The 1,090,161-nt window shown below is 38.0% G+C and overlaps 11 protein-coding genes, 2 non-coding genes and 6 pseudogenes across 45 annotated transcripts; 10 read left to right on the forward strand and 9 right to left on the reverse strand.

Moving 5' to 3' along the window:
• The first annotated feature begins 8,490 nt into the window (after nucleotides 1–8,490).
• On the forward strand, nucleotides 8,491–8,883 carry LOC113919534 (40S ribosomal protein S24-like). Its single transcript, XM_035726608.1, has one exon. It carries the CDS (start codon nucleotides 8,491–8,493, stop codon nucleotides 8,881–8,883), a length of 393 nt encoding a protein of 130 aa, XP_035582501.1.
• Nucleotides 8,884–37,514: 28,631 nt separating this feature from the next.
• On the forward strand, nucleotides 37,515–108,633 carry ACMSD (aminocarboxymuconate semialdehyde decarboxylase). 6 transcript variants are annotated; one of them, XM_027588889.2, is made up of 10 exons: nucleotides 37,515–37,696; nucleotides 45,405–45,449; nucleotides 57,436–57,532; nucleotides 69,948–69,997; nucleotides 71,837–72,073; nucleotides 75,106–75,199; nucleotides 78,206–78,301; nucleotides 79,478–79,650; nucleotides 103,837–103,935; nucleotides 107,725–108,633. In XM_027588889.2, exons 1-10 carry the CDS (start codon nucleotides 37,640–37,642, stop codon nucleotides 107,785–107,787), a joined length of 1,011 nt encoding a protein of 336 aa, XP_027444690.1. In that variant the 5' UTR covers nucleotides 37,515–37,639; the 3' UTR covers nucleotides 107,788–108,633. The 6 variants fall into 6 exon arrangements, with proteins under 6 accessions (XP_027444690.1, XP_027444692.1, XP_027444691.1 ...); XM_027588891.2 differs by lacking the exon at nucleotides 107,725–108,633 and adding an exon at nucleotides 104,759–105,137; XM_027588890.2 differs by lacking the exon at nucleotides 45,405–45,449.
• On the forward strand, nucleotides 59,617–60,581 carry LOC113919552 (annotated as a pseudogene).
• Nucleotides 108,634–127,807: 19,174 nt separating the features above from the next.
• CCNT2 (cyclin T2) lies at nucleotides 127,808–168,598 on the forward strand. Of its 8 annotated transcripts, XM_027588885.2 has the most exons (11): nucleotides 128,041–128,226; nucleotides 129,061–129,142; nucleotides 131,006–131,032; nucleotides 148,424–148,552; nucleotides 150,307–150,367; nucleotides 152,212–152,274; nucleotides 155,429–155,474; nucleotides 157,056–157,219; nucleotides 161,201–161,271; nucleotides 161,788–162,946; nucleotides 163,048–168,591. In XM_027588885.2, the coding sequence occupies exons 1-11, from the start codon at nucleotides 128,069–128,071 to the stop codon at nucleotides 163,113–163,115; spliced, it is 2,028 nt and encodes a 675-aa protein (XP_027444686.1). In that variant the 5' UTR covers nucleotides 128,041–128,068; the 3' UTR covers nucleotides 163,116–168,591. The 8 variants fall into 8 exon arrangements, 7 of the variants coding, with proteins under 7 accessions (XP_027444685.1, XP_027444686.1, XP_027444682.1 ...); XM_027588881.2 differs by having other exon boundaries at nucleotides 161,788–168,597; XM_027588886.2 differs by lacking the exon at nucleotides 131,006–131,032 and having other exon boundaries at nucleotides 163,048–168,586.
• Nucleotides 168,599–168,841: 243 nt separating this feature from the next.
• MAP3K19 (mitogen-activated protein kinase kinase kinase 19) lies at nucleotides 168,842–231,131 on the reverse strand. The gene is made up of 14 exons (XM_027588880.2): nucleotides 230,908–231,131; nucleotides 224,851–225,046; nucleotides 220,872–221,060; nucleotides 218,628–218,782; nucleotides 216,865–216,980; nucleotides 207,198–207,313; nucleotides 198,380–198,476; nucleotides 192,669–192,747; nucleotides 191,478–191,737; nucleotides 187,161–187,204; nucleotides 182,115–184,568; nucleotides 178,756–178,905; nucleotides 176,973–177,670; nucleotides 168,842–172,035 (listed from the first exon to the last, which is right to left on the reverse strand). Exons 2-14 carry the CDS (start codon nucleotides 225,022–225,024, stop codon nucleotides 171,969–171,971), a joined length of 4,599 nt encoding a protein of 1,532 aa, XP_027444681.2. The 5' UTR covers nucleotides 225,025–225,046; nucleotides 230,908–231,131; the 3' UTR covers nucleotides 168,842–171,968.
• Nucleotides 231,132–240,255: 9,124 nt separating this feature from the next.
• Nucleotides 240,256–357,701, forward strand: RAB3GAP1 (RAB3 GTPase activating protein catalytic subunit 1). Of its 3 annotated transcripts, none has more exons than XM_027589529.2 (25): nucleotides 240,256–240,334; nucleotides 240,434–240,489; nucleotides 246,094–246,169; nucleotides 277,271–277,403; nucleotides 279,349–279,427; nucleotides 300,108–300,227; nucleotides 301,668–301,833; nucleotides 305,968–306,067; nucleotides 308,902–308,983; nucleotides 313,123–313,191; nucleotides 314,748–314,821; nucleotides 317,742–317,834; nucleotides 318,290–318,459; nucleotides 319,927–320,124; nucleotides 320,401–320,490; nucleotides 322,044–322,216; nucleotides 323,449–323,503; nucleotides 323,748–324,107; nucleotides 333,448–333,585; nucleotides 336,877–337,104; nucleotides 349,446–349,542; nucleotides 349,640–349,743; nucleotides 349,887–350,002; nucleotides 351,915–352,017; nucleotides 355,932–357,701. In XM_027589529.2, the coding sequence occupies exons 1-25, from the start codon at nucleotides 240,317–240,319 to the stop codon at nucleotides 356,166–356,168; spliced, it is 3,135 nt and encodes a 1,044-aa protein (XP_027445330.1). In that variant the 5' UTR covers nucleotides 240,256–240,316; the 3' UTR covers nucleotides 356,169–357,701. The 3 variants fall into 3 exon arrangements, with proteins under 3 accessions (XP_027445330.1, XP_027445332.1, XP_027445333.1); XM_027589531.2 differs by lacking the exon at nucleotides 319,927–320,124 and adding an exon at nucleotides 355,049–355,069; XM_027589532.2 differs by lacking the exon at nucleotides 319,927–320,124.
• LOC113919803 lies at nucleotides 309,837–310,085 on the reverse strand (annotated as a pseudogene).
• Nucleotides 316,845–317,301, reverse strand: LOC113919802 (annotated as a pseudogene).
• Nucleotides 357,702–370,196: 12,495 nt separating the features above from the next.
• LOC113920393 (NADH dehydrogenase [ubiquinone] flavoprotein 2, mitochondrial-like) lies at nucleotides 370,197–391,532 on the forward strand. The gene is made up of 4 exons (XM_027590674.2): nucleotides 370,197–370,306; nucleotides 373,210–373,390; nucleotides 374,289–374,445; nucleotides 390,737–391,532. The coding sequence occupies exons 1-4, from the start codon at nucleotides 370,197–370,199 to the stop codon at nucleotides 391,468–391,470; spliced, it is 1,182 nt and encodes a 393-aa protein (XP_027446475.2). The 3' UTR covers nucleotides 391,471–391,532.
• A 6,967-nt stretch (nucleotides 391,533–398,499) lies between these two features.
• Nucleotides 398,500–694,103, reverse strand: ZRANB3 (zinc finger RANBP2-type containing 3). 8 transcript variants are annotated; one of them, XM_027590262.1, is made up of 22 exons: nucleotides 693,789–694,101; nucleotides 692,928–693,035; nucleotides 667,228–667,398; nucleotides 587,334–587,352; nucleotides 532,372–532,550; nucleotides 520,348–520,579; nucleotides 516,778–516,863; nucleotides 477,003–477,174; nucleotides 475,538–475,654; nucleotides 449,766–449,885; nucleotides 447,480–447,599; nucleotides 444,417–444,596; nucleotides 443,592–443,744; nucleotides 423,941–424,325; nucleotides 420,524–420,721; nucleotides 417,012–417,103; nucleotides 413,479–413,580; nucleotides 412,156–412,298; nucleotides 405,886–405,996; nucleotides 404,474–404,876; nucleotides 401,327–401,458; nucleotides 398,500–399,485 (listed from the first exon to the last, which is right to left on the reverse strand). In XM_027590262.1, the coding sequence occupies exons 3-22, from the start codon at nucleotides 667,389–667,391 to the stop codon at nucleotides 399,387–399,389; spliced, it is 3,207 nt and encodes a 1,068-aa protein (XP_027446063.1). In that variant the 5' UTR covers nucleotides 667,392–667,398; nucleotides 692,928–693,035; nucleotides 693,789–694,101; the 3' UTR covers nucleotides 398,500–399,386. The 8 variants fall into 8 exon arrangements, with proteins under 8 accessions (XP_027446063.1, XP_027446062.1, XP_027446064.1 ...); XM_027590261.1 differs by lacking the exon at nucleotides 692,928–693,035; XM_027590263.1 differs by lacking the exons at nucleotides 692,928–693,035; nucleotides 693,789–694,101 and adding an exon at nucleotides 676,315–676,333.
• LOC113920086 lies at nucleotides 480,865–481,381 on the reverse strand (annotated as a pseudogene).
• On the forward strand, nucleotides 668,901–669,171 carry LOC113920087 (annotated as a pseudogene).
• LOC113921098 lies at nucleotides 686,260–686,361 on the forward strand. Its single transcript, XR_003519506.1, has one exon. It is a non-coding gene; the product is annotated as a U6 spliceosomal RNA (small nuclear RNA).
• A 648-nt stretch (nucleotides 694,104–694,751) lies between the features above and the next one.
• R3HDM1 (R3H domain containing 1) lies at nucleotides 694,752–893,450 on the forward strand. Of its 11 annotated transcripts, none has more exons than XM_027588758.1 (27): nucleotides 694,752–694,906; nucleotides 703,022–703,190; nucleotides 761,961–762,166; nucleotides 763,599–763,809; nucleotides 778,706–778,747; nucleotides 779,214–779,303; nucleotides 783,429–783,543; nucleotides 784,617–784,695; nucleotides 793,826–793,885; nucleotides 793,969–794,109; nucleotides 797,810–797,918; nucleotides 798,009–798,104; nucleotides 800,573–800,610; nucleotides 800,693–800,743; nucleotides 800,853–801,079; nucleotides 803,186–803,440; nucleotides 806,336–806,487; nucleotides 812,258–812,545; nucleotides 819,225–819,348; nucleotides 840,176–840,330; nucleotides 843,572–843,723; nucleotides 876,314–876,417; nucleotides 878,829–879,001; nucleotides 885,600–885,744; nucleotides 890,756–890,838; nucleotides 891,282–891,366; nucleotides 892,099–893,450. In XM_027588758.1, exons 4-27 carry the CDS (start codon nucleotides 763,639–763,641, stop codon nucleotides 892,458–892,460), a joined length of 3,297 nt encoding a protein of 1,098 aa, XP_027444559.1. In that variant the 5' UTR covers nucleotides 694,752–694,906; nucleotides 703,022–703,190; nucleotides 761,961–762,166; nucleotides 763,599–763,638; the 3' UTR covers nucleotides 892,461–893,450. The 11 variants fall into 11 exon arrangements, with proteins under 11 accessions (XP_027444559.1, XP_027444560.1, XP_027444558.1 ...); XM_027588759.1 differs by lacking the exon at nucleotides 703,022–703,190 and adding an exon at nucleotides 731,396–731,495; XM_027588757.1 differs by lacking the exon at nucleotides 703,022–703,190.
• Nucleotides 893,451–906,638: 13,188 nt separating this feature from the next.
• UBXN4 (UBX domain protein 4) lies at nucleotides 906,639–966,285 on the forward strand. The gene is made up of 13 exons (XM_027590892.2): nucleotides 906,639–906,973; nucleotides 915,080–915,182; nucleotides 918,365–918,393; nucleotides 918,913–919,031; nucleotides 919,664–919,838; nucleotides 937,692–937,785; nucleotides 944,133–944,187; nucleotides 944,924–945,088; nucleotides 947,699–947,826; nucleotides 952,307–952,409; nucleotides 955,068–955,199; nucleotides 956,145–956,344; nucleotides 965,623–966,285. The coding sequence occupies exons 1-13, from the start codon at nucleotides 906,892–906,894 to the stop codon at nucleotides 965,759–965,761; spliced, it is 1,524 nt and encodes a 507-aa protein (XP_027446693.2). The 5' UTR covers nucleotides 906,639–906,891; the 3' UTR covers nucleotides 965,762–966,285.
• LOC113920628 lies at nucleotides 922,636–923,116 on the reverse strand (annotated as a pseudogene).
• Nucleotides 966,286–969,323: 3,038 nt separating the features above from the next.
• LCT (lactase) lies at nucleotides 969,324–1,017,824 on the reverse strand. The gene is made up of 17 exons (XM_027590891.1): nucleotides 1,017,185–1,017,824; nucleotides 1,009,440–1,009,519; nucleotides 1,006,811–1,006,894; nucleotides 1,003,064–1,003,166; nucleotides 1,001,012–1,001,090; nucleotides 996,303–997,014; nucleotides 992,395–993,040; nucleotides 988,034–989,584; nucleotides 987,126–987,394; nucleotides 982,734–983,024; nucleotides 980,828–981,026; nucleotides 979,376–979,578; nucleotides 977,322–977,431; nucleotides 974,833–974,967; nucleotides 972,746–972,969; nucleotides 971,720–971,947; nucleotides 969,324–971,091 (listed from the first exon to the last, which is right to left on the reverse strand). The coding sequence occupies exons 1-17, from the start codon at nucleotides 1,017,822–1,017,824 to the stop codon at nucleotides 970,871–970,873; spliced, it is 5,775 nt and encodes a 1,924-aa protein (XP_027446692.1). The 3' UTR covers nucleotides 969,324–970,870.
• Nucleotides 1,017,825–1,022,112: 4,288 nt separating this feature from the next.
• On the reverse strand, nucleotides 1,022,113–1,055,496 carry MCM6 (minichromosome maintenance complex component 6). 2 transcript variants are annotated; one of them, XM_027590643.2, is made up of 17 exons: nucleotides 1,055,287–1,055,494; nucleotides 1,051,069–1,051,215; nucleotides 1,049,211–1,049,321; nucleotides 1,047,452–1,047,701; nucleotides 1,046,867–1,047,032; nucleotides 1,046,447–1,046,592; nucleotides 1,045,334–1,045,484; nucleotides 1,042,758–1,042,899; nucleotides 1,037,585–1,037,726; nucleotides 1,036,781–1,036,888; nucleotides 1,035,607–1,035,762; nucleotides 1,033,341–1,033,469; nucleotides 1,031,173–1,031,334; nucleotides 1,029,387–1,029,522; nucleotides 1,028,468–1,028,623; nucleotides 1,026,116–1,026,255; nucleotides 1,022,113–1,022,583 (listed from the first exon to the last, which is right to left on the reverse strand). In XM_027590643.2, the coding sequence occupies exons 1-17, from the start codon at nucleotides 1,055,391–1,055,393 to the stop codon at nucleotides 1,022,467–1,022,469; spliced, it is 2,466 nt and encodes an 821-aa protein (XP_027446444.1). In that variant the 5' UTR covers nucleotides 1,055,394–1,055,494; the 3' UTR covers nucleotides 1,022,113–1,022,466. The 2 variants fall into 2 exon arrangements, with proteins under 2 accessions (XP_027446444.1, XP_027446445.1); XM_027590644.2 differs by lacking the exon at nucleotides 1,028,468–1,028,623 and having other exon boundaries at nucleotides 1,055,287–1,055,496.
• A 22,454-nt stretch (nucleotides 1,055,497–1,077,950) lies between these two features.
• LOC113921201 lies at nucleotides 1,077,951–1,078,044 on the reverse strand. Its single transcript, XR_003519597.1, has one exon. It is a non-coding gene; the product is annotated as a small nucleolar SNORD12/SNORD106 (small nucleolar RNA).
• Nucleotides 1,078,045–1,090,161: the final 12,117 nt, after the last annotated feature.

The following is a 1,090,161-nucleotide window of genomic DNA, read 5'->3' on the forward strand; positions in this document are numbered from 1 at the left end:
CATGCTCATGGATCGGAAGAACAAACATTGCTAAAATGTCTATGCTACCCAGAGCAATCTATACCTTCAATGCCATCCCGATCAAAATTCCAATGACATTTTTCAAAGTGCTGGAACAAACAATCCCAAAATTTGTATGGAATCAGAAAAGACCCTGAATCGCCAAGGAAATGTTGAAAAAGAAAAACAAAGCTGGGGGCATCACGTTGCCCGATTTCAAGCTATATTACAAAGCTGTGATCACCAAGACAGCATGGTACTGGCACAAAAACAGACATATAGACCAGAATAGAATAGAATTCTGTTCCATAGAATTCTTTGGAACAGAATAGAGAACCCAGATATGGACCCTCAACTCTATGGTCAAATAATCTTTGACAAAGCAGGAAAAAACATGCAATAGAAAAAAGACAGTCTCTTCAATAAATGGTGCTGGGGAAATTGGACAGCCACATGCAGAAGAATGAAAGTCGACCATTCTCTAACACCATTCACAAAGATAAACTCAAAGTGGATGAAAGACCTCAATGTGAGACAGGAATCCATCAAAATCCTAGAGGAGAACATAGGCAGTAACCTCTTTGACATTGCTCACAGCAACTTCTTTCAAGATACATCTCCAAAAGCTAATGAAACAAAAGCAAAAATGAACTTTTGGGACTTCATCAAGATAAAATCTTCTGCACAGCAAAGGAAACAGTCAACAAAACAAAGAGGCAACCCACAGAATGGGAGAAGATATTTGCAAATGACACTACAGATAAAGGGCTGGTATCCAAGATCTATAAAGAACTTCTCAAACTCAACACCCAAAAAACAAATAATCAAGTCAAAAAGTGGGCAGAAGATATGAAAAGACACTTCTCTGAAGAAGACAGACAAATGGCTAACAGACACATGAAAAAATGTTCATCATCATTAGCCATCAGGGAAATTCAAATCAAAACCACATTGAGATACCACCTTACACCAGTTAGAATGGCAAAAATGGATAGGGAAAGAAACAACAAATGTTGGAGAGGTTGTGGAGAAAGGGGAACCCTCTTACACTGTTGGCAGGAATGCAAGTTGGTACAGCCACTTTGGAAAACAGTGTGGAGGTTCCTCAAAAATTTAAAAATAGAGCTACCCTATGACCCAGCCATTGCACTCCTGGGTATTTACCCCAAAGACACAGATGTAGTGAAAAGAAGGGCCATATGCACCCCAATGTTCATAGCAGCAACGTCCACAATGGCCAAACTGTGGAAAGAGCTGAGATGCCCTTCAACAGATGAATGGATAAAGAAGATGTGGTCCATATATACAATGGAATATTACTCAGCCATCAGAAAGGATGAATACCCGACTTTTACATCAACATGGATGGGATTGGAGGAGATGATGCTAAGTGAAATAAGTCAAGCAGAGAAAGTCAATTACCATATGGTTTCACTTCTTTGTGGAACATAAGGCATAGCATGGAGGACATTAGGAGAAGGAAGGGAAAAATGAAGGGGGGGAATCGGAGGGAGAGATGAACCGTGAGAGACTATGGACTCTGAGAAACAAACTGAGGGTTCTAGAGGGGAGGGGGGTGGGGGGATGGGTTAGCCTGGTGATGGGTATTAAGGAGGGCACGTACTGCATGGAGCACTGGGTGTTATATGAAAACAATGGATCGTGGATCACCACATCAAAAACTAATGATGTATTGTATGGTGACTAACATAATATAATAAAATTTAAATAAATAAATAAATAAAGTATATATTAGTATATGTCAAAAAAGAGAAAAGGAGTTTTGTTTTTTTAACTCAAGCAATGCTAGTATCTATCAGTTTCACCCTGGAAAAGATAAGCTTTCATAGAATAATTCCATCAAACACGAACTTAAGGTCTTTAGCTCCAGTGATTTTTATTTTATATGCAAGCAGTTAACTGTCCCTTTGAGTTTTAGTCAAAGTAGACAGAGTCTGTGGGAAATTCAAAAGAGAAACTAACATCTGTATCCTCTCTACTCTAAGAAATCTGAAGATGGGGAAGGTGGGTCACCCATGGGTGACCAACTGTCCCTCTTTGCCTGGTGTTATGGATTGAATGTTTGTGTACCCCTGAAATGCATATGTTGAAGCCCTAACCTGTGAGACGTAATTAGGTTTAGAAGAGGTCATGAGGGTGTGGTCTTTGTGAAGGGATTAGTGCCATTATAAGAGATAGAAATCTTTGCTCTTTCACGCATGCGTGCTCTCTCTCTCTCCGTCCAGTGAGGACTCGGCAAGAAGGTAGCTGTCTAATAATCCAGGAAGAGGGTGCTCACTGCAACCCAACCCTGCTGGCAATTTGATCTTTGACGCCTCAGCCTCCAGAACTGTGAGAAATAAATGTCTATGGTTTATGCCACTCAGTCTATGGCATTTTGCTACAGCAGCCTGAACTGCTTAAGACAGGTACCCAGGATGCAGGACTTTCACTTTTAAAACAAGGACAGTCTTGGGGCACCTCGGTGGCTCAGTCAGTTAAGCATCTGCCTTCAGCTCAGGTCGTGATTCCAGGGTTCTAGGACCAAGTCCTGCACAGGGCTTCCTACTCAGCAGGGAGCCTGCTTCTCCCTCTCCCTCTGCCCCTCCACCCTGCCTGTGCTCTCTCTCATGCTCTCTGTCTCTCTCTCTCTCAAATAAATAAATAAAATCTTTAAAAAAAATAAAACAAGGGCAGTTCTGGCCAACCATTCCAGATTGCTTGGGACTGAGAGGTTTCCTGGAACTTGCACTTTCAGTGCCCAACACCAGAAAAGTCCAAGTAAGCCAGGAAAAGTCGGTCACTTCAGTCACCACATCCGATTGGTGACATATGCATTTCAGGGGTACACATTCAATCCACTCCTCTTTCCAAATGAAGCTTTTCTCCCTTTATGGGAGAAGGGCAGAATTGTTGGCAACTCTGCTCCAGAAGGGATCCCAGATTCCATCACCCCCATTTTTTTGGCCCCTGGGTAGAGGAACCTGCAAACAAAAATGAATCCTCCTTTGACATGGGACATGAGTAAAACCTCCATCACTTTCAGGACTCGTCTGAGGAAATGGTCTACTGAGGTATATGTTAGGGGCGCCTGACATTATATTTATTTTCTATTAATAAATCTGGGCTTCTCTCAGGGCACCAATGTAAGCTTGATTAAAGTTCCCTTTCAAGGGGCACCTGGGTGGCTCAGTAGATTAAGCATCTGCCTTCAGCTCAGGTCATGATCCCAGGGTTCTGGGATCAAGTCCTGCATTAGGCTTCCTGCTCCGAGGGGAGCCTGCTTCTCCCTCTGCCTGCTGCTTCCCCTGCTTGTGCTCTCTCTCTCTCTAATAAATTAAATCTTAAAAAAAAAAAAAGTTCCCTTTGAAATGGTCCCAGAGTGGTAGCTTCTTTGCCTGTTATTCAAAGTCAAGTGTAGCTCCTTGTCAAATGGTTGCCAGGAGATAGCATAAGAGCCAACTCCCCACCTCCTCTGCCATGGCAACACACCCTTATTTCCTAATCTAGCTTCTTTCTGCGGGAGTCTAGCTTTCTGAGAGTAGTATGCTACCCTTGATGATGGAGTTAATCTTGCAGACAGAAACCAGCCCTTCTAACCTTCCTTCTGCACAGAGACCGCCTCATGTGGTAGCAGCCTACTGCTGACTTTTCCTTTGTGATCGTGTGCTGTAGTTGCCTTCAGTCTTTCTTATTCTCTCAAGGCCTCAATGAGACACTTCTGGAAGCAGAAATACACTTTGAGCCCTTAAAAATACAATAGTTCACTTAAATGGTGACTTCACAAATAGGAGGCAAGGTCTTCGTAATTTCTTAAGAGCAGAAAGTGCACTGAACACAAAATTGATGGAAATGAGGCTTATTAAGTGCCTCAGTTTACCCATCTGTAAAATAGGGATATATTCCCTTACAGGTTACTGTGAGGATGAAACAAGTGAGTGTATGTAAAGCTCTTAGAACAGTGCCTGGCACACAGTAAGTGCTCAATAAACGTTAGCTATTATATCATTGTAAGATTTGTTCCCATCTGTTTTTACAGGGATCTTTAACCAAATATATAGATAAAAGAACTAAATGTCAATTGTTAGTCAGGACTGTTTTGTTTGTAAGTGATTACTCAAGTTAGCCTATGTAGAAAAGGCATCACAGTAATGTGGTTTAAAGTGGTGGGGTTTGGAGCTGACAGCCAAGAAAGAGGTGGTTTTATTAAAGCACAGGGATAGCACCTATGGGCAGAAAGAGCTCCACTGGGGTTGTGAGGAGTGACTAATTACATAAGATTTTCTATCCTATGGAGGGGAGGGTGCTGTTAGGGCTCCAGGAAATGGAGTCTATAGGTTTCTGGAGATTGCTTTTCTCTTGTAAGTCATGAAGACTATTGCAAACTGATGGAGACTTACGTCCTGTATGACTGTGATCTGTATCAGTTAACGATTTGTTTTTCCTTTCCCTTTGTTCCAGGGCAGCCAGGAGTGCCTGTGGAATGTCTCACAGATCCCACCCAGGGTGTCAACTTGTGCTTTGCCCTCAGCTTGCCTTCTGCTCCCTCATCAGCACTGGCTCCAAGTGCATGCATGCATTCATTTATTCCTCTCTTACTCTCTGCTTGGTGTGAGGGGTACAGTGATCAAAGACACCACTTCCTGCCCCCAAGAAGTTCCTAGACTACTGGAGAGAGACAAAAAAGAGCCCAGACATTGACAAGATAATACAATAAGGGCTATAATACATAATTCTTGCATGGGATGGTATGGGACACAGCAGAGCTTTGTGTGGGGTCTGTGGGAGGCTGCCAGTATTTACCTGTCTGTATCTCCCCACTAGACTGTAAGTCCCTTGAGGGCAGGGACTGTGTATTTGCATCTTCAATTTCCTCAGGTCCAAGGCAGGATGCAGGGAGAGTAACAATGAAGCAAATTCAGGTTTAGTGGAGCCTAAAGCTTACATCATTTGGAGGCTCTCCTTAAGAAAATACAGAATTACAAATGCATAATTAGATATAAGGATGAATATGTATTTAGAATGAGAAAAGAAATCAGAACAAACTACTTTCCCTTTAATATGAGGTCTCTTTAGACAATTTATCAAAAATGCTTATAGAGAAATACTTCCATTTGCTTGCTGGTTCTGCTTCCCTACACTGCATACTTTATGACTCCCAGCAGCAATCAGCACCCTGGGGCCCTTGTGAATGCGGGGCCTTCAGGCTTCAATTTCAAGAGCTTCAGGATAAATCCATTTTCTTATTTATTTATTTATTTGAGAGAGAGAGAGAGCACAAGCCGGGATGAGGGACAGAGGGAGAGGGAGAAGCAGACTCCCTGCTGTGCAGGGAGCCCAGTGCGAGGCTTGATCCCAGGATCCTGGGATCACGACCTCAGCCAAAGGCAGACGATTAACCGACTGAACCACCCAGATGCCCCGAAAAGTCCATTTTCGATGGAACATTTCTTCCCCTGCTCTGTCCATTGAAGGTCACAGCTCCACACAGCTCCCTCTGCCTCTGGGTTCTGGGAACTACTCCCTCCCCTACCTCTTCAGGCCTAAGAAAAGTAGCTACACTCCACTGTTTCCAGCCTTGGGGTATTGCACTATCCCAGTAGCTTCCCTACTCTCTGCTCACTACTTTGTAAACAGTCCCTTAATTAAAGACTCTCAAATTTTCTAATTTGAATGTGCCATCCATTTCTGCCAGGACCCTTGATTGATACAGAAGATAAAATGTAGTTCCTGTTTATGGCCCATGGGTAAAAGCTCTCTAAGTATTATTACATTATGTGCACCACATATTATGTATTCTACGCCCCATATTCTACACGAGTGTCATTATTATGAGTATATACACCATTCCTAGATCCTTCTAATTCAATAGCATGAGAGCTCATCATTCCTATTCCTCTACTGACAGGGATGCTAGTAACAATAGAGACCTAAAACCTAAACCAGAAAAGAAGCAAGTCAGGCCTTCTCATTGAAGCAAATCTATTTGCCATGAGGAGTGAGCCATCACTTTTGCGGATGTGAGGAGTGAGCCATCCCTCTTCAGTCCCTAGAGGTGAGCCCCAAAGTCAAATAGGGACTCAATGGCAATCGACATCACCTATAGTTCAGGGGCTTAGGCTGCTCAGCGGGCAAAAGAGTGAGACCTTTGCTTCAAGCAGACATAATTCATCAACAGGTTCCAGCTGGATGCCCTACAGACTAAATCGCCCCCAGCCAACTAGCACGTTTTAAATATGCCAAAAGAGGTAGCAAGTGGAATGAATAGGAAAGTCATCCTGGAGCTCCCAACCTTACCCAGTAAGCAGGATTTTAGCATACCAAGGAAACCAAGTTTCAATAGCAAGTGATACATATCAACTTAAAGTGCCTTAAGACAAAAAGCAATGTATCATCTCCTATCACATAAAAAATCCAGGGATGGATCTTGCTTCAAATGCAGTGGGATTCAGGTGCTCAAAGGGTGTCACCAGAAATCTCAATCTCTCCCTCTCTCCCTCTCCTCTCCCTGTCTCCTCTCTCAGTTTTTCTCTCACTCTCTTCCTCAGCTCTGCTTTTCTCAGAGTTGGTTTGCTTCTTAGTCAGGCTTTTCCCAAGTGGTGGTAAAATGAACATAAATTCTTCCAATTTTACATCCTACCAAATAATCACCATCCTTCTCCATAGCAACAAAGACCAGAGACTGAATCTGACTGGCCAGATTTGGGTCACATGTTCATAGTTCTACCAAACGTCTTGACCACTACTGTCCAGGCTGGAACCAAGGGGTGTGGTTAGTCCCACTGAAACCAGATGGACAGAGTGGGGAAAGAGGAGTAGGTGCTATTAAGTAGAGGAAAAAAATCCTAAGGAGGAAAATCACACCATGGCTGCAGTGGCACCAGCCTGCAGCCAAATGACCCAAATCTAGGAACTAGAGACAGTTACTGGATCTAGGTCTTTGAGGCTCCCGCAGTTGTAAGGCAGTAGAAAGAAAAGAAACTGAGCATCCCAGCTTGAACACTGTCTGATCCCAGGCTCTCAATTCACTTTCCTTCTTTTGCTTCGATGTTCTCAGCAGCAAGTGATGGTGTGGAATCTCTGAGCGTCCTCCTGGATCTAAAAAAATTGATGCCTGTTTATATTGAACAGATATTTAAAAATCCCCAGATCTCAGAAGAGAACAAAGCAAAATCCAACACTATAAGTCAGAAATATAAATTCTTTTTCCCTTTCTTCTGCAGCTGCAGTAGCAGATAAGCATCCTCAGGTAACCACCATATCCACTCTCCTGAGGTCTCATCAAGGCAGCTTCTGGACAGGCATTAGTGAGACCAACACCTATGTTTTTGTCACATGCTACCTTAGCAGTGCAACCACAGACATTTTCAATGAAGGATCTGATTTGGGGTTGGCAAAACTGGAGGCAAAAACAAACTCATGCAGGAAAATGAAGGAAACTTTGTAGAATATAAATAGGGTGAGATAGTCTGACTTTTTTATTACATTTGGTAATATAAATTACAGACCAGATTTTCAGATAGTCTGAAACCCATATTTGATATTAACTACCAAAAATGCGGGAAAGAAAAGTGACCAAATGAAGACTACTTGCAAACAGTAGTGTATCGATCTTGACATGATGTTGACTTCAATTTTGCTGGGCCTGCCATCCTTGGATCACTGTCTTTGGTTTTGAGGGCCAGATTACCACTGACAGTGCCAAATCAGGTTTATAATGGGAAGCTGCACAGCAATATCAGTGATGGGCAGAAGTTGGAGTTTCAGTCTGTCAAGAGTATGTAAAGACCTGATACCCCGTTGAACCCTTCAGGAACCAACTGAATTCCATTTGCTACTGAAGCTAAATACCTATCAGTTTCACTGTTTCCTTCCCTATAGAAGTCAACAATGTCCTTTAATTGGAAGACCCCACTGAGACCCTGAGGTTTTGCTGGATGATCTGGAGTTGGAGCCTAGGCATGGAGAGCAGAAGATTTGGCCTTATTATATTTCCATTTTGGTTTTTCCCAAGAGGGTAATATAATCGAGGGATGATTAGAACAAGAATATTTAGGCAATTACTTGCCTGCTGGTTTCTGGTTAAATTGATTATCTACTTAGTTACCAATGCAGTTAACTACATGTTATTTAAATGCATTTATCTCCGAAATGCTGCCCACCAGTACGGAAAATGACCTTTATTACAACTGCTCTTCATTGCTTAACTCTGCTTTTTCTGGATAAGGTTTAGACCATCTGTCTTACATTATATTAGTGGTTCTCAAACTTTTTTGTCTCAGCACCTCTTTTCATACTTAAAAATTGCTAAGGGCCCCCAAAGAGCTTTCGTTTATGTGCATTATATCTATGAATATTCACTATGTTAGAAATTGAAACTAAGATTTTTAAATTTTAATTACAGTATAAATAATATACAGTGCTATATTAGTTTCAGGTGTAGAAACTAAGATGTTATAAAAATATTTAATAATGAGCCTCGCCACCATCATGAACAACACAGTAACTATCCAGACCAGGAAGTTCATGACTAACCGACTACTTCAGCGGAAACAGATGGTCATTGATGTTCTTCACCCTGGAAAGGCAACGGTACCTAAGACAGAAATTCGGGAAAAACTAGCCAAAATGTACAAGACCACACCAGATGTCATATTTGTGTTTGGATTCAGAACCCATTTTGGTGGTGGCAAGACAACCAGCTTTGGCATGATTTATGATTCTTTGGATTATGCAAAGAAAAATGAACCCAAATACAGACTTGCAAGACATGGCCTGTATGAGAAGAAAAAGACATCAAGAAAACAGCGAAAGGAATGTAAGAACAGAATGAAGAAAGTCAGGGGGACTGCAAAAGCCAACGTTGGTGCTGGCAAAAAGTGAGCTAGAGATTGGACAACAGAAGGAGTAAAGATGCTGCAGTGGCTTTATCTGTGGTGGTTGTACAGATTTTTCATGAGAAGATCAATAAACTAAGAATGTTAATAAAAAATATTTAATATTTTATTATTTTAACTTTTTTTTGAGAGAGAGAGCATGTGCACAACTCAAGCAGCGGGCAGAGGCAGAGGGGGAGAGAGAGAGAATCTTCAGCAGGATCCACACCCCTTGTGGAGCCTGATGCAGGGCTCAATCTCAGGACCCTGAGACCATGACCTGAGCCAAAATCAAGAGTTGGATGCTTAATTGAATGAGCCACCCAGGTGCCCCGACTTTAACTCTTATTTTATATATCTTATATATTCTATTATTATATGGTATATATTATTAATATATTATTAATTTAAATATTTAACTCACATTTAAAAATTCCATTTCATGTTAACATAACATTTTATGAAAAATAACCATTAAAAAGGGGTGGGGAGGGAGGCCTGGGTGGCTCAGTCAGTTAAATGTCTGCCTTTGGCTCAGGTCATGATCCCAGTGTCCTGGGATCAAGTCCCACATCAGACTCCTTCCTCAGTAAGGAGCCTGCTTCTCCCTCTGCCTGCCACTCCCCCTGCTTGTGCTCTCTCTCTGACAAATAAATAAATAAAATCTTTTTTAAAAAAAGGGGGGGTGGGGAAAGAAGTGTGGCAGTGTCTTTAATTTTTCAATGTGACAGAGTAAAACACTGCTGGATTCTTACATCTGTTTGTACACTCGATTTGTTGTAATATGTAGTTTTGGTTAGAGGATGTGAAGATTATCAGGGCTCACGTAGTGGGAAAAGAGAAGACTATTACAATAGGCTTTTCAGATAATTTTAGATATTCTTCTTTGATAGTATACTGAAACTTGACATATGGTAGTTTCTTAAAAGTTAGTGGCAACATGGAATCTGAAACCATGTCAATGAATTTTTTGTACTGTTACATTAAAATTCACTGGTCTGTCTTGTATTCCGAATGATTTTATAATGCAGGTATTCCAACACCTGGAAAATACTGTTTCTCTGAATTTTGCAGATCTCCCAAATGCTGACCCATTTCATTATATAGCATTTTAAAAGTCACATTCATTTATATCACTACCAATATCATCAGAAAAGTCTTTAAGTATTAGGAAGCTATTAAATTCAAGGATGTGGATGCAAATTTTCCAAAATTCTAATTTTGGAAAGCTTATTAGAATTGGTAAGAAACATTGCTGGCTGTTTTCTTTAAAACAACATTTTGTTAATTTTCAGGAAAATGTCAGCTATCCAAGTCCTAATAGCTACAGTTTATCTGCCACTCATTCTTTTAAGTAAAAATGGTAATTCATGAAAAACATGGCTAACTCAGCTCTAACTCAAATAATCACTCAAGTACTTTCCTTGAGATATGAATTCTTCAGTATGCAGCATAAGTTTTTTATGCAAACATCCTATTTTACCACACAGGGTATAAAAAGACATGTAATTAAGACTTGAGAATTAATGAAATCAATAATTTCTGCTGCCTCATCAAGGACATTCTAAGTTAAACTGGCTTTTTCTTTAAACTGCTAGTGTGTGATGGTGAAAATACAATCTAGTGCAGTTCCATGCTGTTGCCTTGATTCCTGCAAAGGCATCTGCAGTCTTATCCATCATTACTTTGGCAATATCAATGAAAATGTCAACACAGTGAATAAAGCAAATAACATTTTGGTATGATTATTTAAATAGCCTTGATGTGCACTGCTGTGTGATATTTCTGTTTTTTTGTCAGCTGCTGGGCAGACAAGGAGTTGGGTATATGCAAGGCTAGGGTTCTGCCAGGCAAGAACAAGAGAGACAGAGAGGACCAAATTAAGTTAAGGATGTTTTAAAGGAAAGGTGTGTAGTATGTATTTGGAATCTGATTTGAGGAAAAGTAGCTGAGAACCAAGAGGGTGATGGAAAGTAAGAAAGTGGTATGGTCAATGGAAGGATGGAGGTTATAGCCCAGGTGGGATGGTTTCCATCGAGATGCCTCAGGTACTATAGTTACTGATGATTTCAAGCCTCAGTTTTGACCCTATGACAGAAAATAAGAATGACTCATAATAAGAACAGTAGCTTATGGAGGCACTTATGAGGTACTATGCAAACTACTTAATAAATGTTATATCATTTAATCTTTATGTCAGTTCCATAAAAGAGGTACTATCATGATCCACATTTTGCTGGACAAAAAAATGGTGGGATTAGGGAGGTTAAATTCTCTACTCAAGATCATTTTGTATTGGAATTGGGTTTCAAACCCAGGTCTGCTGACCCCAGAGCCCATCTTTTTCATCAGTATGCAATAATTTCCAATTCCCAACAAAATTCAGGCATTTGGAAGTCAGGCTTAGTCAGCTTCTTCCTTTATAATGAAAAAATGTTTGTATTTGTGAGGTGATGAGAAGAAAACACCATGGTGAAGACCTAGACAGACAAAGAAGAAGTGGGCACACACGGTGTGTTTCCTGGAGGTGACGTCACCTCCAATTTCTTCTACAATAGTTACTTCCATTCAACGCACAGAAACTGAATTCTTCCCTGTTTGTATATTCTAACCTTTATGATAGTCTGTTCCTTAGTCCATGGGCATGTGACTCAGAACATGAGTGTAGAAAAAGTGGGACAGACTATTTGCATGTTAATTTGAAATTGAAAATCTTTTTTTATATGTGGGCAGATGCATTTTCTTACATTGAGATATACAACATATGTTTTGAATAAGAACAGATTGTATTACTGATTTGCAAAAGTTGACAAAATAATGGCTCAAGAGTTCACAGTTGTCTTTACCACAATTCTCTATCTAATGAGACAAGCTTTCTTTCCAACTGGGATACAGATCCCCTTTAAAAATTATAATAATAATGGCTTTTTTGCGTAATGCTTTATATTTTTTCTAAAAAATTCATTCTTTCGTATGTTAAAACTTAAATATAAAATATATAAAATATAAAATAATTATATAGAAGGTCTACACTGTGACCAAATGATATCAGGCTTAAACAGAAACTAAAGAGCTGAACTGAACATGCACCTCTATTCTTATAGTCTAGTTGGGGGGATGGTCAAGGAAACAGCAAACTGTATAACTTTCCATACGTAATTTCTCTATCTTAACTCTCCCAACATCCTGCGCAGGGGGTAGTTGTGATAGGCAGAATAATGGCTCTCCGCAGAAGTCCACATCCTCATCCCCATAATCTGTGAATATGTTACTTTACATGGCAAAAGCAATTTTACAGATGTGATCCGCAAATGGGGAAACCACCCTGGATTACATGGGTGAACCCAAAGTAACCACAAAGTCCATCTAAGAGGGAGACAGGAGAGTCAGAAGGAGGAGATGTGATAATGGAAGCAGAGGCTGGAGTAATGCAGGGCCACAGACCAAGAAATTTGGGAACCTCAAGATGCTGATAAAGGCAGGGGAGCAAACTATCTCCCATACCTCCAGAAAGAATGCTCATAATACCTCCATTTTAGCCCATTGAGACCCGTCTTGGACTTCTGACCTCTAGATAATAAATTTGTGTTGTTTACAGTTGCCAGAGGGAAGGGGGTGGTGGGGTAGGGCAAAATGGGTAAACGGGAATAGGAGGTATAGGCTTCCAGGTATGGAATGGATAAGTCACAGGGATGAAAGGTACAGCATAGGAAATAGAGTCAATGGTATTATAAAAGCATTGTAAGGGCCCAGATGATGGTAGCTGCACTTGTGGTGAGCATAGCAAAATGCACAGATTTGTCAAACCACTATGTTGTACAAATGAAACTAATGTGTAACATTGTATGTCAACAATACTTCAATTTCAAAAAAAAAAAAGTAAGCTTGTGATAATTTATTACACCAGCAACAAGAAACTAATACAGCTGGTATCATTACTGGTCCTATTTAAAATGAACAAATGAATGAAAAGTTCACATGACTTAAAACTCATACATTTTGGAGGGCATGCAAAATGGTGTAACATCCATGGAGGACACTTTGACATTATGTATCAAAATTACCAGGGTATTTACTCCACTTACCCCAATGCTATACAGATATACCTGCTTGCATGAAATGGTACGTGTTCAACTTGTTCACAGCAGCATTGTTCATTACAACAAAATACTGTAAACAATCTGATTGTTTATCTCCAGGTAAGTAATGAAATAAGCTTCACGGTGAGATACTATGCAACTGTGAAAAAGAATAAGGAAGCTCTCTATATACTGATATGGAAAGATCCCCAAGATTTATTGTTGAGTGAAAAAAGCATATAGTATGCTACCTTTTGTGTAAGAAAAGGGAGAATATAAGAATATATACCCATAGCTACTTACATCTGAATAAAGAAATATTGGAAGGATACACCAAAAGCTAACAAAAGTGATTACCTATAGAAGACAGAACTGTGTGGGCTGAGATGAATGGAAATAGGGGTGGGAGAAAGATTTTTCAATGTACATCTTTTCATGTCTCATTTTTTAAAAGATTTTATTTATTTATTTGAGTGAGAGAGAGCACATGCGCACACACGAGCAGGGAGGAGGGGCAGAGGGAGAAGGAGAAACAGCATCCCCAAGGAGTAAGGAGCCCGATGCGGGGCTCCATCCCAGGACCCTGGGATCACGATCTGAGCTGAAGGCAGATGCTTAACTGACTGAGCCACCCAGGTGCCCCCTCCATGTCTGATTTTTTTTAACTATGTGAATGTACTATACTATTTTTTTTCTAATTAATCTTAAAATGAGTAACTTAAGTAACTTACTGGTCTTAGATTGCACAATCAATTATAACAGTAGCAATAAGAGTAAAAAGAGCAGTAATGGCAGCAGCTACCCCTTATTGCATGTTGTGTGCCAGGCTCTTTCATGTCTTTCTCATTAAATCCTTATAATACCTCAGTAAGGCAGAGATCATTATCCTATTTACTACAAACGGAGAAACTGATGCTCAGAGAAGGTAAGACTTGCCTGAGGTCACCCAGCTTATGACCAGAGGAGTTGACCTCCTACCTTAGGTCTCTCTGATTGCAAAGCTTATGCTTCTGGCCACCAAGTTATAGTGCCTAGAAGCCACATCTTTGACTTTGAGTGTTAGTGATTTCAGTCTCACAACTCAGCTTCTCACATGTAAGTTTTTGGCAGGCTAAAGTGAGAACCAAGTTGGCTAAGTGAAGCATGAGGGTTTTGGGGGGGGAGGGAGAGGGTTGGCCAGGCTCTCCCATGAGGCTTTGGAGAGCTTGATTTGGGAACAATCCATTGTAAATCCATAAAATTAGATAGTCAAAGTGGTATCATCAGTGGTTACTTCATGAAATTAAATTGACAGGTTCTTCTTTATTCTTCCAGGCCAGTATCTCAGCACCAGCCTTTTGTGTTCTCCACCTGCCCCACACCCCCACCGCAGGCCAGACTCTAACATTTATAAGGTCTGGGGCAAGGATATAAATGGAAATCTGTGTGCCATATTTATGACTATTATAAGCCAAGCTAGGAAATGGCCAAATAGAATATATTCTATCCACACACCTTAACAAACACACTGCAGAACCATGTGAACAGCCATGTTTGAAGTTAAAATTATTGGGCTTCTAAAAGTTCTGTGCCCAATGCTATTGCAGAGAGCTCCAGTCCCTAGCCCATGAACTATGAACCCTCTCTTCCCACTCTTAGATACCCCTCCATGCCACAATCACTCTCAATATCCCAGCCTACATGTCCAAACTCCATTTATACACCCACAAATAGCCACCCTTTGGCCATCCTTTGGGCCTAGAGGTATGTATTCGGTGGTACATTCTGTCTTTAGGAAAATGGACCCAGAGACAAAGCCCACACAGACTCTAGAAACAGGCTCAGGGCCACGGGGAATTCCAATTCCAGGACCATGGTCTATATGGTTAGAAGGAGGGCTACATGTGGGCATGGGTTCTTGGCCCCTGGGACCGCCCACCCTATGGGGAGAGTGAGGCCAAAGGAAAGGCAGCCAAAGTCCACCAGATCATGGGTCCCAGAGAAGGCAGCCATCTTTCTCAAGTCCAAAAGAAATACTGCCTGCCCCTAGAAGTGTTTGTAAAAGTGATCCTACAAGATGGACAAAATTCAGGGCTCAAGCTCAATTACTTACTGAACAGGAGAAAATAGTGATGAGGAAAAAAAAATCACATGGTTCACAGTAAATTCATGTGTTATACAGGCAAATAGTGGGGAAAAAGCAACTAGAGTAGACCCAAAATTCTGGTGCAGTGATGATGTTTTGGACTTGTTTAAGCTAGATTTTAAAAGAGGAGCATTTTTGGGACGCCTGGGTGGCACAGTCAGTTAAGTGTCTGCCTTCGGCTCAGGTCATGATGCCAGGGTCCTGGGATTGAGGCCCGCATCGGGCTCCTTGCTCAGCTGGGAGCCAGTTTCTCTCTCTGCCTGCCACTCCCCCTGCTTGTGCTTTCTCTCTCTCTCTAATAAATAAATAAAATCTTTAAAAAAAAATAAAGAGGAGCAGTTTCCCTCCTTAATACCCATCACTGGGCTCACCCGTCCCCCCACCCCCCCTTCCCTCTAAAATCCTCGCTTTGTTTCTGAGAGTCCATTGTCTCTTGTGGTTCATCTCCCCCACACTGGGTGTTATACGAAAATAATGAATCATGGAACACTACATCAAAAAATAATGATGTACTGGGACGCCTGGGTGGCTCAGTCGTTAAGCATCTGCCTTTGGCTCAGGTCATGATCCCAGGATCCTGAGATCGATTGGGCTCCCTGCTCAGTGAGGAGCCTGCTTCTCCCTCTCCCTCTACTGGTCCCCCTGCTTGTGCTCTCTCTCTCTCCCTCTGACAAATAAATAATAATAATAATAATAATAATGAAAAAAATAATGATGATGTACTGTATGGTGACTAACATAACATAATAAAATTAAATTAAAAAAAGTAAAAGAGGAGCAGTTTCTAAAAAAAAAAAGGAAAGAAAAAATAAGGAAAGGAAGAAAGAAAAGGAAAGACCAATGAAACCAAGACTTGGTTTTTGAAGAGATAGACAAAACTGATAAACCTTTAGCCAAACTCATCAAGAAAAAAAAGAAATAGGGCTCAAATAAATAAAATCAGAAATAAAAGAGAAGTAATAACCAACACCACAGAAACACAAAGGGTTATAAGAGATTACTATGAAAAATTATATGCCAACAAACTGGACAACCTAGGAGAAATGGATAAACCCCTAGAAACACATAACCTTCCAAAACTGAATCAGGAAGAAATAGAAAATCTGAACAGTCCCAAATACTAGTAACAAAATTAAGTGGTAATAAAAAACCCTCCAACAAACAAAGGTCCAGGACCAGACGGATTCACAGATGGAATTGTACCAAAGAATTAGTACCTATTTTCAAACTATTCCAAAAAACAGAAAGGGGGGGAGCAAGATGGCGGAGGGAGTAGGAGACCTAAAATTTTGTCTGGTCCCAGGAATTCAGCTAGATAGGGATCAAACCATTCTGAACACCTACGAACTCAACAGGAGACCAAAGAGAAGAATAGCAGCAACTCTCTGAACAGAAAAGGACCACTTACTGGAAGATAGGACGTCCGGAGAAGTGAATCCGAGGCGATATTCAGGAGGATAGACGGCGGGGAGGGGGCCTGCATCAGCCACTTCTGGCAAGTGATAGAGCCAGAGCACAAAATTGGAACTTTTAGAAGTCGGCTCCGCTGAGGGACGTCACTCCAGTGGCTAAGCTGGGGGTGGAACCCTCACGGGACAGTGCGGTCTCAGGACCCTCAGGGTCACAGAAAGACCGGGGGTGCCTGAGTGCGGCAGAGCTCCCAGGTATCGGAGCAGGGAAGCCGGCTGCAGAGTCGGAGCCGAGGCAGGGGCTCTCAGCTCGGGGTTGCCATAAACTGTGATCTGCGGCCCAGTCGGGCCACTGCTCCTCCAGCAGGGACCCAACAAGTGGCAGATCCGGGGAGACTCCCCTTCATCCCCCGGAAGGAACGGGGCAGGAGCGCACCGCAGGGATCTGCTGGGTTTGGCAACTCCGCACCGGATCAGGTGCCAGGGATAGAAACGCTCGGTCACAGGCCAGGTGAGCGCGGAGTGCGGCCGGAGACCAGGGAGACGGGAGTGACTGACTGCTTTTCTCTGGGGGCGCACTGAGGAGCGGGGCCCCGAGTTCTCGGCTCCTCTGGGGCAGAGATTGGAAGGCCTCCATTTTCACTCTCGTCCTCCAAAGCTGGAGGGAAAGCTTGCAGGGAACAAAAGCTCTCGAGAGCAAACCTGAGCAGATTACTTAGCCCAGCCCCGCAAGGGCAGGGCAATTCCGCCTCCGGCAAAGACATTTGGGAACCACGGCAACAGGCCCCTCCCCCGAAAGATCAGCACGAACAGCCAGCCAAGACCAAGTTTACTGATCAATGAGAACGGCAGAACGCCAGCCCTAGGGGAATACTGCACATAGAATCCATGGCTTTTTTACCATGATTCTTTAGTCTTTCAAAGTTAATTTTTTTAATTTTCTTTTTCTTCTTTTTTTTTGAATTTTTCTTTTTCCCTTTTCCAACCAACATCTTATCAATTCTTTTTTTAAAAATCTTTATTTTTCATTTTTAGAGTCATATTCTAGCCCTTCATTGTAGTTAACCTTATTTTTGGTATATATGTAAATTTTTCTCTCTTTAAAATTTTGGGATACAGTTTCTTCTAACAGGCCAAAATATACCCCAAATCTCTAGTGTGTGGCTTTGTTCTAGTCTCCTGCCTGATCACATTCTCTCCTGTTTTTTCTTTTTCTTTAAATTTCTCTTCTTTCTTTTTTCAACCAACTTCTTATCAATTCCTTTTATAAAATCTTTTATAATTTTCATCTTTTTTTTTAAAGATTTTATTTATTTATTTGAGAGAGAGAGAATGAGAGATAGAGAGCACGAGAGGGAGGAGGGTCAGAGGGAGAAGCAGACTCCCTGTTCAGCAGGAAGCCTGATGTGGGACTCGATCCCGGGACTCCAGGATCATGACCCGAGCCAAAGGCAGTCGCTTAACCAGGTGAGCCACCCAGGCGCCCTATAATTTTCATCTTTACAGTCATAGTCCATCCCTTCATTGTATTTACCCTTATTTTTGTACATATATAAGTTTTTCTTTCTTTAAAATTTTGGGAGGCAGCTTCTTTTAACAGACCAAAATATGCCCAAAATCTAGTGTGCCGCCACTGATCTCTTCACCACCCTGACCATATTTGATCATATTCTTTTTTTTCTTTTTCTTTTTTCTTTTTTTCCCTTTCTTTTCCCCCAGTTTCAGGTCTCTTCTGATTTCTTTAGTGTATATTTTTCTGGGGTTGTTGTTACCCTGTTAGCATTTTGTTCTTTCGTTCATCTATTCTCCTCTGGACAAAATGACAAGATGGAAAAAATCACCTCAAAAAAAAAGAACAAGAGGCAGTACCGACTGCCAGGGACCTAATCGATACAGACATTAGTAACATGTCAGAACTGGACTTCAGAATGATGATTTTAAAGATACTAGCTGGGCTTGAAAAAAGCATAGAAGAAATAGAGAAACCCTTTCTGGAGAAATAAAAGAACTAAAATCTAACCAAGTCGAAATCAAAAAGGCTATTAATGAGGTGCAATAAAAAATGGAGGTTCTAACTGCTAGGACAAATGAGGCAGAAGAGAGAATTAGTGATAGAGAAGACCAAATGATGGAAAATAAAGAACCTGAGAAAAAGAGAGATAAACAACTACTGGATCACGAGGGCAGAATATGAGAGATAAGTGATACCATAAGATGAAACAATATTAGGGGGCGCCTGGGTGGCTCAGTTGGTTAAGCGACTGCCTTCGGCTCAGGTCATGATCCCGGAGTCCCGGGATCGAGTCCCGCATCGGGCTCCCGGCTCAGCGGGGAGCCTGCTTCTCCCTCTGACCTTCTCCCCTCTCATGCTGTTTCTCTCCCTCTCTCTCTCTCTCTCTCTCAAATAAATAAATAAAATCTTTAAAAAAAAAAGATGAAACAATATTAGAATAATTGGGATCCCAGAAGAAGAAGAAAGAGAGAGGGGCAGAAGGTATATTGGCAGAGAACTTCCCTAATTTGGGGAAGGAAACAGGCATCAAAATCCAGGAGGCACAGAGAACCCCTCTCAAAATCAGTAAAAATACGTCAACACCCCGACATCTAGTAGTAAAACTTACAAGTCTCAGAGACAAAGAGAAAATCCTGAAAGCAGCTCGGGAGAAGAGATCTGTAACCTACAATGGTAGAAACATTAGATTGGCAACAGACCTATTCACAGAGACCTGACAGGCCAGAAAGGACTGGCATGATATATTCAGAGCACTAAATGAGAAAAATATGCAGCCAAGAATACTATAACCAGCTAGGCTTTCATTGAAAATAGAAGGAGAGATAAAAAGCTTCCAGGACAAACAAAAACTAAAAGAATTTGCGAACAGGAAACCAGCCCTACAAGATATATTGAAAGGGGTCCTCTAAGCAAAGAGAGAGCCTAAAAGTAACATAGACCAGAAAGGAACAGAAACAATATACAGTAACAGTCACCTTACAGGCAATACAATGGCACTAAATTCATATCTTTCAATAGTTACCCTGAATGTAAATAGGCTAAATGCCCCAATCAAAACACACAGGGTATCAGATTGGATAAAAAAACAAGACCCATTGACATGCTGTCTGCAAGTGACTCATTTTAGACCCAAAGACATCTCCAGATTGAAAGTGAGGGGGTGGAAAACCATTTACCATGCTAATGTACATCAAAAGAAAGCTGGGGTGGCAATTCTTATATCAGATAAATTAGATTTTAAACCAAAGACTATAATAAGAGATGAGGAAGGGCACTATATCCTACTTAAAGGGTCTATCCAACAAGAAGATCTAACAATTGTAAATATCTATGCCCCTAACATGGGAGCAGCCAATTATATAAGCCAATTAATAACAAAATCAAAGAAACACATTGACAACAATATAATAATAGTAGGGAACTTTAAAACCCCCCTCACTGAAATGGACAGATCATCTAAGCAAAAGATCAACAAGGAAATAAAGACTTTAAATGACACACTGGACCAAATGGACTTCACAGATATATTCAGAACATTCCACCCCCAAGCAACGGAATACACATTCTTCTCTAGTGCCCATGGAACATTCTCCAGAATAGATCACATCCTAGGTCACAAGTCAGGTCTCAACTGGTACCAAAAGACTGGGATCATCCCCTGCATATTTTCAGACCACAATGCTTTGAAACTAGAGGTCAATCACAAGAGGAAAGTCGGAATGAACTCAAATACATGGAGGCTAAAGAGCATCCTACTAAAGAATGAATGGGTCAACCTGGAAATTAAAGAAGAATTTAAAAAATTCACGGAAGCAAATGAAAATGAAAACACAACTGTTCAAAATCTGTGGGATGCAGCAAAGGCAGTCCTAAGAGGAAAATATGTAGCAATACAAGCCTTTCTCAAGAAACAAGAAAGGTCTCAAATACACAACTTAATGCTACACCTAAAGGAGCTGGAGAAAGAACAGCAAATAAAGCCTAAGCCCAGCAATAGAAGAGAAATAGTAAAGATCAGAGCAGAAATCAATGAAATAGAAACCAAAAGAACAGTAGAACAGATCAACAAAACTAGGAGCTGGTTCTTTAAAAGAATTAATAATAAATAAATCCTAGAGGAGAACACAGGCAGCAACCTCTTAACCTCAGCTGCATCACCTTCTTCCTAGAAACCGCCAACGGCAAGGGAAGCAAGGGCAAAAATGAACTACTGGGACTTCATCAGGATAAAAAAGCTTTTGCACAGCAAAAGAAACAGTCAACAAAACCAAAAGACAACTGACAGAATGGGAGAAGATATTTGCAAATGGCATATCAGATAAAGGGTTAGTATCCAAAATCTATAAAGAACTTATCAAACTCAACACCCAAAGAACAAATAATCCAATCAAGAAATGGGCAAAAGACATGAACAGACATTTCTGCAAAGAAGACATCCAAATGGACAACAGACACATGAAAAAGTGCTCAACATCGCTCGGCATCAGGGAAATCCAAATCAAAACCTCAATGAGATACCACCTCTCACCAGTCAGAATGGCTAAACTTAACAAGTCAGGAAACGACAGATGTTGGTGGGGATGTGGAGAAAGGGGAATCCTCCTACACTGTTGGTGGGAATGCAAGCTGGTGCAGCCACTCTGGAAAACAGTATGGAGGTTCCTCAAAAAGTTGAAAATAGAGCTACCCTATGACCCAGCAATTGCACTACTGGGTATTTACCCCAAAGATACAAATGTAGTGATCCAAAGGGGTACATGCACCCAATGTTTATAGCAGCACTATCCACAATAGCCAAACTATGGAAAGAGCCAAGATGTACATCAGATGAATGGATAAAGAAGAGGTGGTATATATATATACAATGGAATATTATGCAGCCATCAAAAAAACCCGAAATCTTGCCTTTTGCAACAATGTGGATGGAACTAGAGGGTATGCTAAGTGAAATAAGTCAATCAGAGAAAGACATGTATCATATGATCTCACTGATATGAGGAATTCTTAATCTCAGGAAATAAACTGAGGGTTGCTGGAGTGGTGGGGGGTGGGAGGGATGGGGTGGCTGGGTGATAGACATTGGGGAGGGTAGGTGCTATGATGACCACTGTGAACTGTGGAAGACTGATGAATCACAGACCTGTACCTCTGAAACAAATAATACATTAAAAGGTAAAAAAAAGTAGGAAGGGAAAAGTGAAGGGGGGGAAATCAGAGGGGGAGATGAACCATGAGAGACTATGGACTCTGAGAAACAAACTGAGGGTTCTAGAGGGGAGGGGGGTGTGGGAATGGGTTAGCCTGGTGATGGGTATTAAAGAGGGCACGTATTGCATGGAGCACTGGGTGTTATATGCAAACAATGAATCATGGAACACTATATCAAAAACTAATGATGTAATGTATGGTGATTAACATAACATAATTAAATTAAATTTAAAAAAAAACAGAAAGGAGAAGAAAGCTTCCAAATACATTCTATGAAGCCAGAATACTCAGATACCAAAACCAGACAAAGACACTACAAAAAAAGAAAACTACAGGCCAATTTCCTCAATAAACATACATACAAAAATCCCCCACAAAATACTAGCAAATCACACTCAAAAATACACCAAAGGGATAATTCACCACAATCAAGTAGGATTTAATCCAGGGATGTACAGATAGTTCAATATTTGCAAATCAATCATATGATAAACCACACTAACAAAACAAAGAATAAAAATCATATGGTCATCTGAATAGATGCAGAAAAAGGCATTTGACAAAATTCAACACCTATTCATCTTAAAAACTTTCCACAAAGTGTGTGTAGAGGAAACATATCTCAACAAAATAAAGGCCATATATGAAAAACCCACACCTAACATCATAGTCAATTTGAAAAACTGAAAGCATTTTCTCTAAGATCAGGAACAAGACAAGAATGTCCACTCTCGGGTGCCTGGGTGGCTCAGTCATTAAGCGTCTGCCTTCAGCTCGAGTCATGATCCCAGGGTTCTGGGATCAAGCCCCGTGTCAGGCTCCCTGCTCCGTGGGAAGCCTGCTTCTCCCCCTCTCACTCCCCCTGCTTGTGTTCCCTCTCTCGCTGTCTCTCTCTCTCTCTGTCAAAATAAATAAATAAAATCTTTAAAAAAAAAAAAAGAATGTCCACTCTCGCCACTTTTATGCAAGATAGTACTGGAAGTCCTAGCCACAGCAATCAGACAAGAAAAAGAAATAAAAGGCACCCAAATTGGTAAGAAAGAAATTAACTGTCACTATTTGTAGATGACATGATACCATACATAGAAAACCGTAAAGACTCCACCAAAAAACTATTAGAAGTAATGAATTCAACAAAGTTGCAAAATACAAAGTTAATACACAGAAATCAGTTGTGGTTCATATACTAATAACGAAGCAGCAGAAAGAGAAATTAAGAAAACAACTCCATTTACAATTACACCAAAAATAATAAAATACCAAGATTAAACTTAACCAAGGAGGTGAAAGACCTGTACTCTAAAAACTATAAAATACTGATAAATAAATTAAATATGACACCAAAAAAACCCGGAAAGATATTCCATGCTGATGGACTGGAAGAATCTATATTGTTAAAATATGAGCACTGGGTGTTATATGCAACTGATGAATTACTAAACTCTCCATCTGAAATTGACTACCTACCTACCATCAGCTAGTAACAAATCCCCATTACTTATCATACCTGAGGGACATTCAGTTCTTCATAATCAACAGAGTCCAAACTTGGATATAGACTTTCATACCAAGAGTGAATGATTTCTAGTAACCTACACATATCTTTAGACTTTCCTCATCCCACCACCATAAAGGAGTCTGCTGGAGCTGCTCAGGTTGGTCCTACTACTGTTTTGCTAAATCAGACCTTTGGGATTTTGTGATGCACAAATGGTAGTAAAGGGAAAGGATAAAAACTAGAAGTTCATAGGCCCGGGCTACAGAAGAATTGGGAGCATGGAGCTTTCTCTGGAAAATAACAAATCTAAAGAAATTTTTAGATGTTTTATTTTGGTCTATGTATCCCCTTCATAATATCTGAGAAACACAAACTGGAGACTTGAGTTACTTTGCAATTACATTTAATTTCTGGGATACATTCTGTTGGTGGTGACTTGGTAATGTGATGAGATCCCATAGGTGAATGCTTTAGGAGCTTACAGGTGGATTCGGGAATAAGGATCTTGGGAATCTCATAGGGATGTGGGAGCAACCATATTAACACATTTTATTGTGACCAGAATAATGTAACAACCTTAAATGAGGGTCAGGACCAAAAGCAGCTTTGGCCACTGTCAGCCATTACATCAGTCTGTTCATCTTTGCCTCTACCTCTAATTACTCCTGCCACTACCAAAGAACCAGCCAGGGTTTTCCTCAGTTCATGGCTGTGATGGTCTCATGCCCTGTGCATGCTGTTCTCTGTGTGTCATTTTTAGCTGCAGCCTTCTATGTGGTCATTAGAAAGCAGTCTGCAAATCTTCTGGCTCTCTCTCCTCCTAAGCAAATGCTCAGATTGTATTTATCTGTTCTACTAGAAGTTATGTGTGGCTATTTAACTGTCTTTAGCCGGTGAAACTAAGTAGAAGTGACACATGTCACTTTCAGGAGGAAACTTTAAGAGCCAGGGCATGTTTCACTATGGCCAGAATGGTCCAGGCAGTGGCTGCTCCATCAGTCTGGGTCTCTGATGAGGAAGCTGACATTGCAGAGCAGAGCACCCAGCAAACTCATGACAAACATGTGGCCCAAACAAGAAATAAACCTTTGTTTCCTTCATCCACTGAGATTTGGAACTTGTTTGTTGCTACCACACAAGCTAACCCACTAATTCTCAAAATGTGGTCCCTGAATCTAAAGCAGCACTATCACCTAGAAATTCATTAGAAATGCATATTTGGGGGCTGCAGCCCAGACCTACTGAATCAGAAACACTGGGGTGGGGCCCAGAATTCTGTTTTTTAATAAGCCTTGCAGATTATTCTAATGCTCATTAAAGTTTGAAAGCCACGGATCTGAGCTATCCTGAATGATTCTGCTTCCATTACCAATAAACTGACATGCTGTACCCCAAAAATAAAATGCCCAAAGAAAGAATCTGGTCTAATTTAATCATCAACTCATTGGACAGAACTCTTGTATCATGCCACCTCATAGGCCATTGTCCAGACTATAAACTAGCAATCTCAGTTCATGTACCTTCCTCAAGTTCAGTCAACCCTGGCCCCAGTAGCCAAAGTTCAGAAGGGGGCGGGAAGGGTCACTGATACAGAGCATGGCTACATATGCCTGCGTAACTACCTAGATACCCACTCAGCAGCAGCAAAGGGTATAGTAGTTCAGAAGGGGCTGCGGATGCAATAGGCACCATGACCGTTTTCCTCAATAAGTTATAAAAAATACAGAATAATACACAGAATATAGGATGACAAAATAGAACACTCTAAAGGAGTTGCAATAGATTCTACTGATCTTTTAAGAATCATTTCCATCCTTCTTTCCTGTCTGTTTCTGCCAACATTAGTCTACAGAGGGGGGCCTTTGAAGCTTTAGCCAGTGTTTCTGAATCTTGATGCATATTAGGGTCACCTGAGGAACATTTAAAAATACCAGACCTGTTAATTCTGAATCTGGATGGGATGCAGTGGCAGGGAGCTGTCAGATTTAGCAACTAAAAAATATAGGACGCATGGATGGGGCGCCTGGGTGGCTCAGTCATTAAGTGTCTGTCTTCGGCTAGGGTTATGATCCCAGAGTCCAGGGATCAAGTCCCACATCGGGCTCCCTGCCCAGCGGGAGGCCTGCTTCTCCCTCTCCCACTGCCCCTGCTTGTGTTCCCTCTCTCGCTGTCTCTCTCTCTCTCTGTCAAGTAAATAAATAATCTTTAAAAAAATAATAAAATAAAAATATAGGACACATGGTTGAATTTGAATTTTAGATAAATAATGATTTTTTAAAGGTGTCCCATGCAATAGTTTATATATACTAAAAATATTATTCATTGCTTATGAGTTTAAATTTAATCAGGCCTCCCCAGACAGGGGGAGCAGGGGCAACGGCAGGAGGAGGGGGAAGGTGGATCAGTCTTTTTAAAGCTCCTCAAGTGCTTACCATTTGAGGTTTAAGATTGAGAATCTCTGGTTTTGCTCAACCCATCCTTAACCCCACAGGATAAAAGTTATTATTATTTCCTATCATCAGAGCTTTGAGTAAGTCTAGAGTGGAATTCATTCTTTTCTAAACACACTTCAGGTGATGGATTTCACATTCATTTATTTCCGCTTCTCCCCTGCATGGCACTGTAAAAGTGTACAATGATTGACAACCCTATCATTGCTATTATGAGTGAACAGCACATAATCCCCCATTATGTAAATGCCTACAACCTCATTTCTGAATTAGGCATCAATTATGGCAACAGCGAGTGAAGAAGCTTAGTCAGAGAGCAGAGCTGATCTCTGACTCAAAGTGTCAGGGAAAAAGATGAATAAAATTCAAGTGTGCCAATAGCTTTTAGGCTGATGCTCATAAATCTCATTTAGAGTGAGCCAATCATTTTTCCTGAGTTCCAGTAGCCATAGTTCTTTCTATGAGTATAGAATTTTATTAGGTTATTCTGATCTGGTGAAAGCTAATATAATCAGAGGAGATCCTGGATTGAACTATAATTCATGGTTCCTGCAGTTGATTTTAAAAATATTTCATGGGGAGGGGCGCCTGTGTGGCTCAGTTGGTTAAGCGACTGCCTTCGGCTCAGGTCATGATCCTGGAGTCCCGGGATCGAGTCCCACATCGGGCTCCCTGCTCGGCGGGGAGTCTGCTTCTCCTTCTCACCCTCCTCCCTCTCATGCTCTCTGTCTCTCATTCTCTCTCTCAACTAAATAAATAAAATCTTTAAAAAAATATTTCATGGGGAAACTGGAGTAGAATATATATTGCTGTGGGGTTATTGACTCAATCATTGAAGCAAACAAGTAGGCCATATCATATCTAGGTTATCATAGTGAAACAAGAATAATGGATTAATCTATGATAAAATAGATAAAAGGGATTAAGAGATACAAACTTCCAGTTAGAAATAAGTCACAGGGATGAAAAGCACAGTGTAGTCAATACTATTGTATAATAACATGTATATTATATATTGATTATTACTGAATATAGTCAATAGCATTGTAATAACTTGGTTTGGTGACCAATGGTAATTACATTTATTGTGGTGAGCATTGTGTAATGTATAGAATTGCCAAATCACTATGTTGCACACCTGAAAATAATATAATATTGTATGTCAACCATATTTCATTAGAAAAGAAAATTGCTTAGAGAAGGCAAACCATTATGATTCATGGCCAAAGATGACATTAGTCATGGTGACTTTTGAGAACTGACAATGTGACACATCATACATTCTTTTTTAACCTTTTAATCTTTTATACACATTTCCAATGATCAGAAATTATAACTTCATTACAAAATATTTGAAAATATAAAGATAAGTCATTCAGAGTATCACTACTCTAATTGAACCATTATGTGCATTAGGATGCATTTTCTTCTAGTCTAGAAATTCCTTTGTGTGTTTTTAAGTGGTTGTCCATCAAACATTCTTAAAGTCCAACTACACTGCAGATCCAATGCTGCTCTTAATCACCTAGCAAAGAACTCAAATGCCATTTTATAACTATTCTTTTCTTTCCTTTCTTTTTAAGTCTCTAACCCTATCTTGGTGGATGACCTCACTTCCTACCTCAAAAAGACCATAAATACTAGCAACTCTTGAGGGTTGATTACCTTTGGTTCAATACATCATGATCCCCTCACATCTTTCCCTTCACCCTCAAAAGAGAGACAATCCCTCCTCTCCTAAGCTAACATTCTACCTGGTCCCCATCACTTCCTATCCCCCTGAGTTAACCCTCCACCTGTTCCCCAGACGCCAACACTCCATGCTCCCTTTCCCCCAGTAAGCTAACCCTCCACCTATACTCTGGTCTCCATCGCTATATGTTTCCTCAAGTGGCTCACATCTATTGATAATATGACTTATACATGGTAGGATTATCAATCTCACCTCCCCACCATTAATAATACCTGGAATTCCTAGTTGAGTTGCAAAAATTTCAGGTGTGTAACTGTACAAATGTAAAAATTACAAAATGTAATTGTCCCCACTTTTCTGTAATACCTCTCAAATGTTAATAATACAAGCCCTTATGCCATCAGATGGCAGAAATAATCTCAATTACATCAGGATTTCTCTTACACACTTTCTTTGAGGTTTTGTCTAAATTCTGGCAGGCCTGTATGACAACAATAATATGAAAAACAACGACTGACCCTTACATGCCACTTACTCTATACTAGGCATTGTTTTGCATGCCTTCCATGTCTTAACTCATTTGATTCTTTTTTTAAATTTTTTTATTTAAATTCAATTTTATTAACATATACTGCATTTTTAGTTTCAGAGGCAGAATTTAGTGATTCATCAGTTGCATAGAACGTCCTGTGCTCATTACTTCAAGTGTCCTCCTTAATGTCCATCACTCAATTACGCCTTCTTCCCACCCACCACCCCTCCAGCAACCCTCAGTTTGTTTCCTAGAGTTCAGTGTCTCTTATGGTTTGCCTCTCTCTATTTTCATCTTATTTTATTTTTCCTTCCTTTCCCCAATATTCACCTGTTTTGTTTCTTAAACTCCACATGTGAGTGAAATCATATGATTATTGTCTTTCTCTGACTGGCTTATTTCACTTAGCATAATACCCTCTAGTTCCATCCACATTGTTGCAAATGGCAAGATTTCATTCTTTTTGATGGCTGAGTAATATTCCATTGTGTATACATACCACATCTTCTTTATCCACTCATCTGTCGATGAATATCTGGGCTCTTTCCATAGTCTGGCTATTGTGGACATTGCTGCTATAAGCACTGGGGTGCATGTGCCCCTCTGAATCACTATGTTTGTATCCTTTGGATAAATACCTAGTAGTGCAATTGCTTTGATAGAATTAATAATATCAATAAACCCTAGCCAGACTTATCAAAAAGAGAAGAGAAAGGACCAAAATAAATAAAATCATGAATGAAAGAGGAGGGATCACAAATAACACTGAAGAAATACAATTATAAGAGAATATTATGAGCAATTATATGCCAACAAATTAGGCAATCTGGAAGAAATGGATGCATTCCTAGAAACATATAAACTACCAAAAATGAAACAGGAAGAAATAGAAAACTTGAACAGACCCATAACCAGCAAAGAAATTAACTCATTTGATTCTTACAACAGCCCAAGGTAGAATCTATTATTCTCTCATTTTACATATAGAGGGATGAGTATATAGAAAATTAGTTATTGGCTCAAGGAAACAAAGTTTTATAAGTCATGCTATAGTCCATGCTCTAAACCATTACCCCAGACCCCCCCTTAGTTTCTTTTGTAGCCCAAGGCATTAGCAGGCAGAGGTAGTATGTGACTTGGACCATTGTCTATGTTGGCATCCGCTGAAACATCTTCCTTCCGTCACAAACTCATGCAGGTGCCTGCTGATTCATCCTCATCCCTCATTCCAAGGCTCCCTCATGACTGACTTACTTTCAGCTACTTCTATTTTCTCTTTGGGATCACTCTGTATCTCTCTTGCCTTACTAAGCTTCAGGCACTCTGCTTACCTACCTGAAGCCTTCTGTTTGGGTATAACATTCAACCACGTTTCCTTGCCACCTTCCCAGGCACTGTTTGGGAATGAAGACACAGGTCCCTTCTACTACCAGATCAAGATTTCATGACCCATCTAGAGTTTCTTCTCGCATTCAACCCCCAGGATTGGCCATAAGGATGTCCTCCTCAGGGACCCGGAGTATCTAACACACTCACCTCTCTTTCTTTGACTCCCCTCTGCCTGGTCTAGGTGGCTTTTATTTAGTTAGGGTGAGTGAAAATTTGATCTCAACCCTGTATCCTACAAAGTTTATGGCTCAGTCTTTCCATCAGTCACTCAGGCTAAGGTTTTTAAAACTCAAAATCCAGGGTGCTTGGATGGCTCAGTTGATTGAGCATCCAACTCTTGATTTCAGCTCAGGTCATGATCTCAGGTCACAGGATCAAGCCCCTTGTCCATCTGGCTCCACACTCGTAAGGAGTCTGCTTCTCTTTCTCTCTCTGCCCCTCCCCCCCCACTCTCTCTCTCAAATAAATAAATAAACCTTTAAAAAAAACCCTGAAAACCCAACAGCTGGCTTCTGTTTTTACTCTTGAACACCTAATCTTCCAAATACAAAAAGGGCCACAGGGTTCACAGAAATACTAAGAATGGCACCTGTTGCTGTATGACATTGAGTAAAGGCTAAATCTTTCACATAACAGTTTCACATGAGGCTTAGATAGAAATGTTCCTGAAAAAGACATTTTATCCACTTATTCATTTTTATTTACATATTTATTAGTTTGTTGAGTATTTATGAAACACTTATAAAGCACTGTATTAGTCAAAGTTTCCAGACAAATAGAACCAATACGATGTGTATATATAGAGAGACTTATTTTAAGGAATTAGTTCATGCAATTGGAAGGATGACAAGCCCAAAATCTTCGAGATAGGCTGAGAAGTTGGAGACCCAGAGTAGAGTGGACGCTGCAGTCAGAATCTGAAGGCTGACTGAATTCCCTCTTCATGTGCAGAGGTCAGCCTTTTTATATTAAGGCCTTCAAATGAGTAAAGGAGCCCCACCCATGTTATGGAGGATAATCTGCTTTTCTTAAAGTCCATTCATTCAAATCTTAATCCCTTCTTCCTGAAAAACCTTCACAGAAACATCTAGAATAGCGTTTAACCAAATATCTGGATACTGTGGCCTAGCCAAATCCACAGATAAAATTAACCAGCACAAGCACCTACTCAGTTGTTTTTCACTAGGGATGTAACAGACAACAAAGCAAACATAGTCCATGGCCCTATGGTGTTTACTCAAAAATTCGCTAATTCAACAGTGACTGGATGTAAACAAATTCAAATTCAAGTGCAAAAGATTGAAACTAGCTCTCTTCCAAGTAGCAAGAATTGAAAAGGAATAGAAAGAGATAAAGAGGTCTCTGGGTGCCAAACCTAGAAGCCTGGGAAAAGGTAGTAGAAAGGGATTCTGGTATCTTTGAAGATGAACTTGAAATCATTCACAGCTTTGTTGGGGCCATTCCTAGTCATTTCCCCAGCTAACTCTTGCAGGAGGGGGTAGTCCCCTTTTGCCATTTGGAGATGGGTATTGGCAGAAGAGGCTTCATAGAGGAGGTGATGTTTAAGCTAAATGTTCAGTGATGGATAGAGATGTACACTTGGCAGAAAGGACAGGGAAAAATTATTCCAAGCATTAGAGGTCAAAGAAGCCATATATAAAGCCTAAAAGGGAAACATATCATATTTGGGGAGGCACAAATATTCCCTGTGACTAGGGCACAGGGCACAGTAGCAAAGCACAGAGACAAAAGAGGTGGAGAAATACCCATGGGGCCTTGTTTCCCATGCATGCTTGGACTTAGCAGTGAGAAACCATAAAAAGTGTTACATTGAAGATGTGATTGTCTTGTGTTTTAGAAAGATCATGCTGATCAAGAGTCCTGGGGATGGATTACAGTGGACCAAGATGCCACTAGTGGGCAATTAAACAATCCTGGAGAAAGATGGTGAGGGCCTCAAAGAAAGACTGGAGAGAAGGGAACAAGGTTGGAAGATGCAATGGGCTTAGAATAAAAAGATTTGGCGAGGGGTGCCTGGGTGGTGCAGCTGATTAAGCGGCTGACTCTTGGTTTTGGCTCAGGTCATGATCTTGATCTCAGGGTATTGGGATCAAGGGCTGCATCAGGCTCTGTGCTCAGTGCAGAGTCTGCTTGAGATTCTCCCTCTCCCTCTGCTCCTCCCACTCATGCTCTCTTTCTCTCTCTCTCTCAAATAAATGGATAAATCTTTTAAAAAAAAAAAAGAACTTGGCAATTTATTGATTATGCGGGTGGGGGGAAATTGGGGAAGAGAAGTGGTCCTTTCAACCAGTGGAGCTGCCAACCTTCAAGAGGAACACACAGGCCTGGCCAAGGAGAAACACAAGTGTAGTCACTTCAACAGAGGGCACACCCCTACCCCATAGTCCTGGATCACAAAAGCCCAGGGTTCTTATATAATCTAAGAAAGGGGAAGCAAGGTCCCTCAAACTGACTAATATCAGACTTCCTACCAGTCTTTGCATATGGCAGACTAAGAAGTAATTGGGTTAGGTGTCACGGTATACTTCATAGCTGATAGTTTCATTTTACTCAAGTTAATACTTATAGTAACTCTCTATGAGATCAATTCCATTATCATCCCTATTTGACAGAGACCATGAAACTTTCTCAAGACCATCCAACTAATAAGCAGTAGTCAGGAGTCAAAGCCTGGTATTTAAGCTGACTCATAGCCATCAGATGAGGGCCAGGAGAAAGGAGCTACTCAGACTTAGTCTAAACCATTTTTTTATTTTTATACAATCCAGTACTGAATAATTTAAGGATCTCTTGCCTTTTTCCACAAAGGAATGCCAGTATAAATGAGAATAAAGCTCTTCTGATTTATAATTCATTTTCTTAAATGTGGAGATGAGATCTTATATAATTTCCCTTTTTTGTTGTCACTTCCCTCATTCCTGTAGTGGGAAATGAAAGGGTCAAGGACCCTATAACCTCCTGCCCATTTAGCCAAAAAGTTTGCTGTATTTATAAGCAAAAATAAAAGCATTGCTCTCTTCTCCTGTTATAGGTACACTGAATACACAGAACTCATCAGATGTTGTTACATATGCATCATTTTAAATCTCCCACTTTCCCTTTAATACTGCTTGGTGAAGGCGGTCCTCCTCCTCCCTCTGGATGAAAACCTGTGCAGCCTCCATGACATTTCTACTCACTTTTACATAATAAAAATTCCTAAGCTCATTTTAAATTACAAACCCAGTCTCAACTGAAAAACTATCAAATACCCATTGAAATATACTAATAATCTCTTCAATCCTCATTGAAAGGTGAGGCTTCTCCCCCTGAAGGTGGGCACACAGGTTCTTTCTTCTCCTTTCCCCACTGGCAATTCTCCTCCTTCCTGAGCTTGATCTCCTTCCATGGGAGGGCCAAAGCAGGGAGAGAGAAGAAATGTTAGGGCTTTAGGACAACTGCTAATTAAATGACCCTGTGGTAAAATGGCTTAGAGCTCTGTGGGCAGGCTGGAGCTTAAAATGCTCTTTCTCTTTCTCTTGTGAAATGTTTTTGAGATTCTTTAGTGGCTCCCCAGCATTGGGGCCTTCCTCTGTAGCTCCCTGTAGATAATTTTTATCTGACTTATCAATAATTGAGAGACATATGTTGGAAAATTTTTCAAATTTTCATATATATATATATATTTGGAATATGTGTTGTGTGCATTACATATTTTGAGGCAATCTGGTATACCAAATTTAGAATTATTGTGGCTTTGTACTTAGCTGAACCATTTTATTATTAAAGTGATCCTCCTTTGCCTTAACAATGTTTTTTGTATTGTGGTCTCTTATTTGGACTAATGTGAAGTGTTTACAACAGACGTGGCTATCATTGCTTTCTTTTGGTTAGAATTTCCTTCCTCTATTTTCTCTTCCCTTTTTACTGTCAAACTGTCTCTATCCTTAGAGTTTAAATATGTTTCTAATAAACAACATTTAGCTGGTGTAGTTATTTCTATCATTTTACTGTGTGCTTTCTATTTGCCTACTTTTTCCATGTTTCTTTTTTCCTCTCTATTGTCTTCTTTTAGATTGATTTTTTTTTCTTTTTCCAGTTTCCACTTAACAGGGTTGAAAGTTATATACTCTTTGTGTATTCTTTTAGTAGTTACTCTGAACATTCTACCATGCCCAATTGTGGTAGGCTGCGTAATGCTCCCCACTCAAGGATTTCCATGTCCTATTCTCAGAACCTGTGAAAATGTTACTTCACATGGTTAAAGGGACTTTGAAAATGTGATGATGTTAAGGATTTTGAGATGGGAAAATTATCGTGGGTTATCTGGGTGGGTCCAATATAATAACATGAATCTTTACGAGAGAGATGGAAGGGTTAGAGTCAAAAAAAAGGTGATGTGATGACAGAACAGAAAGAAATACTGAAAGATACCACACTGCTGGCTTTGGGGATGGAGGATGGAGTCTGAGCCAAGGATGCAGACAGTCTCTAGAAGGCAGAAAAAGCAAGGAAACAGATTCTTTTCCAGAACCTTAAGCAGGAACACAGATCTGCTGACACATTTTAGACTTCTGACTTCTGAAATAGTAAGAGAATAAACTTGTATTGGCTTAAACCACAACGGATGTAGTCTGTTATAGCAGCAATTGAAAACAAATACAGATTTTGGTACCCAGAAGTGGGGTGCTGCTGTAACAAATACAAAAAAATGTGAAAGTGGCTTTGGAATTGAGTAATAGGTAGAGGGTAGAAGAACTTTGAGGTGTATGATAGAAAAAATCCTAGATTCCCTTGAATAGACTGTTAATAGACATATGGATGCAAATGATTCTGCCAGTGAGGTCTCAGAAGGAAATGAGGAACATGACAGAAAGTAGAGGAAGGGGGGGTCCTTGTTATATAGTGGCAGAAAACTTAGTTTAATTGTGTGTCCTACAGTTATGTAGAAATAAGAATTTATAAGTGATGAAACTGGATATTTGGCTGAGGAGATTTCCAAGAAAAGTGTTAAAGGTTCATCCTGATCCCTTCTTGGTGATTATAGTAAAATGCAAGAAGAAAAAGACAGATTGAAAAACTAGTAAGAAAAAAGGAATCAGGACTTGGTGATTTAGGGAACTCTCAGCTTATCCAGATAGCAAAAGATATGAAAATTAGATTTGTTGTCAGGAGAGCATACCTTGGAGAGAAAGCCAAAAGTATGGTTGGACAACCTTTTGCAAGTAATTTATCTCTTTAATGAAGGCATTATCGTTGTTATTACTGGTATTATTTTAAATACTTAATATGATTTAGAATTACTTATATGATTACCAGTTTCTTTCCTTCCCATGCATTCTTATATTTCAGACCTTCTTTCTGGAGTCTTCTTCCTCCTTTCTGGAGTACATCATTAGGAATTCCTTAAGTGAAGGTTTTTTTGGTAGCAAACTCAGTTTTCATCTGAAGATATCTTTACTTCTCCCTCATTGTTAAAATTAAGTTTTACAAAGTATATGACTCCAGGCTGACAGTTCATGTGTATCATCCCTTTGAGCATATTTTCTTGTGTCCTATGTCTCCTTTCATTGCTGTGAGAAGTTGGCTGTCAGTCTAATTGCTGATTTTTGAAGGCATTCTTTCTCTTTCTAGCAGTTCATAGGATCTGATCTTTATTACTGGTGTTCTGTAGTTTCACTACAAGGTTTCTAGAAATGAAGTTCTTTTTGTTAATCTTTCTTGATATAGTTTTCGATTCTTAGATATGTTGGCTCATCAGGTCTAGAAAATTCTCAGCTATTATCTCTTGGGATATCTCTCCTCTAACTTCTCTCTCCTCTCTTTTAGCACTTCTGTTAGACTCCTTTTAGACTTTCTTATTTTATCCTTTGTACTCTGTGACACTCTTAAATATGCTCAATCCCCTCATCTCTCTGGGCAAGTAAGTCTCTCTTCCAGTTCATTAATTCTCCACTCAACCATGTCTATTCTGCTGTTTAATCCACCAACTGCATTTTTTATTTAAATTATTATGTTTTCATTTATAAAAGTTTTGTCCCTTTTCAAACTTGGTCAATCATTTGATAGTCCATTAATTCTTAAATTTTTATTTCTTTAAACATTCCATGTAAAATAAATTTATATTCTATGCTTAATAATTCCAATATTTATGCCCTTGGAGGTTTAAATCTACTATTTATTATTTCTATAGGCATTCCCTCATGGTGGTTTTTTTTCCTAATGTGTGTAGAATTTTTTATTATAAGCCCATATTTTCTTGACCTTAATCTGTGGCAATATTGAGAGGACTAAGTTGGGATGCTCTTCTCCAGGAAAGATTTCTATTTTCTCTTTCTGGGCATGGGTGGAAATGGAGTAGTCAAGGATTACTAACCTGGTACCACTTTAATTAAAACCTTCAGTAACTGTCTTTGGATAATACTTCTCAAAGAATTCTCAAAAAAATTGTTATTCTTTTCTTTTTCTTCCTTTTTTTCTCATCATGGAGACAGATGTCCTAATAGACTCCCTTTGTTGACCAGTGGATTTTTTTCTTCTAGTTTACTTATTTGCTAGTTCTAGCCCCTTCAAAAATTCTAGTTAAATGAAGGGGTCTCAGTTTTATACAAGCCCATGATATGATTTCCTACTCCTCTGTGAGATATAAATCCTTAAAGCTCTAGAATTCTGAGTCTACACTGCCTGGGTTCAAATTCTGTCTCCATCACTTTTTCTGTGACCATGGACAAGTTATCTAACTTCTCTGTGCTTCAGTTTCCTCTTCTATAAAATGGATATTAGTGATAATTCCTCTCTCATAGGATTGTTATAAGGAATAAATGAATTGATACGAGTAAAATGCTTGGAACAGTGCCTGGGCCACAGAAAGTGCTCACACTTACTTTGGGTATTGGCATATGCCCCCATGTTGATTTAAGGCTCACTTATTCAGTTTTAGCTCACTGAACTTTTTAAAAAATGATCTTGAGGATTTATTTTCTTTCAAGCTGAGCAATATTAAAAGAATGTTTGTTATAATTTACTCAGAATCTAGTTTAACTTATTATAATTTACCCAGAATCTAGTTGAAAAGAATGTTGGTTACAGTTTTTCCAGAATCTAGTTGAATAGCCTAGTAGGAAGGCTTTTTGGATGACTTAGTCCCTGTGCTGTGGAGACTGAGATGAAGGAATCATCCCAAAGCAGTTGCAAGGCTGTGCCAGGGACCTCAGGTCCTTGAACATTTTAAGCTTTCCAGGAATAGGAAAGGGTTAACATAGAATAATAAAGGGCTGCTTTGTTCTAGGCTCTCTTTAGAGGCATGACCAATAGCCCCACTTTATGCTCCAGTGGAAGACCTCTCCAAAGTACTCTGACAACTCTCAGTGGAATGGTTACTTTCTTTTTTCCCCTGCACTTAAGCTGTGTACAATTATTATTACAACATATGCATTATTTTACCTCATTCAACCTCAATAAATAGTAAATGCATGAATGAACAAATGAAAGAAAAAGGCAATGGAAAAAATAACATGTATGAAGAATGGGCTCTTTCTCTGATTCAAAAGTAAAGGTGAAACTTCCCCCACAACTTTTCAACATGCTAAATTTTCAGGAACAAGCCAATTGATCAATATTGTTTAAAGACATCAAGGTAAATAACTGAACAAAAAGCAAAAGCATTAAAATTGGTTGCTTCTGGGGAATGAAACCAACGATAAGGTGAATCAGTGATCTACTGTTCCTTAAAAACCCTCTGTACTATTTGATTTTTTACTATGTATATCTTTTTTTAAAGATTTATTTATTTATTTATTTTAGAGAGTGAGAGAGCATGAGCAGGAGGGGCAGGGGAAAGGGGAGAGAGAATCCCAAGCAGACCCCATGCTGAGCTCAGAGCCCCACGCGGGGCTCGATCCCACGACCATGAGATCACTACCTGAGCCGAATCCAAGAGTTGGACACTCAACCAACTGCGCCACCCAGGCGCCCCAGATTTTTTTATGTATATCTTGAAAAAAAAAAGAAATATTTAAAAACAAAGATTAGCCAATTTTGGACCTGCTGTAATTCAAAAGCACCCAGTAGTACATCTGACCTCCTGAGGTTTAGTACAGTCTTTTTTTAAAATTTTTTTATTTTTTAATTTAGTGCCCAAAGTCCCAATTACCAAAGAGTGGCTGACCCAAAGCCAAGTTGACAAATAAACAGAATTTTGAACTTTAATAAGGCAACTCCAGTGAACCTAGACGGAGCTGAGTAAGCCTACTGACTGGTGCCGGAAAATAGCTGTAAAGGAACTATGTAAATCAATTAACTCCATGGTTTTTATGGAGATCTCTTGATACCAAATCTTTCTTTTCATGTTTCTCTGATCCTGCGGAGATGAAAATTGACATCCATAGTCATATTCTACCAAAAGAATGGCCAGATCTAAAAAAGGTAATGGTGATTAATTTGCTGAATTATTTCTGGACCTTCTCCAGGGTTTCTCACTGCTTCTATTACAAATCTATCTCTTCTTTGGGGAATTAGATGTTAAGTTTCTCTGTTCTAGGGGTGATTTAAAATTATTTGGTAGCTCTGATTTCCCAGTTTTTTTAAATTACTTTTATATTTATTTTGAAAGAACATTGATCAAAGAAGTAAGTGCCTTCTCAAAATCCCCTTTTCTCCTCAAATGAAGCATTCCCTAAAATTTCTGGACAATTTAAGTCAGGCAGTTTTACTTCCATTTAAATCACATATTCAGCTGCTGGGAAGATACGTGCCAACTACAGAATTTAAAGTTACAGTTTCAAGTAAAAGACTATTAAAAAAATGGAATGTGATAGGCTTCCAGTACTTCTAAAACACATCTCCTTTCCAAAATGTTTAAAATAAGTTTTAGAAACACCAAGAGATAGCTTGTGGAGTTTTTTTAAAGTCTATTTTAGGACACTGTCTGAAACCTTTCCTTTTGATGTTCTTTAAGCTGTAAATTCTTGTTATGAACTAGAGAGTAGGAACATCAAAAAAAAACCTAGAGAAAATGACATGAAGCCTTTGTACAATGAGTGTCTCTTTCTCTGTGTTTCTCAAAAGAGGAAAATTTCCTTTTGTCATTAAGAACTTTTGAATGAATACTAAAAGAAGGAGATGGGGAACATGAAGAAATTTATAATTGGTTTGAGCTTTATTCAGGCTAAGTATCAGGTTTTACCCAATCTTCAGCCTTCTCTAGTATTTTCATGCCACTAATAATGTTTCATCTTTTTTATCCCAAGTGAGGAAAAATGAATTAACACAAACTCTAATTAAAATATAGTTTATTGTGCAAGTAAGTGAAACTATTTTCTTCTCATAATTGTCTCCTGGAAGAATGTTAATCTTGTTTCTTTATCCATTGGTACTTCAGGTAAGGTGGATAGTAGACATTGTAGACAGAAAAATACATATGATGCTGAACCATCTATAGTACCTGCTCTAACAGGAAGAGGCTTTCCTGTTAGAGCAGGTACTAAAAACTAACTGCACCAACTGACCCCTCCAGGAATCTAACTGCCTACATAGGAACTTGCTGTTCTGAATGCTATTGTCCTCATCATGTTTTATTAAAGTGTAAACACCACTTCACAAGGTTAGTGATGAAGACCCAGAGCAGCCTAAAAAGGTGCCTCCTCTTTGCTAAAGGGAGAAAACTTTCTACCTAGTATCATGTGTCACAACTCCACCTCCCATTAACTGCCTCCCACCTGGAAGCCTGCCTCCAGTTTGAGCAGAGTAGTTGTCACCAAGAGCTGACAATTTCTAGGTGTTCCCACCCAATGCAGGGTCCTAAAGGCATTGTTAAAACTGCTTAGGAAGCTGAAAGATGCAGAGCTTAGGGAGGCTATAACCATAAATGTGTTCCCTGGAGACTTCCCAAGCACATGCTCTGCTGGCTCTTTATTCCCCCTTCTCCTTCTTAATTATTTTAAGATTTATTTATTTATTTATTTGAGGCTGGGGAGGGGCAGTGGGAGAGGGAGAGAGAGCCTCAGGCAGACTCCACACTGAGCGTGGAGCCTGACAAGGGGCTCGATCTCACAACCCTGAGATCACAACCTGAGCTGAAACCAAGAGTCAGACACCTAACTGAATGAGCCACCCCCCTCCAGACATCCCCCTCCCTTCTCCTTCTTAACTTCTAGCTTGCCTCATAAGAGGGGAGGGGCATTTTGTCCCAATAAACCAGGGTTCTATCTAGTAGTCTCATGTGCTGCAAACAGATAACTGATGCACTTAATTATGTTGATGATATGATAATAGTAATAATAACCATTATACTCTTAGATTTCCAGGGAGCAATATATACATATGTTTGATTCACATAAAAATTGTGTAAATTGCAGATAGGATTTATATTATTAACCTTGCTGGACCAATGAGTGCCTAAGACTCAGAAATGAGCCCCTAATCCCGGAGCTATGTGGGACCATGGTGGCCCCTCTACAGCATTACCACTGCAACCACCTTGATAGGGCTGGCTCAGGAGAATATCAGTGCTGTGAGGGATGTCCCTGCTTCCCTCCATCCCCCAGTGCCTCCCTCGACACCAGCCAGTTCCCCAATCCCCCACACTCATGTAAACCCACTGAGGGCCTCATCACAGGGTCACTGGAACCTGACTTCAACCCACAGGTCAAGCAAGTGGATCTGTTATGTGGTAAAGTTTTCATTTGATTGCAGGCAAGCCAGTGATGAAAAAACCAGCTGAAAAACAGTTGTGTGTTTTCAAACTGGGAGTGAGATAAATAAACATACATATAAATAGTGCCGGGATTCTTCTTCCTCTCTCCCCATTTCCAGTCCATATAGTCAGAGTAAAGTGAGCATTAAAGTGACATGAATCCTTGGCGTTCATATAGTTCAGTAATTACAGCAGATTTTCCTTTATCTTCAAATTGTTTCTTAAGGGGTAAAATATTATTTCAAAACATCAATCTCTGATCTTTTCTAACCATTTTTTCAAACTTTCCAATAAAAGAATGAAAAGGAGAAGCCAGTACTAGTTTTGTTTGAAAAACTAGTATCTATTTTCCAACCTGCTTTTCTTTATTAAACATTAATGGACACACCTCAATAACCTTGACCTCCTAATGCACTGAGGAAACAAACAAGCAGAATCAACATCCTGGGTTGGATAATTAACTAATGACTACAAAGGACTGGGATTTGAGAAATCTTTTCATTTTTACTTGCTAATAATGATTTTACTCGGACTTACAGTTAAAATCCTTAGGGGGAAAAATCTATCTCATGTGGAAAGAGAGCAGATGCAGGGGGCACTTGATTAAATTGTGTTTCTGATGCATCAGGACCCCCACACTCTGCTACCAGAAAGAGGAGGATGGTGGCCCAAGGAACCATGGTGAACAATGTTTCAGACTGATCCACTATGAGACTGTTCATAACAACTATAATGATAATAAGGTCTTGGCTCTTTCCTTCAGTAAGAATTTATGGATCACCTACTATGTCCCCAATAGTAAGATTTGCAAAGATTCTTCTAGTTTTAAATGGGGTCAAAAAAGTCTGGCCTTTAATAAATATATATTTATATCTTTTTTCGTTAGCAATGATTTAATTGCACTTGATCACTGTCAGGTTTTAGGGGACCAAATCCCAGACATAATCTGACTTTTAAGCAACCCCTCTGAGGAAATAGATATCTGGTTTCATCACACAGGAAGTTCCTTATTCACCTCATGAAGTGTGAGGGCCCCAAGACACTAAAAATGCCACTCAGTTCATCTACCTCTGATTCATATAAATCCATCTCAGAAACATATCTCTTGTATATAAAACTGAATTCCCTTGGATTTTTTAGTTTGTTTTTTATTGTCATGCCCTTAAATGCCTATGGGACCCTGGTCGTTGTCAGTCAAACATTTTCAGACTGTAAATGCCTCTTGGCATACGCTCTCACCAAAACTACTTTCAAGGTCATAAATTTCAGACCCCAGGCTTGGTTCAACCTAGGATGATGGCTGCAGAACTATGTAGAGCCCAGACTTGCAACAGTTGCCCTAAATAGGTTAGGCCTTTGCAGGGAGCTTAGAAGAAACACAAAGTGGTCAAATTTTGTGCTTTCCAAGAAAGAGGAAGGAGGAAAAAAGGGTGACAAGAGCTCCTTCTTTCAGAGCACTCTTTAGTCTGGCGCTAGGGTATGCCTTCTTCCACCACCTGAGGATAGAACAGGCTGCCACCTCTATGCTACATCCAATGCCATCCCTGTCTGCCACCACCACCGCCATGAAGCTCACTAACACAACCATCATCGCTACCACCTCACAACCTCTACCATTGCCACCGCCACTGCCAACCCTACAAACACCACAACCATCACTCTCGCCACCTTTGTCACCACCTCCACCACCACCAATGCCACTGTCACCATCATCATAATCATCATTAGCATTGATAAGGTTCTTTCTATACGCCAGGTCTGGTATCAGTGGCTTTCTATGAATTTTATCTCAATTAATTCCTGTAAAACCCTATGCCACAGTTACATATGAAGCACAAAATGTAGCCTCATTTTACACTTAAGTGTAAAATGCTAAGTTACTCCAACAAAGTCAAGGATCTTGTAAGTGGTTTGTCATGTGTGACAGGATCCCTTTGTTCTGCCTCTCTCTGCCTCTCTACCCTTCCTCCAACGGAACACATCTTTAACCTGCTAACTTATGGGTTAAAGTTCCTTAGCAAATTCAGAAAAAGTAAGAAAGACAGAGAGGAAAGAAGGAAGAAAGGAAGAAAGAAGAAAAGAAGGAAACAAGGAAACAAAACCTTTTCTTCTACACTAAAGTTTCAATGGCAATTTTCCAATTCAAGAGAAAGTTAATTTACTCTAAAATGTAACTGGTTGAGGCCATATGCCACCTCCTGCACCAATACAGATCTCTCAGCAGCTTTATCCAGGAGAAGGTGGAGGGGGTGGCACAAGGGTATTAAATGCCTGTAAGGAGGAGAGTGGGATAGAGGAGTGCAAAGGAAGAGGCTCGTACAAAGAAGAGAAGCTTGGCCCCCTGGTGGACAGTTTCCTCTGCATGCCCAGCCTGCTACTTCAGGTCCTGTGATACCACTTAGGAAGGGGGCCGGTAGATTTCCAGAGCTAATATGATTCTTTGGAGCTAGAACTCAAGAACAGACCTTATGCCAAGGTGGAATAAGGCTGATACAGAATTTACCAAATCTTAAATCTCCTGGGGCAGGCCCCACTCACAGATACAGAAACATACAAACACCTCTGTGCAGTTGGCCCAGACCTCCCCTCAGTCTGGAGGTGAGAGGGTAGCTAGGAAGAGGAACCTTCCATCACCTGACTCACTCAAGACAACTGCCTTGTAACAGGACATGGAAACCAGCCACTGTTAGCTGGTTTCATCCAACTACAACAAGCAAGAAGTTGAGCTGATGGTCAGCTTCCCTACTCATCACTACTGACAAAAGCTGTTGATGAGCTCTTCACATCTGTTTCCGGGCCCCACACCTTCCCTTCTTCATCACACTGTGAGAATAACTGTTCTAAAGCCTGAAAATGGTGAACACTGGTAGTTTCTCTCCAATCTGATCCCAGACTATCATTTCAACCTCCCTCCCTAGATACCACCTGATTCAAGTTGGTGGTCAGTACCCTCCTCCAGGCTCCCAGGGAGCTTATGTTACTCTACCACAGCACGTGTCATACACCATCACCCTCCAGTACTTGCCATCCCAGCCCCACACGTTCAAGACTGTGCTCCACACAGGCTGGAAGTGTCCTTCACTTTTATTTTCTCTGCCCTAGTAAGGCTGGTCAGGGGTGGGATTCCCTGAGGGTGTGGAGAATGAATGAACAAAATGAGATTTTAAAACCTATGGTTACATGAGTTATATATACCTATGTTCTTAGGCAGCCTTTGAAAATTTTTTATTCATGACCTCAAGAAGAAATATATTTTATACTGTGACTCAGTACATTCATATATATGATGGAAAGGTCTAATGAACTAATACCACATGGGAAACATTCTAATATATTATTCTATTCTATTCTGTTCTATTCTACTCCATTCCATTCCATCCCTATTTTAGCTTGGGTTTTCCAAGAAGCAGACCCTGAAACAAAGATTCAAATGCAAGTAGTTTACTTTGGAGATGATCCTGGAAATACCAGGAAAGAGGAGAAATGAGACAGGGAAAGCAAGGCAGCCAATGAAAGTGTAGAATGTGTGCCTCAACTCAGACTCATGATGCCCAAGTGGTGGGGAAACCAGTGTATTCAGTGTACTTACATACAGACACCCTCAGTCACTGGTTGAGGGCTTTGGAGGCAGGGAGCCAGGAACAGGGACACTAATTTCCTGAGATTTCTGACCCTCTAGAAGGACCGATCAAAGCTGGCTTCAGTAGCAACAGGGAAGCCCTTGTCAAAGAAATGCAGGGGCTGACAGGTGAAGGAGGGCTGGTGTGCACAGGAGTGTTAAGGGGAGGGAAGTTGGGTTGGACGCTGGCAGCATCCATTACACAAACTATTTTGGTTTTTAGAATGTCTGGGTCACTATCCACTAAACAGATTTCATGATCTACTAATGGACTGCAACCCATGGTTTGAAGAGCAGTGTTAGCATTCTAAGATGGTATTTCCTAAAGAGTAGTCCTTACAGTCCATGTACTCCTGGTGGTCCATGAAATGATTGTAGGTGGTACATGGACAAGTATTTTTTAATGTTAATCCTCATTTAAAAATTGCAAGCTAGTGTCTGATATCTGATCCAGAACACATAAACAACTCTCGAAACTCAGTCATTAGAAGACAAATAACCCGATTTAAAAAAAACTAGGCAAAGAATGTTCACAGGTACTTCACCAAAGAAAATATGTCAAATAAGTACTTGAAAAGCTGTTCTCGTTGTTAGAGAAATACAAATTAAGACCACAATGGTATACCACTACACACCTACTGAAATGGCTAAATTAAGAAAACTGACAATACTACGTGCAGATGAGGGTATGGAGCAACTGGAATTCTCATACTTTGTTGCTGGGCATGCAGACTTCTACAGCCACTTTAGCCACAGTTTCTTTTCTTTTTTTTTTTTAGCCACAGTTTCTAAGTGGCAGTTTCTCATGAGGCAATTCTGCTCCTGGATATTTACCTAAGAAAAAATAAAACATATTTCTACACAAAGAACTGTCTTCAAATGTTTATAGCAACTTTATTCATAATAGCAGATAAGTAGAAAAACAAAATGTCCACCAAGTGATGAATGAGTAAATAAATTGTGGTATATCCCTAGAATGGAATACTACTCATCAGTAAAAAAGGAGTAAACTACTAACACAAGCAACAACATGGATGGATCTCAAACGCATTACTAAATGAAAACAAATCCACTCACAAAGGATGCATAATGTATGATTTAACTTAAACGACATTCTGGAAAAGTCAAACTTATAAACAGAGAAATCAGACCAGTGGCTCTAAGGGGCTGAGGACAAGGGTGAGTCAAGCGTCGACTGTAAAGGAGCATAAGATTGTATTTCAGGGTGATGAAAGACTCTATTTTCATTTTGATTGCAACGTGGGATTGCATAGAATATACACTTACAAAGATCTAATGTTACTGTGTAAATTATACCTCAATAAACCAAACTTAAAAAAAATTGTAACCGGGGCACCTGGGTGGTTCAGTCGGTTGAGCATCTGCCTTTGGCTCAGGTCATGATCCCAGGGTCCTGGGTTCGAGCCCCACATTGGGCTCCCTGCTCAGCAGAGTCCACTTCTATCTCTTCCTCTGCTGCTCCCCCTGCTCACAAGAGAGTGCGTGCTCACTCTCTTCCTCTTCCTCTCTGTCAAATAAATAAAATAAAATCTTAAAAAAAAATTGTAACCTAGGTAAAATGAGCACTTCTATGATATAGAATTTTCCTCTTTATATTTCAAATAAATATACTTGAGGGGAAAAAAAGTAAATTGATTTAAATATCAATATTGGGTATGTGATACATGGGTGTTGGGGGCAGAAAATGGGAAGGTGCTGCCTGGTAGGATGGAGCTCAGGATCCTTTGCCCCAGGGATGCCCCTTTATTGCAGTCCTCCCTGTTTTGTTCCTCCAGTCTAACTGTGCTTCTCCCCCACAGAGATTCGGCTATGGAGGCTGGGTGCAGCTCCAACACCACAGCAAGGTGAGCTTCTCACAAAGGGTGAATGTCCCTTAGACCAGGGACATCCTGAGCCTGAGATGTTCTTGCAGGTGGGCCTCCAGGCTCAACTCACGTCCTCTTTTTGACTTTGTAATAGGCAAGGGAGCAGCATTGAGTTTCTCAAAATTACCAGAAAAATGAAGGTGACTTCAAAGAGCAGTATTTAAGAAGATAAAACTGCAATTTGAGAAGCCATTAAGAAATTTTTTTTCTATTTTTTTTTCTTCCCTAGAGCCAAATTTAGCATTTATTGCTCTGCCTCAAGAAAGCAACCTGGGCTCTTTCCACAGGTTATTACAGTATATTAATGCCAACCAAATAAATGGCACAGTTTAGGTTTGCGCTAAGCTGGAGAAATTAAACGTTGGAGACAAAGAGGAGAAAAAGCCACTTTTATTAAAGGTTGAGTCTGGTAAGAGGAAAAGCAAGAGGAGGAAGGCCTGGGGCAAAGCATTCTGCAAGTAAGGAGGCCTGAGAGTGAGCTGAAGTCTAGTGTTACGCAGCCGTCATATCTGACTTCACTTGCATAGGCATCTCATGCTCTCCTGGAGTTCAGATCACATTCCTGAGCTTCCAGCTAAATGCAGATGGACCCTGGAGGACTCAGAGTCTGGGAAGGCGGAGTTACCATGTGCAGGGGTAACTTGGGAGAAATGCAAACTTGGAGGTCTCACCCCAGACCTACCAACTCGGGAATTTGGAGGGTCAGGCCAGCAATCTGTTTTGACAACCCTCTGGTGATTCTGACACTCAAGTCTGAGAACCACTGGCTCATACATTCATTCACTCACTCACTGGTTTATATTGATGCCTATTTTGTATCAGGCCAACCAATCTCAATACCGGGAACAGGCTGGTGAACCAGACAGAGATATTCGCTGCCCTCATGGTGCTCAAATTCCAGGGAGAGACAAACAAACATGATCACAACAGAGAATGGAATGAAAAACAGTGCTGTGGTAGCGAGTGATTGGGGAAGATTCACTGCGCTGGCTGCTCAGGGAGCCAGCTAAAACTCAGAGGATGGGAAGGAAAAGCCTGGACAAGTGTCCCTGGATGAGGAACAGCAATTGCAAAGCCCACCAAGGAAAAAAGAACTGTGTTTGAGGAACAGAAAGGAAGGGAATGTGGCTGAGATGTAGTGAAAGGGGGAGATGGTAGGAAATAAGGCTGGGGAGGTACACAGGGGCCAGATCATGGAGGGACTCTGGGGACACTTGGAGTGTCCCCAGCTGTGGAGTCTGGATTTTATTCTCAGTGCAATGTAAATTCTCTGGAGGGTCTTAATGGCTTAAAAAGACTGCTCTGTGGAATATGAACAGAGACAGGTAGAGTTTAGGGAGCCAAGATAAGAGCTGGAGAGATGAGCAGAAGCCTCATTAGACAGGGCCATAGAGGATAGATTTAGGCCTTTGTACTTGATCCTAAAGGCAATGGAGAATAAATAGTTTTGGGAATCAGAATCCCTGGGGCAGCTTGCTTTCACCTTCATTAAAGAGTGCCCACTAAGTGCTGGTTTAGACACTGTGCTGCACTCTTCCCATTAAAAGTGCTAGTTCCTAGCCTGGGAGTTGGTGATGTCAGTTGGCCTTAAATCTCCCCAAGGTAGAGAACATTCTGAGTGGAGCTGATTACAACGCTATCAGGAAGTCCACAGGAGTGGGCAGCCTATGACTGGTTTTTAGGTCTTATTTGTAACCTCGATACTGGATTTGAATGGCTTTCATTTCATTTTGTTTTCATGTCAAAAAATTGCATAAAGAGTAAATCTCCAAAAGAAAACAGGAATGAAAATATTTCATATCGGCTACCTACATATTTCCAGCAAAATTGGACAGAATTTAATAGAACAAAACAGTGACACTCTCCTTCCCTCTCTCTCAAAAACAAAACAAATGAAAATACAACAGAAGCGGATCTGTATTTTTCATAATTATAGTGGTCAGGGATTACAGTCAGGAAAAACAACATGCAAATATGTATAAATATGGAAATTAGGCTAAGCAATGAGAAAATCCAGTATTTGGGGGCTGAAATTTCTTTTTGTTCTCCTACATTCCTTTGAACAAATATTTTGTGGCTCCCAAGACTGATTTACCTTGGAGATTCCTGTCCTCTGAAAAATCTTTCCAAAACATTCCTCTGGTCTGCCCATTTGTTTCTCTTTTTAACTTTGGTTTTTCAATGCTCTTGGAATGAATTGAGGGGTATTTGTTTGCCACAGGAAAGCTTTGTTCAGAACTAAAAAAAAAGAAACACCATTTGTCCTTGGTTGAGTATTGATAAAAGTATAAGTAGTAAGCCAGTTTGTATAACTTCCTTTCAGGAGCTGTTTGGGGTGAGGAAAAAATACCTAGGAGCATTTCAGAGGGTAGACATAGGGTCCTTCTCAAATCCATGGGTCAGAAGCATCTAGAAACATCCACTGAGTGTTTTTCAGGAGCTTGGGAATACAAATGCAGACACGCACACACGTGCACATAAACACATGTCTGTGTATGCATACACATATACACATCGTTTCTATCCGATTAGCATTTTGCACACAATGTTCTGTGTGAGCTCATCAGGGTGCTGCTCTCAAAATGATTTCCCCCATAAAGAAAAACCTACCCAGTTTTTCACCTGTGTCCCAAGCACAGGACCTTCCATCCCCATGGAGTTGGGGTGCATCATCCTCCCAGTGTGGATGTGTTCTCCATCCTGGAAGCTCCCAGAACCCCATGCTATTGGGATTTTTATGGAGGCTTTATCATGTAGGCATGTTCAATTATTAACTCCATTTCTAGCCCTCCTCTACTCCCTGGAGAAGTGGGGGGGAGGGACTGAAAATTCCAAGCTTCTAATCATGGCATGGTCTTTCTGATGACCAGCCCCCACCCAGGAGCCATCCAGGGGTCTATTCGGGAGTCATGTCAATAGAACAAAAGATGCTCCTAGTCTCTTACCCACTTAGGAATTTACAAGGTTTTAGCAGTCCTATGTCAGAGGATTAAAGACCAAATGTTAAAATAAGAGATGCTCCTAGTAACCCTCAACAAAGTAGGTAAAGATGGAACATACTTCAACATCATAAAAGCCATATACAAAAGACCCACAGCTAATACCATCCTCAATGGGGAAAAACTGAGAGCTTTTCCTCTATGGTCAGGAACAAGACAGGGATGTTCACTCTCACCATTACTGTTTAACATAGTACTAGAAGTCTTAGCCACAGCAATCAGACAACAAAAAGAAATAAAAGGTTTCTAAATAGGCAAGGAAGAAGTCAAAATTTCACTATCTGCAGACAACAAGATACTCCACGTAGAAAATCCAAAAACGCCACCAAAAATTTGCGAGAATACATGAATTCAGCAAAGTCCCAGGATATGAAATCAATTTGCAGAAATTTGTTGCATTTCTATACACCAATAATGAAGCACCAGAAAAAGAAATCAAGGAATCGATTCCATTTACAATTGCACCAATAACAATAAGATACCTAGGAATAAACCTAAACAAAGAGGTAAAAGATATGTATGCTGAAAACTACAGAACACCTATGAAAGAAATTGAAGAGGACACAAAGAAATGGGAAAAAATTCCATACTCATGAATTGGAATAACAAACACTGTTAAAACGTCTATACTACCCAAAGCAATCTACACATTTAACGCAATCCCTATCAAAATACCACCAACATTTTTCACAGAGCTAGACCAAACAATCCTCAAATTTGTATGGAACCACAAAAGACCCCAAATAGTCAAAGCAATCCTGAAAAGGAAAAGCAAGGCAGGAGGCATCACAATTCCAGACTTCAAGCTATATTACAAAGCCGTAGTCATCAAGACAGTATGGCACTGGCACAAAAACAGCCACACAGATCAATGGAACAGAACAGAAAACCCAGAAGTAAAGCCATAACTATATGGTCAACTAATCTTCAACAAAGTAGGAAAGAATATCCAATGGAAAAAAAGACAGTCTCTTCAACAAATGGTATTGGAAAACTGGACAGCCACATGCAGAAGAATGAAACTGGACCACTTTTTCACACCATACACAAAAATAAATTCAAAATGGATGAAAGGCCTAAATGTCAGACAGGAATTACTAGATACATCACCAGAGGAAAGGGAAACAAAAGCAAAAATGAACTACTGGGGCTTCATCAAGATAAAAAGCTTTTGCACAGTGAAGGAAACAAACAAAAAAACTAAAAGGCAGCCTATGGAATGGGAGGAGATATTTGCAAATGACATATCTGATAAATGTTTAGTATCCAAAATCTATAAATATCTTATCAAAATCAACACCCCAAAAAACAAATAATCCAGTTAAGAAATGGGCAGAAGACATGAACAGACATTTTTCCAAAGACATCCAGATGACTAATAGACACATGAAAAGATGCTCATCACTCATCATCAGGGAAATGCAAATCAAAACCACAATGAGATATCATCTCACACCTGTCAGAATGGCTAAAATTAACAACACAGGAAACAAGAGATGTTGGAGAGGATGCAGAGAAAGGGTAACCCTCTTACACTGCTGGTGGGAATGCAAACTGGAACAGCCACTATGGAAGACAGTATGAAGCTTCCTCAAAAAGTTAAAAATAGAACTACCCTACAATTCAGCAATTGCGCTACTGGATATCTACCCAAAGGACACAAAAATACAGATTTGAAGGGGTACATGAACCACGATGTTTATAGCAGCATTACCAACAATAGCCAAACTGTGGAGAGAGCCCAAATGTCCATTGGCTGATGAATGGATAAAGAAGATGTGTTATATATACACAATGGAACATGACTCAGCCATCAAAAATAATGAAATCTTGCCATTTGCAATGACATGGATGGAGCTAAACTGTATTATGCTAAGCAAAATAAGTCAGTCAGAGAAAGACAAATACTATATGGTTTCACTCATAGTGGAATTTAGGAAACAAAACAGATGAACATGTGGGAAGGGAAAAAAAAGAGAGAGAGAGAAGAGAGGGGAGGCAAACCATAAGAGATTTAAAAACAGAGAACAAACTGAGGGTTGACGGAGGGAGGTGGGTGGAGGACGGACTAAATGAGTGATGGGTATTAAGGAGGGCACTTGTTATGATGAGCACTGGTATTGTATGTAAGTGATAAATCACTAAATTCTACTCCAAAAACCGATATTACACTCTATGTTAACTAACTAGAATTTAAATAAAAATTTGGAAGAAAAAAGAGAGATTCCCCTAGTTTTCTTATCACTTAGGAAATTACAAGGGTTTTAGAAGCAGTGTGCCAGGAATCAGGGGCAGAGACCAATATATATATTTTCTTTTATTTCACACTCCATCACTGGGCAGCCAGGAAAACACCCAACTGGATAAAGAACACATAGATAGTGATAATTTTGTACTAACTGAGCAAAAGAGACAAAAAATAGTAAGGGACTTTAGGAGAGGTGGAGGGGCAGGGGGCAATTTTCATAAAAGAATCTCTGAACTGTAGAACTAGTGATTATCTAGTCAGTGTTTGAAAATATGGGCTGCAATGCAACAGTGAGTCATGATATCAATACAGTGGGTTAGAGCAGCTTAAAAAATAAAATAGATTACAAAAGAGAATAGCAGAACGCATTCATGGTAAGAGTAAATATTGTTTCATGGAAATTTTATTTCAGTCTGTATCTGTATAAATAGATATATTGGGGTGCAATGCGTCACAATGGAAAATACATTTCTTAATGTGGTATCATGGCCAATACTGATTAAAGCCCTCATCCAATGCCCTCATTTCATGTTTTTATTTTTAAGGTTAATTTTTCATTACATAAGTAATATTTGAATAAATTTTCCTTTTTAAATTTAGGCTTTTGGAGATTAAGCTATAGTTAATTCCCTTGGATCAGCACTCCCTATCCTCAAAAGTAATTCCTATCAGGGATTACTATCGGGGTGCCTGGCTGGCTCAGTTGGTACAGCACGCAACTTTTGATCTGAGGGTCATGAGTTTGAGGCCCCACATTGGGTATAGAGATTACTAAAACTAGAATCTTGTTTTTAAAAAAAGTAATTTCTATTAACAGTTTGGTGGGTATCTTTCCAGACTGTTTCCCATTATTTTATTTATATATACATGTACCTATAGAAACACATAGTATTATGTAAAATGTTTATGTATATTTTTAGTTAAATCAATCAACCTCCAAACAGAAAACAAATGGCACACTAATTTAAGCGTGAGTAGTCAATTAAGACTACTCAGAAAAGAGCTAACAAAGAGCCTATTTATAAAGGTGTAGGTATGTATGTGATGAAGTTGTAGAAGCCGGCAGGGATTAGAGCACGAAGGGTCTTGCAGGCTGGGTTAAGGAGTCTGGATTGTGCCTTCAGGGCAATGGGATTCCATTCAAGAGCTTTAAGTGGGGCTGTGGCCAAATCTGATTTAAGGTTTTTAAAAGTTGACTGGGAATACAGAGCTGGGTGACTCAGTGGCTCAGTCTGTTAAGTATCTGACTCTTGATCTCAGCTCAGGTCTTGATCTCAGGGCTGTGAATTCAAGCCCCACATTGGGCACCACCCTGGGAGTGGAGCCTACTTAAAAAAAAAAACAATTAAAAATTTTAATTTTAATTTTAAAAAGCTGACTCTGGCTCTTTTGTAAAGACTGGGTTGGAAGGGAACAAAAGTGAAAGCAGATCAAGCTAGAGGCTGATGCAGTCATTCAGGCAAGAGAGGAGGGGGCTTAGGCCAGACTGGGGCGGCAAGCTGTGGAGGAGGAGACCACTTCTGGATCTACTCTGGAGACAGAATTCAGGGCACTGGGAAATGAACTGGATAAATGACATGGTAGGCAGAGGGAAGTGAAAAAGTGAAGTTGTCTCAGAGAGATGAGAAAGATAATGCAGGCATCAAGGCCAAAAGCAGCAAGCCAGGAGGACCAGCAGGTCTGGGAGAGAAATGGTTGTAGCAGGGCCTCCAATGGAGCTCCCTTCAGAACCTTTAAATGTGAGCATTGGAGTGATAATAGAAAGATCTTCCTGATGACAGCATCTGGGCCATTTCTAACAACTCTGCACTTCACACCCAACCAGCTCAGAAGCTTGCACCGTCTAGAGGGATAGCCTGAGTAGGCACTGCAGTTAAGGAGCAGAGAATGGGAATCTGATAGTGAAACACTGAGTTTGAAAGTACATTTTAAGTGATGCATGAAGTACCCATCATTTGAAATACCAGCCATATTCGAACTTACCTGTGGACAATATTAGAATTAGAATGTGAGAACCAGAAGTACACCAGGTTAGGGTCCCTGGGAATCAGACTCTGAGACAGAAATTAGCACGCAGGAGGTTTATCAGGAAGTGCTGTGACAATGGGCACCAGTGGAAGGAGGAGAACAAAGCTGGATAGAACAGAGGGCAATGCTGAGCTGTGATGTTTCAATGGAGGCCTCAGCTGACCCTACCAGGAGATCTAAAACTAAACCTTCAGAATTGTCCCAAGTTGGGGTGCAGGAGGACAAGAGAGACGGTTCTTTATACCTCCATGTCAATCAGTCATTGGAAGTGGGCTGCCCTGGAAATGAAGCAGGACCTGGAGGGAGGTGGCTCTTCAGCTGAGGCAGTCTTCCTATCTCCCCATAGGGACTGATAGCTCAGGGACGTTTGTAGGCAACACCCTCAGAAGCTAGAAGAAAAGGCCCTTTATTCCTGAAAGAGGATTTGAGCAGCACATCACACCATCCTGGGAAGGGAATTTAGACATCTCTTACTCTAAGCGCTTATTTTATAGTTAGAATCTGAGGTTCTGGGAGGTTGTTTACACACAGGGTCCTGGTCTCTTGACTCCTGCAGTATCATGATTTCTATTATGTCATGCTATTCTGGCTTTAAAAATATTAGAGGTGTATTTGAAATGGTTTACCCAGGTGGTGATTGTTGGTTGGGGAACTTTTTTTTTTTTTAAGTTTTATTTATTTAAGTAATCTCTACACCCCACGTGGGGCTTGAACTCAGGACCCCAAGATCAAGAGTCACATGCTCTTGGGCTGCCTGGGTGGCTCAGTTGGTTAAACATCTGCCTTCAGCTCAGGTCATGATCCTAGGGTCCTGGGATGGAGCCCCGTGTCGGGCTCCCTGCTCAGTGGGGAGCCTGCTTCTCCCTCTCCCTCTCCCTGCCGCTCCCCCTGCTTGTGCACTCTCTCTCTGTCAAATAAATAAATAAAATCTTGAAAGAAAGAAAGAAAGAAAGAAAGAAAGAAAGAAAGAAAGAAAGAAAGAAAGAAAGAAAGAAAGAAAGAAAGAAAGAAAGGCAGGAAGGAAGGGAGGAAGAAAGAAGTCGCATGCTCTTCTGACTGAGCCAGCCAGGCACCCCAGTTGGGGGAATCTTTAAAAAAAAACAACAACAACTTGGTTTTCTTTTGAGAGTTTAGAAAAACAGGATTTGTTTGTGGGTTGAATAAATTAGAGCAGCTTACTCCAATTACTTGGTTATTAGTTTGGTTTAAGATCTTGGTTGATATTGAGGTCAGCTTAAGAACCTAAGAAACCCTTTTGTCCCTCCCCCAGCAACACGTACTGCCTTCTGAGGCACATTTACAGCCCTGCAGGGATACTGGGTTCCCAAATGTAAAGTGAGAGGTATCAGGAATTGATTCTCCCAAAATTCTGGCTTAAGAAACAACGCAAATTGGGAGCCTACTATAGGGCACAGCTGCTCTGTGGTACTTTTCACTCAGAAAAAGTTCGACTGAGAGTTGCTGTCATTCATTAACTTTACCATGGATCCTGCATGAAGGATGTGGAGAGAGAAGTTCAGTGAGTCCAATTCTCCTGCCATGTAATGAGGGCCATCCCCTCAAAAGATCAGAATCTGTAGGAAATTATAGTAATTAACCTTTGCTTACTAAATAGACACCAATTAACAATATCAGCATGGTGGTATGGAAAATGGATCTATAACCTTGGACAAGTCATTGAATTTTATAGACTTACTGCTAAATGCAAGGGGTGAACTAAATGATCCATTTCTGCTTAATGTGCCCTGCTTTATCTGAAACCAAAACTTACTCATGCATCGTCCAGAGAAATCCAAGTTCCTCCATTACCATTGATAATATATGGTAAAATCTGGCCTGAAATGATGGAGCATGTTCTCTGACCTGGTTCTTTACAAATATTCTATTTCTATTGAATCTTCTGTTTTATCCAGTGTTCTTAGTTGCAAACAAAAGAACCCACTCTAGCTTGCTTTAGTAGAAAGGCAGTTCATAAAACTCCTGGGAAGACAAGAGATCAAAACCAGAGGCTGTGCTAACATTCACAATGCCCAATCATACCTGGGGGACTGCTCCAGCAAAGAGCCAAGTGCCGCCCTTCCTGGCCACAGACAGGAAGCTCATACTCATGCTGATGCTGCTGAGACTGGAGACCAGAGTACTGACATTTCTGCTCCAGCCATGTCTGATACCTCAGACAACACCCATACCAGAAGGTAGCTTCTGCATGCATGTTCGTACCCTCACTACAAGGGAGGCTGGGAAAGTGAAGTCTGGATTCTCCTTCATAACATTTATTCACACACAAAAGTGTTCCAAAGATGCTGGGTGGCCACAAGCATGACAAATATAATTGTCCACATTTTGCAGATAGAAAAAGTGAGGCTTCAACTCAGAAATCCCCTAACTTTAGCCTCTTCTACTGGTAGTAACTTCAGGAGATTTAAACCCAGGTCTCTTGGAATGCAAGCTCTTTCAGCACTCTGCTATCCTGGGTGCTTTATGGTGCCTAAGCTTTCCTATTTAGGAGCAAAAGAAAAAATAAAGCCTCTAATTTGCCAAATAAAAGTTTATTTCTTCACTTTTTCTTTTACCATCATTCCTCTCCCCTCCCTTCTTCACCAAATGGAAAGACATGTGTTCCTATATTCTATTTGGGCAATCAGTATCATTCTGGACTCTTCGTTGCAAACAATGGAAAACAACAATGGTCAGTTTAAGCGGAAAAGGAATTGGTTGCAAGTGTTTTAAGCCCCTCCAGAATTACACATGCCTAGGGAACCACTCATAAGATGTGCAGGTGATTGAAGCCACAGCCAAGACCACACCACAGGACTAGCCTCACTAGAGAGCTGCTGCCTCCCAGCTGGACACTGGACACTGCCACCAGCACCACTGCCAATGGACCCAGCACGTGACCACTGCTGGAATCACTGGCAGAATAAATTCACCAATCCTGTCTTTTTGCATCACTTCCTCTTGATTAAAAACCAAGCATTGCTGGTCAAGCTTGGGGCAAGGAGAGCAAGCACTGGGGCTTTGGGGCTTTATGAGAGGGTATCTGGGACCTGCCTCCACCAATACTCTCGTAGGAAATTTCCCAAGCTGGAAAGGAGGTTCAGATGCTGCCAAGGTCAGCAAAGGATGGGAACTGAGGCAAATAAATTCTGATGTCCTGATGTCAAGAGACTCAGCTATGCCTAGGTATGGACATCTGTCTCAGGATGTACAAGTCATTGTTAACTGACCTTTTCCCCAGCCATGAGAAATGGAAACTTAGATGTGAGGTCTTATGTATGCAGACCAGACATGAATGGGCTGCCACACTTGAAGGTGAAAAGTGGTCAACTTTCTCCATGCATGAGACGGAGAAGGTCTTGTCCAAGGACTAGAAGGATGGAGAAGAAAGCTGTGGCAGGGCCTGCGTACCACTCAAAATCAAGTCAAGAGGTGGGCGCCTGGGTGGCTCAGTCATTTAAGCGACTGCCTTCGGCTCAGGTCATGGTCCTGGAGTCCCTGGATCGAGTCCCGCATCGGGCTCCCTGCTTGGCAGGGAGTCTGCTTCTCCCTCTGACCCTCCCCCCTCTCATGTGCTCTCTCTCTCTCTCTCAAATAAATAAATAAAATCTTAAAAAAAAAATCAAGTCAAGAGGAAGAGGAGGAAGGTGAAGGACTCCACCAAGCAGAGCTCAAGGCCTTTGATCACCACATGCCCATTCAGCCATCACGTAGGGCCCAAGGGCAATCCTGAGGCCCTGAAGCACCACCAAAGGTGATGTGCCCTCAAAGCAGGGAAATACCAGGAGATAGTCTCGTCCCTAATTAGCCATACATCATTAATAACTAATACTTAGAATAACTAGCACTTAACACGTGTCAGAAACTCCACTGAGTGCATTACAGGGATTATCCCATTTCATGCTTACAAGATCCCTTTAAGGTAAGGGATTACTATTATTATACCACAGTAAGTGGTAGAATGGGGATTTGATCCCCATTGATCACTATGATTTCAAGGACCTGGATCAGACCTTTCCCTTTTCTTTAGGGATCACAAATTCAAAGTCCACTTTAGAGGACTCCTTGCACTGAGTATTAAATGCAGTGTACACAGGCAGGCATGAGCCTGGTGGAAGCTAACAACTCAGCACCAAATTTCATACATGCTACTAGACTGATTCACTTCATTGCCCGCATCCTCCTGCAGTTGTTGACATCAGTGTGATGTGACATCATCACTGCTCCGTTAGACAAATCATTTACTGTCACTAACCATCTGTTGCTTTTCTATAAAACAAGAGGGTTGGACTAGATGGTCTATCTCAGAGGCCCTTTCCAAATCTAAAATGTTATGGATCTGGAGTTTTCCAGACACTGGGCCATGCTCTTGGGTCCTATAGCCAGCAGTTGAGATCAGCAAGATGAACAGCCATCCTCAGTATACTGCCCCAAAAGGCCATGACCATGACCTTGTTCTCTCTGTGTCCAGCCACTGACACTCACAGAGCACACCCCTTCAATTCCAGGCCAACATTATGGCATAAGGATGAAAAGCTGAGTCCCGTTAAATGAACAGACTTCTACTTCTCTGAAGATTAAGTAAAAGCCCCTAAAAATGTTAGGGGAGGACCATGTTCCAAAGCATACACGGAAGAATAAATCTAAGTAAGCCTAGGTCACACCTCTTGCTGATGTCAGTTTTCTGCCCTAGGGAGAAGCAAAGATGCTGAAAGATGGGAAGGTCTTCAGAGTGGTCCAAGAGAACTGCTGGGATCCAGAAGTCCGTATTAGAGAAATGGACCAAACAGGTACTTAGGACGAGAAATGCTACCAATGTCTGTATCTGATATAAAAGCAACATCTGCCTCTAAAAGTCTGTTGACCACTTTATGTGATTAACGTGATGGCAACTTCTGATTGCCTTTTCTCCACAGGACAGGCTATTTCAGCTTCGCTTCTACTACAATGCTTTTAAGAATATGGATTTAAACTTTTTAAAATTACGTATACCTTGTTTTAAAGTAGCATGCTACATCATCAGAAAAATAAAAGTAGTATTTTATTATTTTAAACTTTTAAGTTCAAATGTAGAGTACTTACTGTGAAGTCAACTAAAACCGTAAAAACAAGAATTCACAATTAAGGATGCCAACTGCTTGCTTAATCAGATTCAGGATCCATATTCTTTCTATAGTTTGTCTCAATGCACAGTACAGAATGTCCCCACTGACATACAAGGAGTGGAAATGGGAGTAGTTAAAAAGAAAGTTAATCATATAATAATCTCAGGATACTCTACAATGTAACCAGTCCAGAAATTTGAAAAGTGAAAATTGGGAAATTCTTGTTTCAAAGCTGAATCACTAACAATTTCTAAGAACTGCTTGATTTTCCTTATCTTACATCTAAAAAGCAAACAAGTCTCCCCAATTTAAAAGAATTTCAAAGACTATCTAAAATATGGTATGATGGCCACATCGTGCTTTCACTTATTACTACCTGGTCGACTGTGCGACCTGAGGAGTATTTGCTCCAAGAAGATGCACTGAGCCTTCTAGACACATGTGAGCCATGACTATGGACCATGATGGGGAACTCACCACTACAACACTGTCAGGCCTAAATTTTGACATGGGTTGTCTAGATTCAAACAAGAAAACAAACAATGCATATACACAAATGAAAGAGCAGCTTGGAATTATCACCTTCTTAATCGAAGACAAATGTATAAGAACTTCAAATACATATAGAGATAGCAGAAGCCATTTTATTCCAAAGTCTGCACAAAATGAGTTAATCTGCCAGCCCTAAATAAGGAGGTAGTCTCTGGCATAGTAGAACTTGGTCTAGGATACTTCTGGCCAGGTACTTCTTCATAGGTTTCTTTAACAATTATAAGTATATTTAAATAGCATTCAAATTGAATTTTACAGAAAGTCTAAAGCACCTCTGTAGACCACACCAGAGAACACAGAGTATATGCCCCTGTTCTACAAGTATATGGGAGTGGGAGGAGAGTGAGAGAGAAAAAGCATCCCAGGCCTAGAGCAAAGAGCAAGGTTTTGATCTAAATGTGAAGTTTAGAGTGAAGATGGTGGAGGCATAGGGGACCCTAATTTCGTCTGGTCCCCAGAATTCAGCTAGATAGTAATCAAATCATTCTGAACACCTGCAAAATTAGCCAGAGATCTGAGAAAAGAATTGCTGCAATTCTACAAATAGAAAAGCAACCACTTCTTGCAAGGTAGTAGGTGCAGAGATGTGAATCCAAGGCAATATATGGGAAGATAAACCTTTGGGGGAAGAAGCCTCCTTAAGCTGGGTACCAGAGGTGTTATAATCAGCAGAATGCAAAATCAGAACTTTTAGAAGTCTGCCTGAAAGGCGATCAGGTGGCAAAGTGGGGCAGAATCCTAGGTGGGACAGCGTGGTCTCAGGAGCCCCGGGGTCACAAAAAGAACAGGGATGCCTGAGTGCAGCTGAGTTCCCAATCGTCAGAGCAGGGAAGCCAGCTGCAAACAGAGAGCTCAGGAGTGGGCTTTCTGCTCCGTGTTGCCATAAACCCCAAATGCCAGCACAGTCGGGCAACTGCTCTCGGAGCAGCGACCCAGCAAGCAGCAGAACCCCGGTGAAACCCGTTACTCCCCCAGGAGAAACAGCATGGGTCCCTGCCTTAGGAGGCCATAAAGTTTGGAGACTCAAAATTGGGTCATGCCTGAGATAAAAACGCTCAGTCGTGGGCTGGGTGAACACAGAGAGCAGGTAGAAACCAGGGAGACATTCCCTCCCGCCCGCACGGCTGTTGGTGCTCTGTCACCGCCCACTGTGACCATGGCCCCAGACCGTGGCCTGTAAATTGGCGACCAGAGTTCCTGAGGGGGCCCTGGTCCTGATGGTGGTGGCAGCGGCCAACCCCCCTCCCGCAATGCCCGCAGGTGGCAGGAGCTGGAGGGTCCACTGCCCATCGGGATTTCTACTGGCTGCGCTACTTTCTGGCCGGAATGTGTGCCAAAACAACAGTTGCTCCTTTGGATCAAGTAAAAGTTTTATTACAAGCTCACAATCACCATTACAAACATTGAGGAGTATTTGCTGCATTGGGTGCTGTTCCCCAAAAGAAGGGATACCTTGGATTATATGAAGGTATATATAATGATGATCCGAACCTCTCCCTATCGTGCAATCCAGTTTTTGGCACTTGAGCATTATAAAACGTTAACTACTACAAAGCTGGGGGTTTCCAGTCATGTGCACAGGTTAATGGCTGGATCCATGGCAGCTGTGACAGCAGTTATCTGTCCTTACCCTCTTGACATGGTGCGAGTATGCCTAGCACTCCAGGTGAAAGGGGAACACACTTAGACAGGAATTATTCATGCATTTAAGACAATTTATGCAAAGGAAGGTGGTTTCCTTGGATTTTACAGAGGTCTAATGCCCACTATATTAGGAATGGCTCCCTAAGCAGGTATTTCATTTTTTACTCTTGGTACCTTAAAGAGTATTGGGCTTTCCCATGCTCCCACCCTTCTTGACAGACCTTCATCAGACAATCCTAACATCTTAGTTTTGAAAACCCACATAAACTTATTTTGTGGCAGTGTTGCTGGAGCCATAGCACAGACAATATCCTACCCATTTGATGTAACTCATCGGCAAATGCAATTAGGAACAGTTCTTCCACAATCTGAAAAATGCCTTGCCATGTGGGAGACTATGAAGTACATCTACGGACACCATGGAATTCAAAGAGGATTATATCGTGGTTTATCTCTTAATTACATTTGCTGTGTTCCCTCTCAAGCAGTGGCTTGTACAACATATGAACTTATGAAGCAGTCTTTTCACCTCAACTAAAGAAAATCATGATTTCTTTTCCTTAATAAAATCTCAGAGGGAGAAAGGAAGGAAGGAAGGAAGGAAGGAAGGAAGGAAGGAAGGAAGGAAGGAAGGAAGGAAGGAAAGAAAGAAGAAAGGGAAGGGAAGGGAAGGAAAGGAAAAAGAAATGAAACCAGGGAGACAAGAGTGATTCACTGCTTTTCTGTGAGGGCTCACTGAAGAGTAGGGGGGCACAAACTTTCAGCTCTGGAACTAGAGATCGGGGTATTGCCATTTTCATGCCCCCATCATGCTGAAAGCCTTCAGGGAGCAAAACAGCACTACATAGTGCAGTCTGGAGCTGCTTACACTGAGCCCGGCCCCCTGGCAAGGGGGGTGCAATTCTGCTCAGGCAAAGACACCTGAGAATGAGCACAACAGGCTCCTCCCCCAGAAGACCAGAACAAACAACCAGCTAATACCAAGTTTACCAATTACAGAGAACTGCAAAACTTCAGCTCTTGGGGAAAACAGTATATAGCTTTTTTGTTTTTTTTCTTATTATTCTTCAGTCTTTCAGTTGTATATTTTTTTCTTTTCAGCTTGTTTCTTATTTTATCAATTCTTTTTTTAAGTCTTTTTTGATTTTTACTTTTACATTTATGTTTTATATATATATTTCATTTTTGGTTTCCTTTTATTGTATTCAATTTTATTTTTGTATATATGTAAGTTTTTCTTTCTTTCCTATTTTGGGACCTAGTTTCTTCTAAAAAACAGACCAAAATACACTCAGGATCTAGTTTATTGTTGTGTTCTCTTCTACGTCTTGTTTGATTTCTCTCTCTCTCTCCCTCTTTTTTTGTTTGTTTGTTTGTTTTCTGTTATCTTCTGATTTGTTTAATGTGTATTTTTCTGGTGTTGTTGCTATTTTTGTATTTTCTCTCCCTTTCATCTATTCTTTTCTGGACATAATGATGAGATGGAAAAACTCATCCCAAAAGAAAGAACAGGAGGCAGTGCTCCCTGCCAGGGATTTAATCAATATGGATATAAGTAAGATGTCAGAACTACAATTCAAAACAATAATTATAAAGGCACTAGCTGGGCTTGAAAAAAGCACAGAAGACACTAGAGAATCTCTTACTGGAGAAATAAAAGAACTAAAATCTAATCAGGCTGATATCAAAAGGCTATCGTTGAGATGCAATAAAAAAAATGGAGGCTCTAACTGCTAGGATTAATGAGGCAGAAGAGTCAGTGATATAGAACACAAAATGATGGAGAATAAAAAAGCTGAGAAAAAGAGAGATAAACAATTACTGGATCACAAAGGGAGGATGTGAAAGATCAGTGATACCATAAAGCAAAACAATATTAGAATAATCGGGGTCCCAGAGGAAGAGGAAAGAGAGGGGTCAGAAGGTTTATTTGAACAAATTATAGTTGAGAACTTCCCTAATCTGGGGAAGGAAACAGGCATTCAAGTCCAGGAGGCACAGAGAACTCCCCTCAAAATCAATAAAAATAGGTCAACCCCTCAACACATAATAGTGAAGCCTGCAAATTTCAGAGCTAAAGAGAAAACCCTGAAAGTAGCTTGGGACAAGAGGTCCTTAACCTACAAGGGTAGAAACATAAGGTTGGAAGCAGACCTGTCCACAGAGAGCTGGCAGGCCAGAAAGGACTAGCATGATATACTCAAGGTACTAAATGAAAAAATATGCAGCCAAGAATACTTATCCAGCAAGGCTCTCATTCAGAATAGAAGGAGAGATAAAGAGCTTCCTGGACAAACAGAAACTAAAAGAATTTGTGATCACTAAACCAGCACTGCAAGAAATATTAAAGGGGCTCCTTTGAGTGAAGAGACAGCCCAAAAGTAACAAAGACCAGAAAGGAACAGAGACAATATACAGAAACAGGGACTTTACAGGTAATACAACGGTACTAAATTCATATCTTTCAATAATTACTCTTAATGTAAATGGACTAAATGCTCCCATCAAAAGACACACGGCATCAGATTGGATTAAAAAACAAGAACCATTGATATGTTGTCTACAAGAGACTCATTTTAGACCCAAAGACACCTCCAGATTGAAAGTGAGGAGGTGGAGAACAATTTATCATGCTAATGGACATCAAAAGAAAGCTTGGGTAATTTACATTAGACAAACTAGACTTTAAACCAAAGACTGTAATAGGAGATGGAGAAGGGCACTATATCAGAATAAAAGGGTCTAACCAACAAGAAGATCTAACAATTTTAAGTACTTATTCCCCTAACTTGGGAGCAGCCAATTATATAAACCAACTAATAACCAAAATAAAGAAATATATTGATAATAATATATTAATGGTAGGAGACTTCAATACTCCTCTCACAGCAATGGACAGATCATCTATGCAGAATATCAACAAGTAAACAAGGGCTTTGAATGACACACTGGACCAGATGGGCTTCACAGATATATTCAGAGAATTTCATCCTAAAGCAGCAGAATACACATTCTTCTTGAGTGCACATGGAACATTCTCCAGAATACATCACATACTGGGTCACTAATCAGGTCTCAAACAGTACCAAAAGATTGGGATTATTCCCTGCATATTATCAGGCCACAATGCTTTAAAATTTGAACTCAATCAAGAGAAAATTTGGAAGGAATACAAATACATGGAGGTTAAAGAGCATCCTACTAAAGAATGAATGGGTCAACTGGGAAATTAAAAAAGAATTTTAAAAATTCATGGAAACAAATGAAAATGAAAACACAACTGTTCAGGACCTTTGGGATGCAGCAAAGGCTGTATATAGCAATACAGGCCTTTCTCAAGACACAAGAAAGTTCTCAAATACACAACCTAACCTTACACCAAAAGGAGCTGGAGAAAGAAGAGCAAACAAAGCCTAAACCCAGGAGGAGAAGAGAAATAATAAAGATTAGAGCAGAAATCAATGAAATAGAAATCAAAAGAACAGTAGAATAGATCAATGAAACTAGGAGCTGGTTCTTTGAATTAACAAGATCAATAAACCCCTAGCCAGACTCATCAAAAAGAAAAGAGAAAGGACCCAAATAAATAAAATCATAAATGAAAGAGGTGATCACAACCAACAATGAAGAAATACAATTATAAGAGCATATTATGAGCAACTATATGCCAACCAATTAGGCAATCTGGAAGAAATGGATGCATTCCTAGAAACATATAAAGTATCAAAACAAAAACAGGAAGAAACAGAAAACCTGACCAGAGCCATAACTAGCAAAGAAATTGAAGCAGTAATCAAAGATCTCCCAACAAACACTACTCCAGGGTTGGATGGCCTCCCAGTGGAATTCTACCAAACATTTAAAAAAGAATTAATACCTATTCTTCTGAAGCTGTTTAAAAAAAAATAGAAATGGAAGGAAAAACTTCCAAATTCATTCTTTGAGGCCAGCATTACCTTGATCCCAAAACCAGACAAAGATCCTGCCAAAAAGGAGAATCACAGACCAATATCCCTGATGAACATGGATGCAAAAATTCTCACCAAGATACTAGTTAATAGGATCCAACAGTACTTTAAAGGATTATTCACCACGACCATGTGGGATTTATTCTTGGGCTGCAAGGGTGGTTCAACATCCACAAATCAATCAACATGATACACTACATTAAAAAAAGAAAGGACAAGAACCATATGATCCTCTCAATAGATGCAGAAAAAGTATTTGACAAAATACAGCATCCTTTCTTGATAAAAAAAAAAAAAAAACTCCCTGCAGTGTAGGGATAGAGAAAACATACCTCAATATCATAAAAGCCATATACAAAAAACCCACAGAGAAAATCAATCTCAATGGGGAAAAACTGAGAGCCCTAAGGTCAGGAACATGACAGAGGTGTCCACTCTCACCACTGTTTCAATATAGTACTAGAAGTCCTAGTCTCCACAATCAGACAACAGAAAGAAATAAAATGCACCCAAACTGGCAAAGAAAAGTCAAGCTTTCACTCTTCACAAAGATGACATGATACTCTATGTTGAAAACCCAAAAGACTCCACCAAAAACTTGCTAGTACTCATACAGGAATTCAGCAATGTGGCAGGATATAAAATCAATGCACAGAAGTCACCTACATGTCTATCCACTAACAATGAGACAGAAGAAAGAGAAATTAAGGAATCCATCCCATTTACAATTGCACCAAAAACCATAAGATACCTAGGAATAAACCTAACCAAAGAGGCAAAGGATCTGTACTCAGAAAACTATAGAACACTTATGAACGAAATTGAGGAAGAGACAATGAAGTAGAAAAACATTCCATGCTCATGGATTGGAAGAACAAATATTGTTAAAATGTCATGATACCCAAAGCAATCTACACATTCAGTGCAATCCCTATCAAAATACCATCAACATTTTTCAGAGCTGGAACAAATAATCCTAAAATTTGTAAGGAACCCGAAAAGACCCCGAATAGCCAGAGGAATGTTGAAAAAGAAAAGCAAAGCTGGTGGCATCACAATTCCAGACTTCAAGCTCTATTACAAAGTGTAATCATCAAGACAGTATGGTACTGTCACAAAAAACAGACACAGATCAATGTAATAGAGAACAGAATAGAGAACCCAGAAATGGCCCCTCAACTCTATGGTTAACTAATCTTCAACAAAGCAGGAAAGAGGGCACCTGGGTGGCTCAGTTGGTTAAGCGACTGCCTTCAGCTCAGGTCATGATCCTGGAGTCCCAGGATCGAGTCCCACATCGGGCTCCCTGCTCAGCAGGGAGTCTGCTTCTCCCTCTGACCCTCCCCCCTCTCATGCTCTCTATCTCATTCTATCTGTGAAATAAATAAAATCTTAAAAAAAAAAGCAGGAAAGAATGTCCAATGGAAAAAAGACAGACTCTTCAACAAATGGCGTGGGGAAAATTGGACAGCCTCATGCAGAAGAGTGAAACTGGACCATTTTTTTACACCATACACAAAAATAAACTCAAAATGGATGAAAGACCTAAATGTGAAATAGGAATCCATCAAAATCCTAGAGGAGAACACAGGCAGCAACCTCTGTGACCTTGGCCACAGCAACTTCATGCTAGACAGGTCTTCAAAGGCAAGGGAAACAAAAGCAGAAATGAATTATTGGGATTTCATCAAGATAAAAGGCCTTTGCACAGCAAAGGAAACAGACAACAAAACCAAAAGACAACCGACAGAATGGGAGAAGATATTTGCAAATGACATATCAGATAAAGGGCTAGTATCCAAGATCTATAAATAACTTATCAAACTCAACACCCAAAAAAACAAAAAATCAGTCAAGAGATGGGCAGAAGTCAGGGTGCCTGGGTGGCTCAGTCTGTTAGGCATCTGCCTTCAGGTCAGGTCATTATCATCAGGGTCCTGGGATTGAGCCCTGCATCAGGCTCCCTACTCAGCTGGGAGTCTGCTTCTCCCTCTCCCTCTGCCCCTCCCCCCACTTGTGCTCTCTCTCACCCTCTCTCGAATAGATAAATAAAATCTTTAAAAAAAGAAATGGGCAGGGAGCCTGGGTGGCTCAGTTGGTTGGGCGGCTGCCTTCGGCTCAGGTCATGATCCTGGAGTCCCGGGATCGAGTCCCACATCAGGCTCCCTGCTCAGCAGGGACTCTGCTTCTCCCTCTGACCCTCTTCCCTCTCATGCTCTCTATCTCTCATTCTCTCTCTCTCAAATAAATAAATAAAATATTAAAAAAAAAGAAAAGAAATGGGCAGAAGACATGAACAGACATTTCTCCAAAGAAGACATATAAATGGCCAACAGACACATGAAAAAGTGCTCAACATCACTCGGCGTCAGGGAAATACAAATCGAAACCACAAAGACATATCACCCCACACCAGTCAGAATGGCTAAAGTTAACAAATCAGGAAATGACAGATGTTGGTGAGGATGTGGAGAAAGGGGAACCCTCCTACACTGCTGGTGGGAATGCAAGCTGGTGCAGCCACTCTGGAAAACAGTATGGAGGTTCCTCAAAAAGTTGAAAATGGAGCTACCTTATGACCTAGCAATTGCACTACTAGGTATTTGTCCAAAGGATATAAACATAATGATTTTAAGAGGCACCTGCACCCCAATGTTTATAGCAGCAATGTCCACAACAGCCAAAATATGGAAAGAACCCAGCTGTCCATCCACTGATGAATCGATAAAGAAGATGTGGTATATATATATACAATGGAATATTACTCAGCCATCAAAAAAATGAAATCTTACCATTTGCAGCAACATGGATGGAACTAAAGGCTATTATGTTAACTGAAATAAGTCAATCGGAGAAAAACAATGATCATCTGAGCTCACTCATATGTGGAATTTAAGTAACAAAACAGAGGATCAGGGAAGGGAGGGAAAAATTAAATAAGATGAAATCAGAGAGGGAGACAAATTTAAGAGACTCTTATCTATAGGAAACAAACTGAGGGTTGCTAGAGGAGAGGTGGGTGGGGGATGGGGTAACTGGGTGATGGGCATTAAGGAGGGCACTTGATATAATGAGCACTGGGTGTTATATGCAACTGATGAATCACTAAACTACCTCTGAAACTAATAATACACTATATGTTAATTAATTGAATTTAAATGAAATAAAATTAAAATTTAAAAGAAAGAAATGTGAAGCTCAAGCAAGGACCCATTGTTTCAAGGAGAAAACTAGTAGAAATGAGACACAGATGGCTGTTGTCAGAACCAATGCTTATACCTGCAGTTTAGATGAAGGGTGTCTCCTTTGGATTTTGTTTTGTGTTTTATTCCACGGCTATCCTTGAGAGAACTGTCATGACTAACCCTGGCTGAGCACTTTTGTGCCAGGCACTGTTCTCAGCACCTACCATGTATTCACTCACTTAATCCCCATAACAACCCTAGGAGATAGTATCTATTATTATGCCCTTTTTATAGATGAAGAAAGTGAGGTACAGAGGTTAAGCAATTTGCCCAAGATCACACAGCTTACAGAGGGCAGAAACAGGATTCCAATCCAGGCAGTCTGACCCCCCAGGGGCGTAACAACTAACTATATCCTACCACCTATGTGGAGGTAAGAAAATAAAATGATGAAATGCCCAGCACAGAAGATTCCAGCAATCCATGCCATCTTCATGGGGAGGAAAATGTAACCAGCAGACCCTGGGTCATTTCACCACAAGATCCAACACAGAGCTGAGAAAGACCAAAGTAGTAAGATAACGAGATGATGTATCTGTGTCTCCCAAGTCCTCAACTAGGTTGAGTTCCTCTTGAAGCTGGTTCTGGGGTTGACCCAGGAAGGTCAGAATCGGTGAGGGATCCAGGCCTGATAAGGGCTGGAGTGGGAGCTCAGTCTTCTCTGCATGGAGGAGGCTAAGAGGTCCCAGTGGAGTCTGAGGAATGTGAGCACATACCTGCTCATATCTCATCCTTTCTCAACATCTCTAGAAGGCAGGTATTGTACCTATTGCTACCTAAGGGAGGAAAGGAGGTTAGGTGATTTGCTCAGGATCACACAGCTAGAAGATGGCAGAGCTAGGATTGTTCCTAGGGCTGTTTCTCTCATTCTACCACAAAAGCTCTCCCCAAACTTTTCTCAGCATAAGGATCGGCTGGGATGCGTGCTAAAAAATTTTTGGGGGCCCCCTCCGCTGAATCAGAATGTCCAAAGGAGGGCCTAGGCATTTGTTTCTATAACAACTCCCCTCGCCATTTTAATCAACAGGTAAGTCTGGGGAATGTTGTGCTATGCTATAGGGTCAAAACCCTGTTTGAAAAAACATAAGCTCCAAATGGATTAGGCTTGTTTTTTCCCTTTCAGTTCTCAGAGACCAAAGAATATGTATCCAAACCAAATGACGCACAAATAGTGCAATTTTAATCTGAACTATGTGACGTGCAATGGCCCCTGGGGTATATAGGGAAGGAGCAAGGCTGGACAGGAGCCTCACCCCACCACTTTCAAGCCATGTGACCTTACATCTAATCTACGAAATGCAGAAACAAAATAGAGTAATGTAAGCAAAAGCATTTAGGTAAAATGTAAAGACTTTACAATTGAAAGGAGCTCATCTGTTTTATACTAATCAATGAACATAAACATTATCGTGACAGTGTTTTAACAATGCTTTCTAATCAAACACTGCAGTCTCTAGTCCTCACTAAATAATGATTTATTCTTTCATTTATTGGGTCTGTTCCACATGCCGGGCACAGTTCTGGACACTAGAAATATGGCATGGATGGTCAGGCTCATGCGGTGTTTACTTTCATAGGGGAAGCCACAGAGTAAACCACTAAACACAGTAATGACAGACTGCATAGAAAAGGGAAGGAACAGAACAATGGGACAGGGAGCGAGTGGCTGGAGCTAGGAAAGGCCTCCCTGAGGAGGTGACATCTCAACCAAACCTAAGGGTGAAAATGAGTCCACCCTGTGGTGAGCCAAAAGAACATTCCAGGCAGGTGGAACAGCAGTGCAAAGTCCTGGGGCAGGAAAGCATGCAAATAACAGGCAGAAGGCCAACAAAGCACAGAGTGAGCCCTGGGAGAGACTGCATGGGCCTTATAGACCACGTTCAAGTCTAGATTTTACTCCAAGTGTGATGAAAAGCCCTTGGAAGTCTGAAGCAAGGAAGTGACTTGATCTGAGTTTTAAGCCTTACTCTGACTTCCGAGGACAGGACTCTAAGAGGACAAGAATGATAGTAGGAGACCAGTTCCGAGGCTTCTGCAGTGGTCCATGTATGCTGGTGGTTTGGACCAGGTAGTAGCAGGGGGTGGGAGAGGTGGGCAATGAAAGGAATCAGAGTAGAGCTAACAGGACTTGCTGGTGGGTTGAATGTGACTACAAGAGAAAGAGGAGTCGGCTCAGTCTGGCAGCATCTCTCCTGATACCCCAGCTCCCGGAGCTTGAAGACAAGAGATTTTAGGCATCCTGGTTGCTGGATTCTAGGGCCTACCCAGAGACTCATTCTGCGCATCCTACAGTGGGACTCCACCCAGGTGCACTTAGGAGATGAATTAAAAGGGAAGGTGGCTAAGAAACACTCTGGGACACATGACCTAAGATGAAGAGCTCTGAAAGAAGATGGAAAAATGTCTTGCTTAAATAAAACTTCACAGGAAGGAGGGTAGAAATAGCCCTTTACAAAAGGGGCCACTTGGCTTTTCTTGAATGAGCTCATTTTTGTCCAGCTTTCACCCCTCCCCCGGCCTGGGGCTGAGGGATAAGGGGGGCCTGGGACAAAGAGCCTGAGAGAAGGGGGATGGGGGGAGCAGCGGGGGAGGGGAGAGTGGGATGGAGATGTGCTGGGCTCTGGGAAATGCAAGAGGAGTGCCTGGACTATTCTTCTCATCACCTTTGCCTTTCTTTGGGTCTGTGTCTAGGAGTGACCGTGCAAGCCCTTTCCACAGTTCCTGTCATGTTTAGTTACTGGGTGAGTGTGAAAACTCAAACCGTCTCCTTGGTGGGCGAAGGCTCACGTCCAACTCAGTAGCGAGTAGACAGATGCCTCAAGTCTTGACACTGCCCCCCAACTCTCCTCCCCTTTAGGGATCACCAGGGACCCCCAGCTTCTCATACTGCAGTGTCCCCTTCCAGGCCTTCCTCCTAGTCATGTTCTTGCTCTAGACCCACATGGTCTAGAATGGTAGCCCAGGAGCCACATGTCAACATGTGGCTCACATTACATTTCCATTGAACAGAGCAGTTCTAGACTCAACCTGAATTCCATCAGAGTTTACCTGTCTCATGATTCATTCCTGCAGTGCCTTGTTCAGTCATTGACAAGCCATTGACAGGTTTATTCTGAGATGATAATGACTGGAGAATGAGAACAATAATAAAGGCCTAATATGTTGCCTCTCTGGGAGAAATACACAATTCAAAATGGGATTCCTGCAGTTGGATGCCTCTCCCTGAGAAATTAAGTATCAAGCGCTGAGTTTCAGGCATGATCACAGTCTGTGGGAGGTCATTTTTGTACATAGCTAGGGATGCACTAAGTATCTACTCAACCAAGTGAATATTCATTTGTGTTGTGATTTAAAGAGCAATGGAAATATCACCTGCTCACACACTTTCCCCATCCATGCTCATATTCCAGTATTAGTGTTTCAGTCTTTATCTGTTCCTGGGATTAGACTCATTTTTTATTTTGTTTTATTTTTTATTTTTGAGAGAGAGAAAGAGAGAGTGCAAAGAGGGGGGAGGGGCAGGGGGAGAGGGAGAAAGAATCCCAAGCAGACTCCCCACTGAGCGCGGAGGCCAACGAGGGGCTCCATCTCAAGACCCTGAGATCATGACCTGAGCTGAAATCAAGAGTTGGGCACTTAACCAACTGAGCCACCCAGACACCTCTAGACTCATTTTTTTTTTAAATAAAAATGCTCTAAGATTTCAGTATGTGCAGATTTATCAGAGTGTCTACTATTTTGACTAAACAACTGGAATTTCAGGAGAGTACCAAACGCCTGCCAGTGGGGTGGGGTGAAGTTAAAAGGAAAGAAAACAGTAAAGAAGGGAGAGTTAAGGAACAGAAAGCAAACCATCTGCATCAGCATTTTGCTGAGGTAACTCTTGAGTGTCACTGCCAACAGGAAGAACAGGGAGGAACACAGACAGGGACAGGAGGGGCCCGTGAGCAGCGTGGCATCCCAGGAGGAGGCATGACAAGGAGGAGTGGTGGTGTGTGGGACACTCATCAGGCCCAGCTCCGGCGTGGGGGAGCTGCCTTGTCGCCCCCTGTGTGCCCTGGGGTGGGTGGGAGGGCGTGGCCCATTCACGTTCCATCTCTTCTTTGGATGACTGGCCCAGAAGTTGTGTCCATCCCTTCTGATTATAACTTCCATTTTTTTAATTAATTGGCAATATACTAGCAGTTTCCTTTACTTCTGCAGTGATTGGGTTTGGGTCTCCTACAGCCAGTGCCTATTTCAATCTGTGCCCCAACTGGCTGAAGAGTAAAAGCCATGGACAGTGACAAATGATTCAGCTCAGGAAAGGTGTTGTTCAGAGTAAATATATAAAGAAGTAGGTTGTGGGGTGCCTGGGTGGCTCAGTTGGTTAAGCGACTGCCTTCGGCTCAGGTCATGATCCTGGAGTCCCAGGATCGAGTCCTGCATCGGGCTCCCTGCTCAGCGGTGAGTCTGCTTCTCCCTTGGACCCTCCCCCATCTCATGCTCTCTCTATCTCATTCTCTCGCTCATAAAATCTTTAAAAAAAAAAAAAAAGTAGGTTGTGAATGATATGATCTTCCCTTACCTGTCTCCGCCAGGCCAAACCTCAGGACACTTTAGACCTGTGCCAGCTTTTAAACAATGACTTGGCTGCCACTGTTGCAAACCACCCCAGGAGGTTTATAGGTCTGGGGACGTTGCCCATGCAGGCCCCTGAGCTTGCCGTGAAGGAGATGGAGCGCTGCGTGAAGGAGCTGGGCTTTCCTGGGGTCCAGATTGGCTCCCACATCAATGAGTGGAATCTGAATGCGCCGGAACTCTTCCCTGTCTACGCAGTGAGTACACGGGGATCCCTCAGCCAGCATGTGGTGGGCCAGGCACTGCGCTGGGTGCAGGAGGGCAGAACATGAATGCACCACCTCCCTGGCAGAGGGAAAGAAAGATGCCTGATGACATGCTGCATATAGCAGGAAATATGTAAAGAGTTCTCCAAGAGGAGTGGGCCATTCCACTAGAAGAGGGACAGGTGGAAATGCTTCACAGGTCAGACCCAAGTAAGCTCAGGGAAATCTCTCTTACTTTCCATCCCCCATGCTCTCTTTCTACTGTTTCATTTGGGAGCTGAAATAATACCCTCATCACAGCCCTGGTGCAAAAGGCCATGTTAGTGACATTCCAAAAAAAAAAAAAAAAATTTATTTTGCTTTAGAAAAAAATACTTATCTTTTAAAATTATGAAATTTGTTTCCAGGTGCCTGAGTGGCTCAGTCCATTAAGTGTCTGCCTTCAACTCAGGTCATGATCCCAGGAGTTGCCATGAACCAAGTTGGGTTTGTCATTTCAAGGGGAGCCTGGAGTTCCAATGTGTCTAGCCATCTCCTTACCTCCTAGACCTCCCTTGTTAGTGAGTGAACCCAATCCTACATGCTCAGGTCAGTTTTCAGGCACGAAAATGACCTCATTACAAGTATGAGGCATACAGCCTGCCTCTACCATGTATCAGCCACAAGACCTGAGTAAGTTACCTAGCCTCTGCCTTAGTTTCTTTCTCTGTAAAATAAGAGTAATAAAAATGCTCATCTCAGAAGGTATTATGCTAAGTGAAATAAGCCAGAAACAGACAAATAAATACCACATGATATCACTTATATGTGGAATCTAAAGAAAAATAAACAGGCAAAAACAGTAATAGATCCAATAAACACAGAGAACAAACTAGTGGCTGCCAGGAGGAAAGGGGTGGGGGATGGGCAAAATGGGTAAAGCAGAGTGGGAGATAGTTGGCTTCCGGTTATGGAACACATAAGGCACGAAGATGAAAGGTCCGGCATAGGGAATAAAATGCATATTATAATAGTGTTGTATGGTGACGGATGGTAGCTACCCTTGTGTGAGCACAGCATAGTATAGACTTGTCAAATCACCATGTTGTACACCTGAAAGTAGTGTAACATTGTGTGTCAACCATACTTCAGTTTTAAAAAGTGCTCATCTTATAAAGGATTAAACTAGTCAGCAATTGTAAAATTCTTATAACAGCTTTGGCATATGGTAAGTTCTCAGTTAATGTGAGTTATGGCGATTTTGAGAGTTTAAGTGACTTCTTTTTGTGTTCTCTACAATGCCTCACATACCAAAAGGATCTCTGCACCATCACAGGTGCATAGAATAAAGTTTTATCCTAATAAGGAGTCAAATCCCACTGAGATACCATGATTTTGTGCTTTTGTCAAGCTCAGCCCATCCCAAGAAGTTGACCCAGCCTGTATCCATTATCAGAAACTAATTAGCTCCTCTCCCTTCTGCTCCCAGAACCTGATGAAATTAGAAGTCCATTCTCCAATCTACTCTTTGTCTGCCACTTCCAGAACCCCTGTTGTCCAAGAATTGCATCTCCATTTTAAAAATGCTTATGTCCAGGGGCGCCTGGGTGCCTCAGTCAGTTAAGCGTCAGGGTCTTGATTTCAGCTCAGATCATGATCTCAGGGTTGTGAGATCAAATCCTGTATCGGGCTCAGTGCTGGGCATGGAGCCTGCTTAGGATTCTCTCTCTTCTTCTACCCCTCCCCCTCCCCTCCTCACTCCCCACTAGCGCATGCTCTCTCTCTTCTTAAAAAAAAAATTAAAGTGCTTTCGTCCAGAACTCACATTGCATCAGCCTATTTAGCCCATGTATTTATATGTAAAGGTAGGATGAATCACTCCAGCCCCTCAATGTATTTGGAAAAGCAATGAGCTAAGGAAAATCTGTTTTGAACCTTGTTAAGCACTCATACTCAATGCCTGCTGAGGGAACTTTTTTAAATTAAACATTTTGTTGAATAAAAGTCATTCCATCCAGATAGGATTTCCATTTCCCAGCAGGCCCTGGAATAGGTGTGCCCATGACACTCGTCTCAGTACCTGCCTGGCTGAGGCACTGAGAGCTCTTGACTTTCTAAAGTCATCTCATTCACAACAGACTGTCCAGGGACTCAGATGGGCTCCTGAGGCTTTGTGAGTACCCGCAGACCTCCAGCAATTCTTAGTTGGTGTCGGGCTCTGTGTGGCCGATGGCTTGAGTCAGGCCAGCCTGCCCCAGTCCAGTCACGAGCCCCTGACCCCAGCCATCACTTCATTTTCACATCCTCAGGTTTCCAAGTGGGGGAAGCAAGGGAACACTCTAGCCCTAACTCTAAAAATCCTCCTGAAAGAATGGATCAAGTAGCAACCAGCAGGGGAAACTTCCCTTGCATTTGAGGCATGAGATCAGTCCTTGAGCATTTTGCTCTCAGCTAAAACATGTGAACAATGGATGTTTCCTGTGACTTGTATTAAATTCATCGACCTCCATGGTGAATCCACCAACCCCCTTGTTAATTCTAAATGGCCTTCTTATTTTCTAAGCAGGAGCAGAATTTCTCAATGCCTTTTTTTTTTTTTCTTTAGGAAAGTCACCGAGTTTTTTTTTAGTTTGTCTAGCGTTTTCTTGTTATAAGGATGGGAGTGGTGACTTCTAAGCTCTTTATTTTATTTTTTTCAAAGATTTTATTTATTTATTTGAGAGAGAGAGAATGAGAGACAGCACTAGAGGGAAGAGGGTCAGAGGGAGAAGCAGACCCCCCGCTGAGCAGGGAGCCCGATGTGGGACTCGATCCCGGGACTCCAGGATCATGACCTGAGCCAAAGGCAGTCACTTAACCATCTGAGCCACCCAGGCGCCCTCTCAATGCCTCTTTTATATAGATTAAGAAACAGCTTCAAAAATATTTTAGCTTATTTATTCAGATCAATATAGACCCAGAGAAAAAGTTTCCTTAAAATAGTACCCTATGTTTGCTGGCTCATCCAAATAACACACACTCTCTCTCTCATTGCTTCTTTAAAGGTGGCTGAAAAGCTGAACTGTTCCCTATTTGTGCACCCCTGGGACATGCAGATGGATGGACGGATGGCCAAATACTGGCTCCCTTGGCTTGTAGGTTTGTGTCAGCTTGGCATCTGGAAAAGAGGATTAAGATTAAGCCTTTGGTTTTCTTCCCAATTATTTCTGGAACCCTACTATGTCAAAAAGAGAAAGTATGAATAATTAACAGGATTGTGAGTTACTGAGCTCTTGGATAAATGCTATATATATTACCTTAATTTTAATCATATCCACACAAAACTCTATGAGGTTGACATTATAATAACCATTTTATAGGGAAGAAACTGAGTCTCTGAGTGGTTAGGTAAGCTGTCCAAGTCACACAGTTAATAAGTGAAAATGGAATTTGCACAAATCTGTCTGACTCCAAAGCTACCTCACTACAAAGACTCCCAAAAAGGCTCCAAAAATAAGTAATCATGCCTGCCTAATAGATTTTTTTAAAGAACCAACAAGAGTATCAGCTCTAGGGCACCTGGGTGGCTCAGTCGGTTAAGCGTCTGCCTTCAGCTCAGGTCATGATCCCAGCGTCCTGGGATTGAGCCCCGAGTCAGGCTCTCTGCTGAGGTTGACCGAGGAGGAGATTGCTTCTCCCTTTCCCTCTCCCTCTGCCTGCCATTCCCCCTGCTTGTGCTCTCTGTCAAATAAATAAATAAAATCTTTAATAAAAAAAAAAAAGGAGTATCAGCTCTTACAATGAGAACGCTGGAGTTACAAGTGTAAGGTCAACTTCCAGCACCCTAGATTATAGATGACCCAGGCTTTCAATTTTCCTGTTATCTGCTCCTTTCTGCTGCTCTTTGTTCCTGCACTATTCATTCATGGTTCCACATGAAGGTAAGGGAGAGGGCAAGAGGAGCCCTCTGCTTGGCCTATCCAATCTCCTTATTATCCCTGATAACAAGAAATGGAGACAGGCAGCAATTCTGTGGCCACAAGTAAAAAGTGTGGCTCATCTACAAACCCAGTAAATAGTGGGTTTCCCAGATGTACAGGTTTGGATTTTCTTTAGAGAGGCCATTATCCATTCTCTCCTCAGCCCAATTAGTACAAGTAATGATAAAGTAACCAACATGAAGAATTAAATGGAGCAGTATATTGGAAGTGAGAAAACTGAATTTCAGTTCCAGCTAGTCTCTAGTTCTCTGTATAACCTGTGGCAAATCACTTCACCATCTCAGGCCCATTTCTCATGTGTAAAACGGGAGAGCTGGTCTGCACTATCTTTCTGCTCTGACATTTTGTGGCTCTCTTGATTGCTTTTGGAGACCAATGTATTTAGTAAGGCAGCTTCTTACCCATCCTCCACCAAATTTTGAGCAACAATTAGCAGGAAGAGACGACCTAAGAGGCACCAATGCTGTCCAGCTCCAAAGGAAATCTCATCTTAATTCAGACAACACTTTGATTAGTCCCACAAACTTCTTTATAATTTCCCACATGAAAAACAGAGAAGAACATGTGCATAAAGAGCCATTTCATTATTCATTTATGCAACACACATATACTGATGCTCTCCAGCATGCCAGGCCCTATACCAGGCACTGAGGATACTGACATGGACAAAACCTCTGCCCTCCTGAAGCCAATGTTCTGGTTAGAAGAAAGAAATGACAAACAGATACACAGCTCATAAACAAACAAACAGGCTAATTTCAGAATTCTATTCTGGACACAAAAGTGGTCATCAGCAGACTGGAGGATTCCCAGCAAGGGAAGGACATGATGCAACGGACACTGTAAATATCCCACTTTGGCTCCTGTGTGGAGAATGGATTATGTAACTATGGTCCAAGTAACTAATGGAGAGCAGAATGACAGGACCAAAAGGAAGTGAGGCTGTTCATCCCCGTGCCTTCAGGAAGCTCTGCCCACAAACCACTCCCAGATAGATAGGAATCTATCGTGCTTCCAGAATTCCCAAAAGGCCAGGGAGCCAGAAGCATCTCTGTCCATAGAGCAATGACAGGCTTGGGAAAGGATGAGCATCTGGTAAAACCCCATTTGGTAGCCAGGAAGTAAGTCTTCCCCTGAAGGTACAGGCTTGCCTGTGGAGCCCCCAAAGATTTCTTGATCACAGTCTGAAAAGCAGTTGCCAGGAAATGTAACCCAGACTAACTCCGTGGGGGTGAAGGCATCAGGCATGAAACAGCCGCTTCTTCTAGGGGCACAAAGCACTCGAAACAACTCATCTTAATCCAGTTTTTTTCGACCTCATCTCTAAGAGCACAAAGGTTTGGCAGGAATCATAATTTTTTGTTAAGATTTTTATTTATTTATTTGACAGAGAGAGAGACAGCGAGAGAGGGAACACAAGCAGGGGGAGGGGGGGAGGGAGAAGCAGGCTTCCCGCCGAGCAGGGAGCCCGATGCAGGGCTCGATCCCAGGACCCTGGGATCATGACCTGAGCCGAAGGCAGACGCTTAACAACAACTGAGCCACCCAGGTGCCCCAGGAATTATAATTTTTGTTAATATTTACTGAGTCCTAAGTGGCAAGAACAAACGCATCTTACAGATGAGGAAGCCGAGGCACAGGGAAGCAACTAATATTTGTTGAGCACCTCCAATGTGAGGTTCTGGCCAGGACCTTTCCCAACATCATCATTTTCAAGGCTCCACAATAGTCTTGGAAGATGGGCAACAGGATCCCCATTTTACAGGTGAAGAAGCACAGACTCAGGAACATTAAATAATTTGTTGAAGGCCAGGAAGCAGAAAATTAGAAGAGTTAGGGTTCAACCCAGATTCACTGTACTCTGCTTGCCCCACCACATCCAAACTGAAGTGGAGGAATTGGGACAAAAGCTAGGTCCTCTGGCTCCTTGATTCTGTTGTCCACTAGATGACTCCACCTGCAAGTGGCAAATATGAAGCTTCCAATGGTCTGTTTGCCAAAGTAATGGCTTGTAGACAACCAAGCCATGCTGGGACAGAGGGACCTCACATTTCTCAGCATTGACAACCACAGCAAGCTGCCATTCCCCCAACCACTAGTATCACTGAGCTTCTTCCTGCTTGAGATGACAAGCCCTGCACCCTGTGACTGTTTCCTCTTTTAGGAATGCCAGCAGAGACCACCACCGCCATCTGCTCCATGATCATGGGAGGAGTGTTTGAGAAATTTCCCAAACTGAAAGTGTGTTTTGCACATGGAGGTAAGGCCCTATCTGCATTACTCAGCTCAGTCTACCATAACAAAATACCATAGACTCAGTGGCTTAAACAACAGAACTTAATTTTCACACAGTTCTGGAAGCTAGAAGTACAAGATCAAAGTGCCTGCAGGGTTGGTTTCTGGTGAGACTGGTCTTCCTGGATCGTAGAAGGCCACTTTCTCACTATGCATGTGATGTGCCATTTTGGATGGGTACAGAAATGACCCAAAGGAACAGGAGCTGATCTAAGGGAATTAGCCAGCCATGTGGATTATCTGGGATTTCCCTGGTGTATATACTGGTTCTCTGGCAATACACACTCTGTGTTGAAGGAGGCTCTGGGGAGGATCTTCTGTGCAAGCAAATCTAATCCTAAATCTCACTGTCCCTCTCCTTTTTCCTATCAGATTAAAGTCCCATCTTATAACCTCATTTAACCTTAAATTACCTCCTTAATTACCCTGTCTCCAAATACAGTTAGATTGGGGGTTGGGGCTTCAACATAGGAATTTTGGAGGGACCCCATAATTCAGTCCATAACATGCCTACAGCTATCATTCTAGTCATAAAGTATATGATGGTTGGGGACCAAATTCCATTTTTGTGGACAAGGTTAGTTTGCTTGGCGTAGTTTTTGTTTAATTTTGTTTTGTTTTGTTTTTGTTTAAATTCCTCTAGTCAGACTACAAGCTCTCCAATTTGCAATAGTCCCTACCATTCTCTATTATTTACAAATAGGTCTATTTCATTCATTTACATTTCCTGCTTGGTCCCTGCAAGTAATTGAGTTTCTGACTCTTGGGCACACACACATACCACCATTACCACTACTTTTGATGGTTGCATGCATGGCAAAACATTTTATGGATATGCCATCATTATGTAGATATTTCCCAGTTGATAGGTTGCCTCTGCCTTTGCTATTATAAGCACACTACATTTGAAAACCTTGACCACATATCTTTACACACTTGTATTCTTTCTTTAGGATAAATTCCTCAAACATGAATTTATAGATGAGTTCATATCACTTGTTCTGAGTCATCTCCCAGCATTTGGGACACAATAAATCCTTTGTAAATACTGGACTAGTAACACCTCTTTGCATACAACATGAGGATTGAAAAATATCCTTTTCAATTGACATTAGCCCTCACTAACGAGTTTTACTTGCAGGTGGTGCCTTCCCTTTTACAGTTGGAAGAATCTCCCATGGATTCAACATGCGCCCAGATCTGTGTGCCCAGGACAATCCAACCAACCCAAAGAAATACCTTGGTTCCTTTTATACAGACTCCTTGGTTCATGATCCTCTGGCACTCAAGCTGTTAACAGATGTCATAGGAAAGGTAAATTGGGTCTGCCATGTGGATGGCTTATGGGGAGCGAAGTATAGGATCAGCAACCAGTTACATGGCCTCTCTCCAAAAAGGGGATGGAAGAAAAGGCATTAGAAGAAAGGAGAGGGACAGTGAGATTTAGGATTAGATTTGCTTGCACAAGAGATCCTCTCCAGACCTCCTTCAACACCATGTGTACTGTCAGGGAACCATTATATACACCAGGGAAATCCCAGAAAAACCACATGGCTGGGTAATTCCCTTAGGTCAGCTCTGTTCCTTAGGGTCATTTCTGTAGTCACCCAAAATGACACAATGCAATATGGTAAGCACGAAAAGAGATACCAGTTTTTTGGGGCGCCTGGGTGGCTCAGATGGTTAGGCATCTGCCTTCAGCTCAGGTCATGATCCCGGGGTCCTGGGATCGGGCCCCGCATCGGGCTCCCTGCTGGGTGGGGAGCCTGCTTCTCCCTCTGCCTCTGCCTCTCTCTCTCTCTCTGACTCTCATGAATAAATAAATAAAACATTAAAAAAAAAAAAGAAAAGAGATACCAGTTTTGAAGTCAAATTGACCTGTGTTAAAATCTTGGCTCTACCTCTTACTGATTGGGTAAATTATGAACCCAACTGTCCTCATCCATTAAATGAAAATTGGAACATTAAAGAAGGAGGAAATGACACTTGACAGGAGGCAGGGGAAGATGATGAAGGGTCTGTATACCACTGAAATTTTTTTCTGGAATACGGTACAGCCTTCATTTTGAAAACAATTCTCTCATTTAGTCCAAAAAGACCAACATAGTATTACTTTAAACTTCACAAGATAGAGTCTTTCCTTTGTTGTCATCTGTTCGCAGATCTCATTGGTGGCATTTCTACCTTTAAGTCCTTTTTGAAAATGCTAACTCTGCAAGTTACACCATTTTTAGGGCAAAGTCCAGTTTGAATCAGTGAAAAGTCTGAAATATATACTATTTCAATTCCCTCATATTATTTACAAATATCTATAGGTTTCCAAATTTTCAAAGAAAAAAAAAACCTTGAGGATTTCTTTAAAAATGCGGATATTTAAAGATTTGCAACGTGGTACTTGGATTGAGAGTAGACGCTAAGGTATTTAAAATCTTGTCCAGCAGAAAAAGAAGTCCATCATTTCAAAGCTGCAAGTTCTCCATCTCCAGAATGGAGATTTCATCTTACTTTAAAGCTGTTTCTCTGGCTTAAGAAACTGACTAGAATATAAATGTTAAACATTCTGGTTTGGTAATAAATTATATAGTTGAGCTGTGCTTCTGAGCCTTCTAGCTTTTATGTTGTTCCTGCCAAAATGGGTGTTTAGCAGTGGGTTGTGAATGTTGATGATTATTGGTTTGGATACAGGGGTAATGGGGAAGAAATTACAAAAAGGAGAAACTGGAAGAGACTGTGGGTGACTGTGACTTTGAGTAATGGAGGAGGGGATGTGGGGAAGTGGTGTGGAATTGGGGAAAGAGTCATCCTGATGACCTCCCATCAAACCTAGTACTCCTGGTACCCTTAGAAATGGTAAAATCAGGAGAAAATGCCCCTGGCAAATACAACACACCTCTTTTGAGGGATACCTACCATTAGCAGTGAGGGAGCCTATCAGCATCAAACAGCACTCAGGACAATACATATTGCCAGGGGGTCAGAGCAAAAGAGGAAGAACATGGTAAATGGCTTGTGGTAATTAGCAGACAGACTAGTTAGTGAGCACATGTGAGCACCACCCCTTTTAGCTACCCCCAGAAAAACTGAAGAGGGCACTTTGCAAAGTCAGTGGTGCTTAGAATTTACATTCAAACTATGAAGGCTTGAGCCATTATAATTTGGGCATCAAAAGCAAATGCAACCTCATTTTATGTGACCTCACTGTCTGGTGAATCCAGGACACAGAAGCAATATATATTAATAATTTGGATTCTCTCTAAAACATTAATGCTTCTTCATTCTGGTTATATTCACATTAACAAATCCTCTCAAAAACAACCCCCAAACTAAAATGGCTGAGGAAAGTCCTAGCATGACAGCCAGACAAGAGAGAATCATTAGAGCTTTAACGGGAGGTCTCCGGGAGAGAAAAAAATGGAACTGATGGATTATTTCACGGGTTTGTGAGTTTGAAATGTTGATTACCAGGCATTCAACAGATCTGTTGATGTATTAGGAGCAAATAAGCAATATGTACATAGAAAATTAAGCAAATGAAAGAAAAGGAAATAATTAACTCTAAGAAAACAAACACCCATATGAGGACAGATAATCATTGTACATTACTTGACTCAGCAGTGAACAATATTTACAGTCGTAATAGTGTAAATACTAAGTACTAGTTTAAGTGAAAATTCTAATTCTATTGGGAAAATGGAGGAGAGAAGCTGGGGTAACAAAGAAATTCTCAAGGATCATAATGAGAAGTCAGTAACTCTCTAAAGCTAATAAATCAAGAATGGAATAAGGTAATTATATAGAACAAGGAAGGTAACTATCAGAAGATGCAAGGTAAAATGGTAAAAGTGGCTGCCTCGAAAGATAAGAGTTAGGAAAGATATTTTAGTGATATTTGATTATTTAACTATGTAGAGGCATTACTTTGATAAATAAAAATTTACATAATACCCTAGGAGTAAATGAATATATAGAAAGAATATACAGAGAAAAATAAATAGAATAATAAACATTTAGAGAAGAAAGTATATATACCAAAACTATTTATTGAGCCCCTACTATTTCTAAAACACTGTGCTAAATGAAGGACTTAAATTACATAATCTCTGACAGGTCTGAGTTGATATCTCATTGTAATTTTGATTTGAATTTCCCTGATGATCAGTGATATTGAGCATCTTTTCATGTGTCTGTTGGCCATATGGATGTCTTCTTTGGAAAAATGTCTATTCATGTCTTCTGCCCAATTTTTTAAAGTGGATTATTCATTTTTGGGGTGTTGAGTTTTATAAGTTCTTTATATATTTTGGATAACCTTTATCAGATATGTCATTTGCAAATACCTTCTCCCAGTCCATAAGTTACCTTTTAGTTTTGCTGATTGTTTCTTTTGCTGTGCAGGAGAAGCTTTTATTTTGATATAGTCCCAGTAGTTTATTTTTACTTTCGTTTCCCTTGCCTCAGGAGACATATCTAGAAAAAAGTTAGTACAGAGGGTGAGGGCACCTGGCTAGCTCAGTTGATAAAGCATGTGACTCTTGATCTCGGGGTCATGAGCTCAATCCCACATTGGGCATGGAACCTACTTTAAAATTTTAATTTAATTTAATTTAATTTAATTTAATTTAATTTAAAAGTTGCTACAGCCAATATCAAAGAAGTTACTGCCTATGCTCTCCTCTAGGATTTCTATGGTTTCAGGTCTCACATTTAGGTCTTTAATCCATTCTGAGTTCACTTTTGTGTATGGTGTAAGAAAGTGGTCTAGTTTCATTCTTTTGCATCTTGCTGTCCAGTTTTCCCAACACCATTTGTTGAAGACTGTCTTTTCCCCACTGGACATTCTTTCCTGCTTTTTAATTGACCATATAGTTGTGAGTTCATTTCTGGGTTTTCTATTTTGTTCTGTTGATCTATGTGTCTACTTTTGTGCCAGCACCATACTGTTCTGATCACTACAGCTTTATAATATATCTTGAAGTCCAGAAATTGTGATGCCTCCAGCTTTGCTTTTCTTTTTCAAGGTTGCTTTGGCTATTCAGGATCTTTTGTGGTTCCATACAAATTTTAAGATTGTTTATTCTAGTTCTTTGAAAAATGCTATTGGTAGTCTGATAGGGATTGCATTAAATGTGTAGATTGCTTTGGGCAGTATAGACATTTTAACAATATTTATTCTTCCCAACCCATGAACATGGAAAGACACTGTTGGGTCATCTTCAGTTTCTCTGATCATTGTTCTATAGTTTTCAGAGTACAGATCTTTCAGCTTTTTGGTTAGGTTTATTCCTAGGTATCTTATTGTTTCTAGTACAATTGTAAAGGAGATTGATTCCTTAATTTCTCTTTCTGCTGCTTCATTATTAGTGTAATTTAATTTAAAATCTGCTACAGCCAATATCATAGAAATGCAACAGATTTCTATACATTGATTTTGTATCCTGTGACTTTACTGAATTTGTGTATCAGTTCGGTGGAGTCTCTCAGGTTCTCTATATAGAGTATCATGTCATCTGCAAAAAGTAAAAGTCTTACTTCTCCCTTGCTGATTTGGATGCCTTTTATTTCTTTGTGTTGTCTGATTGCTGTGACTAGAACTTCCAGTACTATGTTAAATAACTGTTGAGATTAGACACCCCCGTCTTGTTTCTAACCATAGAGGAAAAGCTCTAAGTTTTTCCCCAATGAGGATGATATTACCTGTGGGTTTTTCATATATGGCCTTTATTATGTTGAGATATGTTTCCTCTAAACCTACTTTGTTGATGAGGGTTTTTATCATGAATGGATGTTGTACTTTATCAAATGCTTTTTCTACATCTATTGAAATGATCATACAGTTTTTATCCTTCCTCTAACTGATATGATGTATCACATTGATTGATTTGTGAATATTGAATCACATTTGCATGCCAGGAACAAATCCCACTTGATCATGGTGAATGATTTTTTTAATGTATTTTTGGATTCAGTTTGCTAGTATTTTATTGACAATTTTTACACCCATGTTCATCAGGGATACTGGCTTGTAGTTCTCTTCTAGCGGAGTCTTTATCTGGTTTTGGTATCAGGATAATGCTTGCTTCATAAAATGAATTTGGAAGTTTTCCTTCCTTTTCTATTTTTTGGAATAGTTTGAGAAGAATAGGTATTAACTCTTCTTTAAATGTTTGGTAGAATTCACCTGTGAAGCCATCTGGCCCTGGACTTTTGTTTTTTGGGAATTTTTTGATTATTGATTCCATTTCTTTGCTGGTTATCAGTCTGTTCGAGTTTTCTGTTTCTTTCTGTTTCAGCTTTGGTAGGTATGTTTCTAGGAATTTATCCATTTCTTCTAGGTTGTCCAATTTGTTGGCAAATAGTTTTTCATAAAATTCTCTTATAATTATTTGTATTTCTGTGATACTGGTTGTTATTTCTCCTCTCATTTGTGATTTTATTTATTTGGGTCCTTTCTCTGTTCTTTTTGATAAGTCTGGTTAGGGGTTTATTAATTTTACTGATTTTTTTCGAAGAACCAGCTCCTGGTTTCACTGATCTGTTTTTTTTTTTTGGTTTTTTTTTTTTAGGTTTCTATTTCATTTATTTCTGCTCTAATCTTTATTATTTCCTTCCTTCTACTGGCTTTAGGCTTTATTTGTTGTTCTTTTTCTAGCCCCTCTAGGTGTAAGGTTAAGTAGTTTGAGATTTTTCTTGCTTCTTGAGGTAGGCCTGTATTGCTGTATACTTCCCTCTTAGGACAGCTTTTACTGCATCCCAGGGGTTTTGGACTGTTGTGTTTTCATTTTCATTTGTTTCCATGTATTTTTTTTATTTCTTCTTTGATTTCCTGTTTGGCCCATTAATTGTTTAGTAGCATGTTATTTAACCTCCATGTATTTGTGGTCTTTCCAGATTTCTTCTTGTGGTTGACCTCTCATTTCACGGCATTATAGTGAGAAAAGGTGCATGGTATGACTTCAATCTTTTTGTATTTGTTGAGGTCTGATCTGTGACCTAGTATGTGATCTATTCTAGAGAATGTTCCATGTACTTGAAAATAGTGTGTGTTCCACTGTTTTAGGATGGAATATTCTGAATATATGCTAAGTTCATCTGATCCAGTGTGGTTCAAAGCCATTGTTTGTCGATTTTGTTTAGATGATCTGTTCTTTGATATAAGTGGAGTGTTAAAATCCCCTGCTATTATTGTGTTATTATCAGTTAGTTCCCTTATGTTTCTTATTAATTGTTTTATAACTTGGGTGGTCCCATGTTGGGTGCATAAATATTTACAACTGTTATATCTTCTTGTTGGATTGTCCCCTTTATTATTTTATAGTGCCCTTCTTTGTCTCCTGTTACAGTCTTTATTTTGTAGTCTAGTTTCTCTGATATATTACTACTCTGGCTTTCTTTTGACATCCATTTGCATGATAAATGTTTCTCCATCCCCTCACTTTCAATCTGCAGGTGTCTTAAGGACCAAAATGAGTCTCACAGTCAGTTTGTAGATGGGTCTGGTTTCTTTATTCATTCTGACACCCTATGTGTATTGATGGGAGCATTTAGTCCTTTTATATTCAAAATAATTATTGACAGACATATATTTATTGCCATTTTATTACTTGTTTTGTGGTTGTTGCTAAATATTTTCTCTGATCTTTTGTTGTCTTTCTCTCTTTCATGGTTTGCTGATTTTCTTTAGTGATGTATTTGGATTTGTTTCTGTTTATTCTTTCCATGTTTATTAGTGGTTTTAATATATGGTTACCATTAGTGTGTATATAACCTCTTCTGCAAATAGCAGTCTGTATTAAGTTGATAGTTACTTAAGTTTGAACCCATTCTCTTCTTGTTATTATATTTTATGTATTTTTTGTGTGTGTGAGTTCCTTGACTGATTTTTATATAAATATTCATTTTACTGCTTTCGTGTTTCCTGCCTTTATACTGCTACTTTTGGTCTCTCCTTTCCACTCAGAGTCCCCTTTAATCTTTCTTTCAGGGCTGGTTTGTGGTCATGAAATCCTTGTATTTGTTTTTCTGGGAAACTCTTTCTCTCTCCTTCTATTCTGAATGATAGCTTTGCTGGATAGAGTACCCTTAGCTGCAAATTTTTCCCATTCAGCACTTTGAATATATCATGCCACTCCCTCTGGCTTCCAAAGTTTCTTTTGAAAAATATCCAGCTGGCCTTATGGGTTTTCCCTTGTAAGTTAATGATTTCTTTTGTCTCACTGCTTTTAAGATCTTTTTTATCACTATATTTTGCAAATTTAATTACAATACATCTTGGTATTGGCCTGCTTTTGTTGATTTTGATGGGAGTTCTCTGTACTTCCTGGATCTGGATGTCTGTTTCCTTCCCCAAAGTTTTCAGGTATTATTTCTTCAAATAAATTTTCTGCCCCATTTTCTCTCTTCTTCTTCTTCTGGGACTCCTATAAGATAAATGTTATTATATTTGAATGACTTACTGAGTTCCCTAAGTCTATTCTCATTTTGCATAGTTCTTCTTTCTCTCTTTTGTTCAGCTTCACTGCTTTCCATTATCTTGTCTTGTAGGTCATTAACTTGTTCCTCTGCTTCTTCCGGCCCCCTGTTCATTGCATCTAGCATGTTTCTAATCTCCTTAGAGATTATTATTAAGTCACTTATCCCTCTCACCCTCAGGTTCCTCAACTGTAAAATGGAAATGATAACCATGCAGAATTGATGTGAGGAGTTGGCATAATACTATGTCAAAGTACTATACAAATGTCAGCAATTTATATCACCTATTCTAGTGCTTTACAAATAGTAGGTATTGAGTTAATGTTTGTTTAACTGAGTTTGTGTAATGGTTTTATGAGTATAAGGCTAATCTTACTGTGCATTGATTGAATTAAACCAGGCTCCTTCTCTAGGAAATTATGTCTCAGGGAACAAACTGAATTTTTGGTAAGTTAGAATTTTTGTAGTAAGCTACATTATAATAGAGTTATGTTGTATTTACTGCATATGCTACTAATGAAATTGGCTAATGAGAAGATAGCTAATTGTTCCTTTTCTAGAAGACAAATGAACTCTCTCTCTTCTACTATGTGAATTTATTTAGTAAGCCACATCTTTCAGTGTTCACAGCATTTCCTGAAAATGTGAAAAAGTTAATACATCCCAGCAGGTGAGCAGTTTATTTCTTTTCCTTGGCAGGACTATTAATCACTATTATTATCATCTCAGTAAGTCTTTGACCTCATAGGGAATGTGTGTTGCCAGCTTTGGGGAGGGAAACATATGTTGGGGGAGAGTGCTGGTGCTGAGAAATAAATCAGGATTATCCACTGTCTAACAAAGAAAGCCATTGTCTGGGTAGATGGTATAACTTCAGGATCCCAGAAGAAGCAGCCATGGTAACTAAAAGGCCCACCATTAGAATTATTCCTTTGGGTTTACAGAGTCTTTAGAAAAGCCCTACTAAAATGTAGATGTTGTCAAATGTTACATTAGCACAGATATCCTTAAAAATTGGTTCATGATTATGGTGGATCTTAAGGGAATAGAATCCTACGTCACAGACAAGAAGACAGAAGAAAGTTCTAGCTTTTGGAAGGCCAGAATCAGGTACGCTATTTGGGAACCTGAGATATCACAAGAGCTTAGGTTTCCCTGAGAGCTTCAAAATAGGGCAGCAATCATCCACATCCATATCCTATGCCTCCTGAACTAGGATTCTCTATGTAATCCCTTTAAAATACAATCAATTTGCAGTTATGAAACAAAAGGTGGTAAAAATGGCAATACAAAAAGTATTTTTAACTCAGGAAATATTTATTAAGCTTCTATCAAGTGGAGACTGTTATTAAGCAATGGAGAATGCAACCTTCATCATACAGGACCCTACTTGGAGGAATCTCATCTCCCCACCTCTTCCCTACTACTATCTCTTCTCCCTCTGAACAAGAAATCTCATTAACAAGAACTTCACTTCCAGTTCTTTTATGCCTACTTCATTCTCCCTTATGAAATTCCTAACAAGTGCGAAATGGTCAGAAACTTAGCAGAAAGTATCAATAAAAGGTATACAGATAAATATAGGGTATGAAAAATTAACAAACCGGAGATTATCACAAGCAGATAATTAACCTCCTGTAGAGAGGAACTGTGAACAATAGCTACTAAATAATAATTGAATATTGCCAAACCATGACTTTGGAGTTTGGCAAAAGGCATCCACAATCAAGTTAGCAAGGAGAACGAGGAAGTATCTTAACCAGGAAGGATAAAATGCCGAGGAATGGTTTTCATTTCTGTTTTAAAATCCTTTGCTCTCTTCATATTAAAATGGAACAGACACATTCCCCCCTTAAAATGTATTTATATCCAAGAAGGCCATAATACTGAGAATGGAAGAATTCCTGACTAGAAAGCAAAATAAATTTCTAAATCTCAATTTCATGTTAATGTAGTTAACAAATGTAATATAGCAGGGGACTTTTTTAAAATTATGTTGTGTTTTGGAACTGTAAACAGCTTTAGCAAGAGGAGCAGAAATAAGAACAAATGAAGCTCCAGTGAATGCAAAGCAGGCATTCAGAACAAGATCAGCTGTTGGCACAGATGTGAGTAGACATAAGTTTGGGCCTTTAGGGCTTCTATAAGCAGGTGTATTTGCTTGGTTTTTTACAGTAATGAATATAAGAACTTAGAAATAGAGTTGTTAGTCCATCATGGCCTTCCTCTAAATTTATTATACATTCTCCCATATCATTTCATGTGAATGTATTCATAAAACCCAGGAAAATTATTTTTTTTTTCTGGTAGAAATCAAAGTGTCATTTATTCTTACAGGAGCTCAAATTTAGCATATTTAAAATATATTTAGGCAGTAGCTCTTTCTGCCCACAGGTCCTGTCCCTGTGCTTTAATAAACCACCATTTTGCACCAAAAAATAAAAATAAAATAAAATATTTTAATATTTCAGGACTAGTAACAATCAGACGACTTCCCTCTTTCATATATTCAAGTATTCATTCCTTCAAAATATAAAGCCACTCTCAGATACATTATAAGCATATGTCAGAGTTTTATTTCAAATTTGTTTTAAAAAAAGAGGCTTTCTGAAAAGTCCAACTCAAAGAATCTATCTTGGCAGAGATATTTTATAGGGAAAAAGATGGTCAGACAGTTATTGTTGACTGGATGTAAAAAAGAAGACAACTATCCAGTTAAGGACAATTAGCCTCTTTGTATTATTGGTTAAAAGTCCTAGACTAGTTTGAAAACTAATAGTCAATGAAGGGGGTGCCCTAGAAACTCTTAAGCTCAATAAGTCTATCCAAAAAATTAGGCAAATATTTTATCAAGAATGCTAAACTATGTTTGGTGACAAATGTTAACTAAATTCATTGTGGTGATTATTTTGTAATATATGCAAGTATCAAACCATTACATCGTATACCTGAAACTAACATAATGCTATATATCAATTATACCTCAATTTAAAAAGAAAAAATGCTCATTATTCCCCAGGAAGAGCAGATAGTCATATTAGACCACAAAGTTCTGCCCCAGTTCAGATTTAGGACAACTTTTTTTTTCACATTTACTGGAGGCATTTTATTCCACACTAAGAAATTTGGGTTTCACCTCCTGGACAACAGGAAATTATTAAAGGATTTTAAGCAGGGATGTGGCATGATCAGATTTTTATTTAAAACAGCATTCTCTCCAGTGTTAGATATTGATTAAAATGGATGAGACTGAAATCAGTTAGAAAACTATAGTAGCAGTCCAATTTAATTCAATAAACATCCACTCTGTACCAAGCTTTTGCTCAGTGCTGGAGACAGTTTTTGTCCCACTTCTTAGCTGAGTTGAGGAAATGGAGACACAAGTCTGGCTCCACCACATACTAGTTGTACAACTCTAAGCAAGTTAGTTATCATCTTTGCTTCCTTGTCTGTTGAATGGGGATAATGATAGGACCCATCTCATAGAAAGGCTGTGAGAATGAGTTAACGAATGCAAATGGCTTAAAACAGCATCTCACACATGGTAAGCAATCAATAAATGTTAGATATTATTATTATAAGGGGTTATCTCACAGCAATGTAAGAAGTGCTGTGAATAAAAGTATCTGTAGGGTGCTTTAGGGATACAGAGTTCGCACTTGGCTGAGTGAAGGGCTGGTAAGAGCCTGAGTTGAGGGAAGAACTGGGGAAGTAGAGAGGAAGTGATGGGTGCAAGAAATGATACAGTGATAGAATCCAAAGGGCTCAGTGACCCCTGAAATGCTGGGGTGACAGAGCAGAAGGAGTCCAACGTGATTCCCAGGTTTCCAGTTTGGGCAGCTGGGTGGAAAGTAATGCCATCAACCTAAAGGAAAAACAGGTTTGGGTTCATGCTCTATCGAGTAATCTTTCACAAGTCATTAGAATTTGTGAAATAACCTAATTAATACCCAAGATACAATTCCCAGTTAACAGTGGCAAAAAGGTCATACAAATCTTATCAGAGTTGTTATTTAACATTCTCAACTGGAAATAGTCATTATTATGGAAGGCACATTAAAATCCTAAACTCAGTTACAGTATAAATCTAATTAATTGCTCAAGTTTAAGTATTTTCCAAACGTCCCCATACTGTTGGCCCAATATCTACGACTTATTAACTCAGATGAATATAATGTAGGTTAATTGAGGCCAAGAATATGAGTTAGTTCAGTGGTTCTCAACCTTGCTTGTGCATTAGAATCATCTGGGAGCTTTATTTTTTTTTTAAAGATTTTATTCATTTGTCAGAGAGAGCACAAGTGGGGGGGGCAGTGGCAGGCAGAGCCGGCAGAGGGAAGAGCAGGCTTCCTGCTGAGCAAGGAGCCCGATGCAGGACTCGATCCCAGGACCCTGGGATCATGACCTGAGCTGAAGGCAGACACTTAACCGACTGAGCCACCCAGGCATCCCAGCATCTGGGGAGCTTTAAAAAAATGCTAATGTTACTAGTATTTTTAGGCCCCACGCCCAGATATGATGATTTAATTGATTTGGGGTAGGTTCTGGGGTATTTTTTTAAAGCTCCCCAGGTAATATTAATATACAAGTAGCATGAAAAAACTGGGTTAGCATCAGTATGAATTTATAATTTATGGTCACAAGGAACCTTAGAAATACTCTAGTTTTGGAACTTTGCTTTTAATCCATGGAAACTATGGTCAACAAAGTCTTGTGTAAACAAGTAAAATAGAAGCAGAGTTGTTCTAATTAGGCAGTAGAGGTTGGGAGGGAAGCTTTGTCTGATAGGCCTCCGCCTCGCCCTTGTCCCATCTCTCTTATATAACCTTCATTGATGCTGCTTCCCATCCTCCAGTCCCCAAGAATTCTCTATATAATAGTTTAAAAAAATCCTGACAACTAAAAAAAAAAAAAATGTCATTCTCTCATTCATGATATATTTTTAAGCTCTAACAACATGACTGGGGCTGATATATGGGAACACTTCATATTTTAGAGTAGAAAACAAATGACAAATGTATATAGAAGAAAATATGAGGAAATTCATCTTGCACTCTCTCTGTAAAATAAATAAAAATAAAATCTTAAAAAAAAAAAAAAAGCAGAGGGTGCCTGGGTGGCTTGGGCATTAAGCGTCTGCCTTCGGCTCAGGTCATGATCCCAGGGTCCTGGGATCGAGCCCCGCATCGGGCTCCCTGCTCAGTGGGAAGCCTGCTTCTCCCTCTCCCACCCCCGCGCTTGTGTTCCCTCTCTCACTGTGTCTCTCTTTCTCAAATAAATAAATAAAATCTTAAAAAAAAAAAGTAGATAGAAAGAAATGACAAAGAGCCAAAATCAAAGAACAGAACCAACATAAACAATAAAGAAAATTGATAAATCAAAATTTGGGTGTTTGGTGGTGCCTGGCTGGCTCTGTTGGTTAAGTGTACAACTCTTGATTTCAGCTCAGTTCGTGATCTCAGGGTCATGCGATCAAGCCCCGTGCATCATGCTCCGCGCTGGGCACAGAGCCTACTTAAGATTCTCTCTCCCTCTCTTCCTCCACCCTTCCCCCCTCTCTAAAATACATATATGTATATATATATATATACACACACACACACACATATATATGTAAATCAAATTCAGCAATAATTTAAAAATACTACATCATGAACAAGCAAGGTTTATTTTAAGAATGCAAGATTGGCTTAACTTTTTAAAATCAATGTATTTCACCATATTCATGGAATAAACAGTATGATTATTTCATAGATGAAGAAAAAATATGACAAAATTAATTACTCATTCTTGATTTAGAAAAAAACTCACAATATAAGGAATAGGAATGAATGTCCTCAATTTGATAAAGAGCATCATCAAAAAACTTATAGCTATCACCATACATAATGGTAAAATAAACACTTTCTCCCTAAGATAGGGAAAGAGGAAAAGATGTCCACGCTCACCCCTTCTAATTAACATTGTACTAGAGATCCTAGCCAGTACAAGAAGATGAAAAAAGAAATAAAACGCATACAGATTGGTGAAAGAAGTAAACTCTCTTTGTTAGCAAATGACATGATTGTCTATGTGGAAATTTTTAAAGACCCTACAAAGTAACTACTAGAACTAATAAGTGAATTTAGCAAGACTGAGGACATGTGGGCAATTTTTTTTTTTAAGTAGGCTCCATGCCCAGCATGAAGCCCAATGTGGGGCTTGAACTCACAACCCTAAGATCAAGACCTGAACTGAGATCAAGAGTTGGATGCTTCACCGACCGAACCACACAGGCACCCCCATTAGGGCAATTTTTAAAAAATCAATTGTTTTTCTGTATACTAAGAGCAAACAACTGTAAAATAAAACTTCAATACAAATCAATTTGCAATAGTGTTAAAAAACACAAAATATACAGAAATAAACTTAACAAATGATATGCTAGACCTTTACGTTGAATGCTATAAAATATGACTGAGAGCAATTTTTTAAAACCTAAATAGGGCACCTGGGTGGCTCAGTTGGTTAAGCGACCGCCTTGGGCTCAAGTAATGATTCTGGAGTCCCTGGATCGAGTCCCGCATCGGGCTCCCTGCTCGGCAGGGAGTCTGCTTCTCCCTCTGACCCTCCCCCCTCTCATGCTCTCTGTCTCATTCTCTCTCTCTCAAATAAATAAATAAAATCTTAAAAATAAGTAAATAAAACCTAAATAAATGGAAAGATATACAGTGTTTAAGAATCCAAGAACTCAATATTAAGATGCCAATTCTCTCAAAATTAATCTATACATTCAGTGTAATCCAAGCTGAGTCCAAAATGTATAGGGATATACAAAGGACCAGAGAGCCAAAATAATTTAGAAAAAGAAAAGTAAAATTGGAGACTTGCACTAACTGACTTAAGAGCTACTATAAAGCTATAGCAGTCAACACAATGTGGTATTGACATAAGGACAGGCAGATAGATCGATGTAATAGATGAGAAGAGTGCAGAAATAGTCTCACTTTTACATGATCAATTCATTTCTGATAAACGTACAAAAACAACTAAATGGGGAAAGGAAAGCTATCTCACAAATGGGACTGGCACAAGTAGATATTCATATGGGGGGAGAAAAATGAAATGTGACTTTACCTCATACCATAAACAAAACTTAATTTGAGAAGGATCATACACCTAAGCATAAAGCTGAAACTATAAGGCTCCAAGAAAAAAATATAGAAGAGTATCTCTTTAACATGGTAGCCAAAAAAAAAAAGGACACAGAAAACAGTAAACATTTTTTAAAAAGACAAGTTAAACTTCATCAAATTACTTTATCTCATCATAAGAAAAATTAAGTGAAAAGGCAAGCCACGGAATGGTGGAAATATTCACAAAATATATGTATGACAATGCACTTACATCCAAAATAAAGAACTACTACAACTCAATAATAAAAAAACAAATGATCCAATTTAAAATGGACAAAAGACTTCAATAGCCATTCTGCAAAAGATTTACAACTAGCCAATAAACATGTTTAAAGATACCAAGGGAAACGGGTGAAAGTGGTCAAAAGATTCAAACAACCAGTTGTAAGATAAGTTCTGGGGACGTAATGTACAGCATGGTGACTATAGCTAACAATACTGTGCCATGTATTTGAAAGTTGTTAAGAGAGTGGGGCGCCTGGGTGGCTCAGTCGTTAAGCGTCTGCCTTCGGCTCAGGTCATGATCCTAGGATTCTGGGATCGAGCCGCAGGCCAGGCTCCCTGCTCAGTGGGGAGCCTGCTTCTCCCTCTCCCTCTGTCTGCTGGGTCCCCCTGCTTGTGCTCTCTCACTCTCTGTCAAATGAATAAATAAAATCTTTAAAAAAAAAAAAAAGAAAGAAAGAAAGCTGCTAAGAGAGTAGATCTTAAAAGTTCTCATCATAGGAAAAAATATTTGTAACTATGTGAGGTGATACACGTTAAGTAAACTTACAGTGGTAATCATTTTGCAATACATACATATGTCAAATTATTATGTTGTACTTCTTAAACTAATACAATGTTCCATGTTAATCGATCTCAGTAAGACTTGAAAGAAAAGAACAAACTAAAAGGAAATATGCTCTTTAAAATGGTAAAAATAAGTAAATAAATAAAGACACTCTACATCATTAGTTCACCAGGGAAATGCAGTATGAGAAACCACCACACACCACTAGAGTGCTAAAAAGAAAGAGACTGAAAACTGCCTGGCAAAAGATATGGCACAACAAAACTTCAGTATACTGCTAACAGAACACACTCCTACATACTCCTACGATCATTTACTCCTAGGTATTGATCCAAGAGAAATGAACACATATATCCACAAAAAGACTTTATAAGAATGCTCATTGCAGCTTTATTCAAAATAGCCAAAAACCAGAAACAATCTTAAATGAAGGGACATGCGAGAACTTTCTGGGGTGATGGAAATATTCTGCATCTTGATAGGGGTATGAGTAACACAGGTATATGCATTTGTCAAAACTTACCAAATTGAGAAAAAAACTTATCAAATTGAACACTTAAGAATTTTACATTTTACTCTACGTAATTATCACCTTAAAAATATATTGCATTATAGCTAACTTTGTTTTTTGCAGTAGTATGTATTAGCAATTCTGAAAATACTTTCTGTGCATTCTAAGACTTGCATAAAATGAGTAGATAAATTTAGTAAGATGCAGGTATCTCCCTATTGAAGACAGTTACAAATATAGATAAATACAGAAATATACATATACACAAACATATATATATATATATATATACATATATATATATATATATATATAGTTCCACATCAGCAATAATTATCCCATCTAGTGCCCAGATCTTGGTTTATACATACCATTTTTCACAATAGGGAAACTGGGCTGCTTGGAGAAATGGCTGATTCCAGGACAGAGAAAGTACAAAATTAGCTAGAAAAATTTCTTGTGCCTGAGAGTACTTTAAAAATAGTGGGGAAATAGCATGAGGACACAGGAAACAACTTGAAGGTATTCACACTGATCAAACTTATGATCTGTTCATCAAAATAAACAATGACAGAAATGGATTATAACCCAGTAAATAAAATAAAGTCCAGGATGATATAAATATATAAATGAATGCAGAATATATGTGAATAAACAAATGAACATATATATTTATATAAACATGTATATATAATAAAATCTCTTCCTAAGGATTAATGAGTATAGAAAAAATTATAGAGCTAGAAAATCATTATTGATAAAATATGATAAAGCCAGTGGGCAAAAGTTTCATGAGGAACAAGATATTGATGTGATCCTAAAATGTTTCCCCACAAATTACTTATTAATCATGAAGGGAAAAAACTAACTTTATATTAGAGAAACTAGGCGGGCACCAATTGAACTAAATGATTAAACATCACCAATACTAGGACATACTGATATCGTGCACCCCTGATAATGATGTACTGAAAAAGACAATTTGCTTCTGCAAGCTTCCTACCAAAACTAGATAATCTATATATAATCATGAGGAACAATCAGACAAACACAAACTTAAGGACATTTTATAAAATAGGTAGGCTGTACTCTTCAAAAAAATCCAGGACAAGAGTAAAAAAATAAAAAGTGTTCCAAATTAAGAGAAACTTCAGAGCAACTAAATTTAATGTGATTATCAATTGGATCCTGGACTAGGAAAAAAAAATATTGGGACAGCTGACAAAATCTGAGTATGGACTAGGAATAATATAATAGCATTATATCAATTTTAAATGTCCTGATTTTGAGAACTGTACTGTGATTATACTTTTCAAATGTCCTTTTTCTTAGGTAATAAACTAATTCGTTTAGATGTAAGGAGCCATGATGTCTCCACCTTACCTATAGTTCAGAAAAATATGCATATATACATAATTATCTATAAAGACGAAATGATAAAGCAAAGGGGGCAAAACGTAAAGAATTGGTGAATTTGGGTGAAGGTTAAATAGCAGATCCCTAAATTATCCTGCAACATTTCTATCAGTTTAAAATTTTGGCAAAACAAAGAGGTATCCACCACATCAATCAATCAGTCAATCAATCAAAAATAGGAGTTCAGGGCTGGATACAGCATTTCAACCAGAAAAATCAACCCAGTAAATTCAGGAAACTATAAAGTTTGGTATAACTGGTACATACCGTGACTTATTCAGGGTTCCAGCAAAAAATAAGATGGTATACTTAAATTGGGAAAACTACAGGAAAATTAGTAAATGGAATATTTACAAAGATATGGAAAGCTCCATTTCCATTCCAGGCCAAAACTTCAAGACAGGACTCTGTGAATAGGTCTGCATGACACGAGCTGAGACTTTTGGGTGGAGCTAAGCTGGATAATTCCAGAGGGAAGGACCTGAGATAAACACTTTCCTTCCATTCTCTAGTCTCCCGCCTGTGTTACCTGTTAGCTAAACCTAACTAGAAGCCTAAGGTCAAGGGAGTATTTGCATAGTTCATACAGGTCAGTCTCCAAGGGACAAATAGTGAAGAAGGATGGAGAGTGGATCTGGAGAAGCAAACAGAAGCTATCCAGGATGCAAGTGGACAGGGATGAGAAAGAGAGCAAGAGGGTGGGAAAGAGAACAAGAGAGAGAATGAGAATGAACACGATGTGGAATAAATATTAAGATCAGGACTTCAATATTAGGTAACATGTTGAGTTTTAATTGCCTTTGAGGTAGTTGAGGAGTGATGTCCAGCAGGAAGCCCTATTCTCAAGACTCGAGGCTTAGAGCTAGATCTTTGTTTATCCACAAGGCTGTCTAAGCAGCACAAAGAGAGTAGCAATGAAAGAGAAGAGGTGCACCAAGCTAAGAGACACTTGCCATTTTTTCACTATTCATTTACTTTTCCATCCAATTCATCTGTTTTACTCCCTATCACTCTGCTGGACGTACACTTAATAAGGATGCCATAACCAATAGATACTTTTCAGTCCTTATCTTTTTTATCCTCTTCTAAAGCATTACTTATTAAAAACTTTTCAAATATCTCTCTTTGCATTTTTTTCTAATACCACTTTTTTCTGGCTTTCCTTCCACCTCACTAGTTTTCTCTGCCTCTCTTGTGGGTCTCTGTCCTCCATTTCTGCAACCACTCCACCAGCAGTGTTGATGTTCTCTATGGCTCTCTCCTTAGCTCTCATCAGAAAACATGAAGGCAGTGGAAAACATATTTAAAGCACTGAAAGAAAAAAAAAACTGTAAATCAAGAACTCTATATCCAGCAAAAGTATCCTTCAAGAATGAAGAGAGATGAAGACATTTCAGAATAAACAAAAATGAAGAGAATTCATCATTAGTAGACATGCCATACAAGAAATGCTAAAGGGTGTACCTGCAGGTTGAAATGAAATGACACTAGACAAAGGAGAAATCACAGGGAAAATTAGAAAATATTTAAGACAAATACAATACAAAACACAACATTCCAAAATTCATGAAGTTAGCTAAAGCAGTACTTAGTGGGGAATTTGTAGCTGTAAAATGCCTATAGTAAACAAGAAAAATCTCAACTCAATACCCTAGCTTTGCACCTTAAGAAACTAGAAAAAGGAAAGCAAACTAAACCCAAAGCAAGCATATGGAAGGAAATAATGAATATTAGAGCAGATATGAAAAAAAATAGAGAATAGAAAAATAGAGAAAATCACAAAATCAAAACTTGGTTGAGATCAGCAAACATGGCAAACCTTTAGCTAAACTGACCAAGAAAGAAAGAAAGAAGAATCAAATTATTAAAATTGGAAATGAAAGAGGAGGCCATTACTATAGACCTCACAGAAATAAAAGAATTACAAGAAAAAAAAATAGGTAATTGTACACTAACAAATTAGATAAACTAAATAAAATGAAGAAATTCCTAGAAAGATGATAGAAACTGATTCAAGGGAAAAAGAACATCTGAATAGACCTAGAACAAGTAAAGAGGTTAAGTTAGTAATGTTATTTTCTTTAAAGATTTCATTTATTTATTTGAGAGAGAGAGAAAGTATGAGAGAGAGAGAGAGCATGAGGGGGGGAAGGGGCAGAGGGAGAGGGAGAAGCAGACTCCCCACTGAGCAGGGAGCCCAACTTGGGACTCGATCCCAGGACCCCAAGATCATGACCTGAGCTAAAGGTAGACACTTAACCAACTGAGCCACCCAGGCACCCTCCCCCAATGATATTTACTAAACTCAATCCAGCACCATATAAAAAGAATTACACATCATGACTTACTGAGATTTATCCCAGGAATGCAAGGTTTTTCAACATACACAAAAAAAATCAATATAATACACCATATTAATAGAATAAAGGACAAAAACTACATAATCATCTCAATAGGTACAGAAAAAGTACTCAACAAGATCCAACAGCCTTTCATGATAAAAAACACTCAACAACTAGTAGAAGGGAGCTTCCTCAACCTGATAAAGAGCATCTGTGAAAAATCCACAACTAACCTTAACACAATGGTGAACTGAAAGGTTTTGCTCTCACCACTTCTGTTCAGTATTGCACTGGAGATTCTAGCTAGGGCAATTAGGGAAGAAAAATAAAAGCCATCCAGACTGGAAAGGAAGAAGCACAATTATTTCAGATGATACAAATTTATATATAGAAAATCCCAAAGAATCCACAAATAAACTAATAATTAAACAGATTCAGCAAGGTTGTAGGTAACAGATAAATATATAAAAATTAATTGTATTTCAGGGGCATGTGAGTGGCACAGTTAAAGCTTCCAACTCTTGGTTTTGGCTCAGGTCTGATCTCGGAGTCGTGGGATCGAGCCCTGCATTGGGTTCTGCACTCAGCAGAGTCTCTGCTGAGTGCAGAAAAGGGGAGTTTCTCTCTCCCTTTCCCTCTGTCCTTCCCCCACTCTCTCAAATAAATAAATGTTTTTTAAAAACTGTATATCAATACACTACTAATGAATAATTCATAAATGAAATTGAGGAAACAATTCCATTTACAATAGTATCAAAAAGAATGAAATACTTAGGAATAAATCCAACTGAAGAAGTGCCAGACTTGGGCACTAAACTATAAAACATTGCTGAAGAAAACTAAAGAAGACCTAAATAAATGAAGACATCCCATGTTCATTAAGGAGTGCACTTGTGATGAGCACCAGGTGATATATGGAAGTGCTGAATCACTATACTGTACACCTGAAACTAATATTATACTATAAGATAACTAACTGGAATTTAAATAAAAACTTAAAAAAAAAAAGACATCCCATGTTCATTGATTGGAAAACTCAATAATGTTAAATGGCAATAGCCCCCACATTGACCTACAGATTCAATGCAATCCCTACCAAAAATCCAGGGGCCTTTTTTTTTTTTTTTTTTGCAGGAATTGACAAGCTGATCCTAAAATTCATATATAAAAGCAATGGACCCAGAATAACCAAAACAATGTGAAAAAGAGGGACAAAGTTGAAGGGCTCACACTTCCAATTTCCAAAACATTCTACACAGCTACAGTAGTCAAAACTGTGTAGTACAGTCCTATAAGGAGAGACATTTTGAACAGAGGTGCCAATACAATTAAGTGAGGAAAGAATAGTCTTTTGAACATATAACAGTGAAACAACTGGATATCCACATGCAAAAAAATTAAGTTGTACCCCTTACTTACACCCCACATAAAAATAAACTCCAACAGATCAAATACCTAAATGGAAAAGCTAAAACTACAAACCCTTAGAAGAAAATATAGTTGTAAATCTTTGTGACCTTGGACTAGGCAATAATTTCTTTTTTTTAAAGATTTTATTTATTCATTTGAGAGACAGACAGACAGAGATAGCAACAGAAAGCACGAGTGGGGAGGAGAGGGAGAAGCAGGCTCCCCGCCAAGCAGGGCTCGATCCCAGGACCCTGGGAGCATGACCTGAGCCAAAGGCAGACAGATGCTCAACCAGCTGAGCCACCCAGGTGCCTCTAGGCAATAATTTCTTAAATGTGACACCAAAACTATAAGCAACCAAAGGAAAAAATTAGATAAATTAGACTTCATCAAAATTAAAAACTTTTGTACTTCAAATATATGTCTAGTAAAGTGAAAAGACAACCCACACAATGAAAAAAATATTTATAAATATATATCTGATAAATCTCTAATATTCAGAAAATATTGAAAAATTCTTATAACTCAACTATAAAAAGAAAATATAGGGGCTTGAATCGACACATAGGATCAGAATAGATATTTCTCCAAAGACATAAAAATGGCCAATGAACACATGAAAAGACGTTCAGCATAATTAGTCATTAGAGAAGTGCAAATCAAAACCACAGAGAGATACTACTTTATCCCTACTATGATGGCTTTAATCAAAAAGATGGACAATAACAAGTATTGATGAGGATTTGGAGAAACTAGAACCCTCACGCATTTCTGGTGGGAATGATGCAACCACTGTGAAAACTAGCTCCTCAAAATGTTAAATGTGGACTTACCATATGACCCAGCAATTCCACTCCTAAGTGTATATCCAGGAGAAGTGAAAATACGCTCAGGTAAAAACTTATACAAAAATGTTCGAGCACTAGAGGGTGTTATGCTAAGCGAAATAAGTCAACCAGAGAAAAACAATTATCATGATTTCACTCATGTAGAATTTAAGAAACAAAACAGAGGATCATAGGGGAAGGGAGGGAAAAATAAAATAAGCCAAAATCAGAGAGGAAGACAAACCATAAGAGCCTCTTAACTATAGAAAACAAACTGAGGGTTGCTGGAGGGGATACGTGTGGGGGGATGAGGTAACTGGATGGTGGGCGTTAAGGAGGGCACTTGATGTAATGAGCACTGGATGTTATACACAACTGATGAATCACTGAACTCTACCCCTGAAACTAATAACACACTATATGTCAATTTAAAAAAATGTTCTGAGTAACATTATCATAATAGCCAGAGGGTAGAAACAACCCAAGTGTCCATCATCTGATAAGCGGATAAACAAAATGTGGTACATCTATACAATGGAATATTATCCCACCTAAAAAGGAAAGAAGTACTGATTTAGACTACAACATGGATGGACCTTGAAAACAGTACACTAAACAAAAGATAGGACATATGACATAATTCCATTTACATGAAATGTCCAGAATAGGCAATTCCATAGACAGAGAGGATAAATTAGTTTACACTAGGAAGGGGGGAAGGAGGAAATGCAGAATGCCTGCTAATGGGTATGGGATTAACTTTGCAGTGATAAAAATGTTCTGGAATAAGATGGTGGGAATGATTACACAAATTCATAAATACACTAAAACTCACTGCATTATATACTTCTAAAGGCTAAATTTTAAGTTATGTGAATTACGTTTCTTTTCTTTTAAGATTTTATTTATTTATTTGAGAGAGAGAGAGATAGAGCATGAGCATGGGGAGGGGCAGAGAGAGCGAGGGAGAGGCTGATTCTATCCGCTGAGCAGGGAGCCTGATTGGGGACTCGATCCCAGGACCCTGGAATCACAACCTGAGCCAAAGGCAGATGCGCAACCAACTGAGTCACGCAGGTGCCCTGTGAATTACATTTCAAAAAGGGAGACAGGGATCTCCTCCATCCCCAATTCCTAATCTTCTTTTCCACAGGCAAATAATCTTGTTTCTTGAGTACCATTCCTGAAATAGAGTGTATATACAAATGTATTATTTGTGTGTCTATAGGTCCCTTGTTAAAAACAGAAATATGAGCATAGCAGATACATTGTCCTAGGTTTTTTCTCCTTACAATATAACTTCAACATCATTCCTCTCTATAACTTAGTGATTATTCCATTTCAACATATGTTAAGTATTCCTCAATCCTCTTTATTTTTTAGATATGCTATAATTTAGTTTGCTAGTCTTTTGCCACTACAAATAATGTTGCAATTAATTTCCTTGTATATATTTCCATTACATGTGTATTAGTGGAACACATTTCTAGAAGTAAAATTTCTGGTTGAAAATGTGTTTTTCTTATTTTATTTTGATAGACTGCCATTATTAATTTAATGTCTCTCTTTCTTACTAGATTATGAGTTCCCTGAGGACAGGGCCCATTTCTGTTTGGTTGGCCAGGGTAATCTAGATTCTAACACATTGCTTGACATACTGCTTTATATATTTGTAGATGGACAAGCCTGTGTGCTTTGTTGTACAAAGTGTCAAATGGAGATTTGAAGCAACATCATTAAAAAAAAAAAAAGACAACTATTCAGTTTATAGAGATAAGAATTCTTTGGGGATTGGTTTTTGTTTGTTTGTCTTTACTTTTCATCCAGTTGTTTGTTATTTTTTTCCTTTTCAACTCCAGTATGTTTTCAAAAATTATGGGATCAGGGGTGCCTGGCTGGCTCAGTCCGTGGAGTGTGCAATGCTTGATCTCAGGGTCATTAATTTGAGCCCCACATTGAGTGTAGAGATTACTTAAAAATAAAATCTTTAAAAAAAAAAAATTATGGGAGGGGCACCTAGGTGGCTCAGTCAGTTAAGGGTCTGCCTTCAGCCCAGATCATGATCCCCAAGTCCTGGGAACAAGCCCCGCATTGGGCTCCCCGCTCAGCGGGGAGTCTGCCTCTCCTCTCTCTGCTCCTCCCCACTGCTCATTCTCTATCTCTCTCTCTCTCTCAAATAAATAAATAAAATAAAATTATGGGATGAATTGCAATGTGTCATTCTAAGAAATATAGAATCCTTAATTTCATCTGAAGATATCAACATGTTTTATTAAATAAATTCTTGCTTCTTATATATATATATGTTTCAGTTATTCAAAAAAGGAAGGATGGGGGGTTGATTTGCAACTTTAAGAAACCCAATAGCGACACCTGCTGGAGAAAATGTCAGAATATGTTTTGAATCCATTAAATCAAACATTTTAGATCAGTTTGTTTCTATTAACTGGAAGGAATTTGTTATTTTATCATAGGAGTGCTTGTAATAAGTAAATATAATTATATTTACAGAAGATTCTTTCATGCTCTGTAAAGTTACAGTTAAAAAATTTTTTTTCAGGATCAAGTCATTTTGGGAACTGATTACCCCTTTCCACTAGGGGAGCTGGAACCTGGGAAACTGATAGAGTCCATAGAAGAATTTGATGCAGAAACAAAGGTACATGCTTTTTACTTCATGGTCTTCCTGAGTTTTCCTGCTCTAATTCTTTGGTTTCAGAGAACTTTGATATGCGACAACAAAGAACAAGGGAAACATTATGCTTAATATTCCTAGAATTGTTACTAGAAATAGTGGAACTACTAAAGGGCAAAGGAAGATGTGGTATATATATGGAATATTACTCAGCCATAAAAAAGAATGAAATCTTGCCATTTGCAACGATGCAGTTGGAGCTAGAGCATATAATGCTAAGTGAAATAAGTCGGTCAGAGAAAAACAAATACTATGTGATTTCACAATGTGAAATTTAAGAAACAAAACAAAGGGAAAAAAGGAGACAAACCACAAAACACACTCTTAACTATAGAGAACAAACAGATGGTTCCCAGAAGGGAGGTAGGTGGGGGGGAGGGGTGAAACAGGTGATGGGGATTAAGAGTACATTTATCTTGAGAGCACTCAGTGGAACTAGTGAATCACTACATTGTACACCTGAAACTAACTTTATGTTAACTACACTGGAATTAAATTTTTTAAATTATTTTTTTAAAAAGCTGAAAGTCAACCTAATACAACTAAATTCATAAAGCCAAGAACAAAAACTGTAAAGAAGCATATCATAATCATATATTTATGCTTGTATGTTTGAACAAGAAAAATGTGTTTTTCCTTTAACATTTCTGTAACAAATCCACCAATCTCAAAAATTATAATGATCCTGGTTATTCGGATACTGAGACTAAAGTTTTGATTAACAAGGACTCAAAGAACCAGAACTCTCAAGTAACTGGATTTTTTTCTTTTGGCATTTGATTTTTAGGGTGGATAAATGATACTAAAATGTACTATAATCCTGCCACTGCCTATTCTGCCTCTTCGGCTTATGAACCAAGATGAGTTCAAAATGAGAATCTGTCCTCAGATCCCCCTCCTTTGTCATCCCCCTCCCATCCCACCCCTACCCCACAACAAAACAAGTTCTTCCTATGGGATTCATTGCCAATCACAACCGTAGTCAAGCTCGGCCAAAGATGAAGACATAGGAACATATAAACTCTTAAGAAATCTTACAAATTCTCAGTCATGGGGCGCCTGGGTGGCTCAACCAGTTAAGCGTCTGCCTTCTGCTCAGGTTGTGACCCAAGGATCCTGAGATTGAGCTCCTGTCATCGGGCTCCCTATTCATCAGGGAGTCTGCTTCTCCCTCTCCCTCTGCTTCTCCTCCCATTCATGCTTTCTCATTCTCTCTCTCAAATAAATAAGCTTTAAAAAAAAGTCTCAGTCATAATCCTTTTGCATAATTCCTGGCTTTCTTCTAAACTAGAATCCAAGTTCCCTTAGCCAAAATTAAACTTAAACCAAATTACCCTAAGTATCCTGATTAAACCTTTAACAGAATAATAATAATAATTACTATTATTATTTTTGCCTCTAGTTATTTATTGTATGTGCTTATAACTTTTAAGGTCAAAGTTTTAAAAAAAATCTTACATGAAAATGTTATACTCACAAATTCATGACATTCTGTACAAGGTTACTATAAAATTGTTTATAATAAGAGACTGAAAACAATCCAGTTTTCAGAGAGAAATAGTTAAATAAATAATATATCCGTACAATGGAATGTATGTAGCCATAAAAAAATTAAAAATCAATTTCCAAAGTATCTTAAGTTTACAAAGCAAGGTACAAAACAACGCATACAGTGTACTTCCATTTGTGTATAATACACTATCCATTTGTGAAAAATGTCCATATACCTATATAAGCAAATACTTATATATGCATAAAATATTCTGGGAAAACAGACAAGAAACTGATAACTCTGGGAAGAAAAAGTACTGGTTGGGTGGCAGTAGTGAAAGGAGGCATCCATTTTATACCCTTTGAATTTTGAGCCACATAAAGGTAAATTTCACTAAAAAATTTTTAGACACAATAAACCCATTTGATGACCACAACAACACTGGGAGGTGGACAGGCAGATGCATTCCACCATGTAGATGCAGAGGAGAAAAACAAGATTTGGGTGCTGGGTGATTTGCCAAAGGCAATATTAACTGTTAGATTATATAGCACATGGACCCAACCCGAAATCTGACATGCCAAAATGTATCTTCTTCAAACGATAGTTGGTACTAATCTATTTTTAAAAGTAAAGCAAACGGTTTTCTCAGAGCAACAATAGTCTCTTCTAAATCCTCCTTTAAGACAGGTATGGCCCAAGTGTGTATCAGGGAAGAACCCTGAGTAAGAGGTCCCTGCCTCAAATTCCCCACTGTCCAAGGCTGTGTAAGAACCCTGAAGTGATCAAAATATATAGAGACACATTAATATCCAGAGATGTTACACAACCCCATACATGTTTCCTTCTACTCTCAGCTACATGGTGCCCTTTGCAAGCTGGACATATATCAAGTAAGTTACCCCCTTAACTCACAGGATTTTTTTTTAAGATTTTATTCATTTATTTGAGAGAGAGAGAGAGAGAAAGGGAGGAAGGGAGCATGCACACATGAGCCCGGGAGGGGCAGAGGGAGCTGCAGACTCCCCACTGCACAGGGAGCCTGATGCAGGGCTCCAGGATCATGACCTGAGCTGAAGGCGCATGCTCAACCGACTGAGCCACCCAGGTACCCCAGCTCACAGGAGTTCTTGCTGTGGGGTTGACCTAGTCTATAACTGGGAAGAAAGTGAGGAAAAATTTGGCAGTCCTTTTTTTCATCTGAAATCTATAAATTTACATATTTGTACCATATTCTGAGGTGCTTCATCTATCACTTCTCTTGTGCCAAAAGAGCTTACCTTTTATTCATGGCCATGTGAAGGGACAACACATATGTCTAAAAACTGGAGGATGTCTAGATGACTTCTGGGTACTATCTCCAGCTCACCTGTTCCACAGACCTAACCTGTACCTTTTCTTTATGAAGTTGACCTTTGAACAACACAAGAGTTAGGGGCGTTGACCCCTACATCAAAATCCACATATAACCTTTGGCTTCCCAAAAACTTAACTACTAATAGCCTGCTGTTGACCAAAAGCCTTACCAATAACATAGATGATTAACACATATTTTGTATCTTACTTGTATTATACACTGTATTCTTACAATATCTAACTTTTTACAATTTTTTTTACTTCTAGGCTACACAGTTTGTGAGTTTTTTTCAAATTGTCACAAATCTCCAAAGAATTTTCCAATATATTTACTGAAAAAACTCCTCATGTATGTGGACTTCCACAGTTCAAACTCATGTTGTTCAAGGTCAACTGTATTTGTCTCTAAATAGTCCTTGAAACCCACTAGAGGGTCCTATATAGGTTTCGAAAGAAGGGCATTTTTTCCTAAGAGGGCTTTCCCCCTTATAATTCTCCTTTCTTCCCATGACCAAGTTTCAAACTTAGATTTTAAATAGTGGGGCAGACAGGGGTCAAGAGATACATCGTTTAACCTGCTAATATTTTTCTCTCACATTGGGAAATTCATCTTTTAAAAACCTGATAAAGGGGCGCCTGGGTGGCTCAGTCATTAGGTGTCTGCCTTCAGCTCAGGTCATGATCCCAGGGTCCTGGAATCGAGCCCTGCATCGGGCTCCCTGCTCAGTGGGAAGCCTGTTCTCCCTCTCCTACTCCCCCTGCTTGTGTTCCTCTCTCGCTGTGTCTCTCTCTATCAAACCAATAAAATCTTTAAAAAAAAAAAAACCTGATAAGGACACTCAGTAAAGTATTTTGAAATAACCATTAAATAATACTTTAAATAGAACCTTTCTTTTCTGTTGCAGGATAAACTCAAAGCTGGCAATGCCCTAGCATTTTTGGGCCTCGAAAGAAAACAATTTGAATGACTGGATTTACTACAAAGGCAAACATTCAAGAAGTTATCTTATTTTTGTTTTTAAATATGTATCACACATGCATTACTAAAATCTTATTTGGAACTATTTTACCCAGAAATAGAATATCCACAAATGTTCTAAATTATTCATAACAAAAATGACTCACAGAATATGTTTTCATTCTGAAAAACAGCACATTGTTTTATGTACGAATCAAAAATAATTTTCCCAACACTTTTTAAATTAATGTCAGAAATAAAAAGCAAAATGTCATTAATGATTTACATGTAGAAAGACCAACCACCAGACTCATCCTGGAGGGCTGAGGTAGGTTCCCCACTTGGAGCAAGTCTATGTGAATAGGGCCCAAATAACCCGTTTTTATCCACTTTTAACACCCTCCATTAGTCCACAACTGGGCCGGGAATGCTTTACAATCCAAAAAATAAGTGATACATATATTGCATCATCTCTAGAGGGCTTACAGTCCAATTAAAGAGGCAAGACACATGTTCATGGAATAATTATTAAGCAATACAATCGGAAGCACAGAAGTTTCAGTAAGAAAAACTCATCTGGATTCAAACTTGCGCAGATCTTCACAGAACTCGGGCTGAGTCTCTAAGGATAGACAAGCCTAGTTGGAAGATGGGAAATAGACAAAGAGGCAAAAATCTACAAGAACAGGGATTTCAGACAGAATGAGAACTTACCTATTCTGAAGAAAAGCTCCAGTCTATAATTTACTTTTACCAGAAGCTCTTTTAATTTAAAATACTGAGCAAAATGTGTAAAGCTAGTTATGGAGATCGAGCAAGGAAATACCAGGGTAGCTTTGTTCTACTTACTTCATTTATGGTTGTCCCATCTGGGCTGCTGAAAATGAACTTGTCCTGGGAGGGGTGATGAACATCTGTGGTTCAGTACCTCTGGCTGAATTCTAAAACCAAATACAATTTTTCAAAATGACCCTCTTGGGGCGCCTGGGTGGCTCAGTCGTTAAACGTCTGCCTTCAGCTCAGGTCATGGTCCCAGGGTCCTGGGATCGAGCCTCGCATTGGGCTCCCTGCTCAGTGGGAAGCCTGCTTCTCCCTCTCCCACTCCCTCTGCTTATGTTCCCTCTCTTGCTGTGTCTCTCTCTGTCAAATAAATAAATAAAACCTTTAAAAAAAAAATGACCCCTCTTGCTTTGGATTCATTCATAGTTCTCTTCCATCCTATTAGTCCAGAAAACCAAGAGTTGAGTACTGGCATGTAATGTGAGGTGATCTAACTTTTGCTAAACTATACCTATCCCATTATCTTCACCTTATTTAGTTCAGTACTCCCTTTTTCCTGTTCCTCCTGTTGCTTTCAGGGACTTTACCCACCCACCATTCTGCTTACTACTACAATCTGCCTAAAAAGAAAAACAAAGTTGAGCAAAATGGCAACATGAAGCATATGTCATTACTTTTTCCTTCGCCATTCTTTGGGGAAAACATCTGTTATTTTTCATATATTCTATATTTGAACACTTTTAATGTAGTGTTTAATCACTGTTTTATTATGAACAGTAACCTGATCACCTTATTCAATATCATAGACAGATAAAGACAGATTAAATAGATAGAGACAAAGATATTCATACTCAAAGAGTGTTTGTGTGATCTAAGGGGAGTAGGAGTGCGGCTACGAAAGTAAACACAAAGCACAAAATTCCTTCTCTGATTACACTTACAATCTGGAGAATAAGAACACAAGTAAACAAAGGAGAGAAAACAGAAAAAGGAGGAATGGAGACAGGGAGGGAAGGAAGAAGGAGGGAGGGAGGGAGGGAAATTTTTTTCTTACACTGACAAACACTATAAAGAAATTAAAACAGAGAAATGTATAGAGTGACTAGAGGAAGCAGGGGGGATAAAACATTAAATTGTGGAGCCAGAAAAAGCCTCTTTAGAGAGGACTTTAACTAAGATTTAAATGGTAGAATGCAATAGCCATGGAGAAGAGCCTTCCAGGCAAAGTGAAAAACCTCTGAGGCAGGAAAGAGCTTATGGCAGTTTGTGAGCCAGGAGGAGAGAGGTAGGAGGTGAAGCTGAAAAGACAGCCAGATAACTAGGCCACAGACAAGAATTTAGATTTTATATTAAGTTTCACAGGAAGCCATTGGAGTTTTTGAAATAGGTCTGTGATATGCTCTGACTTATGTGTTAAAAAACAAAAACAAAAACATTAGGAGCTGTGTAGACAATTATTTAAGGGGGTAAAGAAGGGTAGTAGGGAGACAAGGCAAGAAATGGTGACTTGGGCAAGAGTAATAGAATGGGGATGGTGAGATGTGGTTGTAGACAGAACCAACAGCACTTGATAAATGTGAGGAAGAGGGAAGAAGGGAAGGAAAGAAATCAAGGTTGATTCTCAGGTATCTATATGTGTGTGTGTGTACCATACTTTGTTCCATCAATCTCCTATATTTGGGCATTACATATAATTTCCAATATTTGCCATTACAAATAATCCTACAAGGGGGAGGAGCAAGATGGAGGAGTAGGAGACGTAAATTTTGTCTGGTCCCACGAATTCAGCTACATAGTTATCAAACCATTCAGAACACCTACGAACTCAACAGGAGATCAAAGAAAAGAATAGCAGCAACTCTCTGAACAGAAAAGCGACCACTTACTGGAAGGTAGGACGTGCGGAGAAGTGAATCCGAGGCGATATTCGGGAGGATAGATGGTGGGGAGGGGGCCTCCGTCAGCCGCTACCGGCAAGTGATAGAGCCGCAGGAGCACAAAATCGGAACTTTTAGAAGTCGGCTCCGCTGAGGGACATTGGTCCAGTGGGGCTAAGCGGGGGGTGGAACCCTCGTGGGACAGTGTGCTCTCAGGACCCTCGGGGTCACACGAAGACCGGGGGTGCCTGAGTGCAGCAGAGCTCCTAGGTATCGGGGCAGGGAAGCTGGCTGCAGAACAGAGACAAGGCGCGGGCTCTCAGCTCGGGGTTGCCATAAACTGTGATCCACTCACAGTCAGGCCACTGCTCTTCCAGCAGGGACCCAACAAGCTGCAGATCCGGGGAGACTCCCCTTCCTCCCCCGGGAGGAGTGGCACAAGAGCGCACGGCAGAGAACTGCTGGGTTTGGAGACTCCACACAGGGTCAGGTGCCAGAGAGAGAAACGCTCAGTCACAGGCCAGGTGAGCACGGAGTACAGCCGGAGACCAGGGAGACGGGAGTGACTGCTTTTCTCTGGGGGCACACTGAGGAGTGGAGCCCCCGAGTTCTCGGCCCCTCCGGGGCGGAGATCGGGAGGCCGCCATTTTCACTCTCGTCCTCCAAAGCTGGACGGAAAGCTTGCAGGGAACAAAAGCTCCCGAGAGCAAACCCGAGCAGATTACTTAGCCTGGACCTGGCAAGGACGGGGCAATTCCGCCTCCGGCAAAGACATTTGGGAACCACGGCAACAGGGCCCTCCCCCAGAAGATCAGCAAGAACAGCCAGCCAAGACCAAGTTTACTGATCAATGAGAACAGCAGAACGCCAGCGCTAGGGGAATACTGCACATAGAATTCATGGCTTTTTCCCCATGATTCTTTAGTCTTTCAAAGTTAATTTTTTAATTTTCTTTATTTTTTTCTATTTTTCTAGTTAAATTTTTCTTATGTCCTTTTTCAACCAACTTATCAATTCCTTTTTTAGGATCTTTTTTAATTTTCATTTTTACAGTCATATTCCATCGCTTCATTGTATTTAACCTTATTTTGTGTATATATATATATATATATATTTTCTTTCTTTAAAATTTTGGGATACAGTTTCTTCTAACAGACGAAAATATACCCTAACTCTACTGTATGACGTTGTCCTAGTATCCTGCCTGATCACATTCTCTCTTTTTTATTTTTTTTATTCTTTTTCCAGCCAACTTCTTATTGTAATAATTCCTTTCTTAAAATCTTTTATAATTTTCATCTTTACATTCATATTCCATCCCTTCATCGTACTTACCCTTATTTTTGTATATATATAAGTTTTTCTTTCTTTAAAATTTTGGAAGGCAATTTCTTCTAACGGACCAAAATACACCCAAATCTAGTGTGTAGCTCTATCTATTCTATTAACAGCCTGATCATATTCTTTTTTTTTCCCCTTTCTTTTCCCCCTGGTTTTGGCTCTCTTCTTATTTGTTTAGTGTATATATTTCTGCAGTCGTTTTTACCCTCTTATAATTTGGTTCTCTCATTCATCTACTCTCCTCTCGACAAAGTGACAAGATGGGAAAACCTCAAAAAAAAAAAAAAAAACAAGAGGCAGTACCGACTGCCAGGGACCTAATCAATACAGACATTAGTAAGATGTCAGAACTAGAGTTCAGAATGACCATTATAAAGATACTAGCTGGGCTTGAAAAAAGCATAGACCTAAAATCTAACCAAGTCGAAATCAAAAAGGCTATTAATGAGTTGCAATAAAAAATGGAGGCTCTAACTGCTAGGATAAATGAGGCAGAAGACAGAATTAGTGATAGACAAGACCAAACAATGGAGATAAAGAAGCTGAGAAAAAGAGAGATAAACAACTACTGGATCATGAGGGGAGAATTTTCAAAGGATAAGTGATACCATAAAGCAAAGCAACACTAGAATAATTGGGATCCCAGAAGAAGAAGAAAGAGAGAGGGGCAGAAGGTATATTGGAGCAAATTATAGCAGAGAACTTCCCTAACTTGGGGAAGTAAATAGGTATCAAAATCCAGGAGGCACAGAGAACCCCCCTCAAAATCAATAAAAATAGGTCAACACCCCGACATCTAATAGTAAAACTCACAAGTCTCATATACAAAGAGAAAATCCTGAAAGCAGCTTGGGACAAGAGGTCTGTAACCTACAATGGTAGAAACATTAGATTGGCAGCAGACCTATCCACAGAGACCTGGCAGGCCAGAAAGGACTGGCATGATATATTCAGAGCACTAAATGAGAAAAATATGCAGCCAAGAATACTATATCCAGCTAGGCTGTCATTGAAAATAGGAGAGATAAAAAGCTTCCAGGACAAACAAACAAACAAAAAAGAATTTGCAAACATGAAACCAGCCCTACAAGAAATATTGAAAGGGGTCCTCTAAGCAAAGAGAGAGCCTAAAAGTATCATAGACCAGAAAGGAACACAGACAATATACAGTAACAGTCACCTTATGGGTAATACAATGGCACTAAATTCATATCTTTCAATAGTTACCCTGAATGTAAATGGGCTAAATGCCCCACTCAAAAGACACAGGGTATCAGATTGGATAAAAAAACGAGACCCACTGATATGCTGTGTGCAAGAGACTCATTTTAGACCCAAAGACACCTCCAGATTGAAACCAAGGGGGTCGAAAACCATTTACCATGCTAATGGGCATCAAAAGAAATTGGGGCAGCAACCCTTATAACAGACAAATTAGATTTTAACACAAAGACTGTAATAAGAGATGAGGATGGACATTATATCATACTTAAAGGGTCTATCCAACAAGAAGATCTAACAATTGTAATATCTATGCCCCTACCATGGGAGCAGCCAATTACATAAGCCAATTAATAACAAAATCAAAGAAACACATTGACAACAATACAATAGTAGGGGACTTTAACACCCCCCTCACTGAAATGGACAGATCATCTAAGCAAAAGATCAACAAGGAAATACTTTAAATGACACACTGGACCAAATGGACTTCACAGATATATTCAGAACATTCCATCCCAAAGCAACGGAATACACATTCTTCTCTAGTGCCCATGGAACATTCTCCAGAATAGATCACATCCTAGGTTACAAATCAGGTCTCAACCAGTACCAAAAGATTGGGATCATTCCCTGCATATTTTCGGACCACAGTGCTTTGAAACTAGAACTCAGTCACAAGAGGAAAGTTGGAAAGAACTCAGATACATGGAGGCTAAAGAGCATCCTACTAAAGAATGAAGTGGTCAACCAGGAAATTAAAGAAGAATTAAAAAAAATTCATGGAAACAAAAGAAAATGAAACCACAACTGTTCAAAATCTTTGGGATGCAGCAAAGGCGGTCCTGAGAGGAAAGTATATAGCAGTACAAGCCTTCCTCAAGAAACAAGAAAGGTCTCAAATATGCAACCTAATGCTACACCTAAAGGAGCTGGAGAAAGAACAGCAAATAAAGCCTAAACACAGCAGGAGAAGAGAAATAATAAAGATCAGAGAGAAATCAATGAAATAGAAACCAAAAGAACAGTAGAACAGATAAACAAAACTAGGAGTTGGTTCTATAATAAGATAATACCAATCTAATAAGATTGATTAAACCCCTGGACAGACTTATCAAAAAGAGAAATGATCCAAATAAACAAAACCATGAATGAAAGAGGAGAGATCACAACCAACACCAAAGAAATACAAACAATTATAAGAATATACTATGAGCAACTATATGCCAGCAAATTAGACAATCTGGAAGTAATGGATGCATTCCTAGAGATGTATAAGCTACTAAAACTGAACCAGGAAGAAATAGAAAACCTGAACAGACCCATAACCAGTAAGGAAATTGAAGCAGAAATCAAAAATCTCCCAACAAACAAGAGCCCAGGGCAAGATGGTGTCCCAAACACTTAAAGAAGAATTAATGCCTTATTCTTTTGATACTGTTCCAAAAAATAGAAATGGAAGGAAAACTTCCAATCTCATTTTATGAGGCCAGCATTACCTTGATCCTAAAACCAAAGACCCCATTGAAAAGGAGAACTACAGACCAATATCCCTGATGAACATGGATGCAAAAACTCGCACCAAAATACTAGCCAATAGATCCAACAGTACATTAAAGAGTTATTCACCACAACCAAGAGGGATTTATTCCTGCGCTGCAAGGTTGGTTCAACATCTGGAAATCAAAGTGTAACAATACATTAATGAAAGAAAGAACAAGAACCATATGATCCTCTCAATAGATGCAGAAAAAGCATTTGACAAAGTACAGCATCCTTTCTTGATTAAAACTCTTCACAGTGTAGGGATAGAAGTACATACTTCAATGTCATAAAATCCATCTATGAATATCCTACAGCAAGTATCATACTCAATGGGGAAAAACTGAGAGCTTTTCCCCTAAGACGAGGAACACAGCAGGGATGTCCAATATCACCACTGCTACTCAACATAGTACTACAAGTCCTAGCCTCAGCAATCAGACAACAAAAAGAAATAAAAGGCATCCGAAACAACAAAGAAGAAGTGAAACTCTCACTTTCTGCAGATGATACGATACTTTATGTGGAAAACCCAAAAGACTCCACCCCAAAACTGCTAGAACTCATACAGGAATTCAGTAAAGTGGCAGGATACAAAATCAATGCACAGAAATCGGTTGCATTTCTATACACCAACAAGACAGAAGAAAGAGAAATTAAGGAGTTGATCCCATTTACAATTGCACCCAAAACCATAAGATACCTAGGAATAAATCTAACCAAAGAGGCAAAGAATCTGTACTCAGAAAACTATAGAATACTCATGAAACAAATTGAGGAAGACACAAAGAAATGGAAAAACATTCCATGCTCATGGATTGGAAGAAGAAATATTGTGAAAATGTCAATGCCACCTACAGCAATCTACACATTCAATGCAATCCCTGTCAAAATACCATCCACTTTACTCAAAGAAATGGAACAAATAATCCTAAAATTTGTATGGAACCAGAAGAGACCCCGAATAGCCAGAGGAATGTTGAAAAAGAAAAGCAAAGCTGGCGGCATCACAATTCCGGACTTCCAGCTCTATTACAAAGCTGTAATCATCAAGACAGTATGGTACTGGCACAAAAACAGACACATAGATCAATGGAACAGAATTGAGAGCCCAGAAGTGGACCCTCAACTCTATGGTCAACTAATCTTTGACAAAGCAGGGAAGAATGTCCAATGGAAAGACAGTCTCTTCAACAAATAGCATTGGGAAAATTGGACAGCCACATGCAGAAGAACGAAACTGGACCATTTCCTTACACCACACACAAAAATAGACTCAAAATGGATGAAAGACCTAAATGTGAGACAGGAATCCATCAAAACCCTTGAGGAGAACACAGGCTGCAACCTCTTCGACCTCAGCCACAGCAACTTCTTCCTAGACACATCGCCAAAGGCAAGGGAAGCAAGGGCAAAAATGAACTATTGGGACTTCATCAAGATAAAAAGCTTTTACACAGCAAAAGAAACAGTCCACAAAACCAAAAGACAACCAACAGAATGGGAGAAGATATTTGCAAATGACATATCAGATAAAGGGCTAGTATCCAAAATCTATAAAGAACTTATCAAACTCAACACCCAAAGAACAAATAATCCAATCAAGAAATGGGCAGAAGACATGAACAGACATTTCTGCAAAGAAGACATCCAAATGGCCAACAGACACATGAAAACGTGCTCAACATCACTTGGCATCATGGAAATACAAATCAAAACCTCATTGAGATACCACCTCACACCAGTCAGAATGGCTAGAATGAACAAGTCAGGAAATGAAAGATGTTGGCAAGGATGTGGAGAAAGGGGAACCCTCCTACACTGTTGGTGGGAATGCAAGCTGGTGCGGCCACTCTGGAAAACAGTATGGAGGTTCCTCAAAAAGTTGAAAATAGAGCTACCCTATGACCCAGCAATTCCACTACTGGGTATTTACCCCAAAGATACAAATGTAGTGATCTGAAGGGGCACATGCACCCCAATGTTTATAGCAGCAATGTCCACAATAGCCAAACTATGAAAAGAGCCTAGATGTCCACCGACAGATGAATGGATAAAGAAGATGCGGTATACACACACACACACACACACACACACACACACACACACACACACACACACAATGGAATACTATGCAGCCATCAAAAAATATGAAATCTTGACATTTGCAACGTCATGGATGGAACTAGAGGGTATTATGCTAAGCGAAACAAGTCAATCAGAGAAAGACAAGTATCATATGATCTCACTGATATGAGGAATTTGAGAAACAAGACAGAGGATCATAGGGGAAGGGAGGGAAAAATGAAACAAGACGAAACCAGAGAGGGAGACAAACCATAAGAGACTCTTACTCCCAGGAAACAAATTGAGGGTTGCTGGAGTGGTGGGGGGTGGGAGGGATGGGATGGCTGGGTAATGGACATTGGGGAAAGTATGTGCTATGGTGAGTGCTGTCAATTGTGTAAGACTGATGAATCACAGACCTGTACTCCTGAAACAAATAATACATTTTATGTTAATAAAAAATTTAAAAAAATAATGCTACAAGATTAGATTCATTTCCCACATCATACATAGGAATAACTCCAACAGCAATTGGATAAAAGATTTAACTATAAGAAAAGGAAATTATGTCAACACACACACAAAAATACAATCTGATATAGGGGCACCTGGATAGCTCAGTCGGTTAAATGGCAGATTCTTGGTTCTGGCTTAGGTCATGATCTTAGGGTCCACATGACTGGCTCCAAACTCAGCATAGCCTGCTTGTCCCTCTCCCTTTGCTCCTCCCCAACTCGCTCACTCTCTCTGTCTCAAATAAATGTGTGTGTGTGTGTGTGTGTGTGTGTGTGTGTGTGTGTATAGGCAGAAGACCTGAATAGACATTTTTCAAAATAAAAAGACATACAGGTGGCCAATGACACATGATCAACATCACTAATTACCAGAGAAATGCATATCCAAACCAAAATGAAATATCACCTCACACCAGTCAGAATGACTGAAATCAAAAAAACAAGAAATAACACGTGTTGGTGAGGGTGTAGAGAAAAGGAAACCCTCATGCACTATTGTTGGGAATGTAAATTGGTGAGCCACTCTGGAAAACAGTATGGAAGTTCCTCAAAATACTAAAAATAAAAATACCATATGATCCAGTAATCCCACTTCTGCATATTTACCTGAAGAAAATGGAAACACTAATTCAGAAAGATATATGCACCTCTGTATTCACTGCAGCCTTATTTACAATGACCAAGATATGGAAGTAACCCATGTTTTCACTGATAAATAAATGGATAAAGTAGTGAGATGTGTGTGTGTGTATGTGTGTATAAACACATTACATATTATATATTCAATTACATATATAACATACATAATATTCCATTGTGTGTATATGCATAATATATATAACAGTATATATAATGTATATTACACACACGCATGCACATGCACACACACCATGGCATAGAATATTACTCAGCCATTAAAAAGAATGAAATCTTGCCATTCATGACAACATGGATGAATCAAGAGGGTGTTATGCTAAATGAAATAAGTCAGAGAAAAACAAATGCCACATGATTTCACTCATATGTAGAATAAAACACACTCACACACACACACAAAATCAGAAACAGACTCATAAATACAGAGAACAAACTGGTGATTGCCAGTGGAGAGGGGAGTGGGCAATAGGAAAAATAGCTGAAGGGCATTAAGAGGTACAAACTTCCAGTTATAAAATAAATAAGTCATGAGAATGAAAAGTACAGCATAGGGAATATAGCAATAATATTGTAATAACTCTGTATGGTAATAAATGGTTACTACACTTATCATGGTGAGCATTTTGCATAGAATTGTTGAATCACTGTGCTGCACACATGAAACTAATATAATATTGTATGCCAACTATATTTCAATTAAAAAAAAGAAAAGGGTCACAGGAATAAACAGTACAGCATAGGGAATATAGTCAATGGTACTGTATTACTGCTGCATGGTGACAGTTGGTGGCTACACTTGTGATGAGCAGCGCAAATTGTACAGACTTGTTGAGTCACTGTGTTGTACACCTGAAACTAATGTAACATTGTGTGTCAACTATATTTCAATAAAAAATTAAATTTAAAAAATTTTTAAAGAAAAGCAAACTATGCAGGCACTAGAAGAAAAGATAAGTGAATTCCTCATTAATCTAGATATAAAGAAGGGCTTTCTAACTATGACTCTTCTCTGCAATAATTCTGGGGACATTTAGCTTCGGAGATGTAGTTGATGGTATTAAACTCATCCATATTTTAGACATGGAGTCCTAGGTTGGTTTTTTGGTTTTTTTTTTTTTTTTTTTACTTGAGCATCTGAGAGATTTATTACCATTTACCATGACGGGAAGACTATGGGAGAAATAGGTTTGGGATGGAAGAGAATCAATAGTTCTGTTGTTGGATTTGTTATATTTCAGATGCTTCCTAGGCATTTAAGTAGGAATGTTCAGTAAACAGTTGGGTATACTAGTCTGGAGAGATCAGGAGAGAGGCTAGGGAGAGGTCATCAGTGTATAAAAGGTATTTAAAGAAATGAGACTGGCTTATATCACTGGGAGAAAAAGTAGAGCACATAATCAAAAGAACCCAGGACTAATTCTTGGAATTACCAACACTTGGAGGTCAGATGGAGGAGCTAGCATTGGGAACTGAGTAACGCCCAGGGGGGTAGGAGGAAAACCAGGGAAATGTGGAAGTCAAGGGAAGACAAAGTTTCAAGAAGTCCTAAGAGCTTTAAGCATAAAAAAAAACCAAAGCTACAATGCTATGCTATTTTACAGAATCATATGCCCCAAGTGTAACTCAATCACTTTATCCACAAATTTAATTCCACTTCCTACAGTCCCAACTCTGATTAATAGCATCACCCAGTCACCTAAATTCTCTCCTTCATCCATATTAAATCTGCCATTAAATCCAATAGTTTCTACCACTTTTACATCTTCCACTTCTTATCTCTTTTTTCTTCCCCATATCTTCCAACTAAATTCAGGTTCGCATCTCTCACCAGGACTAGTGAAATTATCTCTTATATATCTCTGCCTCCGGGCTTAGTCTTGCCACAGGAAAATTTCCAAATTACGTTTCTGATCACCTTATCCTCTCTCTCAAAATTCCTCAGGACCTAAAGTGGTGGTTCCTAGGCTTTTGGATTTCATTAATCTGTATCTTCCCCTGATATCTGTAAAGAACAAACCTCTCATTTTGAATTGCAATTGCTATCTTCCCATTAGACTGGGACTGCCTTGAGAGAAGGCTCTATGCCTTCACCCACTTATTTACTCACTCACATGTGTTCAACAGTATTTACTGAGGGCTTATTTAGTGCCAAGAATCATTATAGGTGCTGGGATCATGTTTGTTTTTACATGCAAGAACCCTCAATTGTGCGTATAATCTAGTGAGGGAGACAGGTATCAGTTAAGCAAAGAACAGATATAAAATTGCTACCAAAACAAGAGCTGGGAAGGAGAGGCACATAGGGGGTAGAAAGCTTATAAAAAGAAACTTGGCCTAATCACAATTGAGAAGAGCCTATTCAGAAGAAATGTTGCTTGAGCTGTGATCGGAACCAAGAGGTGAGAGGTAAAGGTAAAGAGGTGAACAGGAGAGAGAGAAGAGTATTCAAGACAGAGGGAACAGCATAAATGAAAACCTTATGGCAGGAAAGAAAACACAGCAAGAAATAAGACCACTGAGGCTGGAGGTGAGAAAGCAAGACATTTTTGGCAAATGTGGTAAGTGGCAAGATCATGTGGCACCACAGGTCAGTTAAAGAATTTTGTCTGTCGGGGCGCCTGGGTGGTTCAGTTGGTTAAGAGACTGCCTTCAGCTAAGATCATGATCCTGGAGTCCCCGGATCGAGTCCCGCATCGGGCTCCCTGCTCAGCGGGGAGTCTGCTTCTCTCTCTGACTCTCCCCCCTCTCATGTGCTCTCTCTCTCTCATTCTCTCTCTCTCAAATAAATAAATAAAATCTTAAAAAAAAGAATTTTGTCTGTCAAAAAGCAATGAAGTCTTTAAGTAAGGGATGACATGACTGGAGCCTTGAAAAGAACCTTCTGGCCCTAAAACAACACTGCTCACATCCAGAATCTCAAAATTCTCTCAGGAAAATCACTTTTTTAGCCTTTTCTCTCCCTTGTTATCTAACATACATACTTCCCCAAAGTATATCCCTGAAAAAAAAAAAATCCCACCACCATCAGATTCCAAAGGACATCTATTCACAGCCATCCAAGCATTTCTCTTCCTTGTACAGCACCCTTCCCCATCTTTTTGATCTCTCCTAAGAAGTAAACCAGATCTGACTCAACCCAACTTTTATTACCCAACCAGAAAACACCAACCTATATATTCCAGGAAATTACTTAAGATTAACTTAAGGAAAATAAATACCCACTTTGTATTTGCTTAAGAGAAGATTCTGAGGCTCTTTTCCAATCAAACTGAACAAAAGTGAAGTTTCCATTTCTAAATATAAAATACTGTTCACTTTTTTTAAATTTTATTTATTTTGACAGAGAGAGACACAGTGAGAGAGGAAACACAAGCAGGGGGAGTGGGAGAGGGAGAAGCAGGCTTCCCACTGAGCAGGGAGCCCGATGAGGGGCTCGATCCCAGGACGCTGGGATCATGACCTGAGCCGAAGGCAGATGCTTAACAACTGAGCCACCCAAAAAAGTGTCTAACTGTTCACTTTTATTAGGTACCTAAAATTTTAAGTTTTTTTGAAAAGTCAATACATGAATATGTTAGAAGAGTTCAAAAAGATCAAATTCAACCTATCCCAGAAGGAACCATTTTTACGTATTCTTTTGGGTATTCTTGCAAAGATCGTCGATGATTATACAAGTACTTACATGTGCAGATTCCTTTGCTTATTTTACCCAGACAGTGGCATCTTGCTTTTTTTTTTTCTACTTAATAACTTGGTGGTCATTCCACATATAAGCTGCCTTCCAACAGTCTATCTTAAGTTGATAACTTTAGTTTGGATGCATTCTAAAGCTCTACAATTTTAAAACCAGTTCCCAGATTTTACATCTTTGATGTCACAATTTACATCTTTTTATCTTCTTCATCCATTAACAAATTATTATAGTTACAGTTAATATTGCTTTTGTCTTTTAACCTTCACACAAGCTTTATAAGTCATTAACCCAACACCTTTGCAACGTTATTCTGTTTACCTCATGTTTACCTCTACATGTTTACCTTTACCAGTGAGATTTACATTTTCCTGTGTTTTCCTATTACTAATTAGTGGCCCTTTCATTTCAGCTTAAAGAAGTCCCTTTAACATTTCTTGTAAGGCCAGTCTAGTGGTGATGAACTCCTTTAGTTTTCTTTATCTGGAAAACTCTATCTCTCCTTCAATTCTCAAAGACAACTTTGCCAGTTATTCTTGGTTGGCAGTTTTCTTTCTTCCAGCACTTTGATGCCTTGTTTTTAATACCTGAACGGTGTTACGTTGCATAGAGGTACCAAATCATCCAAGCCTCAATTCAAGGACAACTTACACTCTTTTGCAGTGATAAACTATAACTAAGAACACCCTCATGACATAAAATGTTGAATATCTTTTAATATGCTTAAGTGCCACCTGTATATCTTCCTTGTGAGGTGTGGGTTCAGATCTTTTACCCAGTTTAAAATTGGGATGTTTTCCTCTCAACAAAGTGGGTTTAGAGGAAACATACCTCAACATAGTTTAAGAGCCATATATGAAAAGGCCACAGCTAACATCATACTCAATGGTGAAAAACTGAAATTACTTCCTCTAAGGTCAGGAACAAGACAAGGACATCCACTCTCACCACTTCTATTCAGCACAGTAGTGGAGGTCCTAGCCACAGCTCAGGCAACAAAAAGTAAAAGGCACGCAAATTGGTAAGGAAGAAGTAAAACTGTCACTATTTGTTGATACTATATATAGAAAACCCTGAAGACTCCACCAAGGAGCACCTGAATGGCTCAGTTGATTAAGTGTCTAACTCCTGATTTTAGCTTAGGTCATGATCGCAGGGCGGTGAAATTGCACCCCTAGTCTGGCTCCACACTCAGCGGGGAGTCTGCTTCCTCCTTCTCCCTCTCCCTCTTCCCCTCCCCCAGCTCACACTCTCCCTCCCTCCTCTTAAATAAATAAATAAATCTTTAAAAAAAAAAAAAGACTCACCAAAAAAACTATTGGAACTGATAAATGAATTCAGTAAAGTTGCAGGATACAAAATCAACATACAGAAATCTGCTGCATTCTACACAATAACGAAGTAACAGAAAGAGAAATTAAGACAATTCCATTTATAATTGCACCAAATAGAATAAAATACTTAGGAATAAACTTCACCAAGAAGTGAAAGACCTGTACTCTAGAAACTATAAAACATGACACACACAAATGGAAAGATATCCCATGCTGACTGGAAGAATCAACATTGTTAAAATGTCCATACTACCCAAAGCAATCTACAAATTTAATGCAATCCCTATCAAAATGTAACAGCATTCCAGCTGATCATAAGGGTTAACTTGCTTCAAGTTGACACACTCCTCATTTGCTGGCCTAAGACCCTTGATTTGTGACAGAACTAATTTACTTTCTTTGAGATTTGCAAACGACTGGCCTTGAGGAGTGAAGGATCAGAACTTTCCCAAGCCACAGAAGCCAAAAATTCTGTTTGAAGCCAACGCAGCTTTCTGATTAGCCTAAAAGTTTTTTAGCAAAACATTTTTAGCAAAATGTTTTTTTCTTTTTTTAGGTCACACAAATGATTTTACTGACCTCCCTTTGTGTATCTGTAAACCTGGCCCTCATCTGCAAAGGAACAGAGTACTCCTACACATGATGAAACAAGAACCAGACCCCATCACATAGTCCCCAAACACTGAGATAACTTTTAGAGCTGGCATCATCAAGTCTTCATGTAATCAAGAAATGTTGCAGGTCACTGCACTCCCTTTGCTGATTAACCACTCTAAATCCCTTTAAAAACCCCTGGGCCAGGCAGAAACCTTGGCATTAGCTTTTGGACAAGAGTCTGTTTTCTCCTCAGGTTGCCCGTCTTCTGAATAAAGCTCAAATTCCTTTGCAATCAAAGTTTGTCTCTTCAGTAATGGCCTTTAAAGCAGCCAAACGTGGATACAGTAACAAAAATACCAATGGTGTTTTCCACAGAACTAAAACAAATAATACTACAATTTGCATAAAACCACAAAATACCTGGAACAATCAAAGCAAGCTTGAGAAAGAACAAAGCTGGAAGCATCACAGTCCCAGATTTCAAGATATAATATAAAGCTGTAATAATCAGAACAGTATAAAAAATAGACACATGGATCAATGGAACAGAATACCCATGCTTACATGGTCAATTAACATATAATAAAGGAGGCAAGAATATACAATGAGGAAGACAGTCTCTTCACTAAATGGTGCTGGGGAAACTGGACAGCTACATGCCAAATAGTGAAACTGCACCACTGGCTCACACCATACACAAAAGTAAACTCAAAATGGATTAAAGATCTGAAGCCATAAAACTCCTAGAAGAAAACATAGGCAGTAATTTCTTTGACACTGACCTTAGCAATATCTTTCTAGAGATGTCTTCTCAGGCAAACAAAAGCAAAAACAAACTATTGGGACTATATCAAAATAAAAGGCTTTTGCATGGTGAAGGAAACCATCAATAAAACAAAATGGCAACCTAGTGAATGAGAGAAGATATTTGCAAATGATATATCCAATAAGGGGTTAATATCCAAAACATATAAAGAACTTATACAAGTCAACACCAATATAATAATCATCATCATCATCCAATTAAAAATGGGCAGAGGACCTGAAGAGACATTTTTCCAAAGACGGCTTACAGATGGCAAACAGACACACGAAAAGATGCTCAACATCACTCATCATCAGGGAAATGCAAATCAAAACCACAATGAGATGTTATCTCACACCTGTCAGAATGGCTAAAATCAACACAAGAAATAACAAGCGTTGGTGAGGATGTGAAGAAAAAAGAACTCTCATGCAGTATCAGTGGGAAGGTAAATTGGTACAGCCACTGTGGAAAACAGTATGACGGTTCCTCAAAAAAGTTAAAAATAAAAATACCACATCATCCAGTAACTCCACTACTGGGTATTTACCCAAAGAAAATGAAAACATTAATTTGAAAAGATATATGCACCCCTATGTTAATTGCGACATTATTTATAATAGCCAAGATATGGAAGCAACCCAAGTGTCCATAGATAGACGAGTGGATAAATAAGATGTCACACACATGCATGTGTGTGCACGCACAACACACACACACACACGATCAAATATTACTTGGCCATAAAAAAGAGTGAGATCTTGCCATTTGTAACAACATAGATGGATATAAAGGACATTATGCCAAGTGAAATACACTGAGAAAGACAAATACAGTATGATTTCACTTATATGTGGAATCTAAAAACAAACAAACAAACAAGACTCTTACAGAGAAAAAACTGGTGGTTGCCAGAGGAGAGGCTTGTGGGAGAGATGAGTGAAATATATAAAGGGGATTAAGAGGTACAAACTTTCCATTATGAAATAAGTAAGTCACTGAGATAAAAAGTACATCATAGGGAATATAGTGAATAATACTGTAATAATGTTGTACCGTAACAGATGATAACTACACTTATTGTGGTGAGCACTGAGTAATGTATAGAATTGTTGAACTTACATGTTCTACACCTGAAACTAATATAAGATTGTATGTTAATTTTGCTTCAGTTTTTAAGAATTGGGATGTTTTCTTCCTGTTGAATTCTAAGACTTCTTTTATATTTTGGATACAAGTCCTTTATCAGATGTGTGTTTTGCAAAGATTTTCTCGTCTGCTCACTCTCTTTACAGTGTCTTTCACAGAGCAAAGGTCCTTAATTCTAATGAAATCCAACTTAATCTTTTCTTTAACGGATCATGCTTTTGCTGTTGTATGTAAAAATAATTGCCAAACAAAAGGTTGTCTAGATTTTCTCCTGTGCCATCTTCTAGAAGCTTTATAGCTTTGCATTTTACATTTAGGGACATGATCCATTTAGTTAGTTTTTGTGAATGGTGTGAGGTCTGTGTCTAGATTTTTTTTTTTTTTTTGCATATGGATATCCAATTGTTCTAGCATCACTTGTTGAAAAGACTATCCTTTCTCTATTAAATTGCCTTTGCTCCTTTGTCAAAGATCACTTGACTATTTTTGTGGGTCTATTTCTGGGGTCTCTATTCTGTTCCATTGATCTATTCTTTTGCCAATATATGCTCTCTTTATTACTGTAGCTTTGTGGTCAGGCAGTATCAGTCCAACTTCTTTGGATTGTGCTGGCTATTTGGGGGTCTTTTGCTTTTCTATATAAACTTTAGAATCAATTTGTTGATATTTACAAAATAACTTGCTAAAACTTTGGGATCGCATTGAATTCACAGGTCAAGTTGGAAAGAACTGATTCCAAATGATAATGTCTTCCAATCCATAAACCCAGAATATTCTTCCATTTATATCTTCTCTGATTGCCTTAGAGTTTTGTAGTTTTCTACACATAGATGCTGTACATATTTAGAGTCATTTCTAAGTATTACTTTTTGTAAATATTATACTTTAAATTTCAAACTTCAATTGGATTCCTGTGTATTAACCTTGTATCTTAAGATCTTGCCATAATCACCGGTTCTACATTTTAAGTACGGTCCATGCCCAGCGCGGAGCCAACTCACCACCCCAAGATCAAACCTGAGACGGCATCAGGAATTGGACACTTAACGGACAAAGCTAACCAGGCACCCCTCCACATTTTTAATACTTTGAGATTTTCTACAAAAACAATTATGTCATCCCTGAACAAATCATTTTTTTTTACCTTCTCAATCTGTTCATTCTTTATTCACTTTTCTTACTGTATTAGCTAGGATTTCCAGTACAATGTTGAAAAGTGTGGTGAGAGGGGACATCCTTGTTAGCAGGAAAGCTTCTAGTTTCTCACCATTAAGTATGATGCTAACTGGAGGTTTTTTATAAATTTTCTCTATCAAGTTGAGTAAGTTCTATTCCTAGTTTTTTAGAGTTTTTAATCATAAATGAGTGTGTTGGAGTAAGCACCTATAAATGTTGCTTTAAATCAGTCTATCCTATTAATTCTCTAAGCAGGAACAGATGGGAAGCAAGCAAGGGAGGTAAAAAAGGCAGTCACGCAGACAACTATTCCAAACTGCCTACTGCAACCAAATCAATAGCTCTATATAGAATACGTAACAGAGGCAAGCAAAGCAAAGGGACAGCGGTACACTGGGCATAGGAGCCCAAAAACAAGGACAAATGCCTGGAGTATTAACCAGGAACTCACTTAAAAGCATTATCAGTTGCCTTTTAGAAAAATGTCTGCCTGTATTCTGTCTCTGGCAAACAGTTAAAATTTTACTTTGTTTTTTTTTAAATAGTTAAAATTTTAAAAGGCAGATTTTATTCACACACAATAGGCATTGGCTCAGAGCCAGAGACCTACCTACTCCCAGAACTGAGCTCTGCGGTACTCTCTTACAAGGACAGAAGGGGTTAATCAGTTGATACGTGCGGTGTTACAGTTTTAACTGTAACACAACATGTTTATCTCTTCCTCCTTAACCTTGTTTTAAATCAGAGCTTGGTTTAAAAACACACTACCCATATGGCCTAGAAATCTAGTTTAAAAATTCAGCTCCTCTTTCTAACTTGATAACCTTTGGCCAGACATCTAAAAATTAAGTTCCACAGCCTAACTGGCTGGGGAATTCAAGTCCAACACAACCGCGGAGCGCTGTTTTTTCTGCGCTCTTCCAGGTGCGTCCCTCCCAGAGCCGCCACTAGGCGGGGGCTTTCCATCGTGGACAACGCCCAAGAAAGCCTACGAGACTGCGCAGATTACAGCTGGAGGAAAATGGAGGCTACGCCGTGCGCGTGCGACAGAGCAGAGATTTTCTTAAAGCGCCACCAGACTCCCGGCCCAAGAACCCGCCCCGACTTCAAAGTCCACGCCCAGGTCGCACTGCGCAGCCGCCTGCCCGCCTTCCCTCTCCACGCGACCTAGGGCCAGCCCCTTCGCTCCTCTCCTGCCCAACCCTTCGCCCCGCCAATCCTAGACCCGGCATGCATCGCGCCGGCCTTTTCCTTCCCAGCCGACCCCCCACCTTCGGGCGCCTCCAAATGACAAGCGGCGCGGGGCATTGTGGTCCCGAGCGTGAGAGCGAGACCGGGGACAGGAAAAAGAAAGCAAAAGACTGGGGCGAGCCGGTAGGGCGGCCCCTGCGCACGCGCACGGGCGGCGGCGGGGGTGAAAAGGGGCGGTGCGTGGTCTACGGCGAGCGGAGTGGGGCGGGGTCGCACGGCCTTGGCGGGGAGTCCGCGAGCCGGGAGGGGAGGGGGGTGGGTGAGGGAGCGGGCGGAGGAGGAAGTGTCATGGCGTCGGGCCGTGGAGCTTCTTCTCGCTGGTTCTTTACTCGGGAACAGCTGGAGAATACGCCGAGCCGCCGCTGCGGAGTGGAGGCGGATAAAGAGCTCTCATACCGCCAGCAGGCGGCCAACCTTATCCAGGACATGGGACAGCGTCTCAATGTGTATCCTTTCCTATTCTTGGCCCTCCGCCGCTCACGCCCTGTCCCCCCTTACTATTCGCCTGGTCGCCTGGTCGCCGGGCCTGCTGCCCCGCGAACATGGCGCCGCCGCCTCGGCCTTCTCTGGGCCTCGGCTGCGCTGTAAGGGAAGGCAGGCTCGGGCTCGGGAGGCCGCAAGCGGCCAATGAAAGAGGGAAGGAGAGGAGTCCGGGAATGCGGGCTGGGAAGCTGCGTTGTGTAATCTGTTTGGGGCCGCGTGTGGTGGCGGCGGGGGATGGGAGTGGCGCGGAGGCCAGAAGGGAATTTTAGGGATTATCGCAGAAAAGAGGTGGCTACTTCGACTTCTAGTCGGAGAAGGGGGTCGAGAGGTAGGAGGGTTACCGATGCTGAAAGGCGTAAGTGTTCTCCGCAGCCTCTCCCCGTGCTCCTCGCTGGTTTGATGGCGGGTCTCCTACCTTGGGAGCTCACTGGAGGTCTTTATGTTCTTGGCGTGGTTTTGTATGGGTGTGCGCGCGCGCGTTTCAACTGTCTGATGTTGAGCTTAGTCAGTCCTAGCCATTGATAAATCCTTCCCGGGCTTGCTTAATAGCAACATTGGAGTGAAATGCTCAGCACTTATTTTTACTGTTGGCGTCGAGCCTACCACCACCTTGCAGCGTTTTATTTTATACACACACACACACACACACACACACACACACACACACAGTTGTTGAGGTTGGTTTTGAGTGAACGGTGAGCATTGGAAAAACACCGTAGATCAGGAATTTTCCATCAAAATTGTTTTGGAAATTAGATCTTGTTTTTCTCGGATATTTCCTAAATGTTACGTTCCAGCTCTCAGCTTACAATAAACACTGCGATTGTTTATATGCACAGGTTTTATATGCATCATTCTTTCACCAAATTCAATAGAAATGTAAGTACTATTTTATTGTTTTTACCATAACCAAATTTTGAGGTAAATGGATACACAAAAAAAAGTCGCGGATTTTACTTTTGGATTTAGTGTTGTAAATTAATTGTGAAGGTAAACCGCGTGATAAACGTTTCGCTTGAAATGCAGAATGTTTCTGGTTTGTTTTTTAATTTGTGATGACAAGCTGCCGGGCGCTGTGTTAAGGCTTTTGCCAGATTTTTGAGCTAAAAAGTAGTAAGAAGCGTTTATTTACTCAGAGTTATTACATCGGTATTCGTTTAAATTTTATACTTAACTTGTGAATAATTTCAGATTGTAATGTACAGTGTAATTTGGCCTAGTCATTCTGTTGTACATCTTAAATGTGTTGGACTCCTTCTGTTTGCAATACTGTGAATTGGGCTTAATTTAATTGTGACATTCTTTTTAAAGGACACTTTGAAAGTTAAATGGTTAGCAGAAATATTTCATTTACTAACAATTTCTTAAGGTATCAACGTTCCTCTTTATCACATCATTAGTTAAGTCTAAATTTTTGGTGACTAAGACATCAAATTTGCCTGAATTCACACATATATTGTCAGAGGTGTGTATATGTATAACCAGTTTTGAAGTAAAACTTATTCTCCAGGACTAAAGAACATAACTTGTAAATCTTGAAGAATTGAGTTCATACTGTTGAGTTGAAATTTTTATTTTATTTTACCTTGTGAAAGGTGTGAGTTTGGGGTCTGTTCTTTTTAGAGTAATATGCATACTGTGTTGCATCCATTAACAGAATTGCCCATTAGAAATATTTAACTGTCTTAATTGTCACTATATTTTTTGCTCTTTTTATCACAGCTGTTTTTAGAACGCTATTCTGAAAGGTGTGTGTAGAAAAAAATGGACCGTGGAAGACTTTATGTTTTTTGTAGATTGTCATTAAGACCTTTTTGCTAAGAAAACAATCTTTGAAAGGTCCTTAAAATACTTTTTTTCTAATTGGAAGGAACAGCTTCATAGCTTAGATTGATACCTGTTTTAATCTCTTCGGATCATAAGGCGTTTTGGTCTCCTGCAGGCTCCTTTTCTTCTCTTTCTCTTTTAAATCTACCTGATTCTTGTTCTGTTTCCGTTTTCCTAGTTATTTCTTGGCGCACAGAACTTAGGTCAGTGATAGTGTTATGGAAGAGAGAGGAAGCCTTTTTGGCAATAACATTTAGATTGAGAGAATGACATTTTTATTTAAATTGGCTCCGAAGGCAGTGGTAAACTAATGAATGCTAATACAAATGTGACTTTCCTTAAGTAGTCCTGGAAAATGCCGGTAGAAGTCACAAGTCAAAATAGTTGTGGAAATTCTTGATGTGGCTACAGATGTCCCATTTGCTGAAACAGGCCTACTTTCTACTTCCAGTAAATGAACTCACCACAAGACTATACTTCTCTTTTTGAACCCTCACTCTTTCATAATTTGTCTCTATGGCCTGGTTGGTGTGCTTTAAAACAGATATCTTGCTTACAGCCAAAATTCACAGCTTTAACTTTAAATTGACTGGTGAAGCCCAGGTCATTTGCATTCTTTAACTAATTTACTTAAATGCCATCATTCAATAAAAAGCCAAAGTATTTTTATTACACCACTTAGTGTCTTATATATGTACAAAGGTAAACTTCAGCATTTTACATTAAATTGTTATTAGCAATTGAAATCTGATGTTAATTTCTATTTGAAAAAGTAACATTGCACCCTTCATATCTAATTGTTGTCTTTTTTACCTTTGCTATTGTATCAAAAGTGGTTTTAATATTTGTACTGGTGCACTTGCATCAATTGCACAGCCTCACTCTTTTATCTTTTTTTTTCCCCTATTCTTTTAGGGTGAAGGGGGTGGTCTCAAATTGAATGTGAGTCACTTTTAAATTCATACTCCCCGACATCATTGGGAAAATTTTTCTTGTAGGGTTATAATGGAATGTCATAGTAAACTACAAAAAGCATGAGTTTCACCGCAAAATAAACTGAACACCATTCAGTAAATTAAACCCTAACAAGCTTAAATTTAAGATGCTAGGGACAAACTGTATCTAGTTTTTTAATAAACACCATGCATTAATTATATTAAAATGTTTAATGTTCATGTGGATTCATTGTGTTTTCCCACATTGACTAATTTAAAAGTAAAATATCCCCTAAATCTTAAGTGCTATTGTTTAAGAATAAAATCAGCATCAACATGTGTTAGTGACCCAGAAACTGTCTTTTATCATTGAGTTTTATTGTCAGTATCTCTTGGAGGGTTGGATCACTGTCCGCAGTAAATGAGTGTTATATGTAACCTAATTAGATAAGTCTATCCTTTGCTCACTGAATGCAGTGAGGTTTATGTAATTGGGGTTAGTAATTAAAGAATGGCCTTGCAGCATCAAGCTCAAGATAAATCTAATAAAGTATGAAAGCCCTGGCGCCAACAGCGCCTCCAAGTTCTATACTGTGGGATAACATCCTCTACAGTGTCAATCTTAGAATAAATATTGACCCAGTTTCTCTTAGAAACTCTGTTCATTAATTTGGTTAGTCAAGTTCATGATGGATTTGTTTCTTATATTAATTCCAAGTCTAATGAATTCTCTTAAGATCAGATCTTAAATAGCATACTGTTTTCTCAGTGTTTTTAGTGGTCATAGTCTATTCTCATAGCGTCTCTCCAAATCACATGGTCATTTTCATCCTCTCTTAACTTTCCTTAGTTCCATTGCCTCTTATTTTGAGCTGCAGCATTCAGAACTGTGTATAATCTGCCAGATTTAAGTGTATTGTAGTTTTTATTTAATGTACTGTACTTCTGCTAAGGTTCCAAGAGTACACAGTTAAGGACAGTATTCAGGACTGATGATTTTAAGGAATAACTATAATGACTTCGAAGAATACATCATCTAGATTATATCTACGTTTCATTTTACACATTTGAGTTAGATTAGTCAGCTGCTACACATAAGCAAACTTGTATTTTTTGCTTGTGCTAAAATTTGTTTACCTTTTTTTGCTTACAATCTTTATAATTTTTCTCAGTTGACCTGACTAGTGACTAGTAGATGTCATTTGAAAATTTTCAGATGTTCTTTTTGCATTCCTTTCCTCCCCCTGTAAAGGCTTAAATAAGAAAAGCTATTCTTGTATCCATCTACAGAAATGCCCATAGTCCCTGTTCTTTAAGACAGCATTCTGCCATTGTAATTTTTAAGAAGAGTCTTTGCAATAGAAATTTGTTCAAGACTTTTTTTAAAAGTAGATTTTATCCAGTTTACACTGTGCTTATTTATACTCAGATTGCTTATAAAGTCGTCATACATGATTGCCTTTTGTGAAAGAAAACCAGCATTTTGGGGAACTTGGTTAGCTAAACGGTTTTGTTTATATTTTTATTGTGAAAGCCCGAAATTTCTCTCAAATGTAGTAATGTAGATGAAGTTAAATGTAAAAATGTCCCCTGACACACACATTCAGACTAGAAGGTAAACAATTTAAGGACAGGGTTTTGTTTGTTTCTTTTTTGGTTTTACTCACGGTTGTGTCAACAGTACTTCACATAAAGTAGATAATTTAGCAGCTGTCAATAAGATGGATCAAATCTTGTTGCTCACAAGTCTGTTGAATGAATCCCTACACATTTTTCCCTGTATACATCCTCTCCACAGAGACAAGCTTTAAATGTTTTATTTTTGAAAACTAATATAAACACATAGTAAATGAAAATGGTAGAAAGGGGGATATGATAAACCTCCCTCCAATTTGAATGTGTAAGCCCACTGCCCTAGAACATGTGCTGTTAACAGTTTTTGTGTGCCCTTTCAGAAATACTTTTTGTTTGTGCAAGCTAATATGTATGTATATCTTTTTCAGCCCCCCCCAAAAAAGGATTGGGTTTGGTTTCACAGTTGTTAGAAGTCCTCTTTTGAATTAATTCCCCTGTTAGCCATATATCAGTCTTATCATTTATGCATTGTGCATCCCTCTTTTTCCAGATGGTGCAGTCTCTTCCCTTTTCATGTGACAGTGATCTGTCAGGTTTTAAGACAGGTGAAGTTTCAGCTCTTCATGAAGCATTCCCAAGATAATTCCACTCTTTGACTTCTGAATTTCTCGCTCTCTCTCTTATTCTTTGGGTCCTGTTCACATCCTATTGTATTCCATCTATTTGGTATCCTTTATTGCCTCAGCATAACTGTGCATTTATGAGGTGAAGTGGGTTTTTTTAATATAAAGGTTTTTTTTTAAAGATTTTATTTATTTGAGAGAGAGAATGAGATAGAGAGAGAGAGCATGAGAGGGGGGAGGGTCCAAGGGAGAAGCAGACTCCCCGCTGAGCAGGGAGCCCCGAGTGGGACTCGATCCTGGGACTCCAGGATCATGACCTGAGCCGAAGGCAGTCGCTTAACCAACTGAGCCACCCAGGCGCCCAGTATAAAGTTTTTTTTTTTTAATTTATTTATTTGAGAGAGAGAAAGGGAGAAGCAGGCTCCCCACTGAGCAGGGAGCCTGACACGGGGCTTGATCCCAGGACTCTGGGATCATGACCTGAGCCAAAGGCAGACACTTAACTGACCGAGCCACCCAGGCGCCCCAGGGTTTTTTGTTTTGTTTTGTTTTTACTCTAAAGTACAACACAAACATAAAACCACCAAACAAATTTATAGCTTAGTGAATTACGGTAAGGCAAGCAACCTTGTAACCATCACTCAAGAAAGAGAACTTTGCTTAACTATCCCAGAAGTGTTTCCATGTGCCCCATCCCTATGTCAACCTCTTTCCTCCTTCCACAAAATAACCAGTATTCTGGTTATAGTAATCACTTTCTTCTGTTTCTGTATAGTTTTACCACCCAATCCTGCATTCCTGAATGCCACAGTTTAGTCTTGCCCATTATTAAAAATTTGATTAGTTTTTTAAGTCTCTGAATATATGTTTCCCCTCCATCCCTTTCTTTCATTTAAATTTTACCTGTTGAAGAATCTAAAGCATTAGACCTGCAGAGTCTGGATTTTTGCTGATTGTATACTCATGGTACAGTTTATTATGTTCTTTTGTTCTTGAAGTTCCTGCAAATTGCCAGGTGGATCTAGAAATTTCATCAAACTCAGGTTAGATGAATAAGTCTTTAGACCTAATTAGGAGCTACCTGATGTCTTTCTATGTTAGCAGCTGTTGATTGATATTCAATGCCTAGATCCTTTCGCTCATTGTGATACTCTCATTTCTTCATTATTAATTGGAATATTTTTATAATGAAATGCTGTAATTCATTTACTACTTAGACACCCAGTTGTACAGTTCATAAAGGAAAGGCAGGATAAATACATGATTCTCACCCTACATGTACCACCTTTGTTGAAATATAATTCATATACTGTACATTTCATCAGTTGAAAGTGTACAGTTTGGTGGGGTTTTTAATTATATTCACAGTTTTATGTCAATTTTAGAAATTTTCATTACCCTAGGAAGAAACCCTACACCCGTTGGCCATCTCTTTCCATTCTTCCCTCACCCTATTCTGGACTTTTCCTGTAAGTGGAATCCTACAATATGTGGTACTTTGTGACTGGCCTCTTTCCCTTACTGCATAATGTTAACGTTTTTCTGTGTTGTAGCTTGTATCAGTACTTACTTTTCTTGCAGACTACCATTATACCACATTTTATATATCCATTTATCAGTTGATGGACATTTGAGTTGTTTCCACTTTTTGGCTATCATATGCTCCTGTGAACATTTATGTATAAGTTTCTGGGTGGACATATGTTTTGGTTTCTTGGGTGCAGGAGTAGAATTTCTAGACCCTGTGGTAACTCTGTACCCCAATAATTTTGGATAGCTTCCTCACTATCTGTGACAGCAGGGTATTCCAGGCTCATCTTGTACATTTTCTTTTCCACAGTTGGAATGGCCATTTCTTTAAGAAATCCTCCTTTGTTTTAGTAGGAAGTGGTTATTTCAAAACCATGAGCTGGACACAAGGGATACTCATTATTACTGTGTTCATCTTGTTTCTAGGGATCTGCAATGAAGAGAGTAGGGAAATATATAGTACTGTAAATTTATATTTACTATGCATATTGTTATATTAAATGTTTATTACTCATTTACACATTAAATATATGAAGCATACATTAACCAGGTTTTTTTTAATAGGTATTCATTTTAAATGTATAATACCTCAGGAGTTCACTGATTCAAGATAGCGGCAGTATTTTTTACTTAACCTCTCTTTTATGGTACATTTCTATGACCTTTCACACCAAAGTCGTAGTTCTTAAGAAGGTGGGATTAGTGGGCGCCTCGGTGGCTCATTCGATTAAGCGTCTGCCTTTGGCTCAGGTCATGATCAGGGTCCTGGGATCGGGGCCCACTTTGGGCTCCCTGCTCAGCCAGGAGCTGCTTCTCCCTCTGCCTGCCACTCCCCCTGCTTGTGCTCTGTCAAGTAAATAAATAAAAACTTAAAAAAAAAAAAAGGTGGGATTAGAGAATTCATCCCGTCATCACTCATTAACTTAACCCCACATTACAAAAAATAAGTCTTGGAATAGCAGTACTGTCACCACCAGTATAATTACTGAGGACAATAAAATGTTTTTGTTTTGCTTTCCCTCTCATCCTTGGTTTTTAAAGTCGTATTATGGCTACATTACCTTAAGTAGCTATTACAAAACTCTTCCTTTTAATCCTTATTTAATCTTAGTTCTACAGGTAACTGTTTTTGTTTACTGCCAGTGCTTCTGTTCAAGTCTCTGTAGTCATTTTGATTGTTTGAAGTTCTCTTGAACATCATGGAAACAAAATCCTCTGAATCTTTGCATGTTGATAATCGTTCATCTGTGATGTTTATACTCAAGGTCAGTTTTACTGTGTATAAAATTCTTGACTCACGCTTTCTTTTCTTAGATATCTTAAATATATAACACCTTTTTTTCCTGGCATAAAGCACTACTACTGGTGGTGATCTAGTTTTCTTATGGGCAAAGGACTTTTTTTTTTCTTTATAATCCAGTAATTTTATTACAGTATGTCTTAATGTTGGTTGTTCTGGGTTTATATACTCAGGTGATCTTTCAGTGTGTGACTTCATATCTTTTTTTTTTTTTTTTTTTGGTGGGCAGCAAAGCAGAGTTTATTAAAGCTCCCAAAGAGGGAGGAGGGACCTGAGAGGTTTGCCCACTTCATATCATTTTTACTTACGTTTTGTGTTTTGAATCCTTAGTATCTATTAGTTTGGAGGTGTGTTACTGTTTTAATTTTTCTGTTTTTTTTTATTGTGGTAAAATATACAAAGCATGAAATTTATCATTTTAACCATTTTTTTAAAGATTTTATTTTTAAAGATTTACTTAGTTTGACAGAGCAAGAGAGTGCAAGCAGGGGGGAGCAGTAGAAGGAGAGGGAGGAGCAGGCTCCCCACTGAGCTGGGAGCCCAATGGGGGCTTGATCCCAGGACCCTGGGATCATGATCTGAGCCACCGAGGCGCCCCTCAAGATTTTATTTATTTGTCAGAGAGAGAGAGAGACACTGAGCAAGCAGGGGGTTAGCAGGCAGAGGGAGAAGTAGGCTTCCTGCTGAGCCGCTGAGCAAGGAGCCTGATGCGGGACTCGATCCTAGGATCCTGGGGTCCCATGACCTGAGCCAGAGGCAGATGCTCAACTGACTGAGCCACCCAGGCGTCCCCTTTTCTTTTTTTTTTTTTAAAGATCATTTTAACCATTTTTAAGTGTACATTTCAGTGATATGTACATTCACAGTGTTGTGCAAACATCGCCACCATCCATTTCTAGTACTTTTTTATCTTTTCAAACTGAAATTCTGCTCATTGAGCAAACTCCACATTCTCTCTTCCCCCAGCCCTTGGCAGCCACCATTCTATTTAGTCTATGAATTTCACTATTGTTTACCTCATATAAGTGGAATCAGACAGTATTTGTCCTTTTTTGTGTCTGTTTTATTTCACTTAGCATAATGTTTTCAAGATTCATCCATGTTGTAGCATGTGTCAGAATTTCCTTCCTTTTTAGGGCTGAATGTTACTCTATTGTATGTATGAACCACAGTTGGATTCCTTTTACCTTTTGGTTATTGTGAATAATGCTGCTATGAATGTGGGTTTACAAAAATCTGCTTAAGTCTTGCTTTCAACTCTTTTGAGCATATACCCAGAAGTGAAATTACTGTATCACATTTTGACTTCATGTTTAATTTTTTGAGGAACTGCCATATTATTTTCCACAGCAGTAGCACTGTCTTAAATTCCCATTAGCAATGCATAAGGGTTCCAAGTTCTCCATGTCCTCACCAACACTTGTTCTTTTCTAGTTTTCTGATAATAACATAACCATCCTAATGAATGTGAAATGGTATCTTGTTGTAGTTTTAATTTGCATTTCTCTGGTGGCTACTAGTGTTTAGCATCTTTTCATGTGGTTACTGGCCATTTATATATTTTCTTTGGAGAAATGTCTAGTCTTTCATCCATTTTTTAATTGGGGTTTTTCTTAAGTTATAGGAGTTCCTTATATATTCTGGATATTACTTTCTTACCAAATATGTGATTTGCAGATATTTTTTTTCATTCTGTGAGCTCTTTTCACTTTTTTGATGCACAAAAGTTTCTAATTTTGATGAAGCCCAGTCTACCTATTTTTTCTTGTGTTGCTTATGCATTTGGTGTCATTTCTAAGAAATCATTGCCAAACACATCATGGAACTTTTTTTGTTTTCTTCTAACAGTTTTAAAGGTTTAGTTCTTACATTTAGGTCACCGATCCATTGTGAGTTAATTTTTGTATGTGGTGTGAAGTAGGGTTTGATTTCATTCTTTTGCAGGTGGATATCCAGTTTCCCCAGTACCATTTGTTGATTTTTTTTTTTTTTTGAGCAGTTCTTTCTGTGTGATTTTTGTAGCTTAGGGTTAATTCTTCTAATTTTTTCTTATAGTATCTTTGTATGGCCTAAATACTTTCCAGTTACATATACAGAAATATAGCATCTTGCTTTCTGAGGTTCCCTGGCTGTGTTCCCCTCCCTCATTTTTATGTTCTCTTTACCTTCCCCCTATCCTGCCAGTTCTGCTTTGGTTCTCAAAAGTTTCTCCTCAGTATGAAGTCCTGGAAAAGAGCCTTGGGAGATCGATTTGAAAAGTACATAAAAAGTTAGTTTCAACCCTTTAAGCCCTGCTCTAGGCCTCTGGCATCTACTCATTTATTAAACTTGACAGAATTCCTCCCAAGATCAGCTGCTGTTCCTCAGTTGGCCCACCATGATTTCCAGTTAAATGTCTGTGGGCTATTTTGAGGTTCTTTTATCAAGTCCAGTAAATGCCCCATTACTTTGCATTGCTTCTTGTTGCATAGATGCTGATACTGGGTAGGTATTATGACTACATATTTGCCAGTTTTGTCCTTAACCCATTTGTATTTTGGAATTTCCTAGGAATGCCTTGCCAGGTAGTTTTGTTATAAATATCTATGGGGATATTTGTTGATATTTATTTGATATTTCTTGTTATTCTGTTTTTCTATGGGGATTTGGTTACCACTTCTGCCACTATCTTCTCAGAATTCTTCAGATAAAACATTAAAAGGTAATTGTCGGTCACTTTAAGAGATGATACACTAATTTCCAAACACAGAAATAGACAATCATCTAAATGTACAGTTGACCCTGGGTCCACTTATACACAGATTTTTTTCAATAAGTATATTGGAGGATTTTTAGAGATTTACAACAATTTGAAAAAAACTGAATGACAAACTGCATAGCCTAGAAATACTAAAAATTTGAGGAAAATGAGGTATTGTGAGAATACGGTATATAATACATATAACATACTAAATGTGTTAATTGACTATGTTATCTGTAAGGCTTCCAGTCAACAGTAGGCTAATTGTCAAGTTTTGGGGGAGTCAGAGTTACACATGTATTGGGGAGTAACACTACTAACCCCGATGTTGTTGAGGGGACAACTTTAATAGGTTTAAGAACTTCTAAGAAGATAAGGATAATTTTTTAGGAATAATTAAGTCACTTGAACTTCATCCTGTTAAAGAGGGAACATACGATCCATCTGGGATAGTTTATCAAGAGACATAAAAAGCATATGTGATATTCTTGACTGATTTTTTTTTTTTTTTTTTGCAAATGAATTCTGGAAAGAACTCTAGAATGTTCTCCCACAAAACTTTAATGTTATTTTGAAACATGGAAATCTGCCTGCCTAATTACAGAGATGTTGACTGATGTAGTGTATTGGGCTCTATATTATACAGGTCTTTATAAAGTCTTCATAAGGCAGCTTTTTTCCCCCCAAAATTAGATGATTGTAAAAGGTTCAAGTCAAATCTTTTCTATACAAACACACACACACACTTAAGTGTCTGTTAGTCTTTTTTTCTTTTAAAGATTTTATTTATTTATTTGACAGAGAGAGACATAGCGAGAGAGGGAGCACAAGCAGAGGGACTGGTAGAGGGAGAAGAAGGCTTCCCACGGAGCAGGGAGCCCAATGTGGGGCTCGATGGGGGATCATGACCTGAGCCGAAGGCAGAGGCTTAACAACTGAGCCACCCAGGCTCCCCTGTCTGTTAGTCTTGATAGTTCCTATGTTTCTATGGTAGCTTTAGTTCATTTGTCTCAGAAATAAGAAAGCATTTTATACAGTTTGCTAATGTAGTATTTCTAAACTAACTGATGTATAGAAGAGAGCAGATTTTTACATCAAATGTACGTTGAGTATTTTTCTTAGCCAAGACAAACAAAGGTCTCTGTGTAAAGACTGTGTAATTTATAAATTGACTTTGAAGGCAGTTAACAACGGGAATTCTGAAGATGTTTTCAGTGCATAAAATTGGGTAAAATAAATTTTTTAAGGGAAAATCAAATTAGATTGCTGTATACTCTACAGTGGGAGAAATGATGGAAATCTAAAATTTTATTCTTAACTAAGTTATGGTTCTAGATATAAAGGTGGTGTATTAAGTACTCCTGATATCATAAGTTATGGAAAAACATATAAAATGAAATTTTTCTTTAAATTATTTGAATCTGATACAGAAAAAGAATGTAGAAGTTCACCTACTTGTTCAGCGTTAAAATTTTTAAATATTACAGGTTTAATGGTTTGTACTTTGTTATGTGATACTGTGTTTACATAACAGTAGTTACTCCACAAACATTGAGTGCATGTTATGTGACAAGCAGTGTGCAAAGAGTTATGATTTTTTTAAAATAAATAAGAAATAGTGTTTTTCCTAAGGGACTTATATTTTAGTGAGAGAAGGAAAAAAGTTTGTCTTTTTCTACTGTGGGAATGACTAGGAACAGTAATCAATTTAAGCTGTTTTGTAATGCCTATGAACATTTAATACATTTCAGTCTGTTTCATATCATTTTAATGAATTTTTTCTTTAGAATGCCAGTTGTCAGTTGAAACCTGTGCTGATAATATAGCCACTAACTGGAAGTGGTTTAATTTCACATTTCTTTACTATTTTAACATGGTTACTAGGAAAATTTTAATTACAATTGTGGCTCACATTTCTATTTGATGGTGCTGGTTTGGGCTATAAACTCTTAAAAAGTAATACCAGTTAACTAATGGAAAGTATAGACATTTGTATTTGTCAGCAAGATTACTGTTGGATCTCACTGTAGTAATTTGTTCTTAGAGAAGCTTGCACATTCAAGCTAATTTTAAATAGAGGGCTCATTTAGAAGTTGAAAAAGTAATGATAATGTTTCTTTTCTGGTGAAAAATCTTGAGATCATGAAAACTGTCATAGTTTCATGCTTAGAAAAAAAATAGCTTTGAGGAGGGAAAGGAAATTCTGAGGATTTGAGGGCAGTCTGTAGAAGGTACGTTGATTCCGAGAAGATAACCAAATTTTTACACACTCCCCACATCCTTAGGTAGAAGTTTTAGTTTGTATTGCTCTAATTCAGTGACTCGTAGGAGTAGCTACTTGAATTAATAATATGGTTCACTTTATGTAGACTTAAACATCTGTTCATATTATTTTTGTTAACCAAACAAAATGTTTTCTGAAATAATTACATAATTTAAATGTCAAAATTAAATGTTGGTTAAGAAATGGTATATATTATACCATTTTACTTTTAAATTAACAGACGTGCTATAAAGTTAGTTATACAGGGTTAACATGAATGTTGTTTACCAGTGTTTATTGTACTGTGGTTAGGTTTTTGGTTTCCTAGAAATTTTTTTTTTTTTTAAGATTTTATTTATTTATTTGACAGAGAGAGACACAGGGAGAGACGGAACACAAGCAGGGGGAATGGGAGAGGGAGAAGCAGGCTTCCTGCTGAGCAGGAATCCCGATGCGGGGCTCTATCCCAAGACCCTGGGATCATGACCTGAGCCAAAGGCAGACGCTTAACTGAGCCACCCAGGTGCCCCTAGAAATGTCCTTTGTTGGAAGTAATTTAAAAGGGATGTCTTTAAAAAAAGGGGGGGGATGTCTTTGACATAAGCTTCTTTAAAAAAAAAAACTTGATTGAGATAATTCACAGACCATAAAATTCACCTATTTATAATGTACAGTTTAATGGATGTACTTATAGAGTTGTACAGCCATCATCACAATCTAAGTTTATAATACTTTCATCACCCCAAAAAGAAACCCTGTACCCATTAGCAGTTGTTCACTGATTCCTCCCTCCGTTTAAGACCTGGCAACCATTCTCTGTCTCTCAATAGATTTGCCTTTTTTGTACATTGTATGTAAATGAAATTATATAATAACGTAGTCTTTCACTTATTATAATGTTTGCAAGATCCATCCATCGTGTAGCATGTATCAGTGCTTCGTTTCTTTTTGCTGCTGAGTAACATTCCATCCATCATGTAGATAATACCTCATGTTACTAATCAGTTGATGGACATTTGGGTTATTTCTGCTTTTTAGCTATTGTGAATAATGCTGCTGTGATTAATCCTGTACAATTTTTTGTGTGGACATACGTTTTCGTTTCTCTTGGGTATATACCTAGGAGTGGAATTGCTCTGTTGTATAGTAACTTTAGACCTCAGTAATCTTGGAAAGTAGCCATATATATACCATTTTACCTTCCACAAGCAATGTGTAATGGGTTCCAATTTCTCCGCATCCCTGCCAACATTTGTAATTGTTATTGTCTGTCTTTTTTTAATCATTATTATTATTACTATAGGCATCTTATAGGCATCCTAGTGAGTATAAAGCATCTCATTGTGGTTTTGATTTGCATTTCCATAATGACTAGTGTTATTGAGCATCTTTTCATGTGTTTATTGGCCATTTGTAGTATTATTTTGGGGGAAATATCTACTTATCCCTTCCCCCTCTTTTTTTTTTTTTTAAAGTAGGCTCCACGCCAGGCAGAGCTTGAACTCATGACCCTGAGATCAAGAGTTGGACACTTAACCCACTGAGCCATCCAGGCGCCCTCCCCTTCCCATTTTTTTAAATTGCATGGTCTCTCTCTTAAATTGTAAGAGTTCTTCATATATTCTGGATATGAATCCCTTATTAGATACAGGATTTGCAAATATTTTCTCCCATCTTATGGGTTATCTTGTTCACTTTGCTGATGGTTTCATCTGTAATACATGCGTTTATTAGGATTTTTCTTTTGTCACTTGTGCTTTGATGTCATATCAAAGAAAACATTGCTTGATCCATGGTCATGAAGATTTATTCCTGTTTTCCTCTAAGAGTTTTATAGTTTTAGCTCTTACATTTAGGTCTGTGATCCATTTTTAGTTAGTTTTGTTTATGGTGTATTGAAAAGACTTTTTTTTCTCCATTGAATTAAATGTTTATTTCTGGAAACTATTGTATTCTATAAATACAATAAAATTTTATGAATACATAAGGTCTTTCCTTATACTATTACCACATGGTCTTAATTACTATAGCTTTGTAGTAAGTTTTGAATTCAGGAAGTATGAGTCTGCTGACTTTGTTTTTCTTTTTCAAGATTGCTTTTGCTGTTCTGGGCCCCTTGCATTTCCATAGAAATTCTAGGATCAGCTGGTCAGTTTCTGCAGAAAAGTTGAGATATTGACAGGGAATGTGTGAATCTGTAGATCAGTTTAGGGAATACTATCCAAAACAATATTAAGTCTTAAATAATATTAGTTCTTATTTGTTTAGCCATCTGAAGGAAAGTGGACTTTTAAAGATTTATGTGGGATATTTGAATACCTATGCAACTTGTTTCCCAATAATCTCTATTTATTGTTGGCTGGTAGGAGCTGAGTGTATAAGGAGCTGAGAGTAGAGACAACTATGAAATGCTACATGTTCTTTGTAGGTTGAATTTTTTTGTTTGTTTTTGTAACAGATTCATAATGGTAACATAGGCTCCATAAATAAGTTTTTAAATGCCAAGTTACATTAAGCATTTAAATACTTTTAAATATCATGTAATTAGTCTATGGAAATCAGGCCTTGTTCTTTTAATTATTACTGCTTTTCAGCAGTACTTGAATACCAGTCAGCCTTTATTAAACCAGCTCTCTTTTAGATATAATTAGAAATCCCAAATAACATCCAACCTGAAGACTTTTTTATTTCTCAGTATAAATTTTGTTATGTTGACAGTATTACACTCATGCATAATTATACAGGTAGGAAAACAATGAAAATACCAGACTGAGTTAATGACATTTTCTATCATACTGGGATGTCAGTCTTTTCAGTGCATCAAAATTAAGGAAATGAACCACTTAACTTTGTACTGGAATTTTTGTCTAATTGGTCAAGCTTAGTGATTTTTGTTTTAAACAAATGGACATTTTGACTTACTCTGTTTTTTTTCTTTGTTGAGGGGCTATTACCCCCTTATTATATCTAAGTTTCCACCTCCTTTTTCCTATTCTAGGACCTTTCTGGGAGTCTTCTAAAGTTATGCCATTACCATTTTTCTTTAACTATAGCCTTAGGTGTGTGGTTTCCCAATTTTGAGCTGTGATACCTAGAACTAACTGTGTATTCATTAATGAAGCCTTTTGAAGGCACAGGAAAATAGTTATCCTAGTCTTGGGGGAGGGGGGAGTTTGGGGGCAGTTAAGGAACAGGGCAGAAGTGGCTTCACTGGCCTATAGGGCCTAAAGATGAAACCTAAGAACAGATTAGAACAAGCCTATTGATGACGTATTAGCAAATAGAAGGTGGACTTGGAAGTCTTTTCTTTGCTTCTGTTAGGACTCTTTTGGATTAGGAAATTTAAAGTTGAGTAATAAAACAGCTATGGCTAGTTTTTAAATACAGATGTACACACAAGGTGTATGCACAAAATTCATTACTAAAAGAATAAAGACCAGAATGATTCATTTGAAACCGACTAGTATAGCCATCATCAGTGATACAGAAATTACCCAGGCTTTTGTTAATTCAAACTGACCTTGCCTCTAAATATCAAGGTTGAAGCCAGCAGTGGAGAGTTAAGAATGTCAGCAGTGAGGGCATCATGAGCAGAAAGGGGACACAGTGGCCAGGAATGGGCAGGGGGAGAAAAGATGGAGAAGGAAGGGAGTCAGATCAAGTGGTAGGAATGGAAACATATAAAGGACTAGAAAAAGAGAAGGGGGTGACAACAGCTGTAGGGAGAAGGGACAAAAGAAATACTGGTGTATTGAAGCGATTGAAGTAATGTTGTGTGTCATCACTTTAGTGTGTCTGAATCTGCTTAGTCAGGGCTACCATGGAAACTTTAAAGAATTCAGTTTAACTGTGAAAGGAAGATGAGCAAGAAAGAAAGGAATTTTTAAAAGCATGCTCAATCACTTTTTAATTTTAAGATCAGCAGTAGCAATACACAGTTTAATTTTACAACATAGTAATGATAGTATTTGAGTCCTGTTACTCTGGGGCACTATTCTAAGTGCTTTACATATATTGATTCATTCAATCCTCACCACAGTTTTATAAGCAGACACTATTTCTCCTATTTTACAGATGCGGAAACTGAGCCACAAAGAGAATAAGTAATTTGCCTAGGCTAGTCAGATAACAGAGCCAGGATTCCACTGAGGCAGCCTGACTACTGTGCTACAGCTGGCTTCATCACCTCCACCTCCCCCTCTCCATGATTTGTATAGTATATTTCTGTAGAAATTTGTCTTGTTTTGAGAACGTAATATCCCTTTGAGGTAGTTGTACATCTGCTAGGCTGGCAAACTCTGGACACTATTTAAAAATCAGTTTTTATTTCCTTTAATTATAGTAATTCAAGAAGGTTTATTAAATTAGATAACACAAGGATGGATAGTGCGTGGTCCCTGTCCCCAGTGAACTAAATCTCAGTTTGTAGTTGTTTGCTCACTCAAACCAAGTATCTGCTCCAATACTGGTGTGAATTCTTTGACTTTGAACCAAGTTTACGTGCATTAATGAATGTTTGTTGCCTTCAAAAAGGACACTCACCTTTAAAAGCCGCAGACCAACTAATAATATAGCCATTACTTAAAACTTTTGGAATTCTTTTCCTTTCAATAAGCCACACAACAAAATCAGCTTTCTGCACAAAAAAGCAGAAGTACCTAACTTGATTACCTTCTTTAGTCATCCTTAAAATTAAAGCCTCACATGGATATTCACAAAGTATTATCTAAAATGGTGTTTTGTTTTGTTTTGTTACAGCCCTGATGGAGTAAAATGTTTGCAGGCTATAGAGGAAATGTGAATGGAGTTAGTGGATTTCACCAGAACTTTGGAAGAGTGTTGGGTATTAGTGTTGCACTGGAGGAGGATGAGAATTGAGCCCTATTTAGAGGGAACAGAAAGACTTCTGTGAGGAGTGTGGGTAAATAAACCAGGAATCTACCCTGAAGATCATTGCTTAGCTCTCTGAACATTTAATTTTTTTAATTATTTGTAGAACTTTAGAACAATTCACTAGTACACATACTTTGTTTCCATTGAGACTATCTTGTAAGGAGAAAAGTTGTGTGGTTTGAAAGTACTTCTTGGTATTGAGGCTTACAAGAAGTCTGAAGAGAATGAAGCGGTGACTGGGAATCCTAAGAGATTTTACCAAGAAGAACTCTTTGGAGACTTTTAGAGGTACCTTTTAGGCAAGTAAGAGAAATCCTGGATCATCTGGCGTTAAGGACGTTTATGTATTAAGTTCAGTGTAATTTGACATTGGACTTGAGTCTGTATTGCTTCACTCTTTTGTAAATAGTTCTGGCATTTGATGGCTGGCTTAGCCATTCCCCTCTTAGACATGACTTAGATAAAAAGTGAGAGATTGTGGGAAACTGAGAATATCTTTATTGTCTCTTGCATTTCTTACCCCATGCTTTTGGCTCTTAGATTTTACTGTGGGATTTGGAATACTTCGAATTTAACATCGGTGCCCTTACAATTATATGTGGATTTATCCACATATCATTCATTTGGCAAATACATTGAACAGCAGCTGCACAATGGGAGACAATGGGAACATGAATGAATAATTCAGTCTCTATATTTAAGCTGCTTCTAGACCGGTAGGGCAGACGACATTAATAAGCCAGAAGTTAGAATACATTGAAAGTACAGTAATAGAGGTATGCAGCTTCCTGTTGAATAAAGAAGGGCACTTCACTCTGACTCAGGAATTTTCCTTAGGATGAGGTAAGCCTTTAAATAGAAAAGGAATTAATCAAACAAAGCAGGTAGCAGTGTAGGAAATTTTCAGCATGTGGAAGAAATAACTGAGCTAGGAAATGATTATCCACTCTCTTGTACTTTCTACATTTCAGAAAATCCCCTGCCTGCATGACTGCTGTTTAGCTGGTATTTCAAGAATATTAACTAATTTTGGTGTTGCTTAATTAAATCTGTTGTAAAGAAAACTGAGAATAAGTTGCTTTTTTGAGCGTTCTCAATTTTTACATCTTCCTTGTAATTTTAATTCTAAAGGATGGAAGTAAGTTGAAAGTCCAAGTTGAAATTACTCAGTCCTTCTAAGGTAACATTACTGGTTGTTTGGAGCCAAGCTCACTTAATTTAGGTCTGTTTTAAACATGTATACATCAGGAAGTGAATTTCTTGAAGTCATTTTTACTCCATTTACTCATGGGCAAATGCAGTTGGACTAGTGAAGGTCCCTTTCAGATCAAAATCCAGTGATTAAATTTCATGGCTCAGCATTATTTATAAGTTGTTTTAAAAGCTCAGAGGAAAGAGTCCTCCTTCTTGTAGCAGAAACTTTCTCCTCATGTTAACTACCCAAATCATGTAGCATGCTTTATGTTCTTTCTCTCCTCCCCTCCCTCTTTTGGCATTGTTTCTATTTGGTGATTGATGACCCCCAAGATACAGTGACTCAGTGTTCGTCTCTTGAAAAATAATGAATCTGAATCTTATCATTTAGAAATCATCTTCCCATGAGAAATTTCTTCTGTGTAATCTTAGATTATTTGAATTTAGAATGTGCCTATTTTCTGAGTCAGCAATTAATTTGGTTTATTACTACCTTTTTGGGTAAATATTGCTCAAAATTGATGTTTCTCTGTCTTAGTCAATGTCTTTGTAGTGCTATGTTCTTATACTTCAATCCCAAGAACATATAACTTACTGAAGCCGAAAAAAATTGCATATTTCTTGATCTCCTGTTGGCAGTGTTTCTACTCTCTTGGTTTATCTTACATGTTTATTCCCTGGGTTTGTTTTTGTTTTTGTTTTTTTAACTACTTTTAATATACTGTAGTGAAGTAATACAGATACTAGGTAGTAATCACGTTCAGAATCTTCTCATTTTGCCTTATAGACCCTATTTCTGTCCTGAAAGCGGTATTATGTAGCTCTTAGCCACACAATGAATTTTTGATTAATTTAAAAGAACCCTAGAAAGTAGTGGTTGTACCTAAAAAGAAGGAAAATTTGGGTATATTTTACTACTTTTTTTTTTTTTTTTAAGCTATGGCTTTATTATTTTGCTTGAGGTTTTTTTTTTCCCCCCTTTACCTCCACAGTATGCATTAATAAGATTTAAAGTTTCTTTTAGTTAGCCCAAATAGAAGTCTTTTTCCTTTTTCCCTTTGGTGTTCTATTTGCAAAACAAGTAAAGCAGGTTTTATAGACTAGGGTAACTAGTTTTATTTAATGAATCACTTTATTAAAACTCTTATATCAATCTTAGCCCAACTCACAGTTCATACTTTTAATACTCCATTCCTTCTTTGCACGCCCCTCCCTTAGAAAGTAGAAGGTTTTTCCAAAATTTTTTACTTTTAAATCACCAGTGTTTATCTTTTCTGCAGATAATATCACCTACCGCATTATTTTTGGCTGCAAAAGTGGAAGAACAGGCTCGAAAACTTGAACATGTTATCAAAGTAGCACATGCTTGTCTTCATCCCTTAGAGCCACTGCTGGATACTAAATGTGATGTATGTAATAATAATTCAATTGATGTTGCCTTCCAACTGCTGCTTATTTCTTTTACCATTTAGGATGTAATGCCAGGGAGTGATCTAACAGAAACATATTGTATGTATGAACATGAGTTTCAGTGTCGTTCAGAATCATGTTAAGGCTGTGATTCAAAGGTGATTATAAGTGTTTCACATTTTGTTGTTCACAGCAAACTTAAGCTATATGTAGAGGGTAAGTCATATCATCTCCATTGTTTGGGTCCATTTGAGACCAGAGATAAGTAACTCTTAAATTGTCAACAATGAAAAAAAAATAGAAAAAAACCTCTGGACTTGCCTCTAGAACAGTAAATAGTAATTTTACAGAATTGCTCCTTTGTTAATGCATATATACTAATAGTTACCTCTCTGATACTGATCCATAAAGATGCTGTTTTACCATACTTTCATGAGAGGGTTTTTTTCATATTTTAATTTTCCTCCAGAGTAATGCTAACTTCTAAACAGCTTGTTCATCATCAACATTTTAATAGACCATTTGAAAGTGCCATTTTAAAATGTTATGACGTCTTAAAACAGAAGCTAGAATTCTAGGCCTTTAAATTCACTTTCCCAGCACTTGTATTATAGGTGAGTTCCTTTATCGGGAACTTTTAACTACTAAAATGACTGCCAGATTATATTAGTTTACTTTCATTTAGTTAATCCTAAAGTCCAGATTAAGTATATCTGATATAAAAAAAAAAGTGTATCTGATTTTTTTTAAAGTATATCTGAGTTTATTAATGACAAGTTTTATCTTAGATGTTGGCTTTAAGGGAGTGAGATACTAACGTAACCATTCAATAATAAAAAATGTGTGATTATTCAGAGATTGTTCTTGTAATTTCTGTTAACTTTACAAATTCAGAATTAATTTTGGTGAATAGGGTATTGTTCGAAAAAAGAAATCTGTGTTTTCAAAAAATCATCTGGTGACCTTTTTAAATGGGATATAAATAAAGGTGCTTTTCAGTCTGAGTTTAGAGTTTAGCAACATGTCCTTACATGAATATTTATGTATGCTGTATTGTTTATCACCTTACACTCAGTTGTCATAATTTAAGAAATTTGATAATGGTAGAAATTTTTCATACTCTTTATTCCCAGAGTAATTACAGTAGGGGAATGATTTGTTGAAGTTAAAAGAGAAGGCCCTCTATTTCCCCATGGGTGTATGATACATTCTTTTGGTATTTTATATCTAAAATGTTTTAACCTAGACATTTGAGGGTTTGCTTTGATTTTATTTTGTCTTTTTGAAGAGAGGAAGTTCTAAAAAAATAACACACTGACTTACTCATCATCAAGGAATTACCACATGAAATATCTTAGAGTGAGTTGATGCATCTTTTCTTTACAGGCAGGTTTGAATTTGATGTTCTTGAGTTGGTGCTTCCTATCTTAGTATGTCTTGAAGCACCAGTGCCTACGTGAAGTTTTATATTACAGGCTGGAGGGTTTGTTGTTTTCAGTTAAGTTCTACCTCCTTTCATGTTATTGTTGTCTTTTTAGGGGGGGTTTTTGTTGTTTTTTTTACCTTGTTTACATATTCTGTATTAGAAGTAATTCAATTTAGATTGGTTGTAGAAAATAGGATTTGTCTGTTGCCCTCAAATTATTTCCTTTGTGTTTCCAAACTACTCTGATTCTTCTGTAATGATTTAATGGTCCCATAGTCTAATAGTGTTTATCTTAAGCATTTTAATGTTATTATTTTTACCTGGCAGGCTTACCTTCAACAGACTCAAGAACTGGTTTTACTTGAAACCATAATGCTACAAACCCTAGGTATGTACTTATGTCAGATATTATTTTTGTGTTCTGTTCTTCAGTGCGGTGTCCTAAAGATGGAATAATTTTATCATTGAACAAAGTTTCATTTTAAAACAATGTTTGGGGCCAGAATAGTATTACCTGGTTATAAGGAAACCATTTTTTAAAAAATTTCATTTACCATTAATTGAATGGTAAACATAGTTTTCATTGTGAAAGACTGCATATGATTGTAATGTGTACAAATATTCTGACTTATAGTCAGTATTTAATAAATTTATCACAGTTTTAATGTGACACAGTGTAGTTTATTTAAACGATCGTCTTTTTCTAAAAGTTACATTGTCTGCAAGTTTTTTGCAATTTAAGTGATCTCTAAAGATTATTTATTCAAATCTTTCACTTTATTGTTGAGGAAATTGAGACCTAACAAGGTCTGTCTTGTGTGAAGTCATATATTACTTCTGGAAGAATTTAGCAGTGTATGATGGGAATAACATGGGCTTTATGGAGCTCTTGGTTTAAAATCCATATGCCTTTGACTTGCTTTTTAAGCTTGGGCAAAGTTGTTTTACCTTTCATATCTCCATTCTATATATGCGAGGTGGAGAAATAATGTCTGCCTTAACATTGTGAATTTGAAGATGAGAGAGAGTATATAAAAAACATGTACCACATAGTGTGTGTGTCATAAGTAGCCATTATTCATTATGGTAGTTATTTATTTATTACTCCATTCCCAAACATTGAAAAGAAGTGAAGAAGTGTGATAATCATAGCCTCCCATCATGACAGACTTTTTTTTTTTTAAGAAAAGTAGCTTGTTTGTAATAGATATAACTTGATGTTTTTATAATATAAAAAGATATAAAAATAAAAGTGAGAATCTTATTATCTCCAAATCCAATGATTTAGCATGTTAGTGCCTTATTATATGACATTATATAAATATGAAATTTACAAAGATTTGTGTAATAAAGGTTAAAAGGAAAATTACGTTATTTTAAGGGGAATGTTAGAATTTATAAGATACATTTCTGTGGCTTTGATTAAAGTATGATTTGCAGTTTTAATTACAGTAGATACAGATCACACAGCAGTTTTAGAAATCTAGATTACCTGTTTGTCAGGATGTTATTCGTTTACTGCTTCTGAAGACACTAGATGTGACCTCCACTTTTTAAAAAAAGGAAAAACCATGCCCTGCCTAAGGCTTGTTTAGACATTGAAAGCTCTTTCAGCATTTTATCTTTGGTTTTAGAAACAGTGATTTAAAGAATTTTGAGCCTACAAGGTTCACTTGTCTTAATTAACTTTATTATCAGTGAAATGTAATTATAAGCTAACTGGTTGAAACCCTCTCATCTAAGGCATACTAAGAAAATAAGAGGACTATAAATCATTTAAAAGGTCTTTTTTATCCCACTATGGCCGAGGGATTATATTTATGAAAAATACTCTTTTTACATCTTCAGAAAGAGTTGTAATACATTTAAAAATATGTTACATAGTTGAATTCTTTGCTTAATAGTTACATTTTCCATAATTTTAATTTGTGTTTAACCTGAGGGTAATCTCAAACTAATCATAATTCAGAATTTTTAATAAATATCACTCCAATCTACGAATAGCTTTGTTAACCAGTTTTCATTAAGTGGAACATTGTTTTTGAGAAGAAATTATTTCTCGTCATTGAAGATATAATGAGCATGTCAGTGATAGAAAATAACTTTGTCTTTGGATCTTTTTAATAATGAACGATGTATTATACACATTTATGGTTGTGCTGACACATGGCATTTCTCAAGCAAGTATTGTAGTGTGGTAAGTGATTGGGAAAAAAGTGCTTTTCATTTCAGGTTTTGAGATCACCATTGAACATCCACACACAGATGTGGTGAAATGTACCCAGTTAGTAAGAGGTAAGTGATCTTTGAAACTTCTAAATTAAGTATTAATGCTTTTTATTGTCTGTAATTGATTTGAATGAGTTTTATCAAAATGGGGAGATGTCGTTTTGAAGCAACATCTTTTGGTGTCGTACATCTACCTATTCATCTACTTCTGTGTGTGGTTCTACCTGGTGAATTAGTTTCCTTTAAACTTACAGGAGAATCACCTTTCACTAAAAAATTGGAGGGCTTCCAAATATTAAGACTCTCTCCACCTCCCCATTAGGCTAAGACAGTCCCATTTCATTTAATATTTAAGAAGTTGGCCATTGACACATACACACTAAATTTCTGGTCTATCTCAAGCTTTCGTTGACTTCTAGAAAAATGATTACAATTTAAGAATTTGGAGGCCATCCTCAGATCTTTCAGATAAAAATTGTCTTAGCAGGTTTGCCATTTTGGAAATATTTTCCCCATGTTCATTTGAACAAAATTGGCTTAATACATTTTTCAGAGTTCTTTAGCATTATTGAAAATAATTTCTTGTTTGTGTGTTTTGGGGAAATACATAGTATGCTACAGACAGCAAGCAATGTGCCTATTAAACCTTTTGAAACAGGAGTAGGAACTTTTTGTATTATTTGCTTTACTGCTTATAAAGCATGTGGTATACATTTTTCTACTCTTGTTAATGAATCCTATGTATCTGTTCTTGTATCCCTAGATATATTCTTTACACAGTTGCATGTTGTTACACTACTTCTTACTTCTACTTTCCTGTTTCCCATTTGAAGTGTTAATGTACTAAGAGCAACCACTTGGAACTTTCATTATGCCTTTTTCTGTTACTTTTTGAAAATGAAATTTTGCAGTTTCATTCTTTTACCCCCAGATTCTTTTCTTTAGGTTTATTCTAAACAAAATGGGTAAGACTTTTAAAGGCTCTGCTTTGTTTTTTAGTGTTTACCTGAATATTCTTATATTTTATTCCTTCTAAATTTAATTCATATACCTGGTAGCATTTTATTATGTTAATGGCTACATTTAAAACAAACCTGTTACCACAGTCTCATTGTTAAGACATGGACTTCTGAAAGTCCCATTTATATTTTTTTAATTCTAATAGCTAGTACATGTTATGACTTGTAGAACATACTTAATTATGGTTCCTGTACTTCATGGTTATTGGAATATAATTTAGAGCACATTTTCATCCCAGAATTACAGTGTAGTATAGAATTATATTAGATAACTAGTGTATATGTTTGAATTAAGAAAAAAAAGTTTTAGAGTAGTTTTCCTAAAAACTTGAAAGAATAAGCTGTTTTGTCAGAATAATGGGGAGCCATGTAACTGCTTTAAACTAAGCCTAATGAAAAAAGATATTTATATAGGTTAAAACATATATATATGTACTTAGTAGGAGATGAAACTTGATTTTCAGCTTAGTATCATTGTGAAATTTGAGTCCTCTTTAAAAATCCATAATCAGAGTTCAGTAGCTTTTGTACGTGTTCCCCTATATCTAAAGCTAGAGACATCAAGTCCATTCATTTGCGAAGTTGAATAGTAAGTTTTTAAAAATTCACAAAAACTACAAATTTGATGTTTTATCCAAAGCAGAATATTTAAATCTAATTTATTTGCTGTTGTTAACACTTAAAATGTGACCAATTCTTAAATTTTAGTACAAATCTTACATATGTTTAACTTCCATTTTGTCTGACTAACATTTCAGGTAACTATAGTTTACATTTCACTCCATTTAAAAACATTCTTTCATGTTTGGTGTCTGTTTTTCTTTGCTCTGTTAAAATTTTCAGCTAATGAACATTTTTCCTGCATTCTTCCTCTGTTGCACACTGTTAATAGGTTATTGAATTTAGATATATTCTGAGGTAAAAACTGCTATGGCAATTTAAAATTATTTTTACTTCCTTCTCTACATATTTTGATTCTTTGGGGGGCAGGGGGGTGGTAAATGGTTTGGTTTCTTTAAAGTTCTTCGCGCGACCCCCCCCCGCCCCCCCTGACATGAGAAAGTTGATATTATGCTACTTTGCTGCAGAATTGGCTAATGTCATTTTACAGGGACCTTTCATTTCTGTGATTTCTCCTTCCCTCCCCACCAGGAAAGAATGCCATACATAAGTCACACTGCCTCCAAGACATCTGATGCTTTGACACTCTTCCTTAGCACAACTCTGCTAAGCCCAAATCCCTTTTGTATACCTTATGTTGGTGATCCACATGGGGCAGCAGGGATTACAGGTGCCATGAAAAACATAGAGGGCAAATTTGAGGCCTGTTAGAGAGGGGTGAGTTGAGGTGAACTGATCCTAGGTGAGCAGAGGGGAAAGGTACATCGATGATTATGAATGTAATTGGGGGAAAAGGGAAATTATAGCAAAAGAATCTCTCTTGGGAAGAATAAGAAATCAGATAAAGTGAGCGGGGGACTGTTTTCAATTACAATGTCTTAAAAGCTAGTTGGTAAAAATTGCTTTTCCTTTGGGGACCAGTGTTGAAGCATCCTGATTCCCCGGAGTACTTATATCTTTTAAAGTTGACCATTGGATTCTGTAAGAAAAATATATGCAGTGGAGTTTTCTATATCTATGCCCTTAGGATGTGTCTAGGTTGTTTATTCCTTGTTGATGCTTAGTAGCATGAAAAACTGAGCAGTTTGTGCTCTCTTGAGTTTGGGGGGGTGGGGGTTTTGTTTTCTTTTCTTTGGATGGAAGTACTTAAGCCAACTTAAATATGATGACTGAGGATTAAGTCTGGCAGGCAACTCTTTGTATTTTGTATTAGACTTCAAAATCTTTTCTTCTTCTTCTTCTTCTTTTTTTTTTTTAAATCCAGGAGAATGCTTTATTGCAACTTTTAGCTGACTAGATGCTTAACTTAGTAACAAGTTTAGCCCTTGTAACTGGCTAGCTAAAAGCAAATCGGCTTGTTTCTCAGATCTTTGGGGGATAGCAAGAAACATTTGAGTGAATGTTGTTGAAGATTTTCAGTAGTATAGAAAATGATGGCGCTCTTGTGATATTTGTAAGTAGTAAGTAAAATTTACTTTTTGTGTACAAAACTTTGAAGTTTTTGTTGTGTTGAGAACTTTTTGATGGTAGCACATTAAAGCTGATAGTATTGTCTTCGTTTTTTTTTTCTTTTCTTACAGCAAGCAAGGATTTGGCACAGACATCCTATTTCATGGCTACCAACAGGTTGTTATCCTGACCCTCTTTGTTGCACTGTTGTAGCACACTATAGCTTCCTTTAATGCAGGGCCCCCTCAATGTGTCTCTTACCCTTGTTGCAACAGGAGACTGGACCATCTACTGTGGTGGTACCTTCCTGTCTGCTTTGCGGTGTATTGTACAAGGGACTTTTGGCACAGAGGGGTTAAATGCACATTGTGAAGTGTAGTGGTGCTTTCTGATGACATATTCTCGATTTGTGAGTGCATAAGTCTAAAATTGGTAGCCTGAATAGCAGCTAAAGATTACAAAGAGCTAAACTTAACGTAGAAATTCGAGCAACTTGGTAAGTATAAAGCTATTTCTAGTTTACAATTATAGTTAAATGACAATTTTTTTAAATTTCACATTGATCCAGTTTTAACTTTAAAATAATCATAAAAGTTTTTTTTAATAAAATTTATATAACTTGGGTTTTTTTTCCAGATAATACCCACTAGTTGTAAATCAGAAGTAGCCACGTCCTGTCAGTGCCTAGATTTGACTAAGTACAATTTTTACTTTAAAAAAACTTACTTCCTTTTCAGTTTACATAAAGAAAAAAGTGTTGTGGGTTTGCTCTTGATAAACTTTTCATCAATTCTGAACTGAACTGGAAGAATAATTTTTTAAAGCCTTTAATATCTAATAGATAATTCTGTTCTGGGTTGGTTATATTAATGCCTTAAATTTGTTTTTTAAATGGGTCATTCGGGAGGAGGGGACCAAACTAGCATTGTGTGGTCCTTAATTTCTTGTGACACTGTTAAGTTTTATGTAAAGCTTTGGATTGGCAAATACCAATATATTTTCTTAGGTATATGTTGTTGGGATTTAATCTCTATCCCTAGGAATTTTGAAAAACAAAGTACTAAATATAAAACTTTCATTAGAAAAAGCTAGCTGTAACATGTTACATGCCCAGTTTGGGGCATATAGTAGAAGGAGAAAGGTAGCATTTTTCTAGTACTTAGCAGCATTGGGCCTTGAAGCTGTTCACCAAAAGGTAAGTTTTCTCTGTGGCTTTGCTGAAAAGAAGACAGAGGTTTACATAGATAAGTGTTATATTCTCTGAGAATTATGTTTGTTAACCCACATCAAATGGTAGAATTCCTGATTCTATAATGTGATGTTGAAATTACTTTGTCAATTTTACAGTCTTCTGCTTTTTCTTTACTTTTTTGCCATGACATTACAAAAGAAACAAAAATACTACAAAAAAATTAAAATGTTATATGCTGATTATTGGAAATATAGTGTCTTCTCCTTTTATGAAGAAGTAAAAATACTTCAAAATTTAGAAATAGTAATATATTAGTAGTCTTAATAAAATAATAGTATAATGATCTGGGGAGTCAGAATGTAGAGAATACTCATAATCTATGTAGGTTTTTTAGTATTAGAATTTTATAACTATAGTGCTAGTTTTTAATTTAATAAGGTTTTGTACTGTAGACTTAAAAAAGAAAATCTTTATGTTTTTGCTCTAATCTTATTGGTAAATATTTTTCTTTGTTTTACATATTTGAATTACTATGGTTCTTCGTTTTCAAACCTGCTCTACAACAGTCTCCACCTTACCACCTTCTGTCTTCAGTACAAACCAACAGTGATAGCATGTGTGTGTATTCATTTGGCTTGCAAATGGTCCAATTGGGAGATTCCTGTGTCAACTGATGGAAAACATTGGTGGGAATATGTGGATCCTACAGTTACTCTAGAATTACTAGATGGTAAGTAGAGAAAAATAAATCCTTTTCTACATTGAAAACATTTTTTTGTATGGAAAAAGTCTGCCTACTTTTTGTATAGGTTTGAAAAAAAGCGAATCCCTGTGACTCATACTTAAGTGAACAGTTACCAGTTCTGGCCGCTCCAACATTTCCCCCTCCCTCTGCAGTTATTTTGATATTAAACCCAAATATCTCTTCAGCTATTAATATTTCAGTTTGTGTTTCAAGAGATAAGAGACTCCTTAAAAACGTAACTACAATTTCATATTAACAATTTGGTAATAGATTTTTAAAAAGTATAATCACATGGTCAGGTGAATGTGATGAAAATAAGGATTCATTAGCCTAAAAGAAAAAAAACAAAAAAAAAGAAAGAAAAAACCTTGAAAATGTTTTAACCACCAATGAATATCTAAAACCTTCAGGACTTCTCAAAAAATATATATATGATTTGTAATGCTATATATAGGTTGGTATTCGGTTATAACTTACTATAGAACATGTGAAGCAGTGAGCTAAAGGTATTTCAGGGTAACATTCCTTGCTCTGTAGTTCCACTGATAGTGACGTGTGTCGATATTGCCTTGCATTACTAAATATGAATTGACAAAGAAAATCGGGGTACAAAATCTATAAATCATGAACCTGTAATTGGGTGTCCTGATAAGAAATTTCTCTGGTAAGAGAAAAGAGAGGCTGACCAGAGGTAGGAGAGATTCTTGGGGATTAAGACATTTTAACCAAGTATTGTAGATTTCAGAAAGGAAATAGATTACATTTCTTACCGAAGATATGCCTAAATTGGTATGTTAGGTTTTCAGTTTATTCTTTTTGTGGGCTTTCCCTAACTTCTGTTGCAAAATTGAAGCTAATGGGAAAATAGGATTTATATCTGTTGCTACTGAGGACATCTGTTACATAGAGACCCCTTTGGGTTTTGAATGTGATCTTCCAATAAAATCTCAACATGTTTCTATAACCTAGATGTTCATTTTCTGTGAAGGGCCAAAAGTAACTCTTTTAGGGTTTATGGGCCCTTCTGTCTATGCCAACTACACAACTCTGCCACTGGGGCTGCAAAGCAGCCCTGGGCAATCTGTAAATGAATGGGTGTGGCTGTGTTCATTTACAAACACATGGTACCGATCATAATTGTAATATTGCCTACCTTTCTGGTAAAATATGCTTCCTTTTTAGATTTTTTGATTTGGGGTTGGTTGGTTTGTTTCCCTGAAAAATTTCTCGCAGAGTATATATTTCATGCCACATGATTATGCTCTTTTCCTTACGTCGCCAGAGGGGTTTTTTTGTTTTGTTTTGTTTTGTTTTTAAATTTTAACAAGAGAGAAGGGAGGGGCCCCTGGGTGGCTTAGTCAGTTAAGCGGCTGCCTTCGGCTCAGGTCACGATCTCAGGGTCCTGGGATTGAGCCCCAGGTCAGGCTCTCTGCTCAGCGGGGAATCTGCTTCTCTCTCTCACTCTCCTTCTGTGTTCTCCCCACCCTCCCTCAAATTAAAATCTTTTTAAAAAAATGAGAGAAGGAAATCTTAAATAAGTTGAAATGGCATCTTCTAAAAGTGGGGGCTTTTTTCATCTACGACTTGAAAATTAGTTTATCGATGCCACCATCTTACTTCAGCAGTTAACAGATAAGATAAAGTTTATATACATGATCCTAAAACAAAAGTTCACAAAAAGCAAGTAATCTGCCTCTTAACACTGCTCTTAAGTTATAGTTAAAGTTGGGTTTTTTGACACAGCAAGGGCCACCTAAATAATCTCTCTGCTTTCATTCTGAAAAGGCTCAAGTCTGTTACTCATTTGGAGAGCCACTGAGTAGGAATCTGGGACATTTAAGACATTGACAATTTCACCATTTCATATAGCAGTCTTTCTCTGTCTTTTAATCACAAAAAAAAAGAAAAGTAACAGTTTAAGATATTAAGATATATCTCAATTTTAGCCTGGTGTTTAAGCATCAGTGTTCACTAAAATAATTCATTTAAATACTTGGAAAAACACCATTGGCTTGGACTTGGCCTACCTGTAACATTTGTTGCTTGGCAGAGTTTTTATTTTCTGATTAATAACAAACCCTCATGTGTTTTTTGCATTTTGAATTTTTTTCTGTATAGTAGCTTTGAAGGGAAAAGCTCTATTTTAAGCATCATCTGTGATTTTTGTGCACATAACTAATAGATTAGCAGTGATTATTTGACAGATTCTTAAGTGTCCAAGTAGAAAAAGGTGGGGGTTTTTTCAGATTAGGAAGAATGGTAGTCCAGGCATTAGATTGTTTTCATTCAAATTGGATCAAAAAGTTCATGAATCTTGAGCAGGTTTAAGTTGTCACAGCTTATGAACATATAAGTGCCGAGGTTTTGCATATTTTTTGCTTCAAGAAAAATTTCGTATTGTCTGAATTTTCAGTATCAGTCTTGGCATATTTGCCTAGAATCATTTATAGAGAAGCTTACTGTGTATGCTAAAAAATAATAAATGAATCTGTAGTCTCTGCTGAATTGGCATTATTGATATTACATTTTGTAATTCATTTGGTATGAATATTTGTCTTGAGTGGTCAATAGCTTTATTAATGGCACTATTTTGGGGTTAGGAAAGTAGAATTCATCACTGCACTGCCTTGGAAAAGTGAGTCATCTCACTGTAATCCCAAATTTAAGAAAAAAGTGAGGTAAAAATATATGACCAGGGTGGTTTTACTAATATGTTAATAGTAATAATTACTAGGAATCTTGAGTATAGATGGAGGAATTTTTTTCATTTAACACTGAAATAATTTTAAACTTAAACTACGGAATAGTACAGTTTCTATATACCCTTTACCTGGTTTCTCTAATGTTAACATCTTATATACATGATTATCAAAACCAAGAGATTAACATTATTACAATATTATTACCTAACTATAGGTTTTATCTGATGTCCTCAGTTTTTCTCTTCTAGGATCCTGTGTTCCATTTGCTTGAAATGCTCCTTAAATTTCTTCTAAATTATATCAGTTTTTCTGTCATTCATTTTCTTTTGTGACCTTGACACTTTGAAAAATAACAGTCGGGGGCGCCAAGGTGGCTCAGTCGGTTAAGCGTCTGTCTTCGGCTCAGGTCATGATCCCAGGATTCTGGGATCAAGCCCCATATCAGGCTCCCTGCTCAGTGGAGAGTCTGCTTCTCCCTCTCCCTCTGCCACTCCCCCTGCTTGTGCACACACGTGCTCTCTTCTCTTTCAAATAAATAAAATCTTAAAAAAAAAAATAATAATGGTCAGTTATAGTATAGAATGTTCCTCAATTGGGGTTTAATGTTTTTCAATATTAGATTGAAATTATGTATTTTTGGCAAGAATACCACAGAAATGGGAAATGGGTTGTACTTTACCCTGTGCATCTTATCAAGGACTACATCATATATCAAGGGTTGTTTGTTTTGTTTTGTTTTTCTCAAAGGGTATACCTTATTACTGGTAATAATAACTCTGATCACTTGGTTAAGGTGATATCTGCTGAGTTTCTCCATTGTAAAGTTACTGGTCTTCTCTTTGTAATTAAATATCTTGAGGAAGGTATTTTAGGATTACACACAGATACCTTCTTTTTCCTCAAACTTTTGTCCATTAATTTTAAAGAATCTATTGATAGATCTTGCCTGCAATAATTGTTACTATGATGTTTGCCTAATGAAGACTTTCTATTTGGGGGGAATTTCAATGCTACAAAATTTTCCAGAGATCCTGAGTAAGCATGAGTGTGGGGGGAGAGTGATTTTTTTTTTTTTTTTTTAAGAATTCATCTTTGAAAAGAGCAGTTCAGATCTGTGTCTACTTCTATATTTGCTGAAGGTTGAATAGAAGGGTGACAGTGAAGTAGATGAACTCGTGAGGCCCCTTTTTAAATATTGCCCACTTGAGAGAAATATAAATCCTAAAGACACCTTCTAAGTTTTAAATTTAAATTTTATTTTTAGAGCTAACACATGAGTTTCTACAAATATTGGAGAAAACACCTAGTAGGTTGAAGAGGATTCGAAACTGGAGGGTAAGAGAATTGGCAGGGTTTAATAGAATATCAGTTTGTCGCTTATCTAACAATTACATAGCTAACCAGTTTGAATTTTTTGGTTAAATATCCTTATTTCCAGTATTCCTAGATAATTACAGTGTATTGTAAGCTGCATACACTCATAGATTATTCAACTGCTGTGTCCAGTGGACTTTGTTAAGTACTTTATAAATTGTGTGTTTAATTCTCACGATGATTATAATGGAAATATTCTCCTTATTTTACAAATGGGCAAATTAAAGCCTAGACAAGTTAAATTACTTTCAAATGCTGGGCTAGGATTTAACCTGTATCTAACTCTGAAACCAGTGGTTTCCACTTTTTATAGCCTTCTTTTGGGCCTCTAAATAAGACATTTATTTACTGGCAACATAAAGCCTTAAACCCCAGGTGATTTTATTTGCATATATTTAATATGGGTTTTTATAAAGCAAGGAAATTTGTATTAAATTCCTTTGCTGTCATTGCTTCTTTTGTGTTTTATTTAAATAGGCTAATCAGGCGGCTAAGAAACCAAAAGTAGATGGACAAGTTTCAGAAACACCACTTCTTGGTTCATCTTTGGTCCAGAATTCCATTTTAGTAGATAGTGTTACTGGTGTGCCTACAAACCCAAGTTTTCAGAAACCATCTACATCGGCATTCCCTGCACCAGTACCTCTAAATTCAGGAAATATTTCTGTTCAAGACAGCCATACATCTGATAATTTGTCAATGCTGGCAACAGGAATGCCAAGTACCTCCTATGGTTTGTCATCACACCAAGAATGGCCTCAACATCAAGAATCAGCAAGGACAGAACAGATGTATTCACAGAAACAAGAGACATCTTTGTCTGGTACCCAGTACAACATCAACTTCCAGCAGGGACCTTCTATATCACTCCATTCAGGATTACATCACAGACCGGACAAAATTTCCGATCATCCATCCATGAAGCAAGAATATGCTCATAAAGCAGGGAGCAGTAAACACCACGGGCCAATTTCTGCTACTCCTGGAGTAATTCCTCAGAAAATGTCTTTAGATAAATATAGAGAAAAGCGTAAGCTAGAAACCCTTGATCTGGATGTAAGAGATCATTATGTAGCTGCCCAAGTAGAACAGCAACACAAACACGTGCAGTCACAGCCAGCCAGCAGCAGTTCTGTCACTTCTCCCATTAAAATGAAAATTCCCATCACAAATACAGAAAAACCTGAAAAATACATGGCGGAAAAGAAGGAAAAGAGCGGATCACTGAAATTACGGATTCCAATACCACCCACTGATAAGAGTGCTAGTAAAGAAGAACTGAAAATGAAAATCAAAGTGTCTTCCTCAGAAAGACACAGCTCTTCCGATGAGGGCAGTGGGAAGAGCAAGCATTCGAGCCCACATATTAGCAGAGACCATAAGGAGAAGCACAAGGACCACCCCTCAAACCGCCACCACCCTAGCAGTCACAAGCATTCCCATTCACATAGTGGCGGCAGCAGTGGTGGCAGTAAACACAGTGCTGATGGAATACCACCCACTGTTCTGAGGAGTCCCGTCGGCCTGAGCAGTGATGGCATTTCCTCTAGTTCCAGCTCTTCAAGGAAGAAGCTGCATGTCAATGATGCATCTCACAACCACCACTCCAAAATGAGCAAAAGTTCCAAAAGTTCAGGTAGTTCATCTAGTTCTTCCTCCTCTGTTAAGCAGTATATATCCTCTCACAACTCTGTTTTTAACCATCCCTTACCCCCTCCTCCCCCTGTCACATACCAGGTGGGCTACGGACATCTCAGCACCCTCGTGAAACTGGACAAGAAGCCAGTGGAGACCCACGGTCCTGATGTCAATCACGAGTACAGTGCAAACAGCCAGCATATGGACTACAAAGACACATTCGACATGCTGGACTCGCTGTTAAGTGCCCAAGGGATGAACATGTGATCATTTGGTTAGGTCCATTTTTCCTTTACTTTTCTAATTTAAAAATGGTTAGAATGGAAAACTTTCTCCTGATCTAGCAGTGGTAACACCTGCTCTTGCTGCCACTGTATCAATATTTGTAAGTGCTGCTTTATTCTTCATTCTGAAAAGAAGAGATGATAGTAAACAAGTCTTTATCTCCACATATGATAGTGTTAAAAATACTGTAAAAGCATGGAAGGTGCAAAACTCAGTATTTCCACAATTGCAGCTAAGAACATTAGGATGAATGGCTGGCTGCTTCTAGGAATATAAGATGCCTCAAGCATTCATTATTTATAATTTGAATACTGTAGCTGTTTTTGTTGTTGTTGTTGCTTGGCTTTTGAATGAGTGTAAATTGGTTTCTTTTGTGTATTTATACTTGTATGTATGATTTGCATGTTTCAATGATAAAGGGATAAAACAGTGTACTGACAACTGTTTACAAGAAAGTGGAGAAAAATGTACATACATTTTTGTATGTTTAGATATTACCATAAATACTCAGGATTGGAGCTGCTTGTAAGTATAACGATATAACTTTATTTTATCTTGTCAGAGTCCATCACTAATCTAAAACAAAGGTGGCACTTTTTCATGTTAACCTTAAACTCTAGGCCTTACTGGAAGCCACTGAAGGGGGACACTTCACTACCAGATGGGTATGCAGTGCCACAGATGGTCATGTATTTACACTGTGAGGCGCTGAACTTTTGCCTTCAGAGCTTCTGACCAGGTTGGCTGCTGAAATAGCCCCTAATTTTCTGAAGGCTTGAAGAGGAAAAAATAAAGTTTACATACTCTTGATGTGAAGTGCATTTGAAATGTTTGTCGGCTTGTTGCAGTACAATAAACACAGAGCTGTTAATAATGGTTATGTAGATTACTGTGATTTGAAAACTTAATCCACAAAACTTATATAGTGAAGAACTAGTAAGTTTTTTTCCTAAATAAAGAACTTTAACACTACATATTTTAACAGTAAACAGGGATTGCTTTTCCTTTAGTGTTCAGAATGACACCATATTCTTAAACATACTCCTCCCATGAAGTGTGTTTGTGTGTGATGCCATATTTCTTTTTCAGGTAAATGCAGTCTTCCTTATAGAAACGAAATTACCTGTTGCTCTCTCAGTTGTTTTATATTCTAACAATAAATAAAAAGAAAAGATCACTGACTGTGCATTGTACCTGTATTTATAGCTTATGGTTGTTATCAGGAAGCTCTGTGAGAAAAAAGGGTTAGCCTCCAGGTAAACAAGCTAGTGGAGGTTTTACATTTGTTTGCACATCTCAGTATATTCCTGTTGAGGTCAAGTTTGCACAGTCATCTAACTTCTGAACAAACAGTAGACTTTAACTTGTTTAAAATCTGTCTTAAACACCAGTAATGTGGCTCCGGTTTATCATCTAATCTTGAATTTATTCTGTGGTAAATCTTTGAGCTGTTGAGTGTCTTTAGATGGGGTGAATTTTCAACTTTTCGTTGAACTGAAAACTGTCTTAATTTTTTCTTCTATGTATATGAATTATTTTTGTTACAAAGCCACTGATATGTGCACAATTGTAATTTTACTCAAGTATGTTGCAGTTGTAAATATTAGAGCATTTAATCTCGTGCTCTACCTTTATTTAGCGATTACCTAATTTGCCAGTAGCTTTATAATTTTTTTAAGATAATTGTTCATTATTTTGTCAATGTTATTTGAATTTAGGATACTAGGAGCCTCTTTCTAGGGACTTTGCCTAGCTAGCATGTCCTAACATTTGTTCTTTGTCTTGCATAACTTTAGTATCTTTGTCATTACATGTAACTTTGTTGCTCTGTATGGCATATTATTGTATCCATAAACATGGTAATTTTGATACAGTTATACTTTTACAGTGGTACATAATCCGAGGACTAGTATAGAATTAAACTGAGTGCAAGATGAGGGCGGGGAAGGGTTTTGTTCTTGGTAATTTAGATGTGAAACCTCTAAGGAGCTATCATGTGAAACGACATAGGGTGGTCGTGCTACTGTATAATGGGGGATGATAATACCAGGAATTTTAATAAGATTTTGTAAAGAATATCCAAAAAAGTAGTGAACTTATTTTCAGTATGACATAGAAAACAATGTGAATATTTAAGGTCTGTGACTACACTTAAACTTCACTAAGAATTTGCAGAATTGTTTTGAGATGTGGGAATAAAGGTAATTTTGTTGAATCTTTATTGGTGCTAATGATGGACAGTTTAAAAGGTAGCTAGTATATATTGTTATGGGTCAGTACTTATTAGTACTTCCAAAATTGAATTTGAAATGCTATGTATTCACTTTTCACTCTGTAAATGTAATTCTTTACAATGACTTTATTTATTAAAGGGCAGCCAGTTGTAATTTGTACAGGATTGTGTGAGCTATTCAAACTCTTTAACCTCTGAAGAGGATTATAGGTTCTAAAACCACCATGGGGATGAATATGAAAATCCTTTTAAGTTTCATTTCCATTAAATGAAAACCCCTATTACTCATACTACCATTAATTTGCTTTCCCCATCTCATTTGCATAAAATAGTTCATCAGCCTGGTCCCAATAGGCTCAACCAAAGAAAAAGACTCCAATGAATGGACATTATTATTGAGTCTTCTTGTAAGTAGCCATAAATAAACCAAAATATTATCATCAAATTTAGGTATGAAATTCCACATGTGCAAAGTACTGTTAAGGTGATTTACATTTTTGATGAGATTTTTTTTAATATTTGAAATATTAAAAAGCATTATCTTTAAACATCCTTTAAAAGAGTGATTCATTTTTCAGTTGTCTTTTCCCTAGATCATAGTTTTACCTTTATGCAGAAGCACATTGCTTAGTAAGGCTTAACTTCTACCTCTTTAAGTAGTTTTCCAGTATTGAGCTGTGCCCCCTAAATATATGCCTTAGCTACTTTAAAATATGTTTTCAGAACCAAAAAGCAGAGTGTTTTTTCACTGAAACATTCTTGGAAGGCCTGCTGTACCAAACTTTAGCGGTATCCTTTAGCGGTAAGACCTTGCAAAATGTCCCAATTCCCTTTTGTTGTTGAACCTGAAGTTTGTTTCTTAGGTTTGTCTTTGAAAGCAGTTACGGATGCATGTTGATCTTCCTCTGTGTGTGCAGGTGCATTGTGGTTAGAGTTGTTGAGTCCAGATTTCTACCATGATATATCCGTGGTTTCATGTGGAATATCATGAGAGGTGCTTGCATGACTTTGTACCAACAGATTATAATTAGGTAGAATACCTTTCTTTTTTTCTTTGGTCTGTCTTCCTTGACCTAAAGAAATGACTGGTCTTCTTCAGAGAACCAAATTTTAAATGTTTTTGTTAGTTACCAATTGCCTTTCCTAGCATTTTAAGCACATTTTTTGGTTATATTTGAGAATTTAAATTGCTGGGTTTTATTCCATAACCAACCTTAGAAATAAACCAGTGCATACTTATGCATGACTTGTGTACTGTAGAAGTATCTTGGGTCGATTAGATGTTAGGGTATTTTGCATTTACTGTGGAAATAAGTAAGGAGGATTTGTTGTTTTTTTTTTTTTAACATGGTAGTAGCTCTGAAGGAAGACAGTTATATTCTCAAATATCTCACCATTATTTTATCTAAACAGTAAGCAATTGTTTCTTTAGCTACTTCTGTGCTTAAATTGCTAGGTGACTTTTAAGATCTCTGCTGAGAAAAATTTGAGAGCTCTTGTGAAGAATCTTTGATTTAGCAATCTTTTGCTCAAGAGGCTTTCTTGGGAGGCAGTAGGGTTAACTAACTGCATTTACCCAGATGAAGGATCAGTGAATCCCACACCCAGGAAACGCGTTAACTGAGCTCACAGAATGATACTTGCTAATCTTGTGTGCCCGTGTATTTATGGTAGGCTGATTTAGATGGGGATCTTTGCATTGGAAAACAGCACATTCTGTCTCTGCCCTCCTAGGGTACCAAGTTATGATACCAATGTATTAATTTGAGAATTCACAATTCCTCTAATATCTGAAATTTGATTGCTGTAAGCCAAATTAGAAGTGCACTTATTTTGTAAGGGAAGTTTGCCTTTATAGTAGAGATGATCTTGCCAGTGGGTCTGGAATGCCCAGTGTTTTAGGTCTGATTGGCCATGCATCCATTTTTTATTCTACAGTGTCGATTTGGGCACAGCGAACTTTTGCTTCTGTGACTCCTCTTTTTCTGTTCTTTATAATTTACTAGTATCTATTTTCGGCTGACAGGTTCTTTAGAATAGGTCGATAAGCAAGATACATTGAAGGTTGTTGTATGGCTAGGAGTAATTCTGTTTTCATAAAGGTGAGTTCACCCATTCACTGTGATCCTTTAACCCCAAAGGAAATTCTGAGAGCTAATTCCCTTATTTCCAACTTTTGGGAGGAAACCTCGCTTAAAACCTGTTTAGTAGTTGGTTTGATTTGCCTATTGTTAAGTAATGAATACATTCTTTCTTTTAAGGTGTATTTTTCAAGCAGCTTCACTTGGTTTGAAAAACTTCACCTGTACTCGTTTGTTGTCTGCAATGATTGGGATTTTGTTTTCTGAATATGCTCAAAACCCCCAAGGACTGTTGAATAGGATGTTTGCTGATAGAAAATCCAAAACAGGAATGTGTGTGTGTGGCATGAATTTAATTAGTTACAGAATTTTAGGACAGTATCTATTACAAGGAATTATTAATAAAATTTGTTTATTGAAAATGTAAATCCAAGGCTCTAACATGTCTTGTTAATGTGAATCAGAAATAACTTTCAGTCCCTGGGAAATAAGGTCTTAATGTAAGTTTCTCTTTATCTGAGTAACTTAATAAGTCTTCAAGGAGTGTGGCCTTTGAGTTCATTAAGATTGTCTGTATTCTAGTCTCAGACACACCACTTGGTAGCTGATGTCCTCGCGGTGAATTATTGACTTTGCCTTGATTTCCTTACCTACAAAATCTACCTATTCGTAGGGTTGTGAGGTTTAAGGTTTGGGCGATCAGGGAAGGCTAAATAGATGGCATTGAGGAGATTCTTGATAGAGGTATATTTTAGCTATTGGAATGATGAAATCCAGTCCAGGTGCATTAAAGTTGGGTGTGTATTAAACTGCATGCTTACTGTTTCCAGAATTTAAGTTGTTCATTCTAATTCATACTTCGGGATTTTCTTGGTTAAACTGTTGAATCACCTCCCCAAAAAGAGAGAGGAATTGCAGTCATTTGGAAGGGGCGTTATCCATGAAAAAATACTTAATCATAAACTGCTTTATTATTGCTGCTCTCTCCAACCCCTTGCCTTCCCCACCGATTTACCCGCACCTTCTCCTTTAAAGAAAATTGAAGCCATGCAGTGGCTTTAATAAAACTAGGATAGAAAAGTTACTTTCTCTAAAATGCATCTTAAGCCTAAATGTAAAATAAATGTTTTGAAATCAATTGAAAGAGAGTTGTCTTAATCTTCTGTTGATAACACCAGTAAGGGCTTGTTGTATTAGCATATGATAAATTGCATGAGTTTTATTTCGGAACATAACAAAGTCTGTCAATTCCACCTTACTGAAGTTAGTAATTCCGTTTTGTAATACATCCTACTCCATTGTTTCTTCCCTCTTTTTTTGCCCTGCTGTTCTCAATATAATGAAAACAGTTGTACGTTTTTGTTTGAGCTCTGCTGTATGAACTGCCTTCTTCGCCCTCCCCAGTACCACCCTCCAAAGCAGTGAAGAGCCTCACGGATGAAAGGGTTCTTCTTTTATTGCCATGAAATTAAGAGCTTTTAGACCTTACAAGTGTCAGGGCATATACCCCAGGTCAGTCTTAGGTTTGAGTTTTGTTTTAGCCTTTCAAGTTATAATCCATAAGAGCAATTACTCTACGGATGAATCCAGCCCTAGTTTTGCACAAGTGTGAGAAGTGATGTCAGTAGGACAAAGTACTTGAGCTTTTCCTCAGAATTGTTTGCCATTCCAGTTGTGCACTCTGTTAATTGTAGTGATCACCAGTGAACATACAGACTGCCTCCATTGGGTACTTTAATGTTGACAGAATCTCCTGGGAAGCTTTTTTAAAATGCAGGTTTCTACCTTACATACCTTTAAGCTGAATTAATACTTGCAAGTGCAGCACGGATGAGGAATAAAGATGACCTGGTAGGTGATGGAGTCTTTTGACTGCTCATTGAGCAGATGAAGTGGTTTGTATCCAGTGTAGAAGGCCTCAGACTGCTGTAGCGGTTGTGCTGGAGGAAGTGGATGATGGAGTCCTGTATACCCCAGTCCCATACTCCAGAGCTTGCTCTTTTCCACTCTGGCAGCTCTCCTCACTCCGCCACTGAGAAATGTCTCCTGTGCAAGGACTAAGGTAGGTTCAAGTTAGGGAAGTGCTGTAGAGTTGGAACTACTCTGGGGAGTTAGATTTCCTTTGGTGGAGTAGACAGGAAGATTCAGTACATAATGAAGTGTACTTGGGAATATAATTAAAAACAAGCATTGTGAGTGGTGAAAAGGGCTGTGGCTGAGTGAAAAAGGTGAAGCTTTTCACACCATTAAAGTAACCAAAGTCATTAACTGGACTGGTGGAATTTGTTAATCAGCATCACAGTGGGGTTTTGTTTGGGTAAAACTTAACGATGTAACTGTATTTGTAAACCACACATCTGAGAGGCAGTGGGCTGTAAAGTCACACAAATGACTGAGTGACTGTCCTGACTTCCACCTACCGGTAGATGGCCTTGAGAAAGTCACTTAGCTCTCAACCCTAGCATTCTTTAACAAAATGAGATATCCAACCCAAACAACAGAATTAAATGAGGTGCTTTTTTATATTAAGAGTTCAGGAAATACTAGTCCTTCCAGTGACCACTTAACTGTACTCCCTATCTCCTCTCAGACCCTCCTCCTCCCAAAGGAAGTTAAAAAGGGAGCAAACATCTGGGCAATAATAAAAGAATTCCAGCCTGTTATGTCTTAAACACAAGGAATGACAAAACAACAGAAAATTCTTAGGACCAAGGGTCACCTATTGAAAACAAAATTTTGAAGGTTCTGTTCCAAAGTTGTGTTCAGTATTCTATGAAGAGGGTTAGGGTTGTCACCAACTTCATGTGTCCATTGCTATGATACACATGTACAGAATATGCTTTGCTCCCTAGCCTTTCCCATATGTAGTCTATTTGCTCCTAAATCAGATAAAACCATCCAGAATTTAAAGAATGCTTAAGATCCCAACTAAAATTTTTTAAAAACCACTTTAACAAAATACTTCATTTTGTCAGGTTATGCTGATATACAGGTAAATGAGGGACGTATGTCTTAAATTATCAAATATGAGAAAACTGTACAAATTACAGACAAGGTATACCCAGAAAGACGTATCTAAACATGTTGGCCAAAGTAAAATCTTTTATCTCAGCTTGACCGCATTTCAGTTGCTTCTCAAAAACTTCTGAAGAACCAGCTTGATCTTGACAAAGCCTGACAACTGGTGTTAGAATACACCTGAAGTTAGTTTGTAATTGTGCCACTTTGAAATGATAGCAGCCAGTAAAAAGATTCTATAGAAATAGCTCAAAACAATAGGTGTCAATGAAATTTAGTAGATGAGTGGAATCACAGCAGTAGAAACCTTAATCAACAATGCTTCTTCCACCAACTTAAAACAAGGCCTTGTAATAATTCTGACAACTTGTCCACTTTTTCTGGTGAGGTTTATCAATGTTCTAGAAGTGAAGAGTGACCTCAGGGGGTACCTGGGTGACTCAGTCGGTTGGGCGTCTGACTCTCGATTTAGGCTCAGGTTATGATCTCAGGATCCTGGTGTCGGGCTTTGCACTCAGCCGGGAGTCCGCTTGAGGATTCTTTCTCTCCCTCTGCCCCTCCCCCTGCTTGCTCAATTGCTCTTTCTCTCAAATAAATAAATCCTTAAAAAAAAAGTGACCTCACTGGGGATGTCCTTCATTCCAGCGAAATGAGCCCTGAAAAAATTTGTATGCTGACCCACTCCCCTTGATCAGATCTAGCTTTTGTCCTACTAGCAAGCTTAGGTTTAGCTAGTTATAGATGTGCCATGACCTAATGCACCCGGCAGATAGGTGAAGTCTTCAAGTCATACTATCAGTTACAGGGAAAGCAGCCTGAGGTGTGCGAAGCCACCTCGAACAGTACAGCTTCCTGTAGGTGGGAACTCGGGACCCTCTGGTAATGAGACGCCAAGGCCCTTAGCTCTTCCTGTTAACTTTGAGGCTCCTGTAGTCTGCAAAGTTAAGATTGCTGCCAAAGTGAACAGAATCTAGCATCTCTCTAGTTTTTAATTTCTCACCTTTAGTTTCCTTTCCAAGAAATAAATGTCTGTATACACCAAGCCAAAACAATTTTCTTTTGTTTTTACAATTTAAGTTGACATTAAAATTGATAGACCAAAACTAAAAGGTAGAATCCTACAAAGGAATAGAGACTGTAATTCCTGGACAGTCCAAAGGTGTAAACACTGGAATAGGTTTTTTGTTGTTACTGTTGAAGAAAATGTTCTCATATACATGTGTAACCATGCCTGAAGCTTGAGGACGCTAATACATAGCAAACTTTTTAGTTAGCGACAGTGCGGGATCTGGTTAAATTGGGTTGAGCTGACTCAATAGTAGGAAAATAAGGTCCCTTAACCATCATTCCCACAATGAAGCAATCACAGAGTGCCTATAAAGGAGAGAAAAGTGGATGTACATTCAGTGACTTCTCATCAAGAAGGAGTGCTTCAGGAGCTGGGCGGCAGAAGGTCGCTCATGCTGGTCCCTAAGAAGGGAAAAACAATTTAGAAACAGCACCCCATTAGTGCCTCCCAACTGGATCTACTTGACTCAAAATGCCAACTTTAAAAATGGAAGTACAGGGGCGCCTGGGTGGCTCAGTCGGTTAAGCGTCTGCCTTCGGCTCAGGTCATGATCCCAGGGTCCTGGGATCAAGCCCCACATCGGGCTCCCTGCTCAGCGGGGAGCCTGCTTCTCCCTCTGCCTCTGCCTGCCTGCCTGCCTACTTGTGCTCTCTCTCTCTCTCTGTCAAATAAATAAATAAAATCTTAAAAAAAAAAAAATGGAAGTACAGGGGCACCTGGGGCCGTTCAGTCGGTTAAGCGACCGACTTGATTTCGGCTCAGGTCATGATTTTGGTCCTGGGATCAAGCCCTGCATCAGACTTGGCACTTAGTGGGAAGTCTGCTTAAGGATTCTCTTTCCCTCTCCCTCTGCCCCTCCCCCACCCCCGCTTATGTGCGTGCACTCTCTCTAAAATAAATAAATCTTTAAAAAATTTTAAAAATGGTTGTACAATCTTGGCCAAACAGATTTGAGTCCACACTTTAAGCCTTTAGCCGTGTGAGCTTAGGTCAGTGACCTAAACTCTTCTCATCAGTAAAATGGGGATAACAATAACACTTAACTCCCTGAGAGAAATAATGTATATACAAGTTTTGAACAGTGTCTGGCACATAGTGATAGTTCAAAAAGTAGTCAATATTATTAAAAACTAGGCCCTACTTTCCCATTGTACTTTTGCTCAGTTTGGGGTGTGATTTATACACAGTAAAACCCACACTTGTAGATGTACAATTTAATGCACTTTTAACTAGCATTAAGTTTACTTTTAAAATTTAGAGGCACTGGAATTCAGAACTGAAAAGCCTTTAAGGGGGCACCTGGGTAGCTGGCTCAGTTGGTTAAGCATCCGACTCTTGATTTTGGCTCAGGTTATGTTCTCAGGGTCTGTTCCAGCCCTGTGTTGGGCTCTGTGCTGAGTGAGGAGTCTGGTTGAGATTCTCTCTCTCCCTCTGCCCCTTCCCCCACTCTTTCTCCACCTCTCTCTCTTTCTCTTTCTCAAAATAAATAAAATCTAAGATCTTTTTTTAAAAAAGCCTTTAAGAAGGGGTGCCTGGGTGGTTCATTTGGTTAAGTGACCGCTTTCAGCTCAGGTCATGATCTCGGGATCAGGGGACCGAGCCCCACGTTGGGCCCTGCGCTCAGCAGGGAACCTGCTTCTCCCTTGTCCTCTGCCCCTCCCCCCCACTTGTGCACTCACTCTCTCTCTCAAATAAAATCTTATAAAAAATAAAAGATGTAGACAATTTAAATGTGTTTTGGTGATTAATTGAAATAATCCCATTTGGGGCACTTGTGGGTGAGCATAAAGTAATGGGAGACAGTTATACACTTAGTACTATTTTGGTTTAGGTTATTTTTCCTCAAATTAAAATTTTGCCAATGAACAGTGAACAACGAAGCCGTGAACCAGTCAACAGTTATCTGCAATGACCTATTCCAAAGACATTATTTTGCCTAAGTTGGCTATCTTTTGATAATTTGGGTGGCAGGGAGTGGAGGCAGTGGGGGGGTGGGGAGAGGTGCAGGGGGTAACTACCAGGATAGCCCAGATGAAAATGGACATAAAGATAAAGTGACCATAAATTATTTGGAAATAAAACCTCCCCTTTTGGAAGTCCTTTCTCCTGTCTTCAAAATACGCAGAAATCTCTCCTCTCCAAAAATCCTTTCCTTAACATAGCCAAACCCAGTGACTTTTTTTTTTTTTTCAACATTCATTATCCCAAAACCTTACCCTTTGGTCCATTCACCTCTATAGAAATTGCCCTCGTAAAATTAACCACGATCCTCTCGTTACCAAGTGTAATGAGTTCACCCTCCTTGTCATCTGTACAATAGCATTTGAAGCATTCACTACCCCCTCCTTTCCAAACGATCTCTGCATAGGCTGGGAGGAAACTTTTCTTGGTTCTTCCGCCGTGGGACAGTTCCCCTCCCTCCCTTTCTTCAGCCACGTGCTAGATTTGATGCTGTGTCTGTCGTTACTTCTCCCCTGAGCATTTTCAATAACGTTTTCCTCAGCCCTCTTAAGTTGTTCATGACTCTAGCTACCGACCTTCGGATTTCTAAAGATGGACCTCCAATCTCATTTGCTTTCCTGAGCTCCAATCCCACAGCTTCGAAAATGTCCTTAAGTGGTGGGCTCTCTTCAATTCCCTCCCCTGCTCCTCTTTCACAACTTTCTATTATTTCTTAGATTATCCATACTCAAAACCATGCAGTCCCGTCATGCCCCGTCACCACGTCCTGATTCACCTTCCTCTGGAGCCCTTCTCTTTATAGCCCCACTGCTTCCACCGCCATCCAAGTCCAAGCTCTGGATTCCTGCTTGGACTTCTAGTCTCAAGCAGCCTCCGTGTGAAGTCCTTCGATGCACTGCCATCCGACTTGCTTCCCCAAAGGCCAGTTTCTTTACGGCATGATCTGCCCCAAATTCTTTACAGTCCCCTGCTCTTCGCTGCCTATTGCAACAAAGCTAACTGCCTTGGCTTGACCTCCCAGAACTTTACTTTCGTTTTGTTTTAAGATTTTATTTATTTATTTGACAGAGAGAGCACAAGCAGGGGGAGCCACAGGCAGAGGGAGAAGCAGGCTCCCCACTGAGCAGGGAGCCCGACGTGGGGCTCGATCCCGGGACCCTGGGATCATGACCTGAGCCGAAGGCAGATGCTTAACCCACTGAGCCACCCAGGCGCCCCTTCCCAGATTTTCAACCTGCCCATAGGAGTACCCCATCACACATCCTATTGCTCGCCAAAGTTCATTTCTGATCTATTCAGTCCTTGTTCTGGTCAACACCTAGTCCTCTGTACTTCTGAATCTTTAGCAGTGCCTCCGCCCCACTTTATTTCTGACTATTCACACCTCCAAGGAATATCGTCATAAGGCAAGATTCTAGAGTCCTAGGGTCTTTGCCATAGAATTTCAAGAGGTAACTTTATGCTTGTAATGACGCTAATTAGGTAAGATGTATTAGTATTCTCCCAAACATTTAATAACTATGGAGCCCTAATTACGTGCCCCATACTCTGCTAAGCAATTTACATTAACTCTCACAACAACCCTATTAATTTATCATTAGTGGTATGAGTTGTGTGTTGCTTAGTTCATGAAGCAATGTTTCAAAAGGAGAGCCATAAAAAAGATTTCACCCTTTCTCTTTAAAGCTGTGTGTGTGTGTGTGTGTGTGTGTGTGTGTGTGTGTGTGTGTATGAATGATGACAACTCGAAAGAAAAATGAAAATAGCATGTAGTTTCTGTGGATCAATAATAGATAATTGTTCATTTCAGACCAGAGCAACTATAGTAGTCTTAAGAGCTAAGACCAATTCCAAAACTAGTACTGGTTCCTGTGATATTTCTAACACCTTTATGTCTCTTGTGTGAGGTTTTTTGTGGGGAACAAGGGGCAGCTCTGTGCCTGGGGCTCTGCCCACAAAATCCACACTGGAACACCTATGGTGTCTACATCTGGGGATGCTCACAACTGGAGTATGGAGTATGTGTTCCTGCCTCGTCCTGAGCAATCCCCTGAAATCAACCAGGACACTGGTACACATGATGGCAAAGAGAGACAGAGTCTGAAAGAGAGAGGCACATTTGCCAGCAGGTAGGGAGAACTGTGGGTTTTGAGATTCATTAAGAAAGAAAAAAATGAACCCATTCCAGGAGTTGGAGTTTGCCTTGTATGCTTGCTTAAAGCTGGAGCACTAGAATTTTTCCTCTAGGAAAAAGAACGCACACTTCTTTGAAAGCAAGACAGCCTTCCTCATCCTGCATGTACAACTAAATGTTGAGCCTCACTAGGTGTGGATAGAGGCCAGGCGGGTGGGCTCTGGCACCCCACCCTACACTTTAGCTCTCCCTCACCATACACATACACACATACACACATACTTTAACCAGAGCCATCTCTCTGCTCTTATGTTATATTCTTTGAGTTAAAATTTCATATGAGGGGTGCCTGGTTACTCAGTTAAGATTCTGACTCTTGATCTCAGCTCAGGTCTTGATCTCAGGGTTGTGAGTTCAAACCCCACACTGGGCTCCATGCTAGGCATGAAGTCTATTTAAAAAAAAAAAAGAAAGAAAGAAAAGAAAAGAAATTCATATGAGCAGAGAGTGCCTGGCTAAGAAAAATTTGAAAACCACACAAGTGGGTAATCTCTAAGGTCCCTTCTAACATTTTACCCAACATTTTATTCCATAGATACTAGGGAGCATCAGAACAGGAAAAAACAGACAACTTTCTGCTACTTTTCTGCTTCCCCAATTATTCCCCACACTTGATGCATGAAATGCTTCAATTAGAGATTTGTTCCTTTGGCTCAAAGGTTCAAGTGTTTGCCCTCATTTTGGATGCTAGCGTTTCTGGGGGGACAGATACATTAAATCTGTCAGTCATCAATCAGTCAATTCATATCAATCCCTCAATATGAATGACTTTCTCACATACTTTTCTGAGAGCCGGTTTTGGGAAGGAGGTGAGAACACTGGTTCCTTGAGAGGAAAGGCAGCTCAGGAAAGGGGAACCTAAGCACAGGTGATGTCATTGCACCATGACCAGTCCCTCAGAAGATGTCCCACTCATAAATAAGTAGATCTTTAGCAATGTTCACACACCCATTGATTTGTCTGTCCCTGATAAGACATTTAATTGAGACACTTGCTACTTGAGGTATTACCCCCCCTACCCTGATGCAATGAGGAGCACAATCACCCAATGTGGCTAATTATGATTCCTTTCAGTACAAAATCACTCTCTGCTTGATTTTTCTGTGGGCCATAAACTGCAGGGGAAATGTCAGCAATCTTGGACTCTCTAGGGATTTCTCCTCCTCCTGTTCAGTTTCTTACCTGGTTAGGCACACACGCACAAAGTCCACTGCGTTTTCCGAAAAGTGTTCTGGTAACGGAGGCATCAGCCCTCGGTGTGCTCCAATGTAAAACATGGCTGCCATCCTGTCCATTGAAGCCAGTGGAGGCTTCCCTGTGGCCATCTCAAACACGGTGCAGCCAATGCTCCAGATGTCCGACTTCCTTCCATAGCCAGACTCATTGATGACTTCCGGGGCCATCCAATATGGAGTCCCATGCATGGACTTAAGCATGTCACTGTGGGTGCCATTTAAACCAGCCCAGGCCAAACGCTTGGCACAGCCAAAGTCAATTAGCTTTATTATTCCGGTTGGCATGAGCATGACATTATTTCCTTTGATATCTCGATGCACCACACAGTTCTCATGGAGATAAGCAACACCTTGCAGAATTTGTCTTGTATATTTACAGAACACCATCTCAGGCAATGGCCCAAAACGGTTTATAATACTAGAGATTGAGCCACCAGGGACAAACTCCATGAAAATGCTTACAGTGTTCTCTTCCAAGCATGTCCCCAAATAGGCCACAATGTTGACATGTTTCAGTGCTTTGAGCAAATCTACTTCTTCGTGCAGTTTCCGGTATTCTTTTTCGGTAGCTAATTTATCAGAAGTATCCAGAGCCACCTGTTTTACAGCTATTAGCTGTCCTTGGCTAGTAAGACCACAATATACCTAGAAGCAAACCTTATTATTAAATTTAGATGATATAACCTGTTCACAAAATGCCTCAGGTGACGCTTGTCTTTCCCTTCTCCTCCCAAACCCTTGTCTTTTTCTAAGTTGACGCATCCCTACCTAAATGCACAGAACCTAAGCAAATTCAATGTTTCAGGGGGGCCAAGATGGGGATGGGTAGCATGGTGAATGGATATCGTATTGGCTTGGAGTCCAGTGGCCTGGATTGGTTAGAATCCTGGCTTCACCATTCCGCAGGTATGTAACTTTGGGTAAGTCGTATAATCTTTTTGACTTCAGTTTTTCTCATCTATAAAACGGAGGTGATAATTCTTACCTCACAGATATCTACATGACTACAATGGGAAAACTCCTCACCAAATAAGTGAAACGCCTATTTCAGTGCTAAAGCTCTAAGGAGCGAGAGGAACGCAGGTCCTGGGGTAATCTGGCAGTGACCCTATCATGTGTCTTCAGTGGTTTCATGTCTTTCCAGCTTCTTGCTGATATGGCCCCAGCTAGAAAATAGCCTGTCTTATCTGGGCATCGGTCTTCTTTTTACCCATCTATGTAAAAACTATCTAATGTGCTAGGACTTTAGAGGGTCTTTTGATGCAATTCAAAAACTGTAAGGAACATTTTTTTGTTTTTGCCACTCAACAATGATTCTCCCAACTTCTGACAGCATCCTGAGCTGTTGAACCATGAGCCATCTCTCCCACTGGACTTGAACCCAGGAGAATGAGAGGTTAGAAATACATTGGCCATTGCCCCACCACATAGACCCTGAGAATGAGACCCGTTAGGAGACATACAGAGAGGCCAGACCCTAGTGACATTGTTTGACCCCTGAAATCAGCTATGTCCAGAGCCACACCTATTCCAGACCCTTCAGTTACATAAACCAGTGAACATCCTTTCCCCCAGGCCAGTTTGGGTTGGGTTTCCTATTACTTCCAACTGAAAAAGTTCCAAGTCAAAAAGTTTACAGAGTGGGGAGGGCACAAGAGGATTAGGAAAGAAAGGGTGGGTCAAGGAGGAGTGGGGATTTGGGGTTTCATCATGTTTCCCATTTAACTTACTGTACCATAGGCTCCCTTCCCAAGGATCTCGCCCTTTGTCCACAGGATACATTCTTCATACTTAGAACTATTTTCAGAAAATGTCTTCTTTTCATTTGAGTTGAGAAATTTCTCCTCCTTGTTGAATATCCTGAACCCACTACTACATCTCTGGGACAATGAGACAAAGAGAAAAGTCACCATTAAACTCTGAGTCACTGGGATGGAGGGGAGGGCTGGAAAGTAAAGTCTTCCTTTCTTCTAACTCGGGACCAACTAGAGAAAGCCAAATATGCACCCGTAATTAGTCATATAGGATGCTTCTTGTTAGCCCACCTACAGTTTCCCCCTGCCAAGAGCCTCCAATCAGAGCATACTGAAAGCTGCCCTTTTTTCCCTATAAGAAGGTTTCCCACTCCTCTGCCTGCCTTTGAGTCTCTGCCAAACACAAGTGTTAGTGGCTGACTCTTTCGCTAGAGCAAGCTCTGAATAGCTTTTGTCTATTCTTCAGTTATTTCCACAACACAAACATACACTCAAACACACACATATATACATAAGCCTATATACATACACACATTCATTCACAAATACACACACAGACACTCTCTCTTCCTCACGCACAGCCACAACACTTAAGTGTGGTCAAGACCAGCTGCAATAGAATGACGATCCTTGGTCCTCTAGACCTTTGCTCCTCAAAGGAGAATCTGCAGACAGGTGAATCAACATCACATGGGAGCTTGTTAGACATGCAGAATCTCGGGCCCCAGACATACTGAATCAGTGTCTACATTTTAACATGATCCCCAAGTGATTTGCATTCACAGTAAGCTATAAGAGGCCCTGCCCTAGAAGTCAGGGAACAAGAATCTCTGTAGAACTTAGACCATGTTTTCCAACTGGTTGATCGGGGCCAAAAATACTTTGTTTTGATCTCCTCCACAAGTTCTTAAAAATAAATGATGGTGACGCAGATGCATGGTGAAGGCCATTATGATCAAGACTGCCTTGCAAGCATATTTTCCTCAGCAATGAAAAGGCCATCTGTGTACCTCCTCCCCATCCTTTTATGTTTCTATCCAAACTAAACTTAAGGACTGCTTGGGAAGCAAAAGGCTACAAAAAGTCAGTTTTGACTCCATCATTACAGGGTGGGGTTACGGGCTGCTGATATCTACTAGCTTGTTAGCTTTGCTTAAATTTAAAATGGCAGGGCAGTGGGACGCCTTGGTGGCTTAATCAGTGGAGCAATCGACTCTTGGTTTTGGCTCAGGTTATGATCTCATGGGTCATGATCTCTTGACATCAAGCCCCAAGTCAGACTCCAGGCTCAGCAGGGAGTCTGCTTAAAGGTTCTCTCCCTCTGCCCCACCCCGTGCACACATGTGCATGCACATGTGCGCTCTCTCTCTTGATCTCAAATAAACAAATCTTTAAAAAAAATTAAAATGGCAGAATGGTAGACTCATCTCAGACACACAGGTGTGCACACACATATCCCCGTTTCTTACCCAGGCCTGGAGGCCTCCCTGAATCACTACCTACCCCCGACAGAAACCAAATTCACCATGAGGGCAGAGCTGGTGTTCCAGGACAAGGAATAATCTCACTGTGTAGTGATAAGAGTGTGGGCTGGAAGCAGAATGCCTGGTCCCACCACTCACTGACTATGTTAACTTTCTAAGCCTCAATTTTCTCATCTTTCCAGATGGGGACTCATTATGTCATAGAATGTTATGAAGCATATAAAGAAGACAATGTAACATATCTCACTCCTACATGGTAAGTTCTCGATAAACCTAGCTATGATATAACTATTTGCCTTGTGTATCCTTTGATCAACTGACTAAAACAATTGTTCCTGATCCTGAGATAGTGTGATATAGCCTGAGTCAGTGCTCAATAAATATTTCAGCTAAACCTACCATTTCTGTCTTTAAAATTTGAGTAGAACACGAGGCTCATGTAATTTGGTGAGAATTGAAACAGACAAAACAAAACCCAATGATCTGTTGATATTCTTCTTCCCCACTCCTACTCCCATGCCAAATAATTTTTTTTTAATTTTTCAGGATTGTTGCTTATTTTCCTTGAGAGCAATGGCTAAGTCTTCTATCCCATCATGTCTCTAGTTCTTAGCCCAGCGCCAGGAACACAGTAGGCACCGATAATATTTGTGTGTTAAAGTTTTCATATTTCATGTCTTCAAAGCTATTTTGGAATTAGCTGGTGAGCTACTTGTGCATTTCTTTCTATCTCACATACCACCTAGAGCAATGTTTTACCCATAATTATCTCTCTGCTATTTGTTGATGGAAAACATTTTCACTGAATAAAATATTGACCTACTTCAAATAAATAGTTTTGCTATATTAATGTACCCAAATTGATGCCACTGCAGTGTCGGGCTAGCTGAATTCCAGAAGTAAGGCGGTGTAATGAAAACATCTTAGCCTGTTGGCGAGGATGTGGAGGAAGGGGAACCCTCCTACACTGTTGGTGGGAATGCAAGCTGGTGCACCACTCTGGAAAACAGTATGGAGGTTCCTCAAAAAGTTGAAAATAGAGCTACCCTATGACCCAGGAATTTCACTACTGGGTATTTACCCCAGGGATACAAATGTAGTGATCTGAAGGGGCACGTGCACCCCGATGTTTATAGCAGCAAAGTCCACGATAGCCAAACTATGGAAAGAGCCAAGATGTCCATCGACAGATGAATGGATAAAGAAGATGTGGTATACACACACACACACACACACACACACACTGGAATATTATGCAGCCATCAGAAATATGAAATCTTGCCATTTGCAATGATGTGGATGGAACTAGAGGGTATTATGCTAAGAGAAGTCAATCAGAGAAAGACAAGTATACAATCTCACTGATATGAGGAATTTGAGAAACGAGACAAAGGATCATAGGGGGAGGGAGGGAAAAATGAAAAAAGATGAAACCAGAGAGGGAGACAAACCATAAGAGACTCTTAATCTCAGGAAACAAACTGAGGGTTGCTGGAGGGGAGGGGGGTGGGAGGGATGGGGTGGCTGAGTGATGGACATTGGGGAGGGTACGTACTATGGTGAGTGCTGTGAATTGTGTAAGACTGATGAATCACAGACCTGTACCCCTGAAACAAATAATACATTATATGTTAATTTAAAAATTAATTAATTAAAAAAGAAAAAGAAAACATCTTAGCCTGACAGTCAGGGCATCTGGATTCCAAACTTGCAACCGAACAGTGAGACCTTGACAAAACTATTGAGTTGTTTAGGGTTTCTGATTCCTTGTTTGAAAATAAGGAGTTTGAACCAGACTGTCTCTGAGGACCCTTCCTGCCTCAATGAATCACTGATTCTAATTATACCGACCTGTATTTTAACATTTGTTGTCTCTCCGCCCAATTCTGGCGTGGTTTTTCCTCTCCTACTGAGGACAAGATTTAGGTTTTCAGGATCTGTTTCATCTGGCATTATTTGGCAAGAGGTGTTATCTCTCTCATCAAGAGCTAATAGTTCTGCAGCTAGGCATCCTAATAGTTCATCTGTCAATTCTTCATTCTTCACAGAATCTAGAATTTCTTGCGAAATTGAATTTGCATCATTTAAAGTTTGTCCAAATGTGTGATATGTAATTGACTCATTAGCTAAACTATCATGATCCAAAGAATGTCCCCAATGTTGATATGCTTGGGAAGATGCACTCTGTTGTTTCTCTTGGAAAGAGAAACTCGTAAGTGTTTCAGACTTATCTAAAACACTTTCGAACCCTATATTGTTAGTCAAAATTTGGTTGGCATTTATTTTACCAAGAGATGCTGTATTCTGCTTTTCTTGCAGTACATGCTTATTGGAACCCTTCTCACTGGGCACTGCCCAGCTATTTTCTGAAAGGACAAATGGGGTCTGGTGATGTAGTTCTTCAAGTTTATGCAGATCTCTGAGGCTCGTGGCAAGTATTTGATTGTTAGAAATGTCTCCTTCATCAGCAGACTCTTCCATAGAGACTTCTTCAACAGTGGACAAATCTGTAACAGGAAGGAATCCATTCGGTGCAGTGGACCGCTTGTGAGGCAGAGCCAAGTTCATGGGCTGACCTTCATCACTGGAAGAGAGAAAGTCATTTCCTGAAGACTTTATCTGCCACTCTGGATCTGAAATATCATCACCATTTTCAATGTCTTGTAAGTTGCTACCTACGGCTTTGTAACTCTTTTCTTTAGAAATTAAACTTTTGCTCTTTTGTTTAATGCCAAGCGAAGTCTTTGCAGGTTTAATGTGTGGTCTTTTCTGAGAAAATCTTGTTCTGCTATTGCTGCTTCTCTCACTGCGTGAAGATCGACATTTATGGGCAACACATCTGCCAGACGGAGCTGAGCATATCTCTCGGTAATATTCGTGCTCATGACGTTCAGCCTCTCTCATGTGACAATAAACAGGAGTCCCAAACATTTCATAGATTCCAGGCCCATTAGCAGTTGAATTGATTTCTTTGAACATGTCACTATACTTAAGATCTAGGTAATTTAGTCTTGGTTCTGTTGGTTTAGCGGAGAGAGGAACAGGAGACTTCTTCATTCCTGGATTCTTACAAATGCAAGGAAAAGATTGCTTTTTAGGTTTCAGAGCCCGGTAAGTTGATTGCTTCTTTTCTACCTGTGGCATTCTCCTTTGAAACTTGGGTGACTGCCAGGGTCTGGGGTCAACAAGCCCCAAAGCAGGGAAAACTTGAGTTTTTATGCTGGTTTTATGCATGGTAGGCTTAATGGAAACTTCAGTGGAAATCATGAAATTCTGGGGTGTCCTGTTACTGGTCTTGGTCTTTGACTCCAACTTATTTCTGTGGGTTTTCATCTTCTGCCTGTCATTTTCTTGGTGTGCAAGTATGTTGAAGCTATTGTTGTTTTGAAGAGTGCCCTTTCTTTTTTGGAGGCTCGGTTTGGCTATTGCCGGTTCCTTGGGAGGTCCATGTCCAGGGAAAGTGATGTGGATAAGAGGCACCGTTCCATTCATTTCTGGTTTGGTGGCCTTTGCTACTGATATTTTTATGTTTCTCTCCATGCCTCTCTGACCTTGTGGGAGCTCTTCAGTGGAGCCATCAGGGACTCCATTGGACAAACTTTTAAGTACAGTACACTCTTCTAAAATATGATTTGGCTCAACTGCTTCACCTTTCTGTGCTGAAGAACTTTTGGAATCAGCCTGATCATTTCCAGTCTCTTCATCCTGCCTTAGAATTATTTCTGAATGCTGGGCTTCTTGGAACTTGATTGGCACGGTATATCCAACTTCACAGTCTTGTTTACAGTTTCTGGCTACTGAACCCTCTTTCTTTCCTGATGAAACATGTTGAGAATTCTCTTCTTCTGCTTTTCGAATTTCACGACCAATGCAGTCAAGATCCACTTCCTGATCTGTAGGAAAATTGCTCTCCTCACAATTTCCAAAGAATCCCAAAGATTGTCCCTTTTCAAAGTCAGAGATTGAAATGTTGTCGCTTCCTTCTGTTTGCTTGGATTTCCTGTTCTCCTCCCTCTCCATGTGTTGTCTCTGATGGCTAGCCTTCCAAAACGAGCACATGTTTCTGGACCAAATGGAGCTGTCAGAGGACATGAGAGTCTGATCCACAAACACCTTAAACGGAGCTTCCTGGTGCTTGTGTGATGGTCTAAACTCCTCAGATCGACTTCCGGGCTCTGAGAGCTTAGGTACAAAGGATATGAAGTTCAGAATATTTCTTTCTCTCTCTTTTAGATCCTTGCAATTTGGGGGGATCGTATGAAGACCAGGTTTCATGGACAAAAGTGACAATGGTGGCAGAGGGAACTAAAAGGAAAGAGAAAAGGCTAATGAATGCAGAAACGTACATGCATATCATATCAAGTGGTTTAAGGTAATCCAGAGAGATTATCTTTTTTTATTTACATTCAATTAGTCAGCACATAGTACCTCATTAGTTTCAGATGTAGTGGTCAACAATTTATCAGCTGTGTATAACACTCAGTGCTCATCACCACCTGCCCTCCTTAATGCCCATCACCCAGTTACCCAATCTCCCCATCCATTCCAGATAGATTCTAAGATTTGCTTTAGGGAGGCCTTTACAAGGCTATCCTAGAGATCCCAATTTTATTTATCTATTTTTTTAAGATTTTATTTATTTATTTGTCAGAGAGAGAGAGAGAGCACAAGCAGGGAGAGTGACAGGCAGAGGGAGAAGCAGACTCCCCGCTGAGCAAGGAGCCTGATGCGGGACTCGATCCCAGGACCCTGGGATCATGACCTGAGCCAAAGGCAGACACTTAACCAACTGAGCCACCCAGGTGTCCACTAGAGATCCCAATTTTAAAAACTAAAAGCTCATGCCTGGGATTTTTGGTAAAACAATACTTCTAAAAACCAAGATTGTTGGGGGGTGCCTGGCTGGTTCAGTCAGTAGAGTATGTGACTCCTGATCTCGGGGCAGTGAGTTCAAACCCCATGTTGGGTATACAGATTACTTAAAAATAAAATCTTTTAAAAAAACTAAATAAATAAAAAATAAAAACCAAGATTAGTATAGCTATAAAGATTCATGTTTATGTATTTATAATAAAATAAGGGCCCTATAATGTAAACATTAAATTGTTTAAAAATATTTATTTATTTTAGGGAGGGAGAGAGAGTGTGTGAGCGGGGAGAGAGGCAAAGAGAGAGAGGGGGAGAGAAATAGATGCCTTGCTGATTGCGGAGCCCGATGGGCAGCTCGATCCAAGGAGCCTGAGATCATGACCTGAGCAGAAATCAAGAGTCCAACACTTAACCAACTGAGCCACTCAGGCGCCCCAGGTAAACATTAAAATTTTAAGATGAGAAATTTTATTTCTCTTCTCTTTTCCTTTTCCTTTCCATAGAATCGATATAAGATTTTTTTAAATACCCACTTAGAACAGCTTAAAATTTCTGTTACAGAGGCACCTGGGCATCTCAGTCTTAAGGTTAATTAAGTGTACGACTCTTGATTTCGGCTCAGGTCATGATCTTAGGGTTGTGAAATCAAGCCCTGTGTTGGGCTCTACATTGGGCAAGGAGCCTGCTTGGGATTCTCTCTCTCCCTCTTCCTCTGCCCCTCCCCGCCCCTGCTCATGCTCTCTTGCTCTCTCTCTTAAAAAAAAAAAAAAAAAAAAAAAAAAAAAAATCCGTTACACTTACTTTAACAATGATCATTAGGTTAAAGACTAACTCAGAATTTGTATCTGGAGCACAACTACTCCTTAATATTGTGCTGAATTGTTTTGTTGGGTGGGGCTTATAAAGGTGCCACACTATACACTTGAAAGCTAGCAACCCTGAATGGTTTTTACTTCTTTGCCCTCTCAACTGTTTTCAAATGAAGTTAGTTTTTATTAACGGCAACCTCTAGAGGTCAGTGTAACCCAATATATAAAATTCAGCTTTATGGTCATTAAGCTGTAAACTAACTTTCCATCGTGGTTCTTCCCAGATTTGGTACCTAATTATATTAGAATACTTATAGGCCTGGATCATGCAGGGCAACTGAGAGCTGTATGTTTGTCATCGTATTGCCAGCCGTGTGTAAGAAGAAACGGAAAGGAAGCTGATACTAGAGACTCAGGCATTAGAAGTAGTGAAATGCAGTGTAATCCCCCACTTTTATTGTAGAGATGATTTTCTTCAATCACTTAAACGTAACGTCAGAAATAAAGACGGATTCTGCCAGGGCTTAAACATCTCCCTAGTAGCAGCTTTTGTTTGTTTTTAAGGCCAATAAGCTTTTTACAGCACTAAGCAGTACCTATGCACTTTCTCATAGGCTCATGGGACAGAGCAGGGGCCGACAGTTGAGAGGGTCACAAGAATCTTTCCAAAAACTGTACTTACACACTAGACAACTAGGAAAATCTTTCTACCACTGGGGGAAAAGTTTACCTAATTTCTAGACATGTTAAAAGAAGACAAATTAAAATATGTCTAAAAGAGTTACTTACCTCATTATGTAGTGAACAGAAAACCCCTCAGAAAAGAAATGTACATGGCAAAGTATAACTCTCCCAGTAGTATTTGTGACTCTATAAACTATCTGTGAGCTGTTGTTTCCCAAGCTATAGTTGCTGAGGATTTTGATTCTGAGTTCTTTGATAGAGTTTGTCTCTAACAAGAGGTTCTTTGGTTTTAAATCTTAAGTCAAAAAGGCTAAAACTGGGGCGCCTGAGTGGTTCAGTCGTTAAGCGTCTGCCTTCGGCTCAGGTCATGATCCCAGAGTCCTGGGATCAAGCCCCGCATCGGGCTCCCTCCTCGGCAGGAAGCCTGCTTCTCCCTCTCCCGCTCCCCCTGCGTGTGTTCCCTCTCTCGCCGCGTCTCTCTCTGTCAGATAAATAAATAAAATCTTAAAAAAAAAAAGGCTAAAACTCATCTTACCTCGATTCTTCGGTTACTGTACTTCATATCAGAAATAGAAAACTCTATAACAAGAAAAAATAAAATAATTAGATATTCTTAATAATAGAGTGAACGCAGTAGGTCTTAAGCCAGAGTTGGAGATGGAGTGATCTTGGTGCTAACGTTTGAGGAAAAGTTAAAACTAAGAGTTTTTCGAGTTGTAATCCACATGGAATGATTATAGAAACCTTAAGGCTTTAAAAAAAAAAAAAAGAAAAAAGGGGCCCCTGGGTGGCTCAGTCGGTTAAGCAACTGCCTTTGGCTCAGGTCATGATCCTGGAGTCCCAGAATTGAGTCACATATCAGGCTCTCTGCTCAGTGGGGGGTCTGCTTCTCCCTCTGCCCCTCCCCGCATCAAATAAATAAATAAAAATCTTTAAAAAAAAACCACTTAAGGTTACCACCACTGAAGGGGGATGCTGTTTTATGTATAATGTTGTTTTTTATATACAGTTGACCCTTGAACAACATGGGTTTGAACTGCGTGTGTCCATTTATATGTGAATTTTTTTCAATAAATACAATAGGGTACTGTAAATGTATTTTCTTTATGATTTTTAAAAATATTTTATTGATTTATTTGAGAGAAAGAGAGAGGAGAGGGAGGAGTAGAGAGGGAGGGAGAAGGAGAGGGAAAGAATCTCAAGCAGACTCTGTGCTGAGCACGGAGCCCGACATGGGGCTCAATCCCATGACCCCTAGATCATGACCTGAGCTGAAACCAATAGTCAGACCCTTAACTGACTGAGCACCCAGGTGCCCCCTTATGATTTTCTTAATAACATTTTCTTTTCTCTAGCTCACTTTATTGTAAGACTACAGTATATAATACACATACAAAATATGTGTTACTTGACTGTTTATGTTATTGATTAGGCTTCCAGTTAACAGTAGGCTATGAGTAGTGAAGTTTTGGGGGAGTCAAAAGTTATACATGGATTTTCTATGTCAGTGTCCCCAACCCCCACATTGTTCAAGGGCCAACTGTAAATGTATATTATATTTTAATATACATATTATATATATACACACATAACATTTGTATATATGTTTGTATATTTACATTTACATTCATATTCATAATGATACTTATATTTATGTTTATGTTTATATTCTGGTAGGAAATACAAGCTTTCTGGATCAGAGAACAGAGCATTCATTACGCACAAAGCATCACAGCACCAGCTTCCCACACTCCAGTTCCCCACAGGGCAACACAGGGAGCACCAAATGTTTACCTGTGGGGAAGCACCACAGAAGTGAACCCTGAAATTATGAGACTCAGATTGATTGGTACTTTGACCCGCCTTTCTCTCCCAAAAAAGAGAGACCTTTACTATGAAATGTAAGCAAATGTCTCCAGGAGAAAGGGGAAATGTATCTCTGGGTTTTATTATCCTAGAATGTAAGCAAACAGGTCCTGAGGAAATAAATGTCTGAATCTCTCTGGAGCAGTACACTAATTCTAATTTCCAAGACATGTTTATCATTCAATCATCTCTTAACCTTATTTCCTAGTGCTTTTTGTTCATAAAGCCTGGACCATACAGAAATGTGGAAATAAATATTCATGTATAATAGGAGACAGTTGTTTGAACTTAAACACGGGATAGATCATAGATGGGATTTACTAGGTAGTGTGAACCTAGTTGTCCTCTTACCAAAAAGTCAGAATCGTCCCTAAAGCCCCGCCCACCACTGCAGCTTAAAGTTGAAGCCAAAAGTTCCGACGTGTCCCGAGTCAAAGCAGGTCACATAAATGGATGAAGTGGGAAATTTGGGGTAGGAGTGAGCTGAAATTGTGTGCCCCAACTAACAAGACAGCCACTACACAGTTCCAAGTGATGCTGTCCACTCCAGATCGATAATCTAGTATGCTAGATTCTCCAGCTGTCAAGAGAAGCCAGAGAGCTGGAGACATTATGTGAAATTTCCCTCTTACCCCCTTAGTGCTTTGAAAGTTGAACAAAATATATTGCAGGTCCATTTTAGCCACAGGCTGCCATTTTGAAATTTGACTTAGAAACAGACCTCTCGGGGCGCCTGGGTGGCTCAGTCAGTTAAGTGTCTGCCTTTGGCTCAGGTCACGATCCCAGGGTCCTGGGATCGAGCCCTGCATCGGGCTCCCTCCCACTCCCCCTGCTTGTGTTCCCTCTCTCGCTGTGTCTCTCTCTGTCACATAAATAAATAAAATCTTAAAAAAGAAAAGAAAAGAAACAGACCTCTCTAAGATGCAACACAGGTAAAGAAGACTTTGGCAGGTGAAAACTGGTACCTAAGAAGAGGATACCAGTAGGAGGGGTTCAAGCATTCCCCTTAGCCACAGCTACAAAACCACCCTCCAATTCTTTATGCATTTATTCAACAAATATTTATTTGTTTATTTAAAGATTTTATTTATTTATTTGACAGAGAAAGACACAGTGAGAGAGGGAACACAAGCAGGGGGAGTAGGAGAGGGAGAAGCAGGCTTTCCGCTGAGAGGAGAGTCCAATGCAGGGCTCGATCCCAGGACCCTGGGATCATGACCTGAGCCGAAGGCAGACACCCAACGACTGAGCCACCCAGTCGCCCCTTGACAAATATTTATTGAGGTGCCTGATGAGTGACTGATACTATCCTAGAAGATGGCAATATAGTTGTGAACAACAAAGACAAAATCCTTGCCCTCTAACAGGTCATATTCTAGAGGCTGAGGTGTCCCTGTAAGAAGATGCTACAGGTTAATACCAGAAATACAACAGAATATAATGTATAATTGGGTGCATATGTATAACCTCCTGATTTAAAAAAAAGAAAAAAACCTTTCTAAACCTATTTTAAATATGTGCATAAATATTATCCAGTGTTGGGAAGGCACGACATGAGGTAGAAAAACACTCAAGCACTCCTGGTGAGAAGGTAGAGGTGAGATCTTGCTGGTCGGTACCTTGGCAATATATGTCGAAGGCCTTTTGCATGTGTATAGAATTCCAGTTAAAAGATCAAATGTGCCCACTTTTCTCCATTCCACAAATTTCTCACTATAATGGTAGTAAAGGAAATTAAAAAGGAGTAAACAAGCACAGCAACAACAAAAGCTCAGAGGACAAGACAGCAGATGAGCCAAGTCAACAAAATTTTACATGGTGAAAACTTAATGGATGAATAATAATTGACTGGTTGTCTGTTCTGCTCAGTGCCTGCAGGGGGAAAACTCAATACGGACTAAGAACTCCAGAAAGGAGCAGGAATTGAAGACCCTGGGTACCTCCGAAGGTGAGGATGAAACAAGGGGTTGCTTGTAAGTCTGTGGAAGAAGTAGTTTCCAGATTCCCTGTCCTGCCCCACTCATCAGGAGTTGCTCTTCTCTGTTCCTGGCAGAAGGCTGGAAGTTTACTTTCTGGAGAGTCTGGAACAAAGATACTAAGGAGCTAGGTATAGCTGAGAGCAGAAACAGGGTGCTGGAGTGAAAATGAAAGGATTAAGGGAAAGCCTACACACTGACAGGTCACTCCCAGCCTTTCAACCCATAGTCAGGGGCTTGGGTTATCCCTGTCTAAGAAAAACTGACCGAGACCAAAGGCTATCTGTGCACACTGACACTTGGGGAATCCCTCGCTCAACCATCTAGGTCTCTCTCTGCCCATTCAACACACTCCCTGGAGCGCACAGCACTTTTAGTGCCAAGAAATACAAACAGACAGCCAAGGAACAACGGATATGTGAGAAAAGCCGCTAATGTGAAAATACAGAGAACAAAACAAATGGAAAGAACAGAGTTCAAAAGAAACAGGGACAGTGAAAAACTATCATTAATACACTTTACGCATCTTTTCTCAGGAAGCTATTGGAAATGCACACTATGAAAAACCCTACCCTAACAGTTTCTCTGCTATGCGATCTCTCTTACTGCAGTAAGCCAGTAAATGCACCTTGTTGGACTACAGGTTTGTCCCCGGAGGTTTAGGCCAATTGGTTTAGGACAGTGGCAAGCAAATATCAAAGACAGCATTGCCCTAAGGGAAAATACTGGCACCAGTGTGCTCTCTGGTAAATAAGTCTTGGGCTAGACAGAGTGGCAAACTCAAATCCTAGAGGAAGGCATCCTCCGTGTAAGCCCCCAAGATTCCCACAGGTAAACATCAACTAAATATGAGTTCATGGTAAAGATTTTTCATACTTTCAAGAAAAAGATGATAGATAGATAGATAGATAGATAGATAGATAGATAGATAGATAGATATATGATTAATAGATAGATAGGTAATTTGTTGGCAGAAGAATAAAGGGATCACTGTAATTAAATGAACTCACCTTCAGATTTTCTTTGTTGCCCCTTCAGAAAGTGAGGGACATCTTCTCTGGCTACAGATGTGGAAATGTTTGGTTCTAAGCAAGGTCTTGGTAAGAAAATGCCCACATTCTCATCACAGAGTTCCTTGGAACTTTCCTCTTCCTTCAGAAGTAAAGGCTCCATGGTCAGCGTCTTTGTCCGGAAGTCCATCATCTCGATTTCATTTGGGAGAGAAACGGCATGTCCTCGTGCCCATTCTTGATGCACTGGCGTTATCTGACTGAAAGGGAGGAGGACACAGTTTCATTCAAAACTCATTCCCCGTGTCTTCTGGATCTCTGCTTCACAGTCCAGCCTGACATCACCAGAAAGTTGGAGAACTATTTCCAAGTGGTGCTGCTGAGTGGAAGAGCTGTATTCTTGAAAGGACAAGACCTCTCCACCTTCTGACTCACACCCCACGTCGTCTGCCTTCTGCACCCCACACTGTAGTTTCCCCAGTCCCTATTTCCTTGAGCAGAGAAATCAGAGGGGCAAAGTGCAGGCATAGGGGATGCCCTCTTTTCCTTCTCTAAAGGCATTAACCAGCCCAGGACTCCTCAAACTATCTTTGGGAAAGGACCGGTTTTTAAATTTTCCAATTCATTGTGGAATGAAACTTTTGTAGCACTTTTATAATAAAAGTGAATTACTATCAGAATAAAACAAAAAATCAAAACCATGAAAACAAATCCCAGGTTTTTCATTATCAAATCAGTGAACCTAAAATTACTTGGTCAAATTGTAATACAACTTTCTAAGTATTTACATTTTCACGTTCTGTCCTGACTTCATCGTGGACTGGGAACAGAAGGACCACAGAATCACATATTAAGTGGCACTGCTGTAGGGTCAGCAAACTCTGACCTAGGGGCCAAAGCCAGCCTTCAGTCTCTTTTTGCAATTTTATTGGATCATGGGCATACCTATTTGTTTTCATGTTGTCTATGACTGCATTGAAGCTACTACTGCAGAGCTGAATCATTGCAACAGAAACCATATGACCCCTAAAGCCTAAAATGTGTATTATCCTGCTCCTGCCACAGTAATATTTATTCCAACCCCTGCTTTAGAGTGTTTTTTGGAGGGTGAATTACTAAAAATGTAGGTTACCACACAAGTATCACTTCATACTTAAATTTCAGTCTAATCTTTCAAAGAAAATTCCTTACTTGTTTTCTTGTAAATCTTCTTGGCTCATTTCTTGGGGATAACTGACATCTCTTGGAAAAGTAACAATAATCTCAACATCTATAGAAACACATGACGGTAATGAAAAGAAGAAAGTAATTAATTCCAGTGGCAACCGGGAACTGAGTATTTTATTTCTGGTTATTTAGCTGATCTGTTTTTAATAATTACAGAATGTGGAATAGACTAGAAAGCCCAGAAATAAACCTACGATTATATGGTCAATTAACTTATGACAAAGGAGTCCAGAGCGTGCAATGGGGAAAAGACAGTCTCTTCAACAAATGGTGTTGGGAAAACTCAACAGCTACATGCAAAAGAATGAAAAGTGGACCACTTTCTTACACCATACATAAAAATAAACTCAAAATGGATTAAGGACCTAAATATGAAACCTAAAACGATAAAAAAACCTAGAAGAGAGCACAGGTGGTAATATCATGTTGCCATAACAACGTTTTTCTAGATAGGTCTCCTGAGGAAAAGGAAACAAAAGCAAAAATAAACGATTGGGATTACACCAAAACAAAAAGCTCTGCATAGCAAAGGTAACTTACAATTAACAAAACTAAAAGACAACCTAGTGAATGAAAAAATTTGCAAATGATATATCTGATAAAGAACTAGTATCCGAAACATATAAAGAACTTACACAACTCAACACCAAAAAGCAAATAATCCAATTAAAAAATGGGCAGAATGGGCGCCTGGGTGGCTCAGTCGTTAAGCATCTGCCTTAGGCTCAGGTCCTGGGATCAAGCCCTGCATCGGGCTCCCTGCTCCACAGGAAGTCTGCTTCTCCCTCTCCCACTCCCCCTGCTTGTGTTCCCTCTCTCGCTGTGTCTCTCTCTGTCAAATAAATAAATAAAATCTTTAAAAAATATAAAAATAAATAAAAAATAGGCAGAAGAATGAGCAGACATTTCTCCAAAGAAGACATAAAAATGACAGATGCATGAGCAAAAAAAGTACGTAACAAAACTTTCCAGGTATAAAATGAAGTTTTATGATGAGCAATGCTTTCTCCCTGGATGGAGAAAACAAGGCCTCCTTTTGTAAAGTGCAACTAATAACACCTACTTCACACAACCATTGTGAACTTTAAATGAGATAATTTTTCTTGCCCCCTAGGAACGCACTTGTATATGAATTTTGGTCAAATCCTATCTGATTCCATGGGATGATTTCCAGTATAACCCTTAAGACAGAAAGTTCCAACTTGTAGAATCAATGCTTGCTTACAATATAACATGTTAAATTTACATTAAAACACCAGTGTGAACCATGTTACTTTAAGGTTTGTTCATGTATTCATGTTTTTCCATTCAACAAACTTTTGTTAAGTAAATGCCGAGCCTAACTTTTTATGCTGAAGATACAGAAATAAACAAGGTGCAACTGTGACCTTAGTAAAGACAGCAAATAAGAAAGCAAAGAGTATTATCAAGTTAAACACTGTGATAGAAGTGTACAAATGGTGTTGTGGGAACACAGAGGCGTATCCTTCTAGAACAACCCAGTCCTTGTCCCAGTATTCAGTCCTATCCGTGTATTTCTCAGGACCATTTAGTGAGTCTCCCTATGCCTAGAGGAGCTATAGTTTTAATCAGCCCCACTGATGGAATGCTAGGAAAGAAGTAGAGCAGAGAAGATTAAAGGGAGGTATGAATCAGACAGATCTGGACCTACATCCCTCCTCTGTTCTTCATGGGTGACCTTGGGAAAGTTACTGAATAATCTACCTTTAGTTTTCCTGATGTTTTCCAAATATGACGACATGACTACATGTTTTCTAATAAAATAGCAAGGAGCACTTCTCTAAAAATGAGGTTTTCCCTGGGATGGTCAATATATTCTTAAAAATTTTTCAAAGATCCTACCACCACACTATCTATTAGCACAAAATGAGAGGCTTGGAATTACAGAGCCAGAAGGAACTTAGAGCTCATTGGATGCAAGCCCTTCATGTTATAGACAAAGAAACTGGTAACCATGAAGTTGTGTGACATGCTCAGGGCCACTCTCATACTTGGAAGGGAGATGGATGTCTTTCATAACATTTTTGTCATCATCTCTGAGTGCAAAACCTAGCTGACACGTTAAAGTAAGAAAAACCATACAGCATGCATTCCTAATAACTAAACCATCCATGAAAAGGCTATTCTCTACAAAGGCTAAGTGCAGTTAGTGCTTTGCTGTGGAAGTTAGAAAACTGCCCAGAGTGTATTCAGGTGAACATGTTCTCAAGAATGACTCGCTTTTACAGTTATTGAGAACTCATAAACCCAGAATATTTTTAAGCAAATTTAGTGTGTTCACTAGTTTGTTAATTGGTTGATTTCTTTTTTCAAACCAAGAAACAAAGATAGAATAAGCAAGAATAAGAAATACCTACCGTGGTGGAAATTGTTAAGAGCTAATGGCCCCATCCTAATTGTTGATCCCAAATAGGGGGGGGAAGATTATAGAACGTACTGACTCTGAAATCAGCTGGGAGCATACAAATGTTCTCCGTTTTGTCTCTCGAATAGCGTGAATGGTCGTGGGAGCCTCTGAACCTACCCAGTGGGCCAGAAAAGACGCATTATCACATGTAGAAGTAAAACGCTTGCTCCTAAGTGTATCCTTCCACTTAAGAAGAGGTAAGGTAACCCCACCAGAAAATGTTACTGCAGAGAGAAAGTAAGAGGCAACATTTAAATATAGCCAGAAATGTAATTTCACAAAAGAAGTGAAAATGATATTCAAAGTGGGGAAATGATCATTAAATTGCTAATGTTCAGCCATTATTAAAATGAAAACTGAAAATTGGCCGAGTCTACTTCATTTAGTGATGAAAAATTATTGTCTCCAGAAGCGTCTTTCTTTCCTGTATTTTCTGCTTGTTCTGTTTAAATTGATGGGCATTAAAGTTCAAAATATTTTGACACCTTTTCCACATTTTTATAATTTCCTAAATCATGAATCTCAACACAGATTTTTTTTTAAAACTACATTTTCCTGTCTCCTTTGCCACTAGAGCTCAGAAAGCCAACTTGAGAGAGAGATTCACGTGAGTTACATGAAAAAAGATAAGATGCCGTCATTGTTTTTGCTGATGTGCTTGTTAGCAGATGGATGAGTTTCCAAGAATGATATGGGAGCAACTTCCTGGTTGTGGCAGAGCAGCGTGATATGGGGGTGAGTAGCCAGTTTTGAGATGTGGTTACAAGAATTCTTCCTGACAATCGAACCTAGAGTTTGTTCTCTTTTGGCTTTTCAATGGTCTGCGAACTTTCTAATATTGTTTTAAAACTTCCTTCATTTCTAACTCAATTAAAAGTAGATTCTGTTATCTGCAACTAAGAATCCTGATGGATACACTGCATTAAAAAAATTTTAAGTCCAGGGGCGCCTGGGTGGCTCAGTCATTAAGCCTCTGCCTTTGGCTCAGGTCATGATCCCAGCGTCCCGGGATCGAGCCCCACATCGGGCTCCCTGGTCCACGGGAAGCCTGCTTCTCCCTCTCCCACTCTCCCTGCTTGTGTTCTCTCTCTTGCTGTGTCTTTCTGTCAAATAAATAAATAAAATCTTAAAAAAAAATTTTAAGCCCAGTAATTTTAGGAAATAAGTTCTTATTCCATTTATGAAGAGTAATTTTCCATGCTCAATGTAGTCTTCAAGGTTTGCATCTGATAATCATTCTAGGAATGTAGCTGATTGATGAATGCAGGAAGATTTTTATACTAAGGAAAAGGATGAGGGATTTTTTTAGGGGGGCCATAAATTGTATTTTGTAAATTACCATCTATAAAAGCCTTATAATTAAGCCAATGCATGCTGCAGGAATATTTAGCTGTTAAAGTCTGTGGGTGTGATCTAAACATTATAGAGTTTATATATATTTTAGTGATGCTGACTTTTGAATAGAATACAGTGAACAAGCAGAGATAAACTAAATGATTAAATGTATATATCTACTATCCTGATGTAGATCAGGATATTAAATACACATTTAATCATTTACTCATATGGCATATGCATAAAGTATAAAGTGTTCCAGCACTTTTTTTATTTGTATTTTTTAAAGATTTTATTTTTTCATTTGAGACACAGAGATACAGAGAGAGAGAGAGCATGAGCAGTGGGAGAAGCAGACTCCCCGCCGAGCCAGGAGCCTGATGTGGGGCTCGATCCCCGGACCCTGGGATCATGACCTGAGCTGAAGGCAGATGCTCAACCATCTGAGCCACCCAGGCGCCCCGTGTTCCAGCACTTAAACATCAACAGCTTCAAGTATGTTAGAAACACATAAATGGGGGTTAAAGAGATATATTGATACTTAAGATGAATATAATGCACAGTAGTGCCCCAAACGTGTTTATTTCAGACTTGTGACTTAAAAGAGTAACTACTATAGACTAATAACTATGAGAAGAAAATTTATCAGAAATATAATTGCTTCTTTCAAATTTGGAACCCCTTATAAAATCTCAAATTTTAAGCAAGAGCTTAGTGGGGATGGTACCTACCTATGTGCTACGGCTCCTATATGAAAATTCTGTATATTTTAAAATTATAAAAATTATAAATTATTTTAAAAGAATTAATTGCACCTCAAATGGCAAGTCATCTCCAAATTGAGTAGAATAAGCAAGTTATTTAACCTCCTGGAGGGTACTTGGGACACAATTGCTCTGAGAACTCTGCTTTGAAGTGTCCGAAAGTCAAAGTCAGACCACAAGGGGTGTTTGGAAGAGGGCCAGGATTTTTTCCTTTTAATTAGGTTTTTGAGGTTTCATGGTGTTCATTATTTCAAATGTTACTAAATTATTCTCCGCCCTCAGCCTGGAGAAAGGCGATTCCAAGCGAGTTTGAGACAGGCAGGAGCTCCCCAGGAGAGGGCAGCATCGCACAATAGGCCAATGGAGATAGTGGTTGGGACAGCGCTGCAGTGTTTGGGGAGGTTCACGGGGTTGCGGAGAAAAGAATCCTAGAGGACAGCCTCCCTGGAGAGTTAGAAATGGAAGCCAGAAAATTGCCGAAGAGAAACAGTAGCAGTGTGAATAAACATTTGACTTAATAAACTTGTAGGTGAGCAGATCACTGTAATCGCTGTGGAGACTATTTTCTGAAAGTGAGAATCTGCAAATAACTTGTGGTCTATTAAATGCAAAGACACTCAGGCAAATGACAGGATAACATATTTGGAATGGGTGTGTTCTGGAAAATTCCAGACTTATGTCCTCATGGAACAAAAGACTGAGACTTGGGGCTTTAGTGCCTTGTTCAGGCCCCCATCTTTTCCTGAAGAGAGAAGCTCTGGGATAACAGCTGATGGAGAAATGCTTGGTTCTGGAAGAAAAACAGATCCCTGGAGCTGATGGAAGATTCTGAGAGGAGAGAAATGGGGGGAAAGATGTTATCAGACAAAAAGGAAAGGGGGAGAGGATGGCCGGCTGAGCTGGAGTGGGGTGAGTCAGAGAGAGAGAGAGAGACAGAAGAGAGATGGCCATTTTGGCCGGCAAGTGGCCAAGACTGTCTGACTGAGATAAGGACCAAAGGATAGGACTGTGAGCGTGTTTTCTTGACCTTTGTGCTTTTCTGTGTTTTCAAAGTTCTCTACTGAGCACTATTGAAATGGGGTGGTGGGGGACGGGGAGCCAAATAATCAGTTACCTTTGTGAATACATCAAGGATATAAGCCAGATACCTTCTGTCCTGGGTTGCCAATCTTGTCCATCACCACTTGGATCTCCTCCTTCACTAACCAATATGGAATGACTGCAGTCCTCATCTTGGTCAAACTCCTGCAATATCATGAAATAGCAACTCAGTTATTCAATGTACTACTTTGTTGACAGAATGAATATTGATTTTTCTAAGCTAAAGTTTCACACTGTGGATTCCTTTTAAATTGGAGAATGTATTTAGGACTAAAATAATGGGAGGAGTATCTCCTCCTGGAGCACCCGGCTCAGACAGACATGGACATGATTAATTGCACAATCAAAAATGAAGATCAAAGCTGAAATCACATAGACACATAGAAATTCAATATCTTATACTTTTTATCACATCAGCATCCAGGCTGCTAAAGCTGCCACAAATTCCATCTGGGTGGGAAACTGGAAAGAATCCTTTGGCCACAGCAGTGAACAGCCCCAAAGGAACATGATTTTTTCCATAATGCCTCCCTGGGGCATCATTTACAGTTGGTGAGGATGGAAATCCCTGCCCCATATGGAAGCTACAGATATAACTCTAGACTGAAAGGAGGCAGCAAAGCTGATTAAAGTTTTCACTGTGAAAGCTTTCTGATCTAATCATGGCATGCAACCTCTCAAGGAAGGAAAAACCTCCTTTCTAGAAAGTAATCATTATGCTAAGAACCATGGTTGAAAGCCAGCTTGATTTATGAAAAGTAATCCTAACTCCCTAAATAAGAAGTGTTTTCTTATTAGAATTCATTGTTGTCGATAGGGTCCTTCCTCAGGAGTTGTTGCTGCCAGTGATTTTGCCCTATTTAATGTCTAGAACAGTGACAGATGCAAGTAGTATTTAAAATATCTCCTCATAACCGGTAAGTTACAATTAGCTCTCTGGTTTCTATTATCTGGGTGAGCTAGCTATTTAAGGGAACTGTTGGATAAAAAGTCTTTGCCCTAAACGCAGATGCCTGTCACACAGGTGGGCAGGCTATCACAAAGCCTCTGATATGTCATTCATTCATTCCCAGTCGAGCTTGGGAATCTTTCCCACTTTGTTCACTTTAACTACCACAGAAAATACTAAAAGTAAAGTCCTTTATTTACACTGCCATTAAAATGTTTTAGGTATTCAATCATAATAACTTCATAGTCATACCTATTACACAGCAGTACCTGCTTTTTTTTCTTTTTTTTTTAAGGTTTTATTTATTTATTTGACAGAGACACAGCAAGAGAGGGAACACAAGCAGGGGGAGTGGGAGAGGGAGAAGCAGACTCCCGCTGAGCAGGGAGTCCGATGCGGGGCTCGATCCCAGGACCCTGGGATCATGACCTGAGCCAAAGGCAGACACTTAATGCCTGAGCCACCCAGGCACCCCAGCAGTACTTGTTTTTTAAAGCATTTTCTATCTCCTGGCAAAGGTTAGGTACCCTGTCTCAGACCATCCTGGTTGTCAATGGCAAATAAGAGACCTGGGCTGGTTCACCCTGATACTAGACTGTAGTGAATTTCACTGCTTGCTCTTCTCTGCATTTCAAAAATTCTACCACTATGTGGCAAATTTCTTCTCCTTCCTATTCATTTACAAAGGGGGAGCAGGGAACTCTTTTTAGAATATATAGAAATAAAAAAAAAATCTTTAAAAATGCAGTAGAAAAAAAAATCTCCTATCATCGTACAAATAAAAAGCAAACACTGTTAACGTAGAAATAATATTTCCTTAGTTTTTTTCCAAAGTATTTATAAAATATAGTTGCATCACACATTGTTTTATTCAGCTTTTTCACTGAAGACAAGTACAAATTACATAGCAATTTAGTAAGTAAACATTATTTTAATGTAATTGTAAATTCTTTCCGTCAACAAATATCAGAGGGTCATAACAACATTTAGTTAACCCCATGAGTCTTACAATATAAGCCCATAATGCTTATTAGGCAGTTTTTACTTCTTCATTATTACACATAGTGCTATGAACATCCTTGCAATGAATACCCCAATTTTGTATTATTTCTTCAGAGTAAATTTCTAGATATGGAATTATTGATCAAAAGAGTATGAACATTTTTAATTTGTTTTACACACATTACTTTATTTTAAAAATTTTTTTTAAAGATTTTCTTTATTTATTTGACAGAGAGAGAGACAGCAAGAGCAGGAATACAAGCAGGGGGAGTGGGAGAGGGAGAAGCAGGCTTCCCTCTGAGCAGGGAGCCTAATGGGGGACTCGATCCCAGGACCCTGGGATCATGACCTGAGCCGAAGGCAGATGCTTAACCGACTGAGACATCTAGGTGCCCCCACACATTACTTTGGAAGCAAAGTTTAAGTTACTACTTACACTCTACCAGTGCATGAGGGGGTTTTGCTACATCTTCTCCATTACCATTATCATCACTTTTCATTTTTAGTGATGTAATATATGGAATGGGTCATCTTATTGTTCTTTGAATGTACATACTTTGATTAGTAAAAAAGTTTAGAGATAGTTTCACATGTTTATTAACCACTGAATTTTTCCTTTATATATAGTTTTTTTGGATCCTTAGTCTGGAACACTCTATGAGACCTCAAAATATATTTCTATGATTTCATATAATTACAGTGATTCAGTGAAATTTTTATGCTAAGCTTTGGAAAATAGCAGTCTTCATATGGAAGTCTTAATATGCAACTGGTTCTCACATCAGGTGTCTATGTTAATTAATGAGCTGTGATCAGTCTCAGCTGCTCAGTTCATTTATTAGTTGGTCCTCTTGGAAAAGCTGAAAGACGCAGAGTGTGCACACCTACCTACAAAAATCCATGATGATGACTAGCATTTACATATATAGGGTTAGACACTCCTCTATACAACTTACACATACTAACCAATTTAATTCTCACACCAACTCTAAAGGTAAGAACTTTTGTTTTCTTTTTACACACAGGCCCAGAGAGGTTAATCGAGGTCATGTAGCTACCCTATGGTAGAGCCAGGAATCACACTCAGACTCTGAAGTCTGATTCCAAAGCTCTTAAACCCTCTGCTTTCTTGCTACCATGAAACATTTGAAATAAAGAATCTCAAAAAGAACCAGAAGGCTCAGTTGGTCTGCCTTTGGCTCAGGTCATGATCTCAGGATCCTGGGATTGAGCCGCCCATAAGGCTCCCTGCTCAGTGGGGAGTCTGCTTGTCCCTCTCCCCCTGCCCCTCTTCCCTGCTCATTCTCTTTCTCTCTCAAATAAATAAATAAAATCTTTTAAAAAAGGACCATAAAGAAAAGAATCAACAACAGTAAGCAAAATTAAGAGAAAGGATACTAAAACCCATTTGTAAGTTTTGCACAGGAAAAAAATAAAAGACGTGATAACTGTAAGTACCTGACAACAATTTCTTCGATAGAATAAACTGAAAAACCATAAACATCACACATACACAAAAAAGATATAGGGAATAATATACACTTTGAAGTTTATGGAAATGAAGACTCTAAAACAGAAACAGCTCCGGATTTTCTAATTGCCTTTAGAATGCTAAATATGAAAGACTTTAAGATGTACTTAGGTGCCACAAGGAGGACAATTGAAATAATGACACTCAGTCATGAGTGAAGGAGAGAAAATATTAGAACAGCACAGCCCCAACATAAATGGATTTCATAAACCACTGACAATGATGCAGGAGATAACACTAGACTAGAAAAAGAGTGTAGCATTCTAATCTGCAAACAACAGAATCCCAAACTTACAGAAGAGAAAAGAGGCAGAGAAATCATACGTAATTAAATTGTGAAGGAAGATTCTCCTTCGATGAAAGGACATTGGGAGAGGCTGGAAAGTCTCCCAGAGGGCAATCCCAGAAGCAAGGCAGCTGCCTATTATTTGTAAACTAGAAAAACCTATTGCAGACAGCCATAAAGAAAAACAAGCTTTCATTCAAAGAACAGAAGTGAAGGATGAACTTGGGTTTTACCATTTAAACCCGAGAGAAAGCATGAGAGAGAAAAGCCAAGTTCAATAGTCAGAGTCTATTTCTCCCTCAGGAATGAGTTCAAAGTTATTTCAATCATAATAAGAAAAATATAGAGTGAAGGCTCAATAAACATTTTTAAATTGCATGGGGAAAGAATGTACTGCTGTAAAGGGGTGTTTAGTCCTTTTACAAAAGAAAATTACTTAAACATACCATAAAAAATGAAAAGTAAGTGTTTTTGTGTATCAATTTCTAATGTATGACCGTCGCTTTAAAGATTGGTCTCTAGGTATTTTATTTCAATTACTATGTAATATTAGTAACCAAAACCAAGACAACCTTCAGTGTTGTGATAAAACCTGCTGCTTGGCAGGGTCGCTTGGCCTCACCACTACTGACATTTGGGGCTGGATAACTCGCCGTTGCGGGTGCAATCCTATGCACTTAGCAGCCCCTACCGCTACCCACTAGATGCCAGTTGCACCTCCACCTGTTGTGACACCAAAAAATGTCTCCAAATGTTGCCAAATGCAAGATCACCCACTGTGGAGGACCACTGTACCAAAGCACCTTTGGTTTGGTTTTTGGTTTTTAACCTGTTCTAAAAAGTTATAAATGCACAAAGGAAAATATTCCAATAGTATTAAATAAGCTGGGTTTTTTTTTTTTTTGAAGATTTTAAGTACACCCACTGTGGGGCTTGAACTCACAACCCCGAGATCAAGAGTCACGTGCTCTACCAACTGAGCCAGCCAGACACCCCTATGCTGTTTTTTAATATTAAAAAATAGTAATAATAGTATTAAAAAATACACATTTCCATTCTACCTCATCCCATCCCATGCCCCAAAGGAATCCTGATTTAACCATTTCTATACATATATTTTTAAAGATTTTATTTTTTTTAAGATTTTACTTATTTATTTGAGAGACAGAGTGAGCGAGCGAGAGAGAGAGAGAGAGAGAGAGCACAAGCAGGGGGAGGAGCAGAGGGGGAGGGAGAAGCAGACTCCCTCCTGAGCAGGGAGCTCGATGTGGGGCTCGATTCCAGGACCATGACCTGAGCTGAAAGCAGAGGCTTAACCACCTGAGGCAGCCAGGCACCCCTAAAGATTTTATTTTTAAGTAATCTCTACACCCAATGTGGGGCTTGAACTCATGACCTTAAGATCAAGAGTTGCATGCTCTACTAACTGAGCCAGCCAGATGCCCTAACCATTTCTATATTTTAATTTTTAATTAATTTCAATGTTTATCAAACTTGCATATTTTTAAAAAGTCAAATAATGGTAAAAAACTTATAACAAAAAGGTCATCAGTTTCCTTCCCCACACTTTCTCTCGGAGATAACCACTTCCAGGCTTTTAATTGTTTCTTTTGGTATTTTCTTCCAGATCTCTAGATAATACTATTGTTCTATCTTCGAAGTCATGAAAATGAAATATTACCTACTTATTTTTTATTATAGTAGACAATTTATATTCTTATACCCCATTTTTATTTCTGTTTTGTTTTACTCATTTTGTTATATATTTTTTAATGCCTAAATATTTCCAACCTCCAGTGATTTCTCCACTTGGTTAAATATATCAGATAATATATTAGTTCCATTTCCTTCCTGGAAATCTCCATTATCCTGCTCTTCTCCCCTCCCCCACCCCAAATTATCTCAGCTCTTTGTTCCCTAGACCGGATACATGGCTGATGCCCTGGAACTTGCCTTCTCCATTATACCAATGATTCTCTCTCTTGTGTTAGATTCCAGATTGCCTGCATCATGGGTCCAATTTTCCTTCTTTATTTTTATCTATTCCCTTAATTTTTTAAAAAGATTTCATGTATTAGGTAATCTCTATACCCAACATGGGGCTTGAGCTTACAACCCCAGTTTCCAGAGTCACATGCTCTACTGACTGAGCCAGCCAGCTGCCCCTCTATTCCTTTAATAGGGCACATAGTAGCTTCCTTAAAAGGTATTTGAGAAGTAAAGTGCTTGAGTGTTCATATGTCTGAAAAAGGTCTTTATTCAACTCTAATACTTGATTTATAGTTTGGACATAGAATCCAAGGTTGAAAACAATTCTTTTCTCAGATATTTGAAAGCATACCCTCTTCTTGGCATTACTTTCAATTTAAGTGTAGCATGCATTCAGAAAAGTGCATAGACTCGTAAATTTTTATAAACTGAACACATTTGTGTAACCAGGACCCAGATCAAGTAAAAGAGTTCTTAGATATAACATGGGAATTAAGATCCATAAGAAAAAGATAAATTGGTTTTCATCAAAATGAGAAACTTTTGTTCGATGAAAGCTGTGTTACAAAGGTGAAAATAACAAGCCAGTTCTTCCTATTGACTAGTAGAAAATATTTGCAAATCACATATCCAGAATATATAAGGAATTCTCTAAACCCAACAGTAAGAAAACAAACAATCCAATCAGAAAATGGATAAAAGTTTGAATAATTTATGCTGATGGGGAATAATAAACCCATGAAAAAATGTTCAACATCAGTCATTAGGGAAATGGAAATTAAAACCACAATGAGAGCCCACCATACATCTATTAAGACAGTTAAAAAAAAAATACTGATAGTGCTAAATGCTGGCCAGGGTACAGAAAAACTGGACATCTCATTCATTGCTGGTGAGAATATAAAATGATAAAGCCACTCTGAAAAATTGACAGTTTTTTAAAAAGTTACACATACATTTGCCATGTGACCCAGTAAATGGATTCCTGGACATGTATCCCAGAGAAATGAAAATTTATGTTTGTACAGAAATCTATACACAATTGCTCAAAGTTGCTTTATATATAATAGCCCCAAACTGGAAACAACCTAAATGTCTCTCAACAGGTGAATGGTTAACTAAACTGTGAATGTCTGTGCCATAGAATACTACTTAGCAATGTAAAGAAACTTGATACAACTTGGGTCTATCTCAAGAGCATTATGCTGAGTAGAAAAAGCCAATCTCAAAAGTTTTTATGTATGATAATCCCATTTATATGACATTCTCAAAATGACAAAGTTATGGAGATGGTGTACAGATCAGTGGTTGCCAGGGGTTAGGGAAAGGGTGTGGCTATAAAGAGCATACTAGGAGAGGGATTCCCTTGTGGTGACAGTTTCATATTTTGATTCTGGTGATTCAAGGGATGAAATGTCACAGAACCAAGGGTGCCTCGGTGGTTCAATTGGTTGGGTGACCGAGTCTTGGTTTCACCTCGGGTCATGGTCTCAGGGTTATGGGATCAGCCCCCGTGGGGCTCCCCACTCAGCATGGGGACTCTTTCTCCAAAATAAATAAATAAATAAATAAATAAATAAATAAAATCTTTAAAAAAAGTCACAGAATTGTACATTCAGACACACACAGAGAAAGAAAGAAAAAGGAATGTATGCGAATTCTAGTGAAATCCAAGCAAGGTCTATAGTTTAGTTAATTGTAATGTGTCAATGTCAACTTCCCAGTTTTGACAATCTGCTATAGTTATGATAATAGTTCCCATTGGGGGAAGCTGAGGAAGTTTACACAGGATGTCTTTGTACTATTTTTATAAGTTCCTTTGAATCTATAATTATTTCAAAACAACGTTTGTTCTTTTTTTTTAAGATTTTATTTATTTATTTGAGAGAGAGAGAAAGAACAAGCGGGGCGGGGGCAGAGGAGGAGGGAGAAGCAAACTCCCCACTGGGCAGGGAGCCCTACACAGGGCTCAATCCCAGGACCCTGGGATCATGACCTGAACTATAGGCAGACACTTAACCAACTGAGCCACCCAGGCACCCCAAGAAATTTTTTCAAATTAAATTTTTGGTTTTTGTTTTCTTTGTTGTTTTGGGATGATTTTTCGAAGGAGAAAGGGACTGAAAAGTCTTTACTCCACAATCTCCAAAAGTCTTTGTCGATAAATATTATAGTCCATACCTCATTAACTTATTTTAGAAAAAGATTTTATTTATTTATTTGGCAGAGAGAGCGAGAGAGCACAAGCAGGGGGAGCAGCAGAGGGAGAAGGAGAAGCAGGCTCCCTGCTGAGCAGGGAACCCAACACGGGGGTCCATCCCAGGACCCTGGGATCATGACCTGAGCTGAAGGCAGATGCTTAACCAACTGAGCCACCCAGGCGCCCCCTTCATTAACTTTTAAAAATAAACAATTTGTGGCCATATTTTTTCTTATCAAAAAATATAGGGTAGCAATATTCTTAACTGTCTGGGCTATGTTAATTTTTATAAAAATTGAAAAGGTACAAATCAGTACACAGTGCATAGTTCGTCTCCAATTCTCTCCCAGTAGGCAACCACTGTTACCAGTTCGATGTATATACTGTGTATCAGTCCACAGTTTTCTATGGATTACACTGTTACCAGTACTATTACTGAACTGTGAGGGACTTTTTCTGGAGTCATTCATCATGACGGGGCGGGGGAGGGCGCGGTGGTGGTGGTGGTGACTGGGGCCAAGAAGAGGCACCTTCTTTATGGTACCCTCTGATGGATTTGAAATGATCAGATTAATGGTCTTCTTTTTCCACATTAACACACATAAACACAAGCTGTATTTTATTATTTAGTACGGGTTCAATATTCTGTTGTATTAGATGTACACACACACACACACACACACACACACACACAATGTTCACGACTCTGAGTTGATTAGTTAATTACTGCTCTGAGATTAAACTTGTGGAACACTGTCTTATTAATTGTGCTTTCAATTACTTTGTGATTACATTAAAAATATAATTGTAATATGTGATTGTTATAAAATATTCAAGCAATACAAATGAAGTTGTAGATGGAGTAGGTTATCCATTTTTTGTTAGTTTCTTTAAAGAGAACATCTTACCTCACTGCTGCTGATGCTTCGCAAGATTATATTGTGGTTTGTAGTAACTGTCATCATATCAGTTGGAGAAGAGTTTGTATCATGACAAATGTCAAGCAATGATTCAGCATGTCTTTCTGCCAAAAGAAACAGAATAATGTGTTGTGATAAGACTCATCTCTATCAATTTCATAGGAAGATCTAGCTCTTGGTTCTAAAACCAGTTCCATTTTGTCCAAGATTTTCCTAGAATAGTGGTCTGGGATCCTGATGAAACTTCAGGCAATGATTTTCACAGGAAGGTTGTGAGTACAAGAGTCCACAAAATGGATGGGTTTTTGTTTGTTTAAAAAACAAAAGTTAGGCAAAGTTGCCAAGTGAAACCCCTAACAATGGGTTTGGAAATTACATTTGTTCTATAGTTATCAAGACCAGGCACATTTTCTGTCTAGCACTTGAAGCCACATTAAATTGGCAGAGTTCTGAACACCAAAAGGTGAATTCCCCGTTAGTTCCTGGGACCGCTCTCATATGCATCCCCTCCTGCTATCGTGGCTTCTTCAAATAAGGGCAGGCTCTTCGATGAAAACTTCTTCCTCTAAACCTCTAAATGGCTCTTCCATTTATTTTGTAACTGATACAAAATTGCACAAGTTTTGTCTCTGCTCAGATCCTCCATTTCTTTACCAGATTTTCCTTCCTGACTCCTTGCAATCTATCTTCTGCCTCTATCCTGTCATTGAAACTTCACACTTCCTTACCACATCTGCTTTGCAACCTCTTTTCCAAGTTGGCATTTTCTCATTCCTTGCTTCTAGCAACTGTCTCCCAGTTCCCTCTTCTCTCTCTCACTGCCCTGGGTCCCTATGTGCACACCACTCTCTAACTGTGGGTATGCCTCCTGGGCTCAGCCCCTTGCAATTCTCCAGTGATCTTACCCACTTCCAGATCCTCACAATCTCCTTTTTGTAGTGAACTCCCAAATGAACATACCAACTCATCCCTTCCCACAGCCCTGTCCTACAGAACATCGCTACTTGGAAGTCCCAAGGTTCCAACAAATGCAATGCTTTGGAACCCAATACCTTCAATATCCTCACCAAGCCAGAGTGGTCTTCTCTTTTGCCGATTGTCTTTCCATCTCCCCCCTTCCCAGGGCTGAAACTTTGGAATCATATTTGATTGAACTCTCTCGACTTTTGTCTCTGTCGGCTTTACATCACTAAGTTCTGTCAATTCTTCTTTTGCAATAGCTCTTGGGAGCACCGCACCCAGCACCTGTCAGGCACAGTCCCACACCAAGCCCAGGACTCTTTTCTGGTCCTTGTCACCACACACAGACACTTCCATAGTCTCTTAATAGAGCTCCCTGCTATGAGTCTCTTCCTTCGAATCCATTCTACACAATAACAACAGCTTAATTTTCCTAAAACATGGCTTTCATCGTTCCCTGACTTAAAATTCTTTAGTGACTCTATATTATCGAAAAAAAATCTGCATTCAATCAGTCTTCAACGGACACAGTTTCTTTAGGTATCTGATCTGACTATGTATTCCTGTTCCCCAACACAAAATTTCTAGTCTCTTGTTTGGCCCTGGGATAAGCGAGGCTCACTTACACCATGATGCCTCTGCTCCACCAAATCAAATCCCATCATTTCTCAATGACGGACCAGATTGGGTCTCACCTCTATCATGAAACCTTACTAGGGATAGCCTTGTTCCCCGACCAGAAGCTTCAAATAAAAGCCAATCAGACAAGAAAGCCAAGCAGCTTTCACAAGGTCACATGTTGCTCAGTGGAACTTTTTCATTTTACTTTTCTCTGTGACTATTTCTGTGTCTTTGCGCAGACTCTTTCTCCCCACCTATATCAAACCTGGTCTCTTTTTCTCTTCCTTCCAAATCCTTTTTCTTAAGGATTTATTTATTTACTTTGAGAGAGAGAGAGAGAATCCAAGCAAGCAGGGGAAGGGGGAGAGACTCTTGCAAGCAGACTCCCACCAAGCAAGGAGCCCAAGATGGGGTTCGATCCCACAGCCCATAAGATCAGGACCTGAGCAGAAACCCAAGAGTTGGATGCCCAACCAACTGAGCCACCCAGGTGCCCCTCTCTTTCTTCCAAAGCCTATCTAGCACTTAAGGACCATGGTATGTCCCTTCTCCCCTTTCAAGCTCACCACAAGCTCTTTCTCTCCTGACTTACATGATGTGTCCCTGACCATACTGAACACTTTCAGGAATTTGGACCATGGAGGAGCAAGATGGAGGAGGAGTAGGAGACCTAAATTTTGTCTGGTCTCAGGAATTCAGCTGGATAGGGATCAAACCATTCTCAACACCTACGAACTCAACAGGAGATCAAAGAACAGAATAGCAACAACTCTCTGAACAGAAAAGCGACCGCTTTCTGGAAGGTAGGACGTGTGGAGAAGCGAATCCAAGGCGATATTCGGGAGGATAGACGGTGGGGGAGGGCCCTCTGTCAGCCGCTTCTGGCAAGTGATAGAGCAGCGGAGCACAAAATTGGAACTTTTAGAAGTCGGCTTTGCTGAGGGACGTCGCTCCAGTGGCTAAGCTGGGGGGTGGAATCCTCGCGGGACAGTGTGGTCTCAGGACCCTCGGGGTCAGAGAAAGACCGGGGGTGCCTGAGTGTGCCAGAGCTCCCAGGTATCGGAGCAGGGAAGCCGGCTGCAGAGATGGAGCCGAGGCGCGGGCTCTCAGCTCGGGGTTGCCATAAACCGTGACCCGCGGCACAGTCGGGCCACTGCTCTTCCAACGGGGACCCAACAAGCGGCAGATCCGGGGAGATTCCCCTTCCTCCCCTGGGGAGGAGCAGCGTGGGAGCATACTGCAGGGATCTGCTGGGTTTGGAGACTCCACACGGGGTCGGGTGCCAGAGATAGAAACGCTCGGTCACAGGCCGGGTGAGCACGGAGTGCGGCCGGAGACTGGGGAGACGGGAGTGATTGAATGCTTTTCTCTGGGGGTGCACTGAGGAGCGGGGCCCAGAGTTCTCGGCTCCTCCTGGGCAGACATTGGGAGGCTGTCATTTTCACTCTCATCCTCCAAAGCTGGACGGAAAGCTTGCAGGGAACAAAAGCTCCCAAAAGCAAACCGGAGCAGATTACTTAGCCCAGACCAGCAAGGGTGGGGCAATTCCGCCTCCAACAAAGACACTTGGGAACCATGGCAACAGGCCCCTCCCCCAGAAGATCAGCAAGAACAGCCAGCCAAGACCAAGTTTACTGATCAATGAGAACGGCAGAATGCCAGCGCTAGGGGAATACTGCACATAGAATTTATGGCTTTTTTCCTATGATTCTTTAGTCTTTCAAAGTTAATTTCTTTTAACTGTTTTTTAATTTTTCTTTTTCCCTTTTTCAACCAACATCTTATCAATCCCTTTTTTAAAAAATCTTTTTTATTTTTCATTTTTGGAGTCATATTCTAACCCTTCATAGTAGTTAACCTTATTTTTGGTATATATATGTTGTTCTCTCTTTAAAATTTTGGGATACAGTTTCTTCTAACAGACCAAAATATACCCTAAATCTCTAGTGTATGATTTTGTTCTAGTCTCCTGCCTGATCACATTCTCTTCCTTTTTTTTTTAAATCCTCTTCTTTCTTTTTTCAACCAACTTCTTCTCTTATCAATTTCTTTTATAACATCTTTTATAATTTTCATCTTTACAGTCATATTCCATCCCTTCATCATATTTACCCTTATTTTTGTACATATATAAATTTTTCTTTCTTTAAAATTTTGGAAGGCACTTTCTTCTAAAAGACCAAAATACACCCAAAATCTAGCATGTGGCACTGATCTATGCACCAGCCTGATCGTATTTGATCATATTCTGGTTTTGTTTTTGTTTGTTTGTTCGTTTTTATAATTTTTTCTTTTTTTTTTCTTTTTTCTTTCTTTCCCTTTCTTTTCCCCCAGTTTCCAGTCTCTTCTGATTTGTTTAGTGTATATTTTTCTGGGGACGTTGTTACCCTGTTAGCATTTTGTTCTCTCATTCATCTATTCTCCTCTGGACAAAATGACAAGAAGGAAACAATCACCTCAAAAAACAAAACAAGAGGCAGTACCAACTGCCAGGGACCTAATCAATACAGACATTAGTAACATGTCAGAACTGGAGTTCAGAATTATGATTTTAAAGATACTAGCTGGGCTTGAGAAAAGCATGAAAGATACTAGAGAAACCCTCTCTGGAGAAATAAAAGAACTAAAATCTAACCAAATTGAAATCAAAAAGGCTATTAATGAGGTGCAATAAAAAATGGAGGCTCTAGGGGCACCTGGGTGGCTCAGTTGGTTAGGCAACTGCCTTCGGCTCAGGTCATGATCCTGGAGTCCCTGGATCAAGTCCCACATCGGGCTCCCTGCTCGGCAGGGAGTCGGCTTCTCCCTCTGACCCTCCCCCCTCTCATGTGCTCTCTCTCTCGTTCTCTCTCTCTCAAATAAATAAAATCTTTAAAAAAAAAAAAGCAAAAAGAACAAAAATGGAGGCTCTAACTGCTAGGATAAATGAGGCAGAAGAGAGAATTAGTGATATAGAAGACCAAATGATGGAAAATAAAGAAGCTGAGAAAAAGAGAGATAAACAACTAGTGGATCACGAGGGCAGAATTCAAGAGAAGGGATACCGTAAGACGAAACAGTATTAGAATAATTGGGATCCCAGAAGAAGAAGAAAGAGTGAGGGGCAGAAGGTATATTGGAGCAATATAGCAGAGAACTTCCCTAATATGGGGAAGGAAACAGGCATCAAAATCCAGGAGGCACAGAGAATCCCCTTCAAAATCAATAAAAATAGGTCAACACCCTGACATCTAATAGTAAAACTTATGAGTCTCAGAGACAAAGAGAAAATCTTGAAAGCAGCTCGGGACAAGAGATCTGTAACCTACAATGGTAGAAACATTAGATTGGCAACAGACCTATCCACAGAAATCCGGCAGGCCAGAAAGGACTGGCATGATATCTTCAGAGCACTAAATGAGAAAAATATGCAGCCAAGAATACTATATCCAGCTACGCTGTCATTGAAAATAGGAGAGATAAAAAGCTTCCAGGACAAACAAAAACTAAAGGAATTTGCAAACACGAAACCAGCCCTCCAAGAAATATTGAAAGAGGTCTTCTAAGCAAAGAGAGAGCCTAAAAGTATCACAGACCAGAAAGGAACACAGACAATATACAGTAACAGTTACCTTACAGGCAATACGATGGTACTAAATTTATATCTTTCAATAGTTACCCTCAATGTAAATGGGCTAAATGCCCCAATCAAAACACACAGGCTATCAGATTGGATAAAAAAACAAGACCCATCGATATGCTGTCTGCAAGAGACTCATGTTAGACCCAAAGACACCCCCAGATTGAAAGTGAGGGGGTGGAAAACCATTTACCATGCTAATGGACACCAAAAGAAAGCTGGGGTGGCAATCCTTATATCAGACAAATTAGATTTCAAACCAAAGACTATAATAAGAGATGAGGAAGGACACTATATCCTACTTAAAGGGTCTATCCAACAAGAAGATCTAACAATTGTAAATATCTATGCCCCTAACATGGGAGCAGCCAATTACATAAGCCAATTAATAACAAAAGCAAAGAAACACATCGACAACAATACAATAATAGTGGGGGACTTTAACACCCCCTCACTGAAATGGACAGATCATCTAAGCAAAAGATCAACAAGGAAATAAAGACTTTAAATGACACACTGGACCAAATGGACTTCACAGATCTATTCAGAACATTCCATCCCAAAGCAACAGAATACACATTCTTCTCTAGTGCCCATGGAACAGTCTCCAGAATAGATCACATCCTAGGTCACAAATCAGGTCTCAACTGGTACCAAAAGATTGGGATCATTCATGCATATTTTCAGACCACAATGCTTTGAAACTAGAACTCAATCACAAGAGGAAAGTTGGAAAGAACTCAGAATCATGGAGGCTAAAGAGCTTCCTACTAAAGAATGAATGGGTCAACCAGGAAATTAAAGAAGAATTAAAAAAAATTCATGGAAACAAATAAAAATGAAACACAACTGTTCAAAATCTTTGGGATGTAGCAAAGGCAGTCCTAAGAGGAAAGTATATAGCAATACCAGCCTTTCTCAAGAAACAAGAAAGGTCTCAAATACACAAACTAACCCTACACCTAAAGGAGCTGGAGAAAGAACAGCAAATAAAGCCAAAACCCAGCAGGAGAAGAGAAATAATAAAGATCAGAGCAGAAATCAATGAAATAGAAACCAAAAGAACAGTAGAACAGTCAACAAAACTAGGAGCTCGTTCTTTGAAAGAATTAACAAGATTGATAAACCCCTGGCCAGACTTATCAAAAAGAAAAAGAAATGACCCAAATAAATAAAATCATGAATGAAAGAGGAGAGATCACAACCAACACCAAAGAAATACAAACAATTATAAGAACATATTATGAGCAACTCTATGCCAGCAAATGAGATAATCTGGAAGAAATGGATACATTCCTAGAGATGTATCAACTACTAAAACTGAACCAGGAAGAAATAGAAAACCTGAACAGACCTATAACCACTAAGGAAATTGAAGCAGTCATCAAAAATCTCCCAACAAACAAAAGCCCAGGGCCAGATGGCTTCCCAGGGGAATTCTACCAAACATTTAAAGAAGAATTCACACCTATTCTTCTGAAACTGTTCCAAAAAATAGAAATGGAAGGAAAACTTCCAACCTCATTTTATGAGGCCACCATTACCTTGATCCCAAAACCAGACAAAGACCCCATCAAAAAAGGAGAATTACAGACCAATATCCCTGATGAACATGGATGCAAAAATTCTCACCAAAATACTAGCCAACAGGATCCAACAGTACATTAAAAGGATTATTCACCACGACCAAGTGGGATTTATCCCTGGGCTGCAAGGTTGGTTCAATATCCACAAATCAATCAATGTGTAACAATACATTAATGAAAGAAAGAACAAGAACCATAGGATCCTCTCAATAGATGCAGAAAAAGCATTTCACAGTACAGTATCCTTTCTTGATCAAAACTCTTCAGAGTATAGGGATAGAGGGTACATACCTCAATATCATAAAAGCCATCTATGAAAAACCCACAGCGAATATCATTCTCAATGGGGAAAACCTGAGAGCTTTCCCCCTAAGGTCAGGAACGCAGCAGGGATGTCCACTATCACCACTGCTATTCAACATAGTATTAGAAGTCCTAGCCACAGCAATCAGACAACAAAAAGAAATAAAAGGCTTCCAAATTGGCAAAGAAGCAGTCAAACTCTCACTCTTCGCAGATGATATGATACTTTATGTGGAAAACCCAAAAGACTCCACCCCAAAACTGCTAGAACTCATACAGGAATTCAGTAAAGTGGCAGGATATAAAATCAATGCACAGAAATCAGTGGCATTCCTATACACCAACAAGACAGAAGAAAGAGAAATTAAGGAGTCAATCCCATTTACAATTGCACCCAAAACCATAAGATACCTAGGAAAAAAATCTAACCAAAGAGGCAAAGAATCTGTACTCAGAAAACTATAAAATACTCATGAAACAAATTGAGGAAGACACAAAGAAATGGAAAAACATTCCATGCTCATGGATTGGAAGAACAAATATTGTGAAGATGTCAATGCTACCTAGAACCATCTACACATTCAATGCAATCCCTATTAAAATACCATTCACTTTACTCCAAGAAATGGTGCAAATAATCCTAAAATTTATATGGAACCAGAAAAGACCCCGAATAGCCAGAGGAATGTTGAAAAAGAAAAGCAAAGCTGGTGGCATCACAATTCCGGACTTCAAGCTCTATTACAAAGCTGTTATCATCAAGACAGTATGGTACTGGCACAAAAACAGACACATAGATCAACAGAACAGAATAGAGAGCCCAGAAATGGACCTCAACTCTATGGTCAACTAATCTTCGACAAAGCAGGGAAGAATGTCCAATGGAAAAAAGACAGTCCTTTCAACAAATGGTGTTCGGAAAATTGGACAGCCACATGCAAAAGAATGAACCTGGACCATTTCCTTACACCACACACAAAAATAGACTCAAAATGGTTGAAAGACCTAAATGTGAGACAGGAGTCCATCAAAATCCTAAATGAGAACACAGGCAGCAACCTCTTAGACCTCAGCCATAGCAACTTCTTCTTAGAAACATTGCCAATGGCAAGGGAAGCAAGCGCAAAAATGAACTATTGGGACTTCATCAAGATAAAAAGCTTTTGCACAGCAAAAGAAACATTCAACAAAACCAAAAGATAACTGACAGAATGGGAGAAGATATTTGCAAATGACATATTAGATAAAGGGCTAATATCCAAAAATCTATAAAGAACTTATTAAACTCAACACCCAAAGAACAAATGATCCAATCAAGAAATGGGCAGAAGACATGAACAGACATTTTACCAAAGAAGACATCCAAATAGCCAACAGACACATGAAAAAGTGCTCAACATCGCTCGGCATCAGGGAAATCCAAATCAAAACCTCAGTGAGATACCACCTCACACCAATCAGAATGGCTAAAATGAACAAGTCAGGAAAGGACAGATACTGGCGGTGATGCAGAGAAAGGGGAACCCTCCTATACTGTTGGTGGGAATGCAAGCTGGTGCACCACTCTGGAAGACAGTATGGAGATTCCTTAAAAAGTTGAAAATAGAGCTACCATATGACCCAGCAATTGCACTACTGGGTATTTACCCCAAAGATACAAATGTAGAGATCCGAAGGGGTATGTGCACCCCGATGTTTATAGCAGCAATGTGCACAATAGCCAAACTGTGGAAAGAGCCAAGATGTCCATCAACAGATGAATGGATAAAGAAGAGGTGGTATATATATATAATGGAATATTATGTAGCCATCAAAAGGAATGAAATCTTGCCATTTGCAATGACATGGAGGGTATTATTTCGCTGAGCGAAATAAGTCAATCAGAGAAAGACATGTATCATATGACCTCACTGATAATGAGGAATTCTTAATCTCAGGAAACAAACTGAGGGTTGTTGGAGTGGTGGGGGGGTGGGAGGGATGGGGTGGCTGGGTGATAGACATTGGGGAGGGTATGTGTTATGGTGAGTGCTGTGAATTGTGTAAGACTGTTGAATCACAGACCTGTACCTCTGAAACAGATAATACATTATATGTTAAAAAAAAAAAAGAGAGAGAGAGAAGATAGCAGGAAGGGAAGAATAAAGGGGGGGAATCGGAGGGGGGACGAACGATGAGAGACTATGGACTCTGAGAAACAAACTGAGCGTTCTGGAGGGGGAGGGAGTGGGGAGATGGGTTAGTCTTGTGATGGGTATTAAAGAGGGTAAGTACTGCATGGAGCACTGGGTGTTATACGCAATGAATCATGGAACACTACATCAAAAACTAATGATGCAATGTATGGTCATTAACATAACATAATAAAAAAAAAAAAGAATTTGGACCATGTCTTAGATTTCTTTGCATCCCCCAGAATACCTAGTCATGGGCCTTGTATATAGTCACTGCTCAAAAAATTGTTGTTTCCTTGATATCTTTAAATGAATCCATCAAATACATGTAGAAAAAGAAAGATTTCTAATAAGGCTTTTCAATAAGGGAAAAGTGGGATAGAAGTATTTACCTGGTTTTGGCATAGAATTCATTAGAATGTCCAATAACTGCTGTTTCCTAAAACTTTGTATTTGTGACACATAATGTATTGCTGATTTTCCACTAAAATCACAGAGTTTAGGATCTCTAGGAAGAATAGAATCAACATCAAAGATAATTTATTAAATCTATTAAAAAAACAATATGAGGGAAAAACATTGACATCAAATAAATAAAAGTAATATCGTAGTTTGGAGCCGACAATAATAACTTCAGAGAGAGTGACAATTTTTCAAGATTTTTAAGTAAAAGGATTATGCTGTATATCTTATTCCCACTCCCATCCTAAAAACATTACAATATTTGCAGAAAATGTCCAACTTTGGGCAAAAGTTTCCATAATTCTTTAATGAGTAAATCAAGTAAAGATTGAAACATCCTGATAAATTGTTGTCTTACCATTCCAAATAGCTGATTGATTGGTTTTTTCTTTCCAGTGATTTAGCTAACTGCTTACTTTCTGGATAATTCTTTTTTTTCTAATGCTACCAGCTAGCTTTTTATCATTCAAAATTGTAGAACGGCATAGAATCTCTCTTTAAAATTAAGCTGACATGTTTTTTCACAGGCTCTGGTTGAGTGGAGTGATCTTGTCATAAAATCCCTCTACATGATCTTCTCATTTCTCTTTGATGTTTTATCATCTGCAACAATAATCTCTTACGGATTTTTCTCCATCAAAGGTCATGATTCAAGAAAATAGCATAGCACCAAGAATCAGGGGACAGCCACTGCCTTGATATGTGGCAGTAAGTAAGTCACTTAACTCATTGGCACTTGAGTTTGCCCATTTGCCTTGATTAGTGTTTCTCAATGTGGCATTTTTTGATTTCCTATATTCTGGACCCCACTCCAGGCCTATTGAACACCATCTCCAGAGTGGTGTCCAGTAATCTCCATGTTAATCAATCTCCTCAGTTGTTTCTTAACTCTGAAGTCTAAGGTAGCTTCAAACTTTCATCTTCATCCCATTATACTAACTGATCCTTTTACAATAGCTCATGTTCTTAACTATACTTTTGTTCTTGTAGCTCCCTTTTCTTCTTTTATTCCCAAAACAATATTCGAATGAAATACTGAGAAAGAATTTGGGCCATCTGTTCTTATTTGATGATAAGATATCTAGGTAACACCATTAGGAAACTGCAATTCCAACATGAAAAACTGTTTATTAATCTTGATTTTTTTTAAAAAAAAAGCTAATTGTTTACTTACCCTCCTCCAAAAGAGCATTTTGGCATATAGTAATTTTTAGATAACTGGAAATCACTACTATAAATTGCTTTTGATAATTGACAATGTTTTCTGAAATAATTAGTAACAACCTGGGGGTAAGGAGCTGCATACTCAAGAAATATTTGACACTCCTCATAACTACCAAAATAATATTTAAACAAAAAAATAGTCAACATCATAAGAATAATAGATAGCAACATCTAACATCTGTACATCACTTTGCAACTGCTAAGTCTCTTTTATGAACATGCACATGCATTCAATTCAATATAAATTTTTTTTAAGATTTTATTTTTAAGCAATGTCTACATCCAATGCAGAGCTTGAACTTATAACCCCGAGATCAAGAGTCACATGCTGTACCGACTGAGCCAGCCAGGCACCCCAATATGTAGAATTTTAAAAAGCAATCTATATGTTTAGGTTTACAAGTGACTTCTAAACATAACAGTGACATAGAACCTCTTCCACTGATGCTCACTGGCCACTCTTACTCACGCGTGATGCCTGAGGAGCTCAGACAGAACCTCCACAGGTCTGTAGACTGTTGACATATCAAGACCCTCAAACAGATCCACATCCCTCACAGCCAGCATCAGAGGGGTCAAGCCATGTTGGTTTGGGAAATTTATATCCAGGAACTCTTCAGATGCCTTTAAAAACAAGAAGCTTAATTTCTGTTATGTTTCTACTGTGTGACTATTTATACTAATCTTTGCATTTTCCTTGTTTAGCCAAATTTTCATTTTTACCTCAGTGCATTCTTTCTCAGTATCTATATTGAGGAGGAGCTGATGAATTGAAAGAACACAGGCCTGAGAGACAGACAGACTTGGGTTTGAATTTTACTTCCTTAAGCTCATTCTTTAACCTCGCTGATAGGGTTACATCAAGGACACTTGACAAAATCAAGGGACATCCAGTTAAGAAATGAATAATTCTCACTGGGGGCATAATTATATTAAAAGATTTATTTATTTGGTATTTATCTGAAATTCAAATTTAATTGAATGTCCTGTATTTTTTGTTTGCAAAATCTGGCAATCCTACTCTCTGACCTTCAGAGTCCTCAGTTGTCAGTAGGAAAAACAATGTCTTCTCTGTAGGTTTTTTTTTTAAGATTTTGTTTGTTTATTTGAGAGAGAGATTGAGCAAGAGAGAGAGAGCATGAGCTGAGCCAGGGGAGAGGCCAAGGGAGAAGGAAAAGCAGACTCCCAGCCTCTGCGGCAGGGAGAAAATTGATGATTGGAGATAGAATATGAAAAGCACTGAGTAGAGTTTGACACATGCTCAATAAACATTTGTGGAATGAATGAATGATCCACAATAATAAGGTAGCTCATTTAACTGTATATATACAGTCAAATGTAGGTGGGTATATAGATGATATTTGCTGCTTTAATGAAAGTAAAACTTAATTTGGATAATTCAGAACTGAAAAACCACTGTAAGGCCAAATTATCCAAATTCCTTATTTTGTAGACCAAAGTAACTCACTAATTTCCATCCCTATTTCACTTTATGCCATATCAGTATAGTCAATGTCTCTACCTCAGTTTCTCTAGGGACAAACTAAAGATAATGATATTACCTCAGAGGGGTGCTGTGGGAATTAATTAGTTAATATTTTTTTCAGTCTCTGAAAAGAAACTACCTCTTATATCAATGTTTATTATTAGTTAGAACCAACACGAAAGGTTTGAGCTGAGAGTAGCTTTGCAATAGCACATTAATTTAGCATATCTGCTTATTAAGTTCTGGATTCAGTTATAGGCACCAGTTTCTTAAAAAGTGGCTGCTAATATTTAGGGTGAAAAAATGTGGTTATGAAAACATATTGGATTATAACAACTGTTACAAATACCATTGAAATAAAATTACTGTCTTTCAAAAGTGTTCTAAGCTTCAGTTATGACATATGGCAATTTTAGACTATGGTTTAATACAACAAAAGAATTTAAAGAATCCTTTGGATTTTGTTTTAGATTTCTTTGAACTCTAGGTGACCAGAATTCTGTTCACTTTCTCTTTATCTGTTTGTGTCTTTACCATAGGGACTAGAAGAAACTGTTTCCTAGCAGCAATTGATTTTCTTTCAGTTGGAAGATCATGTGATCTGACAGTATCTCTGAAGGTAAATAGCAAGAATAGACAGTTGCCAGTCACCGATAATTAAAGTCCTTGGTTATGCATATGGTTTTGTAAGTTACTTTGGGAAAGCATATCTGTGGCTAGAAGATCTAAACAAGAAGACCAATACCTTTAGAAGAAAGCACTTAAAAAACATATACTCTTAACTTCTCTAGTTACAACTAAATATTATGCAAAGCATAGGCTCTCTGATTCCCTTTTCAGGGTAAAGATAATAAGTGCAGCTGGTCCAAAGGGATCTAAACAGCAATTGTACAAATGGCAATGATGTCAAGGGAACTCCTCTGAGCAAGTTGACAGCAGTTCTCTAGGGGCATCCTGGGAGCATATCATTTCCTATGGGTGCTGCGTGATTCTAGCATCCAGCTGGAGGAAGGTGGAAATAGGCTGCTGCTGTGTTCTTTTAGTATCCTGTTTTCCACCCTAGTATCCTCTTTGATCCTGTTTCTTTCTCCTATTTTCTTCCTGAAACTTTCTGGGACTGCATTTGCAAAGAACTTATTTTTCTTTAAAAGGAGTCCTATGTAGTCCTTCCTTACCATTCACCTACCCACCTATCCAAAGGCAGAAACAAACATCAATTTAACTTACCAGCAAGTGTTGAAGTTGTTCAAGATTGCCTTGCCATGAACTTTGTAGAAGTTGCATTTGGGGAGCCTGGATTCCATTGATGGCCAAGAGTTGTCTTTGCACATCGCAATTAGCCACATGAACTGCGGTTTGATTGCTGTAATTACAAAGGGTGATATCTGCTCCCTTTTCCAGAAGAAATTCAACAACCTGCAACACCACAACATTCTTATTCACATTTTTTAGTGCAAATAGTATCTTCAGGGCTACTCAGAAAACTTAGTTAGACATGGCTTTGATTCATGATGTAGGAAAGGAGAATAAGGGGCATAAAAATGAAGAATTGATTTGAATGCCAATGACTGCTATTTGCCTTTTTTAAGTTAGGAAAACAAAAATCTCCATGACATGGATGATTTGGGGATACTATTCTTTTTTTTTTAAGATTTTATTTTTTTTAATTTTTTAATTTTTTAAAGATTTTATTTATTTATTTGACAGAGAGAGACACAGTGAGAGAGGGAACACAAGCAGGGGGAGTGGGAGAGGGAGAAGCAGGCTTCCCGCGGAGCAGGGAGCCCGATGCGGGGCCCGATCCCAGGACCCTGGGATCATGACCTGAGTCGAAGGCAGATGCTTAACGACTGAGCCACCCAGGCGCCCAAGAAATAAAATCTTTAAAAAAACAAAACAAAACAAAACTGAATGCCTAATCCAAAGAGATCTTGTGGGTCTCATGTCCAGTATTTCCATTTGGGGGAAACCAGAACCCAATGACTAACAAGGTAGGAAAGGCCTAACATTATTTGTCCAATGGAAATGGTGTATTTAAGAATGTAACTAGCCTGGACACATTGGCATCTTTGCTTCACATGAAAAAATGGTATCTTTTCCTTTGCTGGAAATTCTACCCCCCCACTCCACCACCTGAAGCAAAACTTCTGGCTTAAGGGTACTTCGATTCATAGGGATTCCCCTAAGTGCCTGGGCCTGGGTCAGTTATGGTTCAGTCAAGATGAAACCTGATGTGTGCACTGGGCTATTGCAGCTGGTTGGCCTCAGTGCCAGCTATGCAGAACTGGCAAGGGACATGGTTGTTCCACTCAGTGGGTAAAACTCAAGGCTGTTCCCATAGCTCTGGCCAATACTCCCCTTGATGAGCCTTGTTATATTTTTACTGATTTTTGAGCTGTTGCCAATGGTCTGGCTGTTGGGTCTGCCACTTAGAAAATTACAGACTGGCAGACTAAAAACACTTCTCTTTAGGGCCATAAACTGGAAGCAAACTGTCTGGGTCAACTCATGTAGAAGCCCATGGCAAGCGTCCATTCTCTGATGAGATAGACTGGAATAAAACTATTGATTGATGCTATACAACCCAGATTTCCTCCACTGCTGCTTGAATCCATCATCATATTAGACATGGCAATACAGCCACCAACACAGACTGGGCACAAAGTAGAGAACTGTTATCGGGGTGAAGCTGAGCCACTGAAATGGGATACACAGATTTTGTGGTGGTTGAGGGTACCTAAAGAGAGAGCATTTTCAACCATATGAAGTACAGGGAAGGTAGAGACATTGATGACCTTTGTTCTTTAGAACCACCCAGGACATTTTCTTCATGAAAGAAAATGTCCTGGAGAGTCTCTCCCAAACTGTTCAAGGCACCTTATACGTGACTGACTACTGGGTCTTCTATTCCTTGCCAGACAGCCCTAATCATGACTTGATTGCCAGTTCCCTTAGCTTTACAAAAAAGTCTATTACTAACTGCAGTCAACAACCCCACCTCTTGCACCTTCCATGTAAAACACCTGTCTACACCTCCAGATTTCTTCCCACTCGCATTCCCGCAGCCATCACTTCTCATTCTGTGGGGGTTATGAATACTGTTTGGCTGTTGGCAGGGACAAACAGGACTGATAATCCTCCCAAATCAAGGACCAGACTCAGTTACTCAGATTAAATTGAGAATTCTAAGACCAACCAGCCAGCTGAGAGGTCACATGGAGACATTGTCAACCTGTGCCCCCTGACTAATGTAGGTCCCACTCAAAGGAGCCCAACAATTGAGAACACCACATTTTTGTCCCCAAGGGGTACCCCCAAGATTATACCTCTTGTAGAGAAACCTGGCATTAACTTGTATGGCTTCTGAAAACATAATGACTTATGCTTCAGGGGTGGTCAAAAGAGATCTTCAAATCTTTAAGTAAATACCATGAGTAGATGATGTACCTTCAGATGACTTCAGAGCTTTCCCAAAATGAAGCTACCATTGGTTACTGGAGGGAGCTTCACTGGGGGATAGCTGACTTGTCATTTATGTGCCCCTTGTGGACAATTATCCCTAAGACAGATGTCCAATTAGAAAAAGTAGAACAAAATTTGTTTCTGCCTTTAGCTAAAGTCATCAATGATACCACCTCATCCCTTCAAGATATTCAGGTCAGCAGTCAAGTCACTGGCCAGGGTTGTTAGGAATGATAGAACTGTCCTAGACTTCCTCCTTGTGGGTCAAGGTGAAGTCTGTGCAATGGCTAATACAGACTGCTTCACCTGGGTTGATGCCTTGGACCAAGACAGAAGATCAACAGAGAAACTTAAGGAGAAAGCCATCTGGTTGATGGGATTTGTTCAGCTGGAGGGGTTCAGGACCATTGATGGCATGGTTGACACTAGTTTACAATATGGCCTCATTCTACTGCTTGGAGTTCTATTGATAGTAGCTTTGACTGAATATTGTATGAGACAAATTAATGGATGTGGTTCCAGCCGCTGTTGGTCAGATTAATCAGAGTGGTATGCGCATGGGAAAATTCACCAGGAGCCAAGACAGTGTAGAAGTGAAAGGTAAATATTTTTAGGAAACAAGTCTCTCTGGGTTTCTCACATTTCTACAAGTCGTATGAGCAGAGGCACTGACTGCCTTTGCCTCAGACATTCTTTTCAAGCTTGTTTGTAGAGTGAACAGCCTTCGAAGCAAGGAGTAGGTTTGCTTACTACCCATTATAAAAGATTTGGGCTCCCTAAATTTAGAGTTCCTCTCCTGCTGCAATCTAACCTACTGTCTAAACAGGGGTCATCTGGTCCTCTTCCTACTGTCCTGTGGGAATTAGGATGAGGGAAATAATACAAAACTGGTAATACTCTGGTAATCCTATTGTTATGAGTAATAAAGTGCCCTTTGTCTCTGACCCAGTTTTGTTTCTTATGCCAAGGATCTAAGAAATTGGGGCAGGCTAACTTATTAGCTTATAAGCAGAGTAAAATCTTAGATCTTTCATAGTTCTTGACATAGATCTGCAGATGAAGAAGTCTGAGAGAGGAAAGGATGTGGTTGGAAGAGGATGTGGGATCAGTGGAGGTGTTTGTTTATTTATGTGTCGTCAGAAAGGAGATATCTAAGCATATTAAATTCTAATGGAAAGTAGCGTTGTTGTCTGTAATCACATAAATATGGAAAGCACCCGTGGCAAAACAGAGGAAGTGATTAACCCCAAATTCAGAGTAATGATTATGAAGGGTGGGGGACACAATTCAGGAGGAGAATATAAAAGGCTTTTGAGTCATGGAAATATTCTAATTTTTGGCTTGGATGGTAGGTACATGGGTGCTAATGTCATTATTTTTCTTTAGGTTGTATATACATTTTTTAACATATATGCTACATTTTATAATTTGTTTAAAAAGTGTTAATAGAAAGGAGTCAAAAGAGAAAAAAGCTAAGAATATAGTCAAGAGGGAGGCTATTGAGATGGCTAGGCCGCTTGCATTTAGACTCTCAAGAACTTATAGAGGCATCGACCTGCTCAGTTGAGTGCAATTTGTCTTTTTCATCCTCATGTCCCCATTCGAAGCCCTTTCCTATTCCCTTTGAAGCCTGCCTTCAGGCATTCTTTTATAGAGGTAAGTGATGATGCTATTTGTAAGGAGCTCATTCCTGGAATCCTTAGCTTAGAAGATTACCCATGGGCCCCAGGACATCACACAGTACCTCTGCTAGATTTTCTTCTGCTGCAGTAATGAGAGGTGTATTCCCAGTCTTTGGATGCTGAAAGTTAAGGTTTCCAAGGATGGAATGGACTTTGGTAATATAGTCACAGATGAGTTCCACATTACCCCTTGAAACTATTTCCAGGAAATCAGGAATCAGTTTATTTTTATTCATCTTGCTAATTCCATATAATTGCCTGCCAAAGAAGAGAAACAATTTAATTAAATGAGAGCCAACAAAACATGGGTGGTTCAAACGTAATGTATTCTATCTTTAGCGTCACCTCTTTCCCTCTTTTATGTATAAAATATTATAACAGTTTTAAAGACAATTTTGAAAAAGAGGAAAACCTAGTAATCCCATCAGTCTTGATTCTGTGCACATGTTTTAAATTATAAATAACAATTTTTACCATCACTTTGTGAGTTCTGCTGTGGTACAGTAGAAGAAAGGATGGATCAACACCAGCATGGGAGGAACAGAGGCTCTGGAGCGTGAAAGAATGTGGTTTTGAATCCCTCCTCCACAGATTACCAACTGTGTAAACTTGAGCACATCATTCAACTTTTCCAAGCTTAACTTCCTCATCTCTAAAATGGAAATAACAATCCCCTCTTCAAATGGTTGGTGAGGATCTGAAATACTATATAGAAAGCTTTGGCACTCCTTCAACAGATGAATGGATAGAGCAGATGTAGTTCATATATACAATGGAATATTACTCAGTCATCAGAAAGGATGAATAGTTACCATTTACATCAACATGGATGGAACTGGAGGATATTATGCTAAGCGAAATAAGTCAATCAGAGAAAGACAATTATATGGTTTCACTCATATGTGGAATATAAGAAATAGTGCAGAGGATCATAGGGGAAGGGAGGGAAAACTGAAGGGGAAGAAATCAGAGAGATAAACCATGAGAGAGTCTTGACTCTGGGAAACAAACTGAGGGTTGAGGAAGGGGAGGTAGGAGAGGGGATGGGGTAACCTGGTGATGGGCATTAAGGAGGGCACCTGATGTGATGAGCACTGGGTGTTACATGCAACCGATAAATCATTGAACACTACGTCAGAAACTAGTGATGTATTATATGTTGGCTAATCGAATTTAAATAAATAATAATAATTTAAAAAAACAAAGCTTTGGTACATTCTATTGGTGAAAATTCTTGTAGGATTTTATTTTCTTTAGTGTTGTTTATTAAAATCCCTGTAACTATTTTCTTTATGGAAGTTCTATTTTCCTAACAACACCATAAACTCCTCAGTAGCAGGAACATTCCATGCCTTACATTTTGTATCCTCAATAACTCTAGTACAATGTGAGTCACTGAAGAGCATGGTGGCCACCATTCCAGATTTTCCAGGAAAATCCTGGTTTTATATATGTCATCTCAGTTTTCCAAATCACTGAAATACCTCTTAAAGTGCAATTTTTGAAGTCACCAGATTATCTCTCCCATGGAGCCTCTTGCTGTTGGAAACAGCACAAAATCATTTGTCAGACTCTATATTCCACCTTCAGCTTCTAAAACCATAGTCACTGCATGTAGGCATATGCTATTTCATTGAACTGGCAATTTACTTGCAATGCACTGGCATTATGTTGAAAGCAAGAAAACAAAAAGCCCATTTCATAGTACAACTTTGTGGATAAAAGTTAACAAAAATAAACAAGAAAATGTCTAGAATTGGTCTTTCATGTTCTACACACACAAATGCCTTAGAATTCATAGGCCAGATTATATAGGGCCTTCTTTTTCAAAGAGAACATGTATTTCACCCCAGAAATAGTACTACTTGATAAATTCATTCATTCATTTAAGAGGCTACTGTATGTCCTTCAGTTGTTTTCATTGACCTGTCACAATCGAAAATAATATAAAATAGCTAAGACAAAATGGAAGGAAAAAAATTATAATTGTCAAAGCAAGCAACAAATAATGAATCTTACAATGTCAGAGAAATGGGATAGTCATGTGACTGGAGCACTCTGTGGGAAAAAGGGTATCAAAAATATTTGGAGAGCTGGAGTGGAAAGGAAAGGATAGTTTTGACAAGGGGAAAGGCATGAACGAGGCCCATACTCAGGGTCAACGAGAAGAGAGTGGACCAGATGGGAATCTACACTTTACTTCTGAACAGGTTGGGAAGACCACGGAGAGTTTTGAGTAGTGCCTTTTAGGAACAGTGGTACTTTGAGAAGATTATTATGATAGACAATAGAAAGGCAAAAATAGAAATTGAAAGTAAAGCTTAAAGGATTTGTGACCGATTGGCCATAGAAAATGAGAAACGGGTCCAAGAGGATGTGTTTGGGCACCCAGCGAAGACCTGATGCTGGGGTAGGCAGCCACTTGCTTTTACAGAATGATAATCAATGAGGTCAGCAACAAAGCCGGCATGTAAGTAGGGTGTCTTGTTTCCTTGGCTCTCCAAGAAATGCAGCCTTGGGCGAGTGCAGTTTCCTAAACTAGCCTGAGCATAAGAATTTTGGCATTCCCTTGTTATGAATAAAGATTCCCAAGTTCCTTTTGATTTAGCCTGTATGGAATGAGGCTGGGGATTCCCCCCATTTTTTGTTTTAATTAAAAAAAATTTTAATAGACTCATTTTAGTTAGTTATTTTTAATAGACTTGCTTTAAATAGACTTTATTTTTTTTTAGAGTAGTTTTAGGTTCACAACAAAATCGAATGGAAAGCACAGAGGTTCCCATATACCCCTTGACACCACATATACACAGCCTCCCCATTATCAACATCCAGCACCACACTGGTACATTTGTTACAACTGATGAACCTACATTGACACATCATTATTGTCCAAAGTTTAGAATTTACTCTTAGGGCTCATTCTTGGTGTTCTACACTCTAGGACTTTGGACAAATGTATAATGATAGGTACCCACCTTTATACTATTAGCGTAGTTTCCCCTAAAAATCCTTTGTGCTCCACCTATTCAACTGCCTGACCCTCAATCCCTGGCAACCACTTATCTTTTTACTGTCTCTAGGACATACCTTTTTTTTGCTCAAGCTTTCAGGTCATTTCTATCATTAAACAACTTCTAGAAACATTGACCTAGTGGTTAGAATCCAATCCACAATCTTTCTTGCAATTCATTTTCTTTTCTTCCCCCACCCCCAAGATTTATTTATTTAATTGAGCTAGAGGGAGAGAAAGAGAGAGAGAGTGCGAGCATGGGGGAAAGAGCAGAGGGAGAGAATCTCTAAGTGGACTACCCACTGAGTGCAGAGTCTGACACAGGGCTAATCCCGTGACCCATGAGATCACGACCTGAGCCGAAACCCAGAGTCAGACACTTAACTGACTGAGCCACCCAGGCGCTCCTCGTTTTATTTTCTAATTGACATTTAACATTACCACTTATTCCTTTTGATTTAAATTTCTTAGAATAAATACCATTTGCCCCTAAATTTCTGATAGAGAATAAACTGAAATAGAGAATCAATTCCTCGAGTCTCTCCCTAGTTTTGTTCAAAATGCTGTTACATAATAATAATATTAATAATAATATAATCATAACAGCAGTAATGTTTAACATTTATTGAATGCTTACTACATGCCATATGCTATTCTAAATGCTTTACATATATTTTATCTATTTAATTCCAAACAACACCATCCGGAGAATAGTATTATTATCCATATTTTACAGATGAGGAGATTTAGGCACAGGTGTTGGCAAAATGGGCTCTCATCCAGGAGACATGTCGGTGCTAGCCCCCAAAAAGACTTAATGCAACTGGTATTTAAAGGAACATTCGTAAAGTAGGCCTATTTTCATTTCTTTGGATCCTGGGTAGAGAGGGGTGGGTTGATCATACCCATTAGCAGTACTGGGCTGGGTCTAGTTTTGCTGTTGTTTTATTTTATTTTTTCTTTCTTCAACTCTGATCTCTCCCACTCCCCTGTGCGTGTTTTAAATTTGCCCAAATGGTATTATTACTTAGTTTTTAACTTAATACTTTGTTTTAAAGCTTTAACCTTGTACTTATGTGTACCTCTGTTTGTCTGCTTCTAATGGCTGCATAGCATGTCTCCACCACACTTTATTATCCGTGCCTTGGTTATGGACATCTAAGTTGCCTCCAACTTGCCACTCCATAAACAACACTGCAAATAATATCCCTGTTCAGGCCTTGTTATGCACTGTGCAGAAGTTTCTCTAAGGTGAATGAATCGAGGGTGGGAGGATGGGTTAGCCTGGTGATGGGTATTAAAGAGGGCACGTACTGCATGGAGCACTGGGTGTTATGCACAAACAATGAATCATGGAACACTACATCAAAAACTAATGATGTAATGTATGGTGATTGACATAACAATAAAAAATTTAAAAAAATAAGGTGGATGAGTCGAATGTATTTAATTTCGCGAAATACCGCCAGGTTATTCCCCATGATGGCTGCACCAATTTATACTCCCACGAGTAGTGCCTGTTTTTTTTAAGCTCTTCTGAGGGAAGCAGACATTTGGTTGACTGCTGTCACTTAATCATCATTATCATTATCATCAACATTGAATAAGCAGTGTACTTGGAACACTGCTAGGGGCTGAAGGATCAAATGATACACTCGACATTAGGCCATAGAAAAAATTTTAAAATCAGCATACATATTTGTCCCAGCAAATGGCTTTGAAACTTGGATTTATATACTTCTTTTTGAAAATGCAAAAGTATTTGCGATATCATAGGTAAAAGAAACACTTTCAGAAACAAAGTAAAGCTGAAAATCAGGTATTCAAATAATGACTAGGCAAGGAATATATACTTAAAATCATTCATAAAGTGGAAATAAAACCCCAAAGATATTTCTTTGGAAGGTTATTACCCTTAGCAATGAAATGACAATGGATGTTCAGGAGTTGTGGCTTAATTCTTTAATGTTACCTTTAAGTGAGAGCATTTCACAAGTAGTACCTGCCATTTAATAAAAAATACACCAGATTTAAACCAAACTATTATAAGGCTATAATGCTCACTCTACTGGAATTAATTTTTTTTTTTTAAGTAGGCTCTATACCCAACGTGGGGCTTGAACTCACGACCCTGAGGTTAAGAGTCACATGTTCTACCAACAGCCAGCCAGGCACCCCTGGAATTAAAAATTTTTTAAAAAAGAGCTAAACCAAATAGCAACCTGCAAGTTATCAAATCAAACCACTACAGTACTGGGCAATGTGGTCATTATTTGGTCATTCATTGTCTCACGCTGAGTCGTGGCTAGAGGAAGACAATGAAAATTGGATCAGCATATAGCAGTATTCCTATACACAGGTAAGCTCTTTCGATTAACATGGACAGACCCACATTGCTTTTTATTAGTGAGTTCCATTTCCTCTTCTGATCTTCAGCCTGCACGTTTCCAAGTTGTTGTTTTTTTTAATAAGAAAATGTTTCTCAGTTTTCCTTTCAGGATTGTTTTGATCAATGATTTTTAAGCAATAATATTTTATTCCACAGGGATTTCTGGTTTAGCATCCAGTAAAACCCAGTGTCTTTTATCTTTTACTGTGTGCATGGTTAGTCTACTTGTAAAACAAAGCATTTTATTACACTGTACATTTCATTTGGAATCTTACGTAATTGAGACTTAAAGTAATGGGATCCCTTTTCATGTTGAGAAAATATGGCCAGGTCACATATATACAGTACTGAGTGTTTACAAGAAGACTTGTATCATTTAAAGTTAACACATACTTAAGTGACTAAACTAAAATAAAAGATGTCCCTGGGTATAATTAAATCAAAGCAAGTATTTTTGTATACTTTTCTTGCCCTTACCAGTTTAGCCTGTGATCTAGAGGCATTTGCATAAAGTATTAGAAAGGATTTGTCTTGATATTTGAAAACTCAAAGATAGTTTATTACAGCAACTCTAAGGATATAATTATTTGAGATTAGGACATAGTTTCCTCTATCAGTTTACCTGATGTTCCTCCTCTGGGACATCCTTTGGGGAGAAGAAAAAAAGTTGCAACATAGGGCAATACCTAAAATGTGCCAAAAAGTGGAGATTTGGCTTACCTATGTTGCGTTTTGCCCAGGGAGCTGATACACAGTTGAAGAAAGACCAAGAAAAACAGCAGTCGATGTCATCCTAATTTATTGTGGCACTGATTTCTGGGACAGCTGTCAACCCACGCTTCAGTAAAGGATCCATTCAAAAGCAGCATAGATACAGATTTTTTCTTTGATTATTTTCCAATGTTGCACAGCTCAAAGTACTTAAAAAAATAATTAAAGCTGGTTCTGTGTGCACAAACCCTTCAGTTAGCTGCAAAGAGCCTGCTTAGTTTACGGGTTGTCACCCAGGCAACCATCCACTGTGCATTTAGCTTTGAGAATTGAAGGCAGGACAATCTCATCCAGGAAGGAAAACAAGCATTGTACACTCTTCAAAGTTGCTGTTTAAGTGCTTGAAGGAGTTGGACCGTAGTGTAATTCCATGCTTGGCACAATTGCCATTATCATCTTACCCACTGAGACTTTCTCCAGGAAAGCCATACCTTTGTTATTGCTATAATGTGCTAGAAGGATCCCTTTCCAAATCTAAATATAAGTTACAGAGCAGGAGAATCCAGTAGATTACCCCCAGACTGGTTGTACTCTTAGAGTCATGTTTGAAAAAGCACCAGTGAATGGAAGTTCTTCCATCAGAACGTATTTCTTGTCTAGACTTGTGATATTCCCAAGCAAAGTCTTTAGGAAATGGACTGTATTTTTGTCTGATTCATAAAAGCTAATAAACCCAGCTGTAAGAGACTTTAAGTTGTGGACTACACGAACACTCATGAGGAGGTAGACCCAAGGCACTCTAAAACATAGGGTCGTCTGCCATTTGTATAGCTGCTAGTTTTTTTTTTTTTAATGCCATTTACTGGAGGATGCAGGGGGTTTTCTTCAGAAGATGTACTTGTTATATATACTCAACTGCAAAGGGTGCAGATATTTTATTGTAACAACAGGTGGCATTTATTAAATTCTTACTAGGTTAGTCCTTTACGTTAATGATGTCATTTAACCCCCACAACAGCTTTAAGGAGTTGATTCTATAATAACCATCATTCCCCGTGTTATAGATGAGAACACTGAGGCTTAGAAGAAATTTTTAAGCTAGTAAATGGTAGAGCTAGGGACTGAACCAAAGCAGCCTAACTGCAAGGTTGAAGTATTAACCACTTTTACGATGCTAACACACAACACACGCACACACACACACACACACACACACACACACACACACACACACACACACACACACACACACACACACCTCGAGTCAGTGGAAGCTGCGGGGTAAAAGACCACTCAGAGATTGCTAGGTTTCTGTACACTCTTTCATCACCTCATTCAGCCTAAAGCGCTTTAATGCTAATCCAAGCACATGCAGGCTGTTACTCAATTTTACTTTCTACATCCTTCCGTGTTTCTGCTGCCAGGAGGAGCAGTACTCTTTATTAGCTTTTTTGTCAAGAGAAAGTTATAAGTACTGTACTTTCTGATGTGTAGGATTTCTGCAGGGTTACCCTTGGGCTCAGCCTGGTCTCCGGTCCATGAATTTTTCTATTGGTTCCTCAAAGAGCAGTCCTCCCCTTGTCTCTCATTTTGAGAAACAGTCATTCACTCAAATCATGTTTTTTTCAAGAAACACAAATTTTCAGAAGCAGTGGCAAGATAAGCATGCAAAACAAGGAGAATCCAGTATTCGCCCCTTATCCTCAGGGAATATGCTTCAAGACCTGCAGTGAATGCCTGAAACCTCAGATAGTACCGGACCCTCTATACACTGGTTTTTCCTATACATACATAGCTAGAATAAAGTTTAATTTATCAATTAGGCATACTAAGAGATTAGCAACAATAATTACTCATGGAATAGAACAATTATGACCTTATACTGTAATAAAAGTTCTGTGAACATGTCTTTCTCTCTCTCAAAATAACTTATTGTACTGTGCTCACCCTTCTTCTTGTGATGATGTGAGGTAAAAAAATGCCTACGTGATGAGATGAAGTGAGGGGAACGATGCAGGTGCTGTGACGGATGTAGCCTCACACTACTGCTTCCCGAGGGTGGTTGACCATGGGGAACTAAACCTACGGTAACCGCGGATAAGGGGGGGGGGGGCTCCTGTATCAGCTGATAAGGCCACCACAGAGCTATGTAGAAGGCTCTAGGGAAGCCTGGAACTTTCTCAGTTGGAAGGGCTGGGGTATATTAGTTTGCTAGGGCTTCTATAACAAAATACCACAGCCTGGGTGGCTTTGGCAACCGAAGTTGGTTTCCTCACAATTCTGCAGGCTGAGAATTCAAGATCAACATGTTGGCAGGTTTGGTGTCTCCCGAGGCTCCTCTCCTCAGCTTGCAGGTGGCTGATTCTCACTGTTCTCATAGGGTCTTTTCTCTGTGCACAAGCCCTTGATGTCTCTCCCTATGGCCTAATCTCCTTTTTTAAATAAGAACACCAATATGATTGGATTAGGGGCCACCCTAATGGCCTCATTAATTTATTCACCTCTGTGAAAGTCTTACCTCCAAATATAATCACATGCTGAGGTACTAGGGATTAGGGCTTCAACATATGAATTTGGGGGGAACACAGTTCAGCCTATAACAGCATAGGGAGTCTTCAGAGAAGAGATAATTACCTGAGCTGAAATTTGAAGGACAGATAGTTCACCAGGTAAACCACAGACAGAAGGATATTGCAGATAAACTAAACGACAGCATGTCCAGAGGAAAGAGAAAGCATAAAATGTTGAAAATATTGTGCTTGGCATGTACATGTGTGGTTGGACCACAGAATACATGGTGGGGGCGTAGGGGGGTGGAGGGGAAGTGAGGCTATTTCCAGCTGAATTGGGAGACGTTAGAAGATTTTATTCATCACGGGGTGCCTGGGTGGCTCAGTTGCTAAGCGTCTGCCTTTGGCTCAGGTCATGATCCCTGGGTCCTGGGATTGAGCCCCTCATGGAGCCCCGCATTGGACTTCCTGCTCAACGGGAAGCCTGCTTCTCCCTCTCCCACCCCCCCCCCCCCCGCTTGTGTTCCCTCGCTCACTGTCTCTCTCTGTCAAATAAATAAATAAAATCTTAAAAAAAAGATTTTATTCATCGGGAGACATGATCAAATCTGTATTTTAGGAAGATCCTCCTGACAGCAGGAATAACAATTAATTGAAGGAGAGGGGCAGATAGAAATGTTAAAAGATTATTGTAGTGGGCCAGGAAACAAATGATGGAGACATAACCTGAATCCGTAACAGAAAAGATAAATGACCACAGAAAAACAAGTGAAAGATTTGAAATCACTCTTTTTTTTTTTTTTTTTTAAGATTTTATTTGTGGGGCTCGATCCCAGGACTTTGGGATCATGATCCGAGCCACAAGCAGATGCTTAACGACTGAGCCACCCAGGCGCCCCTGAAATCACTCTTAATAGGAGAGGAATACAAATGGCTGGGAAACACATTTAAATCACACATTAACCTCACTAGGGACCAGGAAAATGTAAATCAAACCATGTTTTGTTTAGCATACGGACAAAAATTTAAAAGACTTGTAATATTAACTGTGTGGGAAAATAGCAACTCTTATACACTATTAGAGTGTATATAAATTTGTAACACTCATTTTGGACATTGCAATCTGGTGCTATCTATTGCTTTTTAAAATGCACACATTCTTTAACTTGGTATTCCCATTTCTCAGTATTCACCCTAGAGTAATTCTGACAGATGATCACAAAGATGCAGGTATAATAAAATTTTACCTTAGAATTTTTTTATTTTTTAAGTTGTTTTTATTTTTATTTTTAAATTTTATTTATTCGTTTGTTTGTTTAGAGGGGGAGGGTCAGAGGGAGAAGGAGAGAGAGAACCTTAAGCAGGCTCCACTCTCAATGCAGAGCCGGATGTAGGGCTCCACACGGGGCTCACCCTCACAACCCTGAGATCATGACCCGTGCCAAAATCAAGAGCAAGACACTTAACCAACTGAGACACCCAGGTACCCTTAGAAGGATATGATTACTCCATAAACTTGTACACATTTCTCAAGACTCTTCAATTAATTCTTTTGTTTCCTCCATTCTGAGTTCAAGACCCACTAAAATATTTTAAAAATGGAAACACAATCTTGGACAAACTAGATCAACCTGTCAACAGCACTGTTCTTAACTGAATCTACCAGACATGTGCCACACTTAAGAACTGGAACTGGAACTGGTTGTTCTTGACTTATTATTATCATCTTGAAGGACTTCAATTACTTTATACTTGAAACTTCCTGAGGGTAGGCATCTTGTTTTTATGTTTTTGTTTCCTAGTTTCTACAAAGTGCCAGGCACATAGCAGCTGCTTTTAATAAATCTTTAGCAAATGAAGAAATGAGAGAATGAGTGGTAAGTGACTAAAGACTGTGAAGGAGTGAATAAATCACTTCTCTTAAAATTCTCTGGAGACTCAAAACTAGTGATGTAATGTATGGTGATTAACATAACATAATAAAAAAAAAATTCTCTGGAGACTCCCTGCCTTGGTGATTGTACCTTTTTCTAGTTCAAGAAATACTGGAGTACTTTTTTTTTTTAATTTATTAAAAAAAATTTTTTTAAAAGATTTTATTTATTTATTTGACAGAGAGAGACACAGCGAGAGAGGGAACACAAGCAGGGGGAGTGGGAGAGGGAGAAGCAGGCTTCCCGCCAAGCAGGGAGCCCAATGCGGGGCTCGATCCCAGGATCCTGGGATAATGACCTGAGCCGAAGGCAGATACTTAACTGACTGAGCCACCCAGGTGCCCCTATTTTTTAAAAAAATTTTTTAAAAAGATTTTATTTATTTATTTGGCAGAGAGAGAGAGAGCGCACAAGCAGGGGGAGCAGCAGAAGGAGAGGGAGAAGCAGGCTCCTAGCTGAGACTGGGATCATGACTTGAGCTGAAGAACACACACACAATATTTAATATTCTAAAAAAGTACTCCACTATTGGGATGCCTGGGTGGTTCAGTCAGTTAAGCATCCAACTCTTGATTTCTGTTCAGGTCATGATCTCAGGGTTGTGAGATGGAGCCCTGTGTCAGGCTCTGTGCTCAGCCAGGAGTCTGCTTGAGATTCTCTCTCCCTCTTCCTGTGCCCCTCCCCCCCACCAAATAAATAAATAATTAAAAAAAATATTGTGTGTGTTCTGAAAGGTCACTTGGATATTTTCCTACCACTGATTTTGGAAAGAGTTTGAAGAAGTCGGATTAACCATCATGCATCCCTTTCTAAATCATATGTCTTATCTCAGACTGTGAGCAAGGATGATTCTTTGAATCCCTCCATAGGATTGACCACAATGCTATGACTTGATAAATATTACTGAGTGAATGAAAAAATGCTGCCTGAGGATTTTGCTTTAGAGATTTCTCTTTAAAGAGTTTCTTATTTTCACAGCACGTGTTTGTCTTCCGGCTCTACTTCTATTGTAGTTGCTCTCCCTGCACAGAGGCATCCAGGTAGGTGAGGATGGTGTAGTCTCACTGCTGTTGCCCCTCTCACAATGTTTGCTGTTTCACTAAGACCTAATTAAATTGTTATGTCCCCACATTCCTCTGAGGACTAAGCCAAGGGTGACTTTTTTTTCCCAGGCATCTAACCTCTTAAATTGCCTAAGCGTCAAAATTCTCCCCATGGCTATTATTGGTTAACACCTTGAAATAACCGAAAATTATGCCAGTGAGGAAACGTGCTTGCAACAGAAAAACCCTTGCCTTTGGACGTGTAGCCAAAGAGCTCTTAATACTAAAGAAACAAAATCTTTTCTGCCTTGTGAACCAGTGAAAATCTAATAAAAGTGTGTCTCCCCCGGGTACTTTACATCATTAGCATCCTGGCTTCACACTTCGCTTTAACAAATAACTTATTTTAAAAATTTCTCCAGGGAGGAGACAAGAAGCCAAAAATATCTTGGAAGAAAACTTTACCTAGCAAACCGGTAAGGCTGTTTCATCCAGTTTCTAAAATTTAACTTCCTGCAGCAAAGTCTTTGTGATTTTTTAGTTTCTCATTTTGGTATGTACTGAAACATGGATAAGCGGGGAGGAGGAAAAAGTAATGCCTTTCATGTGAGTAGCACTTCCTGGTTTTCATACTAAATTCATGATAAATGCTCCTACTACAGTTGATCACCTACTACGTGCCAGGACATTGCACTAAACAATTTACATACGTTCATAGAACTTAATCTTTGCCACAATCTTTTGCAATACGAGGTCCTAGAAGTCCTATTTTACTAATAAAGATGATGGGTTTGGAAGAGTTAAGTAATTTGCCCCAAGTCATATACTGTAGTTAGTAAATGGTTGAACCTGGGTTTGTCTGACCTTAAGAGCTACAGACTTGGGACACCTGGGTGACTCAGTCAGTTAAGTGTCTGCCTTCAGCTCAGGTTATGATCCCAGACTCCTGGGATTGAGTCCCTCATCAGGCTCCTTGCTCACTCCAGGGAGTGCTACTTGAAAGGTGATCTTCAGGGGTTCACCTCCTGAAGCAAGTCTTCTGAATGCAATGTGAATGGTGCCCTCTGGGGTTGTGTGACCAACAGCTCTGGATTTCCTCCTCTCTCACCTTATCAGGAACTTCAACTCTCCCAGCTCCCGTTCATCATCAGTCTCTCTTAGATTATCATCCACACGCAAACATATCTGTTCTCCTCTACCTTAAAGACAAAGGAAAACCCCAGAAACAACATCAATCACCCTTGATCCAATATTCCTCTATCACTCGCTTTTAAGCAGCGGTCAATATTTACCATCGTGAAACATTTTCCTCTCTCGGGTTCTGTGCCATCACTCTTTCTTTGCTTTCCTATTTCTCAAGCCATTTCTTTCCTCCTTCTTTCACTGAATACTTTTCCTTTATCCATTCTCTAAATATAAAATGTTTTCAGGTCTTCAGATGAGGCTCTTTTCTTAAATTGCCTCATCTGTTCTTGTGATTTAAGATCCACCCAAAAATCTTCACCACCAGGTCTTGCCTCTGATTCCTAGTCTTATACCCAATTTTCTCCTTGACACCACTCCTTGAGTATCTTTGGGTACAAACCTGTCAAACTTCACACTACCCAAACCAAACACGAATTTCCTTGCTCCTTCCAGTCTTGCTCATCTCAGGAAATGGCATCATTTCCCACATATTTGCTCAGACCAGAAACCTGAAAATTATCTTGATTCCTTCCTTTCCCTTATCTCTACTTTCAATCCAGCATCAAGTCCCATCTATTGTTATCTCCCAAATGCATATCAAATAAGTTCACCATGTCAGCTGACTGCCCCAGTCCAAGACCCCACACCATCATCTATCACTGGATGCTTTAATAGTCACCAGCTGTCCCTACTTCTTTTACAATGCCTGCACCCCCAATCTGTTCATATAGTAGCCAGACTTTTGCAAAATGTAAATTGGATCATATTGCTCTCTTGCTGAATATATTTCAGTGACTTTTGTTGTGCTTCAAATACAGTCCAACTCTGGCCAGATGCTCTATTTGGTCTGGCCCATTCATACCTCTCCAACTTCATCACAAACACTGTGCTCTAAGTGCCCCCTTTTTGTTCATTGGATGGATCAGACTTTCCCACCTTCGAGCCTCTAGACATGCTTAGAAGCCTTCCACACTCTCAACCTGGTTGCCCCATCTTATCCTTCAGCTCTCCTTCAAGATTCTTCTTGTCAAGGGCCACCTGGGTGGCTCAGTCGTTAAGCATCCGCCTTTGGCTCAGGTCATGATCCCAGGGTCCTGGGATCAAGCCCCACACTGGGCTCCCTCCTAGGCGGCAAGCCTGCTTCTCCCTCTCCCACTCCCCCTGCCTGTGTTCCCTCTATCAATGTGTCTCTCTCTGTCAAATAAATAAATAAAATCTTAAAAAAAAAGATTCTTCTTGTCATGATTACCATTGACCACTACATTGCTGATACTAATGCTGATACATGCAGCACCTCTTCATTCTGTTGTGCAATGAATTTCCAGTTTCCCTACTAGACTTTGAATTCCTTGAAGTAAGGGTCTATATTTACAATACATCTTAATATCCTCACACAGTGATTGGCTTATAGTTAGCTGTTTATAAATGCTTATAAATGAATGGAGGATGCAAGTTGAGACCTCTTGGGAAAGACTGAGCCATAGTAACTCACAATCCCCCACTGGTATAGTAGATAGAAACTAGAAGGAACATCAGAAGATAGGGGTGCAAGGTTTGGCACTAGAAATAACTATCTGTTGTCAAAATTCTTCTGACTTTAGTTTCCTCATCTGCCCTATCTATATCACTGAATTTTTGATATCTCTAACCTTTTAAGATAAAAAAATTTTTTAAAAAGATTTTATTTATTTATTTACTTGAGAGAGAGAGAGAGAAAACGAGTGGGGGTCGGGTGGGGGGGGCGGAGGGGAAGGGAGAGGGAGGGGAAAGAATCTTCAGTAGACTCTATGCTGAGTGTGGAACCCCTAGCAGGGCTCAATCCCACAACCCTGAGATCATGACCTGAGCCAAAATCAAGAGTTGGCCATTTAACTGATTGAACCACAAGATGAAAAAAATTTTTTTAATCACTGAAGCTGAATTTCTTAGTCCTCTACCAAATTCCTTCTTGTGGGTTGCAAAACTCATTAAATGAGATTTAATCTTTTTCCGCTTTTAATTATGAAAAATTTCAGACCTAACAGAAGTAGAATAGTATAAACAGCCATGTACCCATCTCTAGCTTAAGCTATTACCCACACATAGCTAATCTGGTTTTATTCCTAGCCCTACCCACTTTCCCGTCCCATTATTTTCATGCAAATCCTGGACATGGTATCATTTCATGATATACATTTCAGTATGTATGAGATATAATTATCTAGCTGCTACCCCTTCTGTTCCTCAGTGGCTTAAAAAGTGAAATATTCACTGAACAGTATGTTGCTCTTCCCAGAAACCAGATAACTAGCACAATGATTTTATTTCACGCTCCTCAAACTGGTGTAAATTATTTGAGGGGGTGGAGGAGGGTGGATATTACAGCATCTAGGCTTGGGCCTTGCAGTCAATAAATAGAGGTTGAATGAAAACAAATTCAATGTGGTTTAGGTTTTTTAATACAACTTTATCCACAGGACTCTAGGGCCTTGTCTTACCTCCTTGCTTCTGTTCTCTTCAGGAATTCATTACTTTAAAGGAAAATTTCAAATTCAAAGTTTTTCTTTTTTGTTTGTTTTTAAATCAAATGATTTCAGCCTTTGAGGACTTTTCTAGGCAGGACTCACTACTAGGGGGAGGTGCCTCCGGGGGCGGGTCTGCGCCGAGGCCCCGCCCCCGCTCGTTCCCCGCCCTCCTTATCCTCCTTCCCTTCGTCGTCCTGCTCTTCTTCCCGGCAGCCCTAGCGCCTTTCTCGGCGCTCCTCAAGATGGCGGCCGACAGTGAGGTGAGGTGTTTCCTCCTTACCTATTCCTGTCTGTAAGTTCGCTCCTCCGTGTCAGGGCCCGGGGGCTCAATCTCTTTTTCTGTCTTTTCTTTACCGTAGCCCGAGTCCGAGGTATTTGAGATCACGGACTTCACTACTGCTTCGGAATGGGAAAGGTGAGTGAGTCGTATCAGTGGTTATCAGTACCGTGGGCCCCAGCGTCCCCCTGCCGCTTCCCCAACGTAGACCACATGTGATGCTACTTATGCGGGAAAAGTAAGACCGGCGAAGCCCCGGCTCTGCGTCTTCTCCTGTCCCCTGTGTGCTGCAAGGCTCTTATGCGTCTAGCGTCTGACAAGCCCCGGCCCGCCCCCGTCAGCCAAACCCTTGAGATACGGCTCTCAGAAAAAGTTTTGTTTACTCGGAGGCCACTTTCCTCAGACCTTGGTTGTTGCCCACCCGCAGAAACAATTTCCGTAGCTACCACTTTCGTTCCTGGTTTCATTTCCGTTTAACTCATTTTGTTATCATAAGCAGTAAACTTGGCAGTTGCTTTTTCCCTCTCGTGTGCATTGGTATACCCTTTTTTCCTTTTTTGGAGGGGGCCTTCATAGTACAGGTGGTTGTCCATCTGTCACACTCCCACCATCTCCATTCTGTCCTTTAGAATAACCTTTTAGGATAGGCTGCAGATGGCTTTGGAACTCTGATTCAAGTTGTTACATTCCAGTGGGTAATATGCCCAGCCTTCCTGTGACTTTCAAACCTCACTGAACAGCTGAGTGAAATTGTTGTATCTATCACTGAAATTAGTTGGAAGCCAACTTTGTGAAGGCGTGATAGCTTAGATTGAGAGATTTTCTGGTCCGTGTCACAGAGACCCTTATGGGTGTGGAGGTCAGTATTTAGCTTGTTGCAGTGTTTTATAATCTTTCTGGTTGGGAGAGGAAATTTGTGCATGTTGTCATGAGATGACAGAGGAAAATATAAAAGATCCCTGCTGGAGGGGCGCCTGGGTGGTTCAGTTGGTTAAGTGGCCAACTCTTGATCTCAGCTCAGGTCTTGATCTCAGGGTCATGAGTTCAAGCTCTGTGTTGGGCTCCATGCTGGGTGTGGAGCCTACTTAAAAAAAAAAAAAAATCCCTGCTGGAATACTAGTTTGACTTACGGTATCCTCCAAAACAGAAAAGTCAGTAAGACATAACCATACTGGCAAGGCTTTATTGAGCAGGTATTCTGTGTCCAGAGTTAAACTAGTGGAAAAGAACAAAGGATAAAACAAAACCTTTGATCCATGTGTTAAACAAAACAACAAATGGTTAAATTGTAAGCCAGCTTGTATTAACTATAAAAAAATAATTTAGGGATGCCTGGGTGGCTCAGTCGTTAAGCATCTGCCTTTGGCTCAAGTCATGATCCCCGCATCCTGGGATCAAGCCCCTCGTCGGGCTCTGTGCTTGGCGGAGAGCCTGCTTCTCCCTCTCCCCCTGCTTGTGTTCTCTCTCTCGCTGTGTCTCTCTCTGTCAAATAAATAAATAAAATCTTTAAAAAATAATAATTTAAAGAAGGATAATTGTGGATCACAATTAAGGGAGATAATTTCATAGAAAAGATAGGAAATGAGCTGGGCCTTGAAAGTGGGAAGTGGTTGGTTAGACATGAGAAGGTATTCACATGAGCAGAGACGGGTGAAAATGAGCCTTTGGGACTTCATGAAGATGTCTTTACTGGAGTGAAGGCTATCTATTAAAGGGAAATACATAAGATTAATAAAATGGGACAGGTTATGGACAGCCTCCAAAGGTCAGTAAAGGAATCTCTAGACTTCGTGCTTTAAGACCAGGAATTCTCAAACTTCAGTGTTCCTGATCATGTCTGAGGTGGACCTAAAAATGTGCATTTCTAGCAAGTTCCCAGGTGAGGCTGATGTTGCTGGTCAAGAGACCGCACTTAGAACCATTAAAGAGACCCTTGATTTTAGAGTGGCAAAGTGATCGGATGAGAGTTGTTACAGGAGATTAGGTAAAATGAAGCCAAGTGACTTACTTTGATCATTAGTTAGGTTGGTGATTTGGAGACTGGAGAGAAAGCCTAGGCGGGAGGATTGTAAGACATTTCAAAGATTTTTAGATACACTTGATGGACTGTTAGAGTAGAAAGAAACATGCAACTGGAATTTCTTGCCTGAAAGAATGAAGATAAAGTGGCAAAGTGGGAAGATTGCAGTTTTAGACCTATTGAATTTGAAATAATAACTTGATGTCTTGAAGGTAGATAGAAAAATGTTGTAACCTGAATCTTAGAGGGTGGGGTGAGGAAGCAACAAAGGTATGGAATGGAAACATGATTTTTTTCCCCTTAGGTAAATATTTAAAATATCCTGAAGTGCAATATTAAGTCCTTCAGCTCCTGATACGGAAATAATTGTTAATACAGGTATGAGAACTACCACAAAGTAGGAAATTTGGTTTTTGGCTTTTATCCTCTTGTTTCTAGAGCTAAAGTAGTGTTTTACAGCTCATGGGAAAATGTTAAGACTTTGGAGTCTCTTAAACCTTGAGTTCAATGTGTGAATGAAAGTTCTTGTTAATATGTTAGGAGCCATACAATTTATTGAGAGGACTGAATAGAACCCCCTCTTTTTAATCTTTTGTCCTTTGCAGAAATGTTCGTTGAGTGCCCATGTGTCAAATACAGTGGAGGACATATGGGTGTGTTAAATAAAAATTGACAATTCCTGCTCTTAACATATAGTCTAGTGGAAGAGACGGACATGAATCAAATAATAATACAAATGAGTCTGTAATTACAATTGAAATAAGACCTGAGAAGGGAAAGACACCTGGTCTTACAAAGGCAAATAAAAAAGGAATCTAATACAGAGAAGAGTCAGAGGAAATGACCCTTCGACTGTGATCTTGAGATTTTTCTGGGATAGTTATTAATTTTTTATAGTCAAATTCTCAATATTTTAGACTAACTTTTTTAGCTAGTACCAATAGAAATCATAAAATAAGTATTTTGATACGTTCCTTTTACTGTGAAAGCAATATTATTTTAAATGATTTTTCTTTTTTTTTTTTAAGATATTTATTTATTTCACAGAGAGCGCGAGCGGGAACACAAGCAGGCCCGATGCGGGGCTCGATCCCAGGACCCTGGGATCATGACCTGAGCCGAAGGCAGACGCTTAATGACTGAGCTACCCAGGCGACTCTAAATTATTTTTTTTAAAGATTTTTTATTATAATACCTCACAGTAGAATTAAAAAGGAAAAAAAAATCTAAGAAACCTATAATTGTACCACTAGGAGATAGCTACTATTAATATTTTGAGAAAATTTCTTCTAATCTGTGTGTTGTAAACATTTTGTATCAAGACATATTAACACTTACTTCTATAGCTTCCATTTTTCATTTCATATATGAAATATATATATATTTCATTTTCTTATTTCCTCAAATGGCCTTCAAAAATGATTTTTAATGGATGCATACTAATCCATTCAGTGGATATACCATAAATTTACAACTGCTTGCTGCAATTGGACAGTTAGGTGGCTTCCAGTTTTTTACCTTTATAAATGCAATGTACATTTCACACGCACATTTTTTAAAAAGATTTTATTTTAGAGAGAGTGGGGGAGGGGCAGAGAGAGAGTCTTAAACAGACACACTTCCCGTTGCCTGGTATAGGGCTTGATCTCACGATGCTGAGATAACAATCTGAGCTGAAACCAAGAGTTGGCAGTTTAACCAACTGTGCCACCCAGGCGCCCCTCACATGCACATTTTTGCTCACGTGGATACATTTAAAATTTTTATTTCCTTTTTTTCGTGAACATGTTGACTTATTTCTAGAGTATTCATCTTCATCACCAATAATTGCCTTTTGACTGAACTACCCAGAAGTGAATTAGTGTATTTATTAATACTGCCTTTAATTTTAAAGAGGCATTAATTAGAAGGTTCATTTAAATCATAAAAACTCCGATTTATCATTACTATCGTTACTGTCTTACAACAGATGTAAATATTAACTTATAATTATGTCACTGAAGGAAAAAACCTGATGCCTGTGAATATATTTTGACTAGAATTAACTTTACTACTCTAGCAATATGTTGTAGGTGTTTCAGGAGAGCAATTTTGCTATTAGATTGCATCATACTTATATAAGAAGTTAGCTTCTTAGAGTAATAAAAGTCTTCTGAAAGAGTCTTTTAATGCTATTCCTGAGCTTTGACAGTTTTAATTTGCTGATATTGAGCATGTCACTAGTCAAAATTCATTCTCTCTCTTTTTTTAAAGATTTTATTTTTTTATTTGACAGAGAGAGGTAGAGAGAGAGAGCACACAAGCAGGGGGAGAGGGAGAAGCAGGCTTCCCACCAAGCAGGGAGCCCGATGCGGGACTTGATTCCAGGACCCTGGGATCATGACCTGAGCCGAAGGCAGTCGATTAAACAACTAAGCCACCCAGGCGCCCCAAAATTCATTCTCTTTTTAATAGGTCTGCTTCATCAGAAGATTTAAAGATTAGATAGTGATTAGTTTTAAAATCTATCAGTTATTCCTTGTAGCTGACAAATCTACTTGTAGTTTCTTGTCAGCTGTCCCTTAAAACACAGTTTATTTTATTTTTTAAGATTTTATTTGAGAGAGAGACAGAGAGAACAAGCAGGGGGAACGGCAGGTAGAGGGAGAGGGAGAAACTGGCTCCCCATGGAGCAGGGAGCCAGATGCAGGGCTAGATCCCAGGACCCTGGGATCATGACCTTGAGTCTACGGCAGCCACTGAACCTACTGAGCCACCCAGGTGCCCCAAAACATGGTTTATTTTAATGAGCAAAGTTCCTGAATGTTTTCTTTTTGGGGGGAGGGGGAGATAAATCAGTTCCTAAGTATATTCAAAGGAAAATTTAATTTAAATAGCTTAGTTATTTTGAAGGTAGGGAAAAGATTATTGGTTTCGTAGGTATCTTTTTTTTTTTTTTAGATTTTATTTATTTATTTATTTGTCAGAGAGATCCCAGGACCCTGGGATCATGACCTGAGCTTAAGGCAGACTCTTAACCGACTGAGCCACCCAGGTGTCCCGCTTTCATAGTTATCTTTACTAGTATCCTTTTAGCCTGTCAGTTTTTACTTCTGTTCCAAATTTATATTCATTTTAATATAGAGAGATTTATTCTTAATTTATATTTTATAGAAGCAGAATGCTTTAATTGGATAAGAAGTAGACTAAAAAAGTCAAAATTTGGGGTGCCTGGCTGGCTCAGTCGATAGAGCTTGGAACTCTTGATTTGGGGTTCTGTGTTCGAGTCCTATGTTGAGGGTAGAGTTTACTAAAAATTTACTTCAAGAAATCAAAATTTAAGAATTCTTGGATTAGAGAAGATTATTTCCACATTTATTCTATATTCATAAAATAGACTGATAATACTGAACTTACTGAGCCTTCTCTGATAAAAATGTTAAAATATAAAAAATACTGTTTTTTTTTTAAGATTTATTTATTTATTTGAGAGAGCGAGAATGAGAGTACATGGAGGGGAGGGTCAGAGGGAGAAGCAGGCTCCTCACTGAGCAGGGAGCCCGATGTGGGGCTCGATCCCTGGACTCCGGGATCATGACCTGAGCTGAAGGCAGTCGCCTAACCAACTGAGCCACCCAGGCGCCCTAAAAAATACTGTTTTAAAGAAATTGTGTAACAATAGTAAAAAAGCTGTTACATGTTCAGAAAGGTTTTTTTGTTGTTGTTTTTTTACTCCTCCCTAGGTTTATTTCCAAAGTTGAAGAAGTCTTAAATGATTGGAAGCTGATTGGAAACTCTTTGGGAAAGCCACTTGAAAAGGTCAGATCTATTTGCTGGTGTCTCTAAATAAGTATTTACTTTGAAACTTCTATTTTTAAGCCCTTTGCTGCATTTGGTACATTTGAATTAAATGTTTTTTTAAAGTTATGTATGATCTATGAACATAAAGTGGCATCTGAAAGAACTTGGATTTGAATCTGGCAAAAAACATATGTAAGACATTTGTGAATTGTTTTTAAATAAAATTTTACATGTATAATGTCATTCTTTGTGAGTGATTTTGTTTCTTCTGATGTTTACTTCTCTCTTGCTTTCTCCCTTAGAATGTTAGAAAATCTTTTTAGAAGTTTTTTAGTCAGAGAAACATTGCAATTACCAGCTTCATGACATTTTGCTTAACTATTGAGGAGAAATCTTGGTCTTAACTGACTTGCTGTTATTAGCAGCTGTTTCACTCAAGTTTTGTATTTTACAGTACCACTAATAGATTTGTTCCCCCCACACCCTCTTTTTTCACTTTATGGAAGTTTTGAGGATATTTAAGAATGAAGAAATTATTCAAAATTGAGGTGGAACTTTAATTCTAATCTAAGATACTGCTGGATATTAAGATACTTAATTCTAATCTAAGGTAAACCATGCCCCAAATGATTACTAAAGAATGTACTCTGAGAACAAACCTAGATTTTCTGTTTTGCACTAAAGGAAACTAATGATTTGATTTTAGGCTTATGTAGATGCTTCGTTTTGTTAGATAATTTTTTTGAAGTAAAATTGGTCATTTTTATTATAAATCTATTATTAACTACAGTTTATCCTCCTGTAAGGAGCTCTGAATTATTGCAAGGGTTTTTAAGCTTAATGGTGATGGTAACAATTTGAGATTATAAAAGCAAACGGATTTTCTTCTTTATTCATATGAATAAGAGCAGAAAAAGTAACACTACATACAGAAATCGCACATCATTAAAAAAATCATTTAAAGATACGCTGAAATATAAATTGATTTTTAAAATATTTTTTTGATTACATTTTTTAATAAAGAGAAAATATGAAGTTTTCAAACACAGATCATTCTATTCTACTTGAAACAAATGCATAACAATTGGTATAGATGACAGTAAAATTAAGGGCAAAACAAGGTGGCTATAACTGGAATGGGAAATGATTTGCAGCACCAAAAAGAGAGCTAAACTGAGTATTTGTGATCTCTGATGTTATTTATTTTCCTTAATACTTTGATTTATGCATATTTACTGAGTATCTGTTGTGTGCCATATATGAAGAAATAATGAACAAGACAGGATCCATGTTGTCATTGAACATAAATTCTGATGAGGGAGAGAAGTAATAAGTAAATAAGATTAAAGTTTTAGATGCTAAATTCAATTTTGGGATAAAAATTCAGTAATGTATTCAAAGTATGTAGCATACTGCCTGGCATGGGCTAAAGGAAGGTTAACTCTCTCCAACCCTTTTCTCCCTGTAGAAAGTGGTAAATAAGTGAGTTAGGGAAAACATGAATAGATTGCAAGGTGAGCTGTTAATTATGACGAATAAGATTAAGTGTAAAGGACGGATTATTGAGCATATAAAAGAAAGTTTAGTGACTGAAGAGATTTTAATTCATGTGGAGGACAGTGATTACCAACTCTCTTCCTCCACTAATGAGGAATTAAGAGAAATTAAAAAACCTTTAATTATGAAAAATGTCAAACATTTGTAAAGTAGACGAAATAGTATGATTAACCCCCATGTGCCCATCACTCGGTTTTAACAGTGTTCTACTATTTTCTTGTTTCAGTAGTACCTCTATCAATTCTCCACTCCCCACTAGATTTTTTAAATAGTTTTTTAAAATAAAATTTACATATATTTTAATGCACAAAACTGCTTAATTTTGACAAATGTTTATATCACTGTAACAACACTCCTCACTCAAGAAACTGAACATTGCTGTCCCCCCCCAGAAAGGTCCCTAGCAACCCTTTCCAGTTAATCTCAGTGCTCCTCACTCATGTTCCCCAGGCATCCTGCTGTTCTCTTTTTTTCATTCATTCATTCATTCATCCATTTATTTATTTATTTATTTATTTATTTATAAAAAGGTTTTATATATTTAACTGACAGAGAGAGACAGAGAAACAACACAAGCAGGGGGAGTGGGAGAGGGAGAAACAGGCTTCCCGCCAAGCAGGGAGCCCAATGCGGGGCTTGATCCCAGGACCCTGGGATCATGACCTGAGCTGAAGGCAGCCTCTTACCAGGTGCCCCTCTTTTTTTCTTTTCTTTTTTTTTTTCTTTTTTATTTTTTTTAAGATTTTATTTATTTGAGAGAGAGAATGAGAGAGAGCACGAGAGGGAAGAGGGTCAGAGGGAGAAGCAGACTCCCTGCTGAGCAGGGAGCCCGATGTGGGACTCGATCCCGGAACTCCAGGATCATGACCTGAGCCGAAGGCAGTCGCCTAACCAACTGAGCCACCCAGGCGCCCCTCTTTTTTTCTTTTAAATTAGAGATTACTTTTGCCTGGATCTTGAATTTTGTGATATGGCATCCTACAGTATATACACTCTTTGTGCCTGGTTTCTTTGTGGCTGCAAGAATCACTATTTCTTTTTATTGCTGAGTAGTACTCTGTTGTATGATATACTGCAGTTTGTTTCACTTGTTGACGGACATACTGGCTATGAATAAAGCAGAATATTCTTTTTTTTTTTTCTTAAAGATTTTATTTATTTGACAGACACAGCGAGAGGGAACACAAGCAGGGGGAGTGGGAGAGGGAGAAGCAGGCTTCCTGCGGAACAGGGAGCCTGATGCGGGGCTCGATCCCAGGACTCTGGAATCATGACCTGAGCCGAAAGCAGACACTTAATGACTAAGCCACCCAGGCACCCCTAAAGCAGAATATTCTTGTATGAGGCCTTTGGAGACTTGTGTTTTTGTTTCTCTTAGATAAATACCCAGGAGTGAAATTACTGGATCATAGGATAGGTATATGCTTAACTTTAAGGAACTGCTAAAGCTTTTTATATCATTTTATTCACCTACCAGCAATACATACATGAGCGTTTGGGTGGCTTTACATTCTCACCAATTGCTTGTTTTCAGTCTTAAAAATTTTAGTCGTTCGAATGGGTATGTAGTTTGTGGAATTATTTGTATTTCTCATTCTGGTTTTCATTTTGTATTTCTGTGATGAATGTTAATATTAACCACTTTTCATGTGCTTATGAGCCATTTGTCTTTGTGGAATGTCTGTTCAAATTTTTTGTCCATGTTTTAAATTGGTTTGAATTTTTATTGAGTTTTAGGAGTCATTTAGTTCTTTTATGTATTCTGCCTTTAAGTCTTTTCAGATAGTAGTTTTGTAGGTCATGAAGATATTCTTTTTATGTTTTCTTCTACAGGCTTTATCATTTTAGCCTTTAGGTCTGTGATCCATCTTGAACTAATATTTGTATATGGTTTGAATTGAGTTCAATGTTTACATAGGGATATCCTGTTCTAGAACCCTCTGTTCAAAACGCTTTTCTCCATTAAATTTGTCAGACAGTTGACATAGGGGATTACCTTCTGGAATCTGTATTGTTCCATTAATCTATTTGACTATACTATGTCAGTACCACATTGTATTGATTACTGTAGTTTAGGGTTTCCCAGCCTTGGCGTTATTAAAATTTTGGGCCAGATTGTTACGGGGCTGCCCCATGCAGTATAGAATATTTAGTAGTATCCCTAGCCTCTAACTACTAGATGCCAATAGCACTCTCCCAGTGATGACAACCAAAAATGTATCTAGACATTGCCACATGTCCTCTGAGGCAAAACTGCCCTCAGTTGAGAACTACTGAATAACTTTATACTAAGTCCTGAGGTTAATGTAAATTCTTTAGCTTTTGTTGTTTTCCCAAGATTGTTTTGTCTATTCTAGGTCCTTTATGTTTCCATTATGAATTTTAGAGTGAGCTTCTCAGTTTCTATAGAAAGGATTATGGTTATGCTGGAACTGATTGGGTTTGTGTTCAATTTATAGGATACTTTGGGGGAGAAGTGACATTTGGACAGTCTTGAAGCTTCCAATGATGAAAATGGCACATTGCTCCATTTATTTAAGTCTCAGTTTTTCTTGGCAGTGCTTTAAAGTTTTTGGTGGAGGTCTTGCATATCTTTTGTTAAATTTATTACTATTTTATATTGTATGTAGTTGTAAATGGAATTGTTTTTTAGTTTCGTTTTTCATTTGTTTATTGCTAGCACATAGACATGCAATAAAATTTTGTATGTTGACTTTAAAAAGATTATTTGAGTATAGTTGACACACAATGTTATATTAGTTTTAGGTGTACACCATAATGATTTGATGAGTTTATACATTATACTATGCTCACACATGTAGCTATCATCTGTCATCATACAACCTATTACAGCTTGATTGACTATATTCCTTATGCTGTGCCTTTTATTCCCATGGCTTATTCATTCCGTACCTGGAAACCTGTGTCTCCCCTTCACCCATTTTGCCCATCTCCCCATCCACCTCCCCTCTGGCAACCATTAGTTTGTTCTCTGTATTTATAGGTTATATGTTGACTTTGTATCTTCAGACCTGGCTAAAGTAAAGATTCATAATCTTATTGTTAATTCTTTTGCATTTTCTACATTCATAATCACGTTGCCTGCAAATAGGGACAGTTTTACTTCTTTTTCAATTTTTGTCCTTTTCTTATTGTTACCACACTAACCAGGCCTTTTTTTTTTTATTTTTTTAAATTAAACAGCTAGTGACCCCTGTCAGTTATGCACAGTTATGCACAGTGTTATCAGGGCAGTCTTTTTTGTTTGTTTGTTTGTTTTTCTAAGTAAGCTCTGTGCCAGACGTGGGCCTTGAATTCACGACCCTGAGATGAAGAGGCACGTCCTCTACTGACAAAGCCAGCCAGGCGCCTCTAACCAGGACTTTTAGTAACATGTTGAGAGCTGTTGAGAGTAGACATTCTTGCCTTCTCATTGTAAGGGGGGAAATGTTCAGTGGTTCAACATTGAGAACATTATAGGTTCTTCATAGGTGTCCTTTATAAGTTTGAGGGAGTTCTTTTTATTTTTATTTATTTTTATTATGTTAGTCACCATACAGTACATCATTAGTTTTGATGTAGTGTTCCATGATTCATTGTTTGCATGTAACACCCATTGCTCCATGCAATATGTGCCCTCCTTAATACCCATCACTGGGCTAACCCATCCCCTCTAAAACCCTCAGTTTGTTTCTCGGAGTCCATGGTCTCTCATGGTTTGTCTCTCCCTCCGATTCCCCCCCTTCATTTTTCCCTTCCTTCTCCTAATGTGCTCCATGCTATTCCTTATGTTCCACAAATAAGTGAAACCATATGATAATTGACTTTCTCTGCTTGACTTATTTCACTTAGCATAATCTCCTCCAGTGCCATCCATGTTGATGTAGAAGTTGGGTATGCATCCTTTCTGATGGCTGAGTAATATTCCATTGTATATATGGACCACATCTTCTTTATCCATTTGTCTATTGAAGGGCATCTCAGCTCTTTCCACTGTTTGGCTATTGTGGACATTGCTGCTATGAACATTGGGGCGCATATGGCCCTTCTTTTCACTGCATCTGTTTCTTTGGGGCAACTACCCAGTAGTGCAATTGCTGGGTCATAGGGTAGCTCTATTTTTAAATTTTTGAGGAACCTCCACACTGTTTTCCAAAGTGGCTGTACCAACTTGCATTCCCACCAACAGTGTAAGAGGGTTGCCCTTTCTCCATGACCTCTCCAACATTTGTTGTTTCTTGCCTTGTCAATTTTTGCCATTCTAACTAGTATAAGGTGGTATCTCAGTGTGGTTTTGATTTGAGTTTCCCTGATGGCTAATGATGATGAACATTTTTTCATGTGTATGTTAGCCATTTGTATGTCTTCTTTTGAGAAGTATCTCTTCATGTCTTCTGCCCATTTTTTGACTTAATTGTTTTTTGGGTATTGAGTTTGAGAAGTTCTTTATAGATCTTGGATAACAGCCCTTTGTGTGTCATTGCAAATATCTTCTCCTATTCCGTGGGTTGCCTCTTTGTTTTGTTGACTGTTTCCTTTGCTGTGCAGAGCTTTTTATCTTGATGAAGTCCCAAAAGTTTATTTTCGCTTTTGTTTCCCTTGCCTTTGGAGACGTGTCTTGAAAGAAATTGCTGTGGCCAATGTCAAAGAGGTGATTTTGATGGATTCCTCTCTCACATTGAAGTCTTTCATGCATTTTGAGTTTATCTTTGTGTATGGTGTAAGAGAATGGTCGAGTTTCATTCTCTGTATAGCTGTCCAATTTTCGCAGCACCATTTATTGAAGAGATTGTCTTTTTTCCATTGCATATTTTTTCCTGCTTTGTCAAAGATTATTTGACCATAAGAGTTGAGGGTCCATATCTGGGCTCTCTGTTCTCTTCCATTGGTCTACGTATCTGTTTTTGTGCCAGTACCATGCTGTCTTGGTGACGCAGCTTTGAAATATAGCTTGAAATCGGTCAACATGGTGCCCCCATCTTTGGTTTTCTTTTTCAACATTTCCTTGGCGATTCAGGGTCTTTTCTGATTCCATAAAATTTTAGGATTGTTTGTTCCAGCACTTTGAAAAATGCTGTTGGTATTTTGATCAGGATAGCGTTGAAAGTATAGATTGCTCTGGGCAGCATAGGCATTTTAACAATGTTTATTCTTCTAATCCATGAGCATGGAATATTTTTCCATCTTTTTGTGTCTTCTTCAATTTCTTTCATGAATGTTGTGTAGTTCCTAGAGTATAGATCCTTTACCTCTTTGGTTAGGTTTATTCCGAGGTATCTTACGGTTTTTGGTGCTATTGTAAATGGAATCCATTCTCTAATTTCTCTTTCTACAGTTACATTGTTAATGTATAAGAAAGCAACTGATTTCTGTGCATTGATTTTGTATCCTGCGACATTACTGAATTGCTGTATGAATTCTTTGGGGTGGAGTCTTTTGGGTTTTCCACATAAAGTATCATGTCATCTGCAAAGAGAGAGAGTTTGACTTCTTTGCCAGTTTGAATAGCTTTTGTTTCTTTTTGTTGTCTGATTGCTGTTGCTAGGACTTCTAGTACTATGTTGAACAGTAGTGGTAAGAGTAGGCATCCTTGTCGTGTTCCATCAAGGAAATAGAAACAATTATCAGAAATTATTATCAACAACTATATCTTAATTAAGCAACTTGGAAGAAATGGATGCGTTCCTGGAAACCTATAAACTGCCAAGACTGAAACAGGAAGAAATTGATAACCTGTATAGACCAGTAATGAGATTGAAGCAGTGATCAAAAACCTCCCCAAAAACAAGAGTCCAGGACCTGATGAATTCCCTGGGGAATTCTACCAAACATTCAAAGAAGAAATAATACCTATTCTCCTGAAGCTGTTTCAAAAAGGAGAAATAGAAGGAAAGCTTCCAGACTCATTCTGTGAGGCCAGCATTACCTTGATCCCTAAACTAGACAAAGACCCCATCAAAATGAGAATTTCAGACCAATATCCCTGATGAATATGGATGCCAAAATTCTCAACAAGATCCTGGCTAATAGGATCCAATAATACATTGAAAGGATCATCCACTATGACCAAGTGGGATTTATCCCTGGGATGCAAGGGTGGTTCAACATTTGCAAATCAATCACTGTGATAGAACACATTAATAAGAGGAGAGGGAAGAACCATATGTTCCTCTCAATTGATGCAGAAAAAGCATTTGACAAAATACAGCATCCTTTCCTGATTAAAACCCTTCAGAGTATAGGGATAGAGGGAACATTCCTCAATTTCATAAAATTCATCTATGAGAAACCCACTGAATATCATTCTCAATGGGGAAAAGCTGAGGGAATTCTTTTCTTAGTTTGCTGAGTTTTTTTTTTAATCATAAATGAGTGTTTAATTTTTTGAAATCTTACTCTTTGTTGAAATAATCATGTGGCTTTTCCTTTCTGTTTTCTGAATGTGGTAAATCATGTTGACTCAAAATTTTTTTTTTTATCGTGGCAAAATATATATAGGATTTACCATTAGGTGTAAAACTCAGTGGCATTAAGTACTTTGACGTTGTTGAAGTTTTCATCATCCCAAACTGAAAACTTCATTCTCCTTAAGCAGTAACTTCCTCTTTCCTCCTCTAAGCCCCTGGTAACCACTGTCCTATTTCTTTACTTTTTATTTTTTTAAAGATTTTATTTATTTGAGAGAGAGAGCACATGAGTAGAGGGGAGGGGGAGAGGGAGAAGTAGACTCCCTGTTGAGCAGGGGGCCCAATGCAGGAGCTGATTCCAGGACCCCGGGATCATGACCTGAACCAAATGCAGACGCTTAACCAGCTGAGTCACCCAGGGGCCCACCACAATTCTATTTCTGTTTCTATGAATTTGAGTAGTCTAGGGATCGCATATAAGTGGGATCATAGAGTATTTGTCCTTTTGTGTCTGGCTTGTTTCACTAAGCATAATTTCTTCAAGGTTCATCCATGTTGTAGAATGTGTCAAAAAATATTTTTATGATGGAATAATATTCCATTGTATGTATATATGACATTTTGTCAGTCCATTCATTCATCAATTGGTGGACACTTGGGTTGTTTCTCCTTTTTGGCTATTATGAATTATATTATGAATATTGCTGCTATGAATGTGGTTGTATGTATATCTTTTCAAGTCTCTGCTTGATAGTTTTTTAAATTTTTTGAGGAATTGCTGTACTCTTGGCTGTGTGCAAATTCTTTTTTGTTTGTTTGAAGATACCTTTATTTTACATTGTTTCTGAAGGATAGTTTTGCTGAAGAATTCTGCCTTGACATTCATTCATTCATTTGTTCATTCCATTTCTTTAAAAATGTAGTTCTGTTTTTTCTTCTCTCAATAGTTTCTGATTAGAAGTTAGGTGTCATTCATATTTTTTTTTTCTATTTTGATGTTTTACTCACTGGTTGGTTTTAAGCTTTTTTTTCTTCAGTTTTCTTTTTCAGTCATTTAACTATTATGTGCTTAGATGTATTTACTTGTCATTTTTCTTGCTTAGGTTTGTTAATATTGGATATGTAAACTTTTGTTTTTCACCAAACTAGGGAAATTTTGGCTGTTATTTCTTCAATACCTTTGCCCCATTCTCTACTCTTTTTCTGTGACTTAAGTTATATTTGAACTCTTAGTACTTTTCCACAGGTCTCTGAGGTTCTGCTGTCCTCATTTTTTTTCCCCCCTCTCTCCTAATTTCTCTTGGTTTTTTTTTTTTAGTTCATTTACTTTCTTCTGCTGTCTCTGATTTGCTCTTAAGCTCATTTGATATATTTCGCAATTTAGTTATTGTGCTTTTTAGGTCTAGAATTTCCATTTGGTTCTTTTCATAATTTCCAATTCTCTGAGGTTCCTCATCTCTAAATTTATTTTGAAAATATTTCCCTTTAGTCTTTGAGCATATTTATTATAGCTAATCTAAAGTCAGTTGCTACATACAGGCCTTTTTGGGGTTGGTTTCTATTGACTGTATTCTTTTGAGTATAGGTCATATTTTCCTGTTTCTTTTTTTTTCTTCTTTTTTTCTTTTAGTTTGTCTCATGCATGTGCATATCTAGTAATTTCTTAATTATATGCTTGAATTTTGCATGAAATGTAGAAGACTATATTCTGTCGTGTTCCTCTGAAGAGCGATTTTTTTGTTTTAGCAAGCAGTTCATTTGCACTGAAACTCCACTCTCTTCTCATTGGTGACAGCACTGAAAAAAAAATTTTTTTTTTGGAGCCCTGTGCGGGGCCCAAACCCATGACCCCAAGGTCAACCCCTGAGCTGAAATCAAGAGTTGGACGCTTAACCGACTGAGCCACCCAGGCACTCCTGAAATCTTTTCTTTTCGTTTCTTTCTTTGTCACTGTACTGTGGAGTCTCCACTGTTCATGCCAGGTTTAACAGTAACCAAAAATTTGGGGCAGAGTTTATATATAGATTGAGAGCTACCTCCTATGGGTTTCTTCCCTTCCATAATTTATCTTTGAAGTTTGTCCTCTGTTGCCTGAATTCAGTAAAGCTCCATCATTCTGCAATCCTGAGTTAAGCACAGGATAGAGTGCCCTTGGACCAGCAATTCTTATGGTGTGTGGCCTGAGGACCCCTGTTGGTCTCAGAGACCCTTTCATGGTTTGAGAAGGCCCGGCCTTTTCTAACTACATTATGTATTTGAGGCCAGTTTTTTTCATATACTTCAGTCAGAGCAATGGATTGCAAAGATTGAAGGTAACGAGAATCTAAATGTCTTTTTTAAACTATACAATAGAGATTTACAAAATGTAAAACAGTGCCACCCCCCTCATTCATATTTTTGGTTGTTCCTGAAAATATTGGTAGAACATTAACATGTAATAAGTTATCATTTTTATTTTATTATTTATTTTTTAAAGATTTTATTTATTGGGTGCCTGAGCGGCTCAGTTAGTTAAGTGGCTGCCTTCGGCTCAGGTCATGATCCCGGGGTCCTGGGATCGAGCGCCGCATTGGGCTCCCTACTCAGTAGGGAGCCTGCTTCTTCCTCTCCCTCTGCTACTACTCCTGCTTGTATTCTCTCTCTGGCAAATAGATAAATAAAATCTTTTAAAAAAGAAGATTTTATTTATCTATTTGCCAGAGAGAGAGGGTGGGGGAGTGGCAGGCAGAGGGAGAAGCAGGCTCCCCAGTAAGCAAGGAGCCTGATGCAGAACTCGATACCAGGACCCTGAGATCTTGAACCGAGCCGAAGGCAGACACTTAACCATCTGAACTGCCCAGGTGCCCCAAATTATCATTTTTAAATGAATTTAAAAATTTATAATTTTTTCTTTTTATTTTCTAGTATGGGTTCCTCAGTAATTTTTAAAAGTAAAGAGCAAAGGAGTCCTGAGGCAAAAAATTTTGAGAACTGCTATCTTAGACAAAAAGATACAGACATGCAAATCTCATCAGATAAAATTCCTTTTCTTCATGGACACCCTGGTTTTTGCCTCCATTTGGTTACTCCTCAGAGCCTTGAAAAATTGAATTGTTTTTGCCCAGATTTTATAATTTTTATCTGAAGGATGGTTAATCTGACCAAGCTACTTTACCATAACAGACCCTGAAGTGCTGGGAAATGATTTTAAGAGAGGAGGAAATGGCAGTTACTGAGCATCAGTTAGGGTGCCATGTAATATAATAGGGATTGTGTCTGTTAATTTACTTAATCTTAATTCTTAGGCAGATTTTAATGGGTAAGTGTTACCCATTTTATGGACAAGAAATAAGACTTTCATGTTGTTTCTATTTTACTCTGCCTTTTTTGGTTTAGAGATTTAAGTAAATGTAAACTTGGGCAGAGGAAGTATTAGAAAAAGTTTTTAAAGTAGATTTTGGAATTTTAGTGTCTTGGGCTTAATAAAATAGTTAAAAGTCTTGGTGGTATGAGTGTGATCTTGCTTGAAGGCAGGGGATTGATAGAAATGACCTTTTAAATTCTTTTTAGCCTTGTAATTTTATGATTCTATGTAGCCAGCAGAAATTATAAGTACTTATTTTGAGATGTTAAGTTTTAAGTGTAGCATGATCTGGTAATTGAACTGTTAGTAACTGATTCTTACCTCACTAAAAATTTATGGAAGAAGAATCATTACTTTAGAATATTAAAAGAAGAATAGTGAATATAATAGTATTGAAATGAGTTCAGATTTTTCATACCCACTTAGTAGATTGGAATGACACTTCAGTACTTAAAGTTCACATAGCAAATATAAAATAAATTTGAATTATAGGTCTTCTCTTGTGTGAGAAACTTCCCAAACTAAGTTATAACAATAGATCAAACTTGAGGCTGATAGAAACATTATGAACAGTTTAGATTCCTTTATTTGCATTCTTGCAGAACATTTAAATGTTTTATGGATTAGAGTGGAGACTTTTTTAAAGACAAAGTTTTTGGAAATTAGACAGTGGAGGGTCAATGATGAGAATAGTGTTTCTGAAATGAAGTAAATCAAAATGAAAGCAACATATAGCCTATAAGCATGCCTGTAATGTTTTTAGGAATAGGATTATTTAAGGTAAGGTTTATAGTCCTTTTTCCCCCTCCATTTTTGTTTTTCCTTTCAATAATAACCATAGTATATGTAACTTTTCTGAAATTATGCACAAGGAAAAAATGAGCATTTTATCATATTTCCTGTTCTTTCAAATTGAAAGTTTTTGGAGTTCTTTGTTTTGTTAAAGTTTTTATTGTAATATAAAATGTCTAACTGAGTGATGAAGAGTCTGGGCTCTGTACTGTGGTGTTGAAAATCTAGTTTTCTTTTTCTTTCAAGATTTTATTTATTTATTTGAGAGAGAGAGAGAGAGAAACAGCATGAGAGGGAAGAGGGTCAGAGGGAGAAGCAGGCTCCCCGCTGAGCTGGGAGCCGGATGTGGGACTTGATCCCGGGACTCCGGGATCATGACCTGACCTGAAATCAGTCACTTAACCAACTGAGCCACTTAGGCACCCCGAAAATCTAGTTCTGTTGCTTACTGTAACCCCGTGTGGCACTGTGCCATCTCAGTTAGCATTAGCTGCCCCTGCTGCTGTTGCTGCTGCACCTCTCTCAGAAGTATGCACCAGAGGCTTTCAAATGGTAGTTGCTTAAGCAGAGTAGAATATAAACACATAGAATTACTTAACACTTTTTTGCAGTAAAATTGATTCATTGATTCCTTAGAGCTCCTAGAAGTTAAAAATTTATCATCCAGCTGGGGAGAAGTTTTATGTAATATATTCTGGCTGAAAAAACTCAGGTTTAATCTGAGAGACATTAGAGGTGTCTTCAGATGTTTTTAGTTCTATTATTTCCTAATTCTTTCTTTTGTAGATTTTAAAAAGATTTTTTGCTTGCCATTGAGTTATAGCACAACATTCTTGCAGTGTGAAGTAAAATTTTCAGTGTACATCATGAATTACATTTTGAACTTTAGTTTGGTGTAGGGCCTATGTCACTGTTTAAACAAGTACTGTGTAAACAAATGAGAAGCTCATCTCTACAGATGGAGAGGTCAGATCAAGAGATAAAATGCTTGGGCTTAAATTACAAGCCACGCTGATTTAGAAGAGTTTTAAGTTCTGACTGTGGAGGTAGGCCCAAACTCCTATTAGAGCTGAGTGCCCGAGGTGGCGGTAAAGAGTACTTGTTGCCTGTAAAGCAGACTTATTTGTGTCAACCAATATGTCTTATGCATACTTAAATCTACTGGGTAGTTCTTTTCTCTAAGGATTAGCCTGTTGTATTTGTTATGATTCACTTGTAGTTGGCTGTGTCCCCTTTTCTTAGGATCTCTTACTGTTAGAGTTCTTAGGTAGTTGAATGTTCTCTGGATGAATTGTGGCTCTTTATTGATTCAAGAGGGACTCATGTCAAATTCCCCTTTGTTTCTGAATTTCTTTTGTTAGGGTTTTTAATAATCCTCTGGAACTAAAGTCAAAGTTCCATGTAGAAGAGCTTCTGGACTGAGCCTTAGTGCTTTTAGTGGAATGATCCTGATCCAGGCTGAGGGCCAGCCAGGCTACCTGTGAAGAGTGGAAGGTTATAGATTGTGTTTGTGTGAGATTAGATGTCATTTTTTTTTATTAATTTCAAGTTGTCATGGCCAGTATCCATGACTGTATAATAAATACACTGAACTGGAAACTTTGCCATGGAACATTCATTACTATTGCAAACCGTATCACATACTTCTATCCATTTCACAACAAATTCCTCAAATGTAAGTTAATCTCCTTTTTACAAAATACATGGAGAATGCAATGTCAGCTTTCTAGATTAAATATGTTCTTTCATGTTTTTGCTGTCTTTTAGTTATTGTTTGGAATCATCAGCTATCTGTTGGAATTGAGTTCTCTAGTAGTTCCCCCTTATCCATGGGGGATATGTTACAAAAATGCCTCTGGATGCGTGAAACCACAGATACTGCTGAATCCTATAGATATTTTTTTGTATATGTACATATGTATGATAAAGTTTAATTTGTGAAGTAGGCACAGTAAGAGATTAACAACTGATAATAAAACAGAATAATTATAACAATATGCTGTAATAAAAGTTATGTAAATGTCTCTCATTGTATTGTGCTCATCTGTTTTTTTTCCTCCTTGTGATGATGTGAGATGATAAAATGCCTACATGATGAGATGAAGTGAAGTGAATGACATAGGCATCGTGATACAGTGTTAGTCTACTACTGATTTTCTGACCATATGTCAGAAGGAGGATCATCCACTTCTGGATTGACATTGACTGTGGTTTTCTGAAACTGTTGAAAGCGAAATTGCGGGTGAGGGTTGACTACTGTTCTAGGTGTTTATTTGCGTGCTACTTTGCCAGCATACTGGCATATTTGTTTTGTTTTAGGAAAACAACTTGTTTTAGAGTCACCTTTGACTAGAGAAACACTTGATTTGTTTTATTCCATAAATGGATGAAGTATTCACTGAGTTTTATTTTTCAAAGATTTATTTATTTTAGAGAGAGAGAGCTAGCACATGCATGAGCGAGAACAGGGGAAGGGGCAGAGGGAGAGGGAGAGAAGCCCCAGGCAGACTCCCTGCCAAGCGCGGAGCTGGCCGTGGGGCTCCATCACAGGACCCTGAGATTGTGACCTGAGCGGAAACCAAGAGCCAGCCGCTTAATCAACTGATCCACCCATGCACCCCCTCTTTATTTATTTATTTTTAATTTTATTATGTTAGTCACCATAAAATACATCATTAGTTTTTGATGTGGTGATCCACAATCCATTGTTTTCATATAACACCCAGTGCTCCATGCAGTACGTGCCCTCCTTAATACCCATCACCAGGCTAACCAATCCCCCCTCCCCCCGGCCCTCTAAAATCTTATTTGTTTCTCAGAGTCCATAGTCTCTCATGGTTCATCTCTCCCTCTGATTCCACCCCCCTCATTTTTCCCTTCTAATGTCCTCCATGCTATTCCTTATGTTCCACAAAGAAGTGAAACCATATGATAATTGACTTTCTCTGCTTGACTTATTTCACTTAGCATAATCTCCTCCAGTCCCATCCATGTTGATGTAGAAGTTGGGTATTCATCCTTTCTGATGGCTGAGTAATATTCCATTGTATATATGGACCACATCTTCTTTATGCCATTCATCTGTTGAAGGGCATCTCAGCTCTTTCCACAGTTTGGCTATTGCGGACATTGCTGCTATGAACATTGGGGCGCATATGGCCCTTCTTTTCACTACATCTGTGTCTTTGGGGTAAATACCCAGGAGTGCAATTGCTGGGTCATAGGGTAGCTCTATTTTTAAATTTTTGAGGAACCTCCACACTGTTTTCCAAAGTGGCTGTACCAACTTGCTTTCCTACCAACAGTGTAAGAGGGTTGCCCTTTCTCCACAACCTCTCCAATTCCCTGTCCATTTTTGCCATTCTAACTGGTGTAAGGTGGTATCTCAATGTGGTTTTGATTTGAATTTCCCTGATGGCTAATGATGATGAACATTTTTTCATGTGTCTGTTAGCCATTTGTATGTCTTCTTCAGAGAAGTGTCTTTTCATATCATCTGCCCACTTTTTGACTTGATTATTTGTTTTTGGGTGTTGAGTTTGAGAAGTTCTTTATAGATCTTGGATACCAGCCCTTTATCTGTAGTGTCATTTGCAAATATCTTCTCCCATTCTGTGGGTTTTCTCTTTGTTTTGTTGACTGTTTCCTTTGCTGTGTAGAAGCTTTTTATCTTGATGAAGTCTCAAAAGTTCATTTTTGCTTTTGTTTCATTAGCTTTTGGAGATGTATCTTGAAAGAAGTTGCTGTGGGCAATGTCAAAGAGGTTACTGCCTATGTTCTCCTCTAGGATTTTGATGGATTCCTGTCTCACATTGAGGTCTTTCATCCACTTTGAGTTTATCTTTGTGAATGGTGTTAGAGAATGGTCGAGTTTCATTCTTCTGCATGTGGCTGTCCAATTTTCCCAGCACCACTGATTGAAGAGACTTTGTTCCATTGCATGTTTTTTCCTGCTTTGTCAAAGATTATTTGACCATAGAGTTGAGGGTCCATATCTGGGTTCTCTGTTCTCTTCCATTGGTCTATATGTCTGTTTTTGTGCCAGTACCATGCTGTCTTGGTGATCACAGCTTTGTAATATAGCTTGAAATCAGGCAACGTGATACCCCCAGCTTTGTTTTTCTTTTTCAACATTTCCTTGGCGATTCGGGGACTTTTCTGATTCTATATAAATTTTAAGATTGTTTGTTCCAGCACTTTGAAAAATGTCATTGGAATTTTGATCGGGATGGCATTGAAGGTATAGATTGCTCTGGGTAGCATAGACATTTTAACAGTGTTTATTCTTCCGATCCACGAGCATGGAATATTTTTCCATCTTTTTGTGTCTTCTTCAATTTCTTTCATGAGTGTTCTGTAGTTCCTAGAGTATAGATCCTTTACCTCTTTCGTTAGGTTTATTCCGAGGTATCTTACGGTTTTTGGTGCTATTATAAATGGAATCGTTTCTCTAATTTCTCTTTCTACAGTTGCGTTGTTAGCATATAAGAAAGCAGCTGATTTCTGTGCATTGATTTTGTATCCTGCCACATTACTGAATTGCTAAGTTTTAGTAATTTGGGGGTGGAGTCTTTTCGGTTTTCCACATGAAGTATCATGTCATCTGTGAAAAGAGAGTTTGACTTATTCTTTGCCAGTTTGAATAGCTTTTTTTTCTTTTTGTTGTCTGATTGCTGTTGCTAGGACTTCTAGTACTATGTTGAACAATAGTGGCGAGAGTGGGCATCCTTGACATGTTCCTGATCTTAAGGGAAAGGCTCTCAGCTTTTCCCCATTGAGGAGGATATTCGCTGTGGGTTTTTCATAGATGGATTTTATGAACTTGAAGAATATTCCCTCTATCCCTATACTCTGAAGAGTTTTAATCAGGAAAGGATGCTGTATTTTGTCAAATGCTTTTTCTGCATCAATTGTCCCTCCTCTTATTAATGTGTTCTATCACATTGATTTGCGAATGTTGAACCACCCTTGCATCCCGGGGATAAATCCCACTTGGTCATGGTGGATGATCCTTTTAATGTATTGCTGGATCCTATTAGCTAGGATTTTGTTGAGGATTTTGGAATCCATATTCATCAGGGATATTGGTCTGAAATTCTCCTTTTTGATGGGGTCTTTGCCTGGTTTGGGGATTAAGGTAATGCTGGCCTCATAGAATGAGTTTGGAAGTTTTCCTTCTGTTTCTATTTTTTGAAACAGCTTCAGGAGAATAGGTATTATTTCTTCTTTGAATGTTTGGTAGAATTCCCCAGGGAATCCATCAGGCCCTGGACTCTTTTTTGGGAGGTTTTTGATCACTGCTTCAATCTAGTTACTGGTTATTGGCCTATTCAGGTTGTCAGTTTCTTCCTGTTTCAGTCTTGGCAGCTTATAGGTTTCCAGGAGGGCTTCCATTTCATCTAGATTGTTCAGTTTATTGGCATATAGTTGTTGATAGTAATTTCTAATGTTTCTATTTCTTTGGTGTTAGTTGTGATCTCTCCCCTTTCATTCATAATTTTATTAATTTGAGTCCTTTCTCTTTTCTTTTGGATAAGTGTGGCCAGTGGTTTATCGATCTTATTAATTCTTTCAAAGAACCAACTTCTAGTTTCATTGATCTGATCTGTGTTTCTGGTTTCTAATTCATCGATCTCTGCTTTAATTTTAATTATTTTCTAATGCGTGGCTTTGGCATCGTTTGTTGCTTTTTCTCTAGTTCTTTAAGGTGTAGAGTTGGTGAATTCGGGATTTTTCAGTTTTTTTGAGTGAGGCTTGGATAGCTATGTATTTCCCCCTTAGGACCGCCTTTGCAGTATCCCATAGGTTTTGGACCAATGTGTTTTCGTTCTCATTGATTTCCATGAATTGTTTAAGTTCTTCTTTGATTTCCTGGTTGACCCAAACATTCTTGAGCAGAGTGGTCTTTAGCTTCCAAGTGTTTGAATTTCTGCCAAGTTTTTTCTTGTGATTGAGTTCCAGTTTTAAAGCATTGTGGTCTGAGAATATGCAGGAAATAATCTCAGTCTTTTGGTATTGGTTGAGACCTGATTTGTGACCCAGTATGTGGTCTACTCTGGAGAAAGTTCCATGTGTGCTCGAGAAGAATGAGTATTCTGTTGTTTTAGGGTGGAATGTTCTGTAAATATCTATGAGGTCCATCTGGTCCAATGTATCATTCAAAGCTCTTGTTTCCTTGTTGATTTTCTGCTGAGATGATCTGTCCATTGCTGAAAGTGAAGTATTGAGGTCTCCTACAATTAACGTATTGTTATCAATATGACTCTTTATTTTGGTTAACAGTTGGCTTATGTAGATGGCTGCTCCCATGTTGGGGGCATAGATATTTACGATTGTTAGATCTTCTTGTTGGATAGACCCTTTAAGAATGATATAGTGTCCTTCTGTGTCTCTAATTACAGACTTTAGTTTAAAATCTAATTTGTCTGATATAAGAATTGCTACACCAGCTTTCTTTTGGGGTCCGCTGGCATGGAAGATGGATCTCTATCCCTTCACTTTCAGTCTGGATGTATCTTTAGGTCAAAATGAGTTTCTTGTAGGCAGCATATGGATGGGTCCTGTCTTTTTATCCAGTCTGCAGCCCTGTGCCGTTTTGTGGGAGCATTTAGGCCATTCACATTGAGAGTGATTATTGAAAGATATGAATTAATTGTCATCATGTTGCCTGTGAAGACGTTGTTTTTATAGATTGTCCCTGTAAATTTCTGTTGTATATCACTCTTGGGGTCTTTCTCGTTTTATAGAACCCCCCCGCTTATTATTTCTTGCAGGGCCGTCTTAGTGGTCACATATTCTTTCAGTTTCTGCCGGTCGTGGAAGCTCTGCATCTCTCCATCCATTCTAAATGAAAGTCTTGCCGGATAAAGTATTCTTGGCTGCATGTTCTTCTCATTTAGTACCCTGAATATGTCTTGCCAGGCCTTTCTGGCTTGCCAGGTCTCTGTGGATAGGTCTGACGTTATTCTGATGTTCCTCCCTCTGTACGTAAGGAATCTCTTCCCCCTAACTGCCCTTAAGATGGTTTCCTTGGTTCAAAGATTTGCAAGTTTTACTATTACATGCCGGGGTGTTGGCCTGTTTTCCGTGATCTTGGGAGGGGTCCTCTCTCCCTCTAGGACGCGAATGTTTGTTTCATTCCCCAGATTAGGGAAGTTCTCAGCTACGATTTGCTCAAATGCATCTTCTAGTCCTCTCTCTCTCTCCACTCCCTCCGGGATTCCAATTATTCTGACATTGGAACGCTTCATGGTGTCGCTTATTTCTCTGATTCTATTTTCATGGATTCTGAGTTGTTTTTCCCTGGCCTCCTCTTTTCCCTTTTTATCTATTATATTGTCTTCCAGGTCGCTTATTTGTTCTTCTGCCTCAGTTACCCTAGCTGTTAGATTATCTAGATTGGATTGGATCTCATTGATAGCATTTTTAAGTTCTGCCAATTCAGCTTTCATTTCTGCCCTTAGAGACTCTATGTTGCCATTAATCGATTTCTCCATTCTAGCCATTGTCTTCACAATGGCTAGCCTGATTTCCATCTCCGACATCTTGGTTATATCTGCATCCATTTGTAAATCTGTGACATAAGTCATAATCTCTGAGTCTTTTCTATTTTGGGGGTTCCTCCTCCTAGTCATTCTGTTGATGGGTGGTTGAGGGAATGTATAGAGTCCAAATTATTGACCAGAACCCAAGCAAGATGCACCTGTTTTCTAGGGACCTTAGGGTTGCTGGCCTCTTGTTTTCCCAGCCTGTCTTCTGGGGGAGGGGCTTGCCGCGCTGTTACTCAGGCCACCCTGTTTGGGCGGAGTTGCCCTGCCCCCTGTGGTGGGGGATGGGCTCAGCAGGAATCAGTTTTTGGGGCTTTTGTTCTCTGGCGGCTTTCCCTGGGGGCTTTCCCATCTCTTCCGTGAGTCAGAGCAGAAGAGACCGTTTCCCACCCTCTGCCTCAGAGCAGAGAGATCACAGTCTTTTCTTCAGTGAGCTCTCCAGGCCACACTGTCTCTGTTTCTGTCTGTGCTGCTATAAACTACAGAGTCCTGGGTTGTGCGCCCCTCCGCAGCACCCCAGTCCTGCCTCCAGGTCGCAGCACGTCTCTGCTCTTTGTGTTCTAAAACCGCTGGCCGCCCCCAGTTCGCAGGCGCAACCCCTCTGCTCTGTTTCCGTCCGGGGGGCTGCCCTAAAGTCCTTTCCCCGCCGCTACCGGTCTGCGAATTTGTGGCCCGTCCCCAGCGCGCGAGGCTGTTGCTTACCAGCGATGCAGGATCCCCAAGGCCAAGCTCCCTCCCGCTGCCATTTATCCTCCAATATCTGCCCGTGGAATCAGGGCTCCCCGCTTTGTACCTCCAAACCAACCGCCTGCGATCTTCTGTTTGTAGAGATCCAGATCTTCTTACATCTCAGGCTGGTTTCATGGGTGCTCAGAGTGGTCTGGTAGCTATCCAGCTCAGTTCCGGGGACCAGTTGAAATTGGGTCCCCTACTCCTCCGCCATCTTTCCTTCTCCCCTATTTCTAAAGAAGGTTCTTGTTCATTCAGATTTGAAACTGCCTGGACTGTTTTTCAGGTAGAGTAGATAGATGTAAGATACTGTGATTAAAAGAAAATCTTCTCAGTCTAAATTTTTTATTGAAATATAATTTATATACCATACAGTTAACCAATAAGGTGTATAATTCAGTGGTTTTTTAGTATATTGACCAAGCTGTACAACCATTAGTACAATCTATTTTAGAACAATTCCTTCACTCCCAAAAAAAACCTTATACCTGTTAGTCACAGTTTTCTCCTCTCCCGAGGCAACAACTGACTTACTGTTTGTCTCTGCAGATTTATCTAATTTGAACATTTTGTGTGAATGGAATCGTACAGTATGTAGCCTTTGGTATATTGGATTTTTTCGCTTAGCCTAAAGTTTTCAAGATTGGTCCATATTGTAACATTTATTAGTCTTTGATTACTATTGCATCATAAGGATTCATCACATTTTATTCCTTTATCAGTTGATTGACATTTACATTGTTTCTGCTTCTTGGTTATTACAAGTAATGCTGAACCTTCATGTGTAAGTTTCTTGTGTGGATGTATATTTTCATTTCTTTTGAGTATAATTGTTGGTTCATATGGTAACTTTATTTTTAACCCTTTGGGGAATTGCCTGGCTGTTTTCCAAAGTGGTTGCATCATTTTAGATTTTTATCAGCAATGTATTTGTCCTGATCTCCCCACTTTCTCACCAACACTTGTTATCTTTTTTATTGTAGCCATCCTACTGGATTTGAAGTGATATCTGGTTGTTTTGATTTGCATTTGTGTAATGGCTTTTGATATAAACATCTTTTCATATTCTTTTTTTTAATGTTTTATTTATTTATTTGTGAAAGAGAGAGAGAGAGAGGCAGAGGGAGAAGCAGTCTCCCCGCCTAGCAGGGAGCCCGATGCGGGACTCTATCCCAGGACCCTGGGATCATGACCTGAGCCAAAGGCAGACGCTTAACCATCTGAGCCACCCAGGCGCCCCATCTTTTCATATTCTTATTCGCCATTTGTATATCTTCTTCAGGGAAATGTCTATTCAGATCCTTTGCCCATTTTTAAATCGGATTATTTGTATTTTTATTCTGTATAAGAGTTGCTTATACATTTGGATACGAGTCCCTTAGGAGCTATATAATGTGCAAATATTTTCCTCTATTTTTCATGTTGTAGCATGCATCATTGGGGGTTATCTTTTAACTTTCTTGATGGTATCTATAGTTTTTGCTCTTACATTTAGATCTGTGATCCATTTTGAGTTACTTTTCATGTCAAGTCTGAGGAAAGGATCAAGTTTCATTTTTTTTGCATGTGGATATCCAGTTGTCCCAGCACAGATGATTTTTTAATGCTTATATTTTAATACTGTCTGTGGTCAAAGGATTTCTTATACCCATGGATGAAAACTTTAATTTTAGCTCCATACCAGGTGGTTGTCTACCTTAGCTGCACATTGGAATTATTTGAGGAGCTTCTGAAAAATTCTAGTGTTTAGGTTGCAACCTCAGTTATCTTGATTTAATTGGCCTATTGTGGAATCTAGTAATTTAAAAAAAATTTTAAGTACATTTTTTAAGCCTTTTCAGTGATTTTAAAATCTAATTAGGTTGAGAACCATAACAATATCCTCCTCAAAAAAAGAAATGGAAAAAAATTCACTTTTTTTAATGCTTTACTATGTTTTTCTCCCTTTCAATAATGTATTGCATTTGGTAGTAGAAGAAACAGTTTTTAATTTGCTAAACAATTAATTGTTAAATTTATATTTCTTAATAGAAGGTGGATTATATTTTACATGATAGGCCATTTAAGATGAAATTAAATTCTGGTAAAAAGTAAGTCCTAAAGATGACTTGTGTTTAGGTGTTAGAGAAAATCTCTTCATCCAGAAAGGCAGTGAGTTTACTCATCTGTGTTTAACCCATGCAATGAGGAAATAAATTTCACAAAAAACATTGCACAAGGACTCTGATGTACACGTGTCAGTTCAAGTCAGAGAGAATACCTTTTGGATTGGGTTGTGTGCCATTTCAGGTTGTTAGAATAGATCACAGTGTATATATTATCCAAATATATTACATATTTCTGATACATTCACAAATATTTATAAGTATATTTAAATGTTTAAATATATTCACATACTTAAAATGCATTACATATTTACTAGCATCTTTGGGACATGTGGGGGTTTATTATAAATATTAAAAAAAGGTAATTCCTTAGATACTTATTAAGTATGTAGGAACTGCTGAGTTCTGGGATGCAAAGCAGAATAGAACATACATAGTCTTTGCTTTTTACAGTCTAGCAGAGAAACAAATATATAAAAAATGATTAGTGGGGCACCTGGGTGGCTCAGTCGGTTAAGTGTCTGCTTTCAGCTTGGGTCATGATCCCAGCACCTGGGATCGAGCCCCGCATCGAGCTCCCTGCTTAGCTGGGAATCTCTTTCCTCTCTCCCTCTGCTGCTCCCCTTGCGTGTGCTCTCTCTCCGTCAAATAAATAAATAAAATCTTAAAAAAAAAAAATTGCCAAACCATTTTTCTAAACTGGTTGTACCATTTTCTGTTCTTAGCAACGTATAAGATTTGTTATTCCATTCTTTCTGACAGGTGGCATTGTCATATTTCTATTTTTAGTCATTCCGTTGGGTGTGAGGTGGTATCTCAATGTAGTTTTTTAATTTGGATTTCAGTGATGACTACTAATATGTGGTAGTATCTATTAATTCATAATAGTTAACTGTGTTCTTGGTCATTTATTTTTATTTTAAAAGATTTTTTTTATTTATTTGAGAGAGTGTGTGTGAGAGAGAGAGGGATCATGAGCAGGGGGAGGGCCAGAGGGAGAAGCAGACTCCCCACTGAGCAGGGAGCTGGATGCAGGACTTAATCCCAGGATCCTGGGATCATGACCTGAGCCAAAAGCAGACGCTTAACTGACCGAGCCCCCCAGGCACCCTCATTGGTCATTTATATCTTCTTTGCTAAGTGTTTTGCTCCTTTTTTTTTTTTTAAATGAGATTGTTTAGTTTTTTAAATTATCCTTATATTCTGGTTGTGAGTCCTTTGTTAGATACATGTATTTTGAGTCTTTGCTCCAGTCATGGCTTCCCAATCATTTTCTTCTTGTCTTTTGATAAACATGTTTACTTTAGTGAAGTTCATTTTCTGAAACTTTTTTAAAGTTTTAATTACATTTAGTTAATATACAGTGTTACATTAGTTTCAGGTGTACACTTACAGTGATTCAGCAATTCCCTACATCACCTGGTGCTCATCACAAGTGCACTCCTTAATCCCCCTCACCTCTTTGACCCATCCCTGCAATCACCTCTCCTCTGGTAACCATCAGTTTGTTCTCTATAATTAAGAGTCTTTTTCATTAATTAAGAGTATGTCACATTTTCTTCATTCATTCATCTATTGATGGATGCACTTGAGGTGCTTTCATATCTTGGGTATTGTAAATAATGTTGCTATATAAACATAAGGGTGTATGTTGCCTTGAATTAGTGTTTTTGTATTTTTTGGGTAAATATCTAGTAGTACCATTACTGGATCATAGGGTAATTCTATTTTTAACTTTTTGAGGAACCTCCATACTATTCTCCTCAGTGGCTGCACCAGTTTGCATTCCCACCAGCAGCGCAAGAGGGATCCTTTTTCTTCACATCTTTGTCAACACTTACTATTTCTTGTGTTTTTGACATTAGCCATTCTGATAGGGGTGAGGTGGTATCTCATTGTGGTTTTGATTTGCATTTCCCCATAATGAGTGATGTTGAGCATCTTTCCATGTGTCTGTTGGCCATCTGGATGTCTTTTTTGGAGAATTGTCTGTTCATGTCTGCCCAGTTTTAATTGGGTTATTTGTTTTTTGGGTGTTGAGTTGTATTGGTTCTTTATATAGTTTGGATATTAACCCTTTATGGGATATGTCATTTGCAAATATCTTTTCCCTTTCAGTAGGTTGCCTTTTAGTTCTGTTGACTGTTTGCTTCATTATGTAGAAGCTTTTTATTTTGACCACAACACAAGCCTCTGTAATGTCCGTGACCCAGCCACCCCATCTCTCCCACCCCCTCCACTCCAGCAACCCTAAGTTTGTTTCCTGAGATTAAGAGTCTCTTATGGTTTGTCTCCCTCTCTGGTTTCGTCTTGTTTCATTTTTCCCTCCCTTCCCCTGTGACCCTCTGTCTTGTTTCTCAAATTCCTCGTATCAGTGAGATCATATGGTACTTGTCTTTGCGTCTAAAATGAGTCTCTTGCAGACAGCATATCGATGGGTCTCGTTTTTTTTTTTAATCCAGTCTGATACCTTGTGTCTTTTGATTGGGGCATTTAGCCCATTTATATTCAGGGTAACTATTGAAAGATAAGAATGTAGTGCCATTGTATTGCCTGTAAGGTGACTGTTACGGTATATTGTTTCTGTTCTTTTTGGTCTCTCTTACTTTTAGGCTCTCTCTTTGCTTAGAGGACCCCTTTCAATGGGTCTCAGCGAAGGGTCCATCCCCCACTTAGCCACTGGAGTGACGTCCATCACCGGAGCCGACTTCTAAAAGTTCCGATTTTATGCTCTGCTGCTCTGTCACTTTCCGGTAGCTGGCTGTTGGAGGCTCCCTCCTCCACTGCATTCTATCTTCCCGTATATTGCCTCAGATCTGCTTCTCTGTATGTCCTACCTTCCAGAAAGTAGTCCCTTTTCTGTTCCTAGAGTTGCTGCTGTTCTTTTCTTCAGTCTCCTGTTGAGTTCGTAAGGTGTTGAGAATGGTTTGATAACTATCTAGCTGAATTCCTGGGACCAGATGAAATTTAGGTCTCCTATTGCTCTGCTATCTTGGACTCCTCTGTTTAATCCATTTTAAATTTATTTTTGTGTTTGTGTAAGAAAGTGGTCCAGTTTCATTCTTCTGCATGTTGATGTCCACTTTTCCCAAATACCATTTGTTGAAGAGACAATCTTTTATTATTGGATATTCTTTCCTGCTTTGTTGAAGATTAATTGGGCCTACGGTTGTGGGTTAATTTCTGGGTTTTCTATTCTGTTCTGTTGGTTTATGTGTCGGTTTTTGTGCCAGTACCATACTGTTTTGATCAAAGCTGTAAGCTTTGTAATGTAACATGAAGTCTGGAATCGTGATGTCTCCAGCTTTGTTTTTCTTTTTCAAGATTGCTTTGGCTAGGGGCTCCTGGATGGCTCAGTCGGTTAAGCCTCTGACTTGATTTAGGCTCAGGTCATAATCTCAGGGTCGTGGAATTGAGCTCCATGTTGGGCTCCACACTCAGTGGGGAATCTGCTTCAGATTCTCTTTCCCTCTGCCCCCTCCCTTGCTTGCATGCACACACTCTCTAAAATAAATAAATAAATCTTTGAAAAAAAAAAAAAGATTGCTTTGGCTAGTCCGGGTCTTTTGTGGTTCCATACAAATTTAAGGATTATTTGTTTTAGTTCTGTGAAAAATGCTGTTGGTATTTTGATAGGGATTGCATTAAATGAGTAGATTGCTTTGGGTAATGTAGACATTGTAACAGTATTCTTCCAGTCCATGAAAAATGGAATGTTTTCCCATTTCTTTGTATCATCTTCAATTTTTTTTATCGGTGTTTTAGAGTTTTAGAGTACAAGTCTTTCACCTCTTTGGTTAGGTTTCTTCCTAGGTGTCTTACTATTTTTGGTGCAATTGTAAGTGGGGTTTTCTCAGTTTTTTCTGATGCTTCATTATTGGTATATAGAAATGCAACAGATTTCTGTATCTTGATTTTGCATCCTGAAACTTTACTGAATTCATTAAACAGTTATAAGCAGTTTTTTTGTGGAGTCTTTTGGGTGCCCTCTATATAGTATCATGTCATCTGCAAATAGTGAAAGTTTGACTTGTTCCTTAACAATTTGGAAACCTTTGATTTCTTTTTGTTGTCTGATTGCTGTGGCTGGCACTTCCAGTACTGTGTTGAGTAAAAGTGGTGAGAGTGGCCCTCCTTGTCTTGTTTCTGACCTTAGGGAAAAAGCTCTGTTTTTCCCATTAAGGATGATTTTAGTTGTGGGTTTTTCATATATGGCCTTTATTATGTTGATGTAGTTCCTTCTAAACCTAGTTTTTTTTTTTTTTTTTTTTAAAGATTTTATTTATTTATTTGAGAGAGAGAGAATGAGAGATAGAGAGCACGAGAGGGAAGAGGGTCAGAGGGAGAAGCAGACTCCCTGCCGAGCAGGGAGCCCGATGCGGGACTCGATCCCGGGACTCCAGGACCATGACCTGAGCCGAAGGCAGTCGCTTAACCAACTGAGCCACCCAGGCGCCCAACCTAGTTTGTTGAGGGTTTTTATCATGAGTTGATGTGGTACTTTGTCAGATTCTTTTTCTCCACTATTGAAATGATCACATGGGTCTTATACTTCCTTTTATTGCTGTGATGTTATCACTTTGATTTGCGAATATTTAATCACCCTTGCATCCTGGGAATAAATCCCACTTGCTCAGCGTGAATGATTTTTTTAATGTATTTCTGTATTCAGTTTGCTAGTATTCTCTTTAGTATTTTTGCATTTGTGTTCTTCAAGGATATTTGCCTGTATTTCTCTTTTTTTGTGGTGTCTGTCTGGTTTTGGTATCAGGATAAGGCTGGCCTGATGGAATGAATTTGGAAGTTTTCCTTTTCTATATTTTGGAATAGTTTGAGAAGAACAGATTTTTTTTTAAAGATTTTTTTTTTTTTTAATTCATTTGGGAGAGCGAGCAGAGCAAGTGAGAAAGAATACAAGTGTGGGGGGAGGGCCAAAAGGAGAGGGAGAAGCAGACTCCCTGCTGTCCAGGGAGCCTGGTATGGGACTGCAGCCCAGGACTGTGGGATCATGACATGAGCTGAAGGCAGACACTAAACTGACTGAGCCACCCAGGTGCCTGAGAAAAATAGAAATTAACTCTTCTTTATTTATATTTAATTTTTAATTTTTAAATTTTTTTATTTTTTAAAGATTTTTATTTATTTATTTGACAGAGAGAGATATAGTGAGAGAGGGAACACAAGCAGGGGGAGTGGGAGAGGATGAAGCAGGCTTCCTGCTGAGCAAGGAGACCGATGCGGGGCTCGATCCCAGGACCCTGGGATCATAACCTGAGCCAAAGGCAGACGCTTATCCGACCGAGCTACCCAGGCTTCCCAACTCTTTAAACGTTTGGTAGAATTTGCCTGTGAAACCATCTGGTCTTGGACATTTGTTTGTTGGGAGGGTTTTGATTACAGATTTAATTTCTTTGCAGGTTACTGATCTGTTCAAATTTTCTGTTTATTCCTGTTTCAGTTTTGATGTTTCTAGGAATTTATCCATTTCTTCTACGTTGTCCAATTTGTTGTCATATAGTTTTTCATAATATTCTCATAATTGTTTGTATTTCTCTGATGTTTGTTGTTATTTTTCCTCATTTGTGATTTTTATTTGAGTCTTCTTTTAGTCTGGCTAGAAGTTTATCAATTTTAATGATTTTTTTTTTTTTTCAAACAAACCAGCTCCTGGTTTTATTGATCTGTTCCAATGTTTTTTTAAGTTTCTATTTCATTTATTTCTGCTTTAATCTTTATTATTTCCTGCCCTCTGTTGGTTTTAGGTTTTGTTAATTGTTATTTTTACAGAAGTTCCCTTACATACAAGGTTAGATTGTTTGAGATTTTTCTTGCTTCTTGAGGTAGACCTGTTGCTATAAAGTTTCCTTTTAAAACTTTTGGTATATCCCAAAGGTTTTGAACCGTTATGTTTTCATTTTCTTTTTTTCCCCATGTATTTTATTATTTCTTCTTTTATTTCCTGGTTGACTCATTCATTGCTTATTGGCATGTTAGTTAACGTACATGTATTTGTGGTCTTTCCAGATTTTTTCTTGTGCTTGACTCCTAGTTTCAGAGTGTTGTCAGAAAAGGTACATGGTGGTCTTTTTGAATTTGTTGAGGCTTGTTTTGTGGCCTAACGTGATTGTTCAGGAGAATGTTGCATGTGCACTTAAAAGAAGGTGTATTCTGCTGTCATATGATGGAATATCCTGAATATATCTGTTAAATCAATTGTGTCATTCAAAGCCATTGTTTCTTTGTTGATTTTCTGTTTAGATAGATGATCTGTCCATTGATGTGAATGGGGTGTTAAGTCCCCTACTATTATTGATTAGTTCCTTTTTGTTTGTTATTAGCTACTTTATGTATTTGGGTGTTCCTCATTTTCTTAATTTTTAATTCTATTGTTAGTGCCTTTTGTGTCCTGTCGGAAAGAGTCTTTGCCTATCTCAAGGTTGTAAAGACAGTTGTCCTCCGTTTTCCTCCATATGAATATCTTATTATTCCAGGACCGTTTGTTGAAAAGACCATCCTTTCCCCTTTCCCTACTGAATTGCAGTAGCTCCTCTGTTGTAAAATGGAGTATAAGTGTAAATGTATTTCTGGACTATTCTGTCTTACTGATCTATTTGTCTTTATACCAGTACTATACTGTCTTAATTACTATAGCAAAATAAACCTTAAAATGAGGTAGTATATTTTTCATCAGAATTATTTTAAGTATTTTAGGTCCTTTGGATTTCATATTAGTTTTAGAATCAGCTTGCCAATTTCTGCAGAATGCCTGTTGGGATTTTGATTAGGATGGTGTTGAATTTATAGATCTGTTTGAGGAGAATGACATCTTAATGCTGTTGTATCTTCCAATCCATGTACATTTAGCTCTTTTTAGGTCTCTAATAATCGCTCATCAATGTTTTGAAGCATTCGTAGGTGGAATTCTTGCTCATCTTTTTTTACATCTATTTCTAATTAATTTATTTTTGATGTAAGAGTGGTATATAAAAAAATCATTTTCCAAGTGTTTGCTGCCTGTATATAAAAATACAGATGGTTTTTGTATATTGATCTTGAATTCCACAACTTCATAAGCTCATCAGTTAGTTTTAGTAGTTTGTAGGTTGCTTTGGCTATTCTAGGTACATATCAGATCATTGTGAAGGCAGATAGTTTTATTTCTTTCCATTCTTTTTTATTGTCTGATTGGAGCCCTTAGAGGTTATTTTTGACGAATCACTAGATTAGTTTTGAACCACAGTTGTCATTTCTGATTCTAATTGTAAATATACACCATACTGAAATTTGGTGTCAGAGGACTGCATCATAATGGAATTGAAGGAAAGCAGATTAGAATGTTGTTTTCTGTTGAACTAATTATCTTAGAAAGATTGTCTGGGAGAGAGAACCTGGATACCTCCTGTTTATTGAATACAACCAAATCCTCCTTGATGGCTGTTGGTAAGGTTAACAGTAGTTCTCAGAATTCAAAATTAGGGTCAGGTAATGTTTCTTTATATCACTTAAATAGAGTATTTCAGCTTTTCTGCATGCTTGACAAATGAGGTTTTTTCTCATTTTCTGGGCTTCTCCCTTGTCCTTAGTTTTAGCCTTAACTGCTTTATAGTGGGCATTCCTTGTAGCATACCAAGCTCTTGTGTATATCATTATAATGCTTATTACAATTTGAGAATTTTGTATGGGCCGTATATGTCTTAATTCAATATAGGTTAACCTCACTTTAGAGACACCCAACATATAAAATTATAGGTTTTGATATGTATCATACATGGTTTTTCTCTTAATAAAAAGATTGCTGTTTGATATATTAACTTAATAAGATACCCTTAACTTTGCCAGCAACACACATAAAAAATTTGAGTGTTCTACATTAGGTATGGTCATGAAAACACTTTTTATAAAGACCCAGCAACTCACAGACTCATTCCTTACGTATTTTCTGTGTAGTTTGAAACTGGACTGTGCTTGCCAAGTTGCTGGGTTGGTATTTCCTGCCTCATAGTGGTGCTATATGCTGTAATGACGATATACCTCCTCTCCAGTGGAAGGAATAGCTATGGGAGATTGGAGGCCCATGGGAAAAATCCTTTTTTTAGGATTATGTTGTATAAGTGAGGGGGCTCTTTGGAACTTTTAATTAAAATCTTTTCCAGTCAAGGAGTTGCTATTTAAATGAAAATATTTGAATACCAAAGCTTGATAAAGATGGTTGCAGAACATATTAAGCAAATAAGTGCTACAAATGTCATGTCACTCAAGTTGATTCTACAAACTGCTTTTTCATTAAGCAATTTCTGATATCCAGTAATGCTCTGTACTATATAGTGATGTTATCAGATTTGAGATTTTTATAAAAGTACATTTTATTGCCATATGTTTTTTTCTAAATTATAAAATTTATAATATTTTATCATTTTCAGCTAAAAGTAACTCAGAGATTCTGCTAATGGTAGAGAGGTTTTTTGTGTGTGTGTGTGTGTAAGAGGCATGGGACTTACTGTATTTTCTTGATTTTATATATTGATCTCACAAAATTATTCAGAAATTATAATTTTGTATGTCACTTGATAGTTAATATTTTAAGGGAATTTTCTTTTTAAATATTTGAGGATGTTTTTCCATTTTGTTGTTAAATATAGGGTATATTTACTTCTGGCACATGGGAAGAGAAATCAGATGAAATTTCCTTTGCCGACTTCAAGTTCTCAGTCACTCATCATTATCTTGTACAAGACTCCACTGATAAAGAAGGAAAGGATGAAGTATTGGAAGGTAAGTTGTTAACTACATATTTTGAAACTCTTGAGTGTAAGAGTGATTATAATTTTGAATTATGAATTTAGTTCTCTTAATTAGGTTATGTCCTCTGGAGATGTTTTACATTTGCCAAGTTGTTTCCCTACATCTGAAACAGAATATGATCTTTTTAGAGAACAGTCATAGCATTCATTTCAAAACTAATTAGATTAACAAATATTTATTGAGTGCACTTTTAATCCACAGTTAAAAGAAATTTACAGTCCAGTAAGGGAGATACGGTCTATAAAGGATGAAAGGGGCAAAAGGTACACATTTACAGTTATAAAATAAATAAGTCATGGGGATGTAATTAATGTACAGCATGGTAACGATAGTTAATAGTACTGTATTGTGTACTTGAAAGTTGCTCAGAGAGCAAATTGTAAAAGTTCTTATGACAAGGAAAGTTGTTTTGTTAACTGGTGACAGATATTGACTAGACTTACGGTGATCATTTTGTAGTGTATACAATTAATGAGTTGTTATGTAGTATACCTGACAGTAATATACTGTTAAATGTCAGTTATATTTCAATTGAAAAAATAAATTAAAAAAAGTTTTTCTCATCAAAACAGATTATCATTTGTAAGTGTAGGCCTGAAATATTTGTACTTTTTCTTGTATAGGAATAAAATTATATTACCTTTTGTATTCTGTGCATTCTTTTTAGAAACAATAGTTAGCATCTGTATTCAGATTCATAAACTAGGACAGATAATACTGACCATCTATACACATATATAGTGACAATTATACACTAAATAAAATAATTACACCAGAATATGAATGTATGTACTTTAGGAGTAAGGGGATGAGGGAAATATGTGCAACTGGTGGGAAGTCTGATAATAGCCCAGAGATTTCCAGGTCCTACATTCTGCTGACTAATGAAGGAACTGTTAAAGGTAGAGAAATCTTGAATGCTGTTATTTGAGGAAAGATCAAGGAGAAGCTCTTATAATGATGAGGCTTAGAATCAGTGTTTCTGAGATGAACTCATATAGGAGACTATGATATGAGAGAAGATGAATGGATTTAAGTTAGTTAAGTCGTTATTATTGTATATGTATATGTATTGTGCAGTTTCAGTTTGGTTGTGATTAAAGCTGTGCCTAATGATAGAAGTTACAAGTAAATCATCAACTCATTTAATTTGGAGATACACATTTAAAACTATACTATCGGAGATCAGAAGATTTGAGCACTGATCTTTTATTTTGTTGGGGTTGTTCATTGCTTCGCAGTTAAAGCATCAAGTCTTTAGTGTTCTCCTATTCATTTTGAAAATGAACAAAATATAAATTTGCTAAGGAATGATGGCTGTACAGCAAAAGGAAATATTTTTATCAACAAATATTCTTTATACTTTGAATTTATTATGCATTTATGAATAAATAAGAATCATTTATGTCAGTATCTTACTATAAATGGCAATACAAGTACTTAAAGATGCATGGATAATAAGTGGGAAGCTGGTTAGTGGTTTTATAAGAACACTTAAGATGGCCAGAGGCCAGCAAAGACTAGCCATAGGAGGTGATAAGATGTTGACAAGATTCTAAGTAGAATTTTGAAGAAAGGTAAGGACAAGGGCAGACCAAGAAGAACAGATAAAACATGGCTTTCTAGGAAGGATGAGAAAACGTTTGAGTCATGACTTAGAAGAAAGGAAATACTACACATGTAAGAATAATACTTTTGTTTTTAGAGGCTGGCTTTTTAAAAATAAAGGACAGTGGGAGAGAGACATCTGTCATCCCAAATCTTAGAGCCAGTCCTAGATACAAATCCTTAAGCAATTGCAAAACTACACGGACTAGCAGGACATGTTACATAATGTGATTTTTTTTCAGACATGTTATAAAATTTTGCCTTAAAATGAACATACTAATTTTTTCACTATTAAATGTTTTTGTAGATGTTATTCCACAATCTATGCAAGATTTGTTGTGTATGAATAATGATTTTCCTCCAAGAGCACATTGCCTGGTAAGATGGTAGGTATACGTTTTACTCAGGTAACTTTTAGTGTGTGTGTTGGGGAAACTCCAACATCTCCCCCAGGTTCAGTGATTTGCTAGGAAGATGCACAAAATTCAGCATATGGTTGCACTTACTACGATTTATTACAGCGACAGTCTGCAAACAAAATCAACACAGGGAAAAGGTGCCTGAGGCAAAGTTTGGAGGAACTCGTGTTTGAGTGCTTTGCTAATGGAGTCGCACAGAACATACTTAATTTCCTTGCAATTAGTTGTGATAACACGTATGAAACGTTTTCTGCCAGGGAAGCTTGTTAGAGGCTCAGCTCTTGGGTTTATATTTGGGGGCTGGCACCCTGTGACTGGTACATAACAAAATTTCAGACTCCCAGAAGGAGAGCAGGTTTTTAGCGTAAACCACATTGTTTGTACAAACAGTTTAAGCACAGTAACTTTTTTTTTCTTTTTAAGATTTTATTTATTTATTTGACAGAGAGACACAGAGAGGGAACACAAGCAGGGGGAGTGGGAGAGGGAGAAACAGGCTTCCTGCGGAGCAGGGAGCCCGATGCGGGACTCGATCCCAGGACCCTGGGATCATGACCTGAGCCGAAGGCAGATGCTTAACGACTGAACCACCCAGGCACCCAAGCAGAGTAACTCCTATTGGAGGGTTTTTTTTGAGAACCCTCTCCAAATCCAGATTCCTAGAAGCCTGCCAAAGGTCAGCCTTACATGCAGGCCATTCTAAGGATAGTAGTCACAGGCCTGCTGTTAACTCTTTCTGCACAATATATTTCAGAATCTAGGGTAGTGCCTAACTATAATTCTGATGACTAGCATAGAACATTTACATATCATAGAAAACTTAGTATTTATTGTTGGAAATTGACTTGAGATAAAATGTTGATCTCAGTTACGTGGTAACATCATGATTCACTTATATCTAAATTATAAATGTGATAAATTAATATAAGAGGTACATCACACTTAAAAGGTCTTTATCTTATTTTGGTAGGGGTGGTGTTGAAGCATATCACCACCAAAATGTCTCAAGTGTGAGTATATGGTCAAGAAAGGAGACCTAGTTAAAATAAATTTTTTTACTGGTTTTACATTAGTGTGTTGGTGTGAGTTGGTCTCTTGAGTTTTTTTTTTAGATTGAGAGAGAACGTGTGTGCAGATGGGGGGAGGGGCAGAAGGCGAGGGAGAGAGAGAATCCTCAGACTCCATGCTAAGCAAGGAACCCGACGCCCCTGAGATCATGACCTGAGCTGAAATCAAGAGTCGGATGCTTAACCAACCGAGCCACCCACGCACCCCTTGATTTTTTATTAAAGAATTTCTAAGAAAGGAAAAAAGGATACCTTTGCTTCTTTTTTCTTCATTCTAGTGTGATTGCTATAACAAGTAGACCGTAGTACACTAAAACTAATTGCAAATGCAAATAAACTGGGTATGCCTGTCATTTTAGTGTGATCTTTTAAAAACTGTGAACTTAAACAAATATAAGAGAATTTAGTACATTGCCATTTAATTTAATCCATCCAGATTCTCTTCTGATCTTTTAAAATGTGAATATATACATTTAAAATGACAGAATACATCAGAAAGCAGCACGATATCATAGAGCATGACTTTGCATGTATTCATTCATTCAACATTAATTGAATATCTACTGTTTGGCCAGACACTGAATTAGACACACTTATGTTTAATTTCTAGCTCAAATACTTATTGTCAACTTTTGGAAAATTACTTAATTTCTCTGAGTTGATTTCTATGTTGATAAAGACAGAATAATAAATAATATGCACCTGTAAGAGTAATTGTGAGGGTTTAGTAAGATAATGTTACATAGTATGTTTATCAAACTCTGAATGCTGTTATATAATTTCTGTTCAGCTTTTTTTTTTGAAGCTTCTAGATAGACATGAATTTTGAGGGAACACTGTGTAACCCACTACAGTCTGATATCTAGTCTCCCCCAATTCATGTCCGTTCCACAGACAAAACATATTCATTCTGTTCAGCTTTTTAATATTTATTTCCTAAAACTGGGTTTGACACATAGTCCATAGTTTAAAAATATTTGCTGAATAAATAAGCAAAACCGTTCTATGTATTAATGAAGTACTTGTTAGTGATATATTTCTTTATATTAATGAAAATCACTTGTTAGTAGTTTTTTTAACCTTTACATTTACTTAAAAATTTTTTTTATTTTAAAAATTAGCGTATAGTAAAATTGACTTTTTTTTTAATGAATAGTTCACTGAACTTCAACACATATATATAGGTTTTTTAAAACTCCTACCATAATCAGGATATACAACAATTGTGTAGCCTACCAAAAAACTTCTTGTCCATTATTATTTCTGGCAATTACTGATATATTTTTAGTTTTGATAGCTTTGTCTTTTTAAGAATGTCATAGAGATAGAATCATATAGTAACTGTTTGAGACTAGCTTCTTTCAGTGTAATGCTTTCAAGATCCTTTGAAGTATTCTGTATCAGTAGCTTGTTCCTTTTTATTGCTGAGTAGTATTCTTTTGTGAGGGTATGTCACAGTTTGTTTATTCATTCACTTGTTGAAGGATATTAAGGTTGTTTCTAGGTTGGACATTTATGAATAGAGCTGTTATAAATATATGTGAACAGATTTTTGTGTGAAAGTACATTTTTAGTTCACTGGACTAAATACCTAGGTTGAGATTGCTAGTCATACGGTAAGTATTTTTAACTTTATAAAAAATGGCCAAAACATATTATTGTGACTGCATCAGAATATTAGGCTTCTGCACAATGAAGGAAACAGTCAACAAAACTAAAAGGCAGCCTACTGATTGGGAAAAGATATTTGCAACTGACCTATCCCATAAAGGGTTAGTATCCAAAATATATAAAGAACTGATACAACTCAACACCCAAAAAACAAATAACACAATTAAAAAATGGGCAAGCCTGAACAGACATTTCTTCAAAAAATACATCCAGATGGCCAAACAGACATGTGAAAAGATGCTGAACATTGCTCATCATCAAGGAAATGCAAATCAAAATTACAGTGAGGTACCAGCTCACACCTGTCAGAATGACTGAAGTAAAAAACACAAGAAACAGTAAGTGTTGGTGAGAATGTGGAGAAAAAGGATCCCTTTTGCACTGTTGGTGGGAATGCAAACTGGTGCAGCCATTGGGGAGAATAGTATGGAGGCTCCTCAAAAAGTTAAAAGTAGAAATACCCTATGATCCAGTAATCGCACTCCTGGGTATTTACCCCAAAAATATGAAAACACTTACTCAAAGGGATACATGGATCCCTATGTTTATAGCAGCATTATTTACAATAACCAAGATAGGGAAGCAGCCCAAGTGTGTTCAATGATAGATGAATGGATAAAGAAGTGTGTGTGTGTGTGTGTGTGTGTGTGTGTGTGTGTGTGTGTGCGTGCGCGTGCGCACATGCACACAGACACAGAGGAATATTATTCAGCCATAAAAAAAAATGAAATCTTGCCATTTGCAACATCATGGATGGAGCTAGAGGTTATAGTGCTAAGTGAAATAAGTCAGAAAGACAAATACCACATGACTTCATTCATGTAAAATTTAAGAAACAAGCAAAAGGAAAAAAAAGACAAACTAAGAAACAAACTTAATTGTAGAGAACAAACTGATGATTATCAGAGGGGAGGTGGGTGGGGGGATTGGATGAAATAGGTGATGGGGATTCAGGAGTGCATTTGTCATGATGAGCCCTGGGTGATGTATGGAATTGTTGAGTCACTGTATTGTACACCTGAAACTCGTGTAACATTGTATGTTAACTATACTGGAATTAAAAACTTAATTAAAAAAAAAAGAAATGGCCAAACTGATTTCTTGAGTGACTGAACCATTTTACATTTCACCAGCAATGTATGAGAGTTCCAGTTGCTCTTTGTACTCATCAGCACTTGGTGCTAGTATTTTTTATTTTAGCCATTATAATAGGTGTGTTGTCCTGTCAGTTTATTAATTTTTTACTTTATGGGTCATGTTTCGGTGGCATGTCTAAGAACTCTTTGCACCAGGTCCCAGAGCTTTCTCATATGTTTTAAAAATAAACTTAAAAAAATTTTTGGTTTATTTTACATTTATAGAAAGTTGCAAAGATAGTCCAGTACGTTCTAGTATATCCTCACCCAGCTCTCCCTACTGTTAGCAGCTTATATTACCATGATATATGTGTCAAAACTGCAAAACCAACATTGGTCCCTTGTTATTAGCTTAACTTTTAACTAGTTTTTCCACTAAAGTCTCTTTTCTGTTTTAGGATCCAAGCATTTAGTCATCATGTCTTTTTGGTTTGTTTAGTCTCTGGTCTTTGAAAGTTTCTCAGTCTTCCTTATTTTTCATCTCCTTAACAGTTTTGAGGAGGTTGAATCAGGTATTTTGTAGAATGTCGTTCAATTTGGGTTTGTCTCTGTTTTGCTTTTGAAAACAGTTGAGTTGTGGGATTTTGGAAAGAATACCATTGAGGTGAATTTATTGCCTTTTTCATCGCATATCAGAAGGCCATGTTATCAACATGACTTAATCACTAGTTAACTTTGATCATATGGCCAATTCTATGTTTTATTTTAAAAGTTTTACATTTTGTATGTAGATCTGTTATCTATTTCAAGTTAATTTTTTGTATAAGGTAAGAGTTTTGGGTCATGGTTCTTTTTTGCAAATGAATGTTCAGTTGTTCCAGTATCATTTGTTGAAAAGAACTTCCTTTCTCCATTGACTGACTTTTATGCCTTTGTCAAAAACATTTGGCCATATTTGTGTGGGTATATGTCTAGATGCTCTTGGTTTCTGTAGTTTTTTAAGTGTTTAATTTAGGTGGTGTGATTGCTCCAACTCTGTTTCTCCTTTGCACAGTTGTTTTGACTTTTCTAGCTTCTTTGCTTTTCCATTTACATTTTAGAATTGTTTTATTTATATCTACCAAAAGTTCTGCTGGAATTTTCATTGTAATTACCTTAAATCTCTAGATAGTTTAGGGAGAATTGGTATGTTTGCTATGCAGAATCTTTCATTTTATGAACATGGTCTCTCCAGGTTACATCTTCTTTGATTTCTTTTATCAGTGTCTTACTGTTTTCAGCATGTAAATCCTGTATATGTTTTGTCAGATTTTTTTTCCTCCAAGTTTTTGTTTAAATTCCAGTTGGTTAATACATAGTGTAATATTAGTTTCAGGAGGAGAACTTAGGATTCATCACTTAGATCGAGCACCCAGTGCTCATCACAAGTGCCCTCCTTAATACCCATCACCCTTTTAACCTATACCCTTGCCCACCTCCCCTCCAGCAACCCTCAGTTTGTTCTCTATGGTTGAATCTGTTCTCTGGTTTTCCTCTCTCTTTTTCCCCTCTCCCCCATGTTCATCTTTTTCCTTTATTAAATTCCATATGTGAGTGAAATCATATGGTATTTGCCTTTCTCTGACTGACTTTGCTTAGCATAATACACTCTAGCTCCATCTAAGGCATCGCAAATGTCAAGATCTCATTCCTTTTTATGGCTGACTAATATTCCATTGTGTGTGTGTGTGTGTGTGTGTGTGTGTGTGTGTGTGTGTGTACCACCCCACAACTTTTTTTTTTTTTAAGTTACTGTACTACAACTTCTTTATCCATTCATCAATCAATGGACATTTGGGTTCTGTCCATAATTTGGCTGTTGTTATTGATAATGCTGTTATAAACACATGGGTGCATGTGTCCCTTCGAATTGGGTAAATACCTAGTAGTGCAGTTGCTGGACTGTAGTGTAGTTCTGTTTTTAGCTTTTTGAGGAACCTCCACACTTTTCCAGAGTGACTGTATCAGTTTGCATTCCTGCCAACAGTGTAAGTGGGTTCTTTCTCCACATCCTTGCCAACATCTGTTATTTTGTGTGCTGTTAATTTTAGCCATTTGGACAAGTGTGAGGTGATATCTCATTGTAGTTTTGATTTGTATTTCTCTGATGATGAGTGATGTTGAGCATCCTTTCATGTGTCTGTTAGACATTTGTATGTCCTCTTTGGAGAAATGTCTATTCATGTCCTTTGCCCTTTCCTTTTTTTTTTAATGTAGGAATTGGGATGTCAGGTTTTTTTTTTTTAAGATTTTATTTGTTTATTTGAGAGACAGCGAGAGAGAGAGCACAAGCAGGGGGAGCAGCAGAGGGAGAAGCAGGCTCCCTCATGAGCAGGGAACCCAGATACGGGGCTCGATTCCAGGACCCTGGGATCATGACTTGAGCCTAAGGCAGACACTTAACCGACTGAGCCACCCAGGTGCCCCTCCTCTGCGCTATCTTAAGAAGAAGATTATTTGTTTTTTGGATGTTGAGTTTGGTAAGTTCTTTATAGATTTTGGATACCAACCCTTTATCTGATATGTTATTTGCAATTATCTTCTCCCATTCTGAAGGTTGCCTTTTAGTTTTGTTAATTGTTTCCTTAACTGTGCAGAATCTTTCACTTGGTGAAGTCCCTTTTTGCTTTTGTTTCATTTTTGCTTTTGTTTCCCGTCCCTCAGGAATCATAGTTTCCAGATCTCACTTTATTTATATTTACTGTGAAGCTGGGATAATTCTGGACATAGCCTTGTCTGGATACATGCCAGAGACCACCTCCCCTGGGCTGGGTATACCTTATCAGTCTCAGAGTTAAATAATTCACATTATCACTGCTAGGCTAAAATACATGGTATTTGCAGACATAAACAGACTTTTCTTTTACAATTCTTAGTTTCTTGAATCTATCAGAGCATGGCCAATTTGCACACATCTCTGTGAGTCACATTAGCAGGCTTTTAGCAGCTAAAAGGCTTATCCTATAAAATCCCAATCCCCAATTCCTAGCTATTAGGGCCTATAATCCAGAGTTGATAATCCCCTGGGTTTCTTCAGAGTCACCTTGTGTGCTTGCTTTTGCCTTTCAGTTCCCTCTTTGTTTCTCTCACCCTTTTTATCTCCTTTTTTTTCTTTGAAGTTCAGCTATGTATTTTAAAACATTGTCATATTTTATAAAGTGTTTTGGTTTGTTTTGGGGGGGGGGTCTGTGTCATGCCAGTCTGCCACTTTGCTTTCATTTTTTACATTTGGTCTTTCTTAAAGATTAGAAGGCCAGCAATCAAACTTTTGATAATTAACCATATTAAAGGTATATGTGTTTTCTTTTATCCAACAAACATTATTTTTAAACATTTACTGTGTGTGAGATACTGAGATACCAAGGATAAAATTTGATCCCTGGCTCAGTAAACTTTGGGATTAGTAGGGGGCTACATAAGGGAATAGTGGCAGCACTATTGATAAAGGCTCCCACGGAAGACAGCACAGGGCTTGATGCAAACTCACAGGAGGTGTCTCTTTTTAATAGAGATCAAGCCAGGAAATTGTTTTCAAAGGAGGCATTGCCTCACTTCAATCTTGAGAGACAAGTGAGAATAAGCCAGGTGAAGTTAGGTAAAAAGATTAATTCAAGGCAGAACAAGAGCATTAGTAGCGATGTAAATGCTTAACGTTAAGAATTTTAAACATGCAAGTAGTTTGGTAAGCGTGGAGTATAGCAGCAGAGGGTTGAGAATGACAGAAAATGAGAGGGTATCTGTGTATTTTGGGCCTTATGTGAACTGGGCATCTTAAGAAGATTTCATAATGTTCTTTTTTTTTAATAATTTTTTTTAAAGATTTTATTTATTTGACAGAGAGAGAGAGTACAAACAGAAGTGGGAGAGGGAGAGGCAGCCGATGTGGGGCTTGATCCATGACCCTGGGATTATGACCTGAGCTGAAGGCAGACACTTAAATGACTGAGCCACCCAGGTGCTGCCATAAAGTTCTTATACCTGTTTTTTAAAAGAATTTTTAAATTATAATTGTTACAAACTTAAATTTTACATTTTCAAAGTTATAAATTACTTGTCATGCCTCTTAGCACTTGAAGAATAACATACACAAGTGTTCATCTATAAACATTTACTTTTCTAAAAATTAAATACTAAAACAATGACATTGAACATTTGATAACTTATGTAAAATATTCATTTATGCCATACATACACAATTAGCATAGGTTGACCTTTCGGAATGAGATAAAATTAATGTATGATTAACTTATATTTTCGGGGCACCTGGGTGGCTTAGTTGGTTAAGTGGTTGCCTTTGGCTCAGGTCATGATCCCGGGGTCCTGGGATCAAGCCTCCCATTGGGCTTCCCTGCTCAGCGGGGAGTCTGCTCCTCCTTTTCCCTCTGACCCTCCCCCCAACTCGTGCTCTTGATTGCTCTTTCTTTCTCTCTCTCTCAAATGAATAAATAAAAAATCTTTTAAAAAAACAAAACATTTTCAAATCAAACTTTAGGAAATAGAATTTTGGCATTTATGGCAATGTTCAGTTTTGATAGTTCTTTTATTTACATCTATTTTGAAATCTTGTAGTTTCACTTTTTATATTAAGCACCTGCCAGATAAGCTCTAAGCCTGTTTAACTTTTTTAAGGGTATTTTATAAAACTGGTCTTTAAAAGATATGTGGGCAAAAAAAAAAAAATGTAGGCATGATCAGTTTTTATAGTCTAGGCAAGGTAATTGACGTTAACGATGTGATTTGTTGGATACTTCTCTCTACCTCCTCATATACCTATCCTTTATCTTCTAATGGCAGATTCCCAAAACCATAAGTAGAGATTTATTCCCTTGATTGTTACTCCTTATAAAATAAGTAGCCCTGGAAATGATACAGACATTAACCTAGGAGACATTTATGCCCAAATGTAAATTTGTGAGATCTTTACTGAGCAGAGGTTTTATTTTTATTTATTTATTTATTTATTTATTTATTTATTTATTTATTTATTTATTTATGTTATCACTGTACAATACATCATTAGGTTTTCATGTAGTGTTCCATGATTCATTGTTTGCATATAACACCCATTGGTCCCTGCAATATGTGCCCTCCTTAATACCCATCACTGTGCTAACCCGTCCCTCCCCCCACTAAAACCCTCAGTTTGTTTCTTGGAGTCCATAGTCTCTCATGGTTCATCTCTCCCTCCGATTTCCCTCCCTTCATTTTTCCCTCCCTTCTCCTAATGTCCTCCATGCTATTCCTTATGTTCCACAAATGAGTGAAACCATATGGTAATTGACTTTCTCAAGCAGAGGTTTTAATAAGAATGAATGGTAGGCAGGCTAATGAACCTGTCTACAACTTAAACGTGTCCACATCCTAAAACCTGTGAATTTAGGTTACATGGCCAGCAGGGATCAAGGGAGCAGATGGAATTAGGGTTGCTAATTAACTGACTTTAAGATTGGGAGATTTATCCTGGATTATCTGGGTGGGCCTAGTGTAATCACAAGGGTTCTTTTTTTTGTTTGTTTGTTTTAGAGAGAGACTGTGTATGCTGGTTCTTGGGCAGGGGGATAGCGGCAGAGGGAGAGAGAGAGAATCTTAAGCAGGCTCCATGTGGAACCCAACACAGGGCTCTCATGACTCTGAGCTCAAGACCTGAGCCAAAATCAAGAATCTGACTCAAGAGTTGGACGCCCAATTGACTTGAGGCAGCCAGGCGCTCCGTAAGAATTTTTAAAGTGGAGAAAAGGCAGAAGAGAGTCAGTGTCTGAGTGGTGTAATATGAGAACTTGGCCTACTATTGTTGGATTTGAAGAAGGTAGCCAGGAACTAAGGAATGAGGGGAGCCTCTAGAAACTGGGAAAAGGAAGGAATGAATTCCCGCTTGTGTAACTTCCAAAAGGAGCATAACCTTGCTGACAAGTTGATTTTAGCATGGTAAGACTTTTGTTAGACTTCTGACCTATAGCATTGTAAGATAATAAATTTGTTTTAAGCTACCAATTTTGTGGTAATTTGTTACAGCAGCAGTATGAAAACAACACAAAAAATAAGGGCATAAATGCTATATACCTGGGAGGGAGGCTCTACAGAGATTGGAAAAATACACTGAAAGTACAGCTGGATTTAACTCATGATTTTTGTCTCTGTGGTTTTGCCCTTGTTCAGCCTAGTCTCTGGACCTTCAGCTCAACCACACTTTAAGGGAATAGCAGCAACAACATAAAGAAATGGCCCACAATCTTGTAAATTGTGTAGCTGAATAATTATGATGGCTTTTAAAATATATTTTTTTGTGATTTTAGTGCATTTTTTAGATAGTAGAAAGAGATATGTGCAAAAGGACCTGATAGTTTTGATAGAATGGTATTTTAGAATAGCTCTAAGGACTTGTAAGATGTTCTTACTCTTTCAAAAGCAGAAATGTTCAGAAGACTTCTAGTGATGGTGACATAACACAGTTGGCAGTTCCTCCTCTGCAAAAAAAAAAAAAAAGGTATGACACTGGAAAAAATTGCAAAACAACTATGTTAGGGTACTGGAAATTACCAAAAGCAGACAACAAATTAAGAAGCATTTATTTTTTAAAAATTACTGGTGTTTCATTTAAGATAGATGGATTCTCTGGCCCTTTTGCCTGTGACTGTTACTACTGCCCTTCTCCTCCCCAATCTATGTTGGTGAGAACTGTGGCTTTCCAGTCTAAGCTGGTCATGAAAACCACCAGTTCTGTTGGCAGATGAGCAGACTTGATCTGGGTGGAGGGCAAAAACCTGTAGCTCTACCATCTAAGAGTAGTGGACTTGATTGAGAATGGATGAGGAAAAGCTGTATCTGAACTAGGCCAAGATTGTAGTTCTAGGGCGCTTGGGTGGCTCAGTTGGTTAAGCGACTGCCTTCGGCTCAGGTCATGATCCTGGAGTCCCGGGATCAAGTCCCACATTGGGCTCCCTGCTCAGTGGAGAGTCTGCTTCTCCCTCTGACCCTCTTCCCTCTCGTGCTCTCTATCTCTCATTCTCTCTCTCTCAAATAAATAAAATCTTTAAAAAAAAAAAAAGATTGTAGTTCTAGTTCAAGGCAATTGGTGGGTTAGTCAAAAATTTAATAGGGACATACTATATGTATGAGAGCCATAGAAGAATTGTATACACCTTTTACGCATCCCTGTATCATTGGGAAACTACATGTGTGCAGGGAAGATGTAAGAGAGCCCAAACTTCAGAACTGGTTGCAACTTTAAATGCACCTGCACCCCCTCCCAGCAGATCAGTCAGCAGGTCTCATGGGCTCAGGTGTTTGAGCATATTCTTTACCCCAATTACTGGCTTATCACAAAGCTATATTGATAGTGGGTAGCCCCTAGGAAGCAGGCTAAGAAGAATAAAATGGTTGAATAAAGACTTCAATAGTTGAATGTCTTGGGAAAGACACATTGTACAGTTTAAATCTGGACAAGTTACTAAATATAAGCAAAGAACCCTCAGAAAAGTTAAACTTGGTTTTATTATTATCTAAATGTAGTTTTCTTGTTTTTTTATTAACATATAATATTTGTTTCAGGGGTACAGGTCTGTGATTCATCAGTCTTACGCAATTCACAGCACTCACCAGAGTACATACTCTCCCCAATGTCCATAACCTCCCCAATGTCCATCACCCGGCCACCCCATCCCTCCCACCCCCCTCCACTCCAGCAACCCTCATTTTGTTCCCTGAAATTAAGAGTCGCTTGTGGTTTGTCTCCCTCTCTGGTTTTGTCTTGTTTCATTTTTCCGTCCCTTCTCCTATGATCCTCTGTCTTACTTCTCAAATTCCTCATATCAGTGAGATCATATGATACTTGTCTTTCTCTGACTGACTTGTTTCACTTAGCATAATGCCCTCTAGTTCCATCCACCTCATTGCAAATGGTAAGATTTCATTTTTTTGATGGCTGCATAATATTCCTATATATATATATATATATATATATATATATATATATCTCCACATCTTCTTTATCTATTCATCTGTCAATGAACATCTAGGCTTTTTCCATAATTTGGGTGTTGTGGACATTGCTGCTATAAACATTGGGGTGCATGTGCCCCTTTGGATTACTACCTTTGTATCTTTGGGATAATTACCCAGTAGTGCAATTGCTGGGTTGTAGGGTAGCTCTATTTTCAACTTTCTGAGGAACCTCCATACTGTTTTCCAGAGTGGCTGCACCAGCTTGCATTCCCACCAACAGCGTAGGAGGGTTCCCCTTTCTCCACATTCTCGCCAACATCTTTTGTTTCCTGACTTGTTAATTTTAGCCATTCTGACTGGTGTGAGGTGGTGTCTCATTGAGATTTTGATTTGGATTTCCCTGATGCCGAGTGATGTTGAGCACTTTTTCATGTGTCTGTTGGCCATTTGGATGTCTTCTTTGGAGAAATGTCTGTTCATGTCTCCTGCCCATTTCTTGACTGGATTATTTGTTCCTTGGGTGTTGAGTTTAATAAGTTCTTTATAGATTTTGGATACTAGCCCTTTATCTGATAATGTCATTTGCAAATATCTTCTCCATTCTGTTGGTTGTCTTTTGGTTTTGTCGACTGTTTCCTTTGCTGTGCAAAAGGTTTTTATCTTGATGAAGTCCCAGTAGTTCATTTTTGCCCTTGCTTCCCTGGCCTTCGGCATGTTTCTAGGAAAAAGTTGCTGTGGCTGAGGTCAAAGAGGTTGCAGCCTGTGTTCTCCTCAAGGATTTTGTTGGGATTCCTGTCTCACATTTAGGTCTTTCATCCATTTTGAGTCTGGTTTATGTGTGGTGTAAGGAAATGGTCCAGTTTCATTCTTCTGCATGTGGCTGTCCAATTTTCCCAACACCATTTGTTGAAGAGACTCTCTTTTTTTCCATTGGATATTCTTTCCTGCTTTGTCAAAGATTAGTTGGCCATAGAGTTGAGAGTCCATTTCTGAGTTCTCCATTCTGTTCCATTGATCTGTGTGTCTGTTTTTGTGCCAGTGCCATACTGTCTTGATTATAGCTTTGTAATAGAGCTTGAAGTCCGGAATTGTGATGCCACCAGCTTTGCTTTTCTTTTTCAACATTCCTCTGGCTATTTGGGGTCTTTTCTGGTTCCATACAAATTTTAGGATTATTTGTTCCATTTTTGTGAAAAAAGTGGATGGTATTTTGATAGGGATTGCATTGAATGTGTAGATTGCTCTAGATAGCATAGGCATTTTCACAATATTTGTTCTTCCAATCCATGAGCATGGAATGTTTTTCCATTTCTTTGTGTCTTCCTCAATTTGTTTCATTGGTATTCTATAGTTTTCTGAGTACAGATCCTTTGCCTCTTCAGTTTGATTTATTCCTAGGTATCTTACACTTTTTGGTGCAATTGTAAATGGGATTGACTCCTTAATTTCTCTTTCTTCTGTCTTGTTGTTGGTGTATAGAAATGCGTCAGATTTCTGTGCATTGATTTTTGTATCCTGCCACTTTACTGAATCCTGTATGAGTTCTAGCAGTTTTGGGGTGGAGTCTTTTGGGTTTTCCACATAAAGTATCATATCATCTGCGAAGAGTGAGAGTTTGACTTCTTCTTTGCTGATTCGGATGCCTTTTATTTCTTTTTGTTGTCTGATTGCTGAGGCTAGGACTTGTAGTACTAAGTTGAGTAGCAGTGGTGATATTGGACATCCTTGCTGTGTTCCTCATCTTAGGGGAAAAGCTCTCAGTTTTTCCCCATTGAGTATGATATTTGCTGTGGGTTTTTCATAGATGGCTTTTATGATATCGAGGTATGTACCCTCTATCCCTACACTCTGAAGAGTTTTATTCAAGAAAGGATGCTATGCTTTGTCACATGGCTTTTTCTTTATCAATTGAGAGGACCATATGGTTCTTCTCTCTCCTCTTAATGTGTTCTATCACTCTGATTGATTTGTGAATGTTGAACCACTCTTGCATCCTGGGGATAAATCCCACTTGGTCGTGGTGGATGACCCTTTTAATGTGTTGTTGGATCCTGTTAGCTAGGATTTTGTTGGGTGTTTTGGAATCCATATTCTTTAGGGATATCAGTCTGAAATTCTTCTTTTTGATGCGGTCTTTGCCTGCTTTGGGGATTAAGGTAATGCTGGCATCGTAAAATGAGTTTGGAAGTTTTCCTTCCATTTCTATTCTTTGAAACAGCTTCAGAAGAATAGATACTAATTATTCTTTAAATGTTTGATAGAATTCCCCTGGGAAGCCATCTGGCCCTGGACTCTTGTTTATTGGGAGATTTTTGATTACTCTTTCAATTTCCCTGCTGGTATGGGTCTGTTCAGGTTTTCTCTTTTTCCTGGTTCAGTTTTGGTAGTTTATACATCTCTAGGAATGCATCCATTTCTTCCAGATTATGTAATTTGTTGGCATATAGTTGCTCATAATATGTTCTTATAATTTTTTTTATTTCTTCAGTGTTGGTTGTGATCTCTCCTCTTTCATTCATGATTTTATGTATTTGGGTCCTTTCTCTTTTCTTTTTGATAAGTCTGGCCAGGGGTTTATAATCTTACTAATTCTTTCAAAGAACCAGCTCCTAGTTTCTACTGTTCTTTTGGTTTCTATTTCATTGATTTCTGCTCTGATCTTTATTATTTCTGTTCTCCTGTTGGTTTGAGGCTTTATTTGCTATTCTTTCTCCAGCTCCTTAAATGTAGTTTTCAACAATAAATTCCTAGATATACAGGGTCACACTGGAAAGTGTGATCCATATGGAAGTGGAAAAAAAGTTCGTAGAAATTGACTCTTAGTGGGATTGAGCAATAACTTCAAAGCAGTTATAAGTATGTTAAAAAAAACTGAAGTATATTCAGAGAATTAAAAATATGCTACCAATGCATCAAATAGGCAGTCTCAAGAAACAGAAATTATAATGAAGAACCAGATGGAAGCCTTAGAGTTTAAAAGTATAACTGAAATAAACTTTCACCAGATGAGCTCAAAAGCAGATCTGAGATGTCAGAAGAAAGAGTTGGTGGATTTGAAACATTCATAGAAATTATCCAATCCAAAGAACAGAAAGAAAAAAGAACAGAGAAAAATGAACAGCACTTAGGAGATCTGTGGTTCAGTGTCAGGTGTTACAAAGCATACATGTAATAATGGGTGTCCCAGATAAAGAGAAGGAAAGGGCAGGGGGAGGAAATACTCGAAGAAATAATGGCTGAGAACTTCTTAGATTCAATGAAAAAATATTTATGGACCCAGGACTCTCAACCAAATCTAGACACATTATCATCAAGTTGCTGAAACCCAAAGCAAAGAGAATTTTGAAAGCAGCAAGAGAAAAATGATTTGTCATGTACAAAAGAATAATACTATTTGCTGACAAAAACATTGGAGGCCAGAGGGCAGTGCAATGAGATATTGAGTGTTGAAAGGAAAAAAAAAACCTGCCAGCCAAGAGTTCTATATCCAGCACAAGTATCTTTCAAAAAATAAAGATGAAATAACACCATTACATAAACAAAGAGAATTCATTGCCGGGAGACCTACCTTATAGGCAGTGTTAAAAGAAAGAGATGATAATTGGATCCATAGGAGGAATGAAGAGCATTGGAAATACTCTAGTACATACAAAAGGGATATTCTTTTAATTAAAAAAGCCCCTAATATTGCTTAAGCAATAATTATAATGCTGTACTGTTGAGTTTATAACATAGGTAAATGTAGTGTATGTGACAGTATTGTACAGAAGAATAGGGGAGGAAATGGAACTACACTGTGTAAAGTTGCTGGATTTTACCAGAATTAATCCAAATAGATTATAAATTAAAGGTACAGTTTGCAATATCCAAAGATGTCTGGGAGGATGAAATTGAAAAAAGAAATTGCTTATTGAACACTTCCATTTTCTCAGGTATATTGTACATGGTAGGTATAAATATGTCCAAGAAATTTTTTTATTTATCATTACTGTTTTTGGTGCTCCAGTATTTTATGCATATATTCTTTATACTATTCAAGGAGGCTCTGAATATATTCTTTCTTTCTTTTTGGAGGGGGGAGGGGCAGAGGGGGAGAGAGAATCTTAAGCAGGCTCCACACCCAGCGCAGAGCCTCACATGAGTCTCAATCTCACAACCCTGAGATCATGACCTGACCCAAAAGTAAGAGTTGGATGCCAGGCACCCCTGAATATATTTCTAAATTAAGAAAGAAACTCTACATGTACGAGATGTAAAATGGTAGCATTCAAAGTTGGTGTGTGTTTTTATGATTTTTCTATGCAAGATAAAGAACAGGTATAGCACATATTTGTTATTTGTTGTTGCTTTCAGTCTTTATTGGAGCAAGAAAGAAAAATGTATCTTAGAACAAAGTAGACAAAAATGAATGATTGTCCTACCTTTCTCAGTTGGAGAATGTGATGCTAAGGCACATTTGTATTTAAATTTAGTATTTAGCATGTACATAATGTAATCTAACAGATTATCTAACAGAAAAAACAGTTCTATTATTAAAAATTGCCATGGCGGGATTTTTATTTGTGTTGTTATGTTTGAACACCTAATAAATTTAAATTACTAGACTAGATATTGTAGGATACATAAAGATTTATTAATGAAACTTACCGTACCATTATACTCCCCCTTCACTTTTCCTATTCTTTCCTCCCCATCCCTCCCTTTCTACACACATATAAAAAGGGGGTTTAAACATCTCATACTTATTAATTTTGGACAACCAAGCAGGAAATCATAGGAAATATGGGATATGTCCATCTGGATATTTTAAGAGTATGTTAGTTATATGTTTATGTATTTTCGTGCTTTTGACTTGTGACTTTTTTTCATAAATTAGATTTTACTGTGCGTCTTCTGATATACATTTGTCTTAGCATTTCATGATTGCCTTTATGTCAGTAAACCTTTTTTTTAAAACCTTATTTTTTTTTTTAGTGACAAGTATCCTGTAGTATGAGAGGGTTCTGTAATTATTTACCCATTTTTTTTTCCATTGAAGGATATTTAGGTTGTTTTTAGTTTTCACAATGAAACTATTACAATGAACATCATTATGCATAAAGGCATACCTCATTTTTGTGCTTTCCTTTATTGTATTTTGCAGATACTGATCTTTTACAAATTGAAGGTTTGTAGCACCCTATGTTGAGCAAGTCTATCTGCAAGTCGGTTTTTCTAGTAGCATTTATTCACTTCTGGTCTCTGTCATATTTTTATAATTCCTGCAGTATTTCAAACTTTTTCATTATTTTTCTATTTATTGTTGTAATCTGTGATTGCTGACAGAAGATTGTTAGCATTTATTAGTAATAAAGTATTTTTTATTTAAGGTATTTACATTTTTTTTGACAAGATGCTATTGGCACACTTAATAGACTACAGTATAGTATAAAAATAACTTTTATGTGCATTGGGAAACCAAAAAAATCATTTATACGTGCTTGATTTGATATCTGCTTTATTGTGGTGGTCTGGAACTGAACCCACGGTATCTTCAAGATACACATTTGTATGAATGTTTTTGTAAAATAGATAAAAAGAAATATAATTAGTACAAAGTTTGTGAATTTTAAATATTGATATATCCTGCCTTTTTGTTCTCCAAAAATGTTTTAAAAGTTCATACCACCACCTGTGGCATGTCCCAAACTCTTGCCAATACTGGCTCTTACCAATATTTTATATTTTTTGCCAATTTAATTGGTAAATAGTGATTATCTTCTTTTAATTTTATTTTCTTAATCACTAATAAGGTTGAACATCTTTGAATAGAATGCTTAGCTGTTAATATTTCTTATTCTTTAAAATATGTATCCGTTTTGCTCATATATTTGTTTAAATTTTTTTGTTGTGGTAAAACATAACAAAATTTACTATTTTAACCATTTTTTAAGTATACACTGGTGTTGAGTACATTCATATTTTTGTGCAACCATCACCAGAACTTTTCATCATCCCATATTGAAACTCTGTACCCATTAAATGATAGCTCCTCAATCCTTCACCCACCAGGCCCTGTAGCCACCATTCTATATTCTGTCTCTGTAAGTTTGACTACTCTATGTACCTCATATAAATGTAATCATATGGTATTCATCCTTTTGTTACTGGCTTATTTCACTTAGCATTAAGTCTTCAAGGTTCATCTCTGTTGTAGCATGTATCAATTTCTTTTCCTTTTAATGCTGAATAATATTTCACTGTGTACATATATCACATTTGTGTATCCATTCATCTATTGATAGGCATTTGGGTTGTTTCCACCTTTTGGCTGTGTGGATAAGGTGCTGTGAGCACGCATGTTCAAGTATCTCTTTGTGTCCCTGCTTTCAATTTTTCTGGGTATATACCCAGATATGAAACTGCTGGTCATTCTATGTTTCAGTTTTTGATGAATCACTGTACTGTTTTTCCATAGTGGCTGTACTGTTTTAAATCGCACCATTCATGCTCAGTGGTTCTCACTTCCCCATGTCCTTGCCAACATTTGTTATGTATTTTGTTTTGCTTGTTACAATAGCCATCGTAGTGGGTGTGAAGTCATATTTCACTGTGGGTTTGATTTACATTTTCCTAATTAGCGATGTTGACCACATCTTTTCATGTGCTTGTTTTCCTATTGTATATGTTTTTTGGACTAATGTCTATTCAGGTTCTTTGTTCACTTTTTAATCAGGTTGCTTGTTTTTGTTGTTGATTTTTCTCATTTTTTAAGGCCTCCACTTAATGTTTGCTTAGTTGAAGGCATTGTCTCAGGCCTCAAATAGGTCTAATACAGGATGTGCCTGGGTGACTCAGTTGGTTGAACGACTGCCTTCGGCTCAGGTCATTGATCCCTGGGGTCCCGGGATCGAGTCCCGCATCGGGCCACCTGCTCGGCGGGGAGTCTGCTTCTCCCTCTGACCGTCTTCCCTCTTGTGCTCTCTATCTCTCATTCTCTCTCTCTCAAATAAATAAAATCTTTAAAAAAAAGAATGGCATAACCCTGGAGACAGAGTGCTGATCAGTAGGGGATTACCCTTTGAAAAGGAGGTACAGAAAGCATAAATATTATAATCTTATTTGAGGGTACGATGAGTACATGGGTAGATTATTTCTGGAAGAATAACCAAGAACTGTTTTTTTTTAAGATTTTATTTATTTATTTGAGAGAGAGAATAAGATAGAGCATGAGAGGGGGGAGGGTCAGAGGGAGAAGCAGACTCCCTGCTGAGCAGGGAGCCCAATGCGGGACTCGATCCTGGGACTCCAGGATCATGACCTGAGCTGAAGGCAGTCGCTTAACCAACTGAGCCACCCAGGCGCCCCAGAATAACCAAGAACTGTTGACTGTGGTTTCACTCTAGTGTGGGCGATGGCATGAGGAAAAATGTTCACTTGTTTTGTTTTCTTTCTTCCAAGGGCGTTAAAAAAAGAGAAAAGTGTTTTTAAAACCTTTAGAGCTTAAAATTCATAGCTCTGGATTCTTTCCAGTATTTAATGCCATTTCTGTATAACTAATTTTTGATTTCAGGGGTAGGAGGATAGAGGCAAGGTGAGAAGATGAACTAAATTTTTGTCATCTAAACAATAAACAGATTATGGGTTGGACTGTTTTTATTTTTTGATCTTTATCACTGTGGGATTTCTTGAGAATGTTCATAAATATAAGCCTTCACAACTCTACATATCCAGCGTTAAAATAAATTAGGCAAATGGGTAATGCCTTTCATAATTAATTTTAAAAATATTAAATAAAAATACATTTAGGAGTGACTAGAGCAGGAATTTTCAATAGGCAAAATCACTAACTTGATCTTATATATATGTATATATATATTTTTAAAGATTTTATTTATTTGACAGAGATAGAGCGAGAGAGGGAACACAATCAGAGGGAGTGGGAGAGGGAGAAACAGGCTCCTGGCTAAGCAGGGAGCCTGATGTGGGGTTTGATTCCAGGACCCTGGGACCATGACCTGAGCCGAAGGCAGATGCTTAATGACTGAGCCACCCAGGTGCCCTTGATCTTATATTTTTGTAAAGTTTGGCCACAAATTTGTGTTATTTAAAGGACTTGACAACTAAATGAGAAGTTTTCATTTTTGTAAGATATCGTAGCAAGAGTAAGCCATTCTCTGATAATTTTGTGACTCCTATCTGATGTGTTATTGAGTAAAAGAATATAAGAATTCGTTGGAGCACCAGCGTGGCTCAGTCAGTTAAGCATCTGACCCTTGATTTGGGCTCAGGTCATGATCTCGAGGTTGTGAGTGAGCCCTGCTTCAGGCTTTGTGCTGGGGGTGCAGCCTGCTTAAGATTCTCTTCTCTCCCACTCTCTCTGCTGGCCCCCCACCCTCTCTCTCTCTTAAAACAACAACAACAACAATAGAATAATTCCTTAGTTGAGTAAACCACGTTTTCACATTTAGACAGCACAAATACATGATGGATGATAATTATTTTCCTCCCATTTAGGGAATCTATCAAACTATCTTTCCACATCATTGGACTTAATGTTATCAGTTAATTAAAAGCAAGATTTCAGTCTTGGAAACTTAATTTTTAAGACAAAACTGTTAAACATGCCTTTCTTTTGTGATTTCAGCAAATTGCTTTTAATTTGTTAAGAATTGAGAGGAATTAGGTGAATAATGGAAGTGTTTTACTAAATGAAGGAAATTCATGTTATTGTCAGTTCAGTTCCCACTGAAAAAAAAGAGAAACACCTGTATCTCCGACATGACTTGCTAAAATGCAGGGAGATTTTTTTCAAATAATGGTTTTGTATTCTGAAGTTTTCCCTGTTTAATGGCAGTGGTTCTTTTTTTAAAGGTATGGACTGCGGGAGTTTGTGGTGATTGCCCCTGCTGCAAACCATGATGCAGTTCTCAGTGAATCTAAGTGCAATCTTCTTCTAAGTTCTGTGTCTATTGCTTTGGGAAACACTGGCTGGTAGGTGGACATTTTGAAAAAACCTAGACAATGAATTAAAAAATATTTTTAATTATAATTTATGAAGGAAAATGGTTTCTAAGTTAGATTTAAAAAAAATTCTTAGGATTCCTACTTGTACATTTATTGGAATATCATATAGAAGGACAAACTCAAAACCTTTAGTGAGTGCATTTCTAAAGGGAAATTTACTGAAATATTCAATGAATATTTGAAATGAGTAAGTTATACTTTTTGTGTTTTGCTTTCAAATGTTTAGTTTATTTAAATTTTTTTACAAAATCTAATTTTCAAACTTAAAAACAGATCGTTGTATTGTTCAACCTCAACTGAAATTGCCCAAGTCAGATGACTCAAACTTTTTGCTGCTCTATGTATGTCCACAAATGACTGAAAATGCTGAGAGTATTGATTTGGGGGTTACAAATAAATTTTAGGGAGTAGGCTTATTTGCAAACATGCAAATCTGTGAATAATAAGGATTGGCCCTATTTTCAAATGATAAAGTAAAAAATATTTCACCACTAATGTTGTTTTGATTTGTATTGCTTCATACCTGTGAATCAAATTTTATTTTGCCTTTAAAAGGCTGATAGGATACTGATGCCGGCAAGCCTGATCTGGACCCAGAGAGGGTCCCACAGGACCAACCAAAGGGGTCCCTGGATGCATGCAGGATATAGTCAAATGTGAGCCAGCAAGAGATGAAAGCAGTATTTATTAAAGGCATAGAGAGAGTGCAGGTAAAGAATATCTGAGAGACTCAGGAAAGGAAGTCTCATCTTTGCTTTGGGCCTGGAGGTTTTTGTTGAAGATCATGGTCTGGTGTATGTGTCCTCTCAGGCATCCAGGAACTGGTTAGATCAAAGGTGAAGGCCCATGTGTTATTCCTTGGAGCCTGGGTATCTTGACATGGATATGTCTAGTGCTGGTGGTCTGGAATGCACATATGATAGCTTTGTCTGGTTATTCTCACCTGGTCCTTCCTTAAATGTTATCTTTTCTAGAGAAATCATTAACTCCTTGTCTCTTACAAGGAGGACATAAACTACTGAGGGATGTGTAAAGTGGGGGTGTAGGTCCTAGCAAGAGTAGAAGCAGGAAAAGGAGCAAAAAGCAGATTTTTATGGAGTCCTTCAGTCCCTATCTTAATGTGATCATTTTTATTCAAGAAAATTTTCATTGTGCCTTTTTCTTTTTTACTTTCAGCTATTTTAAAACAATTTTCTGAATCTAAAGTTCCACTAGATGATCGTTTCTTCAGCTTATTAGTGTATGGAGAAAAGAAACTAAGAGTGTCTCTTATAAATATAAGTCTGATAAATGATCCTTGCTTAGTGTTTTAAAATATTTGAGATTAAAATAATGGGGAAATTTTTAGATTTAGGAATTAGTGTTTAATGAACTTAAAATCTGTTCCTATTTAATTGTGTCCTACAGCCAGGTGCCACTCTTTGTGCAAATTCATCACAAATGGCGAAGAATGTATGTGGGAGAATGTCAGGGTCATGGTGTCCGAACTGATTTTGAAATGGTTCATCTTCGGAAAGTGCCAAATCAGTACACTCATTTATCAGGTCTGCTGGATATCTTCAAATCAAAGATTGTGAGTTTGTATTGATATTGTCAGTCTTATCTGGGATCTAGATGAAAGTAGCAGTTTGGTAATTTTATTGAGTATGTAGAAACATTTCTCTATAATGATAATGTAATTAGTGGAAGATATAATTGACTATATAAATTACTATGTATGTTCAAAGAAACAGTATCCAGTTAGATTTTTTAGTGTACTAAAGAACAACTAATTAAACTAATTTTGTTCAGTTTGTTAACATTTATTACTGTGTTATCTCTTTCTACTCTTTCTTCTCTAATAGTAAAACAGTTGGCCCTTGAACAATACGGGGATTGGGATCCTGACATTCCACCCCTGTGCATAGTCAAAAAATGCACTTATAACTTTTGACTCCCCCAAAACTTGATTATCATTAGCCTGCTGTTGACTGGAAGCCACACCAGTAACGTAAACACTTGATTAACATATTTTGTGTGTTATATGTACTATATATCATATTCTTACAATAAAGTAAGCTGGAGGAAAGAAGATGTTATTAAAATCATAAGGAAGACAAAACACATTTATAGTACTGTACTGTAAAAAGCTCATCTGTAAGTAGACCTGCATAGTTCAGAGCCATGTTCAGGGGTCAGCTATGGCCAACCTCCCCAGATGAGTGTGCTTCAGGTAGCTGCTTGTTAATTATACTAGTTTTGCAGTCTTTCTGATGGTTGGGAAATCTTAAAAAGGAAAAAATAATGAGGAAAATGCTGAAGTTTCTCTTTTAGTAAGAGAAACATGGTAGCTATTTAGGATTAGAACTAATTTCATAAAAATGTTTTCAATGTTGAGGCCCTACATAGTGTAGTGGTAGGATTATTACCACCCAGATAAATCCATTTGACATTTTTTTAAAAAAGTAATGCATGTCACCATGTTAAGAAATTTAAATAAAGTAAAAGCTTCCTTTCATTTCTCAATCTCGCTCCTCAAAATAACTACTGTTAGCAGTTTCTTGTGTTTATCGCCACCAAAAGATCATAGGAGCATATATTTTAAGAGTTCTGTGTATGTATGTAATTTTTTTTTTCAAAAACTTTGAAAAGCTTTAAGTACTTCTTCATTCTACATGTGGTGTTTTGAGAAATATTTGAAAAAGGTAAGTATGTATATATTTCTGTCCCAATTGTTTCCCTTTGCTCTCTCACCAGAAGTTTTCAATTATGTATTTTTAGATCAGGTTTCTGGTCAGATCAGGTTTCTGGTCAGATGCAAATATTAATACTTTATTCCTTCTTCAAAAACATGAGTGAACATTATTTTCATGGATCTTTTATGTCCCTTAGGTAGCTGAACTTCTCTTTATTGAAACTAGGGACCACCTTGATCTGTGGAGCCTAACTTAGATTATGACAGTTTGCTAGTTGTACTTTTAAAAAAAGTGTTCTTAATCAGTTCATCACATTATCTGGCAGAACTTTCACAAAACTCACTCACCTAGATATCAAACACCTCTCAATATTGATTTTTTTAAAAGTAGGCTCCACGCTCCATCTGGAGCTTGAACTCATGACCCTGAAATCAAGAGTCGTGTTCTCTACCAACTGAGCAAGCCAGGCGCCCCTCAAAATTGATTTGATAAGAGTTGAACTTACAATAATTGAGAGTTGTTTGGGTACTTTAGGGGTTTTACATAGCTAAAACTACCCAGTATGTGACTCTTCTGTAATATCTCTCTAAAGCTATCTTTATTTTACTTTTTTTTAAAAGATTTTATTTATTTATTTATTTGACAGAGAGAGACACAGAGAGGGAACACAAGCAGGAGGAGTGGGAGACGGAGAAGCAGGCTTCCCGCTGAGCAGCCCAATGTCATTCTGTCCTGGCCGTCCTTGCCATCCATCTGTTTTTCTCTCCATTCAGTTTCAAGGAGATGCTTATGTGCTTATTTATTTATTTATTTTAAAGATTTTATTTATCAGAGAGAGAGAGAGAGCATATGAGCAGGAAGAGGGGCAGAGGGAGAAGCAGACACCCTGCTGAGTGGCAAGCCTGACGTGGTGCTTGATCCCAGGACCCTGGAATCATGACCTGAGCTGAAGGCAGACGCTTAACGACTGAGCCACCCAGGCACTGCTAAAGCTATCTTTATAAAAATTACTCTTTAACACCTGCTTGCAATGTTCCAGAGGACTCACCCTTCACTGGAAGTTTATTTCATTTTTGCATAGATCTAATTTGTAGAAAAGGCTTTCCTTCTGGCAGGGCTGGGGGGGTCAGTTTTGCCCTTTGAGGTACATAAAATTTAAATTTAAATTCTGCCATAATCCTCTAAATATATGAAAATTCATACTCTAGTCTTTTTTCATCTAGACATTCTTCCTTCTTTCAGATGCTCTTTATATATCATGGTTTTATATTTTTGAATGTTGATTTGGATATTTATCTCTTTTAGAACTACATTTCTTCATGTTTTGTGGAAATTTTGTTTGCAGGCTCATTTAGAATGAATGTTCTATCTAAAATTTTTACTTTCTCTCCCATCCTCCCCTGTGGCTCTGTAATCTTGTGGTTGCTCCCTACCTGTAGAAAATTTCAGAGTTGACTTTTAAAATGGTGTTTGGAGGCTCTTGCTCTGTGGTGATACTGGGGTATTGATCATTTGGTCTTGGAGTTATTGGATTGCTTGCTTAGATTATGAGAGTGTTTTCTCCCCCTCACTCAGTGACTCTCCCCAGCCCCTAATTTCCAACAATGCTACTGTACCAAGTTGGTGTGCCCTGTCCCAGTGTCTGCCTTAAGCAGAGTATTATAGTGCGCTCACTCTGGGCAGAGTTGAACTTCCAGTTCCATTAGGCTGTCACTGCCTTCTTCCACACCTGGAACTTAGCAGGCATGTGCCTTAAGCCCCACTTAAAACTTTGGATTTTGTGTACCTTTTCTAGGCCCAAAAAGATATATTTATGTCATGTTTGATCCTAGCTATTCCTTTCTGGTTATCTCTTCTATATTTATCTATGTTGCTGTGTAACTGGAGCAGAGGTTATGTGTCAAAGCAACTTTGTTATGGTTTTTAGACTCTTTGTATCTTATGGGTGAACACTCACTTAATATCTGCACTTGACTGAGAAGTCTATTATTCCTAACCAGCCAGAATCTTACCTTGCTTGTTTAGGACACAGCAGCCCAAAACTGAATTATCTTTCTTTTGGGCAACCACCTTGTATTGTGACTTTAGATTGAGTTTGTATTTGGTTAAAGCTACTAGTGACATTTATAGATGCGGCTACTGAGCTAAATGTCTTTTATTACTCCTGGTCAGTATCAGCAACACCTGGTAACTGGTTAGATATGCAGAATACTCTTGAATTTATAGTTTCACATGTTCCATAGGTGAATCCTTTTATATTAAGTCCTACTCCACATTAATGTAGGTTAACCATTATTAAGGCAAGCTGAGATCATAGGATGTTTAGGTGATATTTATTTTCATGATTTTTAATGAATGCAAAGATGAATCTAAATTTTATGTTAACTGATTCATTAGTATATTTTGCATGAGTGACCATTTGTCTTAGTCTAAAATTATGGTTAAATATTCAAGACTGGCTTTAACTTGAGTTTATTTTCATTTGAAAGAAAGAAAAGACATCATCTCCTCAATCCTAGTCTTACACTTTATAATAGTTTCACTTATTTAAAAAATGAATCAGATTTTTTCACATTCATTATGGCTGAACAGAATAGTAAGAAATTATATTTGTATAATTAAAATTGTTAAAACTATTTTGAAGGAGCATTTAGTTTGTTTCCAGGTAGCAGTTTATTTGTTTATTTTTAAAAGATTTATTTATTTTAGAGAGAGTGAGAGTGCGAGTGAGCACGAGCTGGGGGAGGGGCAGTAGGAGAGGGAGAGGGACAGGCAGTCTCCATGTCAAGCGGCGAGCCCAGGGATCTGACATGGGCCAAATGTGGGGCCCAGCACAAGGGGTTCAATCTCAGGATCCTGAGATCATGACCTGAGCTGAAATCAAGAGTTGGAGGCTTAACCATTCACCCACCTAGGTGCCCCTCCAGTTAGTAGTTTAAACAGCTTCATGTTCATGTAATTTGCTCTCTGGCATTGTTTTTAAAACACTTTTTTTAAAGCTATACGATATTGTCTTTGCATTTATTTCCTAGGGATGTCCTTTAACTCCTTTGCCTCCAGTTAGTATTGCTATTCGCTTTACGTATGTACTTCAGGATTGGCAGCAGTATTTTTGGCCTCAGCAACCTCCAGGTGAGATAATTTAGAGTATACTTAACTTACTGAATATAAATGGAAAAGAAAATATATTCAGAAATTAAACTCATTTAACAGTGTGTTTCAAATGTTTTAAATTTGAAATGTTTGTAATTCATTCTAAATGCAGTATTGCTGATTTCATTGCCTTTATCATTTTTTTTCCTCTTGAAAAAAGCTCTGAAGTTTGTTCTAGAGACAGCATTACTCTGTATGTGACAATCTGTCTTTGAAAGCTGACATTATTTATAAAGCATCCCCCTGCTGTGGATCCTGTGCTGCAAATTAGTATGTAGTGAATGGTTAAAATGTCTGTTTTTAGAATGTAATAACGGAAGCCACCCTCATAAGCTGAGAACCTTATGGAAAGTAGAGATTGAAGAAGAGTGCTAAATAAGGAAAGCAGAAAAGAAAAAAAATGTGTATATACACATATACTTACAATAGGTAGAGCTCTAGAATATTTTACTTTAACTTGCTTTTGATGTAATTAAAACCAATTTACCCACTTAGCCATAAAGCAGTATATACTGATAAACTGATTCATTTAGTAATCATTAATTGTTAACCTATAATGGGCCAGCTTAGGATGTTTGGGCTGCAGGTGTGAACAAGATATTAACCTAAGTTCTAGAAAAGTTCACCCTACTGGACATATAGCCTAATTAAGTGAGGGTTTGGTTCCTGGGTGTTTCTCACATAGAAGTGTAATTATATTCAAGTATATCTATAAGAAATGTAATACAAATTTATAAACAATTACAAGGATTTTACTAGCCTGAAACATTTCTCACTCTGCCCCACTCAGAGAAAAATAAATTAGAATAAAACAACATTCTTTACTGTTTATTTTTATTTCAAGTAGTTGGTTATTTATAGGATGGAAAATAGGTAGTTTTGGAATGATATTACAATAATGTAGTACATCCTTAGCCTTTGGTAGTTATATATGCTATCAGTATTTTATTTATGTACCACAGAATGATTTGAAATTCTAGTGTACAATAAAAGAATTGCAACTAAACTATAGCAAAGGGAAATAAAAGCTAAGCTGTGAATTAAATTAGAAGAAAGACTCAAATGTTCATTTTGGTAATTTTAGTTTCCAGACAATACCCTCTAGACAATTTGTAGCCATCTTCTCTGTGAAAGTTTCAATTCCTGCCCTCCTTTTCCTTTTTTTCAAAGGCTGCTCTATTATTAGTCAATTTTAAATATTCCCAAGATGATACAGTCTGTGGTGATCTAAGAGGAAGCCCAAGAGGCAGAATGTTAGCATTATAATTTTGATTGCCAGTAAAGCCTTTATTGATGTTCTCTTGCCAATTCTTTTTTAACGATGACCAAAATATTAACCATTTGCAGTGAATTGAAGGCCATATAAATTTTTAATATTTTCTCCTATAAAGGGAAGGAAGGGATTTGAACATGTAATATGGGCCACACATTGTGCTTGGCATTTTATATACTATTTCATGTAATTATCATTTATCTGTGGCGTTTCTTAAAGAATATATGTGTCTTTGAGAACATAGGTAACTGGCTCAGGGTCACATGGTCATCAAATGATAAAGTTTGCTTTCAAACACTGGTCAAACTCCAAATCCCAGGATACTTTCATTCCACAGTGTTGCTTCTGAACTTTGTGTGTGTGTGTGTGTGTGTGTGTGTGTGTGTGTGTGTGTTTGCTTTTTTTTTTAAAGAGAGGGAGAAGAGAGAGAATCTTAAGCAGGCTCCACTCGCAGTGTGGAGCTCGCCATGGGGCTCAGTCTCACAACCCTGAGATCATGACCTGAGCTGAAATCAAGAGTTGGATGCCTGACTGAGCCACCCCTGTGCCCCACTTCGGAACTTTTAATTGAATTAAAACTTTTGCACTGTTTAGTAATAATTTTTAGCTTATTAATTTATAAAATATGCTTACTACACATTGTGAAGCTCTTAAAAATTCACATCTTGTAATAAACCTAGTCATTGTAATCTTTATTATTATAAGCATTCTTTAGTTGGAAAAATGGAATGAAATTGACTTGAGAAAGTTTACTGAATCAAGTAATTGAGCCCTATTTAATGACTAATTTTAATTTAGTTAGGTTGTAGGTAATTGTCAAACATGATTTTAGCAAATCTGGGGAATATTCATAACTCAACAATGGACTTTTAATTTGTGGAATTCCCAGTATAGTGCAAGTAATGAAAATAACCATTTGAATTATTTCAAAGAGAAATAAATCTTTTTGATGTCTTTTAAAAGTGTTTATTAGTTCTTTAAGAGGGGTGGAGCTAAGGAGAGTGATTTACCAGCTACATTCGCCTCTAATCTCAGATACTATTCATAACAGGAAATTCTTTGTTGAACTTAAAATATTTCTGTGTACTGCCAACTGAAATAAAAATTTATTAATGATAACTGATTTGCTATTCAGAAATTATTGACAGAAGAACTGTAGGTTGGTGATTACATTTTTAAATACTTGGATAATCTTTATTTTAGATGATATTAATCACATTCTTAGAAAATGCAAAAAAATTTACAGGATTAATGTTCTCTCAAGCATTGTTTAAGGAATATTTCAAAAGGGTAAAATGTAGAATGCATGGCTTGAATGAAACACTGTACAGATAGGAATTGTTCTTTTATTATAACATTCTATTTATTATAACTGCTTTTATTACAAGCAGTCCAGTTAAAGACTGTTTGCTTTCTAACTTTCTGTGTGTGCTCTTGATATAGGCACATTTAAATCTGTGATTGCCCAAAGAGCTAACCTAATTAAATTCTTATTTCTTCATTTTTTGCTGAATAATGGAAAAACATTCCTTTTGTTTAGATATAGATGCCCTTGTAGGAGGAGAAGTTGGGGGCCTGGAGTTTGGCAAATTACCATTTGGTGCCTGTGAAGATCCTATAAGGTGGGATATCATTTGAATTATGGGATTACTTTTTTTTTTTTTTTAGATTTTATTTATTTGAGAGAGAGAGAGCACATGTGCAGGAGCGCAGGGGGGAGGGACAGAGGGAGAAGCAGACTCCCTGCTGAGCAGAGAGCCTGGCATGGGGCTCCATTCCAGAACTCTGAAATCATGACCTGAGCTAAAGGCAGATGCTTAACTGACTGAGCCACTCAGGTGCCCTGGGACTTTACTTTTTAAATTCTATTAATACTAATTACTGTGTTTTGTAGCCTTCTGGAATGAGTATAGTACCAGAAGCAGACCTATACCTAACAGTCTGTCCGTTTGTTTTGTTTTTCCTCTGTAATTTAGAAGTAAAAGAAGCTTTCAAATAATACATAAAATGTGTATAATGCCACTTACTATTCTTTATAGAAGTGATTCATGGCCTACTTTTTGGGAAACATTTTATATATTGAAAAGCACAGAGAATGTCATATAACAAACTTTCATGTAGTCATCACCGAGAATTAACAAATGTTTTTACATTTTTCCTGACCACTTTTTCCAAATGTACAAATTAAGGCTTAAGTCAGACCTCTTAGATTACCCAGCTGCTTTTCTAGAAGAGCTACTGAACTTTAAGAAAATTTTGCTTTATAAAAAAATGTAAGGCTTGGAAAATTTAATCACTGAGAGCAAAATATTTGGAAAAAATAAATAATGCTGATTTAGAAATTGTCTTATTTGTTTAGTTAAACTATTTGGCTAATTAAAAAATATGCACAAACATCCATACCTTCTCTTTTTTTTTTGTATCCAAAATGTGTTTATTGGGTTGGTTTCCCACTCATTTTGATTCAGTGTGCTTTTAGTGCTGTTTCTGTCTGAAGGAGCATCCTTCTATAAGCCTTGCTTTTCCTCCTATAGGCTGGCAAAGGATAGTGGAGCAGCCAACTCACAAAACTGTGCATGGCTAAAGATGGTGGTGATTTTTGTAGCCTCGTGGGCACTTCATGTTCATGAAGTAGGATTTGGAGCTCTGCACCAGGCACTTCTTCTTGTGCTTCCCAATCTTCTCTTTCAGGGAGGGATGAAGGAGGTTCTTTGCGAGTGGCATATTGTCGTGGGGAGATTATCACGCATACATACATTCTTAATACTCTTACATAGAGGTAGAAATAATAGTAGTTTTAACTTAAAATCACTCAAGGGAAAGATAAAGTAAGTATCTTTTGTAATTGATACTTATTTATTATATGTGCCAGGCAGTATGCTGAATTAGGAAGCTATAGAAGTAAATAAAACACTTTCTGGCTTCTTGGCATTTACAATCTGATTGAAGGAAATGGACAAAATTATCACCTAAATAAGTGAACAGTTTTATAAGCTGTGGGGTAATTTGAAGGAAATGTACAGGTTATAATAACAGTAAAATGAGAGACTAGTTTGGATTGGGATGCCATCAGGAAAGTGTTCTGACAGGAAGTGTCTCAGTTAGGGAGGATTTAGCCAGGCAGAGAGAGAGAGAGAGAATGACCAGTGCAGGTGGAATGAAGAGCCTGTGTAAAGGCCTTGATGCAGGGAAGAGTTTGGTGAAATTTACCAGAGGATAAAGAAGGTTGCCATCAAGGCATAATAAATAAGGGAGAAATGGTATATTTGTGGCTCTCCAGCTGGTTCATTCATTAGATTTTGCTTAGAGGAAATTTTAGGGAGATAGAATAAAATTGACCTAGTAATAGAAATGTGAAGGAATTAGTTATTAAATATTTCTTAATTTTAAGTCATGATGAGGAATCAGCAGCGAAATAGATGATCAAAGAAGAGTACAGAAATAATTTGGGGATGAGATGGTGTGTATGGTAAACCATTTAAATTGCATGGTGATTAGCAAATGCTATGGGCATGCACAGTGCTTTTGAAAAGGAATCTTTGGTGGTGGAAGAAGGAATGAGGCATTTTTCAGTGTCCTCTCCTTGTCAGAGGACACTGAAACTCCTGTCTGTAGTTAGAGGGTGAGGAGAGAACATAGTCATAAAAGCTTAGGAAATGAATCTGAGGTTAATACCTAAAATTATTTCAGAGCTTAGATTTTTAAACTTGTAATCATTTATGTCCCTTAATATCACATACTGTCTAGTCATTTTTTTACCTTAAAAATTTGTTTATTATGAAAGTAATAAATTTATGCTAAGTAAGGGAAATTTAGAAAACATAAAAAGAGGCAAAAACCATGTTTGCTAGTCAAGTTTCTTAATTGTAAACTATAGTAGTCAACTGTGACTAATTCAGTCAAAAAATCAACTTACTGAAGAGGTATTTGGTAACACAGAAGTTTAATTGGGACCATTATAGGACCCAGTTCAGAAAATACGTTGAGCCAATGGTGGCTAGTGTCCAGTTATTAACCAAGGTTATACTATATTGTTGTAGATTCTGGCCCTGTTACCACAGTGAATTCTAAAATATAGAGTCCAGACTGGAGTTGCCAGTCAGTTGAGCACCACTGAAGATTAGAGAAAATAAGTAATTGGTTCTTTTGGCTTCTTTGCTCTCCAAACTTAACTCTCCAAGAAGTGGGTTCAAAGTCTTGACAGGAAAAAAAATATTCACTAAATTCATAATCCCATTACTCATCGATGGTCACTGATGACAACTTGGTCTCTGCAAGGCTCTCTAGTTCAGTGATTTGCTAGGAGGATTCACGGCATTTAATTGTGCTCATGGCTATGGTGTATTACATTGAAAGGATGTAATGCAAAAATCAGGAAAGAAAAGGCATATAGGGTGAGGTTCAGAGCCAACCAAGGACCAGCGTCCTTTCCCAGTGTAGTCACTCAGGACACATTTAATTCTCCTAGCAATGGATTGTGACATGTGTGAAAGGCTTTCTTTCACCAGGGAAACTCATTAGAGAACTCAGCACATGGTGTGTTTATCTGAGGCTGGTTACTTAGGCATTTTCTCCATGTACCAGAAGGAAAGCAGGCGTTCAGCATAAACCATACTGTTGAGGCAGTAGGTTAGGCACAGTGAGCCACCCCTATCAAGGAATGATAGGAACCCTGCAAAATCTAAGTTTCCAGATGGCAAGTCAAGGGTGAACCTCACAGGTTATCCTTTTCTAAGTATCAGGCCTGCTACGATAACTCTTCTTCACTTGGTATGTTTGTATATTTTATAAATATATGTCATCCTCTATGTTTTGTGGCTTGCTTTCTTTATTTTACATGCAAACTTTTTGAAACTTAAAATTTATCTATATTAAGAGGTCAGCGAACTATGACCTTGGACCAAATTTGGCCAGTAGCCTGTTTCTGTATCTCTTTTACATTTTTTAGAGTTTTAAAAGAAAAAACCAAGAATATAACAGAGACTATATGGTCCCAAAAGCCTAGAATATTTGCTACGTCGTCGTTTGTAGAAAACGTTTGCTAACCTCTGATCTGTAACATGATTTTTTCAAAATTGAGATATAATTCATGTACCATAAAATTCACTGTATAAAGTATAAAATTCAGTGGTTTTTAGTGTTTCCAAAGTTGTGCTATCATCATCTCTTTCTAATTCCACAACACTTTCATCATCCCAAAAAGAAACCCTTCACCTCTTAGCTGTCATCCCATTGATCTCTCCAGGCCCTCCAGCTCTAGGCAAATACTAATCTACCTTCTTTCCTTATGGATTTGCCTGTTCTAGACATTGCATATGAATTGTGTTACGCTGTATGTGGCCTTTTGTGTCCGACTGCTTTCACTTAGCAAAATGTTTTTGAGGTTCATCTGTATTGTAGCATGGTCAGTATTTCATTGCTTTTTATTGGTGTAGAATATGCCATTATATGGCTAATACCACATTTTATTTATCCATTGATCAGCTGATAGATTTTGGGGTTATTTACACTTTTGGGCTGTTAGATATAGTATGTGTTTTTAATGTCTGCAAGACATTAACTTCATATGGGTGTGCTACCATTTGCTAATAAACTAGTTTCTTGTTTTACTATATTATAGATAGCACCACTTTTAACATACTTGTATGTACATTTCTGGTTATTTACTTAGAATACATTTCTAGAAGTAGAATTGCTGAGTCAGAGGATATACATACAATATTAAAGCTTTTGGATATATTTTATGTTTTGTTTATTTTAGTGAACTCCATTTAGCAACTACATGGCCTCACCTGACGGAAGGTATCATTGTGGATAATGATGTTTATTCGTAAGTATGTTAAGAGTAGTATATTGAGATTGAAACATTTCAGTAGAATAAATTAACTGTCAAGTGGTTAGCAACTTTCCTTTTTCTTTTCTGATTAGGTTGGTTGATTTTTTACTTTTAAAGGTTGCTTTTTAGGCTGATTATGTATTAGAGATGTATTTTAAACTGTTGACCTTGGGGATGTGATCTTTAGTTCAGGGATAATGAACAGTCTCCCTTTTTTTAAGTTTTTATTTTTATTCCAGTTAGTTAACATATAGTCTTATATTAGTTTTAAGTGTACAACGTAGTAATTCCACACTTCCATACATGACCCTGTGCTTATGGCAAGTGCACTCCTTAATTTCTATCACCTATTTAACCCATCCCCCCTACCCTGAACAATCTCAGTCTTACTTTGTTTTAGCAAAGATGTCTTCAAGAGGGATATAGTGCATAATTCTGTTGAACTTTTCTTAGCTAGTTAGAAGTGGTTCATGAAATACTTTGAAGACATGATGGTCATTAGAATGTGTGGGAGTAATATTTGAACATTAAATGTCATAAATAACGAAACTTCCCAGTCATATACTCCTGTGCAATGGAAACAACTCAAAAATTATAGCAAACATTAGGAAGAATGTGGAGAAAGAGGAACACGATTTTAGTATCTCTCATGCATGATGCAGAACAGTGAGAAATAGGACACTTTTTTGTTGTAATTAAAATAAGTGGGTTGTATTTGCTGATGATAAAAGTAACATGAGCTTTCTTAATCATAAAATAAATAGGTTGTATTGTTGATGATAAAGGTAACATGAGCTTTCTTAATCACATAATTTAGATGGCTATAAAGAAGAAAATAAGGACTACATGCAATCCTGTTACTTAAAAAATAGCCAGTTAGCATTTTGGGGTGTATACTTTTTTTTTAAATTGAGATGTAATTGGCATATAACACTATATTAGTTTCACATGTACAACATAATGATTCAGTATTTTTATGGGAGCTTATATTTTTAAAGTTTAAATTTATATATTTGCCTTATTTAGTATGTATCTTTACATATTATATGCCCATAAATAAAGATGTGTTGTTATTTTTAAAATTGCTGCATAATCCATTAAGTGGATGTATAATAATCTATTTAATTGAGAAAACAGGGCACATTTGATCTTGTGCAAATTTTTGTAGTCTCTGTTTTTACTATTAGTGTTATAAAAAACTGATTAAGATCATTTCTTTTTTATTATTTCTAAAATTAACTGTTTTATTAGATTATCAGTGTACATTGCCTGTTCAGAATAATTTTTATATGTGTGTTTTGATTATTCTGTTTTGATTATGGTTTTTCTTTTTTGCTTTTTTGTCTACAAACTTTGATTTCTTAAGATTCTGGTTTTTCTTTTTTTTTTTTTAAACTTAACCAAATGGCCTTATCATCTGAATAACAGTAAGTTTAAGGGAGGCAAAATGGATTGCTTGTCCTTTTATATAATTAATTAGGCTGCATTTTGATAAATTAATGAGTTGTACATTGTCATAATTAGGATCTTTATTTTGTTTTGTATTTTAGTGATTTGGATCCTATTCAGGCTCCCCATTGGTCTGTAAGAGTTCGAAAAGCTGAAAATCCTCAGTGTTTGCTGGGTAAGACATGCTTATGTTCCTTTCCTGAAATTATGTTCCTTCCCCACCAATCTGCCCATCTTCCAGATTAGGAAGACTGAATGTATTCTTTATACTTTATTTCACCTATCAAAAAGGTACATTTTTGTTTTTTTACATTTGTGATCTTCTCGGTTAATACCACTAAAAAAGAAATCTTTGTCAGCAGCGGTGAATCCTAGTAAGTCTTGAATAGCACTAGCAGGATTTCTTTCTTTTTTTTATTTTTTATTTTTTTTTAAAGATTTTATTTATTTATTTATTTGACAGAGAGAGACACAGTGAGAGAGGGAACACAAGCAGGGGGGAGTGGAAGTGGGAGAAGCAGGCTTCCCACCGAGCAGGGAGCCTGATGTGGGGCTCAATCCCAAGGACCCTGGGACCATGACCTGAGCCGTAGGCAGACATTTAACAACTGAGCCACCCAGGCGCCCACAGGATTTCTTTCTTGTCTTTTAGCTTTAAGCAGTCTACATCTCAGAATTCTCACATATTTTCTCATGATCTGAGTTTTATTCTTCTAAGGCTTTTATATCACTCCCTTTTTTTCTTCTTCTGGCAGTTTGCATCTTCCGTTCTTGTTAGTGCAGCACTTTCTGCCTTTTGCCATCCTCTGGACCTGTTGTATGTGAGGGGAAGAACGAGCCCTTCCGTAGAGTTGTACCACATCTGCAAACCTATTTTCTGGTAGAGGGAAAGAGGTGTAAAGGATCAAGTGAAATATCATAAATAGAAATACTTGAAAAAATGTTAATTTGCCTTTGGGATAATATTATTGTATCCCATGTCTGGCATTTCTTTCTTTTATCATTTTTGTAGATGTATCTCTTTCATGAAGTCTTCTGAACCCGTCTCCTCCTCAATGTGTGTTTCCATCTTTTTCTCTCATTTAGTACGTATGAAGATATTTCTGTTTTTATATAAACCACCTTTCTTCCATATAACCTGATATATTACCATTCAGCTAATGGAGTTACTAAATATTTATTGATGATAGTAATGATGCATTTCTCTAAAATATTATTTTCTTGGGTTCTTTAAAATTCATCACATGCTATTCATTAAATGCTAATTAGCACTTGCCATTTTTGCTAGCTACATAATGGTGAATACAAAGATGTAGAAGGTAAAATTCCTGCCATTGGTGAATTTGTCTTGGGGTATTAGGGAGACAGTGGAGGGTTGGTATTAAGAGTTTTAGAATCAGTTAGACCGTATTCTAAATCCTAGGTCTGCCAGTTTGAACAAGTTTCATTAATTTCTTCAAGTCTCAGTAAAATAGAGACAACAGTATATGCATAGAGTTATTGAGAGGATCAAATAAGATTATGTGTGTGTTCGTGTATCACATTTAATACACGGCCTTTTGTATAGTAAATGCTCAATAAATAGTTCCTCTTGTTAAATCATTGGATTATTAAATTATTAAATTTATCTCTTAAATTGTTTCCTAGTTCCTTATTGTTTCTCATCCACTGACTTCTGCGATAATTGTAGAGGACCTTAGAATTTAAAGTATTCTCATTTTAAGTTATTGTTCCATGATCCCACCTTACTCTTTGACTTTATGTGTTTATATGTGGGGATTAAAGGATTATGTAGTCATATATAATTAACTAGAGTCATATGGTTTATATGATTGAATTATAGGATTTTCTTACTTTTCTGAAGAAGTCCAGAAAGTGTTCTAGATTTATTCAGAACTAGTTGATGAATTCTAAAACTTAGATATACTTGTGATCTTGTATTGTCTAGTAGTTTTAGTACTGATGATTCCTGTTAAACTTTAATTTCTTTGTACAAATGTCTCATTGCAGGTCTTCAGAAACTATCAAACCTTTTCCCCTTATAATAATGACAGGAAGTGTACCATTAATAATGCAGCTGAAGCTAAAATAACTTTATGCTACATGATTTCTTAATCCTCTAGAAACGTATCTTCAGGGTTTTTGTTTGTTTTTGTTTTTGTGGTGAAAAAAATTAGATTTAGCCAGCTGGACTCAGTTTAGATGATCCCAGTTTTGTTGGCAACATCCAAAGCATCATAGGAGCCAGTCAGACAAATGCCTTCTCTCCATCAGGCTTGATCAAGGTATTGACCTTGGCCACATCAATGTCTTAGAGCTCCTTCACAGCCTGTTTGATATGGTGCGTGTTGGCCTTGACATCCACAATGAACACAAGTGTGTTGTTGTCTTTATGGCTGACTCAGTAGTCAGGGGGAACTTGGTGATGGCACAGTGATCAAGCTTGTTTCTCCTGGGGGTGCTCTTCTGAGGATATTTGGGCTGTCTTCAGAGACACAGTGTCTTGGATCATCGGAATGTAGGCCATGTGTGGATCTTCTTTTTTTTTTTGTGACTGTGGACGCCTTTCAGCACTGCTTTCATGGCCTTCAAAGCTTTTGCTTCATCTTCGTCTTTGGGAGGGGCAGGGGCTTCCTTCTTGGCCTTTGGCACCATCTTCATGAAAAGACCAGAAGTTCTTTTTAATTTTAATTTTTTTTTAATGGACCCAGAATTCTAGAAGGGTGGCAGTTAAGGTGGCACTATGTGCATATAGTAATATTCTTGTTACTTCCACAATTCATTGAGAACAGATAATTATTTGTCTTCTCCAGGCACATAGTAAGTGATTAATATTACTAGGTACAGTTACTTTTCCTTTCATTCTAGAAGGGATTCTAAGGAAAAGCTTTTTCAATATCTTGTGACATGGAGAAGGGAAGAACAAGGCTATCTTTGAAACAGGATTAGTTTTTGTCTTGGTTGGAAAAACTGTGAATGGTTTCTTTTTCTACCAAATCTTACTTACAGCTTTTGTGAAAAGACATGTACTTTAATTTGTAGGGCTGATTTCTTTTAGTTAAGTGTCAAAAATGAGTAACATTTTTTCTATGCAGGTGATTTTGTCACTGAATTCTTTAAAATTTGCCGTCGAAAGGAGTCAACTGATGAAATTCTTGGACGATCCACATTTGAGGAAGAAGGGAGAGGTGACCTATTTCTTTTTTTTAAGTTACTTTCAGACATCTAACCCTTTCTCTTTGGCATTTTTCTAGTAACTTTTCATCTATTTTCACATTTGAATTAAGTTGGAAAAACAAGTTTTGATGGACTAGAGTGCTACCATTTCTCTACGGGCTTTACCCTGAGCTTAAAAATTAAGGACATTTAATAAGTTCTTTCTACCAAAACTGTAAGATATTTTGAAAAGCAGGGTTTTAGAGGTTTTTTTAAGACTTCTGGAGAGAAATAATTTGTGTTACACCTTTGTCATTATGGACGCATATAAAGCTGAATATGTGTCTTAAAATTTTGTAATTCTGAGACCATATAATAACCAGTGAAAATAGTGACTAAAATGTTTTATATAATCAACAGTTTATTCATCACTTTAACTTGCTAAGGTTGGTGATATAATTTCTGTTCGTTTCTATTCTTTTTATAGAAATTGCTGATATAACTCATGCTTTGTCAAAGTTGACAGAGCCAGCACCGGTTCCAATTCATAAATTATCAGTTTCCAATATGGTACACAGTGCAAAGAAGAAAATACGAAAACACAGAGGTGTAGAAGAGTCACCACTGAATAATGATGTCCTCAATACTATTCTCTTGGTAACTGAATGTATCTTTCTGTGTCTGTAGTATACTCATTTATTCGTTATCAACCAGTCCCTTCTATGCGGCAAGCACTGGATTGGGAATATAAAATGAGTAAAACAAAGTCTCCACATTCAGAGAATTCCAACTAGTTTAATGGGAAGAAGGAAGGTAAACTGTAGTTACAGTACGATGTTGCATGGGAGAAGTCTGGCGGTTTGGCTGTGAGAACATAGCAGAGGATGTGTCTGTCTCTGTCTGGGCAGTGGGAGTCAGGGAAGGTGTCATAAAGAAGGGCACTTGAGTTGCATCTTAAAGAGAAGGTTTTAGAAACAGATGAACAGTCCTGAAACACTGGGCTTCATCTTGTTTAATATTTTAAGCAGAGGGTCAACATCAGAATTGGATTTTTGAAAGCTTCCTTTCACAAAAGTCAGGGAAAGCTTTAAAGTAAGTACTAGAAAGAGCTAAGGTGTCTCCTCGGTGTAGAGTGGTGGAACAGGCCCAGCCTGGGAACCACACACACCAGGGTTAATCCTGACTTTACTATATCATTTTGAGGAGGTATTTAATTTCAGTTTACTCATCTATAAATGAGGCTAATGAAACCCTATTAGATTGTTTGAAGGATGAAAGGACCATCTCTTACACTGCCTGGCATATAATAGGCCTCTGGTAAAATGATAGCTGTTCTTACTATAATTGTAGGTATAATCATATTTCTGGCAATTTGTGCATTAAGACAATCTTGGGAACAACCTTTGAGGAGTGCAATGAAAAGAATATTGGATGTGGAAACTTGATGTTAATCTCATCCCAGCATTAATCTGAATAAAACTCTTAACCATATTTTCAGCTTGTGTATCTGTAAGAAGTGGGCAGTAATATTTACCTTACACAGTGGTTTTAGATTAGGATATTGTTTGCAAATGTACCTAGTAGTGGGGGTTGGTACAGAGTATTTCCTCGAAATTTGAGAAAGTCTCCTGAGCATGTTCTGTAATATGTGGCATAGTATGCATAGTAAAAGGAATCAAAAGTCAGCAGTACAGCAGACACTTGGGAAGAACAGTGATAAAAGGACTGAAAATATTTGGCCTGAAAAAATTCAGGCCAAATGCAGGGCCTGACCCTGAGATCAAGACCTGGGCTGAGATCAGGAGTCAGATGCTTAACTGACTGAGCCCCCCAGTGGCCCTGGGAAAGGCTCCTTCTTAACAGTATATCCTTAGAGATTTTATTCTAGTTACCATATGCACTGAATTTTTTTTTTTTTACCATTCCTACACACATGTAAACAGAAACCACGTGGAAAGAGATGAACTGGTCATTACAGGTTTAGACAGCTTCCGACTTTCTAGGGGTATCTTGTAAAGTTATCATCTTAAATATCATATTCTTAATACTTCATATATGAAAACCTGTGGACTGTATATCTTCATAGAGCCTCATGAATATGTGCGTATTTAAATTTTTTCTTAGGTTTTGTCTAATACTTTTTTGGTATTAGATGATATAGATATAACTCATGCTTTGTCAAAGTTGACAGAGCCAGCACCGGTTCCAGTTCATAAATTACCAGTTTCCAATATGGTACACAGTGCAAAGAAGAAAATACGAAAACACAGAGGTGTAGAAGAGTCACCACTGAATAATGATGTCCTCAATACTATTCTCTTGGTAACTGAATGTATCTTTAGTTGTTTAGTCTACACAACCAGGTGGTTTTAAGAAAAATCTCTGATTTCTAAAATTGGCTTGTCACTGAAACTGTATTTTTAAAGAAAAGCAGAAAATGTTTGATATAATGTAGAACCCCACTGGCCAGTACAATAAGCACATTTCCATTGTTTTAATAGCAAAACCATAAAAAAATAAAGTAGTGTTTATATGAGTTATGAATATCAACAAAGGAAATTTGGTTGAAATGTGGTTATTTTTATTTTTCTCCCTAAGTTCTTATTCCCTGATGCTGCTTCTGAGAAACCATTAGATGGAAGTTCTTCCACAGACAACAATAATCCTGTATCAGAGAGTGAAGGTTATGTAAGTTGGAGTTTAATATTAAAATATTTAAAATGCATTGAATTTCTAAGGGGTTGCTATATTGCTAGTTTAGTAGCATAAGGATCTTTTTATTTTTTAATTTTATTTTAAAAATATTTATTTGAGAGAGAGAGAGAGCGGGCTCACACTCATGTGACCAGGGTGGGGGCGCGGGGGGCAGAGGGAGAGGGAGAGAGAATCCTCAAGCAGACTCCCTGCTGAGCACGGAGCCTGAGTCAGAGCTCCATCCCAGGGTCCTGAAGTCATGACCTGAGTGGAAATCAAGAGTTGGCCACTTTGGGGCACCTGGGTGGCTCGGTTGGTTAAGTATCTGCCTTTGGCTCAGGTCATGATCCCAGAGTCCTGGGATCGAGCCCCACATTGGGCTCCCTGCTCAGCGGGGAGCCTGCTTCACCCTCTGCCTCTGTCCCTTCCCCCTGCTCGTACTCTCTTTCTCTCTCTCTCTCTAAAAAAAAAAAGAAAAAAAGAGTTGGCCACTTTACCGACTCAGCCACCCCAGGCGCCCCAAGGATCTTTTTAATTTTAAAAATCACCTTAGGAAAGCTTGAGTAGAGATCATGGCCTCCATTCAGATTATGATACATTGGCCATACATATGTATTCTGGGTAGCAAGAACTTTTCTGGAAACAGTAAAAAAATAAGTATATTGTACATGATTGTAGGATTTCCCTCATTTTAGACTTTTTATAAAATTATCAAATTGATGTTTTGCCATTGATTCTTCTCTGTATTTCAAAACCAAACAGTGAGTGGAACACTTTAATGAAGTAAAATGTGTAAAATGAAGCAAAATTTTCATGTGTTCCTTATCGAGGTCTTTAATAAGTTGAGAAATGAGATGTTTAAATGACAGGCATAGAGATAAACTATTTTCAGTAGTTATTTTTGGGAAGTAGATTTCATGAAATGAGGAAAAGCAGAGGCTTCGTATTTTCGGTTTATACAGTTCTGATTTTATGTTTCTGATTTTGATAATAAATCTATACTCATTTGTAATTAAAACATTTTTAAGGGGCTTTTGGGTGGCTCAGTTGGTTAAGTGCCTGCCGTTGGCTCAGGTCATGATCCTGGGGTTCTGGGATGGAGCCCCACATCCAGCTCCCTGCTTAGCGGGGAGTCTGCTTCTCCCTCTCCTTCTGCCCCGCCGCCCCGCATCCATGTTCATGCATACACACGCTCTGTCTCGTGTTCTCTCTCTCAAATAAATAAATACAATCTTCAAAAAAAAAAAAATAAAAGATTTTTAAAACAACATATTTGGAATACATCTTGAAGATTCCACAGAGGAAATTGAAAGTTGTGACTTAGCTTTTCTAAACTGTAGCATCAGTCTTTCGATCCTTGCAGAAATTTTGAAAACATGGGACTGCCTAAGAACAATTTAGGCAGTAATGTACTAAGTATTTGATAAAAGGTAGTTTGGTAGGATAGGTTAATTTTAGTATTAAAATCTCTCCCCACACAGTTTTTGATTATACCTGCAAATATGTTGTTAACAAGTTTTGTTTTGTTTCTATTTTGTTAAATTTAGAATCTCTACAATCAGTTCAAATCTGCACCATCTGACAGTTTAACATACAAATTGGCTTTGTGTCTTTGTATGATCAATTTCTACCATGGAGGATTAAAAGGAGTGGCACATCTCTGGCAGGAATTTGTTCTTGAAATGCGTTTCAGATGGGAAAACAACTTTCTGATTCCAGGGTAAGAATTTCAATTTTCGTTTGTATATGTAGGTTTTTTGTTTGTTAGCATAATTAGTCTTTTGGCCCATTAATTCTCTTCTAGGAAATCTGCCCTAAGAAAGTGGTAAGAAACTGGACATGATTTATACTCAAAGGTGTTCATTGTAGCAAATTTATAATAGGGGAAAAAAGGTGAAGCAACCTCAGTACCAAACATAAAAGAATGGTGTAAATCATGATACATGTCTACAATGGAAAGTTATGGATCTATTACAAGTTTTTTTTTTTTTCAAGAATCTCTAATAACATAGAAAATGATCGTAGTATTTGTAGTAAAGTAGAATATAGTGTTTTGTATACTAAGTGCTCTCAGTTTTGCTGATCTATATTTATAGAAATATAATTGGGAAGAAATAAAGCCAAATGTTAACAGTAGTTTTTCCCAGGTGTGCAATTATATTTTTATTTTGTCCTTTATACATTTGTGTATTTTCTAAGTCTTCTGTAGTGAATATAAATTATTATAGTTGAAGAGAAAACATTCTTAGAGTTCATAAGTTCAGGTACTCACTATTACCTGTAATTTTTTTGTGGAATTTATGTTGACATTTCACTTAATAAAGTAGAAGAATTTAGTTACCATATATTTCAATATTGCATAGGTTACTGCTCATCTACATATACTAAGGCAGAATTGTGATATGAGTAGTATAAATTGGTGATTGAGCCAAAAATATTTACTTCTATTTCATTTGCCAGTCTCTGCTTAGCTGGATTATCTCTTGGCTGATTCTTGGGAACCTAAGTGGTTTAGAACTAGAGGCAGATTAGGCTCCTCTTGGCAAAAGAGAAGTGGAAATCAATGTTTTTTTTATATTGAGAATCCACTATAATAATTGAGAACTGAATATGTAACTAACCTGTTCTGTGTGGTGTGAAATACTGTATGGTAGCTACTCCCTGGGATAGATTTAGAGAAATTTTTCATTTTAAGTTTCTATTAACTTGAGAACTATTACTAGTTTGCTGCTATGCTTTGAAAAATATATTTGCTGTTGGTGGACTAGGAGGATAAAATAAATTGTGATTTTTTTTTTTTTTAGTCTTTATTTGCTCCATCTCAGTTATCTTACCTGTTGAAATCTAGTTTTGATTTCTTATCAAATGGTTAAAATTTATGGTAGCATAAGAAATTTGTGTACCTGAAGCCATTTTACTAAAACTAACTTTTCCCACTGCTTTATTTGATAGATTAGCCAGTGGACCCCCAGATCTAAGATGTTGTTTACTACATCAGAAACTACAGGTAAAGATTTCCCAATGACAGTATCTAAATATGGTCTTAATTTAATTGGAGTTTATTCTAATACTAAATGTAATAACGGATTATAGGCTATTCTCATTGTGCTGCTGTAGGTTACTTGTAGTCACTGTTATTCACAACAGGGTCCAGGGAATGGGTGGAGAAGGCAAATTAAATATTGAAGAAATGGATAGATTTTTATTTTACTGTAACTAACATATATAAATATTATTTCTGTTTTCTTAAGATGTTAAATTGTTGTATTGAAAGAAAGAAGGCCCGTGATGAGGGGAGAAAGACAAATACTTCAGATATGTATCCAGGGGATGCTGGAAGAGCTGGAGACCAGCTGGGGCCAGATAATCTAAAAGATATGGATAAGGAAAAGGGAGACGTAGGAAAATCTTGGGATTCTTGGAGTGACAGTGAAGAAGAATTTTTTGAATGCCTAAGTGATACTGAAGAACTCAAGGGAAACGGACAAGAGAGTAGCAAGAAAGGAGGACCTAAGGAGATGACAAGCTTAAAACCAGAGGGACGACTGTATCAGCATGGAAAACTCACACTGCTACATAATGGAGAACCTCTCTACATTCCAGTGACCCAGGTAGGATACGGACTGGTTCTTTAAGCTTTATTTATTTTTATTTTGTTGTTTATATCTTCATCCTAGTAGGAAATGATTGCTTTGGGTAGGAGTAATTCTTTAAACAATCTGTGTTCAAAGATCTAAGATTTCAAATCTAAATAAACTTTTGGGGCTTTCAGGTATTATCATTTCTGAAATTGAGAAATATTTTGAAGTTAGGGAAATAAGTAGTCCATCATGGTTAAGGTGATCTGTTATTTCTTAAAATGAGTGGTGAGTATATGGGTGTTTAAGAAACAAAATCCAAAAATGGAGAAAGAACAAAAGTAAAATTCCTTGAATTTATATGATTAGTTTTGTCTATTCAAAAATACAGTTCAAAGCCACTTTACACCAGTAGGAAGTAGAACAGCAACAACTCAACACCTAAGGAAGAACAATAGTTTTGTTGGGTTGTTTTTGCATAAGTATGTGAATACATTTTATTGTGAAAAACTCAATCTAGAAAAAATAAAAACCACTACCCACTAGTTTAACTCACATCTCTAGAAGTAGCCACTGTTACTGGTTTGGGTTATCATTTCTTATACCTGTTCCTATATATTGATGTACATGTATGTGTATACATAAGATACATAGTTTAGTGGACTTTTTGGTTTTAGTTTTTGTCTTTTTAAGATTTTAATTATTTATTTTAGAGAGAGAGAGTGGTGGGGAGGGGCAGAGGAAGAGGGAGAGGGAGAAAGCAGACTCTCAGCACTCAGCTCAATCTTACGACCCTGAGATCACGACCGAACTGAAACCAAGAGTTGGAAGCTCAACTGACTGTGCCACCCAGGCACCCCTTTTTTGTTTGTTTTTAAATGTATGCATTGGTGTACAACTTTTTGTTTAACCTAGTATGTCTTTTTTTTTTTTTTTTTTTTTAAAGATTTTATTTATTTGACAGAGCGGGAGCAGGAACACAAGCAGGGGGAGTAGGAGGGGTAGAAGCAGGCTTCCCGTGGAGCAGGGGGCCCGATGTGGGGCTCGATCCCAGGTCATGACCTGAGCCGAAGGCAGACGCTTAACGACTGAGTCACCCAGGCACCCTTTAACCTAGCATGTCTTGGAGATCTTTCCATGACATTACATGTAGGTCTACTTTATTCCTTTTTAATTGCTGTGTAATATTCCATGGCAGAGAGGAGACAGTTTATTTAACCATTCCCCTTTTAATGTACAGTATATGTTATTTGCTAATTTTTGCTATAATAGTGCTACAGTGCAAATTCTTGCAGTTTTTCACATACTGTGTTCACATTTGAATTTTTTTTTAAGATTTTATTTATTTGAGAGAGGGAGAGCACAGAGGAGTGATAGGAGAGCAGACTCCCTGCTGAGCAGAGAGTCTGATGTGGGGCTCCATCCCAGGACTCTGGGATGATGACCTATGCCAAAGGCAAATGCTTAATCAACTGAGCCACCCAGGTGCCCCCACGTTTGAATGTTTCTTAAGGAAGAAAATAAATGGATTTGCTAGATAAGCAGATACACAGATTACAAAATGGCTGTTCAAAAAGGCTGTACCTTATAAAAAAAATTAAAAAAAAAAAAGGCTGTACCTTTTTTATACTCTGGTCACTGGTGCATATATAGGAATAAGGGAATACTATTCTCTCTCTCTCTTTTTTTTTTTATTCTTTACTCAACTTCCCTTTCTCAATTCCTTCCTGGCACAAATCTGTATTGAGGGCCTAATATATGCCAACCACTGTTCTAGAACTTGGGGATTTAGCAGTAAAGTAGACAGTAAGGTTCTTGTACTCATGGAACTTATATTCATATTTTATTTTTTTTATAAACAACATTACCAGTCATATAAATTTTTACGAATATGATGGACAAAAGTAGTATCTCACTGTTTTAGATTGTTTTCCCTGATTTTTGATGAAATTAAGCATCATTTAGTATGTTTATTGGCCATCTTTTCCTTTGACTTGCCTGTCATTTTTCCTTTAGGTTGTTGACCTCTTCTTATTGATTTATATTTGTCCTTCATATTTTAGATATAGATCCTTTGTTATATATATTGTGCATGTTTTCTCCTGTCATTTAAAAGACATTTGCTTATTCATTGGTTTATAAACTATATATAAAGTGCACAAATCTTAAGTATACTACTTGGTGAGTTTTTTCATTTTTAAAAACTCAGGTAGCTACCATCCAGATCCCGAGGTATGGAAAATTCCCATCATCCTAGAAAAGTACTGATCAATAGAACTTTCTGTGAAAATAGAAATGGACATATTCTATCTCTCCTGTCTAGTACTATAGCCATTACCCATTTGTGGCCATTGAGTGCTTGAAGTGTGGTAATGCAACCGAGAAACTGATTTTTTTTTAATTTTAGTAAATTTATTTCAAATAGCAAAGTGTATTGGATAACATAGCCCAGTACTCCCCTCCAGGTAAGTTTTTTCCTGACTTTATCACCACAGGTTAATTTTGTCAGTTTCTGAATCTCATAAATGGAATTATGTTCTGCTTACTCTTTTGTGTATAAATACAATCATACATTTCCTGCTCTTGCGTTGAGCTTTTTTATTTTTTTATTTTTATTTATTTTTTTTAAAGATTTTATTTATTTGAGAGAAAGAATGAGAGAGAGAGAGCACATGAGAGGGGGGAGGTTCAGAGGGAGAAGCAGACTCCCTGCCGAGCAGGGAGCCCGATGCGGGACTCGATCCCGGGACTCCAGGATCATGACCTGAGCCGAAGGCAGTCGCTTAACCAACTGAGCCACCCAGGCGCCCGCGTTGAGCTTTTTTAAACTACCATGTGTGAGATTCATCCATGTTGTTACATGAATCATTTGTGTGTGTGTTTTATTACTTTGTAGTATTCTGTTAGTGAACATGCCACAATTTGCTCATCCATTCACCTGCTGATGGAATTTGAGTTGTTTATGGTTTGAGCTATTACAAATACATGAACATTCTTTTAAGTGTCTTTTGGTGAATATAGGCACTCATTTTCTTTTGGATAAATTTCTAAGAGTAGAATTGTTTTTGCCACATGGTAGAAATATGTTTTTGCTTAGTAGATATTGCCAAATGGTCTCCCAGAGTGGTTGAATAGTTTATATTCCCTCCAACAATATATAACAATTGGGGTTTATGCCACATAATCCCTAACATTTGGTGTGTCACCACTTCCAGGTTTGATGATTTGCTAGGAGGACTCACAGGACTCAGCATATAGTCGTGCTTATAGCAATACTTTATTAAAGTAAAAGGATACAAAGCAAAATCAGGAATAGGAAATGGCCCATGGGACAAAGTTTGGAGGATACCAGACACAGGCTTCCAAGAGTCCTCTTCTAGTGTGGCCATACAGGATATGCCTAATTCTCACTCCAGCAATGAATTGTGATCACTTGTGAAATGTTGTCTACCAGAGGGACTTTTTAGAGGGTCTAGTGCTCAGGGTTTTTACTGGGGGGCTGGTCATATTGGCGCCCTCTGCCTAGCACATACCATAATTCCAGATTCCTAGAAGGAAAGCAGGTGTTCAGCATAAACCATATCGTTTGCACAAATAATTTAGGCACAGTGTGCCATTTTTTATCAGTTCTGAGTACGGTGGAGATCCTGTCAAAATCCAAGTTTCTAGATGCCAGCAAAGGGTCAACTTTGCAAACAGGCCTTTCAGAGGATAGCAGTCTGAAGTCCGCTATGTTGAGTCTTCTCTGTGTGCTTGATTATTTCAGTTATTTAAATTTGTGGCTTTTGGGTGGGTATGTAGTAGTATCTCATGTTTTTACATTTCCTTGGTGAGTAATGCAACTGAACACATTTTCATATATTGTATTTTATATATTGTCCATTTGGTTACCTTCTTGGTGACGTACCTATTCAGAGCCTTTGCCTGTTTTAAAAAGTTAGTTTTTTTTTTTCTTACTGCTTTGCAGGTTTCTTCATATATTCTGGATATGAGTTTTCAGTCAGTTATATGTATTATAGATAATTTCTCTAATCTATAGCTGTCTATTCACCTTCTTAATGATGCCTTTTGTTGAATAGGCATTCTTAACTTTAATAAAGTCTGAGCAATCAGTGTTTTTCTTATGTGGATAGTGCTTTGTCTCCCTTTTAAGAAATCTTTTTCTGCCCCAGTGTAGTCTCTTATGTTTTCTTCTGGAAGCTTCATTGTTTTACCTATTGCATTTATGTATGTGACCCACCTCAAATTGACTGTGTTTGGTATGAGGAAAAGGTTGTCTTTTCTTTGTAAGGATATATAATTATGTTCCAACACCATTATTCAGAAGAACTGCTTTTTCCCACAGAATGGCAGTGGTGTCTTTGTGTTGTAAATCATATGATCGAATGAGTGTTCATCTATTTCTAGACTATTTATTCTATCCATTAGTCTCTTTGTCTATCCTTGTACCAATAAGATACTATATTACTCCAACTTACAGTCTTTCTGTCTTGTAGTATAAATCTTCTTACTTTGTTCTTCAAGATTATCTTGGCTGTTCATTGCATTTTTATGTAAATTTTAGAATTAGCTTGTCATTTTCCACATGTAAAATAATCCTGCTGGGTTTTTAATCCATATTGCATTGAATTTATAAATTAATTTAAGGAGAATTGACATCTTAACAATTTTGAGTCCCATGACCGTGAAATACCTTTCATTTTATTTAAGGTTTCTTTTACTTTCCCTTACCAGTGTTTTATAGTTTTCAGTGTAGAGGTTTTGCATATCTTTTATTAGATTTAATTCATAGTTTTCGTAATTTCTTAAATGTTATAAATGGCATTTTTAAAAATTCCATTGAAATTTTTTTTTCCCTGATACATAGAGACAGTTGATTTTTTTTATATGGACTTTGGATCTAGCAATCTTAGTATATTCACTTATTATTTCTAGCAGTTTGTAGATTATTTGGAGTTTTCTGTATACACAGTCATGTTATCTGTTAATACAATTTGAATTTTGATTTTCTAACCTTTATACTTTTTAATTCTTTTTCATACTTTATTGTACTGGACCACCAGTACAGTGTTGATTAGCGTATGGATACCTGCTCTTGCTCTCAACTTCAGGGGGAAAGCATATAATGATCATTGAGCGTATCTGATGTTGATTATCATTTATCATATTAAGGAAATTCTCTTTTATTCCTGGTTTTTGAGAGTTTTTATTATGAACAGGTGTTATATTTTATCAAATGCTTTTCTGCATATTGAGGTTATCATTAAGCTAATTGTGAATTTTAAGTGAAATAGCACATGATGAGTGAATACGGTGTCTAGTCCACAATAAGCACTCAGTGTTTAGCTATTATTCTTATGAGGACTTTTTCTTATAAGATGTAAGTGGCTAGTATTGCTTCTCAAGATGCAAGGATTTACTTAAAAGTTTGTAAGCAGTTTTTATATTTTGAAATGGGTTGATTAATTTTAATATTTATACAGTTAGATATTGGGATGTTTGCTTGATAATTTTAAGCATGGATTCTGTTCCATGCTTATACTGTTTCTTTGGCAGGTGGCTATTATTTACAAGGTTGGTTTTTTTGTTTGACAGGCCTTAATGCTTTTTGTTCATTATATCCTTTTAAAAGTAAATTATATTTTTTAGGTATTTCATTATTAAATTTTAGGTTTAGGACAGAATATTCTAATACTAAAAACTGAGTGTATAGTTAATCTAATTTTGTCTTGGAGCATGCAGTTGGCATTGAGGTCTTGTGGTATAGACCTTGGTTTTGGAATCTACCAGAGCTAGATTTATATTCTGGCACTACCACTTATTAACAGTATTGCTAGTACAAGCTGTGTTTTCTTTCTGAGCCTTGTTTTGCTCTCTAATAAAAATAATAGGTTGGTTTGCATTTTTTAGAATTTTGTGTAAATTTTATTCATTTTTATTTTTGTGTGTGTAGGAATTCTTTGAGCATAATTATTTTGAGATTCATACATACTGTTGTGTGTATCAATAGTTCATTCATTTTTATTGCTAGTACTAGTGTTCCATTGTATGGATATACCACAGTTTGTCCATTCATTTTTTTGATGAACATTCCAAAAATGATCATAAGGAAACTTTAAGGAGTGATGGATATATTCGTTATCTCGATTTTGGTGATTGTTTCATGGATGTATACTCATCAGATGTAGCCTTTAAATTATTATATGTCGATTATACTTCACAAAAGCGGTTAAAAAAGTTAAATGGTTCTATGATCAGTGATTGACAGGAAGAAAAGGAAAGTATTTCTGTTCTAACATATCTCCAGTTTGAAAACCCTATCTATTTATTTGCTTAATAATCAAATATTAAATCCTTTAAAAGCCAAGAATAGTTTGTATTACTCTCGGTTGTTAAGAATTAAACCATATATGTTTAAAAGCATTTGGCATGTAAGTATCCAGCAAAGGTTAATTTATTACATCTTTTCCCTTTCCAAATTTTAATTAACAGTATTCCTTATTTTTAATGAGCTAGTTACATTATGTTGTCTTGGTTTGATTGGGATAATGAAGAGTCCAAAAAAGTTATTCTGGAAGCTCAAGCGTTATTTCTTTTCAAAAGGCTATATACCCCCCTCATTCATTTTAGATGCTTCATTTTCTACATTCAGATTTATTATATAAATCTGGAATAATTTAAACTTATTTTTTCTCAACATGCATCCTATGTATTTAAAAATTCATTTTTATATCTTACATTTAGGCAAATCAGGGCAGATTTTTAGTCTATTTTACTTTCTTAAAAGTTAATCTCGCTTGAATTATAATCATTGTATATGTACTTACATAAAATGGTTGGAATTCAAAATGATCTCAGTTGAAACACTTAAAATTTCACACTTTAGAAGTTAGCTTAAAATGTGCCATTAATCAATTGCCCACTTCACACACAGAAAAATAAGACTTTATATAGATCCTTGCTTCATAAGAATTCAAGCACACTTTAATATTTCTTTCACGTAGACTTGTTCAACCTAAAATTTATGGCTAGGAAAAGTTTAAAGACTTTACCTAATATTCTAGAGCCAGGACTAGAAGAGAAACCTGTGGAGAAATCTCTTGGAGCAAGAGTCCTTAACTGGTGGATTGAACCAAACTAGTAGTTCTCAAAGTCAGCATCAGATAGATGTCCGAGATTCTGCCTTCAGTTTGACACTTGGTAGTTTTGCCACTTGATTTTGGGTAGGTCACTTATCTCTGTACCTCAGTCTGATCAGTTGTAAAATGCTCTGACCTCCTCTCAGTGATCACATGAGATAATGTATATGAGGAAGCTTTGAGCATATTTAGAAGTAGTAGATATGAAAGTGTATGGTCCTTGGGCTACTTGCTGCTTCTCTTCCTCTTAATCATGTTCTTCTTTACTTACAACTGGCCTGAGATTTCCAGGTGGGAGGGTTATCAGTATCTTTTCAACATCTTGTTCCTTTCTTGCCATCCTGAGATTTCAGGGCTGTAGGACAATGAAAAGTAGCTCCTTCCTAATGAAAAGACTGAAGGCTTCTGCTCTTGAGTACTGCTTCATTGGGGGTTCATATAATTTTTTTAATTTGTGGTATGTTGATATCAGTGGGAGGTTATAATTAAAACCTAACTATTTTGTCTCTAATTGCTAGCATTTATTATGTGCCAGGATTTTTTCTTCACAAGAAAGAGTCACAGAAAGCTTGAGTGATTATCCAAGGTCATAGAGCTGGGATTCAAACATAGGCACGTTTTTTCTAGAGCCCAAGCTCTTAACCACTGTGTCATATTGCCTTACCTGTTACTATTCAACCCTGAGTATCGGTGTGAGACTTTAAAAGTGATGCATGTTCATTGTACAGAAAAGAAAACAAAAATTCATAATTCCATAATCCACAGATAATCACTGTTAGAGCGGTTTCTTTCCATTTTTCCTATATCAAACAATTTTCCTATTATTGTACATTGAGATTCTTTCCAATTCTCACACTATTCTAAGTAATGCTATAGTGCTATTTCTAGAAGTGGATTATTGGGTCAGAGGGCATGATCATTAATGCCATGTATTGATTCCCAGATTGTCTTCTAGAAAAGCTTATACATTATGTTCTCTTCAGCAGTATGTGAAAGTGCCTCATTTAGGTTTGTTTCAAAAATGAGGATGATAGAAGAAAAGTTATTTTCTTTTGTTTGTTGCTCTGTGTTTTGAATGCCATAGCTTTATCGTGTTCCTACTTTATTTTTGACAGATATTTGTGAAAATTATTTATCTTATGGCAGTGGTTCTCAACTGGGGAGTGATTTTTGCCCCCCAGGGATATTTGGTAATGTCTGGAAACACGTTTGATTATCATGAGGTGGAGTGGTGCTATTGGCATCTAATAGGCCATAGATCATGCTAAACATCCTACAATGCATAAGACAGGTCCACCACAAAGAATTATCCAGTCTAAATGTCAGTAGTGCTGAGGCTATAAAACCTGCTTTAAAGTAAGCTGTTGAAATCTAGAAGGAATGTATTTATTGGCAAGATACTCTAAAAAATTATTTCTCTTGTGCTTTATCTTATTATCTAGTAATAGAAAAGTCCATGGGTTTTTTTGGCTTTAAGAATGAAGCAGGCGAGCTTTGTTTGGTTAGTCTCTGGATTGTTGAGTGCTTCGTATTTCAGATATAAAATCTAATGGAATCAATTCTTAGAGAACTTTCCTAAGACCCTTTGAACAGCTTGGAATGTTCATAATGATTCTGTAGTTGTGCCTTCCTTTAGATTTGCCTTAGCTTCTTTTTTATTTGGGGTTACCATTAGAATTCTATAATGTCCTTGATTCTCAAAACAAAAATCCAAAGACTTCTTATGGGAATCAGTAATTAGAATATCTTTGGAACCTAAACTCAAAGCAGCTTTTCCAACATAAAACTTAGTTATTTGTGGTCTTTTAGTTGGGATTCAATTAATTTGCCTTTATTTTAATTTTCATATTTATCATTTTTTTCTCTTATGAGTTACAATAAAAACCTGGTTGTAACTAACGATGGCATATATAAACATATCATTAGGACTTCACTTGTTATCATTAAGAGGCAGGAAAATGTTCGGTGCACCCAAATTCCTCTGTCTTTTATTAATCCTTGTCAAGGCAAACCTGATAATCTTATTTGTTGTGGGGGGGTCCTGAAAGTCATATTTATTATTAATTTGTTAATTTTTTATGTAGGTTCCAAAAAATTTGTGAATTTCTCTAAATTTTTTTAAATACAGATCTTATGACTGCTAGAGCTGATATAATTGTCTTTATTGTGTTTCTATAGTTCTGCTTTTTCTAAAAAAAAGCTGTTCATGAGCTTTGTCCTTTTGTGCTTCACAGGAACCAGCGCCTATGACAGAAGATCTGCTAGAAGAGCAGTCGGAGGTTCTAGCTAAATTAGGTACATCAGCAGAAGGGGCTCACCTCCGAGCACGCATGCAGAGTGCCTGTCTGCTTTCAGATATGGAATCTTTTAAGGTGGGTCACACTGTCAGAGCTTGGGAGTCTATTTTGAGCTATTCTGGGATAAAGCTGTGAAAGTCACTCTCTAAAGTGGTGTGAAGGCCTGAATGTCTTTTTTATTAAACGTTTTGATTTCTTAGTAGTTACAACAACCTACATTTATCTCCTAAACGTCGTAGCCAGACTTGCTTCTTAAATTTAAAAAAAGAACAATCTTTGAACAGTAGTCGAAAGTTGAGAATTGAATCATTTCTTTATGTGCTTTGGGATGTTTTTCTCCTTTGTGTGTGTTCAGCCAATTTAATGCATGGCTTAGGAAACCCTTAGGATTTAACATAGGCTGCTTCATTCAACAAACTTTTTGATTGCCTACTTTATGACTTGTACTGTGATTAGATAAGTAGGAAATACAATGTTTATCCTCAGTTATAGTCTATTAAGGTTGTGGAGGGAGATATGTAAATAATTAGGTGATGCCTTCACTTATGAAGGCAATGTCAAAAAGGTGACTGACTTTGCTGAGTGGGTCATGGAGGGTTTCTCAGAAGAGTCACCATTTAGGATGAGTAGGCATTTGCTACCTGGAGAAGAATATTTTAAGCTTAGATATAGGCTTATATTAGAACATAGAAGATTCAGAGAATGGTGACATTTAGCTTATTAGCTTAAAAACCCAGGGATGAAGAAAGGTCTTTTGTTTTTGAATTACTTATTTTTGAAAGCCGAGGTGAAGCCATGTGCATTAAAAACAACAACAACAGCAACAAAACAACCAAGTGGGTAGTCTGGTGGGCCATAGGCCTTTCTTTTGCCTCCTGCTGATACTCTGAACTGTCTCCCATGCCCAGATTTTCCTCCTTGACCTGCTGCTACCTGTGATGGCCTCCATCTCCTCATTTCATAGCCTCCAGTCAGTCCTGCTTTCATGCTGTATGCCAGCCCGAGATTGATTTTTTTTTCAATATAAATACCCTATGAAAACCTATGTTACTTTTATCTTCCCTGTTAGCAGATTTTAGTGACAGTAAAAGGGAATGCTTTTATTCTCTATGTATTTACCCCATCTTTACAAAAAAAAAAAATATTCAGGTAACCTCTTGAGAGGTATGTGTTTTTCTTAGAGACTAAAAAGGTACGGAAAATCTGTGCATTTTATTCTGCCATGAGACAAGAAAGAAAGACATAATTGTTTTAAGACAAATAGTTGGTATAGTGAGAAGACAGTTGACTCTCAGGACATGTGTTAAATCAAAAAGGTAGAAAAGGGTGTATGTGCATAGTAGGACTGTGCAGCAGCTATTTTTGTACCTGACTTCTAGCTGCCTTCATAGTATCTGTCCTTAACCTGCTACAGCTTCCTTGCAGAGGCATTTACCAGATGAAATCCCAAATTGGAACTGTAAAAGTTGTCCTTATAGAAGAAACATATTGGCTCCTCACGGGAAGGTTCCTTATAATTCCAACACTGTACCTCAGCAAGATTGGGTTCAGTAGACTGTTGTAGACTAACTTGAGTACCTACAAATCTCTTAAAACATGGTTTCAATAAAAAGATTGTATTTTAGATAGCCAACTTACACATCTGTCTCTATGTGGGAATCAGTTAATATATTTAAGGAAACGGAGTCATTCTAAAATAGACATGGTTGCCTTTACCTTTTTATATAGGGGTGACTGGGTATTAGGGGCCCTTAGGAGAATCTGCAGAGCTTTGGATGAATGGTGATACGTACTTGAGGTACCTACACCTCTCAATAGGACAGGGCCTATTCTCAAGCATGTCCTTGGAGTACATACCTTAACAGTAGAAAGAAAGATAAGCCATAGCTGAAGTGAGGCATGACTCTCTCCTGGTAGCTGTATGTTCAGCCTGGTACAGTAAGGCCAGGCAGACGAAGAATTTTTGTGTTAAAAGTTGTTGTGTTTTTTTTTATTTAACTTCTGTAGTGCAGGAGTTCAGTATTATTTTCTTTAAGTTCGTTCTCTTTTCTCAAGGTCTATCTCTAGTTCCTAAGATATTTTTGTGTAGGTGTGGTGTTGCCTGATTAATAACCAGATCTTTGTACATGAATCCTGAGTCATGCAGCAGACTTGATCCACTGCACTTCACAGCATTTTTTTGTTGCTATGATGCCATAGCCCTTAGAAGTTGATGTTGGCAACTCTCAGTAAAGGACCTTCCTCTGAGTCCTCATCCCTCACAATACCAATTGATGGGTATTGTGAAGCTGAGAGACAGTGAACTCAATGAGGAGAAATGGGCAGTTTTGCTCTTTACATTTAAGACTGACTATTCTTATCATGTCTATTTTCATTTTGGTTAGAGGTTAATTTAATTTAAAAAGGAAGAAAATGATTTGCTTATTAGCACTTTCTTGTTAATGTTTATATCACTTAACTGTTTCAGGAAAATAAAATAGTACTCTTGGCAGGAAGTATATGTTGTGGTAGAGAATTTAACCAAAAAGGTATGTGTTTAATGTGTGCACACATATCCTTTGAGATAGTGTGTGTGTGTGTGTGTGTATGTGTGTGTGTGTGTATCCATCTTTAGTACTCTACTGATACATCACTGGACACTTGCAAAGACGACCTCCATGCCTTACCCTGTAAAGCCTCTCCTTTTCTCCAGGCTTGACTGTAGAATTACTTAAAGCATTTTAGCATGCATCATCATTAATTCTACAGACTTGCCTACTAAATAAAAGTTTAATTAGTTGGTTTCAGAAACCTGAGAAGCAATAGTTTGAATTCTAGTTCCTTAACAGGACAAAAGCAGTTTATGTGATGGTAATTTGTTATATAAAGCACAAGAATTTGATGACTGAGTAGAACATTTCTGAGGTTAGCTGATAATTATTGCAGTACCAGTAGTGATTTATTGAAGGAAAAAACGGTAGAACTTTTCTGTTATTGTGTTATTATTCTGATCGCATGGTATATTATTTAATTACTTGACTTGAGCTTATTTGATACTTTTCCAAGTATTGAGTAGTTACTATATTATAATTTTAAACTAACTTATGTAACTTAACAATACACTTAAGAGAATTATTTTCACTTCACATCAACTTTTTATTTCTAAATTCATCAAATGTTTTCTTTTTCTATAAAATGGGGACAGCAAAAGAAAATGCTTTTAGTACTTGAACATCTGACCTGTTTTAAAGGTGATACCCAGACTCGTGTCACATATCAGATTTTGTAAAGATTAGATAAGCTTTTTGTGAAAGTATGAATTTGTAAACAGTTTTATCATTACCTGTTGATTTTTGATTCTGCTGAATTTTTTTTGCCTTATTTTAGGCAGCTAATCCAGGTTGTTTTCTGGAAGATTTTGTGAGGTGGTATTCACCCCGGGATTATATTGAAGAGGAGGTCATTGACGAAAAGGGCAACATGGTTCTGAAAGGAGAACTGAGTGCCCGAATGAAGATTCCAAGCAATATGTGGGTAGAAGCCTGGGAAACAGCTAAGCCAATTCCTGCTAGAAGGCAAAGGAGACTTTTTGATGATACACGGGAAGCAGAAAAGGTAACTGAGGTTTCAGTATCTAATACTAGAAAGCTAACAATTGTTCTAACATTTTAAAAATTCACTATAATAGATGTGATATTCTGGACATAATTGAGAAGCAAAGCATTGTAATTTAATGGGCCTTTTATATATCTGCTATTCACACTTAAGATTTTAGAACTAGTTGCAAATAGGCCGGAGAATAAGACATGTATATTTTTATAGAATGCTTACCATTGAACTGTCTTATAGCATATGTCAAAAGCCTTAAAGATGGTCACATCCTTTGACCTAGCAGTTCATATCAAAAACCTTATTAAGGAAATAATAAATACAGAAATACTAATGTACAAGAATGATGTTCAACAAAGTTTTCTAGTGACAAGGTAGATACAACAAAAGTTTCCAGAAATAAGGCTTGGTTCAATAAATATGGTATAATCATTTGGTGGACTGCTTTGTAATTATTAAAAAAACATTTAGAGTTCTGGAGAATAGTGACAGCCACCTGATAACAAATTGTCCTACACACTCTCCCATTCAGCTCCCCCAAAACTCCATGAAATTAGTAAGGAAATAAATCTATGCTTTCAGCATTACTAAGATACAGAGACTATAATGACCTTTGAATTAACTTTAAGTAGAGAAATAAGCCAAATTTCAATGGAGTTCCTAGTGCTGTAAGCCTGTATATAGAGAGTGGGGGCAGGGAGTCTTAAAAAGAAGAGCTGAGGGATATAGAAGACTTAGATGGAGCACAGAGTCACCCCCAGCATGAGAGAACCTAACATTAATACTCAGTGCAAAATACTCAGCTTTGCAAATATGGTTTGATAGTTCACAGCACGGCTATAGAGAAGGGGCTTGAAGTGGGCAGGAATAGAAGTGGACACTTGGAGAGACACTGCCTTGGCAAGAACCAGATATATAGAGAAGGAATTATACCCCTTTGAGATAAAGCAATGATGGGAAAAAAGGAGTAAGGGGAAAATTAGGGATCCTGCAGAAATGCAAGAGAAATAAGACCTATCAGCCTCCGTCACTCTCTCCCCAATCCATTAAAGAAACGGTACAGAAGAGGGCACTTTTAAACTGTGACATGACTAGGATTGGTAAAGAGCAGATCATATCCATACAGAACTACTATAAAAAAGCAGAAACTGCAGATACGATTATTTGAGCTAATAAAAACATTTCCCAGAAAACTGACCATGAAGCAGAAAAAAATTGTAACACTCCAAAAGGAGTCAGGTGTCCTCAAACCAACATGGGGGATATGAAAAATCATGTTTAATCAGAAATATTAAAGCCAACAGCAGAAATGGACCAAAAATCCCACAAAGAAATGAAACCACAGCTGGTTTAACTCAGGATAGAAGTAGAAGAATAAGACAACCATATCAAAAATAAAGGCTAAATTACAAAGGGCCCAAAGGAGAATGGATTTACATTTAAATTTAATAAAAGATATCAAGGAAAAGCAGCAAAAACAGTCAAGAGAATGAAAATGGATGACGAATAAAAGGAGTTGAAGAGAAACTAGTAGAAATGAAAGATAGGAAAAGTAGGAATAATATTCATTTTATCAGAGTCTTTAAGAGGAAAAACCAAAACATTGGAACAGAACTAGTATTTGAAACTGTGATCAAGAAAACTTTCCGGAAATAAAAGAAAACCTGAGTTTACATATTGAAAGGGCTCTTTCACTAGATGCAGGGAAAAATGTACCATAAATAATGAACTCCAAAATACATCATTGTAAACTACTGGAACTTAAATATTTATTTATTTTTTTAAAAAAGATTTTATTTATTTATTTGAGAGAGAGAGAGCACAAGCGGTAGAGAGGGAGAAGCAGGCTTCCCGCCGAGCAGGGAGCCTGATGCGGGGCTCGATCCCAGGACCCTGGGATCATGACCTGAGCTGAAGACAGACGCTTAACGACTGGGCCACCCAGGTGCCCCAGGAACTTAGATATTTAAAGAAAAAAAGATTCTCAGGACTTCTAGGCAAAAAGATGAAAATAATTTACAAGGGAGAATTAGGTATCATATTTCTCAAAAGCAAGGCAGCATGGAGCAGCATTTTCAAGAAATGAAGCAAAAAGTACAAACCAAAGATATATATCCTACCAAGGTGTCCAAATAATCAAGGATCTAAGAAAATTTTCTCTGAGGTTTTACACATAGAAATTTTTGTACACATGCCCCCTTTCTGAGGAATCCACTAGAGTTGCCGTGTCTAATAGAACTTTCTATAGTTTTAGAAACATTCTATAGCTGTGATGTTCGAAATTACAGCCACTGGCCACCTATCGCTCTAATGAACACTTGAAATGTGGCTAGTATAACTTAGGAACTGAATTTTAAATGCCTGCATGTGGCTAGGTTCTGCCTTGTTCATATTGAACAAGATAGTGTAGGAGGATGAACTTGATCCAGCCAAGAGATGACTGGAGAAACTTTGGCAAAGGGCCAGTGGTGAGCATTTTATTTCATTAATTTTAGAGCTAAGACTAAATCTAGGTGAGGATATGGGTAGAAGAAGATGGTAATCAGAGGATAACATTTAAAATTGTCAGACCAAATTATAAAACACTTAAAGCGAGGGAATTAAGGACAGCATAAAAAGAATTAACTGCAAAAATCTCTACTAGAATAAAAATATAAACTTCTTAAGTACCAACAGAGTTTTTTTAAAAAGCAAAGAACACACTAAATAGAGAAACACACAGAGTAACAATCAATGATCCAGTAATTCCACTGCTGGGTATTTACCAAAGGAAATGAAATCACTAATTTGAAAAGATGCATGCGCCCCTCTGTTTATTGCAGCATTATTTACAACAGCCAAGATATGGAAGCAACCAAAGTGTCTATTGAGAGATGAATGAGTAAAGAAGATGTGATCTATCTATCTATGGTAGAATATTATTCAGCCATGAAGAATGAAATTTTGCCATTTGCGGCAACACAGGTGGACCTAGAGAATGTAATGCTGAGTGAAATAAGTTAGAGAAAGACAAGTACCATATGATTTCGCACATAAGTGGAATTTAAAAAACAAGACAAAGAAAAAGGACAAAAAAACAACAACAAAGGACTTAAATATAGAGAACAAACTAATGGTTGCCAGATGGAAGATGGGTTGTGGGGATGTGAGTGAAATAGATACAGGGGATTAAGAATACTTACCTTGATGATCACTGAGAAGTGGATAGAATTCTTGAATCACTATATCATACACCTGAAACTAATATAACACTATATTATGCTTCAAAAAATTAATGAAATAAAAAATAAAATACATAGAGATATGATCAGAGTAAGGGTATAACCAAATTATTCCTTTAGTTTTCTGCCAATGCTTAATTACATAATTAAATTTTATTTTATCACACACACAAAAAGGTTACAAAGAAAACAGTGGACAAAGATTTACCAGGTACATGAGAACAATAAAGAAAGCAGGGGTTATGATCCTGATACGAAATAAAGTAGAAGTAAAGCAGAAAAGCATTAAATGATGACACAGATATGCTTTATAATCTTAAAGTGGTATTTGACAGGATATAACATTTGTTAATGTTTATACACTAGATAACACAGTAGCCATCTATAAAAATAGGAAGCCACAGGAGATAAGAGAAACAGATTGAAACAGAGGATGTTGAACACATTACTCTTAACACAAGACAGTCAAGTAGACAAAACTAAAGAAAGATCGAAACAAGGTAATAAGGTCAATCTTTTAGATATATCCCAAACATGACACCTTGAGAGTAGAGACTGTACCTTTTTTTCACGTGCACATGGAAAATTCACAAAAACTGATAGTATATTAGGGCCCAAAGAGAATATCAGCAGGATTCATAATGGAAATGTGATCTCTGCAATAAAACTAGAAATTAAAAATGAAACAACAAAAAACTAGGCCTTCTACCTGGAAATGTAAAAGCCTTATATTAACTCTTGGGTAAAGGAGAAATACTAAGACAAATTTCTGAAAAATAATGAAAACACTATACACCTGAACCTATAAGATATATTTTACGAGTGCTCAAAGGAAAATCCATAGACCTAAATACCTCCATCAAGGAAAAAAAACAGAATGAAAATTACTGAATTAATAAATTTCTAACTTAAGAAGTTAGAGGAAGAACAAAGTAAAACCAAAAGAAAACGAAAGGAAGGCAGTGATAAAGATAAAAGCAAAGAGTGATAGAGAACAGAAAAACAGATCAAATTAATCTGGTTTTATTTTTAAAAAATCAAAATAGACACATGGTTGACTGCTTTAATCACAAGAGAGGGAAAAGCATGCATATACAAAATAAATGACAAAAAGTGCCAATAACTTGATATGGAGGAAATAGTAAAAAAAAAAAAAAAACAACCAATACTTTGTATGATTCTGTATATAAATTTGTAAATGAAGATGAAATGGATGATTTCCTAGGAAAATACAGTATATCAAAAATGACTAAAGATAAAAAATGTAAACAGAGAGACCAGATAGTCCCAGTGCTACTTTATTGTTTTGGTACATAGCAGTTGGAGGAAATTTCCCAAAATCTTTTATCAGAAACGTTGACTATAACATTGGTCTCTAAGTCTGATAAAAGTAGCATATAAAAAAAAGTATAGACCAGTAGTACTTAAGAAATTGAATACAAAATCCTAAGTGAATAGACTCTCACCACTTTAAGAAAATAATACATGTCGACTGAGTTCAACAATGATTATTTGGAACTTTACTTATTAACTTCATTAATAGGTTTAAACAGAAAATATATCATTTCCATATATACTGAAAAAGTCTTTGATAAAATTTAATACTCATTCCTAATAAAATTGAGAAATAAGAATGGGTAGATATTTTCTTAAAATGAAAAATATATATAGACCTCAATCCTTTTTTTTTTGTTTTTTATTTTATTTTATTATGTTAATCACCATACATTACATCATTAGTTTTTGATGTATAGACCTCAGTCCTAAACACAGCACCTTAATGGGGGGGACCCTAGAGTTATTCTCACTAAGGTCAGGAACAAGGCAGTAGTGCCTGTTATCTCCACTTCCATTTAATGTTATTCTGAAGTTATTACCCACTATAATTAGAAAAGAGAAAGCAGAAGCATAGGACTTGAAAAGAAGAACTTTTTATTTGTAGATGATGTGACAGTATACCTGGAAAAATCTAAAGAATCAGTGATAGAAGTAATTCATACAGAGGAATTCAGCAAGGCAGCAGGATATAAAGTTAATATCCAGTAGTATTCATATACACAAATAATAACCATTCTGAAGATGTAAATGACATTTTCTCTTCATTAGAAGAGAAAAAAATGGTAAAATACCTAGAAATAAAGCTAACCAGAAATGTTAGAAATATGAATAAAGAAAGTAGAACTCTCTTGAACAATAGATACTACTTGTTCTTGGTTAGGAACTGTCAACATCATTAAGGTCAGTTCTCTTTAAATTAGTTTATAAATTTAATGCAATCCCAATAAAATACCAAAAGTCTTTACTATGGAGCCAGACAAGTTGATACTCAAATTTATTTGGAAAAATAAACATGTAGGCTTAGGACTCAGGGGTTTGGAGAGTGACTGTTAATGGGTTTCTTTTTTGGGTGATGGAAATGTTCTAAAATTGATTGTGGTTTTGGTTGTACAACTCTGAATATACCTAAAACCATTGGATTGTATATTTTAAATGGGTAAATTGTTATTTTAAAAAAGCATGCAAGAGTAGCTAAGAATAGGGGCACCTGGGTGGCTCAGTCAGTTGGGCGGCTGCCTTCAGCTCAGGTCATGATCCCAGGGTCCTGGGATCAAGCCCCACATCGGGATCCCTTCTTGGCAGGAAGCCTGCTTCTCCCTCTCCCGCTCCCCCTGCTTGTGTTCCCTCTCTCGCTGTATCTCTCTCTCTGTCAAATAAATAAATAAAATATTTAAAAAGTAGCTAAGAACAGATTGAAAAGAAAGAGCTATGAGGTAGGTGAAGGGGGGGGAGTGGGGAGGGGGGCAACTAACCCGACCAGATACTAAAGCATAGTATGTAGCCTCACTATTTAAATAATGTGATAATGGTGCATAGACAGTCCAGTGAAACCGAATAGAAAGTTCATAGATGCATGTAGAAATCTAGTATATGATAAAAATGGCATCTCAAATCACTGGCCCTTTTACTTTATTTTACTTTATTTTTTAGAGGGGGCTGGAGGGGCAGAGGGAGAGGGAGAAAGAGAATCTTAAGCATGCTGTGCTTGGAGCCGGACTCGGGGCTTCACGAGGGGCTTAATCTCACAACCCTGAGATCATGCATGACCTGAGCCAAAATCAAGAGTTGGACGCTTAACTGACTGAGCCACCCAGGCTCCCCTAGGTGACCCTTTTAATAAATTGTTTTGGGATAACTGAATAACCATTTGGCAAAAGATGAAATTAGATCTGTTTCTCATACCACACACAAGAATGGACTGAAAAAAGCCAGAAGACAAACGATAAACTGAGAAATATTTGTAAACTGGGAGAAATATATGTATTACAGTTAAAGGGCCAAAATACTCTAGAAATATGGGCAAGAGGTCTGAGGAGATAACTCATCCCCAAAAAAGATAATTACCCTTAAACTTTTCAAAAGATGTTCAACTTCATTCATAATAAGAGAAATGCAAATTAAAAAACTTCACTGAGATAACCATTTATCACACATCACACTGGTGAAAATTTAACAGCTTAATTAATACTCAGTGAAGCCCTGAGGCAACAGCTCTCATACATTACTGGTGAGAGGCAGGATAATACAACCCCCATGTGGGGAGGAACTTGGCAGTATTTAATAAAATTTACATATGCATTTACCCTTTCACCCCAAAAGCAATCCCACTTCTAGGAATTTGCCCTAATATTTTCAACAGTACAAAAATAAAGATGCACTAAGTTGTTCATTGCTGCATTAATTGTAATTAGAAAATAGTGGAAACTCTCTATATGCCCAAACTTAGGAGCTTTATTGAGGACTGTGGTTCATCTACATAACTGAGGACTATACAGCTGTTAAAAAAATGAGGAAAATATTAACTGATAGTGATTTCTAGGATGTTTTTAAGAGAAAAGTAAAGTGCAAATGAATATATATAGTATGCTTCATTTTGTGTAAAAAAGGGAGATTAAGAAAATGTGTCTATCATCATAAAAAGAAATTTATCTTCACAAACAGAAAACAATGAAATTAGTTACCCAAAATGGTTGAAAGGGGAGGAAAAAATAGAGTAAAAGGAATATGGGAGAGAATGACATTTAGGAAAGAGTATACTTTCTGTATACTTTTGACTTCTGGAAAAATGTTAATTGTCTACATCAAAAATTAAAATAAATCAACAAGAATGGAAAGAGGGGAAATGACCAAAATTGAAAGCAAGCTGAGATAAATTAGTTCAGGTGTATTTTTTTTTTTTTTTTAAGATTTTATTTGTCAGAGAGAAAGAGCACAAGCAGAGGGAGAAGCAGGCTCCCCGCTGAGCAAGGAGCCCGAGGCGGGGCTCAATCCCAGGACCCTGGGATCATGACCTGATCTGAAGGCAGACACTTAACCACCTGTCCAGGTGTATTTTAAATGAATAACATAACCACACTGAAATGGGGTCAGGGTTAGGAGGAGGATCTAATTCAGTAATTTATGATCACATAAGATATGTTTGACTGTATACTCCCAGGTATGGGGAGAGGTGGGAGAGCACTGCAAACAAATCCTAAACTCTGTTTTCTAGATTTGTTTTTTGTAGTGGTGTTGGGTAAGGAATTCTGAAACTTTTAGGTGGATTTTTGTTTGAGTAAATGAGTAATTAAATGTCTTGGTGTTGTTGGAAGCCAGAATTCTCACTGTAGAAGTAAGATGCAAACATGGAATTGAGGAAAGCAAGGAAGACCAAATGGCAGTGCATTGGAATTGGCCGTATTGGTGTGGACCCATAGGTTTCTAAAGTATGGATAGATAATGTGGGTATGTACATAGGCATAATAATATATATTTCCTGGCTTTTTTCTGAAGGGGTCTAGAAACAGTGACATCCCAGTAGCAGTGAACACACATATACATTGATTTCTAGAACATTCCTCATTAAAAGGGACCATGCTTTCCTCAGAGAAATGGCTGATTTCAGAATTGGGACAAGGAAGGTATGAGTGTGGATCATTACATGTTGCCAGAAAATAAGGAACTGCTTAAAAGATAGGGGTGTATCATAAGGAGGTAGTTTAAAGGGACTCTTAATCACCAAATCTGGACAATTTGAATGGCAAATAACTAAGGACAGTAATGAATTATAAACTATTGGGAAAAAATCGGAACCCGTGGGTCCACATTGACAATTTGCAGATAAAGAAATGGGAGAGAAGGGAAGCGTTTCAGCTCAAAGATGACCGATAAATATGGAGGATACACAGGAGTAGGAAACTCTTCCATTTTACGACCATATTCATAGTAAAGATTGGTTCAGGTGAGAATCATCAGTAGATGTCTAGGTGGAAATCTGGGTGAAGAGCATCATACTTGCATGATTTTGAAGTGTCTCTCCAAGACAGCTGGAGAATTGCAAGGAAATAATAACTATGGAGTAGAGAAATGGGGCAATACCTTGAGTGGATGGTCAAAACTGATATTACTAATAAGGGGTAGATGCAGATTGTCTGTGTCAAGGTGTGATACTTTGAAGGATCCAACAGCACTTATGCACTGACCCATGAGTACATATTCTGCATCTAAACATGAGGAAGCATTAGGTAAACCCAAAACGAGAAACATTCTGTTCTAAAAAAGAGCTGGAAAAAAAAAACAATCCACAACACACAATTCTAGGAGTATATTAAAGGGACACAGGAATCAATTGAAACATTACCCAGTGGCCAATACTAGAACAGTTTGAGCAACAAAATAAAATACTGTTGGACTGTAACTCAAAGTATAAAATAAACATCCTTGAGTCTATACTGTTACAAATAAAAGACTGAATAAATTGGCGAGAAGAGACAAATCGATGAAGAAGAACTTCAAACCTGCTCTGCCCACAAGGAGATGGAGCAGAACTCCTCACTTTGTAAGCATGGACTGTGCATAGTGACTTCCTTCCAAAGAGTGCAGTATGCAAATTGGGGAAAATGAGTAAGCTTACAGTACAGAAACCAGACAAATACTGTCTTAGCCAGGTAAGCAAGATTAGCAACATGGATAAGTCAATAGTGATGAGTTTCATGTACTCTTGATATGAGGTGATGAAAGTACCACTTTATAACTCATCTTTCTCCCCAAAATCCCTAACCCCAGTTTGATCATGAGAAAAACATTAATTAAATAAGTTCCAGTTGAGGCACTTTTTACAAAATACCTGACTAAAATTCCTTAAAACTGTCAAAGTCAGGGGCACCTGGGTGGCTCAGTTGGTTAAGTGCCCAATCTTGATTTTTGCTCAGGTCATGATCTCAGGGTCCCTGTGTTGAGCTCCACACTCGCTTTTTCTCTCTCTTAAATAAATGAATAAATCTTAAAAAAAAAAAAACCTGTCAAGGTCAGTAAACACAAGGAAAGTCTAAGAAAGTGTCACATGTGAGGGGAGCCTAGAAATATGACTGACTACTAAATATAATGTGGTATCCTGGATGGGATCCTGGAATAGGAAAAGGACATTAAATAAAAACTGAGGAAATTAAATATGCAGATATTGACAGGATGATTCATAATAGCAAAAAAGTGAAACAAAGCTAAATATCGATCAACTGATGAATGGATAAGTAAAGCATGGCATATTCATACAATGAAATACTATTAAGCCATAAAAATGAATGAAGTTCTGATACACGGTATAACACAAAGGAACCTTAAAAGTATTATGTTAAGTGAAAGAAACCAGAAATAGAAGGCTACATGTAACATGATACCATTTATATGAAATACCAGAATAGGCAAATTCATGAAGACTGAAAGTTAGTTTAGTAGTTACCAGGGGCTAGGAGCTGGGAGAAATGAGGGAGTGACTGCTGTCGGGTAATGGATTTCTTCTTGGTGTGATTAAAATGTTCTGCAATTAGATAATGGTGATGTATAACTTGTAAGTATGCTAAAGACCACTGAAGTGTATATTTTAAAGTGGTGAATTTTATGGTATGTAAATTTTATCTAAATTTTTAAAAATTAAAATATGAATAAAGCACGGAATTCAGTTATTCAGAAAGGGGAGGGAAGGGCACTGTACTCAAAATGTCCATGTTATAAAAGACAGACTAGAAAACTTCCAGATTTGTTGTGATTAAAGAAGTATGAAAACTAAATGCTGTGTATGATCTTTAACTAGATCCTGTATGGTGGTGGGAAAAGGTTATAAAAATCATAATTTGGTCTATTGATGAAATTGTAATGAGGGAAAGTAGGCTAGATTAATAAAAGTATTTGATCATTGTTAAAGGTAGTTTATATAATCACAATAGTTTGTCTTTTGATTATATAAGAAAACATTCTTAATTTCAGGAAATACACACTGAGATCTTTGGGGGTAAAAGGACATGATGTATGTAACTTGCTCTCACATTACTCAGAAAAAAGTGTATGTGTGTAATTATTGTATGTACATACAGAGGAAAGAGATGGGTGTGATTAAATGAGGTAAAAGGTGAGTCTAGGCAAAGGGTATAAATATATTTTGTCTTCTTGCAAATTTGTTTGGTTTTAAGTTAAGGAAAACCAAGGTTGAATAGTAAGTGTTAGCAAAGATGTACAACACTGGGAACTATTATTACTCTAGATAAGGATGTAACTCTTTTGAAACACTTTGTAAAATAATTTGGAATATGACTTCAATATAAAAAAGTAATCATTTGGCATTACCTGGTATATATCCAGTTCTGTTTTTCGGTATATGCCCTCAAGAAATTCCTCTACATGTACACCAGGAAACATACCCAATAATAAAACAGGAACCTTATTTGTAATAGCCAAAAATGGGGGGGGGTGTTTTCCATCAGTGGAGGAGCATTTTAATATAGCAGTGAAAATGAATAAACTACAGTATGTATCAACATATGCATCTCTAAAAAAATGCTGTATACAAGTCACTGAGGGTCGGAACCAGAAACATTCCATTTATATAAAGATTCAGACCAGACCAAACTAAGCATTACATTGTTTGGGGCTATACACACATGTGAGAAACTCTGTCGACAAGCAAAAGAATGATTAGTAGTCACTTACTGATGGTGGGGTGTGTGAGGGAGGGAGACTTGATCAGGGGGGCACACGGGGATTTGGAAAGTGCTGGTGATGTTCTGTTTCTTAAGCTGGTTGGTGGTGTGTAAACAAGTGTTCATGTTGTCTTTAAGTTATTAATACTCTGGTATGTGTATTTCTTAATTTAAAAAAATTTTCAAACCACACAAAATTCTCCAAGCCAAAAAGTAAAGGTTATAAGTCATTACATGAACAAAGCAAGTTATAAAATAGTATGTATATTATAGTTTTTTGTTAAGAAATTGAATATGCCTATATCTTTGTGTTTAAATGGACACAGAAATAAGCCTGAGAAGATAAACACAAAAATGTGTTACTTCTTAGGAAGTAGGATTTCTGGAGGGTTTTTGCATTATACTTCTATGTATGGATGTATGCATTCATTCGTTCATTCATTCATTTTGGAGATCTGTGAGCATTTATCATCCAGGTTCACGTAATGAGATTAGATTTTTATTATCTTTACTGCTGTTGAATAAGGAGCTTAAAGGTAGGGTCCATGTGTTATACATAACTTCTCTGTATTTTTTAATTAGAACAGTAATAAAACAATTTGCGTTTTGGAAAAATGATAAACCAAAAAATTAATGGAAGGTCTCCATCAATGTTTAGAAATGTTAAGTGAGTAAAGCAGGTTACAAAACAGTATTTTACATACTTAATATTCATTTACCTAATATGTGTATTCAGTGTCTTAAAAAATCCCGGAGTGAGAATCTTCCACCATTAACAGTTGTTATCTCTAGGTGGTATAATTTACAGATGGTTCTTGTTTTCTTTGTATTTTCCTAATTTGCATGTATTTACATATTGGAAAGAAGAAGAAAATTGCATAGTCACCACTATAAAATACTAAAATCCTTATTAATTTTCAGTAACGTTATTCTTACTATTGTGGGTAGTAGCTACTTACCTGGATGAGTAGGGCAAAGTACTAAGAGAAGAGAGCTCTTCTCAACTCTTGTTATAGATGTGAGTTCAGTGGTGCAGAGGATTTTTTTCTTCTTTCATAAATGGCCACTTTATTTGACAGCTACATTGATCATTCATGTAACTTTGTGCCTCCTTCAGGTGTTGCACTATCTGGCGGTACAGAAACCCGCAGACCTTGCTCGGCACCTGTTACCTTGTGTAATTCATGCAGCTGTACTCAAGGTAAAGGAAGAAGGTAAATGTCTTATTTGATTAGTCATTAGTTCATTTCCAAAATGAAAGTATGTTTTGCCTGACTTATTTAATGATGGCTTTGATCTTCTTAAAAATAGAAAATCTGGAAAACATTTCTTCAGTCAAGAAGATTATAAAGCAGATAATAACCCATTCCAGTAAAGTTTTGCACTTCCCCAATCCAGAAGACAAGAAATTGGAAGTAAGTTTGCTATGATGTCAGGATCTTGCCAAATGTTCTCACTAGTTGGCAATGATTATTTTAAAGATATATTTTTTAAAAGGCTGCTTTTTTTTTTTTTTTTGCTGTTTTCCAATGTATGTCTCTCCCTTTTCCACTGTTAGGAAATCATCCATCAAATTACTAATGTAGAAGCTATAATTGCCAGAGCCCGCTCACTGAAAGCCAAGTTTGGAACTGAGAAATGTGAACAAGAGGAGGAGAAAGAAGATCTTGAAAGGTAATTGATATTTGAGTAACTTTTGTCTGCAGTAGGAAAAGCCACCACTCTCTTTAGAACATTTTAATAGAATATTGAGATTCTTTTGTGGTACCCTATATTATTTGTAACAAGCATCAGCTAGAGACAGAAAAATATTTAATTATTATAGACTTTGACCTCTCCTGTATTTCTGGGTATTTGCGAGGCATTTCCATTCCTTCCACATTTAGAAACAAGTCTACCAGGTCTCTTTTTCTAGTAATGTCCTTGTTTGCTCTTGGAGATGTGCCTGCAGTTCCCTGTGGAAGAGCTAGTCACTCTTTGTTACTTGAAATGCCCCAGACCTTTGCTTTCTCTCTTTGCTTAGCTCTCACTGTTCCTTTACCACAGTCTGAGGTGTTCTGAAATTGTATTTCTGCTCAGTATTCCTACTTATTTATTTAACTTTAAACAAGACTTTTGAAAGCAAAAGTGCATATCCTGCGCACCTTGTGAACATGTTTTGAAAGAGTGAACAGATGGCCCCTCCAGGATGATAAAGATCACCAGGTCAATCTTTTCCTCCTCCTGAGAGAGACTTGACACCATTACCTGTCAGTATGATCCCTGCCATTTTTGCCTGTGGTACTTGAAATAACAATGTTATTTTAATTGTGATAAAGTGTTTCCAAATTTGTTACTTCAGCAACTTGAATTTATCATAACTTTAAATTCTTCATCAGCCTTTTCAGAAATGAAATGTCATTATTGATGCTAAATAATTAAGATAATATGACAAGGCATGTGCTATAGCTCTTAACAAGTTCTTGTTAGAATTTTATATCTTGTGTTGAGTAAAATTTTCTCCCAGCCTTCTTTGCTCTTGAAAACTCCTTCCTTTTTAAATGAGATGAATAAGTACTAATCAAGGGAATCATTTCTAAAATAGCAGTATGAAGTAGTGGTGCAGGCGTGGTGCCTTTGACTCTGATAGCTGCACATACATTCTCTGGGATGTACTTGGAGGTGTAGTGTTTCCAGCACATAATGGCATAGTTGAGGCTTTGCCCAGAAAAAAATGTGTATTTTAAGCACACATGCATGCACACACACATACACACCCACTTTAAAAGAACAAAAATGAGAGATATGGATTATTGCTTTGCTGTATATGTATAAATTGGTTTTTGTTCAGAAATACTGTTTGTTTTGTTTTTAAGATTTTATTTATTCATTTACTTTAGAGAGAGAGAGAGTAAGCATGAGCGGGGGTAGGGGCAGAGGCAAAGAATCTTAAGCAGACTCCTCACACAGCATGGAGCCAAGTGTGGGGCTCAATCTCATGACCCTGAGATCATGACCTGAGGTAAAACCAAGAGTCAGATGCTTAACTTGACTGAGCCAATCAGGCATCCCCCAAAATACTGTTTTAATCTTTTATTTACTGTAGTATTTTGTAAGCTTCTAGTCTGAAAGAAATACTCAGTATTTCTTTTTACCCTTTGACAGAGGTGAGGTTTTTTTTTTCTTTTTAGATTTATTTATTTGAGAGAGAGGGGGGCATGAGAGTAGGGTGGGGGCAGAGGGAGAGAATATCCAAGCAGATTCCCACTGAATGCAGAGTCCAACACAGGGCTTGATCTCACGACCCTAAAATCCATGACCTGAGCTGAAATCAAGAGTCCAACACTTAACCAACTAAGCCCCACCCAGCAGTCCCCAGATACGAGACTTTTAGGAAAATTTTATGAAAACAGTTGAAAGGCAGTAAGATTGTCATTTGAGTCTATTTTAATTCCAAATGTCCCTCTGTTATAAAAGTTCCACTCTAGCCTTAGTAGGTTTAGCCGGTATCGGTTTGAGAGTTTGTCTACAGAATTAATCTGGGAGGATTGGCACAGTGTGAACTGAGCAGCTCACTTTCTGTCCTTTCATTACCTCTCTCCCCCAGGTTTGTGAGTTGCCTCTTGGAGCAGCCTGAAGTGTTAGTCGTGGGCGCAGGAAGAGGCCATGCTGGCAGAATCATTCACAAGCTGTTCGTGAATGCTCACAGGGTATGTGAATTCCCTTACTGACTGATCATGATCTCTCCAAACCTCTCCTCAGGAAGATGCTGTTTTGATTCCCACACTTGGCTGATTATATAGCTGCTGAGTGTAAGTCTGGGCATTGGGTTTGAACATTAAAAAAAAACAATGACTTTCAACAGTGACTTTTGAGTCTTTGAAATCCATTTCCTTTCTTACATGTTTAAGTAAAATAATAAGTATATTTTAGGATATAAATTTCTGGACCCAGAAGGGTCTGAAATTCATTGTTCCAGAATCTAGTAGGGACTCGGTGTTAGCAATGGCCAGTGCTGTGCGGTAGGAAAAAATGTTGACTACTTTCATATTAGAATAGAGTTCAGTTTTACCAATTTTAAACTCCATGTACTGCAAATGGATTCACAGTTTCACTTGTGAAGTTAGTCTATTTTTGTCATGGTGCATTGAGCTAAGGAAGAGCAAGATTTCAGATGTTTAGGACTATGGAAACAGGCTTTAGCACAGAAAGAAAGCCCAGTTTGAAAAATTATCTTTGCCATTACCTCTACTACTGAAAGTAAAGGTTCAAAAGATATGTAGTACTTTCTGACATTCTGAAACTCTTAAAATTTGAATTTTTATGGAGGTGATGCTAGTTACACTTTCTGTACTGATGTTGTTTACTGGTTAAGAGGATTTTCATGTCAGCGCTTGTTATATGAAAGATTATGATAAAAATATTATAGAGTGTACTACAGACAGTCTCTGACTTACGATAATTTGACTTAGGATTTTCAACTTTATTATGGAGGAAAAGAATTTGTATTCAGTAGAAACCATACTTTGAATTTTGGATTTTGGTCTTTTTTTGGGCTGGTGATATATGCAACATAATCTTCTCATGGTATTGGGCAGGGGCAGTGGCAGATCCCTGTCAGCTCTGAGATCCCAAGGGCAGACAGCCAGTATACTTACAACTACTCTACCCCGACAACCGTTCTGTTTCTCAGTCAGTACAGTATTTAATAAATTACATGAGATAGTCAACACTTTATTATAAAATAGGCTTTGTGTTAGATGATTTTGCCCAACTGTAGGCTTAAGTGAATGTTCTGAGCTCGGGTAAGGTAGGCTAGGCTGAGCTGTGATGTTTGGTAGGCTAGGAGTAGGAAATGTATTTTCAACTTAGGATATTTTCAACTTAGGATGGGTTTATTGGGATATAACACAATTGTAAGTAAAGGAAGATATATAAGTACAAGGGTGCCCTTTATCTGGAACTGTGATGACTCTAGAATGACCTACTTTTGAAAGTGTAATTCTCAGAATCAAATAAGAATTTTCATGGGTTTACATATGAAATAAAAACTGTATAATCTCCTTTGAGTCTGTCTGGAGTATATCTAGTTAATATATTCAGTTTCACAGCCAAATGTACTGACCTGAATTTTTAGCAAGAATTGAAACCTGTGATTATTTATGGGATTGTTCCCTAACTTTAAGAATTTCAAGTTAAAAACCAAGTATTTTATTTCCTTATAAATTAGAGTCCTAGAAAACAATAGATGCTTACTTTGATTTGTTTTTGTCTCTGGCATGAAATCAAGAACCAAGTTTGTTTTTTGCATCCTATATCTTTCACTAGCTCACTAGCCAAAAGCCAACAACCACATTTCCTTGTCAACACCAATATGAATTTTCCTCCTATTGCTGATTTCTTTCCTCTGTCCTCACTTTTAAAAACTTGTGTGTTAAGAGGACTTGAAATCTAAAGCATTTTTATTTTTAATGCTGAGAGTATTACTTGTTAATATTTAAGCAAAATTATTTTTCCCAGAATGGAAATAGCTCCCCCCCGTCCCCCAGAATGAGAATAGCTCCCCCTGCCCCCTAGAAGGCTTTTGTAAAATGTACGATAATACTGGGCGCCTGGGTGGCTCAGTTGGTTAAGCGACTGCCTTCGGCTCAGGTCATGATCCTGGAGCCCCGGGATCAAGTCCCACATCGCGCTTCCTGCTCAGCGGGGAGTCTGCTTCTCCCTCAGACCGTCTTCCCTCTCGTGCTTTCTATCTCTCATTCTCTCTCTCTCAAATAAATAAAATCTTTTAAAAAAAAAAAACAACGGATAATACATTTTATATTTTCTATATAAAGTAGAAAATACTTTCTATATAAAGTAGATATACTTTATATTTTCTATATAAAGTAAAACTTAATCACATTAATCTCACTACCCTCTGATGATCACCGTCAACATTCGACATGTAGTATATATAAATACATATATATTTTAGAAAAACAGGATTATATTCTGTGATTTACTTTGTTATTGTGTTCCACTTAATTATCTTATTACTTTAATAAATATAGGAGTGTATCATCTTTTCAGTGGCCTTGTATAGCTAATACCCTTTAAGGGGTGAAATTGTACATTTTTCCTGTGTTATGTAATTGTAAACCTTGTAGGGAATGTTTTTAGGGAATTGGCAGACTTAATCCATAAAACAAGCACCTGGTTGGTACATTTTTGAACTCAGACCTTAAGTATCTGGTTGATGTAAACCATTAAAGTTTATGTAACTTTTCATAATTAACTGACACTTTATATCAGTTTTACTAATCAAGATTTTCACTTTTTTAGAAAGTAATGAAATTTCAGTGAGAATTTTGTATAGCATATAGCAGTTTTACGTATTTAGAACTCTCTGTTTAAACTTCATCATGATTACATGTGTCAGTGGTGTATTCCACTGGAATTCAGCAAATAAACCACAGATTGGATTTTGCTTCAGTTTTATCAGTTTTGCCCATTAAATGACACTGTACGTTGCCTGTTGAACCATCAGATGCATGAGAAGTAGGATATGTCTGCTCAGTTTAACAGCTAGGTGTGTTTTATGTGGTGTGTGTCTGTCTTGATATTCTTTTGATAGGATTCTGTTCCTTAATGTAATGCATGCCGTCTCTGAAATGATCTTGAAATCTCTTGTCTAGCTCTTTTTAAACCATCTTGCTTGTTTCCTTTTCATCACTGTTTCTTTTCTCACCTTTTCTCAAGCTGACTGAATCTTCTGATGAGGTAACAAAATAGCCTTTGTCCCTCATAGTTCCTTGTTCCTTCCCATCCCTCTAACTTCATAAGGTCATTAAGACTAACCACCTCTTTAACAGTCTGGATTTGGCATACCTTTCATGCTGATGTTTAGTATAACATGATTTCATATTTCCATTACCAAAACAGTACTTTTTTTTCTAAATCGATGGTATTGTGAAAGAAATCTAATAATCAGAGAAATGAAAGAAGTATAGTGACTAAAGCGGTTAAAATGAAGGCTCTAATTGAATGTTTTTTATGTAATTTTAATGCAAAAAAATAGATGCCTTTAATATTGAGAACTTCTCTTTTGTGGCTGTTGCTACATTACATGGACCTCTATAATTTCTTTATCACCTTAGCTGCTCAGCAAACAAAACCAATGTCCCCAGTTTTAATTTGGTAAATGAACTTTAAAAAGAAATGAAAGAATGGAGATAAAAACCATCTTTCCAGACTCTGGGGGAGAAGCAGCTCCTTACTGGACTGAGGACATCAGACTTGAACGTGTGTTGTTGCTAGAAAAAACACGTAGAAACCAGTGCTACATTTTCCCTCTTCAGATGTCGGAATATGGCCCTCACTTTTCAAAGCAGATTGCCTGGCAGTCATTATCTCTTTTGTCTCTGTCACCAATTTATTTGTAATCTCTGGCTGCTCATGCAGTGTTTCAAGCTTCTTGCTTTTTCCCTGTTGGTTTTTGAGTAATCATAACATGGCTGACTGCATTACTGAGTAATGTAGAACATTTTTTTATATATTTGTCATGTTTATTCATCTGTCCTTCAAAATGATCTAAGTTTAGCATTGGACTTGCTCTTGAATTTAGCATTTGATTCTGTTCAAGGCTGCAGCCATGGCTCCACCGGAGGAGGAACTGAAGAGAATGGGCTCTCCAGAAGAGAGAAGGCAGAACTCCGTGTCAGACTTCCCACCCCCTGCTGGCCGGGAACTCATTTTGCGCACCACCGTGCCACGCCCGGCTCCGTACTCCCGAGCTCTGCCTCAGCGCATGTACAGTGTTCTCACCAAAGAGGATTTCAGACTTGCAGGTGCCTTTTCATCAGATACCTCCTTCTTCTAATTCTTCTAGAGCCACCTCATTTATGGCTTCAGAGACCATGCTGACCCCTTCTGAAGGAGGGAGGTTGTGCCAGTCAGAACTTGAAGGAGGCTGTGAAGAGGACCTGTCCAGTCCAATGATCAGGAATCATACCAGCATCTGAAAGACTTCCCAGCACCATGCTTGGGCTCCGTTGTATCTTGGTTGGGTCAGAGAGAATGGGCTTGAGCTGTTGAAAGATTTGTTTCTCCAAAGAAATGGCCCTTGTTTGACCAGGGGTCAGGGGCAGGAGGTGGGGAGATGTGCAGGGACCAGAAGAACAGCAGGAGCTCTCTGTACTCACTCCAGTGGGATTGTGCTCATTTATTCTTTCCTGTGACTATCCCTTAGGCTATTGCCTTGCATTCATAGTCTGTGTAAACACACTTGTTATATTTGTTGGTATCAGGTATGCAAGACAGAATGTCTGTTAATTGAGTTTCTGGATATTTTGGTGGTAGCTTCTTTTCCCAGAATCTGTGTTTTTGAAATACTAAATGACATTCTGTTTATTCAGTCATCTACTGGCCATCTTGATTGTACTAATTAACTTTTGATGAGTATTTTGAATATTCTAGGAGAAAACTTAGAATTTCACATAGTTTATGTGTTTTTCCATATAACTATGATCTAAATGTATTCCTTCTGATAAAACTATATATTAAATGTCACTGCAAATTAGTTTTGTATCTTATCTTGTAAGGTTTGTTTCTCTTATTTTGTTTTTGGTTGCCAGTAAGACATCACCCTGCAAACCGTTCTCTCCTGCTGTACAGCATGCATTCCTTTTTTTGTGATTGCTGGCGAGATACTATATTTAATGGGGTAGAGATGAGCACATGCTACAAATATAGCTTTGGAACATAGAGATCATGCACTTAGTATAATTTGGTGTATGTGCTAATGTAATGAATACAAGATTATTTCAGTGAACTATTTTGCTTTTGTGTTTTAGCTAAAATGAAAATAATTGTTGCAGATATATAGCACCCAGCATAAGGATAATAGCATATTTCTAGTTATATGGTGATCAAGATTTATTAAGTCTGTGTTGCTATATGGCCTCTCTTCAGTAATCTGAAGTCTATTTTTAGGCCTAAAATTCTCATTTTAATCCAAAGCAAAAAATGGTTATACTGAAGCATAGACCTTGCCTCTGTAATTTAAAGAATTAAAAGAGCTGTGTAAACCCTATTATATTATTTTTGTAAAAAAAAAAAAGTGTGTGTGTACATATATATGTATACATGTGTATATGAAGTAGGGGAGCCCTGGTTGGTGACCTCCCAGCCTTCACAGTGCTTCTCTCTGAGATGCTGGACTTGATTGCTGATGGTAAACCATACAGATGCAGGCCTGAGTGCTGAGCGCTGTACCAAGTAGAAAATGTATCCTTCAAGGACAGGATTTGTCTGCTTTCCAGTGAGGAAGTTAATAGCAAAGAAACGTTTTTCAGAGAGAAGTTGGACTTAAAAACAGCATTGTGAGTCTAATAAAAAGGAAAGTCTTGCTTTCTCTGACTACTTTTCTTTTCTCTCCTCTGGTGGGCACTTTGGTCTTATTTCAGTTAGTTTAATTCTGTCTCACATCTTCTTAAATATCTGCAGCCTGCTGAGTCTTGCAGGGGTCTCAAAGAACACTCTTTGTGCCTTTTCTTTTAGTGGCAGTTACCCCAGTTTACTTTTATTATAGTTATGTGTTGGTTTATTTCACAGATATTAAGTACCTACTTTATATCAGGTACTGTACTAGGCAGTCAAGGTAAAACAGACACCACAACACTCCCTCCTTTTCAGTGACCTTTCTGTCGTGTAGGGAGGGTTGATGTTACATTGCCATAAAATGGTGAGTACAGTCAACTCATCTGAATGAATTGGAAGTCTGACATTTATTGTATAAATACATTCATTTGTTCAGTGGCAACAGAGAGTAATACATGCAATATCAGTGAAGAGAGTAATGTGTGTAATAATAAGGTGTTATGCCTGAGGTTTTTCACTCAGGCTTTAGGGATCAGGAAAATCTTTTTAGAGGTCATTTCTAGATTGAGACCAGAAGATGAGTAGGAGCTGATGAAGGGTTAGGGAAGTAGAGTAAATTGCTTGCAAAGAACTACATCCTGTACACTTGCTGATAATTTATTGTGATTTTGCTGCCGCTCCCATGAAGTGGAATTTACTTTGTATATTTGGACATTATTTGTCTTCCAACCTGGACTTAGCCATGCCTCTTCAGTCACTGGAGTATTAGCAAGTGTGACACAGGTGGAGACTTGAAAAGTACTTGCACCTTGGGGCTTGGACAGATGCGCATTTGTCCAACTTCCTTTCCTCCACTCTCTTCCCTTCACTTACTCTAACCACGCTGGCCTTTCATCTGTGTCTTCAACTTCCCACGTTTCCTCCCCACCTCAGGGCTTTATATTTGCTCTTCCCTGTCTGGAACCATCTCCCAGATTCTCACAAGGCCCATTTGCTCACTTCCCTCAGGTCTCTGCTCAGATAAAAGGTGAGCAGATCTGGTGTATATTTTCAAAGCAGAATGCACGGAATTTGCTGATGGAATGCATGAGGGTAGGACAAAGTCGAGGATGACTTGAAGGTTTGGGGCCTGAGTAACTGAGTGAATGATGCTGTCATTTACTCAAGTGGGAAGACTGAGGGAAGAGCATTTTGGGGGGTGATGTAAGGTTCTGAGTTAGGATGTGTTAATTTTGAGAGTGCATTTAGATACCTATGGTGTAGCCAGCCTTTAAGATGGCCCCCACTGATCCCTGCCTCCTGGTATTTACACCTTTGTGTCGTACCCCCCCCCCCCAACATTTTGACCAGTGAACATGGAGAAAGTGTTGATATGTTACTTCCAAGATTAGGTTATAAAAGATGTTGCAGCTTCTGTTCTGGCTGCTTGCTCTCTCTCTGTCCCTCTCATCACTTGCTCTGGGGAAGTCAACTTCCATGCCAGAAACAACCCTAAGGAGAGGCCCACATGGTGAGGAATTGAGGGCTTCTGCCAACAGCCTTGTGAGTGAGCTTGGAAGTGGATTCTCCTCGGTCTCAGAAGACTGCAGCCTCCTGAGGCACCCAAGCCGGAAGTACCCAGCTGCACTGCTCCTGGATTGTGGACCATCAGAAATGGGGTGAAGTAATGTTTTTATTTTAAACTAAGTTTGGGGACAGTTTGTTTCACAGCAAAATAACAAAATACCCAAGTGATTAAGTTGGTTTGGGGTTTCAGGACAAGGTTAGAACTTGTGCAGTAAACTGAGAAACTTCAGTGTAGATAGTACTTAGGCAGAGGCAGTAGGAGAGCCCTGTGGAGTGAGGGCGGTGGGAAGAGAAGGTCTGGGGATTGACCAGAGATCAGCAAGAGGAGGAGGACTGCCAGGGGAGACTAAGGAGGAGCAGGCGCTAGGTGGAAAGACACCCCTTAAGTGTGATGTTTCAGAAGCTAGGAAGGAAAATATTTGAAGGAGGTGGGAGTTGATTAACTGTGTCAGATGCTACTGAGACATCAAATAAGACAAGAGCTCAGGACTGATTGTTGCAACTGCGTGCAGAAAGGAAATACAGTTCTTACTGGGAAAGAGCCGGGAAGTGACAGGCTGGAGGGAGGCTGGGTGCACCTCTGCTCAAGCCAAATGGGGTTGTGGTTGCCGCGCACTGTTCATTGCCAGGAACTTGAGGGCAGGGGCCTCTGGGGGAGGGCGTGTGCAGGGTATGGTAGAGGGCAAGAGCATGAAGCCACTGTTTTGAGCCAATCATACCCCTCTTCCCAGCCCCACTCCTGCTGCCCGCTTCTTCTGGGCACGCAGGGTTAACGGATAGGGCTTGGCACTCCACACACCCTGAATGGATGAGCGCCTTTTGATGGCAAGGGAGGACCCACTGTTGTGTTTGAATCTTCTGGACTCTTAATTTTTGGCCATTGGGCACCATGAAAGCAGAATATTTCAGAATATGAGCTTCCGGAAGCCAGAGCAGTGCTGCCGGCATTTCTCCAGCTCTGAGAAGTGGGGCATGGCATCAGCCTATATAAATGGGCGTGACTAATTCTTGAAATACAGAATAAAGCTAGTTCATCTTAGCATGCCTTCTTTGCCAGCAATTTCCCCCTGGTGGCCTGTGATGTCTGACAGGTGGTCGTGGATAAACCTGCCTCAAATGAATAGTCTCATCTGTTGCAGGGAGCCTTCCTGGGGTGAGCTTACCACTCAAGGAAGGTGGCTGAACAAAGGGCCCCTACTTGGCCCCAGTTTTGTGGGCCAGTCTCTGATTGGTCTGTGGCAGCACTCCTTGTCCCCTCTGCGTGGCCCTCCTCGGCAGCAGGGGCCTCTGGCAGCTCTTGGCAGAGACCTTGATGTTGCCTCAGAGGCACACATACCCGATGCTTTCCAGCTGGATGAGCCTTTTTAAGGAAACTACATTTCTTCCATCTCCGGTTGATAAACAGGTAGATTTTCTCCCCAGGTAAAACCATGATGGGCAATCCTTTGTTTGGGTTTGCAGATTTGTCTTCCTCTTGTCCCAGAATAAGGTGGATGAATAGCCTGTGAGGAGGACCTGCCGGGCTGGGCTGGCTCATGCTGGAGGAGCTGCTCGCCGGGTTCAAAGCTGGTGAGCTGATTATCTGCAGTACCTAAGCTTGTGATAAAAAGTACTCCCCAGGGAAGAAAACGAGAATGAATCACTGTATTTGTTTACTAAGGCTTCTGTAACAACGTATCACAGACTGGGTGGCTTAAAACAGCAGAAATTTATTGTCTCACAGTTCGGGAGGCTTCAAGTGTGAAATCTAGGTGTTGGCAGGCCCATGCTCCCTCTGAAACCTGTCGGGGAGAAGCCTTCCTTACCTTTTCCTGGCTTCGGGCGGTTGCTGGAAGTCCTTGCTATTCATAGCTTGCAGGGGCAGAACTTGAGTCTGTGCCTCTGTTGTCACGTGGCCTTCTCTCCTGTTTGTCTGTGTCCTCTTCTGTGATACGAGCATGACCTCATCTGAGCTTCTTACATCTGCAGTGACCCTGCTTCAGACATCACAATCTGAGGTACTAGGGGTTTAGGACTTCAACATGCCTTTCTTTTTTGGACGGGAGCAGGGGTCATAATTCAACACATACAAGCATCACTCAGAAGCCACCCAGTTGGACAGATGCCCGTCTAGTTAGTGGCAGGCCATGGGGCCTGATGTGTAAAAGTATGGGCCCACCTCTGGAGAGAGGAGTTTCATTCTCTGCCTTCCTTGATTGGCCACAAGATCCTGGGCTATACCTAATGTCTTTCTCTGTGGATAGGAAGAATACTTATTTTTGTCCTCTGTGGGGACAAAAATAAGTATCCAACACATTGTAACAAAATTAAACAGGATACTATCTAAAAAATGCCCAGCATGGTATAGGTAGTTGTTTAATAAAAAAAAAAAAAACTGTGTCTAGGAACTGTACTGGAAAGTGGTACAGCTGTGGGCGAATGAATGGTTAGCCATTGTTTAACGTGAGGACACACCTACCTAGCCAGTGTCCCTAGACTTGACGGTCCAGATAGCCCCATCACCAGAAGAGCGACCGAAATCGCCTACCATCTCATCAAATGAACTGGTTTCTTTTGACCCCTTTTCCCCTTCTTGGGTCACTGGCTTCCTGGAGGAAACTATATTTAACAGCCGAATAGACTCTGTCAAGTCAGAGGACCAGGGTGGGAAGTTGGGAAGAGTTGAGGCACGTTCCAGGTGGAGGGGCCTATCCGCAGAGTCCTGTAGATATGGTGTCGGTGTTGGTGTGGCCGGGGCGAAGAGTGAGAGGAAAGAGAGGCAAGGTAGCAGAGGAAGTGGTGGTAGGTTCCAGAGCCTTCCTTCCCTGTGTAAGAACTTGGAACTTGTCAAGTGATAGTGGAGGAGCTCGAAAGGTTTTCAGTAGAGAGAGAGGCGCAAGCTTAGACGCAGACCCGTAGGAGCCACAGTGATCCCCACAAGGGATGGCCATGGCCTTGAGTTGCGGTGGTGGTGATGGGGTGAGAGATTCAGCAGGTGACACTGGGTGAAGTGCAGGAGGAGCTGGTTACTTAGCGAAGGCTGATGTGTTCTGGATGCCCGGCTCTGACCCGAGGGGCCAGCTGCTCTGTCGTGAGAGGCAGTGCCTGGCTCAGGTTTGTGGTACGTCATCAGCCTAAGTACAGCCACTTGCCATGGAACCCCTCACAGGAGTACTTCTCTGTCCCCACTCTAGTGAGATCTGCACCCGTTCTGTTACAGGACCCACGGTAGAACGATGTCCCTGGGGATATGCCCATTACATACAGCATCCAGGAGTCCTCAGTCTTACCAGCTTGCTAATGACAGGGGAGGGGAGGGAGCCCCGGTGGTACTCGCCTTTCCTTCAGCAGCCTCTGCACACACACTTGCTTCTGTTACGCATTTGTCAGGAAAGAGACATCGCCTCCCTCCAGGGCCTAGTCAGACCCTGACTAACAAGTGATGGGACACAGATCAAAACTTTTCTTAAGTTCTTCAGCCATTTGACAGTTTGAGTAAATAGTGACTTCTTGGTGCTATTTATTCACATTCTTCTTTCTCAGCCCTATTTTTGGCCCAGAACACTCTTTATTTTTGTCCGCGTTACATAATGAGGGAACTGCATTCTTAGTAACCCACTGTCACTCCTGTGTTATCTTGCCTACACGAAAAAAGGAAATATTTTTGGAGTGTGAATTTCCCAAACGTTCTCAACTATTCCAGGCCTGAAGGCATAACGTCATGGAGGGAGGACTACAGTGGGGAGAGGGCCCAGTCTTCCCAGGCTGAGGCCGAAACCTGGTCCTTGCAAGCTGGCAGGAAACTTCCTCGCGCCCTCCCCTCCCCGGTCAAACGGCAAGAGCTTCTTTCTGCACAGGGTTTACATTTTTATCAGCTGATACTCTTAATGGGTGTTTTTCATTTCTGTTGCTTCAGGATATCTCAAAAATTGGGGGGAAAAATGACCACAAGCAAATGAAACCCTCTTCTTAAGCAGTCTAGTGACAGGTTGAACCCCCTGTGGAGGTCAAACCAGGAGGACAAAGTGGTTTGAATAAGTTTGAAAAGCTTGTTCCCAGCCGGCCATCAGGAGGCTTGTGTAGCTTAATTGAGGGGATATGGCCTAAGAAGGTAGCTTCCCTAGAATGGGTCTGTGCGGAAGTTGCTCAATCCCAACTGGATGCATCTCGGCTGAGCCATAGAAGGCCTATAAAAATGTATCTTCCGAAGAGCCCAGGAGTTTCAGATCTTACAACACTGGCTGGAGAGCCAGACAGGTTTCCTTCATGGGTTTAGGGGATTCCCCAAGAGTATCCTAGTTGGAAACTGCTTCTGGAAGCTCTTTCCCACCAACCTGTGGGAAAAGCTGACCTACCTCCAAGTACAGGGGTGCTGTTGGGGGCAGCCCAAGAAGAACTGTTCGGGTCCTAATAGGGACAGTTCAGCTCAGCAAGTCCTATGAGAAAGTCAGGATATAGGTGACCCTCATCACTGAAGACTTCATCCGAAACTTTGGCAAATAGCCAAATTATATATGATCTTAGAGCAAGTAATTATCCCACAATTAAATAAGCTAATCCAGAGTTTCTCAAGCACAAATAATGTATGGTGTATCGTAAAGGCACAGCTTCTTACAGACCCTGGCATTTATCTTCAGATCACTTAGCAGCACTGTGAGAGCAATTTCACCTGTAAATGTGGGCACCCCAGTCCTCATGTGAATCGGAATAGCTAATTGTCATTGCTCAGCCTATCACTGAAATGAAAACAAAACAAAGCAATAACACTTTAAGAAGCATCACAGAACTCCAAAGACCCTGGGGACTATATCCTTAGACCCTGTGGTGGGAGAAAGGTCTACGGAACCTGTCAGATGTGATAGAGAGCTATTTCCAGGGAGAGACACAGCACATTAGCTTGTGTAGTAATCACAATACTGGATTAAATGGACAACACCGAGCTGAAACTTCATATGTCCGTTCCAAGGGTTTACTGTATGTAAGATGCTCCTTGCCTGTGAAGAAATGTTCATGGGCCCATGGGTGTAAGTTCTGCTAGCCTTCCTCCCAGCTCTGTGCAGAGGACAATTCTAAGTTTGTGACCATCCAATGTGCTCTCCAGGGTCAGTGATGGGAGGAGCCTAGGAGGTGGAAGCCCAACCAGGCTGCGAGAGCCGCATACAGAAGGGCCTGCCAGATGCACGGGAAGGTCAGAGGTTCAGTTCACTCGTGGGTCTCAATGTAGCATGTGGTAGCCATGACATGCGGTTACTTGTCATTTGACTGGCGGAGGGTTTGAATCCTGCCTAGAGGCAAGAAGGCTAGTGAATAACTCTGGCTGTCTAGCCAGCATCTGCCTCACTCTCTGTGTTCAATAGGGTCTGTGAAATATTGGCCCTGTAAAGGAAGAAAGCCAGAGGGGGAAAAGGAGAAAGTTAATAGAAGGATGACTGAATGTTTATGTCCCCCCAGAATTCATGTTGAAGTCCTAACCCCTAGTGTGATGGTTTTAGGAGGTGGGGCCTTCGGGACATGATTAGGTCATGAGAATAGAGCCCCCATGAATGGGATTAGTGTCCTTATAAAAGAGATCCCAGAGAGCTCTCTCGTTCTTTCTGCTGTATAAATCAGCAGTCTGCCGCCCAGAAGAGGGCCTTCACTAGAGCCTGACCATGCTGGCTCCATGATCTGAGGCTTCCAGCTTCCAGAGCCATGAGATACAGATTTCTGTTGTTGGCAAGGCTTCCTGTGTATGGTATTTTGTTATAACAGCCCTAGCTGACAAAGGTAGAATGGCTTTGGTTAGTGATATAGTTACCTACAATGAATATAAAATAGCATTTAGTGGCACAACTTTGTATATGACTTTGGGCTTCTATTTACAAAATCATTAAAGGCTGTACATTTTTCCAGTTTCACAGGGAAATTTATTGGTTAGTGGAATTTACTTGGGTTCTTTTGATTGTAACAAATAAAGACCCAAAGTAAGGATTCATGGGGAGCAGTGAAGGCCATGAAATGAAACTGAGCCGTCACAGGACTTGACCTCATGGAGTCTAGAGTCTGGAGTAGGTTTTAAAATTTGGGTTGGCTCTAGAGAAACTTAGCTGCAGGAATTCACAGCTTCCCCCCTGCTCGTGTATGACCAGGAACGTGATGTGGCTCCAAGTGACCATCTTTCTGTCCTGGTGCCAGCTAGCCACCTCATCTTGTTCATAGTTTCGTTCCTGTGGAGAGTGAGCTTGCTCAGAGTCCAAGGCAGCTTCTCTTAACTTCAACATCACCACCTTTCAGTACCAGCTTTTCTTGCTTCCTAGTTTAGTCTTTCACTTTTCCAATTCTATAAAGTGCCTGACCAGCCCAGTTCATCTTTTTAATCCAGCCCATTAGGCATAATTTTTGGATCACGAGCCAGCCAACATATTAACTTCCTTGGTTATCCCTTCAACTACAGCTGAGAAATGTTCATGGATGTCCATGGATTGTCCTCTTAGGGGAGGGTCTTGAACAGGAAAGAATCCTTTGGCAGGAGGTGTGGCAGTAACTCTAGTATGGTCATGATTTTTGTATTCCTCAAAGTTTCATTTAATGTTTTATTTAGAAATTATTTCAAACTTAGGAAGTTGCAAGAATAGTACAGTATAAAGAAATCCTGTAAATCCATTATGCAGATTCCCCCCTTATCAATAATTTTGCCATTTTAGTTTCCTAGCCTAGTTTTTAATAAATCTGTGTTAAATAGAAATGATGAATGTCTCTATCTCCCCTCTGCCCACTTAGCTTTTCTTCCCCCTGTGTTGTGATGGAGAGAAATGACAAAAGCTATGTTGGGTCCATTCTTAGGAAAGAAGTTGTCAGAACAGTATGGAGCTGATTTAGGAGATATGTTTTCAAATTTGAACCCTATCAGACATGGTGGAGATCTTTTGTTATTTTTATTGCGTATGACAAAATCATGAAGTTAAAGCTTAAGAAAATGACATCATAGATTCTCTGAAAAACCATAGCCAAAGCAACTGAAATACTAAATATCAAATGTCTTTTAAAATGTATATTATACAGATTTTATTTTTTTAAAGACGCAATTTACAGTAACAACAAAAAATTTACCTAGCAGTGAATTTGGCAAAAGATATGCAAACTTGGGGCGCCTGGGTGGCTCAGTCGGTTAAGCGTCTGCCTTCGGCTCAGGTCATGATCCCAGGGTCCTGGGATGGAGCCCCACATCGGGTTCCCTGCTCCACGGGAAGCCTGCTTCTCCCTCTCCCACTCCCCCTGCTTGTGTTCCCTCTCTCGCTGTGTCTCTCTCTGTCAATAAGTAAAATCTTTAAAAAAAAAAAAAAAGATATGCAAACTTTTTTTTGTTGTTTTAGAATGTTAAGGACTTTTTTTAAAGTTTTTAAATTTTAATTCCAGTTAGTTAATATATGGTGCAGTATTAGTTTCAGGTGTACAGTATAGCGATTCAGCAGTTCCATACATCACCCTGTGCTCATCATAACTCATGCACTCCTTAGTCCCCTTCACCTATTTCCCCCATCCCCCACCCCCTTCCCTCTGGTAACCACCAGTGTGTTCTCTGTAGTTTAGAGTCTTTCATAATTTGTCCCCTTTCTTTCCCTCTCTTTGCTTATTTGTTTTGTTTCTTAAATTCCACATATGAGTGAAATCATGTGGTATTAGTCTTTCTCTGACATTTCGTGTAGCATTTTACTTTATAGATCCATCCATGTTGTTGTAAATGGTGAGATTCATTCTTTTTTTATGGCCGAGTAATATTCCATTGTGTATATATACACACACCACATCTTTATCCATTTATTAATTGATGGACACGTGGGCTGCTTCCATAATTTGGCTATTGTAAACAATGCTGGCTATAAGCATAGGGACGCATGTTTCCCTTGAATTAATGTTTTTGTATTCTTTTAGTAAATACATAGTAGTGTAATTTATGGACATAGTGTAGCTCTATTTTTAACTTTTTGAGGAAACTCCCACTGTTTTCCAGAGTGGCTGCACCAGTTTGCCTTCCCACCAACAGTGCAAGAGGGTTCCCCTTTCTCCACATCCTCGCCAACACCTGTTGTTTCTTGTGTTCTTGATTTTAGCCGTTCTGACGGGTGTGAGGTGGTATCTCATTGTAGTTTTGATTTGCATTTCCCTGATGATGAGTTATATTGAGCATCTTTTCATGTGTCTGTTGGCCATCTGGATGTCTTCTTTGGACAATTGTCTGTTCAGGTAAGATATGCAAACCTTCTAAAGGAGAAAATCATAAAACTTTATTGAAACAAATTCAAAGGCATAAATTGAGAGATAGGCCCTTGTTCTTGCATATAAGGAGTTGGTATCACAAAGATGTCAATTCTCTCCACAATGACCTACCTATGCCATGGCTAATAAAATCCCAAATTGGTTTTCTTTTCTTTCTTTCTTTCTTTTCTTTTTTTTTTTTTTTTGAGTTTTGGTGGGAACTAGACTAGTTGAATCTGAAATGTATATGGAAGAGCAAACAGCCATAAACAGCCAAACTATTCTTGATAAAGAACAATAAATTAGGAGGTCTTGCTTTATGAGATATTAAAACATTATAATGCTGTAATAATTTATGACTCATAATAGTTCAGTAAAAAAAATTGGTTGCTTATTATATCACTCCCTACTCAAAAATCACTTCCTGGCAGATGAAAGACTCTTACGTAAATACAAAGAACAAGAAACAAAAAACCCCCACATAAAATGTTTAGACTGCTATGGGGGAAAGTAGCTTTAAAATTTTAGTGGAAGGAGATCTTTTTTTTTTTTTTACATATTTATTTATTTGACAGAGAGAGACACAGTGAGAGAGGGAACACAAGCAGGGGGAGTGGGAGAGGGAGAAGCAGGCTTCCCGCAGGGCGGGGAGCCCGATGTGGGGCTCAATCCCAGGACCCTGGGATCATGACCTGAGCCGAAGGCAGACACTTAACTGACTGAGCCACCCAGGTGCCCCAGGAAGGAGATCTTCTTAATAAGACACAAAGAGGGGCCCCTGGATGGCTCAGTCAGTTAAGTGTCTGCCTTTGGCTCAGGTCATGATCCCAGGGTCCTGGAATTGAGCCCCCATGTCAGGCTCCCTGTTCAGCGGGGAGCCTGCTTCTCCTTCTCGCTCATGCTCTCTCTCTATCTCTGTCTCTCTCTCTCAAATAAATAAATAAAATCTTAAAAAAAAAAGACACAAAGAATACTCACCGTAAAGCAAAAGATAAATTTGGCTACATTACTATTAACCTCTTTTCAACAAACACCATAAACACTATGAGAACAGAAACCGCAGGCTGGAAAATGGTATTTGCACACAGACAACCAACATGAATTAGTTTCCAGAAGAGATTTAAAAATCCTCCCCCTGCCCATGCCTGCCATGAATTAGTTAAAAAGGACTGAAAACCTACTAGCAAAATAGGCAGAAAAAGACATGAACAGGTCATAGAAGGAGAAAAAAGAATGAGCAAAACATTTATGAGATGTTTATCCTCTTTAGTAATTTGAGAAATGCAGATTAAAATCATAGTGAGGTACCATTTCACACAATGGGCACACATCTTAAAGTTAGACAATATTCAAGTGTTGACAAGGATTTTGAGCCACCAGGACTCATCCATTGCTGGCAACAGTGTAAATTGGTACAACTTTGGAAATACAATTTGCGTTTCCTAATAAAATGTGAGCACATACATAACCCACAGTATAGTAACTTGTCCATGGGTGGGTCCTTTAGCGAGTGGTTCTCATGGTGTGATCCCCAGGCCGGGAGCATCAGCATCTCCTGGGAGCTTGTTAAAGATGTACCTTCTCCAGCCACGCAGACCTGCCGAAACAGAGACTCTTGGTCTAGGGGGGCCGGCGGTATGTGCTTGAGCAAACCTTGCACGTGATTCTGATGCACATTCAAGCTTGGAACCACTGCTTTCAAGAAACGTTTGTGCGTGTGTGTTTCAGGAGACTCGAGCAGAAGTGTTCACAGTAGCGCTTCATAAAATCCGCACACTAGGAGCCCTGATACCCTTCAACAGTAGAAAGGATAATCCTATTACAGTGTGTCCATAGAGCAGTGAAAATAGTCAATCCATTGTGACACTTACTAGCACTGATGACACAAAACCCAGGATAAAAAGCTTGTCACAGAGGCATCTATGCAGTATGATTTCATTTATTTAAAAGTCAAAACCAGGCAACTGAACAAGCAGCTGTTCAGGAATAGCTACATATGTAGTACTCCTCTAAAGAAAAGCAAGGGAATGATTTATACACAATTCAGAATAGTGGTTTTGTTTGTGGGGAAGGCAAGAGGATATAATTGGGAAGCAGCATACAAGCGTTAAAGGTACTGGAGGGATCCTATTTTTTTAAAACTAGGTGGTGGGTATATTGCTATTCATTTTACTATTTTAAAATGTATAGTATAGTATATTGGGTGGGAACTGAACATTTCAATTTTGTAAGATGTAGGATTGCAAAATTGAGAGGCAGTATTTTCCTGATGTCAGAAAAGACTTGCATATGGAAATGAACATGGATGTAACAAGGAGCAGGGTGCAAATATGCATGATGTTTAAAACACTAAGGAAAGTGTGCCCTGGTTGGGACTCCCTTAAGGGTACCCCCTCAGACTTCCTGAGAGTAAATTGTTCACTTTGCTCTGACCTTATAGGTACTATACTAGGGTAGAAAAGTTGACAAGATACTCCATGAGCAAGGCAGGGAGTTAGAGCCCATGAAAACTTCCCCTAGTGATGAAGGTGTTTAGGTCACTGGTCTGTGAGCTAAGTGAGGAGGCGGCCAAGGTCCCCAGGCCCCCCCCACCCTTTTCCCTGCGTGACAGCCCAGGAGGGGCTGTGAAGCTATTGAGAATTGGATGTTCTTCTGATGTGGCAGCTAGTATTGAATATCCCAAGATGATTACTAACAGAGAACAGAGAACAGGTCACGCCGGTTTTTTATAATGACCACTCAGACGGCCATGTGTAGGCGGGATAGAGGGCAAGTCTGGTGGTATGGCTCCTGGGAATGTCTTCCTGGGGGCTGTCGCTGTCCAAGTAAATGGATGCTACCTGTCTCTGAGAACCACAGGTAAGCAAGTGTTGCAAAAAATCTGTGGAATTGACTTGTTTCTAATGGAGAATATTTGATTGCTTGTAGCTCAGATTAAAACTCTGGAGTTTGTAAATGAGCTGAAGTCTTTTAGAGCTCAGCAAAATTTGCCTTCCTTTCAGGATAAATCCATCCTTCCTGGAAAACATCCAAGGAAAGTATTTATGTGAGGACTGGGGTGGACCATGGTGAGCAGGTCTCCCGAAAGACCTTCCATAGCATCCCCTTCCAGTATCGCGAGATGAGTCGGAGAGCATGTCACTGGGCTGTTAGCAGATCTCACTGTCTGACAAACAAGTCAGGCATGCCGCTAGCTGAGGGCTTCCCCTGGGGAAGGAGTAGGCTTCTCAGGGAAACCTCAGCCAGGCATTCTTTCCCAGAAGGGTCACAATGGAAGGAGAAAAATGGCATGAAAGTTCTGTGCGTACAAACCTGAGTGTGGGGTCAGGATGAGAAGCAGGGCAGCTGGGAGAGTGAAGGGGGTCACACACGGTAGCCTGTTTCCTCCGACTCTGCCGCAGCACCCAGTGCCCACCAGATGGGAATGTTCTCCGCAAGGAATGAGGATTTGTTTGTTTAAACCATCCTAAAATCTAGCTTTGAGCACTTTTACTGATTTGGAGAGAGGATGGGAATGGACCCTTACATTGCTGGCCTTGAGTCTGAAGGTCACATTGTACCTCAAGATTCATTTCTGCCTGGACCTGACGGCTTTAAGCATGCTGCTGAAAAATGAAAAAGATGCCCAATTCCAACCCGGAACTGTAGGCTGGCTTGTCATAGTGGTACAAAGAGCAAAGAACTCTTGACCCATTTCAGCGGGAAGATCATTCCTTTGTTACCCTCCTTTCAAAGAATGGAAAATGTCATTGGGTTCTCATGTAGAAAGCATTCTTTGGAAGAGTGTCCAAGAAATTATACCAAAACAAATCTCCTTTTGCCAGGACACCATTTAATCAGCTGAAAGATATTTATACCTATGCCGATAGTTATTGTGGCTTAGCCTGGAAAGGAAGAGAGGGACTAGCAATGAAATGCTCCCTCAGTTTTCAAAGGAACAATTGGAAGACACTTTGGGAAAACATCCCGAGTTGTTGCGTTGATATTCACCATCCGTTAAGTTTACTAGGAACAATAGGCTGCTTTCTAAGTAAAACATTTATAAAAATAACAAAAGAAGACAAATCATGCCAATTAACTGTGATGATTCATTTGGTTGCTATTAATTCAGAACAGTGGAACAATCCATGTAGCAGATACCTTAGTAGGAAATTTATAAATTGCATTTGCCAAGCACTGGAATTGGTATTTTGTTCTTCAGTTATCCTGTTTCCTTTTAAGGAAGGAATGTGCCTTTTCAGCAATATACCTATTGAAATGTAAATGTTAGGTATAAGGGCCTGGCCCACAGCCCCTCAGAATCAGGGATGGTGATAGGAAGTAGGGTGCTAGATGAAAAAGTTACCAATAAAATAATGGGCTCAGCTCCAAAATGATGCCTCCAGTTAAGCCAGGAAGCCAGCGCTTCCCAGGGAGACCCATGTTTCGTGAGAAGTAGCTTTCAGCTTTGCCCCACTGAGTATGATACTAGCTGTGCGTTTGTCATATGTGGCAAAAGAAGTGTGTTCCCTCTATACCTACTTTGTTGAGAGTTTTAATCATGAACAGTTTTTGAATTTTGTGAACCGCTTTTTCTGCATCTCCTGAGATGCTGGTATGATTTTTATCCTTCATTTTGTTAATGGAGTATATCATATTGATTAATTTGTGTATATTGAACCATCCTTGTTTCCCTGGAATAAGTCCCACTTGGTCATGGTGAATGATCATTTTAATATATTTTTGAACTCTGCTAAAATTTTGAGGAATTTCGCATTAGTGTCCATCTGGGATATTAGTCTGTAATTTTCTTTTTTTATAGTGTCCTCGTCTGGTTTTCCTATCTAGGTAATGCTGGCCTCATAGAATGATTTTGAAAGCACTCCTTCCTCTTCTATTTTTTGGAATAGTTTGAGAAGAATAGATATTAACTCTTTAAATGTTTGCTAGATTTTACCTATGAAACCATCTGGTCATAGACTGGTTTGTTGGGAGTTTTTGGATTATAGATTCAATTTCATTACTAGTAATCAGTCTGTTCAGGTTTCTGTTTCTTCCTGATTCAATCTCAGAAGACTGTGTGTTTCTAGAAATTTATCCATTTCTTCTAGGTTGTCCAATTTGATGGTATATAATTGTTCATGGTAATGTTTTATGATTTTTTGTATTTCTGTGCTATCATTTGTAACTTCTCTTTCATATCTGATTTCATTTATTTGACTACTCTTTTTTTCTTGACTAGTCTGGCTAAATACCACGTGTATTTCTGAACAGGGCAAGCAGGAAAATGTCAATTCTTTCAGTGGCAAAATGAGAAGATGATATCTGCCTTTACTTGACATATAATTTCTAAGATTTAGGGCTGATTTTCAGCAAAACATAGAATGGGTGAAACATATATTTGAAATCCTGCTATTTGAGAATCCTTCCCTCCTCTCTAAACTAGTCATCCAGTCTGCCACTGGTTGGTCCCACTCTTTATATACCCCCCTCTGTGAGCCACCCATCAATACATTTACGTGACCCTTCAAAGCCTTTTTGCTAATCTAATGAATTACTTCATGCTAGCGTAAAGGAGGCCAGTTGTGGTTGTCTGGATACATTAGCAACAGGCTTGCAAGCTCTTCGAATCTGCTAGATCACACGGTCTTGAAGGGTGGGGACCATTACATTACATCTTTGTCTAATCCATCAAGTTCCCACACTACATATGACTACTAAGTGAACAAGTAGAAGAGTTGATACAAAAGTGCATTTATTATTAGATATCCCCTTATCCATAGGTCCACTTTCCGTGGTTTCAGTTACCTGTGGTCAGCTGCGGTCCAGAAGCAGGTGATCCTCCTGGTATATCTACGGAAGGTCAGTAGTCGCCAAACGCTACACCACAGCACCTGCGTCATTCCCCTCACTTCATCTCCTCACATGGGCACTTTATCACCTCACAGCATCACAAGAAGAGGGGTGAGTACAGTATAATAAAATACTGTGAGAGAGAGACCACATTCACTAAACTTTTATTACAGTGTATTATTACAAATGTTCTATTATTGGTTACTGTTAATCACTTAGTAATCTGCCTGATTTATAAATTAAAGTTGATCAGAGATATGTCTGCATAGGAAGAAAAGAGTATGAGAGAGAGACCACATTCACATCTCCTATTACAGTATGTTGTTGTAATTGTTCTCTTTTATTATTCTTGTTGCTAATCTACTGTGTGTAATTTATAAATTAAACTGTATATGGGTATGCATGTGTAGGAAAAAACATAGTATATATAGGGCTCAGTACCATCCACAGTTTCAGGCATCCACTGGGGGTCTTGGAAAATATCCCCCAGGGATAAGTGGGGACTTCTGCACATACTCGTGAGGGATCTGTGCCTTCAGCTTGATCCAATAATGGCAAAATGTTTTTCCAAAGTGGCTGAAATAATTTACGTTCCCACTAGTTCTGGATAAGAGTTCGTTTTACTTCCTATTCTTGCCAGCTCTTGACACTGACAGAGATAAATTTTTTCTACCAATTTGATGTGTGTGAAATGGCATCTTCTTACGGTTTTAACCTGCATTTGCTGACATTCACCATCCTGTGTTAGTTATCTGAAAAATTTTTTTTAAAAAACCCCAAATTGAAAAATGCTGATGAAGTTCTTTTTGTCACACTCATTCAGCGGTGTTAAGAACAGTTCTCCCTGAAGCAGCTGGTATCCTTCACATGGATGTTCACAGCATGACCCCACACACAGAGCGGAACTTCGTCAGGCTTGTAAAATGAAGCCGAAGCTGCTGCCAGCCCTGCTATTCTCTTCAGAACTGGTGGGTTCTTGCTGGATTGAGTGTGAATGCTCTGCTTCAAGAATGGAAGACAAGTACCAAATGACTCGCACATCTCTCACGCCTTCTGGAAACTCATGCCTGGAAGATGCAGCCACTCATTCCTACGCTGTGCGGCGACCTTTAAGAGGGCGACGGCAACCTGCCAGCCTTCTGCTGATTACTTGACTGCCGGGCAGGGTAAATGTCTAACCTAATCCAGTGGGCATTCTGGAAAAGCAAGGAATGGAAGGGCCTTCAGTAAAGGAGAGAAGGTAAACCAAACCAAACTTCACCTCCCAAATCTCATTTTTTTGGAGCTGGGCATCTAGAGCTGCCATTGCCACATGGAGCCACTGAGCAAGTGAAATGTGGCTCCCGCAGCTGGGAAATGGGATTTTACGTTTTGCTTAATTGTGACTGAGGTTAAACCATAAAACAAAAGCAATGTGGAATTTTTTTTTCTTAAACGTGTTATTGTTGTGGCAGTACAACACTTCACTTTAACCCTTGAAAATTAACCATCTGAGTTGATATTTCCTCTGAGTATAAAACACACGCTTTTGAAGATAGTAGAAAAAAATTTTATGTTGATTACATTGAATAATTGTATTTTTTTTAAAGATTTTATTTATTTATTTGACACACAGAGAGAGATAGCGAGAGAGAGAGAGAGGGAAAGAGCACAAGCATGGGGAGCGGCAGGCAGAGGGAGAAGCAGGCTTCCTGCATGAGCAGGGAGCCCGATGTGGGGCTCGATCCCAGGACCCTGGGATCATCACCTGAGCCGAAGGCAGCGGTTTAACCAACTGAGCCACCCAGGCGCCCCTGAATAATCATATTTTTGATACACTGGGCTAAATATTGTTAAAGGTTCTGTGTGTTTCTTTCTGCTTTTAAAAGTGGTTACTATAAAATTTAAAAGTATAGACGTGGCGTGACATCAGGGAAGATGGTGAAGTAGGAAGAACCGGGAATCTATCTCGCTACCCGGATAATTGTACCAGCACAGTCTGTCTGATGTAACTACTTTAGAGCTCTGCAGACTATTCAAAAACTTGAAACTTCCAGGGCAAGTCTTGGACAGTAAATTGTGGTTAATTTTGGTCAATTACAGCTTTTAGCACATTAGTGGCTACGTATCTCCCATTCCCACTGCCAAGGTAGGCAGCCATGCACATGTACCTGGCAGTTTGTGCACAGCTTGTGGGAGCCAGGGTGAGTAATAAGGACCTTGTTCTCCAGATATCAGTGATGTGTGTTCTGATGATTGCTTGTGATTACAGAGGTGTAGACACAGAGGTGAGCATTCATTGTTCCAACCCCACCATCTAAAGTGGTTTCCAGGTGATTTAAAGACTCAGAGTTATTTTTTCTTTCACCATTCATTTTCCCCTTTCTCCCTTGTTGGCAGCTAGACGTTTAAGGACTAGGTCATTCAAAAGCAATTGCATAGACAGGGAATTTAGAAAGTCACTGTGTATACCTAGGGAAAGTGCAGGCTTAGAAAAGACCTGGGAAGATCTTAAGTTTATGTTTCTCTAGGCACAGAGATACTACATAGTAACAACCACAAAATCAGCAAACCTTGGGGCAGGTGGAAAAGCTGATTTCCAGAGTTAACACAGTATAAGATTTAAATGTTCAGGTTTTGGGGCACCTGGCTGGCTGAGTCAGTAGAACATGTGACTCTTGATCTCAGGGTTGTGAGTTCGAGCCCCTTGTTGGGTGTAGATATTACTTAAAAATAAAATCTTAAATAAATAAATGTTCGGTTTTCAACAAAAAATCCTAAGACAAAGAAAAAAAGAACTATGACCAATTCAGAGTAACAAAATTTAACAACAGAAAACATCCCCAAGAAAGCCCAGAGGTGGATGTACTACACAGAGACCACAACTATCTTATAGATGCTCAAAGAACTATAGCAAGATGAGGACACAGTCGAGAAAATGGTCTGTTAACAATATGGGAATATCAATAAAGAGATAGGTAACATAAGGAACTGAAAAGAGACTCTGGGGCTGAAAAGTACAATAACTGAAAGAAAAAAATTGACTAGAGGAATTCAAAAGTAGATTTGAGCTGGAAAAAGAATCCGCAAACTTGAGGAAAATATGAGTGAAATGATTGAGCTGAGGAACCGGAAGAAAAGTAAATAGAGCCTATGGATATGTGGGGTACCATAAAGGAGACCAACATATGTACTGTGGTCTCACGAGAACAGAGAAAAGGGCAAGGAGATTATCTGAAGAAATAATGGCCCCAAACCTCAAATTTGATGAAAGACATGAATATTAATACCCAAGGAGCTCAATGAACTCCAAATAGAAATAATTCAAAGAGACCCACATTCAGACACATTCAATCAAACTGTCAAAAACCAAGGATGAGAGAATGTTGAAAGCATCAAGAGAGAAGTGACTCATCACATGTAAGGGATCTCAATAAGATTATAAGCAGATTTTTCATCAGAAACAGTAAAGATAGGAGACAGTGGGTTGATATATTTAAAGTGCTGCATGACAAAAACATCTTGTCAACCAAGAAACCAAACTGCGTAAAGCTGTCCTTCAAAAATGAGGGAGAGGAGCACCTGGGTGGTGCAGCTGGTTAAGTGTCCAACTCTTGGTTTCTGCTCAGGTTGTGATCTCAGGGTCATGAGATCAAGCCCCACATCAGGCTCAGTGCAGAGTCTGCTTAAGTTTCTCTCTCCCTCTCCCTCTGACCCTCCCCTCCATGGTCTCTCTCTCTCTCAAATAAATAAATCTTTTAAAAAAATGAGGGAGAAATTAAGACACCCTCAGATAAACATAAGCTGAAGGAGCTCGTTACCACTAGAACTGCCCCATAAGAAATTCTAAAAGGAGTCCTTCAGCTTGAAATGAAGGATACTAGAAAGTAACTCAAAGCCATATGAAGGAATAAATATTTCCAATAAAAATAAATACATGGGAAAATATAAAAGCTGGTAAATTGTACTTTTGGTTTGTAACACCACTTTTTCTACATGACTTAAAAGATTAATACATAGAGTAATTATTAGTCTATGTTCTTGGACACACAGTGCATAAATATGTAATTCTGTAACATAAGGGGTTGGGGATGGAACTGTATAAGAGTATTTTTTTTATGTTATTGAAGTTAAGCTGTTATAGAGTCAAATTAGAGTGTTATAACCTTAGGATATAAAATGTAACCCTTAGGTATCCACAAGGAAAATAGCTACAGAATATACCCAAAAGGAAAGGAGAAAGGAATTAAAATGTCTCACTAGAGGGGTGCCTGGATGGCTCAGTTGGTTGAGTGTCTGACTCGATCTCAGCTCAGGTCTTGATCTCAGGGTTGTGAGTTCAAGCCCCACGCTGGATGTAAAGCCTAATTAAAAAAAAAAAAAAGTCTCACTAGAACAAATCAACTGAACACAAAAGAATACAGTAATGCAAGAATGAGGAACAAAAAAGCTATAAGGCATATAGAAAAGGCATAACAAAATGTCAGAGAAGTCCTTCCCCATCATTAATTACTGTAAATATAAGTGGATCAAAATCTTCAATCAAAAGAGATTGGTGGAAAGGATAAAAAAAAAAAAGATCAATTTTATAGTGTTTTCAGGAGACTCACTTTAGATCCAAAGACACATAGGTTGAAAGTGAAATGACAAAAAAGGATATTTTTTATACCTAGTAACCAAAGATAGCAGGGGTGGCCATACTAATACCTAATACAAATAGTGTCACAGAAAATTAATATTATTTAAGTCAAAAATGGTTACAGGAGACAAAGAATGACATTATATATTAATAAAAGTTTCAGTAAATCAATAAGATATATCAATTATAAACATTATTAACATGAAGCAAAATGAATTGAAGGGGAAAATGGACAGTTTTAATAGTTGGAGACCTCACTATCCGGTTCTCCACAGTAGATAGAACAACCAGATAGAAGATGAGTATGGAAAGAGAAGACTCATTTACTTTGTTAGGAGAAATAAAAAAAAATACTGTAAAGCAACTAGATCTAACAGAAAAATATGTTCCACCAGACATTAACAGAATACAAATCCTTTTCAAGTGCACATGGTACATTCTTCAGGATAGGTTATAAATTAGGCTACAGGTCAAATCTTAATATATTTAAAAAGATGAATGTCCCACAGAGTATCTTCTCTGACCACAATGGGATGAAGTTAGAAATTATTAATTGACATAAAACTAGAAAACTCAAAAAATTATGGAAATTAAATAACACACTCTTAAGCAGCCACAGGGTCGAAGAAGAAATCACAAGGGAAATGAGGAAATACTTAAAGATTGAAAATAACATAACCTGTCAGAACTTATGGGATCGCACAAAAGTAGTGCTAAGAGGTTAATTTATAGCTCTAAATGCTTACATAAAAAAAGAAGAAATTTCTCAAGTCAACAACCTAATACCTTAAGGAACTAGAAGAGGAAGAACAAACTAAAACCAAAGCTAGCAGAAGAAAGGAAATAATAAATATTAGAGCAGAGATTTAAAAAAATAGGAAATAGAGAAAAAAAATCAACAAAACTTAGAATTGGTTATTCAAAAGAACAATGGAATTGATAAACTTTTAGTTAGGTGGACTGAGAAAAAAAGAAGACTCAAATTACTAAATGAACACGAAGGTGGGTTCATTCACTACTGATTCTACAATGATAAAGAGTCTATAAGAGCACACAGTGAATAATTATATACCAACAAACTGGATAATCGAGATGAAATGGGCAAATTGTTAGAGACAGAAAATCTACCAAGTCTAGAGCATGAAATTCTTGATCTCGGGTTAATAGGTTTGAGCCCCACATTGGTTGCAGAGATTACTTAAAAAATAAAATCTACCAAGACTGAATGAAGAGAAAGAAAATCTGAATAGACCTTTGTAACTAGGAAAGAGATGAAATCTGTAATTAAAAACCTCCTGACAAAGAACAACCTTGAACCTGATGCTTTCATTGATAAATTCTGCCCAATAGTTAACTGACACCAGTCCTTCTCAGCCAATTCCAAAAAATTGAAGAGGAAGGAACACTTACTAACTCATTCTATGGAACCACCTCTGTCCTGACACCAAAGCCAGACAATGACACTAGAAGAAAACTACAGACCAATATCCCTTACGAACATCGATGCAAAATTCTCAACAAAATGCTAGCAAACCAAATGCAGCCACATGTTAAGAGGACTATACACCATGACCAAGTGGAATTTATCCCTGAAATGCTAGGACGGTTCAACATAAAAAAAAAATCAGTGTAATTCACCATATTAACAGAACGAAGGACCAAAACTATATGATCATCGCAATTGATGCAGAAAAAGTATTTGACAAACTTTAGCACCCTTTCATGATAAGAACGCTTCAACAGATTCAGAATAAAAGGAAACCACCTCAACATCATAAAGGCCATATATAGAAAAGCCTACACCTAACGTCCATTCTTCATGGTGAAAGTGAAGGCTTCCCTCCAATTCAGGAACAACACATTCCCAATTTTAGCACATCTATTCAACACTGTCCTGGAAGCTCTGGCCAGAGCAAGTAAGCAAAGAAAAGAAATAAAGGGCATCTGTATTGGAAAGGAAAAAAGTAAAATGATCTATTTGCAGATGACATGATGTTATATGTAAAAAAATCCCTAAAGATTACACACACACACACACAAATGAAGAACTTACTTCACTCAGCATAATACTCTCCAGCTCCATCCATGTCGTTGCAAATGGCAAGATTTCATTCTGTTTTATGACTGAAGCAAAATAAGTCAGAGAAAGACAAATACCATATGATTTCACTCATATGTGGAGTTTAAGAAACAAAACAAATGAGCAGTGGAAAAAAGAGAGGGGGCAAACCAGGAAACAGACTCTTAGCTATAGAGAACAAACTGATCATTACCAAGGGGAGGTGGGCGGGGGGATGGGTGTCATAGGTGATGGGGATTAAGAAGGCACTTGTGATGAGCACTGGGTGATGTATGGAGGTGTTGAATCACTATACTATATACCTGAAACTGATATAACACTGTACATTTACTAACTGGAATTTAAGTTAAAACTTAAAAAAAGTGAAGAACTAATAAATGAATACAACAAAAATGCAGAATAAAAAATCAACCTGTAAAAATCAGTTACATTTCTACACACTAACAATGAACAATCTGGAAAGGAAATTAAGAAAATCCCGTTTGTAATAGCATCAAAAATAATACATAAGAATTAGCCAAGGGAAAAGAAGATTTTGTAAACTAAAATATTTAAACACGGCTGAAAGAAATTAAAATAGACAAGCAAATGGAAAGACATTTTGTGTTCATGAGCTGTAAAAGTTAATGTTGTTATGATGTCAGTACTACCTAAAGTGAGTCATACTTACCTAGAAGTTGCTCTAGGCATGGGGAAACAAAATGGTTTTCAGAGATGCACATAGGGTAAGAATCAATTTCAGAGTGGCAGATGGCTTCCAGAGCCCAAGGGGGATTCAGGAACTAGTGAATACATTTCCAGGGTTCAGAGACAGGATAACATTCATTAGGAACTAATTTTGTGCTACGTAAGACAGCACACAGTGAGGAGACATGATACACTGAGGCCTCATACCTCAGATTCTGCTAAAAGGGGAAATGTTTGGCCTCTGCTCCCTTAGTCCTTCCTCCCTGATGGAGACAGAGTGACTTATGTCTTTGGAGAATTTAGGAGAAGGTATAGAGCATAAAAGTGCCTGCCCCTTCTCCTCTCTCTGATCAGCCTATCTGTAAGACTAGGTCTTTCTGCTCCACCACTTCTTTTTTTTTAAAGATTTGATTTATTTATTTGACAGAGCACAAGCGGGGGTGGGGGTGGGGGTGGGTGAGCAGCAGGCAGAGTGAGAGGGAGAAGCAGGCTCCCTGCTGAGCAGAGAGCCTGACACAGGACTCAATCCCAGGACCCTGGGATCATGACCTGAGCCGAAGGCAGATGCTTAACCGACTGAGCCACCCAGGTGCCCCTCTGCTCTACCATTTTTATGTGCTGAGGACATAGGCCCTGAAGATAGGCCTACGGATGCTTCTCTTGTCCCCAAGATAAGGCCAAGTGGCTGTGGGGCAGGGTTTCAGGGAGTTGTGCTTGCCTTCCAAAATATATGAGGCTCCTACTTTCCTGCAAGGGGGCTGCCCTGGCTACTAACCAAACAGGAGGCCACGACTATCAGCTTGACTGGGGAGCAGATTCATGCACGATCCCCAGTTCTACTTTATTAGCCTCAAAACTGATATTTTGAATTCTATCAGTCTGACTCCTGTGCCTCATTTCTCAACCAGTTCCCAATTTGATGTGGCGGAGAGGTATTAATAATTATCCTCCCCAAAGCTAATGGCAGCTTTTAAAACAACAACAGAATAACAGCATAGTGATGTTTCATGCTTTATTTATTTTATTCATTATTATTTTTTATTTTAATTACAGTATAGTTAACCTACAGTGTTATATTGGTTTCAGGTGTAAAATACAGTGATTCACCCATTCCATATATTACTCAGTGCTCATCAAGGTAAGTGTACTCTTCATCCCCTTCACCTATTTCACCCATCCCCCACCCACATTCCCTCTGGTAACCAGCTGTTTGTTCTCTATACTTAAGAGTGCTTTTTAGTTTATCTCTTTTTTTTTTCCCATTTTGTTGGTTTTGTTTCTTAAATTCCACATATGAGTGGAATCATATGCTATTTGCCTTTCTCTGACTGACTTATTCTACTTAGCATTAGACTCTCTAGATCCATCCATGTCATAGCAAATAACAAGATTCCATTCTTTTTAAGTAATTTTCCATTATATATACGTGTGTGTGTGTATATATATTCATTTCAGTGGATGGACACTTAGGTTGCTCCCATTAAGTTGGCTGTTGTAAATAATGCTGCAATAAACATGGGGTTGCATGTATCCCTTTGAATTAATGTTTTTATATTCTTTAGGTAAATAACCAGTAGTGTGATTACTGGATCATAGGGTAGTTCTGTTTTTAATTTTTTGAGGAACCTCCATACTGTTCTTCAAAGTGGCTACAACAGTTTGCATTCCCACCAATAGTGCCAAGAAGTTCCTTTTTCTTCACATCCTTGTTAAAACTTGTTTCTTGTGTTTTTGATTTTAGCCATTCAGACAGGTGTGAGGTAATATCTCATTATGGTTTTGATTTGCATTTCCCTGATCATGAGTGATATTGAGCATCTTTTTCATGTGTCTGTTGGCCATCTGTTTGTCTATTCAAATCTTCTCATTTTTTTAATTGGATTGTTTTTTGGTATAGAGTTGTATAAGTTCTTTATATATTTTGGATACTAATCCTTTATCAGAGATGTGATTTGCTATCTTCTCCCATTCAGTAGGCCATCTGTTAGTTTTGTTGACTGTTTCCTTTGTTGTGCAGAAGCTTTTTATTTTGATGGAGTCCCAGTGGTTTCATGCCTTTTAAAGTATCCATTTGATGAAGTCTGAAGCTAGAGTTAAGACATGGTTCTTCAAGGGAGTATTCTATGGAAAGCAGGTAAAACATTTTGCAGGTGAACTGCAGTAGTCTGGCTCTACAGCTGAGAAGATTGGGCTTTATGTGTGGCATCTGTGTGTAAACAATGCTTGTTGAGAAATTGCTAGGGTCAGGTCCTGGGATAGTGGTTTTTTTAAAGCTCATTTTTGTAGAATAAGTCAAAACCTTGTTGAGATCCTTCTTAAACAGACCTTAGCTGTCACACAGATACAGATGTTTGGGATTTCTGTGAGATGATGTCAGATGTATAAGCAGAGAGACTGTAAATATGAACACTTTGGGACATGCAGAACAATTAACAGTATTTTTAAGGTGTTCCATATGCCAGTTTCTGTTTAAAAAAAACTGGTATCTACTAATGAGACAGAGCAAGTCAGTAATTTCAAAGAGCTAGGAGAGAAGCTGTTGAAACAGAGGCGGTACAGAGCCCAGAGTTCATTTCAGTACCAGTAACATTTCTCAGTAGTAAATATAAACACAAGCACAGTGGCAAAGCACCCTCACCACTATAAAGCCACTGACAAACTGGAGAGGCGATGGGACATTTTTCTGGTGGTTGGATAATTCAAATAGATTTGTGCAAGGATGAAGAGGTCACATTTTCCAGTTTCAAAGAATAAAAGGTGGAATGAGAGACAGGTTAATAACATGCAACAGAAAATGAGATTTTATTTCCACAGCCTATTTCTGATGTTCAGTCTCCATGATTCTGTATCCTTTAAGTAAACACAATTTTTCCATTTTACTCTGAAGAGCTCAAGAATGCTGACTTCTTAGACATATAATTTAAAGTGTTTCATACTTTTATTTCCAAAGAAACTGTGTTTTTTAAATGTATCATTCAAGCATCTGAAGGTTTATTCGTAAGACATGTGGGCAGCAAATCCTTTTCCCATGAACAGTTAAGTAAATACAGAAAGGTATTCATTTGTCACAGGAAAATCTCCCCCAGAAATGTACATTAGGCTGTGATTAATGCTGAGAGATGATTTCTTCAGAGATTCTAAGTGAGATCTCCATGGCTCTGGGACTACCAGAAGCAACTCTGTCCATCATTGGAGTGTCTGGAGATCGAGGTCACTCAACCTGACATCGGCTGTGCGTAGTTTGGGTGCGTGAACCACCCTGCTCAGGGGGTCCTCGCCCCCCGCAGCCAGCAGCCTGGTGGCCTTAGCTGTAAGGCCAGGGCAAGGGCACAGCCTCACTGATGGGGGCACCATATTTCTCTGGGCAACCATATTCTCTCAGCTCCCACATTGTAAACTGGTTTATTGTTTAGCTGTTAATTCCCATTTTTGTTCTGCAGATCCGGCGCCTTATCTTTTCTAAGCCTAAACTGTGCTGTGTAACTTCTAGACTTTTCCGAGCTGGGCCCTCCCTTCTTCATATCCACCCCGCCCCGCTGTTTTCCATTTAGTCACCATCTCCTGTGGGAGCTGCCGCCCTCTTCCTCGGAGGCCCCTCTGCACTTCTTTCCACACACAGGGGCCACCACTTGCCCTGACACTTGCCTTCCATTGGAACCTTCCATTTGCACAACAGAGGGCAGCTTCTCTTTCCCATTGTGAAGACAAAAGAACTCTCTAAAATGGCCCTGCAGGACTTACCTTCTCAGGTCGTTGCTGTTCGATGGATTTCTACTGTTACATTCAGTCCCAGAATGCTTCCCCTCAGTGTGCCCCACAGCTGTAAAGTAGAAAACAATCAGGAAGGCAGGGTACACAGACCTGAGACATGGCAGGAAGGGAGGGGACGGGCCAGTCAACATCCTGTGTGGCAAATGTTTGTTGTTCCTTATAGCATTTTTGTTTTTCTGTATTGATACATAATTGACAAAATTGTGAGATACTTAAAGTGCACAACATGGTGATTTGATGGACCTATACGTTGTAAAAGGATGACTACCATCTAGTTAACTAACACATCGTCACCTTGTGTATTTATCTTCTTTTTTTGGTGATAATGTTGAAGTTCTACTATCAGCAAAATTCCATTATGTAGTACAGTGTTACCAGTTATAGTCACCATGTTATAGATTACATGCTCAGATTTTCTTTATCTTTTTTTTTTTTTTAAGATTTTATTTGTTTATTTGACAGAGAGAGAGAGATAGCAAAAGCAGGAACACAAGCAGGGGAAGTGGCAGGCAGAGGGAGAAGCAGGCTTCCTGCTGAGCAGGGAGCCTGATGCGGGGCTCGATCCCAGGACCTTGGGACCATGACCTGAGCCGAAGGCAGACGCCTAACTGACTGAGCCACCCAGGTGCTCCAGATTTTCTTTATCTTATAACTGAAAATTTGCACCCTTTTAGGAAACTTTCCCTATTTCCTCCACCTCCCTGTCCATGGTAATTATTTTTCAACCCTCTGTTTATAAGTTAGACTTTTAAAAATTATTTTGTTTTTTTAGACTCCACATACAAGTGATACTATGCAGTATTTGTCTTTCTTTGGCTTATTTCACTTAGCACAGTGCCCTCCAAGTTAATGTTGCAAATGGCAAGATTTCTTTTTTCTTCATTGAGGTATAATTGGAATATAACATCATATAAGTTTCAGGTATACATTGTAATTTGACCTCTGTACTCATCACAAAGTCTAGTTACCAGCCATCATGATTCATCTGAGCCCTTTGCACATGTCTTCTCCCCTCTAAATCCCTTTACCTCTGGTAATCAACAATCTATTCTGTGTCTGTGTCTTTGCGTTTATTTTGTTTCTTTATTTGTTCTGTGTTGTTTGAGATTCCACATATGAATGACACTGTACTGTTTTTTTCTCTTTCCCCTTCTGACTTATTTAACATCATACCCTCAAGGCCCATCCATGTTGTTGCAAATGGTCAGATATCACTCTTTTTTTTTTTAATAGCCGAGTAGTATTCCATTGTATATATACACCATACCGTCTTTATGCATTTATCCATCAATGGCATTTTAGGTTGTTTCCATATCTTGGCTATTGTAAATAATGCTGCTCTGAATATTGGAATACATCTTTTTGAATTAATGTTTTTGTATTCTTTGGATAAATACCCAGAAGTGGAGAGCTGGATCATATGGTAGTCCATTGTTAATGTTTAGAGGAATCTCCATATTGTTTTCCATAGTGGCTATACCGATTTACATTCCTGTCAACAGAGTATGAGGGTTTTCTTCTTACACAGTCTTACCAATATTTGTCGTTTCTTCTCTTTTTGATAATAGCCAATCTAATCTTTGTGAAGTAATATCTCACTGTGGCTTTAATTTGCATTTCCCTAACAATTAGTGATGTTGAGCATCTTTTCATGTGTCTCTTGGTCACCTGAATGTCTTCTTTGGAAAAATGTCTGTTCAGATCCTCTGTCCATTTTTTTAAATAAGTTGTTTGGTTTTTGTTTTGGTTTTGGTTTTGGTTTTTTTTGGTTAAGCTGTATGAGCTCTTTTTTAGTTTGGATATTAACCCCCTGATGGATATTTGATTTGCAAATAACATCTTCCATTCTGCAGGTGGCCTTTTCAGTTTGATGATGGTTTCCTTCGCTGTGCAGAAACATTTTACTTTAATGTGGTCCCATTTATTTATTTTTGCTTTTGTTTCCCTTGCCTTTGGCATCAGACCCAGAAAACCTTAACTAAGATTGAGGTCAAGGATCCAACCGCCTGTGTTTTCTTCCAGGAATTTTCTGGTTTCAGGTCTTACATTCAAGTCTTTAATCCATTTTGAGCTAATTTTTGTGTTTGGTAGAAGATAGTGGTTTAGTTCTATTCTTTTACATGTAGCTGTCCATTTTCCCCAGCACCATTTATTGAAGAGATTGTCCTTTCTACATTGTATATTCTTGGCGCCTTTGTCATAAATTATGTTTATATGTGTGGGTATATTTATTTATGGGGTATCACTTCTGTTCAGCTGATCTGTGTGTCTTTTTTTATGCCAATACCATATTGTTTTGATTATTATACCTTTGTAATATAGTTTCAAGTTAGGGTGTGTGATACCTCCATGTTTGTTCTTGTTTCTCAAGATTGCTTTGGCTATTGGGGATCTTTCGTGGTTCCCCACGAATTCTTGATTTATTTGTTCTGTGAAAAATGCTACTGGAATTTTTATAGGGATTGCTTTGGGTAGTATAGACATTTTAACAATATTGATTCTTCCAACCCATGAGCACAGAATATCTTTCAATTTATTTGTTCCTTCTTCTTCAGTATCATAGTTTTCAGTGTATAGGTTTTTCACCTCCTTGGTTAAATTTATTGCTATGTATTTTATTCTTTTTTATGAAATTGGAAATGCAATCATTTCCTTAATTTCTCTTTCTGATAGTATGTTATTATTGTTTAGAAACACCACTGATTTCTGTATAATGATTTTGTATCCTGCAACTTTACTGTATTCATTCATTAGTTATAACAGTATTTTGATGGCGTCTTTAGAGTTTTCTGTTTAGAGTATCATGTCATCTACAAATACTGACAGTTTTACTTCTTCCTTTCTAATTTGGATGACTTTTATTTCTTTTTCTTATCACTGTAGCTAGGAATTAAAATATGTTGAATAAAAGTGGCAAGAGTAAGCATCCTTGTCTCATTCCTGATCTTAGAGGAAAATCTTTCAGCTTTCACCAATGAGTGTAAAGTTAGCTGTGGTTTTGTATCATATAGCCTTTCTTATATTGAGTTATATTCCCTCTATCCCCATGTTCTTGAGTTTTTATCATAAATGAATGTTGAATTTTGTTAGATGCTTTTTCTGCATCTATTGAGATGATCATATGATTTTTGTCCTTCATTTGGTTAATGTGGTGTGTAATGTCAAAAAATTTGCAGATGTTGAACCTGCCTTGCATCCTTGGAATAAATCCCACTGAATCATGGTATATAATCCTTTTAATGTATTGTTCAATTCTTTTTGCTAATATTTTGTTGAGTATTTTTGCATTAATGGTCATTAAGAATATTGGCATGTAATTTTTTTTTTTTCTTGGTGTTGTTTTTCTCTGGTTTTAATATCAGGGTAATGCTTGCCTCATAAAATGAGTTGGAGAGCATTCCCTCCTCTCCTCTTTGTCGTTTGGATGACTTGGAGAAGGACAGCTATTGAATCTTCTTTGGTAGCATTCACTAGTGAAGCCATGTGGTCCTGGACTATTGTTTTTTGTGGGAGGTTTTTGATTACTTACTCAATTTCATTACTAGTAATCAGTCTATTCAAATGTTCTATTTTTTCATGATTTAGTCTTAGAAGATTGCATGTCTCTGGGAATTTTTCCCTTTCTTTCAGGTTGTTCAGTTTAATGGTATGTAATTGTTCATAGTAGTCTTTTATGATCCTTTGTATTTTGTGGTATTAGTTATAACTTCTCTTTCATTTCTGATTTTACTTGACCCTTCCTTTTTTGTGTTGGTTACTCTAGGTAAAGGTTTGTGAATTTTGTTTATCTTTACAAAGAACCATCTCTTAGTTTCATTGATATTTTCTTTTTTTTAAGAGTTATTTATTTTAGAGAGAGAGAGAGTATAGCAGGGGTAGAGGCAGAGGGAGAAGGAGAAAGAGCAGACGCCTCACTAAGCATGGAGCCCGAAGCGGGGATTGACACCAAGACCCTGAGATCATGACACAAGCTGAAATCAAGGGTCAGACGCCCAACCGAGCCACCCAGGTGCCCCTTCATTGATATTTTCTATTTTTTTTAAGTTTCTATTTCATTTGTTTCCACCCTGATCTTTAATTCCTTCCTTCTACTACTTTAAGTTTTATTTGTTCTTATTTTTCAAGTTCTTTTTGGTGTACAGTTAGATTGTTTTTTTGTTTGTTTTGTTTTTTTTTAATTTTTCTTCTTCAGGTAAGACTGTATTGCTATGAACTTCCCTCTTAGATCTGCTTTTGCTACATCCCATAGATTTTGGCATGTCCTATTTCTGTTTTAAATTGTCATTATTTAAAAAGAAATTCTTCTTTGATTTTTTTCAGTGACTCACTGGTTGTTCAGTAGTGTGTTGTTTAATCCCCACATTTTGGTGTTTTTTTCCACTTTTATTTTTGTACTTGATTGGTTTCATACCACTATGGTCAGAGAAGATGGTGCTTGTGATTTCAACCTTCCTAAATTTATTGCAATGTTTCTTTGTGGCCTAATATGTGATCTATCCTGGAGAATGTTCCATGTGCACTTGAGAAGAATGTGTATTCTGCTGCTTTTGGATTGACTGTTCTATATATATCTGTTAAATACATTTGTTCTTATGTGCCATTTATGGTTGATATTTCCTTATTGATTTTCTCTCTGGTTAATTTATTCACTCATGTAAGTGGGATGTTAACATCCCCTACTATTTTTGCATTGTTGTCAGTTTTTCTTTTGGGTATGTTAATTTTTTCTTGATATATTTTGGTGATCCTATGGGGTGTGTGTATGTGTGTGTGTAAACATTGTATCTTCTTGATGGATTGACCTCTTTATCATTATGAAATACCCTTGTCTTTATTATAGTCTGTTTTAAAGTCTGTTTTGTCTGATATGAGTATAGCTGCATGAGCGTCTTTATTACAGTCTGTTTTAAAGTCTATTTTGTCTGATATGAGTATAGCTGCATGAGCTTTCTTTTCATTTCCACTTGCATGGAATATCTTTCTCCATCTCTTCACTTTCAGTCTTAATGTGTCTGTCTTCTGAAGTCTCTTTTAGGCAGCATATTGATAGGTCTTGTACTTTATTCACTGAGCCATTCTGTGTCTTTTGATTGGAGAGTTTAGTCCATTTACATTTAGAAGAATTATTGGTAAGTATGTACCTATTGTCAGTTTGTGAAGTGCCATTTTGTTAATTGTTTTCTGGTTTTTTAATAGTTCTTCACTCTTCCTTTTTTTCTTTCTTGCCTTGTGGTTTGATGGCTTTCTTTAGCGTGATGTGATGTTTAGAATCCATTCTCATTTTCTTTTGTGCATTTACCTATGAGTTTTTGCCTGTGGTTACTGAGTCTCACACAGGATCGTATGTATATAACAGTTGGTTTTATTCTTTAGCAACCTAAGTTTGAATACATTCCAAACCATTATATTTTTACTCAGTCACTCCAATGATTCATATTTTTGATGTCACATTTTACATATTTTTATTTTATGTATCCCTTACCTGATTATTGTAGTTTAAATTTACTACTCTTGGTTTTTAGCATTCACACTTGCTTTATAAGTGATTGATCCATTACCTTTACTATATATTTATTTTTTCCAGTGAGATTTTTACTTTTGTATGTTTTGTATTTCTTTTCAGCTCAAAGAATTCCCTGTAACATTTCTTGTAAGGCCAGTTTAGTGGTGATAAACCCCTTCAGCTTTTGCTTTTCTGGAAAAAGTTTTCTTTTTAAAGTAGGCTCCACGCCTGGCACGGAGCCCAACATAAGGCTTGAACTCAGGACCCCATCCGTGATCAAGACCTGAGCTGAGATGAAGAGTTGGATACTCAACTGACTGAGCCACCCAGGCGCCCCTGGAAAACTCTTGATCTCTCCTTCAATTCTGAATAACCATGCTGGGTTAGAGTTCTTGACTGGAAATATTTTCCTTTCAGCACTTTGACTATGTCATGCCACTCTCTTCTGGCCTCCAAGTTTTTGTTGAGAAATATGTTGAAAGCCTTATATCTGATAAGTTGTTTTCCTCTTGCTGCTTTTCAGGTTGTCTTTACCTTTTGCTGTTACAATTATGTGTCTTGGTGTGGATCTCTTGGGGTTCATTTTATTTAGGAGTCTTTGGACTTCTTGGACCTGGATGCCTGTTTCATTCCCCAAATTAGGAAACTTTTCAGCTTTCTTCAAAATTTTTTTGGTCCATTCTCTCTTCTCCCTCTGGGAACCCTAATGTGAATGTGTATTCTACTTGATGTTGTCCTAATGTTCCCATTCCTTTTTAAAAAATTATTTTTCTTGGTCCACCGTGTTCTTTTCCGCAGTGCTCTGGGCCAAGGCGGCTGGTCTCACTGCCCAGTGGGGGAGACATACAAGGAATTTACATAAGACAGCTGTGCAAAATGGAGCTGGAGGAGCCTTATTTGTGCACAGAGATACTCCTGAGAATAACCCAGATACTCCATTTGATTTCACACCAGAAAACTTTAAGAGGATAGAGGCAATTGTAAAAAACTATCCAGAAGGACATAAAGCAGCAGCTGTGCTTCCAGTCCTGGATTTAGCCCAAAGACAGAATGGATGGCTGTCCATCTCTGCTATGAACAAGGTTGCAGAAGTTTTACAAGTACCTCCAATGAGAGTATATGAAGTAGCAACTTTTTATACAATGTATAATCGAAAGCCAGTTGGAAAGTATCACATTCAGGTCTGCACTACTACACCTTGCATGCTTCGAAACTCTGACAGCATACTGGAGGCCATTCAGAAAAAGCTTGGAATAGAGGTTGGGGAGACTACACCTGATAAACTTTTCACTCTTATAGAGGTGGAATGTTTAGGGGCCTGTGTAAATGCACCAATGGTTCAAATAAATGACAACTACTATGAGGATCTGACACCTAAGGATATCAAAGAAATTATTGATGAGCTCAAAGCTGGCAAAATTCCAAAACCTGGGCCAAGGAGTGGACGCTTCTCTTGTGAGCCAGCTGGAGGTCTTACCTCTTTGACTGAACCACCCAAAGGACCTGGCTTTGGTGTCCAAGCAGGACTTTAATTTATATTCAACTGTGAATATTGTCACTGGAGAAATAAAAATGAATCTCCTATCTACATAAACTTTTTATATTATTTGTTCATTTCATGGTGTATGCCTAGCAACTTGCTATATAAATGTCCTGTTGAAACTTCGGAAAAAAAATTATTTTTCTTTTTGCTGCTCTGTCCAGTATGATTTCCATTGCTTTTCCTTCCGGTTTGCCAATCAGTTCTGCTTCATCCAGTCTGTTGTTGAACCCCTCTAGTTTGGGTATTATATTCTTTAGCTCTGTAACTTATATGTGTGTACGTTTCTTATATTTCTGTCTTGTTGAAGATTTCATGGTGTTCATTCATTTTTCTCCTGAGTTTAGTGAACAACTTTTATGCCCATTCCTTTGAAGTCTTTATCAGGTAGATTGCTTATCTCCATTTCGTTAATGTATTTTTCTGAGGTTTTGTCTTGTTTCTTTCATTTGGATCATCTTCCCCTGCCTCCTAATTGTGTCTGGCTCTCTGCATTTATTTCTATATATTCAGGGAAGCAGTTCTCTCTCCCAGACTTGAAGGGTTACTCATTGGAAGACTGGGGATGTGTTGCATTCTGTTGTTTGTGTAATATCCTGGGTGGAAGCCTGCCAAGCTCTGTCTCTCTTGAATGTTTGAGTCCTGTGGAGCCCAGAAATACAACCCCACCCTGCACCCTGAGCCACTGCCAGATGTTCAAGGAGTATTGCCTGTGCAGAGTGTGTTCACTTTTTGGGTCTTGCCAGCTGTAGGCCACGGTGGATAAGCACCAGACTGGGGAGTGTTTATCCACTGGATATGGTAAGGCAAGGGTCACCATGGAGTTGTGTGGGGCTTGGATAAGCCTTCTACTGGATCTGGTGGGCTGGGGGCACTGTTGTGGTTGGAGTCCACATGTCAGATCTCACAGGATGGAGGCATGGTGGATAAGCACGGGGCTGGGTCTGGTAGGGCAGGGCTGCAGGACATTGGGGGGACCACATTAATGAGGAAGTGGCACTAATGAGGAAGATTATGAGCACCAAAATTGGCATTGTCCAGCACAGGGCTAGCAAGGAAGGAGAGAAAATTAAAGATCACCTGTCAGCACCTCTCTCTGTAGAGATCTATACTCAACCCCCCGCCCTTCTGGTATACTCCCTAAGACTAATAAATGAACCTCCCTCACACAGAGTCCAGCTCCTCAAACTACTGTCTCTGCATTGGGACTTGTAGCAAGGGAGTCTGTGTGTCAGCCCTTGAAAAGCAGAACCTCAGTTTCCTATAGTCCTCTGGCTCTCCTGGATGTTAGCTCTGCTGATGTCAATGGCGGCTGTTTTGGGGGCTTTTCTTTTCAGTGCAAGTCCCATGGGTGGGGTGTCTGATGTGGAGCTCAAACCCCTTGTTCCTCAGAGAGGACCTGTGAGTTTGCGATATCTCTCCCTCTTGTGGGTTGATGTACTGGAGGTAGGAGTCCTGGCAGGAGCACTTCTCTGCCCCTCCCATCATTTTGTAGGTGGGTTTCTCTCTCTCTTTTCTGCCCTGTGTTGTAGAACAGCTGTTCTGTAAGTCTTTAGAGGTCTTTTTCAGAGAGAATTAGTCTTTATGTATCTGTGACTTTGGTGTGTCCATGGGAGGAGGTGAGCTCAGGATATCTTCCTATGCTGCCATCTTGGAACCCCACCAGGATTTCTGTCTTTTTAAAAACTGAATAATATTGATTGTAGACACCTACTACACTTTCTTTATCCATTCATCTGTCAACAGACACTTAGGTTGTTTCCATACCTTGACTATTGTGAATAAAGCTGCAAGGAATGTGTACAGATACCTCTTTGAGATAGTGGTTTTATTCACTTTGGATATATATGGAGTAGTGTGATTGTGGTCTCATATGGTAGTTCCGTTTTAAATTTCTTGAGGAACCAACACTTTTTTTTTTTTTTTAAGATTTTATGTATTTGACAGAGAAAGACACAACAAGAGAGGGAACACAAGCAGGGGGAGTGGGAGAGGGAGAAGCAGTCTTCCTGAGGAGCAGGGAGCTGGATACGGGGCTTGATCCCAGGAACCTGGGATCATGACCTGAGCTGAAGGCAGCCACTTAGCCACCCAGGCGCCCCTAACACATTTTCCATAGTGGAAATTTACCAATTTACATCCCCACCAGTAGTGCCTAAGGGTTCCTTTTTCTCCATATCTTCACCAGCATTTATTATCTCTTGTCTTGATAGTAGTCAGTCTGACCAGTGCAAGGTGATATCTCATTGTGGTCTTGATTTGCATTTCCTTGATGATTAGTGATACTGGCCATTTTATGCATTCTTTAGAAAAATGTCTATTCAGGTCCTTTGCCCATTTTTAAATTGGGTTGTTTTTTTACTATTGAGTCATATGAGTTCCTTATATATTTTGAATATTAACCTCTTGAGTATGTTTGCAAATATTTTCTTCCTTTTTGGAGGTTGTCTTTTCATTTTACTTATAGTTTCCTTACTTTATAGAAGCTTTTAAGTTTAATATAGTCCCACCTGTTTATTTTTGCTTTTGTTGCTATTGATGTCAAATTCAAAAGACTGCCATCAAGGGGCTCACTCTCTTTTTTGGAAGTATAGTTGACATATGTTATATTAGTTTGAACCGTACAACATAGTGATTCATCAGTTCAATACGTTATTCAGTGTTCACAATAAGTGTAGTCACTATCTTTCACTATACCAAATTATTACATTATTATTGACAGTATTCCCTGTGCTGTATTTTCCATCTCTGTAACTTACTGTAAGTGGAAGTTTGTACTTCTTAACCCCCTCACCTGTTTTGCCTCTCTCTTCCCCTTAGGCAGCCATCAGTTTGTTTTTTGTATTTAAGAGTCTGTTTCTGCTTTTGTTTTGTTTTTTTAGATTTCACATACAAGTGAAAATATATGGTATTTGTCTTTCTCTCTGATTTATTTCATGTAGCATAGTATCTTCTATGTCCATCCATATTGTCAGGAATGGTAAAGTTTCATTCTTCTTTTATGTCTGAGTAATATTCCATTGTGTGTGTGTGTGTGTGTGTGTGTGTGTGTGTGTGTATTCTTTTTTTTTTTTTTTTTTTTTAAGATTTATTTATTTGACAGAGAGAGAGGGCAAGCACAACCAGGGGAGCAGGAGGCAGAGGGAGAAGCAGGCTCCCTGCCGAGCAGGGAGCCCAATGTGGGGCTCGATCCCAGGACCCTGGGATCATGACCTGAGCTGAAGGCAGATGCTTAACAACTGAGCCACCCAGGCGCCCCTATATTTATCTTCTTTATCCATTCATATAGTGATGGCTACTTGGGCTGCTTCTATATCTTGGCTATTGTAAATAATGTAGTAAACACAGGGGTACATATATCTTTTCAAATTCGTGTTTTCATTTTCTTTGGGTAAACACCCAGCACTGGAATCACTGAATCATATATTATTTCCATTTTTAATTTTCCAAAAAAACCTCCATACAGTTTTCCCTAGAGAATGTACCAATTTGCCTTCTCGCCAACAAAGCATGAAGTTCCTTTTTCTCCACATCCTTGTCAACACTTGTTATTTTGTGTGTTTTTTATATTAGCCATTTGATTTGCATTTCCCTGATGATTAGTAATGAGCATCTTTTCATATGTCTGTTTGCCATCTGTATATGTTCTTTGGAAAAATGTCTAATCAAGTAATTTTTTTATTGGATTATCATTCTTTTGATGTTGAGTTATAGGAGCTGTTTATATATTTTGGATATTAACCCCTACAGGATAGGTTATCTGCAAATATTGTCCCATTCTATAGTTTGCTTTTTAGTTTTGTTGATGATTTACTTTGCTGTGCAGAAGCTTTTTTATTTTGATGTAGTCCCACTAGTTTATTTTTGCTTGTTTCTCGTGCCTTAGGAGACAGATCTAGAAAAATGTTGCTATAGCTAATGTCAAAGAAATAACAGCCTGTGTTCTCTTCTAGGATTTTAATGGTTTCAGATCTCTCATTTCGGTCTTTAATCCATTATGAGTTTATTTTTGTGTATGGTGTAAGAAAGTGGTCCAGTTTCCCCAGCACCATTTATTAAAGAGACTGCCTTTTCCTCATTGCACATTCTTGCCTCCTTTGTCGTGGATTAATTGACCATATATGTGTAGGTTTATTTCTGGGCTCTCTGTTCTGTTGATTTATGTGTCTATTTCTGTGTCAGTACCATATTGTTTTGACAACTAGAGCTTTGTAGTATATCTTGAAATGTGGAATTGTGATACTTCCATCTTTCATCCACTCTTCTCTCAAGTCTGACAAGCATCTTTTTGACTATTACTTTTAACTCCTTATCATAGATTGGTGATCACCATTCCAATTAGTTTTTTTCCTCAACTTTTGTCTCATTTTTTTTGGAGGATATTCCTCTGTCTTCATTTTGTTTTACTTTCTTTTTACTTAGGCAAAACAGCTACCTCTCCCATTCTGGATGGCTGGACTTGTATAGGAATATCCCTGGTGTAGACTATACGTTTCGTGGTTTTGGCTGGCTGGTTAGAGCTGTAAGGGGTGTGGCCTGCGAATTCCTTGGGCAGTCTACGGCCACTCTGCTAAGATGGCTGGAGATGAAGCAGGCATAGACAGGCGCTCCCCAAAGGGGTGTCCTGGTGGGATAGCTGGAACTCAAGTGAGCATGGGTTGGGTGGTCCCAGGGCCTTCTGTGCTTGGAGAATCCTGGGGGGATGGTTCCAGCTATAGTAGGTGTGGCCTCACACGGGGGGGTGCCCTGGTGAGTTGGCTGGAGCTAAACCAGTTGGAGGCCTGGGGTGTCCTGGAGTGTTTTGTGCCTGTATTATCTTGGTAAGTTGGCTGCAGCTGTAATGGGCACACTAAAGGAGTGACCAGGTGTGCACTGTGTTGGGCTCACCTTGGTGGGACAACTGGAGGTTGGGGAGGCATGCGTGTGGGGGCCGCCCTGGGGAGATGTCAGGCTGGTACGGGCTAGGGCCCTGGTGTTTGCTAATGCAGCAGGCTGGCTAGAGTGCTGGGACCTTGAGCCCATCTGTGCCATCAAGGTGAAGGATGAATGTAAACAATGGTACTCACTAGCACCTCTGAGTCTGGAGAAAATTCCAGCAGTTCCTTCACTGTTAAATGTTCTAGGGTTGGTTCACTGATAGTGTAGTTGCCTTTTGAAATGCTTTTTTCCATGCCCCAGCATGGGTGAATCTGTGCATGGGTCCCTCTGTGCCGTCCCTTCCCACTGCAGTTTACCTCAGGGTTGGGTTTCCTGTTGTTACCCTGTCTCTGTTTCTCTTGCTCTTCTCTATGTGGTCTCTCTATCCTCTGTTGTACAGAACCTGTTCAATCAGTCCTCAGTTCTTCCTCAGGAGGAACTGCTCCATATGTAGGTATAGATTTGGTGTGTCTGTGGAAAGAGGTAAGTTAAAGGTCTTCCTAGCCGCCATCTCGGACCTAAATCTTCCCTGTTTTCTTTGAGGAGTTTTATTGTTTCAGGTCTTACATTCAAGACTTTATTCAATTTTGAATTGATCTGTGTATATGCTACAAAGTAGGGGGTCCAGTTTCATTCTTTTGCATGTGGCTGTCTAGTTTTCCTATGACCATTTACTGAAGAGACTATCCTTTTTCCGTTATATATTCTTGGCTTCTTTGTTGAAAATCAGTTGACTCTCTCTCTCTAAAATAAAATAAATAAATTAAAAAAGGGGGGGCACACCTGAGTGTCTCAGTTGGTTAAGTGGCCGATTCTTGGTTTTGGCTCAGGTTTGTGAGATCCAGCCTGGTGTTGGGCTTCGAGCTCAGTGGGGAGTCTGCTTGAGGATTCTCTCTCTCTTCCCTTCCCCTTGTGCTCTCTTAAAATAATCTTTTAAAAAAATTAGTTGCAGATATATGGTTTTATTGGGCTCTCTATGCTCTTCTATTGATCTATGGGTTTGTTTTTAGCTATAACGTAATGTTTTGATTACTACAACTTTGTAATACAGTTTGAACCCAGAAGCCTGATTCCTCCAGCTTTGTTCTTCTCTCTCAAGATTGCTTTGCTATTTTGAGTTTTGTGGTTCCAAGCAAATTTTAGAATTTTTTTTTCTCTATTTCTATGAAAGATGCCACTGGAATATTGATAGGGATTATACTGCATCTATAGATTTCTTTGGGTAGTATGGACTTTCTTAGAATATAAATTTTTCCCATCCATGAATATGGAATATCTTTCCATTTGTTTGTATCTTTTTCAGTTTTTTTTTTTCATCAAAGTCTGGTAGTTTCAGTGTATATATCTTTCACCTCTTTAGCTAAATATTTCTAAGTATTTTATTCTTTTTGATGCTTTTATGGCATTTTTATTTGGTTTGGGATTTTGAAATCTGGCACATGGGTCATTTAATCTCAAACCATCATTTCTTTATTATATCTGAGAACTTTATTCCTAGAACTGCCACCTTAGTTTAATCTAAAGTGGTAACTGCCACTGACACCTGAACTACTTAGACCTAAGTCTCACTTGCAAGCACCCTAGGCTGGAGGAAAAGCAGCCTGCCGGTTTCTCAGCTCTCAGCTGATTTCTCAGCTCTCAGCCGTGAGGAATACTAGGTTACCCTGGCAATGAGGCAGAAAACTGCAAAGAGCCTGGCGAGCAAAGCAGAAAGGAGGCAAAAGAAAGCCTGGCCTAATTTATAAAATAAACACTATTTGATCTCATGCAATAAAATAGTTATAAACCTTAAGAACTCTGGAAGGATAACTCATGATTGGATAGTCTTTCTAAAAACAAGTCCTCTACACTGTAAAGTATCAGTTACTAATGAAAATTGTAAAGTGCTCAAATAAATGAAATTTACATCCAAACAGTGTTTACAAATAGGCCGTTCGTGAATGTAATTCTTGCTTGGACCTCTATTTTGTGTAGTTCTGACTCTTTCCTCTCATGACTTTGACATTTTGCAGGACTGTACCCTGGTTTTCATTGTCATGCTTTTATTTTTGAATGTCAGTGACATGTTAGTATTACCATTGTATTTTTGAAACCTATTATCTCCATCTGATCATGCTTTAGTATAAAGTGTTTTATCATCCTCACTCCTTTTTAAAGGGGTACCAGGAATACACTTCTAATAAGACTGGGATTTTAAAAACAAAATGATAACCAGGAGACAAAGGGCGCTTGGACAGTGAACTTAGTTTTATACATTAACATAAACTAACCAACTAACTGAAAAATGAAGTTTAGTGACATTTTACATTTTATGTTTTCAGTTTTTAAATAGTTTTAACAATTACTTGCTATCTAGAACTCCAAATCTTCTACCAACACCATAGTTCCAATTAGCTTATTTTCAGAAGCATCTTTTCAATAAAGACAATGTGCTAAGAAATAAAACAAATAGGGCAACACTCAAAATGTGTACCCGAAGCCCATTTTGGAGGCAGTCAGAGAACAAGAGTCTCTCTTGCATACTAACCAGGAAGGTCATGCTTGATCCCGAATTCCTGAATGATTTGCCTCCGAAATTTCCCATGCAGTTTTCCAGTGTTCTGCATCTCCACACAGCAGTTCAGAAGCAATACTAATCCAGAAGCATTTCCCAAGTAATTGAGAGTATATTTTTAAAACACAGTCTATGCATAATACCATGATTAAGGTACTGCAGGGGGAAATGAAAGCTTAACAAAACCTCACTGAAACCTAATTGAGAGCCTGCCTGAAATCAAGAAGATCACAGAAATATTTAGTATTGTATCTCAGTTTGTGTTAAGTACTTTCAAAAGGTATTAGACACTAAAAGCATATACTGTGAAAGGGCAAATTGAATTCTTGATTTTTTTGCTCTAAAAATGTTCACTCTTAATCTGAGAAACATGAGAAAAAAGGTTTCAGTTCCTCCACATGTAAACCATTTGTCATCCATTCAAAACTTTTTACACTTCATTTCTTCACCAAAAATCTTGTGATGTCTGATCCATGCTTTGACGCTAGACATTGTCTTCTCCCCTGGCTTCTTTCCTTAGCTTGCCTGGTAGTTCTCTAAAAGTTAAAAAATATACAAATGTACACCTGTTAGGAAAAGAGTACTGGTTTCAGAATCTCAAAAACTTTTTGTATTTCTTTAGTCTGGAAAAATCTACATTATCACCACGCCTACTTCCCAGTGCTTTGCCCTCAGAGGGGACACCACGTCACAAGCAGAGGACCCCCAGTAGCTCTGGTAAGTGCCCTGAGGTCCTGCGTTCACTTAGGACCAGATGCTTTGGGGAATGACTTACTCCCCAGTGAGACTGTGAATGCCTCATTCGGGGACTACAGTAGGCCCTGATTCTCCTCATCTAAGTGAGGGCCTACACGAGGTGTCTCGTGATTTCTCACAGTGTGGTGCACGTAAGGCCTACCAGCTTCCTAATCTGTGGGCTCAGAAGCCACTCCCAAGCCAATGCAGAAAAACAAAATGAGGTAGATCAAACCTGAATTCTTCTGCTATTTCCACAAATAGAATTTCTCATGAGAATCTAAAACAGTGATTACGGAAGGGGTGGATTTTCTTTTTTGTTATATCTTAATTCTCTTATGGGTCTTGAATGTGCTAGTAATTTTCACAGCAGAGAAATCAGATGACTTTTTTTTCCCAGTTGAAGTTCATGTATGTGTGAAGCTATCCAGGTAGAAGGCGTGGGGAGAGAAAAGAGGATTAAAACTAAAAAGAAAACAAAAAACCCTATTACAGGATCCCATTTATGTAAGAATTATATTTGTGAAGAAACTGAGGAACCTAAAATATTAAAATAAGGCTAAGAGTACTTATACCATATGAACACTGGCAAAGGATCTGAACAGTTTTCGAAAGTGTAAATACCACTGATGAGCATTTTTAAAAACCTCAGTATCTTTGGTAAACAAAATAGTGGCAGGCCCTTCTCCTGGCACATGAGCACTGATGAGCTCAGTTAAATGGGCACTCTTGTCCCCCGGGGGGAGAGGAGCAGAACACTGTCCTTTGGAAAACTCCTCGGAGATAAATTCCTACAGTCAAACACTTGACTCCGTGATTTTTACATCTGAGGATCTATCTTAAGGAACAACTTCAAAATGGAAAGAACAGTATGTAAACAGGAAATGAAAACCACTTCAATGTTCATCAGTATGGGACTGGCTAAATAAACTATGACAGACATAGACTCAATAATGTGTAGCCATTTGGGATGATAAACATGAATGCTTATCATGGGAACATGGGGAAATGCTTAAATCCTGCCACAATTTGGAAAAAAAGTTAGATCCAAAGTTGCATATTGAACGTATGCTTCTTTCTAAGAAAATTTTAATCAGTAGATCCTTTTACTAGACGGCCTGTTAAAAATTCATCCTAGTTGGTAAATAATGTTGTCATATTTTTCCCTCCTGTTTTAAGCAACAGGTAACTGCTCAAAAACGTGCCAAGGATAACAGATTTTGCACTTTGGCCAAGAGTGTAATGTCTGCATGTTGAACGGAGTTGGTCCTAGAAGGAATTTATTAATGTTCTCTGACATGTCAGGACAGCCTTAGCTGCAAATGCAAACACACGTCACTGTTCCAGTTCAGCAGTCTTCTAGGTTGATGGGTCTCTTCAACACTGTGTAAGTTACATTCATTTTCTTCTAGGTGGTGGTGACAATCTCCTGTCCTAGAATGAATGCAAAGGACAGCAGCTTCTCTTCTGTCTGGGACTGAGAACTTACATCGGCCCCGAGAGGAAACTCAGGTGATGAAGGGAATAAAGGCATCTCGGAACCCAGACAAGGGATACGGATTCACCCACTCAGTCTCCCACGCCTGTCAATTTTGTTTGCTGTCCCAGAAGAAGTCACCTGGGTCTGTAGAGCCTCACTCACCTCTCTGTGACACACTGTGCACAGCGTCTGCAGGTTGTCCAGAGAGCACTGTCCTCCTCCACCGGACACGGGCTTGATGTGGTCCACCTGCCAGAAATGCCCCTCTCCTGGCTTTCTTATCATTTCATTAAGCTGCAGTAAGAGCATAAGATCAGCACTTTTCACCATACACTGTGGGAACTGTTGGTTTTGCCTTGTGCAATCATGTTTATACAGCAAAATCACAGCGAAAAACACATTAGGATGGCTTTTTATAGCTTTTATTGTGAGTAGGAAAAAGCCTCTAGGTTAGCAATTTGAAAGCAATAAAATATGTTTCTGAAAAAGTTTTTTTTCCCTTACCTAACCCATTTTGAAAAAATTATAAGCAAGTATAAAATACCAAGACTCCTGACACATTGGGGAAAATTACTTGCTTCTGCACCTTTGAGCTAGTTTAGATAGTCACTAAAAGAAAACTGTGAAAAAAGTAAGATCAGATTAGAAAAAAACTTCTGTATATTACGGAGTCAAATAATCTTTAGTTATTGACCTAAATTCATCTGTTATTATAAACAGTGAAAGATTAATATTAACAGCTGTCAGCGGGAACATTTATGCCATTCATTTGGGAGCCTCCTCAGTTCCATGGACTGGAAGGAAGTTTCCACAACATCTCTATCACTGGCGTATCTGGAATAAACAAAGTTGTCCACGTAAAGCAGCACTATTTAGGCCAGCTCACATATATACACTTTACATTTTATCTGTGATGACCTACCTTAAAATGGGATGTATTTTAACATTTTGCCTGAGGCAGTAAAACCAGCTCAGCATTATAGTTTTTTCAATGTGATAAAGATGAGCATGAAGCTTGGTCTTGGACAAGGACGAAATTAAAATCGGCTGCATGCTGCTGGCCAGGGGAACCTGTGTCATGGTTCTAAAGCACTCTGTCAGACACGTGGAGGCAGAGGGACCCCAGCCCCAGAGGAGCCCCAAGAGGCAGCGAGCTGGAGTGGTAAACTCTGTCCAGCTGAGGCCGGCATTGTTAGAAGCAGTTACAAATGGCAGTCTTGTGCATCAAGCACATGACGTGTTCTGAGGGAAAAAAATCCATTTCGTCTGCTTTTGTAACCAATTCTTTTGCTCTCAACAGTCTCTCCTCGGGTGGACTTTCTACTCCAGATGTGCTTCTTTATTCCTCCTAGTAATTCCCTGGCCAATCACCCGGGGTCAGTGTTCAGCATCCTAAATTTAACTCTTAAAACAATCACTCCCTCTCTGACTGATCCTCCCCAATATGAGCCGTATGGTGCTCCCTAGCCTTGGAGCACTTTTGTTTTAGTAGTACACTATGTAATAACTTCTGCGTTCCTGGACAGGCTGCTTTCATGATACCCTTGAGTCCTTTCATTGCATGTCTTCTAGAAGACTCGGCTCTGAGGCAGCACTGACTGCCATCTGGCTGACACCCCTGGGATGGGTGCAGTGTGTCCCTCACCAGTTAGACAAAAGGATATTTCAGGAACTCTGGTTATCATGAAGGAAACAGTGTATTTCCCTAGGTCTCAAAGTCATGCTAATTCATCTTTGCAGAAATAATTCGGTGATACTAGGTAAATAAAAATGTCTGATTTGACCAACTGGCAGGAATTTATCCATTATTTTAGTGGGGAGAGAATGGCTCAGGAGTGATTTTTTTTAAATTAAGCACACTACAAAATTATACATTTTGCTCTAGTTTGAAACTTAGAACTGATTAGATCCCATTAGAAACCAGTTGCGTTTCTAATGTGAAATAAAAGTGAATCCTGGTGATTGTTTTCTAAGAATAATATTTTTTCTGTAAATTGCTCTGCTAAAATTCCATAAAATAAAAAAATCCCATTGTAAAATCAATGGGATGAACAGATATTTTCTTCACATTGTAATGAACTGTTTTGTGGGGGTTATCTGTTTGCCTCTTGTCATTCAATCCTAACATCATGAAAAGTGGAACAATCAGACCATAGGTACTTCTTGATGGGATGTATCATCTGTTAAGCTCTCTTCTCAAAATAATTTAATCAGAATCTAATTAAACCACTATATCTATAACTATTATTCTGAAATCAGGGGGATAGGGAAACATGTCAAATAATACCATGAGGCTAGAGGGAGACAAATCCATACTGTAGGAAATCCTACAGGCAAATGATCCAGTTTCTTGAACAATCAATGGTGTAAAAAAGGAAGGAGGTGATATTACAGATTAACTGGAACATAAGAGTTAAATGAACAAATGCAGTGTGTGGGTCATATTGTGATCCTAATTTGAACAAAGCAATTGCAAAAAGGCATTTTTGAGACAATCTGGGAAACTAAGCCTGGATTTATTAAGGAATCATAATTATGTTGAGTGTAATAATGGGTACTGGGGCACAGGATTATATTTTAGAAAGAGACAGAAAGAAAGGAGGGTGGAAGGAAATCTCTGTGAGAGGTACGTAATGAAAGTATTTTTTTAAATATTTTTATTTATTTGACAGAGTGAGTGAGCACAAGCAGGGGGAGCAGGAGAGGGAGAAGCCACCAAGGCACCCCCATAATGAGAGTATTTCAAGAGGAAATGAGGGGTACCTGGCTGGCTTAGTTGGTAGAGCATGCGACTTGATCTCAGGGTCATGAGTCCAAGCGCCACGATGGATGTAGAGATTACTTAAAAAAAAGGCGGAGGGGTGAGTGCCTGGGTGGCTCAGTCGTTGAGTGTCTGCCTTCGGCTCAGGTCATGATCCCAGGGTCCTGGGATTGAGCCCCGCATCGGGCTCCCTGCTCAGCGGGAGGCCTGCTTCTCCCTCTTCCCCTGCTTGTGTTCCCTCTCTTGCTGTCTCTCTCTCTCTGTCAAGTAAATAAATAAAATCTTTAAAAAAAAAGGAAATGAAATGAAATGTCTGGAATTTGCTTTAAAATAATTCCAGGAGAAAAAAGGATTGAGGTGAGGGACAAATGAAAATGAAGGCAAAATGTTGATAACTGTTCAAGTTGGGCGATGGGTCTATGGGTTGATTATTCTACTTCTGTATGTATATTTTGAAAAACTGCCATATTAAAAAGTTAAAAAAAGTGAGTCAATATTCATCACTCAGTACAATGCGGCCTTCTGTCTGCCGCATGATTATAATTTACCTGTTCCAATGGGAGCTTTGAGATCCAGGTAATGTTCAGAAGATTCTTCCTCTGACTTTTGGGGGCATCTCTCAGACGTAAAAAGAGTTCCTGTGCATTCAGATTACATAGCTGACACACACCATGTTCAATTTCAAATACTTTGGCTCGCAGGTAACTGTTATTAGATCGAATCCAAAACTCTTCCTGACATTTCAGAGAGCAAAACCGTGAATCCCAAGCGTTCACTTTACACTCTTGCTTAGTTTGGCAAGTGGGTTGCTGACAGCGAAGGCAAAGTGGGTTTCCTTCATTATCCACAGCTTGCAGATAGCCTTTGGATATAGAAGGCTTCCCAGTGAGATCAGCTTGGGCTATGCAGGGATTTAGAAATGGGACACACACTCCATCATCAAGGAACTTTCTAGAATTGAGCAAAACATGCAATAAGTAACTAATGAACACTTAACACTAGTCACTACTTCATATAATGAATGGTTTTCAAAGTTTCTATACTGATAAACAGTAAATGCAGGACCCACAGATTCTGTGATTCAGTGTGGAAACAATAGTTATAGTCAGCACTTGATGCTCCGTGCCAAATAAAGCACAGAATGGGGTGTTAAAAAATTAATTTGAATACAAATATGCTGCCTCTCTTGGGAATTTAGGTATCTTCAAGTTAAACAATCAGACTTGGACACATATGAAGAAATTGGCAAATGAGAAGTTAGAAAATGCTTCTTCAGGCTGGGAAAGGACAGACTAATGTGAAACCCCACCTGAAGTTGGGGCTCCCGTGCTCTGTGTTGGACCACACACCGTAGCAGGACAGAGAGGCCATTTACTAAGGCTTCCATGACACCCTCTGGGAGCCCCTGCTGACCACCAGCAGACAGTCACACCCACGGAGTGACACAGCCAAGGTGCTAATACTGCTTTTAGGAGCTGGAACAGTTATGTGCCTCCTACAGGTAAACTCAGATTTGACTGAATTAAAATGAGAAATGAACATGACAGGACATGCACTCAATTTGTTAAAATAAAACGAAAAGGTACATTCCTCAATTATGTTGAAAGGTCCTACACGGAATTACTACAACTGCTTGCCCATTTTCTATTTTCCATGGCTGTTTGTTAGAAGTGTTAAAAGAAAAGCTCCTTGTGATAGAAAGAGCTCATGACTGGGAACATCTAGTATCTTTGGGTGGGTCACTTGGTCCACCTGGTCTCAGGGTCCTTCTCATTTGTAAGGTGAGGACTTCCTATTCCTCACAGGGTTGCTAGGAGGATGGAGGAGTTACCATATTGTGAAAGCTCTTTCTAACCTATAAGTGGCCACATCAAGGTCAAGTATGATTACAAATATGAATACAGAAATTTAAAGGAGTACACGTAGTACTACTATGTCCTTCTCATAAATGAAACCTTACTGTGTAGAAGGTTCCCGTGGCCCGGACTCCTTCGTGATCAGACGGACATGGCCCCCATTCTTCTTCACCTTGTCCAGTGAGGCTACAGCAACATCTTCTTTGGTAATGTATCTAAAACAATTACACGTTAAGAAGATTTCCTGTCTCTCCTCTAAGAGTTTCACTACTTCATGCTCACATTCCTCCTTGTAAAAGCAAGAGGAGAAAAGGCAAGACAGGAGTCTTCATGGTGCTAACACGAACATTAGGGAATATTTCCTACCTTTACAGTGGACTCCACGTGTGGGAAGCACATCTCTGTTCCAAAGGGGTTTTTTCAAGATTTATTTTTCTAAGACATTCAAGAGTCCTTCAGTATCCTCTGGACCAGTTTTCACTTAGGGGCCAAGTGGAGTGGGTGTAGGAGTAAGAAACAACCAAATCCATGCACAGCTAACAGCCGGGCGCGGACAGCTTGCCACACCGCACAGAGAATCTCCCGCTGCACGTTTACCTACCTCTTGGCCTTTCCTTTAAGGTTCCTCCAATCACCTCGGTCAGTTATAACAGTGTATCAGCGCACTTGGGTAAAGTGATTCTCTTTTTAGTTAACCAGGTGCCATCACATCTTCTATAATCTTAAGGCTGTTTCCATTATTTTCAGCCATACAGGGTTTATGGAATCCTTCCACTGAAATAAAGCTACTCTTGATGGGGATTCAGAACCTTATTACACGACACTATCGGTACCACACAATGGTTTAGGGACTGGAAGTAAAGAGGAAAGTTATTCCAATTAAAGGTGACGGGGGATTTTAAGTAGGTAAAATGCAATTACCCAATTAATTCCTTCTAATTAGCATGGCCCACTTTCTCTGGTAGTTTACACTTATTGTAGATTTTTTTCCTTTTTAATTAGTTTAAACATGAATTTCTTCATATTTCCAAGTACTTCTTAATTTGGTACCTTGACAATAAAATTAAAGTTAAATCACGATGGAATTGTGTAATTGTAGGTAAGATCTTAGAAATCTGCTTTTCTGTTAAAGTAGATTTAATAATTAACAGATTTGCTTCTTTTTATAAACTATTAATTTTTTGACTAGCTGATACACGCACGTATTTCAAAACTCAAAAGGCATGCAGTGGTGTATATGGTGAAGAGCAAGTTTACCATCCATTCCCATTCCCTCCTCCAGAGCTATCTCTATGACCAGTTCTTAATACATACTTTCAGAAAGAATTTTTTTCTGTGTAGAGGTTATACCTTTCATTTTCTCTGTATTTTTATTGACATATAACTCACAAACCATAAAATTTACCATTTTAAAGTTTACATTTCAGTGCATTCTAGTTCATTCACAAGGATGTCCAACCATCACCACTAATTCCAGGACATTTCCATCACCGCAAAAAGAAACCTGTACTCATTAGCAGTCACTCCTCATTATACTTTTTATTTTTAAAAACAAATGGTAGCACAATATACACACTAATCTCCACCTTGCTCTTTTTACCTACACATACATCTCAGAGACCTTTCCAGATTAGTACACACAGGCTGCCCTATTTTTTAATGATGGCATGTTATTCCATTATTTGAATAAATCATATGTTTAACCAGTTTCCGATTAATGGCATTTAGGTTGTTGTTCTAGTCTCTGCTATCATAAAAAATGCTGTAATATCCCTACACATATTTCTACACATTAAATATATGTAGAATACATTTTCCGGAAGCAGAACTGCTGGGTCAAAGGTCTTGGGTGCTTTAAATCTGGACAGATTTTGACACATTGCTCTCTCCTTTGGGTTTGTACCAACCAATACATGGGTCCACCAGCAATGCAGGAGAGGACCTTTTTCCTCACACTTAAACTAGCACAAGATATGTCAGTTAAAAACATCTCTGCTAATGGTGATACACATCTCCTTATAGCTTTAAACCTGCATTTCTCCTATGAAGAGTGATTGTCTTTTCATATATTTGCTTTTCTACTGGTGTGTTATTCTGAAAGCAAAGGAAGAAAAAAGAATCACAGTGAATTCTTTTAGAATTCTCTAACTTGCCCTTTTGGTTCCTAAATTTCCCACGTCCCTCCATCCCCCAATTCTTCAACCATTTTATTCCCTTGACAAAAGCACTTCACTAAAGTATTTCAGTGGATTCTAATGAACTCAAACACTTCCTGGCTTTGAGGGGCAAGGGGATATTAAGCCTTGCCTCAGGTATTATTCAATGTTTAAAAGCTTAGAGACCTAATTCAGTAACTTTAAAAGATGCTGAGAAATCTATTCAGAGACTTAAGAACTAAAAATAACCTTTCCTACAAGAGATTTAAGCACAAAATTCTGGAAACCACAAGAAACAGATCAATCAACCCACAAAGCGGGAGGTTGGCAACTTCTCAAACATGGTTGTGTTACCACCATTTAATTTTCCATTGAGGTTTGCTGGGAAGTTGATGTAAGTATACCACCTCTCAAAAGGATTATGGTAAATCCCTATTTTCAAAAATAGGGAAGGGAGAACATTGTCTACTAAAGTAATTCCTGGATGGGCACGGCAGTAGAAGATGGCAAATTTTGCAAAAAGAGAAGAGTGTGTTGGAAAGTGGCCCACAACAGGGAAAACAGTGCTGGGCTCTAGGATGCTGACCTGCTTTGGGGGTCAAAATAAATCGCTGGCATCCTAAACCTAACAGGGCTCCAAGGGAAGCAGGCCGGCCTCAACAAATGGGAACTCAGCAACTGAAACAATAGCTGGTGATCTTGGCTTCCATTCACATTTAAGATGGAGCTACTCAAAAGCTAACTGCAAACTCTGAGTTTGGATGGGTCCCAAGAACTGGTGGAGATCTAGCCATTGCTTATAATTAGTGTCTATGTGTCTTTATTCTAAGGTCATTCCATTTTTTTCAGAGAGGAATTCTCTAATTTTCTGCTAGCAAGTAAAATGTGGCTTCTAGTATCCTGGAAGTGAAGAAAGGGGCCCGGGGAGTGCTGGTTTCCAATATAATGCCTCTCCCTTTATCTCCACTAAGCTTGGTGTTTCCAAGGCTGGTGCCTCTCTGGTTCAGTTTCAGTAGAAAGTAAACTGGTAGGACAGTGGGAGGGCAAGGCATCCAGTGTACACCTGCTCCTCATACAGACTTCCAATCAGTGCTGTTGTGCAGCGTGATCTCTCACACCTGCTTTCAGAGAGAGAGTTATGCCAAGTCACTGGGACGTGCTGAGGTTGTCCAGGAAGAACCGGCACACTTTCCCAAAGCACACCCCTCTGCAGGCACGCAGGTTTTGTTTTCATGGCTCTGCTAAGTCCACTTCCCTAGAGCCTTCCCTCTCTCTTCCTCTCTCTGATCAGTGACCAAGGTCTCCAGATCTCCTAACACCTCTCTTCATCCTCTTTCCTCCATTCCCATTGCTCCTAATGTCTCAACTTGTGTGGGAGGCAGTATCTTAACCATCTCTCCTTAGGACTCCTGTCTCTGGTATTCAGGCAATCACTTATCTAGGGTAAAGGGACTTTGCACATGTAATTCGGGTTACTAATCAGCTGACCTTAAGAAAGGGAGCAATTCCAAGCATGAGAAGGATTTGACACACTATTGCTGGCCCTGAGACGTAGGAGCCCATGTGCGAGAACTAGAAAGAAGCCTCTAGAAGCTAAGGGCAACCCCCACCCTGACAGCCAGCAAGAAAACCCAAGTCCTACAATCACGAGGAACTGAACTCTGTCAACAACCTGACTGAACGTGGAAATGGACTCTTCCCAGACTCTCAGTGAGAGTCCATCCAGCTGACACCTTGAATTCAGCCTTAGAAAATCCAGAGCAGAGAAACCAGTAAAGCCATCTCAGACCTCTGACGTACAGAACTGTGAGATAATACATTTCTGTTGCTTTGAGCTGCTAAGTTTGTGGTGGTGTGTTAAAGCAGAGACAGCCAATGCAGCCTGTTTCCTTACTTCAAGTCCTCCCTTTTGATCTCATTTCCCAACTGCTGCCAGAGGGAGCTCTGAAAAACACAAACCCAATTGCTGACTCTGTTGCCTAATACATGTTTTAGCTTTCATGTATCATCTCCATAAAACTGTATAGATAACACCGTGTGTCTGACTTTAGTTTGTATTGATTTCATGACTTTTGCTTTTACACCTGATTGGCCACCTTTCTCAGGTGGTTATTTAGGTGGTCAGCCATGTCTGATGGGGAGGAAACAATGTGACAAGTCTAGAAATGGCTGGAGTAGGCTATAAATTTAGTTAAGAAGGAAATTAAGGTCATGCAAAGAGAAGACCAATACTGCAACTAAGACGGTGGTGATGGCAATGAGAAAATGTAGGGGACTGGAAGAAGGATCGAGAGAAACAGCACAGGCATCATGCTTTTTGTTACACGTGAGTATCTGTATGTGTAGGGGTGGTGTGCATGTGTGTGTACATATACATAGTAATACACACAGGTATTTTAAATGTATTTTTTATATAAAGTAACCAACATTCGTGGGAAATATTTAAGCACTACAGAAGAGTTTAGGTGAGTCCAAAACTGGCAGCTTGTGCACAAATCCAACTAGGCAAGGGGCTTTAATTGATTCATAGAGTATTTTATTTTTAATCTGAATTTGAATGACTTCAGATGGGTTATGCACTTTCTAATTTGCTATACTTCTCCCCCCTACCTCAACCTTCTCTGGCTTTACACTTGATCTCATGTGTTCATTTCTGGTTCCTGCTTTGCTTTTAGTCATAGGAGTTTGCGATCCAGGCCTAAAGTATAAAGTTCCTACTATCTCCACAACTCTCCTATTATATGGGCAAGAGTCCTCATCAGGGGCACTATTGACATTTTGAAACAGATAACTGCTTGGGAGTGCAGTCCTGTTCACTGTAGGATTTTCAGCAGTATCCCAGGCCTCTAGCCACTACATGTTCCCCAGTTGTTTCCCCTAATCATAATAAACTAAAATGTCTCCTAACATTGCCACCCTGGGAGGTAAAATTGCCCCCAGCTGAGAGTTACTGTCTTAGAGAAACCTCTGGTAAGAGTTCCTAGGGTACCCTTCTAGATACTTTCTGTGTCATAAGAGCAATTACATATATCGGTATCACCATCCTTTTTTTTTTTTAAGATTTTATTTATTTATTTGAGAGAGAGAGAGAATGAGAGATAGAAAGCACGAGAGGGAAGAGGGTCAGAGGGAGAAGCAGACTCCCTGCTGAGCAGGAAGCGTGATGTGGGACTCGATCCCGGGACTCCAGGATCATGACCTGAGCCGAAGGCAGTCGCTTAACCAACTGAGCCACCCAGGCGCCCTCTCCATCCTTTTTTTATACTTATTTTTACTCTTAATAATATATCACAAGTATCATTCCTTATTCTCACATATGAATATACCATATGCCACATTTTGCAACAGCTGAAGGGATTTTTCACTGTATAGGGATACAAGCTATATGATCAACTGCACCCTCTCACATATCATTGATGGATGTTTTTCACCTGTGTGCATGGACAAGTCTAGAGATCATAAACTGAGGATGAGGACACAATCTTGGTGTATGGAGACGGCAAGAGCGACAGGGGCTGTTCAGTTTGGTGCTTTGTGATCTCTCCCCACACGGGAGCTGGGCAACAGAACAGCGGACTGCATGTCACTACTTCATGCTGAAGAAAGCGTCTACAGAGAAGGGGGAGTAAAGTCCCGCAGGGGATACCTGAGCTGGGCAGAGATTATTATGAAGCCAAGAAAGGAAAGTAAGTGTACAGAGATCAGAAAGAAACCTGTAATGATTAAGGTAAAACACAGACAGGACACACCTGACCTTTCCTTTTATTTTGCTTCTGGCCGTGGGCACGAGACTAGTTCCCCGCCATCCTCGGGGTGCTGGTGTGTCCAGCAGAACTAGCCCCCCTGCTGCATGGCACCCAGATTCACACTCCAGGAGTGCAGGGCAGCAGCTCTTCTAACAGGGACCTGTATTCCTGTTGTAAATTGTGTCCCGGGCTTGGTAGGTCACAGGTCACACCCGCCTGTCACTCTGGCCTCTCTCCTGATGAGTGGGGACTCATGGGACCAAGACCCAGAAAACCTGATCTTTTCCAGCAGATTTGATCAAATTCACAAAATATCTAATTATGTTGCTATAAAGTAAGCTGTTATTTTATGTATAATTTTCTCTTAACTCATCAGGATTTCATTAGTGGTTACATAAAATGTCTCCCCGCCCTGTAGAAATAACCATGACAAATAATGAACTACAAAATAAAAAAGAAAGACAATGCATACCTTTTAGTACTATTTTGCTTGGTTTGTTGCTTTGTGATTTCTTCCAAAGCGAGAATTGGGCTGCAGAAGAGCTGCCCGCTTTTCCTGATTATCTTTTGCTTCATGGCAGTTAGACTATTCCATTCTCGAACAAACCTCAAAATCTGGCAGAAAATGAGGTAATGAAAAGAGTTAACCAGCTCACCAGGCATCTTCCTTTGAAAGTAAGCCCCTTATCACATCAGAAAACTGCTGTTTTATTATATCCCCAAATAGGCTTCTGAATGTCACAATTTAAGGCTTTCTTCAGTTTGATGCATCTTCATATCTTTATTGTAAAATAACTGTGGCCAGTTCTGCAGAGGTCTCTTTCAACCCAAAGACACATTTCAGGATATCCAGCATATGTCCTTAATGCACATAGGGACCAATGGCAACAATGTGCTCAGCGAGACCAAAAGAGGCCCAGCTGTTAGAAGCACAAAGCCAGCGGTGGCAGAGGCAAAAGTGGTCTTGGGGAGAGCGGGTCTTCCAGTGGCGGCAGGTTTCAGCACCACATCTGAGCATCGCTTTGTACCTGACTGCCTGACTTCTCATAGGCAAACAGCCGGCAATAAATCTGGCACATTTTTACCAGGGTCGCTATTAATCTTGCTTATTAGTCAATTATATGTAACTGGCTATTTTCTGGGAATCTGAGAATCAGGATTCAATGATCCCAGAGAAAATAGCTCACTGCTACCTTTTCCTTTAAGACGGGTATGGCTGACCCATGGGCAATGTTTGCTTTCCACTCAAAGGGAAGAAACGTAATCACTATTCTCTTGTAAAAAGTGGTACGCTGCATGCTGTCAGCCCCACCTGTGTTGATCCTTCTCAGCAGTGAAGGTCAATCGGCCACAGATCAGGCTTAAGGCCTCTGAGCAAGTACTTGGTCTGTGGCTGTATGCCGACGCTTCCGAGGATGCCAGAGTCCCCCAGTATGGCATCGTCCCTGCTCTCAGAACTGGCCATTGTTAGAACTTAACCGTCAGAGATAAAATGAGATTCTGTAAGATACAAATATCACAGTTGCTAATTCTGTGAAGGAGAAATTAAACGATGTGAGGATAATTCTATCCACAGAAACAGCAATCTAGGTGTGATCACTCACCAAGGAAACAGATCTCACGTTTATTCTCAGCACTAAGGTAAATCATAGGCAGTCCCTGGACTGACGAAAATGCGACCAGTGATCTGACTCTGCACCAGGCCACGAGGTAACTTTATTTTTATTGAACTGAAAATGGTCTTAAATTACTCAACAGATTTTAACTTAAAACAAATGCACAGGACTAGTCTTACCAGGGAGCGATTCTGTTTCAGCTGAAAGCTTGCTGGTAAGTCTTCCCAAAGGTCTAATTTTATATCCAAAGGAATGAAGTTACAGTTCATCTGGTTTCCATCCTGATTATAGATTAGGAAGGCATTATTAATCCATCTGGTCTGTAGGCACTACTAATTATTTTAAAAAGTAAAGAATTATATTATGGCACAATATTCCTAAAAGATAAATGGAGGTGGCACATTCTAACAAGATTCCACACACACAGCTGCCCTGTGTGGATGCTGGGTGGAGGGGCCAGGCCCCCAGGCGCTCTGAATGCCTCCACTGCTTTCCTCTTAAGGATAAAAATACCACGTAGAGGGCTGTAGTCAGTTAAACATGAGGTTTAAATATGAGTATTTCTTTTATAAAGGGGAAGAAAAACTTCTGCATATGAAAATCTATTGTATCAATAAAAGCTGAACCCATATTGAATTCTCTCAGCTGAAAAGAAAGTTACAGTTTCCACAATCACTTTGGAAAAAAACACACAAAAAATACTTAACAAACTGATTCAAAGTTTAGACATGTAACGGTTCCAATAAACTCTGAATTAGACTTGGGATTCTGGCTAAAATGGATAGCTCTTTAGAGGGCCACTGTTACTGCAGCATAGGATGCTAAAGAGCTGTTACTGATCTTCCTTTTAAAGGGGTTTTTATCCAAATTCCTACTTCCAGATTCACCTCAGCTCACCTTACAGCTGTGAAAAGGCCTGTTCATGTGTCCTCTGCTTAGTGTCTCATATTCAGAAGATTAATTGAATAACATTTTATGGTAAAGGGACATGCAAGTATTTAGCTCATTCATAAAAATGCACTTGAGACTATTAAGAGAGATGTCAAGAAGGTGAGGTGGCCCACTCGATGCAGGCTGGGTGCTGGAACTAGAAGGTGGGTCAGCGAGGCTGCTGCACCAGGACTTTGCAGTTTCTCTCCTATCTCCACCCAAAGGGGTGAAAACACTGATCAGATGATGCAGGATGCAGAGCTTTCACTGTACAGAATAAAAAGTGTAAGGAGTTTAAGGGCTTCTGAATTCTGTGTTGTGCTCTGCCTGGTGTCTGCCTTTTGGGTTCTTGACCTTCAATCTCCTCTGGGGACCAGTTCTCTATTATTCTCACCTGGTGGTCTGGGAACCATGGCCTGGAGCTCTCCCCACACTGCAGATGAGGGTGCTCAGGCACTCAGACCTGCCTCTACGTGAGCTGAGGCGGCCTTGGTGCTCCCTCCACACCCAGAGCTTCCACATGGTGGGCGGAGGTCCAAGCCTTAAAGAGAAGCATTGTTCACTGCCTGGCTTCGTTCCCGGTGTCCCTCTCTTGGCTGTGGTCCCACGACAGAAGCAGTGTGGGGCTCCTGGCATTCACGATCCTAGTCATCTCCTAATCTGCTAGCAATCCCTTCTAATTATTAGTTGGCACTGGAGATTATTACACGGCCTGCCATCTATCTATATTTCTATTTGGTTTAGTGTAAAACCTGTAACCTAAGTTATCTTGAAAAAGGCATTCTTTCGGGCGCCTGGGTGGCTCAGTTGGTTGAGCGACTGCCTTCAGCTCAGGTCATGATCCTGGAGTCCCGGGATCGAGTCCCTCTGACCCTCTTCCCTCTCGTGCTCTCTGTCTCTCATTCTCTCTCTCTCTCAAATAAATAAATAAAATCTTTAAAAAAAAAAAGGCATTCTTTCAGTAGGCTCTCATGAATATAAGAAGTTACAAATATTTTATTTTCCTTATAAAGACTAGGAATTTGATACTGTAGACCAAAATATTCATCGTCTCAACAAGTTTTTCCTCAAATACTCACACGAGTTTACCTAGGCCAAAGATTCTTACAGGCCCCTGAGGCCACTTTAGGGGCTCCATAAAGGCAAGAGTGTTTTCTTAATAACAGGAAAACAACATTTGCCCTTTTCATCTCATCCTCTCACAAATGCACAGTGATGTTTCCCAGGGACAGACCGGTACGAGAATCCCAAGGTCTTCATTAAGACTCTAGAGAAACGGGTAAAAATATAAAACGATGAAGGGGTGCCTGGGGGGCTCAGTCAGTTAAGCATCCGACTCTTGATTTCGGCTCAGGCCATGGTCTCAGGGTCCTGGGGTCCAGCCTTCGTCAAGCTCCTGCTGAACGTGGCGCCTGCTTGTCCCTTCCCTCTGCTCCTCCCCCTGCCCCCCGCTCTCTCTGTGTCTCTCTAGAATAAATAATTAAAAAAAAAAAATCCTAAAAACAATGTAGAACAATGCCAATTCTCTTCACTAAATGTTATCTTTGTTTTATAAAACATGTTTCATAAAAATAAGCTGTTGACATGAATATCAACAATGGGTTATTACTATCTTTAGTTAATAAATATTTTTAAGTGTTTCCAGTTTAATTTCAAATAGAGTAAATATCAACAGATATAACCCACCTGACCAAAAGCTCCTTGGGGTTCTCAGCAAATTATAAAAGTACAAAGAGCTCCTGAGACTAAAAAGTTTGAGCACCACTAACCTAGGCTATGGCATGAATCCAAGCAATCATATTTTTAAAGCTTCCTAGACTTTATTCGACATGGATGGGCAGGGTCAGGCTTCGGCAAAGGTGCTGAGGCTGCTACAAAGGATCTGTGAAGGAGCTAACTTTTTTTCCAAGTACAGTTGACATGACGTTACGTAAGTTTCAGGTGTACAACATGGTGATTTGACAAGTCTATAAGTTATGCTGTGCTCACACCAGTGTAGCTGCCATCTGTCACCACACAACACTATCACAATATCATTCACTGTATTCTCTGTGCTGTACCTTTCATCCCTGTGACTTACTCCCTCCATAACTGGAAGCCTGTAACTTCCACTCCCCTTCCCCCATTTTGCCTATGCCCCCACCCTGTCCCCTCTGGCAACCACTAGTTTGTTCTCTGATTTATGGGTCTTTTTCTGCTTTGTTTGTTCATTTGTTTTGTTTTTTTAGATTCCACACATAAGTGAAATCATGTGGTACTTGTCTTTCTCTGTCTCACTTATTTCACTTAGCATCATACCCTCTATGTCCATCCATGTTGTTGCAAATGGCAGGATCTCGTTCTTTATGGCCGCATAATATGCCATTGTGTAGATGTGGGGTGTGTGTGTATACCACATCTAGGAGCTCTTACTGAGAGTTCCTTACAGCTAGGCACAGTGCTAAGTGATTTACAGGAATTGGCTCATGTTACCCTTGCAACAACTCCTCTCCACATTTTCCAGTTGAGGAAACTGAGGCACAAAGCAGTTAAGTAATATGTTTAAGATTCCACGCTCAGTAACAGATATGAATTGAAGCAGTTTGGCCCTGAAGTCTGTGCTCTTAACTACTATGCTGTTTTGCTTCTCATTGTCTTTAGATTTAACAAAAGAATTTTAGAATTAGCTTTAAAAAGAAACAGATACCTATATCATTGTTAATAAAATTAAATATCTCCACTGAGCATGAAAAAAAGGAAGCCTTTTGTATGTTTCAAGCTACAGAATCTGCATGATGCTTACCTTAGTATAGAGGTGAATCCGGTCAGTATTCTTACTTGCACAGAACATTAAGGTATCATACACTGGCAAGTTGTCTGAACTCTTCAACTGTTCTAGTTAAGAAGATAAAAAAGAACCTTAAGGCTTACCTCTCCTCTAACCAAAACAGCTTATTTTAATCTTCTATGGGTTAGAATGATGAAAGAGCTATATAAAATATATCAACATATTTGACAAAGAACATGTGTCTGTACTTGAAATAAAACTACGATGGTAGGCCATCTAAGACCACACTGGCTTATATGGAAACCAGTTGCTTTGCACTTTTGCTAATGACCCCATAAGAGAGAAACAAATTCAGAATTAGCTGAAAAGACATGCGTTAGATATGAGAGAGAATTTCCTCCACCGAGAGTTTTACTGGTCTTAAAGGAGTCTAGAATCTGGACTTCTCCCAGAGTGGTTTTAAGCTGGGCCTGAAGGAGCACCATTTTGGTTGCCAGCAGCAATCCAGCTCTGTAAAAGACCACTTAAATGCCAGATTCCCTATGATCCAGTACTTCACATTTAGAAAAAGGGGATATGTGGACAAGCTTTTTTTCTGATTATATTCTCTTATTTACCACTTCTCAGTTTCATTGACCAATATATATATATAGGAGAGATAGGGTTATCAGAGCGGATCTAAATAATAATTATGGTTAACACTTATCAAGTACTTACAATGTGCCAGGCACTGTTCTCAGTACATATATTAACATCTCAGAAATAAGTAGTGCATTTTACAGAGGAGAAAACTGAGGCACATTAACTTGCCCAAGGTCACACCAGTAAGAGGACTTAAGACCAGTAATGTGGCTACAGAGCCTATGCCCTTAACCTCTGCCACAGTTTCTGAACGATTTTCATCATCATCATTATTAATTTATTCTTATTTTATTTTTTCCTCGGTGACCTTTTAAAGTGCTTCCCCAGATCTAGAAGTCTATGATTTGTCATTCTACTTGGCAATGTCATCATATTTAAATTTTTTAAATCAAGCCACTGGTCATTTTACAAACTTGGGAGTATTCCCATATTTCATAAATTCAAAAATGTCAGCTTTTTCCACACTTTAACATCTCTGAGATTGTCATGTTGTACAGCCAGTAACTGTGCCGTTTTACAATCATTGCTGGCCTGGTGGCAGGTGCGAAGTGGTTGTCACTGCCCGAGCACGTGTGAGCTTAGTCATAACTACAATACTATTGTTACTTCAACACCACACTTGAGTCAAACGCATTGTCTGTTACTACATGAGTTCAGTTTAATTACCTCTACAATGTCTTCAAAATGTTCCACTATGATTTGGTATTGAAATGAAAAGTTATGCGGACCAAAAATTTTTGCATATAAGGCGGGAGAGCATAAATTTGATATTAAAGAAGTAAATATGTATCGTTGGAGGAAGAACCAAAATTTTTTTATATTCTTGCAAAGGAATAACTAAGTGCTTCATGGAACCTAAGGAAAGGAGATCCCTGCAGAGAGAGAAAGCTCTCTCACATCTGGATCCTGAGATGTGCAGAAGGGTTGCCCTAGTACATGCCAAGCACAGCAATGGAGGCAGAAGGACTGCCGAATCCCTCAGGACAAATGAAAGACATATCAAAGCAACAGAGGGTGGTTTGACCTGGTCTGGACTCTCATTCAGGTATTAAGACACAGCTTAATTTTTAGAGTTTCTTTCTTTTTTAATGTACATAAAATAAGTGCATCCTATAATCACTATGTCTTCAGATTTTTTGAAGAACCATAGTTAATGTATTAATGTTTAAAGATCAGAAGTCATTCTCTGATAAAAAGCATTATAGGATTGATTCCAAATCAGTTGATATTCTTGGTAGTTAGCAGCTACACTGGGGAACATATTCCTCTTGTCATTGTTTTCATGAAGTATAATTTAATGGCTCAAGACTAGAGATGATGCATCTTGTGAAGACACAGCCATCCTTCCAGACCCTTAGAATTCCAGTTAGAACAAAACCACAGTCCCCGCAAAGCACATACCACTCCAGTTCTAGAAGAGCTTATGTGCATAGAATAAACATTTTCACATAGTGTGCCCCCTCTGTCATCCTTCTGTTTGTTTTTCATGGAAATCCATGTTAGTGGGGAGAGGTGAAACATATCGCTTGTATGGAATTCTCAGTCCAGTGATCTGAGAAGTCAAAGGAAGGGGGGACAGGAATGGGGGAAAAGTTGGCATTGTCTGGAGTGGATGAGGCCAAGGCAAATTTCACTGGCAGAATAGAATTTCTAAAGGTCTAGTGATTTTTGAAAAGTATGTGTAAGTAAACCTAGCATGTGCCTTCATCAAGGGACCAATTTCCAATTAACAAACCAGAATTGCCCTGCCACAGATGAAGAGACTCATGGTCCATGAGTTGTTTGTTCTTGGTCTGATGTTTAGTCCAGTGAGCCACACGCTGTCCTACAACAAGGGCTTCCTCAGCACTTGGGGGATTGTCAGAGCAGAAGGAAGGACACCAGAGTTATGAGGGGAATGCCCCACCTGAGACTACACCGTCTACCTAAATACCGTTAAAATTAACACACCTAAAACAGGGTCCATTCCAAGACATTATTTGAGAAGACTTTGAGGCATTAGAGGGAAGGAAGGCTGAGGGAAAAAGAAAGGAGAATGCCCTGAGCTCAGAAATTCTTAAATGAACGTTTCATTTTAAAACTATGAATCTGACTCTGAATTATATGTGTTTAATAGCAACTGATTTAGAAGGAAAACGTCAACTGTCCCATCTCAACAGTTTTGGTGTTGTTATAATGAGAACATCAGTCTGTGGGTTACTATGGTCACTAACGGATTAACAAAGAAAATAACCCCAAAGTACTCACCAACTCTGGCCAGCCGGCCCATAACAATAGTGATGTGAGACATGTGGGCTGGTAAGCACCCACCATCACAGCCTGAAGTAATGAATGGAATCAACCAAAGAGTAAATAAATCCAAACACTACATGGTTGGCTCCAAGTGCAGTCATGATTCATATAGTCTTGAAATTATGTACCTTGAAAACGTTTTCTTAAAAAAAAAAAAAAAAACCCAAATCCTAAATTTAAAATAGGCGAATTAGTTGTAGCCATTTAAAAGAAATTCATGTGCAAATGATTAATGATCTGTTAAGTAGCTGTTAATAGTATGTCCATCTCACTGTTTTATCCAAAAGAACCTCCCAAATACCAAAACCACACCCTCATTCGTAGATGCGCCTGACCCGGATGAGGTTGGGCGAGCGGCCTGGGGGCAGCACAGGCAGAGCTACGTGTCAGTTCTGCTCTCTGTGTCATGTCTGAATGCCCACCGTTCTGCTCTTCCAGCCATCTGGTATTTCAGTGTGTGGTTCCAAATGTTTAGTACAAAAATGGTAATGCAAGGAACCTGGAATGGGGTAGTAGCAGCAAATCTATCAATAGTATTATCTATCTACGTGCATGGTTAGCATCTGGACACTGGAAGTGGAAACCAGACTTACCATCACCTGGCTGGGGTGTGAGTCCATCTTCTCTCTTGATTTCTGATATTTCTTCCTTGCTTTCAGCCAACGGGTTAGGTTCTGAGGGTGCAAGTACTCGTTTTTCAGAGTCAGAACTAGTCCAAACGTTTTTGGAAGTGTCTTTCTGAGGATCACCTTTCTCATTTTCATTTTTATCCTGGGTAGAGCTGAGGCTATCTAGTTGTAGAATTATGAAAATCAAACAAACAATTTACACACAAATTTAGGTAAAATCATTATTTACTCTAAGGTCAGTTTTATTTATTTTTTTAAAAAAGATTTTATTTATTTATTTGACAGACAGAGACACAGAGAGAGAGGGAACACAAGCAGGGGGAGGGTCAGGGAGAAGCAGGCTTCCTGCTGAGCAGGGAGCCCGATGTGGGGCTTGATCCCAGGACCCTGGGATCATGACTTGAGCCAAAGGCAGATGCTTAACAACTGAGCCACCCAGGTGCCCCTAAGGTCAGTTTTTAAAAAAGTCACAGCTAGGTTTTATAAAAAGAAACACGGTCAACAATGTTTGTTCATTCTCTGGAAAGACCTGTTGGGAGTCACTAAATGCCCCATGTGCAAACGATGGGGTGCTGGACAGGCAGTGAGGAATGAGACAGACAAATCCCCGCTTCCTAGAGTTTCCATTCTAAATGTCAGACAATCACCAAGGAAACAAAAAAAATCAGAGAAAGAGAATAAAGGCCAATGAATAAAGAAAAAGAGAAATAAAACAAGAGAATAAAACAAGGTTTTGTAATCGGGGGACAGTGGGGAGCAAATGTCGGCAGGGCAAAGCTCTGGGTCGAGTTCCATCTGAGCTGAGGGCTGTTCGGGAATCTAGGAGTCCCAGCCCGAGGGCCTGAATTCTCAAACCCGACTGTAAATGTAAACGGAAGCCATTGAGGGTTTTAGGTAAAGGAATGGAATCATCTGAGTTTTTAAAGGCTCACTCTGGTTGCTTGTATTGAAGGGCCACAGGGAGGCTAGCTGGGAGGCCACTGAGGTCTGGGAGAGAAAATGGTAACTTCTGGTAGGATGGTAGCAGCAAGGAAGATGTGGCCAGAATCAGGATAGACTTTGAAGTTATGCCAGCAGAACCTGACAAATCAAGTGTGGGAGAACAGAAAGGAATCAAGGATGCTGCCTGCATTTCTAGCATCATGGAGGGATGATGAGGGAAGAGATTTAGGTGTTAGGTATGGTGGTGGTGAATCAAGAACTCCACCTTGGGCCATGTTCACCTTGAGGTACCCATCACACGAGCAGGTGCAGATGAGGCAGAGGCATATGGACGAGCCGCAGTTCAAGCGGGAGACAGAAGTGTGGGCCTATGAGCTGTAAGATGGCAAGTATGAACTATATGGATATTAGCAACAAAGTGCAAGAGGGGTATCTGGCTAGCTCAGTAAAGCATACGACTCTACATCTTAGGGTCATGAGTTCAAGCCCCATGTGGGGCATAGAGATTACTTAAGAAAACAAAAAACAAAACAAAGCACAAGAGAAGGGTTATTTATTGACAAATATTAGTGTTCAGTATATACTATACCAAATTGTACTGAATGTCCTGGAGACTGCATTAGCAACCTTTATAGGACTGTAATTTCATAATATTGCTCCTTTAGTTTTTTTTTTTTTTTAAGATTTTATTTATTTGACAGAGAGAGAGAGAGAGAAAGCACAGGCATGGGGAGTGGCAGGGAGAGGGAGAGGGGGAAACAGGCTCCCCGCTGAGCAAGAAGCCCAATGAGGGGCTCGATCCCAGGACCCTGGGATCATGACCTGAGCTGAAGGCAGATGCTTAACTGACTGAGCCACCCAGGTGCCCCTCTCCTTTAGTTTTTTGGATTCTGTTTCCTCAAAGTGTTGTATGGCAAACACTGATTGAAAATTTTGGATGAATTAGAATTAATTCTGCTTTTCAGTACTTTTGAGGGTATATCCAAATTAGGGTGGGAAATCATTATGTCAAGTACAATAATATTAATCTAACAATTATAACCTTTTATACACAGTAGTATCACTGTTACTTATATGTATTTCTGTTTAGTCAGACTTTCATAGTCACAAAAGGAGTTTTATTTTTCTTCAGGTTGCTTGAGAGTTTGCTTATTAAATCAGGGGTCTAGAAACTTTTGCTGTTGCTCTTGGTGTCACAAAGAAAAATCAGAACTACAAACCCTATTAAACTATGATTTTCATTGCTAAATCACTCAACTTATACTTAATGTGAACTGGCATTATTCTGTAGTCATGAGATATTTTATTTTTATGGTCTAGAGTAGTTGGAAATTGAATGAGATAATGCAAATTGTGAGAGATATTATATGTAATAAGCTTGTGGTTCCAATTTAGTTCACAGACAACAGGTGTCCACATTACAAATATAACCACCCAGATGGCAGACTTGTCATTTTTGTAGGAACACCCAGAATTGAAAGAGGAAAGACTCAGCTACTGATTACATTTTCTTTCAGATTAAAACTAAGACATAGGAGAACAAGAAAGGCAGGAAGGAACTGCAGTAGCAGAGCCTTTATCTTAGCTGACTGTTACTGTCACTTCTCTAAAGAGTTCACATATGATGGAAAAGGAGATGTGTAACAATTATTACAACTGATAAAATAAAATGATTTCTTCCAGCTTCTAAAAACCGTCAAGTTGGCCTTTTGAGTTGCCATGAAAATGGTCTCTAAAACTGGAAACAAAAGAAATACTAATGATATTTTTTCTTAAGACAACCTCAGTATTAATTTCAAAAACAAAACATCAGAAAATGTAATACCATGCTATAAAAACATACTCTGAGGTATGTTTATAATTTCTACTTTTAAAATAGCATGTTTTGGAAAAGAATAAACTCATAAAACAGATACCAAATTGGCTCTTAAAGGACAATCTATAGAGGAATTTTTATGATTTGTCATGCAAGAAACAGGACACAATGTATATTTTACTAGGCAAAGAAGCTACCCTGGATTATTTTGCTATTTAAACAAAAATAATCTATAATTTCTTTAAAAACAAGTATTATCTACAGGAGAAAGAAAACAGCAGGTCTATGACTATAAGGCATATTTGCTGCCATAGCAACAGAGCTTCTATTCCTGCCCACTGAATTCACATCCTGCTGGCATTAATGAGAAGTGTCCATTTGTGCCAAATTAATGCCATGTCACAGACGCTCAGGGATATACATTCTTGACAGAACTGGGAGCTTTCCACATTCTACTGGGGGATAAATTCAGTCTTCACTATGTAAAGTTCTTACTCTAGCTTAAAAGCTAAAGTCAGTGTCGAGTCCCACTAACCCGTGCTAACAGCAGTTGCCTCTAAAAACACAGACTATGTGAAGACAACACCACCAGCCCCCTCCAGGGCCACACTCCATGTACTCACCAGCTCTGCCTGGAGAATTCTCACACATTTCACAACAAGGTAACACTGAGTTATTGATATAGGTGCAGAATACACACTGCCAGCCCTTTCCAGGAAGGACTGGGCTGGTTGCCTGGGCTAGAGCCAAGGTCTGCCTGAGCCGGGATGGTTTCTCCTCTGGGGCACTGCAGTGGTCATTGGTGGTGACTGACTTCACTCTTTTAGCTTCAGGTTCAACATTGCTTTCATACTCAATATGTCTTGTGGCTCTTTTTCCAGGGTCTGCTGGCACAACGGTATTTTTCTCTTGGAATATCCCTGATTCATCACAGGAGGTCACCAACTGTCTTTTCTTAGGTTTCGGTAAAAAGAATGATCGAATATCATGCTGTTTTTCTTTCTCAAACTAGGAAAAACAGTTATCAAATTAAGAAGCAATCTAATATGTTCTTCTTAAATGAAAGAGATTAACCAACTATTTTCAGTAACCATATTTCTTTATCTTTTGAATACCTTGTTGGAAATGAATTCAGTTACGCTATGACTCTTCATATATACATATATGCAGAATATCATTAACACATCTATATACTTCCTGTGTCTAACATTTTTTTTTTTAGCACTTACAGTATGCCAAGCACTTTACATATATTAACTCATTTAATCCTCATGCCAGTTCTGTGAGACAGGTACTAGTATTCTTCCTGTATTTTAGATGAGGACACTAACGCTTTAGAGATGTTAAGTAATGTGGCTACCAAATTTACGTAATAAAATTACACTTCATCAACTCTCTGCTCTAGGGGTATATCAGGGAAAGGAGAATGGTATATTTATATATTTCGAGTCAACCAAGAACCTACAAAAATGTTTTCATGCCCAAACCATAAATACAGTATTCATAAACAATGTCTTTCAGATTACAATGTTTTCTTGACTAGGGAGTATTTTTTCAAATAGCATTAAAGCTATTAATTAGAACGGCTTCTTTAACAGACACATCTTAATAATTATCTTGCTTTCAAGAAATTTATTTCCCTTTTCTAAGAAAATCTCCATCATTATCTCATGTTTTTTGTCTTCTTTTCAACGTGTAAATCTCAACCTCCTTATTAGAGAAAGTGGAATGCATATCTCCACAAGTGATTAGCTTGTGGAAGGAAGACAAAGGAGTCATTTTTAGAGAATTCCTGTTAGGGGTACCATAGTGGATACACATTGCATTTCCAAAGATAGTCACACCAGTTCTTATCCTATTTGACCTGCTTTTCTCCCAATACGACATGACATGCCTACATTTGGAGGTGGGGTCTGTGTTCCTCTCCCTTGAACCTGGGTGAATCTTTGTAACTGTCTCAATCAGTAGAATGCAGTGAAAATGACACTGTGTGACTTGTGAAGCTAGGTCGTTGAAGATTATGTGGCTTCCACTTGGTTGCTGGCATTCTGAATCTCTTTCTCTTTATGTCTTGGGTTGCTTGTCTTTGGAGCCTTGCCACCATGTTGTGGGGAAGCCCAGGTCACAGGGAGAAACCATGTGTGGATGTCTGAGTTGACAACTCCACGTAGGTCCCTAGGTTACAGACAGCATCAACTGCTAGACATGTGAGTGAATGAGCCTTGAGATGTTTCCAGATCTCAGACTTGGGGTCTTCCATCAAAGTCCCCATTCACTGTGGCGCAAAAACACATCATCTCCACTACACCCTGATTGAATTCCTCACCCCTAGAAATCATAAGAAATAATATATGACTATTATTGTCTGAAGACCCTAAATTTGGGGGTAATTTGTTATGCAGCAATAGATAACACTAACAGACACTATGGATAATGACAGCAAAATACCATATATTGTAAAGAAATATTTTACATAATACATCTACCTGCACTTCTTAGCAGTGAGGAAAAAAAAAAAAATCACGTGCCCCCCCCAAAATGTACAGCTTCTATTTTCTATGGCTGTTATTTACACAACTTCATGTACTATAAAAAGTTATCTGATTAGTTGTGCAAGTTACAGAATTTAGATAAAAATATAAAGAAGGAAATTATTAACCATGAGACAAGATTTTTAAAACAAGGCACAAGGGAAATCTAAGAAAAGGGTGAAGAGGGGTGCCTGGGTGGCTCAGATGGTTAAGCGTCTGCCTTCAGCTAAGTCATGATCCCAGGGTCCTGGGATCGAGTCCCATACTGGGCTCCCTGCTAGGCGGGGAGCCTGCTTCTCCCTCTGCCTCTGCCTCTCTCTCTCTCTCTCTCTCTGACTCTCATGAATAAATAAACATTAAAAAAAAAGGGTGAAGAAAAGCAGAGAGATTAGCAGACTAACAGTTTGGTGTTTAAAAAAGTAACAAAGCAAAAAAGATAGTTAAACATTTAAAGAAAATGTTCTATTCCATATAATAGGACAGCCGAGAGGGCTTTCAGGATTTTGAAAATACTAGCAAATGTTCGGCAAACATGAACAAATTCTATCAGCTATTTCTAGTTAAAGCATGACCTTCTGAGTCCTTCCATGTCTGGAAATGAACTGATTTTGTTTCTAACCCTTAGTCAGTAGTTTCATGGGGTGTACAATTCTTTTCAAGTCTTTAAAGACATTGCTCTGCTTCTTCCAACACCTGATGATGCTGACGATGTTCCTTCATAGGTTGCACTTTTCCTTTGTTTTAGAGGCTTTCAAGACCTCTTTATCACTGGTGCTCTGAAATTTCACAATAATCTGTCTTTCTATATCTGTGTCATTTATATCTATGCCTTATGCTCAGCACCCAGGATACCTTAATTTTGAATGGTACTCAGTAGCTTTAGCTCCTGGAAATTTCCATTATTCTTTGATAGCTTCTTCCCCTTTCTTTTCTTTTTTTTTCTGGAATTACTGTTAGCAGAACGTTGGAACTAGACATAATGTCTTACCTTTTATTGTCACATTTTCCTTTTTTTCTTTTTACTCTCTAAATTCTTAGTTTTTCTCTCATTTATCTTGCAACCCTGACTACAGAATTTTTTATTTTGACAGCTGTGTTTTTTTTTTAAAGATTGTATTTATTTATTTTAGAGAGAGAGAGCACAGAGGGAGAGTGAGAGGGAGAAGCAGACTCCCCGCTGAGCAGGGAGCCCGATGTGGGGCTTGTTCCCAGGACCCTGGGATCAGGACCTGAGTTGAAGGCAGACGTTTAACCAACTGAGCCACCCAGGCGCCCCTTTACAGCCATATTTTTAACATCTAAAAGTTCCTTTTTGTTTCCTGTTCCTTTTTCATAGTAGTCTGATTTTATTTATATTTGCAATATCATCTTAAATGTGAGGCTACTAATTTGAGTTTTTAAAATGTTATCTTTAGGGTTAATTTTTCTATTAGCTTATTTTTGCTCCCTTTTTTCATGCTACAGATTTCCTCCCCAAATAGCCAATGACCTTATTTGTCCCTGCATGCATATGAATGAAAGAATAGAAGGGTAGCCTGGGAATGTGGGACACATGGGGCTTATCACCATGAAGTTCTAAAAGAACATACTGGGTGTTGTACACAACTAATGAATCATTGAACACTACATTAAAAACTAAAGATGTACTATATGTTGGCTAATTGAACTTAATAAAAAATAAAAACATGGCACCTGGGTAGCTTGGTCGGTTAAGCATCTGCCTTCAGCTCAGGTCATGATCCCAGGGTCCTGGGATCGAGCCCCGCATCGGGCTCCCTGCTCCACGGAGGGCCTGATTCTCTCTCTCCCTCTGCCTGCTGCTCTGCCTACTTGTGCTCTCTCACTATCTCTGTCAAATAAATAAATAAAATCTTTAAAAAATAAATAAAAACATAAAAAATAAAAGGATGTAATGATTGACTGCAAGGGGTGAGGTAGATGGAGGGGCCCAGAGTGATCTCAAACTCCTACATTTCTGACTTGTAACACTGTAGGAATGATGTTTTCCTGTAATAGGGAATATAGGAAAATAACTGGGCTCATAAAAAGACAAAAAGAGGATAAGGAAATAAGTTCACTCTTAGACACGTGGGAAGACTGATGGGTACCAGGGTGGAGAGTTCCAGGAAGCAGATCTGGAGTTCAAGAGAAAGAAACACCTAGATTCACACATCTGGGAACCACTAACAGAGAGAGGTGGTTAAAGGTATAGGACTTGATGTCATGATACATGGAGGGAGAGGGTAGTGAGAAAAGGTCAAAGTCAAGGACAGAAAGCATAGAAACAGCGTTAAGGGTGGAACGAGGAAGAGATATTAAGCAAAGAAACACACAAGCAATAGTAAGAAAGGGAAAAAAATCAGGAGAGTGGTAGCTTTATTGGATATGTGTGTGTGTTTTGGTTTTCCACTCATATTAGGTGCTCATTGGGCACTTTAAAACAGAAAAACCCATGTCCTTCAGTTCTGGGAAATTTTCATATATTATGTTTTCTTCCTCTGTTTTCTCTGTCTTCTCTTTCTGGAGTTCCTATTAAGAAAAAGCTTCTGGATTGATCATTTGATTTTCTTCAACTTTTCTCATACTTTCTGATCGCTATTTGTTCTTCTTTCTTGGTGAGTTCATTACTTCTGTCCCATCCTTGTTGAATTACTATTTTCTGATATGACAGGTCCAATTCCTATGAGCTTCACTTGTCTGATTTCCTCTCCTTGTTCTGTTTCATGGGCACAGTATTTTCTTTCACTTCTTTATGGACATTAGTAATAGTTTTGGTGTTTCCTTTTAACATCTTCTCCATTGTCTCTGCTTCTTCTGATCCCTTTCTTGGCTTACATGCTTGTTTTAGTCTCTGCTTTTCCAGCGAAAGGCTTTCCTCCAGGCCTCGCAGCCTTTACTGTCCATTCATATTTAAGAATGAGACTTAATAAGCATTAAGAGTAAAATGCAATGGCAAGTTTCATGTGGGGGACTTCACTGAGGTGACCAGTGACTGTCAGAGAAACCCTGTCAGTGTCCCTAGGCTTTTCGTGGTCTGGTCTGGTTCTCCAGAAAGGAGTCCTTCAGTCTCCTTCCTGAAGGGTACAATGCTGGCTACCAGTAATCTGGGAGCTGATTAGGAGAAGGGTGCTAAGGATTCTATCATTAATTAAGGAGTTTTGCACATAATATGCTTGTTTTCAATTTACTGCCTTCCCCCTCTCTCAAGTGGCTCTCTTCCTAGATACGTTTTGAAATACATTTTTTAAAGAATGTATACACCTGACATGGGTCTTGAACTCCCAATCCTGTGACTAAGAGTTGCACGCTCCACTGACTGAGCCAGCTAGGCATCACTGAAACATATTTTTTAAAAGGAGAAAATAAAACAGTTAAATAAATAAAATATAAAAAATAGGAAACATAAAACACAAAAAATAAAATGAATAAAATATATAATAACAGGCCACTCTCTCATGAAATAATGTTTAGATAGTATCAGAATCTTTTGTCCCATTCTACCTTGTAAGGAATTTATTTCTGTAAAAACAGTTTAATCTATCTTCCCACCAAAAAAAAAAAATAGTTTTAGATTTGTTTATAAGAAAGCAACCCTCCCAACAACACAAAAACCTAAGAAATCTTTAAAAAAAAAAAGTATTCTCAGGGCCTTAAAACATCAGCTCTCAGGGCCTTAAAACATCAGCAACAACACAAAAACCTAAGAAATCTTTAAAAAAAAAAAGTATTCTCAGGGCCTTAAAACATCAGCCCTTTTAAGCTGATGTTTTAAGGCCCTGAGATTCTCAGAATCTCTCTGATTCAAGAGAACAGTTGATCTCTTTAATTAAGATATTTAATTAAGGGCGCCCGGGTGGCTCAGTTGGTTAAGCGACTGCCTTCGGCTCGGGTCATGATCCTGGAGTCCCTGGATCGAGTCTCGCATCGAGTCCCGCATTGGGTTTCTTGCTCAGCAGGGAGTCTGCTTCTCCCTCTGACCCTCCCCCCTCTCATGTGCTCTCTCTCTCTCTCTCATTCTGTCTCAAATAAATAAATAAAATCTTTAAAAAAAGATATTTAATTAAGCTGTTTTTAAATGAACATCTTTCACTATTTAAATAATGACTAATTTTGGAAATTAACATTTGAGAAATTCTCGTTACATGCCAGAGGCAAGTCACAGTTAAGGTTAGCAGTGACTGACAGTAATCGGAAATTGATGGCTACCTCTGCCGCTTTGAGGGCTAACTTATCATACTTGAGAGTAATCAGTATAGGTGTTATTTTGAAACATCAGCTGCTTGGGTTATAATAAATTGAGACTTGAGTGCGTAAAACCCAGAAAAGGAGTGTGTGGGTGTAAAGGGAATCATTTTACATAATTTTGGGAACCAAAGGATCCTCTTAGAGTATAATTTTAGAAAAAAGAGAGGGCAAGATTAATTAGTAGCAATGACTTTAGTTAATGTTATGATGGCTACACTGGACAATGGTGAATGTGGCTATAGGTAGTGAACTTAGCAACGTGGCCATGGGGCTGCCAGAAGCTGTAAGGCCCAACAGAAATGAAGGCTTCCTCTGGGGTAATCAATTACAAGCCTGATATACATTAATAGTTATGTTTTCTGAGTGTAGCCTCTGAACAATCAGGCAAGAGGGTGGTTGATGAGGTTTCTTTGCTACTTGGCAGCTAGGGAGTGATAGAAACACATGTGGAAAAATCTCTATGACACATCCTAACGATAATCATACATGTTGGCTGGGAACAGATAAAGGCTGCAGGTTTACTGAATAGGCGTTCTTAGCGTGGGACCCGTGGGCCTTTCACAAGACCTAGGATGGCCCGCCTGTGAGCCTGAGAAACCCCTGAAATGGGCTATAAAATGTCTGTATTCTATGTACATTTTTGGAGAGCTTTACCCTCTCCATGGTCTCAGAGGGATTCAGGACCAACAAAGGTTAAGAGCCACTGGACTAGAATAAAATATCTGAATACGCGCCTGTGGTTGGAGGAGCTCCGTTTCTTGCCTTCACTGTCTATAAGTAAAGACAGAGTGAAAGTTCCTATGTGAGTGTACATATGGGTGGTGAATGAACTCTTTTTAAGGAGATACAAAGAAATAAATTCCCCTACATACTTAATGAGAATCCCTCTAGCTGTTCTCAAATAATAATTTAAAAAAACGGAGTAATATCAAAACAGAATACTTGTGTGCAGGCATGAAACACGCTCACTTGGCTCATCTGTCACGGTAACTGGACTCTGAACAGCTTTTCAGGAGAGAGCAAACGACATGGGAGTGCCCACATGGCCAGAGAGAAGGAAGCTACTGATGAGGTGAGCGGAGGAGAGTACAGGAACCGTGAGGGCTGAGAGAGCAGACAATTCTGTGCTGACAGGACTCACAGCTGTAATGTCAGGCCGGTCAACTCAAAACAAAACACACTATCTTTGATGTTTGGAGACAGGGACACATGCCCATCAGCTCCTCATGAAGATTACAGCAGGTTCCTGGGATATGTCTGATTAATGAAAGAAGGTAGTGATCTTTAACAAGATTTGTAGACACAGATACTAAACATGAATGCAAAACTTCTGTATCTGTGAGATGCTTCTAATTACTTCTCTTTTGTCCTTTTTAAAATTAATCTTTTATAAAGTGAATGTGGACACTGATTAAAGTATCCGAGAAAAAGGCAGTAGGAAATAACCGTAAACAAAATGCTTCCTAAATAAACATGTTTTCTAAAAATATTCGGTATATTAATAAGACTCCCTATAGGAGCAAGCTTTATTGGTCTTACCAGAATAGACCAGAATCCTCAAGTTATAATAGCCACATTGATAGTTAAATACTCACTACCCACCCTGTTCTGGCAGGTCTGTATTAGGAAAATTACCAGCCTTATTAATGTTATCAGCATTTCTCAGTGGTAAAGATAAACAGGAACACAGGAAGACAAAATATTTTTTATGGCCTAGGAAAGCTTTGTTACTTAAATAGCACAATTAAGCTAAAAAGGTTTTTTTTTTATCTTTTGTGACTACATTCTTGCATTTAGAAGAGATTTACTAGCAAATTATTGACAAATATCCTAACTCATCATGACTGTCCTTGTAAAGAAAGAACTATATTAAGTGACCCCTTTAATACGTGATAAGTAAAGAACTTAAATGTAGGTGTTTGTAAGTAGGAGGAATGATCTAAGCTTATAGTAATTTTTATCACAAGGCTTTGGGAAAAATATAGTTAAGTCAACATGCCCATGTCATAAGATGTGGAAAATAGAAGATACTCCTCTCTTTGGTTATATAGCTGACACTCAGTTATTGTGTTCCTGACTTTTGTTCAATATTGCTTTTGAAAAACAAAAGAAAAAATCCTGCTTTCAGTGAGAATTGCTGGGAATAAAAACTACAAAATGCTCAAGGTAGCAAAATGTGTGTTTTTATTTGAAAGGTTCAGGGACCTAATATAGTTGCTCTGTTTTGCACCATGGTAAACTCCTGCTCTTTAGAGATGAATTTCTTGGCCATGATGACAGGATTAAAAGTCAGTCAGTTATGAGAACTGAAGGAGAGGAAAAGGAAATCTCGTAAAACTCATAAAAAACAAGAAAGCACTTCAAAGCCTGGTGCTATTCCCGCGCAGCTCATACCACCACCAAAAGCACCCATGTCGGGTCTCATAGACTTTGATCAAAGGGCAGCTCTGGTAGGAATCATTACTGTCTCATGTCATCCGTCTCCAGTTCTTAAAAGAATTAACAAAACCGCTCTGATACAAATGGGTGACTGATCCTGAACGGCAGACGAATGATGCCCAGAAGTGGAACTAAAGAGCCTTCACTAACATTTGTAAACAAGCCAGAGGATACAGAAAGACAAAAATACCGTTTTAATCATCTAAGTAAAAAAATGAATTTCAGTTCTCCTAAAAGGGGACTTTTTCAGATTTTGTAAAACGGTCCATTCTCATGTAGTTAAATAAAATTTTGACAGTGATCCTCTCTTAGGCACAATATATTTTCCTCTGTGGGCATAAAGAAAACAAAGCAAACAATATAAAACAACACTGGTTTAAAAAAAAAAGGTGGAAAAAAGGAAAATGTTTTAATTTATCTTTAAAGATGACATCAAAAGCAGTGCAAGCAAATGTCTTTGGGAAGGGCCATCTCTTCCAATAAGGATAATTAGAATGTACAGCAAAACTCTGTATAACACACAGGTCACTAGAATGTGACTTGGAAGAATGTGACTGGAATATCACCTACTCACATGCCTCTGGTTATGGCATCTCCCCTCTCCTCCTCCTGCACAGGCCGCTATTAGACAGAATTCCTCCCAGGCCCCACTATGTTGATCCTACCTCTGCAATGTCTGGAATTTTTCTGTTCCTATTACCACTACTACTGTTAGAGCTCAGGGTGGCAATAAATTCCATCTGGGAATGCCTGACAAAGCAGCCTTCTATATTGTCATAGCCCTAAGAATAAAAACGAACTCACTTTATTAAGAGACCTGTACGTGTCTAATATTACAAGTAAAATTTTGGTAAAAGGTGTATTACAGAAACCAGCTAAAACCCAAGGTCATAATGAGACTTCCTACTCCTCAGCCCGAATCTAGACAGTAGGGCCTGCCAGGGAGACACAAGTGCAAGACAGATATGCCTCTGGGGGAGCTCAGTAACTTATTAGTCCTCAAGTATGGCCCAGCCAAGTTCTCAGGCTCTGAAAAATCATCTCTCAGGGATAGGGGGAGAAAACCCTGAGACAGAGTAGAGACAGAATATCTCTTTACCATAGGTTAAAATGAGATGGGAGGGATGGCAGACATAATCCCCTCCCCAAATACCACTGCCTCCAAGAACCTCTGTCCCTTCTTCCCATTCATTTCCCACATTGCTACTAGGATCATCTTTTGAAAACAGAAATCTGATCATGTCCTTCATCCGCTTAAAAGCCTCTGATGACTGACACTACACTATTTTCACGATAAATCCAACTTCTTGGCATTACACGTGTGGCCTCCTCTCCATCTGATCGGGGCCAAAGTTTTGGGGTTCTTCCCATTTGAACTATGTCTTGTGTGCCCTATGCTCATACATGCACATGGAATTCCCATTCCCAGAACAAGTGATAACTGCTCTTATCACTGTGCTTTGAGGCATGCTTTTGGCGTTCCAGAGGGCTGGCTGAACTAGCACCCACTCCCTTTGAACTCATCCTTCATAATCCAGCTCGGGTGTTTCCAAAGGGCAACTTTCCCCCAAGCCCACATAGTTTATTTGTTCTGTCCTGTAAACCAGAGCCTGGTTTACATATCTCTATTTTGACATGCATTGTATCTCATTAAAATGATTTAATTACGGGTGCCTGGGTGGCTCAGTTGGTTAAGCGACTGCCTTCGGCTCAGGTCATGATCCTGGAGTCCCGGGATCGAGTCCCACATCGGGCTCCCTGCTCAGCAGGGAGTCTGCTTCTCCCTCTGACCCTCTTCCCTCTCGTGCTCTCTATCTCTCAGTCTCTCTCAAATAAATAAATAAAATCTTTAAAAAAAAAAATAAAATAAAATGATTTAATTACAGTCGTCTCTTCCAATTAAAGAGTAAGTTGCAAAGGAATGTTAGCTGTTTTATCTTTGCACCTAGCATATAGTCTTTTAAAATTAATTGCTTTATTGAGATACAATCTATTTATATACCACAAAATTCACTCTTTTAAAGTGTCTAATTCAGTGATTTTTAGTGTATTCAGAATTATGCAACCATCACCACTGTTTAATTGTAAAACATTTTCATCACCTTCAAAAAGAAACCCCATACCAGTTAAGCAGTCACTCCCCATCTCTCCCTCCTCCAAACCTCTTATAGCCAATAATCTACCTCATTTCCCAATGGATTTGCCTATTTTAGCCAATTCATATAAATGGAACCAGACAATATGTGGCCTTTTATGTCTGGCTTATTTAACTTAGCATAAGGTTTTCAGGATTCCTCTATGTTGTAGCATGTGTCAGAACTTCATTCCTTTTTATGGCTAAATAATATTCTGATGTGTGACTATACCACATTTGGTTTATCCGGATATTCATCAACTGATGGATGTTTGGACTGTGACGTTAATGCACAAGTTTTTATGTGGACATATATTTTGAATTCCCTTGAAAGTGAATCTGCTGGATCATATGGTAATTCTATGTTTAACATTGTAAGGAACCACCAGACTGTTTTTCAAATGGCTGTATCATTTTATATGCCTATAGCAATGTATGAGTGTTCCAATTTTGCTATATCTTTGCCAATACATGTTGTCTTTTTTAATTTTAGACATCCTAGTAGGTGTGAAGTGGAATCTAATTGTGGTTTTAATATAACCTTAATATATGTTTATGTAATGGATGATCTTTAAATGCTCTATACATAATACACATCACATAACTAATACACATCGCATCACTCTGACTAAATCAAATTGAAGTGTTTCAATGTTCTATTCATTCCACAGATAACTGAGGGCCCTCAGTGTGCTAACTCTAATGCATCTGGTATAGTCTGGCAAGGTCATGAAGGCAGACTGTGGAAAAGAAAGGCCTGAGTTCAATCCCAGCTCTGCCACTTATTGGCTGCATGACCTTAGGTAGATCATTTAACCTTTCTGAGCTTTCGTGGGTCCTGGTAATAGTATCTGCCTCTTGGTGTAGCTATGAAGGTTAAATAAAATTATGTGTTTTAAGGGCTTAGCACAGTGGCTGCATGGAATAGGCACTCAATACATGTTAATTATTACTGCTGAGTGAATTATTACTGAGTGAATTGAAGTAATAAAGACAAATAAAGACAAATGCCTAATAACAGCACTATGGGATGTAAGCCATGACAGAGATATTTATATGTTTCTGTCCATGACAATGAGGTTACCCTCTTGTTCTTATTATTAGGCTATTATGCAGACTAATCATACAATGTTTACAGAGTGGTTTGAATTCTAAAATATATATAAATAAATATTCTAATTTAAGATGTGTTTGTGTCAAGAAACCAGTATATTCACATATTCAAAAACAAGAGATTTTGGGTAAGAAAAATTTAGACTTTATGAATGCCACAGCTCCTATGGTCAACTTTATTTTGCTGTTACCATTTTTTCAACTAGACACTATGTGGAAAACAAGGTTATTTTTAATTTGCATGAGATAATTTCTTATTGCCCTCCTTAGCCCACAATAAAACAAACATTTCATACAATGTTGGTATTTAATAAAAAATGCAAGGTTTGTTTTTGAATTTTGAGGACATATTTTTAAATTTCATAATTGTGCTAAAGAAACTTCCTTCCCAACTATACACAATATTTTTTGCAGTAAACCAGCAACCATCCTACATATTATTAATGCAAGTATGAGTGTTTAAAATACAAATCTGCTTTGGGTTAAGGATGTTTGAGGCTTTGAGGACAGCAGACCAGGGGACTTGAGGATGGGTATGCTAGAGAAAAGACAGTGGTGTGAGCCAGGTCAAAGATGCAAGTACTAAGGCAGGGTAAGAAAGGTAGGCAACCAGTTAGAGTCTAATGAGGAGAAAGTAAAACTGTGAGACATTGAATTATGAGCCCACAAAATGAAAATAACTGGTAAGGTAAAACACAGATCTCAAAATCAGAGACTGAATTTGGGATCTGGAGACCTATTCCAAAATGGAAAGAGAACTACTGTTTGAAATAACAAAATGGAAGCAGCTCTGGCCTCCTGAGACTTGAAGAGAAACCAAGCAGAAAGACCTGCCCTAGGCAGGAGTTGGACTTGTTACCCATACTAAATTAGAGTTCCTTCTTTTGCTCACCTATGAATCACTAATGTACCAAGTTTCTCTTTGGATACTTTATGGTGTACATAAAATAGATGAAAGGGACCTCAGAAGTCATCCAGTGATCTAGGGACTCAAATGGCTGGATTATGATGTTACTGTTTATCCATGAAGGGCCAAAAGAGAAAAGGGCTCTGTAGAGGTTAAGAGAAGGGCCCAATCCCACAGCTATTGCTAAAGAAAGTGATACCCCTCAGATGGAGCATAAATGAAAATCACAGAGAGGGGAAGCCTTCCTATTGGAATACTCCACTCCCAATGCAGGGCTCGATCCCAGGACCCTGGGCCCTGGGCCCATGATCTGAGCCAAAGGCAGACGCTTAATGACTGAACCACCCAGGCACCCCCCAAAAAGTTGTTTTCTTGAAAAAGTATACAAAATTGACAAACCTCTAGCTAGACTCAAGAAAAAGAGAGGGCTCACACAAAATTGGAAATGAGAGGAGAAGTCATAACTGTTACCAGAGAAATACAAATGATCAAAAGAGACTATTATGAATAATTATAGGCCAACAACTTGTACAACCTAAAAGAAGTGGATAAATTCCTAGAAACATACAATCTTCTAAGATTGAACCATGAAGAAATAGAAAATCTGAGTAGACATACGACTAATAATGAATTGATTGAATCAGAAATTATAAAATTCCCAACAAACTAAAGTCCAGGAAGAGATAGCTTCACTGGTGAATTCTACCAAACATTTAAGGAGATTTAATAACATACTTGTCAAACTCTTCCAAAAACTAAAGAGAAGGAAATGCTCCCAAATTCATTTTATGAGGCCAGCATTACCCTGATACTAAAACCAGACAAGTACACCACAGAAAAAGAAAATTACAGGCCAATATCCCTAAAGATCATAGATGCAAAAATCCTCATTAAGATATTAGCAAAGAGAATTCAATAATACATTAAAAGGATGATACATCATGATCAAGTAGGATTTATTCCAGGGATGCAGGAATGGTTCAATACCCACAAATTAATAACTATGCTACATTAACAAACCAAATGATAAAAATAATCTCAATAAATGTAGAAAAAAGCATTGGACAAAATCTAATATTCATTTATGATAAAATCTCTCAAAAAGGGAAATTACCTCAATTTAATAAAGGCCATATATGAAAAACCCACAGTTAACATCATACTCAGTGGGGAAAAGTTGAAAAAGTTCTTCCTCTTCAGAGTAGGAACAAGACAAGAATGCCTACTCTCGCCACTTTTATTCAACATAGTATTATAATTCCCAGCTGCAGCCATCAGACAAGAAAAGTCATCTAAATCACAAAGGAAGAAATAAAATTGTCACAATTTGTAGATGACATGATACTATACACATAAAGCCCTAGACTCCATCAAAAAATGGTTAGAACTAATAAATGAAATCAGTAAAGGAGAATACAAAATTAATATACAAAAACATTGCATTTCTGTCCATTACTAATGAACTATCAGAAAGAAATAAGAAAAAAAATTCCATTTACAATTGCATCAAATAGAATAAAATACCTATGAATAAACTTATCCATGGTCAGGAAGGCCTGTATACTGAAAACTAATAAGACACTAATGAAAGAAATTGAAGAAGATACAAATAAATTGGAAGGTATTCTGTGCTCATGGGTTGAAAGATTAATAATATCAAAAGCAATCTAGAGGTCTAATGCATCCATATCAAATCCCACTGGCATTTTTCATGGAACCAGAACAAATAATCCTAAAATTTGCATGGGACCACAAAAGACCTCACATAACTAAAGCAATCTTGAGATAGAAGAACAAAGGTGGAGGTAGCAGGCACCCTAATTTCAAACTATAGTATAAAGCTATAGTAATCAAGACAGTATGGTATTGGCATAAAAACAGACACATAGATCAGTGGAATAGAGAGCACAGATAAAAACCCACACATCTATGGTCAACTAATTTACGACAAAAAAGCTAAGTCCATACTATGAGGAGAGAACAGTTATCTTCAATAAATGGTGTTAGGAAAACTGCACAACCACATATGAAAGAATGAAACTAGACTACTATCTTACACCATGCACAAAAATTAACTCAAAATCGATTAAAGAGTTGAATGTAAGACCTGAAACCATAAAACTATAAGAAAACATAAGCAGTAAGCTCCTTGACATCGGTCATGGAGCTGAATTTTTGGGTCTGACTCCAAAGCAGAAGCAACAAAAGCAAAAATAAATAAGTGGGGCTATATCAAACTGAAAAGCTTTTGCACAGTGAAGGAAACCATCAACAAAATAAAAAGGCAACCTACTAAATAGGAGAATATATCTGTAAATCATATATCTGATAAGGGGTTAATATCAGAAATATACACAGAACTTAAACAATCAATAGCAGAAAAACAATATATTAATTAAAAAATGGGCAGAAAATTTAGAGATACTTTTCCCAAAGAAGACATACAGATGAAGAAAAATAAAAAAGAGATATAGATGGCCAAGAGGCACATAACAAGATGTTCAATATCACTAATTATCAGGGAAATACAAATCAAAATCACAATGAGATATCACCTCACACCAGTTAGAATGGCTATTATTAAAAAGATAAGAAACAAAAAGTGTTGGTGAGGATGTGGAAAAAAGGGAACAATGTATACTGTTGGTGGGAATGTAAACTGGTGGAGCTACTATGGAAAACAGTATGGAGAGTACTAAAAAAAATTAAAATAGAACTATCATATGATTCAACTATTCCACTTATGGGCATTTATCCAAAGAAACAAAAACACTAATTCAAGAAGATATATTGCACCCCTATACTCATTGCAACATTATTTACAATAGCCAAGATAAGGAAGCAATGATGAATGAATGTATAAAGAAAATGTATTGTATATATCTATTCACTGACCACTCCCCAGCTATAAAAAAGGAATTGTTGCCATTTGCAACATGAATGGACCTTGAAGGTATTATGCTAAGTGAAAAAACTGGGCAGAGAAAGACAAATACCATATGATTTCACTTATGAGTGGAGTCTAAAAAACCAAATCAAACTAAACCAAACCAAGCTCATAGATACAGAGAACATAGTGGTAGTTATTAGAGGGGAAGGGAGTTGGGACTTGGCTGAAATGGGTAAAGGGGGTTAACTGTGAGTTACCTAGACTTACTGTGGAAATCACTTTGTAGTGTATACAAAAATAGAACTATTATGTTTTACACCTGAAACAATGTTATTTACCAATTTTACCTCAGTAAAAAATAAAATAAATATTTGCTATTAAAAAAATGGACATGCATTGAAATAGCTGTGCAAGGTAATACTGAACTGTGAAAGAAAAACACCTGATTCATAAAAGAAAGATTTGGTAAAGGTGATTGGGTGATTTTAAAGAAACTTTGTACACAGATACATGTTCTTCTTCAGATACACTTAAAAACAATAAACATGCATACTCATGGGTAGATGCATTTCAAATTCTTTTTTTTAAAAAATATTTTATTTATTTATTTGACAGAGAAAGACACAGCGAGAGAGGGAACACAAGCAGGGGGAGTGGGAGAGGGAGAAGCAGGCTTCCCGTGGAGCAGGGAGCCCGATGTGGGGCTCTATCCCAGGACTCTGGGATCATGACCTGAGCCGAAGGCAGATGCTTAATGACTGAGCCACCCAGGCGCCCCGCATTTCAAATTCTTAATACTTTCCTAAAAATGAACCCTTAAACATAATTCAATAATTAGAAAGTTTTAGAGAACAAACAGCTACAAATCATAATTTTAGTTATGTATTTTTAAAATACCTAGGATCTTAAATACCTATTGATTTTTTTATAGACCAAAATTATAAACACCACCAAAAGGAAAGTAGTTTTTTATTTTATTTTTTTAAGATTTTATTTATGTATTAGAGAGAGAGAGAGAGCACGAGAGAAGGAACACAAGCCGGGGGAGTGGGAGAGAGAGAAGCAGGCTTCCCGTTGAGCAGGGAGCCCGATGTGGGGCTCGATCCCAGGATCCTGGGATCATGACCTGAGCTGAAGGCAGACGCTTAACCAACTGAGCCACCTAGATGCCCCAGGAAAGTAGTTTGTTAAACAAAAGAAAAAAGTCTTAGAAGTAATCTCTCTATTTCTTTCTTTTTTTTTTTTTAGCAATATTTGACAGAATGGCATTCTAGTATCCTAAAAAAAAAGTACTAGCTCTAAAAAAGATACCTAAAAAATTTAGTAAGATTTCACATAAAAAACATTGTTTCTTCCTATGGAACTAAACTTTGCAGACTTTAATTTTATTCCTATAATATATGATCAATTCTTTCAAAAATTAAAATTAAACCCCCCTATATGGAATGAATAAGTCACAAGAATAAAAGGCACAGCATAAAGAATATAGTCAATGATACTATAATAGAAATGCATGGGGACAGATAGTAGCTACACTTGTGGAGAACATAGCATAATGCATAAAGTTTTCAAATCACTGTTTTGCACACCTAAAGCTGTATTTTGTACACCTCTAACACTGTGTCAACTACACTCAAATTAAAAAAAAAATAGAAACTCCCCCTCTCACACCATATTGCACCAAAAGGGTTAGGGGAAAAAAACCCCAGACAGTCTGAATGACTATAAGCTTTTCTATTGTATAATTTCTTATTCAGTTATATATGGCCCCTGAGAGTATTTGTTATTATACAGAGACATACCCACCATTCAAAATTTACAAATACTAATACTGTAAGGTTTACTTCCTATTCTTTTTTAAAATAAAATAGTTCTGCTGAAGTTGTCATTACATTTTTTACTCTTCCCCAGACTGATTCTCCTTCTTCCAGATAAAATCAATATTACAAGTTTAATATGTGTTCTTCCAATCTATGTTTATATATTTGATTAAATATACATATATATTCATAAAATACCTAATATTATTTGTGTGTATGTGCTATGCATTTTAAAAATAACATTATGCTTTCAAAATCTGATCATGTTAAAACATATAAATCTAATTTATTCATGTTAACTTCTAAATGGTATCTTATGACTATTTTTAAAATTTTTTTATTTTTTAAGATTTTATTTATTTATTTGAGAGAGAGCACGAGCATAAGCAGAGGGCAGAGGGAGAAGCAGGCTCCCCACTGAGCAGGGAGCCCGATGCAGGGCTGGATCCCAGGACCCCAGGATCATGACCTGAGCTGAAGGCAGACGCTTAACCAACTGAGCCACCCAGGTGCCCTTCTTAAGACAATTTAAGTAGTCCATCTCCTACTGATGAGTATTTTGGTTGTTTACAATCTCTGGCATTCCAGAAACTGATTCAATAAACATCCTTGTACATGTATCCTTATACCCATGGGTAAGAATATATTCCTAGAAATGGAACGGTTTGGTTGGAAGGCATTTCTCACTTTACCAGATATTGCCTAACTGCTCTTCAAAGGAGTTACAACAATTTATACTCCTACCCAGCAGTATATGAGAGTTTGGTATATGAAATGTTCCTGACATTTTTGGTATGTCAAGTATTTTCATTGTTGCCAACCTAGTAGGTCTAAAATATGGTATTAGTGTAGTTATTTTACAAGTATTTTGCATGTATGGAAGGACAGAGCCACTGAGCAAATACGATGATGATGTCAGGAACCAGAGTTCTTACTGTTGGATATGGGAAACATAAGTACTTATTTTTGCATAGATATAAGGAGAAGGTGAAAAAGAACCTGGTGGTGCTGGATTTGAACTGCAGTATTAGAGTGAGCTTACGAACTAAAAATGCACACATATACACATATATACATATTAACTTATCCATGCAAAAATGTATATGTGTATAAATCACTCTATACACTGAAAATAGCTCAGAAGTAATGATATCCAGAGCAATAAAAAAAAAAAAATCCTGATTTCTAAGTATCATTCTCCAGTTAAAGGAATCAGGACTCCTTAAAGAAATGTCTGGTTCCAGGTCTGGGGCAAAGAAAACACAAGGTCAATCTCAAATTGTTTGTCAGAAAGCTAAAAAGCACTCAGCAATGTAGGGACTTGCTTTAAAAAAAGAAAGAAAGAAAAGAAAAAAAGGTGCCTCCATAAGCCAGATCTTAAGAAAAAAAAGTGAAGAATTATAATACACTAATTTAGTAACAGAATCCCCAAGTTCTAGTGATATTTTTTTTAAATAAGGAAAAATAAAGTTCATCTTTACAGAAAAATGCCAGCTAATAAATATAGAAGCAAAGATAGAATTAGAAAAACCACTATTTTAGAACTGATTCAGACAAAGATCAGAGTGAATGTTAAGTCCATTGGATGAAAAGTTTTGGACACAGGACAGGCACAGAATCTCAAAGTACCACACCACAGATTACTTAATAATTGTCAAGGGAAAAATGTGCCTTTACAGTTTGCCTTATTTTGGTGAGGAAGAGCTTCCTTTCATGCTTCTTGGCTATTCAGGTATCCTCTAATGTTCACATTCTTGGCCTATTTTTCTGTTGGCTTGTTTGTATTTTACTAATTAAATTGTATAAATTCTTATATACTTTGGACATTGTAATGCCAATATCTTTAGAGAGTCTGTGACCTGTCTGTGTTACACTTTGTGGTAAATTTAATACATTTTCCCCTGTCCTCTGGATCGTACATACAGCCATCTACGTTTTCTTCTGAAGGCTGGATTCTATTGAGCTTGCTTTTCTAAGGAGAACAGTGAACACTGGCATTAACTGTTGGAAGATACAAGCCACTGGTGCAGCCTCCTTGCAATGTCATCTGGTGGCTCTAAGAGGTTTTCCAGCTTTGTGTGGAAGCTCCTTTTAACAGCACAAACAATTAAAATTGGCTATTTAAAAAATATATGATAAAGTTATAGTTTTAGGATGTTAAAAAATTAAAAAAAGAATTTGTCATATAATCTTACGTGAGTGAACAAAATTTCATTCTTGAGCTCTTCATAGCTTTCATTTGGATTCCAAGCTTCAGCAAACTGCAGGAAATCCCATTTTTCCTTATCACCTTCCTCAGCCTGAAGTTGTTCCTTCCTACCATTCAATGTACTCCCTGTAACTTGTGTCTGTAAGATGAAGAAGCATATGAATTTTACAAAAGTTCTCTCACAGCTGATACTTACTAAGCAGTGACCTGATTTTGCATTTAAACCACAAGCAATTCACTAAAGAAACTCTTAGTGTTTCAACCTGTCATGGACCTTAGTAATAAAATTTTTCAAAATTACAACCAAATTACTAAGTCGATGATTCCTATACTTAATGAGGTAAATGTCTAATCAGAGAAGTTATACCATTTTCTTTTCTCATAAAAACTTTTGAGTGGCTAGAACAAGCGATGTCCCTCCTACCCTTTCTGGGGTCCAGGTACAGGCTGTCCTCTGTCCAAAATTAGCCAGAACTCAAGCCTTCTGTGTAAGGTTTTATTCTTAGCTTACAAAAAGGACTTGGGGTTTGACACTGTTATGGTTCCTTGCTAGCTCATCCTCTTTTGGCCTCTAAAATGGTAGATGAAGGCCTTGGAAGACAGGAAGAACACATGTAAATGCACGTCTCTCCCAGTAAGAATAGGTAAGGTACTACCAACTGAAGACTTTTCTAACCTCGGTCCCTATTAACATCACTATCTTAGCGTACTTGAATATCCTTTGCCTGAAAACACTACAACTCAGTATCCTAACTTACGTAGGCTCTACATAATGAATAAGTTGGTAACCTGGTTTGAATTCAAGCTTTACCTTTCGATTCAACATCCCCCACATAAGGGTGTCCAGAGTCCCATTTGCAACAAGGTAGTGAATATTCACAGAACTGCACTGTCCAATTCGGTGAGCCCGGTCTTCTGCTTGTTTTATATGTCCAGGGTCCCAATACAACTCAGCAAATACAACATGAGTTGCAGCAGTAAATGTCAAACCCTAAGCAAAATAAAGTGAAGAAACTGAGATGCAAATAAACTGAGAATGTAACATACAGCCAGATATAACAAAGTCTTTCTGAACATGTTAAATGAACAAGAGAAAGCTGAAGGACTTAAAAATAAGTCAATCTTTCATTTTAAGCCAAATTAAGAAAATTTAATTCATGAAAGGCAAATGAAGACTGCTTATTGCAAATGGCCAGGTAAACTACAAAAAACACATTTAAAAGGTATTTCATTATTTCCAAAAGTCAGTTTGATGGAGATTGTTTATATATATATATATATACAAAATTACTATCCTCTGATGAGGACTGGATTCACATTACCACTGGAAAATCTAATACAATACATTATAAATGAGAATATAATTTCTAACAATGGTATCCATAGCAACTAGGCAGAAAGCAACGACTCCCTCTATTCATTTAATTCATAGTGTTGTTTTATAAAGCAAGAAAATCATGTTTCCAGTCACACTATTCTTTTCCTATGAAATTTCTCATGTTACATCTCAAACACTCTTAAGTTTACTGGCTTTTATCTCAATATATATATAACACAATTGACTTTTTTGTGCAATTGCATTTTACATCAGTTTGAAATAGTTTGACATTAATAAGTATTAACTAAGTCTTGTTGTATAATCACTATGTGAAAAATAATGCAAATCTCAAATTAAGAATGTCTCCAAAAATGCATGATTTTAAAGTTGAAAGCCTGGGTGAAATGTGAACCATGCTTAAGCTATTGCCACACAGTAATAAATGATGTTATGTGGTTGAAAGAAATACCTATCATCCTTTGAAAGAATCATCTAATCCACGCTGGTGTTCACATGCCCTGGAACTTCTATCAGTGAATGACTTTTGTGACTGCTGTGCTGTTATTTTTATATTACTTTAACTTAAAATATTTTTATATCACATAACGACATCATACCAGCATTCATTAAATGGTGGCATAAGTTCTCAAGCTGAAAAATTCATTAAGGATCCATCACTTTGGAACAGAAGTTAGAAGTGATAAAAACATGGTAAGCCCAACAACCATCAAGCTAAACTGTGCTGCTATTTAGGACAGGAAACACCACAAAATATTAGAGATGATGCTGGAAAATAACAAGTAGTATTTAACGAGGGATGAAAACCTTGTGTGTTAGAAGCATCATATGACCATACAAGAATAAAAGGGAAATATGCTGGCAAGACCCACAACCCTCTAACATACTACTAAACTACAATGGAAGATTCATATGCTCCAAGAAGAAAGCCCTTTCTACTTTCCTTTATTCCTATGAACATACTAATGTTCAAGTATATGAGTTTTCAATTATACTAGGTCCTCAGGAATACAGCTTTGAATAAAATATGGGTGCCCTATACAATCTTAACTTCAGAAAGTCTTTTATCAAGCCACTCCCAGATCCTCCGACCTGGCTTCCTTCTACTTTTCTTCTCCCATGCCATGAGTACTCCATTTCTAATTTTAAGCTCTTTTTGATGACATTCTCTCTGGCTGGAATATTCTAACAGATAGAAAACTTAGACTACTAGAGGTTTAATCCAACATGAGGGAAGTATTGAGATAATCCTCCTTTTGGTAAGAACTCCTGGTGAGTTCTAGAACTTCTTTATCCTCATGGAGCTTCTCTCTATAATCAATTTTATAGACATCAATTAGCTGGCTAAAAGCAGATCTTTGGCCCTGGTTCAGATTCCAGAATCTAGAGATATGCTATATATCAGGTTGGATGCACAGAAAATATGTTCAATCATTTTTCCCTATGTTAAATATCCTGGCTTAGATATTTACATCAAAATATTGTAGAATGTTAGTGGAAAAAAAAGTCAGAAGGATCCCCCTTACATAGTGAGGCAGAGACTGTCATTGTCTTCCATAATAGCTATTCAGTTCTTATTTCTTTGTAACAATACCTGATTTTTATTTTTTATTTATTTATTTTTAAGATTTTATTTATTTATTTGATCGAGAGTGAGAGAGCACAAGTAGGGGGAGCAGTAGAAGGAGAGGGAGAAGCAGGCTCCCCGTGGAGCAGGGAGCCCGATGCAGGGCTCGATCCCAGGACCCCGGGATCATGACCCGAGCTGAAGGCAGACGCTCAACCATCTGAGCCACCCAGGCGCCCCAACAATACCTGATTTTTAGTGTGACTAGACAAAATAAAGGCTATTTTTCCCAGCTTCCCTTGAAGTTAGTTGTAACCATGGGGCTAACTGCAGGTGAATAAGATGCAGCATGCCTTTCTCCAGTCAGCTGCCTGGATCACAGATATGATGGAGGAACTCTAGCAGCTCTCTTAAATAAGAGATAGCTGCTAGGAGTGGTAAAGCAGAAAGCCAGGAGACACTTAAGCCCTAAGGACTTTGTGGAACTACCATGCTAACCTTGGGCTGTCTACATGAAAGAGTAAAACTTTGTGTATTTGAGTCATTCTTAATTTGGGTTTTCATTTACTTGCAGCCAAACCCAATCCTAAGGGTCAAACCAGGGGTGCTCCATAAAAAGTTCTTTTCCCTCAGGTCACCTTATCTCATAGGCTCTGGTGAAACCAATCAAGTAAGATAAGTGCTATAAGAAATGAAAGGAAAATTCTATGCAGATTCAAAGTTAGAAAAAGAAAAGATCATGGAAAAGTATTAGCATCAAATTAACTATATTCATCTAGGAAATTCTTTCCTTGAAAATTTAAGATTTGAGCCAGAGGTGGTGAGGTCTCCTTCTATTATACTTTCTAGCACTCTCCAAAGTAGAATATTTATTACACCTTTATCTTGATGTAAAGTTATAATTATGGTTAATGACCTTTTTATTATCTTAACGACATTTCATTATCAAATTTACACATGGAATTTCCTACCTGGCCAGCAGCCTGAATGCTTAGGATAGCCACACGAGTATCAGGATCCTTTTGAAACTGATTAACTAGATGTATTCTTTCTGAAGATGGAACACTTCCATCTATCCTAATGTAGCGAGCCTAGTATCAACAAGGGAAATGGCAAAATTAGCACAAACCCCTATGCACCCATCTCATTTTATATGTTTTATGCCTTATTTTTACACTTCAAATAACAAAATATAAATGGGTTAAGATGAAAGGTTAGTAAATGTTCTATAAGAAGAATCTTAATCAGATTTCTTAATAGCTTCTTATAACAATTCCCCATTTTTAAATCTTTTAATCTACTTGAGGGTAGGATCTATGTCTAATTCATCCTCATACCATCAATGCCAAGTGCAATGCCTTGTATATAACATGAGCTCCATAAATCATCACTGAATTAAGCTAAAGTCTTCAGTAAAATTCTGTGTAAATTCACGTGTAAACTTTAAATGACAGATCAAACTAACTTTAAAGCTACAGGTTCACTGATTCCAAAGTAAAAATAAAGCCAGACAGGGAGAAAGGGAGAAAGAGGATTTTACCCACGGGAAAATATCTTTTTTGGTGTACCATTTGAATTCATTTTTTTCACATTCCTAAACTTAACAGAAATATGTGATAAGGCACCTCCACTGAGTTGGGAACTAAGACACTCCCATACATTTTTAAAAAGTAGGGAAACATTAAGTGCTAAACTCAACAGTGCTGTCTTCTAGGAATGATTTGGGTTAGGAAAAGGGAGTGATTGGTGTGTGTTAGAGTAACTAAAAAGAACTCATGACTCAACTTTCTAAAATTCAGTATTAAGTTGTGAATTTCACACAGTCTCATTTATATATGCACTTCTATGGAAAACATAGCCTTATATAGTTAAGACATACTAATATTCACTTTCATAAGGAAATAAAGTTAATCATTAAATAGAATGTCCCATATTAACTTTCTATGTCTTCACAAACAGATACACATTGCTCAGTGAGCCATCTAATATCCAATAAGGGAGATTATAAAATCTTCCAACAGTCTTTCTAAAGAAAACACACATTGTCAGGCTAGGGAGAGTTTGGGAGAGATTCACCTCCAAACCATGACTGTCTACCATTTTTAACTGTTACTGATGTTAAATGGGATTCTAAACACATCAGTAAAGCAGAAGTGGGGAGAACAGACTGCTATACTTAGAATAGATCCCAGTAGTTTTAAAGTTTTAAGCTTAATGGAATCAGAATAAGAAAATATTACGAATCTAATTTTATTGCCCAATCATTAAAAAAATATTTCTAACGGTAATTTAACTCTTCCTCAAGAGGCATTTAAAGACACGATATGATAATCAATGTGAGCGCACCTTTTCACGGGGAGCACTTTATTATATTATCATAAATCTTTCTATGAAGGAAGCACTAGAACTACTACTTTGGTAACGTTAATAAACATACTGGCAAACGCTCAAAAATGTATACAAAGCTTTAAAAAACATGGCTTAATTTCTCCACTTAAAAAATCTACCTACATAGGCAAGTGGTTTTGCACCAACATGGATATTAAGTTCATACAATTTGTCACGAAATATCTTCTGGCTGTTTCTGAGCATCTCTAAAAGCCCTCAGCACACAAAGAGAGATGACAGGCTTAAACTCTGAAAGAAAACATGGCAGATGTTGTCACTGATAAGACTGCTGGGTATTAAGTGAATCTAAGAAAATGCAGTAAGGCCAGCAGGTTTGGGGAGCTTACTTGAGAGGGTACCTGGCCCATCTGTTTCAAACTCACCTGTACTAAATCTTACTCTAAATCACACTCTACAGAGGATGCTGCCTGGCAGTTTAAAAGGCATGACTGCAGCGGATACTAAAATTGGCTGAATTCATTCTGTTTCCCCTTGACATCACCATATTCTAAAGCTGACTTGCAGGTAAATAAAAATTTTAATTTTTAAATGCCTACACCAGTCTCAAATGGTATATCCAGTAACAATAATGGAATTCACAGTATAGCCTATCAAGTCAGCATATTTTAATCAATCCAGATAATTAGATTGGTGGAAAATTACAAGCCTGGAATGAAAGAAAAAGTTTAATAGTTTATCATCAACATAATAATATCATATTAGTATAATTTGCAAGAAAAAATCTAATAATAATTAATATATCATTTAAACAAAGCCAAAAGAACCCTCAATTACAAGACTACAATTGACGTTTAGTATATTAACAACCTGCATGCTAAAAAGTATTTTACAGAAAAATGATAACATACCTTGTTTTCTATGACTGCTTCTGTGCAAGCTTGGAGCATGCTTAAATGATGAGCAAAAACCAGAAACTTAAGTGAATCATTTTGAAGCATCATCTTAATATAGTCCTTTACAGCACCTGCCTAAATATTAAAAGTTAAACCTTATTAATGGCATATAAATCTTTACCAAAAAATCACATCACTTTCTTTTAACAAAGAAGAAAAACTTCAAAAGTCAAAAATTTTTATGAACTTTCAACTTCTTTGTTCTCTAGGTAACCTAGGGAAACAGAGGGCCACATCTAAGGGGAAAAGGGAAAAACAGACACAAGAGGGGAAAAAACAAATCCTATTAACTCTGAGAAGTAAAACAAGAACGAGACAAGAATGAGAAGAAAAGGTTTCAGTGGAAAATAGGTAGTCAATTAGGCTGTGGCCAAAAAGGGGTTGGTGGTTTTGTTTAGAAAGAAAAGAAGGGCCATATGCACCCCAATGTTCATAGCAGCAATGTCCACAAGAGCCAAACTGTGGAAAGAGCCGAGATGCCCTTCAACAGATGAATGGATAAAGAAGACGTGGTCCATATATACAATGGAATATTACTCAGCCATCAGAAAGGATGAATACCCACCATTGGCATCAACATGGATGGAATTGGAGGAGATTAAACTAAGTGAAATAAGTCAAGCAGAGAAAGTCAATTATCATATGGATTCATTCATTTGTGGAACATAAGGTATAGCATGGAGGACATTAGGAGAAGGAAGGGAAAAATGAAGGGGGGAATCAGAGGGGGAGATGAACCATGAGAGACTATGGACTCTGAGAAACAAACTGAGGGTTCTAGAGGGGAGGGGGATGGCGGATGGGTTAGCCTGGTGATGGGTATTAAGGAGGGCACGTACTGCATGGAGCACGGGGTGTTATACGAAAACAATGAATTGTGGAACACTACATCAAAAACTAATGATGTACTGTATGGTGACTAACATAACATATTAAAATAAAATTAAAAAAAGAAAGTAATTTTCAAAAAAGCTCATATAAAAGACTAAGTGGAAATGGATGAATAGCACTTTTTTTTTTTAAAAAGAGAAAACTAAAAAATAAAGAAAGCTGGGACTGGAGCTTAAGGGTTAAGGAAAGTTGCTTCATTAATTTTCTTAACTAAGAAACTTCTATTGGTTTAAAAACAGGCCATTTAACGTGTAGACAGGCTAAGAGTAATGGAAAGTGAGGGGATTTAGCTTGTTTCCAGGATGGACAAGGTTGTAGAAGAGGCTGGAGTGGTGGGATGAAGAAAACAGGAGGGAGGTCTGAGAGCACAGGAGGATGTATGAAGAAACTGTGAAGTAGAAAGGAGAAAATAAAGAAAGCTCAGATTAAAAAGACTTTGCCTATTAAGAAAGAGAATATGAGATGAATTAAATAGGAATTAAATTTAAAGCATCAATTTAATCTAAAACATGAATATAGTCTCTTAACTGTTAAAAACTAATTATTTAGAAACTGGGGGAAAAGAGAGCAGGCTGAACATATTTGACCTAGACTCCCCCTCAATGCTGTATAGCAAGCTGTACAGAGACAAAGAGAACTGGAAAGGGATCAATAGCAACAAAACTTCGGAAATTAGGGGTGCCTGAGTGGCTCAGTCAGTTCAGCAGTGACTCTTGATTTTGGTTCAGATCATGATCTCAGCATCATGAGATGGAGACCCTTGGAGGGCTCTATGCTCCGCGGAGAATCTGCTTGAGATTCTCTCCCTCTACCCCTCCCCTACCAACTTGTGTGTGTGAGCGTTTTCTCTCTAATAAATAAATCTTAAAAAAGAAACAGAAAGAAAACTTTGGAAACTAAAAATTAATTTAGTAATTGATTAGCCAACCTGACAGCTCCTAAGGTGGCAATATGGAAAGTTGAGAAGCATGTGGGTTAGAATATGGTAATGTAAAAAAGGCTTAGGAAATGATGCAAGGGGAAGTGAGGGGTGTGTGGCTACAATAGGAGGATTGGTCAAAGAATATTTAAATAGTTGATTATGTGCAACACTGATCTATATCCTCTCTGTACCCATTCCACATGATAGAGTACTTCTCCAACCTACTCTCTCAGAAAGCAAGAGGTTTTTTCTGGAGAGGGTAAAACAGAAGGTATCTGGATAAGGGAATCCCACATTGATGGCAGACTATTCTACAATATCATAGAGATTAAATAAAAGTTACATAATAAATGCTGAGCTCTGCCTTCTCCCTCAGCCTTGTTATCCTCCCATGTCCCCCAAAAGATAAAGAGGCTTATGCCTTCTACAAAGGACAGCAGAATCATATAAAAATGATTATTTTCTAGTGAATCAGACAAGCCAGGGAGAAAAGACTAAAGATTCTGATACTGAGGTTTCCTCCATAAGACATCAGCCAGATTACCCTTTACTGAAGGCCATAGTTTCCAAGCCATATCCATGTACAGAGTTTCCAGGCAGTGTAACTAGAAGAGATAACATTTATAAAACAACAGGATGCTCCAGAAAAGGAATGATTAAAGAAGAAAGGGAGGGAAGTACTCTTGGAAATTAAAAGCATAATAGCAGAAATGAAAAATTTACGGTTGTGAAGCTGAAAAAATCTTCCAGGAGGTAGATGAAAAATAATAGAGTAAATATAAAAGTACAAGAAAATTAGAGGACCAAGCCAAGAGGGCAATGCATAAATAATAAAATTTCTATAAACAACAGAAAAAACAGAGGAAAGAAAATAATCAGAGAAATAAAAAAAGTTTTACAGAACTGAAGGGCATGAGTTTCCAAAATGGAAAATGGAATAGGTCCTCTGAGGATCCTTCACAATGAATGAAAATGGACCTAGAGCAAGGTCCATCATCATGAAATTTTAGAACACTGGGGACAAAGAAATAATTCTATAAGCTTCCAGGGAGTGGAGGAAAGGAATTAAAATAGAATAAAAGCTTTGAAGTGCACTGGATTTCTCAACATCAGTACTAGTAATTCTAGAGAAAATTATTTCTAACTAAGAATTTATACCCAGCCAAATTAAGAATCAATTATAAAAGTAGAATAAAGCCATTTTCAAATATGCAGAGACTCAAATAATTGATGACAGCTAAAATCACAAAGGAAGCAGTAATACAAACCAAGAAGCAATATAAACATGTTGCTGAGGGATTTGAAGTAAATACTGAAAAAACAAAACAGCTAAAAGAACAGAAAATGGTTGCCTCTGGGGAATAACTTTAGAAGACTTATTTTTTGAAATAGGTGTTTTTCCTCATTAAACTATGATCATATGTAGCTTTGGTAACAATAAAAAAAATTTTAAAGAGGGGCATTTCCAAATTGAAAAGTACCTATTTATAAAATTAACGGACACCACTATGAAGTCATAGGACTGATTTTGCAAGTTGCATTTTATATGTATAAATTTTCCAAACAACAGAAATTCATCATACAATGAGACTGGAGGCCATTAAGAACTTTAGCCTTGGATTTCAGTGCCTCAGAGAGTGAAATGAAGTCCTCTCAAAATAAGGAGCTATAAATTCCAGATACGTTGCTATGGTAACTGAACCACTTTAATAAACTGCTTGTTTGACTAAGAGCTGTATTTACTGTGATAAGTCTTTCAAAAAACACATGTCAAGTTGGAATATTTTTAAGGTACATTCATTTACCATCCATTGCAGACTTACAAATTATACAACCACTGTATCCCCAGTCTCAGATGCATTCCCTGCCTGAAGAGAAAAACTATTTCTGCCAGAGTCTCCTCCACTGATATTACCCCTTCCTCATTACAACCAGAAGCTGCTGATGTCAAAGCCCAAGCCTCCTGTTCCCCACTCTTACTAATCACTGGTTTAGAAAGACTTATGGTTAATATTAATATTATAAAGTTCAATTATATAATGGGCTAAACAGTCTCTTGGGACTAGCCTGGTAATTTAACCATCACTGTGACCTTGCTTCCTGCAAGAATGAGAACCAAATATCTACATAACAAATAAACTTAAGGATTTTTCTTAGGTTCTTAAAATGGGACTGCAAAGGAGTGCATTTTAAAATGTACTATACAAGTTAATTGTTCTGATTGTATTCTAATTAAAACTGTCACTGCATTGTCATATTTTAAGTTATCTGAGCAGGATTTGCTTTCAAACTATCTTAAACAAATTATGTGGAATGGCAGGTCCTGATCAGCCTTTTGGTTAAGCTAGTTCAGGTTTTGTAGAAATTGAAAAAATTTTTGTGTTCACAATCTTACCTCACTGAAACTGTTAGTCCAAGCTCTAAATTACGTAACAAAGACTAGACACTACATCTCATTTACAGAAATGCAGAAAATGAAGAGAATATGTGTTAAATTTATTTCTTAAATTTTTTTTTAGTGAGTAGGTGTACATCATACTGTTTGAAATAGAAGTAATTAAAGAAAAACCTAAACTGCATAAAGAGCTGATGAAACTTAGTTGATATAAATTGTCAGCTTTTTATCAAACGATAAAAGGGAGAAATAATGAATGAAAAAAACATCAAATGTGCACTATGACACAGATTCTCTCCTTGACTAAATGTTAGTTAGGTTTCCCCAGGCCCTCTTGACTAGGCCTCAGCCTGTCCTGGCCAGGCCTACACAGCCCAGTCCCAGCAAGAATCCTGCAGAGTCAGTTTGTTAAGAAAGCCCCTACCCTTGCTACCTAATCAATCCTTAATATCTGATTAAGTTCCTCATCCCCCACTTACGATGTCTAAGCCTTTGGGCTACCGTGAGCAAGAATCCCCCTGCCCTTACTGTCTCCTCTTAGTAATTTTGCATCCAGTGACCCCCTCCCGATCGAGCTCGGTGGCTATAAATCCCCACTGGTTCTTGTTGTATTCAGAGTTGAGCGATCTCTCTCCACAACTGTAGTAGAGTTGACTCCCTTGCAATGATCTTGAAAGAAGTCTTCCTTACCATTTTAGTAAGTATCGGAATGATTGTTTTGTTTAGCTGCTACGAATTCCAGTTGAGGGAGTGTGAACATAAAGGAAGCTCCTCCTTAAATTCTGAAGTCCTCAGGCTCCAGAGCAAATGCAGTTTTATTTACATATGGGGTGGCCATATGCTTTAAGGAAAGATCTTCAGGACTTTTTTAATCAACAAGCCTAGCACTTCTATTCTCCCTGTAAGTGATTTTGACTAATAAGAAATGGAAGAAGTCTGCAGGGGCCTTCCAAAAAAATCTTCACTGACAAAGGGACCCTTAAGAAGGCTTTTTCTTGCTTTTTGGACATTATGGTCTGTACTTGGTATAAGGAACTGCAGCAGCCATCTTGGGGTACTATTGAAGCCAGTAAGGACAAGAAGCGAACTACTATGGCCAAAGCAAAAGACAGTAGAAGCTGGGTTCTTTACAGAAACAAACACAAAACCCCCCAAAACACAACATCTTTATTGGGATATAATTCATATACCATGAAATTTGCCCATTTACAGTGTACAGTTCAATGGCTTTTAGTGTATTCACAGAGTTGTGCATCCATCACCACAGTCAGTTGTGGAGCATTTTCATTATCCTAAGAAACCCGTTACCTCTCAGCCATCATACCCTAGCCTGAGACAAACACTAATTGACTTTCTGTTCCTACGAATTGGACTATTTTGGACATTTCACATAAAATGAATAATACAATGTAATCTTTTGTGACTGGCCTCTTTATTAGCAAATGTTTTCAATCCATGTTGTAGCATGTATCAGTATTTAATTTTATTTTATTGCCAAATAACATTCCATTGTATGGATATATCACATTTTATTTGCCCATTCTCCAATGGATATCTTCTCTTGTTTTTATACATTTATCTTGCTCACCTTACATTGTTTATTATTAATTTATCTGTGATAGTTGATTTATCTTTTATCCCTTAAAATGATCTTATAAGAGGAAAGGAAAGTGCAAAAGTAAAAGAGAATATGCATTGTTTATTCACCTCCCACCCACCCTCACAAAAGAAAGGCTAAAAATTTATCTTCTGCTATCCCTTCCCCCTTGCCCATGGTTCTTAATTTAGAAACGATTTTATCAGTCTGAAAAAAATTTTTTCAAATCTGGTAGTAAATATTTTCAAATCCAGTAGAAGACAGCCTTCAGAGGAAAAAAAGTAGTTTCATACTATAATGTCAGTATGTTGAACATTTTCACTCAGCCCCATGCCAAAATTTTTCCATAGAAAGTAACAGTTTCACTTCCAAAGAAGGTTTGGGTGAACTACTGGAAGTATTACTTTCTTATTTCTAGGCATGTTTCTTTTTTTATTCTCATTTCATTTAATTTTTGTTTTCATCATGATGAGTGTACTCTTAATTCCCACTCCCTACGTCCCCCATACCCCCAACCCACCTCCGCTCTGGTAACTATCAGTTTGCTTTGGCTATTTGAGGTCTTTTATGGCCCATAGAAATTTTAGGACTGTTTGTTCTAGCTCTGCACAATTGGTATTTTGATAGGGGTTGCATTAAATCTGCAGATTCCTTTGGGTAGTTAGACATTTTAACAACACTTGTTCTTCCAATCCACGAGCAGAAAATGTCTTTCCATTTCTTTGTGTTGTCCTCAGTTTCTTTCATCATTGTTTTTTGGTTTTCAGAGTACAGGTCTTTCACCTCTTTGGTTAAGTTTATTCCTGGATATTTTATTGTTTTTGGTGCAATTATAAATGAGATTGTTTTCCTAATTTCACTTTCTGCTGCTTCATTATTAATGTATAGGAATGCAACAGGTTTCCATACACTTATTTTGTGTCCTGCAACTTTTAGTCCCTTATGAATGTATCTGTAGACAGAAAATCTAGCACTTCTAATACATCTAATTTTTAACACTGAGTTTTATAAGCAGCCCATTTCACAGTAAATTGGATGGGCTATAATACCAGAAAAAGAGGGCAACCCCAATTTAATACTTTAAGCAGTACAATTTTACAAAAGAACCTGGGATCCTAAACCTTTCCATAAAGCTTTTTGGAACAAATATAATAATCATTCTATCCAATCATTCTTTGTTCCTATCTATCTATCTATCTATCTATCTATCATCTATCTCTATCTAGCTATCTATATCTATCTGTCTGTCTATCTAAGATAGATGAGAGAGAACATTCTCATAAATGACATATTCTGTAACTGAACTAATGTGACTTTGCTCCTTGGTGAGTCACAGATAGAAACTATACCAGGTGGAGTTGTCACACAAAGGAAACTTTATTTGCAGCAAATAAGGAGATCACAGGGAATAATTTCCAAAGCCATGACTCCCTGAGAAAGGGTGAATGGGTTCCTTTTATTTAGGGTTAGGACGAATATTTAGAAAGGGGAACCTTGTCATTATAAGTAGAGGTAGGCATAAGTCATGCATACACCTTAAGGAAACATGCCTATACATACATTGTATATTATGTAAATGAGGTTTGCTTTCCTCCTTGGACAGAGATTTTAGTATTATAATGACATAAAGGTAATAACTGTTGGTCATTCCATGGATCACTCCATGGTCCATCTGTGCAGGTATGAATCAGGGTTGAGCTCAAACTGGTGGTCTGGGCTGGCGGGAGCTCTCTCTCTCTGGGCAGGCATTATTGCTTGAGGGGTAGTTTTGGTTTCCATCACCAGATGCTATGCCCAATGGGTCTTTTGCCTTAGTTAAGAGATAAGCTGGAAAGAAGAGCTTAAGGAAAAATGTGGGATAAAGGTCGGTGGGTATAAGCATGTGAGCAGTAACGATCAGGTCTTGGGGTCTAGCTGGTGATTATTTTACTGGGCTTACCCAAAATTAAACAAAGTTAGAAAGTAAAGCTAATAGTATTATAGACTTTTAAAAAGTTGTTTTCATGAAAGTTGATTTCATGGAAGTTTGATCATAAAAGTCATTGATCAAAACAGCTATTCTAATTCTTTTAAAATTAAATTCAATTTTCAAAAACACTTTCAATTTCTTTCCAAACTCTGTCTTACTGGTCATGTCAATAAAGTAATCAAATTTGTACTACCATAGCATAAGCATGAATAAACCTTATTTGGGTGTTAAAAATTGTAACACTGAATATATAGAATTTTAAATTCTAAATCTTCCCCATGCTTGCACAGGGATGCTTAAAAATTACTAATAGGAAAAAGATACCACTTTAAGCCCATGGTCACTAATAAATACTAAATTTATTCAGCTATCCTACTGCAGCGATGGTCAAGTGCATGTACTCAGGAGCCAGACGGTCTGGGTTCAAATCCTGCCTCTAACATATACAATCTGAGTCCTTGAGCAAGTCACTTAAACTCTGTACTTTAATTTCTACATCTATAAAAGGGGCAAAAGGTACCTACTCCTTATGGAGTGGTAGTGACAGTTAAATGACTTAGTGCATAAAATATGCATGGAGTAGTGTTTGGCCCATGGCATGTACTGTAAAAGTGTTAGCTCTTATCATTGCTGTATTTCCCTAGCAAACTGCAAAAACAACTTCAACCTTTACTATTTTCTTCAAAATCAGAACCCATGCCTTTTGGCCCTCACACGTCCCACTGCACAGAGAAAAGAGAATTCATCATGTGAAAATTTTTACCTTTTGTTACTTTCACTCATTCTCATTTCCTTTCCTTTTGTAACACGAGAAGTATTTCTTCTTTTCTCTAAGGCAAATCTCTCCATCTGTGATTCCAAACTGAACCCTTCCTGCCACCTCAAAAACCTTACACCACTCTTCCTTCTCAAATGGATATTGCTCCATCTTTATTAAAGCCTTCCTTCATGCCACATGACCATATAGCTAACATACTATCTCTTTCTTCCTCTAAAGTGATAACATTATTGTTTTATTTGTACTTTACTATTACTGATCATCTCCTTATCAATGAACAGGAGGCAGAATGTGTCTGGTTTAGAGTCAGAGTCCCTTTCCTACACAAAAGAACTGGCACAGGACAAGGTACTGTTCAGTCTGACAACATCCCAGTCTCTGTGCAGCAGGGAATATTGTAGTGGCCTCATTACACATCACTGCATATTATAAATAGGATTCTACCTTTGCAAGATAGCAAATAGGAAATGCACTTTGTGCATAATGGAAACCTGTTTAGAGAGGTTTGCCTTCTAAAAATTTTTTAAGGCACTAAAGAATGCTGTCATCCTCAAAGTGACAGGAAATTTAAAATTATGGGTTGGTTTAATTGTTTTCATAGAAAAGATACTGGCATTTCTCTTAAAATGTTTTTTTTCTAAAAATTAGGGGTTGCAGTGTACCAGAAAACAACTGAGGGTTGGCCAAACCATACCACTTATATCTGTCTTTTTTCCCTAGAAGAGTACTATGGGGTGGGGATCCTAAATTTGTTTATTTTCGGGGCACCTGGGTGGCTAAGTCAGTTAAGTGTCTGCCTTCAGCTCAGGTCATGATCCTGGGGTCCTGGGATTGAGCCCCACATCGGACTCCTTGCTCAGTGAGGAGCCTGCTTTTCCCTCTCCCTCTGTCCCTCCCCCCCCATGCTCTCTCTCTCTCGCTCTATCTCAAATAAATAAATAAAATCTTAAAAAAAATAAGTTGTTTATTTTCACCCACTGTATCCTCAACAAATATTACAAAGCAATAAAAATAACAACAGAGAAGAAGAAAAGTAATTCTAATTATCTGGGATCCTTTACTAGTTGACTTTTTACCGGTAACACTGATTATTTTACCTTCAGCTCCTTGGTTTAGTGTCACCACTGTTAGCCTGGACTACCAGTGTGGTTACTCAACTGGATTCCCTGCCTATAGGCTTGTTCCTTCCAGTGCATTCTCCACATAGCTACAGTTCTTTTCCCAAGGCACAAATCCAATCATTTTACTCTACTCCACTATACCTAATTGCTCAGAACCCTTAAGATAAATCATAAACTATGAAATGTGACCTTGTAGGATAGGATTACTGCTCTCTGTGGTCTCCAGCCTAGTCTCAGAATTCCTCCCTGACACTTCATGCTTTAGCTATGATGACCTACTTTTGATACCCTAAGTATGCCATTTCTGGTTAATCTTTGTGAGTTTGCACAAAGTATTCATCTGCCTTGACATACACTCCATCAACGCGGTGCCCTCCTCATTTCACTCCCCTCCACTCTAGTTGTCTAAATCTTCCTTGTTCATTCCTTGGAATGTCTTTCCTGAGCTTCCAAGACTGGGCCAAGTGTCTTCTCCCAAGTGCTCCCACAACATCCTGTTTTAATTTAAATACTAAATATCCTGTGCTGTATTTGAACATTTATTTTACGGTTCTCTCCAACAGACCACAAGTTCCTTGAGAGGGAAACGCTGTACCTTGTTCACCATGCCTCCCTATCACCAGGCATGATCCTTGCTAAACAATAGGCACTCAATAAATATCTGTTGAATAAGTCCAAATAACCAAAGAAAGGAAGTCTCAATATTAGTATGCAAACAATATAGTAGCCAATTTATAAACTGTGGTATTTCAAAAGTCCATTTATAAATTGGTTTGGGAGTACTCTGAAACACATTCTCTTATAGAAACAATATTACATGCAGTCTATAACTAGCTACTTCCCAAAGTCTATTTCATCGATAACGTAGATAAACTGTATTATTTACAGTTACTATAGACCCTGACTATGGGATATTATCACTAATGTTTCTGGGGAAAATATATTAAGAATTCCAACTCGGTAATGCCATGAACTGATGATTTCTGGCTACAGACCATAAATAGAAATATACAGTTCCAGTTTACATAGGTGGTTGAAAACAAAGGTTCTAATAGGGAGGGAATGAAAAATGACTAAAATAGGAATTGGGACAGCAAGGATTGGTCTTCTGCTGCCATTAATCTTTGGGATCATATTCCAATCTTGGGACAAATGACTTTTCATCTCCTTTCTTTTCTTTCAAGGATCCTAGGAATTAGGTGTCAACTTTCTGTTGACTATTGACATTTCTCTGACATCCAGCTAGGGTTTCTCACCACAGACAAGAAATTATCTAAAAGGTCTTATAATATACTTTTTTTCCTTAAGCAAGCTTCTGCACTCAATAAGTATTATGTACTAAGAAAGCTAAGCTAAGCTAAGCAAGTAAGCAAACAAAAAAAAACCCCAGCTATTAAATCTAGGAAAAACAACAGTTGTCAAATAATTATAGCTCAACTGTGAAATGTTTAACAAAGTCATTATATTGTAAACAATGAACGCTGATCAAACCAAAAATTTTAACACGGGAAAATGGAGCAGGGAGAAATGTATTGCAAATACTTCCTTCCAATCTGTATTTTACATTTTTCATTTTCAAAACAATGTGTTTTTTATACCATACTTTAAAAAAACACCCTAAGTCTTAAAGTTTTGAGTACCATTTTTTCCCTTTTAAGTGTTTTTTGCATCCTACCTTAAAAAATGTCTCTACCCAAAGGTTGGCAATATTTTTTACGTATATATACTATTAAAAGTTTTAAAATCAGGGTGCCTGGCTGGCTCAGTTGGTAGAACATGTGACTCTTGATCTCGGGGTCATAAGTTAAAGCCTCGTGTTGCACAGAGTTTACTTTAAAAAATAGATAAAAATCTTTAAAAAATAGTTTTATAAATTATTTTTTTAAAGATTTTATTTATTTGAGGGAGAGAGAGACACAGAGAGAAAGAGCACGAGTGGGGTAAGAGGCACAGGGAGAGGGAGAAGCAGGCTCCCCACTGAGCAGGGAGCCTGATGTGGGGCTCAATCCCAGCACCCTGGGACCATGACCTGAGCTGAAGGCAGACACTTAACCTTCTGAGCCACTCAGGCACCCCATATAAATCAGCTTTTATATTTAAGTCTATAACCTACTTCAAGTTAATTTTTATGAATGGTGCAAAGTAATGGTCCAAGGTTCATTTTTACCCCCTATGGATATCCAATTGTCCAAATATTATTCCCTGAAAAGACTCATTTCCCCATTGAGTTGTTTCATCCCCTTCCCTAACATCAACTGACAATCTATGTGAAGGTCTATTTCTGGACTCTCTTCCCTGGTTCACTAATGTAAATGGCTATCCTTAGGCCAATATCACAAAGTCTTAATTACTGTAACTTTACAGTAAGTATTTATATCATGCAGTGTGAATCTTTCAACTTTGTTCAAGATTAATTTGGCTAAAGTAAGTCCTTTGTGCTGCTTCATGAATTTTACTTTCAGCTTGTTAGTTATTTTCTACCAAAGACCAGGGATTTTGATTAGCACTGCATTGAAAATATAAGTTAATTTACAAAGAAATGGCATCTTAACAATACTGAATCTTCCAATTTATGAACATGATCTATCTTGTCATTTATGTAAGTTTGCTTTATATTCTCTAGATAATGTTTTGTAGTTTTCAGTGCATATACTTTGTTGAATTTATCCCAAAGAAGGTTACATTTATTGATGTTATTGTAAATTGTATTTTTTAAATTTCAACTTCCAATTTTTTCATTGCTGGTATATAGAACTACACATAATTTTTGTATATTGAACATGAATCCTGAGATCTTGATAAATTCACTCAGTTCTAGTGGCTTGAAGTGTTCCTGGATTTTCCATGTGGACAATCATGTTGTCTCTAAATATAGACAACTACTTATTCCTTTTCAATCTGTATATCTTATATTTGTTTTTCTAGCCTTATTACACAGTTATAAGAACAATGTTGAACCAAACAGTGTTGAACAGAAGTGGTGAGAACAGACTCTCTTGTATTCCTGATTTTAAGGGAACAGCATCCTGTGTTTGAGCATAAAGTATAATGTTAATTGTTAAGTTTTTCATAAATGCCTTTTATTCGGATAATAAAGTCCCTTTCTATTCCTAGTATGCTGAGAGATAGTTTTATCATAAATGAACGTGGCAAGGAAACTGAACTCTGAGGTTGAGGATAAGGGAGTGGGCTACTGGCTGAGAATAATTGGATAGGACTGCTGGCTTGGTTCTCTACCCAAGTGAGGCTGTAGAATGGGCTCCACAGTTGTCTGGATTCTCTGGTCAGGCTGACTAGATGATCAGGTCTGGTTCAGTAATAGATGGGGTTATGAATTAATTTCCCTGCCCTTCCAGGGCAGCAGGATGGGATTGGAAGGCTCATTGTTTGGGGACCCAAATCAGGCAAGAGTATATACTGGTCAGGTGAGGCCATCAGTTTCATTGTGCCGATGAGGAAAGCCAGAGGCTGTATTCTCTGTTCAAATGCCACTATAAGCAGGGCTGTTGGGTGGGCTATGCAGATACTGTATGTTCTTGTAAGGTTTCCCGGTCCGGTAGGCTGGAGGCTATATTCTGTAAACGGGTGGGGCTACAGATTAGTTTCCCTGCCCGAGTGCAATGGGAGAAGCAGCTAAAATGGTAGTAAATCTCTTTGTTGTCTTAAACTCAAATTGACCCATAACCCATATTCTCTGCCTGAACAGGTCCCTGGCTTTGCCCTGCAAACTGTCAACTCTGCTTTCCCTACCCTCGGCTAGGATGCTTCAGGGCTACTTAGCTTCCACGTGTTCTCGCCAGTCCTAGTGGTCAGATGAGACCAGGAGTCAGAGTGGGTAGGTGTAGTTAAGTCTCACCCTTGCCTCAATTGGAAGGAGAGGGGCTGCTCCAGGCAACTCTCAATTTCTCATAAAGGTTCTCTGGGAGGGTTTGGGAACTACTGTCAGCCTTGAATATGAATTAAGGCCCCTGCCTGTGTATAGCACAGGAAACTTCATGCCTGGAACTGGCTTTGCTCAGGGGGCAAACAGCTTGGCCCACTTGCCTCTAGGCTTGAGCACTACTATGCCTCACAACTTCCAGATGTTTTCACCAGTTCCTCTGGTCAGATGTAGCCAGAACACATTCTCTACAGCAAGTGGGCGTATGACTCACCTCCTTGCCTGGGCATGGGGAAACTGGGCTGTAGGGCTGGCAAAAATCCTCATATGAGGATCTGAATCAAGCAGATCTGCACCGTGCCAAGCTCCCTGGTCAGAGTATGTCATTGACTTGGTTCTACACACGAGCAAAGTCATCCCATAGGATAATTATTGGGTGCTGCAGGTACAAACTCAGTCTGCCAAGATTTATGTGCTGCTTATTGCAATCTCCTTTCCCCTTTCTGTCACTGTCAGTTTCCCAGTGGTTGAGCCTCACAAACTCTCCTACAATCCCCATGGATAAAGATCAGAATAGTGGCTCTGGCAAAGCAACCCATGATGCCAGGTGGTGGGGTGGGGTGGGGTGGTGGTACTGGTTTTTCTCCATGGATTTTCTTTTCCTGCTGGAGGAGCCAGAGGCCCAGGGTGGGATCTCTCTGAGTGGTGCTACACTGGCCTAGGGGCATGGCAACAGGGTCAACATGTAGCCACTACTCTTACCCTAGTAATGTAGTCTGTTTTGGTTTTAGGGTGCAGGGTCATGTCTCAGTTTCACCCTTGTGTTCTAGTATTCTCCTAGGGGTATCTTCTTCCTGAATAGTTTTAGTTATTGTTCTTGTGAGGGGAAGCAAAGTCAGGAACAACCTATGCTGTCATCTTAGTGATCTATAAATTTCTTCTAATCCTGGTAATAATCTTTGTTCTGAAGTCTACATTATCTAATATTACAGTTCTACTTCAGCTTTCCTTTGATTATTGTTTGCATGGTATATCTTTGTTCATCCATTTATTTTCAACTTTCAGCCTTCATACTTAAAAAGAACTTTTTGCAGATATCATGATTTATGCAATATGATACTTCTTACCATATACTTGGTGGGTTGAGATCATTCACATTTAATGTAATTATTGATAGAACTAGATTAAAACCTAACATCTTGTTGTCTTCTGACTGACCCATCTGTTCTTTGTTCCTTTCCTTTCTTTTCTGCCTTCTTTTGGATTAACTTAGAGTGTTTTCTACATTAGGTTACCATATTATATCCACTATATGTACATTTTAAAACTTTTTATTATAAAATAATTTTAGACATATCAGCAGTTGCAAAAAATAATAGAGTTCCTGCATAACCTTAACGTAGCTTCCCTAATGATCATTTCCTACATGGCCATAGTACAATATCGTGACCAGGAAAATGACATTTGTATAATAATTATTTCTATCACTAAAATTCCATTGTTTTGAAAATGTTATAAATATGGTGTCATGATACGTGAAAACTTTTTGAGGCTGGCTTCTTTCAATCAGTGTAATGCCTTTAGATTTATCCAATTTGTCATGCTTATCAATAGTTCATTCCTCTTGAGTATTCCATTATATGGATATACTACAATTTAAGGACATCTGGATTATTTCCCAGTTTTTGGCTATTATAAATAAATTCCCATAAAGGAGTCTGTGTAAACCTAAGTTTTCATTTCTCTCAGATAAATACCCAGGACATTTAGATTTTTTATGATTACATTTCATCTTCTCTATTGGCTTATAAGCTGATTAATTTTTTTAGATTCTGTTTTTTTATTTCTAGCATTTCCATTTTACTGTCTTTAAAATATTCATATTTCTTCTGAAATTCCCACCTTTTCATGCATATTGTTTATCTTTGCTACTAGATCATATAACACTATTCATAGCTTCCTAAAAGCCCTTGTCTAATAGTTCTACAGTGTAGGTCATTTATCAATGACCATTTATCTAGGCTTTATTGATTGCTTTATCTTTTGAGAATGGATTAGTTTCTTAAAGTTTCTTTTTTGTTTATTTCATAATTTCTATTATGTGCTAGAAATTATGTGTAAAGAACAGGACAGTCTGAGATAATTGATATTTACACACCCAGAAATGGGCTTTTTTTTTTTTTTTTGGGTCAGGATGACAGTGTGGGAAGGAGACAATCTAGTCAATACTGAGTTTTATTTAGGTTCCCTTGTATTTAGATTCTCTTTTTGTTACATTTACCTTTAGTACACTACAAACTTTGAACTCCCCCAGCAACAGAATACTTCTACCTTGTGATAATGTATGCCATGGGTTTTTTTCTAAGTATTCCAGTGGCATTCTCAGCTTCCAGTAGTTCCTGCATGCCTGCCCTATACACAGTGTTTCTCTCCCCCAGGGGTAGACTTATCTTGATGGTTTCTCCATGTCAAGCTCTGGGCAGGGCATATCTTCAGTCTCTAGAACCAATTCAATGTAAGGCAGGCCTCTTGATCCAGCTAAGACTTAAAGGTGGCACTTTCCTGGAGTTTCTGCCTCTCTCCCTGACACCACACTATGTCTGTGGATAGTCCTAGGCAGGACAGAGTTTCATGCCTCTCCTCCAGCATTGATGGATCTTTGTCTTATAACAGTCCAAGGTCCTAATTTCATTAGGGTTTTCTTCCTAGCCTGCAGGGCAGACAGCTTTTGTTATGAATCAGCACCCAGGAGCAATTTCACTTAGTATGAGAAAAGGTTCTGGAAGTAGATAGGGTATTGTGCTTGTGCTCCACTAACAGGGTTGCTCTATGATCTTCTAGGCAGCACCTGGTAGACGCCAAAGGAAATAAAGCTTGTGAGTGAGTGTGGACTTACTGTGTTAAGATACCCTGTTATTCTGAACAGTCTTGATAGCCCGTGCTCAGTCTTTATAACTTTCTTAAAATTTTAGCCATTTTTTGGGGTCCACTTTTATGGTAACCACCCTCATCCTAACCTTGCTCTACCAGGTAAAAAATTTTCATATGTTTCATTTCTCCTCTCAACAAATTCAATAAAAGAAGAAAATTTTCTGAACCTAAAAAAGGGTTAAAACTTAAAGATAGCATCATTATTAACAGGGAAAGGCTGAAAGCTTTCCCTCTAAGAATGGCAGCAAGGCAAAGTTGCTCAAACCTATCACTTCTATTCAAAATTATATTTGCATTCCTTCACTGTGCTAGGCAATAAAAATAAATAAAAGATATACAGACTACATGCATAAAGTGTTCTTATGTGCAGACAAAAAGATGTGTTATATAGAAAATCCCCCCAAATTTACAAAAAACCCATAAAAATTAATAAGTGAGTTCAGTAAGGTCAAAGGATAAAAAATCAATAAACAAAAATAGACAATAATTCTATATTTAGCAATAAAAATTAGAAATTTAAATTTAAGAAATATTTATAGGATATTTGTCCAAGATGGTGGAGGAGTAGGAGACCTTAGTTTTGTCTGGTCCCTGGAATTCAGCTAGATAGCTATCAAGTCATTCTGAACACCTGTGAACTCAACTGGAGATCTAAAAAAACCTCCTGCAATTCTACAAATAGAAAAGTAACCACTTTCGGCAAGGTAGGAGGTGCAGAGAAGTGAATCTGAGGCAATATAATGGAAGAAAAACCATGGAGGGAGGGAGCCTCTGTAAGCTTGCTACCACAAAGTGATATAGCAGCGGAGCACAAAATTGGAACTTTTAGAAGTCTGCTCCCGTGAGGGACATCCCTACCTGAAAGGTGCTCAGGTGGCAAAGCAAGGCAGAATCCTAGGTGGGACAGTGTGGTTTCAGGATCCCCAGCGTCACAGAAAGAAGAGGGGTGCCTGAACGCGGCAGAGTTCCCAGGCATCGGACGGGGAAGTCGGTGCAATCAGCGAGCCCAGGAGTGGGTTTTCAGATCAGTGTTGCCATAAGCCACAAACCGAGGCACAGTTGGGCGACTGGCCTAGCAAGCAGCAGAACAGGGGCAAGACTCACCCATCTCCCCTCCCCTCCCCCCACCCCCACTGGAGGAGTGGCATGGATGTGCACTGCAGGAGTCTGCAAAGTTTGGAGACTGGAAGGGGGTCATATGCCTGAGACAGAAATGGTCTGTCACAGGCTGGGTGAGTGCGGATGGAGATGAGGGAGACAGGAGTGATTGACTGCTATTCCGTGAGGGCACACTAAGGAGTGGGAGGGTGGAAGGTTTTGGCTCAGGGGCTGGAGATTGGGAGGCCACCATTTTCACTCCATCCTCTAAAGAAGCGTGGAAAGCCTTCAGGGAACAAAAGCCACATAGAGCAATCTGCAGCCACTTACACTTAGCCCAGTCCACTAGTAAGGACGGTCAATCTCTGCCTGGGCAAAGACACCTGATAATCAGCGCAACAGGCCCCACCCCGAGATCAGCAAGAACATCCAGCTAAGACCAAGTTTACCAATCACACAGAACTGCAAAACTCCAGCACTAGGGGAAAACTGTATATAGAATTCATGTTTTTTTCCCTCATGATTCTTTAGTCTTTCAATTTTAATTTTGTTCCTTTTCAACCAATTTCTTATTTTATCAACACCTTTTTTAAAGTATTTTTTAATTTTCACTTTTACAGTTATATCCTATCCTTTCATTGTATTTAATTTTATTTTTGTATGTATATAAGCTTCTCTTTCTTTACAATTTTGGGATGTAGTTTCTTTTAAAAAACAGAATAAAATACATCTAGGATATAATGTATTGCTCTGTTCTCTTCACCTGTCTTTTTATATTTTCCTTTTGTTTTTGACTTTGTAATTTTCATTTTTACTCTTACATTCTATCCTTTCACTGCACTTAATTATACTTTTGTGCATATATAAGTTTTTCTTTCTTTACAATTTTGGGATCTAGTTTTCTAGCAAACAGACCAAAATACACACAGGATCCAGTGTATTGCTCTGTTTTGTTCAGAGTGGCTCAGTTGGTTAAGCAACTGCCTTCGGCTCAGGTCATGATCCTGGAGTCCCGGGATCGAGTCCCGCATCAGGCTCCCTGCTCAGCAGGGAGTCTGCTTCTCCCTCTGACCATCCCCCTCTCATGCTCTCTCTCTCTATCTCATTCTCTCTCTCAAATAAATAAATAAATAAATAAATAAATCTTTAAAAAAAAGAAAAGAAAAAAGCATAGAAGACACTAGAGAATCCCTTTCTAGAGAAATAAAAGAACTAAAAACTAATCTAGTTGAAATTAAAATGGCTATTAATGAGATGCAATTAAAGATGGAGGCTCTAAACGCTAGGATAAATGAGGCAGAAGAGAGAATTAGTGATATAGAAGACAAAATGATGGAGAATAAGGAAGTTGAGTAAAAGACAGATAAACAACTACTGGATCACGAGGGGGAGAATCTGAGAGATCAGCGATACCATAAAGTGAAACAATATTAGAATAATTGGGATCCCAGAAGAAGAGAAAAGAGAGAGAGGGGCAGAGGGCACATTGGAGAAAATTACAGTGGAGAACATACCTAATCTGGGTAAGGAAACAGGCATTCAAGTACAGGAGGCACAGAGAATGTCCCTCAAAATCAATAAAAATAGGTCAACACTAGACATCTAAGAGTGAAGCTTGCAAATTTCAGAGACAAAGAGAAAATCCTGAAAGCAGCTTGGGACAAGAGGTCCCTAACCTAAAAGGGTAGAAACATTAGACTGGCAGCAGACCTATCCACAGAGACCTGGCAGGCCAGAAAGGAATGGCATGATATATTCAGGGTGCTAAATGAGAAAAATATGCAGCCAAGAATACTTTATCCATCAAGGCTGTCATTCAAAATAGAAGGAGAAATAAAATGTTTACAGGACAAACAGAAACTAAAAGAATTTGTGATCACTAAACCAGTCCTGCAAGAAATATTAAAGGGGATCCTTTAAGCGAAGAGAGAGCCCAAAAGTAGCACAGACCAGAAAGGAACAAAGACAATCTACAGAAACAGGGACTTACAGGTAATACAGTGGCACTAAATTCATATCTTCCAATAGTTACTCTGAATGTAAATGGCCTAAATTCTCCAACCAAAACACACAGGGTATCAGATAGCATAAAAAAGCAAGACCCATTCACATGCTGTCTGCAAGAGACTCCTTTAGACCCAAAGACATCTCCAGATTGAAAGTCAGGGTAGTAGAAAACTGTTTATCATGCTAATGGACACCAAAAGAGAGCTGGGGTGGCAATCCTTATATCAGGTAAATTAGATTTTAAACTAAAGACTGTAATAGATGAGGAAGGACACTATATCGTAACTAAAGGGTCTATCCAACAAGACGATCTAACAATTATAAATATTTATGCCCCTAATATGGGAGCAACAAATTATATAAACCAATTAATAACAAAATTAAAGAAACACATTGATAGCAATACAATAATAGTAGGGGGCTTTAACACCCCACTTACAGCAATCAACAGATCATCTAAGCAAAAGATCAACAAGGAAACAAGGCTTTAACTGACACACTAGCCCAGATGGACTTCACAGATATATTCAGAACATTCCATCCCGAAGCAACAGAATACACATTCTTCTCAAGTGCACATGGAATATTCTCCAGAACAGATCACAAAAGATTGGGATCATTTCCTGCATAATTTCAGACAACAATGCTTTGAAACTGGAACTCAATCACAAGAGGAAAGTCGGAAAGAACTAAAATACATGGAGGCTAAAGAGCATCCTACTAAAGAATGAATGGGTCAACCAGGAAATTAAAGAAGAATTAAAAAAATTCATGGAAACAAATGAAAATGAAAACACAACTGTTCAAAATCTTTGGGATGCAGCAAAGATAGTCCTAAGAGGGAAGTATATAGCGATACAAGCCTTTCTCAAGAAACAAGAAAGGTCTCAGATACACAACCTAAACCTACACCTAAAGGAGCTGGAGAAAGAACAGCAAATAAGGCCTAAACCCAGCAGGAGAAGAAAAATAATAAAGATTAGAGCAGAAATCAATGAAAAAGAAACCAAAAGAACAGTAGAACAGATCAACGAAACTGGAGCTAGTTCTTTGAAAGAATAAGATCGATAACCCCTGGCCAGACTTACCAAAAAGAAAAGAGAAAGGACCAAAATTAACATGAAAATTAATATGAATGAAAGAGGCGAGATCACAACCAACACTTTAGAAATACAAACAATTATATGAACATAGTATGAGCAACTATATGCTAACAAATTAGGAAATCTGGAAGAAATGGATGTATTCCTAGAAACATATAAACAACCAGAACTTAAAGAAGAGGAAGAAGAAAACTTGAACAGACCCATAACCATCACGGAAATTGAAGCAGTAATCAAAAATCTCCCAAAAAACAAGAGTCCAGGGCTCGATGGCTTCCCAGGTGAATTCTACCAAACATTTAAAGAAGAGTTAATACCTATTCTTCTGAACCTGTTTCAAAAAATAGAAATGGAAGGCAAATTTCCAAACTCTTTTGGCAAGACCAGCATTACTTTGATTCAAAACCAAAGACCCCACCAAAAAGGAGAATTACAGACCAACATCCCCGATGAACATGGATGTAAAAATTCTCACCAAAATACTAGCCAATAGGATCCAACAGTACATTAAAAGGACCATTCACCACAACCAAGTGGGATTTATTCCTGGGCTGCAAGGGTGGTTCAAAATCTGCAAATCAATGTGATACACTATATTAATAAAAGAAAGGAAAAGAATCATATGATCCTCTCAATAAATGCAGAAAAAGCATTTGACAAAGTACAGCCTCCTTTCTTGATTAAAACTCTTCAGAGTGTAGGGATAGAGGGAACATACCTAAAAGCCATCTACAAAAAGCCCACAGCAAATACCATTCTCAATGGGAAAAAACTGAGAGCTTTTCCCCTAAGGTCAGGAACATGGCAGGGATGTCCACTATCACGACTGTTGTTCAACACAGTACTAGAAGTCCTAGCCTCAGCAATCAGACAACAAAAAGAAATAAAAGGCATCCAAACTGGCAAAGAAGAAGTCAAACTCTCACTTTTCACAGATGACATGAAACTCTATGTGGAAAACCCAAAAGACTCCACCCCAAAACTGCCAGAACTCATACAGGAATTCAGTAAAGTGGCAGGATATAAAATCAATGCACAGAAATCAGGTGCTTTTCTATACACTAACAATTAGAAGAAAGAGAAATTAAGGAGTCGATCCCATTTACAACTACACCCAAAACCATAAGATACCTAGGAAAAACCTAACCAAAGAGGCAAAGGATCTGTACTCAGAAAACTATAGAACACTCATGAAAGAAACTGAGGAAGACACAAAGAAATGGAAAAACCTTCCATGCTCATGGATTGGAAGAACAAATACTGTGAAAATGTCTATGCAACCTAGAGCCATCTATATGTTCAGTGAGATCCCTATCAAAATACCATCAGCTCTTTTCACAGAGCTGTAACAAATAATCCTAAAATTTGTACGGAACCACAAAAGACCCCAAATAGCCAAAGGAATGTTGAAAAAGAAAACAAAACTGATGGCATCTCAATGCTGGACTTCAAGCTCTATTACAAAGCTGTAATCATCAAGACAGTATGGTAATGGCACAAAAACAGATACATAGATCAATGGAACAGAATAGAGAACCCAGAAATGAACCCTCAACTCTATGGTCAACTAATCTTCAACAAAGCAGGAAAAAATATCCAATCGGAAAAAGACAGTCTCTTCAACAAATGGTGTTAGGAAAACTGGACAGGCACAAGCACAAGAATGAAACTGGACCATTTCTTTAAACCATACACAAAAATAGACTCAAAATGGATGAAAGACCTAACTGTGAGAAAGGAATCCATCAAAATCCTAGAGGAGAACATAGGCAGCATACCACCTCACACAAGTGGGAATGGCTAAAATGAACAACTCAGGAAATGACAGATGTTGGTAAGGATGTGGAGAAAAGGGAACCCTCTTACACAGTTGGTGGAAATGCAAGTGGAAAAGTAGCCACTTTGGAAAACAGTATGGAGGTTCCTCAAAAAGTTGAAAACAGAGATGCCCTACAATCCAGCAATGCCCTACTAGGAATTTACCCCAAAGATACAAATGTAGTGATTTGAAAGGCACCTGCACCCCAGTGTTTATAGCAGCAATGTCCACAATAGCCAAACTATAGAAAGTGCCCAGATGTCCATCGACAGATGAATGGATAAAGAAGATGTGGTACATGTATACAATGGAATACTACTTAGCCACTAAAAAACATGAAATCTTGCCATTTGCAACGATGTGGATGTAACTAGAGGGTATTATGCTAAGTGAAATAAGTCAATCATAGAAAGACAATTATCATATGATCTCACTCATATATGGAATTTAAGAAACAAAACAGAGGATCATAGGGGAAGGGAGGGAAAAATAAAACAAGACAAAATCAGAGAGGGAGACAAACCATAAAAGACTCTTAATCATAGGAAATAAACTGAGGGTTGCTGGAGGGGAGGGGTGTGGGGGGATGGGTAACTGGGAGATGAACATTAAGGAGGGCATGTGATATAATGAGCACTGGGTATTATATAAGACTGATGAATCACTGAACTCTAACTCTGAAACTAATAATACAGTATATGTTAATTAACTGAATTTAAATAGAAAAAGAAATATTTACAAGTGCATAAAAATATATGAAATGACTAGAGCAAATCTAGCAAAATGTATTCAATGAAACTAGAAAACATGGCTGGGAGAAATGAAAGAAGACATTCCTACCATGGATCAGGAAATTCAATACTATTAAGAAGTCAATTCTTCCAAATGAATTTATAGATTCAACACAATTCCAATCAAAAGTGTACATACTTAAGAAGCTAATTATAAACCACATAAGGAAAAGCAAAGGACCTACAATAGACAGAAATAAAGTAGGAGTGAATACCATGTGATTTCAAGCTTTATTAGAAAGGTACTGTAACCAGATACTTTAGAATTCTGTCAAATGAGATGTAATGGTCAGTGGAACAGACCAGAGTTCAGAAAAAGATCCATACATATATAACCAAATGATTTTTTATGAAGGTGCTAAGGTGAATCAATGAGAGAAAAATGGTTTCCAATGACTGTCAATTGAAAATTGAAAATCCATAAGCAAAACAAATAATCAAACAAAACCTACTCAAACCAAAACAAAATAACTAAATCTCTATCCTTGGCTTTGTATCACATAAAAAAATTAACTCAAAATAGTTCTTGACTTACCTATATAACCTAAGGATATAGCACTTTTAGAAGAAAACACAGTAGAAGATCTTTGGGAACTTGGAATAAGCAAAAATTAATTAGGACTCAATAGCAGAAAACATGAAAGAAAAAATAAAAACTGGACTGTTCCAAAATTCAAGCCTTCTGTTCTTTTAAAGACAATGTCAAGAAAATAAAATGGAATATATAGACTCGAAAGAAATATTTGGAAAAGACCTATATGTTAGAGGACTTGTTTCTAAAATATATAAAGAGCTCTGGGGTGCCTGATTGGCTATCAGTTGAGCACCTGATTCTTGATTTCAGCTCAGGTCATGATTTCAGAGTCGTGGGATCAAGCTCCATGTTGGGCTCCATGCTCAGTGGGGAGTCTGCTTGAGATTCTCTCTCCCACTACTTTTGCCCCTTCCACTACCCCCCCACTCTCTTTCTTGCTAAAATAAATAAATCTTAAAAAAAAACCTCTTATAATCCAATATAAATATGGCCTCCCCAGACTATATATATACATATATATATATATATAAAACAGATATATGATGTCTATTATGGATATAGACACATGAAAATATGCTATCATTAGACATTAGGAGAAGGCAAATTAAAATGACAATGAGATACCAGTACATACCCTGGAAAACAGCTAAAATTAAAAAGACTGACAATACCAAGTGCTGACAAAGATGCAGAACCACTGGAACACTCATACGTTGCTACTAAGAATGCAAAATGGTACAGTACTTGAAAAACAATTTGGCAGCTTTTTATAAAATTTAATCTGTGTCTCCAATATGACCCAATAGTCCCATTCCCAGTTATTTACTCAAGGGAAATGAAAATCTGTCCATACAAAGACCTGTACATGAATGATTCTAATAGTTTTACTGATAATGGCCCAAATTGATAAGATCCCAAATGGCCATTAACTGGTGGAGGGAAAAAAGTTGTTATATATTCATACACTGGAACATTACTCAGATATAAAAATGGAGAAACTAATGACATATGCAAAACATGGATCAATATTCAAAAGCTTTATGGTAAATGAAAGAAGCCAGACACGCAAGAGTACATACCCTATGATTCTGTTTTTGCAACATTCAGGAAAATGTAAAACTACAGTTATAGAAAGTAGATCTGTGACTGCTGAGTGCAGAGGGCAGGTGTATCAGGAAACTTTTTGGGCAAATGGAAATATTCTTTACCTTGATTGTACTGATGATTTACTCTATGTATTTGTCAAACCTCATCAAGCTAAGTATTTTAAAAGGACAAATTTCACTGAATGTGAATTATACCTCAATATACCTCACTTAAAAAATTATCTTATATAAAAAAATTTCAGAATTGAAAGAAGTAACACTCATTAGCATGTCTAAGTTCTACCATGCTAGTAAAAACAAGAACGTGTGATGAATCTACTTTATATTCACACTGAGATTTAAAAACTCTAATACCTCTAATTTTCACTTTTACACAAAAAGAATATGAACACATCTATCTCTGTAGGGAACTAGAAACATAATACCAATTAAAAAGGATTGACTTAAATAAAAAACATTATTTGTAGCAATTATGTAGCAAAAACCACGGAAAAATCTGATGACAAAGATGAATATATGTATGTCCTTTAAATGAGAACGTGTAAAGCATATTATATTCCCTCATCAAAGTGTACCCATATTTTGGAAAAGATCAATATATGGACAGATATAATGGTGTCCATTATACCGTTGTTTACTTTGAATATGTCTGAATTTTTCAATATCAAAGAATTAAATGGCAAAGACATGTTACAGTATGCAAACAAGCTGCTTAAATAAAAGCATTAAAATACATCAAATAATTTGTATCAAGAGAAACATATGCTGTCCCAGCAATGAGTACCTTGGCAATAGCAGTTTGTTTAAACATGCGGGTAATCAACCCCATGACAGTCTCGGTGGCACCTGAATTTGGAGCTCTCATTAATTTTTCCCACGCTTCAAAGCTGGTATTCAATTCCTATGTGGGAGAAAATAACAATGCTTAGAAATATGACATAAAGAACAGAAGAACAAGGGCGCTGGGTGGCTCAGATTAAACATCTGACTCTTGATTTCGGCTCAGGTCATGATCTCAGGGTTATGAGATACAGCTCCAAGTCAGGCTTGGCACTCAGTGGTAAGTCAGCTTGGGATTCTTTCCCTCTACTTTTACCTGCCCCTCTGCTCCTCCCCCACTTCGTGCTATCTCTCCACTAACTAAATAAATTAAATCTTAAAAAAAAAGAACAGAACAATTAATGCAATATTTTGTCCTACTTGTTTTCTTTTTTCTTTGTAAAGATATGAAAACAAATTCCCAAGGATACCAATGTGTTCACTTAAAAACATCAATATGGAGATAGGTCAGTCACATGTTCACACCAAAGACAGAAACCAATGAAAAGCTGTGGGTGAAAGCCAAGCCTTTTGCTAACGTCATAAATCAAACAATTAGAGCTTTCCCTTAAGAAAAAACATTTTGTAAAGTAAAAATAAAAACTTGCATACATAAGAAAGGAAACAGTGAAAATGTGTATGATAGCAAAGTACTTTCATAACAAGATATGATTTCATTTAAATAAGCATGAGGAATATTTGCTAAATAAAAATATAATATAATCATATACTGACACTTTTATTTTTCTTTCTAATGCTAAAATGGTGGATAAAGAAAATCAAATTATTCCTATTTTACCAATAACATATTGCCAATGTTTATAAAATGTCTCCTCAATCTTTCAAGATAAAACAATGAAATAGTCTTTGTCAACAAAGTCCTGTCCAGATTTAAAGAAATTTCAGAGAAAATATAAGCACTGTACTCCCTAAAAGTATATGTAGATAAGGATTAGGTAAAATACAATTTGACTTTCTAATATATAGACCTTCACCTCTTCCAACATGATCATAGAGTTTTCAGATCTCAAGAAGAAGGCTATATCCAAGTTATTCTAGAAGATAGCTCATACTTGAAAAAAATCCTAGAGCAAGAAACACAACTTCGCATCCTAATTATTGGGCTTTACACCCTACAGATACTTAGAATTCTTAATACTAAATCTTCGTTGCAGTTGAAGTGCTTTTATTCTATATTGAGCAGAAGTATTTTTTTTTTAAATCAGTAGGATACTGAATCTTTTCACATTTGATGACTAAAGTTAAATTCTTCCTGTTCTCTTCTTGAAATGATACAAAGCCAATCCATATGTTCTATTAATTAATCCTATTTTAAGAAAACAGACTTTGCCTTCTATGAAAAATCAGTATGTGCAATCTTTCATTAAAATGACTTAAAGTAAGACTTTGAATCAAACAAGCATTCTCACCTTGGCAGCTGCTGATGGAAGATCAAAGGGAATACGCTGTCTGACTTTAGGGGGCAGCTGGGTTAAAACATCAGTCTTCAATCTTCTGATCATTATGTCACTTAATAGCTGATGAAGTTCATTCAAATTTGATGCCCCTCTACAATCCCACTGAGGCCTTTTACCAAAAAATCTGTTAATATGAAGAAAAACCATGTAGCAAAGCTGAATGTTAGGAATGAAAAAAATCCAGTGTTTTCCTTTTAATGATAAGGAGCCATCATACTGTTTTTACTGTTACTTCTGAATGCAAATCAGTTTCCAAAAACTCAGCCTGAGAAAGAGTAATGAGTAAGATTACAAATTACTCTCAGCCATAGAAAATGTTAATTGTCTAACATACTGTTTACAATGAGTTAATGCAAGGTTAGAATGAACTGGTAACTCTAAGTACCATTGGCATTTTGGGTGGTCTCAGAAATGGCAATGTGCTTAGCAGATCTAGCCCCAACTAGGCACTAACTGCCAGGACACCAGCTAGTCTACATAATAGCCAAACTACCTAAAATATTTGCCATATCCTCTAAGAGGAGCTATCTCCCACTGAGCTGTTAAGCATAGCAGATTCATCAGTTGGTGACCACTTGGCCTTTGAAAACACTGGACAGACAGTAAAGGAATTAAAAAAAAAAAAAAGGACAGAAACCCACTATGAAAGAGAGAATGGGAAAGAAAACATAGGATAAAAAAGTTCAACAAATGTTTAGAAGTCAATGCTGACAGATAAGTGATAGCTGACTTGGCAAAAGAAAAGAAGCCACAATGTAAAATGCTTGCAAAAGTGAATATGTCCTCTAGACCTCTGAGAAGTTTGGGAGTTCGAAGCACCAAGCACTGATGGCAGGTATAAAGACAAGGGTTGGAACCTACTGGCCTACTAACATCCCCCTAACATTGTGACAACCCAAAAACTACTCACAAAATTCCCAGTCATCTTCTAGGGGCCCATACTATTGAAGCTAGCTGGTGGAGAATAATTAACAGGAAAACTCTTATTGGGTTGTAACATGATTACTGATATTAATAATTAAATGACTATCCATTTTAATGGGATTTGTGTGGTATCAGCATAATAGTGTCAATTTGAGAATTTGAAACTTGTTAACTAATTTTTTAAATTAAACATATTTTGATAACAAACACACAAGAATAGTACAGACAACATTAAAAACATGCACTTGGGGGCACCTGGGTGGCTCAGTCAGTTAATGGTCTGCTTTCAGCTCAGGCCATGATCCCAGGGTCCTGGGATTGACCCTCATATTGGGCTCCCTGCTCAGTGGGGAGTCTGCTTCTCTCTCTCTCTCTGCCTTTCCCCCTCCAGCTTGTGCTCTCTCTGTCAGTCTCAAATAAATAAATAAAATCTTAAAAAAAACAACAACATGCACTTGCATGTAGAATCAATTAGAAAAGTTGAGTGAACAGATCCAACTACTGTATGATAAAATGATAGACACTACTCAGTTGTGATCAAAAATAAATTCAATTCTTGTTTAAAAAAAAGCTAAGTGCTGGCATTGTAAAAAAAGATTTACTAGATTTATTTATATTTGCCATAAATTATATTACGGAGTTGACTTCCTTTAATGTTTTATGTCACCATATTAATATTAAAAATTCACACACTAATGAAAATGGAAAAAATAACTTGCCAATACTCAATTATGTCACCATTTTGTCCATTCACAATCATATACTTAGGTTCATTTTGACCTTATGGTAAAAAAAAAAAAAATCTAATGTTCAGAACTACCAATGATGGGAAAAAGAGATTGGATCTTTTGTTTTTTTGCGAATGAAATGTTTACAATTAAAATGAATTATTTAGCACACTCTCCAACTATGCAATACATTCTGCAGCAATACAACATGCTAGGTGCAAGCCTCTGGAACAATTGTTCTACACAGATGTCTTCAAACATGTCAACTACACAGGCTGCACTGGCCTCCTCCAGAGCACCAATATTTGTGCTCTGAAAGGGCATGTCTGTTTAGAAGTCAGAGCAATCTAATTTCAGATGCCACTGTACTTGTAATAGACTTGTGACAAAAAGGTTATTTCACTCCTCCAGGAGAGGATGAACTACTGAGAGAAGCTTTTCTAGCCAGTTGCCTCCTGGGTGCTTTACCACTGATTGATTGCAAGTCCTATGCTTGGTATGAGCCATGGTTTAGAGAAATCCTTTCTCCCAACATCCTTCTCTTTAGGCTGGAGTCAGACTGCAGGTTGTAATGACTCTAAAGAATACTGGCAGGGGACACCTGGGTGGCTCAGTTGGTTGGGTGTCTGCCTTCAGCTCGGGTCATGATCCCAGAGTCCTGGGATCAAGTCCCGCATCAGGCCCCTTGCTCAGTGGGGAGCCTGCTTCTCCCTCTGACTGTCCCTTCCCCTGCTTGTGCTCTCTCTCTCTAACTGAGAAATAAAATCTTAAAAAAACTAAAAAAAAAAAAAAAGTACTGGCAGGACAATATGCTGTTGAATCTCCTGCTTCAAGTTTGGGGTGCAAAGGGGAAATGAGATGGGGAGGGTAGGCTAAAAGAAATGCCACCTATAAATGTCTGGTCCCTTCCTGATAAATTTGATGATAACTATATATACTTTTGGGGTAGCCTATTCTTTTATTTAAGCAGCTTTGTTGAGATGTAATTCATAAGCCATATAATTCACACACTTAAATTATACAATTCAACGGTTTCTCATATACTCTCAGATATGTGCAACCATCACCACAGTAAATGTTAGAACGTTTTCAACATCTCAAGAAGGAACCCCATAATCTTTAGCTATCACTCCCTTAATCACTGTCCTGCCTCCCAGCCCCAAGCAACCATTAATCTATTTTCTATCTCAAAAGATTTCCCTAAACTTTCATATACACAGACTCATATGATAGAGAGATAGTCTTTTGTGACTATCTCTTCTGACTTTTCTTCTTTCATAGTGTTTTCAAGGTTCATCCATGCTGCAGCATGTATTCATTCTTTTTTAAGGCCAAATAATAGTCCATTGTATGGAGAAACCACTATTATTTATTCATTTATCTGTTGACAGACATTTTTGGTTGTTTCCAACTTTTGGCTTTTACAAATAAACTGCTGAAAACATTCATGTACAAGTTTTTGTTTGGACATTTTTTTTTTCATTTCTCTTGGGTATATACTTAGGTGTTGAATAGCAGAGTCATATGGTAATACTATGTTTAATTATTTGAGCAAGTGCCAGATTGTTTTCCAAAGCAGCAGTACCAGTTTACATTCCCACCAGCACTGTTCAAGGATTCCAATTTTTCCAAAGCTTCACCAACACTTGTTATTTGACTTTTTGATTCCAGTCATACTGTTTGATTTGCATTTTCCTGATGTTCAATGATGACAAACATTTTTTTCATGTGCTTGTTGGCCATTTACGTATCATTTTTGGAGAAATGTCTATGCAAATCCTTTGCCCATTTTTGAATTGGGTCGTTTGTCTTTTTACTATTGAATTGTATGAGTTCTTTTTTTTTATCATAAAGTTTAATTATGGTTCAGAAAAAATTGAGTGAATAACTTTCTCTGAAAAAATATACTGACTCTGTGTAGACTGCAGTTATTTTGGGAGGGGGCTAGTAAGTTAAATTGCCCTATTTTCTAGTCTGAAAATCATAAAAAGTCCCATTTCCAGTCTGATTATAGAGATGCATGTGCCCAAAATGGCTGAGAATAAATACAACAAGAAAGGCAAAAGCTGCAAAACTAAAGGCATGTAACAGACTCTATGAAAACGTCTCAGAAATACACAAAGTGGCAACAAGGAAGGTCTGGATGGAATTTGAAGTTCTTTTCAGTCATCTTTGTCTTTTGCTCCATGTTTAAGGATGCGCGTGAACTCAATATAATTGAAATTTCCCTTTTTGTTGAAAGGCGCTTCTCTGTACAGCTCATCCACTTCCTCGTCTGCAAATCAATCTCCCATGGCTGTTAGCAGCTCTCTCAGGTAATCTTCCTGGATGGTGCCAGTTGCTTCTTCATCAAAGCAAGCTAAAGCATTTCTGATGACATCTTCCGGATCTGTACCATTTAACTTTTCACCAAACATAGTGAGAAACATGATAAAATTTATGGGCCCGGGAGCCTCATTCATCATGGCATCCAGACACTCATCAGTTGGATTTTCCCCTAGGGAGGGGAAAGCATATCATGCAAATCTTCCTTGTCAATGAAACCATCTCTGTTCTGATCATTTTGAAGGCTTCTTTGAATTCCTGAATCTGTGACTGGCCAAACATGGCAAACATGTTGGGTGTTGTGCACTGGGGGCGCTTCTTGGTAGTCTTGGTCTTTGCCCTTTTGCTCGACATGGTGGCGTTTAAATCCCTGCACAGCTGGGAGAATCTGAGCACTTTGGTAACCCCCTCACTGCCCTGGCTGCTACTATCACACCCTTCTACTCCCAGAGCCCTCTAAAACCAATACTTCCAGCCTCCGCTTAGCAAACCAACACCATTGTTGGAATTATATGAGTTCTTAACACATTCTAGACATGAGTCACTTATTAAACATACGCTTTCCCTATATTTTCTACCATTCTGTGGGTTGTCTTCATTTTCTTCATGGTGTCCTTTGAGGTACAAAAGTTATTAATCTTGATAAGGTTCAGTTTGTCTAGTTGGTATTTTGTTGCTCATGGTTTCAAAGTCATATTTAAGAATCCCTTGCCAAAACCAAGGAATAAATTTACCCCTATGCTTTCTTCTAATAGTTTTATAGTTTCTGGTTTTACATTTAGGTCTTTGATCCATTTTGAGTTGATTTTTGTATATGGAATGAGTTCAAAGTCCAATTTCATTCTTTTGCATATGGCTATCCCAGCACCATTTATTGAAAAGACTATTCTTTTCCCCATTCAATGGTCTTAGTTTCTTGTTAAAAATCAATTAACTGTATATGTATGAGTTTATTTCTGGGCTATTGATTCTCTTGTTGATCTAGATATTTATCCTTGTAACAATGTCCTGATTACATTGTCATGATTATCCTTTAATCAGCAGAGATACTGATAGACTCTTGAGTCTATAGAAAAGTTTGAGGAGTATTGCCACCTTAACAGTTTTGGGTCTTTTTGATAGATGAACATGGGATGTTTTCACAGTAATTTAGATCTTCTTAAATTTCTTTCAACATTTTGTAGCTTTCAGAGTATTAGTTTCACACATCTTTTGTTAAATTTATTCCTAAGTATTTTATTCTTTTTGATGCTATTGTCAACAGAATTAACTTAATTTTCAGATTGTTCATTGCAAGTGTGTAGAAATGCAATTGATTTTTGTACAATGATATTATATCTTGCAACAATGAAGAAATCATTTATTAGTTCTAATGATTTTTTAGTGAATTTCTTAGGATTTTCTATATACAAGGTCAAGGCATCTGAAAATAGAGATAGTTTTACTTCTTCCTTTCCAATCTTATTGCAATTATTATTTTATTTTCCTATCTAATTGTTCTGGCTAGTATTTCCAGTACAAATTGAATGGAAGTGACAAGAATAGATAACACTGTCTTAAGGAAAGCATTCAGTCTTTGACCATTAAGTATGGTGTTAGCTTTGGGTTATTTGTAAATAAATGCCCTTAATCTGGTTGAAAAAATGGTAATTATATTTTTGATAGTGAAAATTACCCTTACAATGTTTTTTCAGAAATCAAATACCTTCCACTGGCAGATAAAAACTGAGCTGATGTGATTCAAACTAATGATAAGAAGGATCTGAACTGAGACTGTAGCTGTGAGAAAGAGTACGGTACACATTCAAGAAAGGTTAAAGCAGTAGAGTCTATAGGATGTGATAAAGGACTGGATATCAACCTAAGACACAGGCAACAGTTAAGTTGACTTCTAGGTTTTAACGAACATATGATTGAATCTTAACCAACCAAGATTGAATCCATTGGATGAAGAGCAATTTTCAGGGATGAAGCACAGTTTTTAATATCCTGACTTTTATGTGCTGATGACATATAGATACACTGAAGATGCCTACTAGTTTAATACTGGATGTAGCAGTTTGGAAATCAGGAGAATAGAGTAAGTTGGAGATGTAGATACCACATGAATTTTAGAGTTAAAGCCAGGAGGGTGGTTGAAATTGGTCAGTGACAGAAAAAAAAATGAAAAGGAAAGATGGCCATTTTGTTTATCTTACCCTAGAAAATAGTTCTTTTATTTCCTGTATCAAACTTTTCTCCATATCACTGGCCTCTTTTAATATAATGAATTGGCATAGCACCACTGGAATTCATGAGTTCTAATGCATGCTGAGATTAAGGAGAGCAAAAAAACAGTTCTACAAAATCATTTTTAAAATACACTTATATTCAATAAAGATGCCACAAATATAGACAAATTATCAAAAAGATATACAGTAAACCAGTGATAGATAACAGTCACTTGTAAAAACTGTACATGTCAATTTATTTCATTTTTTTAAAGACTTTATTTATTTATTTGACAGAGAGAGAGAGAGAGATCACAGGCAGAGTGGCAGGCAGAGGGAGAGGGAGAAGCAGGCTCCCCGCTCAGCAGGGAGCCTGATGCGGGGCTCAATCCCAGGACCCTAGGATCATGACCTGAACCGAAGGCAGACGCTTAACTAACTGAGCCACCCAGGTGCCCCACAATTTGTTATTTCTTAAAGGCAGATTATTACTTACAAGAATAAGTGCATATATATGTTTAGCATTACACTATATGCATGTAAAATTTATATATATTTTATCAGGAAAATATGACTAATGATGACTATTTCTCCCCCATACTATAAACTCTTATGGTTTTAAAGTGTTCTTAAAAACTCAGCTGTCCTACACCAAGTATTCTATTATGCCTTATCAATTTTATGAGATTAGACAGTAGTCATAAAATTTCACTAAATAAGCAAGATTAGTTAACAGTTTCTCTTCCTAATAACTCATGCTCTCTCAATCTTCAACCCCATGAAGCTTATGAATATATACTCTTTTATTATCTCTTTGTTTCTATTAACTCTTTTGCCTGCTTATTTATTTCAAATGTTAAGTCCTAATATTATTTAATTTGTTTTAAATACTATTAGAAATAGATCCTAACAACATGTGATTTCATGTTAGGAAGAATGAGGCATATTGTTAAAAAACAAAACAAAACAAAAAAAACCTGACCAATCTTTCCTGACTAGGATCTATTTACCGTCTACTTTCATTGTAGCCACATGAACCTACTTTTGACTAGAAAGCTGCCTATAGCATTAAGCTGCTGTTTTTCAAATTTTAAAACTATATTTTTCAATAATATTTTTATTGAAATAATACATGCACAGGGCTTAAGAAAAAACAAAAACTTTCAAACAATTTTGATCAGTAAGTCCAGGTTTTGATATATCCTCAAACTCAAGATAAATAATATTCAGAGAACACAAAAAGCCACATCTGGGGACAAAGAAGATAAATGTCTCTTTAGCCTAGAAACAGAACAAAAATGTAAAGAAGAGAACAGGGTTGAAGACATCAATCTGTTTTAAGTCTAAGAGCAGGCAGTGAGATCCCAGAACCGGGGATATAGAGACAAAGTATTTTTCTGTACAGTTTTAATATACAATAAACTTTCCAAGAACCACATGTATGCTGTTAATTCCACAGAATACTGTATATTTTTTTTGTTTGAAATTTAACCCAGTTGCTTGCCAATTTGGAAAACTCATGCTGTTAACACCATGACTGTGGTAGCTGACTTGCAAACACACACAGATGTATTAGCTTACATTTCTAGAGCAAGTGTTCATAATGATTCTACACATATATCAAATTTCATTAATTAAATGATTCATACTTTTCTCCTTTAATATCTCTGATATTCACACATATGTATTAGTCTAGTCAGAGCAGTTTTTCTCTTAGTAGTGTGTAAAATAATAGTATATATTACAATCAAGGCAGTCTTGGATTCATAAATATATGTATTTTGCTCTTATTTTAAATTCGCTTCTAGTGTGGTCATTCCTACCTATTTACATCCTCAAGTACATATTATTTTATTATAGTTTGTATAATTTTTATTTCTCCTCTATGTTATACTGGGGTTTTATTAGTTCTTTTTGAACATACATGAAGACAGAGATTACTGTAACTATGAATTTTATTTCAGTATAATAACGGGAGCATTATATAGCATTTATTATAAAAAAGTGGACATTCCCTGTTCTCATTATGATCATTTATAGCTATTATGCAATTAATACATGAGACTAAGTTCTGAGGAAAAACAGTGTGTGTGTGTGTGTGTGTGTGTATTTCATGTACTTCAATCTTTAACACAAAGTAAATTTTAAAAAGCCCCCAAAGAGCAATAAAGACAGAAAAAAACCCCACATTTTAAGAAGATGAATGTATAAAATTTTCAATGCCATAAGCTATAAAACTACACATATTCTGAAGGTCAGTGTAAGGACATGCAAGATTACTTTGCTACAAAGATGCAAGAATGGTATAAACTTGTTGAATCAGTATGTTGTACACCTGAAACTAATGTAACATTGGTGTGTCAACTAAAAACAGAATGGTGACTCTCATCACCATAAATAAAATGTAAAGAAGTATTTTGTAAGATAAAAAAGACAATAAACGGAACTCATCAAGTCAAATTGTCTTCAGTGGAATAAATATATTCCAGGGTATGTTGGTAGCTATGAACTACACTATCTCCAACCATTCTAATCTCTCCTACATAATACTAAGATAAACTTACTAAAATGTAAATTATCTTGCTTAAAAACCTTCAACAGAAGACTTCTGGTTTCCAGTCCACCATGTCAAGAGCTTAGAAGTTACCACTCTATCCTAACAACAAGTAAAAATCTAAAAACTCTTCTAAGATTTGTCAGAGAAGTGAGGTCACGAAGTAAACCACTGCCCCCTGACCTGGAAAGACATACAGGCAGATACAGAAAATCACAATGGACCAGGGCAGAATCCATGGGCAAAAACTTCCATGGAAACCAGCGCCAGAAGAGGCAAATCTGAACTGTAATTGATGAATTGCTAGAGGTTCAGCGGGAGCACTCTGAGTTAAAAACTCTAGGGGGGTCCAGTTGCAGGGGGCCCCCGGACTTGCTTGAGTTTTACCTACAGGAGCTCTACTAGGTCCTTACAGTGAATATAAGAGAAAAGTCCTCTGATGCTTCTGGCATGGAGAAAAGGATCGATTTCGAGATATTTCAGACATTCTGTTTAATTAGGCCTGTATTTAAGAAAAAGTATTTTACTGGAGCTTAATCTGCTAGGATTTTATTGGAGCCTGACTGCTCTAGAAGAAGGGAAATACCCAACTCCAGTCCCCTCTAGCCATCCTTTCCCGACTAAGGGGGGAAAAGCCACCGAGAAGCACTGATTTATTTCACAGCCCAGGGTCAGGAGTTTAACACAAGATTGAGACCTATAGACGACAGAAGGCTTCCCCTCACTCTACAGCTTACACCACTACATTATTAGAAGCCATTTACTGAAGTTCTTTTCACTCAGTTAATCACATCCACCTTTCGACAAAAATAAATAAATAAATAAAAATTACAAGGCATCTTGAAAGGTAAAAACAGTCTGAAGAGACTGAACAAGCATCAGAATCAGAGTTATATATGGCAAGAATGCTAGAATTTTTAAAAAATATGATAAAAATGATAAAGGCATTGATGGGAAAATTAAACAAGCAAGAATAGATGTATAATATATACAGAGACATGGAAATTCTAAGAAAGAATAAAAGGGAAATGCTAAAGACCATAAACACTGTAACATAAATGAAGAATGTCTTTGATGGTCCCACTAACAGGCATGGCTGACAAGAGACTCTCTAAACTTCAGGGTATGGTAATAGAATATTTCCAAACTGAAAAACAAAAGGAAAAAAGACTGAAAAAAAACCATAAAAAAAATCCCCAAAACGTGTGGGAAAAACTATAAAAAGTGTAATGTACATGTAATTGGAATACTAGACAGATAAGAAAGAGAGACTGGGACAGAAGAAACATTTGAAATAATAATGACTGAGAATTTTTCTAATTAATGTCAAGATACCAAACACAGAACCAGAAAGTTCAGGGAACATCTACCAGGATAAATGCCCAAAATACCTTACCTAGGCATATCATATCCAAACTTTAGAAAATCAAAGAAAGTCAAAGGAAAAAAATATTGTGCCTACATAGGAGCAAAAGTAAGAATTATATACAACTTCACCTCAGAAGCCATTAAAACAAGAAGAGAGTGGAGAGAAATATTTAAAGTGTTGAAAGAAAAAACTCACCAATCTAGAATTCTGTACTCTGCGAAATGAGTTTTCTTTCTTTTTAATTTAATTTAATTTAATTAATTAATTAATTTGTTGGGGAGAGAGAGACTGAGAGAGCACGAGCGGGGGGAGGGGCAAAGGGAGAAGCAGGCTCCCCACTGAGCAAGGAGCCTGACGCAGGACTCCATCCCAGGACCCTGGGATGATGACTTGAGCCTAAGGCAGACGCTTAACTGATGAGCCACTAATGTGTCCCTCTGTGAAATTAGTTTTTAAAAGTCAAGGAGAAATTAAGACTTTCTCAAACAAACAAAAATTAAGGAAATTTGTTGCTAAAAGACTGGCTTTGCAAGAAATACTAAAAGAAGTTCTTTAGAGAGAAGGAACATGATATAGGTCAGAAAATCGGATGTATATAAGGAAGGGAAGAACACTACAGAATGAATAAGTGAAGGTAAAATAAAAACTTTTATTTTTCTTATTCTTAATTATCTAACAAATAACAGTTTGCTCAAAATAATAATAGCAACAATGTATGACATCATATTCTTTCTAACTATGCTTATAATAAGTAAAATGAATGACAGCGATCTATCTATGTTTATTCATAAGTAAAATGAATGACAGCAATGATACAAGGGATTGCAGGGAGGAATCAGGATTATTTTGATATTATAAGGTACCTGCACTACCACTGAAGTAGTATAGTGTTATTGACCATGGTTTGGCAATGACATTTGAGATACAATACCAAAGGCACAATCTATGAAAGAAATAATTTGATGAGTGGGACTTCATTAAAATAAAAATATTCTGCTTTATGAAAGACAATATCAAGAGAATGAAAAGATAAGCCACAGTTTGGGAAAATATTTGCAAAAGATATATCTAGGAAGAACTATTTTCCAAAATATAAAAACAATTCTTAAAACAGTAAGAAAAATGAACAACCTGATTTAAAAAAAAAGGCAAAAGATTTAAACAGGCATCTCACCAAAGAAGATATACAGATTCCAAGAAAGCATACGAAATTATGTACATCATAAATCATTAGGGAATTGTAACATAACACAATGAGATACCCATATATACCTATTAGAATGGCTTATGTCTTAAACATTAACAATACCAAATGCTGACAAGGATGTGGAACAACAAGAAATCTCATTTATTGATAGAGGAAATGTAAAATGGTAGAGCCACTTTGGAAGATTGTCAGTTTCTTACAAAACTAAATATAGTCTTACCATACATACAGCAGTTATGCTCCTTGGTATTTACCCGAAGGATTTGAGAACTCACATCTAAACAATAAACTGCACATGAATGCTTACAGCAAACTGCCAAAACTTGGAAGGAACCAAGATATTCTTCAGCAGGTGAATGGGTAAGCAGTGGTAATATCCCAGGAGTGGAATATTATTAGGCACTAAAGAAGAATGAACCATGAAAAGACATGGAGGAAACTTAAATGCATATTACTAAGTCAAAGAAGCCAATCTGAAAAAGCTATATACTATGTGATTCCAACTAATAAATAGTCTCAAAAAGGAAAAACTATGGAAACAAAAAGATAAATGGTTGCCAGAAGTTACAGAGGAAGGAGGGATGAATAGGCAAAGCATAGAAAAATTTTAAGGCAGTAAAACTATTCCATATGCTACTACAATAGTAGATAAATGCTTTATACTTTTGTCAAAACCCATAGAATGTATAATACCAAGAGTGAACTGAAATGTAAACTATGGACACAATGATGTGTCAATGAAGGTTCACTGACTATAACAAATGTACCACTGTGGTGCAGAATTTCATAGTGAGGGAGGTTTTACATTTGTGAGGACAGCGGGTACATGGAAACTCCCTGTATTTTCCACTCGGTTTTGCTGTGAACCCACATTTGCTCTCAAAAACTAGTTTAATTTAAAAAAAGTGGTGAGGGAGGGTTGCATATATCAGTCTCTGCCCTCCATATTCCCCAAATTCCCTTCCCAAAGCCCACTGAGTCTATGGATCTTCTTAGCTAAGAGTGCCTATGCTGATGTCAGATTGCTTAGGATCTTGAGCTGAAGGCCTTTTTAAGTGCCCAAGGCCCAAGAATTTAAAATCCTATTTTAAAAATAGGAGAAATAGGGGCACCTGGGTAGCTCAGTAGGTTAAGTGTCTGCCTCCGGCTCAGGTCATGATTCTGGGATCCAGAGATTGAGCCCTGCTTTGGGCTCCCTGCTCAGTGGGGAGTCTCCTTCTCCCTCTCCCTTTACCCCTTCCTCCACTCATGCTCTCTCTGTCTCTCTTAAATAAAAATCTTTAAAAAACATATAAAAATAGGAGAAATAAAGTAAAAAAAAAATCCCTCCAAATTATTAGCTCCAAATGTCAATAACATCAATTCCAATGATAATAGTGTAATCAGGTGTACTCTATGAAGTAATTCATTATACCCTCACAACTCTGTAAGATAGGTAAAGTACCAGTGTCATCTCTATTTTATGAACAAGGAAACAGTATGGAAAGGTTGAAGAATTTGTCCAAGCTCTCAAAGATGGTAACAGCAGTACTAGGATAAAAGCTTGGCAGTTAGAACCCGAAGTCCTGCTTGAATAAAACCCATCTTTGATATAATAATATGAAAATCATATTTAATATGGAACTTGGGATTATTTTGCTATGCCTGAGTTCATTTATGTGTGTGTTTTGGAGGGAAAGGTGTACAAAAGCCAGGAGATTCCAAGACTAGGAAGAATTCCTGATTTCAGGTCAGGTCTTGCCCTTTTCTTTCCTAACTCTCAATTTCCAAAATGTATGAAACAGGAAGGTCCTCTATTTCAGACAAATGATTGAATAAAATGCAGGTTGTACCAAATATGGACTATTAAGCAACTGTTCATAAGAACCAAGCATGGGTTGGAGAGAATAGGAGAAGAATTTTGCAAATCATATTTCCAATATGGGATTAATATCCAAAATACATAAAGAACTCATATAACCTAACAACAACAAAACCTGGTTTAAAAATGGGCAGAGGATCTAAGCAGACATTTTTCCAAAGAAGACATACAGATGGCCAAAAGGCACATGAAATGATGTTCACCATCACTAATTATTAGGGAAATTCAGATCAAAACCACGATGAGATAGCATCTCATACCTTTGGTATGGTTATTATCACAAAGACCAGAAATAGTACGTGTTAAAGAGAATGCAGAGAAAAGAGAACCCTCACACTCTGTTGGTGGGAATGTATACTGGTGTAGCTACTACAGGATACAGTATGGAGATTCCTCAAAAAATTAAGACTAGAACCACCATATTATCTAGCTATTCTACTTCTGGGTATTTATGTAAAGAATACTAAAATGCTGATTCAAAAAGATATATACACTTCTATGTTCACTGCAGCATTATTTACAATAGCTGAGAAATGGCTATGTCCACTGATGGAAGAATGGATAAAGATGTGGTACACACACACACACACACACAATGGAATACTACTCAGCCACAAAAAATAATGAAACCTTGCCATTTGTGACAACATGGATTGATTTTCAAGGTATTATGCTAAGTGAAATAAGTCACATAGAAAAGGGCCATGGCAGGTGGGAAAAATGGGTGAAGGGGATCAATTGTATGGTGATGGATGGTAGCAAGACTTTTTGTGGTGATCCCTGTATAAAGATGTTTAATATAATACTGTACACTTGAAACTTACCTAATGTTATATACCAATTTTACCTTTTTAAAATATTTCCACATCTCCAAATCCAAGAAAATAACACATTTTTATTAATTAACCACTGGACACATATTTATAATGCCTTTTCTACATTTTCTACTGCTTATACTTTGATTGCCTCTTCACAGGACAACTTTATATTATTTTTTACAAAGAAATAGGATAATTTAGACTTGAACCAAGCATGGATGATCAAATTCTGTTTTTTATCTTTCTTACTTTTCAGAAGTTTCTTTCAGGCTTGTAACTTATTATCAGCATGTTGTATAAAATTACTTTTGAATTGTCAAATTTGAAAAATCTTCTATCAAGTTTCTGCCATAATCAGATCTATGAATTCGAAGAATTATTCACAGATTAATCCTCTGGCCCTGTACATTTCAATTTTGCTTCTCCATGATTCATATCCTTCCAGCACCAGGTACCAAGGACAAGTTCACAAAGCAGTACATCTGCCATCTCTGCTTTAGGAGTATTCCTGAAAGCCATTCCCTCATTGAGTTGACTATCAAAAACCTAACTATACATGGAAATTACTGAGAACTACAAAAATATAGCCCACTAAACTCAAACTAAATGTACCTTCAATATACTTTCCTCTTACCCTGATCCCCAAAGTGCTTGCTGATACTCCAATACCAGCACACAATACAAATACCCATATAATATATAGATATTACATTATACACACACACACTCCAAAACTGAACTAGAAGGAGATCTTTCAATCTATTAATATTAAAATAGCCTACTTCTATAAATATGACAGGGACACAAGACCTGGTGTAAGTTGCCAAAGCCCTTCCTAGAGCCTTGAAATGGGCTTATATAAATGGGGGATTCTGTAAGGTTCATCAGTTTTAGGGCAAAGAAAGAAAATTATACAAGTTTGTAAGTGCAATAGCAAAGAGGTAAGGTATATAGATGAAAGAGGAAAGGTATAAGTAAATAATAAAAAAATATTTTTTAAAGGACAAAATAGCAGCAGAATGGTTTAAGGTGTAATTAAACATAAAGGAAACTCAATTCCTAACAACCTAAAATTAACAACAACAAAATTTCTAATGTCTCTACACAAGTTATGAAACATGAATCTTAAAAACTACTTTGAGATTAACATAGCCATTTTCTTATGCAGATTGTTTACAGAGTAAAATTTCATTTTTCCCTAAGTAAGAATAAATACAAACTTATTTTTCTTTCTGATAATATATAAATTTAAAAAGGCATTTCTCAATAGGCACAAATTACTAGCTCATGATGGTGAAATAGGAAGTTTATGGCCAAGAACACGCATGCTTATCTTTGTTCCTAGAAACACACACTCAGACACATGAACACATAAAAGCACACATACAGAGTTAACAGTGGAACTTGGAAATTACCCTCTGATTTTTTTCTTTTTTAATGTAAGTTCCTTTATGTCCCTTAATAGAAATGTTTCTTTAACCCCCACCTCCTGGGAAAAACTAATCTGTTTCTGCCCCTAAAGTTTTGCACATTCCAAAATGGTATATAATCATACAGTGTGTAGCCTTTTAAATCTGATTTCTTTCACTTACCATACGCATTTGAAATTCATCTATGTTGTTGTATGTATTTGTAGTTAATTTCTTTTCTGATGTGTAATATATTCCACTGTATGGATATATCATGACTTGTTTATATATTCACCAGTTGAAGACATCTGGATTGTTTCAAGTTTTAGGTGACTATAAAAAGCTGCTGTAAACATTTTGCATAGAGATTTTTGGGTGAACATATGTTTTCATTTATCTTGACTAAACACCCAAATTGGGATCCTTGAGTTGTACGGTAGGGATATGTTTAAGTTCATAAGAAATTGGCATGATGTTTTCCAAAGTTCCTATACCGTTTGCATTCCCACGAGCAATATATATAAGTCCCACTGTTCAGCATTGTTGCCATCATTTGGTATTATCAGTGTGTAAAATATTACCTATTCTAATGCATGTGGACTGGTATCTCTCTGCGGTTTCAACTACCAACTGTCTAATATCTAATATGTTGAGCATCTTTTGAAGTGCTTATATGAATTCCCTGTATCTTCTTACATGAAGTGCCTCACGTAATGATTTAACATTTTTTGTTTTATTATTGAGTTTTGAGAGATTTGATATACTCTTATAAATTTTGTACATTTTAAAATGTGTATATATATATATATAAACATAGATTGTTTATCAAATATGTGCTTTACAAATATTTTTCTTAGCCTGTGGCTTGTCCATTCATTCTCTTAATGTTGTTTTTAGAAAAGATTTTTTCAGTTTTAAAGAAGTAAAATCCATCACGTTTGTCTTTTATAATTCATGTGTTTTATATCCTATATAATAAAAAGTATTTGCATAACCTAAGGTCACAAAGATTTTCTCCTTTATTTCCTTCGAGGAATTTTAAGTTTAGAATTCATTTTTAATTGATTTTAATTACACATAACATAAAATTCGTCATTTTAATCATTTCTAAGTGTACAGTTCAGCAGTATCAAATAACTCATAAAAGTGTATAACCCTACTACCATTAATCTCCATAACTCTTTTTATCTTATAAAACTGAAACTCTGTATCCAATAAACAATAACTCCTCATTCACCAATACTTTCAGGCCCTGGCAATCTCCATTCAACTTTACCTCCCTAAGATTTGACTACTCTAAGTACCTCATATAAGAGGAATCATATGGTATTTGTCTTTTGGAGACTGGCTTATTACATTCAGCATAATGTCCTCAAGGTTCATCCATGTTGCAACGTATGTCAGAATTTCCTTTCTTCTTAAGGTTGAACACTATTGCAAAATGTGTATAAACCACATTTTGCTTATCTAGTCATCCACTAAAGGACACAGGGGTTGATTCCACATTTTCACTACTGTGAATAATGCTGTTATGAATCAGGTGTACAAATAATTTCATCAAGACCCTGCTTTCAGTTCTTTGGAATATATCCCAGAAGTAAAATTGCTGGATCATATGGTAATTCAGCCCACTGACTTCTGCCCTCCAAAGTTTCTGATAATATATCTGCTGAAAATCTTTTTGAGGATCTCTTATATGGGAGGAGTTGTTTATCACTTGCTGCTTTCAAGATTTTCTTCGTCTTTAGAATCTTTGATTATACTATATTTCCGTGTTGGTCTCTATGAGTTCATCTTTCTTGGAGTTCATTAAGCTTTTAGATGTATATAATCATGTCTCATCAAATTTGGAATGTCTTCAGTCACCTTCTTTCTTCAAATATTCTCTCAGCCCCTTTTTTTCTCTCTTCTTCTGGGACTTCTACAATGTACATATTTATCTATTTGATGGTTCAATCAGGTCCCTTAGGTTCTGTTCATGTTTCTTCATACTTTTTTCTTTCTGTTCCTCAGACTCAAAAATTTCTGTTGCCCTATCTTCAAGGTCTTTGATTCTTAACTTCTCCCTGCTCAGATCTGTCTCTGAAATCCTAAATTAAGTTTTCATTTCAGTTCTTACACTTTTCAGCTCCAGAATTTCTTTTTGGTCTCTTTTTTTAGGTTAGGTTTTCTACCTCTTTATTTTTTGTTCAAATATCATTTTCTTGACTTTTTCCACATCTTCTTTAGTTTTTTGAGTATGTTTAAGGAAGTTGTTTTACTCTTTGTCTAGATGTGTCATTAGGTCTTTTTCAGGGACTCTTTCTGTTGACTTATTTTTGTCCTTTCAATGGGTCACACTTTACTGTTGCTTTATATCCATTATGATTTTTTTGTTGAAAACTAAATGTTCAAATCTAATAATGTGGTAACTATATAAATCAGATTCTCCCCCTCTTCCGTGTTCTACTGTGGTTTTGTTGTTGTTGTTGTTATTCCTTTTGATTAATTATTCATTTATTTTTTTAACTTTTGTAAGCTGTCTCTGTGCCAAGGATAAGCCTGAGGTATAAACTTGAGGTCTTCTCCATTCTCTTCTGACCTGTTCCTTTCCCTGGGCATGCACAGTCACTTTCAAATTTAACCCATATATATAGTTGTGTGTGGATGTTTTAATCTTTAGTGACTGGTTCCCAAAAGGAGAAAAAAAAAAAAACTGGGGAATAGCACCAGCCCCTTAAATCCTCTAGAAGTCACTTTAGCCAAAAGTTCCGGGGGGGGGGGGGGCTTGCAATGGGGATAGGTGCAACAACAATGGATGCTCCCACTTCATCTGCACTTTATGATGAGAAGCAGCAATCAGTTATCAGAAAAGAGATCTCTGATATTTGGAAAACGTGGTCATTTTTGCCCATCCTGGCTCCCACCAAGTTGTGTGCAACTTGCTCTAAGAAGGTCAATGAAGCTGTCATGAAGCTATAGGTGGAGGATGGTAACTATTACTTTGGTAAGAGCTGGAATTAACTGAAATTAACCACAATTTACTGTCCAGGCCTTCCCCTCGAAGTTGCAAATCTTCAGTATACTCCAGAGTTCCAAAATTGTGGTATCAAAGATTCTGCGAGTGCCAACTGCTGTCTAGATGGGAAGACAGGGGGCACCTGGGTGGCTCAGTCGTGAAATGCCTTTGGCTCAGGTCATGATCCCAGAGTCCTGGGATCAAGCCCCACATCGGGCTCCCTGTTCCGCGGGGGAGAAGCTCACCTGCTTCTCCCTTTCCCACTCCCCCTGCTTGTGTTCCCTCTCTCTGTCAAATAAATAAATAAAATCTTTAAAAAAAATTGATGGGAAGACAGATTCCTGATGATTCCTACTCTGACATCTTCCCAGCATCCTCTATCATTCATTTCAGTTAAATTTTACATATGGTGTGAGATATGAATTGAGCTGCTGTTTCAGCTTTTCTTCTCTGTCTCTTTGTTTCTGCTTATGGATATTTAATTATTCCAGGAACATTTGGTGAAAAGACACCTTTCCACATAGAACTGCCTTGCATCTTTCTAAAAAATCAGTTGACCATAGAGTTTCCTAATTGGTGAACATATGGGAGATGTGGGGGAGAGTGGAGTGACTAGAGAGGGCATGGAATCTCCACTCTCCTTCCCCATACCTTGCCCTATGCATCTTACCTGGCTGTTCCTGAGCATTGAGGACAAAACTGGAATTTCTGGCAAGACCAAGGAGGACCAGGAAAGAAAATTAATGACAAAAGGGTTAGAGGCCCAGAGCTGAATATGAATACTTAAGACTCCATGCCTCCTGACCAGACCCTGACATCTGCCCTGAAGGTGTTAGGTCAACCTCACAATATCAACCCTGATGTGGATGACCAATCCTAGCAAAAAATTTTAAAAGGCCTAGAAGGAAACAATTCATGGAAAGAAACAAATTTAACAAAATCTGGCAATAGAAAGTAAGGACGAGCAGAATGTAAGATTTAATGTGCAACCTTCAGTTCATCATCTTTTTTCATGTGTTCCACAAAGATGCTCCATTAAAAAAAAAAAAAAAAAAACATTGTGTATCCCCCAAGAAATAGCCTATGAAGTGTTAATGAGAAAATTCCTTCTCCCCAGAACTTACTCGTAGGACAACTTAATTCTGAATAAATCGGACCATAAAAGCAAATCAGGACCCATGTTACCACAGAAAGGATAATCTGAGATAATCCAGATGACTCTCATGAGACAGCAAATGGTTTTCAATATCTAGAAAAAATGTTCTATTCTTGCAAACAGGGCTCAAAAGACATAGTATAGAAGAGTTCAAATTATCAGCTAACTAAGGGAAGAGCTAAGGTTGTAAAAAGGAGTGACAGTGGTAAAAAAAAGAGAAAAATAGGTAAACAGAAAAGAGGAGATGAAGTAGAGACACCAAAACTGAAATCAAAATCCTGGCTGAAGGTAGGATGCATGGTGTAGTAACAAGGTCCTGGGAGTGTAAGTCAGATGATCAATGTTTGAATTTTGAGTTCTGCACCTCTTAGTTACATAATGTTGAACCCATTACTTAATCTTTTAATCCTCACTATTCCCATCTGTAAAATGGGAAAATAAGACCTTTTTCAAAGGACTATGGAAAGAATATGAATGTATGTGAATAAAACGTACAAACATATCATTAAAATCAATTTGCCATATATGTATGGGTCTATTTCTAGATTCTCTGTCCTCCACTGATCTGCATGTCTCCACTCTGTTGATGATTATACACAAAAATAGTGTGAGTCTCCAACTTTGTTCTTTTTCAAAGATGTGATGCCTATCCTTGGCCTTTGCATATAAATTTGATTCAAAATGCAAATTTCTACAAAAATCCTTCTGAAAATTTGATTATTATTGAATTGAATCAATAGAACAATTTGAGAAGAATGGTCTTTCAAAAATTGTGGCTCTTCTAGTCCATGAACATAGTATTCTATTTCATTTATTTGGATCTTCTTTTATTTTTTCTTTAATGTTTTGTAGTTTTTGTAGTTCAACTTTATAAAAAACAACCAAACTGTTTTTTATAAAGACGGCTGTAGCATTTTGCTTTTCCACTACAATATATGAAAATTTAACACTAAAAATTTTGACAAATGATAGAAATGGGAGAAATAAAGAAAACTCTATTCTTACATTAAATAATGATACACCACAAGTATAATCCAATGTGTAATTCTGACTGTATCAACTAAGAAGAATATACAGATTAGAAAGGAGAACCAATCTCATATAAACAACAGCAGTTTTTCCTGAACATCTTCAAGTAATTTTAAACACATGTAAAGCAATTTGTCATGTTATATGCAACTGATGAATTACTGAACTCTACATCTGAACCTGATACACTATATTTTAACTGATTGAATTTAAATAAAATAAGTAAAATAAAATAAAAGTCAATAAGAATAAAAAAAAAACACACACCAGAAAAAGAAAGTAAGAGTGGGGAAGATCTATTATGGGAATATAGACTGAAAAATTGGAAATATTCAAGTAAAAAGACAAAGGCTAGGAGAGTTTATAGAGTTGATAAAGAATAACAGACTGGATAAATAGAAACAAACTTGTTCCACAAATCCTGAAATATTAAGTTGCTCTGAAACTCAAGGAAGGTATCATCATGAAAAGAGCAGAAGGTACATAAGAAAGTAAGTAATCAAGCTAAAAGGAATCATCAAATTGTAATTTTTTTTCCACTCTAACCATGGTCAGTTGATGGGATGAAAGACATGGACAATGGAAATATGAAGAATTTATTTCTTGAATCCAGTCAGACAGTTGGCTGTGGGGATGTTTGCCATTCAATGAATTGACTTTTGAGATAAAGAAACTTTGGGAAGTCCAGTATTCTGAGACACAATGTACTGCCCAGAAGACCTTATGCTTATCAGTGGACACCTGAGTGCTCTAAACTTTAAAATGTGGGAAAAAGTAAGAAACTGCTGTTTCATTTAAAGAAATAAAGAATTCAGATGCAGCTGAGCCATGTGTATGGGACAGATGGCTTCTCAGGAGTACACTTATCTCCTGTTAGGAAAGTTCTTTGAACTCTGTAACATAGCATATTCTGAGCACTAGGAACCAATTCAGTGAAAAGAAATTCAAATGTGTGTAAGAAACTCATATAGATGGAAATAATGTTTTATGTTTCTTTAGCAAAGCAAATATTAAGATGTATTTGATAGTGATCAGGACCAAAAGAAGCTGATTTAACTGAAACGAACTATTCACGTAAACAAAGCATACCTGTATCTCAATTACAGAGATAAGTAAACATGAATCCAAGAACTATTTTTCTAGCTATTTAGATACATTTGGGAGCAAGTTAAAAATTCATCCAGATCTAGGAAAACATATTACTTCATGAAATATCTCAAAGTTATATTGTGACTTTGCAGCTCTTATGAAAACCTGAGTTAGGATTGCGAATATCCTAAGTGTAAGCTTAATGGCAAAGACCATGTCTTTGTATTCCTGGCACCTAGTATGATGCCTGACATATAATAAGTAGTTTATGAATTAATGAACAAATGGATGAGGTGACTAATGAATACACCCCAGAGTTCTTGAGAAAAGAAATACCCGAGGAAGCAAAAACTAAAGCAATAGCTGGAGTTTGCAGAGGGACATAAAATTAAGCATAGAAAATTAATCATATTTATCAATTATTTCTATGGAAAACCTTCCAACATGAGAAGAAATGAATTTAAAAGCTATTAAATAATAAGACCAAAGAGAACGAGAGAAGAAATAGTGGATAAGCAATTTCAAAAAATCATAGTAAAGAGAAGGTATGTAGAGGCGATATTCTGGTTAAAACTCTTAACTATAAGGAACAAACTAGGGTTGCTAGAGGGAAAGTGGGTGGGGTGGATGGGATAACTGGGTGATGGGCATTAAGGAGGGCACTTGATGTAATGAGCACTGGGTGTTATGTACAACTTATGAATCACTAAATTCTACCCCTGAAACTAATAATACACTATATGTTAACTAACTTGAATTTAAATAAAATCTTAAAAAAAAAACCATGGTGAGTAAACACATACATTTATCCTCAATCAAAATGAATATAAAGCAATATGAATGTGTTAACTCACCAGGACAAACTCACCAGGACAAAGATAATGGAAAACAAAAACAAGAACAGAAACACCAAAAACCACAATAGGCAACAATATGAACACATTCTAGAAGCAAAAAACAAAAGAAAAAAGAAAAAAACAACTGAAGAAGCTAACAAAATCAAGAAAGCTAAATACTAACAACTAAAAGAGGACTGTCCATAAACTCCTGGAATGTCTCAGAAACTAAAAGCATCAGGTACCTTAGAAGGTGGAAGTATGACATGGTAGCTAAAACCAGGGACACTGTTTTAAAGTTTGTATAAGGAATGGTTAAATGCCCAGATTCTCTAGTCATTCTGATGTCATCATGTTACTATCCCACCCCCACAAGACTATGATTTTATTCTATAAAGAAAGTGAACTAGTGTTCAAACCTTAAAGATTAAGAATAGTCTTTGGGGGGGGGATGGTATCATATGGAAGCAAGACAGATTGAGAAAAGTCTACATATTGAGAATTGACATTATTCTGCTTCTTTTGTTTATGCCACAAAGATGGTAGCTATGTTTAAACATCCACATACAGCACGAGAATGGAGGATACCTTTTTCTCTTAAAAATTTTAAAAGGTCACAAAGAAGACATACAAATGGCTAACAGACACATGAAAAAATGCTCAACATCACTCAGCATCAGGGAAATACAAGTCAAAACCATAATGAGATACTGCCTCACACCAGTCAGAATGGCTAAAATTAACAACACAGGAAACAACAGATGTTGGTGAGGATGCAGAGAAAGGGGAAACCTCTTAACACTGCTGGTGGGAATGCAAACTGGTGCAGACACTCTGGAGAACAGTATGGAGGTTCCTCAAAAAGTTAAAATCAGAACTACCCTATGACCCAGCAATTGCACTACTAGGTATTTATCAAAGGATACAAAAATAGTGATTCAAAGGGGCACATGCACCACATGTTTATAGCAGCAATGTCCACAACAGCCAAAACATGGAAAGAACCTAGATGTCCATTGACAGATGAATGGGTGAAGATGTGGTATATATATATATATATATATATATATATATATATATATACACACACACACACACACACACAAATGGAATATTACTCAACCATCAAAAAAAATGAAATCTTGCCATTCACAATGATGTGGATGGAACTAGAGGGTATTATGCTAAGCAAAATAAGTCAGAGAAAGACAAATACCGTATGATTTCACTGATATGTGTAATTTAAGAAACAAAACATATGAGCATGGGGAAGGGAAGGAAACATAAGATAAAAACAGAGAGGGAGGCAAACCATAGCAGACTCTAACTCTAGGAAACAAACAGGGTTGCTGGAGAGAGGGTAGAGAGGGGTATGGGATAGTTGGGTGATGGGCATTAAGGAGGGCACTTAATGTAATGAGCACTGGGTGTTTTATGCAACTGATGAATCACTAAATTCTACCCATGAAACTAATAATACCCTATATATTAACTAAATTGAATTTAAATAAATTTTTTAATTTTTATTTTTTTAAGATTTTGTAACATTTTTATTTAAAAAAATTTTTTTAACATATAATGTATTATTCATTTCAGGGGTACAGATCTGTGATTCATCAGTCTTACACAATTCACAGCACTCACCATAGTACTTACCTTCCCCAATGTCCATCACCCAGCCACCCCATCCCTCCCACCCTCCTAAAAAAAAATTTTTTTTTTAAATTTTGAGAAGTCACAAAAAGACCTCCATATATTAACATTTAGGGGTTTACCAGGGAAAAGCCCATACTTTTCCAGTCAAAAAACTTTTCTAATCAACTTTTTAAATTTTCAACCTTTAAAACATGAATGGACATTCACAGATCAATAGGCATTGAAGAAAAGCATCCAATATGAACAACAGAGATGAAAACAAAATGAAAAGAAATTCAGAGTAAACATACAATGCAGCAAATAGAAGAAAATTAAGAAAAATAAATAAAATGATAACAAAAACCTGAGCAGCAACAAGCATCCCAAAACAACAAGCATCCCCAAACACAGGAGGCTATGAAAGAAAGAAAGAAAAGTGACTAAGTGTATAAAGAGTAAAAAATAAATAAATAAAATTTTATAACATTTTATCAATTTTCTTTAGTTATATACAAAAATGCAACAAATGACCTGGGTGATAAAGGAAGAAATGTCCCAAAAAGTAAAACAAAAACATCAGAAAGTCAATTAAGTAAATAATAGAAGTTCCAGAAAGATATGTTGAAGGAAAGGAGAAAGAAAGTTAAAAATGAGTAATTTCCAGACATAAGCACTCAAATTACTAGGTTGAAAGAGAATACCTACTGTTTATCAATAGAATAAAAAAAAACTAAACAAAGGCTTATTTTCATAAAATTAAAGATTAACCACATTAACCACAAGCTCAGAAGCTTCCAGAATGGGGATACATATAAATATATATGAGACATGCAAAAGATCAAAATGAGAATGGAGTTGTGATTTTTTTTTTTTTTTAAGATCCATTCCTTTATTTGAGAGAGAGAGAGAACACGTGATGGGGAGGGTCGGGAGGGGTAGAGGGAGAGGAAGACAAGCAGACTGCCCAATGAACAGGAAGCTGGATGCAGGGTTCAATCCCAGGACCCTGAGATCATGACCTAAGCCAAAATCAAGAGTAAGATGCTTAACCAACTGAGCCACCCAGGCGCCCCAGATTGGCTTTAAATATTGGGCGGTTGCCTAAGCAACTGATACTCATTTACAACCTCTATAGCTAAAACCACCTAGGCTAAAACCACCTCAACAGCTAAAACCATGACTGAGCCACCCAGGCATCAAAGCGTTGTGATTCTTCATAGCAACCTTGGTAGTAGAGGCAATGAAGAACTAATCTCAAAACTCTAAGGAAAAATGATTTTCAACACAGAAATATAAAATTATCAATTTAGAGATTATCTAGAAGCAGTCATATAAGAATTCAAAAAGTTTACTTTCTATGCACTATTCTTAGGAAGCTGTTGAGGGTTATCTTTCCAGAAAACTAGGAAATATTCCAAAAGGAACCAAAGAAAAAAATGGACAAGATGATCCTGGAACATCTTCTCACATCAGATACTAAGAAAGCAATCAAAGCCTACTAGCGTTGTATCAAAAGGACCATATTCAAAATGGTCCCATTTATTAAAGGTGGGACAATTTAACCAACAATAAAGATAACAGATAAAGTGAATTAAAAAAATGAGTTAAAAATAAAATTCTTAAATACTCAACAGACTAAGATTACAAAGTAACTTTCTTACCCTGATAAATAGCATTTATAAAAAATTATGAGAACTATATACTGAAAACTACACAGCACTGTAGAAAGAAATTAAATAAATGGAAAGACATCTTCCTTTATTAATTGGAAAAAGTTCATATTATTAAAATGGCAAAACTCCCTCAAATAATGTGAACTTCAGCTGACATCTTTGCAAAACTTAACAAGCTAATCCTAAAATTCAGATAAAAATGCAAGGGTTACAGAACAGACAAAAAACTCTTGAAAAAGAACAAAGTTGGAAGACTTACACTTACCAATTTAAAAAATGAAAATCCTCATTGGAAATCATTAGAGAATGTTCGCCAAACAACTTACTATTTTGAAAACTAATAAATAAAGAAAAAGTAAGCATTTTTCCTGCTTTTTCTAAATAAACTGAATGAATGAGTTTCCAAATAGTAGATAAGGGGAGATTTTCCTTTATAGACCTATGTCAACTAATAAATGAAGGAAGAATATTAGACTATAGCCCTTTTGTAATGCCTAAAGATTTAATAGATCATGTACTGAATGGTGACAGCTACTAACATCACAAAAAAGAGGCCTTAGATATCAAGAGCATCTAATGGAAGAACATGAGAAGATGATGACATTCCTATAAAAAAGAATTGCCAAAAAACTGAAGTCCCTAAGTCTAAATACTATTATAGAAATAAGAGAACAGAGGAACATGTTAAACTTCATGGGAATGGAAGCGGCAAAATCCAGATTACAGTAATAAATTATTTTCTTCAACAAATTAAAAATAAAGAAATAAAACAAGACAACAGAGGGAAACCCTAGAGATTAAGAGAGACTTCACTAGAGATTAAGGGAAATATCTAACATTTGTTAAGGGTGAGCCTTTGGGTACTGATGTAAACTGTCGGGGGAAAGACAATTTTAAAAACCTGCGATATTATATTAAAAAATAACTGAAAATTTGAACGTTTATTGGATTTTTTTTTACTTTAAAGATAGACTATTGTTTATTTTAATTTTTATGTACGGTAATGGGATTCTAATTACTTGATTTTTGTGGAGTCTTTACTCTTTACAGACACTGTGAAATATTTTTAGATAAAAGGGGATGGTGTAGGGGTGCCTGGGTGGCTCAGTCATTAAGCGGCTGCCTTCGGCTCAGGTCACATCCAGGGTCCTGGGATAGAGCCCCACATCGGGCCCCTTGCTCCATGGGAAGCCTGCTTCTCCCTCGTCTACTCCCCCTGCTTGTGTTCCCTCTCTCACTGTGTTTCTCTCTGTCAAATAAATAAATAAAATCTTTAAAAAAAGGGGGGGGGGGATGTGTAGGCTTTCTTTCTTTTTTTTTTAAAGATTTTATTTATTTATTTGACAGAGAGAGAAACACAGCAAGAAGGGGAACACAAGCAGGGGCAGAGGGAGGGGGAGAAGCAGCCTTCCCGCAGAGCTGGGAGCCCGATGCGGGGCTCGATCCCAGCACCCTGGGATCATGACCTGAGCTGAAGGCAGACGCTTAACAACTGAGCCACCCAGGCGCCCCAGAGGCTTTCTTTCAACATAATGTGGTGAAGTTACACGGGAATACAGGCATAATCTGCAGATCCTGAAGGTCTGGTTCCAGGCCACCGAAATAAAGGGAAATTGCAATAAAGAGAGTCAAACAAATTTTTCAGTTTTCCAGTGCATGTAAAAGTTATGTTAACAGTATTCCCTAGTTTATTAAATGTGCAAAAGTAATGTATCTAAAAAACAACATATATAGTTTAATTTTAAAATACTTTATTGCCAAAAATTGCTAACCATCATCTGAGTTTTCAGCAAGTCATAATCTTTTTGCTGGTGGAGGATCTTCCTTCAATGATTATGGCTGCTGACTGATCAGGATGGTGGCTGTGGAAATTTCTTAAAATAAGACAACAATAAAGTTTGCCACACTGATTCACTCTTCCTTTCACAAATGATTTCTCTGTAGCATGTGATGCTGATAGCATTTTACCCACAGAACTTGTTTCAAAATTGGAGTCAATCCTTTCAAACTCTGCTGCTGCTTTAGCAACTAAATTTACGTAATATTCTAAATCTTTTGTTGTCATTTTAACAATCTTCACAGCATCTTCACTAGTAGATATCGTCTCAAGAAATCACTTTCTTCATTCATCCATAAGAAGAAAGTCCTCATCCATTAAAACTGTATGTGATTGTAGCAATTCATCATATCTTCTGGCTCCACTTCTAATTCTAGTTCTCCTGCTGTTTCCACCACACCTGTGGTGACTTCTTCCAATGAAGTCTTGAATCCTTCAAAGACATTCATAAGGTTTGGAATCGATTTCTTACAAATTCCTGTTCATATTGATATTGTGAGCTCTCCCCATGAATCATGAATGTTCTTAATGTCATCTTGAATGGTGAATACTCTCCAGAAGGTTTTCAATTGACTGCTCAGATCCATCAGAGGAATTACTATCCATGACAGCAATACCCTTACAAAATGTGTTTCTTAAATAGTAAGACTTCAATGTCAAAATTACTCCTTGACCCGTGGGCTGCAGGATGGATGTTGTGTTAGCAGGCAAGAAAACAACATTCATCTCATTGTACCTTTCTTTCCATCAGAGCTCTTGGGGGGCCAGGTGCATTGTCAATGAGTAGTGATATTTTGAGATGCATCTCTTTCTCTGAGCAGTAGGTCTCAAGAGTGGGCTTAAAATAGTCAGCTAACCATGTGGTAATCAGATGTGCTGTCATCCAGGAACAAAAACATCCATTTTGTTCCATTTGTAGAATGCAGGCAGAGTAGACTGAGCATAATTCTTAAAGACTGTAGGATTTTTGGAATGTAAATGAGCCCTGGATTCAACTTAAAGCCACCAGCCATACTAGCCCCTACCCAGAGACTCAGCCTGTCCTCTGAAGCTTTCAAGCCAGTCATTGACTTCTCCTCTCTAGCTATGAAGTCCTAGATGGCATCTTCTTTCAATAGAAGGCTGTTTCGTTTACACTGAAAATCTGTTGTTTAGTGTAGCCCCTTCATTAATGTTCTTAGCTAGATCTTCTGGAGAACTTGCTGCAGCTTCTACACCAGCACTTGTGACTTCCCCTTGCACTTTTATGTTCTGAAGACAGCTTTTGAACCAGCTTCAGACTTTTCTTCTGCAGCTTCCTCACATCTCAGCCTTCACAGAATTGAAGAGTTAGGGCCTTGCTCTAGATTAGGCTTTGGTTAAGGGAATGTTGTGGCTGGCTTGCTCTTCAATCCAAACCATTGAAACCTTCTCCACATCAGTAACAAGGCTGTTGTGGGGCGTGTGGGTGGCTTAGTCGGTTAAGCGTCTGCTTTCAGCTCAGATCATGATCCCAGAGTCCTGGGATGGAGCCCCATCTGCTCAGCGGGGATTCTGCTTCTCCCTCTCCCTCTGACCCTCCTTCCTGTTCATGTTCTCTCTATCTCTCTGTCAAAAAAATAAATAAAACCTTAAAATAAAAGTAATAAGGCTATTCTGCTTTCTTATCACTCGTGTGTTCCCTGGAGTCACACTTTTAATGTCTTTCAAGAATATTTCCTTTGCATTCACAACTTGGCCAACTGTTTGGTGCAAGAGGCCCAGCTTTTAGCCTTTCTCAGCTTTTGACATAGCTTCCTCACTAAGCTTAATCATTTCTAGCTTTTGATTTAAAGTGAGAGACATGCAACTCTTCCTTTCACATGAACACTTAGAGGCCATGGTAGGGTTGTTAATTTCAATATTATTGTGTCTCAGGGAGTAGAGAGGCCCAAGAAGAGGGAGATAGATGCGGGAACAGCTTGTCATTGGAATAGTCAGAATACACACAACATTTATCAACCCCTTGCCATCTTATATGAGCGTGGTTTATGGGGCCTCAAAACAATTATGATAGTAATGTGAAAGATCTCTGATCATAGATCACATAACCAAATATAATTATAATGAAAAAGTTTGAAATATTAAGAGAATTATGAAAATGTGACACAGACACAAGATGTGAGCAAAATGCTATTTAAAAAATAGCACTGATAGACTTGCTAGGCATAAAGTTGTCAAAAACCTTCAATTTGTAAAAACTGCACTATCCGTGAAGCAAAATAAAGCAAAGCACAATAAAATGAGGCATGCCTGTATAGCTAAAGCAAGACTGGCTATGAATTGATAAATATCCAAGCTGATGAAGAGCACATGGGGAGTTCATTATACTATTCTATTTCTGTATATATTGAATTTTTTCCATAATAAAATATTAAAAAGAGGACGAAAAAATAAAGGAAAAAACAAAAGTCATAGAATCCAGGAATTTTGGTATGCAATATAGTAGAATGGCAAAAGAAAATTCAGGATGACACCTGTGCACCTATGTGCAAAGATAAAGCAGTTGGAAATTAGAGCAGAACAGGCTTGTGAGAAGGCGGCCTCCAGGAATATGAAAAAAAAAAAGATTACTTTATGTGTTCATCTGACATTCTGGAAGTTGATAGATCTGTTGGAGTCTTTGAATAAAAAAATTGTGATGGCTTTATCAAAAACCAGAAGACAGAAAAAGGAAATAATTAATTATAAGATAAAAAGTTGACTAAGAAACAATCTACTTGATCTTTTAGAGAACAATATTTAATTTATTTAGCCCATTTTTTCTAATTATTTAGTGACTCATATAGACGTGGACCTTGAATTACCAAATAATTCAAACACCAGAAAGAGAATGGAAGAAAAATGGTGACAATGGGTGTTTAAATTACTGCTCTTTCACTTTTTAGTTTTGTGATTTGAACAAGGGACTTAACCTTTCCAAAATCTCAGTTTACTCATCTATAAAATGGACATATCGTCATCATCCTTATAGAATTCTTGAAAGAATTAAAGATAATATATCTAAAATATATAGCTTATGTACAAAATGCAATATGCAGCTAATAAAAATGATATATTTTAGTTATTGATGTAGAAAGCTATTCTAAAAATAGTATTCAATGAAAAAGCACAATATCTAAGAGTATGTATAATATGGCTCTATTTATTTATTTTAAAATTGCCTACCTATCTATCTCCCTCTTTCTCTGTCCTTATTGACCTAAGCAGAGAAATTATCTAAAGAGAAAGTTATTAAAATAACTTTTTAATGGTTATTTCTACATAGTGAGAGTTGTTAGTCTTTACTTACTTAAAAAAATTTTCTTGTTTAATCTGTTAAAATAATCATTTTTCCAAAGCAATACACTATCTTTAAATTTTAAGGGACAATAAAACAACCGAGAAAGACAAGTTAAAACATGGGATGGGTGATGCTAAATGAAATTAGCAGATGATAGCATTACATACAGGCTATAAAGAAAAAATGAAAACAATTTACTTGTTAGTATACTTGTTATAGTATTTTTTGTTCCAGTTTTATTATATAGTATTACATGATTTTTTTGTCATATTACATGTATGTGTAAGTTCTTACTCATATTAAACCTAAATCTATCACCCTATCAAGTTTCATTCATTGATAACAGTTTTGCCCCCTAAGGCCACAAAGACAAAAGTCTAATTCCTTTAAAACATGATAGATCTTTAAATATTTAAAGACTTGCTCCCCCCAAGCCCTCTGTTTTTCAAATTCCTATAGGCTTCATAAGATCAAGCACTATGTCTTGCTCATCTTTATATTGCCGGCAGGTCCGAAATAATGTCTTAAATATAGTAGGCAATCAATAATATAGGCATTTGTAGAGACGAATATGAAATACTCTCACTATTCTTGTCACCCTTTCCCAGCTATGTTTTCATTTGTTAACATGCTTCCTACAATATGACTTTTAGTTCCCTCTCAGTTCCTCACATTCCTTACCTCCAGTGGCCTTCTAAAACTCTCCTCCAACCATTCCATTCCCATGACTATAACCAGTCCTGAAAAACAGCTCTACCTGGTAAATTCAGACATTCCACTCGGTACTGCCCCACTCTTCTCGCCCACTTGTTCACTTGTACCCATTGTATCTTAACTATCACATCAGGACCTTTCTGTCAACTGACCGCTCCACTTTGACCATATCCACAACATCCTTCCTGTCTTCATGTCTTTCCTCACCTTGTGTGGATTTCCCAGTCCATACATTACCTTTCCTTTTATCAGTATTGCATAATTTCCTTGTCCCTCAGTCCATGCATCACAAGCTGGTAACCAAAATCTTGGACAGATCCAATCAAAAGCCTTTCCTAAGACCATACCCACACTGCTGGGTGCTCCTGGGGAAATCGTACATTTGAGAGCACTGGTTAAACCTAAATTTCTGTTCTCAAATGGTTACTTGGTGCGGCTATCAATTCAATCACACTAATCTCATGATCTCACTCTCCCTTTCAGCAATATTTCACAGTGTCGACACTCATCAAACATTCAGTTCTCTACTTTTCCATTTCTCTAAACATATAACTGTCTTTCCCATTCCCTGAAAAAAACAAAAGTCACCATACGGAAACTGCCTCAACTTCTTGTCACCCCAGAAACTATGGATCTCAATAACACCATGCAGCCATAAAAAAAGGATGAAATTATTTACATATACAAAAAAAGGACAAATAAGTAAAAAACACTGTGTATGTTTACACTATCAAGTATCTGGGTAAAAAAATATGAATTCCCTTGAAAATGCATACAATTTTTGTGGAAAAATTAAAAACTACCTAGAGTTTCCAGAAAAAAAAGTGAGTGAAAGGGAGATTTCTCAAGGTATATACTCATATAGATTTAGAAAGTTGAACAATGTGAAAATGTTGTCTTAAAAAATAACAAACCAAACTTGTACACCTAGTCATGTTTGTGCCTTTCATGCTTTAAAACCCCACAATGCAGGGGCTAGGGGGCAGGAGAAATGGAGAGTTACTGTTTAACTGTTTGGGGTGATGAATAAGTTCTGGAAATGGATGGTAGTGATGTTTGCACAACAATGTGAATGTACTTAATATAAATGAACTATAAACTCAAAAATGGTTAAAATAGTAAATTTTCTTATGTATATTTTACTAACAGAAAAATCCTGTAGCACTAATAACTAAAAAGGAAAAAACACCTTCCAGTGCCTTCTTACTGCTATTCTGATGAAGAAAAAGACCCCATATAATATGACCCATGCCCAACTCCATTTTGACTTGAGACTCTCTTCTATTAATTCAAGAATATTTATATGACCTGGACTACTTTTAGTTCCTCAAAGGCCTAGCAGTCTCTCTGGCTCTCAGGCTTAGCACATAAAATTCCTCTTCCTGGAATGCAAATAGATATCACTTACTCACAGGATACCCCTTCTGTCCTGTCTGACTTGATAGTTCACTCTGTTAAACTCCACCATAACATCCTTTACTTCCCTTTTATGACACTCATCACAACCGTTATTATCTGGTTAGTGTTTGACTTGAGAACTCGGTGAAGATTGAAACCATGTAGGTCGGGCACCTGGGTGGCTCAGTCATTAAGCATCTGCCTTTGGCTCAGGTCATGATCCCAGGGTCCTGGGATTGAGTCCCACATCGGGCTCCCTGCTCCGCGGGAAGCCTGCTTCTCCCTCTCCCACTCCCCCTGCTTGTGTTCCTGCTCTCGCTCTCTCTCTGTCAAATAAATAAAATCTTAAAAAAAAAAAAAAAGAAACCATGTAGGTCTTGTTCTCTAATGCATATCTGATGCTTAACACAAGGCATGGCAAATAACAGATACCCTTTAAATATTTTTGAATGGGTTAATCAAAATTAAACCATATTCCAGATGTAGTCTAATCAAGGAGTGGAGCAGAACCATCACTTACTCTGAATGTTCATCTGAATAATAAGTCCCAATATTACTTTATTTTTATTAGTTATGACAGTTGGCTTCAATTTAGCCTAGGGGTATTCAAAACCAAAAGTCTTTTTGAACTAAACTAGTGATAATAGGTGATGATTTCTCAAATCCCTTCCACACAAAGCAGACTTTCTAAGCATAAGTGCAGGATTTGTCCTATTAATTTTTATCTAATTATTTTTCAAACTTATCTCTGCCATCCAGTATATTAACTATTTCTCTCAGATTTGAGCCATTTGCAAATGGAATAGACTTGACCTCTATTTAGCCCATGGTTAAGAACATTAAATGTGACAGTGCTGAGGACAAAGTACAGTGCAATTCCATAAGAGACATTTCTTGAAGCTGACATACCTATTAATTAACACTTTTGGAAAATGGCTATAAATATGTTTAATATGTACTATCATTCAGCATTTTCCCTCTCACAAAAATTTAGACAACTATTTCTCCTAAGAGGTGGAAATGGCACAAAATATCAGCAGTAAAGAAGGTTTAGAAAATTTGATAAGTTTTCGTAAAAATATGCTGAGATATTCTTAACCTTTAACCATGACATCAGGGAGGACAAATTTGTGTTCCCATATTGTGCCTTTTGAAAGTGGCTGCTGATAACAGAATGCTTCACTGGATTATCTATGTGTCCTCTTTTTCTGTGTAAAAGAACTTTATTAAAGTTGCCATTCCTGAGGTCTTTCTTACTGTCAGGAAACGTGAAAAAAAAAAATGGAAGATGAAGTCAAATACTAGGCAAGCCATTTAATGTTGCCAGGTAATAAAGTGACAGAGGGGAACTGGGTGATCTGTAAAGTCTTTTCTAGCTCTAATGTGCTAATGGTTGACAAGTGAATGTGCTGCCTTATCCAAATCATATTTGCATTTCTAGTGTCCTCTAAATATAATGCAGAAGAGTGAGTGATGTAAAGGACTGTGGATATGGGATGTTCTGGTTGAGTAATACTTTTTCTGTGACTCTCAAATCAAACCAGATAAGTAGTCATCTATACCTAGACTTCTCATCGCCAAACCACATTTGTATTAGTATACTTCTGTTTGTGATCATATATGTATCTAATAAACTGTACAAAGATAAAGTTGTATTTTTGCTCAAGCTTCATTTAGCTTAATTTGAATACAGTCATGATATTTCAAATATAAAATATGGGTCTAGAACTGAATAACTAACCATAATTTGCTTTCTGCAAAATTATAGTGTGAAAATGACATCTTCATGAAAGGAAAACATTATGGAAAAAATTTAACATTCCAAACTAACTTAAAATGCCAGGAAGTGCCTTGATCTGAATCAGAGTCTATGATACCATACTGGTTTCAAGGTAATGAAGAAAAGGAGTAACAGAAATTTTTAAATGGTATCTGGAAGAAAATGTCTTTTGAGAAGCATAATAATCTTGAAATGGCTTTCTCTAGTAAACAGAAAACAGAACACAATCTCCCCAATCAGAAAGCATTTCCAAAATATAAACTTTTCTTTGAAACAGCATGTGTTAATAATCAAGAAAGGGACAGTTATACACTTTTGTTGTCATATGAAAGTCCTGATAATCAGAAAAGATGGAATACTTTCTGACCATTTAGGATCTCCTAGTCCCCCAAAGATAACTGCAATTAGTACATCTGTTTTTATGTAAGCAAACTTTTGGCATTTATAGTCTGCAATAATTGTGACAAAGAGCTTCCTAACAATTTTGTAGTATCATGTCTATTTTGCATTATATGTTAAAACTATTTATTATTATTTACGTATTTAAGACAATTGATTTTTTAAATAGTAACTCTGTGCTAGGACATCTTAATAAATTCTCTTTTGTGCATTTTTGAGCTGATCCCCTCAGGTTTTCCAAATAAATAATATCAGCTGCAAATAATGATAATTTTGCCTTTTTCTTTCTAATTTTTGCCTTTTTTGGGGGTAATTGAACTGATTAGTGCTGCCCAAATAAAGTAAACTGTGATATCAGTGAACATCCTTGCTCTGGATTTAAAGTTTCATAAGATACAGTGGCTTTGAGTATAGAACACATACACACATATACATTAAGATTATTAAAAACCACATAGTCATGGATTGGAGGTATTAATCTTGTTATAACGTACACACTAACCAAAGCAATCTACAGAATCAATGCAATCCCTACTACAATACTAATGACATTTTTCACAGGACTAGAAGAATCCTAAAATTCATATGGAACTACAAAAGACCTCGAATAGCCAAAGCAATCTTAAAAAAAAAAGAACAAAGCCAGAGGTATCACAATCCCTGATTTCAAACTAGAATACAAAGACACAGTATTCACAGAATATGGCACTGGCACAAAAACAAACACATAGATTAATGGAATGGGATAGAGAGCCCAGAAATAAACCCACACTTACATGGTCAATTAATTTACAACAAAGGGAGCAAGAATATATGATGTGGCTAAAGACAGTTTTTTCAATAAATGGTGTTGTGAAAACTGGACAGCTACATGTAAAAAAATGAAAATGGACCACTTTCTTATACCATACACAAAAATAAAATTAAAATGGATTAAAGATCTAAATGTGAGACCTTAAACCATAAAATTCATAAAAGAAAACATATGCAGTAATCTCTTAGACATCACCCTTAGCAACGTATTTATGGACTGTCTCCTCAGGCAAGGGAAACAAAAGCGAAAATAAAATATTAGGACTATACCAAACTAAAAAACTTTTGCAAAGCAAAGGAAACTATCAACAAAATAAAAAGGCAACCTAGAGAATGGGGAAAGATATTTGCCAGTGATATATCCAATAAAGGGTTAATATCCAAAATATATTAGGACTTATAAAACTCAGCACCAAAAAAGCAAACAATGTGATTAAAAGATGGGCAGAGGATCTGAATAGACATTTTATCAAAGAAGAAACACAGATAGCCAATAGACACATGGAAAGATGCTCAATCAACATTGCTAATCATCAAGGAAATGCAAATCTGAATGTGCTGCCTTCTCCAAATCATATTTGTATTTACAGCTTCCTCTAAATATAACCCAGTCAGAATGACTAGTATCAAAAGAAATAACAAGTGTTGTCAAGGATGTGGAGAAAAAGAATCCCTTGTGCACTGCTACTGGGAATTTAAATTGGTACAACCGCTGTGGAAAACAATATGGAAGTTCCTCAAAAAATTAAAAAGAGAAATACCATTTGACCCAGTATTCCACTAGTGGGTATTTACTCAAAGAAAACAAAAACACTAATTCAAAATATACATGCACCCCTATGTTTATAGTAGCATCATTTACAATAGCCAAATTATCGAAGTAGCCCCAGTGTCCACTGATGAACGGATAAAGAAGATGTGGTATATAAATACAAGAAATAATCATCAGCCATAAAAAGGAATGATATCTTGCCATTTAAGACAACATGGATGGACCTAGAAGGTATTATGCTAAGTGAAATAAGACAGAGACAAACACCATATGCTTTAACTTACATGTGGAGTCTAAAAAACAAAATAAATGAACAAACAAACTAACATACTCTTAAAACACAGGGAACAAACTGGTAGTTGCCAGAGGGGAATGGAGGTGGGTAGCTGGGTAAAATAGGTAAAGGAGATTAGGAGGTACAATCTTCCAGTTATAGAATAAATAAAACATGTAGATGAAAAGTACAGTATATGGAATAAAGTCAGTAACATTGTAATAACGTTGTATGGTGACAGATGGTCACTATACTTACCATGGTGAGCACTGAGTAATGTACAGAATTGTCAAATAACTATGTTGTACACCTTAAATTAATTTATCATTATATGTCAACTATACTTCAATAATTTAAAAATTATTAAATATTATAAAAGGATGGGTGCTGAATTTTATCAAATTACATCTCAGCATATATGGAGATGATATAATGAAGTTTTTCCTTTTCATTAGTAACATGACTATATTAATACATTTTCTAATATTAAACAATACTTGCTGATATGAATTCCATTTGCATCTGATTAACATATTACGTCTTTTCATGAGTTTCTGGTTTATATTAATATTGAAGATTTCTACATTCATAATCTTAAGTAAAAAAGGTCCTTTTTTTCTGTATGATATTGTCTGATTTTGCTATCAGTGAAATGCCTTCATACAAACAATTTGGAAGGACTCCTTCTATCTCTGTTCTACAGCCCTTTAAAAAGTATCAAAACACACTAGGGTTACTTTAAAAATTTGTAGAAAGGATAAAGGAAAACATACACATACACATACACACACACACACACACACACACACAAACACACACTGGGGAAATAATGTGAGAGACTCCTATCACAGACAAAGAGCTGATTTCTATAATATATAAAGATTTCCAATATATCAATAAGAAAAAAAACAGCCAGTAAGTTTAGTAGGATGAAGGGCAAAGAACATAAACAGAAATTAGCAGGAAAAAAAGTATAAATGTCTCTTACATGCATGAAAAAATGCTGAACTGCATTTAATAACATAAGAAGGCAACAGTCAGAAGACATTGGCAAGATAAAATAGTATCTGAACAGGTTGGAAAAGTGTGGGGAAAGAGACAATCTTATTGCTGGTAGGAATATAAACTAGTATAATGTTAGTAGAGCAGTCTGCAACAATATGTTTTGTTTAATCTTGATGAACTGTATAAAGAGAGAATTTAAAAATTACATTCTTTATTTTCTATTAGCTGTATTCATACTTTGGTTGCTTCAGACTTTATATATATTGTTCTTAAGAACTAGGAAAAACTTTCATGTGTTTTAAATTTGTCACTTCTATTCTTTATAGAAACTTGTAGTGCCAAAAACTTTTTAAAAGGTTAAAAAAAAAATAAACGACGTCAAGAAAAAAAAACAATCTAAAAAATATAAAAATACACATGCCCTTTTGTGCCAGCAATTCCAATTCTATAAATTTATCCAACAGATTTAGTCCTGTGTGTGTGACATGAAATATTAAAATAACTCATAATTATTGAGTGCTCACTGTGTGCCACTGACTATTCAAGCCCTTTACAAATATTAGCTAATGTAAGTCTCCTAATAACTCTCTGAGATAGGAATAATTTTCTCTTTTTACAGCTGAAGACATGAAGGTATGGGGAGGTAGAGTAACTTTCATAAAATGAAACGCGGTAAGTACTCGATATGAATATGAAAGACAGGTGGTCTAGCTCTAGTTTTCCATGCTTTTTGCCAATATAATGTACTGCCTCTCAAAACATGCAAGGATATTCATTGTGGTATTGTATGCAACAGCTATGTACCACAAACAGACGTCTATTGGTAGTAGACTCAATAAATTAGAGTGCATGCAAACAGTGGAATACATGCAGCATTTAAAAATAAAAAAAGAACGTCAAAGCTCAAAAACTGATATGGAAGGATCTCTAATAGATATTAGGTGAAGAGAGCAAACCACAGAACAATGTGTACCTTATATTACTATATATGTAGAAATAAAATGAAACAATATTATACACACATAATCACATATGGTTTTTCATGCATGGAGTATCTCCAAAAAGATACACAATTAATTGCCAACACTGGTTACCTGGGAAGGAAAATGGCTGGCTGGGAGACATGAGTGGAATGGGAACTTACTTTTCAATTTTGTACATTGTGCACATTTATCCAGTCAATACAAATAAATAATTTCAAAAATAAAATGGAAGGTAAAAAATTAAAGAAAAAATGCCATTATCTATTTCTTTTATTTATTTTATGTATAGGTCTTTCACACAAGATTTTTTTTTTTAATTTTTAAAAAAGATTTATTTATTTATTTGAGAGGGAGAGGGAGAGAGCATGAGCCCAGGGGGAGGTGCAGGCTCCCCATGGAGCAGCGAGCCTGATGCTGGGCTTGATCCCAGGACCCTGAGATCATGACCTGAGCCGAAGGCAAATGCTTAACTGATTGAGCCACCCAGGCACCCCCAAGATTTTACTTGAAGAAATTATTCCATAGCTACCACAGGTTTGAAAAGCACTGGAACAAAGAATGACTAATAAAACCTTAATGTTCACAGTAAATATGCAAGAATTAAAATTTATAGCAAGTAGTTTGTCATACCTGATATGTGCATTACAGTATCTTTTGGCATACTCCGTCCATGTTCCAAATTTTTGTGGAAAGAGAGCTTCAATCTGCATGAAAAGCTGTAACAATACAAGTGTTCTCAATATGTCGCAACATTTTCAAGTAAATATTATTACTATGATAAATCTAGTTAAAAAAATAGTGGAGTAAAAAAGAAAATCCATCTCTTCTTTCTCAGCCTCCTCCTTTTCTTCCATCCACCCATCTTTGCCACCCTATTCTTCAGGGGTAACTGCTACACTTTTCTCTAAAATACATTTACATATTTTGTATGCCTATATAGGGATATGTATATATTCTCTTTTATTCACATGAAGATGCTATCATACATATAAAACTAGGATTCTGTCCCCTAAAACATGTCTTAGGCATCATTAGAGTACATATACATCTATTTTTACTTAGTTTTAAAAATTATCTAAGCCATGGTATTACTATAATAAAGTACCATTTAAAGGCTCATAGCACCCATTATCATGTAGAAGTACTGTAAAGTATTTAAACAGTCTCCTGATCATGGACCTATAGGCTGTTCCTAGCTTTTATATAATTATAAAATTAATAACTTCAGGTAAGTCTATGTGTGTGTATGTGTGCTTATATATAGGTAGGCGTATCATCTACCTACATCTCATCTATCCATCATTTATCTATTTATCCATCTATCCATCCACTTACCCACCCACCTGCCAATTGGTATTTCCATTAGATGAGTCTGTAGGATATATTTTTAGAAATGAAATAGGTGTGTTTAAGATATATGCTTTTTGAAGTTTGATGGATGTTATTGTGTTCCACTGTAAAAAGCAGGTCCCATCAATAGTATCATGAAATCTTTTCATTTTTATAACTTTGATACACTGCACATAGTAGTATCTCATTGTTATTTTAGTATACATTTTTAAAACACCTGCTTTAGTGAGAAATAATTCATATACCACTTTCATTATTCACACTTTTAAAGTGTACAATTCAGTGGCTCTTAGTATATTCACAAAATGCCTCAATCACCACTATCTAATTCTTAAATATTTTTATCACTACAGACAGGAACGCCATACCCATTACTAGTCATTTCCCATTCTCTCTCTCCCTCAATCCTGGCAATCACTAATCTGATTGCTATTTCCATTACTTCGCCTTTCTGGATATTTCACATAAAGAGAATTATACAATATGTAGCCTCTGTGTCCGACTTCATTCACTTAGCATAATGCTTTCAAGGTTCATCCATGTTTTAGAATGTATCAGTATTTCATTCCTTTTTATGGCTGCATTTTCAATATCCATTCATCAGTTATGGACACTGGTTTCTTACTACTTTTTTGGATATTACAAATAATACTACTATGAACATCTGTATACAGTTTTTTTTTGTGAACATATGTTTTCAGTTTTTTGTGTGTAAACTTAAAAATGGAATTGCTACATCTTATGGTAATTCTATTTTTAACTTTCTAAGTAATTGCCAGTGTGTTATCCAAGGATTGAAATATATAGCTGTATATGTCTCCATTAAAAAAAGAAAATAGATCTCATGGGGCACCTGGGTGGCTCAGTCGGTTAAGCGTCTGCCCTCAACTCAGGTCATGATCCCAGGGTCCTGGGATCGAGCCCCATGTCAAGCTCTCTGCTCAGCGGGGAGCCTGCTTCTCCTTCTCCCTTGCCCCTTCCCTTGCTAGTGCTCTCTCTCTCTCTGTCAAATAAATAAATAAAATCTTGAAAAAAAAAAGATCTCAAATCAATCATCTAACTTTCCACCTTAAGACACTGGGAAAGAAGGAGTACACAAAATGCAAAACAGACAGAAGGAGTAACATAATGAAGACTAGAATGGAAATAAACAACATAGAGATTGGAAAAACAACAGAAAAAATAATCAATGAAACCAAATACTGGTTTTGATAAGAATGAGAAAATTGACAAAATTTTAGCTTACATTAACCAAATTAAAAAAAAGAGAGAGAAAAGACTCAAGTTACTAAAAACACAAATAAAGGAGGGGACATTACTATCAACCTCACAGAAACACAAAGGATTATAAGGGAATATTATGAACAACTGTATGCTAATAACTTAGATACCTTAGATAAAATGGAAAAATTCCTATAAAGATATGTATCAAACTTGCTCAAGAAGAAATATACAATTGAATAGACATAATATTCAGTGAACAGACTGAATGATTAATTCAAAAACTATCCACAAAGAAAAAACTCAGGCCCAGATGGGTTCACCACCAAATTCTACCAAACATTTAAAAAAGAAGTAATACCAGTGTTTCACAAACTCCTCTTAGAAACAGAAAAGGAGAGAATACTTCCCACCTCATTCTGTGAAACCAGTATTGCCTTGACACCAAAACCAAAGATATAACGATAAAACTACAGATCACTATTTTTGTGAACATACACACAAAAATCATCAACAAAATAGAGCAAACTGAATCCAGGAACAAAGAAAAAGGATGACATCCAGTCAAGAGAGATTTATCATGGAATATAAAGTTGGTTTAACATCTGAAAATCAATGACCTTAATACACCGTATCAACAGCTGTCTCCCACGCTTGGCTTACTAATCAATAATAAAAATGGCTACTGTATGTTGAGTGCTTACCATGTGCCAGGGCACATAGCAAGATACTTTCAAACCAGTATTTCCTTTAATTTTTAAACCCTACAAGACAAAAAGTACATTTTTTTCTGTAACTCAGTGTTCGTTAATGGAAAGGGCTTCTCTAGGTTACAATGACCCTTATAGACTCATAAGAATTTCACCTGTCATTTCTTCCTCCCAACCCCTTAACTACTCCACACTCTGCACAGCTCTTAGAGTGGTAAAGCTAAATGGGGGTATCAAACAAATGCCTTATTTCTCCATCCAAGTAGTTATTCTACCTGATCTGAACATAAGTTTAGATACCTATACCTTCCCAGACTACGGATCTTTTTTTTTTTTATTTAACATTTATTTGTTTATCTTAGAGAGAGAGTGCAAGTAGGGATAACGGCAGAGGGAGAGGGAGAGAAGGAGAATCTCGGGTAAACTCTGTGCTCAGTGTGGAGCCCTAAGCAGGGCTCATCCCACAACCCCGAAATCATGATCTGAGCCAAAACCAAGAGTCTGACGCCCAACTGACTGAGCCACCCAGGCGCCCCCAAAACATGTATCTTGAAGTAAAAGAGAAACAGAAAGAAGTTCTGTAATGCAATTCAAAAGATACAAAATAGATTAAACTCCAATCCTAAATTATATCCTTATAATGTCAAACAAACTGGACAAATGAAGACTAAAACCATGTAAGAATCACAAGAAAACAAATGTGATGAAAATTACAAATGTATACTAAATATGAAAACCTTATGCTGAAAGTAAAAACTATTTTTTTCTACACATGTACAAGCACAGGTAAGGTTCACATGTAAACAGAGAAAACGGTCATAGAAAAGATACATTTAACCATTAATAGCCATCTAGAAATTCCCAATGATTATTTTTGGTGAAAGACTTCTTTTAAGCCAAAATTTAAGGACTTTAATACCTCTTCAGGCCTTCCCAAAGCTGGAGTTCCTGTAAGAAGAATGGCTCGTTTGGCTTTCTGTACTATTGGCAATAAAATCTTGCTGCGGGTTGCGTTCCTGGACTTCATGTAGTGTGATTCATCCACTATAACTATGTTGAATTTCTGATTATTCAATGCATCTATCAAAGTCTCTGCATCTGCGGTTAAAAGACCATAACCCAGAACTGTCACTTTGCTGGTTGATATTCTCCTAGAAAAGAAAAAAAATCAATGTAATTTAAAAAATATTTCAGTAACCAAATTATCCATAAACAACACAACTCTTCAGGAGAAGGAAAACAAAGAAAATAAGGGGAAAAATAAAAGGGATGGTATTACACTGCTAAACCTCAATTTCTCTTAAGACTTTAGTTTTCAGGTATGATTAACCAGAATCCAAAATTTAAAGGATAACCAAAACCAAATATTTGGTTAAATGGTCTTTGGAAGAGTTTGACATCCACCAAGCCACATTTTACTAGGATAAGGACATTACTCTCTAAGAATATTTATTTCCAGGCATCTAGAATCATAGATAAAGTGGATATGCAAATATTAATTGACTATTCCTTGAAGCCTTCCCACAAAGAGGATAGCAATATTTTTCAAGCCAGGTGCTATTGGAATTTTGAAGACAATACTTAGTATTGCAGGGCTGTCCAGTGTACTGCAAGGCATTTCATATTCCTGGACTGTCACATTAAAGGCCAGCAGAATGCTTGAAATTGTGACAACAAAAATTCACTGGCTGAGGGGTGATCCAAAGCATGGGAAAGGAGAGGAGGATACAACTTTATGCAGACAAACACTGGACTAAAGAGATTGCTCATATTTTGAACTACTTAATTATTCACACATCTATAGTATTTTTTCCTATGTTGTAATGAAATTATTCATGTACATATTTATCTCCCTTGCTACCTCATAAAACTGATGAGGACAAAGAATGTATTTTATTCATCTTTGTATGTATAGTGATAGGCTCCTAACCAGTTTGTAGAATGAAATAACTGGACAAATAAATGCATTAATAATAAAACACATTACTTTTGCATTTTCTATATCACCAGTAAGAATATACAGGATAGAGTCAATCTTCTGCAGTTCCTCTTCCTAAGAGAAATGGCAGAGCTCCTAAATAGCACAATACAACGACACAACAATTGCATTTAAAAATTTTTTTTAACTTATTTTTAAAATTTTAATTCCAGTGTAGTTAACAACAGTGTTATATTAGTTTCAGGTGTATAATATAGTGATTCAACAATTCCATATATCACCCAGTAACCATCAAGATAAGTTTACCCTTAATCCTCTTCACCTCTTTCATTCATCCACCACCCCCCCACCTCCCCTCTGATAAACATCTATTTGTTCTCTACAGATAAGAGTCTGTTTCTTGGTTTGTCTCTTTTCTCCTTGTTCATTTGTTTTGTTTCTTAAATACCACATACAAGTGAGATCATATGATATTTGTCTTTCTCTGATTGGCTTATTTCACTTAGTATTATACTCTATAATACAGCAGGTTGGTGTAAATGGCAAGATTTCATTCTTTTTTATGGCTGAATAGTATCCCATCATGTATATACCACATCTTCATCCATTCATCCGTCAATGGACATTTGGGCTGATTCCATAATTTGGGTATTGTAAATAATGCTGCAAAAAAATTGGAGTGTGTATATCCTTTGGAATTAGTGTTTTCATATTCTTAGGGGAATACCCAGTAGTGTGATCATATGGTAGTTTTCTTTTTTTTTCCTTCAATTTAAATTCAACTTAGTTAACATATAGTATAGTATTGGTTTCAGGAATAGAATTTATTGATTCATCACTTACATATAACACCCAAGTGCCCTCTTTAATGCCCATCACCCATTTAGCACATTCTCCCAGGCACCTCCCCTCCCTCAACCCTTAGTTTCTTCTCTATAGTTAAGAGTCTCTTATGGTTTGCTCCCTCCCTGTTATCTTATTTTATTTTTCCTTTCCTTCTTCTGTGTTAATCTGTATTGTTTCTTAAATTCCACATGAGTGAAATCATACAGTATTTTTCTTTCTCTGACTTATTTCGCTTACCATAGTATACTCTAGTTCCAACCACGTTGTTGCAAATGGCAAGATTTCATTCTTTTAGATTGCCAAGTAATAGTCCATAGTTTATATATACCACATCCTCTTTATCCATTCATCAGTCAACGGACATTTGGGCTCTTTCCATAATTTGGCTATTCTTTTTTTTTTTTAAGATTTTATTTATTTATTTGACAGAGAGATAGCGAGAGCAGGAACACAAGCAGGGGGAGTGGGAGAGGGAGAAGCAGGCTTCCCGCTGAGCAGAGAGCCCAACCTGGGGCTCAATCCCAGGACCCTGGGATCATGACCTGAGCTGAAGGCAGACGCTTAACGACCGAGCCACCCACACGCCCCATAATTTGGCTATTCTTGATAGTGCTATTACAAAGTTGGGGTGCATGTGCCTCTTTCAATCAGCATTTTCATATCCTTTGGATAAATACCTAGTAGTGCAATTGCTGGGTTGTAGGGTTATTCTGTTTTAACTTTTTGAGGAACCTCCATACTGTTTTCCAGAATGGCTGCACCAGGTTGCATTCCCACCAACAGTTACAAAAGGTTCCCCTTTCTCTGCAACCTCGCCAACGTCTGTTGTTTCCTGAGTTGTTCATTTTAGCCATTCTGACAGGTGTGAAATGGTATTTCATTATGGTTTTGATTTGTATTTCCCTGATGATAAGTGATGTTGAGCATTTTTTTTTTATGTGTCTATTAGCCTCTGGATGTTTTCTTTGGAAAAGTGTCTATTCATGCCTTCTGCCCAACTCTTAACTGACCATTATTTGTTTTGGGGGGTATTAAGTTTAATAAGTTCTTTATAGATTTTGGATACTAGCCCCTTATCTGATATATCATTTGCAAATACCTTTTTCCATTCCATCAGTTGCCTTTTAGTTTTGTTGATTGTTTCCTTTGCTGTGCAGCTTTTATTCCTTTGCTGTGCAGAAGATATTTATTCATTTATAAAACCGGCTGAACCAGTAGTATACTGAACAACAGTGGTGAGAATGGACATCCCTGTTGTGTTCCTGATCTTAGGGGAAAAGCTCTCAGTTTTTCCCCACTAAGGATGGTATTACCTGTGGGTCTTTTGTATATGGCCTTTATGATCCGGAGTTATGTTCTTTCTATCCTTACTCTTTTCAGGGTTTTCATTAAGAACGGATGCTATGTTGGGGCACCTAGGTGGCTCAGTCATTAAGCATCTGCCTTCGGCTCAGGTCATGATCCCAGGGTGCTGAGATCGAGTCCCGCATCAGGCTCCCTGCTCGGCAGGAACCCTGCTTCTCCCTTTCCCACTCCCTATGCTTGTGTTCCTTCTCTCACTGTGTCTCTCTCTGTCAAATAAATAAATAAGATCTTTAAAAAAAAAAAGGATGCTATGTTTTGTTGAATGCTTTCTCTGCATCTATTGAGAAGACATATTGTTCTTACTCTTCATTAACATAATCCTGTTGATTAATTTGTGGATATTGAACTACCCCTGCAGCCTAGAAATAAATCATACTTGATTATGGTGAATAATCCTTTTAATGTACTGTTGGATTCAATTAGCTAGTCTCCTGTTGAGAATTTTTGGATCCATGCTCATCAAGGATACTGGTCTGTAATTCTCCTTTTTAGTGGGGTCTTTGTCTTATTTTGAAATCAAGGTGATGCTGGCCTCATTTAATGAGTTTGGAAGTTTTCCCTACATTTTTATTTTTTGGAACAGCTTCAGAAGAATAGGAATTAATTCTTTAAATGTTTGGTAGAATTCCTCAGGGAAGCCATCCAACCTTGGACTCTTGTTTGTTGGGAGATTTTTGATTACTGATTCAATTTCTTTCCTGGTTATGGGTCTATTCAAATTTTCTATTTCTTCCTGTTTCAGTCTTGGTAGTTTATATGTTTCTAGGAATGTGTCCATTTCTTGCAGATTGCTCAATATTTTGGCATATAATTGCTCATACTATTCTCTTACAATTGTATTTCTGCAGTGTGGTTGTGATCTCTCCTCTTTCATTCATGTATTTATTTATTTGGGTCCTTCCTCTTTTCTTTTTGGATAAATCTGGGTAGGTGTTTCTCAATTTCATTAATTCTTTCAAAGAACCAGCTTCTAGTTTCATCGATCTGTTCTACTGTTTTTTTTTTTAATTTCTATATCATTTATTTATGTTCTAATCTTAATTATTTCCCTTCTTTTGTTGGTTTTAGGCATTATTTGCTTGTCTTTTTCCATCTCCTTTAGGTGTAAGGTTAGGTTTTGTATTTGAGGCTTTTCTTGCTTCTTGAGGAAGACCTTCCCTCTTAGGACTGCCTTTGCCACATCCCAAAGGTTTTGGACTGTTGTGTTTTCATTTTCATTTGCTTCCATGTATTTTTTAATTTCTTCTTTAATTTCCTGGTTAACCCATTCATTCCTTAGTAGGATGTTCTTTAACATCCATGTATTTGTGGTCTTTCCAAATTTTTACTTGTGGTTGTAAGTTTCATAGCATTGTGGTCTAAAATATGCATGGTATGATCTCAATTTTTTTGTACCCATTAAGGCCTGAGTTGTGACCCAGCATGTAATCTCTTCTGGACAATGATCCATGTGCACTCAAAGACAATGTGTATTCTGCTGCTTTAGGATGAAATGCTCTGAATATGTCTGTTAAGTCCATCTGGTCCAATGTGTCATTCAAAGCCCTTGTTTACTTGTTGATCTTCTGCTTAGATGACCTGTCTGATGCTGTGAGTGGGGTGTTAAAGTCCACTATTAATGGGGCGCCTGGATGGCTCAGTTGGTTAAGCAGCTGACTTCGGCTCAGGTCACAATCTCAGGACTGAGATTGAGCCCCACATTGGTTGGATTCCCTGCTCAGTGGGGAGTCTGCTTCTCCTTCTCCCTCTGCTGCTCCCCCTGCTTCTGTGCTCTCTCTTTTAAATAAATAAAATCTTTAACAAAAATAAAGTCCCCTATTATTATTGTATTATCAATGAGTTTAAGTTTGTTACTAACTGATTTATATAATTGGCTGCTCCCAAGTTGGGGGCAAAAATATTTACAATTTTTAGATCTTCTTGTTGGATAGACCCCTTTATTATGATATAGTGTCCTTCTTCATCTCTTGTTACAGACATTGGTTTAAAATCTAGTTTGTCTGATATAAGTATGGCTGCTCCAGCTTTCTTTTGATGTTCATTAGTATGATAGATGGTTGTCCATCCCCTCACTTTCCATCTGGAGGTGTCTTTGGGTCTAAAACGAGTCTATTGTAAGCAGCATATCAATGGGTCCTGTTTTCTTTAACCACTCTGATACCCTATGTCTTTTCACTGAAGCACTGAGTCCATTTACATTCAGAGTAGTTATTGAGAGATATGGATTTACTGCCATCATATTACCAGTAAAGTTGCTGTTCCTGTGGATTGTGTCTGTTCCTTTCTAGTCTTTGTTGCTTTTCGTCTCTCCTTCCTGCTCAAAGGGTCCCCTTTAGTATTTCTTGCAGAACTGGTTTAGTGTTCATGAACTCCTTTGGTTTCGCTTGTCTTAGAAACTCTATCTCCTTCTATTCTGAATGACAGCCTTGCTGGATAAAGTATTCTCATCTTCATATTTTCCCCATTTAGCATGTTGAATATATCATAACACTCCTTTCTGGCCTGCCAACTTTCTTTGGACAGGTCTGCTGTTACTACCCTTGTAGGTTAAGGACCTTTTGTCCCTAGCTGCTTTCAGAATTCTCTCTTTATCTTTGAATTTTGCAAGCTGCACTATGATATATCTTGGTGTTTACCTGTTTTTATTGATTTGGAGGGTAGTTCTCTGTGCCTCTTAGACTTGAATGCCTGTTTCCTTTCCCAGATTAGGGAAGTTCTCAACTATAATTTGTTCAAATAAACCTTCTGCCCCTTTTTCCTGCTCTTCTTTTTCTGGAACTCCTTTGATACAGATATTATTGTGCTTTGTGGAGTCACTGAGTTCTCTAAGTCTCAATTCATGATCTAATAGTTTTATTTCCCTCTTTTTTTCATTATTTTCCATAATTTTATCTTCTGTATCACCTATTCAATCCTCTGCTTCTTCCATCCTCATTGTGAGTACATTTAGTCGGTTTTGAATCTCAGTTGTAGCATTTTTTATTTTGGCCTGACTAGGTTTTAGGTGTTGTATAGCTACAGCCAGGGTTTCTCTGGTGTCTTCTATGTTTCTTTCATGCCCAGCTAGTATTCTCATGACTGTTCTAAATTCTTATTCAGATATACTACTTATATCTGTTTTGATCAAATCTCTGCTTGTGATTTCTTTTTGATCTTTCTTTTGGGGAGAATTCCTCCATCTTGTCATTTAGGTTTCTGTATTTTGCATATTATGAAAACTTGTTATGTTTCCTGCTCCTGAGAGTAATACTATATTAAGAAGGGGTCACACACTGTCCAGGGGCTGGCATGTCAGGAAGTGTTGCTGGCGTATGCTGTGTGCACTCTGCTATTGTGCTTTGGCTGCTCATTCCCACAGATCAGTCCTCTACAGAGTTCCTCCTTGCTTGCAGTGGGGAGTGTTTGGACCTTTAACTAGGTGTGCTTTGATTTGTTAAGATAAGCCAGATTTAAAAATGGTGTGGGGAGCACCTGGGTGGCTGTTGGCTGGGGGTCCTACTCTTAGTTTTGGCTCAGGCCATGATTTCAGGGTTGAGGAATCAAGCCCCATGTTGGGCTCCCTGCTCAGCAGGGGGCTTGCTTGTGTTTCACTCCCTCTGCCCCTCCCCCCTGTTTGCACACACTCTTTCTAAAATAAATAAGTAAATCTTAAAAAAATCCAAAAAAATGAGAAAAGGAAACAAACCAATAAACTATAAGCCTGACACCAAAGAAAAAAGAAAAGAAAATATAAAAAATTTAAAATTAAAATTAAAAACTAAGGAAAAAATAAAAATAAATAAAAAAAGAAAGCCTGGTTTTATTTCCACCAAAACTGAAGCTGACATTTTGGAGCACTTTGATGTTGAGTTGTATAAGTTCTTTATTTTTTTTGGATTCTATTCCTTAATCACACAGGTCATTTCCAAATGTCTTCCATTCAGCAGGCTGCCTTTAGATTTATTGATGGTTTCCTTAACTGTGCAGAAGCTTTTTATTTTGATGTAATCCCAATAGTTTATTTTTGCTTTTGTTTCCCTTGCCTCAGGAGACATATCTAGAAAAAAGTTGCTACAGCTGATTCAGAGAAATTATTGCCCATGCTCTCTTGGAGGATTTTTATAGTTTCGGGTCTCACATTTAGGTCCTTAATCCATTTTGAGTTTATTTTTCTATATGATGTAAGAAGTAGTCCAGTTTTGGGGTGCCTGGGTGGCACAGTCGGCTAAGCATCTGCCTTCAGGTCAGGTCATGATCCCAGAGTCCTGGGATCGAGTTCCGCATCAGGCTCCTTGCTCAGTGGGGATCCTACTTCTCCCTCTGCCTGCTGCTCCCCCTGCTTATGCTCTCTCTCTTTCTCTGTCAAATAAATAAATGAAATCTTTAAAAATTTTTTTAAAAAAGAAAGTAGTCCAATTTCATTCTTTTGCATGTTGCTGTCCAGTTTTCTCAGCATGATTTGTTGAAATACTGTCTTTTTCCCATTGCATATTCTTGCCTCCTTTGTCGAAGATTAATTGACCATATAATTATGGGTTTATTTCTGGGTTTTCTATTCTGTTACACTGATTGATGTGTGTCAATTTTTGTGCCAGTACCATACTGTTTTGATTACTATAGCTTTGTATTATAACTTGAAGTCTGGAATTATGATGTCTCCAGTTTTGTTTTGTTTTTTTTCAAGACTGCTCTGGCTATTCAGGGTCTTTTGTGGTTCCAAATAAAATTTAGGATTGTTTATTCCAGTTCTGTTAAAAATGCGGTTGGTATTTTGATAGGGATTGCATTCATTGTGTAGATTGCTTTGGGTAGTAAAGACATTTTAACAATATTTATTCTTCCAATCCATGAGCAGAGAATGTATTTCCATTTCTTTGTGTTGTCCTCAATTTCTTTCATCAATGTTTTATAGTTTTCAGAGTACAGGTCTTTCACCTCTTTGGTTAAGTTTATTTCTAGGTATCTTACTATTTTTGGTGCAACTATAAATGGGATTGTTTTCTTGATTTCTCTTTCCGCTGCTTCATTATTAGTGTATAGACATGCAATAGATTTCTGTACATTTTGTGTCTTGTGATATTACTGAATTCATTTATCAGTTCTAGTAATTTTTTGGAGTCTTTATAGTTTTATATATAGCATATCACATCATCTGCAAATAGTGAAAGTTTTACTTCTTCCTTTCCAATTTGGATGCCTTTTTGTCTGTTTGCTGTGGCTAGGACTTTCTGTACTATGTTGAATAAAAAAGTGAGAATGGACATCCCTGTCTTGTTCCCGACCTTAGGGAAAAGCTCTCAGCTTTCCCCATTAATGATGATGTTAGCTGTGGGTTTTTCATATAAGAACTTTATTATGTTGAGGTATGTTCTCTCTAAACCTACTTTGTTGAGGGTTTTTATTATGAATGAATCTTGTAGTTGTCAAATGCTTTTTCTGCATCTATTAAAATGATCATATGGTTCTTATCTGTTCTCTTAGTGATGTGATGTAATGGAACTTGTTGACTGATTTATGAATACTAAACCATCCCTGCATCCTGGAAATAAATCCCAATGGATCCTGGCAAATGATTTAAAAAAAATATATTGTTGGATTTACTCTGCTAGTATTTTGTGTTTTTTTGTGTTTTTTTTTGAGGATTTTGCATCTATGTGCATAAGGGATATTGGCATGCAGTTCTCTTATGGTGGTCTTTTTTCTGGTCTTGGTATCATGGTAATGGTGACCTAACAGAATGATTTGAAGTTTTCCTTACTTTTCTGTTTTCTGGAATAGTTTGAGAAGAATAGGTATTAATGCTTCTTTAAATGTTTGGGAGAGGGGTACCTGGGTGGCTCAGTGGTTAAGTGTCCAACTTCTGATTTCAGCTTGGGTTGTGATCTCAGGGTTGTGGGATCGGGCCCCATGTCGGGCTTCACATTGAGCATCAAGCCTGCTTGGTATTCTTTCTCTCCCTCTCCCTCTGTCCCTCCACCGCTCTGCCCCCAGCTTGCATACTCTCTCTAAAATAAATTAAAAAATTTTTTAAAAAAATGTTTGGTAGAATTCTACTGTGAATTGATCTGCTCCTGGACTTTTGTTTGAGTTTTTGAATACTGATTCAAATACATTGCTGGTAACTGGCCCGTTCAAATTTTCTATAATCTCTTGTAATCTTATGTATTTCCAGAGTGTTGGTTGTTATACCTCCTTCTTCATTTTTGATTTTTTAAATTTAAAATCTCTCTCTCTTTTTAGAGAGAGTCTTTTGTTTGTTTGTTTTTAAAGTATTATCTCCATTTATTATTTTTTTCCCGAAGAATAGTTTTTCTTCAGTCTTGAATGTCTTAGCTCCTCACATGGGCTTTGGTGGTGGTCACACACACAGGTCTAAATCGGGATGGGGGTGTTCAGTTCTTCTTTGCTTCAGGAGAGCAATTCCTGACTACCTTGTTGTGTATGGTACAACTCACACAGGAATGTAGTTTCACATACAGCTTGGGGAGAACAAAGGCATTGAAGATACTCACTTTGGAAATATCCCTGACTACGGTTGCCCTCTACTATGTTTTGAGTAACGAATTTCTTAATGGCTTTCTTCTTGGGCACACAACAGGCATAGTTGGTGCAGTGAAGTGTCTGCACGTGGCTGTGGCCCTTTTTGGCACAATTATTCCTTCTTTTCTTGGTCATCTTGGAAGTGAGGACCCAAGAGAGGACGGATCACTGTGTTTTCATTTGCATTACTCTCTTAGCAATTTTTTATTTCTTCTTTGACTTCTTGGTTGATCCATTTATTATTTAGGAACATGTTATTTAACCTCCATGCATTTGTGTTCTTTCCAGATTATTTGTTGTGGTTGATTTCTAGTTTCATAGTGTTGTGATCAGAAAAGATGCATGGTAGGATCTAGATCTTTTTGAAATTGTTGAGACTTGTTTTGTGGTCTAATATGGGATCTATTCTGGAGAATGTTCCAAAGTGAACTTGAAAAGAATGTGTATTAAGCTGTGTTAGGATGGAATGTTTTGAGTATATCTGTTAAATCCATCTGGTCGAGTGTGTCATTCAAAGCCATTGTTTCCTTGTTGATCTTCTGTTTGGATGATCTGTTTATTTAATGTAAGTGACGTGTTAAAGACCACTACTATTATTGTACTACTATTGAGTAGTTCCTTTATTTTTGTTAATAAATATTTTATGTATTTGGGTGTTCCCATATTGTGTGCATAATATTAATAATCGCATGTTTTTCTTAATGTCAACTACATTTTAAGCCCTGGGTAAATCTATCTAATATAGAGACTTAAAATTTTCTTTTTGTAGTCAAATGCTAGGAAAGTTTTCAGAAGAAAAGTGTAGAATAAATATTACTAACTTAGGTATACTGAGAACCATATACAGAAGACAAGGGCTTGAACATCCACTGAGAACAGTCCAGGCATAAGAGGCATATGCCAAAAGGAGTTACATGTATTTTTGGTAAATACATGTTGCCAGATATTGGTATATATCTAAAGTTGTTTCTTAAGCACCTGGAAGACATTGGCTAAGTTTTTCTTTCCCTAAGGTGACATCCTTGAGAAAATTTATACTCTGGGTTGTAGTACTATCTAACAGATACCAAATGTTATCCAAATAAAAATATTCGCCTCTACTTAATTGTAGAAAATTATTTCCTAAAAAATAAGGAAAACTATATGAACTAAATAAAAGATGACAGAAGATACATATTTTAAGAAAATTAAATGTAAACTTTCAGATAAAATATAGCTAACAAAAAGTGGCTATAAATACCTCAGTTCATTCTACATTCTCTAAATCCTTAAGTCTTAAATTTTATACAGTTTTACTGAAGAAGAGGAAATTTATAATTATTGCCAACATTTTATTTTGACTATGTAAATACTGTCCAAATTTCCTTAGACCCATAAAAATATATTTTATAGAATTTTAGTTCAAAGGTCAAAAGAGAAAAGGCCTCCAACTATTTTGTCAGGACATTCACAAAGGCCAAAATTATTTCTACAAATAGTCTTTATGTTAACAATCCTAGAGAACACAATACAATAAAATCATAATAAAAAATGTAACTATTAACAGACATTTATTTCAAATATGTATATTGCTTTTTATTTGAGGATCAGAAAGTGGTAATTTTGAACTTCTGGAAACATGATAATTTGCATAACTCACCTAGAAACACAATGTAACAAATTACTAATATTCAAATAGATTGGTTTATCCCAATGGCTAGAAAACAAATTTTAAAAACCCAGTAGCTATTTTATGATTTATTTTTGGGAGATACTTCAAATAATCACAAAGCGAGAATATTCAATATAGAAAATATTAAAATTATAAATATAATAAAGAAAATAAAACTGGTTAATACTAATTTTGAGTTATATATAAAACTTGCATATTAACCAACAACTTGGAAAGGAAAATCTGCCATTGATGCAGACAACAAAAGCTCACAACGTTCAAATCAATCATTGAAAAGTTGGGAAATTTAATTTCCAACCACAAAATCATCAGCTTTAAGTATATTTAAAGTATTTATAAAATAGATATATTACATAAATCTTCAAAAGTATATGTATTTACATTTAAAAATATATCACAAAGGAATTAAACATCAAATATACTGTTGGGTTTCAGATAAATAATTCATATTTAAAAATGTAAAATAAAATTCTCCACACTATTCTCTTAGTTCCAAATTATGACTTATAGATTGTACTTTATTCCAAACATCAGTATACACTAAATACATGGAAAGCTTTTTTTTTTCCCCCCCCCTTTAATGATGAAAAAATCATTCTTACCCCACGTCAGTTTTATTCTGAATAACACTGATATCTTCTGGACCCAGCTCCGGGATCCATTTCTCTATTTCTTCTGTCCAGGGATATCTCAAAGATGAAGGGACCACTATTAAAAGAGGCCATTCCTCCTTATAGAAGTAAGCAATTGCAATTGCCTGGATTGTCTTTCCTAGACCCATCTAAAATAAAAATAAATTAGAAATACATAAATATACAAGTAAATAAATGCTGAAATATTTTGAATGAAAATATTAATCAAATATTTACTTAAGAGTATTATCATCAAATATGACCTCACTGATATGAGGAATTCTTAATCTCAGGAAACAAACTGAGGGTTGCTGGAGTGGTGGGGGGGTGGGAGGGATGAGGTGGCTGGGTGATAGACATTGGGGAGGGTATGTGCTATAGCAAGTGCTGTGAATTGTGCAAGACTATTGAATCACAGATCTGTACCTCTGACACAAATAATGCAATATATGTTAAGAATAAAAAAAAAGAAGAAGAAGATAGCAGGAAGGGAAGAATGAAGGGGGGAATCAGAGGGGGAGATGAACCATAAGAGACGATGGACTCTGAAAAACAAACTGAGGGTTCTAGAGGGGAGGGGGTGGGGGGATGGGTTAGCCTGGTGATGGGTATTAAAGAGGGCACGTTCTGCGTGGAGCACTGGGTGTTATGCACAAACAATGAAACATGGAACACTACATCCAAAACTAATGATGTAATATATGGTGATTAACATAACAATAAAAAATTAAAAAAAGAGCATTATCAAAATAATTTTCTAACGTAAAATCAATTGGATTACATAGTTAATAAAAAGCACAAGGTTATGAGGACTTTTAAAATTCATTAAGCAAATTATGTTATTTTCTAACCATTTGTGACTGGACTTAGAGACAAAATAACCTGTTATTTAAAATATTAGTTATATTGAATTCACATAACTTAATTTTATAAAGATGTACATGACCATTTATAAGTTCATCTCTTAGAGAGCACAAGGGTAAATGCCTTACCTATACAACACAATATCATGTTATTTTAAAGCTAGAATAAGCCCTAAATCATGCACATTTTACAAAAGAAATGGGCATACAGTGGTTAAAGTCTCTATTCAACTTAACATTAATTGAATGCAAATCGAGTGTGAGAACCCAGGTCTCTGGTGTCTTCCCACTTAATTGTTTTCACACTTATATCATAATGCCCCATTTCTAAGCAGTACCCATTTAAAAAGTAGTTAATAAATGAATGTTTTTAGTGGTTTTGTTCCTAACGGCCAGAATACGAAGACAACCCAAATGTACTTCAACTGGTACATCGATAAAAACTGGGGTACATCCATGTAATAGAATACTATTTATCAATAAAAAGGGAGCAAACTATTGCTATACACAACACATTGCATTTTGCTAAATGAAAGAAGTCAAATTCAAAAGCCACATACCATATGATTCCATTTTTATGTCATACAGAAAAGACATCAGAGTCGAGGAGTGGGAGGAGGGGAGCAGCATGAGGGAACTTTTGAGATGATGGGGCTGTTTTGTATTTTGATTGTGGTGACAGTTCCATGCCTGTATACATTTGTCGACCTATAGAACTGCGCATTTAAAACGGATGAATTTACCTAAGAGAGTGAATTACACCTCAATAACACTGACTTCTTTAAAAAAGTAGTTATTATTGTGGATATAAGAGAAAGACTAAAAGATGTAAGGACTCCTGACTTGATGTTTCAAAGAGAAAAAAGATATAGATACCTAATACAGTTAATTGAAAATGAATTTTAAATGCTGAGCAAAATTAAATAAAAGACAAAAAGGAAGTCTGGGATTTTTAGCAAGTCTCCACTAAGAAAATCTTGTTTTATGTATTTTTCATTAAACTACTGCTGTTAACAATGACAAAAGTAATCCCAGAATATTCAAGCAAGTTAACATTTATTTCAATCACACTCAGAAAGAGAAAACTAGTGTGAATTACTTAGGAAGATGTTCTTTTGATTGGAATAAAGACTGTCAAATGGAGACAAGGTAAATGAAATGTAGTAAGTGACTTTGTTTCTGACCTGGTGTTCAGTAAGTGCTCAGATATTTGAATCCATGAATGAATTAATGAGTAAATAAAGATCAAGATCGTTAAATTCTGTGGGAGAGGCAAAACCCAGGCAGAGAAAAAACAGGAAGGAATACTGAAAAGACTTTAGTGCAAGAGCAGTAATATTAGCTAACATTTCAAAGTTCTGAGGCAAATCACATTCAAAAATAGAGCCAAAGCAGGGGCGCCTGGGTAGCTGGGTGGCTCAGTCACTTTAGCATCTGGCTCTTGATTACAGCTCAGGTCATGATCCCAGGGTTGTGAGAGTGAGCCCTGAGTTGGGCTCTGTGCTGTGTGTGGAGCCTGCTTAAGATCCTTTCTCTCCCTCTGCCCCTCCCCCACAAAAGAGAAAAAAAAAAGAGTCAAAGCTAAGTCTAAAACTTTTAATGTGTACAAATAGCCTAAATGTCCATCAGTGGTTGAGCCGATAAAGAAGTCATGGTATATATATATATATATATATACACTGGAATATTATTTGAGAAAAAAGGAAATCCTGCCATTTGCCACAACCTGGATGGAGTGTGAGGACATGATGCTAAGTGAAATAAGCCAGACAGCGAATGATAGATACTGCATGGTATCATGTATACATACAATCTTTGGACAAAAAAGAAAGAGAGCAGCAAACTCACAGTAACGGAGAGTAAAAAAGTGGTTGTGGGGCTAAGGGACAGGGAGAATGGGGAGAGGTTGGTAAAAGCGTACAAACTTTCAGCTGTAAGATGAGTAAGGTCTGAGGAACTAATGGACAGCATTGTGACTACAGTTGATAACAGTGTTGTATGACTGAGGTTTGGTGAGATGGTGCAACTAGGATGGTCTCAACAAAAGAAAACAAAATGAAAAACCCAGAAAAGTATAGATATGTGCGATGAGTGATGTGTTAAATGTATAGGGGCAATCCTTTCACACTATATACGTGTGTCAGGTCATCATGATGCATACGTTATAGGTCTTGGAATTTATTTTTCTGCTATACCTCAGTAAACCTAAAATTATAAAAAATACTGGATATGTAAGCTTTTAATATTGAAACAAGATCCATTTGCAGGATCTTGTTATGAGAAAAATCGTTTCCTATCTAGGGTTTGAAGAATAAAATTCTGGTTAGGTTAGGCAGGGCTTGGTAACTGGGTAACTTAGGAATATAGACACACATACACACACACATCCTACATAGTTTAGTACAAAATGAAATCATTTTACAGCCTAATATTCTATATCTCTTTCTAAGGAATAGCATACAACCCCAACCTTTAGGCCTACACAGCCAAATTTAAGATTTATTTGATGGTAGTAGACCTAATCCTAATAGAAATAAATAACTTTTACATAACTCAGTTTCATAAAACCAAACCTAAGAGCAATTATGCACCAACATCTGGTATAATGACTGGTATATTTTCTTGTCCTCAAAAGCCTACCAATCCTCATAGCTGAACCCACTTAAACATCACTAGATTCTGGGACCAATATGATTCCAAGGCAGCAGAAATTTATAAATTACAGATGTTTCCTGGCTTGCTTATCCCTAACAACTATGACAAAGGAGCACAATTCCAGGAACTGAGCCATGTTCAATTCTGTGTGTGTAGACCATACCACCAAGTAACTCTGTGCCATAGCTATGGTTACCTGGCTTTGCTTCTGGCAGTGGGTTCATGGATCATTTTCTTAACTTCTATTTCTCTGGAAAGAGGGGTTTGTTTCTTACCCTAATTTTCTGGAAAGTAGAAGTCTTTCTGCCTCAGATTCTATTACTGGATCTTTTGCTTGCTGCTCATCCTTTGCTTGCTGCTAAATTTACTTGGAGCCTGTCTACCTAGAATTTTGTGTACTTCATGCAGTGGGGCCAACAGTTATCTCTGTGTTAACCTGCCAGGCACCTTAATTAAATTCCCTAATATTGCCTGCTACTGATATCAGGGTCACAGGTCTTCAACAGGGATGTGTGGAAACAAAAACTGAAACAAAAGGTAGGAAAAAAGTTGGGAAAAGAGAAGTTATGGATTGAAAAAAGAGAGGGAACTGACATAAATACAGGAAAGAATAAGAATAATCAAGATGTGCTGAAAAGTTAATCTCATTAGAAGTTTGAATTTATTTTTATTTTCTAGTTCCCTAATCCTGATTTCTTGTATATTTGCTATATTACACCACATGAATAAGTTTTTAATTCCAGATATGTCATTTTTCACCTCTAAAATGAACATCAGAATCTTTTAAAATATATTTTTAGATTCTTTTCAATAGATTAAATTTTCCACTGAAATTTTTATCTATTCATTTCTGTTGTCCACCACTTCCTTGATTCTCTTGAATTAAAAAACACTGTTATTTTAAAATCTCTTTCTGATAAAACCAAAATCTGGTGAACTGTGGACTCTATTACCTAATTTTCCTTTTGGTACTGTTTCTCAGCATCCCTTATATTTTTAAATGGATTCTAGAAAGTGACTGGTGAAGAAATTATAGAAGCTTTGGATGATATCTTCCCCCAGACAGAAATTAGGTTAAGTTTTCTTTTGGAATACAAATTGAGTAAAAGCAGATACCTCATTCCCTTTATGTCTTGGGTTAGGCAAGTTTATTTCATATCTGCCCTTATTCCTAGGGTATGGTCTTTACTACTAGGGGGTGTACTTCTGGAGGTCACAACAAGCCCAGGCAGGATATTTACCAAGATTTTTCTCCCTTGACAAGGCACAACTCTGATATATGTCCTCAGCACCGCAATAATGCTAAAATCTCTGCCTTGTTCTTTCCCGTCCAACTACAAATTTCTGCTGGGCTTTTTGGAGTCGCATCCTGGGCATGTACATTTTAAGAAATGGTCAATGAGACTGTCAGCGGGGCAAGATGGCAGAGGAGTAGGAGACCTGGATTTCGTCTGGTCTCAGGAATTCAGCTGAATAGGGATCAAACCATTCCGAACACCTACGAACTCAACAGGAGATCGAAGAGAAGAATAGCAACAACTCTCTGAACAGAGAAGCGACCACTTACTAGAAGGTAGGACGTGCGGAGAAGTGAATCCAAGGCGATATTCGGGAGGATGGGGGGGGACGGGGCCTCCGCCGCTTCTGGCAAGTGATAGAGCCCCGAGAACAAAATTGGAACTTTTAGAAATCGGCTCCGCTGAGGGACGTCGCTCCAGTGGCTAAGCTGGGGATGGAACCCTCGAGGGACAGCGTGGTCTCAGGACCCTCAGGGTCACAGAAAGACCGGGGGTGCCTGAGTGCAGCAGAGCTCCCAGGTATTGGAGCGGGGAAGCCGGCTGCAGAGACGGAGCCGAGGTGTGGGCTCTCAGCTCGGGGTTGCCATAAACTGTGATCGGTGACAGTCGGGCCACTGCTCCTCCAGCAGGGACCCAACAAGCGGCAAAGCTGGGGAGACTCCCCTTCCTCCACGGGGAGGAGTGGCGCAGGAGTGCACCGCAGGGATCTGCTGGGTTGGGAGACTCCACACGGGGTCGGGTGCCAGAGATAGAAATGCTCGGTCACAGGTCGGGTGAGCACGGAGTGCGGCCGGAGACCGGGGAGATGGGAGTGACTGCTTTTCTCTGGGAGCGCACTGAGGAGCGGGGCCCCGAGTTCTCAGCTCCTCCGGGAGGAGATTGGGAGGCCACCATTTTCACTCTGGTCCTCCAAAGCTGCACCGAGAGCTTGCAGGGAACAAAAGCTCCTGAGAGTAAACCCGAGCAGGTTGCTTAGCCCCGACCAACATGGGCAGGGCAATTCCGCCTCCGGCAAAGACATTTGGGAACCACGGCAACAGGCCCCTCCCCCAGAAGATCACCACGAAGAGCCAGCAAGCCAAGACCAAGTTTACCCATCAAGGAGAACGGGAGAACTCCAGTGCTAGGGGGAATATTACACATAGAATTCATGGCTTTTTTACCATGATTCATTAGTTTTTCAAAGTTAATTTTTTAACTGTTTTTTTTTTGAATTTTTCTTTTTCCCTTTTTCAACCAATATCTTATCAATCCCTTTTTTAAAAAAACATTTTTTATTTTTCATTTTTAGAGTCATATTTTATACCTTCATAGTATTTACCCCTATTTTTGGCATATATATATAAGTTGTTCTCTCTTCAAAATTTTGAGATACAGTTAATTGTAACAGATCAAAATATACCCTACATCACTAGTGTATGGCTTTGTTCTAGTCTCCTGCCTGATCACATTCTCTCCCTTTTTGTTCTTTTCTTTTTTTTTTAATGTTCTTTCTTTTTTCAAACAACTTCTTATCTTATCAATTCCTTTTATAAAATCTTTTATAATTTTCATCTTTACAGTGATCTTCCAACCCTTCATTGTATCAACCCTTATTTTGTACTGATATAAGTCTTTCTTCCTTTAAAATTTTAGGAGACACTTTCTTCTAACAGACCAAAATACACCCAAAATCTAGTGTGTGGCACTGATCTATGCACTAGCCTGATCACATTTGATCATATTCTGTTTTTTTTTGTTTTGTTCTGTTTTTGTTTGTTTTTATCTTTTTCTTTATTTTTTTCTCTTTCCTTTTTCTTTCTTTCTCTTTCTTTTCCCCTGGTTTCAGGTCTTTTCTGATTTGTATAGAGTATATTTGCTGGGGACATTGTTAACCTGTTAGCATTTTGTTCTCTCATTCATCTATTCTCCTCTGAACAAAATGACAAGACAAAAAAAAACACCTCAGCAAAAAGAACAAGAGGTAGTACCGTCTGCCAGGGACCTACTCAATACGGACATTGGTACGATGCCGGACCTAGAGTTCAGATTCATGACTTTAAAGATATTAGCTGGGCTTGAAAAAAGCGTGGAAGTTATTAGAGAAACCCTTTCTGGAGAAATAAAAGAACTAAACTCTAACCAAGTCGAAATCAAAAAGGCTTTTAATGAGGTGCAATCAAAAATGGGGGCACTAACTGCTAGGATAAATGAGGCAGAAGAGAGAACCAGCAATATAGAAGACCAAATGATGGAAACTAAAGAGGCTGAGAAAAAGAGAGATAAACAACTACAGGATCATGAGGGCAGAATTCGAGGGATAAGCGATACGATAAGAAGAAACAATATTAGAATAACTGGGATCCCAGAAGAAGAAGAAAGAGAGGGGCAGAAGGTATATTGGAGCAAATAATAGCAGAGAACTTCCCTAATGTGGGGAAGTAAACAGGCATCAAAATCCAGGAGGCACAGAGAACCCCTCAGAAAATCAATAAAAATAGGTGAACAACCCGACATCTCATAGTAAAACTAATGAGTCTCAGAGACAAAGAGAAAATCCTGAAAGCAGCTCGGGAGAAGAGAAATGTAACCTACAATGGTAGAAACATTAGATTGGCAACAGACCTATCCACAGAGACCTGGCAGGCCAGAAAGGACTGGCATGATATCTTCAGAGCATTAAACGAGAAAAATATGGAGCCAAGAATACTATATCCAGCCAGGCTATCACTGAAAATAGAAGGAGAGATAAAAAGCTTCCAGGACAAACAAAAACTAAAGGAATTTGCAAACACGAAACCAGCCTTACAAGAAATATTGAAAGGGGTCCTCTAAGCAAAGAGAGAGTCTAAAAGCAGCATAGATCAGAAAGGAACACAGACAATATACAGTGACAGTCACCTTACAGGCAATACAATGGCACTGAATTCATATCTTTCAATAGTTACCCTGAATGTAAATGGGCTAAATGCCCCAATCAAAAGACACAGGCTATCAGATTGGATTAAAAAACAAGACCCATCGATATGCTGTCTGCAAGAGACTCATTTTAGACCCAAAGATACCCCCAGATTGAAAGTGAGGGGGTGGAAAACCATTTACCATGCTAATGGATACCAAAAGAAAGCTGGGGTGGCAATCCTTATATCAGACAAATTAGATTTTAAACCAAAGACTGTAATAAGAGATGAGGAAGGACACTATATCCTACTTAAAGGGTCTATCCAACAAGAAGATCTAACAATCGTAAATATGTATGCCCCTAACATGGGAGCAGCCAATTATATAAGGCAATTAATAACAAAAGCAAAGAAACACATTGACAACAATACAATAATACTGGGGGACTTTAACACCCCCTGACTGAAATGGACAGATCATCTAAGCAAAAGACCAACAAGGAAATAAAGACTTTAAATGACACACTGGACCAAATGGACTTCACAGACATATTCAGAATATTCCATCCCAAAGCAACAGAATACACATTCTTCTCTAGTGCCCATGGAACATTCTACAGAATTATCACATCCTAGGTCACAAATCAGGTCTCAACCAGTACCAAAATATTGGGATTATTCCCTGCATATTTTCAGACCACAATGCTTTGAAACTAGAACTCAATCACAAGAGGAAAGTTGGAGAGAACTCAAATAAATGGAGGCTAAAGAGCATCCTACTAAAGAATGAATGGGTCAACCAGGAAATTAAAGAAGAATTTAAAAATTTCATGGAAACCGATGAAAATGAAAACACAACTGTTCAAAATCTTTGGGATACAGCAAAGGCAGTCCTAAGAGGAAAGTATATAGCAATACCAGCCTTTCTCCAGAAACAAGAAAGGTCTCAAATACACAAACTAAATCTACACCTAAAGGAGCTGGAGAAAGAACAGCAAATAAAGCCTAAACCCAGCAGGAGAAGAGAAATAATAAAGATCAGAGCAGAAATCAATGAAATAGAAACCAAAAGAACAGGAGAACAAATCAACAAAACTAGGAGCTGGTTCATTGAAAGAATTAACAAGATTGATAAACCCCTGGCCAGACTGATCAAAAAGAAGAGAGAAATGACCCAAATCAACAAAATCATGAATGAAAGAGGAGAGATCACAACCAACACCAAAGAAATACAAACAATTATAAGAACATATTATGAGCAACTATGTGCCAGAAAATTAGATAACCTGGAAGAAATGAGTGCATTCCTAGATTTGTATCAACTACCAAAATTGAACCAGGAAGAAAGAAAACCTGAACAGACCTATAACCACTAAGGAAATTGAAGCAGTCATCCAAAATCTCCCAACAAACAAAAGCCCAGGGCCAGATGGCTTCCCAGGGGAATTCTATCAGACATTTAAAGAAGAATTAATACCTATTCTCCAGAAACTGTTCCAAAAAATAGAAATGGAAGGAAAACTTCCAAACTCATTTTATGAGGCCACCATTACCTTGATCCCAAACCAGACAAAGACCCCATCAAAAAGGAGAATTATAGACCAATATCCTTGATGAACATGGATGCAAAAAGTCTCACCAAAATACTAGCCAAGAGGATCCAACAGAACATTAAAAGGATTATTCACCATGACCAAGTGGGATTTATCCCTGGGCTGCAAGGCTGGTTCAACATCCGCAAATCAATCAACGTGATACAATACATTAACAAAAGAAAGAACAAGAATCATATGATCCTCTCAATAGATGCAGAAAAAGCATTTGACAAAGTACAGCATCCTTTCTTGATCAAAACTCTTCAGAGTATAGGGATAGAGGGTACATACCTCAATATCATAAAAGCCATCTATGAAAAACCTACAGCGAATATCATTCTCAATGGGGAAAAGCTGAGAGCTTTTCCCCTAAGGTCAGGAACGCGGCAGGGATATCCACTATCACCACTGCTATTCAACATAGTATTAGAAGTCCTGGCCACAGCAATCAGAGAACAAAAAGAAATCAAAGGCATCCAAATCGGCAAAGAGGAAGTCAAACTCTCACTCTTTGCAGATGATATGATACTTTATGTGGAAAACCCAAAAGACTCCACCCCAAAACTGCTAGAACTCGTACAGGAATTCAGTAAAGTAGCAGGATATAAAATCAATGCACAGAAATCAGTGGCATTCGTATACACCACCAACAAGACAGAAGGGAGACAAATCAAGGATTCGATCCCATTTACAATTGCACCCAAAACGATAAGATACCTAGGAATAAATTTAACCAAAGAGTAAAAGGATCTGTACTCAGAAAACTATAAAATACTCATGAACGAAATTGAAGAAGACACAAAGAAATCGAAAAACGTTCCATGCTCATGGATTGGAAGAACAAACATTGTGAAGATGTCAATGCTACCTAGAGCAATCTACACATTCAATGCAATCCCCATCAAAATACCATCCACTTTTTTCAAAGAAATTGACCAAATAATCCTAAAATTTGTATGGAACCAGAAGAGACCCCGAATAGCCAGAGGAATATTGAAAAAGAAAAGCAAAGCTGGCGGTATCACAATTCCGGACTTCCAGCTCTATTACAAAGCCGTCATCATCAAGACAGTATGGTACTGGCAAAAAAAGAGACACATCGATCAATGGAACAGAATAGAGAGCCCCGAAATGGACCCTCAACTCTATGGTCAACTTATCTTTGACAAAGCAGGAAAGAATGTCCAATGGAAAAAAGACAGTCTCTTCCACAAATGGTGTTGGGAAAATTGGACAGCCACATGCAGAAGAATGAAACTGGACCATTTCCTTACACCACACACAAAAATAGACTCCAAATGGTTGAACGACCTAAACGTGAGACAGGAGCCCATCAAAATTCTAAAGGAGAACATAGGTAGCAACCTCTTCGACCTCAGCCGCAGCAACTTCTTCCTAGAAACATCGTCAAAGGCAAGGGAAGCAAGGGCAAAAATGAACTATTGGGATTTCATCAAGATAAAAAGGCTTGCACAGCAAAAGAAACAGTCAAGAAAACCAAAAGACAACCGAAAGAAAGGGAGAAAATATTTGCAAATGACATATCAGATAAAGGGCTAGTATCCAAAATCTATAAAGAACTTCTTAAACTCAACCCCCAAAGAACAAATGATCCAATCAAGAAATGGGCAGAAGACATGAACAGACATTTTTCCAAAGAAGACATCCAAATGGCCAACATACACATGAAAAAGTGCTCCACATCGCTCGGCATCAGGGAAATCCAAATCAAAGCCTCAATGAGATACCACCTCACACCAGTCAGAATGGCTAAAATGAACAAGTCAGGAAACGACAGATGTTGGCGGGGATGTGGAGAAAGGGGAACCCTCCTACACTGTTGGTGGGAATGCAAGCTGGTGTAGCCACTCTGGAAAACAGTATGGAGGTTTCTCAAACAGTTGAAAATAGAGCTACCATATGATCCAGCAATTGCACTACTGGGTATTTACCCCAAAGATACAAATGTAGGGATCCGAAGGGGTACGTGCACCCCAATGTTTATAGCAGCAATGTCCACAGTAGCCAAACTGTGGAAAGAGCCAAGATGTCCAACGACAGATGAATGGATAAAGAAGATGTGGCATATATACACAATGGAATATTATGCAGCCATAAAAAGAAATGAGATCTTGCCATTTGCAACGACGTGGATGGAACTGGAGGGTGTTATGCTGAGTGAAATAAGTCAATCAGAGAAAGATATGTATCATAGGACCTCCATGATATGAGGAATTCTTAATCTCAGGAAACAAACTGAGGGTTGCTGGAGTGGTGGGGAGGGGGATGGGGTGGCTGGGTGACAGACATTGGGGAGGGTATGTGGTATGGTGAGCGCTGTAAATTGTGCAAGACTGTTGAATCACAGATCTGTACTTCTGAAACAAATCATGCAACATATGTTAAGAAAAAAGAAAAAGAAGAAGAAAATAGCCGGAGGGGAAGAATGAAGGGTAGTAAGTCGGAGGGGGAGACGAACCATGAGAGACGATGTACTCTGAAAAACAAAACTGAGGGTTCTACAGGGGAGTGGGGTGGGGGGATGGGTTAGTTCTGGTCAATAATTTGGACTCTATACATTCCCTCAACCACCCATCAACAGAATGACTAGGAGGAGGAACCCCCGAAATAGAAAAGACTTAGAGATTATAACTTATGCCACAGATTTACAAATGGATGCAGATATAACCAAGATGTCGGAGATGGAAATCAGGCTAGCCATTGTGAAGACAATGGCTAGAATGGAGAAATTGATTAATGGCAACGTAGAGTCTCTAAGGGCAGAAATGAAAGCTGAATTGGCAGAACTTAAAAATGCTATCAATGAGATCCAATCCAATCTAGATAATCTAACAGCTAGGGTAACTGAGGCAGAAGAACAAATAAGCGACCTGGAAGACAATATAATAGATAAAAAGGGAAAAGAGGAGGCCAGGGAAAAACAACTCAGAATCCATGAAAATAGAATCAGAGAAATAAACGACACCATGAAGCGTTCCAATGTCAGAATAATTGGAATCCCGGAGGGAGTGGAGAGAGAGAGAGGACTAGAAGATGCATTTGAGCAAATCGTAGCTGAGAACTTCCCTAATCTGGGGAATGAAACAAACATTCGCGTCCTAGAGGGAGAGAGGACCCCTCCCAAGATCACGGAAAACAGGCCAACACCCCGGCATGTAATAGTAAAACTTGCAAATCTTTGAACCAAGGAAACCATCTTAAGGGCAGTTAGGGGGAAGAGATTCCTTACGTACAGAGGGAGGAACATCAGAATAACGTCAGACCTATCCACAGAGACCTAGCAAGCCAGAAAGGCCTGGCAAGACATATTCAGGGTACTAAATGAGAAGAACATGCAGCCAAGAATACTTTATCCTGCAAGGCTTTCATTTAGAATGGATGGAGAGATGCAGAGCTTCCACGACTGGCAGAAAGTGAAAGAATATGTGACCACTAAGCCGGCCCTGCAAGAAATATTAAGGGGGGTTCTATAAAACGAGAAAGACCCCAAGAGTGATATACAACAGAAATTTACAGGGACAATGTATAAAAACCATGTCTTCACAGGCAACATGATGACAATTAATTCATATCTTTCAATAATCACCCTCAACGTGAATGGCCTAAATGCTCCCACAAAATGGCATACGGTTCCAGATTGGATAAAAAGACAGGACCCATCCATATGCTGTCTACAAGAGACTCATTTTGAACCTAAAGATACATCCAGACTGAAAGTGACAGGATGAAGGTCCATCTTCCATACCAGCAGACCTCAAAAGAAAGCTGGGGTAGCAATTCTTATATCAGACAAATTAGATTTTAAACTAAAGTCTGTAATTAGAGACACAGAAGGACACTATATCATTCTTAAAGGGTCTATCCAACAAGAAGATCTAACAATTGTAAATATCTATGCCCCCAACATGGGAGCAGCCATCTACATAAGCCAACTGTTAACCAAAATAAAGAGTCGTATTGATAACAATATGTTAATTGTAGGAGACCTCAATACTCCACTTTCAGCAATGGACAGATCATCTAAGCAGAAAATCAACAAGGAAACAAGAGCTTTGAATGATACACTGGATCCGATGGACCTCATAGATATTTACAGAACATTCTACCCTAAAACGACAGAATACTCATTCTTCTCGAGTGCACATGGAACTTTCTCCAGAACAGACCACATACTGGGTCACAAATCAGGTCTCAACCGATACCAAAAGACTGAGATTATTCCCTGCATATTCTTAGGCCACAATGCTTTAAAACTGGAACTCAATCACAAGAAAAAATTTGGCAGAAATTCAAACACTTGGAAGCTAAAGACTGCTGGGCTCAAGGATGTTTGGGTCAACCAGGAAATCAAAGAAGAACTTAAGGAATTCATGGAAATCAATGAGAACGAAAACACTTCAGTCCAAAACCTATGGGATACTGCGAAGGCGGTCCTAAGGGGGAAATACATAGCCATCCAAACCTCACTCAAAAAAATAGAAAAATCCCGAATTCACCAACCAACTCTACACCTTAAAGAACTAGAGAAAAAGCAACAAACGATGCCGAAGCCATGTATTAGACAAGAAATAATTAAAATTAAAGCAGAGATCAATGAATTAGAAACCAGAAACACAGTAGATCAGATCAACTAAACTAGAAGTTGGTTCTTTGAAAGAATTAATAAGATCGATAAACCACTGGCCAGACTTATCCAAAAGAAAAGAGAAAGGACCCAAATTAATAAAATTATGAATGAAAGGGGAGAGATCACGACTAACACCAGGGAAATGGAAACAATTATTAGAAATTATTATCAACAACTATATGCCAATAAAATGAGCAATCTGGATGAAATGGAGGCCTTCCTGGAAACCTATAAGCGGCCAAGACTGAAACAGGAAGAAATGACAATCTGAATAGGCCAATAACCAGTAACGAGATTGAAGCAGTGATCAAAAACCCCCCAAAAAACAACAGTCCAGGACCTGATGGATTCCCTGGGAAATTCTACCAAACATTCAACAAAAAAATAATACCTATTCTCCTGAAGCTGTTTCAAAAAATAGAAACAGAAGGAAAACTTCCAAACTCATTCAATGAAGCCAGCATTACTTTAATCCCCAAACCAGGCAAAGACCCCATCAAAAAGGAGAATTTCAGACCAATATCCCTGATGAATATGGATTCCAAAATCCTCAACAAAATCCTAGCTAATAGGATCCAACAATACATTAAAAGGATCATCCACCATGACCAAGTGGGATTTATCCCCGGGACGCAAGGGCGGTTCAACGTTCGCAAATCAATCAATGTGATAGAACACATTAATAAGAGGAGGGAGAAGAACCATATGGTCCTCTCAATTGATGCAGAAAAAGCATTTGACAAAATACAACATTCTTTCCTGATTAAAACTCTACAGAGTATAGGGATAGAGGGAACATTCCTCAAGTTCATAAAATCCATCTATGAAAAACCCACAGGGAATATCCTCCTCAATGGGGAAAAGCTGAGAGCCTTTCCCTTAAGTTCAGGAACACGTCAAGGATGCCCACTCTCGCCCCTATTGTTCAACATAGTACTAGAAGTCCTAGCAACAGCAATCAGACAACAGAAAGAAATAAAAGTATTCAAATCGGCAAAGAATAAGTCAAACTCTCTCTTTTCACAGACGACGTGATACTTTATGTGGAAAACCCAAAAGACTCCACCCCCAAATTACTAGAACTCATACAGCAATTCAGTAATGTGGCAGGATACAAAATCAATGCACAGAAATCAGTTGCTTGCTTATACACTAACAACGCAACTGTAGAAAGAGAAATTAGAGAAATGATTCCATTTACAATAGCACTAAAAACCATAAGATACCTCGGAATAAACCTAACCAAAGAGGTAAAGGATCTATACTCTAGGAACTACACAACACTCATGAAAGAAATTGAAGAAGACACAAAAAAGATGGAAAAATATTGCATGCTCATGGATCGGAAGAATAAACACTGTTAAAATGTCTATGCTACCCAGAGCAATCTATACCTTCAATGCCATCCCGATCAAAATTCTAATGACATTTTTCAAAGTGCTGGAACAAACAATCCTAAAATTTGTATGGAATCAGAAAAGACCCCGAATCGCCAAGGAAATGTTGAAAAAGAAAAACAAAGCTGGGGGCATCACGTTGCCCGATTTCAAGCTATATTATAAAGCTGTAATCACCAAGACAGCATGGTACTGGCACAAAAACAGACATATAGACCAATGGAACAGAATAGAGAACCCAGATATGGACCCTCAACTCTATGGTCAAATAATCTTTGACAAAGCAGGAAAAAACATGCAATGGAAAAAAGTCTCTTCAATAAATGGTGCTGGGAAAATTGGACAGCCACATGCAGAAGAATGAAACTCGACCATTCTCTAATACCATTCACAAAGATAAACTCAAAGTGGATGAAAGACCTCAATGTCAGACAGAATCCATCAAAATCCTAGAGGAGAACATAGGCAGTAACCTCTTTGACATTGTCCACAGCAACTTCTTTCAAGATACATTTCCAAAAGCTAGTGAAACAAAAGCAAAAATGAACTTTTGGGACTTATCAAGATAAAAAACCTCTGCACAGCAAAGGAAACAGTCAACAAAACAAAGAGAAAACCCACAGAATGGGAGAAGATATTTGCAAATGACACTACAGATAAAGGGCTGGTATCCAAGATCTATAAAGAACTTCTCAAACTTAACACCCAAAAAACAAATAATCAAGTCAAAAAGTGGGCAGAAGATATGAAAAGACACTTCTCTGAAGAAGACGTACAAATGGCTAACAGACACATGAAAAATGTTCATCATCATTAGCCATCAGGGAAATGCAAATCAAAACCACATTGAGATACCACCTTACACCAGTTAGAATGGCAAAAATTGACAAGGCAAGAAACAACAAATGTTGGAGAGGTTGTGGAGAAAGGGGAACCCTCTTACACTGTTGGTGGGAATGCAAGTTGGTACAGCCACTTTGGAAAACAGTGTGGAGGTTCCTCAAAAAGTTAAAAATAGAGCTACCCTATGACCCAGCAATTGCACTCCTGGGTATTTCCCCCAAAGACACAGATGTAGTGAAAAGAAGGGCCATATGCACCCCAATGTTCATAGCAGCAATGTCCACAACAGCCAAACTGTGGAAAAAGCTGAGATGCCCTTCAACAGATGAATGGATAAAGAAGATGTGATCCATATATACAATGGAATGTTACTCAGCCATCAGAAAGGATGAATACCCTACTTTTACATCAACATGGATGGGACCAGAGGAGATTATGCTAAGTGAAATAAGTCAAGCAGAGAAAGTTAATTATCATATGGTTTCACTTATTTGTGGCACATAAGGAATAGCATGGAGGACATTAGGAGAAGGAAGGGAAAAATGAAGGGGGGGAATCGGAGGGAGAGATGAACCATGAGAGACTATGGACTCTGAGAAACAAACAGGGTTTTAGAGGGAAGGGGGGAGGGGGGATTGGTTAGCCCGTTTATAGGTATTAAGGAGGGCATGTACTGTATGGAGCACTGGGTGTTATATGAAAACAATGGATCGTGGATCATCACATCAAAAACTAATGATGTACTGTATGGTGACTAACATAATAAAATTTTTTAAAAAAGTAAGTAAAAATTAAGAAATAAGGAGACATTTTAAAAAGAATGAAAGATTCCCAAGCCAGTGAGTCTTAAGTGTAAAAAATGGAAGGATTAATTTAGCTAAGAAGGTAATGTGTTGAATACAAGAATAAACAATGGGAGCAAAGCAAAGGGTATGATAAAGAGTCTGATTCCATTTTTAATGTTTGAATGCTGACAGCTTTTAAGCCCCATTAGTCCTCCTTACCCTCTTGCCCTAAATCCGGGCAAGCTGATAAGAAATGTGGGCATTACTTCCTTTAGCATCAGAGGGAAATTCAAAACCACACAACCACACAGCCCTCATGTTGAAAACCATGATCTTAGGACAATTCCATGAACCCAATAAAAAAACAAAGTCAGTCTCCTTTCCTTGTTCTCTCATGTATCCTCTTACAGGCACAATTCAGTAGAAAATAAAATCTCATGGAACATCCTTGAATAAAACATGATTCAAACTAAAAGTATATGACTAAAATCTCATGCTCCCATTAAAGAAAGAGTGGACCACATAATACCAGAAAATTGAGTTCTAGATAAAATTTGTAAATAGGAAAATAATTGCTGGACAATATTTTTACTATATATATATATATATATATGAACTTTAACAAAAATGCACTTATATTATAAGTATTTTCCAAAGAATTAAAATAGCATAACATTCAATTATAAACCAAAAACACTCTCAAATAATGTGGGTATAAGAAAGTAACTATACTGAATAGGTGGTTCAAAGTCTTTGGCTCTCACTACAAAAGAATTTGTTAAAGTAAAATGGTCCAGTGTTTCAAGATGATTAAGTCTAAATCAACTATTAAGAATCAAAGGCACAGGGGCGCCTGGGTGGCTCAGATGGTTAAGCATCTGCCTTCAGCTCAGGTGATGATCTCCAGGTCCCTGCTCAGCAGGGAGTCTGTTTCTCCCTCTTCCTCTGCCTCTCCCCACTGCTCCTGCTCTCTTTCTCTCTCTGTCTCAAATGAATAAATTAAAAAAAAAAAAAAAAGAACCAAAGACATACTCAATAATGGTACAACTATCTAGGTACTACATAAGAAGAATTAAATAGAATACTTTAACTTCAAATATACATTTTATCAATGTATTCAAAATAATAAATCACTATTTTATTTAGGAGAATAAATTTGGATTTTCTATATGTCTTATTCCACAAAATTAGTAAGAGCAATTAAACAACAACAATCTTAACTGACACACAGAATTTCATTTTTTCTTTTTTTTTAAAGATTTTATTTATTTATTTTGACAGAGAGAGATAGTGAGAGCAGGAACACAAGCAGGGGGAGTGCAGGCTTCCTGCCGAGCGGGGAGCCTGATACGGAGCTCGATCCCAGGACCCTGGGATCATGACCTGACCTGAAGTCAGAAGCTTAATGACTGAGCCACCCAGGCACCCCAGAATTTCATTTTCAATTTTTTGTATTGTCATTGCATTTATACAGCAAATGCATGAATCAGAAAATGCCTTCTGATTGAGAATTTTGTTTGACTAGAAGTTTCCAATTAAAAAAATTTTTTTTGGAAGTTTCCAGTTTTAAAGTTATAAGCAATTTCTATTTTTAGGGTAAGGATGTAGGTTCATCTTTAGAGTAGGTGATCAATTTGTTCTAGATGAGATTCCTTTAAAGAAGACTTTTAGATATGCAGACTTTAAATCTTAATGACAGACTGAATTGAGTAAAGAAACCCACATATAGAAATGTCAGACTAAAATCCTAAATTCAATTATTTATTACTGTTAAGGAGATGTATGGTTTAGCAGAACTATTTCTGTATCCTTGTAGATTAAATTATATAGGCATACCTCATGTTACTACACATGATTTATGTAATCTGCAAATAGTGTTTTTCAAAAATGGAAAGTTTGTGGAAACTCTACGTCAAGCAAATCTACTTGTGCCATTTTTTGAATAGCATTTGCTAATTTCATGTATCTGTGTCACACTTTGGTAAATTCCTGCAATATTTCAAACTTTTTTATTATAATTATATTTGATTATGTGATCTATGATCAGGAATCTTCCATGTTACTATTATAATTGTTTTGGGGCACCACAAACCACACCCATATAAGATGGCAAACTTAAATAAGTATTGTGTGTGTTCTGACTATTCCACTGACAAGCTGTTCCCCCATCTATCTCCCTCTCCTTAGACCTCTCTATTTCCTAAGACACAACAATATTGAAATGAGGCCAATTAACAACCCTACCATGGCCTCTAAGTGTTCATGTGAAAGGAAGAGTTGCATGTCTCTCACTTTAAATCAAAAGCTAGAAATGATTAAGCTTAGTGAGGAAGGTATGTCAAAAGCTGAGAAAGGCCAAAAGCTGGGCCTCTTGTACCAAACAGTTGCCAAGTTGTGAAACATTCTTGAAAGAAATTAAAAATGCTACTTCAGGGAACACACAAATGATAAAAGAGCAAAAGAGCCTTATTACTGATGTGGAGAAGGTTTCAATGGTCTGGACTGAAGAGCAAGCCAGCCACAACATTCCCTTAACCAAAGCTGAATCCAGAGCAAGGCCCTAACTCTTCAATTCTGTGAAGGCTGAGAAGTGAGGAAGCTGCAGAAGAAAAGTCTGAAGCTAGCAGAGGCTGGTTCAAAAGCTGTCTTCAGAACATAAAAGTGCAAGGGGAAGTCACAAGTGCTGGTGTAGAAACTGCAGCAAGTTCTCCAGAAGATCTTGCTAAGAACATTAATGAAGGGGCTACACTAAACAACAGATTTTCAGTGTAAACGAAACAGCCTTCTATTGAAAGAAGATGCCATCTAGGACTTCATAGCTAGAGAGGAGAAGTCAATGACTGGCTTGAAAGCTTCAGAGGACAGGCTGAGTCTCTGGGTAGGGGCTAGTATGGCTGGTGGCTTTAAGTTGAATCCAGGGCTCATTTACATTCCAAAAATCCTACAGTCTTTAAGAATTATGCTCAGTCTACTCTGCCTGCATTCTACAAATGGAACAAAATGGATGTTTTTGTTCCTGGATGACAGCACATCTGATTACCACATGGTTAGCTGACTATTTTAAGCCCACTCTTGAGACCTACTGCTCAGAGAAAGAGATGCATCTCAAAATATCACCGCTCATTGACAATGCACCTGGCCCCCCAAGAGCTCTGATGGAAAGAAAGGTACAATGAGATGAATGTTGTTTTCTTGCCTGCTAACACAACATCCTTCCTGCAGCCCACGGGTCAAGGAGTAATTTTGACACTGAAGCCTTACTATTTAAGAAACACATTTTGTAACTGAACAGCTGTCAGAGTGATTCCTCTGATGAATCTGAGCAGTCAATTGAAAACATTTTGGAGAGTATTCACCATTCTAGATGATATTAAGAACATTCATCGTGATTCATGGTAAGTGGTAAAAATATCAACATGAATAGGAGTTTGGAAAAAGTTGATTCCAACCCTCTTAGATGACTTTGAAAGGTTCAAGATGTTAGTGGAGGAAGTAACCGCAGATGTGATAGAAATAGCAAGAGAACCAGAATTAGAAGTGGAGCCTGAAGATGTGATGAATTGGTATAATCTAACATAACACTTTAACAGATGAGGACTTTCTTCTTATGGATGTGGAAAGAAAGTGGCTTCTTGACATGGAAACTACTTCTGGTGAGGATACTGTGAAGATTGTCAAAATGAAAACAAAGGATTTAGAATATTACATAAACTTGGTAGATAAAGCAGCGGCCAAGTTTGAGAGGACTGACTCCTATTTTGAAAAAAGTTCTACTTTTACGCAGTTTATGTGGGTAAAATGCTATCTCAAACGGTATCACATGCTACAAAGAATTGTTTGTGTACTTTAAAGTTTTTACTTAAATTCCAGTTAGTTAACATACAGGATAATATCAGTTTCAGGTGTACAATACAGTGATTCAACACTTCCATAAAACACCTGGGTCTTAATTTAAGAAAGTGCCACAGCCACCCCAATCTGCAGCAATTACCAACCTGATCAGTGAGCAGTCATCATCAAGGTAAGACCATCTGGCAGCAAAAAAATTATGACTTGCTGAAAGCTCAGATGTTGGTAGAGTGGTTTGGTAGACAGGTCTCCCCAAAATATGCCAATTTGTCATTAAGATTATTTTGAGTTAGTAACAATTAAAACCCTACAGATTTAGGAAAAGCTCGTTACCTCCCCCACAATTGCCAAAAAGAATGTAGATGGAGGATTTGCTCTAGGAAGAGACCTATCACTATAGATAACTGCATTGTAATATGTATGTATGTAATAGGTATGGAAGACAGTCAGGAAAGTCCTTTATGTCCCGTTGTTTCTAAATGGCCCAGCCAACAATTATGTACCAGTTACTCTTTCATCATCATGTGAGTTGCATTCCTTCCCTTTTAAGTCCAACATCTCTACCCCTTTCTTTTTGGTTCAAAATGATATATATACCTTTTTAAACTGTCTTTGGAATTGCATTTCTATGTGGATTCCCAAAATATACGAAATTAAACTGGATTTTCTCCTGTTAAACTGTATCTCATGTCAATTTGATCCTCAGTTTAGCCAGAAGTATCTTGAAGGGCAGAGTAAATGTCTTCCTACCCAATAACTGTTAGCATTTTGTAGCAGTATTTTAAGTTAAGGTATGTATATTTTTTTCCCCAACATAATGCTCCTGCACATTAATAGACTATAGCATAGTGGAAATACAACTTTTATATGCACTAGGAAACCAAAGAGTTCGTTTGACTCACTTTATTGGGGTGGTCTGGAATTGCACCTGCAATATCTCCAAGGTATGTCTATAATTTCCTTTCCTATAGGTGATTTAGATGGTATGTTGCAAAATTATTGTTTCTTCTTAGATGTGTGTGTGTACATGCGTGTGTTCATTCATATTGTTTTTGTCTTACAGAAGACTAGGAGAGAGAACAGACCACAGGGATACAGACATACAGGCCTGATATTCTCTTTACTCAAGAATGAAGAGGTGACCTTTTCAGAAATGCGTTATCACACTTCTCTGGTTGTCTAGCTCTTCCTCATGGATGGGAACAGGCTTTCTCCTGAAGGGAAAACCCTGGGATCAAATGAGGCTGGAAAGGAGGTGGTCTTGAGGGGCAAGACGATGGGATAAAACACTTCTTTATCTGAAAATAAGACACTGAGTTGAGGATGGCAGTAAAACTTAAGTAGGTCAGCTTACTGATACCATGTGGGAGATAGCAAAAAGAGTACAGTGATGAGGCTCTGCAATGAACAGAGAGGCTAGATCTGAGCAAATGTACTTTAAAAATAACCATTTCTACTCCTGGCAGTTAATTGTTAAGCTTTCAGTAATGAAGTTTTATCCTTGCCAAATTTCTAGGAAAGTTTCATTAAAAGTCACAGCTTTACAAATGGGAAAAATGTTATCAACAGGTAAATCTGAGTTAAGGGTATATGGAAGCTCTTTGTACTATTCATATTCTTGCAGCTCTTCTATATGAATGAAATAATTTTCAAATAAAAATTTGAGGCAAAAGAGTTACAGTTCCACAACATAGTATCACTTGTGCTGGGAGGAGGAATGAGAGGGCTGTCCTATATTTCAAAAAAGTGTCTAAGAGGAAATGATACTAAACTATTCCAGACAGTGCTGAAAGAAGAAAAACTTCTCAGTTCTTTAAAAATTACTTTTAAAAGTCAATATAACACTGATAATCAAACCTGAAAGGCAGCACAAAAGATAATAAATGATCAGTCTCTCCTGTGAATATTGGCACAACCATTTTAAGTAGACTATTAGAACTTGGTAGACCACTGAACACATAACAAATGACCAAAAGGAGATCAAGTCCAGGAATAAAAAGACTGTTCAACATAAGTAAGTCTGCTACTATAACTCGCAATGTTAACAGATCAAAGGAAAAATGTTCTATGGTAATCATTATGTTATGGTAATCAAATGTTTTATGGTAATCATTATATGCTAAAAAGGCATTATGTGCTAAAAAGGCTTAAAAAAAATCAATACTCATTCTTGATAAAAGCCTTTTTATTTGTTGACTATTACACCAAGAGGATAATGTCTTCACAGGAGAAAAAGTATGTGTCACAAACAAAAAGGCTGTACTGTTTTTAATGGATAAAACATTCCCATTAATATCAGAAATAGAAATGAGAAAGAAATGAGATGTATAAATATTAGGACTGACAGGCAAAAAGTACTTTAGTTGCAGATATTACCAAATACTTAGAAATCAGAAGAATCAATAGGAAAATAATTACTACTATTGGTAGTAATACCTAAGTATTACATGCAAAATTCAGGTAAGTAGCTACTTTCAAATTATGATGAAAAAAGTTTGGTACTTTGGTATTTTGGAAGGAATAATCACAACAGAACAATGAAACAGAAGAGAATATAACAACACGCCAAATACCTATGGGAAATGAAAACATGATAAAAGTGGCATTTTAAGCTACTGAAAACAATGGTTCACTCAATGCTATTAGGAAAATTGGCTAATGAAGGATATCAGAGTATGTCACTCCAAAATAAGCCTCAGTGGATTAAGGATTACTTTAAAGTGATTATTTTTGCGAAACAGCAGACACAAAAGAAGTTGTGAAAATGGAGTAGATGTTATAATTTTGTTTAAAAGGAAATCTCTATTTATGTGTCTCCCTCTCTGTACCTGCAAGGGAGTGATGCCTGAAAACCACAAGAACTCAGATGAATGGAGAAGGCACTGACCTAAATCTGCATAACTAACCTTATCCTTGTTTAAGATGCTTTTCCTGGTAACCTCCCATAACTGCCTGAACCACCATCTTTCTTTTGTGTTTAGCTGAATATGGTATTTAAGGTGGTGGCTTGGGGTATCTCAGGGAGTTTAACCATTTTTTCTGGGTATCTCCACTGTGTACATGAAGTGTTCATTTTAATAAACTTCTATTTATATATTTTTTATTTTTTATACCAGAAGACTCAGCCAAGAACTCAGAAGGGTACAGGGAAAATTATATTTCCTCCCTTACAATCATATTTAGCTTTAAAGAGTTATAAGACAGAGTAAAACATGAGATACGTAACTATAATGTGAAATGTATATGTATTATGCATTCAAACATTACCACTCTTAAGATAAAATAAATAAAATATCATGACAGAATAATATAGATTGGTGGTAAAGCTTCATAGTTCAGAAGGAGATTTTCCATATATTTTTTCATATCTTTTTTAAAACCTCTTTTTTAAAATTAAAATCAGATGAATAAACTGTAATAAGATTCTATTCATTTTCTCCATATGTATTATGGGATTAGTGCCTGAGGCTTTTTTGAAAGCGAAATTCTAACACAACACAAAGAGCATAATTATAGATGCTGAGGAAATGAAGAAAGAAAAGGAATAGGAAAAAAAAAGTAGCCAAAACTTCTGGTTTTGATCTAAGTTCTTTTTTTTTTTTTTTTTTTTGAGGGGGCAGGGGTAGAGGGAGAGGGAGAGAGAATCTTAAGCAGGCTCCATGCCCAGTGGGTGAGCCCAACATGGGGCTCAATCTCACAACCCTGAGATCATGGCCTGAGCCAAAATCAAGAGTCAGATGCTTAACCCACTGAGCCACCCAGGCACCCCTTGACCTAGGTTCTTAAAATCCAACATACTTATGAATGATTCACTTGTTAAAAATTCAGGCTTCTGGGCACCAACTCCCTAAAATGTAATTTAAATAAATGAGATTTTTTTTTTTGTCTAAACATTTTTTTAATTTTTATATTTATTTTTATTTATTTTTTAAACTTGGCTTTTAAAATAATGACTCCTAAAGTGATTCTCGGTGGATGGCTCTTAGGATGTATTTTAAGAATAACTACTCTAAAGAGTAAACTTTGGGGTAAAAAAAATCTTAGAGTATTTTGCTTAATTTTTGGCCATTTTATTCTCAAGATTAAAAAAAAAAGGTGAAAACAGAATTGACACTTAGAGGATTTCGTTTTTGAACATATTAATTTCTTCATAACCTTGTTCTGTTGAGGTAATCTGCATGATAAGATCCTCTGCTCTTCCCCCTAAGGAAAAGAGATTTTGCCTGGAATAATCTATTCTTTCCTTTTGCTTATAACTTTCTAGCACCTGCCTTTCATTTTGTACAACTCTTTGGAGCTCCCCTCTACTTCTAAATGGCATGCTGTCTGATTCATGAATTGTTTAATAAAGCCAATCAGATCCTTAAATTTACTCTGTTGAATTTTGTCTTTCTAACACTACTTTGCTATTTAGTATATACAGTAACTTCAACAAAAACAGAATTCTGCTTCTGCCTTTACAATCTATTTAGATGAACTAACAATTTAACAGAAAAAGACATTTCAGAAATTTAATAAAGGCTCAAAAAGGGAATCTAATTTGCATGTTGCTTTATCTGTTATTTCATGTAGTCAATTAAAGGGCTATATTTAAAAGGTTATGATCAAAACTTAACTATTTAAAAAGTGGAAGAATAAATAACTTACATCACTAAAATATCGAGTTATAATGAACACAAAGAAATCAAACATAAAGCATTCATAAATGGAAGCAAAATGTGTGGAAAAATACAAAATCATCCATGTGTCATAATACTACTGTAAATATGCTGTTCAGAAATGGAAACAAGAGAGTCTCTCAAAAGCATATGAAAACAAATACTAAGAAACAAAGGACAGGAGCTTGGGAAGATGGTGGAGTAGGAGGACCCCAAGATCACCATGTGCCATGTTTACAACCAGATATCATCCACTTCCCAAGACAATAAATCAGAGAGCCATCTGAATACTGGCACAGCAAACTGTAGAACTAAATATAGAGAAGAATCTGCACCTGAAAGGTTAGGACACTCAGAAAGGCGGAGGGAGGCTGCCCACTGGAAGGATGGATGCACAGAGAGGGCAGAGAAAAGGGCCCCCATACCAGGGAGCACACATGGGGAAGACTAATCCCCATTATGTTTGGCTTCAAAAGACAGAGGTTTTGCATTGGCTTCAAAAGACAGAGGTTTTGAATTCCATGAGTTTGAGATTGTTTTAATTAATTAATTAATTAATTTAGAGACAGATAGAGCTTTTGAGCTAGGGGGTGGGAGGTGCAAAGGGAGAAGAAGAGAGAGAATCCTAAGCAGGCTCCACACCCAGCACGGAGCCTGATGCCAGGATTGATCTCACAACTCTGAGACCATGACCTGAGCCAAAATCAGGAGTCAGACACTTAAGAGAATCAGCCACCCAGATGGCCCTGAATTCTAAGTTTGTAAAACCAATGTGACTTGGAGCCTGTAGCTTTAAAAGGTAGCTGACTCAGTGCTGGAGAAGCTGGGAGGGCAAGTGATAGCCAGATCGATGCCCTTAAAGAAACAGCAGCCTACACTGAGAAGTACCATAAAAACTGCAGTTTACACAGTGCCAGGGACCAATGGGAGACAGATTTGTTCATTCTGATTTCAGAGCATGTTGGGAGAACTTCAAAAACAAAGGTGCTGGCAGGTGTCATTTTCCTCTCCTGCCCCCCAGCATAAACACAGAGCCATCTGCAAAATGTAGGGCTTCACAGACACTTGATACCTAACCTGCTAGCAGTGCCCCACGTCCATGTGTTTTCCTGAGGACTTGTGTTGCCAAGCCAGGTGCCCCAGCCATAATAGCGCACAGTGCCGAGTGCCCAGCTTTGTACCTGGCCATCCTGGCCCACAGCCCCCAGCTTTGGGCGAACCCGAAGGTCTAGTGGCCCAATGCAAATTTTGCTAACACTGCAGCTCTGTTCTCAAGTTTCCTGGTGGGCATGCCCCCTAAGAGCTTGCCTACCTGGGTCTCAGTAATACCACAGTGGCCAAGGGCAGCCCAAAACAGGAAGAGATCTAGTGTAGATAACTACACTGAAAGGAAAAATGACTCAGACACAACAGTAGGGTGTAAATGAGGCACATAGGATACTGTGCTGAACTGCCAGATTATGCTGTACAGGGAACATTACACTGAAGAGCAATCCAGGAGTTTTCTTCATAAAGTCACTACTCTCAAGAGCAGAAGACACACCTAACTTCCTTAACACACAGAAACAGACATAGGCAGACAAAAGAAGGAGACAGAGAAATGCATCCCAAGTAAAAGAAAAGGACAAGGCCACAGTCAGAGATTTAAGTGAAACAGATATAAGTAACGTGACTGATAGAGAATTTAAAGCAATGATCATAAGGATACTCACTGAACTTGAGAAAAGAGTGGAAGACATGAGTGAGACCCTTAACACAGAGATAACACAGCAGAGATGAAAGGCACAATAAACAAAATGAGAAACATGCATGGTGGAATGAATGCAGGATGGAAGAAGCAGAGGAATGAATTAGCAACCTAGAAGACAGAGTAATGGAAAGTAAGCAAGCTCAACAAAATATAGAGAATAGAATGCCGCAAAACAAAAACAGACTTAGGGAACTCAGTGACTCCATCAAATGTAGTAACATTCATATTACAGGAGTCCCAGAAGAAGAGAGAGAAAAGGGGTAAGAAAATTTATTTGAAGAAACAATAGCTGAACATTACCCTAATCTAGGGAAGGAAATACATATCTAGACCTAGGAGGCACAGAAAACTTCCATCAAAATCAACAAAAGCAGACCCACACCAAGACATATTGAATTAAACTGGTGAGACATAGTGACAAAGAAAAACTGTTAAAAATAGCAAGACAATTTACAAGGGAAAACCCAGAAGGCAATCAGGAGATTTTTCAACAGAAACTTTGAAAGCCAGAAGGGAGTGGCATGATATATTCAAAGTGCTGAGTGGGAAAAATCTACAGCCAAAAATATTCTATCCAGCAAGGCCATCATTCAAAATAGAAGGAGAAATAGTTACCCAGACAAACAAAAACTAAAGGAGTTCATGACCCATGACCACTAAACCAGCTCTTGAAGAAATACTACAGAGGACTCATTGTGTGGAAAGGAGAGACCAAAATGACAGCATATAGGTAGGAAACACAAAACCAGAAAAAAAAAATTTCTGTAAAAAAAAAAGAGTCAAGGACACACGGACACACACACACACACACACACACACACACACACACACACACAAGGATATAAAACAGAATAACATAACAAAATGTGGAGAGGAGAGGAGAAAAGAATGGGATTAAACTTACATGACTATCATCTTAATATAGACTTCTATATGCACAAGAGGTTATATACAAACTTACTAGTAACTATATATCAAAACCACTACAAAATATGTAAAGAATAAAGAGAAAAAAAAATCAAAATATATCACTAAAGAAAGACAGCAAAATATGAAAGAGAGAAAGGTAAGAAAAGAGAAAATCTTCAGAAACAACAAGAAAACAAGTAATAAAAATGGTAATAAACACAAAGCTATCAATAATTACTTTGATTGTAAATGGACTAAACCTTCCAATCAAAAGAGAGAGGGAGACAGAATTGAGTAAAACAAAATAAGACCTATCTATATGCTGCCTACAAGAGACTCATTTTAGATCTAAAGACACCTGCAGATTGAAAGTGAGGGGAAGGACAAACCTGTATGTTTCAAATGGGTGTCAAAAGTAAGCCAGATTAGCATCATTTACAGGGACAAAGGACTTTAAAACAAAGACTACAACAAGAGACAAAGAAGGAAACTATATAATAATAATAAAGGGGACCACCCAAATATATAGATATAAGCAAAAATTCTCAACAAAACATTAGCAAACTGAATTCAACAATACATTAAAAAAATCACTCACCATGATCAAGTGGGATTTATTACCAGGATGCAAGGTCGTTCAATATTTGCAAAACAATCAGTGTGATACACATCAGTAAGAGAAAGCTAAGAACCATATGATCCTTTCAATAGATGGAGAAAAAGCATTTGAGAAAGTACAACATCCATTCATGAAAAAACCTCCATGAAGAAAGGTCAGAGGAAACACACTTCAATATGATAAAAGCCAATTATGAAAAACCCACAGCTAACATCCTCCTCAGTGGAGAAAAACTGAGAGCTTTTCTCCTAAGGTCAGGAACAAGACATGGATGTCTACTCTCACCACTTTTATTCAACATAGTACTGGAAGTCCTAGCCACAGCAACCAGACAGCAAAAAGAAATCAAAGCCACACAAATCAGTAAGGAAGAAGTAAAACTGTCACTATTTGCAAACGACATGATACTATAGAGAGAAAACCCAAAGACTCCACCAAAAAACTGGTAAAACTGATAAATGAATTCAGTTAAGTCACAGGATACAAAATCAGTGTACAGATATCTATCGCACTTTATTTTCATTCTTTTTTGTAAAGATATCTCTACACTCAATGTGGAGCTCAAACTCAGAACCCCAAGATCAAAAGTCCCATCCTCTTCTGAGACAGCCAGCACCCCATCTGTTGCATTTCTATATAACAATGATGAAGCAGCAGAAAGAGAAATTAAGAAAACAATCCCATTTTACAATTGCACCCAAAATAATATACCTAGGAATAAACCTAACCAAAGAGTTTAGTTAAAGACCTGTACTCTGAAAACTATGAAACACTGATGAAAGAAACTGAGGACACAGAGAAATGTTGACGTTCCATCCTCATGGATTGGAAGAACTAAGATTCTCAAAATGTCTATACTACCCAAAGCAAACTACATATTTAATGCAATGCCTATCAAAATATCAACAGCATTTGTCACAGAATTAGAACAAACAATCCTAAAATTTTATGAAAATACAAAAGACCCATAATAGCAAAAGCAATCTTGGAAAAGCAAAGCAAAGCTGGAGGCATCATGATTCCAGATTTTAAATTACATTACAAAGTTATAGTAATCAAGAGTATAGTACTGGCACAAAAATAGACACATAGATCAATGGAACAGAATAGAAAACCCAGAAATAAACCCACCATCCTATGGTCAATTAATCTTCAACAAAGAAGGAAAGAATATCCAATGGGAAAAAGAAAGTCATTTCAACAAATGGTGTTGGGAAATCTAAACAGCAACATGCAAAAGAATGAAAGTAAACCACTTTCTTACACCATACACAAAATATACTCAAAATGGATTAAGGACCTAAATGTGAGACCCGAAACCATAAAAATCCTAGAAGAGAACACAGGCAATAACTTCTTTGACATTGGCCATAGCAATTTCTTTGTAGATATGTCTCCTAAAGTAAGGGAAACAAAAACAAAAATCAATGATTGTGACTATGTCAAAATAAAAAGCTTCTGAACAGCGAAGGAAAACAATTAGCAAACTAAAATGCATCCTATGTAATGGGAGAAGATATTTACAAATGACATATTGGGTAAGGGTTAGCATCCAAAGTATATAAAGAACTTACACAAGTCAACACCTAAAAAACAAACAATCCAATTAATATTGAGCAGACCACATAGACATTTCTCCAAAGAAGATAAATAGATGGCTAACAGACACATGAAAAGATGTGGGGTGGGGAGCGCTTGGGTCGCTTAGTTGGTTAAATGTCCAACTCTTGAATTCAGCAAATGGCATGATCTCAGGGTCATGAGATGAAGCCCCACGCTGGGATGCACGCTGGGTGTGGAGCCTGCTAAAGATTCCCTCTCTCCCTCACCCTCTACCCCCCACCTCCCTCTCTAAAAAACAAAATAAAATAAAAAAATTAAAATGGTTGCTCAATATCATTCATCATCAGGGAAATGCAAATCAAACTACAGTGAGATACCAATGTGCACTTGTCAGAAGGGCTAAAATAAAAAAGACAAAAAACAAGTGTTGGCTAGGATGTGGAGAAAAAGGTACCCTCTTACACTACTGTTGGGAATGAAAACTGGTACAGTCACTGTGTAAAACAGTATGGAGATTCCTCAAAAGTAAAAAATGGAATTACCCCATGATCTAGCAATCTCACACTGGGTATTCATCCAAAAATACAAGAACACTAATTCAAAGGGACACATGCACCTCTGTGTTTATTGCAGCATTATTTACAACAGCCAAGGGTCCTTAGAGAGATGAATGGATAAAGAAGATGTGTACACACACACACGAGAATATTATTCACCATAAAAAGAATAAAATCCTGGGGTGCCTGGGTGGTTAGTGAACATCTGCACTTGGCAAGCCTGATTGTTGCCACTGATGATCATAGATAAAATCAACTTAAGATTTTATAAAAGGTAAGATGAATAAATCCCTTGCTTAGCACAGTAAATGACTACAGTAGGATGTTCTGTAACCTTTTTTATATGGCAACACTGCAATTAACTTTAAGACAACATGAGAATTAAGAATAAAGGATCTCATCTTGGGCAACTGGGTGGCTCAGTTGTTAAGCATCTGCCTTCAGCTCAGGTCATGATCCCAGGGTCCTGGGATGGAGCCCCACATCGGGCTCCCTGCTCTGTGGGAAGCCTGCTTCTCCCTCTCCCACTCCTCCTGCTTGTATTCGCTCTCTCTCTGTCAAATAAATAAAATATTTAAGAAAAAAAAAAGGATCTCATCTTGAAATTTAGATTAGAATATTAAAATAAAGTTTTCTTCAGTTATCTAATGACACATAAAAATTGTGGTAGAATAAATAAGGCCACCACTTATTTGAGACATGAGGAAAATTCTTTCAAAACAAGGCATCAAATGTATATCAATGAAAAGCAAATCAATCATAGCTTCAGAGACAAAATTTTTACAAGGTTAATACAATGCTCTGTTTAAAAAGTAATTGTATTAATCTGTCAGTTCATGTGTTGACATATAGTAATCACTTTAGAACCATGAGAAAGAACTTGAAATCTCAATCCAGTAATTTCTGAAGATGTTAATTAAGTAATGTCAGAGATTCAGTACTCAGATTCTGAACTGAGACCCTTTCAAGATGAGTCTTATATATATAACAACGGAAGTAAAAAAGAAGCCTTCTTAAAAGTTTTTTTTAAAAGAAAAGTAAGAATTCATTTAAATGGTCATATAAAATGAAGAGGAAACATGCAAAAAGAAACAAAATGCTAATCACATCTTCTACCAGTTGCCAAAATGCCACTATTGACTAAAAATGGATCCTTAATGAGTTGGGTAGATAAGCTTTCATCAGTTAAAAAGTAAAAGACGGCCAACAAAGACTCAGATTGGGCTAGAGTATTATAGCTGAGATGGAAACAAGAATATGAATCAAATAAGGCTGTAAAATGAATTTGTCAGTTTAGGAAAAGACATGGAATCTTACCAAATATTAAAATTGCTGTTTAAATTTGCTTAGGCTGGGGCGCCTGGGTGGCTCAGTCGTTAAGCGTCTGCCTTCCGGCTCAGGTCATGGTCCCAGGGTCCTGGGATCAAGCCCCACATCGGCCTTCCTGCTCGGTGGGAAGCCTGTTTCTCCCTCTCCCACTCCCCGATTGTGTTCCCTTTCTCACTCTCTCTCTCTCTCTGTCAAATAAATAAATAAAATATTTTTAAAAAATGCTTAGGCTGTAAAGAAAAATCCTGGGTGACTAAGGAATAAAAAAAAACCATTAATATTTTATTAACTAAAAATAAATTTTAATATGTTTAGAGAATAGAGAGGGTGTGTGTGTGTGTGTGTGTGTGTGTGTGTGTGTGTGTGTGTGTGTGTGTGTGTGTATGTGTGTCCAAAAGAAACCACCCCATATCAAGATGGATATTCCTGGGTCCAAACTATGTAATTTTCTTCCCTATGGCAGAATCTGTATAGACTGCTTCCATATTAGATAAAGTTATAGATAATTTTTCCTACAATGCAATGTCACATGAACCCCAGGGAAGTATTATAGAAAGGTGAAATATATTTAGTTCCTGACATGTTTATTGGGTAGGGATGCCCTTTGCTTTCCCAATGTAGGTAAATATTGGGTATCTTGTATGTTCTTTCTCTTTCTTTATCTTCTACTAGAACTAATAATGGCTCCAAATTTCTTAAATCGATCTATGTATAAAAAAGGCTTGAAAGTGTATAGCCCATCAATTATTAGTTAAGGAATTCAATTTTAATCCATGAAAAGAAATGAGATATGTCAAAATTATGATAATGGCATCATATGCTAATCACAGTCCTCATTTATTAAATATTATCCATGTCAAAATAAAAAACTGACTCTGCTTTTGTAGAACCAGTTAAGTAGAGAAAATGTAATATATTGGAACTACAGAAAACTTAATGAAAGTGTTATCTAAGAAAATCTGCCTAAAAAATAATTCAAATTGGGTTTAGAATCAAAATAAATGTCACTTGCAAAATATTAATGACTATAATGATAAGCACAAATAATAAAAGTCATTTTATATGAGGATGATGCATATGTTAAGATCTAACCAGAGTTGATTTTAAATTACTGAAGTATTGGTGATATTAAAGATAGGGAAAATAGTTAATAGTCATTAAATTCATAGGTAATACAATGTAATAAACAAACTAATAAGTTACAGAAAATAACAAAATATCAAAATGTTGTAATAAAAAAGTAGTAAGTTTTAGGAATAAATGTTAGAATAAAAACAGTAAGATAACCAACACAATCAATGATATGTTGATATATTTTGAAATAAACTAAAATATAGATTTTACAAAAAAATATATTAAAAGGTGACAAGAATATTCAGCTAATGTTATTTATTCATTTATGCTTTCTAATATTATTTATAGCATTATAAATAATACTATTTATCATTAATAGCCTCAGTACCAATATTAATAAAAAGAAAAGAAGAGTCATTTCATTTTATGTGGTATTAAAAAAGAAAACCACAAACCCCAAATGGCTTTATTAGGTTAGGGTTATTAAATCAGTAAACTAAGATTTAATACAAAACCTAAGATTTAATACCTAATAGTTTCAATACCCCATTAAATGTCACCTTTAACCAGTCAACATGGGAATTTCCTGGTCAGCACTATGAAATTTACTCATAGACCCCTCCTATTCCCCTTAGGAGGGCGACCTTTCCTAAAAGAATTAATTCTTTACTAATAATTTCCTTCTTTCCACTCCCTTTCTACCTTTAACCACCTTTCTTTTTCTGTAGCCTTTTGGAGCTCCCCTCTATTTCTAGATGGAATGCTACCTGATTTATCAATCAATTAATAAACTCAGTTAGATCTTTAAAATTTACTCAGTTGAATTTTTGTTATTTAACATGTTTGGTGGCAGCAGTGGGATCTGAAGTGAATTACGGAACATTTGGAGACAATGAGAAACAGGCATTGTACCCTGCAAAGCCTCTGACTACACTGTCCTTGTTGCCATTTGCAGGGGCTGTGGGTAAATACTCTTGGCTTGGAGCTCTGCTTTTTTTTTGCTTTCAAGCACCTGATTGAATTGGATTTCCTTGAAGGACAGGTCTGCTTGAGGTGGCAGATGGTTTGCCTGGAGCCCAAATGAACTGGCATATTTGCCCAGATTCAAGCCCCTACTACCGTTTCAGACTACAGTTCCCCAGGTAGAAAACCCTTGCAAGTGCCAAATGAATTTTTGTGGTGTGCATAGGGTTTTGTGGCCAGGATGCAGTAATTTCTCTTGGTTATTACCAATACATTAAGGTGTGCAAGCTCATTTGTCTTGCTTTGTGTAGATAAAGGCTATTGCTAACAGAGATCTCAAAGGCCTACAAGCTGCAAAAACTGATGAGCCCGGGCTGAGCATTTAAAGGCTATTAGAGTGCATGACACCTCAAGAAGACTCTCGTGATAAAATAAGTTGGTCACAGAATAGGTTAAATTAACACTAGTTCACCCACCAACCTCAAGAAAACTTCTGTGTAACAAGGTACACTGTAAAACATGTACAATCCCTAACCCAGAAGCACATCTTTTTTAGGTCTTAATTCAACTCCAAGAAATCCAAAGGCTTAGCGAATGGGATCCTTAAATTCTAAAGAGTCAAGCACACCACCTTGCGGCACATCTGCTTATTTTATGTCTAAGAATTATAGTCCTGCGGGCACCTGGGTGGCTCAGATGGTTAAGTGTCTGCCTTTGGCTCAGGTCATGATCCCGGAGTTCTGGGATCGAGTCCTGTGTTGGGCTCCCTGCTCAGCAAGGAGTCTGCTTCTCCCTCTGCCTCTCTCTCTCTGTCTCTCATGAATAAATAAATAAAAATCTTTAAGAACTACAGTCCCAGAAGTTACAGATATCTAGCAGAAACAGCAAAATTTTACTAAGATGGTCTTCTGCCCTAAGGAACTTGGGTTGGTAACCATCAGGTTGGGGGTGGGGGGCAAAATAAAGCCAGAGAGATATGTGGGTTAACTCCATTTGCAGCCAGGGTCCTACCAAACTGATGCCAACCCTCAGGAGAATTACAACTTAGAAATACAATGGCCATAATGGGGAGCATCCCAATTAAATAGGTCATTTAAGAAGTGCTTTTGAAAGTGAGGGTCCCCAAATTAAACAGAATGGGATACCTGTTTTAATTGGCAAGCAGAAGCCTCCAAAAGGTTCCAAAATTCCAAAGTAGTTTCATTTATTGATTTATTGCAAAAGCCTAATGGAAAATTAAAGATGTAAGAAGTACCTAAAAGACAGACATAACTCCTACTGCTTCCCTCTTTCGTCCTTTGAGTACTCATTCTACTAATCTTCTGTCTCAATTGTTTTTCCACTTCGAAAATACTACACAACTGTAAACAAAATGTGGACAAGTTAATGGCCTTACAGACATCCCCATCTCTACCTTCAAGGAAGGGCCCCCATATGGGCCCCTCCCAGAGTTGATTAAACTGAGGAGTTCTCTGGTTAACTGCTCTGTTTTTACCTTAAACAACCAACTGGAAACTCTGGTAGGTATCTGAGCCTGCAGAAGGAATCCTGGAAAAACTGGCAAATACCAGCAATTGGTGAAAATTCTTAATAGTATCAGTTCTTTCCCTATCTCTGTATTTCCCAGTTGAGAGAGGAAAATAAAATTTCATGTTGTCCCATCCTTTCTAAATCCAAGGCCATTGGTCATGGATCCTTCTCTCCCAGAGATTGATAGTTATTGCCTTCTTTGTTTAGTTTTGCATAACTGGGCTTGACTTTCTGCCTTTGAGAAACTGAAAGGGGCAACTGTCCTTATCTTACAAATCTTTACAAAACTAGAAATGTAGCTCTTTACCAATCCCAAAACCTCTCCTTTTTATCTCATAGGTTTAATAAATTATTGGCTTTAGGAAAACAAAGTCCTTCTTGGAGGAACCCGCATTCTCTGTCCCTTAAAGTAATACATCTTATCATATCTTTAAAATGGATTTAGAAAGGACAGGACAAGTGAAAACGAAGAATAAAAAAAGAAGCCTTTTACAAAATATAAACTGCTAAAAGGGCTGTGTGTCCAAAGTCTAGCACAGTCTCCTTAAGATTAATTTCAGTGACAAATACACATCTTAAAAATCTTCTCCACAAAAACCAGTAACTATAGGGTCCTTACATCTGTCTCTGTGTGTGTCCAAATATACATGTTGTAAATGTGAGATATTTTTCCACCTATGGATGCTCTTGCCAATTAATTTGTAAAAGAACTCTATTTAGTTGGCTTGAAGACAAGCACTTTTAAGATTGGGCTTAAAGTTTTAAACTCTCAGACAGAAATTAACTCAAATGTTTTTCAAGTTCATGTGATCTGGGAAAATATTCAGTTGTTGGTTTAATTAGAATGGACACATCTTTATAGTAATCAGCACTAAAATTGAAACTTTTATTCTGTGTGGATACCTAAGTTCAACAAGTTGATGTGATCTCTGTTACAAAATTAAAAAGAAAAAAACTTCAGAGAATGACTAAATTTGTTGTCTCATAAGGTTTTTATGGGTAATCTAAGCATAATTAAGAACAATTAAACTGAAAAGGTATAAATAAAATTTAAAATTTTAGGTAAACTTTTAAGTAGTCTCCCAGATCTTTTGGTAAATTAAAACCTTAAAGTTTTGTTGAGTTAGGTTGAGTGATGAGTTAAGTTAAATTCACTAAATATTCAGATAATTTTCAAATAAGATAAAATACTAAAATACTGATCACTGAACACAGGTTAATCTAGTTTTGGCTTGCTTATTACAGAGAAACTAAAGATAAATGTGGGTCTGTGAGTAAACATGTTTTGTGCTTTATTGAGAGACTGAATTATGAAGAAGCACATGTTTCTAGAAATTATGAAATGTATTCATTACTTTGCCAATCTAAAGAATGCTGGTTTAACAGACAGTTCATAATTGCTTATTTATTAGCGTTAACTAGAAACTAAAATTTCTAAGAGTTCAGAAATCTAGTAAGTGTAAATAAGTACTGGAAATACTGAGGGAAACAACTCTGTATGCAATGAGAGCAGGATGTGTGTTTTTGGTTAAAAAAAAAAAAGTATGAGGAATAGAGATGCATTTTTTTGTTATAGCTGTTGAGGGAAAGGAAAGTAATTCTGTCCTAAAGTGATCCTGGCTGTTTAAAGAAGCAAAATATAGAGCAAGAGCTAAATGTAAAAAAGAAAATTCTAGGCTTGTGGAAAAAGGATCTTTGAAAAGGAATTTTAATGTGTGGTCAAGCTGGCTAAGACTGGAATAAATTTAATTAAAAATAAGTTTCAAAGTAACTAGTCCAAAATTAGAATTTGGTTTTCTCCCTATTAAAATGACAAAGTTTTCTTGGACTACAGGTCTGTTCTTGATAAGAAACTGTAAAAGTTTTGTTTTTTGTGTGTTTTTTCTCCCCCTTAACCTATTAAGTAATCTGCCTAGAAAACAAGATTCTGGGTTTCATCAAAATAACTTTCTATGTCTTTATCAGGTCTCTGATTACTTAAGAAAGTCGAACTCTATTAAGAAAAGCTAAGTTTTTGTTTTGTTTTACATCTATTTAACTTTCTGCATTTGCCTGCAGTCTTTCACTGTCACCATGGTTAGGTGGACAATAAAGTATTGTTTCACAGTGACCTATGATCTTATTTGACGAAGTGTTTTTTAAAACCCTTTCATTTTTTTGACAAACTTACCAAATCAAATTCTAAATAAAGTCTTTTTGACCTGAAAGAAACTGGGATTTTTTTCCAGAGGGTCCCCCAGAACACTCTAATGGATCTATTAAACTAATTAGGCTTATTTGCCATGCTAAATTACATAAAGCCTTGTTAAATAAGAAGTAGTACTAAGGGGTGCTTGGGTGGCTCAGTCTCTTAAGCCTATGCCTTCAGCTCAGGTCATGATCCTGGAGTCCTGGGATTGAGCCCCACATCAGGCTCCCTGCTCTCAGCAGGGAGTCTGATTCTCCCTCTGCCCCTTCCCCTGCTCCTGTTTCCCGCCCCCTGCCTCTTACTCGCTCTCAAACAAAATCTTTTTTTTTAGAAAAAAGTAGTACTAAATTTACTTTATGTTGTATTTGTAAAACTGTGGGCACATGGGGAAAAAGTTCATTCGGCTTCTGGAAAAAATTGCCGCTCATCGTCTGACTTTGGCCACCCTGACGTCTTTGCAACATGGCAGTAATCGGCTCTCGAATCAGAGAAATTAAGGTGGGTAAACAATGGCCATAAATATTTTTAAATAAACAGTCAGGGCTATAGGAAAACCAAGACAGCCATTTGGTTCTTCTTGGCTCCCTAGCAAGCCCCACTTACTGGTTTTTATATTCCTTCACCTCCCATAGTGCATTTAGGTTGATTCAAATTATAAAAAGACACTGGTGGGGAAACTTCTATAATAATGCAACAACAGTCAACTGGCAATGTCTGACTTGTCAGGTCCATAATTCTGGATAAACTATTTTTGTTTCTAGAGGTCTCAGACTCCTCCTCTGGACCCTTTGAACACCTGTAGCAGGTGTTCATTCATCTGCCACTTACTATGGCTTATCAATTATGTTTCTATTATTGTATACATATTTTCTAGATGGGCTGAAGCCTTTTCCTGTGGCTAGGCTAATGCCATCACATTGGCAAAGAAACTATAAGAAAATCTGTTTCCCACTTGGGGGTATAACTTTGTATAATCTCCAGTGACTGAGGCACCTACTTCACTGGGCAAATCATATGAGCCTTAATGAAAACCTTACAAACTTCTTGGAATCCATCAGTACACAATCGTCTGCTAATCCCTTGTTGTCTCATGCCAAGTATGACAACCTACTGTAAGTCTCTAATGTCTTATACTTAAGTCTGTCAACAACAGCTTTAAAAAAGCCTTCCTAGATTCCAATTCAAAGGAATGTGTTGGCCACAGTATAGAGATCAGTGATTATGTAATCTAAAACAACGTAAGAGGAAGACAGCACTTAAGCCCTATTGGAAGAGAACTTACCAAGTGTTCCTGACCACTAACAATGTTGAAAAACTAAAAGGTACTGAGCTTTTGGTATACATCACACAACTAAAGAACGCTCTCACCTAGTCCTGCAGAGATGCTGGACACCTCCAAATCAAATTGATATGGAAGAGAAGTAGGTGACATCAAGGAAGACTGCTTCTGCCCAAGAGGACAGAATAAGGCTTCATACTTTAACTAAACATGATACCCTTTCTCCTTCTTTTCCTTTCCTCTATTCTGGCACTGGCCTAGAAAGATAACAACCTCAACTATATCTCCCAGGCCACTGCTAAGGGGGGCGATGATTAGAATTTAGAGCATACTTTCATTTCAGGCTGAAAAAAAGCAAAATGAAATCTCATTGGTCGACTCCCCTGGATTTTCATCATGAGTCAGAAAGGACCTACCAGGACGGTTTCGTGATTTAGGATTCTTTTGGCAGGTCCCCACTTCCCTGGTTAAGGATAAATGTAAACAAGGTTATGATCAGGAACTTTTCCTTAATTCTTGAAATTATCGCAGAATCTGATGCTAAAGGAATAGGTGCCAATGAAGATTCTTAGGCCCTCTGGCCAAAAGAGTTCTTGATAATACAATAGCTCTTGATTATCTTTTACCTGAATGAGGAGATGTGTGCTGTAGCCAACACCATGTGTTATACCTGGATTAACACTTCTGTGGAAGTTGAAACTCAATTACATAAAATCACCGAGCAAGTCATTTGGCTTAAAAGAATGACTCCTTCAGGAGGGTCTTATTTCACTTGTTTGATTTTGATTGGTTTGGGTCTTGGGAACCATGGCTTCAAAGTACACTTGGAACAGTGGGAATTAACCTGTTTATAGTAATCATAATAATGTCCCTGGTGTGTTATATTCTCTCAAAAGTTTTAAACGCATGTTTGCAGCCACTAACCACCAAACAAATGATCTCCCTAAGACTAAAATGGCAAAAGAACTAAGAAAACTACCAACTTACAAATTGTGAACCTGTGAATATCACAGAGGTCAAGTAAAAACATCATGACCTGTGAATTACCACACAAAGGGACAACAACAACTGTGAGAACTTCAGAGGAGTAGCTGAGAGTGGCACTAATGCCTTAAATTGTGGTCACATCTCAGTTAAGCTCAGAGTATGATCAAAAGGGGCTAACTATTCAAAAGAAAACCACAGGCCTCCAAATGGCATCACTTAGCATAAGGTCCCAAGTCAGTAAACCAAGACTTAATACCTAACCTAACTGCAGTTTCAAACCCCATTAAAGGTCCCTTTTAACCAGTCAACATGGGAATTTCCTGGTCAGCACTGGGAAATTTACTGGTAGACCCCTTCCGATCCTCTTAGGAGGGAGATCATGCCTAAAAATAATGAATTCTTTACTAATAATTTCCTTCTTTCCACTCCCTTTCTACCTTTAAACACTTTCTTTCTCTGTAGCCCTTTGGAGCTCCCCTCTACTTGCTAAATGGGATGCTGCCTGATTCATCAATCAATTAATAAAGCCATTTAGATCTTTAAATTTTACTCAGTTGAATTTTTGTTAACTTTTGAAACTTAAGACATGGAAGAAAAAGGCCTTGGAGTAGCAAAAATAATTACAAGCAGACACAATAACTTAAAATAGTCTGAGATTTAAGTAAAGGGCCTAACTTTTCTCAGTAGTTCATAACCTTGAACAAACGAAAAAAGGTTAAATTATCCTTAGTATACAATGTTTAAAGACACAGAAGCACACAGAAATCATATGAAAAATATCTTCCTTTCAAAATTGTTATGATAAACAAAAATTGGATGCTTGGCTGTCCTAAAGACTTTGACTATCAAGGAACATCTCATTTCCTATAGGCTTAAATGCATAAAATTTCACAACATTAAAATATCATCATCAAAAAATATATTCTAGTTTAACATTTTAAATTAGCTTTAGAGCTTGAGAAAAGGAGAATGAGATTAGAACTTGAAAAAAATGCCAAAGATTGAATCATTCTCCTGAAACATTTTGCATCACTTATGAGTAAAATTACGTTAAAGAAAGATACATACTTTATTTCACTGTAATATACAAAAAGAGGACACTAAGAATCTACAGAAACATTTCTTAAACTTTTTAAAAGCAATGTAAGCCTTTTCAAATAAAACATCAAACAGAAACTCAACATTTGTATAGCACAAAACTAGGATGGCTATGGCTGAGGTAAAGGCGGGAACTCAGTTCCATACCATCAGCCTCAACCACAATTATGGGAAATACAGCTCTGGGAAATATAGTGTGCAAACCATGGAAGATCAATTGGTCAATAAACTCAATTTTCCTTTTTCAATGCTGGTTTTCTACTTGCTCCTACAAGGCTTGCTTCAAATCTACTTCCTCCAGAAAGCCTTGCAACTTAATCAAGCCAGAATGGTTCCATCCATGAAAGTGCTATAGAATTTATATTTGTAAACTTCATTTCTAACATTTCCAATATCCTACAATTTACATTATAGTACACAGAGAGATATACTTGCCAATCTTCCACTCTTGATTAGAAGTTTCTCAGAGAATGGTTATCTTTCTTAATCCATATCTCTAAGAACTTACCAAATAGAAGACACTCAGTAACATTTATTTGTTGAAAACAGGAGGTTAAAGGTAGGTTAATCAATGCCTAAAGGCAAAAATGGCTTTAAAATGTTCTAATGTAAGAAAAATAAAACCTGGACTGATAAAAATCCCTAGCTGTTCTCTATGAAAAGTTGGGTGCTCTACTGTGGAAAACACTATGGAGGTTCCTTAAAATATTAAAAACAGAATTACCACATTATCTAGCAATTCCACTAGTTGGTATTTACACAAAGAAAACAAAACACTAGTTCAAAAATATATTTACATCCCTATGTTTATTGCAGCATTATTTATAATAGCCAAGGTGGAAAGCAACCTACATGTCCATCAATAGATGAGTGGAGAAGGAAGATGTGCTATATGTTTATCTGGAATATTACTCAGCCATAAAAAAGAATGAAATCTTGCCATTCATAACAGTATAGATGGATCTACAGGGTATTATGCTTAACGAAGTCAGACAAAGAAAAATACCATATGATTTCACTTATATCTGGAAGATCAAACACAAAACAAACAGAAAGCAGAAACATACCCATAAACACAGAGGACAAAGTAGGCATTGTCACAGGGAAGGGGGGATGGGGAAATGGGGAAATGGGTGAAGGGGAGTAGGAGGTACAGACTTCCAGTTAAGGAGTGACTAAGCCATGAGGATGAGAGGGACGGCACAAGGAATATAGTCAATGGTATTGTAACAGCATTGTATGATGAAAGATGAGAGCTATACTTGTGGTGAGCACAGCGCAACACATACAGTTGATGAATCATTATGCTATACACCTGATACTAATGTAACATTGTATGTCAACTATACATCAATTAAAAATTTTTTTTGGTCCAGCAGCCAGGTACATAGCAGCCACAGTGCGTCACACACACCTGACATGCCACACACAGCCACACCACTGGGCCCAGTGGCATACAGTAGCCAATCACACACCCCCAGTCACTATTGTGCTTCATGGGAATCCGGCATAGGATTAGTGGCTTGAAGCAAATTATACACACACTGCAGCCCTGTTTCCAAGTTCCCCAGCAGGCTTGCCCCCTCAGAGCTAGCCTACTTGGGTCCCACTAACACCATGAGAGCAAGAACAACCCACAACAGGCAGACAGTCAGTGCTGATGACCACACTGAAAGGAAAAGTAACTCACACAAAACAGCATGGTGTAAAAGATATATGTAGGATGCTCTCCTGAAGTGCCAGGTTCTGGTAAACAGGGAACACTGCACTTCAAGGCACTCCAGGAACTTTTCTTCATAGAGTCATTATTCTCAACAGAAGACACAGAAACAGAAACAGACAGGCAGACAAAATGAGGAGACAGAGAAATTTATTCCCAAAGAAAGAACAGGAAAAGGCTACAGCCAAAGATCTAAGTGAAACAGATATAAATATCATGACTGATACAGGATTCAAAGCAATGATCATAAGGATACTCACTGTACTTGAGAAAAGAGTAGAAGACGCGATTAAGACCCTTAACACTAGATGAGGAATAACACAGCAGATATAGGGCACAATAAACAAAATGAGAAACATGCCTGATGGAATGAACAGCAGGATAGAAGAAGCAGAGGAACAAATCAGCAACCTAGAAGAGTAATGGAAAGTAAGCAAGCTGAACAAAACAGAAAAGACTGCTGCAAAACAAAAACACACTTAGGGAACTCAGTGACTCCATCAACTGCAGTGACATTCATATTACAGGAGTCCCAGAAGAAGAAGAGAGAGAAAAGGGGGCAGGAAATTTATTTGAAGAAATAATAGCTGAATATTTCCCTAATCTGGGGAAGGAAATACATATCCACAGAGAACTCCCATCAAAATCAACAAAAGCAGACCCACACCAAGACATATTGAATTAAATTGGTGAGATACAGTCATAAAGAAAAAAGGTTAAAAACAGCAAGACAAAAGAAGTCAGTAATTTACAAGGGAAAACCCAGAAGGCAATCAGGAGATTTTTCAACAGAAACTTTGAAAGCCAGAAGGGAGTGGCATGGTATATTCAAAGTGCTGAGTGGGAAAAATCTGCAGCCAAGAATACTCTATCCACCAAGGCTATCATTCAGGATAGAAGAAGTGATAAAGAGTTTCCCAGACAAATAAAAACTAGAGGAGTTCATGACCACTAAACCATCACTGCAAGAAATATTATACAGGACTCACTGAGTGAAAAGCAGAGACCAAAAGTGACAGCACATAGGTAGGAAACACAAAACCAGAAAAAATGATTATTTTTGTAAAAAAGCAGTCAAGGCACTCACCAAAAAAGAAAAAAAAAGGATATAAAACATAATAACATATTCCTAAAATGTCAGAAGAAAGAAGTAAAGAATGGGTTGAAACTTAACCATCATCTTAACATAGACATGTATATATATATATATATATATATATATATGCATAAGAGGTTATATACAAATCTAATGGTAACTATATATTGAAAACCAGGACCCCTGGGTGGCTCAGTGGGGTATGCTTCCGACTCTTGATTTCAGCTAAAGTCATGATCTAAGGGTCATGGGATCAAGCCCTGTGTCAGGCTCCAAGCTTAGTGGGGAGTCTGCTCGAGATTCTCTCTCTCGCCCTCTGCCACACTCTCTCTCTAAAATAAATAAGTAAATCTTTAAAAAAAAAAAACACTAAGCGGGCGCCTGGCTGGCTTAGTCATTAAGTGTCTGCCTTTGGCTCAGGTCATGATCCCAGGGTCCTGGGATCAAATCCCACATCAGGCTCCCTGCTCGGCCGGGAGTCTCCTTCTCCCTCTCCCACTCCCCCTGCTTGTGTTCCTGCTCTCGCTATCTCTCTCTCTGTCAAATAAATAAATAAAATAAATAAATAAATAAAAAATTAAAAAAAAAACTAAGAAATATGCAAAGAATAAAGAGAAAGATATCACTAAGAAAATTAGCAAAGCATGAAAGAGTAAGATAAGAAAGGATCAGAGAAAATCTTCAGAAACCAGAAAACAAATAATAAAATGGTAATACATATCTATCAATAATTACTTTGATTATAAATGGACTAAACCTTCCAATCAAAAGAGACAGGGAGACAGAATTGATTAAAACAAAACAAGACCCATCTATATACTGCCTACAAGAGACACATTTTAGATCTAAAGACACCTGCATATTGAAAGTGAGAGGACAGAGTAACATCTATCATACAAACGGATGTCAGAAGAAAGCCAGAGTAGTAATACTTACAGCAGATAAGTAGATATTAAAACAAAGATTATACCAAGAGACAAAGAATGACACTATATAATAATAAAGGGGGCTAACCAACAAGAAGACATAAAATTGTAAATATTTATGCACCCAACATAGGAGCACCCAAATGCATAAAACAGTAACAAACTTAAAGGAACTAATTGATAATAAAACACTAATACTAGGGGACTTTAACACCCCACTTACATCAATGGACAGATCACCTCAACAGAAAATCAATAAGGAAACAATGGCTGTGAAAGACACACCGGAAAAAAATGGATTTCACAGATATATTCAGAACATTCCATTCTAAAACAGCAGCACCTTTCCATGTGCATATGGAACATTCTCCAGAATACATCACATATTAGCCCACAAAAGAAATCTCAATAAATTCAAGCAGATTGAGGTCATACAATGCACATTTTCTGACCATAACATTATGAAACTTTTATGCATATTCACAATTATTGTCTAATTCCCAATGCAGCTGTGGCTTCTTTGGGCTTTTAAATTCTGGGAAAACTTAAGCCCATTATTAGAAAAGGGAAAACAGATTATGGTGTAATATTTAATTCTGACCATTCTTCTGATTTTAAATAATTTCTATTCATTAAGAACATTCCATTTAGTAAAAACTGGTGAGGCAGGAATGTTTGCAACATCCTCCTTACAATGTACTTGGAAGTGTTAATGTATAATAACCTTAAGGTTCGATAACAGAAGCAGAGCCTTTCTTTCTTTTTTTTAAGATTTTATTTATTTATTCATGAGAGCCAGAGAGAGAGAGAGAGAGGCAGAGGGAGAAGCAGGCTCCCAAGGAGCAGGGAGCCCGAGGCGGGACTCGATCCCAGGACCCTGGGATCATGGCCTGAGCCGAAGGCAGATGGTTAACCATCTGAGCCACCCAGGCGCCCCAGAAGCAGAGCCTTTCAAATGCTTATGTGGACTGTAAACATTAAATTCCAGAAAGATACTTTGTGTCTGATTTTATCTGGGTAGTGTTTAACTCACCACTGCTGACACCTCGCTTTTCAATATGAATTTTTTCCAAGATTATTGAGAGAATTTTGTAATAACCCAGCTATATGAAACAGCAAGAGCCCTGAACAAAATTACATCAGCTTCCAAAGAAATCAGAGTAAACTTCTTTAAAATTGAAAATGCAATCAATTGCATTCTTACTTTGCTAGTGTTCTAGATAAAAAAAATTTCACACTAAAAGATGACTTTTTAATAAAGTGTATTAAAACATCCCCTAACCCCAAAGCCCACTTAAAGGAATCTTTCTCCAAAATAAGTGAAGGTGGGTAGTAGTAGGCTGTGGACCTGATTTAAAATACTGGTAACTGGTAGACAAGATATCCCTCTTGTCCAAATAAAGAGACATTACTTGATGTGTTTCAATGGTTTCAAGTCAATGACAACAAAAACATTAATAAGAAAAAAGAAGTTCTCTCTCTCTCTCATTCATTCATTTATAAATCATTAACAGGAAATGTATTCCCCAGATACTATTAGATAGACATGGCTTGAGTCCTAGGAGTTCCCATCTATGGGAGAGGAGCAGATGAGTACAGAACATAATTTAAACTATAGTAGAAATATGAGCACAAAAGAACTAGGCAACAAGAATGTTGATACAGAATAAGAGATATCTGAAGAGTGTTTTGAATGGTGATTTTGTTGATGGACTTGGGTAAAGAGTGGGATACAGAAGGAAAGGCATTCATCATAAAAAGAACAATGTAATACAGATATCACAGCATAAAAAGATACAAGACCAAAAGGAAAATCAAGAGGAAAAAATTGATAAGTTAGACTTAAAATTACAAACTTCTGCTCTATGAAAGACACTTTTAAGAGAATGAAAAGACAAGACACAAACTGGGAGAAAATATTTGCAAAACATATAACTGATAAAGGACTTGGACCTAAATAGACAAGGAACTCTTAAAACTTAATAACAAAAAAGAAACAATCCAGTTTTAAAAATGAGGAAAAGAACTGAACAGAGACCACACCAAAAATATATATAGAGAGATGGCATATAAATATACAAAAGGATGCTCAACATCACGAGAATCACAAATTAAAACAAAAAGAAGACACTACTACACCCAATAGAATGGCTAAAATTAAAAAAAAAATTAACTTGACAATACCAACTGTTAGTAAGGTTGCTGGGCAAGAGCATTCATTCATTGCTAGTAGAAATACAAAATGGTACAGCCACTTTGGAAGACAGTTTGACAGCCTCTGACAAAAGTGAATGCAGTCTTACCACATATTATGGGTTTAATTGTGTCCCCCACAAAAGATATACTGAAGTCCTAACATCCCAGTACTTCAGGATGTGACCTTATTTGAATATAGGGTTGTTGCACATGCAATTAGTTAAGATGATGCAATACTGGAGTACGGTGAGCCCTTAATCCAATCTGACTGGTATCCTTATAAAAGAAGAGATATAAACAAACAGGGAGAACAGCACGTGAAGATGGAGGTAGGGATTGAAGTGATTCATCTATAAGCCCAGAACCACCAAGGACTGCTGGCCATCACCTGAAGCTAGACGAGGCATCACACATATTCTCCCTCAGAACCCTCAGAAGGAACCAAACCTCCTGACACATTGATTTCAGATTTCTAGCCTCCAGAATTGTGAGAGGATTAAATTTCTTTTGTTTTAAGCCAGAGAGCTTGTGAAACTTCCTTATGACAGTTCTAGTAGACTAACCAAACTATACAATCCAGCAATTGCAGTCCTAGGTAACTACCCAACTGATTAAAAACTTATCCAAACAAAAACCTACATGTGAACAATAACAGTAGCCTTAATAATTGTCAAAGACTGGAAGCAACTAAGATATCGCTTTTCTTGGTGACTGGAAAAACAAACTGCACATCCATAAAATGGATCATTCAGTTGTAAAAAGAAAAAGTTATCAAGCCACAAAAAGACACGGATGAATCTTAAAAGCGTATGGCTAACTGAAGAGACCCAGTCTGAAAAAGCAGTGAACTGTGTCCTTCCAATTATATGACATTCTAAAAAAGGCAAAACAATAGTCGTTAAACACATGAGTGGTTGTCTGGGGTATTGGCTTGGGAGGAATTAAATAAGTGAAGCACAGGGAACTGTTTAAGGCACTAAAATTATTCTGTATGATACTGTAATGGTGAATACAAGACATCAAACATTTGTGAAAATCCATAGAACTTTACATTACAAAGAGTAAACTTTAATGTTCACAAATATTTTTTTAAAAAAGTTAGGTGGTCAGGGGATCCCATGATGGAATGCAGAATGTGATAAAAGAACTTAAATGTATAGTTAAATATGAAACACTCTCACTAAAGGAAGTAGAGGAATAAGATGCTAAGTAATTTTAGAATTGAGTGGAATCTGTAAGAACAATGGCAAAATGAACTGTACGTAAGCACTATATTCTAGTTGACAATTTTCTTTCCCAAGGGTATATGAGTTAACACTACTGAAACGACCATACCTGTATACTGGAATTGAACAATTAAGTAAATGGATGACAGATGGTGGGAGCCAGGATTCTTACTGTTGGAATGGGAGGTTATAGATAAGCAAAGGGAAGAGGCTAGAATTAACTATGTGGTAATCAATTACAGTTGGAGACATAAGTATGAACAGATGGTTACATATAAAAATATTTGTAAGTATGTGTATACACACACAGACACACACACACACATTTCTCCTTTCTCCATCAGCTGAAAAGATCTAGAAGAAATGATACCCCAATAGATATGAACACACACCTAGCCCCCTTATATCATTCTTCAATAAAAAGAAACCAGGATTTCTTAAAGAAATGGCTGATTCTAGGACTGGGACAAGAAATATATAAGATAAGCCTGGAGCATCTTGTAGTATTAAAAAGTAAGAAAATGCTCAAAATAATAAAAGAAAATCCTTCGGAAAAAAAAAAACCCAAATTGGACAAAAAAAACAGCCCATAATGAAGGCAGTTTGTTCAAAGGACACAGGAGTGAATTGAAAGAGCTCCCCCTGGTCAAAGCTAGAACAATTTGAGCAACAACAACAACAAAAAAGTAGCAGTGGATAATAACCGAAAACATAAAAATAAATATCCAGGAGTCCATACGGATAAAGTGAATGCATGAATGATTGAACTCCAAATAGTTTATATATTTATTCTGCCTTTAAGCAAATGGAGTATAACTCCATATTCCTTAATTATGGGCTGCATATAGTTACTTTCTTTCAAAAAATACAGTATGGAAAGGAAGGAAAAAATAGTAACTTTACAGTGGAGAAATCTGACAAACACTGTATCAAGACAGGTGATTTACACCTATGGCGAAAAGTCCTATTGATGGTAGTACCCTTGATCTGGCATGAGAACAGAAAAAGAACATTAGGGGAAAACTGAGAAAACCTAAATAAAGTATAGTCTTTATTTAATCAGAACACAGGAGGTTCATTAATTAAGACACATATACCATGTTAATCTAAGACAATAATAGGGGACTGGATATGGAGTACACAAGAACTCTGTACTATCTATAATTCTATAAATTCAAAACCTAAATAATTCTAAAAATCTAAAATAAAAGATTATTTTTTAAAAAGGACATTAAAAAAATAAGGCTAGCCTTAAAAATAAGGAAAGTAAGGAAACAGGCAAATGATGCTGATTTAAAGAAATACAGATACTCTCACCAGCGCAAAATGTTTATGCCATCACCCTTATTCTAACATTCAGCTACATTCATTTGAGTACTGTGTCCTGCAGATTCTTCTGTCCTAAAGACTCCTGTTGCTAAATATAGAAAGTCTGGCACCTAGAGACTTCATATAGAATAGTAATTGATAGAGAGACCTGCGAGCTGGATTACCTCAGGTCAAATATTTCAGCTCCTAGCACGTACTAGCTGCATATTCTTGGACAATTTGCTTAACCTCTCTGCACCTCAGCTTTCCCATCTATAAAATGAGAATAATAATGAGAATAATAATAATAATACCACCCCATAGGGTTGTTGTGAGAATGAAGTAAATTAATACATGTAAAGCATTAGAAAAGAACCTGGCACACAGGTGTTAGTTAAGTGTTAACTATTTAACTAGTTCATTCATTCAACAAAAATGGATCAACAGACACAGGAAGCTTATAAATCCAAAAGAATAAGAGCTCAAGGAGACAGTGTAATTCAGCCTGGGCCTGGTAAAGGAAATCTAAGATTTGTAGATACCAATGGAATAAAAACTGCTGTCTCAGTTCACTTTGTCAAATGTGGGTAGGTTTACAATAAAGGAAAACTAAAATTCTTCATGTCTATTTTAATTTCTTAGTCCTCAAATCTACAAAGTTAATATTGGCAGAGTATATATCACAGTATCAATTTCAAGGTATTCTAAGCAAAATAAACTTCAAAGGAGGGTCCTTCCCTATTTCTACACACCTACATATTTCTGCCTGCAGAGAAACTGACAAGGGTTTTCAAACTTGACTTTTGCCTGTAGAAATAATTCTACCAGCATGGAACAAGTCCCAGAGCCTCTCCCCTCCAAACTCCTCTTCCAGAGAAGCACCTTGACCAAAAGAAAAGCACTGATAATGATGACTATAGGGCCTTTGTTCCAAATATTTATCTATTAATGTGTCCCAAAATAGCCACAAAGGGAAACCAAGTAGGTCAGCCTTAACAAATGGTTTCCTTTTCTTTTGAAAAAGGAAGGAAGCAACACTTTATTTGGTATACCCCCTGCCCCCACAAATGTTTTCTCAAGTAACAGGAAGGAGGAAACTTTAAAAAAAGTGTGTGTGTGTGTGTGTGTGTGTGTGTGTGAGCGCGCGCTAGGGATGGGGAACTAAGAGTACTAACAAAAAAATGTTACATAAGATGAAAGTAGGAATTTTCTGGCTTTGATAATAGATACTGTAGACAAGTAAAGACAGAATCCATGTACTGAAACTTTTGTCCATTATGACACCATATTAGGCCATTATGTAAATCCAGGATACGAATCCCATCTTCTTAGGTAAAAATGAACATTGTAAAATTTTCTAATACTATATTTCTACAAAGAACAATTTTTTTTAAAGATTTTGTTTAATTATTTGATGGAGAGAAAGCACGAGCAGGGGGAGGGGCAGAGGGAGAAGCAGGCTCCCCACTAAGCAGGAAGCCCAATGCGGATCTGAGCTGAAGGCAAACGCCTAACCAACTGAGCCACCCAGGTGCCCCAAGAACAATAGTTTTTAAATACTTGACAAATAAGGTAGGAAATGTGTAGACTAATATTTTTCTGCATGTATACCCTATTAAATTACCTGGTTTGTGTTAATGTGAAACTATTCTTCACATTTACAATTTTTCTTTTTAAGTAGGCTCCATGCCCAGTGTGGAGCCCAATGAAGGGCTTGAACTCACAACCTGGACATCAAGACCCAGGCTAAGATTAAGAGTTGGACGCTTGGGGTGCCTGGGTGGCTCAGATGGTTAAGCATCTACCTTCGGCTCAGGTCATGATCCCAGGGTCCTGGGACTGAACCCCGCATCAGGCTCCCTGCTCAGTGGGGAGTCTGCTTCTCCCTCTCCCTCTGTCATTCCCTCTACTTGTGTTCTCTGGCTCTATCTCTTTGTCAAATAAACAAATAAAATCTTTAAAAAAAAAAAAAGAGCTGGACGCTTAACGGACTTGAGCCACCAGGTGCCCCTGCATTTACAACTTTTTAATGAAGAAAGACTTTTAATAATTTTCAACTGAAGAACAAGGACAAAGTGGTTTATAAGTAATTATTAAAAAACAAGGTAACAGTGCAACAGCCTCACTGTGGACTGTGGTCTGAATTCCATTATTTATGGAACACAAATTGACAAGAGTTTCTGCATATTCATTACACAGTTCTTGAAACAATATTTAATTGCATTAAACCAAGATGGGGAGGGGAGAATAGGAAGTGTTTAAAACAGTTTGTAAAGTTAATTTTATTAAACATTGCAGCTTTGTTGTTCTCTAAAATTTAGTTTTCATTGCAATTTAAAGTTAATTATTACCTTATATACAGTAGATAAGATTATATAAGTTCACAAGGAATGAATACATTAGAAAAAGATAATAGTGGAAAAATACTAGAAGGGGGAGTAATGTCAGTTGAAGGAAGTCATTTGTTTCTAAAACTAGGGAGGAAAGATCACAGTAGACAGCTAAATCACACAACACTCCAAGTGGGTATTCAAGCATTTAAAAAAAAGGAGGTTTGAAGCGGGAAGCCTGCTTCTTCCTCTCCCACTCCCCCTGCTTGTGTTCCTTCTCTCGCTTTGTCTCTGTCAAAGAAATAAATAAAATGTTTAAAAAAAAAAAAAAAAAAAAAGGAGGTTTGATAACAGAGATGCAAAATTGCCCTCCTTAGAGGCTTTTAGCTATTTGATAAGTCAAATACTCATCATACCAAAACATACTTTTTAATTTAAAAATCAGAAAAAGGTGGTTGACCTCCAAATTATAAACCACATTTCCTTCTCTGACTTGACTACCACTTTGTGATAAGAGCAAGAAAAGAACAGTATTAAAAAATCAAATGAAGGTCAAAACCAGAGTTCACATAATTTACATACATACAAGTTCTTTCTACTTTATCACTTTTAATTTACTAACTTTCATCCACATGAGTTTAGCAAGATTCCATAAAAATGGCATTTCAACCCTACTGCTAACAGAGGCTATTAGAGGTTGTGAGCTATGATCTTACACTTGTGCATCACACTGTTGAGGATTCTTTTTTCATAATTAACATCATTGATAGGATTTAACATAATAACTCTGTAAAGTCGAAGAGGTGCAAAAGAGGAAGTCTTTAAAATGTGGGTGAAAAGAGACAAGTAATTATGATGGACACAAAGTGGAGTTTTTTTTTTTAAAGTGCTGAGGAAGTATTAAATAGTTCTTTTAAATTATTAAATTAAGAAATAAGAATATTGTACAAATGGTGTTGAAATCACTCAATATGTGACAAATGCTATGAAACTGTAAATAGTAAAGAGATGAGGGAAAGCAGTTGGTATAATGAAAAACTCTTACTGGCTAAAGGCTCATCATGAACTCCCCACAATTCTTAGTCTAATGCTAACTGAGGAGAAGCAGTTGGTTGAAGAAAAGTCAGGAAGGCTTAAGGGGCCAATCAAGTGTATATTTTAATCCATGAACACTTCCATAGATTTAAGGCCCATTCAAATGTCTCTATGATGTCTCCATGACATTAAAGTAAAGAACAAGGTAGCAATGACATAACACAGCTGCTAAGATTTTCCCTCTCTATCACCTGTGGAGAGATTATCAAGATGGTTGTTACCTGATACAGTATAATCTCTATGGACATAAAATTGATCTGTTTAAAAACTGATATAGAGATGCCTGGATGGCTCAGTTGGTTGAGCGTTGGACTCTTGGTTTTGGCTCAGGTGGTGATCTCAGGGTTGTGGGATCGAGCCCCATGTTCCTTCAGATTCTCTCTCCCTTTCTCTCTCCCTCCCCCACCGCCCCTCCCCCTGCTCACTTACACACTCTCTCTCTCTGTCTCTCTCTCTCGAATAAATAAAATCTTTAAATGGACTGCCATAAAAAACTGATATGAACACACACATGCATCTATATATGTATCACACATATATTTTATACATATTATATACAATCGTTATGCCTAGTTTTGAGGTTTTGAAGGATGAGTTTACATTTCTGTTTGGTGAAAACACTCAGGGACTAAAAATGTGAGCCTCTTTCAGTCATTTTGGGCTCACAAACTTATTAATTTATGAAGAGGCTTTTGGAATTCATCCTGTTCCAGAACAGAAATTGCTGCAAATATCTATGTCCTGTCCCTTCAATTACATTGTTGAAATTCTTCATAGGCAATGACTATGTTTCTAACTCCTAACATCTAATCTAAACAAATGCCTATAGAATAAAGAGTTCAAACTAAAAACTTCAGTAATTATAAATCAGCATAAACCAAGAAACCTTGTATCAAACTTTCTGCACAGCATTCATGTTCATGTTACACTCTAATTCATTTTTTTTTCCTAAAGAAGAGACTGTAGAGATCAGCCATTGGTGAGTCTATATGTAACTAAAGCTAAGACAGTCAATTGGGAGAATCTCTTTGGTTCCACTTTTATTTTTTTTTAAATTCAGTATGTTTTCTTCATTTTTTTTAAACGTTTTGCTGTTACTTTTAAAGGCATCATAAAAACAGCAACACATTTCTCAAACTGAATAAAAATTAGAACTTTATTGATTCACATTACTGAGAATGTATGTCAAGCGTATCATAATTTATATAACAAGAACTTCCATTTTAGTGAGAAAACATGAATATTATATATAAGTACACAGTACTTAAATGTATCAAATTGTTTAGTGATAATAAAATAACACTTTAATATTATGTTTCACACTCATAGGAAACAACAATAACTTCTAGAGTAAATTCTTAAAAATTCAACTTTTAAGTAAGCAGTATTATGACAAAAAGAAGAGTCAGTTTCATTTGAGGCTGAATTTAAGCACATTCATGCTTTCTCTGCCAAGAACATAAAATTTTGGATCACGAATGTTAATAATAATATGTTTCAAGTACACACCTTGCATGCATGTGTGTGTATATGCGCAAGCAAAAACACACACACAACACATTCATTCTCAGTCTCATTCTCTTTATCTGTCCCCTCTCCTCCTCTCTCTATATATAGACAGAGAGTCATTTGGAAAGACAAAGAATACATGGTAAATAGTAGACACTAAAAATTGGTTGTGGAATTTTATAAAAGATGTAAAAATCACGAAACACTTACTTCATCAGCTACCATACACCTGGAAAAAAATAAAAATAAAACCAAGTTAATATTTTAATGATCAAAGTCACCCATTTTAAAAGTTTTGATTAAGTAGCTTGCCAGAAAACAGTTTACATACATTAAAGTACTAATCCAGAGAGACGTGTTTACAAGTGTGCTTGAGAACATGGGCCAGAGCTGATTTTGTAAGACTCTCCAGCGGCCAATGGCATATGGGTATGCAGGAGGGTTAGAGCTTCAGAAATGGTCCCCACATCCACCCATGGCAATGCTTACAATAACCCTTCAAAAATGAGGGCAAAATGGCAAGTGATTGTACCAATGAATGCCCTCCTTACCAATAAATCTTAAAATTGGCCTTCTCTAGAGGTGAGAAGAATGCTGTATTAAAGTATAAGAAAATATATCTTAGCCACATATTAGCATGTTATACCTAAAATTTCATAGCTACATTATATATGCTAAGCCTATTTTCAAGCTGAATTTTGGTTTCTACTACTATTTGGCTAAATTTTCTCTTCTCTTCTCTATTCTTTCTTATTCACCTATAGAAGTAAATTCTGTCCACTGAAAATTGAAGATAGGGGTCATAAACTGAGAAAACAAAGAGAAAAAAGAAAGAATAGCAGGTGTGGTTAGGATCACGAGGGGTCCCTTAGAAACACTGAGTACATCATATGGGGAAAAGCCAATCTTGTTACTGAGGGGACTTCCAGACAACCTAGAAAACACTAGAATATTATAATTAGAAAGGAATAAAGTACTTATTTCCATTCTCTTCTTCCTTTATTCCCAATGGTCTTAACATTACACAGTTTTATAAATTTCTTTTAAAATAAAACACAAGGGTGGGGGGATGGGTTAGCCTGGTGATGGGTATTAAAGAGGGCACATTCTGCGTGGAGCACTGGGTGTTATGCACAAACAATGAATCATGGAACACATCAAAAACTAATGATGTAATGTACGGTGATTAACATAACAATAAAAAATTATTAAAAAATAAAATAAAACACAAATTAAGAATTTGGTAATAAATACACTATCAAAGGATAAGTTACAGGTAAAATGGAATTTCAATCTTAGAAAAAAAAGTCAGGTTACATAATGAGTATTTTTAGAGAAAAATAAAATACAGATACTTGAACTGAAATTGAAAACATATTCAAAAGTAAAAAAGTGTATTACATGTTCTGCAAACAAGTCTAACAAATAGAAAACTAAAAAATAATTTAAAAACATGATTTATTCCCAGAAAGGTCCACAGGCATACATAATTTTTCATTTTAAAATGCAATTCAAATTTGGTAAAGATGTCACTTGAAGTGCATATTAAGTATCTACTATGTACCTAGCACTGTTCTAAGTGCTAGGGATACATAGCAGTGAATTACAGAGTTCTTTCTTCATAGAGGAAAGTTACGGGAGGAAGACAATAAGCAAACATGTGGCTTAAGTGGTGAAAGGTGCTAATAAAAAAAACTCAAACAGGGTAAGGTGGTATAGGCAACATAGAAAAGGATCTGTTCTATAGAATGGTAGGGAACAGTCTCTATGATAAGGCAGTATGAATAGATTTGAGCAAGACACAATTAAAAAAAAATTTTTATTTAAATGCAGTTTAGTTAACATATACTGTACTATTAGTTTCAGAGGTAGAATTTAGTGATTCATCAGTTGCATAGAACACCCAGTGCTCATTACATCAAGCGCCCTCCTTAATGCCCATCACCCAACTATCCCATACCCCTACCCACCTCTCCTCCAGCAATCCTGTTTGTTACCTAGAGTTAAGAGTCTCCTACAGTTTTCCTCCCTGTTTTTATCTTTATGTTTCCTTCCTTTCCCCTATTCTCATATGTTTTGTTTCTTAAATTCCACATATGAGTGAAAGTATATGGTATTTGTCCCTCTCTGACTGACTTATTTCAATAGCATAATACCCTCTAATTCCATCCATGTTGTTGCAAATGGCAAGATTTCATTCTTTTTGATGGCTGAGTAATATATATACCACATCTTCTTCATCCATTCATCTGTCAATAGACATCTGGGCTCTTTCCATACTTTGGCTATTGTGGACATTGCTCCTATAAACACTGGGGTGCAGGTGCCCCTTCGGATCACTATGTCTGTATCCCTTGGAAAAATACCTAGTAGTGCAATTGCTGGGTCATAGGGTAGTTCTATTTTTAACTTTTGGAGGATGCTCCATACTGTTTTTCAGAGTGGCTGCACCAGTTTGCATTTCCACCAAGAGGGTAAGAAGATTCCTCTTTCTCCGCAACCTCGCCAACATCTATTGTCTCCTGAGTTGTTCATTTTAGCTATTCTGACCGGTGTGAAGCAGTATCTTATTGTGGTTTTGATTTCTATTTCCTTGATGCCAAGTGATGTTGAGGATTTTTTTCATGTGTCTGCTGGCCATTTGTATGTCTTCTTTGGAGAAATGTCTGTTCATGTGAGCAAGACACAAATTTAATGAGGAAGAGAATCATGAGAAAATCTGGAAGAAGAGTAATCTTTCTTTTTTTTTTAAGATATTGTTTATTCATCTGAGACACAGAGATACAGAGAGAGAGAGAGCGAGCATGAGCAGGGGGAGAGGCAGAGGGAGAGGTAGAAGCAGGCTCCCTGCTGAGCCAGGAGCCCGATGCAGGGCTCGATGCGGGGCTCAATCCCAGGACCCCAGGATTATGACCTGAGCCGAAAGCAGATGCTGAACCATCTGAGCCATGCAGGCGCCCCTGGAAGAAGAGTATTCTTAAAGTGATCAGCAAGGGCAAGGCCCCTGAGATAAGAGGGTTATGATGTAATTAAGAAGGAACAAGGACGCTAACGTGACTAACATGCACTAAGTCATGAAAATGACGGAAAATAAGGTTGGAAGGCAGCTGGAAGAGCCGTATGGCATGGAGAGCCTCATAAGCGACTGCATGGAGTTTGGCTTTTCTTAGAATCCTTTGGAGGGAAGCAACATTTTACCTTTTAAAAAGATTACTCTGGCTTATAGGGAATAAACTGTAAAGGGCAAGAGCAGAAGCAGGTAGAACAGTAAGGAAGCACCTGCAGTAGACCAGGAGGAAATAATGAGGTGCAGATGAGTGGTAGAGGTAGAGGGTAAGAAGTGATCAATTTAGGTACATTCTGAAAGTACAGCCAATAGGATTTGTTGATCAACTGGGATGTGGATGTAAAAATAAAAGAGAGAAGTCAAGAATGAATCTTAAGATAATGGGTAATGAAATTAACCCTAAAAAATGGTGGAGATGGCATTCACTGAGATAAGAAAGACTCAGGAAAAGTAGGTCTGGTGATGACAATCAAGCATGGGACATGCAACCTCTGTATCCATTAGATTACCAAGTCGAACTGTTAAGTAGGCAACTGGATGTGCGCACCAAGGGAATGGTAAGGAATAGAGGTATAATAAATTTGAAACTTATCAGAACGTAAATGGCACTGGAATGGGTGAGGATCCAAAGTATTCTGAAACATGACAACTTGACTGTGGCTTTCCCCCTCTCTATGCCAACTCCAGGTTCCTGAACTTTCTAAAGTTAAGCAGCTGCTGAGACCTGCACGCCATTATATGTCTTAAGGCTCTACTGAGGTAACATCAGAGCAAACTGGTGTACAGTTACATTGTCCCATGGGTGGGTAACTTACTGAAAAGCAGCATCATTGGAATAACTTGGCTTCCAGGTATCTGAAGACACCCATTGTAAGATCACCTCCAATCTCTTGGAATTTGCTGTATTTTCCTATCATGAAACAGATGAGTCTTCCCTACTTTAGAACGAGGACAGTTGAAGTAGATTAGAGAGCACTAGGCTTCCTTTAGTTATCTCTAGTGGGCTAACTGTCCTTACACTTCAGGCACTATATCCATTTTGAACTCCAGGATTCCTGCAGTTAAGGACAGTTCAACAACCAGACATGATTTTCAATGAGTCATCATAGAAAAACAACTGACCACGTGAGAGGCTCCAACAATTGAAAGAACACAGTAAGACTGAATAATCAGAACATGTACCTACTGAACTAGGAAGTGCTAGAAGAGATAAAAACCTGCACTAAAATTGTTAGAGCATTTACATAATTTCTAATACAACACACACACTAAAGCTTAAAACCATGATTTTCAAACTAAAATAAGCATATGAATTTAAAAAAAAGATCATTATTGGGGCACCTGGGTGGCTCAGTTGTTAAGTGTCTGCCTTTGGCTCGGGTCATGATCCCAGGGTCCTGGAATCGAGCCCCACATCGGGCTCCCTGCTCCGTGGGAAGCCTGCTTCTCCCTCTCCCACTCCCCCTGCTTGTGTTCCCTCTCACGCTGTCTCTCTCTCTGTCAAATAAATAAAATCTTTAAAAAAAAATCATTACTGACAACTAATTAAGTAGATGGGAAGATGAAGTGCAAGGATTATCTCAAAACACAGAGCACAGAGTTAAGTAAATGATGATAATAACAGAAAAGAAAAATTAATTGAAGGATAGACCCAGAAAATTAATATGTGAAAAATAGGTGTTCAGAAGGAGAAAAGATACCATGTGAAAAAGAGGGAACAATTAAGTAAATAATAATAAAAAAAAGTTCTCCAGGCTGAAAAAACATCTAATTGGGAAAGTGTAACTAAGTTTCAGGTTTGATTGAAGAGAAAAGACAAGTATCTACTCACATCCTTGTAAAATCATTAATCTATAGAATAAGAAAAAGACCTTGTAAGAACAACTATCCATAAATGGAAAAACCAAAGCTGGCATTGGACTTATCATGATCAACACTAAAAGCTAAAAAACCATGAACGAGGATCCGGACTACCTGAACAGAAAGCAGAACTCATGAATCTTTATTCTAGCCAAGATACCCATTATTTGTAAGCAACGGCAAAAAGATATTTGAGGCCAACCAATATCTCCAAAATTATAAAACACAAGTAAACCAGAGAAGGTTAAAAAATACTTAAGAAAATAACCAAACAAAAAACACACCTTAACACAGATTCAAGACAGGAGAAGATAAAAAGGAAATCTAGTCAGCAATGAAGCTTCATATGCATGAATTTAATGGATGATGTGTGTTCTACATAAGGACTCTAGAAGCAGAAGGGACATATTCTGAAAATTTGTAAGTGAAAAATTAAAGAGATTTTTTTTTTATTACCTCTCTAATTTTTCACTTACAGAAAAGGAGAGGGGGTACTAAAACTATTCTAAAGCAGAACACCAAACATAATTTTTAAAGTGAGGAAACTAAATGAAGTCACCAAGGGAGTTAGAGTGTAGGAGAAGGGAAGGGAGCTATGGCTGACCCCTGTAGCACTCCAACAAGTAGGGGTACAGAGTGGAAAAGGACCCAGCAAAAGGGACTGAAAAGGAGTGTCCAGTAATGTAAAAACATACAAGACAAGTATGATGCCCTGGAAGCCAAAGAAAGACATTTCTTTTGAGAAGGGGAGAATGAACAACTATAGTAAATGCTCTTAAAAACATCTAGTAAAATGAGGTCTGAGAATTGACCATGTGCTTTGGGAGGAGATCATTCATAACTCTGACAAGAGCAACTCTGATAAAATGGTAGGAGACAAAAGCCTCCCTTGAGTGGGTTCAAGAGACAATGGGAAGAGAGGAAGGGGAGAGAGTAAACAGAGATTACCGTCACAAAGAATTACCCTGTAAAGGGAAGAAGAGAAGCATGGTAGTAGTTGGCAGGAAAACTAGGGTCCAGAGAAGACTTATTTATTTATTTATTTATTTATTTTTATTTTATTCTTTTAATCTTATTTTATTATGTTATGTTAGTCACCATACATTGTTAGTGTTCGATGTGGTGATCCACGATTCATTGTTTTCGTAGAACACTCAGGGCTCCATGCAGTATGTGCCCTCCTTAATACCCATCACCCGGGCTAACCAATCCCCCCTCCCCCCTCCCCTCTAAAACCCTGTTTGTTTCTCAGAGTCCCATAGTCCTCTCATGGTTCATCTCTCCCTCCAATTTCACCCCCCTTCATTTTTCCCTTCCTTCTCCTAATGTCCTCCATGCTATTCCTATGTTCCACAAATAAGTGAAACCATATGATAACTGACTTTCTCTGCTTGACTTATTTCACTTAGCATAATCTCCTCCAGTTCCATCCATGTTGATATAAAAGTCGGGTATTCATCCTTTCTGATGGCTGAGTAATATTCCATCGTATATATGGACCACATCTTCTTTAGCCATTCATCAGTTGAAGGGCATCTCGGCTCTTTCCACAGTTTGGCTATTGTGGACATTGCTGCTATGGACATTGTGGTGCATATGGCCCTTCTTTTCACTACATCTGTGTCTTTGGGGGAAATACCCAGGAGTGCAATGGCTGGGTCATAGGGTAGCTCTATTTTTAATTTTCTGAGGTACCTCCACACTGTTTTCCAAAGTGGCTGTACCAACTTGCATTCCCACCAACAGTGTAACCTCTTTCTCTACAACCTCTCCAACATTTGTTGTTTCTTGCCTTGTCAATTTTTGCCATTCTAACTGGTGTAAGGTGGTATCTCAGGGTGGTTTTAATTTGCATTTCCCTGATGGCTAATGATGATGAACACAGAATAGGAGAAGATATTTGCAAATGACACTACAGATAAAGGGCTGGTATCCATGATCTATAAAGAACTTCTCAAACTCAACACCCAAAAAACAAATAAGTCGAAAAATGGGCAGAAGACACGAACAGACACTTCTCCAAAGAAGACATACAAATGGCTAACAGACACTTGAAAAAATGTTCATCATCATTATTTATTTTTATTTTTTTAAGATTTTATTTATCTGATAGAGAGAACACAAGTAGGCAGAGCGGCAGGCAGAAGGAGAAGGAGAAGCAGGCTCTCCGTTGAGCAAGGAGCCCAATAATGTGGGACTTGATCCCATGACCCTGGGATCAGCTGCAGTCGCATAACTAACTGAGCCACCCGGGTGCCTGGGAGAAGACTTTTTTAAAAACATAGAATAGTAAAAATAGCCCAATAAGTACCTTACTGATCCTATGACTGAAATATCTAGCAGGCAGGTAGAAGTGTGAATTAGGAACTAAGGAATCAAGTCAAGATAATAAATAAAAATGAGAAAGTAGCTATGCATGAGATGATCATAGAAGAAACAGAAATGAATGGGGTTCTCATGTGTAAATTATAAAAAGATGGAGAGGAATTTTTCATGGCTAGACCCTTGGGAAACAGTCTCATTTAGGAAAAAAAAGAGAAGGAAGAGAAGTTTTCAAAGAGAACATGGATCAGGGCTAAGAAGCCCAGGGGAAATATATTCACAAGAGAGTAAATGGGTTAACAGTATCCAAATATCACAAAGATGTTGCAAAGGATGAGGGCTAAAAGGCCATCATAAAAGTTACCAGGAGCTTACTTGTAAGCATTATGCAAAAGTGGTTAAGAAGATGGTGGGCAGCAAAAAAGGGAGTCAACAGATACAGAGTAATTAAAAAGAAACTTTGGTAGCAAAAGAAAAAAAAGATTAAAAATAGAGCAGTAGCTACAGAACATGTTGGAAACCTCGGCACAGTGGAGCCAGTGCTGAAGTTCAGAAGGAGGAGGAGAAAAAGTTCAAGGAAGTTGGAGAAGCTTTTACCATCCTCTCTGATCCCAAGAAAAAGACTTGCTACAACAGTGGACGGGACCTGGATGAGGAGGGCATGAATATGGGCGATTCTGACGCAAACAATATCTTCAAGGCATTCTTTGGCGGTCCTGGGGGCTTCAGCTTTGAAGCATCTGGTCCACGGAATTTCTTTTTTTCAATTTGGCTAATGAAAGGAACCCATCCAGAACCCAGAAAGTGCAGACTTGCTCAGTGTAATCTTGAACATGGGCACAGTTCACCTCCTCCCTTCATCTCGTCTCCCAGACCTTAGAGCAGTTTCGTTTTCTTAGTTGGATACCTGCGTCAGTGGGGGGAAAGGAAAGGGGGCCAGCGCCAAAGACTGCGGGGAAGAGAGGGAGGCGGGGGGGTGGACAGGGAGGCAGCTTGTGAATTTTTGTTTTACTGTTTAACTTTATTAAAAAAGAAAAAAAATTAAGAGAATAAAATGTTTTGACCCTTTCTGACCAAAAAAAAAAAAAAAGGGTAGGCAAGGAGTTAATATTGCGAAAGAAAACAAGGAAGCTGACTGAAGACCTAACCGTCCTAGCAGAATTTAAAAAGGGAAAATATGGCCAATACAATTTCTTACTTCAGAGAAATTTTATACCACATTTGATGAAGCTAAATTCTACTTTGTAATCAAAAGACTATACCCATAATCACAGTTATCCATAGAAATAAAAATACCCTTTTTTCCCATTGGGAAATGGCAAACACAATGTGAGTTAGAGAGACTTTAACCTACAGCTAAAAAGAAAACTTCCTTCTTTAAAGGAATATCCATTGTATTTACCAAGCCTGGTTTGATGTGCCAACAGCTATATAATTCTATCTGAATTTTACAATCAGTTCAGTTTTCCAATGTTACAAAAAATAAGTAATACTCTTTGTTCCAAATTCATGTTAATTGCTTGAATTATAATTTATCCAGCTTGGCTACAGACATCAAAAATCAACTTTTCATTTCACTGAGTTGTTCCCAAAACCTTGAGGCTCCTTACATTAATCTTCCACTTACAGTATCAAGACATATATATTCCAGTGTTTGTAGCAGCCATATCTTTGGATGCACATGCTCAGTGTTTGCTATTTTTAACTCAAATTTTCATACAGCTAGAAGAGAAAACCCTAAACAGCATTATACTTTTCTAAGAATCATTTTACCCACCAGCTAAATTTCTAATCTAAGACTCACAGAACTGAACAATTTGTATTTAACTAAAAGCTTTTCTCCAATTTCTTTCTATTAAAAAACCTACCTTTTTAATGAGTAACACCCATATTTCTTAAATATATAATGTCTAAAAAGAAAACAGCAAAAGAATATTTTGGTAACACTGATAATTCAGTGAGGTGAACACATGTAAAATGAACATATGTAAGATGTTTGGAATCGTAAGTGCAGAAATCAAGACTTGGTACTTGAACACAAGATCTGCTTAGTCAATTACCATGCATGCTTTGGTCTCAGAAGTGGGCTATTTCCTCTGGGAAAATAATAACCTTCTAGATATTTATATGCAATCTGTCCTTTAGGAAGAAATCAACCATTTATATACTAAACCATATTATTATATCTCATACTACCCTTTAGTATATGTGTATAACTGACCAGTGCTAACTTACTGTAACTTTAATAAACCCCACACACTCTCCCCAAAGACAGAGCTACAGGGACCATGGGTTCAGAAGATCAAATCATAATACTTTTTCCAGCCAGAGCAAAGTCTCAAAATATTTCCCCCATAACTATAAAAGTTCAACATAATAAAATGGCCTTTATTTTGTTTAGCTTTAATATTATTTATTTTTTGAACAGGGGATATATCCACATGTACACGATTCAAGAGGTACAAAAGTGGAAGTCTCTCTCCAATCTCTATTCGTCAAGGGTGTCCCAGATATTAGCTGCTCTGAAGATGACAAAGTTACCAATTTCTTGTGTAGCCTTTTAGAAATATTGTTTAAGTATGTGTGTGTATATATAAGTATTATTATATATATATACACATATATATCTAATAACATTAGATTTAACCTTTCCTGATCTTGTGTAAAATCCCGAAAGTGCACCATATAGCATGCAACAGAATGAAAAAGAAAAGGAAAAAACTGAGGTTGAAATATTTTTTTTAGGGGTGCCTGGGTGGCTCAGATGGTTAGGTGTCAGCCTTCAGCTCACGTCATGATCTCCAGGTCCTGGTATCAAGCCCCACGTTAGGCTCCCAGCTCAGCGGGGAGTCTGCTTCTCCCTCTACCCTCTGCCTCTCCCCCCGCTTGTGCTCTCTCTCTCTCTCTCTCTCTCGAATAAATAAAATCTTTAAAAAAATACATTATTTTTAAATCCTTGTTTCCATTGCTTTGGCAACTGAACCTTCAGGTTCAGTTCTCCTCTAGCTTGGCCTTTGCACAGATGTCTGGGATAGAACAACCACTTCCTGGAAAAGCTCTCCTGGGCCTCCCAGATGCTCTGTTCTCCTAGCTCTAATCTCTGTGTCTCTCCTCTATGCCTCCACCTCTACCCACCTTGTTCATTGTTCAACCTTTATAGTCATTTTCTCTTTGTGTTCTACCTCTATTCCTAAGGCTATCGTCCATTCTCCTAGTTTTTAAGTGATACCCATATGAGTCCTAAATCTGTACCTAAGGCTTTTAGCATATGATCCAGATTCGCATTTAAAACCTCTATTTGGACATTTTTTTTCCTTGATAACCTGAAGTTATTATAACATGCTCTGTACGTTGACATTTGAAACGAAAGATAAGTAAGCCCTAGACATAATAAAATAAAATAAAATAAAATAAAATAAAATAAAATAAAATAAAATAAAAATTTCTAAAGGACTTACTCAAACAATTGATCTGAGTCTGTGATTCTTACCCTTGGGCCAGAAATTTCTGTTTAAAATTAAAATTACAAAACAACAGTATTTATTTTGTTTGCATGTCAAATCAGTCTGCCCAATTTCTGTAAAAGCTTAAAGCAGTGCTTTTATTTGCAAGTATATGATTAAATATATCCTAGACCTCTATATCCAGCTTCTTTGTTTCATCTGTTTTATGAAATGACTCAGGAAAGTAGGCTGAGCTGTGATCAAATGAGGTAAGAGAGTACTTTGTAAATGGAAAAAACTTTATTGTTGTTTTGCTGGTGATAAGTTCTGTTCAACAAATAACTATGCTCACTGTCAGTAACTAAATACCGGCAATGGATATAGGGGAGTTAGAGAGGACAGGAGCTTCAAATTTAGGCATTAAAAACAGAAGGAGGGGTGCCTGGGTGGCTCAAAAGTTAAGCGTCTGCCTTCGGCTCAGGTCGTGATCCCAGGGTCCTGGGATCGAGTCCTGCATCGGGCTCCCTGCTCAGCGGGAAGCCTGCTTCTCCCTCTCCCTCTCCCCCTGCTTGTGTTCCTTTTCTCGCTGTCTCTGTCAAATAAATAAATAAAATCTTAAAAAAAAAAAAAAGAAGGAAATGTGACTGACTTTAAAAACTGGTTTTATAAACAATGTTTCCTTTAGGATGCAATGCAAGAATAGAAACTCAACTCAAAATGGTTTAATCACTAAAAATAATTAATATATCACATAATTCATAACAAGAAATTCAGGAATGGGATGGTTACAGGGTGGTTAATTCCACAGCCCACTCACGTCATCTTTCTATTCTGTCATCCTAAGTAGCTCCAGACAATTCATCCTTACCCACCAATGTTCAGAAGCACAGGAAATGTGTACTTAAAGAATTCTCGAGTTTGTTAATAGGGAAGGAAGAGGAGAAAGACTTTTGGTAAAGCAACTCACATCTGCTGCACCTGTTATGACTTTGAAAACCAAATTAAGGGGCACCTGGGTGGCTCAGTCAGTTAAGCGTCTGCCTTCAGCTCAGGTCATGATTCTGGGGTCCTAAGATCCAGCCCCATATTGGGCTCCCTGCTCAGTGGGGAGTCTGCTTGTCCATCTCCCCCTGTCCCTCCCCCTGCTCATGCAGTGCTCGTACTCTCTCTCTCTCAAATAAATAAAATCTCAAAAAAAAAAAAAAGGAAGAAAAAGAAAACCAAGTTAAAAGGATATTCGGTGTTTTGTTTCCTTTTAGTTCTTTTTACCCATTATGAAACACAAGTCATACAGAAAGGGCACAAAAGGTACCTAAAAGATGTGGGGTAATATGAACAAATCCTTTGTATACCAAAAACAAAGTAAGTTTTTAAAAAGGATTGCTTTTTCTGTTCATAAGCATTAAAAAAAAAATTAAACTAGTCCCTAATGCTTGATAATATCTTGAAAATATTGTGCTTCACTAGTCTGACTTCATTAGCACAAAACTGCCCCATAACTTTTACTAATAAGAGCAAAATAGGAAAAAAAATCTCTGCATTCGCCTAGATGGCTTAAAAAAAAAAAGGTGTGTATCAGCTGTTTTGAGAGAATTATTATTGTTTTCAGGATGTATAATAATTCCCACTGGGCCATTATATCACATACTAGCTTTTACACAATTATTTATTCTTGTTTATAAAGCTCCAGGTCAAAAAAGATGATTATTCCTACAGCAATTAGTGGAGGATTTTTAGGGCTTAGTTAGATAATAACATTCATTAGAATATATTAGAGCTACAAACAAAATATAGTTTATATAAAAAGAAACCAAGGAGTAAGTTAGGTCTGCTTCATCTAGTCCAAAGTGATTTAAAAGCAGAAAGAATGATTCATAGTATCAAAATTGCTTTGTTAATAAAGACATGTACATCAGTGATACTTAAATGTTGACAGGCAGATAAATAAGTTAAAGAATTTATTACAAATTGAGAGCCTCTCTCAGAATATAATAGAACACTAACCTTTATTTATGAATTCCTTTTTTGCCTGGTTTTGGATTTAATGAATTATATGTAAAATCTGAAAATATTTCAAAATGAGAACACATTTACAAAGAATAAACCACAAAATAAAAACAACTCAATTTACTATCGTATTGTTTCAATTTACTTCTTCAATGACAGACACTTGAGCCCACTGGCACATAATAAAAAGCCAAACAGTAACGGCTAAAATTTTCTACCTCACCCACCACCACGCCCCCTTCCTTAACAAGAAGTTTGGAGTTAGGTAAGTCCACGCTGGAGCAGTGGCCAGGTGCTAGGGTCACCTACAGCCTTCTTGTCCTTTCCTTCCAGGTAGGTCAAAAGACAGCTGGCACAGTTCCAGGTTTGGCATCAATGTCTGCTGCCAGAAGAAAGGAAGAAGAGAAAAGGGCACCTGCCAAACAAGTTGACTCTATTTTAGCAAGGTTTCCCAGAATCATCATCCAGTGACTTCTACTGGTGTCTCATTGGCCACACAGTATCACATGACCACTCCTAATCAAAACGGAGTTTAGAAAAAAGTGTTTCAGCTGGTACCATAGACCCCGAGCCCAGGGTTATATTTGTTTTTGTTTTTTTTAAAGATTTTATTTATTTATTTGACAGAGAGAGACACAGCGAGAGGGGGAACACAAGCAGGGGGAGTGGTAGAGGGAGAGGCAGGCTTCCCGCGGAGCAGGGAGCCCAATGCGGGGCTCGATCCCAGGACCCTGGGATCATGACCTGAGCCGAAGGCAGACGCTTAACGACTGAGCCACCCAGGCGCCCACCAGGGTTATATTTGTGAAGGAAAAAGTAACGGGATTTGGGAAAGCAACCTCAGGCTCTGCCACAAATTCCAAGGGCAACTTTAGGTAAGAGTGATTTGGAAACACTGTAGCCTGTATTGCATACACATCAAGTCACCTCTGAGGTTTTCTTGAAATCTGTATCAAATAAGTATATGGCCATGGCTATACTGAAGAAGAAAAGAAGTTCTTCATTTCATATTGACTATCACAGTTACTGATAATGAAAGTTAAAAGTTTGGAAGCTAGAAAAAACAGTTCTCTTATTACTAGGATGCTCTGCATGCATGCACTCCTATGTTTCAGGTGACATTTCAATTATTTCACTTTCCTCTATTCCAACTATTCTAAAAACCTCTACTCATTTAGTGTTCCACAATAACAAGTATTTAGCCTGAGTATGTGCAGGAGGAAAGATGCCTCATTCAATCTGAAATGTAAAACAGCATCAAATATACCCACAACTGAATAGTTATTCAGATAATCCAGAAACTTTTAGAGTACTATTTTTTAGATTATAATCCACATGAAAACTCAGCACTAAACAATTAAAAACAAGAATTCTGACTCTTTTAAAACAAAAGTTTGCAAATTACTGTCCATGGGCCAAATCTGGCCTATCAGTTATTTTTGTAAATAAAGTTTTATCGGAATACAGTTCAGCTCGTTCATTTACATATTATTAATGCCTACTTTTGTGTGACTAAGACAGAACTGAGTAGTAGTAACAGGGATTGTATGGCATGGAAAGTCTAAAATATTTACTATCTGGCCCTTAATAGAAAAAGTTTGCCAATCTCGGTCTTAGAATATATTCATGAACTACCTTTAATGACCTAAAGGCAGCTTCTGGTACAGTGCCAAAGGGTTATGAATTTTGTTTGATAAATAAAACCTTTCTATTAATACTGCATGGAGAAACAAAATGTGGATTTATCAGAAGAATGAGCAAAGCCCATACCAATAGATGTAATTTTATGGGACTAAGTTCAAAGAACCGTGCCTGAGTATAAAAACAGAATTGTTATAAATTCAGAATTGAGGAAATACAAAATAATAGTTGAGAAAGAAATCAGATGCCACAGATAGAAAGAGCTACAATGTCACAGAGACAGCCAACTAGAGAAAAAGTAGTCTCAAACTGATAAAATTTTGAGCTTCACTTCTGGCCAAATACTGAGATCTTTCTCTTTCAAAAGCATGTTATCAGCATTCTTTACAAATAGCATTCTAAGTACAACTCAATTATAAGAACAACAGAGAATATTAAGCAATATAACATTTCTTACAACATTTTGACATCATTAGCTTGTGATTTAATGTGCCTAGAAAAAAAATCTGCTGCCCAATCTTATATGCTTTTTTTTCAAGAATATAAATTGACTGTCTATAAAAAGCCGATCTAGGAATTGAGGTGAACTACAGTTTCTTATGTCCTCATGCTCATTACTTCCTGGGTGTAACTTAGTAAGTGCTACTCTAAACCTTGAGTCTGTGGCCTTAGTTCCCATAACCCTGAACATATTTTAAAAATCTGTGAATTTTAGTTGATGGCATATATAATATGTCACCTATTGAATGTACCCTTAAGAACCTAATGCTATCTGAGGTTGTAGTTTAAAACACTGTTATTTCTTTTTTCCAGCTTTACTGAGGTATGACTGATAAATAAAAATTAAATATATTTAAGGTATACAATGAGATGTTTTGAGATATATATATATATATTTGAGACATATAGTGAAATGATTACCACAATCAAGTTAATTAACATATCCATCCCCTCAGTGACTATTTTTGTGTGTATGTGGTGAGAACACTTGAAATCTACTCTCTTAACATTTCAAGTATACAAGATATGATTAACTATGGTCACCATGCTGTGTTTTAGGTCTTCAGAACTTATTCATCTTACAACTGAAAGTTTGCACCCTTTGACCAACATCTCTTTTCCCTACATCCCAGTAACCACCATCCTACTCTATTACATTGAGTTTGACTTTTTTTTTAGATTTCACGTGTAAGTTAGACTAAGCATTATTTCTCTTTTTATGTCTGGCTTATTTCACTCAGCATAATGTCCTCATTTTATCTATGTTGTCACATGGCAGGACTAACTTCTTTCTTAAGGTTAAATAATATAGGGGCACCTGGGTGACTCAGTCGTTAAGTGTCTGCCTTCGGTTCAGGTCATGATCCCAGCATCCTGGGATCGAGCCCCGTATCAGGCTCCCTGCTCAGCGGGAAGCCTGCTTTTCCCTCGCCAGCTCTTCAGGCTGGTCTTCCCTCTCTTGCTATCTCTATCAAATAAATAAGTAAAATCTTAAAAAAAAAAAAGGTTGAATAATATACGTGTGTGTGTGTGTGTGTGTGTGTGTGTGTGTGTGTGTGTGTGTGTGTAAGCCACAACCATTTTCTCTATCCAGTCATCCACTAACCATGGCTATCTTATTTTGGCTACTGTGAGTAATGCTGCAATGAATATATGAGTGCAAATATCTCTTCCAGATAGAGATTTCATTTCCTTTGGATATATACCCAGAAATGTGATTGCTGGGTCATGTGATAGTTCCATGTTTAATATTTTGAGGAACCTCCATACTGTTTTCCATAATAGCTGCACCGATTTACAATACTACCAACAGTGCACAAAGGTTCCCTTTTCTCCACATCCTCATGAACACTTCTTAAATCTTTTAACTTTTTAATAATAGCTCTCCTAGCAGGTATGAGATGATACCTCATTGTGATTTTGATTTATTTGTATTTCCCTGAAGATGAGTGATGTTGAGAACATTTTCACGTACCTATTGGCTATTTGTATATCTTTTACAAAAATGTCTATTCAAGTCCTTAGCCCATTTTTTGATCAGGGTATTTGTTTTTTGCTTTTGAGTTGGAGGTGTTTCTTATATATTTTAGATATAAACCCTTTAATAGATAAACAGTTTGCAAATATTTTCTCCCATTCCATAGGCTGCCTTCTCACTTTGTTTCCTTTGCTGTGCAGAAACTTTATAGTTTGAGGTAGTCCTGTTGATTTATTTTTGTTGCCAAAAAAAAAGAAATCATCACCATGATCAATGTCTAGGAGCTTACCTCCTCCTATGTTTTCTTCTAGGAGTTTTATAGTTTCAGATCTTATAAATGAGTCTTTAATCCATTTTGGGTTGACTTCTATGTATGAGGTAAGAAAAGGGGGGTGCCTGGGTCAGTTAAGCATCTGCCTTCAGCTCAGGTCACGATCCCGGGGTCCTGGGATTGAGCCCTGGGTAGGGCTCCCCACTCAGCAGGGAGTCTGCCTCTCCCTCTCCATCTGCCTCTCCCCCAGTTCAAATATTTGAGGGAGAGCATGAGAGAGAGAGAGAGAGACAGCACAAGTGGGGGGGGAGCAGGAGTAGGTAGGGATAAAGGTTAAAGAATAACTTCAGCCTCACTCTTGTTCTAGGTCTTTACGGCAGCAGAATATCATATTGAAAGCATAGCCACCAGCACACTGCAAGAGTGCAGCAGGGGACAGGCATGGGAAGCCCACAGTATTCCACATATGTAATCAAAGTTCCTAATGCAAATGATGATTTACAGCATTTACTCCTCAGATTAAAATTAGGTTTTTGGGGGCGCCTGGGAGGCTCAATCAGTTAAGCATCTGACTCTTGATTTTGGCTTAGGTCATGATCTCAGGGTTGTGAGACTGAGCCCTGTGTCAGGTTTTGCACTGGGCATGGAGCCTGTTTGGGATTCTCTCTCTCCCCCTTCCTTTGCCCCTCCCCCCACCTCTCTTCCTCTCTTAAAAGAAAAAATAATTAGGTTTTTGGCTAAAGAAATGAAGAAAGGTTTCTGATTAAAGAGAAGTTATAAGAAGAAGCAAAGCTACATTTTATGTTGAAATGTTATCTTTAACTAGAAATCTTTCTTCTTTCTTCATCACAGTGAATCCAACTTAACATGACAATAAATGAATTTTCTTTAAAAAACATAAGCCCGTAGGACAGAGGGAGAAAATAGCAAGCAAATTTCAGAAGGTGAAACCAGATGCACAACTGAAAAGCACCTTAGCAGACCTAAAGGTGAAACCCTACTTCAGCAAAAATAAAGCTGAAAAGCAACATGACTGGCACTGAGGAACCCCCAAAGAGCTCAGAAAGTGGCACAATAAGGTACATTTGCAAGTAGGGTAAAAATAGGAAAGAAAACAGTATGATTTGTTAAAAGCTTATGAAACAGTTAAACTCCCAGATTCCCTACTTCATACAATTCCTCCCACACCCTATCAAAGGTCTGAGTATATCCTCTGGAGAGAGTGAAGCAGAGTATATCACAGGACAGAGAAAGATCACTAGACATTTAAGAACAACTAATAATATTAAAGACAGATAATATCCAAAACATACTAAAAGAAAGTTGAAGGAAATCATGACTATTTAAAGAGAAAATAACTCAAGAAAAACTGTCAATATTCTCAGAGAGGAGGGGTGCCTGGGTGGCTCAGCAGTTAAGCGTCTGCCTTCGGCTCAGGTCATGATCCCAGGGTCCTGGGATCGAGCCCCACATCGGGCTCCCTGCTCCGCGGGAAGCCTGCTTCTCCCTCGCCCACTCCCCCTGCTTGTGTCCCCTCTCTCGCTGTGTCTCGCTCTGTCAAATAAATAAAGTCTTAAAAAAAAAAATTCTCAGAGAGGAGATATCACCCATGAAGTAAGAACAGAATGCTAGTAAGAGGAAATACTCAGAGAACAAAAAAATAGCTCTTGAAAATTAAAAAATAATACCAGAGATCAAAAGCTTAACAGAATAGAAAGATACAGTTGAAGAGAATTCTCACAAAGAAGGACAAAAAGATAATGATTTGAAAACAGGAAAAAAGAGAAAAGAACATCAGACGATCAATTCAAGACATCCAATATCTGAATAATGTGTAAAGAATAAAAAGAGAAAATGAGGATATAAACAATACTGATAGTAACAATTTTTAAAGTTCCCCAACTAAAGGAAGTTGAGTTTTCATACTGATTTGGCCCAACCAGTGCCTAGCACATAATATGAAAGTAACTTAATAGATAATGTCTAAAACGGGAAAATAAAAAAGCTGCAAACAATCAACTGCCCAGAAAGATTTATTTCTTCATTATGAGAACCACAGTTTCCTAATGAAATTAATGTCACAAGAACTATGCTTTCTTTGCTATGCTGAATTTAAGTAACCTGCTTTAAGGATACTAATGAGTAATTATTCCACAGAGAGTTCAATTCAATTCCAACAAATATTTACTGAGTTCCTAATTTGTGGTAAGCTTTTTTGATAAAAAGACAAAAATGTCCTAAATTTAAAAGATCTCGAGCCTATGGAGGCTTAGTCGAAATTAAACTGTGTGAACATTTATTTATTCATATAGATGAAAGACTGTCATATAAAATAGGAGGCAATCTTATTCTAGAGGACATTCTAGGATAATAGGACCGACAGGATCATAGGACCAATGGGAAGAAAGTATAGATGGAAAAATTTCATCTCAATACGAGTTTTCCCATGGTAAGAATAAACCAATTTTAAGTCTTATTACAGAACTACAATAATCAAAGCAATGTGGTGTTTGTCTAAAGTTGGTATATGAATCAATAGAACAGAATAGAGTGGAGAAATACACCCACACATACATGATCAATTAATTTTCAACAAACATACCAGGATAATTTGATGGAGAAAGGACAGACTTCTCAACAAATGGGTACTAGAGTAACTGGGCATGGAAAACAGAACAAAACAAAACCTTCAACCTCTACCTCATACCATATATAAAAATATACAAAATTTAAGTTGAAATGTATCATAAAACTATTGCCTTAACTGTTAAGCACCTAGAATAAAAGCCAAAATATAGCTATTGCTGCCTTTTTAACACCCAAAATGCAGTTCTATATTAAACTGAAATGTACACTGGCCCAGAACAATTTAATGGTACATACTGAGCTATATAGCATAGCTGCTTAGTTGCATGAGATTTTCTAGTCAATTGCGTAATGGAAATTTCTTTCTTCTAAAAGTTACCAGTATTACTTTCTGAGAAATGAATCACTATATATTAAATGTAAAAATTCTTATACCAAATAGGATAAACTTTTGACTCCCTTTATTCATTTGTAGATTAAGTGGAATAATACCTAGTTCTGTCATTTACTCTTAACATTCTGTAATCTAGCTACTTTGGGATGATCTTAGGATGTTTCCCAGGTAATTTGTTCCATTTCCTGACCCCTCCCTGCAAACAAAATGGCAGTGACACTTTATCCTGATTTTTTACTTTTTGGTTTATTATGCCTATTCCATCTTAATTAAATATGTATAAATAAAAAGAAAACTATATGTAAGAAATAAAAATACAAACTTGTGGGGAGGTCTAGGTGGCTCAATCAGTTAAGTGTCCAACTCTTGGTTTCAGCTCATGATCTTGGAGTCATGAGATCAAGCCCCGTGTCGGGCTCTGTGCTCAGTGTAGAGACTGCTTGAGATTCTCTCTCGCTCTCCTTTTGCACCTCTCCCTGCTCCTGCTCTCTCTAAAATAAATAAAATCTTAAAAAAATACATAAATTTGTGGAAGAAAACAGAAAAAAATCTGTGATATTGAATTAGTCTTTTTCTTAGATAAGACACAAAAAGCACAAACTACTGAAAAGCTGATCAACTGGACTTCATCAAAATTAACATCTGTTCTTCAAAAGACACTTGCTAAGATAAGTCACAGGCTAGGAGAACACGTATGTACTAGCCAGCAAAAGACTTGTATACAGAATATATAAATAACCTTATAGTTCAATAATAAAATTATTTAAATGGACAAAAGATCTGAATAGATATTTCACTGAAAAGATGTACAGATGGCCAAGAGGCACACAAAAATGTGCTCAACATCATTAGTCATCTGAGAACTGTAAATTAAAACCACAATAGGATACTATTACACAACTAGTAGAATGACTAAAATTAAAAGGATTTAGAAGGCCAAATCTTGGCAAGGATGCAGAGTGACTGGAACCCTCATATATTTGCTGGTGCAAATCAAAAATATACACCCACTTTAAAAAACAGCACAGTAGTCTCTTATAAAGTTAAACATAAATTCGCTATATGTCATAGCAATCCCACCCACCCCTAAGTATTTACACAAGAGAAATAAAAACATGCCCACACAAAGACCCATGTGTGAACATTTATAGTAGCTTTACTCATAGCCATGAAAAATTGTAAACAATCCAAAGTGTCCATCAACAGGCAAATGGCTAGATAAATTCTGGTACAGCCCTACAATGGAATACTACTCAGTAATAAAAAGGAATGAAACATTCAACAAATGGATCAATCTCAGAAGTATTATGTAATTAGAGAAGCCATTCAACAAATGGATCAATCTCAGAAGTAATTATGTAAATAGAGAAGCACAAAATGTTACACATTGTATGAGTCCATTTATATAGCAGTTTACAATAAACAAAATTATAGGGACACAAATCAGTTGTTGTGAAAAGTTAGATTTGTAAGACATGACTGTTCACAAAAGGGTACAAGGGAGCTGCCTAGGATAATGGAAGTCTTCTCTACCTTGACTTTGGCGGTGGTTGCAAAATTGTATAAAGTTATCCAAACACACTGAACTGCAAACTTTAAAAGGGTGAATTCTACTATATGTACATTATACTTGAATAAACTTGTCCTTAAAAATTTTTTAATAAGTAAACCATCACGTTACCAGAAATAAAGATGTCGATATGATTCCAACTACTGAGATTATTTATAAATCTTTGAAAAGACAATATTCAAGTAATTTTAAAGATCAGAGAGTCTCCTTAAGAGTTAAAAAAAGTAACAAGAGAATATTAGAATAAGAAAAATGAAGCTAGCAGGAAATCAAAGATACTAAAATAATACACATAAGCAAATCTCAATTACACAACTGGGATCTTAACTATCAAAATAATCCCAAATAGACCATAATAAAAAATAAGAATTCAAATATTTCTAAAGGAATTTTAAAAAGTCATTCAAATATATGAAAATGGTGAGTTTTAATGCTCTTAAAAGTTTATAAAAATGGAAATGCATTTTTTCCTCTAAAATTTCAAGTTGAATAATCAGAAACCACACCCCCTGCACAGTGACCCATAAGCAGTAAAGATATCATGAGCTTCCTGAGGAGCGAGGGCTTAAGCACCGCATCAGTCACCCTCCCTTCCTGGTCTGGAAATCTGCACCAGGAAGAGGAGCCCCCACAACATCTGGCTGTGAAAGTCAGCAGGGCTTTACTCCAGGAGAGCCAGCAGGCTATTGGAAACTGACTCTGTTTTAAAGGACACTACACAATATCACTCATTTTGAGACACAGCAGAGAAGGAGGGATATGAAAAGTGCCTGAGCCACATGTGAGACAGATTAAATTTTAGGGAGTATGCAAGAGGAACTTCTCCAAAATGGAAGGACTGGTAAGTACCATTCTTCTTCCTTCATTCAGCCTACCTTGCCCAGCGCAGAAGGGTGAGAGTTGTGGCACCCTCTCCCTACCCTGTTAACACTACTTGTCCCCATGCTGGACTTCTCCTGTGAACCCACCCAGCTCACCAGCCTGCCCTGGCTGGCACACCTCCAAAGAATTCCTGCCTCACCAAACCTGGCAGGCAGTATCAGTGGGGACCACCAAACCTCAAAACAACAATGTTCAAAGTGACTACCACTCTGCCACAGGGTCTGGCAGCCCTGGCCAAGACTCTGCACCCTCCAAAGCAACTCCTTGGGGAAGAGGGAAGGGCCACACCCATCAGCACATCAATAGCAGCTGCAGAAAGCCCTCTCAGCCAGCTGTTTGGGGGCTAACCCCACCCAATAAGCAGCCCACAGCAGCTACAGCAAGCCACTGTAGCCAGCCCCACCCATCAATGCAAGGGCAGCAGTAAGCAGCCCACACATGGGACAACTCTGGAGTGCTTGGTTCTGGTGACCAGGGGGGATTGAGCTCCTAGGGCTCATAGGGTGCTCCTACACGAGGCCACTAACTTCAAGATAAAGAGACATAGCTGAGCTAATACATACTAACAAACACAGAGAGACAAAAAAGAAAAGACAGAGGAACATGTTGCAAATAAAATAAAACTAAACCTCAGAAAATAACTACACAAAATGGAGATAACCAATCTACCTGATAAAGAATTCAAAGTAATGATCATGAAGAAGTTCACCAGACTTGAGAGAAGAGGGGTTGAATTCACCAAGGACTTCAACAAAAAGAGTAAAAATATAAAAAAGATCCAATTAGAGCTGAAGAACTCAATAACTGAAATGAAAAATACACTAGAGGGACTCAAAAGGAGATTAGATGATACAGAATAGATCAGCAATCTGGAAAATAGGTTAGTGGAGATCATCCAAACTGAACAACAAAAAGAAAAAAAAATGTATTAAAAAAATAATAAGGATAGGTTAAAGGCCCTGGAACAACATCAAGTACACTAACATTCACGTTATAAGGCTCCCAGAAGGAGAAGAGAGAGAAAGAGGCAGAAAACTTATTTGAAAAAATAAAGGCTGAAAAATTCGCTAATCTGAAGAAGGAAACACACAATCAGGTAGGGGAAGCATGGACAGTCCCGAGCAAGATGAATTCAAAGAGATCACCACCAAGATACATAATAATTAAAATGTGAAAAAATTAAAATAGAGAATCTTAAGAACAGCAAGAGAAAAGCAACTAGTTATGTACGAAAGACCCCTCCCAGCCATGAGGCTATCTATCACCAGCTTTTTCATAGAAACTTTGCAAGCTACAACTCATAACCAAGAATAATCTACTGGTGAGGTTATCATTCAGAAGTAAAGGAGAGATAAAGAGCCTTCCAGAAAGAGAAAAGTAAAAGGAGCTTATCACACTGATGCAGGCTTAAAATAAATGCTAAAGGGACTTCTTTAAGCAGAAAAGAAAAAGCCACAACTAGGGGTACATGGGTGGCTCAGTGAGTTAAGTGTCCAATTCTTTTTTTTTTTTTTTTTTGTCAGAGAGAGAGAGAGAGAGAGCGAGTACAGGCAGGGGGAGAGGCAGAGGGAGAAGCAGGCTCCCCTCCGAGCAGAGAGCCGGATGCGGGACTCGATCCCAGGACCCTGGAATCATGACCTGAGCCAAAGGCAGCCGTTTAGCCGACTGAACCACCCAGGCGTCCCAAGTATCCAATTCTTGATTTCAGCTCAGGTAGTGAGATCAAGCCCCGAGTCTGGCTCCGTGCCCAGCGGGGAGTCTGCTTGAGATTCTCCTTCTCCCTCCACCCAGCCCTCCCTACACTCATGCGTGTGCTCTCTCTCTCTCTCTCTAAAATAAATAAATCTTAAAAAAAAGAAAAAGTCACAACTAGAAGAAAATTACAAAAGAAATAACTTCAATGGTAAAGGAAACATATGCTAAAGGTAATTAATTATTTATAAAGCTAGTATGAACGTAAAAAGACAAAAGTAGTAATTTTAATTATGTCTACATTAGTTGCTTTACCTACAATAATTAATTAAGAGATACACAAAATAAAAAGATGTAAATTATGACATCAAATACATACAGCAAGGAAGGGGGAAATAAAAACGTAGTACTTTTCAGAATGTGTTCAAACTAAGCATCCATAAACTTAAAATAGATAGCTATGTATTTATAAGATGTTATATATGAACATCACAGTAATCACAAATCAAAACTCTACAACAGATACACACACAAAAAAGAAAAAGTACTCCAAGCACAGCACTAAAGAAAGTCATCAGATCACAAAAGAAGAGTACAAGAAAACAAGAAAGGAACAGAGAACTACAGACAGAATTAGGAGGCAATAAACAAAATAGCAGTAAGTACATATCTATCAGTAATTACTTAAAATGTAAATGGACTAAATGATCTAATGAGAAGACACACAGTGAACGAACGAATTAAAAAAAAAAAACCATTTATATGCTCCTACCAGAGACTCACTTCGGACCTAAACACAGATAAAGACTGAAAGTGAAAGAAAGAAAAATGATATTCCATGCAAATGGCAACAAAAATTACCCTGGGATAGCAGGATATATATTAGACAAAACAGACTTTAAAACAAAGACTGTGATAAGAGACAAAGAAAAGCATCACATAATAAAGGGATAAACCCAACAAGAGGATTAACAATTGTAAATCTCTATGCTCCCAACATAACAGCATCTAAATACAGAATGCACACATTAATAGGCATAAAGGGAGAAACTGACAATAATATAACAGTACTAAAAAACTTAAACCCCTTACACCAAAGGATAGATCATCCAGACAGAAAATAAAAAGGAAACAGTGGCTTTGAATGTCACATTGGACGAGATGAACTTAACAGATTTATACAGAACATCCTATCCAAAACAGCAGAATACACATTCTTTTCAAGTGAGCATGTAACATTCTCCAGGACAGATCACATGTCAGGAAACAAAACAAGTCTCAATAAATTTAAGATGGAATCATATGAAGTATCTTTTCTGACCACAGTGGTATGAAAGTGGAAATCAGTTACCAGAAGAAAACAAAACAAAACAAAAAGACAGACACACACAGAAGCTAAGCAACATGCTACTAAACAATGAGTTAACAAAGAAATCAAAGAGAAAATCAAAGGATAAATGGAGACAAATGAAAATGGAAACAAAATTTTCTGGAATTGTTTGTATGCAGCAAAAGCAGAGCTTAGAGAGAAGTTTATAGTGATGCAGGTCAAGAAACAACTAAAATCTCAAACAATCTAATCTACACCTAAAGGAAGTAAAAAAAAAAAAAAATCAAAGTCCAAAGTTAGTGGAAGGTAGGAAATAATCAATATCAGAGTGAAAGTAAATGAAATAGAGACTAAAAAGTAAGAAAAGATGAATAAAACGAAGAGTTGCTTCTTTGAAAAGATAAAACTGATAAACTTTTAACCAGGTAAGTCTAGCTAAAAAAAAAAAAGAAGAAAAAGAAAAAGAGAAAAGAAAGAAGACTCAAAAATGAAAAAGGAGAAGTTACAATCAAAACCACTGAAACAAAAAATTGTAAGATTTTTACAAGAAATTATATGCCAACAAATTGGGCAAGCTAAAAGAAATGGGTAAATTCCTAGAAACATACAATCTTCCAAAACTGAATCAGGAAGAATCAGAGACCAATTACTAGTAATGAAATTGCATTAATTATAAACAACAACAACAACAACAACAAAACCAAAACAAAGAAACAAAAGTCCAGAACCAGATGGCTTCCAGGACCAGGTGAATTCTACCAAACACTTAGAGAAGAGTTAATAACTATCTCTGTCAAACTATTCCAAAAAAATAGAAGAGGAAGGAATTCTTCTAAATTCATTCTACAAGGCCAGCATTACCATGTTGCCAAAACCAGAAAAGATATTACTAAAAAAAAAAAAAAGAAAAGAAAGAAAAAAGATTACAAGCCAATATCCCTAATGAGCATGGATTAGACATGAAATTCCACAACAAAATATTATTAAGCTGAATTCAACAATACATTAAAAGGATCATGCATCACAATCAAGTGGGATACATTCAGGGGTGCAAGGACAGTTCAATATCCACAAATCAATCAACAAGATAAACCACATTAATGAAATGAAGCCAAAAATCATATGATCATCTCAACAGATGGAGCAAAAGCATTTAACAAAATTAACATTGAGTCATGATAGAAACTCAAAAAAGTGGGTATAGAGAAACATACAACATAAAGGCCATATATGACAGGCCCACAGCAAACATACTCAGTGTTAAAAAGCTGAAAGCCTTTCCTCCAAGATTAGAAAGCAGACAAGAATATCCACTCTTGCCACTTCTATTCAACATAATATTGGAAGAAGTCCTAGCCAGGGCTAATATCATACTCAATGATGAAAAGCTAAAAGTTTTCCCTCTAAGATTAAGAAAAAGATAAGATGTCAAATCTCACCATTTTTATGCAACATAGTACTGTAAGTCCTAGACACAGAAATCACACAAGAAAAAATAAAAGACATCCAAATTGATAAGGAACAAATAAAACTGTCATTCTTTGCAGTGACATACTACATATAAGAAACCCTGAAGATCCACCAAAAAAACTATTAGAATTAATAAATAAATTCAATAGGGTGCCTGGGTGGCTCAGTTGGTTAGGCATCTGCCTTCAACTCAGGTTGTGATCCCAGGATCCTGGGATCAAGTCCCACACTGGGCTCCCTGATTCACAGGGAGCCTGCTTCTCCCTCTGCCTCTCTCTCTCTCTGTCTCTCATGAATAAATAAAAATAAAATCTTTATAAAAAATAAATAAATTCAATAAAGTTCCAGGATATAAAATTAATATATAGAAATATGTTGCATTTCTGTATACTGATAAGAAACCAGCAGAAAGAAGTTAAAATGATCCAAATTACAATTGCACCAAGAAAAACCCTAAAAATTCATTTAACCAAGGTGAAATTGAAGATGACATATAAATTAAAATATATACCATGCTCATAAATTAGAATTAATACTGTTAAAATGTACAACTACCCAAACAATCTACAGATTCAATGAAATTTCTATCAAAATACCAACACCATTTTTCATAGAACCACAATAAATAATCCTAAAATTTGTATGGACCCCCAAAAGACCCCAAATAGCCCAAGTTATCTTGAGAAAAGAGAACAAAGCTAGAGGTATCACAATCCCTGATTTCAAACTATACTACAAAGCTACAGTAATCAAAACAGTATGGTATTAGCACAAAAACAGAAACATAGATCAATATCACATAATGGAGAGTCCAGAAATAAACTCATACTTATTTGGTCAATTAATGTACAACAAAAGACTAAAGAATATACAACAGGAGGATTGCTGGGGGGATTCATTCTGTTAAGCATCTGACTCTTGATTTCAGATCAGGTCATGATCTTAGATTTATGAGATTGAGCCCTGGGTGGGCTTTACACTCAGTGGCAGTCTGCTTCTCTCCCTCTCCCTCTGCCCCTCCCCCTGCTCATGCCCATTCTCTCTCTCTCTCTCTCTAAAAAATAAATAAATCTTTAAAAAAAAAACAATGGGGACAAAGAGAGACTCTTCAATAAATGATGTTGGGAAAAGTGGACAGCTATATTAAAAAATTAAAATTGGATCACTTTCTTATACTATATACAAAAATAAACTCAAAATGTATTTAAAATCTAAATATAAGACCTGAAATCATGAAACTCTCAAAAGAAAACATAGGCAGTAAAATCTCAGACATGAGTCTTAGCAGTATTTTTTTGGATCTGTATCCTTGGGTAAGGCAAAAAAAGCAAAAATTAACAAGTGAGACGACATAAAATTAAAAAGCTTCTGTACAGCAAAGGAAATCATCAACAAAATGTAAACCTACAGAATGGGAGAAAATATTTGCAAATCATATATCTGATACAAGGTTAACATCTATATATGTAATTTGAAGATTTTACTTATTTATTTATTGAGAGAGAGAGAGAGCAGGCATGCACACACAAGCTAGGACAGGGGCAGAAAGAGAGGGAGAGATGTCAAGCAGACTCTGCACTAAGCACGGAGATAGACATGGGCTCAATCTCATGACCCTGAGATGGTGACCTGAGCTAAAACCAAGAATCAAACAAATGAGCCACCCAAGCAGCCCCAAAATATATTTTTAAAAACCACATATGAGTCCATACCAAAAATAAAACAATCCAATTAAAAACTGGGTAGACATTGTACCAAATGAATAGACATTTTTCCAAAGAAGACATGTAGATGGCTAACAGACACATAGAAAGATGCTCAACATCAATACTCATCAGGGAAATACAAATAAAAACTGCAACAAAATGTCAACTCACACCAGTCAGAAAGGGTAGTATCTATAAGACAAGAAATAACAAGTATAGGTAAAGATGTGGAGAATGGGAACCTTTGTGCACTGTTGGTGAGTATGTAAATTGGTTCAGCCACTAGGGAAAACTGTATAGAGTTTACTCAAAATATTAAAAATAAAAATACCATATGAACCAATAATTCCACTACTGGGTATTTACCTAAAAAAAAATAACACACTAATTTGTAAACATATATGCACCCCTATGTTTATGATATCATTATGTACCATAGCCAAGATATGAAAGCAACCTAAGTGTCCATTAATAGAGGAGTGTATAAAGAAGATGTGGTGTGGTGGACTATTACTCAGTCATAAAAAAGGAATGAGATCTTGCCATTCACAACAACATGGATAGACCTAGAGACTATTATGCTGAGAGAAATAAGTTAATAAGTAAGGAATGAAAAGTACAGCACAGGTAATATAGTAAATAACATTGTAATAATGTTATGTGATGATAGATAATAGCCACACTTACTATGGTGAGCACAGTGTATAGAAATGTTGAATCACCATAATGTAAAACTGAAACTACTATAACACTGTACGTCAACAACACTTCAAGAAAAATAAAAAAGGAAAGATACAAGTATCATTCTGTGATATAATCAGTAAAAAACAAAAACAAAAAAAAATGAAATCTTGCCACTTGCAAAAAAGGGTGAACCTAGAAGTTATCACACTAAGTGAAAGAAGTCAGAAAAACACAAATACCAAATAATTTCACCTATATGTGGAATATTTTTAAAAAAAGAAAAACAAAAAGAAATAGAAACCAGAGTCATAAATACAGGGAACAAACCGGTGGTTGCCAAAGGGAGGCAGATAGCGGAATGTGCTAAATAAGTAAAGGGGATTAAGAGGTACAAACTTCCACTAAACACTCCAATCAAAAGACACAGGTGTCAAAATGGGTTAAAAAAAAAAAGACCCATCTACATGCTACCTACAAGAGACTCATTTTAGACCTAAAGACACCTGCAGATTGAAAGTGAGGGGATGCAGAAACATCTATCATACAAACGGATGCCAAAAGAAAGCTGGAGTAGCAATACCTATTATCAGACAAAATATACTTTAAAACAAAGACGGGGGCTGCCTGGGTGGCTCAGTCAGTGTCTTCCTTCAGCTCAGGTCACAATCTTGGGGTGCTGGGATCAAGTCCCACATCAGGCTCCCTGCTCAGTGGGGAGTCTGCTTCTCCCTCTCCCCTTCGCCCCCCACTCATGCTCACTCTTGCTTGCTATCTCTCTCAAATAGATAAAATCTTTAAAATTAAATAAATAAAAATAAAATAAAATAAAACAAAGACGGTATCTAGAGAGAAAGACACTATAATAATAAAGGGAACAATCCAACAAGAAGCTATAACAATTATAAATACTTACACACCCCATATGGGAACATCCAAATACATAAAACAATTAATAACAAACATAAAGTAACTAATCAATAATAATACAATACTAGGGGACTTTAATATTCCACTTGTATCAATGAACACATCATCTAAACAGAAAATCAACAAGTATTTGCTTTGAATGATACACTAGACCTGATGGACATAACAAATATATTCAGGACATTCCATCCTAAAACAGCAGAATACACTTTTTTTCAAGTGCACATGGAATATTCTCTAAATAGATCACACATTAGGCCCCAAAAGAAGCCTCAATAAATTTAAGAAGACTGAAGTCATATCATGCACCTTTTCTGACCATAACACTATGAAACTGAAGTCAACCACAAAAAAAAATCTGGAAAGAACACAAATACATGGAGGTTAAATAACATGCTACTATACGATGAATGGGTCAACAAAGAAATCAAAGAAAAAGTTTAAAAAGTACATGGAAACAATGGAAAATAAAAACACAATGGTCCAAAACCTCTGGGATGCAGCAAAAGTGGTTCTAAGAGGAAGTTTAAAGCAATATAGGTCTACCTCAAGAAGCAAGAAAAATCTCAAATAAATGACCTAACCTTATACCTAAAGCAGCTAGAAAAAAACAACAAACATAACCTAAAACTGGCAAAAGGAAGGAAATAATAAAGATTAGAGCAGAAATAAATGAAACAGAAACTAAAAATACAATAGAACAGATCAATAAAACCAGCAGCTGGTTCTTTGAAAATATCTGTAAAACTGATAAACCTCTGGTCAGACTTATCAAGGAAAAAAAGAGAAAAAACTCGAATAAATAAAATCACAAATGAGAGAGGAGAAATAACCAACCCCACAGAATTACAATCACAAGAGAATATTATGAAAACCTATATGCCAACACATTGGACAACCTAGAAAAAATGGATAAATTCTTAGAAACATATAAACTAACAAAACTGAGACATGAAGAAATAGAAAATTTGAACAGATTGATAACTAGCAAAGATATTGAATCAGTAATCAAAAAGTGCTCAACAAAAAAAGTTCAGGACCTAATGACTTCACAGGCAAATTCTACCAAACATTTACAGAAGAGTTAGTATCTATTCTTCTCAAACTATTCCAAAAAATAAAAGAGGAAATAAAAATTCCAAGTTCATTCTATGAGGCCAGCATTACTCTCATACCAAAACCAGGTACAGACACCACTAAAAAAGAGAACTATAGGCCAATATCCCTAATGAATACAGATGCAAAATCCTCAACAAAATACTAGCAAGCCAAATTCAACAATACATTAAAAAAAAATCATTCACCATGATCAAGTGGGACTTATTCCTGGGTTGCAAGGGTGGTTCAGTATTTGCAAATCAATAAACATGAAACAACACATCAATAAGAGAAAGGAAAAGAACCACATGGTCATTTCAGTAGATGCAGAAAAAGCATTTGACAAAGCACAACATCCGTTCATGATAAAAACCCTCAACAAAGTATGTATAGTGGGAACGTACCTCAACATAATAAAGACCATATATGAAAAACTCATAGCTAACATTATCCTCATTGGGGAAAAACTGAGAGCTTTTCCCTTAAGGTCAGGAACAAGACAAGAATATCCATTCTCACCACTTTTATTCAACATGGGACTGAAAGTCCTAGCCAACAGCAATCAGACAAAAAAAAAACGAAATCAAAGGCATCCAAATTGGTAAAGAAGTAAAACTGTCACTATTTGTAGATGACGTGATATTATACAGAGAAAACCCAAAAGACTCCACCAAAAAACTGCTAGAACTAATCAACAAATTCAGTAAAGTCGCAGGATACAAAATCAATGCACAGAAATTTGTTGCATTTCTATACACCAATAATGAAGCAGCAGAAAAAAAATTAAAAACACAATCCCACTTATAATTACAACAAAAATAATAAGATATTGAGGAATAAACCTACCCAAAGAAGTAAAAGGCTGGTACTTCGATAAAACACTGATGAAAAAAACTGAAGATGACACAAAGAAATGGAAAGACATTCCATACTCATGCATTGAAAAAACAAATACTTTAAAATATCTATAATACCCAAAAGAATCCACACATTTAGTGTAATCCCTATCAAAATACTAACAGCATTTTTCACAGAACTAGAACAAACAATCCCAAAATTTGTATGGAACCACAAAAATTAAAAAAATAAATAAATAAATAAAAACCTGAATAGCCAAAACAATCTTGGAAAACAAAAGCAAAGCTGGAGACATCACAGTTCCAGACTTCAATTTATATTACAAAGCTGTAGTAATCAAAAGAGTATGGTGCTGGCAAAAAATAGACACATAGATCAATGGAACAGAATAGAAAACCCAGAAACAAACCCACAATTTTATGGTCAATTCATCTTCAACAAAGGAGGCAAGAATATCCAATGGGAAAAAGACAGATTTATCAACAAATGGTATTTAGGAAAACTGGACAGCAATATGCAAAAGAATGAAAATCAACCACTTTCTTATACCACATACAAAAATAAATTCAAAATGGATTAAAGACCTAAAAGTGAGACCTGAAACCATAAAAATCCTGGAAGATAGCACTGGAAGATAACATCTCTGACATTGGCTGTAGCAACTGCTTTTTAGATATGTCTACTGAGACAAGGGAAAACAAAAGCAAAAGTAAACTACTGGGGCTACATCAAAATAAAAAGCTTCTGCACAGCAAAGGAAAACAATCAACAAAACTAAAAGGCAATCTATGAAATGGGAGAAGATATTTGTAAAAACATATCCAATAAGGGGTTAAAATCCAAAATATATAAAGAACTTTTAAAACTCAACAGCCAAATAATAATCATTTATTATGATTCTTATGAGAATCTTTGGAGAAATCCATTCATGTCTTCCCAATGGGAAAGAATGAAATCTTCCCAATGGGAAGACATGAATGGATTTCTCCAAAGAAGACAAACAGATGGCAAATGGCAAGACATACAGATGGCAAAGATGACATACAGACACATGAAAAGATGTTCAACATCACTGATCATCGGGGAAATGCAACTCAAAACTACAATAAGAATCACCTCACACCTATCAGAATAGCTAAAATCAACAACACAAGAAACAAAAGGTGTTGGTGAGGATGTGGAGAAAAAGAACACTTGTGCACTGCTGTTAGGAATGCGAACTGCTGCAGCCACTGTGGGAAACAGTATGAAGGTTCCTCAAAAATTTCAAAATAGAGGGGCTCCTGGGTGGCTCAGTCGTTAAGCACCTGCCTTTGGCTCAGGTCATGATCCCAGGGTCCTGGGATCAAGCCCCGCATAGGGCTCCCTACTCAACGGGAAGCCTGCTTCTCCCTCTCGAACTCCCCCTGCTTGTGTTCCCTCTCTTGCTATCTCTTTCTCTGTCAAATAAATAAATAAATAAAATACTTTTAAAAATTTCAAAATAGAATTAAACCTACGATCCATCAACTGCACTACTGGGTATATATCCAAAGAATACAATAACACTAATTCAAAGGGATGCATGCACCCCAATGTTTATAGTAGCATAATTTGCAACATCCAAGATATGGAAGCAGCCCACAACTGATGAATGGATAAAGAAGATGTGATATATATCTACAACAGAATATTACTCAGACGTAAGAAAGAATGAAATCTTGCCATTTGCAACAACATGGGTGGATCTAGACAATATAATGCTGGGATTCCTGGGTGGCTGAGTTGGTTAGGTGTCTGCCTTCGGCTCAGGTCATGATTCTGGAGTCCCAGGATCGAACTTGCATTGGGCTCCCTGCTTCTCCCTCAGCCCCTCACCTCGCTCGTGCTCTCTCTCTCACTCTCTCTCTCTCTCAAATAAAATCTAAAAATATAAAATAAAAATAAAGTTAAAAAAATAAAAGTTTAGACAATATGATGCTAAGCAAAATAAGTCACTCAGAGAAAGACAAATACTTTATGATTTCAGTCATACGTGGAATTTAAGAAACAAAACAAACAAGCAAAGGGGAAAGAGAGAGACAGAGAAAGAGACAAACCAAGAAGAAACTCTTAACTCTAGAGAACAAACTCATGGTTACCAGAGGGGAGGGAGGTGGGGGGGAATGGGTGAAATAGGTGATGGGGATTAAAAAGGGCACTTGTTGTGATGAGCACCATGTGATGTATGGAATTGTTGAATCACTATATTGTACAGCTGAAATTAATATAACACTGTATGCTAAGTGTAATTAAAATAAAAACTTTTTTAAAAAGCTTTAAAAACTACATGGAAAACTTTTATATAAAGTGTGGTGTTGGAGGAAATGAAAATTTTATGCAAAATGTTTGCATATATGTAAACATGAATAGTAGCTAACTGTGGCAGACTGTATTGTCTAAAAATGACTACAGCAGTATCTCCCATTACACACATGTTTTTCTTGCAAGGTGATGTTGACTCTTCTCCTTAAATTAGGTGGGCCTGTAACTACAGCCAAAATAACATGAGGTGATTTTGACTTTCGAGGCTATTATAAAACAGAATGCAGCTTCTGCCTGATCCTCTTAAAATGCTTGTTCTTAGAATTCAGTCACCATGCTGTGAGGGTTTGAAGAGATCCCAGAGAAGAGCCAGAATCAACTACAAGGCAGATGACTAAGAAAGCCTTCAAGATGACTGCAGGCCCACCACTGTCTGACCACAACTGGAGGAGAGAACCATTAGAGATAATAAAACAATAACGGCTGTTTTAAGCTACTAAGCTTCCTGGCAATTTATTATGTAGCAATAAATAATCCAAATAATAACAATCACTTAGTACTCAATCTGTGTGGGCACTGTGCCAAATGCTGTACTATTATCATTTTATTTCACCCACACAACTGTTTAATGAGTAGGTGTTATTATTATCTACTTTTTGTAATGAGCAAAATGAGATTAACAGAGGCTAAATATAAGGCCCCAATAAGTGGTAGAGCTGGTTACTGAAACAAAGAACTCCCTTACTCCAAAATTTTTCGCATTATTTTCTATGATTATAATAATAACCGTAATAACTCATTTATTGAGAGCTTATAAGCCAATCACTTTTTGAAGTGCTTCACATGTACTAATAACTCTTTTAATTCCCACAAACACCCTATAGAATGGAGGTATTGCCATTATTTTCCTTTTATAGATCAGAAAGTTGAAACAGAGAACTTAAGTAATTTGCCCAAAGTCAAACAGCTAATTAGTCTAAGGGCCACCATTTAAATTGAAGCAATAAAGCTTCAGAGCCTTTTCATATCACTTTTATATTATTCTTACAATTATACAGAGTTTCAGCTAAAATAGGATAAGAGATTAAATTTATCCTCCCACCTAAAACAACCAAAAAAAACCCATGCAAAATACATATATAGATGTTTTTTAAAGATTTATTTATTTATTTTAAAGAGAGAGTGCAGCAGGGAGGAGCAGAGGGAGAGGGAGAGGGAGAGTCTTAAGCAGACTGCGCTGATCATGGAGCCTGACACGGGGCTCAATTCCATGACCCTGAGATCATGACCTGAGCCAAAACCAAGTGCCAGACCCTTAACTGACTGAGCCACTCAGGTGCCCTGCAAAATAATGGTTTTTAAGACATTGCACATGAGCCAAAAAAAGGATAGTGATTTCTGAATGACAGGTCAAAGGATATGAGCCCTACAGGGCTAAAGGTTACTGCATGGAGAGAGCTTCCAAGAGGAACACACTGGTAGTCTCCAGTCTCCTTGAGCTGAGATGATACTAGGAATGTGGGGAGACGAAGATCAAATTTCACAGGGTTGAGTAAAGAGGAAAGAGATGCCCAAAGAGAGAGCTCCAGATATCTACAGAATCTTTGTCCAAGTACTGATCAGGGAATGACCAAATCCAATGAAACACTCACTTGAAATATTGGAAAGAACAACCTCCAGACCAGGAATAGTTTCTGCTCATAATTCATGGAATGTTGGGAACTCAGAAAGGTCTTGCTTCATAGCAAGGCAAAATTAGCCCTAGATTAAACACTGCTTTGGTCCTACTTGAAAACGTTTTTAAAAGACTCAAGAGAATCAAACCATTTCTAGATAAATTAGCTGGGTCCTAAAACAAAGCTCAACAATATTCATAAGAATATAAAAATATCTAGTACCAACACGCCTCTACTGTTAAAATACTTTGGTGATTTTTCTTCATCATTATTTTTTGTTAGAACTGCAGTCACCCATATGTTAATTAGTGTGGGCATGGCTGTAATAGCAAACAGACCCCAAAGTGTATAAATATTCAACTAAAAAAGGAATTTATTTCCCAATTATAAAGTAATACAACAGGGGTGTCTCTGGTTGGTAAGCACCTCTTGTCTATCTAATTCAAGGACACAGGCCCCAGGAGGATCTGCCATTATCTAGCTTTTCCATCTGGCTGGCAGAAGGGGAAAGTGAAGGAACACATTTGGAAAGTCTCTTTTGCTATTATATCATTGCCTAGAATTCATTCACATGATTTTACTTTTACCTCTAAGGTGAGGAAATGTATCCAGCTGTATACCCAAGAAGAAAAGGAAATGGATTTGGGGTGAATAGCTATCAGTCTTGTCATAGCCATTCTGTCAAAGCACTATTTATAACAATTTATTTTTAGAAGAAAGATGGGAGTTGCTTTGAGGCAGATTGTGTCAATCTAATTAATCTTGTGGGTGAAGGAATTCTCATTCATCCTTGAAGGTTCCAGCCACCTAAAGCTCTGGTGATTTTTCCAAGGAATCCAGAAAGTCACACTTATTAACTGATCTGAAATTAGACCATCGCATTATGCGATGCCTGGCAAAGATTTTCGGTAGGTATCTCAGAAGTGAGGTAAACAGTCTATTCCTAGAGAACCTCAGACTATCCCTCTACTGATTACCTCTGAGTCTCTTTCTGATTCAATAATCTGTCACCTCTAACATAAGAACGCCCTTCAAATGGTCCTTAGCTTTTGAAACAGATGACTAGAAGGCGCAGGTTTGGGGATTTAGTGAAAAAATCACTAAATCCAATATTTTTAAACAGATACAATTCACATACCACAAAATTCACTCTTTTAAATTGTACAATTCAGTGATTTTTAGTATATTCACAAAGTTGTATAACTATTACCACTGTGTAATTCCAGGAACTTTTACATAAATGTAATCATATATGTGGCCTTTTCGCTAGCTCCATTAATTCAGTATATTTTCAAGATTCATCCATGTTGTAGAGTATATCAGTACTTCATTCCCTTTGAAGATGAATAATATTCCATTGTATGGATATACAACTTTCATTCATGAATTTATCAGTTAACAGGCATTTCCCTTGTTGCAATAAATGGGAGCACATATATCTTTTCAAGTTAGTGTTTTCATTTTCTTTGGATAAATACTCAGAAATGGAATTGCTTGAATATATGGTAGTTCTATTTAATTTTTTGAGGAACCTCCATACTGTCTTACATAGTGGTGGTACCAATTTATACTCCCACCAACAGTGCCCATGGTTCCCTTTTCTCCACATCCACACCAATACTAGTTATTTTTTATCGTTTTGATAATAGTCATTCCAAGTGTGAGGTGGTACCTCATTGTGGTTTTGATTTGCATTTCTCTGATGATCAGTGATTTTGGACATCTTTTCATGTACCTTTTGGCCACCTGTATGTCTTCATTGAAGAAATATCTATTCAGATATTCTGACCATTTTTTAATCAGATTGTATGTTTGTTTTTGATATTGAGCTTTATGAGTTCCTTATGTATTTTGGATATTAACCCCTTATCAGATATATGATGTGAAAATATCTGCTTCCATTTGGAAGGTTACTTTTTCATTTTGCTGATGTTTTCCTTTGCTGTGCAGAAAGTTTTAAATTTTATATAGTCCTACTATTTATTTTTTGCTTGTGTTGCCTATGTTTTTGGTGGCAAAAAAATCAATGCCAAGACCAATGTAATGGAGCTTACTGCCTATGCTTTCTTCTAGTTTTATGGTTTCAGGTCTTATGTTCAAGTTTTTAATCCATTTTATTATTTTTTTTCTTTACTTCACTTTAGGTTAATTTTTGTATATGGTGTAATAGAGTGGTCCAGTTTTCTCAATACCGATAGAGACTATCCTTTTCCCACTGTACATTCTTATTTCTTTTACAGGAGATAAATTGATATTTGTTCATGGGTTTATTTCTGTGCTCTATTCTGTTCCATTGATCTCTGTGGCTCTTTCTTATGCCAGTACTATACTGTTTTGATTACTATAGCTTTGAAATACAGTTTTTTAAAAGATTTTATTTATTCATTTATTTGAGAGAGAGAATGAGAGAGAGAGAGAGCATGAGAGCGGGGAGGATCAGAGGGAGAAGCAGACTCCCCGCTGAGCAGGGAGCCCGATATGGGACTCGATCCCGGGACTCCAGGATCATGACCTGAGCCGAAGGCAGTTGCTTAACCAACTGAGCCACGAGTGTGATGCCTCCAGCTTTGTTCTTATTTCTCAAGATTGCTTTGGCTACTCAGGATCTTTTGTGCTTCCATACAAATTTTAGGATTGTTTATTTCAGTGAAAAATGTCACTGGAATTTTGATAGGGACTTCATTGAATCTGTAGATTGCTTTGGGTATAGACATTTTAACAATACTGATTCTTCTAACACATGAGTGTGAAACATCTTTCCATTGGTTTGTGTCTTCTTCAATTCTTTCTTTTTTAAAAATTTTTATTTACTTGACACAGAGAGAGCACAAGCGCCGAGGAATGGCAGGCAGAGGAAGAGGGAAAAGCAGGCTCCCTGCAGAGCAAGGAGCCTGTGCAGCACTCAATCCCAGGACCTTGGGACCATGACCTGAGTTGAAGGCAGACACTTAACTGACTGAGCCACCCAGGCACCCCTTCAATTTCTTTCATTAATATCTTACCGTATTAATAAGATCACAACCTGAGCTGAAACCAAGTGTAAAGGTCTTTCACCTCCTTGGTTAAAGTTATTCCTAGGTATTTTATTCTTTTTGATGCAATTGTAAAAAGGATTGTTTTCTTAACTTCTCTGAGACTTTATTATTAGTGTATGGAAATGCAACAGACTTTTGTTATACTGATTCTGTATCCTGTAACTTTACTGAATTTATTGATTGGTTGTAACATTTTCTTGGTGTAGCCTTTAGGGTTTTCTACATAAAATATCATGTCATCTGTAAATGTGACAATTTTATTTCTTCCTCTCTTATTTGCATGTTTTTTATTTTGTTCTTGTCTAACTGCTCTGGCTAGGACTTCCAAAACTATGTTGAATAAAGTGGCAAAAGTAGACATTCTTCTATTGTTCTTGATCTTAGAAAGCTTTCACCTTTTCACCACTGAGAAAGATGTCGGCTCTTGGCTTGTCATATATGGCCTTTATTAAATTGATGTACGTTCCCTCTATACCCACTTTGTTGAAAGTTTTTATCATGAACCAATGTTGAATTTTTTCAAAGGCTTTTTTGGCATATACTAAGACGCGCATATGATTTTTATCCTTCATTTTTTTAATGTGGTCTATTACATTGATTGATCTGCAGATGTTGAAACATCCTTGCATTCCTAAAATAAAGCCCACTTTGACCATGGTGTATGATCCTTTCTTTTTAAGATTTTATTTAGTTTAGAAAGAGAGAGCACATGCCTGTGTGAACATGAGTGGGTTGAGGGGCAAAGGGAGAGGGAGAAAGAAAATCTCAAGCTGACTCCCTACCGAGCAAGGAGCCCGATGTGGGGTTCGATCCCATGATCCTGAGATCATGACCTGAGTGGAAATCAAGTTGGCTGCTTAACAAACTGAGCCACCCAGGTGCCCAGATCTTTTTTTATCTTCAAAGATTTATTTACTTATTTGAGAGAAAGAGAGAGAGAGCACGAGAGGGAGGGCAGAGGGAAAGGGAGAGAAAATCTCAAGCTGACTCCATGCTGGTGTGGAGCCCAACACAGGGCTCAATCTCACAACTCTGAGATCACGACCCGAGTTGAAACCAAGAGCTGGATGCTTACCGACTGTGCCACCCAGGCTCTCCAGTGTATGATCCTTTAGTGCACCGCTGAATGTGGCTTTCTAATATTTTACTGGATTTCTACATCTGTGTTAGTCAGGAGTATTGGCCTTTAATTTTGTTTCCTTGTGGCATTCTTACCTGGTTTTAGTATCAAGGTAATGCTTGTCTTATAAAATAAGTTTGGAAGTATTCCCTCCTATTGTTTGAAGAGTTTGAGAATAATTATTAACTATTCTTTGAAGACTTGGTAGAATTCAACAGTGAATCCATCTGGTCATGGACTTTTGTTTGGAGGTTTCTTATTACTTATTCAATCTCCTTACTAGTAATCAGTCTGTTCAGATTTTCTACTTCATGATTCAGTCTTTATCCATTTTATCTAGGTTGTCCTATTTCTTGGCATATAATTGTTCATAGTAGTCTATTGTGATCCTTTGTATTTCTGTCATACCTTTCATTTCTGATTTTATTTGTAGGAGTTTTGAAATAGGGAAATATGAGTTTTCCTTTTTCAAAATTGCTTTGACTATTCTGGGCATCTTACTCCCTATGAATTTTAGGATCAGCTTTTCAATTCTACAAAAAAAAAAGGTAGCTAGAATCTTGATAGGGATTGCACTGGATCTGTAATATATATTGGTTTTAGATGTACTGTTTTGACATTAAATTAAATGTGCAAATGGAGATGTTATGAAGTCTAGAGTTCACAGTAGAATAATACGTTAATTGCTCAATAACATATGATTGGTACTACAGGGATACTGAGCACCATCAATGAAAAAAAAGTGATGCAAATTTCAATAAACATTACCTGGAATCTGAAGGGTTTATGATAAAAAAACAGAAATCTATTATAATACTATAATATTAAAAAAATAAAAAGCACCCTGTATTAAATTCAATAGTATCACTTGATGTGAAATTGGGATCTGGGAGCAAACAAGCAAGACAGAAATCTTGAGATGTTTTCAGTGCAAAAGGTGGTTTTATGGGGCGCCCGGGTGACTCAGTCGGTTAAGCATCTGCCTTCAGCTCAGGCCATGATCTCAGGGTCCTGGGATTGAGCTCCACATCAGGCTCCCTGCTCAGTGGGAAGCCTGCTTCCCCCCCTCCCTGCCACTCCCCCTCCTTGTGCGTGTGTGCTCTCTCTCTCTCTCTCTCTCTCTCTGTTAAATAAATAAATAAATAAATTTTTTTTTAAAAAGGTGGTTTTATTAAAGCATGGGGACAGGACCCGTATGCAGTAAGAGCTGCACTGGAATAATGATGAGTGACTGATTATATACTTCTTAGTGGCGGTTAGGGATAGCTTAAATCTCTAAGGAATTTGTAAGCAAGACTTCCAGGACCTTGAGGGGCTAGCTGCCATTAAGATAAGGTTATTTATCACTGTCTAGTAAAACATAAGTCATGAGACCCTCCAGATATTTATCACTGGGCCATATGTTTGAAGGATGACTACTAACATATATCTTAGGTGGGAGGGGGGGTAGAGATAAAGGAAGTTTCCAAAGGTATTTTCATATGTTAAAGAAGACTTACAGGATCCTGGAGGTCTGGCTAATGACAGGCTAAGGTTGTTTTTTGCCTCTAGTAAAGTATTAACATTAAGGCAGTTATAAGGTCCTTGAGGAATGTCACTCTACCTGCCTCAAGTATTTGTCAGTGGACTGCAAGTTGTAAGGAGATTTAATTTTACCTACATTTCTTTTGCCTTGTTCTCCACATCATCACTAATGTTCTATTTTTTAATTTGGATTGTAAGTTGACAATGCTAATTTTATTACTTCGCTTTATTAGAAACAATACCTTACATATGCTATTTTAAATGTAGTGAAGTGTTTGAATGTAGCCTTGAAATGGCAGGGGTGGGGGGTGGTGGGAAGCAACAGTATGATGGTTAACATTATGGCTCAACTTCACTGAGCCATGGGTTGCCCAGAAATTTGGGTAAAAGTTCAGGGTGTGCCTGTGAGGGTGTTTCTGAATGAAATTAACATTAGAATTAGTAGACAAAGTAAAGCATATTGTCCTCCCTAATCAGAGTAGGTCCTATTAAATCACTTAGCCTGAATAAAACAAGGGGCACCTGGGTGGTCCAGTAGGTTGAGCATCTTGATTTCAGCTCAGGTCTTCTTCTCAAGGTAATGGGTTCAGGCCCCACGTTGGAACCCATAATGGGCCACACACAAGGCTCCACACTGGGCATGGAGCCTACTTAAAAAAAAAAAAAAAAGCCTGAATAAAACAAAAAGGCTAACCTTTCTACAAGTAAACAGGAACTCCTACTGCCTATCATCAAGCAGAGACAGTTGGTTTTTTTTCATATTTGAACTTGAACTGAAACATCAGCTCTTCTTGGGTCTCAAGCCTATATCTTATGGACTAGAACTTACAGATTTGGCTCTCCTGGTTCTCCGGCCTTCAGACTTGGACTAACTACATGATCGACTCTGCTGTGTCTCCAGCTTGCCAACTGCAGATCTCAGGACTTTCTGGCCTCCATAACCATGTGAGCCAATTCTTCATAATAAGTCTTGACAAAAATAAAGATATGCTGTTGGTTCCGTTTCTCTGGAAAACCCTAATACGGATTTGAAGGGAAAAATAAAACTGACTGGGGCGCCTGGGTGGCTCAGTCATTAAGCGTCTGCCTTTGGCTCAGGTCATGATCCCAGGGTCCTGGGATCGAGCCCTGCATCAGGCTCCCTGCTCTGCGGGAAGCCTGCTTCTCCCTCTCTCTCACTCCCCATGCTTGTGTTCCCTCTCTCACTGTCTCTCTCTCTCTCTGTCAAATAAATAAATAAAATCTTTAAATAAAAAATTAAAAAAAATAAATAAAACTGATCAAAAGAAGTTTAGTAAATTACTCAAGGTAAAACACATAATTAACATTAGAACAAAACTGGAACCCAAGTCTCTTAGCTCTTAGTCCAGCAGACAGACATTGTGGTTGAGAAATTCTAATTTAGGTTTATTGAAACCTCTTTTCCCCAAACATGTTACTCCTTATATATTCTCTCATAACTAAAAAGGAAAAAAAAAGATAGTGATCATGACTATTTCTCACTGTATGACAGATTCTCAGATTCTCAGAATTCACAGGGTCCTGATAATCTAATGATGGAATTGGTAATTATGTAAGAATAATCATTCTACTTTGTTAACTCCTTCTGCCTCATTCTTCTCTGTTAAAACATAAGATTATTCTCATACACATGAGTTATTTTGGGCTGCAGTGCAATCAACATGCTAATAGAATTCATCTCTTCATCTCTTTTAATACATTTTCAGCTTATTCTGACAGTGTTAGTGCCCCACTCTATCCAGAGTGAAGTCTGAGGTTTAAATCAAAGGAAAAAGAAAGAAGCATGTCCTGGACACAGAAGAATGAACATTACTACAAATACCTATTAAAAATGTCCTATTATCACTCTGTTGAAGACAGCCCCTAAGAGAAGAAACCAGAATCCTTTGCTCCAGTGAAAAATTATGATTTGGGGCGCCTGGGTGGCTCAGTCGTTAAGCATCTGCCTTCGGCTCAGGTCATGATCCCAGGGTCCTGGGATTGAGCCCCGCGTCGGGCACCCTGCTCCACGGGAAGCCTGCTTCTCCCTCTCCCACTCCCCCTGCTTGTGTTCCCTCTCTCGCTGTGTCTCTCTGTGTCAAATAAATAAATAAAATCTTTAAAAAAATTATGATTCTTTGATTTTTTTTTTTTAAAAGTAATTTAACTTTCTACCTGCCTTTTAAAATCAGGGAAGGGCGCCTGGGTGGCTCAGATGGTTAAGCGTCTGCCTTCAGCTCAGGTCATGATCCCAGGGTCCTGGGATCGAGTCCCACATTGGGCTCCCTGCTACTTGGGAGCCTTCTTCTCCCTCTGCCTCTCTCTCTCTCTCTCTCTCTGTCTCTCATGAATAAATAAATAAAATCTTTAAAAAAAATAAAAATAAAAAACAAAATAATAAATAAAATCAGGGGAAAAAAAGGTCCCCCAAATTAAGAACTGTACAAAGAAAAAAGTTTTCATCCAGTTCTAGGACTAAAACCTGTTTAGAAATTCTCCTTATGAAGAAATCTGTTTAACAGTGTAGTCATCTTTAGCGGACTCTATTCAAAATTTCAACATAATCTTCTGGAATACTCACAATGAAAAAAAGAGAAAAAGAAATCTGGGTGCCTGGGTGGCTCAGTTGGTTAAGTGACTGCCTTCAGCTCAGGTCATGATCCTGGAGTCCCAGGATCGAGTCCTGCATCGGGCTCCTTAAGTAACAAATCCTTAGTTGATTTATCCCAAATTATAAAGTTTAAAACCTTGGCTCTCAAGTCTTTTCTTTCCCCCATTGTCTTCATCATTCTCAGAGGTGTGTATACCACCAACATCAGTAACATTTCACACTTTACAAAATCACTTGAAACAGAAAGGGAAATGTATCAGAATATTCAGAGGGTGGGAAGGTAATCAATGTGGGGTGGGAGAGGCAATATAGGTAAGATTTTAAGACTTCTCTTCCTGACCTGGCTAAGATTTGCTATTTCAAATTTTTTATAAATGCAGCCACAAGAATTCCTTACTGCAACTGTCATTTTTATTTTCCTGTCTACTGCTTAAATAGCAAATTGACAAATGGCTAACAATTTTTGAACTTAAAAGTTTTCCACCCATCCAAAAGCATTATTATTAATAAAGTAACATTTTAAACTTCTTAATGATTTTTGCATAAAATAAACTGAAGTAAGTTTAGTTTCATAAGGTCCCTGCTATCTGAGTAAGGCAATTTCTTATTTTCTTTACAAGTATTAAGTGTTCAATTTAATAAATTATACTCCTTGCTCCAATAAAGCTTCTCAGGACTAAACTGAATTAAATACCTTATTTTTTATTTAAAATAAACATATAACATGTATGATTCATATCTAATATAAACTATAATCCTATATCCTATAGGATTATTATAGAGCTGTGCTATCCATTATGGTAGCCAATAGACAAATTAAATCTAAATTAATTAAAAGTAAATTAAATTAAAAATTCAGCCTCTCACCAGGGCAGCACCAGTACTTGCTACCCAACTTACTAACAGCACACCCTGCCCACACATTATCCTGTGGACATGCCCCCTCCAGCCAAGCCTTGGTTCCAGGTCTCCTCCCAAAGCATATCTGGGCAAACCCTGCACACATCACAGGCTCCCACATGGGCTTCTATGAATCCACTGCCTCAAATTGTTCTTGCAGCTGCAGGTCCCCTTACTCAGCAAACTGGTGCAATCCTTGCTGGTACTGGGCAATTCACCCCCACATTGTCCTGTAGACTTCCCCTTCCACAGGTCCTTGGCTGGAATACATTCAAACTGGTATCATAAACCTGACAGTGTGCAAGCAGCCCTGATAAGGGCCAGCACCATTCTAAAGTGACTCCTGCCCCAGGGGCAAGGGGAATATAATCACAGTCAAACGAGGCCCCAGCAGTGGATTGGGGGCAGACATGTGGTCTGATTACAGGTCCTGCCCACCAACAAAATCTTCTCAAGGGATAACACAAGGAAAGTGCCCTGTAGTTTGGAGCTACTGCATCTCTAGCAAATGCCTGTTTAGACTCAACTTAAGCCCAGGGAGGACCCAGACTTGCTCACCAACAACACAAGGACCAAACCCTGTCCACAACAGGCAGAGAGAGCCATGGTAGACAACTGGTCTGAAGGGAAAAGCAACTGAGCCACAACAGCAGGGTACATACAACACACATAGGAAATACCCCTGAAGCATCAGGTCCTGCTGAACAGGGGATACTGCATGGAAGGGCACTACAAGATTCCATCTTCATAAGGTCACTATTTCAAGAGCAGGAGACACAGATGACTTTCTTAACACATAGAAAAAGACACAGAGAGGTAGACAAAATGAGAAGAGAGAAAAATATGTCCCAAATGAAAGAATAAGACAAAATCACAGAAAGAGAACTAATCAAAACAGAGATAAATTATATGACTGATAGAGAATTTAAAGTAATGGTTATAAAGATATTCACTGGACTTGAGAACAGTGGAAGACCTCAGTGAGACCCTTAACAAAGACACAGAAAATATAAAAAGGAACAAGTTGGAGATAGAGAACTCAATAAATGAAATTAAAAATACACTGGATATATAGTGGAGAGTCTGCTTATCCCTCTCTGTCTCCCTCTCCTCTGCCCTTCCCCCACTCATGTGTTCACACACTCTCTCTCAAATAAATAAATATTTTCTAAAAAAGAAAAGAAAAGAAGGAACGTGGTGACACCACCATAACCATATGACGTTTGCGTTATAGGGATCTCAGAAGGAGGAGAGAGAAAAGGGGGCAGAAAATGTATTTGAATAACAGCTGAAAACTGGAATCTGGAGAAGGAAACAGAAATTGAGATCCAGGAGGCACAGAGAACCCCAATAAAATCAACCCAAGGAGGTCCACCAAGACACATAGTAATTAAAACGTTAAAAAGTAGTGATAAAGAGCAAATTCTAAAACAGCAAAAGAAAACAGTTACATACAAGGGAAACCCCATAAGGCTATCAGCTGAATTTTCAGCAGAAACTTTGCAGGCCAGAACAAAGTGGCATGATATATTCATAGTGCGAAGGGTGAAAAAAAACCCTGCAGCCAAGAATACTCTTATCCAGCAAGGCTATCATTCAGAACAGAAGGAGAGAAAAAGAGTTTCCCAGACAAATAAAAGTTAAAGGAATTCATGATCACTAAATCAGCCCTACAAGAAATGTTCAAAGGGACTCTTTGAGTGGGAAGGAAAGACCATAAGTAAGAGTAAGAAAAGTAGGAAGTTAAAAACAGTAAAAATAAGTGTATTTATAAAAATTAGTCAAGGTATTCACAAAATAAAAGAATGTAAAGTATGACACCATATACCTAAAGCACTGAGGTAGAGGACTAAAGAATGGGTTCAAACTAAAACAACCATCAACTTAATATAGACTACTATATGTAAAAGATGTTATATACGAACCGAATGGTAACCACAAACCAAAAACCAGTAATAGGGATGGAAAAAAAGAAAAAAAGAAAGGAATCCAAGTATATCACTAAAGAAAGTCAGCAAATCATGAGACAATATAAAGCAAGAGAAAAAAGGAACAGAGAAGTACAAAAACAACCAACAAAAAGTAACAAAATGGCAGTAAGTACGTACCTATTAATAATTACTGTGAATGGGGGTACATGGGTGGCTCTGTTGGTTAAGTGTCTGCCTTTGGCTCAGGTCATAAGCCCAGGGTCCTGGGATCGAGCTCTGCTCAAAAGGGAGCCTAATTCTCCCTCTCCCCACTCATGCTCTCTCTCACTCTCTCAAATAAATAAAATCTTTTGAGAAAATAATTACTGTAAATGTAAATGAACTAAATGCTACAATCAAAAGACATAGGGTGAATGAATGGATAAAAAAGAAAGACTATCTATAACCTACCTACAAGACACTCATTTCAGACCTAAAGATACATGTTGATTGAAAATGAAGGGATAGAAATAACTTTTTCATGCAAGTGGAAGTGAAAAGCCAGGGTAGCAATACTTATATGGGACAAATAGACTTTAACAAAGACTATACAAGAGACAAAAAGGGACACTATATAATCACAAAGGGAAAAATCCAACAAGAAGATAAAACAATTGTAAATATTTATGCACCCAACATGAAAACACAGAAATCCATAAAACAGTTAATAACAAACCTAAAGGATCTGAAAGGTAGATCATTCAAACAGAAAATCAACAAGGAAATAGTGGCTTTGAATGACATATTGGACTTGATGAATTTAACAGATATATTCAGAACATTCCACCCATAAACATCAGAATACATATTCCTTTCAACTGCACATGGAACATTCTCCAGAACTGATCACATATTAGGCCACAAAACAAGTTTCAATAAATTCAAAAAGATTGAAATCATACCATGCACCTTTTCTGACCACATGGTATGAAAGGAGAAATCAACCACAACAAACAATCTGGAAAGAGCACAAATACATGGAGGTTAACAGGCAATTAACAGGTCAATCAAGAAATCAAAGAAATAAAAAAACCACATGGAGACAAATGAAAATTTGTTCCAAAATCTTTGGGATGCTGTAACAACTGTTCTGAGAGGGAAGTTTATCACAATACAGGCCAACCTCAAGAAGGCAGAAAAATAAAAAACACAACCTAACCTTACACCTGAAGGAGCTAGAATTAGAACAAAGAAAACCCAAAACCAGTAGAAGGAAGGAAATAATAAAGATCAGAGCAGAAATAAATGAAATAGAAAATAAAAAACACTAGAACAGAACAATAAAACCAGGAGCTGGTTCTTTGAAAAGATCAACAAAATTGAAAAACCTTTAACCAAACTTAAAAAAAAAAAAAAGGAAAGAAGACTCAAGTAAATAAAATCAGAAATGAAAGAAGAGAAATAACTACTAATACCATAGAAATGCAAAAGATTGTAAGAGAATATTATGAAAAATTATATGCCAAGAAACTGGAAAACCTAGAAGAAATGGTTAAGTTCCTAGAAACATAGAACCTCCCAAAACTGAATCAAAAAGAAACAGAAAATATGAATAGACCAATCAATTACCAGAAATGAAACTGAACCAGTATTAAAAAACTCCCAAAAAACAAAAGCCCAGGACCAGATGGCTTCACAGGTGAATTCAACCACACATTTAAAGAAGAGTTAATTAATACTTATTTTTCTCAAACTATTCCAAAAAGTAGAAGATGAAGGAAAGCTTCCAAATTCATTCTATGAGGCCAGTGTTAACCCGATACCAAAACCAGGTAAAATAAAAAAAAAAAAAAAGGAGAACTATAGGCCAGTATCTCTCATGAACACAGATGCAAAAAACTTCAAAAAAATACTGGCAATATGAATCCAGCAATACATTAAAAAATCATTCACCACAATCAAGTGGCATTTATTCCTAAAATGCAAGGGTGGTTCAATATTTGCAAATCAATACACCACATCAACAAGATAAAGGATAAAAACCATGTGATCATTTCAGTAGATGCAGAAAAAGCATTAGACAAAGTACAACATACATTTATGATAAAAACCCTCAACAAAGCAGATCTAGAGGAAACAGACTGCAACATAATAAATGCCATATATGAAAATCCCATAGTTAACATTATGCTCAAAGGGGAAAAACTAAGAGATTTTCCCCTAAGATCTGGAACAAGACAAGGATGTCCACTCTCCTATTATTCAACATACTACTGGAAGTCCTAACCACACCAATCAGACAAGAAAAAGGAATAAAAGGCATCCAAATTGATAAGGAAGAATAAAACTTTTACTACCTGCAGATGAAATAAAAGTATAAAGAGAAAACCCTAAATACTCTACCAAAACACTGCTAGAATTGATAAATGAATTCAGTAAGGTCACAGGATACAAAATCAATATACAGAAATCTGTTGCATTCATATACACTAATAATGAAGCAGCAGAAAGAGAAATTAAGAAAACAATTCCATTTATAATTGAACCAAAAATAATAAAATATATAGGAATAAGCTTAACCAAGGAGGTGAAAGACCTATACTCTAATAACTATAAAATCTTCATGAAAAAAACTGAAGATGACACAAACAAATGGAACAATATTCCATTCTCATAAAATGGAAGCATAAGCATCGTTAAAATGTCTATATTACCCAAAGCAATCTACACATTTAATGCAATGCCTATCAAAATACCAACAAATGTATTCTCCCAGAACTAGAACAAATAATCCTAAAATTTATATGGAACCAGAAAAGTCCTGAATAGCCAAAGCAATCTTGAAAAACAAAAACAAAACTGGAAGTATCACAATCCCAAATTTCAAGATATATTACAAAGCTATAGTAATGGCACGAAAATAGAGACATACATCAATGGAACAGATAAGAGAGTTCAGAAATAAATCCACAGCTATATGGTCAATCAATCTTCTACAGAGGAAGCAAGAATATGCAAAGGGAAAAAAGACAGTCTCTTCAACAAATGATCCTGGGAAAACTGGACAGCTACCTGCAAAAGAATGAAAATCAGCCACTTTTCTACACCATACATGAAAACTCAAAATGGTTTAAGGACCTAAATGTGACTTAAAACCATAAAAATCCTGTAGGATAGCATAGGCAGTAATTTCTCTGACATTGGCCATAGCAACATTTTTCTAGCTATGACTCCTGAGGCAAGGGAAACAAAAGCAAAAATAAAGTATTGGGACTACATCAAAATAAAAAGCCTCTGCACAGCAACGGAAATATCAACAAAAGTAAAAGACAACCTTCTAAAGGGTTAGTATCCAAGATATATAAAGAACTTATAGAATTTAACAACAAAAAATGAAATAATGCAATTTAAAAATGGGCAGAAGACATGAATAGACATTTTTCCAAAGAAGACACAAATGGCCAACAGACACATGAAAAGATGGTCAACATCACTATCATAGAGAAATACATATCGAAACCACAATGAGATTACTTCACGCCATCAGAATGGCTAAAATCAACAATACAAGAAACAAGTGTTAGAGTGGATGTGGAGAAAAAGGAACCCTTGTGCACTGTTAGTGGGAATGCAAATGGGTGCAGTCACTGTGGAAAACAGTATGGAGGTTCCTTAAGAAACTAAAAATAGAATTACTCTATGATCCAGTAATTCTACTATGGGGTATTTACCCAAAGAATATGAAGAGACTAATTCAAAAAGATATATGCACCACTATGTTTCTGGTAGCATTATTTACAGTAGCCAAGTTATGGAAGCAACCTAAGTGTCTATCAACAGAACATAGGTGTCTATCAATAGAAGAATAGAATTGTGTATGTGTGTGTGTGTATACAAGGGTATATATACATATACAGTGGAAGAATTTATCCATTAATATTCACTGTATATATGGATATATATACATGGACATATATATATAATGGAGTATTACTCAGCCATAAAAAAGAATGAAATCTTGCCATTTGCAGCAACGTGGATGGATCTATAGAGTATAATGCTAAGCAAAATAAGTCAGTCAGAGAAAGAGAAATACCATATGATTTCACTCATGTGGAATTTAAAAAACAACACAAACGAACAAGGAAAAAAGAGACAAGCTAGGAAATAAACTCTTAGCTACCGAGAACAAACAGATGGTTACCAGAAGGAGGTGGGTAAGGGGGTGGGGGAAATAGGTGAAGGCGTTTAAGAATGCAATGAGTAGTAGTAAGTAATGTATAGGATTGCTGAATCACTATACTGTACCCCTGGAACTAACACTGTATGTTAACTATACTGGAATTAAAACAAATATAAACAAAAAAACAACAAATAGCCTTTTAATTTCCCAACTCAATATTGATAAGTCATGTACATTTCTAGGAATGTTATCTAATTTGGGAAAACCTCTATGAAGTTTCTTTCATATAGAGTTAATAGATCACTGGCTGTACACCTGAAACTAAGGTAACATTGTGTTTCAACTATACTTCAATAAAAATGTAATGAAACGAAAAAACAAAATTCAGCCCCTCAGTCACACTAGTAGCTAGCAGGTGTTATAATGGACAGCCACAAAGACAGAACGTTTCCTTTGTTAAAGGAAGTTCTACTAGATAGTGACAGAGAAAAGGCCTGAAAATCATCATTGAGGTGGATATTCCTATTGAGGATAAGAGTGAAAAATTTATATGCTCACCCTCATCACTCCTGGATAGTTGATGCATACATTATTCATAAATTACACTATGAATAAGAATGGCAGGTTTGACCTTCACAGTCAAGTAAGTGGTAAACAAAATGCCTGTAAATTAGGTCTGGTGACAGATTCATGAAGCAGGTTTTTGCTATATATAAATATAATCAACATTAATATTATAGTAGATTATGGTATTATAGTTTCGTAGTTCAGGTATGGGACTAAAACTGTGAGCTGATAAACTGAAAATACTGCACTTAACACTGACCAGACAGCTCTGAATAGGCTCTCTGGCAATAGGGTATGATGAAAAGACAGTAGTTCATTAACCAAACAAACTATTCAAATAGGGAGTCTACCATTTTCTGGCCAAGAAACATTAAATGCATTGGAGTCTGGCTTATTCATTAGCAAAACCTAGACAATAGTATATGTCTCAAAAGACTGTCACAAGGATTAAATAATTTAAAACATGTAAATCATTTAGCAGAGTCTCTAGGCAAGTTAAGAATTCAATAAGCATTCTTACGCTGAAAAAGACTAAATTGGATGTGAATTCAAAATAGAAGACAAATGTAACTTAAAGATAAAAACATTAATGACCTTAGTTTATTCAATCTTCAGACATATACACTTACACATACATTTGAATAAACTGCTGTGCCACTAATAAACACTTTATGGACTGGGAAATAACATAAAAGCACCAACAGACACTTCGTCTGACTAATCTAGTAGTACAGGAGTCTTCTTTACTTCAGTTGATCACAAGTACTACAAAGCTCCTACTTCCCTGCAACTGAGGCCCCAAGGGTCACTGTAAAACTTATTCCCAATGACTGCATCCAGTTATAGAAGAAATCTACGGTGACAATTCCCTTTAACTGAGTACACACATAGAAGCATAATATTTAAAAGCTTGTGATTTTGCTTAAAAAAAAAAAAAATCCAGGGCGCCTGGGTGGCTCAGTCGGTTAAGCGTCTGCCTTCAGCTCAGGTTGTGATCCCAGGGTTCTGGGATCTAGTCCTGCATCGGGCTCCCTGCTCTGTGGGGAGGTGCTTCTCCCTCTGCCTCTGCCCTCCCCTCTCTCTCTTTCTCTCTTTCTCATGAATAAATAAAATCTTTAAAAATAAGTAAAAATTTTAAAAATTTAAAAAAATTCCAGCAGGATGATAAAGCTTGGGGGATCTATGTGGGTTGGTAACTTGTTGAAGCTATTATATTATTCTTTTTCTGTTATATACATGTTTGAAAGGATCTATATTAAACATTTAAAAATTTTATGGAAGGATGACATAAGTAAGTAGAAATTTTTAAGTAGTCTTGCCTTTTCAGTAAATGGCATTTGGTCTTTCTTACAAATGCCAATTGCCCCTGCTTTTCCTTCTGTTTTTCCCCAAAAATGTATCAGAAACTTTCTCTTGACTAACATAAACATTGGCCACAGAAATTAGCTTTAGAATTATAAGCTTGGGAATTGTTTGGGGCGCCTGGGTGGCTCAGTCAGTTAAGCATCTGCCTTCAGCTCAGGTCATGATCTCAGGGTCCTGAGATAGAGCCCCGCATTGGGCTTCCTGCTCAGCAGGGAGTCTGCTTGTCTCCCTCCCTCTGTCCCTTACCCCCACTTGTGATCTCTCTCTCTCAAATAAAATAAAATCTTAAAAAAAAAAAAAGCTTGGGAACAGCTTAATTCAGAGAAAAATCAAATACTCTGACCAAGTTCCAAATCCATTCATCTATAAACCATAAGCTTCTACCTGTTAATGTTTGCAAATATCCACAATTCTCATCATTTTAGGAAGCAAAAAGGACAAGAAAAGGCTGAATTATAAAATCTCAAAGATGTACTACAGTCAATTTCAATAGACAGGTAAGGTCAATTCTTGAAATGAAATTGAGCAGTTATCATATTGACATAAACTTACCCAAAAAAGTTTCTCAGAGGAAAATAGGCTTAATGCTTTAATGTTTAATGCTTTTTAAAAATGCTTTTCCTCTTCAAAAAATAGAAGAGATGAAGTAATGAAACTTACCTAATAAGTTCCCACTTGCTTTTGTTATTCTTCCTCTTTACCAGTCTCAGAGCCAGGGTAAAAATGGCAGTGGTAGCAAGTGGGGTTATGGGGAGGTCCAGGGATCTATGTCACACTGTTCTCCTTACAGTAGAGGCTGCAAACTGGCAGTCTGGCTCACAGAAGGACTTGTTTTGGGCCCAGGGAGCTTTCTGAAAATTCATATTTGTTGCTAACATTTTAAAATCCTAATATTTCATTTAAAAAAAATCCTTGAAGGGGCACCTGGGTGGCTCAGTCAACCATCTGCCTGCAGCTCAGGTCAGGATCCCAGCTCAGATCGAGCCCCGCATTGGGATCCCTGCTCGGTGGGGTCCCTGCTCCCTCTCCCTCTGCTGCCCCCCCACCCCATCGCTTGTGCTTGCTCTTTGTCAAATAAATAAACAAGTAATCTTTTTTTAAAAATCCTTGAAAAACAGAGAAATCTGGCAAAACTGGATGGGTCCTCTGGTGGGTCCTCTGGTATGACAATAATTGGCTGGACCCAAGTAGCAGCTATCCCCTGAGATATGAGGTAATGCTACCTACCTGGCCCCTGCAAGGTAGTCTGAGGAGGAGTTCAGGCGTGGTTCTGAAGAGGATCTACAGTACAAAGTTACCTCATATGTATGCTTCTTTCACAGCATGCATATGCCACTCATCTAACTCCTGTGGCTTAAGGATCTCTCTATCACTTAATGTTGTAATAGGTGACAGGAGTTGCCAGATGGGAGTCTGTTAGATGTGTTAGGACTTCAGCTCTGCTTCAAAAGAAAACTATACAAACTACTCCAGACCCATTTAGTTAGAAGCTTTTGTACTCTGGGCAAGCAAGATGAACTGAGAAACAGCCCCAGCTTGATTGCACCCCAACACCAAAAGAAAGTGGGTGGAAGAAGGCATTTCAGTCCACAGGAAAGCAGAAGGAGAACAGAATAGAAGAAGGTTAGAATTGGAATGGTACCCTCAGTTCCTGGTGCAAGTAGGTATGATGCAAATGATTCCTGCATGCATGGATAAGTCTCTTCATTCTATCGATGAGGAAAATAAATCCTCAGCAGACTTATCAAAGGACACTCATGCAAAATATCTTAGATTCAGAAATTCTTAGTTCTTAATTGCGTTTTAAGGTTCAGTTAAACATTTCTCCCTTAACTGGCAGTTACCTAATTCTGTCATCACCCTACCCATCTGTCCCTATAAAAACTTAATGAAATCTATATCCGGGAGAGAGTACAAGTCTGAGTTATTAAACATTTATTTTCAACTTCACATACATATTCAGTTTCATGTTCTGCAAATTAATTTAATCCAGCAAAAGAAAAAAAAACAAAATTCAAAAAAATATGAAATCTTATTGCTTCCTTTGTTCACCAAATTCCTTCCGGAATAGCCAGTCTGATTACATCCTGAGAATGATAATGAACTGTCACTTGACCTGAATTTTAAACTTTGAAAGATTTTCATCAAAAGATTAGGTAACTGCCACTTAAGGGGAAGAAAAAAAAATTAAAGTTGAAATTTAAATTTAGAAAGGATGCTCTGATACAGTTTTTAAATAAGGTAATTAAAATATAAGCTAATAAGAAAGTAGCATATTCACTCTGAGAGTATTTATCCTACCACATCACAAATGTTTAATGAGTAGCAAAATAAAGTTCATGGTTTCATCTAACAGATATTATGCAGACCAAGTAGCTGACAATCTAAATTAGACACTTGAAGAGAAACATCGATTAAATGCTAGCAACTCAGAAGAGAGTCACCAGGAGAGTGAAGAATATGAAAAACACAACATATGAAGAATGAATAAATAAATTACTGTAAGAGGAAAAATGTTTGGAAAAGTGACGATGAGGCATTATGGCAATCTTCAAATATACATAAGGGCCTTGCAAAAACAGTTTTAGTTAAGTTGCTGAAACAGGAAGCAGCATTGTGTGGTAGGAAGAATAGTAAACTAGAAGTTAAGAACCTGTAGTATGAGTTTGGACACCAACAGCTGTGTTTCAGATCTTGGATGAATCACTTCACCTCTGCGGGTCTCAGTTCTCTCTTCTATTAAATGGACAATAATAATACATAAGTATCCTCCAGTTTTAGAATTCTATGATTCATTGATCTGAAAAGTTATTGCATACAAAAGCTCTTAGAAAAAGAGCTTAGAAAAACTTTAGATTCTTTAAAGTGCGATGCTATCACTATTACCGTGGACAGCATGTCTTCATTTCCTTTAAGGTAGAGGTATTTTCTGAGTCCAGTACTTCTTCCTATAACTTAGTTGTATTTCTTGCTACAGCTTCTCCTAGACCCAAGCTTAATTAAGACTGGGATAAGTGGCTTTCTTTTTCTTTCTTTTTTTTTTTTTTAAAGATTTTATTTATTTATTTGACAGAGAGAGACACAGTGAGAGAGGGAACACAAGCAAAGGGAGTGGGAGAGGGAGAAGCAGGCTTCCTGCGGAGCAGGGAACCCGATGTGGGGCTTGATCCCAGGACCCTGGGATCATGACCCGAGCTGAAGGCAGACGCTTAACGACTGAACCACCCAGGCACCCATAAGTGGCTTTCATTTTCTGCTTCCATTTAAACTGAGCAGACTATTACCTCATTTTCCCCCTTGTACTATGCAGTCACAGGTTTCTCCCTTAAGACTTCCAAATACCAAGCCTCCTATTCTTATCCTCTTCAGTTAGTACACTCCCAAATGAATTCCATGAACACTTCTAAACTGTATATGGTGTTCTTGCAGGTATACCACAGAGATCGGTTAAAGATGATGTGCAGAAATGAAGCAGCCTAATAGGCTGGTGCAGGTGATATATATTAACCACCTCTAACTTCCCAACACCAACCTTAACTCACCTGCTTCAGTACCATGCTCATCTCCTTCCTCTTCGGAGGCGTACCACCCCATCTTACATTCTCAGTCCCTTCATTATTGATTAGCTTTTCTGTCACCTATATCTTCTAATTCTCCATCTTTGCTGGATCATTTTTATTAGCATTTCCATAGGCTAAGTATTACCCAACTAAAAACAAACAAGAATGCCTCCCTTTCCTTACTTTGCCTCTCTAGCTTCACTCTCTCCCACCTCAGCACAGCCAAGCTTCCAGCCTCATTTTGTGCCCTGTCTCACTCTCACCACTCCAGCCTACTGACCTTTTTTATTTCTTTAAGCACTGGCTCTGGAATCAAAATGTATGCTGGCTCCTCTATTTATACCAGTACGTGTAGGAAAATTACTTCACCTCTGTACCTTAGTTTTCTGCTTGTAAAGTGGGGGTACCAACTCAATATACATATGTTAAATAAATAAATCATGCATAGAATTTACACTTTAAATAACATATAGTTAAATTTTCAGCTAACTATAATAAAGTTATATATAAAAAGTTGGCAGATAATCCAGGTATCTTATTCATTTCCATTACCTGCTATTTAGGACCACCATTAATGCTTACCAACGATCAGAGATGGTTGAATACTTAGATTACTACAAGTGTTCTTTTTTTTTTAAAGATTTTATTTATTTATTTATTTGACAGAGAGAGACACAGCGAGAGAGGGAACACAAGCAGGGGGAGTGGGAGAGGGAGAAGCAGGCTTCCCGCCGAGCAGGGAGCCAGATGTGGGGCTCGATCCCAGGACCCTGGGATCATGACCTGAGCCGAAGGCAGACGCTTAACGACTGAGTCACCCAGGCATCCACTGCAAGTGTTCTTGATAAATGCTCTAATTACTGCAATATTTTACTTAAAAAGCAAGGAGAAACATGTTTAAAATAATCTTTTGGAATAAATATGAATTTTTTTCTATATATTTCCCTAAACAATGTTCATTTTACCTGAAGTAAGCCCATGAAAATTCCCTACTATATTCCAGCCTCTTAGTAAGTGCATATTTGTCCTTCAAAATCAGCTTAGATTTAGTCCCCTGAGAAGCATTCTCATACAATCTTTGTTCCATGCCCTCATTTTCAATCAGTATGCATTCTGTACCTTCTACAGTAACATCCATCACACTACAATAAAATGTCTTTATGTATGTTCTGCTATTAGGCAATGTATTTCCTGAAAACAAGACAATGTCTTATTCACTTCTGCACTCCAAGGGCCTCTCTCTGTGTCCAGTAAATGGCCATTCAGTGGATATTTATTTGAAATGACCTCAGAAAACAAGCGAATTATTTGGACTCTAATGTGAGGAACAATGGTTTAAGAAACAAAGTCCAATTCTATGAAAATGTTATTCCATTTGGGAATTATTTCTGGAAACTAGTTTTTACCTATAGAACTTTTATCCCTAAGATAAAAAGACAAAATAAAAAATTCCCACAGATATGAGACATATGTGCAAACAATGATTTAGTGGATAGAACTAAGTAAGAATCAGTTGTCACAAATAGCTTAAATTCTACTGAGAAAATCATCAAGAATTATCACCTCAACACATCTATCTGCAGACAGTAGGAATAATATCTAAGATGAGATCATAGAAATTGAAGTATAAATGATAAAAATAAAGATGCCCCATGAGTCCAAGCAATGATAATCTTAGATACAAGAATGAAAGATTCTTACTTAAAATTATCTTCTGAGGTCCCTGCTGATCAAATTAACTTTCATTAACTAAGAAAAGTCTCAGGAAAAATGACAAATCAATAGTTTTCTACATGTGCAACATATCCTACTTAAAATTTTATGATACATACATACACAAACACAAAAAGATAAATACATACATATACATACATGATGTGTGTGTGTGTGTATATATATATCACAGAAATTAGGATTTACTTAATATGCTTTCATGCTTCCTCTTAACGCAAGCAAATAAGCATCTTGTAAAAATAATATTGGTAATTTGATCACAGCTTTAGTTACATGATGGGGTATGACAATTATAACAAGAATAACTGTTGGGTCATAAGGAGAGTTATTTTAATAATCATATTAAACTCATTTTTAAAAATATATTAATAATAATCATAATAGAAATCAGTTTGAATAGAATCTCATTTTCAGAAGATTAAGGGGACAAATTTCTCATTAGATTTCTTTTTTTAACACAGTTCAAGACAGGCATGCAATGCAACAGAAATTATTTATATATATATCAGAAATTATATACCAGAAATTATATATATATATGCTACATCTGTAAACAGCAACAAAACACCCTTCAAAATGCATATATATTGTGTTTTACAGCACAGTAAAAATAAAAGAACAGAGGTTTTGTTTAGGTTGAAATCCCAACTCTATTAGATGAGCAAGTTACTTTACCTCTCAAAGCTATAGCTTTCATGTCAAAAAAGTTGGGATAACACCATCACCATCAAAGAGGTCTTATGATAATTAAGTAACATAAATGAAAGTGTCTTTTGGAAGACCTGTTTCACAGCAAGAACTGTCCTTTTACTATTTTCAAATGAAGGTTACATTCTCCTGAACCAATAGGAACTTTTTTTTTTTTAGTACAGTTGAGATTCTCAGTTTGGACAAAGAATGGTAAAAAGAGGAATGAGAATTTGAATAAAACAGTAAGGCTTAGTTAGCACATGTGGTGCAAGAACCAAGGAAGTGTTCTTTAAAAATCAAACAACAACAAAAATCTCCATAGAAACAAATCCTAATCTGTGAAATCCAACCAAAATATTTTGGATAACATAACAAATATATTTAAAAATATCTACTGTTACTATGCAAAGGAATACCTTGATTAAACTTGAATTACCTAACGGGCTAATCTGTGATAACATCCCCATTCAACAGACTGTTTTTAATCAGTAAAACAGCATCAGCTGTTTATCAAGACCTAGATTACTACTTGCTAAAAGATAATTTAATTGTATTTATATAGGATTTAACAAATATTCTAATATACTCCAAAAGTGGTATATTTGATTCTCTTGATTTTGACTAATTTAAAAAACCTGAAGCACAGAGAAGTGAATTACTTCAAATACTAAATCAAACCTTTGTCCTGTGAACAATGATTTTTTAAATGACAAAAAATGTTATTTCACTTTTTTTAATAGGAAGATATTCATGAAGGCAATGAAAGAACTTATAGAGATTTCTTTAATGAATGCAGCTCCATTAAGCAGCCTGCAGGAACATGGTATAAAGAGAAAAACGACACATACTGGCTTTTTCAAGTGTGGGTGTCTGGTATTCTTGGGATTTTTCACCCACTCATATGAGTCAGTTTTATATAACACTGTAACATATAATTTCCCTCCTACTCACAAGCCAACACTTCACAGATAACATCTCACCCTAAGTTATTTAAGGACTATGGTAACTGGGAACATTTTAATATTTTATAAAATGTGCAAACAACCAAATTATTACTATGTCAGCAACAAGCTCCTTGGCCTCCAAAGAAGCATTCCAGTATGGCTCAGTACTCTTTAAGAGTTTGGGGAACACGTTAACAAAATATGTGAATTGTTTCACTGTAATCAAATATCCTAATTTTATTTAAAAACCTAGGTGTTTTACAAATACTAGTTATTTTGTGCATAGACAAAATCAAGTAATTAGGCAGTGATTTAACAATTACATTCTTAATGGGGAATTATTCCCAGGAATACTAAAGATGGTTAAATACTAGGGTTCAAGAAAAGTAAGATTTAGTTTTCTCCACAGTATATGAAATATTCTAAATATCCAATTCCAAGGGTAATTCAAAGGTTATATAAGTAAAATCAGATTACCACAAATATAAAGGGAATGTCCAGATCTTTTTTGTTGTCTATGCTAAAATTCTTTTGTTTAGAGCATTACTGAAAGACAGTGGTTTCATGGCTAGAGTTTAAAAATCATTATACTGAGACTTCTTCATTAAATTATTCATCGTGATGAGATACCTTTAGTTTTCTTTCACTGGAAGGAAGGAGTCTCCCAAAGGAAGCAAGAAAAGCAGATAGGAATTAAGAATGCAATTTAAAATAGCAGATACAAGAATGAACCTCTTCCCTTAGAGACTCATGGTATTATGAAAAGAATCACCAACCTTATGTCTGATGGAAAACTAATTTAAAATAAACAATATTATATTCGATACCTCTCGGCACATGAGTCATTTCCATCTTATACAGTCTGCTACTCAAATTAGACATCACCTGTTTAAAGCCCTCAGATGTTACACACAGCTTGGGTTATCTCAGGGTGTTCCCACTGCTGTTATAGGGCTTTTTTCCAATATTGAATGATGACATGTCAGAATCTACAGTATAACAGGATGCCATATCAGCATTTCACTGTAACATAAACCTAAAATATTCTCATGGATAGGGTGGTAGAATAGAAAGAACACATGCTAGAGTCAAGCAGAAATAGGTCCACATCTCCGCTACTTCTTTCATTAGCTTATAAATCTTATACTTGTGACAAATTATCCTGAGAGCTGATCGAACAGTTAAGCTGTCAGTAAATTTGTTATAAAAGATCGTCTTTGAGCTTTAGTTTCTTAATGGGTAAAAGAAATCTAGTAGGTATATACCACATAGGGTTATAGCCTTATACATGTGAAGTTTCTAGCACATAATATCTGCTTTATAAAATGAAATTCACATACCTACTCATTTCAGTGCCCTAAGAAAGTATACCACCCAATAATACTACTAAAGGAATACCATTTTTATTGGGGTAAAATATATATAACATAAAATTTACCATTTTCACCATGTTTAAGTGTCTAATTAAATGGTATTAAGTACATCCATATTGCTGTGTTACTATCGCCACTGTCAATCTCCTGCACTTTTTATCATCCCAAACTGAAACTGTATCCAGTAAACAGTAACTCCCCATTACCCCCCTCCTATCTCTAGCCTTTGGCCATTACTATTCTACTTTCTGTCTCTATGAATTTGACTGTTCTAGGTACCTCATTTAAGTGGAATCATATAATTTTTTTTCTTCAATTACACATTTTAAAGCGCCAAACAGCATATAGGAAAATCATCTTTCATTAAAGAAAATAAAGAAATACATATCAATAGTACAAAAATGTCTATATATGTTCAAAATATCTCTGCTAGAAGGACATTCATATACTAACCAATTTTATGGTAATAAAAGGTAAACTATTACCAGCACTCACGTACCACTCTCTGTAAGTACAAAGTAGCAGTATACATATAAAAGGACCCAGGAAATGTACATTAACTTTGTCTCAAGATAGTTGGTAATACCCCAAAATATAGGGCGAAAGTGAAAGACAGCAAAATAATATGGAAGTATCACATTAAATTTTTAAATGTTTTTATAATATTGTATCATACCACACCACCAGGTAAGCCAACTGCATTATTTTAGATATTATTATAGATAATGGTGTCTTGGTATTTGTCTTAATAAAATCAAGGTCAATGTCAAAGATTTCTGGCACTGGCTAGGACAACACCAGAACAGTCTTTCCTGTTAGCCCCCAGGTGGCAGTGTGGCCCAGAGCAGTAGAAATTCTCAGCTCCAGAGCTCCAAATTTAAAAAAAAAAACAAAACCCTTTTATCAGGGAAACTTACTTTGCTTAATAGACGAATGTACTTACAGAAATCTATGACAATAAAATCAAGAAGAATTAGTTTCATGCCAGTTGGAGTAACAAATATGAATTCAATGGAATCGGCCACGTTTGACCCCAACTCTTGCCCTGAATTTCTTTGTAGAAAAGAATGGATACTGAAATATTTTTAACAATAGCTGTGGTTTGATTTCTATGCAGTTCAGTTACCATGATGGGATGAAGGTTAAATATTTTAAAAGTGGGGAGGGTATATATAAATACCAGAGATAGTAGAGACACAGAACTAAGAAGAAACTCAAAAGGATGTGACCCTCACCCCAACACAAACCACCCACCCACACTATTCACACACAGGACTTACTGCAGGATATTGGCCATCTGGCTCTGCCTAGAGGAGCAGATAGGAATGGTGGCATTTTTCTTCTGCAGAACACAGGGCTGTTTTACTTTGGGTTTCATTTGTTGGTTTCCCCCCTTTCTAATGATAGAATCAACCATTCACTCTCCCAGTGACCACTTTTAACTGCTGCCAGAAACAGTAACTACTCATCAATGTAACAAGCTCCCCATTTTTTGTCACTATTCCCAAAAGTCTGTTTTTGAATAAAAAAGCAGACTTATTACTGATAAAAATCTGACCTTCTTCCCTCTGCAATAGTCTAATCAGCTCTAACCACTGAGTATACACTTAGACATGAAGTGTTCACTTAACACTGGGGTCTCAGTTACTCTGTCTCTCCTGCTAGAGAGTATGTTCTTCCTGCCCTCCATCTACTTCTCTGACTGCAGTCTTTCTGAATGTCTGAAGTTCCCAGATATAATTCATCTACTCATAAATATTTTAAGTAACTCACTCACAATATTTAAATCTAACACTTTTTGGGAATCTCTCTTGAACTGAGAATCATGTTATCATCCCCCATTTCACAGTTTTAAGAATATGACCATGACTGTAATGGTGGAAATAAAGGGAACAAACAGACATGAAGCCAGCTATGGCCAAAGCACATGCTCTTTTTGCTCCACACCAGTGTTTTCAAGTGCGGGGCACCACACTAGGCACTATGTAGATACTTTCTGGAAAGGCCAGTCATTAGAGTATTTCTTTATTTAATTAGATTATTTTGAGGATTCATAAAAAATGTAAAGGGCTAGTGGATATTTAAATTCATTACAGAATGTTCCCTTATATTAAAAATAATGCAGCTCAACCAAGGAAAATTTTTAAAAGTTAATAAGGCAAATTTATAAACAAAAATATAAAATTCCTATAAATTTGCTGATCTGTAAGTTAAAGAGCCCATCAAATGCAATGTGTGGACCCTGTTTCAATCTGATATGAAAAAACCAATAGTACAAAAGACACTTTGAGATAAGTGCGGAAAGTTTTTAAATGGGCTAAATAATAGATATAATGAAGAATTAATTACCTTGAATTTATTAGTTGTGATAATTACACTTTTTTTACATCCCTATTTTTAGAGATTAAAACTGAAGTGTTTATGGGTAAAATATAATTTCTTGAATTTACTTTAAAATATACCAGCTAAAGAAAAGTATGCTTTTATGGAGGAAATACAGAATAGAACAACAAATAACTAGAAATGTTCATAATTATTAAAGCTGGGTAACAACTATATGAAGTTTCTGTATACTATTCTATTTTCGAATACACTTGAAAATTTCCATAATAAAAGTGCTTGGACAAAACAAACTGCAGTATTGAACTTTGCAAAATTTCTTTCTAGTATAAAACTTCGGGTAACCATATTGCAAAATTCAGTATAGGGATAACCTGAAAATTCAACCAATATTCAGTCCTCCACATTTCTAATGACTTAAATTTCTTCTATTGTTTTAAACTCTTACCATCACATTGGTTCACAAATCATCATTGTTTTTATTTAGTGATTTTAAGTTTAGTGTTAATTTTAATTTTACTTGTTGTGAAGTATGTGTGTATATATACATACACATACCTATATGTGCCTATATATAAAGAGAACCCCTATGTCTACTGCAGCATCATTTATAATAACCAAGATACGGAAACAACCTAAGTGTCCATTGAAAGAGGAATGGATAAAGAAGATGGGGCATATATACACAATGGAATATTACTTAGCCATAAAAGAGAATGAGACCTTGCTATTTGTGACAACATAGATGGACCTAGAGAATACTATACTAAATACATTAAGTCCAAAAAAGACAAATACCATGTGACTTCATTTGTATGTGGTATCTAAAAGACAAAAGAACAAACATACAAACAAGAAGAAATAAACCCATAAATACAGAGAACAAACCAATAGTTGCCAGAGGGGAAGAGAGTAGGGAGGGAATGGGCAAAATGAATGAAGGGGAGTGGGAGATATAGGCTGCCAGTTATGGAATGAATAACTCATGGGGATGAATGGTACAGCACAGGAAATAGTCAATAGAATTGTAATACTGTTGTATGGTGACAGGTGATAGCTACTCCTGTGGTAAGAATAGCACAACATATAGAGCTGTCAAATCACTATGCTGTACCCCTGAAACCAATGTAACAGTGTCAGCTATACTTCAGTAAAAACAAGAGAGAAAAATGCGTGGATGGATAGGTATATTTAACATGACAATCACCAGAAACGGAACCTCAGAGGCAAAAGGTGGTTAGAGGGCAAAACATCATATTCCATATAAATTCTCTGGAAGGAGTTTTCCAAAGTCCAAGTAATTTCACTGATTATTCTCCATTTTCTTCCTCCTACAGATTACTCCAGTGCCAGGTGGCTTCAAACAGTTTGATCAATGAAGGTACCAGCTAGAGATTAGATAGTGGGAGGTGATTAGGGAATGGGAAGAAGGAGGTCTGCAAGTGGCTGGGTCCCACCAGAACCACAGGTGCTGCTTGTAGCCCCTAGCTATATGTTGGCTCTCTTAACTTCACCCATACCTCCTAATAGTCCCTCATTAAAATCTCTTAAATTGAACCATCTGAGTATATTTATTGACTAATTAAACAGTATAAGAAAACAGAATATTAACAAGTTCAGGTAACATATATAGAAACCATATGTGTGTGCTATTAAAATTTGTTAAGAATTAACAATTATTATTAAAAATCCACACAAAATATAAAGAGGTTGAAGGTAAAAGAGTAAAAAAAAGGTATAGCCAGAAATTACTAACAGAAAGAAAGCTGGTATTACTATATCAATGAAAGAAAGCTGATGTTACTATTATCAATATTAAACAAACTAGAGTTAAGGTCTGAAAACATTACTAAGAATCATAATGAAAAAGGAACATGGAAAAATTCTCTAGGAAGATGAAGCAATTATAAACTTGTTTGCAATTAATAACATAACCTCAAAATACATAAACCAAAAATCAACAGAAATACAAGAGTTAAACTGACAAAGATGGGCATTTTAACAAATGTCTCTCTGTAATTGGTGGATTAAGAAAGCATAAAATTCAAAAGGGTAGGGAACAAAAAAATTAACAAATTTAAGATAACATAAATTATATATCCAACAATTAGAGGATACATATTCTCTTAAAGCGCTCTCTTACAAAAATGAACGAGGCTACCATCAATAACTTATCTGATTATCTCTAGAAATTAATTTGCATTTCCCAGAGTTTTAAACAAATGGAATCATACGGTACATAGTCTTTTTGGGAGTGGGGAGCTAGCTTCCCTCACCCAGTGTAACTATTTTGAAATTCATCCATGTTGATGCATGTATCAGTAGTTCACTGTCTTTTATTGAACAGTAGTGTGTTGTAATTTATCCATTCAACAGCTAATGGACGTTGAATTTTTCCAGTTTTTGCCTATTATTAATCAAGCTACTATGAAATTTATCTCCCCCCCAAAAAAGAAATTGCATTTAAAAAAAGATTATTTAATTATTTGAGAGAGGGAAAGAGAGAGAACACACAAGTGAGGGGGGGAGGGACAAAAGGGTGTGGGAGAAGCAGGCTCCCTGCTGAGCAGGCAGCCCAACATGGGCTGATGCCAGTACTCTGAGATCATGACCTGAGCCAAAGACAGATGCTTAACCGACTGAACCACCCAGGTGCCCCCGCATTCTTTTTGATAAAGTACTGAAACACAAATATTTCAGTAGTGGTCTATGCTTAAAAAATCTATGTGCATACATATGTACAGACATGTATGTGTACATATGTACATGTATATATGTATTTAAAGGCAAAGCACATTTAATATTTTTTGAAAGCTTTATTTACTTTAGAGAGAAAGAGTGCGAGAGCAAGAGAGCAGAGAGTAAGCGAGGGAGGGGCAGAGGAAGAGAATCTCAAGCAGACTCCCTGCTGAGCAAAAAGTCTGATGGGAGGCTCAATCCCATGACCCCAAGATCATGACCTGAGCTGAAATCAAGAGTCTGATGAGCCACCCAGGTGCCCCCACATTGAATATTTTTGGTAAATTTGTTATTCACATATAAAAAATATAGAAAATTAAACAAATCTTAATAAGGCTACAATTTGATGAATTTTCATAAAATGAAGATATCCATGTAACAGCACCAAGATCAAAGAACAGAATATTATCAACAACCCAGAAGCCTCCCTTGTAACTGACCCTCTTCCTTTCATAATGCTCTCCCATTTAAGGGTGACCACTTCCTGAGTTCTAACACCATAAATTAGTATATTTATTTTATGTAAGTGATCATAAATAAATTAGTATCTTACATACATTTTATATAAATGGATATATAGAGTTCATGTATGTATTCTTTTATGTCTGGCTTCTTTCACTCAACACCATGTCCGTAAGGTTCATTGGGCTATTATAGTAGCTATAATTAGTTCATTCTCATTGTTTTGAGTTTTCTGTTGTGTGAATATACTACACTTATTTCCCATTCTACTGCTGATGGACAACTTTTAGCTCTATGGATAATGCTGTAAAGAGCATTCTTATAGTGAACATATATATGTATCTATAGACCTAGAGATAGGATTACTAGGACTCAGAATATATACATATGTTCACCTATAGTAGATATTGCCAAATAGTTTGCCAAAGTAGATGTGCCAATTTTCCTTTCTAACAGTAGTGTAAGATAATTACAGATGCTTCACATCCCTGATTTTTTTTTAATTATGCCATTCTAGTGGGTGAGTAGTAGTATTGCAATTTTGCTTTTATATACATCTCCAACAGAAATCAGTATATATGTTGACCAAAGCACACTTAATTTTATTCCTCAAATCCACAGGATACTTTCAAATAAATAAGTCTGGTTTTAAGTCAGTTTACCTAAAGTGAAAGCAGCAATTAAGCTCATCTCTTAAAATGGATACCTATTTCTTCCAGCTTTATCGAGATATAATCGACATAACTTTGTGTAAGTTTAATGTGTACAATGTAATGATTTGATGTATGTATATATTTTGAAATGACTACCACAATAAGGCTAGTTAACACATCCATCACCAAACATAGTTACCAATTTTTGTGTAGTGAGAACATTTAAGATCTACTCTCTTAGTAACATTTAAGTAAACAGTCAAGTATATTTTTATAGTATATTATGTATACATCAAATATACTATAGTCATCACACTATACATTAGATGCTTATAATTTATTCATCTTACAACTGAAAATTTGTACCCTTTAACCAACATCTCCCAAAGTCCCCCACACTCCAGCCCCTGGCAACCACTAATATGCTCTTTGTTTCTGAGTTCAGCGTTCTTACATTCCACATATAAATGAGATATAGCATTTGTCTTTCTCTGACATGTCATTTAGCATAATGCCAACAACATTCATCCATGTAGTTACAAATTATAGAATTTCCTTCTTTTATGGCTGAATAATATTCCATTGCAAAAAGTACATGTATGTATACACACATACATACATATACATATATACCACATTTTCTTTACCCATTCATCCATAAATGAACACTTATGCTGTTTCTATGTCTTGGCTACTGTGACTAACACTAAAATGAACGTAGGGTTGCAGATATCTCTTCAAGATACCAATTTCATTTCCTTTAGACATATACCCAGAACTGGGATTGCTGGATCACACCATACATCTACTTTTCATTTGCAGAGGAAACTCCATACTGTTTTCCATAATGGCTTTACGAATTTACATTGCCACCAACAGTGCGCAAGGGATCCTCACCACATCCTCGCCAGCATTTGTTATATCTTACCTTTTTGATAAGAGCCTTTCTAATAAAAGGTATGAGCTTGTATCTCATTACGATTTTGATCTGCAATTCCCTGATGATTAGTAATGTTGACCACCTTTTCATGTACCTGTTAGCTATTTGTATGTCTTCTTTGGAAAAATATCTATTCATGTCCTTTGCTCATTTTTTAATTGGATTATTTGGGTGTTTTTTGCTATTGAGTTGTACAAGTTTATTATATATTTTGGATATTAAACCCTTAGTGGATATATAGTTTGCATATATTTTCTCCCATTCAAGAGGCTGCCTTTTCATTTTGTTGACTGTATTTTCTGTTGTGCAGAAGCTTTTTATTTTGATGTAGTTCCATTTATTTATTTTTGCTTTTTTTTTGGCTTGTGCAAAATGTATACCTATGCATCAATAACACTTTTCGACATAGCCAAGCCTCTCTCTACACACCCTTACAACGTCCCTTGCTGCCTGGGGAGGAGGCAAAACAATGACATTCTAAAACTCAAATTAACACTTGCTATTTAGAATAGCAAGATTTTGTGCTTCATAAATCAGATTATTTAGGCTGTATAAAGTTAATAAGTAAAATTGTTTAACTTATTTCGTCTGGCTTTTTTATATCATACTTCAAGGTTCATTCATACTTTCACTTAATTATCCTTATCTTAAACTGAAATGATAAGCATGGTGATTTATACCCTAATATTAAAATAGTTTAACAAAGAACTTTCTCAAAGCAAAACCACCAGGTGTTTCAATATATTTGTTCACTGATGCAAAAATTCAATCTACATTCAGCCAAACAACTAAGGACTGTAATACTACAAAAGCAGTATATCTAAACGGGTAATATAACAGAAAACTATTCAATTTTAGAAGAGAAAAGAAAACAATGAAAGCAATTAGGCTGTCATCAAGTGATACCTTAAAGAATACAAATTACTACAAAATCATCTCATACTTTTTGTAAAAGCTTTAAATACCACAAAGTCCTCTTTTCCTCCACGCAGACAATTAAAACAAACTGTTCTGCCAGAATTTTCAGAAGAAATGAAATACAGTTTATTTCAGAACACCATCTATACAAAGAGTATTAACTAATGATAAAGGTAATAATGACAAGTCTAATTAATTCATTCAGTAACAGACTTCTTACATCTCACTGGATGTGAATAAGCAAACAACGTACAGCAAACCCTCTTGTTCAACTATATACCAAAAATTTCATGTATTAAGAAGTTTGTCAATTAGTTTTAACCATGTAAATCCACAGGTACATATATGCAGACATAAATACATGTATATAAATAATTATTTAGTAAAGAGCTAAGTAATGGATTCAATATGCAGCTTAGTGGAGCATAGATTAAAAATTGAATGCATGGTTATTTATCATCTTTGAAAACTAGACAAAAAAGAGCATGGGCTACCAGAAATATTAAATATGAAAAACAAGAACAACAATAACTAAAGTGGTATATCTAGAAAGAACACCTGACTAAACATCTCAGGGAAACAAAACAAAACAGCAAGACATAGTTCCAAAGTGAGAGGGACACTTGTATCGTAATCAAAAATCCTTCCCTTGCATCACCACAAGATGAGAAACAGACTGGTGGCCAGAATATCCCCAGCACCAGCCAGGCTACAAGGAGAAGCAGAGAAGGCAAGGCCTTCAATGAAAACTCCCAGATGGGGGTAAGCAGAGTAAGGGCAGGAATGACAGATTTGCAACGTTAGCTACTTCGCTACGTTGATTTCTTTTAGCTCAGGAAATAAAATGAAAAAAAAAAAACATATAAAAATGTCATAGAGAGAATAGGTGTTAGCCTAGAACATTATTAGAGCATTATTCTGGCACTCTCTCAGGTGATCTTTTGCAAATAGCAGGCTCAGGAAAAAATGTTCCTCAATGAATACAGAGTAGTAACTATAAAAAATCAATTCTACAAAAATAAAAAAAAGGGAAAAAGGGAAATCAAATGCAAAAACACACAGGAAAAAAAAGTACCTATGAAGCAGATGAAAATCATAGTCAAACATTTTGCCACAGGGGCACCTGTGTGGCTCAGTCATTAAGCATCTGCCTTCAGCTCAGGTCATGATCCCAGGGTCCTGGGATCGAGCCCCAAGTCTAGCTCTGTACTCAGCAAGGAATCTGCTTAAGACTCTCTCTCCCTCCAGGGGCGCCTGGGTGGCTCAGTTGGTTAAGCGACTGCCTTCGGCTCATGTCATGATCCTGGAGTCCCGGGATCGAGTCCCGCATCGGGCTCCCTGCTCGGCAGGGAGTCTGCCTCTCCCTCTGACCCTCTTCCCTCTTGTGCTCTCTGTCTCTCATTCTCTCCCTCTCAAATAAATAAATAAAATCTTTAAAAAAAAAAAAAAGACTCTCTCTCCCTCTGCCCCTCTCCCCTGTGCTCTCTTTATCTCTCTCTTAAATAAATAAATCTAAAAAAATAAACTTAAAGAAGCAATCACCTTTATAATAGAAGAACCACAAAGCAGAGGTACAAGACTCAGGAAAGATATGGAGAACAAGAAACATGAAGAACTTAAATGTGAGCTGAACGTCAGAGAAGTAAAAGAAAAATAAACATCACTGAAATGAAGACCAAATGGAAGCAGGAGAGAATAGATACGGCTAAAAATAAAAAGGGGGTGGGGGAAATTACACATGAGACAGGATTGAAAGGAAATTTTCAAAGGGAATGAAGAAACCAAAAGAGTTTTAGAGAAAAAATAAATTAAGAATGATAGATGATAGGTCAAGACAAATCAACATAGGCATGATAGGTCAAGACAAATCAACATAGGCATATTTGGTGTCTTCAAAGAAGAAAACCAAAATAAAAGAACTGAAAACTGTTCTCAATATAATTCAAGAGCAGTTTCCAGAACTTAAAGAAAAAGATAAAAAACTAGAGATTAAAATAATAAAGCACAACAAGGAAAGAGACATATAAGTGTCAACAACAAGGAATACCCTAGTACTGGATTGCCAAAATAAGTAGTGAGACAAAAAATTTAAAAAAACAAAAACAAAAAACCAACCATCTCCAAGGAGGAAAAAGCCAAGCAGCCTTCAGGCTTGTCTACAGCAAACAGTGGAACAATAACTATAACATCAGCCAGAAAAGAAACTGGGACTGAGAAATTTTTTTTTTTAAAGATTTTATTTATTTGACAGAGAGAGAGAGAAGAGCAGGGGGAGGAGCAGAGGGAGAGGGAGAAGCAGGCTCCCTGCTGAGCAAGGAGCCCGATGCGGGGCTCGATCCCAGGACCCTGAGATTATGACCTAAGCTGAAGGCAGACGCTTAACCGACTGAGCAACCCAGGTGCCCTGGGACTGAGAAATTTCTTACTCAGCCAATCTGTCATTTAGTATAAACTCAGTGAAAAGACATTTTTAAATGCAAGAAATTGGGTAATTGACTTCCTATTAGCCCTTCTAAAAGAACTTTGAGAAGATAACCCCAACCAAAGAACACTGTGCAAAACAAAATGGACGAGAGGAAAGCAATGAAAGTACTTAGCTCTTTAAATAATCTAGGTACAGAAAAGAATGTAACAGTTACAGACAATGCACAGAAATCACATACCTAACAAGAGGCAAAGAGGAGAAAAAGGCAAAGATCATCTAAAGTTGGCAAAAAATATATAATACATATTTCATAGGAACAAATTGTAAGTATTTTTAAAGATACAAAGGTGAATATCAAGAAAAATAATTTAACCAATATGATGTGCTGAGAAAGAAGGACAGAAAGGAAGGAAAAGGTAATACACCAAATGCCACTGTACATAATTGGGAATAAGAAAACACTGCCTAATAAAATAAAATAATCAACGATATTACACAAAGCTGTAGTTACAAAGATTACTAATGAATTCAAGCTCCAAACCTTTCAAACTACTAAAAGTGTATACTAAACATGAAGAAAACTTTGATGCCACTACAGTAATATATTTAATGGATCATATAGTGATTATAAAGTAACATATTTTTAGGAACGGAAACCATAACAAATGCTATCATGGCAGAATTAAGACCAAATACAGCTCTAATGTCAATGAATGAAAGTGAGCTTAAGACTACTTAAAAGAAAAGACAAACTGAATCACAAAGTGAAATACAAATCTGGAACTTAAAAACTCATTTAAAAGAAGTGTCTCAAAAATGTTGAAAATAGAAAGATAGTTAAAGGCATGCAAGGAAAATATGGTCAGAAAGAAATCGTTGTTTGGAAATTAATTACATAATATTAAATTTGGAATAGGAAAGAATTAAGTAATTCTATAATAAGGGTATTTTACAATGATAGCAAGTATAATCTTTAATGAATGAAGACTTAACAGTAAGATTTCAGCTTCCAGTGCTATGGTGGTTTATAAAGTCTCAGATCCTTCCCTTTGCAAACACCTAGAAATGCTAACTTAGATAAAATACCATCTTTTAAAATGCAGAGCTGTTCTGAAGAAAAGTAAAAAAATTCACAGCTGCCAGAAACAAAAGAGAAAAATCAAAACCTGAGTGATAGGTGAGTGATAAAACTACAGGCCACAATGAAGGTGTCTGCAAACACCATCAACAGGGAATCTTAGGACTTAACAGCCAAGCAGAGCAATGGTAATAAGGTCTTACATCTACACAAAGCAGAGGTTGAAAATGAGACTCCTAAACAAACCCTGAGCCTTAGAAAGATACAACCTAAGTAAAAATGGAAAAGGGGTGACAATAAAAAAAATTTTTTTAAAAAGACAAATACGGGGGGAAAAAACTGAAAACAGATTTATATACATATGGTCAAGTGCTTTTTCAGAAGGATGTCAAGGTAATTTTTGGGACAGAAGAGACTTTACTCTGGCACCACTAGAAATGGTGGCCAGAGTAACTGGATATCAATATGAAAGAAAACTGAACCTAGAACTATTATCTTATCTCATACACAAAAATTAATTTGAGATGAATCATATATCAAAACATAAAAGTTAAAACTAGAACGCTTCCAATAGAAAACATAGGGACATTGTGATCCTGGTGTAGGAAAAGACCTCTTCGTGACAACATAAAAAGCATTAACTACATCAGAACTTGATAAATTAGATTTTATGAAAATTAAAAATTTCTGGGGCCCGTAGGTGGCTCAGTTGGTTAAGCGTCTGCCTTTGGCTCGGATAGTGATCTCAGGGTCCTGGGATCGAGTCCCATGTTGGGCTCCCTGCTCAGTGGGGAGTCTGCTTCTCCCTACCCTTCTGCCTCTCCCACCCCCAGGCTTGTTTTCTCTCTCTCTCTCTTGCAAATGAATAAAATCTTTAAAAAAAAAAAATTAAAAATTTCAGTTCATCAAAAGGCAAAAAATTTATTTCATCTGAAGAAAAACCAGAGTATTAAGAATTTCTGTTCATCAAAGAATACTAAAAAGAAAATTAAAAAAGCGAACTACAGACAAGGAGAAATTATAATACATATATCTGACAAAGGTCTTCTATGCATAATAAAAGAACTTCAAATCAATAATAAAGAGACAGTAATTAAAACATATGTAAAACATTAAGGTATGTTGAAAGAGGCCAACATTATTAGTTTTTAGGAAAATACAAACTCAAAATCAGTGCATTACTAGGGCGCCTGGGTGGCTCAGTCAGTTGAGTGTCAGACTCTTGATTTCAGCTCAGGTTATGATCTCAAGGTCCTGGGATCCAGCCCATCATTGGGCTCCCTGCTCAGTAGGGAGTGTGCTTCTCCCTCTCCCTCTGCCTCTCCCTCCACTCATTCTCTCTCTCTCACACACACACACAAATAAAATCTTAAAAAAGAAAAAGCAATAGAATTGAAAACATGTCCACAAAAGGACTTGTCCATGAATGTTAATACCTTTATTCATAAGACTCCCAAACTAGAATCAACCCAAATGTCCATCAGCAAGTGAATGAGCAAAATAATTGCCTTATATTCAGAGATCAAAACCATATATGAATCTCAAAAACATGATGAGCAAAAGTCGTCAGAGACTCATATCACCTGCATGATTCCATTTGCAACAAGTTCCAAAACAGACTAAAGTAAGCTATGGTATAGTAAGGGATTATAACCCACTAGAAATCCAAGAGAACAGATGAATGGATGGATAGATATATGGGTAGAAACAGACAGGGAAAAAGAGAAAAAGAGAGAGATTGTTGCAATAGAAGGGAGGGCTCTTCCTTACAGTAAAATGCCAATTAATAAACCATCATTTCACAACTATCAGGTGAAAAATTATTTTGAGCAAGAACATGTATGGAAGCTAAATCCAAAAGAGAAAACTAGATAAGGGGAAGCATATTTACATGGTCTGAACATCTCATGTTAGTTGTTTGTTAAATAGGCAACAATTGTGAGAGGGAAAAATAGTAACTACGTGGTAGAGAGTGTGGTAGTTATAACACTTGGACTAACAATCAAAATTAACACTACCATTCCGGAAAAAATAAATAAATAACACTACCAGTGAGGGGCTGATAGATTCTGTGTAACTTCAAAAGCAATATCTTGAGAAGGATAGAACTTCTTTCTCCCTTGTGTACAAATCCAGAATGGACTGCAGAATCTAAATCCTATAATGAGAAAACGTTTAAAAAAATTGAGACACATTCTATAAAATACGTTGGCCTATATTCAGTGTCATGAAAGTCTGAAAAACAACATATATGGAGATTAAAGATTAAATCTCGTGAGTTTGATGACTGTACTGTGGTTATGTTAGAGAATATTTTTGTTCTTAAAATACGAACTATTCTTAAATACCGTAGGTTAAAGGAGAAAGACATATGCAACCTAATCTCAAATGGCTTTGAAAAAAATACTACTTTGTGTGCAAGTGCACGTGTGTGTGTGTGTGTGTGTGTGCGCGCATGTGTGCGTGTAGAAAGACAGAAGAGGGAGAGAGAATAATACAATAATAAAGGAAAAGTGCTAAAATGTTAGAAATTAGTGAATCGAGGTAAAGGTAATATGAAAGTTATTTCTGTACCTTTTTTAAATCAAAGTTGAAATTATTTCAAAATTAAAAGTTAAAAAATAAAGAGCATCAAGTAACCATAAAAAAACATATTCAGGTGACAAAAGTCAGCTCACTAGTTTCCTGATTCTTGAGGATGAGGTTGATTAGAAAGAGGTCTATTCTGGGTGGTAGAAGTGTCCTATATTGACAGAGGTATTAAAAAACACATGGGTAGACAAACATCAGAATTCACTGAAATATGCACATAAAACCTGTCCATCTGTGCATTTTATTAAATTTAATTATATTTAAATTTTTTTTAAAAGCCACTAAAGAAACTTATGGTTTAGCATGAGGTGATAATTAATTATCAAAATTCATAATCACAAGCCTACCTGAAAATGAATTTGGGGTTTTGTATTTATACTGCCTCTCCGCTGTGGGAAAAAAACCAAGAACCTAATTTTGCAAATCCTCCCTAAAAAAATTTACCCATTATTTAAGTCTCTCAAGATTCAGAGATTAAGATTACCTAATTATAAAAACAAAAATTTTAGAAAAAATTAGCAAATACATTGGGAAATAAACCATCATGAATAACAAGAACAAAAGTAAAATTAGCCTCCAAAGGACTTCAGATATGTAAAATAAATATGTTCTAAATATTTATAGAAAGAAGAGATGGAATTAAAACATGGCAAGAAGCAAGATACTATCAACATAACCAGCAGACAGGAACTGGATATTCAAGGACTTAAAAATACACTATCTGACATCAAAAACAGAAAATAAAATGTTTCTGTTCTCCAATTTCAAGATAGGGAAGGACTAACTGTTCTTTGACATCAGTCAGCTAATCCCTAAAGTATACTGTGACATTGAGCAAATACTTAAACACTTCGGCTTTTTAAAGACTCCAAACTTCCCCAAACTCTGATTCAATACCAACTCTTTGCTTTGTAGAAGCACAGTTTCTCCCTTGCTTAGCAAGTAATAAATTCAGCCTCTTTATTTCAGCCATAATGAATGGGTTTTGGTTTCAAGTATTTTGAGTGATGGTCTTTTCCTTTAGCGAATCCAATAAATTAATAGCAAAATTTAGGATTAGTAAAGAAGAATATAAGTAAACAACAAATATCCAAATAAAGCACAGACATTTTTTAAAAAATAAAATAGTAAGAGATATATAGAACACAGAGAAAAGGTCTAATATAGGTATAATGGGAGACCAAGGAGAAAAGAATGCGGCAAAAATAATATTTGAAGAGATTTCAAGAGATTATTTTCTTAGAACTAATAAATGACATCAACCCACAGATGAAAAACTTTAAATGCAAACCTAGGCACATCATACATAGCAAAACTTTTGAATAACCAAACAAGGAAAAAAATCTTAGAAAAGCCAGAGGGAGGAAATGACATTTTATAGCAACATCAAAAATACTAAACACGTAGGAATAAATATAATGATATACATGAAAGAATTATATATTGAAAACTATAAAAACTTATTGAGGGGCACCTGGGTGGCTGCCTTCGTTAAGCGTCTGCCTTTGGCTCAGGTCATGATCCCAGGGTCCTGGGATCGAGTCCCGCATTGGGCTTCATGCTCAGCCGTGAGCCTGCTTCTCCCTCTCCCACTCCCCCTGCTTGTGTTCCTGCTCTCGCTATCTCTGTCTCTGTCAAATAAATAAATAAAATCTTTAAGAAAAAAAAAATACATTAAAACTGAGAACTTTGCTTATCAAAAGAGATCAGTAAGAGGGAGAAAAGGAAAACTGTAGCCTGATAAATTTTATTTGCAACATATATATCTGACAAAAAATTTGTATCCAGAACATAAATATGACAAAACACTCCTAGAAAACAATTAGGCAAACAACCTGGTAGAAAAATGGATAAGATATTAACAGACAATAATAAAGGATGAAAGAATGGCTAATAAGCATATGAAAAGGTGTTAAATTTCATTTGTTATCAGAGAAGTGCAAATGAAAACCTAAATGGGTATCACTATATACTTGCCAGAATACCTAAAATGAAATTAAAGATAGGCAATAAGAAGTGTTGGTGAAGATGTGATACAACTGACTCTTACGCATTATTGATGTAAGAATTGGTACACTTTGAAAACTGTCTGAGTTATTGGTTGAATGATGTCCCCACCAAACCTATATGTTAAAGTTCTAACCCCCAGTGCCTCAGAATGTGACCTTATTTGGAAACAGAATTGGTGCAGATATAATTAGTTAAAATTAGATTATTAAGGTGGGCCTTAATCCAATAATGACTGGTATCCTTAAAGAAAGGGAATAGACATGAATAGAGAGAAGATGATGTGAAAAGACATTGGAAGAAGACAGTGTTCTACAAATCATGGAAAGAGACCTGGAACAGATCCTTCCCTCACAACCCTAAGTGGGAATCAACTATTTTTTACACCTTGAATTTGGATTTCTAGACTCCAGAAATGTGAGACAATAAATTTCTGTTGTTTAAGTCGCCCAGTTGTGGTATTTCATTATGACAGCCCTGGCAAACTAATATAGGAAGTTATTTACTTATAATATATACAGATCTTATGACTCAACAATTATACTTCTTGGTATACACATGACAGAAATATATGTGTATATATGTATTTACCAAAAGATTTGTATAAGAATGTTCATAGCATTATTATTTGTAAAAGCCCCAAACTAGTAATAATTCAAATATTCATCAACAGTGAATGAATAAAAAAAATCGGTATATTTACACAGTGGAATTTTATATGAGAATGAACCAACTACAACCACATGCAATAACAAGAAAGAATATCACAATGATGTTGAGCAAAAGAAATCAGACACAAAAGATACATATGGATGATTACAATGATACAGTCAAATATATAAAAGTAATCTGTGGATTGAGAAGTTAGGGTAAGTAGTTACCTTCGGACAGGAAGGAGGCAGTAGTGATTGGGAAGGGGCAAGAGAAAGGTTTCTGGGTTGTGGGTAATGTACTATTTCTTGATCTTGGTGATGGTGATACTGTAAAAATTTTTCAAGTTGTACACTTATAATCTGCATACTTTTTTCCATATATTTTATACATCATTTCAAAAAATTCTTTAAACACTGGATAGGTAAGTTAAATGGATTAGAATAATTAAATCATGATCTTTTATTTTTAAAAAGAGATCTTTAAAAGTAGCCATATTGTAGCAGAGATAGACACAGAAAATATAAGACACGTTAATGGAAGCATAGGATAGAGTGAAATGGTTAAGTTTAAGTCTAATTGCCGTTGCAGAAGAAAAAAATAAACAGAATGGGTACCAATCAATATTTAAAGAGATAGGGGCGCCTGGGTGGCTCAGTCGGTTGAGCTCTGCCTTCCGCGCAGGTCGTGATCCTGAAGTCTCAGGATCGAGTCCCGCATCGGGCTCCCTGCTCAGCAGGGGTGTCTGCTTCTCCCTCTGATCCCTCTGTCCCCTACCACCGCTCATGCTCTTGCTCTCAAATAAATAAAATCTTTAAAAATAATTTTTAAAAATAGAGAAGAGCTGAGAATTTTCCAGAATCAACATGACATAAATTCCAGATTAAAAAAATGCACAATAATCTCAAGGAGAATAAACAAAAAGAAAACCACACTGAATAAATTATTGTGATACTGCAGAACTCCAAAGACCAAGAGAAAATCTTAAAATCAGAAAAAGACTGGATCCAATCAGAAAACACAGATGACCTACAAAAGAATGAAAATCAAACTGATCACTTTTTTTTTAAATGTTCAAACTGACAGAAAATCCAAAGAGAATACTATAGCCAGCACTCTTATACCACTCACCAGCTTCAGTGCTAACATTGTGACTGACTGACTCAAAGTTTATCTAAACATACATATGTCTTTCCTTTTGGGAAAATATAGAAAGTAGGCTGCTATCACAATTCTTCATCCCAAATTCTTTATCATGCATTTTCCAAGAAAAAGAACATTCAACTACAACATCATTACCTCACCCATGATAATTGACATTAATTCAATAACACCACTCTAAAAGAGCACAGATGAAATTTTCCTAGTTATCCTAATATGTCCTCTAAAGCTTTTTTTACTTATCCAGGATCTAATCAAGATTTATGTATTACTTTCAGATGTTTTAACTTTTATATCTCTCAATTTAGGACATTCTCATCACTTCCCTTGGTTTTTCATGACACTGTATCATTTGAAGAGTTCAGGTCAATTGTCCTAAAAAAATATCCCACATTCTGAACTGGTTTGACTGTTTCCCCATTATCAACAGGACAAGTATTTCCAGAAAGAAATGTTGTATAACTCCTGTGCAGCACATTATGCCTATAGGTGCCCCACTATTGGTTATACTAAATGAACATTTTGTAATTTTTCTCTTTCTAATCAGTAAGTCACCTGTAAAGTAAGTTTTTGAGTCGCAAGAGCACACTTTTTAATGGCAACCCCTGAAAGACATAATAGGATACAACCTTCCACATGCTAGGAAAAAAATGGCTATTAATGTAGAGCTGTATTGTCAACTAAAATATAATTCAAGAAGGCAAAATGAGGTATATCCTAAAATTATTATTTCAAGATACAGTAAAAAAAATTAATAGGAAGACTTTGTACACACATACAAAAAATGGTTTGCACAAACTTTTGTTGCTTTCTTTTTTATATATATACACACTCCAAAATTCAGTATTTTTAGCATGCCTTGAAAAAAGTACTTTACCTGCCATCTCTTCTGAGGGCAAAAGCAATACCATCTTTCTGGAAAGGAAGCAGCTTTGCTCTTAGTTTGTCAGGCAAAAAATCCAACTGTTTATAAGAATCTTCATTTGTCAAACAAGAAATCTGAGGTGTAAGAGACTTTTTTATCTTATGAACTTTAGGCATCCTGATCCTAAAAAAAAAGAAATCACAAAAGAGGAAGGGTAGGGAAATAGTTATTACTGAGTGTATTAGAGAATTAAACATAAATAATAATAAAGTTCTATTAGTCTTGATATACTATCTACATAGATATAAATTGGTTACATCACAATCCAAAATGAGCTATTAAGAAAATTCAAAGCACTAAGTCCAAAAGCAATTACTTAGTGCACAATTCGGAAACTCAGCATTCTTTATTTCATTTATATTTCAAATTGAACCATGACATAACCATTATCCTGTTTTAAGCAATAATGTTTTACTGAAAATTTATAAATCAGCCAGATTTTTAAGACTAAATAATTTTTTAAAAAAGGAATGATTTGCTACAGAAAGAGGAAGTCTTTTCTAATTAATCCTTTTATAGATGTACATTTTCATATCACACCAAATTTTCTAAGAATGGGATAAAACTGCATTTTAAAAATTACAAAATACAAAGATATTAACTCCAAATTTATAATTAAATCAATATTAAATGAGACACATTTTTAAATATTAAAATGAATTCTTTTAAATCAAATGAATATACAGTATAAACTCTGCCTGACTGGCACCTCCCTCACCACGGGGTTTCCACAAATGTCATTTTAATTTTCTATATGAAAATTTCATATATCTGTAAATTCTCAGAGCTCTGCAAGAAAAAGTCCTATTAAATCACTAAACTATAAAACTTCTTTAATAATACTTTGTATTTAGATTGCACCTTTTCATCTGTTTATATGTAATCTCACTTCATCTTTAAAACAAATTTGTTTTCTCAATTCCTTGCAGACTTATAAAATTTTACCCCACCCCAAAAAAAGTAATCAACCTCTGTATCCAATGCCTAAGAATCTCAGGAATTCAGTGCATATTTGTTAATAAATAGATATTACATGCCAGGATCTAGAGAAGCAAGGACCATACCCTCACAGAGCTTATATTCTTAAGGGGGAGACTAAAAATAAATAAATAAATGATTAATTACAGTATAGTGTAAATATTATGAAGGAACTTAAGATCGTAATGACCAATTTAGGTAGGCTGACCAGGTAAGGACTCTCCTAGGTGATGCTTAGTCCATAGACTGAAGGGTGTGAAAGAATCAACCAAGTTCAAAACTGAGAGAAGAGCACTCCAGGCAGACAGCATCAGCAGAAAGGCTCCAAGCTGAGAAAGGGCTGAGTGATCTTTAGGAACAGAAAGGAGGCCAATGTGGCTGAACCAAGGGAGAGAATAGTATGAGATGAAGCTATTGAGATAAGCAAGAGTAAAATCATAGAAGGCCCTGATAAGGGCTTTGGATTCTATTTTAAGAATGAAGGGGAGCCAATCCAGCTCTGCCATCCAAAACACTATTAACCAGAAGTGGCTATTTAAATTAAAAATTAAAACTCCAGGCATGGTGTGAAGAAGAGACACGAATGACCTCCGGGCGGCCAAAGCCCATGCCGCTATATCTCCGCGTCCAGTGCCACCGTCACCCCCATGCCCAAGAGGAAGGCTGAAGTGGATGCTAAAGGAGATAAAGCTAAGGTGAAGAAGGAGCCATAGAGAAGATCTGCAAAGTTATCTGCTAAACCTGCTCCTCTAAAGCCAGAGCCCAAGCCTAGAAAGGCCCCTGCAAAGAAGGAAGAGAAGGTACATGGGAAAAAGCGGGAAACTGACGTTGGCAAAGATTGAGAATAACCCTGCAAAAAACAGAGATGCCAAAACAGACCAGGCACAGAAAGCTGAAGGTGCTGGAGATGCCAAGTGAAGTGTGTGCATTTTTGATAGCTGTGTACTTCTTGTGACTGTACAGTTTGAAATACTATTTTCTATCAAGTTTTATAAAAATGCAGAATTTTGTTTTACTTTTTTCTTTTAAGCTATGTTGTTAGCACACAGAATATTTCATTGTTATTTGGGCCGAAGGGCATATATCACTAACAGTATCTCTGAAGCTAGACTGATACAAATGGAAAAACACCATTCCCTTGTAGTTTTGAGAATCTTCCTTTTGGCTCCCAGGAGGAGGGATTCCTTGATGTTGCAACACATTAGCCACCTTGGCACAAATGCCTTGTGGTGTGGAAAAACTAAAATTCTTTTTTTTTTTTTTTTTGTCCTCTTCTCCCTGTCTGCCTTCAACTTAGACTTAACTCCCTTAAACCCAGAGATCTGTTGGAACTTTACCCCAAGACATGGTTCCCAGTATATGTCAGGCAATCTGGACTTTACAGTGTCACCATGGAGAGGGCATCCCTCAAAAGACCTCCTTTTTTAGCTTGTGGATCTTCAGATTGCCAATTATGCTATCTTCATTTCATTTCCTGAAAGTCAGTGTCTGCTTGTGAAAAGGTTGTTGAACAACATGCTAAATGTGAAATGTCAACCCTCACTCTTTCCCTGTTCAGGGGATCAGATGAAGACTCCACTGGGTTTTATAGTGGCTTTCTGATTTTGGTAATCCATGGAAGAAGGGAGTATAATAGTTATGGAACATTGTTAATGACTATCTTCCCATGTGCTGCCTGAAATACCATGATTGTTTATGGAAAGTATCGTTAATAAAGCTGGATACAGTTTGGCTTGGAAAAAAGTAATAAAAATAAATAAAATTCAAACTTCAGTTCCTCAGTTGCATCAGCCATGTTTTAAGTGCTCAGTGGCCACTTGTGGCTAGTGGCTATCATATTGAACAGTGAAGATATATACCATTTCAATCTTCACTGAAAGCTGTATTAGACAGCACTTACTGGAGAGTTTTAAGCAGGAGAGGGACACAATCTCATATTTTTTAAAACTACCAGTAGAGGACAAAGCTATTAATAGAAAGATAGGGAATAAATGTCCCTAGAGGATTTGGCCAGTCCATAAAGGCCCCACTGCATCTGAAGGCTACTGGATTTAGCTATGACTTATGACAGACTCAAACCTGTCTGATAAGGTCCTCCTCAACACCAGTGAGTGGGCCTCCCTTCTCAACCACCACCACCAAAACACTGAGTAAATAACAGAGAATGGTTCAAAAAGCCGTAAAGCATTAAAGCAAGAAATTTATTACCAGGCTGAAACAGACAAGGCAAGAATCATCTTTGGCAGTAGAACCAGAGAGATTCAGAAAATGAATCAGAAGTAAAGCAAACGGAACTTGCTGATGGAGGACATGTGGAGAATGAGGGACATGTGAACTCAAGATGTACATTTAGAGTGATGGAATGGATGCAAATTTATTGAGATAGTAAAGACTAAGGAAGAAACGGATTGGGGAGAAAAAAATCAATACATCTTTTAGAAATATATAAATTTTGAGATGGTTGTAAATTATGAAGTGGAAATGTCTAATAGATTTGGAAATACGTGAGTCTGGAACCCTAGGGAGAGAACAAGGCTGGATACATGTATTTGGGAGTTGACATAGATAGTCTATCTACATTATTCTTTGAGGTCACCCAACATCTGGGACCCCTGCTATGTTTAGGAATTTCCTCATATTACAAATCTGAGTAGGAGTCAGATACCATGTCCCAATAGAAAAGCTGGAAATAGCAAATTCTTGCTTTCTCAGCCTGCCTTACAGAAATTGGATTTGCTAATTAGATATGCCCATTCCAGACTTTAATCCAGAAAGTCAAAACTCAAAGAAGCAGTGAGTAAGTGAAACCCATTCTGGCAAGGGTAGCAGCAGTAGAAAGTGCCATGTTCGCTTTCCAAAACTAATAGGGTTTCAGAAGCAATTTTGAGGGTTAACGTTTTAAGGAGTACCTCATACCATTAGTTTAGGGTGGAACACTGGCAAGAAGCTCAGAAAAAAAAATACAAAAACCATTTTACTGTCTATTATCTTTGCTTTCTTTACATTGCAAAAATTTTTAATGAACACCAAGAAAAAAATACCTGCTAAAATGAGGTCATACTGCAACTTATCTGATTTATTTTAATAAGACTGAATCAGTCACTACATTTGTAAAAATAAACAATGAAACTAAAGCCATCTTAATAAAAAAATTGTTTTAAGAGAGTCACAAATAAGAGAAAAAATATAGATGAAGATTAAAAAAGTCTACAATAGTATAAAAATGTTTAGAAAACTTTCAATTGAACTAAAATTGTGGTATGTCTGCTTCACCGATGATTCAAATAGGTATCTGGATACATAAAGAACTTAAAAATAAGTAGTGGTATGATTAATTAATAACACAGGGATATTTCAGTTAATGTTCAAAATAAAATAATTTTAAAATACTCTTTCCCACTTATACTATAAAAAGTCTAAAAATTATATTATAATAAAAAATACCTCATTTAGGTCAGTCATATAGGTTCATCTGCTGCAAAAGGTCAGGTGTAACCAATATTGTGTTAATAAAGGAAGACTTGGGCTTCACCTTCTAACTTATCAAGAAACTAATACTGATAATAAGTGTGTATGTCCATCTAATCATGAAAAGTATAGAGAATTTAGTTCAGAAATTTAGGAAAAAGTTTTATTCATTGTATACATACTTTATTTTTTAGTAAGGTTGGGGGAGCTGGTAAGATGGAACAAGCAATATTTACCTTTTAATACCATGTTATTAAAATTATCAAAATTAAAATCATTGGCTAGGGAAGTTTAGTGAAAGCAAAATCTAGCAGAACTCATTTTCTAAGCAATTCTCTTGATAAACAACACTTGAGAAGTGAATAAAGGGAAGTTTTCATTTTCAATATTTTATTTAAGATCAAGATGGCATTTTTATAATCAATTGGAAACAAGATAAATTCAAATGGAATTTACTGATACATTCCTAAATAAATATTAGAATTCTGTTGAGGAGAATCAGCTATTGTTGAAATATAGTACTAATAAATTTATTTGGAAATAAAAACCAAATGGCTGCTCAGACAAACTATGGACTTTGAGGAGATGATTTTGTTATTTTTATTTTTTTAATTAAGAATTTGTTCAATGAGGGATGTGTGGCTGGCTCAGTCAGTAGAGCATGCAATTCTTGGTCTGAGGGTTGTAATTTCAAGACCCACGCTGGGTGTAGAGATTACTCAAAAATAAAATTTAATTTATAGGGCACCTGGGTGGCTCAATCGTTAAGCATCTGCCTTCAGCTCAGGTCATGATCCCAGGGTCCTGGGATCGAGCCCCACATCAGGCTCCCTGCTCCACAGGAAGCCTGCTTCTCCCTCTCTTACTCCCCCTGCTTGTGTTCCCTCTCTTGCTATGTCTCTATCAAATGAATAAATAAAAAATCTTTAAAAATTTTAATTTAATTTAAAAAAAGAATTTGTTGGATAAAATAAGCAGTAGATATAGATATAGACAAAAAGAATCAGTGACTAGAAGACACATTAAATAGAAATGAAGTAAAATGCCAATTAAAAGAAAAAGATTATCATACTGGATTTAAAAATCAGTATATGCTGCTTTAAAAAGACACATCTTAAACACTGAATGGAAAAGAATGAAAAAAGACATACATACCAAAATAGAGCTGGTATAGTTTTATTAACATAAGGCAACAAATATTGGCTAAAGGGCATTATTAGAAATAAAGGGTATTTTGGGCGCCTGGGTGATTCAGTCGGTTAAGCGACTGCCTTCGACTCAGGTCATGATCCTGGAGTCCTGGGATCGAGTCCCACATCGGGCTTCCTGCTCGGCAGGGAGTCTGCTTCTCCCTCTGACCTTCCTCCCTCTCGTGCTCTCTATCTCTCATTCTCTCTCTCTCAAATAAATAAATAAAATCTTAAAAAAAAAAAAGAAATAAAGGGTATTTTATAATGACAAAAGGTTTAGCTTACTAAAAACATAAACATTTCCTTAAAATATATAAAAAATGTAATGCAAATACACAAAAACAAAAGGAAAATCTGAGAAAGGAGAATAGCTAAATCTATAATTACAGTGGAAGATTTTGATATATTTCTTTCAGTAATTGATTATATAAGCAGATTAAAAATATAAAAAGGATATGGAAGATTTGAAGAACCCAATATACAAACTTGAGCCATTTAGTGAATGACAGATGTATTCCTTTCAAGCTCAATCTATGAAGCCAGCCTAAACTTGATTGTAGAAGCTGCTTTTATTTTTTTTTTTAAGATTTTATTTATTTGTCAGAGAGAGAGCACAAGCAGGGGAAGCAGCAGGCAGAGAGAGAAGCAGTTTCCCTGATGAGCAAGGAGCCTGATGCGGGACTCGATCCCAGAATCCTGGGATCATGACCTGCGCCAAAGGCAGACATTTAACTGACTGAGCCACCCAGGTGTCCAGTAGAGGCTGCTTTTAGACAACAGGCTTGAGCAATGGAATGTAGAGCAAGGCAAAAGAGCCCACAGGGACCACCTAGCTGAATACAGACAGGCCCATCAGGAAACCCACCTCAAAATATCCATCAGCCCTAACTGACCAATGGAGTACTAATACATTTACCAAAAAAGGGAAAATTCCATATATCCCAATACCTCCTCACCTTCCCCCTTTAAAAACAGCCCTCAACCACTGCCTCATCGCAGTCTCTCCTCTGCTGTCCTGCCCCTTGCTCCCTTGTGGTGTATTTAATAAACTTTTATCTCCTTTGTCCTGCCTCAGGTGAATTCTTTCACCACCCATACCAAAAGCCCCCACCCAATCGTCATCACCCCACATTTGAGGGCCCCCATCCGGTTGGGAGAAACACACTGATTTGACAATCACAATACAAACATACACATGTGAGCACACATACACACACACAAGCCATTTTCTCATATTCATGGGTAAACAAAATATTAGCAAACCAAAGACAGCAATAAATTAAAAGCCTAAAATATCAAGACATGTAAAATGGGCTTATTTTAGGGAAAATAAAATAAAATAAAATGGGCTTATTTTAGGAACACAAGCCTAGTTAAACTTTCAAAACTCAATCAAACCCAAAATAATCTTGAAAATGAACAAACTTGGACCTATACTTCCTGGTTGTGAAACTTAGCACAAAGCTACCTGAGACAGTGTAGTACTAGCATGATGATAGATCAATGGAATAGATTTTAGAGTCCAGAAATAAACTCTTACATTTACGGTTAGTTCATTTTTCACAGGGGTGCCAAAACAATTCAACAGGAAAAGAACAGTCTTTCCAAGAAATAGCACTAGAGCAACTAGATATCCTGATACAAAAGAATGAACTTGGACCCCTAACTAACACCATACATAAAAATTAACTCAAAATGGATCAAAGACTAAAATGTAGTAGGCAAAATGGAAAAACTCTTAAAAGAAAGTAAAAGAATAAATCTTCATGACCTTGGGTTATGCGATGGTTTCTTAGCTACAAAGCCAAAACTAAAAGCAACAACAAAATAGATAAACTGGACTTCACCAAAATTAAAAACTTTACAGCTACAAATCAAGAGAATGAAGACAGCTCAAAGAAGGGGAGACAATATTTGTACATTATGTCTGACAAAAATAAAGAAGAATTACAACTGAATAATAAAAAAAATCCAATTTAAAAATGGGCAAAAGATCTGAATACACATTTCTCTAAAGAAGGTATACACATGGCCAAAAAGCACACAAAAGGATGTTCAACACCATTAGTAGTAAGGAAACTGCAAATCAAAACCAAAATAAGACACTTCACACTCAGTAGGATGGCTTAAAGAAAAATGATAGATAGTAACAAGTGTTGACAAAAGTGTAGAGAAATTAGAACCTTCAAACACCTTGTGGAAATGTATAAAAATGTAGCACTGTAGAAAACGGTCTGGCAGTTCATCAAAAAGTTAAACATAATTACTTACCATAAGACCTGGAAATTCTACCTCTAGGTATACACCCAAAAGAAACAAAAACACATGCACACAAAAGCTTGCATACAAATTTTCACAGCAGTATTATTCATAAAAGTAAAAATGGGAAACAAACAAAATGTCCATCACCTGATGAACTGGTAAAGAAAATACAGTGTATCCATAACAATGGAGTATTATTTGACAATAAAATGCAATGAAACACTGATATATGCTATAACATGGATGAACACTGAAAACATTACACTAAGTGACAGAAGCCAGTCACAATGAACCACATATTGTGTAATTCCATTTATATGAAAGGTCCAGATTAGGCAAATTCATACAGACATAAAGTAAATGAGTAGCTGCCTAGGGTTAGACTCGGGACAGGGGGTGGGAAGAGCAGGATGGCAGAGAACAGAGAGCAATTGATAATGAGTACCGGGTTTTTTTTAAAGTGATGAAAATGTTCTAAAATTAGATTGTGATGATGGTTCCAAAACTCTATGAATATAACAAAACTCACAGAATTACAAAGTGAATTTTACGGTATGTGCGTTACATCTCAATTAAGCTGTTAAAAAACGCACTGTGAAAAAAGTTCAATCAATGTAATTCTCAAAAATAACAAAATAAAGAAGTTGTACAGTCATCTCAACAGTGGCGAAACAAGCATTTGATAAAATTTGAAATTCATTTACAACAAAAGCTACCCGACATAGGAAAAACAGAAGAGAACTTCCTTAATATGATACAAGTTTTTACCAAAAACCTTCAGCAAACATCATACTTAAGGTAAAATGTTGAAAGCTTTCCCTGCAAGGTCATAAAAAACACAAATATGCCTGTTATTGCCAATTTAATTTAATAGTGGAATCACCTCAGTTGAATAAGACAAAAGGAAAAGGACAAAGAAAGAAGAGGAAAAAAAATTAAAATTTGGTTCCAGTCCAAGACAGCAATGTAAGAAGATCCTGAACTCATCTCCTCCACGGACACACCAATTCTACACCTATTTACTACAGAACAACTCCTCCTGAAGAACTGAGGGGTGAGTGAACAACTTCTATATAACAAAAGATAGACCACATAGAGAAAGGCAAGAGAGATGAAGACATGGTAACAAAGGAAATCCCACCTCTGATGCTGCAATCTGCAGTGTAAGGGATAAGACTGAAAGACACAGAGCAGATTCTTCTACCCTGGGGCACAGAAAAAAAAAAAAAAAGCGACAGTTTAAAAGGGCAACTACAATATAAAGGAACTAGCTCTAGAACCCCGCTGAATGGTGGAGCTGCTGGAACTCTCTCCAAGTATGAGAGGCTGGCAAACCCCACATTTACGCACATCTTCCACCTTGAGAGTACAGACGGCAGCAGGGTCCAGGTGTTAATACCCAGCCTACCACATTAGTGACCACAGGGTCCCTGGCCCATAGCAGCCCCGGATGCCCTGGGCACAGAAGAAAATGTCAGGGTTTCAAAGAGAAGCTAGTTTGTAAAATATCCAGCCATAGATCTCCATCAAACAGCAAGGGAGCTGCTGGAATTCTCTCCAGGATGGAGGAGCTAGAGAGCATCACAGTTTACATTCTATATCCACTTTGATAGTGGATATAGAATGATAGCAAACAGGAGCAGGGTCTGGGAGCCCTATGTAGCTTATTCGCTCAGTGAGCCATGGGTCCCTAGCCCACACCAGGCCCAGCCATCCCACGAAAACAGCCCCAGAGCAGCACACACAAGGACACTCCTGGTCAGCACTTGCTTACAATTCCAGCCATACTACCAAGGTGATATAGGATGGAAGCACCCCAGAACACCCCAGGCCCACACCACTCTGGCTCCAGCTCCAGAAAGCTTGCTAAGGCAGCCCTGGTACAGAGTGCTCCAGGACCTCCCGGATCACCCCTGCTTAGGCTCCAGCCACCCATGCAAGGCACCCCCCCACAGAGCGTTCCAGAAATCCCCAGCCCATGTCCACATCAGTTTTAGCTATCTGCCAAGGGCACCACCTAAATGGAATGCAGCAGGACATCACTGTCCCAACCCCACAAAGTTTCCAGCCACCTTGCCAGGGCAACCCCCTGCATGAGCACAGCAGAACATTCTAGCTTCTACCGGTCTCAGCTCCAGTCACCCCACCAGGGAATCCCCTGTGCTACGCATCCCAGGACATCCTGGCTTGCACCCACTTCAGGTTCAACTCCAGGGCACCAGCTACATGGAGAGCCCTAGGAAATGCCCCAGCCCATGCATACTTCAGCTATAGCTATCCAACCAAGGTGCCCCTGCATGTAGCACAAGGGACACCCTGGCCTGCACCCTGCCTCAGCTCCAGCTGCCCCACCAGGGCACCCTCTATGCAGCAAACCCTGGGACACTTCAACTTCAGCTACCCTGCCAGAGTGCCCTTTGTGCAGAGAACCCAGGGACAGTACTGGCCCGCACCCACTTCAGCTTTAGCTGTCCTACCAAGGCACCCTCTGCACAGTCCCAGGACACTCCGGATAGCATGCATTTCAACATTAGCTGTCCTGCCAGGGTGCCCCCTGCACAAAGAAACCTGAAACCACCCCAACGTATGCCCACTTCAGCTCAGGCCATCATATCAGGTCAGCACAAGTACAGACTGTCCCAGGAGCCCCAGTGCACTCCAAACACAGCTCCAGCTGGCCAGCCAAAGTCACCAGGCACACACAGTCTTCACAGGGAACAATTACAGAATCAACTGTTCCACCTAATCATTAGAAACAAATACAGAAAGTCAAGCAAAACGAGGAGACAGAGGAATATGCTCCAAATGAAACAAAACAAAAGCAATATGCTTGATAAAAGTTTAAAGTAATGACCATAAAAATGCTTACCACATGGAAAAGTGGAAAAAATTAATAATTTTGACAAAGAGAAAATATAAAAAAAAACGATCAGAATTGAGGAATATAATAAGTGAAATAAAAATTACACTAGAGGGAATCAACAAAACATTAGAGGATGCAGAAGAACAGATCAGTGATCTGGAAGACAGGGTTTGGAAAATACCTGAGATGAACAGCAAAAAACAAATTCAAAGCACAATAATTTTAAAAATGAGGATAAGGTAAAGGTTCTCTTAGACAAGACCAAATAAACAATCACATTATAGGGGTCCCAGAAGAAGAAGAAAGGAAAAGGTAGAGAACTTGATTGAAAAAATAATAGACATAAACTTCCCTAACCTGGGAAGGAACAGACATTCAGATTCAGTAAGCATAGAGAGTTCCAAAAAAGATTGCCCAAGACGGTGCACACTATGACATATAATAATTAAAATGTCAAAGGTTTAAGATAAAGACAGAATTTTAAAATCAGCAATAAGTAAGTTACACACAGGGGAAACACTCTAAGGCCGTTAGGTGATTTCTCAGCAAAACCTTTACAGACCAGAAATGAGTGGCATGATATATTCAGAATGCTCAAAGGAAAAAAACCTACAACCAAAAATAGTCTATCCAGGAGGATTATCATTCAGAATTGAAGTAGAGATAGAATTGCCAGATAAACAAAAGCTAGGAGTATATCACCACTAAAGCATCCTTAAAAGAAATCTTAAAGGGAATTATTTAAGTGGAAAAGGAAAGTTCATAATTAGAAGAAAATTACAAATAAAAATATGAAAAATAAGGGGCACTTGGGTGGCTCAGTCTGTTAAGCATCCAACTCTTGATTTTGGCTCAGGTCATGACCTCATCGTTGTGACATCAATGTATTCAAGCTTAAGTGACCATCAAGTTAATATAGACTGCTATATATTTAGAATACTACATCTGAACCTCATGGTAACCACAAACACAATGCCTATAATAAATACACAAAAATTAAAGAGAAAGAAAGCCAAGCATAACACTACAGAAAATAATCAATCACTAGGAAAGAGAGCAAAAGAAGAAAAAAGGATAGAGAAGACCTACAAAAACAACTAAAAACAATTAACAAAACAGCAATAGACACATGCCTAGTAATAATTACTTTAGACGTAAATAGATTAAATGATATAATCAAAAGACAAAGGGGGGCAGAAAATTTAAAAAAAAGAGAGAGAGAGAGAGAGCCATCTATACACTGCCTACAAGAGACTCCCTTCAGAGGGGTGCCTGGATGGCTCAGTCCGTTAAGTGTCTGCCTTCAACTCAGGTCATGATCCCAGAATCCAGGGATCAAGCCCCACATTAGGCTCCCTGCTTAGCAGGGAGCCTACTTCTCCCTTCCCCGCTCCCACTGCTTGTGCTCTCTCTGTCAAATGAATAAATCTTTGAAAAAAAAAGAGAAAGACTCCCTTCAGACCTAAAAACACATAGAAAATGAAAGTTAAAGGAAGGAAAAAGATAGTCCATGCAAATAAAGTGAGAAAAAAGCAAGGTAGCAATACTTCTATCAGACAAAACAGACTTTAAAACTAAGAATATAACAAGAGACAAAAAAGGACACTACATAATGATAAAGGGGACAATTCAAAAGGGGATATAACAATTGTAAACATCTATGCACCCAATGATGGAGCACCAAAACACATTAACACAAGAGTTAATACAGATAAAGGGAGAAATTGACAGTAATACAGTAATAGTAGGATACTTTAACACCTCAGTTACATCAATGGATAGTTCCTCCAAGCAGAAAACCAATAAGGAAACACCACCTTTGAATTAGACCAGAAGGACTTAACAGATACATAAAGAACATCTGATCCCCAAACAGCAAAATACACATTCTTTTCAAGTGCACAGGGAACATTCTCCAGGACAGATCACATCTTAGGCCACAAAACAAGTCTCAATAAATTGAAGAAGACTGAAATCATACCATGCATCTTTTTTTACCACAACAGTATGAACCTAGAAATTAATCACACGAAAAAACTGGAAAAAACACAAATAGGTGGAAGCTAAGATATGCCAATAGGTCACCAAAGAAACCAAAGAAGAAATTAAAAAATACATGGAGACAAATGAAAATGAAAACACAATGGTCCAAAGTTTTTGGGACACAGAAAAAACAGTTCTAAGAGGAAAATATTTAGTGATACAGGTCTACCTCAAGAAACAATATAAATCTCAAAGAAACAATCTAAACTTACAACTAAAGGAACTAGAATAAGACCTAAGAAAGCCCACAGTTAGTAGGAGAAAGGAATTAATAAAGATCAGAATAGAAATAAATGAAACAGAGACTAAAATCTTAACAAAAAAATAGAAAAGATCAATAAAACTAAGAACTGGTTCTTAGAAAAGATAAACAAAATTGAAAAACCTTTAGCCAGACTTATCAAAAAACAAAATCAAACAGGAGAAAAAAAAATTAGAAATGAAAGAGGAGAAGTAACATTAAACACCACAAAATTACAAAGAATTATAAGACAATACTATAAAAAATTATGCCAACAAGTGGACAATGTAGAAGAAACAGATAAATTCCTAGATACACAATGTCCCAAATCTGAATCAGGAAGACATAGAAAATCTGAACAGATAATTAATGGTAAGAAAATTAAACTGGTAATCAAAAAGCTCCCAACAAACAAAAGGCCAACACCAGATTGCTTCACAGGCAAATTTTACCAAATATTTAAAGAAGAATGAATACCTGTTCTCCTCAAACTAGTCCAAAAAATAAAATAGAAAAAAAAAAAACCAACAACTTCCAAATTCATTCTATGAGGCCAGCATTACCCTGATAGCAAAGACACTACTAAAAAAAGAAAACTACTATATCCCTGAACACAGATGCAAAAATCTTCAACAAAGTATTAGCAAGCCACATTCACAATACATTAAAAGGATGAGTCACCACAATCAAGAGGATTTATTCCGGGGACATAATAATGGTTCAATATTAGCAAATCAATCAGTGTGATATGCCACAATCAACAAAATTAAGGATAAAAATCATTTGTTCAATCCCAATAGATGCAGAAAAAGCATTTGACAAAAACCAACATCTGTTCACAATAAAAACTCTCAAAATAGGTTTATATGGACCATACCTAAACATAATAAAGGCCATATATGAAAAAACCATAGCTAACATCATACTCAATGGTGAAAAACAAAGAGCTTTTCCTTTAAGATCAGGAACAAGACAAGCATGTCCGCTCTCACCACTTTAATTTAACATAATATTGGAAATCTTAGCCACAGCAATCAGACAAGAAAAATAAATTAAAGGTATCCAAATTTCTAAGGAAGAAGTTAACTTGTCACTATTTGCAGATTACCTGATACTACACATAGAAAACTCTAATGACTCCAGGGGTGCCTGGGTGGCTCTGTCAGTTAAGCGTCTGACTTCAGCTCAGGTCATGATCTCAGGTTCTGGGATCGAGTGCTGCAACGGGCTTGGTGCTCAGCAGGGAATCTGCTTGTCCTTCTCCCTCTCTCTGTGCCCCCCCCCGCTCATGTGCACTCTCTCTCTCTCTAATAAATAAAATCTTTAAAGAAAATTCTAAAGACTCTCCATAAAACTATTAAAATACATGAATTTGGTAAAGTTGAGGGTTACAAAATTAATATACATACATCAGTTGCATGAATTTGGTAAAGTTGAGGGTTACAAAATTAATATACATACATCAGTTGCATTCCTATACACTAATAACAAAGTAGCAGAAAGAAAAATTAAAACAATCCCAGTAAAAAGAATAAAATACCTAGAAATAAACTTAACCACAAAGATCAAAGACTTACTCTGAAAACTATAAAATACTGATGAAGAAATTAACGATGACACAAATAGAAAGACCCTCCATGCTCATTCACTGGAAGAATATTGTTAAAATGTCCCAACTACCCAAAGCGATCTACAGATTCAATGCAATCCCTATCAAAATACCAAGGGCATTTTTCACAGAATTACAACAAATAACCCTAAGACTCGTATGGAACCACAAAAGACCCCGAACAACCAATGCAATCTTGAGAAAGAACAAAGCTGGAGGTATTACAGTCCCAGATTTCAAAATATACTACAAAGCTATAGTAATCAAAACAGTATGGTACTGGCACAAAAACAAGACACATAGATCATCAGAACAGAAAAGAAAGTCCAGAAATAAACCCATGCTTATATGGTCAACTAATCTATGACAAAGGAGGCAACAATACATAATAAGGAAAAGACAGTCTCTTCAATAAATGGTGCTGGGAATACTAGACAGCTACATGCAAAAGAATGAAACTGGACCCCTTTCTCACATCATACACAAAAATAAACTCAAAATGGATTAAAGACCTAAATGTGAGAAATGAAACCATAAAACTCCTAGAAGAAAACATAGGCAGTAATTTCTTTGACTTCGCAATATTTTTCTAGATATGTCTCCTCAGACAAGGGATCGGGACTATAACAAAATAAAAAGGGAAGGAAACCATCCACAAAATGAAAAGGCAACCTAGTAAATGGGAAAAGATATCTGCAAAAGATCTATCTGGTAAGGCATTAATATCCAAAATATATAAAGAACCTATACAACTCAACACCGAAAAAACAAATAAATCTGATTAAAAATGGGCAGAGGACCTGAATGGACATTTTTCTAAAGAAGACATACAGATGGCCAACAGACACATAAAAAGATGCTCAACATCACTAATCATCAGGGAAATGCAGATCAAAATCACAATGAATTATCACTTTAACCTTGTCAGAATACCTAGAATCAAAAAGATAAGAAATAATAAGTGTTGGCGAGGACACAGAGAGAAAGGAACCCTCACACACTATTGCAATTGCTGCAGCCACTGTGAGAAACAGTATGGAGGTTCCTCAAAAAATTAAAAAGAGAATTACCATATGATCCAGTAATTCCTCTAGTGGGTATTTTCCCAAAGAAAACAAAAACACTAACTCAAAAAGATATATGCACCCTATGTTTACTGCATCATTACTTACAATAACCAAGATATGGAAGAAACCCAAGTGTTCCTCAATAAATAAATGAGTAAACAAGTTGGGGTATATATACAATGGACTATTACTCAGCCATAAAAAGGGATGAAATCTTGCCATTTGCAACATGGATGGACCAAAAGAGTACTACACTAAGTGAAGTAAGTCAGACAAAGAAAGACAAATACTATGTGATTTCACTTATATGTGGAATCTAAAAAACAAAACAAATGGATAAACAAACAAGCAAGAGCAGAAACAGACCCATAAATAGAACACACCAATGGATGTAGTGGCAGGGGTGGGAGGGAGGCATAAGCAAAATGGGTGTAGGACAGCAGGAGACACAAGTTTCTAGTAATGGAACAAATAAGTCACAGGGATAAAAGACACAGCATAAGGAGTATAGTCAATGGTATTATAATTAAAGTTGCATGATAATTAAAGTTGCATGAAGCTATGTGGTGAGCATAGCATAATGTATAGACTTGTCAAATCATTATATTGTATGCCCTAAACCAATGTAACATTTGTGTCAACTATACTTCAATTAAAAATATAAAGTAAAAAAATTAAATTATAACAGATGACATAGCAGGATTATGTACACAGAATAAAAATAACTTATATATAACTAGTAGGTTTATAAGCAAATTTAGTAAGATTAATGAATACATAATCAATACACAGAGTCAATTGTATTCCTCTATATAAACAAAAAGCAGAAAATAAAATTTTAAACTAAAACCATTCTCAAGAGCATCAAAAAATTCAAATTTTAGAAATAAGCCTAATAAAAAGAAATTCAAGAATTGTAAACAAAAATTATAAGAGATGTTTAGTAAAATTAAACGAGACATAAAACAAAGAAGTGATAATCCTGTTAACAGACTGGAACTGATTATAATATAAACAAACTCTTGAGATGATGTGACATGTCACTAAAACAACATGAACATCAGCAAAAACAGGTATTAGTTCTGAAGGTGGGGGAGAAAACTGATTATTTTTGGAGTGCCTATCACAGTGTCTTCTTTTTGCCAAGAATTGGAACACATACTGTCTCATTTAATCCTCCTAAGAACTTTATGAAACAAGTATTTTTTTTCTTCCCTAATGAGGAAACTATGACACAGTGAGTGAGAAAGCCAGGATTCAGATGTAAGCTTGTATGGCTACAAAGCCTAAAAAGAAGTAAATCTTCATCCAAAGAATTAAAACACAAGCAAAAGTCAAACAAACTAACAGGGCGCCTGGGTGGCTCAGTTGGCTAATCGTCTGCCTTTAGGTCAGGTCAGGATCTCAGGGCCCTGGGACTGAGCCCAGTGTTCAGCTCCCTGCTCAGCAGGGAGTCCACTTGTCTCTCTGTCCCTCCCCCCGTTCCTTCTCTTTGTCTCTCTCTCTCAAATAAATAAGTAAAATCTTTTTTTTTAAAGATTTTATTTATTTATTTGAGAGAGAGAGAATGAGAGATAGCATGAGAGAGAAGAGGGTCAGAGGGAGAAGCAGACCCCCTGCCGAGCAGGGAGCCCGATGCGGGACTCGATCCTGGGACTCCAGGATCATGACCTGAGCCGAAGGCAGTCGCTTAACCAACTGAGCCACCCAGGCACCCAATAAGTAAAATCTTTAAAACAAACAAAAAAACAAATCCTGTCTTGATGTATGTATGCTCCTAGGAAGATGGGGTATGCGATCACTGGGAAAAATTGTTTGACAATTTTTTAAATAACTAAACATGCAACTACCATCTGACTCAGCAATGGTACTCCTGGGCATTTATCCTAAAGAAATCAAAACTTATGTCCACAAAAACAAACAAACAAAAAATACACATACACAAAAAAACAACTATTCATGAATGTTTACAGTAGTTTTATTCTTAACAGCCAAACACTAGAAAGAACTATTATATTCATAGTGAATGGTCAAACTGTGGTACATCTATATCATGGAACACTATTCACAAAAAAGAGGCACAACTGATACAACAATCTGGATCAATCTCCAGAGAATTATGCTGAGTGAAAAAAAGCCAATCTTTAAAGTTTACATATTGTTTGATTCCATTTATATAACGTTCCTGTAATGATAAAATTATAGAAGTGAAGAAGGGATTACTAGTTGCCAGGGGTGAAGGTGGAGAGGGACAGAAGTGATGGTTGCTATAAAAAGGCAACATGAGATATCCCTGTGGGATGCAACTGTTCTCTATCTTAATTATGTCAATATCCTGGTTGTGATATTGTACTATAGTTTTTTAAGATGTTACCATTGAGGAAAACTGGGTAAAACGTATGCAGGATCTCTTTGCATTATCTCTCACAACAGTATGTGAATTTACAATGATCTCAAAATAAAAAGTTTAATTTAAAAAAATGGGAAAACACTCTAGCTTAACACATAGCAATGGATCTCAAAGTGCAGGAGAATGAGGTCCACAAAGATAATACTCTAAGATTATATAGCCACTGACAAGTAAAACGTATACCTGGGTCTCTGCTTCCTTTTCAACACAGGAATGCACCAACTCTGCTTCAGAGCTAAATCACAGTGAAAATATCTATCTTAAACAGTCAAAATATTTGTCCTGAAAAGAATTTCAGTTAAAAAACAAGTATCTAATGAATCTTATTTCTGAATTTCATTCTCTCACGCATTCAACAAAAATATATTTGGGTGTTGACATGGAGCAGACACTGCACCAGGCTCTGGAAACATAATAATAAAAAAATAGATGTAGTTTTGAAAAATACTATAGGGAGAGTACTAGGTGTTAAGGAAGCATAAAACAAAAATTCAGTTTTCAAATTTAGAGGTTTGGAAGGCTTCCTAAGAGATACATACATCAAAGCTGAGACATAAAGAATACACAATAACCAGATGAGAAGCATACACAAAGGCCCTGATTTGGAAATAAAAAGGTTTATAAGCCCTTCTACAATCTGCTCCCACTCCTACTACTGTCCCTCCTTCACTTTTTCTTCTCTGTCACAATGATGTTCTTAAATGTTCCTGCTTTGGACTCTGCACTAGCTGGTCCACTTGCTTATACCACTCTTCCCCCAATTATCTACATGGCTACTTCTCTTGATTCCTTCTTTTCTGAAATGTCAAATTTAAAATCTGACTACCTTATTTAAAATTTCAACTTTCACACTTGGTTCAGCAGCCCATATACTAAAATTGGAACGATACAGAGAAGATTAGCATGGCCTATGCCCAAGGATGACACACAAATTCATGAATTGTTACATATTTTTCAAAGACAGAATTTTAAAGTAAATGTGGCAACAATATGTGATTCTGGGTCAAGGGCATATGGGAGTTCTTGGCACTATTCTTGTGACTTTCTGTATGTCTTAAACTATTTCAGAATAAAAGTTTAAAAATTTAAAAACAAAAACAAACAAGAATTGCAACTCCCTATTATCTCTACCTTACCCTACGTTTTCTTTCTTGACAGCACTTACCACTTTGTAAGACACTATATGATTTAGTTTCCTATTGCAGTTTTTGTTTCTCTTTCCCTATGAGGGTATAAGCTCCAAAAGGACAAAGATTCTTGTCTGTTTTGTTTCCTGGTGTATTCCATGCACCTAGAGCTGCCTGGCACCAAGCACTCAATATTATTTGTTACATTCAAGTTTCAAAGGACAGGGGTACCATGATTAGAGAGTCTAGAGGTAGAGTAGTTCGAAGAGATGAGGAAGTATAAAGTAGGACCATAGGAGTGCATGGCTGAACTAGTGTGGAAATCAAATTCACAGCAGTCCAGGAACTAAGAAACTAGCATGTTGTGTCAATTGGGCTAAACATTCAAATGCAGAAATCACCCTAAGTAGATAGAAAGACAGTAAGTCAAATTCAAGTTTTAGCAGGGAAATTGGGGACGCAGTTTGCAGAGTGATTAAGATTAGAGGGAGGGTTGTTTATTGAATATAGATTAAGGCTTCCTATTAGAATATTAGGGTATTAGAACACCCTGAAGAGTCATCTCTTTGCCGGTGCTCTTCCCATGCTGGCATTGTTCTTCCCTCAGTAACTGGGTCCCCTTCTCTAAAGAGCCTTCTTTGCTCGCCCAGCTAAGAAGACAGCTGTCTCACATACTCCTTTTTTTTATAGCATATGTAATTCCTACCTCCCATGAGGCTAGGAGCCATGCCCAATTCAACTTTGTATTCCTTCCTGTCCCCAGCACACTGTGCACATTCTCTACCAGTATTTGTTGAATGAATAAAATAAATAATTTGTGATTTAAAAAAAGAGTTCTAAGATAGAAAGGATGCCTACATATGGAAAATTCTTCCTACTACAGAATATCAATCAAATCTTCTGTTGAAGTCAAGATCAAATTCAGTTAATCCAGATAACTAAATTTCATAAATTCATCCTAGTCAAACAAAAATAATCAGTGGAAATGGTTCCAACTAGTACAGCAATTTGGCTACATAGATACAACCATTAAATGCTGTGACAATGAAATGCCTTAACAAATCTTGGAAGACCTATGATAAAACATCTGATTACTCACTCCTCCTCTCCTTCCATCCCAATAATAATAAGAGGCAGGTGGATAGAGGCAAGGGAAGAGGACTAGAAGTCAGGAACCTCAGTAAATACCTCTCCCAACTAGGTTAGTAACCATGTAATAACAGAAATAATTCCAAGTTCCTTATTGGGGATATAAATTTGGCTTGAAAAAGTACCAGTTCCTGCAAGTGGTTAATATGGAGGTCTATTGGACAACTCTGCTTTAAAGTACATAGATTCCAGAAACCACAGATTCCCAAAAAAAAAAAAAACAAAGTTTATCATTGTAAGTTTCAAAAGGTAGTCAATGAAGAAATCTACTTATCCACTCAAATATTTTCAAAGTGATTATAGACAAAGTCATATATTCAATCACAGAAACTCTTCAAATCTGATCAAGACTTGAAAATGTACCTGTCACATTTTAACATACTCAATGCTTTCATAATAGCATACATTCTCTTTACGTTTATATCTGATGTAGCTATATTTAAAAATTGTCAGTTAAGCTACAACCTAAATTAAATAAATGGAAATCACATTTTTGTCAATAAAACTGAATATTCTAAAATGATAAGTTAATGTCAGTAAATTACAAAATTATATATTTAAAAAATCATTTATGGGGCTTTAAAAACTACCATATCTAGTATCTAATTACTTTAAAAGCAAGGACACTAGAACCTTTCATTCTATAGGCAACTGTTTTCAGAATAATGATACAATACTTCCCACTTATTGAGTGACCTCTCTGTGAGGACATTTTTTTTTTAAATCTCTTGTAATTCTCAAAGCAACTTACAAAGTATTATTATCCTCACATTAAGGTCAAGAAAATTGAGGTTCAGGAAAATTGATGTGAAATAATTTCTTACCAGTTAGCAACTGGTTATATTAAGTAAGCCTGGAATGGTGATTGTTCTAATTTTAAGTCTGAATTTTTGCCATTATACAACACTGCCTCTTAAAATCACTCACTCAACAAATACTTTTTGAGTGCCCATTATGTACCAGGCATTGCAGAAAATACCACATATACAAAGATGAATTTGTGCCATTGCAGCCTCACATCTTAGCCCAATCTAGGGCAGAAATAAGACTTATAAACAAATAATTGCAACACAATGTAATACGTGCTATGAAAGAAGTATATATATATATATATATGAATACCATATAATAGTGGATGTGTTTGCTCTGTGTAAGGCAGCAAGCAATCAAAGAAGGCTTCACTTACGAGAAAAAAAATGCTTGTTATATGAGATATTATATTAAATATTTTTTAAAAAGATTTATTTGAGAGAGTGAGTGAGCACATGGTAGGAGGGGCAGAAGAAGTGGGAGAGAGAATCCCAAGCAGACTGGGTGCAGAGCCCCATACGGGGCTCGATCCCAGGACCCTGAGATCATGACCTGAGCCGAAATCAAGTCAGACACCTAACCAACTAAGCAATCCAGGTGCCCCTATGATATTAAATTAAATGTTGATGCAAGTTGAAACTTGAAGGAAAAGCAGGGTTTGCAGATGGACAATCAAGATAAGGATATTCTAGACAGGAGATGCCTTATTTGCAAAAGCACAGAAAATCCTAAGCAGTTTAGCATAGCTAAAAAATACAATGCTTGTGACAAGTGGTAAAGAAGTAATAATAGGCCAGGTTAGGGAGGTTCTCATATGCCATGTGAAAAAAGAGTCTGGACTTTATCCTGTAAGAAATTGGGGACCTTTCTTAGACTTTGATCAGGCCATTAGTTTACAAAAATTACCTTGTCAAACATGGAAAAATAGATGTGAGGGTGGGAAGAACATTTTAGAAGTCTACCACAAATAGACCAGGTAACACAATTTATAATTTTTTCGCTTCAGACTCCTCTATTTAATTACCTACCTGACATTTTGGACGTCTCACAGACATTTCTAGCCTAAATGTCCAAAACCAAAGTCTTATTTCTCCACCAAACTTGGGTGCTCCCTGTCCAATCTCTCGGTAATAGTACAACCATGCAAGTTACTCAAACCAGCAACTTGGGTTCGCTCTTGATTTCTCCCTCTCCTTTACCCACCAAATTAAATCCATTTATTACTAATTATTCCTAAGGCATATCTCAAATGCATCCATTTCTTTCCAGCTCCATTGCCATCCCAAGCTATTACTGCTCAACTGGAATACTGCAATAGCTCCCAAATGGACTCCCTGACATTTTCCTTAATATCGGTTGGTTTCCTTAAAGCACTTATTATAATTAGCAATTCCTTTTATCTATTTACTTGAATTTTGTCTTTCCCACCTATTAGAATGCCTTCATAAAATCAAAGACCATAAACTGTCTTGTTTATCATTTTACAGCACACTAGCATCAGCCGGGTCAATAAACAGTATTAACAGAACTACCACATACTTACTATAGGCCAGGCACTATTTTATGTGTTTTATGTATATGAAGTCATTTATTCCTCACAACAACCTGTGATGTAGGTATTCTTTTTTTTTTTTTTTTTTTTTAAGATTTTTTATTTATTTGACAGAGAGAGACACAGCAAGAGAGGGAACACAAGCAGGGGGAGTGGGAGAGGGAGAAGCAGGCCTCCCGCCCAGCAGGGAGCCCGACGCCGGGCTTGATCCCAGGACCCCGGGATCATGACCCAAGCCGAAGGCAGACACTAACGAATGAGCCACCGAGGCACCCCTGTGATGTAGGTATTCTATTACCTCAATTTTATAGATAAGAAAACTAAGGCACAGATTGCTAACTAATCTGCACAATGTCACCCAACAAGTACATGGCAGAACCTAGAATCACATCTAGGCAGCCTGGAGCCCATTCTCTTGATTATTAGCTAGTACTTCTCTTAGTAGGTGCTCAATAAATATTTCTTGACCAAAAAACAAATGAGAAGAGGAACAGGTTTAGGGGACATGCTAATTTTGAAGTACTTGGAGAAACTATGAAGTATAGAGGGATAGTTATAATAAGCATGCCGAAGGGGTGCCTAGGTGGCTCAGCCAGTTAAGTGCCTTCGGCTCAGGTCATGATCCCGGAGTCCTGGGATCAAGCCCCACATCAGGCTAACTGTTCAGGAGAGAGTCTGCTTCTCCCTCTGCCCCTCCCCCATCTCATGTTTTCCCTCTCTCTCTCTCTCTCTTTCAAATAAAAAAATAAAATCTTTTTTAAAAAATAAGCATGCATTAGTCATCAACTTCTACTGGAAACCACCTGTAAAATGCAAGCCCCTTTATAATAAAAAGTGATCATATAATTTTTAAAAAATTGGAAATGCTCTTAAACTATAATCTTTTAGATTCAGTTCTGTAATAAAAACATGTTTTCACAAAGCACAGAGAGCCCCATTGAGCCTTGACTGTATCTGAAAAATTCTGTATTAATAAGAAATGAAATACTTGTCATTAAGTAGCATTCAGTGTCTATATGTTAAACTTGTACTTTATTAAAATATAGAAGTGCCGAGATGTACTTTTAATTTGACAAAACGATACCAAAATCCATCTAAAAAATACAAGAAAATATGAGAATAACAAGAAAATACCGAAAAAAGAAGAGTGGAAGCACACTTTACCTACTTAATATCAAAACATAGTCTAAAGTTAGAGAAATTAAGATAATGTGTATGGTTCAAGTCGAAGACAGAACAATGGGGGGGAAAAAACAGAGTCCAAACAAAATCAAGTTTGTATAAATTGTAAAATTAAATTTAAGAACAAATTTTAAATTATATATTCATACTATTTTTTATCTAGTTTATAAGCATCAGAAATGCTTTTCTAAGCATCACAAACTAGAAACTATAAAAGAAAAAAGGCAGATTTCAAAAGTAAAATAATTAAAACTATTTCATGGAAAAACAGCATTAAAATTTAAAAAGACAAATTTCAAAATGAGAGTCAAGGCTTGCAAAATATGAGAGTTAAAAACCCAAGAAGTAATTCCTTTAAAATTAAGAGATTATGATAGCCAATAACAAGCTACTTAAAAGAGATTAAACAATGGACACTACACATATAAAAAATGCTCAACCAACAGAATTCAATTACAAACAAAATAATGAAGAATCACTTTTTGCAATCTGATTGGATGGAGTAAAAGATAGGAAATGGGTGCTCTCAAACACTGTTAGTAAGAAAGAAAATGGGCACAACCTTTCTGAAGAGCAATTTAGGAATTATAGAGTATTTGTGGTTAAATAACCTACTTCTAAAAAGTTAGATTTACAGGATAATCAGACAAGCATATAAAGATTTGTTCACAGAGCATTTTTTTTTAAATGTTAATAATGGACCCAACAATCCCACTTCTGGGCACATATCCAAAAGAAATGAAAACAGGATCTTGAAGACATATGTGCACATCCATGTTGGCTGCAGCATTATTCACAACAGCTAAGAGGTAGAAACAATCTAAATGTCTATTGGCAGAGGAACAGATAAAATGTAGTGTATACACACACACAGGATTTATTCAGCTTTGAAAAAGGAAATCCAGTCATACGCTACAACATGGATGAACCTTGAGGATACAATGGTAAGTCAAATAAGCCAGTCAAAGAAGGACCAATACTGCCATGAGTTCACTCATACAAGATATCTCAAGTAGTTTAACTCTTCAAAAAAAGTAGAATGGTAGATGCCAAGGGCTGTGGGAGAGGGAAAGGGGAGTTGTACAAAAAGTGCAGTTTCAGTTTTACAAGATGAAAAAGTTCCACGTATCTGTTTAATACAAGGTACATACACTTGACACTATTGTACTATACACTTAAAAATGGTTAAGATTGTAATTTTATGTTTTTTACCACAATCAAAAAAAGTTAATCAAAAATAACATCCATCAAGAAGGAATTGATTGTTAGAGACATACAATGAAATACCAGATAGCAATCAAATATGATTTAAGATCTATCATCCAGTCATATCCGCAGCCTACTGTTGAATTAAAAAAAGTTTACAAAAAAGCAAGGTAGTATGATAGCATTCATGCAAATGTCTGTATCTATAATAGATCTGTAAGGATATTCACCCAAATTTAATGGTGGTATCTCTGGATAACAGTATTACAGATGACCTCCTTTTTTATATTTTCCTTGTTTTTAAACACAATGAGTACATACTATGTACGTGACAGAGAATACTTCAAAAGAAGTTACTGCCACCATTTGTTCCAGAATTCTAGAATGGAATTTTACATTTCTCTCTCCCTATGTGTCTATAGCACATATTGGGGAATTAATAAATATTTGAGAGGCAAGATGAGTAGTGATTAAGAGATCAGAAATGAGACAGACCTGCATATGAATCTCAGCTCCAAAATTTACTGGGGATCAAGGCCTTAAGGTCTTAATGAACGTCACTGAACACCAATTTCTTCAACCATAAATGTCACATAACAATACCTGCAGATTGTTTCAAGAAAAATGTACTTAAAGCACTTAATATCATTCCTGGCTGGGGAAACACTCAATAAAAAATGATGGCCACAATTACTATTTCTTGACTTGAAGAACTCACGACACAACAAAAACAAAACTAAGCATCTCTAGGAAACTACACTGCAAAATTATACTGAAAATCCCAACTGCATTAAGAAAACAAGAGATCTATATTGTACACCTTAAACTAATACTGTATGTTAACAAACTTGAATTAAAATTAAAAATTACCAAAAAAAAGAGATAATGCTTTGACTGTTGGTCCCACAACACTGATGCTTTACTGAAGGAAAAAAAAAACAAGAATGTTAATGGGCCATTTTTGAGTATTAATCCTGTACCCTTCCGTAGCTTATCTCCTTCCAACCAGTCTTTAGTAGTGTTTGTATATAAGGGAGTTGTTAGCTCAGAACTTCTAAGACCATTTTTATTCAGACGACCTAAAGCCATGCCTCATGCACGCAAAGCGGCTAAAAACATTAGAGGCACCCTCCACAAAGACACGTGTGCAATCTAATCGTGAGCAAGTGAAAAGATAAGAAAAATGGGACTCTGGGATTGAAGACTAGAGGTGGAGAATGGCATTCTGGACTTGGGAACTACCGGCATCCCATTTCACCCACTCTTTCTTTAAAACACAATTACATGCCGTTCAACTTCCTATCTGTCTCGAAAGAAACTACTGACTTGCCCGCCACGCCACTCCGAAAGCCACACCTGGTATATTTGCAGCCGTATCTCCAACTCCCGCCACAGGTTTGGCTTGCGTCCGCGCCAAGGCGGAAGTGACTTCAAAGAGACAAACTGAAAGTAAGAGAGTTCAAATACCAGGAATCTAAAACCCCTGCGGCGTTCTGAGAAAACTCTTCTCTGACTACCCTTCTCTTTTATGCCTTCCTCTTCTGTTAGGGTGGCAAAAAGGATTCGCCGCACACTTGCAACCTGTTCCCCGCTCCAAACTCCAATCATTTAAGGTTGTCCCCTCTCATTGGTCAACGAAGTGCCATAGGTATCTCCCAGGAACTACAATTCCCGTCACGCCCGACGGGAAGTAAAAGCAAGAAAGGACAGCGGCGGGGGAAAAGCAGATTGGGAAATGCAGTCCCCTGCAGGCCGAACAGAGCGGTAACCCCGCCTTCCCCCACTGAAGCTGGAGAAACCAGGTGTTCTGCTTAGAACCCGTTACCGCTAAAGGGAGGAGCCAAGCCCTTAAGCAGCATTCCTCACTTCACCCTCCCGTGGAGGATAAAAATGTTCATTCACTCCAAGAAAGCTTTATAAATATTCCCTAAGGAAATATGGTTGTCTTTCCGATTATCTTCAGGTTAGAAAAAACTCCACAGAACTCCTCCACCTCAGTCTCCCAACTCGTGGGAAAAGGTGCCTTTTTTACAAGTGGGCAAAATGGCTGTCCTCTTAGTTTTACCATTGGTTGTCTTTTGCGTCCTTCAAGGGCGGTTACTTATCACCGATTGGTTCTTTTTCTCTTGAGGGTGGAGGAAGACTTGGCACTGCTCTCCCGCGGCCCAGGAGGAGATAAAGGGGTGGAGAGAAGGTAGTTTGTTCAAGCCTGATTGGGTGATCCTCATGTCACTCGGAGGATGTATAACCTATGATTTGTGGACTGCCCCTCAACGAGAACGAAGAGGCGGGGCTAGTGCGTGGTGGGAAGGGGCGGGATTTTGCCAGCCGCGGCTGCCGCTGGAGCCGGTGTCCGGGCTGGTGATGGGGTTAATTCCCTTTCGTAAGACTCTTACTTGCACCCACCCAGCCCCGCCGTCGCCCCGCCGCGCCGCGCTCCAACCGCCTCCTCCTCCTCCTCCTCAGTAACGCGGGTAAGAGATGCCCTCCCCTCCCCCCTCCAGCTCCCCGGGAATAACGCGCCTCGGTCCCCTCCCCCGCCCGCCAACCGGTAGCGCTAACGGAGAAGGAGGCAGGCAGGGGAGAGATGTATGTGAGAAGGTGGCTTTCCCCGCCGAGCCATCGGCGCCTCAGCCAGGCCCCCGCCGAGGTGCTGCTGCTGCCAGCCCGCCGGGAGGTCGGGTTCCGAGGGAGCCCGGCTCGCCTGGCCCGCCGCTGCGGCTGCGGCTGCAGCTGCATCCACTACCTTGTGCCCACCGCCCCCACTCGGGGGCCATGTGAAAAGCAAACCCCTCGAGGCCTAGCGGAGGAGGCAGGGGAAAGGTTCCCGAGTCCCTGCCATGGCTGCTGCTTGCTGCCTGTGCAGCCCCAGGGACTCGGGAACCAGCCACAGCAGGCCTGCCAGGAGCGGGTGCGGTGCGTGGTTCTGCTCTCTCGGGTGGCTGGCGCCGATGCCTCGGGCTCCCCGGCCCACCCTACGCCTCGGCCCCCGGCCTTGCAGCGGGAGAATTTTTAGAAAGGAAATAAGGCGTTCCGACCAGTTGGTAAAATGTAGGCATATTTTGCCTGTGGTACCAGAAAAAAGCACAATGGGATTATTGAAAAGAAAGTTGAATGACTGTCAGTGCCACGGACCCCGGGGGTCAGATTTACACAGCTTATGGTTGAGCCTTAGGCTCAAACCTGTGTTTTTGAAGTTTTTTGTTCCTTTTTTCCTCTATTCTCCTCTGTTCTCTGTTTCCCAGAGGAGAGTGCCTCTGCTTTTTGAGCTTGCTTTTATGTAGAAACATTGTTGAGGCTGTCTTGTCCCGTGTGTAATTTCCTGGATAGCAAGTTAAGTAAAAGTAAGGCTTAATAAATAGCACGTGATTTTTCTAATCTGATGTCCCAGAAAATACGTGTATATAGATCTAAGTATCCATGGTTATAGTTTGCCAAATTGTAATTCTGAAGAAACCCTTTGCTGTTAGCTTGGATGTCATTGATTACAAGAACTTTTGAGTAATGAAAAGGTGGTTAAAAGTCTAACTGGAAGCTAATCTAGTTGTAATATTTGAAAGCGTAAGATCTATGTAATATTTAATATAGTTGATAGTGTAACTAGAGTAATTGGACCTGCTTCAGTTTAATAAAATTTGGCATATTTGAGAGCGATTGCTTTTTCCTCACATATTGATTAGGTGCTCATCTTTTCACGCCGTGTGCGTGTGCGTGTGTGTGTGTGTTTTGCGCGGGTATGTCCTTAAATAATGGATTTTATAATTTGTTGTAGACAAGGCTGTATCAAAGGTAAAATTTTAGGCCCACTTTTGAGGCTTAACTTGTTACCAGAGTAAACTTGGCTTCTGAAGAAATAATCAGAGTTTTGACTATGTGTTAGACCATTTCTTCAGGGTCTAAGGAAATCCTACTGGCTTAATGATCTTACATATTCCATAGCTGATATACTTGCATACAGAATTACATAGATCCTAGATTCAGGATATGGAAGAAATGTGGATGTGTGCTAAAAAAATGAAACATAACCCTGGAAGGTAAATTCGCACAGCTCCCCACAAAGCACTGGTAAGTATATATGTGTTCATGTACTCAGCTTAGCATTTTCTATAACTTGTTGGTTAATTGATAAGTTATAGAATTGATACTTTCAGATCTCATATATTTTATGTACAGAAAGGGCTGATGAAAATATAGGAGGCTTTTACATTCTCTTATTAGCTGTGGGACCCTTTTATGAGCCTCAGCTCAGTCTCATGTATAAAATTGGGATGATGGCACTTAACTTGAGTTGTGAGGATTAGAGATGAAGTATATAAAGCTCCTACTATTGTGTTTAATACATAGCATGTGTTATTAAATATTATTAATGCATCTTAAGAGAATGAGTGATATACATGCACAAGATGTTGAAGCCTCAGAACTTGCTCTGTTATGGCAGAGTACTACGGGAGTTTTCATTTATATAGGGATTTAAATTGGTGTAGTTTGCTGCTAGCCATTTTCAAAGTAAAAGGTATGTGGGAAACTGGTAATCAGATACTGAAGAGTTGTTGATTTTAGAGAAGGTTTTTAATTTTTGCGTTAAAATCCCCATGTTTGGAATATATTTCAAATGAATTATTTGGAATAAAAATATGTGGGAAATTGTTGTAGTGATAAATTGTAAAATCTTTTAAATTTTAGTTAGCTGATAGGTGTTTCAAGGTTTATATTGTTGCTTTCCATATTCACTGTGCTATCAGGCTACTGATAAGCAACTCTTTAATACAGAGTTAAGATTAAGTAAGTCTTTTGAATTCATTATGGCCATAGGCAGACTGCAGTTTTGTTGCTGTTTTTAATTTTCAATATTTATCAGTACTTGAATGTTTTTCTATGAAACAACATCCCAGATATATTGTTCCTTTCTCTTTTCAGGCACTTTTGAAAATGTATTGGTCTTCACATATAATAGTGTCTTTTGAGTTTGTCCCAGTAGGCAAATTGAAGTTTAACATGAAAAGTTTTATTGTGAAGTCTTCTGATAGTAAGGCCTGGCCAGGGTTCATGGCAGCTGTACCTTTTGCTGAATGGTGAATGAACACAGTATGATTGGATGCTTCTTTGGGGAGCGTTACATGGCATCAGCAGAACATTTTATAAAATTGAAATAAACTTTTTCAAAAATTATGCAGAAGAAATGCACTGTCATGCCTTGCCAAATAATGAAAGAGATTTTCTAGTACTGGCTCTTTAGAATACCTAATTATACGCATTTAAGTTGATGTTAACTTTTAATTCCGTAGAAACAGAAGCACTGAGAGTTGATAAAGTTTTTATTTTCTCCATTCTTGAAAAATGTTACAATAATAAACACTTAAGACTTGATGGGTTTATAATATATTGTTGCTATTCGAATTAGAAAATTTCACTATTAACACTTTCATGATCTATTGTCAATACTCTGGCAGTCTGTGTGTCAAAGAGGTGTGGCTACAAATAGCAGTCAACTTTTCAAAAGGCTCTTATAGCTCCAAATCATAGGATCTATACTCTGTCTTTGTAGCCACACCTGTGTACAGTGATGATAACTTATTATTTATAATTTATAATTTAAGATAACTAAGATACATAAGGAGCATGTCAGTTTTTTCTCAGTATAGTAGTAATTTTTTCTTAAAAAAGTAAAATAGTCTTGCATTTGATCCTGTGAAGTCTCATGTTTACTAGTAATACAGACATGTGCAAAGAATCAAATCTTAAAAATCAAACAATTTTATTAAGTTAACTTTGCTTTCCAAATAAGGATATGTTATATAAGCAAATTTGTGTGTACCTGATAAGATGTAAGCATGTGTATCTTTTCCAGAATTTAATTCAATTAGTCATCGGATGATGGTTGAAATAAGAGATGAGTTATTTAATCCTGGCTCAAAGCTAGTTCTGGGTCTTATATTCCAACAGTTTGGTTTTTTCCCAGATTTTGTCCTTGAAAATTTTGCCTCTTCTTACCTTCTTAGTCTCTACAGGTGCCTATTAACTTCACATTTTTTCCCAATGAGTTTTGAAAACCTGTACTTATGATCTTTGTTGTTCTCTTTGCCTTCTGAATTGTAGATTTGTAACTTTAAAAAAAAAACTTCTACCTGTAAGCTCACTTCCCTAAGCAAATCGTGAGGTTTTTGTGCCTTCTTATTTCATAAATACTAAACCATATAGCGTGTTTAAATTACTGTTCTTATAGCCTGCTTGACTAGTGTTTTCATCTACAACTCCCTATAAGTACTTTCTCTTGAAAAGAAATTAAGTATGGAAAATAAGTTACATATGTTTTTATTCTTGACCTTTCTTCTTGAAGGGCAGTAATTTGATATTGTCTTGCCTAAGAGCTTAAAGTACTATGATTTGACTTCTCCCAACTTTAGTTTTATCACTGACAGATAAAAATTAATTTTGTGGGCTAGCTGTACAATTAACTTTACTAACCTTTCTTCTGCTTGAAAGATATTCCATAACCAGTATATCAACTTATAGTCTGAGTTGGAAGTTTAACTGCAGATTTACCTTGATGCCTTGTTTCTCGATAGAGAGAGAAGCTATGGAATTTAATTACAAAAGAAAGGTCTAATGTTGTGGGGGGAAAAACTGTAAATGTATGCAAAGCAAGGACTTAAATGAACATAAGGCCCTCATTTTTAAAGTGCTCTTCGGAAAGATGCTTATTACAGAATTGCTATGTTTAAAAATAGTATCTTTTTGCTGGAAACAACCCAAATCCCTTCCTTGAGTGAATGGTTAAACTGTTCCTATATCGGTACTATGGAATACTATGCAGCAATAAAAAGGAGCAAACCATTGATAAGGTAACTTAGGTGGATCTTTAAAGTAATTACACCAAGTGAAAAAAACAATTTTAAAATGGGACAACCATGTTGTCTCATTTATATAACATTCTCAAAATGGCAAATTATAAAGCTAGAGCACAGATTAGTGGTTGCCAGGCATTAGAGATGGGATTTGAGGGAGCGGGATGAGGGAGCAGGGGGGATCTTTGTAGTAATGGAACAGGTCTGTTTCTTGATTGTATGGTGGTTACCTAAATCTACATTGCATAGAAACACAGACAAATGGGGGCGCTTAGGTGGGTAAGTTTAAGTGTCTGACTCCAGATTTCAGCTTGGTTCATGATCTCAGGGTGGTAAGATGGAGCCTTGAGTCAGACTCTGCACTGGGCGTGGAGCCTGCTTAAGAATCTCTCCCTCTGCCCCTCCACCCCACTCAAGCATGAGCACTTGTGCATATGCACTCTCTCACTCTCTTAAAAAAAAAAAAAAAGAGAAAGAAACAGACAAATGAGTGCAGGTAAAACTGGCAAAATCTGACTAAGGTTGTATATCAATGTCAATCCCAGCTTTTGATGTTGAACTATATTTACATAAGGCTATCATTGGGGGAAACTGAGTGAAGAGTACAGGGGAGCTTTCTATACTTTTTTTTGCAACTTCTTATGAATGTATAATTATCTGAAAGATAAAAGTTAAGCACAAACCCCGATATTTACATATATGTTCCTGTATAGTATTGAGAAAAAGTATAATTTTAAGCAAATATCCTTTAAAATACCATTCATACATTTTATATTGTTCATTTGTGTTAGTTTTACCAAGTCAAGTTCACATGCATCTGAGCACAAGAGAAATACCTCTACGTCAGACATATCCAAGGTGCAGTTTCTGTTTTCATTTTATATGCCTTGTTTTCCCTAAATGCCCATTCTTTCTGCATTCTCCTTTTATAAAGGTTTACTGCCCTTTGACTTTTCAACCCCTTTTCATATAAACTAAAAGGAATCTGACATTAGTTATCTATATTGTTCATTTTCCAGTTGTGGTAAAAGGATTTTAACAAGAGGCTGTGTATTCATTATTTAACCAGATATTTATATATTAAACTTATTGATTATCTGTAAGATAAAATACAAGACGTTACCTTCTTGTAAAGACATACAGAACCAGCAAATAAATCATTTGGGGGAAGAAAGTGATATAAGTGCTTGTTAAGTTACACTGTAGTTACTGTATGACCCTACACTTTTTAATACAAAAGTACTAAATGTTCTAAAACAACTGGAGGGTAATGTGAGGAGGCCAAAAGTAAAAGACCACCAACTTGGGGAGGATACATTTTTTGTGATAATGGATGACCTTGATCCATTTGGAATTAATTTTTGTGTGTGGTATGAGGTAGGGGGTCCAAATTCATTATTTTACATGTGGATATCATTTTTATCTCCATACCATTTGTTGAAAACACTGTTCTTTCCCTGTTGAATTGTCTTGGCTCTTTTGTTGACCATAAATGTAGGAGGTTATTTCTCAACTCTAAATTCTATTACATTGATTTATAGGTCTATCACTAGACCAGTAGTACCACACCATTTGATTATGTAACTTTGTAACAAGTTTTTTAAATTGGGACTTCTGAGTCCTCCAACTTTGCTCTTTTTCAGAATTGTTTCGGCTATTCTGGGTCCCTTTTATTTCTTCATTAGTTTAAGATCAGCTTGGATTTTTGATACAGATTGTGTCAAACACATAGGTAGGTTTGGTAATTTGGGGAATATTACCATTTTTAACAGTATTATATAAGAGAATTTCTTTAACATGTAATGATTCATTTAAAAAGAATAATAAACTCACTGCATATTAATATAAATACCATATTTTATGAAAAATAACTTTTCAGAATTAAAAAATAGCAAGAAGAATGGGATTGTTTTACATTTTTGCAAATCTCCTTAATATCTGACTTATCAGAAGGTAACTGGGTTCTTCTATCTGCTTTTGCATTCACTCTGATAGGACATTTGATTTTGGTTGAAGTATAAGAAAACAATTTGGCCACAAACCAACATTCAGAAGAAAAGTGAGGGGCCTCATAGACCCTTTGAAAGGATCTTGATTGACAGTGGTCCTTGAACACAGTTTGAAAACAGCTTGTCCAGTGGAAAGAAATATATGTTTCGAAACTCAGAGACTTGATTAAATATCACAAGTCTTCCATTGAATAACTGATATGATTTTGAGCCTTTCAATCTGTTTCTTCATCTGTAAAATGGGGATAATGACACCATACTTTGAAGGAAGGAAACAAGATCATGCCTGTAAGGTTTGGGGAATATAGAAACCACCAAAGAATTGATTCTTGTTCTCTTCCATTCATACTTGTCCACCTCTGTCTGTTGTATGGGATTAGCTAATTTTTTTCCATGGAAAGTTCACATACCACAGCATGGTAACCTTTATGTAAATTTGGTTCATTGTAGTGGTATTTACTTAAGAGTGGAGCTTTATTTATGTAGTTTTCTGTTATTCCTTTTAGCTAGGAATCATGGTAAGAAGGAAAGAGAAGGGTCGACAAAGAAGATAAAAGAATTTATCAGAAATGGAGGAGTAATTTTGATGCCTCCTTTAAGATCATTTGCCACTCACTCCAGTCCTTTCTATTGTTGAAGAATGAAGGAAACTGCCATAAAAACCTCTGCCTTAAATTAAAGAATGGTTCTTTAGCATGTATTCAATTAATAAAATTGAAGTATAAATGACTCCAAATCTTTAATGATTCTATAATACTGAACCAAATCATATATAATGTTCTAAAAAAAAAAAAAAAACAAAACCTCTTGCCACTAAAACTCTACATCATTAGAGTAGTAAGTTTAGCTTTGCATTTATCTGCAAAGCTAAATAAAGTGAATTGATTGTTGCTATATAGGACACGAAAAGTGTGGATTCTTACATTCACCAAGTATTTATTGAAAACTTACTTTGTACCCTCCACTGGTTTTGTAAAACAGAGAATGCCCTTGCCCTCCTAGATCTCATTTTCTTGTGGGTGAGACAAAGAAATGAAATATATATAAAATATAATGTCAGGTAGAAATATAGAGATTATTGCAATTAAAACAAAAGCAGGATGAGAGCTTAAGGATTGACGGAATGAGGTATAGGGTCTATTTGTTGAGACTCGGTGACCAGGGAAGACCTCTTGACATTTGAGCAAACTCTTGAATGAAGTAAGGGAACAAGCCATGAGATATGTAAGGGAAGAACATTCCGGCTAGTGGGTATAAGGTGCAAAAGTCATGAAATGGAGGAGATGGAGATGGAACTTTACTTGTTTACTGATGTTCAGCAGCAGCATTCTGAAGACAACATTTAAAGGAACAAGTACATTAAGAACACTTTGAGGTGTGGCTCTGGGACTGTCAGCTGTGCATATTTTTAGACAAATGAATCATTTCCACTGTAGAGCCTCTTAATCCCAAATGTACTGGATTTTAAGGGACATTTGCAAAGTCTCAACCCAAATCTTTAATCTTCACTTATCAAGGATTTCTTGTCTTTTCAGTGCTAAACCAAAAGATGCAGTAGTTTTTCTTAAACAAAATTAACCTGCAAAATTTACATTGAGCCGTAGGCACATCTTTGTGTTGAAATGTGAGAATTCATCTTGTCCAACCTCTGTGGTTCTCAAGGATCAATCCAGTGGCAATCACCTGGGCAGCTTGTCCTAAAGTTATCTGATTTTCATTTCCTTTTTTCTTCTAGGGGGTATTAGAATGAGGACAGGAGAGAGAGATACCTGGCTCCTGCCTTTCAAGCCAGCTGTGGTGGGGATCTGATACGACAGAGAAATCAGGCAGACAGTCATTAAGCCTTTGCTTGAACTATTCTTGTGACAGGAGTACGTTTCTAAGGGATGTTTCAGCGTCTTCAGGTATATAGTCACAGATAAGGATATATACATAATATACAGATGTGTACTTAGTATAGATTTGTATGTTTATATTTGTGTGTGTGTGTATAGCTTTTTTTTTTTTGATATATGGAGGAAGGGCATAGTCAGCGGAGAGGAGATCTAGTTGGAGGAGGAGAGTGTAACTGAAATGTTAATCATAAAGGTGCATCAATATCCATGTCAAAAATATCCCAGTCAAAAAGTAGTGCCCCCAGAGAGTAGAACCTAAGGTGTGGGTAAGGATGGGAGACTTTACCTGCCCAGGTGTAAGACCCTCCTGCTTGGCCTAGTTGTCCTAATAATGGGGAAAAGGGAGAGGAAAAGTAACCCTGTAAATGTCCTCAGTAGGTATGTGTCTCCCCATTTTATTCCCCCTGGGTGTTTAGCACCCTCTTTAGACTTACCAGATTGTATTCCATATTATTACTGGCTGAGAGACTCCATCCTAGGCCTCAAAGTGCATTAGATCTCGTCACAGAACGAGGAGGCTGGACCATAATGATACCACTTTCTGGTTTTAGGCTTTTATATTATGCAAGATGGTACAATCACAGGAAAGAAATGTTTTGAAGGACAGTTTTAAAAACTTTTTAAATCATTTTGATAAGCTAATTTGAAAAATATGTTCAGAATTAAGTGTTTTGGCTTTTTTAACTCGGGTAATTTTGCCAACTTGTGTGTCTTTTGAAGTCAAAAATATTTCATTAAAAAAGGAAAAAATAAATTAAAGTTTTTAAAAATATTTAATACATTCAGCAGATTGTTTTTGACTGGGATAAAAACTGAACCAGTTTAAAAACTCACTGCTTTTCTAAAATGAACTTTTTGGAAAGTTTGTACTTTTTAAAAGCTTTTTTAAAAATCAAAACAGTGCATTGCACATAAAAATCAAATAGTACAGTGGATCTGTAATTGCTTATCATTCCCTTATCTACTATCTTATTATCTGGATTCAGGAGTCTCTTGAAGAGCGCTAGAATGTTCTTAGCACCAAAAATCAAATGCATTCTTCTTTATGCTTCCATCAATTTATCAAAATCATGTCACATTGTTTTCTTACACATTGGAAGCATGGATTTTCTGTAACTTTTTAAAATTTATTCTGGAGTTTCTAATTGTCTTTTTTTCTGATTGACAAGCAGTAATGTACCATCAACATATCAAAGTTATTCAGTCTCAGTTTCATGGAGGCCTCTTTACTTCAGAGATTTTCTTTGGATTCTTGTTTCTTGCCCTCATCCTGGGACTTCCCTTCTGCCCTTTGAGGTTGAGTCAGCTGTTTGCTGACTTCTGTGGATCCTTCATCTCTTGGTTTTTATACTCATTTTGCTAGATTATAGCCTGAGATATTTTCCTTTAAAAGGTTGCTTGAAAAGTAAACCTTTTCAGACTTTAGATGCCTGAAGTCTTTATTCTGCCATCATACCTGATGAAGGATATAGAATGCTAACTTCAGAGTCATTTCCCCTTTGTACTTACACGTGTCGCTGGTGTCTTCTAGCATCTGGGTTGCTTTTGAGAAACCTGCTGCTGAAATTTTCCAAGCATATACAAAGTTTGATAGGTGACTCATTTCTACAGTTAACATTTTGCTCTGTTTGCTTTGTTCTGGATGAATCCATCTCATTTTTTTGACACATTTCAAAATAAATTTCAAGGATCAGTATACTTCACTCCTGAACACTTTGGCATGCATGTAATTAACTAGAGTTCAGTATTTGATTATTTTTTATGGGTAAATATGCGTAGAGGAAATGCATAAATCAGGAACTTACCATTCAGTGAATTTTCAACAAATTGTATAGACTCATGTGTCTGTCAAGATACAGAACATTGCCATCACACCAATAAACAACAACCAAAAGTTTTGATTTGTTTTTATCATATATTTTCCTGTGCTAGGGACTTACATAAATGGAATCATACAATATGTGCTCTTTTGTGTAAGGCTTCTTTAATTCAGCATGTTTTTAACATTTATCCATGTTGTTGCGTGTATGAATTTGTTTTTCTATTCCTTCGATTGCTGCCTATGTGCTTTTTCTGCTTTTTATCTAAAATAAAGCTGTTTGGGGGCGACTGGGTGGCTCAGTCATTGAGCGTCTGCCTTCGGTTGGGGTCATGATCCCAGGGTCCTGGTATCGAGCCCCGCATTGGGCTCCCTGCTCCGCCTCGGTGGTTAAGCCTTTGCTTGAACTAGAAAGAAGCCTGCTTCTCCCTCTCCCACTCCCCCTGCTTGTGTTCCCTCTCTCACTGTGTCTCTCTCTCAAATAAATAAAATCTTTAAAAAATAGATAAATAAAATAAAGCTGTTTGACTCACAAGAGTATATGAGAATAAGTTTTAAATCTTCAAATTAGAAACACCTGCTAACATGCAGCGTACAGCACAAAAATCCATTTATTTCTTTAGTCCATTCATTTCCTAGATCTTGAATTTTTGTTAATACAAAATTAAGGCACAATAGCTGAGAATATTGTCATGCTTGTTTTTTTAAGATTATTTATTTGACACAGAGATAACGCAAGTAGGCAGAGCGGCAGGCAGAGGGAAAGGGAGAAGCAGGCTCTCTGCTGAACAGGGATCTCGATGTGGGGCTCGATCCCAGGACTCTGGGATCATGACCTGAGCCGAAGGCAGCCGCTTAACCGACTGAGCCACCCAGGCGCCCCTGTCATGCTTTCTTACTTCTTGCTATACAAAGAGCAAGTAGAAAGATTATTTAAATCATCCCCATTTTTAAAAAAATAATCTCTCGGGGCGCCTGGGTGGCTCAGTCCTTAAGCGTCTGCCTTCGGCTCAGGTCATGATCCCAGGATCCTGGGATCAAGTCCCGCATTGGGCTCCCTGCTCCGCGGGAGGCCTGCTTCTCCCTCTCCCACTCCCCCTGCTTGTGTTCCTTCTCTCGCTGTCTCTCTTTCTGTCAAAATAAATAAATAAAATCTTTAAAAAATAATAAATAAAAATAAAAAAATAATCTCTGCATCCAACATGGGGCTAAACTCACAACCCCAAGATCAAGAGTCACATATTCTACTGATTGAGCCAGACAGGCACCCCATAAAGTCATTCTTTTTTAAAGTTTTGAACATTCTTATTGAAATTTTAGGATTTAACCCGTTTCCTAGTCCATTGACTGATTTTAGGTAATTGAGTGTTTAAAGTAATTGTCTTTCCTAGAAATTAGCATTTCAGCACATAAAGTCATTGAATTTTAGAGGTAGAAGTTTTTAAAGAATATATTAATTTGACATTAACTTTTATATGAGTCGCCCTTAATCTAGAGAGGCATGACCTTTTGACTTACGTTTTTGTGTCTACTATGCAGGAGTACTGTGTATTTTGCTTATTTTTTAGTAAAGATTGTCGCTTCTACTGGTAATTGTTTTGAAATTTTAAAGACCCACTTTTAAAATCGTATATACATGATCTAGAGGGTCTTTTCTAGCTTAAAATTTTGTTAAATTTTTATGGTAAATTAAGAATGAAATTTTCTGGTTGCCGTATTACATTACACAAAAGGGTTATCCTGGTATAATGTTCCAGTGTACACATTCCACAGCTTTTTGTGAGTGTTAATGTTATGCCTAATGAATGCAGATTTTGAAATTTAATTAAAACAAAAAGAGTAGTGTCTTTTGCAGTCTAGTTTTCAGGCTGTGTTTGTGGTGTATGAAAATCATTTTATGGCTTTTCCAAAACTACATGCAGCTGCTACACAACGTTTCAGTAGCATTTATCTTACTACTGAGATGGAAAACCCAGTAATAAAATAGGCAACAGTTTAAGAGGATTGATTTAAATATTAAATACTGCTTATGTGTACTTGGACTTTATTGGCATATAACACCTGTACTTTAATTTTAGAAAGGACTTACTCATTTTTCCTCATGTCATTTTCTCTTGGTTTATGTGGCATTTGTGAAAATGCTTAAAGAAATGCTGGTACTACGATAAGGGATAATTGATGTTCTTGTTTGTGAAAGTTCCACTAAGATCACAGAAATGACTACTAAATAAATTGCTTCTGTCCTTAAAGACATAAACTCTACTTTCAAGAGGCTCATGACTTAGTGGAAATCCATTAGAGTCAAAATTTCCATATTATAAATGGCTGCAGCTTCCATTTCCTTTTCTTGATTTCTCTTCCACCTACTTGTTCTTCTCTTCTTTTCCCTTGTCTTTGAACATATTTACTTAAAGACAGGACAGGATGAATGAGCTATGAAAAAGGAGGAACAAGGGGCACCTGGCCAGCTCGATTACTAGAGCATGCCATTCTTGATCTTGGCGTTGTAAGTTCAAGCCCCACAGTCAACGTAGAGATTACTTACAAATGAAATCTTTAAAAAAAAAAAAAAAAAAAAAAAAAGGAAAAGAAAGGACAGGAATCTCAGTAAGTGGTCTTTTTAATTAAATATATGAAGTTCCAAGGGGTTTACCCTTCTAAATGCACAATAGAAAACCAAGTGAAAGTTGGTGGTGGTCCGGTAATCATGAATTGAATTGCTTTTACATATCCTATTATAAAATCCTGTCATAAAGAATACAGGTATTCTAGGGACACCTGGGTGGCTTAGTCAGTTAAGCGTCTACCTTCGGTTCAGGTCGTGGTCCCAGGGTCCTGTGATAGAGCCCCATGTTTAGGGGCTCCCTGCTCAGCTGGGAGTCTGCTTCTCCCTCTCCCTCTGCCCCTCCCCCTACTTGTGCTCTCTCTTACTCTCATTATCTCTCTCAAATAAATAAAAAAAAAAAAATTTTTTTTTTTTTAAGAATACAGCCATTCTTGTCTTGATTTCATTTCTCTCACAACTCTTCACCTGGCATCCCATGCTTCAAAGATACTAAATTAATGGCCCAGGCAAGACTTCATCACACATCTCTAAACTACAAGTCCAACTTTATACTATACCAGGTATAAAGGAATTAATCAGGTCAATTAATATGCTCTTTTTTTAGCCTCATAATTTAATGGAGGCAAGTTTATTGGAGAATATTTCAAGATAGCTTGTCATACTACAATCAAACTCCATACTTTGTTCATCTCTACGTTATAGTGTTACTTGCTTAAAACTAATTACTTATGTACTTAGAGGACCTTCCCTCTTGACTCAAGTGCTAGTTATTTATGACATTATAACCAAGCCTGAGCTACTCATAGTGGGCTAATTAAGAAATTTAATAGTGTACATTGTACATTATAGCCCATACAAGAGTTGGCTTGAGTTTCTAGCTAATGGAAATATCATAAGGCAACAGTTATGTTGGGATACAGATTAATTCCTAACTTTCCATCCATTTCTTAACTAATTTCTTAATTATGTGTCATTGGTGGTAAAGGGTGATCAACCAAATGACCAAATGTGAATGGCCCAGTATAAGACCCTCCACAAATAATTAGTGCATATTACTTGCTTTATACTGAGTCAAATGTGTTTGCTTTCATCTTATTTTAGTATATGTGCTGCCAAAGCGAGCACTGATTGCTTTCATCTTAAAGACAGACCTAGAGAACCACTAACCTACTTTCAGTCTCTATAGGTTGGCCTCTTCCGGATGTCTCATACACATGAAATCATACAGTATGTCATTTTTTTGTGACTGTCTTTTCACTTAAGCATAGTTTTTAAGAATCATCTATGTTGTAGCATGAATCAGTGCTTCTTTCCTTTTTGTGACTGATTAATATACCACTGTATGGATATACCACATTTTTTTAATCCATCAGTTGAGGAGCATTTGAGTTGTTTCTACTTCTTGGCAATTATGAATAACACTGCTATGAAAATTCTTGTATAAGTTTTGTGTGGGTGTATGTTTCCATTTCCCTTGGGTATATACCTAGGAGTAGAATTGCTGGGTCACATGATAACTCTGTGTTTAGCCATTTGAAGAACTGACAAGTTATTTTCCAGAGTAGCTGTACTATTTTGCATTCCCAGCAGCAGTATGAAGGAGTTGCAGTCTCCTCATACTCACCAGTGCTGTCATTGTCAGTCTTTGATTATAGCGATTTTCATAGGTGTGCAGTCATATCTTGTGGTTCTGATCTGCATTTCACTAATGATTAAAGATGTTGAACATTTTTTCACGTACTTATTATTGGCTACTGTTGATTTTACGTAGACCTTGATATCTAGATGTTTGTGTAGCTTTTATGCACTCTACAATTACAGTATTTAGGCTCTGTGTTCCACAGAAAATGCCAGTGTATATATGAGCCCATTAAAGGTCCTAGTTAGTTCTATGTCCTGTTGGAGAATTGGAGAGATACTGATTCATCTGTTTTTCCAAACTTACCTGATATATAGGATAGTCACTAGTTTGCCTGGGACAGTCCCAGTTAGTGCCTGTTGTTGTGGCATAATTATAAAAGTGCCCTCTTTCACTTTGAAGTACCCTGATTTGGACAATAAATGATATGGCCATCCTACTGACAATTAACCTAGAGTATTTAAATACACACTTGCTACCTACTACATCAGAACCTCTGAGAAAAGTGCCTGGAAATAAGTTTTTAGCAACTTCAAGGTCAAGCACATTTATATTATTCTAGCAGAACGCTGGTGTTGCTTTGTGACCCCAAACCCATTATCATTGTTTTAGTGGGACAGTGAGTCCCAAGTTAAAACTTGAGAGAAATAATTTCATTTGATAAGCTAGCGCCATCCTTCTCCTTAAAGTAATGATGGAGGAGGAATATTTCATAACACACATGTTGGACAGGCTCTTAGGGGCAAAAGAGTATGGGAAAAGAAAGGGAAATACATTTCTAGAAGTAGGGTGGTCTCAGGATGGAGGCAATGAGCAAAACAACATCTCGGTAATGTTTCCCTTTAAGTTGGATGAGAGTAGAGGAGAGATTCATGAAGATGTTCTTCATACCTGAGAACTGGGATCAAGAACTAATGGCAGGGGTGTGGAAGAAGTTCTTTCAGATTTTGAGGCTAGGTTACAGAAAAAAATGGAGTACCATTGGTGTTTATTTATTTGGGGGTCAATGAGATTTGAGAATATTTCTACACATGGTCATTTGTAAGTCGGGCACTTATAAGAGATTTGTATTTTTACACAGGTGTCAGAGATGCCCATCCAAGTTTTTTAAGATTTTTTTATTTGCTAATTGTATAACTGTCTTTAAGATGAAAGCAAACACATTTGACACGGTATAAAGCAAGTAATATGCATTAATTATTTGTGGAGGGTCTTATCCTGGGCCATTCACATCTGGTCATTTGGTTGATCACCCTTTACCACCAATGACACATAATTAAGAAATTAGTTAAGAAATGGCTGGAAAGTTAGGAATTAATCTGTATCCCAACATAACTGTTGCCTTATGATATTTCCATTAGCCAGAAACTCAAGCCAACTCTTGTATGGGCTGTAATACCAAGGGAACACAGTCTTCAATATAATTATCCACACCACAGTATTTCATCCAAAAACTCTCGGATGGGGGGGGGGGGGAAACACCTTTTTTTTTTTTTTTAGCTTTATTGAGGTATAATGGATGTACAATGAACTGCATATATTCAAAGTGTATTTGGAAGAGATGCTGGTTTTTTTAATTGATACTATGGCAAGTCTGCCATTATAATTTGTCTTCTAAGCATACAGTAACTGAGTGGAGAAATGAAACAGCTTGTTAATTTAACTTGGGGAAACTGTCATGAATTATTTATAGTAAGATGATTTTCACTGGATTATTGCTAAGACTTGTCCATATTTATGGAGCAGGTACTCTTGTCTCAAAGAAAGTGACTTTTCATTTGTATATATTTATCTGAGAGAACAAAAGCAAATAATGATGTGCCAAATGAAGAACACAATAACAAATGCTTGAGAAGTTCAAAAGAATAAGGAATGGCTGGACTGGAGAGGTTAGGGAAAGTTGTGAGGAAGAAGGTAGGTCATGAAACAGGTAACGACAACACAGGAAAGGGTCCAATAGAGTTTGAGCTAGAGCTTAGAGAATAGATTTAAATCACTAGGTAGACATGGATGAAGGAACATTCTAGAGAAGGAAAGAACCAGTGAGTATAGGTAATGAAAGGTGAATGGTCTGGCTTGGCTGCAGTCTGGGATGGTTGAGGGGAAATAAAAATGGAAAGTTAAGTTTGGGTAAAATTGGTGAAGATTTTAAGTGCCAGACTGAAGGATTTAAATGGTGTCTCTGAGTCAAGGGAAACTACTGAAGGTTTTCTTGAGCAAGATAGTTGATTTCAGATTTCCTTGCCTTATTGTTACTTGGGCTGTGTTTTTCTTGAGGTATTTATAATGCTACTTCTGCCTCTTTATGCTATTAGCCTTTTTTCCTTAATACTTTAGTTGTGGTTATCAGGAAATTGGTTTTTAAATTCTTCTTTTTTATTGACTTTTTTCGTAGTTTTTTTTTACTTTTATTATGTTAATCACCCTGTCACCTTATTTTTCTTGGTATTATCAAATCCCTTGAATTACAATAAAGTAATAATATTAGATCTGGAAGAGAGGGACAAAATAATTTCCATTACTATTGTAGTATTAGAGTATGGCTTAATTCAGTAAATATTATGAATTTTCAAGAATATGAATTTTAGGCAACATAATTGAGTCTGGAAAGATTTAAAGATACTGGGCCCTCCTTGTATGTGAAGATCAGAATTATACTGTCTCATTATTTTCTTGACCTTTATTTTAAAATATATATTTAGAGAAGCAAAGCAAGTTCAACTTAAGAAAATTCTTTTTTTTTTTTTCTGGAATGTCATAAAGGATCCGTAGACATTATAAATGTAGACTTTAGGAAAAAGTGAGAAGGTCCCAAGAGTATTTTTCTAGTCTCATCTCATCATTTGTTAATTTCTTAACTTCAAATATACAGATAAAAACTGCATTTAAAATGTGAAGTACATGTAACTTTATCTTAAAGCCAAATTCATAACCCTAAGTGGTGGAAATACTCTACTTTTAATGGGTTGTGAGAATTTAATAATACAATTTCCTTAAGCCCATGTTGGATTATGTGTACTTTAAATACTTCTATGGCTTTTAGAGTAATTTTCTGTTTTTGTTTTTTTTAAGATTTTATTTATTTGACAGAGAGAGACACAGCAAGAGAGGAAACACAAGCAAGGGGAGAGGGGGAGGGAGAAGCAGGCTTCCTGCGGAGCAGAGAGCCTGGTGCGGGGCTCGATCCCAGGATTCTGGGATCATGACCTGAGCCGAAGGCAGACGCTTAATGACTGAGCCATCCAGACACCCCATAAATTTCTGTTTTTATTTTCTAGTATTATTTGACTACTTTTTTATTTCCTGGGAATTAACTGTCCCTTAAATGTGACACTACATAAAGTATTTTCATTTAATCTCCTACAGAAGTAAATAATAAGCATTTAAGACTCTCTGATCTGGTTCTACTATACTGTCCATTCATTTGTTCATTTAGCAATTACTTCAAAAAAACATTTAGTGAATATCTGCCATGTGCCAAGCCCTGGCTTTGAGAATTCAAAAATCAGTGATTTGGACTCTTGCCCTGGAGGAGCCCAATCTAATAGGAGAGGCAATCTAAATAAGTAATTACAAATCCACTTGATAATTTGTTTTGTTTGTTTAAAAAAAAGCAAAAGGTGTGTTGAGGTACATACAGGGTGCGGTGGAGCAACATCCTGCCTTAATTCTTACCTTACCATTTCTCTTTTGTTTTTAACACATATAACCTTGTAGCAAAGTAGCTTCTAAAGCAAAAAAGTATTACTAGAGATAAAAAAGCAGGACTTTATAAAGGTAAAAGTTTCAGTTCAAGACGAAAACAGCCATTTTAAATTATATGTACCTAATAATGGACAGAACCATAGAAAATAGATAAGTAACAATAAAAGGGGATCATAAACACTGATGAGCACAGGAATAATAAAATTTCGCTCCTATGTGTGTCAAAAACATTTAAAGATGAAATGGATAAAGCTTTTCCTGTTTAACGATACCATTTCTTAACACACAGGGTTAACCCTACTCAGATCAAACAACTGAGTGTTCCCTAAAATCCTCAGGCAGTTTCTCACTTCCAGTCTTTGCTCATATTTCTTCAAACTGAAATTACCACTTACTAATCCTTCCCTCCCCCACTACGTATGTCATATGTTTCTGTAACCTGTTTTTAAATGCCAATTTTGTTTTGAAACATACCAGAACTGATCTCTCACATTTGTTCTTTTGAGGCACTATATATGTGTCATTTTTAACTTTTTTTTTAATTTTATTGTTATGTTAATCACCATATATTACATCATTAGTTTTTGGTGCAGTGTTCCATGATTCATTGTTTGTTCATAACACCCAGTGCTCTATGCAGAACGTGTCCTCCTCAATACCCATCACCAGGCTAACCCATCCCCCTACCCCCCTCCCCTCTAGAACCCTCAGTTTGTTTTTCAGAGTCCATCATCTCTCATGGTTCGTCTCCCCCCTCTGACATACTCCCCTTTTCTTCCTCTCCTGTTATCTTCTTTTTCTTTTTTCTTAAAATATGTTGCGTTATTTGTTTCAGAAGTACAGATCTGTGATTCAACAGTTTTGCACAATTCACAGCGCTCACCGTAGCACATACCCTCCCCAATGTCTATCACCCAGCCACCCCATCCCTCCCACCCCCAACCACTCCAGTAACACTCAGTTTGTTTCCTGAGATTAAGAATTCCTCATATCAGTGAGGTCATGTGATACATGTCTTTCTCTGATTGACTTTTATTACTCTGAACCTTGTGTTAAATGTAGTTCATCGTGTATACAACCTCTCCTCCATTAACTACCTGCCTTCCCCCTATATCCAAAGAAGAACTGCTCCATTTTAAGATTACCTGAGGTCAAGGACTTGGTCAGCTTGATAGAATACTTTGTATACCACTGTACTTAATAAATGTGGATTTAAATGTAATTAGATATCTTGTATTGATTTGTGAGAATAGTAGGACTGAACCTTACAGCTCTAGAATATTTTAGTAACAGGTTAAGAAAAAGAAACTTCTTTTTCATAAATTCAGAGATAGTGTACTTCAAGGTAAAATTTTGTCGAAACCTTATCTTGAGTAAAATTTCTCCCCCTTGGTTTAAGCATGACTCTGATAAGAAATGATTACAATCTGATAACTGGCAGATACCCTCTAATGAACTCAAGACTCATGTCCTGTTCATTAGCCTGATGCCTGTATCCCAGTTAATGCCATATCCTAGTCTTAACACTGTGGTTAGGTTGATCCATGAACACTGAACTGTCCTTATCCTTCCTAGTGCTCTCATGTTTCCTCTCTGATCCAAAGTATGTCTTCATGGCTACTTGAGGAACTTGCTTTTCCGTCTAGTTGGGAGAATTGATTTTCAAACTAATTGACATTGTCTTGTTTTGTGAACACTGCCATATAAGAAACTGGTAGTGTAATTGCTAAGTATAAATACTAACCTGAAAAAAAATGTTTTGTAGTGTACTTTTGTTCTGTTAAGCCATATTTTTTTTTAAAGATTTTATTTATTTATTTGACAGAGAGAGACAGCGAGAGCAGGAACACAAGCAGGGGAGAGGGTCAGAGGGAGAAGCAGGCTTCCCGCCGAGCAGGGAGCCCAATGTGGGACTCGATCCCAAGACCCTGGGATCATGACCTGAGCCCAGGGCAGACGCTTAACGACTGAGCCACCCAGGCGCCCTCTGTTAAGCCATATTAAAATTACCTTTTCTAGAAACCTTTTCAGAGAGATATTAGCCACCTGTTCACGCATTTTGTTTCAAGTAAATTCTCATTGGTGTCTTACTTCACCAAGGCCAGTGCCCTGACCTTCATTTCTAGATTACCCATGTGGTCTCCTTTCTGTGTTTTTTCTGATATGTGGGTGGTATTAAAAGAAGATAGAGAAGTATTTGTATTTAACCTTTTCTTTAATCAATGTCAGCTTGGACTTGGATCATAATACTTTTAATTATCTCTTTTGTATTTCCACAGCCTGCATTTATGGTTTTCTTTTCTCCTCTGTCTTTAAGCCCCCTTGCTGCCTCTTATTTTCGTAAATGAATTTCTCTCCTTTTTTCTCAAGACTTTTGAGGCTATTTATTATGTATGGGATCACTGAATTAGGTGTGGGCACATCAGAAGTATCTGTCTCAATGCCCATACTCTTTTTTTTCTTCTATGACTCCCAAGTGAAGAGATGTCCCTCTCCTTCAAACCTACTCCTCACCTTTAGAATGTGTTGATCCTAACTGTGTGCCAGGGATTTTGACAGGATTTCTAGGAAACACAGTAATGAGTAAGATACAATTTTATTTTATTTTTCGAGAGAGGGTACACAAGCGGATTGGGGCTGGGGGGCAGAGAGAGAACCTTAAGCAGGCTCCATGACCCTGAGATCATGAGCTGAGCCACCCAGGTGCCCCAAGATATAATTCTTAAAAGAAGCTTACTGGTCTGTGTTTGTGCTGTTTGCAGTTCTCATCCTTGTCATTTGTTCATTTTCCAAGAAGTAGAGAATTTTTTAATGGAAAGGAGAAAGATTGTTTCCCTCAAGGAGATAAGAGGTGGGAGCCTCTTTTACATTATACCTTCTCCTTCTTCCCATTTGAGATTTCTGAAAGGAGTATGTCTCTAAAGTGTGTGGTAGCAAAAAAGAAAAAGCTGAAGATCTCTGCTGTGGTAAAGATTCCTATATATATTTTACTAATCCCAACCTTTTGAACAGCTTAAATCTAGTAATTTCTTATTTTATGTGTATAATTTATACATATGAAATACATGCGATATATACAAAATTATATATACATTTGACCCTTGAGCAGCATGGGTTTGAATTGCGTGAGTTTACTTCTGTGCAGATTATTTTCAATAAATACAGTATGGTACTATAAATGTATTTTCTCAGTTTTCTTAACATTTTCTCTAGCTTACTTTATTATATGAATATAGTACATGATACATATAATGTACAAAATATGTGTTAATTGACTGTTTATGTTATTGGTAAGGCTTCCAGTCAGCAATAGGTTATTAGTAGTTCAGTTCTGAGGAAGTTAAAAGTTGTGCATCGATTTTCAACTATGCAGGGGTCAGTACCCCTAGCCCCTGCATTGTGTGTGTGTGTGTGTGTGTGTGTGTGTGTGTGTGTGTGTAAAATTCCATGCTCTAATTATACATAATACAGTATCTCATTGGAATGTGGTACTTTTATATATAGTTAATATATGTTCTTTTTATGAGTTTATGTGTGCACAATCCTAAACCTAGGGCAGAAAAATCTTGAAACTGTGGGTGATTGGCAGGTTTTGTTTTGTTTTATTTTATTGTGGTAAAATACATGTAACACAAAATTTACCATCTTAACCATTTTTAAGTGTATAGTTCAGTAATGTTAAGTATATTCATGTTGTGCAACCAATCTCCAGAACTCTTCATCTTGCAAAACTGAAACTATGCCCATTAAACAACTCCCCATTTCCTCTTCCCCAGGTCCTGGCAGCCAGTATTGTACTTTGGATCTCTATGAATTTGACTACTCTAGGTACCTCAAGTGGAATCATGACAGTATTTGTTTTTTTGTGACTGGCTTATTTCATTGAGTATAATGTCCTCAAAGTTTATCCATGTATCAGAATTTCCTTCTTTTTTTAAAAATTAAGTTTTTTTAATTCCGGTATAGTTAACATAAAGTGTTACATTAGCTTCAGGTGTAAAATTTAGTGATTCAACAATTCTGTACATTACTCAAGGCTCATCATCATAAGTGTACTCTTTAATCCCCACCACCTATTTCACCCATCCCCCATTCACCGCCTCTCCGGTAATCATCACTGCTTTATAGTTAAGAGTCTTTTTTTCTTTCTTTCTTTCTTTTTTTTTTTAATTTTTATTTATTTGAAAGAGGGAGAGAGCACATGTGCATGTCCTTGCGGGGTGGGGGGAGGAGCACAGGGAGAGAATCTGAAGCAGACTCCCCACCATTGTGCAGAGCCCACCATGTTCAATCCCACGACCCATGAGATCAAGCCAAGAGTCAGATGCTCAACCGACTGAGCCACCCAGGTGCTGCACTGTTTCTTTTTTTTTTTTTAAGACTTTATTTTTAAGTAATCTCTGCACCCAATGTGGGGCTCAAACTCTCAATCCCGAGATCAAGAGTTGCATGTCTGTCTTCTCTTTTTTTTCCTTTGTTCATTTGTTTTTGTTTCTTAAGTTCCACATATGAGTGAAATCATATGGTATTTCTTTTTCTCTGACTTATTTCGATTAGCATTATATGCTCTACCTCCATCCATGTTTCATTCTTTTTTATGGCTGAATAATATTCCCCATCTTCTTTATCCATTCACCTATCGATGGACACTGGGGCTGCTTCCGTAATTTGGCTATTGTAAATAATGCTACAATAAACATAGGAGTGCATGTATCCCTTTGAATTAGTGTTTTTATATTCTTTAAATAAATACCCAATAGTATGATTCCTGGATTATAGGGTAGTTCTATTTTTAACTTTTTGAGGAACCTCCATACTGTTCTCCCCAATGGCTGTACCAGTTTGCATTCCCACCAAGAGTGCAAGAGGGACCCTTTTTCTCCCCATCCTTGTCAATACTTAATTGTTTCTTGTGTTTTCAATTTTAGCCATTCTGACAGGTGTGAGGTGATATCACATTGTAGTTTTGATTTGAATTTCCCTTATGATGAATGATGTTGACTATCTTTTCACGTGTCTGTTGACCATCTGTGTGTCTTCTTTGGAAAAATGTCTGTTCGTGTCTTCTGCCCATTTTTTAATTGGATTGTTTTTTGGGTTTTGAGTTGTATCAGTTCTTGATATATTTTGGATACTAACCCTTCATTGGATTTGTCTTTGCAAATATCTTCTCCCCTTCCATAGATGGCCTTTTAGTTTTATTGATTGTTTCCTTCACTGTGCAGAAGCTTTTTATTTTGATGTAGTCAAAAATAGTTTATTTTTGCTTTTGTTTCCCTTGCCTCAGGAGACATATCTAGAAAAATGTTGCTGTAGCCAATGTCAGAGATACTACTTCCTGTGTGCTCTCTCTTCTAGGATTTTTATGGTTTCCAATCTCACATTTAGGTCTTTAATCCATCTTGAATTTATTTTGGTGTCCATCTTGAATTTATATATGGTGTAAGAAAGTGATCCAGTTTCATTCTTTTCTGTGTAGCTCTCCAACACCGTTTGTTGAAGATACTTTTTCCTATTGCATATTCTTGCCTCCTTTGTCCAAGACTAACTGACCATATAACTGTGGGGTTTATTTCTGAGTTTTCTATTCTATTCTTTTGATCTATGTGTCTATTTTTGTGCCAGTACCTTACTGTTTTGATTCCTGCAGTTTTGTAATATAACTTGAAGTCTGGAATTGATGAAACAAATTGAAGATGATGTAAAGAAATGGAAAGACATTCCATGCTCATGGATTAGAAGAACAAATATTGTTAAAATGTCTATACTACCCAAAGTAATCCGCACATTTAATGTAATCCCTATCAAAATACCAAAAGCATTTTTCACAGAACTAGAACAAACAATCCTAAAATTTGTATGGAATCACAAAAGACCCTGAATAGCCAAAGCAATCCTGAAAAACAAAACTATAGATAATTTCCTTCTTTTTTAAGTCTGAGACAAAAATTCTTTTGTCTATATATATTACATTTTGTGTATCTGTTCATCTGTTGATGGACATTTGGGTTGTTTCCAGCTTTTGGCTACTGTCAGTAATGCTGCAATGAATGTAAGTATACCAATATCCCTTTGAGACCCCACTTTCAGGTTTTTTGGGTATATACCCAGAAGTAGAATTACAAGATTGTATAGAATTCTGTTTGTAAGTTTTTGTGGATTCACCATGATATTTTTCACAATGCCTGCACCATTTTACTTTTCTACTAACATTGCACAGGAGTTCCCGTTTCTCCACATTCTCACCAAAACTTATTTTCTGCTCTTTTAATAGTACGTGTGAGGTGACCTTTATTTGCATATCTCTAGTTATTTATGATGGTGAGCATCTTTTCATGTGGTTGTTTGCCATTTGTATATCTTCTTTGGAGAAATTTCTGTTCACATCCTTTGCCCATTTTTTAATGGGATTATTTGCTTATTGTTGAGTTGGAAGTGTTTTTTGTTTATATTGTAGATTTTTTGGGCTTCAGTTTTAAGCAATACTTTTTAAAAACCAGATTCCATTGTTATTTAATGACACATGTTAAAATGTGCTGTACATGTAACTAGAAGCCTAAATATTGGATGCTTCACAGAGTAATAATATAATGAGGAGTACTGGTATTTTTTTCCTTAGCAACAATTGAAGCTATATATCAGAAATATAGTTAGACACTGTACAGCTTCAAGTTATTTTTAGAGGACTAAGTTAGACATGGGAAAATATACATTATATGTGGTTTTTAAGAAATTAACTTTACTCTTCAGTTTTTAATAAATCAATTTAAGAGTATAGTATAATTACACATTTCTAGTGTAAATTAGAATTCTGTCTTAATTGATGAAATTATTTTTTTTTTTAGTATTTCTTTATTTATTTGACAGAGAGAGACACAGTGAGAGAGGGAAGCAGGGGGAGTGGGAGAAGGAGAAGCAGGCTTCCCGTGGAGCAGGGAGCCCAATGCGGGGCTCGATCCCAGGGCCCTGGGATCATGACCTGAGCCGAAGGCAGACGCTTAACGACTGAGCCACCCAGGCGCCCTGATGAAGTTGTTTTTAAAATGCATTATAAACTTCTTAGGATTTCCCAAGTTTACAAGTCAGTTATATTATTGTTGAAAGTATTGGTCATCTAAGGAATGCTGTTCCTAAAATTCTGGTATCTATATCAGTTAGCTATTTCATAAATATTTTTACACATCTGGGATAAGTTTAGTATTTCTTTAAAAATTTTTTCATTTTTGTTTCTAGTCTTCAAAACTTTAACTATGTTGTATAAAAGACATTTGTATTTGAAAAGAAATAAACATTCACCAAGGTACAATGAAAAATAAAGCAGTAGATGAGAAAATTGAAAGCCAATGGACTGCCAGAAGCTTCTGAAATATAGAAGTACTTTTTTTTTTAAGACTAATATTTCTTTAAGAGAATTTCCACTTCTGTTAGCTTCCTTGGGATTACGTGGAGAGGAACAGTTTATGACCTAAACCATATTATAACAGTAAAGATCCCAGACTTTTGTTATTGCTGGAAAATATTCCTAGCTGTACCAGTAGGAATCGTGGTCCTTGGAAAAGGCATTTGGCAGAGCAAGATCTAATTTTAAAGGGGAATCTAAGACAAAGCTATGTCCTTTCCTTCAGTATCATCTTTTTTTTTTAAGATTTTATTTATTTGAGAGAGAGAGAATGAGAGAGAGAGAGCACGAGAGGGAAGAGGGTCAGAGAGAAGCAGACTCCCTGCTGAGCAAGGAGCCCGACGTGGGACTCGATCCCGGGACTCCAGGATCATGACCTGAGCTGAAGGCAGTCGCTTAACCAACTGAGCCACCCAGGCGCCCTCAGTATCATCTTTTTTAAACCATAAATTTTGAAAATATTATGGGTGGAATTATAACCCCACCCACAATGGAAAACTCTTATGTTGAAGTCCTAACCTCCAGTACCTCAGAATATAACCTTGCTTGGAAATAAAGTCATTGCAGATAGAGTGGTTAAGATGAAGTCTTACTGGAGTACGGTGAGCCTCTAATCCAATATAACTGATATCATTATAAAAGGTGAAATTTGGAGATAGATACTTTTACAGGGAAAATGCTGGGTAAACAGGAAGGACTACCATTGAAACTCAAGGAGAGAGTCCAGGAATAGACCTCTCAAAAGGAACCAATCCTGCCAGCAACCTTGGTTTTGGACTTGTAGCCTCTAAAACTGTGAGACAATGTATTTCTGTTACTTAAGCTACCCAGTTGCAGTATTTCATTTGTAGCAACCTTAGCAAATTAATACAAACGTGAAATGGTCCATGCCCATTCTATCCTAGCAAATAAACGTCCTCCTTTGTGCTGATGACATAATCCTGCTGTTGCATTCAGGAATCGGTTTAAAAAGCAAGTACACATCAGCTATCAAGGAAATGGAAATCAAAACCACAGTGAGATACCACTTCATACCTACAGTCTATAATCAAAACAACAGATAAGAACAAGTGTTATTGAGGATGTGGAGAAACTAGGATCTTATACCACCCATGGTTATTAAAATGGCACAGCCGCTTTGAAAAACTGCCAGTTCCTCAAAATGAGAAAGCATTTAAATGATTGAACATTAGTTACCATAGACCCAAGAATTCCACTGTTAGGTATATAACCAAAGGAAAAGAAAATGTAAGTTCACAGAGAATTTATACATCAATGTTCATAACGTCATTATTTGTAATAGTGAAAAAGTGGAAACAACACAAATGTCCTTCAACTGAAAAATGAATAAACAAAATTTGGTATATCCATTCAGTGGAAGATTATATGATAGCAAAAATGAGGTATTGATTCATGCTACAACATAGATTAACCTTGAAACCCTTCTAAGTAAAAGAAGACAGTCACAAAAGACCACATATTGTGTGATTCCATGTATATGAATGTCCGGAATAGGTCATTTCTGGAGACACAAATTAGTGGTTGCCTAGGGCTTTGAGAATGGGGGGAATTAGGGGATGATGGCCAAGAGAAATGGGGTTGCTTTTTCAGGTAATGAAAATGTTCTGAAATTGGTTGTGGTAAAGTTGTACAATTCTTTGAGTATACTAAGAGCATAGGATTACACATTTAAATGGGTAAACTGCATGGTATATGAATTGTATCTCAATAAAGCAGTTTTTTAAAAAACAACACATAAATCACTGTAATTTGTGGGCAGGAGGAACAACTGATTGAGTAATCATTTATTACACATACTGTATATCAGGTTCTTTGTTAAATACTAGGTATGAAAAGACAAGAGACTTAAGTTCCTTAGTTGTAGAGACAGAATCATTAGCAACTAACTTTAATAAAACAGAAATCAAAATTGTCATTTTGGAGCAACACTCACTAGATTTCAGAGGGGGGAAAGAACTATTAAAATTCTTCTACTTCTGTTCTCTAGATCTTACAATTTCATCATTTTCCTATATGGCTAGATCATATTGCTGTAGCTTCCTATAGAAACATATTTTACCCTTGTAGGAAAGGTGCCACGGGTTAAAGATTGAATAACATAAAACACAGGCTAATGTCTAGGCTTGACAGCCTTTTTTCTTTCTTAATGAGTGATTTAAACCCCATCTTGGCTCTAGTTCAGAGACCTAGAACTGGGAGTCTAGGACAAGTGCCCTTCTTGTCCCACTTGTTCAGCAGTGGCAATTAGCAATATAGTTATGCTAAGTTGGTATTTTTTTGTTGGTTTAATCCTGGTTTTCTGGGGTTGATTTTGCCTTTTATTTTGCTTTACTTATTTGGAATTTATTTCTTTTAGTGGTTACCCTTTTTTTTTTTTTAAGATTTTATTTATTTATTTATTTGACAGAGAGAGAGAGAGCACAAGCAGGGGGAGCCGCAGGCAGAGGGAGAGGGAGAAGCAGGCTCCCTGCTGAGCAGGGAGCCCGACCCTGGGCTCTATCCCAGGACCCTGGGATCATGACCTAAGCCGAAGGCAGACGATTAAATGATTGAACCACCCAGGTGCCCAGTGGTTACCCTTTTTTACTATGCATATTTAACATAAATATATCATTAGTGTCTTTAACACACACCAAGGGTCTCTGAACTCTTTATGTCTGATTAGTGTTCTGCTCCTTCAATTTTAAGCAATAGAAATCCAGAGCATATCAACTGAACAAAAGGGGAGTACTGTGGGGTGTCTTTTTTAAAAACACTAATCCCCATTCATGAGGGTTCCATGAATTATGACTTCATGACCTAAGCTCTTCCCAAAGGTCCTACCTCCTAACAACTTCACATTGGGCATTAGTATTTCAACATGAATTTTAGGGGGACCATTCAGACCACATACTTGGTAGACGGCACTTAGGTGTTAGTCATTATCATCTTTGTTGTCATCATTTCATCACCTTAGAATTGGAGCTAAAGAAGTGGGGGGTCGGGGCGCCTGGGTGGCTCAGTCGTTAAGTGTCTGCCTTCGGCTCAGGTCATGATCCCAGGGTCCTGGGATCGAGCCCCACATCAGGCTCCCTGCTCCTCAGGAAGCCTGCTTCTCCCTCTCCCACTCCCACTCCCCCTGCTTGTATTCCTTCTCTCACTGTCTCTCTCTGTCAAATAAATAAATAAAATCTTAAAAAAAAAAAAGGGCCAGTAGTCCATTAAGTTTTTGGTTTTGTTTTTTTTAAGATTTTTGGAGCTGTAGCATTTGGGCCATTTACTGATAATGTGTACCTTATTATTGACTGAATTATTGAGCATAGAAAATGGGGTTAAATATAGCTTGGAGAGATTTAGGGAAGAACATTTCAGTACTAAGTATTGTCAGCTCTTGGGATTGGTTGTCATGAGAGATGGGGGAAATTGTATTTATCAAACCAAAGTCTGTGAACATAATTTGTGGTGATTTGGTCAGTATTTTTCATTTTTAAGGTGGCTAAATGTATTTTGAAACCCTTAAAATGATAGTCATATTTTTAAAAATACTTTGAAACCTTTTTGAATTGTCAGTAATAGCTATGAGCTTACTAATTAGTATCTTTAGCAGAACTTTAAGGATTTCCATCTCTGAAGGTCAGAATACAACTAAACAAAATTTAGAGATTACTACATTTTAATCTACTTCCATTTTTAAATTGTTTGCCTACTGAGATCTTAAAACTAACCTTTATTAATGGTGGTCACGATTTTGCAGAATATGTTACCTGTCATCCGTTTTTTTTCATTCCTTAATACCAGTTTGATACTTTATTCCCTGAAATGTTTTGAAATGTTAGAAAAATCGCTGTGTTCTTCTTGCATTTCTTCTATTTTTGTAATTTTTTTTCCTTAAGTCCTTGACCACCTTAATTGCTACATTATTGTTAGATACTTAAGTAGTGCTGAGTCCCTTGGGCCTTTGCATTTCCCTACCTCTCACACTACAATCCACCTGTTTATTATCTGCAGTTGAATATTTTAGACAGTTTATTAGTTCGTTGTTTTTTATCAATAGTTGGTTGAAAGATCTATCCCAGTGAATGTTTGAAGTATGCCTGACAGTGTTTTGTCTTTTTGAAATGTGGAACTAAAATTAATTTTAAGTTTTTAGTTTTCTCATAGTAATACTGGTGGTGAACTTTGTTTAGAGGTTTATATGTTGTACTTCCATCTTATTTCTCATACCTCCTTCCTCATTTTCTATATTGATACTGATTATTAACATAAAAAGGCGATCTTAGTTTTTGTAATTTCCTTGTGAGATGTAGACTGTTACAGTTATTTTTCAGTCTTCCTAATGTGATAACATATTCTGGTATGATTAGTTTTTTTTTCTGTCATTTGATCTTTAGTGTGTGTTTTAAAATATTTTTTTATCATATTTATATAGTTTTCTATTAGCCTGACAGATGAGTATAGGGCAGGTATGCTGACTTACCTGGGTTTTTTAAAACCTATTGTGAACTGTGAACTAAGTTTTTAAAGCTTGATATGTTTGTGTAAATGAAAGTCTTTTTACCAAGTAATGAAATATTCACTTGCTAAATTAAAGAAAAAAGAGATATTCCAGGGGCCCCTGGGTGGCTCAATCGTTAAGCATCTGCCTTCAGCATCATGAGGTTATGATCTCAGGGTCTTGGGATTGAGCCCCATCGGGCTCCTTGCTCAGTGGGAAGCCTGCTTCTCCCTCTCCCACCCCCCCTGCTTGTGTTCCCTCTCTTGCTGTGTCTCTGTCAAATAAATAAAGTCTTTAAAAAAAAAGAGAGATACTCCAATTTATGTCTTTTAGTATGCCCAGTAGATATGGCTGAACAATCTATAAAATATTTTGCTATCATCATGTATAATTCAGCTTGCAGCTGTTTCATAACTTACTAAATCAATTCAGTGGAAAGTGTTGAGATTTTGAAATGACCAAATTACCAAGTTTTCCCTGCAGTGGTGGCATAGGACTTACTTTATTTTTATTTACAAAGTCAGTACATGTACTTTTTTTTGCAAGACCTATCAATTCTTCTAAATCATTTAATGTTTAAAATTTCAAGTTTTTATGAATTATTAGTAACATTGTGGGCATACTAAAAATTGAAGGCTCTGTAAACTAAAGAATTTAATCCAGACATGCTGCAGATGATGTTTAGGTTCCTTTGCCTTAGTTCTAACTCATACATAAAGCATTTTTACTTTACCACCAGCTGCAATATTATGATACATTTCTTCCTAACTCAATTTTAAAACCATTTCATTAAAATTTATACTAAAAATGAAAATTACAGTTGAAATATTTAAAACCATGAAATCTTTGAGTTAGAATGAAATATGAGTTGTGATGGAGACTTGGCAGTGCTTTCCCATACCAGTACTGTTCTGCTTCCTTGGACATCAGGTACAATACACTTCCCAACCCTGTTGCAGTTAAGTGGTGCCACATGAGTCCTTCTGGAGGGTGAGCAGAAGAGAGTCATGGGGGGTAGGTGTTGTGATGGCAGAGACACTTAGAGAAGGAAGCAAAAAGTCACGGGTGGAAGCAGCATGAATCTTTGAGTCCTCACACAGAGGGCAGATAGCATATATTTTAGGTTTTGCAGACTACGTACCATTCCTGTCACGCATTCTTTTTTGTCGTTAGTTTTATATTGTTTTCACAGATCTTTAAAAATGAAAGAAACCATGTTAGCTCAAGGGACATATGAAACGGGCAGCAGGTCCTAACATCTATACTAGAGAGTCACCTGACTGGTATCAAATGTGTGGTGCAAGTGGAACAGAAGTTTTTGTGTTAATCCTGTGAGTTGTAGTGTTAATTATTACAGCATAACCTAATATACAGGTGATCTCATCTGAATCCCTCACCCCACCAGATTCCTGCAGAATGCTTCTTGACATCAGGAATCTCCATACTGCACATTCTGTAAAAAGGCCTGTTCCATTATAGTTCAACTCCAGATGTAAGAAACTTTTCTCTTTTTAGTTAAGCCAAATTCTTGATTCCATGTTATCTCTTGGCTCCACTTGTGCTTCTGGATAAAGTTTATACTTTATGGCAGCTTTTTATTATTATATGATAGTTTTCATATCTCTCCTAGAGTGATAATTCTGAAAACAGAATAAAAAATGATTTTTAAAAATTAAACTCAGAATAAAATTATATAAACTAGAAAGTGTTAAGCTGCACTTAAATTTGGGAAAAACAGTTGCATAAGTGGTAAGACAATTAGACTCAGTTCATGAGAAAAAACTTGTCAACTTAGTGTAAAGCAGTAAAATGACAATTGAGAAATTAATCAAATTGTAACCTTGTCTTTTGTTTAGTGCAGGTATCTTTCTACTGTTTGACAACCAGTGTAGCCACATCTATTCAATTAAAGGCAACCAAGTTCTAAAGGAAAAATCGACAAAGTTAGTGTATAAGAATGGTCACTAGGATGGCTAGACCAAAAGTCTAGAAACCATATCACAGAGAAAATGATTAAAGAAATTGGGGAGATTTCTTATTAAAGAGAAATGGGCCATCACACATCATATGGTCATACTCAAGTGTTTATAATGAAATCCATCTTTTAATAGTTTTCTCTCTGTATCTTCACAGAGGATGGCTAATTTAGGCTGTTTTTGGGAATAAGACATATGGATATCCAGGGTTAGGGAGAGACTGAGATATCAGATCTTTAAGGTTTGTGAGCTTTAAGCACTTATTCCAAAAGTGAATATTAGCTTCTACATTTGATCTTTCTAGCCATCTTTGAGCATTATCCCTAAAGCTTCCATAGCATATTTGGTTATTAACTTTTTTGAAATCATAAAGCATATAATCTATAGTATATTAACAAAAAGTAACCCTGTTCAAAATTATGGTCATTATTATATGATTTACTTTTCTATCCTAGTTCTTAGTAATTAAAGATCATATGTTGTTTTCTTCTTCTTTTTTAGTTGCTTTTCTTCTAATAAGTCTAGAATTTTGCTGGGGACTGACCTCAAATTTACCAGTCTTTACACCATTTATTGAAAATTGGGAGATCATTTACCAATATCTAGACTTTTGAAAAATTTCATCTCCTTAGTTTTAAAAAACTTACCATTTCAGGTTTATTTATGCTATCAGGTTCAAGAGATGACCTGAACATTTGATCACTTGAGATTTTAAGTTGGCTATGTGTTTTCACCTTTTTATCCCTACCTTAGTCCTGTACATTTTAGCAAGTATCTTTTTAAAGCCAAGTGTGTTTAATAAACTAAACTTATCTGGCTGGGACAAATTCAGCTTTAGGAAAGGTAAACTTCCTGTTTCAATTGCAGTAAGTGTTTACTATTGATTTCATTTAATTTCTTGTGGAAATAAATGAGCTCTTTTACTTCTTACCTTACCATTTGCTGTTAGGTTGATAACTGTGGTGATCACAAGTACCAGTTTATACCTGTTGCCCTGTGGAAAATAATGTGCCCCCTTTCACTCTCCCTAATTTGGACAGAAAATTACATGGTCATTTTCTCTGTCATTTGCTTATGGCCATCATTGGCAGAAATATTTTGGATTCAGGTGTTTTGGATTTTTTGGCTGATAACTTGATTGCTTCATTTATCCCTTACAACAGCAGGTAGTCTACAGGACGATACTTGGGTACCCTGAAATCCTTAGCAAGGAGAATAATTCACAAAAGAATGTGTCATCATTGTGCAGGGGTCATATAATCTAATTTTTGCCTATGCACCACCAAAGGAAGTATTAGAATTGCCTTTTAATTTAAAGAAAGAAAAATTCTCTCTATTCTGAAGGATTTGGTACATTTTCTCATTTTCTGAGAATGAAAACTGCATGTCTCTCTTGTTCCCCTTTTGCCCTTGCTGCTTTAACACTCACCCAAATTAATCCTCAATCAGGTATCTGTATTAGCTGTTTTGATAGTTAACATATGTCTTCCTTTCCGTGAGAGTGATTTTATGGTATACTGTTTGGCACTTTGGAAGCCATCTTAAATTTGGGACAAGGTAATTGATATAAAATCATAACCTTTTCAGCACTCAATAAATGTTAGCCATTACTATTTTTGAAATAAACTGAGGCTGGGTGGAGAAAGTACCCAAAGCTGAGTGTAATATTTTTATAACCCTGGTACAGAGAACAAAGACCAACAACTAAAAATAAGCTAGCTACTTAGTACTAGCCTTAAAGCAAGTTTTAATGTTTATGGTTTGGCTCTTTATTATGTGTTGTCCTGTATATTTTGTATCTCTACCTCAGCAGTCAGGTAGTCATGGACAGTTGCTTAATCGTTGTGTCTGTTTTTGAGAGGAGAATAAGGTAAGTCTGACAGAGTCACATTTTCCACAAGTATAGAAAGTAGCATGGAGGTGCCTGGGTGGCTCAGTTGGTTAAGCGACTGCCTTCGGCTCAGGTCATGATCCTGGAGTCCCGGGATCGAGACCCACATCGGGCTCCCTGCTCAGCAGGGAGTCTGCTTCTCCCTCTGACCCTCTTCCCTCTTGTGCTCTCTCTCATTCTCTCTCTGTCAAATAAAAAAAAAAAAAAAATCTTTAAAAAAAGATTAAAAAAAAAGAAAGTAGCATGTAGATTTTTACTGATTTTTATAAACAAATACCTAATATACATTTAGAAGACAGTTAAGAAAAATACAAATCAATCAAAATAATGAAAACTAGCCACTAATAAATTATTATTACGCAGAGAAAACCACTGTTAACATTTGGTATATATCCTTCCAGACTTTAAAAAATGTATTTTTTGCATTTCCTAGCCAAATAGTTATCACTAAGTTAATAAGTAATTCCTTTTTTTATTTTAACAAAAAAATGAGATCATTTGTACATACTGTTTTGTGGTCTGGTTTTTTTTTTTTTTTTTAAGATTTTATTTATTTGTCAGAGAAAGAGCGCAAGCAGGAGGAGTGGTGGGCAGAGGGAGAAGCCTCCCTGCTGAGCAGGGAGCCTGATGCAGGACTTGATCCCAGGACCCTGGGATCATGACCTGAGCCGAAGGCAGCTGCTTAACCAACTGAGCCACCCAGGCGTCCCCCTGGTTTGTTTCTTTTTCACCTAAATATCATCATCTTGAGTGCCAGTAAAGGAATTTCTGCAGCTTATTGAGTGTATTTCCATTTACTCAGCCAGTCCTGTAGTGTTTATACTTGTTCAGTTTTTCTGACTGTACTATGATACATGTTGTAATTTTTTCTTTTGGATAAAATTCCTCTAAGTCCAGGAAGACTTTCCTGGATCAAAGGATATGTTCAGTATAAGGCTTTTGATATATACTGCTAAATTTTACCTCCAAAGTTCTTGGACCATTTTTCACTCCCACCAACAATGTATGAAAATGCCCATTTTTCTGGGCCCTCCATGGACTTGTCAGAGTTCTCTTCTGTCCTTACCAGTGAAAAATGCTCTTCTCTAAAATTGTGCTTTTCTTTAATCCAAAATCTTTCATTTCTTTTCTGTGAAATACTTTTTTTTTTGCCTATTTTTCACAGGTATGTTCGTTTTTTTATTCTTTATTTAGAAATTAAAAATATCCTTTAACAGTAATTATTAAATTTTTGTTACTGGAAATTATTGCACAGAGCTAACTGAAGATGCTTTGCAGTTTCAACAATAAGAATAAATTACTGCCTTTTGCAATGAGAAGATACGTTTAAAATTTAAATGCAGATACACATATAGTGAATTGAAAATTTTCCTAAATAATTTATGATTCAGATATCACTCTTGAATTTCATTTTATCTGAAAGGTTTTCCTCAACAACCACTCTCCCTGAGCTAGAAACACTAAGTAGAATACTAGATTTCTCTTTTTCTGTTTTCATAAACTTGGCAGTTGCTTTGGGATACTGATCTAGGATACGTGTAAAACGCTTGATATTATTTTACCTGTTCCCTCTATAGAAGGGGCATGAGTTAGGGGTAAGAATGGTATTGCCAGCAGACCTCACAAGATATCATTTATGTTGGTGGGTTTACACAACTGTAGTGTTTGGAGCCTCAACTTTGAAGTTTTGTTTTTGTTTCACTTTACTCACATAAAGTAAAGCAAGTACTCAGGTCATATATGTTAATAAAGTTTACAGAGAATGAATAAACCAGATGTCAAATTATTAATTGATTGTGAGAATTGAGTTTTGTTCCAGTCAGCAATACCAGTGCATTCTATCCAGGGTAAAACCTGCATGGGCTAGCCGATTATAATTAGAAGGTTTTTGGTGACCAGGGTTCAGATTAAAGTGAGTTGGTTGGTTGGTTGGACGGTTACAGTGGAATATACCTATTCTAGGGAAGGAACAATCAAATGTATAGGCCTGAACAAAATGGTTTCTTCCTTGTTGGTGTTGGCACTCCTGACTCTTGTACTTGTCTTCAAGATCAGGGTCTCAACTTTTTCAAGTATGAAAGAATTTCGTTTTAATTTCTAAAAGGTCAGTAGTAAAATGCCTGGGATGTAGATCTTGCTGTTACTCAGCAGTCTGCAGCTTGTAGTCTGGTAATCCCTGCAATAGCCTATCAATCCTGCTTCTCTTTATAGCCTTGGTCCAGTTAAGGCCCAATATAATTAATAAGTACTCACTCCTTGAGGCTATATACCCACGTACTTTAGGTGCTATTAAACTCTGGAGTCATATTTACAGTGACTTGATTTATTCCCAAAGATAGACAATTGCATAGTATGTTTGCATACACATACACACATAAGCTTTACTTTTGACCCATATAGTGTAATCTTTTTATTACTACAAGGAGAAGGTTGGGGGCACACTGCTTGCCTGAAGTACTGCCAAGAATGGTAAAGTTGCTAATTCCAGCAATGCGGAATATATCAAGATACAGCTATCATATCTTGCCTTTAAAAAAATTAAGTTAGGTCTTTCTATTTTTAATTAAATGTCTAAAATGACATGGTATTCGTAACAGCTCCTTTTCATTGAAGGGCTAAACCATGCCTTAAGAATCATCTACTGGTCTCATTTCAGGGTTTATTTCTGTATGTAGGGTTTTTTTTGTCTTTTTATTATTATTCTCTTTTTAATTGTTTTACTAGAACCCCTATTCAAAGGGTGAATATTGGATGACCTGTTAGAAGAAAGGAGTGGAGGGATACGGAGTTAACGCTTTGCTGCTGAGGAACAGTTTCCACATAGGTAACCACCTTAGGTAGATAAGAGGCCTACCAGTTCTGTTCTGGGATTTCTCTGATGTGAAAAGACAAAGAATGTGCAAAGAGACAGCAAAGGGAAGACTTCTTCCTCCCCCACCTCCACCCCAGGGAAAATCGTGATCTTAACAAACTTCAACTCTATAAAACCAGTTGCTCAGGCCAGAAACTTTAGCATCACATTTATTTTCTCCGGCTCCCCCCAATCCAGTAATCCTGTTTTGTTTTGTTTTCACTGGCTTTATATTCTGGAGTATATGGACCAGACTTGCCCTACTTTGTACCACAAAAAGGAAACAAGAATAGATGGTAATGTTTGCCATTTAAACCAATTAACAATGTAGAAGACATTGGGCACCTGTGTGGCTCGGTCGGTTAAATGTCTGCCTTCGGCTCAGGTCATGATCTTAGAGTCCTGGGAATCAAGCCCTGAATCAGGCTCCCTGCTCAACGGGGAGTCTGCTTCTCCCTGTCCCTCTGCCTCTCCCCCTGCTTGTGCTCACTCTCTCTCTCAAATAAATAAATGAAGGATCCTTCCATTTAAAAAAAAATGTAGGAGACATTCAAAAAATTACACAATCACCAATAGGTGATACATCAAAGTGAATAAGCACATAGACTCTGCAGCTAGACTACTCATTTCAAATCCTTGCTTTACCACTAGCTAGTTGTGTGACCTTAGGCAAACCTAAACCTACCTGCCTGTCACATAGTAAACCCTTTCTGAGCGTTAGGTCATGATCCTTTTCCTGTTTTTGTCCAAGAATTAGAAGAATCTGTTCTTTGGCTAATAAATTTGAATCTATTAATTATCAATAGCTCTTTTATTTAGGTAGAGTATTTGAGGTAGTCATTTTAAAAATTTAAGCAACTGAATCATCCTTACTCTTTGCCACTTAAGTTTTTGTTCCACCAATTGATCTCCAGATTAATTCTCTGGTTGTTATTTGATATACAACTTAAGTGATCTGGATGTTGAATGTCGTGTCCAATTGTAATGCATTTTCTTACATGTCTCTCCCATTTAGGAATGTATAAGCAAATAGTGCCTTAGCCCATATGCTTGGCAAAAAAAAAAAAAAAAATGATCTTTCATTTGTTGGTAGTTAAGTGATTAGCTGGTTACCTTCAGCCTCTTGGAAATTTATTTTGTATAACTTAATTTTGTCAGCTAAGAAGAGGATGATCAACACCAGAAAAACTGGTTCATATACCCAAACGGACAGAAAACTTCTTTGAAAAAAAAAAAATGATATCCCACACCTCATGCAAGAATCAGAATTGATTTCCCCTGGAGCATAGAGGTAGCTCCAGTTGGTTAAGCATGTAACTCTTGATTTGGGCTCGGCCCCGCATCGGGCCCCTTGCTGTGCATGGACCATGCTGAAAGTTTTCTTTCTCCCTCTTCCTGTGTCCCTCCCCCATCTCCCTCTCTCCCTCTTTTTCTTTCCCTCCTACCCTCCCTTTCTAAAAACAAAAGAAAAAAATATCAGTTTCCCCTTATAGCTATCCAGTTCTCCCAACGTTGTAGAAATGAGCATGAAAAGAATGAAATTAAGTAAATCTTAGACATTGCTGTTGAGATGTAAAATATAGCTTTTCACCAATATTACCAGAGGACCTGTTACTCTTGCATGACATCACACACACATTTTCATTATTCTAGGTCCTTTGTCTTTGATTAGGCTTTGCTATCTCATTTTCAAAACTGTTATTTTTAAAGATTTATTTATGTATTTTAAGAGAGAGAAAGTGTTGGGGGGAGGGGCAGAGGGAGAGAGAGAATCTCAAGCAGACTCCCTGCTGAGCGCAGAGCCATCACAGGGCTCGGATCTCACAACCCCGATGTCATGACCTGGGATGAAATCAAGAGTTACGCACTTAACTATCTGAGCCACCTAAGGCGCCCCTCAAAACTATTTTTGATGTACACATCTTTTGTGACCAGATTTCCTTCAAGAAGATTCGTTTAGGCAATGACTTTATAAAAAACTGCCTTTCTACCCCTTAGAAAAGTTAATACGCACCTTTTAACATTCTTTGACTCATTTCTCTTGAGCCCAAAGATGACTATACCTTGCTTTAAAACATGTTCTACTACCAGAATTCCTGGAATCAGTATGTATTTTTAGTTAATGAGGAGTATAAAATGTTTGCTGGTAATTGTTTTTCGAATATGTCACATATAGATAAATTGGATTTTGTCAAATTAAAAGATTTTGTATTTCAGTGAACATCATTAAGAAAGACAACCCATTTGAAAAGGATAAAATATTTGAAAATATTTATCTAGTAAGGGACTTTTATGTGGAAAATGCATAAAGAACTATTAAAACTCTATATATAGTAAAGACACATAATCTAATTTTTAAATGAGCAAATGATCTAAATAGACATTTCTCCAAAGAAGATATACCTACGGCCAAGCACATGGCAGGGTAACCGACATCATTAGCTATCAAGGGAAATGCACATTACAGCCATAATGAGATACCACTTTATACCCACTGAGATGGCTGTAATCAAAAGACAGATAATAAATGTTGGCAAGGATAGAGAGAAATTGGAACTCTTGTACACTGCTAGTGGGAATGCAAAATTGTACAGCCACTTGGGAAAGTAGAGTTGCCATTTGACCCAGCAATTTGACTCATAGGTATATAGCCTAGAGAAATAAAAACATATGTCCACTCAAAAACTTGTACATGAATATTCATGGCAGCATATGCATGATAACCAAAAGATGGGAAACAACCCCCAAGTGTCTGTCATTTTTATATGAAATGTTCAGAATAGGGAAATCTATAGAGACAATAGATTATTGATTATCTAGGGCTGGGTAGGGGTTGTAGGGATTAGGCGACACTAGTTAAACCATACAGGGTTTCTTTATGGGGTGATGAAAATGTTCTAAAATTGATTGTGGTGATAGTTACACAATTCTGTGAATATACTAAACATTACTGAATTGTACACTTTAAATGGGCAAATAATATGTGAATTCTATCTTAATAAAACTGTTACAAAAAGTAAACGTCAGGAGGGCTTACACTGAAGACAGTGGTGGCCATGTAGCTACTGTCTCTAAATTTTCCTTGGGAAAAATACAGAATGAGAAGAAAAAATCTATATAAAACTTGTAGATATAGCATAATTTGAGAGAATTTAAAACCTCAAAATAAATTTAAGTAAAAAGAAAAAATATAAAATCTAGCATATGAGCTCTCATATTCACTCCATCCTGCCTGCCACACAACATTTTATGGCAAGCAAAGCCCCCCCCCAAAAAAGGAGGGGCAAAATGGAGAGGGAAGCTAAGCTTGATCTAAACACTCAGCCAGAAAGACTAAGTACACGCTAAAAATTCTAAAAGAAAAAGGATTCAAATCAGAGTAGGGAAAGAACATAAAGATACAATTTGAGGCTGCAGCTTTCAAAATGTCTAGCTTCAGGGGAGGGAAGAAGGCACATAAGGAAGGGAGACGCCTTCTTTGGCAGTTGGGTGGTGAAGAAAGAATAAAGCAAAAGCAGGAAATTCAGAATCCAGTAAGACAAAGGGAACCATAAAACTGCAGGATTCATAACCAACTTCTCCCCCAGAACAAAACGGTTGTCTGAAATATCTGGAATTTGCAGTATTGACAGAAGAGGGCACCATTAAAATAGGTATCTGTAAATCATCCCACTAAAAGAGTATTCAGATGAAAATTCATAGCTGTAAGCAGATTTATCTGTAAAAATGAAAATAAGTGAATTCAGTCCTGCTCAAAACAGAATCTAGAAAAACAATAGCAGAGTAAAACTGAGGAGAGCACAGAAAGGAAATAACAAAGATAAAAGTGGAAATTAATGAGGTAGAGTATAGAAAAACAGTAGACCTAATTAATCTATATAATGAATTTCTTTTGAATTACCAAAATAGGTATTACTAGCTAACTTGATCATGTAGAGGAATAAAGCAAAAATATGCAAAATAAGATAAGGGTGAAAATAACTAGTGACAACAATTTTTTTAATTTTAAAATTCATGAGAGACTACTTAGCAGACCTTACAGCAATTAATTTGAAAACCTAGATGAATAATTTCCTAGGGAAATACAGATTACCAAAATTGAATGAGAAATTTTAAGCAGACCAATTTCCACAGAAGAAATAATGTTATTAAGAAATTACCCCACTAAAAAGCATCAGCTAAAAAGCCAGATGGTTTCATAGAGGATTTCTACTGAACCTTCAAAGACCATTTTATTTCCACTGCTATATAAATTGTTCCAGAGCATTGAAAATTATAAAAAATTTCCTAATCCTTTTATGGAACAAATGTGGTGATACTTAACCTGATGAGAACAGTACGAAATAAAAACAAAAGCATTACAATATCCCTTATGAATATCGATACAAAAATACTAAATACTATCATTGTTATTATTAAGTAATATGATCATATGAGATTTATTCATTCCAAGAATTCAGGGATGGTTCAGTATTAGGATATCTATTAATATGATGCTCCATATTAATAGATGTGGTAAGAAAAATCATCTCCATAGATACTGAAAGAGCTTCCAAAAAAATATTTACCCATTCATGATAAAAATAAAACATATCAACTCAAGGAAATAGAAATTGCAGGATACTTTTTTAAATAATTTTTAAAAAATCCTTAGTCCTAAAGCCAGAAAGATTATAAGATGGGAAATACTAGTGGTATTTCCACATTATATGAAAACAAGGTGAGTGCTCGCTATCTCTACTAATATTCAACATTGTAATGGAAGTATTAAGAAATATAATAAGGTAAGAAATTAATCAGAGGCATGAGAATGGGTAAAGAAGTAAAATTATTTGCATATTTCATGGTAGTATAGCTAGAAAACATTAGAGGATCACTGGTTAGACTAAATCAAACAAAAGAATTCAGTAAGGTAGCAGTATATAAAATTAACTTGGCCTCATATACACAATTACCAATTAATACTCGTAATGGTGGTGAAAACCCCAATTACAATAGCAACAAAGAAGGTTAAGTACTTAGGAATAAACTTAAAAAGAATTGTGCAAAACCTATATGAGAATAATTTCCTAACATTTTTGAAGGTCAGTGGTAGACTTGAATAGGACAACTGCATTATAATTTCTAAATTTAATGCAATCCCAGGGAAAGTACCAAGAAACTTTTTATTAATGAAGATAGACTCATTGGTACTCAGTTATATGGAAAAACAAACATACAGTAATAGCCAGGAAGAGACTAAAAAAGGAAAAACTGCCAGGAGGAACTTCCCCTACCAGACATTAAAACGTCTAGTATACAACTTCCACAATTAAAAAAGTTTACTGCCACAGGAATAAAAGAGCAATGGAATAGAAAGCCCAGAAACAAACCAAGGTACAAGTGGAAATAATAAAGGTGGCATTTCATATCACTCAGGTAGAGAAGGCCTTTTTAATAGGTGGTATCAGTATATCTGGGTAGCCATTTGGAAGGAGATAAAATTAGATCCGCATTTTGCACAAGAATAGACAACGTGAAAGTTTGTATAGAGATATTCATAGCATTATTCATAATATCCAAAAAGTGGAAAGTACACAAATGTCTGTCACTCAAAAAATGGATAAACAAAATGTGGTATAGTCATACAATGAAATATTATATGGCAATAGCAAGTGGTATTGTATATACTGTAGTATATTGTATATACTACAACATGGAAGAAACTTTGAAAACGTGCTAAGTGAAAGAAGGGAGTCAGAAAAGGCCACAGATTTTATTCATTATTTACATGAAATGTCCATAACAGGCAAATGATAGCAACAGGTGAGTGGTTGGTAGGGGTTGAGGGAATTTGGGGTAAAGAGGAATGACTGCTAAATGACTGTTTCTCTTTGAGGTGATGAAAATGTTCTAAAGTTGGTCAAAGTATTGGTGGTTGAACAACTCTGAATATACTGAAAACCATTGAATTAGATACTTTAAATGGGCAAATTGTATGGCATATGAATTATATATTAATAAAACTCTTACCAAATAATAATAAACTTCAGATGGATAAAATGTTCAAAAGAGAGACAGAGATCATACAAGTACTAGAAGAAATTGGATTTTCTTGTTTAACCATGGTGTATGGAAAGATTTTCCTGCTATGACTCAAAAGTCCAGAAGAAGTAAAAGATTGATAAAGTGGACTTCATAAAAATAAGAACATTTTGCATTGCAAAAACCACTATGAGGAAAGTTGAAAGCTGACAAACTAGGAAAAATATTGTCAACACATACCCCAGACAAAAGTTTAGTGAACTCTTTTTTTTTTTAAGATTTATTTATTTATTTGAGAGAGAGAGTGCATGGGTGCGTAGGGGATTGACGGGTGGGGGTGGGGCGGGAAGAGAGAGAGAGAGAGTCCCAAGCAGGCTGAGCACAGAGCCTGATGTGGGGCTCTATCTCATGACCCTGAGATCACAACCTGAGCAGAAACCAGAGTCTGGCACAACTGACTGTGCCACCCAGGTTCCCCATGAACTCAATAATTAAAGGACAAAAAATACAGAGAGAGAGACAAAGGACCAAAGACATGATGGAAAAATGGGGGAAAGACATAAACAGACAACTCACAATGTAAATATGACCCTTAAATTTTTTTTAAGTTTAATCTCACTTAAAATTAGAGAAATACAAATTAAACAGCATTGAGATAACATTTCTTACTGGTCAGATTGATGAAAATTAAAAAGAATGACAGCACATTCTCTTGTGAGAGTATTGGGAAGTAGGCATCCTTATTACACACTGCTGGTGGAAATGCAAACTGGCATAGCCCTTCTGGAGGGCAGTTGGCAATCCCTAATAAATACACATGCATATTTTTATAAGATTTTGTTTATTTGAGAGAGAATGAGAGAGCTCAAGCAGGGAGAGCAAGAGAGGGAGAGGGAGAAGCAGACTCCCTGCTGAGCAAGGAGCCCAACGTGGGGCTCGATCCAGGACCCTGATATCATGACCTGAGCTGAAGGCAGATGCCTAACCGACTGAGCCACCCAGGTGCCCCAATACACATGCACTTTAAAAAAAAAATTTATTTAATCTCTACACCCAGTGTGGGGCTCGAATTCACAACTCCAAGATCAAGAGTCGCGTGCTCCTCTGACTGAGCCAGCCGGGCACCCCTTACACATGCACTTTTGATACAACAGTCCCACTTGTAGGAATCTTCTGTAAAAATAACCCTTCCATATGCACAAGTTTGTTCATTTTAGGAGTGTTTGTAGTTGCAAAATATTGAAATGCCCATACAGGAGAATGGCTGAATCAGTTATGGTAAAGCCACACAATAGAGTACTATGTTGCGGTAAGAAAGAAAGGATTATCTCTGAACTGTGATGGTGCAATTAAGTGAAAAGAATAAAATATAAAAGTATATACTGTCTTAACTGTTTGTGTAAGTAGAGCGATGTATACACATGTATCTGCTTATTTATGCAAAAAATACAGGAGTGATAAACCAAAAACTAATGAAATTGTTTTCCTATAGGGAATGAGTGGGAATGTGGTAGAAAGGTTGGGGATAGTGGGAAGGAGATACTTGGGATGAGGAGGAAGTAACACGTCTCCAACTAGACTTTTCTTTATAATTCTGACTCTTAGAACTCTGGTGATATTTCTCATGCCATCCAGAAATAAATAAAAATAAACCCAGTGTGTGTGTTTGGGCAGGCAGAGGGGTGGGGGTGGGGATTCCAAAATGGAATACAAATCCTAGCCAGTGAACCTAACTATATTACAAATAAATAACGTAAGTACAGTGACTTGAGTGGGGAAGAAAAGAACTAACCTTGGGAAACAGTACTTTATGTACTCTGAAGACAAAAAGAACAAATATTGCACTAAATGTGTTCTCCCAGAGGTGTTGGTTGGGAATTCTGAAACTATCTTTTTTGTATACTGAGTTTGAACAACTAAGTGAATATATCATAGATAACAAAAGTACGATTTCTCACTGTTGGATAAAGCACTTAAAGATAGTGAAAGGAATAGTCTAGAATGAACACTGTTTTCTTTCACTGGAGTTGGACATATCATTAAATCATGAACCCATGATTGAATGCATATACAAATGCAGAAATACAAAAGTAAATATAGATGTATGAATGTTTATGTCCTAGCTCTCTCTCTCTTGAGAGGGACAAAGAGCACTGAGACCCTAGTCAGAATAAGCACATGAGTGCCCATGTTCTGCGTGGAGCACTGGGTGTTATGCACAAACAGTGAATCATGGAACACTACATCAAAAACTAATGATGTATGGTGATTAACATAACAATAAAAAATTTTTTAAAAAAGAATGAGCACATGAGTGCCCAGATCCTCTGTAAATACCATTTCCAGGAAAAAGGAAACGTGGATCCTTGAAGAGGTGGTTCTGTCTGAGTCTGGGACCCAGAAAATATGAATGAGCCTGGAACATCATGTAGTACCAGAAAGTAATTTTTAAAATGAGGGTATTAGATTATAATATATATTCAAATATTCATACATATAAAACAAAATTAAAGGGGGAGAAGGGATAGTGCTTTCTTACAGTGGAATTCCAATAACTGTATACTTCCAATAAGTATAGAAGAGAAGAAGGAAATGAAAATCATCCTTAGGCAAACAGCATTGTAATAATTATTGCATGCAAGAAGTATCAGTGGGTGCTAAAATTGGCAAAATTACGATGAGAAACAAGATGTTTTCAAAGTTACCAAATGCCTCCCCACAAGATACTTATTAATTACAAAGGGGAAAATAGCAACTGTATAGGAAAAACATGGCAGACACCACCTTAAGTAATCAAAGTAAAAATCACCAGTTATAAGACAACATGGCAACATCATGTATACCCGGATATGGTTCACTGAGAAGGGTATAATTTCACTTCTGTGGTATTCTTGCCCAAAATGCATTATCTTAATTTAATCTAACTTCTAATGAGAAAATAAGGCAAACTTAAATTGACATTCTATAAAATAACTGACCATTGTGTTTCAAAGGTGTAAAGGTCATGAAAGACAATCTGAGGACCTGTCACAGATTGAAGGGAGGGAGGGTAAGCAGACATGACAACTAAATGTGAGATCCTGGATTGGATCCTAGCTCATGAAAAGGTATTGAAAAGCTCTTATTGGGGTGCCTAGGGTGGCTCAGTCGGTTAAGTGTCTGCCTTCGGCTCAGGTCATGATCCCAGCATCCTGGGATCAAGCCCCACGTCGGGCTCTGTGCTTGGCGGAGAGCCTGCTTCTCCCTCTCCCACAGCCTGCCTGTCTGCCTGCTTGTGCTCTCTCTCTCTCCCTCTGTCAAATAAATAAAATCTTTAAAAAAAAATAAAAGCTCTTATTGATTGAGAAACTAGAGAATTCATTTGCTTCAAGAATGTGACTAAGGTCAGATTAGTTTATAGTATTCTACCATTGTTAATTTTCTGACTTCAGTAATTGTACTATCATTATGTAACATGTTATCATTAGGAGAAGTTGATTGAAGTATATATAGGTACTCTGCTATTTTTACAACTTTTCCCCAAGTCTAAAATTATTTCCAAATAGAACATTTTTAAAAAAACAGATAAGGGCTTGAGATACAGGTATGTTCTACTACCTGAACTCTTGTTACCTGAACTCAGAAGCCAGATAAATTTTGACAAAACAGTAACCTTTGCTGTCAGAACTCTCACTATTTGAAATAAGGGTGAATAGATTCACCAAATACATGTACTTATTTATTATTGATATTTATGTTGCAATATTATTGAAACTTGGTCTAGAATTTATTTTTATTCCCCAGGGGTCAACCTTCAGGTCCTTGCTTATTCTCTCTCTCTCAGAGAGCTCATCCATTTATTTGGCATCAGCTGTCACCCTTTCATGTCACCGACCTGATCGTCTTCACTGTCTCCCTAATTAGCTGCAATAAAAGTTCTAGAATTAGTCGCAATAAAAGTTCTAGCTCTTAAACTTCACTCACAAGTCCTTGGCTGTTTTTGCTCCGACTTAACGTCTTCACCCTCATTTTTAAAACTCTTACCCTTCCTTGAGTTTGAAGTTCTTGCTTTGCTGAGCTACTCTAGGTTCACCAAATTTACTCATCCTATGCCTTTGGTTCCTGCTCACACTGTTTCTTCTCCCCCAAATCATTCACTGGCCCCTTAGATGCTTCCGTAGCGTCATTTAGTTCCCCTGTTGTAGCATGCACCACACTACTATAATAATGTTTGTATCTCTCACCAGACTATCTGTGGTATAAAGAATACATTGGAAGGGGACATGGCTATTTTAAAGCTAGAGAGACCAGTTCCCCTGCTTGGGGAAATCAAGCAGGAAGGCAATAATGGTAATGCGATGGAATCCCAAAATTTATTTTATTCATTCATTCATTCATTCATTCATTTATTTATTTATTAATCCAAACATTTAGAAAGTAGATTGCAAGACCCTTGAGGGCAGGGTTGTCCTGTTTGCCATTAGATCCATAGCTGGGCAACGCTCATGAATCCTGCCTCAAAGTCATAAATCCAGTTCCTGCCTGTGGAACATTTTACTTTACCTTTACCTGTCTCGATGCCTTACTTCTGTAATTATCTGCGAAAGTCTGTGAAATACTGATTCAGTTCATCTAACTGGGGAATATCTTAGTACTTTAGAATCTTCTCTGTGTGCCATGTTGAGTTGAAGAGGATGATTGGGCTTGTTTATTTGCTCCCTTGCTAATTTGTTTACTTGATTTTGGTGGGGATGAGCTTGGGTAGATAAGAAATTAGTGATTCTGGGACACCTGGGTGGCTCAGTGGGTTAAGCGTCTGCCTTCAGCTCAGGTCATAATCGCAGGGTTTTGGGATCGAGTCCCACATCGGGCTCCTTGCTCATTGGGGAACTTGCTTCCCACTCTGCCTGCCCCTCCCCCTGCTTGTGCTGAGTCTCTCTCTCTCTGACAAATAAATAAATAAAATCTTTAAAAAAAAAATTAGTGATTCTGCCCCATGTTAGTTTTCCATGCCAAATGTCCTACTTATTATAGTAGTATCAACATTCTTTCCCTTACCCAGTTTTTAGTGTTTCGTGGATCGTTGACCTAACCTCTCTCATTTCATCAGTCCATAACTTGGCAAGTTTTGCCTTGAAGTGTCTCCACTACCTTCATTTTTCTTTCTTAAGTAGCACTCCATCTGCAACCGTAGTCATCTTATATCTAGATTATTATAAGAACCTCCCGGGTTACATTATTACTTTCTTTGCCTCATTATCCTCAACTGAGATTCACAATTTTTTTGACATTAAGCTTTGACACTGAATTATCTCAGTGAATTTAATTTTTTGACAATGGAATGTAGTAAATGAGATAATAGATGAGGGCTTTGTAAATATATATCCCTGAGCTCTTGCTTTATTCTTCTTTAAAATCTTTCCATTTTAAACTCTAATGTTTGATTTTTAAGGTCTTTCATAATTGAGCCGATATTTGTTTAGCCTTAATTTCTACAGAGAAAGGGAATCGTGTACTAATCAAGAGTAAAGGCTGTAGAATTTAAATCCAGCCTCACATCTTGGGTCTGACACTACACAAGACAAATCACTTAATCTGGTCGTACCATTGACTTTTCAACTTTAAAATAGGGATAATAATGTCTCCTTTAGGGTTATTGTCATGAGGTCTAATTAACATTTACAAACTGTTTGCTACCTAGCATACTACATGTGCCACATTTTTCTGACATTGGTAGCAAATAAAAATGTATTGACAATCTTAGGTGATCATTACTGAAGGACTCAAAACGTATATTTTTGTAATATAACTGCACGTATGTATTAATTGGACAGGAAACACTTAAGACATGATGTAGTTTCACTTTGGGGGAGGTAATATCAGGTTCAGCATATGTTAAAAATGCTGAACATAGCATCTAAATGTAAGTAATAAGATAACTTGAGACTCATTAGGACAGGACACGGGAAAAGCAATCAAGGAGTGAACTTCATTGTTCACAAGATGAAAGGAATCCATCCCATGAGGGACATAATCCCTTCATGTGTATATTATCCACCTTTGCAGTTTATTAAATGCACTGATTGCAAACAAGCCAACAGTTAGGCCAGATTAATTTGGGGCCATTTGTAAGTAGTGTGTGATAAAAACTTGTTAAAGAATCTGATGAGCGAGGCCCTTGCATGGCTCAGTCATTTAAGCATCCGACTCGTGGTTTCGGCTCAAGTTGTGATTTTGGGATCCTGGGATGGAGCCCCGAGTTGGGCTCTGCAGGGAATCTGCTTGGGGGGCTCTCTCTCTCTGCCTCTGCCCCTCTCCTCACACACGCTCTCTCACTCTCTCTCAAATAAATAAATCTTTAAAAAATCTGATTAGCTAGTTTAGACTATCATCCAGTCTACCTTAAAACAGGCAGTCATCATGTCACTTCACTTCTGAGTTTTAGTTTCCAAACTATAAAATAACGTGGAGACTAGGTAAGAGTGTTCTTGAGGTTCACTGCAAATGTATAAAATTCTATTACTTATTTCATAAATCAATGAAAGCATTTTACTAAAGGTGTATAATATAAATAGAAGTGTCTTGACCAAGACAAGACTCAAGAGTTTCATACTTCTGTTGTTTATTGACAGTTGTTGGAAATAAGTGATTCTATTGAGGGGGCTATTCTGGCTGAAAAATAAAAATAGACACAGGAAATGAATTTCTTCTTTTTATGTTGCTGTGATTTCATTTTCATTAAAAGTAGCAGAATCTTAAGAAAATCGCCAGGGTTCAAATGTATCTCTAGCACAGAATACCACATGGAGAGACTAGCTAGCTTAATAGCACAAGGAGTGTGTTAGGGGGTGGAGGGAGATGTAGAAACCCACATTCTTTGGCATGGAGTAGTAGAAAGAACCCTCCCCTAGCAGGATAATGTCTTCTGCATCTTATTTTTTAATACTTTAAAGTGAAGTATTTTTACCAAATTACAGAGTTTTCGAAAGGAAAATATATTTGCTAATAGAGTATTGCCTTATGACAGTCTCTCTGCCCCCCTTTTATAACATTATAAAAAAATAATAATCCTAATAAAAGTACACCACAGTTTAAAAGATGTGTCACATTTCATACATAAAAAAAGCTACAATAGATTAAGACTTTCCCTCAAAAAGAAAAAAGGAAGGAAGACTGCTAGAACAGGTTATACAGAAAATTTTAAAGATAGTAGTATAATAAGCATCCACATACCTTCTGGTTTGACCAGTTCTTAATAGTTTGCCATATTTGCTTATTCTGTCTCTTTGGCGAATGTATTTTTATCATACCCCCAAATTTTGATATTGATAAAAATTTCATCTCATATAGTAACCATACGATTGACACCTCCCCCCAGTTGTTTGTAAATATCCTTCATAGTTTTTTTAAGAATCCAGAATCCAGTCAAACAACACTTCATATTTGTTGTCATATCTCTCTAGTCTTTCATAATTTTGCTTATTTTTTTTCATAATATTGATATATGAAGAGTTCAAGCTAGCTGTCTTGTAGAATGGTCCACAGTATAAATTTGTCTGATTGTTTCTTCACGCCTAGATTCAGGTGAAATATTTTCAGAGGAATATCACATAGGTGGTTATTTTTGTCCCCTACTGCATTACATCAGGAACCCTGTGATATTAAATATGGTCACTTGGTTAAGGTAGAGTCTGCAGGTTGTAAACATACCTTTTACTCTTTGTAATTAAAAGTTATCATAAATTGGAGAGTATCTTGTTCAGTAACTGTCTTTCACCCAGTAGGTTGTGTCATATATTCCTGATCCTTGCCAGAATGTCTTTACATTACTAGTTGCAAAATACTGATTTTCTACTTGTAAGAAAATGTTAACTTTTTTTTTTAAGATTTTATTTATTTATTTGAGAGAGAATGAGAGATAGCACGAGAGGGAAGAGGGTCAGAGGGAGAAGCAGACTCCCTGCTGGGCAGGGAGCCCGATGTGGGACTCGATCCCGGGAATCCAGGATCATGACCTGAGCCGAAGGCAGTCGCTCAACCAACTGAGCCACCCAGGCACCCGAAAATGTTAACTTTTTAAAAAATTAGTTCCCATAAGATGTCCCTTGCTTATGGTAATCATTTGCTCTTTTTATTTACAATGTCTTGGGAAATATGTGAGAGAACTAGATTCCAATGTTGTTTTTCGCCTTTAAAGGTCAGGTACTTAAAAAGTCAAGTGAGAGCTAAGGCACCAAAAAGTTAAGAAAGTTTATCAGGAATGTCAGTAATTAGATTTAGACAATTAAATTTCTGTTATTAGTCCCATAGTTGTCCTAGTTCCTATAATTCGGTTGGGAATTAGGTTTTTACCTTATAATTACAGTTAAACAATATGTTAATAGAGTCAGTGTGCTTCAGTTTTTGCAAACGACATTACTGAGCATTCTAAGAAGTACAGTATGAAACTTGAGATGCAAGCAAAAAATGAAATTCTTTAATTCATCTTTCTTTTACTGAGGATTTATTTTTGAAAGTTTTCCTTTGTTACCTGACCTTGTTGGCGTGTTTTAAGCACATTTCTAAGGCATCATAAGAAACCTTTCTAAATCTGTTGCACTATTTATTTGTGTGGAACACTTAACAGTGTGCAGATAAGGTGACTTAGTAATTAATGATAATAGTATCCATTAATGGTTATTAATGGTATAGTATCCAAAAGGAATATTGAAGGTTCTGTGTCTTATTGGCTAGTTGTAGATGTTCCTAAATGAAAGGTTCAGTATCAGGGCGCCTGGCTGGCTCAGTCGTTAAGCATCTGCCTTCGGCTCAGGTCATGATCCCGGTGTCCTGGGATCGAGCCCCGCATCAGACTCCCTCCTCTGCGGGAAGCCTGCTTCTCCCTCTCCCACTCCCCTTGCCTGTGTTCCCTCTCTCACTGTGTCTCTCTCTGTCAAATAAATAAATAAAATCTTTAAAAAAAAAAAGGTTCATTATCCATGGAATTCACTATTAACATCTAAGTCCTTTCCCTTCAGAATCTACTTGACAGTAATATAACTACATTTTAAAATGTTTTTAGTGGGTGCCTGGGTGGCTCAGTTGGTTAAGCAACTGCCTTCGGCTCGGGTCATGATCCTGGAGTCCCGGCATCGAGTCCCGCATCGGGCTCCCTGCTCAGCAGGGAGTCTTGCTTCTCCCTCTGACCCTCTTCCCTCTCATGCTCTCTGTCTCTCTTTCTTAAATAAATAAATAAAATCTTTTAAAAAAAATAAATAAAATGTTTTTAGTTATGATTTTTCACTAATTCAAAATTCTTTGAATTTATAAGGCCTAAAAATTTCCAAAGCTCAAAGAGAAATAGAATCATGTGGAACATTATCATTCACATATACAAGTGGATTTATCCTGACCTTTCTGACTAGTAGAAATACTCATTTTAATTTTTGCTACAATGAAAGTGAGTTCCTTCATTATTCTGCATTTTAGTTTGTCCATCTGTTTCATAGCAAAAGACTTTATTATGGTTTTTAAGAAAAGCTGCCTTGAATTTATGTTTCTCATAAGTAAGAGATTCTATCTGAGAAAACATCATTTGTACCCTTTGATAAAAGCAGTAACCATTTATGGAAAAGTCAAGAACTTGGATATTTGTTTTGGGATTCTCATGCTTGATTTTTACCTCTTAACACATATCTAGATACCAAAAAGTACAGGGCATGGTAAGGATTGTACACTGGGGAGGTAGGTATTTTGAGGAACTTTAAATTAATGTGAAACCTCTCAGTCAAGAATCACTGATAGTAGCTGCTGTTTCCACCTTTGTTGTTTGTATAGTCAGGCAAGGTTTTGTGGATTTAAATCTATTATTAAGTCTATTTATAGGACTGAAATAGAGCCTATTTTTGAGAAAGGAATAACATTTCCAAGTTAAAAAATCAGTGTCTTTTATTTTGCTGTTTGCTAGCTGGTATATATTGCACTGCTGATCTGTTAGGGCGTATCAACTGTAAGACTTAACCTTTTAGTGGCAGAGAAAAGTAGTATGTCTGGTTGGTGGGATACATTTTTCTTCCAGTGTACAAGTAATGTATAAGCCTTGTCTGATTAGGATCTGTACAAGATTCCTGTATGATTACAGAAAGTATGATCTTTGTTTCACAGAATGGGAAACAGGCATGTGCTTTACCCAGCTATCACAGAAATCAATGCTTAGAATTTAAAAAACACACTTGTCTGCTTATTTGGTGTTTTACCCAACAGACACAATTGGTTGTCTGTTTTCTTCATTTTATTTTGTGTGTCTGCTCCTAGATATTGAATGTTTAATAAGTTTCGGGGGTTTTTTTTATTTGATTTCGGTTAATTCCTTTTCTTCTAAGTCCACCACTTGAGCTCATCTAGACAACAAGCATCTGACACAAGGCAGAGAATTGTCCTCTGATCTCAGTTCTGTTGCTGTCTCCATCTGTTGGTGTGAAGAAGTAATGCTCTTGCCAGAATAAGTGAGCTCATTTTAATTTTAGCAAAAACAAATTAACAAATAAGGAATTATACTCTTAATTGCATTTTCTTCCTTTGTGACAGTTAAGTCAGTTTGAAGATGCAAAACTATGATGGGATGTCAGCTTCCATAGTCAGATTGTCTTTTTTTAGAGACTTTTTTGCTAATAATACTAAAAGTGTCAAAGAGAGTTATTAAAAAGCTGATATATTAACCATGCCTAGATTCTATACATTTTGTTTTAGGGAATTCGAGAGAAAGATAATTATCTCAACTTTTTTCACCAGTGTGAGGTCAGGAATCAGTGTGCAAAAAATCTTAAGAGTGAAAAATCTCAAAAATCCTGACAGCCTTTGCACATTCACAGTTTCATGGGCTTTTGCATCATTGCTTCTGAATTGCTAATGAAGAGCTCAATATAGCTTCTGATGCATTTCAGATATTCTGGGTGGTGACTGGCTAGAGTGTTACTGACATCACAACATACAGCTGTTGACTTTCTATTGTCTCTGAGTCCTCGGCAAGTGCTTTAGACTGCTCTAAAGCAGTGCTCTCCCAATGCCTGACTAATCAGCCTGCTGTGTGTGCAGTGAGCTCTGTAGAGGAGCAATGCAGAGCATCAGTTTACAGATACTATGGGAAGTATATCTTCATTTACTCTGTATGATGAAGCAAACACCAGTACAATGAAGGTAGGTATGTGACTCTTCGTTTATTTGCTAAATATGTACAAAAGGTAATCAAATATATGAAGAGTTACTCTTCATGTCACTTAGTACCATAATTTTGCTAGGGGCATGTGTGGTTAAAATCCTTACCTTGTCCAAAATGAGAGTGTGTTTTAAAAATGGTTTTTGCTTATTTTTGCAAAGATAGATTTGTTTAGGTTGATAGAATGAGTAGTAGGAGTCATTTACTTCTTAGCCGAGGACAAGTTTCTCCTCCCCTACCCCAAAATTTGTGGTAACTCTTTGTACTGTATTGATTGAACAGTTTATCTGTATGCTCCTTATTATCTGTGTATAGCAGAACAAATTGTCAGTTGGCGAAATGATTTCTTTCAGATTCATCTTAAATAGACATGCTGTATGGCTTGTTGAATCTTAAAAATTTCATTGTGGAACAATTGCAGTGTAGATGAGAGTCTTCTTTTGAAAATTAGGAAACTAAGAACCTTAACTTTCAAAGCTGATGTTAATTTTTTGTATCCTTGTTACGGGGAAGAGGTAGAATAATTTTTAAAGTGCTTCTAACAGAGCAATACCTAGATCTGTTATTGCTGTGATTAGCATAATCATACCACATTGCAAAAGAGCTAATGCAATAAAACTCTAATTTTAAAGAACTATCTTATTTCTAATCATACTGTCTAAAAATTTTGACATTTACCTTGATATTTTATAATTCTTCAAAACGGGAATCTCACCATATAGGTGAGATATACTGAGATGACTAAAATATGTCCAGTATGTAACTGGCTCGTTTGAAAGGTTTTTGAGAGTTTTGCTTCCTTTTCACCTAGAGTTAGCTGAAATTTTACCAGTATATGGAATTGCTGTGCTATTTTCAACCCCCCCATATGAAAGTTATTTTGATCTTGAGAAATAACTCCTCTCTTTTAGAGGAAACAGGAGGAAAATCACTAAATTGCCTATTATCAATGCTGAATATCATACTTCTCTTTCTTTTGTTTCTTTCTCATTCCCAGTTGTGTAAGTAATTAGGATCATGAAAATATTAATAGCTACTAATAAAATTAGGGTCTTTTATCAGATACATTATTTCAGCCTAATGCCAGGAGAATTTCATCATTTCTCTTTTAAGCTTCAGGGTTTCTTTGAAGTTTAATGTTGAGAAGTAGAAAAGAAAAAAAATTAAATAGCACATTCTCTGAATTCTTGCCTACAACTGCTTTCATCCATCTTTTATCATATTCTACTGTTTTTAATACCTTTCCTCTTTTTTATTCTTTTTATTTTTTCTTTAGGTTTCTGGTTGCATCTCTCTCTGCCTTTCCCTGCCCCACCCGTGTGTGTGTGTGTGTGTGTGTGTGTGTGTGTGTGTGTGTGTGTGTGTGTGTGTGTGTGTGTGTGTGTGTGTCTCTCTCTCTCTCTCTCTCTCTCTCTCTCTCTCTCTCTCTCTCTTCCTGTCACTCCTCTCTCCCTCTTTCCTTCCCCCAGCCCATTGCTCTTTCCCACTTTGTCTCAGTCTCTCTCCTTTTCTGTCCATCTGTCTGGTGTCTCAAGGTCTCTCTTCCTTTCTGTCTGTCTTCTCTGCTCATCTGATTCTCCCTCTTCCTGGTATCTCCATCTCCGTTTTTGTCTCTCTGTCCCTGTCTAGCCATCTCTGTATCTACCTCTCTGTCTTTCTCTGTCTAGCCCTTTTCTCCCTTTCTGTTGGTCTCTGTCTGTCTCTCCCTCTGCCTTTGTCTCTGGGTTCTCAGTGTGCCCCTTCCTCCCTCTGTCTTTCTGTCTGTCCTCTCCCCTACCCCTTCCTTCTTCCTCACTTACCACCTTCTCACTCTTCTGTGCCTCACCTTCTCCCTATGTCTCTGACCCTGTTTCTGTCTTTCCCATTCTCCGACTGCCCTTCTCTTTCTGTGTCCCTCCCTCCCTCTCTTGGCATTTTGCTCACTTTTCACCCTACGCTCAGGTCTTTCTGTCTTTCCTGACCAAGCTTTACTCAAATACACTCTCCAATTTTCATTGTCATACAGTTTTTCATTTTTCATTGGAACCAGATCTGCACTTGACTTTAATTTTTTTTGGTTAATTAATAGCAGTTACTAGTTGCATTTTAATTTATGTTAATTAAACTCTGTGCTTTCTAAAAAATATTAATGGGTAAATAATATATTTTAAATAAACAGATTTTATACCCTTTGCTCAATTTCTTCTATTTTTAGAAACTTGTGTTTCAGGCCTTATAAGTGGATTGAAATGATTACATATTGAAATTATCATTTAAAATGTTTTGCCTTCCAAAGAGACATGTTTACACTGTTAAAGGGAATTATTTTTCTCTTCAATAATTTTTGTATTTTTCAAGATTTTTAACTTTTCAAGATAATTAAGACAATATCCCACCTCATAATTGCGTTCCAGGTTATGGTAAACTTGTATTATTTTTAATACCTATATGGCTTTTTTTTATACCATCCTGTATTTTCCAAATGTGTTACATTGGACATATGTTGGGATTTTTTTTTCTTTCATTTTTAACTTTTTACTTTGAAATAATTACAGATTTACCGGAAACAGCAAAAAATAGTACACAGAGGTCCCATGTGTGTTTTTAAAGACTTTTAAGATTTTTTAAATGTTTTCCTCAAGATTTTGTATCTAGTGTCTCAGTTTTTAAAAATATTCTGAAGAACAAAGATTCACTTAGCATTTACCTGTTTACATAATCACAAACCTAGCAACTGTCATTATACTGTGTTTGCTTTGTTTTGTGAAGCAGATTGAGACAGCAATTTGATGAAGGCAATAGTATTTCTTAAATAGCATTGTAGTTTCATGGTAACTAGCATCTTAGAACTACCTAGGAAGAAAAATTCACAGTTAACAAGTTATATATGTTTAAAAAGCAAAGAAAGCTATGTAAGATGAAAATCTTCTCAGAGCAGAGTTAAATGTCATTTTCACATATATCTCTCCTCTGAAATTATGTAGCACTTGTCATTTCTACCTTCTTTTGTTTCCTGCCCTGCTTGTTATAGTTTGCTTCTGTGCTGTTCAATCAGACTCCTGGTCCTGTGGGGTGGGAGTGAAATAGGACCGAAAAGTCATTGTCTCTGTAAACTTTCTTATCATACCTCTCTGGCTGACCAACCCTTATTCTGATTGATACAGGTTATCTTTAATAAAGTTAATACAGTGATTTTTATTTTTTCAGACTAAGATCCTCTAAGCCATAGAGTTCCACAGGTGTGCTTTAGTAACTAGAAGGAAGCCTGAAGCCCAGTTAATGTCTCTTGACCCAGCTCCACCTTCTCATTTGACCAGAGCAAGGTTGGGGGGAGGGGGGAATGAAGGGAGGGGAAATGTGTGTGTGTGTGTGTGTGTGTGTATGCACGTATATATTCTATATTTTATATACAACATGCTTAAAAATATTACATGTAAAATATAAAATAAGAATTGCTAACTCGAGGATTCATGTATATGCTTCTGGAGAACCAAGAAACCCCGAAAGCCACATGCAAAAATGTCTCTGAACATACACAAGTATGAGTGCTGCATTTCCACAGAAAGGATCCTTGGATTTAATAGGACTCTCAAGAGGATCTAAAATAATTAAGAATTACTGCTTTATGGTGTCTAAAAATAATTAAGAATTACTGCTTTATGGTGTCTAAATCATTACTCAGTCTATGTGGATTTAACATTTTCTCTCTTTCCCTTTATTTTCAAATGCTTAGAAGGGTATATGATTTCCTCCAACAGGAGGCACTTCCACAAAAATCGTATGTAGTTTTTTTCAAGTAGTTTGAACATACACAATGACTGATTACCAAACACATCTGATGTCAAACTACAATACGGGATCACCAGAGAGATACAGCAGAATGTTTTGTTACCTCAGTACTTTCAAAGTACTAGTTAAACCACAACTTCTTCTAATAGGTTGAAAATGAATGCCAAAATCATTGAGGACTGCATGCCCCCATTGAGCTCCAATGAAACAGTTGTAAAGAAAGCAAGAAATTTATTACATATTAATAACTACTAAAACAATTTGATGTGGACATGGCTAGGAAATAATGAACAAAAGTCATTAAAAAATCAGATCTGAAATGTATTAGACATTGAATTTATTCATTTTTTTGCAAAGCCATAGGCAGTGGAACCAATTAAATTGGACAGAACCTTAGGTGTTTTAAAGAATAATTTTATCTGCTCATTGTACAAATTCAGTGTATGGTGTGAATGCTAGAGACCATGAAGGTCTCAGCGGTGTTCACTCATGCCTAGTAGCAGCATCCTCAAGCTATAAAAGTATTTGCACTTTGTTGTACACATCCTTTTGTCGAGTCTGAAGGTATACAAGGGCAACTAAAAGACAACACCTGTTCTGCCTCAAGCTGTTTTTAAGCTATTTTTACTGACCATGAAATACTCTTTGACTGAAAGAAGAAATAAAACATTTTTGAGCTTTTTTTTCCCTCCGATCATAATCCCTAGGTGCTTTCTTGAAAGAGGGTTGTGATCCTTTGTTAGAAAGAATGTAGTTGGCAGTTCAAGAAGTAAAGGGTGGCATATTAGTAGTTATAAAACAGAATGCCAATTGTAACCTAAATTAAAATCCTGTAAAGGAAACAGATTTTGTTGTAAGAAGGAAATGGGTTGTTAGGTCTACTGATTCAAATGCTAGAGAGAATACGAAGTTTCACATGTTGATGAAATATATTAAGCCATCAAAGAACCTTTGGGTGGATTAGATATATACACCAGAAGCCCAGCATGAGTTATTACTAAGACTCTTTGATGACAGAGCTTAATACTTCTAAGGCCTTCAAAGAATTTTCATTGTGATCCTTTGATAAGAATGAAATGCTAGTCATGGCTAAAAAGTACATGGAGGTAAATTCATTTAGTTATATTAGTTATACAGAGAAAAAAATACCAAATGAAATAGAATTCTGAAGGAGTAAAGGGAACATCACATCACAGTCTAGCTAAAATACCATGAAAACTATAAGGGTTTCTTATGTGACAGCCTAGCACTTGGCACAGTAAAGTTATACCTTCTCATTGATGGCATTAGGAATGGCTGAATATGCTCATGATGATGTTCACTTTTATTCATGAGCTATAGACTACAGATATGCTATGAACCCAGCACAAAATACAGTGGTAAGGAATGTAATGAATGAGACTAGACAATGCAAAAGATTGATAATTGCAGTGACTTCTTATACCAGCTAACCCGGATTTGGGCTTAACTTCACAGGTTAAGGACACGGTACTCCCTACAAATCTACTCTCACTTCAGACACCAAGCCACCCTCACTTCTGAACGGCTGGCTATAAATATGAACGTTCCTAATACCTCAGAATTGATAATTCACTAGAACAACTTAGCTCAGGAAAGTGCTAAACTTAAAATTACAGTTTTATTACAAAGGATGCAGTCAGCACCAAAGGAAAGACACAAAGGGCCAGATCTAGGAGAATCCCAAATGCAGAGCTTCCCTTGCCCTCTCTCTGTGGAGTTAGGATGCATTATCTTCCCATTCAGTGATATGTGACAATATGCAGAATATTGCCATCCAGGAATCTCACCCGAGCTTCAGCATTCATAGTTTTTATTGGAGTTTTGTTACATGAAGGATTTAATCATCGGCCTTGCAGTTGAACTCAAACTCCCGCCCCACCCTTCCCTTCTAAGAGGTCATGCTGATATCACATGGCTCAAAACCCCAACTTGCTAATTACCTGGTTAGTCGTTCTGGTGTGACCTGTCCCCATCCTGGATCATCCATTAGCATAAACTACTTAGGGGCCCACCATGAGTCACCTCATTAGGTTAAACTGTCAGGACATACCATCAGTAACAAAGACACTCCCATGGCAAGGGTTTAGAAGCTACCTCCCAGGAACAAAGGACAAAGGCCAGCCAAATTCTTCATTATACAATATTTTATTCTCTATCATATTTTTTGGTGTTCTGTATTAGGTAAATAATTTACTTTTGTGGTTCTCATTATTTAGAAGAGAAAAACTTGAGTTCCAGACTGAATACATCAATATTTCTCCCTCCAACCAGTTCCCTCTAACCAGTTCCATTGCTTAGAAGCATCTCTGAGTAGATAATACACTATTTAAAGAATGAACTATAATCATTTAAACTCAATATGGAATAAAAATCCATGTTCTCTCTCCTTATGTGCCCATTATCTTAAGTTCTTCTCTCATCCTCATTATCTGTGCCCAGTTTCCAGGAATCTAAACCTTTAAATGTTCTTTATTTCCCAAAGCATGATCAGATGGTAAGACCAGTCGTTTTTTTCTCTTTGTAGTCTTTAAAAGAGATTTTGTTATGTGCCAAGAGAGCTTATTAGAACTTGGTCTATTTCAGTCCTACATTTAACACAAAAGTAGGGAGCTCCCAGTTTAATCCCAGACTGTGATAGGTTTAGAATTAAGGCAAAATAAATTTTATCCTCACTACCACTGTATTAGGAGGTAGTTAGTAAAGCTTTCAAGTATGGAGTTACATTAATGGCCCTCACTTACTGCATTGTCTCTTGCCTTCCTCTCCCAATATCTAAATGCCTTTAGAATCTCTCCAGGTTACCCCAGGATTCTGCAAGGTATCTCCTGGGAGCTCCTGAACAGCTCTTTTGTACTATTCCAATTTTGTCTTTCTCTGGCGCACTACCAGTTTTGGTAGTGCTTGCCATAATTTGCTCATGTCCCTGCCCAAGATTCCATCTCCTAGAGCATCCAACATTAGTCTTCAGGGTACCATATTCCCTAGAGTCTTCTGTTCTGGGCTCCATCACATGGGTACTGTAAAGCTTTTTGTCTCCCACTTCTCTGCTGCTTTGGTTCACTAATGAAAACATTCCCTTTAGCTTCTGCTTTGGCTCAAACTAGGGCCCTTGCTACATAAAGATACATGTAGAGCTCTTTTAGAATTCAAATTCTAACTCTGCCACTCACTAGTCTTACAACCTTGGGCAAGCTGATTACCCTTTCTCTGCCTCACTTTCATTGTTTGTAGAATTGGGATAATAAGAGTACCAACCTTATAGGGTTATATGAAGATTAAATTAATTAATACAGCGAAAGCTTTGGGAATAGTGCTTTGTGAATAATAATAGGTATTTCAGAGTTTGCTGTTAATATTATTGATTTTAACACACATATCACAATCAGTAATTATCTTGTTGACTTTTTCCCTGCTGTAGAATGGAAGCAGTTTGAGTAAAAGGGTCCTGTCTGCTTGTTTCACTGTGATATCCTTAGCAGTCAGGGCAGTGCTTAGCACATAGTACCTAACCAAAAGATTAGAATGAATGAATGAAATCTCTTTTTTCCTTTTCGGCCTTCTCAGTCCTTTGTCTAGGCTCCAGTCACTTTCCACCACAATTCTTATAACATTTTACCTGGTAGAACAGAGTCCATCTACAATTGTAACTGAAATAATTCTCTATGGCTTCTCTTAAAATACGTTCCTCTATTATTCAGGCTTTCTGTCCCTCATGAGATCAAGGGTAAACTTCTAGTCTTCAAATATATCCACCCTTTGATGCTATTTTCCTCTTGTTTGTTTTTAGAACATGTTTTTAATGAAAAATGTCAAGACCAAAAAAAGGAGCATTACAGAAAAAATTCAGTACTTACTACTCAAAATTAGCAATGCTGACCATTTGTTATATTTGCTACAAGTCTTTTTTTTTTAAGAAATAGAATAATAATAAAGATATGATTGAAGTCCCTTTTCTGTCTCACCTGAAACCTTTTCCTTTCCCTCCCCAGAGAGAATTACGTGAACTAGATTTGTACCTTTACCATCAGTGCTTGAGTGGTTTTTAAATGTTTATGTAAGTTTTATTGTATTGTAGAGATAATTCTGCTTTTCCACTAAACATTCTAACATTCTTTTGGAGACTTGTATTGATACAGCTTTAGTTGATGCATTTTAATTGTTTATCATACGGTGCAGTAGGAGTATACTACAGTTCTTAACGCTTTAAAAAAAAAATCAATGCCTCTATTGGTAAACATTTGGGAAAGAATGGGAAAGAAACATCTTTCCCATTCTTTGCTTTTAAATAAAACAATTCAGTGGATATTTTTGTACATGTCCCCTCATGCATGTATATGTGTTTCTTTAGTGTGTAGATCGAGAAGTAGAAGAGCTGGGCTATAACATAAGAGGAATTTAAACCTCATTTGAGACCACAGATTGTTTACTAAAGTGAACTCACAGCAGCTGAGAGTTCCCATTCCCCATGCCATCACACCTCTAGGTATCATCAGTTTTTTTGGTTTGTTTGTTGGTTGGTTTGTCTTCACCTTGAACATATATACTCTCTTTCCATTAAATGGGCTTCTTTTTCCTATCTTCCCCATTTCTCCACTGAGAATGCAACATGTTCTTGTAACATCTTACGGCTCTGTATCACTTCTTCTCTAAAACTAATTTGTTTCATAGTCTTGTAGGATTCTTATTTGCACCCATTCTTCAACTTACCAAGTCTTTTCCCCTCTCCTTAAATATCATCTTAAAATTATTTTGTATAGTTGTTGATAAATGTCATTGCTAACCATCTCTCTTGGGTTTCACCAACTCCATTAGGTCAAGGTAGTTCTTTCTCTTTTGCTCTTGTAAAACATAGCTAATACTTATTGCAGCTTTGTTGCTTTCTGTGGTTCCTCGTTACATTTCTGGATGATAGTAGCTGTTTATAAATCACATAGACATTTAGCATTTTGAAATATTGGTGCTTATATTCTTCTTCAAGTAACTGACTCTTAGAATGTGAATTTTCATTCTTTCTAAATAGAGCATAATCCGTTTTCCTTGTCTTTCTCACCAGAGGCCCATGACCAATTGGTTGTGTTGATTGCTAACCTTAAGAAGCTGATGTGTGTTGGTCTTGTGCAACTTGGTTTATTTTCTAAATTTGCCTGCCTGATTACATGTTTTACTCTAAGGGAAGGAATAAGCACTGTGTTCATCTAATGAAATGACATTGAATAACCAGGTAGTCATAAGGGAAGAAAAATGCAGTGTGCTTTGCCAAATTCTCTTTCGGATAACTTCAGTAATGTAATTCTTTTTTCCCTCAATATTCATGTGAAGAGTACTTAATTTTTACCTGTAGGAGCCAGATTTCTTCCTCGTAACAAAATTAATTGATTTTTTGATGTTTTGTTAACCTGGAGTAAACTGATTTTCTTCATGTGAAAGTAGACTATTTATTTTTGTAAATGCCTAACTTTTCAGTTCTTTTGTGCTGTAGAACCAAACATTAGACCCCAGGCATAATAAACTGATCCTTTGAATTAGCAGTATTGTATCTTTCTTGCTGAAAATTCTATCTGAAATTTTCACTAAAGAAACTACATACACACTCATGGATTGCATATAATAGTCTGTCTTTTCAAATATTGATCCCAATTCTGTCTTGCTTTGTTTCCTTGAGGAAGGTACTTAAGTATTCATATTTATCATTTGTAAACTACTAGGCTTCACATTGTTCCTTAGCCACAAACTGAATCCTTATTGCCAACCAGGTTTACCTTACTTGATAGTGATGATTACAGAGATAGGGAGATTAAGAGAAACTGGATGATTATGCAGCAGTTCTGATATTTCAATAGTGATTAGCTTTATTGACCACTATACGTTAATAGTGCTGTCTTGCTGTGCAGCAAAGAACAATACATAGCTCCTATCCATGTGAAAAGGCTAAGTTTACTTTTTGTAATGAACACAATGCTAAGGGAGTTAGTACATGTTATAAGAACTCTTGAGGGGCGCCTGGGTGGCTCAGTTGATTAGTAGTCTGCGTTCGGCTCAGGTCATGATCCCAGAGTCCTGGGATCCAGCCCCATGTTGGGTTCTCTCCCTCTGGCTCCCTATGCTTGTGCACGTGCTCTCTCTTCTGTCTGTCAAATAAATAAATAAAATCGTTTTAAAAAGAAGAAAACTCTTGAAATAAAGGTGTTCTCTAAATACAGATTGCCCCTCCTCTGGGTGCACAGGAATGATGATAGAGCACTGTGGATAAGAAAGAGCCTGGAGTGGGATACCTGTGTGACCTTGGACAAATCACTTAATTTCTCTGTGCCTTAGTTTCCTAATCTGTAAAACAGGGGTGATAACAGGATCTACTTGGAATTATTGTGAGCTCTAAATTTATTAATTATGAAAGGTAGTAGAACAACACCTGGCACGTGGTAAGCTATATATTAGTATTAATTTTTGGTGGTAATTATTTGTGTTTCTTTTGTAGATTGCCTATTCCCCATTTCTCTCTTTTTTTTTTTCCCTCTTGATTTATAAAAGCTTCTTTAGATACTTTGACCCTTTCTGTTGGAAATAGATTTTATCATTTACCTTTTAATCTCTTTGTTACACTTTGTCATACAGAAATATTAAAACTTTATTGTAAGTTTTATTACTCTTTCTTTGATAGCTTCTAGATTTTTATGTCATGCTTGGTAAGGGCTCTCCCAATAATTATAAAAATATTTCTTATATTTCCTTGTACTTTTATAGTTTGTTTTTTTTTTAGCTTACGATCTTTAATTTTACCTTTGATTCCCTTTTGCTTATGGTGCCAGGTGGGTGCCAACCTTTTTGTGCATGTGGTTCTGAAGATTTTATTATTTATACAGACATTTATCTTTTGTTGGCTACCTGGTAGCACAGAAATTGCATATAATCAAATCTCTGACTTGTTCCTAATAAATAACATGTTAGCAGTTGCAAGAATGTTTATTCAAAGTTGAATATGAATTTTGAGCGCATATATCCATCTCTTTTAGGTTGAAACAGATTGAGACAATTTTTAAATACCAGTAACAGGTACTCACATGTATGCACTTAACAAATACCAACATTTTGCTAACTTTCTCTAAGTTGCCTTGCTGTTGTAGAAACTTACCAAATTTATTTTTAAATCACTTTCACTTATTGTATAACAATTTATGACATTAGGGTGACTCCTAATTGTTATGGCAGAGACACCATATGCCATCCCTATCTTGTAGCTTCCTATACTTGACCCCCACATGCCCATACGGCCTTGAGTAACTCCAGAAGTATAGGCATTATGCCAAGATAAAAAGGTTTTTGTTTTAGTCAGTATCAAAAAGCTGTATTATCTCTTTTATTTGAAGATGTGGGGAGGAAAAACATTTTTATTTAAAACATTCAGTCTTGCGGTGCCTGGGTGTCTCAGTCGGTTAAGCATCCGACTGTTGGTTTTGGCTCAGGTCATGATCTCATGAATCAGAGGGTCGGGCCCTGCATAGGGTGTCTTGCTCAGCAGAGTCTGCTCGAAGATTCTCTCCCTCTGCCCTACTGCCACTCACTCACTCTCCCTCTCAAATGAATAAATCAGTCATTAAAAAAACCCGAACATTCAGTCTTCCCAATAAGTTTATGAGTGAAATGTTCCTTTTCCTACTCTATAGCTCAGAAAATTATGGCTCAGAAAGGTTAAGTGATTTCCAAAGTCATAACTGGCAGAGCTGGGTTTTAAACTCTGGTATAATGCTAATGTACTTGATCATTATCTCTTCCCCAGGAAATAATAACTGGTCATTTTGGTTCAAAATCATTTATTTTTTTAGTTTGTCAGGTGGTGTAGAATATTGACAAGTATTGGTTATCACATTGGTTGTGTGATTTTGGACAGGTCATTTGACTTCTGGGTGCTAATAGTAGCTTGCATGGTAAATTATTAGATTCAACTAGGTGGTTCGTAAGGTTCATTGGGGTTCCTCAGAACTGAGTGTTTACCTCTTTATATTGTGCCTCATCCTCATTACCCCTTGTAGCTATTGCCTTTTTTAGTTTTTTTTTTTAAGATTTATTTATTTTAGTGAGAGAAAGCGAGCACGTGCAGGGGGAGGGGCATAGGGAGAGGGAGAGAGAGAATCTCAAGCAGGCTCCATTCTCAGCGTGGAGCCTGACATGGGGCTCGATCTCACAAGCCAGAGATCATGACCCCAGCCAAAACCAAGAGTCAGACACTTAACTGACTGAGCCGTCTAGGAGCACCCCCCCCCTTTTTTTTCTTATATGGATTATAGCCTTGCTTTGCAATTTCAAACTTAAAGGATTCATGATTGAATCACAAGTCCTTTACTAAAAAAAAAAACACATATAATAATTTGGGTGCTTAGTGGGTGCTGCCATCTTATGTCTACCATTTTGTGAGACAAAAAGTTAAAAATTAGAAAAATTAAATCAAAGTATTTTTTGTTTTTTGTGAAAATTAAACAAAACAGTTATTTGATTTAGTGGCCTAGCAACCTCAATGAAATAGAGAGGACAGTGTCAGAACAACTTGGACATTTATTGATCCCTCCTGTTATCTCTTAGTAAAATTAAGATGTGTAAACTAATGTGAATCTATATCAGGGTTATAAATTATTATATTTCAAATTAGTTTTTGAAGAGCTAGTATAAGATGTGAATGGTTTTGTGATGCATGGTTGGCCATATTATCTCTTGGTGCTTACACCATACTATATTCAGTTGTTTCACCTTAAAACTGTACTGATCTGTTTATTGACAACACTGTCAAAGGAAAATGGAAAAGCTATGTAGGATTTTTAGAGCTGTTTATTTGCTATAATATATTCATTTGCACTAGAGAAACATAAAATGAAACTGACTTTAAAAACAGATGACACTGGAAGAATTTTGGCATTTCATATGTCTTTGAAAATAGTCATTCTACCCTTCATAGACATTTGCTTTTAACAGACCAATGTGGGTTTCTTTGAAAATGTTAAATGACTTATTACAACCTTTTGTTCTTTTGTACTCTTAAAAACCTAGAGTGTGATCATTATTCACAACTTCAGTCTTCCCTTAAGTCCATAGAGTTGTAGCTCGGGAAGAAAACTCTTCTTGGAGTTAAGCATTCTTGGTCACAATCTTAGGCAAACCTTTTTTTCCTTTATCTATAAAATAAACAGTTATCTCCCTTACAACACTGACAACATACTAAATTCTTATTATATGTTAGTTCCCTTTTTTCTTCTCCCCTCTGCTTTTACTGCTTGCTAAATTCGCTATGTGCCCTGAGTGACTTCAGGCTCACAAAATACATGTCATAATTAAGCATTCTGACTCTTGTTTAGGACAAGAAAATAATAAATTCAACAGTAGCATTTTTAATTTCTGAATTACTATATAGTGTTCCATTTCTCTTGGCTATTTTATTAAAATATTTCCTTTCGTTTTAATTTTAGGCCACTGAAAGGTATGATATATTTGATCCACAACAGTCCTCAGCCCAGGAACCTACAGTGGTGACAAGGACATGGGACTCCTCCTGCCAGATTCCAGATGGTTCAATACACTTGACATCCTGGCTGACAACTGCGAAAAAGAACCTTGGATTACTTTATTTTATTTTTGTGGGACACCACAATCCCAGTTCCATAGGATACGTCAGGTAACCTGTCTGAACACTTGAGAAAAACACATCCCTTTTTCTTTCAAAATCTTACAAATAAAAAGCAAGGAACCAGAGTATTTTAAGAAATGCCCTATCTCTTAATAACCTTATTGTTTTGAGAATGAGCCAATTAACTCTGGTATGGAATATAATTAAGGAAGACTTTTAAATTCAGTTTAGTCTACCTGTGACTTTAGAATCTATTTCTCCCTCTTTTTTTTGTTTTTTAACCTTTTCAGATTGTTTATGGACTTCTGAAATTTGTGTTTAGATATTTTTTGTTCGTCTGTTTAGATATTGTTATTATGTTAAGCGATATATTGTGGCAGTCATTTCACAGTATATGTGAGTATCAAATCATTATGTCATGTACCTTGAACTTACACATTGTTATATGTCAATTATATCTCAAGCTAGAAAAAAATATAAGTTGTTGACATCAAGTTCTCCTCTTCAATATCATATTTCTCACAGGATCTAAATTGATACTTGTCCCTCATACATTCCTATCTGATATCCAGTATAAAGTCCCCAGTGTTTTCTTATCCTCACTAAAGATATGAAATATATTAGCATCCTATGGATTTGATTTCCTCAGTGTCTGGTAATACATGTTGTTAGGCACTGAATCACATTAGTCAGGAAAGTTTTCAATGCTTGATTCCTAATGCAGACTATTAATGCACATTCCCAACTGTGTTTTGTACACAATGTTGCTGTCTATTTTTTTTTAATTATTTCCTTTTGTAATTGAAAGAAAATTTAAGAATTTTAGAACTTTAGGAATCTAAATGAAGGCTATAATATGAATACATTTTTCTTACAGGATGATACTCCTGAAATCCTTTTAGATAAAAAAGATTTCTCATGTCATCTAAATATGTATTTTTTATAACTCTGCAACCATTGTCTTTTACTTTGATATGGCTCACTCCTTAATGTTTCTTAAGACCCTTTAAAAGTGAAATGTGCAGGTACCTGGGTGGCTCAGTCAGCTAAGTGTCTGCCTTTGGCTCAGATCATGATGAGATCGAGCCCTGTATAGGGCTCCCTGCTCAGTGAGGGGGTCTGCTTCTCCTCCCTCTCCCTCTGTCTACTGCTACCCCTGCTTTTGCTCGCTGTCTGTCAAATAAATAAATAAAAGTCTTTAAAAAAAAAAGTGATATGTACATCAGAATTACCTGGTATCCTTATTATAGCTCGTATCTCGTTGTATTATGCTTTTTTTTAATTTGTATATGTCTGCCACTAAGCTCTGTACTCTTTGAAAGCAGGAATTTTGCTTCTGCCTTTGTAAACTCAACATTATTCCTGGACCATAGAAGGCACTTAGTCAATATTGTACAGAATTTAAGAAATGTTTCAAACATTTCAAAGAATTTAAGAAATGTTTCAAACTGAATTTAAATTTTTTTCCTTTCTTGCTAAGGCTTCAAGTTCCCTGTAGAATTCTAAAATAACCTTTGCTGATGAGGATGTCTGATACTGTTACTGTAAAAAATGAAACTGAAACAATGAAGGATTTGGAGGCAGAAGTGAAAGATACAACCAGAGTTGAAAATCTTATCAAATCAGAAAACTATGGGAAGATTTTGGCAGAGAAGAATGAACGTTGTATTGACAACCATATTGATTTGCAGGTAAACAGGATTTTCTCTCTGGCTACAAATACTAAATACTCAAGATATAGTTACACTCTTTATACCAAACTCACTTTCAGAATTCTAAAAGGTTAAATTGATCCTTTGGGACATGTTGACCGGCTGGTTTTTTAGCGGTCTGGATTAGCTTGTTGAGTGTAGCTCTTTGAATTGCTTATATCTTTGATTTGCTTTGTATTTACTTGTAATGTAATTGCTTTTATTTGTATGTGGCCAATATGTTTTTTATTGGCTTTCTACTTTTTCGTACCATTCTGCACCTGTTAGTGTCGTGAGAGTTCAGAGTCTAACCTAAGAGCCCTTAAAAGAGAGCAGAATAAGCGTTGAAAACTATAGTTCTCTTGGCAAAAACAACCCTCCAGGGAAGCAGTCATCCATGACTAAGAAAAGTAGTTGGTGGGGAAAAAAGAAGTCACTTGAGGCTTTTGTCACTACACATATATGATGACAGAATTAACCGTGGAGAAGGCTTTCAATTCCAGACATAGTTGGAAATTGATGAGTTGGTCAACAGATTCAAGATAGGTAAAAAATTATTTCAGGTAGTACATACATTCACTTCTAAGTGTTCCAGTTATCTTCTTGCTATAGAAGACGTTACTGCAAAACAAAGGGTTAATAATTTTTAAGCACCATTTTATTTTTTAATATTACATGATTTGTGAGTCAGAAAGAAAAAGGGCTTGGCTTACTGAACTTCCTATTGCACAAGGCATCAAAAGTGGTTTTTGCTGGTATTTAGCTGACAGATGAGCTGGCGTGGAAGGTCCAAACTGTTTCACCCACATATCTGGCACCTTGGTGGGAACGGCAGAAATGTAGTGTTGGCTGGAACTGGGAGCGCCTGCCTACAGCCCCTCCAGCATGGGAGGCCCAGGGTAGTTAGACTTACCATGTGACAACTCAGGGGGTCACAGAAACTGTTTCAAAAGCCAAGCACAGCTGCAAGCGTTCTTTTGACCTAGGCTCAGAAGTCCCAGAATGTCTCTTCCACTGTTGTCTTTTGATGACACACGTCAGTAAAGTTAATCCAGATTTAAAGGAAGGCGAATTAGAGCCTGCTTCTCAGTAGGAAAGACCTTTAATCTGCCACAAAAAACTTACCTTAAAATACTATTTTTAACTCACTTGTTTTAGTTTAGCCCTATGGATAAAGAATTCTGCTTTTGGAGAAAATATTTCATCATTACTCTATCATTCTTAATACATCCTGGAGATCTTGAGGGCTACATGAGGGCTACTTTGTCTTTGTTTGTTTTATAAGTAAAGAAGATTCTTTTAAAGGTTATTTCATACCTTCGTTCAGTCAAAAACGTTATTCCCCAGTATATGCCAAAAATGTGTTAGAAAATGAAAACAACTCACACAGCTATAAAAAAGCATTTAGGCCCCACTTATCAAGTATAGTCAAGTGGTAATTACCTAAGAAATTGGGAGAAATCACGTACTTTTCCTAGGCATTTTTAGTAATAGCACTTTTTAAAACAAAAAATTGCCAAGCCTGCAATCACTATACTTGGTGATGGCAGTATGCCAGTATCCTGATTGAATCAGAGAAAATCTGCTAAAATTCTATTGCATTCATTATTGAAATAGTAGAAGATTTCGTTTTAGTCCCTTTTTTACACCTAATGTTCACTCTTCTAGGTCATGCTTATAAACAAGTGATTAATTTGGATTATTGCGTTTCCTACTGTGTCTATTGTGTTGCCCTTGGCAATAAGCACAAGAACATTCTGATGATGACTGTCGAATCATGGCCCAATTGTTGATATTATAGGAAAATTTCATGCATTACCCAAACGCTTATTGAAGGCCTATTCTATGTCAAGGAAATACTGTAGTAAGCAAAAATGGCATGGTCTCTGATATCATATTCCATATAGCATCGTGACTGTATTAAAGGTTGGGAAGAGGAACAAAGAGAACATGAGAATTCATTTAATCCATTGAATGCTATATTCACAGTTTATTCAAATGTTTATTAAGAATTTACTATGTGTGAGAATATTAACTCTGCTTGGAACAACTGTGTTAAGAGAATAGAATCTTGTTAACAAGAATCTGGCTAATATAAAGTTACCTTTTAACTTAATATGGAATTACTCTTTATGAAATGCCTTTCTTCTAACATACTAGTAGACAGTTCATCTTTCTTTGGTACCTCTAAGATACTGCCTAAAGATTTAATTTTAGTAGCAGCTATTGTTAGGGGCACCTGGGTGGCTCATTCAGTTAAGAGTGCATCTCCTGATCTCAGCTCAGGTCTTGATCTCAGGGTTGTGAGTTCGAGCCCTATGTTGGGCTCGAAAATAGCAACTGTTATTTTTACTCAAATTTAGATGTATGTGCGAACTAACATAGGTTTCCCATTAAGAATTTTGAATAAACCAATATATTCTCTACTTTCTTCTATATCATTTTGAAAGTGAACTACCATGAATAAACTTATGTCCACTTGTCTTGCTTCAGTACAGTAATACTTGAAGTGACCTAGGAAAATGAAAATGTTTTCCTCAACAATCATACATTTTATCCATTTCCAAGTCTTAATTTCCTGGCCATCCCCTTAGTATTTTATTTAGAAAAAGTCATTTTTTTAAAAGATATTTATTTATTTGAGAGAGAGAGAGAAAGCAAGAGACAGAGCACAAGTGGAGAGGGAAGGGCAGAGGGAGAGGAAGAAGTAGACTCCCCGCTGAGCAGGGAGCCCAATGCGGGGCTCCATCCCAGGATCCTGGGATCATGACTTGAGTTGAAGGCAGACATTTATCCAACTGAGCCACCTAGGTGCCCCTAGAAAAAGTCATTTTTAAATGAAGGGATATATTAGCTTCTTTAATACTATGAAGAAATCTTACGATTTTCTACTATCTGTTAAAGATAGCATTTACATTAAAAATTTCATCCAACTAGGGAGAAGCCAGCAAACATTGGACATCACGGTGGATAGTTACAAGTAGAGACTGTTAATAGAGCTCCTTAACCTTTGCTTTTATAAATAATTCTACTTGCGTGACTCTCTACTTTTAAAAAATTTTAGTTGTGTTTTTTATTCAAAGTTTTGTTTCAGGTTATAATCTTTTACAGAATTTTAAGGATTACTTCCTTAAGAATACTTTAGTGCTAATTCAAGCAATCTGTGTACATTAATATCGAGAAGTTAAGTTACCCATGTAATTGCTATGGAGTTGTTCTGAACTAATAATTATGGTCCCAAATAATCGTGCATAGTTTTTGCTTAGTAACTTTTCTAATACCACATGCTATTGCAAATCTTAAGTTGCATATTGGACTTTCTATGATTATGAAGTATTTAGAAGACAGAGGTGATGAGGAGCCAAGTTTCTAAATTTTGTTTGACTACAACTGATATTTAATATGGGGTGAATGGTGGGGGCAGGGGAGGAAGTGTTTGCTTTGGTTTTCTTTGTATAACTAATTTATGTGACGTCTGATGTTTGGTTTTTCTCAGCCATAGAATTTTCAGATTAAATTTAGAGTAAATTAATTGTGTTGATTTTTTTGCAATAATTTATTTGAAATGTAAAATTAGGAATCTTGTACTCTACTTATTAATGGGTCATACTCAACTTTCCCATTCTTATACAGTTGTATCTTTTTACTTGACAGATGTTTTGTCTAGGTGTATTTATCCGTGTACATGTGTACGTAAACACGATCCAAAACATATTTTAGAGCAATTTAAGCAATGGTCTATCGACAAACTATTTATTGAACAATAGGATGGCCAATTCAGTTTGTGTTGGTTACCTTTGTTGTGGAGGAAATAACCGATTTTTGTTAACAACTAGGCCTTTATGTGCCAAAGTGCATGAACAGCTTCTGACATATATGAGTGAATTTTCCAGACACAGAATCAGTTGAAGTAGGTGTTTAGTATATTCTCAGTTTCTGTAGCAGGCCCTTTGATAATCAAGATGAGACTCTTACATCTTGTATCCCTGAGTTAGTTCCAATGCATATCTTTAAAAGGGAAGATGGGGCATGTAAGAGACAAGAAAGCAATGGCAATCTAATAAGGTTATCAGAAAAATTCAAGGTATAGGTACACTTCAACAGATTAATGGGCATTAAATTCCTTAACTGATGAAACATGCAAAGAAGTTTTTATTTGATGGGTTGAATAAAAGTCTGTTTATACAAAATCATACATATCTTAACTGTTTTCTTATTTGTCTAACAAAGATATAAAGGATGTACATAACATACCTGGTATACAGTTAGAGCCTAGCAAATGGTAGATTCTCTTAACCGTATCATATTTATAATCATTAGCATGTTATTAATTATTTAATAGCAATAGTACAACTGTATGGCTCCTCACATTGGTCCCTTTATTGTCACACAACATCCTTTTTTTAGTGATAAAATAAAAAAACTTACTTTTTGACATAAGCTCCCCAAAATTTCAGTGCAGTTTTTGTTCCTTTGCATTAAGTTCTAGATCTGTATACTGTACTTTTATTGTCTTTTATTAATATTTAATGAGTTCAACTTTTAAAACTAAAATTCACTTCCCATAGTGCACTTTAATTTTTAAATTATTTCAAGGACTTGGTACTCTTTCTATTGAACCTGGGTTATATGCACATAAGATAGCTAGCACTTATAAACACATTTGCTTTTCACAGTGCTTCATTATTACATGTATAAAGAAGTTCACTTCTTACAGATGTAGAAATCTTTTTACATAATATTTTACTTCCTCTAATAAATTCCAATAGGATGCTGAGATCCTTTATCTTTAATATAAGGGGTAACTGTAAACCAGATAAGTCTGTGAGTTTATCCATGGACTTTTCCTTAGAGTCTAAGATTTAGGTCTTTGGATATTTAACCCTGTGTTCTTTTGCCCAAAGTGTTAAATGATATAAACCAATTAGTGATTGGTGTTGGTTTGTCGGTTTATTGATTTAAAAGTCCTGTGTTCCAACTCAGAAAACTTTATGTTTTCTATTATTCCAGTGGAAATGATCAGCCCAACTCCGTGGTTTTTATTGCTGCTGACCTTTAGCTAGACATTTAACATTTCAATTCATTATCTCCTCCCACATAATTACCATTAATCCTTACTATTAACTTAAAGAGTACTGAAAATTAGTAAACTCTTCAAGGTGTATTAGGAGTCTTAGTTGAAGCATTTCAACCATTATAATTTATTTTGTTCATAGTAATTACATATAAAAATGATCCCCTTTTTGAAATAGATTTCCTCTTAATTGAGGGTCTTTAATTGGTGGCTGTTTTTATGCTAACACATAGTATAACTCATAAAGATTGTTCTTTCTTAACAGTACTTAGTTGTCAGAGTTCATTGTTCCACGTTTTGTTTTTTGTGCTTTTTTCAGTTTTCTTTTATAATAAAGAGCCTTCAAACAGATCTAAACTATTCTTAGTAGTACAGGGAAAGGTAAGAAAACTACTGAAAACTATTAGACCAAAAGAGACATTTATGGTAAGGAAAAAGGAAAAAGAAAAAAAAAAAACCTATGTACCATTTCTTTATATTAAATTGACTACATAGATTTAAGTTTCTGTTTCTTTTGTTGTTGTAAAACTGTCTGGTTTGGCTTAGCAATTAAGGTACAAGTAATGTTTTGAGAATCCTTCCACATTCATATTCTGAAACAAATTGTAGATCTGTTTAAAGTTCCTTTATTGTAAACAAAAGACCAAAGTACTGAAATCATCAATGATGTTTGTTTTTATTTGCCCTCAAAATTGATCTACAGGGCAGTAAATTTAAGAATAGTTTACATTTATTGTGCTATTACACCTTAACCACTTATTCCTAAACCTCAGTTTTTCTCCAGGCTAGTAGCTTGTAGTTCTGACCCATTTCAAACTGAAGTTCTTTAAGCATATTTCATATTCTGCATGCATTTATTGGCCTAATACATGTCTTGTATCAAACAGTGTTAATTATAAATTGGGGACCTTGTCCCTTAGCATCTTTCTAGAGATGTTAAGGTCTGTTAAACAACCTGCTAAATTTTTACTGTGACAATAAAATTCTGGTAAAAATGAAAAGCAAAATAGAGAAAATCAATGAAACCAGGAGTTGGTTCTTCGAAAAGATCAACCAAATTGGCAAAACTTTAGCTAGATGGACTAAGAAAAAACAAGACTCAAATTACTAAAATCAGAAATGAAAGTGAGGACATTACTACCAGTTCTACAAAATAAAAAGATTATAAACGACTGTGGTAGTATAAATGCCTGTGCACCAACAAATTGGATAGTGTAGATGAAATGAACAAATTGCTAGAAACATAAAACCTAAAAAGACAAAATCATGAAGAAACGAAATCTGAAAAGACCTGTAGCTAGTAAAGAGATTGAATCAGTAATCAAAAATCTTCCAGCAGAGAAAAGCCCTGGACCTGATGGCTTTACTGGTGAATTTTACCAAACATTTAAAAAAGTAATACCAGGGGCTCCTGGGTGGCTCAGTTGGTTAAGTGTCTGACTCTTGATTTTGGTTCAGATTGTGATCTCAGGGTCGTGGGATCAAGCCCCACATTGGGTTCTGTGCTCAATGGGGAGTCTGCTTGAGATTCTATCTCTCTCCCTCTCCTTCTGCCCCTCCCCCTGCTCTCTCTTTCTCTCTCTAAGATAAATTAATATTTAAAAAGTAATACCAATCCTTCTCCAACTTTTCCAAAAAGTTACAGAGAGGGAAACTCTTCCTAACTCATTCTGTGTTTCCAGCATTACCACGATACCAAAGCCAGACAAAGATACTACAAAAAACTAAAGACCAATGTCCTTTATGAACATTGATGCAAAAATCTTTAGCAGAATATTAGTAAATTGAATTCAGCAGCATATGAAAAGATTATATGCCCTGACCAAGTGGGATTTAATCCTGAAATTCAAGGATGGTTCAACATATAAAAATCCATCAGTACAAACACAGTATGTTAACAGAATGAAAGGAATAAAACATTCGATCATCTCATTTGATGCAGAAAAGGCATTTCACAAATTCAACACCCTTTTTTGATAAAACATTCAAAAAAACTTGGAAGGAAACTGCATCAACATAATAAAAGCCATATATGAAGAACCAACATTGTTCATACTCAGTAGCAAAAGACTTAAAGCTTTTCCTCTAAGATCAGGAACAGGGCAAAGATGCCTGCTTTCACCACTTCTATTCAACATAGTACTAGTAAATTCTAGCCAGAGCAATTAGACAAGAAAAAGAAATAAAAGGCATCTAAATTGGAAAGGAAGAAATAAAATTTCTGCAGATGATCTTATATGTAGAAAACTGAAGATTCCCTAAAAAGTCGTTAAAACTAATAAATTATTTTAATAAAGTAGCAGAACACAAAATCACACACACACACACACACACACACACACACAAATGGGTTGCACTTCCATACAGTAACAATGAACAGTCTGAAAAGGAAATTATAAAAGCAATTCGATTTACAATAGCATCAAAAGAATAAAATACTGGGGCATCTGGGTGGCTCAGTTGGTTAAGTGTCCAACTCTTGGTTTTTCCTGAGTTCATGATCTCAGGGTGGTGAGATGGAGCCCCACATTGGGCTCTACACTGGACATGGAGCCTCCTTAAGATTTTCTCTTGCTCTCCCTCTGCTCCCCCTTAAAAAAAATCCAAGAGAATAAAGTACGTAGGAATTAACTTAAGGAAGTAAAAGACTTGTACAATGAAAACTGTATAATGTTGCTTAAAATGACATAACTAAATGGAAACACATCCCATGTTTATGAACAGATTTGATATTGTTAAAATGTCAGTACTACCCAAAATGATCTACAGATTTAATGCAGTCCATATCAAAATCCAAATGACATTTTTTGCTGAAATAGAAAAACCCATTCTAAAATTTAAAGGGAATCTGATGGGACCCAGAGTAGCCAAAATAATTTTTCTTAATTGAGGATTATTTGACATACAGTATATTAGCGTCAAGTATACAACAGTGATTCAGCCTTTGTATACACTGTGAAATGTATACCTCAATAAATCTAGTTACCATCTCAGGATACAAAATTAATATATTATTGACTATATTCCCCATGTTGTGCATAACATCCCCTGTAACTTACTTTTTAATTGGACATTTGTACTCCTTGATTCCCTTTACTCATTTTGCTCCACCCTACACCCACCAAAACAATCTTGAAAAAGAAGAACAAAATTAGAGGACTCACACATCCTATTTTCAAAACTTGTATCGAAGCTACAGTAATCAAAACTGTTGTACTGACAAAAAGACAGACTTACAGACCAATGTAAGAAAATAGCCCAGAAATAGACTCTTGCATTGCATATATGGTCAAATGATTTTTGAGAAGGTGCCAACACCATGGAGAAAGGATAGTCTTTTTAACAAATGGTGACTGGGACAGCTGGATATCCACATGCAAAAGAAGGAGGTTGGAGCTTTACCTAATGCTGTATATAAAAATTAACACAAAATGAATGAAAGACCTAAACATAAGAGCTAAAATATGAAATTCTTAGAAGAAACGGGGAAAGCATCATGACATTGGATTTGGCAATGATTTCTTAAATATGACACCAAAGGGGCCAGCCAAGAGGGCTTTTTCAGTCCCTAACTGACCCTACCTCCAAGACACCCCAGTCCCCAGGCATACCTGCTACAATCTGCGTACCTGAGAGAGAACAGGCCATGGAGCTGGGACTGCCAGACCTGTTAAAAGTTGACAACATTAAGGAGGTCAAAGGGTGAAAACTACAAAACCACAAAACATACTGAAGAAGGTGTGGGTTGATATCCCCAAGATTCTGCATCTCAACAACCTCCCAGCTGATGCCAGCATTGGCTGTTGACAGGCTAATGGGCTGTACTTTGAACAGTGAGGACATAAGATGCCTAAGAGAAAAGCAACAACACTAGTAAAGGAAAACAACCATTAAGCTATGGAAGCTACGCCAACCAAATGATTAGTCACACCAGACTCCTTGACCCTGTGGTGTTTCCAGCAAAAACACACACAGCCCAGAGCAATGATATGCTGATCATGGCCCCACAGACAACAGGAGGAAAGCCACTAGGCTGGTTCAGTATTACCAAAGAGGGAATGTGGCATTCTCAAGAAAAGAGTCAATGCTGAGATCTGAGACAAGACTATATTAGTCTTCTGGTGCCAGACCCAATGCCTGGGAACTTGAGAGTATGTGTTTGGGTTCAGAGTGGATGGGTTTCCTTTTGAAAACCATGGACCTCCTGAAAACCTTAAGAACTTAGGGAAGAAATGCCTTGGAGGAGAGGTGCCCTATGTTAATCCCATTGACATTTCTTCCCAAAAAAGATCCTGAGTTGGCAAGAGAAGCTCAAAGTAATGACCCACCATTTTGGAGTTAAATTCATTAAACTCAAAGATTCAGAGCTAAAGTTTCCAAAGTTCATCTGAGCACTCCTTCCATTTTCCAGATACCTACGCCGATGGAAATGAATTACACAGGGTCACCTGGAGAGCCAGTGGCATGATTGAGACTCGCCTCTAGCCTTCTACCTCCATTTGTTTTTTTCCAGAGCAGTGATACCTCATTTTTGCCCAACTACCCTAAAAGCGCCATCTGTGTTTCAGTGCATTTTCCAGCGAACTCAAGCTCTTTTTGCTGAGTCTTGTAGATGTTACATTGCAAAAATGAGGACACTCCAGGGGGCATCCCTGTCCGAGGCTTTGACTTGCTTCCTAGTTTGTGAGACTTGTCTGATGAGAGATAAGATAGGGTGTTCTCAAGATGGATGGGTTTTAGAAAGGGAAAATAAAATGCTAAACTCACATGCATACATGGCACAAATTGGCTCAGGAAAGATACTCAGCATCTCTATCAGGCTGATGAGGGGAGACTAAGGACAGATTAGTCCTTTGTCTTTAACATGATTCTTGCCATAAGTAGCTTTTCTCAGCTGAAAACTACCATGGAGGCTTATTCCAGGATGGCTAATCAAGATTTGTTAGGCAGTGTTGGCCTTGAGTTAAAAGTGGTTTGAAGACCATCTTGCTGTGTGCCCTGAACCACCTTGCTTTCTTACTGCTTAGTAGAGAGGCTCTACTAGTCCATGAAAGGTGCCAGCACAGATGGCTCCACCCTAATCGGGATCATGGTCACTGAAGATTGATCTTGTACAAGTAAAACAGATGTTCAGTCAGGTGTATCAGAAGACTGTAGGCACAGTGATTGCAAGTGACACTAGTGGAGATTAGCAAAGGCTCCCTCTGGCCTTTGTGGGCCAGTAGGAGGTATTTTTTAAATGAATGAAGCCATTCAAAGATTATTCTTCAAAGAAATGACTGACGCCATGCAGCAATATCAATTATCACCTAACCCAAAGAGCTTGTTACTAAGGGCTGTGTCAGAATAATGTGCTTGGTTTGCACTTGTAGTTATTGCCTTAATTCCAATGTTAATTTTTCTCCATATACAATCAATGTAAAGTCATATCTCATAGTATTTATAAAGCATAATTCTCACTGGTCTTACTCTAATCAGAGTACCAAAGGGAATATAAATCAAATCTCTAAAAGGGGGAGGGGAATTAACTTGGGACAAAATGTTGGATTTAGCAATGACTTCTTGGATATGACACCGAAGGCACAGGTAACAAAAGAAAAAAAGACAAATTTGACTTCATGAAAATTTTTTTAAATTGTGCATTAAAAGCCATTGTCAACAGAGTAAAAAGGCAGTGGCAACCCGTAGGAGAAAACATTTGTAAATCGTGTATCTGACAAGTGATTAATAACCAGAATATAGAAAGAATTCCTAAAAACACAACTATGAGACTGTATTCAAAAATGGGCAAAGGACTTGAATAGACATTTCTCTAAAGAAAATCTCTGAATGGCCAATAAGTACATGAAAAGATACACATCATCATTAATCATTAGGGAAAAGCAAATCAAAACTACAATGAGATACTACCTCACACACCCATTAGGATGGATATCAAAAACAAGTGTTGGCAAAGATGGGGAGGAATTGAAACCTTGTACACTCTTGGTGGGAATTTAAAATGGGACAGCCACTATGGAAAACAGTATAGCAGTTCTTCAAAAAATTAAAAATAGCATTACCATATAGTCCAGCAATTCTCCTTTTACGTATATAACCCCCAAAAACTGAAAGCATAATTTTGAATATATATTTGTATGCCCTTGTTCTTAGCAACATTATTCACAATAGTTGAAACCTTGAATCAACCCAAATGCATCCATCAACATATGAACGGATGAGCACATTTTGGTGTATACATACAATAGAATATTACTCAACCTTAGAAAGGAAGGAAATTCTGCAGTAGGCTATAACATGGATAAATCTTGAGGTCATTATGCTAAATGAAGTAACCCAATCACAAAAGGCAAATACTGTATGATTCTACTTACATGAAGTACTTCAAATAGAACATTAAGACAGAAAGAAGAATGGTGGTTGCCCCGGACTGTGGGGAGAGGAGAATGGGAGTTATATTTAATTAGGTATAGAGTTTCAGTTTTACAAGATGAAAAAAATTATGGATGTGGATGGTAGTGATGGTTGTACAATGTTATAAATGTATTTAATATTACTGAACTGTATACTTAATTGTTAAGATGGTAACTTTTGTGTGTATTTTTCTGGTTAAAAAAATGGGGAAAAGTTAAAGCATGCTTTAAATAATAAGATACATTTTTTAAGAAATTGTGTTCTTATTAAAGCCAAATCTGGCTGCCAAATCGATACCAAAATATAAAACAAAGGCTATTTACTTTAATAAACAGAACTTGTTTTTCTCTGCTTTGTTCTTGTGTGTATATTATGTAATTTCAGTTCTTTGCTATTTGAAGTGAAATTATAACTGATTTTTATTGAGTAATGCCACTTTGGCAGGTTATAATCTACTTATGTAGTAGTGTATTAGTTTTCTATTGTAGCAGAGCATATTTCTATAAACTTAGATGCTTAAAAGAACATCCCTTGTCAACTCACAGTTCTGTAGATTAGAAGGTAAGTTGGGCTCAGCCAAGTTCTTTGTCTAGGGTTTCACAACGCCAAAATCCAAGGTGTTGACCAGGCTGGGCCCTTATCTGAAGACTTGGGAGAAGAATTTGCTTCCAAGCTCATTCCAGTTGCTGGCATAACTTAGTTCCTCGCAGCTAGCTGTAAGTCTGAGATCCACGTTTCCTGACTGACTTCTCAGCCAAGGGCCACTCTGCTCCTAGAGCCTGCCTACAGTCCTCCCACAGCCTTTCCATCTTGAAGGCAGCAATGGTGTGTCATGTCCTTCTCACCCTTTATTTCTGACTTGCCTTTCTGCTTCCAACTAAAGTAAACTTTAAACTTTTAAAGAGCTCTCCTGATTGGATCAGACCCAGCTGAGTTATCCCTGTTTCTTAACATCAATTTATTTGGGATTTCAGTTACATCTATAAAACCCCCTTCACAGCCTTACTTATATTTAGATTGGAGTTTGATTAAATAATCAGGGGATGGGAGTTTGGGGAAGCCATCTTTAGTGTTCTGTCTGCCACAGAGAGTATTTGATCCACTAGAAGGTTTTTTATAGGTCTGATGTAAAGTGCACTAGACTGAGGTTCTGAAGGTGTTGGGTTCTGTTTGACTGTTTAGTAATTCTGAACTTGGACTATAAGATTCTTGAGACCAGAACTGTCTTACTTATCTGTGTAGCCCCAGTGCCTGGCAGTGTCTTGTATATAAGCAGGAACTTAGAACATGTTAATTAAATGAAGTCAAACTCAGATAATTTTACCTCTCTCTTTTCTTTTCATCTTCATCGTCATCAGAGGTTCCTACAGAATTAAAACTGAGCTGGTGAATGCATGTATAAGTCTATGAAAACTCTAAATCATTACCATAGGAATAACATACAGTATCCTCACTTAATTTTTTTTTTTAAGTTAAATCTTACGGCTAGTGAGCAGAAGTAGGACATTGGTCTTCTGACAGCCTAGATTCCTAACCTTTAATAACCTATTACATATATATAGTGCTTTAGGTTTTACAAAACCCCTTTTTTAAATCTGTCTTTTAATGAACCTATTCAAGAGCCTTGAAAACTAGTACAAGTAGTATGAGCTTTTATACAGATGAGAATAAACTGAAAAATTTGACCAGGACCACCTACTTATAAGCAAAGCTAGAGATTTAAATTCAGCCCTCCTGCATAGGAAATATAGCTTGTATTTGCCAATTCCTCATCTCTTTTATTTTAAAGTTTTTTAATAGAAAGTTTTATACCCCTGATATTTAGAATTATAAGGGATGACTGAGGATGGGAGTAAGTTACAGATTCTTTTTTTCTTCTAATGCCTTGGAACTCATTTAGTTTTGTGCATTTTCTAGTATTCATCTATTGATTTTCTCCCACTTTTTTGCCTATAAGCCCTCACTCCATTATGTAGCATAACTTTTTAATTCTGTTTTTAGACTGTTAGAAATCCTCTTGACCAAATTAAAGAAAGTAAATGGGAACAGAGGACAGTCCTGACATGTAGAAGCTCTCGTAGGGAGCACTGACGTGTGCATCTGCATGCACTTAATGTGCCGCTTCCTTCTCTGTAAGACATGGAAAGTCATTTTTCTTTATTTTTTCTATTTTCCTCTTGTTGTCACTGCTAAATTTGTAGTATGCATAATCCACGGACAAAATCCCCAAAATACAGTACTGCTTATCTTTCAAGAACTTTGGACACAAAATGGGGGACAGGACACACTGGTACTGCAGATTCTCATTTCTGTTGGTTTTACAGAAGGCTTTCTTGGATGTTAGAATGAAATGGTGGCTTTTTTTCATAGGTCAAGCATGCTAATCTAGGTATTAAGGACTTTTTTTTATGTTTCATGTTTGGTACCAAACTAGCTTCTTGGTTTTAATATGTATGAACGATAGATACCTGTCTGATATTGGGGTTAGAGAGGTAGATTGGAGTAGGTAAAGTGTGTTTAAAACCTATGTGGCTCTATTTCACAGACACTTCAGCTGCTTTCCCAAACCAAAGCGTGGTATCACAAACTACAGCTGGTTGCCCCAGCAGGTGTCCCAGTCATGTGATTGACAATCTTTTTTTTATTTTTTATTGTTATGTTAATCACCATACATTACATCATTAGTTTTTGATGTAGTGTTCCATGATTCGTTGTTTGTGCATAACACCCATTGCTCCATGCAGAACGTGCCCTCTTTAATACCCATCACCAGGCTAACCCTGACAATCTTACAGTCATGCTGAATGTACATGCACATTGTAACTCTGCCCTCTTTTCTTCATTTCTGCTTCATTGTCTTACCCTAGACCAGGCAAATAGGATTCCATCACTAATAAACTGGTGGTGAACTTCTTACAGTGTTGAAAAGACGCCGTAGGTAGATGGTTGTACTCTGACTCAGTGTGCATTTGAAACATTCTTCTTAGTAAGTTTGGAACTTTTCTAAGTGCAGCTACTGAAGATGCCTCAGGGTTTTGTGTATGTGTGTGTGTGTGTGTGTGTGTGTTTCCTAATCTTAAAGTATCGTGTGTTATAAAATAACTTAAGTGTATTTTATTTTGGTACTACCTAAGAAGTTAACCTACAAGTTCCATTTAGCTCAGTTAACATGGGAATTGTGGCCATTTGCTGACCTAAAGAAAATACCAACCCACAGAATGATTTTAGAGAATCTTCCACAAGTGTGCTTCTGGGAGGAATCAGTACTTTTTTACTTAAAACCAACTTTGATTTCCTCATTTCCAATACTTTGTGCAGGTAGTTTCTCTGTGGTTTAGGATTATGAATTAAGCAACAAACTCTCTGTTTCGGTATGAAATTTAATACAAATCTTTCTTGTGTGTTCAGCGGCCATTGCAGTCATTTGGACAGACAGGAAAAAGGTCTAAGGTATAGTAAATATTTTGTGCTGGCATGCCAAGGGCCTTCCTTCATGCTTGATGAATCCTTGTTTTCATACAGCGCTGCATTCAGTTTAGTTTTGTCATATTTTGTTTGGGGCAGAAAGCTTATTTTCTTTTATTTGGGGTTTTTGTCTTGCCTAGTCGCTTTTGTGCATTGCTTTTATATCTTTAATGATTCTCTATAGAGAAAATGGCTTTCTTACCATTCTTTGGGTTTTGAAATTAGAATTAGTCCCATTCTTGCTATTGCTACAGTTTTTGAAACTGCAGTTACTTGTTTTCACTCTTAACAAAAGGTTTTGTGATATTTAATGATATATTTAACTTGTACATTTCACCTACTTTTATACATGGCAGAAACTATAAAGAAACTTTCTAAGAAACTCTAGGGGGCTTTTGGATATGCCCTAGATTTGTGAAATGTAGTGTTAATTTTAAATACTTTTCTTTAGTCAAGCTCAAAGTTAAAGCTAGTTCGGAGCCTTGCAGTGTGTGAAGAATCTCCACCACCCCCTACAGCAGAGATATCACAGGAGAACCAGGTAAAAAAAACAAACAAAAACAAACAAAACAAAACAAAAAAAAATTGTTATTTAAAGACATGGTGCAGTAACCTGCTTCCTGGAGAGTATTTTTTCATAAGGTTAAATAAAAGTTGTATATGCATGTGTGTGCATTATGTATGTGTTTTCATATTTTTGTTTTATTTTTAATGAGTGAAACTCATTTTATAATACTTGCTACTGAAGATACACATGAAAAGGTGGAAAAACCTTACTACTTCAACTAAGGCTTAGTGCAGTAGCTTCTCTGGAAGAATGTAGGGATTATATACATAACTGGGAATATGACTTTAAGGGATTATAAATGATTCTTGAAAAGTTATAAAATATTAAAGTAGTACTGAGAGTGAATGTAATTGTGGTGAAATTTGCCCTTTTGATTTTGGCTTTTATAAATTTGTTAAACACTTACTGCTTGTGTGTGAAGAGGAGAGACTACCCAAGACTTTGGCTTGATGTATTATTTTACTTATTAACCTGAATGCATGGTGAAGCCAGTTTTCTAGTTAGGTTGGCTGTAATAGTTTAATACTTCTAATTTCTCTTCTGTCTGTGCTTGTAAAATATTGAACAACTGAGTTTCAAGCAAATGGTTCAGTTTGCCTTTTGTATTCTTTTTAATGCTGTGGCTTTACTTTTCTAATAATCTTAACTATGCATTGATCTTTGTCTCCTGTTACCTTTGGACATTTATACATAAATATTTTAGGACCCTCTACCAATGTTTTCATCAAGTGTGATAACTTTGCCTTTTTGTGGTTTGTTCTACTTCTTAAGGGATTGTGCATGTCTGATATCCCCTTACATCCCAATAATCCATTTTCAAAGAATTAAAGCAACTTCATGGTTATTTTAGAAACTATGACTAAAAAGAGGAAGGAAAAAAATGACCATGGCAGGTTGTACATCTTTTTTTTTAAATAAATGCCAATTGTACATTTATTAATTCAAAAACAGACTGTTGTGCTTTACCTTGATTTAGAAGCTTCTACTCTCAAAACCCTCCTATAGATATTGAAGATAGTTGTCATATATTTAGAACGTGTTGGGTTCTTTAAAAATACTTCACTTCTTTGTTTCCAAAATACAAGAAAAGGAAGGTTTTGAAAATAAATTATTTATTGTCAATGAAGAATATACACAGATTCGTTTCCTTTGAAATTTGTTCAAGTGTCAGGAACATGGGGTTAAAAATTTGTGATTTTTATTTAAAATTTAACTACATGGTTAGAAGATAACTGAATATTCTATAAAGTAGATAGACGTTAGTAATAAAATAATGGACTTTCAAGCAAGAAGCTGAAATATAATCAAAATATTTTATTAAGAATTATTGCCTGGAGAACATTTTTAAATGTTAACCTTTGGCTTTTACATGGTTGTTGACAAGGTTGAAGAGTTATGGCACACTTTGGAAGAAATGAATGAAATTTTTTTTAAATAGCAATTTTAAAAGTTATATTGTACAAGTCAGAGTAAACAGTACACCTGTACAAGGTGGAGCAGTGGATATTGTAACGTTCTTTGAAAATTCATTTCTTCATTCCGCTATCCAAAATGTTGCATCATCTTAGCCTCATGGAATTAATCCAACGTTATTGAGAAAATGAGAAGGGTCAGGCATTCATAAGACTGTTAATACGGAAAAAGTACATACTTTTTGAGAAAAAGTGTAATGTGATCTTAGGTCTTATTCAGTACATTTTAACCAGATCTGAAAAATATTAGAGGGAAAATTCTCACAGTGCTACGTAAATATGCCTAGTGAAAATTTATATGAGAAAAAATATCAAGATTGTATGTTGTATATTAATACATATATTATTGATCAGAGATAATAATTTTTGTTTATATAAAGTTCAAAAAGCTGAGTTTATAGCATGTGAAAAATGAATAAGGTATTTATGCCAGAGTTCAGTATTCCACTTAATAGGTTCTTTCTCAGTTTCTCTTGGATACAATATATTTTTTCTTTTCAGATAATAACCCATTATTATTCTCTCTGAGCAAAAGATATTCCTTTTAGTAGAAAGTTGTCTTCTTCCAAGCCTTGAGTTAGCTAAATTGCACCTGAACGGGAATTAGAAAATGAACTATTTCTCATGAAATGTGGTAGTATCTAATTCTTGGCAGTAGAGACACTTTCCAACTAATAATGCCTGCTTCAGAATGTGATTTTTGAGGAATTAATCTGGAATAAAACTCATTGTTCAAAAGATTGAGAGGCAATTAAAAGAGAAATGTCACTTGTGTCTGATGAGAGCTTATGAGAGGGAAGTGACCTCAATAACAGCTTTCAATGACAGAGTGAAGAGTAAAGGAATTACAGTTTCCTATGGAGATGTTGCTATCCTTCCAGTTATTTATAGTCAGAAGAGTTCATTTAAAAGGACTACTGAGTTTAAAATATGTCTTGTTTATTTGCTACTAAAAACAAGGCCTCAGTACCAACTGAAAGCAAGGCCTCGACATATAAAGCCTACTGGATTTTTAAATACATTCCATCTTGATAAAATAATTCAGTATCTGTAATTAAAATGCAGGGCTTTGGGAAGGGAATTTAGCAATGAAATTTGATAATGGAAGTTCCTTTTAGTGAAGGTCTAAATGCGAAATCTTTTCTTCCAACCTGGATTCCATAGATTATTCTTGAGTAGGAGTAGAATTTATAAGTCAGGAAAACTTCTGTAATATTCTTCTTCTGAAACATAGTTCTGGGATTCCTTTTTAAATATCTGTTTTACATTTAGGAATAAAATAAGGAAAGTAGATTAGAAAATGAGTCATAATGAGAAAAATTACTTACCAGTTGATGAATATATGAAGTTGTTTAATGTATGAAGTTTAGTAAGCAAGATAAAGGAAGGGCATAAAGCAAGTATTCATCATTCTAATAAAAATTGCCATGCAGAGCTTTTGCCCTATATTCTAAGCACAAATTTGAACTGAGGTAGAATGGGAAGCAGAAGTAAAAGGAGATAAAAATAGCAGTCACCATCCCTATAGGAAAAAATACATATATATGATCTGAAATCCTGCCAAATATTATTTCAAAAAAATTATGTGGGGGGGGGAGGTTAATAAAATTCTTGTGGTTGCAAGTTTAACTCCTGAAATTTATATCCCCTTTGATGTTGACTTATTAGACCTATTTCCACCACAGCTATCACCCAGAAAAGTGAAGTAATTATCTGATCAGAGTTTTTCATCACTAAAGAATAGCATCATTTAGTCTACAAATAGATCATACCTCTAGCATTAGTAGAAATGGTCTGGAAGTTATTCTACCTTTATAACTTTGCCTGAATAAACAGAGCAATGTGATTTGATTTTTTTTTTTTTTTGCCTTATTAGGATATGTGAATTCATTTCCAACAATTTCTTTGGGTTCTGAAATTATATGTAATGACACTGTTTTTGAAATGGAATGTAGAATTCCTTCTCCTTTTCAGTTTTATAGAATGTGATTACTTCACAATTAAATATTACATATCCAGAAGGAAAACAATCTTGTTTGAAACCTTTCTAAAACTTTGTGGTGATTGAAGGAGGAATAGTAATGTGTAAATCATAAATTAAAAATAATCAGTTGTGTGGATTTGGTTTTGGAAAGTTTTACTTACATTTTTATATGTTAAGAGAATGGAGGAGTATGAGATTATAATGGATACTCAAAAAATTATTTTTTAAGTATTGACTTGTCACTCGTTCCTATTGTCATAATTGATGATAATTATTATTCTTTTGTTTGGCCGTGGCTTCTCCAGTACAAAAATAGGTTAAGAAGACCTTGCTTCTGACTCTTTAGGGGTTTCATAAGTAGATACCTTCAGAGTAATATAGAAAATACTTATGTTCTCTGAAGTAATTTTGAGGATATGTTTCAATTGATATATTCAACTCAAAACATTAACATTTTCTGTCTAGACTTAGATAAAAACAAAAATATTAAGTTGTATTCCAGTTTGAAGAATCTAATTGGATAACATAAAAACTGTGTTCCTTTCCTCCTCTATACAGTTTTGTGTTACTCAAAAATTAAATGTATGGTATTAACTAAATTGCTTTATATTTTCACTTATAACTGATTTTGCCTTCCAACAGGAGAAAATTCAGATCCAGTTAACGCAATCATTTGAAAAAGAGGAGAAGCCCTCAAAAGATGAAGCAGAAAAAGAAAAAGCCAGTGATAAGTTGCCCAGAAAAATGTTATCAAGAGGTTTGCGATTTATTTCTGTGTTTTCAAACAAAATTTTAATTTTAACATCAGTAATTCCATCCTTTACCCCCAGAAAAATTAAAAATAGTATATCTGTAGTAAAAATGCTAACAGAACAGACTGAAGGGATGATAAAATATTTGTTCATCTGGGCAAAATGGCAACACAAATCTGAACATCAGTAAGATGCTTCAGCCAAAAAACTGCAACATATTCCAGGATCACTGAGGCAGGTAACTCTTGACCTCTTATTGGTCTCTCATAATGGAATACTGGAATCACTATAATTTGAATACTTGATTCTGCTAAAAATAATACTACTCTTTAATTCTTTATGATACAACGATCTGATGCCAAAATACTCAGTATCCAGTAAGAATATTCTTGGAAACCCAGAATGTTTATCTTTCATAATCAGTTTCAAGGAACTCCACCATCATCTAGCATTGCAAGTCAGTAAAAATGCTTCTTTGATTTGTAAACCCAGTTACATTGGCCGGTATTATAAACAGCATAAGTATATTACATTTAGGGGGAAAACCTTAAATATGCAAAACTATGCATGCATAGTCTGGAAAACTATTTTGAAAGCAAGCCTTTGGTGATAGACGTGATCAAATCTAATTAAATATTCTTTCAGAACTAGAATTCCTACCTACCTCCAAATTATTGCCTCTACATATATTCATAACTGAACTAAGCTGTCTTAATTTGCACTAAATGTAGATGATTTAACTCATTCTAACTTTTCACTCAAGGAGGCATTTTTGATCATGAGAATTGTGTGTATATAAAAGGGTCTTTAAAGAATTTAGAGTAAATTAAACTGGCACATGTGAGAAAAAATTTTAAGGACATGCATGTACATGCAGTTATATAAATCGATGTCACGTTTATTATATGGGAATAGAAAGCTTGTGGTCATCTGAGTTCATCATAAACTCCCTTTTCCTAATTTGTCAATTTTTTTCCCATGTGGGGCATCTCATTTAAGATTATGCATCATGTGTGAAAGGGAAAGGGATTTGTTTTCAAACAGCTTTATACTGGGTTTTTGTGTTGTTGTTTTTTAGATTCCAGTCAAGAATACACTGATTCAACTGGCATAGATCTACATGAATTTTTAGTAAATACATTAAAAAACAATCCCAGGTAAAAATTAAATTTATAAGGTTTACATTGCTTAGAGTACCATAATTTTGCTATGTTTGTTTTCATTACTGAGTTAGAATATTAGAATAAGATTGCAGTGTTTGAAGAACACGAGAAACATTTTAGTTTCTTAGGGCTAAGATGTTGTTGGTCTATATGAACATGTATAAATAGTTCTTTGCATTATTCATGTCCCATGATATAAAAGTAACTCATCCTTTTTGTAGGAATTTTTGGAAATACAGTCACCAAGATATTTTGGCTCTTAATTGAGGTAGAGAGGTAATCATGAATCATGGAAAAGAAAAAGAAAAAACTTCCCTCGTAATAATACTCCCAACCACATAAGAACTTGGTGTATTCATTTATATGAGTTTTTGAACTTAGCTAAATGCAGAATTTTTGTTCCTTCTTAGGTATTAACCTTCAACCCATAGATTTTTAAGATCCTTATGTGGGTCACTGTGAAACCCTTTGTACTGCCAGGGTACTAATGAATAGACTCTAACTTTCTGGTAGGTCATTGACCCCTTTGTGGCATTCTCCCCACAACAAGGCTTATCCACAAAATACACGTCCATGGGGTAGAAGACTCCAAGGTTGAGAATCCCTCTTCTAGATGTTAGCTTCCCGGAGTGATAGTTTTTTAACATACACTAAAAGGAAAGTAAAACAGTTTCTTTGGGTGTATGCACATGGAAGAAAACAGGAATAATTCTCTTTAGTCTCACAGAGGCTTATGTCGTGCTTCAAGATAATCTTTATTTTCATTCAGGATTTATTGTAGTCAGTATCATCTGGGTTTTCTATTTTACATTCAACATAAACGCCAAAAAGAGAACCACCGAAATGGAAAGCGGTCTCCTTGTAAAAAGGGCTGAAGGAGTATATAGTATGGAGTGAGGAAGGAGATAAGACAAGTCTGCATGACTTATTTTTTTTCTTCAGTTCAAGTTTATTCCTCAGTGGTCCCAATAGAACAATTAATTCATCGAACAAGCATTTACTGAGCATCTGTCATGTTCCAAGCGTTGTGCTAAAAAAATAGTAGATATAAAGATAAAGAAGATATAATCTCTACCCTAAAGTATTCACCATTTCTGAGCTAGAAAAAAAGACATGATATATAATTAAAATAGAATTGATGTGTGGGGAGCCTGGTTCTGCCACTCCCGACTGCTTGTGTACTCTCTCTCCTTCTCTCTCTGTCAACTAAATACATAAAATTTTTTTAAAAAAACAAAATAGAATTGATGTTGTTCAAGAAGTTTTTGGAGTTTTATAAAAATCCAGGGAGGAGGCTTCAACCTCGTTTTGAAAGGATATGGGAAGAAGACTTCACTGAAAATATATGCCTGAGCTGAGCCTTGAATTCACGGTGCTTTAAGTAGAAGCTATCCTTATAGAGAAGCATGAGAAAGGCATTCTAGATAGATACACGTGCATTGACAAGATACAGTAGTGTTGGGCGCCTGGGTGGCTCAGTTGGTTGAGCGACTGCCTTCGGCTCAGGTCATGATCCTGGAGTCCCCGGATCGAGTCCCGCATCGGGCTCCCCGCTCAGCGGGGAGGCTGCTTCTCCCTCTGACCCTCCCCCCTCTCATGTGCTCTCTCTCTCTCATTCTCTCTGTCTCAAATAAATAAATCTTTAAAAAAAAAAAAGATACAGTAGTGTGTGAATAGTATACTTCCTCTCTCACACACATTCTGGCTCCAGCAGGGAGGCATATGGCAGGTGATTCTAGAAAGTGATGGGGAAGGTGTTGGTGAGGTATGAAGACAGCCCATTTCCATTTGTCCTTGACCTAAGATTGTACCAACATTATGGGGTGGTGAGTCCCAGTGAGTGTGGAGTGCTACTGGGAAGCCAGGGATGCTAAAAAGATTTTTAAGACAGTAATGAACAGTGAGAAATAGTCTTTTTTGAAATGTCAGTAGTGTACCATTTAAGAAGTACTGAGTTTGACATGCTAAGTTGAAGAATAATTAATGGATTTTGTATAGGGTAATGCCATAATCAGATGTGCGTTTTAGAAAGATTACTTTGGCAGTGAGGGCCCAATCCCACAAACAAAGAGTGTGGCTAGGAGACCAGAGGGAAGAATAGAGAAAGATACTTAGGAAGTACCATGGTAGTGGTGTGATACGGTAGAACAGAGTAGCCACTAGGTTTCTGGCTAGGCTGACAGCCCCATTAACTGCAAAAGTGGGTAAGGAGCAGGCCTGAATGGAATAGGGCATGTTCTGTTATAAATAAGTATAGTTTGAGGTGCCTGATGGAAAAATCAAGAGATGAGATCTGTCCAAAATTAAAAGGCTCTGGTTTTCAAGTAAATAGGGCTGACTCAAGTAATAGATTCAGTTGTCACTAGTAGAGATGGAGCTTGAGGAGGATGTATTTGCCCTGAGAGATGGAATAAATGACAAGGATAAAATTCTGTGGAAAGACAGCACAGACAAGGTAGATGAGAAAGGAAGAGACTGTCTTAAAAGCAGAACAATCATGAGAACATTTGTCTAAGTTAGGGGCAGGGAGTGGCGGCCTGGGTGACTCAGTCAGTTAAGCATCTGATTCTGGATTTCTGTTCAGGTCATGATCTCAAGGTCATGAGGTGAGCCCCTCATCAGACTCCACCCGGGTTATGAAGCCTGCTTGAGATTCTCTTTCTCCCTCTCCTGCTGTCATTTCCCCCTCCACCTCCCCCGCCCCACCCTCTTTTTCTGTCTCAAGAAAAAAAAAAGTTAGCCAGCAGGTCAGAAGCCAGGAGCTGTTTCATGAAAGATAAAATAACACAGGGACTTGAAAATAGAAGTACCAAAATCAGCCCACTAGGCTGAGAAATTAGGAAATTAGTGGCTATTTTAATAAATTGTTCCATTTGGGGTGGAATGGTGGAAACCAGAACTCAGTGAGTTGAGGAATAAGGGGGAAGATAGAAAACATGTAGCTAATTTCCATGAAACAAAATAGGATGCTAGAAAGGCAGCATTTTTCTTTCTCTGAACCTGTAGGAGAGACCTTGGTAAGGACAAAAATTAGAAGTCTATACATCCTAAAATATTTTTCTGTTGTAAGTTCTCTGTTTTCTTCTACAAATGCAAAAGTTTTAAAGTTATCTGCATATATATTTTTAAGTGTACAATTTAATGGTTCTCTTATACCCACAGATATATGTAGCTGTCACTACAGTCAATTTTAGAATTTTTTCATCATTCCAAAAACAAACCTTGTATTCTTTAGCTATCATCTTCCTATGCTCTGAGCTCTAATCTACTTTATATCTCTATAGATTTTCCTGTTTTGGATATCTCATAGGAATGAAATCATGTGTATGTGGTCTTTTGTGGACTGGCTTCATTCACTTAGCATAATATTTTCAGGTTTCCTCCATGTTGTAGCATGTATCAGTACTTTATTTTTTTTCTGTGTATGCATTTATATTTGAATAAACATAAGTGAATAATTCATGTAATGGCTAGTATGTAAGTTATTACTAATGTTAATGTGGTTTAGAAAGTTGTAGCAAACGTTAAATTTTGTGAGAAATAAAATTTGCTTAATTAATGACTCAGTGTTCTCTTGATGAAACACACAATTAATTGCCAGATATACATGGTACAAAAGTAGTAGTAAGTATGACAGGTTTCCACTAAAACTTTTAAGATTCAATATAGCTCAGAGAGTTCTGCTTCATTTTAAGCAGATTTATTTTTAGTAATATAAAAATTCAGTCAGTGTTTCATTTCAAAATTTTTCTTCTGATCATAAAATCTTTATCTTATTCTTAGCCAAATAAATAAACTTAGCTCCAAATGTAAAATAATTTATCAGTAATTCCTATTGCAAAAAGTATTTGCAGAGGCTATGTTAACTAGTCATTGCTGATTTAGAACCTAAGAACCTAAAATTGACTTTGATAGAAATTATACTCAGTGACATGATCTTCTGCCTATTTTTGTATTGATTTTATATCCATTTTGTGTAAATTCCATGTGTAGTAAAGAAATATGGATAATACAGGCAACTGTGTTACATAACTAATGGGGGGAGAAACTTTTGGATTAATCCTGAGAATGGGTATTTTAAAAGTAATTTGGTTTGCTCTGGGGAATGTCATGTAAGAGTTCTGTTTTAATTTCTAAAATTGCTTTTATTGGGAGTAATGTTTATTTTATTTATCTGCTGCAAATGTTTGGCCAGGCTCATATGGAATATTGGGAAGGGGGCTGGTTAGGTAGAGGCATTATTGTTTTCTGGGTTTTTTTTATTTGCCACTGGTATACTAGCTGTGTACAGTTTCTCTAAAGTTATTTCTGGTATAATGGCTAGAACACTGATAACTAAAAGATTTTTTTTTAAGATTTTATTTATCTGAGAGAGAGAGAATGAGAGATAGAGAGCATGAGAGGGAAGAGGGTCAGAGGGAGAAGCAGACTCCCTGCTGAGCAGGGAGCCCGATGTGGAACTTGATCCCAGGACTCCAGGATCATGACCTGAGCCGAAGGCAGTTGCTTAACCATCGGAGCCACCCAGGCGCCCCTTTTTGCCCCTTCATTTTAACTTTAGGTAATAGCTTATTGATTGGTTTGATTGAGATCCCTGTTCTTCTTATTTTTAAAATAATAGACAGCATACATTGGTTCCCTTTAAAAGTATACAATAATTTCGGGGCGCCTGGGTGGCTCAGTCATTGGGTGTCTGCCTTCGGCTCAGGTCATGATCCCAAGGTCCTGGGATCGAGCCCCGCATCAGGCTTCCTGCTCCGCAAGGGGCCTGCCTTTCCCTCTCCCACTCCCCCTGCTTGTGTTCCCTCTCTCGCTGTGTCTCTCTCTGTCAAATAATTAAATTATAAAAAAAAAGTATACAATAATTTCAATAAGTATGCCCATTCTTAGGTTCATGTGCTAAACCTTATGCCTTGGGAAAAGTAATTTGTGCACCTATTAGTTTGAGTCCTATATGCAGTGCTTCTCTAAAGGGTTATTAATTTTTTAACTTACAATCATTACCAAAATATCTAACCTTGATTACATATTACAGGAAGCGTATATTAAGCTGTAGTGGATAAAAGGCAGGAAGTGTAAATTTAGGAAGATTACCAGCCTTATTTTTCTAACAAGTTATACTTCTTAGTAACTAAGAGTTTAGTAAACTAAACAGGGAGGCTTAGTTTAAATAGTGTGGTCCAGATAATGATAAAAAATCCTCTGCAAGACATCCAAACGGCCAACAGACACTTGAAAAAGTGCTCAACATCACTCGGCATCAGGGAAATCCAAATCAAAACCTCAATGAGATAACACCTTACACCAGTCAGAATGGCTAAAATGAACAAGTCAAGAAAACGACAGATGTTGGCGGGGATGTGGAGAAAGGGGAACCCTCCTACACTGTTGGTGGGAGTGCAAGCTGGTGCAGCCACTCTGGAAAACAGTATGGAGGTTCCTCAAACAGTTGAAAATAGAGCTACCATACGATCCAGCAATTGCACTACTGGGTATTTACCCCAAAGATAAAAATGTAGTGATCCAAAGGGACACATGCACCCCAGTGTTTGTAGAAGCAGTGTCCACAATAGCCAAACTGTGGAAAGAGCCAAGATGTCCATCAACAGATGAATGGATAAATAAGATGTGGTATATATAGATATATAGAGATACACACACACACACTAGAATATTATGCAGCCATCAAAAAAATGAAATCTTGCCATTTGCAACAACATGGATGGAACTAGAGGGTATTATGCTAAGCAAAATAAGTCAATCAGAGAGCGACAAGTATCATATGATGAATTTGAGAAACAAGACAGGATGATAGGGGAAGGGAGGGAAAAATGAAACAAGATGAAACCAGAGAGGGAGACAAACCATAAGAGACTCTAATCTCAGGGAACAAACTGAGGGTTGCTGGAGTGGAGGGGGATGGGAGGGATGGGGTGGCTGGGTGATGGACATTGGGGAGGGTATGTGCTATGGTGGGCGCTGTGAATTGTGTAAGACTGATGAATCACAGAGCTGTATCCCTGAAACAAATAATACATTATATGTTAATAAAAAAAAAAAATCTTCTGCAATCCATAGATGTACATGTGAAAGAAAAAAAGCAGCCTGAATTTTTATCAGTGGCTAGTAAAATTGTTAGAATTTTTTCTTTCATGGAGACAACAGAAATTTCTTTTCAGTAGCAACATATTCACTGAAGAACATTTCACAGATCTTTTGCCCACTGTTCAGAAACAGAAAACCATTTTTTTTTCTATCTTGTATGATACAAGTATTCCTACCTTGGCTTCCCCCCCTCCACTGCTCCCATTTGCATGGTAAATGTTTTTCCATCCCTTCACTTTCAATCTGCATGTGTCTCTAGGTCTGAAATTTGTAGATAGCATATAGATGGATGTTTTTTTAATCCATTCATTCATCCTTTGTCTTTTGATTGAAGCATTTAGTGCATTTAAAGTAATTATTGGTAAGTGTGTACTTAACAGGCATTTCGTTACTTGTTTTCTGGTTGTTTTATAGTTCTCTGTTCTTCTCTTGGCTCTCTTCCCTTGTGGTTTGATGAGTTTCTTCGGTGTTATGCTTGGATTCCTTTCTCTTTTTATGTGTGCATCTATTGTAGGTTTTTGATTTGTGGTTACTGTTATGTTCGTATATAACATACGTATAGCAGTCTATATGAAGTTGATGGTCACTTAAGTTTGAACTGCGTTAAAAGCACAAAATTTTTACTTCCCTCCCCCATGTTTTATATATATATGATACCACATTTTACATCCTTTTATTTTGTGTATCCCTTGCCTGATTTTTGTAGATACAATTTATTTTACCACTTGTGTGTTTTAACCTCCATATTGGCTTTATTAGTGATTAATCTACTACCTTTATTATAGGTTTGCATTTACCAGTGAAACAGGAGACCAACTTGAAAGTACTATTTCATGAATGCTTAATGAATTGCCTGCCTCAGATTCCTTTTTTTTTTAAACAATAAGTATATAAAATACATCAGGAAAGTTAGAATTATTTCATCTCAGTACACATTGTACTCAAAAGGTTAAATGAAAAGAGGGTCTTATAGTTACATAAATAAGTCCTTTTGTGGGGGAGGGAGCCTTCTGAAGTAAACCTTCCCAACCACCCCAAAAAACTTCAGGGAAAAAATATTAAAAGATTTTATGAGTGAAATAATTTGATTAATAGATTCCGTGCAGATACATTTGTTGAGCTCCTCTATATAGTCCAAATAAGTATACAATGATAGTTGTGACAAATGCTTTTAAAGAAAAGTGTGAAAGAAGCAGGTTCTAAGAAAGAATATAGAAACTTGTTCTAGGCAGAGGAAACCACACGTTCAAGTAACCAGAGACAGGAAGGAGCTTGGCAAGTAGAGAGATAAGCCAAAATGATAAGAGTTTTGTGATTAAGGGGCAGAAGATGAGGCTGAAGAGGTAGATAAATGTAGGCCCCATTACAGATACTTATTTTTAACCTAAGAGCAATGGGAAGCCTATGATAAATAATTAACCAAGGCAATAACATGTGGTCACATGTGTGTTTTTAGAAGATCGTTATGGATGCTCCAAGTAGAATAGATGAGGGAACAAGGGAGGACAATAGACGAGGGTTCTAGTAGTCAAGCCAGAGATCCTGCTTACTTGGATCCAGGGTAGCAGCAGTGAGAAAAAGAAGCAAAATAGAAGGCAGATAAAATTTGCAGTAGTAACTAACTGCATAGGAGGATTAGAAAAAGGATTATAGCAGGCCACAGATGCTTCTAGTACAGTATGCTGGGTGAAAGAAAGTGCCACTTACTGAGATGAGGAATACTAAAGGTGAACCAGGCTTGGGGCAGAATTGAATGTTGCTAGAATTTGTGTTAAAGTGTAATCCGTTTTTCAGCTTTGGGTTTAAAGTCACCAGGTAGGCATGTTTTTCTCTTGAGTTTTCAACTAATGTATAAATATATATATATATATATGTCAAATATTACTCGGTTTTTATGAGACTTCTTTGCAACTAGAAGGAGGTCAAACTCAGGGCTGATGTATAGTATAGACTTTCAGGCAGCTTAAGCAAGGGCACCACATCCTCTGTCCTATTAGAGTTAGATGATTCTACTCTGTATTGTTTATTGGGAAACATTAAACTTTAGCCTAGTTTTAATGATCTCTAAAAATTCAGGGACAGAACTGAATGATCTGTAAAGCTACTTCTAGTTTGAAGGTTCTCAGAGTGTTTCACATGCACATGAAATTTCCATTGAGCACAAGAACACTCATTTGAGCCATGTCCTTGGTATGTGAGCAAGGAGGTCCTTCAGGGAGTAGTGATACGGTTAATATTCGTTACAGCATATGTGCATTAAATAGGACCCTAGTGGTCTAAAGGAGCACGTGCAGGTTCTCCCTAGAGTCCTTATTTATTTTTCATATTGGAAGCCTTGGGTTCATTTTTTATTTTTATGGCAAAAATTCCCAAAGTCTTAAAAATGTTTAATGCAAGTTTACAGATTTTGAAAAGGCTTCTCCTTCTGAGTTAAAATTAGTAATGTAATTCATACTTCTCTGCTATAATTCCATCTGTATACTAGCATTAGAGTCCCACAGGAGTATTCCTGTTATTACTGGCATTGCATGTTCTTTAGAGTACTGTTTCTATAGAATTCAGGATAACAAAGTCATGAGCCTAACTAAAGATGTCTGTGTTCCTGCTATTTCTCAGCTTTATTAAGGAAGTAAAGATTAATATGCTCTTATTATCCATGTATCTACAGAACAGACTCCAACATAGTGATACTTAGCAGATCAAAATATATCTGTTTTAAGAATGGCCACATGTTGGTAATTGTTGAAGTTGGGTAAAGGCTACATTGAGATTCATTACACAGTTCTCCATACATTTGTGTATGTGTGAAATTTTCCATAATAAAAAAATTAAACTAAAAAAAGTCATCTTTTATTTTTTCTAAACATTACTTTTTTAGAAATCATGTATATATTCTGGCATCAAGTTTGCGATATTCCTCAAAGTGCAGTTTTTAGGGAAAAATTTAGCCATAATAATTCAGTATTTATGATTATTTCAGTGTTAAGTTTTATATATGAGTCTTCATATTTTGTTTCAGGGACAGAATGATGCTGTTGAAATTGGAACAAGAAATTTTAGATTTCATTGGTAATAATGAGTAAGTCCTGACATTTAACAAGAAAACAAATTGTCATCATAGTTCTCCTTGATTTACTAAATTAGTTTTTCTTCTATTCCTAGGTCTCCACGTAAAAAATTTCCCCCAATGACATCTTACCATAGGATGCTATTACACAGAGTAGCTGCTTACTTTGGATTAGACCACAATGTTGATCAGAGTGGGAAGTCTGTCATAGTAAACAAAACTAGTAATACAAGAATGTAAGTATCAACAAATATAGGCATTTGTTAAGTATGTATGTGACCATCCTTTATCTTTCTACAGCACCTTTCATCCAAGGTTTTCCACGTTTTAGCAGCCTAATTAAGTGTTATGACAACCTTATGTAATAGGGCCAAAAAATACATAAAATGTATTTTAGTGCACTAGATACAAAATGAACCAGTCTAGACTAAAATAAGGCAGATCAGTGAGGACTGGTTTAAAAGCACAAAAACAAAAGAACTTGAGAAGTCCTATCAGTGATGTTTGAAAACCATTCACTTGGATTTTTTAGTTAATGTAATTTAGATAGCTGTGGCCAACTTCAAGCAAATTTGGGGTTTTTTGCTTGTTTTGTTTTTTTTAATTCAAGTTAGTTAACATAGTGTAAAAAAAATTTTTTTAAGGCAGATTTTGACACCCGCACATTCAGTTAATCTCCCATCATTTTACCATCCTTTCAGCCTCTAGTTTTGCTTCTTTATCCCACAAATCTCAAGAAGGTGGGACTGTTGATTAATATAGTATTATCCATAATGTTGTATCCCCCTTCTGAGCTATGTATAATTGACTGAGGTAAAGTTTTTAAGGAGTTAAGAGGAGCCATTTGCTTTAAAAAGTGATAGCTTCATAGTGTTGCTGAATTATATCATCATTGCTGATATTTGGAAGCAAAAGGCCCAATGCAGAGGCACCTAAAATTTTAACATGTATATAGCACCTCTTCTGCCTATTTGTAAAACTAATCCTAAAGCAACTAGTTGATTTCAGCTAATATTTATACTTTGGTGGTAATCTGCCTATTGGGAACATTTTCTATATCAATTTCATATGTGGCAGGAGTGGGTCTGTGGTAATGAGCAGCAGTCAGCTTCAGACGACATAGATAATGCTAAAATTAATTATTTTTCTGCTTTTCTTGAAGCTGTATTTCTCTTAGGGTCTTATCTATGAACCATTCAATTTGCATGGTTGTATTTAATTCACTCACATCCCTTCTGTTATAATGGCCTTTACTGTTACAGCTGCCATATTGTTTACTGGAACAAAGTTGGTTTTCTTCCATTTCATATGGTATTTTTTCTTTTTTTTTTTTCATTTTATATGGTATTTTGTCAACTAAATAGATAACAGCGGTGGAACCTAGTATTTTTAAATTTTTGTTCCTACAATTAAAATTAATGAAGATAGATGTCTTTGAAAAGGATCTTGTCTTTCTTTAGAGATTATATTTTACCTATTGCAAATGTGAATCTGATTTAATTTTCCTCTATTTGTCCCTTACTCTTAAAAATATCCTCATCAATTAGTCTTTGCCCAATTCGTTATAGCTCAAGTAACCATAAGATATGAGCTGAACTGAAGGTGAATAGAACTCTAATTCATTTAGCCAATACCTTTCAACATTACTCAGAGCTGCTGGATACCCAACCACATGTACATTAGCAGGCATTTTGTCTAACATTTCGACTGATGACTCTAAGGTTTTCGATACAGTGTAACCTCAGTTATTTGAATGCTATGAATGGTGTCAGAAAGCTTTAGGAATCTCTTTATCAAAGTCATCAAAAGTTGAGCTAAACACAGATGTTCATGATGTACTTAAAGAAGAATAGATCAGTAATGTAATTATAACTAGACATTCAGATCATTGAAGTTACACTGTATTCTTATTTTATATCTTCTGAAATATGAAGAAGGTTGTAAATCAGAAAACCTTAGAGATCTGCTCCACATTGAATAAATGCAAACTTACCTTTTCCTCATAGGCAAATTACCCGCTCCAGCCTTGAACCAGTGGTGTTGTGGATGTCAACAACCCGGTGTCCACTGGGGTGTCTCAATGGAGCGGGAAGTTGGCGATTGCAGGGCAGTAATATCAGGCATCTATAAAAGAAAGAGGTAAGACAGTCTTAAGGTTAGCTGAAATGCCTGCCAATGCTATTTGGTGTGGGAATCCAGCTGCTTTAGAAAAGTTACCAGGCCTTAGGTCAAACATTATAGTTGACTTTGGAATAAGAATCTCTCATCTAAGTATAGACTCCTTCAAGAAGAAAATACGACTTTGAACAGCTATAAAAATAGTTGATAAAAGTAAGCAGGGTAGTCATGTGACAGAAATAACCTACTACCATCTTCAGAACTAAATAATCTTTCAAACTCCTACTAAAGAAAGCAGTCTTTTCCTCATCATTTTGGTCATGAAATTGTTTTTACTCTTTTTATTGTTCTTCCTAGTTATGTATGTAGCTCTTTGTGGAGATCTGCTCTTGTTTCACTTATCTGAGTATATTTTAAAGTAGAGATTTCTCCAGCTTACTTAGATAATTCTTATTTTTAAATCTCCTTTTGCATAATTTGACAGGATGTAGAAACAGTACTTTATTAAAAATTCACTAGGTTAAAACATATTCAGAAGAGTTACTTGAACATTATATATAATGATATATATATATGGTCACGTTTGCTGAAGATACCGTTACTTAGGTTTATTTGGTTTAGAAATTTGCTTGGAATATTCCCAATACATTATGTCCCTATATAATACATATTTAAACTATATGTAAAAATCTACTCAGGTTCAGTTAGACTTTCTTTGTGCCTCTAAATATATTTTTATGTATCATGTATTTCAAAAGAATAATTCCAATTTTATAATAAGATGTTATTAAGTCACAAGAGTATTAAATTAATTTGTTGAAGCTGACAATATATTTTAGAAAGTGAAGTTTTACATAATTTTAATTTTCTACAGAACATAACCTTATGTCTGTCTTCTGGATCTCATTAGAACTTGAAACATTTCTATAGAGGAAAGACCATTCAGCCATTGTTACGATTTCATAATTATTCCTTGAGGTCCAAAACTTTAATGAAGTTTTAACCTCCAAAAAAAGAATTATTTTTTGACCTGTTCCGAGTAATATAAAACAAATTTATACCCTGCTATAATTAAGAATTCTTGATAACTTGGTAGCATTTTGAATGAGCCTCTCAGGTGTTAGGTAATTCAACCACAAAATATTACTTTAAATTATGTCACACCAAACCAGGTACTGTAAGAATGTAACATAAGATGAAGTACTATATACTTTTTTCTTTCTCCTGGAATTTTTTCTTAGATTTAGAGGAGGCAATGCAAAAAGGATAAATAGACTTTGAGTCTGATGTACCGGTGCTCCAACTCAGCCATGCGCTTGCCCTTGACCCTGGACAGTTGCTTAAGCCATTTGACCCTCAGTTTTTTTTTAGTGTTATTTATAATAATAACAAACTTCTGTTGAGTATTTACTGTTTTAAGTGCTGTTCATCTATTAATTCATTTCCTTTTCAGAGCAAGCCTATGAAGTGAGTATACTATAATTCAATTTATAAATGAGGAAACTAGGGAACAGAAAGGTTAAGTAACTTGTGCATATCCTGAAGCAACTAAAGTGGTAAAGCTGAATGTTTGAACCCAAGCAGTCTGATTCCAGAGCCTACAGTGTATTTTTCATAATGGCCTTTCAATCGTAACATAAGGTGGTTAATATTTTCTCATAAGATTATTATGAAGAGTGAATGAGATAACACAAGTATTAATTATTAGTGGCACTAGCGAGTGGTAATTTTTTATTGCTTTGATAACATAAAATATTATATTTAACTTTACTGTAAATAATGTGTACTATCTCTTCTGTTCCCGTGGGGTTTTTTTAGACCTGATCAGAAATTCAATGAACATATTAAGGATGATAAAGGTGAAGATTTTCAGAAACGATATATCCTCAAGAGAGATAACTCCAGCTTTGACAAAGATGATAACCAGGTAATCTGTGACAGTTGCAGCTTTTTTCTAGGTCCAGGACTTATACCAGTAGATCATTTTCCCAAGAATTAATTGTCCTTGTTTCTTTAGATGAGAATACGTTTGAAAGATGACAGAAGAAGCAAATCTATAGAAGAAAGGGAAGAAGAGTACCAGAGAGCTAGAGACCGAATATTTTCCCAAGATGTATGTACTGACTTAGATTTAGACCTCACTGTTAGGATGTATACTAATTGCATTACAGGAACTCTTTCCTTCTTTCATCTATTGATCATTTATTTGTAACCGTATTTGTTATGTATAAAGTCACTTATTAGAAATATTGAGATCGCTCTTGTTCATATAATTTAATAGCTTATAAAATGCTGCATTGAAGCAGTTAGATAAATATTTCAAATGTTGCATGCAGATAGACTACAGGAGCAGTATATCAGACTGAGTATATAGTTTGTGTAATTTTTTTTTCTTCCAGACCTCTCACAGACTTGAGATTTTAAGAACATTGGTCATAGTCTACAAAATCATGTACTCTAAATTCTTCTCAGTAGTAGACTTTTCTCGATAAGTAACTTGTTTCTTCTTTTAAAATAAAACTGATTAGGGGCAACTGGGTAGCTTCGTCAATTAAGAGTTGGTCTCTTGATCTAGGCTCAGGTCTTGATCTCAGGGTTGTGAGTTCAAGCCCCACATTGGCTCTACACTGGGTGTGGCACCTACTTTTAAAAAAACAAATAAATAAATAAAATTAATTAATTTTTAGATTATATTTGTTTTCTACTTTTAAGTGATTATATGAAAAATCTTTCAAGTGGCTAATTATTTTATACATGTATTTGAGAAGAGACCCGGTTTGGTTTTACTTGTGTCTATTAAGTACCCATTCTGTACAGTACTAGGTATTATTCAAGGACATATGAATGCATGTAATTTGTGTTAACACTCCCAGAGATAAAGATTTCCTCCATATTAAAAAAACAAAGAGTAACATTAAAATCTAAACTATCAGTTAATACTCGTACAAACCTTATTGAGCACCAATAGTATGTGCTATGCTGGGCACTGGAGGACATATCCATGAACAGTTAAAATAATTTATCCCCCAAGCAATCCTATGGTAGATACTATCACTGTTTGTATTTTACAGATGAAGACACTGAGGTTCTAGGAGGCTGAATAAAATAGCAAAAGATTGTGTAGCTAGAAAATGACAGAGTTGAGATTTTAGCCCAGGTCTGCTGCACTCAGAGCCTAAACTAGATGTATTTCTCTCTCTAGTTTATAAAGTCTTTACCCCAATAAATCGCCAGGTAATGACAGTATGGTGTATGATTTGTGCAGAGACGTGACGGTAAAATAAAGGACACAGCTGAGAAGCACCACAAACCAGAACTGAGGCGTGAGGGGGAGAGTTAGCTTCCAAGAGGAGACCTCTTAAGTAGAGGGTCAGTATTTGCAGAGGCCCAGAGATAAAGGAGAACTTGACAGATAAGGAATTAAAAGATTCAGAGAAGCTGGACTATAGCCTAGGTGACAGAGAAAGTGAGGAAAGTTTAGATTAGAGAAATAAGCAGGAAGCAGATGACTTGACCACGAAAGCTGGTTAAGGTGGTTGGGCTTTTAGTTAGAGCAGGAGTCAGCAAACTTTTTCTGTAAAGGGCCAGATAATTAGTATTTTAGACTTTTAGAGCCATGCAGTCTTTATGCAACAACTCACATCTGCCTTTTTAATGTGAAAGCAGGCCTAGAAAATACATAAATGGTTGGGCATGGCTGTGTGCCAGTAAAACTTTATTTGCAAAAACAGGTGGCTGACATAGTTTGCTGACCCCTGTGCTAGAACATGAGGGAGCTATTAAGGAGGGAAGACGCATGATCAGATTGACATTTTAGAGAGACTGCTGTGGTTTCTGTTGTTTAAATTGGATGAAAGAGGCAAAAACTGGTAGCTGGAAAACTAGTTAGAAGACTGTCATAAGGGGCACCTGGGTGGTTCAGCTGGTTAAGCGTCTGCCTTCGGCTGAGGTCATGATCCCAGGGTCCTGGGATCGAGCCCCGCATCGGGCTTCCTGCTCAGCGTGGAGTCTGCTTCTTCCTCTCCCACGCCCCCTGCTTGTGTTCCTGCTCTCGCTGTCTCTCTCTGTCAAATAAATAAATAAAATCTTTTAAAAAAAAAGAAGACGACGACTGTCGTAATAATAAAAGGAAGAATGGTGGTTGCCTGAGCTAGGTTAATAGCATTAGAAGAGTTTGGCTATGAGCTACATTGAGGTATAGCTGCTTGTTCATTGCTACAGCCACAGCCAAAGCACAGGTGATCAAACTATTTGTTGAGTGAATGGGGTAGAATCTACAGATTGGTGTATACCTTTAATATATAATCGTGAAAATGACTTCACTTGTTTGGAAGAGAATATTTATTTCAGATTAATCTGTACCACAAAAATGAATGGCTTCAAGATGTATATCTGTTAAAAGAATGCATGGTGTCTCTAAGCCAGAAATAATTTCATTATTATTTATTTTGGATTTTGTGGGCAATGTGGGTGATAATTTTTAAATATTATTACATATGATTTTGATTGTCATCATTGGTTTACAGATGCATGCTGTATTTGACAAAAGCTCAACTTTTTATATCTATTCTTTCTTTCTAGTCCCTGTGTTCCCAAGAGAATTATATTATTGACAAAAGGTGAGGGAATTTTTAACATTCGTTTGTTAACTATCTGACTGATGCTAATAAAAATTAAAATGTCTTATTAAAATGCCAACAGAATCCAAGATGAGGATGCTAGTAGTACCCAGCAGAGGCGTCAGATATTTAGGTATTGGAAGCATGTTTTCATGCTGTATTGAAATTTCAAAGCATTTTCTTCTCTATTCTTTCCCCTTTTGTTCCTATTAGCTTCTTAAAGTTGTATTTCTAAATTACAGAGTTAATAAAGATGCTTCGGGGAGGTCAACAAATAGCCATCAAAGCAGCACTGAGAATGAGCTGAAGTATTCTGAACCACGACCCTGGAGCAGCACGGATTCTGACAGTTCTCTCCGAAACTTCAAGCCTGCTGTAACTAAAGCCAGCAGCTTCAGTGGAATCTCAGTCCTGACAAGAGGTGATAGTTCTGGGAGCAGCAAAAGCATAGGCAGGCTTTCAAAAACAGGTATAAATATTTATCTACAGCTGTGCAATCAAACATTAGTTTCTTATTGTCTTACCCATTAATCATGTGGCTTTTGCAGTTATCCTAATATATAAAATTCTTACCAGCAGTGCATTGAGCACCTCCACAGTACTTAAGAGGTAATATATATATTAAGATTCGTTCTCTGTTGGAGAGAGAATTACAAACATCAATTATAGTAAAAATTCTCTGTTGTGACATAAACTTAATCAAGTTAGTTCAGTAAAATGTCATCTCCTGTTTGAGTCCCCAGAGGTGGTTGGAAATTCTTCATTGCTTATTTATAATTGGAAGGCCTCGTTTCTCACCCAGGATTATTTAACATGGATTGCATTTTCAGCTAATACTATCAATTATTGATTGCATTTTTCATGATAAAGTCCTTCGTTTGCTATTCAAAACATCAATAAAATTGTCAAGAAGTTTCTCAGGAATTTTAAAACTAAGGAAAAATAATGTGATGTAATTATAGTGAATGAGTAAACATTTCAGTAACATCCTCATTTTCCTAGTTTCTTTGCTTTTACAGTGCCTGACATTTAGGCTCATACACTTTCTCTTCACCTTCACCAACTGGGTTCAGTACTAAAGAAGCTCACGTCTCTCTTAGAATCCTTATAGATCTTTATTTTTATCCCAAAATAAGCATTGAAAGTTAGCAGAAATGGCTATCTTTAGCTTATTTGGTTTAGCCTAGACATATGGTATTGTACAGATAACAGTCAAAGGGAGAGATTTGAAGGTAGCCGAGTATTTTTTTTTTAAACCTTATCTGTAGTCAGTGCTTTAAATTGTTAAGGCTTATGAATTGCACTTGTCACCTTTTCAGCTTATAATATGGATACTAAAAATGTCTTAGTGTATATGATAGAATATTGCTAGAGATAGGTAAATTTTATTAATATAAAAATATGCATATGTACAAGATACGCATTTATTTGGAAAATGGCCACTCAGTCATCACAACAGAAAAAAATTATGAGAATGTCACTTAGGCACATACTGCTGAATAAAAACATTTAAGATCGTCTACTGTTTTTAATTTGTATTATCTTCAGAGATGAAAAGAAACATCACCTCTTTTAATAGGGAAAAATTATTTTTGATAGAGTTTTTATCAGTAGTCATTTGGCACAACTTAAAATAGAAGTTATCCTTCAGAAGGCAGATCTGTATAGTGTATCATATTTGTTGATTTCATTCATTAAAGATTAATTCGCCATCCCAGAGTCAACTCTTATTCAAAACCTAATTAACTATAGACATTTTCAAAATCTTTCCCTTCTTTGATTGTCTTATTATCCACTTTTAGCTATTATCCTTAAAGTCAGTGACATTTTCAGTCTCTGGGTAATAGAAAAGGAAATAAGATTGCAGGAGTGAAAACAGTTAAAAATAAATTATCAAATTTACTAAGTTTAGTGAAAATAAATTTTAAACTGATGCTAATATAAGTACTTAGAGTATTTTTCATGCTATCTTTGTCCCTTGATATGAAAAAAAATGCAAAGTTGACTTTACATTATAGGAAGATGCTATGATTATGAGCTTAAAAATGGAACTCTGCAGTGAAACTTCACAATTGTTTCTCTTGATAGAGAATTTATCATTTTTGTTATCTCCTACACTATTCTTAATCTTTCTGTGTTCTTATAGATAAGGGGTTTCTGATATAAGAGGTTTTGGGCATTTGGCTGTGCTATGTTCTTTTTCCTGGGGGAAAATTATAATCTGTATATTCCTAAGTATTAATCTAAAAAGGTAAAATGTACATTACATAACCTTGTGCTTTGGGGAATGTGGGTAATGTGCTTTTTGTGGCTGTCTGTAGCTGGTGGTATTATAAACTTGCTTAAGTTGCATGCCTTCGCTATGACATCTCTGACAACTTATGTGATCAGTTTGCTGTATTAAACTTGTTCATGATGGGGAGGGGAAGCAAAATTATACAGTAAATCAAAAATACCCAATGCTTTTATGTGGTAACCGCATGTTATGCAATGTGAATTTTATTGTTACGTATTTAAAACCTGCGTTTTTATATGAGGTTTAAAAAATCCATATTTTTCATTACTCCTCCCCTAGGTTCTGAGTCTTCTGGTAGTGTAGGGTCATCTACGGGCTCTCTTTCTCACATCCAGCAGCCTCTTCCAGGTACAGCTCTCAGCCAGTCTTCTCATGGCGCACCTGTCGTCTATCCAACTGTCAGCACTCATAGCTCTCTTTCCTTTGATGGTGGCCTAAATGGGCAAGTCGCATCTCCTAGCACTAGCTTCTTTTTGCTTCCCTTGGAAGCGGCAGGCATACCACCTGGCAGTATTCTGATCAACCCACAAACAGGTTGGTATCCAGAAAAAGGTGTTTATTTCAGTTGAGATAGCAGGAGTTATTGAAAATTAAAGAATGTACTAAATGTATTATTTGTATATGTGTTGTCAGCTCTTTATTTTTCATGAGTAATTAGCATTTTCCCTAGAACTTTAATAAAACATTTCTGCTAGAAAATGTTCTAAGACATATTTATATCAAAAAAGTATTTTTCTCTTTGTAACATCCAGATGTCATCTTTTAGGCCAAATAATGCCTAACCATAATTGAAAAAAACAGTTCATTTCCTAGAAATAAGACAACCACCATTGAAAGAACTTTATTTGATTTAAAAAAATAAAAATTATCCTGGGGAAAATAGTATACATTTCATGAAGAAGGAGAAAGTAAGCAGCTCTTATTCGTTATAGAATGAAGTAGAAAGAACCTATAAGTAATTGTTCTCCTGAATATGGTAATTGTTTTCTCCTGAGGAAAAGGTAAGGGACTTATTCTTATTCTTATTCTTATTATTATTATTAGAAAAAGGAACTAGGTAGTCTTTATGAATTAATATTGAAGACACATATTCTTCCAGTTAGGTAATAATTCTCATTTATTAAGCATTTACGATGTGTCATGTAATGTGTTAGGTGCTTTAAATACATTATTTATAATCATAACAACCCTATTAGGTAGGTGAAATCTTCATTTACAGATAAGGAAACTGAACCTCAGAGACTCAGAAACTGTAATCATAATATGTTTCATTATGCATGCAGTATGAACAAATATGGAAAACATGATCTTTGAAAGATCACATGAAGTCTTGGTCTCTATTCACAGTATTATAGTCCAATAATTTTGTGAGATAATGAGAACAATCTTACAAATCATTTGATAACCTTCCTTAGAAATTCTCACACTTAACTGATGTGGTCACATCATATGGTAGTAGCTGGGCAAGGTAGGTACAGGTGAGAGTATCAGGGTCAGTGTGTGCTCCTGAACCTTTCCTTTTGTTCGTTGTAGAGAAGACCATGGCTTGGAACTCGTTACCTTCAGATTTCTTTGCATCTCTTTTTTAAGATAAAGTGTTGAGACTATTGTTTCTATTATAAGAATTGAGTAACTGACTATTCAGAAATTCAGTTTTTGCTTAATAACCATTATCTTCCTATCCTTCAGATTTATTATATTACTAAACTTCTTGTTTTCCTGAAGCAGGATATAAAATGACTTAATTTACTGTTTACTATTATTTTTCATTCAAAACATCTTAGTTAATGAGTTTTTGATAATATGAAAGGTTCAACTGAATAGGAAATGATAGAGTGAGCAACTGATCAACCTGAAATTGAATTGTAGTCTTAATGTGTCCAAAAGTGGTCTCTTTGCTTTTTGAGAACAGCATGGCAACACATCCAACTTTTTCCAGACAGTCCTCAAGTTACTTTTAAAACATGCCTCCACCCAAATCTTCTCCACCATTTTTTTCGTAATTATTTAACCATCAATAAATACCCAGTATGACTTGAATTTGAAGGAATTTGTCCTCTTGGTATCAGTGGACAGTATATTCTTCTCTCCCCACAATTATTTTATTTTATTATATGTCATAAGTTCCAAAAAAAATGGGGATGGGGATTTACCATGGAAGAAAGGATATTATGAAAACAGTTTTAAGAACTATTATTCAGTCAAATTTCTCTTTCTTCTGTATTCCTTCCATTCTACATGGATATATCATCGTGTATTTCACATAGTCCTTTTTCTTTTTGTTTTTTTGTTTTGTTTTTAAGATTTTATTTATTTATTTGACAGAGACAGTGAGAGAGGGAACACAAGCAGGGGAGTGGGAAAGGGAGAAGCAGGCTTCCCGCGGAGCAGGGAGCTCGATGTGGGACTCGATCCCAGGACGCCTGGGATCATGACCTGAGCCAAAGGCAGACGCTTAATGACTGAGCCACCCAGGCACCCCTGTTTTCTTTTTTTTTTTTAAATAATATACTATATAGGATAAGGAAAAATACAAATTTTTGTGAATTTATTTACATATGCATTGAAAAAAAAGTCTGGAAGAAGGTATCTAAATTGTTAACCATAAGATTATTTTCTTTTGATCTCTATTGGTTATTTTCCCACAATAAAAATATTACTTTCTATAATAAAAAAAAAGTTGTTTAGAATGTATATATAGAAAAGAGAATAGAATTTATTTACTTAAGCACTTCAGATATCCCCCCGTAATTAGTAAGCAATAACAAAAAGCCACAAAATCAATACAAAAGTTTTCTCTCACCTATGAATCAAGCTCACTGGAATTAAAAAGAAATTATTTTAGAAGAAGTTATAAAATAAGGACTCTGCCATCGAGTCCATGATTTGAAATTTGAAGCTATCAACCATTTTTAATTTTCATCCAGTGTTAATATCACTAAAGTATACGCAGTGTGGTCTGTAAATTAGCTCTTTCTCACCACCTAATACAGGCTAATTAGTAATATTCCAGTATTCCAAATTCAAGAATTTTTTCTTAAAACTGAATTGTGTTACAGCACTACAGGACCACAGTCCTATACCTGAGTCCCTGGAGCAAGATGTTTCAGGATTTAGAGGTTTTCAAAAAACACTACATATTATTAAATAACTTCAGTAGATTTTGGAGCAGCACCCCTATAGTAAAACACTGCAGCACAGTTTTCAAATATTTACACTAAGTGAGAAAAATTTAAAGAGTATTAAAATAACCTCTTGCAAGGTCAGACTTTGTTTCCCCTGCTGAGTAAATCTTTTGGTTTTCAGAAACTTGGGTCTTGAGGATTGTGAATAAGGATTATAGACATGTGTTGTAAATTATTCATAGAATGACCTATGTTCGATCTCTATGGTTAAAGTATTTTTTTCCCTCCTCTTTTAATTTTTCAGGTCAGCCCTTCATAAACCCAGATGGAAGTCCAGTTGTGTATAATCCTCCTATGACTCAACAACCAGTTAGAACCCAAGTGCCTGGACCTCCACAGCCACCTTTGCCACCTCCACCACCTCAACAACAAGCAGCTAATCACATTTTCTCACAGGTGCACATATCCATGATTACATAATGCTAAGTTCATCCGCTTTTGCATATTTGGGATTAAACTCACTAATTATAATTACCCAATTATACCTAAGTATTTCTTAGAACTTTAATATTCTGTACCAGTGATGTCCCGTTCCCTGCTTGTAGGAAGAAAGGTTAACTTCACAGGATTTTCAGCTAATAAATATAGAGTGTATATTGGAAAGAAGGAAATTTTGTGTCTTATGAGCCTATGTGGTGAGTATGTTCTCCCTATTCTACAACAGCAAGAAATGGAGAAAAGGAATAAAAAAAAAAAAGACTATCCCACTGAGCAAAGTAAGTTCCTCTAAGGTTCAACAGATCAAGAAGATAGAAGAAACTGAGTTGAGTTGCTCAAGTTCTGGAGGTTACCCTCCATTCCACCTACCTTATGAAAGAGAGAGGCAAAAACACTCCAAATTAGAATTCACAGAAGCACTCTTAGTAGTGTCTTGAATTTGTATAAATGTTTAGAGTTTACACATACACTTTCACATTTTTCCCCTATAGATGTGTTATTCATCCTTGGGGAACCTGATTATACCAGTATAAATTATTTTATTTTATTCTATCTTTTAAAGGTTGTGTAACATCTCAAAGACAGTTTGTACAGTTAGTTGCACCTCTTTTTCCCCATAAGACGATCTAAATATTCCACTGGTGAGAACTTGCAGAATACTTTCTGATGATGTATGAAAGAAGTATGGTGGGAAACTTGAACTGGAGAAATTTCATTAGTTTTGCTCACAAGTTATATCATTTGTATTGCAAGGGTGAAGAACATATGAGCAGTTTGATAAGATTATCAAATATTTTGAAAGTTTTGTAGGTAATTGTACCTCTGGCAATTAAAACTCCTAATAGGCAAGGCAGTTTATATAAAGTAGAAGGATTTCTAGGTTTCTGCTGTGCTTCTAAGACAGTACAAATACATGTAGAGGAAGTTGCCTAAACCTGTTTCCAAAGACTCCCATGTCTGCTTCGCAGCCCCATTTGATTACAAACTCCCAGGTACACGTTAGACTACGTAAAACTCCCTCCCTGGCCTTCTGTGCCTTGCGTTCATTCAGTTTGGTCCTGAAGTGTTTTTCCTTCATCGTGCTGTCATGTAATTGTCTTTGTAGTGCTCTGTATTTCACCAGGAGCTTTATAGGCCTGATTTGCATTTCATTCAATGGAAATAATGTTTGTCTGGCAGCTTCAGAAAAGTCTCAAGGGTTTATCTGTGGTTATATATTTCAGATTATTATCTCTTAGAAATAATTTTGTCTGATTCAGAGGTGAAACAATCCTAAATGAAGGTGTAGACAGCTTACTTTAGAAATAGAGCCTTAATGGACTGTAATTTGAAATCTTGGGATATGCGTCAAACTTCATGGTTGATTTTCCTGGTATTGCCTCAGGTGTTTCAGGTAATTCACCATCAGATACCAGGAGAGAGAACTGACGAACAAATGATATTCAGTAACCATTTTTTGCACTGAGATAATCCATCCATGAAGTTTCACATAACCAAACAAAATAATACTGTGATTTCCAAAGCCTTCAGATGGGCTACATGTCTTAAAATCAATCACTTCAAGTGGTTGTTGTTTTGCAGCCAGTTGCAATTTAAGTAGGGAAAGGAAGTGCGAAGGCTTTTTCTTTTCTGTGGTGTCACAATTTCACTTTGATCAAGCAGTGTTCTCGCCCACATTTGTCTCGTTACCACTTGACACTGTGAGATGCTAATTCATGCCGTTGGTGCTCGTAGGACCCCCCCTTTCTTTTATCCCCTAGCAGTCTAAAGCTCTTGTTTCATCTGACACTTACATGGTAGGTCAAGATGTCTGGAAGAAAGTTATGTCTTAATGGTTGTCTGACTTAATAACAGATCGAATAGCCTGTACTTTGGAAATTCTAGAGCCACAGTACCTCATTTAGTGTGGTATGTGCTGCCATCCATTAGGAAGCTTGCTAATTGCTAATCAGGAGGTTAGTGAGGGACCGGTGGCTCTATAGATCTTTCAGCTTTTACCTTTTGTAGTACTTTAACTTTAATTTTAGATTTTTTGTGGGATTCTGACCTAAGACTTTAACTTTTTAGAAACTCTTGCATTGATTTTGTGGTAGAAGTGCAACTCATCATTACACATCTTAGTTGTCAGAACAATTTCTCTGTATTTAGATTATTTCCTAGGCAATCTTATTCAGTTCATTTATTTTGCCTTTGTAAAGTATTCTTCTAGAAAATACTGTCCAGAGGGAGATTCATATATGTACATTTTAACCAAAAGTAAGAGTTTTCACTAGATAAAATTACCGGGGTTCCTCCAGTGTTTGCTTTACATGACTGTCTACAGGTCACTTAACTTATCTTAGCCTGATTGCCACCTGTAATGTGGATGACCAGAGTCTTTAAGCCAGTATGTCTATTACCCCTTCGGAATAAACTAGAAAATATAAATGCAAGACTGGGAAACTAAATCAGATGCCAGTGTTAGCCTGCGGATGATCAGCTGTACTCCTTAAGGTTTAGAAATGATGAAAACTTTTTTCATTTTTTTATAACACCTGTTTTTGATTGTCCCTGGGAAACATAAAACTTATTTTATTTTCCTGAAATGCAGGAGTATTTCATTACCAAAAAAAATTTCAAGTAACTAGTTTTTTAGCTCCTGGCATCTACTCTCTCGATAAAAATTTTTAGTTGCAAGAAAAATGTGTTTATCTTCCTTGTGTAAAAGAGAGAAGTTTGTGTGTGTGCCTGTGTGTGTGTGTGCCTTTGTGTGTGTGTGTGTGTGTGTGTGTGTGTGTGTGTGTGTGGTTCTTTAGGCTGTTATTCTTAATGGTACCCACAGTATATTTTTCTTTAAAAATTGCAAAAAATTCAGGCACTTTTGTCCTAAAAGAGTATTTAATCATGCCTTATCAAATAGAGAGGGTAATTGGCATACATGTTGTGTAAGTTTTTATTGTCTGATAATGAGTGAAGTTTTCTTTTATTATCTAGTGTCATAATGCTAAACAGAGCAACTCCTCCATCAAACGAGGAAGTAAGAATGAGTGGTTTTGCTTTTACTGACTTAACCTGGAGGTTTTGGTTAGATAATAGGATTTGAAGTATCTAAATTACCTGTTTCTGTGAATCTAATAGGGAAATATTTTTATGAAAAAATTACCTAATTGTATATTAAAGCTAGGTATTCTTTAAAAATTTTTACTATGCAGTTTCTTCATTTAGCATCATTTTTGTTTCCTATATCATTGTATAAGATGACTTTATAAATGTAGTTTAAGCTCTTGCCAAAAAAGTGTAACTTTCCATTTTATGCAACTCTTGTAACATTTTATTCTGACATTAACATTGTTTGCCAACCTGTTATTCCTTAGCCTGTTCGTCCTCTGCAGTCCTCTTCACAGCCTGTTCAGTACTCTACAGCCCCTTACCCATCCCCGCTCCTGCCAGTCTCACCCACCCAGCAATATTCCGTGGTACTATATCTCTATTCACCTCCTGCATTGTTTCTGTGGGCTGATGTGTGATGGATGCTCATGAATGTGATTAATGTGATATGATCTTCTGTGATTATTTAAAGTCTTGGACACATATATACTGAAAAAGTGTTTCTGACCTGTATTAGAAATAATTTAATCTCTACTGTTAAAATATTTGTTATATTTGCATATTACAGTGATTATATAAGTCCAAATCTTTTCCTGCCTTTTCATAATGAAATGATTTTCAGGTTGAGTATTCTAGTCCTAAGATAGTTTAGCTACTTTTCTCACTGAGGTCAGTGCTATCTTTGCAATCCTGGAGTGGCAGCTTTCATCTGGGTTTAAGGCTTTCTGTTCTTTCCCCAATACCTAGGTCCATTAGACTACATACCAGTTATTAGGGTGAATTGGACCTTACAGCTACTTAAGACATTATGTATATTTCCAAAGAAGATCCCTAGATATTTAATCTGTGACTGTAAAGAAATGATACCACCTTCAATCCAAAGTATGCCCCAAATTATACTTCTCAGTAAGAGCTTAGAAGCACCAGTGCCATATATTCTCTGTGTAACCTTCTCTAGTTACTAGTGACTTCTTTAAGTTAATAACCATGTAAAGTACTTCCTGCCTAGTGCCTAACATGAAATCAGTATTCAATAAGTTGTTACTTTCCTCCCTTAAAATGAGTCTCAGCCTAATATACTTTTCCCAGTGATGCTGTTATTTTTCCAGACTATATGGCATCACATTTTGACATTACTTTTCAAGTTAAAATGTAAGCTATTTCTTAAAGTCACTTGACACTTTTTAGAAACGTTTTTCTTTTATTGGGAGTGTTTTTGTTTTGAGCTGGCGGCAACCTTATTTAACAGCATCGGCTCTGAATGATTTTCAAAAATGACTTCCAGTCTGAAAAAAAATTTTGCCAGCATTGAGAAGATGGAAAGCATCATTAAGAATAGCATAATAGCCTCAAAAATGTTTTGAAACATGGTGGATAATTGGAATAAGAAAATGACCTTTTTTTTTTTGAGATGACTCTGATGGTGGTGTATAATTGAAATATTTGGCCAGATTACTATGTAATTACAGCTAATAAGTATATTTTGGTACATTTTTCCCTTTTGAAAGTATTCATTGAATTAGGCTAGTAGTGCTAGAGTATGTCCGAGTAGCATTGGGAAGAGTAAAACCACATATTTTCAGTTATTGAATCAGGTTCCCCTTTTCGATCCCTTGTCTCCTCTGTAGCCATAATGTACTTTGCAAAAACCAGCCGACTGTAGAAATTGCAGACACTTCAACTTTGAACTGACAACTCAATTGCCACAATTTTTTAAGTAACTTTTTCCAAAATTCTCCTCTTAACAAATTGTGATACATATTGTTGCGAATCTGTGTCTCTTTGGGAGCAAGGGGATGCCATTTTAACCCCATTTTTATCATTTCAGTGATATTGTCTAGACCAGTCAGAACTGGTCCTTATGCTGTTGAGTCAGAGAAAACATTTGTCAGATGGCATGTAAATCATAACCCGCTCGTGGCTGGACACCACTGCCTGCTCACCAAGTAGCAAAAGCAGTAGGAAACTATCATTTGGATTAAATTTGTGTTAACGTCTGACTTTAAGAAGAGACTGAAAAACACTAGGGAAGAATAGAATTTATGGCCACATTATTTTTGAGAGATTAGAAGACTGGGGTGGGTAGATTTTATATATTTTATTTCGTTTTTGCTAGTATTATTCAACAGGTATCCTAAGATATACAGAGGTCATAGAAGTAGAATCTTGCCTTTTAGGAAGAGAGGTAAAGAAAATAAATTAGTACCATGCCTTGCTAGTTACCTGGTCCTTGAGGTCCCTTCAGAAAATGTTAAGTGTATAATATAAATATGTCCAGTTTCACTTCCACATCCTAGTGTGCCTTTAATCATTTAAATAAGTGTCTTTTCATTTTTATTGTGAAATACTGTTACACCCTACTCTTCTGCATGCTATGCACTCTACTAGATACACTTTCTAAGTAATTTGTAATGACAGCACTGTAATATTCCTACTTTCCTGCCTTAGAGTTCTAATTTTATTGAAGCTGTTCTATTAAGTCATATCTGTTGTAGATGTATGATATCCATAATGCATACTACTGCAAATCATCTTAAAATATATGAAGTGGGGGTTTTTCAATACGCTTGGTGATAAGCTTTTTGGTAAGTATGTATGGAAGGCTTACTGATTTCTGACTTTTCCCTTTTCCCTTTTTTAGCCGGACAACCTTGGGTCTCAGTTTAGCCACATGAGTCTTGCCCGCCAGCCATCTGCAGATGGTTCTGACCCTCATGCCACCATGTTCCAGTCCACTGTTGTTCTTCAGTCCCCACAGCAGTCTGGTTATATCATGACGGCAGCCCCTCCACCACCACCGCCGCCGCCACCTCCCCCTCCTCCCCTGCCACCCGGGCAGCCAGTCCCTACTGCTGGCTTTTCTGCCTCTGGCCATCCTGTCAGCCAGCCTGTGCTGCAGCAGCAGGGATATATTCAGCCCTCACCACAGGTACGGCGCTTTTTCATCTTTTCTCCCATGGAAACCTCTTCATTTAAGATCAATTTAACCCTAACTAGAGAGCTTAATTTCACGTGGAGAGAATTTGTGACAATGTATAAACAAAGCTGGTCATCATCTTCCCTTCTCTGGAGATTCTCAAATATATGCTAGACAACCACATGACTGGTAGACACTTCAGTTGGCTGGATGGTTAAAAATATGCGACCTTTGGGTTTCCTCTTGACTGATTTGTTTTAATTGGCTTAAGAGAAACACAATAAGGTAAATACAGTATAAAAATAAGATGATGTATTTCAGGAAGAAGTAGGTTAATTTAGGGAGAATTAATAACATCGTAATACTAATAAAGCTTTATTGTTATTTCTCTGCATTTACTTAGATATTCCTTAATTTTTCTCAACAGTATTTTGTAGTTTTCATTATATAAATATTGCATATATTTTATTAAATATATCTCTAAGTATGTAATGTTTTTAAATGCTTTGTGGGGCGCCTGGGTACTCAGTTGGTTAACCGTCTGCCTTTAGCTCAGGTCATGCTCTCAGGGTCCTGGGTTTGAGCCCTGCATCAGGATCCCTGCTCAGCAAGGAATCTGCTTCTCTACCCTTCTCCCCTCCCCACCACTTGCACGTGCTCTCGCTTTCTCTCAAATAAATAAAACCTTAAAAAAAAAAATACTTAGTATTCTAAAAGAGATTATTTTAAAATTTCATTTTCTATTCATCATTTGCTCATATGTAGAAATAAGGTTGATTTTTGTATATTGATCTTGTATCCTGTAGACTTTCTAAATTTAATTATTCTAGTACTTTTTTCATAGACTGCTTAGGATTTTCCAATACATATGCCTTTTATTGAATTACTTGCCTTATTGAATTACTTATGAGCACTAATGTTGAATATACACACAACAGGAAGAAGTAAAATCCCTAGAATTCATTTATTAACTTAAAGCTAAATTTTGAAAGTACATATTCTTCCTTGTTTCCAGTCTTAGGAAAAGCATTTGGTCTTTCATCATTAACTCTGATATTATCTGGAATTTTTTGCCCTCTATTATGCCCTCTATTATGTTGAGAAAATTCTCTTAGTTTGGTGAGAGTCTTTACCATGAATTGAGTATTAAATCTTGTGAAATTTCCTTTTCTGCATCTGTTGAGATGATCATGTGATTTTTCCCTTTTGTTCTATTTATACAGCGAATTACTGTGATTTTTGAATGTTAAGTTAATCCTTTCATTTTGAGAGCACACTCCCACTTAGTCATGATAGAATATCTTTTTATATATTACTGGATTCATTTTGCTTATATTTTCTTAATGATTTTTGCATGCATGTTCATAATGGTTATTGGTCTGTAGTTTGTGTGTAATGTCTTTTTCAGGTTGTAGTATCAAGATGGCAGTGATACTGGTTTCAAAATGAATTGGATATTGTTGCCTCCTTCATTTCCTAAAACAGTTGGTGTAGGATTCTTCTTAACATCCTTCTTAAATATTTGCTAGAATTCACTAATGCATCTGGACTTGGAGTTTTTTTGTAGTGAAGATTTTAAAATTACAAAGTCAATTTTTTGGTGGATATAGAGCTAATCCAATTTCCTGTTCCTTTTTGGATTGAATATTATAGATTGTATCAATTTAATTGTCAAATTTATTGGCAAACGGTCAGTCATGATATCCCCTTATTATAATTTTAGTATTTTAAGGATCTGTAGTGGTGTGGCACCTGGGTGGCTCAGTCGTTAATTGTCTGCCTTCAGCTCAGGTCATGATCCCAGGGTCCTGGGATCGATCCCTACATCGGGCTCCCTGCTCCGCAGGAAGCCTGCTTCTCCCTCTCCCACTCCCCCTGCTTGTGTTCCCTCTCTTGCTGTGTCTCTCTGTCAAATAAATAAACAAAACCTAAAAAAAAAAAAAGATCTATAGTGGTATCACCTCTGTAATTCTTAATGTTGATAGTTTCACTCCTCTCTTCTTTTTGCTTTATTTACTCAAAAGATTTATCAATTCCATTGATGTTTTTTAAAAACCAACAGGATTTCATTAATTTTATTATTCATTTTCTATTTGAACGATTTCTGCTTTTACCATTGTTTTCTTCTTTTCTGCTTATTTTGGGTTTCATTTGCTCCTTTGTGTCTGGCTTCTTAAGGTAGAAGCATAAATCATTGATTTTTAGATTGTTCTTCCTTTCTAACATAAATTTTTTAATGCTATAAATTTCCCTCTAAGCACCATTTTAGCTGCAACCCGCAAAACTGGATGTGTTGTGTTTTTGTTATCATTTTGTTCAAAATGTTTTCTCTTTTTTGTATGTGTATGACTTTTTTGACAGGTGATTTATTTAGAAGTGTGTTATTTAATTTCCAAATACTTGGGGCTTTCTAAATACCTTATTATTACTGATTTCTATTCTAATTTCATGTGATCAGAGAATCTAAGATTTCATTGTTTATTGGAATCTCTTGTTATTTTATATACCAGTATGTAGTCTTTTGGGGGAAGATCATGTGCACTTGAAAAGAATTTGTATTCTAGGGATGCCTGGGTGTCTCAGTCGGTTAAGCGTCTGCCTTCGGCTCAGGTCATGATCCCAGGGTCCTGGGATTGAACCCCGCGTTGGGCTCCCTGCTCAGCGAGAGCCTGCTTCTCCCTCTCCCTCTGCCTGCCGCTCTGCCTGCTTGTGCTCTCTGTCTCTCTGTCAAATAAATAAATCAAATCTTAAAAAAAAAGAGAAGAATTTGTATTTTATCATTTCAGTGTTTTGTGATTTCTTTTGGTTTTGTTTTGAGATAAAGTTCACATAACATAAAATTAACCATTTCAAAGTGAGCAATTCAGTGACATTTAGTACATACAGAATGTTTTCCAACAATCACCTCTCTCTAGTTCCAAAACATTTTATTTTTATCACCCCAAAAGAAAACTCTACTCATTAAGTAGTTACTACCTATTCGCCCCAGCCCCCAGCCCCTGGCAACCACCAGTCTGCTTTCTGTCTCCAAGGATTTGCCTGTTTTGGATACTTCATATTAATGGACTCATGCAATATTGTTACCTTTTGTGTCTGGCTTCTTTAGCTTAACATATTTGGTGGTTAATCCCCGTTGTAGCATGTATCAGTACCTCGTTCCTTCTTTTGTCTGAATAATATACCATTGTTTGTTTGTTTGTTTTTATTTGACACAGAAAGACACACCAAGAGAGGGAACACAAGCAGGGGGAGTGGGAGAGGGAGAAGCAGGCTTCCCGCTGAGCAGGAAGCCCGATGTGGGACTCAATCCCAGGACCCTGGGATCATGACCTGAGCCGAAGGCAGATGCTTAACGACTGAGCCACCCAGGCGCCCTGAATAATATACCACTGTATGAATATACCACCATTTGTTCATTCTACCTTTTGCCCATTGTAAACAGTGCTGTTATGAACATGTAGGTACATGTTTTTATTCAGATACCCACTTTCATTTATTTGGATATATACCTGGGAATAAAATTGCTGAATTATATGGTATATCTGTGTTTAACTTTTTGAGAAATCGCCAGCCTGTTTTCCACAGTGTCATTTTATATTCCCATCTGCAATGTATAGAGGTTCCAGTTTCTCCACATTTTGACAAAGTAACACTTATTATTTACCTTTTTAAAAGTTGTTATTATTATCTCAGCTATCCTGGTGATGTGAAGTGTGTATTTCCTTGTGGTTTTGACTTGTATTTCCCTAATGATTGGTGGTGGTGATCATCTGTTCATGTACTTGTTGGCTGTTGTCTGTCTTCTTTGGAGAACTGTTTCTTTTAAGTCCTTTGCCAATTTTTCAGGAGATTGTCTTTTTGTTGTTTAGTTGTAAGAGGTCTTTATATATACTGTATACTAGACCCTCATCAGGAGTGTGATTTGCAAATATGTTCACCTGTTCTCTTGTCTTTTGACTTTTTGATAATGTCCTTAAATGTACAAAAATTTAACTTCGATAAAATCCATTTTATCTCTTTTCATTTTACTGCTCATTGCTTTTCTAGTCATAACTAAGAATCCATTGCCAAATCCACAGTCATGAAGATTTTATCCTTATGTTCTCTTTTAAGAGTTTTGTGGTCTTTAGCTCCAAAATTAGATCTTTTATCCATTTTGAGTTAATTTTTGCATATGATAATGAGGCATAAGGGTCCAATGTCATTCTTTTGCATGTGTGTATCTATCTGTTCTGGCATCATTTGTTGAAGCATGCTTTTCCCACTGAATGATTTTGGTACCCTTGTCAAATATCAGTTGACCATAAATATAAGAGTTTATTTCTGGACTCTCAGTTTATGCTATTCTCTATGTTTCCACTCTTATGCCAATACTACACTATTATATTACTATATCTTTGTGGTAAGTTTTTAAAGTCAGGGATTGTGAGTCTTCCAACTGTTCTTTTTCAAGATTGCTTTGACTACTTGCCTATATGGCTTACGATTCCATGTAAATTTGATGGTTGGCTTTTCCATTTCTGCAAAAGAGGCCATTAAAATTTTGATAGAGATTGCATTGAGTATGTGGATTGCTTTGGATATTACTACATCTTAATATTAAATCTTCCAGTCTTAATGAACATGGGATGTCTTTCCATTTACTTAGGTCATCTTTAATTTCTTTCATATTTTACTGTTTCTTGCATTTAGTATTCTCTAAGTATTAGTTGAGCCGATGTTGTTGATTCGTGTCTTTCCAGTCTTTTATCCAGTTCTACCAATAAGTGATAGTGGATTTGTCTATTTCTCCCTTAAATTCTGCCAGTTTTTTAATAATATTGAAACCTATATTAAGCGATTTATATTTATCATTTCTACCTGATATATTGACTCCTATCATTATGAAATGTTTTTCTCTCTCTCTCTAGTACTGTTTCTTGTCTTAAAACCTATTTTATCTGACTTCAATATAGTGACTTCAGCATTCTTTTGATGAGCATTTAAGTGGTATGCCTTTTCTATCCTCTAATTTGTGACCTTAATATTTAAAGTCTGTCTTTTGCATATAGTTATATAGTTCATCTTTGCTGTTCTATTAGTCTCATTGGAATGTCTAGTCCTCTTAGCTTTAATAGGTCTGTTGACATGGTTAGAGGTAGGTATGCCACATTGCTATTTGTTTTCCATTTGTTCTATTTTATTCCTATATGCCTCCTATCCTGCCTTTTGTATTATTTGAACTCCTTTAGTGTTCTAATTTATTTTTTCTTTGGCCTTTTTACTACAGTCCTTTAAATCTCATGTTTGTATAGTTTCTTTAGACATATGATCTGTATCTTTAGGTTATTACTATCTATTTCAAGTTCATATGAAACTGCAAGTAAAATATAGTAGTCACATTGACAGTATAATTTTATTTACCCTCAGTTGTTTGTGCTGTTGTCATATACATTGCATGTGTATACATTATAAATAAAATATATATTGGTTACCATTTTTGCCTTAAACAATGATGTCTTTTTTTTAATTAAGTGGGAGAAAAGTGTATACTCTTATTTATACGCATACTGAAAAGTATAATAATAGATTAAGATCTGAAATTAGGTCATACCAATTGCTTGCTGATACCTCCAGGAACAATTAAGGGATCACAAATGTATTGCATCTAATGGTTCAAAAACAGAAGAATGTTAACAGTAAATTTAGGAGATTCTTGGCTTATAACTGATCTAGAAATTCTGTATTCAGCTGGTTTGCAGATGAAATAGACACTCTTTAAGATGTCTACAGATGTCTCCTCTTTTAGAAGTAACCCAATTGGAAGAGCATAACCTGAAAGAGCTTATGAAGCTAATAAAGTTAATTTACCACAAACTTCTACATCACTGAATTAATTGTTTATTCCTCATTCCAAAATAGGTCAGATTACTTTAAGAGAAATGCACAACTGATATAAATAGCTCCGGAAGGAAATAGAATTAAGCTAGTCTTACTGGGTTTTTCCCCAGCTTTATTAAGATATAATTGACAAATAAGATTTGTATTGGCCTTTTAATTTACATTAGAAGTATGAGAAAAAGAATGGAACCAACGCAACTGTGTATTAGTGTGAGAATAGATAAACTGGCTGTTTATACAATGACTGCAGTTCAGCATTCAGATTGAATGAGCATGAGTGTACATGTTTCAACCAAGATAAGTCTAGAAAAAGAATGTTAATTGCAAAATAAGTTGCATGGAGTTTTATGTAGTAGAGTACCATAAATGTAAATTTTTTAAACCCTCAACAGTTTTCTTTACGGATAACATATGTATAGTAACAGTTTAAAAACATTTATAGGAATCATATATACCAACCTATTATAGGATAATGATTTTTCTGTTGAACATAGGGCAAAAGAATGTTGGAGTGAGCCCTTAGCTATTTCAGTAGTGTTTGGTTTTATAAAAGAGGGAGAAAAATCTGAAACAATTATGCCCCAAAACTTTAAACCTATTAAATCTAACTGATGGGCATATTTGTAGGTGTCTTCTGTTACATATACTGCATGCTTGAAATTTTTAAAAAAATTTTCAGTTAAACTTAAAGCTAAGAAAATTTTTTTCAGATGGTATTAAGAAGTATTACTCATAACACTCTGTTGTTCCTCAGAGAAGACATTTCTGTTGCAAGTGAAATGGACTTTTTTTCTTTCAATACTTACCCTAGATGCCAGCCTGTTACTGTGCTCCAGGCCACTATCACTCCAGTCAACCTCAGTACCGTCCAGTCCCTTCTGTCCATTACAATTCACATCTAAACCAACCACTGCCACAGACTACACAGCAGACAGGTGAGTAATACTGCTGAGGCTATGATCTCTTAGCTATGGATATTGCTTTTTTCATTCTGCTTTATTTCAGTCTTACCATTAAGATATTGCCACACTCTGCCTGTCAGGGGTCTCAGATATGATTCATATGAATATACAAACCACTGAGATTGAAAGAGTGTGCAAATCTTAGCACCTGCCAGAAAATAACTCTGCCAGGTTTATATGGTAAAGTGTTTAGAGCCATAATGAGAAGACTGTACCAGGCAAAGCAGAGTGGTGAGCAGCTGCATGTTCTCCCTGCCATTGTAGTAAAGCCTCCTTTGGGGACCAGTAATCCACCTCTGTTAACAACAAAAGAGAGATGAGGCAAGCTAAGATGTCTCCTGAACAACTAACTAGAAGCAAGGACCCAAGTGACCCAACTTTTAGAATTTAGCCTGGTGAAGATGTTTTGATGTCTTGGTCTCAGTATGCTTTTAAAAGGAATGATGTCCTTAAATATCTTTTTTGTGTTTTATTTTTCAGTTTGCTGGTTGTATAGTGAAAGGTATTTTTAAACCAAATGCAATCTAATACTAGGCATATCTCATATGTTAAAACTCAAAAGATTCTTTTCCTTTTGCCCCTCTTAAATTTTCTTTAAGGTTTCAGTGAAAACTGCTGTGACCTCAGCGGAAAAAACGATCTTGACTGAATTCATTTCTTTCTGTGCTTCCCACCTAGATTTGTATTTCTGCCCTAGATGTGTAATAAGGTACTTTTCAGCCTTCCATAACTCTAGCGGTTGAAGCGGAATGTTTATTGGTATCTTTGAGGCCTTTTTAGCTGGTTGTCACTGTTGGAGGCGCTCACACTATATCAGCATGACTCACTGAGGCCACAAAACCCTCCACTTAGGCAGTTTCTTGCTCTTGATATTATGTGCAAGTCTTAAGGGGAGGCGCAGTTTTAGGAAAAAGATGCCTGCACCAGGCAATCTGAAGAGAAGTATTCTTGCTTCTCCCCACTTTTGCAGTCTTCGGTGATCATTGTGATTCACCAACTTCCTTAACCAGAGAGGATTCTTACTTATCACCCCAGTAGGGGAACTTTCAGGTTCTTAATCCATTGTTCCTAGGAGTCATCTTACACTTAGTATAAGGTCTTCCCTTTTTTGTGGCCAGTGTTCTTCCAAAGGATATTGAGTACAAACATTGTTCATTTTAGCCAACTTAGAATTTGTCTTCTGTCTTAATTGTGACTCCCTTTAGTTCAAGTTTTCCTGAAGTTTGATAATACAGTCCACTTCAAATAATATAAATTAGTATATGCTCCAGTTTTGAAAGTCATCAAAAGTTCTTTATATGGGAATATTCCTTGTGACACTGTTCATTCATTAGCTTTAAACACATTGTTGTTTTATTCTAATAATTATTTTCTGAGTTTTCCTGGGCCACAGTGACTGATGTTTCATATTGTTTTGTCTTGATTTTTTTTTTCTTTCAAAATTATAATACAGACTATAGTTAATGTCATTTAACAAAAAAGAAATTTACCTTTACTCTCCCAATTCAAATATCTTCTGTGTGACTAATTAACTTAGTTTATTAGTACAGCCAGTTGAGGCAAGCAGAGATCCTTTGCTCTATATTTGTGTGAGCTTATTAGTTTCATTCTTTTCCATCGCTAAACTTTTATTCCTCTGCATTGTCAAACTGCCTACAGAATGAAAACTTTAAATCACAGGCCGGACCAGTGTGCTTTTACAAATGCATCTCAGCAAAAATATTCCCACGTAATGGAAAACAACTGAATATGCCACTCCTCCCAGTTGAAGGCCAAAATATCTATGTTGTAGGTAGTAGGTGTTTTTATCATCAGTGATACTTTAATTGTGGATTTTTTCTAATGCTAATTATGGTGAGAAGGAAGGAAATGAAAATAAGTTAGATTGCATCCATATAGTACAGGCACAGAAAAAAGTATGTCTGAATAATTTTTGACATTATGTTTGACTCTTAAAGTCATTGCAATATAACTTGTTATATAGAATTTGTCCTTCCAGTTATTTTATGTACTGTCCTCTCAGTTTACAGGCGTAAGTTAGTTGAATATCATTCAGTGTGAAGAAAAAAAAGAGAAATTAATCCTCAAAGCATCCTTATCTGAAAGGGAAAGGAATGTTATGTTAATAAGTACAATAGCAAATTCCTCTTTAAAGAAAAGTTCAGTAGTGCCAGTGGCAAGTATTGTGTTGGTAATTTTAACCTTTTAATGGAGTTAGGATTTTAACTACTAAAAAAGTTATAATCTAAAAATTTGTAGTTAGCTGATGGTTATTTTTTATGTTAAAGCATATAGAAAAGTGTGCATTTATGTTTGTGTGTATATCCTAATAGAAAAGTAAAATGCAGTGGGAAATGGACAAGGCAATTTTTTCTGATTTTTTTAACAGATTTATAGCAATTTCTCCTTCCTTAATTTATATTTTGATATGTACACATCATACTTTCTGGATTTCATTTTTTTATTCTTTTCTTTATATTTCCCTATATACATTCCACCATCCCGGTCTGATTAAAATTAGAAATAATTTGTTAATGTCTCTTACATTTTTGTTTCTTGTCAAACAACACTTAGTGAAGAAACATATTTTCTTTTATTACATAAAAGGGTAAAACTAATTATTCAACCAAATAATGAAAACAATAGATTTGGAACAGTTCTTCACTGGGGCACAAATAAATAATTTTTAAATGTTTATATATGTATTTAAAGAAATTGTCCCCTAACTTAACAAATCCAATTGAATTAAGTGGTTTTTGGGGTTTTGGGGGTTTTGTTTTTTGGGGTTTTTTGTTTGTTTTTACCTGTTGAATTAAGTATTCTTAAACCAGGGGATATGGCAAGAGAAATAAAAGATTTTCTGTTATTTTCCCTTTTGGCGGCAGGAAGAAGGTTGGGGAGATATCTCAAGGATAAAATGCTTTGGTCTTCTATCCTACATGCGTGTCAGAGGTCCACAATAGTTATTGATCCCCTTAACAACAAACCTCTCATCTCTTACGGGACTTGAATTGAAAACAGTGCTAACCCTGTTGCTGAGGAATGAATATATATATCTTGTGTTATGAATATGAAACTGTCATGGTCATTCAAAACAAGGTTAAGTCAACCCTAGTCAACAGAAGCAGAAGAAATTCTGGCTACATGAGGATTTTCAGACAATGGAATGTATAGTGTGAAGGAAAACAGGAGTAAAATCCTGACAGCCCTTTTTCATTTTTAACTGGTATTAGATCTATCACTTAAAGCTTCTGGGTTTCAATTTACTTGCTTCCAAAGTAAGGGAGCTTTACTGTATTGTCTGTTGAAGCCTCTGTGTACTCTAAAATTCCATGATTCTGGTTTCTATCTTATCTGAGACCTTTTTAGTTCAGAAAGGTGAAATATTGGAAGACTGGTTTGCAATAGCTTAATGACTTACTGTCAATAACTGGAGTTACACAAACAACTATTTCAAAAGATATGGTTATTTGCCATTTACAATATAAGGATTTATTATCTTAACCCTTTATCATAAAGTTTACAGCTTGAATACTATAAAGTATACTACATATAAGGAGCTTGATATAAAAAAACCGTTCCTGCACATAGTACTTATAGCAAAGATTTTGGGTTTATGCGGCCCTGGCTGTTTTCTGTGTAGCTGCTTTCATTCTTATGACTCTTTTTTGAAAGGTTTGCAGCTTTACCATATATGTTTAATATTTTGCAATAATTGGCCTTGTTCCTGAGCTGTTGGATTCGGGGCCGTAGCACTGTCTGAGAGGTTTACATTTCTCACAGTGAACCGGTCTCTTTTTCAGCTGCTTCCTGGCTTCTTTTTACTCAGGTTTCCACTGCTTTTTTTCTTTCTTTTTTTTTTAATGCTGTATTAAGGTGTTAATATTTGCTTATATTTTCCATATAATGCCTTTTAATCATGCATCATACTCAGAAATAGGGATTTGAATTTAAATGACAACCTTGTCTTAATATAATTTACCTTTTAAAAATTTGTGAAAGCTCTTGCTTTAATTTCTTTTCCAAAGCAGATTTGAATGACAGATTCAGTTTAGTTTATAGCTTTTCTTAAAAATCTAATGTCTAAGCATGCCAAACTCATTAGCAAAAGTCTATTGCTACATAACTTTTAAGGAATATTAGTGTGCATTAATGCATGCCATCTAATGGACCTAAGACACCTAAAAGCATCTGAAACTACTTTGGCTCTGACCAAGGATATAATTCAATTTTTTTCCCCCAAACTGTGATATTTTATGCATGTGGAAAGCAAAATGACTCTGTAAAATGAAATGTCATTTTAGTTTTGCCGCCAGTTGATAAATGCAAAGAATATCAATGCATTATATCATCAGTGTTAGCTTTTCAGGTAACTCAAACTATGTGGTTCCAATTAAGCTTCGTTACCAGCAGACTATAGTAGGTTCCCGATGAACCACACCATAGAAGGAACATTTTAGGATAAACAATCTGTAACATGTGGAGGATATTGGCAGCATTACAGAACACAAATTTAAAGCTGACTTGGTATAAAGGGCAAGCAAGGAAGAAATTGACATATTGGGTAAGCATCAGAGGGATGATATTAACAGGAGACTTAGCTATGTTAAATAGGGACTTCGGTACAAAGTTTCTTTACTGGCATCTTTTGACTGGAGGAATTTTGTAATGATGTTGCTTCGGGATGGCCCTGGTTATCCTTGTTTTTTTCATTGATTCTCTGAGCTTTTCTGAGTATTGTGTAACCAGCACAGATTCAGACATTATGTAATACCTACAAATCCACCTATTTCCCTTTTCCCTTCTCCATTAACCTGCCGACACTGAAACCTGGAGCCAAAAGTATCTGGTAAGTACCCACAGATTTCCTTGAGCTCTACAGACTCTTCCATAGGGTCATCATTTAAAAAGCCATGAGTTATAACCTCTACGTGGCTGTTTTTATTAGATTCGTTTTTTTTGTGTTTGTGTTTATGTTTATTTCAGGCACAGAAATAGTGGAGCAGAAGGTGATAACAGGAGAAAGAATAGTGAAGGTGTGCTGTTGTTCATGTCTTCTTCTAAATTCACCAAAGAGGCTATCCTTAGTTGAACTTGCCTGCTCACTAAAAATGTGCTGCAGGTGTGTAAGACAGACCAGGATTACAAACTTGAGGTTTTGGAAACAGTTCATCTAAATTGCATTGTAGATACCTAGTTACATATAAACTTAGAGTTGGCAGAACTGGCTTATCAAAAACAAACAAAAACAGAAACAAATCTCCCCTCATACTGCTTCTGCTCTACAAGTTTAGTCTTGAAAAACTTAAATGAAATCACCTTAGATTTAGGGCTGTTCTGACAAAACAGTTCTTCAGTTCTTTTTATTATCTTTCTTATATCTAATTCATATTACTAAGAATGCTTTCCTTTAACACAAATGCTGTTCAGGTCACCTGCATAAAGTAAAACTAGCCTGTTAAAGCCTGTGCAATACTTTTCTGCTGAGCACTGTGTTTCCTTCTTGCTCTCTTCTCTGTTGAAGTGAAAGAGAGTTAAAAATAGAATATTCTTTGGAGCCCTCCAGGGAAGTGCCTAAGCCATCAATTTATATTGTCCTAGTTCTCTTTGCTTGCAGAATTGATTGTACTCTTCTCTGAAAGTGCTGGAAGAAATGGGGTAATATTGCAGCAGTGCAGTCCTTTAACAAAGGAGAATGAGATTGTTAAGTAACACCTATGTTGAGGTCTGGAGGTTTTTATTCTGTTGTTTGGTATCACTTTTATTGGCATTGCTTACTTTACAAAATACATGTTTTCCCACAATATTGACACAAATTTCTACAGATGATATAGATCCTATTTTCCTCTGACTTCCGGGTTAAATCTAGATAGATCAAAGGAATGATTTGTGTTTTTTTTAATTTCTGATATACTGAAACACTTACTATTAAAGGAAGAATAATTTAGGTGTAGCCAAGTTGGTGATATATTGCATGTTAGAATACTGGAAATGCTCTTAGAATTTTTTTTTCTTCTTCCAAGTTTTTATTTAAATTCCAGCTAGTTAACACAGAGTGCAATATTAGCTTCAGGAGTAGAATTTAGTGATTCATCACTTACATACAACACCTGGTGCTCACCACAAGTGCCCTCCTTAATACCCATCACCTATTTTTTTTTTTTTAAGTTTATTTATCTAAGTCATCTCTACACCCAACCTGGAGCTGGAACTTACAACCCCGAGACCAAGAGTCACATGCTCTTCTGACTGAGCCAGCCAGGCGCCTCTACCCAATCACCTATTTAACCCATCTCCCTGTCCACCTCCCCTCCAGCAACCTAATGGTACTTTTCATTCTCTAGGAATCTACTTCCTCTTTCCAAGTCTTCAGCTTTCTCCCTCTTTTCTAGATCACTCTATTTTATTTTACTCATACTTGGCAGTCTTCAAACTATACCATCTAAACTATCAGAACTATGTCCCTTCCCTTCCTTTTAGACTGAATAATTAGATAATGAACTTGAACCACAGTGCCACTTCTCTACTCAGTGCCACTCTGTAACAGTTGATGCTCAGCAGCCTGAGATTCCTTTGCTTAAACACAGGTTCAGAGGAATTTGTGAGTAACTTGAACAGTTCTTTTAAATGTAAATTTTATTTACCAAATGTGCATAAAGTGAGGCATACTTGTGATTAGATGATCCTTTATATTATGTTGCTAATAAATTATTAATGACTTTGTCTTGCATAGACAGTGGTAAAGTTATCTTTAATTTGATTAGTAGAATGATGTGGTGGATTTTTCTGTTTTTAGTGCTTTCAAACTGAGTATTTCTAGTTTTCCCTGTGGTTATAGTAACTTTAACCAACATAATTCCCATGGTCTTACGTCACCCCAAAAATGTCGATTAATCTTTTTTCCAACTTTTTTTTAATTTTTATTTGAGTAATCTCTACACCCACAATGGGGCTCGAACTCACAACCCCAAGAACAAGAGTCACACATTCTTCTGACTGAGCCAGCCAGGCGCCCCAGTCTTTTTGCAACTTTTAATATCCTGCTCTTTAGAGAATATACTCCAAAATTAGATACTTTTGGGGTGCCTGGGTGGCTTAGTAGGTTAAGCATCTGCCTTCGGCTCAGGTCATGATCCCAGAGTCCTGGGATCGAGTCCCACATCAGGCTCCCAGCTCAGCAGGGAGTCTCCTTCTCCCTCTCCCTCCGCCTGCCATTCTCCCTGCTTGTGCGCACTCTCTCTCTCTCTCTGACCAATAAAATCTTTTTTAAAAATTACAACTTTTCAACTAGTTACTAGGTTGTGGGTTTTTTGTTGTCATTATTGGAATGAGTGGTCTGGCATCTCTTTGTGACTTCTAGAAAAATGTTCAGGCACCTGTCCAAATTACCCTAGAATTTACCTCCTAAGGTGCTAGTCATACAGAGTATCAAATGTTAAATGATACTTTTTTTCAGCCATGATAGGCTTAGAAAGAGTCCTTAAGCCCTGGCAGCTTCCTGCCCAATGGGGTTCATACCTGGTGAGTTTTCCTGCCTCAAATATAAATGTGAATGTAAAGCTACTCTGTATTGAAAAAAAATCATTGCTTCACAAGAACTTAAGACTTAACCCATGATACAGAACATTACCCTTTGTACACAGGCATCCAGGTTAAAGCTAGCTTTGCCCCACCAGGTAGAGTCTGATTTCTTGGCAAAACAAGTCAACTTTGCAGAGAAGAGATCCAGATAATGAAAATTCTGTTAAATCTTGTGTGGATTCATCTGAGCTATAGAAACAGAGTATACATTTTGAGCAAAGTCAGCCTTTGAAGCAAAATAGCAAAGCTAAACCCCAACAAGAAGCATTGAAGATTGGCATGAAAATAGTTTGAGAGACACAGATCAAGGGACATGAACCTGAAACATGTCACCATTTGAGCGTCCTTTTCCTCTTCCCAAATGTTTCATGTACATGTGAGATCGAATTATAATAAGGCAAGGAAGTGTAATCTTGAAATACAGGAGGTCACAAACCACACATCTTGAGAGTAATGGGCAAAACAAGTAAAGGAGAGTCCCTCCCAAGGAGAAGACATTATGGGCTGATCGTTTAAACTCTTTGATATATGGTCTTTTTTTTTTAGCTCCAAGTTCATCTACCTACCATCTGCACTAACTGTTCTGCAACTTTTCGCTCTTTTTTTTAAAACAGTTTTTTTCTTTTTTTTTTTAAGATTTTATTTATTTATTTGAGAGAGAGAGAATGAGAGAGAGAGAGCATGAGAGGAAAGAGGGTCAGAGGGAGAAGCAGACTCCCTGCCGAGCAGGGAGCCCGATGTGGGACTCGATCCCGGGACTCCAGGATCATGACCTGAGCCACCCAGGCGCCCGCAACTTTTCACTCTTATTCCTATTTTGGATAACCATATTTATACCTACAAATAATCTTAAATTCAAATGAAAAAGTTTCCCTGGTTGATTGACTATTTGCAATAATTTTTTTCCTATAATTAAATTTATCTTGAGACAAGTATCTTAAACTACAGTAAAAGTCTTCATTAACCAAAATACTAAAAAAATGGAAGGAGACCAAGTATATAGTGTTCCACTTATTTGAGTAGTATTACTCTAATACTTGTTCTACTTCAACATTTGTCCCTGAGAAAAGTAAATTTTAGAATCAGACTACTATGTGCAAATCCCAGCTACAACACTTACCAGGAGGTAACCTTGGGCAATGCGGTGTGAACCTCTCTGTGCTTTTGTTTCTTCATCTCACTTTATATATAAAGTGCTTAGAACAATGCCCAAAACCTAATAAATGTCATGTAAATGTTAGCTACTAATGTTACTTTGTGGTACCATCAAAAAAAAAAAAAAAAAAAAAAAAAAAAACAGTAAACAAAATTAAAAGGCATAGGAATTTTGGGCTAAATTTGTGTTTGGTCTGCATTCCAGAGTGGCCGGAGGAAACTGACATAGTTTGTTTTAAAATATTTAGTCTTTTTGTCTTATTAGCTTCTTAACATATGCCCTTTCCTTAAAGTCCAACAGAGTTCACATCAGTTGACTTCTTTTCTTATCCTTGAAGTAACTTGAGGTCTAAATATGTTCTAAGAAAATTTACTTAAATAGTTCCTTCCCATTTTTTTTTGTTTTTATTTAAATTCAATTAACATAGAGTGTATTATTAGTTTCAGAGGTAGAGGTCAGTGATGCATCAGGCTTATATAACACCCAGTGCTCATTACATCATGTGCCCTCCTTAATGCCCATCACCCAGTTACCCCATTCCTCCACCCCCCCTTCCCTCCAGCAACCCTCAGTTTGTTTCCTATGAATAAGAGTCTCTTATGGTTTGTCTTCCTCCCTGATTTCGTCTTGTTTTATTTTTCCCTCCGTTCCCCTATGATCCTGTTTTGTTTCTTAAATTCCACATATGAGTGAGATCGTATGGTAACTGTCTTCCTCTGATTGACTTACTTCCCATCATTTTTAAAAATTTCTGTTAATCTTATCTGTCCATAGCTATGGAAACATTACATGGAAAAGGTTTTAAAACAGTATGTGTGCCGTTTCTATAGTGTAAATGGATATTTATATTATATCTGAACATAAAAATAAGGCTACCTATATATACATGTAAATTGTGATTATCTATGAGTAATTGTTTTACAAAAATGGGTTTTTCCATAGTGGCTTTTTCCTTTTTTGTATTTTCCAAATGTTCTACTATGAAAACCTATAGTATAATCAAGTAAGGCTTTTTTAAGAGATGTTTTAAATGTCCAGACTTATTCAGAAATATTGAAATAAAACCTTTGTTTCAAGCATTATGTATTAAATGTAAACTAAAACAGTTTTGTGTTATTCCTTATCAAGTAAACACTTCGAGATTAATGACATGAAATCTGCATTTCAGCTGCAGTGCAGATTCTAAGGAGAGGATTTATGAGTGACCCAAGAATTCATGAATTCACTGAGTGCTTTGTAATCATGCGGTCAAGTTTCATTTTAATGAAAGGGCAATTTACTGTGTTTAACCATATTTTAAACATGTTACCTTAAAACTTAAGTTCAGCTTTTGCTTACAGAGCCATTTGCTAAACATGAAGAGTGAAAAATGCCATTCTCAGTCTGCCTGTCAGCATGCATAGTAAGCTTCTGGTTTCATGTAGAAGCATATATTATTTTGATTCTTTGTTAAGAATATGTTTTTCTCTATTATCTATTAGTGAGTATAATATTGAGTGCCCACTTACTGGCTTAGCTCTGCAATAGCTGGTACGGGTGTCTTTGTTTTTAATGGGGGTGGGGAAGGGGGATGTTAAAGTTTCTAACCTTACTCTTAAAAAGCACACCATTTCATTTTTTGTTTTTAAGGCATACACCATGAGAGAACAATTAAAGAGATCAATTTTATATTACCTGTACAGTGGAGTTTCTTTAAGTATAATTAACATACAATGTCATTAGTTTCAAGTGTACAATATAATCATTCAACAATTCTGTACATTACTCAGTGTTCATCAGGATACCTGTACTCCTAATCCCCTTCACCTGTTTCACCCATCCTGCCAACCACCTCCCCTCTCATAACAACCTGTTTATTCTTTTTACTTAAGAGTCTGGTTTTTGTTTCAATCTTTCTTTCTGTTCGTTCATTTGTTTTGTTTTCCAAATTCCAAATATGAGTGAAAGTATATGGTATCTGTCTTTCTCTCCCTGACTCATTTCACTTAACATTATATTCTCTAGGTGTATCCATGTTGTAGCAAATAGCAGATTTCATTATTTTTAATGGCTGAGTAATAGTCCATGGTGTACATATACCACATCTTCTTTATCCACTCATCTATCAGTGGACCCTTGGATTGCCTCCATATCTTGGCTACTGTAAGTAATCCTGCAGCAAACATAGGGGTGCATATATCTTTTTGAATTATTGTTTTCATTTTCTTCGGGTAAATACCCAGCAGTGGAATTACTGGATCCTATGGTAATTCTATTTTTAATTTTTTGAAGAACCTCCATGCTGTTTTCTACAATGGCTGCACCAGTTAATATTCCCCCCAACAGTGCACAGGGGTTCCTTTTTCTTTACATTCTCACCAACCCTTGTTATTTACTGTGTTTTTTGATTTTAGCCATTCTGATAGGTGTAAGGTGATAGCTCGTTGTGGTTTTGATTTGCATTTCCCTGATGATGAGTGATGTTGAGCATCTTTTCAAGTGTCTGTTGGCCATCTGTATGTCTTCCTTAGAGAAATGTCTGTTCATGTCCTCTGCCATTTTTTAGTTGGATTATTTGAGAGTTCTTGTTGACTTCTGTAAGTTCTTTATGTATTTTGGATATTAACTGTGTACCGGATATATCATTTGCAAATATCTTTTCCCATTCAGTAGGTTACTTTTTTGTTTTGTTGATGGTTTATTTTGCTGTGCAGAAGCTTTTTAGTTTGGTATAGTCCCACTGTTAAATTTTGCTATTTCTCTTACCCAAGGAGTCCTGTCTAGAGAAATGTTTCTAAGGCAATATCAAAGAAGAAATTACTGCCTAGGGGGCGCCTGACTCGCTTAGTCAATAGTGCATGTGACTTTTGATCCCAGGGTCGTGAATTCAGGCCCCATGTTGGCTGTAGAAATTACTTTTTAAAAAATGAGTAAGCTGGGGTGCCTGGGTGGTTCAGTTGGTTAAGCGACTGCCTTCGGCTTAGGTCATGATCCCAGAGTCCTAGGATCGAGTCCCACATTAGGCTCCCAGCTTAGCGGGGAGCCTGCTTCTCCCTCTGACCCTCTCACCTCTCATGCTGTTCCTTTCTCTCTTTCTCTCTCTCAAATAAATAAATAAATAAAATCTTTAAAAAATAAAAAATAAATGAATAAGTAAACTCTTAAAAAATAAGTTACTGCATATGTTTTTTTCCAGGATTTTTATGATTTCAGGTCTCACACTTAACGACTCTAATTCATTTTGAGTTTATTTGTATATGGTGTAAGAAAATGGTCCTGTTTCATTCTTCTGCATGTAGTTGCCCAGTTTTCCCAGGACCATTTGTTGAAGAAACTTTTTCCCGTTGTATGCCCTTGTGTCCTTTGTCATAAATTGATTGACCATATAAATATGATTTATTTCTGGGCTTTCTGTTCTGTTCTATTGATCCATGTGTCTGTCTGTGTACCAGTACCATACTATTTTGATCACTACAGCTTTATACTGTAGTTTGAAATCTAGGAATGTGATACGTCCAGCTTTGTTCTTTTTCAAGATTGTTTTTTCTGTTCAGGGTCTTCTCTGGTTCCATACAAATTTTTGGATTGTTTGTTCTAGTTCTGTAAAAAATGTTTTAGGTAGTATGGACATCTTACCAATATTCTTCTAATCCATGAACATGGAATATCTTTCCATTTGTTTGTGTCATCTTTGGTTTCTCTTATTAATGTTTGGTAGTTTCAAAGTACCTTCTTGATTAAGTTTACTCCTAGGTATTTTATTCTTGATGCAATTACAAGTGAGATTGTTTTCTTAATTTCTCTTTCTGCTACTTTATTATTAGTGTATAGTAATGCAACACATTTTTGTATGTTAATTTTGTATCCTGTGTCCTTACTAAACTCATTTATCAGTTCTAGTAGTTTTTTGGTGGAATTTTCAGGGTTTTCCATATATAATATTATGTCATCTCCAATAGTGAAATTTTTACTTCATCCTTTCCAATTTGGATGACTTTTATTTCTTGTCTGATTACTGGGGCTAGGGCTTCCAGTACTTTGTTGAATAAGAGTAGTGAGAGTAAACATCCTTGTCTTGTTCTTGCTCTTAGAGGAAAAGCTCTTTTTCACCACTGAGAATGATATTAGCTGTGGGTTTTTCGTATGTGGGCTTTATTATGTATGTTTGTTCCCTCTAAACCTACTTTGTTGAGGGTTTTTTTTTTTTTATAGATCTTTATTTATTTGACAGAGCGAAAGAGCACAGCAGGGGGAGCAGCAGAGAGAGAGGGAGAAGGAGGCCCCCCACTGAGCAAGGAGCCTGATGCATGGCTCCATACCAGGACCCCAGGATCATGACTGGAGCTGAAGGCAGATGCTTAACCATCTGAGCCACCCAGGCGCCCCTGTTGAGGGTTTTTATCATGAGTGGATGTTGTCCTTTATCAAATGCTTTTTCTGCATCTACTGAGATGATGATGTGGTTTTATCCTTTCTCTTGTTAATGTGATGATTCACATTGATTGATTTGCAAATATTGAACCACCCTTGTATCCCTGGATTAAATTTCACTCTACACTGGTGAATGATTTTTTTTTAATGTATTGTTGGATTTGGTTTACTAATATTTTGTTGAGAATTTTTGCATCTGTGTTCATCAGAGATATTGGCCAGTAGTTTTCCTTTTTTGTAGTGTATCTGGTTTTGGTATCAGTAGTTCTGGCCTCATACAATGAACTTAGAAGCTTTCCTTCCTCTTTTTTTTGGAATAGTTTGAGAATAGGTATTAACTTTTCTTTAAATGTATGATAGAGGGGCGCCTGGGTGGCTCAATTGGTTAAGCGACTGCCTTCAGCTCAGGTCATGATTCCAGGGTCCTGGGATCGAGCCCCGCATCAGGCTCCCTGCTCAGCGGGAAGCCTGCTTCTCCCTCTTCCACTCACCCCTGCTTGTGTTCCCTCTCTCGCTGTCTCTCTGTCGCTCTCTCTCTGTCAATTAAATAAATAAATAAAATCTTTAAAAAAATAAAAAATAAAAAAAATAAATGTTTGATAGAGGGTGCCCAAGTGGCTCAGTCGATTAAACTTCTGCCTTCAGCTCAGGTCATGATCCCAGGGTTCTGGGATTGAGTCCCGCATCGGGCTCCCTCCTCAGCAGGGAGTCTTCTCCCTTTACCCCTCCCCCCTGCTTGTGATCTCTTACACCCTCTTTCTCTCTCTCTCAAATAAATAAAGTTTGATAGAATTACCCTGTGAAGCCATCTGGTCCTGGACTTCTGTTTTGGGGCAGTTTTTCATTACTGATTCAATTTCATTGCTAGTAATTGAGAGGTTCAGATTTTCTATTTCTTCCTAATTTCATTTTGGAAGATTATATGTTTCTAGGGATGTATCCATTCCTTCCAGATTGTCCCAATTTGTGGCATATAATTTTTTATAATATTCTTTTATAATCCTTTGTATTTCTGTGGCTGTCAGTTATTTCTCCTCCTTCATTTCTGATTTTATTTAAGTCCTTTCTCTTTGTCTCTGTCTCTCTTTTGGTCTTTATGAATCTGGGTAATGGTTTATCTGTTCAGAGAATCAGCCCCTGGTTTCATTGATCAGTTCTCTTGTGTTTTTAGTCTCTATTTCATTTATTTCTGCTCTAAAATTTATTATTTCCTTCCTTCTACTGGCTTTGGGATTTGTTCTTTTCCTAGCTCCTTTAGGTCTAAGATTAGGTTGTTTATTTGAAATTTTTCTTGCCTCTTGAGGTAGTCTTGTATTGCTGTAAACTCCTCTGTTAGAACAGTTTTTGCTGCATCCCAAGGATTTTGGACCATTGTGTTTTCATTTTCATTTGTCTCCATGTATTTTTTGATTTCCTCTTTGATTTCTTGGTTGAGCCATCCAATGTTTAGTAGCATGTTATTTAGCTTCCATGTATTTGTGTTCTTTTCAGAATTTTTCTTGTGATTGATTTCTAGTTTCATACCATGTAGTCAGAAAAGATGCATGATATGTTTTCAATATTTTTCAGTTTACTGAAATTTGTTTTGTGGCATAACAAGTGATCTGTTCTGGAGACTGTTTCATGTGCACTTGAATGTATGTTACACTGTTTTTTGAAAGAATCTTCTGAATATATCTGATAGGTCCACCTGATCCAATGTGTCATTCACAGCCACTGCTTCCTTGTTTTCTCTCTGGATGATCTATCCATTGATTGATGATCTGTGCATCATGATCTATCCATTGATTACCCATGTAACATTGGAGTGTTACAGCCCCGAATTATTATTGTATTACTATCAATTTCTTCTTTGATATCTCTTAATAGTTACTTTATGTTAATTTAGGTATTCCTGTGTTGGGTGCATAAATATTTACAATTGTTATATCCTCTTGTTAGATTGTTCCCTTTATCATTATGTAGTATCCTTCTTTGTCTCTTGTTACAGTCTTTGTTTTAAAGACTATTTTGTCTTATGTAAGTATTGTTTCCCCAGCTTTCTTTTCACTTCCATTTGCATGGTAAATGTTTTTGTATCCCTTAACTTTCAGTCTGCATGATTATTTAAGTCTGAAGTAAGACTTTTTTAGACATCACATACATGGGTCTTGCCTTTTTTTTTTTTTTAAGATTTTATATACTCGTTTGTCAGAGAGAGAGAGAGAGAGAGAGCAAAAGCAGGGAGAATGGCAGGTTGAGGGAGAAGCAGGCTCCCTGCTAAGCAAGGAGCCTGATGCGGGACTTGATGCCAGGACCCTGGGATCATGACCTGAGCCAAAGGCAGATGCTTAACCAACTGAGCCACCCAGGCATCTCAGGGTCTTGCTTTTTTTATCCATTTATTCACTGTATGTCTTTTAGTTGGTACGTTTAGTCTATTTACATTCAAAGTAGTTATTGATGGGTATATACTTACTGCTATTTTGTTAACTTGTTTTATGGTTGTTTTTGTAGTTCTTCTCTTTTCCTTTCTTTTCCTCTCTTCCCTTGTGGTTTGCTGGCTTTCTTCAGTGAAATGCTTAGATTCCTTTCTCTTTATTTTGTGTATCTATTGCAGGTTTTTGACTTGTGGGTACCATTAGGTTCATATATAACATCTTATGCATATAGCAGTTTATATTACATTGATGTCAATTTAACTTTGAACCTGTTGTAAGAGAACTAATTTATAATCCCCTCCAACCCACATTCTATGTATATGATGTGATATTTTACATCCTTTTATTTTGTGGATCCCTTAAACGCTTTTTATAGATATAATTTAATGTACTGCTTTTGTGCTTTAACCTCTGTAATGATTTTATAAATGATTAATCCACTACTTTTATTGTGTTTGTATTTACATACGAAATTTTATTCTTTCATAATGTTGTTACTCTTGATTATGGCATTCTTTCCACTCAAAGAATTCCCTTTAATTTCTCTTGTAAGTCTGGTTTAATGGTGGTGAAGTCCTTTAACTTTTGTTTGCCTAGAAAACTCTCTCTCTTTCTATTCTGAATGATAATCTTGCCAGTCATAGTGTTCTTGTTGGTGGTTTCTTTCCTTTCAGTACTTTGAGGTATATCATATGACTCTGGCTTGCAAAGTTTCTGCTGAAAAATCAGCTTATAGTCTTCTGCGATTTCCCTCCTAAGTAACTGTTTTCTTTTCTGTTGCTGCTTTTTAAATTCTCTCATTATCACTGCTTATAATTACTAAGTATCTTGGTGTGGACCTTCTTGGGTTGATTTTTTTGGGGACCCTCTGTGCCTTCTGGATTTGGATGTCTGTTTCTTTTGTCAGATTTGGGAAGTTTTCAGCTGTTATTTTTTCAAATAAATTTTCTGCCTCCTTTTCTCTCTCATTTCTTTCTGGGATCCCAATAATGCAAATGTTATTACACTTGATGATGTTGCTGAGCTCCCTTAACCTAGTCTCATTTTTTCTTATTATTTTTTCTTTTTGGTTTTCATTACCCTGTCTTCTAGGTTAGTGGTCTGTTTTTCTGCATCCTCTAATCTGCTGATGCCTTCTAGTATATTTTTCATTTCAGTTACCTAATTCTTCATTCTGACTGGTTTTTTGTTTGTTTTTTCTCTTTGTTGAAGTTCTCGTTGAGTTTGTCCATTTTTTCCCTCAAGTCCAGTTAGTATCTTTGTATCATTACAAAGTATCATTACTTTGAATTATTTATCCAGGGATATTGCTGATCTCAGTTTCACTAGCTCTTCTTTTGCGATTTTTGTCCTGTTCTTTCATTTGGGACGTATTCTTATCTCCTCATTTTGTCTAACTCTCTGTGTTTGTTTCTGTGTATTAGGAAAGTCAGCTATGTCTACTGATCTTGAAAATAGTGGCCTTAGGAAGAAGGGTGGTGCCCTGTAGCACAATGTTTCCTGTTGACCTGAACCCGGTTCTTCAGGGTGTCTCCTCCGTGGGTTGCATGTGCGCTGCTGCTGTATCTGAGCCACATTTGCCTTCAATCCTCTTAGCTGCAGTGGCCCACCTTGCATGCTGTGGGCAGGATTTAGTCCCTGTGCTGTTTAGGGCGACTGTGGGCTTGTACCTGGGCAGTGTCAGCAGTCAGACCAGATGCCTGCCCTCATCCAGTTCACTGGGTCTACAGTGGCACTGCCCCGCTGGGTCCCCTGAGAGGTTTTTGTAGGTAGGTGGGGCCAGCAGTCAGACCAGATGCCTGCCCCCAATTTGTCTGGCATGGCTGCAGTGATCCCAAACTACAGGGCTCTCTTCTTGTGCTGCCGCTTGAGAGCTTTTTGTTGGTGGATGTGACTGGCAGTCAGATCAAATGTCTGCCCCCAGTCCATCTGCTGGGGCTGCAGTGAAACTAGTTTGTGTGGTTATCTTCCCTTCTCCCCAGGACAGCAGTCACTTTGGAGTGCCTCCCATCCCTGTCCAGGCTGCTTGCAGGATGTAATGCAGCAGGAGCCACTTAGGAGGGTTATTTACAGCTTTTAAAACATCTGGAAATAAGGCAGTGAACAAAATTATGTTAATATGAGCTTCTTAGGAAATATATTTTCTTTCTAAAGTGCTTGACATTCTTGTTTTTAATAGCTCCACTAATGTTTTAAGAATATGCTACCAGGGGCGCCTGGGTGGCTCAGTCCTTAAGCGTCTGCCTTCAGCTCGGGTCATGATCCCAGGGTCCTGGGATCGAGCCCCGCATTGGGCTCCCTGCTCCTTGGGGAGGCTGCTTCTCCCTCTCCCACTCCCCCTGCTTGTGTTCCCTCTCTTGCTGTCTCTCTCTGTCAAATAAATAAAATCTTTAAAAAAAAGAGAGAATATGCTACCAGTGTATTTATGCTACTTCTGAATGAAGTACTAATATTTAGTCATTGTTCTATTTTCCAAGTCTTTCAAATCTAGAACTTCATGTTCTCCCAACTCTTCTACTTCTACTCTTCCCCACAGGTATTATTCATTTTATACTTTTTTCTGACATTTTTTTTCCCATAAGTCCAAGCTCAGATGTCTACCTCTGTCAGGATTAATTTCTCCCTCCTGCTTTCATAAGTCCTATTTATACTACTATTCTAATATGGTGTCAGGGCTAAGCATACCTAATTCAAAGATAGGGACCTTATTCATCTTCATATCACCCACCAGTCATATCCTGGGTTTACAGCCCACTACGCTCTGTTACAAATGATGAGGTGCTGGAGTCACATGTTTTAGATTTCATGTTATGTTGTCACATTTTGAAAATGTGCACGATGTTTGTGTGGAGATACACTATGACATGGATATTGATTGGGATTAGGTTGCGTTAGGGAATCTAAAATACCATTGGAAACTTACCGATGCAAATTCCATAACGCAGTATTCTGTGACATGGAATCTATAACTATTTATTGAGAGTTTTTGCTGTCAGATGTTTTTTCATAAGAGAATTTTTGGGCTGGGAGGCTCCAATGTGAATCTCCAAAAATTAGTGAATTTAAATAAAGGAAATTGGAGCCACATTTGTCCATAAATTGGCATTTTTTTTCAAAGTTGTATTTCAAGATAACATAACTTTGAAAGTATTTTGAATAAACTACAAAAGTAGTATGAGAAATAGTTGAAGTTCCTTGGGTGGATGTGACTATATAAGTCAAGGTATTTTAAGTCAGGTTATGTTGCAGCAAATTCTGCCAGGTTTCTACATTGTTCTTTTCAATTATAGTGGATTATATTCTTACAAGACCATTGTAAGTTACTTTTCCAGTCTATAAAGAGCTGAGCCCAAATTCTGACACTGTGGTCTATGCTTCTGTATGTGTATGTTCTGAGGTAATGTTTCCAACACAAGAAAAGATTGTATCTTCACATCCCATTTCCATTCCTGCCCTTTATGTTCCTAGGAGTGGAAATGTGTCAATTGTATGCTTTGATGGTGTTTGGAATTTAGAGCATGAATTTGAAGTACATGTGATTTGTTAAACTGAAAAGAGGATTGACTGTTAATTGTTAGACTAAAGGGCAAGAAATAAGCCTCCCCTTGTCCTTTATCAGCCTACAAGTTTAAGTATTACAGAAAATTCATTCACAGAAAAGTTGAGAAAATAGCATATCATCAATCAGTTCATTACTGACTAGGATTAGAATATAAATTTTTTGTACAAAGTTAGATTACTCAGAAGTCATTTGTAACATGGCCATAAAGCACTATTGCCATAGAAATAGCATAATTTTACAAAACCCTTCACGTTTAACTAGTTCACTATAACTGAATTTTTACTTTGTTGGTGTTAATATGTTGTTTAGTTAACAAATATGCTTTGTATTTCTATCTTTAGAGAAGGTTAAATGCTAGATTTTATTCAATTATTTAGTCATTGAGCAGAATCATTGAGACTTAAAGGCAACTACACTGATGCTGTTGTCTATAGTCAAATACCTGAGATACGATCTTTGCCATTTCTGTTGCTTTAGGGATTAATAAGGATAGAAATGAAAACTGATATTTATAGGATAGTGAAATATATTTATGGTATCACTAGAGAAATCATTGCACTGACGTTTAGTTGTGGGAGTTTGTATAGGCAATACTATAGTTTGGTTCATCTTTGTAGAAACTTTTTAAATACCCTGAAGCTGGATGGTTATTTTTATCTGGTTTCTTTTAAAAAAAGAAAAAAAATGATTTCTGGTAACTTCTAGCAATTTACATAAGTTTTGAGATAGTTGGTTTACCTAAAGGAATCCTCTTGGGGTCAAGAAGCAAAATACAATTCCTATTTTCTTTTCTTTTTTGTTTTTTTTAATACAATTCTTACTCACTACTCAAAGCTTATCATTGTCGGTTCTTACTTAAATAACTGATGAATTCACTTGGTAAAAGTAAATGTATACTCTTAATTTACTCCTTAAGTTACTAATAGTGCCTTTAGTTTAAAGAAGAGTTGTCCCTTAGGTGTCTCATTTGTGACTGCAGTCAAATTAATCTCTTTCAGGATCTGTTTCTCTGTCAAGTGACCTTAATAATATAATAAGGAAATAGTCTAAAAATTTGCTAAATTACTCCATTTTCCTTGTGCCTTGACACATTCCTAGTATAAGGATTCCTATTTTAGTATGACAACCATTATATAAAAGTGATTCTCCTCTCTCCTACTTTTGGTCTTCAGAAGGGCCAGCTTCCTTTGCATGCACCCTCTGATGTAACACAGGGCCCTGTGTTTGGTTTAATGTTCTGCTATTACCAACTCAAAATTCTCAATAATTTTTAACAAGCAGCCCTGCACTTTCCTCTTGCCCAGGGACCAGGAATTATGTAACCAGTACTGATACTCAGACACTAGTTGTTGTAATAGATTGTAATATACACTGAAAAGTAATTGTCTGTAAACCAAGTCTGTGACCATATAAATTTCCTCAACTATAAAGGAAATCTTTGTACACAAATTTTATTTGAATGTATTTTAAGCGGAGAAAAATATAGCTGGGAGTTACCGATACAGTAAACCCTTTAAATGTTAGCTCTCATAATAGAGGGTTTTTAAGATTTGCTGTTTTAACAGAATTTTGTCATTTCAAAACACAAAAGTATTTGCTTAAAACACAAAAACATTTTATTAGATGAAAAAATAAATTCAAAGCGGGGTTTAACTCACTGTGCCATTACAGGTTATCAAGTTATACCCAACCACCAGCAAAACTACCAAGCACTAGTTGGAGTTCAGCAGCCCCAGAGTCAGAGCCTAGTTGGTGGCCAACCCAACAGCATTGGAAATCAGATCCAAGGAGTAGTCATCCCATATCCTTCAGTGCCATCATACCAGGTATGTTGTCATGATTGCCATCTTTGGATGGAGGAGATTTTGAATAAATAAAATGCATAACCACAGTTCATCTCCTCTCTTTTTTTAAATATAGGGAAAATGCTTTTGTGATCTATAACTTTATAGTCTTAAGAGTTTTATTAGTTATAGCAGCTTTGTTTTATCCTCATTGTATTGCTTTATTCATTCACTTTTTAAATTTTTATAAATAATTGTGAACTACAATGTTAACCACATTGGTAGTAGCAAGTAAATTTTGTTTGGCATTGTCTGTGTTTCCAATGATATAAGTATATAATAAGCAAGTATCTTACTCAGTTCTTCAGCTTCTTAGAAAGTTTCTTTTGAGGAAAGAGTGGAATGAGAGGGAAAATAATGGTAGAGGTAGGTACCTAAAAGAGTGAGGTAGAGTACAAACTATAAATCAGTGTTTACAGAATAGAGAAGAATGTTAAGTTTTCCATGCTGGAACTAATCTTTTTCCCCACCTCACTCCCAGAAAAGAATGGCATATCACATGTTTAAAATGTTGTGTATTTTAATTTATAGTTCTAAAGTAGAAATATCTATTGTTTCATAAATAAGTCAAATATATCTAGTATAATACGGCACATTTTCAGAAATTGTTTTACCCTTCCTTCATCTTTCTGAAAAACTTGCAAGTGACTTTGTTTTATTAGCTTCATGGTTTTCCATAGCTGAGCCTAATGTTAAAAAATCAAAGACCATTTTCATTCATCTCAACAAGGTAAAGACAATCTAGTTAGGAAGATAAATGTACATATAAACAAGTTGATGATAGTGCACAGACCCATAACTAAAGGGATTATGAAGTAGAGCCATGAACAGATTAGAGACTTAAATGTAGAAGTTCTCTGGAAAGATAAAAACCTTTAATTAGCTCTTAAAAGAAAATTATGGGCATTAATTGGTTAAGAAGAAATCCTGGGGATGGGGAAGGATATGAGTAAAGGTGCTAGCATATTTCACGTAATTCCAGAAATTTTAAATTGAAGTTAAATGTAAACTATGGAATTGTCAAGGACTAGTGAGTACTAAGATGTATCTAGTAAATATTTATATATATATGTCTAGTTTTCTAGCTTCTTGATAATAGAAAGCAACTAAGGAAAAAAGAAAAGATTAATCATAGAACTAGGTTTTACATCTTTGTTTTCTCTCCCATCCCCATGCTTCTTCCTTATCCTCTGTGCTTGAGCCCAGGCACATGGTACTGCCCATTCCCTTCTTCTCCATAGCTAGACATTAGAGAAAATCAGTACCAGGCCAGGAACTCTCTCCTGTCAAGGACCTTGGTTGTGCTACCTAACCCAGTACATTGAGCACCTGTTAGATGTCTAGGCACTGTGGAAATAAGATCTGCCCTTTATCTCTAGGGGCTCACAGTCTAGTGCAAGTAATATAATTTTTAAATAAATTACAGACTTGTTAGTGTAGTTTTTGTTTTTTTGTTTTTTTAAGCTAGATACTGGAAATGTGTCAGAGCTAAGACAGTAATTACAATTTCTATAGCATACTTCTTTATAAGTTATAAATCATTTCTCAAGATATTTTATATACTCCTCGTACTGGGTAAAAGACTATGAGAAGGATAGCCCTGTAGAGCAATTAGAGCCTGTTTTATAATCCCTACTACCTCTGGTAGAGAGGCTGAGTGGGAATAAAATGCTGTCCAAAAAATAAGTCAGAAAAATCATCTGTCCTCAGTAGACTATTTGGTGGCCATATGTCTCAAATACTGTTCCCTCTCTTTTGCTACTTTAATTTTTCTTTACTACTAGTTGTAGATTTGTTCTATAGTTTAAATCATCTAGATTAAACTGTGTTGTTTTCCCTGGATCTGCTTTGAGTATATATTAACTTAGATACAATCAGAAATAATAATCTTAGAATGTTATACTCCCTTAGTAGGCAAAAAGACTGATATATATTATGTTATACAGAGTTGGATAAATCAAACCAGTAGCTTCCTATTTGCAATAATTGAGCCAAATTCAAAGTAATTAAGGGATTACTGTGTACTTTGAAAAGACTAGTTTGCATTTCAGAAGTTAATCACCTTCTAAATCATGGAAGCCAGGTATAGAGAATAATGAAATGGTTAAAGAGCTGAAGTTCTGGAGCCAAAGGGCATAGTTTCAAATATTAACTTCCCTACTTACTGGCTCTACACCCTTGGGCAAGTTACTTAACCTCAATTTCCCCATCTATAAAACAGGGGTGAGTGATAAAAGTACCTTCTTAAGGTTATTAGGAAGACTTAATATTATAACACACATACAGTTACTAGAACAGAACCTGATGCATGGTGGTAAATAAATACTTAGTAATGTTAATTTGCATTATCATCACTATTCCTACTATTATTGCTACTGCTGTTGCTAACATCATCATCATCATAACTATCAGAAGCTTTTATATTGGCCTTATTTACCAAAATCAGTATAATCCACCTGAAATGTTGTGGCACAAGAACCCATTACAGCAGAACAACAACAACAGAAGAGTCCATTGTGTCTGTGGTTTCTATTTTAGAAACCAGAGACCTGAAAAATCCATTGTGTTCATGTGGGTTCTATGTAGATAATATAGAAAACAGAACTGAAAGATACACTGTTCACCAGATGTCTACTCTGCTAGATCCTGCAAGTAGAGATTACAGTGGAGATAATGCCTCCCATGAGATGGAGGTAGCATCTCATTTTTTCACATAAGGAGCTGTTGGGCCTCACAATAGTTAGTCATTTGCCTAACGTCACATAGTTAGCTAAAGGATGAAACCAGTACCACATCTAGATATCTTAAGCTCTAAAACTCACACTTTCTGGTCCAGTTTATCTCACTGGTGCCCTACCTGAGTTTTATTTAGCTCTGTCTGAGATGTGCTGTATTATTTACTCTTTCCATGTCAAATGATCATGCTTATTTGGAAACCATTTCTTTTTTAAAACAACTTTTACTTAAGGATGTAAGTCACATTTTATTTTTATAATCTAATGCATCTAGCCTATTGTTTAATTGATAAATGCTAGCCAAAAACAAAAGCTGGCTGAAAAGGACAGAAATAAAGTGGTAGTACTATGGCTAACTTATCATGACTATTGGCAGTTTAGCTTATTCCTAGAGGTTGATACTGGAAAATTTTATGGAGGCTGGAGACGTTATCATTTGCAAGATTTTGAAGAACGTTTTTCCCCTTAAATTGTCTTTCAAATTCTAGGTTTCACTGCCTCAAAGTTCTCAAGGAATTGCCCATCAGACTTATCAACAGCCTGTTATGTTCCCTAATCAGTCTAATCAAGGATCTATGCCCACAACAGGAATGCCAGTTTACTATAGTGTCATTCCGCCTGGCCAACAAAATAATTTAAGGTGAGTACAACTAAGAAACCTAATCCTATAGCTGCTCATTGTTTATCAGATCCTGATCTGTTACTAATTTTAAAATTGACTAAGGAGCATGACCTGAAATCATTATCTAATATAGAATAGAAAAAGTAGGATACAGTCTCCTTTTCTCATAGTTTTTCTAACAAAATCAGGATAAGCCAGACATTTCATATGTAACCTAAAGAAGAGTCACATCTTTTCTCATGTGCCTAAAAGTAGGCCATTCTCCTCTTAGCCAAATGGAATAGTAGTTGGCCATGGACCCTGGAGTTGGAGCATTTACTATTTAAGATTTTTGTAGGAGTTGGGGGAGAATGTACTTCCTGTATATAACCTCAGCAACAGAATTTCTTGCTAAAATTCAGGCTCTAGGGAACTCATTTTTCATCAGTAAGAAGGAGGCATATAGGAGAAGCAAATGATAGTAGCTCTAGATAAAAGCAAGTCATGAAGCTACTTCTTTAGCTACTTCAACTTAAGCTTTTCTGATAAGCCGAATGTGATACAGAGTAATCTTCCTTTGAATTGGGTAACTTTAGTCCATTACTGAGAAAGTATTACAGGGGCTCAGTGCACTTAAGCATCTGCCTTAAGCTCAGGTCATCATCTCAGGGTCCTGGGATCAAGCCCCACGTTGGGCTCTCTGCTCAACAGGGAGTCTGCTTTTCCCTCTCACTTTCCCTCTGTTCTCTCTCTCTCAAATAAATAAAATCTTAAAAAATAAGAAAAAGAAAAGAAAACAAAATACTACAGTCTTTCATTTATTTCATGACATCCCTGTAAGTTGCCAGAGGGACTACAGTGCTCTTTTTAAGAAGGAGGACCTATGTTCTAATTGCTGATAAGAGATTGACACTGGTTATGGTTACAGATAATGGTATTTAGGGGTGAGAAAGTGATTGACAGACTTGCTTCATTGAATCTCCTTGGGAGAATGGAAACTTTTCATTTTATTTGTTATCAAACACACACACACATACACATAGGAACTCACATATTTCCTCAGCCTTGGTTCTCATTTTATTTGTTGTCACACACGCACACAGGACTCAACATACTTCCTTGCCCTTTCCAGCTCTGTGGTGTCACAGATTGAAGAGGCCCAGGCTTTTTAAACAGTGAGTTGGTTGTGAATCATAGGCAACTTTGGAGTTTTAAATTCTAATGAGCCCCAGCTCTTTAAAGGTAGAGGGACTACACAATGAAAATAGAAATGTGTACTGTGTTAAATTTCCCATTTGTTGTTTTAAGTTTAAAATCTCTAAATAAGGGGAAGATACTCCCAATCTGAGCCTCTTTTTCCAATTTATGTAAATTTGGGGTCTGTGATGCCAGTTCAGGTTTAGAAGTGTCAGAAGCAGAATTCTGTGCAGGTGAGATAGATGGTGTGAAAATGGCTGGGTTATCTGCTTCTTGAACCAAAGTATAACCTTTTATCTGAGAGAAAATTACCAAAGAAATCATTCCAGTGTAGAACAGAGGCTAAGAGAAGTTGGTATTAATACAGTGACTTGTTCCAGATCAAAAGACACCTGTTTTTATAAGTTAACTTGTGTAGACCTACATGCTGGGTAGAGGGGCTTTCTTGAAGGAAGATCAAGCCTAAAAGGACCTATATAAAATGACTTAGACTTTAAACTTTCCCGTGTTTGTTATATTTATCAATACCTTAAACAGAAACAATCTTGTCCCCTTGATTTGCAAGAGAACTGACCCCAGGAGTGTGTGTGAGAGACAAAGCTGTGAGAGCACAGCTTTGTACTGTCCCCCCCACATTCAACTTTAAGTATGACAGCAGGATCTAAAAGCTGTCATAACTATACTTTGGAAAGAACCGTACCAACTTTTAGTTCCTGGGCCTGCTTCTGCAAGAAAATAAAAATTTGGTGAGCTAGCCTTGGCTGGAGGAATAGCTTGGAAGCCCAGCAATTAAATGAGAAGTGAGATTCCCCTCCAACTTGAATCTTAAGAAAAAGTTTTGGGAATTACTCACAGGTTAGGGCTGTGACCTAAGTGAGTCAAAGAAATTTGAAATAAGCTAGCTGTTACTTGACAGTAGAGGTTATTACTATGTAACAAACTAGCATTGATCTCTTCCAACTACCAATTACTAGTGTGAGAAGTGGAATGAGTTGCACATAAAGCAAGAATGTATATCCTGGGGCGCCTGGGTGGCTCAGTCTGTTAAGTCTGCCTTCGGCTCAGGTCATGGTCCCAGGGTCCTGGGATTGAGTCCCATGTTGGGTTCCTTGCTCAGCAGGGTGCCTGCTTCTCCCTCTGCCTCTGCCCCTCCCCCTGCTCGTGCTCTGTCTCTCTCTGTCTCTCTGACAAAGAGTTAAAATCTTTGGGGGAAAAAAAAAAGAATGTGTATCCTGTCAGACTTGTATTCTGGTACCTTTTATGCTAGTTATTAGGTAGGAATACAAGTCATACAGAATTAATTAAGGATACCTTTGGGTGAAAAACATTTCTAACTAATGTTATTTTATAAAATACAACAGCATTCTTTACAGAAAATTTTGTTTCTGATTCTGGGCAATATTTAATAAGCAAATTGCCATATATTTCAGATTTCCAACTTAAAAATCAACTGTTGGCATTTATTAACCAGATCATTACCATCCAAGGGCCAATACTATAGAGACCATTCCTTCATAAATCTAGATTTACTAGCTTGTATAAATTATATTTTATCTTACATATTCCACTGTGTTTACACACAGAGCAGAGGTTTGTCTGAATATTCCAGCATCTAGAACAGTGTCCAGCCCAGGATAGAAGCTTGGTAAATGCATATTGAATGAACACACTTCCTTAATGGTAAAGCCAACTTACACATATGTATTGGTACATATATGTTATTCATTCTTGTTTATGTAGAATTATTGGCCTTAATATTACTATTTTGTTTCTATAACCTCTATATACTTTTTAAATTTTTCATTAATTTTTTTACTACAAAATAAATGATGCTTGTTGACACAAGTTAAACAATCAGTACAAAAATGTGTAAAAACAAAGCTAATCATCATGCCCCACTCTGCCCTCACCTCCAGGTAACCAGTGTTCATATGATAGTATGTGCATTCTGTCACATTAGCCTCCTGACCAAACAAACATATACACATATAAAATACACATATATTGAAATTAGGTGGTAAATTCTAATGAAATAGACATTATCTTGCATTTTTTCTTTAATAGTGTATTGTGAATATCAGATTAGTAAAATTCCGTCTAAGACATTCTCATTTTGTTTTTTTTCTCATTTCTTCACAAACATAATTTTACATAAATGAAATCGTGTCATGCAAGCAGTTTTCTATTGTTCTAACTTCCTTCTCTCCCCCAACCCTTTCAATGAAATCATTCCCCATATACACACATGCTGGGTAACCCATGTTTCTGTCCTGGTTTATATCCTTCCTCACTTTCCTCCTTGTACCTAATCACATGCTAACATAAATAATGGGTATGGAGACACAATTAAGATTAACACAGACACAAAATGGAATTTATAAATAATTTTATTTTTTTTTTAAGATTTTATTTATTTGAGAAAGAGAGTGAGAGAGAGAGCACATGAGAGGGGAAAGGGTCAGAGGGAGAAGCAGACTCCCTGCTGAGCAGGGAGCCCAATGCGGGACTCGATCCTGACACTCCAGGATCATGACCTGAGCCGAAGGCAGTCGCTTAACCACCTGAGCCACCCAGGCGCCCATATAAATAATTTTAAATCTGCACTGTCTACAGCTTGGGTTTTTTTTTAATACACAACCATATGATGTTTGAAATATGATGAGAGAATTTAATCTTTCAAATTTAATATTACAAATGCTACAGTAGATTTTTTTCCTGTAGCTTCATGTGTTTATTTTATGACACTGTGCTTGTAATCTCTGCCATTTTCCCAGGAGTCCAAATGTATGCATTATTCCTTGAGGCTCTTCATCTTGGAATCTAACTGATTTGATATCAGGTTATGAAATGGTCTAACTTAGGTACTTTTTTAAATAACTGAATCTTGTGCCTTTAGTCATTAATTGATGGGGGGGCACGATATGGTTAGAAGATGAGCTTTGGAATCAAACAAAACCTGACTTCAAGCCTTTGTAACTTTAGGCACGTTACTTAGTCTTTTTGCACTTTGGTTTTCTCATTTGTAAAATAAGAACACCTTACAGGATTGGTGTGAGGAATTCCATGTGTAGGACTTTGTGTATGAAAATTATTCTAAAATATATACTTGCCTGTGTTCTTAAGTAGAGGACACTAAAAATAGTTAAACTTTTTATTGCTGATTCAGAGCCATAATCCTGAGCATGTTGGAGATATTTTCATGTACTTTCTAAAATTAGGGTCTTTCTTTGTCAGTTATTGTCAGTGTAAGTGCTCTAAATCTGCAATGGAGTTACCAGAACTAAGTTTTTAAAAAGAAAGGCTGTGAGTCAGATGCTGAAGGGCTCTACTTTGAAAAAAGGTTGTGATATCTTTGAGGAATTTGTGACTTCTGTTTTAATAGTTCCATGCCTTTACTGCTTACCTGGTTCCGAGCTGTCTTCCCTGTTATTGTGGTGGCTGCACACTTCCCTGAAAAGCAGTAAGAAAGCTGGAAGAAACCATAGAATATGATTAGTCTTTCCTTGAAGCAGAAAGTATTTTTGAGTGTTGTTCCCATGTGGACTAAATATAGTAAAATGTTCATTTGTTTTCTGAATTATTTGTGTTTTCTATGTGAACAGAATCTGTGTATTTGTTCTTTTCTGGTAATGCCAAGTCAAGACTTCTTAAAAGACACTCCATTTTGTAGATTTAAGAAAATTTATCTCTATTTACTTCACTGAATTTGAAACCTGTATTTTTGCCAAAACATTAAGCTGAGGAAAGAAAAAATATATTACATTATCTCTTCAGAGTCACTTACATAAAGAGAGATCTGTAAAGTTGATCACATTGTGCATTTGTATTTGCAAATTTGTGTATTCCCTATAATTCATTTGTAATCCCAAAATAGATATTTGCAGGCTTTTTCAGTCATTTGCAGATATGCAGAGAACAGTGAAAAATTTGAGTCACCTGACGAACACATTTTCAGCTGAGGTCAAACAGGTTGACACTCTTCCTCCTTACTTCAGTTCTCATACTGTAAATATTCTTTTCAGCCTGTTTGGTGCTACAGTTTTGGCATTTTTGTGCTATTATTTGGTGATGTTGCTGCTTAAAATGGCCCCCAAGCATAATACTGAAGTTCTAGTGTTCCTAATCACAAGAAGGCTGTGTGATGTGTCTTATGGAGTAAATATGTATGTTCTGGCATAATTATATTGTTGTTGGCCATCAGATTAGTGTTAAGGAATCAACAATGTGGCATATCCAGAAAAAGAAATTCACCAATCTGTAGGTTGAGATTGCTCCAGAAAATGCTAAAGTAACATCTAAAGTTCATGATCAAGCTATGGAAAGGATGGAAAAGCAGATAAATTTGTGGATTTCTGGGATGACAACCAATAAAAAAAAAAACCATAGTGACAACATTGTTCTAAGGCCAAAACCAAAGAGATTTATGGTCAAATTACTCTGGGTCAGGAAAATGTTAAAGCCTTCTCAAGTAACGTTTCATTATAAAGAAAAACTGCATGTAATTAGTTATTGTAAGGAATCTATGTTAAATAAAATATCTTTAAACAGAAACACACATAAAAACAGGTTATGTATTGAACAGTTGAGGATGTTGTGACCAGAGGCTCTCAGTAACCTAACCCTGTATTTCCTGTAGAGACAATGGCTCGGTATTTGCTAATTCAGTGTTCGTATGACTTTTAGAACATAATTGTCAGGAATAACAAGAACCAGCTGAATCTTATGCCTCATACTGTGTTAGGTATCATAAACGCATGCAGAATGCAGTAGTAATATAGAGTTCATATTGTTACTGAGTTTTGATTATTACTACTGCTAAAGCCTACTTCATCTTAGTAAAGCATGATGGTCAAGTAAAGACTATAAAATTTGACAAATCTGTAGCCTTTATTTTTCAGAACACTAAAAAGTTTGCCTTCCTCTCTAATGCCAAAGACTCAATCCAGCAAGAATTCATATATTTAAATATATTTAGATAAGGAAGAAAGATAGGACATAATCCTTGTCCTTAGGGAGCTATAATTTTTTATGGAAAGCTAAATTTATACATAAGGAACAAGAAGAAAGTCATACAAAATGCATATAAGGAAGAGATAATTAGAGGCACTTGGGTGGCTCAGTCGGTTAAGCTTCTGCCTTGGACTCATGTCAGGATCCCAAGAGTCCTGGGACGGAGCCCCACATCAGACTCCTTGCTCAGCGGGGAGTCTGCTTCTCCCTCTGCCCTTCCCCGCTGCTCATGTTCTCTCTCTCAAATATATAAATAAAATCTTTAAAAAAGGGGGGGAGGGATAATTTGAGAGTATTAAAATATGTATAGATACTAAGCATTTTGCTAACCAAATGGTATATAACCATATTATCGTTTGAGCCCTACCTGTCTGGTCAACATTTCTTCACCTTTAGTTTCATTCCATCTAAAATGGTGTTTTTAGGGGCGCCTGGGTGGCTCGGTTGGGCAACTGCCTTTGGCTCAGGTCATGATCCTGGAGTCCCCGGATCGAGTCCCGCATCAGGCTCCCTGCTCAGCGGGGAGTCTGCTTCTCCCTCTGACCCTTCCCCCTCTCATGTGCTCTCTCTCTCTCTCTCATTCTCGCTCTCTCAAATAAATAAATAAATAAAATCTTAAAAAATAACTAAATAAATTTAAAATGGTGTTTTTATTCCAGAAAGCTTACAAATGCAGATAAAACCTTTCTTCCAAAATTATTTCTTGTCATTTTACTTTTCTAGAAGCTTGTCCTCAGAGTGTCCTCTGAAAAGAGTAAGAATGTGTGTTTGTTTTTATTTTACATATAGACTGTGAAACACGGAAAAGGTTAACCATAGAATTTGACCTAAAGGCCTTAACTCTTCAGGCCTGATTTCTAGCACCCTACCTTTTAACGGATCTACCCGTGATTCCTAATCTTTTTTTTAAATTTTTTATTGTTACGTTAATCATACATTACATCATTAGTTTTTGATGTAGTGTTCCATGATTCATTGTTTGTGTATAATCTTATCGGCATGTTAGAATCACGTATAGGGCTCTTTTAAAAGTACTGGTCTTAATCCCTAGTTCTCCACATTCTCCTTTCACTGGCATGGGCCTGAACATAATTTTTTTGAAGCCCTCTGGCAAGAAGCCTTGAAGCCTTCAGGCAACAGGAGTTAAGACCCATTCACCTGCACCTAACCAGCCCTTCTCTTCATTATCCATAGACATGAGCTGTGTGTAGCCATAACCCAGTAATATTTTACACATTTGCAAGAAATTTATGTCTGTCACTGTTTATTTGCAAACTTTCATCCAAGACCCAATGTTTGAAGATAAAACTGTGTAAATTACCCCATACCAACAAGTGTACTCAGTTTTAGATGGAAGGTATATGTCAAACTCTGAGCTTACAGGGTCGGCATCCAAACATTCTTTATGTTTTTACTCAATGGACTGTAATGAGCTTCATTCCATTACCAGATTATAAGAAGAGAAGATTTCTGTAAGAACAATGAGACTTTGTTTTGAAAATGTCTTCCTTAGCTTGAGTTGCTTAGCAACCTCTTTTTTTATTTTTGACAGAGGTTCCTTATGCAGAAAAATAGAATTTGAATTATTATTTTTACTTTCCGCTCAGCCTTCCAGTTATCACTGAGGCGACTTTGTGTTTAGATTGTGTTGTTATGTATACTGTGAAGATTTGGCATAGCCTGATACACGTTACATGTCTTGTCACTTTCAGCAAGCCATATAGTGGTCAGAGAAACTAGTTTTACAACTAACTGTAGGATTTCTCTCAGTTTTTGGTGTGGAGAGAAAATTAATTCCATTCCTACAGTGTCTTCAAAAGTGGGAAGCTAGTGGATAAATCTTCAAAATGTCCTCATTTTTGATGGGTTTTTTCCTCCTGTTTTACCTTTCATTTTTCATTTTTATCTTGAAACTCAAAAGGAGAATATATACCTTTGTTTTTGATCTGTCATCTCAAAGGGTTAGCATACACAGAGAGAAACTTGAAGAGATTGTAACCTCTATTTTTCAGAACTTGATAAAAAAATGCTTCACAGTATCTTTATGAAAGGAAGAAAAAGAAAACCTACTTTTAAGTCTTTTCCCTTTTTCCTCCCCACAGTATATTTTTCCCCATTTTTATATTCTACTATTCCTGTGGTATCCCCTTTGTCCTACTTCTGGAACCTGCCTTGGATTCACTTTATTTCTCCTAAACTTCTGGTTTTGCATTTTAATTTTTTCATTTGCCTCAGCCATCCTTTGAAATAATTGTCGGTAACAAAGTGGCAGTCTGAGCCATATCTTTTAGTGAAGTTTTGCTTTTGTTGTTGTTATTAACAAGGAAGTTAACACCTAGCCGAGAGAAATAAAATAACTTTTGGAGCTAAAACATTGCCTTTCCATAACATTCATTTTCTCTTCAGTGAATATAAAATCTTCTTACTATTTTTGTAGGCATGAATTTATCGCAAATTCATTAGTAAACTAAATTTTACTGACAAAAATGATATTAAATAGGAAGGAAAGAGGGTGCTATAGCTATTTGATTTTTTGTAAATTCACCAAAATGACTGTAGTAATATTTTAGATTAAAATAATAGTACTTAATAGATACTTAAAGAATTGGGAGGAGTGGTGACCTTTCATGCAAAAATCTCTTCATTTTATACATAAGTAAACGGACCATACTTGTGGCCCTCCCTCCTTCTCTCAGTGGATATCTGTAACAACAGAAAATATTTCTCCTACATCTGTATTTTGTCTTAAAAATAGTCTTTTCTCTATTTCTCATTATATATGATACATAGTCATTGTAGAAAATTTGAAAATATAGAAGAATTACAAAGTGTGAAAGAGGAAATCAACTATAGTCTCACTACCCAGAAATAATTACTGTTAAATTTTGGTGCAGGAGCACCTGGGTGGCTCAGTCAGTTGAGTGTCTGCCTTTGGCATAGGTCATGATCTCCAGGTCCTGGGATCAAGCCCCACATCAGGCTCCCTGCTCAGTGGGGAGTCCACTTCTCCCTCTACCCAACCCCCCCAACTTTTGTGTGTGCTCTCTCTCTCTCTCTCTCCCCCTCTCCCTCTCTCACTCTCTCAAATAAAATCTTAAAAAAAAATTTGGTGCCCTTCTCAAGTCATTTCTCAGTGCACACATAATATGTAAACTTTATTAGGAATTAAATGTTTAAACATTGTATTTTCTGTATTTTTAATTGTATTATTCATCAGCTCTGGTTTAAAAATTAAACAATATAAAAATACGTAGAGTAAAATTTTCAAATTCTGCCTTACCCATTGCCCTTTGTGCAAAGCAATTACTATTCACCAAAATAATCACTGTTTAGACTTTGGTATGTGCTTTCTAACACTTCTACTACTTTTAAGTAGACATGTAAAATAGTTGTGGTTTGAAAAGAGAGCATCACCATTTTTGTTTTCGAGGAAAAGAGATTAGGAATGTTTTTGTTTGTTTTTACTGTGAATTTTTTTTGCATATGTGGAATTATTTATATAAATGTTTTATTCTGCAGCTTTTTTTTTTCATTAAATGTTGCTTTTGAACATCTTTCCACAGAGTATTTGAATTTTTCCTTTTAGGTTAGAATGGAGAGAAACCAGCTTGTAAGAGGTTAGGCTAAAGAATTTGTGTTTTAGACTTTTAATAATAGCAAAAAATGTGGTTTCTGAAGTATGAAATTGATGTAATAAGGTGTTTGTTTTTATTTGTTTGTTTTTTAATTAGTTCATAGCAATTGTTGAGATACATTTGAATTCAGTAGAGACCACAAGCATCAAGTAGCAGGATCTCTGGTTGTGGTGGTCCCAGTAGGAAAGGGATACATTTAGGTGGCCCTTTGAAAGAAGATACAAATATTTGGTGATACTGTGAGGATTAAAGAAAAAAATTCAGATATCTTGATGGAAAATGTTTCACTAGCAACAATAGAATGCTAGGGTTGGAGATTAGTGTACTTATTACTTGAATATCATTTACTTAAAAATACCTACTAGAGGGGTACCTGGGTGGCTCAGTCAGTTAAGCGTCTGCCTTTGGCTTAGGTTGTGATCCCAGGGTCCTGGGATCAAGCCCCACATTGGGCTCCCTGTTCGACAGGAAGCCTGCTTTTCCCTCTCCCATTCCCCCTGTTTGTGTTCCTGCTCTCGCTATCTCTCTGTCAAATGAATAAAAATATTAAAAAAAAAAAAACTAGATCTAGGATCAACAGACTTCTGTAACAGGCCAGAAAGGAAATACTTTAGGTTTTAAAGGCAAGAATATAAAATTGTGGCTACTATTTTAGGTATTTATATAATAATAGAGAAAATAAATTTCCAAGGGCACCTTGGTGGCTCAGTAGTTTGAGCATCCAACACTTGATTTTGGCTCAGGTCATGATCTCAATGTCCTGAGATCGAGCCCCACATCGGGCTCCCCACTCAGTAGGGAGTCTGCTTGTCTCCCTCCCCTTGTTCATGTGCTTGCATGCTCTTTCTCTCTCTCTCAAATAAATAAATACTTTAAATCAATAAATTTCCAAAGAAATTTTATTGACAAAATTCAAAATATAGCAATAATTGAGCATAGTTTTTTTTTTTTAATACAGGCCTATTAATGAGAATAGAATTACTTTAGATAGGGAGATAACATTTCATTTAATTGGGGCTCAAAGTGAGTGATCTCTATCATCAAATTGATTGCAAATATTTATCAGTAAAAACCATTCTTGGCATGTGGGCTGTTCAGAAGCAGACATTGGATCATAATTGGCCCAGTGGCCATAGTTTGCCAGTACCTATTCTAGATGATTATTAGCCAGCAAAAAAGACCAACAGGAAATGGTCTGAAATGAAGGCTGATCATATAGGAAAAGAGGGAAAGAGAAGCCAACATACAAGGAGATTTCAAAGATTAACAGTCAGGTGTTGTTGGGGAGCATGAAAACCACTAAGAGGGAAAAGACATTGGATATAAGAACCTGGAAGGTCTGCAACCCTCCAGACAATATGTAGTAGATTAGAGAACTCTGAAAAGGAAATCACAAGTTTAGACAGTTCATGAAGTCTTGTGTATGAAGGGTCCAGAGTATTTATTCAAAAATAGATACTACTATTTTGAAAGATAGGAAAGAACTTATATAAAGGGAAAATTCTGATTAAAAAGTGTATTTTTTTAATTTTATTTATTTATTTGAGAGAGAGAATGAGAGAGAGAGTACATGAGAGGGGGGAAGGTCAGAGGGAGAAGCAGACTCCCCGCCGAGCAGGGAGCCCGATGCGGGACTCGATCCCGGGACTCCAGGATCATGACCTGAGCCGAAGGCAGTCGCCTAACCAACTGAGCCACCCAGGCGCCCAAAAAGTGTATTTTTTAAACATTAGGGGAAAAGAAAATCTCTTAATCTCCCCTGTCTACCTTTTGAATCATTAGATTTTCACTACTTGCTTCACCATGTACATTTTAAGTTTTTCCAAATTGTTTCTAAATATCCACAGTGACATTCTGCACAGCTCAAGATTTTGAATGGCATTCCATTTTATTTGGTATTTCTTCAGGCCATAGGTAACCTAGATAACATGCAGTCCCCTGAAATAGGCCAAGTTTAGGAGGCAGAAGAGGTTTGTCTTGGAATGCCCGTCTGGCCCCATGTATTTTATATTACGAATAGTTCCGGTGGCTTGGGAGTGTGCTGACTTTGTATTTTACTTACTGCTGTTGGGAACGATATGTGGCAAGTTGATGAAATGATCTTAAAAATCTACATCCTCTTTTGTCTTCCATTTCTAGCCAAGATGGGGTCTTAGGGACTGAATTTATCCTCCTACCTTAACTTAAAAACCAGAGAAGTATATGAAACAAGTTTTCTTTAAACAGGGAAGGACTATAAACCCTGAGAGAAGAACATAAAATGAGTCATCAGTGCCCCAGCTTGCTGCCTTGAGAGAGTTTCCCAGCTACCACACAGGGAGGAGTCCCCAAGAGAGCCTCTCTCTAAATTAAGGAGATGAGGTTAGGAGTGCAAGGAAGCCAAGGTGGCTGGAGTTTACAGGGCAGAGTGCTGAAGAGAAGAGGCTACCAAGAAAAAGCTGTGGAGATCTACAGAGGGACACTTTTGAGTCTAGTTGATTTCTGCTTGGTGCTTGTATGTGCAAAAACCATACAGGGCCAGGAACAGGACAGTCCCTGGAACTCACACAAGGACAGGAATATTTTATAGTCCTAGCAGCCAGAATGTCAAAACTTCATAATATATGAGGCATTGAGTAGAGGACCTGAAAGGATGTTATCTCAGTAGTAGGGGAACATTAGTCCTGGATTATAGGCTGCTCTGGTCATGCCTAAAGAAAAGAAGGACTCAAAAGGATTAATTTGTTTCTAGATAACTGTGACCCAGAACAAAGCTCAAAAATACTGTTAAAAAATACAAGAATACTCAACACTCAACAAGATTAAATTTGCAATGCCTGACATCCAACCAGAAATTACCAAGTATGGAAAGAAATAGGAAACTAAGGCCAATCATGAGAAAAAACAGTTAATTGAAACTGATTGTGAAACAATGTAAATATAAAATTCAGGAGAAAAAATAAGAATAGAGCAGCAGTGCTTTTCAAGGGGCCTAATACTTGTGTAATTGGCATCCTCAAAAGAGAGAAAAGGAGAGAACAAAAAAATATTTGAATAAGTCATGGATGAAGTTTTTTTAAATTTGATGAAAATTATAAACCCACAGTTTCAAAAAGTTCAACAATCTCCAAGCAAAAGAAGCCTGAAGGAAAAAACTTCTAGAAAAGTGGTAAAGAGAAAATTATAAAAGCAGCCAGAGGAAAAAAGACATTACATATAAAGGAACAAAGGTAAGAATGGCAGGACACTTCTTGCTTGAAACAATACAAGCTGGAACACAGTGTCACAACATCTTTATTTGAAGTAGTGAAAGAAAAAAATCTAGAATTTTATACCAGTAAATATGTTTTTCAGAAACAAAGGTGAAATGAAGACTATTTCAAATGTACCAAAACAGAATTAATAATCACCAGCTACTTCCACTGCAAGAAATGTTAAAGGAAGTCTTTCAGATATAAAGAAAACTGTATCTGGTGGAAACTGGCCCGGTACAAAAGTATAATAAAAATTAAAAGTCAAGCAGTATACTGCTCAAAAAATGAAATATCTTAGGACTTGTGGAGAATATATCAAGAATTCTCAAACCTTGGTCAAAACAAAAACACACCTTGGGAAGCAGTTTGTTTAAAAAGTTAAACTTGCTGTGTGACCCAACTGTTCCACTTCTAGGTATTTAATCAAGAGAAATGAAAACTGGGACCAACCCAAATGTCCAGCAACATCTGAATGGATAAACAATTTGTGTTATATTCATCAATGGCATATTATTTAGCAAATAAAAGAATGAACTATTGATATATTCAACAACATGGATGAATCTTATAATTATCCTGAGTGAAGAAAAGCCAGACAAAGGTATATACCATATGATTCCATTTATATAAAACTCTAGAAAATGCACCCTAATCTCTTTGGTGACAGAAAGCGGATCAGTGTTTGGCCAGGGAATGGTTAAGGGGGAGTTGATGGGGAAGAAAGGAGGGAGGTACTACAATGGGGCATAATGCAATTTTGGGGGTTAGTGAAGATTTCATGGTATATACATATGTCAGAACTCATCAAGTAATACACATTGTGTGCAGTTTATTTTCTATTCAGTTATACCTCCATAAAGCTGTAAAAAAAAAAAAAAAGATCTTGGTCTCCTTTTCTAGAAGTTTGAGCAAAGACTAGTTTTATTTAAGACCGACAGTCAGTTGAGTGTCCAACTCTTGATTTCATCAGCTCAGGTCATGATCTCAGCGTTGTGAGATTAAGCCCTGCATTGGGCTGTGCACTCAGCAGATGGTCTGCTGGAGATTCTCTTTCTCCCTCTCCCTCTGCACCCCCCACCCGTTCACACACTTTCTCTCTCTCTCAAATAAATAAATCTTTAACAAAAAAATATAAAAAAAATAAAATGAGAAAAGCTGCAAAACTAAGAAATCTTTAAAATCAGGAATTTTTAAGGAAACATACTACAGAACATTAAACAGAGGCATAAAAGTAGACTCACAATAATTGATTTTAAAACCTTTTACAGAATCATTTTGAAGATGAATTTTTTTTAAAGATATTTATTAGAGCGAGCATGGGGGGGTGGCAAAGGGAGAGGGAGAAGCAGACTCCCCACTGAGCAGGGAGCCCAATGTGGGCATTTATGCAGAAAACAAACATTGAGAGAAACTAAACATCTTGTGATGTTGAAGATGTGCATACCTAAGTCTGTGGTTTAGCAGTTTTGCTACTAGGTTTATACCTTAAAATAGAAGTCATCAGTATCCCACAAACCAAATATGATGCACAAGCTAAGAATGGTTTTTAAAGTTTTTATTATTTTTTAATTTAAATTCAGTTAATTAACATATAATGTATTATTGGTTTCAGAGGTAGAGGTCAATGATTCATAAGTCTTACATAATTACTAATGCTCTTTACATCATGTGCCCTCATTGTCCAGCACCCAGCCACCCCATTCTCCCTGGTTTTTAAATTTTAAAGGATAATTTTAAAAATGAAAGAAGACTAAGCAATGGAGACCATACATATCCCATAGAGCCTTAAATATGTATACTAGCTGGTTCTTTACAAAAAAATTTTCCAGCTCCTGCCTTAAAACCTTAACATATGTACCAGAGACCTGTACATGAGTGTTTGTAGCAGCAACCCAAATAGAATGGATAAATGTCTTATGGTGTATTCATTCAGAGAACAGCCATACTACAGTTAGAGGTGCATGGTGGGGGAGGTTTGGGGACTTCTAAGATATTAGTGATGTTTTGTTTATTTGAATGGCGGTTCATTTTATAATTCTTTGAACTGTATAATGTATTTCTGGCCATTCTTGTAATATATATATTTCAAACCCCAAAAAAGGTAATAAAAGCACTTGAAGAGACACTTAACTATGTGGAAAGACTTTAGGAGATAAAAACCAAGTGAATGAGAGGAGAGGAAATAGAGACAACTTTTGAGGAGAATTGTTTTCATAAAAAGGAACATTGAATTTCGATCATATATGGGAAGCGAAAAGGAGGTCAGGAAAGAATGTCCTTTTCTTAATTGGAAAAAGAAGTGTTACACCGTTGAAGGGAAAGGGAGTAGAAAGATTTGTCACTATAGGAGGAGGGGGGAGTTGTAAGGTCCCCAAAGAGGGGGTGAGCCAACATTCAAATGTAAGTATGTAAGCCTTAGGAAAGAATGCAGAGGATTTACATATGATAATAGAGGAAAAGCCAAGTATGCAAGTTAAGATATTGGTAGGGGGGATAGGTGCAGTAAGGAGTTTATGAAAATTCTTTTCTCATGGCTTTGTATTTTTTCACTGATTTGAGATATGAAGTATATTGTCATAGAGTAGACGAATACTGTAAAGTGTTTTAATGTAAAGATCCAGTATGGTAATATTAAGACATTTCAAAAGGAAAGCAGCAAGATGTGAGGAAATGTGACAGATATGTCTGATAAAAGCTTATATAAAATACTTTTGTCACTTCTCTATGTTCTAGAATAAGAACAGTGAGACTCGACAAACAAAAACTAATAGTAAATTATCACATGAGAAAATGTTTACTCTCACCAGCAATCTAAGAAATGAGAATTTAAGGCAACTTTAAACAGTGTTATACATAAAGACAAATATTGCTGGTTGCTAGGCGTATGAAAAGCCCACTTTTCTATAAATCAGTCTGATGACATTTAACAGAACACAAAGTTGGTATACTTGTTTATTCTGTAATTCTGTCTCTAAAAGTTTACCACATATATAGTCCACTCATAAAATTAAAATTGCTGCAAGACAAGTTACAACAGTACTGTTATTAATAAGAAAATCTAACAAAAAAGATGCAAAAGAAATATATGGAGCATAGAGAGTGTAGTCAATGGTATTGTCATAACATTGTACGGTGACAGATCTACAGTTGTGGTGACATAGCATAACATATAGAGAAGGTGAATCACTGTTGTGTATCTGAAACTAATAGAACAGTCTGTCAACTATACTTCAATTTGAAAGGGTTTTTTTTTTTGAAGCCTGAAAGAAATACAGAATAATTTTTTTTAAAGATTTTATTTTATTTATTAGAGAATGAGATAGAGAGCACGAGAGGGAAGAGGGTCAGAGGGAGAAGCAGACTCCCCGCGGAGCAGGGAGCCTGATGCTGGAGTCCCAGGATCATGACCTGAGCTGAAGGCAGTCGCTTAACCAACTGAGCCACCCAGGCGCCCTGGAATAATTTTTAATAGTTTATTTTTTAAAACCTTTTATTTATTTGAGAGACAGCAAGAGAGCACAAGTGGGGAGAGGAGCAGAGGGAGAAGCAGACTCCCTGCTGAGCAGGAAGCCTGACCTGGGGCCTCATCCCGGGATTCCTGGACTCTGGGATCATGACCTGAGCCCCCCGAGCCCCCTGAATAGTTTTTTTTTTTTTAAGATTTATTTATTTATTTTTAGAGGGAGAGAACATGAGTGGGAGGAGCAGAGAGAGACTCTCAAGCAGACTCCACAATGAGCATGGAGCCTGACATAGGCTCTATCCCAGGACCCAGAGATCATGACTTAAGCCAAAACCAAGAGCCAGACACTCAACCAACTGCACCACCCAGGCACCCTGGCTTTTGAATAAACTATTTTCTGCTAGGCTGATTAAGTTTGGTTTAAATTTATAGGGGCGCACCTGACTGGTTCAGTCGCTAGAGTGCACAACTCTTAATCTCAGGGTTGTGAGTTTAAGCCCCACGTTGGGCATGAAGCCTACTTTAAAAAAAAACAAAAACAAAAAAACTATAATGAAATTTGCTTCGTTGACACACATGGTAAGTCAGACATTGGTACCAGTGGGTTTCAAAGTGTTTGTTAACTGCTTTAATCTTTTTTTTTCAAGATTTTATTTGTCAGAGGGATAGAGCACAACCACGGGGAGCGGCAGGCAAAGGGAGAAGCAGGCTCCCCGCTGAGCAAGGAGCCCAGTGCAGGACTTGATCCCAGAACCCTGGGATCATGACCTGAGCCAAAGGCAGATGCTTAACCGACTGAGTGACCCAGATGTCCCTGCCTTAGTCTTTTTAATTCAGAAGAATTAAATGTGTGATACCCAGAGTACTAAGTCCCCAGGTGGATTATGTTGATTAATTACAGCATCTTCAGGGAACCCTTAGTAGTTATGCGTACTAAGTAATGTTTTAAGTTCAGGAAGCTTTCTTAACTGTCACTAGCAATCGGACATCAGGTAGTTTAAAAAGGCAGAAAACCGAATGACTTCCTAGCCCACCTTGCCAACTGTTCATAAATTTTCAAAGATATCCTTAGTAGCTACTAAAAGCTGTAGCAGATATGGGGCTTGCTTTTCAAATGAATTAATTACTGCTTGAGAAGAATACACCCAGTTCTTGTCTCCCATCAAAAAAATAATTTGAAATAACAGACATTATATTTGAAAAACCATAAAGAAAAGATGATGGCAATGACGTTTTTGTTTAGAATTTCCCATGCTGTTTTCTTAAGTCATCAACCTTTTTGTGGGCAACTTCATGTGCTAGAACTTCTTTTTTTTTTTTTTTTAAGATTTTCTTTATTTATTTATTTGACAGAGACACAGTGAGAGAGGGAACACAAGCAGGGGCGGTGGGAGAGGGAGAAGCAGGCTTCCCGCGGAGCAGGGAGCCCGATGTGGGGCTCGATCCCAGGACCCTGGGATCACGACCTGAGCCGAAGGTAGACGCTTAATGACTGAGCCACCCAAGCATCCCAATGTGATAGAACTTCTTTGTGAATACATTTTATATATATATATATATATATATATATATATATATGTATGTATGTATGTATACACACACACACACATATAGATACACCATTTTTGTCCATTCTGCCATTTCCTTATTTTTGTTTGCAACAGTATTAAAATTTATTTTTTAAGATTTTATTTATTTAGGGCGCCTGGGTGGCTCAATTGGTTAAGCGACTGCCTTCAGCTCAGGTCATGATCCTGGAGTCCCAGGATCGAGTCCCACATTGGGCTCCCTGCTCAGCAGGGAGTCTGCTTCTCCCTCTGACCCTCTTCCCTTTCATGCTCTCTCTCATTCTCTCTCTCAAATAAATAAAATCTTTTAAAAATTTATTTATTTATTTATTTATTTATTTGACAGCGAGAGAGGGAACACAAGCAGGGGGAGTGGGAGAGGGAGAAGCAGGCCTCCTGCGGAGCAGGGAGCCTGATGCAGGGCTCAATCCCAAGACCCTGGGGTTATGACCTGAGCCGAAGGCAGACACTTAACCCTCTGAGCCACCCAGGCACCCCTGTTTGCAACAGTATTATTGAGATAAAAATCACATACTATATAATTCAGTTACTCAAAGTGTAGTTTTTATTATATTCACAGATATGTACCCATCACCACAGTCAATTTTAGAACCTTTTCATCTCTTCAAAAAGAAACCCTGAGGTGGGAAAAAAGCAAGTGTTCATCAGCAGACTAGTGAATAAACAAAATGTGGGGTATTTCATACTATGGAATATTATTCAGCCTTAAAAGGAAGGAAATTCAGATATGTTGCATCATGGATGAATCTTAAAGACATTATGCTATATGAAATAAGCCAGTTACAAAAAGACAAGTGTTGTATGATTCCACTTCTGTGAGGTACCTAGAGTAGTCATATTCACAGAATGGTGGTTGCCATGGGCTGGGGAAAGGAGTAGGGAGCTGGTATTTACTGGATACAGTTTCAGTTTGGCAAGATGAAAAGAGTTCTGGAGATGGTTCGTGGTAATGATTGTACAATAATATGAATATACTTAATGACACTGACCTACACACTTAAAAATGGTAAATTGTAAGTTATGTGTATTTCACCACAATTAAATGTTTTAATGTGAATATACTGATGAAAATAAAAAGGAAATAAACTGTACTCTTTAGCTATCACCATTTGATACCACCACCACCAGCATTTCCCAGCCACTAATCTACTTTCTATCTCTATAGATTTCCCTGTTATGGACATTTCATATGAATGGAATCATAGGTAGTCTTTTGTGATGAGCTACTTATATTCGGCATAATTTTTTAAGGTTATTCTATGTTAGCATATATCAGTAGTTCACTACTTTTATAGATGAATAATATTCCATTGTATGGATCTACCGCATTGTGCTTATCCATTTGTCAGTTGAAAGACATTAGGGTTGGTTCCACACAGTACTGCCATAAACATTAGTTTGTAAGTTTTTGTGTGGGCATATGTTTTCATATCTCTCGAGTATACACCTAGGAGTGGAATTACTGGATCATGATGACTCTGTGTAATCATTTGAGGAACTGCCAGACTTTTCCAAAGCAGCCACACCATTTTAAATTCCCTTAAGCAATGCATGAGTGATTTAATTTCTCCACATCCTTGCCAATACTTGTTAATTATTTGACTTATAGCCCTTCTAGTAATGTCTCATTGTGATTTTGATACTGATTTCCCTGATGACTGAGATATTGAATATCTCTTCATGTGCTCATTAGCCATTTGTATATCTTTCTTGGAATTTGTTCGGAATCTTTGCCCAATATAATTGGGTTATATGTCTCTTTATTATTGAATTGTAAGAGTTCTTCCTGTATTCTGATAAAAGTCCCTTAGCAGATGTATGACTCACAAATCTTTTCTCCCATTTTGTAGGTTGTCTTTTCACTTTATTCATGTAGTCCTTTCAAATACAAAAGTATTTAACTTTGATGTTCAGTTTATCTATTTTTCTATTGTTGCTCATTCTTTTGGTGTCATATCAAATAATTACTAACTCCCAAGATCACAAAGATTCATGTCTATATTTTCTTCTAAAACTTTTAGTCTTAGCTCTGACATTTAAATCTTTGATCCATTTTTAGTTAATTTTTTTATATGGTAAGAGACTAAGACCTAACTACAGTCTTTTGCACATGGCTGTCTAGTTGCCCCAGCACCATTTGTTGAAAAGACTATTCTTCTCCCATTGAATGGTCTTGCCACACTTAACAAAAGTCAAATGATTGGGGCGCCTATGTGGCTCAGTCAGTTAAGTGTCTGCCTTTGGCTCAGGTCATGATCTTAGGGTCCTGGGATCAAGCTCAACATTGGGCTCCCTGCTCAGCAGGGAATCTGCTCGTCTCTCTCCCTCCACACCTCCCCCATTCTTGTGCTCTCTTGCACAGATGCTCTCTCTCTCTCAAATAAGTAAAATCTTTTTTAAAAAATCAGATAATCGTAGATGTCTGGGTTTATTTCTGAATACTCTTCTATTAATATATCTCTCCTGTGCCAGTGCCACACTGTATTGATGAAATTTGAAATTGGGATATGTGAGTCCTCCCAACTTTGATCTTTATCAAGATTGTTTTGGCTATTCTGGGTCTTTTGCAATTTTATATGAATTTTACAATCAGCTTGTCAGTTTCCACAAAGAAGTCAGCTGGGATTCTGGTGGGAATTGCATTGAATCTATAGATTAATTTGAAGTATTGACATCTTAACTATGTTAAGTCCTCCATTCCATGAATATGGGATGTTTTCCAGTTATTTAGATCTTTTATTTCTTTCAACAATGTTCCTGAGTTTTCAGAGTCAATTTTGTATTTCTTTTCTTAAGTGTATACCTAAGTATTTCATTTTTTAATGATACTATAATGGAATTGCTTTAATTTTATTTTGCTCATTCATTGGAAATGTATAGAAATACAGTTTATTTTTGTATATATTGTATTTTGTATGTATTTGTATTTTGTATTGATCTTGTATCATACAACCTTGTTGAACACTTCAGTGGATTTTTTAGGATTTTCCATATATAAGATCATATCATCTGTGAAGATAATAGTTTTGCTTCTTCATTTTCAATCTGATGCCTTTTCTTTTCTTGCCTCATTTCTCTGTCTAGAACCTCAGTACAGTGTTCAGCACAATAATGAGCAAACATCCTTGTTTATGATTTCAGCAGGAGAGCACCCATTCTTTCACCTTAAGTATGATGTTAGCTGTGGATTTTTTATTGATACTCTATGTCAAGTTGAGAAAATTCTCCTCTATTCCTAGTTTGTTGAATATTTTTATTAGGGAAGAGTATTAGATTTTGTCAAATACATTTTCTGCACCTATTGACATGATCATGTGATTTTTGTTTTTTATTCTGTTGATATATTACATTAATAGATTTTTCAGTTACAAAACGGCCCTGGCATTCCTGGGGTAAATCCTATTCAGTCTTAGTATATAATTATTTTCATGTGTTGCTGGGTTCACTTGTTAGTATAGTGTATTAAGGATGTTTGCATCTATATTCACAAGAAATATCAGTCTGTTGTTTTCTTGTGATACTTTTGTCTGATTTTAGTATTGGGGTAATACTAGCCCCATAGAAGGAGTTGGAAAGTGTTCTATTTTTTGGAAGATTGTATGAGGAACTGTTGTTAAATGTTTGATGGAATTCACTGTTGAAGGCTTCTATGCTGGAACTTTTGTGTTTATAAGTTGCTTTTTGATTACTACTTCAGTCTCTTGATTTGTTTTAGGTCTATTCAGATTATGTCTTCTTGAGTTCATTTTGGTAGTTACGTATTTCTAGGAATTTGATCGAATCTGTTGGTATACAGTTTTTCATAGTGTTCTTTTATTATGCTTTTTATTTCTATAGAGTCAGTAGTATCCCCTCTTTGTTTCTGATTCTAATAATTTGGGTTTTCTCTTTTGTTCTTTGTCAGTCTAACAAAAAGTTTGTCAGTTTTGTTGATACTTTCAATGAACCATATTTGGGATTTGATTTTTTTTTCCTGTTTTTCTTTTCTGTATTTTATTTCCATTGCAATCTTTATTATTTACTTTCTTCCAGTTGCTTTAGGTTTGGTTTGCTCTTTCCCCTTCCCCTCATGTCTTAAGTTAGAAGTGTAGGTTACTGCTTTGAAATCATTCTTTCTTCAAATAGGCATTTAAGGCTATGCATTTCCCTCTAAGCACTGCTTTAGTTCTCTCCTTTGGTATGTTGTATCTTCATTGTCATTCATCTCAAAGTATTTTCTGGTTACCCTTTTGATTTCTTCTTTGATCCATTGGTTATTTTGGGTTGCATTGTTTAATTTTCACTCATCTGTGTTCCCAATTTTTCCTATTGATTTCTAATCTCATTCCATTGTGGTTGGAGAACATACTTTGTATTGTTTCTGTCCTTTAAAATTTTTGAGGTTTGTTTCATTGCCTCAATATGGTCTGTCCTGCAGAATGTTCTGTGTGCATTTGAAAATTATCGTGTATTCTATTGTCATCGGATTGAGGGTTCTGTAGATGTCTTCTAGGTCTGGTTGGTTTATAGTTCTATCCAAGTCTTCTATTTCTTTATTAATCTTCTGTGTTATTATTTTATCCATTATTGAAAGTGGGCCATTGCATTCTTCACGTGTTACTATGGATTGTCTATTTCTTCCTTCATTTCATCAGTGTTTGTTTCATGTATTTTGGTGCTCCTTTATTAGGGGCTGATATGTTTATAACTGTTACATTGTCCAACTTACACTTTTTCATTATGAAATCTTTATCTCTCAAAACGTTTTTTGTTTTAAATTAAGTCTATCTTATATTAACATATAATCACTCCAACTTTCTCATGGTCACTGTTTGCATGATATATCTTTTTCTATCCTTTTATTCCTGTGTGTCTCCTATAGACAATGTATGGTCATTTTTTTAATTCTTATGACAGTCTCTGTCTTTTGATTGAATTCTTTAATCCATTCACATTTAATGTTATTGATGTAATTGACTTATGTCTACCATTTTGCTTTGGTTTTCTCTTTCTTCTGTGTTTTATTCCTCCATTTCTACTTTTCCTGCTTTATTTGCATTAAGTGAATATTTCCCGATGTCACTTTTTCTTTAATGATTTTTTTTTACTTTTTTAGCATTTTTTAGTGGTTTTTCTAGGATTTACCATATGCATCTTAACATATCCAAATAAACGTCTTATTTATACCTGCTTAATTATAGCGTCACATAGAAAAAAGTACCTGTTATAATTATCACGTTCCCATCTGTAGGCATTTCCTTATCCCACTGTAGATTTGCTCCTATTTCCTTTGTGCTATCATTGACAGATATATTACATTTCTGTATGCTATGGGCCCAACATTACATTATATATATATTCTTTTATACAGTTTTTTTTGTAATCAATTAGAAGAAAGGAAGTAAAATATGCATTTCTCCTGTCTTGTACAATCACATAATTTCCTGTACTGGTTGTATCCATCCTCTTAGGCTGCCATAACAAAATACCATAGACTACTTGGCTTAAAAACAGAAATGTATTTTCTCACTGTTCTGGAGACTGGAAGTCCAAGATTGATTAAAGTACCAACAGGGTTGATGTCTGGCAAGAATTCTCCCCTTGGTGCTGCCTTCTTGCTGTGTGCTCACATGGCCTTTCCTAAGTGTGTGCAAGCAGAGAGAGTGAAAAGAAACTCTAATGTCTCTTCTTAAAAGAGTACTAACTGCATTGGACCAGGACCCCACCCACATGACCTCATTTAACTCTAATTACTTCTGAAAGGCCTCACCTCCCAATACCATCACATTGGAGTTAGGGCTTCAACATGTGAATGTGGGGAGGGGCAAACATTCAGTCCATGATCCTGATACTCTTTATCAATTTATGTATATTCTAATTTGTATTTACTGTAAGGTGTGTCTGGCAGCAACAAATTCTCTCAGTTTTTATTTACTAGGGAAAGTTTTTATTTTGCCTTCATTTTTGAAAGAATAGCTTTGCTGGATATAGGAATCTTGGTTGACAGTTTTTTCTCTTTGACCACTCTGAATGTGTTATCCTACTGCCTTCTGGACTCCCTCCCATCTGCTGAAAAGTCACCTATTAATCTTAATGGGCTTTCATTATAAGTAGCTAGTCATTTTTTTTCCTTGTTATTTGTCTTTGATTTTCAGCCTTTTTATTATGATGTCTCTTTGGATCTTTTTGCCTTTATCCTGTTTAGAGTTCATTGAGGTTCCTGATGAGTAAGTCATTGTTTTTCAATAAATTTGGGATATTTCCAGCCATTATTTCTGGATTTTTTTTTTTCTCTTTCTCTCCTCTGATAATCCCATTATACATGTGTTGGTGTACTTGATGATATCTCACATTTCTTTGAGGCTCTTTTTTCTCTTTGTTCTTTCTTCTCCTGGTTCTTCAGCTTGCATGATCTATCTGTTCACTTACTCTTTCTCTTGCCAGTTCACATCTACTTTTGAGCCCTTCTGGTGAATTTTTTATTTTAACTGGTTTTCAGTGCCATATTTCCATTTGGTTCTTTTTTATAATTTCTGTGTCTTTATTAATATTCTCTGTTAATGTGATATTGTCACCATTTTCTCTTCCTTAAACATGGTTTCCTTTGGTTCTGTGAACTTGCTTCTAATGATTACTTTATGGTCTTTTTCTGATGAATGTGTGAAAATCTGTTCTTTTTTGTAGAAACTGTCTGTATCCTGCTTTTATCTAATGTATAAGTCATACTTTCCAGTTTCTTTGCATGCCCTGTATTTTTTTTCAGTTAGATACTTTAGATGATATATTGTAGCAACTTTGGGTACTTGATGTTTAATTTTTTTCATCTTTTTTTAAGTCTAAAGTAGGCTCCATGCCCAGCATAGAGTCCAGTGCAGGGCTTGTGCTCACAACCCTGAGATGAGATCTAGAGTCAGACTTTTAACCAACTGAGCCATCTAGGCACCCCTGTTGTTTACTTTATTTGTTTGGTGACTTACTGGATCATTTTAATGAAGTCTCTTTTACTTTCTTCCACCCCCAATGTTCAGCCTCTGATCTTTCACAAAGAGGGAAAGCTTTGGCTATTCTCACTGTCATTCTAGGATGACAGTGTTTTTAGGACTCTCTTCCTCTCTCCCTTAGAACACCCAACTGTTAAACTCTACTAACTGCCAGCTCGTTGCTCTATTGTTTCTAACAATGCCCTGGTGCATAAATTGCTCTAAAAGTAATCCTATCAAAATCTGGCTCCTTTGAAGGTAAAGTTTCTGGGGTCAGTGTTTGATTTTTATTCTGATCTCAAGAGGACTCCTTCTAGCTGTTTTTTTCACCTGATGCTCTCCTGCAAACTAGCAGGCCTACAGTTTAGCCTGAATCTCCCAGTTGTCTTTACCATAACCTTTGCCGTTCTTGACCGCACATGTAGGCTTGAACTTCTTCCCTTTCTGTTGCAATTAAGATAGTTCTTTTGGGAGGAAATTAGGTGCTGTTTTACAGTGTTTACTCCTCAGAAAAATCTGAGTGAGGGCTGTGGAGCTGGAGATGTGGACAATCATAAGCTTCTTTCAGAATCACACCCTAACCTCCCCTATGAGCTGAATATTTGGTGGAGAGTGAGGGAACCAGAACCTAGGGTCCTCAGCTTACCTCTCCTGACATGGAATCACCACTTAAGGAGCTGGGGCAAGAGTGATCATGCCAGGGCCCAGTACTTGCTCAACATGTCATACCCACAGTAGACCCTCAGTTCCACAAATGGAGGTTGGGGGAATAGGAGTTTCCACCTCTCAGCCTCACTCACACTGGACTTAGCTTCAGCACAGGTATTTGAGGGCAAGATGAGAAAGCTGACATACCACTCCTCCTTGGAAGAAAGCCCTCCATCTGGGTGCTGCAAGGAGAAGGAGCTCCGTGTTCTTGGCTGCAGCTGTCTGGAGTAGTCTGTCTCTCACTAAACTGGGGGGACCAGGGGGAGGAGTCTTGGTTCAAATACTAGACTAACCTTTCTTGCCAAATTTTTGTAGATGTTCTTAAGATGTTTCTTATTTACTAGTCATCCTTAGAACCATTTCCAGAGGCTTTAAGTGGTTGCTTTTTTTATAGATTCACCAGTTCCACTAGGGGGCAGTTTAACAGAATTGCTGTCATGCCAGAAATCAGTTTCTAATAGGTGAAATACTGATTTAAAAAATATGAAATTATACTATTCTGGCATCCCATCTTTTGAAATTATATTTAAAAGATTTGATGAAGCTATTTGAGGAACAGGATCCATGTTCCTTAGCTTATCCCCATAGGTGTATAACCATCATCCTCAGTGTCAATGGCAATATTACGGTGTCACTCTAAGAGCAGATTTAATAAGTAGCTAAATTATTGCCAGAAAGAGCAACTTAAGGTCAACTATAATAAAGCTAAAATTACTGTTTGGCCTATGTTTTCTACCACTTCACTGAGCTACTAAAGTGATGTAGCCAGCAGGTTCAGTAACGCAGCTGCTTAATGATAGCAAGTTCATCCTAGTGAGTTGGTCAGAATATGGTTCTTCTCAAAATCAGTCATTCTCCCAAGAGCACCAGAGATGTATTTATGGTTGATTGTGTTTGATAATAGCTGCCCTTACGGTGCTCAAGCCAAAGGCATTTTTATGTGAAATATTATAGTGGACTTTTGGCTCTCGTACCAGTAATTGAAAAATTCAAAGTTCATTTGTAAGGAAAATGTTAGCCCTTACTGCAGGTACTTTTGCAGCCTACCTGTTTATTTAATGGGAAATAATCCTATCATAAGGCCAGTTTTCCACCCCAGTCCCTCAGTTTCATAGTACAATATGAACTGTGTCTCATATCAAAAGACTGTATTCTTCTATAATTAACTACATGCTTTAAATTCATCATAGAATATAATTGTGATATGTCTGTAATCCAGCACCTGCCAGAGGCTTAAATGCTTCCTTCTTTTATCATCCCGGCAGAGTTTTACCCTCTGGGTTCACCGTTTTGTCTTAGCTGCCAAGAAACACAGAGCTAGATTCAGTGCTCAACGAAAGCAACAATTTTATCTCAGGTGGCCTTATCCCATCTTTGTTTTATTTGTCTTTTAAATATTTTCTTTTCTCTGTTTTTTAGTGTATTGAGTTTTTAGAAATAGCTTACATTTGGGAATAGGTAAGCTGTAAATGAGTATTTGTATAAATACGAACATTTAACCAGAAAGCTAAGGAAAATTGGCCATTCACATTTAAGGGAAAACCTAAAATATTGTACAGTAAAAATTTTATTTGATATTTATTTTTAATTGAGCATGTAGTTTGGTCAGATTCTAATTAGTTGAGAGTTTTATTTATATTGTCCTAAGTAAGTAATAAGCTAGAAATCACCTTGACTTGCAAAAAGATTATAAGGCCAAAAACTAATATTTTCTTCTAGACACAGCAAACTCAGCTGAGCGGCTGACCCTCAAGCGAATTGAAGGTTTATGTTGCACAGGATCAGTATTAACTGTCTCCATCCAGATGGCCTCACTCTGACATTCCTGAGGAGTTCTGAAGGAGATTCAGATCAATCACTGAAATTAAATCCCTAAAGCAACATTTAAACGTGAAACTTTCCAGGCAGTTTTCATTGGATATTTTTAGCGTTTATCTTTTATACTTATATAATGTACGCATGCCTTTTTGGAAAATACCAAATGATATAAATTGTCAAGAATCAGCTATATTCCCACAACTCTAAGTTGACTGTTATTGTCACATTCATATTTTTCCTCTGTCTTTTTTCTTTTCATATAGTTTGGAAGAGAACATATAGGTCGGGCGCCTGGGTGGTTCAGTCTGTTGAGTGTCCGTCCAACAATTGATTTTGACTCAGGTCATGATCTTGGGGTCATGGGATCGAGCCCCTCGTTGGGCTCCAAGCTCACAACAGAGTCTACTTGTCCTTCCCCCTCCCCCTTTGTACCTCTGCCTGCTCACACTCTCCCTCTCTCTCTCTCAAATCAATAAATCTTTAAAACAAAATAAAAGAACAACATACAGGTCATATTCATCTTTTTCACTTTATTGAACCAGTTAGTGAGCAATCTGAATTTCTTTCTTGGCATAGAGCCCTTAGAGGGAAATTAGTAAGTTAAAAAATATGTGTTTTTAAGGTCCTTAAGTGCATTTTGACAAAATCTTCCTTTGATTTACAATCCTTGTAAGTACTGACTTGTTTTTGTTGTTTTCATGTTTCGTGAAGACATATCCCATTTTAATTCGGTTCTTTGATCATTAATGAAGATGTACGTTTTTGCATTTGACTATTTGTATCTTGAATTATTTGGCCAAGTCTTTCCTCATATTTGGTAAGGTAAAGATTAATCACACATTTACTGAAGAGAGAGCTGAAGTTCAAAGACATACTACAAATAAATGGAGTTTGAACTCAAACCCATGCTGCCCTCTGACACCCAAATCCATGGTGCTTTCCACTGTATAAAGTATTAAATGTCAAAGCCATTAAAATAGAGAGCAATGTAATATCACTTGAATTTGCAAGAATATCCAATGAGTCTATCTTAATAAGAATTAATTTCCACTCATAGTGTATCAAATAGATTACCATGATCTAATCAAAGAGGCATCAGGCGTACGCCTTAAAAGGACCGTTTTAAGCATTCATAAATGGTTATAGGACACTTAAAAATTCTTCATACTTTGGTAGACTACAGTAGGTTTCTTATTTTAAAAATACATAATGTGTTTATCATTTCTCCCATTATGGCTTTGATTCCAAAATCCAGTAAGAATGCAAAAACAAATGACTAGAGGAAAGAGGAATTTTTACCTATGAATTATCGTGGAACATTGTAGGAATAAGATGAACATTATAGAAAACCCAGAAGAAGAAACCTTTCAGATACTTACATCATTTATCAATCTCTGCTGACCCCATAGAGGCAATTTTGCAGCAATTTGATCTGGCTGTACCATAGAATGGGAAGGGACAGCTCCTAAAAAATATAGCAAAACAATTGGTGTAAGTGGCAAGGCGAATTTTTGTTGCAATGAACTCTAATACCTTTGAAAGTTGATATTACTAGTTTTAATTTACATTCATGGTTTTCAGGAAGCTTGGAACCAAATGGATTCATGGGATTGATGTTTTATTTTCCTGTTCAATGGTAGGGTCTGAACTTCTTCAAGAACTAGGCCTGGTGTTTTGCTTTAAAGTCCCCTTTCTGGGACGTCTAGGTGGCTCAGTTGGTTGAGCATTTGCCTTTGGCTCAGGTCACGATCCCAGTGTCCTGGATCAAGTCCCACGTCGGGCTCCCTGCTCGGCAGAGAATCTGCTACTTCCTCTCCCTCTGCTTGTGCTCTCTCTCTCTCTCTCTCTCTCTCTGTCAAATAAATAAAAATCTTTAAAATAAAATAAAAATAAAAAATTAAAAGTACCTTTCTGTTTATACCCTGTCTCTAAAGGAGAAATTTTTGAAATTACTACAAAACGGTTTTTCCTTTTTGATATATTATTTAAATATTTGTATTTTTAAAGTGAGAGTGTTAAGCTGACTCTTTTGCTTTTCTTTTTTTTTCTAACCTACTCTAGTTCTGCCTTTGTAAAAGACAAAATAGATGGTAATTGAAAATAGACCATTTAAGAAATTTAAGAGAGATATTCATTGCCCAGTCTATATCCCTTGAAGTATCTTCATGTCTTTTGGAGGAGATCAGTTAGTCTTGGAACTCAGTTTTATAATTCATTTACCTAAGGGATAATCTAGGACTAGAAAACCAATTTATACTAACTATATAAAGCCAAAACCCAGTAAAATGGTAAAGTGAATGGCAATTTGTAGTTTAGTAGTTTGGGATATATCATTCATCCCAGTGACCTGAATATTCTTACTCCTATTTTGGGTGGCTTCCTGTCACTCATGTGCCTCAGAACTTGGATAAGCCATTAGAAGGTGCTTAGTGAACAAGATCAGGGTGAGGGGTCCTGTATGGCCCAAGGGGGCATGTATCCCAATTAGAAAACAGAACCTAAAAATCCTTCCACCCTATGGTGAAACTTTCTGTTCTCCTGGTAGCAGCATGTTTACAAACCATGTCTTGAGCTGTGTTATTTCCACAGCTTAGCTAAGACTCATAATGCATCCCAATCATAATTAATATCAATTTCAGGAAGTACTGTTTTTACATTTTGTCATACGGTCCCAAATCACCTTTTGTGAAATCTTCCCTTTACATCTCTTTCTTTTTCCTTATTTTATTGAACCACAATGAGTTACTGCTACTAAAAATCAATAAAACTTTATGAATTTTTAGTAATTGGAGAATTGTCTGCCTGATTTAGAGAAACATTTTTAACTTTCTGTTACAGAAATTCTTCAATGCACATAAATGTAAAGTGCACTGAACCCCCATGTACCCGTAACTTCTACAGTTATTAACTAATGACCCATCTGTTTTCCTGTAAAGCTCTATTTCACCCTCTTTCCATAAGATTGTAAATAAATTCAGATATCATGGCATTTCAATCATGAGTATTTCAGTTTAGGAATCCCTGAAAGTTTTTTTTTTTTTAACCCACAGAACTACTTTCGCATGTTAAAAATTGTCATAGTTAACGTCTTAGTTATATCAAATATCTAGTTAGCATTTTTATTTCCAACTACACTACAAATATTGCTTATGTTTTTATACATTTGTCTTTTTGAGTGTCCCATAGTGTGAATTTTACTGATTGTGTCATGGTGTTGAACACATCTCCCTATAGTCTTTATAATAATTCAGTAGTTGGATCTAACGTATTTTTAATGCAAAAAGTTGTTAAAGCTAGGGCGCCTGGGTGGCTCAGTCGTTAAGCGTCTGCCTTTGGCTCAGGTCATGATCCCAGGGTTCTGGGATCGAGTCCCACATCAGGCTCCCTGCTCCGCGGGAAGCCTGCTTCTCTCTCTTCCAATCCCCCTGCTTGTGTTCCTGCTCTCGTTGTGTCTCTCTCTGTCAAATAAATAAATAATCTTTAAAAAAAAAAAAAGTTGTTAAAGCTAGATTAAGAAATTATACTATGTAAGGAAGTTTTTTTAAATGATGAAAAAAGACTGGTAACTAATGGGGTTTTATATATAAATTAAGACTCTGATTACTTGAGGGGTGCCTGGCTGGCTCAGTAAGTGGAGCATGCAGTTCTTGATGTTGGAGTTGTGAGTTCAAACCCCACATTGGGTGTAGAGATTACTTAAAAAAAAAAAATTCTGATTACTTGCGAATTCTCAGAAAGAACGAATAGTATCACTCTCTAATTTGAAACTATTTTCCTCAGGGCGCCTGGGTGGCTCAGTCAGTTAAGCGGCTGCCTTCGGCTCAGGTCATGGTCCCAGGGTCCTGGGATTGAGTCCCTCATCAGGCTCCCTTCTCTGCGGGAAGCCTGCTTCTCCCTCTCCCACTCCCCCTGCTTGTGTTCCCTCTCTCACTGTGTCTCTCTCTCTTTCTCAAATAAATAAATAAAATCTTAAAAATATATATTTTCCTCAAAGAATTTGCTAAACAGAGAAAACTTTAAAAGACATATTGTGACAGATCCCATGTTAGTTTGAGTCTCAAAGATTAACTTGAAAAATAAAGAAAAGGGATACCTGGGTGACTCAGTCTGTTAAGCATCTGCCTTCAGCTCAGGTCATAATTCTGGGGTCCTGGGATGGAGTCCCATGTGGGGCTCCCTGCTCGGCGGGGAGTCTTCCTCTCCCTCTGCCTCTCCCCTCTACTGCTCTCTCTCTCTCAAATAAATAAATAAAATCTTTTTAAAAAGAAAAATACAGGAAAAACTGAATAGTTTTATACTAGCAGCCTTTAATTTTGTCAGTATTTATGTTAGAATATGTCAGAATTATGTTTTACTATTTCCTTTATTCTTAGTACATATTTTAAGCAATAAAACAGGGGCACCTGGGTGGCTCAGTTGGCTGAGCATCTGCCTTCAGCTCAGGTCATGATCTCAGGATCCTGGGATCAAGGCCCAAGTTGGGCTCCCGGCTGAGCAGGGAGTCTCCTTCTCCATCTCCCTCTGCTGCTCTCCCTGCTTGTGTGCTCTCTCTCTCTGTCAAATAAATAAATAAAAATTTTTTTTAAAAGGCAGTAAAACATTTTTCTCTGAGTCTCGTTGTCAAACTGCATATTCTCTTTTCTAAAATATAGCTTAGTGAGATCCAAATAAGTTAATTTTTCATTTTGTAAAGTTATTTTTCTTCTTTTTTAAATAATTATTTGAATAATAAAAAAGTCATATTTAGAATAAGTTGTAAAGGAGTAAGAGCAATGAAATTAGGAGTGGTGTTTCCTGATTTAAAAAAAAATCAGTATTACTGTCATAACATAGATTTTTGTCCAAAAAGTAATTGTTCATAACTCTTAGAGAATAGAGGTAGATTTTATTTTTACTCCTAACCAATTTGAAAAATAATTTCATTTAAATAAATTTGTAGGTTTGTTCTTTCAAAGAATCTTTACAGTCCTCTCCATCTCACTGTGCTGTGTTTTTGTGTTTGATTTTTCCGCCGTAGCTCATCACTAGGTTACTTGCCACATCCAGGATCAGAACAAGTACAGTTTCCTCGAACTACTTCACCAGGCAATTCCCAGCAGCTTCAAAGCCACCAGTGTGCAGGTATGAATATAATTGGAAAATAGGTAATGGTTTGTCCATTTGAGAAATTAAGTTCCTTAGGCATTTCTCAAATGCGGTTTTCAACTTGTTGTGTGCTGAGATATAGCCAAGATATTTAGGGTGCCTTGCAAATTCAGAGCTAACAGTTCCCGTCCGCTGCTTCCTTTTCTGCTGTTATTACTCCCACACTGCTATCCTGTTTCTCGTCCTCAGACTCTCCTTCCTTCCCTGCCTCATAAACATTGATGTTCTCTGGGATCATCTCCTTACTCTTCATGCTCTTCCTAGCGGACGCATCCACCTCCAAACCTTCAACAACTGTTTTTTGCCAGCACCTCTCAAATCTTCTTTTGGCTAAGAAGAGGCAGATAGCCAACTGCCTACTGGGCATTCCTACCTGGTTGTGCCAGAGGCACTTGAGATTTAATACTCCTTCCTCTTCCTGCATCCCTTACCTCACCCTCTCTCTAGGGACCAAAACGTTTTCAAAGTTGTAATCACCTCTCTTCTTTCTCTCCTTTCACATTCGTGATGCCACCATTCCCTCAAATATCATGCCTTCTTTCCTTCCCCACTGCCACCATTCTTGGTCAGTCTTTGCACATCTTATTTGCATGGTTTCATGTTTCCCCACACCCAGCGTTCCACCTCCCCAACACACACACACACACACACACACACACACACACACACACACACACACACACACAGTCTTTGCACATTTATTTGCATGGTTTCATGTTTCCCCCACACCCAGCGTTCCACCTCCCCAACACACACACACACACACACACACACACACACACACACACACACACACACAGTCTTTGCACATCTTATTTGCATGGTTTCATGTTTCCCCCACACCCAGCGTTCCACCTCCCCAACACACACACACACACACACACACACACACACACACACACACACACACACACAGTTCAAGAAATACTTTCCTCTGAATCAGGAATGTGCATGGATTCTGTCTACACTCCCTAGCAAGTAAGCCTCCTATTTATATTTACACGTTCAGGTCCAACAGAACTGTGTTTTGAGAAAGTACCATGCTTTTTCATGCTAAAGACACTTTTGTACCTGTTCCTCCCTCTCCCTGAAATGCCCGTCCACCATTATTTGCCAAAATCCTGCTTGTGCTTATGGTTTGACTCAAAAATCACCTCTTCTACAAAGGCTTCCCTAGTACTTAAAATAGAGTTTGTTGCTTCTTTTTTTGGCTTCTGTAGTGTCTTAATCCTTTATCATGATGCCATATTTTATTATAATGATTTCTTGACATATGTAAATCTCTGAGAAATAGTAAATGATTATGAAATAAATGGCTAATAGTGTGCATCCAGCATGGCTGCTGTCGTTGAGGAGAACTTTGAGGTGTCCCTAAGCAGTCAGCCCTCTATGGTTTGCCTCGCTGGTCAGCCTGGCTCTACTTCTAGGGAACTGGAAACTACCATTTTGGTTACTACAGTGCAAACTAAGGCCCTTGAGGCATAAGAATCCTGCCTTACCTTACGCTGAAGCGGTGGGTGGCAGGAAACATACATGCCTAATACTAGTAGTGCTGCAGTCTAATACACAAGAGAAATAAATCAGATAAGGAGACAGATATAATAGACTACTTATCTCTGTTATACACTTAACAAGTGTTTATGCATGCATGTGATCAGTACAACTTTTTAAAGTTAGCCAAAGAGGGGCGCCTGGGTGGCTCAGTCGTTAAGCATCTGCCTTCGGCTCAGGTCATGATCCCAAGGTCCTGGGATCGAGCCCCGCATCAGGCTCCCTGCTCAGCGGGAAGCCTGCTTCTCCCTCTCCCACTCCCCCTGCTTGTGTTCCCTCTCTCACTGTGTCTCTCTCTGTCAAATAAATAAATAAAATCTTTAAAATAAATAAATAAAGTTAGTCAAGGAAGTCTTTGCTGCTGTTTTCAGATGAGAACTCGTAATAAAAAAGGTTAAATGATTTTCCCAGAGTCCTAGAACATTTCAGAGTACTAAAATTGTGCTTTCTGATTCCCACATCCCAAACTTTTTCTTCTCTGTGTATCTAATGCCAGTTTTAAAATTAATTTTGTTTTTTAAATTAATCACTTTTATAGATAATGTCTCAATTATGCTACTGTCTACTAGGTTCGGTAGTAGGTAATTGGACTTCCCTGAGTAACTGTGGAACTGTTACTTTTAGAATAAGATGTTTAGGCCTACAGAGTCCCATTTTAATGCCTTTTTAAACACACACGCTTGTAGCATGGAGCTCTAGGGCTTAAATCTGGCTCGCATATATGATAGTAAAGTTTTGTTCAGAAGTGTAAAATTATTGCCATTTTCTTAGTGTTTTAAAGATACCAGCTAGTTGGTAAAGTATACTGATTGCAGTGTCCCAACTCTGATTTCCAGCTGTGCCACCTCCGCCCCCTGCTGGAGGAATGGTGATGATGCAGCTCAATGTACCAAACAATCCACAATCTCGTGCCCACTCACCCCCACAATGGAAACAAAACAAATATTACTGTGATCACCAGAGAGGGCAGAAGTGTGTGGAATTTAGCAATGTAGACAATATTGTTCAGGTAAGATGCTTCTTTTGTTTATTATAATTTATAACTTTCTACATTTTAGACACATGTGATGGACCTTATAAGGCTTGACTTTGAATTTGAAGTCCTCTCAGATTAGTAAAGAAGTTTGAACATTCTCTATATCCACACTATTTCTTTCAATATATAAATATTATTTTTCAACTTTTGCATATTCAAAATTTTTTAATTTAAAAAAATCAGATGTACTAGATCTAAAATTTGATTTAAAAAAAAATTAAGTCATCTTCCTACATTTTCCATATGAACTATTAGTGTAACCAGAAGGTTGATGTGAGAACACTCTTTATTGTAGAAGAAATACAGTTAATAAATATAAAATCAATGGTGGACTTTTTGGAATTTCACTAAAATAATGGATCAAAGAAAATCATTAGCACATGTCAGGAACATTAGGAAAAGGTTTATGGGGGAATTTAAAATGGATAGATTAGGCAGACAACACATGAAGCAACTGCTCAATTATAAGATCACTAAAAAGTGGGTCAACCAAATATTACTTGCCTCCTAATATAGTGTAGAAGGAAGTACCCAGCATCACTTATAATGTACTCTTATTAAAAACAAGGAGCCTGAATCTAACCAAGCCTCTAAATCTATCTATTAATTTACAGAAAATATAGGAAGGGGAAAAAAACAACTTATACCATGGAATATTTTACTGGACAAATTGGCCTCATTTCTTTAAAAAAAAAATAGCATTTTGAAATGAAGGGTGAGTCTTTCATAGATTAAAAGATACTCAGCTGTTATAATCAGATACAACATGCAGATCTTCCTTGGATTTTGAACACTCAAAAGACATTTTTCATCATAGAGAGGATATTTAAATACGCTAATTTTGTTAGTATGAGAATCATGTTTTGTTTTGTTTTTAGAAAATAATAGTTCCTGGGGCGCCTGGGTGGCTCATTTGGTTGGGCATCTGACTCTTGATGTCAGCTCAGGTCTTGTTCTCAGAGTCATGAGTTCAAGCCCCACATTGGGCTCCACACTGGATGTGGAGCCTACTTAAAAAAAAAATAGTTCCATTAGATAAAAATATTTAAAAATATTTATATATTAAAATATTTGCATGTGAAATGCTGTGATATCTGAGATTTGCTTAAAACTCTTTAGGGGGAACAGAGCAGGGGAGAACACAGTCAAAGCTGGGTGATGGGTCCATGGAAGTTCATTATGTTCATGTACATTGAGTGTAGAGATTACTTAAAAAAAACTAAAATAACATCCTGAAAGAAAATATTAACAAATAAATATTTTTTAAAGATAAACTGAATAAATACTTCAGTGCACATGACAAAATCAGAATAAGAAGGGCAAAGATCAATTTATAGGCTAGCTCACAAAATAAATGGCCATTAATGAGATGAAAATATAAAAATATTTTTGTCTATATTGGGGAAATTTAGGAAGACTAAAACTTGCAGTGTTGGCAGAGGTGTCCAGTTACAAACTCTCTTGTACATTCTTGATGATACTACAAATTGATAGAATTCTTCTTGGAGGCAGTTTAATGACATTTTTGAAAATGTAGAAGGCACATAGTAATTCAACACCAAAACCACTAACAATCCAATTAAAAATTGGGCAGAGGACTTCAATAAACATTTTTCCAAGGAAGACATACAGATGGCCAACAGATACATGAAAAGATGTTCAATATCACTCATCAGGGAAATGCAAATCTAAACCACAATGAGATATCACCTTACACCTGTCAGAATGGCTAAAATCAAGGAGACAAGAAATAGCAAGTGTTGACAAGGATGTAGAGGAAAAGGAGCCCTCATGCACTGTTGGTGGGAATGCGAACTGGTATATAGCCACTGTGGAAAACAGTATGGACTTTCCTCAAAAAGTTAAAAATAGAAATACCATATGATGTAATAATTCTACTGGGTATTTATCCAAAGAAAATGGGAACACTAATTCAAGAAAATTTAAGCAGCCCTGCGTTTATTTCAGCATTGTTTACAGTAGCCACAAGATATGGAAGCAACCTAACCGTACAATGATAGACAAATGGATAAGGAAAATGTGGTATATATAAACAATGGAATATTACTCAACCATTAAAAAGGATAAGATCTTGCCATTTGCATCAACATGGATGGACCTAGAGGGTATTATGCTAAGTGAATTAAGTCAGTCTGAGAAAGACAAATACCATATGATTTCACTCATATGTGGTATCTAAAAAACAAAACGAATAAACAAAAAGCGGAGTCAGACCTATAAATACATAGAACAAACATGGTTGCCAGAGGGATGGGAGGATGGGGAGGTGGACATAATAGATGAAGGGGAGTGGGAGATACAGGCGATACATTCATATGGAATGCACACGTCATGGGGATGAGACATTCATCATAAGGAATATAGTCAGTGATAATTGTAATAGCATTGTGTGGTGTCAGATGGTAGCTATACTTGTGGTGAGTATAGCATAATATATAGAGAAGTTGAGTCACTGTGTTGTATACCTGAAACTAATGTAACTGTTAACTGTACTCAAATTAAAAAAAAAAATGTAGAAGGTACATAGCCTTTGATCCACAAATTTACTTCTAGAACTTTATCCAGTAAAAACTCTGGAACAAGCATATAAGAATACATGTGCACGAATATTTCTTTCTTACCTGTTGTAACCTTGAAAGACTAAAAATATCTTGATATTCAACAGTGGATAACCAATTAAATAAATTGCTATATCATTTAGGAAAATATCTTAAGTGTATATATTAAAAAGAATGGGATACACCTACTACCCAAATGGTAGTTTCTAAATACCATTCTCCAAACTAAAAGCAACGAGGGCTCCTTAGTGAAATGACTATTGCCAGGGTTCATTCAGGGAAAAGTACAAGATGATTCTGGAACATGTTGCTGTGCCAGAAGGTAATGAAGTACTTAAAGGATGATGGAGATGTGTCAAGGAACACAGGACCAGGCCTGAATACTTTAGGAATAAAATAAGAAATGAATGATCACCCATAAAATAAAATAGAACCCATGAGTCTGTACTGATATAAATGAATGAATGGGGGAAAAGTGAAGCTCTTCTTTACAGTAAAATGTGAACTATAAAAAATAGAATGATAAAATTAGAAAATCACCACCTGCAAACCACCAGGCAAGAATCATCACTGGAGGAGAGAGGATTCTAGGAAAATGGCAGAGTAGAAGCATCAGGAGTCTCTCTCTCTCCACCTAGAAATAATTGCACTGGTAGAATCTGTCTGATATAACAGTTTTGGAGCTCTAGAATCTATTTAAGGCTTGCAACTGCCAGGAAAAGCTTGGGTGATAAATTATAATTAAATTCAGTCAAATTCGGCTTTTAGCCCAGTAGCAGCTACCTTTCCTTACCTCCGCCCCCAGACAGGCAACTGTGCACGTTGTTACTAGAGCAGCTTACAGGAGTCAGGGTGGGCAAAAAGGACCCTGTCCTCCAAATACAAAGGATTTGTGTTCTCATCATGGGTCTCTACTTCTGATCACAGAGGTGTAGACAAAGGGGCAGTAATCACTGTCGGTGCACCTCCCCACATTGTTGCAAATCTCTCCCCCTGACACTTCTAGGGGACTTAAACGGACAAAGCCCTCCCTTCATTGTTCTCTTTGAGTCCATTTTGGGAGCCACACAGTAAGCCTAGGACATTCAGAAGCAACTGAATATATAGGGCACATTCCAGGGAAAGACACAGGCCAAACCCTGAGAAGACCTCAGGGTTATACCTCAGGCCGATCTTTGGCACAGAGACAGGCTGCAACAGTCAATAACCAAAAACCATAACAACAACAAAGCACAACAAACCCTGGGAAGGGGGGAGAATCTGATTTCCAGTTACCACATTATTAGATCCAAATGTCCAATTTTCAACAAAGAGTCACAAGGCATGCAAAGAAACAGGACAGTATGGCCCATGCAAGGGAAGAAAAAAAGTCAATATAAGATTGTCCTTGAAAAAGACGTGATGACACATCTCCTAGACAAAGACCTTAAAACACCTGTCTTCAGGTTGCTCGAAGAACTACAGAAAGATATGGAAAAAGACAAGAAAACAATATATGAACAAAATTGAAATATCAATAAAGAGATAGAAAACCTAAAAAGAAGCCAAAAAGGAATTCTGGAGCTGAAAATATAATAACTGAAATGAAAAGTTCGGTGAAGGAAGTCAGTGGCGGATATGAGCAGGCTGAAGAGAGAGTCAGAGAACTTGAAGACAAGACAGTGGAAATGATCAAGTCTGAGGAACAGACAGAAAAGAGAATGAATAAACGTGAACAGAGCAGAGTTTTTGTATATTATTGAAGTTAGACTGGTATAAATTCAAATTAGAGTGTTGTGACTTTAGGATGTTAGGTGTAATACCCAAGGTAAACCACACCCCCCCAAAAAAAACCTAGGGAATATAAACAGAAGGAAATGAGTAAGGAATTTAAATGTTTTACTACAAAAAATGGAGTAAACACAAAAGAAGACAGTAATGCAAGAAATGAAGGGTGGGGAGGAAGCTGGAAGGCATATAGAAAACAAAGCAAAATGACAAAGGTAAGTCCCTCTTTATCAGTAGTTATTTTAACTATAAAGACAGAGATTGGCAGAGTGGATAAAAACACCCGATCTAACTATATGCTGTCTACGAGACTCACCTTAAGTCCAGAAACACAAATCAATTGAAAATGAAAGGATGCAAAAAGATATTTCATGAAAATAGTAACCAAAAGAGAATAGCGGTTATTATTGCTAATATTAAACAAAGTAAGTCTCTAGATCCAAAAAATTTTCAAGATACAGAAGTTCAATACAGCAAGAAGATAAAATATTTATAAACCTGATTATATGAACCTAATAATTAACTTACCTGATAACAGACCGTCACATAATAGTTGGAAACTTTAATGCCCTACTCTCAATAAGGGATACCACAACCAGGCAAGAAGTAAGTAAGGAAATGGAGAGCTTAAACACAACAAACCAACTAGATCCAATAGAGGTGTAGAGAACACTCTCCCTGACAACAGCAACATTCATACTCTTCCTGTGTACATGGGACATATTCTTGGATAGACTGTCTATATGTTAGGCCACAAGTTAAATCTCAGTAGATTTTAAAAGGTACCTATCAGCCAACATTGTACTGGCAGCCCTACCTAGAGCAATTAGTCAAGAAAAAGAAATAAAAGGCATCCAGATTGGAAAGGAAGAAGTAAAATTCTCTGTTTACAGAAAATATGATCTCCCCCTAAGACACTTATAACGAGAAAAGAAAAAATAGTAACTTCACAACAAAGAAACCTGGCAGACACCACCTTAACCAAGTGATGGAAGTAAATATCACGAGGACTATGTTGACACGTGGACCTCAAGTTCCCTCTCCTGATGCATTGAGAAGGACACACTTCTCTAGTGCTCCTTACCCAAATGTACACTGTGAATTTGGGCATGAAGGAAGCAGCAGGCAAACCCAAATTGATGGACATTCTACAAAATAACTGATCTTCAAAAACGTCAAAGTCATGAGAGAGAAAAAAGACTAAGTCTTTGTTCCCAGTTTAAAAGAAAAAGGAGGACCTGGGTGGTTCAGTCGGTTAAGCATCCAACTCTTGATTTCAGCTCAGGTCTTGATCTCAGGGTTGTGAGTTCAAGCCCCAAGCTACTTAAAAAAAAAAAAAAATGAAAGAGACGTGACAACTTAATGTACCATTTGATTCTGGACTAAAAAGGGAGACTTTTTTTTCTTTTTTTTTTCTTTCTTTTTTTTGTTATAAAGTATGTTAGTGGGACAATTGGTGAAATTTGAATAAACTCTATAGATTACATAATATTGCTGTATTGTTAATTGCCTGATTTTGATAATTCTCTTTTTTCCAAGAACTTTTCTTAGAAACATCTTTATTTCAAGTGTTCTTAAACACTCCACTACATACAGAGTAGAATCACTTTTATATAGATTTTGATGATCCTACTCTGGTTAATTATATAGGAGAATGTCCTTGTTTTTAGGAAAAAGACACTAAGTTATTTTGGGATGAGGATATTGTAAGCAATTCATTCTCAAATAGTTTGGAAAAAAATAACAGTGTATACAAGGGAGAGATAAAGATTTAAAAATATGAAGAGAGAGATAAAAAATATAAGAAAATAACATTTGGGAAATCTGAGAATTCTTTGTACTATTTTTGGTAATTGTTCTTTAGGTATGAATTGTTTAAAAACGAAATGTTAAACAGTTAACATGACAAAAAGAATGAGATAAATGTATATTTTTTTGTCATGGAAAAGTATCTACACTATTACTGTCCAGGTACAAAAGCAAGATTCAAAAATAGGATGTATAGTCTACTTCCGTTTTTGTAAAACATAGACATATGGATGCAAATGCATAGAAACAATCTGTTCCAGTGTTTATCTTCGGAAGTTGAAAATTATAAATTTCTGTGTTTTAATTTTTTTAACAAATACATATTTGTAATCAAAAAAAAATAAGAAATTGCTCCAAAAGTTAATTTGCAAAGAGCATGACTAAAATGCTAACCTGCTTTTTTGATGTGATTACAGCACAGCCCTCAACTCAGTAGTCCCATTATTTCACCAGCTCAGTCGCCAGCACCAGCTCAGCTGACCACCCTCAAAACTGTCCGTCCCCCTGGACCACCCCTTTCCATCATACCTCAGTTTTCTAGACCTTTTGTTCCAGGGCAAGGTAAGTGCACAAAACTAGTCACAGCCTCAGAGGAGTGCAGGGCATCCCCTCCCCTGGGTGGTGAGTGGAACTTTCGAATCACGGTATTGTACACCTGAATCTCTTAGAACACTGTATGTTAACTACACTGAAATTAAATTTTTTAAAAAAATTAAAAATTGAAGATAAAAGACATCCCTTCCCAGTCACTTTGTGATTTCCCTTGGTACTGTTTTCAGTTCTCCACAGGACTGCATTTTCACCTCCACCCAGGCATATGTGTTTATTACCATATACTCTCCTAACCTTAATGTTTCACACTAGTTAATAATTACTATCTTAGTAACTACTTCAATTTAATAATTACTTATATGATAGAGTTAAAATGACCATAACTTACTATCCTTAGACTCCATTTCTCTATAGTAGTAATAGGCAATGCTATAAATTGTTTTTATTTCTAATTTTTATATCAGAGTAGTATATATCAAGAGGTTATTCAAAAGTATATTCAGCAGTTATTGAGTCCTCACTGTGCCCATGACATACAAAGATGAATAAGATGAAGTCCTCACCCTCACTGACCCTCAGTCTAGTTGGAGGAACAGCAAATGGATGATTCTAAAATAGTATGGAAAACATTAATTATATTTTCTGGAATTTATCCTAAGGATAATGCACACAATGATATGTCCATCAGTAAGGATTAGATTTGGTGTCTCTATATAAGGAATACTACGCAGTTATCCACAAATCATTTTTAAAGACTCTTTAGAAGAAATATTCATAGTACAGTGAGTGATTTAAAAAAAAAAAAAAGTCACATAAAGAGGAGATATAAACTTCGAGTTATGGAATGAATAAGTCCCAGGGATGGGGAGTGCAGCATAGGGGAATGTACTCGGTTGTATTATAATGGTGACCGGTGGTAGCTGCACTCGTGGTGAGCGTAGCATAACATACGAGTTGTGGAGTCACTGTGTTGTGCACCTGAAACTAATGTGATGTTGTGTGTCAACTATACTTCAATTTAAAAAGGCAGCACTTGGCTGGCTCAGTCTGTAGAGCATGTGACTCTTGACTTGATCTTGGGATCATGAGTTTGAGCCCACATCGGGCATAGAGATTATTTAATTAAAAATAAAAGTTACGTGGGCATTTCAAAAAAGAAGATATACAAATGTCCAGCAAGCCTTTGAACAGGTGCTCAACATCATTCATTATTCGTTAGGGAAAGGAATATTATAATCCAAATGAAATATCACTTCACCCCCACTAGAATGGCTATAATCAAAAAGATTAACACAACTGAATGTAGGTGAAGTTACAGAGCAACTAAAATTCTTGCACGTTGGTGTAGAGGTGTAAAATTCTAAAACCACTTTAGAAAAAGATTTGAGTTTCTTACAAAGTTACTTACTTACCTTGCAATGCAGCAGTTCCACTCCTAGGTATTTACCCAAGAAATATGAAAACATGTTTCTGCAGGCTTGTACCACAGCATATGTAACAACCTTATTTTATTATAATTGCCCAAACTGGACACGACCTACTGTCCACCAAACGAAGACTATTAGATAAACAAATTGTAATATATCCTTAAAATGGAATACTGCTCAACAATTTGAATGAACAAAGCAAACTGACTGCAGTGACATCAGTGAATCTCCCAGAGTCAGGTTAAGCAAAAAACAAGTCAGACACAAAAAGAAGACCTACTAGACCTACTATATGATTCTAATTAATTGAAATCCAGTTATAGGCAAACTAAGCTATGATGTTAGAAATCAGGTAGTGATGTGAATGGGATATGGAATTGACTGTTAAGGTGCTTGAGGGAACTTCTCAGGGGATGGAAATGTTGTCTTTTTTGGGTTGTGATTACATGGACTTTTACAGTTGTTAGAATTCATCAAACCCAACACTAAAGATATGCATTTTATTTTGCGTAAATTATATCTCAATTTTTTAAAGACTTATAGGGGTGCCTGGGTGGCTCAGTTGGTTAAGCATCTGCCTTCGGCTCAGGTCCCTCTGTCCCTCCCCCACCCCACTCATGCTCTCTCTCTCAAATAAATAAATAAAAGCTTAAATAAAAAGACTTATAAAATGCACACATGTACATATGTGCAAGCACACATATGTAGAACAAAGACTGAAAAGATACATACCAAAATGTTAGAAGTGATAGAATTACCAAACAGGTTTGTATTTTCTCCTTTGTAATTCTGTTTCCAAATTTTCTACAAAGCCACATACCTTAAATTTAAACAGCATATGGCAATATAGTAATATTGGGATGCATGGTCTAGTATGAATGCCCCAAGAGGAGCACATAGCATGGCTTATAAGGAGGGGTCTTTGATTACTGCTGTCTACAGCTCATCTCCATATTTCAAAAGAATACTGCTCCATGATGTAAACTTACCTGACTTTCTTGAAACTGTTCTTTATGCATCTTCATGCTTCTCTGATCTCAACGTTAAGCCACCGTGGCATATGTGCCCTTCAAATAGTGCTTGGGAAGGAGCAAGTGTGTCACAGGTGTGACCTACCAGGGAGCTGCCCTAGCACCTTCACACTGTTCATCTGAAAAGAGCTCCATGCAGTAGAGAGAAGTCTGTACCTTGCTTTTTCTCTGTTAGGAAGCTTTCAGGAGAAGGGACGTATAATTCCCTGAAGTGCTTTTCTAGCACCTATGCATAATCCCCCTCCAAATACAGAATGTACTGAATTGGGGAACTTATGGTTAAAAATAAAATGAGAAATTTTTTTTAAGATTGATTTATTTTAGAGAGTACACATGTGTGAGCGGGGGAGGGAGGGCAGGGAGAGAGAATCCTCAAGCAGACTCCCTGCTGAGCATGGAGCCCGATGTAGGGCTCAGTCCCTGGACCCTGAGATCATGACCTGATCCCAAATCAAGAGTCCAAAACTTAAGCAATCGAGCCACCCAGGCGTCCCTAAAATGAGAATATTAACAAATGAAAACATTATTCTCCAGGACAAGGTTTTTGCCATCAGCATTTATTAATCCCTTTAAAGAGTGTTTAAGAGCAGACCCAAGACCTAAAGTGTAAATATACCTATTGGTTAAGACTATAAAAATCTTTGTAATCGGCACTTGGCTGGCGTAGTTGAAAGAGCTTAACTCTTGACCTCAGGGTCATGAGTCCAAGCCCCACAATGGGTGTAGAGATTATTAAAAATAAATAAATAAATGAATTTTTTTCTTTTTTTTTTTTTTGAGAGGGAGACAGAAGTGGTGGGGAGTGACAGAGGGAGAGGGAGAGAGAATTTTTTCCCCCAATGTCATTATCTTTTTTTAACTTTTTTTATTTAAATTTAATTAATTAACATATAATGTATTATTGGTTTCAGAGGTACAGGCCTGTGATTCATCAGTCTTATATAATATGCAGTGCTCATCACATCATGTGCCCTCCTTAATGTCCATCACCCAGTTACCCTATCCCACCGCCCCCCTCCCCTCCAGCAACCCTCAGTTTGTTTCCTATGATTAAGATTCTCTTATGGTTTGTCTCCCTCTCTGGTTTTGTCTTGTTTTATTTTTTCCTCTCTTGAGAGAGAGAATCTTTTTTTTTTTAAAGATTTTATTTATTTATTTGAGAGAGAGAGAATGAGAGATAGCACAAGAGGGAAGAGGGTCAGAGGGAGAAGCAGACTCCCTGCTGAGCAGAGAGCCCAATGTGGGACTCGATCCCAGGACTCCAGGATCATGACCTGAGCTGAAGGCAGTCGCTTAACCAACTGAGCCACCCAGTCGCCCTTGAGAGAGAGAGAATCTTAAGCATGCGTGTGGAGCCCAATGCCGGGCTTGATCTCACAACCCTGAGATCATGACGTGAGCTGAAATCAAGAGTCGGATGTTTAGGGGCACCTGGGTGGCTCAGTCGTTAACCGTCTGTGTTCAGCTCAGGTCATGATCCCAGGGTACTGGGATCGAGCCCCGCATCGGGCTCCCTGCTCAGCAGGAAGCCTGCCTCCCCCTTTCCCACTCCCCCTGCTTGTGTTCCCTCTCTCGCTGTCTCTCTCTCTGTCAAATAAATAATCTTAAAAAAAAAGTCGGATGTTTAACCAGCTGAGCCACCCAGGCTCCCCAAAATAAATGAACCTTAAAAAAATGTAATGAGTGTCTACAAATGTATACATGCATATATTTTTAGTAATTAATAGTGACTTTGCAGAGGGGGACCTGGCTGGCTCAGTCAGAACATGCAACTCCTGATGTCGGGGTTGTGGGTTTGAGCCCCACATTGGGTGTAGAGATTACTGAAAAAAAAATTTTAAATACTTTTTTTAAAAAAGCAGTAACTTTGGGGAGATAGCTTAATGTTTTTCCAGGGTTTTTTCCTTCTCCTGAAATGTAAGTTATATCGATTTTTAATCATCATAGAAAATGTGGGTTTTAGCATCTCAAGAGGGTGGAATGGGTATTACAGTTATTTTGGAGGATTTCATATCGAATGTTCAGGTAAATTAGGGAAGTTTCTCTCCATCCTACCCCCTTTCCACCCAGTTCCCACCACTTACCTTCCTTCATAGCCACTGTTATTAGTCTTTATTCCTCTCATAAATTTACCCCAGCTCTTTAAAGGGAAAATGGAAACTTTTAATCCTTTTTTTTTTTTAAAGATTTTATTTATTTATTTGACAGAGAGAGAAACACAGCGAGAGAGGGAACACAAGCAGGGGCAGAGGGAGAGGGAGAAGCAGGCTTCCCGCAGAGCAGGGAGCCCGATGCAGGGCTTGATCCCAGGACACCAGGATCATGACCCAAGCCGAAGGCAGACGCCCAACAACTGAGCCACCCAGGCGCCACTTTTAATCCTTTTTAAAAATATGTCAGTACCTATTTTTTTTTTATTCTACCAAATGTGTTTCCCCTAGGCATCTTAACTATTTTGGACAATTTAGAAAACTTTGGAAAGAAAGAGAAAAGAAAACTTTGGAAAGTACTTTGATAAATGAGCAGAGAACAATGTAAAAATGTTTTCTTACTGACTTTCAGGAGATGCCAGATATCCATTACTTGGACAGCCTTTGCAGTACAACCCTCCTGCTGTTCTGCACGGACACATTCCAACCCAACAGGTGTGAAAGCTAGCTGTCTGACGACCTAGGCTTTGTTGGCAGAACATCATACTTGGGTTGCAGAGAGTGTAGGGGGCCCTGGGCCCACTCGTTGACACTGCACAAGGGAGACCTGTGTGCCTCAGCCAGCTGATTTATCAGTGTCATCTGGCTGCATTGGGCCCCACTGAGAACAGACAAAGGAGAAGGTGGTGTGCTGTTTGCCTGAGCAGTCATGCACTAGCGCTCTCCAAAAAGGGGGGCAGAGGGTGGCTGGGGCATCAGGGCACCCTTGCTTAAGAAAGACAAGTAGAACTGGTCATAGTGAGGGACAGAAATGCCATTGCCACAGGAGCCTGGGATTGGATTTTTTCTGCTGAAGTACAAAACCCAGACTGAGTATGTTTAGGTGTTAAGTGTCTAAACATTACAGTCACATTTTCAATCTGTTTGTGGGGTTTCAGGGTCAATCTGGCAACAGGCATGGAAACCGAGGAAGGAAACAAGCTAAAAAAGCTGCATCCACTGACCTTGGTGCGGGAGAAGCAGGTATGTCCCTGAGAGGCAATTGGATGTGGTTCTACAAACTGTTGACCGGTTCAATAGTCTTTAAACATAAATGAGCTTTCCGCTTCATGAAGTTTTGCACAACCTTACAAGAAATTATGCCATCTGTAATGTAGGGCTCTTAAAATAGATTCTTTTAATTGTCTCATTTCAGATTTGAGAGTACAGTAAGGTCAGGTGGATTTAGGAAGGATGAAGGACCAAAGGAAAAAGTTATGTGTGAAAGGAACAGGTAGAATGACACTCTTTGCCTCTCTGATTTTGGAGAAAGGAAGTAGTCCTTAAACCCATGCAGAAATAGTCTGATGAACAAATAACTGCTTTTATTTGGCAGTTGGGCATTCAGGTATGCACTCAACAGCCTTGGGTGGTTACAGCAAGTGCTCTTACGTTTGTTTTACAATGGGAACAGGAAATTCAGGAAACAGCCCAAGATCACACACCTAACTTAGAGAATCCACTATACAATGCTGTGTTTTCTATGTACAACTGTCAGTCAAGAGTGAGACGGGTAATTTAGTACCATTAGCTCTACACCCCCTGCCTTAGGGGTAGGTAGAAATGATTTAAAAGATGGCCATAATTATAGTTTTGTGGGTTTGAATGGTTTCACAAAAATCCCATTCATTTCTTATGTCGTATTTGGGTCTTCAGTACTTTTTGCCCACCATCTTGGTAACAGGGATTATTAATTCTACACCTTTTCCATTCTAGTTGTTGGGAAGGTCTTGGAAATTACTGAACTACCAGATGGAATAACTCGCATGGAAGCCGAGAAGCTTTTTGGGGAACTCTTTAAAATTGGTGCCAAGATCCGGTGGCTCCGGGACCCTCAATCCCAGCCCCAGCTGCGTCGTCACCCCCTCTGCTGTGGCAGCGGGGACAACACTGTCAGCCCTGAACGCTCTAAACCCAGTGACTTGGCCTCCACATATACAGTCTTAGCCACATTCCCCTCCATTTCAGCTGCACAGAATGCATTGAAGAAACAAATTAACTCGGTTAACAAGTTTAAGCTGAGAACGAGCAAGAAGCACTATGACTTTCACATTCTGGAAAGGGCAAGTTCTCAGTAACAGAGCCACCTTGGACCCTTGGCCTTTATGATTCCCCTGTCCTCACCCATCTTTAATTGGCTTGGTATTTGGAGCTTCTGTTAACATGATAGAGACTCCTAGGACGTGTGGTCATGGCGTTATAGCTTTTGAAGACAGGCCAGTGATCCAGCAAAGGGGGGAGAATACACATTTCACCCCATATGACTATAGGAATCCACATCGGAATGATACAGAGTTAGCAGCTTTTTCTGAGGAAATGCTGTTCAAATGCCTCCTAACTTTTATAGTTATTTTGTTTTATATTTCTGAATTCTTGTATCAGATCCAAAGCTCTATTGTACAGCAAATTATTCTTCAAAATGATTACAACCAGTTGCAACCTGTATTTCTTTTTTGCAGCCAGCACAATGTGAACCAACATAGAACTTGGGGGGAAAAGAATGCAGGAGTGGAATAACCAAGTCAGAACCATGTACTATCTTTTGGGGGGCTGGAGGGTACCTAAGGAGAGCCCACAAATAGAAGATTACCCTTCCCCTGTATCTCTAAACACAGAAACAATTTTCAGAAAATGCAGAGCTCCCTCACAGGGTCCTTTCCTTATTCATTTAGGTAGTATGAACATTAAGTGTGAAGTAAATTATGTTCTTAACACTTCTTAATCAAACCACTTAGATTCAAAGGGGAATAGGAATCATTTTAGGCAAGAAGATACTTCCACTTTTTTTTTTTTAAGTGTCCCTCTGATAACTAAATGCCACTTATTTGCATTCCCCTCTTTGTGGATTTTTTTGTCACCTAAGGAAATGCATTTGATGAGTGCTGGAAACTTCTTAAGTGGTTTAAAATTTGTTTTCATTGTTTGCAGCGGATCACTGGACATCAAAGATTCATTGCACTTATGAACAAGGAACTTTTTTTCAATTTCTGTGTAATTTGCAAGGCTGTACAATGTGTGCTGATGCAAGCCTTTTTCAGTTCAAGAGAATAAATGTTTACAAATATAGACCCATTTTGTCTTCTGTAAATTAAAAACACCTTTTTAAATGAGTATCAGTATTGAAAATTTAACCCATCTTGAAGATTTCAATTTTAAATTTACAGAAGATGGTAGACAGTAAAACCACTCGTTTTACGAAAGTCCTACAAAGCATCGCTTTTTTGGCGGGAGTGATTGCTGTGGGTATGATTCATGTCATTTTGTTCCATCATAAAGTTAATACCAATCAATTAAAGATGGTTTTGAGTATGAATATACTTACAGTCAGACAACTGAAAATAGAACATTATTGGATAAAGAATCTGAGGTTTTAGCTAATATATTGAGTACCCCATTGTCCAGTTTAGCTCAAATGCTATATAGAAAGCTTTTTCCATTTGTTAGCCAAGCACAAACTGCTTGTGAAACCCAAAAGGTGGGAGTGTCTGCCATCTGCAACTTGCCTGGAGTCTGGTTTGCTTCCAGCCCAGACTACAGGTTTACTTTGCAACTCAAGATCAACAGGTGTTACCAGACTGGCACAGATGCTCACTTACTCTAAAGCTTTTGCAAAGTCCCACTTGGTCTCAGGGAATCCCAGGCCTCCCCGCAAACTGGTACCTCCTGATGTTGAATATTTTACTCCTGGGAGAAGTTGAGGTATGCCTCAGATTAAGGAGCCATGCACAGAGGAAGAAGTAAGAATGAGCACTGTGAAAGTGCCTCACTTCCAAGGCCAGCTGAATTTTTATTAGTTTTGACTGGAGAAAGTCAAAGGAGAGGATACACGGTTAGGGCCAGTCCTGCAGCAAGAACTATTAGTCATATATGGGGGATGGAGACCAAAAACCACAACCTTTTGGTTTATTTCAATTCTCTGAACATTTGACTCCTGCAATAGGATTCCTAGTAAACCTAAGTGGTTTTTTTTTTCATTGAGATATAATTGACACACAACATTATATTAGTTTCAGGTATACAACATAATGATTTGATATTTGTATGTGTTGCAAAATGATCACCACAATGTCTAACTAACATCCATCACCTCATATAGTTACCAATTTTTTGTGTGATGAGAACTTTTTTTGAGAGAGAGAGCCCACGCATGTGGTTGGGGGGTGGGGGGGGCGGCGAAGAGGGAGAAAGAGAATCTTAAGCAGGCCACACCCAGAGCAGAACCCATCACAAGACTCAGTCTCACAACCCTGAGATCATGACCGGAGCCCAAATCAAGAGCCACTTGACTGACCGAGCCACCCAGGTGCCCCTTATGTATGATGAGAACTTTTAAAACATATTCTCTTTAGCAACTTTCAAATATACAATACAGTATTATTAACTATAGTCACCATGCTATACATTAAAACCTGTTTTTTCTTTAAACACTTGGTATACCCTGCCCAAAGGAAACAGGTCAGAAACCAGAGCAAAGCTATTGTGAAGTCAGGTCTTAGCCACCCCACCACCACTGCTGCAGTTCCCTGACAATCACATGGGAATATTGCCAACCCCCACATTACAAAAATATGCATGCATTCCCTAGACTGTATTCCCCTGTTCTTTTTGATCTTCTAAAATCTGATTTCACCTACAGAAAAATGGTGGGAGGAAGAAGCACACACAGGAAGCTTTTAAGATGCTATTTGGCCCAGACTTTAAACCTTCTAAAGACAACTTCAAATGTCCCACAGCGTTGGCTGTGGATTCTCCCAGAGCACTGCCTGTATTTAGGGACAGATAGTACTTTTGCCAATAAAACAGGCCATTCTTACCTATGCCAATAGTAGCAGCTCCGGCAGCCCCTTCTTTAGGAATGGTAGAGGGCACTTTATAAATTTTGGTCCACTTCTACTTTATGTATTAGAAAGCTGAGGATACAGCTTAATGTTTTTGAGCCCTTGGTCCATGAAGAACACGAATATATTGGGGATGTGTTTGTGAATCTAGAGCACAAAGTATTTGCCATGGTGCCAGCAGTAATCAATAATTAGCTTGTCATCTGAACTGACAAAATAGGTGTCTAAACCCTCACCCAGGCTAGCCAGTGTTCTGATCCCACCAGGAGGGACCTGCAGCCTGGGAATAGTATGGAAACACAGGTCTCAGTAGAACCCACGTTGCCTGAGTGGCTTGAGAAGAGTCAAAGCCAGCCTCAGGCAGCAGCAAAAGTTGGGTTCTCCACATGGCATCAGCAACAGAAAAAATGCAAGTTTAAGGGCGCCTGGGTGGCTCAGTCGTTAAGCGGCTGCCTTCGGCTCAGGTCATGATCCCAGAGTCCTGGGATCGAGCCCCACATCGGGCTCCCTGCTCGGCGGGAAGCCTGCCTCTCCCTCTCCCACTCCTCCTGCTTGTGTTCCTGCTCTCGCTGTCTCTGTCAAATAAATAAATAAAATCTTTAAAAAAAAAAAAAAAATGCAAGTTTAAGTCTTCAGCAGAGGCCAGCCACAGGGCCTTTGTGAAGGTGGCCAGATCCCCTCTCCCAGTATACTACCTGCCCACATAATGAAATACGGTATGTCTAGTCCTCAAAAACAGAGAGCACAGACTCCCATCTCCTGCTAGGGTCCAGTATGGCAGTAGCATCAAGGGGCTCTATGCATACTGGTATGATTCAAATCTAGCCCCATGTTGCTTGGAATTCTAAAAGCGTTATGAGTTGATGCTAAAAACCAGAGTTCACGTGAACACATGCAGCCTATATGTAGCCCTTCACCAGTCTAGAAACAGGCAGGTATGGTTGCCCTTTAATCTAGCCCATGCCTACATATGCTCAGGCTGCATATTGCATATCAGTTCTTTTCCCCTTTAGTGTCTATACTTGGAATCATTTTGGTTTGATTTCACCAGCATAAGAATATTGGAAATGTGTAATGAAAAGACGGTAGGAACTTCTGAATCAGAAAACAGAAGTTGGTTCTTTACAAAGGGAGGGGGAAGCACTGAAATAAATAAATAATTAGCTACATAATTTCCCCAATACCCCTCAAAAAATCCCAGACTGTTTAAGTTAAATCTCCTTGCTGTTTAACAAACCACCCAGAATTGAGTGCTTTAAAGCAACAATCCTATGGGTCAGGAATTGGGGGAGCCTCTAAAAGGGTGGCTTCGCTCCTCTCTACCTGAAATTAGCTGCCCTCAGCTCAGGATGGGCTGGGCTGGAAGTTCCAAAATGGTCTCATTCACATCTGAGGTCCAGGGGCTGACTCCCCACTATGATGCCTCAGTTTTCTACGTGGACACTCTCTTCTTGAGGTATTTCATCCCCCAAGGAAGCTCTGTCCTCGTGGCTTCTCCAACAGCAGAGCCTGGACTTACTTATAGTCACCATGCTGTACATTAGATCCAGAACTTACTCATCTTATGACTGAAAGTTTGTATTTGACCGCCTTCACCCACTGCCCCCCACCCCAGGATGCCAGGTTTCTATAAGTACAGGGTTTTTTAGACTCTACAGATAAGTGAGATCATAGAGTATTTGTCTTTCTCTGACTTATTTTATCTTATTTTTTTAAGATTTTATTTATTTGACAGAGAGACACAGCAAGAGAGGGAACACAAGCAGGGGGAGTGGGAGAGGGAGAAGCAGGCTTTCCGTGGAGCAGGGAGCCCGATGCAGGACTCGATCCCAAGACCCTGGGATCATGACCTGAGCCAAAGGCAGACACTTAACGACTGAGCCACCCAGGCGCCCCTCTCTGACTTATTTTATTTAGCATAAGTGCCCTCAAGTTTCATCCATCTTGTTGCAAATGGCAGGATTTCCTTCCTTTTTTTTTTTAATGGCTGAATAATTAAAGGCCTCTTAAGACCTGGTCTTGGAGTCCTAGAATGTCATTTCTTTTGCATTCTACTAGTAAAACAAAGTCTTGGAGCCAGCCCACAGCAGGGGAAATAAAATCCACCTCTTTTTTTTTTTTTTTTTTAAAGATTTATTTATTTATTTTGAAAGTGAGAATGAGAGAGAGAGAGCACATGAGAGGGGGGAGGGTTAGAGGGAGAAGCAGACCCCCCGCTGAGCAGGGAGCCCGATACGGGACTCGATCCCGGGACTCCAGGATCATGACCTGAGCCGAAGGCAGTCGCTTAACCAACTGAGCCACCCAGGCGCCCCTAAAATCCACCTCTTGATGAGAGAGGGGGCCAAAAGGCATGTAGGATGAAAGATGTGGCAGCAACCAATTTTGGAAACAATTTACCACAAACACAAATAGACAAAAAAAAAAAAGTCCCATTGACTCCGCCTCCCAACCAATTCCTGAAGCTGACCACTTCATTTCCATTACCCCCACCCAATCCAAGCTATCAACATCTGGTGTTTGAACTACTGAAACGACCTTCCTAACCAGTCTCCCAGCTTGCACTCTTGCTCCCATGTCCTCACATCCCCAGAATGACCTAAAATATAATTCCCCTGCCAAAATCCCTCAATGGCTTTCTATTATTAAATAGCAAATGTTTATCTTGGCTTACAGAACTCTACTACATGAGCTAGCCCTGCCTAGTCACTGATCTTACCTCATACCACCCAGGGTATCTGTACTTGCTGTTCCCTCTACCTGGAATGCTCTTCCTGTGAACTCTGCCCAGCCAACTCCTTTATCTCTCATATAAGTGTCCCCAGCAGAGAGATCTTTATTAGCCAATCAATCACAACCTTCTATATCATTTTATCTCAATGTTCTGCATATTATTTACCACTATTAGGTCTTTTCTTTGTTTTCTGTCTACCACTAGAATATAAATTCCATGAGATCAGAGATCTTGCCTGTCTTGCTTGTGGCTTTATTCCCAAGCACCTGTTAGTTGTTCAACAAATGTTTGTTGACTGTTTCATGACAAAGAGAGGACCAGAAGAATCCTAGCTTCCAGCCATGGTCATTTTGCTGGTCTTGAGCTCTCCTACTAAGTGATGGCAGGTGATGGCAGAGAGCTGGAGTAGAAGGATGATTCACATACGGTGCTCTGGGTCTCTTGGCACTTAGTTCAGTTCCTTAATGACTGGAGCCACGGCAGTGCTGCTTGGTCACAAGAGAAAATGGAATAAAATATGCATATAAATCCCCTGGGTAATCTTTTAAAATGCAGATCCTCATTCAGTAGGTCCTGGATAGGGCTTAAGAGTCCCACATTTCTACCAAACTTCAAGTCAATGATGCAGCTGGTACTCAGACCACACCTGGAGTGGCACTAAGGCATCCCTATTTTCGGAGAAATAACTCCAAGCACATAGCTAGAACTGCGACTTGCCTGGACGTCCTGAGAGGAAGAGGCTATTATTATTCCAGGTGAGGAGAAAATTCCTATGAGTAGTTGAAAATCATGCAGTTCTGACACATCATTAGCGTCATTAACCTCACATGTAAACAAGAAACAAGCATCTTCAACTAACATGCATGAAAGCCAATAAAGTATTCATTTTATACTTTGGCCCCCACAGTATCACATCAGTACAAATATCTATGAGTTATTCCTCTTTAATTGTGGTCTACATTATCCTATATTCCACTGTCACCAAAACATCACTCTTGGTGGAGGACATCTGTCAAATTTGGACACCTTTTGAATAATACCCTATTTCTATATTTGGGGAAATTCCCCATTACAAGTCCTTCTTCCCCAAAAGAGTGGCCAGGATGACTCAATTCCTAGCTTCCCTTTTGCTCAGAAGACCAAGGCTGTGTTAGGGCTTGTGATCTGAGTCTCCACCAGCCACGTTCACATCCAGGAGAATGGGATTAGGAAGAGAAGAAGGAGAGGAAGCAGGCACTGCACAGAATTCCTTGTAGTTGTATTGTTTCTGTGTGTCTATACTACGTACATGATCTCACTTCATTCTTAAAATAATCCATGGAGGTCAGTATGACTAGCTACATTTTATTGAAGCTTGGAGAAATTAAACAAGCTAATAAGTCTTTTTCATCAGTTTTAAGATTTTATTTATTTGAGAGAGAATGAGAGAGAGCTCCAGAGACTGTGCCCTAAACTCTGTATCCCTTTCTTAATTGTATGTAACACAGTTTATTCTTTTTTTTTAAGATTTTATTTATTTATTAGCAAAAGAGCACGAACAGGGGGATGGGCAGAAGGAGAGAGAGAAGCAGACTCCCCTGCTGAGCAGGGTGCCTGATATAGGGCTCGATCCCAGGACCCTGGGATCATGACCTGAGCCAAAGGCAGACGCTTAACGACTGAGCCACCCAGGCACCCCATGCATACTTTAAAAAAAAATAAACTCTAGGGCGCCTGAGTGGCTCAGTCATTAAGCGTCTGCCTTCGGCTCAGGTCATGATCCCAGGGTCCTGGAATCGAGCCCCGCATCCGGCTCACTGTTCAGCGGGAAACCTGCTTCTCCCTCTCCCATTCCCCCTGCTTGTGTTCCCTCTCTCGCTGCCTCTGTCAAATAAATAAAATCTTAAAAAAAAAAAGTATGGATTGTATGATTTGAGAATATAAGCTCAAAAACATGCAAACATGTGGGTTAGAACAGTCAATGTGTCTTCTATCTTTGGTAGCATAGGAGAGCAGTGTAGTGTCTGAAAACCCCTGCCATTTCATACCTGCACAACTGCAATAGGTTCTGAGTGCTCTCTCCTCATTCCCTTCACCATCTACTCTCCACTCTGCAGTCAGGGTGAACTTTTCTTTTTTTTATTATTATTTTGTTAAAAGATTTATTTGTTTATTTGAGAGAGAGCATGAGCAGGAGAAAGGGAGAGGGAGAGAGAATCTCAAGCAGACTCCCTGCTCAGCGCAGAGCCCAACATGGGGCTGAATCCCACAACTCTGAGATCATGATCTGAGCTGAAGCCAGGAGTTGGATGCTTAACTAAATGAGCCACCCAGGTGCCCCAGGGTGAACTTTTTAAAACACAGATCATATCATGTCACTTTCCTGTTTAATACCGTCCAGTGACTTTCCACTGTCCAAAATCCTTAAGATTACCTCCCAGGTCTTGCATGCTATGACCCTTGCCTACCTACCTCTCTAGGCTTACCTGGCACTTGCCCTCTCCCTTCCTAGGTTCTGGTCACACTGGACCTCCCTAAGCTTCACAAACATGCCAAATTGTCTTGTCTCCAGAGTTCTGTACGATAGTAATCTTCTGCCAGAAGCTGGGGTTCTTCCCCATCTATGGCAGAGATTAGTCAGTTTTTCAACAAATTATGAGGAGGTGGATGTGTCTCTCTCTTCTCTGGCACATTGCCAGATTAGGATTTCCTGCCCTCTGCACTTAGATGGCCATGTGTCTGAGTTTTAGCCTACAATGTAAGCAGAAGTACATGCCTGGTCCCTAAACCTTCTGAGACATTTCTTTTGACTTTGTTAATCAGAGTGGGGGCTAGAAGCTAGCTGATACCGGTATAATCAGAAGGCTTGAGAGAAGTGCAAAATCTCCAGTCCAACCCCACACCTACTTGAATCAGAATCTGCATTTTTAACAGAGATTTCCAGGTGATCTGTAGACATTGAAATTTGCTTGTTGGCTGCATGTGGAGGATCTAACGGAGATCTCCAGGGTGTCAAGAAAAGGAGCAGCCACTGGATGGGAAGATTCAAGAGTTCTTGACTATACGGAGCAGAGCCCCATGTACCAACTCCCCTTTACACCTCTGATTGGCATAGTCTGTGAAGTAAATGAGAAATAAGCCTTTCTTGTGTGAAGCCACTGAAATTTGAGGATTTTTCCCCATGTAACTTTACCCTCTGCCTGGAACATTTATTCTTACCACCTTACCACCAACTTCTGGTTAATCTGTGCTCACACTGCAGATCTTACCTCAAATATCACTTCCTTCAGGTAGCCTGCTCTTCCTTTAGAGCTCCCTATTTCAGTCCTCCAGACTAAGTCATTTCTGCCAGTATTAACCCTAATAAAATCCTGTCCTTTCTCTTTGAAGCATTAATCACAATGGTAATTATATGAGTAATTGGCCAATTGGTTGCTTAATGTTTTTCTATCCATCAGGCATGTAATTTTCAGAGCAGGAAAAATGACTACTGTTTTTGTTTACTAATACATTCTCAGATCCTACCAGGGCCTTTCTCAACAAATATTTGTCCAGTAATTAAATGAAGAAATGATATAGCTGAGTCAAATGCTTTGAATCCTGAAAGGCACACATTTATTTTTCTTAAGCATGGTTTTGGCAGGCAGGCAGAAATAATAGCTAGCATGTATAAAGCAGTTAATTACTATGTGTCTAGCACTTGCGCAACACTTATAAAGGTCCCTATTTTATGACAATAGCCCTAAAAGGAGAGTTTCTATTTTTACCCAGTTTACTAGTGAGGGAACTGAAGTGTGAGAGGGGTGAAGAAATTTCCGAAGGTCACACAGTAAGTGTTGGCTGTATAAATGAGCCAGGAAAGCCTGACTCCAGAGTCCATGGGCTTAATTACTTACGTTACTGCCTTAAGCCTTGTTAAATAGAGTGACTGACACTTTTGATTGGTCTTATTCACCTGGATCTCTATGAGAAGCAGGAAAAGAATGCCATCCCATCTTTACCCATGAAAATTTGATTGTTGGGAGTGAAGTTTGGAATATATTCAAATGTTCCTTCTCTCCTTTTTAAATTCATATGCATCCATAAGCCTTATATTGTAACTAAACTATTCTGTCATTGGTCTATAGGCAAGTGATTATCCTTTGTATAATCATTTTAATTTCTTTACACTTTTCCCTCTTTCACTCAAAAAAAAAAACAGAATATTATTTTCCCTTCACATGTTTTTTATATAAATGGCTTTGCGATATGTAAGTCATACAGCCTCCTCTGGTGGTAAACAGGTGCAAGCTTCTATAAAATAAAAAAAGGCGGGGCGGGGGGAGAGGTTAAAAAAGCAGGTGTAGGACTTTATATTTCAAGGTGCTATTACCAATCCAGCTTTGTCTTCTTTTTCAAGCAATGATAAAGGGCTGGCACTGAATCATCCACCTTCTTGTGAATATTGGGTATCTTGAAACTTACAAATGGATTTATGTCTAAAGTTATTTTTTTCCTCCTCTTCCTGTTAAAATGGAAGGGGTATCTCCTCTGCCTGTGCTCTGGGTCCCACTGCAGCTTGTTTAGAATGGTGGTGTGTACAATAAGCAACATTTGACTTACAGTAACTGTCCTAATTATTATCTCACAAGACTTGTGTCATTATAGATACCAGTGCTTTCCATATTCCATTTTATCATTCTCAGAGTGTTGGCAATGTCGTTCCTCGCGGCCACAAGATAGCTGCAGCAGTACCAGGCATCATATGCACACAACCACATACAGCAAAGAAAGGCTGTGCTTTCTTCCATGTGTCTCTTTTTATTAGGAAAACACCTCCTAGAAGTGCCCCCCTCCCTTCCCAAGAGGCCCTGCAAAGAAGGGGAAGTTGAAAAAATAAGTGTCTGGCAGTTTCCCCTCTCAATGGGGAAACTCTGGCAGCAAGGGATAATGGGGGCGTGGAAAAAGAATGATTTGGTCAGGTGGGCTCTTAGCAGAATTTGCCATATACCTCATATTCCTTCCGATCTTCATAGAGCCCTCCCTCTTTCCTGTGTTTCCATAGCTCTTTTCTATCAGTATTGAATTGTGTACACGTTTCTTCAATCATTTAAAAAGGCTGTTCTTTTCCATTCCAAATCCCTGTACCCCTTTCTTCCTTCCCTTCACACTTACTGACACCTCTTCCTTACTTCCCCCTTCTCTCTTCAACCCATTGTCATCTAACTTACACAGAGAATCCAAAGCACTTCTTGCTAAGTTGATAATCACCTCTATGTTGCTAAAAACTATGGACATTTAAAAATCTTATCTAGGGGCGCCTGGGTGGCTCAGTTGGTTAGGCGACTGCCTTCGGCTTAGGTCATGATCCTGGAGTCCCGGGATCAAGTCCCGCATCGGGCTTCCTGCTCAGCAGGGAGTCTGCTTCTCCCTCTGACCCAACCCCCCTCATGCTCTCTCTCTCTCATTCTCTCAAATAAATAAATAAAATTTTAAAAAAAAGATTAAAAATCTTATCTAGGGGTACCTGGCTGGCTCAGTCATTAAGCGTCTGCCTTTGGCTCAGGTCATGATCCCAGGGTCCTGGGATCGAGTCCCACATCGGGCTCCCTGCTCAGCGGGAAGCCTGCTTCTCCCTCTCCCGCTCCCCCTGCTGTGTTCCTTCTCTCACTGTGTCTCTTCCTGTCAAATAAATAAATAAAATCTTTAAAAAAATAAAAATAAAAATCTTATCTAAATTGACCCAACAGCAGGATTCAACATAGCTGCTTCTCACTCCCTTCTCAAAACTCTCTCTACCCTTGGTTTCTTTGGTATCACATTCTCCCATTTTCCTCCACACAGTCCCTCCCTCCAACCCCACCATTTTTCCTGGGTTTCCTTTATTGGTTTATACTTTTCTATACAACCCTGTAGATGTTAGAGGTTGAGACTTCAGTCATATACCCTTGTCTTCACCTGACTTTGCATACCCCATAAGTGATAGCATCCTCCAGAGCCTCAATTGTCCCCTGTATGTATAAAATTCCTACCTCTAGGTTTAAGAACTGTTTTCCGAGCTCCAAACCTAGTATCTGCCTACTTAACATCTCCACTTTGTGTCTCCAGCACTCCAAAAACATGTCTAATTTTGAACTCACATCTTCATACACTCCTCCCCCTCAACCCGCTCTTCCTTCAATGTTTTCCCTCTCAGTAGCACCTTCTATACAATTTCTCAAGACAGGAACCCAAGATTTTTTCTTGACTCCTCCTTCCTCAAATTCTGTATCTAATAAATCAACAAAACTGTTGGATCTGCTTCCAAAACATCCAAAGTATCCACTTCTCCATTTCCCTTACACATGGACAGTAGCCTCTTAAACCAGTCTCTTCACATTCACCCATCCCACTTCCAGTCCAGTCCATTTAAACTGTAGCATGGTTAAATGTTAAAAACATAAGTCTTATATGTAACTCCTCTGTTTAAACTTTTTTTTAAAGATTTTATTTATTTATTTGAGAGAGAGAGAGAATGAGAGATAGAAAGCATGAGAGGGAAGAGGGTCAGAGGGAGAAGCAGACTCCCTGCTGAGCAGGGAGCCTGACGCGGGACTCGATCCCGCGACTCCAGGATCATGACCTGAGCCAAAGGCAGTCGCTTAACCAACTGAGCCACCCAGGCGCCCATCTCTGTTTAAACTTCTTCAGTGGCTTTCTGCAACTTTTAGAAAAATGTCTGTAATCTTTAACAGGACTTCCAAGGCCTTGTATGATCTAATTCTTGCCTTTCTTTCCAGGCTTATCTGCACCACACTCCCCTTTCTATGTTTTAGCCACACTGGACATTTCAGTTCAAGTGTACTGTTCTCACTGGCTTCAGAGCATTCGCATTACTGCTTCCTCTACTTTGATTAGTTTTTTCCTTCACCTGGTTAGATTTTCCCTGACATGTCATTTCCTCAGGAAGGGCTTTTCTTACCCCTGCTATCCATGTTTGGTCACCATTACACATTTCTGAAGCACTTAGAATTTCCCCTTTTGTGACATTCATCCTCACTTACAATCACTTGTTCAGTGTCTGCCTTCCTCTTCAGATTGTGCAGTCACAAAGGCAGGGCCCTTGTCTGATTGCCTCACTGTATCCATGCCTGGTACGTATGTCTAGCTCATAGTAGATGAGCAATAAACATTTGATAAATGAATTAAAGGCTATGAATGATTCTTACATTAGAAATAAAGACATCACTCTACTGAAAGAATTTATAGGTTAATTGAATTTTTTTTAAAGACTTTATATATTTGACAGAGACACAGCGAGAGAGGGAATACAAGCGGGGGGGGGGGGAGTGGGAGAGGGAGAAGCAGGCCTCCTGTGGAGCAGGGAGCCCAAAGTGGGGCTCCATCCCAGGACCCTGGGATCATGACCAGAATCGAAGGCAGCGCTTAACGACTGAGCACCCAGGCGCCCCTAGGTTAACTGAATTTTAAGAAATCCATTTAAAGTTGATATTGAAGAACAACTCTTAATTCTTCTTGAGAAATGATGTCCTATAGAAGCAGCATTATGTTTCAGTGTATAACACTATATAAGAGGCCTGATTGGGAAAAAGTGAATACAAATCAGAGTGCAACTTGTTAACTATTTTTAGGTAAAATATTTATAGGAAAGAGGTGTTTTCTGATGTAGCACCTTAATCCTGCAAAGATTGTCTAATGGTTGTACTGCTGAGGGGGCAATTCAATTGATGTAGAATGTATAATAACATAAGCAACTTTTAAAAAGCCACATAAGCCTTAGCTAATAGTTATCAGAGACTGTGTAATTCTAGAAAGTATTAAGTATAGACCAGTTTTCATTTTATTTAAAAAAAGTTTTTTGAAACATTTCATTTTTGAAATGAAATCTACACACAAGGTGGGGCTGGAACTCAGGACCCTAATATCAAGAGTCACATGCTCCACCCACTGAGCCGGCCAGGAGCCCCGGGATGACAACCAAGCACAAAAGGCCGTAGCTTGATTATAGAACATTCTCATATAAAATTGTAAACATAAGCGTTATCTGTCCTCCTCTTTTGGATTACCATGGAGAATGAATGACTATTCTCTGCTTTTAAGTCACTTTAGAAAGCAGCTGTGGCACTAGCATAGCCAGTGTTTTGGGGTTTTGGAAGGATCTCTAGCCAACGCCTAGGAAACTGCTGGAGGCTTACTTTCTACCAACACCTCCCCTCAGGTACATAGGCTGTATGGTATTACAGAGGTTGACGTTGCGGTTTTTACCCTTTCTCTTCAGGGTTGGGCTGCTAAGTTCAGCAGAAGTCGAAGCCCACTTAGTTCCATACAGAGAAACACCTACCCTATCACACAATGGCCTCTAATCATAACAAAGAATTACATCGTCCACAATTAGGGTTTCACCCGGGGCGGGGACGACTTCGTCTATACTTAATGTCTCAGTGAGGCGGCGCAGAGCACCCCCTCGGCAGTGAGCCCCGCGTCCTCTCCTCCCCTTTACAGATTGGAAAAAGGCTTTCTCGTTGCTGCCCCCTTAGGCTGTGCCGCGGAAACCACAGTTAACGTTTTCCACATAGGAGGAAAAGAAGCCTAAGAAGACTACAATTCCCGTCATGTCTCATGAAGGCGTCGCCGACGCGCCGTAGCGGCTAGTCAGCTTTCCCACCGGCTCTTTCCACTTCCGGAACTGCAGGGTCTGAGGCCTAGCGGCCGCGCGCACGCACCAACTTGCCAACGAGACAAGTCACTGGGGCGCGGTGTCGACGGCGACGTGTGGCGTCACGGGACGCAGGGCGCGCCTGGTTCGCGCGCTTGCGCGCGTCCTAGGGGACTGCTGACGGGATTGCGTGCTTGCGCCGAGGCGGGGGGCCGACCAGCTGGGGCTGCGGGGGCCGCGGGGCCAGACGAAGGAGAGGGCGGGGCCAGCTTCGGGACCGCGGCGACATCACTCCGAGCGAGCGCCTGGGCCCGAGGAGAGCGATGTTGTGGTTCCAGGGCGCCATTCCGGCCGCCATCGCGTCGGCCAAGAGGAGCGGCGCGGTCTTCGTGGTATTCGTGGCAGGTGAAGGGGGCGGGGGCCCGAGTTGTGCCCGCACACCCCTCCGGCCTACCTCCAATCCTAGGGTCCGCCAGCCTTTCCTCCGTGCTCCGACAGGCCCAGGCTGCCGTCCCCGGTTTCTCAGCGCTTCCCCCTTCCGTTTGGGGCACGTCGAGCCTGGCTAGGCCCCTAGCTCCGGCTTCTCCCAACACCCCGGCGGGAGGCACAGTCCCCGCCTCGCCCCCAAAGCTCGCTGAGCCCCGCCTACGGCTCTGGCGGGGCACGGGGCCGCGTCCAGCAGGCCCTCGCCGCCCACCCCCGCTGAGCCCCCTAAGGAGTTGGCGCACATAGACCCCAACAGCCCCCTCTTGGGCATCCCGGTAGATCTCACTGTCCCCTAGGACCCACCTCGGGATGCTTAACGTTCGTGTAGTGTAAGTGTTTAGGTGGGGATAGAGACAGGCCATTCGACAGGCAGTTGGGTTCGTAATTAGTTGTGGACTGTCAGGAAGAAAGCTGTGTCATCGGTAAGCAACAAAGAGAAGCCACCTGATGTTCACGGCTACTAGCGGTCGTTACGGTCCTGAAACGCAAACTTTTGAGCTTTATATAGGTTGGATTTTTGTTTTTCAATTATAATAGGGAGAGAGACTCTAATGTGGAATATTTGCTTTGTTGCAAGTTGCTTTTTGTACCGTTTGTTTAGAAGAAGTAGACGTTCAGTCCTTGGTTCGTTTTGCTGTCTACCTAGTCTAATATCTACAGTTTCGAGAACGTGAGCTAACTCATTTATCCGTGTTATTCTGGTGTATTTTGCTCCGTCTTTTATTACCACCCTATTTTATCACAGAAATCATCTAGATTTATAGTAGACCTAAGCCTCTATCGTTTTGCTGTTCTCATTACATGAGCCAAATTAGTGTTTGTGACTTCTGTTAATTTGAGGTGTGTTATTTCAGCAATTTGTGCTTAATAACGGTTTACTCATTAACTTATGACTCTTGGGAGAGTAGATAACAGCTCTATAACTTTATGCACTGCAGTGAAGAAATGCTGAAATATGAGTTTCACTTAACATGAAATTTGAAAGTTATAATTGTTTTAAGTTATGCCAAATTTTTAGTTCAGTGTTGTTAATTAGAAAAGGAGTTTGAGCCTCTTATGCTGCTTTAGAGTTATATTTTACATACATAACTGCCATAATCCTGTAAGGAAAAAAATGGGATAAAAAAGGGATTACAAAGGAAAGGAGAATTAAATGATACTTAACTATGCTTATTAAGAGTATATTAATGGTTTTATGACATTTTAAGTTGTTTTTCACATAAAATCTCGGTTGATTCTTTGATAAGTAGAACAGGTATTATTATACCCATTTATACATGAGGAAATTTATGTCCACAGTGGTTAAGTGACCTGCACCAGGATCACAAAAAGTATTTCCATCTTGTCTTGACAAATTTTTTTTTAAAGATTTTATTTATTTTGAGAGAGAGAATGAGAGAGAGAGAGAGAGCATGAGAGGGGGAAGGGGTCAGAGGGAGAAGCAGACTCCCCGCCGAGCAGGGAGCCTGATGTGGGACTCTATCCCGGGACTTCAGGATCATGACCTAGCCGAAGGCAGTCGCTTAACACCACTGAGCCACCCAGGTGCCCTTGACAATTTTTTTTTTTAGCAGCTTTCAGGTGTGTTTTTTTGTTTGTTTTGGTTTTGTTTTGTTTGTTTCTTGGGAAAAACCAAGAACTGTAGACTTCATGTATTAATGAAATTGGTGTAGAAGTCAGGAAACCTAGGATTATGGTAGTCATTTTTTTTAATATTTAATTATTTAGGGGGCAGGGGCAGAGGGAGAGGGAGAGAATCCTCAGGGTACCCAGCTGAGTGGGGAGCCCAATACTGGGCTTGATCCCAGGACCCTGAGATCCTGACCTAAGCCAAAATCAAGAGAGTCAGACACTTAACCGATTGAACCATCCAGGCTCCCCGATGGTAGTCATTTTTTAAACAAAAAACACAACTGATGGTGTCTAAATGGTCCTAGAAGATCTTTTTGGGCTAAATGGTTAATTTGAAATAAATTCTAGATATAATTAACTAACATTAGGAAACAGTAGTGGTAGTTACTACTATAGCAAAATAAAGTTAGAGGTCTTTGGGACTCTGTGTGTGTGTGTGTGTGTGTGTGTGTGTGTGTGTGTGTGTGTATACATTCTTCAGTTAACTTTTTACTGATGAGCACATATGTGTGTGTGTGTGTGTACATTCTTCACTTTTTACTGATGAGCACATATTTATGTTTGTAGAATATCAATGAATGTTTGTTGAATGTAGGAACACTGTTAGCAATCTGTCAAAGGAGTTTGTCCCTTTACCTGTTCAAAATACTGTTGGCTTTTCTAGAGTTTTTAGGAAGTTAATCTCCAACACTAGGTAGGATTAGTTTCACTCCAGGAATATGTAGACATTGGGGTCTTGAAACTCCAACACTTACATACTGCCTAGACCTTTGTTCATAGCCAGAACTCATGATTTTCTTAGATGGGATACCTTTACAATAATAAACCAACTCAGTAGAAAATTAAAAAGATATCTTAAAGGCTGGAAGAAGTGGTCTTAAGGGTATACTTTGTTTCATATAACCCCTCATTTGGGAAGCACCTCAGGCAAATTGATTTCATGGATGAATTAAAATTGTAGGATTAAACTGGAGAGATTACTACTAAGTCAGAGAAGAACTTAGCAAGTATTTTCAAGGTCGTATGTCTTTGTAAATTGAAAGAAAGAAAACTGAAGATTTTGATTCTGTTCTTGGGAAGGTAGAATATTCTGACAAGGATCCTGAAGCAAAGGTGTCAGTTCACAGACTAGTGTTGCTAGTGGGCTAAACTTTTCACGACAGACACTATTTACTGCCTTTTTAGGTTCAAAAAGACCACAAAAGCTTTTAGATTTTGACTAGTTGACGTTTTCTGGGTTGGAATTCCTGGCTGTACTAAGATCTGCAACTCTTTGCTTCTGAGTTTGTATTGTTCTTTTGTTTGTTTGTTTTTAAGATTTTATTTTTTAAAAATCTCTAAGCCCCATGTGAGGCTCGAACTCACAACCCTGAGATCAAGAGTCACATGCTCTACCTACTGAGCTAGCCAGATGTCCTTGTATTGTTCTTTTTAAGTGTCTTTACTTTGGGTACTGCTGATACTACCAAAGATACAACATTTTCTACTAAAATTTTAGGCTGACCTAACTCCATAGCATAGTTCATATACCAATTAATAAGAAACTAAAGATACTGAAGTTGGCAGTTAATAATCTTACTCCATAGAGTTAAGGTAGGTTTGCAGTGAGTTAAGTAATTCCATTCAACCTTATGTCTCTGTTAGTCAAGCAGCTGTTGCTGCCACTAGGCTGAGCTATGGACAGACACTGCTAACGGGGATGTGATATTTGGGACCCTCCCCACCTGGTACGACATAGTAAGAAGTACCAACCTCAGAAATAGGAGATCCATACTTCTAGCCACCCACTCATCATCCCCACTTAGATGCCTCATAGGATTCTCAAGTATAAAAGTATGTTTACTGCCTGAACTTGTGTTTCTCCCCATCAGTGTTGTACATTTAGTAAATGGCATGACTTTTACATTCAGGTGGATAAACCGTAGTGTGGGAGTCATCTTTGAATCTCAACTCTTTAGTCTCCTCTTGTCTCGTGTTCCCTGTTGTTTATGACATTCCCAGTCACACAGGCCTTTTCCTACACATAAAATCCTGCTTAGTGAACTGTTCAGACTCTTAGCCCAGCTCAGCCTTTTCATCCTTTATGTCTTCCCTTAAATGCCACCCCAGAGAAGCTTCCCTGACTGATCTAAAAAGGTCTCGTTATTTTCTTAGATCTGTTCTTTTTTTTCACTGTATTTATTACTATAATTATTTATAACTGTTTACTAAACAAGTACATTTTTTTGTACCATTAGATTTTTAAACTCCACAGAGGGCAGGCGATGTCTCATTTGTTTCACATTTAGCTTATAGTTTTCCTCATTTGCTTCCTCAACATCTGGGAGTCTGCTAATGGGCAGACTGTGGATGCGTTGTACTCCCTATTTACTTTTCCATGGCCAGATTTGTCAAACTCCTATTCCTGGATCATCTCACATAGAATATACTCAAATATGCAGCATTGGGGCGCCTGGGTGGCGCCAGTTGTTAAGTGTCTGCCTTCGGCTCGCAGGTCATGGTCCCAGGATCCTGGGATTGAGCCCTGCATCGGGCTCCTTGCTCCGTGGGAAGCCTGCTTCTCCCTCTTCCCCGCTTGTGTTCCCTCTCTCGCTGTGTCTCTCTGTCAAATAAATAAATAAAATCTTTAAAAAATATGTATATATATGCAGTATTAGTCAATTATTGTAGGTATGCCAAGATACTTACTATACCAGAAATTTAGCTGTTCATTCCACAAAATACTTACTGAGGGCTTGCTATATGCCAGGTACTTACCATATGCCAGGTTGTATTGTAGGCATTTGAGTTATATTAGTAAATAAAAAAGAAAACAGTCCTTGCTTTCATGGAGCCTGCTTTCTAGTTGAGGGAGACAGTAAATATAGTAAGTAAAACACATGGTTTATTAGAAGATCCTAAGTATTACAGGGGGGAAAAAAGACCAGGAGATTAGGGAACTTTGGGAATGTCTGAAGGCTGTCATTTTATTTTTTATTTGTATATATTTGTATATATGGGACTTGTGGGACTTGAGCTCATGACCCTGAGATCAAGAGTCGCATGCTCTACTGACTGGGAGACAGCCAGCTGCCCCTAAAGGGTGTCATTTTAAAGTAGTGTGTAGTAGGGAAGCCTTTATTGAGAAGGTAATATTTGACCAAGAACTTAAAGGAGTTGAGTGTTAACCGTCTAAATATCTGAGGGAAGAACATTCCAGGCAGAGGAAACACCTAGTACAAAGACCTTAAAGTAAGAGTGTTTTTGTATTAGCTGAATAGGAAAAAGGTAAAGAGAAATGAGGTCAGAGGTAACTGGAGGCATGAGACCATTTGTAGGGAGTTTGACTTTTAATGTGAGGGAAATTGGGAGCCATTGTAGGATTTTGAGCAGAGGATTGATGTGGTAAGACTCTTTAATGAAAGTTGGCATGTTAAGAACAGACTGAGAAGCTTTGCCACATCTACTGCAGCCAGCAGTCAGACTGTTGGCATTCCAGAAAATGTCGACATCACTGTGAAGGGATGCATAGTTATTGTGAAAGGCCCCAGAGGAACCCTGTGAAGGGACTTCAATCACATCGGTGTAGAACTCCATCTCCTTGGAAGGAGAAAGAAGAGGCTCCGAGTTGACAAATGGTGGGGAAATAGAAAAGAACTGGCTACTATTCCCATTACCTGTAGTCATGTAAAGTATATGATCTGGGGGAGGGGGTTCTCCTGACTGGCTCAGTCGGTAGGGATGTGATTCTTGATGTGGGGTCGTGAGTTTGAGCCCCACGATGGATGTAGGGATTACTTTTTTTTTAAAGATTTTATTTATTTATATGACAGAGAGAGACACAGCAAGAGAAGGAACACAAGCAGGAGGAGTGGGAGAGGGAGAAGCAGGCTTCCTGCGGAGCAGGGAGCCTGATGTGGGGCTCGATCCCAGGACCCCGGGATCAGGACCTGAGCCGAAGGCAGATGCTTAATGACTGAGCCACCCAGGCGCCCCAGGTGTATAGATTACTTTAAAAAAAAAAAAGGGCGCCTGGGTGGCTCAGTTGGTTAAGCGACTGCCTTCGGCTCAGGTCCTGATCCCAGGGTCCTGGGATCGAGTCCCACATCGGGCTCCCTGCTCAGCAGGGAGTCTGCTTCTCCCTCTGTCCCTCTTCCCTCTCGCGCTCTCTATCTCTCATTCTCTCTCTCTCAAATAAATAAATAAAATCTTAAAAAAAAAATAAAAAAACAAAAAAAACATCAAGGGGGCTACACTGGGCTTTCCTTACAAGATGAGGTCTTTGTATGGTCACTTCCTCATAAATATTGTTATTCAGTAGAATGGTTGTCTTGTTGAAATCTGGAATTTCTTGGTTGAAAAACACATCTGTGGGGTTTGGATGAGGCCAAGTATTGTTTGTTCAGTGTCTCAAGTCCAGAAGGATGAGTTAATTTTGAAGGAAATGACATTGGACTTGTATCAAACTCAGCTGCTTTGATTTAGCAAGCCACAACAGTTAAAAACAAGGATATCAGAAAGTTTTTGGACGGTATCTGTGTTTCTGAAAAAAGCAGAATTCAGCAGGCTGATGAATAAGATCTAAATTGTCCAGCTACAGCAACAGCAAGATGCTAGATGATTTTTCAGACTAACCTGTGGTATTTTAAAAGATGCAATAAAAGCTATATTGATTGGCATGGGGGGGGGCTAGATTGGGAAGGGAGACCAGTTAGGAGGCTATTGTAATCATCTAGGGTAGATGTGGTAGTAGAAATCAGGATGGTAGCAGTGAAAGTGGTAAGAAATAGTTACATTCTGGATATGTTTTGGAGACAGAGTCAGCTGAAGTCAAGGATAATTAGTTTTTAGCCTAAAAACTGAAAGGATGTAGTTACCTTAAATAGGTAACTGAGATGAGGAAGGCTGAGGGTGGATTAAATAGGGGAAAGGGGCTACACATGAGAAGAAAACAGCTTATGGAAGAGTAGATATAGAATTATCTCATTTTTGGTAAACAAAAATGTGACCTGAGAAATTTTTTAATATTTAAATTGGCAGAGGTTGTTCACTTTTGAGAAAGCACTTAGCTCTGCTAAACGTCAGAAGTATTTTTCATTGACTTACTTGGGTAAGTTTCCTTCTGCCCACCAGTAAGTGGTTATGTCAAAGTCTAGACATTACGTCTAAAAAGGAAGTAATATCTGATAGATATAACTTTTAAAACATTTTGTCATTGAAGTATGACATACAGTATATTAAGTGAAATATATTAAGTGAGCAGCTCAGTGAATTTTTATATATTAACACACTTGTGTAACTCTCCTCCAGATAAGATATAAATATTTCCAGCACCCCCAGAAGGCTCCTTCATGCTCTTTCCCAATCAGTAGCACCACCACCCAGGTAACTGCTATGCTGAATTCTATCACCATAGATAACTTTTGGATCAGCATAACTTTTTTGTTTTTAATAAAGATTTTATTTATTTATTTGACAGAGAGAGCACACAGCAGGCAGAGAGGCAGGCAGAGGGAGAGGGAGAAGCAGGCTTTCCGCTGAGCAGGGAGCCTGATGCAGGGCTCGAACCCAGGACCCTGGGATCACAACCTGAGCCGAAGGCAGCCGCTTAACCAACTGAGCCATCCAGGCGCTCCAACATAACTTTTTTTTTTTTTTAAGATTTATTTATTTTAGAGAGCACGTGTGCATCCATGTGAGCAGGGGGAGGGACAGAGGGAAAGGAAGAGAGAAGCAGACTCCTGCTGAGTGTGGAGCCCATCTCAGGTCTTGATCTCAAGACCCTGAGATCATGACCCGAGCCGAAATCAAGAGTGGACATTTAACCAACTGAGCCACTCAGGTGCCCCTGGATCAGCATATCTTTTAAAATTAGCATACCTATAATAAAAGGGAAGTCCAAAACTGCAATCAGAATTGTACCTGCTTCTGTCTACCTTGGAGGAATTCTGGGGAGTGATGCTGTGGTGTGGGAACATTGAGCTCGACAGAAAAGTGCTACATAAAGGAAGAGTATTGTGCACTTATTTTCTAAAATCACATGTATAAAAGCCAAAATAGCTGCTGTACATTTCTACTATGACTTCCAATTATTGTGATACCATTTGCTTCATAATTTCGATGTCTTTTTTTAGAAAATACTTTGTAAAATCGAGATACCTTCATTTTTCATTACATCGTCATTACTTTTTTTTTTTTAGCTGTCTAAGCTGTTTTTCATTACTTTTTATAATGTTAATAGTGCATATAATCATGCTTTTCATTTTATGGGAAAATTTTAGTTTTCAAACTTGGTAGAAAATACCAATTTATTTGTAGTATTTATGGAATTATATTTTATTTGAAATTCCATATTCTAAGGGAAAAGAATCAGCAGATATTAGCCTTAATAACTATCCTTGAAATGTTTTACAGGTGATGATGAGCAGTCTACACAGATGGCTGCAAGTTGGGAAGACGAGAAAGTGACAGAAGCATCTTCAGACAGTTTTGTTGCTATTAAAATCGATACCAAAAGGTTTGCTTATATATGTTAATTTTTTAAACATTATAACCATTGTCTTTTGTTGTGATTTATGGTGATACTCTTAGATTATAAGAATGTTGATTTTTCTCTAGGGCCTGTTGGGGACTTAAATTCTGATTGCCATTTTCCAAATACATCATGAGATCTTGCTGAAAAACTTTTAAGTTCTATTGGTCCACCAAGCAGCAATGTGACATGTACCAGGAATGCAAAAGAACTGTGATCCTTAGCTTCTAAGAACTTGGAAGTAAATGTAAATTATATATCGATTATCTCTGGGAGGTTGACCACTCTCTGGATCCTATTTTGGGAATGAAGCTGTTTAATTCAGTAGGAGTAAGGACTTTTTTAGGTCCCTCACAGTACTTGATATCCACAAGTCTCTTTTATTTGTTAATCCATTCCTTCTTCTCCCCCCTTAAAAATGTTTTTTGATTGTAGAAAATTTCAAACATAATACACAAGTAAATGAAAGTGTAATGAACTCCCATGTACTTGTCAACTACTTTAGTAATTATCAACTTATAGTCAGTCTTGTTTGAACTATACCCCGACCCATTTCCACTCATCCCGTATAATTTTGAGGCAAATCTCAGTCATCATGTCATTTCATCAATGAATATTTTAGTATGTCTCTAAAAAATATTTTTTAACATTAATTAACCTAAATTTAATATGTGAAGAACTAAATTTTTAACATAACTGTAATACTTCAAAAACAAATTAATAAAACTTTCTTAATAGCAAATATCCAGCTACTGTCCATATTTTCAGTTGTCTTATCTATGTCATATTGTATTCTTAATTTATTATAATTTGGTTCAGGATCCATCATGGTCCACACACTGTGATGTGTTGATCTCTCTCAAGTCTCCTTTAGTCTGTAGACTCCTCCCACCTTTTTTCTTTGCAATTAATATTTTGGAGAAACTAGGTCATTCATTCTTTAGTTTCCTACAGTATGGATTTTGTTGACTGCATCCCTGTTAGTGTTATCTAGTATGTTCCTCTGTCCTCTATTTCTTGTAAATTGACAGTTGGATTCAGGTTAGATTTTTTTTTTCCATCAAGACTACTACATAAATAGTGATAATGTCTTCCATTCTTCCATTAGAAGGCACATAATGACCTATTGTCTTACTTTATGATGTTAGCAGCAGGCATCAGTGATCAGTCCTAGAAGCATTAATTCATTAGCAGCTATAAAATGGTATTTTTGTCCTTTTGATACTGATAATATCAGAATGAGTGGTGGTTGAAAATTACTGTCAAGATTAAAATATTTAGCAACTTACCTGTAAGTTTGTAGGTTTTTTTTTTAATTTTATTTGTTTAAGTAATCTCTACACACAACGTGGGGCTCAAACTCATGACCCTGAGATCAAGAGTCCCATGCTCTTCTGACTGAGCCATCCAGGTGCCCCAGTTTGTAAATTTTTTACTAAAAATTTTTCAATATTAAAAATGTCATAGAACAAATCATAGTGGTTTGCTTCATAGGAGTTACTGAACTATGTATTTATTGAGCTATAATCCTTAAAAAAATGAATCTTACCATTTTAATGTATATTCTGTCATTTATAGTGTCCATTATTTCCAGAAGTACCAGTAATGGCAGGAGGAGTGTAGGGGTATTTTGGAAATGTGGAAGAGATGAGAATATCAGAATTCTTGAGGTTATATACAGCTGATGTATCTAGCAATTTTTTTTTTATTAAGAAAGAGAGAGGGGGAGGGGCAAAGGGAGAGGGAGAGAGAGCATGTTAAGTAGGCTTCACGCCCAGTGAGGAGCCCACTACAAGGGCTTGGTCTCACATCCCTGAGATCACCGAGCTGAGCCAAAATCAAGAGTCAGACACTTAACCAACTGAGTCACCCAGGAGCCCTGTATCTAGCGTTTTAAAAACAAATTTCTTTATTTTTTTCTTTTTTAAAAACAAATTTCTAAAAGCGGTTGCAGGGATACCTGCAGGGATACCTGTGTCCCATAGGATGGTTGCTGTTTGTTTCCTTATGGACTGCTTGGTAATAGAATCTAATGTGTCTTTTAAATGATGAAAGTAAATTTTATATATTATATAATAATTATGAAATTATCTAATGTTTTAGTAACATTCTAGTGTGTATTTATTTATAGAGATAGCCTCTGTTGAAAATAGACTGGTAGGAGATATATCAGAAGTTTACATTGGTGGGGCGCCTGCCTCGGTGGCTCAGTGGGTTAAGGGTCCCACTCTTGATTTCAGCTCAGGTCGTGATCTCAGGGTCCTGGGATAGAGCCCTGTGTTGGCCTCTGTGCTCAGCAGGGAGTGTACTTGAAGATTCTCTCTCTCCTCTTCTGTTGCCCCTCTCCCCCAAAATAATCTTTAAAAAAAGTTTACTTTGGTTAGTTTTGGGAAGGTAGGACTCTTGGCAATTTTTTTCTTTATACTTTCCCATTCTATTTTCAGATGTTTTTATGATAATCATGGTTTATATTCAGAAAATGAAATTTCTAATTGTTGGAAATATTAATTTGATTCTTGGTATTATTGACCCACAGTAATAGAGATACAGTAAAAGAGATACTAATGTATCTCTTACTTGTATCATAATGTAAAGTCCCACCTATCCCTGTCCCTAACCACCCAGTTCCCTTCTCTGGAGTAACCAAATCTATTTTCCTCCCCTTTCTTACATTCTTGTTTATTTTCCTCCCCTTTTGTACGAAAGTGGTAGCATTTTGATACACTTTTTTGTATCTTTTTAATGATTGCTTAGTTTTTACTGGTGGATATTTAGGTTGTTTTGAATCATTTCTTATTACAAAGTACTGTATCATTTGCACAAGTAAGTTATAAGCATTAATAGCTTCTTGTTACAAGTTAAGATACTGTATTCAGGTATACTTGGCTGCTGAGGAAACAACATGGCAGATACCTGCTTGATTTTTAGTCCCCAGATCCAGCCACCAGTTTGTGGGTTGCAAGAGCAAGTAGCTCTTTAATCCGAAAATGATAAAGCAAAAAAGGTCTGTAAAATAAGAATTGCACTTTTCTCCTCCCACTTGATGACTGTGAAAGGAACTAGTACTTTCAGAAAAATCATTTTAATTGGTTCAGTAAATTTTTATAAAAACAACTATTTGGAAAACGCATGCATCTAGTGATTTTCTGTTTGATTTTGTTTTACAGTGAAGCCTGCCTACAATTTTCACAAATCTGTATCCTTTCAATAAACAATTGGTTTGATACATATTTTGCTTGAGGATTTGCCTTTCTTTTGGTTAATTCATGACATCTTGAAATTACTCATTTTTATTTAAGAACTCTTGCATTCTTGTTTATTGAAAATTTATGTTACTAAGTGTCCTTTGAGATAATACATTGTAACAAAGGGGATCATAGAGAGTTTTTTTATTGTCAATATCTGGAAAGCAGTGTGGAGCAGTTTGGTTGGAATGTTAGAAGAAGCTGTTAAGGGGCAAGATAGATGTAAAAGTGACAATAGAGGGGAATGTAGTGGATGTTCTCCACTCAGTTATACAATACAGATAAAACATAAATCAGTTTATCACATGCATGACAAGCATAATGATAAGGTAGTTGAAATTATTTGGTAAACGTGTTGGCTGATGACATTGTGAAATTCACAAAGATTTGTTTTGCTTTTTTATCAATAATATTTCATAAAATTATCCCCTTGTTTTTCATGAATTGTTAGACTTAATTAAATTGTACAGATCCCGTAGTGTGTGTTCCATCCAGTTTCTTTATTGGAGACAGTGGAATTCCCTTGGAAGTAATAGCAGGAAGTGTTTCTGCAGATGAACTTGTTACCAGAATTCACAAAGTCCGGCAGGTGAGAAGGAACAGAATTTTTTTGTTATAACCATGGGAAAATGGTATGTCAGAAACTTGACATTGGGATATTTTTGGAGCTGCTCTGTATAATCAGGAACCTGCCATGCCATTAAAGTTTTAAAAGGTAGTAAATATTATTTTCCTGGATTGGTTTTGAAAAGTAGCATTGTGAAGTTGTAAGTACCTGAACCTAATGAGTGACTTCTTACTCTCCCTTCTTTCCTCCCTCACTCAACTACTAATACACATCACTATTCCTTTGTTGCAAGAGAGAGGTTGCACATTAAGTTCCCAAACTGTATTGCTTGACACATTTTAAGGAATTTAGTCAATTTCTCATTAGTGTCCTCTTTGGGCAAATAGCTAAGATAGCTTCAAACTTTTTTCCTTGAATTCTAATTTGAAGGAATATCATTGTGCTTTGAAAATCTTTTTATGTTCTTGTCACATTGTAGTTGAATTCCATAGTGTGATTATATGATGTTTAGGATTACCCAGTTAGATTCATGTACTTAGAAGTTTTAGTACTTTTCCCTCCTATAGAGACAGTTGACTTATATTTTGGCCTCGTCTGCCAGGTAGGTTTAGATTCTTACCTGTTCATTAAATTCCAATGTGTTTTCTCCCTAGATGCACTCATTAAAAGGTGAAACATCGGTGGCAAATGGCAGCCCGTCAGAAAGTTCAGTCTCTACTCCACCCACCTCATGTGAACCTAACAACACTTCTGAAAACTCTCAGTCCAGAAATGTGGAGCTTTGTGAGACACCACCCACTTCTGATAGAAAGTCAGATTCTGCAACAGGTAATTTTTAGTGTACCCTTTTGGGTATAGGTAAAAATACTCCATCACTTTGTTTTAAAGGCCGGGGATTAATACCCTTAAAAATAGCCTGTTTCTCAAACTCTGTGACATTCATTTAACTTAAAATTTAAAGGTTGTCTTAAATACAGGTGTTGGTCATATAGTGGCAGAAGAGAATAAAGTCAGTGAATATGCCTTTCAAATCCAAATAGGCAACAGTCCAGAATAGTTGATTTGTAATTTCTTTTACTGTGCTGTAGTTCAGGGACTGTCATTATGACACTTAACAATTTTATAAATTTCCAGCCAGAGGATCTTGAAAGGTCCAAATGAGCTAATGTATTTGGAATTGTTTTTATAACCTATAAGATACCATACACATTTAAAAAATAGTATTTGCATTTTTAGAAAATAGAATTAAAAGATAAAATTGTGGAAATAAAAGATGTTACTGCAGAGGGGTTGATAGAAAAGGCAAAAGAGAAAATTTATACTATATATTAGGGATTGTGTTCAGAGTTGCTTGGTGTAATATATCTTTGTATTGGGCAACATAGAGTTAGATAAATCAAGAAGTTAGTAGATTAGTATCCTAAAAGATAATCCTACTCTAGCATCCCAGATAGATAATTATCAAACCTCTATTAACTAACAGGAAGCTCATTACCTTGCAAGAAAGCCTACTGTCAAAGTCCTAGTTTTTAGAAAAATTCTTCTTTAATTGAGATGAAATTTGATGCCCTGTAATTTCTCATTAACTTTAGTGCTACTTAAGAAGTTACACATAACAGGTTTTGAATATTTGAAGAATAGCTGCCAGGTCCCCTCTCAGTAGTCTCATTTTGAGGTTTACATCTGCAGATACTCAAATTCTGGATGCATACAGAACGAGGGGATGCTATAGTGAATGTAGCCCATTTAACTGTACAGCAGGATACTTATCTTTTACGCTTACCTGGATATTTATCATTGCCAAATTCTTCATTCCTTTTTGAATATGTTTTTCTCTGGTATCATTTTCTTTCAGCCTGAAAATTTTCCCTTAGCATTTCTTTTTTTTTTTTTTTAAGATTGATTGATTTATTTGAGAGAGGGCATGTGCAAGGGGAGGGAGGGGCGGTGGGGGGAGAATTTTCAAGCAGACTCCCTGCTGAGCATGGAGCCCAGTGCAGGGCTCTATCTCATGACCCATGAGAATATGACCTGAGCTGAAACCAAGAGTCGGACATATAACTGACTTAGCCACCCAGGTGCCCTTTGCTTAGCATTTCTGATTATGCAGGTCTTTTGGTAAAATACTTCTCTTTGTCTCTGAAAAATGATTCTTCATTTAGATCTTCATTCTAGAGGGATATTTTTACCGGATACAAAATTTGGGGTTTACAGTTATTTTTTTTCAACTCTTTAAGGATCTTCTGGTCTCCATAGTTTTCTGATGAGAACTTTCTGTTGGTAGCAGTGTTTCCCCGTATATGGAATATATTACTTTTCTCTCTACTTTCAGGATTTTCTCTTTCTTTGGTTTTCAGCAGTTTGACCATATTAATGTGTAGATGGGCTTTTCTTTGTGTTTATTCTGCTTGGGGTTTGCTGAGCTTCTTAAATCTGAAAATGTATGACTTTTACTAAATTTGGGGAATTTGGAGCCATTATTTATTGAACTGTTTTTCTCTTAGCTTGCTAGAAATAATTACATATATGCTAGGCTTCTTTGATATTATCCCACAGGTTCACTTTTTTCTTTTTTTTCTCCTCTTTAGATTGGATAATCTTGTTGATCTATAAGTTCACTGACGTTTCTTTATCATCTCTTTCTGTTCTGCTCTTAAGCCCATCTAGTGAATTGTTATTTTATTTTTATTCTAAGATTTTTTTTTTTTTTAAGATTTTATTTATTTGTTTGACAGAGAGAGACACAGCGAAAGAGGGAACACAAGCTGGGGGAGCGGGAGAGGGAGAAGCAGGCTTTCCTCTGAGCAGGGAGCCCGATGCAGGGCTTGATCCCGGGAGCCTGGGATCATGACCTAAGCTGAAGGCAGATGCTTAACGACTGAGCCACCCAGGCACCCCTAAGATTTTTATTTTTAAGTAATGTCTTTGTCCAGTGTGGGACTCAGACTTAAAACCCTGAGATCAAGAGTCATATTCTCTACTAACTGAGTTAGCCAGGTGCCCCTAGTGGATTTTTATTTTAGATAAAACTTGGTAATATATTTATACTTTTTTTAAGTTAACCTTTTCTTTATAGACTTTTTTTTTTTTTTTACTTTTAAGTTCTGAGAAGTATTTATTAAGTGCCACATTGTCTTTATAAGCTTATTGACAGTTTTTAAAGTTTTTCCATTATATATTTTTGCAACAAAAGTAAAATGTTTGTCTTGACAAATGAGAAGTTCCAATGAAGCAAAAATGAAAAACAAACCAGAACACCTATTACCTTAGTTAGCCACTGTTAAGCCATTTAAGTATATACTTTCAGTTTTTTCTTTGCATATTAATATAAAATATACATTTTTTACAAAAATGGGATACAACATACACTTTTCGGAAAATTGTTTTTCACTTCACAATAGATAATGTACATCTTTTCATGCAAATGGGTGAGACTCATGATTGAAAAAGGGAAACTTCCAGCTTGTGGGTGGGGAAAACCCAATTTTATGCCAGTTACAAGTGAAACACCTAGAATAAAGCCATGTGAAAAGTTATAATTGAGATGGGGAAAGGTATATGAGAAAATACAACCTTCAGCTGGCAATACTTACATCAGGCAAAACAGAATTGAAGGCCGAACACATTAAATAGGATGAGGACGATTCCATCTCACCTTCCAGGGCATAACCATCAATTTGTTGCGTACTCTTTTCGTTTCTTCCATCTCCTCTGCTACCTTTATCATCTCCTCATTGCTTAAATTTCTGCCTTGTATGTCCCCTCTAAATTGTGGGCAAGAGTGAGCCAGCCTCTCTTTAAAGCTTCCTTCGTCTAGCTTATGATTTTCCCACTCCACAAGGAGGCTGCTCCATGGGAGGGCGCTCTTCAAAAAGGTCCCTTCTAGAAAGGTGCTCCTGAGGAGGGTGCTCCTCGGACACCAGCATCTCGGGAAAGAGCTCAGGAAGGAGCTCCTTGGGAAAGAACTCCTCCTCCAAGGACTGCTCCTCGGAAGATGGTTCCTCCGGAGACTGCTTTTTGGGAGAGTGCTCCACAGGAGGCTGCTCCTCATCCATCTTCGGTGCGCTCTGTGGCTGTTCTTCATTTTCTTTGCACGATTTTTCCATGTTCAGGACTGTCTGGAACTCTCCTGGCGGTTTGCTCTAGGAGTCCTCTCCTTGAGGTGCACCTCTCCTTGAGACCTGCAGACCTGCAGACTTCCTTCTGCTCTTCCCCTCGACCAAAGGGCAGGAGGCAGACGGTGTCTGGACAGGCAAAAAGGACCAGGAGAGAGGGACTCGGGCAGACATAGGCTCCTGGTCACGTGAGGGCCGTATGTCACCACCGAGCTCAGATCCCCAGTTACCTTCTTAATAGACTTTTAAAATATTTTTTATTTTTATTTTTTTTAGAGAGAGAACTCATACAAGTGGGGGAGGAGAAGAAGGTGAGAGAATATTAAGCAGGCTCCATGCTCAGTGCAGAGCCCAATGTGGGGCTCGATCTCACGACCCTGAGATCATGACCTGAGCTGAAATCAAGAATTGGTCACTTAACTGACTGAGCCACCCTATAGACTTTTTTTTATTTTTTATTTATTTATTTATTTATTTATTTATTTATTTATTTTTAGAGCAGTTCTAGGTTTACAACAAAATTAAGAGGAAGGTACAGATTTCTTGTATACCTTCTGCCCCACGATCTACATCCTTCACCAAAGTGGTACATTTGTTACAACTAATGAATCCACGTTTGACATATTATAATCAGGCAAAGTCCGTAGTTTACATTAGAGTTTTCTCTTGGTGTTCTACATTCTATGAGTTTGGACAAATGTATAATATAGGACAAAGTATTTTTGCTGCCCTAAAGGTCCTCTGTGCTCTGCCTGTTCATCCTTACTGATCTTTAGTTTTGCCTTTTCCAAAATGTCATATAGTAGTCTTTTCAGATCGGCTTCTTTCACTTAATAATATGCATTTAAGCTTCCCTCATGTCTTTTCATCACTTGATAGCTCATTTCTTCTTAGAGCTGAATAATATTCCATTGTCTAGATATACCACAGTTTATTAATCCATTCACCTACTGAAGGGACATCTTGGTTTCTTCCAAGTTTTAGCAGTTACGAATAAAGCTGCTGTAAGCATCTGTGTGCAGGTTTCTGTGTGAACATAAGTTTTTTAACTTTCTTTGGGTAAATACTAAGGTCATGATTGCTGGATTGTGTGCTAAGAATATGTTTAGTTTTGTAAAAAGCCATCAAGCTGTCTTCCAAAGTGGCTGTACCATTTTGCAGGTAAAATGATTCTGGATTTTCTTATTCTTTCCATCTCCTCCTCCTCTTTTAACTTTTTATTTTGAAATAGTTTGACTCACAGAAAGTTACAGTAGTTATACTTGGTCCCTGAGTACCCTTTACCAACATTTTATTCAATTTATCTTTTAATTCATTTCATTTTTTCTTTACCTCATTGAGTTATAATGCCTCTAGCTCATCTCAGGATTGCCGTTTTTTTTTTTTTTGTCTTTTCCCCTGAGAATGAGTCACATTTTCCTTTTGGATCTTGTGTCAAGAAATTTTGGATTGTATCTTGTACATTGTGTAGACACTCTGGATTCTGTTATATTCCTACAAACCGTGTTGATGCTTTTGTTTTAGTAGGCACTTAACTCAAACTTTGCCTTACCTGAAGTGTGAGTAGAAGCTCTAATCTCAGTTCTTTGTAACTTTTTGTTTCTTACTTCGTTATGGAAAATTTCAGACTTCTAGAAAAGTAGAGAAAACAGTGTAAGAAATCCCATGAACTCACTACCTGTCTTCAACTCCTACCTACTCATGGCTGGTATTGTTTCATTGGAGCCCCCTACTCCTCTTCTCCTTCTCTTAGTAAAAGATGAGAGCTTTGTCTGTCTGTCTGTCTATCTATCTATCTATCTATCTATCTATCTATCTATCATCTATAGTAGGCTCCATGCCCAGTGTGAAGCCCAGCTTGGGGCTTGAACTCATGGCCCTGAGATCGAGACCTGAGCTGAGATCACAAGTCAGTCAGTTAACTGACTGAGCCACGCAGGCACCCCTAAAAGATGAGAACTTTACAAAAATAACCACAGGGCGCCTGGGTGGCTCAGTTGTTAAGCGTCTGCCTTCGACTCGGGTCATGATCTCAGGGTCCTGGGATTGAGCCCCACATCGGGCTCCCTGCTCCGCGGGAGGCCTGCTTCTCCCTCTCCCTCTCCCCCTGCTTGTGTTCCCTCTCTTGCTGTGTCTCTCTCTGTCAAATAAATAAAATATTAATAAATAAATAAATAACCACAAATCGGTATCCCTTATGAAACCTAGGAAATTGAACAGTAATTCCTTTTTATCATTAATTAGCTAGGCAGTATTTATATTACACTAAATTTTTGTTTGTTTGGAGTCAGTCCAGTATATTGTTATTGCTTGATGAGTCTTCCTTTTTCTTTTTTTTTCTTTTTTTTTTTGAGTCTTATTTTTCATTTCATAAACAGATTCCCATTCTCACTGTTTTTTTCTGTAACTTCCCACAGTTTGGATTTTGCTGCATTCTTTTTTTTTTTTTTTAAGTTTTTATTTTAATCACCCAGTGCTCATCACAAGTGCACTCCTTAATCCCTGTCATCTATTTCATCCATCCCCCACCCGTCCACCTCCCCTCTGGTAACCATCAGTTCTCTATAGTTAAGAGTCTGTCTTGGTTTGTGTCTCTCTTTTCTCACTTTGCTCATTTGTTTTGTTTCTTAAATTCCCCATATGAGTGAAATCATTGGTATTTGTCTTTCTCTGACTGACTTATTTCACTTAGCATTATACTCTGTAGCTCTGTCCATGCAGTTGCAAATAGCAAGACTCCATCTTTTTTATGGCTGAATAATATTCCTGTGTGTGTATGTGTGTGTGTGTGTGTGTGTGTGTGTGTGTGTGTGTGTGTGTGTGTGTGTGTGTGTACCGCATCTTCTTTATCTGTTCATCAGTCAGTGGAGTTTGGGCTACTTCCATAATTTGGCTATTGTAAATAATGCTGCTATAAATATAGGGTTGCATGTATGACTTTGAATTAGTGTTTTTATGTTCTTTGAGTAAATACCCAGTGGTGCAATTGCTGGGTCATAGGATAGTTCTATTTTTAACTATTTGAAAAACCTCCACACTGTTTTCCACAGTGGCTGCACCAGTTTGCATTCCCCTCAGTAGTACAAGAGGGTTTCCTTTCTCCACATTCTCTTCAACACTTCTTTTTGATTTTAACCATTCTGTTAGGTGTGAGGTGATATCACACTGTAGTTTTGATTTACATTGCCCTGATAAGTGATGATGAGCATCTCTTCATGTATGTGTTGACCATTTGGATGTCTTCTTTGGAGAAATGTCTGTTCATATCTTTGCCCATTTTTAAGTTGGATTATTCATTTTTGGGGTGTTGAGGTTTTGTTTTAAGATTATTTTTTTAAGATTTCTATATATTTTAGAGATTGCTCATGTGAGTGGGGTGAGGGGCGGAGGGGGAGGGAGAGGGACAAGCAGACTCCCCGCTGAGCACAGAGCCTGATGCAGGGCTGAACCCCATGACCCTGAGACCATGACCCAAGCTGAAATCAAGAGTTGGACGCCCAACCAACTGAGCCACCCAGGCACCCCTAAGGTTTTATTTTTAAGTAATCTCCGTAACCACTGTGGGGCACAAACTCGCAACCCCAAGATTAAGAGTAGCGTGCTCCATTGAATGAGCCAGCCATTTGCCCCATGGGTGTTGAATTTTTGTTAAGTTCTTTATATATTTTGGTTACTAACCCTTTATCAGATATGTCATTTGCAAGTATCTTCTTCCATTCCAGAGGTTGCCTTTTAGTTTTGTTGATTGTTTACTTTGCAATAGTCCCAATAGTTTTTGCTTTTGTTTCCCTTGCCTCAGGACACATATCTAGAAAGATGTTGTTACAGTTGATATCAGAGAAACTACTGCCTGTGTTCTTTTCTAGGATTTTTATGGTTTCAGGTCTCACATTTGGGTCTTTAATCCATTTTGAGTTTATTTTTGTGTGTATGGTGTAAGAAAGTGGGCCAGTTTCATTCTTTTGCATGTAGCTGTCCAGTTTTCCCAGCACCTTTTGTTGAAGATTCTTTTTCCCATTGCATATTCTTTCCTGCTTTGTTGAAGATTAATTGACCATATAATTTGTGGCTTTATTTTTGGTTTTCTGTTTTGTGCCAGTACTGTACTGTTTTTGTTTTTTTTTTTTTAAGATTTTATTTATTTATTTGACAGAGACGGCGAGAGAGGGAGAAGCAGGCCTCCCGCTGAGCAGGGAGCCCTATGCGGGGCTCGATCCCAGGACCCTGGGATCATGACCTGAGCCGAAGGCAGACACTTAACCGACTGAGCCACCCAGGCGCCCCAGTACTATACTGTTTTGATTACTACTGCTTTGGGAGCCTGGGTGGCTGAGATGGTTAAGCGTCTGCCTTCGGCTCAGGTCATGATCCGGGGTCCTGGGATCGAGCTCTGTATCGGGCTCCCTGCTCAGCGGGGAGCCTGCTTCTCCCTCTGCCTGTCACCCTGCTCATGCTCTCTCACTCTCTATGTCTCAAATGAATAAAGAATAAAAAAATCTTTAAAAAAAAAAAGATATCCTGATTACTACCCTTTGTGATATAACTTGAAGTTCATAATTGTGATGCCTCCAGCTTTGCTTTTCAAGATTGCTTTGGCTATTTTGGGCTTTTTTGTGGTTCCATACAAATTTTAAGATTGTTCTAGTTCTTTGAAAAATGCTGTTGGTATTTTGATAGAGACTGTATTAAATGTGTAGATTACTTTAGGTAGTATAGACATTTTAACATTTGTTCTTCCAGTCCATGGGCGTAGCATCTTTCCATTTCTTTGTGTCCTCTTCACTTTCTTTCATCAGTGTTTTATAGTTTTCAGAGTACTGGTCTTTCACCTCTTTGGGTAGGTTTATTCCTAGATATCTTATTATTTTTGGTCTAGTTGTAAATGGGATTATGTTCCTAATTTCTCTTTCTGCTGCTTCATTGGTGCATAGAACTGTAACAGATTTCTGTGCAATGATTTACCTGCAACTTTACTGAACTCTAGCTATTTTTTCGTGGCGTCTTTTCGGGTTTTCTCTATATGATATGTCATCTGTAAATAGTAAAAGTTTTACTTCTTCCTTGCCATTTTGGATGCCTTTTATTTCTTTTTGTTGTCTCATTGCTGTGGCTAGGACTTCCAATAATGTGCTGAATAAAAGTGGTGGGAGTGGCCATCCTTGTTTTGTTCCTGACCTTAGGGGAAAAGCTTTTTCCCCATTGAGGATGATGTTAGCTGTGGATTTTGTGTATATGTGGCCTTTATTATATTGAGATCTGTTCTCTCTAGACCTGCTTTGTTGAGGGTTTTTGTCATGAATGGATGTTGTACTTTGTCATATCCATTTTTTCTGTCTATTGAAATGATCATGTGATTCTTATCCTTTCTCTGTATTGATGTGGTGTATCACGTTGATTGATACATAAATATTGAGCCACCCTTGGAACCTGTGAGTAAATCCCATTTGATTGTGGCAAATGATTGCTTTTTATTTTTAATTTTTTTAACTAAACTCTACCCCCTATGTGGAGTTTGAACTCGACCCTGAGATCAAGAGTCACATGCTCTGCCAGCTGAGCCAGCCAGGTGAATGATTTCTTTTTTTTTTTGTATTGTTGGATTCAGTTTGCTAGTATTTTGTTGAGGATATTTGCATATGTATTCATCAGAGATACTTGCCTGTAGTTTTCTTTTTGTGTGTTGTCTATTTGGTTTTGATATCAGGGTAATGCTAGCCTTATGGAATATATTTGGAAGTTTTCCTTCCTTTTCTAGTTTTTGAAATCTTTGAGAAGAATAGGTATTAACTGTTCTTTAAATGTTTGATAGAATTTGCCTGTTAAGCCATCTGGTCCTGGACTTTTGGTTCTTGGGAGTATTTTGATTACTGATTCAGTTTCTTTGCTAGTAATTGGGCTGTACAAATTTCTGTTTTCTTCCGGTTTCTCTTTCAGTAGTTTATATATTTCTAGGTATTTATCCATTTCTTCTGGGTTGTTCAGTTTGTTGGCATATATTTTATTACAATATTCTCTTACAGTTGTTTGTATTTCTGTGGTGGTGGTTGCTATTTCTCTTCTCTTACTCTGTTGATTCTATGTACTTGAGTCCTGTCTCTTTTTTTCTTGTTAAGTTTCGCTAAAGCTTGATCAGTTTTATTGATTTCTTTCAAAGAACCAGCTCCTGATTTCATTGATCTGTTCTAATGCTTTTTAGTTTCTTTTTTTTTTTAAGATTTTATTTATTTATTTGAGAGAGAGAATGAAAGAGAGAGCACAAGAGGGGGGAGGGTCAGAGGGAGAAGCAGACTCCCTGCTGAGCAGGGAGCCCGATGTGGGACTCGATCCTGGGACTCCAGGATCATGACCTGAGCCGAAGGCAGTCACTTAACCAACTGAGCCACCCACGCACCCTGTTTTTTAGTTTCTATTTCACTTCTTTCTTCTTTTTTATAAGATTTTATTTATTTATTTGACAGAGAGACAGCGAGAGAGGGAACACGAGCAGGGGGAGTGGGAGAGGGAGAAGCAGGCCTCCCGCGGAGCAGGGAGCCCGATGCAGGGCTTGATCCCAGGACCCTGGGATCATGACCTGAGCTGAAGGCAGACGCTTAACGACTGAGCCACCCAGGTGCCCCTCTATTTCACTTATTTCTGCTCTATATTATTTCCTTCCTTCTGCTGGTTTTAGGTTTGGTGGTGGTTCTTTTTCTAGCTCTTTGATGTATAAGGTTAGGTTGTTTGAGATTTTTCTTCTCTGGTTAGGCTTGTATTGCTATAAATTTCCCTCTTAATACTGTTTTTGCTGCATCCTAAATGTTTTGAACTATTGTGTTTTCATTTTTATTTCTCTGTGCTTTTTATTTCTTCTTTTATTTCCTGGTTTGACCCATTCATTGTTCAGTAGCATATTATTTAACTTCCATGTATTTGTGGTTTCTCTAAATTTTCCTTGTGGTTGACTTCTGGTTTCTTAGTGTTGCAGTCAGACAAGATGCACGGTATGACTTAAGTGTTTTTGAATTTGTTGAGGCTTGTTTTGTGGCCTAATATGTGATCTCTTCTGGAGAATGTTTCAAAAGAATGTGTATCTTGTTGCTTTAGGATGGAATGTTCTTGATACATCTGTTAGATCCATTTGGTTCATTGGGTGTGTGTGCCCCTTTGAGTCACAGTGTTTGTACTCTTTGGATAAATACCTGGTAGTGCAATTGCTGGGTCATAGGGTAGTTCTATTTTTGACTTTCTGAGGAACCTCCACATAGCAGGTATATCCACAATAGCCAAAGTATGGGAAGAGCCCAAATGTCCATTGATGGATGAATGGATAAAGAAGATGTGGTGCGTGCGCGTGCACACGCACACACGCACACACACAGAGGAATATTCAGGCATCAAAAAGAACGTAATCTTGCCATTTGCAATGACAGGGATGGAACTAGAGCATATTATGCTAAGTGAAGTAAGTCAGTCAGAGAAAGACAAATACCATATGATTTCACTCATGTAGAATTTAAGAAACAAAACAGATGAACTTAGGGGAAGGGAAGGAAAAATAAAATAAGATAAAAAGAGAGAGGGAGGCAAACCATAGGAGACTCTTAACTATAGAGAACAAACTGAGGGGTGCTGGAGGGGACGTGGGTGGGGGGATGGGTTAAATGGGCGATGGGCACTTGTAATGAGCACTGGATGTTACATGCAGGTGATGAATCACTAAATTCTACCCCTGAAACTAATACTACACCATATGTTAACTAACTTGAATTTAAATAAAAATCTTGAAAGGAAAAAAAAAAAATCCATCTGGTTCAGTGTATCATTCAAAGCCATTGTTTCCTTGTTGATGTTGTGTTTAGGTGATCTGTCCGTTGATATAAGTGGGGTGTTCAAGTCCCCTACTATTATTGTATTATTATTGATTAGTTCCTTTATGTTTTGTTTTATGTATTTGGGTGCTTCTGTGTTGGGTACATGAATATTTACAATTATTATATTTTCTTGTTGGATTGTCTCCTTTATTATTATATAGTATCCTTCTTTGTGTCATTATAGTCTTTGTTTTAAAGTCTATTTTGCCCGATATAAGTATTGCTCCTCTAGCTTTCTTTTGATATCCGTTTGCATGATAAATGTTTCTTCATTCCCTCACTTTTTTTTTTTAAGATTTTATTTATTTATTTGAAACAGAGAGAGAGAACATGAGCAGAGGGAGGGGCAGAGGGAGAGCAAGAAGCAGACTCCCTGTTGAGCAGAGAACCCCACTCAGGGTTTGATCCCAGGACTCTAGGATCATGACCTGAGCTGAAGGCAGATGCTTAACTGACTGAGCCACTCAGGCACCCCATCCCCTCACTTTCAGTGCAGATATATTTAGGTCTAAATTGAATCTCTTGTAGGCAGCATATAGATGGGTCTTGTTTTCTTATCCATTCTGTCACCCTGTGTCTTTCAGTTGGGGTTTTAGTCCATTTACATTCAAAGTAATTATTGATAGGTATGTATTTATTGCCATTTTATTACTCGTTTTTTGTTTGTTTCTGAAGATTCTCTCTTTCATGGTTTGCTGATTTTATTCAGTGATATATTTGGATTTCTTTATTTTTATTCTTTGCATATTTATTAGTGGTTTTGATTGGTGGTTTCCATTAGATTTGTATATAACATCTTCTGTATGTAGCAGTCTATTTTAAATTGATGGTTGTTTGGGCGCCTGGGTGGCTCAGTTGGTTAAGCAACTGCCTTCGGCTCAGGTCATGATCCTGGAGTCCCGGGATCGAGTCCCACATCAGGCTCCCTGCTCGGCAGGGAGTCTGCTTCTCCCTCTGACCCTCCCTCCTCTCATGTGCTCTCTCTCATTCCCTCTCTCCTTCAAATAAATAAATAAAATCTTTAAAAATAAATAAATAAATTGATGGTTGTTTAAGTTTGAACCAATTTTCCTCTGCATGTCTTAGGTATATGGTGTCATATTTTACATCATTTTATTTTGAGAGCTCCTTGACTGATTTTTTAATATAAATATTCATTTTTACTGTTTCTATGTTTCCTACCTTCATACTGTCATTTTTGGTCTTTCCTTTCCATTCGCCTTTAATGTTACTTGCAGGACTGGTGTGTAGTAGTCATGAGCTCCTTTAGTTTTTGTTTGAGAAACTCTGTCTCTCCTTCTATTCTGAATGATAGCCTTGCTGGATAGAGTATTCCTGACTGCAGGTTTTTCCCTTTCAGCACTTGGTATATATCATGCAACTCCTTTCTGGCTTGGAAAGTTTCTGGTGAAAAATCCCCTGATTGCCATATGGTGTTTTCTTTTTATGTAACTGTCTTCTTTTATTTCACTGCTTAATATTTTTTCTTTTTCCCTTTTTAAGATTTTATTTTTGAGTAGTCTCTACACCCAATGTGGGGCGCAAACCTACAACCCTGAGATCGAGTCACACACTCCACTGATTGAGCCCCACAGGCACCCCTTAGTATTTTTTCTCTCTTACTATATTTTGCCATTTTAATTGCAATATGTCTTGGTGTGGATCTGCTTTTATTGATTTTGTTGGGGGTTCTCTGTGCATCCTGGCTGTGGTTATCTGTTTCCTTCCCCAGATTTGGAAAGTTTTCAGCTATTATTTCTTCACATAAATTCTCTGTCCCCTTTTCTCTCTCTCCTTCTGGGACCCCTGTAATACGAATTTTATGTTTGATGTTTTCACTGAGTTCCCTAAGTCCATTCTTGTTTTGCATAATTCTTTTTTCTTGCTTTTGTTCAGTTTGATTACTTTCCATTACTCTTGTCTCCTAGGTCATTAATTCATTCCTCTGCTTCTTCCAGTATGCTATTCCTTCCTTCAGGTGTGTTTCTCATTTAGTTTATTGAGCCATTTATCTCTGTTATGTTCTTTCTCTCTTTTTTTTTTTTTAAGATTTTATTAATTTGAGAGAGAGCATGCCTGTGCACATGAATGGGGGGAAGGGGCAGAGGGAGAAGCAGACTCCCTGCTCTGCAGGGAGCCTGATGCAGGTCTCGATCGCAGGACTCTGAGATCATGACCTGAGCTGAAGGTAGCTGCCTAACTGACTGAGCCACCCAGGCACCCCTCTGCTATGTTATTTTTTATCTCTGTGTTAATGGTCATTGATCTCCTCTACTCTTTTCTCAAGTCCAGTGAGTATCCTTATGATCATTGCTTTAAATTCTCCATCAGGCATGTTACTTATATCTGTTTTGCTTAGATCTCCAGCCGTGGCCTTGTTTTGTTCTTTAATTTGGGAGAAATTCCTCTGTCCTCACATTTTGTCTAAGTCTCTGTGCCTGTTTCTGTGTGTTAGGAAAGTCTGCTACGTCTCCTGTTCTTGAGGGTAATGAAGAAGAGGTCCTGTAGTGCCCTGCAGTGTAGCATCCTCTGTTCCCCAGGGCCTGCACTTCTGGGATTGTGTCTAATGTGTGCTTCATGCACTCTGCTGTTGTGTCTTGGCTGCTTTATGCTTCGGGCCAGTTGTCTGCAGATGCTCTCTTTGTCTCTTTGTCTTTTGTGGACAATGTTTGGTTCTTGGCCTGAAAGTGGTGTGCCCTGGTCTGCTTGCGAAATGACACCTGTCAGCATCGCCACCAGAATGGAGGCGCCACTGTACTCCGGGGTTGGGAGATGTGTTGTGAGCAGGGATTTGGGCTGGTCTTTCAGGGAAGGGGGCTCACCATCCTGGGACTGAGGCAGTATGACTGGGAAGGATAGTTCTTCCAGAGTGTGAGGGCAGGGCTTGTTCTGAGCAAGTTAGGTAGCAAGTGTGGGTGCTGTGCTGTTTCCCGCTTATGGGTGTGTTTATGCTGAGGGGTGAGGGAGGGAAATGGTGCTGGCCAGTTCCTTTGTTTCTGGAGGGGTCTCTCTGTCAGTGCTGCTTCTCTGGGACACAATCTGAGACGAGCAACTAACTTCCCCATTATGTGCTCCAGGTACTCTTTAGATCACTGTTTTCCATGCTGCATGTCTGTGGGCTGTTTGTCCTGCCTTTTGTCCAAGAGCAGCCCCAGTGTCCTCTGAGCTCTCCCAGAGCCAGGCACACTGACCTTTAAAACTCCAGGCTTTAAGCCCTACTGGTTAGAAGAACTCATGAAATTTGGGCCCTCTTGCTTTCCAAGCCAGTTGCTCTGGGGGTTCGTCTTCCCTGTGCACTCCCCTGTCTTATCTGTTTCTCACTCTTCTCCACAACCACAGCCCTCTCCACCTCAACATCCATGATTCATTTCTCTTCCAAAGTGCGTCTCTGCATTTCCTACCTTCTTTGATGTGACTTCTTTTATACTTTTAGGTGTGGAGTATGTTCTGCCAGTCTTCAGGTCGATTACTGGTGTATTTAGGATAATTTGATAGTTATTTATCAATGATAAGTTGATCATTTGTATTTGTGGGATGAGACCAGCCTAGGGTCCTCCTACTTCACCTCCATCTTCCCCTCAATGTGGACCTTGCTGCATTCTTATGGTATTATGTAAATATTCTTCTAAGTTGGTAAAGTTACAGACTTGATCAGATTTAGGCTCATTATGTATTCTTTTTTGGCAAGACTGCTTTGTAAGTGGGAGATACATTATGCCTAATTATCCAGTTATGTTTTTAAACCTTCAGTTAGAACTTCTAATAAATTTTCATTATGTTTGGATGTTTATCAGTTTAACGTTTTTTGAAAATCTGGAACTTTTTTTTTTTTTTTTTTTTTTTTTTTTTTTTTTTTTTTTTTTTTTAAGATTTTATTTATTTGAGAGAGAGAGAATGACAGATAGAAAGCACGAGAGGGAAGAGGGGCAGAGGGAGAAGCAGACTCCCCGCTGAGCAGGGAGCCCGATGTGGGACTCGATCCCGGGACTCCAGGATCATGACCTGAGCCGAAGGCAGTCGCTCAACCAACTGAGCCACCCAGGCGCCCGAAAATCTGGAACTTTTCATTCATTAATTACCTGTTAAATATGAGCTGATATAAGCTTTTCATGCATATAAGCTGTTTCATGCATAAAGTTCTAAATGTATAGTCTTTACTTTTAAGTCACTCTGCCATGCCATTGGAAATCTTACTGTATATAACATCTATCCATTTTTCTTTGTTTTTAGTCATAGATCCATCTAACTGTATTGTTCAGCACCTTTTTTTTCAACTGTCTACAAGTTATCTTCCCACAGTTCTGTTAATTTTTTTGCTATATTAAGATATGAATGTCCTTGGCATTCATTTTATTTACTAAAGAAATTGATTTATTTCCTATTGAACACACACCGGATGCTAGTGGTTACCACTCCTTATTCAAGGGTTGCATTTAGTGATGTGCCAGTAAATATTTAAGAAGAGGCTCTGGCGGGGGTGGGGGGGGCCTTAATTTCCAAGGTTTAAACACTCCTACTATGGCTGACTTCAGATAATCTAAGTGATGCCACCGAATGCAGAGGTAGGAATAGATGTGCATCATCGGCTCTACTTAGTAATTCTCCTAGTCCACCACCACTGTAATAGCTGAAGCACTTGCTTTGTGCTATCTTAGTATAAGTGTAAGCAGGGGCGCCTGGGTGGCTCACTCGTTAAGCATCTGCCTTTGGTTCAGGTCATGATCCCAAGGTCCTGGGATCGAGCCCTGCATCGGGCTCCCTGCTCCGCAGGAAGCCTGCTTCTCCCTCTTCCACTCCCCCTGCTTGTGTTCCCTCTCTCACTGTGTTTCTGTCATATAAATAAATAAATAAATCTTTAAAAAAAAAATAAGGTAAAAGTGTAAGCATTTTATTTGAATTAACATAACAACTCTATGAAGTTACTGTCCCCATTTTATAGATAAGACCCAGATTAAGTAATTTACTAAAGTAATAGAATAGGATTTGAATCCAGATTTTGTTTCTTTATACTCCTTGCTCTTTTTTTTTTTTTAAAGATTTATTTATTTGACACAGAGAGAGAGCACAAGCAGGGGGAGTGGCAGGGAGAAGGAGGGACAAGCAGCCTCCCCGCTGAGCAGGGAGTCCATTGTGGGGCTTGATCCCAGGACTCTGGGATCATGACCTGAGCTGAAAGCAGATGCTTAACCAGCTGAGCCACCCAGGCGCCCCAGTCCTTGCTCTTTCAAAGATCAAAAATGTAAAGAATCAAGTTAGTCACAAGTGGTAAGGGGAAAAAATGGCAGAGGTTCTAAAGGAAAGTACCAGAATGTAGCTATTCTCTACAAGCCAAGGAGAAAATTCTGGCCTTCAGGAAACTTTTTTTTTAAGATTTCGTTTACTTTTTTTTTTTTTTTTTTGAGAGAGAGCGTCCAAGCTGGGGAGGAGCAGAGGGAGAGGGACAAGCAGTCTTTGCGCTGAGTGCAGAGCCCGACACAGGGCTCGATCTCATGACCTGGAGATCATAATCTGAGCCGAAATCAAGAGTCAGATGCTTAACTGACTGAGCCACCCAGATGCCCCAGGACATTTTTAAAAATATACAGATCTTCCTTGATTTATGATGCAGTTACAGCCTGATACACCCATTCTAAGTTGAAAATATTTTAAGTCAGAAATGAGTTTAATACACCTAAACTGCTGAACATCACAGCTTAGTCTAGCCTACCTTAAACATGCTCCGAACACTTACACTAGCCTACTGTTGGGCGAAGTCATCTAACACAAAGCCTATTTTATAATGAAGGATTGACTCTCTGATGTAATTTATTGACTGTTGTAGTGAAAGTGTGAACAGAATGGTTGTATGGGTACAGAATGATATAAGTGTGTTAGTTGTTTGTCCTTGTGATTTTATGGTTGACTGAGAGCTGCCACTGTCCATTATCACAAGACAGTATCGTAGTGCATTATCTGTAGCCCAGGAGAAGATCCAAATTGGAAGTATGGTTTCTAGAATGTGTATTACTTCTACACCATCACGAAGTTGAAAAACTATAAGGCAAACCATAGTTAAGTTGGAGGCCTTCTAGTACTAGTGTAGGTAAAAATAGCTTCTCTAAGGAATTACTCTGGTTTGCAAAAGCAGATCACTTGGACCAGTATAAGTCTAGAGTGATACCCAGGATCAGACTTTGCCTCTAGAGCTTTACATGTGACTGTGGCTACTGTACTGGACAGCATAGATACTGGACAGTGATGCTCTAGAGTGAAGCCTACCCATGGTCAGTCATGCTTACTCTTTTTGTTATGTTCCCCTTCTGCCAGATTAATACTTCTTCATGTTTTCCCTTTCACTGACTTTGGTGGCCCTCAGCCAGGGTAACTGCCTTATTTTCCACTTATATACTGTTGTATCCAGATCCAGATGCCAAAATTAGTAATTGCTCATTTCTTTCTTTCTCTCTCTCTCTCTCTCTCTCTCTCTCTCTTTTTTTTTTTTTTTTTTTTTTAAGTAAACTCTACGTCCAGTGTGGGGCTCAAACTCACAGACCTGAATCGCATGCTCTAGTGACTGAGCCCAGCCAGGTGCCCCAGTAATCACTCATTTCTTATCTTCTCCATTATTAGGAAAAATTTGTAATGTTTAAGAAGATTAGCAAATGTAACCCAAAACATTTATACAGTTTAAAATTCAGCATTAAATACAATATTCTTACTTCTTTTTATTAATTAAGGAGGAGAAAGTTCAGGCCATGCCAATCCATCTCAGGAGCCTGGTGGATGTTCAAATCAGAGACCTCCGGAGGACCTCACTGTCAGAGTGGAAAGGTTTGCTCTTATTTTTGCAAATAGTATTTTTAAAAGAGAGTGGTTTTCAGTTACTTAATTAATTTGAATAAAAGTTAAAATTACACAAATGAAGTTTCAGAATCTTGGGTTGAAATTTTTTATTACCTGGCCAACTTATTTGTATCCATAAAAACTATATTCTACAAATAAAGTTGGGTATCTCTGAAGTCATCAGTCACCTTTAGGTCTGATCAGCCTAAGAATCTCTTTCACTGGTTTTTGGTACATGTGTGTTTCTCTCCATCACTTCTGCTTTTAACTCTCTATGCCGTAAGATAGTAAGTTCCAGATGGGAAGAACTTGCGCTACTTTTATGACTGTACTGAACCTTGGTTTTGCATAAGTGGGTGTCTGTTAAATGTCGTGTGTTATTAGTTGATCTAATAATCAGATACAGATTTCTGACTTTTTGTGGTTTGTAGTTTAGTATTTTTTTTATTTAAAGATTTTTATTTATTTATTGAGAGAATGGTAGAGAGAGAGCATGAGAGGGAGGAAGGTCAGAGGGAGAAGCAGACTCCCTGCGATGCGGGACTCGATCCTGGGACTCCAGGATCATGACCTGAGCCGAAGGCAGTCGCTTAACCAACTGAGCCACCCAGGCACCCTGTAGTTTAGTATTTTTAATGATACAGAAATTACCAAATTAGAGTCCTTTATATTATAGTATGATTTTTTTTTTTTTTTAAGATTTTATTTGACACAGAGCGAGAGAGGGAATACAAGCAGGAGGAGTGGGAGAGGGAGAAGCAGGGAGCCCAATGCAGGGCTCAATCCCAGGACTCTGGGATCATGACCCGAGCTGAAGGCAGATGCTTAATGACTGAGCCACCCAGGCACCCCTGTAGTATGATTCTTAAGTTACATGAATTGTAAATGGATAAAGCAGGAGTATTTTTTAATCCTGACCTAAAACAAGTTAGTGTTATATGGAAGTTAAAATTCCTTAGACTTGGGTTTTTTGTTCACACAGATGCTATGGGGAAACAAGTTTCAAAATGACTACTGACATTGGGTATTTGGGTTTGCTCATGACTGAGAATCAGCTTTATTTCAGCAAAACCTAGATTCTCATGTTCTTTGTAGGAGTCAGGGCAGGGCCAAGATCTTGAGCTGAAAAGGGTAGATTTGCTCACAGTGGTGAGAAGAGGTAGAAGGCTCAAAGAACATTAGCAGGGAACCAAAGTTCACCCAGTGGTTCATCCTCTTTGTTTCATTCTGTTTTGCCAACACCAAGTCCATCACTGGGCATCTTTATTTGCACCACCTTGGGGGGAAGTGACAGTAAAAGATCAGAAAAGGATTTGAAGACTTGGCGGGAATGAGAAGACACACAGCAGGTATCCCTTCGTTGTAGGACGGGCTTATGTGCTATTTAATTGCAGTGTGAAAGGGGGAGTTTCTCTTGTTTCATAATAGCTTCCAGCCAGGCGCCCCTTCCATTCTTAAGTAAGAGCGTGTCTGCCCCTGTCTGCCTGTAAGGTGCTATAAACAGATATACCATCTTTAATTAAAAGAGTTAGATATAGTTACTACGCTGGTGTGTATGTGTTATATGTAGTATATCGAGTCAGATAAAGATGGTTTAAGACATAGAAGAAAACATTTATATCTATGAAAGGGAAATTAAGGGATTTTTTCTTTGCTTTCTTCTGAGGTTGCCAAACTGTCTTCATTGAGCAGTATTACTTTTATAATTGCGTATCAGGATAAAGTGGGTCTACAAGTTGTTTGAGATCCTTAAACTTAAAAAAACTTCAAAGCACTCTTGGAGATACATACGTGTATATTTTTTTAAACCATATACTGTTAGAACCCGTGACATGAAATGTATGTGGGCTAGAGCCTTTTAAAAAAGGACACTAGTGTTAAAATTGGATGAAATGTTGGCATACTTACAAATGAAACAGTTTTCATTGGGAAGTAACTGTTCTCTGTTTAAAGAACTTTTGAAAAATCCCGGTCATATAATTAAACCATAAAAGCATTTCAGATTGTTGTTGAGATTAGTTTATCAGACTCAGCTAACCAGTAAAGCCTAGGTGCTAGTACAGATTATTTCCTACGCTGTGGTCCTGAATTTTATTCATCTGTTGTACCCTATTAGGAGTTTTGTTTCTTTTATGGAATTGGATTCATTGATAATGACAACTAAAAACAATAGCTTATATAAGATTCCTGTCCTAAATGGCATCTTAGCTCATCATTTATACCCTTCAGGTGGCCTTCATCTCCATCATCCCTTGTCATAGACTCTGTAGTGCTTTTATGCCTTTGACTTATCCATCTTCTGCAGGTTATTTGGCTCTGAAACCCTAATGTGCTGCTAGTTTCCCTGGCCCATAGAACCGAGCTGCAGTGCTTTTTTGCAGCCCAGATAAATGTGACACATCAAATACCTATGGTGTAATCTGATATTTATAGACTTTTGTAATACTAAGCTCTGTGAAGCAAAATATATACATTTTTCTCTAATTTTGGATATATTTTAAAATTTCTGTCCTACAGATTAAAAATTCAGCCTTGTGCACCTGGGAGGCTCAGTCATTAAGTGTCTGCCTTCGGCTCAGGTCGTGATCCCAGGGTCCTGGGATCAAGCGCTGCATCGAGCTCCCTGCTCGGCGGGAAGCCTGCTTCTCCCTCTCCTACTCCCCTTGCTTGTGTTCCTCTCTTGCTGTGTCTCTCTCTGTCAAATAAATAAAATCTTTAAAAATAATGATAAATAATAATAAAAATATAAAAACTCAGCCTTAAAATTTGGCAGATTGGATTATTAAATGTAGGATTCTCATCATCCTCTCAAGCTATAACATCTGTTTCCAGAGACCAAGTTTCTGGAAAACTAAGTACGTACCACTAGATCTTAGGCTTTTTTCTCATCTGGCTTCAAGGAGATGGAGTTTTGTTAGGTGAAAAGGTGACTAAATCAAATTGATGTCAGCTCAGAAACTCATCCTATCCCATACATATTAAGAAAAAAAATCTGGGGCGCCTAGGTGGCTCAGTTGGTTGAGCGTCTGCCTTTGGCTTGGGTCGTGATCTCAGGATCCTGGCATCAAGCCCTGCATCGGGCTCCCTGCTCAGTGGAGAGCTTGCTTCTCCCTCTCCCTCTGCTGCTCCCCTTGCTTGTGCCCTCTCTCTGTCAAATAAATATAAAGTCTTAAAAAAAAAGAAAAAAATCTGTCTTAAAAGGAAGTAAACTTGATTTTTTAAGAAACAGGTTGATTTGTAATTCTGAGATCTCAGGTTTTCTTAATATTAATTAAAACATACAATTTTATTTTCAAAGCTAAAAGATGTGAAATTTGATTTTTTTTTTTTTTTAATAATCTCTGTGCCCAGTGTGGGGCTCGAACTCATGATCCTGAGATCAAGAGTTGTATGCTCTACCAGCTGATCCAGTCAGGTGGCCCTGAAATTTGAATCTTTTAGCGACTCACATGAAAAGATACATCTTTAATTAAATTTTGCTTATGTTTTTATGTCATTATGTTTAAAAATTGGCGGAATTCTCTGGGAAAGATAATAGATATATTATCAGTTAATTGTACCATCAATTCCAGCCTTTTTTTGGGAAGGGTTTCAAGCCTGAAAAAGTTGAAAGAATAGTATAATGACCTTTTTTTTTTTGCCAATTTATTTGAAAGTTGTAGACATCATTTTCATTTTACCCTAAATACTTCAGTGTGTATCTCCTAAGAATAAAAACATTGGCTGAGATTTTATGGGCTCGGAGCAGGGGCTACAGCCTAGGAATGGGCCTGGGAGTCTCTGCCTACTGATTCATGCCCTACCCCATTCCTCAGGCCAATAAACACAATTTAGCAGTAGATTCCTGGATGCGGGAGTGATGAAACAGTCAATAGTTACGTCATTGAGTAAGATGCAATGGGCTTTTCAACTAGATTAGAACAAAATAGCATCTGTTTTTCTCAGAAGAGAATTCTGCAAGTGGCATGTAATTAAAGACATTTTCAGATATTAGTGTAATCCCATTGTCACACTCAAATTATAAATACATGATACAGTAAGATTATCTGATAAGCAGTCATTCAAATTTGCCCAGTTATTTCAGTAATGTCCTTTATAACTTTTTTTTCCTGATACAGGATCCATTCAAGGATCATTCATTGAATTTAGTTTAGTCTCTTTTAATTCAAAACATTTCCTTTGTTTTGTTTGTTTTTGTTTTTATGTTTCATGTCTTGGATATTCTTTAAGTGTCTAGGCTAATTGTTTCTAGAATGTCTTTTTTTTTAAGATTTTATTTATTTGTTAGAGCATGGGAGCGGCAGGCAGAGGGAGAAGCAGGCTCCCCACTGAGCAGGGAGCCCGATGCCCGATGGATCCCAGGACTCTGGGATCATGACCTGAGCTGAAGGCAGATGCTTAACCCAGTGAGCCACCCAGGCGTCCTGGTTTCTGGAATGTCCTTTGATTGGGTTCCTGTTTTATCATTCTAGGTTCAGGTTAAAGTTTGAGAACATTACGTAGGTAATGTTTGTCTTTCTCATTACTCACATGAGGAGGCACCTGATATCAGATGTTTGCATTATTGGTGATGTTAAGTCTAATTATTAATTAAGATGGTGTCTGTTGGATTTCTTGATTATAAATATGCCCTTTTCCCTAATTAATAAGTATCTGTAGGGTGATTCTTTGAAACAGTGAATATGCTGTTCCTCAAAAGCTTTCACCCGGTGGTTCTGGTTTCTTTTTTCTAGTTTTATACCTTCTAATTTTATACCTTATACATTTTTTAGCTAGCATTCTTCTGTAGAGAACTGCTTTGATCCACCTCTTCCTACTTTCTTTCCCCTACCTTTTTTTCAGTAAACTTACTGGACACCAGCACCCAGATCAAGAAATAGAAAATTACCAGTGTACTCCATATCCTAGGGGCCTGAGAACCCCTTCACAATGAATACTTTCCTTCCCAAAATAACCACTGCCCTGCATCTAACACCATAGCTGAGTTTTGCCTGCTCATAAACTTCATAATGCAATCACCACATGTTCTCTCTCTGCTCTCCTTTGCTTCAGCTCTTTTGTGCTGCTGCTTGTGGCAATAATTGGTACACTCTTGTTGCTGTATAATATTCTTTTATTTGACTGATTCATTCTTTTTTTTTTTGTTAAAGATTTTATTTGTTTATTTGAAAGAGAGAGACAGCGAGAGAGGCAACACAAGCAGGGGGAGTGGGAGAGGGAGAAGCAGGCTTCTCGTGGAGCAGGGAGCCCGATGTGGGGCTCGATCCCAGGACCCTGGGATCACGACCTGAGCCGAAGGCAGACGCTTAACAACTGAGCCACCCAGGCGCCCCTGACTAATTCATTCTGTTGATGGATTTTTGAATTGTTTTCATTTTGGGGGCTATTATGAACAGGGTTGCTGTATGAGCATTCTTTTACATGTCTTGGTGGGCATATCTTTTGGGTGTATTTGCAGGAGCAGAAAAGGGTCATAAACACTTGCCAAACAGTTTTCCAGAGTGGTTGTACCAGTTTATAACTCCCCTCAGCAGTAAGACATTTTATGGATCCTTTTTTTCCTCTGCATTACAGTTCATTTCTCTTACCATTCTTTTTGGTGCACACGTTACCATTGATTTGACTAGTGACATCCTCTTCATTTTGTTCTTCTGTTCTTTGATGTCCCCATCATCCTTTGAGCACTCCCTTTATTTCTGGTTCAAGTTGTTTAACTGAGCTTTAGGAAACACTTATACCTGTGTAACTGAATCCCTCTGAGAAAGTACCATTAATTTTTAAAAATTGAGGTAATTAGATATCTCAAAACTCATAGTGGGTTTTAATGTATTCACTAGGTTTTGCTACCATTACTACTGTTTGCTTTCATAATTGTTTTTAATTGATGAACTTCTTAGAGTTGGCAATCAGTTTTGGTATTAGTTTTTATAAATGCTAGCCTTCAGTTTTTTGCTTTGACTTTTAACAATTTGTGCTATATTGCTGTTTACTTCTGTGTGGCGATAGCCTTTGTAACTCAGTAATTTATGTACTTATTTGAAGATGTGTATGTATGTTTTTAAATCAGTATCAGATATTATATCGGTGGGGAAAGGAAAACTAATGGTTAAGTAGGAGGTGGAACTAGGCTTCTAAAAGGCTCCCACTGACTGATTATGGATTTCTCTTGGGGCTGGAGGCCAGGCAGATGAGTTGCTTCTTTGCCTGCAGGAGCTTTTTTTGTTTGTTACTTCATTTCCCAGTTGTTTTTAGCGAAAGGAATCTCCCATTTGTTTATTATATTAATAAGATGTGTCTCCATTAATGTATTTTTTTAAAAAACTTTTTATATACAGACTCACTAAAAAACTCGAAGAAAGAAGAGAAGAGAAAAGGAAAGAGGAGGAACAGGTAAACTTCATGTACATCATCATTTTAGTCTTTCAGTAAGTGAGGGAATGTTTGATTCCCTGCTCAGTGTGGCAGACCTTGGATGGCTTTTGGTTACAGTTGAGTGTTGAAGCACAGTGAAGGGAATTACCTGACTTCCTTAGTAGGATCATAGTGTATACTTTTTTGTAAATTGCTAGGAATAAGTTTGATCATCTTTTTTCCCCCTGCAGTGAGTCTTTTACACTAAGAATAAAGGGAATTGAGTTAAAATTGTATTATTTTGATGCAGATGAAATTCTTAGTTCCTTTTTATACAAAAGAAATTTGTAGACATTTTGCTGAATTTTCCCTCTGGTGTTGCCACATTGTGGTACGCCATTCATTTTTCTCATCGTGTGCCCCTAAACTACATCATCTCTTTGAGGTTGTAGTATCAGAAAGTTATCAATTCTTTATGCCAAATAAATGACTATCTTGTGTCCTTAGAGGGTAACATTTACTTTACAAACCAAAGACCTGTAATTCTTTTTTCAAATCACATCACAAATTATATCATAAGCTTAATAGAAATGCTAAGATTTGTAAGTTGATAGACACTTGACCTTTAACTCATACTGTTAATAAATTCTTCTAGACCCTTATATTTTACAAAGTTATTCCTTTAGCTGTGACCTACAACCAGCTCATATAATACCTAAGATGGATTATTAAGTTGTCTTTTGGGCTCATAAGATTTACTCTGTCTTTAATTTAGAGAGAAATTAAGAAGGAAATTGAGAGGAGAAAAACTGGAAAAGAAATGTTGGATTATAAAAGAAAACAAGAAGAAGAATTAACAAAAAGAATGTTAGAGGAAAGAAACAGAGAAAAGGCAGAAGATAGGGCAGCTCGAGAGCGTATAAAACAGCAGATTGCGTTGGTGAGTAGTAAGTTTATTTTTAATGCTTGATTCTCGTGCAATTGTTTTTCCATGCACTGTGGTTTTGGTTTACTACCAGGCCATGAACACAAAAATAGTAGATTTTAGTGACTCAGTACCAATTTTCAGCTTCCTTTTAGTAGAAATTGTATGTTGGATAGCGGCCAACTCTTGATTTTGGCTCAGGTCGTGATCTCACTCTTGTGAGATTAAGCCCTGTGTCGGGCTCCAAGCTGGGCGTGGAGTCTGCTTAAGATTCCCCCTCTCCCTTTGCCCCTCCCCCCTCCAAAAAACCATAAAATATGGTTAAGATTAAAATTGGGGGGCACACCCGGGTGGCTCAGTCCGTTAAGTGGCTCTTAATTTCGGCTCTGGTCATGATCTCAGGGTTGTGAGATCAAGCTACACGTTGGGCTCCATGCTGGGCTTGGAGCCTGCTTAAGACTCTCTCTGTCCCTCTCCCTCTGCCCTCACCCCCTTTAAAAAAAAAAAAAAAGATTAAAAATTGGGATTGGATAAAGAAGTTGTATATATATACACACACATACAATGGAATATTATTCAGCCATAAAATGAATTAAATCTTGCCATTTGCAACAACTTGGATGGATGTAGAGAGTATTATGCTAAGTGAAATAAGTCAGTCAGAGAAAGACAAATACCATATGGATTTCACTCATATGTGGAATTTAAGAAACAAAACAGATGAGCAAAGGAAAAAGAGAGAGAAACCGAGAAACAGACTCTAGAGAACAAACTGCTGGTTACCAGAGGGAAGGTGGGTTGGGGGGATGGGTAAAATAGGTGATGGGGATTAAGGAGTGCACTTGTCGGATGAGCACCAGGTGATGTATGGGATTGTTGAGTCACTATACTGTACACCTGAAACCAATATAACAATGTATGTTAATTATACTGAAATTAAAACAAAAACTTTGTAAAAGATTAAAATTGAGATGATTTTTTTCAAAGTAATTTTTCTCTATGTTACGAATTTTATCAGTAGTCAAATGTAGTTTTCAAAAATTCTTTAGGGATGTGAGGGCGATCTGGCTGCCACATCTGTCATGCTATTGATTGCCAGGGTTGATTCAGATAATCTGGCTGGCTAGGTGTGCCCTTCCTCCCTCGCTGCTCCATGTGTGTCCTTTCTGAAGCTGCGCTCCCCTGCTAGAACCTCCAAACAAGCTCTCAAGGTCCGTTTGTAGAAGAACGTAGTTAGGCTTCCAAGACTCAGACACATCCAAATGAGGTGCTGCATGTGGCTTTCTGCCTTTCTTTAAAAAAAAACAAAACAAAACAAAAATGCTTAGAACTGGTTATGTAGCATTCTCCTGTAGTCACAACTGTTCATTTTTGGGACATTCAGAAGATTTAGGCACATCAAGTAGGAGGTTAAGATGGTTTTGCAACAACTGCTTTTATTTATTTATTTATTTATTTTTTTAAAGATTTTATTTATTTGACAGAGAGAGAGAGAGAGAGAGCACAGATAGGCAGAGTGGCAGGCAGAGGGAGAAGCAGGCTCTCCGCTGAGCAGAGAGCCCGATGCGGGGCTCGATCCCAGGGCCGTGGGATCATGAGCTGAGCTGAAGGCAGATGTCCAACTGACTGAGCCACTCAGGTGCCCCACAACAACTGCTTTTAGAATTAAGCAGTTATAATATATATGAAAGCCATGTCTACCTTAATAATACTGTTCATTTGTTTATGCAACAAATATTTGTTGATTACCTACTGTGTGTCAGATCTTTTTCTAGGCTCTGGCGAGACAGTAGTGACCAAAATCAAGTCCTTGTTTAATAAACGACTTCGCTGGTCTCTCATAGTTCATAAAACTAAAAAATACCAGATCTAGAGTGATAAAGTTTACAGATGGTTTTAAGAAATCTCATATGCTAGAGCTACCCTATGACCCAACAATTGCACTACTGGGTATTTACCCCAAAGACACAGATGTAGTGAAAAGAAGGGCCATGTGCACCCCAATGTTCATAGCAGCAATGTCTGCAATAGCCAAATTGTGGAAAGAGCCGAGATGCCCTTCAACAGACGAATGGATAAAGAAGATGTGGTCCATATATACAATGGAATATTTACTCAGCCATCAGAAAGGATGAATACCCACCATTTGCATCAACATGGATGGAACTGGAGGGGATTATGCTAAGTGAAATAAGTCAAGCAGAGAAAGTCAATTACCATATGGTTTCACTTCTTTATGGAATATAAGGCATAGCATGGAGGACATTAGGAGAAGGAAGGGAAGAATGAAGGGGGGGAAATCGGAGGGAGAGATGAACCATGAGAGACTATGGACTCTGAGAAACAAACTGAGGGTTCTAGAGGGGAGGGGGGTGGGGGGATGGGTGAGCCCGGTGATGGGTATTAAGGAGGTTACGTACTGCATGGAGCACTGGTGTTATACAAAAACAATGAATTGTGGATCACCACATCAAAAACTAGTGCTGTATTATATGGTGACTAACATAACAAAATAAGATTTAAAAAAAACTCATATACATTTGTGTTTGTTCCTTGTGTTTAGAAATACCTGAATAGATCATTCTAGCAATGAAAGATAATTAGTGTCTAATACCTGTTTTAAAGGACCGTGCAGAGAGAGCTGCTCGTTTTGCAAAGACAAAAGAAGAAGTAGAAGCTGCTAAAGCTGCTGCTTTGCTGGCCAAACAGGCAGAAATGGAAGTCAAAAGGGAGTCTTCTGCAAGAGAAAGAAGGTACTTTATTTCCTGCTAAGTTATCTGTGCGTACATAGCCACTGAGGAGAACAACAGTTGTGAGCTGCTTTTTAACACTATTGTGTGCTGTCGCTATAGTAGGTAGTTCCAGGAGGATGTAATGACCAGTGTGGCAGTTGCCAATGGTGTTTGTCATTGAATGTGTGTGTACAGTGTAACAGTACAAAATAAATCACTTCTAAAAGAAGGCTCAAGAAATCTATTTTCGAAAGACAGAAAACACATACATTGAAATGATATAGTGGTTATCTTACATGTATTAGGATTCTTTAGTTGTGAGAATCTCAGGTCAAATAAAATTAAGCAAAAGAGGGAATCCATTGGTTGTGCAGTTGGGATTTCCATTGATGGATTTGGTTAGATATAGCTAGATACAGGGATTTAAAAGATAACATTTTCTCTCTTTTTAACCTCTTGGGGTTTTTTTTTGTTTTAGCTTCATTCTCAAAGAAACTTTTATGATGATGGTGAACCCAGGGCCTCTTGGCACATTCAGGATCTTGAGCTCCTGATCCCAGAGGAAAAACTCTTTCTCAAATCCTATGTCATTAAGTAGGGAGAATTCTGATTGGCCTTATTTGGTTGATGTGGCCACCTTCAGCTCAATCCCTGTGTCTGCTTAAATTGGCTCCCTGCTTGGGGGAGTTCACATGCTCACTTCTGTGGTGAGGAGGTCAGGGAAATGCTACTGATAATCATACCGGAATGAATGATGGGTGGCAGGGATAAGACAGTTCCCAAAACAAAAATATGTTTTAAAGAGAAAAATACAGATTTCCAATACATCCTAATTGGATTATGGTTAATATTTTCTTTTCTGTACTTGTCTCTTTTTTTTTTTTTTAAGATTTTATTTATTTGAAAGAGAAAGACCACGAGCATACACACATGAGGGGGGCAGGTAGGGGCAGAGGGAGAGGGAGAAGCAGGCTCCCCACTGAGCAGGGAGCCTGATGTGGGGCTCGATCCCAGGACCCTGAGATCATGACCTGAGCCGAAGGTAGACGCTTAACTGACTGAGCCACCCAGGCAGTCCTGTACTTCTCTGTATTTTCTGTATTGGAAAATTAATGAGCATTACTTTTGTAATCAGAAAAAGTACCTTTTTTTTTAAGATTTTATTTTTAAGTAATCTCCACGCCCATTTTGGTGCTCAGACTCACAACCCCAAGATCAGGAGTTGCATGCTCCACCAACTGAGCCAGCCAGATACCCCAGAAAAACTACTTTTTATTTTGTTTTTTCAACTTTTACTACGTTTATTTTATAATCATGATTTCTGAGTCCTTATTAAGTTGATACAGTTTGAAGAAATAAATACTTCCTTCCCTTTTTGTTGCATAGGTACTAGTGGAGGAAGGGAGAACAGAATATGAGAGAATAAGCAAAGGATGTAGGGAGCAGAAAGATGAAGTCAAAGAGAGACAGTGAGTGTTTATATGAACCCTTCTGTAAGAGGTACCAACCAACAAAGTACAGAGCTTACAACATGAATAAAAACTACTTTTTAAAAACTATTATCCAAAAGTAATAAAATACTTAATATATGTCATGAAAGTGTAAGACTTGCATACTGAGAACTAGAAAACATTTTTGAAAATTAAAGCAGATATAAATATATGGAAAGACATTCTGTGTTCATAGATCAGAGGACTTACTATTGTTAAGATGGCAGTACAAAAGGGGCTTGAGAAATGAAAAGAAAAAGGGGGAAAAATGGATGTACTCCCCAAACTGATCTGTAGATTCAGCAAAATCCCTATTAAAATCCCAGGTGATATTTTTTTTTTTGCCAAAATTTTTGCATAAAAATTCATATGGAAATGCAAGGGACCCAGAATAGTCAAAATTATCTAGAAAAAGAACAAAGTTGGGAGACTCAGATTTTTTATCTTTTAAAATAATTTTTTATTGTTTATGTTAATCACCATACATTACATCATTAGTTTTTGATGTAGTGTTCCATGATTCATTGTGCATAATACCCGGTGCTCCACGCAGAATGTGCCCTCTTTAATACCCATCACCAGGCTAACCCATCCCCCCAACCCCCCTGGAGACTCAGATTTTTTAAATTTTAAAATACAGCTACTGTAACCCGAACAGTGTGGTATTGGCATAAGGATAAATGTATGGATCATTGTAGTAGAACTGAGTCTCCAGAAGTAAACGCATGCATTTCCCCAATGTTTATAGCAGCAATGTCCACAGTACCCAAACTATGGAAGGAGCCCAGATGTCCATCAAGAGGAGAATGGATAAAGAAAATGTGGTGTCTATATGCAATGGAATATTACTCAGCCATCAAAAAGAATGAAATCTTGCCATTTGCAACAACATGGATGGAACTAGAGGGTATTATGCTAAGCGAAATCAGTTCAGAGAAAGACAAATACCGTATGATTTCACTCATGTGGAATTTAAGAAACAAAGCAGATAAGCATAGGGGAAGGAAAGGAAAAATAAAAAGAGGAAAGCAAAATCATAAGAGACTCTTAACTATAGGGAACAAACAGGGTTGCTGGAGGGGCGGTGGATGGGGGGATGAATTGGGTGATGGGCATTAAGGAGGTCACTTGATGTAATGAGCACTGGGTGTTTTATGCAACTGATGAATCACTAAATTCTACCCCTGAAACTAATAATATACTATATGTTAACTAAATTGAATTTAAATTAAAAAAATAGTAAATAAAATCTTTAGGAAAAAAAAGGAAAGAAACTCGTGCATTTATGATCGATTGATTTTTGAAAATGGTACCAGGGTCATTCAGTGGGGAAAAGAATAGGCTCTTTTTTTTTTTTAAGGTTTTTTTTTTTTTATTCATTTGAGACAGAGATACAGAGAGAGAGAGAGAGACAGAGAGACAGAGAGAGAGAGAGAGAGAGCATGAGCAGGGAGAGAGGCAGAGGGAGAAGCAGGCTCCCTGTTGAGCCAGGAGCCCGATGTGGGGCTCGATCCCAGGACCCTGGGATCATGACCTGAGCCGAAGGCAGACGCTTAACCATCTGAGCCACCCAGGTGCCCCAAGTATAGGCTCTTTAACAAATGGTGCTTGGACACATCCAAAAGAATGAATTTGAAGTATTCATTCAAGTATAAACTCTTTCTTCAAGTATAAACTCGTAGGAAAAAAATGAGAAAATCTTGTGTTCTTGGAAAAGGCAGTGATTCTTAGACATGACACCAAAAACACAAGAAACAAAAGAAAGCAATAGGTAAGTTGGACTTCATCAAAATTAAAAATTTTGTGTTGCAAGGGACATCATCAAGAAAGTGAAAAGATAGCCCCCAGAATTGGATAAAATATTTGCAAACCATATAGCTGATGAGAGACTTGTATCTAGAATACAAAAAGGAGTTTTTAATAACTTAACAGTAAAAAGCAAACAACCCAGTTTTTAAATATGGGAAAAGGATTTAAATAGACATTTCTCCAGAGAAGATCTACAGATGGTCAGTAAGCCATATAAAAAGATACTCAACATTATTAGTCATTAGGAAAATTAAATCAAAATCACAATGAGGTACTGTTGAATGCCCTTCAGGATGCCTAAGCTTAAAAAAGCAACAACACATCTTGGCAAGGATGCGGACACTTTGAAACTCTCCTACACTGCTGATGGGATTATAAATATTATTCAGTAATTAAAAGGAATGAAGTCCTGACACATGCTACAACATGGATGAACTTTGAGAACATAATGTTACAGGAAAGCCAGTTACCAAAAAGTCACACATTCTACTATTCCATATAATGGAATTTTTCTGAAATGGGCAAATTCTTAGAGGCAGAAAGTAGGTAAGTGCTTGCCAAAGGGCTAGATGAGGGAGGAGTAGGGAGCAATTGCTGATGGGTTCAGGGTTTCTTTTTGGGGTGATGAGAATGTTTGGTTGGAATTAAATAGTGGTGATGGTTGCACAACTGTGACTGTAATAAAAACCACTAAATTGTATGCTTTTTTTTTTAGAAGATTTTATTTATTTGACAGAGACAATGAGAGAGAGCATGACTGAGGAGGAGAGGGAGAAGCAAGTCCCTTGTTAAGTAGGTAGGCCAGTGTGGGGCTTAAGCCAGGATCCCAGGATCATGACCTGAGCCAAAGGAAGATGCCTAACCAACTGAGCCACCCAGGCACCCCTAATTGTATGCTTTAAAAGGGTGAATTAAAATTCAGTCGGTGGAGCGTGCAACTCTTGATCTCAGTTGGGGTTGTGAGTTCGAGCCCCAACTCGGATGTAGAGATTACTTAAAAATCTTTAAAAAATAAAAGGGTGAATTTTATGTTATGTAAATTATATCTCGATAAAGCTGTTACTAAAAAATAATAAATGAAGAGGTCTCACGTGGGAAAAAGCCCATTTTTATTTTGCACATTTTCACTTCATTTTCTCTTTTAATGATATTGTTTGAGAATATGTAGAGGTAAAGATGCTGATTTTAATCTTTTTTCATAGCACTGTTGCAAGAATTCAATTTCGTCTTCCTGATGGTTCGTCCTTTACAAATCAGTTCCCTTCTGATGCTCCTCTAGAAGAAGCAAGACAGTTCGCTGCACAGGTAAATTTATGTCTTGTCTTGAGTTGTAGTAAAGGTAGATGAATAGGTTATTAAAATGTAGGAGGAAAAAATTTCCAAGCCTGATTTGTAGAGTGTAAGTCATGACTTATCCCCAGGAGGGAGCACCAGACACCTCTGGGGTGTTGTAGAGCTTCCATCATGTATTAGTGCCACATAAGGAAAGCACATCTGTTTCTTGTGCAGAAATAGGGATTTCCTGATACTGTAAAATAGGCTTTTTGAAACTTTTCTCACTGTTTTTGCAAATGATTCTCCAAAGGTCTAGTCTGAGGGAGTTGTCACCTGTAAAAGGATGCAGTTTTTCTTCCTCTCTCTTCACATTTTCTGCAGGTCACCTCGGGGCTGGCCATTTTCCCGCCATCTGGCAGGTGTCCAGGCCTAAAGATCAGTAATCTTTTATTTGGTAACAGGTATCTTCTTCCAGAATATGGCCTTACTCAAAATCTGAGTTGGTGTGAAATTTTGTATCTTAGAAAATAAGATATGAGTAATTTCCAATTACAGTTGACCCTTGAACAGTGTGGGTATTAAGAGTTGCCAACCCCCTGCACAGTTGAAAATCCATGTATAAGTTTTGATTCTGCAAACACTAAACTGCTACTAGCCTACTGTTGGCCAGAAGCCTTACCAGTAACAGTCGATTAACACATATTTTGTATATTATATATATCATATATATTGTATTCTTAAAGTTAGCTAGAGGAAAGAAAATGTTAAAATCAAGGGAGAGAACATACATTTATAATGCTGTACTGTAAAAAATCCGTGTCTAGGGGGGCCCACACAGTTCACACCCATGTTGTTTAAGGGTCAGCTGTAGTTTTTATTCTCTGAATGAGTCCTTTTTCAAAAAGGATTCTAGTCATTCAATGTCCTTTAGGATCTGGGCTCATGATATACCCAACTCTTGGTCTCATTAGCTTTTCAAGGTTAAAATTAGGATTCAGATCTTTCCCCTAGACCTCATCTCCCCATTTAGTCTGCTTTCTCACTTGTGGATCCCAAGAGAGTACCTAAAAAGCTGTCTGCCTTCCTCCAATGGTGAGCTGGGCTTTGCAATGTAAAAACATTTTTAAGAACTCTTTTTCCCTAAGCTTACAGTGGAACCAACCCCCAGTACCTCTTTTATTCTTCTTTTGCCCTGGAGCCCCAATTGGGGCCTCCCAAAAGGGAATACTTACTCCTGGCCTGAGTCGTACCGCTTCTACCACAGGTAAGTGAAGGAGGAAGCCACATGGGAAAAAAATCTTTGTATCAGTCCTATTAGAACTTTATTTCAGTACAGTAACCTAATTTTGTATTTTTGTATGTCTTCATGTTAAAGTAAGAACAGTGAGAGGTATGTATATGACCTCCAGTTAAAAAAAATACAAAGAACAAAGGTGTTGGTCTGTTTCTTTGGAATCTTCTAGGGAGAGAGAAACATTTATCTAAGATTTTACAAGTATAGGTGACTTAAAATTATGAAGATAATTGTGATGCTGCCCAGTGTAGCTTCCTGGATCTGGGAGTGTGTGTGGCAGGGATTGACTATGGGCCATTTATTTTTTTGAGACAAGGAAGACATGAAACTTCTGATGTTACATAGATATGAGGAAAGTTTTGGACTATTCCAGATTTTTAATAGGGAATGCCTATAATCCAGATGTATATCGGAGAGATAGTATATAAGTTTGCCAAAGTATAGTGAAAACTAATGGCAAACTGCAGGAATATTCAAAAGAGATAGACAACTGTTCATTTTTACTCAGTTTATTTAGATGGTTTTAGGAACTATAATCTTGCTATTTTGTGATCATTTTTGGCTTGTAAAAGCTTTTAGGTACTATTCGGATTTGGTAGCTTTGAGCTACTTTTTGAAGCACAAAGTTTTTATAAAGATTTTGTGAGTTTACATTTGAATGAACTTTTTAAGATTTATTTCATTTTTTTTTTAAGATTTTTAAAATTTATTTGTCAGAGAGAGCGAGCACAAGCCAGGGGAGAGGCAGACAGAGGGAGAAGCAGGCTCCCTGCTGAGCAAGGAGCCCGATGCGGGACTGGATCCTGATCAGGACTCGATCCCTGGATCGTGAGATCATAACCTGAGCTAAAGGCAGCCGCTTAACCGACTGAGCCGCCCAGGCGTCCCAACTTTTTTTTTTTTTTTTAAGATTTTATTTATTTATTTGACAGAGAGTGAGCACAAGCAGGCAGAGTGGCAGGCAGATGGAGAGGGAGAAGCAGACTCGAGCCCGATACGGGGCTCAATCCCAGGAACCTGGGATCATGACCTGAGCGGAAGGCAGAGACGCTTAACCCACTGAGTCACCCAGGCACGCTCCTCCTTTTTTTTAAGATTTTATTTATTTTTTGAGAGAGAGAGAGAGAGCACGTGCAGGGTGGGGCACGGGGCGGGAGGGAGAGGGAGAGAGAATTTGGAGCAGACTCTGTGCTGAGCAGGGCCTGAACTCACAAACCTGAGATCATGACTTGACCCAAAACCAAGAGTTGGACACTTACCTGACTTAGCCCCTGAATGAACTTTAAAATTAAGGCAGTTTGAATTAAAGCAGTTGTTTTGGATGCATTTGGGTATGTAATATCTTACTTTAAAAAGGCACCTTTGTAAGGTTTTAAACTTATGTTATGTTACAGACTGTTGGCAACACTTACGGTAATTTTTCACTAGCAACCATGTTTCCCCGGAGGGAATTTACCAAAGAAGATTATAAAAAGAAATTGTTGGATTTGGAACTTGCCCCAAGTGCTTCAGTGGTACTACTGCCGGTATGTATATACGTATTTTTTTTTTCTATCTTTACATTCCTGTTTGTTCTACTCTTGATCATTTCTTAAAATCAGTGGAAGGGAAGGTGAAACAGGTACTGTGCGTAATTAAATTCAGATTGTCCAAAAATGTTAGATTAATTTATCGTTCCATTTTCCTGTGTGTTTTATATTTGTATTGCTAATGAGGCATTAAATATTTTAATTTTCACCTTTTTCCTCACCTATTTTCATATACAAAAATGACCAGTAAGAAAATAAGAAATGCACAGTATTGGTATAATGTATGGCTTTAGTGTCTTTTATTTATGTATGACCCTACTGTTTACCAACTTTTTTAAGAAAAGACTTTAACATAAAAGTAACATTGATTTTTAAACATATTCATCACATTTGATCCTCACAACAGTATTTTAATCTCTATGAAGAGGCTCAGAAACTTTACATGACTTGGCCAAGGCATCCCCTAAGTGCCAGAGATGTAGAGCCTGGTCTTCTGTATTTTGATTAGGATAGTTTTCCTGGTTCTGAACTAGAGCCCCACACCTGAAACAATTAGTCTTAATCAGGATTAATTTGTATTCACTGAGGTTTTGAAACCTTTCCCTGGTTTTTAATAAGCAAGGAAGACTTTTCTTACCAAAGTTGTTGATTTCATTACAAACAGAAGGTTAGTTCTCTTAAAAATAATTGGTTCATTTCACCAAGAACACTTTCTAGTTTCAGTGTTGTGATTACTCCTGTAAAAAACAGAGCTCCTGGAGTTCCCAGAAGTTTATATAAAATATACATTTGAAAAACAGCAGAAGATGGTAATGGTACCTTCTTGCAGTAAACTAAAGTCAATAGGACTTTGTTTTCCAGATAAAAGATTCATCTAGAACCTTGAGTGTAATGTGATTGGGCTCATGGAGCCTTTATTGAGGTTTATTTCTTAATTTTTAGGCAGGAAGACCAACCACATCCATGGTACCTTCTTCCAGTGGAGACTTTTGGACATTGTTGGGGACAGTCCTTTACCCATTCCTTGCCATCTGGAGATTGATTAGCAACTTCCTATTTAGTAACCCTCCTGCACAGACCTCTGTGAGAGCAGCAGCATCGGAGTCCTCAAACCTTACATCATCTAGCAACTCAGAAAAAAGGTATTTGTTTGTGTTTACCCATGTGGAGAATGTGTTAGTGATGCTCAAATTCAAAATGAACATTTTTGTTATGGGTACTTTGCCATCTTTCTACATAAGGGAAAAAATTTAAATGTTCTGAAGTTTAACTCTATAATCTCTCCTGGGACGCTCACTACCTGAGTTTTCTCAACCATCTTTCTAAAACCTACTCCACAAAAATCAACATCACCTCTGCTGGTTTTATTTATTGACTTCTTATCGTGTAATTGTAAAGGCAGATTTTTTTTTTCCAGGCCTAAATAGTAGTATCTTTCTTGCTAACCATGTTTTGTCCAACAAGATATTTCATTTAATTAATTTCTCACAGTAATCTTGTATACATTTTTTTGGAGGTGTCACTGTGCTTTAGATAATTTTAATCCCTGGTAGCTCTTTGATTTGCTTCCTGTCTTCTCCTGTCTTCATTCAGAGAAAGACCAAACTGAGAAAACTGGATATTCACTTGAAAATGGTGCCTTCTTCAGAGTGTTATTTTACACTACTCCCTTAAACAAGAGGCCTTCTTTTTATTGCAGATGGCCAAGGTTAGAATGGTAATTCTTAACAACACCAATGATTTTAGCTCATACCTCTGTTAAGATTCTGCATATTTGAAACAGGTTAATGGAAGTATTTTCCTGGACGGTGGGATTGTAGCTTTTTCTAATTAAATAATAGCACGATTTATTATAATATATACCTCTTGCTGTTAAACACTGTTCAGCCATTAATATGCATTATAGCACATACCCCAATCCTCTGCAATAAGTAATGAAAATCCTTGCTTTGGTCTGCCATCAGTAAATAAAGTCCTTGGTCTTATATCCTATTGACTCTCTAGATGAAGATTTAATGAATATTGTGATTGGGCTGATTTAGCCTTTATCTTGGTTTCTTTTGTAGCTATTAGGAAGACCAGTCATATCCTTAGTACATTACTTAAGTGGGGATACAGGGAAATTCTTCTCTAGACTGGGAATGGCATTCAAACTAGGTCCTTTTTTTTTTTTTTTAAAGATTTTATTTATTTATTTGACAGAGAGCGAGAGTGGGAACATAAGCAGGGGGAGTGGGAGAGGGAGAAGCAGTCTTCCTGCTGAGCAGGGAGCCCGATGTGGGGCTCAATCCCAGGATCCTGGGATCATGACCTGAGCCGAAAGCAAGACACTTAACGACTGAGCCACCCAGGCGCCCCCAAACTAGGTCTTGTTAGTGCTGAATTTTAGAACTCTTACCGAGCAATGGGTAGATGCATTTAATTCTGAATTACTGTTACGTAGCATAGCTTGCTGTGTGGGTTTGTTTTTCTTTTTTTTTACTATTATTTTTTTTATTAAGTAAACTGCCCCCAGTGTGGGGCTCAAGCTCATGACCCTGAGACCAAGGGACACAAGCTCTTCTAACTAAGCCAGCCAGGTGCCCTGCTGTGTGGGCTTTTAAAACTTTTTTCAAATAAGGGAAGAGATACTAGGTTGGGGCAAAGGATGGATGAATGTATATCTTGAGAGCAAAGCTTTGTGTTCCACTGTTGGTTCCCCCCCACCCCCCGACCGTTGGAGAATGTATTAGCTTAAATTTCACCCGTTTTCCTTTCCATTTTCAGATGCTGAAAGCCTGTTTGTTCTTTTTTTTTTTAGTGTCATTTATGAAATACATTTATTCATTGGACAATAAAACATATTTTCCTACAAACCTTTTCCTTTCTATTCTCAATCTATTCGTTTAGTCACTCAAGAAATAAAATTCATAGTCAATTTTTCTCCCTTTTTCCTTACCCTTCTATATCTAATCTGTCAGTTTCACAGATTTAATCTCCTAAATATATTTTGTTTCATTCCTTTCCACTGCCTTAGTCAAAGATCTCATAATTTCTCACCAGAAACATTGGAATAATCCAGTTGATCTTCTGCCACTAGATTTACATCTGTCCCTTGTTTTAACCAGATTATTGCGTGAGTTAACTTTTTTTTTAATTATTAACATATGTTGTATTATTTGTTTCAAGGGTACAGGTCTGTGATTCATCAGTCTTACACAATTCACAGCACTCAACCACAATACATACCCTACCCAGTGTCCATCACCCAGCCAGCCCATTCCCTCACCCCTCCGCCAGCAACCCTCAGTTTGTTTCCTGAGATTGAGTCTCTCATGCATTGTCTCCCTTTCCAGTTTCGTCTTGTTTCATTTTTTCCTGTCTTCCTCTGTCTTGTTTCTTAAATTCCACATATCAGCAAGATCATATGATAATTGTCTTGCTCTGATTGACTTATTTCACTTAGCGTAATACCCTCTAGTTCCATCCACATTGTTGCAAATGGCAAGATTTCATTTTTGATGGCTGTGTAATATCCATTGTATATCTGGTCTCTTTCCATAGTTTGGCTATTGTGGACATCGCTGCTATAAACATTGGGGTGTATGTGCCCCTTCGGATCACTAACATTTGTATCTTTGGGATAAATACCCAGTAGTGCAATTGCTGGTTCATATAGTAGCTCTATTTTCAACTTTTTGAGGAACTTCCATACTGTTTTCCAGAGTGGCTGCACCAGCTTGCATTCCCACCAACATGTAGAAGGGTTCCCCTTTCTCTGCATCCTCACCAATATCTGTCATTTCCTGACTTGTTAATTTTAGCCATTCTGACTGGTGTGAAATGGTATCTCATTGTGGTTTTGATTTGTATTTGCCTGATGCTGAGTGATGCTGAGTACTTATTTGTCTGTTGGCCATTTGGATGTCTTTGCAGAAATGTCTCTTCATGTCTTCTGCCCATTTCTTGATTGGATTATTCTTTCTGTGTTGAGTTTGGTAAGTTCTTTATAGATTTTGGATACTAGCCCTTTATCTGATATGTCATTTGCAAATATCTTCTCCCATTCTGTCTGTTGTCTTTTGGTTTTGTTGACTGTTTCTTTGCTGTGCAAAAGCTTTTATCTTGATGAAGTCCCAATAGTTCATTTTTGCCTTTCTTTCTTTTGCCTTTGGCGGCATGTCTAGCAAGAAGCTGCAAAAAAAAAAAAAAAAAAAAAAAAAGCTGCTGCAGCCGAAGTCAAAGAGGTTGCTTCCTGTGTTCTTCTCAAGGATTTTGATGGATTCCTGTCTCACATTTAGGTCTTTCATACATTTTGAGTCTATTTTTGTGTATGGTGTAAGGAAATGGTCCAGGTTCATTCTTCTGCATCTGGCTCTCCAACTTTCCCAATACCATTTGTTGAAGAGACTTTCTTTTTTCCATTGGATATTCTTTCCTGCTTTGTTGAAGATTAGTTGACCATAGAGTTGAGGGTCCATTTCTGAGTTCTCTGTTATGTTCCATTGATCTATGTGTCTGTTTTTGTGCCAGTACCCAACTGTCTTGAAGATTACAGCGTTGTAATAGAGCTTTGAAGTCTGGAATTGTGATGCCACCAGCTTTGGTTTTCTTTTTCAACATTCCTCTGGCTATTCGGGGTCTTTTCTGGTTCCATGCAAATTTTAGGATTATTTGTTCGAGTTCTGTGAAAAAAGTTGATGGTATTTTGATAGGGATTGCATTGAATGTGTAGATTGCTCTAGATAGCATAGACATTTTAACAGTATTTGTTCTTCTAATCCATGAGAATGGACCATTTTTCCATTTTTTTGTGTATTCCTCGATTTATTTCATGAGTGTTTTATAGTTTTCTGAGTACAGATTCTTTGCCTCTTTGGTTAAATTTATTTTTAGGTATCTTATGGTTTGGGGTGCAGTTTTTTTTTTTTTTTAAAGATTTTATTTATTTGAGAGAGAGAGAATGACAGCACAAGAGGGAAGAGGGTCAGAGGGTCAGAGGGAGAAGCAGACTCCCCGCTGAGCAGGGAGCCCGATGCGGGACTCGATCCCAGGACTCCAGGATCATGACCTGAGCCGAAGGCAGTCGCCTAACCAACTGAGCCACCCAGGCACTCTTGGGGTGCAGTTTTAAATGGAATCGATTCCTTAATTTCTCTTTCTTCTGTCTCATTGTTGGTATATAGAAATGCATCTGATTTCTGTACATTAATTTTATATCCTGCCACTTTACTGAATTCCTGTTTGAGTTCTAGCAGTTTTGGGGTGGAGTCTTCTGGGTTTTCCACATAAAGTATCAAATCATCTGCAGAGAGTGAGAGTTTGACTTCTTTGCCAATTCGGATGCCTTTTATTTCTTTTTGTTGTCTGATTGCTGAGGCTAGGACTTCTAGTACTGTGTTGAACAGCAGTGATGATAGTGGACTTCCTGCTGTGTTCCTGACGTTAGAGGAAAAGCTCTCAGTTTTTCCCCATTGAGAATGATATTCGCTGTGGGTTTTTCATAGATGGCTTTTATGATATTGAGGTATGTATCCTCTATCCCTACACTCTGAAGAGTTTTAATCAAGAAAGGATGCTGTACTTTGTCAAATGCTTTTTCTGCATCTCTTGAGAGGATCATATGGTTCTTGGCCTTTCTTTTAATAATGTAGTGTATCACATTGATTGATTTGCGGATGTTGAACCACCCTTCCAGCCCAGGAATAAATCCCACGTGGTCATGGTGAATAACCCTTTAATATACTGTTGGATCCTATTGGCTAGTATTTTGGTGAGAATTTTTACATCCATGTTCATCAGGGATATTGGTCTGTAATTCTTTTTGGTAGGGTCTTTGTCTGCTTTGTCTACCTGATCAAGGTAATGCTGGCCTCATAAAAAGAGTTTGGAAGTTTTCCTTCCATTCCTACTATTTTTTGGAAGTTTCAGAACAATAGGTATTAATTCTTTAAATGTTTGGTAGAATTCCCCTGGGAAGCCATCTGGACCTGGGCTCTTGTTTGTTGGGAGATTTTTGATTAATGCTACAATTTCCCTGCTGGTTATGGGTCTGTTCAGGTTTTCTATTTCTTCCTGGTTCAGTTTTGATAGTTTATACATCTCTAGGAATGCGTCCGTTTCTTCCACGTTGTCTAATTTGTTGGCATATAGTTGCTAATAATATGTTCTTATAATTGTATTTCTTCGGTGTTGGTTGTGATCTCCTCTTTCATTTGTGATTTTATTTGGGTCCTTTCTCTGTTCTTTTGGATAAGTCTGGCCAAGGGTTTATTAATCTTATTAATTCTTTCAAAGAATCAGCTCCTAGTTTCATTGATCTGTTCTACTGTTCTTTTGGTTTCTATTTCATTGATTTTTGCTCTAATCTTTATTATTTCTCTTATGCTGAATTTAGGCTTTATTTGCTGTTCTTTCTCCAGCTCCTTTAGGTATAGGGTTAGGTTGTGTATTTGAGACCTTTCATGTTTCTTGAGAAAGTCTTGTAGTATATACTTCCCTTTTAGGACCACCTTTGCTGCCTCCCAAAGATTTTGAACAGTTGTGTTTTCATTTGCATTTGTTTCCATGAATTTTTAAAATTCTTTAATTTCCTGGTTGACCCACACATTCTTTAGTAGGATGCTCTTTAGCCTCCATGTATTTGAGTTCTTTCCAACTTTCCTCTTGTGATTGAATTCCAGTTTCAAAGCATTGTGGTCCACAAATATGCAGGGAATGATCCCAGTCTTTTGGTAGTGGTTGAGACCTGATTTGTAACCCAGGATGTGATCTATTCTGGAAAATGTTCCATGTGCACTAGAGAAGAATGTGTATTCTGTTGCTTTGGGATGGAATGTTCTGAATATATCTGTGAAGTCCATCTGGTCTCGTGTGTCATTCAAAGCCCTTATTTCCTTGTTGATCTTCTGCTTAGATGATCTGTCCATTGCAGTGAGGGGGTTGTTAAAGTCCCCTAGTATTTTTGTAAATGTGTTTCTTTGATTTTGTCCTTAACTGGCTTATATAATTGGCTGCTCCCATGTTAGGGGCATAAATATTTACAATTGTTAGATCTTCTTGTTGAATAGACCCTTTAATTATGATATAGTGTCCTTCTTCATCTCTTACTACAGTCTTTGGGTAAAAATCTTACTTGTTTAATAAAAGATTGCCACCCCAGCTTTCTTCTGATGTCCCATTAGCATGATAAATGGTTTTTGACCCCCTCACTTTGAGTCTGGAGGTGTCTTTGGGTCTAAAATGAGTCTCTTGCAGACAGCATATCAATGGGTCTTGCTTTTTATCCAGTCTGATACCCTGTGTCTTTTGATTAGGGCATTTAGCCCATTTACCTTCAGGGTAACTATTGAAAGATATGAATTTAGTGCCATTGTATTGCCTGTAAGGTGACTGTTACTGTATATTGTTTGTGTTCCTTTCTGGTCTATGTTACTTTTAGGCTTTCTCTTTGCTTGGGGCTGGTTTGGTGATCACAAATTCTTTTAGTTTCTGTTTGTCCTGGAAGCTTTTTATCACTCCTTCTATTTTCAGTGACAGCCTAGCTGGTAAAGTATTCTTGGCTGCATATTTTTCTTGTTTAGTACCCTGAACATATCATGCCAGTCCTTTCTGGCCTGCCAGGTCTCTGTGGATAGGTCTGCTGCCAATCTAATGTTTCCATAATTGTAGGTTACAGACCTCTTGTCCAGGCTGCTAACAGGATTTTCTCTTTGTCTCTGAGATTTGTAAGTTTTACTATTGGATGTTGGGGTATTGACCTATTTTTATTGATTTTGACAGGAGTTCTTTGTGCCTTCTGGATTTTGATGCCTGTTTCCTTCTCCACATTAGGGAAGTTCTCTGCTATAATTTGCTCCAATATACTTTCTGCCCCCCCTTTATTCTTCTTCTGGGAGAATTATTTTATTCTCTAATTATTTTAATATTGTTTCGCTTTATGGTATCACTTATGTCTTGAACTCTCCCCTCATAATCCAGTAGTTGTTTATCTCTCTCTTTCTCAGCTGCTTTATTCTCCATCATTTGGTCTTCTGTATCACTAATTCTGTCTTCTGCTGCCTCACTTATCCTAGCAGTTAGAGCCTCCATTTTTTATTGCACCTCATTAATAGCATTTTTTATTTCAACTTGGTTAGATTTTAGTTCTTTTATTTCTCCAGAAAGGGATTCTCTAGTGTCTTCTATGGTTTTTTCAAGCCTAGCTAGTATCTTTATAATAATTATTCTGAACTCTAGTTCTGACATCTTACTAACGTCCATACTGATTAAGTCCCTGGTGGTCAGTACTGCCTCTTGTTCTCTTTTTTGAGGTAAGTTTTTCCATCTTGTCATTCTGTCCGGAGAATAGATGAACGAGAGAACAAAATACTCAAAGGTCAACCATGACCTCAGAGAAATACACACTAAACATATCAGAAGAGACCTGAAACTGGGGGGGGAAAAGGAGAGAATGTGATCAGGCTGGTGAATAGAACAAAGCCATACACTAGATTTTGGGTGTATTTTGGTCTGTTAGAAGAAACTGCATCTCAGAAGTTTAAAGAAAGAAAAACATATATATATATACACACACACACACACACAAAAATAAGGTAAAATGGAGGGATAGAATATGGCTGTAAAAATGAAAATTAGATTTTAAGAAAGGAATTGATAAGTTGGTTGAAAAAGGAAAGAAGAAAAATTTTTTTAAAAAGTTGAAAGACTAAGAATCATGGGGGATAAAAAGCTATGAGTTCTATGTGGTGTATTCCCCTAGTGCTGGAGTTCTGCTGTTCGCATTGATCAGTAAACTTGGTCTTGGCTGGCTGTTCTTGCTGATCTTCTCGGGGAGGGGCCTGTTGCAGTGGTTCCCAAATGTCTTTGCAGGAGACGGAATTGCCCCGCCCTTGCTGGGTCTGGGCTAAGTAATCTCGGGTTTGCTCTCGTAGCTTTTGTTCCCTGCAGGCTTTCTGTACAGCTTTGCAGGACAGGAGTGAAAATGGCGGCCTCCCAATTTCTGCCCTGGAGGAGCCAAGAACATAGGGCCCCACTGCTCAGTGCGCCCCCAGAGAAAAGCAGTCAGTCACTCCCGTTTCCCTGGTCTCTGGCCGCACTCTGTGCTCACCTGGCCTGTGACTGAGCGTTTCTATCTCTGGCTCACGACCCTGTTTGGAGTCTGCAAACCCAGTAGATCCTTGTGGTGTGCTCCTGCGCTGCTCCTCTCGGGGGAGGAAGGGGAGTCTCCCTGGATCTGACACTTGTTGGGTCCCTGCTGGAAGAGCAGTGGCCAAACTGTGCCACGGATCACGGTTTATGGCAACCCCGAGCTGAGAGCCCGCTCCTCGGCTCCATCTCTGCAGCTGGCTTCCCCACTCTGATACCTGGGAGCTCTCCCGCACTCAAGCACCCCTGGTCTTTCTGTGACCCCAAGGGCCCTGAGACCACACTGTCCCAGCGAGGGTCCCACCCCCCACTTAGCCACTGGAGCAACGTCCCTCTGCGGAGCCGACTTCTAAAAGTTTCAATTTTGTGCTCTGCTGCTCTATTACTTGCTGGTAGCAGCTAACGGGGTCTCCCTCCCCCCACGGTGTCTTCCCGAGTATCGCCTTAGATTCGCCTCTCTGCACCTCCTGCCTTCCAGAAAGTGGTCGCTTTTCTGTTCATAGCATTGCAGCTGTTCTTTTCTTCGATCTCCTTGTTGAGTTTGTAGGTGTTCAGAATGGTTTGATAACTATCTAGCTGAATTCCTGGGACCAGAAGAAATTTAGGTCTCCTGCTCCTTCGCCATTTGGACTTTATCTGCCAGTATAAATCAATCCTTCTTACAGATTATGAAAGGATTAAAAATTAATAATTGATGATTTCTGTAAATTAGGCTAGAAATGGAGCTTGGATAAGCTCTAGGGTGCCGTGTAAGTTATACACATTTTATTTTATTTTATTTTTTAAAGATTTTATTTATTTGAGAGAGAGAGAATGAGAGATAGAGAGTACAAGAGGGAAGAGGGTCAGAGGGAGAAGCAGACTCCCTGCCGAGCAGGGAGCCCGATGTAGGACTCGATCCCGGGACTCCAGGATCATGACCTAAGCTGAAGGCAGTCGCTTAACCAACTGAGCCACCCAGGTGCCCCAGTTATACACATTTTAGTAGATAAATCAGTTTGCGTAAATAATAAAGATTAGTTAGCGATGGCCCTATTCACGTAAAGCTTAGAAAGTCATCAAGAGATCCATAATAATGGAGCAGGGACTGGGCTGATTTGGCTTGGAAAACAGATGAAGTTAACCTTCCAAAAACGTGTATAGTCTTGTGCCGTGTTAGCATATGATCATCTCCTCTGGACTCTCTGTAAAATACAGCTGCCTGTTCTGATGGAAGTGTAAAGGAAACAGCTTTGTATTACTGCTACTTTTAGTTTTTGTCACCTTCTATTTTCTCCCTCTCTCCTTACGTCAGGGACCCAGTCAGGAAAAGAGTGCTGGAGAAACGGGGGGAAGACTTTAAAAAGGAGGGGAAGATCTACAGATTGAGGACTCAAGATGATGGTGAAGATGAAAACAACACCTGGAATGGAAATTCTACTCAACAGATGTAGTGTGACAAGTACAGTATGTGCAATAATCATTGTTTCCCTTATGATTTAATGCAACTAAAATTCTACTGGAGAAGTGGGACTGCTTTTTTGTTTCCCAGCTGGTCTATAAAGTGTCCCTTTATTCTTGTTTAGTGGGTTAAAGTTGTTTAACTCCTCGGACAACTCAAGAGATGAAGTAACTGGCCGCTAGGTCCTTGCATATGGTAACCAACTGCTAGAAGCCTAAAAGAATCAAAAGGTCTGCCACAGCCCCCCTTTATCAGCTTTCTTACTCAGTATCTCATATACCTGTTAGCCCCATGCTCTCAGATGACATGTTTTGTTTAGAGCTATTTTGCTCCAGAACTCTTAAGTCCACACAAAGTAACTGGTATGTCACTGAGTAATTTGACTCGGAGTCAGAGCATTTTTAACTAGCCAGTCAGATGATAATTTATGTTTAACTTTTCTCTTTTTGCTCATCAGCTGCAAGCAAAATCTTGTAGTTTTTAAACACAATAAAAAATCTTTTCCAAAAATCGAAATGATCTTAGTTTTGTTTTAAGTTTTGTTACCTTAGCATCTTTTTGTTGCACAGGGCTCTGTTGAGGTCATGTGTTTAATTTTTTTTCCCCCAATACTGCCCTGAAGCTATCTCAGGAAAGTAGCTGTGACTACCCTACTTGATATAGGAGGAAGACGTTTTCTGACACACATGGATGCTATGTTACTGTCTGTCCTAAGTCAGTGAGGCATCACTTTGTGTAATGTTATATATGGTCTTTGTTCTCCTCAGATGCAAAACCGCTGCTGAGTTACAGCTAGTTCTCTCTCGCCTTTATCATGAAGTTTTGCTCTGGACAATCACCTTTCAAAGACCTAAGGTACCTGTAGGTAGGACAGGAAGTATGGAATAAAGATATGCCTTTTGCTCATTTGGTTATTCTTAAGAATTTAAAGAGATTGTTAACCTGACTTACACGATACTTCATCCCTTTGTTTTTGGTAGTGGAGACCACTAACTCATCATGTTTGAAGAAGAGAGTAAGCTTGACAGTTCCTTTTTTAACCTTCCATTTTTAGATTGGAAGATAGCGCTTTTGAGTGAACTTACAGACTTAATTTTTTAACAGGAGGAAGAAATTTTCTCAGAGCAAACTTTGTTTTCACCTATGAAATAACGATTTTTAAAAATGCTAAAGGGCAACAAGGCAAGGAAATAGCCGGGCTATGACGTTGGTAAGAGTGAAAACTGGTATACTCTTTCCGGAAAACATCAGCAACCTTAAATGTTTCAAACTCCTTGATCATTTTTTCTAAGGAATGATCATAAGTGTAGACAAAGTTTAGGTACAAACATACTCATTAGGTCTTACACCAACCAAATGCCTTCTGCAGAAATAATTAACTTCTGATGAGGAGAAATGGTACAGTACTAATTTGTCAATTCAGTTTAACATACATTCATTGACTACCTGTTATGTGTTGGGGGGAGCAGAATACAGATTTGTAGGTATAGTATGATCTCAGCTTTATAAACACATTTTATATATAAATAGTACCTGTATTAACATAGTGTAAAGAAAACAACCAAGCATTAACAATGGTAAGATGGTTATATGTTCTTTTAATTCTTTTTGCACCCTAATAGGTTTTCCCAATTTTCTGCAATGATCATATTACTTGCATAATTTAAAATGAGTTTGGAAAAGAAAAACTTCCACCAAGCATCCCATTTAAGTCAAGGATTGTAATCTTAAAAAAATACAGCAATATGTGATTTTAAAAAAACCCAAAACCTTTCAAATGGGTGTGACCCTGCTAATAACTACTAGAAATATGCTTGCAGAAACTTGGAGTACCTCAAGTCTGTTTGCTTGAAAAAAATTAAATATCAGAGAAATGGACATAAAAGAATGGTCCACAATCTTTGAGTAGGAGGATTCCCTCCTCAGCTTTATAATTTAAAAAATATGCTTGGTAAAAAAAATTCAAAATGATATAGAAGGCTGTAAAATGAAAACGTCTCTTTCCTTGCATCTTATCCCAGTTCTAGTCCCCAGAGGTAACCTCTAATAACAGTTTCTTTTGTAATCTTCAGAAAAATGTTACGCATATATAAGCCAATATGTGATATTTTTTATTTAATTTATTTTTTTAAAGATTTTATTTATTTGAGAAAGAGAGTGAGAGAGAGCACGAGAGGGAAGAGGGTCAGAGGGAGAAGCTGACTCCCCGCTGAGCAGGGAGCCCGATGTGGGACTCAATCCCTGGACCCCAGGATCATAACCTGAGCTGAAGGCAGTTGCTTAACCAACTGAGCCACCCAGGCACCCTGTGATATTTTTTAAATACAGTTATATATATATACTACTCTGCATCTAGGTTTTTACTTACACAGTCTCGAAGATTGTTCCCTGTCAACACATAGCTACCTCATTCTTATTAATGTCTGTGTAACATTTTACTTGGTAAATGTACCCCAACTTATCCATTCTCTGGTGACATCTGTTATTATAGGTTTTTGTTTTGTTTTGTCCCCCCCCCCCCCCGCTTGTTTTTGTTCTTCTGTTAGAGATACTGCTATACTGAACATCTTTGGGGCAGTATCTTCTTAGCTGTGAAAATACACCAGTAGGATATGTTTGTATAACTGAGTCATGGAGTGTTTATAGTTTGGATTATAAATGAGGCTGCCAAAGTGCCACCTCTAAAGGCTCTATGAATTTACCCTCCCACCAACAGTGTCTGAGAATGTTGATTTCCCCCCATTCTTACCAAGTTATATTTTTCATCTTTGTCAGTGATGAAAAATTATATGCATTTTATATGCATTGTGTTGATCATGAATGTAGTTGAGTGTCTTTTAATATCGGTCATTTCAATTTATTTTGAGAACTGCCTGTACTTGCCAATTTTTTTCATCTTTATTGATTTATAAGAATTCCATGTACATAAATTTAGCCCTTTGTCTAACATATACTATATTTTCTCCCTGTTTATCTTTTGATGAGTATATTGACAGTAATTTTTTGCCAACAGTATTTGTGTGATCAAATTTATCAGTTTTTCTTTATGGCCTCTGGGCCCTAAGTCTTATAAATACCTCTCTTTGCAAATTAATTTTAAAAAATTCATCTGTCCTAGTACTCTTCATGGTTTCAGTTTTTTTACATTTAAATCTAGTATCCTGGGATGGGATCTGGCTCACTTCCCTGTGGCTTACATCCTCAGGAGCTAACCTCTTGACCTACCACCATTTGTGGACTACTCCGTCTGTCCCCCTAATTTGGCATGTCCCCTTTGTCCTGGCCTTTATGTCCAGATGTAGTTGTTTATGTGTACAGTCTTGTCTTTTGTTGATCTTTCTTTTCTCTCTGCTACCAAGCTATTTTTTTTATAGCTAGCTCTATAATGTTTTAATGTTCTTTTTTTGCCCAGATTGTTCTGTTCTTACAAGTTTATTTAATATGAAACTATCAGTCTATGCCCCCCTCCTCAAAAAAGTTACATTGAATTTTGAGAGTTAGAGGTAATTGACAGCATAGAATACTGAGTTCTTTCAGTTTTAGAACCACCCTTATCCCCATCTGACAAACTTTTCCAATCTATTGATGGAGGAAAATTGTTTCTATACCATAAATTGTCGGTTGGGGCCCCCAGCAGTGAAACATTTGATAGGAATTTTCTATAGATACAACAAATTCAGGTAAGGCATGCCTGCAAGAAACAAAATTTCAAGCATAATCAGTCACTTATTTAATTTTAAGTAAACACACCACATGTGGGGCTCAACTCATGACCCCCTGGTCAAGAGTAGCATGCTCCACCGACCAAGCAGCCAGGCACCCCATGATCACTGTTTTAAATCTAGCTGAAAACTACTCTTTATTTATAAATAACATCCTCCCTGATATCTATAAAGAATGTATAGACCAAATAAGTGTTTAAGTATTCTGTACCGAGATTGTCTATTATTAGCACATTGTAGGGAATTGATAAAAGACCACATCATCTTTCTGTGCTTCCACCACTACTTTGGATGTGTTTTGTGAATGAACACACAAAAGGAGCAGGTGTGCTTTCTGTGCCCTGTCTGCAAAATGTGCTTGCTAGGGACAGTGAGACATGGTCCTTTATCCTCAAGAGGCTGATAGTAGAGAAATACACACTTCCAGTATAATATGGACAAGTTGTAATAGGGGATATTTATAAGCAAAGTAGAGGAAGGAATGTTTTGAGGAATTCAGGGCAAGCTATGCAGAGGGAAAAGTGCATTATTTGAGCTGAGATTTGAAGGGCATTTTCAGAAGAAGGGGCATCCTAGGGAGAAGAATAGTATTTGGAATAGTATTTGCAAAGACACAAAGGAAGAGGGTATAGTCAAGGGCTTACACAAGGTTCAGAATTACCACAAATTGAGAGGGAAAGAAAAGAAACAGTGAACCAAGGGCAGATTACATGGGCCTTGAAGGCTATTCTTGGGTCCTTAGAAGTCATCCTGGGCAGGGGAAAGGCAGGAAGGACATAAAAGGTGGCTATGAGAGGAGTAAGGGATCATTCAGAGGTCATCTCTCTTTGAATGTTAGGGTATCTCTGCTCAGGGAATATGTAATATAAGCAGAAAGCATGGGTCTGGTGGAAAAGCTTAGAAGCCCCAGAGGGCTTGTGTGACTGCATAAATTCTGTGGAACCTGCCTTCTCAAGGAGAAGCAGCCATAGGATATAGGACATAGCTCACAGTACCATTTTTCTTTTCTGAGCAACACAAGGTCTGAGGCTGAGAGGCAATTTGAAGAGAGGGCAGGAGATGACAATGCAGTCTATCTGCACAGTGGAGTTGATGTTTTATAAAAAGGATTGCTATGGTTTTTACTATTTCCACAAGAGCCAGGTGCAGGGTCTTCTAGTGCTCTAATAAATTCCTGATACTGGGACAAGATGCATGTATTTCCATTTTAATTAGAGATTGAGAGCCTTCAAGATTCATGTAGTCTCTAACAGTGAAGGCCATTGTGAAGAAATCTGGCATGGGCAGAGTAGAAGGTCCTAAGGAGTTTTGTGGGCAGTGAAGGTATACAGGCAAACTCGGCTTATTTTGCAGAACTGGAGCAAGTGGTAACTTGTGGGTCAGAATGCAGAAATAGTGCTCAATTCCTGTTGGCCTGCTGGTGTTTTCCCTTGTTTGGAGTGCTTACAGTACTTGTATGACAGAAATGTAACACAGGAGACACCGAGAATTGCCAGCGAAAAGAGTACGTACAAAGCTGTCTGGGCTTCTGTCGCTCCTAGTGTTAGCCCCAGAAACCGAACTTCCTCCTCTTGCAGGGGGCTGACGTTAGGTCCAGCAGCTAGGAGAGGCAGACAGAGGACAGTTTATGCACTCATACAGATGTACTTACCAGCTCAGTGTTAACCGATATTAGGCCCGACCTAGGTCCTTGGGATAGAGTCACACAGGTATCCAGAGCGAGCTCCTGGCTGAGGTGACAGGATGCATCCCTTTCCCCGAGTTACTGAACCTCTGAAGTAGTTGTATTTTTTTAAAAATCTGTCAACAATTGGAGTAAAGTGGATAATTATCTCTTTTCTGTAGTAATTAATGCTTTTTCAGTCATTCAAGTATTAGGCCCCTTACATCATGCCAAGCACTGTGTTTGCAGTCATTGTATTAGATCCTCACATCCACCTGGAGGTATGTGCCTAGTTTCTTGCCTCAGGCTGCACAGTTAGTGGTAGGGCTGGGACAAGAACCTAGACTTGTTCTTCCCAGACCAGGGCCTAGTTTCTAGATGTAACGTTAATCCTTGGTTCCTTTGTTTCATCCTAAGAATGTCTGGAGCATTCAAAGAAAATATTGAATGAATGAATGAAAATAAATATGAGAAAGACAGAGAGGAGGGGAATAAACAAGAAGAAAATAGACTGAAAAGGCCCCTCTCACCTTCTGGCTTAGTCCCTCCCAGAGCCACGGCTCACCTTCTGGCTGGAGGCAAGGGTGCGGCCCTGCAGCTGGGTCAGGGAAGCCATTGCACCGGGCTATAGAGGCGAAGAACTTGGCTGATGCTTTTGGGATTCTTGGCAGAGAAGGGTCTGTGTAGTTCACAAAATGCAGACCAAACCTCTCTGCAAAGCCTATGGTCCACTCAAAGTTGTCCATCACACTCCAAACCGTGTATCCTCGAAGGTCCACCTTATCCTGCACAGCTGCCCAAATGCAGAGGCCACAGCATGAGCTTCCTTTGTCTTATAAGACCCCATTCCGCTGGGCCTACAGGAGCCACGCCTGCCCACAGCTCTCCTACATTCCCAGCTTAAGAGCCATCAGCATTTTCCTAGAAAGGCTCAGTCCTGAATGGGAATCAGGAACTTGGGTAGGCTACGTTAATCCTGCTGAGTCACCTGCAATCCTCTGTCTCCACATGTTGGGATACCAGTCTTGGGGAGTGCCTTAGAGTGTTAATGCTTCTTCCTAAAGAAAATAAGTGGCCCTTGGAAAAGATTTTCAGTGGGCTAGGACTTTCTAACCATTTCTTTCCGCTGCCGCAGCACTCTCTTTCACTCAGAGTTACTTACAGTCCCTTGTCCTAATCCCATCCCAGGGGGTTCTGCTGAGCTGAGGGTCTCAGACTTTTGCTTGAGGAACAAAAGACCCTACAGACAGCCCCCGCAGCCTGCGCCTCCTCCTCCTAGCCCCTGCCTTCAGCAGGTCGCTGCTGTTCAGGGACATCAGACATCAGGGATCATCTGGCAGAGCAGATGACCCTGGCCAGGAATTCAGGTCTCACTCTTAATCAGGCAACAGGGTTTGGTTGCAGAGCTTACATCTAGGAAGGAAAAGACTCGAGTGCAGCCTCAAAGAAAAGCTTAAACCCAAGAGGAGTGAGAAGCCACCTTTTTCTCATGATGGGGTCTCGTGGATTCAGTATTCCCCAAACTGGAGACGTTAGCAGGTGTTTCCAGTGGTGAAAGGTGCACATGGAGGAAGGGATGGGCCTTTCCTACCTTTGAGGGCTTCATTGATGTAACTGCGGAGGTAGTAGATCCTTAGGGTGTCATTGAGGTCCATTTCTCCCCGTTGGGACACTCCATTCTCTGTTACATAAATTGGGGGGTTGTTGTACTCCTCCTTTAACCAGTTCAGTATCTTCCTGAAGCCAAAAGGTGTTACCTTCAGCCAGAAGGAACCAGAGTCAGGCCAGGAGCGATCTGTAATGGAGGCAACTCCCCTACACAGGTTCAAACACAGGAGATACATAGGTCTCAGTTTGTAAATCCCAAGAGGCCCTTTGCACAAAACACGAAGCAGGATTTATACTAGGCAAAGCCTTAGGTTTAGTCTAGACTTGACAGTCATAACTAACTGCAGAAGAGTTAGGTTGCCTCACATTCCCTTTTCATTAGTTCTAGTCTTACTGCTCATTGCTGGTGTAGCTGTGACAGGCCACCTGAGCTCTGTTTGCACCTCTACAGATGAATGGCTTTACTCATGGACTGAACCGTCCAAAGGCTGTGAAAGGCTCTGGGATTCCCTGATCACAGCCTCCAATAGGATTTGAGTGCTGTGTCAGGAGAGAGAATGGGCTTCCCCGTGTCAATGACATCTAGTCAACACCACAGGTGTGGCCACAGGCACCCATGGTTGGGGCCCCCATTTGGTGAGGACGGGCAGCAGATAGGCTGGGACCTGCTTTAAGTGCCCAAGACCCTGCCTCTCTCCAGTGATGGACCAGGAGAGGGCAACAGCTTGTGCCAAAGAAGCACCTCCGGGGGAAGCACAAAAACCTGAATGTCTCCAGAATCACTTTTTTTTTAAATTTTGCTTAACCTACAGTGCAATATTGGTTTCCAGAGTAGAATTCAGTGATTTGTCACTTACATAAAACACCCAGTGCTCATCACCACAAGTGCCCTCCTTAATACCTGTCACTCATGCAGCCCATCCCCACCCACCTCCCTCCACCAATCCTCGGTTTGTTCTCTATTAAGAGTCTCCTATGGTTTGTTTCCCTCTCTCCTTCCCATATGTTCTCTGTTTTCCTTCTTAAATTTCACATGAGTGAGATCACATGGTATTTGTCTTTCTCTGCAGAGTCATACATTTCAAATAAGGACGAATTATTTAGATCTTAATGTCCAAATCCTTCAGAAAAAAAAAATACAGTCTTATCAGTAACTGAATTTATCTTTCTCAGCTGAACTGGACCCAGAACATTTTGTAAGTCTGAACACAGGTCATGGGGAGACAGTGCAAGGAACCATGAGGCAGCAAGAGTCCAGTGAGTGCTCGGACAGGGACCAGCAGGGTGGTGTTCTCAGCCCCCTGCGAGTCTGACTCTGGGGTTTGCAGAATGCAGTGGTGGGGGAGGGTAGGTGTTTGTTTTAAAAGAACCTAGACAGAATCACAGTTGATGTGGAAACATGCTCGTTATAAAAGGAACAAGATAGTGTGTGTGTGTGTGTGTGTGTGTGTGTGTGTGTATATATATACACACACACACACATATAATCTTGGTTTTTGGTAATATATTTTTGTGTATAAATACATACTACATAAACTATACTATATATCTTATATAGTTTATATATGTACTTACATATTATATTTATGAAGAGGAGAGGTAATATAACCCCCTACACATACACATATACTTCTGGAATGACACCCACAAGAATTTCTATTCTTGCTTTCTGATGTTTCCATCGTGAGTGGAAATAATAGTTTCACCTTTACCCCAAAAAGGAGGGGGGGACACCAACCTTACTGTTACTTTGAAATACATCTGATAAGTGAAACAAATTTGACAAAAGAAGAAAACCAAGGGAAGAAAAATACTTGAAGTCTTGAACGTGTTTGACAAAAACTTCAAGTATGTCTGTCTCAATGGGAAGCACTTTGGAAATGCTAGCTGGTATTACTAGCCGACTGACAGAGGTTTGATTAGGTATCTTAGGAGTGGACTCATCTTCAAATCCCAGGATGTATGGCACCAGGAGGCAGCTTTCCTGAGGCTGTGCAGTAAGAGCTGGGCAAAGAGGCACCTTGCTGTCTTCTCCAGAGATTGTTCCAAGTGCCCTGTTGGCTGACTTACCTATCTGCATCAAAGGAAGAGATCCAAGAGGCATAGTCAAGGTTGTAGGCCAGGATGGTGGTGTAGTGATTGAACCCAAAAAAGTCATAGGTGCCATTGATCCTCCTCTTCTCACTCTCCGTGAACTCTGGGAGCCTGGATGGAAGAAGCCATGAGAAGTAGGGGGGCTTGAGCATCATGCTTTGGGAAGAGAATGTCCCAGGGCAGGATTGGGAGAGCGCTGTAACTATAGGCCTGGTGGTGATGAGGTGGGCAGCTGTCCAGAAGCAAGGAGAGGTCCCTCCAGCTGCTGCTGAAGCACCCGAGGTGAGGCTTCTCCCACCAGACCATAAACTTCCCTGCCCTTTTTTGTGACAAGATCCTCTCTCTTCCTGCGTTGGCCAAATGGAACTACAAGTGACTTTTATAAATGACCTCTTCAGGGCCATACAGACATTATGTACACACATGTCCATATCCACATTTTTATTTACTTCAGAAATTGACATGCAACTTCAGATGTTTACCATCTATGATAGATTTTGAAGTCAAGAACATGTCAGAGATACATCCCTTGAGACTAATCCTTCATGGTCACCAGGTTTTAATATCATTTGTATTTCCATAATCTGTCCTTTCTAAGGTACTTTGTTTCTGTTGTGGTTTGTTTAGGCATGCCTCTTCTCTCCAAAGTCCATCCTTATAGTAGGGGAAATATTTTTTTAAAATTTATTGAACTTTTGAGATTTGGACTTTTATGCTCATATGATTTTACTACACTTTTTTTTTTTTTCTTAAACCTCTGGTGGAGCATTTTCCACGTGTAGTCTAAGTGAGGCTTTTCTACTGAACGTGACTGACAGGCACTTGGGGGCAGCACTTACAGGTTCCGCAGCCGAATCTGATGGTATGTGTGTCCTGACAGGAAACCCCTGGGGCTGCTAGTTTAGGCTTGCTTAGAGATGACCCTGCTTGGGCAGCTGACACTTTCATTTTGAGATTTCTGCTGCCATTCACCTGGCGGATCAAAACCTTACCCCACTGGGGTTTCTGAAATGCTGGGAGAAAACTAAAGCCCAAACCCCTCACACCCCTCACTCTCCTGCCCAGGAGCTAGCAGTAGCTCCTTAGGGCTTGTGGCATCAAGGCTGAGCCCCTGTGCCTGGACCCCCACCCCCAACCCACTGGGCCAGTCCTCCCAACCCTCAATTGCAGGTACCCCACTCATTCCCACCAGGCCAGCTCTCACGCCCTCCCTTCAGTTGGAATGCCCTCTGCTCTCCCACACTTCATTGTCAAGGCCCAGCTTAACTAAAGTCCCACATTGTCCATGAAAGCTCCTGGTTCTACTCAGCCCACCCTCATCTCATCTTCTGAGTTTTCTTTGTATGGAGAAATTCAGGAAGAGAACTTTAGTGGTGAAGTTACTCTCTTCCCAGCTGGCATGTCGGCAGCTTGAGGAGCCAGACTTGGAAGCCTCCCCTTACATGGACTTTACTGGACCTGGCCCTGACCTGGGCACATGGAGGTGCTCAGCAGAGTTGTGTCGGTGGACTAGAGTGCGAACTTGCTTGGTGGAGACCAGAGTTGGCAGATCAGACCTTGAGGCACAGCCCGCTCCGCAGGACTTGCCCCAACCAGGGCAGGAGTGTGTTGTAAGGATGGGGACTGGATTATTGAACCTGCACAGCTGGGCTACATAAGGGGAAGACTCACCGGCTATGTTAGGAATTCATACCTTTGGAATTCCTTTTATCCTCCCCTGCTCAGGGAGGGGAGGGTCAGGTCACTCTGTCCCCTTCCGCACACCTCACCTCTAACCCTAGCCAGATGACTTAAACTCAGAATGTGAGCCCTGGAGTCAGCTTGGTTTCACATCCCAACTCTGTCACTTCAGTAGCTGGGTAATCTTGCCATAATCTTTGTGCCTCAGTTTATTCCTCCTTAAATAGGACTAAGAGTGCCACTGGAAGATGGATAAATGCTAGGTGTCGATGTTGCTGTTACTTCCTTGACAATAAGAGGAGTGGGCCCTAAGTAGGACTGCTTTGGTGCAACCATCACCTCCTACAGGCCAAATGACAAAAATCACATGCCTGGCAGTCACCCACTCCTACCCACATTCACTCATAACATAAGGTGGTGATGATAATAGTAAATAGGATGAGCTGGGGAATTTGTGCCTCATGGAGGTGGTAGGTTACTAAGAAGTGGGTGCCCTTGAGACATATTTCCTGGCTGTTCTACAGAGAATAACCGCATCTACCTTTGGTCAAACACATAGCAAGGCCCTGTCCTCGGCTGAGAGCTTCATATACACAATCATGTTCAGTCTCCCCAGCAAGCAGGGAAGCTCAGAGATAAACAGTAACTTGCCTAAGACAGGCCTCTCTGACCCCAACGGCCACACTCTTACCACTGAGCTGTCTACCAGGAGCCTCAGTTTGGTATCACAGACTAGACTTCCTCCTGACCTTTCCCTGGCTGAGTACTTGGGCACCAGGACCTACCGAGACTTGCTGAGGCCTGCGGCCAAGCTCCTATCACGGATCCGTGTCTTCATCACCTCATTGTAATCGCCATTCTTGAAAATAGGATGTGCAAACCAGCCTCCCATAAACTGCAGGTGGGGTGGGGGTGACAACGTGGGCATTAACAGGGGATCACACTAGGAGACAGCAGCTTTCCTGTTCACAAGTCACTGACTCAGAACCCACCCCTTCCACCCAACAACTCCCCTCCCCACCCCGTCTTAAACTTGCATCTCCTCTGCAGCTGTTTGCATGTGCCAGCTTAAATGCCCACAGGTCTTCCCAGATGCTACCACCTCCTTTTGGAGATTCTCAACCCCTGCAGCTCAAAAGGAGATGAACTGCACTGAGCACTGCCTCAGGACTCAATAGATGCTGCCTGGCTGCCCTTGGCAGGGTCCTGCAGAAGAGCAGGAGAGACTACTAGAAGCCTCCAGGCCGTGGATTTTCCTTTTACTGCAGAGCAGGCCCTTCCCCATCATCCTGCCTAAGGATCAACCAGAACGGCTCTGGGGGGGGCTGAGTTGCAAGGGTTTCCTGGCTGCCCAAGGCCAAAAGTTCCCTGGGGAACGGTTCAACCTATTTTTTTGAGTGGGGTCTAGATGCTATGATGCTGGCGTCCTGAGAGGCTTCTTTGGTCTTACCTGCTAGCTGATACCTTAAATGTGGGGCGGCTTTGGAACACACACACCCTGGCAAAAGAGGGTTTGGCGCACTCAAGGTAACAAAGTGTTCCTTTGTGTGGAAGCTGATTTTAGGGTATGTATCATGATCCTGGGCCACAGTATCACAGTTGAACAGGTGGCACAATCTAATGAGATTAGAGCCTAACATTTCCTGAGGTTTGGGATTTTGATTTCAGGAAAATTACTGCTCTCCTTTACCAGTTCTGTGAGTCTAAAATGAAAGATGCATTATTTTTGTTCCAAGACTTTTTCCCTAGCTAGCTAACAAATGGGAAAATTAAGCTCTTATTTGCATTCATTAATTTGATTGCTGTTACCAAGTTCTCTTGTGAGAAGTCTGGCAAACAAAGACCCATGTTGTCCCCTCAGAATGCTGCTGTCTCCTCCACAGAGCCAAAAGTGTGGGGGTCAGTGTGGAGAGAGAGACCCTTGCCTTTCTGATGCTGAAACATGGGAGAGGGTGCTTTCTAACCCCATCAGAGACACGAGCAAGAACCAGGGAAAAGCTGTGCCTTGACAAAGGCCATTCTTTTCTCTCCTCATTTCAGGGGCTCACACTGAAGGAAGGATGGGCTATTTTGTTGGCACCTGCTTACTAGTGACTCTTCTTTCTTTCCTTTTTTTTTTTTTTTAATTATTTTAGAGCATGAGCAGTGGCAGGGACAGAAGGAAAGGGGGAGAATCTTAAGCAGACTCTGTGCTGAGCACAGAACCCCATACAGGGCTAGATCTCACGGCCCTGAGATCATGACCTGAGCCAAAATCAAAAGACAGACACTTAACCAACTGAGCCGCCAGCTAGGCACCCTATGACTACTTTCTAGGAGCAAAATTCCATGACCAAAGGTGCATGTCCTTATGTTAAACTCACAGAATTGGAAAATTATGGACACTAATGAATTTCACAGAATCCAAAGTCCCCCAACTCAAGGAATTCTTAGGCCGAACACATAAAATTAGATGGTGAAGTGTGACATTGCAGCCCAGCTCTATCAGCTACTATCATCAAACCAGAGATTGAAGAGATGGAATTTCTGTTACCTTCAAGCCAGTGTTGCATGCAGCAAGGACTACATGGACAAATCATTTTCAAGACTTAAAACTCAACCCCAGAGAACTCTGATCACAGCAAACCTATGATATAGATAGGTCGTCTCTGCTTCAGAGATAAGAAAACTAAGGTACAAAAATGTTTAGGTGATTTCTCCAAGCTCACAAAATCAGGTAATAGCAAAACAGGGCCTTGAACCTAAATCTTTGTTTTGCCATCTAATTCCATTTCCATTAGCTGATGACAGGAGGGAAAGACAGGCAAGAGTATTAACAATGCCCAGAGGAAACACAGACCTGAACGTATCTCCTGGCTGCCTCCACATCCTCCTGGTTGGAGGGGTCTCTGGGCTCAGCCCAGTCACTGCTGATGGTGATGGAAATCACGCCACCTTGCCTGGCGCGGTACACATCATTGTACAGATGCCAGGCCTCAGCATGAGCCTTTAGGAGGTTGTGGCCAACATTGTAGGGGGCAGTGCCAGGCCTAAAGGAGATTCCTGGAAACACACACAGGGATGTCAATGAAGAATGAACATGGCCAAGAATATCGCTCTCTCCCTACAGATAGCTTCTATGTTTGGGAAAAAGAGTGTAGATTTTGGTATTAGGAGGAAGCAAATTCAAATCCTGGCTGTGTAACTTTGGTTTCTAGCCGGCTGTGTAACTTCGGGTAATTCAGTCTTTCAGGTTCCTCCTTGGCAAAGTGAGCAATAAGAAACTTCTTGTGAGAAGGAAATGGGAGTGTGTATGTGAAGCACCTAGCAGCATTGTGTCTGGTGAGAAGATACTTGGTAAATGTTGGTTTCTGTAACGTTCTCCCAAAGAGTGGCTCCTACGGATTGGGCCAGCTACCCAGTAGAGTATGCGCCTTAGGAGTGGACATCCTGGAATTTTGCGGGGACCTACAGTGGAAGTAAGAGTTGGAGAATTCGGCTGATGGAAGCAGCTGACGAGATTCCTTGAGAGCAGACGTCATGAGAAAGGCCACCTCTCATGTGTTGAAGGAAGTTGAAGGAATGGTAAACCAAAGCACCAACCAAGGACCAATGCAAGATAAATGTGGTAACGACTTAAGCTCAGAACTAGAGAAAAGGTGAATTGGATCGTTCTAAAGGCACAAGAACAGGTCCACAATCCCTTATTCAAAACCCTTCAGGTCTGTGTGGTCTGGAAGTACAAGGGTTTTGTGTCTCAGAAAAGTAATAAATTGCAGATGACTTTACACAGCATCCCAACCGGACCCAGGAGAGTGCTCCATAATCAAGGACCCGAACGTGGCTGCAGCGGAAGTGCCCACACTAAGTGGGATAATGTCCGTAAGCAGCCTCATATTGGTTCAAGTCAGGATGAGCTCAGGTGAGCTGAATCAGTTCTTGGAAACTTGGGTTTTGAAGTTGCAGAAAACACACTGTGGACCTGTACAGTCTGATGGCTTGTCCTTTCCTACATCAATTAGTCCCTGTCTCTGATCTCAGGAAGCTTTCCATCTGAGGCAGGGCAAAAAAAAGCACAAAGAAATGAAGCCATTTGGAGGTACTGACCCATAAAATCCATGTTTAGCAAAAAGTGGTGTCAGAAGGGGAAACCTGCTGTGTGTCAGACAGCCTTAAACAAGAGCAGGGATTCAGAGGCAGCACCACTGAGCTTTCTTGGCCTCTTCTTCCAGGGCCACCTGGATTTCAAGTTTTGGTGGGGCTAAGAATGCCATGCTCCAAAGAGCTGGCGAGTTGAGCCTAGGACCCTCACCTGGAGCTGATGTCCCGTAGCCATAGCCCTGGTTAGCAATGACAAAAGGCTCATTCAGGGTGATCCAAAACTTCACCTTGTCCCCAAGCCTCTGGAAGAGCACCTCTGCATACTCTTTAAACCGCTGCACAATGGTCTCATTCTCCCAGCCTCCAACATCCTGGAGTGCCTGTGGCAGATCCCAGTGGTACATGGTCACCTGTGGAGAAAGCAAGATCAGCAGCTCCATCCAGAGTGCTCCAACCACAGCGGAGAAGGAATGAGAAGACAAAACAGTTCAAAGGTTCTTTGGTGGGATGGGGAGGGCAGCAGTGTTGAAGTGTGAGAGAATCAACATCTGGGTCAGAGAAGAATGGGTTGAGTCCTGGCTCTGCCGCCTACCCTGTGTGTGACCCTGGCTCAGGCACTAAGACCTGCACATCATGGAGTCATGATGGGGCCAGGGATCCTCACCACTAGTGCTTCAGAACCTCCCCGCATAGACCGCGCTGAGCGTCTGAGGCGCTGAGGCTCCGGGAGAGTAGAGGTGTTTCCCTTATAAAGGGACACCCCCGAGAACATTATCCAGTGTGTCTGCATGTTCTTCCTGTGCAGCTGGGAACCCTTTGCTGGAGACGGTCCCCCCGGCCATGTCCATGTGGCCTTCCCCTTGATGCCCTCACACACCCCATCTTGGCTAAGGTGGGTCTCCACTGTCCTCGGTCTGCACAGGGCCCACTAACCATCTTCAGCCCAGACACAGTCTCTCCCTTTGCCTGGCATGCTGTCCCCTGCCCATGTATCCATCCAGATTCTCCTCTCTATTCAAGCCCCACACTGCCCTTAGCTTTCCCTGCCCTAGCGCCTTTGCTTTCTGCCGTGGCTCGGTGCCCTCAAGGGCTGTACCGTCCTTGGCCCTGAGCTGTCTGCTCTCTGATGGTGTTCAGAATTGTGTTGAAGTTCATTGTCCACTCAGACCCTGGGTTCCACAGGGCAGCCACCTGGCCATGTTCTCTCCGCATTCATGGTAATAAGTGCTGCATGGCTGGTTAGCTCCTGCCATGGTATCAGTATGAGCAAAGAAGTCCAGATAGCACTTTATTTGGGCGGGGGGGGGGGGGAGTTGTAACCGTGGGGATTACAGTCTGGCTGCAGTATGTAATCTCAGCCATACAGCAGAGGAAATGCAGAGCTTTGTAGAAGGTGCCCTCTACCACTTCACCACACGTGCCCAGGGGAAGAGGCAAAAGCGTCCTTAGGCTCCCAAGTAAAACTTTAAAATTTTGGTGAGAGCCAAGTTCACAAGTGAGCTTCTGTATCATTATTCATAATAACTCTGAGCTGAAAACCACATGCCCTTTTGCCCCAGTAATTCTGCTCCTAGGACCACAGCCTACAGATAAATCTACAGCCAGGTGACTCACTGCACTACTGGTTAAAATAGCAAAAGACTGGAAATGTCACAGGAAAGAGTGTTGATTAAAAAGAAAAGTAGTTTTGGGTAAGGAACAAATAGAATTCCATATAACTTAAAAAAAATCGACGAGGATATGGAAATATGGGTCAGAAATACTGTTAAATAAAAGCAAGTACCAAACTGCATGTATGTGAGCGTTATGAAAAGGGGAAAGGAGCAGACATGCACACGTGTATGTCTCCTGGCTAATCGATGCAAAAGAAGGCTGTGAGAACCTAGCCAACTTGACTGCCTTCTTTAAGCTGGGGAACTGGATGGCTGGGGGTCAGAGATCGCAGCAAATCTTCACTGCGGACTCTTACACCTTTAAAATTCTGCGCCATGTGAATTTATTGACAGTTCAAAACCTGAATCTGAAAAGAGCATTTTGTGTATGGAATAAAGAGCCCCCTGGCCCAGCCGGCTCCCACACATGGACTGGACCAGAGCCTGGCCGGGGCCCGACCTCACCTGGGGCTTGATGTTGGCAGCCAGCAGCGCGTCAATGAGCCGCACGTAGTAGTTGAGACCCGCTTCATTGATGTACTTGGTGGTTCCATCCGGGAGGATGCGTGACCAGGCGACAGAGAAGCGATAGTGGGACACACCCAGGTTCTGCAGGGCGACCACGTCCTCAGCAATCTTGTGGTAACTGTCACAGGCCACGTCGCCAGTGTCATCATTGCCCACCTTCAGTGGTGTGTGAGAAAATGTGTCCCAAATACTGAGTCCTTTGCCGTCTGCTCTCCATGCGCCTTCAATCTCAAGGTGACAAGACATGGTCTAGTTAAGTGCTGCAGTCAAGCCCCCCCAAGTTCCTGTCAACAGGGGTGTCACAAATCAGGATGCAAGGCAGAGTCACCTCCTCTGGGAGACTTCTCTGGCCACCCTCTGATTTCTGAGCTCCTGCAGCCTTCTGTCTGTCCACCCCAGCACTGTCACTCTGTGTCACGCAGTTGTGGGAGCGCTGATGGACCTCCCTAGGGGCTTTCATCTGGGTGTCCCAGCGCTCAACACAGCAGAGTCTGGGGTATGGCAGGTGCTCACTAGAAGTCAGAATGAACAATGCCACATGCCTCCAGTCCCCATCACAGTCAAACAAATACCAGTAGTGCCACTGTGGAGGCAGAATTTCTAATTTCTAACCCATGTCATGGCTTCTGTGCCTCCTTTCTCTCCTCCCACCTACCTTACAGGGAACATGACTATAAGCCACTGGGCAAATGCCTACTTACAGACTTAGGTAATGGGACAGGTACAAGTTCTGTAATTTACTTTTTTTTTTTAAAGATTTTATTTATTTGACAGAGATAGCAAGAGCAGGAACACAAGCAGGGGGAGTGGGAGAGGGAGAAGCAGGCTTCCCGCCGAGCGGAGAGTCCGATGCGGGGCTTGATCCAAGGACCCTGGGATCATGACCTGAGCTGAAGGCAGTCGTTTAACCGCCACCCAGGTGCCCCTACTTTTTTTTTTAATTGATTTATTTTGGAGACAGAGCAAGCATGCATGAGCCAGGGTGGGGGGCAGGGGCAGAAAGAGAGGGAAAGAGAGAATCCCAAGCAGACTCCCCACCAAGCAAGGAGCCCGATGCGGGGCTCGATCCCACAATCCTGCCATCATGACCTGAGCCGAAATCAAGAGTCGGATGCTTCACTGACTGAGCCACCCAGGTGCCCCTACTTTACTTTAAAGCACTACAGCACATATGCTGTGATGTCATGCGACTGGCCGCCGCTAAGGTAGTGCTGGTATCCCAGCCAGGAACACCTGCCCAGGCGTGGCTTGCACAGCCCCCATGTGAGCAGCGGGCCGAGGGCCAGCAGGCCCACACTGATGCAGGAGATGGCCTTGGTGGCTGGGAGATTGGTGAATGCAGGGAGATGGAGAAAATGTGACAAGGTTGAGGCTCTTCGGAGCTAGATTTTTCACCACTGGAGAAAGGAGATACAAATACGGGCAATGGGAAGGCTAGCATTAAGCCTGTGGAGTGGGGTTGGAAGAGGAGATATCCGTATGAACTCACTGTTTTTCAGTCTACATAGAGATGGGGTGGATGTAGAAATACATACAAGTGCACGTGTTTGTGTGCATGCGTGTACACGTGTATTTCCTGGCTCTGTCTACTGCGGGAGCTGAGGAATGCAGACACCCCAGTGGTGGTGAGCACACCCAGCACCTAGACCTTAGGTTCTAAATGCCCCATCCGGTAAAAGAGGCTGGGGCTCATTAGAGAGATAGATGGTTACAAGGCTGGGGCAGAAAAGGCCCAAGATGAGCCTGGAGCATCTTGTACCAGAAAGAACTAAGAAAGTGCTCAAAGAATGATGGGCTATGTGAAAGGGACACAGGATCAGGCTAAAAGGCACACCCCATGGGAAAATGTGAACATCTAAATACATAACACTAGCAAAAGTATAACTCATTGAATAAAATAGGACTCCATGAGGCCGTACTGCTGATGCATATTTATATAGTATGAGTAAATAAGAGAAAAGTAAAAGCTTAACTCTTCTGTTGAATGCCACCTAACAAATACAAGAGGAATGATGAAATGAAAAAAATCAGTTTGTCAGCTATCACCGTAATAACCGATTCAGGCAAAAATTATTAACAGTTGCTAGAACTAATAGGTAAAATTTGATGAGGAACAGGTTATTTATAGGGTCTCCAAGTAGCTCCCCACAAAATACTTATCATTTATAACTATAAAATACTAATTTTATGGTAGAGAAACCTGGCAAACACCTTCTCATTCAAGTGTTAAAATCAGTTTCATATACATATGTGTATGTATATACACACACATAAGGCAAATGGTAAAATTTTAACAGTTTAGGAATATGGGAAAAGGGTGCATAGGAGTCCTCTATTTCTGCAACTTTTCTCTATGTTCAAAAAGATTTCCAAATAAGAGGTTTGTTTTTTTTTTTAAGATTTTATTTATTTATTTAACAGAGACGCAGCGAGAGAGGGAACACAAGCAGGGGGAGTGGGAGGGGGAGAAGCAGGCTCCCCACTGAGCAGGGAGCCCGATGTGGGGCTCGATCCCAGGACCCTGGGATCATGACCTGAGCCGAAGGCAGACGCTTAACGACTGAGCCACTCAAGTGCCCCAAATAAGAGGTTTTAATAAGAATGCACAATCAGGGGCGCCAGGGTGGTGCAGTTGGTTGGTGCAGTCTGACTCTTGGTTTCGGCTCAGGTCCTGATCTCAGGGTCATGAGATGGAGCCCCGTGTTGGACTCCATGCTCAGCGCGAAGTTTCTTTAAGACTGTCTCTCCCTCTCCTTCTGCCCTTCCCCCCATGCATGCTCTCTCTCTCTCAAATAAATAAATAAATCTAAGGAAAAAAAAAGAATGCACAATCAGATGATATCTAATCAGGAAGCCCACACTATAAGCACTTCTCATCTATTCTTGATTTGTACATGACACTTTGCTAATTAGACAATTTAAGGTCACAGATGACGAGAATTGTGCCTGCTAACCGCCTGATGAATAGAAATGGGTGCTTGCTGAAGCCAATTTAATCATTCAAGATGTGGATTGGCTAAAAGCTTTTTAAGACACTCCTTTCCCTTGCATGGACAGGGCTTAAGAATCCTACAGGGCCTGCAGCCTGTGCCCTAGAATCAATTCCTAACCCTTTCTGTGTCCCGCTGTAAACCTGTGGGGTAGTGGCTCTCCCCCCAGGGGCTATTTTGTCCCAGAATAGACATTTAGCAATGTTCGGAAACATTTTTAGTTGTTACAAGTTGGGGAGGAATGTCCTGATGTCTAGTGGCTACAGACCAGAGAGGCTGCTAAACATCCAGCAGGGCAGAGGAAAGCCCCAAAACAAGGAATCATCCATGCCAATGTCCATCAGGCCGAACTGGGGAAACCCTGGACAGCGGGTTCTGTTGGCCTGAAGTAAGAGTGACAGAATACTGTCTCTGAAATCTTGGCATTTCCTCAAATGATTCTTTCATGCAAGGTGCTGGCCAGAGCACCGAAGAGGACCAAGAACTGGGGTTTCCTCCAGCCCACAGAATAGGATCCATGAACAGTTTTTGTGTTTGTACATTTACTTAATCATGTCTGGACATGGCAGAATTTGGCCTGAGACTTAACTGTAACCTGGTAGTGTGGTCATCTGGGTGTAGCGAACCCTCACCTCCCTCCAAAACATTTTCAGCAGCTCTGGTTGTCTTGAACACACCCAAGGGCTGAGCGCATCCTGGGTCAGGTCAGCTCACAGCACTGACACTGACCAGGTCCCACAGGGAGCACACAAAGCCCCCACACTCCTGCTTCAAAGACAATCAGCAGAGGCAGAAGGTGTAAAGCAGCGACTACCCACTAACTGCCTGGGCAAGTCACGCTTTGCTTTTTATCTTTCATTTTTCTGGTGAAAAGCAAAACCCTTATGTTTTCTGTATCAGTGAGCTTCATTTGGCACGAATAAGCTAACACTCAAATGTGGTCAGGACATCAAAACAAGCCCAGGCCCCGGTGACAGCCATTCTGAGCCAACTGCCTGCTCGGAAGAGACTGGGTGACAAATAGCCCCATTCCAGCAGAGAAGCTTCCTGTTCACACGTCTCTGCCTAAGTGTCTGTGCCCAGGTTCACTGCTCCATTTTGCCTGCCAACACCCGTCTCAGCACAGCCCTAGAAGCTGGTCTGCCTGAATTCGGGGATGTGAAGAAGCTGGGCTGTCCAGGGAAAAGACCTCCCTGACTCCCTGCATGGCACCTGTACTTCCCTCCCACAGGTCTGTGAGAAGCCCCTGCTCTTACCTGCCCTCCCGGGCGGGGGGGTGGGGAGGTGGATGCACAGAAGGTACGCAACACATGTTGCTGAACGGCCCCGGATTTCTCACCTGATACGCAGCAGAAGCTGCACTCCAGATGAAGCCCTCGGGAAAATGTCCATAGAGAAACTCATCTTCCCTGGGCTGTGGCATGCCATTGTTGGTGATGACCTCCATGTAGTACCTGGCCGAGGCTCTGGCTGTGCGAGGCCTGTTTGTGTTACTGAAATCAACATGGTACAGTCCAAACTTGACTGTGTAGCCATTCAGCCACTCAAAATTGTCCATCAGAGACCATGCAGAATAGCCTCGAAGGTCTACACCATCCAGTCTGTAGGCTGGGAACATCCCAAAGGGAGCAGAGAAGAGCTTTACACCAGGAGGGTGAGGTTCCCCAGGAAGCCTAGCCAAGACTGGCCCCTCATTCAAGACAGTAGTCCTAAACCATTACCTTCTATACACAAGTAATGTATGCCCAGATAGACATATCACCTTGTCTTTTTTGCCAGCACTGATGCCCTCACAGCAATAATTAATGACCGATCTTTGCAAAATCAAGTTCTTTTTTTGGGGTAAAGGAACATGCCTCAAATCAAGAGTCTCAGCCCACTTTAGAAGTTAAACATACAAATATGAATTAGAGAAGAGTTTTTTGTTCTGGGGTGCATGGAACTCACCAGAATATAAGCTCCATGTTATCTTTTTGTTCACTGCACTTAGAATAGAACTTGTCACATAGCAGTTGCTCAGTAAGGAATGGATGGACCCATGAAAATACTCTTTATTTGTGGGAAGATGACCGTAGCTTTTTTTCAGATTTCTGAAGGGATATGTAACCCCAGATAGGAAAAGAATTATGGAGTTAGGGCCTAAGAGAGACTTGTTGATGGTTTGGAATCCACTCTGCCAAACTATTTCAGGCACATGACATATGGATGCTGGAAGATTCTGTAAAGGGGACATGAATGCTCACATACCTTTCAAAGCTTCATTGATGTAGGTTTTGTGGTAAAATATCCTATCGGTATCTTCCACTTTCGGATTACTCAGCCCCACTCCGTTTTCAGTGATGTAAATGGGGATGTCACCGTACTCTTCCTTGATCCAGTTGAGCAGTCTTCGCGTCCCCCAGGGCGTAGCTCTGTTCATTGCTGTGGAAGGCCATGAAGAGTCCTCCTCCTCAGTTTTCTCCTGGTCATCTTCATAGGAGGGTGGGTTTAACCTGGGCGTTTTGTGCCGCACAATTCTGGAGTAGTAGGTGTTGAGGCAGAACACGTCAGCTGTAGCTCTGATGTACCTCTTCTCTTCCTCAGTGAAGCTTGGCAGGCGGGAGGTGGCTAAGTGTTGAAGTTCACTCCTATTCCCCACTTTCCACTTCATGGCATCAGGATAGTCTCCATTTCGGAAAATGGGGTGGGCGAACCAGCCCAGTGAGAACTGCAGTGATCGGTCAGCTGCCTCCACGTCCCTCAGGATCTCCGGTGACTTGGGCTCTGCCCAGTGTGTACCGAGGCTCAAAGAGATGACCCCCTTCTGTTCCTGCCTATATTTCTCATCATAAGTGTGATAGACTCTGGCATGAGCTTTGATGATTGCATGGCCAATCCTGTAAGGTGCCCAGCCTGGGTCCTTCACCTGTGGAGGAAACTCCCCTGAGCCGTAACCTAACCATGCCTGGTATGTGGGCTCATTAAAGGTCATCCAGAACTTGACTCTGTCCCCAAAGGTCTGGAAACAAAAGTCCGCATAGCTGTTAAACAACTCAATCAAGGAAGGATTTTCCCAGCCTCCAATATCCTGGAGGGCCTGGGGCAAGTCCCAGTGGAACAGTGTCACCATGGGTGAGATGTTGCTTGCCACCAAGCCATTGATCAGCCTGTTGTAATAATCAACACCATGTCTGTTGATAGAACTGTTTCTCCCTGTTGGGAAAATCCGAGACCAGGAGAGAGAGAAGCGATAGGCCTTTACCTTCAAAGCTCGAAGCATATTCAGATCAGCATCCAATTGGTTATAGCTGTCACAGGCGATGTCTCCAGTGGTTTTGTCTTTCACACTGCTCCCTGGTGTGTGGGTGAAGTTATCCCAGATGCTGGGGCCTTTGCCATCAGCATCCCAAGCTCCTTCAATCTGATAGGCTGATGAAGACACGCCCCACAGAAAGTCATCCCGGAAAGTGCCATGGTAGAACAGATCTCTTTCAAACTTGGGTTGGTTGGAGAACTTTTCCCAAACTACTTTAGCCTTGGAGGGCACGTCAGATGGAAAAGTGAAGGCTCTCATTTTAGGCGGAAAGTTTGCTGTACCGGGTGGTGGCAGTCTCTTTACTACCTTGGGAAGGAAACCATTCTTTTCAATGATGCTGGTGAAAAAGTAGGCAGACTTCCTGGGAGTTCTTGGCTTGCTGCTCTCATTGAAGCTGACGTGGTGCAGCCCAAACCTCTGGCCATAACCAGAGGGGCCTTCGAAGCCATCCATGAGGGCACGAGCGATGTAAGATCGAACATCCACCAAGTCCTCCTTAACAGCTATAGAAAAAAACAAAACTCAGGATTATTTTAATGTCTCTGTTACTGATGTTGCTATTTAAAGGTTTTCCTTTTGATATGCACACTTTGGAGGGGACTTGGGTTACCCCAAAAATGCTAACCCTTTTTCCTTACAATGAATAAAAGAAAAATCCCTAAGACCCTACAAATCATCAGGCCACATCTATGGTCATAAGTCTCAATCCAGAGGAGAATCCCTGCCTTAAAATGAATATGAGAATGTGTCCCATCTGCTATTATCAGGGCTCCTTGATTTTTTATAGAATGCATAAATATTTACAATGTACTTTTGTTTTTCCTTATGTTTAGCAATATGGACATAAAATGATCACACAGCCCATCTTTAAAAAGAGAAATAAAGCCTACAGTAAGGTATTCCCTGGTACAGTGGGTTGAATAGTGATTCCCAAAAAGATATGTCCAAATCTTAATTTCCCATACCAGTGAATGTAATCTTATTTGGAAAAAGAGTCTTTGTAGATGTAATTAAATTAAGGATCTTAAGATGAGATCATCCTACATTAACTGAGTGAGTCAGAAATCCAATGACAAGCATCCTTAAAAGAAAAATAGAGAAGGTCCACATGAAGATGGAGGCAGAGATTGGGGTGATACAGTCACTAGCCAGGGAATGCCTGGAGCCACCAGAAGCTGGAAGAGGCAAGGAAACAGTCCACTCTGAAGACTTCGGAGGGAGAGTGGCCCTACTGACATCTCCATTTCGGACTTCTGGCCTCCGGAAATATGAGAAAATATGAAAGAGAGAGAGAAGGAGGGAGGGAAAGAAAGAAAAAGAGAGAGAAAGAAAGAAAAAGGAAGGAAGGAAAAGAAAAAGAATAAAGTCTAGTGAGTCAACCAAAAACCAGCATCAGAGTAAAGCAATGGCTTTGGGCTCAAACTGGGAACCAGCAAAGTATTAAGCCCTATTTTTTTTTTAAAGATTTATTTATTTATTTTGAGAGAGAGAGAGAGTACATGAGAGGGGGGAGGGTCAGAGGGAGAAGCAGGCTCCTCGCTGAGCAGGGAGCCCGATGCGGGACTCGATCCCGGGACTCCAGGATCATGACCTGAGCCGAAGGCAGTCGCCTAACCAACTGAGCCACCCAGGCGCCCTTAAGCCCTATTTTTAACAGATTACAGAGCCTCTCAACAAGCACTAACTGTATAAGAGGCAGGTAATTCATATATTTTGTATAGTTCATTTAATCATTCAATAAATAATTTAGTAAGCACCTACATTGTCCCAGGCTGTAATAGGCTCTGGAAACAAAGAGGAATAGAAGCCTCATAGGTTTGTGGGTATTGCTGAAACAGAAATAGAAAGGCATACTCTTTCACTCACTGGCTGTTTGGGCACATCATGTAATTTCTCTGAGCATCAGTTTTCACAATTGTCCTATGAGAATATCTGTTTACTGTGCCTGGGTGCCTCAGTCAGTTAAGCATCTGCCTTTGGCTCAGGTCATGATCCCAGGGTCCTGGGATTGAGCCCCGCATCGGGCTCCCTGCTCAGTGGGGAGCCTGCTTCTCCCTCTCCCACTGCTGCTCCCCCCTGCTTGTGCTCTCTCGCTCTCCCATTCTCTATCAAATAAATAAATAAAATCTTTTTAAAAATTTAAAAAATTAAATAGAATTACCCTATGATCCAGTAATTCTACTACTGAGTATCTACCCAAAGAATATAAAAACACTAAATCAAAAAGATACATGCCCCCTGTTCATTGCAGCATTATTTACAACAGCCAAATTATGGAAGCAGCCCAAGTGTCTATCAAAAGATGAATGGATAAAGAAGATGTGGTATTTATATATACAATGCAATATTACACAACTGTAGAAAAGAATGAAGTTTTACCAATTGCAACAACATGGATGGATATAAAGGGTATAACGCCAAGTGACATAAGTCCATCAGGTAAATACAAATACCATATGATTTCATTCATATGTGGAATTTAAGAAACAAAACAAAGAATACAAGAGACAAACCAAGACTCTTAATTATAGAGAACAAACTGATGGTTACCAAAGGGGAGGGGGTGCGGGGATGGGTGAAAGAGGTGAAGGAGATTATGAGTACATTTATCATGAGGAGCACTATGTATAGAATTGTCAGATCACTATATTGTATACCTAAAACCAATATAACACTGTATGTTAACTATACTGGAATTAAAATTTTAAAAGGCATATGAAACTTGTGTTAGGCAAGAATGATTCTGTAGATATGAATTAATTGGATCAAAGTGAATGGTGTGGAATGTAGGTGTTATAGCTGGTTAAAGAACATGGAGATTAATGTGCCCAGAACAATGAGGGAAGATTTAATGGGTTGAAGTCCCATCTTATAATGCCATTGTCATCCTATATTGTAATTTTCTGTGTTCCTCTGTAGACTCTGAGTGTCCTGTGGGAAAAGATGATATTTGTTCACTATTTAACCCCTATAGTCTTGTGCAATGTGTGGCACATAATATGCACTGAATACATTTTTGTTAAATGAATGCATTAAAAGATGATGAGTCTTGATCAGTGGATAAGACTCAGATGGGCAGAATGTAGAAGGCATTATAGGGAATAAGAACAGAGGAGCAAAGACTTGAGGCTTCTCGGGGAGACAGGAGGGTAACGTGCAGGATTCATGATATTACTACTACTACCACTTTTTGGCTTCATTTTCTTGGAAGACTGTCTTTGTCTCATTAAACAAAACTCTGAAGACTTGGAGAAGTACCAAGTACCAAGAAGTACCAAGACATTCCAATCACCAGCATATCCACCATTCTTACCCTTGAGCACCTCGTTGATATATTTTTTGAAGTAGTCTACTCTCAAGGAATCTTCAAAGAGATCTTCGGTCTCCCCTATGGGCATGCCATTCCCAGCCAGGTAGATCGGAACTGTTCCTCTTGTATATTCCAAATATGCAAACTGCAACAGTCTCCTTATACCCCAGGGCACCACATAAATCCAAGGGGATGAGGTCTGGGGCCATGCAGGGTCCACATGTTGGGAGAAGCCTCCAATGGTATCATAGCTGGGGATGCAAGAATCTTCTTGGGCCTTGCTGATAAGGCGGGAGGTATAATGAGACAGACCCAGAAAATCAGCGGAGCCTTTTAGGAGCTGCTTCTCTGTCTCAGTGAACTCAGGGAGCTGGGCCACAGGACTGGGGCACTGTTGGTTCATCTGTTGGATCCGGGCCTTCAGGACAGCAGGGTAGTCTCCATCCACAAAGATGGGGTGTGCAAACCAGCCCAGCATGAAATGCAAGAAGCGTTCAGAGGCTCTGAGGTCCTCAGGCCTCTCTGGAGACAGAGGTTCTGCCCAGTCTGAGTTTAACACAATGCCCACGCTTCCCTGCTGCCGTGGACGATAGTGGCTATTGTAGTGGTGCCACACTCTGGCATGAGCCTTGAGAACCAAGTGAGCCACCTTGTGAGGAAGAAAGAAGGAAATACAGTGCTTAATAACAACCAATAGCAAAGCCAACAACCATAAGCCAAGAGCAAGTCTACAACAACAACAAGTTAACACCAATGTCAATGTTACCAGTGTTAATGACAACACTAACACTGAAAATGTCCACATCAATAACAAGAGTAATGTAAACAACATTAGCAAGTCATCAACAAGTTAATGCCAGTGTCAGGGGTGCCTGGGTGGCTCAGTCGTTAAGTGTCTGCCTTCAGCTCAGGTCATGATCCCAGGGTCCTGGGATCAAGCCCCACATCGGGCTCCCTGTTTGGCAGGGAGTCTGCTTCTCCCTCTGCCTCCCCCTGCTTGTGTTCCCTCTCTTGCTGCCTGTAGAATAAATAAATAAAAAATCTTTAAAAAAAAAAGTTAATGCCAATGTCAACAAGTCAGCAATATCAATAAGAAGTTAAGATGGATGCTAACTAACAATGTCAGTAAATCAACGACATGAACAATGTTGACACGGACAACATCATCAACACCAGTGGCAGCAATATCAACGATGCAGACAGCAGAGTAAGTCAACGACAATGTCAATGAGTTACCACCACTGACAGGTCAACAGCAGCAGCATCAATAACCATATTTCACAGAAAACACTGTTAATGAATTCTCTCATGAATTTCTTACAACAACCTTATATGGCAAGTATAATTATTATTACTACTGTACAGAGGAGGGAAACAAGATCCAGAGAGGTGTAGAATGTAGGAAGTCTGACTCTAGGCCTGTACTGTCCCAAACAATGCAATTCTGCCTTTGTTCTCAATAATTCTTATTGACTAATTCATCAACAACAAATTTGGGGGGGTCATTTCAGTTGACATACAAAGGATGGGACAATTCTTTCTAACCTACCTGTCATCCTTTCTACTTAATGAAATCTAGGAAGAAAACCCATGACCAGGAATCTCTTTGTAGACTTAACTCAAGGTCTTAACAAAAGTCAACAGCTTCCTTTGGCAGAGCACCATGGGAAAACAGGCAAAAGCGGGGTGCCTAGAGTATAACAAACCTAGATTTGAATCTTGACTTTGTCACTAACTTGCTGAGTAAACTCAAACAATCTTCTCATTCAGTTTCCTTGTCTGCAAGAAGCGGTAATTACGGATCCATTTAGGACAAAGTAAGATCGTGTAAACAAAGCACCAAGCAGGAAACTGGAGTGCAGGAGGGAGCTTGCTGCAGTCTAGCTTCCTTTCCTTTATCGTTATCATCATCTGAAGAAGACGACACTTATTTTTGAAGAATTTATTATCAAAATATGCTCTAGGAAGTGAAACTCCTCACTGCTTCTCATGTTCCAAATATTAGTCCTTAACTGGGTCCTCAACTCCATGGCAAACTGTGCTCTTTTCCCAAAAGCAGGAATGCTTGCCTTCTAAACCAGTCCGCGTCAGGCAGGGGGTTCAGTGGAGGATCAGACAACTAGCAGAACCAGCTACTGTGGCCGTGTAAGAACACGGAAAAGGGTTAATGACATGTCAGGTGAAAAATGAGCACTAGGGTGATTGTGATGTGTCAGTGTAGGGTCATCAATTGTAACAAATGTACCATGCTGGTGGGGAGGGGGAGTTGATAATGGGGGAATCTGGGGGAGGGGCAGAGGGTATATGGGAAATCTAGGTAACTTCTGTTCAATTTTGCTGTGAACTTCAAACTACTGTAAAAAAAATAAAGTCCACTTTAAAAATATGCACTAAATTGAGGGCACTCTGAGTACACTGTGAATGCAAGGGAGCCTGGACTGGAAGGAAACAGGGGCAAAATTAGGAGAGACACTTTTTCTTTGAAATTTTCCCTTAATGGTATTATACTATTTTAACTAATACATAAAAGCTAGACGTGAAGGAGCAAAGTGAGGTGGACTTTCTAGGAGCCACACTTGTAGGGATAAGAAGCCAAAGGAGAAGCCTAAGGAGAAGAGATTAGGATGAGTTTTACAATGAGGAGACAAATAGAAAGGTTTCAACCTTCCATTTTCCGAAGTGTTCTCTCTCAGTGTATATGGTCACTTTGCTGAACAAGAGCAGAGTGGAAGCCTTGACTTCAGGGTTATAGGGATTTTTGGCATTTCATCAAGGCACTGATTCTGATTTTTCTAGTGCATTCTGACTGTGGACTGTTCTCTAATTTTCTTATATGTATTTGTATCATCTCCTGCAAAAAGTTTTAAATCTCAAGGACATGGGCCATGCATCCTCCTTAACACCCAGCATGGGGCACAGCAAAGACTCCTATTTCTGAACAGAACCCAAGTGCGGCAGGAGAAAGCCAGACTAAAGGTCCATCCTGGAGAAGGCTGCCAGGGGAAGCGGAGATTCTGAAGAAATATGGAAATGATGGAAAGGACCTGTATGAAGCCATTTAAATTTCTGTCTCCAGTATGTACATCCCCTTCTTGTGGGAATGGTACGCTGACTAGGCTCTGGAAAACAAAACCCTTTCTCCCTCCCCACCTCTCAGCCAGTGTGTGAAGGGTAGAGCTGGGATCGGGACCCAGACCAGTCCCGGCATTCCAGTCCCCTAGCCTAGACCCAGTGACTGGTTCAGGGATGGGCACACCACCCATGCAGCAGCCCTGAGACCCAGGAATGTGTTTGCTGGGAATGCCAGGAGAGGCAAGCTTGCTTTCCTGCTCCTCTTGAAAGAGGAAAGCAGGACTGCCGCCCTGTGGTTAGCAGGCAGCCCAAGTAGAAAGCCAGTAGCGGGGCAAGAGAGGAAGAGAAATCGAGTACTAGTGGCAGCGTTTTGGGTCTGATCAGGCTCCACTGAGACCAGCTAAAACCCAGACTTTTCCGTTTCCTGAGTGGCCAGATACCCTCTTTGCTCAGGTCACTCTGGGTTTGGTTTTCTGTCACCTCCACTAAGAGTCCTGGCTGACGTGGAGAACTTGCTGTGGAGTCAAGTAGACTTGGGCCCGCATTCTGGCTTCAAACGGCTGCCCGTCTACGGATGCCATCATGAAGCAGTTTCTGCTCTGCGCATCCCAGTTCCACAAGCACCAGTGTCGTTCTAAGGATGTAATGACTGTTTTCCAAGTGCCAGCACAGTGTCTGGACAAAACAAGGTGATGAACAATTTCCCGTGCCTTCCCTCCCCAGCTCTGGCTTTCTTTAAAGGACGAGAAGGAGAGGCCTGCTGAAGGGAAGAGAAAAGGACTTTTCTCCCAGAGAAAGGCTTAACACCCAGTGAGGCAGCCCGACGGGCCGAGAGGTACCTTAAAAGAGGCCACCCCCGGGTCTGAGATGCCCGGCGCGTGTCGGCCAGTGCCATAGCCTGCGTAGCTCATCACCCACGGCTCGTGGAAGGTCACCCACAGCTTCACGCGGTCCCCGAAGGTGGCGAAGCAGAAAGCCGCGTAGTCCAGGAAGGCGTCCACCACGCTGTCGTTCTGCCACCCGCCGTGCTCCTGCAGCGCCTGGGGCAAGTCCCAGTGGAAGAGCGTGGCCATGGGCTGGATGCCCGCGTCCAACAAGCTGTCCACGAGCCTGCTGTAGTAGGCGACGCCCCGGCGGCTGGGCTGGCGCCCGCGCCCATTGGGGAAGATTCGGGACCAGGAGATGGAAAACTTGTACAGCTGAGCTCGGAGGCCCCGAAGCAGGGCCACGTCGGTGTCCACCTTGTGGTAACTGTCGCTGGCCACCTCCGGCGTCGCGGGGCCCTGGGAGGCGTTCGGGCGCCCCAGGGGGTCCCAGATGCTCGGTCCTCTTCCACCCTCGGCCCAGCCGCCTTCCACGTTAAAGGCCCCCGTGGAGACGCCCCAGAGGAAGCCTTCGGGGAAAACATCCCGCAGGAAAGCGTCTCTTTCGGCCCCGGACCGGCTGGCAAACGTCCTCCAGACTCTCTGGTAGGCCGAGGCCCGCGGCGGCCACACGGCCCGCAGCGCCGCCGCTTGAAGGGACGGGCCGGCCGTCGGTGAGCAGGGCCTGCTGCGGGATTGGGAAGACAAGGGGACACGGGAATGACTCTGCGGGTTTACCTCCGCCCTGTGACGGCAACGTGTGTCATCAGTAAGGGCTCCAGAAACACGGAGTCAAAAGCCATACCCACCAGGTTGTGGGCAGGAAGTGACTGAGGGGTGGGAAAATTACTATTATTGCCCCTCCTTAGGTACAGTGTTATTGCTCCTGCAGGAGTCAAAACACTGTGCCAAGTCTCTGTTCCCTGTATTAGCTTGTCCTTGAGTACCGTTTTTGGTTCTGATGCCATGCTTTTTTCTTATTATTTATTAAAAAAAAAAAAAAAACATAGCTCAGTGGGCTAAGCATCAGACTCTTGATTTCCGCTCAGGTTATGATCTCAGGGTCCTGATATGGAGCCCTGTATTGGTTTCCTGATTAAGATTCTCTCTCTCCCTCCCTCTGCCCCTCCCCCACCTCGCTCGCTCGCTGTAATTACCTAAATAAAAACAACATAGTTAATAATAATGATGGCTTTAATTCATTCTGCCTTGATTCTGTGCTGGCCACTGTGATAAGAATGTAGGTCTCTCATTTAATTTTCACAAATTTATGAGATAAGTACTATAATTATGTATTCTTACCCTGCAGAAAAGGAAACTGAAAATTAAATAAATTCTGGGCATCAGGGGACCAGCACCTATAAACAAGCTGGTACAGAAGTCATTCAATAATTGAGCTACTGGTATAGCTCTACTGATATGCACCAGCTAAATATTAACCCTAGCCCTTCCACTGAGACCTGGCCCGGGGCGCTGCAGGAGCACGGTGAGTGGCAGTCCTTTCTTCATGCTGCCTGGATTATGCACATAACGGCAGGATCTCAAGCATCCATCCTGGACCATAAGGTAGAAGCAAGATAGGAGCCTGGATTCCCAATGATTATACCTATTCTAGATTATCCATCTCCAGTCTTTTTTTTAAGATTTATTTATTCGAGAGAGAGAACCAGTGTGGGGAGAGGCAGAGGAAGAGGGAGAAGCAGACTCCCCGCTGAGTAGAGAGCCTGACATGGGGCTCGATCCCAGGACCCCAGGGTCATGACCTGAGCTGAAGTTAGATGCTTAACCAACTGAGCCACCCAGGTGCCCCCCATCTCCAATCTTTTTAATGTAAATGACCTCCTATCTTATTTTCTTTTAAATGAGAACTTCTCATTGATCACAGTTTGCAAATCATCGAGCAGTCTGTGGTATCACTATATTTGTGTGTAGACATTTATATATTTTTAATATTTGATATACATTCAGGTAAATATGTATTTGAAATAAAACAATGTAAAAATGCTATCCTTACATGAATGCAGTCTATTTTCTCTTTTATTTTTTGTCCATTTCTCTCCTTCTGTCTTTCCTTCTTTCTTTTTTTTTTTTTTAATAAAACAGTTTTTTCTAACATTTCAAAACAAACCCTAAATTGGTTTTCCAATCTCCAAGTCCTGGCCTGCGGGCTGGAAGGCACGGTTCAATAGCGTGTGGCAGCTCCACCAGCAGAGGGCAACCTTGAGGAAGGGTCTGTGCAGGTGGGTGTGTTTGGCCTGGGGAAGAAAATATATGGGGTGGGGGGTGCAAGGAGGTGCAGTACAAGAGCATGTCCTGTCCAAGGGCCATCATGTGGGGAGAGGATGACATTTGTACTAGGTTGGCCCAGAGCACAGAACTGGTAGAAATGACAGGGACTCTGCAGAGGGACCTCCATCCCATGGAGCAAAACCTGGGTCTTCCAAACCTAAGCACCTTCTGTTTTATGAAGCATCAACTAACACATTTGCTAAAACAGCAGTAGGGGTGAAATGATCTATAGTTATGGATTATTCATAATATATGCAGGTCTCTGGAGCACAATCAGGGACACAGATGACACCTACTTAGTGAAGAGCCTCAGCTGCTCTGCCCCAACCCTCCTGACCCTGACTGTCCTCCTGGCTTGGAGAAAATGAGGTCTTGAAGAAATAAACAAACAGCCCCTGTCTAAAATACAATTTGCTCTAAAGGCTTTTTTTTTTAAGTTTAAAAATTATTTATGTAAGTCATCTCTACACCCAACATGGGGCTAGAACTCACAACCCTGAGATCAAGAGTCACGTGTTCTTCTGACTGAGCCAGCAAGGTGCCCCTGAATTTAAAGGTTTTAATGCTGGGAGTCCTGGGTTTGCCTAACTTGGGAAGAGATTTAGCACACAAAGCCTCAATCCCTATGCCCAGGCCTTCCAGGTAGCCCTCCTTCAGCTGTCCCTCCCTGGCCCCCAGCTGCCTCAGAGTATCCCAGATAACGCTTTCTCCCCTGTCTGGGGAGCAGTGCCGTGTCTCCTGCCATAGTCTGGTGTCAGAGTCATTTGTGGGCCTCTCTGTCTCCCCACTGAGGTCTAAGATTCTCAAAGGGAAAACCATGTTAATCCTGTTGGAAACCTGCCACCCCCACTTTCTCCTGCCCCCAGTGGGCTCTCCACCAATGTCCACCTGAGTGAGGACCCCTGGCTGTTAATTTAATGTTAGCCAGTGTTGAACCTTTGCTTCAGGCCAAGGTTTAGAGGGAGAAACTTAGAGCTGGTGTCACATGACATCTTGTGGTTTGCAATCACTGAGCTTTCAGGGCAACCCTTCTTTTTTTTTTTTATGGCCTGTTGAGTTCTATTTTCTGAAAAGACATGGGTCCAGCATTCCTCTACTGACTCTTAAGTGTGGTCAGGGAGCAGTTCTGACCTGTCTCCTCTTTCCACCGTTCGCACTCCCGGGACAAAGCCTTACATGTAGCAGCTGCTTTGGGTTGTTGATTTGACCTGCTGGCTTGAAGTGAGTTGAGAGGATTGAATGACAGAATGAGACACACAAGTGCTGGCAGAGGAAAGGGACAAAGAGTTGGTAGCAACGGAAGGGGGTGACTTTGGACAGAGCTGTCCTAGCAAAGTCTAAGGTGAAGGGCAAGGAGAGCTCCAGCTGAAAGTCTGGGAAGCCCAGTGATTCTTTCCGGTCTGCGTCCTTTGTCAAAACATGGTGCATGAAGCTCATGCGTGTAACACACCCATGGAAGGCTGAGGGTTCTGGGGAACAACCCATGCTGGTTTCCACACCACCTTGTCTTAATCACTTGAGAAGCACATTAGATTATGAGTGTGTGAGGGTGTCATTATGGGGGTAACCTCAAACCTGCTCTAATTTTTTTTAAATATGCCATTTACAAATGTTGTTACTTCAGTTGTTCAGTAAGAAACTATTTGCAGCCCCACCATAGATTAAAACCTTTCAGAGGGCCCTGGGTGGCACAGTCTGTTAAGCATCTGACTCTTGGTTTCGGCTCAGGTTGTAATTTCATGGGTCGTGGGATCAAGCCCCGAATCGGGCTCTGTGCTCAGTGTGGAGTCCGCTTGGGTTTCTCTCTCTCCATTTCCCTCTGCTCCTCCTCTCTTGTTCTCTCCCTCTCTCTAAAATAAATAAATCTTTTAAAAAATTAAATAAAACCTCTCAGAACACCACTGATTTAGGCTTCTGCCCCACTGCAACAGCTGAATCTCCAACCTACACTGTCTCCTTGTGGGAAAGATGTTTCACAGTTCACAGGAGGGAACAGGTGCGGAGAACTCACCTCACTTACTCAGGTCGGTCATGACTTCAGTGGGGTGGTCAGATCTATCTTTAACTCAGCCTTCCACAAACTCACACTACCCACAACAAGATCCTAAACTAGGAGGCAGGGGTTCCCATCTCGGCTTGCTGTGCACACTTGGGCAAAATGCAAGGCTCCCAAGTGCAGAGTGACAAGTGAGATGCAGAAACACATGGGCCCAGAGTCAGATGCAGTGGGAGCCAGGCTCTCTCACTACCATCCCCTCTGAGCCTTCATTTCTCACCATGATAAAAAATCACTGGCCAAGAGGCAGATGACAACAGTCCCCTGAGAGTACACGTGTGAAAGAGTATTCTTCAAATATCAGCTATTCAATAGATTTCAACAGGAAATCTAACATTACCTTGTCTTGGAGCTTCGTGAACAGCTTAGGAGCGTATTAAGATCAAACCCAGTGAAGAGAACCTGGTGTTCACGTACGGCTGTAAAAGAAGTTTAATTAACACTCCCTGAAGCCCAACCAACAATATTCATGACTCCCATCAATTGTTTTCTTATTTATACAACACACCCAAGCTCCAAGCAATCATTCTAAGCCCCCTGGAAAATACCACAGGCTAAAGATGTAAGGAGCTCAGGAGTAATTTCCATGTACCTAGAACAGTGGTTCTCAAACTTCCGTGTACATCCGAATCACCTGCAGAGCTTGTTAAACACAGTTTGCCGGGCCCACCCCAGAGTTTCTGAAGCAGTGCATTGATGTGGGGCTCAAGGATTTGAATATCTATCAAGTTCCCAGGTGATGCTGATGCTGCTGGTCTGAAGACCACACATGGAGAACAATTGATTTAGAAAAACTCAAACATCAGAAAGAGACGGAATTTTTTCTAATTGTCATGAACTACGCATAAACAATAAATTGACCATTTTAGCCATTTAGAAATGGGTGGAACTTAAGAACAGAAATCATTATGCCATCAAAAGTGAGTTAGGGTGAGGGTTATTAAGTTATATCTATGGATGAGTGTCATGAGGTCTTTGAAGCAAGCTCAGCACTGCTTACAGGTAGTAAAAAGGGGCACTAGTGACCTCTACCATACTCTGCCTTATAGGGTGACTGGAATGAATATCAGGACACCCAGGAACCTGCCCCTCCCTAGTAGCCCTCAGCTCCTGATGCCTTAGCACAATCCACCTTTCCCCCAATGTGACTGGACCCTGAGTGATCTCTTGATCCATGGCCCACCAATCAGATTCACTCGCATGAATTTAAACTAAGAGACACAGAGAGGACGGTCCATGAGCTGTGGGTCTTAGACCTGAAGGCTTCAGTTGAGGTGCCCACCAGGGCCACGTGCGAGCTGAAGTAATAGGGAAAAGAGCAAGGGTAACAGGAGGGGGGGCAAAGGTGAGAGATCTTGGAGGGAGTGGTAATGAAAAGGGACACTCAGGCACAGAGCGGTTCCCATGCTTATACCTGAACCTGGAAGCCTGATGGTCTTTATTTCCACAAGACCAAAGCATCTTTGTCATTTTTGTACAGAACCTGTCTTCTTTCTTGAGTCAATGGGAGCTAAGGGACCAATAATACAAAGGCAAGGGACACTAAACCTGTCTGGGATGAGCTCTCAGACCAGCCCTCTTCTGGTCCCTCCTCTTATTGGAACCTCAGACTTCCAAAACTGCTACTCCCCAAGCCAATGCACCAAATGTCACTGAAAACCTCTCCAGCAAAAGGGGAACCCTCCTACACTGTTGGTGGGAATGCAGACTGGTGCAGCCACTCTGAGAAACAGTATGGAGTTTCCTCAAAAAGTTAAAGATAGAACTACCCTACAATCTAGCAATTGCACTACTAGGTATCTACTCAAAGGATACAAAAATAGTGACTTGAAGGGGCACCTGCCCCCCCACGTTTATAACAGCACTATCAACAACAGCCAAAATATGGACAGAGCCCAAATGTCCATCAACCGATGAATGCATAAAGATGTGGTGTAAATATGCAATGGAATATTACTCGGCCATCAAAAAGAATGAAATCTTGTCATTTTCAACATCGTGGCTGGAACTAGACTATATTATGCTAAGCAAAATAAGTCAGAGAAAGACAAATACCATATGATTTCACTCATATGTGGAATTTAAGAAACAAAACCAATGAACATAGGGGAAGGGAAGGAAAAATAAGATAAAAACAGAGAGGGAGGCAAACCGTAAGACTTAACTATAGAGAACAAACTGAGGTTGCTGGGGGGAGGCGGGTGGGGGGATGGGCTAGATGGGTGATGGGCATTAAGGAGGGCATTTGTGATGAGCACGGGGTGTTCTATGTAAGTAATGAATCACTAAATTCGACTCCTGAAACCAATACTACACTGTATGCTAACTAACTTGAGTTGAAATAAAAACTTGGAAGGACAAAAACAAACCTCTCCAGCAATGGTCCACTCACCCTCGAGAAGGCTAAAGAGCAGCCCGGTTGAGTTCTTCCTGGTGGAAGGGCAGTCCTGGAATCTCAGATTGAAGATGAAAATTTTCACTTTTGGCTCAATAGTCTGAAAAAGATCAAAGCCAGCAAGTGAACGGAAGCTGCCTAGAGTAAGTGTTTTGATAACAGGGACAGATCTTCAAGAAGAGAAGCTACAAACACTCTGGTTTGGGAAATGTTCTCTAGCCAGGTCAATTAATAAAGAGAGCAGACTCTAGACTCTAAGGGAAAACAGTCTACACATTTCAGTAACATCAGCCACCCTTCCCATTCACCCCCAGCAAAGAGACAGGTTCCCACATGCTTACAAGTCTCCTCCTAGAACGAGGCACTAAGTGTTGGGACCAGGAACAAAGCCATCCACTCATGTTAGGGGCCTTTGTTACCACAGGAAGCTTAATCAGGTGCCACCAAAACAGTATTTATGAATGTCTGGGGTTTGCTTCAAAACAATCTGGCTTGAGGGGCGCCTGGGTGGCTCAGTCTGTTAGGTGACCGACTCTTGATCTCAGCTCAGGTCTTGATGTCAGGGTCGTGAGTTAAAAACAACAAGAGCAACAACAAAAAAACCCCAGTCTGGCTTGAGAAGGGAAAGGTAGGGCATAGATGGAACAAGGTCAGCCATGAGTCAATAGCTTTTGAAGTCGGGGATGGCGTCATGATACTTTCTTTCTACCTTTGGCTATATTTGACATTTCCCATGATAAAAAGTTAAAAGGAGTGGCCCTCATTCAAATGGAACTGGTGTGACTTTTCTCCCATTTCTAAACCATGTCACTGTGGAAGGAAACATTTGTAGGTTGACCTGTCGTTTGACTTCACCTTAAATTACCTTTTTTGGGGAGGCTGGGTTTGGTCATTTTCCCCATACCAAGTTTTTCCTCCTCTGAGAGCCTAAAGGCCACTGAGAGATACCAATACAACCACTGCCAAAGAAGGCAGGCACATTACTTTCTGAGTCACCTGCAACAGTGTCCCTTCTTTACAGATAAGGTGTCTTCAGCTTTGAGAAGCTAAGTTGCCCAGGACCACAATGAGTAGAGTTGCAGCTCACACAGCCCTTGTCCTTTCCCTGTGCTGGGTCAGTGTGGGAAAGCCCAACTATTAACGACTCAGAGGGTTTTCTCTTTCCTGCAAGGTCAATACACAGTGGGGGCAGCCTGTGATATGATAGGATGGGAGAGTTGGAGGAGCCTTCTGCTGGGTGGAGAATTCCCTGGGTGAGCAGAGCCTTTCCTGCTAAGACGATGTGGGAGGCTGCTCATGGACCTCCTGCAGAATTCAGAGGTGCGGTGGCTCTTTATTGAGGTGCTGGGCCTGAGGATGTCCTCCAGCCCTAAAACACTGGTGCACTGGTGGGAGGTGCAGCAGCTGACGGTCCCTGAGGCTCAGAGAGGGACAGGCAAGTGCTCTGGGGAGGGTGGAGGGGAACGGGAAAGGAGCGGGCACCTGCTTCTCGCTGCCCTGCCTTATCTTCCCTGCAGCCCCAGGAGGAGGCAGGGAGGCTGGGCTGAGGAGGGACGGTAGGTATGCTGGGAAGGAAGCTGTGGGTGGTGTGATTCGGGTTCCCTGGGGAGAACTCAGCTGTTCTTCCTGTCCTGGGGGTGCTAACTGTGTGGGAATGCCATAGGCTCGTAACCGACGACCGCAGAGAGGGACCATCTCCTTTCCAGCTCTGTTCTCTCCTCATAGCTGGTGATCAGAGTGGTCATCCTGAATCTCTGGGGCTGCCTCCGAGCTGTCAAGTGCAACATCTGGAATCTAATTCCTACCTAAGGAAATAAAAGGAACAAAGAATCCCAGCAGGGCATAATCAATGGCTGCCAAGTTTGTCCAGGGAAGGTTTTACTGTTTGGCTGGCCAGGTATTGACTGAGGGTTCACAGCTCTATCCAGGCACTGGTGGGAGCAGGTCTTCTTGAAAATGTTTTGATATAAAAAGGGAAACCCGGTAAACCACATCCTCAAGCAGAAATTAAGCCCAAGCTCTGTTGATGGGCTCTCTGAAGCATGCTGCGTCTGCATAACCCAGACAGTTTTAAAATGTCAGCGTTGTCTGAACGCATTAACTGAGCAACAAGCTCTGGTTGACTTCCTTAAGGATGATAAAAGACAGATTTAGTTAACACAGGCATCGGAAGGCCTTGAAGACACTACTTAAGTGCCGCTGAAGGACCAGAAATCTGGCTAGCAAGCCCACCAGGGCAGGCTCTGGGTCAAGGCAATTTGGGTTCAGGTAAGAAGATATTTACTAAAAAAAAAATATATATATATATATATATTTTTTTTTTTTACAAAAACAACTAAAATTATATGTGATTTTCAAAAACGTCACTCTCATTATAATGTCCCCAACACCTTGGAATTATTTTTGTTTTGGAGAGGCAGTGTGGTGTCACAAGAAAGCCTGCTTCCAATCCCAGCTCTGCTCCCTACCTAGTGTCTGACCTTGGTTATGCTTCTTACGTGTTGGGGTCTGCTGTGAGGGGGAGAAATATCGTGAGGATAAAGTGCCCCACATGGTGCTGGGCACAGAGCAGGCACGAAAATCACAGCGGCTATTACTCAAACGTCTTGCAACTGCATCTGCTGGCTTTGATTATGAGATCCTATTACTTGTAGATAATAAAAGTAGCGGTGCCTACAAGGTGCAGCAGGAAACCCACAGACCCCGGGGGTGGGACTGACGCTAATTTGTCTGTTTCCAGCTTCCAGCCTCAGGTCGAATGGAGATTCCACCTAGCTGCAGCACTGAGGGTTTGACACCGAGGAGCTTGGCCTTTCAACAGATAATTCCTCTTACAATCCATCCGGCTTGGTGGTGAGGATGCTGGGATTCCAAACCGGGAGGCACAGGGCAGAAAGCAGAGGGGAGCAGTTTTGTGCCCACCCCTGCAAGAGCAAGAGGAAGTCATGGGTGAATGCTGGTGACCAGGCATCCCCAGAGAGACCTGTGAGAAGGTAGCCCTTCAGGGGTAAGTATGGAAATGCTGAAAGGACTCGGAAGGTACAATCCATTCTACCCTGTCAGGAGGTGGGGGGGGAATAGTCAGGACTCCAGGGAATTTGGAGTTTGTCGTCCTCAAGGAAGTTGCTCAGCAGTGACCAAGCATAGGGGAGAAAGCTAACAGGTGGGTAGGTGGCAACCAACATACTTTCTCTAACTAGTCACAATCATTACCCTCGAGGAAAACAATACTGGGAACAGGAAGAAAGGGCCTAAGGTTACAGGAAGGTTCCCAGAGCTGGCCTCTGATTTAGCAGACCTGGGTGTGAAATGTCTTTTTTTTTTTCAGTTGTGGGTGGGGAAATACACATACAATTTACCACCGTAACCATTTTCACATGTATAGTACAGTGGCATTAAGTCCATTCACGCTGTTGTATAACCATGACCACCGTCCATGAAATGCCTTCTTAAATCTTAGAAAGAACACTGAAATTTCAATTCTCAGTAGATTTCTACACAAGAGATCATGTAAATATTTAAAATGATAACCTTCCTGATCCCTTCCAGGGAAGACTGCCTGACCACCACCCCCCCCCCATGTTCTCCAGCAGTGCATTCAAGGGCGATCTCCCCCAGTGCAACTCTATCTCTGCCAACTGTGGGGGCAAGCTCAGTTTACCCATCAGCCAGGCCATTAAATGTCTACTATGCTGTTGGGAACTTTCTCCATTCATCATCAATATAGGAAATGGCTCAAATTACCTGCAATTTACTCAGCTTCTGTGGCAAACTTGCTTCACTTTGGCATTTGTAAGACAAATCAAGAGAGAGGAAATCAACAGTGCCCTAGAAATAAGTAAATAGGGTCGTTAGAACGTAAGCAATTTCAAGGCAAACTACTGTTCGGAAATATCCTTTTTTCTTTCTCCTCCTATTCCTAAACTGATACTCTGAAGTGAGATTTTCCAAGGGAAAAGCAGGCAGAGGACAAGCTGGGACAGAATGAGAATGTGTGCGTGGGATGTGCTGTTCGGAATACATCACCACAGACTCAGCAAAGTGCTTGGCACACAGTAAGCGCTCGATCAATGTATATGATTAAATGAGTGAATGAATGAAGTTCTGTATGCCAGAAATTGTGGGTTCCCACCAAACAGGTGAGCACTAAGGGAGTCATCAGAGGCCAGAGCTGCCCTGGTCAGCAGCCCTCCCATTTTGCCGGGATGGAAAGAGTGGAGCCCTCAGACACCCACAGGACCCTCAGGGATCTCTCCAGACCCTACTGGGATTTTGGGGATCATTTTAATTGTAGGCTATAGTCACTGGCTACTGTCAGGCCACAGTTTAAAGTCTGCCCTAGTGGACCCTAGCTTGGCATATAGTATTATTGGAGGACACAGCTCTCAAGGTCCTGGACATACCGCCCTGCATATATTCTAAGAACTTCAGATTCACAGAGTCTAAACCCATAAAGATACCAGTGGGATTCCCTCTCTGCCTATCTCAGAAGTCATTCTATCCTTATCAGGATTGGATCATGCCCTGTCATCTCTCCTCCAGAGATGATCTGTTCTTTCAGGACAAAGACCCTGGATAACGGCATCCGATGACAACCAAAGGCCCTATGGACCTTCGATAACTGACTCAGCAGTGGTTCCCTCTGGCTTTCCTAATCAAGTCGTCATCAGTGTTTACCAAATAGTCCACATCTTGCTCCACTTTCCTCCCTGCACCCTCTCAGCTCTTACTTTGGTCTGTTGATACTGTACAACACATACAGTCATTGAGTTCCTACCCTTAAAACCACTGTGCTCAGTGCAGCAGAGGAGGATTCGCATTTAAAGAGGAGTAAGAACCATGAAGCTTACCAATTAATAGAGAGTGTTAGCAAATGAGCCAATGACATGAAAAAACATAGAGAGTTGGAAATGTGATAAGCAAAGTCCACACCAATGGTCTTCAAACTCACCTGGGAACTGGGGAAGCCTATGAAGACCCAGGATGGTCCCTCCACATTAAGCCATGGCCCTTATGTGCTTTACTAGCTCTCCAGGTGGTTCTGATTCACAAGGCTTGGGAAATGCTGGTCTAAATAAAGGGCTAAGTGTTCCAAGTGGAGAGAGAGCACATCAGGTTGAGCAAGGGAGTATTATTAAATGAAGCCTCCTGATGGAGAGCATATGCACATGTATGTTGTAAATGGGTAGAATTTTGTTGGAAGAGATTTGAGCAAGGCTAGGATAGGAAACTCACATGAGTGCCCATGCAAGTGAACGGGAAGAAAACATAGCATACACACTGGGAAAAAGAGGAGGGGAGACCTGAGAGAGAGCAAGACAGCCCAAGTGAGCCACACTCTGGAAGGCCCTGAGGAATTGGTACCAATTCTTGCGATCTGTGGCAAAATACACATTACATAAAATTTAGCAAGTTCAGTGTCATTAGGTTCATTCACATCGTTGAGCCACCATCACCACCATCTGTGCGATGCATTTTAAAATCTCAGAGAGAGCATTGAGTGTAGGTTCCCTGTAGGGAACTGGTAAAAACTATGCTCTTGGAAAATCCAGAAGCCCTGGATGGCGTGGACTGGGGTAAAGAGACCAGTTCAAAGGCTATTGCTCAACAAGCACTTTTCTGATCAGCACTTCGGTCTTCTGGGTTCATGACCGATAGCGGTTATTACCCCTTGTAAATTAATTTAGATGGCATTCTGGCCATCCAGTCAGCCTCGGAGCTATTCAGAACCTTATCACATCTGCATTTTAAGTTCGTGAGCCGGTAGATCTGAGGACCCAACCCTGAGCCCCGGAACCTCCATGGACATGGAGACACCGGTGTCTGTTGTCCGGCACTGTGCTACCTATATAGCACCCTGTCGAATGCCACAGAACTACAGAAATCAGCTATTTTTTCTGATGACTTTCCATACTGCCCAGCAGCCAAGCTTATAGAGGCCAAAGCTGTTTAATTCTCAGATTTTCTTTTAAAACTTTTCTTATTAAAATTGTAGTTACAAAGTTATGGTTAGTGGAGGCAGGAACCAAGATGGTCTCTAGGGAGCACATGATTTAAAAAACAAAACAAAACCCTTTACTCTTCCTTCCATCTGTTTTGCTACAAACTGGCCTCTCCTCTAATAAGCTATTTTGGACTCGGACTGAAAAATCAGAGCACACAGAGGTGCTGGACTTTTTTTTGCATAGACAAAAGCTGGGGCTGCAACAAATGAGATTTTGTTTGTAAACATGAATCTAGAGAATGGACCGCACTCAGAAGAGGCACTTACAAAAATGTCAAGCTGACAGATGAAAACTTCTCTTGTGCTCTAAAATTAAAATCACAACTTTCCTCAGATGTTACAAATACTACTTGGGGCAACTGTCATCACCTTGGTAAGCAAAGATGCGGACGGTTCCAGCAGGAGCTCTGAATCGGCGTCAGCTCGCAGGACCACAGAGAGCTTTCCACCTAAAACCAACCGGAGGAAGCAGCTGCAGGTGAGCGAGGTGGGACCACAGAAGCTGCGTGGGGACTCGTTTCCTGTTCCATGTTCACCGACTTTAAAAAGGGATTTCTGGGGGCACCTGGGTGGCTCAGTCAGTTAAGTGACTGCATTCTGTTCAGGTCATGGTCCCAGGATCCTGGGATTGAGTCCCACATCGGGCTCCCTGCTCAGCTGGGAGATTGCTTCTCCCTCCCCCTCCCATGCTTGTGCTCTCTCTCTCTCAAATAAAGCCTTTAAAAAATGGTGAGGGAGGATTTCTGAAGAAATCACTTACATCACTTTACCCCAGCTGAAAGATTTTGGATAACAAGGGGTGGCTTTAAAAACATCACTTACATCACTTTACCCCAGCTGAAAGATTTTAGGTGGCTTTAAAAACAAAAAGATTCCTTTAGAAGAGTGCTTGGCTTTGTTTGGCTTTGTTTTAGTAATCTCTATGCCCAACGTGGGACTTGAACTCAGAACCCCCAAGATCAAGAGTCACTCGCTCTTCAAACTGAGCCAGCCAAGGGCCCTCAAGGGGGCTTTATTTTGATAAGCATGATAGAACTTTGAAATCTTCTGAGTAAGGAATATCACTTAGAGACATTCAGTCCTCGTTCTGATAAGATAGCGCCATTATCTAGTTACTCAGTGATTGTGCCGGAGGGTTCCGTTTCGCCTTTCACAGATTTCCGTACTTTGGTTCATCATCACGTCAGCACACATGGAACATACAGCTTGTGCTTAACATTTTAAGATGTACAATTTAGTGTCATCTCTAGACTAATAAAATGAAACAAGAGTACAGTTAATCCCTAAGCAGAATGAACTCAGAAAGCATTTCTATTTGACTCTGCAAGCTGCTTTTAGAATTAGAGTGAACAAATACCCCTGAAGTTCCAGAAATTCTTACACAAAATAATCAAACTTCCCCACCATGGTTGCCAAACTTTTCCCAGTACAAGCATAAACTATACTTCTTAAAATGCTGCAAAAGGCAGATTACTCAAAACTATGCCTTACAGGGATATCATGAAATAAATGAAAGACTTATATTTTGTTTTCTTTCTTTTTTTTTTTAAAGATTTTATTTATTTGAGAGAGAGAGAACAGAGGGAAAGTGAGAGGGAGAAGCAGACTCCCTGCTGAGTAGAGAGCCCGACATGGGGCTCGATCCCAGCACCCTGGGATCATGACCTGAGCCGAAGACAGATGCTTAACCGACTGAGCCACCCAGGCACTCCTACCATTAATTTTTTTTTTAAAGATTTTACTTATTTGATAGAGAAAGTGAGAGCTCAAGCATGGGGAGGAGCAGAGGGATAGGGCCAAGCCGACTCCGTGCTGAGTGTGCAGCGCGACAAAATGCTCGATCCCACGACCCCGAGATCACAACCTGAGCTGAAATCAAGCCAGAAGCTCAACTGACTGAGCCACCCAGGTGTCCCACCATTAAATTTTTTAAGTGTACATTTCAGTGGCATTAAGTACATTCACTTTGTTGTGCAACCATCACCACCATCCATCTTCAAAACTTTTCCAACGTCTCAAACTAAACCTCTGTATTCATTGAACAGGTAACTCCCCATTTCCTTGTCCCTGGTAACCACTATTCTACTTCCTGTCTCTGTGAATTTGATTATTGTAGGTCCATTGTGTATGTGGAATCCTACAATAATTGTCCTTCTGTTACTGGCTTATTTCACTTAGCATAATGTCTTCAAGGTTCATCCATGTTATGGTATGTGTCAGAATTTCACTTCTTTTTAAGATCGAATAATATTCCATTGTATGTAAATAGCACATTTTGTTTATCCACTCATCCATCCATGGGCATTTGGGTTATTTCGAACTTTCAGCTATATAAATAACACTGCTATGAAGATAGGTGTATAAATACCTGTTTAAGTCCCTGCTTTCAGTTCTTTTGTGTCTGTTCCCACAAGTGCTAGATGATATGGTAATTTTATGTTTAATTTCTTGAGGAACTGCTATATTCTTTTTCCATACAGGCTACATCATTTCACACTCCTGTCAGGAATGCATAAAGATTACAATTTCTCTATATCTTCACCAACACCTGTGATTTTCTGCTTTCTAAAATAATAGCTATTCTTTTTTTTTAAAGATTTTATTTATTTATTCAACAGAGGGAGACACAGCAAGAGAGGGAACACAAGCAGGGGGAGTGGGAGAGGGAGAAGCAGGCTTCCTGTGGAGCAGGGAGCCCAATGCGGGGCTCGATCCCAGGACTCTGGGATCATGACCTGAGCTGAAGGCAGACAATTAATGACTGAGCCACCCAGGCGCCCCAAATAATAGCTATTCTTATGGATGTGAAGGGATATCTCATTGTGGTTTTGATTTGCTTTCCATAATTGTTGAGCATTCTTAATGATTGAGTTGATTTTTGTATGTAGTACAAGGTTAGGGTCCAACTTTGTTCCTTTGATGTGGATGTTCAGTTTTCCCAGGAACACTTGTTGAAAAGACTCTCTTTTCCCCACTGAAAGTTCAGTCTTTGCACTTTTGTAGAAAATTATTTGACCATATAGGCAAGGGTTTATTTGTGGGCTGTTTTAGTCCATTGGTATATATGTCTGTCCTTATGCTAGTACCACACTATTTTGATTATTGTAGCTTTGTAGTAAGTTTTTAAATCAGGAAATGTGAGTCTTCCAACTTTGTTCTTTTTCTTTTCTTTTCTTTTAAAGATTTTTTTTTATTTATTGAGAGAGAGAATGAGGGAGAGAGAGAGCATGAGAGGGGGGAGGGTCAGAGGAAGAAGCAGACTCCCTGCTGAGCAGGGAGTCCAATGTGGGACTCGATCCTGGGACTCTAGAATCATGACCTGAGCCGAAGGCAGTTGCTTAACCAACTGAGCCACCCAGGTGCCCCTACTTTGTTCTTCTTCAAGATTGTTTTGGCTATTTGAGGTCCTTTGAGATTCCATACATATTTAAGGATGGATTTTTCTATTTTTGCAAAAACTGTCACTAGGATTTTGATAGGGATTTTTTTGAATCTGTAGATTGCTTTGGGTAGTACTGAAATCACAACAATATTAAGTCTTCCAATCCATGAACAAAGGATGTCTTTCCATTGATTTTTGTTTTCTTTACCTTCTTTTAGCAATGTTTTAAAGTTTCAGTGTACAAGTCTTTTGCCTCCTTGGTTAGGTTTTAGTTTTAAAAAAGATTTTATTTATTTGGAAGAGAGAGAGAAAGAGAGAGATGAGCAGAGGCAGAGGGAGAGGGGTAAGCAGACTCCCTGCTGAGCAAGGAGCCTGATGCAGGGCTCGGTCCCAGGATGCCGGGATCATGACCTGAGCTGAAGGCAGATGCTTTACTGACTGAGCCACCCAGGTACCCCTAGAAAATAACTTTAAAAAACTACTTGTTAGAGGGAGCATAACTCGGGGCGTCTGGCTGGCTTAGTAGAGCATCCAACTCTTTTTTTTAAACTCTTTTTTTTAAAGATTTTATTTATTCATTTGAGGGAGAGAGCACAAGCAGGAGAGGCAGAGGGAAATGGGGAAGCAGAGGGAGAGGGAGAAGCAAACTCCCCGCTGAGCTGGGAGCCCAAAGTGGGGCTCAATCCCAGGACTCTGAGATCATGACCTGAGCCGAAGGCAGATGCTTAACGATCTGAGCCACCCAGGCACCCAGAGCATCCAACTCTTGATCTCAGAATTGTGAATTTAAGCCCCACATTAGGCATGGAGCGTACTTAAAAAAAAAAAAAATGAAGGAGCATAACTCCCCCATCATTAAGTGTAAGCTGTGTATGGTGACTTCTTTCCAAAGAGTGCAGTTTGGAAAGGAGGAAAAAAGAGTAACTTTACCCTAGAGATACCTGACAAATACAATCTCAATTAGGTGATCAGGGTCAACTTCAACAGTATAAATCATGTTGATAGTATGTGCCCTTGATATGATATGATGAAAATAGCACTTTATTCTGTAATCTTCTTTCCTAAAACTCATAATCTCAGCCTATCCATGAGAGAAATATCTGACAAATCCCAATAGAGGTAGTCACAAAAGACCACATATTATATTATTCCATTCATATGAAATGTTCAGAACAGGGAAATCTATAGAGACAGGAAGCTAATTCGTGGTTGTTTAGGGCTGAGGTGAGAGAGGGAACAGGGATAGTAGGATGATAGGTGGAGCCCCATGTTGGGTACAGAGACTACTTAAAAATGAAATCTTTAAAGTATACAGTTCAGTGGTTTTTAGTATAGTCACGAAGCTATGCAATCATATCCACTAATTCTAAAACAGTTTCATCACCAAAACCAAAATTTCTTATCCGTTAGCAGTCACTTCCTGTTCTTTCTTCTAGCCCTAGACATTGCTAATCTACTATAGTGTCTCTATGCCTAGTCTGGAGATTTAATATAAATGAAATCATATAATTTGTGGTCTTTTCTGATGAGCTGCTTTCACTTAGCTTAATGTCTTCAAGGTGCATCTGTTTTGTGGCACGTATCATTCCTTTTTGGGTAATTAATATTCCATTTTATGTATACACCACATGTTGTTTATCCATCAGTTGAGGGACATTAGGGTTGTTTCCACTTTGAGTTATTATGAAAAATGCTGTTATGAATGTTTGTGATAAGTTTTCTCCCGGACATTTATTTTCATTGCTCTTGGAGATACACCTAAGAGATGAATCATTGAGTCATAGGGTAACTCTAAAGTTTATCTGTTTGACAAACTGCCAGACTGTTTTCCAAAACAGCTGCACCATCATTCATTCCCACCAGTGTTGTGGGTTCCAAATTCTCTACGTCATTGCCAACACTTGTTTTTGTATGTTTTGTTTCTATTACAGCCATCCTAGTTGATCTGAGGTGGTATTCTATTTTAATTGTTGGATTGAGAAGTCACTCGCTGGGTATTTATTATAGTATTTTGCTTTTTTTTAAAAAAGCAGTTCAGTAATTTTTTATAGTATTTTGCTTTTAACCAATATATTTTATACAACTTTTTTGTGTATATTAGGTGATATATTTTAAAAAGAACAAAAGGCTATGGGATTGGACTAAAAAGGGAGAGGAGAATAAGAGAAAGAAGAAAACCACCTTTGGGAATAGGAAGGAGACTGGAAAAAGAATTTATTTTGTGTCCTGCATTATACTGGGGTAGAAAATCTAATGATATTGATGAAACACAAAATGAAGGATGGGAGGAATGAGCAGCAGAAGAAAAGGAAAATATGAGCTTAAAAAAGTCTTTAGTAACCTGATGAAGATTAAAAATGGAATCTGCAAACATTTTAATAAACATGTTTATATAGTTTTATAATCAAAATAAGTCTATGGAGTCTGTCTTCAAAACAAGATAGATTTTCCTTTGTTTGAGATGAACCATGTTCAGTCTTGCCTTCTTTCAAAGTTCATTTACCCAGTGCTTCTTCAGTAGAATTATAGCCAACAAACATTTACTTGCTCACCCTCTCCAAGGAGGGTTCTTGTTTCCAAAGAATCCAGTTTCAAATTCAACCTCTCCTCATCTCCCACCCTCTACTCCCAGCTCACTGAAGTGACTGCTGGGCTAGTTGCTGTCCCCCCGCAGGGGCTTTTCTCTCCACCTGGAATCCTCTTCTCCAATCCATTTGCTAGCTCCCTCCCTTGCTGTCCTTTCTGAGGACAATCTTCCCGACACACCCGTCTGAAATGGCCCTGTCCATACTCACACTTTCTTCCCTTGCCCTGCTTTCGTTTTTAACATAGAAAAAATGTTTGATCTCTTTATAATCAAATACATGCAAATGAAGCATATAAGGAGATGAGAGTTTTCAGCTGTCAAATTACCAATAATGATTACATCATTGAAGACAGGCTGAGTCGGGTCAGAGCAGTTTTAAAACTGTTGGTATACACTGGGGCGCCTGGGTGGCTCAGTTGGTTGGGCAACTGCCTTGGGCTCAGGTCATGATCCCAGGGTCCTGGGATTGGGTCCCACGTCGAGTCCCATGTCAAGTCCCATGTCAAGTCCCACGTCAGGCTCCCCACATGGGCTCCCAGCTGAGCGGGGAGACTGCTTCTCCCTCTAACCCTCTCCCCTCTCATGCTGTGTTTTTCTCTCTCTCAAATAAATAAAATCTTTTTAAAAAAACTGTTGGTATACACTATTAAAACTTTTCTGGAATATAATTTAGCAACATGCTTTAAAGTCTTAAAGAATGCATTTTTTTGACCTAGTAATTTCAATTCCAAGAATCAGAAAGAATTCATCAGAAGGTAGGCAAAGGTTTATATATAGGAACATTCATTGCAGTGTAATTCATAATGGTGAAAATTAAATAAACTTATGTATAAAGTAATATATATGGGGCACCTGGGTGTCTCATTTGGTTAAGCCTCTGCCTTTGGCTTAGGTCATGATCCTGGAGCCCTGGGATGGAGCCATTGGTTTCCCCATGAGCAGGGAGTCTGCTTCTCCCTCTGACCTTCCCCCCTCTCATTCTCTCTCAAATAAATAAATAAATAAAATCTTTAAATAAATAAATATTTCTCTCATTTATATATATTATTTTATTTATATTTTAAAGGATTTTATTTATTTCTTTGAGAGCAAGAGATAGAGATAGCCAGAGAGAGCACAAGCAGAGAGGAGAGGGAGAAGCAGGCTCCCCGATGAGCAGGGAGGCCGACTCGGGGCTCGATCCCAGGACTCTGGGATCATGACCTGAGCTTAACCAACTGAGCTACCCTGGAGCCTCATGAGAGAAATATTTAAAACTCTGATCCCTTTATATGATGAGAATCTGTGAGACCATTGAAAATCATGCTCTCGGGACACCTGGGTGGCTCAGCCGGTTAAGCATCTGCCTTCAGCTCAGGTCATGATCCCGGGGTCCTGGGATGGAGTCCCACATCGGGCTCTCTCAGCGGAGAGCCTGCTTCTCCCTCTCCCTCTGCCTCTCCCCATCTGCTTGTGCTCTCTCTCTGACAAATAAATAAATAAATAAATAAATAAAATCTTTAAAAAATCATGCTCTCTTTCAATGAATTTTTAATAAAATGAGAATATACTCATAAAATATCTTACGTTTAAACAGTAGGATATATAAGTATGGCATATATGTTACATACTATGTATACAAATATACATACTGCCCAAACCTACTGAATCAGAACCTGAATCAAAATTAGCTTTGAAGCAGGAATATGGACAATTGCAATTACGCTCTTCTCACTACCTATCAGTATACCCCTATTTTATCTGTCTTCTTTGCTGGAATGAAAACTTCAGCTAGAATACATAACTTGCTTTGCAGGAGAGAAAGGGGAGACTGAGGGAGGATGGGCAATCTTGAAGCCTTGGAGAGTCGGAGGCAGGACTGGAGAAGGAAGGGCAGAAAGATACTCCGTGGCAGCACAGACTTGGGGAAGGAGTGCTGAAAAGAGATTTTCAAAGGAAATGCTTGGCACTCTGCAATATGAGCCACCTGTGCCCCTCTCCATTGGGAAGTTTTCAGTACGATGTTATTTTCTCACTAATGAATACACATGACAAGATTATTGAAGGGGAGTGGGAAGAAATGCGAAGTCCTGCTGTAAGGATGGTAGGGGAAGGTGGGTGACGAAGACGGCCAGTGGGTCAGCCCTCAGGGTGGTGTGCACTTACCTCGAGAAGCATATTTTTCATGGTAAATCTCATAGGCTTTTCTGTGGGCATCAGTGAGGGTCTGGAGACGTGAAGCTCTTGATTCCTGTTGGGGAAGCTCTTTTATCACCTCCTCCAAGTCACTAAACGTGAACCAGATCTCAACCAGCTCCCCAAAGGAGTGGAAGGCGAATGTGGCATAGTCCGCAAAGAGATCAGCAAAGACTGCACTTCTCAGGATGGTGCTGGCAGGGAGGGTCCGGTGATGCAGAACGACCAGGGGCTGAAGCTTCGCCATCTTGAGGATCTCAAGGAATCGCCGGTAGCACTGCACTGTCTTGCTGTCTGGGTTCTCGGAACTTCCTGCTGGGAGAAGTTGTGCCCATGGCAGAAATACTTTATAATGGGTGATCTCACTGGCATGAACACGACTGAAGTACTCCGGCAGGGAAGAAGGCAGTGGTTGTTGACAAACATAAACGCTTTTGTCCTCTGCTACAAAGTTAGAACCCTGGGTTCCCGGTGGACCACCCAGGTTGTACATCAGGTCATTGGTGAGAGGACCAGCAGCTGAAATGAAGTTTGTATCAGATTCCCAATCTAACCCCCAGGATGAAAAGCTTAGGAGGACAATAAACACTGAATTCCAAGCCAGCTCCATTTTCAAGGACCTGTTAGGAAGTATGTGGAATCCTTACTTTTATAACAATAGCTAGGTTGTAAAATGCTAAGGGATTATTAACACTTAATATTTAACTGGGTTATCTATGGCAATGAAATCAGTGCACGGCTTACCAGCGTAATATCAAAAATTTAAAGACCATAGAGATAACACAAAAACCTCAAACATCTCACACAATTTAAGCAGATGAGCCTGGAAAATGTGTGAAGGGGAAAAGTAGTCCACATTTTTCCCTGAATTTTGAATTATTTTAAAATTTGTTTACATAATAGGACAAAGGTGAGTCCTTTGTCAAGTCTTTCTCCCCCCTGAAAAATATGTAAGTAGGGGCGCCTGGGTGGCTCAGTTGGTCAAGTGTTGGACTCTTGGTTTTGGCTCAGGTCATGATCTCGGAGTCCTGGGATCGAGCCCTCCAACAGGCTCTGCACTCATCACGGAGTCCGCTTGAGATTCTCTCCCTCTCCCTCCGCCCTTCCCCCTGCTCTCTCTAAAATAAATACAGAAAATCTTTTTAAAAATTATAAAACATAAAGAAATATATATAAGTAAATGATGAACACATTGTGTAAAAGATTCAAATATAGAAACATACATGAAAAACCTGCAAATTCCCCTTCCCCAGGCCCCCTTGCCTTCCTCAGGTAAGCACTCTCAACACTGTGCTTCCTTCCAGTTTTCTTTCTTTCTGTAGTTTAATGATTATTCAGGAGTCAAAATGCTTGGGTTTAAATCTTACCTGGTGAAAGTTAATTTCTCCGTGCCTCTGTTTCCTCATTGGTAACAATGGTGAATAGATAAGTTGTGAGAATGAAATGAGATCATTCTTTAGCATGTTTAGAACAATGCAACTCAATGAAAACTATTACGAAATATATACAAATGCAAACATATGTAAATGTATAACATTTTAAACATATAATTTAACATACATGGGATTATGCCTTATGTATTGTTCCTCAGGTTTCTTTTTTTCCACTTAACAGCTCCTGGAACTCTGTCTATATCAGAATATATAGCACCACTTATTTTTAACAGATGCATAGCATTCCACATAAGGGTGTACCCTAATTGAATCTCTAGCATATAGAACACTGGTTGATTCCTAATTTTAATGTGTTGCAAATGAATATCTATATCTATACATCTTTGTCTAGATGTATGACCATTTCTTTAAGACAGAGTCTTAGAAATTAAGTTCTAGACTCAATGTTATACACATTAGAATTTTGATTGAAATCCAAATAGTCTTCCAAAACAGGCTTCTTCAAATTTAAATCCTACCTAACGTTAGAAGGATGCCTAAATCTCTACTTTGCTAACACCTGTTATAAAACTTCACATTTTTCACACTTTGAAAGATGAAAATATTATCTCCTTACTGATTTCTCATTTTTCTGCTTAGAGGGGATCGCTAGCTTCATGTTATACCATATATGCGTGGGTTTATTTCTGGGCTATTTTGTTCCGTTCACCTATGTGTCTGTTTTTAGGCCAATATCATACTATTTTGATTATGGGGTCATGAATTTGAGCCCCATGTTAGGTTTAGAGATTACTTAAATCAATAAAAAAAAATAAGTTCCCTCTTTGAACTGCTTTTGCTGCATTCCATAAATTTTTGTATGTTGTATTTCCATTTTCATTTGTCTCAGGTATTTTTATTTCTTCTTTGAAATTGGTTGTTTGGTAGCATGTTTAATCTCCACATACTTGTTGATTTCCTAGTTTTTTGTTTTTTTTTTTTTTAAGGTTTTACTTGAGAGAGAGAGAGACATTGAGAGCAAGTGGGAGGAGGGGCAGAGGGAGCAGCAGATTCCCTGTGGAACAGGGAGCCCGACACGGGACTCAATCCCAGGACCCTGGGATCACAACCTGAGCCGAAGGCGGATGCTTAACAGACTGAGCCACCCAGGTGCCCCCATTTTCCTCTGTAATTGATTTCTAGTTTCACACTAGATTATGGTCAGAAAAGATGCTTAATGATTTCAATCTTCTTCAGTTTATTGACTTATTTTGTTGCATAACATGATCTGCCCTGGAGAATGTTCCCTGTGTGCTTAAGAAGGTGTGTTGTTACTTTTGGACGGACTATCCTATATATGCCCATTAAGTCCATCTGGTCTAATAGGTCATTTAAATCAATGTTTCCTTATTAGTATTTTGTCTGGATTATCTATTCATTGATCAAAATGGGTACTGAAGTCTCCCACTATTATTGTATTGCTACCTATTTCTCCCTTTAGGTGTGTTAATACTTGCTTTATATATTTAGGTACTCCTATGGCTATATTTGCATTTTTTTTCCATGTGTCCTAGAGGTATTTCCATTTCAAACATGTAGGTTTACTCTATTTTTGTTTGTATATCCTACAGTACAGTTGTACCACAATTTATGTAGTCATTTCTTTACTGATGGATACCTGTGGGGATTTTGTTGGAAATACATTGTAGATCAATTAAAACATTCAAGTCTTCCCATTCAGAAACATGTTACATCTATCCATTTACTAAACACGTGTCTAATTTCTCCATAAGGATCTTATACATGCTCCATCATCCATTAGCCACTTCACCTCCTTGACAAGTAACTTGTACAGGAGAAAGGTGTGTGGAAATATAAGCACACTTACTCAGACATGCAAAAACTGGGGCTTTATTTATAGTAATGACCTCACCTTGCTCTGGAAGCCCCCACTCTAATGGCAAAATTGGGAAGAGTATTCACCAAAAAACTCATCTTTCCTATGCTTCAAATTTCCCTTTAGGTAAATATTTGATCAAATTAAAGTTCAAATTTGTCAGGCTGTTTCTTTCAGGACCTCCCCATCTCATTTCATCATGTTGGAAGTCAGTGCAGAGAGGGGCTCTTTCTTGCTGTCCCGAGTTTTCACTAGCCTGTTACTGAATATCCTGCCTGTTATTTGTGCCTTATGCTAGCATCTCCTAACTGCCTCAACAGGAAGTTTGGTATCTTAAACCCTGGTTTCCTCTTCCCAACAGCTTCTACCTTCATTAATTAGGAACATACCTTTGACAGAGGAGTTTTTAATCTGTATCTGCTAACTGTGCAATTTCTCTATCCATTCCCAAGTCCTCCTCACCCTACTGTTTTCAAGCCATTGGAGAGTGAACTCATATACAACATATAAACATTCCCTAACTGGTCCTGCAGGGCCCCAAATGCCATCTGTTGTTAAAAGGTGCAACAATGAGAACTGCTACATCATGAACATACTAATGAAAAAAGTACAATAAACGTTTAATTTTTATAAACTGTCTGAAAAAATAAAACAGAACTGGACTAAACCTTGGAAAGTAATCTCCAAAGCCCCTTATCCGTCATACTAATTCTAAGGACTCCTCACAGGAACCTAATCTTAAGAGGCTTATAATGGTATACACTTCTACCCACCTACCGACTAAACAAAAAGGGAAAGACTCATGTTTGTGAGTACAGCTGCCCCCCACCCCAAATAATTTAAGTTTGAACTGTGTGGGTCCATTTTTTTTTTTTAAGGTTTTATTTATTTATTTATTTGACAGAGCAAGACACAGCGAGACAGGGAACACAAGGAGGGGGAGTGGGAGAGGGAGAAGCAGGCTTCCTGCAGAGCAGGGAGCCCGATGTGGGGCTCGATCCCAGGACCCTGGGATCACGACCTGAGCTGAAGGCAGACGCTTAATGACTTGAGCCACCCAGGCGCCCCTGTGTGGGTCCATTTATACATGGATTTTTTCCAATAAATATATTGGAAAATTTTTTAGAGATTTGCAACAATTTGAAAAAACTTGTAGACAAGACTTATAGCCTGGAAATACTGAAAAAATTAAGAAAAAGTATTACTTTAAGAATACAATATGGGTGCCCGGGTGGCTCAGTTGTTAAGCATCTGCCTTCAGCTCAGGTCATGATCCCAGGGTCCTGGGATCGAGCCCCGCATCGGGCTCCCTGCTCAGCGGGGAGCCCACTTCTCCCTCTCCCACTCCCCCTGTTTGTGTTCCCTCTCTCGCTGTGTCTCTGCCAAATAAATAAAATCTTAAAAAAATACAATATATAATACATATAACATACAAAATATGTGTTAATCAACTCTTTATATTATCAGTAAGGCTTCCAGTCAACAGTAGGCCATTAGTTAAGTTTTTGGGAAGTCAAAATTAATACACAGATTTTTGACTGGGGGATCTGGTGCCCCGAACCTCCATGTTATTCAAGGGTCAACTGCGCAGTAATTAGAGAAGGGAGGAAATAAATCCAATAGACAAATGAAGAACACATTATTTTATTTTGATGAAGAAAAGCAGTCGTTGGCTATTATAAAAAGTTATTCACATACCATAAAAGAACTGCACCTTTTCCTATATATGTGAAAACAAGGTCTTGGTTACAGAGACCAAACACTGGGTTCCAACTTCATCTAGACTAGAAACATAGCTTATGTTAATACAAAAGTGTATTACAGGAATGTGACATACAGGACACCAACTAGGTTCTTATTCCTCAAAATAAATTTTCCTGAAGCCTTGCTCCCAGAAACATTTCTCTTGCTAGTAGAGCTACATCCGGACTCCAGGCCAGGACGCAGGGGCCAGAGTCTCTCAGTTAGTTACTTTCAGTATCTCAATCTTCCAGCAAGTAATTAGGGTTAACTACCAAGTAGGGGTCTTCTTCATAGCTCTCACTTCCTTCTGTGGAGCCTTTCAATCCAGCTTGGGTGAGCTCAATTAGAACATGATCCTGTGAACACAAACATTTGTCCTCAAGTCTCCAGCGGTATTGTAAAAATGCCCCCATCCATAGAACTTGACCCTCTGAGTGTGTGCTATTAGCATTCTCTTCCATTTCCCCTTCAGAAGGACTTAGACAAAGGACTATCCCTTAAAATCTTTACCAAGGTTCTGTTAAACTCCTTTCCCACTAGGATACAGACCTTTTCATACCATACACCTCTTGAAAAATTACAAAATACATAGATGAGCTCAACAACATTGTGATTTCAGTAAGGTTTCCTGGCATACTACAGCCTATAAATATAATTTCAAAAAAGATAAGATGGGGTGCCTGGGTGGTTCAGTCAGTTAAATGTCTGCCTTCAGCTCAGGTCATGATCCCAGGGTCCTGGGATAGAGCCCCACATCGGGCTCCTTGCTCAGCGGGGAGCCTGCTTCTCCCTCTCCCTCTGCTTCTCCCCCTGCTTGTGCTCTGTCAAATAAATAAACAAAATCTTAAAAAAAAAAAATGATGCATGAATTTTAAGATTATGCAACTGTGTAAAATTGAATGATAAATATGCTTATCATTCTGTTAATCGCTGATAAAAGTGTTCTACTTTCACTTATGTTAATTTCTTTTTTTTTTTAAAAGATTTTATTTATTTATTTATTTGAGAGAGAGAATGAGATAGAGAGAAAGCACAAGAGGGGGGAGTCAGAGGGAGAAGCAGACTCCCCGCTGAGCAGGGAACCCGACGCAGGACTCGATCCCAGGACTCCAGGATCATGACCTGAGCCGAAGGCAGTTGCTTAACCAACTGAGCCACCCAGGCTCCCCTATGTTAATTTCTAATTACTGGTCACTAAACTCTTTCATATACCATCCATTCATAATTCAGTTAGAAGTAGAATCTAAAGATAATCAACATGGAAAAATTTTCACTCTTGAGCTATGAGCTAATAAAAAAAGGTAGAACATGCCACATGTACCTGTAATTCATTCTAAAATAACCAAACAAATGAAGGGCACCTGGGTGGTTCAGTTGCTTAGGCATCCGACTCTTAATTTCAGCTTAGGTCATGATGTTAGAGTTGTGACATCAAACCCCCGCATCAGGCATGGAGTCTGTTTAAGATTCTCACTCTCCTTCTCCCTTTGCCCCCCCCTCCGCCCCCCAGGGCATGTGTGTTCTTTAAAAAAACAAGACTAACCCACAAAGGAAAGGGACTTCCAGCCAAGCTCATAGAGAACTCAGGAAACAGTGATTTGACCCAAAGAAGGCAGAAATGTGCCAAAGTATGAGCACCATTGTCACTAAGAGGGACTGAACACTTTCAAGAGCTCACTTTATGTACTAACACACCCTCACAGGGAGAACACCTTATAAGTACAGTATAATTTCTCTATTCTTTTGTAGTGAGCTAGCTCAGGTGGTGGAAACTTAAAAAGGCAGCCCCAGTTCAGATCAGCTAATATCACCAGGTGTCCCAATGTGGATTTCCTGTGTGGGTCATTTTATCTTACACTGATCCCAGGAGACACTAGGGAGGGAAGGACTTGGCCTGGTACAAACACATTGCCCACCACTAGAAAGACCTCTGAATGCACACCACCCCAATTCAGCTTTATCTTCATAGATATTATTTATTAAATTCCGATCTGAGTAATTGTTCTCAACACCCCCCTCCAACAGACACCACCTGTAATCATACACTCACATCTACTCCCACAAGTAAATGACTTTTCAGATGATACAACACTGATATGTGACACCCATAATATTCATATAGTGGACACTATAAAGTGAACTGCAGGACGGCTAAATCGGCCGTTTAAACAGAAATATTCAATCATTCAACAAATATTTGACCTCTCTATGTGCCAGGCACCACTACAGATCTTGGGGATATAGTGGTTAACAAAACAAAGTTCCTGCCCTCTTGGTGCTTGCATTCTAATGAGACAAACTGAACAATGATAAGCACTATAAAGTAACATGAAGCAGGTTAGGGAGTGATACCAAGGAGGCTCTTATTCAACAGGCCAGGCAAGAACCACCTCTTTGAGAAGGTAACATTTGAGCAGATATCAGAATGGAAGAGGGGATTTGGGTAAAGAGACAAAGGAGGAAGACACGTGAAAGGTCTTCATGTTTGGTGTATCTCAGAATAGTGACAAGGCCAGCACCACTGAGTAGCAACAGGAAGAGTCCTACGCAATGAGGTGAACAAGGGATTTGATTGTGTAAGTTTTGTAGGCTATGGTATGGAGACTAGATTTTATTGTAAACACGAGGGAAGGACTGGAAGGTAGGGCACTAAAACATTTTGACTTGTTAGAAGTTCTGTCTGGCTGCTGGACACAGAGCCAGTACAAAGGAGGACAGTTAGGAGGCTCCTGTGAAAGGACATGCATGGGAGCTTAAGATGTGAAGGTGGGGAGAACAGAACACAGAATACACATACTGAAAGCAGGGCTCACGGGGTTTGCTGCTAAAAGGAGAAGCTATGAGGGGAAATTGGAATCATGGATGAATCTAAGGTAGAAGGCTTAGAACAAGTAAGTACATGGGAACGGGGGAAGAACTGTTTTGAACACACTGAGTGTGAGATGCCTATAGTTCATGAGTAGGCAGCTGGCTAGACATCTGGAGTTTAGAGGAGAGGTGAGAGTTAAATCTGGGAGTCATCAGTAGATGAGTTTAAACTCATAGAACCCAATGAGATCACTCAGGTAATCAATGTAAATAGAAAAGAGGTCTGAGGACTGAGGACAGCACTCCTTTTAAAAAGTTACAAGACTTGAGAAAAGAGACTAAGAGGAAATAATCAGAGAGATAGAAGAGCCAGGAAAATATGGTGACTTAGAAGGAGAAATCAACGTGACAAATGCTACTGACAGGCTGAATACAGAGAATGACCAACTTTTGTGAGCAGGGAGGAGTATGCCTGCAATGGTCTCTAAGAGTGGGAGAAGTCACAGCACTGGGCAGTGTCAGTGTGAGGTCGGTAAGTCGTAGTAAAGAACGGACCGGTCCGCTTGAGATTAGTTGTCATGAATTTAAAGTAGGACATGGCCCGTGGTGGTATGCCTTTCTCCAGATACTTTTAACTGCTTGGATGCAGGATAGTTCAAGAATTATATTTAACCAAGGCTGGGGCTTCACCAATCAAGTAAAACAGATTACAGCTTAAAGTTTAAGAAAAGAGTAATCACTGGGACAGACCATATGTAGGCTGGCTGATGTGGGAAGTGAGGATATGGGGAAGAGGAAACATAGAAAACAGGAGACAGGGGTCAGAATGCTCACAGGTTTATGGTTATGGGAGTAGAAAACAAAGGTTAAAAACACTCAGACAGTAAGACCCTAAATCCACCCTTCCAGATTTAACTTAGGTTCTGCTTGTTTCAGCAGAGGAAAGAAGTCAATTAACTGCTGTAAATTCTTTTTCACAATTCATAATTCTAAGTAGATCCCAAGAATTCAAAATAAATGAACATGAGGCATGGACTCCCTCCCCCATTAATAATCATGCAAGAGTAGTTCTGTACGTACATAGTGGGTGAGTCGATGAATGACTTTCTCTATGATTCTCTTTTTATTTATAAGTTCCTCTTCGGAATCTATTTCTGATTCGATTTCCTTCAAGTACCAGTTAACAAGCTCACTCCTCTTTAATGCTGACTCATCCTCTTCTGCAACAAAAAATACATTTCAAAAGGATTAAATTTTCCTTCTAGCAAATTGTATTGCCAATCCTCGGGGTTTGCATACACAACAAGATAATGTACAGATTAGATAACCATCAACCTGTCAGAAAGTGTATCTGCTGAAGTAAGATTTGCAGCGTTCCAGGGTAAGCCTGATATAACCTGTCCTATAACTTGTATTAAAGTATGCCTCACTTTATCCTGAGGAAAAAAAATCTAATAAATAGAGATTATAAGAAACAAGTTTCTTAAAGCTATTAAGATTTCAAAGTATGAAGGTGTTTCCTCTACCTTCTATGCTTCATCACCCATGGGAATGTTTTCCAATAGCAACTGAAAGCATAAATTAGCAACAGCAAACAAAACTTCTTAAACACAACTTTTCCTCTTTGGAACACGGAAAATTTCATGCATCTGAGATCAACCAAGAAGTGAAATAAAAAATTACCAATTTATTTCAGTAAGGTCTATCTACACTGAATGACTTTCTACTTCTTAAGAGTCCAAAGCAGAACTCTAAAGTCACAAGAAAAGTTGGAACTTGGATAATACAACTACTACAGAAAGTATAATAAAACTACTCAGTCTTGACTCTAGCTATTGCTAATAAAATACAAAATCAAAAATAAGGAAATTCTAGCTTTACTGACAATGCCTTTGAAAAGTTTTATTATGGGTGTACTGAAACTTCATTATTTAAATGTTCTTGGTAAGTGACCTTCTTGGTTTAAAGTTGTGCTCCCTTTTGGGGGGAGCCTAGGTGGCTCAGCTCATGATCCCAGGGTCCTGGGATGGATCCCACATTGGGCTTCCTGTTCACCCTCTGCCCCTCCCCCCAGCTTGTGCTTGTGCTCTCTCTCTCTCGCAAAAATAAATAAAATCTTAAAAAAAAAGAAAAAAGTTGTGGGGCACCTGGGTGGCTCAATCAGTTAAGCATCTGCCTTCGGCTCAGGTCATGATCCCAGGGTCCTGGGATCGAACCCCGCATCAAGCTCCCTGCTCAGCAGAGAGCCTGCTTCTCCCTCTCCCTCCTGCTCTGCCTACTTGTGCTCGCTATCTCTCTGTCAAATAAATAAATAAAATCTTAAAAAAAAAAAAGTTGTGCTTCCTGTGCTAGACTAGAGAACAGCTGTCTACCTGAAGACTGAGAATTCTTAACTTACTTGACTGGGTGAATAGTATTTTTTTTTTTTTTAAAGGAAGACCTAGCAGAATTTGTCTGTGGAATGCAGATAGTGTCTGGGTGCTAACCATACCTCTATTCCATTAATGGTCTGCCATGTTTAAAATTCAGTTGCATGATAAAGAGAAAAATGAAATACAATGTGAACACAAGAACATGTGAGCTCCCAAATGTTTTTCTGTGAGAAGAGGGTGGGGCTAAAACCTGTCTGTCCTAGTGGCCTCTTTACTGCCTTCTCTCCTTCCTCCCCCTGGCCTACAGTTCCAAGGAAACAGGGGAAAAACTACAGGGCTGAAATCTTTAGTAAGCTAAGACAATCTCTACCGTTCTCTTCTTCCATCACAGACAGGACACTGTGATGAGAGAATATGTCTGGAAGCCAGCATTTGGGGACTTTTAAATAAGAACTACCTGATGGTTAACCACCAAATGTGAAAGTTTAAGTTCGACCCCTTGATTTCATTTTTCCTTCTGCCTTGTGGTTAACTATAGGCATGTTAGAATAGCACAGTAAATCAGTCAAGGTAGGAAGTGTACTAGTGTCCAGATATCACACTTCAGACCTATGGAGAAATGAGGATTTTACTTCATTTTTAGTACAGAATAACCTGGGCTAATGCGGTCCTTTCAGTTCAATTACTTGGCTATGAAATATAAATAACCTAAAGTCCATCCATTTGAAGTAAAGCTATTCTAAGGAACAGTGATTTTGCATCTGCATAAACATTTGCTAAGTGCTTCTTTACATATTATCAGATCCCAACTTCTGCTTCTCAAAAACATTAAAATAGGCCACGGACATTAAACAAATGACCTTTGTCTGACAATGAACTTACGGGTAAATGTCCAGACTGTCAGCTACACTGATATCCCAAAGACTTTCTTTGCCAAAGCGAACTTGTGTAACATTTATTATCTCTTCTGACAAAACAGAATCTTTAGCAACAGAAGTGGTTTATGCAAATACAACTTACATAATGACTAAGCATGTGCGCACACTAGGTACAGCCTTACCTTCCTCCATCTTTCTGAGGTGAAGTACAATAAGGTTGGAGATTCGGCAGTACTCGGGGAAGCTCAGCCTTAAGGAGGCTTTAGGAACCAAATCTTGGTTTATGTCTTCACTGTGGCCATTGATTCCATTTACAGGAGCAGGGCTGTCAACATGACCTACGTAAAATATCAACCATCTGAATCTTGTTTTTGTGCCTCCAATACTCCCCTATCAAATGTTTGTAAGTATACTACTTCTATTTTAATACTAACTTCTAAATAAACATTTAGTTATACTCAGTATTTAGTAATTTTACAAACAAATTAGAAGCAAATTTGTAAATGCTACTAGTGAAGACAAAAACTAATTTGGAAGCGGGTGCTTGGGTGGCTCAGTTGGTTAAAGGTCTGACTCTTGATTTTGGCTCAAGTCAGGACCTCAGGTTGTGAAATGGAGCCCCACGAAGGACTCCATGTGTGGAGCCTCCCTAAGATTCTCTCTGCCTGTTGTCCCTCCTGTGTGAGTACACTCTCTCTCTCAAAACAAAAAACCCAAAAAAACCTAAAGTGGAAGGAATGGGAAGGATGGCAGATACAAAGATTTCATGATCTAAAAGTTCATTTGCAATATTATACGCACAATTTAAAAATCTGGTATTTGTCTGGAACATGTGTTTAACTCAAAAGCAAAATAATGATAAATAAGGCCGGGGAATTAGGTCCACTCTCGCCATTTTGGTATATTTTCTTTCAGTCTTTCAAGCATATATATTTTATATTAACTATTTAATTGTATTTTACTTTGTAAATAGTACAATTCAATATCCATTTTTTCCCTTTTGATATACAGACTTCAAAACTATCAACAAGTACACTTTTACCGTAACATCTTAGAGAACATTTTGGTCCCTAACTCCAGAACAGTAAACAATTGTCTCACCATTGATGCCATCTGGGCCCTCATCTACCTCCATCTGGGCCTCTTCTTCTTGATCTAGATTAACATCAGGTGTTTCTACACGGATGATTGACTTATTCAGTAGCCTGAAAGCTTCCTTCACATGTTTAGGCTGGACCTAAACCAATCAAGATGAAGTAAATCAGAAAGTCAGTGTTCTTGATATACCACACAGATTTTCTCCATACCAAATCACAGTGGCATTTTAGTTTTCTCACACACACATAGAATATGAGTTAACACCATAAATTCACCAGAATGGCTTATAAGGACCAATAATATGTAGTACTGGAAAGAATGTAAAACAACTTTCATTCACTGCTGGTGGGAATATAAATTGATACAACCACTATGGAAAAGCATTTTGGCAGTCTTTACTGAACTGAACACACCTACAACCTATGACAACAATTCCACTTCTAGGTGTATACCCAACAGAAATGTACACACACATATATATCATACAGACCAAAGACATGTATATCCCATTAGAACCCAAACTGGAAACTTTCCAAATATCCATTAACAGAAGAGGTGAATCATTATGATATATTGACAGAATATTACAAAGCAATGAAAACAGGCAAACTATTGCTACACAAAGCCTAGATGATATCTTATAGTGTTAATGCTGTATAAAAGAAACCAGACACAAGGGGGGACATATTATATGACAACGCTTATATAAAGTAATGGTTATCCTTAAATCCTCACATATATGGTCAAATTATTTTTGACAAGGGTGTCAAGACCACTCCTTGGGGAAAGCATAGTCTCTTCAACAAATGGTACTGTGGAAACTGGGTATCTTATATAAAAGAATGAAGTTAGACCCCTGCCTTACATCATATACAAAATTACCTCAAAATAGACTGAAGATCTAAAACTATAAAACTTTTTTAAGAAAACACAGGAAAAAAGCCTCAGGACATTGGATTTGAGAATGGTGTCAAAAGCATAGGCAACAAAAGGAAAAATGACAAATGAAACAGTATACAATTCCAAAAAACTTCTGAGCATCAGGGTAATCAACAGAGTAAAAAAGGCAACCTACAGAATGGGATAAAGTATCTGCACGTTATATATCTAATAAGGGATTAATATCCAAAACATATAAATTCCCATGTTCATCACAGCATTATTCACAACAGCCAAGAGGTGGAAGTGACCCAAATGTCCACTGATGGATCAATGGGTAAATAAAATGTGGTACACAGTATCTCCCCTTACTCTCAGGGATTATGTTCCAAGACCCCCAGTGGATGCCTAAACTGCAGATAGTACTTAACCTTACATAAACTGTTTTTTCCTATTCATACATACCTATGATAAAGTTTAATTTATCAATTAGGTACAGTAAGAGCTTAACAATAACTAATAATAAAATGGAACAATTACAACAATATACTGTAATGAAAGTTACGTGAATGTGGTCTCTTTCAAAATAACTTATTATATTGTACTCATCCTTCTTGTGATGTGATGATGTAGCTTTAGGCTACTACTGACTTTCTCACAATACTTCAGGAGGATCATCTACCTCTTAATGGTAACTCACCTCTATATGTACTCTATAATCTATGACATGATTATTTCATCATATTAATCTAACTATATTTAATAAATGTTTACCAGCAACCTTCAAGGGACAAATCCTAGCATCGTGTACCCTATGAGCACTCAATTGTCATACCAAAGATAAAAACATGCTTATAAACCAACAAATCAATTGCTCTTTCCTCCCGTTATGTTAAAGTGACTTTGATACCTCGTCACAGCAGTGCATTCGAGCCATTGCTTCAGAGAGACGGATCATACTCTCGAGTTGTCGCACTGTAATCCTCCATGAAGACTTGGTTACCCCAGAGCCATCCCTCTGGCGGAGACGTTTATACTGTTCCACAATGAAGTCCTCTGACTCTTTAGAAATCTGTTTCAGAACATCACCGAAGTCAGAGCTTTTCTACTTGATGGGAGCTGCATTAAACATTAAGTTTAAGAGCCTTCCAGGTAGAGACACTCTGGGGAACTGTAAGGGTCAAAACTCTGTAGTCAACAAAGAATTAACACTGAAATGCATTTCAAAAGAAATTAAACTGGGGTGCCTGGGTGGCTCAGTTGGTTAAGGGACTGCCTTTGGCTTAGGTCATGTTCCTAAGGTCCTGGGATCGAGCCCCACATCAGGCTCCCTGCTCAGCGGGGCGCCTGCTTCTCCCTCTCCTTCTGTTGCTCCCCCTGCCTGTGCTCTCCTGCTCTCTCTCTAATTAAATAAAATCTTAAAAAAAAACCCAACAAAAAACACTAAACTAAGGACGCCTATGAATTTCATATACTAATTTTGTCAACAGGAATACAGCAGGGTTGCAAATGCCATTTCTAAAAGACATAGAACAAGCTAAAGCAGTGGAATAGGATGTAATGCCTTTTAAACCCAAGATGCCAAAGCTCATTAAAAAAATTAATGCTCAAACTATTCTTGAAACTCAGTTAATTAACTTATGCTGTCTTAAAAGGAGAGGTCTACACACACACACACACACACACACACACACACACACACACACACACACACACACACACACACACACACACACACACACACACACACCCCCCCCCCCCCCAGCTATTTCAGTAAACCTTATTATTTGTTGAATAATAACAAGTGAGAATACTAAAAAGAATACTCAGTTTTTCAGAGCGAGGAACTCAGCCCATTAAGGAAGGCTGCCAAGGTCACAGGACAGGTACACAGTCATAGAGAACAAAAGCCTCCTTAAACATACGTGACCAATACCCCTTAGTTTTAAATGCCTCATTAAGCTTCTTTCAGGACAATGAGAATCAAATCCCAATATTATGGATAATCAGTGAAGGTGATAGATAATTAAAATCTAAGGGCAACTCCCAAAAGTTGAGCCAGACAATAGTGTAAAAACCTCACCCAGAATCAATTTTTTTTTTTTTTTTGGTATTCTATTTTAGGAAAATGTTAAACAAAACAAATGGATTATGAAGTTTACTTTAAAAACAAATGTCCTGGATCCAGTACAGATTCAATTAAATGAACTACATTAATTATTGTAAAATATTAAGCCATGTTCATCACAATGACCTAAAGGAATCCAAATTTTTCCTTAAAGATTCCAGAACATTCAGTAGACTACTGATATGAGCTCATATAATTTTAAGATTCTTAGGAATAATGGTTGAAATAAAAATATGTCCGATTTTATTTGGTTATCCAAAATTCTTCACCCATAAAAATCTTTTTATTAGTACCCAACAAGTAAAAGGAAATTATTCACATTTTTATTTATTTATTTATTTCTTTTAAAGATTTTATTTATGTGTTCATGAGAGACAGAGAGAGAGAGAGAGAGAGAGAGAGAGAGAGAGAGAGAAAGAGAAGTGGAGGGAGAAGCAGGCTCCCAAGGAGCAGGGAGCCCGATATGGGACTGGATCCCAGGACCCTGGGATCATGACCTGAGCTGAAGGCAGACGCATTAACCATCTGAGCCACCCAGGCGCCCAAAATTATTCACATTTTTAGAAAATTTCCTCTTCCCAATTTTCTGAAGAAACATTGTTCTCAAAAAAGAAAACCTCAGGGCGCCTGGGTGGCTCAGTTGGTTAAGCGACTGCCTTCGGCTCAGGTCATGATCCTGGAGTTCCCTGGATCGAGTCCCACATCGGGCTCCCTGCTCAGCGGGGAGTCTGCTTCTCTCTCTGACCCTCCCCCGTCTCATGTGCTCTCTCTCTCAAATAAATAAAATCTTTAACAAAAAAAAAGAAAACCTCAGAAAAACAAAACAAAAAAACAAAAAACCCCCCAAAAACAAAAAAAAACCCCAAACAAGTATAGGTTCAGTTAATTTCCACAGAATCCTTTTTAATGCCGTCTTCAATGCCCTATTCCAGTACAAAAGGGCAAGTTACCTTGGGTTTAAACTGTCTTGCAAAGAGAAGATACCTCCTGATATCATCAAGGGAATAGACACGATCAATGGAATCCTCAATTCTTGAATGCAAGTCTACTATACGTCTGGCAATAGCATAATCTGTAACCTAATTCAAAAGAAGAAAATCACTTTGGTCAGTCACAATAATATCCACTCCAGATTACCCCTGGCATTACAAAATTATTTATAGCTAAGAACAAGTTCTAATATGCCAATAAAAGCTGTATCAATGGGTACCAAGTTTCTGAGCAAAATTTGGTAACAGTTTCATGTAAAATCAGAAGTTCTTTTTTTTTTAAAGATTTTTATTTATTTATTTGACAGAGAGAAACACAGCGAGAGAGGGAACACAAGCAGGGGGAGTGGGAGAGGGAGAAGCAGGCTTCCCGCAGAGCAGGAAGCCCGATGTGGGGCTTGATCCCAGGACAATGGGATCATGACCTGAGCCGAAGGCAGACGCTTAACGACTGAGCCACCCAGGCACCCCTAAAATCAAAAGTTTAATGCATACCTTTGCCCCTAAGAATATTCCTGAAGAAATTAACGGACTTTAAGAACAACACCAGAATTAAGATTTCTAGGGTGCTCCGTATATGCCAGGCACTGTTGCCTTAAGTGTGTCTAGAAGCATTTAACTCATGCAACCCTCACAAAAATCTTATTAGGTAGGTAATATTATCCCTATTTTACAGATTAGTAAATTGAGGCCCAGAGAGGTAAAGTAGCTTTTCTGACATCACAATACATAATGGAGCCAGGATTTGAACAGAGTCCATGCTCTTAGCCACAATATTATATTGCCGCTTGTGAATATATGAAGATAATCAAAGAATTGTTATTCACATTGAAAAAAAAGATGCCTAGGTGGCTCAGTCAGTTAAGTGGCTGCCTGCCGCTCCTCCCTGCATAGGCTCTCTTTCTGACAAATAAATGAATAAAATCTTAAAAAAAAAAACACACACACTAAAAATAAACAATTTTCTCTCCTATAGTACAAAAAAACCATAGATATATAGAGAAATGTTAATATGTGAATAAAGGGTACAGGGGTGCTACATGCACTATTCTATTTCTTGCAACTTTTCTTGCATTCTATTTCTTGCAACTTTTCTGTCAGTTTGAAATTATTTCCAATTAAAAAGTTTAAAAACTAAATTAAAGAATCACACACAGGGGCACCTGGGTGGCTCAGTCGGTTAAATGGCTGCCTTCGGCTCAAGTCATGATCCCATAGTCCTGGGATCAAGCCCCACATAGGGCTCTCTGCTCAGCAGGGAGCCTGCTTCTCCCTCTCCCTCTGCCTACCACTCTGCCTATTTGTGCTCTGTCAAATAAATAAATAAATAAAATCTTTAAAGCATCACACACAAACACAAATACATGAAAATCAGACAACTCCCAGCTATGAGGATGGAGATAGGGAAGGGGGAAGGCTGGGTTAAATATTTATATGGATTTGTGAAGGGAAAAAACACAACATAAAAAACTAAAAATCTCCAAACATTCACATAATGGAAGGCAGCTTTTATTTAGATAATAAAGTTTCGCTATAAGCAAGAGGTAATCGTTTTGTCTAATGTAATGTAGGACTTTCATGCTCAGCAATTAACAGTATAGCCTAGAATGTTAGCTTCCATATAGTGTCATTTTGTACTTCTGTGCACATCTGAGCTGTGCAATGTGGCTGAATATTTAAGTCTAGGTATAAATAACTTTAATAACATGTTAGAATCCAAGTAAATCTACAAGTTTATAGTTAACCTTAGAACTGTTATATGATTAGGAAAAAGTGTGATATACATTCAACAACTGGATGGGAAGATATAGGAAGATAAATGACTCATGATTTGGTGGAAAAAAACCAATTTTTTCCAAGTTTACTAAAAAACAAACAAAAAACAACACCCAACAACAAAAAAAAATTCCTGTAAAAATCTTTAATAAGAGTATGGCTGGGAGTTAACCATAATGTTTCCTTTTATCTCTTCAGAATTAAGAAAACAGTAACAAAAACAACAAAAAACTCAATATTCCTCAGCACAATTAAGTGGAACCGGCAATTAAAGTGACTTTATTTTGATTTTCTTAATAAACCTTTTGCTCCATCTTATGCCATTCTGAGAGAAATGAAAGTGCGAACACATGCACCAGCCATTCAAGAGTATATCCTACGTTCTTGTCTCCTTCAGTTACTCAAACTGGAAATAACAAAGGAAGCCAAATGTGACAGTTCACACAGTTACCTCATTACATTCATCCACAAGTATAAAGAAGAGATCAAATCGGGACATGATGGGAGCTGACAAATTTATATTTTGTTTCAAAGATTTTGATCTGTCATAGTGTCCACTGATTGGGTTTGCTGCTGCCAAAATGGACGTCCTGGCATTCAGAGTAGCCTGACCATAAAAGAAATCATTGTTACAGGTTTAAAAAGACATCTGGAATGGTCAATAAACATAGGACAAAATGCTCACTCTTACTCATAATTAACTAAATGCAAACCAAAATATTAAGGCATCATTTTTCACCTACTGAATCATCAAAATTAAAGTCTGGTAATGTATAGCAAACAGGCACTCCCATATTAATGGTGGGGTATGACACACATTTTTTAAGTCAGCAATTTGTTAGGAATTTATCTTGCAGGTAGGTACAGGAAGATGCATGTTCAAGGATATTTACTACAATATGGCTTGTAATCAAAAGGCTGAAAATGACCAAATGTCACTCTATGGGAGTCTAATGAGCCAAACTGAGGGACACAAGACTTGAAAACCATGTGGTAAAATAAATACTAAAATGGATCTAATGTGTGCTGGTATAGAAAGATTCCCAAAACAAAATTATGAAGTTAAATGAGAAAAGAACTAACTTATATGTATTGTGCTTACTTATATATGAAAAATTTCTAAAAGGGCCATAACTTCTGAACACCTATTGGTGATAGGAGTTGCAGGGGAAGATTTCACCTTTTAATTTATATTTTATTCTACTGCTTAAATTTTCCTTACCTATTTGAATGCGTTACTTTTATTTAAAAAGTTTGGTTTCTCTCTAATGTTGGTTACAATACTGTACTTATTATTTTCATTTAAATAATCTTTTGACTCTGATTATTTTTTGTTACAACTTGAAGCACACATTATCAAAGAATATAGAAGCTTGGTGGCAATTCTGAGAAGTGAAATGCTAAAAATTTTACCAATACTTTCTCTATTTTCTGTCAGAGCAATACATTTTCTAAGTACCCTAGAAAGCGCCTATAATTTGGATTAATAATGCTCAGGGCTATGTTTCCCACTTTAATGATCAGCATTTCATGTTGAAATAATGCATTTTATCCAACGTCTCTAGAGCTACACTAATCTTTAAGGCTAAGGCATGATGCAGCAGAACAGAAGTGAACATACATACCTTCACTCCTGCTTTAGTGATAGAGATGGTCTGCTGTTCCATAGCCTCGTGAATAGCAACTTGATCCCGCACATCCATCTTATCAAATTCATCAATACAACATACACCCTTGTAATCAAAGTAGCATAAGAAACTGTCTTTGAGATGTCAAATGCCAAGTATAAACTCAAGTTTGCTACTACAGAGATCTTTTCATTCTCTAAATAACTCTAAGGTAGGTAACTAAGCAATCTTAATTTCCCCTACTAGATAGAGTAGGATAGTTCGACAGATTCCAGAGCTAGAAGGAACCATATATGTTGACTCATTTTAAACCAAGAGCAAGATTAAAAACATACAGTTACTGCATCCTTATTCAACATCAGAACTTTGTGTAAATCTCTAGGTCAAATATTCTTGGTCACCTTGGCATTCATTTTAGGCTGGGGTAGGTGAAGGGTAAAGTTGGAACAACATTTATAAACGTATAGCTACAGCTTATATGCCTTCACGGATCTAACAGATCTATGTCAAATACATGTAAAATGCAAGAGACATACTCATAGAGGTGTCATGGTCTGGAAAGGAACAAATGCTGGGAACTACTAGTCACAGCAAACACACGCTCAGGGCAGGCGATACATTCTAGAAAAGCTCAGAAAGCAATTAATGATGACTATCTCAAATTCTAAGTTAATAAAACTATGAGTTATTTACTAAAAATGGGTTTTTTTAAAAGGCTATCTCTTTAATAGAAATTTATAGGCCTTTTTGATACAGTAGGGGCTGTTCTGATTTCTTTAGTAAAGTATAAAATGTTCTTACATTATCAGCCAACATCAAAGCTCCAGCTTCAATGACAAATTCATGAGATTCTTCATCTCTTACAACAGCTGCTGTTAAGCCAGCAGCACTGGATGCTTTGCCACTGGTGTAGACAGCTCTGGGGCTGAACTCCTCCACGTGCCTGCTCAACATTATCATATTCATTAACACATGACTACAAAAGCATCCTTTCTAGAAATGTCAGCTGACAGGGCTTATGTCAATCAAAAATTGAAATTTCTTAAAGAACATCTGAGAGAGGTATTAAACATAAGCACTTCATAAAGACACATGTCACAGACTAAACAGAAAGCCTTTTATCTCCTTTGGCCTTTTAAATCAACTTAAATCCATTCCTGTCAAATGGAAGATGAAGTTCATACATGACAAGAACATCATTTTATTTTATTTTTTATTATGTTATGTTAATCACCATACATTACATCATTAGTATTTGATGTAGTGTTCCATGATTGCTCGTGTATAACACCCAGTGCTCCATGCAGTACGTGCCCTCCTTAATACCCATCACCAGGCTAACCCATCCCTCCACCCCCTCCCCTCTAGAACCCTCAGTTTGTTTTTCAGAGTCCATAGTCTCTCATGGTCCGTCTCCCCCGACAAGAACATCATTTTAAAGAAGGGTTTAATAATTAAGTTTGGCAACAATGATCTATTAGAAGGCCTTGCACTTAAAAAACATGACAAAACTGTATCTGAGATTTATTCCAAAATAATAGGTTAGTTTAAGATCTAAACATTAATAATATGCCATAGCAACAGAATAAAGGATAAGAACCATCTAGATAGATGCAGAAAAAGCATGTGACAAAATCCAACACCCTTTTATGATAAAAAGTCAACAAACTAGAAATATAAGAGAATTGCCCACAACTTAATAAAGGCATCTATGAAATCCCACAGCTAACATCATAACTTAATGGTAATAGGCTGAATGCTTTCTCCCTAAGTTCAGGAACAAGATACAGATGTTTGCTCTTGTCATTTCTGTGCAACATTATACTGAAAAGTCTAGCCAGGGCAATTGGGGAAGAAAAACAAAAAGGCACCTATATTTAAAAGGAAGAACTGTCACTATTCCCAGATAACATGACCTTATAGTTAGAAAATCCTATGGAATCCACTAAAACAGAATAAATGAGTGATTGCAAGGTTGCAAGGTAAAAGATCAACAATCTATTATATTTCTATACACCTGCAATGAACAAGTCAAAAATGAAAATAAGAAAACAGTTCTATTTACAATAGCATGAAAAAGAATAAAACACTTATGAACAAATTTAAGAAGCACAAGCTTATACTGTGAAAACTACAAAACACTGTTGAAAAAAATTAAAAACCTAAATAAATGCAAAGATATCCCATGTTCATGGATCAGAAGATTTAAAATTGTTAAAAAGATAATATACCTCAAATTGATCTACACATTAATGCAATCTCTATCAGCATCACAACTCGCTTCTTTGTAGAAACTGAAAAAACAGATCCTAAAATTCATGTAGGGGACACCTGGGTGTCTCAGCTGGTTGGGTGTCCGATTCTTGATTTCAGCTTGGATCATGATCTCATGGTTGTGAGATCGAGCCCCACATTGGGCTCCACTCTGGATGTGAAGCCTGCTTGGGATTCTCTTTCTCCCTCTCCCTCTGCTCCTCCCCCTGCCACTCAAGTGTGCTCTCTCTAAAATAAACTAAAAAATAAAAAATAAAATAATAAAATTCATGTGAAAACTCAAGGTACCCAGAATAGCCAAAACAATCTGGAAAAAGAAGAGTCGGATGACTCACATTTCTGATTTTAAAACTTACTACAAAACTATAATAATCAAGATAGTGTGGTATTGGCCTAAGGACAGACATCGAGATTATGAAATATAACTGAGAGTCCAGAAATAAACCCTGACACTTACAGTCAACTGATTTTCAACAAAGGTGCCAAAAACAATTCAACAGGCTGAAAGAATAGTCTTGGCATTCAAATAACTGGATATCCACAGGCAGAAGAATAAAGTTGGACCCCTACCTCATACTATGTAAAAAATTAACTCAAAATGGATCAAGGACCTTATTTATTTATTTATTTGAGAGAGAGACAGAGAGAGAGAGAGAGAGAGAGAGAGAGAAAACACTAGTGGGGGGAGGAGAAGAGGGAGAGGGAGAAGCAGACTCCCCGCTGAGCACAGAGCCCGATGTGGGGCTGGATCCCAGGACTCCAGGATCATGACCTGAGACAAATGCAGATGCTTAACCAACTGAGCCACCCAGGCGCCCCAAGGACCTAAATTTTAAAAGCTAAAATTAACCCAAAGAATTGCAAGAAGAGACTTGAACATATACTTGCACATCAATGTTCACAGCAGCATTATTCACAATAGCCCAAAGGTGGAAACCCAAATGTCTATCAATGGATGAACAGATAAAACAAAAGGTGGTTAAGTCCATACAATCGATTCTTATTCACTCTTTAAAAGAAAGGAATTCTAAGATATTCTACAACATGGATGACCCCTCAATATTATGCTAAGTAAAATAAACCAGTCACAAAAGGACAAATACTGTATGATTCCATGTATATGAGCGACCTAGAATAATCAAATTTAGAGACAGAAAGTAGGATGGTGGTTGCTAGGGGCTGGGACAGGGGTAAATGTGAAGTTACTGTTTTAATGCAGAGACTTTCAGTTTGGGAGATGGAGTTCTGAAGATGGATGGTGGTGATGACTGCACAATTTGAATGTACTTAATGTCACTGAAATGTACATATAAAAATGTTTAAAATGGTAAATGTGATGTGTATTTTACAATTAAAAAAAATGGTGAAAACTTATATGCTAATGTTCATAGCAGCATTGCTTAAAAAAGCCAAAGTAAAAACAATCCAAATGCCCATTAACTGATAAATAGACAATTAAATGTGGTAAATACATATGACAGAATATTAGGTAATAAAAGGATATGAAGTACTGGCATGCTCCAACATGGCTGAACCTTGAACACATTATGCTAAGTAGAAGCCAGTCACAATGAATCACATAGTATATGATTCCATTTACAGGAAATGTCCAGATAGAGACTCAAACATGGATTAGTGTTTGCCTATGGCCAGTGGGGAGAATAAAGACTGCTAGTGGGTACGGGATTTCTTTTTGGGTAATGAAAATGTTGTAAACTTAGTTTGGTGATGGTCATACAACACTGTGAATATACTAAAACCACTGAACTGTATACTTTGAAAAGGTGAATTTTATGATATGGAAATTATATTGCAATAAAGATGCTAAAAGATATAAATAGAATAAAAGGCTATTTCTAAGAATTGTGTACAATTCTGTAACCAACAGCAACACTGTGGCACATCTTTTTGTGGTGGTGGAGGGAAGGTGGGAACAGAGGAAGTGAAGAAAGAAGAATCCCCCCCCCTCCTTTTTAAAGATTTTATTTATTTGACATACAGAGAAAGAAAGAACGCAAACATAAGCAGGGGGAGCAGCAAAGGGAGAGGCAGGCTCCCTGCTGGGCAGGACCCTGGGATCATGACCTGAACCGAAGGCAGACACGTAACAGACTGAGCCACCCAGGCACCCCAGACGAATTCCTTTCAACCCAGGACTATTTTCAAATCTAAAGCCTAGTCCTTGATATATGTGAAGGAAATAATATTTACTTATAAAATTCCAAACTAAAAATGTTCTCTGTTCTAGAACAGTGCCATTTTACAAATTTCCCAAATAAAGGGAAAGCAGCTTGATACGATATGAAGAGCACAAGCTTCACAGTCAGATACATCCGAATTCTAATATTCATGATTCAGCAGTCACTTGTTAGCTATGAGAAGTTGGGTAATTTACTAAGTTTCAGAGAAGTTTTGTTTGCCTCCCCACAAAAAGATGATTATTTTACATGCCTGTCTGGGTGCTGCTAGGACAAGATGCATATACATATACAGCACCAAGAACACAGCAGGTGTTTCAAAACTGGTTGCTATTATTTTGACCTCAAAGTTTCTTAAAAGTTTGAAAGTAAGCAAGTATTTGCTATAGCTTCTAAAAATAAGCAAAACTGCTAAAATAGTACACATGCTGATAAGGTTAGCATAACGTGTCTCATCCTTATTGCACTGCTATTGGAAAGCAGTGTCCTAGTTAAAAACCTTAAAAATGGGGGCGCCTGGGTGGCTCAGTCGTTAGGCGTCTGCCTTCGGCTCAGGTCATGATCTCAGGGTCCTGGGATCGAGCCCCGCATCGGGCTCCCTGCTCCACAGGAAGCCTGCTTCTCCCTCTCCCACTCCCCCTGCTTGTGTTCCCTCTCTTGCTGTGTCTCTCTCTGTCAAATAAATAAAATCTTAAAAAAAAACAAAAAACAAAAAACAAAAAAACCTTAAAAATGTTTGTATCCTTAGTCTCAGCAATCCCATGCTTAGGGATTTTCCCAAAGGAAACAAAACAAAATATTTATACAAATCATTATGTTCACTGTATCGATATCCATAATCATTAAAATAAATGAAGACAGGCTAGGAAAATAATTTTTAAGTTATAGTACACCAGTAAAAAATGGTGAAAATAAACATGGAAAAATATTTAGGGCAAATTAAAATTAAAAATTGCTATGCTGGGGCGCCTGGGTGGCTCAGTCGTTAAGCAGAGCCTTCGGCTCACATCATGATCCCAGGGCCTGGGATCGAGCCCCGCCATCGGGCTCCCTGCTCCATGGGAAGCCTGCTTCTCCCTCTCCCACTCCCCCTGCTTGTGTTCCCTCCCTCGCTGTGTCTCTTTCTGTCAAATAAATAAATGAAATCTTAAAAAAAAAAAACCAACAAAACAGCTATGCTATGATTTATAACCATGAAAATACATATTCATATATCCAAAGACTTATAAAAAGATTATACAAAGACATTATACAAGGATTAAAAGAATTCTAAATGGGATTGAGATTATAGGCAATTTTTCCCTGTTCTAAAAAATTGTAAAATGTTGTCACATTCTGTTAAACAAATTAAGGTGATTTAATCTAAGCAAGTTATATTTTCAACAGTCACAATCTATGCTCCTGCTTTAGTAAAGGCACACTGACTGCATTCTTGACAGCACAGAAACCCTGGAACTATACACACTGTTTTTTCCAATGTACTACCTCAGGCAAACACTTACTTGAGAAACTGGCTCTTAGCTGTACTTGGGTCACCAACAATGCAAACATTTATGTCCCCTCGAAGAGAGGTTCCTTCCCCTGTTGTCTTTGGAACACCACCAAAGAGCATCAGCAAGACACCCCGTTTTACTTCATCATTGCCTAAAAAGAAAACACAAGGTATTTTTCAGTATGAGGTTAAACAATTTCACAAGAAACTACAAGGCATGTTTACTAATCAAGAGCCAGGAGAGCTGAAGTGAAGTGTAAGACTGAATAAAAATATCTGGCCTCTAATCTTGGTTCTTGCTTTGTGAACTTAAAGCCACCTAACCACTGTCCCAATGTTCTCACCTATACCACAGATGTCACAAATGGTGATGCTCACCATCCTAAGAGCCTTTCCTTCAAGTTCTACTTCCTCATAAAGCCTTTTCTGATGTAGTACTTCTCAAAATAACTCTATAAATAAACTATGTCCAGCACAGCACACTGCACTTACTAGTTCTAACAGCAGATCTTGCTGTTGTATCGAGAGTTTGAGGAAACAGTCCATGATTTACTTCTTTTGTATCACCAATAGTGAATAGTGCTAAATACAAAAACACTCTAAATGAACTGCTATGGATTAGATAAGATGCTGAATGTGATTTATGGCTGCTTCTACAAGCTTTTTATGAATCCAATATAAGAAGGAAATGTACAGTAAAAAAACTGGATCTTTAAAAATGTGCAGTCTGGGGCGCCTGGGTGGCTCAGTTGTTAAGCGTCTGCCTTCGGCTCAGGTCATGATCCCAGGATCCTGGGATCGAGCCCTGCATCGGGCTCCCCGCTCTGTGGGAAGCCTGCTTCTCCTTCTCCCACTCCCCCTGCTTGTGTTCCCTCTCTCGCTGTGTCTTTCTCTGTCAAATAAATAAATAAAATCTTTAGAAAAAAAAATGTGCGGTTAAAAAACCATTTTTTTCTGTGCTAATTACTATGACTTTTTGTGAATTCTATCAACTAAGCGCTGGGCACATTTACACAAACCATCCCTTAAAGGCAGAAAAAAGAATCCATTCCACAAACAAAACTTCTGACTTATGATCTTTGAAACAAATGTGTTGGGAAGCATCATGGTTTTTAAATAGTACGCAATTTCTTTGATTCTTCTCACTTGAAAATGGACCTTAAGTCTTTTCTCTTTAGGAGTGGCTGGCCTTCATATCTTGCTTCTAAAAAATAGCACATGGTGAAGTGAGGGTGTGTAATTTCTGAGACTAGGTAGGTCCTGAGAAGCATTTTATTTCCTCCCCGCTTTGCTCTCTTGAATGCATGATCTAGAGGAAGCCAGCTGCCGGTTTGTGAGAACACTAAAACAGCCCTATGGAAGAGAGTTATGTGGCAAGGAATTGAGCTAACAGCTAGCACTAACAGGTAAGTCCTTCAGCCTAGTCAACCTTTCAGATGACTAGAGCCCCAGCTGATATCTTAGCTGCATCCTTGTGAAAGACTGAGTAGGAACCACTCAGCCAGAACCACCCAACTAAGCTTCTCTCAAATCCTGACCCATAGACTGTATGAGACACTATTTGTTGTTTGAAGCCACTAAGTTTTGGGGGTAATTTGTTATGCAGCAATAGATTAATTTCTGGGGGCGGGGGGAATAGAGCTAGATCAAAATTTGGACTCCTACTCAATTAAGGGAGGACACTCTAAAATCCATAAAAGATTATTAACCTAAAGGATTTCAGTTCCATTTCACTGGCCAAATGTTTAGATAGAAAAAAAATTACTTTACTTTTAAATAGTTAAAAATATATACCTAAAAGAAATACCCATAACCCCATGAGTTCCTGCCATAACTCCAACTCAGTATGAAAGGATGGAAAAAACAAGGGTAAAGCATGAGGCTTGAAAATTTAGTCATATCCTTCAACACACAAAGGGGATTAAATGATGGTGAGCAACTAGCAACCAAGAGCCAAGGAAACATAAAGAAACCACTGAAAGTATAGACATAGTACATATAACCAAGAAACATCATGAAATCTCCTTCTTGAAAAAAAAAATCAGTATATTAGTCTAATATATTAGAATATACTTAAGGACAGTTCTACCCTAAAGCCAGAAAAAGAAGCCTAAATGAACTTTTTTCTTGAAAAAAAAAAAAAAGATGTTAAAATATACATAAAATTTCCTATCATTTTTAAGTGTACAATTCAGCTGAATTAAATACACTATGTTTTATAACCACCACTCTTATCCGTCTCCAGAACTTTTCATCATCCTCAAGAAAGACTTTATCCATGAAACACTAACTCCCCAGTCCTCCACCCCCCAGGTAACCTCTATTTTGTGTCCCTATGAACTTGCCTATTCTAGGTACCTCATTTTAAGTGCAATCATGTAATATCTGTCCTTTTGTTAATGACTTTAATACCCCTTGTAAGTCCACTAAAAAACCTTTTGATCTGATTTATGTGCTGTAAGAAATCACTTATTGCTGTTTTAAAAAAAATTTTAAGTTCCAGTATAGTTAACATAGGTATTCATTGCTATTTCTTAATCATCATTTTGATTTCAAGTTTATGCCACGAATGGAAAGAACTCTTACCATGTATAGTAGGGAACAGGCTGGTACAGAGATTGTGGTACAGATTTTTATCCTGACTCATTTCAAACACTTTCTCCCACTCCTTCACAGTCATTTGGTTCTTAATGCTCTCAGCGGTCTGTTCCTCATCTCGGAGCTCTTTCCCTCCAAACTGAGGGGTGGAGAAGAAAGGAAAATATACTTGCATGGAAACAAAGTAAAGTGAAACAGAAAGAAAGAGCTTCATTACAAACAAAACAATAGCCTGGGAAGTCAACTTCAGAATCTCTTGACTACAAAGGTTTTCAAAAATATCCCCAAACTTGTAAGGCCTAAGTTAATCAAAATACCGAAGTTTGTCATTTCTCCAGTGAATTGAAAACAAAAAAGCTAACACTGTTTTATATTGCTATCGAAATGAATCTGAATGCTCAAGAGATGAGCCATAATAAAATGTTAATCACTGATACGAACATAAAGTAACATAGTATTATATTCACCCTTCTTCTTCCAATACTGGACTATTTTCCAAACTTTTTCTCACTGCTTTTCCACTAAGGACACAGATTCAAGTTTTACACAACTATTAATACCAGGAATCCATCGCTCACAGAAAGATCAAGTTACTTTACTTCCCAGATTACTAAATTTTTCTATTTGTACTTTCTCCAGGAGCATGATAGAGCAACTGTGTTAATTAAAAAAACAGTAAAATTATACCATGGATAATTTTTATCAATGTTCTTAAGGCATTGAGCTCTTAAACATGAAAACAGGTTTTTCCTCAAGGTCAGAAACACATGAAAAGATTTGAATCAGGGGTGCCTGGGTTGCTCAGTTGCAACTGCCTTTGGCTCAGGTCATGATCTCGGGATCCTGAGATTGAGCCCCGCATCAGGCTCCCTGCTCAAAGGGAGTCCCTCTCCTTCTGCTGCTCGCTCATGCGAGCTCTCTCACAAATAAAAATCTTAAAAAAAAAAAAAAAACCAAACAGCCAAAAAACACAAAAACTACAGAACCCCCCCACCCCACCATTAACACTGACTAGATAACTCAGCAGTTTCAGAAGCCTATATTGTTGTGGCAGCCCCAGGGGAGGTCTTTCTCAACCTTTTCCATTCTATTAAGACTCACCCTTGGGTTAGTGGGTGCAACACAGCATGCAAGAAAGACCAGCCTGTATGAAAGATCCCTAACACCAAGAGCCCGGAGTCCTCGAATGCCTTCCGTCTCATATCCATCAACACCACTTACACGGGAATTAGTTTCTGCACGTGCTCCTGAAAGAATGAATGAGTTTCACAGCTCAAATATCAAAGGTGCTGAGAATCAAAATTGCTTAAATAAACAAAACCCATAAATCCAAAGATTTCATTTAGGCCTTGAAATTTTTCAGGACTGTACTGTGTGATGCAAAATCAATTTGTCTCTATTCTTATCATATTTCCTTCGTCGCCTTGATGGATAGCCAAAAATAAGGAAGATTCAAGAAGCTGAATGTTCCTTAGTTTCAGGTAATGAGAATTTGTTAGATTTGAGCCAAAGATTACTGACCTGGTATGCTAAGCTTAGAGACATCAGGCACAACAATTAGAGTCCCTGTAAAGTCACACTTGTCACCAGCTTGAGCTGATTCCACAGCTTCAGCTCTCAAGATCACTTCTAAACTTCGGGGGATACTCCCTCGAGGAAGCTCAGCTTGAGTCTCTTGAATACGAACCTGTTAACAATGGCCAAGAAGAAGAGATTATCTTTCAAGTGCCATATAATCTAAATTAATGCCACAAATATCAACATATTCCAAATTCTTACCATTTGCAGACTTTTGACATTTGCCAAAATTCATCGTAAAAATTCTCTACCCTAATACTCCTTCCAATTTGGTAAGAAATAACATCTACTTAAAAACTTCACCTTTAGGGGGCACCTGGGTGGCTCAGTTAGTTAAGTGTCTGCATTCAGCTCAGGTCATGATCCCAGGGTCCTGGGATGGAGTCCCACGTCGGGCTCCCTGCTCAGTGGGGAGTCTGCTTTTCCCTCGCCCTCTCCCTCTGTGTGCGTGCTCGTGCTCTCTCTCAAATAGTGCCTAAAGGTGAATTATTAGCATAAACTGAATCTGAACGCAACAGAAGATAATACCTTTTGAAAATCAACAAATCTTGATTTATTTGTATCCAGCAAGAATCTCCTTCTGTTGGCACAAACTGGATTTCGGCAGATGTTCGGCTGTGTGTATTTGAACTGCTGTTCTACATCCTTGATCACTGTCTGACAGTCCAAGCACAGGAATGTTCCACTCACAAGCTCTGGGTGAACGGGATGAGTCCGTACCACCTGCCCACTGATGCGAGTGAGCAAACCAATTCTGGATGATGTGAGTTCTCGAATTCTGTTTAAAGATAGATGTCTCATTAGTAAATATTCATTTCCAAACTAAGAAATGTTTCTTTTTTTTTTTTAAAGATTTTATTTATTTATTTGACAAAGAGATAGAGAGCACAAGTAGGCAGAGCAGCAGGCAGAGGGAGAGGGAGAAGCAGGCCTCCTGCTGAGCAGGGAGCCCAATGTGGGGCTCAATCCCAGGACCCTGGGATCATGATCTGAGCCGAAAGACACTTAACTGACTGAGCCACCCAAGTGCCCCGAAATGTTTCCATTTTAATGATAGGGTATTCAAGAGGCGCCTGGGTGGCTCAGTTGGTTGAGCGACTGCCTTCAGCTCAGGTCATGATCCTGGAGTCTCGGGATCGAGTCCCGCATCGGGCTCCCTGCTGTCAGCGGGGAGTCTGCTTCTCCCTCTGACTCTCCCCCCTCTCATGCTCCCTCTATCTCATTCTCTCTCTCAAATAAATAAAATCTTAAAAAAAAAAAGATAGGGTATTCAAGGATAAATTTATGTTAAAACAAACAAACAAAAACACAAAAAAACAAGAGAAGGAATTCTTTGGACTTCTCCAAGAATGATTTAGTTAATGTGCCCATTCCTAAATTAGACAGTGTATATGCATTCACAGCAAAAAAAATCAGTATGAAAACTAAATAAAGGACACCAAAGAAATGAAATTACAACTATAAAACAGATGATCCCATTTTATTTTATATGCAAATGTTCTCTGCTTACCTACAATTTCTAAATAATCATGTATTAGTTTCACAATAAAGTTATCATAGGAAAAAAATGGTATACTCAGAAGTTCAGAAACACTTCCTTTACCTCACAAACTCATTTTTATATTAAATAACTTGTTAATTTTACAAGTAATTTCAGTAGTTTCAGTTTTCAAAATATCACTTCAAATTCTTGCAGTAAATTTATTCTTTAAATAACTGCTAACAGGAAAAAATGTTTTAAAGTTATGCCATTTAAGCTATGACAAAAATTTCCAAAGATTCATGATTTTCTGTGACTGTTCTCAGTTTTCATATTTTCTCACTTGACTGATTTTTCCCCAGATGTCCCCTGAAAGGCGTCCTGAAATATGACAATCCCCAGAAATGGCTTGATTTATCTTACTTCCTATTTCATCTCCCTAGAAAAATGTATTTCTCCAAAACCAAACTTTCTAGATAACTAAGCCTAACTCTTTACACATATAAGACTAAACCTACGGGCGCCTGGGTGCCTCAGTTGATTAAGCGTCTGCCTGCGGCTCAGATCATGATCCTGGGGTCCTGGGATCAAGCCCTGTGTTGCTCCCTGCTCCGCAGGGAGTCTGCTTCTTCCTCCCCCTCTGCCCCTCCTCCCTGCTTGTGCTCTCTCTCCTACTCGTGCTCTCTCAAGTAAATAGATAAAATCTTAAAAACAAAAACAAAAAACAACTAAACCTCCTGAGTTTTTTAATCATTAATTGATGCCTATACTGTTTGGTGAATTCCTGTTCTTCCAAAGGTTTCTTACTTGTGTCTGGTAGGTAGGTCTTGGAATGCAACATAAAAATCCTTGGCAAGAGGAATCTCTTTTCGGTCTTTGACGAAGGTTTTCAAGGCCCGACATAGGTAAGGGTAAACTCTGAAAAGCAAACGAACAAAAATCACACGTCCTCTTCAAGAGGCCTACTAAGGCCTTTCATACTTACAAACAGCTGAAACTAAGCAATTTCATCTGGCTACAACCAAGCCTTAAAATTTAACTATGCAGGAAACTTATATTGTCTAGTCTAGGTTTATGAGCCTCTTCCAATCCTCTCCTATCCACCACAAAGAGATCTAAGACAAAAGAAACACAAAAGATAAAATGCTATACCCAAATATCCACTATCTTTAAATTAGCACTTAGCACTGACACTGTAGGCCACTCCTCTGTCCAAGATGAATCTACCTGAACAATCTTGGTGGTTTACAATCCAGCAAGACAGTCTCTCATTTGATGTCAAGACCCGGTATATTTTTCTAGGTATAATTCTTGATTGATAAGAAATGGATGAGGGGAGAAATTTGTGTACTGACATGAGAGCAAACTGGCAGAAACATACCACTTGATTGGTTAGACTGAAGTGTCTTGATACAAGTTCCCAGTAGTTGTTACAGCGTGGTTTGTTTAAGCAGTGGGATCTGGAAGTCCTCTGAACAACGAGCTACCTTCAGGAGACAGAACTGCTACATGGCCTGGGCATGAGGTATGGGTATAGGTGTTTCTACCACCAGCCTGGATTTTCTATCTCCCTCACTTGTCAATACAACTTTTCCTGCTGTGTATTCTCACAATAAACTCTGCTGCTTATCCGTGCAACCGTTCCCGATGATCAGAAACACTGAAACAAGTCATCCATCTCCCAGCCCACCATGTAAAGGAACAGGGTTGTCTCTCCTTAGTTCTGGGTCTTCATTTCTCTTTCACAACTGTCCACAATGTCTATTTTAACCTGGTTTTATTTATACAGATTGTCACGTTAATTGTTTATTTATATTATGTTATGTATGTTTATATGTTATTTATTAATTTATTAATCCAAATGCTGACAAAGATTTGTTTAAAGAGATGTTCCTTATTTTATACAGCAATTAAAAATAAAATGAAAGACTAAATTATTAATGTCTAGTTTCTGCCCAAAAGAAATACCATTCAGCTATTAAAATGTTTTCAAGGGATTTTATATGATATGGAAAATTATGTTATACTGTTAAGTGAAAGGGCAGGCGACTCTATCTACAGTATGACCTCAATAGTTAAATAATACCCAGAAATAAAACAAAATGTGCCAGAAGATCCTTGGGAAACTCCACATTTGCAGACCTGCTAATGATGGTTATCTATGGATGGTGAGAATATATATGTAATCCCACTATCCACAGATATGTATGTATTCCGTCTACTTATCTCTACTTTCTACCTTTCCTACAACATACACATTACTTTCATAGAATCAGAAAAAATTAAACTTTAGGGACAATGTCATACTTTAAAGACACCCTGATCAAGAATAGGATCCACACACTTTCTCAAACACCTACTCCTGGGGGCAAGGGAAAGGATTAAAGAATGACACAGCAATAGCACTGAATGCCTGAAATAAAGTAAGCGATCCTCTGAAAATGGGAAAGCTACATAGAAGGCATAGATTTTCAACATTCCCATGTGAAAAATAATTCGGCTCCACAAAGGCCTAAATTAGTTCAACTAAAATGACCACTGGCTCTATCAAAGGGCCTCTGTGACAGCTGGCTTCTGCCTCACAAATGAACACTTGGCAGTTCAAGAAGATCTGGATTCACAGGCTCCATGCCTATTTAGAGTAAAGAAGATTAATACACCATACCTATAGAACTCTTCTTGAATTGTGGTAGAAAGTTGTTGGTTAAATTGCTCCAGGTCCACAAAACTCACAACCAACGTGTTTCTCTCGGGACGAATGAGCTCCTCTGCTAACTGTAAGTACTTAATTTCTCCATCACTGTTCTGGAACCTGCAGATACATGCAAGTCAGATTAAATTTAAGAATTAGGTAGTAAAAAGAAGAATCTAGATGCCTGATAATTCAGTGTATCGGTTAAAATTCATCAGCTGTAGGGTCAGACGGGCTCACTTTACTAACTGTGTAACTTGGGGCAAGTTACTTATCCCCCTTTTTTGAAAAAAAAAAAAAAAAATTAGGACATTATCTCATAAGATTACTGTGAAGTTTAAATGAGGATGCCTGTAAAATGCTTTGCACAGAGCCCAGAACACAGAAAAACTAGGCCTTCAAATTTTAATCTGCATTTCTTAATTTAGTATTTTCTAATAAAAATGCCAACTAGGGGCGCCTGGGTTGCTCAGTCATTAAGCGTCTGCCTTCAGCTCAGGTCATGCATGATCCCAGGGTCCTAGGATCGAGCCCCACATCAGGCTCCCTGCTAAAAGGGAAGCCTGCCTGCTTCTCCCTCTCCCACTCCCCCTGCTGTGTTCCTGCTCTCACTCTCTCTCTCTCTGTCAAATAAATAAATAAAAAATATTTTAAAAATGCCAACTATTCTTTTATTATTGTTATGTATAATTAAGATTGGAAAATATTGGGGTGCCTGGGTGGCTCAGTTGGTTAAGCGACTGCCTTCGGCTCAGGTCATGATCCTGGAGTCCCTGGATCGAGTCCCGCATCGGGCTCCCTGCTCGGCAGGGAGTCTGCTTCTCCCTCTGACCCTCTTCCCTCTCGTGCTCTCTATTTCTCATTCTCACTCTCTCAAAATAAATAATAAATAAATCTTTAAAAAAAAAAAAAGATTGGAAAATATTAAACCAAGAAATGCAGTTGAAATCCAAAGATTCAGTTTCTATAGGGAAAACAGACTAGTTGTTAATTTAAAAACAGAGATGAGGTGCTTCACTGTCCAAGTCCTCAGGAAAACAGAAACACCTATACACACAACATAAAGGATTATCACAAATATTTTTGCTTTTTGTTCTTTTAACATAAAATGCAGATTCATTTTGAGGCAAAAATCAATTCCTTCTTCAAATACAGCATGCTCTGTTAAGATATATTACTGGACATCTACCTGCAAAGCATTATGCCAGAGATACTTGAAGCTAAAAATGACAGTGTTGTTCCTGCCCTAGGATTGACACTCTCATAGGAGACACTCCTATTAAAGAGAGGTAACAAGAGAATCTAAACGTCCATGACAAATGAGTAAAGAAAATGTATACAACACATACAAAGGAATACTACTCAGCTTTAAAAAGGAAAGTCAGCTATATGTGTCAACAAAGATTAACTCTGAGGACATTACATTAACTGAAATAAGCCAGGGGCACCTGGGTGGCTCAGTTGTTAAGCGTCTGCCTTTGGCTCAGGTCATGATCCCAGGGTCCTGGGATCAAGCCCTGCATCGGGCTCCCTGCTCGGCGGGAAGCCTGCTTCTCCCTCTCCCACTCCCCCTGCTTGTGTTCCTGCTCTCACTATCTCTCTCTCTGTCAAATAAATAAATAAAATCTTAAAAAAAAAAAAAATGAAATAAGCCAATCACAGCAATACAAATATTGCATGATCCTACCCATATGAGGTATCTAAAATAGTCAAATTAATACAATCAAAGTGGAATGAGGGCAGCTGGCTGGCTTAGTTGGTAGAGCATGCGACTCCTGATCTCAGGGTTAGGAGTTCAAGCCCCAGGTTGGGTGCTGAGCTTACATTAAATAGACAGACAGCAGAATGGTGGTTGCCAGAGGCTAGAGCAAGGTGGGAAATGTGGAGGTACTAATCAATAGGCATACGGTTTCAGCCAAGTGAGACTGAATAAGCTTTAAGAGATCTACTGTGTAACATTGCACTTATAGTCAATGATAATATATTGTACAGCTAAAAATTTGTTAAGAGGATAGTCTCATGTTGTGTTCTTTCCACAATAAAATCAAGGAAAAGGGGTGCCTGGGTGGCTCAGTCATTAAGCGTCTGCCTTCGGCTCAGGTCATGATCCCTGGGTCCTGGGATTGAGCCCCCATCGGGCTCCCTGCTCAGTGGGAAGCCTGCTTCTCTCTCTCCCACTCCCTCTGCTTGTGTTCCCTCTCTCGCAGTCTCTCTCTCTCTGTCAAATAAATAAAATCTTTAAAGTAAATAAACAAATAAATAAAATCAAGGGGGAAAAAAAAGAGGTACAAGAAATGTGTTGGGGGACTATAAACTAATTCTGCCCAACAAGAACATCTAGAAAGGCTTCAAGAATTCAAAAGGTGACATTGGAATTCAGCCTTGAAAGACGTTCAGAATTTGAAAGAAAATAACACCACCAAAAAAACCCCAGTGGTGGTTAGACTGACTGCAGATGTTGGCAAATAAGTGGCAATGTCAACAAAGGTACAGGAACAAGGAGGGTTGTAGAAAGGTATAGGAACAGGCTGGTTATGAAAAATGAAACTGGAAAGAGCTGTGAAGAATTTGGGACTTTATTCCATAAACAAGGGCAAATCAAAGTTGGAATTTTGATAGGAAGTTAACATCTCCCCCCAACTCCATAAAGTGATTATCTGTCTTATTTATCATTATCCCCAGCACCTAGCTGTATGGTAAACTGCAAGGTAATGAAGGCAATTATATTTTGTTAAAATTAAACATTCATTGAGGACTTATGCAATATGGTGTGGTGGCCAGGTGGGGTTAATGATGGGATTAGATGAAGTGGCTGACAGGTAGATATAAGTTACTCTACAGAGATAATGGAAAATGGCACCTTAGGAGCATAAAGGAAGAAAGGATTGGTGCTGCCTGAAAGGTTTATAGGGTTTCACAAAGGAGTTGTGAGTCTTTAACTGGCTTTGAAAGATGAAGAGCTGTTAGGCAGAGGTAGGGAATGTAAATTAAATTGTTTTAAATATATCAGAATTTCATAAGACAGAATTATTCACAGTAGTAAAAGTGTGGAAACAACCCAAAAGTCAGTGGATGAATGGACAAAAAGTGGTACACGCATACAGTTAAATACTAGTCAGCCTTAAAAGGAAATTGACACATGCTGTATACATGGATGAACCTTTATGATATTATGGTGGAATAAGCTAGTCACAAAAGGACACACACTCTTTAAGTGTATATAGTGACATTCACAGTAAGGAGAAGGATGGTTGCCAGGTGCTGGGGTGGGGTTGGGGATTGGGGTTACTGTTTAGTGGTTGCAGAGTGTCAGTTTGAGAACACCAAAAAGAGTTCTGGAGATGGATGATGGTGATAGTTGCTTAATAAGGTGCATGTATGTACATCATGCCATTCAACTCTCCACTTAAAAAAGTTAAATGCCAAGTTTTGTTACGTATATTTTACAATAAACAAAAAAAGAATTTCATAAGGCACTCCAAAGTCCATAGTCTTAGGGAAAGAAGTGATACATCTGCACTCTCTAAGAAAAGTAACTGGCAGCAGTGGCGGAAAGCCAGGCAGGGAGGTTACGAGAGGACAGGAGCTTGGAAGGCAACTGACCAAAAAAAAAAAAAGTGCGTGCGTCCATGGGGAGGGGGGCGGTGGAAGGAAAGGGAGGGAGTGTGCTCACTTTCAAGCTGGTCGGGGCTCTCCCCTCCCCCCCCCCCCCCCCAGCATCCGTCTACGCGCAGGGTTCACTCTAGTACTTTTATCTCCATAGGCTCCAGGGGTTGCCCGGGCCCTCGGCGCCCCCAACACCAAGGGGCCTGGCTGTCCGGTCCAATCAGGACTCTGCAGGGATCCCCATTCGATCGTGCTACTTATCCTCCCCGAGCCTCAGTTTCCGTACAGGTTCCCAGGGCCGACGGGACCACCAGCCTTACAGGCGGTGAAGACTGAACGATGGGACCAAAGCGCTGCCCACAGAGTCTGAGGAAGGGCTCGCGGTGAATTTTAGTCCCCCGCGGCAGCCTGGCTAAGCCCCACAAGTGGGGCGTGGGACGCCGTACAAGGCGCGTGACCCCTCCGTTCCCCAATACACGGCGGCCCCACGGCCCCGGGAGCTGTGAGTCGGCTGGCCTCGAGCGCCGGAAGCGGGGAGGGGCAGTTCGGGGAAGTTCCGCGAGGAGGGGGCGCCCGCCGACTTACTCCTCCAAGAAATCCAGGAACAGTTTCTGACACTTCTCTGCCACCTCGTCGCGGACTTCCAAGTGCTGGCTGCCGGCGCCCGGCTCCGCTGCGGCCGCGAGGTCCATGGCTGCCTGGCGCCGAGGGGTCGCAGCTGACACGCTCCGCAGCCACGAGTCGCTTCACCACCGACGCTACAGCTTTGCGCGCGCCGCCGCCGCCCCTGCTCACCCCCTCGCCCCACCGGGATGGCCGGAACCAATCGTGGCGCAAGAGCTCGCGGATTTCGCGCCAAACCTGCCCAATGAGCGCGGCTTCTCCGTCCGCCCCGCCCACGGAGCCGGGATTTCGCGCCAAATGCAAAGAACTGGAGGAAGCCCGCGGGTTCTGCCTTTGCGCCTGCGTAGTGTGGCCATGCCGCCGGCAGTTTGGTTTCTGGAACAGGTTGAAAGGTTGGATCTCGGTTCGGGTGGTTTTTCTTTTTTTTTTTTTTTTTTTTTTAAAGATTTATTTATTTATTTGAGAGAGCGAGAATGAGAGAGAGAGAGAGCACATGAGAGGGGGGAGGGTCAGAGGGAGAAGCAGGCTCCTCGCTGAGCAGGGAGCCCGATATGGGACTTGATCCCGGGACTCCAGGATCATGACCTGAGCCGAAGGCAGTCGCTTAACCAACTGAGCCACCCAGGCGCCCTCGGGTGGTTTTTCAAATGTTCTTCAAATCATTTCACTGATACTAATTGAGCAGTAGACATAAAGCTCTATGGAAAAGAGAAATGAGTAAGATTCAGACCTGCTTGAGCCGTGTAATTGGAGGAAATAAACTGTAAATCACCGGGTAAAGCTGTACAAGAGCCCAAAGAGATGTATAAATAGCACCAGGGAGGGGCGTTGGCAGAGTTATTGTAGTTGGTGCTGACTGGGGAAAATCAGCGAAATGTTTGACATTGTTGATTAACTCCTCTCCTAAACGCAACTGTTGGTTTGCGTCCTCTTGATTTTCTTTACTCTCTTTCTGGCAATCTTTACCCAACTTCGTTCCACTTGCCTTTTCTCCTATTTGGTCATTCTTGGTTAGCCTTTGTAGATGCCTCTTTTTCAGTGAGCCCCTTAAATGGTCTGGTCCCAGGGCCCTTTTTTCTCCTAAAGAAGCTCTGTTGGGCGACCCTCTTCATTCCTGTTGTTGCGGGATCGTTGAGCAAGCCTGGTCAAGAAGGAATTCTTGAGGGGTTTTAAAGTGCAGCTTAGCAAGTTTACTTAAGTAGCACGGGGCTAGGATCCGTCAGCAGAAAGAGCTGCACCTTTGCTGTTGAAACTGGTGGTTATATACTTAGTGTTCAAGGGGGAGGGGACGTGCAGGAAGTATTAGGTCATAAATATTTTCTTGGAATTTCTACTCATAAAACTACTTTCACAAGAGTTCTCTGGTGCTTATTCAGCTTGATACTATTGGTGAGATGTACAGGCAGTCATGAGACCCTTTAAGAATGTAGCAACCAGCACCTATTTGATCCTTATCAGAATTAGGCAGGCAATAGGTCAGCCTTCTGCGCTAAAGATGTACATTTTTCTGCTTCTGTCTCTCATCACCGTCGCTTCTGGGTGCCGATGACTTCCACCTTGTGTATCACCAACCAGTACTCTTTCTTGGGCTTCCAAGAGATTAAGAGAAGCCTGGACCACTTCCATTTCTTGAGGTTTCCACACATGAAAATATTTTTTTCTTAATGCCAAACAGGGTGACAAAAGTTACTGTAATTCCTTTAACACCCCCATGCATGTACAAATACACTCTTCACAAAATACAAGGTTTAACGAAAATGCTCACTGCTGATGTACTATCTGAGACTGTATATCTTACCTCATTTGAAGGGGATGGGAACACTTGTGCCCTGTATCCCTCAGCTGTGCACAACCTCCAGATTCTGGACATCACCGCTTGTATGCATTTTAGGAACCTCAAACTCCATGTGCTACAGGACAGTCATAACCCTCATGCTACTAAGAATGGATCTAGGAGATAGCTAAGAGCAATTTGCTGACCCGATTTGGTCTCTTCCTCTCCAAAGGTCTCATCTTTCTTTCCCATTTTTCCTTTCTGCCCTCCTCTTTCTCTTCTATCCTCAGGGTCAGTTTCTCAGAACTTTAGTCTCACATACAGAAGGAAAAAAGCAAGGAAAAAGAGTGCAGAGTTCCAGGCTAATTTGGAGCTACGCTCGCTGAGAAAATTGGGATTTCCTCTTCTCAGCTCTCCACACCTCACAGGTCCTCCCTTCCTCTCTCAGACATGCACCTGTGGCCCAGAATAGTACATGACGTCTCCAAGTGAGGGTTGTGGGGATTCTTTCCATAGCAGGAGGAGGGTGTGAGTTATGAAACATCTCTCTGCTTTGTCCCAGAGAGTCATATGCCTGTGGGTATGTATAGGCCTGAGACTGCCATTCTTAGAAAGGCCTGCTTGCAAGGTTGGCCTTTGGCTGGCAGTTGGGAACTTGATAGGTAAAAGTTCCCTACACTGATAAGACACTTTCCCTAAATGATAAGGATGGCTCACTGTGCCTAAAATGTTTGTGCAAACAATGTAGTTTATGCTGAATTTGTTCTAAGAGTCTGGAATCTTGATATGTGCTAGTTAGAGGGTGCCTATGTGACCAGACCCCAGTAAAAACTCTGGGCTACTCTAATGAGCTTCCCTAGTGAACAGTGTGACGTGTGTTGTCACAGTTAGATGCTGGGGAGGAATTAAATGTATTCCCTATGACTCCATAAGAAGAGGACTCTGCTTGTGTTTGGTCTCCTTTGGACTATTCCATGTGCCTTTTCTCTTTGCTGATTTTATTTTCTATCCTTTTGCTGTAATAAATAAATGGTAGCTGGGAGTATAATTATATCCTGAGTCTGGTGAGCCCTCCTAGCAAATTATCAAAACTGAGGACCCCAAACATTATATATAAATAAAAGCTTCTTATAAAGAGAATTTTAAACATATACAAATATAGACAGAATAGTATAATGAACTTCCATTATATAGCCCCAATAACTGTCAACCTGTGGCCATTCCTGGTCCAACAACACACTTCTCTGCTTTTCCTTCTCCACTGTTACTATTGTCTTTAAAAAAAAAGCCTATTTTAGAATGGTTTTAGATTTCCTAAAAGTTGTGCAAGATAGTACATCCATTCTCATATATTCTGTGCCTGTTTTTCCCTTTTGGTAACATCTTACTATAATACATTTGTCACAACTAAAGAATCAACTTTGGCACAGTACTATTAGCTAAACTCCATACTTTATTTGAATTTTGCTAGTTTCCCCCTAATGTCCTTTTTCTCTTCTCAGATTCCATCCAGGATACCACATTACATCGTACTGTCATGTCTCCTTAGTCTCCTCAGGTCTGTGACAGTTACTTAGGCTTCCCTTGGTTTTGATGACATAGATAGTTTTGAGGAATACTGCTCAGATATTTTGCAAAACATCCCTCAATTGGGATTTGTATGATACTTTTCTCATGGTTAAACTGTAGTTACTGGTTTTAGAAGGAAGACCACAGAGGTAAAGTATAGTTCTTACCACTCCCTTACAATTTTGAAGCAAATCCTAAGTGTATCATTTCATATGTAGACATTTCAGAATGAATCTCTAGAGGATACAGACTATTGGAATGTTACTCAGTCATAAAAAAAGAATGAGATCTTGCCATTTGTGACATGAATGAACTCAAGAGAGTATTTATGCTAAGTGAAATAAGTCAAGCAAAGACACATACCATATGGTTTCACTTACATATGGGATCTGAAAAACAAAACAAATGAACAAACAGAAACAGAATCATAAATACAGAGAACTGTTGATTGCCAGAGGGGAACAGGGTGGGGCATGGGTGAAATCAGTGAAGGGGATCAAGAGGTACAAACTTCCAGTTATAAATAAATTATGGAGATGAAACTACAGCATAGGAAATATAGTCAATGAGATTGTAATAACATGATGACAGAAGGTGACTGTGCTTATGGTGAGCACTGAGTATGTATAGAATTGTTGAGTCACTATGTTGTACACTTTAAACTAATATAACATTGTACATCAACTATATTTCAATAAAAAAGGGCTATTTTTCCAGAGACATATCTTTGGCTGGGAAGGAACCTTCCTTCAAACAGCTGTAGCAGTACAGATTAATGATGCTGATTCTTTTAAATCAAACTGTAATATTTTCCTGGATTACCAACACTTTATCTCACTTTGAATAAAACTACCAGGTTAAATTTTGATGTGATTTATTGTAGCTGGTGTGCAATATTCAGTAAGATATTTATCAAACATACTATGAGGTATTTTTTTCCAAATATAGTCAATCCCCAACTTATAAAATATTAATATATCCTATCTCTTATTAACAGGATAAGAAAATTTTATGTTAGCTACTGACCAAATTAGTTTTTAGCAGTACTTGATGAAATGCCTTTTTAGTCATTTGCTTTTCTCTTTAGTTACCTACAGATGAGAAGTTTGATCATGATGTATATCAAAAGTAGGGGTGAGGGCAGTGGAAATTATGGCAGTTTTTACCTATTTTTATATGATACTTGTTTAATTTTTCCCAAAAGCTAAAATATCAGAATTATACACACACACAGTTACTGAAAACATATTTAAAACTTTCATCATACTTCTCATTTCACAATTTATTTAAAACATACCTTACATTATATTATTATAACATTCAGATTTACTCTTGTTTTTACAGCTGTTATAAAAATGGATACATTAATCACATTGTATCCATATTATTTTAATATTGATTCAACAGCTTTTAATCATCACCTTTTCAAATTGTATTCCATATTTAGTCCCCCTAGTGGTTATTAGACCAGTTCTCTCTTTTTTTTTAAGACTTTATTTATTTATTTGAGAGAGAGAGAGAGTGTGTGAGAGAGAGAGAGAGCACAAACGAGAGGACAGCAGAGGGAGAGGGACAAGCAGACTCCTTGCTGGGCAGGGAGCCCAACACAGGGCTGGATCCCAGGACCCTGGGATCATGACCTGAGCCAAAGTCAGATGCTTAACCAACCGACCCACCCAGGCTCCCCTAGACTATTTATTGAAACAAGTATTAACACATCTGTTTGAATTGAAAAACGAAGTTGGGTACCAACAAACAATAAGTATGATTAGGCTGATTTAAAATGAGGATGGGCTTTGCTTAGTGGGTTAAATGGTGGGCATTTTCCAGAATCATATTTTAAAAAGATTATAAACTGAAAACACTTCATTAAAAAATGTATAAACAAAGGTGTGTTGAAGTTAACATTTTTTTTTCTTCTCAGTTTAGAAGAGAGAGATTTGGGCAGCAGAAACATGTTGAGAAATCCTCAGAAGAGATGACGGAGAAGCTTTGGAAGTAGATGCAGTCACCCGGGGATCATCTGAAGAAAGAGAAAAGGCAGATCCAAGCATGAAAGCTGGAGAAGACCAGCAGGGAAGGAGAGGCTGAGGAGGAAATGCCATGGGGGAGACTAAGAAAGAACAGCCAGAGAAAAAGGAGGAGAATCTCAAAAGTCAAAAGAGGGAATTCCAGAAACAATTCTAGTCAATAGAGAGTGCTGCAGAGCAGTCCCAGAAGACAGCAACTGAACATGGTAGAAGGAGTTTCAGGGACATGGAAGGGGTGGAAGTCAGATTGCAGGGCGGTGAAGGGAGGCCAGGAAGCAGACTGACAGGCAGCCATGCTTTACCAAGTCAGTCTGCAATGACAGAGTGGATTGTGAGGGACCTGCTCTGCTCTGCCCTGGGTTGAGAGACCCTTGACCCAAGCTTTGGTGCTTTTGAAACCATTAGCTGTTGGAGCAGGAGTGCAGGGAGAGAGAGCCAGCCAAGTCAGCAGTTACTCCTTCCCCCTGGCAACCCAGGAGAAGAGGGGGGACTACGTGGCCTCCAACTTCTGTGATGAGATGTGTGTCATACTCTATGGAGGCTTCCCGCTACTCCCTCTTCCACTGTGATGGCCAGGGTCACCACCTATGGTAGGCAAGGTCCGAGTCTGCTGGAATCCAGTCCGACTCCAGCCTTTCACCAGGGAGGAAGGAGAACTTTGTTCCGGATTGCACAGAGCCACCAGATGGGCTAGCCGCTTCCCTGCAAATAGCCCATCTCTCTCCAAGGATCTTGGCCTTAGCTAATCCCACTTCTCCCCAAAAGGCAAATATGGGGAAGATGTTTTGCTCTACACAGGTGTGGGCAATGAAGGAGTACTCACTTAGAACTTTGCACCAGAATCCAGTCACATCAGGAAGGACATTTTGTATGCCAAGTAAATGCTGTAGCTTAAACAGTTAAGCACATGAGCTCTGGACTGGAATCCTGACTCCACTACTTAACTGATCTTGGGTAAGTTACTCAACCTCTCTGTGCAAGAGGATTTTATCTGTGGGATAATAATAGTACCTGCTAACAAGGCTGTTGCCATAAAAATTAAGTGAGAGAATATGTGTAAAGTGCTTCATAATATGTGTAAATATGCTTGGCACATATATCATACTCATATTCTATTATTTAACCCTGTTCAGGACTGATTAATTATTTCTCCATGTCTAAAATGTTTTCCATAAAAGTATATTTATATAATATAAATACATTTTGATGTACCATATGTACGTGTATAATGTGTGTGTGTGTGTGTGTGTGTGTGTGAAACCTTGCTTTGAGTGTGCTTACGTGTGCTCAGCCAAAGCGAGCCACTGTAGCCCTCTGTACCAGTAAAGGCTCATTAGCCCACCACATGGCAAAACTGCATACCACCATCTGCTGACGTGGGTGTATTCTGCACCTCAGCTGTATTTAGGACAAGCAGTTGGAGGTTGGTGGAAGACGGACGTTAGGAAGGGCATCATAAACATCACTGCCACCTGGGAGCAGAGACTGAGAATGTGTAGGATGTATGCCTGGGAGAAACTATTGGAGTTTTGAGGAGGCCAAGATCAAATGCCAATATTCCAGGAGTATGTTCCCCTGAAGACTGTGCTATGGGGGCTGATCTGGCTGGCACTGCCATTTGTAGGGATCCATAGTCCCCTTATCAACATGGGACATGTGCTCATAACTATTAGACCTGTCTCCTTACTGTCCCACCTGCTTTGTGAAGCTTTCTGACCTCCCCACCTATGATTCTCCCTCTTTTCTCTGAACTCTGGAAACAGTACATCACCCAGTTGGCACAAGCAGTTTTCTGCCTTAATTTGGTTGGTTTTCATTTCAGGTTGTTTTCTTTCGGCTTGATACCAGACATTTTCATTGAGTGATTAAAACTGGGAACTTGGGAAGACTTAAAACCATTTAAGAAACAAAAGAGCACATTTTCTTAAATTTTTTTGATGTGCATAATGGAAAAATTTCAAATATATAAAAAAGCAGAGAGCGGCGCCTGGGTGCCTCACTTGGTTAAGTGACTGCCTTCGGCTCGGGTCATGATCCTGGAGTCCCGGGATCAAGTCCCACATCGGGCTCCCTGTTCAGCGGGGGGGGTCTGCTTCTCCCTCTGACCCTCTTCTCTCTCGTGCTCTCTGTCTCTCATTCTCTCTCTCTAAAATAAATAAATAAAATCTTAAAAAAAAAAGCAGAGAGAATAGAATTATGCACCCCCCCCGTGTATCCATCATCTAGTCCAATCTTGCTGGATCTATAAGCCCACCATCTTCTCCTGATGCCAAATTATTTGGGAACAAATTTCTGACATATAATTTCTTTTGTAAATATTCTAGTATGTAATGTATCTTTAAAAGATGAGCATTCTTAAAAAATACATACATATATGTGTATGTATGTGTAAATATATGTATGTATGTGTGTATGTATGTGTGTGTATATATATGTATATATATATACATCTATCATCTATCTATCTATCTATCTATCTATCTATCTATCTATCTATCTATCTATCTATCTATATCACCACTATATCACTATATCAGATGCTCTTATGCATCCGGTCAGATCTTCCCAGGCTCACCTGTCTCTCATTCCAGTTCCATGTGGGCTCTGAGCCACTTGATTGCATCCCCTTACCCCTGTGCCTCTCAGGTTTCCCTGTTGTCAGCACTGAGGAACTGGCTCATGCCTCTCAGAAGCACTGTGGAGGAGAAATGAAGTGAAGGCCCTAAGAGAATCTTTGATCAATGGACCAGGAGAGTCAGTGGTTAAATTTTTTACCCTTAACCCATCCCCTACCAATGGCTATTTAGATTAGGTTAGGGTTTTTTCCCCTCTTTTCCTTCCCTTGTCCCCCATTAGAAACAACAGTGCCTTAAACATCTTTGTATGTGTGTGTATTTCTTGAGGATAAATTCTTGGAAGGGCAGGCCCTAGGTGAGAGGGAATGGACATTCTACATTTTCATAAACTGCCAAGTTATTTTTCAATAAGGTTGTACCAATTTATTTTCTTTTTTCTTTTTTAAAGATTTTATTTATTTATTTATTAGAGAGTGAGCGAGAAAGAAACAGCATGAGAGGGGAGAGGGACAGAGGGAGAAGCAGACTCCCTGCTGAGCAGGGAGCCCGATGTGGGACTCGATCCCAGGACCCTGGGATCATGACCTGAGCCGAAGGCAGACGCTTAACCAACTGAGCCACCCAGGCGCCCACCAATTTATTTTCTTAACAATGCACAGGGCATTTTCATTTTTTTAGAAAGATTACTTATTTATTTGAGAGAGAAAGTGTGCACAAGTGGGGGGAGGGGCAGAGGGAGAGGGAGAGAGAGAATCTCAAGCAGACTCCCCACTGAGTGGGAACCCATGCCCCATGAGATCATGACCTGAGCCGAAATAATGAGTTGGATGCTTAACCAACTGAGCCACCCTTGTGCCCCAAGGGCATTTTCATTTTAAGTGTAATAAGAACCTTAAGGCAAATGGATTCAGTTCTGACCTTAGAATTACAGGCTGTAGTCTTCTGATGGAAACAGATTATTTGGGCAATAGAAGCTACCTGGTGCCCCTAAAATTTCAGCAATCCCTGTACTTTGTTCCATTCATTTATTTATTCAATCATGCAACAAATATTTAATGAGTACATATGCCAGTACTAAGATAGAAACTAGTGATACCATAGTGAGCACACAAAAGTCCCTGCCTGTCATGGAGCTTACATTCTAGGGAGCCAGGCACACTGGAGCATACTGAAGACTTTGATAGAATTCATTCCTTTTTCTACTAAGCCTCAACCAAGTAAATTGTTTCTGTTACCAGACGGGGCCCAATAATTACCCAGTGTTTCGCAAAGAGATAAAATCCATCTCCTTGGCTTGAAATTGAAAAAGGAAATTTCACACCCCATTCTTCAAACACAAAGAGATTCATATACTTCATGTGCAGTTGTGGCAGGCTGTGTGAGTGTCATTGGTTAATCATCCATTTTTTATCAGCTCCAGGAGATTCATCCTGGGCCTAGGGGACTGGTGGTTGACAGGCAACTCAGAAAAAGATGCACTTCCAAGCAGTTCAGATGGAACCAAGTGAAACATTTTTCTGATCTGAGCTGCAAGCCCAACAAGTTATTCTGAAGTAACTAAACGAAACAAAAACACAAACACAAAGCCAAAAAGAGCCCAAGCTCTTTTCAGCAGTTATAGAGAGGATTGTATGACCCATAGCAGCTTTCTAGAAAGCATCCGGTTGCAGGGTATGTGGGAGGCAAGTCTGATTCCCAGCATGCCGGCAACTGAAATATCCAAGGGTGTGGTCTCGATGGGTTTTATGTTATATTTTAATTAACAGGACAAAGGGCTCTAGTGCTTTGTGCTGCTACTAGTCCCTTCTGTGCTACAGCTCAGAAGTATTGACGTATCTTGCAGTGGGCAGCTGTTTTTGTATATAGGGCTTAGAGGGACGCCTGGGTGGCTCAGTTATTCAAGTGTCTGCCTTCAGCTCCGGTCATGATCCCGGGGTCCTGGGCTTGAGTCCCGAGTAGGGCTCCCTGCTCAGCGGGAAGCCTGCTTCTCCCTCTGCCTCTGTCCTTCCCCACTGCCCCCCACCCTGCTTGTGCGCTCTCTCTCTCTCTCAAATAAATAAAATCTTAAAAAAAAAAAAAGGTAGGGCCTTAGAAACTTACCTAAAGATGGAAGCAAATTGCAGAAATATGCCAGTATATGTAATATGTAAAGTATAAAGTGATACACAAGAGGAAAGTAGAAATGGAGGATTCTAATTAGTGTGTTTTCTGTAAAATGAGATAATCATTGATTCCTTATTTTATAGTAAATTCTAATTTTAACAACTGCAGATAATACACATTAACAGAAGAAGAGCCGAGACACAGGTAAACAAAAAGATAATAAAAACCATCTCAAGTTGTATCACACAGAAATATTACTTGTTAACATTTTGGTGCTGTACCTCCTTCCTTGTGAAACACACTATTATGTGAGCTGGGTTTTTTTTTTTTTCTTTTAGAAGTCAACAATATATAATGAACATCTTTTCAGTTGGTAAATATATTTCAGTATTATTTTAATGGCTGTCTAGATTACTGTGAAGTCCATCCATGTAGTATATTTTTACAAATTTAATTTAAATATTTATTTTTATTTTTAAAAAAATTTATTATTTGAGAGAGAGAGAGAGAGAGCATGAGCAGGGGGAGGGGGGAGAAGGGGTAGAGGGAGAGGAAGAAGCAGACTCTCTGCTGAGCAGGGAGCCTGACATGGGGCTTGATCCCAGGACCCTGAGATCATGACCCAAGCTGAAGGCAGCCACTTAACTGACTGAGCCACCCAGGCACCCCAGTTTAAATCTTTAGATAATTTTTTGATGAGGAATTAATGAGTCAAAGGGGAAAACATTTTAATACTCTTGATATATGTTACCACACTGACCTCCAGAAAACTTGTGCACTCGTACAGCATTATAGTAGTAGCACTGCAATTTTGTTCTTCCTTGCCAATTTAAGATGGAAAAATGAGACCACATTTAGTTTTTACATATATTCTAATCATTTCCTAAGACACCTTACCAGCTTTCAATAAATACAGTTCAGTGTATCGCACTAAGCCTGGATCTCTTTGTTCCACCATGGCTTATACAAGGGTAGCATACCTTTTTCAGGCCATGGCTAAATCTGGTGATGGTCATATGAGAAGCCCTGCTGGATTATCTGGTGCCAGACATTTCCCCTACCCCCAGTGCATAATAGCTACTGCCAATAAGGTCAGTTAAACCTGCCATATTGTGACTCTTCCTTGCCTCCTAGTTTTTGGCATGAGGAGCCTAAAATGGCAGAGCAGCAGCTGTGGTTTCAGGTTTATGGGGCTCTACTGTGTCTCCTGGTGGAGGTGTTACTCTCCTGGAGACAGGACCTCTGGATCCTGGGTCTCAAGCTGCGGAGAAGGGCACAAATTTCCCCAAGGGGATTACTGGAAGAGATGATGAGCAGAGCCACTCATTCAAACTCTTGTATCCTGGACCCTTGCATTCCATCTGATGGGCACCATGCATCTTACAGTGGTTGTTGATTCAAGGTATATACATACCATGTCCTGGAGGTGGTGCCCCCTCCCTGCACAGTATCTCCATACTGGCACCTTGGTCAAGCCTTCAGAAGGCTCCTCTATCATTCTAGAAGGCTTCAAGCTTCTGGGTGGTGCAGAATGTAATAGAATCAGTGTTGGAAACTCAAATGAGTTGAGAAAGAGCTGAGCTGCCAAGTGTCTGGATAGCTGATTCAAGAAAGAAGCCCAAAGTGAAAGCCATAAATCCCTTACCACTATGATATTGAGCAAGATGCTGAAAGCAGAGAAAGCAAAGTCTTCTCTGTTGCACTTTCCCCCATGGACTGATGAGTGGTGGAGGGTCAGGTGGATCAGTGCAGAGGTGGAGTCATCTCATTATTGAGGTAACCTTGAACAAAAGGCAATGGTAGGGGCGCCTGGGTGGCTCAGTCAATTGGGCAGCTGACTCTTGATTTCAGCTCAGGTCATGATCTCAGGGTCCTGGGATCCAGCCCCAAGTTGGGCTCTGCACTAGGCGGGGAGTCTGCTTGAGGATTCTCTCTCTCCCTCTCCCTTTGCCACCCCCCCCACTCATGTGCTCTCTCTCTCTCTCTCAAATAAATAAATAAATCTTTAAAAAAAAAGCTATGGTAGTTTTGTGGACACTGAGGTGGAGGCTAGAATGAGGGGGAAAGCACTGAGTTAGTGTGGGAAAAAGCATCTTCAAGGCTTCCCCCTCCTCTCTTCCTTTCTTTTTTTCCCCAAACTTTTATTTACATTCTAGTTAACATACAGTGCAATATTAGTTTCAGGAGTAGAATTCAGTGGTTCATCACTTACATACAACACCCAGTGCTCATCATAAAAGTACCCTCTTTAATATTCATCCCCCCATCTAGCCTATCCCCCACCCACCTCCCTCCATCAACTCAGTTTGTTTTCTGTTATTGAGTCTCTTATGGTTTGGTTTGTTTCCCCCTCTCTCTTTTACCCCCTCCCATACGTTCACCTGTTTTGTTTCTGAAATTCCACATATGGTATTTGTCTTTCTTTGACTGACTTATTGCTCTTAGCATAATATATCCTAGCTCCATCCATGTCATTGCAAATGGCAAGATTTCATTCTTTTTTTTTAAGAATTTTATTTTTTTTAAGATTTTATTTATTTATTTGAGAGAGAGCAAGATCATGAGCAGGGGGGAGGGGTAGAGGGAGAAGCCAACTCCCCACTGAGCAGGGAGCCCAATGTGGGACTCAGTCCCAGGACCCTGGGATCATGACCTGAGCTGAAGGCAGACGTTTAACCACCTGAGCCACCCAGGTGCCCCAAGATTTCATTCTTTTTGATGGCTGAGCAATATTCTATTACATATATATATATATATATATATATATGTCACATCGTTTTTTTAAAAGATTTTATTTATTTATTTAATTGACAGAGAGAGAGAGAGAGAGAGAGAGAGAGAGAGAGAGAGAGAACACCAGCAGGGGGAGTCAGAGAGGGAGAGGCAGGCTTCCCGCCGACAGGGAGCCGGATGCAGGGCTCAATCCCAGGACCCTGGGATCATGACCCAAGTCGAAGGCAGTTGCTTAACCAACTGAGCCACCCAGGCGCCCCTATACCACATCTTCTTTATCCATTTATCAGTCAGTGGACATTTGGGCTCTTTGTATAGTTTGGCTATTGTTGATAATGCTGCTATCAATATTGGGGTGCATGTACCCCTTCGAATCTGTATTTTTGTATCCTTTGGGTAAATACTTAGTGGTGCAATTTCTGGGTCATAAGGTAGTTCTGTTTTTAACTTTTTGAGGAACTCCCATACTGTTTTCCAGAGTGGCTGCACCAGTTTGCATTCCCACCAACAGTGCAAGAGGGTTCCCCTTTCTCTTCATCCTTGCCAACATCTGTTGTTTCCTGTGTTGTTCATTTTAGCCATTCTGACAAGTGTGAGGTGGTAACTCATGGTTTTGATTTGTATTTCCCTGATGATGAATGATGTTGAGCATCTTTTCAAGTGTCTGTTAGCCATCTGGATGTCTTCTTTGTAAAAGTGTCTATTCATGGTTTCTGCCCATTTCTTAACTGGATTATTTGTTTTTTTGGGTGTTGAGTTTGATAAGTTCTGTATAGATTTTGGATACTAACCCTTTATTAGGTATGTTGTTCGCAAATATCTTATCCCATTCTGGAGGCTGCCTTTTAATTTTGTTGATTGTTTCCTTCACTGTGCAGAAGCTTTTTAATCTTGATGAAGCCCCAATAGTTTATTTTTGCTTTTGTTTTCCTTGCCTCCAGAGATGTGTATAGTAAGAATTTGCTAAGGCTGAGGCTGCCTGTGTTCTCCTGTAGGATTTTGATGTTTTCCTGTCTCACATTTAGGTCTTTTATCCATTTTGAGTTTATTTTTGTGTATGGTGTAAGAAAGTGGTCCAGTTTCATTCTTCTGCATGTTGCTGATCAGTTTTTCCAACACCATTTGTTGAAGAGACTGTCTTTTTTCCATTGGATATTCTTTCCTGCTTTGTTGAAGATTAGTTGACCATATAGTTAGGGGTCCATTTCTGGGTTCTCTGTTCTGTTCCATTGATCTATGTGTCTTTTTTTGTGCCAATACCATACAGTCTTGATAACAGCTTTGCAATATAGCTCGAAGTTCAGAATTGTGATGCCTCCAGCTTTGCTTTCCTTTTTCAGTATTGCTTTGGTTATTTGGGGTGTTTTGTGGTTCCATACAAATTTTAGGAGTGTTTCTTCTAGCTCTGTGAAAAATGCTGGTGGTATTTTGGTAGGGATTGCATTAAATGTGTAGATATCTTTGGGTAGTATAGACATTTTAACAATATTTGTTCTTCCAATTCATGAGCATGAAATGTTTTTCCACTTCTTTGTGTCCTCTTCAATTTCTTTCATAAGTGTTCTGTAGTTTTCAGAGTACAGATCTTTTTCCTCTTTAGTTAGGTTTATTCCTAGATATCTTACCGTTTTTGGTGTAATTGTAAATGAGATCGATTCCTTGATTTCTTTTTCTGCTGCTTCATTATTCGTGTATAGAAATGCAACAGATTTCCATATGTTGATTTATATCCTGAGACTTTGCTGAATTCATGTATTAGTTCTAGCAATTTTTTGGTGGAGTCCTTCGGGTTTTCTATATAGAGTATCATGTTGTCAGCAAATAGTGAAAACTTGACTTCTTCCTTGCTGATTTGGATGCCTTTTATTTTTTTGTTGTTGTTGTCTGATTGATGAGGCTAAGACTTCCAGTACTATGTTAAATATTAATGGTGAGAGTGGACATCCCTGTCTTGTTCCTGACCATAGGGGAAAGGCTCTCAGTTTTTCCCCATTGAGGATGGTAGTAGCTGTGGGTCTTTCATATATGGCTTTTATGATGTTGAGGTATGTTCCATCTATACCTACTTTGTTGAGGGTTTTTATCAGAAAGGATGCTTGATAAAAGATAAATTTACATTTATCTTTTTATCTTTATAAAAGATAAAAGATAAATTTATATCTATCAATAATCGCTCTGAATGTAAATGGACTAAATACTCCAATCAAAAGACACAGGGTGTCAGAATGGATAAAAACAAAACCAAACCAAAAACAAGTATTTTGTTAAATGCTTTTTCTGCATCTATTGAGATCATATGGTTCTTATTATTTCTTTTATTAAAATGTGTATCATGTTGATTGACTTGTGAATATTGAACTGCCCCTGCAGCCCAGGAGTAAATCCCACTTGATTGTGAATAATTCTTTTTTTTTTTAAAAAGATTTTATTTATTTATTTGACAGAGAGAGAGAGAGCAGAAGCAGGGGGAGTGGCAGGCAGAGGGAGTCGGAGAAGCATGCCCCCGCTGCTGAGCCACCTGGGTGCCCTGGATCTAGGCTCTTTTAACAAGCAGACCAAACACATCTAAGATCTAGCTTCTCTTTTTTTCCCACCTGGAAAAAATGACAAGACAGAGGCTTTCACCCCCAAAAGAACAGGAAGAGGTAACAGGGATTTAATCAATACAGATATAAGTAAGATGTCTGAACTAGAATTTAAAACAACAATTATAAACATACTAGCTGGGCTTGAGAAAAGCATAGAATACAGGAGAATCCCTAACTGCATAGACAAAAGAACTAAAATCTAGTCAGGCTGAAAGTGAAAATGATAGAACTGAGATGCAAACCCAAATGGATGCCATAAAAATGAGGATGGACAAATCAGAGGAATGAATCAGTGATATAGAAGATACAATTATGGGGTGCCTGGGTGGCTCAGTCGGGTAAGCGTCTGCCTTTGGCTCAGGTCATGATCCCGGGGTCCTGGGATAGAGTCCCACATTGGGCTCCCTCCTCAGCGGGGAGTCTTCTTCTCCCTCTACCCTTACCCCCTCCTCTTGATCTCTCTCTCTCTTTCATTCACTCTCTCTCAAATAAATAAATAAATAAAATCTTTAAAAAAAGAAGATATAATTATGGAAAATAATGAAGCTGAAAAGAAGAGGGAAAGAAAGGTATTAGATCACAAAAGTAGACTTAGGGAACTCAGTGACTCCTTAAAATGAAATAACATTCGTATCATAAGAGTCCCAGAAGATGAAGAGAGAGATAAAGGGCAGAAGGTTTAGTTGAGCAAATTATAGCTAAAAACTCCCCTAATCTGGGGAAGGAAACAGACAGTGAAATCCAAGAAGCACAGAGAACTCCCATTAAATTCAACAAAAGCCGGCCATCACCAAGATATGTCATAGTCAGTTTCACAAAATACACAGACAAGAAAAGGATCCTGAAAGCAGCAAGGGAAAAGTCCTTAAAATACAAGGGAAGATAGATCAGGTTCACAGCACATCTGTCCACAGAAATGTGGCAGGCCAGAAAAAAGTGGCAGGATATATTCAACATGCTGAATGGGAAAAATATGCAGCCAAGAATACTTTACCCAGCAAGGCTGTCATTCAGAATAGAAGGAAAGATAAGGAGTTTCCCAGACAAACAAAAACTAAAGTAGTTCATGACCACCAAACCAGCCTTGCAAGAAATATTAAAGGAGATTCTTTGAGTGGGGAAAAAAAGACCAAAAGCAACAAAGACTAGAAAGGACCAGAGAACATCACCAGAAACACCAACTTTACAGGTAACACAATGGCACTAAATTTATATCTATCAATAATCATTCTGAATGTAAATGGACTAAATACTCCAATCAAAAGACACAGGGTGTCAGAATGGATAAAAACAAAACAAAACCAAAAACAAGACCCATCTACATGCTGCCTACAAGAGACTCATTTTAGACCTAGAGACAACTGCAGATTGAAAGTGAGGGGATGGATGGGTGCCTGGGTGGCTCAGTCATTAAGTTGCTGCCTTCGGCTCAGGTCATGATCCCAGGGTCCTGGGATCAAGCCCCACATCAGGCTCCTTGCTCAGCGGGGAGCCTGCCTCTCCCTCTGTCTGCTGCTTCCCCTACTTGTGCTCGCTCTTTCTCTTTCTCTCTGTCAAATAAATAAATAAAATCTTAAAAAAAAAAAAAGAAAATGAGGGGGTGGAGAACCATCTGTCATGCTAGTGGACATCAAAAGAAAGCTGGAGTGGCCATACTTATATCAGACAAACTAAATTTTAAACAAAAGACTGTAACAAGAGTTACATTATATCATAATTAAGGGGTCTCTCTATCAAGAAGATCTTATAATTTTTGTATTTGTAAATTTGTAAAAATACAAATATTTATGCCCCCAACTTGGGAGCACCAAATATATAAATATATAAATCAATTAATAATAAATATAAAGAAACTCATTGATAATAATACAATAATAGTAGATTTTAACACCCCACTTACAGCAATGAACAGATCATCTAAGCAGAAAATCAACAAGGAAACAATGGCTTTGAATGACATATTGCACCAGATGGACTTAACAGATAATATTCAGAACATTTTATCCTAAAGCAGCAGAATACACATTCTCTTTGCACACGGAACGTTCTCCTGAATACATCACATACTAGGTCACAAATCAGCCCTCAACAAGTACAAAAAAATTGAGATCATACTATGCATATTTTCAGACCCCAATGCTGTGAAACTTGAAGTCAATCACAAGAGAAAATTTGGAAAGACCACAAATACACAGAATTTAAAGAACATCATACTAAAGAATGAAGAGGTTAACCAGTAAAATAAAAAAGAAATTAAAAATCCATGGAAGCAAATGAAAATGAAAACTCAACAGTCCAAAACCCCTGGGATGCAGAAAGAGCAGTCCTAAGAAGGAGGTGTATGGCAATACAGGCATACCCAAGAAGCAAGAAAAGTCTCAAATACACAACCTAACCCTACACCTAAAGGACCTAGAAAACTAACAATAAATAAAGCCTAAAGCCAGCTGAAGAAGGAAAATAATAAAGATTAGAGCAGAAATAAATGATACAGAAACAACAACCACCACAAAACAAAAAACCCAGTAGAACAAATAAACGAAACTAAGAGCCAGTTCTTTGAAAGAATTAATAAAATTGATAAACCTTTAGCCAGATTTATCAAAACGGAAAGAGAAAGGACTCAAATAAATAAAATCATGAATGAAAGAGGAGAGATCACAACCAACACCACTGAACAAATAATTATAAGAGACTATTAAGAAAAATCATATGCCAACAAACTGGGCAATTTGAAAGAAATGGACAAATTCCTAGAAACATACAGACTACCAAAGCTGAAAAGGAAGAAATAAGAAGTTTGAACAGACCCATAACCAGCCAAGAAATTGAATCAGTAATCAAAAATCTCCCAATAAGCAAAAGTCCAGGGCCAGATGGCTTCCCAGGGAATTCTACCAGACATTTAAAGAAGAGTTAATACCTATTCTTCTCCAATTGTTTCTTTTTTTTTTTTTTTTAAGATTTTATTTATTTGAGAGAGAGAGTGAGCAGGAGAGAGCACAGGAGCAGGGGCAGAGGGAGAAGCAGACTCCCCTGATGAGAAGGGAGCCCGATGCAGGGCCCGATCCCAGGACCCTGGGATCATGACCTGAGCCGAAGTCAGATGCTTAACAACTGAGCCACCCAGGCGCCCCTTCTCCAATTGTTTCAAAAAATAGAAATGGAAGGAAAACTTCCAAAATCCTTCTATGAGGCCAGCATTATCTTGATTACAAAACCAGACAAAGACCCCACTAAAAATGAGAATTATAAGCCAACACCCTTGATGAACATGAATGCAAGAATTCTCAACAAGATGCTAGCAAATCAAATCCAATAATATATTAAAATAATTATTCACCAGGGTGCCTGGGTGGCTCAGTTGGTTGTGCATCCAACTCCTAATTTTGGCTCAGTTCATGGTCTTGGGGTCATGGTGTCCAGCCCCGTGTCGGGCTCTGAGCTCAGCATGGGGTCTGCTTGAGATTCTCTCCCTCTCCTTCTGCCCCTCACCACATTGGTGTGCTCGCTCTCTCCCTCTCTCGCTAAAATAAGTAAATAAATAAAATCTTAAAAAGAATTGAGGCACCTGGGTGCCTCAGTTGGTTAAGTGTCCACCTTTGGCTCAGGTCATGATCCCGGGATCCTGGGATTGAGCCCCGCATCAGGCTCCCTGCTTAGTGGAGAGCCCCCTTCTCCCTCTCCCTCTGCTGTTCCCCCTGCTTGTGCTCTCTCTCTGTGTCAAATAAATGAATAAAATCTTTTAAAAAAAGAAAAGAAGCCAGATCCAAAAATAATAAAATAAAATAAAATAAAACGGAAGCTAGATCCTATTTACCCTAGAGCTGAAGCCTTGCAGCACTCTATGATCAGTAGACTTGGTGCATGCAAGGGGTTTGTGCTGGTCTTCTCGGGGAGGGGCCTGTTGTGCTGATTATCAGACAAATTTGCCCTAGTGGAGATGCACCTGCAGGGTGCAGCCCCCTCTTCTCTTCTCTAAGGAGGTCTAAGACTTCACATAGAAAAACCCAAGAATGAAGGTTAGGAATATAAATATGTGAGGAGTGTGACCAGCCAAAGGGTCTGAATCCTTGATTGCATCTCCCTTCAGAGATTGTGATGCATTGGCTGTGCACCAGACTGGTAGGGCACATTTCCCCTATGAGGCCTGCCAGGTAAGGCCTTTGTAATCACCTATGGCCAGGCCTAGAAAATCACACATAGATTTTTAACCAGGTGCTAGACTCTCCAATCAGTAGACCCCATGGTATTGTGCCTACTGTTTTGCTATAAACTGGGACTCTTAGTATGAGTTGTAGTGTGGGATTCCATGTTGGTAGATCAAAATTTGTAAGCTGCTGGATGTTGTTACTAGATGAGAGTTTGTGGAAAGGAAAGAAAAACCTATACCTTAAGTATGTGTTGAGTCAAGTCAAGGGGAATGGCCACCCTTTCTAGGGTGGAAGGGTCCAATGTAATCAACTTGCTAAAAAGTGAAGGGTTGGTTTCCTCAAGAGATGGTGCCATACTGGGGCTCAGCACTGATTTCTGTCACTAACAGATAGGACATTTAGCAGTGAGAATAATTAGATCAGCTTTGGTGTGTGGAAACTCACACTGGGTCCATATCCACTATCTCTGCCACTGGGCTACTCTTTCAAGAGCCTATTGTGCCAGCCTTGCAGTGGCTGACATCAGCTGGCCCAGTCACTCTGTGCACCAGTGTCTCCTCCATGGTGCTTCTTCCCCGGGGCGGGGGGGGGGGGGGAGGCATTAACATGTGACACTAAGATCTTTACATTTTGTGTATATGTCTTTTTTTTAAAAAAAAGATTTTATTTATTTATTTGACAGAGATAGCGAGAGAGGGAACACAAGCAGGGGGAGTGGGAGAGGGAGAAGCAGGCTTCCTGCTGAGCAGGGAGCTGGATGCAGGGCTCCATCCCAGGACCCTGGGGTCATGACCTGAGCCGAAGGCAGACACTTAATGACTGAGCCCCCCAGGCGCCCTGCATATGTCTTTTTTATAAGCCTCCTTATTCCCAATTTCCAAACTTTCTCTTTCCCTGCCTCTGACTAATCACCGCAGCCATTTCATTTGCCCACAAATGAATGTATAGTCTTACCTAGGGCCACTTCTCTTTCTATACAAAACAGATAGCCAGAGGCACTGTCCACTGGAAGGATTTCAAATCTTTCAAGTCCACCCTTGAGTGGTAGTAGTGTACAACAGCAGTTACTTGCCAAATCAGCCCAACCCGGAACCAAATATGGCCCTTTTCTTCCTTTGCCAACAGGTCCTTTCCCCCTCTGTCCCATACGAGGCCTTAAGTTTGAGCTGAGGAGCAATGAAGCACCAGTAGTGATGACAGGGGACCCTGAGAGTCCTGATCATCTAACTTACTTGGCCCTTTTGCTATGCAAGCCCAGTCCCAGATGTACAACCCCCTATCTTATGGTGGATTGCTTTTGACCCTTATAATTTGGTGGATCTGACAGAACCCAGCACATAATGGGAAGGTCTGGCCACATGGTCACTTGATGTCCTATAATCAGGTGCTCTTTCTCCACCGGGGCCCTGTAGCAAGCCAGGGGCTGTTTACTGAATGGTGTATAGTTTTCTGCTGCAGATGACATAGCATTGCTCTAGAACCTATGGGGACTATGTTGTGATTTTCCTATTGAGGCTGCCTATGAACTCCACATGGTACCTTTTCCACCAGTGATACAATTAGAACCATAGGTTCTGCTGCTTAAACCACAGCCTGGACCTAGTGTAGAGCCCTCTCCTGTTCTAGGCACTACTCATACCTGACAGCATTCCACATATATGGGTCAAAGCAGTATTCTGTGAAGTAGTCTGTTAAGAGTTATTAGTTCCATGTGTTCTACACTTGGAAAGTAAAAAGAAACTAGAATATTATTATTATTATTATTACACTTTCTGAATGTCTTATAAAAAGTGGGGCAACCATAAAAATGTTATGGAGGAAATCTCTTTAATCCACAATCATGAACGCAGCACAGTGTTTAAAGCAAACACTGGAAATGATGAAGCTTAGTGAGGAAGGCATGTTGAAAGCTGAGACAGGCTGAAAGCTAGGCCTCTTGTGCCAAACAGCTAGTCAAGTTGTAAATGTGAAGGAAAAGTTCTTGAAGGATATTAAAAGTGCTACTCCAGTGAATACCTAAATGATAAGAAAGTAAAACAGCCTTATTGCTGATATGGATAAAGTTTTGTGGTCTCGATAGATCAAAGCAACCACAACATTTCCTTAACCAAAGCTTAAACTAGGGCAAGGGTCTAGCCCTCTTCAATTCTGAGAGAGGTAAGGAAGCTGCAGAAGAAAAGTTGGAAGCTAGCAGAGGTTGGTTCATGACGTGTAAGGCAAGAAGCCATCTCTTTAACATAAAAGTGCAAGGTGAGGCAGCAAGTACTGATGTAGAAGCTGCAGCAAGTTATGCAGAACATCAAGATAAAGACAATAAACAGATTTTCAGTGTAGACAAAACAGCCTTCTATTGAAAGAAGATGTCTCTAGGACTTTCATAGCTAGAGAGAAGTCAATGCCTGGCTCCAAATCTTCAAAGCACAGGCTGACTCTCTTGTTAGGGGCTAACGCAGCTGGTGACTTGAAGTGAAAGCCAATGCTCATTTGCCATTCTGAACATCCTAGAGCCCTTACAAATTATGCTCAACCTACTCTGTGTGCGGTCTATAAACAACAAAGCCTAGAAGCAGCACATCTATTTACAACATGGTTTACTGACTATTTTAAGCCCACTGCTCAGACTAACTGCTCAGAATAAAGGATTCCTATAAAAATATTACTGCTTATTGACAATGCTGCTTGTCACCCAAGAGCTCTGATGGAGATGTGCAATGAGGTGAATGTTTCCATGCCTGCTAACACAACATCCATTCCATAGCCATGGATCAAGGAGTAATTTTGACTTTCAAGTCTTATTACTTAAGAAATACCTTTCATAAGGCTATAGCTGCCATAGATAGTGATTCCCCTGATGGATCTGGGCAAAGACAATTGAAAACCTTCTAAAAATGATTCACCATTCCAGATGCCATTAGAACATTCATGATTCTGGAAGGGGTCAAAATATCATCACGAACAAGAGTTTGGAAGAAGTTTATTCCAAACTTCATGGATGACTTTGAGAAGTTCAAACTTCACTGGAGGAAACAGCAAGAACTAGAATTAGAAATGGAACCTGAAGGTGGCTGAATTGCTGTTCTTTTTTTTTTTTTTTCCTTTCCAATGCATCAGATAAAACACTGGCTAATGGTTCAGCTGGATCAACAGGGTTAATCTGATGGGGAAAAATGTTACGTCATCAGCTGCATTATTGCTCTACCTTATGATAAAAATTTAATGGGTGAGGAGTTCCTTCTTATAGATGAGCAAGGAAAGTGGTTTCTTGAGATGGAATCTATGTCTGGTGAAGATGCTGTGAAGGTTGTTTAAATGACAACAAAGGATTTAGAATATCACATTAATTTAGTTGATCAAGCAGTGGCAGGGTTTGAGAGGATTGACTCCAATTTTGAAAGAAGTTCAATTGTGGGTAAAATGCTACCAAACAGTGTCAGATGCTACAGAGAAATTGTTCATGAAGGAGTCAATTGATGCAGCAAGCTTCGTTATGGTTTTATTTTAGGAAATTGCCACAGCCACCCCAACCTGTAGCAACCACCACCGTGATCAGTCAGGAGCTGTCAACATTGAGACAAGACCCTCTACCAGCAAAAAGATTACGACTGGCTGAAGATGGTTAGCATTCTTTAACAACAAAGTACTTTTAGTTATTTTTATTTTTTAAAAATATTTATTTATTTTAAAGAGAGAGAGAGAGAGAGAGCAAGCAGGGAGGGGCAGAGGGAGAGAGAAACTTTAGCAGACTCCTTGCTGAATTCGAAGCCTGATGCAGGACTTGTTGCAATGCCGAGATCATGACCTGAGCTGAAACCAAGTTGGACACTTAACCAACTGTGCCACCCAGGGCCCTAGCAACAATGTACTTTTAAATTAAGGGATGCACATTGGTTTTTTTTAGACATATTGCATACTTAACAGACTACAGTAGAGTGTAAACATAACTTTTATATGCACTGAGAAACCAAAAAATCTCATTTGACTTTTTTATTGAGATATTCACTTTATTGTGGTGGTCTGGAATTGACTTGCAGTATCTCCAAGGTATGCCTGTAGTTAATTTGAAAATGATTTCTGTAAAGATTTGACTAAATTAGAAAAATGGATGAACTATTTTGAAGCTGAAATAATCCATCAGTATATGTATCTATTTATTTTTTAAAAGCACACATGAGGGGTGCCTGGGTGGCTCAGTTGGTTAAGTGTCTCCCTTTGGCTCAGGTCATGATCCCAGGGTCCTGGGATCAAGTCCCACATTGGGCTCCCTGCTCAGTGGGAAGCCTGCTTCTCCCTTTTCCTCTGCCCCCACCCCCACCCACTTGTGCTCTCTGGCTCTGGCAAATAAATAAATAAAATCTTAAAAAAAAAAACACATAGGAAAAAAGGCATAGGGTTAAAAATGACATTGCTGTTTATATCCTTTCAGACCTCTCTGAGTGCACACACATATTTGGATATGTACATATCATTTTCCGTAAACAGTGTGACATGGTATCTAGGTTAGGGTCCCAGTGGGAAACACATGGCACACTCAGGAGTGATATGCTTGAAGACAGTTTTGTGAAGTGCTCATAAACAAAGGTTTGGGAAGCTTTAAAGAAAACAGAAAGGGATGGTGATGTACTCTAGAAACTAGGGACTATAGGAAGCTATTACCACCTCTAGACCTGAAGGGGCAAAGAGAGAGAGTAGTAACTGGAACCTGAGAAGAAGCTGTGGCTATATGGAAGGAGTTGTGACCTTCTGCTCAGTGCAGGCTGTGGCCTTCAGGAGAGGACAGCAGAAATGGCCAAAATATGGCTCAGCAGAGAAGGAAAATAAACATCCTGACCTTTCTCTTCTTCCATTTGATCTCGTGTTGGTGCTTTCCAAAGACCAAATCCAATTAGAAGCCATTGAGAAGGGTACTTGGTTGATGCAATGTATAGAAGTTGGCCTTCTAGGGCACACATCAGAGTGGAAAAGGGCAGAGAGTGGGGAGAAGGGGGGAAATAAAGAATGCCTAGCTCACAGACAGAGCTTTCAATAACAATAACTATACATATATGTGGTCCTAGCTTTGCATGGTTCTGATATATACAACTCTCAGTTACCACTGTTTTGTTAAATTACACCAGTCTTCTAACAACATGGTTCAAATTCCAGTTATCATGGTATATTAACTATGAGTAATTGCAAAAATACAAACTTCACTGCTAACTCTCTAGTTCACAAATCGTTCTACAAATAACAGATGTACATCATGTTTAGGGATCAATCATGTCAGCTCTTTCAAAATCTGTCAGTGATTGGTCACTGCACATGTTATTAGTTTATACAGACAGCAAAATGTGTAGTTGCCATTGCCTCTTTGTCTCCCACTAATGAACCTATGTGACATTTTATAAAAGCAGATAATTGAAAGATGGAACTGGCTCACAAAGATGAAAGTAACACAAAGAGGGATGCCTGGGTGGCTCAGTTGGTTAAGCGTCTGCCTTCAGCTCAGCTCATAATCCCAAGGCAAATAAATAAATTGGAAATACACAATACAGGCAGTCCTTGCTTTGCACAGTTGTGTAGGACCCTAAAAATAACCATACAAACTAAATTGCAAAACAAAGTTAGAAAGGGGTGCCATATCGGGCTCCTTGCTCAGCAGAGACCCTGCTTCTCCCTCTGCCTGATGCTCCCCCTGCTTGTGCTCGCTTGCGTGCTCTCTGATAAATAAATAAATAAATAAATTTAAAAAATCTTAAAAAAAGAGAAAGTAATACAAAGAAAAACAGAACTCCATAAGTGAAATCTGAATAGAATGTACATGGAGTCAGAAATAGTAGCTGACCACGGAGTCATGGTCCTATTTGAGAAACTCCAGATAGGCAGCCAGAGGAACTTAGTAAAGATGAACTTATTGACATGAACAAGGAAAGTAGTTGTGATTGAAAGGATGAAGATATCTCAGAGGAAGTGACAATAGCAAAATACTTCACATTAAAGGAACTCTTGCAGATATTTCATGACACTGCAAGTACAAAGGATAAAGTGTGGGAGGCTCTTTGAACTCAGGAAGTAGTATGGTAATTCACCAAAGTATAGGAGAGGTGGTCACTCCACACTGAAAGTTTTATGACTAGAAGAAGAGCAGTACTGTTCAAATTACTCTTGCTAAGTTTTCTTACAAAGGAATAAAACAATTGAATTCTCAATCTTGTAATGTTTTAAATCATAATGTACTAAATATTAGTTTTCCTATTTTTTGTTTGACAAATTTTAAAGGTCATAGAATAGTCCTATTTCCCCCCTTTCTAACTTTGTTTTGCAATTTAGTTTGTATGGTTATTTTTAGGGTCCTACACAACTGTGCAAAGCAAGGACTGCCTGTATTGTGTTTTCCAATGACTGATTAACATTCTATAACATGGACAAAAGCATTATTTAGTGGAAATTTGGGTTTTTTGCATTTTTTCTACTGGTATAAACAATGCTGCAATAAATATCCTTAAAACATCTTATTTTGTGCACCTGAATTCTTAGGACAAATTCTAACAATGACGGGTCAGAGGCTATGCACCTTCACATTTGGTATGTGCTGCTAAACTGCCTTCCTGACAGGCTGGCTGGTGCCAGTTTAACACTTCACCAACAGTGCCTCCAAGTTTCCAATTCTCCGTCCATGTCTTATCATCATTGCCAGTTTGATATCTCAGTGTTTCAATTTGATTGCCAGAGAAGTTGAAAATCTCGGAGATAAGGTTTTAAAAAGTTACTTGGAGGGGCGCCTGGGTGGCTCAGTTGGTTAAGCGACTGCCTTTGGCTCAGGTCATGATCCTGGAGTCCTGGGACTGAGTCCCTCGTTGGGCTCCTGGCTCAGCGGGGAGCCTGCTTCTCCCTCTGACCCTCTCCCCTCTCGTGCTGTTTCTCTCTCGCTTGCTCTCTAATGAATAAATAAAATCTTAAAAAAAAAAGTTACTTGGAAAGAGAGTTCCCTAAAGATTACTCATGTTGTAAGTAGAGCATTTACTTGCTCTAGGGACATAATGACATCTTGATCTGTTAAAAACAAGGGAAGCCACCAGTCCATCTCTCTGAGCAGCAATTAAGAGTCTGGTGTTTCATTTTGATTAAGCAAAACAAACAATGATTTGAAGAAAGAGTGTACAAAAAAGTGGTAAGACTTTACAAACTGGTGGCTACCACTCTACCAGATGGCTTGTTTTTAAAGGCCTCTGGGTCACACGTTGGTCTTTCAACTAAATATATACACACACGGTCAGATTTAAATGAACATAATATACTGTCAGATGTGAATGTAAAAATAAACTCCTGTGTAAAACATTTTATCCTGGGCTTATTATTAAGTTTTATCCCTGAACTACCAAAATTAACCAATTTATAAGTTGTATCAGGCACAAGCCATGTATTCATCATTTTGCTATGAATATGGGGCTATAAAAAGTTCAAGATGCGGTCTCTGCCCTCAGCATTAACAATACCTGTTCAGAGAATATATTTTATATGCATAGAACTACAAAGGAGCTTTTACCTGTGTCTTTCATTTAGTCCCCACAATCCTGCAAGTAGGAATTAATTACTATGCAGATGAAGAGATCCGAGACTCGATTACACACCTATTTCCTGTCAGGACTGAACTCAAAGTTTTCTAATTCCCCATTGCTATACCAAATTGTTTAAAAAATCCAGTTAAAGAAACAACCGGAATGAAGAGTAACAAGAATTTTAGACAAAAATTAGGTATAAAACCATGTGGTCTTAATAGTAAGGTGGTATAGTTTTCTATGGGTTGAATAGCCTATGGTGTAGTCAATTGGATAGATCAGTATTTAGAAGATCCTGAGCAACCTTGGGAGGAAAAGAGCCATTCTTCTAAGTGTGTGGCATCTTGAGAGTCAGATGCAGGTATGGGAAAGGAAGGCTTGAAGGAGCTTTGCCAGGGTCTCATGAGATAAAAGGAAAACATTTTATGGCTGAGCAAAGGGAAGGAATGACAGATGCAGCTTCTCTAAAGAAGGGTCAGAACATCAAGGGGCAAGTGGTGTGGGCTCTGCTGTACTGGTGAGGTAACGTATCACACAGTTGAACAAAGGGCTACTCTGGTGAGTTCACCATAGTCCTTTGTGCTTGGTATTGACATTTGGAACAAAGTGGCAAAATAAAAATGTTTCTGTTGGACTTTTGAGAAACTGAAGTCACCAGATAACAAATACAACTCAAAATATAGAGAAATACTCAAATGCCAGCAGGGTGAATTAAAACAGAAATTAGGGGAATGTTTTATTTTCTCTACAACTAGTGCCAAAGCCAGTATCATGAAGGAGTCTGTCACTGCAGCCTTAAAAAAAAAAAAAAAAAGACCAGGCTGACCCATGCAAAAGAATATTTTAATGGTCTTAATATTTCCAGATATGTCAATTATATCTCAATAAAGCTGGAAGAATAAAGAACCCTTTCCCCATTAAAAACCACCTTCCAGAGCTTGCAGGAGCCTGTTTGCTGAAAAATATATTCTTATGTGATCCATCTGTATAGTAATGTACTAAAAAGAAACATTTACTTCAAGGAAAAAAATTTAGAAGTCTTGAACTCATGTTTCAGCCTGAGTTAACAAAGTTTTACTTCATAAAGTATTTTTTTTAAAGATTTTATTTATTTATTTTACAGGGAGAGACACAGTGAGAGAGGGAACACAAGCAGGGGAGTGGGAGAGGGAGAAGCAGTCCCCCCACTGAGCAGGGAGCCCAATGTGGGGCTCAATCCCAGGACCCTGGGATCATGACCTGAGCCGAAGGCAGACGCTTAACGACTGAGCCACCCAGGCGCCCCATAAAGTGTTCTTAATTATAAATAAGTTACAGAGAAAAAAGAAATCTGAAATATAGGAAGTTACTCAGTCAAAGAGATGGTCCATGGCAAAAACCTCAAAACAAATTTGACTCTACCCTAGAACCCTTTGTTTCTCCATGCAACAGCCAAAGAGAGAACTTACTGTGGAGTCTGCTATCCTCAGCCACTACAAAAGCCAACTGGGCAACAATTCAGTATGAAAACTACTGTGCTAGGAGACAGCATTTACTCATTGTTCAGATATTATTTTCTTCTTTCATGTTATAATCCTCCTCCTCAAGATGGTCCACAGGGTTTACATGTGATAACTCCTTCTATGTGAACACATGTCAAGAACAAAACCAAAATAAAATCAGGCAAAAATATTTTGTAGGACAGTATGATAAAGCATTTATTGAAAGCATAAATGATGGCATAACTCCCAGCAAAGAATATATGAACAAAAATAGGCATAAATGAGGTAAGAACTAATTAGAAATTTTAGAAATGAAAAATATAGCCACTGAAGAAAAATGCAATAAATGGGGTTAATTTTAGGTTAGGCATATTTGAAGAGTAATTAAATAAATTAGAAGATAGCACTGAGGAACTCAATCAGAACATAGAACAGAGACAAAGATGAAAAATATGAGAATAGTTAGAGACCTAATACTCAGAGGCCCAAATTTAGCCAACTGGAGTTAAAAAAAAAAAAAAAATGGAGCAAATGGTAAAGAAGCAATATTGAAGAGGTACTTGCTGAGAAGTTTTCATAATTGAAAAATAGATGTGGGTCTTAGACAAAAAGCACATTCATTACTAAGCAAGATGAATAACTGTTGAACAGATCACAAATATCAAAGATACTTGTGTAGAATATCAGAGATAAAGAGGCAACTTAAAAGCTTCCAAGGAAAGAGGCCAGATGATCTACAAAGAAAAACAATTATACTGACAACAAACTGTTCATAGACAACAAGAAAATTGAATGGTATAATATTTTAAAGTGCTAAGGGAAAAATAACTGCCAAGAGCCAAACTATCATTCAAGAGTACAGCACATTTTAGCGTTTATAATCAACAGGCTCTAACTTAAAGATATACTAAAGAATACTAAATACTAAAGAAGTGAACCCAGATGAAATGTACAGATATAAAAAATGGCACATGGGGCGCCTGGGTGGCTCAGTTGGTTAAGCGACTGCCTTCGGCTCAGGTCATGATCCTGGAGTCCCGGGATCGAGTCCCGTATCGGGCTCCCTGCTCAGCGGGGAGTCTGCTTCTCCCTCTAACCCTCCCCCCTCTCATGTGCGCTCTCTCTCTCTCTCATTCTCTTTCAAAATAAATAAATAAATCTTTAAAAAAAAAATGGCACAAAACTTGATAAAAATAAAAGTCAGTATATTAACTACAGACTATAAAAAAAAGAAAACTGTAACTTAGCAAACTAAGGGAAAACAACCTTACAGAAAGCAGAAGGAAAGAAAATGATAGAAGAGCAGAAATTAATGAACAACAACAACAACAAAACAGAGGATCGATAGGATCAAAAACTCAAGATATTAGGTGAAGTGATTTAAAAAAATAGATAAATGTCTAATAAGACCTTAATGATTAAAGAAAGAGAAAAAAAGTACAAGATGAAGTTAAAAAATTTTAAAACCCTAAGAGAATACTGTGAACCTTATCCCATTAAATAGAACACTTTCTATCTCAAACAAAACTTTTCTTTTTTTTTTTAAGAGTTTACTTATGTATTTGCTTATTTATTTAAGAGAGAGTATGAGCAGGGGGAGGGGCAGGAGGAGAGGGAAAGAGAGAATCTCAAGCAGACTCCACACTGAATGCAGAGCCTGACTGGGAGCTCAGTCTCACGACCCTGAGATCATGATCTGAGCCAAAATCAAGAGTCAGACACTTAACCGGCTAAGCCACCCAGGCACCCCTCAAACAAACCTCTTCAAAAATCAGAGGCTGATATGCCATAGATATCCAAACTGGAGAAAAAATATAAAAAAGAAAACAATGGCTATAAACAGAGACATAAGATCCTTAAATAAAAAATTAGTAACTATAAGTGGACTACAGAAGTTAAGAATGTACATTATAGTCTCTAGAGCAACCACTAAAAAACAATACAAAGAAGTTCAATTAAAATATTAATAGGAAAGTGAAATACTAAAAGAAATATTTAAAGTCATTAAAAAAAGACAAGAAAGGAAAAACAGGAACAAAAAACAGAGGAAGCAAGTAGGAAACATTAAATGGTAGATACAAATCTAACCATATAAACAACTACATTAGGGGCGCCTGGGTGGCTCAGTCATTAAGCGTCTGCCTTTGGCTCAGGTCATGATCCCAGGGTCCTGGGATCGAGCCCCACATCGGGCTCCTTGCTCGGCGGGAAGCCTGCTTCTCCCTCTCCCACTCCCCATGCTTGTGTTCCCTCTCTCGCTGTGTCTCTCTCTGTCAAACAAATAAATAAATAATCTTAAAAAACAAAACAACTACATTAAATCTTTTGTGATAAACTTTCCAATTAACATGTAGAGATTGTCAGAATGTATAAACAAGACCCAACTATATGCTGTCTGTAAGAAACCCACTAAACACAAATACAGGTGGGCTGAAGGTAAATGATGAAAAAAGATATGTGCAAACAATAAGCACAAGAAGATGTTAACAGCAATATTAAGATCAGATAAAACAGATTTTAAGAGAGAGCATTACCAGAGTTATAAAGGGACATTTCATCAGATAAAAGGGTCAATTAATCAGGAATATGTAAAAATCATAATAGTATTGCATGCCTTATAACATATACAAAGAGCTTCTCAATACTCGAATCAAAATTTTATGGAATTAAAAGAAATAGACAATTCCAAAATCATCTGTTCAATTTCTGCGACTGATTGAACTAGACAAAAAACCCAGCAAAGATGGAAGTTCTGAACAACACTATCAATACTATTTCTATCAGTATACCCAACAAGGGCAGACTATACAACCTTTCCAGAAGCACATGGTTAGATTTACAGAGATGTGATGAACTAGTACACGGAACACCAAAAACTACTAAATGGGATGATATTTCATATTCTTGGATTGGAAGACTCAAACTATTAAGATAGCAATTCTCCTCAAATTGATCTATAGAATTAATAAAATCCAAGTCAAAACACTAGCAGACTTTTTTTGAAATTGACATGATGATATAAAAATTTAAATGAAAAGTCACAGGACATAGAATAGTTAAAATAAACCTGAAAAAGAGGAACAAGACTGGAGGACCTAAACTCCCTGATTCAAGATTTACTTAAAACTGCAAAAATCAAGGTATTGTAGTATTGGTGCAAGAATAGACAATATGGGACGCCTGGGTGGTTCAGTTGGTTAAATGACTGCCTTTGGCTCAGGTCATGATCCTGGAGTCCCGGGATCGAGTCCCTCATCGGGCTCCCTGCTCAGCAGGGAGTCTGCTTCTCCCTCTGACCCTCCCCCCTCTCATGTGCTTTCTCTCTCTCTCTCAAATAAATAAAATCTTGAAAAAAAAAAGAATAGACAATATGGATCAATAGAATAGAACAGAGTTTAGAAATAGACCCATACCTATAGGGTCAACTCTTTTCTACAAAGGTGCTAAGGTAATTCTATAGGGAAAGGATAGTCTTTTCAACAAATGGTGCTGAATCAACTAAATATCAGTATGAGGGGGTCGGGGTGGGGGAAGAACCTTGACCCTTACAAATACCATGTACAAAAATTAACTCAAAATGGATCATAGACCTAAATGTAAGAGCTCAAATTACTGAAATTATAGAAAAAAACATAAAAACACTTGTGACACTGGCTGAGGCAGAGATTTCTTAAACAGATCACAAGCACAGCCATAAAATTAAAAACTTTTGCTCGGTGAAAGGCAGTTAAGAAAAAAAAAAGGCAAGCCACAGACTGGAAGAAACAAGTTGCCAAACATACATCTGTCAGAGTCCTCATATTCAGAATATATAGAGTTCTTATAACTCAAGTAGAAGACAACCCAATAAAAGGAATGGGCAAAACATATAAAGACACTTCCACAAAGATACAGATATAGCCAATAAGCATATGAAAAGATGTTTAACATCATTAATCAGTAGGGAAATGCAAATGAGAGCCACAATGAGATACTCCTGTACAATCACCAGAACAGCTAAAATTAAAAAGCCTGACATTTCTAAGTGTTGGTGATGTTGTGGAGCAACTTAAATTTTCATTCGCTCCTAGTAGAAATGCACAATGGCACAGCTACTTTGGAAAACAGATTGGCAGTATCTTACAAAGTTAAACATAGACTTCTCCTATTACTCAGAAATTTCACTCCTCAGTTATCTACCTAATAGAAATGAGAATATGTCTACACAGACTTCCAATGTTCACAGGGGCATTATTTATTATAGATTAAAATCTGGACATACTTATATGTCCATCAACTGAATGGGTTAAGTAAATTATGGCATATCTATTCTATGGAATACACTCATCAGTAAAAAGAAACATACTAGGGCACCTGGGTGGCTCAGTCAGTTGAGCGTCCGACTCTTGATTTCAGCTCAGATCATGATACCGGGTCAGGTCATGATCTCAGGGTTGTGAGATTGAGCCCCAAGTGGGGCTCCACACTGGGTGTGGAGCCTACTTAAGATTCTCTCCCTCTCCCCCTTTCCCATCCTTCCCCTTTCCCTCTCTAAAAAAAAAAAATATATATATATATATATATACTATTAATACATGCAACATGGATGAATCTCAAAAACATAACGAATGCTTAAAGAAATCAAGCACAAAAGACTATTATATTGTTCCATTTATATGGAACTCTAGAAAAGGTGAAACAATTGTAATTAAAATAGATCTTTAGTTGCCAGAGGTGAAGACTGACTAAAAAGATGTACTACGGAATTTGCTGGAGCAATGAAAATGTTCTGCAGTTTGATTATGGTACAGGTTACTTCACTGTATAAAATTACCAAAATTAATCAAAATGACACATTTAAGTGAATTTTGTATATATTAGCAAGTTGAATTCAGTAGTACGTACATACATACATACATAGTAGTACATACATACATTACATAAAGTAATATGTAGTGATCAAATACTATTTGTTCCAGAAAAATACTAGGAATTTCTATTACTGTAATCTACCATATTCAAAACTAAAAGAAAAAAAAATTGGGTGCCTGGGTGGCTCAGTTGGTTAACCGTCTGCCTTTGGCTCAGGTCATGATCCCAGGGTTCTGGGATCAAGTCCCATGTCGGGCTCCCTGCTCAGTGGGGAGCCTGCTTCTCGATCTTCCTTTCCCTCTGCCCCTCTCCCCCGACTCATGTTCTCTATCTCAAATAAATAAAAATTAAAAAAAAAGAAACAAATTGCAGCAAATACAGAAAAAGTACTTGACAAATTCAACAGTCATTCATTTTTTTAAAAATTTTTTTAAAAGATTTATTTATTTGAGAGAGAGAGAGAATGAGAGATAGAAAGCACGAGAGGGAAGAGGGTCAGAGGGAGAAGCAGACTCCCTGCTGAGCAGGAAGCCCGATGTGGGACTCGATCCCGGGACTCCATGATCATGACCTGAGCCGAAGGCAGTCGCTTAACCAACTGAGCCACCCAGGCGCCCTCAACAGTCATTCATAACAGAAACTCTTAACAAATGGAATCTTCATTAACCTGACAAAAGGTATCTATTAAAAATCTACAGAAAATATCACACTTAATCTTGAGACTTTACAAGTATTTAAATAACAACCAAGAAAAGCATGGCCGCATCACTGCTTTTATTCAACTTTCTACTTGAGGGCTCAACTAATGAAATAAGTAAATATGATATAAGAATTAGAAGAAATAAAACTGCTTATCTGCCAGATATTACTCTAGATGCCAAACACTGTTCTAAAGGTTTCACGCTTTTTAAACCCCACAGTCCCATGAGATAGGATTATGCAAATGAGGAAAGTTAAGGATAAGCAAATTACCCAAGGTTATACAGCTAGTGAACAGCAAAATCAGGATGTGAATCCAGGCAGTATAGCCACAGAATACATACCTTTTACTCCTGTGCTACCCTTTTTCACATCTGTCTACGTTGAAAATACTAGACACTCAGTACAAACTATAAAACTAAAAGTTCAGTATGTTGCTGCACACACACAAAAACATAAAAACTGGTAACTGATAGTGTTCTTATGCCTCAGTAACAGACAACTTAAAAATGTTGTTGGGCGTCTGCCTTCAGGCTCAGGTCATGATCCCAGGGTCCTGGGATCGAGCCCCGCATCGGGCTCCCTGCTTGGCGGGAAGCCTGCTTCTCCCTCTCCCACTCCCCCTGCTTGTGTTCCCTCTCTCGCTGGGTCTCTCTGTCAAATAAACAAAATCTTAAAAAAAAAAAGTTGGAAAAAAGATCCCATTTCCAATATAAAAAAGTAAGGTACTCTAGCACAAACTA

The sequence above is a fragment of the Zalophus californianus genome, chromosome 3 (assembly GCF_009762305.2).
Source record: "Zalophus californianus isolate mZalCal1 chromosome 3, mZalCal1.pri.v2, whole genome shotgun sequence".
In the NCBI taxonomy this organism is placed as follows: Eukaryota; Metazoa; Chordata; class Mammalia; order Carnivora; family Otariidae; genus Zalophus; species Zalophus californianus.

Coding starts and splice junctions, on each gene's coding strand:
- ZRANB3 (XM_027590261.1), bottom strand. CDS start 667,391: ATGCCTAAAGTTCATAAGATAAAAAAGTCTCTTACACCTCAGATTTCT. Junction 516,864..520,347: donor CTTTGGGAAGGCCTGAAGAG/GTATTAAAGTCC, acceptor GTATTGTTACAG/CTTTTCATGCAGATTGAAGC. Junction 413,581..417,011: donor GGATTCACCTCTATACTAAG/GTAAGCATCATG, acceptor ATCTATAATCAG/GATGGAAACCAGATGAACTG.
- LOC113919534 (XM_035726608.1), top strand. CDS start 8,491: ATGAACAACACAGTAACTATCCAGACCAGGAAGTTCATGACTAACCGA.
- LCT (XM_027590891.1), bottom strand. CDS start 1,017,824: ATGGAGCTGGCTTGGAATTCAGTGTTTATTGTCCTCCTAAGCTTTTCA. Junction 997,015..1,001,011: donor TCACGAAGCTCCAAGACAAG/GTAATGTTAGAT, acceptor CCAATCCCGCAG/CAGGCCCTGCTCACCGACGG. Junction 987,395..988,033: donor CATCAATGAAGCTTTGAAAG/GTATGTGAGCAT, acceptor GGATGTTCCCAG/CCTACAGACTGGATGGTGTA.
- UBXN4 (XM_027590892.2), top strand. CDS start 906,892: ATGTTGTGGTTCCAGGGCGCCATTCCGGCCGCCATCGCGTCGGCCAAG. Junction 945,089..947,698: donor TAAAACAGCAGATTGCGTTG/GTGAGTAGTAAG, acceptor CCTGTTTTAAAG/GACCGTGCAGAGAGAGCTGC. Junction 947,827..952,306: donor TCTTCTGCAAGAGAAAGAAG/GTACTTTATTTC, acceptor CTTTTTTCATAG/CACTGTTGCAAGAATTCAAT.
- LOC113920393 (XM_027590674.2), top strand. CDS start 370,197: ATGTGTAGGCGGGATAGAGGGCAAGTCTGGTGGTATGGCTCCTGGGAA. Junction 370,307..373,209: donor CCTGTCTCTGAGAACCACAG/GTAAGCAAGTGT, acceptor CCTTATCCATAG/GTCCACTTTCCGTGGTTTCA. Junction 373,391..374,288: donor ACAGCATCACAAGAAGAGGG/GTGAGTACAGTA, acceptor CTCTGCTTCAAG/AATGGAAGACAAGTACCAAA.
- MAP3K19 (XM_027588880.2), bottom strand. CDS start 225,024: ATGAATAAAAATAAACTGATTCCTGATTTCCTGGAAATAGTTTCAAGG. Junction 192,748..198,379: donor TTGGCAACCCAGGACAGAAG/GTATCTGGCTTA, acceptor GTGTTTCTATAG/ATGTTGAGATTATTGTTACT. Junction 191,738..192,668: donor GAAGATTTACAAGAAAACAA/GTAAGGAATTTT, acceptor CCTCCCTTTCAG/TCAGATAACGCCAGTGCATC.
- MCM6 (XM_027590643.2), bottom strand. CDS start 1,055,393: ATGGACCTCGCGGCCGCAGCGGAGCCGGGCGCCGGCAGCCAGCACTTG. Junction 1,047,033..1,047,451: donor GATTTGTTGATTTTCAAAAG/GTATTATCTTCT, acceptor CATTGTTAACAG/GTTCGTATTCAAGAGACTCA. Junction 1,035,763..1,036,780: donor TCACTAAAGCAGGAGTGAAG/GTATGTATGTTC, acceptor TTTTATGGTCAG/GCTACTCTGAATGCCAGGAC.
- RAB3GAP1 (XM_027589529.2), top strand. Junction 240,490..246,093: donor ACTGCTTCGGAATGGGAAAG/GTGAGTGAGTCG, acceptor ACTCCTCCCTAG/GTTTATTTCCAAAGTTGAAG. Junction 308,984..313,122: donor GCCTGTGAAGATCCTATAAG/GTGGGATATCAT, acceptor TGTTTATTTTAG/TGAACTCCATTTAGCAACTA.
- ACMSD (XM_027588889.2), top strand. CDS start 37,640: ATGAAAATTGACATCCATAGTCATATTCTACCAAAAGAATGGCCAGAT. Junction 79,651..103,836: donor TAACAGATGTCATAGGAAAG/GTAAATTGGGTC, acceptor ATTTTTTTTCAG/GATCAAGTCATTTTGGGAAC. Junction 103,936..107,724: donor AATTTGATGCAGAAACAAAG/GTACATGCTTTT, acceptor TTTCTGTTGCAG/GATAAACTCAAAGCTGGCAA.
- CCNT2 (XM_027588881.2), top strand. CDS start 128,069: ATGGCGTCGGGCCGTGGAGCTTCTTCTCGCTGGTTCTTTACTCGGGAA. Junction 128,227..129,060: donor ATGGGACAGCGTCTCAATGT/GTATCCTTTCCT, acceptor GTTACGTTCCAG/CTCTCAGCTTACAATAAACA. Junction 152,275..155,428: donor ATGTACCCAGTTAGTAAGAG/GTAAGTGATCTT, acceptor CTTTTCTTACAG/CAAGCAAGGATTTGGCACAG.
- R3HDM1 (XM_027588758.1), top strand. CDS start 763,639: ATGAGGATGTCTGATACTGTTACTGTAAAAAATGAAACTGAAACAATG. Junction 800,744..800,852: donor CAGAGGCGTCAGATATTTAG/GTATTGGAAGCA, acceptor TCTAAATTACAG/AGTTAATAAAGATGCTTCGG. Junction 803,441..806,335: donor TCTGATCAACCCACAAACAG/GTTGGTATCCAG, acceptor TTAATTTTTCAG/GTCAGCCCTTCATAAACCCA.